At 48.3% G+C, this 995839-nt stretch overlaps 2 protein-coding genes across 2 annotated transcripts; both read left to right on the top strand.

Moving 5' to 3' along the window:
• The first annotated feature begins 23964 nt into the window (after positions 1 to 23964).
• LOC147106569 (astacin-like metalloendopeptidase) lies at positions 23965 to 536470 on the top strand. The gene is made up of 14 exons (XM_086007520.1): positions 23965 to 24194; positions 113281 to 113377; positions 113457 to 113484; positions 163225 to 163302; positions 240833 to 240988; positions 285952 to 286072; positions 320127 to 320305; positions 336755 to 336836; positions 370431 to 370555; positions 418698 to 418816; positions 466631 to 466853; positions 466957 to 467066; positions 530398 to 530626; positions 534397 to 536470. The coding sequence occupies exons 2-14, from the start codon at positions 113318 to 113320 to the stop codon at positions 534507 to 534509; spliced, it is 1623 nt and encodes a 540-aa protein (XP_085863646.1). The 5' UTR covers positions 23965 to 24194; positions 113281 to 113317; the 3' UTR covers positions 534510 to 536470.
• Positions 536471 to 839859: 303389 nt separating this feature from the next.
• Positions 839860 to 986088, top strand: LOC147106568 (astacin-like metalloendopeptidase). Its single transcript, XM_086008483.1, has 6 exons — positions 839860 to 840059; positions 891566 to 891700; positions 891777 to 891807; positions 910118 to 910195; positions 950251 to 950403; positions 985967 to 986088. The coding sequence occupies exons 2-6, from the start codon at positions 891632 to 891634 to the stop codon at positions 986086 to 986088; spliced, it is 453 nt and encodes a 150-aa protein (XP_085864609.1). The 5' UTR covers positions 839860 to 840059; positions 891566 to 891631.
• The last annotated feature ends 9751 nt before the right edge of the window (positions 986089 to 995839 follow it).

The raw sequence follows: 995839 nt of genomic DNA, 5'->3' as shown, positions 1-995839 counted from the left end.
CTCCCATGTGCTGTCCACCTTCATTTGAATCATGCTGTACCTGTGGAGGCGCCCCTTCAGGCAAGGGTACCTCATTAGGTGGGGGTGTCCCATTAGGCACCCCTTCTTCACCATCCCATTGGAGCGGATGATTCAGTCTCATGCTCGTGCTCATGATCATGGCTTGCTGTCTTCTTGACCTGCTTGTGGGCTGAAAAAGCTTCATCTGGTTAATGTGAAACCATTTGATTTTCATAGGTAATGGAACCGCATATACCATGGGACTTGCTTTGTCAACAATGTTATACGGCCCCTTGTAGAGGGGTTCAAAGACACCTGCCCTCGCATAATTTCGTACCATTACCTGGCTTTCTACTTCCCACTCCTGGGGTTTACTCGGAGCCAGGTGTAATCGGTTGCGATGGTGTGCCTTCCCAATGTTGTGGGCAGCCCTCAAGTTTAGTTCTTTCAAAGACAATGCATTGTGGCTTGTCTAGAGCCCAATGGGTTAATTCATCAATTCTTGATTTTCCTTCTGCCACTGTGGGGAAATATTAACTTAAAATTAGGAAACTTAAATTTAATAATGTCCAATATCTTTAAATTTCATTCAGTTGGTGTGTGGTGAATTAAAAGAAAACCAGCTGTCAGCAGAAAGGGTTAACTCCTTTGCAGGTTTGTAAGAAGGCAGAGTGAAACATTGTCACACGCACGCAATTGCGTCACTTCACGTAATTTTTTTAAAACTTTCCTGATCGAAAAAAAGGCAAGTTGGTTTTCACAATTTGAATCTTAGTTTAGTTCATATTTTTCAAAAGAAGACAAACCCAGATCCCATCAATCAATGTCAACTTGTGTTACACAGCTTCTCGCAGCTTTAGGTAAATTGAAAACAAAATCTTTGTGTCTTTAAAATTGTGTAACTACTACAATCATTTTGTAAAACAACGCCACACACACAATAGCATTTCTATTTTTTTTCCCTGGTCACATACACTTGAAATTGGTCAGAAATTTCAAAAATACCAATTGTTGTGATTGCCTCATGTCCGGAACAAGAAGCTTTCACACATTTTAACACAAACCAGAATTTCACCGTGGCCACAATAAAAATCTGGTTTAAACAGGTTAATTAACTTCAATAACTCCAATACAATTCAAACCAATATCCCAAACTAACCAGTACTGCTTGAAAAGAAACATTCATACAAGTTTTTTCAGACATCACTACACTAAAAGTAGACAAGGGGCAGAACCTTTCCTTTTCTCCTTTCATTTTTTTTTCCACCAGAGGCTACTTGTCAAAAACTTACAAAGTGGACATCTCAGACTTGCAGAAACCAAATTAAGAAGACAGTGTTTTGTAAACGTTCAAATTGATTTAAAATAAAATTGAACAATAGCAATTTTTTTTTGTAATCCAATAAAACAATTTCCAGAAGGCATTCGATAAGGTGCCACAACAGGAGGTGTATGACGGATACCGAGGGCTAAATACTCTAGAATCTTTAGAGGAGTGCAGAAAGTGCAGGGGTGCAATTAAAAAGGATATTAGGAAAGCAAAGAGAGAGCATGAAAAATTCTTGGCAAGTAAAATCAAGGAAAACCCAAAGATATTTTATAAATATATTAAGAGTAAGTGTGGAGGCGGGAGACATCGGTAGGGTTCTTAATGAATACTATGGCTCAGAAATTGGTGTCGGGGGCTTCCCGCGGGTGCAAGCAACCCGATCTACACTTACATAGCGCGCCGACAGTTGAAGCCTGGCCCTGCGTGCATTTCCTCTCTGTGGCCCGGTTCAGCTCCCGGCGCGCTGTGCTTGCGTGATCTAGCGGCGTAGTTAGTTCGATGAACCGGCTGGGATCACGTAAGCACTAGGCAACCAATCGGAGGTTGCAAAATTTCATTCATGAGTTTGATAGTAAGAACTGTCAAACTCATGAAAACTCCGGGCGCCCAAAACAGTACTTAAACTTCAAATAAAAGTTAAAAAAACATCCCACTAATTAAATGAACTAATAATAACTGTAAATAAATATTTTAAACAATTATTCAAATTTCTGAAAAAAGACTGTAAAGTCTTTAAAAATAATAAACCTGTGGAAAACATTTTCTAACTTTAATTATTAGACCACTTACCTTTTAAAACTAAGTCCTTACATCTGCTTTTTTCATTCGTAAAAAGTTGAGGCCTTCATGCACGGGCAAACCTTTAAAAAAAAAAGGAATTTCAGCGCGCACGTGCAGACTCCTGCGCGCACGCGTTCCACCTCTGAACCCCTTGGTTCAGAGGAAAGGAAATGCCAGTTTTCCATGCATGCGCTGTGCATGCTGAAAACCGGCACTTCCATCGGGCTCACGCGTGAGTACCCCGTCCATACTCAGACGTTGGGACCCGAATTACTGGGCCTTTGTGTCTGTTTTCACAAAAGAGAGGGTCGAAGCAGGCATTGCTATCAGGGGGAAGGAGTGTGACATATTAGATGAAATAAACATAGTGAGAGAGGAAGTATTAAGGGGTTTAGCAGCTTTAAAAGTGGATAAATCTCCAGGCCTGAATTAAATGTATCCCAGGCTGTTAAGCGAAGCAAAAGAGGAAATTGCAGAGGCCCTGACCATCATTTTTCAACCCTCTCTGGCTTCAAGTGTGGTGCTGGAAGACTGGAGGACTGCTATTGTAGTACCATTGTTTAAAAAGGGAGAAAAGGATAGACCGAGTAATTACAGGCCTCGGTGGTGGGAAAATTACTGGAAAGAATTTTGAAGGATGGGCTAAATCTTCATTTAGAAAGACACGGATTAATCGAGGATAGTCAGCATAGATTTGTTAAAGGAAGGTCGTGTCTGACAAACTTGACTGAATTTTTTGAGGAGGGTAGATGAAGGTAGTGCGTTTGATGTAGTGTATATGGACTTCAGCAAGGCTTTTGATAAGGTTCCACATGGCAGACTGGTCATGGGATCCAGGGCAAAATGTCAAGTTGGATTCAAAACTGGCTCGGAGACAGGAAGCAGAGGATAATGGTGGATGGGTGTTTTTGTGACTGGAAGGCTGTTTCTAATGGGGTTCCACAGGGCTCAGTACTACGTCCCTTGCTTTTTGTGGTATATATCAATGATGTTGACTTGAATATAGGGGGGTATGATTAAGAAGTTTGCAGATGATACTAAAATCGATTGTGTGGTTGATACTGAAGAAGGAAACTGTAGACTGCAGGCAGATATCAATAAATTGGTCAGGTGGGCAGAACAGTGGCAAATGGAATTCAATCTGGAGAAGTGTGAGGTAATGCATTTGGGGAGGGCTAACAAGGAAAGGGAATACACGTTAAATGGTAGGATACTGAGTAGTGTAGAGGAACAAAGGGACCTTGGAGTGCATGTCCACAGATCCCTGAAGGTAGCAGGCCAGGTAGATAAGGTGGTTAAGAAGGCATACGGAATACTTGCCTTTATTAGCCGTGGCATAGAATACAAGAGCAGGGGGGTTATGCTTCAACTGTATAAAACACTAGTTAGGCCTCAGCTAGAGTACTGCATGTAGTTCTGGCCACCACATTACAGGAAACATGTGATTGCACTAGAGAGGGTACAGAGGAGATTTACAAGGATGTTGCCAGGAGTAGAGAATCTTAGCTATGAGGAAAGACTGGATAGGCTGGGTCTGTTTTCCTTGGAACAGAGGAGGCTGAGGGGAGACCTTACTGAGGTGTATAAAATTATGAGGGGCATGGATAAAGTGGATGGAAAGTACCTATTTCCCTTAGCAAAGGGGTCAAAAACCAAGGGGCACAGATTTAAAGTAATTGGTGGAAGGTTTAGAGGGGATTTGAGGGGAAATTTCTTCACCCAGAGGGTTGTGGGGGTCTGGAACTCACTGCCTGAAAGGGTGGTAGAGGCAGGAACCCTAACCACATTTAAAAAGTATTTGGATGTGCACTTGGGATGCTCTAACCTGCAGGGCTATGGACCAAGAGCTGGGAAGTGGGATTAGGCTGGATAGCTCTTTGTTGGCCGGCGCGGACACGATGGGCCAAAATGGCCTCCTTCTGTGCTGTAACTTTCTATGATTCTATGACAAGATAAGAGCTCACAGGGTTGGGGGTAATATATTAGCATGGATGGAGGATTGGCTAACTAACAGAAAACAGAGAGTCGGGATAAATGGGTTTATTATTTATTGTAACGGCTTCAGCGGCACTTCCCTCTGCTCGCCGCCTGAGGGCGGTTTTTGAGGCCTCGGTGCGCTGCTGCCATGCCTTCTGGGCCCCTCTCCTCACCTGTTTCTCGAGTAATTGATCTCATCAGAGTAATTAGGCTAGTTAATAAAGTTGTTCGGTTTTTTGTCCCTCTTTTAAATGGACCAAGTAAATTAAACAAATAAACTGTAATTAAACCTCTAAAACTTTAAATAAACCTTAGCAAATCAAATTAAAATTTGGTTGTCCAATCCAATTATGCACTCCAGTCCCCGCGGCACCCACCGGTCACGGAAGTGCTCGAGCGCGCCGGCGGACACCGCGTGCTCCATCTCCAGGGCCACCCGGGCGCAAACATGGCCGCGGAAGAGAGGGAGGCAATCTGGCTGGATGACCCCCTCGACCGCCCGCTGCCTGGACCAATTGATGGCTTTTTTAGCCAGGCCCAGGAGCAGATCCACGAGGAGGTCCTCCAACCTGCCCGCTCCCCTCCGCACCGGGTGACCGTAGATCAAGAGCGTGGGACTGAAGTGCAACCAAAAATCGAGGAGCAGCCCCTTCAAATAATGGAAGAGGGGCTGCAACCTCTCACATTCTGCATAAATATGAAAAACGGGCTCCTCCAGGCCGCAGAACAAACAGGCAGCCTGGTTCGGTTTTTTTGTCCCTGTGCCTCTGGCCTCACCTGTGTGTTGTTAATGTATTTGTCTCCTGTCTGATTTGATTAATTATGTCACGTGACCACTCTGGCCTGTATTTAAGCTTCCTGTTTCCTGTCCTCTTTGCTCAGTCCTGGGTTCGCCTGCCTGCAGGTAGCAGCTCTCTCGAGTCTCTCTGTGTTTTCGAGGTTCAAGGAATCGCCTTTCGAGTGTTACTATGTCTCTGTGTTTTCGAGTCTCAAGTGAATCTCCTTTCGAGTGTTACCCTGTTTCTATGTTCTCGAGTCTCAAGGAAGCATCTTTCAAGTTCTACCTGGTCTCGAGTTCTTGGATAGGTTTCCTGCACTTGGGTCTACTTTCGAAACCCTAGCAAAACGGCCCCGTTAATGCACGGCCCCATGACAATTTATTATATTATTAAAATATAAATAAATCCGATTGCCAAACAGTAACTAGTGTGGTGCCACAGGGATCAGTGCTGGGGCCTCGACTATTTACAATCCATATTATTGACTTGGATGAAGGGACCGAGTGTACTGTAGCCAAATTTGCTGATGATACAAAGATAGATGGGAAAGCAAGTTGTGAAGAGAACATAAAGGGCTCGATTTTGCCAGGCACAAGGAGGCGGGATTGGAGGCGTGTGAGGTGGTAAAATCGCAAAAAATGGGGGCGGGCCTGATCCCGCCTCCATCCTGCCTCTGAGCAATTTTCCCACATGCGTGTTTTCTGACCCCATTTCCATCCCGCCTCCAAGAGGCGGGATAGGCCCTTAAGGCCCTTAACAACCACTTAATTGCCTCTATAATCCCATCTTGAGAGGCCTTTCTCATTTTAACACTGTTCCCACGTGCTGCATGTCCCCTCTGGAACATGCCAGTGAATCCTGGCGGCATCACAAGTGGATCGCTTACTAACAGATGCAGCTCCACCATTAAAAAAGGAGTTTTCAGCAATCTTCATTTGCAGGTGGCAGAACTTTGTTGTCTCAGGTCTGGGGGAACTTTTAGCAGGCATACTCATTGTTGTGGAAGTTTGGAGCCTGACACCCATCTCCAGTGTGACATCCTGGGAGGTCCCTCTCCCCACCGTGAATGAGCGCTTCCTCAACTGAGGCATATACCAGAAGCATGGGAACCATTTACTTCCTTTCCTTCTGGATATCCCATTTGGATGAAGATCAGCTGCGGCAGCAGCAGAATTGTGAACAACAGCAGCACCAACTGCAGGAGCAACAGCAGGAGCTCCAAGCTGCTGCTCATCCACCTGAAGATGCACAGGCCAGAAGACGCCAGCGCATGGAAGGACGTCGCCACAGGAGATACCCCAAAAACAGGGTGTACAGAGGGTCAGCTACCTCAACATGACGGAGCAGCAGTGCCAAAGGCGGCTCCGACTTTTGTGAGAGGTAGTGGGTGACATCTGCGCAATGCTGCAGCAAGACCTGGAGCCCAGAGGAGCAGGTGGACACCCCTTACCAGTGGCCGTCAACGTCACCACCGCTGAAAATGGACACAACAATACCCGAGAAAAATTCCTGCTGAGGGGCTAAAGATGTTTAGCCCCAGCACCAACTTACTGTGTAAACACCCTCCTGGTGGCATTAGTGCAGGCCTTAAAGTCAAAGTTCCTATCCTGAAGTGGCATTCCAGCTTCTAACAGCCGGTGAGAGCGAGGATGTAGAATTTGCAAGGAATTGTGGGCAATTAAAAAGTTTATGAATTAAAGGAGAAATGTTTTCAGAACTAATAGGCCTAGAAATTCAGTTGCATTCGCCAGCAGTTAGCGCCATAAGAGGAGTAGATTTCGAGCGCTAGGCACTTAGCGCCCGGGCGCAGGCCGATCTGCGCCTACACCCAACTTCAGTTGACATTTAGCGTCGGCGCAAAGTGTTTGCGCCCGCTCAGCTGCGCGCGCAGCTTATGACGTCATTTCGTCGTGCAACGCTGTTTGTGCGCCCCAAACCGGAACTTCAGTGGCGCCCGCCCAATGTGGGCGTGGCGCTGTTAAGAACTGTGAAGTGGAACGCAGCAGAGGCCCTGCGGGCCTCGGGGAGCGCTAATTAAAGGGCACTCAGACTGGACTATAAAGGCCAGCCATTTTGCTGCAATGACTTTAGTGCTTTGGATTTCTGGACAGAGACCAAGGAACAGACCTTACTGACTTGGGACAACATAGGAGAGGTATTTTTGGCTTCTGGCCAGAGCTTGGAAATTTGACTCATTGTGATTTCACTGTTTGCAAGTATATTATGGGGGCTGCATGGGGTTCCAACCCTCAGTTCCAGCATTATGTGCGAAGGGCTCGCAGACGCTGTGTGAGAGGGGCAGCCATGCCTAGACGCAGAGGGGGCATCAGGCGTCGGCAACGTAGGCCTTACCCACTCAGGGAATACCGGCAGCAGGTGTCCTATCTCACCATGACTGCCGCGCAGTGTGTGAAGAGGCTGCGCTTCAGAAGGGAGGTGGTTGCAGAGATCTGCCAGCTGCTTCACAGAGATCTGCGTCCACAGCTGATGTGCAGGACGTCTCTGTCGGTGGAAGTGAAGGTCACGGTGGCTCTGAACTTTTATGCAAGCGGCTCCTTCCAAGCCGCTGCTGGGGACATAGCGAACATCTCCCAGTTCGCCGTGCATCGCTGCATCCGGCAGGTCACCGATGCCCTTTTCGCAAGGAGACACCAATTCATCTCCTTCCCCATGACCCTAGAGAGGCAGGAGCAGCGTGCAGTCGGATTTGCCAGGATCGCCGACTTCCCCATGGTGCAGGGCGCCATTGACTGCACGCATGTGACTATGCGTGCACCGATCGACAATGCCGAGGATTACCGCAACCGGAAGGGCTACCATTCCCTCAATGTACAGCTGGTGTGTGACCACAGGCAGCGCATCCCAGCTGTCAATGCCCGCTTTCCAGGAAGCAGCCACGATGCATTTATCCTGCACCAGACTACTGTGGCTGACATGTTCCAGGCACAGCCTCCACCAAGGGGATGGCTTATCGGGGACAAGGGCTACCCTTTGTGTACATGGCTCATGACCCCGCTCCGCGCGCTCAGGACCCCTGCTGAGGAGGCATACAACGAAAGCCATCAAGCCACAAGGAACATCATAGAGCAAACGATTGGCGTCCTCAAGCAACGGTTCCGCTGCCTGGATCGTTCCGGCGGATCTCTACAGTATTCGCCGGATAGAGTCTCCCAGTTCGTCGTCGTTTGCTGCATGCTGCACAACCTGGCTATCCGCAGGACTCAGGCACTGCCACCTCACGTTGGACCACCACCTCAGGAGGACGAGCAGGAGGACCATGAGGAGGAGGAGGAGGAGGAGTACCAGCCCAGGAGGGAGCCACAAGGCCCAAGGGCCGTCCGCCGGCGGCTTATTGAACGACACTTCTAGGCCCCCTCTCAGGGAATGGCTTGTGGCAATGAACGCATCTGAATGCAGCCGCTCCGCAAGCCCTCAGCCGGTTAACGCAACAACCACTTGAAACATGACACATGGACAAGCTGAATAAATAAAAAGCTTTATTTAACAAACTCAGGGCCCTTCCCACATGAAACACAAAAACAGACAACACCCCCAAAAAACAGTCAAAAACATATCTCACTCCCACAACCTGGGGAGGAATATCAAAACTTGTCCATCCAATTGGCCTTCATCCTCGGCCTTACCAAGACAAACCCCCCCATACAGAACACAAACACCCCCATCTAAAAAAACATTTGCCATCATCTTCGGCCTTACCAAAATAAACCCCCCCCATACAGAACACAAACACCCCCATCTAAAAAAACATTTGACAACACACTCTACTTGGTGTGCCGAGAGGGCGAGTCCTTGTGCAGGCTTCTCCGGCCCCTGCCCGACCTGCTGCTCCGCCTCAACCTGGGCCCTGTGGGTGTTGCAAGGCTGGGGGAAGGCTCCTGAGGGGCACAATGCGTGACGGCAGATGCCCTTGGGGGTCGGCCTAGACGAGGTCCGGCCCTGGAGGGGCCGGCTGCTGACTGCTGCAGCTGGGCAGCATCAGTCTCTCCAGCAGCTCGTCGCAGCTTTGCTGGGGGAGTGGCAGTGGCGGCTGCAGCAATGGGGGCAAGCTGGCTGATGCCAGGCGCTCGCTGGTTGCCAGAGACACTGGCACTCGGCCGGGCTGGCACTGCAGCAAGCACAGCAATCTGGTGAAGGCCAGACCGCTGTGCTGCAGCAGCGCGGCGGGTGCCCTGGCGATGCGTCCGTGACACAGCAAGTGTGGCAGAAGTGAGTGCCCGTACTGCCCTGGTCTGTGCCCGCATCAGACCAGCTAGTGTCTGCACGGCACCACTCATGAACTCTCGACTCGTCCTGTGCTGCCGTGAGTTGTTCGACACCCCTGGCCTGTGAGTCCCCGAAATCGGCCACACTATGAGCCAGGGATTCAATGGCCTGAGGCAACTGTCCCACAACCCCCATGAACTCGGTGTGGCGCCGCTCCGAATCCGCGGACATTTGATCAAGGAGGCGCACCTCCTGGGCGAGGACCGTCTCCGGACTGGAGGCCAGACTCTCCCTCTGGGGAGAAGGCCGCCGAGCTGGCCGACCCTTCCCGCGTGGCTGGACGCCACTGGGCACAGGAGCTACACCCCCTGCAACACTTCCCCCTGGCTCTCCTCCAGGCAAGACGTGTCCCCTCCATTGCCATCCCCTGGCGTGGATGAGGGTTCCCCCGATGTGCCGCCTTCCTCTTAGTCCTCGTTGTCCTCCTCTTCCGAGGGACTGACACTCACGGCTTCAGGGACCTCCTCCTCACCAGCTGAAAGCAGGAAGGCACAAGAGTAGCTTTAGAGTGAGGACAGGGCGTCAGCGAGGGAGGCATGAGTGGTGGCATTATGCGCATTGGTGGGACAGTGGCAAAGGATGTAGATCTGAAGCGCAAGGGGAACGAGAGAGGTCCAAACGGTCATGTCCTTACCATTGGGGCCCAGCACAGGGTCGGCATCTCCAATAGCAACAGGGCCAATCATCCGGGCACGCATGAGTCGAGCCACGCGCTCCTCCAGGTCACTGAGCTCCTGGACCTGGACACGGCCTCCCCCGGTGACAGTCCGGCTCTTCAGATTCTGCGCCAGCTTGGCCTGCAAGAGAAAGGACGGCCTCCAAGTACAGTGTGGTGCCCTGTTGTTGTGTGCACTGCCTCCCATGGTCGGATAGCTTGGCCAGTGTGGTGCCCTGTTGTTGTGTGCACTGCCTCCCATGGTCGAATAGCTTGGCCAGTGTGTCAAGTGCAGAAAGTGCTACTGATGATCATGCCAGTGCCATAGCTGCTGGAGGAGGGCTGGCCATTAGGCCTTTGAGGTCCCTTTGCCCATAATGTGAGGTGCACATGCAAGGATGAGGAGGACACTGGAAAGGGTACTCACCCTGACCAACCGAGTGAGGTCGTTGAACTTCTTGCGGCATTGGTCACCAGTCCTGGGGACATCGCTGTTGGCTGTGACCCTCTGGGCGATTTCCCTCCAGGCTCTCCTGTACAGCCTCTTGGGAGCCTTCTTGCCACTGTCCGGGCACAAGATATCTCTTCTCTTCTCCAAACCCCTAAGCAGCACCCTCAAAGCATGCTCTGAGAAGCGCTGCGCTCGTTCACGGGCCTTCTGCATGGCTTCAGGCGCTATTTGGGTCCAGCAGCAGTGTTCAGGCCTAGCTGGAGGGCTGCAGTATCCAGGGCGTGGCAGCAGACCAAGTCGACCCTTCCCCCTTTAAGAGCTGGCCGGCGTCAGGGTGTCTGCTGTCAATCAAAACATGACCGCACCTGCGCTGCGCCCGGCCTCGGCGTTATCACTCTGCACCGCCAGCTTAGCGCCTAAAGATAGGAGTGCAACGCCAGTTTCAGCGCTCGCCCAAACTCCTTGGCCAAAGCTACTGAATATCGGCGAAGTGGCCTCCACTTTCCGGCGGGCGCTAACTTTAGCGCCCGCCCGAATTTACTGCCCCAAAAGTGGCTATACTGAATTTCTAGGCCATAGAATTTAAAATAAAGTGAAAAAAATGCAGTTATCAGCCCTTAATGCCTTTCAAAAAGTCCCAAATGGGAGTCTTCAGCACTTAAAGCTGAATTCCCTTCCAAACCTCAAAAAATGGGAAAAGTGCTTCAGCACTAACACAAATGGCTCGGCAAGCCAGGGAAGGGGCACCAAGGGTTTCGCACGCAGCACTCCAGCTTTGTGCAGGGGGTCAACACTGGAAGAGAGGTGTGTTAGCTGTGGCTCAGTTGGTAGCACACTCGCCTCTGAGTCAGAAGGTTGTGGGTTGAAGTCCCACTCCAGGGACTTGCGCACATAAAGCTAGGCTGATACTCCAGTGCAGTGCTGAGGGAGTGCTGCACTGCCGGAGGTGCCGTCTTTCGGATGAGACGTTAAACCGAGGCCCTGTCTGCTCCCTCAGGTGGACGTAAAAGATTCCATAGCACTATTTCAAAGAAGAGCAGGAGAGTTATCCCCGATGTCCTGACCAACATTTATCCCTCAACCAACATAACAAAAAACAGATTATCTGGTCAATATCACATTGCTGTTTGTGGGAGCTTGCTGTGCACAAATTGGCTGCTGCCTTTCCCACATCACAACAGTGACTATACTTCAAAAGTACTTCATTGGCTGTAAAGCGCTTTGGGACATCCGGTGGTCATGAAAGGCGCTATATAAATGCAAGTCTTTCTTTTTCATTTACGCACAGGAGCCAGGAGGCCCTCCAGAAAGGGTAATGCAGGACTGAGGCCGTCACTGCCAGCAGTGTCACTCCCACCGCCTGGCTCCAGTGCCCAAAGAAGCTTCATGACCTCAGACTACTGGTCAAGGTCAATGAATGCATCTTCAAAAGCCATCTCCCACCAATTGAATCACTAGCTTCTTCTTCTTAAGCAGTCCCTTGGAACTGAGGATGACTTGCTTCCACACTAAAAATGAGTTCTCAGGTGACTGATGAGTCCAATGCTGGACCTACAATCTCTGCCACAGGTGGGGCAGACGGTGATTAAAAGGGCGGGTGGGTGGGGTGCTTGGGTTGACGTGCGCTCCTTCTGCTGTTTGTGCTTGGCTTCCGCTTGCTCCAAGCAAAGAGACTCGAGGTGTTCGGTGCCTTCCCGGATGCTTCTCCTCCACTTTGTGCGGTCTTGGGCCAAGGATTCCGAGGTGTCGGTGGGGATGTTTCACTTTTTCAAGGAGGCTTTGAGGGTGTCCTTGAAGCGTTTCCTCTGCCCACCTGGGGCTCTCCTGCCGTGTCAGACCTCCGAGTAGAGCGCTTGTTTTGGGAGTCTCGTATCGGGCATGCAAACAATGTGGTCCGTCCATCGGAGCTGATCGAGCGTGGTCAAAGCTTCGATGCTGGTGATGTTGGCCTGAGCAAGAACATGGACATTGGTGCAGCTATCCTTCCAATGGATTTGCAGGATCTTGCTGAGGCAGCATTGGTGGTACCTCTCCAGTGCTTTGAGGTGCCTGCTGTACATGGTCCATGTCTCTGAAGCATACAGGAGGGCGGGAATCACTACTGCTTTGTAGACCATGGGCTTGGTGCCGGGTTTGAGGTCCTGGTCTTCAAACACTCTCTTTCTCAGGCGACCGAAGGCTGCACTAGCACACTGAAGGCGGTGTTGAACTTCATCATCGACATCTGCCCTTGTTGACAGTAGGCTCCCGAGGTATGGAAAGTGGTCCACATTGTCCAAGACCTTGTCGTGGGTTTTGATAATCGGGGGGGAAGTACTGTGTGGTGGGGGCAGGTTGTTAGAGGACCTTTGTCTTACGGATGTTTAGTGTAAGGCCCATGCTCTCGTACGCTTTGGTGAAGGTGTTGATGATGGTTTGGAGTTTGACCTCCGAGTGTGCACAGACGCAAGCGTCATCTGCATACTGTAATTCGATGACAGAGGATGGGACGACCTTGGATCTGGACTGGAGGCGACAGAGGTTGAACAGTTTCCCGTTTGTTCTGTAGATTAGCTCCACTCCAGCAGGGAGCTTACTGAAGGTGAGATGGAGCATTGCAGCAAGGAAGATCAAGAAGAACGTTGGTGCAATGACACAGCCTTGCTTGACCCCGGTCCGCACGTGAATTGGGTCTGTGGTGGATCTGTTGGTCAGCATCACGGTTTGCATGCCGTCGTGAAGCAGGCGGAGGATGGTGGCAAACTTTTGAGGGCAGCCGAATTTGAGGAGGACGCTCCATAATCCCTCACAGTTGATAGTGTCGAAGGCCTTTGTGAGGTCAAAGAAGGCCATGTAAGTGGTTGGTGCTGTTCCCTGTATTTCTCTTGTAGTTGACACGCGGTGAAGATCATGTCCATTGTGTCCCTTAGTGGGCGGAATCCGCATTGCGACTCCGGGAGGAGTTCATCAGCCACTGGGAGATGATTGAGGAGGATTCTTGTGATGACTTTCCCTGTGGCAGACAGCAGGGAAACTCTTCTGTAATTACCGCAATTGGAATTGTCACCTTTCTTGAAGATGGTCACGATTACGGCGTCTCGGAGATCCCCTGGCATGCTCTCCTCATTCCAAATAAGAGAAATGAGTTCATGTATTCGTGCCAATAGTGCTTCTCTGCTATGCTTTAGTGCCTCAGGCCGTGTTGTTCTTCAGTTGTTGGATGTCTTTTCAACCTCATGCTGGGCTGGGGTTGTGCTGAGTTGGTGGCGGGTAGCATGCTGCGGGATGGAGTTGAGGACACTCACGTCGAAGACAGAGTCTCAGTTAAGGAGATCTTCGAAGTGTTCCTTCCAGCGGGCACTGACTGCCTCTCTGTCCTTAATGAGTACCTCTCCGTTCTTGGTCCACAGTGGGGCAGGATCTTGGCTGCTTGGGCCGTAGGTGGTCTTGACTGCGCTAAAGAATCCACGCATGTCGTGGTTGTTGGCTAGCTGCTGGATCTCCTGCGCTTTCTCCACCCACCATCTGTTCTTTAGGTCGCAAGTTTTTTGTTGGACCTCAGCCTTCAGGCGTCTGTAGAGCTGCTTTCTTGCTCGAGTTGTGTTGCTGTTTCCAGATCAGGAATGCCTTGCGCCTGTGGTTTATTAGCTCCTGGATCTCCTGGTTGTTCTCGTTGAACCAGTCTTGGTGTTTCCTGGTCGAGTGACCAAGCGTCTCTTCACAGGTGCTGATTATGGAGGCCTTGAATGCAGACCAGGCGCTGTGGACACACTGTGTCTCTGAATCACTGGGAGTCGTCAAGTTGGTTGTGAGGAGCAGGCTGAATAGGGTTATTTTAGCGGGGTCTTTGAGTGCTCCAGCGTTGATTTTCCTGCGGCATTGTTTTTGTTGCCACTGCTGTTTTGGGGCTACATTGATGGAGGTGACAGAGCAGAGTGGTCTGTCCAGCAGCCGTCAGCTCCTGTCATGGCGTGGGTAATGCGGATGTCTTTACGGTCCCTCGCTCAGCCAATGACGTAGTCCAGCAGATGACAGTGCTTGGAGCGAGGGTGTTGCCGTGAAGCCTTGTACTTGTCGCACTGATGGAACAAGGTGTTGGTTATGACAAGGCCATGTTCTAAGCATTTCGTCAGGAGGAGGGTACTGTTGGAGTTGACTTTCCCTACCCCCTCTCTGCGGATCACACCTCCCCATTGGTCTGTGTCCTTTCCAACTCTGGCGTTAAACTCTCCAAGGAGGATCAGCTTGTCGCCTGTTGGGACTCGGGATAGGGATTGCTCGAGGCTGGAGTAAAATTCCTCTTTGGTCTTGTCTGTGGCTTCCAGTGTTGGGGCGTACGCACTGATGACTGTAGCACACTGGTTCCACTAGGGTGAGCCTAAGAGTCATGAGGCGCTCGTTTATACCACAAGGGGAGTCTCTGAGACGTTCAACTAGCTCATTTTTTATGGTGAAGCCTACCCCATGGAGGCAGCATTCTTCTTCAGGTTTGCCTTTCCAGAAGAAGGTGTAACCACTGCCTTGCTCCTTGACCTGGACCTTCCCCTGCCTGCCGGTTCTCACTTAGGGCGGCGATGTCTATGTCGAAAAGTCTGAGCTCCCGGGCAACGATAGCAGTACGGCATTCCGGTCTGTCACTGTTGGGGTAGTCCATGAGTGTCCTGACGTTCTTGGTCCAATGGCAAGGAGATCCAAGACGATTGGAGACCAGGCTCTGCTACATCGGCCTAGCACACACACACACACACACACACATATTCCTACAGTGCTCCTCCGTCCTTCCCGCCGTTCTCTCTGCCAGGGTTTCTTAGGATGCAGTGTGATCCTCCCGACCTCGCTGTTGGCCCGTGCTGCACCTTCCCTGGGTCACAAACCTGCTGTTGAGCTCATCCTTGCTCCTTGGCCCCGTCCTCGCTCCCGGCTTCGCTGTTCCTTCCATCCCTGCTCCTGGGCCTTGACCTTGCTCCTGGGCTTCAACCTTGCTCCTGGGCCTCGTCCTCGCTCCTGGGTCCCGTCATCACGCCTGGGTCCCGGCCTCGCTGCTCCTCCCGCCACTGCTCGTCCTCACTCCTCGGCCCCGTTCTTGCTCCCAGGTCCTGACTTCGCTCCTGGGCTTTGTCCTCGCTTCTGGGTCCCGGCCTCGCTGCTCCTCCCGTCCCTGCTCCTGGGCCTCGTCCTCGCTCCTAGGTCCCGACCTCGCTCCTCAGCCTCGTCCTAGCTCCTGGGCCTCGTTCTCGCTCCCGGATCCCGACTTCGCTCCTGGGTCCCGGCCATGCTGCTCCTCCTGTCCCTGCTCCTGGGCCTTGTCCTCGCTCCCGGGCCTCGTCCTCGCTCCTGGATCCTGGCCTCGCTAGCTAGGGCAGACTAGCTAAAAGAGGATGCTGGGCTGAATACATCAACATTTTTGTTCAAGGGTGCAATAGGTGACGGAGGTTCTCATGCTTATCCTGGATTACGTGGACCTCTTAGCTGTAGTTCCTCAGGCTCCACCACTTATCAGACGTCACTTTTTCAGATGTAGAATTTTTTAAAGGTTCTTTCCTGTGTCACAAACAAGCCTCTGCTCTCAGCCACTCCTTCCGCCCTTAATGGCCTCTGCTCTCAGCCGCTCCTTCTGCCCTTTATGGCCTCTGCTCTCAGCCGCTCCTTCCGCCCTTAATGGCCTCTGCTCTCAGCCGCTCCTTCTGCCCTTTATGGCCTCTGCTCTCAGCCGCTCCTTCCGCCCTTTATGGCCTCTGCTCTCTGCCGCTCCTTCCGCCGTTTATGGCCTCTGCTCTCAGCCGCTCCTTCTGCCCTTTATGGCCTCTGCTCTCAACCGCTCCTTCCGCCCTTTATGGCTTCTGCTCTCAGCCGCTCCTCCCGCCCTCTTAGCCTCACACACTGCTCAATGCATGACTCCCCCCTCAATCACTCACATACTAACAATTTGTACCAATCACGAGGCACATCTCCCATTCCTCCCTTCAGCTCACCAGCTTGGAGGAGAGGGTGCAGGCCATTCTTGGCCCTTGGCCAGAGGTGGGGCAGAAAGGATACAAGATGCTGGTATCCTCATACTTTATTATCCTTCTGGCATGCACATCTTGCTTTCCTGCCCTCCCCTCACCACAACTCCTTATTTCACACACCCAAGGAATGCAGCCTGCCGAGCCAATGCTTCGCCAAGAAGAGGGAGAGGAGAGTGAAGAAGAAGAAACACCATCACTTGATTTCACACTCCCAGCCACCAGCTCAAGGGTCAACCAGCAAGGCCATTTGAAGTATCCCCCACTGAAAGTCAGCAGCCTTCCACCAGCCATGCTGCAGCCATTGGGGTAGCACAGGGTGACATCAGTAGGATAGGCAAAGGCACACATGAGACAAGAGGGAAGGTAAGGTGTGGGACAAATGCTGAAAGGAGAATTGGGGTTGTGGTCACTGGGACCGCAGGCGAATGATTCCATCCCAGACATCATAGCCAGAAAGGGGCTGTCTGGGTTGCATCCTTCCTTCTGCCTCTGCCTCTTCCTCTTCCGCCTCTTCCTCTTCTCTCTGTGAGCGGATGCTGTAAGTCTGAAATGACAGCATAAAATGCTGGAAATACTCAGCTGGTCAGACAACATCTTGACTTGAGACACAAACTCTGTTTCTTTCTCCACAGATGTTGCCTGACGTGCTGAGTACTTGCAGCATTTTCTGTCTTTTCAGAGGCCTTCCTTTACCATCTGAGGCTTTGCAAACATCCAGCAGCACTCCCTACAAACTTAAAAACTTTTAACATCTATTGCAGCAAGCCACTACTTCAGTAAAATCAAAAGAACCCAGTCCAAAAGCTTAAATGCAAACTTACAAGGGAACAAGGGAAATTAGGGATAGCATAAGATCCCAGGAGAGGACATATAATTTGGCCAGAAAAAGCAGCAAACCTGAGGATTGGGAGCAGTTTAGGATTCAGCAAAGGAGGACAAAGGGATTAATTAAGAGGGGGAAAACAGATTATGAGAGTAAGCTTGCAGGAAACATAAAAATTGACTGTCAAAGCTTCTATAGATATGTGAAGACAAAAAGATTGGTGAAGTCAAGCATAGGTTCCTTGCAGTCAGAATCAGGGGAATTTATAATGGGGAACAAAGAAATGGCAGACTAATTGAATACATACTTTGGTTCTGTCTTCACAAAGGACACAAATAACCTCCCAGAGATGTCGGGGAACATAGGGTCGAATGAGAGGGAGGAACTGAAAGAAATCAGTATTTGTAGGGAAATGGTGTTAGGGAAATTGACGGGATTAAAGGCCAATAAATCCCCAGGGCCTGATAATCTACATCCTAGGGTACTTAAGGAAGTGGCCCTAGAAATAGTAGATGCATTGCTGGTCATCTTCCAAAATTCTATAGACTCTGGAACAGTACCCATGGATTGGAGGATAGCTAATGTAACCCCGCTATTTAAAAAGGGTGGTAGAGAGAAAACGGGGAATTATAGACCAGTGAGCCTGACATCGGTAGTGGGGAAACTGCTGGAGTCCATTATAAAAGATTTAATAGCAGAGCACTTGAAAAACAGTGACAGAATCGGACAAAGTCAACATGGATTTACAAAAGGTAAATCATGCTTGACTAATCTACTGGAATTTTTTGAGGATGTAACTGGTAGAATAGATCGGAGAACCAGTGGATGTGGTGTATTTGGACTTTCAGAAGGCTTTCGATAAGGTCCCGCATAAGTGATTAGCGTGTAAAGTTAAAGCACATGGGATTGGGGGTAAGTTGCTGTCTTGGATAGAGAACTGGTTGGCAGACAGGAAGCAAAAAGTTGGAATAAACGGGTCTTTTTCCGAGTGGCAGGCAGTGACTAGTGGGGTACCGCAGGGATCGGTGCTAGCACCTCAGCTATTCACAATATAAATGATCTAGACGAGGGAACTAGATGTAATATCTCCAAGTTGCAGATGACACAAAGCTGGGTGGGCATGTGTGCTGTGAGGAGGATGCAGAGAAACTCCAGTATGATTTGGACAGGTTGGGTGATTTGGCAGATGCATGACAAATGCAGTATAATGTGGATAAATGCGAGGTTATCCACTTCGGTGGCAAAAACAGGAAGACAGATTATTATCTGAACGGCAATAGATTGGGAAAAGGGGAAGTGCAACGAGACCTGGGTGTCCTTGTGTACCAGTCGCTGAAGGTAAGCATGCAGGTGCAGCAGGCGGTTAAGAAGGCAAATGGTATGTTGGCCTTCATAGCGAGAGGATTTGAGTACAGGAGCAACGATCTCTTTCTGCAGTTGTACAGGGCCTTGGTGAGATCACACCTTGAGTATTGTGTGCAGTTTTGGTCGCCTTATCTGAGGAAGGATGTTCTTGACATGGAGAGAGTACAGCGAAGATTCAGCAGACTGATACCTGGGATGACAAGAATGACGTATGAGGAGAGATTGGGTCGATTGGGCTTATACTCGCTGGAGTTTGGAAGAATGAGAGGGGATCTCATTGAAACTTATAAAATTCTAACAGTACTAGACAGACTAGATGCAGGAAGGATGTTCCCGATGGCGGGGGAGTCCAGAACCAGGGGTCACAGTCTAAGGATAAGGGGTAAGACATTTAGGACTGAGATGAGGAGGAATTTCTTCACCCAGAGAGTGGTGAACCTGTGGAATTCTCTGCCACACAGGGCAGTTAAGGCCAATTAAATATATTCAAGATGGAGTTGGATATATTTCTTGTGGCTAAAGCGATCAAGGGATATGTGGAGAAAGGGACAGGGTACTGAATTTGGATGATCAGCCATTATCTCATTAAATGGCGGAGTGGACTGGGTGGGCCGAATGGCCTACACCTGCTCCTATCTTCTATGTTTCTATGTTTACCTGAAAGATGTGTGTGTCCCTTTAAGAGGTGCTGACAACGCCTCGGTGTCTGCTTGCACACTGGGTTTACCTGGCGTGCTTAGGACCAGTGCTGAACTCAGCGCTAGGGTCAAAGTTCGCCTTGGTGACGTTAAGTTGTCATGCCGTCAGCACTCCTCCATTTTACTTTGCAGGATGATACCACTTAACGGCAGGGCTACAAGGCCCACAAAAATGGAGGGCGCCACAGGGCCTGTCACCAGCTGGTGGAAAAGCAGCGATCGCTGCTTTCTCAACACCTCGCCGTGCTAATGGGTTGCGCAAACCACCCAAATTTCTAGGCCAAAGAACCTAAATATTAGCTATATCTAGATACTTAACATAGAATACTTGTGTTCTTTGGCTCCAATCCTTCCTTTGAAGGATTCCTCCTCTCCACCGAATTCTTACTAACACCAAAGTCTTCCAAACTACTTGTAATTCACTCCAACTGTGATCCACCCAGCAGTGTCTCCAAGCTCTGATCAAGCTTAGAAAAGTTAGTGCAGCAATGGAATTGTGAAATGCCTGTCTGAATTTCTGCACTTGTATTTATTTAATCTACTTTGCTTGTAAAGTGCTTTGCATGCTTACTGAAGAAATAAAAGGTATTGAACCTAAAGCAACAACTATTTTTGGCACCACTCAAATAAAAAGAAAAAAACCTTTTTTACCAACATCAGTTACTCTTCCCCCTCTGCCGCTGTACCTTCCCCTCTCCCCCCATTCCTTTCAGCACACCATCTCTCTCTCTCTCTGTCACTCTTCCCCATCGCTCTCTCTCTCTGTACTCCCAGCTCCCTCTCTCTGCCTCCATTTCTCTCCCTATCACTCTTCCCCATCGCGCTCTATCTCTCCCAGCTCTCTCTCTGTACCCCCATCTCTCTGCCTATCTCTCCCAGCTCTCTCTCTCTGTACCCCATCTCTCTGCCTATGTCTCCCAGCTCTCTCTCTCTGTACCCCATCTCTCTGCCTATCTCTCCCAGCTCTCTTTCTCTGTACCCCATCTCTCTGCCTATCCCTCCCAGCTCTCTCTCTGTACCCCATCTCTCTGCCTATCTCTCCCAGCTCTCTCTGTGTACCCCCACCTCTCTGCCTATCTCTCCCAGCTCTCTCTCTCTGTACCCCATCTCTCTGCCTATGTCTCCCAGCTCTCTCTCTCTGTACCCCATCTCTCTGCCTATCTCTCCCAGCTCTCTCTCTGTACCCCCATCTCTCTGCCTATCTCTCCCAGCTCTCTCTCTGTACCCCCATCTCTCTGCCTATCTCTCCCAGCTCTCTCTCTGTACCCCCATCTCTCTGCCTATCTCTCCCAGCTCTCTCTCTGTACCCCATCTCTCTGCCTCTCTCCCAGCTCTCTCTCTGTACCCCCATCTCTCTGCCTATCTCTCCCAGCTCTCTTTCTCTGTACCCCATCTCTCTGCCTATCCCTCCCAGCTCTCTCTCTGTACCCCATCTCTCTGCCTATTTCTCCCAGCTCTCTCTGTACCCCATCTCTCTGCCTATCTCTCCCAGCTCTCTCTCTGTACCCCATCTCTCTGCCTATCTCTCCCAGCTCTCTCTCTGTACCCCATCTCTCTGCCTATCTCTCCCAGCTCTCTCTCTGTACCCCATCTCTCTGCCTATCTCTCCCAGCTCTCTCTCTCTGTACCCCATCTCTCTGCCTATCTCTCCCAGCTCTCTCTCTGTACCCCATCTCTCTGCCTATCTCTCCCAGCTCTCTCTCTCTGTACCCCATCTCTCTGCCTATCTCTCCCAGCTCTCTCTCTCTACCCCATCTCTCTGCCTATCTCTCCCAGCTCTCTCCGTACCCCATCTCTCTCTCTCTGTGCACCATCTCTCTGCCTATCTCTCCCAGCTCTCTCTCTGTACCCCATTTCTCTGCCTATCGCTCCCAGCTCTCTGTACCCCATCTCTCTGCCTATCTCTCCCAGCTCTCTCTCTGTACCCCATCTCTCTGCCTATCTCTCCCAGCTCTCTCTCTATACCCCATCTCTCTGCCTACCTCTCCCAGCGCTCTCTCTGCACCCCATCTCTCTGCCTATCTCTCTCTCTCTGTACCCCATCTCTCTGCCTATCTCTCTCTCTCTATACCCCATCTCTCTGCCTCTCTCTCTGTACCCCATCTCTCTGCCTATCTCTCCCAGCTCTCTCTCTGTACCCCATCTCTCTTCCTATCTCTCCCAGCTCTCTCTCTCTCTGTACCCCATCTCTCTGCCTATCTCTCCCAGCTCGCTCTCTGTCCCTCATCTGCCTATCTCTCCCAGCTCTCTCTCTCTGTGCCCCATCTCTCTGCCTATCTCTCCCAGCTCTCTCTGTACCCCATCTCTCTGCCTATCTCTCCCAGCTCTCTCTCTGTACCCCATCTCTCTGCCTATCTCTCCCAGCTCTCTCTCTGTACCCCATCTCTCTGCCTCTCTCCCAGCTCTCTCTCTGTTCCCCATCTCTCTATCTCTCCCAGCTCTCTCTGTACCCCATCTCTCTATCTCTCCCAGCTCTCTCTGTCCCTCATCTCTCTGCCTATCTCTCCCAGCTCTCTCTCTCTGTGCCCCATCTCTCTGCCTATCTCTCCCAGCTCTCTCTCTCTGTACCCCATCTCTCTGCCTATCTCTCTGAGCTCTCTCTCTGTACCCCATCTCTCTGCCTATCTCTCCCAGCTCTCTGTACCCCATCTCTCTGCCTATCTCTCCCAGCTCTCTCTCTATACCCCATCTCTCTGCCTATCTCTCCCAGCTCTCTCTCTGTACCCCATCTCTCTGCCTATCTCTCCCAGCTCTCTGTACCCCATCTCTCTGCCTATCTCTCCCAGCTCTCTCTCTCTGTACCCCATCTGTCTGCCTATCTCTCCCAGCTCTCTCTCTGTACCCCATCTCTCTATCTCTCCCAGCTCTCTGTACCCCATCTCTCTGCCTATCTCTCCCAGCTCTCTCTCTCTGTACCCAATCTCTCCGAGCTCTCTCGCTGTACCCCATCTCTCTGCCTATCTCTCCCAGCTCTCTCTCTGTACCCCATCTCTCTGCCTATCTCTCCCAGCTCTCTCTGTACCCCGTCTCTCTGCCTATCTCTCCCAGCTCTCTCTCTCTGTACCCCATCTCTCTGCCTATCTCTCCCAGCTCTCTGTGCCTCCATTTCTCTCCGTCACTCTTCCCCTATCGCTCTCTCTCCCTCCATCTTTCTCCCATTCCTTTCTCTGTACCCCATCTCCCTGTCACTCTCCACCATCTCTCCTCTCCCCACCCAAGTCTCACCCTCACCAGATCGCACTCGCTGACTCTGCCGAAATACTCGAACAACTGCTGGATCTCGCCGGGGGCAACTTTCCCTCGAAGGGCTTCACCATCCTCTCCGCGCAGATGGATGATCAGCACCATCAGAACGCAACTTGGCCATGAATCGGGATCCATGCAGAGCCGCGGCCCAACTCCAACCGCCCCCATTCCCAGAATGGTACCGCCTTCCTTGCGCTTCCATTTGCTGCTCCCCGTCAGTTCGCGTTCTGATTGGTTCCCTCTGCTGTCAATTAACTGCTGTCAATCAAATAATCTGACAGCTGATTGGCTGTCAATCAAGTATCTGGAGGCCCGCCTCCTTCCGCGCACAGCCACGTGTCTCAGAGCAGCCAATCAGTAGGAGGCGTAACGAAGATTGATAAAGTAGGAAAAAAAAAATCAGAGTTTTCGGTTAAATTGAGAGATCACAAGTTGGGGTAAATTTTTTATGAAAAATCACGTGTCTCGCAATTAATTCGTGAGAGTTGGCATTACTGGTGTTGTCTGAACTCGGGAGTGTTACTGTGCTGTCTTTCTTTAGGAATTTATGTTAGTTTTCCAGTTGGTTCAGGGGTTTGAGTGATTTGGGTTGATTCCCATTGTGTGCCGCCACCTAGTGGATATTTGGTGCCTAGCAACTGCAGTAAAAGCGCAGTAAACTACTGTATATCACAGACCTACAGCCACACATGGTCTGGGAAGTTATATTGTTGCCACGCTTGAGCCTTGGATACTATTTGTCTGTAAGTACTTGAGAATGTTATAGATGATTAGTGTACACTATATTTTGCAGAAAATGTTTAGTTTGTAACTTTTCTCTGTAAGCAAACTTACACAGCTAGCCGTGAAGTGCTCGCTCTGTCTAGCTGGTTAACTTGTAGCTGTATTTTGATGCACTATGTACAGGGCTAATTTAAAGAGAATGCCTTCCAGTTTGCTAAATGTATATTCACAGTAAGCTGTGTTTCCACGTGTTTGGTAAGTTACATACCTAAATTTGTGTATGCATATCAGTTATGTGCTTGTATACTAATGTGTGCTTCCATTTCTCTATTGTATTTCAGTTTCACAATAAGAATCTTTCAGTAAAGTTTTACAAGAAAAGTCAAGCCTTGTGATTTTTATGGGAAGGTATCAAGTTGTTAGCTACCTGTCTAGCTCTGCAAAGGAATGCGCTGCAAGGGCAGAATAGTTAGCACTGTATGTTGTCTGAACTCTAACGCCACAGAGCTTGAAGATTGCACTGTTTGCCTCCAGTGGGAGTGCCACTGACTGGATTAAAGTAGACATTGCCCCAGAATGTCTATATAAACACAAGTTGCTGTTGTTTTTGCTGGGTGACTGGTTCTCTGTGCACCAGAGGACTCCACGGTACCCCTCATCTCATCCAAATTCATGCATCTTGTGTGAACTTGCCTCTAGACTGGCGGTTCATGCTTCCACCACCAACCCTGTGTTTACACTTTTCTATGATGTCGCCAACACTTGTTTGCTGCCTTGAATTGCCGAAGTCCGAGAATCCTTCCACCCCGGTCTGCTCCTGTCCGCTCGGCGGCCATTTCCCGGGCTATTGAGGCGGGAGCGGCGGGGCCTACGCGCCGGCGCTGAGGCGGTTTTTTGTTTAAAAAGCGGCAAACGGCCGTGAGCGAGACGGCGGGAGGAGCGAGCGCGAGCCTGAAGGAGGCGTCGGCGGAGGACGAGAAAAGCGAGAGCGGCTGTGGGAGTCCATCGCAGGCAGCCTGAAACCCCGGGCCGTGGTGGGGGGCTTTGCTCAGCTCTGCCGGGCCATCAGCAGCTTGAAGCCCAACCAACTTCTCTGGTCAGCGATGTCTGCTTTTAAAGTTTGGTTTGTCTCGGAGCCTCCCTGGTATCAAAAAACAACGGGCGCGGTCCCAGCTGCTTCACCGCCTGTCGAGATGTTTCTGTTTCCCCTCCATCCCACTTCCAACATTGCCCAATCACTGCAAAAGATGGCCGCATTCACCTTCTCCGGCCTCTCTTGACCTGCTGCCTGTCCCACCCTCACAGAACATCCAATCTGAGGCGCTGCGGCTAAAAGGTCTGACACCAGCTTCAGGCTCTCTTCTATCACTTCAAGGTGTATCTGAGGCAGGAGAGCCTGAGAATCCCCCTCGTTTTATTTGCATGGCCGCCCTGTCTCTGAGCCTGTTGTAGCTGCAGATCCAGATCCGCCTGTCTGGAGAAGCTCTGGAAATCCCAAGGCAACGTTAGGTTTGTAATTAGAATGGACGGACAGCTGCGACTCATAGCCTGCAATTCCATGTGGTAACTTAAGGATGCTTCCTGGAGACCCATGTTTGCAGGAAGTGGCTCCAGCTTCTTGAACTGATGCTGAGGGTTTTGTGCTTGAGGTGCAGCTGGATTCATTGCCGGTCATACGGGTGGCTGAATGTTTCCTGGATCGCAGGGTCCAGGAAGTGGCCACCCACAGCCAGATAGAGTTCAGAATAGCAAGTGGGTGGCCACACAGAAGAGTAGGTAGAGGTAGGCAGGTGAGCAGTCCCAAGCCTGGCACCATGAGGCAAAGGACTGCACAGGGGGGTACAGCAAAATGTAGGAATGTAGTAGTAATTGGGGATTCGATAGTCTGGGACAGACAGGCAGTTCTGCTACCGTTGATGTGAAACCCCTATGGTATGTTGCATCCTTGGCCATCATGGAAAGAGTGCAGAATATGGGCTGTCTTTAAAGAGGAAATAGTTCAGGTACAGTCAAGGTACATTCCCACTAGGGGGAAAGATAGGGCAAACTAAAGTCAAAGCTCCCTGGATGACGAAAGAGATAGCGAGTAAGAGGAAGCAGAAAAAAAGTGCGTATGACACGTCAGGTCAAGAATACATCTGAGAAACAGGCTAAATATAGATAGTTCAGAGGAGAAGTGAAAAAGAAAATAAGAGGGGCAAAAAGAGGGTATGAGAATAGAATGGCAGCTAACATAAAAGGTAATCCAAAAGTCTTCCATAGGCATATAAATAGTAAACGGGTAGTAAGAGGAGGGGGTGGCGATTAGGGACCACAAAGGAGACCTACTCATGGAGGCAGAGGGTATGGCTGAAGTGCTAAATGAGTACTTTGCATCTGTCTTCACCATGGAAGAAGATGCTGCCATAGACATAGTAAAGAAGGAGGTAGAGGAGATACTGGATGGGATAAGAATTGATAAAGACGAGGTACTAGAAAGGCTGGATGTACTTAAAGTAGATAAGTCACCAGGACCGGATGACTTGCATCCTAGGATGCGGAGGGAAGTGAAAGAAGAAATCGCAGAGGTACTGGCCATAATCTTCCAACCCTTAGAAACGGGGATGGTGCCAGAGGACTGGAGAATTGCAAATGTTACACCCTTGTTCAAAAAAGGGTGTAAAGATAAACCCAACAACTGCAGGACAGTCAGTTTAACGTGGGTAGTGGGGAAGCTTTTAGAAACAATAATCGGGGACAAAATTAAAAGTCACTTGGACAAGTGTGGATTAATTAAGGAAAGCCAGCATAGGTTTGTTAAAGGCAAATCGTGCTTAACCAACTTGATTTGAGTTTTTTGATGAGGTAACAGAGAGGGTTGATGAGGGCAATGTGGTTGACGTGGTGTACATGGATTTCCAAAAGGCATTCGACAAAGTGCCACATAATAGGCTTACCAGCAAAGTTAAAGCTCATGGAATAAAAGGGTTATGAAATTGGTTAAATGACAGGAAACAGAGAGTAGTGGTGAACGGTTGTTTGGACAGGAGGAAGGTATACAGTGGTGTTCCCCAGAGGTTCTAGGACCACTGCTTTTCTTGATATATATTAATGACTTGGATGTGGGTGTACAGGGCACACTTTCAAAATTTGCAGATGACACAAAACTTGGAAGTATAGTGTACAGTGAGGAGGATAGTGATAGACTTCAAGAGGACATAGACAGGCTGGTGGAATGGGCGGACACGTGGCAGATGAAATTTAACGCAGAAAAGTGTGAAGTAATACATTTTGGTAGAAAGAATGAGAAGAGGCAATATAAACTAAAGGGTACAATTCTAAAGGGGTGCATGAACAGAGAGTCCTGGGGGTATATGTGCACAAATTGTTGAAGGTGGCAGGGCAGGTTGAGAAAGCAGTTTATGGGATCCTGGGCTTCATGAATAGAGGTATAGAGCACAAAAGCATGGAAATTATGATAAACCTGTATAAAACACTGATTAGGCCCCAACTGGAGTATTGTGTCTAGTTCTGGGCACCGCACTTTAGGAGGAATGTGAAGGCCTTTGAGGGGGTGTAGAAAAGGTTTATGAGAATGATTCCTGGGATGAGGGACTTCAGTTACGTGGATAGACTGGAGAAGCTGGGGTTGTTCTCCTTAGAGCAGAGAAGATTGAGAGGAGATTTGATAGAGGTGTTCAAAATCATGAGTAGATAGCGAGAAACTGTTCCCATTGGCAGAAGGGTCGAGAACCAAAGGGCACAGATTTAAGGTGATTGGCAAAAGAACCAAAGGCGACATAATTTTTTTTTAACACAGCGAGTGGTTAGGATCTGGAATGTACTGCCTGAAAGGGTGGTGGAGGCAGACTTTCAAAAGGGAGTTGGATAAGTATCTGAAAGAAAAAAATTTGCAGGGCTACGGGGAGAGTGGGACTAGCTGAGGTGCTTTTGCAGAGAGCCAGCACAGGCTTGATGGGCTGAATGGCCTTCTTCCATGCTGCAACCATTCTATGATTCTATGCATATTGTGGGTGGCAGGGGGGGAGGGAAGGGGAAGAGCGAGATGTTGTTGTCCATGTTGGAATCAACGACATAGGGAGGAAGAAGTTTGAGGTCCTGCAGTCAGAGTTTAAGGAGCTAGGGAGCAAGTTAAAAAGCAAATCCTTAAAGGTAGTATCCTCTGGAGTGCTCCCAGTACCATGCGCTACTGAGAATAGAAATAAGAGGATATGGCAAGTTAATGCGTAGCTAGAGACATAATGCAGGAATGAAGGTTTCAGATTCCAAGAACATTGGGACCAATTCTGTGGCAAGGAGGGACCTGTTCAAGATGGACAGGTTGCACCTGAACAGAGCTGGGACCAATATCCTCTTAGGCAGGTTAACTAGTGCTGTGTGGGAGTGTATTAAACTAATGTGGCAGGGGTTTGGGCACCAAGATGTAGTATTAAAACGTAGAAACAAGTTGCACAGTGGGCTGGATTTTCCAAGCCCCGAGGAGGCGGGCATGGAGGCGGGACAGCCGTAAATTCGGAGAAAGTGGGGGCGGATGACAAACACGGCCTTATCCCGCCTCCGTGCCCTTTTGCCAGGAGGCGAAGATGTGCAACTTTGGGTCCCGTCTCCTGGAGGCGGGGAAGGCATTTAATCCTTTTAACTGCCTGTTAACAGGCGGAAAAAAGAATTAGTGCCATTTTACCTTCACAGGTGAAGGCTTCCCGACCTCGGAGAACCCCGCCGGGTTGGAGGAGACGTGAAGGAGGTCTGCGGCGGTCGGAGGCACCTGGAAGTAAGATGTAGAGGTGAGTGATGGGTGCGAGTGTGGAGTGGTAAGTATGCAAGGTGAGTGATAAGTTTAAAAAAATGTTCACTTACCTTGTTTTCTTCCTACAGCCTTCAGCCGCGCAGGATCGGGAGAGCCAACATCCTCCTTGTCAATTTCACAGACTGGCTGTTAGAACCTCCAAACCAACAGCCATGTGAAATTTACAAAGTTGAAAGTTTGATGAGTCCTGAACACAAGGTCTCACCAAACTAAAGAGAATGTCAGTGTTTGACAGCTTCACAGAGCTGTCGTATTGCAGCAGTCTGCGGCTGGGCTCCAGCAGCCAAAAGTCACTGGTCACAAGCATCCTAAGGGTTCTCACATGAGGAACAGCAGTCTTTTGCCATTTCTGCTCAGGCCACGAAGGGTGCACCTTGTTAAGTGTTAGGAAACCGTCTTTAAAATAAAACACTATGTGGGTGAAATTCATGTGTTTAGCACCACGTATTAGTGCCACAAGATGGTGCTAAAACGCCGTTCAGAGCTCTACCGCCAGCTGATGACGGTTCCAGCGCCGCACGCCATATCCATCTTGCTGGTAGCGCTGCCGGTAAACTCGATTGCCACGGAGATCATTACGTCAGTGGGTATGTAACGCTCACTTGACTCCCGATCTCCCAACTTCATTTTGGCCATTGAACGTACCGGCTGGAGAAAGCAACAACAGGTTGAAGTGGTATGCATAAGAAATAGGAGCAGGAGTAGGCCATACGGCCCCTCGGGCCTGCTCCGCCATTCAATAGGACCATGGCTGATCCGAACCTAGACTCGCGTCCACTTCCCTGCCCGCTCCCCGTAACCCCTAATTCCCTTATCAGCTAGGAAACTGTCTTATCTCCGTTTTAAATTTATTTAATGTCGCAGCTTCCACAGCTCTCTGAGGTAGCAAATTCCATAGATTTACTGCCCTCTGAGTGAAGAAGTTTCTCCTCATCTCAGTTTTGAAAGGGAAGCCCCTTATTCTAAGATTATGCCCCCGAGTTCTAGTCTCACCCATCAGTGGAAACATCCTCCCCGCATCCACCCGGTCAAGCCCCCTCACAATCTTATATGTTTCGATAAGATCGCCTCTCATTCTTCTGAATTCCAATGAGTAGAGGCCCAACCTACTCAACCTTTCCTCATAAGTCAACCCCCTCATCTCCGGAATCAACCGAGTGAACCTTCTCTGAACTGCCTCGAGAGCAAGTATATCTTTTCTTAAATATGGAAACCAAAACTATGCAGTATTCCAGGTGTGGCCTCACCAGTACCCTGTATAACTGAAGCAAGACTTCCCTGCTTTTATACTCCATCCCCCTTGCAATAAAAGCCAAGATTCCATTGGCCTTCCTGATCACCTGCTGTACCTGCATACTAACCTTCTGTGTTTCATGCACCAGGACCCCCAGATCCCTTTGTACTGTAGCACTTTGCAGTTTCTCTCCATTTAGATAATAACTTGCTCTTTGATTTTTTCTGCCAAAGTGCATAACCTCACACGTTCCAACATTATATTCCATCTGCCAAATTTCTGCCCACTCACTTAGCCTGTCTATGTCCTTTTGCAGGTTTTTTATGTCCTCCTCACTGCTTTCCCTCCCATCTTTGTATCGTCGGCAAACTTGGATATGTTGCACTTGGTCCCCTCCTCCAAATCGTTAATATAGATTGTAAAGAGTTGGGGTCCCAGCACTGACCCCTGCGGAACACCACTAGTCACTGATTGCCAACCCGAGAATGAACCATTTATCCCAACTCTCTGTTTTCTGTTAGATAGCCAATCTTCCACCCATGCCAGTATATTACCCCCAATCCCATGATATTTTATCTTGTGCAGTAATCTTTTGTGTGGCACCTTGTCAAATGCCTTTTTGGAAGTCCAAATACACCACATCCACTGGTTCCCCTTTATCCACCCTGTTTGTTACGTCCTCAAAGAATTCGAGCAAATTTGTCAAACATGACTTCCCCTTCATAAAACCATGCTGACTCTGTCCGATTAAATTATGCTTATCCAAATGTCTTGTTACTGCTTCCTTAATAATGGACTCCAACATTTTACCAACCACAGATGTTAGGCTAACTAGTCTATAGTTTCCAGCCTTTTGTCTACCTCCCTTTTTAAAATAAGGGCATTACATTAGCAGTTTTCCAATCTGCTCGGACCTTTCCTGAATCCAGGGAGTTTTGGAAAATTACCAGCAATGCATCCGCAATCCCTACCGCTACTTCTCTCAAGACCCTAGGATGTAAGCCATCAGGTGCAGGGGATTCATCCGCCTTAAGTCCCATTATCTTACCGAGTAACATTCCTTAGTGATTTTAATCGTGTTTAGCTCCCCCCCCCCCCCCCCCATAGCCCCCTGTTTGTCCAGTGTTGGGATATTTTTAGTGTCCTCTACTGTAAAGACTGATACAAAATATTTGTTCAGCGTTTTTGCCATCTCCATGTTCCCCACTAATAATTTCCCGGTCTCGTCCTCTAAGGGACCAACATTCACTTTAGCCACCCTTTCACTTTTTATATAACTGTAGAAACTCTTGCTATCTGTTTTTATATTTTTTGCTAGTTTACCTTCATAATCTATCTTCCCTTTCTTAATTAATCTTTTAGTTATTCTTTGCTGGCTTTTAAATGCTTCCCAGTCTTCTATCCTCCCACTAGATTTGGCTACTTTATATGCCCTTGTTTTCAGTCGGATACTATCCTTTATTACTTTACTTAGCCACGGATGGCTGTCTTTTCTTTTACGCCCCTTTTTCCTCAGTGGAATATATCTTGAAAGTTGTGAAATATCTCCTTGAATGTACACCACTGCTCATGTACCGTCTTACACCTTAATCTATTTTCCCAGTCCACTTTAGTCAACTCTGCTCTCATACCTTCATAGTCTCCTTTATTTAAGCTTAGTACGCTGGTTTGAGATCCAACTCTCACCCTCCAACTGAATTTGGAATTCAACCATGTTATGGTCACTCATTCCAAGGGGATCCTTTACTAGGACATTTTTTATTAATCCTGTCTCATTACACAGGACCAGATCTAAGATTGCCTGCCCCCTGGTTGGTTCAGTAACATACTTCTCAAGGAACCCATCCCTAATGCACTCTATGAACTCTTCCTCAAGGCTGCCCTGCCCAATTTGATTTGTCCAGTCAATATGAAAGTTAAAATCTCTCATGATTATAGCTGTTCCCTTATTACAAGCCCCAACTATTTCCTGATTTATACTCCGACCAGTAGTGTTGCAACTGTTAGGAGGCCTATAGACTACGCCCACTAGTGACTTTTTCCCCTTATTATTCCTTATCTCCACCCAAACTGTTTCACTAGCCGGTTCCTTTGACCCAATATCATTTCTCACTATTGCAGTGATTCCATCCTTTATTAACATAGCCACCTCACCTCCCTTTCCTTCCTGTCTGTCCTTCCTAATAGTCAAATACCCCTGGATGTTTAGTTCCCAGTCATGGTCACCTTGCAGCCATGTTTCTGTAATGGCCACCAGATCATACCTATGTGTAGCTATTTGTACCGTCAACTCGTCTATTTTGTTACGAATGCTGCGTGCATTCAGATAAAGAACTTTTTAAATATGTTTTGTGACAAGTTATTCCTGCTTTTACCCCCTTTACTACTTTACCTTTTATTATCTTTATATATTCTGTCCCTTCCTGACACGCTCTGGTTTTTAATTGCCCCACTGCTACCTTGCTCTATTGCCTTCTCCGCTGACATTTTTATTTTTCGCTCTCTTGAAACCTCCCCCCCCCCCCCCCCCAATAATTAGTTTAAAGCCCTCTCTACAGCACTAGTTATTCGACTCGCCAGGATTCTAGTCCCAGCACTGGCCAAGTGAAGTCCGTCCCAACGGAACAGCTCTCTCCCGTCCCAGTATTGGTGCCAGTATCCCAAGAAGCAAAACCCATTTCTCCCACACCAGTCTTTGAGCCACGCATTTAACTCTCTGATTTTATTTACCCTAGCCAAATTTGCTCATGGCTCAGGTAGTAATCCAGAGATTATTACCCTTGTGGTTCTGCTTTTTAATTTGGCCCCTAGCTGCTCATACTCCCTCAGCAGAACCTCTTTCCTTGTCCTATCTATGTCGTTGGTACCAACATGGACCACGACAACTGGATCCTCCCCCTCCCACTCCAAGTTTCTCTCCAGCCCAGAGGAGATGTCCTTAACCCTGGCACCAGGCAGGCAACACAACCTTCGGGACTCTCGCTCTCGCCTGCAAAGAACCCTATCTATCCTCCTAATGATACTATCCCCTACCACTACAACATTTCTTTTTACTCCCCCCACTTGAATGGCCCCTTGTTCCATGGTGCTGTGGCCAGGTTGCTCATCCTCCCTGCAGTCCCCGTTCCCGTCCTCACAGGGAGTAAGAGCCTCGAACCTGTTGGACAAGAGCAAGGGCTGCGGCTCCTCCAACACTACCTCCTGGATCCCCGTACTTGCCTCACTCAGTCACACCCTCCTGTCCCTGACCACGGACTACATCTGAATTAGTTAATCTAATTGGTGTGACTACTTCCTGGAACACAGAGTCCAGGTAACTCTCCCCCTCCCTGATGTGTCGCAGTGTTTGAAGCTCGGACTCCAGCTCATCAACACGGAGCCGGAGTTCCTCGAGCAGCCGGCACTTACTGCAAATGTGATCACTGTGAACATCAATGGTGTCCACCAGCTCCCACATATTGCAGCAGTAACACATCACCTGCTCTCCCATTCTATGTAATTAAATTTATTATTATTTTTAAATACCCTCTGCCCCGATTCTAGATGAATATCACACTTCTATTTAATTGAACTTACCAACTTAAATGTTTAAAAGGGAAGGAAAAGTACTCGCCAATCACCTACCAGCTTGGCTGTGATGTCACTTTTGAATTCTGACCTCCCCTTGGAATGTTGCCTGTGGAGCCTGTTTAGGCAGCCTTGCCTCGCTGCTCTGACTCGACTCGACATCCGCTGCTGCTCCCGGCTGCCTCGACTGGGCCTCGCCTCGCTGCTCCGCCTCCGCAATGTCTGCTAATCCCGAGACTGGCAGGAAAAACAAGGCCAGAAACAAAACAGAAACAGCACCTAACACCCCACTTACCCTAACTCTCTCACTTACCCAAACTCTCATAGCACTCTCTGCTACTCGCACTAGCACCGGTCTTTTTATACTGTTTGTAGCCAAATGAGTCACCCCTGCTGATTGGTTAGAGAACTGGTTTTCACTGCCTGCCAATTAACTCCTACTGCAGTGTTACCTTGTTTTACTCCTCTTAAACCAACAGAATCGCAAATATTTAACTTTTCCTCTTTTTACTTAAACTGCTTATGTAATCTTATCAAGAAACTACTGGCAATTGCCACTAACAATTTGCATCACTCCAAATGATTTAAAGAGAAATAACCATTGAAGAACTCTCACTTACCCAAACTCTCACGGCATTCTCTGCTACACGCCGGCTCCAGCGACTACTTAAAGGGATCCTCACCCATCACTTGCATCTGACAGGGTTTTGAAGTTTGTGTGGCTGTGTGCTAATTCCTGCTACTGCAAGAGTTTTCTTTAGACACTTCAAGGATATTTGGGATCAGGGAATGTTCTGGCAGGTACAACATTCCCTCATTATTTTGAACGGCTTCAAACTACAACACTTGCTAAAAGTCATGGGGGCTGTACTGGCAGTCAACTTCGCCCTCCAGGATCTATGGCGGAGAGAGCGAGGGCAGCGAGAAAGACGGGAACATGTGCACAGAGGGAGGAGGAGGGCCATCAGGGCTCACAACAGGAGGCCTTACCCTCTGAGGGTCTTACGACAGCACTTCTCCTATCTTCATAGAAACATTAAAAAAATAGGAGTAGGAGTAGGCCATTTGGCCCTTCGAGCCTGCTCCACCATTCAATATGATCATGGCTGATCCTTTATCACAATACCATTTTCCTGCTCTCTCCCCATACCCCTTGATGCCTTAAGCGAGGAGCAGTGTATTAGGAGGCCTCGCTTCACCAAGGAGGTGGTCACAGAACTCTGCCACCTCTTGCAACCAGACCTGTAGTATGAGACCAGGGCAACCACAGCTCTCCCAGTGGCAACCAAGGTCACCATGGCCCTCAATTTCTTCGCCAGCAGATCCTTCCAGTCTGCAGCAGGAGACATAGCTAACATCTCACAGTTCGCCATCCATCACTGCATCCAGGAGGTCACTGGGCTCTCTACACCAGGAGAACGGACTACATTGGCTTCCCGGTCACCAGAGAGAAGCAGGACTAGTGTGCATGTGGCTTTGCCAGGTTAGCGGGCTTCTCCATGGTGTAGGGTGCCATTGACTGCACCCATGTGACTGTGGGCACTGCATAACTATCCTGAGATCTTCTGTAACTGCAAAGGTTACCACTCACTTAATGTGCAGTTGGTGTGTGACCACACACAGCCAATCCTCAGTGTCAGAGCCCGCTAGCCTGTCAGCAGCCACGATGCCTTCATCCTGCGCCAGACCAGTGTGCTAGCACTCTTTCAGCCAGCACATCAAGCTCGAGTGAAGCTGCTCGGCGACAAGGGCAATCGGATCTCCACCTGGCTCATGACTCCCCTCCGCAACCCCAACACTCTTGCCCAGCACTCAGAACGAGAGCATGCTGCCACCAGGAACATCATCGAGCAGACCTTCGACCTACTGAATCAGCGGTTCCGCTGCCTTGACCGCTCGAGACGAGCCCTCCATTACTCGCCAGAGCAGGTGTCCCATTTTGTGGTGGTCTGCTGCATGCTCCACAACTTGGCCATCATGAGGGCACAACACTTGCCAGCAGGGATTGCGGGACTACCTCAGGAGGAGAACGAGGGGGAGGTGGAGGAACAGGAGGGAGGGAGAAGGCTGCCAAACAATCAGCTTTCCAGACAGGTGGTCCGTGACTGGCTCATCAGACTCCAATTCGAATGAATTAAACCCCAGACCTCCATTGCTTACCACATCCCTATCTTACCTTCCCTGTAACAGGCCATATCACAGCATCATCCTGGGCACAAAATTGAAATGAGAGACACCACAAAAGATTCCAAATACAAATAATAAATTACACATAGTACATGAATACTATTAACTAATCACCCTTGTGCAATCTCTTTGTGCCTGATGTTAGTGTGCCTTTTCCTACTCTAGTGCTCCTACGCAGTGCACCCCCAGTGGCTGCAGCAGGGCTGGTGGAAGGCTGCAGAGTTTCCGTGTGGGAGACTTCAGATGGCCTCGCAGGATGACCTTGACCAGCTCTGGACCTAGAAGGCCCGGCTGTAGACTGCACCATGGCATCTGCAGCAGCAGTCTGGGCTGCCTGGATGACGGGCAGCGACAAGGCCAATGGCGGAGTAGCAATGGAGCAGGAATGCTCTCCTACTGAGAGAAAACAACAGGTTCCTGCTCTACTGACCCACTGCCACTCCCCCGGGGCGTCACCTCAGCATTCCAAGCAATCTGTTGGAGCACAGATGGTGGTAGACCGAGCTACGATGGCAGCAGTCAGAGCTTGGGTGGCACCAAGCAGAGACTGCAGGAGAACAGTCTGAGCTTCCACTTTAGCACTAAGACGTTGGGTCACTTCTGTCTGTGTTGCAATGGAAGCTGCAACATTGCTCATCACACACGCCATCACGTCTGCATTGCCACGGTCTCTGGGAGTGCACCATCATTTGCAGACTGGAAATAATGGGCTCCATGGTGTGCACATAGCCTTGTGCAATGTTGGAGGCGGACTGCTGCACACTCCTTGCCATTGCCGAGAGGCTCTCTGGCAGCCTGGCCATTGCACCTTTCATTTCCGTGTGCATGCCCATCACCCTTCTTCTAAAGGCCTCCCCATCAAAGTCCTCATCTGAGTCCTGTGTAGCAGAACTCGCGCACAGTTGCTCTCTGGGGAGCTGGCCCCTGAGCTACCCTATCCCCCTGGCCTTGCTGCAGCCCACTTGTGCCCGGTGTCTCACTCTGTTCAGATCCCGCTACTAAACTAGCCTCAAAAGAACCCGTAGTGCAAGTATCTGAGCTGCTGTCCGAGATTAACAGATGCAGTGTCTTCCTCCTCTTCTTCTCCCCACCCCCCCCCCCCCCCCGCTCTCTGCGGTGCCATCGGACAGGCTGCTCAGATGCTTGCTGATTATCTCAAAGCAGAAAGGCAGAAGAGTCGGGTTATGGTTAGGGGAGGGGGCAGGAAGGCAGAAATTTCAAGGGTAGCTTGGAAGTGAGAAAATATTGTGGGCTGAGGGGGAAGTGTGGTGCAATGTGTTTGAATGATGTGCCTGCCATAGTTGAATAGCTATCATTGTGTGCAAGGTGTGAGATGTAGCTGTGAGTGTTGCTAGGTAGAGATTGTTCGTGGGTGAGTGCTGGGATTGTGGTGCATTGAGCAGTGTGTGAAGCTTGAGGTACAGATGGTGTTATTTAGCATCTGTTGAAGCCTTCACTCACCCTGACCACCTGTATGAGGTCGTTAAACTTCTTCCTGCACTGGCTGTGAGTCCTCGGGACCACGGTGCTGCCCGTCACGTGTTGTGCCACCTCCCTCCACATACTGCGGGACACTTGTGGCGAGGGCATCTTGCCAGTTGGCGAGTACAGGACCGCCCGCCTTCTCTCGACTGCGAAAACCAAAACCTCCAAAGCTTCATCAGAGAACAGAAGAAATAGGAGCAGGAGTAGGCCATTTGGCACCTCGAGTCTGCTCTGCCATTCAATAAGATCATGGCTGTTCTTCTACCTCAATCCCACTTTCCAGCACTGTCCCCATATCCCTTGATTCCCTTAATATCCAAAAATCTATTGTCCTTTGTCTTGAATATACTCAACGACTGAGCCTCCACAGCCCTCTGGGGTAGAGAATTCCAAAGATTCACCACCCTCTGAGTGAAGACATTTCTCCTCATCTCAGTCCTAAATGGTCGACCCCTTATTCTGTGACTGTGACCCCTGGTTTTAGACTCCCCAGCCAGGGGAAACATCCTCCCTGTATCTACCCTGTCAAGCCCTGTAAGAATTTTGTATGTTTCAATGAGATCGCCCCTCATTCTTCTAAACTCCAGAGAATATAGGCCTAGTCTACTCAATCTCTCCTCATAGGACAATCCCCCCATCCCAGGAACCAGTCTGGTGAACCTTTGTTGCACTCCCTCTATGGCAAGTATATCCTTCTTTAGGTAAGAAGACCAAAACTGTACACAATACTCCAGGTGTGGTCTCACCAGGGCCCTATATAATTGCAGTAAGACGTCTTTACTCTTATACTCAAATCCTCTTGTAATAAAGGCCAATATACCATTTGCTTGCTGTACCTGCATGTTAACTTTCAGTGATTCGTGTACAAGGACACCCAGGTTCCTCTGAAAACCAACATTTCCCAAACTCTCACCATTTAAAAAATACTCTGCTTTTCTATTTTTCCTACCAAAGTGGATAACTTCACATTTCTCCACGTTATATTCCATTTGCCATGTTCTTGCCCACTCACTATACCCCCTTGAAGCCTCCTTGCATCCTCCTCACCACTTACATTTCTACCCAGCTTTGTATCATCGGCAAACATGGATATATTACATTTGGTCCCCTTATCCAAATCATTGATATAGATTGTGAATAGCTGAGGCCTAAGCACTGATCCTTGCGGTACCCCACTAGTTACAGCCTGCCAACCCAAAAACGACCCGGTTATTCATACTCTCTGTTTTCTGTCTGTTTTTCAAATCTCAATCCATGCTAGTATATTACCCCCAATCCCATGAGCCCTAATTTTGTTTAATAACCTCTTGTGTGGCACCTTATTGAATGCCTTCTGAAAATCCAAATATACCACATCCACTGGTTCCCCCTTATCTATTCTGCTAGTTACAACCTCAAAAAAACTCCCAACAGATTTGTCGAGCATGATTTCCCATTCATAAATCCGTGTTGACTCTGCCCAATCCTATTATTATTTTCTAAGTGCCCTGTTACCTCGTCCTTGATAATAGATTCTAGTATTTGACCAACTACTGATGCCAGGCTAACTGGTCTGTAGTTCCCCATTTTCTCCCTCCTTTCTTAAATAATGGGGTTCCATTTGCTACCTTCCAATCCGTGGGAACCGTTCTAGAATCTATGGAATTTTGCAAAATGACAACCAATGCATCCACTATCTCCATAGCCACCTCTTTCAAAATGCTAAGATGTAGGCCATCAGGTCCAAGGGATTTATCGGTTTTCAGTCCCATTAATTTCTCCAGAAGTATTTTTTTACGAATACTAATTTCTTTTGAGTTCCTCATTCTTGCTTGACCCTTGGGTCTCCACTGTTTCCAGGAAGTTTTTTGTGTCTTCTTCCGTGAAGCCAGACACAAAGGGCTAGATTTTCTGCCCGGAGGCGGGTTTGCGACGGCTTGGCTGTTTGGCGGGTTCAGGACCCATTCCCGGTTCCAGCCGCTCTCTGCTAACCAGTTTGTGTAGATTGGGGTTATTAAGTCCGCTGTGCGTGTTACCTGGCCCAATCAGTGGGAGCGGGTCTGCTGATCTACTGTGATGACGTGTTTGATGCCACTGTATTTAAGTGGGCCATGTCCACTTTGGCTCTCACTTACATTTTGCTGCTCCTGAGTGCTGGTGGTTGCAAACATGATGATAGCATATAGAACAAATGCTGTTCCCCGTTTCGACGATGACTCCCTCCATGTTCTTGTGGAGGGAGGAAGAGGATGCAAGGATGTACTGTTCCCTTCTGATGGAAGGAGAAATCCTCCTCAGCGCACCAAGCCAGCCTGGCTGCAAATAGCTGAGGAAGTCAGTGCAAGGTCTATCTTTACATGCACCTGGGTCCAGTGTAAGAAGAGGTTCAATGATCTCCTGCATTCAGCAAAAGTGAGTATAACACTTACCTTCATTCTGCTGTGCCTGTCTTCACATCCCTATCACTCTGCATTGCCAACCCTACTCTTGCACATCCTAACTCACCCCAACATCCCTTGCACCGTCACCCATCCCTCTCTCCCCATGCACAGAATCACATCCCCATCTTACTATGCACCCCTCACACTCGATCTCAATGTTATGCAATGACAACAACTAACAACTCCTAAGGAGGGAACTTGGTATTGGCAGCTCACTCCATCATAGTCTCCCTCTAAACATCTACCATATCCATTCTTTACACTCATTCCATCACTCTCACCAAAACTGCACTTCTGTCCCTCTTTGCAGGAAAAGAGAGCCCACAAGGCGAGAGAGAGAATAGGAGGAGGACCACCATCCGTGGCGCAGCTCACCCATGCTGAGGAGGCAGCTCTGGACATTGTTGGAGGTGCTGAGGAGCTTGAAGTGGGGGACAGAGAGACGGGCTCAGTAGAACAACCTGGCGATAGAATTATTTTCCAACCACCTGATTTGGCATTCGCGAGTGACTCATGGGATCTGATGTTCATAGAAATTGAGTGCTCATCATGTGCACAATGGGCTATGTCTGCAATCTACATATCACATGTCTAAATCGTGTCTTTACTCTTCCACAGGACCATCAGGAGCCCCCCTCCCTACTGTCACGGAGGAAGAGCAGGAAGTCTCCTTAGTGGAATCTCCAGCTTCTGAGGGAGCAGTATCAGCAGAAATGAGTGCACCCAGCACCAGCGCAGAGACGCACGCCTCATTTGATCCAATGAGAGATAGAGTAGTGTTGTCACCTGGTGTCTCACAACTCACAAGTGAGCAAGAGCAGATGGTGGAGACAGGGACAGTGGTGGAGACAGGGACAGCAGTGGAGAGTCCTCGTCGGAGGCCATAGGATGCTCCTCGCTTTGCTGAGCTATATGCAGACGCTGAGCCTCAGGGGCCATCCAGAAAGTGAGTGGTGCTAGAGCTTCAGGAGCAAGTGTACTGACTGGGTTAGCAACCACGGTGATTGCGAGTATGCAGAGAATGGAGGAGTCCATGTCAAATATGAGCAACGCCATGTCACAGGCACTGACAAATGTAGGTCCCGCCATGGAAAGAATGGCAACTTCCATGCAGGACATAAATGGCCAGACTCAGGAGAACATTGTTACACTTCAAAATAGATGGTCAGTTATGGAGCATAGATGGGCATCTATCGAGGAGAGAAACCAAAGGTGCATGAATGTCCTTGTTATGAGGAATGTCAGCACAGACACAGGTCCTCATGGCTCCACTGATGTGCAGCAAGGCGCTCTTCAGCTACTTGCTAGCAGGGAACTGTGGGTGGCCCATGAGAGGGATGGTGGTGGGAGGGGACATGGAAGAGTGGGCCCCTCTCCAAGTGCTCACACTGCCATCTCATTGCCAACCCCTCCGTCAGAACCCCAGATGCCTCCCCCCACAGAGATGGCCGAGTCTGCCCCTGCACAGCCGCAGGTGGAGCAAACTTTGGCGGGGCCATCACAGGCTCCAAAACCCAGAGGACGACCGCCAAAGGTGTCTAAGTAGGTGCAGCAGGAAAGTGAGCAGGCTGCCTCTGCATCTGCTCAAGCCACGGGGAGCACCACATAGAAGCACACGGAAGAGAAAGCTAACACACAAGGGTAGTCACGTGGGTATTTTCATATAAATGAACGTTACATTTGTGTTCTTTTATTGTATTAAAAGTAATGTCCTGTGAATGTATCAATGCATTGCCCTATGTGTGCTCACAATTGGAAGTGGCACAGTGAGGGGTGAGGGTGCCTTTCATCTGTAGCAATGCCGGTGAAAGTGATAGGAATGCACAGTTCACTGTAGGGATGCTCTATGGTGCTGCCTAAAGTTAGGTGAATCTGCCATGGATTGCGCCATCCTTTGCCTCACGGGCAGCAATGTGCTCATGTGCTGGTCGCACTGGGTCAACCGCCTCCTCCAGGTGTTCCTCATCTGCAGCCTCATTTACTCTTCTTCCTCCTCCTCCTCCTCTGAAGAGGCTGTGCGCTCTGCGACTTGTTCCTCAGGTAGCGTTAATCCCCACTACAGTGCGATGTTGTGCAGGGCACAGCAGACCATGATGCTTCTCAAGACCCTGGCTGGTGCGTACTGTAGGGCTCCACCAGATCTGTCCAGGCATCTGAAGCGCATTTTGAGCAACCCTATTGTTTGCTCTATGATGCTTCTGGTGGAAATATGCCTCTGATTGTAGCGCTCCTCAGACTCGTTTGATGGCCTCCTCATCGGCGTCATTAGCCACGTCTTCAGGGGATAGCCCTTGTCTCCAGGGAGCCAGTTGAAGAGTTTGTTTGGCGGGGTGAAGAGCTAAGGCACAGTGGACTGGCGCAGGATGTAAGAGTCATGGCGGCTGCCAGGGAACTTGGCGCACACATGCATGATGCTCTTCCTGTGGTTACACACCAGCTGGACGTTAAGGGAGTGGAAGCCCTTGCGGTTCACAAATACTGCTGGGTTGTGATGGGGTGCCCTGATGGCCACGTGTGCAGTTGATGACACCCTGCACCCGTGGGAAGCCAGCCAGATTGACAAAGCCTAGCGCCTGCGTATTAACACTTGCTTCATCAGTTGAAAAGTGGATGTAATTGGTGGACTTGGCAAAGAGAGCATCTGTAACCTGTGTGATGCATCTGTAGGCAGCCAACTGGGAGATGCCGCTAATGTCTGCTGCTGATCCCTGGAACGACCCTGATGCAAAGAAGTTGAGTGTGGTGGTGACTTTGACAGCCACTGGTAATGCGTGTCCACCTGCTCCTCTAGGCTGCAAGTCTTGGTCCGGCGTTGTGCAAATGTCTGCAACTACCTCTCGCGAAAGTCTCAGCCTCCTTTGGCACTGCTGTTCAGTCATGTTGAGGAAGCTCATCCTCTGCCTGTAAATGCTGTGTTGGGGGTATCTCCTGTGGCGCGGGGCAGCCCAGCAACTTCTGGCATTTGAAAGTGAACTGATGTGAGCGGTTAGGTTTTATGCAGCAGTTGCAGCTGTGAACTATTCAGCTTGTTGGAAGACCCGACACACTCAGCTGTTGTGTTAGCCGAATGACGTGAAACATGTTGAAAATGTGTGAAAATAGTAAAAGCCTGGCAAAATTGCAATTAACAAGGAGTTAACAAGCGCCTTTCCCGCCGCTTGGTGTCGGGTCTGCTCTGAAGTCACAGACCTGACACTTTCGAAACAGGTGTGGAGGCGGGTTCGCGGTGGATCAATCATTTGGAATTTAAAACCTGACCCACCTCCGAACATGCCCTCTGAGTGTTGGCAAAATCGTGGCCAAAGTATTTGTTTAATTTCTCTGCCATTTCCTTATTCCCATTATAATTTCTCCTGTCCCGGCCTTTTTACATACCTATAGAAGCTTTTACAGTCTGTTTTTATGTCTCTTGCTAGATTACTCTCCTATTCGATTTTCCCTTTCTTCATCAATTTCTTGGTCCCCTTTTGCTGAATTCTAAAATCCTCCCAATCCTCAGGCTTACTACTCTTTTTGGCAACCTTATAAGCCTCTTCCTTTGATCTAATACTATTTTTACCTTCTCTTGTTAGCCATGGTTGGACCACTTGTCCTGTGGGGTTTTGTGTCTTAAAGGAATATATATTTGTTGTAAATTATGTATTAATTCTTTAAATGCCAGCCATTGCCTCTCTACCTTCATAGCTTTTAATACAGTTTCCCAATCTACCTTGGCCAACTCGCCCCTCATACCTACGTAGTTTGCTTTGTTTAGATTTAAGACCCTAGTTTTGGATTTAACTAAATCACTTTCAATCACATTAAGTTCACTCTTCCCTAAAGGCCCCTTTACTTTACTTTAAGGTTATTAATTAACTCTTTCTTGTTGCACAATGCTAGATCTAAAATAGCCTGTTTCCCATTTGGTTCCTCAACATGCTGATCTAGAAAACTGTCTTGCATACATTCCATTAATTCGTCGTCCACACTATTACTGCAAATTTGATTGCCCAGTCTATATGTAGATTAAAGTCCCCCATGATTACTGTATTACCCTTGTTACATGCGCCTCTAATTTCCTGATTTATACTCTGCCCTACATTACAGCTACTGTTTGGGGGCCTATAAACAACTCCCAGCAATATTTTCTACCTCTTGCTGTTCATTACAGCTACTGTTTGGGGGCCTATAAACAACTCCCAGCAATATTTTCTACCTCTTGCTGTTTCTTAGCTCCACCCAAAGTGATTCTACTTCATGATTATCGGAGTTAAGATCCTTTCTCTCTTCTCTCTTTATCCCATCCTTTATTATCATGGCTACCCCTCCTCCTTTTCCATTTTGCCTAACTCTTCTAGAAGTTAAGTATTCTGGAATATTTAGTTCCCAGCCTTGGCCACATTGCAACCACGCCTCCGTCATGGCTATTAGATCAAACCTATTAATTTCTATCTGCGCTATTCATCTATTTTGTTGTGAATGCTTCGCACATTCAGATAAAGTGGGCAGGATTTTCATTGGGCCGTGGAGGCGGGATTGCAGGCGTGTGGGGGGTTAAAATCGCGGAATCGGGGGACTCGAACCCATTCCGCCCCCAAACCGCCTCTATACCAGTTTCAAAGGAGGTGGGTATCCGACCTGTGCTGGAACCCGCCTCCCCGAGGCGGGAAGGGGATTAGTGACAATTAACTGCCTGTTAACAGGCAGTTTTTAGCCTAATCCCTATTTTTATTGTTGAAGTGTGGGATTCCCGATGGCTCCAAACCAAGCCAAGTTAGCGAGGCGGACTGTACTGTAAGGGGTTCTTGCAGCGACGAGGTTTCTCTCTCCAGAGGCCTCTCTCTCTTGCACAGTAATTTATCCGAGTGGTTCGACCCACTCACCCATTAGGTTCTATACACTGGCCTTTGAGGCAGGAACTACAATGCAGAGAATACTCTATAGACCAAGTTTAATGAAAACGAAATTAAATTTTATTGCATAAAGGAAAATATTGAATGTAAGCCAATAAAGGTACATGGGAGGGAAAAACAAATCACAATACAGTACTAGCTAATACATATATAGGCATATTATACTTTACAAAGGTCATCACGAAATGGGGAAACACACGGAATATCGAGGGACAACAACTCATGTTAATTATCCCCTAAAATGCCCGCCCCCTTAAACCTATCTAGATCAGACTATGAGGGGCCAGAAACATGCTCACCAATCTAATTAGAAAGTACAAAGTTTTGAAGAATCTGCATTTTGATCCTCTCAGGCGTCCTGTCTCCACGTGGTCAGCGAAACGCAGCGGGCTGTGACACACTCTTTTCCCCCTCGAGGTGAAGGTCACGGACAGGCTGGATATTAGCAGGCCTGGACGTCGGTGTGGAGAGAGAGACCAACTGCTTGACCATATTCATATGGATTTCGTCGCAGAGCCCAGCTGTTTCACCATATTCATATGTGTTTCTTGTGGAGGGTCACTGTCCTTTGTCTCGTCAACGGCCCGGGGTTTATTGATGATCTCCCGATGGCTACCCCGGGGCTGGACGCAGACTCTACTCGAACCACCTTCTTGACCGTCCCCGGATCGACGTCCCTCAACGGCTGATCTATCGCAGCTCGACTCCGCTTCCTCTTCCCGCTACCGATGGCTATCTCGGGTCCCCAATTATACTTCTCAATGAGGCCCTTATCTCCCGCCATATCAAGGTTAGTCTTTGTTTAATTCTTGGCGGGCTTGTAGCACAGCGGGGTAGTCTTTGTGTTTTAAAATGATTTCGGGATGGCCGGTAACTGCCATCTCTGGTCTGGAATGACCTTGTATTGCCTTTAATGTCCTTTTGATGTCTTTAACGGTTCTTGATGTTCCCCCTATGAATTTGAAACTGTTTCCCTTTGTCTGGGTAAACATTTAGATGGCCTTTATCTACAGGCCGATCTGATTGGATCTGCATCCAATCCATATGTATGGGGTTCTGTCTGGTTTCGCCTTCTCCGAAATCGCATTCCAGAACTTACTGTGGGCTGAATCCACAAAGGCTGTCTGTGGATTGCGGGAACCATTTTAAAATGTCCCAAAAGCTGGTCACAGGGTCTGGCGGCCATTCTGTGTGCCCTGTTTCCTGGGCTTCTTTTAAACAGTCTTTAAAAAAATTAAGGCCTTTTCTGTCAATAGACCCTTATAGGACAATGTTCAATTTTGCGAATCTTACAGTCCCCCCTGATGATACTATAACTTGCTTGAAGTATCATAATTCTGGGTGACCAAAATTTTCTGACTCTCCATAATCAAACCATCCCCTGTATTTACCTATCTATGACCCCACGACACATGCATTTCCCATTTCAGATGCATCTATAGATGGCAATACATTGGAATTAAAATCTGACACACTTACTTCCAGGCGTGGAGGGGGCCTAATACCCCTACACCACCTGGTTCATACACATTATCTTTTATTGACAGCAGCACACGTAATAAACTTCAATAAAAAAAATAATAAAGAAGATACACACAAAATCACAAATGAATACTATCAAAAATAGAGGAGGGAGGGATACTCTAACTTTATACATAGCAGCAAAAATCTAAACGGGCGTCTCCTCGTCTACCCGCATATAATGCTCCCTCCGCTCTCTGTTCTCATACTTCTGGAAACGTTTGTCCCTCTTACAATGTACAAAGAGTAAATAAATCACAATAACAATCTGACATACTACGAGGATGTGAGAGGCTATCCTAATCCAAGAAGGGACTTCTATATTGGTGAACAGGTCCCACCACTGTGGGGTCACTATATCTAATATGTCTGCCCCTATTTCTAATGTCTTCTGCTCCAGCGTGTTAAAATGTTTCTGTGAAACGGCAACGGCATTTAGTATCTTGGTGAGGTGTTCAGGGAGAGGGGGAATGATATAGCCAAAATGTGCAATGAATCATTGCAGATCGGTGAAATTTTCCTTGACAGTGATGTGAACAGTGGATGGTTCAGGAATGGGGACAATTCGCTCTTGGGCCACTTGAACTTCTGCCTTGGGTTTGAAGCAGAAACTGCTGTCACTGACCAGACACCAGCCGTGCTGTCCATGTTGGTAGTGGGGCGCTGCAGTGGTGACACAGTATTTCTCACCTATATATGCCACCTGCGGGGGCACATGGCTTTGTGCCATTGCTTCCATGGTGCAATTTATAGGCTTCGCGCCAGCAGTTCTGAACCCACACTGGTTTTGAATAGGCATTCAAGTGCTGGGGACACAGGATGATGTGTGCTCCCCGGCACCCCAAGAGGTCGGTACCCGTCATTGCATGCTCCCATCGAATGACGTAAGGTGGGACTGCTGTGTAGCGAATGTGTGCACCCCCTTGAATGACTCCAATGTTCTCCACCCTGTATACCGGGGCGGGTTTTGCTGTCCTTCCCATAACCGGCATTCTTACCCGATTAGACCTCCCACAGTCCACTGGGACTGGGTAGGCCTCTGAAGCTAGTCTGAGCTGGCACGGACTTAATGCGTTCTCAGAAGGGTGGAGGGCTGCGAGGTGCTTATTGCTGATCCAGGAGGGGACCAAACCTTGTTTTAAATCCTCCAGATTACTGCGGCCCTCGCCCAGTAACCACGCCCCGTACAGCATGCACGCTTCGTTCTGCGCAGCCTGATCTGATGCATTCTGATCCTCTCTGATGAGAGCATTCACCGTTTTAGCGTGTTTCTCCAGCTCAGCTATGATTTCTTTCAAGTGTAGTGTCATGGCCTGGTCCTCATGTAACTCAGAACCCACTACCTTATTCTCGTCCGTCAGTATCTTTCTTAACCGCACTTTTAAACCATTGATCTGGGTCTGCAGCTCCACGTCATTCAGAGTGTTGATGACGGAAGTCCCTGTGTTGAAGGTGATAAAAATATCATTGACTGTACCCCTTCTTTGTCTCCCTACCCTGTCCAAGACCTCATGTGGTGTGGTGTGGTGTGGTGTGGTGTACAATCCGGCTCTGTCGACATCGGCAAAGTCGAACTCATAAAATTGTCTGAACATACTTGTTAACAGAACCTGGTACAATTGCTCCATTTCCTTGGGGTACCACTCTGGCAATCGCACCTCGGTGAGGTTTAAAATCACCGAGGCTACTGCGTAGTGCACCCCTTGGTACAGCACCTGACCTGTGGGTACCAATACCTGTCCATTCCCGGGTCCCTTGGTAGTGGCAGGGCACCCTTCCTTGCGGGCTTTGGCTACCGGAATCGTGGGCAGGGGCTTGCGGGGGCGGGTGATGAGCTCAGTGGCATTCACCGGGATCTGAGAGTATGGGACTCCGCACGTCCGTGTGCTGATGTCCCACTTCATCCCTTTCCCAGCATCCTGCCACTGTCTCTGGAAAAAGATGGAGACGCCTGTGGGGCAGACGTGTTCTGAACCCCACATGCAGATGTAAATCCCCTCATCTGGTTCCCACCATTTGTCCCAACAGACACTCAATCCCCCATGAGTCCCCGTAATAGTCCGATGGGTATTGTTACCCAGTCGCTCCCACTCGACCGTGGAGTTTTTCATGGTTTTACTCAGCTTCCGGAGCCACCACCATCTGTCCAAAGGAACATGTCCATTGCAGACCAAACAAATCTTCCTTCCGACGGTGACGCTGACTCTGGGCACGATGATCCTCACCCTGGGGCACATTAGAGAAGTCTCTCCGTATGTAAACCCGGACTGGCTGGAGTATTCCGTAGAGTTCGACCCCAGCCATCCAGGCCACCTCCCTTCGTGGAAGTATGTGGCTGTTTCCTCAACGTCCCGTTTCCCTTTCCCATCCGTTGCGATGGGGGCTGTGTCCCCGGAGCTTCCACACACGATGGAGTCCTTGGTGTAGCCCCGATAGGCCAAGCTACACCCGATCACCGCGAACTCAATGAGAATCCTTTCCATGGTACCTTTGGTTCCTGCAACAGATTAAACGATACAACCAGGCTCCCGAGAGATCCTGGCCTAGGTGAAGGCAGGATCGGGTCTTTCGACCTCAATCCATAACAAACACACACACGCTGGGCAGATTCCAAAAACTATTTCTTATAAAAAATTACACAACTTAAACTTAACTAAACTTAAACTTAACTAAACTTAAACTTAGGTACAGCGCCGCCCATCCCCGGGCGGCCTGCCTAATCCCTGTTCGGACTGCAGCTCACCGCTCCCTGTGGCGGGGCCGCACTGACCTGTAGATTAAGTCCCCCGCAGCCTTTTGCTGCCAATTGGGGACTGCGTCTTTCCAGGGGTTTCCCAAGTCGGTGTCTGCTGAAATGGGGGGAATCGGGCCAGAGTTTTATTGGCTGAGGCATCCGAGACAACCTGCGAGGGGGTACTTTGGGCGAGGCTCCCTTAGCGAGTGGACCTTTGGTTGGGACTTTTGCCCTCACAGCCCGTGGTTCCTCCATGACTGCTGGCTTTGGCTCCCTTCCCTCAGACTCCGCCCCTTTGGGATTTGGGTCTGTGGCAGACGACTCCTCCCTACCTGTCCCTACAGCTGGAGAATCTCCGCACCCAAGTTCTACCTCCCCTAAGCTTGAGCCAAGGGCGGGACCTCCGTCCTCCGACTCCACCTCCTCCAGAATCGTGTCGGGGGCGGGGCCTAGCTGTTCGGGCTACTCCCTAACTGCTCGGGTCCGGGGGAGGGCCTTGGTCTTCGGGCTCCTCCCCGTCCGAGTCCCAGGCCAGTGGGGAAACCTCCCAGGTAAACAGGATAGCTCCTCCCCTCAAGCAGGCTGCGGTTCCAGCCTGTGTGGTCTGTGACTTACGGCACGCCTCAGGCTGAGGATTTTTAGCCTCAGGCTGAGGATTTTTACCCTCAGACCTGGCCTCGGTTGTTGGCTCTTTTGCACCCAGCTTAAACAGTTTGCACTGGTTTATGTGAAACCATTTAGTGCGCCGGGGCAACTTCACTGCGTATACCATGGAGCTGGCTTTATCTACAATGCTGTTGGGCCCCCATGTACAGTGGTTCTAAACTCCCCACTCGGGCATAGTTTCTCACCATGACCTGATCTCCTACTTCCCACTCCTGGGCTACGGTGGTGGGGACCGGTGGGTCTTGCACCGATTCCCGTCTAGCCTTGTCTATGGCTCTCTCTCTCCAGCGCGGATGGTCAGACCCAGGAATTTTACTTCCTGCTGGCCGATCCGTGCCTTCTTTGGGTTCACCTTGAAACCCTTTCTGCCTAACAGCTCCAATAGCTCGGCCAATAGTGGGCCATGCTCCTCTCTGGAATCTGTGAACAGGAGCAGGTCGTCCACATACTGCACTAGCTGATTGGGCTGGCTGAACTCTTTTAAACTCCCTGCCATACATTGATGGAAAATGCTGGGGCTGTTATGGAAACCCTGTGGCAAGCAGTTCCAGGTGTACTGTTGTCCTTTAAAAGTAAAGGCAAACTTGTACTGATCCTCCCTCCTTAAAGGGATGGACCAAAACCCACTGGAAATATCCAGCACCGTGAACGTGGTCGCGGATGCTGGAATACTCCCTATCAGGTCGGCAACTGCTGCCGTCGGCGCGCAGGCTGGGATGTTACTATTGAGGACTCTAGTCCACCGTGGCTCTCCAGGAATTGTCCGGCTTCTTCACCGGCCACAAAGGAGAGTTTACGTGGGTGGCTATCGGCCTCAACACGCCCTGCTGCACCAGTGAAGACATTGCTGTCTCCATGTCGGGCTCCGCTTCCCTGGGGAAGTTGTACTGTTTTTGGGGTCGGGCCATGGGGTCCCCGTCTACTCTGACCTCAAACCCGGTGACCCGCAATCGTGTTTGTGAGTGGCAAACGTAGTCAGGTAGTCTGACACGAATGCCTGCAGATCTTGTGGGATGCTGGCGACCATGAGCTCGAGGTCGTAGCCCTCTTTTGGCTTCACGGTGCATAGGGTCCCTTTCCCTTCCTTCCCTGGGATGATGACTACCTCGCCTTTCTTACCCATACTCGCTCCCAGAGACTGTGATTTCTAAGATCCACGAGAATCCCATGTTCTACTAAGAAATCGGACCCAAGGATCCCTTTTCCACCCTCCACCTCCCACTTCATCAGTATACACTTCCACGTGGTGCGGAGTGATCCTAAATGAATGGAGAGAGGGATGGAGAATGCGCCAGCCTGTTCTTTACCCGTGAAGCCCGACAGAATATATGGAACCCCGGTGGACAGAGGTGAGGTGGTAGGGTTATCTGTGTGGATCACGGTGCACGATGCTCCCGTATCCAACAGATAGGTCCCTTTCACCTTCTCTACCTCCATCTCCACGAGGGGTCGCCTCCATAAATCATATCGCAGTGAACACAGGTAGACGGGCTGCGCTGGTTCTAGTCATTGGGGTGAAACAGTCGGGGCTGCGGCAACGACAGGACCGGTGGTGGCTGCTACCTTCCCCTGTGAGATCATAAGAGACCGCATTGTCTCTAAAATCGATTCTATCGCAGCGGGATCCATAGCTGCACCGGTTCCCTTTTCTGGGACGGGCTGCGGCTTGGACCTGGACTCTTGCTGGGGCGGCGGTCTGGGCTTGGGCTTGGGCTTGGGCTGCGGGAGATCTTCCCTTATTATCCTTCCACGGATTTTTACAGTCCCTGCGCCAATGTCCATCCTTCCCACACCCATAGCAATTGAGCTTGGCTTGGGGAGGGCGATTCCCCTCCTGATGCTACTCCTTTTTACTTGGGGCTGCGGGTTTTGCCTCATGCACTTTTCCCTTAGATGGAGGTACCTCCTGACTCCTGCAATTTTTATATGCAATGGTGAGCTGTCGGAGCGCTGTCTCCTCCATGATCCCGGGACCTTGGGGGTCAACCCAAGATTTGGCTTGGGCCTGTATCTGCGGTAAGCTGTTGGCCACCAGGCAGCGGAGCCAATGAACCCGCTGGACACCGTTCATTGCGGCTCATTCAGGCATGCCCGGACAGCTGGCCACAGCCTTTCTGCGAAAACCCATGGGGTTTCTCCAGTTAGCTGCACAGTCCCTTCCACACGGAGGAACGGGTTGCCGTCGCCCACTCCCAAAACCTCCAGGACCTCGTCCCGGAGCTCCTCATACCCTTTCTGCCCCCTCTTACTCCCGTCTGAGAGGCACTGAAGGATTGTGCTATCCAGGGAGAATAGCAACATTTTAGCCTGTTCTTGATCGTCACAATCATTGACGGCGGCTGTCTGTTCTATCTCCCTGAAATGGACTGAGGGATCCCCCTTCTCAGAGTTTTGGGAGGTGGCTCACCATCGCTCTGAGTTGTTGGGCACCGTGGGGCAGCACGATCTGGTTCAGGAGGGGTCCGTCATCGCCATTTGCGTCGACGGGACCGTACCTCTGGTGCCGAGTAGGACACATTGGTGCCGGCTCTGGCTTTATTACCAGGGGTTGTTCGTCCTCCTGTTCCACCTCGGCTCTTTCCCCTTCTGCCACCCCCTCTTCGGGCCAAACCTCGTTATAGCTCGGCGGTGCTGAGGGCTCAGTGGCTGGTGCCACAACTACTTCGCATGGAATCGGTTTTTTGGATTCCTTCAGGAAGTCTATTTGACTCGCTTTTGGGCTTACGAGGCATACCATGCCTTTTGCCTTCGCCAGGGCCGTTCTTAGGTCTTCTAACGCCTTCTGGCAAGGGCCGTGGTCTGCGCTCTCAAAACTGTTCTCAATGGCCAGCTTGTAAGCTGCCTTAACCTCCGCTACTCTCTCCTCCTGCGCTCTTAGCTGTTGTGCGAGGCGGGCGTTTTTCTCCCGTATCCTCGCTTCATGAAACTTTGCCTCAGTAACCTGGCATCCCAGGTACTCTACTTTAGCCTGATGTTGGCTGGCTATAGTTTGGCATTCCTGATTCAGCGCGTGAAGCGTTGCGATCAGCTTTTCCCCACCCATGACCTTTTCTTCTATCTCTGATGCCTGGGTGTTGATCTTGGCTGCTTGTGCTGCAACGACTCTGTCCAAAATCTGAACTTGTCTTTTGTAGCACATCAGCCACACTGCCTTCTCTACTAACTTCTTATGTTCTTTACTCTCTGTCCACTTGATGGCTGCGTCTACCGGAGGCCCCTCGAGTAAGAGATCGGAAATCCACTGCTTAGTGAGAGTTTCCTTGCCAAAAACATAATCCGCTATCCTCTCATCCATAACATTTCGTCCATTTAAACCTGGGTCTAATACATTGCAATCCTGCTGCCAATGTCCTGCCGCGGTCGCCATTTTCTGTAAGGAGTTCTTGGAGCAACGAGGTTTCTCTCTCCAGAGGCCTCTCTCTCTTGCACAGTAATTTATCCGAGTGGTTCGACCCACTCACCCCTTAGGTTCTATACACTGGTCTTTCAGGCAGGAACTACAATGCAGAGAATACTCTATAGACCAAGTTTAATGAAAATGAAATGAAATTTTATTGCATAAAGGAAAATATTGAATGTAAGCCAATAAAGGTACATGGGAGGGAAAAACAAATCACAATACAGTACTAGCTAATATATATATAGGCATATTATACTTTACAAAGGTCATCACGAAATGGGGAAATACACGGAACATCGAGGGACAACAACTCATGTTAATTATCCCTTAAAATGTCCACCCCCTTAAACCTATCTGGATCAAACTATGAGGGGCCAGAAACATGCTCACCAATCCAATTAGAAAGTACAAAGTTTTGAAGAATCTGCGTTTTGATCCTCTCCACGTGGTCAGCGAAACGCAGCGGGCTGCGACACACTCTTTTCCTCCTCGAGGTGAAGGTCACGGACAGGCTGGATTTTAGCAGGCCTGGACGTCGGTGTGGAGAGAGAGACCAACTGCTTGACCATATTCATATGGGTTTCGTCGCAGAGCCCAGCTGTTTCACCATATTCACATGGATTTCTTGTGGAGGGTCACTGTCCTTTGTCTCGTCAACAGCCCAGGGCTTATCGATGATCTCCCGATGGCTACCCCGGGGCTGGACGCAGACTCTACTCGAACCACCTTCTTGACCGTCCCCGGAGCGACGTCCCTCAACAGCCCATCTATCGCTGCTCGACTCTCCGCTTCCTCTTCCCGCTACCGATGGCTATCCCGGGCCCCCAATTATACTTCTCAATGAAGCCCTTATCTCCCGCCATATCAAGGTTAGTCTTTGTTTAATTCTTGGCGGGCTTGTAGCACAGCGGGGTAGTCTTTGTGTTTTAAAATGTTTTCGGGATGGCCGGTAACTGCCATCTCTGGTCTGGAATGACCTTGTATTGCCTTTAATGTCCTTTTGATGTCTTTAACGGTTCTTGATGTTCCCCCTATGAATTTGAAACTGTTTCCCTTTGTCTGGGTAAACATTTAGATGGCCTTTATCTACAGGCCGATTTGATTGGATCTGCATCCAATCCATATGTATGGGGTTCTGTCTGGTTTTGCCTTCTCTGAAATTGCATTCCAGAACGTACTGTGGGCTGAATCCACAAAGGTTGTCTGTTGACTGCAGGAACCATTTAAAAATGTCCCAAAAGCTGGACACTGGGTCTGGTGGCCATTTTGTGTGCCCTGTTTCCTGGGCTTCTTTTAAAACAGTCTTTAAAAAAATTAAGGCCTTTTCTGTCAATAGACCCTTATAGGACAATGTTCAATTTTGCGAATCTTACAGTCGGGCTGAAGGGCTTGGAGGGTTCTAGATGTCCGGTATTCAGGTGAGTGATGGGTGCATGAGCGCAGAGGTAAGTGTGTTTGGTGTGTGTAAAGTGTTTAAAGAAGTTTTACTTACATTTACTTACCTTTACAGCCTTCCTTCCTTCAGGTCTCGGGAGTCCCGCATCTCACCGGCACAGGCAGCAGAATGGCCGTGAGCTGTCAAAAGTTGCAGCATTCAGCTTTCTGTTCTGGAGAGATCTCTAAATCAGCCTGAGAGGAAGGAATTAACTTGGAGTACAGATTGTCAGTGTTTGACAGCTTCAAACAGCTGTCGAACACTGATATTTCATCTGTCAAAAGCTTTTGACAGATGAAATGTCAATCTGTGACGTCACCTGTTGCTGGTTGACCCTTAATTGGCCTGCTGAGCCCGCTGGGCGGGCGCAACAAGGTCAATCAAGTGAAAATTGCGTGGGTTGGCCACAACTCGATGGAGGCGGGACTACAACCCCAAAAGTTGTAGTCCCGCCTCCTCAATGAAAATCCAGCCCAGTGCCTTTAGCTTTGACATTTCTATTTTTCCCTGCTGTCTCCTTAGTCACTGATGCATTATTACCTTTATTATTCTCTCTGTCCCTTCCTGACCCACTCTGCTTATTTTTACCCAAAACTCTACTCTGCTCTAAAGCCTTGACATTTCTCTCGTGGCTTTAAAATTTACTCCTTCCCGAATCCTCCCGCCCCTCCCCCACTTCATTAGTTTAAAGCCCTGTCTACTGCCCTAGTTATTCGGTTCACCAGGACACACGGTCCCAGTCCGGTTTAAGTGGAGCATGTCCCAACAGAACAGCTTCCTCTTTCCCCAGTACTGGTGCCAGTGCCTCATGAACTGAAACCCTTTCCTTCCACACTACTCTTTGAGCCATGCATTTAAACCTCTAATCTGTTTGTCCCTATGCCAATTTGCACGTGGCTCAGGTAACAATCCAAAGATTATTACCTTTGAGGTTCTGCTTTTTAATTTGGATCCTAGCTCCTCAAACTCCCTCACCAGAACCTCATTCCTAGTTCTACCTATGTTGTTGGTTCCTACGTGGACCACGACAACTGGATCCTCCCCCTCCCACTCCAAGTTCTCCTTCAGCTGCAAGGAGATGTCTTTAACTCTGCACCGGGCAGGCAACAAACCCTTTGGAACTCTCCATTGTGGCTGCAGAGAACAGTATCTATCCCCCTGACTATACTGTCCCCTACCACATCTACATTCACTCCCCCCACTTGAATGGCCTCCTGCACCATGGTGCCATGGTCAGCTTGCTCATCTGTCCTGTGGGCTTTTTCCCTCATCCACACAGGCAGCAAGAACCTCATACCTGTTGGACAAGGAGGCTCCTCCAGCACTGCACCTGGGGTCCCCTTACCTGCCTAAGTTGTAGTCACAACCTCCTGTCCCTGACCACTAACCAGATCTTTACCACTACCTAACCTAAGAAGTGTGACTGCCTCCTGGATCAAAGTGTTCAGATAACTCTCCCCATCCCTGATGCCCTGCAATGTCTGCACCTCAGACTCCAGTTCAAAACCTCTGAGCTGAAGTTCCTCAAGATGCATGCACTTACTGCAAAGGTGGTTGTTCGGGATCACAATGATCTCCACAAACTCCCACATGCTGCAGTTGTGGCACACCCCCTGCACCGCCATCTCTATATGACCTTGTGTTATTTAATTTCATTTAATTAAATTTGTAATTAGGCAACGCAGTTTACAGTTTAATTTGTTGACTACTTACTTGATCTAGATTAAGTTATGGGTACTGAAATTAAATATCTACCTGTAACACAAAGCACGACAAGTAGTGTAGGCAAAAAGCAGCAACTCCTTCCCCCTCATCTCCGAATTCCCACTCTTTCCAAATTCCCAAATAAAACACTCTGTTTAAGTACATTCCGTTTTAAACCCGCCCTCTGCAGACCAGGCTCTCTCCATGGGGCGACGATTTACCATCACGATTTTTTAGCTCCCACCACCGCCTGTGGCAATCATGACTTGCAATTAGACTGCCCCAGATATTGGCCCAGCTTTTCAGTGTAATCACACACAGAAACCCCACAGTGCAGATAGAGGCCATTTCGGCCCAGCGAGCCTGCACCGACACATATCCCACCCGATCCCCGGAACCCCTACACCAACACATATCCCACCCTATCCCCGTAACCCCACGTATTTAATCGCCCTAACACTAAGGGTCAATTTATCATAGCCAATCATAGTAGTCAATAAGAACATAAGAACATAAGAAATAGGAGCAGGAGAAGGCCAATCGGCCCCTCGAGCCTACTCCACCATTCAATAAGATCATGGCTGATCTGATCCTAACCTCAAATCTACGATCACTCTACACCCCACCCGAACCCATGTGATCGCCTGGGAGAGGCGAAAAACCAGGTAAAAAAAACCAATGGCCAATTTGGGAGAAAAAATCTGGGAAATTCCTCTCCGACCCATCTAGGCGATCGAAACTCATCCAGGAGATCACTCTGTCCCTATATTTTCTACAGTACTTACCTTCTGTAAAAGGTGACCTCCACCCCAGCCAGGAACAGGAATAGAACCATCTCCTGAAATCTAACACATAATTAGAACACAAGAAGTAGGAGCAAAACCAGGCTACACGGCCCCTGGGCTCGCTCCGCTACCCACAGGGCCATGACCGTTCCGAACCTAGACTGATGTCCAATTTCCTGCCCGCTCCCCGTAACCCCTAATTCCCTTTACTTCTAAGAAACTGTCTATTTCTGTTTTAAATTTATTTAATGATGTAGCTTCCACAGCTTTCTGGGGCAGCAAATTCCACAGACCTACTACCCTCTGAGTGAAGAAGTTTCTCCTCATCTCAGTTTTGAAAGAGCAGCCCCTTATTCTAAGATTATGCCCCCTAGTTCTAGTTTCACCCGTCATTGGGAACATCCTCACCACATCCACCCGATCAAACCCCTTCACAATCTTATATGTTTCAATAAGACCGCCTCTCATTCTTCTGACCTCCAATGAGTAGAGTCCCAGTCTACTCAACCTCTCCTCATATGTCCACCCCCTCATCCCCGGGATTAACCGAGTGAACCTTCTTTGTACTGACTTGAGTGCAAGTATGTCTTTTCTTAAATATGGACACCAAAACTGTATGCAGTATTCCAGGTGCGGTCTCACCAATGTAAGGGGGGGCTTCTTTTAACTGGTTTATGGTAATTTACCTGGCCAGCAGGCTTTGCCTCTGAGCTCTGACCAATTCCAACCTTTTACCTGGTTTACGGTAATTCACCTGGCCAGCAGCCTTTTGCTGCTGCACTCTAAGCAAATTTACAAACAGCGGTTTCGAATCGCTACCCCTCCTTCAGTTCTGAGTGGAGGAACTTATAATTAATGATATTAAAACGGACAAGTGGTTTGGACGAGAGAAATAAACTGCAATCAAAAGAATAAACTATACCACACGAACACAGTAATTACAGTAAAACTATATAACGGGGTTGCAGATGGCGAAAACGAGGGATACAATGGCTACAATGTTATTTAAACAATCTTAGCAATTCCCTTAAATCACCACCCAAACTCCTGCTAGGTTGCCTTGTTGAGGAGTCAGAACACCCTGCTCACCTGTGGTCCAGCGAAGTAAAAAGAAAGAGTGATAGCTTCTCAGCAGCTATCTTTTATACCTGGTGAGGTCCTGCCGTTCTGCCCTGCAAGGGCTGTGTGCAAAATTCCCCGCCCAAAGGGTCCAGTACACAAGAGAAAGCTGTGATTGGCTAACTCAAAGTGGTTGGACTGGGTTAGAGTCTGCACTGTGGGGCCGAAATGATCCCGCCCACATCTGGAGTTCACCTGGGCTAAAACAAAAGAGAATGCAACAGCCCTATTGTCCAGTGCTGGGTGATTTAAAAACCCATTCAGTTCTTAAACGGATCCCATTCAAGATACAAAAGTCTCTTCTGCAGTTTAGATGTATCCACTCGATATACAAACAAATGCTAATAGCATTCAATTGCTTTGTAAACAAAGCATTGTCCTGTGGTAACGTTATGTAAACAGGCATCGATTGTCCTGCTGCTGGGGGGGTGGGGGCTGCCCTTTGATTGGCAGCTCCATTGAACCTTACTTCCAGACACACAAAGCTGCATTCCAAGTCCTTTGTCTTCGGCCATGTGGTGACAGCCATTTTTATCCCTGGAAATTTAAAAGCACAACGCCCAGGGATTCTTTAATCAAAAAAATTAATCTTCAGAACTGTAAATTATTGCGAATTCTTACAGTCCGCCCTTGGATACTTCCAGCTTGCTTGTAGTATCCTCTTGAAGAAATGAGCAATAATTTCTGACCCCCCCCACAAACAACCATCCCCTGTATTTACCTAATAGCTATCTGCCACTGATCCCCGTCCATTCCCCTTAAATTCAAGAAAAAAACAATGGTACGGTAGGCATCTTACAGATACTTCAGTTCTCAATAAGGGGTCTCATACCCCTACACGCTTGTAAAATTATACAGTGTAAACCAAATTTACAATCACTTTTTTACATCATAAGTTATTACAAAATGTTGCAATCTTAGTTGCACAATGTAATCAAAATGATCCCAAGCACGGAGAGGGTCCTACGCCTCTGCTCAACTTGGAGTTGTCACAAACTGGTCCCAAGCATGGAGAGGATCCTATGCCTCTGCTCAACTTGGGGCTGCAACAAAAAATCATTAAACAACATGCTTAAATGAAACCGATCATCACATGCCGATGATGGGTCGCGAAATTCGAGTGGGCATTGCTCCTCCCACTCGGGCAGTAAAAGTACCTTCCACCCCCCTTTGATCGTCTTAAACTTTAAAACAGGCAGAATGGATTTACAGACCAGTCTGCTCCGCCAGCCCCGAGCCGTTCCCTTGTCCTTTTGTGGAGGCGGGGTACCCCTCCTGTTTAAAATATACCTTAGCACAGACCGAGACCAGGGAGCATGGGATCTCGACTCCCAGTCTTTCCCCCTCCTGTCTACCCTCGACTGGCTGTAGAAAATGATGGGTGCCTGTGTGGCGGCTCTCCCTGGCCCCACACTGATCCAGCCACCCACTCATCCTTCCCAGCCACACTTACCTCACTTTGCCCGTGGGCCCCCGGGTGAGTTCCTCCCTTCCCCGAACGCACCCACGCGACTCTTGGGTCTCCCCCTCCTCTATACGATCTTTCCCGGGCCATCACCACCCACCCCCGAGGAACGCGTCCCTATCACAAGGCGCCCGCGCTTCCCCATCGTGACTCCTCAACAGCGAGGTCTCCCGCCAGTGAACTTCGGTCAGGATAGTGCTGGGTTGGGGGCCGTGCCCCACCCAGCTGGGGCCATCTCCTCCCCGTAGGAGGAGTAGGCAAGTTCCTCCGGACCCTGTCCGGTTTTTCCCGAAGATCGCTGCGGGGTCTCCTGGATTCGTCCAGTGGCGAGGTGATCCCCAACATTCTGTCTCCGTATCTTCATTCGATGCCCAGCTCGGGCTAGGCGAACATGGCTGCTTCATTTTCCAATCTCCTGCAAAAACTTAAAAGGACATGTAGCCAGGTCTCACTGACCTGCTGCCTTAGGTGGAGACATGGTCGGGTCCCTTGACCTCGGACCAAAATACAAACATTTGGCACACCTTTAAACTTAAACTCTTTAAACTTAAACTTAAAACTAGTTATATCAACAAAACTTAAAATACACCTTAAAAGCACGCTATATGCACATAGCTATAATACAAGTGCTGCCCGTCTCTGGACGGCCAGGCTAATCTCTGGCACTGTCGCAGATTGCTGCTGGCTGCAGCGAAGCTGGACTGCCTCCTGTCTCTGGTCCCCCGCAGCTTATGGCTGTTGAGTGGGGACCCCTGTTCTTTGGCTTCTCTCTGGTTCGGGAGACCGCCTTACACCCACTGTAAAGTGGGTGACCATGCTTTCTTAGGCTGGGGCACCCGCTGAGACCTTCTGAGGGGTGTCTCTATGGGGGAAACTTTGGCTGGCGGACCCTGTGCTTGGGTCACAGCCCCAGCTGGCTGGGAACCTTCTCCCCCATGTCCAAATAGCCCACACTGTATAATGTACCTGGCAGCCTGCCGGTGCAAATCTCTCTCTGGGTTTGTCTACTCTTCCCTGCCCACTCCTGTGCTGGGGGCAGGTATACATAGATACATAGAAGATAGGAGTAGGCCATTCGGCCCTTCGATCCTGCTCCGCCATTCAATGAGATCATGGCTGATCATCCAAATTCAGTACCCGGTCCCTGCCTTCTCCCCATATCCCTTGATCCCTTTAGCCTTAAGAAATATATCCAACTCTTTCTTGAATATACTTAATGAACTGGCCTCCACCGCCCTCTGTGGCAGAGAATTCCACAGGTTCACCACTCTCTGGGTGAAGAAATTCCTCCTCATTTCAGTCCTAAATGGCTTACCCCTTATCCTTAGACTATGACCCCTGGTTCTGGACTCCCCGGCCATCAGAAACATCCTTCCTGTATCTAGTCCAGGCCTGATAGAATTTTATAGGTTTCGATGAGATCCCCTCTCAATCTTCTAAACTCCAGTGAGTATAAGCCCAATCGACACAATCTCTCCTCATACGTCATTCCTGCCATCCCAGGTATCAGCCTGGTGAATCTTCGCTGCACTCCTTCCATGGCAAGAACGTCCTTCCTCAGGTAAGGCGACCAAAACTGCACACAATACTCAAGGTGTGGTCTCACCAAGGCCCTGTACAACTGCAGCAAGACATCCTTGTTCTTGTACTCGAACCCTCTTGCTACGATGGCCAACATACCATTTGCCTTCTTAACCGCCTGCTGCACCTGCATGCTTACCTTCAGCGACTGGTGTACAAGAACACCCAGGTCTCTTTGCACTTCCTCTTCTCCCAATCTATTACCATTCAAATAATAATCTGCCTTCCTGTTTTTGCCACCAAAGTGGATAACCTCACATTTATCCACATTATAGTGCATTTGCCATGTTTCTGCCCAATCACCCAACCTGTCCAAATCGTGCTGGAGTTTCACGACATCCTCCTCACAGCATACCCTCCCCCCCCAGCTTTGTGTCGTCTGCAAATTTGGAGATATTACATCCAATTCCCTCGTCCAGATCATTAATATATATTATGAGCAGCTGGGGTCCTCGGACCAATCCTTGCGGTACCCCACTAGTCACTGCCTGCCACTCGGAAAACGACCCGTTTATTCCAACTCTTTGCTTTCTGTCCGCCAACCAGTTCTCTATCCAAGTCAATACCTTGCCCCCAATCCCATGTGCCTTAATTTTGCACGCTAATCTCTTATGCGGGACCTTATCGAAAGCCTTCTGAAAGTCCAAATACACCACATCCACTGGTTCTCCCTTATCTATTTTACCAGTTACATCCTCAAAAAATTCCAGTAGATTAGTCAAGCATGATTTACCTTTTGTAAATCCATGTTGACTTTGTCCGATCCAGTCACTGCTTTCCAAGTGCTCTGCTATTACATCTTTTATAATGGACTCTAGCATTTTCCCCACTACCGACCCCGCCTTTTCTCTACCACCTTTTTTGAATAGTGGGGTAACATTAGCTACCCGCCAATCCATGGGTACCGTTCCAGAGTCTATCGAGTTCTGGAAGATGAACAGCAATGCATCTACTATTTCTAGGGCCACTTCCTTAAGTACCCTGGGATGTAGATTATCAGGCCATGAGGATTTATCGGCCTTCTGTCCCATCAATTTTCTTAACACCATTTCCCTACAAATACTGATTTCTTTCAGTTCCACCCTTTCATCAGACCCTATGTTCCCCGGCATCTCTGGGAGGTTATTTGTGTCCTCCTTTGTGAAGACAGAACCAAAATATGTATTTAGTTGGTCTGCCATTTCTTTGTTCCACATTATAAATTCCCCCGATTCTGACTGCAAGGGACCTACGCTTGACTTCACCAATCTTTTTCTCTTCACATATCTATAAAAGCTTTTACAGTCAGTTTTTATGTTCTCTGCAAGCTTACTCTCATATTCAATTTTCCCTTTCTTAATTAATCCCTTTGTCCTCCTTTGTTGAATCCTAAACTGCTCCCAATCCTCAGGATTCTTGCTTTTTCTAGCCAATTTATATGCCCTCTCCTTGGACCTTATGCTACCCCTAATTTCCCTTGTTAGCCACGGTTGGGTCACCTTTTTTGTTTTATTTTTATGCCATACTGGGATGAACAAATTCTGTAGTTCATCCATTCGGTCTTTGAATGTTTGCCATTGCCTATCCACCGTCAACCCTTTGAGTGCCATTCCCCAATCAATCCTACCCAACTCGCTCCTCAGACCATCATAGTTTCCTTTATTTAAATTGAGGACCCGAGTCTCCGAGTCAACTACTTCATTCTCCATCTTAATGAAGAATTCGATCATATTATGATCGCTCCGACCCAAGGGGCCTCTTACAACAAGATTGCTAATTAATCCTTTCCCGTTACATAATACCCAGTCTAAGATGGCCTGATCTCTGGTTGGTTCCTCGACATATTGGTCCAGGAAACCATCCCGTAAACACTCCAGGAATTCCTCCTCCACAGTATTGTTACTAATTTGGTTGGCCCAATCTATATGTAGATTAAAGTCACCCATGATGACTGCTGTGCCCTTATTGCACGCTTCTTTAATTTCCCTTTTAATGCCATCCCCAACCTCCGCCTTACTGTTTGGAGGTCTATAAACCACTCCCACTATCGTTTTTTTTCCCTTAGTATTTCTCAATTCTACCCATACAGATTCCACCTCATCAGAGCTAATATCCTTCATTACAATTGTGTTAATCCCTTCTTTAACCAGTAATGCTACCCCACCTCCCTTTCCTTTTTGCCTATCTTTCCTGAATATCGAATACCCCTGGATGTTGAGTTCCCAGTCCTCGCCTTCCTTGAGCCACGTTTGCGTAATCCCAACCAAATCGTATTTGTTTACTTCTATTTGCGCAGCCAATTTATCCACCTTATTACAAATGATCCTCGCATTAAGACACAAAGCCTTCAGGCTTGTTTTTTTAACGCTCTTAGACCTATTAGAATTATTATTTACTGTGGCCATGTTTGATTTAAACCGTTGATTTCTCTGACTGCCACTTTTGTTTTTCTCCTTCCTATCTTTTGCTTTTTTCCTTGTTTCCCTTTCCTCTGTCTCCCTGCTCAGGTTCCCAACCCCCTGCCATTTTAGTTTAAACCCTCCCCCACAGCACTAGCAAACACTCCCCCTAGGACATTGGTTCCAGCCCTGCCCAGGTGCAAACCGTCCGGTTTGAACTGGTCCCACCTCCCCCAGAACCGGTTCCAATGTCCCAGGAACTTGAATCCCTCCCCCTGGCACCATTCCTCTAGCCACGTATTCATCTGAAGTATCCTTCTATTTCTACTCTGACTAGCATGTGGCACTGGTAGCAATCCTGAGATTACTACCTTTGAGGTCCTGTTTTTTAATTTATCTCCTAACTCCCTATACTCCGTTTTTAGGACCTCATCCCTCTTTTTACCTATATCGTTGGTGCCTATATGCACCACGACAACTGGCTGTTCACCCTCCCCTTCCAAGATGTTCTGGAGTCGCTCGGAGACATCCTTGACCCTTGCACCAGGGAGGCAACACACCATCCTGGAGTCTCGTTTGCGGCCGCAGAAACGCCTATCTATTCCCCTTCCAATTGAATCCCCTATTACTATAGCTCGACCCCTCTTTTTCCTCCCATTCTGTGCAGCAGAGCCACCCCTGGTGCCAGGAATTTGGCTGCTGCTGCCTTCCTCTGATAAGCCATCCCCCCCAACAGTACTCAAAGTGGTGTATCTGTTGGAGAGGGGGATGGCCACAGGGGACCCCTGCACTACCTGCCTGCGCCTAGTACTCTGCCTGTTGGTCACCCGTTCCCTTTCTTCCTGTCCAACCTCTACCTGCGGTGTGTTCAACTCTGTAAATGTGCTATTCACGTTGTCCTGAGCATCGTGAACGCTCCAGTATGTGTCCAATCGCAGCTCCAGCGCCGCAATGCGGTCTGTCAGTAGCTGCAGCTGGGTGCACTTCCTGCACATGTAGTTGTCAGGGACACAGGAAGTGTCCCTGAGTTCCCACATATCGCAGGAGGAGCAGATCACGGGGCCCGGCTGTCCTGCCATGACTTACCCTTTAATTAATTGAATTTAAATTAAATCAATCAATCCCACTAATTACACTACAGTTAACTGGTTTACCAACAGTCCCTTCTACACCAGAGAGACCTTAGAAACTATAAACCAGAGTTAAAGTTTAAAAAAAAAGAGAAAAAAAAAAGAGAAATACTCACCAACCAAATACTCACCAACCAATCACTAACCTGCTTCCTGGTGACGTCACACTTTGATTACTTTTTACCTCTGTCCCCTGCTGTTGAACTGGTATGCTGCTCCTGACTCACTGCCGCCGATGCTGTGTTCCCACACAGGCCCGCTCTAGTCGGGCTGCTCCTGACTCACTGCCGCCGATGCTGTGTTCCCACACAGGCCCGCTCTAGTCGGGCTGCTCCTGACTCACTGCCACCGGTTTGAACTGCCGCCGATGCTGTGTTCCCACACAGGGCCGCTCTAGTCGGGTTGCTCCTGACTCACTGCCACCGGTTTGAACTGCCGCCGATGCTGTGTTCCCACACAGGCCCGCTCTAGTCGGGCTGCTCCTGACTCACTGCCGCCGATGCTGTGTTCCCACACAGGCCCGCTCTAGTCGGGCTGCTCCTGACTCACTGCCGCCGGTTTTGAACTGCCGCCGATGCTGTGTTCCCACACAGGCCCGCTCTAGTCGGGCTGCTCCTGACTCACTGCCACCGGTTTGAACTGCCGCCGATGCTGTGTTCCCACACAGGGCCGCTCTAGTCGGGCTGCTCCTGACTCACTGCCACCGGTTTGAACTGCCGCCGATGCTGTGTTCCCACACAGGGCTGCTCCTGACTCACTGCCACCGGTTTGAACTGCCGCCGATGCTGTGTTCCCACACAGGGCCGCTCTAGTCGGGCTGCTCCTGACTCACTGCCACCGGTTTGAACTGCCGCCGATGCTGTGTTCCCACACAGGGCTGCTCTAGTCGGGCTGCTCCTGACTCACTGCCACCGGTTTGAACTGCCGCCGATGCTGTGTTCCCACACAGGGCCGCTCTAGTCGGGTTGCTCCTGACTCACTGCCACCGGTTTGAACTGCCGCCGATGCTGTGTTCCCACACAGGCCCGCTCTAGTCGGGCTGCTCCTGACTCACTGCCGCCGATGCTGTGTTCCCACACAGGGCCGCTCTAGTCGGGCTGCTCCTGACTCACTGCCACCGGTTTGAACTGCCGCCGATGCTGTGTTCCCACACAGGGCTGCTCTAGTCGGGCTGCTCCTGACTCACTGCCACCGGTTTGAACTGCCGCCGATGCTGTGTTCCCACACAGGGCCGCTCTAGTCGGGTTGCTCCTGACTCACTGCCACCGGTTTGAACTGCCGCCGATGCTGTGTTCCCACACAGGCCCGCTCTAGTCGGGCTGCTCCTGACTCACTGCCGCCGGTTTTGAACTGCCGCCGATGCTGTGTTCCCACACAGGCCCGCTCTAGTCGGGCTGCTCCTGACTCACTGCCACCGGTTTGAACTGCTCTCACCACCCGCTGCTGGTGGCTGGAAATTTTCCTCCCCATGTTTGAAACCTGGTGTTGGCTCCCTCCCTATGTATCCTGCAAGAGGGATTGCTATCCCTGTCCCCCCAGGGTCCCACATCATGGGGGGGGGACCATTCTAGAAGCGGGCTGGGAAGCTGGTCCCTTTAAACAGGCCACTGCACCTGCGTGAATCTACTGTTCGGAAGACTGGGGGATTCCTGTCTCCAGACCAGTGACTGCGCATGCGCGGGCAGTCTCCAAGCGATCTTCTGTGAATGAATGGGCAGCAGCCTGCTGATTTCTAATCCCAGGCTGCTGTTTCTCCATTTCTGAGCCACATAATCCTTTTAAATTTGTACTTTGGGCAAAACTAGGGTCCCACTGGGTAGTGAAGCATTCCAATTGGTGGGCTGGACGACTTTTCCCTGGAAGCAAGCCACATTGCCTGTCTTTGTAGGCTGTGAACTTGAACTTGCATGGAGTGCAAACTCATGTTCCCTCACCCAGGTGGCTTTAAATGGGGAATTTTGGACCTGCCTTTCGTCTGGGGCCAAAGCTATCCCCTGTGTGCCTCCCTTGTCCCGGATTTCTGCTACTGGACCTGCTCTACAGGGGTCCCAGAACTCTCCTTCCCTGTTCCCTGGCTTAAACAGCTTACTCTGAACATGAATGGCTCCTCCCCCCACACAAGCCACAGTGCTTGCCTGTGAACTCGAACTTGCTATGGGCTGAGGATTCCTATTCTCAGGCTCACTCCTCACGGGTGGACCGTACCTCCGTTGTTGGAGGGGGTACACTGGTCCTGGTCCCCGCCTGCCTAGCGGGACCTGCTGGTGTTCCCCTACCACCCCATTGTCCACCCCTCCTCGCTGCCAGAGCTCCTCAGAACCCGGAGCTGTGGGCTGCTGTCTTGGGATCTCTAATTCCCCAGCCAGCCTTTCCCTGGGTGTTGCCTCTGGGGTGGTTTGATTTGGGCTGCCAGTAAAATCCAGCTGACCTGCCTTCGGGCTGATCAGACAAATCATCCCCTTTGATGCATTTAAAGCCATGTTAAGGCTTTCTATCTCTGCCCTACAGGGGCCATGATCTGCTTCCTCAAACATTAGGGCGCAGGCCAGCTTATAAGCTGCCTTTACTTCCCTAAACTTCTCCTCCTGCTCTGTCTCTTCTGAGGTGAGGCGGGCATTCTCTTCCCGCAGTCTCATCTCGCTCCTCTTTACTTCTATAATTTGGTACTTTAGGAATTCTATCTTGTTCCTTGCATGGCTTTTTCCCTCGCTAGCTTCTTGGGTGAGGTGTGCGATTTCCTCCTGCAGCCTCATCTCACAGTCCCTTGCCTCTGTGACATCCTGCACAAGGCGCTCTATAAATGCCTGGCATTTCGTGACCTCTAGTGTGAGGCGTGCATTCTCCCGCACCCTCATTCCACTAGCTCTGGCCTCATACACCTCTCTGAGGTGCTCTACCTCCGCCTGGCATTTTTCAAGCTGGGACTCCCGATTCTTGGCATCTTTAACCTCCTCCTGCACCCTCTTCTCACCCTCCTTAACCCAGCCACCTGTACCATGATAGGTCAGCCTACACGCTGCCGCTAACACCCGCAGGGCTACCCACATACTGAAAATGAGAGAAACAAGAGCTGATGCTTTCTCCAGATCCAGACCACTTATTAAATCAAAAACTGCCTCCACTCCTACCTGGCTCGCCATTTGTAAGGGGGGGCTTCTTTTAACTGGTTTATGGTAATTTACCTGGCCAGCAGCCTTTGCCTCTGAGCTCTGACCAATTCCAACCTTTCACCTGGTTTACGGTAATTCACCTGGCCAGCAGCCTTTTGCTGCTTCACTCTGAACCAATTTACAAACAGCAGTTTCGAATCGCTACCCCTCCTTCAGTTCTGAGTGGAGGAACTTATAATTAATGATATTAAAACGGACAAGTGGTTTGGATGAGAGAAATAAACTGCAATCAAAAGAATAAACTATACCACACGAACACAGTAATTACAGTAAAACTATATAACGGGGTTGCAGACGGCGAAAACGAGGGATAAAATGGTTACAATGTTATTTAAACAATCTTAGCAATTCCCTTAAATCACCACCCAAACTCCTGCTAGGTTGCCTTGTTGAGGAGTCAGAACACCCTGCTCACCTGTGGTCCAGCGAAGTAAAAAGAAAGAGTGATAGCTTCTCAGCAGCTATCTTTTATACCTGGTGAGGTCCTGCCGTTCTGCCCTGCAAGGGCTGTGTGCAAAATTCCCCGCCCAAAGGGTCCAGTACACAAGAGGAGAAAGCTGTGATTGGCTAACTCAAAGTGGTTGGACTGGGTTAGAGTCTGCACTGTGGGGCCGAAATGATCCCGCCCACATCCGGAGTTCACCTGGGCTAAAACAAAAGAGAATGCAACAGCCCTATTGTCCAGTGCTGGGTGATTTAAAAAACCCATTCAGTTCTTAAACGGATCCCATTCAAGATACAAAAGTCTCTTTTGCAGTTTAGATGTATCCACTCGATATACAAACAAATGCTAATAGCATTCAATTGCTTTGTAAACAAAGCATTGTCCTGTGGTAACGTTTTGTAAACAGGCATCGATTGTCCTGCTGCTGGGGGGGGGTGGGGGCTGCCCTTTGATTGGCAGCTCCATTGAACCTTACTTCCAGACACACAAAGCTGCATTCCAAGTCCCTTTGTCTTCGGCCATGTGGTGACAGCCATTTTTATCCCTGGAAATTTAAAAGCACAACGCCCAGGGATTCTTTAATCAAAAAAATTAATCTTCAGAACTGTAAATTATTGCGAATTCTTACACCAATACCTTGTACAACTGCAACAATACCTCCCTGTTTTTATATTCTATCCCCCTAGCAATAAAAGCCAACATTCCATTGGCCTTCTTGATCACTTGCTGCACCTGCATACTAACCTTTTGAGTTTCGTGCACCAGGACCCCCAGATCCCTTTGTACTTCAGTACTTTCCAGTTTCTTGCCATTAAGATAATAACTTGCTCTATGATTTTTACTGCCAAAGTGCATAACCTCACACTTTCCAATATTGTATTCCATCTGCCAAATCTCTGCCCACTTACTTAGCCTGTCTATGTCCCTTTGCAGGTTTTTTATGTCCTCCTCACTCACTACTTTCCTTCCCATCTTTGTATCATCTGCAAACTTTGATATGTTACACTCGGTCCCCTCCTCCAAATCGTTAATATAGATTGTAAAGAGTTGGGGACCCAGCACTGACCCCTGCGGAACACCACTAGTTACTGATTGCCAGTCTGAGAACGAACCATTTATCCCAACTCTCTGCTTTCTGTTAGATAGCCAATCCTCCACCCATGCCAGAATATTACCCCCAATCCTCTGATTTTTTTATCTTGAGCAATAATCTTTTGTGTGGCACCTTGTCAAATGCCTTTTGGAAGTCTAAATACACTACGTCCACTGGTTCCCCTTTATCCACCCTATATATTACTTCCTCAAAGAACTCAAGCAAATTTGTCAAACATGACTTCCCCTTCATAAAACCATGCTGACTTTGTCCTATTAAATTATGTTTATCCAAATGTCCCGTTACTGTCTCCTTAATAATGGACTCCAAAATTTTACCAACCACAGATGTTAGGCTAACAGGTCTATAGTTTACAGCCTTCTGCCTACTACCCTTTTTAAATAAGGGTGTTACATTAGCAGTTTTCCAATCTGCCAGGACCTTTGCTGAGTCCAGGGAGTTTTGGAAAATTATTACCAATGCATCCACAATGAGCTTAGGCTTTTAGATTAGAATCATGACTCCAGTCATTTTAATGAGGAGTGAGCACAATATTTGCGTGCATTCTAGACGATTTTCAGGTGGTGCTACTTAACCATTTTTAGTCTAAACATTGCCCATTTCTTGGCTATAACGAATTTCTAGCCTAAATGAGTCACCTTTATCACATTTGGCACTGTAGTCTGCAATGTGGTTAACAGCAGCTTCTGAGTCTGCACTGTCATCCTGTGATTGAAATCGAAGTTGTTTGAATGTTCTTCAGTGCAGGATGAAGATAGTGGGGAAGAATGTACCAAGGACTGTTATGCAGAGCGGCTCTGTCTAAGTTCTCAGGCCAGTGATGTGAGAAGATCAGCAGAATCACTGAGCTACGAGCTGATGCCTGTCATCTCCGGCTGTAGTGTGCTGATTTGACCTTCCTTCCTATGCCGAGTGGTATGCTTTTCTATTTACAAATGTTGCTGGCTGGTGTTCCAGTGCCCTGATGGCTACGTGTGTACAGTCAGTCACACCCTGCAGCCACGAGCTCTGTCCTGTTGATTGCTGAGGACAGTGGGGAAAGTGATGTACTGCTCAGCCTTGGTAAAGAGGGTGTTGGTCACTTGCCTAATGCAGCTGTGAACTGCAGACTGGGAGGTGCAGCTGATATCCCATGTAGCAGACTGAATGGATCCAATGGCGTAAAAGTTCAGGGCTGTGGTGACTTTGAGAGCCACTGGCAAGCTATGGTTCAGCAGCCAGGAGGTTGCAGAGGTCTCCTGCACTGCTTCTCTGATAGGTTCGGGAAGGTGAATCTTGGTCTGTAGATCCTGTATGACCTCCTGGGTGCAGCGTCCCCACCTCTTGTCTTCTGAGAGGCCCAGGTGCAGGTGTTGGTGGTTTCTGAGATTGCTGCTGCTCCTCCTCCTCCAAGTCTTGCTCCATCCAGAGCAAAGAAGCAAGAATGGCAACCATAGTAAGTAGAAAAAGCTAACTAAATGGTTATATGGCAACAAGAATGTCGAAATAGCAATCTGGTAATTCAGCAAAGCAGACAGCAAAAGATCTCGCGATCCATGGAGTTGCAGCTGAGCGCCTCCTGTTGTACTGCTTCAGGAGCTCAGACATTAAACCAGTAGGTTTGCTGGCATGTCTGAGATTGCAGGCATCAGTGATTTGGTGTTAAAATCCAGTTGGGGCTAGAATGACATAATTGGCCTGCGACTTTGATCTTTTACTTAGGATCCCACTTACCCAGAGCGGGCGCCTGACACGCAGCCAGCAACTGGTGAGTTAAAATAGTGAGGGGAGGTGGGGGAACGGTGCTGGAAGGGTGCAGGGAGCCCCTAGATGCCGAGTGGGCTGGGTTCGAATTGGCCCTTTTATCTCCCAAAGGCCCCAAGGAACTGAGCATTGCCCACGCATTATGGAGAGGAATATTGGGACCATTAACACATGTCATGTCCAATATACCCTGTCATTATTGTTTTGGTGCACAGCCCCTTTAACTGGCTGCGTGGCCCACTCAAGTTTTTGCGCATGCACGGTTTCTCCATGTAAAATCCGGTGTGCAGCCTGCGCTGGACCTCCATACAATGGGAACGTTGATAATGTGTATTTGAATCTCAGCAAAGAGGTCCATGAGGATGGTGTGATCAGTGGAAAGAATTTTTTTCCAGATGAAGCAATCTTCTTTGGCTCTGTTGTGACACGAGGTGGTAATGCATTATTAGTCACTCATCTGTCTGCAAACCTTGTTTATATTTATGGGATTGGCTTAATTAATGTTTTATGATCAGATTCCCAGCATGAATGACACCTTGTTGGGAACTTTCACATTAGAGGGCAGGAAATAACGTGTAAGGTCTGCTGCAGTTTAAAGGGACATTTCTGTTCTTGCCAGAAAAAGGAATTATGTATCATTGTCAAAGTTCAGCCGTGTCCATGAAGGGATTGAATAGATTGGGCTTATATTCTCTGGAGTTTAAAAGAATGAGAGGTGACCTGATTGAAACAGAAAAAATTCTAGAGAGCTTGACCGAGTAGATGCAGAGAGGCTGTTTCTCCTCGCTTGAGAGTCTAGAATTAGTGTTCATAGGCCTAGAAATTAGATATGGACATGAAACAGACAGTGTTAAGGCCCAACAATGTTAAGCTGCGCCATCCCAAAACAGTCTAGGTACCACACAAAATTCGTGCTCAGTCCAGATTACCATGATTATAGTCTTGATTTTAGCACTAAAACTGCTGCTCATTGGCTTAACGCTCAGCAGGTGGGCCAGTATTGTGTCCAGTCTAATTCCCAATAATTTTTGTCACAGGCTTTATTCAGTACTTAAAGGGGAGGTGCATTGATGTTACAGCACCTCATTGTCAAGCCACTCAGAACTGCAGCTGCAAGAAGGAGGTACCACAAAGCCATGGTGGAGAATCATCAAAGGGAGAGAGCCCACAGATTTTCTAACGTGGCTTTGGAGGCACTGGTCATGGCCGTGGAGAGGAGGTGGGCTGTCCTCTTCCCGTAGACTGGCAGGAAGCCCTCGCCACACACCTCGTGAAGGCTCTGGGAAGAGATAACCACCCATGTCAGGGCCAGCACTGTGGTGCCAAGGTTGGCCATCCAGTGCCGAAAGACGTTTAATGACCTCATGGCAGGTCAAGATGAGTGAAGGCTTCAGCAAATGCCATATCCCACCATCTGCACCACAAGCCTCACACACTACTTAATGCATCAAAACCCCAGCACTCACCTACGAACACTCTCTACCTATCACCACTCACACCTCACAATCAGAGTTTCACTTCACCCTCACAACCTTACCACTGATGCAGCACGCACATCCACATCTAACACCTAGCTCACACTGACAACTATTCAACTATGGCAGGCACATCAGCAAACACATTGCACCACACTTCTCTTTCCCTTGCAGGCCAAGGTCAAACATAACCGGAGAGAGCAGCGGCAGAGGGGGGGTGGAGGGGCAGGCTGACATTCCGACCTCAGCCAGCCGGAGGAGAGTGCTGGACATAATTGGGCAACAGATCATAGATGCCATGGCAACCGGTGAGGTTGAACCCCTTGGGGGAAAACAACGGTATGGTCATTCCTAATCCTCCTTCTCACATCGCACTTCCCCCTCATCTCACAAGCTCTTCTCACTTTCACGCTGAACGCATACATATCTTGCTTCCCGCCCCAGCCCCTCACCATATCCCGACACGTGCCTTTTTGCTTTCAGGTAATCAACAACAAGCACGTGAGAAACCTGTCCCCGATGCACAAGAGCAAGGGGGGAGAAGACGTTGAAGAAGAAGACACAGCTTCACTCGCAGACACCAGCTCAGAAACTGGCACTGCATGTACTTTAGAGGCTAGTGTAGAAGTAGGATCTGCACAGAGTGAGGCACTGGGCACGAGTGGGCTGCAGCAAGGCCAGGGGGAAAGGGTAGATTGGGCCAGCTCCCCGGAGGGCGAGTTCTGGTGCACCGGACTCAGATGAGGACCTCAATGGGGTGGCCTTCAAAAGAAGGGTGATAGGCAAGCACACAGAAATGCTGGGTGAAATGGCAAGCCTGCCAGAGACCCACTTGGCAATGTCAATGAGCATGAAGGAGTCCGCCTCCAATGTTGCATGGGGTCTGCGCAGAGCTTGGAGCCCGGGATTTCCAGGCTGGAAATCATGGAAGATTCCTGAAGAGACCGTGTCGACCCAGACGTGATGGGCGATGTCGCGGCTGCCATTGCAACACAAGCGGAAGCGTCCCACCCTCTTAGTGCTGCAGCGGAAATGCAGACCGCTGTCATACAGTCTCTGCTTGATGCCACCCAAACTTAGACTGTTGCTATCATGGCTGGGTTTACCACTGTCGACCGGGGCTTGCAGGGTGTCGCAGAGCCCAGCAATCTGTGCTCCAACAGATTGCTAGGAATGCTGAGGTGCCGCCCCGGGGGAGTGGCAGTGGGTCAGTGAAGCAGGACCCTGCTGTCCTCTCTCAAGATGGCAGCAGTCTGTTCCCACCACTGCCACTATGCCACTGCCCTTGCCGCTATCTGTCAGCCAGCCAGGCCAGACTGCTGCCGCCCATAACGAGGTGCTGCCACCAATGACAAGGTGGTGCAGTCTGCAGCCAAGCCTTCATAGGCCAGAGCTACTCGAGGTCGTCCTGCAAGGCCATCTGAAGCCTCCCCCATGGAAACTCAGCAGCCTTCCACCAGCCATGCTGCAGCCACTGGGGTATCACTTAGTAGAGCACTAGGACAGGAAAGGGCACATGAACGACAGGCGCTAAGCGATTGCACAGCGATGAATAGTTTAAATCGTTACTGTAAATAAGTGTGAATTGATTTCTGATAAATTTATTAATTTTGTTTGGAATCTTTTGTAGTGTCTTTCATTTCAGCTTTGTGCCAGGAGGATGCCATGATAGAGGGATGGTATGATGATGATGTTGTGAGCAACGGGGATCTGGGGGGTTTCATTCATTAGAATCAGAGTCTGAAGACGCGTTCACAGACAGCCCGTCTGGAAGAGGGATTCGCTGCCTGCCTCCCTCCTCGTCCTCTCCCCCTTGCTCCTCTTCCTCCTCAACTTCCTCCTCCTCCTCGCCCTCGTCTTTCTCTTGAGGTTGTCCCACAATTCCTGCTGGTACCCTCATGTTGGCCAAGTTGTGAAGCATGCAGCAGACCACTGTAAAATGGGACACACCCCCCGGCGTGTACTGGAGGGCTCCTCTCGAGCTGTCAAGGCAGTGGAACTGTTGCTGCAGTAGCCAGATGGTCTGCTCGGTGGTGTTCCTGGTGGAAGCATGGCTCTCATTATATGAGTGCTGGGCACGAGTGGTGGGGTTGTGGAGGGGAATCATGAGCCAGATGCAGAGCAAATAGCCTTTGTCTCTGAGCAGCCACCCTTGAGATTACTGTGGTGACTGGAAGATTGCTGGCAGGATGAGGACATCATGGCTGCTACCAGGATAGCAGGCATTGACTATTAGGAAGCATTGGGCATGGTCACGCACCAACTGCACATTAAGAGAGTGATCGACTTTGCAGTTACGGAAGATTTCAGGATTGTTATACGGCACCCCCAAAGCCACATGGGTGCAGTCGATGGCACCCTGCACCGCCATCCTGGCAAAGCCACATGTGCGCTTGTCCTGCTTTTCTCTGGTCAGAGAGAAGACAACGTAGTCCCTTCTCTGGTGTAGTGAGCCTCAGTGGACCTCCTGGATGCAGCGATGGACGGCGAACTGTGAGATATTAGCCATGTATCCTGCTGCAGACTGAAAGGATCCCCAGGTAAAGAAATTGAGGGCCACTGTGACCTTGACTGCTGCTGGGAGAGCCGTGGTCACCCTGCTGTCATACTGCAGGTCTGGTTGCAGGAGGTGGCAGAGTTTTGTGACCTCTTTAGTGAACCGGAGCCTCCTAATACACTGCTCCTTGCTTGAGTGGAGGTAGGAGAAGTGCTCTCGGAAGACGCTAGGTAGGTAAGGTCTCCAGTTGAGAGCCCTCCTGGCCCTCATCCTCCCTCTACGTGCATGTTCTCCCCTTCTTCGCTGCCTCCGCTCCCTCTCCAGAACAGCGTGAGGGGGACTGCCAGTAGAGCCCCCGACACAAAGCTGGGTGGGCGTGTGTGCTGTGAGGAGGATGCAGAAAAACTCCAGTATAATTTGGACAGGTTCGGTGATTGGGCAGATGCATGGCAGATGCAGTATAATGTGGATAAATGCGAGGTTATCCACTTTGGTGGCAAAAACAGAAAGACAGATTATTATCTGAATGGCAATAGATTGGGAGAAGGGGAAGTGCAACGAGACCTGGGTGTCCTTGTGCACCAGTCGCTGATGGTAAGCATGCAGGTGCAGCAGGCGGTTAAGAAGGCAAATGGTATGTTGGCCTTCATAGCGAGAGGATTTGAGTACAGGAGCAAGGATGTCTTGCTGCAGTTGTACAGGGCCTTGGTGAGACCACACCTTGAGTATTGTGTGCAGTTTTGGTTGCTTTATCTGAGGAAGGATGTTCTTGCCATGGAGGGAGTGCAGCGAAGATTCACCAGACTGATACCTGGGATGGCAGGAATGACGTATGAGGAGAGATTGGGTCGATTAGGCTTATATTCGCTGGAGTTTAGAAGAATGAGAGGGGATCTCATTGAAACTTATAAAATTCTAACAGGACTAGACAGACTAGATGCAGGAAGGATGTTCCCGATGGCCTGGGAGTCCAGAACCAGGGGTCACAGTCTAAGGATAAGGGGTAAGCCATTTAGGACTGAGATGAGGAGGAATTTCTTCACCCAGAGAGTGGTGAACCTGTGGAATTCTCTACCACAGAAAGCAGTGGAGGCCAATTCATTAAATATATTCAATAAGGAGTTAGATATATTTCTTAAAGCTAAAGGGATAAAGGGATATGGGGAGAAAGCAGGAACAGGGTACTGAGTTTGGATAATCAGCCATGATCCCATTAAATGGTGGAGCAGGCTCGAGGGGCCGAATGGCCTACTCCTGCTTCTATCTTATATGTTTCTATGTGACTGTGAGCAAGTGTTGTGAGCAGAAGTCTTTAAATAATAATGAAGTCGTTCTCCACTTGCAACAACACTCCGTTACCGTAGAACCTTGAAAGAAGTTTTATAAAGCTGCTGAAGTTAGCGAGCCAGTCAAACTGAACAAACACGTCAGCTGCAAGTGATTGCTGATGATCCCTTTAAATACCACTGCTGGAGCCTCCTTCCTGCTTGTCAACGCTTTCTCAGCTCATCGTACTTGAGGCATGCCGTTAAGTTGAATGGCAAACTCTAAACTCACAGATCGGGCATTAAGTGGGTGTTGTACACTCACTGATGCCATGATCTGCATCATTTCCATGATTTTCGTGATCGCTGATATCGGCAGCGCTGCCGGCAATCCGAAAATGGCAGCTGCCACAGGACCTGCTGCCAGCCAGCGGAAGAGCAGCAGCCATCATTTTTTGCCCAATTCTAGTAGTACTGGGTGGTGATTAAACCCCCAATTTCAAGGCCATAGTCTCAGGATAAGGGGTCCAGCTATTCAGGACTGAGATGAGTAGATATTTCTGCACTCAGGGTTGTGAGTGGCTGCTCAGTTGTTGAGTGTATTCAAGACAGTGATCGATCGATTTTCATGCACTAAGAGAATCAAGGAATGCGGGGATCGGCCGGGAAAGTGGATTTGATTAGATGATCAGCCATGATCTTATTGAATGGTGGAGCAGGCTCAATGGGCCGTATGGTCTGCTCCTGCTACTATTTCTTATGTTCTCAAATATGCATAGTATATACAGCTGCCTCCCACCCGTATTACCTCACAATACGGTAAATGCTTCCAAACAATGCCTAGTAAATAGAAGCTTTCATTCCTACAGTATCAGCAGTGACTCGGTGGGTAGCACTCTTACCTCTGAGTCTGAAGGTTGTGGGTCCAAGTCTCACTCCAGAGACTTGAGCACAAAAATCTAGGCTGACACTCCAGTGCAGTACTGAGGGAGTGCTGCACTGTCGGAGGTGCCGTCTTTCAGGTGAGACGTTAAACCGCAGCCCCGTCTGCTCTCTCAGGTCAGTGTAAAATATCCCATGGCACTATTTTGAAGAAAAGCAGGGAGGTTATCTCAGGTGTCCTCGTCAATATTTTCCCTCAATCTACATCACAAAGAACAGATTATTTGGCCATTATTACCTTGCTGTTTGTGGAACCTCGCTATACGCAAATTGGCTGCTGCGTTTCCTACATTACAACAGTGACTACACTCAAAAAGTACTTCATTGGCTGTAAAGCGCTTTGAGACATCCGGTGGTCGTGAAAGGCTCTATATAAATGCCAGTTTTTCTTTCTTTCACTAATAGTGGACAACCATCAACCATCTCTGGACATGCCATGGTAGATGTGGAATATTAAAGCATCCCCATCATGTGACTGGGAAGCTCCTAATCAGACCCTGGAGCATATCATCGAACAGTGGCCTCAGGAAATTCACAGGCAGCCTACAAGATATCCACACTGTTACGCCAGAAGCTTCGGCCTGGATATCTGACTTAGATATTCAATTTGTTTTTTGCTACTACCATACAAAAGAAGATGGAAGAGCAGGACTTAGTGCGAGGCAGGATGCGGTAATATTCACTTTGACTGCTTGAGCGCTAAACTGGTGGAACGGATCACCTGCTCATTATAAAACCTAGCAAATGGGATGAAAATCTGGTGGATTCTATAATGGTACGTTATCCGCTCTGCCAGTTTACCAGCTAAGTGGTGAAAGTGAACATTGTCCCTCCGATGTGTGTGCAGTGTTACGGACAAGTTGGAGTGAATGGAGAGTGGAGGAAAGAACGCCAGCAAGTAGACCATTGGAGTAGTTGAATCTGGAGGCACCTATAATAGTTTTAGCAGTGAAAGAACTGGGATAGGGATGGAGGCAGGCAGTGTTGCAGCGGTGAAAGAGAGAGGACATAGGTTCTGAATCTCAGATCAGGGTCAAACAGGACACCAAGGTTGTGAACAGTAACTGTGTATATATCTTTAAAATCACACAGTATGTGTTGCTTTGGAGTTAGGTGATAAAAAATTGTATCAAGGTATGCTGGGACATGATTCTGACTGCAGCTGGTTTTTAAACTTTTCTTGAGGCTCCTGTCTCCAACAGCCAGGATTGAGATCTGCCTAAAAACTGGAATGGGCAGGACCTTCAACTATAGTAACCCAGCTTGCACCCTGATTTTAGGTGCAAATAGGGTGGTAGAGACAGGAAAATTGTCCCCTTTGATTTTGCGCCGTAGTAAAAGGAAGGCTAAGACTAGTCAAAATGCTTCACTTTTTCCTATATGCCAAGAATAGTGTATTTTACAACATCACAGTGTGTGCTGTCTGCTGGGTCAACACAAGAAAAAGCTGAAGGTGCTTTACCACTAAGCGATTGTATGGCATGACTTGCCCATATACCATTGTTCCCCTTTTGGTTGCTTGCTAATAATTCAAAAACTTCAATAAAGATATCAGCCGCAATATTAATCTGCAGGTCACTTGCGAGCAGGGGTGGGGGGCTGGTGGGTAGGGGTGGAATTGCCTGGGCAAAACCCATAAGTCAACTAAAATGATTGGAATCTGCGATGCTAACTAAATTGAACCAATTAATTTTGACTTCTGGGTTTTGTATCTCCAAGCTGCGTGACGGGCATTTCGCGATCTCAGCTGTATTTAAAGGGACAAGGAACAGATGGAAATTGGATGTGTTCATGATGGATGTTGCACATAGAGCATAGGCAGCACCCAGATTTACTGTGCAACACTCGAATTACTGATGGATGGAGTCAGCAGCAGGAGACAACATATTTTTGTCCATCGTTGGAAGGAAGAAACTTATGGCTGTCACCACATAGGCATGGTTGAAGGTAACTGAGGAATTGAGCAGCAGGTTCATTGTGCCCAGGTCTTGGATGCAATGTAGGAAGCGGTTGAATGTACTGCATCCATTGGGTGAATACCTGGCCTTATTCATTCACAGGCCTTTTTTTCGCCCTTTGTAGAAGAGAGCGCAAAATGAGAGGGAGAGGACTGGAATGACCAGCCAAAAGTAGTCCAAAAGCAAATGCAATGGAGGAGGCCCTGGAGATAAGTGCCACATCGGCGTCCCTCTTAGTCAGAGATGGGGAGCTCACAGATAGCTGGTGACAGAACTACAAATATCTCTGATACACATTTGCTGACTTTATTTCATCAATAACTGAACTATGAGAAGACTCTCAGTGTGGTGATTGTCAAGATTGTGACTTTGGCATGACTAAATCATAAACCGTTCTTTTCTCTTCCAGAGCATTCACACATACAACAAGTGTTGCAGGACATCCATAAGGACAATTCCTCCGAGAACTTTATTCTTTCTGATTGTACAGCTTCACAGGACATACAACCATGCACCAGCGCAATTGCTCACACTTTGTTGGGTCCACTTGGACAGTTAGTTGGGTTTTCACCTGGTGATTCACATCTCACAAGTTAGCACAAGCAGACACCGGTGGCAGGGACAGCTGTGAAGAGTCCACATTGGGCGGCGCAATGCTTTCCAAGCTCTGTTCAGCTAGACACAGAGGCTGAACCTCGGGAGCTACTGTTCAGGAGGAAAATGTTAGAGATGCATCAACAGCTTAGCCAGGTACTGACAGACATGCCAAGTACACTCTCCACAATAGTGGAAATTATGGAGGAGTTCAACTTGATCTCTAGGGTATTGGTAGAGCAGGGAATTGCAAGAATACCATGGAGAGAGTGGCAACCTCCATGGAGCTTCAAGCACGGTTCTCAAATGAGTCCATGCAGGCCATGGCCATGCAGGAAATGCTTGCCACCTTAAACAGGATGACATACTGTATCTGGGCCTCACAACAGCTGGAGAAGAATTTTGAGTGGGAGGGGGAGGTTCCGGATGTCATGGTCCACATAGGAACTAATGACATAGGTAGAACTAGGAATGGGGTTCTGCTGAGAGCTTTTGAGGAGCTAGGGTACAAATTAAAAACACAGAACCTCAAAGGCAATATGATTGTTATCTGATCCATGTGCAAATTGGCATAGGGACAAGCAGATCAGAGACTTAAATGCATGGCTCAAAGATTGTTGTGGGAGGAAGGGGGTTTGATTTATGGGGCACTGACACCAGTACTGGGGAAAGAGGGAGCTGTTCCATTGGGATGGGCTCCACTTAAACCGGGCTGGGACCAGTGTACTGGCAAATTGAATAACTAGGGCTGTATATAGGTCTTTAAACTAAAAAAGGGGAGAGCAGTCAGGTGAGGGGAAATTCAGAAATCTAAGAAGAAAAATCAAGGAAATGTAGCAGTGTAGTGATTTGGATAAAAATAAGCAAAGTATAAAAGGAAGAGACAGAGTTTAACAGCAATAGTGCATCAGCGGAATAGGTGAAAGCGGGGAATAATGGTAAAAAATTAAAATTAAAGGCTCTTTATTTGAATGTAACAAGATAGATGAATGAGTGGCACAAATAGAGATAAATGGTTTTGATCTAATAGCCGTTACACAGACATGGTTGCAATGTGAACAAGGTTGGGAACTAAAAATTTTGGGTACTTGGCGTTTTGAAAAGACAGGCAGAATGGAAAAGGATGTGGGTAGCCCTGATAGTAAACGATGACATAAGGACAGTAATGAGAAAGGATCTTGGCTCAGAAGATCAGGAAGTAGAATTAGTATGGGTGGAGATAAGTTTTAACAAGGGGCAGAAATCACTGGTGGGAGTAATTTATGGGCCCCAAACAGTAGCTATACCATTGCACAGAGTATTAATCAATAAATAATAGGAGCTTGTAACAGAGGTAATACAATAATCATGGGGGACTTTAATCTTCGTGTAGACTGGGCATATCAAATTGGCAAAGGTAGTCTGTAGGATAAGTTCATAGAATGCATTTGAGACAGTTTCCTAGAACAATACCTCATGGAATCAACCAGAGAACAGGCTATTTTAGATCTTGTATTGTGTAATGAGACAGGGTTAATTAGTAGTCTCACAGTAAAGGATCACCTGGGGAAGAGTGATCATATAGAGAGTGAAATACTAAAATCCAAAACCAGAGTCTTATACTTAAATAAAGCCAATTACATAGGTATGAGGGTGAGTTAGCTAAGGTAGATTGGGAAATTAGATTATAAGGTATGACGGTAAATAAGCAGTGGCAGACATTTAAAGAAATATTCCAAAATTCTCAACGAATATACATTCCATTGAGAAATTAAAAACTGCAGGGAAAAAGTGACCATCCGTGGCTAACTAAAGAATTTAAGGATCGTATTAGATTAAAAGAAGAGGCTTATAATGTTGTAAAGAATAGTAGTATGCCTGAGGATTGGGAGAGCTTTAGAAACCAGCAAAGGATGACCAAAAATTGATAAAAAGGGAGAAAATAGAATGAGAGTAAACTAGCAAGAAATATGAAAAAAGATTTTAAGAGCTTCTACAAGTATGTAAAAAGGAAGAGAGTAGCAAAAGTAAGCATTCGTTCCCTAGAGGCTGAGGCAGGATAATTATAATAGGGAATAAAGAAATGGTAGAGATTTTAAACAAATATTTTGTATGTCTTCATAGTAGAAGACACAAAAAGCATACCAAAAATAGTGGGGAACCAAGGGGCTAATAAGAGTGAGGAACTTAAAGTAATTAATAGAATCATAGAATGGTTACTGCACAGAAGGAGGCCATTTAGCCCATCGAGCCCATGCCGGCTTTTTGCAAGAGCACTTCAGCTAGTCCAACTCCCCTGCCCCCTCCCCGTTGCCCTGCAAATTTTCTTCCTTCAGCTACTTATCCAATTCCCTTTTGAAAGCCACAATTGAATCTGCCTCCACCACCCCTTGAGGCAGTGAATTCCAGATCCTAACCACTCATTTCCTCATGTCGCCTTTGGTCCTTCTGCCAATCAGCTTAAATCTGCTTCTTGACCCTTCCGCCAATGGGAACAGTTTCTCTCTACTCTTTCTAGACCCCTCATGATTTTGAACAGCTCTCTTAAATCTCCTCTCCGCCTTCTCTGTTCCAAGGAGAACAACCCCAGCTTCTCCAGTCTAGCTTATCCACATAACTGAAGTCTCTCATCCCTGGAACCATTCTTGTAAATCTTTTCTGCATCCTCTCTAAGAGCCTTCAGATCCTCCCTAAAGTGCAGTGCCCAGAATTGGACACAATATTCAAGTGTTTTATAAATGTTCATCATAACTTCCTTGCTTTTGTACTCTATGCCTCTATTTATGAAGCCCAGGATCCAAACGCTTTTTAACCGCTTTCTCAACCTGCCCTGCCACCTTCAATAATTTGTGCACATATACCCCCAGGTCTCTCTGTTTTTGCACCCCCTTTGGAATTGTACCCTTTAGCTTATATTGCCTCTCCTCATTCTTCCTACCAAAGTGTATCACTTCGCACTTTTCTGCATTAAATTTCACCTGCCACGTGTCCGCCCATTCCACCAGCCTGTCTATGTCTTCTTGAAGTCTATCACTACCCTCCTCACTGTTCACTATACTTCCAAGTTTTGTGTCATCTGCAAATTTTGAAATTGTGTCCTGTACACCCAAGTCTAAGTCATTAATGACCCAGAAATTCGGGTCTCCACGGGTGAGTACGCACGGGGTACTCACCCGTAGGCCCAATGGAAGTGCCGGTTTCCTGCATGCACTGCGCATATGCAGGAAACTGGCACTTCCGTTCCTCTGAACGAAGAGGTTCAGAGGTCGAACGCGTGCGCGGGAGGGGCTGCGCGTGCGCATCGAACTTCATTTTTTTTTTACAGGTTTTCCCGCGAGGGTATGCCTGCAGAAGTTAGAAATGTAAAAAGCAGGCGTAAGGCCTGCTTTTTACAAGGTAAGTGGTCAATTAATTAAAATTAAAACATTTTTTCCACAGGTTTATTATTTGTAAATACTTTAAAGCAAGGTAAGTTTATTTTTAGGCTCGTTAGAAAATAACAATTTTTTTTCAAAAATTTTAATTATTATTTAAAATAGGTATTTCATGTCATTTATAGTTTATTTAACAAATGTGATTTAAAAAAAAAAATTATTTGAAGACTTAGTGCTATTTTGGGGCCGTAGTATTTATAAGTCTTGACAGCACTTCCTGTCAGACTTATGAATGGAGCATTCCCTGCTCCGATTGGCTCCCCATGGCCCACGTGATCCCAGCGGACGCATCGAACTAACTGCGCCCCTGGGATACGCAAGTACTGCGCGCCGGCAGCTGGACCAGGCCCTGGATCGGAATTCCACGGGGGCCCAGAGCTCAACGGCCGGCGCGCAAGGTAAGTGCAGATCGGGACTTGCACCCGCGGGAAGCCCCTGACCCGAATTTCTGGGCCAATATATATCAAGGAAAGCAGTGATCCTATACTGACCCCTGGGGAACATCATTGTATACCTTATTCCTGTCTGAAAAAACAACCGTTCACCACTACTCTATTTCCTGTCACTTAGCCAATTTTGTATCCATGCTGCCACTGTCCCTTTTAATTTTGTCCCTGATTAATGTTTCTAAAAGCTTCCCCACTACAGTACCAAGGTTAATGTGGTATCTTGAGGTGGCCATAGATGGAGACGGACACCGGTTAACTCCTTAACATGGTTTAATCAACCCTTGCACATAAAAGCTTCTGCCATGAGGCAGCAAAAACAAAGAGTACAACAGTACAGATCAGACTTAACTCAGGAGAGCAATTGCCATAGCACCACCTGGTGGATCAGGTTACTCATAACCTCCCAGGTTACTACACTCCTCCCCCCCCTTAAGATTGCCGTATGCAATTCTTAAACAATAACCCTTACTAGGTACTACGTTTTAATTAACCAGTATGCTCTAAGCATGATTAACCCCTGACTAATTTAACAGGTTTGTATAAGTCTTTCTGGTTGCTTGCGAATCCTTTGTGAACGTCTTAATTCCACTTGTGGTGGATTCTCAGATTCATTCGCACTTGAGATTGGAGTAGTCTCTGATGTTGGTTTTACTCTGTCCCGCTGTGGCCTGGCAGTACCAGTGTCCACTGGCACCTTATAAGCCGTGCTGGGTCCTGGAACAGCCTCCTCCACTGCCCTTTGTTCCATCTGAGGCAGTTCCCCCTGCTGCCGGCTGAAAAGCTGATACACATGCTGACAAACCCCTCGACCATCCCCTAGTAACACGGAGTACGACACAGGTCCTGTAATGTCCTGGATTAGTCCTGGTATCCATTTAGGTCCATAACCGAAGCTCCGGGTGTACACAGAGTCCCCTATGGCGAAATGGCGAGCTTTAGTATGTTTGTCATGGTACGCTTTTTGGTTTGTTTGTCATGGTACGCTTTTTGGTTTGTTTCTTTTGTCTCAACCTTGCTTTTGAGATCTGGGTGTATCAGGTCTAACGTGCACCGCAACTTTCTCCCCATCATCAACTCAGCCGGAGAAAGCCCCGTGGTAGCTTGGGGTGTTATACGATAACTAAACAAGGCTCTATTGAGCTTGGTCTCCAGGGTGTCACCTGAGCTCTTCCTCATGAGCTCCTTAAAAGTCTGCACGGCTCGCTCGGCTAACCCATTTGAGGCTGGGTGATATGGAGCCGAGGTGACATGTGTGATTCCATTCCTTACCATGAATTCTTTGCTCCCTTCACTAACAAAACACTGTGCATTGTCGGATACAATCATTTCTGGAATACCATGTGTGCTGAAGTTGTTCCTGAGACAATTCAGTGTGGCATCAGTCATTGCAGAGCTCACTGGATAAACGTCGATCCACTTTGAGTGAGCATCCACCAGCACCAAAAACATTTTGCCCATAAAAGGTCCCGCATAGTCTATGTGAATTCTCCTCCAGGGTTTGCTGGGCCACTCCCAGGGATGGAGTGGTGCCCCGGCAGGTGCTTTCCTCTGTTCCTGACATATAGTGCATGACTTTACCTTTGACTCAATTTCAGCATCCAAGTTAGGCCACCACAGGTTGCTCCTAGCCAGTCCTTTCATTCTAGTCATTCCTGGGTGCGATTGATGCAACTGTTCCATCAAAGTAGAGCATCCCCGCTCTGGGACTATGATGCGTGCTCCCCATAGCACACATCCATCTTGGACACTGAGCTCGTGTTGTCTCTGTCTGTACGGCGCGAACTCCGGTCCCTCACGGTGATCTGGCCAGCCTTTCAACACATACTCACGGACCCTTGACAGAACGGGGTCCTTGGCTGTCCAGCCCTGGATTTGCGCTGAAGTCATCAGGGGACTGATCTCCTGATCCAGCATCAGGACGTGCTCCTCAGGGGAAGTACTGCGAGGAGATTTTGAGAGGGGCAGGCGGCTGAGAGCATCCGCGTTCCCGTTTTCCTTGCCGGCTCTGTACGTGATCACATATTCATAGGCTCTTAGTATTCCTGCCCATCTCATTATTCTCTGTGATGCCATTTGAGGCCCCGCTTTCATCTCATTCAGTAAGCTAATAAGAGGCTTGTGGTCAGTACTGATTATAAACTTCCTCCCATATATGTACTTATGGAATTTCTTTACTCCAAATATAATGGCCAACCCCTCTTTATCAAGCTGTGAATAGTTCTTTTCTGCAGCTGTGAGCGTGCGTGAAACAAACCCGATGGACCTTTCTGCTCCATCTGGCATGCGGTGGGCCAACACTGCCCCCACTCCATAGGGTGATGCGTCGCAGGACATTATCAGCTCCTCCTTCTCGTCGTAATGCACCAACACCCTGCTGGACTGAAGTAGCTCCTTTGACTGCTGAAACGCTTTCGCTTGCTCTGGCCCCCAACGCCATGGCTCCTCCTTTCTCAGCAGTTTGTGCAGGGGTGCCAGCAGCATCGATAAGTTTGGAAGAAACCGGTTATAATAATTCAGGAGCCCTAGATAGGCTTTCAGTTCAGTCACTGAGGTGGGTGCAGGTGCATCCTGCACTGCCCGCACTTTCCCTGGTAATGGATGGAGGCCTGTGGCATCCACCCGATGTCCCAGGAATGTGACTTCCTTCTCCATGAAACTACACTTACTCCGTTTCAGGTGTAGCCCCGCCTCTTCCAGCCGCTGTAGCACTTTGTCCAGTGTTTTTAAGTGATCCTGATCGTCACTTCCTGTTAGCAGAATATCATCTAAGTACACGGCCACCTTTGGAATGCCCTGCAGAATGCCCTCCATAGTCCGTTGGAATATTGCTGGGCTAGAACTGACACCAAATGGTAACCTGGCATACGTGAACAGCCCCTTGTGCGTGTTCACTGTGACAAACTTTTTTGATTCTTCATCTAGCAATATCTGCTGATACGCATGACTCATGTCCAGTTTGCTGAATCTTTCTCCCCCAGCGAGCGATGTTAACATGTCCTCCATTCTCGGAATGGGGTACTGTTCCAGTGATGATACTCTGTTCACTGTTAACTTATAGTCACCACACACCCTTCCGTTACCGTCGGGCTTCAATACCGGGACTATTGGCGCCGCCCAGTCTGAAAATTTCACTGGTTCTATTACTTTGTCCCTTAGCAGGCGATCTAGTTCCGCCTCAACCTTGGTTTTCATTGCAAAAGGTACCGATCTTGGTTTAAAGAAACGAGGCGTGGCATCACTGGCTACATGAATCTTGGCTGTGGCTCCCCTTAAGGTGCCCAGTTTGTCCTTGAACACTAACTCATGCTTCATCAGCACTTCTTGCAGTGCCTCTGTACTGTCCTCCATTTTATTCATTGCCTGCCAGTACACACTCAACTCACTGATCCACCCTCGCCCTAACAGGTTTGGCCCTGACCCTGCTACCACTACCACCGTAAGCTCTTTGGTGACTCCTTTGTGTTCCACTTGTACTTCGGCCGCCCCCAAAATGTCCACCTTCTGTCCTGTGTAGGTTTTGAGACTAATGGGGCATGTACCTAGCTCTGGTACTTTTGCTTCCCCCCATAGCTTGGCGTACTCAGTCTGCGACATTATGGTTACACTACATCCGGTGTCAATCTCAAACTTTACTTGACCTCCGTTCACTATCAAATACTGAGTGAGAGGGGGTACGTTGGGCCTTGAAGTGTCTATACTGTATACAGTGAAAACCTCCTCACTAGACTCACTGGACTCTTCCTCCTCTTGTATGTAATTTGCCCGCTTTGTGTACTTCTCCCTCCCCCCTTTTGCATGCTTTGCCCCTTTAGCACTGCTTCTCTCACTCACTGCCCTTTTACAGACTTTCTTTAAGTGCCCTATTTTTCTACAATTGTGGCACTTTGCCTTTGCAAACCTGCAGTCCTTTGCATAATGGCTCATCCCGCCACATCGGTAGCAATCCCCAACCCCGACTGGTGGACTTTTCGCGCCAGCTTCCATCTTGAAAACAGCTCCTCCCCCTGGTTTACTCCATTTCTCCTTGCTCATACTATTTAAGTCCTTAATGTCCTTGTTAGCCGTCTCCATGGCTTGTGCTTTTTTAAGTGCCGTCTCAAACGTTAATCCTTCTTCTGACAGCAACCTTTGCTGTATACTGTCATCGTTAACTCCGCATACTAGTCTGTCCCTTAACATGACTGTGAGCGCATTTCCAAAATTACAGTCCTGTGCGAGCTTCCGAAGCTCCTCCACATACTCGGTAACGCTTTCTTCTGGCCTCCTAATCCTCGAATTGAATTTCCATCTCTGTACTATTTCACTAGGTTTCGGATTGAAATGATTCTTTAGTAGACTCACCAACTCGTCAAAAGATTTTTCTCCTGGCCGCTCTGGGCTCAGCAGATTCCTCATCCGTGTATAGGTTTGCGCTCCCACACAACTCAGTAAAATGGCCCTTTTCTTTCCAGCACTGTCCACCTCGTTTGCCATAAAGAAATGGCTCAGTATTTCAATATACTCCTCCCAAGACTGCGACTTGCTGTCAAAAGGTGCCACGGAGCCTACCGTTCCTGCCATCCTTGGAGTCCGGTCACTTCAGCCAAAAATTCAAACTCCGTTTCGACTCCCGTGGCCTAGCCTCGTGCTTTTCCGACTAGTTTGCTAACCAACCCGAGCACCTCTTCCGAATACTCCCTAGCTATGACTGATCCACCAAAACTTTTCCGTCCTTTATTCTCGTCGCCATATGTGGTATCTTGAGGTGGCCATAGATGGAGACGGACACCGGTTAACTCCTTAACATGGTTTAATCAACCCTTGCACATAAAAGCTTCTGCCATGAGGCAGCAAAAACAAAGAGTACAACAGTACAGATCAGACTTAACTCAGAAGAGCAATTGCCACAGCACCACCTGGTGGATCAGGTTACTCATAACCTCCCAGGTTACTACAGTTAACCTGACTGGCTTGCAGTTGCTGGGTTTATCCTTACACCCTTTTTTGAATAAAACATTTGCAATTCTCCAGTCCTCTGGCAACACCCCCGTATCCAAGGAGGATTGGAAGATTATGGCCAGTACCTCTGCAATTTCCACTTTTACTTCCCTCAGCATCCTAGGATGCATCCCATCTGTCCTGGTGAAATCTACTTTAAGTACAGCCAGCCTTTCTAGTACCGCCTCTTTATCATTTTTATTATCCCATCCAGTATCTCAACTACCTCCTCATTCACTATGACTTTGGCAGCATCTTCTTCCTTGGTGAAGACAGATGCAAAGTACTCAGTTAGTACCTCAGCCATGTCCTCTACCTCCATGTGTAGATCTCCATTTTGGTCCCTAATCGGCCCCATCCCTCCTCTTACTACCCATTTATTATTTATATGCCTATAGAAGGCTTTAGGATACCCTTTTATTTTAGCTGCCATTCTATTCTCACACTCTCTTTTTGACCCCTTATTTCCTTTTTCACTTCTCCATTGAATTTTCTATATTCAGCCTGGTTCTCACTTGTATTCTCAACCTGACATTTCTATCTCTTTCGTCATCCAGGGAGTTCTGGCTTTGGTTGCCCTCCCTTTTCCCCTCGTGGGAATGTACCTTGACTGTACCCGAACCATCTCCTCTTTAAAGTTTTGACTGCCAATCTTTGATTCCAATTTACCCGGGCCAGATCCATTCTCAACCCACTGAAATTTGCTTTCCTCCAATTAAGTACTTTTACTCTAGATTGCTCCCTGTCCTTTTCCATAGCTAGTTTAACCTTATGATACTGTGATCACTGTTCCCTAAATTTTCCCCTATTGAAACTTGCTCTACTTGACCCACCTCATTCCCCAGAACCAGATTGAGCAATGCCTCCTTCCTCGTTGGGCCGGAAAAGTTCTGATCAAGAAAATTCTCCTGAACACACTTCAGAAATTCTTCCCCCTCTCTGCCCTTTTCACTATTACTATCCCAGTCCATATTAGGATAGTTGAAGTCTCCCATTATCACTACTCTATAGTTCTTGCACCTCTTTGTAATTTCCCTGCAAATTTGCTCCTCTACATCCTTCCCACTATTTGGCAGCCTATATAATACATCTAGTAGTGCAATGGCACCTCTATTGTTTCTCAACTCTAACCAAATAGATTCTGTCCTTGACCCCTCCAGGACATCCTCTCTCTCCAGCACTGTCATATTCTCCATAATCAATACTGCCACCTAACCTCCTTTCTTTCCTCCCCTATCTTTCCTGAACACCGTATATCCAGGAATATTTAGTTCCCAATCCTGCCCTTTTTTGAGACAGGTCTCCGTTATTGCACCGCAGTAACGCCAGCTGCTGCTCAAGCTCTGAAACCTGGAGCTTGAGCTCCTGCTGCTGATGACACTTCCTGCTCATGTGGTTGTCCAATACACGGGAAGTGTCCTGCAGTCTCCACATGGCACAAGATGTGCTTTCCACGGTCAGTAGAGAAAATGTACTTGAGAAACGAATGGTACTAAAAGCCGACAAATCCCCTGGACCTGATGGTCTACATTCTAGGGTTCTAAAAGAGGTCGCTGCAGAGATAGTGGGTGCATTGGTTATGATCTGCCAAAATTCCCTAGATTCTAGAATGGTTCCAGCAGATTGGAAGGTAGCAAATGTAACCCTGCTATTCAAGAAAGGAGGGAGAGAGAAAATGGGGAACTACAGGCCAGTTAGCCTGACATCAGTCATTGGGAAAATGCTGGAATCCATTGTTAAGGATGTGGTAATAGGGCACTTAGAAAATCATAACATGATTAGGCAGAGTCAACCTGGTTTTATGAAAGGGAAATCGTGATTAACAAATTTATTAGAATTTTTTGAGGATGTAACAAGCAGGGTAGATAAAAGGGAACCAGTGGATGTAGTATATTTGGATAAGGTGCCACATAAAAGTTTGCTACGCAAGATAAAGGCTCAGGGTTGGGGATGATATATTGGCATGCACAGAGGATTAGTTAACAGACAGAATACAAAGAATAGGGATAAATAGATCATTTTCTGGTTGGCAGGCTGTAACTATTGAGGTGCCACAAGCATCAGTGCTGGGGCCTCAGCTATTTACAATCTATATTAATGATTTAGATGTGGGGACCGAGTGCAATGTATCCAACTTTGCTGATGATACAAAGGTAGGTGGGAAAGTAAGCTGTGAGGAGGACACAAAGAGCCTGCAAAGGGATGTAGACAGGCTAAGCGAATGGGCAATAAGATTGCAGATGGAATATAATGTGGGGAAATGTGTGAGGTTATTCAATTTGGTAGGAAGAATAGAAATACAATGGGGGGAAAATTTGGTTGATTTGCACTAACAGGGCGCAAAGCAACTAGCGCTTGGGCGCGGCGCCATTAACGCCTCCCGCGAAATTCAGCAGGAGATTAGCGGCGGCGGTAACCGTTAGTGCCCTGCGGCACTGCACCTCCGGCGATGATGCCATCGCTGTGCACAGTGCCCCACTCGCGCCCTGGCCACGATCTTCGGTAGAGCCCCCTGACTTACCACCGGATGTTATGCCCGACAGGGTCAAGGGGGCGTACCTGCGACCGGGGCGATGCAAATTATAGGGGAGGTGCTGTGCGGCCATTTTTGTTGCTGGCCGCCTACCAGCACCTGCCCTCATTGCTGTCCCCGGCCTCCTGTGCAGCCCCCCCCCCCCCCCCGACGGGATGCCGGCTACGCTCCGTGAGCCCGGCACTTCTCTTGAGTGCCGTGCTCTTTTGCTGGCACTCCGGTACCTGGTGGCCCAGCTGAGCCCCAGGTCGCGCTGTGCTAGCCCCTCCCCTTTAATAAGTGGAGGAAGGCCTGCAGTACCACGGCACGACCTGCCGCAGGGCATGACGCTGCGGCACATAGCGCCACAATATTCACTCGCAGCACCCCAAGAGGGAGGTGGTGCACTTCCAATAGCGCTCCGCCTCCCTCTTGGGTGCTACCAGTGAATTTTGGGTGCGGAGGCGCTAACTTTTACGGGGCGCTAGTTAATGTCCCAAAGGGGGAGCAACCCAATTTTGCCCCCAATATTTTTTAAATGTTGAAAAACTATTAAATGTTGGTGTTCAGAGAGATTTAGGTGTCCTCGTACAGGAAACACAGAAAGCTAGCATGCAGGTACAGCAAGCAATAAGGAAGGCAAATGGCATGTTGGCCTTTATTGCAAGGGGGTTGAATAGAGGAATAAAGAAGTCTTACTACAATTGTACAGGGCTTGCTGAGACCACACCTGGAGTACTGTGCACAGTTTTGGTCTCCTTATCTGAGGAAGGACATATTTGCCTTAGAACAAAGGTTCACTAGATTGATCCCTGGGATGAGAGGGTTGTCCTATGAGGAGAGATTGAGTAGATTGGGCCTATACTCTCTGGAGTTTAGATGAATGTAAGGTGATCTCATTGAAACGTATAAGATTCTGAGGGGGATTGACAGGGTAGATGCTGAGAGGTTGTTTCCCCTGGCTGGAGATTCTAGAACTAGGGGGCATAGTGTCAGGATAAGGGGTCGGCCATTTAAGACTGAGATGTGGAGCAATTTCTTCATTGAGAGGGTTGTGAATCTTTGGAATTCTCTGCCTCAAAGGACTGTGGATGCTGAGTCGTTGAGTATATTCAAGCCTGAGATAGATAGAATTTTGGACTCTAGGGGAGTCAAGGGATATGGGGATCGGGTGGGAAAGTGGAGTTGATTTTGAAGATCAGCCATGATCTTACTGATGGCGGAGCAGGCTCAAAGGCCCGTGTGGTCTACTCCTGCTCCTAATTCTTACGTTCTTATGTTCTAACACATCACTGATCTCTACCAAGCTGATCTGCAGCAGAGTGGTAGGAGTGATGTGGCAGTGACCCAGGAGAGTGTTGATGGCAAAACAGGACATGGAAGTGGGAACTCCACTCAAAGTGCTCCCACTTCTCACCTATTGCCCCAGCCCTCAGCCAGTTACCCAGAGGGCTTAGGCAAAAAGCATATCAGCAGTCAGAGCAGGAATCTGAGCTGCCTGCTTCGACCTCTGCTGAGGTCACATGGGATACACCACACAGAAGCAGTAGGTAGCGTAAGTTCAAGACATTCTAATTCACAAAGGGTATACACATGGGTGTTTGACAAAATGTTAAGTTACGTTTCCCTTTTTATACTGCACTAGCTACACATCTTCCCCGTCTTGCCCATTTATTGCATTCCCTATGCCAACTTGCCCTTTAACTTGTTTCATGATGAATGCCACCATATGACGGGACCCATAGGGCTGATGTGCAATGGGTGGGTGAGTAGTTGAAGGACTGTTTAGTGCTAAAGGGGACATGGAAGTGGGAACTCCACTCAAAGTGGGTGGGAGGGCCTGGTGGTGGGAGTGGACTGCAGGATTTTATTTCTTATTCTTTATACTAGGTGAACTTTTGCAATGTTAGGGCATCCAAGGCAGCAAAGTAAGCAGCTAGTCTGGCGATGGGTGCTGCATCTTCATTATCCTCCTCTTCCTCCTCGCTCTCCTCATCCAAAGATGAGTGATTACCCCATCGTCCTCCTCCACCTGCAATCTTCTCTGCTGCGCAATGTTGTGCAGGATGCAACACACCACTATTATTCTGGAGACTCTTGCTGACAAGAACTGAAGGACGCCTCTAGACCTGGCTAGGCACCTGAAGCGCCTCTTCAACGTTCCAATAGTTTGCTGAATGACACACGAGGTAGTTGTTGTAGTGCTCCTGCGCCATATTGGTGGGGTTCCACACAGGTTTAATGAGCCAAGTTTGAAGGGGGTATCCCTTGTCTCCAAAGAGCCAGCCCTTAAGTCTGCTTTCTGGAATAAAAAAGTCTGGAATGTTGGACTGCTGCAGTATGAATGCATCATGACAGCTCCCAGAGAACCTGACGCAGACCTGCATGAACCTCTTTTGAACCTAAGATCATTAGAAATAGGAGCAGGAGTAGGCAATTCAGCCCTTCGAGCATGCTCCGCCATTCAATAAGATCATGGCTGATCTTATATATCAACTCCACTTTCCTGCCCGATCCCCATATCCCTTGTTTCCTTAGGTATCCAAAAATCTATCGATCTCTGTCTTGAATATACTCAACGACTGAGCATCCTCAGTGAGAATTCCAAATATTCACAACCCTTTGAGGTTGCACACCAGCTATGCATTGCTGGACCGATATCCCTTGCGATTGAGAAAAACTCCTGGTTTCTGTGGCAGTGCTTGTATTGCCATGTGTGTGCAATTGATGGCACCCTGTACCTGTGGGAATCCAGCCAGAGAGGCAAATCCATGCACTTCTGTTTTGTAGACCTCTCTCCTGCGCACCTTGCTCCTGCGCATCTTTGTCCTGCGCACCTCCATCCTGTGCACATGCTGATCCCACCAAAGCACATCGTCACTGCTGTGAATGGTTTTCCACTGATGTGCTGCCAAACATATTCAACACCCATCCCATCCTGATCTTGTCAGTTTGAAAGCCTCCAAAGTTGAGAAAAAACTGTATCCACACAAGCACTCTCTGCCAAACGTTTGCCAGAGCGAACTGCGACATCAGCTGGAATAAGTGAGCTTTTATTCAGATGGGGCAATGACAAGTTTAAATACCCACCTGAACTGTGGCTCAATCTCACCTCCATTTCACTGGACAGTCTCCCGAACCTCAGGAAACCCATGCTGGAGATGTTAAATTTAATCCTAAATTAAATTCAAACGCCTCATAAACGTCTCCCATTGTTGTTAATTGCGTCAATAACTACCCGCCTGTCTGCACTAAATTAAAGCTCTGACTTCGGCGAGTAGGCTCCTAGTGGCTTCCAAACGCATCTCCGTTAAACCTGGAAGTTGGAGCCGGGCTGTGGTCACAATCAAAATATCAATTATTTTAGTTCCACACCAGCCCCCAACCCACCCATTCTTGCGGTTTAAAATTCCTCCCATTGTATCATCTTTAAAAATTGGAGTTAATTTAAGCCCTCACCTACTGCGTTCTGTCAATATGCATTTCTCTGCCAGTTCAAGCTCCTTCTCGACAGCTTCATTCTGTCTCTTTTTTTGTTTCTCATGAGCACTTCTGTGTCTTCTTTCTGGCCTTGAATTTATATCTGTGACGCTTGCATCACTCTAACTCTAATTGTAACTCTAGTTCCTATAGTTGAAAACCTTGTTCTTTTAGTTCAGACTCTTGTTCTTCAGCAGCCAACCAAGCAGCAAAAGTTCTTTCTCTAGGCCTTTTTGTGCTCTTGTTGTCATTTTTAAATATCACTATTTGTAAGTGTTCATTTTATTTTCAATTTAATTTAAATTTCTTTCGATCTACGGATGTTATCCAGGTCCTGGGACGGTATTTGTCTTACAGCAGTTCTATGCAAAGGTTTGGCTTGGGGCCTCTATATTTTACTAGACATGGATATTAAAAACGACCGACTTAATCTGGTGTCAAATCCGCACACGTACGATTGTGAAAAGGCATGTTTGCAACAGGTATTCTAAGAATAGTTAACAAAGTGATAAATAATTGATAACATAAGATTAATGGAGCATAAATTTGGCAGTGTTCCTGACCTGCCAGAGTATGTCTGTGAGTTCAACAGCTCTAATTAGTTGTGCATACACTCAATGCTTCTTGGTGAATTTTCACTTTTACCGCTAGATAGAAAACATGTAGGAGTGGATCAGCTGCTGTTTTTACACCCTGCCAATTTTCATCACCACATCACCAAGGCCATCACTGCCAGTAGTGTCACCCCCACCACCTGGCTCCGGTGCTCAAAGAAGCTTCATGACCTCAGCCCAGTGGTCAAGGTCAGTGAGTGCATCTTCAAAAGCCATCTCCTACCAACTGCATCACTAGCCTCACATACTTCTCAATGAATGAACCCCCACCCAACACTCACCAACAATCTGTACCAATCACGAGACACATCTCCCATTCCTAGCTTCATCTCACCCCCTTGGAGGAGATAATTCTGGCCATTCTTGGCAGGGGCATGGCTGAGCCCTTGGCGAGTGGCAGGGCTGAAAGGATACAAGATGCTGGTATCCTCATGTGTTATCCTCCTTCTGGCATGCACCGCTTGCTTTCCTGCCCTCCCCTCACCACAATTCCACCCTTGTGCATTCCTCATTTCACATACCCAAGAAATGCAGCCTGCCCAGCCAGTGGTTGGCCAAGAAGAAGGAGAGGAGAGTGAAGAAGAAGAAACACCATCACTCGATTTGACACTCCCAACCACCAGCTCCTCAAGGTCAAGCACCTAAGCCATTTTCAGTATCCCCCACTGAAGGTCAGCAGCCTTCCACCAGTCATGCTGCAGGCACTGGGGTAGCACAGGGTGACATCAGTAGGATAGGCAAAGGCACACACAAGACAATCACTGAGGGAATGCATAAGGGTGATCAGTTGATTTCTTGATGTCATATTGGATAGACATATAAAGTTGGATTGGAAAGTTTCCTTTGTGGTGGCTCAGCATTGTGTTGAAGAAGGCACTGTGATGGTCAGTAACAAAGGAAAGATAAGGTGTGGGACAAAGGTTGAAAGAGGAATTGAGATTGTGGTCACTGGTACTGCAGGCGGATTATTCCAGCCAGAAAGGGGCTGTCTGAATTGCATCCTTCCTTCTACTTCTCTTTGGCTTCTTCCTCTTCTGTTTCTTCCTCTTCTGCATCTTCCTCTTCCCTCTGTGAGCAGACGCTGTAAATCTGAAATAAAAGCATTAACTGCTGGAAATACTCAGCAGGTCAGGCAGCATCTCGACCTGAGACATGAACTATGTTTCTCTCTCCACTGATGTTGCCTGACCTGTGAGTATTTCCAGCATTTTCTGTCTTCTCGGAGGCCTTTTTTTACCGTCTGAGGTCTTGCAAGTGTCCAGCAGCACTCCCTGCACACTTAAAAAGCTTTTAACATGTATTGCAGCAAGCTACTACTTCAATAAAATCAAAAAAATCCAGTCCAAAAGCGTCAATGCAAACCTACCTGAAAGATGTGTGTCTCACTTTAAGAGGTGCTGACAGCACCTCTGTGAGTCTGCTGAACACTGGGTTTTCATAGCAAGTTTAGGACCCAGTGCTGAACTCAGCGCTAAGGTCCATGTTCACTGAGGCGATGTTGCACGCCAACTGACGTCAGCTTTCCTTAAATTAAAGGGCTGCCGGACCTTGGAAAATGGTGGATGCCGCGGGACCCGCCACCAGCTGGCGCTAGAGCAGCAGCTGCTGTCTTTTTGCTAAATTATGATGGCAACTGTTGGCGTAAAGCACCTGAACTTTTAGCCCAATATGTTTTAGAACTGACAAGGGATAATGAAACCAGGAAACTGCAGACCTGTAAGTTTAATGTTCGTTGCAGGGATGTTCCTGGAATTTATCGTCAGGGACAGAGTGACTGAGCATTTGAACAAGTATGAGCTGATCAAAGAGAGACAACATGGATTTGTGAAACACAGAAACATAGAAGATAGGAGCAGGAGTAGGCCATTCGGCCCCTCGAGCCTGCTCCACCATTCAATGAGATCATGGCTGATCATCCAAATTCAGTACCCTGTCCCTGCCTTCTCCCCATATCCTTTGATCCCTTTAGCCTTAAGAAATATATCTAACTCCTTGAATATATTTAATGAATTGGCCTCCACTGCCTTCTGTGGTAGAGAATTCCACAGGTTCAGCACTCTCTGCGTGAAGAAATTCCTCCTCATCTCTGTTCTAAATGGCTTACCCCTTATCCTTAGACTGTGACCCCTGGTTCTGGACTCCCCAACCATCGGGAACATCCTTCCTGCATCTAGTCTGTCTAGTCCTGTTAGAATTTTATAAGTTTCAATGAGATCCCCTCTCATTCTTCTAAACTCCAGCGAGTATAAGCCCAATCGACCCAATCTCTCCTCATACGTCATTCCTGCCATCCCAGTCTGGTGAATCTTCACTGCACTCCCTCCGTGGCAAGAACATCCTTCCTCAGATAAGGCGACCAAAACTGCGCACAATACTCAAGGTGTGGACTCACCAAGGCCCTGTACAAGGTCCTCACTCTTATGTTCATTAATAAATAGACATTCTTATTATGAACACAGCTAGCTTTTGCTAAACACTTTTATTGAGCACATGTGGACTAGGTACAGTATCTGTAGAGGCTTCCATCTTGACTGCTGCCTTGTGGGTAGCCTAGTGCCTCATGGGTAATGTAGTCTTAATATACATACAGCTAGGAAGTGTAGTCTTATACATACAGCTATATACAGCTCTACGGCTCCACCTAGTGTCCACTATAGAATGACATGTTATTGATCATTACATTCTCCTTCCTTTGAGGTTTAACAAAATCAGTATCAATCAACTTTCAAGAAAACAATAAAGATAATATCAGTAACACTTTTGTTAGTGCTCTATAAACATAAACATTTTCAAAACAGTCAACATATTTTCAAAGCTTTACATTGTACTCAAACATTAAGTCTATCAGGCTTTTTTACTTCATGTGTGGATCTTCTCAACACGGGTAAGTCTGATGTGTCTTCATGAGATTGTTCTGGCGGTGAATGACAAGATGCAGTTGCGGCATTGTCATCAATCTGCTCTTGAATAATCTCTTGTGTTTTTAGGAGGGAACGGCGGTTCCTCCTGAGAATCTGTCCTTCCTCAGTTCTAACAGTGTATGACCTTGCTCCTACTTCCTCAAGAACTGTAGCTTTCCTGTTCCATGCATCTGGATCCTCAATCCTGACAACATCATCCCTTGTCAATGGTTTTAGAGTTTTGGATGACTTGTCATAGTATGATTTCTGTTTCAGCTTTAACAGTTGAAGTCTCTGTCTCAGTTCCTCACTTTGCTGTGCTTTTGCACAGCAGGGTAGCGTGTTGCGCAACTTGCAACCCATTAGTAGTTCAGCAGGTGAAGAACCAGAGTCTAAAGGTGAGGCTCGGTAGCTCAGCAGGGCGAGATAAGGATCAGACTTGCTTTCTGTCGCTTTCTTCAGTAGCTGCTTGAGAACTTGAACACCTTTCTCTGCCTTACCATTTGACTGAGCATACAAAGGACTGGATGTGATGTGCTGAAAGTCATAATGTGCTGCAAACTGTTGCCACTCCTTACAGTTGAAGCACGGACCATTGTCGCTAACGGCAATCCTGGGAATTCCATGTCTGGCGAAGATGGATTTCACATGCATTATGACACTGCTTGCTGTGGTGCTTGAGAGCAGCGCCATCTCAGGATAGTTAGAATAGTAGTCAATCACTATTAGATAGTCTTTACCATTTAAATGAAAAAGGTCCATACCAACCTTTTGCCATGGTGCTGTTGGTATGTCAGCTACTATCATTGGTTCCTTTGCTTGTTTGTTTTGGTGTTTCTGACATGTCTCACATTTGCCTATCATGTTCTCAATGTCCTTATTTATGCCAGGCCAATAAACAGTGTCTCTTGCTCTCCTTTTGCATTTTTCAATTCCGAGGTGTCCCTCATGAATCCTTTTGAGCATGTCTTGACGTAGAGCCTGTGGAATGACTATTCTGTTCTGTTTTAGTAATAGTCCACTTGCGACACTCAATTCTGACCTTATGTGAAAATATTTTGGACAGGAACCTTTTGGCCAACCATGATGAATGTTCTCTATTACTGTTTGTAACACTGTATCTTTTATTGTTTCTTCTGCTATTTGCTTTGATTTTGTGTCTGACACGGGCAGCGCAGCAGTGACCATACTCACATGAACATCCACGTCTTCTTCAGTAGCGCTCACATGACTCATTGTGGGTGCTCGGGATAGTGCATCTGCTAACACTATGTATTTGCCTGGTGTGTAGATCAGTTCAAAGTCATATCTTTGCAGCTTCATCATGAGTCGTTGAATCCTTGGAGACATCTCATTCAGGTTTTTTTTTATGATGGCAACCAGAGGGCTGTGGTCTGTCTCAACTGTGAAGGTGGGAAGTCCATATATGTAGCCATGAAACTTTTCTAGTCCAACTACCAAGCCTAGACATTCCTTTTCGATCTGGGCGTATCGACACTCAGTATCAGTCATAGACCTGGAGGCATAGGCAACAGGCTTCCAATCTTCACCCTCTGCTTGTAGCAAGACTGCACCTAGGCCATCTTTTGATGCATCCGTTGACACTTTGATTCTTTTTGTTGGGTCAAAGAAGGTGAGTACAGGTGTGGTTGTCAGCACTGTTTTGAGGTTTATCCTCTCTTGTTCATGTCTTTCTGTCCATGCGAACTCATTTGTTTTATGTAGCAGGTCTTGCAGACAGGCTGTCTTGGCTGACAAGTTAGGAATGAACTTTCCAATGAAGTTTATCATCCCCATGATGCGTAGCACTCCTTTTTTGTCAGTGGGTCGGGGCATTTTGAGTATGGCGTTTACTTTTTCCATATCTGGCTCTATTCCTTTACCAGATAGATTATCTCCTAGGAAAGTGACTTCCTGGATGTCAAACTGACACTTGGCTTTGTTGAGCTTCAGTCCATTCCGGCGTATGCTCTGTAGCACTTTAGTCAGTCTCTCATTGTGTTCTTTCAGTGTGGAGCCCCAGATGATGATGTCATCAACATAGACTCGAACTCCTTCCAGACCTTCAATTATGTGTTCCATCGCTCTATGAAAGATTTCAGATGCAGATATTATCCTGAAAGGCATTCTGAGGAAACAATACCTGCCAAATGGTGTGTTGAAGGTACAGTATTTGGTGCTCTCTTCATCCAGTTTTAGTTGCCAAATCCTTGTGAGGCATCGAGCTTTGTAAAGTATTTGGCACCTGACATTTCACTGGTGATTTCTTCTCGCTTGGGAATCTGGTAGTGTTCACGTTTTATGTTTGCATTTAAGTCCTTTGGATCCATGCATATTCTTAGATCATTGTTCTTTTTCTTTACACATACCATGGAGTTAACCCAGTCTGTTGGCTCTTCGACTTTCCTGATGACTCCTAGTGTGGTCATTCTGTCCAGTTCATTCTTGAGCAGGTCACGCAGGGGTGCTGGAACTCTTTGTGGAGCATGTACCACTGGCTGAGCATCCTCCTTTAGCTGGATCTTGTATGTGAATGGTAGAACTCCAAATCCTTTGAACACATCCTGGAAATTACTACAGAATCCACTGAGTCATCTGGTCTGCTTATGGCACAGTTTATACGGTAGACTCTCTTGACCAGTTCTAAGTCTTCACAAGCTTTGTCACCTAATAGTGAATCAAATCTTTCAGCCACAACAGAAAACATGAGATGATGCACTTTGTCTTTGACTGTCACTTTAAGTCTGCATACACCTAAGCTATCTATTTTCTGTCGATTATAGTCCTTCAGTAGTACTGACTTTTTCTGTATTTTGGCCTTTTCTTTCATATTGTTAATGTCACTCATACTGATTAAGTTTGCTTTTGCCCCAGTGTCTAGTTTCAAGGTAACTAATGCTCCATTTACCTGCAGTGGGATCATCCATTTGTCCTCTTTTACTGCATTAACTTTATGTTCAGCATTGCCCATTTCTGAGGGCTGCACATTTTCTGTATCCTTTTTGATATTGTTACATGACACCATTCCTACAAAAAATGTCTCACTTAAATCAGTGTCCTCAATTACATTAACTCGTTGCCATTTCTTAGTTTTTACTTTTGAAAAGCATTGTTTGGCAAAGTGATTCTTTCCATTACACTTTGTGCACATTTTTCCAAATGCTGGGCATTGTCTTAACTGGTGTTTGTAACCACAGCGTTTACAATTAAAAATTTCATCCTCCGATTGCTTTTCATTTCTGTTCTGCCCACGTTTCTTCCCCTTGTAGGACACCGCACCGACAGCAGCATTATCACTCATTACAATCGCATCATTATTGATTTCACTGAAAGTCTTCGCGTGCTTTCGAGCTAGCTCGCTGGCGTGGCATATTTTCACCGCATTTTCCAAATTTAGTTCGGTTTCTCTCAACAGACGTTCACTGACTTTTTTATCATGAATACCAAACACAATCTGGTCACAAATGATGGATGCTTTGAGCTCAGAGAAATTACATGTCTGTGTTTTCAGTTTCAGATCAGTTATAAAGCTATCAAAAGTCTCATTTTGCTGCTGTGTCTGAGAACGGAAGATGTATCTTTCATCGGTCTCATTCTTTTTGGGAGAGCAATGTGCATCAAATTTTTTTAGCACATCTTCTAATTTTTCTCTGTTCTCTGGATTAAATACAAATGTATTAAATACCTCTATCGCCTGTGGGCCTGCAACCGGAAGCAGCAACGCTATCTTCCTTGCGTCTGGCTTCGTACCGAATCCGATGGCTGCAATGTAGAGTTCGAATTGTTGTTTAAGAGTCTGCCAATTGTAGTCGATGTTTCCTGTGAGTTTCAAACGCTCTGGTGGCTTCAAATTCTCCATTTCGCTTTTCACAATTTTCAGCAGATCTTCACCATCCTGGTACCATCTTATGTTCATTAATAAATAGACATTCTTATTATGAACACAGCTAGCTTTTGCTAGACACTTTTATTGAGCACATGTGGACTAGGTACAGTATCTATAGAGGCTTCCATCTTGACTGCTGCCTTGTGGGTAGCCTAGTGCCTCATGGGTAATGTAGTCTTAATATACATACAGCTGGGTAGTGTAGTCTTATACATACAGCTATATACAGCTCTACGGCTCCACCTAGTGTCCACTATAGAATGACATGTTATTGATCATTACACTCACCAAGGTCTCACCAAGGCCCTGTACAACTGCAGGAAGACATCCTTGCTCCTGTACTCGAACCCTCTCGCTATGAAGGCCAACATAGCATTTGCCTTCTTAACCGCCTGCTGCACCTGCATGCTTACCTTCAGCAACTGGTGCACTAGGACACCCAGGTCTCGTTGCACTTCCCCTTCTCCCAATCTATTGCCGTTCAGATAATAATCTGCCTTCCTGTTTTTGCCACCAAAGTGGATAACCTCGCGTTTATCCACATCATAGTGCATCTGCCATGCTTCTGCCAATCACCCAACCTGTCCAAATCATCCTGTAGTTTCTCGGCATCATCCTCACAGCACACATGCCCACCCAGCTTTGTGTCATCTACAAACTTGGAGATATTACATCTAGTTCCCTCGTCTAGATCATTTATATATATTGTGCATAGCTGGGGCCCTAGGACCGATCGCTGCGATACCCCACTATTAACTGCCTGCCACTCGGAAAAAGAGCCATTTATTCCAACTCTTTGCTTATGTCTGCCAACCAGTTCTTTATCCAAGTCAGTACCTTACACCCAATCCCATGTGCCTTAACTTTACATGCTAATCTCTTATGCGGGACCTTATCGAAAGCCTTCTGAAAGTCCAAATACACCACATCCACTGGTTCTCCCTTATCTATTTTACCAGTTACATCCTCAAAAAATTCCAGTAGATTAGTCAAGCACGATTTACCTTTTGTAAATCCATGTTGACTTTGTCCGATCCTGTCACCGTTTTCCAAGTGCTCTGCTATTACATCATTTATAATGGACTCTAGCATTTTCCCCACTACCGATGTCAGGCTTACCGGTCTATAATTCCCCGTTTTCTCTCTACCACCTTTTTTGAATAGTGGGGTAACATTAGCTACCCTCCAATCCATGGGAACTGTTCCAAAGTCTATCGAATTTTGGAAGCTGACCAGCAATGCACTACTATTTTTAGGGCCACTTCCTTAAGTACCCTAGGATGTAGATTATCAGGCCCTATGGATTTATCAGCCTTCAATCCCATCAATTTCCCTAACACCATTTCCCTACAAATACTGATTTCTTTCAGTTCCTCTCATTAGACCCTATGTTCCCCGACATCTCTGGTAGGTTATTTGTGTCCTCCTTTGTGAAGACAGAACCAAAGTATGTATTTAATTGGTCTGCCATTTCTTTGTTCCTCATTATTAATTCCCCTGATTCTGACTGCAAGTGACCTACACTTTACTTCACCAATCATTTTCTCTTCACATATCTAGAAAAGCTTTTATAGTCAGTTTTTATGTTCCCTGAAAGCTTACTCTCACACTCTATTTTCCCCCTCTTAATTAATCCCTTTGTCCTCCTTTGCTGAATCCTAAACTGCTCCCAATCCTCAGGTTTACTGCTTTTTCTGGCCAATTTATATGTCCTCTCCTTGGACCTTATGCTATCCCTAATTTCCCTGGTTAGCCACGGTTGAGTCACCTTTTTTGTTTTATTTTTATGCCAAACAGGGATGAACACATTCTGTAGTTCATCCATGCGATCTTTGAATATTTGCCATTGCCTATCCACCGTCAACCCTTTGAGTAACATTCCCCAATCAATCCTACACAACTCGCGCCTCATACCATCGTAGTTTCCTTTATTTAAATTCAGGACCCTAGTCTCTGAGTCAACTTCTTCACTCTCCATCTTCATGAAGAATTCTAACATATTATGATCGCTCCGACTGAAGGGGCCTCGCACAACAATATTGCTAATTAATCCTAAGGGTAGGTCATGCTGCCTAATCTAGTTACATTTTTTAAGGAGGCCTAACAAGGGGAACAGGGAAGTGTTTATGGATGTTGTCCATATGTACTTCCAGAAGACATTTGATAAGGTTCATTTATTGTCAAAAATAAGAGTGCATGGAATTGGAGATAATTTTAAGACATGGGTTCGTAATTGGTTGGGAGGTAGGAGACAGAGTAGGAATAAAAGGAATGCATTCTGATCAACGGAATGTGACAAGTGGTGTTCCCCAGGGATCTATACGGTGGCCTATAGCTTTTCACCATATATATCAATGACTTGGATGTAGCAATGGAGAGCTGTATATCCAAGTTTGCAGATGAAATTAAATTAGGAGGAAGAGTAAGTTATGTAGATAGGATTACAAAGTTAGGAAGGACTATACACAGATTAAATGTGTGAACAAAGCTGTGGCAGAAAGAGTTCATTGTAGGGCAACGTGAGGTAATCAATTTTGGATCCAAGTAGGACATATTGGAATATTTTCTTAAGGGCGGGAGACTAGAAACTATGGAAGAGCAAAGGGATTCGGGTGTCCAGGTACACAAATTGCTCAAGGCTAGTACACGAGGACAAAAAATAATCAAAAAGGTTAATGGAATGTTAGTCTTTATCTCGAGGGCTGGAATATAAAGGAGAGCAAGTTATGCTTCAGAGCCTTGGTCAGGCCTATCTGGAGTATTGCATTCAGTTATGGGCAGCACACCTCAGGAATGAAAAATTGGACTTGGAGGGTGTACAGTGCAGATTCACCGGAATGATAGTGGGGATTCAAGGGTTAAATTAGAAAGCATAACAATTTTTTTGAGAATATATTTACTTTTGTTAGTCAAGAATGTATTTTAAAAAAAAATTCTCAATCAAGGGTATTTATTTTCATATAAAACCTGGGAAACTATGTAAAGACAACTGTTATTGTACAAGCAGCTTGCCATTTTGGCTGCAGAATCCAGATCTGTCCTTTTATCTGTGCTTGATGCTGTTAGCTTACGTTATTACTTTTGCACAAGCCATTAAACCCAATTTGTAATTTTATTGTCGGCACCCTGGTGCCTAGCCTTGGTGGTGTTGACTCCTGCTGACCGGAAAAGAGCCTCGTTCCTTTCTAGCATCACATATACAAATGTGGGCAGTGAGCTGTCCATGAACTGAGTCTTCCTGGTATGTGGCTGAAACGTCGTATCCTTGAAACTATGCTCTTTTCTGTTGTGTTAATGTTGGCAATTTAGATTTTAAATAATGAAATGCCTGTTCAGCCTTTTGAGAAGTGTGAAACAGGCTATATGACTGGCAAGGCATGATTGGTCGAATTTCTGGCAGGAAAATGAACGCCACTGTGTAAAGAATTTTCTGAGTAGAAAACGTGAGATTCCATTGCATTTATCTAAAAAGCTATTAATGCTCAAAACAAAAGGTAGAAAACATACGAATAGGTGAATCAAGCGATTGTGACCCAGAATTTCCTTGATGTGATTTACACTGTTGTTGCGCCTTTAAAAAAATGATATCCACCACTGGTCTCTAGAGGGAGATACATTGAAGTTTCTGGACATGTTCATCTGCATATCTATTTGTGTAAAATCTGTGTAAAACCAGTGGAAGCAGCTGAACCAGCAGGAAACTTATGTACAATAGCAAAATACTGCGGATGCTTGAAATCTGAAATAACAACAGAAAATGCTGGAAACACTCAGCAGGACAGGCAGCATCCATGGAGAGAGAAACAGAGTTAACGGGCTGCATTTTCTCAGCCCCGAGGAGGTGGGTATAGAGGCGGGACTGCCGGTAAAGTTGCAGAAAGTGGGGGAGGATGGCAAACCCGCCCCCATCTCGCCTCTGTGCCCTTTTGCCAGGAGGCGGGAAGATGTCCTGCCTTGGGTCCCGTCTCCTCGAGGCGGGAAAGAGATTAAATCCTTTTAACTGCCTGTTAACGGGTAGTTAACAGGCAGAGAAAAGGATTAGTCCCATTTTACCATTTCAGGTGAAGGCTTCCCGACCTCGGAGAACCCCGCCGGGTTGGAGGAGTCGAGTAGGAGGTCTGCGAGGCCTGAAAGTAAGATGTAGAGGTGAGTGATGAGTGCAAGTGTGGAGTGGTAAGTATGTGAGGTGAGTGATAAGTGTTAGAAAATGTTTACTTACCTTTGTTTCTGCCGACAGCCTTCATCCGCTCTAGATCGGGAGTCCCGACATCTTCCTTGTAAATTTCACCATCTGGTTGTTGGATCCTTCGAACCAACGGTCATCTGAAATCTATAAAGTTGAAAGGTTTGATGAGTCCTGAACACAAGGGCTCATCAAACTACACAGAATGTCAGTGTTTGATAGCTTCACAGAGCTGTCAAACACTGATATTGCTTATTTCAAGAAATCTTGATAGATGGCACGTCAGATGTTGACGTGCTCTGTCAGTGACTTCCCCCTAATTGGCCTGCTGAACCTGCAGGGCGGGCTTAAAAAGGTAAATCAGGGGAAAATCCCACTGGTTGGCCAGAAGATGATGGAGGCGGGACTGAGACCTGACAAGCAGCAGTCCCGCCTCCAACTCGTTTCATTCACAAAATCCAGCCCAACGTTTCGGGTCTGCGACCCTTCATCAGAACTGGTAAAAGTTGGAGATGTAACAGGTTTTAAGCAGGTGCATAAGCAGGGAAAGAGGGGGGGAGGGGAGGAAGGAACTAAAAGGACAGTTTATGCTATGATTGAATGCAGGAGAGATTAAATGTTGCAAATGGGGATGGCAGAATCATCAACAGCTGCCGCCTGACAAAATGAGGGGGTTATAGTCTGAAATTGTTGGAGTCAATGTTGAGTCCAGAAGGCTGTAAAGTGCCTAATCGAAAGATGAGGTGCTGTTCCTCGAGCTTACGTTGAGCTTCATTGGGACAGTGTAAGAGGCTGAGGACAGAGAGGTCAGAGTGGGAGTGGAGGGGAGAATTAAAGTGACAAATAACTGGATGCTCGGGGTCACCCTTACAGACTGAATGCAGGTGATCTGCAAAGCGGTCACCCAGTCTGCGTTTGGTCTCCTCAATGTAGAGGAGACCGCATCGTGAGCAGCAAATACAGTGTACTAAATTGCAAGAAGTACAAGTAAATCGCTGTTTCACCTGGAAGGGGTTTTTGGGGACCTGGACAGTGGGAAGAGAGGAGGTAAAAGGGCAGGTGTAGCATCTCCTGCGCTTGCATGGGAAGGTGCCGTGGGGAGGGGAGGGGCTGTTGGGGGTGATTGAGGAGTGGACCAGGGTGTTGCGGAGGGAGTGGTCCCTTCGGAATGCTGAAAGGAGAGGTGAGGGGAAGATGTGTTTGGTGGTGGGATCACGTTGGAGGTGGTGAAAATGGCGGAGGATGATTTGTTGAATGTGGAGGCTGGTGGGGTGAAAGGTGAGGACAAGGAGATCCCTATCGTGGTTCTGGGAGGGAGAAGGGGTGAGAGCAGAAGTGCGGGAAATGGAAGGACATGGTCGTGGGCCATGCCAACCATGGTAGAGGGGAATCCTCGGTTGAGGAAAAAGGAAGACATATCGGAAGCACTGGTATGGAAGGTGGCACCATCAGAACAGATGCGGCAGAGATGGAGAAACTGGGAGAATGGAATAGAGTCTTTACAGGAAGTGGGGTGGGAGGAAGTGTAGTCCAGGTAGCTGTGGGAGTCAGTGGGCTTGTAGTGGATGTTTGTCGATAGCCTATCGCCAGAAATGGAGACAGAGAAGTCAAGGAAGGGAAGAGAAGAGTCGGAGATGGACCATGTGAAGGTGAGGGAAGGGTGGAAATTGGAAGCAAAGTGAAGGAAATTTTCTAGTTCAGGGCGAGAGCAGGAAATGGCATCAATACAGTCATCAATGTACCGGAAACAGAGGTGAGGGAGGGGACGTGATTGGTTACCATAACCCTCCTTATTCTTGATTTGAAAGTTCAGTCTCCACATACTAAGTTCCCTCCCAGCATTCCCTTGTTCTTTTGCCCTCAAAGCTGTTTTGCTGAGTAATGTAATTCAATTTGTAAAGTTGATCAGCAGAAAATTATATTGTTGATGATGTTTCAATGCTCTAGATAGTCTTGTCGGTATGACTGCTGCTTGAGAATTTCCTTCAGAATGAGATTGCAATAAGAGTGGGGTGGCCTAGGTTATTCTGTTTGTCCTACGTGATGGAGGGATTGCCTTTTGATATGTAGTTTGAATTTCACTCGAGGAAAACTCTTACCTTTCATAACTGTTCTCAATTAAATTGCTCCATATTTCCAGCAGGGTATGGTCATTTTTAGGAAAAACACCAAGGTTAATTTTAACCCCTGTCTCCCACCCCCATGACGGGTGGGGTTACATACATAGTATATCGTATTTACAGCACAGAAACAGGCCATTCGGCCCAACAGGCCCATGCAGCGTTTATGTTCCACACGAGTTTTCTCCCGCCCTCATTCATTTAATCCCATCAACATACCCTTCTATTCCTTTCTCTCTCGTGTGTTTATCTAGCTTCCCCTTGAATGCATCTATGCTATTCACCTCCACTACTCCTTGTGGTAGCAAATTCCAGATTCTAACCACTCTCTGTGTAAAGAAGATTCTCCTGAATTCTCTACTGGATTTATTAGTGACTTATGGCCCGCTAGTTCTTGTCTCGCCTGCAAGTGGAAACATCTTCTCTTCATCTACACTATTAAATGCTTTCATATTCTTTAGACCTCTATTGGGTGGCCCCTCATTTTTCTCTGCTCTGATGAAAAGAACTCCAGCTTGTTTAATCCTTCCTGACGGGTATAACCTCTCAGTTCTGGTATCATGCGAGTTAATCATTTTTGTACCTTCTCCAGTGCCTCTACATTCCTTTTCTAATATGGAGACCAGAACCGTTTACAGTACTCCGTATGGTGAAGCCACGGTTTTATACAGGTTTAACATAACTTCTCTGCTATTCAATTCTATCCCTCTAGAAATGAATTCCAGTGCTTTGTTTGCTTTTTTTGTGTCCTTATTAACCTGTGTCGCTACTTTGAGTGATTTGTGTATCTGTACCCCCAGCTCCCCCTGCTCCTCTGACCCTATTTAGACACTTAGGCCGCAATTTTGCAAATGGATGCAGCTTGTGAGCGGGTCAGCTGGTTTTCGGACTCCAGCCCCGCCCCCAACTGTGTCTGGCCCACGGACGTGATTTTACATTGATTGGTCTTGCAGGCTTGCCGGCCAATTAAGAGGAAGCCGGTCAGATGATGTCATTTGATGACGCGTCATCTGCTGGTTTTCTTAAAGGGACCACGCACAATTTTTCTTTGACAGCTCATTTCTCAGTGCTTGACAGCATTGAAGTGCTGCAAACACCGACAATCACTGTACAAAGGTGAGCTGTTGCACCCAGGCTCTCCAGTGACTCCCTCCATAGGCTAGAACAGATGGCAGCTGCAGGTGAGGTTACAGAAGCGATCTGTCACTGGTGAGAGTGGTTCTCCCAATGAGGTTGCACTAGACAGCCAATTCAAAACTTGTTACCTACAGAAAAGTGTAAATGCATTAAAAATTATTTTCCCAACATTTTCTTACCTCTGAAACTCACCAGTGCACCATTGGATCCTTCACACCACTTCTGCATCTGTCATCAATGCAGAAACATTACAGCAGACTCACAGCACGCCACTTACCTGGCATGGTGTCTGGACGTCGGGGAACCTGAGGCTGAAGCGGCAAAATTGAAAAAGAGCCTGTTAACACGTATCAAGGACCTGATAACAGCCAGGTAAGTGGCAATAAGCCTCTTCCCGCTGCTAGGTGTCGGGTCCTTGCGCGAATCGGGGACCCGACACTTGGGAAGATTGATTGGAGGCGGGTTGACAGCGGGTTTCCTACCCGCTGTCAATCTTTGCGATTTTGATAGCGGTCCCGCCTCCAATCCCGCACTCTGAGGACTGGCAAAATTCCGGCCTTATTTTCCAAGGAGTATGTGGCCTCCTTATTCTTCTTATCAAAATGTACCACCTCACATGTATCTATATTGAAGTTCATTTGCTAATTACATACCCATTCTGCAAGTTCATAATGTCTACCTGTATTTGTTCAGTCCTCCAGTGCATTAACTACACCCTCCAATTTGGTATCGTCCAAAAATCGAAATTGTAATTCCGATTCCCAAGTCCAAATCGATTATCTAAAGGGTGAACAACAGTGGTCCCAGCACCGATCATTTTGGAATACCACTTCCCATCTTTTGCCAGTCTGAGTAACTACCTTTAACCAGTACTCTCTGTTTTTGGTTTTGTAGCCAGCTTGCTGTCCATTCTGCTACTTGTTCCTTGACTACACAGGTTCTGACCTTAATCATGAGTCTACTATGCAGAATATATTTCTCCTGGACTCTCTTGATCACCATTTTAAATGTTTCCCACTGCTGTTCTATTTTTTTGTAAGTAAGTTTTTGCTGTTTATTTTCCCTAGTTCCATTCATAGCCCCTTAAAATCAGCTTTTTTCCAATTTATTACTTTGGTCTTTGTCTTACTTATGTCCTTCTCAATCTGTGTCTTAAAACTTATTATGTTGTGATAGTTATTGCCTAGACGTTCCCATACACTTCTCTTATCTGTTTTGGTTCATTTCCCATTATTTGACCTAGCAGTGCTCCCTCTCATGTTGGGCTTTTTACATACTGGGCAAGAAAGGAGTCCTAGACACATTTAAAAACTCGATTCCCTGTACCCTTTTTGCTACCTCTTTAGTTTCAATTTTGCCCTTTTTTTAAATTATTCCTACCTGGGATGTGGACGTTGCTGGCATTTATTGCCGATCCCTAATAGCCCTTAAGAAGGTGGTGGTGAGCCGCCTTCTTGAGCCGCTGTGATCTGTGTGGTGAAGGTACTGCCACAGTGTCATGGTTTGCATTCTGGCTGTCCACCCTACAGCCTACATCCTTATCCTTACAGGTAGCAAGTATATTGTACCTGTTGGACAGGACCAGTGTTTGCAGGACCTCCTAAAATCTTAAACCTGACCTCAACTTACTGCGAACACGCCTACTTCCGGTTTAACTGAGGCAGGTTTGGGTGCGGCCAAATAACCCACTCTGGAGAGGTGGGTCACTAATTATAATATGTTAATGAGGGTTCATTCACATGATTTTGGCAGCAATTTGAAATTAATTACATGGGTTTCCCGGGGCTGGGGTAACTCAGCAATAAAACGGAGGTGAGATTGAGTGGCATTCATGGGGATGGCTAAAGGTCAGGTGTGTTGATATGAATGAAGGCTCAGTGCTCACTGTTGCTTTTTCAGTTTTCTCTGGGGAAACAGTTTGGTGAGTGGACTTGTGAGAGATTTATTTGTACAGTTTGGAGGTGTTCATACAGAAAACATCAGGATGGATGGCAACATGGTGCCATGGCTGCTTTAGATTGAACTTCGGATGAGAAAGGCAATCAGCAGCAGCAGGGTTGTGCTGGTTGGAGCTTCAGGTGAACAACAGAGAGGGGAGCAACAGAGGGGTCGAGGTCGCAGGAGGCACTACTCACCTAACAGTTTCTACAGACAGAGGTTCAACATACTTGATCTCTCTGAAGAGCAGTGCTTCTAGAGGCTGATATTGTCATGTCAGGTGGTTGCAGACATCTGCAGCTTCCTAGAAGAAGTTCCTGTTGGAGCTGGTGGCCACGCATTACCAGTGGCTGTGAAAGTCACCACCACCCTCAATTATTTTGCTTCTGGTTCCTTCCAGGATGCTACAGGAGACATATTGAGGGTCTCCCAGTTGTCTGAATATAACTGCATAAGGCAGGTGAGTTATATAAACTTCCTCTGTCATGACAATAGCCAGAATGCATGGGCACTTACTTGGATTCGCATCTCTGGCTTGTTTCCCATAGGTACAGGGTGATATTGATTGCACACATGTGGCAATCCGAGCACCACCAGATCAACCAAGAGTATTCATCAACCTCAAGGATTTTCATTTCATCAATGTTCTGCTGGTGTGCAACCACAAGGAAAGGTTTATGCAGGCCTGTGCCATATTTCCTGGGAGCTGCCATGATGCTTTCTTATTACAGCAGTCCAACATCCCTGACCTGTTCGTACCTGGAACCACCTTTAAAAGGTTGCTGAGCGACAAAGGATACCCCCTTCAAACCTGGCTGATGATACTTCTGCATCTCAATGCACCCCAAGAATGCTACAGCGACAGCCATATCACCACTAGATGTGTCATCGAGCATGCTCAAGATGCGCTTCAGGTGCCTGTACAAGTCTGGAGGTGCCCTTCAGTACTCACCAGCAGGGCACTCCTATGGTCTCTCATAATCATGGTGTGCTGCATTCTGCACAACATTGCACAGCAATGAGGACTAAATGTGGAGGAGGAACAAGCTGCTCAGCACTCTTCATCTGATGAGGATTCCAGTGGAGAGGAGGAGGAGGAGGAAGATGGGGTGCGCAACGTCAGACCAGCAGATCATATTGCTGCTTGGGATGCCCTAATAGTTTGAGGGTTCAGTTAGTTACTGAACCAAGTAACAATCACATCCCGATCCCCACTGACACAAAGCAGTCCTGTAAGCTACCATCTACCCATTGCACATGTACTAATTGGTCCCCATCAATTCATGTCTTCACAATTGTCACCAAGCAACTGAAAAGCGGAGTTGTCACTTGACTGGCAAGAATGGTGAACACAGGAAAGTGGTGCAAATTAATAAATTTAACCTGAGTTAATAAATAAATGAAACTTAATATAACATTTTCCTAAACACCTGTGTGCATGCCCTTGGTAAACTACAAGCTTTTATTTTCCTTTCCCTACCGCCCCTATGTGGTGCAACTCCTGTGGCTTCAGCAGAAGTAGAGGCAGACTGCTCTGATCCCTGCTCTGACTTTTGAGATGCTCTTGGCTGATGATCTCGGAGTGCTGGAGCCTGTAAGGGCCCCAGCAAAGATTGCTCCACTTGCACCTGTGCAGGGGCAGACTCGGCCATCGGGAGAGGAGGCAGCAGGTCGGGTACTCATTGAGGGGTCAGTGGGTGAGATGGGGAGCTTTGAGTGGAGTTTCCACTTCCATTTCCCCTTTTGCCATCATCCCTCTCCTGGGCCAGAGGCACATCATTCCTACCTCTCTGCGGGGAGCATCTTAGTGCAGATCAGTGACGCATTGTAAGGCCACGGCTAAGGTATATGCTGGCATCTATAGTCTGCACAGCTGTGCTCAGAACCTGCAGGGGCTGATTAGATTGACATGATTGAAGTTCCAGGAGGAGGCCACTCATGGAAGATATCCTTGCAATGGACTGCGACGTCAGTTCACAAATTATTGACTTGGACACCTCCATCCTCTCTGCTGTTGTGGACAGTGTGGGTGGTACAACAGCCAGTACACCTCAAATTTGCTGCTGACTCTATATGATTGTCCTTTTCATTGATGGTTCAGCATCTATGTCCAGCAGAACAGAGCTTCGAGAGGAGTGCGCCCTCTGATGAGGACGCTCCGCATCTGTCCCTGCCACCACTCTCTGCTCATGCTCACTTGTAAACTGTGAATCAGCAGGTGAAAACCCACCTAATTGTCTTAAGAGGACCCACCAAAGTGCTTGCATCTGCTTTGGTGCCTGGTAAGCATGTGGCCTATGACGGTGTACCCACAGAAGAAATCAGCTCCTCTGAGGAAATGTCATTCAGAAGGGCCACAGGCTGCTGTTCTTCGCTTAATGGCCTTGGAGGAGGGAAGAGTCGGATATGAATTAGTAATGGCAATTAAAAATGTTGCTACTTAACATATTTCACTTGGTGACTGAGTTTTGTAACCTTCCTGACTCCATTTTCGATTTTTTACGTCTCTGTGCAAATTCTCACAACACCTCCAAATTCCATCTTTGCATTGGCCTTTTAAATAGTCAAGTTGAGGCTGCATCATGCGGGTGCACATCACGCCCGCTCACGCGCAATGGAGATGCAAAACCCAGAAGTAAATTGATAATGAATTATCCATGTTGAAATCAGATATTCCGATGCATCCAAACATCTTCCAGGTTTTGCACCCACTATTGCCCCCCTACCCCCCACCCCCCATCTCATAATGTGTCTCTGCCTTATTATTGGGCCCCAAGTGGTTATTTGTATTTTATGTAATCTACATTAGGAACTTTATTGTCTACAACATTTAACAAACTCCGTCTTTTACTATGTTCAGCTAAGGCTTTCGGCTTATGTAGCACTAAGAACAGAAGATGGACTTCACTATTGCAGTGCTGTTGACCTTATCCCTGACGTGCAACCATTTAGTATTGGTAAGAGACAAGCACAATAAAATGTTGTTTACTTATACGCATTTACTTACTCTTGTGACACTGTTTTCTTTTCATGCAGATGGACAATATGAATTCAACCTTACAAGGTTTGTTGCTTGTATAGATTCTCACTTCTACTTATTGTCAAATTCAAAACCAAAACTAACAGAATATATGAATGAATTGAAAAGTGAAGGTAAAAGGAGACAGAGTGTTACTATTAATTAGACATTGGCCTAGACCTCTGAGACCAACATTCCAATCCACCTACACACTAGAATGACTGTTTTCTCTGTTTGCTTCCTGTAAGTACCTCAGATGTTGTCGTCTTAATAGTAGGGATGGTCCCAGGACAAATGGATCCAAAATTGCCACAAAGTTAGCAATCTCAGAGAAGCTTGGGATGGGAGTTTGTGTGGGAAGTGGAAATTGCTCTTCTGAGGTTGGAGCTGAGTGATGTTGGAAAACATGAAGTCGTTTTACTGGTTTAAAGCTGAGCTGGGTGTGTTTACTGTAGGTGCTGAAATAGACAGTGTCCCAATCCCAATATTAATATCCCCCTCACCTTCAGCACGTTCATATATTAAAAAGAAAGTTCATCAGTGAAAATAAAAGCACTTCTCAGTCATCCAAACTCCTAATACAAATAGGATATTGCTAACATTTGGGGAAGGGGTGAAAATCTTAGGACAGTGTCTCTTAAAGAAATGAACACTATGTATGTCTGGTGATAGTTTCCTCACTATGTTATGCATGAGGCCTCATTCTGGATCACAATATTAATGCTGTTTCCCCTTCATCAGCAAAACTTTGGAAGAATATAGGTTTATGAGGGTAGTTAGAGAGATTAGGCATTGCAAGAGTTAAATGACCCTAAGCTTTTTGCTAGAATTACTGTTCTGCTTTGGACTGTCTGCTGACCTCTGCTAGAATAGAGGGAAACTACAGGGTGAGACTTGAAGCTGCCCACTGTGTGGTATCTCTTATCTTTTATGTCTGTGGGAATGCGCAAACTTTTGTAATTTGTTGAATTATAATCCCCTTTTAATATTATTCAGTATTAAGCTTTGCTGGATTGTAGTTTAATATTATCATTGTTAGTTTATACTTTTATTAATTTAGTCTTATTTCTCCTCTGTTAAAATTAGGAGAAAGGAATTGTTTAAATCGAGGGTTTTTTTTACAGTTAGAACTCTTGTTGCCTTCAAGGTTCATGGGTTGCGTCATCAACTGTGAAAACAGAAAAAACTTTTGCTAAGGCTAAAAGCAGATAACGGAGGCCAACCTGTCCAAATCATCCTGGAGTTTCTCTGCATCCTCCTCACAGCACGCACGCCCACCCAGCTTTGTGTCATCTGCAAACTTGGAAATATTACATCTAGCTCCCTCATCTAGATCATTAATATATATTGTGAATCGCTGGGGTCCTAGCACCGAACCCTGCGGTACCCCACTAGTCACTGCCTGCCACTCGGAAAAAGACCCATTTCTTCCAACTCTTTGCTTCCTGTCTGCCAACCAGTTCTCTATCCAAGTCAGTACCTTACCCCCAATTCCATGTGCTTTAACTTTGCACGCTAATCTCTTATGCGGGACCTTATCGAAAGCCTTTTGAAAGTCCAAATATACCACATCCACTGGTTCTCCCTTATCTATTCTACCAGTTACATCCTCAAAAAATTCCAGTAGATTAGTCAAGCACGATTTACCTTTTGTAAATCCATGTTGACTTTGTCCGATCCTGTCACTGTTTTCCAAGTGCTCTGCTATTGCATCTTTTATAATGGACTCTAGCATTTTCCCCACTACCGATGTCAGGCTTACCGGTCTATAATTCCCCGTTTTCTCTCTAGCACCTTTTTTAAATAGTGGGGTTACATTAGCTACGCTCCAATTATCGCCTCCGACTGCAAACTTGGCTTCTATCGCCCCTGGAGGTGATTGGAGCGCTAAATCAGGCACTACACACCTCTCTTAAGGCGCTAACGCCGAGGAGCGAGGCGCTAACTCAGAGTGCTGGCAAAGCTCAGCTGATGTCAGTTAGCAATGGAACACAGACACACTGGCGCCAGCCAGTTCTTAAAGGGGAGGGTTGATCTTGCTCTCCAGCCACAGCCTGCTCATTGCAGCCTTGCATCTCGGCCTGAACTTCAATTCTGCTGCCAAGAAGAATGGAGAGGCCCAGCAAAAGAGCTCAGCACTTCAGCGACCGGGCCTTGGTGGCTCTTGTCGGCGCAGTGGAGCGCCGAAGGTTAGTTCTCTACCCACAGAGTGGCAGGAGGCCATTGCCACGCGATTATAGAAGAGTGTGGAGGGAGGTGGCTCAGCACGTCTCCTCCAGGAGCATGGTGCCCAAGGCCCACATGTAATGTCGGAAGAAGTTCAATAACCTCACTCAGCTGGTCAGGGTGAGTGGCTGCTTTTCAATACCTCTACATCCCTCCATCTCAACCTCACTGTGCCCAGAGGGTTTAAAAACCCCAAATGCCCAACACTCATGCAAGACCTATAGCCATCTCATAACACACACATTCCACACCTTGCATACATTAAGGGCTATTCAACTATGGGAGGCACATCAGGCAAGCACATGGCTGCACATTTACTCAAACGCCGTCCTTTTCCTTGCAGGCCAAGCTATCTCACAACAGGCACCAGCAGCAATGGACGGATGGAGGGCCGGCTGAGCTGCAGACCCTCAGCGATTTGGAGGTGCGCGTCCGCAGGATCGTTGCCAGCCAGGTGATAGGTGCTGTGGCCGCTGGAGAGGTCGACCTCCTTGGGGACAGCAATGGTAAGTCCATCAGCTTTCTCTTTTCTCTCATTCCACTTGCCCCTCACAACACCAGCCTTTTACACTTTTAATCCAACTTACTAAATGTCTCCAGTCCTTGCTCCATTACTGCCCCACTGTCCTGACGCTAAAGCCACTCTTGTACCTCCCTGGTTTCAGATAGTGAACCACCAGCTGAGCAGCCTGTCCCTCAGCCAAGCAGTGGGAGCGACGGCCCAGGCGAGGAGGAAGAGGCAGCTGGAGCCTCAGCGCCTGTGCCACACTGGGACCATGCCTTCCCTGGAGGGGAGCATTGAGGAAGAGTCTGATGAGGGTGAAGCTCCGGGACCCAGTGGGCTGCAGCAACGCCATGGGGGCAGGGAAGCTCGGGGGCTATCTCCCCAGAGGGAGAGCAGGCAAGTGAGTCCTGCTGCACTGGACGCAGAGGAGGCGTACCTCATCGTGGAAATGAATACCCAGGCCTTGAACATGCACACTCAGCTCATGGTGCAATGGGAAGGGTGCCCGAAAGCATTGATGGACTGGCGAGGAGTGTGGAGCTCTCCACTGCAGCACAGGCTGACGCAACACAATGGCTTAGTGCTGCAATTCAGTCACTGGCTGCTGCGATCCAATCTCAGACTGCTGTCATGCAGCCTCTGATTGATGTAACGTAAGCACTGAGTGCTGCCACCTTCGCTGGTTCGGCCACATTGCTCCGGATGCTAAGGTGTTGCCCCGTGGGAGTGCCAGTGTGTCGGTTGAGCAGGAAGGTGCTGTCCTCTTTCAGGATGACAGCATTCCTGCTCCCACCACTGTCACTACCCCGTTGCACTTGCCACCGCCTGCAACACAGCCAGCCCAGGCTGCTGCCGCCCATGCAGAGTTGGTGCAGTCTGCAGCCGGGGCCTCCAGGCCCAGAGCTGGTCGAGGGTGTCCTTCAAAGTCATCTGTAGTCTCAGCATCTGACATTCAGCAGCCTTCCACCAGCCTTGCTGCAGCCACTGGGGCCCCATTACGTAGGAGCAGTAGGGTGGGAAGGGGGGAAGTACGCAGGGGATGGAGATTACCCTCGAAGGGCAGAAAGTAGGAGGTATAAATAAATTGTGGGAATGTTTGTAGTAAAGGTCGAGGTTCGTCTGATAACATTTGTGTACTATTTTGGCATTTTTCTCCAGCTTGTGAGAACCAGTTCTGTAAATTCATGATTTGTTGTGTTTGTTTCTATTTGTTTGTCCTGAATAAATGACACACACAGAGTTTGTTAAATAAAAAAGTTGTTCTATTCAAATTTACATGTTTGGCCTTTGGAATCCTTGCAGCTTTGGCTGGCTATAGGGGTTGCGGGTTGCTTTCCATGATGTTGTTCTCCATGTCAGAAGCCATCTTCTGAGTAGGGGCTTAGAGGCGGCTTGTTATCAGCCGTTGACGGACGGCCCTTGCAGTGGCAACATCGTGGGCCTCCCTCCCACCTTGATGCTGCTGCTGATCATCCTCCTTCTCCTCTTCCTCCTCCTCCAGTGGTGCACCAAGGCCTGGTGGCATTGGCTGGGTCCTGAGGATTGCCAGGTTGTGAATCATGCAGCATACAACTACGAAGAGGGAGACTCGCTCAGGAGAGTACTGCAGGGCTCCTCCTGAGTGGTCCAGACAGCGGAACCGTTGCTTGAGCACGCCGATCGTTTGCTCAATTATGTTCCTGGTGGCGATATGGCTCTCATTATACCGCAGCTCGGCAGGGGTGTTGGGGTTATGGAGTGGTGTCATCAGCCAGGTGCAGAGTGGATAACCCTTGTCCCCGAGGAGCCAACCACTTGGGTGATGCGGTGCCTGGAAAAGGTCTGGTACACCAGTCTGGCGCAGGGTGAAAGCATCGTGGCTGCTGCCAGGATAGCGGGCATTGATGGCGAATATCAGCTGTCTGTGGTCACAGACCAACTGGACATTTAAGGAGTGGTAGCCCTTGCGGTTTCGGAAAACCTCTGCATTTTCATGCGGTGCCCGCAATGCCGCGTTCGTGCAGTCAATGGCGCCCTGCACCATGGGGAAGTCTGCTATCCTAGCAAAGCCACATGCGTGTTCATGCTGTTTGGCCCCGGTCATGGAAAAAGAGATGTACAGGCATCTCCTTTTATAGAGGGCATTTGTCACCTCCTGGATATAGCAATGTACAGCGAACTGGGAGATATTGGTGATGTCACCTCCCAGATACAGCAATGGACAGCGAACTGGGAGATATTGGTGATGTCACCTCCCAGATACAGCAATGGACAGCGAACTGGGAGATATTGGTGATGTCACCTCCCAGATACAGCAATGGACAGCGAACTGGGAGATATTGGTGATGTCACCTCCCAGATACAGCAATGGACAGCGAACTGGGAGATATTGGTGATGTCACTTCCCGGATACAGCAATGGACAGCGAACTGGGAGATATTGGTGATGTCACTTCCCGGATACAGCAATGGACAGCGAACTGGGAGATACTGGCGATGTCCCCAGTAGATGCTTGAAAGGAGCCGTCGGCTTAAAAATTCAGAGCCACTGTCACCTTCACTACCACCGACAGAGACGTCCTGGTCCTCAGTTGAGGCTGCAGATCTGGTTGCAGAGCAGAGGCGGCAGAGCTCAGTGACCACCTCCTGACTGAAGCACAGCCTGCGCAAACACTGCTCCTCAGACAAATGAATGTAGGAGAATTGCTCCCAGAATACCCTGGGAGGGTAAGGTCTCCTGTGCAGAGGCCTGTTGGCCCTCCTCCCTCTGGCCATGTTTGCCACTCTCTCTCTGCGTCTCTGATGCCTCCGCTTCTGCAGCTGCAGGACGACGCTCGGAATCAGTGCAGCCCCCACAGTCTCTTCTAAATCGATGCAAGGAAGGTCAAATCAAAAAGAACCTGCAAAGTGCTGCTCAGTATCCAAAACTCCTTCACACAGCATTGAATCTCTCCAGAAGTCTCTCTCTCAGAATCTCTCTCTCTCTCTCTCAGAATACGTGGTGCAAAAATGTCTCAGACAAAAAAGGCAGGAAGAGACCGCCTTTAAATAGCGCTCCTCCAGCCCCTTCCCAACAGCAAAATGTTCCCTCTACCTGTCATTGCTAGTGGCAGGCGGTAAGGAAGGGGGCACCACTCAATATCCGATCCGGGGCGATGCATGCTCGATTGATGTCACAATCTGTGGGCGCAGGAGATCGTGGCGGTAGTGTTTAGCGCCGCCGCAAAATGTCTGGTCAATTTCATGAGCGGCGCAAACATCGCCGCGCCCGGGCGCTAGTTGCTTTGCGCCCCGTTAGTGCCCTCTTAGGGCGCAAATGGGAGGCGCTACTCAACCGAACTTTTTCCCCCAAGAAAAGTTATGTGTGACAGACTTAGTGTCGCTTTTGGGCAGTCCAGAAGGGGACTCATATCAAAAGACGGCGCAATGGATCCAGAGCCAAATAACTTGGAAAAATGAAATTGGATAATTGACCCAACATTTATAACAAGTAGATACTAGGCCCCAAATATTCTTGGGGCCTTTTGGGTGGTCGGAAAGCTGCTGGTGAGGAAATCCGCCTGTAAGTGATGTGTTCCACTGATTCTATCGAAATACGTGAGGCCATCTAATTAGCATACTCATGGGTGGCCCAGGAGTATAACTGCCGTGGAACAGAGTTGCCAGGGCGAGCAGGAAATTTATTGCTTCAGGATTTAAAAATCTGCAGAAACTTATAGTGGCAGCAGTTTCTTGGCGAACAAGCAACAACAACTTGCATTTATATGGTGCCTTTAACGTAGTAAAATGTCACAGGAGTGTTATCGAATAAAATTTGACACCGAGCCACATAAGGAGAAATTAGGGCAGATGAGGTTTTAAGGAGCGTCTTAAAGGAGGAAGGAGAGATGGAGAGACAGAGAAGCTTAGGGAAGGATTTCCAGAGCTCAGGTCCTCCACAGCTGAAGGCACAGGTGGAGGGATTAAGATCGGTGATGCACAAGAACCAGATTTGGAGGAGTGCAGATATCACAGAGGATTGTAGGGTTGGAGGAGGTTACAGAGATAGAGAGGGGCGAGGCCATGTAGAGATTTGAAAACAAGGATGAGAATTTTAAAATTAAGGCATTGCTCAACCGGGAGCCAATGTAGGTCAGTGAGCACAAGGGAGATGGAGGAACGGGACTTGATGTGAGCTAGGGCAGCAAAGTTTTGGATGAGCTTAAGGTTGTGGAGGGTGGAAGATGGGAATCTGACCAGGAGTGCATTGGAATAGTCAAGTCTGGAGGTAACAGGCTTGGATGAGGGTTTCAGCAGCAGATCTGCTCAGGCAGGGGCGGAGTCAGGCGATGTTATTGAGGTGGAAGTAGGTGGTATTAGTGATGGCGCAGATATGTGGTCGAATGGTCATCTTTGGGTTAAATACAACACCAAGGTTGTGAACAGTCTGGTTCAGTCTCAGACAGTTGCCAAGGAAAGGAATGGAGTCGGTGGCTAGGGAACGGAGTTTGAGGCGGGAAGCGAAGCCAATGGGCTCGATTTTGCTAGGCCCGAGGAGGCGGGATTGGAGGCGTGAGAGGTGTTAAAATCGCAAAAAAAATGGCGGGCTGCTCTGATCACGCTTTCAGCCCACCTTCGAGCAATTTTCCCAGAAGTGGGGTTTCAGGCCCCGTTTCCATCCTGCCTCCAAGAGACGGGATAGGCCCTTAAGGCCCTTAACAACCACTTAGTTGCCTCTACAATCCCATTTTGAGAGGCCTTTCTGATTTTAACACATTTCCCCAGTCCTGCATGTCTCCTCTGTACATGCCAATTAAATCTGGCGGCCTCACAAATGGATTGCTTACAAACAGCTGCAGCTCCAATATTAAAAAGGAGTTTTCAGCAATCATCATTTGCAGGTGGCAGAACTTTGTTGTCTCAGGTCTGGGGGAACTTTTAACAGGCATAACCATTATTGTGGAAGTTTGGAGCCTGACACCTATCTCCAGTGTGACCTCCTGGGAAACCCCTCTCCCCATCTTGACTGAGCGCTTCCTCAACAGAGCTGCTGCTGACCCACCTGAAGCTGCAGAGGCCAGAAGGCGCCAGCGCGTGACCACATTGCTGCCCGGGATGCAAGGGACGCACTCATGTTGGCCAGATTTGCTTAGCCTGCACGATCAAGCACCTTCTTACCAGAGCATCGACAATGGACAAGAAGCTGTAGATTCCTATCACTCTGACCACCATACTGACAATTGCAAGGCGCCCTAAGCCCTCAATGTGGAAGTCCCATTTGCGAGATGACACAGGCCACAACTTCAACAGTTTGCCATCAAATCTGTTTATCATAACATTACAAGGATAGCTTGTCAAAAAACAATACAACAGAACACCCTTGTGACTACTTGTGCTTTGTCTTCCTCTTATGCGTGCTCCTACGTGGTGCTTCCCCTGTGACTTCAGCAGATGTGGAGACCCTTTGCTCACTTTATTGCTGCTCCTGTCTCGACACCTTTGCCGGGCGTTCTCATCGGTTGCGAGCCTGTGAGGGCTCGGCAACAGTCTGCTGCTCCTGTGGCTGTGGAGGGGCTGAGATGCCCATCTGAGTTGGGTGAGGACTCTAGTGGGGCTCTGACCGAGGGCTTTGCAGTGGCATGGTCGTGTGAGTGCTTGGAGAGGAGCCCCCACTTTCTTGCTGTCTGCCACCAACATCCCTCTCATGGATCAGCCCCACTTCAGAGCTAGCAAGTGGCTTGACAGCACCTTGCTGCACTTCAGGGGGGCCATGAGGACCTGTTTCTTCACTGGAAGTCCTACTCCAGAGGGCTTCCATGAAGGTCTGGATTCTATGCTCAATAGCTGACCAGCGCTCCTCAAGAGATGTCAGTCCATTCTGAACAATGACCATGTTTTCAACACTCTGGCGACTTAGCTCTTCCATGTCCATAGCCATCCTCTCCTCTACCATAGCCATCCTTTCCACACAGGTTGCCATCCTTTCTTTTCATGCGCCAATGCCTCCACAAAGTCTCTGCTCATGTTCGTGATGGACTCCTCCATTCGCTCCACACTCGCAGAGACCCTGGAGACAAAACCTGCCAGAGACTCCCTCACCTGTTCCTGGAGTTCCAGCACCGCTCTCCTTCTGAATGGACCTGGAGGCACAGGGTCGACATGCAGCTGAGCCGAGCTGGAAGAGTCTTGCGCCCTCCGACGAGGACTCTCCACTGCTGTCCCTGTCTCCACCATCTGCTGATGCTCACTTGTGATCTGTGATACACCAGGTGACAACACTACTCTATCTCGTGAAGGTCCCACTGAGGTGTGAATGCGCTGGTGCTGGGTGCGCTGAATTCTGCTGACGATGCGCCCTCAGAGCTTGCAGCTTCCTCTGAGGAGTCTTGATGCTCAGGCTGTTCCTGCTGGACAGTGGGGATGGGGGCTCTCGATGGTCCTGATGGGGAGTAAAGGAAAGAGTTAGAGATGTGTGGTAAAGGTTGCATGCACATTGAATTGTGCAGATGATAATAAGTCAATCTGTTAGAGCACCAGAATCATTATCAGTCACTCATGCAATGTCAATGAGAGAGATGCTAAACTCTTCCTGTCACCAGCTTGCTGTGATGCGCCCGTCTGTCCGTCCCCCACTTGCGAATCATCCTCCACTCCGGCAATCTCCAGGGCCGCCTCCTTTGAAGTGGTGAGCTGGGCTACTGAGGGTGGCCCTCCTCCTGTCCTCACTCTTTCCCTCTTATTGTGGGCTCTCTTTTCCTGCAATGAGGGACACAAGTGGAGTTTGAGTGAGAATGAAGGAGTGAGTAGAGAGAATCCATACCATAGATGCTTAGAAGGAGACAAAAGGCCCTCCCTGTGTGTTGTAAGTTGTTGTCATTGCATCACAGTGATAGGGAGTGTGAGCTGCATGGTCGAATAGTTAAGTGAGTGTGACCATAGAGAGGGAATGGGTAAGGGTGTAGGGATGTAAGGGTCAAGTGGGATGTGGAGGAAGGGGTTGGCAAAGCAGAGTACTGATGATGAGAGTTGATGGGGATCAGATTGAGGCCGATGGGAATGTCATACTCACTTTTCCTGCGTGAACGTCATGAAACCTCTTCCTGCACTGCAGCCAGGTTCTGCTGCACATAGAAATTGTGTTTACCTCTTGGGCCACTTGCAGCCACACAGCTTTAGTCTGCTGGGGAGGCTTTTTCCTCCCTGAGGAAGGGAAGAGCACCTCCTTATTTGCTCTTGCTCCCTCCACCAGAGCTTGGAGGGAGGCCTCATCGAATCTTGGAGCACACTTTGGTCTACTGGTGGACATAATTGGTGAAGGAAGACCTCAGAACAATGGGCATAAAGTTTAAAGGCTGAAAAATAAGCAAGGCTGATTGCAGGCCTTAAATTCAGCAGCATTGATGACGTCATCAGAGGCGACTTTATGTATGAAAAGGCTCATTGGGCCAGGGGTTCCCACACGCTGGAAATGAAGTGTCCAATTAGAAATCGCACTTTTTTCCCACTTCACATCAGAGTCGGGATCTTGACACGATGACCACCTGACATGCCCCCAGCCCGCCCACAATGGCAAAATCCAGCCCAATGACTGGTCTTCCCAATATTTAGTTGGAGGAAATTTCTACTCATCCAGTACTGGATGTCTGACAAGCAGCCTGACAATTTAGAGACATTGGAGGGTCGAGAGAGGTGGTGGTGAGGTACAGCTGAGTGTCGTCAGCATACATGTGGAACCTGATGTGTTTTGGGATGATGTCACTGAAGGGCAGCATGTAGATGAGAAATAGGAGGGGCCAAGAATAGATCTTTGGGGGACTCTAGAGGTAATGGTGCGGGACTTGGAAGAGAAGCCATTGCAGGTGATTCTCTGGCTACAACTGGATAGATAAGAATGGAATCAGGCAAGTGCAGTCCCCCAGCTGGATGATAGAGGGAGAGGCGTTGGAGGAGAATGGTGTGGTCAACCTTGTCTGGCTGCAGGCATGTCGAGAAGAATGAGGAGGGAGTGCACAGTCGGAAGTGCAGTACTGAGAGAGTGCTGCATTGTGGGAGGTGCAGTACTGAGGGAATGCTGCACTTTGGAGGGGCTCCAGTACTGAGGGAGTGCTGTGCAGTCGGAGGGCAGGGAGTGCTGCGCAGTCGGAGGGCAGGGAGTGCTGCGCAGTCGGAGGGCAGGGAGTGCTGCGCAGTCGGAGGGCAGGGAGTGCTGCGCAGTCGGAGGGCAGGGAGTGCTGCGCAGTCGGAGGGCAGGGAATGCTGCACTGTTGGAGGGGCATTACTGAGGCAGTGCTGCACTGAGGGAGTGCTGCACTGTTGGAGGAGCAGTACTGAGGGAATGCTGCACTGTCGGAGGGGTAGCAATGAAGGCGTGTTGCACTGTCAGAGGTGCAGCACTGAGGGAGTGGTGCACTGTCGGAGGGGAGAATAAAGTGCAAATAGAAGTGATGGGCTCGGATCTGGAGCGGCAGCCAAAACGTGCACCCAAATGGACGCAGAGAACATTCAAGTTACAGAGACCTGGTTACGTAGTTAGACTAGGACACATAGTATCCGGGATTTAGAGAGGAGACAATAGGAGGGATTCCAGAATTAAAGTCAAAGGTCCCGTGGTGGGATAAAGTTGACTTGGAGCATCGATAAACTGAAGTCCAGGTTCAGAGACAGCTGAGAAGAGCAAGTGAACTAGAAGCTATTTTAAGGGTAAAGTATCGGAGGACGCACTGCTGGGGGTATTTTTGTGGCAATGAAGAGCCAGGTGGTGTGCAGAATCGATCATGGAGAAGGAAAACGGTGGTGAGGTTGGAGATCACCGTAAGATCCAGAGGTGACAAAGAATAGGCTCAGCAGGTAACAACTGCGGTGGGGGATGGGCTGTTGGTTAGTCAAAGTTATTTAAAATTTAAGCAACTGAGCAGCAGCTGAGCCTTATGGTGTAGTCCCGTGCAGGAGCGTAGTCTTGATGTCCAGAGAAATCCAGGAATTTGGAAGCCAAATTTGAGAAAAGATCCACTGCTCACTGAGGAAAACAAAGAGCAGGCATGGTCGGGGGATGGGCACTGTAAATTAGCAGTTAACTTGTAGTTTGGGCTAATATGCTCCCACTATTAGAGCCAGGGGAGCTTAGTGTGAAAGAGTGGAACTTGGGGGAGAAAGGGCAATGGATGGCCAAGGATAGAGTTACATAACAAGGAGCTCCCTGTCCAGGAGCCATCTTCAATTATATCATGTCAAGCAGGTAACAAACTTTCTTGTAGTTTTTGATGCATCTTCAACTCCAGTGATTACTTGCCTAACCTTTTTGTGTCACGAACTTGGGCACCCTGCTGAGCGTTCAGCCACTCAGCAGGCCGTTCAGCGCTGGGCTGAATGGTGCAATCATGCTAATCAGCAGCCAGCACGAAGTTTGCGTGCTGCCTGCATTCCTTTGAACGGGTACTGTGTGATCGCGCATCATGATCCCCGTGGGGGCAAACGAATTTCTAGGCCCCTCTGTTCTAATTGTGGCAGCATTTATTTTACCTAACTGGTCATCTGTGGTGTTGATCATGTGTTGTATTGCAGCATGGCCGTGCTATTTAATCTAGCCTGTTCCTTTAAGGCTACTGCTTGGGCACTCCCTGTTGGAAAGTGCTCTAAATAGGCACATCCTGAAGTAACTTGGAGGTTAAAACAAGTTTCTGTTGGCTGACAGCAGCTTGTAAATTTCGGACACCTCCCATGAGGAGTGGCCAGGTTATCAAGGAAACGATTGGCTTTCTTTTTTTAAAATAGTTTTGATGGTTTGAAGTATCTTGTTGAAAGTTTACACTAAGATGCCAGACTTTTTTTTATATATGGTGGCTTTCCTGTAGTGTTGCTCAATGTAAGTTGAGGTTGTGCTGGTCTTGGGAAAGTGGGGAGTGTATAAGTGAAGTAAAAGAATTTGGTAAAAAGTTTCCAAGAGTTCTCACAGACTGAAAAATTTATTGTTTGGGTCCATGAAAATAAACAAATAGGATTGCATCCTGCAGATTTTAGACCCTAACAGTTGCACCGGGATCGAGCCTGCTGGTGCCTCAAGAGCTGAACCTGCAGCATTTCCGGGATCAGTGGGAAGACACCACATTTGCATGGGGCAGGTGGGTGCCTGTACTACTACAGGTGAATCTCGGCCTCCCACCTGCCCCACATTGCCAGTAAGCAGTACCTGCCAGCTATCCAGAGTGGGTGCCCAGGACCCTTCCAGGAGCTCCCATTTAGTGCCCGGGTATAGAGGGGCTGATACAGAAATTGCTATTTTGGGAATCCAAGCTGTTTGTTTTGAAGAAGGGTCAAACCCGAAACGTCAACTCAAATTTCTCTCCACGGATGTTGCCTGACTTGCTGAGTTTTTCCAGCATTTTCTGTTGTTATTTCGGATTTCCAACATCTGCAGTATTTTGCTATCCTGCTTATCCAGTCTCTCTTTCCCCGTCCCAGTGAGGCCTATTTGAACCTTTCTAGACGCTGGTATGCCTCACGTCACTCAGCGTAACAGCCTTCAGTCTTATGCAAGGTTTCTGTGGGCCAGAGAAGTATATCTCATTGTAGGAGTCCCTGCCCCCTTTGCATCATTGATCTTGTAAGGGCGGTTAGATGCCCTGTCCCTTACAAAGCTGAATGGGAAATCCCAGTTCAGGTTGGGAACTGATGTATCATGATCCAGGCTATTTCCATGCCATTCCGCATAACTCTTACCAGAGTTAAGGCACTTGTCCAGCAGAACGGTTGAGGAAATTTAGCTCCTTAGATTTTTGGTTACCTTCTGCATCTAGATAACTAAATAGATAGTACAGAAAATAAATCTTTGTGAACAGTGGTTATTTTCTAAGCACTTGAAAATAGTTCCAAATCAAATCATAGCTGTAAAAAAAAAAGGTTCAAGGCTTGTTTTCGAATCAGCACATGCCATGTTCTGAACATGGTGGCTGGTTGATATAGTGCCTCTTGACTTGTGTTGTCCAAGCACTGGAACAACTGTTTGAGGATGCCTATTGTAATGTATTGTCACATGGTTTGTCACATGGTTTAGTATGAGCATGCTCAGTTTGCTCTGGCCTAGTAAAGCAAGCCCATGAACTAGCAACTGGTGTCTCTGTCCTTTATTTGTTCTACCCACATACAGGAAACTCTTGGTATCTGGCACCAACGGGACCAGGACGGTGCCGGTTGATTAAAAATTCCGGATGACGGAGAGGGTTATCTACTGATGCTATTTTTAACAAACAAAAATAAAAAAATCAAGAAATGTGCAGTTTACAGTAATTGGGTACTCACCTACACCGCGGGAGAGTCAGACTCCTGTTATTGAGGTGTTCGGACTTCCGACAGAGCCAAGAAGCCGAGTAGTGGCAGTTTGGAGAACTACCCCCACTGACTAACTCGGCCACCGCAGGAGACTCGGACTCGGCAACATTTCCGGTTATTGAGGTGTTGTTTTCGGTGTATGAATTTTGCCGGTTAATAGAGAATTCCTGATATTTATGTGCCGTTTAAACGAGAGTTTCCTGTATATTACATTTTTGGCGATGAGAATGGGATCCCAAAGCTATTTTTAGGGATCATGGAAGGACATAGTGTTCAACCTGTGAGTGGAAAAGTTTAAGGTGAATTTGTGACACCTAAACTGAAGTTTTCTGCAATATTTTACTGTTAATGCTGATGCAGAATTGTCTGTGCTCCGTCTTCGTGTGTATGTATACACAGCAACAGAGGCATTGATTCTTACAGGTACACAGGTAGCGTGCTGAGTCACTGTTCAACGGGATTGGGACAATCATGGCCGCGCCTGCAGAATTCATCGGAAGCTGCGGCATGTATTACTGAGCTCGCGAACCATTCAGTTCTTAAATTGAGCGGATGGAGATGTTTTTTAAAGCCAGTAACATTATTGAGACCGAAGGTGCAGATGAGAATGTTCAAGCACAAAATAAAGTAATTTGTGAACGTAAATTTTTCTAACGGAGATAGGGCCAGATGTCTATGGAACGTTGACAAATTTACTCGCACCAGGGAGAGCGAAGGGTGTGTCGTTTGAAGACATTGTCGAGAAACTCGAAGACCATTTCGACCCAAAGCCTTTAGAAATAGCAGAGAGCTATAAGTTTGGTACAATGTGAAACCATCAGTGAGTACATTGTAGCTCTTAAAAACCTGTCTTTGCATGGTAACTTTGGCACATTTTTGGATTGTGTATTGCGAGATAAGTTTGTGTGTGGATTGGCTGATGAGCGCACACAGCACTGAACACTCTGAACCTAATGTTTGACATAGCAGGCAACGTTGCCCTATCTATGGAGATGGTGTCTAAAAATGCTAGGGAGCTCCGTGCTACTCAAGTGACTAGTGCAGCTGAGGTCTACAGTGAAAAAGCCACCACCAAACCTAAAGCTGTGAGACCAAGTCAAAAGCATGTCAGTGTGAGTAGTTCAGTGAATTGTTATCACTGCAATGGAAACCAGTCACCACAGACCTGCCAATACAGAAATGCGAAGTGTTTTCACTGCCAGATAGAATTCTAGCCGAACCTCATACTGAACATCCAAAGATTGACGGTGTGAAATCAATTGCAAGAAGTTGTGTTTACTGGCCTGGATTGGACAGTGATCTTGAATCACTTGTCAGCAAATGCAGCGTTGCCAAAATTGCAGAAACAAACCACCCAAAACTCCACTACAACCCTGGTCATGGCCAAGTAGACCTTTTCAGAGTGTACATATAGATTTCTGTGAGAAAACAAATGATTATTTCCTGGTACTTGTAGACAGTCACTCAAAGTGGATGGAAGTGAAACACATGGGTTTAGATATTACAACTGAATGTACCATAGATGAGTTGAGGTCTATCTTCGTATGTCATGGCTTACCTGAAGAACTTGTTTCTGACAGTGGCCCTCAGTTCCATTCTGCTCTATTCCAAGAGTTCATGAAATGGAACAGTATCAAACACACTCTCATTCCACCATATCATCCAGCGTCAAACGGAGCAGCCAAAAGATCAGTCAAAATAGTAAGAGAAGCTCTCAAAAAGCAAGTGTTGTAGGGTTGTTCGGGACTCAGCATGAAACAACTTTTGGCAAATTTCTTGCTGAAGTACAGAACTACTCAGCAAACTACAACCGGATATACCCTAGCAGAACTCTTGAAGAAAAGGAGATTGAGATAGAGGATCAGCCATGATCATATTGATGGCGGAACAGGCTCGAAGGGCCAAATGGCCTACTCCTGCTCCTATTTTTCTATGTTTCTGTTGAGAACACAATTGAGTCTTGTTCAACCAAACTTGGCCTCAAGAGTTGAACAGAAACAGTTGAGTCAGAAACTTTATTATGACAGCAATCGGAAAAAACGCAGTTTTAGACAAAACGAGTGTGTTCGTGTTCTCAGTCCCCCTGGCAAGAAGAGTTCACACAAGTGGGATATAGGAACCGTGGTAGAGGTTGGTGGAACCAAGAGATATTTGGTTGAGATTGGTGACAACATCCAAAATGTTCATGTAGATCAAATGTTCCCTGCTAAGATGAACCAAGACGTAGTCATGAACACATAGGGCCAGAAATTCCAGGCCAGAAGCGTGAGTACGGTCGGCTTACTCACGCTTCTGGCCGTTGGAAATGCCGGTGTTCAGCATGAACAGCGCATGCGGGGAACGCCGGCATTTCCAGACCTCGAGCGCGTGCGACTGCACAGGCAGCGCTTGCGCAGTGAACTTCGTGGATTTCATTCATGAAATCCGTGAGGTTAAGTCCTTAGAAGTTACACTGAAAAAAAGCAAGTGTAAAGTGGTTCATTGGCTGCGGAGGAAGATATATTTTATCGTGGAGCTTTTGAAATGCAATATTTTTGTTTGGGAAAGGGAGGGAAGTTATTTTAAGAAATTTTAAGTAAGTTTTAAAGTTAAATTTTTTTTTTTTTTAAAGGGTTTTCAGAACGGTAGGTAGAAGGAGCAATTGTGGCTGTGTGAATGGAATGTGAGAATGAGTTATGTATGTGTGTCCACATATATTCCTTTACGTATATGTATGTATGTTTTATATTCCTTTACTATGAATGTATGTTTTTAATTATGATTTTCCAATAAGTTACTTTCTCTGAAAGTCATAATTAAATAATACATTCATACACATAAGTAAAGGAATATATACATAACACGCAATGGAATATATACAGACATACATACTTTCAGAAGCTCCACGATAAGAAATATCTTCCTCCGCAGCCTCTGTAGCAACTGTACCCATGCTTTTTTCATGTGTAAGTTGTAATGACTGGACCTCACTGAAAGCATTAATGAAAGCGGCGAATTATACTGCGCACGCGCTGCATGTGCAGTCGCACGCGTTCTGCCTCTGAACCCCTTCGTTCAGAGGACAGGAAATGCCGGTTTTCCCCACATGCACTGTGCATGCTGAAAACCGGCATTTCATCCGGCCAGATGCGTAAGTACCCCGACCGTACTAGCGCATTTGGAAGGGAATTATTGGGCCAACATTTTACATGTCAATAAAATAAAAAATTTAACACTTGCACGACTTGCCCCCTCGCATCTGCGACTGAGGGTCCAAGGAGGTGCATTGCGCAAGAGGTCATCATCGGACGTATCCTCACACTGTTCCCTTTGGGGAACTGTATGAAGTGGTGGAAGGATTTATGGCCGTGATTAACGCTCATTCCGTGACCGTAACCATCTTTGAACCAGCCATTAGGGTGGTTAGTCCTATGGCGGGAGGGTTTTACGGGCTCCCACAACCCATCTGAGGGGGGGGGGGGGGCCACCAACACCCACGGACGCAAGTATCCCGCTGGATGTCCACCCAGAATTTAAAGTTGGAGCTCCGACTCCACTTGCCGGGACTGTCTGGAGTGGGGTTCAAAACCCTACTCCTTCTGGCCCAGCGGCGGGGATGCTTACTGCTACGCAAAAGGCCCACTCCGCACAAAAGGTGACACCCATACGTTTCCTGCGCCTTTTCCCTCCCCGTGACTGGAGCCCTATGCTGCCATTTCACGTTGCTAATCGGATTGGGCGTTTGCCATAGCGGTAGGATCCCCGCCGCTGGGCCAGATCAGGGTAGGGTTTCGAACCCCGCTCCAGACAGTCCCGGCAAGTGGAGTCGGAGCTCCGGCTCTAAATTCTGGGTTGACATCCAGTGGGATATTTGCGTCCGTGGGTGTGGGTGGCCCCCCCCTCCTTGTATAGCTTGTGGGAGCCCATAAAACCCTCCCGCCATAGGACTAACCGCCCTAATGGCTGGTTCAAAGATGGTTACGGTCACGGGATGAGCGTTAATCACGGCCATAAATCCTTCCACCACTTCATACAGTTCCCCAAAGGGAACAGTGTGAAGACACGTATGACGACGACATTGCTAAATAAATAAATGGAATTAAAAAAATTCTTTTAGGGCTTTTAAAAGTCTTTAAATTGCTTTAATTCTCTTTAAAACTACTTCAGATTACTCAAAATAATGTAAACATTTTAAAAAGTTTATAAAAGTTACCAAAATCTTCAAAAAACTTCCAAAAACCTATTTAAACTGCTGCTTTGCATGTAAAAAAGCAAAGCAGCTTGACAGAAACATTGGGGGCGTGTCCAGTGAAACTGAGCCCTCAAGGGGCATGTCTCACTTACACTGCACGCTCCTGGGTCCGCGCTGGCTGCACTCCTGGGCGGCGTGACGTCATACGCTGCCCGGGAATGTGCTTTCTATTTCTCCAAGTTCAGGCGTCCCAGAAGCTGATCGGCAGGAGCGCGGGGTAAGTGCAAATACGGGGCTTGCACGCGCTGCAAGCCCCGTTCTGGAATTTCTGGCCCATTCATGAGTTTGACTCCGTTCAGACTTCAGAAACGAAAGTACCAGGTTCAAACAAATCTAAGGTAGAAACAGGATCATCTTTGAGTTCGGAACCAGAACATAACAGGCTGAAAATTGGTTCAACACCAAATTCTTTTGTAAGGAAATTAGGAAGACTCCACAAACCTGTTATTAAACTGGATTTGTAATTCATTTGTAGTTGATTTAAATGAAAAAAGCCAGGAGTTTTTGTTATGTGGTACAAGTAATGCTGGGAAAGGTGGAACCATAGTCTTGTTGCATTTGCGAGGGAAATATGTGCATTTTTTTTAAGGAGAAAGCAGTGTGCAATATTTGGATCACAGGTCACGCACAGATTACCCAAAGGGTCTTAGGAGTTGTAAAGCATTTTATTAAGGAGCGGCAGTTTAAGTTAAGTACAACACGCAATCAAGATAGACATAGTAGACATACGACTGTGACAAGCAGCTGGTATTGGTCCCAATCGGACAGACGACTGGTGTGCGCGAACAACTCTTCCCTACCCTTCCCTTCACCATCTGTGCTAAAAGCTCTTTAGATATCTCTTTTACTCTTTTTAGGGGTGGGCCTAGGGTAGATTATCAAAGATAGTCAACAACCTTTCTAGCATACAAATAGCAGACAGCTAGTCTGGAAACAAGGGCACCGCCACGGTGCAGAATGTTATAACATCCGCAGGGAACCAAGAACATAAGCAAATTCTAAGCATCTATCCAGTTACTCTAACACCAGTCTGAAGAGACTTTATTGTCGCAAGTTATTTCTTCCAATTCACAATTTCTTACAACTCCCCAACTTGAGAAGGAAATATCCTTATTGACTTCTCACAATCCTCTTTTGACTAATCTAGCTAATTCTAAGCTATCGGCCCACTAATAACATTCGTACCCAGGGATGCTCGCTGGCATTATAAGCTACTTCCCACCACTTGTAGTCCCCTAATTTGCTTATTGCTTTCTCAACTTGGGCGTTAGTTAGTAGGGAGACTCAGAAATGAAGATTTCCCCCTTCCTTACAGTCCATTCTTTTGAGGGAGAGGAGCAACCTCTGACCCTTCACATAGGTTCAGTTCACTGTTCCAGTGTTCCAATTCTCCCCTGCCTGGGGTATCCTTTGTTTCTTCTATCATTCCTGATCATACCCCGCCTGGGGTCTCCTCTACGTTGCTTCAGATCTTCTCTTTCGGTGTGCTCAATTAATTTGTTAGTGCTGGTTAGTCATAGGCATGAGTACACAATTGGCTTATGTATCAAAGTCTTACTAAATGGGTTACAAGTTGGATAACTACCAGAGTGTGTGAAATAATACAACCTTAAGGGTGTGCTGATGTATTAAGCCCAGTATCCCACCAGTGTGAGTCATCCCTTATGCTATCAATTCCAATTTCTGTTCTCGAGTTGTCTTCCTCCAAAACATAAAAATGCTTTAGGGAGGAGTTCAGTCGCATCACGAGCTCACTGAAGCCCTTAGACAACAGGGGAATGTATTACCCGAATTGTGCCACATAATTGTGCAGCTCATACTTAAGTATCTCATGAGCATAGGTTTCACTTGAGCATAGGTTTTGATATTGAGTAAAACGTGTTGGTTGATGGGACAGGTCCTGTTAGACCCATCAAGCATGGTAGTTGCGGTAGTAATGACACAGGAGGCACCACCAAAGCCACCTCATACTGGATTCATAGAGTCATAACGGCACAGAAGGAGGCCATTAGACCCATCGAGTCCGTGCCGGCTCTCTGTGGAGTGATCCAGTCAGCCCCATACCCCCGCTCTATCCCCGTAGCCCTGCAAGTTTATTTCCCTCGAGTGCCTATCCAGTCTCCCCTTGAAAACATTGAGGGCTCGATTTTGCCATTGTGGGCGGGCTGGGGCATGTCAGGTGGTTTTCATGTCAGGACCCCGACTCCGAAGTGAAGTCGTGAAAAAGTGCGATTTTCCCCTAATTGGGCAATTGATTTCCAGCGTGTGGGAACCCCTGGCCCAATGAGTCTTTTCATCCAGAAAGTCACCTCCGATGATGTCATCAATGCTGCTGGATTTAAGGCCTGCAAGTAGCCTTGCTTCTTCTGGAGACTGCAAACTTTATGGCCATTGTAGTAAGCACTTCATTGATCGACTATGCCCACCAGTAGGCTAAAGTGTGCTCCACGCTTTGATGAGCCCTCCCTCCAAGCTCTGGTGGAGGGAGCAAGATCCAATAAGGAGGTGCTCCTCCCTTCCTCAGGGAGTAAAAAGCCACCCCAGCAGACTAAAGCTGTGTGGCTGCAAGTGGCCCAGGAGGTCAACTCCATCTCGATGAGCCGCAGAACCTGGCTGCAGTGCAGGAAGAGGTTTCATGACCTCTGCACAGGAAAAGTGCCCTAAATCTAATCCCCATCGCCTCTCCTCACCAGCACTCTGCTTTGCCAACCCCTTCCTCCACATTCCACTTGACACTTACATCCCTGCACCCTTACCCATTCCCTCTCTCTCTATGGTCACATTCACTTAACTATTCTACCATGCAGCCCTCACACTCCCTATCACTGTGATGCAATGACAGCAACTTATAACACATAGGGAGGGTCCTTTGTCTCCTTCTAAGCATCTATGCTATGGATTCTCTACACTCCTTCATTCTCACTCAAACTCCACTTGTGTCCCTCATTGCAGGAAAAGAGAGCCTGCAATAAGAGGGAAACAGCCATGACAGGAGGAGGGCCACCCTCAGTAGCCCAGCTCACCGCCGGGGAGGAGGGGGCCCTAGAAATCGCCGGAATCGAGGACGATTCCCAAGTGGGGGATGGACAGATGGGCGCATCACAGCAAGCTGGTGACAGAATAGTATGGCATCTCTCTCATTGACATTGCATGAATCACTGATAATGATTCTGATGCTCTAACAGATTGACTTATGATCATCTGCACTATTCAATGTGCATGTAACCTTGACCTCACATCTCTAACTCTTTCCTTTACTCCACCACAGGACCATCGAAAGCCCCCGTTCCCACAGTCCAGGAGGGACAGCCTGAGCCTCCAGACTCCACAGAGGAAGCTGCAACCTCTGAGTGCGCAGCGTCAGCAGAATTCAGCGCACCCAGCACCAGCACAGACAATCACACATCGGTGGGACCTTCGTGAGATAGAGTAGTGTTGTCACCTGGTGTATCACAGCTCACAAGTGAGCTTCAGCAGATGGTGGAGACAGGAACAGCAGTGGAGCGTCCTCGTCGGAGGGCGCAGAACTCTGCCAGCTCGGCTCGGCTGCATGTCGAGCTTGTGCCTCCGGGTCCATCCAGAAGCAGAGCGGTGCTGGAACTCCAGGAACAGGTGCAAGAGTCTCTGGCAGGTTTTGTCTCCAGGGTCACTGCGAGTGTGGAGTCCATCGCGAACATGAGCAGAGCCTTTGTGGAGGCATTGGCGCATGAACGCATCACCGCGGAAAGGATGGCTACCTCCGTGGTAAGGCTGGCTACCGTAGAGGAGACAGTGACTACGGTAGAGGAGAGGATGGCTACGGCCATGGAGGAGCTTAGTCACGAGGGTCTTGAAAACATGGTCAATGTTCAGAATAGAATGTCATCTCTTGAGGAGCGATGGTCAGCTATTGAGCATAGAAAGCAGACCTTCATGGAAGCCCTCTGGGGTTGGACTTCCAGTGCAGAAACGGGTCCTCATGGCCCCCCTGCAGTGCAGAAAGGGGCTGTCAAGGCACTTGCTAGCTCTGAAGTGGGGCTGACCCTTGAGAGGGATGTTGGTGGCAGACAACAAGGAAGTGGGGGCTCCTCTCTAAGCGCTCACACGACCATGCCACTGCAAAGCCCTCGGCCAGAGCCCCACCAGAGTCCTCACCCAACTGAGATCGGCGTCTCATCCCCTGCAGAGCCGCAGGAGCAGCAGACTGATGCCAAGACCTCACAGGTTCGCAGCCGCAGAGGATGCCCGCCAAAGGTGTCAAGACAGGAGCAGCAAGAAAGTGAGCAAGGGGCCACCACATCTGCTGAAGCCACAGGGAAAGCACCACGTAGGAGCATGCGTAAGAGGAAGATAAAGCACAAGTAGTACAAGGGTAGTCACTTGGGTGTTGTGATGCATTGTTTTTTGATCAGCCATCCTTGTCATGGTTTCATAAACAGATTTGATGGCAAACTGTTGAAGTTGTGGCCTGTGTCATTTCGCAAATGGGACTTCCACATTGAGGGTTTAGGGCGACTTGCAACTGTCAGTATGGTGGTCAGAGTAATAGGAATCCGCAGGTTCTTGTACATTGTCGATGGTCTGGTAAGAAGGTGCAAGGCAAAAGTGTTTGATTGTGCAGGCTAAGCAAATCTGTCCAACATGAGTGCATCCCTTGCATCCCGGCCAGCAATGTGGTCATGCGCTGGCGCCTTCTGGCCTGTGCAGCTTCAGGTGAGTGAGCAGCAGCTTGGCACTCCTGTTGTTGGTGCTGCTGTTGTTCAGGGTTCTGCTGCTGCTGCGGCTGGTCTCCGTCCGCATCTGATGTCCAGGAGGAAAGGAAATAAATGTTCCGCATGCTTCTGGTATATGCCTCAGTTGAGGAAGCGCTCAGTCAAGGTGGGGAGAGGGGTTTCCCAGCAGGCCACACTGGAGATGTGTGTCAGGCTCCAAACTTCCACAACAAAGAGTATGCCTGCTAAAAGCTCCCCCAGACTTCACAGAAATCACAGAAACCCCACAGTGCAGATAGAGGCCATTTCGGCCCATCGAGCCTGCACCGACACATATCCCACCTGATCCCCGTAACCCCTGCACCAACACATATCCCACCCTATCCCCGTAACCCCACGTATTTAATTCCCCTAACACTAAGGGTCAATTTATCATAGCCAATCAACCTAACCCGCACATCTTTGGACTGTGGGAGGAAACCGGAGCACCCGGAGGAAACCCACGCAAACACGGGGAGAATGTGCAAACTCCACACAGACAGTCACCCGAGGCCGGATTCGAACCCGGGTTCCTGGCGCTGTGAGGCAACAGTGCTAACCACTATGCCACCGTACTTGAGACAACAAAGTTCTGCCACCTGCAAATGATCATTGGTGAAAACGCCTTTTTAATGGTGGAGCTGCAGCTGTTAGTAAGCAATCCAATTGTGGGGCCGCCAGGATTAACTGGCATGTTCCAAAGGAGGCGTGTAGGATGGGGGAAACACAAAAGTGGCAAAATTGCTCGGAGGTGGGATCAGGCCCGGCCGCCATTTTTTGCGATTTTGACAACTCACACGCTTCCAATCCTGCCTAGTCGGGCCTGGCAAAATCGAGCCCTGAGTGTCTCAGCTTCCACCACTTCCATCGGCAGCGAGTTCTGGGTCCTCGCCACTCGCTGCATAAAAAAGATTTCCCTCACGTCCCCCCCGTATCTCTTGCCCAAAATCTTAAATCTTTGTCCCCTAGTCCTTGTACCATCAACTAGTGGGAACAGCCTTGCCCCTTCTAACCTATCCAAACCCGTCATAATCTTGTACACCTCTATCAAATCACCCCTCAACCTCTTTTGCTCCAATGAAAACAAATCCAGCTTCTCCAACCTGTCCTTATAGATAAGATGGAGGAGGCGGATCTGCGTGGGAGTGGCAGCGGGACCTGAGAGAAGGCGGATCGGCCATAAAAGAGCAATGCAGAGGAGGCCCGATACCGGAGGAGGCGGAGCTGTGTGGGAGCAGCAGCAGGACGTGAGAGAAGGCGGAGCAGCCATAAAAGAGCACTGCAGAGGAGGCCCGACACCGGAGGAGGTGGACCTGTGTGGGAGTGGCAGCGGGATCTGAGAGAAGTCAGAACGGCCATAAAAGAGCACTGCAGAGGAGGCCCGACATCGGAGTGCTGCGAGTTGGGAAAGAGTCCGAGAGCGGGAGCAGTCAAACAACAACAACTGCAAAACCGCTGAAGTGATGCCACAACCAGGGAAGGAGCTGATTGGTAAGTAGGACCTGGTGAGTATTTCTACAGTCCAGTCGCTGAAGTAAAAGTAAGGTCTCTAGTTTAGAGTAAGTAGTGTTTAAAGGGAAGTAATGTCCCTAGTGTAATTAATATTCATTAATGTAAAGGAAATAAAGGGAGTAAATTAAGGGTAGGACATGGCAGGGCAGCTCAGCAGTGTGGAGCGCTCCTCCTGTGCTATGTGGGAAGTCAGGGACACTTTTGGTGTCCAGGGCGAACACGTGCAGGAAGTGTCTCCAGCTGCAGCTACTCGAAATCCGCGTTTCGGAGCTGGAGCTGCGGCTGGAGTCACTGTGGAGCATCCGCGAAGCTGAGATCTTCATGGATAGCATGTTTAACGAGGTGGTCACACCGCAGGTAAAGAGTGCACAGACAGACAGGGAATGGGTGACCGCCAGACAGCGTAAAACAACTAGGAAGGTAGTACAGGAGTCCCCTGGGTCCATTACACTCTCCAACAGGTTTTCCGTTTTGGATACTGCTGGGGGAGATGGTTTCTCGGGAATGCAGCAAGAGCCAAGTCAGTGGCACTACGAGTGGCTCAGCTGCACAGGAGGGGAGGAAAACTGGGAGAGCAATAGTGATAGGGGATTCTATTGTAAGGGAAACAGATAGACGTTCCTGTGGCCACAGACGTGACTCCAGGATGGTATGTTGCCTCCCTGATGCCAGGGTCAAGGATGTCACTGAACGGCTGCAGGGCATTCTAAAGGGGGAGGGCGAACAGTCAGAGGTCGTGGTTCACATTGGTACCAACGACATAGGTAGAAAGAGGGATGAGGTCCTGCAACAAGAATTTAGGGAGTTAGGTAGCAGATTAAAATGCAGGACCTCAAAGGTTGTAATCTCTGGATTACTCCCGGTGCCACGTGCTAGTGAGTATAGGAATAGGAGGATAGAGCAGATGAATGCGTGGTTAAAGAGTTGGTGCAGGAGGGAGGGCTTTACTTTCCTGGATCACTGGGTCTGCTTCTGGGGAAGGTGGGACCTGTACAAGCTGGACGGGTTGCACCTGAACCGGAACGGGACCAACATCCTTGCGGGGAGGTTTGCTAGTGCTGTTGGGGGGGAGGGGTTTAAACTAACTTGGCAGGGGGATGGGATACAGAGTGGAGCTATAGTAGGGGGTGATGCACAGCCAATTATAGAGGAAAAACAAGTCAGTCTGGAAGGCAGAGTAAATATGTAACGGTACAAGGGAGGATGGCAAGGCTGGATGGCATTTATTTTAATGCAAGTAGTCTTGCGAGTAAGGCAGATGAATTGAAGGTGTTGATGAACACATGGGAGTATGATATTGTGGCTTTCACAGAGACATGGTTGAGGGAGGGGCACGACTGGCAGTTCAATATTCCAGGGTACAGAATCTTCAGGCGAGACAGAGGTGGGTGTAAAAGAGGAGGTGGTATCACAATATTAATCAAGGAGTCAATTACTGCTGTAAGGAGGGATGATATCTTAGCAGGTTCCTCTAATGAGGCCATTCGGGTAGAACTTAAAAACAAAAAGGGGGCAAGCACTTTGCTGGGAGTGTACTATAGGCCCCCAAACAGTCAGGGGGAGATAGAGAAACAGATATGTAGGCAAATCTCAGAGAAGTGTAGAAATAATAGGGTAATAATAGTAGGGGATTTCAACTTCACCAATATTAATTGGGATAGTCAGAGTGTGAAAGGCTTAGAGGGTGCGGAATTATTAAAGTGCATCCAGGAGAGCTTTTTGAGCCAGCATGTAGAAAGTCCGACAAGAGAAGGGGCGATACTGGACCTAATTCTAGGGAATGTTTACCGGGCAAGTGGTAGAAATGCCAGTAGGAGAGCATTTTGGTGACAGTGACCATAATTCGGTGAGATTTAAGGTAGTCATGGAAAAGGACAAAGATGGACCGGAAATAAAGGTTCTAAATTGGGGGAAGGATGATTTTAATATGATAAGGCAGAATCTGGCCAAAGTGGACTGGGATCAGCTACTTGTAGGAAAATCCACATCAGAGCAGTGGGAGTCTTTCAGAAAGGAAATAGAGAGAGTAGATTACTGGATTTTCTTAACAAACATAAGATCCTTAGAAAAAATCAAATAGGCTTTCTTCCAAAACACCGCACCATCGACCATATCTGTACCCTTCACACTCTCATTGAAAAGCATGTACACCAAACAAAAAATGGGAAAATATTCGCTTGTTTCATTGACTTCAAGAAAGCCTTTGACTCTATCTGGCACGAAGGACTCTATTACAAACTTCTTCAGTGTGGAATAGGGGGCAAAGTCTATGACCTTATTAAATCGATGTATCTGAAAAATAAATGCGGTGTCAAAATTGGAGACAAACGCACCTGTTTCTTCACCCAGAGAAGAGGCGTCCGGCAGGGCTGCAATTTGAGCCCGACCCTGTTCAACATATACATAAATGAACTAGCAGACATGCTGGAGCAAAGTGAGTCACCGGGTCTATGTCTCCTGGATGGAGAAGTGAAATCCCTGTTCTATGCGGACGACCTGGTTCTGCTGTCTCCCACAGAACAGGGATTACAGCAACAACTAGACCTACTCGACAAATACTGCCAAAATTGGGCCCTAACAGTAAATCTAAAGAAAACCAACATCATGATTTTTCAAAAAAGGCCCAAGTGTCAGGAAAACAAATACCAGTTTACTCTCAGTGATACCATCATAGGACACACTATGAGCTACACTTACCTTGGTCTAACCATTACAGCATCAGGGAGCTTCAGCATAGCAGTGAATGCATTAAAAGAAAAAGCCCGAAGAGCCCTATATGCAATAAAAAGAAAATTCTACAACATCCAAATCCCAATCAAAATCTGGCTAAAAATATTTGACAGCGTAATCCTGCCGATTGCGCTGTACGGTAGTGAAGTATGGGGCCCGCTCAATCACCATAGCTACACTAAATGGGAAAAACACACAATAGAAGCCCTACATGCAGAATTTTGCCGAAGCATCCTTCGCACCCAAAGGAAAACACCAACAAATGCATGCAGAGCCGAACTAGGCAGATACCCACTGATAATAAACATCCAAAAACGAGCACTAAACTTCCTAAATCACCTCAAATCTAGCTCCCCAGACACCCTTCATTTTAAAGCCTTCCAGACCCAAGAACTAAACCCAGAAAAGAGTCCCCTGAGTCAGCTGCTACTGAAACTAAGTAGTCCTACTCAGCCGGACCCTGACCAGTCCCAGACCAACACTGCCGTCCAAACACCAATCCGAGTGAACCAAATCATTAAACAAAGCAAAGAAACCTACCTGGAACATTGGAACAAAATAACCAAAAGCCAAAGCAGATTAGAATGTTACCGGGCCCTAAAAAGAGAATATAAACTGGCAGACTATCTCTCGACCATCAGAGACACAAAACAGAGACAGACCCTCACCAGGTACAGACTAAGCGACCACCAACTGGCAATTGAAAAAGGAAGATACAAGAAATCCTGGCAGCCTAGAGAGAATAGAATATGTGATCAATGTCTGGCCGGCGAGGTTGAGACAGAGATGCATTTCCTCCTAAAATGCGAAAAATTCAACACATCAAGAAACATATTATTTGACAAGCTCAGCCAAACAACCCCAAATTTCAAGGAATTGGATGACCTGTCAAAATTAAGATTAGTCCTGGGAGAAGGAGACAGACCATACCTTGGTGCCAAATATGTAACAACATGTCACAACCTGAGGACTGTTTAAAATTAATACTGAATGTACCCACTGATGTACAAAGACTGTTTAAATTAATATTGTTTAAAGTATTATTGTATGTACCCAACGAAGGTCAGAATTGTTTGACACCTACAGAATGCTGGAAAACTGTACTTTTTGTTATGTAAGCTTTGGCAATATGGTTCCCTGTAAACTTTCATGCCAATAAAGCATTTGAATTGAATTGAATTGAATTGAGTACAATGCCAACATGTTCCCGTAATGACCAAGGGTGGGACCACCAAGCCCAGGGAACCCTGAATGTCAAGGGATATACAAGAATGGATTAGGAAAAAAAGGGAGGCTTTTGGCAGATACAAAGGACTAAAAACAGTGAAAGCCCTAGAGGAGTATAGAAAGTGCAGGGGGGTACTTAAAAAAGAAATTAGGAGAGCGAAGAGGGGGCATGAAAAAACACTGGCGGGCAAAATAAAGGAAAATCCCAAGGTGTTTTATAAGTATATTAAGGGCAAGAGGTAAACCAGGGAAAGAGTAGGGCCCATTAGGGACCAAAGTGGCAATCTGTGTGTAGAGCCGGAAGATGTAGGTGAGGTTTTAAATGAATATTTTGCAACTCATAGAGTCATAGAGTTATACAGCGCAGAAAGAGGCCCTTCGGCCCATCGCGTCTGCGCCGACCATCAGGCCCTGTCTAATCTAATCCCATTTTCCAGCATTTGGTCCGTAGCCTTGTATGCTATGGCATTTCAAGTGCTCACCCAAATGCTTCTTGAATGTTGTGAGGGTTCCTGCCTCTACCACCCTTTCAGGCAGTGAGTTCCAGATTCCAACCACCCTCTGGGTGAAAAAGTTTTTCCTCAAATCCCCTCTAAAACTCCTGCCCCTTACCTTGAATCTATGCCCCCTTGTTATTGACCCCTCTACTAAGGGAAAAAGTTCCTTTCTATCTACCCTATCTATGCCCCTCATAATTTTGTATACCTCAATCAGGTCCCCCCTCAGCCTTCTCTGCTCCAAGGAAAACAACCCCAGCCTGTCCAGTCTCTCTTCATAGCTGAAGCGCTCCAGCCCAGGTAACATCCTGGTGAATCTCCTCTGCACCCTCTCCAAAGCAATCACATCCTTCCTGTAGTGTGGGGACCAGAACTGCACACAGTATTCCAGCTGTGGCCTTACCAGCGTTTTGTACAGCTCCATCATAACCTCCCTGCTCTTATATTCTATGCCTCGGCTAATGAAGGCAAGTATCCCATATGCCTTTTTAACCACCTTATCCACCTGTTCTGCTGCCTTCAGGGATCTATGTACATGCACACCAAGGTCCCTCTGATCCTCTGTCTTTCCTAGGGTCTTACCATTCATTGTGTATTCCCTTGCCTTGTTAGCCCCTCCAAAATGCATCACTTCACACTTTTCAGGGTTAAATTCCATTTGCCACTGTTCCGCCCACCTGACCAACCCATCTATATCATCCTGCAGACTGAGGCTACCCTCCTCGCTATTTACCACCCCACCAATTTTCATGTCATCTGCGAACTTACTGATCATACCTTTTACATTCACATCCAAATCATTAATGTAGACCACAAACAGCAAGGGACCCAGCACCGATCCCTGCGGTACCCCACTGGACACAGGCTTCCAGTCACAAAAACAACCTTCGACCATCACCCTCTGCCTTCTGCCACTAAGCCAGTTTTGGATCCAATGTGCCAAGGCTCCCTGGATCCCATGGGCTCTTACCTTCTTCACCAGTCTCCTATGCAGGACTTTATCGAAAGCCTTACTGAAATCCATGTATACCACATCCACTGCACTACCCTCATCCACACACCTAGTTACCCCATCGAAAAATTCAATCAAATTAGTCAGACATGATCTTCCCTTGACAAAGCCATGCTGACTATCCCTGATTAATCCTTGCCTCTCCAAGCGGAGACTAATTCTGTCCCTCAGAATTTTTTCCAATAATTTCCCTACCACTGATGTCAGGCTCACTGGCCTGTAATTCCCTGGTTTATCCCTACTACCCTTCTTGAATAATGGTACTACGTTAGCTGTTCTCCAGTCCTCTGGCACATCCCCTGTGGCCAGAGAGGTTTTGAAAATTTGTGTCAGAGCCTCTGCAATCTCCTCCTTTGCCTCATACAGCAGCCTGGGATACATCTCGTCCGAGCCTGGGGATTTATCCACTTTTAAGCCTGCTAAAACCGCTAGTACCTCCTCCCTCTCAATGCTAATATGTTCAGGTATATCACAGTCCCCCTGCCCGATTTCTATGTCTACATCGTCCTTCTCCATAGTGAACACAGATACAAAAAATTCATTTAAAACCCCACCTACATCTTCTGGCTCCACACACAGATTGCCACTTTGGTCCCTAATGGGCCCTACTCTTTCCCTAGTTATCCTCTTGCCCTTAATATATAAAACACCTTAGGATTTTCCTTTATTTTGCTCGCCAGTGTTATTTCATGGCCCCTCCTCGCTCTCCTAATTTCTTTTTTAAGTATCCCCCTGCACTTTTTATACTCCTCTGGGGCTTCCTCTGTCTTTAGTCCTTTGTATCTGCCAAAAGCCCCCCTTTTTTTCCTAATCCAGTCTCGTATATCCCTTGACATCCAAGGTTCCCTGGGCTTGTTGGCCCCACCCTTGACCTTTACGGGAACATGTTGCCATTGTACTCTCTCAATTTCCTTTCTGAAAGACTGCCATTGCTCCGATGTGGATTTTCCTACAAGTAGCTGATCCCAGTCCACTTTGGCCAGATCCTGCCTTAGCATATTAAAATCGTCCTTACCCCAATTTAGAACCTTTATTTCCGGTCCATCTCTGTCCTTTTCCATGACTACCTTAAATCTCACCGAATTATGGTCACTGTCACCAAAGTGCTCACCTACTAACATTTCTACCACTTGCCCGGCCACACTCCCTAGAATTAGGTCCAGTACCACCCCCTCTCTTGTAAGACTTTCTACGTGCTGGCTCAAAAAGCTCTCCTGGATGCACTTTAAGAATTCTGCACCCTCTAAGCCTTTCACACTCTGACTATCCCAGTTAATATTGGTGAAGTTGAAATCCCCCACTATTATTACCCTATTATTTGCACATTTCTCTGAGATTTGCCTACATATCTGTTCCTCTATCTCCCCCTGACTGTTTGGGGGCCTATAGTACACTCCCAGCAAAGTGCTTGCCCTCTTTTTGTTTTTAAGTTCTACCCATATGGCCTCATTAGAGGAACCTGTTAATATATCATCCCTCCTGACAGCAGTAATTGACTCCTTAATTAATATTGCGACACCCCCCCCTCTTTTACACCCCCCTCTGTCTCGCCTGAAGATTCTATACCACAGAATATTGAGCTGCCAGTCTGGCCCCTCCCTCAACCATGCCTCCGTGATAGCAACAATATCATACTCCCATGTGTTCATCAACACCTTCAGTTCATCCACCTTATTTGCAAGACTCCTTGCATTAAAATAAATGCCATCCAGCCTTGCCCTACACCCTTGCGCCGTTACATATTTGCTCTGCCTTCCAAGCTGACTTGTTTTTTCCTCTATATTTGGCTGTACATCACCCCCTATTATAGCTCCACTCTGTATCCCATCCCCCTGCCAAGTTAGTTTAAACCCCCCCCCAACAGTGCTAGCAAACCTCCCCGCAAGGATATTTGTCCCGTTCTGGTTCAGGTGCAACCCGTCTGACCTGTACAAGTCCCACCTTCCCTAGAAGCAGACCCAGTGATCCAGGAAAGTAAAGCCCTCCCTCCTGCACCAACTCTTTAGCCACGCATTCTTCTGCTCTATCCTCCTATTCCTATACTCACTAGCACGTGGCACCGGGAGTAATCCAGAGATTACAACCTTTGAGGTCCTGCTCTTTAATCTGCTACCTAGCTCCCTAAATTCTTGCTGCAGGACCTCATCCCTCTTTCTACCCATGTCGTTGGTCCCAATGTGAACCACGACCTCTGACTGTTCACCCTCCCCCTTCAGAATGCCCTGCAGCCGTACAGTGACATCCTTGAGCCTGGCACCAGGGAGGCAACAAACCATCCTGGAGTCACGTCTACGGCCACAGAAACGCCTATCTGTTCCCCTTACGATAGAATCCCCTACCACTATTGCTCTCCCACTCTTTTTCCTCCCTTCTTGAGCAGCAGAAGCACCCCTGATGCCAGGAAGTTGGCTGCTGCTGCCTTCCCCTGGTAAGTCATCCCCCTCAACACTATCCAAATCGGTATACCAGTTTGAGAGGGGGATGGCCACAGGGGTCCCCTGCACTAACTGCCTGCTTTTACTGCTCTGCCTGATGGTCACCCATTTCCCTTCTGCCTGTGCAGCCCTTACCTGCGGTGTGACCAACTTACTAAATGTGCTGTCCATGACCCTCTCAGCATCGCAAATGCTCCAGAACTCATCCATCTGCAGCTCCAGTGCCTCAATGTGGTCTGCTAGTAGCTGCAGCTGGATACATTTCCAGCACACATGGTCGCCAGGGACACCGGCAGCGTCCCTGAATTCCCACATAGCGCAGGTGGAGCATAACACGGGGCTGGGCTGTCCTGACATGACTTACCCTTTAATTAATTTAAATTAATTCAATACCACCAATTAAAGATATACTCTAGGGCGCTTGTATGGCAGAAGTCCCCGCTACACCAGAGAGACCCTAGAAAATATAAACCGCAGAATTGAAGTCACCTTACAGCTAGAATGATATATTTAAGAGCTCTGGTTTACAAACAAACTATAAACCACCGAGTTTAATTTTAAAAAGAGAGAAATACTTGCCACCCAATCACTTACCTGCTTTCTGGTGACGTCACACTGTAAGAAAGCCCGCGAAAGTGAGGTTTTATACTCACCCGGGTCTCGGCTCACTGGTCCCTCAGCTCCCAACTCCAAGCACTGTAAGAAAGCCCAGAAAAGTGAGGTTTTATACTCACCCGGGCCTCGGCTCACTGGTCCCTCCGCTCCCGACTCCAAGCACTGTAAGAAAGCCTGCGAAAGTGAGGTTTTATACTCACCCGGGCCTCGGCTCACTGGTCCCTCCACTCCCGACTCCAAGCACTGTAAGAAAGCCTGCGAAAGTGAGGTTTTATACTCACCCGGGCCTCGGCTCACTGGTCCCTCCGCTCCCGACTCCAAGCACTGTAAGAAAGCCTGCAAAAGTGAGGTTTTATACTCACCAATACTTGCCACCCAATCACTTACCTGCTTTCTGGTGACGTCACACTGTAAGAAAGCCCGTGAAAGTGAGATTTTATACTCACCCGGGCCTCGGCTCATTGGTCCCTCCGCTCCTGACTCCAAGCACAAGATCTGTGTTCACTATGGAGAAGGACGACGTAGGCATAGAAATCAGGCAGGGGGATTGTGATATACTTGAACAAATTAGTATTGAGAGGGAGGAGGTACTAGCGGTTTTAGCGGGTTTTAGCGGGCTTAAAAGTGGATAAATCTCCAGGCCCAGACGAGATGTATCCCAGGCTGCTGTGTGAGGCAAGGGAAGGGACTGCAGGGGCTCTGGCACAAATTTTCAGAACCTCTCTGGCCACAAGGGAGTTGCCAGAGGACTGGAGGACAGCTAACGTAATACCATTATTCAAGAAGGATAGTAGGGATAAACATGGGAATTCAGGCCAGTGAGCCTAACATCAGTGGTACGGAAATTATTGGAAAAAATTTCTGAGGTACAGAATTAGTCTCCAATTGGAGAGGCAAGCATTACTCAAGGATAGTTAGCATGGCTTTGTCGGGGAGATCATGTCTAACCAATTTGATTGAATTTTTCGAGGGGGTGACTAGGTGTGTGGATGAGGGTAGTGCAGTTGATGTAATCTACATGGACTTAAGTAAGGTTTTTGACAAAGTCCCGCATGGTCCCACTGGTCAAGAAGGCAAGAGCCCATGGGATCCAGGGCAATTTGGCTCATTGGATCCAAAATTGGCTTAGTAGCAGGAGGCAGAGGGTGATAGTCGAAGGTTGTTTTTGTGACTGGAAGCCTGTGTCCAGTGGTGTATCGCAGGGATCGGTGCTGGGTCCTTTGCTGTTTGTAGTGTACATTAATGATTTAGATATGAATGTAGGAGGTATGATCAGTAAGTTCACAGATGACATGAAAATTGGTGGAGTGGTAAATAGCGAGGAGGGAAGCCTCAGGCTACAGGACGATATAGACGGATTGGTCAGATGGGCAGAACAGTGGCAAATGGTATTTCACCCTGAAAAGTGTGAGGTGATGCATTTTGGGAGGACTAACAAGGCAAGGGAATGCACAATGAATGGTAGGACCCTAGGAAGGACAGAGGATCAGAGGGACCTTGGTGTGCATGTACATAGATCCCTGAAGGCAGCAAGACAGATAGAGAAGGTGGTTAAAAAGGTATATGGGATACTTGCCTTCATTAGCCGAGGCATAGAATATAAGAGCAGGGAGGTTATGATGGAGCTGTACAAAACGCTAGTTAGGCCACAGCTGGAATACTGTGTGCAGTTCTGGTCGCCACACTATCGGAAGGATGTGATTGCATTGGAGAGGGTGCAGAGGCGATTCACTAGGATGTTACCTGGACTGGAGCGCTTCAGCTATGAAGAGAGACTGGACAGGCTGGGGTTGTTTTCCTTGGAGCAGAGAAGGCTGTGGGGGGACCTGAATGAGGTGTACAAAATTATGAGGTGCATGGATAGGGTAGGTAGAAAGGAACTTTTCCCCTTAGTAGAGGGTTCAATAACCAGGGGGCATAGTTTCAAGGTAAGCAGCAGGAGGTTTAGAGGGGATTTGAGGAAAAACTTTTTCACCCAGAGGGTGGTTGGAATCTGGAACTCATTGCCTGAAAGGGTGGTAGAGGCAGGAACCCTCACAACAATCAAGAAGCATTTAGATGAGCACTTGAAACACCATAGCATACAAGTCAACAGACCAAGTGCTGGAAAATAGCGTTAGAATAGATAGGGCTTGATGGCTGGCACGGACACGATGGGCTGAAGGGCCTCTTTCTGTGCTGTATAACTTGATGACTCTATTGCTATAAGATCCCACATCCCCAGAACCATTCTGGTAAATGTCCTCTGCACCCTCTCGTGGGCCTTCACATCCTTCCTAAAGTGTGGTGACCAGAACTGGATGCAATACTCCAATTGTGGCCTAACCAGCGCTTTATAAAGGTTCAGCATAACTTCTCTACTTTTGTACTCAATACCTCTATTTATGAAGCCCAAGATCCCATATGCTTTGCGAACCACTCTGTCAATATGTCCCGCCACCTTCAGGGACCTATGCACATCCAGGTCCCTCTGTTCCTGCACATTCTTTAAAACTGTGCCATTAAGTGTATATTGCCTCTCCCTGTCCTTTCTGCCCAAATGCATCACCTCACACTTCTCTGTATTAAATTCCATCTGCCACTTGTCTGCCCATCCTGCTAGCCTTTCTATGCCCTGCTACAATCAATTGGTTTAATCCTCACTGTTTGCCACAGCCCCAAGTTTGGTGTCATCAGTAAATTTAGAAATTCTACTCTGTATTCCAATATCCACGTCATTTATATATATCAAAAAAAGCAGTGGCCCCAGCACTGACCCTTGGAGAACACCACTGTCTGCCATCCTCCAGTCTGAAAAACAGCCATTTACCGCAACTCACTGTTTTGTGTCCTTAAGCGAATTCCTTATCCAAGCTGCCACTGACCCACCTATTCCATGAGCCTCAATTTTGTTAACCAGCCTTCTATGTGGATCTTTGTCAAACGCCTTCAAAAATCCGTGTAGACAACATCCATTGCATTCCCTTCATCAATCCCACCCTGTTACTTCATCAAAAAATTCAATTACATTAGTGAAACATGATCTGCCTTTTACAAATCTGTGTTGGCTCTCCTTAATTAGCTTAAACCTCTCCAAGTGCCCGTTAAGTTTTTCCTTGATTATTGTTTCTAAAACTTTACCCACCACTGATGTTAAACTGACCGGCCTGTAGTTACTAGAATTGTCCTTACACCATTTCTTGAGCAATGGCGTCACATTTGCCACTTCCCAATCCTCAGGCACCTCCCCCTCATCTAGGGAAGATTGGAAAATTATGGTAAGCCCTTCCGCTATCTGCTCCCCCAATTCCTTTAGCAACCTGAGATGCAAGCCATCTGGACCAGGCAACTTATCCACTCTAAGCATACCCAGCCTTTCTCGTTCGTAATGGTTTTTCCCACGCTCTGTTATCTAGAAAACACAATTATCACAGTCACAGTTAAATTCAGTCTTACAATCATATCAAGCAACATTACAGTTTAACATCTAATCAACAAGCCAAGGACTTAAAAGATTCTCTAGATCTCTTTTACACGTATCCATCTTGTGGATAATTCTTGCTAAACATGATGTTTTCTTAGCCCTCAATTGTCTCAATCCAAATTCCATGTAACTCTCGGCTTCAACATCAATTTCAATTCCTCGAACAGGTACCAGTGTGTTTAACTCTATTCTGATTGTTTCATTAATTAGATAGTTTCTCGATGGATTATGTGTCAATGCTTTAAAAGTTGTCTCTACTGAGCCACATTAACCATTTCATGTCATACTGTTGTCAAGTAACTGAGCATGTGTGAGATGTAGGTGGTGGTGTGTGGGTCAGCCTCACCACTGACTTATGAGCGGTTCAAATCGCTCCCACTCCCTTGATTCTAGACCTTGAGCTTATTTGGGGGTTGTGACAAAAGTGCAGCAGTCAACTGGTTTTGGTGCAAGATACTTTGATCTTTCTTCAAGAAAGAAAATACAACATAACAAACTTATACTCTAATAAAAATGGGGAACATTTTAATACATACGAGGGAAATACAGTAGAAAATACCTCACCTCTTCCAATTCCACTTCCTAGCTAAGTTGAAGTCTAGAGGACCAGGGATAATGCTCATCAAACGAATCCTTGACTGTTGAGCTGGTTCGCGGTTTCGGGGTTCACTGGATGTGTTGGTCGGTGTCTGCCGTACCCCGGACGCGGTAGAGGACTTCGACTGCTGGTCAGTCTTCGCGAGTCCGCTGATGTGATAAGGTGCGTTTTGGATTCATGGGACGAGTACCCACTTTTCTTCTGTAGAGATAGGGTTTAGAGTTCCTTTTAAGTAAAAATCTTACCCGGGGGTAAGTCAGGAATAGATTGTAGAGTGGAAAACTTTCGAATCTTTGGTTTTCTCCTGAGTTCTTTTTCTTTGGTTGCGATGGCTCGATATTACCAGGTTGGTTGGTGGTAATATTTTGTTGGTAGTTTTGTAAGGCTCTTGTTGCCGCGATGTGTCCGATGATGTCCTGGGTCACTGAAGCTGTTGAACTTGGGTGTACGGTAGATTGCTGCCTCGTCTCGATGCTCCAGTTTCTTGTGTGTTGCTTCTAGAAAGAACTGTCTTCTTGAGAAAACAGGCCTTCATTTACACTTTGAGGGGCCTTCTAATCTGTGCGCCAAATCAGTCCCGGTTTATTGTTTGATTTGGGCGGGCTCGTTAATGGTAACTTGATTAGAAATGTGTAAAATGGTTTCTGGATGCTGTACTGATTATTCAATGAGCTGTTGAGCTCCTAGTTAATTGTCATAGCTATACTCAGGTTTCGAATCTCCTGTCTAAGCCCGAGATTTCTATGTAGGTTGGCGAGGTGATTTGCATTATGCATGTTTTGGATGGGTCCTGTGTTTTGGGTGGGGACTGCTCCTCTGTGGGCCGATTGTTAGGATGTTAATGTCTGATAGGGGCTGAGTGAGGTTACACAGTTCCCCAGACAATTTGATTTACTCCAATACCCAAACTGTCTTTACAGAGGTTGATCCCATTCCCTGTTGCAGCCTTTTCTCCGTTTGCAGGCCCAACATGCCCTTTTAAAATGCCAAATCTTGGTTTCTGACTTTGAATCTCCCTCTGTTAGGCCCAATGCATATTTTATTATCCTGAAGCTTGTTAGAAAGAGTCCAAAGTAATTTTCCTTAGGGTTTTCTTCTAGCTTTGGGGGATCTGTGAATTTTGAGAATCTTACAGAGACCCATTCTTCAGTGCAAATTCACCATGCATTTCTGGTTGGTAATTGCTTCATATGTAACAAATCACATTTGCACACTCATATCAGTATCTCAATAGCATGCCACGCGTGCCATCTGATACAAGCCATTCTCGGGCTTTCATGTGATCCTATCAAAAGATTGTAGTCACCTGAAGATCTTTGCTCATCTCCCTCTGCATGGTCCCGATGTCTTGGGTAGTGGCCAGGTTATCAATGCAGTTTTCTTAAAAGGTACATAGGCAAGGACACAAATGTCTCCAAGAGAAAGCTATCAATTTACTATTCGTAACTACACTTTCCTGACATTCACTAGAATGAAAATTCCCATTAATACCAGATTCTCTCTCATTCATGAGCATCTGGAGAAACTTTACTGTCCACTACAATATTAAAGATAGAAAACGTAGAACAAAGTTGTTTGTTGAACCAATTTAAAAAAAAAACACCTGCCAGCGGAAAGGGTTAACTCCTTTGCAGGGTTATAAGGCAGCGGAGCAAATATTCTTATTAACTAAACATGATACAGAACAGAAAATAAAAATAAAAAAAACTAAGTTACGTAATATTTCTCTTTGTTCTTTCTTCAGATGCGCTGTAAATATGTTTAATACAACTGGAGAAAAATTAGTTTTCACATTTAAACGAAACAAATCAAATTGTTTTGGAAAATTCATGAGAGCAACTGCAACTCCAACTTAGACTGAAACTTAATCTTTTGTTAAAAAAACTTTTTGTTTTTTTCAGTTTTTCCACACCAGCTTAACTTAAATTGTAGCTAAATTTTTTTTTCAATTCTGGATGCACAATCTTATTCGCACATTCTTAAAACTTCCAAAATTGAAGACAAGACTACAAAGGGTTAAATGGCTTTCAGCATAGAGAAGTGGGTGAAACTAAAACAAACAGAACAGACACTTTCTTTTAAAAACAGACTTTTAGGCAAAAAGAATACTGTAACTTCTTAAACATTCATAGTCAGGAAAACGTCCACACTTTAACACAAACTGGAATTCCAGCATCCTTTAAGGTTCCTTTCACTCAGCAAATCTTGCGTTTTGTTTGTCATGGCACAGACGCTGATAGCTTCTGTGTCAGTAAAACTTTAAGTTCTCTTTTTTTTCCTTCTTTTAAATCGTCACCTCTGCAGATTTTCCTGGCTCTCCAAATCCCTGTTTTTTTCCTTCCTTTGCTGAGTTTTCAGATTGGTTAGCCTGCGAATTAGATTTTTTTTCCTTTCTCTATCCTTCATTTGGTCTACCCACATATATTGCACCTATCATGTGTTCTTTGATGGATCTGATGGAAACATTGGCCCGGATTTTATGGGGCCCATGACTGTGGCCTAGAAATTCAGTGGGCTGCGCCACCAGTTAGCGCCCAAAGAGGGCACTTAGTGGCTTTAGCGCCACTGGCCACGCCTCCCGCGAAATTTAGCGGGGCGCTAATGGCGGCGTTAGCCTGTAGCGCTGCGCCACCACCGATGATGTCATCGGTGTACGCAGTGCCCCGCTACCACCCCGAACGCGATATTTGGTCGCGCCCCCCGCTGTAACGCCGGTCGCAATTTGCGACCAGTTCAAGGGGGCCTACCAGCGGCGGTAGTGGCGCTAATTAAAGGGGAGGTGCGGGGCGGCCATTCTTTTTGCTGGCCGCCTGCCAGGACCTCCTCGCGCCGCTGTCCCCGGCCTCCTGAGCCCTCCCCCCGGGCAGTGCCGGCTGTGTCCCAAGAGCCCGGCACTTCTCCTCGGTGTCGGGCTCTTTTGCCGACACTCGCGATCTCTGATCGCACTGGTGCAGGCCCCTCCCCTTTAAGAAGGGGAGGAAGGCCTGCAGTACCGCAGCGCGCCGTGACACAGCGTGTGGCGCTGCAGCACGTTGCGCTGCAATATTCAGTTGCAGCGCCCCAAGAGGGACGCAGGGCGCCTTGAGCAGCGCCCCACTTCCGTTTGGGGCGCTGAAACTGAATATCGGGATGGCGCAAGCGGCTCCATCCGGAGCGGTAATTCTGGCGCACAGGTGAGCTTGGCGCCCCAAATGGGGCGCCACTGAATTCTAGGCCTATGTATGTACAGACAACACTGTCGTAAGTTGCCAGGCAAGTTTCGGGAGATGTGTGCAAAAACCCGGAACTTGCAAACATGTCAAGATTCTGCTTGACAGATCATACAAATCCGCAGGAAATTGACATTTACTGGTGCAGATTTGCCCAACTATTGCCCAGCGAATGCCCATGAAACCCTTACGCCTGGTAAAAGCAGGTGTAAGGCCATCTTTTACCAGCGTAAGGGTTTAAATAAATATTACAATAACATTTTTGAAATGATTTAAACATACAAAATCCTTTAAAATTAGTTGAGGTTATTTTTGGCCCCTTTAAAAATGTCAGCGTAGAAATAGAAGGATATTTCAGGTGAATACGTGGCTAGAGGAATGGTGCAAGGGGGAGGGATTCAAATTCCTGGGACATTGGAACCGGTTCTGGGGGAGATGGGACCAGTACAAAATGGACGGTTTGCACCTGGGCAGGACCGGGACCAATGTCCTAGGGGGAGTGTTTGCTAGTGCTCTGGGGGGAGGGTTTAAACTAAAATGGCAGGGGGTTGGGAACCTGAGCAGGGAGACAGAGGAAAGGGAAACAAGGATAGAAGCAAAAGAAAGGAAGAAGAAAAACAAAGGTGGCAGTCAGAGAAATTAAGGGTTTCAATCAAACATGGCCACAGTAAATAATAATTCTAAAAGGTGTAAGAGTGTTAAAAAAACAAGCCTGAAGGCCTTGTGTCTTAATGTGAGGAGTATTCGTAATAAGGTGGATGAATTAGCTGTGCAAATAGAGGTAAACGGATATGATATGATTGGGATTATGGAAACATGGCTCCAGGGTAACCAAGGCTGGGAACTCAACATCCAGGGGTATTCAATATCCAGGAAAGATAGGCAAAAAAGAAAAGGAGGTGGGGTAGCATTGCTGGTTAAAGAGGGAATTAACACAATTGAAAGGAAGGATATTAGCTCTGATGATGTGGAACCTGTATGGGTAGAACTGAGAATACCAAGGGGCAGAAAACGTTAGTGGGAGTGGTATACAGACCTCCAAACAGTAATGCGGAGGTTGGGGATGGCATTAAATGGGAAATTAGAGATGCGTGCAATAAGGGCACAGTGGTTATCATGGGTGACTTTAATCTACATATAGATTGGGCTAACCAAATTAGTAGCAATACTGTGGAGGAGGAATTCCTGGAGTGTATACGAGATGGTTTCCTGGACCAATATGTCAAGGAACCAACTAGAGATCAGGCCATCTTAGACTTGGTATTACATAATGAGAAAGGATTAATTAGCAATCTTGTTGTGTGAGGCCCCTTGGGTCGGAGCGATCATAGTATGATAGAATTCTTCATTAAGATGGAGAGTGAAGTAGTTGAATCAGAGATTAGGGTCCTGAATTTAAATAAAGGAAACTACGGTGGTATGAGGCATGAGTTGGGAAGGATTGATTGGGGAATGTTACTCAAAGGGTTGATGGTGGATAGGCAATGGCAAACATTCAAAGATCGCATGGATGAACTACAGAATTTGTTCATCCCTGTTTGGCATAAAAATAAAACAAAAAAGGTGACTCAACCGTGGCTAACAAGGGAAATTAGGGATAGCATAAGATCCAAGGAGAAGACATATAAATTTGCCAGAAAAAGCAGTAAACCTGAGGATTGGGAGCAGTTTAGGATTCAGCAAAGGAGGACAAAGGGATTAATTAAGAGGGGGAAAATAGAGTGTGAGAGTAAGCTTGCAGGGAACATAAAAACTGAGTGTAAAAACTTTTATAGATATGTGAAGAGAAAAAGATTGGTGAAGTCAAGCGTAGGTCCCTTGCAGTCAGAATCAGGGGAATTTATAATGGGGAACAAAGAAATGGAAGACCAATTAAATACATACTTTGGTTCTGTCTTCACAAAGGAGGACACAACTAACCTCCCAGAGATGTCGGGGAACATAGGGTCTAATGAGAGGGAGGAACCGAAAGAAATCAGTATTTGAAGGGAAATGGTGTTGGGGAAATTGACGGGATTGAAGGCCGATAAATCCCCAGGGCCTGATAATCTACATCCTAGGGTACTTAAGGAAGTGGCCCTAGAAATAGTAGATGCATTGCTGGTCATCTTCCAAAATTCGATAAACTCTGAAACAGTTCCCATGGATTGGAGGGTAGCTAATGTTACCTCACTATTCAAAAAAGATGGTAGAGAGAAAACTGGGAATTATAGACCGGTAAGCCTGACATCGGTAGTGGGGAAAATTCTAGAGTCCATTATAAAAAATGTAATAACAGAGCACTTGGAAAACAGTGACAGGATCTGACAAAGTCAACATGGATTTACAAAAGGTAAATCTTGCTTGTCTAATCTACTGGAATTTTTTGAGGATGTAACTGGTAGAATAGATAAGGGAGAACCAGTGGATGTGGTGTATTTGCACTTTCAGAAGGCTTTCAATAAGGTCCCGCATAAGAGATTAGTGTGTAAAGTTAAGGCACATGGGATTGGGGGCAAGGTATTGACTTGGATAAAGAACTGGTTGGCAGACAGGAAGCAAAGAGTTGGAATAAACGGGTCTTTTTCCGAGTGGCAAGCAGTGACTGGTGGGGTACCGCAGGGATCGGTCCTAGGACCCCAGCTATTCACAATATATATAAATGATGTCGACGAGGGAACTAGATGTAATATCTCCAAGTTTGCAGACAACACAAAGCTGGGTGGGCATGTGTGCTGTGAGGAGGATGCTGAGAAACTCCAGTATGATTTGGACAGGTTGGGTGATTGGGCAGAAGCATGGCAGACGCAGTATAATGTGGATAATTGCGAGGTTATCCACTATGGTGGCAAAAACAGGAAGGCAAATTATTAACTGAACGGCAATAGATTGGGAGAGGGGGAAGTGCAATGAGACCTGGGTGTCCTTGTGCACCAGTCGCTGAAGGTAAGCATGCAGGTGCAGCAGGTGGTTAAGAAGGCAAATGGTATGTTGACCTTCATAGCGAGAGGATTTGAGTACTGGAGCAAGGAAGTCTTGCTGCATTTGTACAGGGCCTTGGTGAGTCCACACCTTGGGTATTGTGTGCAGTTTTGGTTGCCTTATCTGAGGAAGGATGTTCTTGCCATGGAGGGAGTGCAGCGAAGATTCGCCAGACTGATACCTGGGATGGCAGGAATGATGTATGAGGAGAGATTGGGTCGATTGGGCTTATAGTCGCTGGAGTTTAGAAAAATGAGAGGGGATCTCATTGAAACTTATAAAATTCTAACAGGACTAGACAGACTAGATGCAGGAAGGATGTTCCCGATGGCCGGGGATCCAGAACCAGGGGTCACAGTCGAAGGATAAGGGGTAAGCCATTTAGGACAGGGATGAGGAGGAATTTCTTCACTCAGAGAGTGGTGAACCTGTGGAATTCTCTACCACAGAAGGTAGCTGAGGCCAATTCATTAAATATATTCAAGAAGGAGTTAAATATATTTCTTAAGGCTAAAGGGATCAAGGGATATGGGGAGAAGGCAGGAACAGGGTACTGAATTTGGATGATGAGCCATCATCTCATTGAATGGCGGAGCAGGCTCGAGGGGCCGAATGGTCTACTCCTGCTCCTATCTTCTATGTTTCTGTTTAAATTTATTTTTCAAAAAATTAAATTTTGTTTTAAATGTTTAATTAAATTGTATTTTAATTAAATTGGTACCTGTGATTATTTTTATTTAAGTGGTGTGAAAGTGTTTTTTAGGGGATTCCTATTATGCTAATGGAGATTCTATACATAAATGGAACCTCATGAGCATAATAGTAATTCCCCTTTGTGATTGGTTGGGCTGGCCCACGTGATCCCAGGGACGCTTGCTAACCGCATGCGCCCCTGGGATACGTGGGCCTTTATGCAGGCATACGATTGCAGGCCCAGGAGCTGAACAGTCCGAAGGTCTGGAGGCAGCAGGTAGGTGCGTACTTTTCTTGCGGTTCCGATGCGTTTGCCTGCGGCAAGCCTCCAACCGCAATTTCCAGGCCATTAGCTGCATTGTACTTTTTCTGTGCTGTTCTTTGAGGATGCTGCTGAGAGGGTCAAGAGCCAGTACAACATCATATATGCCTGGACCCCAGGAGCCATCCCTCCATTTGCTGTGTGTCTGCAAACAAATGGCCGGACTGTTGACTGCCTTAGAATGAAGGAATCATGTGAGCTGTCAGGGAATTTTGCATTCAGTTGCATGATCTTACGTAATGGCCACACACAAGCTAGACATTGACAGAATAGAATCCCTTCCAATTCAGCTATAAGGCATTTCTCTGTCGAGGAGCACAAATGCATGTGGGATTGCAATCAGTCACTCCCTGGAAACCTAGCCATGTATCGAAAAAATGTGTTTTTGCTTACTGATCCCTGAGTTACATGGAGAAGATGATGAATTCACCTTGTCCAGCAAACAATGCATTGATCACTTGATGAATGCACCGATGCACTGACTGGCTACTGTTGACTGGTCCCCTTGAAACCCCAGCCCTGCTCCCTCCAAAAAAAAAATTCAAGATAGAAGCCACCTTCACTATGACTGGCAATGTCATGTCAACCCTGCACCATGGGTCTAAGACAGCCTGCAGCAGGTCACATATCTCCTGCATGATGTCCCAGTGAACCTGAGTGTTTGTATACACTAATACAAAAGCAAAATACTGCGGATGCTGGAAATCTGAAATAAAAACAAAGAATGCTGGAAATACTCAGCAGGTCAGGCAGCACCTGTGGAGAGAGAAACAGAATTAATGTTTCAGGTCGATGACGAAGGGTGACAGATGCTGCCTGACCTGCTGAGTATTTCCAGCATTCTCTGTTTTTATGTTTGTACACACTGCTGCTCTGTAATGTCCAGGTGACTGCTGCAGAGGCACTAAATGTAGCCAGCAGGGTAGATCAGATAGTTATACTGTTCTTCCTCAAGTTCTGACTCTTTACTGCCCATCTTAGTTGCCCTGAGAAGGTGGTGGTGGTGGACCATCGTCTTGAGTGGCTGCAGTCCATGGTGTAGTGGTTTGCTAAACTGAGTGGCATGCTCGGCCAGTTAAGAGCCAACCATGTGGGTGTGGGACTGGAATCACAGGTAGGCCAGACCGGGTTTTTACGACAATCCGACAGCGTTATAGATACTAGTTTTAAATTCCAGATTTTATTAACTGAATTGAAGTACTGCCATGAGTGGGATTTGAATTCATGTTGTACTAGGTTATTACTCCAGGCCTCTGAATTACTAGGCCAGTAACATAACCACTAGCGCACTGCATTAGTCATCCAGAAAACCTTCATTTAAGTCCTTGCTGTCTTCCTTATATGTCAAATTTAAGGGGATTCCAAATGAAATACCCATTCTGCAGTCTGGGACAGGAGTACTGCAGCATGCCCCAGCAGTCAAACCAAATTTTAAAACATGCCTATTGCTGCACAAGAAGTCAGTAATATTCCCACAGAAAGTGCAGAATAGGCAAAAACAAACTCTGGAACCATGTGCTGCCAGTTTCTTTCAAAGACACACCATTGCTCTGTTTTCTTGGAAGTTGGGTGAAGCTGGTCACTGTTAGATCCGTGTATCTTGATGTTGTGTCCTTCAATAATTAGACAAGAGACTGCAGGGAACAATCAACAGGTGTTTACTGGATGAGGGTTACTCTAAAACTAACTGTACAGATCCCTACTCAGGGTTTATATACAGGTGTGGTCACTGCCAGTACTACAGTTTACAGGAGCTGTAAAAAATAGTTCTCCCCTTAAAGGTACATACATTACAGTCACAGCCATGTTTTACATATTTCTGTCTCTGTGCCCATTTTTCCTTCCAGTTGTGCCCAAATCTTGAGACTGTAAGAAACAGGAGCAGGACTAGGCCATACGGCCCCTTGAGCCTGCTCCGCCATTCAATAAGGTCATGGCTGATCTTCAACCTCAACTCCACTTTCCAGCCTGATCCCCATATTCCTTGATTCCCTTAGAGTCCAAGGGGGAAAAATTGGGTTGCACCCCCTTTGAGCTACTTTTAGCACCCCGAAAAAACTAGCACCCCTGTGCCCGAAATTCACTGGTAGCTCCCCAAGAGGAGGCGTGATGCTACTGGAAGTGCCCGCCTCCATCTTGGGGCGCTGCAAGTGAATATCATGGCGCTACGTGCCGCAGCGCCATGCTCTGTGGCACATCGTGCCGCGGTACTGCAGGCCTTCCTCCCCTTATTAAAGGGGAGGGGCCTAGCGCAGCACGACCCCGGGCCCAGCTGGTCCACCCGGGATCGGAGTGCCGGCAAAAGAGCCCGGCACTCAAGAAGTGCCGGGCTCACGGAGCGCAGCCGGCACCCCACGGGAGGGCTACACAAGAGGCCGGGGAGAGCAACGGGGGCAGGTGCTGGCAGGTGGCCAGCAACAAAAATGGCCGCCCCTTTAATTTGCGCTGCCCCGGCCGCAGGTAAGCCCCCCTGACCCTGTCGGACATAGCGTCCGGTGGTAAGTCAGGGGGCGCTTCCGAAGATCGCAGCCGGGGTTCGAGCAGGGCGCTGAGCACGGCGATGAAGTCATCCCCGGAGGCGCAGCGCCGCGGGGCGTTAACATTTACCGCCGCCGCTAACCTCCCACTGAATTCCGTGGGAAGTGTTGACGGCGCTGCACCCAGGCGCTAGTTGCTTTGCGCCTCATTAGTGCCCTGTCAGGGCGCTAAAGGGAGGTGCAAATCAACCGAATTTTTCCCCCCAAAATTCTGTCGATCTCTGTCATGAATGTACTCAATGACTGAACATCCACAGCCGTCTGGTGCAGTGAATTTGCAAACAGAGATATGAAAATCTCTAAGTGAAGAAATTTCTCTTTATCTCAGTTCTTAATGGCCGACTCACTATCCTGAGACTATGTCCCCTATTCCAGACTCTCCAGCCAGGGGAAACAGCCTCTCAGTATCTACTCTGTGAAGACCTCTCAGAATATTATATATTTCAATGAGATCACCTCTCATTCTTCTAAACTCCAGAGAGTATAGGCCCATTCTACTAAATCTCCCCTCATAGGACAACCCTCTCAACCCATCGATCAAACCTTCATTGCACTCCCTCTAAGACAAGTATATCCTTCCTTAGGTATGGAGACCAAAATTGTACGTGGTCCTCAAGGTGTGGTCTCACAAAAGCCCTGTACAATTTCAGCAAGACTTCCTCACTCTTGCCTTCCAACCCCCTTGCAATAAAGGCCAACATACCATTTGCATGCCTAATTGCTTGCTGTACCTGCATGTTAACTTCCTGTGTTTCGTGTACAAGGAGGCCGGAATCCCTCTGAACACCCAACATTTAATAGTTCTAATAGTTTCTCATCACTTGTTTTTCTATTTTTCCTAGCAAAATGAAAAACCTCAGATGGGGTATAATGTAGGGAAATGTGAGGTTATTCAATTTGGTAGGAAGAATAGAAAAACAGAATATTTTTTAAGTGGTGAGAAACTTTTAAATGTTGGTGTTCAGAGAGATTTGGGTCTCCCTGTGCAAGAAACACAGAAAGTTAGCATGCAGGTGCAGCAAGCAATAAGGAAGGCAAATGGCATGTTGGCCTTTATTGCAAGGGGGTTAGAGTATAAGAGTAAGGAAGTCTTGCTACAATTGTATAGGGCCTTGGTGAGACCACATATGGAGTACTGTGCACAGTTTTGGTCTCCCTATCCAAGGAAGGATATACTTGCCTTGGAGGTGGTGCAACAAAGGTTCACTGGATTGATCCCTGGGATGAGAGGGCTGTACTATGACGACAGATTGTGTAGAATGGGCCTTTACTCTTTGGAGTTTAGAAGAATGAGAGGTGACCTCATTGAAACTTTCAAGGTTCTGAAGGGGATTGACAGGGTAGATGCTGAGAAGTTGTTTCCCCTGGCTGGAGAGTCTAGAACTAGAGGGCATAGTCTCAGGATAAGGGGTAGGCCATTTAAGACTGAGATGAGGAGGAATTTGGAACAAAAGTTCTGCCACCTGCAACTGCTCCTTGATGAAAGCTCCATTTTAATGGTGGAGCTGCAGCTGTGAGGAGGCCACCCATTTCTCAACCCGCCAGGATTAGCTGGCGTGGTTTAGGAGGGTCGTGCAATATGCTGAAAATAACGAAGGCCTGTCAAAATAGGATTTTCTAGGCCCTTAACTGCTATTTAAGGGTTTTAATTACCTCTCCCAACTGATGGAGGCGGGACCGAATAGCACCCATCAAAACTGCCTCTGGCAAAATTGCGCGGAGGCGGGTTGGAGGTTGGTTCCGAACCCGCCCTCAGTTTTTGCCATTTTGCCAACTGGTCCTTTCCAAACCCGCCTCCTTGGGGCTGGGAAAATCACCCCCATAGGGAATCAAGGGATATGGAGATCGGGTGGGAATGTGGAGTTGAGGTCGATGATCAGCCATGATGTTATTGAACGGCGGAGCAGGCTCAAGGGGCTGTATGGCCCACTCCTGCTCCTACTTCTTATGTTCTTATATTTCCCCACATTATACTCCATCTGCCACCTTCTTGCTCACTCACTTATCCGTTTGCAGCCTCTTTGTGTCCTCCTCATCAGCAAACTTGGATACATTACACCGTGGGCATTATGTGGGTGCAAATTAGAATATCTGTGCCTATTTCATCTTCAAAGGTATTTCTATTGATATTGGTGTAACATTGCGTCCATTGTCAAGTATAGGAAGTTCTCAGTGTTAGTTAAAAATAACTGACCAGTAAAGACCACGGCCAAGAGTTTCCACCACATTTGCGCCCAGATACATACATACATCGTCGTTTGGGAGGGCTGGTAGGGTGGGGCTGGAGATCGGAGCTGGGGAGGCTGAAGGTTTCATTGAGGCACTCCTTCTCTTCCTGGCCTACAAGAAGAGCTAAAAGAGCCACTTACTTTGGGGAATTGGCAGCTGCCGCCTTGGATCAGCTGCCGGGAATCCCTCAGCTCAGGCCACCCCTCGCTTACTATTAAATTTAAGTTGCGGCGGCAATTATGTCATCAGGCCGTAACTTTGGTCGTTAATTGAGCAAATAACATATGTTAATTGGCAATCCGCCTCTCCCAAGGATGTTGCGTGCTCGCAGCCTAACGCGTTAGAGTGAAATGCGGAAGTCGATGGCTGGAGCCAGCTTCACATCCTGCTGTCAATTTCCTTGGTTTTAACCCCCCTCCTGCTCCCAAACCCACACACTCCTCCATGCCAAAATACCCCCCATATTATCAGCTATTGAACCACCTAAACATAATTTAAGTAATGGCTGTGTGTGCGTAACTTTAGCTCTCCTTCTTTGAGACGCTCCTTAAAATCTGCCTCTTTGACCAAGTTTTTGATCACCTGTCCTAATATCCACTTATGTGGTTCGGTGTCAAATTTTGTTTGATAACATTCCTCTTAAACACCTTGGGACATTTTACTACGTTAAAGGCATTACATAAATGCAAGTTGTTGTTGGGTATAAACATTGTAAAATTTGAGATTAATTAATAAAATTAAATGATATTTTAACCTTCAATTCATTTACAGGTGGCTTGAAAAGGGAAAGAAAGGACACGAGTGAACCAGATGTGTTTAGTATCATTTTGAAAGCCAATGAAGAACTGTGTAAGAAAAGTTTTGGATTAATGTTTTTAGCAATTTATAAAGTATTTAGATATTTAAATGGTGCTATTTGAACGATCCAATGGATTGAAAGGCATTGTGGTATTATAAGTTTGTTTTTGTAGTACTCAACTTTAGGAATGATGTCAAGAGGGTTACAAAAGTGATTTAGTGACATGATAATAAGGATGAGAAGAAACTAAAAGAACTGGGGCTGTTTTCATTAGAGGAGAGAAGATTGATTGGAGATCTGAAGAAGTATTAAAAATTATGAAGGGTTTTAATAAGGTAATTACCACTTCTACTAGTCGGTGAATCAGCAACTAGAGGGCCTATATTTAAGATCATCACCAAAAGAATCAAGGGAGAGCTTAGGAGATTTTTTTATAATATAGAGGACATTTGGTACGTGGAATGCCCTATCAGAAACAGTGGCGGAAGCAGAATCTGTAACAGTGAAAAAGAAAATTTAGTAGGGATTTGGAGAGCGATAGAGGAATGGCACTAAATGAACAGCTCTTTCAGAGAGCTGGCACAGGACAATAGACCAAATGGCTTCTTTCTGTGCTGTAACATTCTATGGCCTGGAGTTTCCACTCAATTGCGCTTTTTTTGGCGCAATTTCCCTGATATCGGTGTAATTGGCACAAAGTATTGCGGAATTTTCATCGTAACTCAAGTTTCCACGATCTTTGTGCTAGTTTTAAAAACGTGACTCTGGAAGCTGGCCCCACCCACAAAACTGTCTATGTCCGCAGGATGAATTAATCACCATTGGGAGTTTCTGCTAATTTCGCTCATTTGCAGGCCTTCGAGGAGGCTCTAAAAGTTAAGCTGGACCTTTCAGGCGCACGGACATCAATAGGTACACTTTGAAAAGTTTTGAATGGACTTTTTTTTAATTTACGAAGGAACTGTCTACTGTACCCCAATCTAACTCGAAAATAGTTTTGTATATTTTTTAAAAGTCATTTTTAGTAATTTAAAATCAAATTACTCACAGTTGGTGGATTGACACTGTGATTTAAAATGCTTATTTTTTGTGATAAATCCATTTTCAGCTGTATTAATCAAACTTTACCAAGTTACCACTCTTAAATATATCAAGGAATTATTTTTTAAAAGCAAAATTTTTATAATGTTTAAAAAGCTGCCTGATTGCGCTGGTTCATGGCAGATTTTGCATCCTGCGATATGTAAAAGAGTTTGAGGGGAACATTGGGGGGAAAAGAACATTTTTCAAAACCGGCACAATTTTGGGTGCAATTTACACTGGAATCACTGATTGCGCCCAAAACGGAAACTCTCCCCCTATGATTCTAAGTTTCATTGTTAATAAATTAAACATATATTGTTAAAATACAAAGGAACAAACAGTGTGATTGCATGGCAAGAACTGCAAGGATTTGGGATTTTGCTTTCTTGTTTGAAAACTATTCATATATTGTGTAACATTGGATACTGTACGCTTTCAGTACTTTGCTGTCTGTTTGCTTCTACGTATTTCACTTTGAAGGAAATTTGACCAAAAAATTATAGTTGGCACACATTGGTCTAGTTGTGTACTATTTTACATTTTCTGAGATGTCAGGAGAGCGTTGTGGGCAGCCCATGTTTTTCTAGTTAACAATATATGCAATTGGGAATTCATTGTTAAGGTGAGGCATGCTAACCCACATATAATGGTGAATAAGGACATAGGGCTTGATTTTACCAGGCCCGAGGAGGCGGGTTTGGAGGCGTGTGAGTTGTTAAAATCGCAAAAAATGGCAGGTGGGTCCGATCCCGCCTTTAAGCAATTTTCCCACATTCATGGTTTCAGACCCCGTATCCATCCTGCCTTCAAGAGGTGGGATAGGCCCTTAAGGCCCTTAACAACCAGTTAATTGCCTCTATAATCTCAATTTGAGAGGCCTTTCTGATTTTAACACATTTCCCCCATCCTGCACGTCTCCTCTGGAACACGCCAGTTAATCCTGGCGGACTCACAAGTAGATTGCTTCCTAACAGCTGCAGCTCCACCATTAAGAAGGAGTTTTCACCAATGATGATTTGCAGGTGGCAGAACTTTGTCGTCTCAGGTCTGGGGGAACTTTTAGCAGGCCTACTCATTGTTGGGGAAGTTTGGAGCCTGACACCTGTTAGATCCGTGTATCTTAATAAGAAAAGGACTGCAGAGAATGGTACAACAGGTGTTTACTCAACGTGGTTCAAACTGCAACTGAAACAACAGATTACCACTCAGCGTTATATACAGGTGTGGTCACTGCCGGTACTACAGTATACATGAGCTGGAGAAAGTAGTTCCCCCCCTTAAAGGTACATACACTACAATTACTCCCCTTTTAGATTAACAGTACCATAACACTCATTTAACAATTAAATATCAAACTAATTACAATTAACACTTTTAACATGCAACATTAGCTGAAAATAGTCTATTTATAAATTCAGTCTTTGGGGAGGCTTCCTGATCCTTTCTGGATAGTGCCTTTCCCGAGTGTCTTGCTCTTGGTGCAGAGGCGATTCTGGCCCCCTGTCGTCGGTTGGTTCATCAGCTTCCGATGCTACTGTTTCTGGGGTAGATGCTACCTGTACGTCGGGTTCATCACCAGGTACGTATGGGCGAGGCATGGGGTTGACTTGTTCCTGTGACTCTAGGATCTGGTCAGCATGGTGTCTCACGATGCTCTCCCCAATGTCCACTGTGTACATTAGTGGGCCCTGCCGTGTGCATATCGTTCCTGGCTGCCATTTTTCTGTTCGGTAGTCGCGGGCCAAGACTGGTTGCCCTACATTGAAGCTCCTTGTTGGCTTCTCATGGATGTGCTGGAATTGCTTACTCTCACCATCTCTTCGTACGTTTGGCCTGAGCAAATCCAGGCGAGATCTTAACCTTCGGTTAAAGAACATCATGGCTGGGGCCTGGTTGGTGACTGCATGTGTCGCATTCCGGTAGGCGAACAGGAAATTGTCCACCTTGTGCTGCAGCGGAATGTTGTCATTGTACATAGCCTTTATTGCCTTCTTAAAGGTTTGTACGAACCTCTCAGCCAATCCATTTGTGGCTGGATGATACGGGGCGGATGTGTAATGCCTTACCCCATTCTTTTTCAAGAACCTCCGGAACTCTTCGGACACAAACTGTGGTCCGTTGTCGGAGCAAATCTGTTCTGGCAAGCCATTCCTGGCAAAAATGGTCCGTAGGACTGCAATAGTTTTCTCTGTGGTGGTGGAGGACATTTTGATGACCTCAGGCCATTTCAAGTGCGCATCCACGGCTATTAAAAACATTGAGTCCATGAATGGACCAGCAAAATCAATATGCACCCGTTGCCATGGAGATGAGGGCCACTCCCATGGGTGTAGAGGGGCCTGTGGTGGTGCATTTTGGACTTTCTGGCATCCTGAGCAGCTCTTGGTCAGGTCCTCGATTTGTTTATCGATTCCCGGCCACCACACATAAGCCCTGGCTAGGCTTTTCATTTTTACCCCTCCCAGATGACCCTCATGAAGCTCATTGAGCACTCTCTCCCTTAACTTGGATGGAATTACCACTCGGGATCCACACATCATGGTCCCCCGGCACACTGACAGCTGTTCCCTCCTTGTCGAGAATGCTGGCAACAGTGAGTCGCCATATGCTGGCCATCCCTTCACCGTCAAATCATATACCCGAGACAGTGTCGGGTCATTTCAGGTTTCCTTTTCGATACAAGCGTTAGTTACCGGTAGGTATTCAACTATAGTCGAATGGAATATTTCGACAGGATCCACTACTGGTGCTTCCTCCGCAGTAGGCAGTGGCAGGCGTGATAGCCCATCAGCATTTCCATGCTGTTTCGTGCCCTTATATTCAATCTCATACTGGTGCGCCCCTAGAAAAAGTGACCATCTTTGTAGTCGTTGCGCAGTCATCACCGGAACGCCCTTCTTCGGATTAAAAATGGAGACAAGAGGCTGGTGATCAGTCAGCAAGGTGAATTTATGCCCGTGCAGATAGTGATCGAACTTTTTCACTCCCCACACTAGGCTGAGTGCCTCCCTGTCAATCTGGGCGTAGTTACGCTCGGCTGAGGTTAGTGATCGTGACGCAAAGGCTATTGGCCTCTCTGGTGCTGGAGCCTTGACGACTGCCTCAATCTTCTCTGGGGACTTATGTAACCCCCCTTTATCGATAACGTGGCCACAGTACGAGATCTGTTTTCTAAAAAACTCGCATTTGGGGCGGTTAGCTCGGAGCCCATATTCCTGCAATCTAGTGAGCACCTGCTCCAGGTTGGCAAGGTGATCACTGTCATTTTCGCCCGTGACCAGGATGTCGTCCAAATAACACTGGGTCCCTGGGATCCCTTGCAGGACTTGTTCCATTGCCCTCTGCCAAATAGCCGGAGCTGATGCCACCCCGAATACCAGCTGGTTGTGTTGGTAGAGACCTTTATGGGTGTTGTTTGTGAGGCATTTTTTTGATGCTTCTTCTACCTCCATTTGCAGATACGCCTGGGCCAGATCAATCTTAGTGAAGCGTTTCCCTCCAGATAGCGAGGCGAAAATATCTTCAATCCGCGGAAGTGGTATTGTACGGTGTGTAGGACCGGGTTCACTGTTACCTTAAAGTCCCCACAGATGCGAACCTTCCTTGGTTCCCCAGGTGTGCTGCTCAACGACTTTTTCATCACAGGGACGATGGGTGTAGCCCACTCGCTCCAGTCTACCTTGGACAGTACACCTGAACGTTCCAGACTCTCCAGCTCTGCTTCGACGGCTGAGCGGATCGTAAAAAATTTTGGGCTTGCGTTTTCTTCATGCCTTTTAGTGTTCTGAGTCCTTGCTGGAACACTTCTTTCGCGTCAGTTAGGATCTTTGACAGTCGCCCAGGTGTGACGTCGTCATCCTTTTTGTCAGCCACAGTCAGTGCCTGTATGGAATGCCAATCCAGTTGTATTTTCCGGATCCATTCACGTCCCAGTAATGGTGGTCCACCATCTTGCAATACATACAGGTCTAGTTTTGGTGTTTCCTTACCGTTATATATAACGGTCACCCTTATTTTTCCTTTGGGGTAGACTTTTTGCCCCGTGTACGTCTTCAAAATAATTTTTGTGTCTCTCAAGTGCATGTGTGAGAATAGCTGCTCGTAGTCCCGTCGGTTTATGACTGTTAGAGCTGATCCTGTGTCCAATTCCATTTTTACCTGGACTCCTGCTATCTTGAGAGTGACCCAAATGGTTCAGTGATCCTCCGTTGTGATCACATTATGTAGCTTCAGACAACTCAGTTCCCTGCTTTCAGAGTCATTATCACTCTTTTGTTCGTCTGAACTATTCTCCGTTATCTTATGTACCTTCTTGTACTTCCCTTTGCTCGTTTTCTTATTGCTGGTTTTCTTTCCCGACCTGCAGACTCGTGCTATGTGTCCTACTTTTCCACACTGTCTGCACACTTTGGCCTAGAAATTCAGTGCCCTTAGCGCCGATTTTGCGGCGCTAGAGGGCCTAGCGCTGCAATTGGCGCCGGCGCCGAAATTGCCTGGGGCCCTTCCGCCGCGGTAGACCGGTAGCGCTGCGCAGGCACCGATGACGTCATCGGTGTGCGCAGCGTCGCGGTTGCCATGCCGACGGGCCCCAGCGCCGAAATTCAGTTGCGGCCGCCTCGCCCGTGGCAGCCGCAACTAAGACTCTGGCAACAGAGTCTTACATGACTTTGCGCCGGCGCATTAAAGGCACCGCGGCGGCCGGCCGATTTCCCGCCGGCCGCCTGGCCGCAGCTCCCTCCCCGGACTTCCCCCCCCCCCCCCCCCGGAACAGAAGCAAGCCCGGCACTTGTCCGAGGTGCCGGGATCATTTTTAAAAAGATTTTCGCAGGCCGCGGCCGGGTGCAGGCAGCTCCTCCTTAAGGGAAGGAGGAGGCCTGCACTTCCCGAACCTGCCGCACCGCAGCGGGCGCCGCAGCGCCGGAATAGCGCCGATATTCAGCGCGTAGCGCCAGTTTTCAGGCGCAAACAGCTCTCAGCAGCGCCGGCAGCCGTTTGGGCGCAGAACTATTGAATTTTGGGCCCGACCAGCACGACTTAGCTCCGGCACTAACTTCCGGCGCTAAAGCCCTGGCTGCGCCAAAACTCAATTTCTAGGCCTTTGTCTTTGAACCAGCAATCATTCTGGTCGTGTGTTGTTCTGCCGCAGCGATAGCACTTCACTGTTCCGTATGACACTTCATTTGTGCCATATTCTTGCGGTCTCCGTTGTATCTCTGCAGCGCTCCGTGCTGCTGCTTCATGTGATACTGTAATGCTGAAAGCCTTTTCCAGCGTAAGATCCTTTTCTGATAGAAGCCGTTTCTGTGTTCCTTCACTTTGAAGCCCACACACAAACTTGTCCCTTAAAGTATCTGCTAGTCCCGTTCCAAACTGGCAGTGTTTCGATAGCTTGCGCAGTTCCGTTAAATACTCAGCATTACTTTCATCTTTATGCTGGTTCCTTTTGTGAAACTTAAATCTTTCTGCTATCAGCAGCGGTGTGGGGTTTAAGTGGTCCTGTAGGATTGACACTATGTTTTCAAAATCCTTTTCTACTGGCTTCTCTGGGCTTACTAGGTTTCGTAGTAAGCCATACGTTTTTGCACCCATTGAATTCAACAATACCAGCGCTTTCTTGTCATCTGGCACTTCATTCGCCTTGCAGTATACTTCTATGCGTTCGACATATGTCGTCCAATCTTCGATTTCATTGTCGAACGCTGTGATACTGCCACTCTTCGGCAGTTTTGGGTGTGGTTAGACTGGCTTAAAATGGCGTCTCCCGCGCTTTCCTTTCTTCCCCGCTGCGGCTTAAAATGGCGTCTCCCGCGCTGCTGCCAACGCCGCTCTTGGCGGTCCTCGTGGCAAATGGCGACGCCCTGTGGGTTCCGTGCACTGCTCCTGCGCTGCTGCCAATGCCGCTCTCTGCGGTCCTCGTGGCAATGGTAGCGCCTCGCGTTTTCCTGCGCGCCTCTCTCCCCCATTGACGCTGCTCGGCCCTTGAACACCGGCTGCGCTCTGTTCTCTCTCATCTCTCTCCCCCGTTGACGCTGCTCGGCCCTTGAACACCGGCTGCGCTCTGCTCTCTTGTCTCTCTCCCCCGTTGACGCCGCTCGGTCCTGAACACCGGCTGCGCCCTGTGCGCTCTGCCCTCTCTCTCACCCCCGTCGACGCTGCTCGGCCTTTTTCTGTGCTGCCCGGTCGGGCTCTAGCCTGCCGCTGTCCGGGAAGGGTCTGCGCAGTACCTGTTGCCAGCCCATTTCGCTGGACCACCGTGACTGGAAAGCCAAGCCTGGCTCTCGACAGCCTCCCCTGCGATGCTCAAATCTCCGCTGGATGACTGGGCGGTTGCCCGTGGTCGACGCCCGTGCTTCTGGACTCGACCTTCTTCCTCTGTTCTCCAGGAGCGAATCCCTGGGAGGTGATGCGGAGTTGCAGGTAGGTTCGAACTTGCTCGTCGCCACTGTTAGATCTGTGTATCTTAATAAGAAAAGGACTGCAGGGAACGGTACAACAGGTGTTTACTCAACGTGGTTCAAACTGCAACTGAAACAACAGATTACTACTCAGCGTTATGTACAGGTGTGGTCACTGCCGGTACTACAGTATACATGAGCTGTAGAAAGTAGTTCCCCCCCTTAAACGTACATACATTACAACACCCATCTCCAGTGTGACCTCCTGGGAAGCCCCTCTCCCAACCTTGACTGAGTGCTTCCTCAACTGAGGTATATACCAGAAGCATGAGAACCATTTATTTCCTTTCCTCCTGGACATCAGAATCGGATGAAGACCAGCCGCGGCAGCAGCAGAACCCTGAACAACAGCACCACCAACAGCAGGAGCAACAACAGGAGCGCCAAGCTGCTGCTCACCCACCTGAAGCTGCACAGGCCAGAAGGTGCCAGTGCACGACCACATTGCTGCCCGGGATGCAAGGGACGCACTCACGCTGGCCAGATTTGCTTAGCCTGCACAATTACACTTTTGCCTCGCACCTTCTTACCAGAGCATCGACAATGGACAAGAAGCTGTGGATTCCTATCACTCTGACCACCATACTGACAATTGCAAGTCGCCCTAAGCCCTCAATGTGGAAGTCCCATTTGCGAAATGACACAGGCCACAACTTCAACAGTTTGCCATCAAATCTGTTTATCATAACAATTCAAGGATGGCTTGTCAAAAATCAATGCAACAGAACACCCAAGTGACTACCCTTGTGACTACTTGTGCTTTATCTTCCTCTTACGCATGCTCCTACGTGGTGCTTTCCCTGTGGCTTCAGCAGATGTGGTGGCCCCTTGCTCACTTTCTTGCTGCTCCTGTCTCGACTCCTTTTGCGGTCGTCCGCTGGGGTTGCGAACCTGTGAGAGCTCGGCAACAGTCTGCTGCTCCTGCGGCTCTGCAGGGGATGAGACGCCCATCTCAGTTGGGGTGAGGACTCTGGTAGGGCTCTGACCGAGGGCTTTGCAGTGGCATGGTTGTGTGAGTGCTTGGAGAGGAGCTCCCACTTCCTTGTTGTCTTCCACCAACACCTGTCTCATGGGTCAGCCCCATTTCAGAGCTAGCAAGTGGCTTGACAGCACCTTGCTGCAATTCAGGGGGGCCATGAGGACCCGTTTCTGCACTGGAAGCCCTACTCCAGAGGACTTCCATGAAGGTCTGGTTTCTATGCTCAATAACTGACCATCGCTCCTCAAGAGATATCAGTCTATTCTGAACAATGACCATGTTTTCTAAGCTCCTCCATGGCCGTAGCCATCCTTTACCGTAGCCATCCTCTCCTCTACAGTAGCCAGCTTTACCATGGAGGTAGCCATCCTTTCCACGGAGGTTGCCATCCTTTCCGTGGTGATGCGTTAATGCGCCAATGCCTCCACAAAGGCTCTGTTCATGTTTGCGATGGACTCCTCCATTCGCTCTACACTCGCAGCGACCCTGGAGACAAAACCTGCCAGAGACTCCTGCACCTGTTCCTGGAGTTCCAGCACCGCTCTCCTTCTGGATGGACCCGGAGGCACAGGGTCGACTTGCAGCTGAGCCGAGCTGGCACAGTCCTACGCCCTCCTATGAGGACTCTCTACTGCTGCCTGTCTCCACCATTTGCTGATGCTCACTTGTGATCTGTGATACACCAGGTGATAAGAGGTTGCAGCTTCCTCTGAGGAGTCTTGATGCTCAGGCTGTTCCCCCTGGACAGTGGGGACAGGGGCTCTCGATGGTCCTGTGGGGGAGTTAAGGAAAGAGTTAGAGATGTGAGGTAAAGGTTGCATGCACATTGAATTGTGCAGATGATCATAAGTCAATCTGTTAGAATATGAGAATCATTATCAGTCACTCATGCAATGTCAGTGAGAGAGAAGCTAAACTATTAAGTCACCAGCTTGCTGTGATGCGCCCGTCTGTCCGTCCCCCACTTGCGAATCATCCTCCACTCCGGCGATCTCCAGGGCCACCTCCTCCGAAGTGGTGAGCTGGGCTACTGAGGGTGGCCCTCCTCCTGTCCTCGCTCTTTCCCTCTTATTGTGGGCTCTCTTTTCCTGCAGTAAGGGATACAAGTGGAGTTTGATTAAGAATGAAGGAGTGAGTGGAGAGAATACATAGCATAGATGCTTAGAAGGAGACAAAGGGGCCTCCCTGTGTGCTGTAAGTTGTTGTCATTGCATCACAGTGATAGGGAGTGTGAGGGCTGCATGGTCGAATAGTTAAGTGAATGTGACCATAGAGAGAGAGGAAATGGGTAAGGGTGCAGGGATGTAAGGGTCAAGTGGGATGTGGAGGAAGAGGTTGGCAAAGCAGAGTGCTGGTGATGAGAGGCGATGGGGATCAGATTGAGGCCGATGGGAATGTCATACTCACTTTTCCTGTGCGGAGAACGTCATGAAACCTCTTCCTGCACTGCAGCCAGGTTCTGCTGCACATAGAAATTGGGTTACCTCTTGGGCCACTTGCAGCCACACAGCTTTAGTCTGCTGGGGAGGCTTTTTCCTCCTTAAGAAAGGGAAGAGCACCTCCTTATTTGTTCTTGCTCCCTCCACCAGAGCTTGGAGGGAGGCCTCATCGAATCTTGGAGCACACTTTGGTCTACTGGTGGACATAATTGATGAAGGAAGCGCTCAGAACAATGAGCATAAAGTTTAAAGGCTGAAAAAGAAGCAAGGCTGCTTGCAGGCCTTAAATCCAGCAGTATTGATGACGTCATCAGAGGCGACTTTCTGTATGAAAAGGCTCATTGGGCCAGGGGTTCCCACACGCTGGAAATGAAGTGCCCAATTAGGGCAATATCGCACTTTTATCCCACTTCACATCAGAGTTGGGATCCTGACACGATGACCACCTGACACGCCCCCAGCCCGCCCCACAATGGCAAAATCAAGCCCATAGAGTTTGGTTCATAAAGGTTCTGCCTGCCTGTGGAAACTGCCGTCTAGCTGTGACCATAAGATCAAATGCTGGGCAAAAGCTCCCTACTGCCTCCTACCTAAAATCAGTACAGACAGCAGATCAAACCTTTGGCATTCTTTATATAGGTGGCTCGACTAAAAAGAAAGACTTGGATTTATATAGCGCTTTTTGTTAAGTCTGTGAGTTGTTCAAGTAATTAATACTCAGACTTAATCAGTAACAATAAAACAGGTCTTCACTGGTTGGAGGTAGGGACTACACTGAATACAAGATTACTGCACAGTGCTTATATACCGGTGTGTTCACCCCCGGTATTACGTCTACAGCAGCCTGAGAAAGTAGTACATCTCTTAAGGTGGAACAGGCTTAAGCTCTCTTAAGGTGGAACAGGTTACATACACAACACTCCTCCCTTCTTAGCTTTATAGTCATCCCCCCATTTAACATAACGTAATAACATATATACATATATAACTTCATGTTTAACGTAACATATCACAGATTCAGTCTCTGCGGAAAAAGTTCACAGATTCAATCTCTGTGGTGTAGTCGGTTCACGTTACTCATTCAATAGTCCTTTCATGGATTTAACAGCTTGAACTTCCGAACTGATTTGGCTCCGTTCGGAGGGACCACGTGTGTGATCTGGTAGAGGTGATAATGGTTCAGATGGGTCATCTTCTGTTTTTACTTTTCCTTTTCTGCTTCTTGGAGACTCTCTGGGCTCCATTGTCAGCTGCCACAGCTGCCAGCTGCATGCGCAGTTCCTCCTTCTCTTCCTCCTGTTTCCGTCGTAGAGCCAGCTTCTCCCGATGTTCCGTAGACTTTTGGTGCTCCTCCATGATTTCTGCACTTTGGGAGTCGAAGTTACAAGCTGGGCAGGACAGGACATCGTAATATTCGGTGTCGTCCACCAGGTCATGGTAATATTCGGTGTCGTCCTGAGCTAGACCAGTGAGAGGGTCGTCTATTTCCTCCATACCCAGCTGGACGTTAGCCAGCTCTTGTTCCAAATCCAGACATCTTTCCTGACGAGACTTCTTCATGTGTACCTCTGCATCCAGCTTTTTCTGGGCTTTCAGCAAGTCGTTTACTAGTGACCTCATTTGTGATTTTAATACTTCAACTTCCTTTGGAGATTGATTGATCGGACTATGCAATCCCTCTACCGGAGCAGCTGTTTCAGCGGTCTGTTGTTCTACATTGACGTGAGTCAGCGTACTTTTGGCATCCAATGGCTGCTCTGTTGCAGTCGTTTCAGTCTGTGTCGTCACATCAGCCATCTCAATGACTTTTGAGAGCTCCGAACCCTTTTCCTTTGAAGATCGCAGCTCGTGTTCAAGTTTTTCCCATTTCAGAGTCTTGTCCCTCAGCATATGAAGGAGTTGGCTGACCGTTAACTCTTCTGACACCAGATAATGGCACGCACCTTCAGAACCTGAATCAGCTTTGATTCGTTCGGCCTCCTCGCGCAGATGGTTGGTGTGCTCCTGCTCCATTTTTTCCATCAGTTGCTTCTGTTGCCTTTCCAGATTCTCCCACTCTGTAACAAAGAACTTTTTTATTTCATTCATCTCTTGCTCAAAACGGCGAATCATTTGTTCTAATTGCTGTTGTAGTTTGAAATGGAGTTGAGTTCGAGCCCAGTGTCCCTCAAAAATGTGCATATCAGTAGACTTGACAGACTCAGAATTCTCTGTTAAACTATGTTGTTGTTGCTCAGTGGAATTCTGTGCTGAAACTTTGTCTTTTGCACATGGGTTGGTCTTACCATCATCAGTTCTAGAGTCTGGGCTGATTATCTGCACCGAGTTCTCACTCTTTATGGCTTTTAGCGAATGCCAGTCCATATTTATGTTTCTAAACCACTCCCGGCCTAGTAGTGGTGGACCTCCCTCCGGTAGCACAAATAAGTCCATTATTTGACTTCCTTCGCCCTTGTTGGCCACTGCAACCTTTATTGTCCCGATGGGGTACACTCTCTGCCCCGTGTAGGTTGTCAATATAATCTCCGTATCCTGTAGGGGAATATGTTGGAATAACCTTCTGTAATCTTTCTTATTCATGACCGACAATGCCGATCCAGTGTCCAATTCCATTTTTACTTGGACTCCTTCTATCTGAAGAGTAACCCAAATTGTCTGGAGGTCTGCACCCTTACCAACGTTGAGTACCCTTAAGCTATCCAGTTCAATACTGCTTAAGCCAGCCAGTTCATTACTGCTAGCGTCTGGATCGGACTCCTGTTCGGCCACCTTGTGTACCTTTGCGTATTTCCCTTGCGGTGACTTCTTGTTGCTGGTCTTCTTCCCTGACCTGCATACTCTAGCTATATGTCCAAGCTTACCACATGTTCTGCATTCTTGGTTTTTAAACCAACACTGGTTCTGATCATGCGTTGTCTTTCCACAACGATAACATTTGCCAGAACTCACACCCAATTTGTGTGCACTGAGCTCCGGTGACCGTAGCTTCATTACTGCCGTGCCTCTCGCTGCGGCTTCGTGTGCTGCTGCCATAGTGACCGCCTTCTCAAGCGTCAGCTCATTCTCCTCGAGCAGTCGCTTTTGTGTATCCTGTTTAAATAAACCACACACAAATTTGTCTCGTAGTGCATCTGTCAGTCCCGTTCCAAACTGGCAATACTTTGCTAATTTACGCAATTCCAGCAAATATTCAGCATTGCTGTCATGCTGTAGCTGCCTTCTGTCGTAAAATTTAAATCATTCCGCTAGCATCAGCGGCGTGGGGTTTAGATGATCTTTCAGGACAGTAACAATCTCATCGAACGTCTTATCCGCCGGTTCATCTGGTGATAACAGGTGTTTCAATTGTCCGTATGTCTTCGCACCCATTAAATTTAATAATGTTAGTGCTTTATCAGCCTCACGAATTTTATTGGCCTTACAATAATTTTTAACTCGTTCAACATATATGGCCCAATCTTCGATGTCACTATCAAAGTTGCTAATATTCCCGTGTTTAGGCATTGTAGTACTTTATCAGATTTGCAATTTCTCAGATTTTTTTTTTTTTTACTGCTATCCAAGATGGCGGCTTCCCGCTCTTGCCGTCGTCCTCCGCCCACAAAATGGTGGTTTTCCCGCACTTGGCGGTCTTCACCCGTCCCCCGACGCCATCTCCCTTCAGCCCCGAGTGCGGCCCTTATCTCCGCCGCGATCGATGGCCCGCGCTTTTCACCGCGGCTCTCGCGCCTTCAGTGTCTGCCGACGCTGTGCCTTTCAGCCCGAGTGCGGCCCTTATCAGGGATTGCGATCGATGGCCCTTATCTCCGATCGCCCTTGTTCCTCCGACTTCCCCCAGCCCTGTCTTTGCAGCCAACGCTGCTCGGCTTACCCACCACCGAGGTTGAAAAAGAAGCTGCAGGATGTCTTCTGTCCTCCAGTTTTCAGTCGCTGATGGAGGCTTCAGGGTCCTAATGCCTGTCGCTTCCAGTGGGGTGGTGAGATTTGAAACCTCTCTTCAACGTCCTGTCTGTGGACGAAGCCGCCGTGGAATAACTGCCGCAGGGTAAGAATCTGACTCGTCGCCAGTGTTAAGTCTGTGAGTTGTTCAAGTAATTAATACTCAGACTTAATCAGTAACAATAAAACAGGTCTTCACTGGTTGGAGGTAGGGACTACACTGAATACAAGATTACTGCACAGTGCTTTTATACCGGTGTGTTCACCCCCGGTATTACGTCTACAGTAGCCTGAGAAAGTAGTCCATCTCTTAAGGTGGAACAGGCTTAAGCTCTCTTAAGGTGGAACAGGTTACATACACAACACTTTTCACGACCACTGGACGTCTCATTGCGCTTTACAGCCAAAGAAGCACTTAGGAGTGTAGTCATTGTTTCAATGTAGGAAAGGCAGCAGCCAATTTGCACACAACAAGCTCCCACAAACAACAATGTGATAATAACCAGATAATCTGTTTTTGTTATGTTGATTGAGGGATAAATAGGCCAGGACACCGGGATAACTCCCCTGCTCTACTTCGAAATAGTGCCATGGGATCTTTTATGTCCACTTGAGAGAGCAGACAGGGCCTCGGTTTAACGTCTCATCCAAAAGGTGGCACCTCCAACAATGTAGCTTTCCCTCAGCTCTGCACTGGAGTGTCAGCCTAGATTCCTGTGCTGAATTCCTTGGAGTAGGACTTGAACCCACAACCTTCTGACTCAGAGGCAAGAGTGCTACCCACTTTTTTAAAATGATTATATTATTTATTGAACATTAAGAACATTTACAACATCGTGATCATTCCATCGTATCATTCAAATCCATTCCACCGCTCTGCACAGCCATTCCTCCACCACATATTAACATCAAAACCTGAAGTTTAATTTGTCTCCCATAACATATATTAATCGATTGTACTTTAAAAACGTATCGTAAAATACTATCTTTAAATTCCTTTCTGAATAAAACAGAGCCTTATAAGGACCTTTTAGCTTATATTTAAAATACTCATTTAGATTGATTCTTCTCCCCTTAACAAACAGAGTATTCCTTCTTTGCACAATCACGAATCTAGCCAAACTGAACATTAAATTAATTGCCACTCCCCTAGACTTGGGCAGACTCTCCTGCAATCCCCATCTCAAAACTGAGTCCCACGGGATTCCCATTCTCACTCTTCGATGCCCACCCAGCAAAAAAACCTCACACAACTGTTGTACATAGTACATAAAATCATTTAATTGCAGACATAACACCAGTAAATGGGACAGAATCCCATCCCGTGTCCCACACACTGAGCAAGTTGCCCCCTCCACTCGCCCAATCTTACACAAGACCGTCATGGTAAAAATCCGGATATGAGCCAATTTGAAATCCAGTTTAATCCACTCTGGATATTTAAAATTCGCCCACGCTTCCTTCCAAATCCTGCTAAAGTCCAGCTGTGGGCATATACTCTGCCAAAACTCCTGACCAGCAGGTGTCTTGAATCTCCATTCTCTAAATACCTCATAGAAATCTTGAGTATTACAGTTGTCAAATTGGACCAACTCTCCACCTTTCTCCAGCAGAAAGTTTGGAAAAGCGGGATGTATTTTACTTCCTTTGGAGATTTCCGCATTTATTTCTTCCATCCAATCCTGTGGCATTGCCCTCACAATCTTCTCATACATGATCATAATTGCTTTTTCCTCTACCTCCTGACCTTCCTCCCACACCATGTCCCTCACTATCGCTTCCGGCAACCATCCTGGAATTACCTCGTATAATACATCTTTCACACATATAATACCAGCTTTTATAAAAGCTTGATTAAATAAAACCTCTCCTTCAATGTTGACCCAACTGTTCAAAAATAAGGGCTGTTCTAAAAATTCCTCAGTACCCTTAGGCATAAACTGCACACTTTAAAACAATTGGGCCCAAGTTTCTACGACCCCCTTATAAAACCTAGGGAGAGGTTTAATCGATTTCAAAAACATATTATTGTATTCCATCTACAATATCCTCATCCCTCCTATCCCACTTCATTTAAAAAAATGCTCAAAACAACTCTTCCAAAAACTTGTATTTGACTTCTGAAGAAATCTCTTCAGCCATTTGATTATTAAGGATTTTTTCTTCAAATCAATATCTGGGAAATTGAGTCCTCCCTGATTTCTCCATCCAATGATGGTATTGTAAGCCACCAAGGCTGGTTTCCCTTCCCATAAAAACCTCACACAAGCCTCTCGGATGGACTTTTCCGCCCACTCAGGAATATCCTCCACCGTCAATAAGTACCATAGCTTAGATAGCAGGAGAGCGGACACCACTGTCGCTCTTCCTTGCACTTTCAACCACCTTCTTTCCCATCTTCCCAAAATCTTTTAAATTTTCATAACCTTTGGTTCCCAATTTAATCGATCCACTTCATCCCTGTCTTTCTTGCATGCCATATGCACCCCCAGAACTTCCAAAACCTCCACCACCTTAAAGGGACTTGCCGTCCAACCATTCCCCCCTACCCCTTCCTGCAACCAGGCATTGGGACTTACTATAATTTACTCTGGCGCCTGAAGCTCTACAATACTCCTCCACTACGTCCATAGCTTTCCTCACTGACTCCCCATTTCTCAATGTTAAGGTTGTGTTAACTGCATATTCTTGTATCACCGACACCATCCCGGAACTGGGAACCGCAATCCCAACTACACCTTGTTTCTTTCGCATCATGTAACCTAATGATTCTGCTACCAATGTGTACAACAATGGGGACAGGGGACAACACTGTCTCACTGACCTCCGTATTGGAAAATACTTGGATAAAACCCATTACATTTAACACAGCTAAATATGTTTGAATAAAAAATCCTTATCCACTCAATGAAATTTCCCCCGAAACAAATGCTTCCAAAACCATCAATAAAAACTCATGAGAGACCCTATCGAAGGCTTTCTCTTGATCTATCTTTAATACATAAGCTTCCCTCCCACTCTCTTCCATGAGCTCTATCGCATCTCGGATTGAGACCACAGAGTCTGCGATGTCCTGGCCTATGACTCCATAGGACTGAGAGGGCAAAACTATCTGCGGCAACACCTCCTTCAAACGATTTGCCACAACCCTCGCCAAGATCTTATAATCCACATTTAATAATGTGATGGGCCTCCAATTCTTCAGATCCCTTCTATCCCCTTTATTTTTATATAAGCTAAGCTTATGACACCTTTCCTCATTGATGGGGCCAGGCTTCCCTCAATTTTAATCTCCTTAAAAACCTCAAGAGCAATGGACGTAAAATATCAAAAAATTCTTTATAAAATTCTACACTTAGTCCATCGGACCCTGGGCTTTCCCCCCCCTTCAATTCACTTATTGCTACTTTTATTTCCGCTAATCCAACTTCTTTGTCACATATGCTTCTCTCATCCTCCTTTAAATCCTCTTCAATAAAAGCACAAACCTTCTCCATCGCCAAATTGGAAATGTCTTCTTTTGTATATAACTTGATAAAATCTGCTAGTCGCCTCTAAAATCTCCCCACTTTCATTAATGATCTTCTCCCCAACCTTCAATTCTCCAGTTAATGATAACCTCTGTCGCAGCTTCGCTTGCTCTAGAAAATAACTAGTACATCTTTCGCCCTCCAATGCATCTTTAGCCATTGTACGGAGAATGGCCCCCTTGCATTTTTCAGCTTGCAATAATTCCCACTCTTCCTTTAAAACCTACAACTTAGGGTGGGTTGGAGGTGGGTTTCGGTTTGGGTGGGTTCCAAACCCGCCTCCACTGAGAGGTGGGAAAAATTTGCGATTTTCCTCTAATTGGCCAGTTGATTTCAGAGGTATGGGTTCCCCTGGGCCAATTAGTGTTTTGGGACTGAAACACGCCTCTGCTGACGTCACTTACTCAGCTTCATTTAAGGGCTACTTGCTGCCTTGGCTCATTCCACTGGTTTTTGGCCGATGCTGCACCACCTCCAAGATGTTATCTCTTTCAAGAATGGCCAACTTCAAGGCAAGGGCCTCCCCGAGGATCTCCGATGAGGCACTGGGAATGCTGGTTGAGGGGGCGAGAGCCAGCAGGGAGGTGCTCTTCCCCTCATCTGGGAGGAAGAGGCCTCCCAAAGAAACCAAGGCTGTGTGGGTCCAGCTGCCAAGGGATATCACCTCCTGATCAGTGTGCAGATTGGGTGATTGTTTCTGTTTATTGATGAAATGCCATCCCTGTGAGAATGTCTCAAAATTAGGTGATGGCAAACTGTTGGCGTGATGGCATCTCCTATTTTGGCTTAGGCAGCTCCACATTGCAGGCTCCGTGACACTTGTGTGGTCAGGTTGGTGGTCAGAGTGAAAGGAGGCCAGAGAGTCATGCCCATTGTCTGTCGTGTGTTAAGAAGAAGCCAAGCACATGTGCCACAATGGGCAAGCTATGCAAACCTGGCCAGATGAGTGCATTCCTTGCATCACGGGCAGCCATGTGCTCGCGTGCTGCCGCTGCTGCTGATTGATACGCCGCCGCTCGGTCCTCATCCTCCTCCTCCTCATCTGAGGAGGCTATGAACTGAGCCACTTGCTCATCAGGAAGCTGCAAGCCACGATGCTGTGCCATGTTGTGCAGTGCACAGCAGACCACAACCATTCTGGAGACCCTGGCTGCTGAATACTGCAGGGCTCCACCTGATCTGTCATGGCATCAGAATCGCATATTCAGCAAACCAATGGTTTGCTCAATAAAGAACCTGGTCGAAATGTGGCTGGCGTTGTAGCGCTCCTCAGCCTCATTAGCTGGCTTCCTGATTGGCGTCATTAGCCACTTCTTTGGGGGGTAGCCCTTGTCACCAAGGAGCCATCCGTTAAGTTGGTTTGGCGAATTGAAGAGCGGAGGAAAGCTAGAGTTCCGCAGGATGAAAGAGTTATGGCAACTACCACAGAACTTGGCGCAAACATGCAAAATCTCCTTCTTGTGGTTACACACCAGCTGTACGTTGAGGAAGTGGAAGCCCTTGTGGGTTGACAAAGATAGCTGGGTTGTGATGGGGTGCCCTAAGTGCCACATGTGTGCAGTCTATGACACCCTGCACCATTGGTAAGCCTACCATATTTGCAAAGCCAACTGAACGCGCGGTTACACTTGCTCGATCCCTTGAGAAGTGGATGTAATTGTGCGCCTTTACGAAAAGGGCATCGGTAACCTGCATGATGCAACTGTGGGCGGCCGACTGGGAGATGCCGCTGATGTTTGCTGATGATCCCTGGAAGGAGCCTGAGGCAAAAAAATTGAGTGCGGGGTGACTTTGACAGCCACTGGTAAGGGGTGTCCACTCGCTCCTCTGGGCTCCAGGTGTTGGTGCAGCAGCGTGCAGACATCTCCGACAACCTGTCACGAAACTCTCAGCCTCCTTTGGCACTGCTGCTCAGTCATGTTGAGGTAGCTCATCCTCTGTCTGTAAACCCTGTGTTGGGGGTATCTCCTGCAGTGACGTGCTTCCATGCGCTGGTGTCTTCTGCCCTGTGCAGCATCAGGTGGGTGAGCAGGAGGTTGGGGTTCCCGCTGTTGTTGCCGCTGAGCTGCCTGGTTCTGCTGCTGCCGTGGCTGCTCCTCATCGGAATCTGAGGTCCATGGTGAAAGGAAATAAATGGTTCCCATGCTGCTGGCAGATATCTTGGTTGGGGAAGCGTTCAGTCCAAGCGGGGAGAGGGTCTTCCAAGGAGGTCCCACAGTTGAGAGATAGAAGCTGCAGCACCTCCGACTTCGGTAAGCCTGCTAAAAGTGCTGATAAATCTTTGGAAGAAAAGTTCTGCCACCTGCAACTGCTCCCTGATGAAAGCTCCATTTTAATGGTGGAGCTGCAGCTGTGAGGAGGCCAGCCATTTGTCAACCCACCAGGATTAACTGGCATGGTTTAGGAGGGTCGTGCAACACGCTGAAAATGTGGTAAAATAACGAAGGCCTGTCAAAATAGGATTATAGGGGCCCTTAACCACTATTTAAGGGTCTTAACTACCTCGCTCGACTGATGGAGGTGGGCCCAAATAGCACCTATCAAAAATGCCTCTGGCAAAATTGCGTGGAGGCTGTTGTGTCTGTCAGTAGTAAGACACAGACTGCAGGAGAACGGTACAACAGGTGTTTACTCAATGTGGCTCACTCTGGAACTGCCTGTACAGATTACTACTCAGTGCTATATACAGGTGTGGTCACTGCCGGTACTACAGTGTACATGAGCTGTAAAAAGTAGTTCCCCCCTTAAAGGTATATACATTACAATTCCTCCCCTTTTAGATTAACAGTACCATAACACTCATTTAACAATTAAATATCAAACTAATTACAATTAACACTTTTAACATACAACGTTAGCTGAAAATAGTCCATTTATATATTCAGTCTTTGGGGAGGCTTCCTGATCCTTTCTGGATAGCGCCTTTCCTGAGTGTCTCGCTCTTGGTGCGGAGGCGATTCTGGCACCCTGTCGTCGGTTGGGTCATCAGCTTCCAATGCTACTGTTTCTGGGGTAGATGCGACCTGTACGTCGGGTTCCTCACCAGGTACGTATGGGCGAGGCATGGGGTTGACTTGTTCCTGTGACTCTAGCATCTGGTCAGCATGGCATCTCACGATGTTCTCCCCAACGTCCACTGTGTACATTAGTGGGCCCTGCCGTGTGCATATCGTTCCTGGCTGCCATTTTTCTGTTCGGTAGTCGCGGGCCAAGACTGGTTGCCCTACATTGAAGCTCCTTGTTGGCTTCTCATGGATGTGCTGGAATTGCTTACTCTCAACATCTCCTGTGCGTCATTCAAGCAGGGAGTTGCTGTCCGCTCTCAAGATGACAGCATTCCTGCTGCCACCACTAGCACTCCTTCACTGCAGTTGCCACCACATGTAGGACAGACTGCTGCCGCCCATGCAGAGTTGGTGCAGTCAGCAGCCAGGCCCTCCAGGCCCAGAGCTGGTCCAGGCTGTCCCTCAAGGGCATCTGCAGCCTCAGTTTCTGACACTCAGCAGCTTTCCCCCAGCCTTGCTCCAGCCACTGGGATCCCATTACGGCGGACCTGGGTGTGGCGTGGGGAATGAGGCGGAGCATAAAAGCGGCAGCAGTGAGGCGAGGCCCGACCACAGTGGCGGACCTGGGTGTGGCATGAGGAGCGAGGCAGAGCATAAAAGCAGCATCAGCGAGGCGAGGCCCGACCACAGCAGCGGACCTGGGTGTGGCGTGAGGAGCGAGGCGGAGCATAAAAGCGGCAGCAGCGAGGCGAGGCCCGACCACAGCGGCGAACCTGGGTGTGGCATGAGGAGCGAGGCGGAGCATAAAAGCGGCAGCAGCGAGGCGAGGCCCGACCACAGCGGCGGACCTGGGTGTGGCGTTAGGAGCGAGGTGGAGCATAAAAGCAGCAGCAGCGAGGCCCGACCACAGCGGCGGACCTGGGTGTGGCGTGAGGAGCGAGGTGGAGCATAAAAGCAGCAGCAGCGAGGCGAGGCCCGACCACAGCGGCGGACCTGGGTGTGGCATGAGGAGCGAGGCGGAGCATAAAAGCGGCAGCAGCGAGGCGAGGCCCGACCACTGCGGCGGACCTGGGTGTGGCGTGAGGAGCGAGGCGGAGCATAAAAGCGGCAGCAGCGAGGCGAGGCTTACCAATTCAGCAGCGGGAGTGTTGCATTTACAAAGATAATCCAGAGACCGTCAGTGAGTTCAGTTCATGCTGCTTTAATCATGGCTGCCACACACACACACTTCCAGGCACAAGCAATCGAATACCTATACACAATACAACGATAACAGCACTATATAACTCCATGTGCTCAGGCCAAGGCAATCGAGTACCTATCACCAAATGTCAGACATAACATTTCCTCCCCCCTCACAGAATTTCAAACATGAAATGTAGTGACAAAGTCCTGTAGGTGGCCAGGGCGAGAACGTGTACGAACAGGCCGAGGTGTGGACTGGTGAAGAGCAGGCCGAAGTGGGGACTGGTGAGGAGCAGGCTGAAGCACAACATCTGCTTGAGGGTTGGCTGGCTGAGCCACATGTGCATCCCGCCATTCTGGGGGTAAGGCTTGGGGTATATAAGGTCCGTATAATCCCGCATCAGGGGGTGCTGGCACCTTCCGAAGGCGGCTGGCATGCCACCGAGAGCCGTCAGTGAGGCAGAAAGTGGCTGGTCCAAGTTGGCAGCTGATTTGGAGAGGGGAGGACCAGAATGATGCCATCTTATTATTGCGGTGAGGCCTGCGGACTCTGACCCAATCGGAGACTGAGATGTTGGGCGCCTTGGCCCTCTTCGACTGGTCGAAGCGGAGTTTCATCTTCTCCTGCTGTCTAGCGACTGTGGCTTGAGCCGGTGGAGCAGGGCTCTGAGCTAGCAAGGGGCGGAGCCTGCCAAGGGGCAGCATGAGCTCACGGCCTAGCATGAGGGATGCGGGTGAGACCCCTGTAGTGGAATGCTGGGAGGCTCTGTAGTGCAGCAGTGTATGGAGGAGGGCCTTGTCAAACGCACACCCCTGGGATAGGTGTGCTCTGAGGCCATTTTTCAGTGTCTGGTTAAAACGCTCCACCCCCCCATTTGACTCGGGGTGGTAGTACGCTGTGCGAATGTGACGGATGCCCTTGCTCTCAAGGTAAGAGGAGAGTTCCGAAGAGACCATTTGGGGGCCATTGTCTGTGGTGATGGCCTTTGGATGACCCCAGCGGGAGAAGAGGGACTCAAGGATATCAATGATGACCCGAGAGGTGACGGAGCCCACGGCAGTGACCTCTGGCCATTTTGAGTGCAGGTCATAGGTCACCACCAGGAACTGTTGCTGGTGGGGGACACCATGGATCTCCCCGCAGATGTCCAGCTGCAGGTGCTCCCAGGGCTGAGAGGGCCAGGCAAGGGGTTGCAGGGGTGGGGGAGCTTGGTGGCCAGTCTTGCCACTTACAAGGCAGGCTGCACAGTCCTTGACCAGGGCCTCGATTTCCCTGTCGATACCCGGCCACCACACTCGGTCTCGGCATCGTTGTTTGAGCTTCACTATGCCCAAGTGGCCCTCATGCGCCATGGATAAAACACGCGCACGAAGGGCACTTGGGACCACAGTGCAGAGCCCACGTGCAACACAGGAGTCATTCCAGCAGGAGAGCTCCTCTTTAACTGTGGAGTAGGCAGACAGTTCCTCAGGCACCTTGCGAGGCCAGCCATCTCTGATGAAGGTGCACAGCTGGGAGAGGGCCGGATCCTGTTCAGAGGCCTCTTTGAGCACCTGGAGCGAGACTGTGGTTTGGAGAGGCGTGTGCAGCATCTGGACGATATCCTGTTCCACTTGTTCAGACCCGACGAGTGGGGCTGGGGCAGAGGCAGTGCGGGAGAGCAGATCTGCAACAACATTGTCACGTCCTGGTGTGAACTGGAGACTGAAATTGTATTGGCGGAGGTGGTCAGACCAGCGGTGTAGACGCAGTGGTCTGTGGCCCGTGCGGATGTCGACAGCAGGGCAGTAAGAGCCTCGTGATCGGTTCGCAGGGTGAAGGCACGGCCATACGTGTACAGGTGCCACCACTCACATGCCCAGACGCATGCCAGCGCCTCACGCTCGCCTACTGAGTACTTCTGTTCGGTGGGGCTAAGGGCTCGGGAGGCAAAGGCGATTGGTTTCTCCACTCCATTCTGTATCTGCGATAACACCGCCCCCACAGCTGCAGCGGACGCGTCGCAGGTGATGAGGGTGGGGCTGACGACGTCAAAGTGAGCCAACACTGGAGGCGACATGAGCTGCGATTTGAGGAGGCGAACAGCTTCCGTACAGGCTTGTGACCACACCCAGGGCTCATCCTTTCGCAGGAGCTGGCGCAGTGGGGCTGTGGTGGCTGAGTACTGGGGCAAAAACTTCAGGTAGTACCCAGTCATGCCAAGGAAGGAGGCAACCTGTGCTGCAGAGCTCGGTTCTGGGATGCTGTGAATGGCATCCACGTTTGACTGGAGTGGGGATATACCGTCAGCCGACAACCGAAACCCCACAAATTCGATCTCTGAAACAGCAAAGACACACTTTTCGCCATTCAGTGTGAGCTTGTGTTTTGCTAGAGCTGTGAAAACTCTGTGAAGGCGTTCGTCGTGAGTGGAGGTCGAGGGCCCATGCACGACGATGTCATCCAGGTAGATGGCCACCCCAGGAATGCCCGCGAGCACAGAGGCCATCACCTTTTGGAAGCAGCTGGGTGCAGAGCTAAGTCCAAATGGCATCCTGGTGTACCGAAAGACGCCAGCATGTGTCAAAAAAGCAGTGAGGTCCCTGCTGCTGGTGTGGAGGGGAACCTGTAGATAGCCCTGTCGAAGGTCCAGTTTCGAGAACAGGATGGAACCATAGAACTGCGCTGTGTGTTCCTCTGACGTGGGCAGTGGATACTTGTCAGGGATTATGGCCTTATTCACTGCTCGAAGATCGACACAGACGCGTAGACCACCTGACTTTTTCGTTGCGACCACCAGGTTGGAGACCCATGGGGAGGCATCAACTGGTTCGATGATGCCAGCTTCCAGTAGCTGCTTTAGTTCAGCTGTGACCCCGTCACGGAGAGCAAGCGGGATGCGGCGCAGTGGCTGAATGACAGGGGTAACGGTGGAGTCAACCATGGGCTGGTGGGTGAAGGCAGTCAGGCAGCCCAGACCCTCGAAGAGTGCTGGCCATGTTTGGTGCCACGGTGAGGTGACGTGCAGAATCACAGACCCGCCGTGTCTAAGAGAGAAAAACCCAGGTCAGTGAAAAGATCCAGTCCCATCAGGTTAGCTCCTTGGCGTGCCACATGAAAAGAAAAATCTGGCAAAACTTTTGTTCCATAGCGTACTGTGAGGTTGACTGAGCCCACTAGTCCAATTTTCGAATTACCATACCCGCAAAGGGTGGTGGAGGGCGCAGAGAGTGGCAGGGAGCTGAAAAAGCGTTTGAATGTGTCCAGATTCAGCAGTGAGACGCTGGCACCGGTATCCAACAACAGCAGGATGCACACATCATTCAGGTTAATTGTGCATGATTTGAAAGCCACTACTGGCCCAGAGCTCACGTTGTGAATTATAGTGCTTGAGGACTGAGAGTGTTCATTTGTAGCAACCGGGACAGAGCGGCAGACATTGGCAAAGTGATTTTGTTTTCCACAATTGCGACAGGCTTGGCCGCGCGCGGAGCAATTCTGCGCTCTGGTAGCATGTGAACGAGATCCGCGGTTTCCACACTGTTGCCGCGGTAGCGCGCGTTGCTGCCGTCGCGCGAGCATTACCGTGTCAGAGCTGTCGGGGCTGAGGGCGCTGTCACTGGGTGTGTGTGCTAGTTTCGCTGCACATTCGGCTGCAGACTCCACTTGAAAGGCAATGTTGATTGCCTGTGACAACGACAGATCGTCGGACTCGAGTAACAGTCTTTCACGCACTCTCACGTTGTTTGTGTGCTCTATTAGTTGATCACGCACCATCTCATCTTATAATGCACTGAAATTGCACGAGCTAGCTAACCCCCTCAAATTAGCCACGTTTTGATGCACCGACTCGCCGAGGAGTTGGTGATGCTGTCTAAAAATGAATCGCCGCAGGAGGGCACTTTGTGGGGCAGAGAAGTGTGTGCTTAACAGAGCCACAGCCTCATCATATGTTTGGATTGAGTCTGCTGTGCATAATGTCCCAAGAACACGCTGGCCCTCCGCTCCCAAGCAATGGGATAACTGCCTTTTTCTGAGCTGTACTCACAGTTTCTAGTCCAAGAGCAATGAGGTAGGTTTCAAAGGACTGTAACCAGCGAACCCATGGGATCGGGGGCTCACCGGGTAGTGCAAGGAAGGGAGGAGGTGGTGGAAGAGAGATTTCAGCCATCCTTGTCGCCAAATGTTGCGTTTACAAAGATAATCCAGAGACCATCAGTGAGTTCAGTTCATGCTGCTTTAATCATGGCTGCCACACATACACACTTCCAGGCACAAGCAATCGAATACCTGTACACAATACAACGATAACAGCACTATATAACTCCATGTGCTCAGGCCAAGGCAATCGAGTACCTATCACCAAATGTCAGACATAACAGGGAGAGAGAGGTAAAAAGTAATCAAAGTGTGACATCACCAGAAAGCAGGTAAGTGATTGGTTGGTGAGTATTTCTCTCTTTCTCCTTTTTTTTAAAACTTAAACTCTGTGGTTTATAGTTTCTAAGCTCTGAGGTGTAGCGGGGGCTGCTGGTAAGCAAAAATTTAACTTAATTTAAAGGAAGTAAAGGGTAAGTCATGTCAGGACAGCTCAGCCCAGTAGTTTGCTCCTCCTGCGCTATGTGGGAAATCAGGGATTCTTCCTCTGTCCCTGATGACCATGTGTGCGGGAAGTGTGTCCAGCTGAAGCTACTGACAGACCGCATTGTGGCACTGGAGCAGCGGATGGATACATATTGGAGCATTCGCGAGGCTGAGGAAGTCGTGGATAGCACGTTTAGGGAGGTGGTCACACCGCAGGTAAAGGTTACACAGGCAGAAAGGGAATGGGTGACCATCAGGCAGAATACTAGGCGCAGGCAGGTAGTGCAGGAATCCCCTGGGGTCATCCCCCTCTCGAACAGTTATACCATTTTGGATACTGTTGGGGGGATGGCTTAACAGGGGAAGGCAGCAGCAGCCAACCTCCTGGCACCAGGGGTGGTTCTGCTGCACAGGACGGGAGGAAAAAGAGGGGTAGAGCTATAGTGATAGGGGATTCTATTGTAAGGGGAATAGATAGGCGTTTCTGCGGCAGCAAACGAGACTCCAGGATGGTGTGTTGCCTCCCTGGTGCAAGGGTCAAGGATGTCTCGGAGAAGCTGCAGAAAATTTTGGAAAGGGAGGGTGAACAGCCAGTTGTCGTGGTGCATATAGGTACCAACGATATAGGTAAAGAATGGGATGAGGTCCTAAAAGCTGAATATAGGGAGTTAAGAGGTAAATAAAAAAATAGGATCTCAAAGGTAGTAATCTCAGGATTGCTACCAGTGCCACGTGATAGTCAGAGTAGAAATAGAAGGATACTTCAAATGAATACGTGGCTAGAGGAATGGTGCAAGGGGGAGGGATTCAAATTCCTAGGACATTGGAACCGGTTCTGGGGGAGATGGGACCAGTACAAACCGGACGGTCTGCACCTGGGCAGGACCAGGACCGATGTCCTTGGGGGAGTGTTTGCTAGTGCTGTGGGGGAGGGTTTAAACTAAAATGGCAGGGGGTTGGGAACCTGAGCAGGGAGACAAAGGAAAGGGAAACAAGGATAGAAGCAAAAGACAGGAAGGCGAGAAACAAAGGTGGCAATCAGAGAAATCGAGGGTTTAAAACAACCATGGCCACAGTAAATAATAATTCTAAAAGGTCTAAGAGCGTTAAAAAAACAAGCCTGAAGGCTTTGTGTCTTAATGCAAGGAGCATTCGTAATAAGGTGGATGAATTAGCAGCGCAAATAGAGGTAAATGAATATGATATGATTGGGATTACGGAAACATGGCTCCAGGGGGACCAAGGCCGGGAACTCAACATCCAGGGGTATTCAATATTCAGGAAAGATAGGCAAAAAGAAAAGGAGGTGGGGTAGCATTGCTGGTTAAAGAGGGGATTAACACAATTGTAAGGAAAGAAATTAGCTCTGATGATGTGGAATCTGTATGGGTAGAACTGAGAAATACCAAAGGGCAGAAAACGTTAGTGGGAGTGGTGTATAGACCCCCAAACAGTAATGCAGAGGTTGGGGATGGCATTAAAAGGGAAATTAGAGAAGCGTGCAATAAGGGCACAGCAATCATCATGGGTGACTTTAATCTACATATAGATTGGGCTAACCAAATTAGTAACAATACTGTGGAGGAGGAATTCCTGGACCAATATTTCGAGGAACCAACTAGGGATCAGGCTATCTTAGACTGGGTATTATGCAATGAGAAAATGATTAATTAGCAATCTTGTTGTGCGAGGCCCCTTGGGTCGGAGCGATCATAATATGATAGAATTCTTCATTAAGATGGAGAGTGAAGTAGTTGACTCAGAGACTGAGGTCCTGAATTTAAATAAAGGGAACTATGATGGTATGAGATGCGAGTTGGGTAGGATTGATTGGGTAATGTCACTCAAAGGGTTGACAGTGGATAGTCAATGGCAAACATTCAAAGATCGCATGGATGAACTACAGAATTTGTTTATCCCAGTTTGGCATAAAAATAAAACAAAAAAGGTGACTCAACCGTGGCTAACAAGGGAAATTAGGGATAACATAAGATCCAAAGAGAGGACATATACATTGGCCAAAAAAAGCAACTAACCTGAGGATTGGGAGCAGTTTAGGATTCAGCAAAGGAGGACAAAGGGATTAATTAAGAGGGGGAAAATAGATTATGAAAGTAAGCTTGCAGGGAACATAAAAACTGACTGTATAAGCTTTTATAGATATGTGAAGAGAAAACGATTGGTGAAGTCAAGCGTAGGTCCCTTACAGTCAGAATCAGGGGAATTTATAATGGGGAACAAAGAAATGGCAGACCAATTAAATACATATTTTGGTTCTGTCTTCACAAAGGAGGACACCAACAACCTCCCAGAGATGTCGGGGAACATAGGGACTAATGAGAGGGAGGAACTGAAAGAAATCAGTATTTGTAGGGAAATGGTGTTGGGGAAGTTGACAGGATTGAAGGCCGATAAATCCCCAGGGCCTGATAATCTATATCATAGGGTACTTAAGGAAATGGCCCTGGAGATAGTAGATGCATTGCTGGTCATCTTCCAGAACTCGATAGACTCTGGAACAGTACCCATGGATTGGAGGGTAGCTAATGTTACCCCACTATTCAAAAAAGGTGGTAGAGAAAAAGTGGGGAATTATACACCGGTAACCCTGACATCGGTAGTGGGGAAAATGCTAGAGTCTATTGTAAAAAATGTAATAGCAGAGCACTTGGAAAGCAGTGACAGGATCGGACAAAGTCAACATGGATTTACAAAAGGTAAATCGTGCTTGACTAATCTACTGGAATTTTTTGAGGATGTAACTGGTAAAATAGATAAGGGAGAACCAGCGGATGTAGTGTATTTGGACTTTCAGAAGGCTTTCGATAAGGTCCCGCATAAGAGATTAGCGTGCAAAATTAAGGCACATGTGATTGGGGGCAAGGTATTGACTTGGATAGAGAACTGTTTGGCAGATAGAAAGCAAAGAGTTGGAATAAACGGGTCATTTTCCGAGTGGCAGGCAGTGACTAGTGGGGTACCGCAAGGATCAGTCCTAGGACCCCAGCTGTTCACAATATATATTAATGATCTGGACGAGGGAATTGGATGTAATATCTCCAAATTTGCAGACGACACAAAGCTGGGTGCGAGGGTATGCTGTGAGGAGGATGTCGTGAAACTCCGGTACGATTTGGACAGGTTGGGTGATTGGGCAGAAACATGGCAAATGCACTATAATGTGGATAAATGTGAGGTTATCCACTTTGGTGGCAAAAACAGGAAAGCAGATTATTATTTGAATGACAATAGATTGGGAGAAGGGGAAGTGCAAAGAGACTGGGTGTTCTTGTGCACCAGTCGCTGAAGGTAAGCAGGCAGGTGCAGCAGGCGGTTAAGAAGGCAAATGGTATGTTGGCCTTCATAGCAAGAGGGTTTGAGTACAGGAACAAGAATGTCTTGCTGCAGTTGTACAGGGCCTTGGTGAGACCGCACCTTGAGTATTGTGTGCAGTTTTGGTCGCCTTATCTGAGGAAGGATGTTCTTGCCATGGAAGGAGTGCAGCGAAGATTCACCAGGCTGATACCTGGGATGGCAGGAATGACGTATGAGGAGAGATTTTGTCGATTGGGCTTATACTCACTGGAATTTAGAAGATTGAGAGGGGATCTCATCGAAACCTATAAAATTCTGTCAGACCTGGACAGACTAGATGCAGGAAGGATGTTCCCGATGGCCGGGGAGTCCAGAACCAGGGGTCATAGTCTAAGTATAAGGGGTAAGCCATTTAGGACTGAGATGAGGAGGAATTTCTTCACCCAGAGAGTGGTGAACCTGTGGAATTCTCTGCCACAGAGGGTGGTGGAGGCCAGTTCATTATATCTATTGAAGAAGGAGTTGGATATATTTCTTAAGGCTAAAGGGATCAAGGGATATGGGGAGAAGGCAGGGACAGGGTACTGAATTTGGATGATCAGCCATGATCTCATTGAATGGCGGAGCAGGCTCGAGGGGTCGAATGGCTTACTCCTGCTCCTATCTTCTATTACAGAGGAGCTGCAGGGTGGGAAGGGGGGAGTTTCGCAAGGGAAACAGATCACCCTCGAAGGGCAAAAAATAGGAGGTGTGGCAAAATGTTTTTCATTGTTTTATTGAAGGCCGAGGTTCGTGGTCAAATTTTTGTTACTGTTTTGGACATTTTCTCCAGGTTGTGAGAGCCAGTTATGTGAATGACTTTTTTTTTGTGTTTCATTCTATTACTTTGTTATGCGGAAATGAGACACAGTTTGGGAAATAAAGAAGTGTCTGTATTCAAAATGTGCATGTTTGGTCTTTGCACTCATTGTTGCCTTGACCGGCTTAGGGGTTGCGGGATGGTTTCATTCAGGTTGTTTGAATGGCAGAAGCCATTCCCTCAGAGGGGGCCGAGAAGCGACTTGCTATGAGCCTTTGACGGACGGCCCTTCCACTTTGTGCCTCCCTCCCGTCTTGGTGCTGCTGATGATCATCCTCCTCATCTTCCTCCTACTCCTCCTCCTCTGCTGGTGCTCCAATGCCTGGTGGCATTGGCTGGGTCCTGAGGATTGCAAGGTTATGCAGCATGCAGCACACAACAACGAAGTGGGAGACTCGCTCAAGCGAGTTTTACAGGGCTCCTCCAGAATGGTCCAGACAGCGGAACCGTTGCTTGAGCACTCCGATTGTGTGCTCAACGATGTTCCTGGTAGCTTGATGGCTCTCGTTGTATCGTAGCTCAGCAGGGGTGCTGGGCGAACGGAGTGGTGTCATCAGCCAGGTGCACAGAGGATATCCCTCGTCCCCAAGAAGCCAACCTCCTGGGTGATGCGGTGCCTGGAAAAGGTCTGCCACAGAAGTCTGGTGCAGGATGAAGGCATCGTGGCTGCTGCCTGGAAAGTGGGTATTGACAGCGAGTATCAGCTGTCTGTGGTCATAGACCAACTGAACGTTTAAGGAATGGAAGCCCTTTCGGTTGCGGATATCCTCGGCATTCTCTTGCGGCGCCCGCAAAGCCACATGGATGCAATCAATGGCGCCCTGCACCATGGGGAAGCCCGCTATCCTAGCAAAGCCCGTTGCGCGTTTTTTCTGCTTGTCTGGGCTCATGGGGAAAGAGATGTACTCTCTGTGGTAAACCACTGTTATAGTTATCACTGTATATTGTTCTCACTGTTCTCACTGTCACATCACTACACGAGGTCGCCTCTTGTCGCACTGTTATACCTGGGCTGACCACCTCCGACTCCGCCCATTACCTGCCCAGGTATAAAGGTAGCTGACTGGCTAGTATTCCTCCCTGTTGGATCGGATCACCCACGAGGGTGGGCTCTGTTATTTAGCCAATAAAAACCTTCAGTTACGTTCTTAACTCGTCGCCTTTTATTGGACTAATTGATAGGCATATCAATTTTATTGACTAAATTTTAAAGATGTCTGATAATGAACAGCAACAGCAAGGAGCTCACCCAGCAGCACAGCAACAGCAGCCTCCAGACAACGGGCCACACCAGCCGGCTTGGCTGCAAGCCTTGAAACCACCATACCTGGATCTAAACCCACAGGCACCAAACTCAGCCAACGACTTCAAACACTGGCTGGACTGCTTCGAATCGTACCTGGAGGAAGCCGTCGTCCCTCAGAGATCCAAACTAAGAGTCCTGAAAGCCCAAGCGAGCCCGAGAGTATATACACTCATCCAGGACATGACTACGTACGACGACGCCATCAACCTACTGAAACAGCAGTACCGGAGCCCGGTAAACTACATGTACACTAGGCATCTCTTAAGATCTCGCCAGCAACAGCCAGGAGAATCGATAGCTGAATTTTCACGAGCGCTGAGACAACTCGGCAGGAACTGTGACTTTAAAGCGGTGACGGCTACTGCGAACATGGAAGACAATGTCCGCGACGCCTTGGTGAGAGGCCTACGTTCCGACTACACACGGCAAAGACTGCTTGAAGCTAAGGACATAGACCTGGACAAGGCCGAAGCCCTCGCCCTCACCCTAGAGGCCACCCAGCAAGACCAGGAAGCGTTTGCCAGGTACTATTCGCGACCCTGGGACTCGGGCCCGACCCCCACCCCACCACCCTTCACAGCGCTGCCCCCGGGACCTACCTCAGCGTCTGCATCACGGATCCGACCGGGCCCGCTAGCCCCGGTACCGGCCCCGACATCAGGCAACCCCGATCGGGCCGCTGGCTGCTTCTTTTGCGGCCAGGAGAAGCATCCGAGGTCGCGCTGCCCAGCCAAAAACTCGACCTGCAAAACCTGCCTCAAGAAAGGCCACTTCTCCAAGGCCTGCAGAAGCAAATCCTCAGAAGCCAGCAGTGCCTCATGCGAACCCTGGGGGCGGCCATCTTTGTGCGGGGCAGCCGAAGCCTGCAGAGCCTCATGGGAAAACCAGGGGCGGCCATCTTTGTGCGGGGCAGCCGAAGCCTGCAGAGCCTCATGGGAAAACCAGGGGCGGCCATCTTTGTGCGGGGCAGCCGAAGCCTGCAGAGCCTCATGGGAACAGCAGGGGCGGCCATCTTTGTGCGGGGCAAACGATTTAAACAGAGCCTCATGTGAACTACGGGGGCCGCCATCTTCGCCGCCATCTTGTCATGACAACGACGCGCTCATCTACACCCTAGCTTCCGTGACCCTGGATCAAGCCCGCCCGCACCACCTGGCCAGCTCAATGATGGACATCAAAGTCAACGGCCACGCCACGACCTGCCTGTTCGACAGCGGAAGCACGGAGAGCTTCATCCACCCAGACACGGTGAGCCACTACTCCCTCCCCGTCCTGCCAACGCGCAGCCGCATCTCGATGGCATCGAGGTCGCACGCCACAGACATCAGCGGCTACTGTGTCGTGACATTGTCGGTTAAAGGGACAGAGTATAAAAATTTTAAACTCCTCGTACTCCCCCAGCTGTGCGCTGCCGTCATACTAGGGCTGGACTTCCAATCCCACCTCCAAAGTGTAACCCTAGCATACGGTGGACCCCTCCCCCCACTCACAGTCGACAACCAGCGAAAGTTAAACCGCCCACCGCGTAACACCTGCAGCCTATCCACCCTCAAGGTACCGCCACCTTCCCTGTTCGCTAACCTCACCCCCGACTGCAAACCTGTCGCTACTAAGAGCAGGCGGTACAGCGCTGGGGACAGAGCCTTCATTAGCTCTGAGGTGCAGCGACTCCTGAAAGAGGGCATTATTGAGGGGAGCAGCAGCCCCTGGCGTGCCCAGGTGGTGGTAGTCAAGACCGGCGACAAAAATCGCCTGGTTATCGACTACAGCCAGACCATAAACAGATACACCCAGCTGGATGCATACCCCCTCCCCCGCATATCGGACATGGTCAATGAGATTGCACAATACCGCGTATTCTCGACCATCGACCTCAAGTCGGCCTACCACCAACTCCCCATCAGCCCGGAGGACAGCCAGTACACCGCCTTCGAGGCGAATGGCCGCCTCTACCAATTCCTTAGGGTCCCCTTTGGTGTCACCAACGGGGTCTCGGTTTTCCAACGGGAGATGGACCGGATGGTTGACCAGAACGGACTACAGGCCACTTTCCCCTATCTCGATAACGTCACCATCTGCGGCCGCAACCGGCAGGACCATGACGTGAATCTGGAGAAATTCCTCCGTACGGCCCAACGGCTGAACCTCACCTACAATAAGGAGAAATGCGTGTTTAACACAGCGCGCCTTGCCATCCTTGGCTGTGTAGTAGAGAACGGAGTCATCGGCCCCGACCCCGAAAGAATGCGCCCCCTCATGGAGCTACCCCTCCCCCACTGTCCAAAAGCACTTAGGAGAACCCTGGGGCTTTTCGCCTACTATGCCCAATGGGTACCCAATTATGCGGACAAAGCCAGACCCCTCCTGAAAACCACATCCTTCCCCCTCACGGAAGAGGCGTGCGCGGCCTTCTCCCTCATTAAGGGAGACATAGCCAAGGCCACAATGCACGCAGTGGATGAGTCAATCCCCTTCCAAGTGGAGAGCGATGCATCCGACTTCGCCCTAGCCGCTACCCTTAACCAGGAGGGTAGGCCGGTAGCCTTCTTCTCAAGGACCCTACAGGGCCCCGAGACCCGACACTCGTCGGTCGAGAAGGAAGCCCAGGCAATTGTGGAGGCAGTACGGCGCTGGAGGCACTACTTGGCAGGCAAACGATTTACCCTCCTCACCGACCAACGCTCGGTTGCCTTCATGTTTAATAACAAGCTGAGGGGCAAGATCAAGAACGACAAAATCTTGAGGTGGAGAATCGAGCTTTCCACCTATGATTATGAGATCTTGTACCGGCCCGGTAAACTGAACGACCCCCCTGATGCTCTTTCACGCATTACATGCGCCAGCGCGCAAAGTGATAGACTTCAGACCCTCCACAATGACCTCTGCCACCCCGGAGTCACCAGACTCTACCATTTCATTAAGGCCCGCAACCTGCCATACTCCATCGAGGAGGTCAGGACCATGACCAGGAACTGCCAGATCTGTGCTGAGTGCAAACCGCACTTCTATAAGCCGGACAGAGCAAGCCTGATCAAGGCCACCCGCCCCTTCGAGCGTCTGAGCATCGACTTCAAGGGGCCCCTACCGTCATCCGACCGTAATGTGTACTTCCTCAACATCGTTGATGAGTACTCCCGTTTCCCCTTTGCCTTCCCCTGCCCAGACATGACCAGTAACACGGTCATTAAATGCCTGAACAAACTCTTCGCCTTGTTCGGGTTCCCGAACTATATACATAGTGACCGGGGCGCCTCCTTCATGAGCGAGGAACTCCATCAGTTCCTATTGGAGAGGGGTATTGCAGCAAGCAGGACCACCAGCTACAACCCCCGAGGGAACGGCCAGGTGGAAAGAGAGAACGCGACGGTATGGAAGGCCACCCTCTTAGCCTTAAAGTCTAAGGGCCTCCCAACCTCCCGCTGGCAAGAGGTCCTCCCGATTGCGCTGCACTCCATCCGGTCACTACTTTGCACTGCCATTAACACCACCCCCCATGCCCGAATGTTTGTCTTCCCCAGGAAGTCGACTACGGGAACCACCCTACCAACCTGGCTGACCTCTCCGGGACCCGTCTTGCTGCGAAAGCACGTGAGGGCCCATAAAACGGACCCCCTGGTCGAGAAGGTGAACCTCCTGCACGCCAACCCCCAGTACGCCTATGTGGCTTACCCAGACGGACGGGAGGACACTGTCTCCTTACGAGACCTCGCACCCTCACCCCCCCCTCCCAACCCCCCGAGTCCAGCCGAGGTAGACGGCATGCCGGAACCCCACGAGCCTTTGCCGACTACGCAGACACCAGCTTTAACACCGGATAATGTAACACCGCCGCTGCGACGATCGGAGAGGCTAACGAAGCCTCCGGACAGACTGACATACCAGAGCTGGTAATACACTTCACCCCGCCGGACTCTAATCTAAACAAGGGGTGAATGTGGTAAACCACTGTTATAGTTATCACTGTATATTGTTCTCACTGTTCTCACTGTCACATCACTACACGAGGTCGCCTCTTGTCGCACTGTTATACCTGGGCTGACCACCTCTGACTCCGCCCATTACCTGCCCAGGTATAAAGGTAGCTGACTGGCTAGTATTCCTCCCTGTTGGATCGGATCACCCACGAGGGTGGGCTCTGTTATTTAGCCAATAAAAACCTTCAGTTACGTTCTTAACTCGTCGCCTTTTATTGGACTAATTGATAGGCATATCACTCTCGTCTCCTTTTAAAGAGGGCATTTGTTACCTGATGGATGCAGCAATGCACCGCAAACTGGGAGATATTGGCGATGTCCCCAGTAGCTGATTGAAATGAGCCGGTGGCATAAAAGTTGAGAGCCACTGTAATCTTCACTGCCACTGACAGAGACGTCCTGCTCCTCAGTTGAGGCTTCAGATCTGGCTGAAGCAGGTGGCAGTGTTCAGTGACCACTTCCTTGCTGAATCGCAGCCTTCGCAAACAGTGCTCCTCAGACATATTAATGTAGGAGAACTGTTGGCGAAAAACCCTGGGAGGGTAAGGTCTCCTGTACCGAGGCCTGTTGGCCCTCCTCCGTCTGGCCATGATTGCCACTCTCACTCTGCATCTCTGTGCCCTCCGAATGTGATGGAGAAGGACGACGTTCCCATCCATTGCAACCCCCACAGTATCTGAGCAATCAAAGTTATGAAGGTCAAAAAGCAAAGTACCTGCAAAGTTATGGTCAGAAGCCAAAACTACCTCAGACAGCGTTGACTCAATGCAGAAGTCTCTCTTTCTCTCTTTGTCTCTCTCCAAATCTCTCTCTCTTTCAGAACAAAAGCCAGGAAGAGGCCCCCTTTAAATAGCGCCCCCCCAGCCCCACAGCGACTGGGAAGCGTTCCAGTCAACCTGTCGTTGGTAGCGCCAGGCGGAAAGGAGGGGGCGCCACTGAATTTCCGGTCCGGGGCGCCCCAAGGGCGTTGCACTCTCGAATGACGTCAAGATCTGCGAGCGCAGGAGATCGGGCGGTATTGTTTAGCGCCGCCGCAAAATGTCCGGTCAATTTCGCGAGAGGCGCAGATATCGCCGCGCCCGGGCGCTAGTTGCTTTGCGCCCCACTTAGCGCCCTCTTAAGGCGCGAACGGGTGGCACTACCAACTGAATTTTTCACCCATTATCCTTAAAGGTCATCTGGGCTGAAATGTCCATCCGAGATAAAATACATTAAAATCCCCCACTATACAAGGGTTATCCACCTCTGCCACTTCAGTGAATAACCACCGAAAAAACTCATGATGCTTGCAATGGTCATTCGGTGCATAGATATTAAAGAGATCGGCATTAAATTCTTCCATTTTTACCCTTAGCCGTAAAAATCTCCCCTCAGTGTCCTTGTCCACCAAAGCAACGTTCTCTTTTATGGATGGACTCACCAAAACAGCCACCTCTCTAGGGTTATTGTTTGCACAACTTGCAAACACCTCTCCCTTCCAAACCTTCCAAACTCTTTCTGGGCTATCCTCATCCCAAAAAGGTTTCTAGCAGACACAACGGGCTTGATTTTGCCATTGGGGCGGGCTGGGGGCGTGTCAGCCGCTTTTCGTGTTAGCCACCCGACTCCAATTTGATGTGGGAAAAATATGCAATTTTCCCCTAATTGGGTAATTGATTTCCAGCGTGTGGGAACCCCTGGCCCACTTAGTCTTTCCATCCTGAAAGTCGCCTCCGATGACGTCATCAATGCTGCTGGATTTAAGGCCTGCAAGTAGCCTTGCTTCTTCTGCAGACTGCAAACCTTATGCCCTTTGCTGTGATAGATTCCTCCAGCCAATATGTCCAGCAGTAGGCCAAAGTCTGCACCAAGGTTCGATGACACCGCCCTGCATGCTCTGGTGGAGGGAGCAAGAGGAAATAAGGAGGTGCTCTTCCATTCCTCAGGGAGGAAGAAGCCTCCCCAGCAGCCGAAAACTGTGTGGATGCAAGTGGCCCAGGAGGTCAACTCTTGTCTATGTGCCGCAGAACGTGGCTACAGTGCAGGAAGAGGTTTCATGATCTTCTGCGCACTGGGAAAGTAAGTATGACTTTCCCATCACCCTCAATCTGATCCCCATTGCCTCTCCTCACCAGCACTCAGCTTTGACAATCTCTTCCTCCACATCCCACTTGACACTGACATCCCTGCACCCTTACCCATTCCCTCTCTCTCTATGGTTACATTCACCTAACTATTTGACTATGCAGCCCTCACACCCCCTATCGCTGTGATGCTATGAAAACAACTTACAACACACAGGGAGGGCCCTTGGTCTTGCCACCTCACTCCATCTTTGTCTCCTTCTAACCATCAATGATATTGATTCTTTTCACTCACTCCTTCATTCTCACTCAAACTCCACTTGTCTCCCTCATTGCAGGAAAAGAGAGCTGACAATAAGAGGGAAAGAGCGAGGACAGGAAGAGGGCCACCCTCAGTAGCCCAGCTCACCCCCTGGGAGGAGGCGGCCCTGGAGATCGTGGGAGTGGAGGAGGATGCGCAAGTGGTAGACAGGCAGACGGGTGCATCAGAGCAAGCTGGTGACAGAATCGTTTATCATCTCTCTCATTGACGTACCCCGCTCCCGCCTCCTCTCCCCCGCGGACACCAGATTCTTTCGGGAGAGCAGAACTGTATTATGGCTCAACTCTGCCCTCGACCCGTGCTGCCCTCTGCTGTCTTTGTCCTTTTCCACTGTACTTGGTGTGTTTTCCACCATCTCCATCCTGTTCTCTGCTCCTCAATTTTCTGCCTCTTCCTGCGTTCTTTTCTCGTTCAATTTACCGGCTGTATACTCCGCCTGCTCTGCTCCTCTGGCCGTTCCACTCACACCTCCTTCTCCTTCTCCCGTCTCCTTGTCACTCAAGGGGCTTCCTTCTGCCTCACACTCAAAGCAGGTGGGGCCTTTGTGACATACCCCACAGTTCTCCGCCTTGTAGCTCCGAGCGATGTGTCCAGATTCGCCGCAATTGTAACAGTACAAGTCTGGACAGTTTCTGACAAGATGGTCGTGTCCAAGACAATAATAACAACCTTCACCTGGTTATCATGCAGTACCTGGAAGTACTGCACTCCTTCCATTGTCTCAAATTTCATGCTGTACGGCAATGACTTCACCCCCTTTGGGAACCGCACCTTTATGTAACGGGTTCCATCTGCTACCCGTGTTCCTGGATATTATCTCCTCTTTATTGTTGAGCAAATTTTAATGTCCCATGACCCCAACTTTTTGATTAGCACATCGTCCTCAATATAAACCGGCAAGTTTAAGAATGAGACCACCACCTCTTCCGAATATAGCAGAGATACCTCCAAGAACTTATCCCCAACCTTCAAATTGAGTAAAAGTCTTTCCGCCTCCTCTCGGCCACTGACCGTCACCTCAAACCCAACATTCAGCTTTGGTCGGCAGGCAAAGCAGCTTCCCTTGCCACAGTCCTCATGTACTGCCTGGATAATATCCCAAGCTCGCATCTCCTTATCCTCACACTGAACCACCACCGTGTTTTCTTTTCCAAACCTTCTGGGGTCCCGGCCCAAATCTTTGGGCCTTTTTTCTTCCTTCCCCCAACATTTGCTCCCCTGATTAAATTCATCCTGGGAGCACTGTCCTCTGAGGGGCCCGGCACTCCGGGCCCCTCAGCAGCCATCTGGCTGCTGTTTATGGATCAAAAGGGCCCTAAAACCTGAAAAAAACCCCACCACCAACTGTTTACAAGCTCACTCCAACTCCCTGCAGTAAGCAAGCAACCAGCAGCACCTGCTTACTCCTAGCCCCTCCCAGCTAGAGAGTGCTACCCACTGAGCCACAGACTAAATCACTGCTTTAACCAACTGAACCATCAGCAGTAGTGAAAATAATTTCTTACAAATGTGAAGATCTCTTAAAGTTGAGCTTTGCACAGAAGGCCTTATGTGTATGTATTTCTGTGTCAAGTTTTGGTCCTGTCACATTATGGTTGTTAGAGAGGCCCTGGAAAGGTTCAGGGAAGAGCCACTGTATTGATACTTAGTTTAAAGGACCTGAGTGACCATGATAGGCTTAGACAACTCTTTTTTCCTCTAGAAAAACTGTAGAATTTGTGGATATTTGATTGAGATCTTTAAAATAATTTAAGATTAGATTCAATCCATATGGTTCGCTGTTTGAGTTAGATAAGTTCATGACCAGCGGACATGAGTATAAGTCATGTAAGCAAAGAACTAGGTTAGATACAAAAGAATACTGCAGATGATGGAAATCTGAAATAAAGAGAGAAAATGCTGGAAATACTCTGAGGCATCATCTGATGGCCTACATCCTAGGGTTTTGAAAGAGGTGGCTATAGCGATGCATTGGTTGTCATTTTCCAAAATTCCATACATTCTGGAACAGTTCCTGTGGATTGGAAGTTAGCAAATGTAACCCCACTATTTAAGAAAGGAGGGGGAGAGAAAACGGGAAACTACAGACCAGTTAGCCTGCTATCAATCGTATGGAAAATGCTAGAATCTATTATTAAGGACGTGGTAACAGGGCACTTAGAAAATAATAATAGGATTGGGCAGAGTCAACATGGATTTATGAAAGGGAAATCGTGTTTGACATACCTGTTTCAGAAGGAATTGGATAAGGTGCCACAAAATTAGGGCTCATGAGATTGGGAGCAATATACCAGCATGGATTGCGAATTGGTTAACCACAGAAAACGGAGAGTAGGAATAAAAGGGTCATTTTCAGGTTGGCAGACTGTAACTAGTGGGGTGCCGCAAGGATCAGTGCTTGGGCCACAGCAGTTCACAATCTATATCAATGATTTGGATGAAGGGACCAAATGTAATATATCCAATTTGCTGGTGATACACAGCTGGGTGGGAATGTAAGTTGTGAGGAGGATGCAAGGAGGGTTAAAGTGGATAGAGACAGGCTAAGTGAGTGGGCAAAAACATGGCAAATGGAAGATAATGTGGAGAAATGTGAATTTATCCGCTTTGGTAGGTAAAATAGAAAAGCAGATTTTTTTTAAATGGTGAGAGATTTGGAAATGTTGGTGTTCAGAGGGACCTGGGAGTCCTTGTAAATGAATTACTGAAAGTTAACATGCAGATACAGCAAGCAATTAGGAAAGCAAATGGTATGTTGGCCTTTATTACAAGAGGATTTGAGTATAAGAGTAAAGACGTCTTACTGCAATTATATAGGGCCCTGGTGAGACCACACCTGGAGTATTGTGTACAGTTTTGGGCTCCTTACCTAAGGAAGGATATACTTGCCATAGAGGGAGTGCAATGATGGTTCACCAGACTGGTTCCTGGGATGGGGAGATTGAGTAGACTAGGCCTATATTCTCTAGAGTTTAGACGAATGAGAGGTGATCTCATTAAAATATACAAAATCCTTACAGGGCTTGACAGGGTAGATGCAGGGAGGATGTTTCCCCTGGCTGGGGAGTCTAGAACCAAGGGTCACAGTCTCAGAATAAGGGGTCGTCCATTTAGGACTGAAATGAGGAGAAATTTCTTCACTGGTGGTGAATCTTTGGAATTCTCTACCCCAGAGTCTCAGTCGTATATTCAAGATAGAGATCAATAGATTTTTGAATATTAAGGGAATCAAGGGAGATGGGGATAGTGCAGGAAAGTGAAGATGAGGTAGAAGGTCAGCCATGATCTTATTGAATGGCATAGCAGGCTCGAAGGGCCAAATGGCCTACTCCTGCTCCTATTTCTTATGTTCTTATGTCCTTAACAGGAACATTTTCTTGCACATAAAAAGTTAACAGCTACCATTGATATTTGTAATGGCATTTATTGTATAAAGAACCCTTCATGTTGTTTCCACACTTAATAAAAATAGCAACACTTATTAACGAGGTAATGAACATGATACACAGGTTTACCCAAAACTTACTGATATTATTATGCCATAATTAAAACTGTAAAACTGTTTACTTGACAACTGCTGTAAAAATTTGTAAAAAAAAAAGAAACTTTAAACAGTTATAAACTTTCAGAACATATTATTGTAACAATTATAGATAAGAAACAAATCATATACTAACAATTAAACATCTACTATTAAATATTGTAATTATATTTCAAAAAATAATTTCTGTACTTATTTTTTTGAGTAGTGTGTATAGAAGCGATTGCATAATAGCTCAAAATATAGTCTTATACTTGTATATTAATAATTGGGTTAAAGACAAAGAAAGAAAGTCACTCAGTAGGAAAAAAGAAGCCTATGATGTGCGTTAACCAGGGAACTGAAGTCGGGCATCGTCTCCGTTGTAATGCAGAGCACTGCTGCAAGGTGGTCATTGCTCATCTAAGATCTATCGCTTGATTTATTGAATTCAACACAGAAAATGTCTGCTCGCATATATATGTTGATCCAAACAGCACAAGCATCTTCCAGGCATGAGCCTTGATCTTTGGAAAGCTCTGTTCATTGAGAGAAGTGTAAAACTCAGGAAGCAGCACTGATTTGAATTGCTCCACAAGCAATACATCACATTGCAGGTCGATAAGCTCGAGTTGGAGCCTGGAGGTCGCATGGAGCATTGTCAACATCAAATGTGAATGGCGAGGATATCAAAGACAGGTCATTTTCTATCATTGTAAATCCTGGAATTGGCAAGAAAATTCAGCATGCAAGTCGAGTTGTGATGACGTGTACTTTTTAAGCTTTTCATCGCAAACAGTAATCTGTTGCAAAGTGGGAAAATGGCTGAACTGCTTGTTTTCTATCTGATGGGAAAAAAGGAGTAACTTTGTGATAAATGACTTGACACTGAAATGCAAATCGTGAGCAAAAAGCCCCTTCCCTTTCAGTCTTAAATTCAGTTTGTTCATGTGGCCTATGATATCAACGGTGAATGCAAAATCAGAGAACCAATCCGCTTCATTCAACTGTGGGAAATGCGAATCTTTTTCTTTCATTTTCAAAAACAAAGCCAATCTCGGTTCTCAGTTCCCATACTCTTTTCAAAGCTTTATCCGAACTAAGCCAGCTTACATAGGTATGATACAGAACATGTCAGATTGGATTCAGATTCCTTCAGCAGATTTACAAATTGCCTGTGATTGAAACCTTTTGCTCGAATGTAGTTGACCACTTTCGTAACTGTGTCCACAACGTTGCTTAGCTTTAGAACACTTTTACAGAGGACCTCTTGATGAATAATGCAAGGTAGAAAAATAATTTTCTGTTCTGGATTTGTTTCTGTGACTTGGGCCATGAATTTAATTGAGGAGGCGGCTTGGAGTCGGGTTGCCTGGTGGGTGGGGTCCGGACCCGCTGCCGGCTACATCAGCTCCCGAGTTGCAATTTAAATTTAATTGGCCCCTTAAGTGCAGTGGTGCGCGCTGGCCAGTCCAATGACTGGGATCGGGTCTGTTAGTCGCCTCTGATGACGTCATTAGTGCAGATCTTTTTAAGGGTCCCATGCAGCCTCAGCCTTTCATTTCTTGATTCTGCTGGTGTGTGAATGTGGCAAGGCCACCATGAGTGCTTCCAAATCTAAGGCTTCACCACACTTCAATGAGGACTCCCTCTAAGCTCTTTGGAGGGAGTAAGAGGGCACAGGGAGATTCTGTTCCCTCCCAATGGCCGGAGGAAGCCTCCTCAGCAAACCAAGGCAGCCTGGCTGCGCATTGCTGAGGAGGTCAGCGCAAGGTCCATTTGTTCACACATCTGGATCCAGTGCCGGAAACGGTTTAATGATCTCCTGCAATCAACAAAAGTGAGTATCCCATCACACTTACCTTCAATCTGCTTCTCTTCTCTTCTCATCACCAGCACTCTGCTCTGTCAGCCTGCTTCTCCACATCCCACCTTGCCCTTACTTCCCTTGTACCCTTATCTATCCATCTCTCTCTGTACTGAATCACCTCACCATCCTGCTATGCACCCCTCACACTCGCTATCACTGTTATGCATTGACAACAATTAACAACGCACAGGGAGCTAGCTTCCTCTTGGCACCTCATTCCATCCTCGTCTCCCTCTAACCTTCTATGTTATGGATTCTTCACAGTCACTCCATCACTTGCTGAAACTCCACTTGTGTCCCTCCTTGCAGGAAAAGATAGCCCACAATAAGAGGGAGAGAGCACAGACAGGAGGAGGCACATCATCCCTCGTGACATTGACAAGTGCTGAGGAGGCTGTGCACAACATCGTTAGAGGTGGCGAGGAGCTGGAAGTGGGGGATGGAGAGACGGGGGCACTAGACAAAGCTGGTGACAGAATAGAGTTTCATCCCTCTCATTTGGATTTAATGATTGACTGCAATGGCATATGAAGTTCATAGAGATTCGCTTTGTATCATCTGCACAAAAGGATGTGTCTGCTGCATCAAAATCAGATGTCTAACTCATGCCTTTACTCTCCTACAGGACCATTGAACGCCTCCCTCCCCACTGTCCAGGTGGAAGAGCCAGACGGCTCCACAGAGGAGCCTGTAGCCTCTGAGGGAGCAGCATCACCATTACTCAGCACACCCAGCACCAGTGCAGATACGCACACCTCGGTGGGGCATTTGCGACATAGATTAGTGTTGTCACCTGGTGTATCACAGCTCACAAGTGAGCAGCAGCAGATGCTGGAGACAGCGACAGCAGTGGAAAGTCCTCGTCGGAGGTCGCAGGACTCTCCTAGCTCTGCTCAGCTGCATGCAGATGCTGTGCATCTGGGGTCATCCAGTAAGAGAGTGGTGCTGGAACTCCAGGAACAAGTGCAGGAGTCTCTGACAGGGTTTCCATCCAGGGTAACTGTGAGTGTGCAGAGAATGGAGGAGTCCATCTCTAACATGAGCACTGCCTTTTAGGAGGCAATGATGCATGAACCAGCTGCAGGAAGAGCAGACCGGTGCAGAGCCCTCCCAGGCTCCCAAATTCAGAGAACAGCAGCCACGGCAGCACCGCAACCAGGCTAGGCAGCAGCACCAACAGCAGGAGCGCCAACCTTCTCCTCAACCACCTGATGCTGCACAGGGCACAGGAGGTACCCCCAACATGGTTTACAGGCAAAGGATGAACTTCCTCAAAATGAGTGAGCTGCAGTGCCAAAGGAGGCTGAGACTTCCACAAGAGGTAGTCGCTGACTTCTACACAATGCCGCACCAAAACCTGGAGCCCAGAGGAGCGGGTGGACACTCCTTACCAGTGGATGTCAAAGTCACCACTGCACTCAACTTCTTTGCTTCGGGCTCCTTCCAGGGATCATCTGCAGACATCAGCGGCATCTCTTAGTTGGCCTCAGACTCCTGCATCATGCAGGCCACCAATGCCCTCTTTGCAAAGGCGCCCAATTACATCCAATTCTCCACAGATGAAGCAAGTGTAACCGTGCGTGCGGTTGTCTTTGCAAATGTGGCAGGATTCCCAAGGGTGCAGGGCGTCGTAGACTGCACACATGGCCATTAGGGCAACCCATCACAATCCAGCTGATTTTGTCAACCGCAAGGGCTTCTACTCCCTTAACGTCCAGCTGGTGTGTAACCACAGGAACATCATCATGCATGTTTGCGCCAAGTATCCTGGCAGTTGCCATGACTCCTTCATCCTGCAGCAATCTACTGTGCCTCAGTTCTTCAATCTGCCAACCCAACTTTCCGGATGGCTACTTGGCGACAAGGGCTATCCCCTGAAAAAGTGGCTCATGACACTGATGAGGAGGCCATCAAATGAGGCTGAGGAGCGGTACAATGTGAGCCACATTGCCACCAGACGTATCATGGCGTAAACCCTCAGCTTTCTCAAAAAGTGATTCTGATGCCTCGACAGATCTGGTGGAGTCCTGCAGTATGCACCAGCCATGATGTCCAGAATCATCATCGTCTGCTGTGCCCTGAACAACATCGCACAGCAGCATGGCTTAACGCTCCCTGAGGAACAAGTGGCATTGCGCAAAGCATCCTTGGAAGAAGAGAAGGAGGATGAGGAGAAGGAAGACGAGGAGGAGGCGCGCCTTGCAGGTCCCGATGTGACCAATGCACCAGCCCTTGAATTCATCGCTGGCCGTCACGCAAGGGATGCACTCATCCATGCCAGATTCGCGTAAGCTTACTCTTCAACCACAGGTGGCTACCATATGGCTATGAATGTGTAGGCGACCTTCCTACAATGCCATACATCATCTCTGCAAGAAACGGAATCTGACGACCAGGATGAGAGGATATAAATTGTTCCTATCCCGCTGGTATATATCTCAGTCAAGGAATGGAGTTTGTGTACGCTCAGACAAAGTGGCCAGAGGATCTTCCAAGGAGGCCACACAGCAGATGGATTTCAGACTCAACACTCAAGATTAGTTGAGCTGCAAAATGTCTCCCCAACCTCAAACTAAGTTGTGGCATGTGAAAGAATGAGAGATTGCAGGCCCGCTTTTAAGCAGGTCCGAGCTCAACCCGACTCGATTCACCAGGCTTGTTTTTATGAAGGCGGGCAGCATGTTGAAAAACCTCCAAAATCTGATCAGCCCTTTAAAATAGGATTATCCTGCCGGTTAACGACCTGTTAACTGGATTAACAACCTGTCCTGCCATTTGGTGTCGGATCAGTTCAGGAGTGACTGACCCGACACTTCCCAAAGTTGTGTGGAGGCGGGTTCACAGCCCGCCCTCAATTTCTCCAATTTTCGCTACAGACCAGCCTCCAAACCCGCCCCCACAGCACAATCACATTTCGTGGCCTTGGTCTTGAATTCTTTTAATTAATCCAACATGTTTGCCTGCCAGATTTGAGCTTCCATCGGTGGTCACACTCGCCTTCAGAGAATAGGTTGTTTTTCTTGCCGATTTTGTGTACAGTCACGTAGCTCACTCTCGTAATTCCATCCTGTGCCGTTGATAGTCTTGTGAAAAAACTTTGCTGTTTTGCATACGAGCAACCATGTCATCAGCTTTCATTGCTTTTTCTTCGGCAGACAACTTTTTATATTTGCATGCATGTTTACTCTCAAAATGCTGATTCACGTTGTATTCTTTGAGCACTGTCATACATTCTTTGCAAATTAAGCACACAGCTTTTCCACCTGCATTGGTGAAAAAGGTATTTAGAAGTCAATTCTTTGTTGTACATTTGGCATTCAGCATCTACCTTTCTCTTCTTTGATGAGCTAATTTCTGAATTTTGGTTAGGGTTGGAACGTATTTTTCTGGTCAGACCTGGCAACACGGTAACATAGTCACATCAAAATTAACGAACCCCAGCGAGACCCAAATTGCTAAACACTCAGTCAAACAGTTTATAAATTATTGCTCAAAAGTTCTTTGGATATATTGATCTTCTGCAGACCCGTCATCAACTTTGTTAGTTTTTTTTAAGTTTTAAAATGCAAAGGTGTATAGATATATAGCTTACAATCCCTTAAATTATAATAAATGATAAAAGGGATTGTAGATCAAATTAGATTACTACCAACTTAAACCTGCAAAACATGAAGACCGTTAATCAGTTTCAAATACACTAAACTGGCCATTCTGCTACCCGTAGGAGGCAAAGGCTTTGCTGCAGGCCCAGAGACTGAAGTCTCTTTCTTTCCACCCACCTTCCCCAACCCCCGGCAAGGCCACATGGCACACGCAGTCTCCATTGATGACACTGCACGGCTACAGCTTCAAATTGATACAGCCAAAGAGGGCAGGCATTGATGTGTTCCCACACGCCACCACCCTACCCTCCCCACCTCCCCACGAGGCCACCGATCACCTTACCGGACTCCCTCTACCCCCACCGATGAAGTCTAGGACATCCCTGATACTTCCCCCCCACCCCACGGATGAAATCCAGACTGACCCCGATGCTTTCCCCCACCGATGAAGTCTAGGCCAGCCCCGATGCTTCCCCCCACCCCCCAGCGATAAGATCAATATATCCAAAGAACTTTTGAGCAATAATTTATAAACTGTTTGAGTGTTTAGCAATTTGGGTCTCGCTGAGGTTCATTGATTTTGATGTGACTATGTTATCGTGTTGCCAGCTTCACGCTCCCCTGATAATTTTATACACTTCAATCAAATCTCTTCTCAGCCTCCTCTGTTCCAAAGAAAACAACTCCAGCCTATCCAATTTTTCCTTATACTATAGCTAAAGTTCACCAGTCCTAGCAACATCCTCGTAAATCTCCTCTGTACCTTCCCCAGTGCAATCACATCTTACCTGTAATGTGGTGACCAGAACTGTACACAGTACTCTAGCTGTGGCCTAACTAGTGTTTTATACAGTTTAACCTGCCTGCCCTTATATTCTGTGCCTCAGCTAATAAAGGAAAGAATCCCCTATGCCTTCTTAACCACCTTATCTACCTGTCCTGTTACCTTCAGGGATCTGTGGACATTCACTCCAAGGTCCCTCTGTTCCTCTACACTTTTCAATATCCTACCATTAATTGCGTATTCCCTTGCCTTGTCAGCCCTGCCCAAATGCATTACCTCACACTTCTCCGGATTGAATTCCATTTGCCACTTTTCTGCCCCCACCTGACCAGTCCATTGATACATTCCTGCAGCTTTCTTCCTTACTATTAGTCACACGGCCAATTTTTGTATCATCTGCAAACTTCTTAATCATGCCCCTACAATAAACTCTAAATTGATATATACCACAAAAAGCAAGGGACCTAGTATTGAGCCTTGCGGAACTCCAGTGGAAACAGCCATCCAGTCACAAAAACACCCATCGACCATTACCCTTTGTTTCCTGCCACTGAGCCAATTTTGGATCCAACTTGCCAATTTCCCTTGGATCCCATGGGCTTTAATTTTTCTGACCAGTTTGCCATGTGGGACCTTGTCAAAAGCCTTGCTAAAATCCATGTAGACTATATCAAACTCATTACCTTCATCGACCCTCCCTTGTTACCGCCTCAAAAAACTGCAATCATGTTAGTGAGACATGACCTTCCCTCAACAAATCTATGCTGACTGTCCTTGATTAATCCGTGCCTTTCTAAATGATGATTAATACTGTCCCTCAGAATTTTATCCAATAATTTGCCCACCACTGAGGTTAGGCTGACTGGCCTGTAATTACTCTGTCTATCCCTTTCTCCCTTTTTGAACAACGGTACAAAGTTACCAGTCCTCCGGCACCATACCCATAGCCAGAGAGGATTGGAAAATTATAGTCAGAGCCTCCGCTATTTCCTCCCTTGCTTCTCTTAACAGCCTGGGATACATTTCATTCAGGCCTGGTGGTTTATCTACTTTCAAAAATGCTAAACCTCTTAATATTTCCTCTCTCACTATGTTTGTGTACCTGAGACTATTCCAATAGTCTCAAATACACAGGGGAGCAGGAGAGTCTAATGCAGACAGAACCAACTCGTAGAAGACTACAGATGGAAGAAACTAAACTCGTGGACCCCTAGGGGGCTGCGGACCCCTGGTTCAGGACGTACATGTCCCAGCAGCAGCCAACCAAGACAGCAGAAGCAAAAATTGATCATTTTTTCTGGTAAGTTTGAGTAGAAGCTGGCAGGCTGGATCTGGCCTGTGGGCTGTATTTTGCCCGCCTCTGATTTAGCTGGACAATGGAAGAGAGGCATTGGAGGAGAATGATGTGGTCAACCATGTCAAAGCTGTACAGAGGTCGAGAAGGGACCAGGGTCACAGAACTATACTTGTCATCATCCCACTTAAAAGCAAACACTTGTAAATACAACATTAAAACATCTTCTTTCATTTTAACAGGGTGCTATCACCAGATCTCTTACATCAGCTATCTGGTGCCACTTGGATGATAATCCTCAATCGCTAGTCTTCACCTAACTCACTCAGCCTTGTTGTAGAAGGAACTTGTGCCCAATGTCTGGGAAAATGGGCACCAGACGGGGCATCTCCAACAATAAAAAATTAACTCCCTACCCATGGAGCAGACTATGGAGCTGCTGGAGAGGCTCTCTTCTGTGGGAAGTGGCAAAGTCAGTGGCCTATTGCCGGCATCAGGTTAATGGGGGCACACTTATACTATCACTATAGTACCCAGTCGCAAGTTTCCACAAGCTTCTCTCTCTCCTTAACTCCACCCATTCTTAACTTGTACCTTCATTTCAGGTTGATCTCGCACTGCAATCGGTGGCGGATGAGGAGGATGGTGATGAAGAGGATGAAAAATAGGAACAGGGAAGGGAAATCATCCTCATGGATTACGAAAATGATGATACTGAGGAGGAGGATGAAGATGAATGAGAGTATCTGCAAGTCAAACTGACCCATGAGTTGCTAGACCTAGATTGTGCCCAACGATCCTTTGTCACAGTCTCCTCCATTTTACCTTCTACATCACTTGCTTTCTCACTTCCACACGCCACCTCAGGTACTTTCACATGGGGTATTAGAGAGGATTTGGCACCGGTTGTTTCACAGAGCACAAGTGAAGTGGAGGGGTAGAAATTGGGTGAGGATGTGCCACCTTCCCAGCAGAGGTGATGATTTTGAAGCTCTGAGACCCAGAATACTTGAGTACTTACCTGAAAAGAAGGTTAAAGGAACATCATAGCTATATGAGGCTCTGAGGTCAGCCGTCATTTGCAGCAACATCAGGGAAGTTTCTCTTTAATTTCATCTGGCAGCATCACTGAAATCTGGAGCAGATTGCACAAATTAGGGTTCTATTCCCTAGAATTTAGAAGGTTGAGGGGTGATCTGATCAATTTTTTAAAGATATTAAGGGGAACAGATAGGGTAGATCGAGAGAAACTATTTCTGCTGGTTGGGGAGTCTAGGACTAGGGGGCATAGTCTAAAAATTAGAGCCAGACCTTTCAGGAGTGAAATTAGGAAACACTTCTACACACAAAGGGTGGTAGAAGTTTGGAACTCTCTGCCACAAATGGCAATTGATGCTAGATCAATTGTTCATTTTAAATCTGAGATTGATAGCTTTTTGTTAACCAAAGGTATTAAGGGATATGGGCCAAAGGCGGATAAATGGAGTTATGTTGCAGATCAGCCATGATCTCATTGAATGGCGGAACAGGCTGGAGAGGCTGAATGGCCTACTCCTGTTCCTATGTTCCCTCCTTGTCCTGCTCAATCTCTGGCATTTGTTATGTTTTGCCATGCTTCTCTATTCCCTCTCCTCCTGTCCAGCTCTGTGAGACTGCCCAAACTGGTTGCACTCCTATCTATCTGAATGCAGCCAACGCATCTCTTGCAATGGCGTCTTTTTTTGCCTCTACAATTACCTCCACTGTCCACCAATGAACGATGACATAAACACAGAAAATGCTGGAAATACTCAGCAGGTCAGGCAGCATCTATGGAGAGAGAAACAAAGTTAATGCTTCAGGTTGATGACCTTTCATCATAGTACGGTAAATGTAGAACATCTTTTCCTTTGGAGAGAGAGTAGAAAATGCTAAGGGCATAGACACTTGCCCCCTACCCCCTAACCTTATGAGAGCACACATCCCATGATGATGAGATATGGGGGTGCATTGTCCCTTTAAATCAAGTGTCCTTGAAGACTAGCTGCAGCCCTTGAGACAATCAGCGTGAGTTGGCAAAGTGGATTGGAGTAAGCTGCTTGAATGTTGCAGTGGTTGCTCTTTGCAGAATTGAATTCCCTTGACACCCAGATGCTAAGAGAGAGAGAGAGTATGAGAGATAATGAGGTGAGTGAAGACTGAGTGGTAGTTGTAGTGTATGTGCTTTAAGTCAGAACTACTTTTTACAGCTCCTGTATACTGTAGTACCGGCAGTAACCACACTGGTATATAAGCTGTGCGCATGCCTCTGTACTCCAGTCTAGAGATGACCCTCCTCCAGTAAAGACCTGTTGTTTGTTTATGTACAGCATCCGTGTAATTCTTTATCCACTGAACCACGGATCTAACAGTGGCGACGAGTGTTGATGCGAATCTACCTGCAACATTAAACAAAAAAATAAATAAAAATAGTCGAGTCCAGGAACACGGGCGTCAACCGCGAGCAACCGCCCAGCAGTCAGACAGAGATCCAACTTCGCTGGGGAGGCTGTGGAGAGCCGGGCTTGGTTCCCCAGCCACAACGAGCAGACCCTTCCCGAGCAGCGGCGGCTGGAGCTGACCGACGGCAGAGAGAGAGAGCCGGGCAGCGTCGATGGGGTAAGAAAAAGGGTGAAGAGAGCAGGGCGCAGCCAGGGGTTGATCACCGAGCGGCGTCGTGGAAAAATACTGCAAAACCGGAGAGAGAGAGAGGGCAAGAAACAGCCGGGTTCTAGACCGAGCGGCGTCGACAAATATCAAGAGAAGAACGCGCAGAGCACAGCCAGGGATCACGGGCTGATCAGGGTCCGCGGGGCGAAGCAAGGGGAGATGCCATTGAGCCGCGGAGAAGAAGGAAGAGCACGGGAGACGCCATTTTGCGAAGCCGCAGCGGAGAAGACGGGCGAGCGCGGGAAGGAAGGAAAGCGCGGGAGACGCCATTTTGTGCCAGCGGAGAAGAAGGGGAAGCGCAGGAGGCGCCAAGGAGGCCGAAGAGTGGCAGTATCTCTACGTTCGACAATGAAGTCGAAGATTGGGCGACATATGTGGAACGTATTGAGGTGTACTGCAGGGCGAATGAAGTGCCAGATGCTAATAAAGCACTGGTTCTGTTAAATTCCATGGGTGCAAAAACTTATGGGTTACTGCGGAATCTAATAACCCCAGAGAAGCCGGTAAACAAGGATTTTGGAAGCATAGTAGAAATCCTACAGGACCACTTAAGCCCCACACCGCTGCTGATAGCAGAACGATTTAAGTTCCATAAAAGGAACCAACACAAAGATGAAAGCAATGCTGAGTACCTAACGGAACTGCGCAAGCTATCGAAATACTGCCAGTTTGGAGCGGGACTAGCAGACACGTTAAGGGACAAGTTTGTGTGTGGGCTACAAAGTGAAGGAACACAGAAACGGCTTCTATCAGAAAAGGACCTTACGCTGGACAAAGCTTTCAATATGGCAGTATCACACGAAGCAGCCGCAAGGGGCGCTGCAGAGATACAACGGAGACCGCAAGAATACGGCACCAACGAAATGACCTATGGAACAGGGAAGTGCTATCGCTGCGGCAGAACAACACATGACCAGAAAGATTGTTGGTTCAAGGACCAAGTGTGCAGACAGTGTAGGAAAGCAGGACACATAGCAAGAGTCTGCAGGTCTGGGAAGAAAACCAACAGTAAGAAATCGCCACAGGAGAAGTACAAAAAGGTACACCAGGTGATAGACAGTGGTTCAGACGAACAGAAAAGTGACACAGACTCCGGAAGCAAGGAGCTGGGTTGTCGGAAACTACATAATGTAACCGAAATAGAGGATCACCAGACTATCTGGGTTACACTCAAGATAGACGGAGTCCAAGTGGAAATGGAATTGGACACAGGGTCAGCTCTAACAGTCATAAATCAAAGAGACTACAAGCGGCTATTTTCACACATACCCTTGAAAGCTACAGGGATTGTCTTGAAGACGTATACGGGGCAAAAAGTCTACCCCAAAGGAAAAATAAGGGTGAAAGTGACATATAAAGGTCAGGAAATACCTAAAATGGATATATATGTATTGCCAAACGGAGGACCACCACTGCTAGGATGTGAGTGGATCCGGAAGATACATTTAGATTGGCATTCCATACAGGCACTGAAAGTGGAGGCCAAAAAGGATGACGACGTCACACCTGGACGACTGTCAAAAAATGCTAACTGACGCAAAAGAAGTGTTCCAGGAGGGACTAGGAACACTAAAAGGAATAACAGCAACAATTAAAATAGAGGATAATGCAAGCCCAAAGTTTCTGAAGGCCAGACCAGTGCCTTATGCGATCAGACCAGCGGTTGAAGCAGAGCTGGAAGGGTTGGAATGTTGAGGAGTACTGTCCAAAGTGGACTGGAGTGAGTGGGCTACACCCATCGTCCCTGTAATGAAGAGGTCGTTGAGTAATACGCCTGGGGAAACAAAGAAGATCCGCATCTGTGGGGATTTTAAGGTGACAGTGAACCCAGTCCTTCACACGGTGCAATATCCGCTTCCACGAATTGAGGATATTTTCGCCTCGCTATCTGGTGGTAAACGCTTCACCAAAATTGATCTAGCCCAGGCGTACTTGCAAATGGAGGTAGAAGAAGCTTCGAAACATTACCTTACGATCAACACCCATAAGGGTCTCTATCAATACAACCGGCTGGTGTTTGGAGTAGCCTCGGCTCCGGCTATCTGGCAAAGGGCGATGGATCAGGTCCTGCAAGGGATTTCAGGGACCCAGTGTTATTTGGACGACATCTTGGTCACGGGCGAAAATGACGGTGATCACCTCGCTAACTTGGAGAAGGCGCTCGTCAGATTAAAGGAACATGGGCTACGAGCTAATCGCCACAAGTGCGAGTTTTTCCAGAGACAGATCTCGTATTGCGGCCACGTCATCGATGAAGAGGGGTTGCTTAAGTCCCCTGACAAGATTGAGGCAGTTGTCAAGGCTCCAGCACCGGAAAATGTGTCACAACTGAGGTCGTTCCTCGGGCTGGTAAACTATTACCACAAGTTCTTACCAAATTTGTCTACGGTACTACACCCGCTGAACACCCTACTGCAAACAGGGATACCATGGAAGTGGGATGACGAACGTAGACGAGCTTTCCAGAAGTGTAAAGAATTGATCACATCAAAAGAGGTGTTGGCCCATTTCAACCCAGCACTACCAATTCGTTTGGCATGTGATGCATCGCCCTACGGCATTGGAGCGGTGCTGTCGCACAAATTCCCAGATGGGTTGGAGAGGCCAGTGGCCTTTGCGTCTCGGTCACTAACCTCAGCCGAGCACAACTACGCCCAAATTGACAGGGAGGCCCTCAGCCTGGTATGGGGAGTAAAAAAATTCAACCATTATCTGCATGGGCAGAAGTTCACCTTGCTGACTGACCACCAACCACTTGTCTCCATCTTTAATCCTAAGAAGGGCGTGCCAGTAATGACTGCACAGCGGTTACAAAGATGGTCCCTGTTTCTAGGGGCGAATCAATATGAAATAGAATATAAAGGCACGAAACAGCATGGGAACGCTGATGGGCTATCGCGCCTGCCACTGCCTACGGTGGAGGAAGCACCAGCAGTGGACCCTATCGAGATATTTTATTCGTCGATAATTGAACGATTGCCAGTAACAAACGCGGATATAGAGAAGGAGACCCGCAATGATCCGACGATGTCACGGGTATATGAATTGACGGTGAGGGGATGGCCAACACATGGCGACTCACTGTTGCCAGTATTCTCATCCAGAAGAGAACAGCTGTCAGTATGCCAGGGGACAGTGATGTGTGGATCCAGAGTGGTGATTCCACCCAAGTTAAGGGAGAGAGTGCTGAAGGAGCTACATGAAGGTCATCTGGGGGGAGTGAAAATGAAAAGCCTTGCTAGGGCTTATGTGTGGTGGCCGGGAATCGATCAACAAATCGAAGACCTAACTAAGAGCTGCTTAGGATGTCAGAAGGTCCAAAATGCACCACCACATGCCCCTCTACACCCATGGAAGTGGCCCTCCTCTCCATGGCAACGGGTGCACATTGATTTCGCTGGTCCATTCATGGACTCAATGTTCTTAATAGCAGTGGATGCTCATTCAAAGTGGCCTGAGGTGATAAAGATGTCTTCAACCACTACAGAGAAAACGATTGCAGTCCTACGGACCATATTCGCCAGAAACGGTTTGCCAGAGCAGATCTGCTCTGATAATGGACCACAGTTTGTGTCCGACGAGTTCCAAAAATTCATGAAAAGGAATGGGGTAAGGCATTACACATCCGCCCCGTATCATCCAGCCACCAATGGATTGGCTGAGAGGTTCGTACAAACCTTTAAGAAGACGATAAAGGCCCTGTGCGATGAGGGAATTCCACTACAGCATAAGATGGACAATTTCTTATTAGCCTACCGAAACGTGACACATGCAGTTACCAACCAGACCCCGGCCATGATGTTCTTTAACAGAAGGTTGAGATCTCGTCTGGATTTGCTCAGACCAAATGTGCGAAGAAATGTTGAGGACAAACAATTCCAGCACATCAACGAGAAGCCGACAAGGAGCTTCAATGTAGGGCAACCAGTCTTGGCCCGTGACTATCGTACAGAGAAGTGGCAACCCGGAACGATATGTACAAGGCAGGGGCCATTAATGTACACAGTGGATGTCGGGCAGAACATTGTGAGACGCCACGTCGATCAGATCTTAGCGTCACAGGAAGGCGTCAACCCCATGTCTCGAGTACCTGGGGATGAACCCGACATACCGGTAGCATCTACTTCAGACCCAGTAGCAGTGGAACCCGATGAACTACCCGATGAAAAGGGGTCAGAATTGCCTCTGCACCAAGAACCTCTGGAAAGGCGCTATCCCGAAAGGGTCAGGAAGCCGACCCAAAGACTAAATCTATAAATGGACTTTTTGTTATTGAATGTACATGTAAAAATGTAATTGTTATTTGAATATTAAGGGGGTATTATTAATCTAAAAAGGGAGGAATTGTAGTGTATGTGCTTTAAGTCAGAACTACTTTTTACAGCTCCTGTATACTGTAGTACCGGCAGTAACCACACCGGTATATAAGCTGTGCGCATGCCTCTGTACTCCAGTCTAGAGATGACCCTCCTCCAGTAAAGACCTGTTGTTTGTTTATGTACAGCATCCGTGTAATTCTTTATCCACTGAACCATGGATCTAACAGTAGTGGATGTGTATTGACACATTGTCTAGACGTACCTTGGTTACACTTATGAGATCATTGAATCTCTTCTGACACTCTTTGACAGTTGTTGGGTCATGTAGGCAGCACTGATTGGCTCTCCCATCTCCCTCCAGATAGCCAGTACCACCCTCCTATGGGGCTGCCTTCCTTCAGTGCCCAACAGTTTTCCTCTTCTGGCCATGATTTCTGCCAAATGGAATTCTAGGGATGCATTCAAAAATCTAGGAACTCACCTAGCTGCTGACACACTCGAGGCTGCTTTTTAAAAAATGTGTTCATGGGATATGGGCATCGCTGGCAAGGTCACCATTTATTGCCCATTCCAAAATGCCCTTGAGAAGTTGGTGGTGAGCTGCCTACTTGAACCTCTGCGGTCTATGTAGTGAAGGTACTTCCACAGTGCTGTTAGGGAGGGAGTCAGGATAGCTGATTGAAGTCAGGGGTAATTGATTCACCCATGGTTGACAACTCCTTTCCGGCATCCAATGACAGAGGTCAAAAACAGATATAGGAATAATTGCTGAGAAGACTGTTAGAATTCTCAATTCCCATTTCCGTTGCCTGGATAGCTCAGGAGTGCCCAAAAGTACAGTCCAGCAAGGTTTAGAGAATCAAAATGGCTTGCTGTATCTTTCTTAATGTGGCCGTTACAAAGGACCAATTATAGAAGGTGAAGAGGAAGTAGGTGGAGATAATTGATCCTTTGATCATGACAGGGACAACCATGAGAAAGGAAGTGGCATGGAACCACCCTGCTGTCTGTAGCACATAGCACCAGGCAAGAAATGATCACTAACTTCTTTTACTGAAAAGGATGCACTTCATCTGCATAACACAAAAAAACCTGGTTTATTCTTTACTTTGCTCTCAAATAATCAGTATGATACCTGTAGTGTCCTCTAACAGAAATGATAGCTGCAAACATGAAGCAGCATATAAGAAAGATAACTTTGTCTCTTCATTATGCCCTACCATTATTTCTTATAGTCATGACTACCCCTTGTGCATGGAGACTAACCTCTTACCTGTGTGATGCTTCCTCAGTGTCAGGAGATTGTGAAGTTTGTGACTGGAACTGTACTGATGGAACCCTCAAGCACTGTGGTGGCACCAGTCTCAGTAATGCCAATATCCTTAAATAACCTGCTCCACCACCATTGAGGATGGGGATGTTCATGGAGCCTCTTCCTCTCATTAGTTGTTTAATTGTCCACCCGCATTCGCGACTGGATCTGGCAGGACTGCAGAGCTTTGATCTAATCCGTTGTTTGTGGGATTGCTTAGCTCTGTTTATAGCATGCTGCTTCCGCTTTTTAGCATGCATGTAGTCCTATGTTGCAGCTTCCCCACGTTGGCAACTCATTTTTAGGTACACCTGGTGCTGCTCCTGGCATGCTCTTCTACACTCCTCATTGAACCAGGGTTGGTCCCCTGGGTTGATGGTAATGGTAGAGTGAGGGATAGGCCAAGCCATGAGATTACAGATTGTGGTGGAATACAAACCTACTGCTGCTGATGGCCAACAGTGCCTCATGGATGCCCAGTTTTGAGCTGCTAGATCTGTTCTGAATCTATCCCATTTAGCACGTTGTTAGTGCCTCACAACAAGATGAAGAGTGTCCTCAGTGTGAAGACGGGAGTTCCTGTAGTTCCCTGTTTTCTCTCTCCCTCCTTTTTTAAATAGTGGGGTTACATTTGCCACCCTCCAACCTGCAGGAACTGTTCCATAATCTATAGAATTTTGGAAGATGAAAACCAATGCATCCACTATTTCCATGGCTACCTCTTTTAGTACTCTGGGATGCAGATTATCAGGACCTGGGGATTTATCGGCTTTCAGTCCCATTAATTTCTCCAGCACTATTCTTTTACTAATTCCTTTAATTCCTCCTTCTCACTAGACCCTTGGTTCCCTAGCGCTTCTGGGAAGTTATTTGTGTCCTCTTCTGTGAAGGCAGATCCGAAGTATTTGTTTAATTGTTCTGCTATTTCCTTGTTCCCCATTATAAATTCTCCCGTTTCTGACTGTAAGGGACCTACATTTGTCTTCAATAATCTTTTTCTTTTTACATACTTGTAGAAGCTTTTACAATCCGCTTTTATGTTCCTTGCAAGTTTACTCTTGTATTCTAATTTTCCCCTCTTAATCAATCACTTGCTCCTTTTTTGCTGAGCTAAAAATGAGGTGCCAACCTGGGGAAGCTGCAACACAGGACTACATGCATGCTAAAAAGCGGAAGCAGCATGCTACAGACAGGGCTAAGCAATCCCACAATCAACGGATCAGATCAAAGCTCTGCAGTCCTGCCACATCCAGTCGTGAATGGTGGTGGACCATTAAACAACTAACGGGAGGAGAAAGCTCCATGAATATCCCCATCCTCAATGATGGTGGAGCCCAGCACGTGAGTGCAAAAGACAAGGCTGAAGCTTTTGCAACCATCTTCAGCCAGAAGTGCCAAGTGGACAATCCATATTGGCCTGTTCCTGAGGTGCCCACCATCACATGTCCTGTCCACAAAAAGCAGGACAAATCCAACCCGGCCAATTACTGCCCCATCAGTCCACTCTCAATCATCAGCAAAGTGGTGGAAGGTGTCATCGACAGTGCTATCGAGCGGCACTTACTCCCCAATAACCTGCTCACGAATGGTCAGTTTGGGTTCCGCCAAGACCACTCAGCTCCCGACCTCATTATAGCCTTTATCCAACATGGACAAAGGAGCAAAATTCCAGAGGTGAGGTGAGAATGACTGCCCTTGACATCAAGGAGCCCTAGTAAAACTGAAGTCAATGGGAATCGGGGGCAAACTCTCCACTGGCTGGAGTCATACCTAGCACAAGGGAAGATGGTTGTGTTTGTTGAAGGTTAATCATCACAGCCCCAGGATATCGCTGCAGGAGTTCCTCAGGGCAGTGTCTTAGGCACAACCACTTTCAGCTGCTTCATCAATGACCTTCCCTCCAGTGTTCAGTACCATTCACATCTCCTCAGATAATGAAGCCATCCATGCCCGCATGCAACAAGATCTGGACGGCATTCAGGCTTGGGCTGATAAGTGGCAGGTAACATTCTCACCACAGAAGTGCCAGGCAATGACTATCTCCAACAAGTGAGAATTTAACCACTACCCCTTTATATTCAACGGCATTACAATCGCCAAATCCCCCACCATCAACATCCTGGGGGTCACCATTGACCAGAAACTTAACTGGACCAGCCACATAAATACTGTGGCAACAAGCGCAGATCAGAGGCTAGGTATTCTGTGGCAAGTGTCTCACCTCATGACTCCCCAAAGCCTTTCCACCATCTACAAGGCACAAGTAATGAGTGTGATGGAATACTCTCCACTTGCCTGGATGAGTGCAGCTCCAACAACACACAAGAAGCTCGACACCATCCAGGACAAAGCAGCCCACTTGATTGGCACCCAATCCGCCAACATTCACTCCCTCCACCACTGGCTTACTGTGGCTGCAGTGTGTACCATCTACAAGATGCACTGCAGCAACTTGCCAAGGCTTCTTCGGCAGCACCTCCCAAACCTGCGACCTCTTCCACCTAGAAGGACAAGGACAGCAGGCGCGGGGAACACCACCACCTTCAAGTTCCCCTCCACGTCACACACCATCCTGATTTAGAAATATATCGCCGATTCTTCATCGTCGCTGGGTCAAATTCCTTGAACTCCCCACCTAACAGCACTGTGGGAGTACTTTCACCACACGGACTGCAGTGGTTCAAGAAGGCGGCTCACTAACACCTTCTCAAGGTTCAATTAGGGATAAGCAATAAATGCTGGCCTTGCCACAGTGATGCCCACATCCCATAAACAAATTTTAAAAAAGGTGCCAGCACTCCAGAGGGGGAGGTTGCACACGGGTTCTGCTGCACAGGACTCAGATGAAGACCTCGATGGGGCAGCCTACAGAAGAACCCTGATGGGTATGCATAATGAAATACAATAGCAAAATACTGTGGATGCTGGAAATCTGAAATAACAACAGAAAATGCTGGAAACACTCAGGAAGTCAGGCAGCATCGTGGAGAGAGAAACAGAGTTAATGTTTCAGGTCGATGACCCTTTGTCAGAACTTGAAATGAAATGCTTGGTACATTGGCAGGCCTGCCAGAAAGCCAGAATGCAATGTCAAGGAGCATGGAGGGATCCAGCTCCAGCCTTGCACAGAGCTTTGGGCAGAGCTTGGAGCCCATCCTTTCCAGCGTGGAAGGGCTGGGCAGATCCATTAATGCACTTGTGGACCCAACCATCATGCCGCGTCTGATGGCTGAAGTCTCAGCTTCCATTGCAGCACGAGCACAAACTACCCAACGACCGAGTGCTACAATGGAAGCTCAGATTGAATTCATGCAAATACAGACTGCTGCCATAATGTCTGGGTTTACCAGTGTTGAAAGGGGGTTGTAGGGTGACACAGCAGTTCAGCAGTCAGTATTTCATCAGATTAGTAGGATTGCTGAGGTGCTGACCCTGGGGACTGGTAATGGATCTGTGGAGGACGACCCTGCTGTCCTCTCTCAAAATGACAGCATTTGTCCTCCCACCACTGCCACTCTGCTAGTGCTCTAGTTGTGGCCTGTCAGCCAGTCAGCCCAGCATGCTGCTGCCCATGCCGAGGTGGTGCCGTCTGATATACCTATCAATTCCTCCAATAAAAGGCGAAGAGTTACGAAGGTGACTAAAGGTTTTTATTGACTAAATAACAGCCCACTCTCGTGGGTGATCCGATCCAAGCAGGAGGAATACCAGCCAGTCGCTCACCTTTATACCTGGCCTGGTGGGTGGAGCCAAGGCGGAGTCGGCAGTGGTCATCCCAGGTATAGCAGTGTGGCAAGAGGCGACCTCGTACCGTGATACAATAGTGGTCAGTGATACAGTTATAACGAACAGTGGTGAACAGTGCTAACTACTAACAGTGATACGATAGTGAACGTGGTTTACCACATTCACCCCTTGTTTAGAATTAAGTCCGGCGGGGTGAAGTGTACTACCAATTCTGGTAGGTCAGTCTGTCCGGAGGCTTCGTAAGCCTCTCCGATCGCCGCAGCGGTGGTGTTGCCTTATCCGGTGCTCGTGCCTTATCCGGTGTTGATGCTGGTGTTTGCGTGGTCGGCGAGGGCTCGTGGGGTTCCGGCATGCCGTCTACCTGGACTGAGGTTGGGGGGGGTGGTGGCGGTGTTTCCGGATCGGCTGAGGGTGCGAGGTCTCGTAGGGAGACAGTGTCCTCCCGCCCGTCTGGGTACGCCACGTAGGCGTACTGGGGGTTGGCGTGCAGGAGGTTCACCCTCTCGACCAGGGGGTCCGTTTTATGGGTCCTCACGTGTTTCCGCAGCCAGACCGGCCCCGGGGCGGTCAGCCAGGTTGGTAGAGTGGTTCCCGTAGTCGACTTCCTGGGGAAAACGAACATTCGTTCATGGGGGGTGGTGTTAGTGGCCGTGCAAAGTAATGACCGGATGGAGTGCAGCGCTGTCGGGAGGACTTCTTGCCAGCGGGAGGTTGGGAGGCCCTTAGACTTTAAGGCTAAGAGGACGGCCTTCCATACCGTCGCGTTCTCTCTTTCCACCTGACCGTTACCTCTGGGGTTGTAGCTGGTGGTCCTGCTTGCTGCAATACCTCTCTCTAGGAGGAATTGCCGGAGTTCCTCGCTCATGAAGGAGGAGCCCCGGTCGCTGTGTATATAGTTCGGGAACCCGAACAAGGCGAAGAGGGCATTCAGGCACTTAATGACCGTGCTACTGGTCATGTCGGGGCAGGGGAAGGCAAAGGGGAAACGGGAGTACTCATCAACGATGTTGAGGAAGTACACATTACGGTCAGAGGACGGGAGGGGCCCCTTAAAGTCGATGCTCAGGCGCTCGAAGGGGCGGGTGGCCTTGATCAGGCTTGCTCGGTCCGGCCTATAGAAGTGCGGTTTGCACTCCGCACAGGTCTGGCAGTTCCTGGTCATGGTCCTGACCTCCTCGATGGAGTAGGTCAGGTTGCGGGCCTTAATGAAATGGTAGAGTCTGGTGACTCCGGGGTGGCAGAGCTGGTCGTGGAGGGTCTGAAGCCTATCGATATGCGCGCTGGCGCATGTCATTCGTGAAAGGGCATCAGGGGATTCGTTCAGCTTGCCTGGCCGGTACAAGATCTCATAATCGTAGGTGGAGAGCTCGATTCTCCATCTCAAAATCTTGTCATTCTTGATTTTGCCCTTCAGCTTGTTATTAAACATGAAAGCCACCGAACGCTGGTCGGTGAGGAGGGTAAATCGTTTGCCTGCCAGGTAGTGCCTCCAGCGCCGTACTGCCTCCACGATCGCCTGGGCCTCTTTCTCGACCGACGAATGTCGGATCTCGGGGCCCTGTAGGGTCCTTGAGAAGAAGGCCACTGGCCTCCCCTCCTGGTTTAGGGTGGCGGCTAAGGCGAAGTCGGATGCGTCGCTCTCCACCTGAAAGGGGATGGACTCGTCCACTGCGTGCATCGTGGCCTTGGCTATGTCTCCCTTAATGAGGGAGAAGGCCGCGCACGCCTCCTCCGTGAGGGGGAAGGAAGTGGCTTTCAGGAGGGGTCTGGCTTTGTCCGCGTAATTGGGTACCCATTGGGCATAGTAGGCGAAAAGCCCCAGGGTTCTCCTAAGTGCTTTAGGGCAGTGGGGGAGGGGTAGCTCCATGAGGGGGCGCATTCTTTCTGGGTCGGGGCCGATGATTCCGTTCTCCACTACGCAGCCGAGGATGGCAAGGCGCGTGGTGTTAAACACGCATTTCTCCTTATTGTAGGTGAGGTTCAGCCGTTGGGCCGTACGGAGGAATTTCTCCAGATTCGCGTCATGTTCCTGCTGGTCGCGGCCGCAGATAGTGACGTTATCTAGGTAGGGGAATGTAGCCTGCAGTTCGTTCTGGTCAACCATCTGGTCCATCTCCCTTTGGAAGACCGAGACCCCATTAGTGACACCGAAGGGGACCCTAAGGAAGTGGTATAGGCGCCCATTCGCCTCGAAGGCGGTATACTGGCGGTCCTCAGGGTGGATAGGGAGTTGGTGGTAGGCCGACTTCAGGTCGATGGTCGAGAATACTTTATACTGTGCAATCTGATTGACCATGTCAGATATGCGGGGGAGGGGGTATGCGTCCAGCTGGGTATATCTGTTTATGGTCTGGCTGTAGTCGATGACCAGGCGGTTTTTATCGCCGGTCTTTACGACTACGACCTGGGCACGCCAGGGGCTGCTGCTCCCCTCGATAATGCCCTCTTTCAGGAGGCGCCGCACCTCAGAGCTAATGAAGGCTCTGTCCCCGGCGCTATACCGCCTGCTTTTGGTAGCGACGGGTTTGCAGTCAGGGGTAAGGTTAGCAAACAGAGAGGGTGGCGGGACCTTGAGGGTGGAGAGGCTGCAGGTGTTACGCGGTGGGCGGTTTAACGTTTGCTGGTTGTTGACTGTGAGTGGGGGGAGGGGTCCACCGTATGCTAGGGTTACGCTTTGGAGGTGGGATTGGAAGTCCAGCCCTAGTAGGACGGCAGCGCAGAGATGGGGGAGGACGAGGAGTTTAAAGTTTTTATACTCCGTGCCCTTAACCGACAGGGTCACGACACAGTAGCCGCTGATGTCCGTGGCGTGGGACCTCGATGCCATCGAGATTCGGCTGCGCGTTGGTAGGACAGAGAGGGAGTAGTGGCTCACCGTGTCTGGGTGGATGAAGCTCTCCGTGCTTCCGCTGTCGAACAGGCAGGTCGTGGCGTGGCCGTTCACTTTGATGTCCATCATTGACTTGGACAGATGGTGCGGGCGGGCTTGGTCCAGGGTGACGGAAGCTAGTGTGTAGCTGAGCGAGTCGTTGTCATCTGCGGGCGAGGCGGTCGGGCGTGGTGAGTAAAATGGCGTCTCCCACGAGGTAGGGCACAATGACGGAGAAGATGGCTGCCCCCGTAGCTCACATGAGGCACTATTGGGGTCGGTTGCCTTAATCAAAGATGGCCGCCCCCATGACTCATGTGTGGGGATGCTGGCCTCAGTTGCCCTAAACAAAGATGGCCGCCCCCATGACTCATGTGTGGGGATGCTGGCCTCAGTTGCCCTAAACGAAGATGGCCGCCCCCATAGTTCGCATGCGGCACTGCTGGCCTCTGAGGATCCGCTCCTGCAGGCCTTGGAGAAGTGGCCTTTCTTCAGGCAGGTTTTACATATGGAGTTCTTGGCTGGGCAGCGCGACCTCGGGTGCTTCTCCTGGCCACAAAAAAAACAGCCGGCGGCCCGATCGCGGATGCCCGATGTCGGGGCCGGTGTCGGGGGTGGCGGGGCCGGTCGGGTCCGGGACGCCGACGCAGAGGTAGGTCCCGGGGGCGGCGCTGGGAAGGGTGCTGTGGTAGGGGTCGGGCCCGAGTCCCAGGGTCGCGAGCAGTACCTGGTGAATGCTTCCTGATCTTGGTGGGCCACTTCCAGGGAGATAGCGAGGGCTTCAGCTTTTTCCATGCTGAGGTCTTTAGCTTCCAGCAGTCTTTGCCGTGAGTACTCGGACCGTAGGCCTTTCAGGAATGCGTCGCGGATATTATCTTCAGTATTTTCGGCTGCCGACACCGATTTAAAGTCACAGTTCCTGGCGAGTGCATATAGCGCCTGTGAGAATTCGGCTACTGATTCTCCTGGCTGTTGCGGCCGTGATCTTAGGAGGTGCCTAGCGTACATGTAGTTTACCGGGGTCCGGTACTTCTGTTTCAGCAGGTTGATGGCGGTCTCGTAGGTAGTCATGTCCTCGATGAGAGTGTATACTCTCGGGCTCAGTTGTGCCTGCAGGACACTTAGTTTGGATGCCTGAGGGACGCTGGATTCTCTCAGGTATGATTCGAAGCAGACCAGCCAGTGTTTAAAGTCTGCGGCTGAGTTTGCTGCTCGTGGGTTCAGGTCCAGGTACGGCGGTCTGAGGGCTCGCAGCCAAGCTGGCTGGTGTGGCTGTGCTCCTGGGAGCTGCGCTGGTGGCTCCTCCGCCGGTTGTGACTCGTTGTCGGACATCATTAAATTTAGTCAATAAAATTGATATACCTATCAATTCCTCCAATAAAAGGCGAAGAGTTACGAAGGTGACTAAAGGTTTTTATTGACTAAATAACAGCCCACTCTCGTGGGTGATCCGATCCAAGCAGGAGGAATACCAGCCAGTCGCTCACCTTTATACCTGGCCTGGTGGGTGGAGCCAAGGCGGAGTCGGCAGTGGTCATCCCAGGTATAGCAGTGTGGCAAGAGGCGACCTCGTACCGTGATACAATAGTGGTCAGTGATACAGTTATAACGAACAGTGGTGAACAGTGCTAACTACTAACAGTGATACGATAGTGAACGTGGTTTACCACACCGTCCGAACCCAAACCTAGTAGGCCTAGAGCTGCTCGAGGTAGTCCTGCAAGGCCATCTGCAGTCTCCACCACTGAAAATTAGCAGCTTTCCACCAGCCATGCTGCAGCCACTGGGGTAGCACTGCGTAGGAGCACTAGTATAGGCAAAGGCACATGCAAGACAATCACTATGGAAATGCACAAGGGTGATTAGTTGAATTTTTGATGTAATATTGGATGGATAGATGGATAAAGTTTGATTGGAATGTGTGCTTTGTGCTGGCTTTAATTTCAGCACTGTGGCCAAGATGATGGTCAGTAACAGAGGGAAAGTAAGATGTGAGACTAATGTTGAATAGGGAATTGGGGTGGCTTACACTGGTACTGCAGGCAGATGATTCGATCCCGTCCAGAAATGTGCTGTCTGGGTTGCCTCCCTCCTTCCTCTTCTGCTTCTTATTCTTCTGTCTCCTCCTGTTCCGCCTCCTCCTCTTCCTCCTCCTTCTCCTCCTGCTCCTCATCTGGTGGCTGTATCCCTGGTGCAAGGGCTGTGCCCTCATGATGGCCACGTTGTGGAGGATAAAGCAGACCAAGATGAATCGGAGAAGACAATGAACTCCCCTTGGCATAAAGAGCGTCTGTCTCCTCTCTTATTCAGCAGTGGAGGGCAAATTGTGAGATGTTTCAGATGTCGCCTGCTCCAGCTTGAAAGGAACCCGCCGCCAGGAAATTCAGTGCCATGGTCACCTTCACAGCACTGGACACTGGCAGCACTGTCTTTGCCCTGGAGTGAGGCTGCAGGTCTGGTTGCAAGAGGTAGCAGAGTTCTGTGAGCACCCCGTTCGTAAAGCACAGATGTGCCTTAGACTCTGCTCCTGGCTCAGGTTGAGGTAAGAGAATTGCTCTTGGAAGACCCTAGGTGGGTAAGGCCTCCTGCTGAGAGTCATTCTCCCTCTCCTCCTCCCTCTACGAGTAGCTTGTCCTCTTTTTTGCTGCCTCTGCTCCATCTCCCTGTAATGCTGCAGCCAAAGGGGATGACAACTAGAGCATGTGGTCTAACCAGAACCCTTGAAGTCAGAAGCAAGGCCTTTACCACTTGCAGCACCACTTCCTGTCACCTCACCAACGTTAAAGAACTCTAGAAAGCTCCAAACAGTTCCAGAAACTTACACAGAGCCAGCAAAAATCAAAAAACAAGTTACCTAAAAGTTGGTGATGATCCCTTTAAATATCACTGGTTCAGCTTTTCGAAGTTCAGAGAAAGCATTAGCTTCAGCAATGACGACGAAAATGGCAGCGCTGGCGTCAATTCAGCATTGCACGTTGATTCACGTCATGATCTGCCTATTTACCATACTTCTAGCGCACGCTCTTAACGGCTGCCCTACCATCCTCACCAAGGTGGCATCTGGCGTGGCCCGCACCAGAAGTGTGCACGCGCTGCTCGGACACCATTTTAGTCCAAATTCGGTACCCGGGCGCTACGCAACCGAATTTCTAGGCCAGAATCTATTTGGTTGGCGTTGAGAAACAATAAAGGGGCTATTACGCTACTTGGTGTATTTGATAGGCCACCAAATAGTGGGAAGGAGAGAAAGAGGAGCAGATTTGGAAAGAAATTACTGAGAGGTACAAGAATTATAGTGATAATGGTAGACTTTAACTACCTCAATATTGAATGGGGCAGTGATTGTGTTAAGGGCGGAGAAGGGGAGGAATTTCTGAAGTGTGTTCAGGAGAATTTTCTTGATCAGTACATTTCCTGCCCAATGAGGAAATAAGCATGGCTGGATCTAGTCCTGGGTAATGAAATGGGTCAAATAGAGAATGTCACAGTCAGGGAACATCTCGGGAATAGTGCTCATAGTGTTGTAAGATTTAGATTAGTAATGGAGGACAAGGAGCCATCTAAAATAAAAATCCTTAACTGGAGGAGGGCTAATGTCAGCGAATTGAGGATGGATCTGTCCCGGGTAAATTAGAGTCAAAGATTGGCAGGCAGAAGTGTAATAGAGCAATGGGTGACTTTTAAAGAGGAGATGGTTTGGGTACAGTCTAGGTACATTCCTACAAGGGGGATAGGAAGGGCAACCAAAACCAGTGCTCCTTGGATGACAAAGGAGTTAGAGAGCAGGATGAAGCAGAAAAAGGGGGTCTATGACATGTCAATTTGATAACGCAAGGGAGAATTAGGCTGAATGTAAAAAATACAAAGGAGAAGTGAAAAAGGAAATAAGAAAGGCAAAGAGGCAGTACAAGAATAGATTGGCAGCTAACAAAAGGGAATCCAAAAGTCTTCTATAGGCATATTAACTGTAAAAGGGTTGTCAGAGGAGTGATAGGGCTGATTGGGGAGCAAAATGGAGATCTATTGGTGGAGGCAGAAACCATGACTGAGGTACTAAATGGGTACTTTGCACCAATGTTAACCAAGGAAAGGACTTTGCCAAAGCCATGGTAAACGAGGAGGTTCGTGGGATAGTGCATGAGATAAAAATAGATAAAGTGGAAATACTGAAAAGGCTGGTGGTACTTAAGTCACCCAGTTTGGATGGGATTCATCCTGGGTTGCTGAGGGAAGTAAGTGTAGAAATTGCGGCGGTGCTGGCCACAAACCTCCAATCCTCCTTATATACATGGGTGGTGCCAAAGGACTGGAGGGTTGCAAATGTTACACCCTTGTTCAGAAAAAGGGAGGCGGATAAACCTGGCAATTACAGGCCAGTCAGTTGAAAGCCAGTGGTGGGGAAGCTTTTAGAAACAGTAATCCATGGGAAAATTAACAACCACTTGGACAAGCTTGAACTAATAAAGGAGAGCCAGCACAGATTTGCTAAGGGCAAATTGTGTTGAACTAACTTGATTGCATTTTTTGATGAGGTAACAGAGAGGGTGGATGAGGGCAGTGCAGTTGATGTTGTGTATATGGACTTTCGAAATAAAGTACTATATATTAGGCTTGTTAGCAAAATTGAAGCCCATGTGATAAAGGGGGCAATAGCAGCATGGATCAAAATTGGTTAAGGGATAGAAAACTGAGTTATGATGAATGGCTGTTTTTCGGACTGGTGGGAGGCAATGTTCCCCTTAATTTTTTATTTTAAAGCCGGCTCACCGGCTGCGCGGAACTCCTGGAATGTTGTGCGGCCTCGCAGCTTAATGGGAGCATTGGAGGGAGGTACACAGTGGCATTCCCCAAGGTTTAGTACTAGGACCACTGCTGTTTTTGATATACATTAATGACTTGAACCTGGGGGTAGAGGGCACAGTTTCAAAATTTGCAGATGACATGTAATTTGGAAATATAGTAAACAGTGAGGAAGATAGTAATAGACTTCGAGAGGACATAGACACTGGTGGAATGGGCGGACATATGGCAGATGAAATTCAGCGCAGAAAAGTATAAGGTGATACATTTTGGTACGAAAAATAAGGAGAGACAATACATGCTAAATGGTAGTATGTTAAAGGGGGTTCAAGAACTGAGAGACCTGGGGGTGTTTGTGCACAAATCTTTGAAGGTGGCTGGACAGGTTAACAAAGCAGTTTGTAAAGCATCTGGGATCCTGGGCTTTGTAAATAGAGGCATAGAGTAAACAAGCCAGGAAGTTATGCTAAACCTATATGAAACACTAGTTCAGCCCCAGCTGGAGTATTGTGTCCAATTCTGGGCACCACACTTTAGGAAAGACGTGAAGGCTTTGGAGAGGGTGCAGAAGAGATTTACTAGAATGGTTCCAGGGATGAAGGATTACAGTTATGTGGATAGACTGGAGAAGATGGGGTTGTTCTCCTTGGAGCAGGGAAGGCTAAGAGGAGATTTGATAGAGGTGTTTAAAACCATGAACGATTTAGTTAGAGTAAATAAAGAGAAGCTGTTTCCAATGGCTGAAGGGTTGATAACCATAGGGCACGGATTTAAGGTGAATGACAAAACAACCAGAGGTGACATGTGGAAATGCATTTTTACACAATGAGTGGATAAGATTTGGAATGCACTGCCTGATAAGGTGGTGGATACAAATTCAATAGTAGCCTTAAAAATGGAATTGGATAAATATTGAAGGATAAAAAATTGCAGGGATATGGGGAAAGAACAAGGGAGTAGGTCTAACTTAATCGCTCTTCGAAAGAGCCGGTGCAAACTCAATGGACCGAATGGCCTCCTTCTGTGCTGTACTATTCTATGGGGGAGAAATTCAGTTGTTAGTGCCAGCCGTTAGCGCCTCTCGCGAAATTGAGCGGACATTTAGCGGTGGCGCAAAACCGCAACGCCCGCTCAGCTGCGCGCGCAGATCCTTACGTCATTTCATGGTGCAACGCCCTTGGTGCGCCCCGAACCGGAACTTCAGTGGCGCCCCCCTTCTTTCCGCCTGGAGCTCCCAGCGACTAGTTGAGTGGAACGGTTCCCAGTCGCTGTGGGGTTGGGAGGGCGCTATTTAAAGGGGGCTCTTCCTGGCTTCTTAGTGGTAGCCATTTTTGGACCACTCCCTCTGTGTGAGAGACAGAGAGGTTTGCAGAGAGACAAAGGGAGAGAGCTTTCTGCATTGAGTCAGCGCTCGCACAGGTACTTCTGGCTTCAGCCCAGAACTTTGCAGTTGGATTGATTTTTCAGTGCCATAGCCTTGAGTGGCCACATATTATGGGGGCTGCAATGGGTGGAAACGTTGGGTTTCTCCATTGCATTGAGAGGGCTCAGAGACGCTGAGAGAGAGTGCCAATCATGGCCAGACAGAGGAGGGCCAACAGGCGGCACAGGAGGCCTTACCCTCGCAGGGTATACCGCCAGCAGTTCTCCTACCTCAACATGTCTGAGGAGCAGTGTATTTGGAGGCTTCAATTCAGAAGGGAGGTGGTCACAGAGCTCTGCCACCTGCTTCAGACAGATCTGCAGCCTCAGCTGAGGAGCAGGACGTCTCTGTCGGTGGCAGTGAAGGTGACAGTGGCTCTCAACTTCTATGCCACCGGCTCCTTCCAATCCGCTACTGGGGACATTGCCAATGTCTCCCAGTTCACGGTGCATTGCTGCATCCGCCAAGTCACGAATGCCCTCTTCAAAAGGAGACGTCAGTACGTTTCCTTCCCCATGACCCTGGACAAGCAGCAAGAGTGCGCAATGGGATTTGCAAAAATAGCAGGATTCCCCATGGTGCAGAGCGCCATTGACTGCATGCATGTGGTTTTGCAGGTGCCTCAAGAGAATGCCGAGGATTACCGCAACCAGAAGGGGTTCCATTCGTTGAACGTGCAGTTGGTGTGTGACCACAGACAGCTGATACTAGCTGTCAATGCCCGCTTTCCAGGCAGCAGCCACGACGCCTTCATCCTGCGCCAGACTTCTGTGGCAGACCTTTTCGAAGCCCCGGCTCACCCAGGAGGCTGGCTTCTCGGTGACAGGGGCTATCCTTTGTGCACCTGGCTGATGACCCCGCCCCGTGCGCCCAGCACCCCTGCTGAAGAACGATACAATGACAGCCATCAAGCGACCAGGAACATCACTGAGCACACAATCGGCGTGCTAAAGCAACGGTTCCGCTGTCTGGACCATTCCGGGGGAGCCCTTCAGTACTCGCCTGAGCGAGTCTCCCATTTCGTTGTAGTGTGCTGCATGCTGCATAACCTGGCTATCCTCAGGACTCAGCCACTGCCAGCAGACATTGGAGCACCACCAGAGGAGGAGGAGGAGCACCAAGATGGGAGGGAGGCACAAAGTGCAAGGGCCGTCCGTCAGCGGCTTATTGCAAGTCGGTTCTAGGCCCCCTCTGAGGGAATGGCTTGTGCCATTGAAAGAACATGAATGGAACAGTTCCGCAAACCCTGAGCCGGTCAAGGCAACAAATAGTTCAAAGAGCAAACATGCACAATCTGAATAAAGACAATTATTTATTTAACAAACTCTGTGCCCTTCCCGCATGACAAAGAAGTACAGAGAAACCCCCAAAAAAACAGTCAGACACATAACTGGCTCTCACAACCTGGAGACAGTGAACAAAAGAGTTAACCAAAAATGACCATGATACTCAGCCTTCACTAAAAAAATTCACAGCATGTTGCCACACCTCCTACTTTTTGGCCTGCGAGGGTGATCTGCTTCGCTTGCGAGATTGGCCCCTTCCCACCCTGCAGCTCCTCCGCAATGGGACCCCAGTGGCTGCAGCAAGGCTGGGGGAAGGCTGCTGAGTGTCAGAAAGTGAGTCGGCAGATGCCCTTGGGGGACGGCCTGGACCAGCTCTGGGCCTGGAGGGCCCGGCTGCTGACTGCTCCAACTCTGCATGGGCAGCAGCAGTCTGTCCTACGGGTGGTGGCAGCTGCAGTGGAGGAGTGACAGTGTTACCAGCAGGAATGCTGCCATCCTGACAGAGCACAGGCACTCGCTGGTCGGACGACACACTGGCACTCCCACAGGGCAGCACTGCAGCATGCGCAGCAATCTGCTGAAGCACAGACTGCTGCGGCGCGGCGAGGGCCCCGGCGAATCTTGCCCGATCCAGCGAGGGTGGCAGCAGTCAGTGCTCGTGTGGCCCTAATCTGTGTCTGCATCAGACCAGCCACTGACTGCATGGCACCACTAAGCACTTGAGTGGAAGCCGCCTGTGCTGCACCGAAGTCCTGCAGACTCCTTGCCTGTGCTGCACCGAAGTCCTGCAGACTCCTTGCCTGTGCTGCACCGAAGTCCTGCAGACTCCTTGCCAGTGCTGCGACAAAGTCCTGGACACTCCTTGCCAGTGACTCAATGGATTCGGGCTTCCTTGCCACTGCAGCCATGAGCTCAGTGTGCCTGTGCTCCGCCTGGGCGCCCATTTCAGCGAGGAGCCACACCTCTTCTGCGCTCACTGTAGCAGGACTCGAGGCTAGACTCTCCCTCCGGGGAGAAGGCCGCCGAGCTTCCCTACCACCCCCCCCCGCGTTGCTGCCGCCCGCTGGGCCCCGGAGCTTCACCCTCCTCAGACCCTTCCCCCCTGCTCCCTTCCAGGGAAGATGTGTCCCCATTATAGCCATGGGCTGCCTCAGCTGAGGGTGGCACTGATGGTCTGGTTTCCTCTTCCTCCTCGCTTTCAGAATCACTCACATGGCAGTTTGAGGGCCCACCTCCTCACCTGGCGAATCAGCATCTGAAAGCAGGGAGGTACAAGAGTTGCTTTAGCATGAGGACAGGGCGGCAGCGAGGGAGGCATGAGTGCTGCAATGCACTGTATTGGTTCGATAGTGGCAAAGGATGCTGGTGTGAGGCACAAGTGGAAGGAGAGAGCTCAAAAAGGCAATGACCTTACCATTGCTGTCCAGAACAGGGTCGGCATCTCCAGTGGCGACGGGGCCAATCATCCGGCCTGCCATAATCCGCTCCACACGCTGCTCCAGGTTGCTGAGGTCTTTAAGGTCAGGACGGCCTCCCCCGGTCCATTGCTGCTGCCTCCTACTGTGCGCCAGCTTGCCCTGCAAGAGAAAGGACAGGCTCTGAGTACAGTGTCAAGCCCTGAGCTTGGCTGCACTGCCTCCCATAGTCGAATAGCCCTTACAGTGTCAAGCCCTGATCTTGGCTGCACTGCCTCCCATGGTGGAATAGCCCTTACAGTGTGAAGCCCTGATCTTGGCTGCACTGCCTCCCATGGTCGAATAGCCCTTACAGTGTGAAGCCCTGAGCTTGGCTGCACAGCCTCCCATGGTCGAATAGCCCTTACAGTGTGTAAAGTGGTGAATGTGCATGTGAGTTTCATGAAAGGCCCATAGGTGTTGGATGAGGGCTGGGCATTGGGGCTTTCAGGACCCTTTGGCCATAAAGTGAGGTGCACATGCAGGGATGAAGAGGATACTGGAAAGGGTACTCACCCTGACAACCCGAGTGAGGTCGTTGAACTTCTTCCTGCATTGCACAGGGGTCCTAGGTACCATGCTGCTGGAGGTCACTCTGTGTGCCACCTCCCTGCAAGCTTTTCGATATTCATTGGGCAGCGGCCTCCTGCCACTGTCCGGAAACAGGATAGTTCGCCTGCGCTCCACTGCGCCAACCAGAACCTTCAGGGCCCCCTCACTGAACCGCTGCGCTCACTCCCTGGCCCTCTCCATGATCCTAGGCGTTAGAATGAGGCAGCAGGTCTGTCCAGGCCGAGAATCAGGGCTCCAACGTGCAGGGCGTGGCTGCAAGCCAAATCGACCCTCCCCCTTTAAGAGGTGACCGGCACCAGCGTATCTGCCTGCAGTCGCTAACTGGCCGCACCTGCGCTGCACCCGCCCTTGGTGGTAGCGCCTCGCCTCGCCGGCTTAGCGCCTTAGGACAGTCGTGCAGCGCCTGCTTTAGCGCACCAAGCACCTCTTGGGGCGAAGCAAGTCAATTTCGCTGAAGGTGGCGATAATTTGCGCCAGGCGCTAAATTTAGCGACCGCTCGACTATAACGCCCCAAACGTGGCGATACTGAATTTCTAGGCCTATGACGATATCACCAAGGCTGTTTGAAAACCATCCTGATGCATAACAATGTAGTACTGTTGTCAGCTGAAGAGACACGCTGCGCTGTCGGTGCCATGTAATCTCCTGGGACAGGTGGAAAACCAGGTTAAAAACCTATGGCCAATTTGTGTGGAAAAATCTAGAGAATTCCTCTCCGATCCCTCTAGCCAATCTAAACTAGTTCAGGATTCTTGTGTGCGCTTTCAGGAGAGGGCTTATCACAGCTGATAATCCACCTGATTTTCCGTTCCTGAATGTTCGTGTATGGGGTGAATCTGTGATGACAGCCTGAGCCCTGATCAATGGACCCTCATGAATCTTCCATCTGAAGTAATGGCCAAGAGCTGGGACAGGAACCTCCACTTCACCTGCTAATGCATCTACTATCTCTGCAGCCACCTCTTTTAAAACCCTAGGATGTAGACCATCAGGCAGCAGTCAAGACCCAAGTACACTCCACCTGGCACAAGCACCATCACAGATTCAAGCACCTGGAAATTTAGGTCATGAGGTTGCACCAGATGAAGCACCTATCACAAGTGTTGAGGAGCAAGTGCAGGCAGCAGCCACAAAACCTAGCAGCTTATTAGAGTCATAGCTCAAGGGGTTCCTCTTATATATTGGCAAGAGAATGGAACTTCATTGGGCCAATCTTCAGAAGCAAAGTTGATCAATGAGCAAAAGGCCTTTGTGACATCCTTTGGCACTATGCTGAAAACCCTACCAAGGCCTTTGGAGAATGTGCAGCAGTGTGCCTCCAATTTCTCAGTAGTAATACAAAAACGATTTACACAATGACAGTGCACCATGGAGTGTGTAGCAATTTTATAGCCTTCCACAGTGGAGCCCCAGATGAGAGAGGAACCAAGCATAGACACAGTTTTGCTCAATAATGCTGTGACCGTGGCTATGGAGACCTTGAGCTCCAACTTACAGCAGTCTATGTTGCCAGATTTGTTAGACTGAGAGCTTGTCTCAAAAATAAAACACAATGGTGGACTTATCTCTTCATCCTATTGCCTGTTCTCATACAGATTGAAGGCCATTTACAGGAGTGCCCAACACCCACTGCAAGGCAGAAAAACAAATAGATGAGGCAGCTTCCTTATACAATGATCACACATTGATTCAATCCAGTCCAGCTCCTGAAAGGAAGTGCCAATTAAAGCAACAGGGAGACCTCAGAATCTGTAAGACATCCTTCAATCTCCAGGTTAACCAGAAAACTGGGCTCCTTAATGATGCACCAGTTGAGCGTGCCAACTTGTATAATGAGGAAGAATGTGCTCGGGATTTTCACAAAAATTCCATCAGAATTGATCACACATTGTCCTTACCTTTGTGTATAGCCACTCAGCCTTTGACAGTCGATGCTGTGCAACACACTGTTCCAGTTTTTCTGATCCACCAGCATGACACTGCCAATAGTACAAAGTGGTACAATTTCTATATAAGTATGGACACTCCCAGATCTTTCACTCGTACATTGGCTCGTGCAAGTCTCTTGTTTTCCTGGCATAGACCTAAAACAAAATCCAGGAAGGGAGCAGACCTGGTGCAGGGATAAAATTACAGATTTTGTGGTCCTTCTGCACTTCACCTGAGCTAGCAACACAAGGTAAAGCAGTTTCATGCCCAATATTGGTCAAAGGTTTGACATGGCATCAGTCAATGAAGGGGCAGTTCTTGTTGCACCTCATGAAGGAGATGCTGGTGCCCAGCTGAATCACTTGAGCATAATGCCCATTTTACTGAGCTACAATCCAATTGCTGATTTTCCTCTAAAGATTATGAGGAAATGGAGAGATTCCATTGCCTTAGGAATACTTGATGCTCCATGAGAAGTCCAAGGACCATAGCTGCGTTACCATACACATCTTGATGAGTATAATTTCCAAAGTGCTAGGGGTCCAAGCTCTGGCAGAACAATAGACACAAACCAAAGCTTTGCAGGGCTTCCTCAACCATTTTGTGGACTGCAATGAAAATTGTCTGAAAAAATCTGTTCTTGTTGAGGGCTGGTGGGATTCCTTTTGAAAAAGCTGTACCATGCCCTCAAATTGAAGAATGGAAGCTATTAGTTCAGATTTCATGTAATTCATCTGTAGCTTTTCAAGTGCAGCTCAACCATGGCAAACCCCATTAAAGAGTGAAAAGCCTGAATTCTGTCTGAAAAGGAGTCACAACAACTGAATGCATGGGACGAGAAATCCACTCAACGAATATTCCAGATGTCCTCATACTAATCACATTGGGTGAAAAAGGAAGCAAAGTTGAGAGAAGAACATATTAATTTTACAAATTGATAACTGTTGAGAGATGAATGAGGTTGCATTTGTACAGATTATTTCTGGGCAATTTCAGGACAGTTTAATATGACAAATAATAAAATAATGTATGTTTTTTTTGCGAGGAATATCTCACTATTAATATTTAAACTGTGGAAACTAACTAGTGCTACCATGCAATTTCTTTCCATTTTGGAGACAACAAGCCAAACACATATCTAATGTTTACCACTTTTAGATGACATTGTTTAGAAGGTTGGATTAACGTGCTAAATAAATGGTGTGTTCAAATACAACGTTAGTTATTACTTCATAACTTGAATAAGAAGTATTAGATGTTTAATATGGGCCCAGAAATTCGGGTCTCCATGGGTGAGTACACGCTGGGTACTCACCCATCGGCCCAACGGAAGTGCCAGTTTCGTGCATGCACTGTGCATGTGCGGGAAACCGGAACTTCCGTTCCCTCAAAGGAAGGGGTTCAGAGGTCGAATGCGTACGCTGGAGAAGCAGCGCATGCGCCTGGAACTTACGTTTTTTTTCCAGGGTTCTCCGGGAGGGTAAGTCTCCAGCAGTTACACTTTTAAAAAGCAGGCGCAAGGCCTGCTTTTAACAAGGTAAGTGGTGAATTAATTAAAATTAAAACATTTTTTCCACAGGTTTATTATTTTTAAACACTTTAAAGAAAGGTAAGTTTATTTTTAGCCCTGTTAGAAAATGTAATAATTTTTTTCAAAAATTTAAATTATTGTTTAAAATAGTTATTTTATGTAATTTATAGTTATTTTTAAAATGTGATGTTTTAAAAAAAAATTATTTGAAGTATTAGTTATGTTTTGGGGCTTATAGTATTTATAGTTTTGACAGCTCTTCCTGTCAATTTTATGAATGGGCATTTCCCTGCTACCATTGGCTCTCCATGGCCCACGTGATCCCAGGGGACGCTTTGAACTAACTGCGCCCCTGGGATACGCAAGCACTGCGCGCCGGCAGTTGGAGGAGGCCCAGGATCGGAATCCCATGCGGGCCCACAGCACAACGGCCGGCGCGCTAGGTAAGTGCAGGTGGGAGGCTTGCACCCGCGGGAAGCCTCCGAGCCGAATTTCTGGGCCATGGTATTTAACAGCTGTAGATATTTTTAACTTAAGATTTTGTTTTTCTCATGTTGCAGTAAAGCGTACAGGAAATAAAATAATTCAGTATGGAGACGTTCTAGTTGATACTTCCAGAAATGCTATGACATGTGATTATGAACCAAGAAGCTGCTTATGGCCTTCTTCAAGAGATGGAAATGTTTATGTACCATATACGATCCATAATGACTACAGTAAGTTACTTTTCATTAATATTTGTTCCTGATGATTAAAAAAAATATAACTACTTATAGAAGCTTATCGTGGATGTCGGTGCACTCATGATTATTTATGTATCTTATCAAGAAGCTTGCTAAAGGGCTTCTCTGATGATACAGTTAAGCCAATGAGTCGCTACACCATACAGACCAAGAAGGCTCCCAGCTTTAAACTCTAGTCTGTATGAATTAGATAATTTCAGCTGGGATTGTGGTAGAGAGTCTACACATTCCTTTTCTAGCCTTGATTCAGGTAGGGGAAAATTGAGCAGGGATTCTGTTCCTGAGTCCTGTCCAGCAACTTCTGCTGGAAGTGTGGCCATTGGATGAAGGGAGGATCAGGGTTCGACTGTGATACCACTTCCTCCAGAGACAAATAATCTACAACTCACACTTTAGGAATAGCTAGTTGGGTGAGATACTGGAGGGTGACCAGTGTCTGTGGAATTCTATTGCTGCAAAGAATCATGTTTCAAAAAAGGACAGAAAAATGGCAGGAAAATGTAGAGGAAAAAATGGATAATCTAATATTAAATACATCTATAAAACACATATTATTGTACACTGTCTGTTTCTGTTTTGTGTTTATTTGTCATAAAAGCATATTGAGACAATCATCCTGTCTAACCATTGGGGCTGGTTGACTTACATTGAATTACATAGGCCGGAATTTTCCGGGGATTCAGTGGACGGGATCGGTGGCGGGTCGTGTGGGAGATTTGATTTATTTGACAGCGGGGCGGGACCCCGCTGCAACGCACCTTTCCCAATGTTGGGTCTGTCACCACTGAGCAGACCCGACAGGCAGCGGTGGGAAACCCAGTCAAACTCATTACCATCTAGTTGACAGATCATTAAGAGGCTTTTTTAACTTACCTTTTCACTTTAACTTCATGGCCACGGGAACCACACTGTTCAGGAACCATGGCTGTCAACCTGAGGTGGGAGATCAGTGGCCATTGCTCGAGCTGATTACTTGACAGCTTCAAATGTACAGTAAAAGCTTCCACCTGACAGATCATCACTTTCCTCAGCCACAAGCTGTTTCTCAGTCCATATCCAGCACAGATTCTGCAGGCTTTCCACTTTCCACTCTCCATCCACTCTCACCTCATTGGAAGAACTCTCTCACCATTGACAGAATGCTTCTGTCATCTCTACTTCACCTGCCATCTATTCCATCAACATGGGTGCCCTTTATACTGTCTCACCTTGGTCCTCAGAATCTGACCACGATGAGGCCCAACACCAGCAACACCAACAACAACACCAACCTTCTCCACAATCACTGGATGCTGCACAGGACAAAGGGCATCAGCACCCGAGCACATTGCTGCCTGGGATGCCAGGGATGGCCTCACCACAGACAGATTTACTTCACTTGACCCTGACTGCCACATGATGCGCCAGGTTGGCACCACCCCACACAAACACCATAAATCATTCCTACAATGTCCAAGACATTCCTTTCACACTCACCACCATTGCAGGGGGTGCCATTATGTCTCACCATGCACTGCAGATCACTAGGCCACTTCCAAAGGTGCACACAAATCTGCCCAAGAATGGGAAATGTTGAAAATAAAGGTTTCAATGTTTGATAGCACATTAAGAGAAACTTTACATGAACATTAGATAAAACACCCAAGTGGCTACCCTTGCTGTTAGTTGGTATGATTGCACTAGGATGAGAGTGAGTGTGAGGGGTGGCTAGTGACATGGGGATGTGATAATGTAGATAGAGAAAGAGGGATGAGCGGAGGTACAAGACAAGTTGGTGTGAGTAAGGATGTGCAGGGGTAGGGTAGGGAAGGCAGAGTGATGGGGATGTGATGAGAGGCACAGCAGGATGAAGGTGAGCGTGGCTTTGTACTAACATTTTGTGATCTAATGATATAATTGAAAGGTTAGCGCCACTGCACCCAGGTCCTCCTGACGATATCCCTGCTTGTGACCTCCTCTGCAATGTGCAACCAGGCTGTGCTGATCTCCTGGGGAGGTGTCTTTTGCCCATCGGAAGGGAAGAGGACCTCCCTGCATGCTCTGACTCACACAATAAGCATATAGAGGGAGTCATGGGAGAACCTGGGTGCAGCCCTGCACCTCTGTGCAGTCATTGTCACTGTTTGCAAAATTTCAGTGCTGTAGAACACTGACAGCACAAATGTTAAAAGAAAGTTGGCCATGGACCCTTTAAGGAAACTGGCTGATAGCGCGTTATGAATGACTTCACTGGACCCTGTTCCTCTAATTGGCCCGTGAAATGCCCTGGACAAGCCCTATCAACGGAAAATCACTTCCCAGAGCGGGATGGAGCCAGCAGCGGGGTCGGGACCCGACACCGACGTCGCCTGCCCCGGACCCGCCGAGGTAAGGAAAATCTCGGTCATAGAGTATATAGCACAGAAACAGGCCATTTGGACCAACGGGTCTATGCTGGTGTTTATGCATTATGCAAGTCTCCTCACACTGCTCTTCATCGAACCCTATCAACTTATCCTTCTATTTGTTTCTCTCACATGTGCTTAGCTAGCTTCTCCTTAAATTGATTTACGCTATTCACCTCAACTACTTCTTGTGGTAGCAGGTTCCACACTCTAACCACTCTTTGGGTAAAGGAATTTCTCCTGAATTTCCTTTTGGACTTATTGGTGACTATCTTATATTTATGGCCCCTAGTTCTGGCTTCTTCTCTTAGGCAGTCCCTCGGAACTGAGGATGACTTGCTTCCACATTAAAAATGAGTTCGCAGGTGACTGATGAGTCCAATGCGGGACCTACAGTCTCTGTCACAGGTTGGGCAGATGGTGGTTGAAGGGGCGGGTAGGTGGGGTGCTTGGGTTGACGTGCGCTCCTTGCGCTGCCTGCGCTTGGCTTCCGCTTGCTCCTGGCGAAGAGACTCGAAGTGTTCGGCGCCTTCCCGGATGCTTCTCCTCCACTTTGTGCGGTCTTGGGCCAGGTATTCCCAGGTGTCGGTGGGGATGTTACACTTTTTCAAGGAGGCTTTGAGGGTGTCCTTGAAGCATTTCCTCTGCCCACCTGGAGCTCTCTTGCCGTGTCGGAGCTCCGAATAGAGCGCTTGTTTTGGGAGTCTCGTATCGGGCATGCAGACAATGTGACCCGTCCATCGGAGCTGATTGAGCGTGGTCAGAGCTTCGATGCTGGGGATGTTGGCCTGAGCAAGAACACTGACATTGGTGCGCCTATCCTGCCAATGGATTTGCAGGATCTTGCGGAGGCAGCGTTGGTGGTACCTCTCCAGTGCTTTGAGGTGCCTGCTGTACATGGTCCATGTCTCTGATGCATACAGCAGGGCAGGTATCACTGCTGCCCTGTAGACCATGAGCTTAGTGCCGGGTTTGAGGTCCTGGTCTTCAAACACTCTCTTCCTCAGGCGACCGAAGGCTGCACTGGCACACTGAAGGCGGTGTTGGACTTCGTCGTCGACGTCTGCCCTTGTTGACAGTGTTTTGATTTCTTTTTGGGTTCAATAAAGACTCATTTCTGAAAGAGAATGCTGTTTAATCTAAAGTCTTGTTCAAGACTTTCTACAGCTTTTTACAGAACACGCTATGCTGTGATGCATCTAGAATGAAACTGAAAGTAAAACTCCTCTGGACTGCTTGTCTCTCACATGACCTCTGCTGGTCAGGCACAAGTAATCAAAAACACAGACAAATATGCTGTAAGGCATAAGTAATCAAACACAGACAAATATCATCACAATTTGCTGATATCATTACATCTCCCTTTCTTAAAACAAAATTATTTTACTTTTAACTAACAAAATTTAATGAACTTACATTATCATTATCATGATCAAGGTTTTTTACCCTTGCTTTGTGTGTTCACATGAAATATGTCAATACACTAGAACTTGAAGAAAGAATAAGATAACATTACTTCCTTCTTTAACCATAGTCGTTAAATTTGCTCAATGAGTCTCTCAGGAGGCTTCACGTGTCTTGAGGATTTTCTGATTGATTGTCCTTGAATCTGAGTTGTTGCCTCAGATGATTGGTTCTCAGCTGTGTGATCAGGTTGTTCACCAGTATCAGCCTCTTGACCTGCTGTGGCTGGTCCCATGAGAAGATCTCGACGATTTCCTCTCAGAACAGCACCCTCATCTGTCTGAATGGTGTATGATCTTGGTTGAACTTCACTCAGGACAGTTCCCTTCTGAGTCCATGTGTTTGTTTTGTCTTTCAACCTTACTTGGTCACCAGTGTGGAGTTCAGGTAGGTTTTGTGTTCCTCTGTCATAGTAGTACTTTTGCTTTTCTTTCTGTTGCTCTTTGAACTTCCTCACTTTCTCCCCCTCTTTTGTTTTCAGGAGGTTCTCCTGGCATGCAGCCTAGACCCTTAAATAGGTCTTTGTACTCTTTCATGAGTTCATCATAGACTGTCTCTCCTTCGCTTTCCACAACGAGGACTCTCTTTACCAGGTTCAGTCTCTCACAGGCTTTTAACCCTAGTATGGCTTGCACATCCTTTGGCACCACGATTAATGCTAGCGTGTGCTCTCTGTCCTTGTGTGTTACTTTGACAATGCATTTTCCTTTCACTGGTATATCAGTACCTGAGTATCCGGTCATTTTCACTTGTATTCCATGTAACTTTGGTCTGGGTCTAATTCTCTTAAAATCGGTCTCTGATATCACATTAACTTGTGCTCCAGTATCCAATTTAAATGGAATGTGTATGTCATTCACTTTTAGTGTCAACATCCAGTCTCTTTCTTTTTTGTTTTCAGACACAACATCTACATTGAATTCCTCTATCTCGCTTTCATCTACTGTATGGACCTTGCTTTGTTGCGCTTGGTTCTTACAGCAACGGGCATAATGGTTGTTTTTGTTGCATCTATTGCATGTTTTACCATATGCTGGACACTTTCTTGGTGGATGCTGTGTACCGCATCGACTACATGACTTCCGATTGTCTCTTTCATTTTCGTTTGCTGGCCACGTCTCTTTTTTCACATTGGCGCTCTCTTTGCTAAACGGTTTGTATCCGTTCTTTCTCACTGCATCCACGCTGCAGCTACTGTCACTGAACAGCTCCTTTGCCTGCAACTTCACAGTCTCTGTAACCCTACACAGTGCTATGGCTTTTCCCAGGTCTAGATCTTGCTCTCTTAGCAGTCTTTCCCTTAGACCATTATCTCGAATACCACACACCAGTCTGTCTTTTATCAGCGAGTCTGTGAGTCCCCCAAATTCACACGATTTGCTCCGGTTTCTCAGTTCAGTCACATACTGATCAATAGTCTCACCGATTTTCTGTACACATGTGAAAAATTTGTGCCTCTCAAAGGTCACGTTGCGTTTAGGTATGCAGTAGGCCTCAAACTGTTCCATTATTTTATCTAGCTTCATTTTGTCTCCGTCAACAGCGAATGTGAAGTTATTATACACCTCCAGCGCTTCATCACCCACGACATGTAAGAACATGGACGATTTTTGTTTATTACTTTTCTTGTCAGCTCCGATTGCCGCTAAATACAACTCTAAACGTTGTTTGAACCTTCTCCAATTTTCAGCCACATTACCTGTTAATTGAAGCGTCGCCGGTGGGAGTAAACCTTCCATTTTTTCACTTCGTTAGCTATTCTCTAATGGTAAGCAACGATGTTCTCTTCTGGCTTGCTAATATGTGGAGAGCTGATTTCGCTTACTTGCCACAACTGCTTTCACTGTCCCATCAAGTTGCTAACTTCAGATTTTTTCTCTTTCAGCCACTTCTGACATCATGTTTTGATTTCTTTTTGGGTTCAATAAAGACTCATTTCTGAAAGAGAATGTTGTTTAATCTAAAGTCTTGTTCAAGACTTTCTACAGCTTTTTACAGAACACACTATGCTGTGATGCATCTAGAATGAAACTGAAAGTAAAACTCCTCTGGACTGCTTGTCTCTCACATGACCTCTGCTGGTCAGGCACAAGTAATCAAAAACACAGACAAATATGCTGTAAGGCAGAAGTAATCAAACACAGACAAATATCATCACTATTTGCTGATATCATTACAGACAGTAGGCCCCCAAGGTATGGAAAGTGGTCCACGTTGTCCAAGGCCTTGTCGTGGATTTTGATAATCAGGGGGCAGCACTGTGTGGCGGTGGCAGGTTGGTAGAGGACCTTTGTCTTACGGATGTTTAGTGTAAGGCCCATGCTCTCGTATGCTTCGGTGAAAGTGTTTAAGATGGTTTGGAGTTCGACCTCCGAGTGAGCGCAGACGCAAGCATCATCTGCATACTGTATTTCGACGACAGAGGATGGGACGACCTTGGATCTGGACTGGAGGCGACGGAGGTTGAACAGTTTCCCGCTTGTGCTGCAAATTAGCTCCACTCCAGTGGGGACCTTACTGAGGGTTTAGCTCGCAGGTGGAAACATCTTCCCTACCTCTACCCTATCAAAACCTTTTATAATCTTAAAGGCCGAGGGCTAGAAATTCGATTCCTTAGTGCCTGTTATTTGGGCGCTACTGGTGCCGAGTTGGGACCAAACTGGTTTCCGAGCAGCACGCGCGCACTTCTGGTATGTGCCTCGCTGGACGCCATCTTGTTGAGGGAGGTAGGGTGGCCTTAGTAGCGTGAGCTAGAAGTATGGTAAGTAGGCGGATCATGACTTTAATCAGCATGCAACACTGATTTGGCGCCAGTACTGCCATTTTCATCGTCATTGCTGGAGTTCATGCCCTCTCCTAACCTAGTGTGGGAATGAGGGTTCACAGTACCCGGGTACTTCACTATTCTTTCTGGGCTGTCTGTGAAAATAGCACATGAAGGGCTAGATTTTCAGTTGCTTGCGCCAGCAGTTAGCGCCTTAAGAGAAGTGAATTTCGGGCGCTATGCGTGTAGCGCCCGGGCGCAGCGCAGTTTGTGCCTCGCCCCAAATTAAGTTGGCCGTTAGCGCCGGCGCAAAGTTTAGCGCCCGCCCGGATGCGCGCGCAGAAAATGACGTCACATCCTCGTGCAACGCCCTTTGGCCGCCCCGATTCCAAACTTCAGTCGGACCGCCCCATTGTGCGGCTGGCGGCCGGAGCGTTTGAAAAAAGGAATGCAACACAACCAGCACGGGCCCCGGGGGGCGCAAATTAAAGGGGACGTACCCTCCAGTATAAAGGCCAGCCATTTTTCAGCAAACACTCTTGTGCAACGCATTTCTGGACACACAACAAGGAGGATAGCTAACTGGTTTCAAGCAGCAACAGCTCAGGTATTTTTGGACTCAGGCCAGAGCGCTGCAAGTGGCCTTTTGGAAATTTGTCTGCCAGGATTTGATGGGGCTTGCATGGGGTGCCAACGCGGAGCTGCAGCGCCATGTCCGTAGGGCTCGCAGAGGCATTGTGAGAGGGGCAGCCCTGGCTGGAGGCAGAGGGGGCTACAGGCGTCAGCCACGTAGGCCTTACCCAGTCAGGCTATACCGCCAGCAGCGCTCCTACCTAAACATGAGTGCCGCGCGATGTGTTAGAAGGCTCCGATTCCGAAAGGAGGTGATTGCAGAGATCTGCCACCTGCTTCGCAGAGATCTGCGTCCAAAGCTCAGGTGCAGGACGTCTCTGTCGGTGGAAGTGAAGGTGACGGTGGCATTGAACTTCTATGCCACCGGCTCCTTCCAATCCGCTGCTGGGGACATAGCAAACATCTCCCAGTACGGGGCGCATCGCTGCATCCGCCAGGTGACCGAAGCACTGTTCAGAAGGAGAAGCCAATTCATTTCCTTCCCCATGGCTCTGGAGAGCCAGCATCAGCGCGCATTGGGATTTGCCAGACTCGGGGACTTCCCCTTGGTGCAGGGCGCCATTGACTGTACGCATGTGGCTTTGCGGGCCCCTCTGGAGCATGGTGAGCAGTATCGCAACAGGAAGGGCTACCATTCTCTGAATGTGCAGCTGGTGTGTGACCACAAGCAGCGCATCATGGCTGCCAATGCCAGCTTCCCAGGCAGCAGCCACGATGCGTTTATCCTGCGGCAGAGTACTGTGCATGACATGTTCGAGGCACAGCCTCCCCCAAGAGGATGGCTACTCGGGGACAAAGGCTATCCTTTGTGTACCTGGCTCATGACCCCGCTCCGCGCGCCCAGGACCGCTGCTGAAGAGGCCTACAACGAGAGCCATCAAACCACCCGCAACATCATTGAGCAAACTATTGGGGTCCTCAAGCAGCGGTTCCGCTGCCTTGATCGCTCCGGAGGAGCTCTCCAGTATTCGCCGGACCGGGTCTCCCAATTTGTGGTAGTTTGCTGCATGCTACACAACCTGGCTATCCGCAGGACTCAGGCACTGCCACCTGACGTTGGAGCAGTACCTCAGGAGGAGGAGCAGGAGGAGCAGGAGGAGGAGGAGAAGGAGCAGGAGTACGTTCCCAGGAGGGAGCGACCAGGGCCAAGGGCCGCGTGACGCCACCTTATTACACGGTGCTTCTAAGCCCCCTGTCAGGGAATGCCTTGGGGCCATGAGGGAAGATGAATGCAGCCGCTCCGCAAGCCCTCAGCCGGCGAAGCCAACAAACACTGAGAAGAACAACCATGGAGACTGTATGAATAAAGATAATTATTTATTACACAAAAATGAAAACCCCTTCCCACATGAATCCCCAAAAACAATCAACGGGCCCCACAAAAAGCCCAACAAACGACTCACTCCCACAAACTGGGGAGGAGTAACTCCACATTTGTACAAACCTGGCCTCAACCTCGGCCTTAACGCAAAAAATAAGCCCACGAACCAAACAACCATGGGCAAAAGAAAGATGGCCACCGCCATATAAAACGAAAGCTGGCCACACACTCTACTGAGTGGCCCGCGAGGGCGAGACCTTGTCCAGCCTTTTGCCTCCCCTGCCCGGCCTGCTGCTCCTTCGCAAGCTCTGCCCAGTGGCTGCTGCGAGGCTGGGGGAAGGCGCCTGAGGCTCAGATGCCCTTCCGCCAGATGCCGCTGGGGGGCGGCCTTTGGGCCTCGAGGGGCCGGCTGCTGAGTGGCGCACCTGAGCCTTGCCAACATCAGCTCCAGCCGCTTGCCCTTGACGCCCCAGTGGGGGAGTGGCGGCGACGGATGGCGCAATGTGGGCAAGCTGGCGTCTGGGATGCGCTGGCTGGTGCTGTGGCGCGCTGGCACTCGGCCGGGCCCGCACTGCAGGATCCGCAACAATCAGCCGAGGGGCGGCTCGCTGGGATGCTCCAGCGCGGCGGCTGCCCTGCCGATGCCTGCCTGAGACAGCGCATGTGGCAGCAGTGAGTGCCCCTGTTGTCCTGGTGTGCGCCCGCATCACACCCGCCAGGGTCTTGACGGCATCAGTGAGCATGCGGCCACTCGCGGCAGTTGATGCCTCGAACTCGCGCACACTGGTCGCCAGCGACTCGATGGCCTCAGGCATGCGCCCCACCACGCTCATGAGCTCCGTGTGGCGCCGGTCCGAATCCTCGGCCATCTTGTCCAGCTTCCGCGCCTCCTCCGAGGTGAAGGTGTCGGGCCTCTCCCGCTGGGGAGCAGGGGACCGAACTAGGGGAACCTTGCCACGTTGGTGGCGGCGAGTGTCCCGATCAACTGCACTCCCCCCTGATCCTTCCCCCCTTTGGGGGGGAAGGCCGCGGCCCACGCGCAGGGCTCCTGGGTGGCTGGACGCCACTGGTCCCAGAAGCTGCAATCCCCTGCGACAGTTGGTCCAGGCACTCGTCCAGTGAGGACGTGTCAATCATGTCGTCCTCCTGCGGGACCTGAGTGTTCCCCTGATGGTCCGGCTTGCTCTTGCTCCTCCTCCTCCTCCTCCTCCTCCTCCTGCTCGGAGGGGCTGTCACTGGCAGCTTCAGGGTCCTGGTCATCACCAGCTGAAAGCAGGAATGCACAAGAGTAGCTTCAGAGTGAGGAGACGGCGTCAGCGAGGGAGTTAGGACTGGTGGCATTCAGCGCATTGGTGGGACAGTGGCAAAGGAGGTAGCTCGGATGCGCAAGTGCGAAGCGAGAGGGCCAAAAGGCGAGGTCCTTACCATTGCCGGGCAGTGGAGGGTCGGCTACTCCGCACGCTGTGGGCACGATCAGCCGGGCTCCCATGAGCCCACACACGCGCTCCTCCAGGCGAGTGAGCTTCTGCAGCTTGGCGCGGCCTCCCCTGGTCCTGGCACGGGCCTGGCGATTATAGGCAACTTTAGCCTGCAAGAGAAAGGACGGGCTGTAAGTACGGAGTGTAGCCCTGATGTAGTGTGCACTGCCTCCCATGGTGGAATAGCTTGGCCAGAGTGTAGCCCTGATGTACTGTGCACTGCCACCCATGGTGGAATAGCTTGGCCAGAGTGTAGCCCTGATGTTCTGTGCACTGCCTCCCATGGTGGAATAGCTTGGCCAGAGTGTAGCCCTGATGTACTGTGCACTGCCTCCCATGGTGGAATAGCTTGGCCAGAGTGTAGCCCTGATGTACTGTACACTGCCTCCCATGGTGGAATAGCTTGGCCAGAGTGTAGCCCTGATGTACTGTGCACTGCCTCCCATGGTGGAATAGCTTGGCCAGAGTGTAGAGTGCAGAATGGGCAATTGATGCTCATGACTGTTCCAAAGCTGCTGGCTGAGGGCTGGCCATTAGGACTTTCAGCTCCCTTTGCCCATCATGTCAGGTGTACATGCAAGAATGAGGAGGAGACTGGAAAGGGTACTCACCCTGACAATCCTGGTCAGGTCGTTGTATTTTTTCCGACATTGTTTGTGGGTCCTGGGGGCATCGCCGCTGAACGTCACCCTGTTGGCGATCTGCTTCCAGGCTCTGGTGTATTCTTGGTGGTTCGGATTCCTCCCAGTGTCTGGGAACAAGATCCTGCGCCTCTTCTCCAGAGCTGTCACCATTATTTCCAGATCACGCTCTGAGAAGCGCAGGGCACGCTCACGGGCCTTCTCTGGCGTTGCCATGACTCCCTGGGGCTGAGCAGCAGTGTTGAGGCCTATTTGCAAAGCTCCAGTGTGCAGGGCGTGGCAGCAGACCAAATCGTCCCTTCCCCCTTTAAGAGCTGGTCGGCGCCACGGGGTCTGCTGTCAATCAAAAAATGACCGCACCCGCGCTGCGCCCCGCCTCGGCGCTATCCCTCTGCACCGCCGGCTTAGCGCCTAAAGATAGTAGTGGAACGCCTCTTTTAGCGCTCCACCAACCTCTTAGGGCGAAGCCACTGAATTTCCGGCAAGGGGGTGCAGCTTTGGGGCGGGCGCTAACTTCGGGCGGGTGCTAACGTTAGCGCCCCAAAACTGGCTATACTGAAATTCTAGGCCGATGAGTTAAAGGTTAAAATAGCTTTCTGCTGAGCAAGGGTTGTAAATTGTGTAAGGAGATTTTAAAGCAAGGGTATCTTCACAGGAAAGTAAAATAGTAGAATGTGTAAGAGTCATTCAGCTATATCTGTAATGGTCTGGAATGTGTCAGCTTGGTCACTTGTGTTTAGGGAAATGGAAAGTTTATGACATCAGGTTGCTTGTGTTTATGGAAGTGCATGTTTATTTAGTTCATGCTGTTACTCTGTTGTCATTTGTATGTATCTTTGATGTACTATGATTTATTGGTGGTATGCATAGAATCTAGTAATCAAGGGTAAAATTTGGTATAAGATTGTGAGTAAGTCTGTGTTTTAGCATCTCATACTGGAAACAAGAGTATGATGTCTCAAGAGCTCATACTGGAATCGTGAGAGTATGATGTCTCAACAGCAGCTCGCTCTCATACTGGAATGGTGTAGTATGGAAAGACCTGAGCTCTCATACTGGTTTTGTAAAGTATGAAAAGACCTGTGCACCCATACTGGTTGTGGATATGAGGTTTCAATGAAGTCCTGATCCTGCATTGCTACAACTGAGTGTTTGTGTAATCTGGCATTTAAAGTAACAAGATGAAAAAGAACAAGAAAGCAGTCCAACATTTTCATGACCCTGACATGATATTTTTGAATTTTGTTAGTCAGAGTTGACCTTATGTGAATTATTTTCAAATTTCATCATCTGAGTTGGTCCAATGTGATATTTTCAGTTTGTCAAGTTGAAGTTGGTCCGACGTAACTTTTTCAAATTTCGTTAAAGTTGGAGTTGGTTTGAGGAAGTGTTTCCCACATATCAGTTTGAGGGGTAAGTATTCTCTTAGTTGTCACAATTTAAAAGGATCTCCAGTTAGCAATGGGAGGATCAGGGAATATTCTGGACAAGGTCAGGTCATTTCTTAATAAATGGATTGAGTCTCAAGGGGAGCCCTACGGGATAGGGCAGGAAACAATGACAGGAGGATGGAGCGAGACACGGCAGTCCTTAGTGGAGAGTGTACGGTTAAAAAAGATTAAGGTGTTAAGGTTAAAAAGCGATAAAAAGAGAAAGGCGTTAGTGTTACAGTGTCTAATGCTTGGAATTCAGAAGTTATGAAAAGAGGCTGAGGCCAGAGAATGAAAAGTCTCAGAACTTATACAGCAGTGAGCTGAGCATACAGAGCAGATAGCAGCAGCCAGGATAGAAGTAGAAAACTGGTGCTCACAGGCGCTAGGAGCAGCCAGGACTGTTCTGATGCTGAATCAGCATCTTGTGGACAAAGAGAACAGGAATGAAGCACTAGAGAAAGGAATATCTAAGCTGCAGCAGGTGATGGTATTAGCTTGCCCAGCGGAGACAGAAATTGATCAAGCCTGGTGGTGTTCAGAGGATTCTCCAGGTCCAAGAGTTGAAAAAGTTCTTAAGGGACAGGGAGCATGGCCACCATTCCCTTCTGCACCCCTTTGCCTTCTCTGACTCGGAGCCCCAAACCCACGTGGTTCAAGTGGTGACATTATGGACAGAGGAGGAGCAGTTAGATGCCTTTTCAGCTCCTCAGACGCTTGTCATCTTGCAATATTACACCCAAACTTCAGGTAATGCGGAGAGTGATGGGGAGCATGTTTGGGCGGACAAGGCGAGAGCATGATTATGAATCTTCCGCTCCCTATGGAGGTTGTGTAGGGAACGCTATCTTTCGAGGTTTAGTGGATTCCTGGTATGAGTGAGGAGGGGTAAAGTTACAGGACATGAGAGCTATCCTTAGTGAAGTGGGACCTGCACTGCTTTAGGATCTTAATAAGTTTTCCCAATGGTGGTGTAATATTCTGGGATGGTGGCAGTCGGGGGATATATTGGAGAAACAGAGGGTTCATATGATTCTGCGAGCTTTAGGGAATCACCAGGGAGAAGGTGGTAGATTTTGAAACAAACCCCAAGCCCCTGCTCTGTAAAATAATAGTTGCGATCTTTAGTGCTCACTCAGGACCACAATTGATAAAGCGTCTTACATTATTACCAGGGGAAGGACCCAGGGAAGCAGGGGAACGTATAATCTAGTTGTGTAAAAGCTTGGGAACAAATTGGATTGATATCAGTTATTATGGAGGTGATACCCTTAGAGAGATTATTTTGACTCTCCTACCCCCTCAGTACTGCTGGAAGTAGATGCCTGGAGCAGGGGCAAGAGCTTTGATAAATAGATGGCGAGGATGGAAAGCCTGTATCAGAGAGCTGCAGGCATCCCAGTTATAGAAGTGAGACAGGGGTCACAGCGATGGAAGGCAGAAGGGCCTGAGTGGATAAATCCTATGAGGGGTCGCATGAAGGGAGCAGGTCCAGGCGTTACGTGGATCACGACCCGTCAGTTGATAGAGGACAGGGATAGATTGGCTAAAGAAGTAGAGAAGTTAAAATACGTTGAAGAATCAGAGTCACAGACGGGAATGATACCTCGATCCAGTTGGTGAGGTTGGGGGGGGTGGGGGGTGTAAGGGGTTTTCTCTCCTGGATCGCAGAGGTTTCTCTCTCTAGAGGCCTCTCTCTCTCTTTTGCACAGTAAAACCTTGAGTGGTTCGACCCACTCGCCCCTTAGGTTCTAGACACTGGACTTTGAGGCAGAAACTACAATGCAGAGAAAACTCTATAGACCAGATTTAATGAAAATGAAATTAAACTTTATTGTATAAAGGAACAAATCAAACTGCAAGCCAAATAAGGTACATGGGAGGGAAAACAAATCATAACACAGTACTAGCTAAGATATATACAGGCATATTGTACTTTACAAAAGTCATCATGAAATGGGGAAACACACAGAACATCGAGGGACAATAATTCATAATTAATCACCCCTTAAATGCCCACCCCCTAAGCCTATCTAGATCAGATTATGAGGGGCCAGAAACATGCTCACCAATCACAGTTAGAAACATAGAGGTTTAGAAGTCTGCGTTTTGATCCTCTCAGGCGTCCTGATCCACGTGGTCAGCGGAACGCAGCGGGCTGCGACACACCTTTTCTCCCTGGAGGTGATGGACTCGGACAGGCTGGATGTCAGCAGGCCTGGACGTCGGTGTGGGGGGAGACCAACTGTTTTACCATATTCATATGGATTTCGTCGCACAGCCTAGCTGGTTTACCGTTTTCATATAGGTTTCTACCTATTTGGTCAGCGTCCCGGGGTTGGTCGATGATCTCCCGACAGTTACCCCGGGGCTAGATGCTGACTTGATCTCCCCTCTCGGACCTCGATCTTCCGTCATCTTTTCTCGGACTCTGCACCGATGCCGAAAAGGGCTGTGTTTTTCGATGGCTGGCGATGTTCTTCCTTCTTCAACCCTTCCTAGCTGGCGATCGATCTGCGTGCGCCCTGATAGCTACTCCGGGTCTCCAAATATACTTCTCAAAAGAGGCTTTATCTCCCGCCTAGATCAAGGTTAGTCTTTGTTCAACTTTTGGCGGGCTTGTAGCACAGCGGGGTAGTTATTATGTTTTAAACTACTTTGGGATGGCCGGTAACGGCCATCTCTGGTCTGGAATGACCCTGCATTGTTTTTAATGTCCTCTTGATGTCTTTAACGGGTCTTGATGTTTCCCCTATGAATTTGAAACTGTTTTCCCTTTGTCTGGGTAAACATTTAGATGGCCTTTATCTACAGGCCGATCTGCCTGGATCTGCATCCAATCCATATGTATGTGGTTCTGTCTGGTTTTGTTTTCTCCGAAACGGCCTTCCAGAACTTACTGTGGGCTGAATCCACAAAGGCTGTCTGGGGACTGCAGGAACCATTTTAAAGTGTCCCAAAAGTTGGTCACGGGGTCTGGCGGCCATTTTGTGTGCCCCTTTTACTGGGCTTCTTTTAAAACAGTCTTTAAAATTAAGGCCTCTTCTGCCAATAGACCCTTATAGGACAATGTTCAAATTTTGCGAATCTTACAGGGGAGATTCCACAAGTGAGGCGGAATCACAATAAGGAGGCCGTGCCTCAACCACACATGTCATTCTCTTAGGAGCCTTACTTCAGGATAGGGGTAGCCATCCCTTTATCGAAGCATGTGTGGAAGGGCAGCGGGAAATATCTTCAATTGACACGGGGTCCGCTGGACAAATGAAGGTTGAGGAGGACCTGGAGGAAGGGGACTCCTCTCCACTGAGACAATACCCTATCACCCCAGATGCGCGAGGAGCAATTACTGAGAAACTGATAAGGAAACAGTTAGAGGTGAAAGCATTGGGAGAAGTTTGCTCAGAAGCACTTAAAGTTTCTGTAGGAATAGGCTGTCTTAGAACTGATGAAATGTTCAGTGAAAATCTAAAATGTGGAAGTTGTAACCATGGTCCAAAGGGGTGCGAAATGGGACTTGGAATATTGAAAATGTTGAGCGAGGCAGTTATAGCAGTTCCAAAAGGTGAACTGAGAAAAGGACTGGAACTCTCGACTGAATCTTCAGCGTTCCCATCACCCTTCACTGTATGTTGTTACAATCCTCCCATATACCAGAGACAAGTTAAAAAAATTGTGCAGCAGGTAACAGGCTTGGATGAGGACACGGACTTTGAGTTTAAGGTTTTGAATCCATACAGAATGGAATTCAATAGAAAACATTAGACATTGAAAATTGGTTTAAGGGAAAAGGGATACATAGTTTCGATGGAATAAAGGAGAAAAGGGAAGATCATGTCTCTTTTCTACGGTTCTGCAGAAGTTTTTTCATTTTCAATGTGAATGTCTTTTTACAAAGCATGTGAGAATGTTAATGTGGCTGTGGCTCCTCCCTCTTTTTCAAGTGGTACTGGTTAGTTTATGATATTGGTCTGAATTAAATTGGAGTTTTTCAGATTAACTTGGGAACAGTAGCGTAGTGGTAATGTCACTAGACTAGTAATCCAGAGGCCTGGACTAATGATCCAGAGATGGCAGCTGGGGAATTTAAATTCAGTTAATTAAATAAATCTGGAATAAAAAGCTAGTATTAGTAATGGTAACCATGAAACTATGGGATTGTTGTAAAAACCCATCTGGTTCACTTAGGGAAGGAAATCTGCCATCCTTACCTGGTCTGGCCTATATGTGACTCCAGACCCACAGCAATGTGCTTGACTCTTAACTTTCCTCTGAAATGGCCTAGCCAAACCGCTACGAAACAATAATAAGAATGAAACAGGATGGACCACGCGGCATCGACATCGGCCCCAGTTACGGACACAGCAACGGCACACCTAGCCCAGTCAACTCTGCAAAGTCCTCCTCACCAACATCTGGGGACTTGTGCCAAAATTGGGAGAGCTGTCCCACAGATTAGTCAAGCAATAGCTTGACATAGTCATATGTACAGAATCATACCTTTCAGCCAATGTCCTAGATGCCTCCATCACCATCCCTGGGTATGTCCTGTCTCACTGGCAGGACAGACCCACCAGCGGTGGTGGCACAGTGGTATACAGTCGGGAAGGAGTGGCCCTGGGAGTCCTCAACATTGACTCCAGACCCCATGAAGTCTCATGGCTTCAGGTCAAACATGGGAAAGGAAACCTCCTGCTGATTACCACCTACCGCCCTCCCTCAGCTGATGAATCAGTACTCCTCCATGTTAAACATCACTTGGAGGAAGCCCTGAGAGTAGCAAGGGCACAGAATGCACTCTGGGTGGGGAACTTCAATGTCATCACCAAGAGTGGCTCGGTAGCACCACTATTGACCGAACTGGCCGAGTCCTGAAGGACATAACTGCCAGTCTGGGCCTGCGACAGGTGGTTAAAGAACCATCATGAGGGAAAAACCTACTTGACCTCGTCCTCACTAATCTACCAGTCACAGATGCATCTGTCCATGACAGTATTGGTAGCAGTGACCACCGCACAGTCATTGTGGAGACGAAGTCCCATCTTCACACTGAGGACACCCATCATCGTGTGTGGCACTACCACCGTGCTAAATAGGATAGATTCATAACAGACCTGTGCTCAACTTTAGAAATATTAATCGTTGATCTAGCAATAGATTAACCTAGCATGCTCAAAACTGGGCATCCATGAGGCTCTGTGGGCCATCAGCAGCAGCAGAATTGTAAGTGCCGCTTGATAGCACTGTCGATGACACCTTCCATCACTTTGCTGATGATTGAGAATAGACTGATGGGGCGGTAATTGGCTGGGTTGGATTTGTCCTGCTTTTTGTGGACTGGCCATACCTGGGCAGTTTTCCATATTGTCGGATAGATGCCAGTGTTGTAGCTGTACTGGAACAGCTTGGCTAGAGGCGCGGCTAGTTCTGGAGCACAAGCCTTCAGCACGATAGCTGGGATGTTGTTGGGGCCCATAGCCTTTGCTGTATCCAGTGCGCTCAGCCATTTCTTGATATCACATGGAGTGAATCGAATTGGCTGAAGACCTCCTCCTCCCGTTAGTTGTTTAATTGTCCACCACCATTTACGACTGGATGTGGCAGGAATGCAGAACTTTGATCTGATCCGTTGATTGTGGGATCGCTTTGTCCTGTCTATAGCATGCTGCTTCCACTTTTTAACATGCATATGGTCCTGTGTTGCAGCTTCCCCAGGCTGGCACCTCATTTTTAGGTATGCTGGGTGCTGCTCCTGGCATGTTCTTCTACACTCCTTATTGAACCAGGGTTGGTCCCCTGACTTGATTGTAATGGTAGAGTGAGGGATATGCCGGGCCATGAGGTTGCAGATTGTGGTGGAATACAATTCTGCTGCTGCTGATGGCCCACAGCACTTCATGGATGCCCAGTTTTGAGCTGCTAGATCTGTACTGAATCTATCCCATTTAGCACGATGGTAGTGCCACACAACATGATGGAGGGTGTCCTCAGTGTGAAGGCGGGACTTCATCTCCACAATGACTGTGCAGTGGTCACTGCTACCAATACTGTCATGGACAGATGCATCTGCAACAGATTGATTGGTGAGGACGAGGTGGAGTAGGTTTTTCCCTCATGTTGGTTCTGTCTCCACCTGTCGTAGGCCCAGACTGGCGGCTATGTCCTTCAGGACTCGGCCAGCTCGGTCAGTAGTGATGCTACCAAGCCACTCTTGGTGATGGACATTGAAGTCCCCTACCCAGTGTACATTCTGTGCCCATGATACACTCAGTGCGACTTCCAAGGGGTGTTCAACATGAAGGAGTACTGATTCATCAGCTGAGGGAGGGCAGTAGGTGGTCATCAGCAGGAGGTTTCCTTGCCCATGCTTAACCCAAAGCCAAGAGACTTCATGGGGTCCGGACTCAATGTTGAGGACTCCCAGGGCCACTCCTTCCTGACTGTATACCACAGTGCCATCACCGATGGTGGGTCTGTCCTGCCGGTGAGATAGGACATACCCAGGGATGGTGATGGAGGAGTTTGGGACATTGGTTGAAATGTATGATTCTGTGAATATGATTATGTCAGGCTGTTGCTTGACTAGTCTGTGGGACAGCTCTCCCAATTTTGGCACAAGTCCCCAGATGTTGGTGAGGAGGACTTTGCAGGGTCGACTGGGCTGGTTGTGCCATTGCCGTTGATGTGCCTCAATAAATCCGAGACTCGATGTTAGCGAAACAAAACAAGGCTTTTATTGACTTAGAAGGTAACACACAGAGGAGAATGTATCTTCCATCCAGAGGTCTGCCGTACTGGATGTGCTGCAGGCTGGGCCAGCTTACATAGGAGCCAGGTATGGGCGGAGCCCTACACACAGTACAATACAATGGAAATGAAACTGAAACCAACCACAGTCACAGGCAGAGAAATACTGATGAGTGATGAATGGAATATTTCATCACATTCACCCTTTCTATAGATTTAGTCTGTTCGGGGGTTTGATAGTCCTCTGCGACCGACGTGGCTGTTGTGGTGCCGCGGGTGTCGGCTGGGTGTCCCCGGTGACCTCCTGTGTCTCTGCCGGGGGTGCCGCCAGGGTTGTTGAAGGGGTAGTTGGTGGGGGTACCGTTGGTCGATGTTCTTCCGGGGGTGATGAAAGAGTAGTGGGTGGGTAAGAGTTGCTGTGGTCGTTGTTGCTGCTGTTGTCGTGGTTGTTGTCGTTACCGGCTGGGGCGACGTCTTTTATGGACACGGTGTCCTCCCTTCCATCGGCGTGCCGGACATACGCGTATTGGGGGTTGGCGTGGAGTAGGTGCACTGACTCCACGAGAGGGTCCATCTTGTGGCCCCTCACATGCCTTCGCACGAATACCGGACCTGGGGTGGAGAGCCATGACGGCATGGATATGCCTGAGGTGGATTTCCGGGGAAAGACAAACATTCGCTCGTGAGGCGTGGCATTAGTGGCAGTACACAATAGCGACCGTATCGAATGGAGCACATCTGGGAGGACCTCCTGCCAGCGGGAGATAGGGAGGCCTTTGGTCTTTAGAGCTAGAGTGACTGCTTTCCATACTGTCCCGTTCTCTCGCTCCACTTGACCGTTACCCCGGGGGTTGTAGCTGGTGGTACGGCTCGTGGCGAACCCCCTGGACAGCATGTACTGGCGTAGCTCTTCACTCATGAAGGACGCCCCCCTATCCGTATGGATGTAGCTCGGCATACCGAACAGGCAGAACAGGCTGTTGAGGCATTTAATGACCGTGGCGCTGGTCATGTCTGGGCAGGGGAAGGCGAATGGGAAATGAGAGTATTCGTCCAAAATGTTCAGGAAGTAAACATTGCGGTCGACGGACGGGAGGGGGCCCTTGAAATCTAAGCTGAGCCGCTCAAAGGGCCGTGTAGCTTTGATTAAGTGGGCTCTATCTGGGCGGTAGAACCGAGGCTTGCACTCAGCGCAAGTGCGACAGTTCCTGGTCAGGGACCGAACTTCCTCAATCGAGTAGGGTAAGTTGCGGGACTTTATGAAGTGGAACAGCCGCGTGACCCCTGGGTGGCAGAGGTCATTGTGGAGGGTCTGTAGCCGATCCCCGGTGGCGCTGGCACACATCCCTCGTGAGAGGGCGTCGGGGGATTCGTTAAGGGCCCCTGGCCGGTAAATGATGTCATAATCGAAGGTGGAGAGCTCGATCCGCCACCTAAGAATCTTATCATTTTTAATCTTCCCCCTCTGTTTATTATTGAACATAAACGCTACCGACCGCTGGTCGGTAAGTAGGGTGAAGCGTTTGCCGGCTAGGTAGTGGCGCCAGTGGCACACTGCCTCCACGATGGCTTGGGCCTCCTTTTCTACGGAGGAGTGTCTGATCTCGGGCCCTTGGAGGGTCCTCGAGAAGAAAGCTACGGGCCGCCCCGCCTGGTTGAGGGTGGCCGCCAAGGCAAAGTCAGACGCATCACTTTCCACTTGAAATGGAGTGTTCTCGTCCACTGCCTGTAGCGTGGCCCGCTCAATATCCTGCTTAATGCTTTTGAAGGCGGCATGGGCCTCAGCAGAGAGCGGAAAAGAGGATGCTTTTAAGAGGGGGCGGGCTTTGTCGGAGTAGTTGGGGACCCATTGGGAATAATAAGAAAATAACCCCAGGCACCTTTTCAGGGCTTTGGGAGTGTTGGGCAGGGGCAGCTCCCGTAGGGGGCGCAATCGGTCGGGGTCTGGTCCGATTTCCCCATTCTCCACCACGCTGCCTAGTATGCAGAGGCGCGTGGTGTTGTAAACGCACTTGTCCTCGTTGTAGGTGAGGTTGAGTTTTTGTGCGGTTTTCAGGAACCTCTCGAGGTTCGAGTCGTGATCCTGCTGGTTGTGACCGCAGATGGTGACGTTGTCGAGGTAGGGGAAGGTTGCCTGCAAGTGGTGGTCATCGACCATGCGGTCCATCTCCCTCTGGAAGACCGAGACCCCATTCGTCACCCCAAAGGGGACTCTGAGGAATTGGTAGAGGCGTCCGTTCGCCTCGAAGGCGGTGTACGGGCAGTCCTCTGGTCTGATAGGGAGCTGGTGGTACGCTGACTTGAGGTCGATGGTGGAGAACACCCGGTATTGGGCGATTTGGTTCACCATTTCTGATATGCGGGGTAGCGGGTAGGCGTCTAGTTGGGTGTACCTGTTGATCGTTTGGCTATAGTCGATCACCATCCGTTTCTTCTCGCTACCCCTTACCACCACCACTTGGGCGCGCCACGGGCTATTGCTGCGTTCAATAATGCGCTCTTTCAGGAGCCTGTCTACCTTGGTCGCGATAAACCGCCTGTCCTCCCAGCTGTACCTCCTGCTTTTGGTCGCTATTGGCCGGCAGTTAGGGGTAAGGTTCGCAAATAGCGAAGGCGGCTTTACCTTCAGGGTAGCCAGACCGCACACTGTGAGGGGCGGCTGGGACCCACCGTAATTGAGCGTGATGCTTTGGTGGTAGCACTGGAAATCCAGGCCCAAGATCACGCTCGCACATAGATTCTTCATGATTAATACTTTAAAATTATCGTATACAGTTCCGTTAACGGACAATTGTACCGTGCAGTAACCCATAATGGTCGATGTCTGGGTTTTATCAGCCATAGAGATGGTACCCCGAGTAGGGACCACCTTTAGGGAGAGTTGTTGTACCAGTTCAGGGTGGATAAAACTCTCCGTGCTTCCACTGTCAATTAAACATTTAACCCTGCACCCGTTTACCTCGATGTCCACCATTGATTTGGATAGCGGGTGCGGCCTGGTCTGGTCCACTGTGACCGATGCCACTGTAGGGCCCTGATCGAGACAAGATGGCGTCCACGCTGTCTGCTCACAAGATGGCGGACCCCACGAGGTCGGGCAAGATGGCGTCCAAGATGGCCGCTCCCACGGTGCACACACGGCGGTGGCGGGTTTTCCGGCGGGGTTCCCTCTGCACGCCTTCCCGAAGTGCCCCTTGTTACCACACTTAAAGCAGGTGATGCCTTTCGCCGGGCACAGGTTTCTGGTGTGCTTCGGCTGCCCGCAGAAGTAGCAGTTGGGTCCCCGACGCGTCGCGGCTGTCGTAGGGCTTCTGGGGGGAGAGCGGGGCCCCGACGGTTTCGGGCTGCCGGGCGGGGAAGATGCCTTCCAAGATGGCGGCGCCCTTGGTGCACACGTGGCGGCGTGGACGGCGCGGGCTGAAGAGTAGGCGTCTGAGTTTCTCTGGGCCACATCCAGGGATCGTGCTGTGTCCGCAGCCTGTTTCAGGTCCAATCCCGTTTTTTCCAGCAGTCTCTGCCGGATGTAAGTGGAGCTGAGGCCTGTGATAAAGGCATCGCGAACAAGCTCGTCAGTGTACACTGCGGCTTTTACATCTTGGCACTTGCAGTCTTTGCCAAGCGTTTTCAGGGTGCCTAGGAACTCCTCCACCGATTCCCCAGGTCGCTGTGCGCGAGTAGCGAGCAGATGCCTAGCATACACCTCATTCGTAGGCTGCTGGTAATGCGCCTTTAAGATATCGCAGGCGGCCGGGTACGTATCGGCGTCTTGGATGAGGGGGTAAACCCGGTGGCTTACCCAATTCCGCAGAATTCCGAGTTTCATACTTGCAGCGTCCGTAGCGTCTTTGATGGCTGCGGAATTGTCCAGGAAGAATTCCATACACATAAACCAGTGTCCGAAGCGTGCCGATGCGTCCGAAGCATGCTGGTCCAAATCCAAACGTTCGGGTTTCAAGAGTTGATCCATTGTGTTGAAAATTAAGTCAATAAAATTGATGTGCCTCAATAAATCTGAGACTTGATGTTAGCGAAACAAAACAAGGCTTTTATTGACTTAGAAGGTAACACACAGAGGAGAATGTATCTTCCATCCAGAGGTCTGCCGTACTGGATGTGCTGCAGGCTGGGCCAGCTTGCATAGGAGCCAGGTATGGGCGGAGCCCTACACACAGTACAATACAATGGAAATGAAACTGAAACCAACCACAGTCACAGGCAGAGAAATACTGATGAGTGATGAATGGAATATTTCGTCACAGCTGTGTCCGTAGCCGGTGCCGAGGTCGATGTCCGTTATTCCATCCGGTTTCAATTTTATTATTATGTTTCATAGTGGTTTGTTACAACTGAGTGGCTTGCTAGTCCATTTCAGAGGGCAGTTAAGAGTCAACCACATTGCTGTAGGTCTGGAGTTACATATAGGCCAGACCAGGTAAGAACGGCAGATTTTCTTCCCTAAAGGATATTAGTGAACCAGATGGGTTTTTACAACAATCCGATATTACATCAAAGATCCAACTAATCACCCTTGTGCACTCCCTTAGTGATTGTCTTTTGTGTGCCTTTGCCTATCCTAGTGCTCATATGCAGTGCTACCCCAGTGGCTGCAGCATGACTGGTGGGGGAGACTGCAGATGGCCTTGTAGGATTACCTCGAGGAGCTCCTGGCCTAGTAGGCCTGACTTCAGACTGCATTACCTCGGCATGGGTGGCAGCATTCTGGGCTGGCTAGCTGACAGGCAAGCAAGGGCACTGGCTGAGTGGCAGCAGTTGGAGGACGTATGCTGTCATTCTGCGAGGAATGCAGGGTCAGCCTCCACGGATCCATTGCCCCTCCCCATGGGCAGCACCTCAGCAATCCTAGTAATCTGCTGGAGTACGGACTACTGTGACACCCTGCAAGCCCCTTCCCACAATGGTAAATCCAGTGATGATGGCAGCAGTCTGTGCTTGCATGAAACATAGAAACATAGAAATTTATAGCACAGAAGGAGGCCATTCGGTCCATATAGTCTGCACCAGCCGACAAAGAGCTATCCACCCTAATCCCACTTTCCAGCACTTGTTCCGTAGCTTTGTAGATTACGGCACTTCAAGTGCATATCTAAGTACTTTTTAAATGTGATGAGGGTCTCTGCCTCTACCACCCTTTCAGGCAGTGAGTTCCAGACCCCCACCACCCTCTGGGTGAAAACATTTCTCCTCAACTCCCCTCTTAACCTCCGAACAATTACTTTAACTCTATGCCCCCTGGTTATTGACCCTTCTGCTAAGGGAAATAGGTCCTTCCTATCCACTCTATCTAGGCCCCTCATAATTTTATACCCTTCAATTAGGTCCCCACAGCCACCACAGCTCCAAAGAAAACAACCCCAGCCTATCCAAACTTTCCTCATAGCTAAAATTCCCCAGCCCAGGCAACATCCTCGTAAACCTCTGCACCACCTCTAGTGCAATCACATCCTTCCTGTAATGTGGTGACCAGAACTGCACGCAGTATTCTAGCTGTGGCCTAACTAGTGTTTTATACAGTTCAAGCACAACCTCCCTGCTCTTATATTCTATGCCTTGGCTAATAAAGGCAAATATCCCGTATGCCTTCTTAACCACCTTATCTACCTGTCCTGCTACCTTTAGGGATCTGTGGACATGCACTCCAAGGTCACTCTGATCTTCTGCACTTCTCAGTGTCCTACCATTTATAATATATTCCCTTCCCTTGTTAGCCCTCCCCAAATGTATTACCTCACACTTCTCCAGATTGAATTCCATTTGCCACTGTTCTGCCCACCTAACTAGTCCATTGATATTTTCCTGCAGTCTGCAGCCTTCTTCTTCATGATCAACCACACGGCCAATTTTTGTATCATCTGCAAACTTCTTAATCATACTTCCTACATTCAAGTCCAAATCACTGATATATACCACAAAAAACAGAGGACCCAGTACTGAGCCCTGCGGAACCCTACTGGAAACAGCCTTCCAGTCACAAAAACACCCTTCGAACATTACCCTTTGTTTCCTGCCTCTAAATCAATTTTGGATCCAACTTTGCCTTGGATCCCATGGGCTTTGACTTTCGTGACCAGTCTGCCACATGGGACCTTATCAGAAGCCTTGCTAAAATCCATATAACTACATCAAACGCACTACCCTCATCGACCCTCCTTGCTGCCTCCTCAAAAAATTCAATCAAGTTAGTCAGACACGACCATCCCTTGACAAATCCATGTCGACTGTCCCTGATTAATCCGTGTCCTTCTAAATTAAGATTTATCCTGTCCCTCAGAATTTTTTCCAATAATTTTCCCACCACCGAGGTTAGGCTGACTGGCTTGTAATTACTCGGTCTATTCCTTTCTCCCTTTTTAAACAACGGTACCACGTTAGCAGTTCTCCAGTCCTCTGACACCACACCTGTAGCCAGAGAGGATTGGAAAATGATGGTCAGAGCCTCTGCTATTTCCTCTCTTACTTCTCTTAACAATCTGGGATACATTTCGTCTGGGCCTGGGGATTTATCCACATTCAAAGATGCTAAACTCCTTTATACTTCCTCTCTCACTATGTTTATTTCATCTAATATTTCACGCTCCTCCTCCCTGATTGCAATGTCTGCATCGACCCTCTCTTTTGTGAACACAGTCGCAAAGTATTCAATTAGAACCATACCCATGTCTTCCGCCTCCACACACAGGTTACCTTTATAGTCCCTAATAAGCCCTACTCTTACTTTCGTTATCCTCTTGCTCTTAATGTATTTATAAAACATCTTTGGGTTTTTCTTGATTTTACTTGCCAATATTTTTTCATGCCCTCTCTTTGCTTTCCTAATTTCCTTTTTAATTTCACCCTCCTCTAGGCTTTCTGTAGTATTGAGTCCTTGGTATCTGTCATAAGCTTCCCTTCTTTTTCTTTATCCTACCCTGTATGCCCCTTGACATCCAGGGAGCTCTGGATTTGTTAGTCCCACCTTTTCTCTTAAAGGGAATATACTTGCTCTGAACCCTCACTATCTCCTCCTTGAATGCCTCCCACTGCCCTGATACTGATTTACCTTCAAGTTTCTGCCTCCAGTCCACTTTGGCTAAATCACCTCTTAGCTGAGTAAAATTAGCTTTTCCCTAATTGAGAACTCATATTCCTGGTCTGTCCTTTTCCTTTTCCATCACTACCCTAAATCTAACTGAATTATGTTCACTACCACCAATATGCTGTCCCACTGATACACTTTCCACCTGCCCAGCTTCATTCCCTAAAACTAGGTCCAGAACCACCCCCTCTCTTGTTGGGCTTGCTGCATATTGGCTAAAGAAGTTCTCCTGAATGCATTTTAAGAATTCTGCACCGTCTATACCTTTCACACTAATTTTATCCCAGTTAATATTAGGGAAGTTGAAATCCCCTACTATTACCGCCCTATTTTTGCACGTCTCAGAATTTTGCCTACATATTTGCTCTTCTATCTCGCTCTGATTGTGCGGAGGTCTATAGTACACTCCCAGCAGTGTGATTGCCCCTTTTTTGTTTTTCAGTTCAAACCATATGACCTCATTTGATGATCCTTCTAAGATATCCTTCCTCCCCACAGAAACAGTCCCAAGGCCTCGGGAATCTAAAGCCCTCCCTTCTGCACCATGTCTCCAGCCATGCACTCATCTGCTTTATCCTCCTGTTTCTGTACTCACCAGCATGTGGCACCGGGAGTAATCTGGAGATTACTACCTTTGAGGCCCTGCTTTTTAATCTCTTTCCTAGCTCCCTAAAATCTGCCTGCAGGACCTCATCCCTCTTTCACCTATGTCGTTTGTACCGATGTGGATCATGACCTCTGGCTGTTCACCCTCCCCCCTCAGAATGTTCTGCAGCCGTTCAGTGACATCCTTGACCCTGGCACCAGGGAGGCAACATACAATCCTGGAGGCCGCAGAAACATCTGTCTGTTCCTCTAACTATCGAATTCCCTACCATTATTGCTCTTCCACTCTTCTTCCTCCCCACCTGTGCAGCTGAGCCACCCATGGTGCCGTGGACTTGGCTCTGGCTGCACTCTCCAAAGGAACCATCGCCCTCACCAGTATCCAGAACTGAATACTGGTTAGCGAGCGAGATGCACTCAGGGGACTCCTGCACTACCTGCCTGGTCCTCCGTTTCTGTCCGGTGGTCACCCATTCCCTCTCTGCCTGCACACTCTTAAGCTGTGGGGTGACCACCTCTAGAAACGTGCTATCCACGTAACTCTCAGCCTTGCGGATGCACTGCAGTGACTCCAGCCGCCGCTCAAGCTCCGAAACCCGGAGCTCGAGTTGCTGTAGCTGGTGACACTTCCCGCACACGTGATCATCCAGGCCACGAGAAGCATCCAGGACTTCCCACATGGCACAAGATGTGCATTCCATGGGACTGAGCTGCCCTGCCATGCCTTTATGTTACAGACTATTAACTAGAAACTAGAAACACTTACCAGCTACTCACCAATCAGCTCCTTCCCTTGTGCCGAAATCACATTTTAATTCTGACATCACTTTTTCCAATTCTGCATTTGCTGAGTCGCCCCTGCTCAGGTCCGCTGTATCCACTCCTCTCACTGCTCCCCTTGATGCTCCTCTCGTGCTGTTTATAGTGCCGCTCCTTTCACTCTGTTTATAGTGCCGCTCCTTTCACTCTGTTTATAGTGCCGCTCCTTTCACTCTGTTTATAGCACCGCTCCTTTCACTCTGTTTATAGCACCGCTCCTTTCACTCTGTTTATAGCACCGCTCCTTTCACTCTGTTTATAGCACCGCTCCTTTCACTCTGTTTATAGTGCCGCTCCTTTCACTCTGTTTACAGCACCGCTCCTTTCACTCTGTTTATAGCACCGCTCCTTTCACTCTGTTTATTGCGCCGTTCCTCTTGCCACTCCTCGCGCTGCTCCTCTCGCCGACCCTCTCGCGCTGTTTATAGCGCCGCTCCACTCGCTGCTCCTCTCGCCGCTCCTCTCGCGCAGTCTGAGCTTCCATTGTAGCACTCAGATGTTGAGTGGCTTGTGCTTGTGCTGCAATGGAAGCTGAGACTTTGGCCATCAGATGCAGCATGACAGTTGGGTGCACAAGTGCGTTAATGGATCTGCCCAGCACTTCCAAGCTGGAAAGGATGGGCTCCAAGCTCTGCCCAAAGTCCTGTGCAAGGCTGGTGCTGGATCCCTCCATGCTGCTTGACATTACATTCAGGCTTTCTGGCAGGCCTGCCAATGCACCAAGCATTTCATTGGGCATACCAACCAGTGTTCTTCTATAGCCCACCCCATCGAAGTCCTCCTCTGAGTCCTTTGCAGCAGAACTCGTGTGCGACCTCGCCTTCCTGGAGCTGGCAGCTGAGCTACCCTTCCCCCTGCCCTGGCTGTACAGGTCACTCGTGCCTGGTGTCTCACCACATGCAGATCCCGCATCTAACCTATCCTCTACAGTATGTGCAATGTCAGTATATGAGCTGGTGGCTAGGAGTGCAAAATCGAGTTTCAGTGTTTGTTCTTCTTCTTCAGGACTCTCCTCTCTCTCGTGTTCTTTGTCCAATGGCTGTGCAGGCTGCAATTCTTGGGAGTTGGAAATGAGAAAGGCACAAGGGTAGGGTTGTGTGTGAGGAGATGGGGGAAAGCATTAGCTACATGCTCACAACATCTGCAGATTGTAAATCAGAAATGATTGTGGGATGAGGGGGAAGTGGGATGTGAGAAGGAGAATAATGTTTGTGGATACCGGCATCTGGAATTCCTTTAGACCGGCCGCTGGCCAGTGACTCAGCAATGCCCCTGCCAAGAATGGCCAGCACCATCTCCTTCAAGGGATGTGTTGATGCAGGTGAGCCTGTCCTCTGCCAGTTAAGTTCTGCTGCCTGCGTTAATGTGCCACCTTTTTCTGCAAGAGAAAGGGAAGTGTGTCAGTGAGCATGGTGTAATGTGTTTAGATAATGTTCCTGTTGAATAGCTGGCAGTGTGTTCAAGCTGTGAGATGTGGGTGTGAGTCTTGCAGCAGTGGTAAGTGTGTGTGGGTGAGGTGAAGCTATGAATGTGAGATATGAGTCATGTTTGGTGGAGATTGTTGGTAGGTGAGTGATGGGGCTGTGGTGCATTGAACCGTGTGTGAGGCGAGTGGTGCAGATGGTGGTACATGGCATTTGAAGATGAATTCACTGACCTTGACCCTGCGTGTGAGGTCATTAAACTTCTTTCTGCACTGATTCCAGGTCTTTGGGGCTACACTGCTGGCATTGACCACATTGACTATCTGCTTCCACTGCACGCTTGTCTGTTTCCTGGAGGGCTTCCTGGCTCCCTGTGGGAAGAGGAGCTCTCTCCTGAAGTTGACCTCCTGGACCAATGCCTCCAGTGCTGCATTGGAGAATCTCTGCGCCCTTTCTCTGGCCTGTTGAGCCATTACTCAATGCTATTTTTCTGATAGTAGCCTTCACAATCACTTCCACCACCTGTTGCAGGCAGAAGGCACCTCCCCTTTAAGAGGTGCAGACTGGCTTTAAGTTGCGCAGGCTAGCTTTAATTGGAGCTAGTGTTGCACGAACTTGGGCCCCCTGCTGAGCGTTCAGTCAATCAGCAGCGTGTTCAGCACTTAGCTAAATGCTATAATCATGCAAAGTAACAGGCAGCATGAATTTTAAGTGCGCTGGTTCCTATCGCATCGTGTTCCCTGCACCTGCTTTCAGGGGCTACTGAACTTCTCGACCCCTATCTTACACCTATGGCTCTAATTCTGGTCTCCCCTACAAGTTATTATTCATCATAATCAGAAATCATGCAGGATCGACTCCTGGGACCAGAAGACCCCTGTAGGAAACTCTTGGGCCATTAAACAGCATTGGATGCTGAGAGAAATGCTGTGTTAGTTTAATTAACAGTGTACCTGCTGAATTTGGTATCTTGAACTTCACTCTGATTATTACAATTCCTTTCTGGATTAAATAACCTTTGATTGAGAGTAAACATGGGATTCAAAAGTAGCATACTGAAAATGCAGCCTCCCTTTCCATTTATATCTTAGGTAAATGGCTGGAAGTTTGACTGTTTTGATTTCTATGGTCATATGTTTTTTGTTAATTTGGTGCCTCGAGGTTCCTGCTGAATATTCTGTGTGTGTTGTACGATTAAGTGGTTTGCAGTCAGTATTATGTCATTTAACTGTCTTTTACGTTGATCCTGAAGCCAACTTCTAAGTCATCCAGTCTATCTCTGTGAATTCAGTATGTTGGAAACGGGGAATTTTAACTAGGAGCCGTTTTGGGTGGGTGAGGAGGTGAGGTGAGTGCGAAACGCATTTGCTCTCATTAATTTCAGACCTGGGGCATTTTAACTCCTGGGCCTCATTTACAACCACACTGGTTAAAATTGCATGGGCCAGAGGTTGTCCCTTGGCTAGAAGATAAGTGATGGGGAGGGGTTTTGGCAGGGTCTCATGGGTTGGAAGGTTAATACAATTCAACTGTACACAACATTAATATAATTCAATTGACAAAAGCTATGTGACAGGGAAAAAATAGTTTCAATGGCCAACAGTATTCCACGACAGATAATGGAGACATGGTGACAGACCAATTCTCTGAGGTAAAGTCATCATTAAAATGAAACAATGGCAATGAGATACGATCTGCAAGAAATTTGATTGCCCCCAAAATTGAGCACAAGGATCGCAATGCAAAATTAACCCAAGCCTGTTCAAAGTAATTCAGGCAGCACGCTAACTTCGTGCTGCCTGCTGATTAACATGATTATGGCATTCAGCCCAGCGCTGAATGTGCTGCTGAGTGGCTGAATGCTCATCAGGGGGCCCAAGTTCGTACAAGGCTGTCACCAATTGAAGTTAGCCAACACTTCTTAAAGGGAGCCTGCACCTCTTAAAGGGAAGGTGCATTCTGCCTGCAGCAGGTGATTCAACTGGCTGGGGAACAGAATCGGAGCAGAGAAAAGTACTACTGATGGCACAACAGGGGAGAGAGTGTGCTCCAAGGTTCTCTGATGCAGCACTGGAGGACTGGGTGCAGGAGGTGAACATGAGGAAAGAGGCCTGTTTCCACAGGGGGCCAGGAGGCCCTTCAAGCAAATGCGGAAAAGGCATTGGAGCAGATAGCCATCATGGTCAATGCTAGCAGTGTAGCCCCGAGGACCTGGATGCAGTGCAGGAAGAAGTTTAATGACCTCACAAGAGTGGTCAAGGTCAGTTAATTCATCTTCAAATCCCATATCCCACCATCGGCACCACTAGCCTCACACTGCTCAATGCACCATACCCCCATCACTCACCTAACAACAATTTCTGCCAAACACGACTTATACTTCACATCCATAGCTTTAACTCACCCTCACACACCTACCACTGCTGCAAGCCTGACACACACATCTCACAGCTTGTATACATAGTCAGCTATTCAACCATGACAGGCATATCACCCAAACGCATTGCACCACACACACTGATACCCTTCCCTTTCCCTTGCAGGACAAGGAGAACTTTGATGGGGTAGACTATAGAAGAACGCTGATTGGTATGCTCAATGAAATGCTGGGCGCATTGGCAGGCCTGCCAGAAAGCCTGAATGCAATGTCAAGGAGCATGGAGGAATTCAGCTCCAGCCTTGCACAGGACTTTGGGCAGAGCTTGGAGCCCATCCTTTCCAGCTTGGAAGGGCTGGGCAGATCCATTAACGCACTTGTGCACCCAACCATCATGCTGCATCTGATGGCCAAAGTCTCAGCTTCCATTGCAGCACAAGCACGAGCCACCCAACAACTGAGTGCTACAATGGAAGTTCAGACTGCGTGATTTGTGGCAGATTGTGGGCAGACAATGGAGGAAAATAAAGTGGAGCTGCGTGCTGCTGATTCCGCCCAAGTTCAAAACCCTGTTAGAGTTTTACTCCATCCTCAACATGGGCAGCCTGCAGCATCCACCACATTTAAATGAGATTTAACTAAGCCCCTGAAGACCAGCATTGGATTTTGCTCCTCTACTGCCTGTGGACTGCCTCAGAAAAACACCTGTATTACAAAATGCATTGCTAGCTTTGATTGCAAGATGGCAATAGCCAGCCAAGAAGTATTGCTAAATGCCACCTAATTAACAGTGTATTTGGTCAAACTTTGCTGTTGAAGAATATTTTTTATGGATTGGATTCTATCTGCAGCTTGCTAATAGCTTTTACATTGCTGCTGATGCTGTGGAGGATTTTTGGACCTTCAGCCATGAAGCACTCGACACAATGGTGTTTCATTAGTAATTCCTCTGTACCTCTGTTATGAAAAGGAAGAGGAAGTGAAGAAGGGCAGAAGGGTCAGAGGAAGCCATGGCTTCATTTCAGGAAGTGGTCATCCAGGAAAATTTGTTGCTGGCAGCCGTCTATCTGAAGATGTAGTTCGTAAGAGACACCTTGACTGAATAAGATCTATACTAACTGCAAATTCAATCTTGTTTAAATTTGTTCTCAGGATGTGGGTGATGCTTCAAGGCTCAAATTATTGCACATCTTTAGTTGCCCTGAGAAGCTGGTGGTGGGCCTCTCCATTGAACCATTGCAATTCTTGTGGTTATGGTGCTCCCACAATTGTATCTGGTAGGGAATTCCAGTGTTGATAAAGGAATGACAATATATGTCCAAGTCAGGATTGTAGGTCACTCAGAGATGATAGTATTCCTGTTATCTTGCTTTACTTGTCCATCTTGATGTTAGATGTCACAGGGTTGGGAGACGTTATCAAAGTAAGCTTACTTAGTGGCTACATTGCATCCTGTAGATAGTACATACTGCAGCCACAGTATGCAAGTGGTGGAAGTACGATGTAAAGTGAATCGCTTGGTTCTGGATGGTGTCAAGATTCTTGAATGTTGTTATGGTGGCACCCATCCAGGCAAGTAGTTGTTGTTCCATCACCCTCCTGACTTGTGCCTTGATGGTGGTGAGGCTTTAAGGTGTCAGGAGGTGAGCCGCTCATCGCAGAGTACCTGATCTCTGTCACACTGTTATAGCCATAACGTTGATATGACTGGTCCAGTTAAGCATCTGGTCAATGGTGATGGTGATGTTGATGATGGAGTACTCAGCAATGGTGTTACTGTTGAGGATTGTAGATGTTCATTGTCTGCCACTCACATATCGCAAGTATCGTCTGCTACTTGATGCTGTCCAGGTTCTGTTATAGACAGGCAAAGGAATTGTGAATGGAGTTGAACACTATGGAATTCTCAATGAATAGCCCCAGTCCTGACCTTATAATGGAGGAAAGGACATTGATGAAGCAGCTGAAGATGATTAGGCCAAGGATGCTGCCCTGAAAAACATCTGCTGTGATGTCCTGGTGCTAGAATGATTTGTTTCCCACAACTACAATCATATTTCTGTGTGTCTGGTATGAGTTTAGTCACTGGATGGTTTTCTCTTTGACCCCCAATTAATCTCAGTTGACCTTGATGCTGCACTGTTGTCGACTCCTTCCATCACCCTTCTTATGATTGGGAGGAGACTGATGGAGTAGTCATTGGCCAGGTTATGTTTATCCTTTTTTATTGTCGATGGGAGATAGCTGAGGGAGTGCGGTAGGTGGTAATCAGCAGGAGGTTTCCTTGCCCATGCTTAACCTGAAGCCATAAGACTTCATGGGGTCCGGAGTCAATGTTGAGGACTCCCAGGGCCACTCCTTCCCGACTGTATACCACTATGCAGCCACCCCTGGTGGGTCTGTCCTGCTGGTGGGGCAGCAAATACCCAGGGATGGTGATGGAGGTGTCTGGGACATTGGCTGAAAGGTATGATTCTGTGAGTATGACTATGTCAAGCTATTGCTTCACTAGTCTGTGGGGCAGCTCTCCCAATTTTGGCACAAGTCCCCAGATGTTGGTGAGGAGGACTTTGCAGGGTTGACTGGGCTGGGTGTGCCATTGCTGTGTCCGTAACTGGGGCCGATGTCGATGCCGCGTGGTCTGTCCTGTTTCATTCTTATTATTTTGTTTCGTAGTGGTTTCTTACAACTGAGTGGCTTGCTAAGCCAGTTCAGAGGGGAATTAAGAGTCAACCACATTGCTGTGGGTCTGGAGTCTCATATCGGCCAGACCAGGTAAGGACGGCAGATTTCCTTCCCTTAAAGGACATTAGTGAACCAGATGGGTTTTCAATGCTGGAAAGGATGGGCTCCAAGCTGTGCGCAAAGTTGTGTGCAATGTTGGTGCTGGACTCCTCCATGCTCCTTGACATTGCATTCAGCCTTTCTGGCAGGCCTACCAATAAATCAAGCATTTATTGGCATGGGCATCAGTCTTTTCTGTAGGCCGCACATTCAAAGTCCACATCTGAGTCCTGTGCAGCAGAACTTGTTTGCGACCTCGCCCTTCGGGGAGCTGGTACCTGTGCCACCCATTCCCCCTGCCCTGGTGTTAAGCAATCAACTTCCTTTCTCCTCTGGTTCACAACAACACGTTTCGAGTAAGCACGAGACTTCATAGTGGAGTATATGGAACAGACTTTATTGATACACAGAAAGGTGATTGGCCTTTACCTGTATACAGAGAGTGGATATTCGGTTTCTGTATCTTTCAAGTACACTCTGACAAACCGAGACCGGAGAGGCAGCGGACCTGCGAGGGAGCACCAGAGGCGACGGAGGTACTTAAAGAGCAGCCCGAGGTAGCGAGGCCCAGAGCCCCGAGACCAGAGAGGCAGCGGACCTGCGAGGGAGCACCAGAGGCGGCGGAGGTACTTAAAGAGTAGCCCGAGGCAGCGAGGCCCAGAGCCCAAGACTGGAGAGGCAGCGGACCTGCGAGGGAGCACCAGAGGTGGCGGAGGTACTTAAAGAGCAGCCCGAGGTAGCGAGGCCCAGAGCCCCGAGACCAGCGAGGCAGCGGACCTGCGAGGGAGCACCAGAGGCGGCGGAGGTACTTAAAGAGCAGCCCGAGGCAGCGAGGCCCGGAGCCCCAAGACCGGAGAGGCAGCGGACCTGCGAGGGATCACCAGGGGCGGCGGAGGTATTAAAGAGCAGCCCGAGGCAGCGAGGCCCAGAGCCTCGAGACCGGAGAGGCAGCGGACCTGCGAGGGAGCACCAGAGGCATACCAATCCAGGTTCCGGGAGAGAGGTAAAAAGTAATCCAAGTGTGACGTCAGCAGGAAGCAGGTAAGTGATTGGTTGGTGAGTATTTCTCTCTTTTTTAAACTTTAACTCTGTTTTATAGTTTCTAAGGTCTCTCTGGTGTAGCGGGGACTGTTGGTAAACTATTTAACTGTAGTGTAATTAGTGGGATTGATTGATTTAATTTAAACTCAATTAATTAAAGGGTAAGTCATGGCAGGAAAGCCGGGCCCCGTGATCTGCTCCTCCTGCGAGATGTGGGAACTCAGGGACACTCTGTGTCCCTGACAACTACATGTGCAGGAAGTGCACCCAGCTGCAGCTACTGACAGACCGCATTGCGGCGCTGGGGCTGCGATTGGATGCATACTGGAGCATTCATGATGCTCAGGACATCGTGAACAGCACGTTTACGGAGTTGGACACACCGCAGGTAGAGGTTGGACAGGAAGAAAGGGAACAGGTGACCAACAGGCAGAGTACTAGGCGCAGGCAGGTAGTGCAGGGGTCCCCTGTGGCCATCCCCCTCTCCAACAGATATACCACTTTGAGTACTGTTGGGGGGGATGGCTTATCAGAGGAAGGCAGCAGCAGCCAACTTCCTGGCACCAGGGGTGGCTCTGCTGCACAGAATGGAAGGAAAAAGTGTGGTAGAGCTATAGTAATAGGGGATTCAATTGTAAGGGGAGTAGATAGGCGTTTCTGCGGCCGCAAACGAGACTCCAGGATGGTGTGTTGCCTCCCTGGTGCAAGGGTCAAGGATGTCTCCGAGCGGCTGCAGAACATCTTGGAAGGGGAGGGTGAACAGCCAGCTGTCGTGGTGCATATAGGCACCAACGATATAGGTAAAAAGCGGGATGAGGTCCTAAAAGCAGAATATAGGGAGTTAGGAGGTAAATTAAAAAACAGGACCTCAAAGGTAGTAATCTCAGGATTGCTACCAGTGCCACGTGCTAGTCAGAGTAGAAATAGAAGGATACTTCAGGTGAATACGTGGCTAGAGCAATGGTGCCAGGGGGAGGGATTTAAGTTCCTGGGACATTGGAACCGGTTCTGGGGGAGGTGGGACCAGTTCAAACCGGACGGTCTGCACCTGGGCAGGGCTGGAACCGATGTCCTAGGGGGAGTGTTTGCTAGTGCTGTGGGGGAGGGTTTAAACTAAAATGGAAGGGGGTTGGGAACCTGAGCAGGGAGACAGAGGAAAGGAAAACAACGATAAAAGCAAAAGATAGGAAGGAGAAAAACAAAAGTGGCAGTCAGAGAAATCAATGGTTTAAATCAAACGTGGCCACAGTAAATAATAATTCTAATAGGTCTAAGAGCATTAAAAAAACAAGCCTGAAGGCTTTGTGTCTTAATGCGAGGAGCATTTGTAATAAGGTGGATGAATTGGCTGCGCAAATAGAGGTAAACGAATATGATTTGGTTGGGATTACGGAAACGTGGCTCAAGGACGGCCAAAACTGGGAACTCAACATCCAGGGGTATTCGATATTCAGGAAAGATAGGCAAAAAGGAAAGGGAGGAGGGGTAGCATTACTGGTTAAAGAAGGGATTAACACAATTGTAATGAAGGATATTAGCTCTGATGAGCTGGAATCTGTATGGGTAGAATTGAGAAATACTAAGGGGAAAAAAACATTAGTGGGAGTGGTATATAGACCTCCAAACAGTAAGGCGGAGGTTGGGGATGGCATTAAAAGGGAAATTAAAGAAGCGTGCAATAAGGGCACAGAAGTCATCATGGGTGACTTTAATCTACATATAGATTGGGCTAACCAAATTAGTAACAATACTGTGGAGGAGGAATTCCTGGAGTGTTTACGGGATGGTTTCCTGGACCAATATGTCGAGGAACCAACCAGAGATCAGGCCATGTTAGACTGGGTATTATGTAACGAGAAAGGATTATTTAGCAATCTTGTTGTACGAGGCCCCTTGGGTCGGAGCGATCATAATATGATCGAATTCTTCATTAAGATGGAGAATGAAGTAGTTGACTCAGAAACTAGGGTCCTCAATTTAAATAAAGGAAACTACGATGGTCTGAGGAGCGAGTTGCGTAGGATTGATTGGGGAATGGCACTCAAAGGGTTGACGGTGGATAGGCAATGGCAAACATTCAAAGACCGAATGGATGAACTACAGAAGTTGTTCATCCCAGTGTGGCATAAAAATAAAACAAAAAAGGTGACTCAACCGTGGATAACAAGGGAAATTAGGGATAGCATAAGATCCAAGGAGAGGACATACAAATTGGCCAGAAAAAGCAATAATCCTGAGGATTGGGAGCAGTTTAGGATTCAACAAAGGAGGTCAAAGGGATTAATTAAGAAGGGGAAAATAGAATATAAGAGTAAGCTTGCAGGGAACATAAAAACTGACTGTAAAAGCTTTTATAGATATGTAAAGAGGAAAAGATTGGTGAAGTCAAGCGTAGGTCCCTTGCAGTCAGAATCGGGGGAATTTATAATGGGGAGCAAAGAAATGGCAGACCAACTAAATACATATTTTGGTTCTGTCTTCACAAAGGAGGACATAAATAACCTCCCAGAAATACCGCGGAACATAGGGTCTGATGAAAGGATGGAACTGAAAGATATCAGTATTTGTAGGGAAATGGTGTTAGGAAAATTGATGGGACTGAAGGCCGATAAATCCCCAGGGCCTGATAATCTACATCCCAGGGTACTTAAGGAAGTGGCCCTAGAAATAGCAGATGCATTGCTGGTCATCTTCCCGAACTGAATAGACTCTGGAACAGTACCCATGGATTGGAGGGTAGCTAATGTTACCCCACTATTCAAAAAAGGGGGCAGAGAAAAGGCGGGGAATTATAGACCGGTAAGCCTGACATCGGTAGTGGGGAAAATGCTAGAGTCCATTATAAAAGATGTAATAGCAGAGCACTTGGAAAGCAGTGACAGGATCGGACAAAGTCAACATGGATTTAGAAAAGGTAAATCATGCTTGACTAATCTACTGGAATTTTTTGAGGATGTAACTGGTAAAATAGATAAGGGAGAACCAGTGGATGTGGTGTATTTGGACTTTCAGAAGGCTTTCGCTAACGTCCCGCATAAGAGGTTAGCATGCAAAATTAAGGCACATGGGATTGGGGGCAAGGTATTGACTTGGATAGAGAACTGGTTGGCGGACAGAAAGCAAAGAGTTGGAATAAACAGGTCGTTTTCCGAGTGGCAGGCAGTGACTAGTGGGGCACCGCAAGGATCGGTCCTAGGACCCCAGCTGTTCACAATATATATTAATGATCTGGACGAGGGAATTGGATGTAATATCTCCAAATTTGCAGACGACACAAAGCTGGGTGGGAGGGTATGCTGTGAGGAGGATGTCATGAAACTCCAGTACAATTTGGACAGGTTGGGTGATTGGGCAGAAACATGGCAAATGCACTATAATGTGGATAAATGTGAGGTTATCCACTTTGGTGGCAAAAACAGGAAGGCAGATTATTATTTGAATGGCAATAGATTGGGAGAAGGGGAAGTGCAAAGAGACCTAGGTGTTCTTGTGCACCAGTCGCTGAAGGTAAGCATGCAGGTGCAGCAGGCGGTTAAGAAGGCAAATGGTATGTTGGCCTTCGTAGCAAGAGGGTTCGAGTACAAGAACAACGATGTCTTGCTGCAGTTGTACAGGGCCTTGGTGAGACCGCACCTTGAGTATTGTGTGCAGTTTTGGTCACCTTACCTGAGGAAGGACGTTCTTGCCATGGAGGGAGTGCAGCGAAGATTCACCAGGCTGATACCTGGGATGGCAGGAATGACGTACGAGGAGAGATTGTGTCAATTGGGCTTATACTCACTGGAGTTTAGAAGATTGAGAGGTGATCTGATCGAAACCTATAAAATTCTGTCAGGTCTGGACAGACTAGATGCAGAAAGGATGTTTCTGATGGCCGGGGAGTCCAGAACCAGGGGTCATAGTCTAAGGATAAGGGGTAAGCCATTTAGGACTGAAATGAGGAGGAATTTCTTCACCCAGAGAGTGGTGAACCTGTGGAATTCTCTGCCACAGAGGGTGGTGGAGGCCAGTTCATTAAATATATTCAAGAAAGAGTTGGATATATTTCTTGAGGCTAAAGGGATCAAGGGATATGGGGAGAAGGCAGGGACAGGGTACTGAATTTGGATGATCAGCCATGATCTCATTGAATGGCGGAGCAGGCTCGAAGGGCCGAATGGCCTACTCCTGCTCCTATCTTCTATGTTTCTATGTTATTGAAAGCCGTGCTCCTTCACAGACCGTATTTTGACTACATCAAAGGAAAATGTCAAAGATAAGCCTGTATGATGTATCTATTTCCCAAATACTTTTGAAACAGACTATCTGTGTAAACAGTTTGCAGTTGTTTACCTCAGAACCACTTCCTTTAAATAGTCTTACTCTACCTACTGTTATCTTTAGCAGATGGACTTCCTACCCCGTTTTATTACCATAAAACGAAAGTTACATTTTTTTATCTACACTTATTTCTTTACACAAGCATTTTACATATCAGAAGACAAGCCATGCTTTCCCCTGGTGACACTTCAATGTCATCCTGTGTTTACATCTTGGAAATCCTGTTGCTTTAAGATACAAAGAAGTTTGACTATTAACAACAACAGCGTGTATTTATATAGCACCTTTAAAATAGTAAAATATCCCAAGGTGCTTCACAGGAGTGTTATAAGACAAATATTTGGCATCCGAGCCACATAAGAAGAAATTAGGGCAGATGACCAAAAACTTGGTCAAAAAGGTAGGTTTTAAGGAGCATCTTAAAGGAGGAAAGAGAGTTGGAGAGGCAGTTCTAAAGCTTAGGGCTAGGCGGCTGAAGGCACAGCCACCAATGATTGAGTGATTATAATCAGGGATGTTCAAGAGGGCAGAATTTGAGGAGCGCAAATATCTTGGGGGAGGGGGTGGTTGTGGGGCTGAAGATGATTACAGAGATAGGGAGGGGCGAGGCCATGGAGGGATTTGATAATATGGATGAAAATTTGGAAATTGATGCGTTGCTTAACCAGGAACCAATGGAGTTCAGCAAGCACAGGGGTGATGGGTGAACGGGACTTGGTGCATGTTAGGACATGGGCAGCCGAGTTTTGGATGACCTCAAGTTAACGTAGGGTAGAATGTGGAGGGCCAGCCAGGAGTGTATTGGAATAGTCAAGTCTAGAGGTAACAAAGGCATGGATGAGGGTTTCAGCAGCAGATGAGCTGAGCTGGGGCAGAGACAGGCAATGTTATGGAGGTAGAAATAGGTGGTCTTAGTTATGCTGTGCATATGTGGTTGGAAGCTCATTTCAGGGTCAAATATGCCACCAAGGTTTTGCCTCAGACAGATGCTAGGGAGAGGGATGGAGTTGGTGGCTAGGGAACGAAGTTTGTGGTGTGGATCAAAGACAATGGCTTCAGTCGTACCAATATTGAATTGGAGAAAATTTTTGCTCATCCAGTACTGGATGTTGGACAAGCAAACTGACAATTTAGAGACCGTGGAGGGGTCGAGAGAAGTGATGGTGAGGTAGAGCTGGGTGTCGTCATGGTACACGCGGAAACTGACAACGTGTTTTCCGATGATGTCACCAAGGTGCAGAATGTAAATGAGAAATAAGAGGGGGCCAAGGATAGATACTTGGGGGACACCAGAGGTAATGATGCGTGTGTGGAAAGAGAAGCCATTGCAGGTGATTTCCTGGGTATGATTAGATAGACAAGAGTGGAACCAGGCAAGTGCAGTCCCAGCTGGAGGAGGGTGGAGAGGCATTGGAGGAGGATGGAGTGGTCAACCATGTCAAAGGCTGCAGATAGGTCGAGAAGGATGAGGAGGGATAGTTTACCTTTGTCAAATCACAAAGGATGTCATTTGTGACTTTAACATTTCGGTACTGTGGCAGGGCAGAAACCGGATTGGAGGGATTTAAATATGGAGTTCCGGGAAAAATGGGCATGGATTTGGGAGGCAACAACAGGCTCAGGACTTTGGAGAGGAAAGAGAGTCTAGAGATGGGGTGGTAGTTTGCAAGGACGGAGGGGCCAAGGGTTGTTTTTTTGAGGAGAGGGGTGATGACAGCAGGTTTGAAGGAGAGGGGGACAGTACCTGAAGAGAGCGAACCGTTAACAATGTCAACTAACATGGGAGCCAGAAAACACAGTTGGGGTGGTCAGCAGTTTAGTTGGAATAGGGTTGAAGGAGCAGGAAGTGGGTCTCATGGACAAGATGAGTGCGGAGAGGTCAAGAGGGGAGGAGATCGGAGAGAAACTGGAGAAAAATGCGAGTTCAGGGCTAGGGCAGGGGGTAACCTTCGAGGAAGTTTGGCTCGATGGGCTAAGGGAAGGAAGGAAAGTGGTAGAGGCAGCTGATTGGATGGTCTCAATCTTAGAGACAAAGAAGTCCATGAACACCTCACACTTGTTGTTGGAGGTGAGTGTGGAGGAGACAAGGGGGTGGGGTTTAAGATGACAGTAAGCAGTAGAGAATAGAAACCAGGGGTTATCTTTGCATTCCAGAATGATCCTGGAATAGTGAGCAGTTTTGGCAGACAAGAGCAAGACCCGATAATGCTTTATGTGGTCCAGCCAGATCTGGCGGTGAATGGCTAAACCAGTTCAAGCCTGCACCTCTTGGACTTGAGGGACGAAGATGAGGGCCGTACCGGGGGGAATGGCCAGGGTGAAAGAGAGTAATGGTTTTAATAGCGACTAGGGCATCAAAGGTGGTGGTGAGGGTATGGTTGAGCAGATTGGTAGCTGCAGAAATGTCGTGGTGAATGCAGGGCCAAAGGCTGGACAGTTGGGATTTCATAAGTGCTGTTGTAAGAGAGTTGGGAGAGAGTTTTTACCAAAGGAAATAGGGTTGGGTGGGGGAAGGGGGATGTGAGTGGAGATCAATACAACGAAGTGGTCAGTGATGGCCTTATCTGTGATTGACTCGGTGGGAGTAGCGAGGCCATGACAGATGGCAAGGCCAAGGGGTGGCCGTGAATATGGGTTGGGAAGTTCACATGGAGGGAGAGATTAAGGGAGGATAGGAAGGTAGTGAACTCAGAGGGGAGAGAGCATGATGAATTGAGATGGAGGTTGAAATCACCGAGGATGAGAAGTTGCTCGGTGCAGAGGCTGAGGGAGGAAAGAAGTGAAGATATCTCAGTGATAAACTTTTTATGGTACTTGGGTGAGTACTTAACCCTTAACTCCCCAAGATGGCCAATATACAGCTTTATCCAACATATCACCATTTTGTATTTCTTCTTCGAATGCATGCTCATATAATGAGGTAGATTGTTTATACTGTATACTCCTAGTCCATAGGTGCTGAACAGTGTTTTAAACTTTCATCTGTCATTCATGATTTCCAAAGGTACGTCCCCTTTTCAACATCAGCATTACATCATAATACATTGTACAGAACACTACAGTTTACCACATGATCAAGTAATTATAGACTTAAAAGATTCTCCAGCTCTCCTTTTACATTATGCATTGTGTGGATATTCTCACTAATTATCATCAGTTATTCCAATTTCCTTGTGATCTCCACCCTGAATTTTAGAAATCCAAATTCTATGCCCCTCTTTACTTTAATTTCAATCGCTCTGATAGGTACCAGTGTGTTTAACTCTATATTTTTCAGGTCGGTTCGTTATGAAGTATATCTCAGTGCCTTCTCTCCTGAGCCACATGTCGTGATGTTGTCAAATGACTGAGCATGTCTGAGACCCGTTCTTCAGTGCATCTTCACCATGCATTTGTGCATGCTAGTTGCCTCATGTGCAACATATCACATTTGCTATCCCAGTATAGCTCTCCAGGATGTTCGACACCTGGCTGCAGCTCCCTCGTGCCCAGTGACCCACCACATGCAGTTCCTGCCTCTATGCTACCCTCTAAATTATGCACATTGCAGTATCTGAGCTTGTGGCTGTGAGTGTTAGATTGAGTGATGGTGTTTCTTCTTCATCGGTGTCTTCTTCCTCTTCCACCGCTGCCTGCCCAGGTTGAAGTTCTTGGGTGTCTGAAAGGAGAATGGCACAAGGGTAGAGTTGTGATGAGGGGAGAGGGGGAAAGCAAGAGGTACATGCTTACATGATGTACAGCTTGTAAATCAGAAGACATTGTGGGATGAGGGGTAAGTGAGATGTGAGAAGGAGGATTATGTATGAGCATACCGTCATCTTCAATGATTTCAGCCCCACCGCTGGCCACTGGCTCAGTCATGGCCACTCTAATAATGCCAAGCACCATCTTCTCCATCTGGGTTAGGATATGCAGGCATGCCTGTCCCCCTCCGGTTAGCTGCTGCTGCCTGCGGTTATGTGCCACCTTCTCCTGCAAAAGAGGGGGAAGTGTGTCAGTGAGTGTGGTGCAATGTGTTTGGTTGATGTGGCTGTCATGGTTAAATAGCTGGCAGTGTGTGCAAGCTGTGAGATGTGGCTGTGAGGTTTGCAGCAGTAGTAAGTGTTTGAGGTGGAGCATGTAATTGTTAGGTCTGAGTCGCGATTGATAGAGATTGTTGGTAGGTGAGTGATGGGGTGCAGTGCATTCAGCAGTGTGTGATACTAGTGGTGCAGTTCCTGGGATATGGCATTTGAAGATGACCTTGACCACTCGTGTGAGGTCATTGAACTTCTTTTAGCATTACATTCATGTCCTCGGGGTAACACTGCTGGCATTTACCTCCACTGATATCTGCTCCCACTGCCTTCGCAGTGTCTGTCTGGAGGGTCTCCTGGCCCTCTATGTATACAGGACCTCTCTCCTGTCCATTTCCTGCAGTAAGGCCACCAATGCTGCATCGGAAAGCCTTGGAGCCCTCCCTTTGGCATGTTATGCCATTCCTGTGTTTCCCAAGTGAAACTCCCTTCTGCAATGACTTGCTGCCTCTGCTCTTGTCAAACTCCACCTCCCCTTTAAGAGGTGCAGTCTGGCTTTAAGAACTGCAGGCTAGCTTTAATTGGCGCTAGCCTCACACAAACTTAGGCCCCCCGCTGAACGTGCAGCCACTCAGCAGAGCGATCAGTGCTGGGCTGCACACTGCAATCATGTAAATTACCAGGCAGCTCATAGTTTGCGTACTACCTGCGTCGGAATGAACAGGCATGGTTTGATCGTGAATTGCGATCCCCGTGCCCAATTTTGGTGGCAATCAAATTTTTAGCCCTCAATGTTTGACAAGGTAACTAATTTGTGCTCTTCTATTCTATGTTGTACCAGCAATATATGCAGTCACATTCATTATATTCATTACCTTACACTATAGTACATAAATACTGAGGTGGTCGATTTGAATAATAGCAACTAGATTCCAGTCCGTGTCATTTGTATTTCCAGTGACCATTTCAGAAACTTATTTGTAGGAATTGCTACCATCACATCTGAGTGGAAACTTTAGCCCATTACTGACTTGCTGATATTTAAAAATCTTTAACAACTGCAATGCAGGTTCTACTTTGCGTTGTAAACAAAAGAAAAAACTCATTTATATAGCGCTTTTCATGATCTCAGCATGTTCCAAAGCACTTCACAGCCAATGAAGAACTTTTGAAGAGTAGTCACTATTGTAGTATTGCAGCATATGTGCGCACACCAAGGACCACAAACAGCAATAGGATAAATCTATTTTAGTCATGTTGGTTGAGGAATAAATGTTTGCCAAGATAATTGGAAAATTCCCAAACTCTTCTTTGAATATGCCATGGGATATTTTGGTGCTAATGAAAAGGCAGATGGGGATTCGGTTTAACATTTCATTTGAAAGACAGCACCTCTGACAGTGCAGCACTCACTAACTACATAAAAGTTTGATGCAAAAGTTCTGCATTTGTCCACACAGATTTTTCTAGTTCCTTTAGTTTCATTTTTGTAAATTATCTTGAGATTATGAGATGTCTGTATGTCTGTTTAGTCAAGGTTCTGGAAGTGTTGTGAAATTAAGTTGCTTTGTTTTGTTTTCTTCTTTAATTGTAGGTAAACAGCAGGGACAGCTAATAAAAAGATCTCTGGCCGAGATTAGTTCTGTAACATGCGTAAAGTTTTACTATAGGCGACAAAATGAACCCGCCTATATTTCTGTTCAATCAGAATCAGGGTGAGTAGTAAAATGCAGGTATGTAGTTAGCTTGTTAACAAAGTCAGTGAACTATTATATATACCTGATAGGATGGTATATGTGTTCCTGCTCTCTCTACAGTCTAGCCATAAAGCAGAGCTAGGTTAAGTCAGGGTGAAATAAAACTGCACAGATGCAATTTACTTGCTGATGCCCAGTGCATTAGTGCCTCCTTTCAACAGGCAAATCAAATACCAAGTGATCTGGATAATTTGGAAGGGTGGGTACATGAGTGATAAATGCATTTTAATGTGGATAAATGAAAAGTAACGAGACTAAGGAAGGGAAATAAATAGTGGGAATTTTAATTAAATGACATTAGGCTGCAAGACATAGCACCATGGAATGATCTGAGGGACCAACAACACATTGCGTGGCAGAAATAACGAAACCTAACCAAGTTTTGGGATGTATAGCCAGAGGGATAGAGCACAAATCCTAGAAGGTGATAAAGGGGGTAATATTAACATTGTGCGGTAGTGTAAAACAGGTGATTGTGAAACGGCAGCCTGTTTTACATCTCCTTCAATTTGTCCTTTGAGCCATGGTCAAATGACTGGTTCAACTGAAGTCAATCGAAATAAAAATCAGGAGATTCTACCCCAATGAGTCAGCCAAAACTGCTACACTTAGATTACTGTTTATAATTCTGGTTGCCATTCTACGGCATGAATATCCAGGCATTGTAGGCAGTGCAGAAAAAGGCAACCAAGCTGATACCTAGCTTTAGGAATCTGGGCTATGAGATGAAATTAAAGAGCATTGGCTTTTTTACTTCTTTGTTGGACTTCTCTGTCACTAAGGGGGCGATTCTGCCAGCCCTGGAAAGGGGGATGATGTAATAAAACTCACTACGCACTTGGTTTGAGCATAAAGCAAGGCTTTAATCAACTTGTTTCAGAACATGGAGGTCTAGTTGTACTTCACTAGTTCCTTGTCTTACAAAATGTCCCTTGAAAGCTGGGCCCACGCCCGAGTATTTATACTCCTTGGACGGCGCCACCAGCTGACCATCCAGCGTTACTTCATGAGTATTTTCTTGATGAATGATGAGATTTATAACATTCTTCCTGCCTAAAAGATTTGGAAGTCTGACGGCTTCCTCTTAACGGATTAGGCGGACCATGAATAGCCGCAGTCTTTTAGATTTTTGTTTATGGCTAGAAGGTACGTTTGGTGGCATAGTGGTTAGCACTGTTGCCTCACAGCGCCAGGGACCCGGGTTCGAATCTGGCCTCGGGTGACTGTCTGTGTGGAGTTTGCACATTCTCCCCGTGTTTGTGTGGGTTTCCTCCGGGTGCTCCGGTTTCCTCCCACAGTCCAAAGATGTGCGGGTTAGGTTGATTGGCCATGATAAAAATTGACCCTTAGTGTTAGGGGGGATTAAATACGTGGGGTTACGGGGTTACGGGGATAGGGCTTGGGTGGGATGGCTGTCGGTGTAGGGACCGGGTGCTAGGGTTTGGATGATCAGCCATGATCTCGTTGAATGGCGGAGCAGGCTCGAAGGGCCGAATGGCCTACTCCTGCTCCTATCTTCTATGTTTCTATGTTTCTATGTTTCCCCGGACCGTGTCTTGGTCCCTGGGCCGCTTGATCCGTACCGGCGGATCGATAGGGCCCGTGTTGCTCTGATCGACCCGAGGGAGGCTGGGGAGATCGTGACTCCGGGTGCGGGTCCCCACAGGCGCAGAACTGGCTTCATCCTGTTGGATCCGGTGGGGCAGCGGGCAGATCTCTCGATGCCCCCGGTAGGGCGTCATCTTCGGGGGAGCGCAGAGTGTTGGCATCATCCCCGTGGGTCTCTCTATTGGTTGGGTCCGTGGAACCGGCCGGACAGGGAGCCAGGTCCCGGAGCGAAACGGTCGACTCCCGGCCATCAGGGTGCTGCACGTGCGTGTACATGGGGTTGACGTCCGTGAGTTCTACCTCGTCGACGAGAGGATCGTTCTTAGATGATCGGACGAATCTTCGGAGCAGCATGGGGCCGGGAGCTGCCTACCATGACGGTAGAGATGTCCCATGGGTGGAGCGATGCTGGAAGCTGAAGAATCGCTCGTGAGGTGTGACAATGGTAGACGTAGAAAGGAGAGAGCTGATGGAATGCAAAACGTCAGGGAGCATAGTTTCCCACTGCTGGTCTGGTAGGTTGCGTGGCCTCAGCGCAAGATGAACAGCGTTCCAAATGATAGCATTGTATCTCTCAACCTGTCCGTTACCAATGGGATGGTACGGTGTCGTTTTACTTGTGGCGATTCCCTGTTGGGAGAGATAACTTTTGAGTTCACTTGACATGAAGGAGGGACCCCGATCAGCGTGGATTAAATTGGCCGTACCGCAAAGGGAAAAAACTTGATCAAGGCATTTGATCACTGTGGAAGTAAGCATATTGGGACAGGGGAAAGCAAAGGGAAAGCATGAATATTCATCCACCATAGTCAGTAAGTAGGTGTTTTGCGTTGCGGAAGGCAATGGCCCTTTAAAGTCAATGCTGAGTCGCTGCATAGGCTGCATAGTGTGTATGAGCGAGCCATCCGATGGATGGAAGAATTGCGGTTTTAAGTCTGCACAAATTCTACAGGAGGAGCACGTTCTTTTCACATCTTCCATAGAAAATGGGAGATTTTTAGATCGCACAAAGTGCAACATACGGGTAACGCCAGGATGGCATAAGTCAGTGTGAAGATCCACAAGAGTCGAAGTTGAAATAGAAGAGCAGAATGCTGTGTGAGGGTATCCGGGGCCACATTCTCTTTGCCGGGTCGATAATGTATGGTATATCCAAAGGCGGCTAATCCCATCCTCCAGAGTTGTATTTTGTTATTCTTGATCTTAGTGCGTTTCCGGTTATCCAGCATAAAGGCCACGGAGCGCTGATCGGTTATAAGTGTGAAATGGCGACGAGCGAGAAAATGACTCCATTTACGTACCGCTTCGATGATGGCCGCAGCCTCCTTCTCGACAGGAGGATAATGGAGCTCGCTACCCTGCAAAGTTCTGGACAGAAATGCAACGGGTCGACCACCTTGATTCAAGATAGCAGAGATCGCCACATCCGATACATCGCACTCGACCACGAAAGGAAGATTTTCATCAATGGAACAAAGCGTGGCTTTTTCCAGTTGTCGCTTAAGGAGGTTGAAAGCTGAAATAGCCGTTGCCTCCAATGGAAATGACTTTGCGTGAAGCAGGGGCTGGATCTTGTCGGAGAAGTGGGGTATCCATTTCGCATAATAGGCGAACATGCCGAGTGCCCGACGAAGAGAGCCGAGATTCGTAGGGGGAGGGAGCTCCTGAAGCGGACGAAGTCGCTCCGGATCCGGTTTGATGACACCGTTGCCCACCCAGTAGCCAAGGATGTTGACTGATGGTACTGATTTCACAGATTTGGACTCATTGAAGGTTAAGTTGTGACAACGGAGAGTGTCAAAAAATTTCTGTAGGTTGGCATTATGCTCCTTCTGGTCATGACCAGCATTGGTGATATTATCCAGATATGGAAAAGTGTCCGTTAAGTTCTCCTGTTTGACTAGGCTATCCATTGCCCGTTGAAAGATGGCCACCCCATTGGTGACCCCAAATGGAAAGCGACAAAACTGGTAAAGCCGACCATTGGCCTCAAAGGCTGTATACTTTTTGTCAGAGTCCTTTAATGGTACTTGATGATATGCGCTCTTTCAATCAAAAGTTGAAACTACCTTGTAGTTGGCAAGGTTATTGACCATGTCATCGATGCGTGGTAGTGGGTAGGCATCCAGGTCGGTATACTGGTTAATAGTTTGCAAGTAATCGATGCAAAGACGTTTCTTGTGTTGCTTCAGAGGATTTTTAACAACGACGACTTGAGTCCACCAGGAAGATGAACATGGCTCAATGATACCGTCAGCTAGAAGGCGAGAGATTTCTGCCTCGATAAAGGATCGATCATCTTGGCTGAAACGTTGTGATTTAGTGACTATGGGCTTACATCGGGAGGAAAGATTGACAAACAAGGAGGGCTCGTCGAGCGAAACCGGTGAAAGCGCACAAAACGGTACTTTGGAAATAGTAAGCTCTGGCTTTGACCCTCCAAACTCGAAAGTGAGTCTTTTGTGTTGTTTGTGGAAATCCTGTCCCAGGAGCACATCACTGCATAGGTTCTTGAGCACCCCGAGCCGGGTAGAGAAATAAGTGTGGCCATTGAGAATAAGGTCGACAAGACAAAAGCTGGAAGAATTGGTGGTCAGTGTCGTCAAAGCCATTGCAATTTCCCTGTCCGAGGGGTAAATAAGCAGTTTTAACTTACTGAAAGCCCGCTCACTAATGAAGCTGTCAGAGCTGCATGAGTAGATTAGTGCACTCAAAATGTGTCCATTTACCGAAACCTTCGTGGCTGCATGGGACAGACTTTAGGGAAAAACAGCTGTGAAGGGAGGAGGGGCAGTTTTACCCTTGACAGCTGTAACCTTAGTAGTGGTTCCTGGGGGAGGAGCAGTTTTATAGATTGTAGTTGTAACCTTAGTAGTGGCTCTTGGGGGAGGAGCAGTTTTATAGATAGTAGCTGCAAAACTAACAGGGGCTCTTGACCGGTATACCTTAGAAAAGTGGCCTTTCTTACTAACAGCGGCTCTTGACTGGCATACCTTAGAAAAGTGACCTTTCTTGCTGCAATGATTGCAGGTTGGGTTATGAGCAGGACAGAATTTCCTACAATGGAATGCACCTCCACAGAAGAAACACTTCCTTCCAGATTGCCAAGATGCCGCTAGGGCGGGGTCGTCATCAGTGAAGGCTTCTAGGGTAGGGTTGTCATCCGCTAAGTTAGAGTCATCATCGGTGAGGGCTTCCGCCTGAGACCTATCGAAGGAGTCATTAAAAGTGATAGCATCAGCCCGTGCACGAGGTGAAAGATAGGTATCTGCATTCCTCTTTGCTAAGTCCAGGGAACACACCTGGTCATAGGCAGCCTGTAACTCAAGGGTTTTATTCTCCAACAGACGCTGGCATATGAAGGGATACGTAATTCCATTAATAAAGGAATCGCGAATTAGCTCCTTCTGGTACTGCTCAGCTGTGACAGCTTTAAGGTTACAATCCTTGCTGAGCCTGCGAAGCTTTTGAAGGAATTCATCAAGTGATTCCCCGGGTTGTTGTCGAGTTGTGGCCAATAGATGCCGAGCAAAAATTTCGTTTGGGGCCTTAACATACAGTCGCTGTAATATTAGGATAGCGGAGTCATAGTCTACACAGTCTTCGATATAGTCAAACACATGAGGAGATACATAATTGGCAAGTATCTCTAATTTATCAGGAACATTCTCACCACACACCCTGAGGAAGTTGCTGAAGGTACGATACCAGTGTTTCCATACCTTAGCAGTTGTAGGTGAATTTGGGTCCAGGTCAAGACGGGCGGGTCTCAGTAGTTTGTCCATGATGGATTGATTTCTACACCGGAGTTCCCTTCTGTAGTTGAAGTCGTAGCTGGCTGTTCCCGAAATCACTCAGAGCGTGGGGTCGATATCAAGTTGATTAAATTGACGTAATAAAACTCACTACGCACTTGGTTTGAACATAAAGCAAGGCTTTAATCAACTTGTTTCAGAACATGGAGGTCTAGTTGTACTTCACTACTTCCTTGTCTTACAAAATGTCCCTGGAAAGCTGGGCCCACGCCCGAGTATTTATACTCCTTGGACGGCGCCACCAGCTGGCCGTCCAGTGTTATTTCATGAGTAGTTTCTTGATGAATGATGAGATTTATAACAGGGGTTTGGAGGCAGGACTGCCGAGAAAATGGCAGAAACTGGGAGCTGGTACCGAACCTGCCCCCAACCCACCTCCGTGCCATCTTCCCAGGAGGCAGGTCCTCAACTCGCGCTGGTACCCGCCTCCTCGAGGCGGGAAGGGGATTACAGCCACTTAACTGCCTGTTAACAGGTAGTTAACAGGCAGTTAAGAGGCTTATCCCCATTTTTCCAACACAAGTGCGGGCTTCCCAAAGTCGGGAAACCCCGCCAGGGTCAACGAGGCGAGCAGTGGGTCTGCGGGGGTCAGAGGGTTCGAAAACTACGCTGTGGAGGTGAGTGATGGGTGCACGTGTGGAGAGGTAAGTATGGGAGGTGAGTGAAAAGTGTTAGAAGAAGTTTCCTTAGCGTTGTTTCTTCCTGCAGGCTTCAACCGTTGGTGATCTGGAGGTGCCTCATCACCACGGCAGACATGACAGAATGAAAGCTGCATTCTCCGATGCAACGGCCATCTGATTTCTGCTCAGGAAAGAGGTTTGGTGAGTCTTGAGTAAAGGGACTCACCAAAGAACAGAGATTGTCAGTGTTTCACAGCTTCTCAAAGCTGTCAAATGATGACAATTCATCTGTCAAAAATATCTGACAGATGAAACGTCATACGCTGACGTTCTCTGTCACCTGCTTTCCCTTACTTGGCCTGCTAAGCCCGCAGGGCGGGCTTAACAAGGTCAATCAAGGGAAAATAGCGTGGGTTGACCAGACGTCATTGGGGGCGGGACTGAAACCCGACAAGTAGCAGTCCTGCCCACTATGCACCCCCATTAAAATTTCCCCCTAAGAGTGAGACAATCCAATCATAGGAACATTTTTTTAAACTCGTTTATGGGATGTAGGCGTTGCTGGCAAGTCCAGCATTTATTGCCCATCCCTAATTGACCTTGAGAAGGTGGTGGTGAGCCGCCTTCTTGAACTGCTGCAGTCCGTGTGGTGAAGGTACTCCCACAGTGCTGTTAGGTAGGGCGTTCCAGGATTTTGACTGAGCGACGATGAAGGAACGACGATATACTTCTAAGTCAGGATGGTGTGTGACTTCGAGAGAAACTTGGAGGTGGTGGTGTTCCCATGCGCCGGCTGCCCTTGTCCTTCTAGGTGGAAGAGGTTGCGGGTTTGGGAGGAGCTGCCGGAGAAATCTTGGCGAGTTGCTGCAGTGCATCCTGTAGATGGTACACACTGCAGCCACGGTACACCGGTGGTGGAGGGAGTGAATGTTTAAGGTGGTGGATGGGGTGCCAGTCAAGCAGGCTGCTTTGTCCTGGGTGGTGTCGAGCTTCTTGAGTGTTGTTGGAGCCGCACTCATCCAGGCAAGTGGAGAGTATTCCATCACACTCCATACTTGTGCTTTGTAGATGGTGGAAAGGCTTTGTGGAGTCAGGAGGTGAGACACTCACCGCAGAATACCTAGCCTCTGACCTGCTCTTGTTGCCACAGTATTTATGTGGCTGGTCCAGTTAATTTTTGGTCAATGGTGACCCCCAGGATGTTGATGGTGGGGGATTCGGCGATGGTAATGCCATTGAATGTCAAGGGGTGGTATTTAGACTCTCACTTGTTAGAGATAGTCATTGCCTGGCACTTGTGTTGCGCGAATGTCACCTGCCACTTATCAGCCCAAGCCTGAACGTCGTCCAGGCCTTATTGAATGCAACATGGACTGCATCATTATCTGAGGAGTTGTGCATGGCACTAAACATCCCCATTTCTGACCTTATGTTGGAGGGAAGGTAATAGGTACAGGAGTATGCCATTTAGCCCCTTGAGCCTGTTCCGCTATTCATTGAGATCATGGCTGATCTCTATATACCTGCATTTGCCCCATATCCCTTAATACATTTGGTGTAGAAGTGTTTCCTAATTTCACTCCTGAAAGGTCTGGCTGTAATTTGTCCCCTAATCCTAGCCTCCCCAACCAGCGGAAATAGTTTCTCTCTATCTACTCTATCTGTTCCCTGTAATATCTTGAAAACTTCAATCAGATCACCCCTTAACCTTCTAAATTCCAGGGAATACAGCTCTTCTCTCTCCTCGTAATTTAACCCTTGGAGTCCGGGTATCATTCTGGTAAACCTACACTGCACTGCTTCCAAGGCCAATATATCCTTCCTAAGGTGTGGTGCCCAGAACTGCTCACAGTACTCTAGGTGTGGTCTAACCAGGGCTTTGTATAACTGCAGCATAGCTTCTACCCTCTTGTACTCTAGTCCTCTAGATATAAAGGCCAACATTTCATTAGCCTTTTTGATTATTTTCTGTACCTGTTCATGACATTTTAATGATCTATGTACCTGGACCCCCAAGTACCTTTGGACCTCCACTGTTTTTTGCTTTTCACCATTCAGAAAGTAACCTGTTCTATTCTTCTTATGTTCAAAGTGTTTGACCTCACATTTGCCTACATTGAAATCCATTTGCTGCTTCTGCCTCATCCCTCCCTTCCCCTAGTCCACTGGGCCAAACTTCCTCTCAGATTCCCCCCTGCCCTAGCCCTAAACTTGCATCTTTCTCTAGTTTCTTTCCGATCTCCCCTCATGCCCTCTTCGAGCTCATCTTGTCCATGAGACCCACTTCTTGCTACCTCTACCCTAATCCAACTAAACTGCTGACCACCCAACTTCCCTTCCTGGCTCCCATGTTAGCTGATATTGTTAACAGTTCTCCCTCCTCAGGTACTGTCCCCCTCTCCTTTAAATCTGCCATCATCACCCCTCTCCTCAAAAAGCCAACACTTGACATCTCCATCCTTGCAAACTACCACCCCATCTTCAACCTCCCTTTCCTCTCCAAAGTTCTTGAATGTTTTTTTGCCTCCCAAATCCATGCCCGTCGTTCCCAGAACTCCATGTTTTAATCTCTCAATCAGGTTCCTGCCCCTGCCACAGTACTGAAATTATTCTTATCAAAGTCACAAATGACATCCTATGTCAGAGAGGATTGATGAGGGCAATGCAGTTGATGTGGTATACATGGACTTCCAAAAGGTGTTTGATAAAGTGCCACATAATAGACTTGCCAGCAAACCCCATGGAATAAAAGGGACAGTGGCAGCATTGATATGAAATTGGCTAAGTGACAGGAAACAGAGAGTAATGGTGAATGGTTGTTTTTCGGATTGGAGGAAGGTATACAGTGGTGTTCCCCAGGGGTCGGTACTAGGACCACTGTTTTTCTTGATATATATATTAATGATTTAGACTTGGGTGTATGTGATACAATTTCAAAATTTGCATATGACACAAAACTTGGAAATATAGTGAACAGTGAGGAGGATAGTGATAGACTTCAAGAAGACATAGACAGGCTGGTGGAATGGGCAGACAGGTGGCAGATGCAGAAAAGTGCAAAGTAATACATTATGGTAGGAACAACGAGGGGAGGCAATATAAACTAAAGGGTACAAATCTAAAGGCAGTGTATGAACAGAGAGACCTGGGGGGTATATGTGCACAAATCATTGAAGGCAGCAGTGCAGGTTGAGAAAGAGGTTAAAAAAGCATACGGGATCCTGGGCTTCATAAATAGAGTCATAGGGTGGCATTTCACCAGCCCTGAGGAGGCGGGTTTGGAGGGGAGACTGCTGGCAAACTCAAAAAGAATGGGAGCGGGTCCCGAACCCGCTCCCAACCCGCCTCCAACCAATCTTTCCGGGAGTCAGGTCCCTAATTTGCACAGGAACCCGACTCCTAGCGGCGGGAAGAGGATTATAGCCACTTAACTGCCTGTTAACAGGTAGTTAACAGGCAGTTAAGAGGCTTTTCCCATTTTGCGACTTCTGCTGCGGGCTTCGCGACGTTGGCGAACCCCGCCAGGGTAAGTGAGGTGTGCTGTTGATCTGTTGTAATGTTTGTGTATAGATGACAGCTGCAGAAGTGGTGTGAAGGATCCAATGGAACACTGGTGAGTATCAGAGGTAAGGAAATGTTAGGAAAGTAATTTTTAATGTGTTTTGATTTTTCTGTAGCTTTGAAGTGTTTGTGTGGCCTCACCTCATTGGGAGAAGTGACAGATCACTTCTGTACCCTCACCTGCAGCTGCCATCTGTTTTATCCTAAGGAGAGAGTCATTGGAGAGCCTGGGAGCAAGGGCTCACCTTTGCACAGTGATTATCAGTGTTTGACTGCACCTCAATGTTGTCAAACACTGTCAAATCATCTGTCAAAAATAGATTGTTCATGGCCCTTTAAGAAAACTGGTGGATGAAGCGTCATCAACTGACGTCATCTGACACTGGCTTTCCCTTAATTGGCCAGGAAGCCTGCAAGGCGGGCTTAACAAGGCCAATCAGGGGAAAATAGCGTCTGTGCGTCGGACGTCGCTGGGGGCGGGACTAGAACCCGGAAGGCAGAAGTCCCGCCCTCAACTCATCTCGGTAAGTAAAATCTAGCCCATAGAGTACAAAAGCAATACGGCGATATACTTCCAAGTCACAACAGTGTGCGACTTGGAGGGGAACTTGGAGGTGATGGTGTTCCCACGCGCCGGCTGCCCTTGTCCTTCTAGGTGGAAGAGGTCGCGGGTTTGGGAGGTGCTGCCGAAGAAGCCTTGGTGAGTTGCTCCAGGGCATCCTGTAGATAGCACATACTGCAGCCACGGTATGCCGGTATACGCTAGTGAATGTTTAACGTGTTGGATAGTGTGCCAATCAAGTGGGCTGCTTTGTCCTGGATGGTGTCGAGCTTCTTGAGTGTTGTTGGAGCTGCACTCATCCAGGCAAGTGGAGAGTATTCCATCACTCTCCTTACTTGTGCATTGTAGATGGTGGAAAGGCTTTGGGGAGTCAGGAGGTGAGACACTTGCCACAGAATATCTAGCCTCTGACCTGCTCTTGTTGCCACGGTATTTATGTGGCTGGTTCAGTTAAGTTTCTGGTCAATGGTGACCCCCAGGATATTAATGATGGGGGATTGGGTGATGGTAATGCTGTTGGATGTCAAGGGGCGGTGGTTAGACGCTTGCTTGTTGCAGATGGCCATTGCCTGGCACTTCTGTCGCGCGAATGTTACCTGCCACTTATCAGCCCAAGCCTGAACGTCGTCCAGGTCTTGTTGCATGCGGGCATGGACTGCTTCATTATCTGAGGAGTTGTGAATGGCACTGAACACTATGCAATTATCAGCGAACGTTACCATTTCTGACCTTATGTTGGAGGGAAGGTCATTGATGAAGCAGCTGAAGATGGTTGGGCCTAGGACACTGCCCTGAGGAACTCCTGCAGCAATGTCCTAGGGCTGTGATGATTGACCTCCAATCACCACAACCATCTTCCTTTGTGCTGGGTATGACTTCAGTCAGTGGAGAGTTTTCCCCCCAATTCCCATTGACTTCAGTTTTACTAGGGCTCCTTGATGCCACACTCGGTCAAATGCTGCCTTGATGTCAAGGGCATTGACTCTCACCTGACCTCTGGAATTCAGCTCTTTTACCCATGTTTGGACCAAGGCTGTAATGAGATCGGGAGCTGAGTGGTAATTGTCCAGATTGGATTTGTCCTGCTTTTTGTGGACAGGAGATACCTGGGCAGCTTTCCTCATTGTCAGATAGATGCCAGTGTTGTCTCTCTTCTTCTCTTTCGTCTTCTCTCTCTTAGGCAGTCCCTCGGAACTGAGGATGACTTGCTTCCACATAAAAAATGAGTTCGCAGGTGACTGATTAGTCCAATGCGGGTCCTACAGTCTCTGTCACAGGTGGGGCAGACGGTGGTGAAGGGGCAGGTGGGTGGGGTGCTTGGGTTGATGTGCGCTCCTTGCGCTGCCTGCGCTTGGCTTCCGCTTGCTCCCGGTGAAGAGACCTGAGGTGTTCGGCGCCTTCCCGGATGCTTCTCCTCCACTTTGTGTGGTCTTGGGCCAGGGATTCTCAGGTGTTGGTGGGGATGTTACACTTTTTCAAGGAGGCTTTGAGGGTGTCCTTGAAGCATTTCCTCTGCCCACCTGGGGCTCTCTTGCCGTGCCGGAGCTCCAAGTAGAGCGCTTGTTTTGGGAGTCTCGTATCGGGCATGCGGACAATGTGACCCGTCCATCGGAGCTGATTGAGCATGGTCAAAGCTTCGATGCTGGGGATGTTGGCCTGAGCAAGAACACTGACATTGGTGCGCCTATCCTGCCAATGGATTTGCAGGATCTTGCGGAGGCAGCATTGGTGGTACCTCTCCAGTGCTTTGAGGTGCCTGCTGTACATGGTCCATGTCTCTGAGGCAAACAGCAGGGTGGGTATCACTGCTGACCTGTAGACCATGAGCTTAATGCCGTGTTTGAGGTTCTGGTCTTCAAACACTCTCTTCCTCAGGCGACCAAAGGCTGCAATGGCACACTAAAGGCGGAGTTGGACTTCATCGTCAAAGTCTGCCCTTGTTGACAGTAGGCTCCCGAGGTATGGAAAGTGGTCCACGTTGTCCAAGGCCTTGTCGTGGATTTTGATAATCGGGGGGCAGCACTGTGTGGCGGGGGCAGATTGGTAGAGGACCTTTGTCTTACGGATGTTTAGTGTAAGGCCCGTGCTCTCGTACGCTTCGGTGAAGGTGTTGACGATGGTTTGGAGTTCGACCTCCAAGTGAGCACAGACGCAAGCATCGTCTGCATACTGTAATTCAACGACAGAGGATGGAACGACCTTGGATCTGGACTGGAGGCGACGGAGGTTGAACAGTTTCCCGTTTGTTCTGTAAATTAGCTCCACTCCAGTGGGGAGCTTACTGAGGGGGAGATGGAGCATTGCAGCAAGGAAGATCGAGAAGAGCGTTGGTGCGATGACACAGCCTTGCTGAACCCTGGTTCGTACGTGAATTGGGACTGTGGTGGAACCGTTGGTCAGGATCATGGCTTGCATGTCATCGTGAAGCAGGCGGAGGATAGTGACAAACTTTTGAGGGCAGCCGAATTTGAGGAAGACACTCCATAATCCCTCATGGTTGACAGTGTCGAAGGCCTTTGTGAGATCAAAGAAGGCCATGTACAGCGGTTGGTGCTGTTCCCTGCATTTCTCTTGTAATTGACTTGCGGTGAAGATCATGTCCATTGTGCCCCTCAGTGGGGGGAATCAACATTGCGACTCTGGGAGGAGCTCTTCAGCCACTGGGAGAAAGCGATTAAGGAGGATTCTTGCGATGACTTTCCCTGCGGCAGATAGCAGGGAAACTCCTCTGTAATTACCGCAATCGGACTTGTCACCTTTCTTGAAGATGGTCACAATAACGGCATCTCTGAGATCCCCTGGCAAGCTCTCCTCCTTCCAGATAAGAGAAATGAATTCATGAATTCGCGCCAGTAGTGCTTCTCCGCCATGCTTTAGTGCCTTGGCGGGGATTCCATCTGCTCCTGAGACCTTGTTGTTCTTCAGTTGTCGGATGGCCTTCTCAACCTCATGCCGGGCTGGGGTTGTGCTGAGATGGTGGCGGGTAGCATGCTGTGGGATGGAGTTGAGGACACTCGAGTCGAAGACAGAGTCGTGGTTAAGGAGATCTTCGAAGTGCTCCTTCCAGCGGGCACTGACTGCTTCCCTGTCCTTGATGAGTACCTCTCCGTTCTTGGCTCGCAGTGGGGAAGGGCCTTGGGTGCTTGGGCCGTAGATGGTCTTGACTGCACTAAAGAATCCACGCACGTCGTGGTTGTCGGCTAGCTGCTGGATCTCCTGCGCTTTCTCCACCCACCATCTGTTCTTTAGGTCGCGAGTTTTTTGTTGGACCTCGGCCTTCAGGCTTCTGTACAGCTGCTTTCTTGCTCTCGAGTTCTGTTGCTGTTTCCAGATCAGAAATGCCTTGCGCTTGCGGCTTATTAGCTCCTGGATCTCCTGGTCATTCTCGTCGAGCCAGTCTTGGTGTTTCCTGGTCGAGTGACCGAGCGTCTCTTCACAGGTGCTGATTATGGAGGCCTTGAGTGCAGACCAGACACTGGGCACTCTGTGTCTCTGCATCACTGGGAGTCGTCAGATTGTTTGTGAGGCGCAGGCTAAATAGGGCTTTCTTAGCGGGGTCTTTGAGTGCTCCAGCGTTAATTTTCCTGCGGCATTGTTTCTGTTGCCGCTGCTTTTTTGGGGCTACATTGATGGGGATAACAGAGCGGATTAGGCGGTGGTCTGTCCAGCAGTCATCAGCTCCTGTCATGGTGCGGGTGATGCGGACGTCCTTGCGGTCCCTCGCTCGGACGATGACGTAGTCCAGCAGATGCCAGTGCTTGGAACGAGGGTGCTGCTATGAAGCCTTGTACTTGTCTCTCTGACGGAACAAAGTGTTGGTTATGACGAGGCCATGTCCTAAGCATTTCGACAGGAGGAGGGTACCGTTGGAGTTGGGATGGCCCTTTCCCCTGCGCGTACAGTCAGCCCTAGGAATTTTACTTCCTGTTGGCCGATCTGTATCTTCTTTGAGTTTACTTTAAAACCCTCTTGCCTGAGCAGCTCCAGCAGTTCAGCCAGTAGTGGACCGTGTTCCTCTCCTTCATCGGTGAATAGGAGCAGGTCATCCACATACTGTACTAACTGTCGGGGCCGGCTGAAGCCTTTTAACAATTAGCCATGCACTGGTGAAAAATGCTGGGGCTATTGTGGAAGCCCTGAGGTAGACAGTTCCAGGTGTATTGTTGGCCTTTAAAAGTGAAGGCGAACTTGTACTGGTCCTCTCTCTGTAAAGGGATGGACCAAAACCCGTTGGAAATATCCAGCACCGTGAAAGTGGCCGCGGAGGCTGCAATACTTCCAATGAGGTCGGCGACAGCTGCGACCGTGGGTGCAGAGGCGGGGATGATTCGGTTGAGTACCCGATAGTCCACTGTGGCCCTCCAGGAGTTGTCCAGTTTTCTAACCGGTCACAGTGGCGAGTTTACGTAGATGGCTATCAGTCTCAACACCCCTTGTTTGACCAGAGATGTCATGGCTGTTTCCATGTCTGCCTCCGCCTCCTTGGGGAAATTGTACTGCTTTTGTGGTCGGGTCATGGGGACCCACTCACACTAACCTCAACCCCGTTTACCCTCCCACAATCGTGTTTATGAGTGGCAAATGCGGTGAGGTGTGCTCGCACAAATGCCTGGTATTCCATCGGAGTGTTACTGACCATTTGCTCGAGGTCGTAACCCTCCTTTGGTTTTAAGGTGCACAAGGTCCCCTTGCCCTGTTTCTCTGGGATGACTGCCACCTCATTTTCCTTGCCAGTGCATGCTCCCCATAGACAGTGGTTCCTTAGATCCACTAGAATCCTGTGGCCTATGATAAAATCAGCCCCCAGGATCCCCTCCCCTTCCTGCTCCCATTTCATTAGAACACAGGTCCACTTGGTGTGGAGTGCTCCTAAATGAATGGACAGCGGGATTGAGAACGAGCCAGCCTGCTCGATACCTGTAAACCCCACTAAGCTGTACGGGACCCCGTTAGACAGAGGTGAGGCGGCGGGGTTAGCTGAATAGACAATGGTGCTCGATGCTCCCATGTCTAACAGATAGGTCCCTTTCACCTTTTTCACCTCCATCTTAACAAGCGGTCTCTTCCATGCATCATACTCAAGGGGACACAGGTAGACAGGCTGCGCTGGTTCCAGTCATAAGTCTGGGTTGGGTGGAGCAGATGGGGTTAAAACACCAGTGGCGGTGGCTACCTTCCCTGGGCCATTTAATAAAACTCGGAGCGCTGCTACTATTGAATCAAGCGTGGGGGGAGAGGTCGGTGTTTCTGTCTTTGGGTCAGGAGCTGGGGAGTTCTTTCCTCCATTATCCTTCCACGGATTCCTACAGTCCCTTCTCCAATGCCCACTTTTCCCACACCCGAAGCAGTTACGCTTCGTATCGGAAGGATTACCCCCTTCCTGGTGCCATTCCTTCTTATTCTGACTTGGTTTCAGCTCATGAACCTTTCCTTTTGGTGGGTGTTCTTCTTCCCCTCTACCATTGCTGTAAGCCAGGGTTAGTTGTCTGACCACTGTCTCCTCGGTGACCTGGGGGCCTTTTGGGTCAAACCACAGCTCAGCATTGGCCCTGATCCGTGGCAAGCTGTTTGCCACTAGGCTTCGGAGCCAGTGGGCCAGCTCGTCCTGATTCAGGTGAGCCCTGTACACAGGCCACAGTCGGTCTGCGAAAGCCTGTGGGGTCTCCCCTGCTAGCTGTGTTGTCCTCTCCACCCGGGAGAAAGGACAACCATCGTTCATACCCATGGCCTCCAGAACTTCCTCCCGGATGGCAGCGTACCCCTCTTGCCCTTTCTTGCTCTCCGCAGAGAGGGACTGGTACAATTTGCCATCCAGAGAGAAAAGGAGCATTTTGGCCATCTCAGAGTCATCGCACTCATTGATGCCTGCTGCCTGTTCCACTTCCATGAAGTGGACCGAGGGGTCTCCCTTTTGGGTGCGTTTGTTCAGGTGGCTTATCATAGCCCTAAGCTGCTGGGTACCATGGAGAGCCACGAATTGGCTTTCAAGGAGTCCCTGACCCCCACCACCGCCGGGCGGGCCAAACTTTTGCTGCCGGGCATGGCACAGCTGCCCCGGCCCCGACCTTTCCTGCACTGGTTCGCCCACCTCTCCCTGCTGCCAAACCGAGTTAAAACCCGGCGCCACAGGTGGTGGTGGTGTGCTCTCCCTGCCAGCCTCACAAATCACCCGTCCCTCCTGCTGCCCAACCGGGTTGGTCCCCGGCGCCACAGGTGACGTCTGAACAGTTTCCCCTTCTACTTCCAGGTCCACCCGGGCCGCACCCGGGCTTATTAGGCACACCATGCCTTTCGCCCTGGACAGAGCAAGGTTTAAACTATCGATCTGCTTCTGACAGGGGCCGTTATCTCCCGCTTCAAACCCCATAGTGCTTGCTATCTTATAAGCTGCCTGTACGTCTCTCAACCTCTCCTCCTGTTCTTTTACTTGTTTGGCAAAGCGGGCATTCTCTTCTCGTAGCACTAATTCATTACTTTTTGCCTCGGTGACCTGACATCGAAAATATTCCTGTCTGTTCCTATGCTTTTCCATTATCTGCATCTTTTCCTGGTTTTGGGCGTTTAATTCCTCTAATAATCCTTCCCCTGCTAGAGCCCTTGCTTGAGACAGCTGAGCTGATTCCCGCAGCTCTTCAGTTAGTGCCTCAATGCACTTATCTAAAAGCTGAATCTATCGCTTGGAGCAGACCAACCAGATGGCCTTCTCCACTGATTTTTTATGATCTTTGCTCTCAGTCCATTTGGCTGCAGCGTCCATGGGACGCTCAGCGCGCAACAGACTGAGCACCCATTTCTTGGTGATATTCACCTTCTCAAAAACATAAGCGGAAATCTTCTCTTCCATCTTCGTTCTCTCCTCAAAAACAGTGTTTACTGCATCACTTCCCTTTTGCCAAGAGCCTGCCGTGCTCGCCATTATGTAGGGGGTGGTGTTTGGGGTCAGCTTCACATCTGACTTATGAGCGGTTCGAATCGCTCCCACTCCCTTGGTTCTAGACCTTGGACTTATTTGGGGGTTGTGATAAAAGTACAGCAGACAACTGATTTTTGGTGCAAGAATTTTGATTTTTATTTGAGAAAGAAAATACAACACAATAATAACACTCTAATAAAATGCAGAAACACTTCGACATACACGAGGGAAAAATTACAGTAGGCAAATCTCTCACCCCTCCCAAGCCCACCTTACTAGCTAAGTTAGGCTCTGAAGGACCAGGGATAACTCACCAAAATGACCCCTTGACAGTTGAACTGGTTCACGATTTCAGGGTTCACTAGATGTGTCGGTTGGGGCCTGCCATACCCCGGACGCAGTAGAGGACTTCACCTGCGTAGCTGGTCAGTCTTCGCAAGTCCGCTGATGCAGTAGGGTGCGTATTGGATCTATCAGGTGAGTACCCAATTTTCTTTGGTTAGAAATAGGGCCTAGAGTCTTTTTGGATAAAATCTTACCCAGGGGTAAGTCAGGATAGATTGTAAAGTGGAAAAACTTGCGGATCTTCGGTTTCTTCCAAGTTGGTTTGTCGTTGGTCGCGGTGGCCCAATATTACCTGGTTGGCTGTGGGTGATATTCGGTTGGTTGTTTTGTGAGACCATTGGTGCCGCGAGGTGTCCATTGGTGTGTTACTTCTTCGAGAGAGATCTGCTTCGAGATGTTTGCTCCTCGACCTCGATGTTGCTCGGCGATGGCTCTCCTTGAACTTGTTTCTTTTTTTTCGATCGAACTGTGCTGTACTGTTTAACTGTTGAACAGGCCCACAATTATACTAATCGAGGCCTGCTAATCTACGCATCAAATCTATTTAGGTGCATTATTAGATTTTGGCGGGCTCGTTAATATTAAGTTGTGTAAATTGTTTAAGCAGTTTCGAGATGGCTTCCTGAGTTATTGAAGTAGTTTAAAAATGTGAGAAGTAGTTTCGGGATGGTTTTCCTGAGCTGTTGAGCTCTTGTCTAATTGTAGTGAATTGTCCTCATGCTTTGAGTTTCCTGTGGGACCTGAGATTCTTTGTAGGTTGGCTAAACGATTTGTTTTATGCATGTTTTTGGATGGGTCTTGTGAGGCTGTTCTTCCGTGGGTCTATTGTTAGCATGTAAATTTCTTGATAGGGACTGAGTGACGTTTACAGTTCCCCAGACAGTTTGATTACCTCGAATACTCAAACTGTCTACTGCAGAGGTAGATCCCATTCTTTGTTGCAGCCTTTTCCCTAAACATGTCTGAACATGTCCTTTTAAAATGCCAAGTCTCTTTTCTGATCTTGAATCTCCTTGTTAGGTCCAACATGCCCTTTTATCACTCCTGAAGTTTTTAGCAAGGGTCCAAAATCACTTTAACAGGGTTTTCTTTCGTAATGGGGGATCTGTTAATTTTGAGAATCCTACAATGGCCACATGGGTAAAATCTATGACTTCTTGTACTTTTGAGAATCTTGACATTTTCTAAAAATCTGTACCCTAATATTCCTCCTGTTCTTCCATATATTGTAACTACAAGGATATTCCCGTTAAAAAATATATAGTTTTCTGTGTTGAATGTGATTACATAGAAGATAGGAGCAGGAGTAGGCCATTCAGCCCCTCGAGCCTGCTCCGCCATTTAATGTGATCATGGCTGATCATCCAAATTCAGTACCCTGTCCCTGTTTTCTCACCATATCCCTTGATCCCTTTAGCCTTAAGAAATATATCTAACTCCTTCTTGAATATATTTAATGAATTGGCCTCAACTGCCTTCCGTGGTAGAGAATTCCACAGGTTCACCGCTCTCTGGGTGAAGAAATTCCTCCTCATCTCTGCCCTAAATGGCTTACCCCTTATCCTTAGACTGTGACCTCCGGCTCTGGACTCCCCCGCCATCGGGAACATCCTTCCTGCATCTAGTCTGTCTAGCCCTGTCAGAATTTTATAAGTTTCAATGAGATCCCCTCTCATTCTTCTAAACTCCAGCGAGTATAAGCCCAATCGACCCAATCTCTCCTCATATGTCATTCCTGCCATCCCAGGTATCAGTCTGGTGAATCTTCGCTGCACTCCCTCCATGGCAAGAACATGCTTCCTCAGATAAGGTGACGAAAACTGCACACAGTACTCAAGGTGTGGTCTCACCAAGGCCCTGTACAACTGCAGCAAGACATCCTTGCTCCTGTAATCGAATCCTCTCGCTATGAAGGCCAACATACCATTTGCCTTCTTAACCACCTGCTGCACCTGCATGCTTACCTTCAGCGACTGGTGTACAAGGACACCCAGGTCCCATTTCACTTTCCCTTCTCCCAATCTATTGCCGTTTAGATAATAATCTGTCTTCCTGTTTTTGCCACCAAAGTGGATAACCTCGCATTTATCCACATTATACTGCATCTGCCATGCATCTGTCCAATCACCCAACCTGTCCAAATCATACAGGAGTTTCTCTGCATCATGCTCACAGCACACACGCCCACCCAACTTTGTGTCATCTGCAAACTTGGCGATATTACATCTAGTTCCCTTGTCTAGATCATTAACATATATTGTGTATAGCTGGGGTCCTAGCACCGATCCCTGCGGTACCCCACTAATCACTGGCTGCCACTTGGAAAAAGACCCGTTTATTCCAACTCTTTGCTTCCTATCTGCCAACCAGTTCTCTATCCAAGTCAGTACCTTACCCCGAATCCCATGTGCTTTAACTTTGCACGCTAATCCCTTATGCGGGACCTTATCGAAAACCTTCTGAAAGTCCAAGTACACCACATCCACTGGTTCTCCCTTATCTATTCTACCAGTTACATCCTCAAAAAATTCCAGTAGATTAGTCCAGCACGATTTACTTTTTGTATATCCATGTTGACTTTGTCCGATCCTGTCACTGTTTTCCAAGTGCTCTGCTATTACATCTTTTATAATGGACTCTAGCATTTTCCCCACTACCAATGTCAGGCTTACCGGTCTATAATTCCCCGTTTTCTCTCTACCATCTTTTTTAAATAGTGGGTTTACATTAGCTACCCTCCAATCCATGGGAACTGTGCCAGAGTCTATAGAATTTTGGAAGATGACCAGCATTGCATCTACTATTTCTAGGGCCACTTCCTTAACTAACCTAGGATGTAGATTATCAGGACCTGGGGATTTATTGGCCTTCAATCCCGTCAATTTCCCTAACACCATTTCTCTATAAATACTGATTTCATTCAGTTCCTCCCTCTCATTAGATCCTATGTTCCCTGACATCTCTGGGAGGTTATTTGTGTCCTCCTTTGTGAAAACCGAACCAAAGTATGTATTTAATTGGCCTTCCATTTCTTTGTTCCCCATTATAAATTCCCCTGATTCTGACTGCAACGGACCTATGCTTGACTTCACCAATCTTTTTCTCTTCAAATATCTAAAGAAGCTTTTACAGTCAGTTTTACAAAAGAGAAGAATATTAGGCGGGGTGGCGCGGGGGGTGGGGAGCGGGGTGGCGGGGGAGGTGGTTTGGTTAAATGTGAGATGAAAGACATTGTAATAAATAGAAGGAAAGCAAATGAGAGGTTAGTTTAATTAACAAAGGACAAAGTGCTGGGACCTGATAGGATATCATTTAGAAGCAGCTCTCATGGATTTCGCAAAGGAAGATTATGCTTGACAAATCTTAGGAGGTAACAGATTTGATGGATTAGGAAGTGCAGCAGATGTGGTTTACATCAACTTTCAGAAAACCTTTGCCTGCAGCCTAAGGGCATGGGGACCATGGCTCTCCCAAGGTCATTGTAGCCCTCAATATCTTTGCCAGCGTATCCTTCCAGTCTGCAGCAGGAGACATAGCTAACATCTTCCAGTTCTCCATCCATCACTGCATCCGGGAGGTCACAGAGGCTCTCTACTCCAGGATTGATTTCTCTCTGAAAAGAGAGAAGGAAGACGAGCACTCATGCAGCTTTGCCAGGATAGTGGGCTTCCCTATGGTGCAGGGTGCCATCGACTGCACCCACGTGACTTTGGGGGGCACCGTATATCAATCCTGAGATGTACCATAACCGCAAAGGCTACCACTCACTTAATGTGCAGTTGTTGTGCGATGACACCCAGCACAGCATGAATGCCCACTAGCCTGGCAGCAGTCATGATGCCTTCATCATGTGCCAGTCCGGTGTGCCAGCAATTTTCTAGCCATCACATCAAACCCGAGGGTGGCTGCTTGGAGACCAGGGCTATCCGCTCTGCAACTGGCTGATGACTCCCCTCCACAACCCCACCACTCGTGCCCAGCACTCACATAATGACAGCCATGCTGCCACTAGGAACATTGGGGTGCTCAAGCAACAGTTGGGGTGCTCAAGCAACCATTCCACTGCCTTGGCCGCTCGGGAGGAGCCCTCCAGTACTCGCCGGAGCGGGTGTCTAATTTCGTGGTAGTCTGCTGCATGCTTCACAACTTGGGCATCAATGAGGGCGCAGCCCTTGCCACCAGGGATTGTGAGACCACCTCATTAGGAGTTGGTGGAGGAGGAAGAGGACAAGGAGGGAGGGAGGAGGCACACAGCAAATCTCTGTTCCAGATGGGCTGTCCATGAACCCCTCATCTGATTCCAGTGAATGGAAACCCAGATCCCCATTGCTCACCACTTCTCCATCATACCATCCCTATTTTATGGAACATCACATAATCCTCCTGGGCACAAAGCTGAAATGAGAGCCACTGCAAAACACACATTCCAAGCACAAATAATAAATTTATCAGAATGCAATCAACATTACAATATCAACTAATCACCCTTGTGCTTTCCCTTAGTGTCTGACAGTCATGTGCCTTTACCTACTCTAGTGCTCCTACGCAGTGCTCCCCCAGTGGCTGCAGCATGGCTGGTGGAAGGCTGCTTATTTTCAGTGGGGAAGAATACAGATGGCCTTGCAGGATGACCTCGACCAGCTGTGGCCCTAGAAGGCCCGGTTGTAGACTCACCATCCTGGCATGGACGATAACAGTCTGGGCTAGCTGGCTGGCTGATAGGCAGCGGCAAAACAATGGTGGAGTGGCAGTGGTGGGAGTGGGAATGTTGTCATCCTGAGAGAGAACACCAGGTTCTTGCTCCACAGATCCACTGCCACTCCCCCAGGGAGGGCTTCAGCATTCCTAGCAGGAGGACAGATTGCTGACCTACTGCAACACCCTGCAAGCCCCTTTCAACACAGCGATGATGGCAGCAGTTTGAGCTTGCATGGCAGCAAGCTGGAACTGCATGAGTGCAGTCTGAGCTTGTGTGGCAGCAAGCTTAGCCTGGAAGAGAGCAGTCTGCACTTCCACTGCAGCACTGAGATGTTGGGTTGCTTCCGCCTGTGCTGCAATGGCGTACCAGTCTCCGAACTCGGAACTCAGAGGGAAGGAGAGAGGAAAAAGTAATTGAGGTGTGACATCACCAGAAAGCAGGTAAGTGATTGGTTGGTGAGTATTTCTCTCTTTTTAAACTTAAACTCTGTGGTTTATAGTTTCTAAATTCTCTGTGGTGTAGCGGGGACTGTTTATAAACCAGGGCCCTTAAATATACTATTTAACTGTAGTGTAATTGGTGGGATTGATTTGATTTAATTTAATTTGTTGGTAAATTTTCTAAGTTGGTAAGTTCAATTAAATAGAGGTGTGATATTCATCATCTAGAATCGGGGCAGAGCGTATTTAAAAATAATAATAAATTTAATTAATTACATAGAATGGGAGAGCAGGTGATGTGTTACTGCTGCAATATGTGGGAGCTGGTGGACACCATTGATGCTCACGGTGATCACATTTGCAGTAAGTGCTGGCTGTTCGAGGAGCTCCGGCTCCGTGTTGAAGAGCTGGAGTCCGAACTTCAAACACTGCGACACATCAGGGAGGGGGAGAGTTACCTGGACTCTGTGTTCCAGGAAGTAGTCACACCAATTAGATTAACTAATTCAGATGTAGTCCGTGGTCAGGGACAGGAGGGTGTGACTATGAGTGAGGCAGGTACGGGGATCCAGGAGGTAGTGTTGGAGGAGTTGCAGCCCTTGCTCTTGTCCAACAGGTTCGAGGCTCTTACTCCCTGTGAGGACGGGAACGGGGACTGCAGGGAGGATGAGCAACCTGGCCACAGCACCGTGGAACAAGGGGCCATTCAAGTGGGGGGATTAAAAAGAAATGTTGTAGTGGTAGGGGATAGTATCATAAGGGGGATAGATAGGGTTCTTCGCAGCCGAGAGCGAGAGTCCCGAAGGTTGTGTTGCCTGCCCGGTGCCAGGGTTAAGGACATCTCCTCTGGGCTGGAGAGAAACTTGGAGTGGGAGGGGGAGGATCCAGTTGTCGTGCTCCATGTTGGTACCAACGACATAGATAGGACAAGGAAAGAGGTTCTGCTGAGGGAGTATGAGCAGCTAGGGGTCAAATTAAAAAGCAGAACCACAAGGGTAATAATCTCTGGATTACTACCTGAGCCACGAGCAAATTTGGCTAGGGTAAATAAAATCAAAGACTGGTGTGGGAGAAATGGGTTTTGCTTCTTGGGACACTGGCACCAGTACTGGGACAGGAGAGAGCTGTTCCGTTGGGACGGACTTCACTTGGCCAGTGCTGGGACTAGAATCCTGGCGAATTAAATAACTAGGGCTGTAGAGAGGGCTTTAAACTAATTAGTGGGGGGGAGGTTTCAAGAGAGCGAAAAATAAAAATGTCAGCGGGAAAGGCAGTAGAGCAAAGTAGCAGTGGGGAAATTAAAAACCAGAGCGTGTCAGCAAGGGACAGAGTATATAAAGATAAAGGTAAAGTAGTAAAGGGGGTAAAAGCAGGAATAAATTGTCACAAAACATATTTAAAAGTTCTTTATCTGAATGCACGCAGCATTCGTAACAAAATAGACGAGTTGACGGTACAAATAACTACACATCTGGTGGCCATTACAGAAACATGGCTGCGAGGTGACCATGACTGGGAACTAAACATCCAGGGGTATTTGACTATTAGGAAGGACAGACAGGAAGGAAAGGGAGGTGGGGTGGCTGTGTTAATAAAGGATGGAATCACTGCAATAGTGAGAAATGATATTGGGTCAAAGGATCAGGATAGTGAAACAGTTTGGGTGGAGATAAGGAATAATAAGGGGAAAAAGTCACTAGTGGGCGTAGTCTATAGGCCTCCTAACAGTTGCAACTCTGGTCGGAGTATAAATCAGGAAATAGTTGGGGCTTGTAATAAGGGAACAGTTATAATCATGGGAGATTTTAACTTTCATATTGACTGGACAAATCAAATTGGGCAGGGCAGCCTTGAGGAAGAGTTCATAGAGTGCATTAGGGATGGGTTCCTTGAGCAGTATGTTACTGAACCAACTAGAGGGCAGGCAATCTTAGATCTGGTCCTGTGTAATGAGACAGGATTAATAAAAAATGTCCTAGTAAAGGATCCCCTTGGAATGAGTGACCATAACATGGTTGAATCTCAAATTCAGTTGGAGGGTGAGAGAGTTGGATCTCAAACCAGCGTACTAAGCTTAAATAAAGGAGACTGAAGGTATGAGAGCAGAGTTGACTAAAGTGGACTGGGAAAATAGATTAAGGTGTAAGACGGTACATGAGCAGTGGTGCACATTCAAGGAGATATTTCACAACTTTCAAGAAAAATATATTCCACTGAGGAAAAAGGGGCGTAAAAGAAAAGACAGCCAAAGTAATAAAGGACAGTATCCGACTGAAAACAAGGGCATATAAAGTAGCCAAATCTAGTGGGAGGATAGAAGATTGGGAAGCATTTAAAAGCCAGCAAAGAATAACTAAAAGATTAATTAAGAAAGGGAAGATAGATTATGAAAGTAAACTAGCAAAAAATATAAAAACAGATAGCAAGAGTTTCTACAGTTATATAAAAAGAAAAAGGGTGGCTAAAGTGAATGTTGGTCCCTTAGAGGATGAGACCGGGAAATTAGTAGTGGGGAACATGGAGATGGTAAATACGCTGAACAAATATTTTGTATCAGTCTTTACAGTAGAGGACACTAAAAATATCCCAACACTGGACAAACGGGGCTATGGGGGGGAGGAGCTAAACACAATTAAAATCACTAAGGAGATGGTACTCGGTAAGATAATGGGACTTAAGGCGGATAAATCCCCTGGACCTGATGGCTTACATCCTAGGGTCTTGAGAGAAGTAGCGGTAGGGATTGCGGATGCATTGGTGGTAATTTTCCAAAACTCCCTGGATTCAGGAAAGGTCCCAGCAGATTGGAAAACTGCTAATGTAACGCCCTTATTTAAAAAGGGAGTTAGACAAAAGGCTGGAAACTATAGACCAGTTAGCCTAACATCTGTGGTTATTATTAAGGAAGCAGTAACAGGACATTTGGATAAGCATAATTTAATCAGACAGAGTCAGCATGGTTTTATGAAGGGGAAATCATGTTTGACAAATTTGCTCGAATTCTTTGAGGACGTAACAAACAGGGTGGATAAAGGGGAACCAGTGGATGTGGTGTATTTGGACTTCCAAAAGGCATTTGACAAGGTGCCACACAAAAGATTACTGCACAAGATAAAAAATCACGGGATTGGGGGTAATATACTGGCATGGGTGAAAGATTGGCTATCTAACAGAAAACAGAGAGTTGGGATAAATGGTTCATTCTCGGGTTGGCAATCAGTAACTAGTGGTGTTCCGCAGGGGTCAGTGCTGGGACCCCAACTCTTTACAATCTATATTAACGATTTGGAGGAGGGGACCAAGTGCAACGTATCCAAGTTTGCCGACGATACAAAGATGGGAGGGAAAGCAGTGAGTGAGGAGGACATAAAAAACCTGCAAAAGGACATAGACAGGCTAAGTGAGTGGGCAGAAATTTGGCAGATGGAATATAATGTTGGAAAGTGTGAGGTTATGCACTTTGGCAGAATAAAATCAAAGAGCAAGTTATTATCTAAATGGAAAGAAACTGCAAAGTGCTACAGTACAAAGGGATCTGGGGGTCCTGGTGCATGAAACACAGAAGGTTAGTATGCAGGTACAGCAGGTGATCAGGAAGGCCAATGGAATCTTGGCTTTTATTGCAAGGGGGATGGAGTATAAAAGCAGGGAAGTCTTGCTTCAGTTATACAGGGTACTGGTGAGGCCACACCTGGAATACTGCGTACAGTTTTGGTTTCCATATTTAAGAAAAGATATACTTGCTCTCGAGGCAGTTCAGAGAAGGTTCACTCGGTTGATTCCGGAGATGAGGGGGTTGACTTATGAGGAAAGGTGTAATAGGTTGGGTCTCTACTCATTGGAATTCAGAAGAATGAGAGGCGATCTTTGTAGTGTATGTACCCGTCTACCTTTAAGGGAACTATTGAATGTAACCGTTCACCTTTAAGAGAACTACTTTAGGTGTGGCACTGTTTGTTTGGCTTCTGTATACTGTAATACCGATAGTGACCACACCAGTATATAAGTGTTGTGGCAGGATTGCTGGGGCCAATTCGCCCTAACCTTCGAATAGTAAAGACCTGTTTGTTTGTTACTCCTGAAGTCTGTGTCGTTATTAACCGTACAACCCACAGACTTTACAGTGGCGACGAGTCCGATCGTACCCTGCGGCAAGACTACCAGAGCAACGAAGAGCGTCGAAGAGAGGCAACCGCCCTCGTCGTGCTGCTGAAAGAAAACACGAGGCTGCAGCAGGAGGAAGGAGGAAGACTTTAGCAATAAAAGCTTCCATCTGCAACAGGCACTGACTACCCTTCTACCACGGTGCGGAGTGAGCCGATCAGCTGGAAACAAGGCGGCCGCGGAGACTGTGAGTAGGGGAAGGTGTAGAGCATATCCGGAGGATAAGGGCTGTGCACTCGACCACGGTCGAGGGGGAACGGAGCCGGTCAGAAAGTCGGGTCCAACGGCGTCGTGAGACAGTCGGACCTCGATCGGCGGGAAAAGCCGGGCAGCGACCGCAGCCACGAAGCGCTGAGACTGGGAGTAGGCGCGGGAAGAGAAACCCAGCTGCAGCCGGGGAGGGAAGCACCGGTCTGCGAGAGGGCTGGGAGGCGAACAGGAACCGTGCGGGTGGGAGAGAGAGACAGAGCCGAGCAAGGTGAGAGAGACTGTGCGAGAGCCAGTCCAGCGGCTGAGCTGTTCTCCACCAACGGGGTACCCAGAGCCGGTAGAACCGAACGTGCGGGAGAGGGAGAGACAGAGCCGAGCAAGGGGAGAGAGAGACTGTGCGAGAGCCAGTCCAGCGGCTGAACTGTTCTCCACCAACGGGGTACCCAGGGCCGGTAGAACCGAACGTGCGGGAGAGAGAGCGACAGAGCCGGGTACGGAGAGAGAGACTGCGCGAGAGCCAGTCCAGCGGCTGAACTGTCCTCCGTTAACGGGGTGTACCCAGCGCCGGTAGAGCCGTGCGGGCTGGAGGAAAAGACAGAGCCGAGTAAGGGGAGCTGTGCGAGAGCCAGCCCAGCGGCTGAACCTGTCCGCTGTGGGGAAAGCGTACCCCTTCCACCAGGAAGAAACGCGGGAAGCCGCCATTAGGCGGAGGAGACGACAGAAGCGGGAAACCGCCATTGAAGTGGGCGGGGAGAGAAAGGAAGAGCGGGAAACCGCCATTTTTGCGGGAAAACCACCACCTTAACTGACATACCGCCATTGAAGTGGGCGGGGAGAGAAGGAAAGAGCGGGAAACCGCCGATTTCGCGGGAAAACCGCCATCTTAGAAATAAACAAATAAATAAGAATACTTAAAGAAATACTGGTGCTGCTCCCAAGGGAAGAAAGATGCCTAAGCGAGGGAATATTAACGACTTTAATTCTGAAATAGAAGGCTGGGCCACGTACGTGGAACGCATAGAGATCTATTGCGAAGCCAACAAAATAGAGGAAGACGACAAGGCGATAACATTGCTAAACTCGATGGGGGCAAAAACATACGGGCTCTTGAAGCATCTAATAGCACCAGATAAACCAGCGGATCAGACCTTCGAAGAAATTGTGGCTGTGCTGAAGGACCACTTGAACCCCACACCGTTGATGCTGGCTGAACGATTCAAATTCTACGCAAGAACGCAGAGGAAAGACGAAAGCAATGCGGAGTACTTGGTCGAACTGCGTAGGCTAGCGAAATACTGCCAGTTCGGAGGGAATCTGACAGAAGCACTGCGGGACAAGTTCGTATGCGGATTGTCCAAAGAAGGGACGCAGAAGCGACTACTGGAAGAGAACGACCTCACACTGGACAGGGCTGTCCTTATAGCTGCATCGCACGAAGCCGCAGCGAAAGGAACGGCGGAAATGCAACTAAAGGCGGCGGCACTCGGGGTGGACCAAATTACTTCAAGCACAACAAAATGCTCCCGTTGTGGGAAGACAACGCATGACCAGAATCAATGCTGATTTAAGAACCAAGAGTGTAGGAAATGTGGCAAACTGCGTCACATCGCGAAGGTATGCCGGTCAGGGAAGAAGACCAACAATCAAAGGAAGCCACCACAAGAAAAGTACAACAAGGTACACAAGGTGGCTGAGAAGAGTTCAGACGAACAGAATTCAGACTCAGACCTAAACAACCAGGAGCTGGGTAGTCTGAGAATCCACAATGTGGGTAAAGAAACGGATCTACAAACCATCTGGGTCATACTAAAAATAGCTGGAGTCCAAGTAAGGATGGAGCTGGACACTGGATCAGCTCTGTCAGTCATCAACCGAAGGGACTACCACCGGCTATTCTCTCACATACCTTTAAGAAATACCAAGTTCGTATTACAGACATACACGGGGCATAACGTATACCCCATGGGGAAAATAAGAGTCAAGGTGAGAGATAGGGGTAAAGAACACCCAAGAATGAACTTGTACGTATTACCTGAAGGAGGACCACCACTTCTAGGACGGGAGTGGATTAAGAAAATAGATATGGAATGGCACTACCTAAAAGCCATAATGAGGGAGGACTCGGTGCAAGCTATCAGCTCAGATTCTGAAATGGATGACGATAAGACCAATTCAAATATGGAAGACAAGGCTAAAAGGGACTTGCCGATGATGGGGAAGGAAACGAAGACATGCAGAAGGACTTATGTTACCAAGAAGAATAAAGCTGCAGAGCAGAACTCCAGGTTGACAGAGAATTCTGAGCCGGTTCAAGCAAAGGATTCATCCACGACGGAAGAACACCGAGTTCGGACTCAAACTTATGTCAAAGTACGACAACAATTAGAACAGTTGAGTGACCGTCTCGTACAAGAGATGAAAAATATGGAAAAGTTCTGGGACACCGAATGGGAGAACCTGGAAAGACAACAGAGACAGCTAGCTCAAGCAGAGAGCGACCATAGAGCCATCGTGGCCAAATACCAATCACATTCCCCTGATGCTGTTCAGGAACTAGAATATTTACAGAACGAACCAAAGGAAGAGGAATCTTCAGGAAGCCAGGATTTTATCCCAGTTCATCTCTACGACTCGTTGCAAGCAGAGTGTAACAAGCTGAAAGAACAGTATGAACAGGCCCAGACTACAATCCTGGAAGGGGTTAACTCGGCAACCTCCGAAAAGCTAGTTTTAGTGAAAGCATCTGAACAGCTAAAGGTTGAACATAAGCGAGAGTTACAAAGGCTGCAGGAAATGTTTGATGAGCTCCAGGCCAAGACAGACTCATCGGTAGAGATTCCATCCATCGATGAAAAATTAGAGGTGGAAGACATAGCAGAACATGAAATTCAAGATGTCCAAGAACTCATTAAATTATTGAAGGCAACCCAGGACAAATATGAGGCGGCAATGGCCGAGGTTCAACAACTTGAAGAACATATTCAACTAGGAATCCGGGCAGTGGAAGGAAAGGCAACTGGAAGGATCACAGAGACTGTAGGAATGGCCCCTGAACAGGAGTTAGAGAACATCAAGGCGCAACTTCTTCGAGCGCTTAAAACCAAAGTACCGGAGGAAAGGAAGGTGAAAACATTGGAGGGAAAGGTGGATGAAATGGAGAAGACTCTAATCCACAGTGTCCCCGTAGAAGAGTTAACGGCCAGCCAACTCTTACACACGCTGAGGGACAAGACTCCAAAATGGGAACACGAGTTTCAGGGTTCAAAGGGAAAGAATTCGGAGCTTCCAAAAGTCACGGAGATAGCTGAGGTGGCAACACAGCTTTTACAAGGATGCCAAAAGTACGCTGAATTGCGTCAAGGGGAACAGAAGGGGGTGGAAACAGATACTCCAGTAGAAGGATTAAATAGCCTGACAACGAAATCCCCGCTGGAAGGGAAGGTATCGAACTCACAAATGAGGCCAGTAGTGAAGGAATGGCAGACATCCCCGGAAGAGCGGAATGAATATGAATGTTTGAAGAAGTCTTTTCAAGAAAGATGGTTAGGGAAGGAACCACCGTCAGCTAACGTCCAGATGGATAAGAAGGAAGTAGAAGGGCCTCTCACTGGCCTAACTCAGGACGACCCCGAATATTACCATGACCTGTTGAGTGACACTGAATATTACGAGGATCTGGTCTGCTCAGTTTGTGATGAAAACTCCCAAAGTGCTGAAATCCGGATGAAGCACTTAAGGTCTAAGGAACATAGAGAGTTGGTGGCGCTACAGCTGGCAGCCGAGAAAGGAGCTCCGAGAGTGTCAAAAAGGCAGAAAAGAAAAAGAAGAAGCAGAAGATAATAACTGTCTAAAATATTAGCACTTCTACCATCTCAGGCGGGACACTACGAAAGGAACTAAATTAGTTGAAAAACTGGAAAATATCAAGACAGCCAGTTGGTTGTAAAAGTCCGCACTGCTGGTTCAACAGGACGAAAGTTCAAGCTGTTACGTCAAGAAAAAGGCTATGGAGGGGTCACGCTAGCCATGTGAACCGGCTACACCAAAGAGATGTTGTTTGGAACGAGTCAAGATCAGAGACTGAATCTATGAACTGTTTCCGCAGAGACTGAACCTGTGAACTGTTCCCACCAAGATTATATCTGTAGATTGTTTTATATGACATTGACTCCACCGAGATTATATCTGTAATTTGTTTTATAGGAAGTTGAAGATATGTATGTTTAACGGGGACTCTGTAAGTAATAAGCTAAAAAGGGAGGATTGTAGTGTATGTACCCGTCTACCTTTAAGGGAACTATTGAATGTAACCGTTCACCTTTAAGAGAACTACTTTAGGTGTGGCACTATTTGTTTGGCTTCTGTATACTGTAATACCGATAGTGACCACACCAGTATATAAGTGTTGTGGCAGGATTGCTGGGGCAGATTCGCCCTGACCTTCGAATAGTAAAGACCTGTTTGTTTGTTACTCCTGAAGTCTGTGTCGTTATTAACCGTACAACCCACAGACTTTACAATCTTATCGAAACATATAAGATTGTGAGGGGGCTTGATCGGGTGGATGCGGGGAGGATGTTTCCACTGATGGGTGAGACTAGAACTAGGGGGCATAATCTTAGAATAAGGGGCTGCCATTTCAAAACTGAGATGAGGAGAAACTTCTTCACTCAGAGGGTAGTAAATCTATGGAATTTGCTACCTCAGAGAGCTGTGGAAGCTGCGACATTAAATAAATTTAAAACGGAGATAGACAATTTCCTAGCTGATAAGGAAATTAGGGGTTACGGGGAGCGGGCAGGGAAGTGGACGTGAGTCTAGGTTCGGATCAGCCATGATCCTATTGAATGGCGGAGCAGGCCCGAGGGGCCGTATGGCCTACTCCTGCTCCTACTTATAATGGAAGCCGCGACATCGCCCATCACATGCACCAAGATGACTGGATCCACAAGCTCTTTCCTGGAGTTTTCCATCATTTCTATACTGGAAATCATGGGCTCCAAGCTCTGCATAAAACCCCGTCCAATGTTGGAGCCGAACTCCTCCATGCTGCTTAATGTTGACAAGCGGCTCTCTGGCAGGCTTGCCATTGCACCTAACATTTCCGTGTGCATGCCCATTACACTTCTGAAGGTCATTCCATCGAGGTCACCATCTGAGTTGTGTGTAGCAGGACCCATGTGCGAACTCTCCCTCCGTGGAGATGCCCCCCGACCTACCCTATTCCCCCAGCCTTACTTTAACCCACTCATGCCCGGTGCCTCACCATGTGAAGATCCCGCCTCTATACTACCCTCTAAATTCCATGCAGTGTATTTTCTGAGCTGGTGTCTGCGAGTGTCAGATGCAGTGACGGTGTGTCGTCTTCTCCTCCAGAACTCTCCTCTAGAACCTCAGGGGCAGGCTGTGCTGGTGGCACTTTTTGGGTATCTGAAAGCAGAAAGGCACAAGGGTTGGGTTGTGGTGAGGGAAGGGGGGAAAACAAGATATCCATGCATACACCATCAGCAGCTTGTAAGTGAGAAGAGATTGTGTAATGAGTGGAAAGTGGGATGTGAGAAGAAGGATTAGGTATGACCATACCATCATTATCACCAACGGCTTCAACTTCTCTCGTTGCCATGGTCTCCATCACTGCTGCTCCAATCATGTCAAGCACGGATTCCTCCAGGTCGCTGAGGTTCTGTATCGCGGCTTGGCCACCTCCCGCCTGCCGCTGCTTCCTCCTGTTCTGAGCCGCCTTTGCCTGCAAGAGAAAGGGAAGTGTGTCAGTGAGTGTAGTGCAAATTTTTAGGGTGAAGTGCCTGCCAAAGTTGAATAGCTGTCAGAGTGTGCAAGGTGTGAGATGTGTGTATGCTGTTGTAGCAGTGGTATGATTGTAAAGGTGAAGTGAAGCCATGATTTTGAGGTATGAGTGGTGAAAGCTAGAGATTATTGGTAGGTGATTGATGGGGGTGTGGTGCATTGGGTATTGTGTGAGGCTTGTGATTAAGATGGTGGGATATGGCATTTGCTGAAGCCTTCACTCACCTTGACCTACCGTATGAGTTCATTAAACTTTTTTCAGCACTGGATCCACGTCCTTGGGACCACACTGGTCTCCTCCCAGAGCCTTCTGCAAATAGCCTTGGTGGCTTCCTGGCACCCTGCGGGAACAGTATAGCCCACCACAACCAAGGCCTTGTGTGCAGTATTCGAGATCCATCGTGCTCGCTGTCTTGGTTGCTAAGCCATGTCTTCAACCAGACTGACAATAAGGTGCTGCTGCAACATAGCACATCCCCTTTACAAGTAGTGCAGAGAGTCTAGGCCAAACATTACAGGCCATTAGACTGCACCCGATATTGGACACTCACCCCCCGCAACCCCTCCCGTTGAGCATTAAGCTAATCAGCAGCACGTTTAGTGCGGAGCTAAGCACTCCAATCATTATAATCAGCAGGCAGCATGAATTTTGCATGCTGCCTGAACTACTTTCAACGGACGCAAGCAAATAGCGCTGGCCCTTGACACCGCTCGATTTCAGGCCTAATATAATTTCTAGCCCCATATGTTCTCAAAAGGAAACTAGACAAGTACATGAGAGAAAAGGGAATAGAAAGGTATGCTGAAAGGCTGAGATCAGGCAGATGAAATGGGAGGAGACTCGTTTGGATTATAAACACCAGCACAGACTCTTTGGGTCAAATGTCCTGTTTCTGTGCTGTACAGTCTATGTAATTCTATGTAATAGCTAAACCTGATATTATCCTGACCTGATATCCATAGATACACACTTTTCAGGGTGAATTACTGCTAACATTCAAGAACAGGAACCTCAGCTGGTACTTTTCTTTTGTGCTCAGGGACCCTGAAGCCAATTGTAGTGCACCATCATTGTCCAAGCTGAGATCAGTTTACTAATCCAGAAATACACCGGAGACCTCCTGATTTGTGAATCAGCTCCATAACATTCTGTGCATTTATCCATATGCCAATTGGAGATCCACAGATTGATTTTTTTATCAGATTTTGGAATTATTTTAATTTCCAGTGTAGAAATTTAATTTTTGTTTTTAACTCTTTATTTTCTTAGGTGCTATGCATCTGTAGGATATGGAAGAAATGCACGGAAATTATCACTGCGAATACCACAATGTTTGCACTTTGGTGTGATAGCACATGAATTTCTGCATGCAATTGGTTTTCAGCATGAACACTGCAGGAGTGACCGTGATCAATATGTCAAGATTATGTTTGAAAATGTGGTAGCTGGTAAGAAGATTGAAAATATCCATGTTGTTTATCAGTATATATGTACTGAAATTTTCATTAATTTATTTTATGTATTTTGAGTTAAATTTCCTTTAACTCACTTCATTTTAGCTGTTCAATACAGGGAGCTGCTGAAACTTGGTTGGTGCCTTAACTGTGGACTGGTTTGATCTGTTAATAGGTAATTAATTGGATAAATGGATAAATAGGTTGTGTGATTAGCTGTTCTCTGGTTGGTTGTCTTTTTTCATTTGACAGTTGCCATCTATAAATTTAAGCTGAGTAGTGCGAGATCAATCTCAAACTGTGTGAGGCTAGGAGGGAGTGTGGAGCTCAGGATTAGAGAAAGTTCAGGCTTGAAGTTATGTGGGACAGAATTTTTTTCTATAATACTTTTATGAAGTAAATGAGCAGAGTTTAATTCTTGTAAGATTTTGAAGTGGGTGTTTAGGCTAATACTATCTATATTTTTTAAGTTAGACATATAGAAATGGCAGTGTAAGGAACCCACTTGATGTGTGTAGAGTATGATATGTAGGCCATTCTGGATCCTCAGTGTATCCAGAATCTCTGTGCTGAAGAAACAATTGGCCATACTGTAGCATCAGTGAAAATGAGGGGTTTCTGGATCAGACTCTCCAGAATGTCATCACTCGAGTTGGTGCTTTTTGCTTAGGCATAAGAATAGTGTAAAGATAGAGGTGGTTGACAGTCTGGAAGGGCAGCAGAGGGAGACAGGCCTCATGGGTGGGGGTGACTCTTCGTTACTGGAATGGTCCAATAGATGCATAGTTTTGGATGATTGAGATGGACAGTAACAGTTACTCACAGGAGGGTGCTTCTGAGCAATACCTTCTTTGCAGTCATGACTGGGAGTCCTGTATTGATGTTGAGCTTAGTTGGAACAGCACCTCATCTTTTGATTAGGCACTTTACAGCCTTCTGGACTCACCATCGAGTTCAACAATTTCAGACTATAACCTCTGCCCCTATGTTTTCTTTTTTCTCTTGCATGGCAGCTGTTGATGATTCTGCCTATGCCATTTACACCTCATCTAGAGTAACCTTTTGTTTCTTAACTATGGGAACGGTAGCATAGTGGTAATGTTACTTGACTTGTAATCCAGAGGCCTGGATTAATGACCCAGAGACGTGAGTTCAAATCCCACCATGACAGCTGGGCAATTTAAATTTAGTTAATGAAATAAATCTGGATTAAAATAAAAAGCTAGTATGAGTAATGGTATTTTGTCGTAAAAACCCATTACGTAAGGAAACCTGCTGGTCTGTATGTGACTTCAGACCCACAGCAAGGTGGTTGACTCTTAACTGCGTAGCAAGCCACTCAGTTGTAACAAACCACTACAAAATAGAAGAATAAAACCGGACAGACCTCCCAGCACTGACCTCTGCACATGACAATGGCACACGCAGCTCAGTCGACCCTGAAAAGTCCACCTCACCAACATCTGGGGACTAGTGCCAAAATTGGAAGAGCTGTCCCACATATTAGTCGAGCAACAGCCTGACATAGTCATACTTACAGAATCATACCTTTCAACCAATATCCCAAACTCTTCCATCACCATCCCTGGGTGTATCAGGGGTGGTTGCACAGTGGTATACAGTCGGGAAGGAGTGACCTTGACTCCGGACCCCATGAAATCTCATGGCTTCAGGTCAAGCATAGGCAAGGAAACCTCCTGGTGATTACCACCTACTGCCCTCCCTCAGCTGATGAATCAGTACTCCTCCATGTTGAACATCAATTGGAAGAAGCATTGAGTGTAGCTAGTGCACAGAATGTACTCTGGGTGGGGGACTTCAATGTCCATCACCAAGAGTGGCTCGGTAGCACCACTCCTGACTGAGCTGGCCATGTCCTGAAGGACATAGCTTCCAGCCTGGGCCTACGACAGGTGTTGAGAGAACCAACACGAGGGAAAAACCTCATTAACCTCATCCTCACCAAGCTACCTCTCGCAGATGCATCTGTCCGTGACACAGTCACTGTGGAGACAAAGTCTCATCTTCACACTGAGGACACCCTCCATCGTGTAGTGTGGCACTACCACTGTGCTAAATGGGATAGATTCAGAACAGATCTAACAGCTCAAAACTGGGCATCCATGAGGTGCTGTGGGCCATCAGCAGCAGTAGAATTGTATTTCACCACAATCTGTAACATTATGGTCCGGCATATCCCTCAGTCTACCATTACTATCAAGCTAGGGGACCAACCCTGCTTCAATAAGGAGTGCAGAAGAGCATGCCAGGAGCAGCACCAGGCATACCTAAAAATGAGGTGCCAACCTGGGGAAGGTGCAACACAGGACTACATGCATGCTAAAAAGAGGAAGCAGCATGCTATAGGCAAGGCTAAGCGATCCCACAATCAACGGATCAGATCAAATCTCTGCAGTCCTGCCACATCCAGTCATAAATTGTGGTGGACCATTAAACAACTAACGAGAGGAGGAGGTCTTCAGCCAATTCGATTCACTCCATGTGATATCAAGAAACGGTTGAGCGCACTTGATACAACAAAGGCTACGGGTCCCGACAAAATCCCGGCTATCGTGCTGAAGACTTGTGCTCCAGAACTAGCCAAGCAGTTCCAGTACAGCTATAACACTGGCATCTATCTGACAATGTGGAAAACTGCCCAGGTATGTGCTGTTCTCAAAAACCAGGACAACTCCAATCCGGCCACATCAGTCTACTCTCAATCATCAGCAAAATGATAGAAGGGGTCAGCGACAGTGCTATCAAGCGGCACTTACTCAACAATTACCTGCTCACTGATGCCCAGTTTGGGTTCCGCCAAGATCACTCAGCTCCCGACCTCATTACAGCCTTGGTCCAAAAATGGACAAATGAGCTGAATTCCAGAGGTGAGGTGAGAGTGGCTGCCCTTGACATCAAGGCAGCATTTGACCAAGTTTGGCATTAAGGAGCCCTAGTAAATCTGAAGTCGATGGGAATCGGGGAGAAAACTCTCCACTGGCTGGAGTCATCCCTAGCAGAAAGGAAGATGGTTGTGGTGGTTGGAGGTCAATCATCAGAGCCCCAGGACATCACTGCAGGAGTTCCTCAGGGCAGTGCCCTGCACCTAACCATCTTCAGGGCTTCATCAATGACCTTCCCTCCAACAAAAGGTCAGAAGTGGGGATGTTCACTGATGACTGCACAGTGTTCAGTGCCATTCACAACTCCTCAGGTAATGAAGCAGTCCATGCTTACATGCAACAAGACCTGGATGATGTTCAGGCTTGGGCTGATAAGAGGCAGGTAACATTCGCGCCACACAAGTGCCAGGCAATGACTATCTCCAACAAGCGAGAGTCTAGCACCGTCCCTTGACATTCAACAGCATTACCATCGCCAAATCCCCCACCATCAACATCCTGGGGCTCATCATTGACCAGAAACTTAACTGGACCAGCCACATAAATACTGTGGCAACAAGAGCAGGTCAGTGGCTAGGTATTCTGTGGTGAGTGTCTCACCTCCTGACTCCCCAAAGCCTTTCCACTATCTACAAGGCACAAGTAAGGAGTGTGATGGAATATTCTCCACTTGCCTGGATGAGTGCAGCTCCAACTACATTCAAGAAGCTCGACACCAACCAGGACAAAGCAGCACGCTTGAGTGGCACCCCATCCACCACCTTAAACATTCACTCCCTCCACCACCAGCATACCATGGCTGCAGTGTATACCATCTACAAGATGCACTGCATCAACTCACCAAGGCTTCTTCAGCAGCACCTCCCTAACCCACAACCTCTTTCACCTAGAAGGACAAGGACAGCAGGTGCATGGGAACACCACTACCTCCAAGTTCCCCTCCAAGTCACACACCATCCTGACTTGGAAATATATCGCCGTTCCTTCATCATCGCTGGGTCAAAAGCCTGGAACTCCCTATCGAAATACACTGTTGGAGTAACTTCACCACACGGACTGCAGCAGTTCAAGAAGGTGGCTCACCACTACCTTCTCAAGGGTAATTAGGGATAGGCAATAAATGCTGGCCTTGCCAGCGATGCCCACATCCCATGAAAGAATAAAAAAACTCTTGTCCCATTACCATTTCCTTTGCCTTGCACTGTTATGTTCATTAATAACTAGACATTCTTATTATGAACACAGCTAGCATTTGCTAGACCATTTATTGAGCACATGTGGACTAGGCACTGTATCTGTGGAGGCTTCCATCTTGACTGCTGCCTTGTGGGTAGCCTAGTTCCTCATGGGTAATGTGGTCTTAATATACATACAGCTGGGTAGTGTAGTCTTATACATACAGCTATATACAGCTCTACGGCTCCACCTAGTGTCCACTATAGAATGACATGTTATTGATCATTACATCCCCCTTTCTTTGAGGTTTAACAAAATCAATATCAATCAACTTTCAAGAAAACAATAAAGATAATATCAGTAACACTTTTGTTAGTGCTCTATAAACATAAACATTTTTAAACAGTCAACACATTTTCAAAGCTTTACATTGTACTCAAAGATTAAGTCTATTAGGCTCTTTTACTTCACGTGTGGATCTTCTCAACACGGGTAAGTCTGATGTGTCTTCATGAGATTGTTCTGGCGGTGAATGACAAGATGCAGTCGCGGCATTGTCATCAATCTGCTCTTGTATAGATCGAGGTCTCCTTGCGATCTTTGCTTGGAGAGGGTATCAGTGTTTCCTTCACTCTTCATGCCATAACTCTCAATGTAGTCAATGCACTCTCGAAAAACTGCTGGCAGCTGGATCCCATCATACAGCATAGTCCTCTCAGCAGCCTTGGCTAATAAAGATTGGCCTGAGGGAAGAAGGAGTATCCACCGGAACTGCTTCCTGCTCTGGTGCAGGCTTCTTCTTTTTCTTTTTCTCTTTCCACTGCATAACAACATCTGCTGCGGTTATATCTTTGGACTTTTTCTCCTTGTGTTTTTCCTCTTTGTGCTTTTCTTCCTTTGGCTTCTCTTTGACCTTGAAGTCTTTTTCTTTCTTCTTGGAGAAACTAGGCTTTTTGAAGACATGGATACCCTTTGGCCTTTTCATCCTTGATGGGCTCTCTGCTTCATCACCTGAGTCATCTGGTCTGCTTATGGCACAGTTTATACGGTAGACTCTCTTGACCAGTTCTAAGTCTTCACAAGCTTTGTCTCCTAGTATCGAATCAAGTCTTTCAGCCACAACAGAAAACATGAGATGATGCACTTTGTCTTTGACTGTCACTTTAAGTCTGCATACACCTAAGCTATCTATTTTCTGTCCATTATAGTCCTTCAGTAGTACTGACATTTTCTGTATTTTGGGCTTTTCTTTCATATTGTTAATGTCACTCATACTGATTAAGTTTGCTTTTGCCCCAGTGTCCAGTTTCAATGTAACTAATGCTCCATTTATCTGCAGTGGGATCATCCATTTGTCCTCTTTTACTGCATTAACTTTATGTTCAGCATTGTCTATTTCTGAGGGCTGCACATTTTCTGTATCTTTTTTGATATCGTCACATGACACCGTTCCTACAAAAAATGTCTCACTTAAATCAGTGTCCTCAATCACATTAACTCGTTGCCCTTTCTTAGTTTTTACTTTTGAAAAGCATTGTTTGGCAAAGTGATTCTTTCCATTACACTTTGTGCACATTTTTCCAAACGCTGGGCATTGTCTTAAGTGGTGTTTGTAACCACAGCATTTACAATTAAAAATTTCATCCTCCGATTGCTTTTCATTTCTGTTCTGCCCATGTTTCTTCCCCTTATAGGACACAGCACCGACAGCAGCATTATCACTCATTACAATCGCATCATTATTGATTTCACTGAAAGTCTTCGCGTGCTTTCGAGCTAGCTCGCTGGCTTGGCATATTTTCACCGCATTTTCCAAATTTAGTTTGGTTTCTCTCAACAGACGTTCCCTGACTTTTTTATCATGAATACCAAACACAATCTGGTCACGAATCATGGATGCTTTGAGCTCAGAGAAATTACATGTCTGTGCTTTCAGTTTCAGATCTGTTATAAAGCTATCACAAGTTCATTTTGCTGCTGTGTCCGAGAACAGAAGATGTATCTTTCATAGGTCTCATTCTTTTTGGGAGAGCACTGTGCATCAAATTTTTCTAGCACATCTTCTAATTTTCCTCTGTTCTCCTCTGGATTAAATACAAATGTATTAAATACCTCTATCGCCTGTGGGCCTGCAACCGTAAGCAGCAACGCTATCTTCCTTGCGTCTGGCTTCGTACCGAATCTGATGGCTGCAATGTAGAGTTCGAATTGTTGTTTAAAAATCCGCCAATTGTAGTCGACATTTCCCTCGAGATTCAAACACTCTGGTGGCTTCAAATTCTCTATGTCGCTTTTCACAATTTTCAGCAGATCTTCACCATGTTATGTTCATTAATAACTAGACATTCTTATTATGAACACAGCTAGCTTTTGCTAGACCTTTAATTGAGCACATGTGGACTAGATACTGTATCTGTGGAGGCTTCCATCTTGACTGCTGCCTTGTGGGTAGCCTAGTGCCTCATGGGTAATGTAGTCTTAATATCATACAGCTGGGTAGTGTAGTCTTATACATACAGCTATATACAGCTCTACGGCTCCACCTAGTGTCCACTATAGAATGACATGTTATTGATCGTTACATTGCACCATCATCCCTTTTGTCTTTTAATCGCTCCTGCTTCCATTCTATCACAGACCTTCCCTTTGTTTTTTCCTCCCCTCCTCCCTTTTCCTGCCCCATACTTGCTAAAAAATCTGTTACTTCTCCAACTTTTTCCAGTTCTGATGAAGGGTCATCGACCTGAAACGTTATCTCTGTTTCTCTCTCTACGATGCTGTCTGACCTTTAAGGTAAAGGCCAATATTTCATTAGCCTTCTTGATTACTTTTTGTAACTGTACACTAGCTTTGTGATTTGTGTACATGGATACCTAAATGCCTTTACTCCTCCACAGCACCTAGTCTCTCACCATTAAGAAAATATTCAATTTATCTTTCTTGGATCCAAAGTAGATCAACTTACACCTCCCCACCCCCTCCATAGAACTTCATGTCACTGTTTTGTCCACTCACTTAGTCTGTCTGTGTCCCTTTTATAATTTCCTGCTCCCATCTACGCAACTTACTGAGTCTCCTAATGTACTATGTCTCCAAACGTTGATATGCAACTCCATTTCTTCATCCAAGTCACTAATGTATATGGTGAAAAGGTGAGGCCCCAGACAGGTACCCATCAGAGAACATCATACCAATCAGAGAACGCTCCCTTTATCCCTACTTTGTTTCCTACCTTCCAACCAATTACCAACTTGTGTCACAAGATTATTACCTGGTTTTGCCCTCCTTCCCATCTTTAATTATTTAATAATATTTGAAATTTTCCAATCCAAAGGCACAAGTCCTGGATCTACAGAACTTTGGAAAATTATGACTAACTGATCAGCAATTTACTCACCTACTTCACTTTATAGTCAGGGGTGGAAACCATCAGATCCTGGTGATCACTTTAATGCCCATTAAAACATTTTTTACTTTTACAAAACTGTCCTGAATAAATTCTAGAAATTCATTGCCTTTAGTACTTGAGCATATCATAGTTTGTGAAAATTAATATCTCCTGTTATAACCACATTGTTTTTGCTACATATTTCCCTTGTCTCCATATTTATATGTCCCCCCCCCAACACCACCTGTGGTGTATGTGCCTTTAAGAGCCCCAGGTGTGCGTAATGCCGGTAATTGCCACTTGGGCTATATAAGCCTGTGTATTGTGTATATCCTTTAGAACACCCCCCAGACTTGCTTAGTAAATACCTATGAACCAACTCCTGTCTTCATCTACACACGGACACTACAGTGGCGATGAAGTGGAAACGGACTTACCTGCAATTCGGCAGCACCTCAAGAACATCGATTCCTCCGGCGTCCAGAAGACTCAAGGAAGTAAGAGAAACTGTAGTTTCACCAGCTGGCCAAGCTGGTGGCAGGTACTGCGCTAATCCTTCCTGGGCGTCAGGCTGGGGCTCCAGCGGCGGGCTCTACAGCTGAGACAGGCAGCGAAATCAGAGGCAAGCAATAACGGACTGGGAGGGAGCACTCGGGAGACGGCCGGCGCGGCAAGCAGGTCAGCGTTCAGACCTCTGGCGGGAATGAGTCTCCAACAGTTAATAAACGGAAACCGCAGTAAAACAGCATTGTTATCGGCAGCAGCGGCGGGAAAGCGCGGGAAGCGCCATATCTTTGCTACAGAAAAAAAAAGCGCGGGAAGCGCCATATCTTTTCTGACATGCCTAAATCTGGTAATATTGATGCTTTTGATAGCGAAATAGAGGATTGGACCACATACGTGGAAAGAGTAGAGGTATATTGCACTGCAAATGGAATAGAAGATGAAAAAAATGCTTCAGTACTTCTGAACTTAATGGGCGCGAAGACATACGGGCTGTTATGAAACTTAATCACTCCAGCCAAACCAAATGACAAGAATTTTAAAGAAATTGTTGATACCCTGCAGGAGCACTTAAACCCAACACCGCTGCTGATAGCGGAACGATTCAAGTTCTTCAAGAGAAATCAACACAAGAATGAAAGTAACGCTGATTACCTAACCGAATTAAGAAAGCTATCAAAGTACTGCCAATTCGGGGTAGGACTATCGGATTATCTTCGAGACAAATTCGTTTGCGGTCTCTTAAGTGAAGGAACACAAAAAAGACTGCTTTCTGAAAAAGATTTAACATTGGACAAAGCTTTCAGTATGGCTGTATCATACGAAGCAGCAGCAAAAGGAGCTGCAGAGATACAACAAAAGACACAGGACTTCGGCACCCATGAAATGACACAGGGGTTCGGAAGATGTTATCGCTGCGGCAGATCCACCCATAACCAGAGGGACTGCTGGTTCAAGGACAAAGCATGCAGGCAATGCGGGAAGATTGGACACATTGCACGGGTATGCCAATCTGGACAAAATAAACCCACTGACAGAAAAAAAAAATCAATAAAGAAAAGTACAGGAAGGTACAAATGATGACGGACAGTAGCTCCGAAGACCAGAAGAGCGATAGCGACTCCGGAAACAAGAGACTAAGCTATCTCAAATTACATAATGTACTTGCCAAAGAGGATTACCAAACCATTTGGGTTACCCTCACAATAGCAGGGTCCCCAGTTAAAATGGAGCTAGATACAGGATCAGCTCTAACCGTAATAAATCGACGAGATTACGAGAGGCTATTTTCGCATATACCTCTAAAAGACACATCCATTATCTTAAAAACATATACGGGGCAGAAAGTATACCCCAAAGGAAAAATAAGGGTGCCTGTTGTATACAACGGCAAAGAAATACAATGGTTGTATTTATACATTCTACAAGATGGTGGTCCACCGTTGTTGGGACGCGAATGGATCAGGAAGATACGGTTAGACTGGCACTCCATTCAGGTACTGATGGTGACCAGTAAGGAAAAAAACAATGATGACATCATACCTGAACGATTAAAAGACATCTTGGCCAACGCCAAAGAAGTGTTTCAAGAGAAACTAGGAACCTTGAAAGGCATCACCGCCTCAATAAAAGTGGAGATGCAGCAATTCCCAAATTTTTTAAGGCAAGACCGGTGCCATACACAATACGTCCAGCAGTCGAGGCAGAGCTGGAGAATTTGGAAAAAGCAGACGTATTATCCAAAATAGATTGGAGCGAATGGGCAACACCCATCGTTCCAGTCATGAAAAAAGCATTGAAAAATAACTCTGAAGAACAGAGAAAAATTCGCATCTGTGGTAACTTCAAAGTGACTGTAAACCCGGTCCTTCACACAGTACAGTATCCTCTTCCGAGGATAGAAGGTATTTTCGCCTCTCTATCCGGAGGGAAACGTTTCACCAAAATTGACTTGGCACAGGCATATCTACAGATGGAGGTTGAAGACGCCTCTAAAAAGTATCTCACAATAAACACACACAAAGGCCTGTACCAGTACAATCGACTGGTTTTTGGAGTAGCATCAGCTCCAGCTATCTGGCAAAGAGCTATGGAGCAAGTCCTGCAAGGGATTCCGGGGACTCAATGCTACCTAGACGACATCCTTATAACAGGAGAAAACGACAATGAGCACCTTGCCAATTTGGAGCAGGTGCTCACTAGGCTGAAAGAACGGGGCCTACGAGCAAATCGCCCCAAGTGCGAATTTTTCCAAAATCAGATATCATATTGTGGTCACATAATTAATAAGGAAGGGTTGCATAAGTCACCTGAAAAAATTGAAGCAGTTATAAAAGCCCCAGCACCTGAAAATGTTTCACAATTAACGTCATTCCTGGGATTAATAAATTACTATCATAAATTTTTACCAAACTTATCAACTCTTCTACACCCTCTTAATGAACTTCTACAGACAGGAGTGATTTGGAAATGGAACGAAGACTGTAAACGTGCCTTCCATAAATGTAAAGACTTAATCACATCCAAAGAAGTTTTGGCTCATTACAACCCATCACTACCAATCAGACTGGCATGCGATGCATCCCCTTACGGCATAGGAGCAGTATTATCCCATAAATTCCCTGATGGCTCAGAACGGCCGATAGCTTTTGCGTCACGCTCATTAAACTCAGCTGAGCGTAACTATGCCCAAATAGACAGGGAAGCACTCAGCCTGGTATGGGGAGTGAAGAAATTCAACCATTACCTACACGGACAAAAATTTACCTTGTTAACTGACCATCAACCCCTCATCTCCATATTCAACCCTAAAAAAGGTGTTCCCATTATGACAGCACAAAGGCTACAGAGGTGGTCCCTTTTTCTAGGGGCTCACCAATACAACATAGAATACAAAGGGTCAAAACAGCATGGGAATGCTGACGGTTTATCGCGCCTACCGTTGCCAACAATAGAAGAGGCACCTACAGTAGACCCAGTAGAGATATTCCGCTCTACCATAGTGGAATGTCCACCAGTGACAAATTCTGCCATTGAAAGGGAGACAAGAAATGACCCAACTCTCTCACGGGTCTACGATTTAACAGTGAAGGGATGGCCAGCACATGGCGAACCACTGTTGCCAGCATTCTCGCAAAGAAGAGAACAGCTGTCAGTGTGCCGAGGAACCTTGATGTGTGGATCCAGAGTGGTGATTCCACCCAAACTCCAGGATAAAGTGCTAAAGGAGCTTCACGAGGGGCATCTGGGTGGAGTGAAAATGAAGAACCTAGCTAGGGCGTTTGTATGGTGGCCAGGTATCGATGGAGACATCGAAGACATGACCAAGAGCTGCCTAGGATGCCAGAAGGTCCAAAACGCTCCGCCACAGGCCCCTCTACATCCATGGGAGTGGCCCTCATCTCCCTGGCAAAGGGTGCACATCGATTTTTGCTGGTCCATTTATGGACTCAATGTTCTTAATCGCGGTTGATGCACACTCCAAGTGGCCGGAGGTAATAAAGATGTCCTCCACCACCACGGAAAAAACCATCACAGTATTAAGGACCATATTTGCCAAGAATGGGCTGCCGGAACAGATATGTTCTGATAATGGACCGCAATTTGTGTCCGAAGAATTCAGAAAGTTCTTAAAGAACAATGGGGTAAAGCACTACACGTCCGCCCCATACCATCCCCCCACCAATGGATTGGCTGAAAGGTTTGTCCAGACCTTCAAGAAGGCCATAAAGGCCATGGGTAATGAAGACATAAAACTTCAGCACAAGGTGGATAACTTCTTATTCGCATACAGGAATGCAACACATATGGTTACCAACCAAACTCCCGCCATGATGTTCTTCAATAGAAACCTAAGATGCCGGCTGGATTTGGTCAAGCCCAACATCCGAAGCGACGTGGAGAACCGGCAGTTTCAAGGCATGAATGAAAGGCCAACTAGGGCCTTCCAGATAGGCCAACAGGTTTTGGCCCGGGACTACCGTACCGAGAAATGGCAGCCTGGAACTATCTGCACACGACTAGGACCACTGATGTATACCGTGGACATCGGAGAAAGCATAATAAGGCGCCATGCTGACCAAATCATAAAGTCATCCGAAAAGGGACAACCTACACCACCACTCTAGACATCTAACGATGAAGTAGAGATACCCATATCTACCTCCGATCCGGTGATACTGGAACCCGATGAACCCGACACTGGCATTCAAGCCGAATCAGCCTTGCCAGAAGAACCTACTACACCACCAGAAACTACTACACCCCCGAGGCGTTATCCGGACCGAGTCAGGAAGCCTCCTGAGAGACTAACTTATAATTAATTAATTACAGCAATGTATATTATTTTGCATATAACATGTAATTAATAATTACTTAAAATATGATGTACTGGTTAGTTAAAAGGGGAGGAATTGTGGTGTATGTGCCTTTAAGAGCCCCAGGTGTGCGTAATGCCGGTAATTGCCACTTGGGCTATATAAGCCTGTGTATTGTGTATATCCTTTAGAACCCCCCCCAGACTTGCTTAGTAAATACCTATGAACCAACTCCTGTCTTCAGTGTCTTTATCTACACACGGACACTACACCACCAGCATCCCCACTACCACCCCAACTACATCACTACAGTAAGAGGTCTCTAGCCAGCTCATACCAGTCATATATCCTTTTCAGAATCTTTGGTATTCACTCCATAATGTAATAAACCCTGACACCTACAAAATAAATGATCAATTCCCCCTCCCCTGACTATAGAAGCCCTCACAATGATCACTCTCCTATTCCTACTAGCTGTATGATTTCCCCCACGGGTAACCACTTGATCCTCAGTATTTTGTAGTTCCTCTTGGTTACCCTCCTTTGTCCATATCACTGGTACCTAAATAGATAAACCGAGTAGACCTTTTTTTTAATTCATTCATGGGATGTGGGTGTCGCTGGCAAGGCCAGCATTTATTACCTATCCCTAATTGCCCTTAAGAAGGTGGTGGTGAGCTGCCTTCTTGAACCGTTGCAGTCTGTGTAGTGAAGGTTTTCCCACAGTGCTGTTAGGGAGGTAGTTCCAGGATTTTGACCCAGCATCAACATTTCCAAGTCAGGATGGTGTGTGACTTGGAGGGGAACTTGGAGGTGGTGGTGTTCCTATGCACCTGCTGCCGTTGTCCTTCTAGGTGGCAGATGTCACAGGTTTAGGAGGTGCTGTCGAAGAAATCTTGGTAAGTTGCTGCAGTGCCTCTTGTAGATGGTACACACTGCAGCCATGGTATGCAGGTGGTGGAGGGAGTGAATCTTTAAGGTGGCGGATGGGGTGCCAAACAAGCGGGCTGCTTTGTCCTGGATGGTGTTAAGCTTCTTGAGTGTTGTTGGAGCTGCACTCATTAGATCACATTAGATAATTTCCTTTCTGTCCTCATCTGTTGCATCCTGCCCAGTTTCCCTTACCAACTCCACTATTCCTAGCAACGTGTGGGGTGACCACTTTCTGGAATGTCTGCTCCAGAAAACATTCTCCTACAGAATGATGTGGAGTGCGTCCAGTTGGCTCTCGAGCTGTGCAACTTTCTGCCCAAGGAGTGCAGCATTATACACTTCATATTTATGATTCACCCTGTATAGTCCAGGCAGGTCCACATTGTCCATGTCGCATACATCACTTCAGATCACTCTGATCCTGCCATACCAATCTATATATTTAACACAGTAGATATTCTTTTTATTATTATTTGTTTAATTATTTCTATTTGCTTACTGTAATTTATTACTTTTACTTAATAGTTTGGAAGTCTCTTTCTGTTGTACCCCTGAAGTAAAAACTAAATTAGAGTTCAGATGAACAATTACTTAAATGAATAATTAGCTCTTTCTGGCCATCACTGCTCCTCGCTTGTAGGCTGTTGTTTTTTTCTGTGGGTGGAAGGGGCTGGGTGGGAAAAACAGTCCAGCAATTAATTGCTGGGGATTTTGCTATGAAAAAGAAGGTGGCTGACTTACCTGCAAGCACTTCTAATTGGTGGTGACATTGTATGTAAATGATTCGCTGAATGTCGCTGTATCCTAATTAGTAAATCTGAGTGATGAGGAATAATCCCAACATTCATCCACTCTCATCTATGGGGAAATGGGAGGAGTGATATTAATAATCAATAAAAGTACAATAGATTATAAACCCCAGACAGTCAGGTCCACTGAGAGCACAAAATTCAGCTCCCATTCCTGAAAGTGGTGAGGTGGATTTCAATGTGACCACTGCCACTGGGCAGAGCAAGTCCATCTCCCTCCCGAGAGCAGCAGTCCTGGCCCCATGAAAATCATTTTTAAAACCTTTCCGGTGAAGTTTTTGAGCAGCCTCCAGCGCTGCCCTCAAGGACGACTGGTGAGGCCACCAATGCCAAACACCATTAATACTCCAAAATTGCATCAAGGTCCTATTGACATAATCGGATCCCGATTTACATGGGCTAATGAGACACCCAACTGCTTCCAGTGGGCGTCAGGGCCACCCATGTCAATGTCCCAACCAACATTGGCAGGAATGGGGCAGTTAGCGCTGCTCTGCCATTTTAATCGCACCACTGCCTTGTTCATGCCCAGCAGAGTGGATGAAAATCAGCCCCTATGTTTTTATGCATTTTATTCTTTTTAGTAATTGGAGTTTACAATGAGTTTTATTTTCAGTACAAGACAATAAAGAGCCATAAAGGCCATAAATTACTTTAGGTGATAACAGACAAATGCTTAACACATTGAAATGACTATCCTGTGTTGGCTATTTTAAGGATGATGTTTATCCATTTATCTTAAATGGGTTAATCTCTCGGATAAAATAGCAGAGGAATATTGTATGAACATGTTGGCTCGTATTTTCTGATGCCTACGGGTGTGTACGGGCTGTGTATATACCCTTAGGGACATCGGAAATGCTGGTTTCAGGCATGCGAAGCGCATAGAATGCTCTCGACAGATCAGACGCCTGCCCTAGAGAAGGGCCTCTGCGGGGGGAGAGTTCCGCTTTCTGCAGAACCTCTGCCCGCTGAAAACCCTTAGAAATCTTACACCTGGTAAAAGTAGGCGGATGACCTGCTTTTACTAGCATAAGAGTTGAAAAAGTTTTTTAAAATAATAATTTTTTGACTCATTTATATTTAAAAAATACTTTTAAAAATGGTAAGTTTATTTTTAGCCCCAGAAAAAATTTTAATAAAAAAAAAAAATTATTTAATGTTTTGCTGTGTTTTTGGGGTGATCTCCATTCATATATTTGACAGGTCTATCTGTCAAAAGTATGTAGGGAGATTCCCTTCTCCTATTGGCTGGCCTGGCCCACGTGATCCCAGGGATGCTTGCGAACTGCATGAGCCTCTGGGATACGTGGGCCCTGCGTATTTCAACTTTGGAGAGGCCCAGGAGCGGAAGGTAAGTTCATAGATTTTTTTCCGATAGGAGACATCCGCTCGCAGGAAGCCTCCTATCGGAAATTATGGGCTGTTATATTATCACCAACAGTAATTTCTAGCTTCACGTGCTAGATTAATGTTTGGGTGTGACCCTTCATCAGAACTCTGTTTACTTTTAAGGATATTGACTCAGCTTTATCCTTCCTGAAATTCCTTAAAAGTAAAAGTTTTTTTAAATTTAAATGGTTAAATCAGCATACGTTCAATGCAGGCAACCCCCACCTGCCTCTGGCTGTCATGTGATTGGGCAAGGGGCAATGCAATAGTGAGCTAGTTTTGTGCATGTAGAAAGCAGAGCTGTTTGGGATTATTGTGGGTGTAAAAAATTTCTGTTCACAAATTAACATATGATCAGATTTACTGGACCCTGTAAAGTGATAATGAAGTCTGTACAACTACTTTTATTTTCATATTTAAAATACCTTTACCCTTTCCAGGAGAAATTATTTTCTGTTTGAAAGACAAAATTACAGAAGGATTCAAAATGTCAAAAAATGCACCAGATAAAGTGTCAAAATCAACATTTTCTGACGAAGATGCACATCTCCCGTCAGTAACTTCTAAATTCACCCCTGTTGCACACTTGCACTTTGTGTTTTTATGTTCTGCAATAAAAGTGATGGAATGTTGAGTGTATCTGCGGTTTATGACAATCCTGTGTCCTCCTGCACTTTCAATCTAACTCCTTTGCCAGGAATTTCCCCAGGGCTTCTCCCAATCCATCTGCATAATTTCACAGAAGATTGGTGGAATTCCTCTTTACATTTGTAGCCGGGGTTTCCCCTGAACCTACGCCAAAGTTATGGTGGTGGAACAGGAGATGCTCCAAGGAAATTCTAGGAACTTGTCTTCTCCTGTCATCAGGCCGATGGGGCTATTTTTTGTCTATCTGCTTTTTTAGGACGGTGTCAGCTTTTTTAAGGCTGTCGGTCAGCTTTTGCCAGTTTTCTAGGTTGGCATTTATGGACCAATCCAAAACGGGTTTATTTGAATTAATTCTGGATGTGTTATCTTTACAGGGCAAGAACATAATTTTAATCTACTGCGGACAAATAATCTGGGCACAGAATATGATTATGGCTCAATAATGCAGTATGGCAGGTAAGTCTGAACAGCTGTTTGAGATATTTATATTTATATTTGATTGGTAAATCTTGCACAGGATTGATCAGTGTGCTAGGCACATGGCTATTAATGTGGTTTTCAGGGACCAATCCCCGTGCTCCAGTTCAATTGTCCCTCTGCAGCCAGTCTTCCAAGCCAGACCCAATCTTTGCTGCTTCCCACTCCATGTACTGCTGTGTTTCAGTCATTAACAAATGTTCAAGACTTCAGAGCAGATGAAATATTCCCTTTACTGTTATTTCATCTCGAAATTTATTATCATAAAGCACCACCCAGTGAACAGTTAAGGACTCATAATTGAGTACTTCTTTCAATTCTCTATTAATGCATGGGGCCAGGCCTGCCCCAGACCTCTGACCTTGTTGGTTCCAGACCTGGCCCCATGCAGGCCTACCATGGCCTCTGACTTTATTGTTCCTTGCTTGGTTTCACACAAGTCCACTACAACTGTTTTCACCCCAAACATCTAAAATTGCCAATCAAGATCCGAGGCAGCCCCATCTCAAGACCTGGATTACATTATTTCTGACGCCACAAGCAGGACTTCCAGGAGCTGCTTGAATTTGGTGTCCCCAGCCCAGGCCTCTCCACACATTTGTTGGTACTTGCTGACAAGCCCAGCCTCTCCAGTCTATTACTTCTGGTCTCAGCCTTTTGAGCTTCTTCCTCACCCTCCCTGTTCACTACCTCCGTGCACCAAATTCCCCACTGGCTCGCTTGTGGCAAAATTCCACCTGTTTGTTTCCATCTGGAGGCGACGTCCCTGCCATCCATGCTCCAATTTCCCTCTCAGCACATCACCTGGATCACTATTTCCTCCCAGTTTAGATTCTGACAAGATTCTGGAGAGTCAAGATCGTTTCCATGGCTAGTAGATGGTCAAAGCTCTGAAATTAGCTTCAGGTCTCCAGGTAAGGTAAAAGGTAAAGGAAAACGTGCAACACATACAAAAAGAGAAAAAGAAAAGAAAGATCTTGCATTGATATAGCACCTTTTGCATCTTCAGAAGAACAACTTGCATTTATATAGTCTGAATTTTATTTTTATTCATTCATGGGCTATAGTTGTCACTGGCAAGGCCAGCATTTATTGCCCATCCCTAATTATCCTTTGAGAAGATGGTGGTGAGCCACCTTCTAGAACCGTTGCAGTCTGTGTGGTGAAGGTACTCCAAGAGCGCTGTTGGGAGGGAGTTCCAGGATTTTGACCCAATGACGATGAAGGAACGGTGATATATTTCCAAGTCAGGGTGAAGGGTAACTTGGGGAACTTGGAGCTGGTGGTGTTCCCATGCACCTGCTGCCCTTGTCCTTCTAGGTGGTAGAGTTCGTGGGTTTGGGAGGTGCTGTCTAAGAAGCCTTGGCAAGTTGCTGCAGTACATCTTGTAGATGGTACACTGCAGCCCCGGTGCTCCGGTGGTGGAAGGAGTGAATAATTAAGGTGGTGGATTGGGTGATACTCAAATGGGCTGCTCTGTCCTGGATGGTGTCGAGCTTCCTGAGTATTGTTGGAGGTGCACTTATCCAGGAGAGTGTTCCATCACACTCTTGACTTGTGCCTTGTAGATGGTTGAAAAGCTTTGTGGAGTCAGGAGGGGAATCACTCGCTGTAGAATACCCAGCCTCTGACCTGCTTTTGTAGGCACAGTATTAATGTGACTGGTCCAGTCAAGTTTCTAGTCAATGGTGAACCCCAGGGTGTTGATGCATGATTTGGCAATGGTAATCCCGTTGAATGTCAAGGGGAGGTGACTAGATTTTCTCTTGTTGGAGATGGCCATTACCTGGCATTTGTATGGTGTGAATGTTACTTGTCACTTAGCCCAAGCCTGAATGTTGTCCAGGTCTTGCTGTATGCGGGCATGGACTGCTTCATTATCTGAGGAGTTGCGCATGGCACTGAACACTGTGCAATCATCAGCGAACATCCCCACTTCTGACCTTATGATGGAGGGAAAGTCATTGATGAAGCAACGGAAGATGGTTGGACCTAGGACACTGCCCTGAGGAACTCCTGCAGTGATGTCCTAGGGCTGAGATAATTGGCCTCCAACAACCACAACCACCTTCCTTTGTGCTAGGTATGACTCTAGCCAGTGGATTGGCACCGAGCCAAAGAAGGAGACATTAGGACTACCAACTTGTTCAGAGATGTTTTATGGAATATCTTAAAGGATGTGCCGATGCACTACACACCTAATGAAGTACATTTTAGTCACTGTTAGGTAGGTAAACATGACAGCCAATTTCCACACAGAAAGGTACCACAAACAGCAATGATATAAATGATGGTGGTGTTGGTTGAGAGATTGATGTTGGCTAGGACATGAGGAGAACTTCCTTGCTCTTTAAATAGTGCCGTGGGATCTTTTATATCCACCTAAGCAGATGGATAGGGCCTCAATTTAACATCGCATCCAAAACACCACCTCCAACAATGCAGCACTCTCTTAATATTGCACTGAAGTGTCAACTTGGATTATGTGCTCAAGTCCAGGGGGATAATTTCAACCTAACCTGCCTGGTGGGAAACTGGTTGGATCAGTTGGCCGCCTATTTTATGCGCCATCCAATTTTACTTTCCATTGGCGATAGATGTGTTTCACTTGCTATGTCAATTGTAATTTGTCTGAACGCGGCCACTTTGGTTTCTCTTTGCAATCGCATCATTGTCCCTCATCAAATAATATTTACATGCACAGCATTCTGATCCTGAAGTCATTTCCTGTTGATTTTGTTTTTTTAACTTGTTACTATTTTGAAACGATTTTAAGTGTTTCTATTTGAAGAACTGGTTCTCATCTCACTGCTGAAAATTTGTATATAAATTAAGTTTTTTTTAAATCCTTCAGTTATGGAAATGGACCATTTTCACAACTGTCATTTCCAGGCAGGTTAGCACCAGCTGTTGAATTATTTATCTTATCCTTATTCATTTGATCAATATATTAAATATTTTATCTTGAGTTGAGAGAAATTGTTTTACAGCAAAATTTATTGATTTTATTTATTTATCTTTTTAATTTCAAGTGTAGTTTATTCAAAATGCTTGAATAAAACATTTTGGAGACTAGTCCTTGTTGCTTTTACCATTTCCATTTTTATTCTCCTCTTCTCAATTTCTTGACGGTAGAATTTCATGGACTCCTTCCCATTATATCCAGCCATTGAATACCAGTAAAGGAAAACTCACATTCACCTCAATTCCCTACCAAAATAGTTCTCAGTAATTTGACACCTGAACCAAGCAGATCATAACTACCCCGGGGCACTAACCACCCATTTTGGTTCAAATTGGATCCTGGAGGGGTAAACTTGTTATGAGTGGATTAAATTCCTCCCAGTCAGCCCGAGATAACTCTACAAGCCATCACAAACTTCATGGTCTTTGATTTAAAAAATCAGAGACTTAATCCTAGATTTTCCTGGGCCCATTAGAAAAATGATGATGGGCAGGATTCTGTCCTAATTAAGCATGCAGGGTGGGTCAAATGGAGGAATCTTGATGAGTTGTTTTCCACTGCTGAGAGATCGAAATTCAGTTTAGCTGCTTAAAGGGCCAGAAGATATTGCCAGGAGAATAGCAGCTGGGCCAGCATTGGTGGTATCTGCTGTGCTCAAGATCGTGCAGGCAGTTTGGAGGTCTCCCTTCAGTCAGTGCCACGTCAGCCACCTCACGAACAGCAATAGAGTGCAAAGATGTATTTTAATAACCTTGCCAAGGTTATATACATTCAGCACGTATGCAATCACATCCTGCAATAATGCTGGAAGCATTACCCCATAGAACGCTAGGAGCAGCATGGCAGTAAGGGGAAGAAGCAAAAGCGCGGGAGGCGCCATTTTATCCCGTTGGGGAAGAAGCAAAACCGCGGGAGGCGCCATTTTATTCCATTGGGGAAGAAGCAAAAGCGCGGGAGGCGTCATTTTAAATCGCCCAAGATGCCGAAAAGTGGCAGTATCACTGCTTTCGACAACGAGGTAGAAGACTGGACCACGTATGTGGAAAGAATTGAAGTGTACTGCAAGGCAAATGAGGTGGCTGATGGAAAGAGGGCGTCGGTATTATTAAATCTGATGGGTGCGAGTACGTACGGCCTATTGCGGAATTTAATTACCTCAGCTAAACCAATGGAGAAAAGGTTTGAGGAGATTGTTCATATCTTACAGGAACACCTAAGCCCTACACCACTGCTGATAGCAGAAAGATTCAAGTTCCATAAAAGAAACCAGCACAAAGATGAGAGCAATGCTGACTATCTTACGGAACTACGCAAGTTATCGAAGCACTGCCAGTTCGGAGCAGGACTGGCAGACACCTTACGGGATAAGTTTGTCTGCGGGCTCCAGAGTGAAGGAACCCAGAAACGACTACTTTCAAAAAAGGACCTGATGGTAGAACTGGCTTTCAGCGTGGCAGTATCCTACGAAGCAGCAGCACGGGGAGTTGCGGAAATACAACAGAAACCACAAGAATACAGCGCTAACGAAATGGCGTATGGAGCCGAAAAGTGCTATCGCTGCGGCAGAACAACCCATGAGCAGAAGGACTGCTGGTTTAAAGACAAAATATGCTGGCAATGCGGGAAAATGGGACATATAGCAAGAGTCTGCAGGTCGGGAAAGAAGACCAACATGACAAGAACTACTAAGGAACAGTACAGGAAAGTAAAGAAACTGACAGATAGTAGTTCAGAAGATCAGGAGAGTGATAAGGACTCCGGGAGCAGGCGACTAAGTTGTTTAAAGTTACACAACGTGATCGCAAAAGAAGATCACCGAACCATTTGGGTCACCCTCATGATAGCAGGGTCCCCAGTGAAGATGGAATTGGACACAGGATCAGCCCTAACTGTCATGAATCGACGAGACTATGAGCGGCTATTCTCACACATACCCTTAAAGGACACGTCCATTGTATTGAAGACATACACGGGGCAAAAAGTCTACCCCAGAGGAAAAATAAGGGTGCCAGTTGAATATAACGGAAAGGAAACACAGAAACTATACATGTATATACTACGAGATGGAGGACCACCATTATTGGGACGTGAATGGATCCGAAGACTACAATTGGATTGGCATTCCATTCTGGCACTAACTGTGACTGACAAAAAAGATGATGACGTCGCACCTGGACGTCTGTCACAAATTCAATCTGACGCGGAAGAAGTGTTCCAACAAGGACTTGGGGCTCTAAAAGGAGTAAAGGCAACCATAAAGATTGAGGATAACGCAACCCCAAAATTTTTCAAGGCCAGACCGGTGCCATACGCGATACGCCCAGCTGTGGAAGCTGAACTGGAGAGTCTGGAGCGTTCGGGGGTGCTGTCTAAGGTGGACTGGAGCGAGTGGGCCACACCCATCGTTCCTGTAATGAAGAAAGCATTGAGCAGCACGCCTGGGGAGCCAAGGAAGGTTCGCATCTGTGGGGACTTCAAGGTGACTGTGAACCCAGTCCTGCACACAGTACAGTATCCGCTTCCGCAGATAGAAGATATTTTCGCCTCACTATCTGGAGGGAAACGTTTTACAAAGATTGACCTGGCTCAAGCGTATCTACAAATGGAGGTGGAAGAAGCATCTAGGAAATACCTCACGATAAACACTCACAAAGGCCTTTACCAGTACAATCGACTGGCATTTGGGGTAGCATCGGCCCCGGCTATGTGGCAGAGGGCAATGGAACAAGTCCTGCAAGGGATCCCAGGGACCCAGTGTTATTTGGACGACATCCTGGTTACGGGCGAAAATGACAATGAACACCTTACCAACCTGGAACAGGTGCTCACGAGATTGCAGGAATATGGGCTACGAGCCAACCGTCCCAAATGCGAGTTCTTCAGGAGACAAATCTCGTATTGTGGCCACATGATTGATAAGGAAGGGTTGCATAAGTCGCCGGACAAGATTGAGGCTGTTGTCAAGGCTCCAGCACCAGAAAATGTGTCGCAACTGAGGTCGTTCCTCGGGTTGGTGAACTACTACCATAAGTTCTTGCTGAATTTATCTACAATTCTGCACCCACTGAATGCCCTCCTTCAAACTGGTGCAACATGGAAATGGAGTGATGAGTGTAAGCGTGCCTTTCAGGAATGTAAATGCCAAATCACTTCAAAAGAAGTATTGGCCCACTACAATCCAACACTACCGATTCGGTTGGCATGTGATGCGTCACCTTACGGCATTGGAGCGGTGCTGTCACACAAATTTCGTGACGGTTCAGAGAGGCCAATAGCCTTTGCATCGCGCTCGCTAACCTCAGCCGAGCGTAACTACACCCAGATTGACAGGGAGGCCCTCAGGCTGGTGTGGGGGGTGAAGAAGTTCAATCACTATCTGCACGGGCAGAAATTCACCCTACTGACTGATCATCAACCCCTGGTCTCCATTTTTAACCCAAAGAAGGGCGTTCCGGTGATGACGGCGCAACGGCTGCAAAGATGGTCACTTTTTCTTGGGGCACATCAGTATGACATAGAGTACAAAGGTACGAAACAACATGGAAATGCTGATGGGCTGTCGCGCCTACCATTGCCTACGGCGGAAGAAGCACCTGCAATGGACCCTGTGGAGATATTCCATGCGACCATAGTCGAATGTTTGCCTGTTACAAACGCAAATATTGAGAAGGAAACCCGAAATGACCCGACACTCTCTCAGGTCTATGATTTGACGGTGAAGGGATGGCCAGCATATGGCGACTCACTGTTGCCAGCATTCTCGACAAGGAGGGAACAGCTGTCAGTGTGCCGGGGAACCTTGATGTGTGGATCCCGAGTGGTAATTTCACCCAAGTTGAGAGATAGAGTACTCAATGATCTTCATGAGGGTCATCTGGGAGGGGTAAAAATGAAGAGCCTAGCCAGGGCGTTTGTGTGGTGGCTGGGAATCGATAAAGAAATCGAGGATATGACCAAGAGATGCACAGGATGCCAGAAGGTCCAAAATGCTCCACCACAGGCCCTGCTACATCCATGGGAGTGGCCCTCGTCTCCATGGCAACGGGTACATATTGATTTCGCTGGTCCATTTATGGACTCAATGGCCTAGAAATTAGCTATAGCCCCGCCAGCTCGCTGGCGGCCAGAATTTACCGCTGGGCGCGGAGCCACTCGCGCCCAGCCGATATTCAGTTTCAGCGCCCAAAGTCGAGGACGGCCGCTGTTCAAGGGTGTGGCCGCCCCCGCTTGGGGCGCTGAAACTGAATATCGGCGCGCTAGTGGCCGCAGCGCCACCCGCAGCGGAGCGGCAGGCTGCGGTACTGCAGGCCTTCCTCCCTCTCTTAAGGGGGAGGTGCCTGCAGCAGCCGGAGCCCCGATCGCGAGTGCCGGCAAAAGAGCCCAGCACAACGGAGAAGTGCCGGGCTCCCGGAAACAGCCGGCAATGCCGCGGGGGGGGTGGTGGAGGAGGCCGGGGAAGAAGGTGCGGGCAGGCGGCCGCCGAAAAAGCGGCCGGCCGCACCTCCACCTTAAAGCGCCCCACTAAGGCTGCTGTACGGACCCGGTCTCCGAATGTTATTAGCGGCCGCCACGGAAGAGGCGGCCGCTACTGAAGATGGGGGTCGGGCCGGTGTCGGGGCGGTACCGGGGCGCTGCGCACACCGATGACGTCATCGGTGGCGTCGCAGCGCTAACGGCTACCGCCGCAATTAGCACGTCAATGAAGTTCGCCCGAAGTTTGCAGACTGGCGCAGAAGCCCTCTTTGGGCGGTAACTGGGCGCAAAGCCCACTGAATTTCTAGGCCACTGTTTCTAATCGCTGTGGACGCCCATTCGAAATGGCCAGAGGTCATTAAAATGTCCTCCACCACCACGGAGAAAACTATTGCAGTCCTAAGGACCATCTTCGCCAGGAATGGGTTGCCAGAACAGATCTGTTCCGACAATGGCCCACAGTTTGTGTCTGAGGATTTCCGGAAGTTCCTGAAGAATAATGGGGTGAAACATTACACATCTGCCCCATATCATCCAGCCACAAATGGATTGGCTGAGAGGTTTGTTCAGACCTTTAAAAAGGCCATAAAGGCAATGTATAATGACGACATACCACTGCAACACAAGGTGGATAACTTCCTGTTTGCTTACCGGAATGCGACACATGCAGTAACCAACCAAACTCTAGCCGTACTGTTTTTCAACCGAAGACTAAGATGTCGCTTGGATTTGCTCAAACCAAACATAAGATGAGATGTTGAGGATAAGCAGTTCCAGCACATAAATGAGAAGCCAACCAGGAGCTTCCAGATAGGGCAACCAGTCTTGGCCCGCGACTACCAAACAGAAAAATGGCAGCCAGGCACGATATGCATACAACAGGGACCACTAATGTACACAGTGGACGTTGGAGAGAGCATCGTGAGACGCCATGCTGACCAGATTCTAGAGTCACAGGAACAAGCCAAACCTGTACCACAAGCATGTGCACCTGGTAATGAGCCTGAAGTACAGATTGCGCCTACCTCAGAAGCAGGGGTATTGGAAGCTGACGAACCAACCAATGACAATGAGCCAGAATTGACTCCACCGCCAGAACAGGATACTCGAGAAAGGCGCTATCCAGTCCGGATCAGGAAGCCTCCTCAAAGACTGAACTTATAAATGACTATTTCAGTTGATGTATATATTACTGAGAAAATTGTAATTGTAATTAGTTATTATTTAGTTGTTAAATGAATGTTATGTACTGTTTATCTAAAAGGGGAGGAATTGTTGTGTATGTACCTTTAAGGGAATAACTGGTCTTAGACTGCAGTACCGGCAGTGACCACCCCTGTATAAAAGGCCCTAGCAGGCTTCTGTAGTTTCAGTTTCAAGCTGCCTCTTGTTCAGTAAAGTACCTGTTAAACTGTTCTCCCGAAGTCCGTGTATTATTGAGGCGCGGACTTTACAAAAAGTGAAGGGATTTCTGCAGAGTCTGCGCTTGATCACAGTGGAATACCTACAGACAAGTTGGTGACCTGCACTTTTGAATGAATCCCCAGACTTCCTATATTTTCATGTTCTTTGCAAAGAAAGTTACCTGCAATGAGCTGCAACATGTGCAGGAAGGGCAACTATCAAGTCCTTAAGTAGGAATGAGAAAGTAGATCTGTAACTTCTGAGCAGACACACTGTGCGTGGGAGAACTTCGAGGAGAGCGTTCAGGTTGGCAATGGGATGGCTGCCCACACTACTGTGCAATCTTCAGACATTCTGAGCATTTGCTCTTCTTGCTCTATTTCCCTTGCAGACCACCTCTAAACCACCTGGAATTCACCAGGGAAATCCAGGCCTTAGGGTTTCAGCTACGCAAATCTTTGAAAGTGAGAGGATAAGTTGATTAAACTATAAACATTCATGTTGGTTCATAGGTTTTATAAATATGAGCATGGAGTACAAAAGTGAAGTAACAAACCTCTACAAATCATTAACTAGGACACAGTTAGCATATTATGGGTGAATTTTCTTGCTGTTTTCAGCATATTAGCAGTGTATAAACAGTGTAGGAAATTTTCTGAATGAGGAAAATTAGGTTGAAGACATTTCCAATCATTGTGCACCTTTAAAAGACTCCCCAACCACCACCACCCCCAGTTCCCTCTCACTTTCTGAGCCTTCTTGCAATCTGTCAGCCTGGCCCCCACTAGCTTCACTTGCATGTCAGAGAACCAATGGCATAGCAGCTGTGTGCCTTGGGTTTGTGCTGCTAATGCACCCTGAGTGAATTAGACTGAGATGAGGCCCAGCAGCTGCCAGAATTAAATGATCAAGGCAGAAGTGAGGAGTTTCTGAGATTGAAGAATCTGGAGTTTAATTACTGATTTCTACAACTTGGAAGTGATTTTATGAACTTTTTAAAAAATTTATCTCTACAAATACCTGAACTTGTTTCTGATTGCATCTCGCAGGTTCAGCACATTGTTAAGATTTATGGACCTCTATCTCCCACCTGCAGTCAGAGCATCTCGAGAGCCAGTATGGCTTTCGCTATGGGCATATCTCTGTATTCCTTTATTATTACGGAGGAGGAGCTGCACAGGATGGAGCTAACAAGAGTCAGGTACCTTTTTTGAGGAGGATGCAGCCCAACAGATATTCTCCCCCACAACAGAATATACAGGCAGCACAGGTCTTGAGGGCCTTCCTAAAAGGGCATCTCTGTCATTGACTACAGAAGACCTGAAGCCACACTCATCTGCCCACACTGCCTTCCCAGTGGCTATGAAATTGACCATTGCCCTCAACATCTATGGCATCAGGTCTTTTCAGACTGCCATGGCGGAATCTCTAACATCAACCGGTATGCAGTTGAGGCATACATTTACCCTGTTTCTCTCTCCACAAATGCTGCCTGACCTGCTGAGTATTTCCAGCATTTTCTGTTTTTATTTCAGATATCCAGCATATGCGGTATTTTGCTTTTGCATACAACGCATCAGCCCTCTTTGCCCAACATGACCGTGCCAGTAATTATCATCTGAGTGAATAAGTCAACACCAAATGAGTGCATCCTGTAACCTCAATAAATAGCAAAGCTCCATGTCAGTGCGCAGTGTATTTTAATGCAATGCAATTAATCACACTATTCTTACTTGACACTGATTTGACTTGACACTGATTCATCTGAGTACCAACACATATCTTTCCATTCTATTCTATTGCTCTTTCTCGGTGTCATCAGAGGGCCTGAAGTACAGAACTCCTCATGCTGTACAGGAGGGTCATGGGACTGAGATGAAACTCATCTCATGGCAGCTGGCTTCTGGCATGGAGCTGCTACTGGCTGTATTTCTACAGGGTCCTCCTGGACAGTCTGGTCTCGCTTCCCACGTTCCGTTGGCACGGTGCTCCGAGGGGGGAAAGCCGGAAGCTACCCTAAAAGAAGTCAGTATCGTTCAGATGGCTCCAGCCCCTATGATTAATGGGATGGCTGGTCTAATGACCCCTATCATTGGATTCTGATTGCCCTGCGACACACGGGTTGCCATGATCTGGAAGCCACAATGCATACTGCGTTCCATTCTGTCCCTGTTGCCTCCAGAAGCAATCTGTGCTTTCATGGAGGTGGGGCACCAACTGGTTACTTCTTAGCTACGGCTATGCTGCCACACATTCTACTGGTGCCTGAGAGAAAGAGAAAACTTTTATGTTGTTGCCACCAAAGACAACTGTAGACTTGAAAAATCACATCTATCAATTGCTGCAAATTCTTGGCGGTTTACCTCAGAACCAGCACACAGCTATGATATTCCTCAAACATCCACTTTTTCAGGTCAGTGCACATGAGTTCTGGGTCTCTGAACTCTGAAGCCCATGGCAGCTTCCGCTAGGAAGATGGCATTTCCTCACTTACTCGATCCTGAATTGAGCTTCCTACCTTCCTATCCATTCTATCAGTCAGACCACCCATTTCCATCTTCGTAATATCATCTGTCTCATCACTTACCTCAATTTACCTGTTGCCGAAACCCTCGTCCATACCTTTATCACCTCTAGACTTAATTATTCCAATGCATTGCTGGCCGGCCTCTCTAGTTCTACCCTCCATAAACTTGAGGTCATCCAAAACTCTGCTGCCCGTGTGCTAACTTGCAGCAAGTCCCACTCACCCATCTCCCTGTGCTTGCTGAACAACATTGGCTTCCAGTTAAGCAACGCCTCTGTTTTTAAAATTCTCATCCTTGTTTTCAAATACTTCCATGGCCTTACCCATCCTTATCTTTCTAATCACCTCCAGCCAAATAATTCCCCAAGACCTCTACGCTCTGCCTATTCTGGCCTTTTCAACATCCCGATTTTAATGCTCCACCATTGGATGTCGTACCTTCAGCTGCCTAGGACCTAAGCTCTGGAATTTCCTCCCTAAATCTCTCTGCCTCTCCACTTCTCTTTCCTCCTTAAGACTCTTCTTAAAACCTACCTCTTCGACCAAGTTTTTGGTCATCTGCCCCAACATCTTATATAGCTTGGTGTCAATTTCTTTTGATAACACTCCTGTGAAGCGCTTTGGGATATTTTATTATGTTAAAGGTGCTATATAAATATAAACTGTTGTTGTACATGTGTGGAATTTGTTTTAGGGGAGCTGTGTAGTCCCAATGCAGGATACTGAGTTAGAAATGCCCATAACCAGAGTGCACTGTGAAGGATTAGTTGCCCAAGTATTGCTTTAAGAAAGTAAAAGAGTGTGGTAGTGCCCAGGTTGGATAAGGAAGAAAGAGGGTTCAATGTGTTACTTTTCCAGCCCTGGTAAGGTTGTTAAACGTTTTGTGGCACTGTTCTGCCACCCTGAGGTGAGGGAGTTGGCAGTCAGTACCAGTGCCAAATCCTGCATAATGAAGTCTACATTTTCCCTGCCATCATTGAACTCCTAAAAGTTGAAAGCAAACAGAGAAATGAATTCCCAAATCTATATGATCAAGACATCCAGATCTATCTGGGGGTTGGCAGACCCAATACCAAGAGTGAAAATTGAACAAGGTTGACACAATGGCCTAATTCTGCTCTGAATTACCATCAGTTTTGGGGAAGATTTGGGGTGGTAAACAAAGGAAAATGTATTATTAGACTACCGTCTCAAATCCATTACAAAAAATACTCACTCCTTGTGTAGTGTATGTACCTTTAAGAGCCCCTCTGTACCGTAATACCGGTAGTGACCACTCGGGTATATAAGCCTGTATAGCGTCTTATATCTTTTAGTTCACCTCCAGACTTTGTTCAGTAAACACCTGTTAAACCAACTCCTGCATTCCATGTCTCCATTAACACACGGATACAACAGTGGCGACGAATTGGAAACGGACTTACCTGCAATTCGGCAGCACCTCAAGAAGCTCGATTCCTCAGACGAAAGTCGAAGAAAAAAAAAAACTGTGAGTTCACCAGCTAGCCAGGCTGGTGGCAGGTACTGCACTAATCCTTCCTGGGCGGTGGGCTGGGGCTCGATTGGGTGGCTCTGCAGCGGGGGCGAGCAGCGAGTCAGAAGGCGGAGGCAAACAGAGATGGAGGGTGGAGCACTCGGGAGACGGCCGGCGCTGCAAAGCAGGTCGGCATTCGGACCAAGCAGAGGAAGGGAAAAGTCCCAGAGAGTCCGGCGGGAACGAGTCTCCAACTATTAAAAATATCTGTGCAAATAAAAACCGTGGAGAACAGCGTTGCCAGTAGCGGCAGTGGCGGGAAAGCGCGGGAGGTGCCATTTTTTTCTCGGCAGGGAAGAAAGGAAAGCGCGGGAGGCACCATTTTTGATTTTCAGGATGCCTAATACTGGCAATATTACTGCTTTCGATAGTGATATAGAGGATTGGACCACATATGTGGAAAGAGTGGAGATATATTACACAGCGAATGAAGTAGAGGATGATAAAAAGGCATCGGTACTTCTAAATCTGATGGGCGCAAGGACATACGGGCTGTTATGAAACTTAATCACTCCAGCCAAACCGATGGACAAGAATTTTAAGGAGATTGTTGATACCCTACAGGAGCACTTAAACCCAACACCGCTGCTGATAGCGGAACGATTCAAATTCTTCAGGAGGAATCAGCACAAGAATGAAAGTAACGCTGATTACCTCACCAAATTAAGAAAGCTGTCAAAGCACTGCCAATTCAGGGCAGGACTGGCAGATTCTCTACGAGACAAATTCGTCTGCGGTCTCCTAAGTGAAGGAACACAGAAAAGGCTACTTTCTTAGAAAGATTTGACACTGGACAAGGCTTTCAGTGTGGCTGTATCATACGAAGCAGCAGCAAGAGGAGCTGCAGAGATACAGCAAAAGCCACAGGACTTCGGCACCCATGAAATGACACGGGGTTTCGAGAGATGTTATCGCTGCGGCAGATCCACCCATGACCAGAAGGATTGCTGGTTCAAGGACAAAGCATGCAGGCAATGCGGAAAGATGGGACACATTGCACGTGTATGCCGATCTGGAAACAAAAAATCCACTGACAGAAAAAAAATCAATAAGGAAAAGTACAGAAAGGTACAAATGATGACGGACAGTAGCTCCGAAGACCAGAAGAGCGATAACGACTCCGGAAACAAGAGACTAAGCTGTCTCAAATTACATAATGTAATTGCCAAAGAAGATTACCAGACCATTTGGGTTACCCTCACGATAGCGGGGTCCCCAGTTAAAATGGAGCTAGATACAGGATCAGCTCTGACCGTCATAAGTCGACGGGATTACGAGCGGCTATTTCCGCATATACCTTTGAAAGACACATCCATTATCTTGAAGACATATACGGGGCAGAAAGTATACCCCAGAGGGAAAATAAGGGTGCCTGTTGTATACAACTGCAAGGAAATACAGAAGTTGTATTTATACGTTCTGCAAGATGGTGGTCCACCGCTGTTGGGACGTGAATGGATCAGGAAGATACGTTTAGACTGGCACTCCATTCAGGCACTGACGGTGACCAGTAAGAAAAAAAATGATGATGACGTCATACCTGAACGATTAAAAGACATCTTGGCCAACGCCAAAGAAGTGTTTCAACAGGAACTAGGAACCTTGAAAGGCGTCACCGCCTCAATAAAAGTAGAAGATGCGGCAATTCCCAAGTTTTTTAAGGCAAGGCCGGTGCCATACGCAATTCGTCCAGCAGTCGAGGCAGAGCTGGAGAATTTGGAAAAGGCAGGCGTGTTATCCAAGGTAGATTGGAGTGAGTGGGCAACACCCATCGTCCCGGTCATGAAGAAAACGTTGAATAATGATAAATCTGAAGAACAGAGAAAAATTCGCATCTGTGGGGACTTCAAGGTGACTGTAAACCCGGTCCTTCACACGGTACAGTATCCTCTTCCGAGGATAGAAGATATTTTCGCCTCACTATCCGGAGGGAAACGTTTCACCAAAATTGACTTGGCACAGGCATATCTACAGATGGAAGTAGAGGAGGCCTCTAAAACGTATCTACGATAAACACACACAAAGGCCTGTACCAGTACAATCGACTGATTTTCGGAGTAGCATCAGCTCCAGCTATCTGGCAAAGAGCTATGGAGCAAGTCCTGCAAGGGATTCCGGGGACTCAATGCTACCTAGACGACATCCTTGTAACAGGAGAAAACGACAACGAGCACCTTGCCAATTTGGAGCAGGTGCTCACTAGGCTGAGAGAACGGGGCCTACGAGCAAATCGCCCAAAGTGCGAATTTTTCCAGAAACAAATATCATATTGTGGCCATATAATTAACGAAGAAGGGTTGCATAAGTCACCTGAAAAAATTGAAGCGGTCATAAAAGCCCCAGCACCTGAAAATGTCTCACAATTAAGGTCGTTCCTGGGATTGATAAATTACTATCATAAATTTTTACCGAACTTGTCAACTGTTCTGCACCCTCTTAACGCACTGCTACAAACGGGTGTAATTTGGAAATGGAGCGAAGACTGTAAACGTGCCTTCCATAAATGCAAAGGCTTGATTACGTCCAAGGAAGTGTTGGCTCATTACAACCCATCACTGCTAATCAGACTGGCGTGCGATGCATCCCCTTACGGCGTAGGGGCGGTATTATCGCATAGATTCCCTGATGGCTCGGGGTGGCCGATAGCTTTTGCGTCACACTCATTGAACTCAGCTGAGCGTAACTATGCCCAGATCGACAGGGAAGCACTCAGCCTGGTATGGGGAGTGAAGAAATTCAACCATTACCTACACGGACAAAAATTTACCTTGTTGACTGACCATCAACCCCTCGTCTCCATATTCAACCCTAAAAAGGGCATTCCCATTATGACAGCGCAAAGGCTACAGAGGTGGTCCCTTTTCCTAGGGGCACACCAATATGACATAGAATACAAAGGATCAAAACAGCATGGGAATGCTGACGGTTTATCGCGCCTACCGTTGCCAACGGTAGAAGAGGCACCTACAGTGGACCCAGTGGAGATATTCCACTCAACCATAGTGGAATGTTACCAGTAACAAATTCTACCATTGAAAAGGAAACGAGAAATGACCCGACTCTCTCACGAGTCTACGATTTAACGGTGAAGGGATGGCCAGCACATGGCGAACCACTGTTGCCAGCATTCTCGCAAAGAAGAGAACAGCTGTCAGTGTGCCGAGGAACCTTGATGTGTGGATCCAGAGTGGTGATTCCACCCAAACTCCAGGATAAAGTGCTAAAGGAGCTTCACGAGGGGCATCTGGGTGGAGTGAAAATGAAGAACCTTGCCAGAGCGTTTGTGTGGTGGCCAGGTATCGATGGAGACATCGAAGAAATGACCAAGAGCTGTCTAGGATGCCAGAAGGTCCAAAACGCCCCACCACAAGCCCCTCTACATCCATGGGAGTGGCCCTCATCTCCATGGCAAAGGGTACGCATCGACTTTGCTGGTCCATTTATGGACTCAATGTTCTTAATCGCGGTTGATGCACACTCCAAGTGGCCGGAGGTAATAAAGATGTCCTTCACCACCACGGAAAAAACCATCACAGTATTAAGGACCATATTTGCCAGGAATGGGCTGCCTGAACAGATCTGTTCTGATAATGGACCGCAATTTGTGTCTGAAGAATTCAGGAAGTTCTTAAAAAACAATGGGGTTAAGCACTACACATCCGCCCCATACCATCCCGCCACCAATGGATTAGCTGAAAGGTTTGTCCAGACCTTCAAGAAGGCCATAAAGGCCATGGGTAATGAAGACATAAATCTACAACATAAGGTAGATAACTTCTTGTTTGCGTACAGGAATGCAACACATGTGGTTACAAACCAAACTCCCGCCATGATGTTTTTCAATAGAAGACTAAGATGCCGGCTGGATTTGATCAAGCCAAACATCAGAAGGGACGTAGAGAACCGACAATTTCAAGGCATGAATGAAAGGCCAACTAGAACCTTCCAGATAGGTCAACAAGTTTTGGCCCGGGACTACCGTACCGAGAAATGGCAGCCTGGAACTATTTGCACACGACTAGGACCGCTGATGTATACCATGGACATTGGAGAAAGCATAATAAGGCGCCATGCTGACCAGATCATAGAGTCATCCAAAAAGGGACAACCTACACCACAACTCTATACGCCTAATGATGAAGCAGAGATACCCTTAGTATCTACCTCCGATCCGGTAATACTGGAACCAGATGAACCCGAAACTGGCATTCAAGCCGAATCGACCTTGCCAAAAGAACCTACTACACCACCGAGGCGTTATCCGGACCGAGTCAGGAAGCCTCCAGAGAGACTGACTTATAATTGATTAACTGCAGCAAATGTGTAGATTATTGTTCTTGTAAACATGTTAATTAATGATTACTTAAAATGTTATGTACTAATTATCTAAAAGGGGAGGAATTGTAGTGTATGTACCTTTAAGAGCCCCTCTGTACTGTAATACTGGTAGTGACCACTCGGGTATATAAGCCTGTATAGCGTCTTGTATCTTTTAGTTCACCTCCAGACTTTGTTCAGTAAACACCTGTTAAACCAACTCCTGCATTCCGTGTCTCCATTAACACACGGATACAACACCTTGTACTTGAGGAATTCATCAAGTAGGTAAAACTCATGTGCCTTCAATTGCTGTTCCATGGGAGACATTACATATTGTTTGGCCCTTCTAAGAAAGACTTGTAATTATGTAGCGCCTTTCATGTCCTCAGGATGTCCCAAAGCACTTTACAGCCAAATAAGTACTTTTGAAGTGTAGTCAATGCGGCAACCAATTTATGCACAGCAAGCTCCCACAAACAGCAATGCGTTAATGACCAGATAATCTGTTTTTTGTTTAATGTTGATTGAGGGATAAATATTGGCCAGGACACTGAGGATAGCTCCCCTGCTCTTCTTTGAAATCGTGCCATGGGATCTTTTATGTCCACCTGAGAGGGCAGACAAGGCCTCAGTTTAATGTCTCATCCAAAAGGCCGCACCTGTGATGGAGCAGCACTCCCACAGTACTGCACTGGAGTGTCAGCCTAGATTTTTGTGCTCGAGTCTCCGGAGTGGGAATTGAACACACATCCTTCAGACTTGGAGGAGAGTGTGCTACCAACTGAGCCACAGCTGACACAAGCAACGCAGCTATGACATGCTGGATGCACCAAGACACTGCAGACTGGCTTATGCGAGCAATGTCATTGGTGGCCTCCTTTAACACAACAGTGGCATAAAAATATAACACCATTGTGCTCTCAACAAGTATGGGAACAACCATGCTAGTTCAACCATATAGATGCAGGTCACCCCACAGCAATAATAACAACAACTTTATTTATATAGTGCCTTTAACATAAAACATCCCAAGGCACTGCACAGGAGTATTATAAGACAAAAAAAATTTGACACCGAGCCACATAAGGAGAAATTAGGGCAGGTGACCAAAAGCTTGGTGCAAGAGGTAGGTTTTAAGGAGGAAAGAGAGGTAGCGAGGTGGTGAGGTTTAGGCAGGGAATTCCAGAGCTTAGGGCCTAGGCAACAGAAGGCACGGCCACCAATGGTCGAGTGATTATAATCAGGGATGCTCAAGAGGGCAGAATTAGAGGAGCGCAGAATTAGAGGAGCGCAGATATCTTGGGGGGCGGGGGGGTTGTAGGGCTGATGCAGGTTACAGAGATAGGGAGGGGCGAGGCCATGGAGGGATTTGAAAACAAGAATTTTGAAATCGAGGTGCTGCTTAACCGGGAGCCAATGTAGGTCAGCGAGCACAGGGGTGATGGGCGAACGGGACTTGGTGTGAGTTAGGACATGGGCACCCGAGTTTTGGATGACCTCATGTTTATGTAGGGTAGCATGTGGGAGGCCAGCCAGGAGTGCGTTGGAATAGTCAAGTCTAGAGGTAACAAAGGCATGGATGGGGTTTCAGCAGCGGATGAGCTGAGGCAAGAACATAAGAACATAAGACGTAGGAGCAGGAGTAGGACACTTGGCCCCTCGAGCCTGATCCACCATTCAATAAGATCACGGCTGATCTGATCTTGGCCTCAACTCCACTTCCCTGCCCGCTCCCCATAACCCTTGACTCCCTTACCATTCAAAAATCTGTCTATCTCCATCTTAAATATGTTCAATGGCCCAGCCTCCACAGCTCTCTGGGGAAAAGAATTCCAAAGATTCACGACCCTCTGAGAGAAGAAATTCCTCCTCATTTCTGTTTTAAATGGGTGCCCCTTATTCTGAAATTATGCCCCCTAATTCTAGATTCCCCCATGAGGGGAAACATCCTCTCTGCATCTACCCTGTCAAGCCACTTCAGAATCTTATATGTTTCAATAAGATCCCCTCTCATTCTTCTAAACTCCAATGAGTATAGGCCCAACCTGCTCAACCTTTCTTCATAAGACAACCTCTTCATCTCAGGAATCAACCTCGTGAACCTTCTCTGAACTGCCTCCAATGCAAGTATATCCTTCCTTAAATAAGGAGACCAAAACTGTACGCAGTACTCCAGATGTGGTCTCACCAATGCCCTGTCCAGTTGTAACAGCACTTCCCTACTTTTATACTCCATTCCCTTTGCAATAAAGGCCAACATTCCATTTGCCTTCCCAATTACTTGCTGTACCTGCATGCTAACTTTTTGTGATTCATGTACAAGGACCCCCAGATCCCTCTGTACCTCAGCATTTTGTAATCTCTCCCCATTTAAATAATAATTTGCATTTTTATTTTTCCTACCAAAGTGGATAACCTCACATTTTCCCACATTATACTCCATCTGCCAGATTTTTGCCCACTCACTGAGCCTATCTATATCCCTTTGGAGATTCTTTGCATCCTCCACACAATTTACTTTCCCACCTATCTTTGTATCATCAGCAAACTTGGCTACATTACACTCGGTCCCTTCATAAATTGTAAATATTTGCGGCCCCAGCACTGATCCCTGCAGCACCCCACTAGTTACAGTTTGCCAACTTGAAAATGACCCATTTATCCCCACTCTCTGTTTTCTGTTAGTTAGTCAATCCTCCATCCATGCTAATATATTACCCCCAACCCCGTGAACTCTTATCTTGTGCAGTAACCTTTTATGTGGCACCTTATCGAATTCCTTCTGGAAATCAAAGTACACAACATCTACTCATTCCCCTTTATCCACCCTGCTCATTACATCCTCAAAGAACTCCAGCAAATTTGTCAAACATGATTTCCCTTTCATAAAATCATGCTGACTCTGCTTGACTATATTATGATTTTATAAATGCCCTGCTACCACTTCTTTAATGATGGACTCCAGCATTTTCCAAATGACAGATGTTAGGCTAACTGGTCTATAGTTGCCTACTTTCTGTCTCCCTCCTTTCTTAAATAGGGGCATTACATTTGCGTTTTTTCAGTCTGCTGGGACCTCTCTAGAATCCAGGAAATTTTGGTAGATTACAGCCAATGCATCCACTATCTCTGCAGCCACCTCTTTTAAGACCCTAGGATGTAGGCCATCGGATCCAGGGGACTTGTCCACATTTAGTCCCATTAGTTTGCTTAGCACTTTTTCTCTAGTGATAGTGCTTGTTTAAAGTTCCTCTCTCCCTCTAGCCCCTTGATTATCTATTATTATTGGGATGCTTTTAGTGTCTTCTACCATGAAGACTGATTCAATATATTTGTTCAAAGTCTCTGCCATTTCCCTGTTTCCCATTATTAATTCCCCAGACTCATTCTCTACGGGACCAACATTTACGTTAGCTACTCTCCTCCGGAGACGGGCGATATTACAGAGGTGGAAATAGGCAGTCTTTGTTATGCTGCGGATATGTGGTCTGAAGCTCATTTCAGAGTTAAGTATGACACCAAGTGTGCAAACAGTGTGATTCAGCCTCAGACAGATGTTAGGGATAACATAAGAACATAAGAAATAGGAGCAGGAGTAGGCCATTTGGCCCTTCGAGCCTACTCCGCCATTCAATAAGGTCATTTTTTTTTAATTTGTTCCTGGGATGTGGGCGTAGCTGGCATTTATTGCCCATCCCTAGTTGCCCATGAGAAGGTGGTGGTGAGCCACCTTTTTGAACCGCTGCAGTCCGTGTGGTGAAGGTACACCCACAGTGCTGTTATGGAGGGAGTTCCAGGATTTTGACCCAGCAAAGTCAGGATAGTGTGTGACTTGAAGGGGAACTTGCAGGTGATGGTGTTCCCATGCGCCTGCAGCCCTTGTTCTTCTAGGTGGTAGAGGTCGTGGGTTTGGGAGACGTTGCCGAAGAAGCCTTGGCGGGTTGCTGCAGTGCATCTTGTAGATGGTATGCATTGCAGCCACGTTACGCCGGTGGTCCAGGGAGTGAATGTTTACGGTGGAGGATTATTTTTTCCATTTGTTTATGGGATGTGGGCATCACTGGTAAGGCCAGCATTTATTGCCCATCCATAATTGCCCTTGAGAAGGTGGTGGTGAGCCATCTTCTTGAACCGCTGCAGTCCGTGTGGTGAAGGTACTCCCACAATGCTGTTAGGTAGATCATGGCTGATCTTCTACCTCATCTCCACTTTCCTGCACTATCCCCATATCCCTTGATTCCCTTAATATTCTCAAATCTATTGATCTCTGTCCTGAATATACTTAATGACTGAGCCTCCACAGCCCTCTGGGGTAGAGAATTCCAAAGATTCACCACCTTCTGAGTGAAAAAATTTCACCTCATCTCAGTCATAAATGGCCGACCCCTTATTCTGAAACTGTGACCCCTGGTTCTAGACTCCCCAGCCAGGGGAAACATCCTCCCTGCATCTACCCTGTCAAGCCCTGTAAGAATTTTGTATGTTTCAATGAAATCAGCTCTCATTCTTCTAAACTCTAGAGAATATAGGCCTAGTCTACTCAATCTCTCCTCATTGGTTGCGAACAATGTGGTTCAGCCTCAGACAGATGTTAGGGAGAGGGATGGGATTAGTGGCTAGGGAACAGAGTTTGTGGTGGGGACCGAAAACAATGGCTTCAGTCTTCCCAATATTTAATTGGAGAAAATTTCTGCTCATCCAGAAGTGTATGTTAGACAAGCAATCTGACAATTTAGAAACTGTAGAAGGGTCAAGAGAAGAGGTAGTGAGGTAGAGTTGGGTGTCGTCAGCGTACATGTGGAAACTGAAGCTGTGTTTGCAGATGATGTCACCAAGGGGCAACATGTAGATAAGAAATAGGAGGGGGCCAAGGATATTCTTGGGGTACACCAGAGGTAATGATGTGGGAGTGGGAAGAGAAGCCATTGCAGGTGATTCTCTGGCTATGATTAGATAGATAAGAATGGAACCAGGCGAATGCAGTCCCACCCAGCTGTACGATGGTAGAGAGGTGTTGGAGAAGGATGGAGTGGTCAACTGTGTCAAAAGCTGCAGACAAGTCAAGAAGGACAAGGAGGGATAGTTTTCCTTTGTCATAGTCACAAAGGATATCACTTGTGACTTTGATGAGAGATGTTTTGGTACTGTGGCAATGGCGGAAACTTGATTAGAGGGATTCAAACATGGAATTGTGGGAAAGATGGGCACGGATTTGGGAGGCGACAACACGTTCAAGGACTTGAGAAGAAAGGAAGCTTGGAGATGGGGTGGTAATTTGCAAGGGCGGAGGAGTCAAGGGTTGCTTTTTTGAGGAGAGAGGTGATGACGGCAGTTTTGAGGGCGAGGGAGGCAGTACCTGAGGAGAAAAGACCGTTAACTATGTCAGCTAACATGAGAGCCAGAAAAGGAAGTTGGGTGGTCAGCAGTTTGGTGGGAATAGAGTCGAGAGAGCAGGAGGTGGGTCTCATGGACAAGATGAGCACGGAGAGGTCATGAGGGGAGATCAGAGAGAAACTGGAGAAAGGTGTGAGTTCAGGGCTAGGGCAGGGGGTACCTTAGAGGAGGTTTGGCCCAGTGGGCTAGGGGGAAGGAAGGGAATTGGCAGAGGCAGCTGAACGGATGGTTTCAATCTTAGAGACAAAGAAGTCCATGAGCTCCTCACAGATGGTGAGGGTGGAGGAGACAGGGGAGAGGGGTTTAAGACGACGGTTAGCAGGAGAGAATAGGAGCTGGCATTTATCTTTGCATTCCAGAATTATTCTGGAATAGTGAGCAATTTTAACAGACGAGAGCAGTACCTGATAATGTTTTATGTGGTCCAGTCAGATCTGGCGGTGAATGGCTAAACCAGTTGTCCTCCATATCCGTTCAAGTCTGCATCCTTTAGACTTAAGGGAGCGAAGATGAGGACCATACCACGGGGAGCGGCCAGGGTGAGAGAGAGTAATTGTTTTAGTAGGGACTAGGGCATCAAAGGTGGTGGTGAGGGTGTGGTTGAGCAGATCGGTAGCTGCAGAAATGTCATGGTGAATGGAGGGCCAAAGGCTGGACAGTTGGGATTTCATAAGTGCAGTTGTAAGAAAGTTGGGAGAGATTTTTTTCCAGGGGTGGACACAGAAGCAAGTAGGGGAGGTGGGGAAGGGGGATGTAGGTGGAGAGCGATACGAGGATGTGGTCAAAGATGGCCTTATCTGCGATTGACATGATGGGAGTAGCAAGGCCACGAGAGATGGCAAGGTCGAGAGGGTGGCTGTGAATATGGGTTGGGGAGTTTACATGGAGGGAGAGATTAAGGGAGGATAGGAGGCTAGTGAACTCAGAGGAGAGAGAGCATGATGAATTGAAATGGAGGTTGAAATCACTGAAGATGAGAAGTCGTTCGGTGCAGAGGCTGAAGGAGGAGAGCAGTGAAGATAGCTTAGTAATAACATTTTTATGGTACTTGGGTTGGCAGTAGAGAACAAGAATTCTAAATGAGAGGTGAGAGGGGTGGACTAAGGTGAGATGCACAAAAGGGGAGACACTGCCGGAGGAATAGGGGGACAGGCCAAGGTGTGATTTGGTGATGGGAGCCACACTACCGCCACGGCGGTCTGAGCGAGGCAAGTGGTGGAAGGCATAGCCAGGTGGGGAGGCTTCATTTAATGATAAGGTGTCATCGCCCCTCAACCAAGTTTCTGTCAGGGACATGATGTCGATGCACTCATCCATGATAGGCTCATGGATGGCAAGGGCCTTGTTCGCAAGTGGATGGACATTCTGAAGGGAGATACGGAGAGGGTCGGTGATGGTTGCCCCACTGCAGCGTCCACAGAGTCAGCGCTGGGGGGGATGAGTTGGATGGGGAGGAGAATGGCAAGATTTGCCCCTAGTGGGTGCGCTGGGCAGGAAGGTCAGCGAGAGAGTAAGATGGGACATTTGGGGTTGCTGCTCGTAAGGCGGTGTTGTATGAACGCATTAAAGCATAGAATCAGGCAGACAGGCTTACAACTACGATGTTCTCTTTATTCAGTAAAATGGCTGACTGCTGCTTTCCTGGGTAATTCCCATAATGCAATGCACATTACATTACCGTATTAACTGGTGTTAAACTCGCACATTACATTACCATATTGACTGGTGTCAAACTCGCAATCAATACACGACATCCCCCTTTTCCTTTGAAACAAACTTGCAGTTTACAAACAGTTGCTTACAATAACACTGCATAACTTATTTGGTTTATAAACTTTTTACAAACTTGTGTCTTACCACACAATTAAATAATTCCCAGGTTTAAACATTTAACATCACCCATGCAGTTCTTGCATAGTTTATGTTGTGACATAATCAGACAGTCTTTGGGGTTTTCTTTTAACCCTTTGAGGTCTGGCTGTACTGGGTATGTCTGACATGTTGGTGTCAGTGGGTATTGCCTGTGTCACAGTGGTATGTGTGTCAGGGTCTACTATACTGTCCTCAGTCCCTTGTGTTTCCTCCTGCTCATGGAGTGTCTCCTTTGGTCCATTGGTTCTGTATTTCTTCACAAACGTAATGTTTCTCGAGTAGCGTGCTCCTCCTGGAGATTCCACTACTACTTGACTCCCTGTTTTACTCAAAACTTTGTGGGGTGTGGCATTAAAAGGAGTGGTGAACTTGTCCACTTTGTCCTGCCGTACCAGCACCGTGTCGCCAACTTCCACCTCTTGAATATTGTGTTCTCCGCTGTTCATCTGCGTACAGTTTGGACTTGCCTTTTTGTTCTGCGTCCCGGTCACGTACTTCCATGTCTGTGCGCGACTCTGTGATGTCTGGCAGCTTTCCTCTCATTTTCCGTTTAAAGAGCAGCTCTGCTGGGCTCTTTCCTGTTGTGGCATGGTCAATGCTCCTGTACACAGTCACATATTTTCTAAGTTCACGTTTCCAATCTAGTCCTTCTGACTGAGCAATTCTGATTCTCTTCATCAGCGATGCATTCTGGCGCTCGACTTCTCCGTTAGCCTGAGCCCATTTTGCTGTCGTTTTCAGGTGTTTGATCCCGTTGTTTTCACAGTATTCTTTGAATAATTCAGATCTGAATTGGGGACCATTATCAGATTTGCAGGTGATTGGCAAACCATGACGGCTGAAGATTGACTCTAAACTATCAATAACCTTCTCTGTTGTTGTGGAGGTCATGATGTTGTATTCATAGTAGCGACTGTAATAATCAACTACCACAAGAATGGAGTGGTTGGATGGCAAGGGTCCCAGTAAGTCTATAGCTACACCCTGCCAGGGGCCCTCCGGTAATGGTGTTGGTCTCAACGGTTCAGGTGGGTCGGGTCTGGCTACTATCTGACAGCCGTGGCACGCTTTACAGTGTTTTTCAGCTACCTTGTCCATGCCAGGCCACCAAACCTTGGTTCTGAGATGTTGCTTTGTTCCAACTATTCCCAAGTGTCCTTCATGTGCTAACACCAGGGCTCGTGCGTGTAACACTGTGGGTAGCACGATGCGTGTTCCCCGAAGAACTAGGTACCCCACTACGCACAGCTCGTTTGCAATTGCATAAGCTTTACAGTTCTCAAAATGTCCATTTGTGATTGCCCTCCGTACCTCAATCAGCTCTGGGTCGGTAGCAGAGGCTTCCTCCACCTCTCTAGTAGTGAGTGCTTTTGGTGTCGCACTCACAACTACAAATCTCACATATTCATCTGAGCCATGAGAATGTCTCTCCTGTTTTGCTGTCTCCCCCAGCAATCGTGACAGTGGGTCTGCAATGTTTTGCTTGCCTGGAATGTGTATCACCTTAAAATCGTACGGCTGTAATCTAAGTACCCATCTCTCTATATGGGCACAGGGTTTAGAGTGTGGGCCGTATATCACTTGTAATGGCGTATGGTCAGTTACCAAGTTACATTTTCGGCCATACACATATGGATGCAGCCTCTCACAAGCCCATACAAGAGCTAAGGCCTCTCTCTCTGTTTGAGAGTATTTCCTCTCACAGTCTGTTAAACTATGACTTACATAGCATATTGGCACCTCTTATCCCTGTTGGTCCTGAACTAGTACTGCGCCTAAATCTACAGGACTAGCATCTGCTATCACCTTGGTTGGTGCGTCCTTATCAAAATATGTTAAAGTGCCGGCTCTGGCCAACTCTTCCTTGAGTGCACTGAATGACTGTCTCTGTTGTGATCCAAATTTAAATGGTGTGTCTTTTCTCGTCAGGCATTGCAGTGGCTCTGATAGCGTTGCAAACTGCGGGATGAATCTGCTACTGTACCCAACGAGTCCCAAGAAACTCCTCACCTCTGTAGCAGTCTCTGGTTCCCGAGCTTCTGCCACCGCTCGCACTCTCTCTGCTGTTGGTCCGATGCCCTTTTCAGACAACAGGATTCCCATGAAAATCAATCAGTCCATGTTGAATTGGCACTTCTCTGAGTTTAGTGTCAGTCCACTTTCCATTAGTCTGGTCATGACAGCGTGCAGGCGTCTGTCGTGCGATTCCTGGTCGTGTGCATGCACGATAATGTCATCTGAGATGTTTTCAACACCCTCTATTCCAGCTAAGGCACTAGCTATCTCATGCTGATATTGCTCACTAGCTGAAGATACACCGAATATCAGCCTCTTGTACTTGTATACTCCATTATGTACTGCAAATGTTGTGATTTCTCCTGACTCAGGGGTCAGTTCTAGCTGGTGATAACCCCATTTCAGGTCTAGCTTACTAAACACCGTCGAGCCGTTCATACCTTGGAGTATCTCATCAACGGTGGGGATTTGATATCGTTCCCTCACTATTGCCTGGTTTGCTCGTCTCATGTCTAGGCATAACCTTACATCCTTATCCGCTTTTGGTACAATAACCACAGGAATTACCCATGGGGTGGGACCAGTTACAGGTTCGATAATGTCCATGTCCCTCAATTGTTTTATTTTGGCCTCTACTGCCCCCCTTAAGTTGAATGGTATATGCCTGAGTGGCTAGCCCACAGGCTTCACTTATGGGTCGATATACAAACTGATCTGTTTTGTGTTCAGCCTTCCTACTCCCTGGAACACCTTTGGATACCGCTGTTCTAGTAGCTGTCTTACATCTACCATAGCTGAGACATCTGCGCCTATTTTTAAAACTCCCAGTTTCATGGCTGTCTCCCTTCCTAGCAACGGCTCTCCATGGCCTTTAACCACAATGAACTCCGCCTGCTCAGTTCTCTTACCTATTGTAATCCCACATGTGAATACACCTTTAACTGACAGTGGTCGGCTAGAAGCATAAGAGAATAACTTTCTCTCTGCCTTAGGGACATGTGACTGACACTTAATGTGTTCTGACTTTAATCCTTCCCATGTATTCTCATCTATCACATTATTAGTTGCACCCGAATCAATTAACATTCTCAGGTTTACTCCCCCCACACAAAAGGTAAGTCTCTCTGTCACGTTAGTTCCAGTAACAGCAAATGCACAGTTATTTTGTTCCTCTACATTGTTCACACTGTGTTTCTTTGTACCCTTTGTGCGGCATACTTTGGAGAAATGATCCTTTCCCTTGCACTTATGACACCTCTCTCTGCGTGCTGGGCATTTCGGATCTCTGCCCATGTGGTCTGTCTGTCCACATCTGTAACATTTCCTTTCGTTCCTATCGCCATTTCCCTTTGGTTTCTCTGTCAAGCTTTTCGCATAATACCCTCTTTTCTGTTTAACACGACGAACAGTATCTGTCTCCGCCTTCTCTGTACATGACATGGCTGACATCTGCTCCTCGACGTTTTCACATTGTGAGGCCAATTGTAACGTGCGGGCGAGCGTTAGACCTTGCCCTTCCTCTAGCAATTTCCTCCGCACATAGGCTGACGTGCACCTACTCAGGATAGCGTCTCTTATTTGATTATCCGCATCCCCCCCAAAAGCACAGTCTATAGCAGCCTGCCGCAAGCGAGTAGCAAATTGTTGCACAGTCTCACCTGCCTTCTGGGACAACTTATGAAAAGTCTGTCTAGCAAATGCTGCGTTGACCTGGGGCATGAAGTAGTGATTCAAAGCACTAACCGCCGCCGTGTAGCCTGCTGGCTCTCCTGTGTCCGGTAGAGTCGAAAAGATATCCTGGACATCTGGTCCTGCTAGGTGTAGAAGTAGAGCTCTTCTCCTCTGCTTTGTGGCAGCTGCAGAGGTATCGTTGATAATGAGTCCTTTGCCGTCGGCATAAAGCTCAAAAGACGTTAACCCCCCCCTCGTCCATCTTGGACCCAACGTGGCTGGCTCGGCGAAGCATGCAAAATTTTGAATGCTGGTCTTCTCCATCCTAGCTAACTAAAACTTGGGCAACTACCTATTTAAAATGATTCCTTTCGTTATCCTCGTCGCCAATGTTGTATGAACGCATTAAAGCATAGAATCAGGCAGACAGGCTTACAACTACGATGTTCTCTTTATTCAGTAAAATGGCTGACTGCTGCTTTCCCGGGTAATTCCCATAATGCAATGCACATTACCGTATTAACTGGTGTTAAACTCGCACATTATATTACCGTTTTGACTGGTGTCAAACTCGCAATCAATGCACGACAGGCGGCAGCAATGAGTGCCTTGATGGGCCCTTCGTAGGATGCCAAGAGAAGCACAGAGGGAAGCTGTAGGCTTATCTTAGAGGGAGTCAAGCCTGGGATGGCGGCAGGAGAGTAGGAAGGTTGAAGAGTAATGAAGGATTGGGGTAGGGATTTGGGAGGGCAGAGTATCCGAGAGAGGAGAGATGAAAGGAAGCATGACGACAGGAGGGAGCAGTCAGAGAGGGATAGAGAGAAAAGGAAAATAGGGGGAAAAAGTGGAATGGCTCGGGTCCGGAGCAGCAGCCAAAGTGCACACGCGAATGGAAATGGGAAAAGCTCAGGTTATATAGGCCTGTTTAAATGTAATAAATAATGGAATACTATATCCTGGTAGTAGGGAATAGGTTTGCAACATTAGTAGGGAGACCAGGGTCAAAATCAGAGGTCCCATGGAAGGACAAGCTGACGTAAGCAGGATGGGGCCAGTACAGAGCATCGATGAACCACTGTCCAAAGCAGGTGAGTGAAGCCCAGAAGCTATTTGAAGGGTAGAGAGTTTGAGGATGGAGGTTCTTGCTGTAGGAATGAGAGCCGATGCAGAAAGATGATGGTTAAATTTGGTGCAAGTTGGAGGTCATCGTAGATCAAAGCGAGGGAGAAAAAGTAAAACCACAAGCCAGCGACCAGAAAGGCTGAAAACTGGTAGAACGAGCCACTGGACAGCAAGTGGAGCAACAGCTGCTACCTACAATCCAACAGAGCTGAAAAACCAGTAGAACCAGTTCTGCAGAGACGCAGCCACAGTTTAAAGGTAAACATCTTTTTGCAGCAGAGATAGAGACAAAGCAGGTAAATCCTACAGTGTAATCCAGTGCAGAAACGTAGTGTAATCCAGTGCAGTTCAAAGCAGAAACGTAATCCAGATGTCCAGAGAAGTCCAGGAGATCGGAAACCAATTTGACAAAAGCTGCGCAAATAGAGGTAAACGAATATGATTTGCTTGGGATTACGGAAACGTGGCTCAAGGATGGCCAAGACTGTGAACTCAACATCCAGGGGTATTCGATATTCAGGAAAGATAGGCAAAAAGGAAAGGGAGGTGGGGTAGCATTACTGGTTAAAGAAGGATTAACACAATTGTAATGAAGGATATTAGCTCTGATGATGTGGAATCTGTATGGGTAGAATTGAGAAATACTAAGGGGAAAAAAAAAAATTAGTGGGAGTGGTATATAGACCTCCAAACAGTAAGGCGGAGGTTGGGGATGGCATTAAAAGGGAAATTGAAGAAGCGTGCAATAAGGGCACAGCGGTCATCATTGGCGACTTTAATCTACATATAGATTGGGCTAACCAAATTGGTAACAATACTGTGGAGGAGGAATTCCTGGAGTGTTTACGGGATGGTTTCCTGGACCAATATGTCGAGGAACCAACCAGAGATCAGGCCATCTTAGACTGGGTATTATGTAACGAGAAAGGATTAATTAGCAATCTTGTTGTACGAGGCCCCTTGGGTTGGAGCGATCATAATATGATCAAATTCTTCAATAAGATGGAGAATGAAGTAGTTGACTCAGAGACAAGGGTCCTCAATTTAAATAAAGGAAACTACGATGGTCTGAGGAGCGAGTCGGGTAGGATTGATTGGGGAATGGCACTCAAAGAGGTGACGGTGGATAGGCAATGGCAAACGTTCAAAGACCAAATGGATGAACTACAGAAGTTGTTCATCCCAGTTTGGCATAAAAATAAAACAAAAAAGGTGACTCAACCGTGGCTAACAAGGGAAATTAGGGATAGCATAAGATCCAAGGAGAGGACATACAAATTGGCCAGAAAAAGCAATAATCCTGAGGATTGGGAGCAGTTTAGGATTCAACAAAGGAGGACAAAGGGATTAATTAAGAAAGGGAAAATAGAATAGGAGAGTAAGGTTGCAGGGAACATAAAAACTGACTGTAAAAGCTTTTATAGATATGTGAAGAGAAAAAGATTGGTGAAGTCAAGCGTAGGTCCCTTGCAGTCAGAATCGGGGGAATTTATAATGGGGAACAAAGAAATGGCAGACCAACTAAATACATATTTTGGTTCTGTCTTCACAAAGGAGGACACAAATAACCTCCTAGAAATACCGGGGAACATAGGGCCTGATGAAAGGGTGGAACTGAAAGGAATCAGTATTTGTAGGGAAATGGTGTTAGGAAAATTGATGGGACTGGAGGCCGATCAATCCCCAGGGCCTGATAATCTACATCCCAGGGTACTTAAGGAAGTGGCCCTAGAAATAGTAGCTGCATTGCTGGTCATCTTCCAGAACTCGATAGACTCTGGAACAGTACCCATGGATTGGAGGGTAGCTAATGTTACCCCACTATTCAAAAAAGGTGGCAGAGAAAAAGCGGGGAATTATAGACCGGTAAGCCTGACATCGGTAGTGGGGAAAATGCTAGAGTCCATTATAAAAGATGTAATAGCAGAGCACTTGGAAAGCAGTGACAGGATCAGACAAAGTCAACATGGATTTAGAAAAGGTAAATCATGCTTGACTAATCTACTGGAATTTTTTGAGGATGTAACTGGTAAAATAGATAAGGGAGAACCAGTGGATGTGGTGTATTTGGACTTTCAGAAGGCTTTCGATAAGGTCCCACTTAAGAGATTAGCATGCAAAATTAAGGCACATGGGAATGGGGGCAAGGTATTGACTTGGATAGAGAACTAGTTGGTGGACAGAAAGCAAAGAGTTGGAATAAACGGGTCGTTTTCCGAGTGGCAGGCAGTGACTAGTGGGGTACCGCAAGGATCGGTCCTAGGACCCCAGCTGTTCACAATATATATTAATGATCTGGACGAGGGAATTGGATGTAATATCTCCAAATTTGCAGACGACACAAAGCTGGGTGGGAGGGTATGCTGCGAGGAGGATGTCATGAAACTCCAGTACGATTTGGACAGGCTAGATGATTGGGCAGAAACATGGCAAATGCACTATAATGTGGATAAATGTGAGGTTATCCACTTTGGTGGCAAAAACAGGAAGGCACATTATTATTTGAATGGCAATAGATTGGGAGAAGGGGAAGTGCAAAGAGACCTGGGTGTTCTTGTGCACCAGTCGCTGAAGGTAAGCATGCAGGTGCAGCAGGCGGTTAAGAAGGCAAATGGTATGTTGGCCTTCGTAGCAAGAGGGTTCGAGTACAGGAACAAGGATGTCTTGCTACAGTTGTACAGGGCCTTGGTGAGACCGCACCTTGAGTATTGTGTGCAGTTTTGGTCGCCTTATCTGAGGAAGGACGTTCTTGCCATGGAAGGAGTGCAGCGAAGATTCACCAGGCTGATACCTGGGATGGCAGGAATGACGTATGAGGTGAGATTGTGTCGATTGGGCTTAACCTCACTGGAGTTTAGAAGATTGAGAGGGGATCTCATCGAAACCTATAAAATTCTGTCAGGCCTGGACAGACTAGATGCTGGAAGGATGTTCCCGATGGTCGGGGAGTCCCGAACCAGGGCTCATAGTCTAAGGATAAGGGGTAGGACATTTAGGACTGAAATGAGGAGGAATTTCTTCACCCAGAAAGTGGTGAACCTGTGGAATTCTCTGCCACAGAGGGCGGTGGAGGCCAGTTCATTAAATATATTCAAGGAAGAGTTGGATATATTTCTTAAGGCTAAAGGGATCAAGGGATATGGGGAGAAGGTAGGGACAGGGTACTGAATTTGAATGATCAGCCATGATCTCATTGAATGGCGGAGCAGGCTCGAAGGGCCGAATTGCCTACTCCTGCTCCTATCTTCTATGTTTCTATGTTTCTAATTCTGCAACTTATAACTTGAGGTGACTGAAAAGCAGAGCAGCGCCTAGCTGCTGAGTCAAACCGTGTAGTCAACAAAGTCCTGTCTGCGAGGAATCCAGTGCTAGAGGTCAGGTTTCAGCAGAGTTCCAGCAGTTGAAAGAGCTCAGTGAGATCAAAGACATGCCGGGTGATGGGCAGTGGACTCTGCAGGGGTAGCTTTAAACTTGTAGTTTGAACTTGTAATTTGGGCTGAAATGCCTGCACTATCAGAGGCAGGGTATCTTAAGCAATTGAAGAAAGGTGATTGGGGGAGGAAAGGGCAAAAGATGGCAATGGATGACCATTGATACAGTAGAAGAGAAGAGCAGCTCAGAAAGGGCTGCCAGCCCAGGAGCCATCTTGGAAAATTGGAATATTTCACAATCGGGATTCCATTCTATCCCTTTTAGGGTGCATTTACACCACAGTTATCATTCTGAGACAAGTAGTTGTAGTTCAGGTTCCAGCCAGATAAAACCCTGTTTACATTATTTGCCTCCAACCTGACTGGATCTTTAACATTCCTGCCAAGGAGTTAACACAGCAGGGTCACACAACTCCAATACAACTTTCCTGCTGAACCAAAGCCTCTGCAAATATTTCTCTTCACTCAGATGTAAAAGAATTCTTGCATGGGTGAGTATTTGGACAGCTGGTTATCTTGTTGGAACTCTCCTATTCTGGGGCTGCCTAACCTCAAATGTATTCAACAGAGCTTCTCCTCCTCCTCTACTTCAGGTAGTGGGCTGTCATAAGGGGCACCTGTCTACCGATTTAATGATTTGCGTATTGGACTCCCAAATCTCTGTGCCACGCTACAGTTCCTAGTTTCTTACCATTTAGAAAATGGATGACCTCACAACTGCCCACATTGAACTCCATTTCCCATAGTTTTGCTCATTAACACCGAAAAATGCAAAATTCATCCATTGAAGATCAAACTAAAAACAATAGTGATATGTAAATAACGTTATTATTCTTTATTGCAGAACTGCTTTTTCCAAAAATAACCGTGTTACTATCCAACCACTACGAGATCCAAATGTTGAACTTGGACAAATTCGAGGGCTTTCCACCAAAGATGTTCGTAAGGTTAACAAATTGTATAACTGCGGTACGTGTAAAATATATACTCATTAGAGCAGATTTTCTGTGAGGACTCCATAACTGGTGAAATTTCCATATAACCAACTATAATGCTCTCTGAAGTCGAGCAGAGTTGACCATACCCTATTTTAGAAGGTCAGTTTACTTAAATCAATATTCAGAACTCCCTGCAAGGATCTAACTTTATGCAGGGAGCTCAGTTAATGGGAGGGGGATCTCGAGCGAGGGCGGTAGCTCAAATGTAATGGGATGCAGCCACTTAAGTGGACATATGTGAAGACATAAATTCTGTGGGGGAAAAATTCGGTTGCTTAACGCCTCCCGTTAGTGCCCTAAGAGGGCGCTAATGGGGCGCAGCGATGTTTGCGCCGCTCGCGAAATTGACCAGAGTTTTTGTGGCAGCATTAACCTCTACTGCCACGATCTCCTGCGCCCACAGAGCGTGATGTCAGTCGAGCGTGCAACACCCCGGACCGGATATTTAGTGGTGCCCCCTTCCTTTCCGCCTGCCGCAATCAACAACGGAGAGTGGAACGTTTTCCAGTCGGTAAGGGGCTGGGGGAGCGCTATTTAAAGGTGCCCCCTTCCTGCCTTTTTTTGTGGAAGACATTTTTGCACCACTCATTCTGACAGAGAGAGAGAGATTCTGAGAGAGTGAGATTCTGAGCGAGAGAGAGACTTCTGCATAGAGTCAACGCTGTGTGAAGTAGTTTTGGCTACTGACCAGCACTTTGCAGGTTCTTTTGGATTTGACCTTCATTACTTTGATTGTCAAGAGACTGTGGGGGCTGCACTGATTCGGGGCATCGTCCTGCGCCTGCAGAATCGGAGGCATCAGAGACGCTGAGAGAGAATGGCAATCATGGCCAGAGGGAGGAGGGCCAACAGGCCTCTGCACAGGAGACCTTATCCTCCCAGGGTATTCCGGGAGCAATTCTCCTACATTCACTTGTCTGAAGAGCAGTGTTTGCGCAGGCTGTGCTTCAGTCAGGAGGTGGTCACTGAGCTCTGCCACCTGCTGCAGCCAGATCTGCAACCTCAACTGAAGACCAGGACGTCTCTGTCGGTGGCAGTGAAGGTCACAGTGGCTCTGAATATTTATGCCACCGGCTCCTTTCAAGCAGCTACTGGGGACATCGCCAATATCTCCCAGTTCGCGGTCCATTGCTGTATCTGGGAGGTGACAAATGCCCTCTATAAAAGGAGACACCAGTACATCTGTTTCCCAATGACCCGGGCCAAACAGCATGAACACGAATGTGGCTTTGCGAGGAGAGCGGGCTTCCCCATGGTGTAGGGCGCCATTGACTGCACACATGTGGCATTGCGGGCACCGCGTGAGAATGCAGAGGTTTTCCGAAACCACCAGGGGTTCCACTCCTTAACTGTCCATTTGGTGTGTGACCACGGACAGCTGATACTCGCTGTCAATGCCCGCTATCCTGGCAGCAGCCACAATGCTTTCATCCTGCGCCAGACTGATGTGCCAGAGCTTTTCCAGGCAGCGCATCAGCCAAGTGGTTGGCTCCTCGGGGACAAGGGTTATCCACTCTCCACCTGGCTGATGACTCCGCTCCGTAATCGGAGGCAGTGAGTGAGTAGCGGCATACCAATTCAGCAGCAGGGGAGAGAGGTAAAAGTAATCCAAGTGTGACGTCACCAGGAAGCAGGTAAGTGATTGGTTGGTGAGTATTTCTTCTTTACATTACAAGCTTAAATTCTGCGGTTTATATTTTCTTGGGTCTCTGTGGTGTAGTGGGGACAGTTGGTAAATAAGCACCCTAGAGTATATCTTTAACTGGTGGTATTGAATTAATTTAAATTAATTAAAGGGGTAAGTCATGCCAGGAGAGCCCAGCCCCGTGTTATGCTCCTCTTGCTCTATGTGGGAATTCAGGGACGCTGCCAGTGTCCCTGACGACCACGTGTGCCAGAAATGCATCCAGTTGCAGCTACTAACGGGCCATATGGAGGCGCTGGAGCTGCGGATGGATGGGTTGTGGAGCATTCACGATGCTGAGAGGGTCATGGATTACACGTTTGATGAGTTGTTCACACCGCAGGGTAGGGCTGCACAATCAGAAGGGAAATGGGTGACCACCAGGCGGAGCAATAGAAGCAGGCAGGTAGTGCAGGGGACCCCTGTGGCCATCCCCCTTTCAAACAGGTATACCAGTTTGGATACTGTTGAGGGGGATGACTCACCAGGGGAGGGCGGCAGCAGCCAACTTCCTGGCACCAGGGGTGTCCTGCTGCTCAGGAAGGGAGGAAAAAGAGTGGGAGAGCAATAGTGGTAGGGGATTCTATCGTAAGGGGAACAGATAGGCGTTTCTGTGGCCGTAGACGTGACTCCAGGATGGTTTGTTGCCTCCCTGGTGCCAGGGTCAAGGATGTCACTGAACAGCTGCAGGGCATTCTGAAGCGGGAGGGTGAAAAGGCAGAGGTCGTGGTTCACATTGGGACCAACGACATAGGTAGGAAGAGGGATGAGGTCCTGCAGCAAGAATTTAGGGAGCTAGGTAGCAGATTAAAGAGTAGGACCTCAAAGGTTGTAATCTCTGGATTATTCCCGGTGCCACGTGCTAGTGAGTATAGGAATAGGAGGATAGAACAGATGAATGCGTGGCTAATGAGTTGGTGCAGGAGGGAGGGCTTTAGTTTCCTGGATCACTGGGCCTGCTTCTGGGGAAGGTGGGACTTTTCCAAGTCGGACGGGTTGCACCTGAACCAGAGCGGGACAAATATCCTTGCGGGGAGGTTTGCTAGCACTGTTCGGGGGGGTTTAAACTAAAATGGCAGGGGGTTGGGAACCTGAGCAGGGAGACAGAGGAAAGGAAAACAGGGATAAAAGCCAAAGATAGGAAGGAGAAAAACAAAAGTGGCAGTCAGAGAAATCAACGGTTTAAATCAAACGTGGCCACAGTAAATAATAATTCTAATAGGTCTAAGAGCGTTAAAAAAACAAGCCTGAAGGCTTTGTGTCTTAATGCGAGGAGCATTTGTAATAAGGTGGATGAATTGGCTGCGCAAATAGAGGTAAACGAATATGATTTGGTTGGGATTACGGAAACATGGCTCAAGGATGGCCAAGACTGGGAACATCCAGGGGTATTCAATATTCAGGAAAGATAGGCAAAAAGGAAAGGGAGGTGGGGTAGCATTACTGGTTAAAGAAGGGATTAATACAATTGCAATGAAGGATATTAGCTCTGATGATGTGGAATCTGTATGGGTAGAATTGAGAAATACTAAGGGGAAAAAATCATTAGTGGGAGTGGTATATAGACCTCCAAACAGTAAGGCAGAGGTTGGGGATGGCATTTAAAGGGAAATTAAAGAAGCGTGCAATAAGGGCACAGCAGTCATCATGGGTGACTTTAATCTACATATAGATTGGGCCAACCAAATTAGTAACAATACTGTGGAGGAGGAATTCCTGGAGTGTTTACGGGATGGTTTCCTGGACCAATATGTCGAGGAACCAACCAGAGATCAGGCCATCTTAGACTGGGTATTATGTAACGAGAAAGGATTAATTAGCAATCTTGTTGTACGAGGCCCCTTGGGTCGGAGCGATCATAATATGATCGAATTCTTCATTAAGATGGAGAATGAAGTAGTTGACTCAGAGAGAAGGGTCCTCAATTTAAATAAAGGAAGCTACGATGGTCTGAGGAGCGAGTTGGGTAGGATTGATTGGGGAATGGCACTCAAATGGTTGACGGTGGATAGGCAATGGCAAACATTCAAAGACCGAATGGATGAGCTACAGAATTTGTTCATCCCAGTTTGGCATAAAAATAAAACAAAAAAGGTGACTCAACCGTGGCTAACAAGGGAAATTAGGGATAGCATAAGATCCAAGGAGAGGACATATAAATTGGCTAGAAAAAGCAATAATCCTGAGGATTGGGAGCAGTTTAGGAGTCAACAAAGGAGGACAAAGGGATTAATTAAGAAGGGGAAAATAGAATATGAGAGTAAGCTTGCAGGGAACATAAAAACTGACTGTAAAAGCTTTTATAGATATGTGAAGAGAAAAAGATTGGTGAAGTCAAGCGTAGGTCCCTTACAGTCAGAATCAGGGGAATTTATAATGAGAAACAAGGAAATGGCAGACCAACTAAATACATACTTTGGTTCTGTTTTCACAAAGGAGGACACAAATAACCTGCCAGAGATGTTGGGGAACATAGGGTCTAATGAGAGAGAGGAACTGAAAGAAATCAGTATTTGTAGGGAAATGGTGTTAGAGAAATTGATGGGATTGAAGGCCGGTAAATCCCCAGGGCCTGATAATCTACATCCTAGGGTACTTAAGGAAGTGGCCATAGAAATAGTAGATGCATTGCTGGTCATCTTCCAAAATTCGATGGACTCTGGAACAGTACCCATGGATTGGAGGGTAGCTAATGTTACCCCACTATTCAGAAAAGGTGGTAGAGAGAAAATGGGGAATTATAGACCGGTAAGCCTGACATCGGTAGTGGGGAAAATGCTCGAGTCCATTACAAAAGATGTAATAGCAGAGCACTTGGAAAACAGTGACAGGATTGGACAAATTCAACATGGATTTACAAAAGGTAAATTGTGCTTGACTAATCTACTGGAATTTTTTCAGAGGCTAACTGGTAAAGTAGATAAGGGAGAACGAGTGGATGTGGTGTATTTGGATTTTCGGAAGGCTTTCGATAAGGTCCCGCATAAGAGATTAGCGTGTAAAGTTAAGGCACATGGGATTGGGGGCAAGGTATTGACTTGGATAGAGAACTGGTTGGCAGACAGAAAGCAAAGAGTTGGAAAAAACAGGTCTTTTTCCGAGTGGCAGGCAGTGACTAGTGAGGTACCGCAGGGATTGGTCCTAGGACCCCAGCTATTCACAATATATATTAATGAACTAGTCAAGGGAACTAGATGTAATATCTCCAAGCTTGCAGATGACACAAAGCTGGGTGGGCGTGTGTGCTGTGAGAAGGCTGCTGGGAAACTCTAGTATGATTTGGACAGGTTGGGTGATTGGGCAGAAGCATGGCAGATGCAATATAATGTGGATAAATGCGAGGTTATCCACTTTGGTGTCAAAACAGTAAGGCAGATTATTATCTGAATGGCATTAGATTGGGTGAAGGGGAAGTGCAACAAGACCTGTGTGTCCTTGTGCACCAGTCGCTGAAGGTAAGCATGCAGGTGCAGCAGGCGGTTAAGAAGGCAAATGGTATGCTGGCCTTCGTAGCGAGAGCGTTCGAGTTCAGGAACAGGAATGTCTTGCTGCAGTTGTACAGGGCCTTGGTGAGACCACATCTTGAGTATTGTATGCAGTTTTGGTTGCCTTATCTGTTGAAGGATGTTCTTGTCATGGTGGGAGTGCAGCGAAGATTCACCAGGCTGAGACCTGGGATGGCAGGAATGATGTATGAGGAGAGATTGTTTCGATTGGGCTTATACTCGCTGGAGTTTAGAAGAATGAGAGGGGATCTCAGTGAAACTTATAAAATTCTAACAGGACTAGACAGACTAGATGTAGGAAGGATGTTCCCGATGGCCGGGGAGTCCAGAACCAGGGGTCATAGTCTAATGATAAAAGGGTAAGCCATTTATGACAGAGATGAGGAGGAATTTCTTCCCCCAGAGAGTGGTGAACCTGTGGAATTCTCTACCACAGAAGGCAGTAGAGGCCAATTCATTAAATATATTCAAGAAGGAGTTAGATATATTTCTTAAGGCTAAAGGGATCAAGGGATATGGAGAGAAAGCAGGGACAGGGTACTGAATTTGGATGATCAGCCATGATCTCATTGAATGGCGGAGCAGGCTCGAGGGGCCGAATGGCCTACTCCTGCTCCTATCTTCTACGTTTCTATGTTTCTATTCAATATGATCATGGCTGATCCTCTATCACAATACTATATTCCCGCTCTCTCCCCATACCCCTTGACACCTTTTGCGTCTAGAAATCTATCTATCTCCTTCTTAAATATATTCAGTGACTTGGCCTCCACAGCCTTCTGTGGTGGAGAATTCCACAGGTTCACCACCCTCTGAGTGAAGACGTTTCTCCTCATCTCAGTCCTAAATGTTCTACCCCGTATCCTGAGACTGTGACCCCTCGTTCTAGAGTCCCCAGCCAGGGGAAACATCCTCCCTGCATCCAGTCTGTCTAGCCCTGTCAGAATTTTATACGTTTCAATGAGATCCCCTCTCATTCTCAAATACAGGCCTAGTCGACCCAATCTCTCCTCTTACGACAGACCTGGCATCCTAGGAATCAGTCTGATGAACCTTCGTTGCACTCCCTCTATGGCAAGTATATCCTTTCTTAGGTAAGGAGCCCAAAACTGCACACAGTACTCACCAAGGCCCTGTATAACTGTAGTAAGACATCCTTGCCCCTGTACTCAAATCTTCTTGCGATGAAGGCCAACATACCATTTGCCTTCCTAACTGCTTGCTGCACCTGCATGTTTGCTTTCAGTGACTGCTGTACAAGGACACCCAGGTCCCTCTGTACATCAACATTTCCCAATCTATCACCATTTAAATAATACTCTGCCTTTCTGTTTTTCCTACTGAAGTGGATAACTTCACATTTATCCACATTATACTGCATCTGCCATGTATTTGCCCACTCACTCAACTTGTCTAAATCATCTTGAAGCCTCTTTGCATCCTCCTCACAACTCACAATCCCACCTAGTTTCCTGTCGTCAGCAAACTTGGAAATATTACATTTGGTTCCCTCATCCAAATCAATGATATATATTGTGAATAGCTGGGGCCCAAGCACTGATCCCTACGGTACTCCACTAGTCACCGCCTGCCACCCCACAAAAGACCCATTTATTCCTACTGTCTGTTAACCAATCTACAATCCATGCCAGTATATTACCCCCAATCCCATATGCTTTAATTTTGCACACTAACCTCTTATGTGGGACTTTATCAAAGGCCTTCTGAAATCCAAATACACCGCATTCACTGGTTCTCCCTTATCTATTCTACCAGTTACATCCTCACAAACATGATTTCCCTTTCATAAATCCATGTTGACTTTGTCTAATCCCGTTGATATTTTTTAAGTGTCCTGTTATCACATCCTTTAAAATAGACTCTAGCATTTTCCCTACTACTGATGTTAGGCTAACCCTGTTTTCTCTCTCCCTCCTTTTTTAAATAGTGGGGTTACGTTTAACACCCTCCAATCTGCAGGAACTGTTCCATAACCTATAGAATTTTGGAAGATGTCAACCAATGCATCCACTATTTCCATGGCTACCTCTTTTAGTACTCTGGGATGCAGATTATCAGGCCCCGGGAATTTATCGGCTTTCAGTCCCATTAATTTCTCCAGCACTATTTTTTTACGAAACTAATTTCCTTTAATTCATGACAACTAACAACGCCCTTGGTATTGGCACCTCACTCCATCTTTGTCTCCCTCTAAGCATCTATGCTATGGATTCTCTACACTCACTCCAACATTCTCAATCAAACTCCACTTGTGTCCCTCATTGCAGGAAAAGAGTGCCCACAATAAAAGGGAAAGGGGCAGGACAGGAGGAGGGCCACCTTCAATTGCCCACTTGACCACCGCTGAGGAGGCTGCTCTCGACATCCTCGGAGGTGCTGAGGATCTGGAAGTGGGGGACGGTCAGACGGGCGTAGTACAGCAAGCAGGTGACAGAATAGATTTGCAGCCTTCTCATTTAGATTGCATGAGTGACTGATATGGCATCTGATGTTCGTGCAGATTGAGTTCTGATCATCTGCACAATTTGATGTGTCTGCTACGTTAATATCATATTCCTAACTCATGCCTTTACTCCCCCACAGGACCATCGGAAGCTCCCCTCTCCACTGTCCAGGAGGAAGAGCTGGAAGATTCCTCAGAGGAAGCTGCACCATCTGAGGGCAGAATTGAGCGCACCCAGCACCAGCACAGAGACGCACACTTCGGTGGGTCATTCGCGAGATAGATTAGTGTTGTCACCTGGTGTATCACAGCTCACAAGTGAGCATCAGCAGATGGTGGAGACAGGGACAGCAGTGGAGAGTCCTCGTCAGAGGCCGCAGTGCGCTCTTAGCTCTGCTCAGCTGCATGTGGACCCTGTGCCTCTAGGGCCATCCAGAAAGAGATCAGTGCTGTAACTTCAACAACAAGTGCAGGAGTCTCTGACAGGTTTTGCATCCACGGTAACTGCAAGTGTGCAGAGAATGGAGGAGTCCATCTCAAACATAAGCAATGCCATGGTGGAGGCAATGGCGCATGAACGTGCCACCATGGAGGGGGTGGCAACCTCCTTGGAGGACATAAGTCTCCAGATTCAACAGAGCATGGTGACTCTTCAAAATAGATAGTCTGCTATGGAGGATAGATGGGCAGCTATTGAGGAGAGACACCAGAGCTCCACGGATGTCCCCATTATGGGACTGTCAGTACAGAGACGGGTCCTCAAGGCCCCACTGATGTGCAGCAAGGTGCCCTACAGCTACTTGCTAGCAGTGAAGTGTGGGCGACCCATGAGAGGGATGTTGGTGGTCGACAACAAGGAAGTGTGGGCTCCTCTCCAAGCGCTCACACTTCCACGTCACGTCAGAGCCCCAGATTCCTCACCCAACTGAGATGGCCGTTTCAGCCCCTGCACAGCCGCAGGAGGAGCAGACTGTTGCCGAGCCCTTCTAGGCTCCCAAACCCAGAGGACACCCACCAAAGGTATCGAAGCAGGAGCAGCATGAAAGTGAGCAAGGTGCCTCCACATCTGCTGAAGCCACAGGGAAAGCACCATGTAGAAGCACACATAAAAGAAAGTTAACACACAAATAGTCACAAGGGTAGTCACTTGGGGTGTTTTGATGTCATACAAATTTAAGATTTTCATTGTCATTTCCATTGTAATAAAGAAATGCGATGACAAACATTCAAAGAGTTGGCCTATGTGTGCCCAGAAATGGAAGTGTCACAGTGAGGTGTCAGGGCGCCTTTCATCTGTAATGATGGTGGTGAGTGTAATAGGAACCCACAGTTTATTGTACAGATGGTGCATGGTGTGTTAAGAAGGTGGCAGCCACATGTGTTTGCTTCGTAAATTTAAACGAATCTGGCATGGTTTAGTGCATTTCTTGCATCACGGCCAGCAATGTGCTCGGGTGCTGGTGGAACTGGCACATCTGCCTCTGCAAGGTCTTCCTCCTCCTCCTCCTCCTCCTCTGAGGAGGAGGCTGTGCGCTGAGCCACTTGTTCCTCAGGCAGCGGTAAGCTACACTGCTCTGCGATGTTGTGCAGTACACAGCAGACCCCGATGATTCTGGAGACCCTGGTTGGTGAGTACTGTAGGGCTCCACCTGATCTGTCGAGGCATCTGAATTGCATTCTGAGCAAGCCGATGGTTTGCTCGATGATGGCTCTGATGAAAGTTTGGCTTGCATTGTAGCGCTCCTCAGCTTCGTTTGATGGCCTCCTCAACGGCATTATTAACCACATCTTCAGGGGATAGCCCTTGTCTCCAAGTAGCCCTTGTCTCCAAGTAGCCATCCGGAAAGTTGGGTTGGCAGATTGAAGAGCTGAGGCACAGTAGACTGCTGCAGGATGAACGAGTCATGGCAACTGCCAGGTAACTTGGCGCAAACATGCATAATATTCTTCCTGTGGTTACACACCAGCTGGACGTTAAGGGAGTGGAAGCCCTTGTGGTTCACAAATACAGCTGGGTTGTGATGGGGTGCCTTAATGGTCACGTGTGCAGTCAACGATGCCCTGCACCCTTGGCAAGCCTACCATATTTGCAAAGCCAACCGCACGCGCGATTACACTTGCTTCATCCGTGGAGAAGTGGATGTAATTGTGCGACGTTGCAAAGAGGGCATCGGTAACCTGCGTAATGCAAGTGTGTGCGACCAATTGGGAGATGCCGCTACTGTCTGCTGATGATCCCTGGAAGGACCCTGAAGCAAAAAAGTTGATTGTGGTGGTGACTTTGAGAGCCACTTGTAAAGAGTGTCCACCCGCTCTGGGCTCCAGGTGTTGGTGCAGCATTGCGCAGATGTCAGTGACTACCTCTGATAAAAGTCTCAGCCTCAGTCTCAGCTGCTCAGTCATGTTGAGGAAGCTCATCCTCTGCCTGTAAACCCTGTGTTGTGGGTATCTCCTGCGCGAGGTGCAGCCCTGCGCTGATGCCCTCTGCCTTCTGCAGCATCAGGTAGCTGAGGAGGAGGTTGGCGGTCCTGTTGTTGCTGCTGCCTGGTTCTGCTGCTGCCACGGCTGCTCTTCCTCTGATTCTGAGGACCAGGATGAGGGGGTATAAATGGTTCCCATTCCACTGGTATATATCTCAGTTCAGGCAATGTGGAGAGGGTTTTCCAAGGAGGTCACAGTGCATATGGATCTCAGCTTAACCACTTACAAGCTCAATAGACCTGCAAAAAGTGTTCCAACACCTCAAAAAACAAACTTCTGTCATCTGAAAGTCAGCCATGTTACAGGTCCGCTTTTATGCTGCAGGAGCAGCTGTCAAGAATTTGCGTAGTTGCTGAACCCGGCACAATCAGCTGGCGTGTTTTGCGAACAGAGTGGAACACACTGAAAATGTCCTAAAATGGAAAGAGCCTGCTAAAATCCGATTATGTAGGCAGTTAACTAGCTGTTAACTGTCTTAAGTGCCTCTCCCGCCGCTTGGTGGCGGGTCTGATCGGGACTTCCAGACCTGACACTTGACAAAGTTGTGTGGAGGCGGGTTGACAATGGGTTCTGAACCCGCCATCAATCAAAATGTATTTAACCTCTGACCCACCTCCAAACCCGTCCTCTGAGCGCTGGCAAAATCGCGGCAGATGAGTGATTTAGTGGGAGCTAGAACATTAAAGGTAGAGGTGTGTAGGATGCTAAAGAAAGATTGAGGAGGACAAGTAGGGATAATACACCATAGTTCTAGAAGGGAGAGTTTAAGTCGGGTGAGATTGAGTGAGGAGAAGGGGACAGAGGACAGGGGATTATGGAAGTTTAGGGGTAGGTTAAAATCACATGAGAAGGAATCACAGTGCAGAGATTAAGGAAGGAGATGAGAGGGGATCTTGCTAAAGAAGTCAATGTGGGACTTGGGAGTGTGGTGCATAATAGAAAGTTTATAGCACTCTTTGTTATTGCTGCTATTGTTGTTTCTGATTCAAGTCACAGTACTCTTTGGCTGACTTCTGTTTATCTGAGTTCCAAAAAAGGAGAAAAGAAAAGGGCTTTACACTAAATAGTGGGAGGAAGGGCTCAGGTGAAGGGAAATTTAGAAAGTCAAAGAGAAAGGAGAAGGCAATAGTGCAGGGTAGCAATAGGGGTAATGATAACCAGAGTGTGACGGGAAGAGGCAGAGCATACAAACTTAAGAGTGCACCAGCAAATAGAGTCAGAGTAGAGAAAAATTGTCAAAAGGCAACATTAAAGGCTCTTTATCTGAATGCATGCAGCATTCATAACAAGATAGATGAGTTCATGGCACAAATAGAAATAAATGGGTATGATCTGATAGCCAGTACAGAGAAGTGGTTGCAAGGTGACCAAGGCTGGGAACTGAATATTCAGGGGTATATGACATTGTGGAAGGATAGGCAGAAAGGAAAAGGAGGTGGGGTAGCTCTGTTAATAAAGGATGAGATCAGTGCAGTGGTGAGAAATGGTATTGGCTCAGAAGGTCAAGATGTAGAATCAGTTTGGGGGGAGATAAGAAATAGTAAGGGAAAGAAGTCACTGTGAGAGTAGTCTACAGACCCCCTAGCAGTAGCTACGCTGAAGGACAGAGTATAAATCAAGAAATAATGGGGGCTTGTAAGAAAGGTACTGCAATAATCATGGGTGATTTAAATTTTATATAGATTAGACAAATCAAATTGGCAACGGTAGCCTTGAGGACGAGTTCATAGAGTGTATTCAAGATGGTTTCTTAGAACAATACATTGTGGAACCAACCAGGGAGCAGGCTATTTTAGATTTGGTAATGTGTAATGAGACAGGATTACTTAATGATCTCATTGTAAAGGATTCTCTAGGGAAGAGTGATCATAGCATGGTAGAATTTCAAATTCAGTTTGAGGGTGAGAAACTTGGGTCTGAAACTAGTGTCCTAAATTAAATAAAGGCAATTACAAAGGTATGAAGACAGAGTTGGCGAAGGTGGACTGGGAAAATAGATTAAAGAGTAAGACGGTAGATAAGCAGTGGCGGACATTAAAGGAGATATTTCATAACCTCAGCAAAGGTTTATTCCAGTGAGAAAGAAAGACTCTATGAGAAGGATCAACCATCCATGACTAACTAAGGAAGTTAAGAATGGTATCAAATTGAAAGAAAAGGCATATAATGTTGCGAAGATTAGTGGTAGGCCAGAGGATTGGGACATTTTTAGAAAGCAGCAAAGGATGACTAAAAAAAAATAAAGAGGGAGAAGATAGATTATGAGAGTAAACTAGCAAAAAATACAAAAACAGACAGAGCTTCTACAGGTATATAAAAAGTAAGAGAGTAGCTAAAGTAAACGTTGGTTCCTTAGAGGATGAGACTGGGGAATTAATAATGGGAAACCGGGAAATGGCAGAGAATTTGAACAAATACTTGGGCTGGATTTTCTGAATGGAAAGCTTTTGGAGGCGGGACTGCTGCTTCCCATGTTTCAATCCCGCCTCCATCAGCTTCTGGCCAACCAGCAGGAATTTCCCCTGACTGACCTTGTTCAGCCCCGCCCGGCGGGCTCAGCAGGCCAATTAGGGGGAAGTCAGTGACAGAGCACGTCAATGTATGACGTGTCATCTGTCAAGAACTTTTGAAAGATGATATGTCATCGTTTGACAGCTCTGTGAACCTGTCAAACAGTGACGTCCAGGACTCATCAAACCTTTCTACTTTGCAGAAATCAGCTGGCTGTTGGATCGGAGGATGCAACAGCCAGTCTTTGATCTCTATAATGGAGAGGTAGGGCACTCAGACTCCACAGCGGCTGAAGGCTGCAGGTAGAAACAAAGGTAAGTTAACATTTTCTAACATTTTACACTCTCCTCACATACTTACCACTCCACACTTGCACCCATCACTCACTTCTACATCGCACTTTCAGACCCCTTGTAGGAATTAAACAAGCGGGGTTGGGGTTATGGTTATTGTCTCTGGCCAGTCAGAAGCCTCTGAGCTGCTCCAGGGACCCCCGTGCAGTTTTGAAGCGCTCCCCTATTCCTGGTTCTGACCGCCGGACTTATTCGGTAACGATGTAGACAGAAAAACGTGACTCATGGTTCGGGTGCAAAACAGACCAGTATTTATTGAAACAAAAGAAAGAAACAACTTAAAAATAATCGATACAACACACCTATGCCTGGTACAGCACTTTTGCTTAACACAGTTCACTTATCGTTTACTGCAGCACTCTTTTGCTTAGTGGCTTTACTTAAATATAGCACCTTTAACTAGTGTAACACACCTTTAATACAGTACACTTTGCTCACTACAGCACCTCTGCTTAGTGGCTTTTACTTAAATGCTGCACTTTAATACAGCTGCTTAGTGTCCACTGAAGCACCTTTCTGCTTAGCGCAACACTGTTACTCAAACACAGCACTTTACTTCTTACAAATCACTTAATCTTCACTACAGCACTTCCCTGCTTAGTGCAACACTTTTATTTAAATACAGCACCTTACTTCTTACAAATCACTTAATGTTCACTACAGCACTTCCCTGCTTAGTGCAACACTTTTATTTAAATATACAGCACTTTTAATACAGAACTCAGTGTTCACTACAGCACTTCTCTGCTAGTGCAACACTGTTACTTAAACAGGGGAGGAGAGAACGGACACAACGAGGGAAAATCGACTAAAATTACAGTTCTAACGAAATTCCCCTTAATTCCCACCCCTATACCTATTCTAAGTTGCCTTGTAATGGGCCAGAAAATTATATGCTCACCAATGAATGCCTGCCCCGTGCCCTTGCGGTTTTAGATTCTTCACCACCCTGAAGATGGAGACATCCCAGTGTTTAAAAATAACTGCTGGTGTTCCACTCCCTTGGGCAGGCTCCTGAGTTGTAGAAGGCACGGAGGCGAGGCTGCAGAGAGAGCGAGAGAGAGATGGCTTCTTGAGAAGCTACCTTACACCCCATTTGGGGCCTAAACCTTCCCGCCCAGATCCAGGTGCATCTGGGCTGAACAAAAGGGATCCAAACTATCCCCATTGTCTGTGATGGGTTTGGATGAATTACCCATTTATCGGGATGGGTTTGTGAATGTATTCCCATTCATCGTACTGAGTTTGAATGGAGCTGTCTTGGTTTGAAAAAAAAGCATGTCTTTCTATAATTGCTGAGTAAACAGCTTTTGAAGTTAGTGTAAACAAAAGTCATTGTCCTGTGGTCAAACTGAAACCGCAGTCTCAAGTGGTTAATCCTTTGTGTAAACATAGTAGCAGTTTCTGTCGATTGCCTCTGCAGGGAGGGGAACTCCCTGAACTGCCTTTGATTGGCAGCCATCTTTGATGTTCCCTTTTCATATGTCCACAGTCTGTGTCCTGACACGAGGTCGGGCAGCCATCTTTGATTACCCTTTTTTCACAGACACACACAAGCTGCCTTTTCAATGTCTTTTGTCTTCTGCCACAAGGTCTGACGGCCATTTTGATCCCTGGATTTTAAAGGTATATTACCCAGGTATTCTCTAATCAAAATTCAATCTTCAGAACTGTAGGAAATCTCAAAATTATTGCGAAATCCTTACACCCTCCGACCCCCGCAGACCTCCTTCTCACCTCCTACACCCTGGCGGGGTTCCCCTAGGTCAGGAGGGCCGCACTTCAGCATGAAAAATGGGGTTAATCCTATTTTCTGCCTGTTAACTACCTGTTAACAGGCAGTTAATAGGCTTTAATCCCTTCCCGCCTTCAAGGAGATGGGACCCAGAGCCGGACGGCTTCTTGCCTCCTGGCAAGAGGGCACGGAGGCGGGTTGGGGGGCGGGTTTTCCACCTGCCCTCAAATTCTGCAACTTTCCCGGCAGTCACGCCTCCATACCTGCCTCCTCGGGGCTGAGAAAATCCAACCCTTTGTATCGGTCTTCAATGTAGAAGACACTAAAAGCATCCCAATAAAAATGGATAATCAAGGGGCCATAGGGAGGGAGGAGCTTAAAACAACCACTATCATTAGAGAAAAAGTACTAGACAAACTAATGGGACTAAAGGATGACAAGTCCCCTGGACCCGATGGCATGCATCTTTAGGTCTTAAAAGAAGTGGCTGCAGAGATAGTGGATGCATTGGTTGTAATCTACTAACTGACAGAAAACAGAGTCGGGATAAATGGGTCATTTTCAGGTTGGCAAACTGTAACTAGTGGAGAGCCACAGGGATCAGTGCTGGGGCCTCTACTATTTACAATCTATATTAATGACTTGGATGAAGGGACTGAGCGTACTGTAGCCAAATTTGCTGATAAAACAAAGATAGGTGGGAAAGCAAGTTGTGAGGAGGACACTGAGGCTCTGATTTTCTCAGCGGTGTCGGGATGGGGGCGGGTCAGCTGGTTTCCAGGTTCCAGTCCCACCCCCAGCTGCTTCCGCTCTGCAGACGTGATTTTCCCTTGATTGGTCTTGTTAAGTCCGTCTTACCGACCAATTAACAGGAAGCGGGTCTGATGATGTCATTTGATGATGCGTCATCTGCCAGTTTCCTTAAAGGGACCATGCTCAATTTTATTTTGACAGTTGATTTTTCAGTGTTTGACAGCATTGAGGTGCTGAAAACACTGACAATCACTGCACAAAGGTGAACTCTTGCACCCAGGCTCTCCAAGGACTCCCTCCATATGCTTATGGAGGGAGTCACAGTACGCAGGGAGGTTCTCTTCCCTTCCAATGGTGGAAGAGACATCCCCAGGACACCAACGTACCTTGCACCTCCACCCAACCCTATCTATCTACGTTATCACTTCTCCATCTCACTAGGCACCACTCACACTCACCCTCATTCTACTGCAAGCATATCAACTAACAACACACAAGGGTTGTCACTTGAAAGGTTTAGCCAATGATCATGTGAAGTTTCTGGTAATGTGTTGTTATACAGTGAAATCACTTTTTCAAAAAGTGCCCCTTATTGGACAGATCTGAGCGCACATTGAGAAGTGTCTTACTGAGTTCCAGTGATCATTCAGTCATAACTCCCCCCCGCCCCCCGCCCCACTATAGTGATGTGTGTACATGGAATGGCTCGGACATTAAAGTGATGCTTCACGGTGCTGGTGTGGGATGATGTCAACCTGGCGCACCGTGTGGCAGCCAGGGCTTACAGCATCAAGTGAAGAAAGTATGGTCATGGCGATGCCATCGCTGGCCTCCCGGCCAGCAATTTTGTCAGGGGCTGATGCTGTGTCCAGTGCAGCATCAGGTGATGGCGGCGAAGGTTGGTGATGTTGGTGTTGGGGATGACTGTGGAATAATTCGGAGGACCAAGGCCTGATTGTTTCATTGGCTTTGATGTTGTTGGAATAGTTGGCAGCTGCAGATGAGATGACAGGAGCGATCTGTCACTGGTGAGAGAGATTCTCCCAATGAGGTGGCACTGGACATACTGTTGGATATAAAAACTTGTAAGCTAAAGAAATCTGTATATGTATTAGAAATGCAGTAACCAACATTTTCTTTGCTCTGAAACTAACCATGTGCAAGTTGACATCCTTGACACCACTTTTGCAGCTGACATCTTTTCACAAACATCAGACCAGACTCGCAACACGCCACACTTGCCTGGCGTGTTGTCCGGACGACGTAAAACCTGACCCAGAAGCTGGAAAATCGAAAAAGACCCTGAAAATTGCTCACAAGTACCTGTTAATAGGCAGTTAATTGCCTTTAATCCACTTCCTGCCGCTAGGTGTCAGGTCCATTTGTAAATCGGGGACCCGATACTTGGGAAGCTTGTGTGGAGGTGGGATGATGGCAGGTTCGGAACCCACTGTCAATCAAAACGACTTTAACTTCAGACCCACCTCCAAACCCGCATTCTGAGAGCCGGCAAAATCGTGGCCCAAGAGTCTGCAAAGGGATATAGAGAGGTTAAGTGAGTGGGCAAAAATTTGGCAGCTGGAGCATAATGTGGGAAAATGTGAGGTTATCCACTTTGGAAGGAAGAATAAAAAAGCAAATTATTATTTAAATGGGGAGAGACTATAAAATGCTGTGGCACTAAGGGATCTGGGGGTCCTTGTACACGAAACACAAAAAGTTAGCATGCAGATACAACAAGTAATTAGGAAAGCAAATGGAATGTTGGCCCTTATTGCAAGGGGGATGGAGTATAAAAGTAGGGAAGTCTTGCTACATCTGGAGCACTGCGTGCAGTTTTGGTCTCCTTATTTAAGGAGGGATATACTTGCATTAGAGGCAGTTCAGAGAATGTTCACTGGATTGATTCCTGAGATGAAGGGGTTGTCTTATGAAGAAAGATTGAGCAGGTTGGGCCTATATTTATTGGAGATTAGAAGAATGAGAGGGGATCTTATTGAAACATATAAGATTCTGAGGGGGCTTTACAAGGTAGATGCAGGGAGGATGTTTCCCCTCGTGGGTAATCTAGAACTAAGGGGCATAGTTTTAGAATAAGGGGTTGCCCATTTAAAACTATGATGAAGAGGAATTTCTTCTCTCAGAGGGTCGTGAATCTTTGGAATTCTCTGCCCCAGAGAGCTGTGGAGACGGAGTCATTGAATATATTCAAGGTGGAGATAGACATATTTGAGCTGCAGGGGAGTCAAGGGTTATGGGGAGCGGGCGGGAAAGTGGAGTTGAGGCCAAGATCAGATCAGCCATGATCTTATTAAATGGCAGAGCAGGCTCGAGGGGCCAAATAGCCTACTCCTGCTCCTATTTTTTATGTTCTTATCTTCTGTTCTTAATGCTTCAGATACCGAATAGTATTGATTCAGCTATGTTTCCTATGACATTGTACAATGAACTTAAACCATGATGTCCACTTCCATCTCTGTCAACAGCTTTAATCACTGTACAAATGCACCAGCCTATTTGGCATTGCAGACTGATGTTTATATTGCCTGTCACTCAAACATAAAACTGTTGCCTGTCATAGTTGCCTGAGATTGATGACCTGCACTCAAGAAAATTAGCCAAATATCACTTTTATATTAAATTGATCAAAAGAAATCATAACTGACAAAACAAAGTTTACCAATCCCATTCAGCCATTGCTGATCAAAATATATTTAACCATTACCATTGCATCATCACAGAGAATTCATCAAAATCCTTTGAAGCCAAGAGGCACCAGATGCCAAGAAATTGGACTTCTCTCAGCTGGCAGCAGTCAAACAAATGGAATCGAGTCGGAACTGTTGAATGAAAAACTTCAGCCTCCGAAATGTGGAGGCAGTGATTACCAGCAGGTACCAACCTGTACCATGTGCCAATTAGTCTCAGGCAAGTTACCTCGTCATTCCAAGCTGGAAATGACCAATACCAGCTGGCAGCAATGGGGGCTAGGCACCAAATTAATGATGGATAAGAAAGGCCACTACCAGCCAGGCATCACCGATGTCTCACCAATACAGTGCCATCATCACCAAATAAGCCCCATCTCCGCATGTGTCACCCAAATAGAGCAAAACGTGATCTGTATAACTGAATTCATTAGTACTGAAATTTTGGACCCTGAGAAACTTTGTGATGCTATAGTGTTACAATATGACATCATGATAAATCACAGCAGCACTAGAGGCATTTATTTCAGTCCATGACCCAATAATCTATATATATAAATAAGTATGTCTCTCTGTCTCTCTGTCTGTCCGGCTATACAATAAAAAGTTATAGAGCGTACCTACACATATGTTATATCAAAAGAAAGCGTATCATTAGGGGACTCTCATAGGCATATTTAGTTTTTGGTTGGACAAAAATTGTGCCGACGGTATCGAAAAAACGTTCAAAATGCCGCTCATTATCCGCTCATTAGCATCGAGTGACGTGAAGGTTGACCAATCGTACAGTCAAGCGACCCGATGGTCGACCAATCGCTGCGTCACGGGGGCGGGTTCATTGCGTGTACGGGCGGGCCATCCTAGAGTCGAGTGACGTGACGATTGACCAATCTTACAGTTCAGTGACCTGACGGTTGACCAATCGGTGCATGTGTGGGCGGGCCTAATGCTTCTGAGTTGAGGTGAGTGGCCGCCATCTTGATTCCAAACTCTTCATTTCTTTTTCCCACTTTCTGCGTGTTTCTTTTCAAATCTAGATTTACAGCAAAAAAAAAGTTGCTTTTAAAACACAAATTGTTTTTTAAAAAAGTTAATTAATTTGTAAATCTTTTCTCTAACCTCTATAATTTTCCTACCTTTCACCGTTTTTTCAGGCAGGCCTCGAAGCCTGGGCCTCTGTTACCCAGCCACGCACGAGCTACGCACCTCCCATCCCACTCAACAAGCGGCCCGCGATCGCCGCCATCTTTCTAAAGGCTGGCGGCGCGGGACTGAGGCGAGCGTAGCCATCGCCGCCATCTTAGTAAAGGCGGGTGGGGCGGGAGTCAGCGCGCACGTCAACGTCGGCCTGGAGCGTGAGCGAATCGGCGGTCTTGAAGCTGGCTCAGGCGGGAGGCGGGGCTCGGGAAGGGGGGGGAAGGGTTACCCCGGCAACCGGGCCCAGCCCTCTCTCACAGCCTAAAGCCAGCTCACGCCCATTCCCGGGGCTTGGCTCCAGCGCAGACCCAGCTGCAATCGGCAGTCTTGAAGCCGGCTCGGGAGGGCGGAGAGGGGCTCGGGAGGGCGGGGGGTGGGTCTCGGGAAGGGTTACCCCGGCAACCGGGCCCGACCATCTCTCACAGCCTCAAGCCGGCTCACGCCCGTTCCAGGGGCTTGGCTCCATTTGCGACCACGTGCCACTCACCCTCTCTCCTTCCCTCTGTCTCTCTCTCCTCTCCCCTCCCCCTCTCTCCCCCTGCCTCACCCCCTCTCTCTCCCCCTGCCTCACCCTCTCTCTCCCCCTCCCTCCCTCTCTCTCTCTCTCCCCCCTCCCTCCCCCTCTCTCTCTCCCCTCCCTCCCCCTCTCTCTCTGCCCCCTCCCTCCCCCTCTCTCCCAGCCCCCTCCCTCCCCCTCTCTCCCCACCCCCTCCCTCCCCCTCTCTCCCCGCCCCTCTCTCCCCACTCCCGCTCTCTCTCTGCCCCCTCCCTCCCTCCCCCTCTCTCTCTGCCCCCTCCCTCCCCTCTCTCTCTCTCCCCTCTCTCTCTCTCCCCCCTCCCTCCCCTCTCTCTCTCTCCCCCAGTCTCTCTCTCCCCCAGCCTCTCCCCGTCTCTCTCTCTCTCTTCCCCCGTCTCTCTCTCTCTCTTCCCCCAGTCTCTCTCTCTCTCTCCCCCAGTCTCTCTCTCTCCCCCAGTCTCTCTCTCTCCCCTAGTCTCTCTCTCTCTCCCCCAGTCTCTCTCTCTCTCCCCCAGCCTCTCTCTCTCTCTCTCTTCTCCCCCCAGTCTCTCTCTCTCTCTTCTCCCCCCAGTCGCTCTCTCTCTTCCCCCCCAGTCGCTCTCTCTCTTCCCCCCAGTCGCTCTCTCTCTTCCCCCCAGTCGCTCTCTCTCTTCCCCCCAGTCGCACTCTCTCTTCCCCCCAGCCGCTCTCTCTCTTCCCCCCAGTCGCTCTCTCAATTCAATTCAATTCAAATTGCTTTATTGGCATGACAAGGTACATCTTATGTTGCCAAAGCACCGAAAAAACATTTATGGTTGAACACATAAACGCAGATCTATCCATACTGTGTATAAACAGATATATCCCTGTGTGTATAAATATACACTCATATAATTTGCATAGAATCTTTTCTTAGGTTTAGTGGTTGTCCCTCTGCTTATGGCAAGCTGTAACATAGTTTGCTGCTAAGGTTACGCAATTTCTCTGTTCCCCTAATAGGTATGGGAGTTTTTGGTCTTCATTCAAATTTTTGAATTCAGGGCATATTTTTATGAATTTTATGTCGAAATTCCCCCTTATGTCCTGATAGTTTCCACAAGCTGTGAGGAAGTGCATCTCTGTCTCCACCACTCCCTGACTGCAGTGAGAGCATATCCTGTCCTCTCTTGGCAGACAGGTCTGTCTGTGTCTGCCTTTTTCGATGGTGAGGCTATGCCCACTAAGTCTGTACATAGTCAAGGTTTTTCTTAATTTGCTATCTTTTACCGTGGTCAGGTATTCGGCCATGGTGTATTGTCTGTTTAGGGCCAAGTAGCAATCAAGCTTGTTTTGGGTTTTTGTTGTTTCTGTCCAATACGTCAGATATTTTTCCTTTTGTTTAGTGAAATTGTGTTGGGTCGAATTCTCTGTGCTACGATGTCACTGTCCTGGACTCTTCCCCCCAGTCGCTCTCTCTCTTCCCCCCAGTCGCTCTCTCTCTCTCTTCCAACAACAACATGCCCTCAAAAAAGCCTCGGCACCGCCGGGCACTCCAGCTAGTATGCAATAAAGTAGACTGGTTTCTTCACTTTCCTGATCAGACAGAAATCATCCAATCAGTACCAAGTTGCACCATCCAATTGTGATCCTTTTGAACAAAAAGCAGCCTTACTGGTGTCAATTAGAGCTGAATGGGAAAATCTCGCAAGCAATGCCATTTTGCCTTCCTCTACCTGTCCCTGGTTGAAGCAAGTGGTGCCCCGCCAAGAATATGTGTACGGTACTCTTTCCCTTCCAGGTTCTTCGGTTGAGGGCTCGAGAACCCCAACCTGGAAAATCTTGCCCGGAAGATGGCTTCAACAGATATTGTGACCCTCTCCTCGGAATTACAAATCCACATGTCCCTCAATACTCTCCATCCCATCTTCAATCCATTTCCTGCAATTTCTGAGTAAGATTCAGATTCACAAGGAATTCATTGCCGTTGACTGGGGCCTTTCGAGGACACCCCTACTTGCCTGACAGGATGATATAGGTCAGGTTTTAGTTTTCTTAATGGTTCTATACATAACTTGACTACTTTAATCATCATTGTGCTATTTACCAGTCAGACACAGACCCAGTTTTCCACTAAAGCATTTTCTCAGCTAACCCTCCTCCACTTCCCAGCTGGTGAATGGGAGTGAGATCTCTCCCAAGGAGGGGGGAATAAAGATAATAAAATAACTTGCCCAAGGGTAGCATGTTTGATCGGAATACTAGACTTATTGATTCGTCCAGTGCTAATTTCTCAGTACCGAAATGCAATAGTCCACATGTCGCTGACTGTGGGTTGATCCAAATTTTGCACTGTTCTCACTTTAATGGTATTTTTCATGCTTTCCTACCTTTGGGCTCTGATCCTGGGACTCTGAGTTGCTATACTTAGACTAACTGGGGTCTTGACCAAGGTGGGCAAAGCTTATCAGGTCTAGTACACCTGACAAAACTTTACACATCCCATGTCTCAATGATTCAGCATTTGTTCTATATGTACTTTTCCTTGGTTAAATTGCAGTGAGAGACAAGAATCCTGATTAGTCCTTTTGCAAATCAAAATGGTTGATTCATTGGATAACCATATCTATCACCAGGGCTTTTCTTAGAGCCTTGCCTCCAAGTCAATTGGTCAGCTTTTGCCCATCAGTGAGCACCTAGTTACAGCCTGTGGCTAAAATGGATCATGGTTCTTTTCATAACCAGCTTGTCCTGTTGACCAAGAACCACTTCATTGGTGCAGCATGCTAAGGTGAATACCATGAACTCAGAGAGGTTGATGGCCCATGATGGTTGATGGCAGAAATACTGGGATGAATTTTCACTTTTACCATCAGGTGGAAAATGAGTGGTAGTGGATCAGCCGCTGGTTTTACATACTGCCCAAATGAGCACGAATCAAATCATGGAGTATCCTTGACCATCATTAGAGTCAAGAAAACAGGTGCTAAAATGGACCAAAGCATCTCTAATGTTAGTTTCTTAATTCACTGACTTGATGTGGAATACATGTTACAGGAAACAGTGATAGGAATTAGAGCAAATTACACAAACTAAAATCTGTGTGGCCAGGTGCAGGGAATGTTTCAAGACAAAAAGAGTCTGTTTGCCAGTAATATAATTTTAGGTAGTAAAATGGCAGTCATGTAATGTAATACTATGTGGAATCCTGGAGGTGACTTGAACAACATAAATAATTTTCTGTTTGGAAACAGTTAAATAAGTTAATTATAGGGGCCAGTAGAACAGCCCTTGAAGTACTTGCGATGTGTTCTCTACCTCAGAGAGCTTTGGGTCTTCTTCATTCTTTCCCTCTGACACATCTGTCTCTACCTCCTACCCACATCTTCCTTTCTCTCTGCCCTGCTAGTTCTGGCTCTGCCCCTAATCTCCCTGTCTGTCCCTTGATTTGTGTCACAACTTTTAACATCCTCTACTCCATGGTTGTCAAACATACAGCCCATGGGCCAAATCTGTCCTGTAATGCAATCGCATCTGGCTTGTGTAGTACCATAGCTCAGAGGGTAGCACTCTTAAACTCTGGGTCATAAGGTTGTCGATTCAAGTCCCACTCCAGAGACTTGAGCACAAAAATCTAGGCTGACACTTCAGTGCACTACTGAGCGAGTGCTGCACTGTCGCAGGTACCGTCTTTCAGATGAGACGTTAAACCGAGGCCCTGTCTGCTGTCTCAGGTGGATGTAAAAGATTCCATGGCACTATTTCGAAGAAGAGCAGGAGATTTATCCCCGGTGTCCTGGCCAATATTTATCCCTCAATCAGCATCAATAAATAAAACAGATTACCTGGTAATTATCATATTGCTGCCTGTGGGAGTTTGCTGTGCACAAATTGACTGCTGCACTTCCTACAACAATGACTACACTTCAAAGGTACCTCATTGGCTGTAAAGCGCTTTGGTATGTTATGAGGTTGTGAAAGGTGCTATATAAATGCAAGTATTTTTCCTTCTTTAACAAAGATTGTCCTGTATCCTTTTAAACTTTGTGCAGCAGCAGCCATTCCCCCACACACCCCCAGCCCCACTCCGTTTTGCCACCCCCACCGACACACACATGCAGTCAAGTCATTAAGATCGGGACTGGGGGTGTGAGTTATTAAGATCGGGATTCGGGGGATTGGTCATTAAGATTGGGACTGGGGGAGTAGGGTCATTAAGATGGTGACTGGGAGATTAGGGTCATTAAGATCAGGACTGCGGGCTCGAGTCATTAAGCTGGGGACGGGGATCGGGTCATTAAGATCAGGAGTGATGGGGGTCGAGTCATTAAGATCGGACGGGTGGGGGGATTGAGTCATTAAGATCAGGACTGGGGGGAGGGTCGAGTCATTAGGATTGGGACTGGGAGTCGGGTCCTTAAGATTGTGACTTGGGGAGGCAGGGAAGTGGGAATTTTATCCCCCAATTACAGGTGGATAGGGGTTAAAATTAATGAATTCTCGATTGGGACTGCAAGCCATTTCCAATGCGCCCACTTACAGGATTAATGAAGGCTCGTTTGGATGCTGGCGACAAACTTACTCACTGAAGTTGGGGATTTAATTATTGCAAGCGGGCAGGTAGTTATTGACGTTGTTAGGCTAGACTTGGTGGACATGCATTACCAGTGGCTGTGAAGATCAACATTGCTCTCAATTTAAAGTGTGCAGCACAGATTTCCTGAAGCTCAGGAAGCTGATCTGTGAAACAGCGATGAGTTTGAGCTGCAGTTCAGGTGGGTATTTAAACATTGCCCCATCTGAATAAAAGCTCACTTAATACAGCTGGTGTCTCAGTTCCCTTTGCCAAATGTTTGGTAGAGAGTTCTTGTGTGGATACAGCTTTTTTCATCCTTGGAGGCTTACAAACTGACAAGATCAGAATGGGAGGTGCGTTGAATGTGTTTGACAACACATCAGAAGAGGACATCATCATTCACGGCAGTGACAACGTGCTGTGATTGGATCAGCACATGCACAGGAGAGAGGTACACAGGAGGGAGGTACACAGGAGTGAGGTGTACAGCAGGGAGGTGCACAGTAGAGGTGCCGAGCTCACAGGAGGTAGTCACAGGGATTAAAGACAGAGGCTCGGCTACCTTGACCTCTCGGAAGAGCAGTGGTTCCACAGGCTGAGTTTTTCACATCAGGTGGTGCCAGACATCTGCAGTTTCCTAGAAGAAGACTTGCTGGACCTGGTGGACACACATTACCAGTGGTTGTGAAGGTTACCATTGCCCTCTAATCTTTTTGCCTCTGGTTCCTTTCAGGGAGCTACCAGATACATATCGAGGGTCCTGCAGATTGCTGCACATAAATTCATAAGGCAGGTCACTGATGGATTATTTGCTAGGACCTACAATTATTTAAATTTCCCCAGTGATGAAAATATCCAGAATGAGTGGGCATTCGACTTCACCTCTCTGGCTGGATTCCCACAGGTACAGACGCCATCGACTGCACACATTCCAGGAAGCAGACTTAAGGGCTAGCTCGTAGGAGAAAAGGGATACTCCGTTCAAACTTGGCTCATGACAGCTGTGAGGAACCACACCAATATGCGCAGGATCACTACAATGAGAGCCACATGACTACCAGGTGTGTCATAGAGCAAACCATTGGAATATTGAAGATGTGTTTCAGGTGTCTAGATAGGTGTGGGGATGCCCTTCAGTACTCACCAGCGAGGATGTTTAGAATGATAGCGGTGTGCTGCATCCTACACAACATTGCACAGCAGAGAGGATTGAAGGTGGAGGAGGAACAAAGAACATAAGAACTAGGAGCAGCAGTAGGCCACTTGGCCCTTCGAGCCTGATCCGCCATTCAATAAGATTATGGCTGATCTACATCCTCATCTCCACTTTCCTGAACTATTCCCATATCCCTTGATTCCTTTAATATTCAAAAATCTATCGATCTCTGTCTTGAATATACTCAACGACTGAGCCTCCACAGCCCTATGGGGTAGAGAATTCCAAAGATTCACCACCCTCTGAGTGAAGAAACATCCTCCTTGCATCTACCCTGTCAAGCCCTGTAAGAATTTTGTATGTTTCAATGAGATCACCTCTCATTCTTCTAAACTCTAGGATGAAGGGGCTCATCACTCATCTTCGGATGAGGAGAACACAGAGGAGGAGATGGATGAAGATGGAGCGCCCATTGCCAGAAGAGCCGCTTACATTGCTGTCCGTGATGCCAGGAATGCACTAATATCACAAAAGTTTATCTAATGTTAAACATAAGACATTGAATCCTGCAGTCCGCTCCTACCACTAGGAGTGACCCCTGCCTCTCTTCTCCCTTTGTACTAAACAGTCCTTCAACCACTCATCCACCCATTGCACACTCACCCAATGGATCCCGTCATGTATTGACATTCATCATGATACAAGTGAAAGTGTGTTTTGCCATTCGGGACACAATAAGGGGCAAGACGTAGAAGTGGTGCTAATCAATAAATTTTATGTGGCATTATAAAAAAAGGAAACTTAACATAACATTTTGTCAAACATCCATGCGCATACTCTTGGTGAATTACAATTTCTGAAATTAGGATTGGGACTCTGGGGGTCGGGTCATTAAGATTGGGTCTCAGGGGTGGGGATGGTTTGGGTCATTAGGATCAGGACGAGTGTGATCGGGTAATTAAGATACACTTCTGCTCCTCCACACGCCACAGAAGGGGAAGTTTAAAAAATCTTTCTCAACAATTTCATCAGTGGCCTCCAGTGCTCCTTTTCAATACCGTTGTTTAGGCTGCTATAGAACTGGAAAAACTATTGAAAGCTTGTACAGCACATGGCCCAAATAGTTTTTCACACATTTTGCAGAATTGTCCTGAAATAGGTGCAGGACCCTTCTTTGCACATTTAAATTTACCCAATGCTGGATTCAGGCAGTTGCCAGGACTGCCTAAAAACAGTGAGGTACAATAAGGCACCGGCCCCAGCATAGATTAGGTGCAGGACCTTGCGCCCAGAATTTGGTATACATTGAACCGGTATCACGCTCATAAAATGGGTGTAACGCATACCAGTTTCTCCCCCTGCTGTGTGCAGATAACTTTTGCTGAATACGTCCCACATCAAGTTTCAGGATGTTAGATCGGGCCCACCATGTAAGTTGAGTTTGACACCCCTGATCTAGAGTGACTGGTGTCAAAATTTGCAGATGATACAAAAATAGGAGGTATAGTTAATTCTTCAGATGACCAAAGGAAGCTGCAAAACGATATTGACAAGATGGGAGAAAAAGCTAAAAAGTGGCAGATGGAATTCAATTTGAGTAAGTGTGAGGTGTTGAATTTTGGTTAAAAAAAATAACAACGGTAATTATACTCTGAATGGAAGTAGGCGTGGTGCTGTGGAATAACAGGGTTTTGGGTACAGGTTCACAGGCCTTTAAAGTCAGCCCTCAGGTTTAGGTATATTGAGACATTAGAGGAGGTACAATAAAGATTCATTAGGATGCTGCCTGTTATGAGGAAATCTAAATACAAACAAAAACCTCAAAACTGGGTCTTTGTGAGGGAACCGGCGGCAGCGGACTGAGTAAATGAAACCCGAGGTTCGAGGCCCAGACCAGGCTGTGGAGCTACTGGGAGTGGACCACTTTCGAATCACTTCGAAAAACAGGGGGGAAAAGATTCAAGTGTGATGTCACAGGGAAGCAGGGAAGTGTTTGGTTGGTGAGTATTTCTCTTTTTTTCTCTACACTAGGGCATTGGTTTAACTAAGAGCCTGGTATTTAAAAAATTCAGTCGGGGTAAGTAAAACAGTAAGTGAATTAATAATAAGACTATTACAATCATATAGGGCCCTGGTGAGACCACACTGTTATGTTCATAAATAAATAGACGTTTTCATTATGAACAGCTAGCTTGGAGCTAGTCATTTATTCAGCCATTTGGACTAGTGTACAGGCATCCATCTTGACTATTGCCTTGTGGGTAGCCTAGTGCATCGTGGGTAGCCCACTCTTATATGAATACAGCTCCACCTAGTGTACCATTCTAGAATAACATGTTACTGATCATTACATCCCTTCCTTAGAGGTTAAACAAAATCAATATCAATCATAACGACATAAACATCTTCAGAACAGTCAATACACTTTCAATGTAGTTTTCTTTGTACTCAAAGATTAAGTCTATCAGGCTTTTTTACTTCACGTGTGGATCTTCTCAACACAGGTAAGTCTGATGTGTTTCCATGAGAGTGTATGTGTGTTTGTGTTAGATTGTTCTGGTGGTGAGTGACAAGATTCAGTTGCGGCATTGTCATCAGTTTGCTCTTGGATAGTTTCTTGTGTTTTCAGGAGGGAACGGCGGTTCCTCCTGAGAATCTGTCCTTCCTCAGTTCTAACAGTGTATGACCTTGGTCCTACTTCCTCAAGAACTGTAGCTTTCCTGTTCCATGCATTTGGATCCTCAATCCTGACAACATCATCCCTTGTCAATGGTTTTAGAGTTTTGGATGACTTGTCATAGCATGATTTCTGTTTCAGCTTTAACAGTTGAAGTCTCTGTCTCAGTTCCTTACTCTGCTTTTCTTTTACACAGCAGGGTAGTGTGGTACGCAACTTGCGACCCATTAGGAGTTCAGCAGGTGAAGAACCACAGTCTAAAGGTGAGGCTCGGTAGCTCAGCAGGGCGAGATAAGGATCAGACTTGCTTTCTGTTGCTTTCTTCAGCAGCTATTTGAGAACTTGAACACCTTTCTCTGCCTTACCATTCAACTGAGCATACAGAGGACTGGATGTGATGTGTTGAAAGTCATAATGTACTGCAAACTGTTGCCACTCCTTACAGTTGAAGCACGGACCATTGTCGCTAATGGCAATCCTGGGAATTCCATGTCTGGCGAAGATGGATTTAACTGCATTATGACACTGCTTGCTGATGTGCTTGAGAGCAGCGCCATCTCAGGATAGTTAGAATAGTAGTCAATCACTAATAGATAGTCTTTACCATTCAAATGAAAGAGGTCCATACCAACCGTTTGCCATGGTGCTGTTGGTAAGTCAGCTACTATCATTGGTTCCTTTGCTTGTTTGTTTTGGTGTTTCTGACATATCTCACATTTGCCTATCATGTTCTCAATGTCCTTACTTATGCCAGGCCAATAAACAGTGTCTCTTGCTCTCCTTTTGCATTTTTCAATTCTGAGGTGTCCCTCATGAATCCTTTTGAGCATGTCTCTACGTAAAGCCTGTGGAATGACTATTCTGTTCTGTTTTAGTAATAGTCCACTTGCAACACTCAACTCTGACCTGATATGATAGTATTTTGGACAGGAACCTTTTGGCCAACCATGATGAATGTTCGCTATTACTGTTTGTAACACTGTATCTTTTACTGTTTCCTCTGCTATTTGCTCTGATTTTGTGTCTGACACGGGCAGCGCAGCAGTGACCATACTCACATGAACATCCACGTCTTCCTCAGTAGAGCTCACATGACTCATTGTGGGTGCTCGGGATAGTGCATCTGCTAACACTATGTGTTTGCCTGGTTGTAGATCAGTTCAAAGTCATATCTTTGCGGCTTCATCATGAGTCGTTGAATCCTTGGAGACATCTCATTCAGGTTTCTTTTTCTGATGGCAACCAGTGGGTAGTGGTCTGTCTCAAGCGTGAAGGTGGGAAGTCCATATATGTAGCCATGGAACTTTTCTAGTCCAACTACCAAGCCTAGACATTCCTTTTCAATCTGGGTATATCGACACTCAGAATCAGTCATAGACCTGGAGGCATAGGCAACAGCCTTCCAATCTTCACCCTCTGCTTGTAGCAAGACCACGCCTAGGCCATCTTTTGATCCATCCATTGACACTTTGATTCTTTTTGTTGGGTCAAAGAAGGTGAGTACAGGTGTGGTTGTCAGCACTGTTTTGAGGTTCATCCGCTCTTGTTCATGTCTTTCTGTCCATGCAAACTCATTTGTTTTATGTAGCAGGTCTCGCAGACAGGCTGTCTTGGCTGACAAGTTAAGAATGAACTTTCCAATGAAGTTTATCATCCCCATGATGCGTAGCACTCTGTTTTTGTCAGTGGGTCGGGGCATGTTGAGTATGGCATTTACTTTTTCCATATCCGGCTCTATTCCTTTACCAGATAGATTATCTCCTAGGAAAGTGACTTCCTGGATGCCAAACTGACACTTGGCTTTCTTGAGCTTCAGTCCATTCCGGCGTATGCTCTGTAGCACTTTAGTCAGTCTCTCGTGTTCTTTCAGTGTGGAGCCCCAGATGATGATGTCATCAACATAGACCTGAACTCCTTCCAAACCTTCAATTATGTGTTCCATCGCTCTATGAAAGATTTCAGATGCAGATATTATCCCGAAAGGCATTCTGAGGAAACAATACCTGCCAAATGGTGTGTTGAAGGTACAGTATGTGGTGCTCTCTTCATCCAGTTTTAGTTGCCAAAATCCTTGTGAGGCATCGAGCTTTGTGAAGTATCTGGCACCTGACATTTCACTGGTGATTTCTTCTCGCTTGGGAATCTGGTAGTGTTCACGTTTTATGTTTGCATTTAAGTCCTTTGGATCCATACATACTCTTAGATCATTGTTCTTTTTCTTTACACATACCATGGAGTTAACCCAGTCTGTTGGCTCTTCGACTTTCCTGATGACTCCTAGTGTGGTCATTCTGTCCAGTTCTTTCTTGAGCCGGTCATGCAGGCGTGCTGGAACTCTCCGTGGAGCATGTACCACTGGCTGAGCATCCTCCTTTAGCTGGATCTTGTAAGTGAATGGTAGAACTCCAAATCCTTTGAACACATCCTGGAAATTACTCACTACAGAATCCACTGAGTCATCTGGTCTGCTTATGGCACAGTTTATACGGTAGACTCTCTTGACCAGTTCTAAGTCCTCACAAGCTTTGTCACCTAGTAGTGAATCAAGTCCTTCAGCCACAACAGAAAACATGAGATGATGCACTTTGTCTTTGACTGTCACTTTAAGTCTGCATACACCTAAGCTATCTGTTTTCTGTCCATTATAGTCCTTCAGTAGTACTGACTTTTTCTGTATTTTGGGCTTTTCTTTCATATTTTTAATGTCACTCATACTGATTAAGTTTGCTTTTGCCCCAGTGTCTAGTTTCAATGTAACTAACACTCCATTTACCTGCAGTGGCATCATCCATTTGTCCTCTGTTACTGCATTAACTTTATGTTCAGCATTGTCCATTCCTGAGGGCTGCACATTTTTTGTATCCTTTTCTATATTGTCACATGACACCATTCCTACAAAAAATGTCTCACTTAAATCAGTGTCCTCAATCACATTGACTTGTTGCCATTTCTTTGTTTTTACTTTTGAAAAGCATTGTTTGGCAAAGTGATTCTTTCCATTACATTTTGTGCACATTTTTCCAAATGCTGGGCATTGTCGTGACTGGTGTTTGTAACCACAGCGTTTACAATTTAAAAGTCCTTCCTCCGATTGCTTTTCATTTCTGTTCTGCCCACGTTTCTTCCCCTTGTAGGACACAGCACCGACAGCAGCACTATCACTTACTACAATCGCGTTATTATTGATTTCACTGAAAGTCTTTGCGTGCTTTTGAGCTAGCTTACTGGCATGGCATATTTTCACAGCATTCTCCAATGTTAGTTCGGTTTCTCTCAACAGACGTTCCTGACCTTTTTATCATGAATACCAAACACAATCTGGTCACGAATCATGGATGATTTCAGTTCAGAGAAATTACATGTCTGTGCTTTCAGTTTCAGATGGGTCATAAAGCTATCAAAAGTCTCATTTTGCTGCTGTGTCCGTGAACGGAACATGCGCCTCTCATAGGTCTTGTTCTTTTTGGGAGAACAATGTGTATCAAACTTCTTTAGCACATCGTCCATTTTTTCTCTGTCCTCCTCTTGATCAAAGACAAACGTATTAAGTACCTCTATCGCCTGCGGGCCTGCAACCGTGAGCAGCAACACTATTTTCTTGCGTCTGGCATCGTACCGAACCCGATGGCAGCAATGTAGAGTTCAAATTGTTGTTTGAAAGTCCGCCAATTGCAGTCAACATTCCCCGTGAGTTTCAAACCCTCCGGTGGCTTCAAATTCTCCATGTCGCGTTTCACAATATTCAGTAGATTTTACCAATCCTGGTACCATGTTATGTTCATAAATAAATAGACGTTTTCATTATGAACAGCTAGCTTGGAGCTAGTCAATTATTCAGCCATGTGGACTAGTGTACAGGCATCCATCTTGACTACTGCCTTGTGGGTAGCCTAGTGCATCATGGGTAGCCCACTCTTATATACATACAGCTCCACCTAGTGTACCGTTCTAGAATAACATGTTACTGGTCATTGCACACACCTGGAGTATTGTGTACAGTTTTGGTCTCCTTACCTAAGGAACGATATACTTGCCATAGAGGAAGTGCAATGAAGGTTCACCAGACTGGTTCCTGGGATGGGGGGAATTGGTCTACGAGGACAGATTGAGTAGACTAGGCCTATATTCTTGACAGTTTAGAAGAATGAGAGGTGATCTCATTGAAACATACAAAATTCTTACAGGGCTTGTCAGGGTAGATGCAAGGAGGATGTTTCCCTTGGATGGGGTGTCTAGAACCAGAGGTCACAGTCTCAGAATAAGGGTTCGGCCATTTAAGACTGAGTTAAGGAGAAATTTCTTCACTCAGAGGGTGGTGAATCTTTGGAATTCCCTACCCCAGAGGGCTGTGGAGGCTCAGTCATTGAGAATATTCAAGACAGAGATCAATAGATTTTTGAATATTAAGAGAATCAAGGGATAGGCCGATAGTTCAGGAAAGTGCAGATGAAGTAGAAGATCAGCCATGATCTTATTGAATGGCGGAGCAGGCTCAAAGGGCCAAATGGCCAACTCTTGCTACTATTTCTTATGTTCTTATTAGTTAAAGTTAAACTAGGACTTCTGGACTAAGTTACAGTAAAGACCGAAAGCTTATAATTAAATTTAATAACTTAAACAAGGTTATTACCTAGATTAATAACTATAAATAGACAATTGTGTGATAATTTAAAACTTGAAATCCTAATTAGTTAAATAAAATACAATAGAGATGGAAGGGCAGATGATGTGTTGCAGCTGTGGCATGTGGAAGTTGGTGGATACCAGTGTGATCCACATCAACCACATCTGCAGTAAGTGTTTGCAGCTTGAGAAACTTCGGCTCAGAGTTGATGAGCTGGAGTCTGAGCTTTGGACACCGCGATGCATCAGGGAGGGGGAGATTTACCTGGACACTTCCATCCAGGAGTCAGCCACACACCTTAGATTAAGTCCGTGGACAGAGACAGGAGGGCATGACCAAGAGCGAGGCAGGTATGGGGATCCAGAAGGTAGCATTGGAGGAGCCTCAGCCCTTGCACTTGTCCAACAGCGGGAAAGTTCTTGCAGTCTGTGTGGACAAGAGCAGGGACTGCAGGGACGATGAGCAAACCAACCACAGAACCGTGGTACAGGGGGCAATTCAAGTTGGAGTATAAAGGAATGTATTAGTGATAGGGGACAGAATAGTTAGGGGGATAGATACTGTTCTCTGCAGCTGAGAGCGTGAGTCCCAAAGGCTGTGTTGCCTGCCAGGGTTAAGTATATCTCCTCGGGGTTGGAGAGGAACTTGGAGTGGGAGGGGATGGATCCAGTTGTTGTGGTCCACGTAGGTACCAACGAGATAGGTAGGATTAAGAAAGAAGTTCTGCTGAGGGAGTATGAGCAGCTAGAGGCTAAATTTAAAAACAGACCCACTAAGGTAATAATCTCTGGATTGCTACCTGAGCCACAAGCAAATTGGCATAGGGTCAATAAGATCAGAGAGATGAATGCACGGCTCAAAGATTTGTGTGAGAGAAATAGGTTTTGATTCATGGGCCACTGGCACCAGTACTGGGGAAACATAGAAGATAGGAGCAGGAGTAGGCCATTTGGCCCTTCAGGCCTGCTCCGCCATTCAATGAGATCATGGCTGATCATCCAAATTCAGTACCCTGTCCCTGCTTTCTCCCCATATCCCTTGATCCCTTTAGACTTAAGAACTATATCTAACTCCTTCTTGAATATATTTAATGATTTGGCCGCAACTGCCTTCTGTGGTTCAGAATTCCAGAGGTTCACCACTCTCTGGGTGAAGAAATTCCTCACATCAGTCCGAAATGGCTTACCCCTTATCCTTAGACTGTGACCTCTGGTACTGAACTCACCCGCCATCGGGAACATCCTGCCTGCATCTAGTCTGTCTAGTCCTGTTAGAGTTTTATAAGCTTCAATGAGATCCCCTCTCATTCTTCTAAACTCCAGCGAATATAAGCCTTCTCGACCCTATGTCTCTTCATACATCATCCCTGCCATCCCAGGTATCAGTCTGGTGAATCTTCACTGCACTCCTTCCATGGCAAGAACATCCTTCTCAGATAAGGCGATCAAAACAGCACAGAATACACAAGGTGTGGTCTCACCAATGCCCTGTAAAACTGCAGCAAGACATCCTTGCTCCTGTACTCGAATCCTCTCGCTATCAAGGCTATCATTTGCCTTCTTAACCACCTGCTGCACCTGCATGCTTACCTTCAGCGACTGGTGCACAAGGACACCAGGTGTCATTGCACCTCCACTTTTCCCAATCTAATGCCGTTCAGATAATAATCTGCCTTCCTGTTTTTGCCACAAAGTGGATAACCTCACATTTATCCACATTATACTGCATCTGCCATGCATTTGCCCACTCACCCAACCTGTCCAAATCATGCTGGAGTTTCTTTGCATCCTCCTCACAGCACACTCGCCCACCGAGCTTTGTGTCATCTGTAAACTTGGAGATATTACATCTAGATCCCTCGTCCAAATCATATATATATATATTGTGAATAGCTGGGGTCCTAGCACCAATCCCTGCGGTACCCCGTTAGTCACTGCCTGCCACTCGGAAAAAGACCCGTTTATTCCAACACTTTGCTTCCTGTCTGCCAAGCAGTTCTCTAGCCAAGTCAGTAACTTACCCCCAATCCCATGTGCCTTAACTTTGCACGCTAATCTCCTATGTGGGACCTTATCGAAAGCCTTCTGAAAGTCCAAATACACCACATCCACTGGTTCTCCCTTATCAATTCTACCAGTTACATACTCAAAAAATTCCAGTAGATTTGTCAAGCATGATTTACCTTTTGTAAATCCATGTTGACTTTGTCTGATCCTGTCACTGTTTTCCAAGTGCTCTGCTATTACATCTTTTATAACAGACTCTAGCATTTTCCCCACTACCGATGTCAGGCTTACCGGTCTATCATTCCTCGTTTTCTCTCTATCACCTTTTTTTAATAGTGGGGTTACATTAGCTACCCTCCAATCCATGGAACTGTTCCAGAGTCTATAGAATTTTGGAAGATGATCAGCAATGCATCTACTATTTCTAGGGCCACTTCCTTAACTACCCTGGGATGCAGATTATCAAGCCTTAGGGATTTATCGGCCTTCAATCCTGTCAATTTCCCTAACACCATTTCCCTACAAATACTGATTTCATTCAGTTCCTCCTCATTTGACCCTATGTTCCCCGACATCTCTGGGAGGTTATTTGTGTCCTCCTTTGTGAAGACAGAACCAAAGTATGTATTTAATTGGTCAGCCATTTCTTTGTTCCCCATTATAAATTCCCCTGATTCTGACTGCAAGGGACCTATGCTCGACTTCACTAATCTTTTTCTCTTCACATATCTATAGAAGCTTTTACAGTCAGTTTTTATGCTCCCTGCAAGCTTACTCTCAGACTCTATTTCCCCCCTCTTAATTAATCCCTTTGTCCTCCTTTGCTGAATCCTAAACTGCTCCCAATCCTCAGGTTTTCTGCTTTTTCTGGCCAATATTTATGTCTGCTCCTTGGATCTTATGCTAACCCTAATTTCCCTTGTTAGCCACGGTTGAGCCACCTTTCCTGTTTTATTTTTATGCCAGACAGGGATGAACAAATTCTGTAGTTCATCCATGCGAACTTTAAATGTTTGCCATTGCCTATCCACTGTCAACCCTTTAAGTAACGTTCCCCATCCATCCTAGCCAACTCGTGCCTCATACCATCGTAGTTTCCTTTATTTAAATTCAGGACCCTAGTCTCTGTGTCAACTACATCAGTTTCCATCTTAATGAAGAATTCTATCATATTTTGATTGCTCTTCCCCAAGGGACTTCGCACAACAAGATTGCTAATTAATCCTTTCTCATTACATAATACCCAGTCTATGATGGTCTGATCTCCAGTTGGTTCCTCGACATATTGGTCCAGGAAACCATCCGTATATGCTCTAGGAATTCTTCCTCCACAGTATTGTTACTAATTTGGTTAGCCCAATCTATATGTAGATTAAAGTCACCCATGATAACTGCTGTGCCCTTATTGCACGCGTCTCTAATTTCCTGTTTAATGCCATCCCCAACCTCACCACTACTGTTTGGGGGTCTGTATACAACTCCCATTATCTGCCCCTTGGTATTTCTCAGTTCTACCCATACAGATTCCACATCATCAGAGCTAATATCCTTCCTTACTATTGTGTTAATCACCTCTTTAAGCAGTAATGCTACCCCACCTCCTTTTCCTTTTTGCCTGTCCTTCCTGAATATTGAATACCCCTGGATGTTGAGTTCCCAGCCTTGGTCGCCCTGGAGCCATGTCTCCGTAATCCCAATTATATCGTATCCGTTTACATTTATTTGCACAGCTTATTCATCCACCTTATTACAAATGCTCCTTTCATTAAGACACAAAGCCTTCAGGCTTGCTTTTTAACACTCTTAGTCCTTTTAGAATTATTTTTAACTGTGGCCCTGTTTGAATTAGATCCTTGATTTCTCTGCCTTCCAGTTTTGCTTTTCTCCTTCCTATCTTTTGCTTCTATCCTTGTTTGCCTTTTCTCTGTCTCCCTGCACAGGTTCCCAACCTCGAGCCATTTTATTTTAAACCCTCCACAACAGCAATAGCACACACTCCCCCTAGGACATTGGTCCCGATCCTGCCCAGGTGCAAAACATCCAATTTGTAGTGGTCCCACCTCCCCCAGAACCGGTCCCAATGTCCCAGGAATTTGAATCCCTCCCCCTTGCACCATTCCTCTAGCCATGTGTTCATCTGAAATATCTTGCTATTTCTACACTGACTAGCACGTGGCACTGGTAGCAATCCTGAGATTACTACCTTTGAGGTCCTATTTTTGAATTTATCTCCTAACTCCCTATATTCTGCTTTTAGGACCTCATCCCATTTTTTACCTATATTGTTGGTACCTATATGCATCATGACAACTGGCTTTTCACCCTCCCCCTCCAGAATGCCCTGAAGCCGCTCCGAGTCATCCTTGACCCTTGCACCAGGGAGGCAACATACCATCCTGGAGTCTCATTTGTGGCCGCAGAAATGCCTGTCTATTCCCCTTACAATAGAATCCCCTATCAGTATAGCTCTCCCGCTCTTTTTCTTCCCGTCCTGTGCAGCAGAGCCACCCACAGTGCCATGAACTTGGCTGCTGCTGCCTTCCCCCGATAAGCCATCTTCCCCAGCAATATCCAAAGCGGTATATCTGTTTGAGAGGGAGATGTCCACAGGGGACTCCTGCACTACCTGCCTGTGCCTGCTACTTTGCCTGATGGTCACCCATTCCCTTCCTGCCTGTGCAGCCTTTACCTGTGGTGTGACCAACTCACTAAACATGCTGTCCACGACGTCCTCAGCTTTGCAGATGCTCCAGTGCATATCCTTTTGCAGCTCCAGTGCCGCAATGCAGTCTGCCAGTAGCTGCATCTGGATACACTTCCCGCACACATGGTCGTCAGGGACACAGGAAGTGTCCCTGATTTCCCACATAGCGCAGGAGGAGCATGCCACGGGGCTGAGCTGTGCTGCCATGACTTATCCTTTAATTAACTTAAATTAAATTACATCAAATCAAAGACCACTAATTAATCTACAATTAAATGATATTAATTACTCAAGGGCCCTTGTTTACTAGCACTCCCCACTACACAACAGAGACCTTAGAAACTATAAACCACAAATTAAGACCATCTAAACTTATACACTATTAACCTTAACTGTCAAACTACTGAGTAGTCACCTGGCCGTACTCACCCAATCAGCTGCTCCCTCTTGCCTGCATCACTTTTTGAATCGTGACATGGCTCTGGAACACCGCCGCTGGTCTGTGAGATTGGTAAGCCTATGAAAAAACCCATGAAACTGAGTATAAATACTCACCGGCTGCTCTCGACACTGGGCCTCTGGAGCTGTTCCGTTGGGATTCACTTGAACCATGCTGGGACCAGTGTCCTGGCAAATCGAATAAGTAGGGCTGTAGATAGGGCTTTATACTAAATAGCTGGGGGGAGGGGTCAAGTGAGGAGAAATTTAGAAAGTTAAAGAGAAAGGACAAGGCAATAGTGCAGGGTAGCGATAGGGATAATGATAACCAAAGTCTGACAGGAAGGGACTGAACATTAAAGGTACAAACATAAGTCTGCACCAGCAAATAGGGAAAAATGGTCAAAAGACCACATTAAAGGCTCTTTATCTGAATGCACACAGCATTCGTAACAAGATAGATGAATTGATGGTACAAATAGAAATACAGGAAACTCTCGATTTATCGGCACCTAAATAACCGGAAATCTCTGTTAACCGGCAAAATTCAGGAGTAGGTTCAGGTAAGTTTTACTTAATATTAGTGGCCGTTCCTGGATCTGTGGCTTTGTAACCGGGGTCCCTGCACCTGTTGCTAAGCAACAGGGACGCTTGGATCTTGTGGCCGGGGTTCCTGCACCTGTTGCTAAGCAACAGGGACGCTTGTATCTTGTGGCTGGGGTTCCTGCACCTGTTGCTAAGCAACAGGGTCGCTTAGATCTTGTGGCTGGGGTTCCTGCACCTGTTGCTAAGCAACAGGGAAGCCTGGATTTGTTGCTGTGTATGGAGCTCTCGTACCTTTTACTATACCTCTCTGTAATCCGGACTTTCTGATAAACCGGCACCATGCCGGTCCCGTTGGTGCCGGATAAAAAAGAGTTTCCTGTAAATGGGTATGATCTGATAGCCATTACAGATTCGTGGCTGCAAGGTGACCAAAGTTGGGAACTGAATATTCAGGGGTATATAACATTTGCGAAGGATAGGCAGAAAGGAAAAGGAGGTGGGGTAGCTCAGTTAATAAAGGATGAGATCAGTACAGCAGTGAGAAATGATATTAGCTCAGAAGATCAAGATGAGGAATCATTTTGGGTGGAGATAAGAAATAGTAAGGGAAAGAAGTCACTGGTGGGAGTATTCTATAGGCCCCCGAACAGTAGCTACACAGTAGGACAGAGTATAAATCAAAAAATAATGGGAGCTTGTAAGAAAGGTACTGCAATAATCATGGGCGATTTTAATATTCATATAAATTGGACAAATCAAATTGGCAAAGGTAGCTTTGAGGACGAGTCCATAGAGTGTATTTGGGATGGTTTCTTAGAAGAATACTTTGTGGAACCAACCAGGGAACAGTTTATTTTAGCTCTGGTAAAGTGTAATGAGGCAGGATTAATTAATGATCTCATAGTAAAGGATCCTCTAGGGAAGAGTAACCATAGCATGGTAGAATTTCACATTCAGTTTGAGGGTGAGAAACTTGCATCTGAAACTAATCTCTTAAACTTAAATAAATTTCTTAATGAATACTTTGCATCTGTTTTCACAAAGGAGAGGGGCGAAGCAGACATTGCTATCAGGGGGAGGAGTGTGAAATAATAGATGAAATAAACATAGTGAAAGAGGAAGTATTAAGGAGTTTAGCAGCTTTAAAAATGGATAAATCCCCAGGCCTGGATGAAATGTATCCCAGGCTGTTAAGCGAAGCAAAAGAGGAAATGGCCTCAGGTGTGGTACTGGAGGACTGCTAATGTGGTACCCTTATTTAAAAAGGGAGAAAAGGATAGACTGAATAATTACAGGCCAGTCAGCCTAACCTCGGTGGTGGGAAAATTATTGGAAAGAATTCTGAAGGACAGGACAAATCTTCATTTAGAAAGACACAGATTAATCAAGGATAGTCAGCACGGATTTGTTAAGGGAAGGTCGTGTCTGACAAACTTGATTACATTTTTTCAGGAGGTAACAAGGAGGGTAGATGAGGGTAGTATGTTTGATGTAGTGTATATGGAGTTTAGCAAGGCTTTTGATAAGGTTCCACATGGCAGACTGGTCACAAAGTTAAAAGCCCATGGGATCCAAGGCAAAGTGTCAAGATGGATTCAAAACTGGCTCAGAGACAGGAAGCAGAGGGTAATGGTTGATGGGTGTATTTGTGACTGGAAGGCTGTTTCCAGTGGGGTTCTGCAGGGCTCAGCACTAGGTTCCTTGCTTTTTGTGGTATATATCAATGATCTTGACTTGACTTGAATATAGGGAGTATGATTAAGAAGTTTGGAGATGATACTAAAATCGGCTGTGTGGTTGACACTGAAAAAGGAAGCTGTAGACTGCAGGAAGATCTCAATAAATTGGTCAGGTGGGCAGAACAGTGGCAAATGGAATTCAATCTGGAGAAGTGAGGTAATGCATTTGGGGAGGGTTAACAAGGAAAGGGAATACACATTAAATGGTACGACACTGAGTAGTGTAGAGGAACAAGGGGACCTTGAAGTGCATGTCCACAGATCCCTGAAGGTAGCAGACCAAGTAGATAAGGGGGTTAAGAAGGCATATGGAATGCTTGTCTTTATTAACCGTGGCATAGAATAGAAGAGTAGGGGGGTTATGCTTCAACTGTATAAAACACTACTTAGGCCTCAGCTAGAGTACTGCGTGCAGTTCTGGTCACCACATTACAGGAAAGATGTGATTGCACTAGAGAGGGTACGGAGAAGAGTTACAAGGATGTTGCCAGGAGTAGAGAATCTTAGCTCTGAGGAAAGACTGGATAGGCTGGGTCTGTTTTCCTTGGAACAGAGGAGGCTGAGTGGAGACCTTATGAGGGGCATAGATAAAGTGGATACAGAGGACCTATTTCCCATAGCAGAGGGGTCAAAAACCAGGGGGCACAGATTTAAAGTAATTGGGGGAAGGTTTAGAGGGGAAATTTCTACACCCAGAGGGTTGTGGGGGACTCGAACTCACTGCCTGAAAGGGTGGTAGAGGCAGGAACCCTTACCACATTTAAAAAGTACTTGGATGTGCACTTGGGATGCTCTAACCTGCAGGGCTACGGACCAAGAGCTGGGAAGTGGGATTAGGCTGGATAGCTCTTTGTTGGCCGGCGCGGACACGATGGGCCGAAATGGCCTCCTTCCGTGCTGTAACTTTCTATGATTCTAAAGGCAATTACAAATGTATGAAGATAGAGTTGGCTAAAGCGGACTGGGAAAATAAATTAAAGTGTAAGACGGTAGATAAGCAGTGGCAGACATTTAAGGAGATATTTCATAACTCTCAGCAAAGGTATATTCCAGTGTGAAGGAAGGACTACGAGAAGGATGAACCATCGTGGCTAACTAAGGAAGTCACGGATGGTATCAAATTGAAGGAAAAGGCATACAATGTTGCGAAGATTAGTGGTAGGCCAGAGGATTGGGAAATTTGTCCATGTAGTGAAGGTACTCCCACAGGGCTGTTAGGGAGGGAGGTCCAGGATTTTGACCCAGTGACGATGAAGAAACGGCGATATACTTCCAAATCAGGATGGTGTGTGACTTGGAGGGGAATTTGGAGGAGGTGGTGTTCCCATGCGCCTACTGCCCTTGTCCTTCTATGTGGTAGAGGTCACAGGTTTGGGAGGTGCTACCGAAGGAGTCTTGGCGAGTTGCTGCAGTGCATATTGTAGATGGTACACACTGCAGTCAAGATACGACAGTGGTGGAGGGAGTGAATGTTTAAGGTGGTGGATGGGGTGCTAATCAAGCAGGCTGCTTTGTCCTGAATGGTGTCGAGCTTCTTGAGTGTTGTTGGAGCTGCACTCATCCAGGCAAGTGGAGAGTATTCCATCACACTCCTGCCTTGTGCCTTGTAGATGGTGGAAAGGCTTTGGAGAGTCAGGAGGTGAGACACAGGCCACACCTCACCTCTGGAATTCAGCTCCTTTGTGCATGTTTGGACTTAGGCTGTAATGAGGTCTGGAGCCGAGTGGTCTTGGCGGAACCCAAACTGGGCATTAGTGAGCAGGTTATTGGTGAGTAAGTGCCACTTGATAGCACTGTCGCCGATACCTTCCATCACTATGCTGATGATTGAGAGTAGACTGATCGGGCAGTAATTGACTGGATTGGATTTGTCCTGCCAGTTGTGGAGCACATGTGTTCAGCGCGACAGCCGGATGTTGCTGCGCGCTCAACCATTTCTTGATATCACATGGAGTGAATCGAATTGGCTAAAGCACTGGCTTCTGTGATGGGGGGGACCTCAGGAGGAGGATATGGATCATCCACTTGGCACATCTGGCTGAAGATTGTTGCAAATGCCTTGTCATTTGCACTCACGTTCTGGGCTCCACCATCATTGAAGATGGGGATATTCATGAAGCCTCTTCCTCCCATTAGTTGTTTAATGGTCCACCACCATTAATGACTAGATGTGGCAGGTTTGCAGAGCTTTGATCTGATCCGTTGATTGTGGGATCGCTTAGTTCTGTCTATAGCATGCTGCTTCTGCTTTTTAGCATGCATGTAGTCCTGTGTTGCAGCTTCCCCAGGTTGGCACCTCATTTTTAGGTATGCCTGGTGCTGTTCCTGGCATGCTCTTCTACACTCCTTATTGAACCAGGGTTGGTCACCTGGCTTGATGGCAATGGTAGAGTGAGGGATATGCTGGGCCATGAGGTTACAGATTGTGGTGGTATACAATTATGTTGCTGCTGATGGCCCACAGCAACTCATGGATGCCCAGTTTTGAGCTGCTAGATCTGTTCTGAATCTGCCCCATTTAGCATGGTGGTAGTGCCACACAGACTGATGAAGTATATCCTCAGTGTGAAAACGGGACTTCATCTCCAGAATGACTGTACAGTGGTCACTGCTACCAATGATGTCATGGACAGATACATCTGTGGTAGATTGATGAGGATGAGGTCAAGTAGGTTTTGTCTCGTGTTGGTTTCTCACCACCTGTCGTGGGCCCAGACTGTTCTTCAGGATTCTGCCAGCTCGGTCAGTAGTGGTGCTACCAAGCCACTCTTGGTAATGGACATTGCAGTCCCCCACCCAGAGTACATTCTGTGCCCTTGCTACTCTCAATGCTTCTTCCAAGTGGTGTTCAACATGGAGGAATACTGATTCATCAGCTGAGGGAGGGCGGTAGGTGGTAATCAGCAGGAGGTTTCTTTGCTCATGCTTGACTGGAAGCCATGGGACTTCATGGGTTCCGGAGTCAATGTTGAGGACTCCCAGGGCCACTCCTTCCTGACTGTATACCACTGTGCCTCCACCCCGGTGGGTCTGTCTTGACGGTGGGACATAAGGTGGATGAATTAGCTGCACAAATAGAGGTAATCAAATATGATTTGATTGGGATTACGGAAACATGGCTCCAGGGTGGCCAAGGCTGGGAACTCAACATCCAGGGGTATTCAATATTCAGGAAAGATAGGCAAAAAGGAAAGGGAGGTGGGTAGCATTGCTGGTTAAAGAAGGGATTAACACAATAGTAAGGAAGGATATTAGCTCTGATGATGTGGAATCTGTATGGGTAGAACTGAGAAATACCAAGGGGCAGAAAACGCTCGTGGGAGTGGTATATAGACCTCCAAACAGTAATGCGGAGGTTGGGGATGGCATTAAAAGGAAAATTAGAGAAGCGTGCAATAAGGGCACAGCAGTCATCATGGGTGACTTTAATCTACATATAGATTGGGCTAACCAAATTAGTAACAATACTGTGGAGGAGGAATTCCTGGAGTGTATACGGGATGGTTTCCTGGACCAATATGTCAAGGAACCAACCAGAGATCAGGCCATCTTAGACTGGGTATTATGTAATGAGAAAGAATTAATCAGCAATCTTGTACGAGGCTCTTTGGGTCGGAGCGAACATAATATGATAGAATTCTTCATTAAGATGGAGAATGAAGTAGTTGACTCAAACACTAGGGTCCTGAATTTAAATAAAGGAAACGATGATGGTCTGAGGCGCGAGTTGGGTAGGATTGATTGGGGAATGTCACTGAAAGGGTTGACGGTGGATAGACAATGGCAAGCATTCAAAGACTGCATGGATGAACTACAGAAATTGTTCATCCCAGTATGGCATAAAAATAAAACAAAAAAGGTGACTCAACCGTGGCTAACAAGGGAAATTAGAGATAGCATAAGATCCAAGGAGAGGACATATAAATTGGCCAGAAAAAGCAGTAAACCTGAGGATTGGGAGCAGTTTAGCATTCAACAAAAGAGGACAAAGGGATTAATTAAGAAAGGGAAAATAGATTATGAGAGTAAGCTTGCAGGGAACATAAAAACTGACTATAAAACTTTTATAGATATGTGAAGAGAAAAAGATTGATGAAGTCAAACATAGGTCCCTTGCAGTCAGAATCAGGGGAATTTATAATGGGTAACAAAGAAATGGCAGACCAATTAAATACATATTTTGGTTCTGTCTTCACAAAGGAGGACACAAATAACCTGCCAGAGATGTCGGGGAACAAATCTTGAAATGGCTACATTGGAAATAAAGTTTACTGGCATCATTTTCTATCCTCGATGCTTCTTGAGAGATATCTGAGCCAGGCAATTCCAGTACAAATATATGAAAATGCTGGGTATAACTGAATTGAAAATGCTTTACAGTATAGCACACTAAAAAAGGTGACCTTACTTAAGTGAAAATGTAGGAAGTCACACAACACCAGGTTATAGTCCAACAGCTTTATTTGAAATCACAAGCTTTCAGAGCACTGCTCCTTCATCAGATGAAGTGAAGAGAAGCATACAGGCACAGCATATATAGTCAGAGAAAACTGCAAGATGATTACAGGTAATCTTTCTAACTGCCCTTTATCACACCAAAATGTTACACATACGCCACTTGCTGAAGAAAAAATACCAGATGGACAAATTTATCAGTTTCACATAATCTGCATTACTACAATAACCACTTAAAGCATATACCATTACAATAACCACTTATGGCATATATTCAACAATGCAAGTAAATAAGGTCCCTATTTATTGAACATGACTTACATTATGCTAGAAATTTCTCCTGCCTGCCTTTTTCTATTTTCCAATGATGGAAAATTTTGACAAAGTGGATATCTCTGTTTGCTGTGAGGTTGGATTTTAACCTCATAAGATGGTCCAGATGGGTAACTTCCAGTCTGTTGCAAGACTTGGTTTTGATCTGATTATTAAACTGAAGCCACGCTCGCAATCAGCACTGGAGGCTTGAAAGGTGCCACATATATCAACAAACCCAGCCAAGTCTGTAAACTGCTTTTCTTTCAGGGTGTAAATTACCATGTCGGCAAATGTACCAATTGCACCTGCTTTCATTTTTTCCACAACAATAAATTTATACTTACATTTTCTGTGCTGCAATCAAATTTGGCAGAAACCTGTGCTTCGATATTGAATGCAGATCACTCTTGTAGCTCATTCTCCAGAAAAGCGAGCATCTAAATGTTCACGCAGTTCTGTAATGAAACAGAGAATACCTGTTATATCGGCGATATTGGCGAGAGATGCTATTTGTTGTTTCACTTTCTCACAACCGTTAGTTTTTTCTCTGAGCTACTGGGTGCGCATTTTTTCAATTTTGGCCACTGCATAGCGATAGGCTTCAATGACTCCGAGACTACTTCTTTGAAAAATGTGGCACAGTTCAGACAATTCCTGCAAAACATCATCTAGCACAGTGCAATATGATACTTCAGATCTGTAAGCTTTATGAGACAGTACTTCGCTACAGGATAATTATTATCATTGGCTTCCAACGTGCAGTAGTCGTAGTTTCTCAGAAGGGCATGTACAGCAAATTTACGTGATAACCAGCGCACTTCATTCAAAGGCCTGAATGATAGTACATCAACTTCCAAAACACTGGCTAACTCCTCAAACTTAGCTTTCTTAAAAGATGATCTAAATATTGCATATACAGTTTATACAGTTAAGTGTTTCTACTTCTTTCATTATTGGTACATGTTTCCAAGCATCATCAATTCCCAGATCTTCTCTATGGCCAACACAGTGTTCTAGTAAGTGTGGTACGCACTCTCTAAGCTGGGCAGCTACGCCGTTATACCTACCTAGCATGACAAGATGCGCCATCTGAAATCCTCATCACCATTCTCTGTAGATCCAGATTGTAATCCATGTAGAATTGCTTGACAGCATCTGCAATATTCCAAGCATTATATGCAGTTAACTAGATAATGCCAGCAAACACAGTCTTGTGGCTGACATTGTTCTGGTCTTGAAACCTGATATACAGAATTAGCATTTTATGTACAGCAATGTCGATGCTCTTGTCGACTATCAGCGCATAAACACGGAAATTGTGTACAGATGCCATTACCTCATTTGGATTACAGCATTAATAGACTGACAAATTCAAAGGCATAGTTCTTGCTTCTCCAGCTAGTAGAAAGATTAACATATTTTGCTACGTGATCATTAATTTTCTGCACCTATAACATGGATGCATTTATTTTTATAGCAAGGAGCAAATTGTTAATCAGAATTTTTTTTTTAGCCGGATTTGCTCACTGACGTTTCCCCATTTCAACACGCTTCTGTCAATTTTCAGCAGACTGCAAATAAATGCTGAATTCCAATTAAATGTTTCCAGTTGTGTAAAGTTTTAACTGCATTCACATGAGTTTTTTGAACTAAGTGGCATTTCAGATAGTCCAGTTTCCATTCAGTCCATTCTCCATTAACTTTGGCTTCAGAATATAAATTACACACAACCCCGGCATGCACCGGTCTCCCGGTTTCAGAAGGCCCCTACCAGAAATATTGGTTGTTTTGTTTTTTACAATTTCCAAAAACAATCCTCTTTAAATGTTGAACAGCACTTTTTCCGAGCCTGGGCTCCTGCCTTTGCTTGGACATGATATTAGGCGAAAACGTTATTATCAACAGTTATCAACTGATGAGGTTGTGAGCGGCCTGTTTATTTCAATGTGCGGTACATTCCAGATTGCTGCGCAGCCGCACATGCACAGATCTTAGAGGGAACATTGACCATGACTAGATACTTTTTACCCCCACACCACAGCCACGTAATATCTTGGGTGAGGCAAGAAAAAGCAAGGGCCAAAAAGTGGGAAAAATACTCTGGAAAATTCCTCTTCGGCCCCCTTGAAACCAGTTCAGGAGATCACATTGACCATTAACTGTTAACTGTTAATCCACTTACCTTCTATATGATATGACCTCTGCCGCACAAGTTGACAACACATTCCAGATGCTTACTGCTCTCTGGGAAAAGAAGAACTGCCTAACATCTAGCTTATTCCTACTTTTTTAGTTTAATCCATCAATAGGCACACAATACAGCCCTTTCCTTATTTTATATACCTCTATCAGTTGGCTCTAAGTCTATGCTGCTCTAAAGTAAATGGGTCCAGCTCTTTAAGCTTATATGAGTAACTAACATTCTTTAAGCTGGGAATCAATCTAGTAACTCACCTCTGAACCTTTCCCAAGGCCACCATATCATCTACCATTTGAGGGGACCAAAACTTGGCGCAATACTCCAGATGCAATCTAGCCTATGTCCGATAGGATCAGGGGGGCGTATTTGCAGCCAGGGCAGCGATATTTAAAGGGGAGGTGCCAGGCGGCTATTTTTCTTGCGGGCCGCCTGCCAGCACCTGCTCCCTCTACCCTCCGTCAGCCCGGCACTCCTCTTGAGTGCCGGGCTCTTTTGCCGGCACCCTGCTCCCTGGTGGCCCAGCAGGGCCCTGGTTTGCGTTAAGCAAAGCCCCTCCCCTTTATTAAGGGGAAGGAGGCCTGCAGTACCGCAGTGCGACGTGCCGGCACGCGTGGTGCTGTGGCACATAGCGCTGTTATATTGAACTGGAGAGCCCCAAGAGGGAGGGGGAGCGCTTCCAGTAGCGCCCCGCCTTCTGCTTGGGGCGCTACCATTCAATTTTGGGCGCAGGAGCACTAACTCTTTCAGGACGCTAAAATCCAATTTTTCCCGCATGGTGTCATAATTGCCCTTTTTAAATTTCATTTTTTTCAGATGTATGTGGAAACATGCTGATAGCCAAATCTGGAAAAGTCACCTCTCCAAATTTCCCAGGACTTTATCCTAACAATGCTGACTGCAAGTGGATAATTAGGGCACATTCTAAATTCAAGGTATGTAAAAGCTCAACAGCAATGTCAACACAATACAAAGTGGCAGTCAGAAGTGGCATTCATTGTTAAGGGAACTAAAGAAAGATGCAGAGGAAATATTCCCAGAGATCTTCAAGAATCCTTTCTGTGTACGTGTCTGTGCTTGTCACAATGATTGCTATCAGTACTGGGAAATGGAACTTTCCTTTTACATTTGCACTAAATTTCTCTATTAATCCTTTTCAGATTGGATATATAATCAACTAGATGCAAAGTAAAGCTTCCATTGCACCAGGAGTTCCCAAATGGCAGAACACAGTCCAATGTTGGACCATGAAGCTCCTTTACCCCAGATAACATTGTAGGGTGAAGCGAAAGGTGATGCATAAATTGGCCCTTTAAAAGAGAGTATTTACAGCTCTCATTGCATTTCTGCTTCATTTCCAATGTTTTTACTGAGATATTTTTGAGATTCTAGAAGATCAGGAAAGAGACAGAATGTAAGGAGAATTATATGTAAAAGGGATTGGAGGACAGTGACAGCAGCTGGAAGAGATCATTGGAGAAAAAAAACACAAGTTAATCTTAAAGCACAAAGAGCATTCAGAGAGGCCAACATGGAGAGAAGGGGAGAATACAGAGACGGAATGAGATTAACAGAGAATGAAACAGAGAGAAAAGGGGAAAAGACATATACAGCTCCTCCAGGCTGAACAAGAACAGTTGCAACCTACCCCGGTCTGCCCCCCACCTTCCCTCCCGTGAGACCCTCCAAAAATCCCCTCTCCACTACTTACTTGGAAGCCGCTGGGCGGTAGCCGACAGCCACTCTGCACCCTCCGCCCGCCTGTTCAGGGTGGTGAAATTTAAATGAAAAGCATAATATAAAACTAGTCATTTAACTAGCTGTCCGCTGTCTATTTAAATTACTGCAAAGTCCTGCGGTCCTAGATGCCCAATCTATATGAATGAAATGATGAAAGAGTGAACTTCCGGCATTACAAATGGCAAACTGTGGGCATCAAAATGATGTAGTAGCTGCAACATGAATATATTAGGAACATAGGAACAAGAGTAGACCATTCAGCCCCTCGAGCCTGTTCTACCATATTAAAATGAAGATCCTACCTAATTTCTCCTGCTAAACCACTGAACAAAATTGCCTATTGAGCATATTATAATTATCAATTACGCCCATTTATGGATGTGACTGACAGGAAAATCTAAGTTATAACCTGCAAGATAGAGACCAGTAAGTTTAACATAATTTGTGGGCAAATCTTTGAAATGAATTTCAGAAATATAGGACACGAGGGAGAAATTCGTGTTAGCCAGTCAAGTTGCCGGTGTCACTGGTAACTGGAGTTAACGGCCGGTGAAAATGGCTGCAATGCTAATGGGGCAGAATTCATTTTTGGGGGCTGGAGATTGTTGGCGCAGCGCTTACCTGCCGTTCAACGGCGTCCTGGTGGCATTGCTGGAGGTATCCGACCTGAACTTCATATGCAAGTGTGGCGTTCAAGCTTCACACAGCCTCTGGAAGTGAGGCTGTGGAGCTCACAAGGAATTTTGGGCAATGAAGAGGCCTGAGAATTAAAGGGGCCATGCACTCTGAAGTAATACAAATTAAAATGAAGTGAAACAATGCAGTTATCAGACCTTTCTGCCTTTTTAAAAAAATATTTAACATTAAAAATAAGTCCCAAATGTGAATATTCAGCTCTTAAAGCTGAATTCCCTTCCTAACCTCAAAAAATGGGAAAAATGCCTCAGCACTAACAGAAATGGCTCAGCAAGCCAGGGAAGGGGCACCCAGGGCCTTGCACGCAGCACTCCAGCTTTGTGCAGGGGTCAACACTGCAAGAGCGGCTCTCTACCCACAGGGGTCAGGAGGCCCTCCAATAAGAACGATGTGGGGTACATCACTGAGTCCATCACTGCCAGCAGTGTCACCCGCACCACCTGTCTCCAGTGCTCAAAGAAGCTTCATGACCTCAGACCAGTGGGCTCCTACTAAACCTCACCCCCAATCACTCACCTACCAACAATCTGCAACAATCACGAGGCATATCTCCCATTTCTAGCCTCACCTCACCTCCTTGGTGTTACGTCCGTGAATAATTGAGACACGGACAGCAGGAGTGAACAAAGTAAGTCTTTACTGGTGGAAGTCAATAGTGAAACTAAAAACACAGAGGCTCAATAGCGCCTTTTATACAGGGGTGGTCACTGCCGGTACTGCAGTCTGAGACCAGTTATTCTCTTAAAGGTACATACACAACAATTCCTCCCCTTTTAGATAAACAGTATATAACATTCATTTAACAACTAAATGATAACTAGTTACAATCACAATTACTGTTGCTAGATACATTGGTTAAGTTTAAGCAATTATAAGTTCAGTCTTTGAGGAGGCTTCCTGATTCTGTCTGGATAACGCCTCTTTGGGGTATCAGGTTCTTCTGGCAATGTTGAGTCGGGATCAATGTCGTTGTTTGGTTCATCTGCTTCCAATATTACCGGTTCTGCGGTAGCTGCAATTGGAACGTCGATTTCATTACCAGGTGTATCAGATCGTGGTGTGGAGTTGACGTTTTCCCGTGACTCTAGAATCTGGTCAGCATGGCGTCTTACAATGCTCTCCCCAACGTCCACGGTATACATGAGAGGTCCTTGTCGTGTACAAATCGTTCCTGGCTGCCATTTCTCAGTGCGGTAGTCCCGGGCCAAAACTGGTTGACCTATCTTAAAACTCCTGGTTGGCCTTTCATTCATATTCTGAAACTGCCTGTTCTCCACATCTCTTCGGACGTTTGGCTTAACCAAATCCAAGCAGCATCGTAGTCTTCGATTGAAGAACATCATGGCTGGAGTTTGGTTGATAACCGCATGTGTCGCATTCCGGTAGGCAAACAAGAAGTTGTCCACCTTGTGTTGTAGGGGTATATCTTCATTACACATTGCCTTGATAGCCTTCTTGAATGTTTGGACAAACCTCTTGGCCAATCCATTAGTGGCTGGATGATATGGGGCAGATGTGTAATGCTTAACACCATTGTTCTTGAAGAACCTCCGGAACTCTTCAGACACAAACTGTGGTCCATTGTCAGAGCAAATCTGTTCAGGCAGCCCATTCCTGACGAATATGGTTCGTAAAACTGTGATAGTTTTTTCCGTGGTGGTTGAGGACATTTTTATTACCTCTGGCCACTTTGAATGTGCATCCACTGCAATTAAAAACATCGAGTCCATGAAGGGACCAGCAAAATCAATGTGCACCCTTTGCCATGGAGATGAGGGCCACTCCCATGGATGCAGAGGAGCTTGTGGTGTGGTGTTTTGGACCTTCTGGCATCCTGCACAGCTCTTGGTCATCTCTTCGATTTCTCTATCGATTCCCGGCCGCCACACAAACGCTCTGGCTAAGCTCTTCATTTTTACCCCACCCAGATGACCCTCATGAAGCTCATTGAGCACTCTATCCGTCAACTTAGGTGGAATTACTACTCTGGATCCACACATCAAGGTTCCTCTGCACACTGACAGCTGTTCTCTTCTCGGCGAGAATGCTGGCAGCAGTGGTTCGCCATGTGCTGGCCATCCCTTCACCATTAAATCATAGACCCGTGATAGTGTCGGGTCATTCCGTGTTTCCTTTTCTATGTTTGCATTCGTCACAGGGAGACATTCGACTATGGTCGAGTGGAATAACTCCATTGGATCCACTGCAAGGTCTTCCACCGTCGGCAACGGTAGACGTGACAATCCATCAGCATTTCCATGCTGTTTAGTTCCTTTGTACTCGATGTCATATTGGTGTGCCCCTAGGAAAAGGGACCATCTCTGCAGCCGTTGTGCTGTCATTATCGGTACGCCCTTCTGAGGGTTGAAAATGGAGACAAGAGGTTGATGATCGGTTAGTAGAGTAAATTTTTGACCGTGCAGGTAGTGATTGAACTTCTTCACCCCCCACACTAGGCTGAGGGCCTCTCTGTCAATCTGGGCGTAGTTACGCTTGGCAGAAGTTAACGAGCGTGACGCAAAAGCTATCGGCCTCTCTAAACCATCAAGGAATTTATGTGACAGTACCGCCCCAATGCCGTAGGGCGACGCACCACACGCCAGCCTGATTGGCAGTGCTGGGTTGTAGTGAGCCAATACTTCCCTTGAAGTGATTAAGTCCTTACTCTTCTGAAAAGCACGCTTACAATCATTGCTCCATTTCCATGCTACCCCCATTCGTAGCAGGGCGTTCAGTGGGTGCAGAATTGTCGACAAATTCGGCAAAAACTTATGATAGTAATTCACCAATCCGAGGAATGACCTCAGTTGCGACACATTTTCAGGCGCTGGGGCCTTAACAACCGCTTCAATTTTGTCAGGGGACTTATGTAACCCCTCTTCATCAATCACGTGGCCACAATACGATATCTGTTTCTTAAAAAATTCACACTTGGGGCGGTTGGCTCGCAGCCCATGTTCCCGTAGTCTAGTGAGCACCTGTTCTAGGTTGTTAAGGTGTTCACTGTCATCTTCACCTGTTACAAGGATGTCGTCCAAGTAACACTGAGTCCCCGAAATCCCTTGCAGGACTTGTTCCATCGCTCTTTGCCATATCGCCGGAGCCGATGCTACTCCGAATACCAATCGATGATACTGGTAAAGACCTTTCTGAGTGTTTATCGTGAGATACTTCCTAGAGGACTCCTCAACCTCCATCTGCAAATATGCTTGTGCTAGGTCAATTTTTGTAAAACGCTTCCCTCCAGACAGTGAGGCGAATATGTCTTCTATCCTTGGAAGAGGATATTGTACTGTGTGAAGGACCGGGTTCACCGTCACCTTGAAATCCCCACAGATTCGAATCTTCCTTGGCTCCCCGGACTTATTGCTTAACGTTTTCTTCATGACAGGAACGATGGGTGTCGCCCACTCGCTCCAGTCGACCTTAGACAACACGGCCGCCTTCTCCAGATTCTCCAGCTCTGCCTCGACAGCTGGGCGAATTGCATATGGTACCGGTCTTGCTTTGAAAAATTTGGGAACTGCATTCTCTTCTATTTTTATCAAGGCGGTTACGCCTTTAAGCGTGCCCAGTTCTTGTTGAAATACCTCTTTGGCGTTAGCTAAGATTGTTGACAATCGTCCAGGAATGACGTCTTCATCTTTTTTACCGTCCACCGTCATTGCATGAATGGAGTGCCAATCTAAGTTTATCTTCCTGATCCATTCCCGTCCCAATAACGGTGGTCCACCATTTGGCAGTATGTAGAGATACAATTTCCGTATTTTCTTGCCGTTGTATTCGACAGGCACCCTTATTTTTCCTCTGGGGTATACTTTTTGCCCCGTATACGTCGTCAAGACGATGGATGTCTCTCTCAAGGGTATGTGTGAAAATAGCCGCTCGTAGTCTCGTCGATTCATGACGGTTAGCGCTGATCCTGTATCCATTTCCATTTTAACTTGGGACCCTGCTATCGTGAGGGTGACCCAAATGGTTCGGTGATCCTCTTTTGCGATTACATTGTGAAGTTTGAGACAGCTTAGTCTCCTGTTCCCGGATTCACTATTGCTCATCTAGTCTTCGGAACTACTGTCCGTCATCTTTTGTACTTTCTTGTACGGTTCCTTAGTAGCCTTTTTGTTGTCGCTGGTCTTCTTCCCAGACCTGCAAACTTGTGCAATGTGTCCCATCTTCCCACATTGCCTGCATATTTTGTCTTTGGACCAGCAGTCCTTCTGGTCATGGTTAGTTCTGCCGCAGCGATAACATTTCGCAAATCCCCGTGTCATTTCGTGCGTGCCGTATTCCTGTGGTTTTTGTTGAATTTCTGCAGCTCCCCTGGCTGCTGCTTCATACGATACTGCCACGCTGAAAGCCTTATCTAGCATCAGCTCTTTCTCTGAGAGTAACTTCTTCTGTGTTCCTTCACTCAGGAGTCCACAGACAAATTTGTCCCGTAGGGTATCTGCCAGTCCTGCTCCGAACTGGCAGTGCTTTGATAGCTTGCGTAGTTCCGTAAGATACTCAGCATTGCTCTCATCTTTCTGCTGAGTTCTCCTGTGGAATTTATATCTTTCTGCTATCAACAGCGGTGCAGGGTTTAAGTGTTCCTGTAGGACAGCAGCAATTTCGTTAAAACTCTTCGCCTTCGGTTTGGCTGGAGTAATCAGGTCCCGCAATAAGCCGTACATTCTAGCGCCCATTAAGTTTAGCAATATCAATGCCTTTTTTCCCTCCGCTATTTCGTTTGCCTCGAAATATACCTCGACTCTTTCCACATACGTGGTCCAGTCCTCTATTGTATTATCAAAAGCAGTGATACAGCCAGTCTTCGGCATCTTGCAAATCTAAAATGGCACCTCCCGCGCTTTGCCTTCTTCCCCGATTTAACAAAATGGCGCCTCCCGCGCTTTGCCTTCTTCCCCGCTGTTGTTAGCGCTGCTTTCCACGGTTTCTTGCGCGTTTAATATTGATTTTTATTTTCTTTTATTATTTTCCCGTCGTGGAGCGGACCCTCTGGGACACTTCCCTCCCTCTTAGTTCCGAACGCTGCCCGGCTCCGAAGCACCGGCCGCGCCCTGTGTGCTCCACCCTCTCTCTCTCTCTTTGCTTCCCGACTCGCTGCCCGGCCCCGTTGAAAAGCCACCCGATTGAGCTTCAGCCCATCGCAGCCCAGGAAGGATCAGTGCACTACCTGCCACCAGCCCGATTAGCTGGGAAACCACAGACCGAGGAACCAAGCCTGGCTCTGGACAGTCTCTCCTGCAAGTTTCCAATCCGACGATTTGGAGGGCGGTTGCCCACGGTCGACGCCCATTTCTCGAGTTTCTTTGGATTTTATTTTTTTTCCCTTTCTTCTGGCTTCGACCTTCAATAACGTTGTCTGAGGTGCTGCCGAGTTGCAGGTAAGTTCGTTTCTTACTCATCGCCAGTGTTACGTCCGTGAATAATTGAGACACGGACAGCAGGAGTGAACAAAGTAAGTCTTTACTGGTGGAAGCCAATAGTGAAACTAAAAACACAGAGGCCCAATAGCGCCTTTTATACAGGGGTGGTCACTGCCGGTACTGCAGTCTGAGACCAGTTATTCTCTTAAAGGTACATACACAACACTTGGAGAAGATGGTGCATGCCAATCTTGGCAGGAGCATGGTTGAGCCCTTGCCCAGTGGCAGGCTGAAAGAATACAAGATGCTGGTATCCTCATACATTCACAATCGGGGAGCAGTACTGTGTGGCAGGGGCAGGTTGGCAGTGGACTTTTGTCTTATGGGTGTTTAGTGTAAGGCCCATGCTCTCGTACGCTTCGGTGAAGGTGTTGACGATGGTTTGGAGTTCGACCTCAGAGTGTGCGCAGATGTAAGCATTGTCTGCATACTGTAATTCGATGAAAGAGGATGGGACGACCTTGGATCTGGACTGGAGGCAATGGAGGTTGAACAGTTTCCCATTTGTTCTGTAGATTACCTCCGCTCCAGCGGGAAGCTTACGGAGGGTGAGATGGAGCATTGCAGCCAGGAAGATCGAGAAGAACGTTATTGTAATGACACAGCCTTGCTTGACCCCGGTCCATACATGAATTGTGTCTGTGGTGGATCCGTTGATCAGGATCATGGCTTGCATGTTGTCATGAAGCAGGCGGAGGATGGTGAAAAACTTTTGAGGGCAGCCGAATTTGAGGTGGACACTCCATAATCCCTCACAGTTGACGATGTCGAAGGCTTTTGTGAGGTCAAAGAAGGCCATGTACAGCGGTTGGTGCTGGTCCCTGCATTTCTCTGTAGTTGACGCGCAGTGAAGATCATGTCCATTGTGTCCCTTCGTGGATGGAATCCGCATTACGGCTCTGGGAGGAGCTCTTCAGCCACTGGGAGAAGGCGACCGAGGAGGATTCTTGCGATGACTTTCCCTGTGGCAGACAGCAGGGAAACTCCTTTGTAATTACCACAATCACACTTGTCACCTTTCTTGAAGATGGTCACGATTACGGCGTCTCTGAGATCCCCTGGCATGCTCTTCTCCTTCCAAATAAGAGAAATTAGTTCATATATTCACACCAATAGTGCTTCTCCGCCATGTTTTAGTGCCTCACTGAGAATTGCATTTGCTCCTGAGGCCTTGTTGTTCTTCAGTTGTCGGATGGCCTTTTCAACCTCATGCCGGGCTGGGGTTGTGCTGAGGTGGTGGCGGGCAGCATGCTGCGGGATGGAGTTGAGGACACTTGCGTCAAAGACAGAGTCTCGGTTAAGGAGATCTTCGAAGTGCTCCTTCCAGCAGGCACTGACTGCCTCTCTGTCCCTGATGAGTACCTCTCTGTTCTTGGCCCACAATGGGGTAGGAACTTGGGTGCTTGGGCCGTAGGTGGTCTTGACTGCGCTAAAGAATCCATGCACATCGTGGTTGTCGGCTAGCTGCTGGATTTCCTGCGCTTTCTTCACCCACCATCTGTTCTTTAGGCCGCAAGATTTTTGTTGAACCTTGGCCTTCAAGCATCTGTAGAGCTGCTGTCTTGCTCTCGAGTTCTGTTGCTGTTTCCAGATCAGGAATGCCTTGCGCTTGCAGTTTATTAGCTCCTGGATCTCCTGGTCGTTCTCACCGGACCAGCCTTGGTGTTTCCTGGTCGAGTGACCGAGCGTCTCTTCACAGGTGCTGATTATGGAGGCCTTGAGTGCAGACCAGGCGCTGTGGACACTCTGTATCTCTGAATCACTGGGAGACATCAGGTTGGTTGTGAGGCACAGGCTGAATAGGACTTTCTTAGCAGGATCTTTGAGTGCTCCAGCGTTGATTTTCTTGCGGCATTGCTTCTGTTGCCACCGCTGTTATGGGGCTACATTGATGGAGATGACAGAGCGGATTAGGCATTGGTCTGTCAAGCAGTCGTCAGCTCCTGTCATGGCACGGGTGATGCGCACGCCCTTGCTGTCTCTCGCTCGGACGATCTGTAGGGGGTGACGCGTGTGGTGGTGTTTGGCGCGTACATACGCCCAGTCAGTTATGCCCCTGACTGTTTAGTGAGTGGTTCCAATCGCTCCCACGCCCCTGGGTTCTAGACACCGGACTTAGGTACAAAGCGGCGGTACAGAGAAGATTCGAGTAGACAGGTAGTTGGATGTAAACAAAAACCAAGATTTTATGGGAGAGGAAAAACTTAATACAATCTCATGGGAAAAATTATTAGCGTACACTTCTACAGGCAAAAATACAAATGCAAAAGAATAATAATAACTATACTGTTAGATCCGTGATTCTGAGAGTATGGTGTTTTTCAATAACCACACGGATGCTGTAACTTAACAATCAACAGGTATTTACTGGAGTAGGGTAGTCTCAAGACTGGGGTACAGAGGCATGCTCAAGGCTTATATACAGGTGTGGTCACTGCCGGTACTACAGTATACAGGAGCTGTAAAAGCAGTTCTCTCTTAAAGGTACATACACTACAATTCCTCCCCTTTTAGATTAGTAGTACCCATAATATTCAAATAACAATTAACACTTTAACATGTACATTAAACAACAATAGTCCATTTATAGATTCAGTCTTTGGGGCGGCTTCCTGATCCTTTCGGGATAGCGCCTTTCCTGAGGTTCTTGTTCTTGTTGCGGAGGCGATTCTGGCCTCTTTTCATCGGTTAGTTCATCGGGTTCCACTGCTACTGGTTCGGAGGTAGATGCTACTGGTATGTCGGGTTCATCCCCAGGTACGCAAGACATGGGGTTGACTCGTTCCTGTGACGCTAAGATCTGATCAACGTGGCATCTCACAATGTTCTCCCCGACATCCACTGTGTACATTAATGGCCCCTGCCGTGTGCATATCGTTCCAGGTTGCCATTTCTCTGTTTGGTAGTCACGGGCCAAGACTGGTTGTCCTACATTGAAGCTCCTTGTCGGCTTCTCATTGATGTGCTGGAATTGTTTATCCTCAACATTTCTTCGCACATTTGGTCTAAGCAAGTCCAGACGAGATCGCAACCTTCGGTTAAAGAACATCATGGCCAGGGTCTGGTTGGTAACTGCATGTGTCGCGTTTCGGTAGGCTAATAAGAAATTGTCCACCTTATGCTGTAATGGAATTTCATCATCGCAAATGGCCTTTATCGCCTTCTTAAAGGTTTGTACGAACCTCTCAGCCAATCCATTTGTGGCTGGATGATACGGGGCGGATGTGTAATGCCTTACCCCATTCCTTCTCATAAATTTTCAAAACTCTTCGGACACAAACTGTGGTCCATTATCAGAGCAAATCTGCTCTGGCAAGCCGTTTCTGGCAAATATGGTCCGGAGGACTGCAATCATTTTCTCTGTAGTGGTTGAGGACATTTTCATCACCTCAGGCCACTTCGAATGAGCATCCACTGCTATTAAGAACATTGAGTCCATGAATGGACCAGCATAATCAATATGCACCCGTTGCCATGGAGAGGAGGGCCACTCCCATGGGTGTAGAGGGGCATGTGGTGGTGCATTTTGGACCTTCTGGCATCCTGAGCAGCTCTTGCTTAGGTCTTCGATTTGTTGATCGATTCCCGGCCACCACACATAAGCCCTAGCAAGGCTTTTCATTTTCATTCCCCCCAGATGACCTTCATGTAGTTCATTTAGCACTCTCTCCCTTAACTTGGGTGGAATCACCACTCTGGATCCACACATCACTGTCCCCTGGCATACTGACAGCTGTTCTCTTCTGGATGAGAATGCTGGCAACAGTGAGTCGCCATGTGTTGGCCATCCCCTCACCGTCAAATCATATACCCGAGACAGCGTCGGATCATTGCGGGTCTCCTTCTCTATATCTGCATTCGTTACTGGCAATCGTTCAATTATTGATGAATAAAATATCTCGATAGGGTCCACTGCCGGTGCTTCCTCCACAGTAGGCAGTGACAGGCGCGATAGCCCATCAGCGTTTCCATTCTGTTTCGTGCCTTTATATTCTATTTCACATTGATTCGCCCCTAGAAACAGGGACCATCTTTGTAACCGTTGTGCCGTCATCACTGGAACGCCCTTCTTAGGATTAAAGATGGAGACAAGTGGTTGGTGGTCAGTCAGCAAGGTGAACTTCTGCCCATGCAGATAGTGGTTGAATTTTTTTACTCCCCATACTAGGCTGAGGGCCTCCCTGTCAATCTGGGCGTAGTTGCGCTCGGCTGAGGTTAGTGACCGAGACGCAAAGGCTACTGGCCTCTCCAACCCGTCTGGGAATTTGTGCGACAGCACCGCTCCAATACCATAGGGTGATGCATCACATGCGAAACGAATTGGTAGTGCTGGGTTGAAATGGGCCAACACCTCTTTTGATGTGATCAATTCTTTACACTTCTGGAAAGCTCGTCTACGTTCATCATTCCACTTCCATGGTACCCCTGTTAGCAGTAGGGTGGTCAGTGGGTGTAATACCGTGGACAAATTTGGAAAGAACTTATGGTAGTAGTTTACCAGCCCGAGGAACGATCTCAGTTGTGACACATTTTCCGGTGCTGGAGCCTTGACTACTGCCTCAATCTTTTCAGGGGACTTATGTAACCCCTCCTCATCGATGACGTGGCCACAATACGAGATCTGCTTCTGGAAAAACTCGCACTTGTGGCGATTAGCTCGTAGCCCATATTCCTTTAATCTGGTGAGCACCTTCTCCAAGTTGGCGAGGTGATCACTGTCATTTTCGCCCGTGACCAGGATGTCATCCAAATAACACTGGGTCCCTGGAATCCCTTGCAGGACTTGATCCATCGCTCTTTGCCAAATAGCCGGAGCCGATGCTACCCCAAACACCAGCCGGTTGTATTGATAAAGACCTTTATGAGTGTTAATTGTAAGGTATTGTTTCGAGGCTTCTTCTACCTCCATTTGCAAGTACGCCTGGGCTAGATCAATTTTGGTGAAGCGTTTACCTCCAGATAGCGAGGCGAAAATATCCTCAATTCATGGAAGCGGATATTGTACCGTGTGAAGGACTGGGTTCACTGTCACCTTAAAATCCCCACAGATGCGGACCTTCTTTGGTTCCCCAGGCATATTACTCAACGACCTCTTCATAATCATAATCATAATCAACTTTATTGTCATTGTTAGTGCACAAGTGCAGTACAACGAAATGTAGGCTTGCGGCTCCCGAGAGTGTACATTTAGATTAAGACATTTAAACATTCAACATACATTTGGCTTGTAATACATTAACATAAACATAACCATAATAAAGTGCATTGGCAGATGTGCAGGCTTTAGAGTTTATTTGTGGAGTTCAGTAGGATGACAGCCCTGGGAAAGAAGCTGTTCCTAAATCTGGTCGTACGGGTGCGAATGCATCTGTAGCATCTCCCAGATGGCAGGAGGGCGAACAGACTGTGGCTGGGGTGGGTAGGGTCTTTGATGATGGTCCGTGACCTCCGTAAACAGCGTTTCTGGTATATGTGCTCTATGGTCGGTAGTCGGGTGCCGGTAATGCGTTGGGCAGTTTTGACTACCCGCTGCAGGGCTTTCCGGAATGATGGGTGTAGCCCACTCGCTCCAGTCTACTTTGGACAGTACTCCTGAACGTTCCAACCCTTCCAGCTCTGCTTCGACAGCTGGTCTGATCGCATAAGGCCCTGGTCTGGCCTTAAGAAACTTTGGGCTTGCATTTTCCTCTATTTTAATCATTGCTGTTATGCCTTTTAGTGTTCCGAGTCCCTCCTGGAACACTTCTTTTGCGTCAGTTAGCATTTTTGACAGTCGTCCAGGTGTGATGTCATCATCCTTTTTGGCCTCAACCTTCAGTGCCTGTATGGAATGCCAATCTAATTGTATCTTCCGGATCCATTCACGTCCTAGCAGTGGTGGTCCTCCATCTGGCAATACATATATATCCATTTTAGGTATTTCCTGGCCTTTATATATCACTTTCACCCTTATTTTTCCTTTGGGGTAGACTTTTTGCCCCGTGTACGTCTTCAAGACAATCTCAGTAGCTTCCAAGGGTATATGTGAAACTAGCCGCTTGTAGTCCCTTTGGTTTATGACTGTTTGGGCTGATCCTGTGTCCAATTCCATTTTCACTTGGACTCCGTCTATCTTGAGTGTAACCCAGATAGTCTGGTGATCCTCCATTTTGGTTACTTTATGTAGTTTCAGACAACCCAGCTCCTTGCTTCCAGAGTCTGTGTCACTTTTCTGTTCGTCTGAACTACTGTCCATCACCTGGTGTACCTTTTTGTACTTCTCCTGTGGAGATTTCTTACTGTTGGTTTTCTTCCCAGACCTGCAGACTCTTGCTATGTGTCCTGCTTTTGCACACTGTCTGCACACTTGGTCCTTGAACCAACAATCCTTCTGGTCATGTGTTGTTCTGCCGCAGCGATAGCACTTCCCTGTTCCATAGGACATTTCATTGGTGCCATATTCTTGCGGTCTCCGTTGTATCTCTGCAGCGCCCCTTGCGGCTGCTTCGTGTGATACTGCCATACTGAAAGCCTTGTCCAGCGTAAGATCCTTTTCTGATAGAAGCCGTTTCTGGGTTCCTTCACTTTGCAGCCCACACACAAACTTGTCCCTTAACGTATCTGCTAGTCCTGCTCCAAACTGGCAGTGTTTCGATAGCTTGCGCAATTCCGTTAGGTACTCAGCATTGCTTTCGTCTTTGTGTTGGTTCCTTGTTTGGAACTTAAATCGTTCTGCTGTCAGCAGCGGTGTGGGGCTTAAGTGGTCCTGTAGGATTTCTACTATGCTTTCGAAATTCTTGTTCACAGGCTTCTCTGGGGTTATTAGGTTTCGCAGTAACCCATAAATTTTTGCACCCATGGAATTTAACAAAACCAGTGCTTTCCTAGCATCTGGCACTTCATTCGCCCTGCAGTACACCTCAATACGTTCCACATATGTCGCCCAATCTTCGACTTCATTGTCGAACGTAGAGATACTGCCACTCTTCGGCACCCCTGGGTGTGATTTAACTGTCAAAAATGGCGTCTCCCGCGCTTCCACTTCTTCTCCGCTGGCACAAAATGGCGTCTCCCGCGCTTTCCTTCTTCTCCGTGGCTCAATGGCGTCTCCTGCGCTCTCCCTTCTTCTCCCCGCAGACACTGTTCAGCCCTTGAGCCCGTGTTTCTGGCCTCAACTTTCTTCCACCGCCCTCCCGGAGCGAATCCTCGAAGGGAAATGCAGAGTTGCAGGTAGATTCGAATCGACATTCGTCGCCACTGTTAGATCCGTGATTCTGAGAGTATGGTGTTTTTCAATAACCACACGGATGCTGTAACTTAACAATCAACAGGTATTTACTGGAGTAGGGTAGTCTCAAGACTGGGGTACAGAGGCATGCTCAAGGCTTATATACAGGTGTGGTCACTGCCGGTACTACAGTATACAGGAGCTGTAAAAGTAGTTCTCTCTTAAAGGTACATACACTACATATACTTATACAGGGAATGGGGAACACATGGCACATCGAGGGAAAACAACTATCTTAATAATCCCCTTATCCTTATCCCACCCCCTATACCTAACTAGATTAAGCTATGAAGGGTCAGAACTTCATGCTCACCAATCAAAAGGTTTGTTAGACTCAAGAACAGCGGTTGGGTTCGGGGTTCGCTCTTGGTGCTCCCCGGAGCTTGTCGTCCTCACGTGGCCTCCATGCGCTGCAAGGGCGCTTTCCAGGTTCGAGTACCCCAAAGTTAAAGTCTCTGTTTGGGTACTTTACCTTGCAGGGATGATTCTTCGTCGACAGCCGCCAGATTGAGTTGGTGTGCAGTTATTCGAAGGTCGGCCGAGGCTGAAGGCCCGATAATTCGAAGCCTCCCCTCAGTTCGTCTCCTCAGTTGGTCTTCCTCCGGTGGTCTTCCCTCCGGTGGTCTCCCTCCTCCCCTCGTCGCGTCCCGCCTCCCCTGGCCTGAATTGTCCATTTCCGCCGACCCGGTGCCGGGGCTAGTTCCAGATGGTGTGGGAAAAGGACACGGGCAAAGGCCAGGGGGTAAGCGCGGGACGGGGGAAGAGCAGCAGCCACGAGGGCGAAGGGCCGAAGAGCAGCACCAGCACACCAACCAAGACGAACACCCGACTGAAAACTTGAACTACGAACTGAACCAAACTCCTTGCTACCCGATAGGGCTTTCAATTATACCTTCGTCAAAAAGCCTTATCTGCGCGCCAAATCAGTTTAGTTCTTTGTTTTAATCTTGGCGGGCTATTTTAAGTAATGGTAGCAATCCATACTAACTGATTTTGGACGGCCGGTAATCGCATCTACCAGCCCGATAATTGACTTGTATTGTCCTGGAAGTTCGTTGATGGGCCTTGTCCGGCCTCAATGGCTCGGTTAATCTGATTCTGATAATATATGCAGACTGCTAGATGGCTTTAACTATAGGCCTAAACTGAATTTAGATTTGCCTCCAATGCGTTCTAATGCATAATTCAGAGACCTGTCTGGTTCCAAAATACAAAGTCTCTCTTCACAGAAGCCTGCAGCTTGGTTTCGATTTCTCCAAGCTGTCTGCGTTGCAGAGTCCATTTTAAAATCTCACAGTCTTGCTGCCACGAGGCACGGCTGCCATTTTGGGTACCCTTTTTGATTTTAAACAGTCCACGCAGGGTCCCGTTTATTAATAACAGCCTTCGGGGAAATCCAGAAATTTTGCAACTCTTACAGTCCCCCCTGTGATGCTAAAACTTGCTTGAAGTATCATACTTTTAAGCTGAGCAAAATTTTTCTGGCCCTCCATAGTCAACCTTCCCCTGTAATTATCTATTTAATATACCCACGACACATGCACTTCCCATTCCGCAAAAATGTAGTGTACATCAGCATTCAGAGAGTAAAATTACAGACTTTACACACACATCCAAGCATGGAGGGTTCCAACACCCCTGCACCACTTGGTACACATATCTTTATGAAACCGCATCGCAAAAAAAAACAAAAGAAAAACCTTTAATGAAAATAACAAACACAAAAGAAACGACAATCCTTTAGTCAAAATACAGGGAAAAGACTTAAACCAGCGTATCTCCCTCCACCTTTACATAATGTTCCTTCCAAATCCTCTGGTTTCGGAATTCTGACCACCGACCTTTTCCCTTACATTGAATACAAACTAAATACAACACTATCCCTAACTGGCAACCCACGAGAATGTGGGAAGCCAGTCTGATCCACGAAGGGACCACTATATTATTGAAAATGTTCCACCAGGGTGGAGTCTCAATATCCAATATCTCTACTGTTTTCTGTTCGAGTGTATAAAAATGTTTCTGCGAAACTATAACGGCTTTGAGTATTTTGGTCAGATGTTCAGGGAGAGGGGGAATTTCGTAGCCAAAGTGCGCTACGTACTTTTGCAAATCCGTAAAATTCTCCTTCACAGTGAGGTGAACAGTGGAGGGTTCAGGAATGGGGACAGTTCGCTCCTGGGCCACTTGAACTTCTGCCTCGGGTTTAAAACAGAAACTGCTGTCACTAACTGGACACCAGCTATGCTGTCCATACTGGTAGTGGGACGCGCCGATGGTGACACAATATGTCCCACCCCCTATATATGCTACCTGCGGGGGAACATGGCCTTGTGCCATTGCCTCCATGGTACAATTTATAGGTTTCGCATCAGCATCTCTGAACCCACACTGCGGTTTTGAAAAGGCATTCAAGTGCTGGGGACAGAGGATTATGTGTGCTCCCCGGCTCCGGCACCCTGAGAGGTCAGTACCTGTCATAGCGTGCTCCCACTTAATAATGTAAGGTGGGACCACTGTGAAACGAATGTGTGCACCCCCTTGAATGACTCCAATGTTCTCCACCCTGTATACCGGTGCGGGTCGGGCTGTCCTACCCATGACCGGCATCCTAACTACTACTACCATGATTGTGTGGTTGGACCGCCCACAATCCACGGGGACCGGATAGGCTTCAGAGGCTAGCCAGAGTTGGCATGGGCTCAATGCATTCTCAAAAGAGTGGAGGGCTGCGAGGTGTTTGTTGCTAATCCAGGAGGGGACCAATCCCTGTTTTAAATCCTCCAGATTACTGCGGCCCTTGTCCAGTAACCACGCCCCATATAACACGCACATCTCATTCTGCGCAGCCTGGTCAGAAGCATTTCTGTCCTCCCTTATGAGAGCATTTACCGTCTTTGCGTGCTTTTCCAACTCAGCTATGATCTCCTTTAAATGGACCGTTATGGCCTGGTCCTCATGCAACTCCGAGCCCACTACCTTGTTCTCATCCAATAATATCCTTTTTAACTGTGTTTTTAAACCGTTTATCTGGGTCTGCAGCTCTATGTCATCCAAGCTGTTGATGACAGAGGACCCAGTATTAAATGCAGTAAAAACATCATTCCATACTCCCCTTCTTTGCCTCCCTGTGTTACAAAAATTCTCGGTGTGTGGTGTAGAGATCGGTCTTGTCCACGTGGGCAAAATCGAACTCGTAAAACTTCTTGAACATGTCCTTTAATAGGGCCTGGTATAACTGCTCTGTTTCTTTGGGGCACCACTCCGGTAAATGTACCTCCGTGAGATTTAAAATCACGGAGGCTACCGCATAGTGTACCCCCTGGTACAGCATCTGATCGGTGGGGACTAATACCAACCCATTCCCTGGTCCCTTGGTGGTGGTGGGGCAATCTTCCCTGGATAACCTCACCGCCTGCGCCGTGGGCAAGGGCTTACGTGGGCGGGTTACCAGCTCAGTGGCATTGATTGGGATCGGAGAGTATGGGATCGCGCATGCCTTCAGGCTGGTATCCCACTTCATCCCCTCCCCGGCGTCTTGCCACTGTCGGTGGAAAAAGAAGGACCTGTGGGGCAGACCGTCTCTGACCACCACATACAGATGTCAATCCCTTGATCCGGTTCCCACCACTTGTCCCAACACACGCTTAGTCCTCCATGAGTCCCGGTAATCGTCCGATGGGTGTTGTTTCCCAACCGTTCCCAGTCGACTTCAGGGTTCCTCATGTCCTTGCTCAACTTCCTGAGCCACCACCATCTATCCAGTGGAATGTGTCCTTTACACGTCAAACATATTCACTTTCCAACGGTGACGCTGACCCTCGTGGTAACGACTCGTACCCAGGGGCACAGGATGGAGGCTTCCCCGTACGTGAATCCGGTTTGGCTGGAGTACTGAGACAAGTTGGACCCCAGCCATCCTAGCCACCTTCCCTCGTGGAAGTAAACGGCGGTCTCCTCCACATCACGTTCACCGCTCCCATCGATCACCAGGGGCGCCTTGTCTCCCGAACACCCGTAGATGTGAGAGTCTTGGACGTCACCCCTCCTTTGCACACTCATCCCGATCAGGGCGAATAGGATCATGATCCATTCCATTCTGAAAATCTTTCTGCAAAAGATGTAAAAGCACATGCAGCCAGGTCCCCAAGAGATTCTGTGGCTTGGTGAGGCATGGTCGGGTCCCGCGACCTCGACCCAAAAGTACACTCTTAACAGATTATATAAGGTAGCCAAATCTAGTGGGAGGATAGAGGATTGGGAAAACTTTAAAAGACAGCAAAAAATAACAAAAAGATTGATTAAGAAAGGGAAGATAGATTATGAAAGTAAATTAGCAAAAAATATAAAAACAGATAGTAAGAGTTTTTATAGTTATATAAAAAGAAAAAGGGTGGCTAAAGTAAATGTTGGTCCCTTAGAGGATGAGACTGGGAAATTAATGGTGGGAAATATGGAGATGGCAAAAACACTGAATGAATATTTTATATCAGTCTTTACAGTAGAAGACACTAAGAATATCCCAACACTGGACAAACAGGGGGCTAAAGGGGGGGAGGAGCTAAACATGATCAAAATCACTAAGGAAGTGGTACTCGGTAAAATAATGGAACTCAAGGCGGATAAGTCACCTGGACCTGATGGCTTACATCCTAGGGTCTTGAGGGAAGTGGCGGTAGGGATTGTGGATGCATTGGTAATAATTTTCCAAAACTCCCTGGACTCGGCAAAGGTCCCGGCAGACTGGAAAACTGCTAATGTAACACCCTTATTTAAAAAGGGCAGTAGACAGAAGGCTGGAAACTATAGACCGGTTAGCCTAACATCTGTGGTAGGTAAAATTTTGGAGTCCATTATTAAGGAGACAGTAACAGGACATTTGGATAATCATAATTTAATAGGACAAAGTCAGCATGGTTTTATGAAGGGGAAGTCATGTTTGACAAATTTGCTGGAGTTCTTTGAGAAAGTAACATATAGGGCGGATAAAGGGGAACCAGTGGACGTAGTGTATTTAGACTTCCAAAAGGCATTTGACAAGGTGCCACACCAAAGATTATTGCTTAAGATAAAAAATCACGGGATTGGGGGTAATATTCTGGCATGGATAGAGGATTGGCTATCTAACAGAAGGCAGAGAGTTGGGATAAATGGTTCATTCTCAGACTGGCAATCAGTAACTAGTGGTGTTCCGCAGGGGTCAGTGCTGGGTCCCCAACTCTACAATCTATATTAACGATTTGGAGGAGGGGACCGAGTGTAACATATCAAAGTTTGCAGATGATACTAAGATGGGAGGGAAAGTAGTGAGTGAGGAGAACATAAAAAACCTGCAAGGGGACATAGACAGGCTAAGTAAGTGGGCAGAGATTTGGCAGATGGAATACAATACTGGAAAGTGTGAGGTTATGCACTTTGGCAGGAAAAATCGTAGAGCAAGTTATTACCTTAATGGCAAGAAACTGGAAAGTACTGAAGTACAAAGGGATCTGGGGGTCCTGGTGCACGAAACTCAAAAGGTTAGTATGCAGGTGCAGCAAGTGATTAAGAAGGCCAATGGAATGTTGGCTTTCATTGTTAGGGGGATAGAATATAAAAATAGGGAGGTATTGCTTCAGTTGTACAAGGTATTGGTGAGACCGCACCTGGAATACTGCGTACAGTTTTGGTGTCCATACTTAAGAAAGGACATACTTGCTCTCGAGTCAGTACAAAGAAGGTTCACTCGGTTAATCCCGGGGATGAGGGGATGGACATATGAGGAGAGGTTGAGTAGATTGGGACTCTACTCATTGGAGTTCAGAAGAATGAGAGGTGATCTTATTGAAACATATAAGATTGTGAAGGGGTTGGATCAGGTGGATGCGGGTAGGATGTTCCCGATGATGGGTGAAACTAGAACTAGGGGGCATAGTCTTAGAATAAGGGGCTGCTCTTTCAAAACTGAGATGAGGAGGAACTACTTCACTCAGAGGGTGGTAGGTCCATGGAATATGCTGCCCCAAAAACCTGTAGAAGCTACATCATTACATAAATTTAAAACAGAAATAGACAGTTTCCTAGAAGTAAAGGGAATTAAGGGTTACGGGGAGCGGGCAGGAATTTGGACATGAGTCTAGGTTCGGATCGGTCATGGCCCTGTGGGTAGCGGAGCGGGCCCAGGGGCCATGTAGCCTGATCCTGCTCCTATTTTGTGTGTCTAATTCTGTTAGATTCAGGAGATGGTTCTGTGATAGTGGATTGGCGGTTAGGATCAGATCAGCCATGATCTTATTGAATGGCGGAGCAGGCTCGAGGGGCCGATTGGCCTACTCCTGCTCCTATTTCTTATGTTCTTATGTTACTTAACTTAACACTACCCATCACCTTATTTAACTTAAATTAAAAACACCCAAACTTAAGCTAAATAATTACACTTTACTTAAAACTTAAACTTAAACTACAACTATATACATCCGCCGCCCGTCTCCCCAGGCGTGACCGCACCGTCCTTCACTGTTGGTCCCTCGCAGCCCGTGGCTGCTGGCTGAGGACCTCTCCCTGGCTCGAGGGGCGGCCCTTGGTAACTGGAGGGCTGGAGACCATGGCTTTCTCTGCTGGGGTGTCCGTGGAGACCTTCTAGGGGCTTTGGCGGGTGGGGCTTTCTTGGCCGCTGGGCCTTTTACCTGAACCACTGCTCCCCCAGTCTTGAGCCCTCCCGAACCTGGGCTGGGGGCAGGTAACTTTTCGCAGCCTGCTGCCACGAGCTAAGAGCCTCCGCCCCCAGGTCCCATGGCTGGATCCGGGGCGGGGTTTTCGACCTCAGGTCCCTCCCTCTCTACACCTGGGCTAGGGGTGGTATTTTTGCCCTCAGGTCCCTCCCCCTCGTCTGGATCCCAGAAGAGTGGGGGAGTGTCCCAACCGATGGGCGGGATGGTCCCTCCCTTCAACAAGCCACAGCGCTTGTCTGTGCAGTCTGTGAACTCGCTCCTGCTGAAGGCTGAGCATCTTTATCCTCAGACCTTTTTCCAACTGGCTGCTTTCCCCTTTCAGGCGTAAACAGCTTACACTGGTTGATGTGGAACCATTTTGTACGCCGGGGCATCTTCACGGCGTATACAATGGGGCTGGCTTTATCTACAATGCTGTAGGGCCCCATGTACAATGGCTCCAAACTACCTACTCGGGCATAATTCCTTACCATAACCCGATCTCCTACCTCCCACTCATGGTGCTTTCTCGGTTCGAGCAGCAATCGGTTACTCCGGTGCTGCCTTCCCATGTTCCCAGCCGTCTGCTCATGGACCTGCTTCAGGTGCTCCAAAAGGTTTCGGGCGAACCTGTCCCGGTTTACTTCCCTGAGCTGTCCCTCCGTGAGCACCGGGGCTAGTACATGGGTGGGGGTCCGCATAACCCTGCCAGTCATTAGCTCGTACGGGGAATACCCTGTGCTTTTAGACTGGCTGGCCCAGATCCCCATCAAAACCACCGTTTCCTTTCTTAACCTTTCTTTCAGGGTCCGATTCATGCGTTCTACAATCCCCGGTGACTGGGGGTTCTGGGCTACGTGCCATTTCCCTTCAATGCCTAGCAGCATCAGGGTGTTCTGCATCACCTGTCCAGTGAAGTGACTCCCTTGGTAGGACTCCACAAACTGTGGTAGTCCCCACCTCGAGAACACTTCCCGGACCAGGATCCTGGAAGTACCCAGAGCTGTGGCAGTTTTACAGGGAAAAGCCTCTACCCACTTGGTAAACACGTTCACCAGGACTAGGCAGTACTTATAGCCTCCCTGGGCAGTGGGCAGGGGCCTGATGTAGTCGACTTGTATCGACTGCCATGGTCCCTCTACCCTTCTGATGTATCCCATAGGGACCTTCCTTTTGTGGGGGTCAGGGTTGTTCGCAGCACACACCAGCCAGCCTGCACAGAACTCGCGGACATCGTCCCTGAGTCCCGGCCACCATCCCGCCTGTTTCACCCGTTGCCAGGTGGTCTCAGGCCCAGGGTGTCCCGCTCCTGAACCCTCATGGGCCAGTTGGAGGAATTCCCTCCGGTGCTGCTGTGGCACAACCCACTGTTCCTCCCGGAACAGCATACCCTCTTTAACGGAGAGAGTTGCTGTGCCATACGGACCTTCTATCTCTTTTCCCTCAGCTATGGAGCCGAGGACTGTTTTGAGGATGGGGTCTTGGGCTTGGACCGTCTTAAGGTCCGGGGCTAATGCTACTCCTACACTCCCTTGGGCCCCGTCCCTACCTCTGACCGCCGCCATGGGTCTGGACCCAAATGGGTCCCAGAAAGTGCCTGTGCGGGCACCCTCCTTGGCGAGCAAGTCAGCCTGCTGGTTGCCTTGGCCGTGGGGTTCTGTGGAGGAATGGGCCTTCACTTTGTGAATGAAAACCTCCCCTTCCTCCCCCACTGCTGCCAGGATCTTTTCCAGCAGGGGCTTTACTGTGAGGGGTCTCCCGTCAGCGGAGGTGTATCCGCAGCGGGACCAGATGGCTAGGTACTCCGTACACAAATTGCACGTAAACATACTGTCTGAGCAAATCGTGTAGGGGGTGGGGAAGATTTCGGGGTGTGTAACGACGTACACCACCACGGACAGTTCAGCCTGCTGGGCGCTCATGGTGCTGGGGAGCTTAATCGCCAGGGCAATGTTTGCTGCTGGGTTGTAAACTCCACACCCCGTGAGACGCTCGCCAGCAGATACCGTGCTGGAACCGTCTACATAGATCTCGTGGCCTATGGGATGTATCCCGGCCCGCAAACCTATGTTTACTTCCCAAACCCCTTCAATGGAACACTGATGGCCTGTTCCAGGATATACCATGTTGGCTGCGAGCTTTGGCTCACAGAGACCCTTCACCTTCAGATCCATCTGAGAGAGGAGCAAGGTCCAGCGGGCAATTCGGGCACTGCTCACAGTTCCATCCTTGATCCTCCCATCCAGAAGCATCTGGGTGGGTGTGTGATGGGTGAGGAGGGTGATGGGAGAGGTGCCTGTGAAGATCAATGATTTTTTCACAGCCCAATGTGTGGCCAAAATATGCCGCTCACAATTGGAATAGCTCCTTTCCACATCTGTGAGTATCCTGGAGGAGTGGACCACTGGCCGCAGCCAGCCGTGCCGCTCTTGGAGCAGCACAGCACTGAGGCTGTCCCTGCTGGCTGCGACCTCCAGGAAAAACTCTTTCCCTCCATATATAGCCCCTAAAGCTGGCGCGGTCTGCAAGTCCTTCTTGAGCCGGACAAATGCTGCCTGGCAACCCTCATCCCAAAGCCACTCCACTCCCTTCTGTAGGAGTCTGAGCAGAGGGGCTGCGGTGGCTGCATAGTCCTTAATGAAGTCTCTACAGTACCCGGTTAGCCCTAGGAACGACCTCACACCTGTTACTGTGTTAGGGACCGGTAGTTCTTGCACCGCCTCCCTCCTAGCCTTATCTGTGGCCCTTTCTCCAGCGCGCACAGTCAGACCGAGGAATTTCACCTCCTGCTGGCCGATCTGCGCTTTCTTGGGGTTTACTTTGAAACCCTTCTGTCCTAACAGCTCCAGCAGTTCGGCCAATAGCGGGCCATGGTCCTCTTTCAAATCAGTGAACAGGAGCAGGTCTTCCACATATTGAACCAACTGTCTAGGCTGGCTAATATCCTTTAAACTGTCAGCCATGCACTGATGGAAGTTGCTAGGGCTGTTGTGGAAGCCCTGTGGCAAACAGTTCCACGTGTACTGTTGCCCTTTAAACGTAAAGGCAAACTTGTACTGATCCTCCCTCCTTACAGGGATGGACCAAAACCCATTTGAAATATCCAGCACCGTGAAAGTGGTCACGGATGCTGGAATACTGCCAATGAGGTCGGCAACTGCTGCTACTGTGGGTGCGCAGGCTGGGATGTTGCTATTGAGCACCTGATAGTCCACCGTGGCCCTCCAGGAATTGTCCGGCTTTCTGACCGGCCATAACGGAGAATTCACGTGGGTAGCTATCAGTCTCAGAACTCGCCGCTGCACTAACGAGGACATGGCTGCTTCCATGTCCGGTTCTGCTTCCCTGGGGAAGTTATACTGTTTCTGTGGTCGGGCCATGGGGTCCCCGTCTACGCTGACCTTAAACCCTGTGACCCTCCCGCAGTCGTGTTTGTGAGTGGCAAATGTGGCCAGGTAGGCCTGCACAAATGCCTGGACCTCTGGTGGGGTGTTGCTGACCATGAGCCCGAGGTTATAATCTTCTTTGGGCTTCATGGTGCAGAGGGTCCCCTTCCCTTCCTTACCCGGGATAACTACGATCTCACCGTTCATTACTTTTCCTGCCCCACAAAGGCAGTGATTCCTCAAATCCACTAGGATCCTGTGACCTATGATAAAGTCGGCCCCCAGGACCCCTCTTCCATCCTCCACATCCCATTTCATCAGGACACACATCCACTTGGAGCGGAGCGATCCTATCCGAATGGCGAGCGGGATGGAAACCGAGCCGGTCTGTTCCCTACCCGTGAACCCCGATAGACTGTATGGGACCCTGCTGGAGAGAGGTGAGGTGATGGGGTTAGCTGAGTAGATCACGGTGCGCGATGCCCCCGTGTCCAACAGATAGGTCCCTGTCACCTTTTCCACCTCCACCTCCAAAAGGGGTCTCCTCCACTCATCATATCGGAGCGAACACAGATAAACAGGCTGCGCTGGCTCTAGTCACGGCTGTGGGTTGGATGGGGCTGACGGGGTGAGAGCACCGGTGGCGGCTGCTACTCTCCCCTGGCCAGTCAGTAAGGACCTCATGGCATCCAAAAGTGACTCGACCTCTGCGGAAGGGGTCCCTACCCCTGCCTTTTGGGCTGGGGCTGTGGGATGCTTTCCCTTGTTATCCTTCCAAGGGTTTTTGCACTCCTTCCGCCAGTGACCATCCTTCCCACACCCGTAACAATTGGTCTTGGTGTTGGGGGGGGTTAACTCCCTTCCTGCTGCCACTCCTTTCTACTCTGCACTCCTGGTTTTATCTCATGCACCTTCCCCTTGGGTGGGTGTGCATCAGTCGCCCTGCCGTTTTTGTAGGCTAGAGTTAGCTGCCTTATTACTGTGAGTTCTGTGGTCTGGGGATCTTTGGGGTCGAACCAGGCTTCTGCCTTGGCCCGGACCTGTGGCAAGCTGTTCGCCACCAGGCAACGGAGCCAATGCGTCAGGGAATCCCCGTTCAGGAATGTCCGGCCTGGTGTCCCCAGGCAAGCTTTCTGGTACACCGGCCACAGCCGGTCCGCAAAAGCCTGTGGGGTTTCCCCAGAAAGCTGGATTGTCTTCTCCACGTGGGAGAAGGGACTTCCCTCATCCATCCCCATGGCCTCTAGAACCGCATCTCTAAGCTCCTCGTACCCGCTCTGCCCCCTTTTACACTTGTCAGAGAGGGATTGGAGGAGATTACTCTCCAGGGAGAATAGCAGCATTTTGGCCTTCTCAGCGTCATCGCAGTTGTTGACGCTAGCGGTCTGCTCTATTTCCCTGAAGTGAATCGAGGGATCTCCCTTTGCGGAAAGCTTCGGGATATGGTTGACCATAACCCTGAGCTGTTGGGTGTCGAAGGGTAATACGAACTGGTTTTGGAGGGGTCCCTCATTGTCGCCAATGGCGGGTGAGCCGAACCTCTGATGCCGCACTGGGCACATCGGTCCCGGCTCCGGCCTCTCGGGCCGGGGGTTGCTCTACCTCCGCCTCCACCTCTGGCTCTACTTCGGGTTCCACCCCCGGTTTCACCCCCCCTTGCTGCCAAACCTCACTGAAACTTGGCGCTACGGGTGGTGGCCATGAGGCCTCCTCCCTCTCAACCGGGTCGTCCCTAGGCACTACCGGTGATGTTGGAACTGTCCTCCCCTCGTTCCCCATAAAATCTGCCTGGCCTGCCTTTGGGCTTATGAGGCATACCATGCCTTTTGCCCTCCGGAGGGCCCGGCTCAGATTTTCTATCCTCTCTTTACAGGGGCCGTGGTCTGCCTCCTCAAACCCCTGTTCATTTGCTAGCTTGTAAGCGGCTTTTACCTCCTGTACTTTCTCTTCCTGTTCCCTGATCTGCCTGGCCAAGCGGGCGTTTTTCTCCAGCTACCTGAACTCATTTCCCTTGGCCTCGGTGTCTTGGCACCGTAGGTATTCCAACTGGGCCTTGTGTTCTCCTACTAAATGTACTCTCTCTTGGTTCAAAGCCTGTAAAGCTACTAATAACTTCTCCCCTGCGAGAGCCTTATCCTGGATCTCCAGGGCTGACTCCCTTAACTCGACTGCCTGTGCTGCAACGAGCCCGTCCAAGAGTTGGACCTGCTTTTTAAAGCACATCAGCCAAACTGCCTTCTCTAAGGACTTCTTGTGTTCCTTTCCCTCTGTCAACTTAGCTACTGCATCTATCGGACGCCCAGCCCTTAACAGAGTGGTGATCAACTTCTTAGTGATATTCACCTTGCTAAACACATAATCAGAAATCCTTTCCTCCATCACGGTTCACTCATCTGAACCACTGTCTGCTGTATCGCAACCTTGTTGCCGGTGTCCTGCCGCGGTCGCCATTTCTGTAGGGGGTGGCGCATGTGGTGGTGTTTGGCGCGTACGTATGCCCAGTCAGTTATGCCCCTGACTGTTTAGTGAGCGGTTCGAATCGCTCCCACGCCCCTGGGTTCTAGACACCGGACTTAGGTAGAAGGCGGCGGTACAGAGAAGACTCGAGTAGACAGGTGGTTGGATGTAAACAAAAAACAAGATTTTATTGAAGAGGAAAAACGTGATGCAATCTCATGGGAAAAATTACTAGCGTACACTTCTACAGGCAAAAATACAAATGCAAAAGAATAATAATAACTATACTTATACAGGGAATGGGGAACACACGGCACATCGAGGGAAAACAACTATCATAATAATCCCCTTATCCTTATCCCACCCCCTATACCTAACTAGATTAAGCTATGAGGGGTCAGAACTTCATGCTCACCAATCAAAAGGTTTGTTAGACTCAAGAACAGCGGTTGGGTTCAGGGTTCGCTCTTGGTGTTCCCCGGAGCTTGTCGTCCTCACGTGGCCTCCAGGCGCTGCAAGGGCGTTGTCCAGGTTCGAGTACCCCAAAGTTAAAGTCTCTGTTTGGGTACTTTACCTTGCAGGGATGATTCTTCGTCGACAGCCGCCAGGTTGAGTTGGTGTGCAGTTATTCGAAGGTCGGCCGAGGCTGAAGGCCCGATAATTTGAAGCCTCCCCTCAGTTCGTCTCCTCATTTGGTCTTCCTCCAGTGGTCTTCCCTCCGGTGGTCTTCCCTCCTCCCCTCGTCGCGTCCCGCCTCGCCTGGCCTGAATTGTCCATGTCCGCCCGACCCGGTGCCGGGGCTAGTTCGAGATGGTGTGGGAAAAGGGCACGGGCAAAGGCCAGGGGGTAAGTGCCAGATGAGGGAAGAGCAGCAGCCACGAGGGCGAGGGGCTGAAGAGCAGCACCAGCACACCAACCAAGATGAACACCCGACTGAAAACTTGAACTACGAACTGAACAGAACTCCTTGCTACCCGAAGGGGCTTTCAATTATACCTTCGTCGAAAACCCTTATCTGCGCGCCAAATCAGGTTAGTTCTTTGTTTTAATCTTGGCGAGCTATTTTAAATAATGGCAGCAATCCATACTAACTGGTTTTGGATGGCCGGTAATCGCATCTACCAGCCCGATAATTGACTTGTATTGTCCTGGAAGTTCCTTGATGGGCCTTGTCCAGCCTCGATGGCTCGGTTAATCTGTTTCCGACAATATATGCAGACTGCTAGATGGCCTTAACTATAGGCCTAAACTGAATTTAGATTTGCCTCCAATTCAGTCTAATGCATAATTCAGAGTCCTGTCTGGTTCCAAAATAAAAAGTCTCTCTTCACAGAAGCCTGCAGCTTGGTTTTGATTTCTCCAAGCTGTCTGCGTTGTAGAATCCATTTTAAAATCTCACAGGCTTGCTGCCACGAGGCACGGATGCCATTTTGGGTACCCTTTTTGATTTTAAACAGTCCACGCAGGGTCCTGTTTATTAATAACAGCCTTCGGGGAAATGCAGAAATTTTGCAAATCTTACAGATGATGTAGTCCAGCAGATGCCACTGCTTGGAGCGAGGGTGTTGCCATGAAGCCTTGTACTTGTCTCTCTGATGGAACAAGTTGTTGGTTATGACAAGGCCATGTTCTAAGCATTTCGTCAGGAGGAGGGTACTGTTGGAATTGGCTTTCCCTACCCCCTCTCTGCCGATCACACCTCCCCGGAGCTCTGTGTCCTTTCCAACTCTGGCGTTAAAGTCGCCAAGGAAGATCAGCTTGTCGCCCGTTGGGACTCGGGACAGGGGTTGTTAGAGGCAGGAGTAGAATTCCTCTTTGGTCTCGTCTGTGGCTTCCAGTGTTGGGGCGTACGCACTGATGACTGGATCCAGGCTAGGGTGGGCCGTAGAGTCATGAGGCATTTGTTTATTCCACAAGGGGAGCCTCTGAGACGTTCAACTAGCTCATTTTTTATGGCGAAGCCTACCCCATGGAGGCGACATTCTTCTTCAGGTTTGCCTTTCCAGAAGAAGGTGTAACCACCGCCTTGCTCTTTGAGCTGGCTTGCCCCTGCCCGCTGGGTCTCACTTAGGGCAGTGATGTCTATGTCGAAACGTCTGAGCTCCCGGGCAATGATAGCAGCGCAGCATTCCGATCTGTCGCTGTTGGGGTTGTCCATGAGGGTCCTGACGTTCCAGGTCCCAAACTTCATTTTAAAGGGTGGAAGATGCCTTTGCGTGAATTCTTTTAACGTGGGGTGGCCGTTGCACACCAGCTACCACACGGGCTTGACAGAGCAAGGTCTTGGCCCAATGGCAAGCGGATACAAGATGATTTGAGACCAGGCTCTTCTACATCGGCCTAGCACACACACACAAACATACTCCTACTGTCCTCCTCCCTCCTTCCCGCAAGTCCACTCTGCCTGGGTTTCATAGGCTGCAGTGTCTTCCCGACCCCGCTGCTGGTCCACGCTGTGCCACTCCTGGGCCTTGTCCTCGCTGCTGGGCCCGTCCTCGCTCCTGGGCCTCGTCCTCACCCCTGTGCCTTGTCCTCGCTCCTGCATCCCTCATACATTATCCTCCTTCTGCCATGCACTTCATGCTTTCCCGTCCTCCCATCAGCACAACTCCACCCTTGTGTCTTCCTCATTTGACACACCCAAGAAATGCAGTCTGCCCAGCCAGTGGGTGACCAAGAAGAGGGAGGGGAGAGTGAAGAGGAAGATTTTTTTGACATTCCCAGCCACCAGCTCCTCAAGGTCAATCAGCAAGGCCATTTGCAGTGTCCTCAACTGAAAGTCAGCAGCCTTCCACCATTCATGCTGTAGCCATTGGGGTAGCACTGCGTGACATCAATAGTGTAGGAAAAGGCACAGACAAGGCAGTCACTAAACGAATGCATATGGGTGATGAGTTGATTTCTTGATGTCACATTGGATGATTAGACATATATAGGTGGATTTGTAAGTTTGCTTTGTGGTGGCTTTTATTTCAGCATCATGGGTATGATGTTGATTTGGTCAGTAACAGGGAAGGTAAGCTGTGGGACGAATGTTGAAAGGGGATTTGGGGTTGTGTCACTGGGACTGCAGGTGGATGATTCCATTCCAGATATCCCGGCCACAAAGGGGCTGTCTGGGATGCATGCTTCTGTCTGCTTCCTCCTCTTCTGTTTCTTTCTCTTCTGTGTCTTCCTCTTCCCCCTGTGAGCGGATGCTGTAAATGTGAAATGACAGCATAAAATGCTGGAAATACTCAGCTGGTCAGGCAGCATCTCAACCTGAGATGACAACAACAATTTGTATTTATATAGCTCCTTTAATGTAGTAAAACGTCCCGAGCCACATAAGGAGAAATTAGGGCAGGTGACCAAAAGCTTGGTTAAAGAGATAGGTTTTAAGGAGCGTCTTAAAGGAGGAAAGAGAGGTGGAGAGGTTTAGGCAGGGAATTCCAGAGCTTAGGGCCTAGGCAACAGAAGGCACAGCCATCAATGGTCGATCGATTATAATCAGGGATGCTCAAGAGGACAGAGTTAGAGGAGCGCAGATATCTCGAGGGGTTGTGAGGCTGGAGGAGATTACAGAAATAGGGAGGGGGAGGCCATGGAGGGATTTGAAAACAAGGACGAGACTTTTGAAATCGAGGTCTTGTTAATGTGGAGCCAATGTAGGTCAACAAACACAGGGGACTTGGTGCAAATTAGGAGATGTGCAGCCGAGTTTTGGATGACCTCAGGTTTACGTAGGGTCGAATGTGGGAGGCCAGCCAGGAGTGCATTGGAATAGCCAAGTCTAGAGCTAACCAAGCCATGGATGAGGGTTTCAGCAGTGGATGAGCTGAGGCAAGGGCGGAGATGGGCGTTGTTACGGAGGTGGAAATAGGCGGTCTTAGTTATGCTGCGGTTTTGTGGTCAGAAGCTCATTTCAGGGTCAAATATGACACCAAGGTTGCGAACAGTGTGGTTCAGCCTCAGTCAAATGTTAGGGAGAGGGATGGAGTCAGTGGCTAGGGAACGAAGTTTGTGGCTGGGACCAAAAACAATGGCTTCGGTCTTCCCAATATTTAATTGGAGAAAATTTCTGCTCATCCAGAACTGAATGTCAGACAAGCAGTCTGACAATTTAGAGATCATGGAAAGGTCGCGAGAAGAGGTAGTGAGGTAAAGCTGGGTGTCGTCAACGTACATGTGGAAACTGATGCTGTGTTTTTGTGTGATGTTGCCAAGGGGCAGCATGTAGATGAGAAACAGGTGGAGGCCAAGGATAGATCCTTGGGGGACACCAGAGGTAACGATGCAGGAGTGGGAAGAGAAACCGTTGCAGGTGATTCTCTGGCTATGATTAGATAGATAAGAATGGAAACAGGTGAGTGCAGTCCCATCCAGCTGGACGACGGTGGAGAGGCGTTGGAGAAGATATTGAGTGGTGAACCATGTCAAAGGCTGCAGATAACTCAAGAAGGATGAGCAGGGATAGTTTACCTTTGTCACAGTCACAAAGGATGTAATTTGTGACTTTGATGAGAGCCGTTTCGATACTGTGGCAGGGGCGGAAACCTGATTGGATGGATTCAAACATGGAGTTGCGGGAAAGAGGGACACGGATTTGGGAGCGACAATGCGTTCAAGGACTTTGGAGAGGAAAGGGAGGTTGGAGATGGGGCAGTAGTTTGAAAGGACGGAGGTGTCAAGGGTTGTTTTTTTGAGGAGCAGGGTGATGACGGCAGATTTGAGGGAGAGGGGGACAGTGCCTGAGGAGAGAGAACTGTTAACAATGTCAGGTAACATGCAAGCCAGAAAAGGAAGTTGGGTGGTCAGCAGTTTGGTGGGAATAGGGTCAAGGGAGCAGGAAGTGCGTCTCATGGACAAGATGAGTGCGGAGAGGTCCTGAGGGGCATTTGGAGAGAAACTGGAGAAAGATGTGAGTTCAGGGCTAGGGCACCTTAGAGGAAGTTTGGCCCAGTGGGCTAGGGGAAGGAAGGGAAATTGCAGAGGCAGCTGAACAGATGGTCTCAATCTTAGAGACAAAGAAGTCCATGAGCTCCTCACACTTGTTGTCGGAGGTGAGGGTGGAAGAGACAGGGGAGCGGCGTTTAAGATGATAGTTAGCAGTGGAGCATAGAAGCTGGGGTTTATCTTTGCATTCCAGAATGATTCTGGAATAGTGAGCAATTTTGGCAGACAAGAGCAGGACCAGATAATGCTTTATGTGGTCCAGCCACAACTGGTGGTGATTGGCTAAACTAGTTGTCCACCATATCCGTTCAAGTCTGTGTCCCTTGGACTTAAGGGAGCGAAGATGAGGGCCATACCAGGGGGAATGGCCAGGGTGAGAGAGAGTAATTATTTTAATAGGGACTAGGGCATCAAAGCTGGTGGTGAGGCTTTGGTTGAGCAGATCGGTAGCTGCAGAAATGTTGTGGTGAATGGAGAGCTAAAGGCTGGACAGTTGGGATTTCATAAGTGCAGTTGTAAGAGAGTTGAGAGAGAGTTTTTTCCAGGGGCGGACACAGAAGGGTTGGGGCGGGGAGTGGAAGGGGGATTTGGGTGGAGAGTGATACGAGGAAGTGGTCAGAAATGGCATTACCTGCGATTGACACAATGGGAGTAGCAAGGCCATGAGAGATGGCAAGGTCGAGGGGGTGGCCATGAATATGGGTTGGGGAGTTTACATGGAAGGAGAGATTAAGAAAGGATAGGAGGCTAGTGAACTCAGAGGAGAGAGAGCCTGATAAATTGAGATGGAGGTTGAAATTACCGTGGATGAGAAGTCATTCGGTGCAGAGGCTAAGGGACGAAAGGAGTGAAGATTTCTCGGTAATAACATTTTTATGGTACTTGGGTGGGCGGTAGAGAATGAGAATTTTAAATGAGAGGTGAGAAGGGTGGAATATGGTGAGATATTCAGAGGAGGAGAAAGTGCCAGAGGAGTAGGGGGACAGACCAAGGTGTGATTTGGTGATGAGAGCCACACCGCCACCCTGGCGGTCTGAGCGGGGCAAGTGGTGGAAGGTAAAGCCAGGTGGGGAGGCTTTATTTAAGGGTAAGGTGTAATCACCCCTCAACCAAGTTTCTGTCAGGACCATGATGTAAACTCTGTTTTCTCTCTATGGATGTTGCCTGACCTGCTGAGTATTTGCAGCATTTTTTGTCTTGTCAGAGGCCTCCATTTACCATCCAAGCCCTTGCAAGCATCCAGCAGCATTCCCTACACACTTAAAAAAATATTTCACATCTATTGCAGCAGTCACCACTTCAATAAATTTTAAAAAAACAGTCCAAAACCTTAAATCCAAACTTACCTGAACGATGTATGCATGCCTTTAGTCTGCCACTGTCAGCCTGCTTGTACACCAGGTTAACTTGGTGTGCTTAGGATCCAGCATGTTCACGCTTGTGACATAAGTTGGCATTGCGTGATTATTGACATCACAATGCCGCCATTCCCTTAGCAGAGAGGTTAATAACCAAGGGCCATAGATTTAAAGTCATTGGTAGAAGGATTAGAGGGGAGTTCTTGGTGGCAGTGCCTTCTGTTGCCTAGGCCCTCTGGAATTCCCTGCCTAAACCTCTCTGCCTCGCTACCTCTCTTTCCTCCATAAGATGCTCCTTAAAACCTACGTCTTTGACCAAGCTTTTAGTCACCTGCCCTAATTTCTCCTTATGTGGCTCAGTGTCAAAATTTTTGTCTTTTAATACTCCTGTGAAGCTCCTTGGGATGTTTTACTACATTAAAGGCGCTATATAAATACACGCTGTTGTTGTTGTTGTTGAGTTGAGAAGAAGTTTTTTTCACCCAGATGGCGGTGGGGGTCTGGAACTCACTGCCTGAAAGGGTGGTAGAGGCAGAAAATCTCACCGCATTTAAAAAGTACTTGGATATGCACTTGAAGTGTTAAAACCTACAAGGCTATGGAACAAGCGCTGCATAGCTCTTTCTTAGCCGGCGGAGACACGATGGGCCAAATGGCTTCCTTCTGTGCCGTAACCTTCTATGATTCTATGATCCTTCTATGCTTCTACCTCCTTAACCAAAATGACATGCTGCGCACTGCCGTTTGGAAGTGTGCCTTTATGGAACCATAGGTGGCCGCATAGTGCCTAAAAAACGGGTGTTATGCAGCCCAATTTCTAGGTCAATATTCCTAGGAACTCAGGATAATGTAATTCTTTAACTCCCTCATCCCCTTTTCCACGATTCACTGGTTTGTAAAATCCATGAACTTCATTTATTAGTCCAACTATTTTTCAGCATGGGGCCAGGGTCCTTCACTTCAGTTTTCCAGTTTCAAAATGACCTAATTTTATGATCCAAATTTTGCTTTGAAAATGCAAATTTCAGTTGCTTGCATTTAGTTAGCAAGGTATGTTCTAACAACAGAAATAGCTAAACATTATGCCAGGGATGTCAAACGTATGTCCCGTGGGAGATAGGGGCTCAGGTGGGGGGTGGGGGAGAAGGCGGCTATGGAATGGGGATTAGGAGGTTGGGGTTCTGGAAAAGAGGGAGGCCAGGGAATAGAAATCAGGAGATTAGGGCTTCGGCGGGGGAAAGAGGGAAACTGAGGACTGGTGATCGATTATTAGGGCATGAGCAGGGTGTGGAGAGGAATCGGTTGGGGTGGAGTGGGCTGGAGATGGAGGCCCAGCATTTCCTGCAGAGACTGGAGCAGCAGCAGCAATAGTGGGAATGACGCCGAGGGCGGAGCAGGCAGTAAAGGCATGGGTGAAACTTAGAAACCTTACTGTGGGTAAATAGTGAAAGATCAGTTCCACTGGTGGGTAAATGGGGAACAAGGGGACAGAGACTCCGAATTCTCACTGCATGTGGGGAGCTGCTCACCCTGATTTTACATTGCAAGTTCTAATTCATCAAGGAGTAAAATACAGGAGGACCGAGTATGGCAGGCAGCAGCTCATGTGGTAATGTGGAGCTAAGGAGCATCCTGCTCTGCTACACTCCACAGAAGGGGATGTAAAAGAAAAGTTCCTGACCATTTCCTCAGTGACCACGAGCGCTCCCTTTAAGGAGCACTGTTTAGGTCGCTTTAGAACTGGAAAAACTAGCCTGAGCTTGCACAGTGCATGCTCCACCTAGTTTTTCCACACATTTTGAAGAAGAGTCCTTCTGTACGTATTTTAATTGAGCCAACACTGATTTAGGGCAGGCACCAGGTACATCTAAAGTTAGTGAGGACCAATATATCGGCGGCCAGTGTATCCAAATAATTGTTGTTGAATGTGGCCCACACCAAGTGTCAGAATGTCAGATCAGGCCCACCATGTGAACTGAGTTTGACACCCCTGCATTATGCTACATGTCATCCATGGCTCAGTTGGTAGCACTTTCGCCTCTGGCTTATGAAGGTTGTTGGTTCAAGTCCCACTCCAGAAACTTGAGCACAAAAATCTAGGCTGACAGTCCAGTGCAGTATTGAGTGAGTGCTGCACTGTTGCAGGTGCCATCTTTTGGATGAGACGTTAAACCAAGACCCTGTCTGCTCCCTCAGGTGGACGTAAAAGATCACATGACACTCTTTTGAAAGGGAGCTATCCCTGGTGTCCTGGCCAATGTTTATACCACAATCAACATCACTGCTGTTGTGCATGTGTCTTTAAGAGAAGAACTGATTCTATACTGCAGTACCGGCAGTGACCACCCCTGTATATAAAGCCATAGCAGGCTTCTGTATTTCAGTCTTAAGTTACCCTCTGTTCAAGTAAATACCTGTTATTATTGTTCTCCTGCAGTCCGTGTATTATTAAGGCGCGGACACTAAACTGGCGACGGGCAGGTTCAAACTCACCTGCAGTACTGCATCACCTCACGGGGATCTTTCCCTGAAGAGAAGCTTCTTGGAGGTTGAAGTCAGAACGGCGGGCGTCGACCACGGGCAACCGGCCAGGGATCCATCGGAGAGTTGCAGGGGAGGCTGTGGAGAGCTGGGCCTGGCTCCACAGTCGAGGTGTTCCAGCAAGTCGTGCTGGTAGCAGGTAGTGCGCTGACCCTTCCGGACTGCGGCGGGCTCGGGCTCGATCGAGCGGCTCTGCAAAGGGGCCGTGCAGCGTTGTCGGGAGGAAGAGAGAGAGAGAGGGTGGAGCGCACAGGGCGCGGTTGGTGCTCAAGAACAGGGCAGCGTGGAGAGGATAGAACACGGGGAAGGAAAAGTGATACGCGCCGAAGCCACGGGTCGCCGCCATCACCCTGTAGAATGCTAGGAGCAGCGTGGCAGCAAGGGGAAGAAGGAAAAGCGCAGGAGGCGCCATATTATTACATTGGGGAAGAAGGAAAAGCGCGGGAGGCGCCATTTTATTCCATTGGGGAAGAAGAAAAAGTGCGGGAGGCGCCATTTTAAATCACTCAAGATGCCGAAGAGTGGCAGTATCACTGCTTTCGACAACGAGGTAGAAGACTGGACCACGTATGTGGAAAGAATTGAAGTGTACTGAAAGGCAAATGAGGTGGCCGATGGAAAGCAGGCGTCGGTATTATTAAATTTGATGGGCGCGAGAACGTATGGCCTATTGCGGAATTTAATTACCCCAGCTAAACCAATGGAGAAAAGTTTTGAAGAGATTGTTAATATGTTACAGGAACACCTAAACCCTACACAGCTGCTGATAGCAGAAAGATTCAAGTTCCATAAAAGAAGCCAGCACAAAGATGAGAGCAATGCTGACTATCTTACGGAACTACGCAAGTTATCGAAGCACTGCCAGTTCAGAGCAGAACTGGCAGACACCTTGCGGGATAAGTTTGCCTGCGGGCTCCAGAGTGAAGGAACCCAGAAACGACTACTTTCGGAAAGGGACCTGATGCTAGAACAGGCTTTCAGCGTGGCAGTATCCTATGAAGCAGCAGCACGGGGAGCTGCGGAAATACAACAGAAACCACAGGAATACAGCGCTAACTAAATGGCGCATGGAGCAGAAAAGCGCTATCGCTGCGGCAGAACAACCCATGATCAGAAGGACTGCTGGGTTAAGGACAAAGTATGCAGGCAATGTGGGAAAATGGGACACATAGCAAGAGTCTGCAGGTCGGGAAAGAAAACCAACACTACAAGAACTACTAAGGAAAAGTACAAGAAAGTAAAGAAATTGACAGCAGTAGTTCGGAAGATCAGGAGAGCGATAAGGACTCTGGGAGCAGGAGACTAAGTTGCCTAAAGTTACACAACGTGATCGCAAAGGAGGATCACCGAACCATTTGGGTCACCCTCATGATAGCAGGGTCCCCAGTAAAGATGGAATTGGACACAGGATCAGCCCTAACTGACGAGACTATGAGCGGCTATTCTCACACATACCCTTGAAGGACACGTCCATTGTATTGAAGACATACACGGGGCAAAAAGTCTACCCCAGAGGAAAAATAAGGGTGTCAGTTGAATACAACGGCAAGGAAACACAGAAACTGTATCTATATATACTACCAGATGGAGAACCACCATTATTGGGACGTGAATGGATCCAAAAAATACAATTGGATTGGCATTCCATTCAGGCGCTAACTGTGACTGATAAAAAGGATGATGACGTCACACCTGGGCGACTGTCAAAAATTCTAACTAACGCGAAAGAGGTGTTCCAACAAGGACTTGGGACTCTAAAAGGAGTAACGGCAATGATAAAAATCGAAGATAACGCAAACCCAAAATTTTTAAGGCCAGACCGGTACCTTACACGATCCGCCCAGCCGTTGAAGCAGAGCTGGAGAGTCTGGAGCATTCGGGTGTGCTGTCCAAGGTGGACTGGAGCGAGTGGGCCACACCCATCATTCCTGTAATGAAGAAATCATTGAGCAGCACGCCTGGGGAACCAAAGAAGGTTCGCATCTGTGGGGACTTCAAGGTAACTGTGAACCCAGTCCTGCACACAGTACAATATCCACTTCCACGGATAGAAGATATTTTCACCTCACTATCTGGAGGGAAACGCTTTACAAAGATTGATCTGGCCCAAGCGTATCTACAAATGGAGGTGGAAGAAGCGTCTAGGAAATACCTCACGATAAACACTCACAAAGGCCTTTACCAGTACAATCGACTGGTATTCGGGGTAGCATCAGCCCCGGCTATTTGGCAGAGGGCGATGGAACAAGTCCTGCAAGGGATCCCGGGGACCCAGTGTTATTTGGACGACATCCTGGTTACGGGCGAAAATGACAGTGAACACCTTGCCAACCCGGAGCAGGTGCTCACGAGATTACAGGAATATGGGCTACAAGCCAACCACCCCAAATGCGAGTTCTTCAGGAGACAAATCTCGTATTGTGGCCACATGATTGATGAGGAAGGGTTACATAAGTCGCCGGACAAGATTGAGGCTGTAGTCAAGGCTCCAGCACCGGAAAATGTGTCGCAACTGAGGCCGTTCCTCGGGTTGGTGAACTACTACCATAAGTTCTTGCCGAACTTATCCACAATTCTGCACCCACTGAACACCCTACTGCAAACTGGAGTAACATGGAAATGGAGTGATGAGTGTAAGCGTGCCTTTCAGAAATGTAAATGCCTAATCACTCCAAAAGAAGTATTGGCCCACTACAATCCAACACTACCGATTCGGTTAGCATGTGATGCGTCTCCCTACGGCATCGGAGCGGTGCTGTCACATAAATTCCCTGATGGTTCAGAGAGGCCAATAGCCTTTGCGTCGCGCTCGTTAACCTCAGCCGAGCGTAACTATGCCCAGATTGACAGGGAGGCCCTCAGCCTGGTTTGGGGGGTGAAGAAGTTCAATCACTATCTGCACGGGCAGAAATTCACCCTACTGACTGATCATCAGCCCCTGGTCTCCATTTTTAACCCAAAGAAGGGCGTTCCGGTGATGACGGTGCAACGGCTGCAAAGATGGTCACTTTTTCTAGGGGCACATCAGTACGACATAGAGTACAAGGGTACGAAACAGCATGGAAACGCTGATGGGCTGTCGCGCCTACCGTTGCCTACGGTAGAGGAAGCACCTGCAGTGGACCCTGTTGAGATATTCCATGCGACCATAGTCGAATGTCTACCTGTTACAAACTCAAGTATAGAGAAGGAAACCCGAAATGACCCGACACTCTCTCAGGTCTATGATTTGATGGTGAAGGGATGGCCAGCACATGGCGACTCACTGTTGCCAGCATTCTCGCCAAGGAGAGAACAGCTGTCAGTGTGCCGGGGGACCTTGATGTGTGGATCCCGAGTGGTAATTCCACCCAAGTTGAGAGATAGAGTGCTCAATGAGCTTCATGAGGGTCATCTGGGAGGGGTGAAAATGAAGAGCCTAGCCAGGGCATTTGTGTGGTGGCCGGGAATCGATAAAGGAATCGAGGGTATGACCAAGAGATGCACAGGATGCCAGAAGGTCCAAAACGCACCACCACAGGCCCCGCTACATCCATGGGAGTGGCCCTCATCTCCATGGCAACGGGTACACATTGATTTTGCTGGTCCATTTATGGACTCAATGTTCCTAATTGCTGTGGACACCCATTCGAAATGGCCAGAGGTCATCACAATGTCCTCCACCACCACGAAGAAAACTATTGCAGTCCTACGGACCATCTTCGCCAGGAATGGCTTGCCAGAACAGATTTGCTCCAACAATGGGCCACAGTTTGTGTCAGAGGATTTCCGGAGGTTTCTGAGGAATAATGGGGTGAAGCATTACACATCTGCCCCATATCATCCAGCCACAAATGGATTGGCTGAGAGGTTCGTTCAGACCTTTAAAAAGGCCATAAAGGCAATGCATAATGACGACATACCACTACAACACAAGGTGGATAATTTCTTGTTTGCTTACCGGAATGCGACACATGCAGTCACCAACCAAGCTCCAGCCACAATGTTCTTCAACCGAAGGCTAAGATGTCGCCTGGATTTGCTCAAACCAAACATAAGACGAGATGTTGAGGATAAGCAATTCCAGCACATAAATGAGAAGCCAACCAGGAGCTTCAAGATAGGGCAACCAGTCTTGGCCCGCGACTACCGAACAGAAAAATGGCAGCCAGGAACGATATGCACACAGCAGGGACCACTAATGTACACAGTGGACGTTGGAGAGAGCATCATGAGATGCCATGCTGACCAGATTCTAGAGTCACAGGAACAAGCCAAACCCATACCACGAGCAGGTGCACCTGGTAATCAACCCGAAGTACAGATTGCGTCTACCTCAGAAGCAGTGGTATTGGAAGCTGAAGAACCAACCAATGACAATGAGCCAGAATCAACACCGCCGCAAGAACAGGATACTCGAGAAAGGCGCTATCCAGTCAGGATCAGGAAGCCTCCTCAAAGACTGAACTTATAAATGATTATTTCAGTTGATGTATATAGTACAGAGAAAATTGTAATTGTAATTAGTTATTATTTAGTTGTTAAATGAATGTTATGTACTGTTTATCTAAAAGGGGAGGAATTGTTGTGTATGTGCCTTTAAGAGAAGAACTGATTCTATACTGCAGTACCGGCAGTGACCACCCCTGTATATAAAGCCATAGCAGACTTCTGTATTTCAGTCTTAAGTTACCCTCTATTCAGTTTGCACAGCATTGCTGGCTGTGCAGCTGCAAGCACGAGCAGAGGGAGCAGCCAGACTTTGGAGAGTGGACTAAAGTGGTGGTCCCCTGACCAGGCAGAGGAGGAGAACGCTGGACCACCACCACCACCTCCACCTCCACCATCATCAAAGCAGCTGGGGTGCCTGGAGAGAGAGGACAGAGGAGGAGAAGGAGAAAGGAGGCCTGCAATAACATCAACCAGGGGAGAGGCCTTCCTATCACTGCCTCCCCAAATTGGCCTCCACTTCAGGAGGAGAGAGGGGGGAGAAACCACTATCAACCAACACCAACTGTTCGGAAGGAGGGAGGAATATCATCTTCAAAAATATCTACAGGTGGGTGTTATTTGGGGCACTCTCCCAAAGACTTTGTATTTTAGGTGGGGGGAGAAAAGAAGAAACAAGGCCGGAACATCAAGGGGTGGCTGTGTGTGTGTGTGTGGTTCTTGTTAGAAACTAGGCCACACACACCACTAATTAAGCATCCCTTCTATTGCCTGACCTGGGCCAGCTGGAGCTGCCTAGGTTAAGTGGTTAATTCCATTAATTACATCATTAAGACCTGGTGCAGGACTGAGCCTGGGCATCTCCAGCTTCCCAGGTGAAGACATCTTCTCCCCCTGCCAGAAGAACACCACTGTCAGAGACTTTAAATTTCCATCAGGAGAGTGCACCCCTGCCAACACCCACCCACCCGCCATCCTGAGTGGCGACCCTGCCTTTGCGACTTCCCTCCTTCCCACCCCCCCTCTCTCTCTCTCTCTTTGTCTCTCTCTGCCTCTTTTTCTAAGGCACCTCTGTTTACTTTATTAATTAATTGCCTATTGAACAGAGGGGAGAAGGCCCCTCTCCCAATCTCAGGCAATAAGGGGAGAGGTGTGCCTTCATTTTAAACAGCTCCCTCTGCTCAGTAGAGAACCAAAAAAAAATATACCTGAGGCCATTTCCATCTTCAGGCCTGTGACTTGGGGTGAGTGTAGCCCTTTATAATACCGCCCCAGAATGGCGACTGCATCTTCGCCGGTGACGGGGCCAGCCAAGACGTATGCGGGAGTGGCAGCCACAGCCACAGCTGCTCCCGCTGCTTCTGCTGCCCCGTCACCTTTTAGGCTGATGACAAAAAAGCTTGGGGTGAAGAGCTACACTCACCCCACGATGACTATTGAGGCCTGCGTTAAAGCCATGGCTGGGGTTGTCGGCCCCTCAGCCATTGTAGCGGCCTCAAAAATGTATGGGAAGGCTGTGTTCTTCCTGGGGTCGGAGCGGGCGGTGTCCCTGGCTGTCACCAAGGGGCTCACCGTGGGCGGGACCTTCCTGCCGGTGGACCCCCTCGAGGCCACCGCGCAGAGGGTGGTTATTTCGAACGTCCCGCCCTATGTTCCTGGTGAGCTCCTCCTTCCCCATCTACGTCAACTTGGGGAGGTAAGGTCGGGGATCACACCCATCCCGCTCGGCTTCCGGGAGGCCAGCCATCGCCACGTCTTCTCCTTCCGGCGCCAGCTGTTCATCCAGCTGGCGCGGGAGGAGGACACTGACGGGGCATTCGTCGTCCACCATGAGGGGACCGCCTATCGCGTCTTCTGGACGTCGGACGGTGTGCAGTGCCACGCCTGCAAGGAGGTGGGGCACATCCGGAAAAACTGCCCCGCCTCCAAGGCCGCCGGATCATCTCGTGCGGCCGAGGCTGGCGCCGCCGATGCTCCTCCCACCGGATCTGCCCGCGCGTCGGGAACGTCTGATGCGCGGTCGACGTCGGGGGCCGATGCCACCAAGGCCTCCGGCGGGGGGGAGGGAGCGTGTCCGGCCGGAAAGAAGGCGCGGCGGAAAAATAAACACCTTAGGGCGGGTCCCCCCCGTGGATGGCCAGCCCTTGCCCCTTAAGCCCCTTACACCCGCGCTCCTCGCGGAGTTAATCGAGGCAGACGCGAGCGGGAGGGCCTCGTGCCCAAGCCTGTGGCCGCAACCGCCGCAGCGGTAACGCCGATACCTGCGGCCGGGCTTGGGCCCGAGGAACCCGACAAACCTGCTCCACCGGAGGGAGCTGAGGAGGAGGCCTTTGCAGACATGGAGGTCTCCCTCGCTCCCTCCGTGCTAAAAAGAAGGCGCGACCCCCTGGAAGAGGAGGAGGACCGGGAGGAGGAAGGTCCCTCCGAGCAGGGGGAGTCGTCGCCCGCCGCGGGTGCTGCGCCCCCCCTCCCCCGCTGTCGTCATCACCAGCGATCGGCAGGGGTCGCCTGTCCCTCGGGAGGCTGAGGCAGATGTGTCTGTCTGGCGCGTGCCTCCCGGCGATGGGGACGAGACCCTGCCCGTGGGGGGGGTCACGGAACCACCCGCGGCGGTAATTGAAATTGACCTATCGGTGCCATTACCCCTCGCCGGGTCGGGCGGCCTGGGGTCTGGGTCGGGCGAGCTCGAGGATATTGAGCTCACCCATTGCGACCCGGACATCTCCCAGGGGATGCTCGTCCTGGTAGAGCTTTTAATTCAAAACCCCCCATCCGCTGGGTCGGAGGTTGGTGGTGGGGAGGAGGATGGCCCCCTGGCTGCGTCTCTGGTGCCGGACGTACTGGAGGAGCTGGGAATTGTTCTCTCCCCGGTTTCTCCGGTCATTCCAGCGTCTGAGGCGGAGGGGGGCTCTGAACCGCCGCCGTCTTCTGGCCTAGCACCCCTAGAGAAGCCCAGGGAGAAATCCTCTGCCGCCGATCCTGGGGGTGGGATCCGGGCGGAGGCGGAGCTGGCTGGCGCGGCCGAGCCGTTCGCTTCGCACTGCGCGGCGGATGGGTCGGCCGCTGGTGATGACCCCCTGGAGGAGGATGGGGACTCGGTGATGGGCACGGAGGACGATTAGGACTCCAGCGCCGACGAGGCGATGGATGACCTCGTGCCCCTTGCCGAGTCTCCCCTCATTCCCGTAAGGGAACTCCGGGATTTTATGGCCACATGCCTGGGTCAGCGCAATAAGGTCCGGCTGGCCCTCGACAGGTGGTCGGAGCTGGCGCTGCTCATCGATTCCGTCCACGCCGCCGTTAAGATCATGGGCGCGGACGAGGGTGTGAACCCGCTTGAGCTGCGTCGGCTCACAACGTTTCTCACTGGGCTGCTGAGGAAGTGGCGGCTGACCAGCGGCTGCGCTTCCTCCCCCCGTTAGGTGTAGGTAGAGGTTGCACTATGCTTCTGACATGAAGATAACCATAGCCAGCCTCAACATCAACGGCAGCAGGGAGGCGCGCCGCAGATTCAATAACTTCTCGGTCCTTCGGGACGGGAAGTATGCGGTGTGCTTCCTGCAAGAAACCCACACCGTTCCGGGAGACGAAGCCACGTGGCTCCTGGAGTGGCAAGGAGGGGTCAGCATGAGTCACCTCTCCAACAATTCCAGCGGGGTGGCTATCTTGCTGGCCCCGCATTTTCAGCCGGAAATCTTGGGGGTCAAGGAGCACGTGCCGGGCCGCTTGCTCCAGGTCACTGTTCGCCTGGGGGGCGTGCCGCTCCATCTAGTGAACGTGTACGCCCCTCAGACCAGTGCGCAGCAAGTGCGCTTCTTCGAAGAAGTGTCCGCTCTCTTGGGCTCCATCGACGTGGGCGAGTGCGTCATCCTCGGGGGGGGGATTTTAACTGCACCCTCGAGGCGAGGGACCGTTCGGGTCCCCCGCGAAGCCCGGCGGCGATGGAGAAGTTGAGGGACCTGCTTGGGTCCTTCGACTTGGTGGACGCCTGGCGAAATCTCCACCCCGACTCCAGCACCTTCACTAGCGTGAGGTCTGGGGGAGGAAGGTCCAGAATCGACCGCCTCTACATTTCCCGGGCGTACGTCTCCTGCGCTCCGGCAGCTTCCATGCGGCCGGTGCCGTGCACGGACCACCACCTGGTGTGGGCGGAGCTCGCTCCGCTGCACGCACGGGGGGGGGTCCGTGTACTGGCATTTTAACAACCTGCTGCTGGAGGACGCACGGTTCCGGGATTCGTTTCGTCAATTCTGGGCCGACTGGAGAAGGAAGCAGGGGGGCTTCCCCTCCTTGAGGCTATGGTGGGATGTGGGCAAGGCTCACATCCGTCTCTTCTGTCAGGAGTACGCGAAGGGGTCGACCAAGAGGCGGGAGGCCCGGGTCGGGCGGTTGGAGAAGGAGGTGCTCGACCTGGAGTCCCGTCTCGGTCAGGTCGTCGAGGACCCGGCCCTGCGGAAGGTGTACGAAGAGAAGAAGGGCGCGCTGAAGGACCTGCAGCTCGTCGGGTCCCGAGGCGCGTACGTGAGGTCGCGGATCCAGCTCCTGCGGGACCTGGACCGCGGCTCCCCCTTCTACTCGCTGGAAAAAAGACGGGGGGTCCGTAAGCAGCTCTTGGGGCTGCTGGCCGACGACGGATCTCTGGTCTCGGATCCGGAGGGAATCAGCGCGGAGACCCGCACCTATTACGGGTCTCTGTTCTCTCCGGATCCGTCCAGCGAGGATGCGCGCAGAGTTTTGTGGGAGGACCTGCCGAAGGTCGGCCCGGAGGGCGCCGAAAAATTGGACGCTCCGCTAAGCCTGGCGGAGCTGACCGGCGCCCTCCGCCAGCTCTCTAGGGGAAAGTCCCCGGGGCTGGACGGACTGACCATGGAGTTCCACAGGGCGTTCTGGGACGTCTTGGGGGGCGACAACGCGCGGGTCCTGGGGGAAAGTTTGGCGACCGGGGAGATGCCCCTCTCTTGGCGTAGGGCGGTCATTGTCCTGCTGCCTAAGGAGGCGGAGATCGCCCTTCTTAAGAACTGGCGCCCGGTCTCCCTCCTCAGCACGGACTATAAAATCTTTGCCAGGGCCATGTCTGCTCGCCTTGGCACCGTGCTGGCCCACATGATCCACCCCGACCAGTCCTACACGGTCCCGGGCCGGACCATCCACGATAACATCCATCTGGTCCGGGACCTGGTCCACCACTCCCAGAGGGCTGGTCTGTCGGTCGCCTTCCTTTCCCTGGATCAGGAGAAGGCGTTCGACAGGGTGGATCACGAGTATCTCTTCGGGACTCTGCGCGCATTCGGGTTCGGGACGCATTTCGTCGCCCGGATCCGACTTCTGTACGCCACCGCGGAGTGTCTGATTAAAGTTAACGGGTCCTTGACGGCGCCCCTTCGCTTCGGGAAGGGGGTGCGTCAGGGATGCCCCATGTCCGGTCAGTTATATGCCATTTGCGTGGAGCCTTTCCTGCGCCTCTTGCGGAAGAGGTTGACGGGACTGGCTCTGCAAGGGCCGGGCATGGAGGTGGTCCTCTCGGCTTACGCCGATGACGTGCTCCTCACGGTCACGGATCCCGCTGACTTGCGGAGGATGCGGGAATGCCAGCAGATTTACTCGGACGCATCCTCCGCCAAGATCAACTGGGAGAAATGTTCCGGACTCCTGGTGGGTCAGTGGCGGGTGGACTCCCTGCCGGAGGAGTTCAGGCCTTTCGCCTGGAGCACCACACACCTCCTCTATTTGGGAGTCTACCTTAGCCCTGCCGAGGACGCCTGGCCAGCGAACTGGCAAGAGCTGGAGGCCAAAGTCACCGCTCGCCTAGGACGCTGGACAGGACTGCTCCGAGTGTTATCCTACAGGGGTCGAGCGCTGGTCATAAACCAGCTGGTGGCCGCCATGTTGTGGTACCGGTTGGTCACTTTGATCCCTCCCCCTGCGTTTGTCGCCAAGATTCAGAAGAAGCTCATCGACTTCTTCTGGGACAAAAGGAAGCACTGGGTCTCTGCCGCAGTTCTGTGTCTCCCGCTTAGGGAGGGCGGTCAGGCGCTGGTGTGCCTTCGCACCCAGGCTGCGACTTTCCGTCTTCAGACGCTGCAGAGATACCTGTACGTCGAGAATCCTCCGAGATGGTGTGCGCTGGCGACGTTTTTCTTCCGCCAGCTGCACGGCCTCAATTACGACACGCAGCTCCTGTTTGCGAAAGTGGGCAGCAGGCGTGCCGGCCTGCGGGAGCTGCCTGTCTTCTACCAGGAACTACTATGGGTTTGGAACTACGTCGCTTCCAGGCGGAGCTCTCCCCCGTCAGGAGCGGCGGCTCTCCTTCGGGAGCCGCTGCTCAGGAATCCGCACCTCCACGAACACGGGTTCGGGCGGCTGGCGGAGGGTAGGGCTGTGGCTGGCAAGGTGACCAGAGTCGGGGACCTGCTCGATGGCGGAGGAGCGGGCTGGATGGCGCCGGAGGAGCTGGCGCGGCGCCTGTCCTGGGCCAACGTCCGGCTCGCGGTCGAAACCATCGAATCGGTAAAAGCGGCACTGGGCCCCGACTCCACTAGGTGTATCGAGGCGGCTCAAGCACGTGGGGCGATCCCGTCCGAGCTTACCCCCGTTCGGACGGAATTCCTCATCGGCGCCCGGCCCCGAAACTCCCCTCGGGAACCGGCGCCTCACAACTTGAGCCGTCTCGAGGAAATACCCTCCGTGCCTTTTCATTCCGCGCGGAGGGGATTCCTGTACGGGCTGCTCCTGCACACTCTCCACTTTGCCATCTTCATCTACCGTCCGGACACGCCTTGGCGTGGCGTCTTGCCGACCGGCGGTGGCGGAGGTCCCCAATGGAGGGCTCTCTATGCGGGAGTCCTCCCTTGTTCCATCGGGGACTTGGCCTGGAGGGTGTTGCACGGAGCGGTCCCGTGCAATAAGGTTTTAAGTAGGTTCACGGACTCCCAGGCCGCCTGCATTTTTTGCGGCCTGGAGGAGTCCGTGTTTCACGTTTATATGGATTGTGAGAGGTTGCAGCCCCTCTTTCACTACTTGAAGGGGCTGCTCCTCGATTTTTGGTTGCACTTCAGTCCCACGCTCTTGATCTACGGTCACCCAGTGCGGAGGGGAGCGGACAGGTTGGAGGACCTCCTTGTGGGCCTGCTCCTGGGCCTGGCTAAAAGAGCCATCAATTGGTCCAGGCAGCGGGCGGTCGAGGGGGTCGTCCAGCCGGATTGCCTGCCTCTCTTCCGCGGCCATGTTCGCGCCCGGGTGGCCCTGGAGATGGAGCACGCGGTGTCCGCCGGTGCGCTTGAGTATTTCCGCGACCGGTGGGCGCCGCGGGGACTGGAGTGCATCATCAACACGGAAAACCAAATTTTAATTTGATTTGTTAAGCTTTAGTTGAACTTTTGTTTATTTACAGTTGAATTGGGTTTTTTTTTGGGTCCAAATAAAAGAGTACCCTCTGTTCAAGTAAATACCTGTTATTATTGTTCTCCTGCAGTCCGTGTATTATTAAGGCGCGGACACTACAACTGCAACAGATTATCTGGTCATTATCACATTGCTGTTTGTGGGAGCTTGCTGTGCACAAATTGGCTGCCGTGTTTCCTACATTACAACAGTGACTACACTTCAAAAGTACTTCATTGGCTGTAAAGAGCTTTGGGAATTCCTGAGGTTGTGAAAGGTGCTATATAAATGCAAGTCTTTCTTTTTATACTGAAACAGCACCCTTGTTTCATATGTTGTACAAAAGACTGTTATGCTTCTGTGAAATGTGCCACTGTGTGCAAATATTGCTCCCTGCTGAAATTGTTGATTTTGCTTACGTGATCTCATTATTTTCATAGATTCTCTTGGAATTTTCTTCATTTAAGATACAAGAATTTGCTGCGTGCATCGGTGATTATTTAACAATTTATGATGGTGCCAATAATCTTGCACGAATCCTTGATGGACCAACTTGTGGTGCAGAGAATCCAGCTGTGATATCAACGAAAAATGAATTACTCATTACATTCACCTCCAGCCAGAGATTACCAGCAACTGGTTTCACTGCCAAATATAGACTCAGTAATATTCTTAAAATGATCAGTCTTGTGTTCTCAATTATAAATGTATTTGTGTACCTCTATACGTTTTAACATATTACTTTATACTGTCTTTTATTTTCTAGTTACATGTGGGCATATGCTGAAGACCATGAAGGGACAATTTGACAGAATGTTTGAACACTCCTTCAACACACACTGTTTTTGGGTCCTGCTAATCAAAAGAAAGTATCAGGTCTGAAAGTAGTATCGGGAAAAATTTGCTAGCAAAGAACTCTAACTCTCAACTGCAGGTGGGTTGGGGTCGGGTGAGATGTAAAATTTTTAAAATCTCAAACCCGACCCCAACCCGCCTTCAACCCACCCACTTCCAGGTTTAATGGAGGCCGGACAGGAGGTGGGCACCCAATCGTTCCCAGGAGGCGGGTTAGCCACTTAAATATTATAATGAGGCTGGGAGCCTCACATTTAATCTGTTTTACAGTATTAACCCTGGCCGGCCGGATTTCCCAGACCTCGTGAAACCCGGCAGCTCAAGGGAGGCAAGGACAGTTTTGGGAAAATGTAAGTGTCTTTACAGCACTGCTTGTGAGCCAGGAGGAGCAGGAGTGATTCCCCCGGCCACCCAAGCTTACCTTCTTCCTGGCCATCGGATTCTCCCCCGCCATCGGACCCCATCCCCCTCTCACCATTGGACCACCCCCCCCCATCCAAAGATCCCGCCCCCCAGGACCGGTGATCAGATCCCACTCCCGCCCTGGATCGTGGATCAGAGCCCCCGGGGATGGGGATCAGACAACCCCTCCCCAAGGTCGGGGATTGGAGCACCCCCCACACTCCCACTAAAGCAGCAGCAGGTTCCTTATTTGCTCCTGCTCCAGGGATCTAAGCCTGTCAATCCCGCTGACTTCCGGACGGGGATGCTGCAGAAAAAAAACGACGCACGCTGTGGAGTTAAAACACCACAGTATGCAGGGACTACCCCCCACCAATTCCCCCCACTTCCTGCAACCCACCCTTCCCCCTGCTTACATGCCACTGTCAATATCAGGGCCTACATGTTTCTTAAATATGGGGGAGGGTGAATTTTAACCCGGGCCACCTTTCTGGCAGGAAACCGCTCTGGCAAGTTAATTTTCCACCCGACAGTGACAGCAGGAGACCTTTGGCAATTTTGAACACCGGCCTCATTTAAATGTCGCTGGACCTGAACAGAATTAGCAGAGCCAGCTTCCAGGTAAATGGTGGGGAGAAGGCTCCAGAAGGGTCTCCCACTCCTGCCCCTCCTTGTCCAACAAAGAAATGTTTCTGACTTACATTTTATGCCTCTTCTTCCTTACTGACAGCTGCTGACATGCTTTCACCTGCTCAGTCATGTGTAAAGCTGCAGTCAGGGTCCTATTGACATATTAGAACCCGGTTTGCATAAAGTTTTAAGACTCTGCTTGCTCTAGGCGGGCACCTCAGCCACCTGCAGAACCCTGCAGGTTAAGGTCACAGGTGCAGGTGAGTTCTGAATGGGTAGCTTAACTGCTCAGTTTCAACTGTCCTCCTGCCTGGTTTCCATGGGGCAGGTAGAGTTAAAATAGACCCCAACAAGATCGTGTTTTCTGACTGAAGGAGCATTTGAAGCTGACTTCAGTAGAAATTCAAAGACAGAATCAAATTGATTAGAATTAAGGAACAATTTCAAAGATAGGTTAGAATTAAGGAATAATAGCGGAGCTATTACAAGATGTATGCTATAGGCCACCAATTAGTGCGAAGGAGATAGAGGAGCAAATTTGCAGGAAAATTGCAGAAAGATGCAAGAACTTTAGAGTAGTGATAATGGGGAATTTCAATTATCCTAATATAGACTGGGAATATAACAAGTGTAAAGGGCAAAGAGGGTGAGGAATTCCTGAAATGTGTAAAAGAGAACTTTTTTGATCAGTATGTTTCCAGCCAAACGAGGAAGGAAGCTGCACTAGATCTAGTTCTGGGGAATGAAATGAGGCAAGTGAAGCATGTTTCAGTGGGGGAGCATTTGCAAATCCGTGATTACAATATCATTAGGTTTAGAGTAGTTATGGAAAAGGATAAGGAAAAATCAAATGTGAAAATACTCAACTGGAGGAGGGCTAATTTCAGTGAGTCGGAAATGGATCTGGCCCAGGTTGATTGGGATCAAAGATTGGCAGATAAAACAGTAAATGAGCAATGAGAGGACTTCAAAGAGGAGGTAGTTTGGGTACAGACTAGACACATTCTCACAATGGGGAAAGGAAGGCTAGAAGCTAGAGCTCCCTGGATGACTAAAGATATAGGGGGAAAAATTCGCTATCGCCTCGTTTGGGGCGCAATTATTGGCCGGGCGCAAAGTTTAGTGCCTGGCGCTAATTATCGCCTCCGACTGCAAACTTGGCCTTTTTCGCCCCTGGAGCTGATTTGAGTGCTAAATCAGGCACTACACACCTCTCTTAAGGCGCCAATGCCAAGGAGCGAGGCGCTACCTCAGAGCGCTGGCGAAGCTCAGGTGATGTCAGTTAGCAATGGAACACAGACACACTGGCGCCGGCCAGTTCTTAAAGGGGAGGGTTGATCTTGCTCTCCAGCCACACCCTGCTCATTGCAGGCTTGAATCTCGGCCTGGAGAGACCTGTATATCAATTCTGCTAGAAGGAACAATGGAGAGGCCCAGGGAAAGAGCTCAGAGTGCAGCCCCCCACAGTCTCTTCTAAATTGATGCAAGGAAGGTCAAATCAAAATGAACCTGCAAAGTGCTGCTAAGTACCCAAAACTCCTTCACACAGCATTGAATCTCTCCAGAAGTCTCTCTCTCTCAGAATGTCGGTGACAAAAAATGGCAGGAAGCGGCCGTCTTTAAATAGCGCTCCTCCAGTCCCTTCCCGACTGCAAAACGTTCCCCTCTACCTGTCGTTGCTAGTGGCAGGCGGAAAGGCAGGAGGCACCACTCAATATCCGGTCCGAGGCGCTACCGGGGTGTTGCACGCTCGGCTGACGTCACGATCTGCTCTGCCGCAAAATGTCTGGTCAATTTCACAAGCGGCGCAAACATCGCCGCGCCTGGTTGCTGGTTGCTTTGCACTCCGTTAGTGCCCTCAACCAAATTTTTCCCCCCTAGAGATTACAATGAAACAGGAAAAGGAGGCTTATGCTAAATGTTAGATTCATAATTCAGGAGAGAACCAAGCTGAATATGAAAAGTACAGGGGAGAACTGAAAAAATGAATAAGAGTAGCAGACTTCAGTAGGACATAGACAGACTGGTGAAATGGGCAGTCACATGGCAGATGCAATTTAATGCAGTTAAGTGTGAAGTGTTACAAATTGGGAGGAACAAAATGGAGAGGCAGTATAATCTAAATGGTATTATTTTAAGTGGATACAAGAGCAGATTGACCTGGGGGTGCATATTCACAAATCTTTGAAGGTGGCAGAGCAAGTTGATAAGGCGGTTAAGAGAGCGTATGTGTTACTTTCTTTGTAAATAGGTGCATTGAATACAAAAACAAGGAAATCATGCTAAATCTTTACAGAGGGGGTTCACCAGGATTATACCAGGGATGAGGGACTTCAGTTATGTGGAGGGATTGCAGAAGCTGGGATTGTTCTCCTTAGAGCAGTGAAGATTAGGGGGAGACCTAATAGAATCATAGAATGGTTACAGCACAGAAGGAGGCCATTCAGCCCGTCGAGCCCATGCCAGCTCTCTGCAACAGCACTTCAGCAAGTCGCACTCCCCTGCCCCTTTTCCGTAGGTTTTCCAAATTTTATGGGGTTTTGATAGAGCAAGTAGGGAGAAACTGTTTCCTCTGGTAAGTGGATCGATAACTAGAAGACATAGATTTAAAATAATTGGCAAAAGAACTAGATGAGAAATGAGGAGAAATTGTTTCACACACAGTGTTGTTAAGATCTGGATACAGCACTGGGTCCTAAGCACGCCGGGTTAACCACCTGACAGTGGTGACATCTGCAGCTCTTAAAGGGACACACATCAGTCAGGTAAATTTGAATTTAAGGGTTTGGACTGTATTTTTTATTTTATTGAAGTGTTGGCTTGCTGCAATAGATGTGAAAAGTTTTTTAAGTGTGCAGAGTGTTGCTGGATGCTTGCAAGGGCTCGGAAGGCCTTAGAGAAGACAGAACATGCTGCAAATACTCAGCAAGTCACAACATCCGTGGAGAGAAAAACAGAGTTTACGTCTCAGGTCAACATGCTGCCTGACCAACTGAGTATATCCAGCATTTTATGCTGAAATTTCACATTTACAGCATCTTCTTGCAGAGGGAAGAGGGAGACGCAAAAGAGGAAGATGCAGAAGAGGAGGAAGCTGAAGAGGAGGTATCAGACGGAAGGATGCATCCCAACCAGCCCCTTTGTGGCTGGGATATCCGGGATGGAATCATCTACCTGCGGTCTCACTGGATGGGCAGGCTGCCTCTTCTTGGGTGTGTGAAATGAGGAAGGTACAAGGGTGGAGTTGTGCTGATGGGAGGGCGGAATAGCAAGCGGAGCATGCCAGAATGAAGATAACGTACGAGGATACCCACATCTTGTATCCTTTCAGCCCCACCGCTGGCCAAGGGCTCAGCCATGCCCCTGCCAAGAGTGGCCAGCACCGTCTTCTCCAAGGGGGTGAGGTGAGTCTAGGAATGGGAGATGTGCCTCATCATTGGTGCAGATTGTTGGTAGGTGAGTGATTGTGGGTCATGCATTGAGCAGTGTGTGAGACTAGTGATGCAGTTGGTAGGACACAGCTTTTGAAGATGCATTCACTGACCTTGACCAGTGGTCTGAGGTCATGAAGCTTCTTTGGGCACTTGAGCCATGTGGTGGGGGTGACACTGCTGACAGTGACAGCCTCCGTGATGCACTCCCATGTTGTTCTTTCTGGAGGGCATGCTGGCCTCTGTGGGCAGAGAGCTGCTCTTGCAGTGTTGACCCACTGCACAAAGCTGGAGTGCTGCATGTGAAATCCTCAGTGCCCCTTCCCTGGCTTGCTGAGCCATTTGTGTTAGTGCTGAGGCAATTTTACCATTTGTTGAGGTTAGGAAGGTAATTCAGCTTCAACAGCTGAATATTCACATTTGGAACTTCTTTCAAATATTGCATAAATCTTAAAAGGCAGAAATAGCTGAAAAATGTATTGTATCATTCATTTTATTTTGTATTGCTTCAGTGTATGTGACCCCTTTAATTCTCAGACCTCTTCATTGCCCGCAATTCCCTGCGAGCTCCACAATTTTACTCACAGAGGCTGTGGGAAGTTGCAACGCCAGACCTGGACAGAAACTTTGTCCTGGATCCCTCCAGCAGCACCACCAGGACAGAGTTGTACGGAAGGTGAGCGCTGCGCCACCTATCTCCATGCCCCCAGACCAATTTCACTCGGTTAGCGTTGCAGTTGTTTTTTAAAGATATAGGCATAGAGTACACAAGCAAGGACATTATGCTAAACCTTTATAAAACACTGGTTAGGTCTCAGCTGTATTGTGTCCAATTCTGGACAACACACTTTAGGAAAGATGTTAAGGCATTAGAGAGGGTGCAGAGAAGATTTACTAGAATGGCACCAGGGAAGAAAGACTTAAGTTACATGGAGAGACTAGAGAAACTGGGGTTGTTCTCCTTAGAGCAGAGAAGCTTAAGGGGAGAATTGATAGAAGTGTTCAAAATCACCAATGGTTTTGATAGAGTAAATAAGGAGAAGCTGTTTCCAGTTGCAAAAGTGTCAGCAACCAGAGATTTAAGTTAAATGGCAAAAGAACCAGAGGTGGCATGAGGAAACATTTTTTTACAGAGCGAGTTGTTATGATCAGGAATGCGCTGCCGGAAAGTGTGGTGGAAGCATGTTCAATAATAATCTTTTAAAGGGAATTGTCAGCTTCTCTGTCAAGCAAAACCAGCTCCCGCCCCTGCCCCCGCCTCCAGCCCCAATCACAGACAGAATACCCTGTCCCCAAGCACGGCAAGACTACCCCGACACGGATCATTGCAACATCCGGCCGCCCTCCTTGGCCCCGATTGCTGACAGATAATGCTTCCCATAATTGTTATCCTACTCTCACTCGGGCTACACGAACATCACCAGTCTCAATGGACGACGGAGGACACTCAGATTTTGTTGAAGTGACCCCAGTGGAAGAGGAGGCCCTTGAGATAAGTGGGACCAGCAGCACCCTTAGCATTGGTGATGGAGAGGTTGGTGGATCCACAGAAGAGGGTGACTGGTTTCAGCTTACATTCACTTAACGCACACAATGGACAACACCTTCAGCCCACTTCAACTTGGTTAAGTGCTTCATATGGACATCTACATTTTCTTACTACCATAACTAAATCTTCACTATTTCTTCTTTCCTCACACGAACATCACGAACCCCAGCCCTCAGAGGAAGAAGACTCCTTGGAGAAAATCGTCCATCCTGAGAACTAATCGTCACAACACAGTATGTAAAAGCCCATGGTAGCTTAAACAGGCCTGCATCATCATTACTCTTTTTGTACAATGAAAGAAATTCACAAATTCCAGAATAGTGTAGTGGTTATGTACTGGACTGGAAATTCAGAAGCCTAGACTAATAATCCAGAGAATTTTGCCCCAATATTAATCTGAAGGTGACTTCCGAGTTGGGGGGCAGGCGGTGGGTGGTGTGATCTTGCGATGGAAACCCAATAGATAACTCAGTGGGTAGGAATCTGCAATCTTAACTCAGTTGAACCAACTAATTTTGACTTCTGAGTTTCGCGATCTCAGCTCTATTTAAAGGGACAATGTACGAATGGAAATTGGATGTGTTCAGGATGGAAGATGGACATAGAGCAAGGCAGTCCCCAGGTTCAGTGATGCATCTCAGGAATTAGTGCTGGGTGCAGTCAGGAGCAGGAGGGACATACTTTTCCCCAGCAATGGGAGGAAGAAACCTGTGGCTCTCACCAAGAAGGCGTTGTTGGAGGTAGCTGAGGAGGTAAGCAGCAGGAGAGTTGTGCCCATGTCTTGGATGCAATATAAGAAGCGGTTTCATGACATAACCAGGTCAGAAAAAGTGAGTACATTTGCTGATTCAACTGCATCCTGTGGTTTAAGCCCTCGTCCCCTTTCACTCTGTCCTGCTAAGCATTCTCCATCACATCACTCCTCACACCCACTCAACTTTCAGTAACACATGCAACACACTGTAGGGGGTGGCGTGTGGTGGTGGTGTTTGGCGCGTACGCCCAATCAGTTATGCCTCTGACTGTTTTGTGAGCGGTTCGAATCACTCCTACGCCCCTGGGTTCTAGACACCGGAATTAGGTACAAGGCAGCGGTACAGAGAAGACTCGAGTAGACAGGTGGTTGGATGTAAACAAAAACCAAGATTTTATTGAAGAGGAAAAACTGATACAATCTTATGGAAAAATTACTAGTGTACACTTCTACAGGCAAAAATACAAAAGAAGAATAACTACTTATACAGGGAATGGGGAACACATGGCACATCGAGGGAAAACAACTATCTTAACAATCCCCTTATCTTTATCTCACCCCCTATACCTAACTAGGTTAAGCTATGAGGGGTCAGAACTTCATGCTCACCAATCAAAAGGGTTTGTTGGACTCAAAACAGCGGTTGGGTTCGGGGTTCGCTCTTGGTGCTCTCTGGAGCCTGCCATCGTCACGTGGCCTCTGAGCGCTGCAAGGGCGTTGTCCAGGTTCGAGTACCCCAAAGTTAAAGTCTCTGTTTGGGTACTTTACCTTGCAGGGATGATTCTTCGTCGCCAGCCGACAGATTGAGTTGGTGTGCAGATATTCGAAGGTCGGCTGAGGCTGAAGGCCCGATAATTCGAAGCCTCCCCTCAGTTCATCTCCGCCGTTGGTCTTCTTCAGCCGGTCTTCCTCAGGTGGCCTTCCCTCTGGTGGTCTTCCCTCCTCTCCTCGTCGCGTCCTGCCTCGCCTGGCCTGAATTGTCCATGTCCGCCTGACCCGGTGGCGGGGCGATTCAAGATGGAGTGGGGAAAGGCACGGGCAAAGGCCAGGGGGTAAGCGCGGGATGGGGAAAGAGCAGCAGCCACGAGGGTGAGGGGCCGAAGAGCAGCAGCATCTGGACAGCACAGCACACCACCCAACCAACACCGATTGCTACTCGGGGGCCTTCAATTATACCTTTTTTCAAAAACCCTTATCCGCGCACCAAATCAGGTTAGTTCTTTGTCTTAATTTTGGCGGGCTGTTTTAAATAATGGTAGCAATCCATACTAACTTTTTTTTAGATGGCCGGTTAATCGCATCTACCGGCCCGATAATTGCCTTGTATTGTCATGAAAGTTCCTTGATGGGCCTATCCAGCCTCGATGGCTCTGTTAATCTGTTTCCAATAGTATATGTAGACTGCTTGATGGCCTTAACCATAGGCCTAAACTGAATTTAGATTTGTCTCCAATTCGGTCTAATGCATAATTCAGAGTCCTGTCTGGTTCCAAAATACAAAGTCTCTCTTCACAGAAACCTGCAGCTTGGGTTTCGATCCACAAGCTGTCTGCGTTGCAGAGTCCATTTTAAAACCCCACAGGCTTTCTGCCACGAGGCACGGACACCATCTTGGGTACCCCTTTTTGATTTAAAATGTCCACGCAGGGTCCCGTTTATTAATAACAGCCTTCGGGGAAATGCAGAAATTTTGCAAATCTTACAACACAGACGTCACTCTGTATGCACTTCATCACCTCCCATTTATCCATCCACCACTGCCACTCATTCCATTCCTTATGCATTTTGATGTATCTGTTACATAGTCACCCTCCCCGAAAGCACTGCATTCATCAGGTGAAGACCTTCACTTCACTCACTCACAAATCTGTTTTTTTGCCCCTTGTAGGAGAGGAGAGTGTATAATGCAAAGGAGAGGACTAGAGGTGTGCCGGCACAAAAAGTCCAGCTAACAGATGCAGTGGAGGAGGCCCTGGAGATAAATGGCACATCTACATCCCTATCAGTCGGAGATGGAGAGACAGGGAGCTCACAGCCAGCCGGTGACAGAAATCTCCACTTAAAACACGCTCACTTCTAACCCATTGCCCACCCCCCCTTCTCAGCCAGTACCCGACATGCTGCCTCGTCTCCTGGTGGCTGAGTCTGCCCCTGCACAGGTGCAGGTAGAGCAGTCTTTGGTAGGGCACTCAGGAGCTCCAAAGCCCAGAGGAAATAGGCCACAAGCATCTCAGCAGCCAGGGCAGGAATCTGAACAGCCTGCCTCTGTCTCTGCTGAAGCCACAGGAGATACACTATGCAGAAGTGGTAGGATGCGTAAGTTCAGTAACTTGTAATTCACCAAGGGTATGCACATGGGTGTTTGACAAAATGTTATGTCAAGTTTCCTTTTTTAAAATGCAACATAAAATTTATTGATCAGCCCCACTTCCATATCTTGCCCCTAACTGCGTCCCAGGTGCCAACTTGCCCGTTCACTTGTTTCACGATGAATGTCAATATGTGAAGGCACCCATTGGGTAGATGTGCAATAGGTGGGAATAGTTGAAGGACTGTTTAGTGCAAAGAGAAGTGGGGTGGTCTTGGGAGAGGACCACTGGATTTCAATTTTTTATGTTTCACACTAGTTGAACCTTCGAAATATTATGGCATCCCTGGCACCGTGGGCAGCAATATAAGTGGCTGGTCTGGTGATGGGTGCCTCATCTTCATCCTCCTCCTCCTCCTCCGATGAGTGATGAGCCCTTTCTGTCAGGGCGAGGCTGGTTCTGGACCCAAGTGCAGACAGATGAGGCGAGAAGCAGGTATGCAGTCTTAAATAAAAGTACTTTACTAGAATCACACAGGTGAACAGTTACAAACATAAGAGCTCAAGACAAGCTACCACTAGGCAAACGGCTTGTCAAGACTGAGCACAGAGGGAAGAAACCACAGAACTTAAATACAAGCAAAAACAGGTGAAACCAATAAACCAGATGAAAGGCAGTTAAGTAATAAACACAGGAGAAACTAGTAACAATTAGTAAAGGGGAAAAAACAAGTGAAGGTGCCATCTAGGGGTTACTGAGGGAACTAACCGGCACCCTCACAGGAACCCCTCCCCTAGGAACGGCTCCTGACGTTCCTCCTGGACGATCAGGGTGGCAACGGCAAAAATCCCTGATGAGTTCAGGATCCAAAATGTCCTGGGCTGGAACCCAGGAACGCTCTTCAGGACCATCACCCTCCCAGTCAACCAGGTATTGAATGCTCCTCCTAACCCGGCGACTTTCAAGGAGGCAACGGACAGTGTAGGCTTGCTGACCGTCAATCATGCGGGGCGGGGGGGGAGGTCTGGAAGCAGGAACCAAGGGACTGGTAAGTACCGGCTTGAGGTGAGAGACGTGGAACGTGGGATGTATCTTCATCAACTGAGGAAGGAGGAGCCGGTAGGCCACAGGGTTTACTTTTTCCAAAATCCTAAAAGCTCCGATGAACCGGGGAGCCAACTTGCGGGACTTTACATGGAGCGGAAGATTCCGGGTGGACAGCCAGACATTCTGTCCGGTCCGGAACCGAGGAGCTGGGCGACGGTGTCGGTCAGCCTGCACTTTCTGCCGAGAAGAAGTGAGCTGCAAAGCGGATCGGACCCTCCTCCAGGTACGGCGGCAGCATTGGACGAACCCCTGGGCAGCCGGGACTCCTACCTCCCTCTCCTGTTCAGGGAAGAGTGGCGGTTGGAAGCCATATTGACATTTGAAAGGTGAGAGGCCAGTGGAGGAGCTCTGAAGGGTACTGTGCGCGTACTCCGCCCACACCAGATACTTGCTCCAGGTGGAAGGGTTGGAGGACACAAAGCTTCTTAGCACCCTCTCCAGATCTTGGTTGGTTCTCTCAGTCTGGCCGTTAGACTGTGGGTGGAACCCAGAGGAGAGACTGACGGAAGCGCCCAGGAGGGAACAAAAAGCCTTCCAGAACCTGGATGAGAACGGGACCACGGTCAGAGACGACATCCAGGGGCAAGCCATGGAGGCGGAAGACATGCTGGACAACCAGCTGGGCAGTCTCTCTGGCAGAGGGAAGCTTGACAAGAGGGACGAAGTGAGCAGCCTTGGAAAAGCGATCGACCACAACTAGGATGGTAGTGAATTCCTCAGACTGAGGTAGCCCGGTGATGAAATCCAGGGCGATATGAGACCAGGGACAGCTGGGGATGGGCAAGGGATGCAGGAGACCAAGCGGAGGTTGTTGGGATGTCTTGTTCTGGGCACAGACGGGACAAGCGGAGACAAAGGCCCAGGTGTCGGCTTCAATAGAGGGCCACCAGAACCTCCTCTTAAGGAACTCGAGAGTCCAACGGATCCCAGGATGACCAGTCAATCGAGAAGAGTGCCCCCATTGAAGGACCTGGGTGCGCACGTGACTGGGAACATAAAGGCTATTAGGAGGGCCGCCTCCAGGGTCAGCCTCCTGACGTTGGGCCCCTCGCACCACAGTCTCAATCTCCCATGCGATGGGAGCAACGATGCAGGAACTGAGGATGATAGGTTCTGGGGTCCGGTCCTTTTCCAAGGGGTCAAACTGGCAAGAAAGGGCATCCGGTTTGAGGTTCTTAGACCCTGGGCAGTAAGACAGGAGAAAGTTGAACCGGTTAAAGAAGAGAGCCCACCTGGCCTGCCGAGGGTTAAGGTGCTTGGCGTCCTGGATATATGCCAGATTTTTATGGTCGGTCCAGACGACAAAAGGATGCTCTGCTCCCTCCAACCAGTGTCTCCACTCCTCCAAGGCCAACATAACTGCTGATGGGCCTTCAATAACCACAAAACTAGAAGTTATAGACTTAAACAAGTAGGCTTTTAATCACTAAGATCAGAGCTAACATCTCAACACGCCGACTGGTTCACAGGAATGAGTCATACAGATCCTGGGATCTTTATGAAAGAGAAGTCAGGGGCAGAGCCAAGAGCCAAGACCTGGAACCTCCCAGGTTAGTCGGGAAAGAGGAAGTGAAACTATACACAGCGGGGGAGGGTAATATACATGAGTGCAAAACAAATACAGGATCAAGACAAACGGATTTCATTACAACTGCCAAGAGCTCCCTGTTGCCGACATCGTAGTTACTCTCTGCTGGCTTCAGGCGATGGGAAAAGAAGGCACAGGGATGTAACTTTTGGTCCTTAGGGGAGCGCTGGGACACGACAGCCCCGACTCCAATATCCGAGGCATCCACCTCTACGATAAAGGGCAGGGTGGGGTCAGGGTGTACCAGAATGGGGGCAGAGGTGAAGCGTTGTTTGAGCTCCTGGAAGGCCTGTTCCGCTTCAGAAGACCAACTGAACCGTAAAGACGAGCCATTGGTCAATGCGGAGAGGGAGGCGGCAAGGGAGCTGAAGTTGCGGATGAAGCGTCTGTAAAAGTTGGCGAATCCCAGGAACCGCTGAACCTGCTTAACCGACGTGGGACGCGGCCAGTTCAAGACGGCTTGAGCCTTGCTAGGATCCATCTGGACGCTTCCACAGGAGATGACGTAGCCCAGGAAGGTGACCTTAGAGACGTGGAATTCACATTTCTCGGATTTGACAAAGAGACGGTTCTCCAAGAGCCTCTGCAGAACCCATCTGACGTGTTGGACATGCTGCTGGGGGGACTTTGAGAAGATGAGAATGTCATCCAAATAAACAAACACGAACTGGTTCAGCAGGTCCCGGAGCACGTCATTGACCAGAGCTTGGAAGACAGCAGGAGCATTGGTGAGACCAAAGGGCATGACGAAGTATTCCCAGTGACCGCTAGGGGTGATAAAGGCAGTCTTCCATTAATCCCCCTCCCTAATGTGGACCAGGTTGTACGCGTTGCGGAGGTCAAGTTTGGAGAAGATGGTATCTCCCTGCAGCTGCTCAAAAGCTGAAGACATCAAAGGGAGAGGATAGCAGTTCTTAATGGTAATTTTGTTAAGCCCCCGATAGTCTATGCAAGGCCTGAGACCACCATCCTTCTTCTTTAGAAAAAAGCCAGCACCCGCTGGGGAGTTGGAAGGGCGAATGAAACCTGTAGCGAGGGCTTCCTTGATGTATTCTTCCATGGAAACATTCTCAGGGCCAGAGAGAGAGTAGAGCCGACCCCAAGGGGGGCTAGTGCCAGGCAAGAGATCAATGGCGCAGTTGTAGGACCGGTGTGGGGGGAGTGTAGTGGACCGCTTCTTACTAAACACAGCATGGAGGTCCGAATATTCAGGGGGCACATGAGCAAGGTCCAGCTGATCAGCTGGCTCGGGAGAGGAAGGATGGGGCAGACTAGGGAAGACCTTAAGACAGTTGGCTAGACATGAAGGACCCCACTCCAGCACAGTCCCGGTAGTCCAGTCAATGTGAAGGTTGTGAAGAGAGAGCCACGGATGTCCAAGAACGAGAGGGAGCTCAGGTGAATCGATAAGGTGAAACTGCAGCAACTCTTGATGTCTCTCCCCTACTTGGACATGTAATACTCCGGTGATATGATGAATACGCCCAGAACCAAGGGGCCTGCCGTCGAGGGCGGTGACTTTTAAAGGCTTGTCAAGGCAGGAGAAAGGAATTTTCAGGCTGCGTACAAGGGTGGCATCGATTAAAACAGCCAGCGGCCCCGGAGTCAACAAACGCCTGGAGGTTGTACTGTTGTCCCTCCCAAGAGAGATGAGCGGGAAGCAGGATTTGGAAGACAGAAGGGGTAGGAGAAGGGATTTGATCTGTCAGTATTTTCCCAATCCTCCTGGCTTTTTCCTGAAGCTCAGGGCATGTGGCTCTGAGATGGCCAGACAGGCCACAGTAAAGACAATGCCCCTCTCTCAATCTCCTCTGTCTCTCAAACTGGGAGAGCCGAGTTCTGCCGAGTTGCATAGGTTCCTCTTCGGTGCTAACAGGTGGACTCGGGGGTACTTGGAAACTCTTGGTCAGATTCGAAACACCGGAAGATCTCACCTCTGTGGAAGCAGTGAATCGCCTCTCTCTACCATGCTCCCGGAGGTGGTTATCCACTCTGATGGCAAGGGAGATGAGCGTGTCAAGGTCCTCCGGAACTTCTCTGGATGCCAGTTCATCTTTGATAGATTTGGAGAGGCCATGAAGAAACGTGGAGTGAAGGGCCTTGGTGTTCCAGCGGCTTTCCGCAGTGAGTGTGCGGAACTCAATGGCGAAGTCGGCTACGCTGCAGTTGCCCTGGCAGAGATTCAAAAGTCTCTTAGCTGCCTCCCGTCCACTCACAGGATGGTCAAAGACTTTGCTCATCTCTTCGGCGAAAAGGAGAATGTCCGAGCAGACGAAAGATTGCTGCTCCCAGATAGCGGTAGCCTAGGCGAGGGCTTTTCCCGAGAGTAGTGATATGATGAACGCTACCTTAGAGCGGGGTGATAGGAACATGGAGGGTTGGAGTTCAAAAACTAGGAAGCACTGGGTCAAGAAGCCGCAACACTTGCCCGGATGACCGTCATAGCGCTCTGGCGCGGGTAGGCGAGGCTCTCGGTGAGTCTGGAGATCGGCGACCAGTGGGGTAGCACCCAAAGGAACTGACTGAGGAGCAACATCCTGAGCAGAAGCCACAGCGGCTGGGTGTTGAATGGTCTGAGTCTATGTATCTACCTTGTCTGAAATGCTTTGGAGAAGTTGCTCAAGGCGGCCAAGGAAAGCACCTTGATGGGAGAGAATAGAACGAAATTCCTCCATCACTGCTGGGTCCATACTGGCTCAGTCTTGCTGTCAGGGCGAGGCTGGTTCTGGACCCAAGTGCAGACAGACGAGGCGAGAAGCAGGTATGCAGTCTTAAATAAAAGTACTTTACTAGAATCACACAGGTAAACCCTTACAAACATAGGAGCTCAAGACAAGCTACCACTAGGCAAACGGCTTGTCAAGACTGAGCACAGAGGGAAGAAACCACAGAACTTAAATACAAGCAAAAACAGGTGAAACCAATAAACCAGATGAAAGGCAGTTAAGTAATAAACACAGGAGAAACTAGTAACAATTAGTAAAGGGAAAAAAACAAGTGAAGGTGCCATCTAAGGGTTACTGAGGGAACTAACCGGCACCCTCACACTTTCGTTCTCCTTCACCTGCAGTCCTCTCTGCTGTACGAGGTTGTGCAGGATGGACTATTATTCTGGAGACCCTGGCTATTTTCATCACGGGAAATTTACATAATTGCTGGCCCTGGCAAATAATTCACCTGCCTTATGCATTAATGTGCAGCCGACTGGGAGATCCTGGATATGTCTCTGGTAATAACCTGGAAGGTTCCAGAGGCAAAAAATGTTGAGGGCCTTGGTCACTTTTACAATCACTGGCAATGCGTGGCGACCAGGTCTAGCAGAGAGCAGATCTTCCTCTAGGAGGCTGCAGATGTCTGCCACCACCTGATGTGACAAGCATTGCTTTTCTGAGAGTTTAAGGAAGCTGAGCCTCTGTTTGTAAACTCTGTGATGTAAGTAGTGCCTCCTTCAACCTCTGCAACTCTCCTGTGCACCTCCCTCCTGTGCACCTCTCCTGTGCACCTCCCTACTATGCACCTCCCTCTTGTGCACCTCTCTCCTGCACACCTCTCTTCAGTGCACCTCCCTTCTGTGCGCTTCTCCTGTGCACCTCCCTCCTGTGCACTTCCCTCCTGTGCACTTCCCTCCTGTGCACCTCCCTCCTGTGCACCTCCCTCCTGTGCACTTCCCTCCTGTGCACTTCCCTCCTGTGCACCTCCCTCCTGTGCACCTCTCCTGTATGCCTCCCTACTATGCACCTCTCTCCTGTGCACCTCTCTCCTGTGCACCTCTCCTGTACTCCTCCCTTCTGTGCGCTTCCCTCTTGTGCATCTCTCTCCTTTGCACCTCTCTCCTGTGCACGTCTCTCCTGCGCCCCTCCCTCCTGTGCACCTCCCTTCTGTGCACTTCATTCCTGTATACCTTTCTCCTGTGCACCTCCCTTCTGTGCACCGCCTTCTTGTGCACCTCCTTTCTGTGCACTTCCCTCCTGTGCACTTCCCACCTGCACTCCTATCTCACGTACACCTCTCTTCTGTGCACTTGTTGATCCCACTAGAGTACATCATCACTGCCGTGGATGGTGATGATCTTTCTCTTCTGATGTGCTGTCAAACACATCCAACGCACCTTGCATCCTGATCTTATCAATTTGAAAGTCTCCATGGTTGAAAAAGCTGTATCCACACAAGCACTCATTGCCAAACGTTTGCCAGAGGGAACTAAGCCACCAGCTGCAATCAGTGAGGTTTTATTCAGATGGGGCAATGACACGTTTAAATACCCACCTGAACTGCTGCTCAAACTCACCTCTGTTTCCCTAGTCATTTTCCTGAGCCCTGGAAAATCCATGTTGCACTCGTTAAATTTAGATTGAAGTTAAAATCAATTTAGAAAGACCTCATTAATGTCTCCTAAGCATGTTAATTGCACCAATAATGACCCGCCCGTAAATTTCTCGACGGCATCCAAACACGCCTCCGTTAAACCCGGCAGTGGATGCGCGAAGCCGGGTTGCAGTCCCTATCGCAAATTCATTAATTTTAACCCCCAACCCACCCATTCTCAAAATTCCTCCCTTGGTGTTTAGATCTCATCATGGCAGTTTGGGAATTTGAATTCAGTTTTAAAAATGTGGAAATACAAAGCTGATGTCAGTAAACATGACCATGATCCATGATTGTCACAAAAACTCAATTGGTTCACTAATGTCCTTAGGGAAGGAAACCTGCCGTCCTATATGTGACTCTTAACTGCACTCTGAGTGGCCTAGTTGTATTAAAACCAGCAATTCGAGAAAGTGGTCCATCATCACCACCTTCTCAGGGCAACTAGGGATGGGCAATAAATGCCAGCCTTTCCAGTGATATTCACAGCCTGAGAATGAATTAAAGAAAACTTCCAAGTCTGTGGATTCTGTGGTGGAGAGCCCTGGGGTTCTCTAATGCTTTACGTGTAGCTGTGACTCTGCTAGCACACTCGCCTCTGAGTCAGAAAGTTATGGGTTCAAGACCAATTCCAGAGTTTGAGCACAAAATTTAGGCTGATATTCTAGTGTTGTACTCAAAGGGTGCGGCAATGTTAGAGATGCCACCTTTCAGATGAGACGTTAAGCCAAGGCCTTGTCTACCCTCTCAGTTATAATTAAAAGATCTAATGGCACTATTTTGAAGAGCAGGGTAATTCTCCCTTGTGGCCTGGCCGATATATATTCCTCAACCAACATTTCTGTTTGTGGGATCCTGTTGTGCGCGAAGTGACTGCCGCATTTCCTACATTACAACAGTGACTACACTTCAAAAGTAGTCCATTGGCTGTAAAGTGCTTTGAGATGTCGTCAGGTCATCAAAGGCGCTATATAAGTGAGGCAAAGGAGAGGAGGTAGCAATTCCACCAGTTGCTTCTAAGCCAGAAAGCAGCAGATCTTTAATTACCTTACCAGGTGAGCCAAGTTAAACGACTCCACTCATGCCTTCCAATATTGCACTGCACTAAGCATGTCTGCTATTTGCATGTCTGTCCTCACACTGTGTTAATAACTCATCATTCAGTACACATGGGGTTGCGTCAACATTCACCTGGAAGTCTTCCTTTACTGACATACTTACATGCATTTACCCTGCAAAAGCCCCACATGGAATTTCTTGTTTCATGCACTTGTCATCTCCCCTTATGGCCTGCATAAAGACACTTGGGTTTTACTGCATGTCAAGGGAACAAAAGGCAATTCTCACTTTTACCATTCTTTTTCAAGTAGAAGATAGCCATAACACCAGAAAGACGGCTGAAGTAGGTGGCGGATGTTTGAATACGGAAGTAGGTGGGCATGTCCAAGCTGTAGATTTATGAAAAGCAGCTGCTTCTCTTTCTTCTAATCCTGTTGTATCCTGGTTTGGGTGAAAAAATGGCAGCCCCCTTGCTTCCACCCACTTCCGGCGGGTCCTGTGGTGGCAGGTTGGTAGTGCTCACTGCAGAAATGGAAATGAAGCAGATTGTGACATCAATCAGCGTGCCATTTTCGACATCGCCACTCGAATCAATGGCCTCTCCTTATAACAAACAGCTGAACATGCATTTAGCAGAAGGAAGAAACCCCCACCAGCGCTATTTAATGGGATCACCAACAACTTGCAGCTGACTTGCTTTTTGATTTCTACTGTTTGGCGCTTTCTATAATTATTTAAAGTTGGTGAGGTGACAGGGAGTGTTGTTGCAAATGGAGTCTTGCTTCTCATTTAAAGGGTTCTGCTCACAACACTTGCTCCCAGCCATTGGGGCTGTACTTGCAGTTCCCCCTTGCGCTTGAGTATGACAGGGAGATGGAGCTGGGCAGCGAAGAAGAGGACTAGATGCTCACAGAGGGAGGAGGATGTGGGGCAAGAGGGCTCTCAGCAGGAGGCCTTATACACTAGGGTTTTCCGAGAGTACTTCTCCTATCTACACTTAAGCAAAGAACAGTGTATTAGGAAGTTCCGCTTTGCCAAGGAGGTGGTCACAGAACTCTGACAACTCCTGCAACCAGACCTGCAGCCTCAGAGGAGGGTGATGACGGCGCTGCCAGTGGCCCTCAAGGTTACCGTGGCCCTCAACTTTTTCGCTACCGGATCCTTCCAGTCTGGAGCAGGAGACATAGCTAGCATCTCCAAGTTCGCCGTCCATTGCTGCATCCAGGAGGTCACAGAGACTCTGTACTCCAGGAGGAGGGACTTAATTGAGAGAAGCAGGAGGATCGCGCATGTGGCTTTGCCAGGATATCGGGCTTCCCTTCCCCATGGTTCAGGGCACCATCGACTGCACACACATGGCTTTACAGGCATCGCATAGCAATCCTCAGATGTTCGGTAACCGCAAAGGCTTCTGCTCACTTAAGGTGCAGCTGGTGTGCGACCATGCCCAGCACATCATGATGGCGAATGCCCGGTATCCTGGCAGCTGTCATGATGCCTTCATCCTGTGCCAGCCCGGTGTGCCAACAATCTTCCAGCCACCACGTCGCACCCGAGGGTGGCTGCTCAGAGACAAGGGCTATCCACACTACACCTGGTTGATGACTCCTCTCCGCAATCCCACCACTCGTGGCCAACACTCATATAATGAGAGCCATGCTGCCAGGAGGAACCTCATCGAGCAGACCATCGGGGTGCTAAAGCAATGGTTCCGCTGCCTTGACTGCTCAGGGGGAGCCATCCAGTACACACCAGAGTGAGTGTCTCATTTCATGGCGGTCTGCTGCATGCTTCACAACTTGCCCATCGTGAAGGCGCAGCCCTTGTCACCACGGGTTCCGGGACTACCTCAGGAGGAGGAGGGAGGAGGCAGGCAGCAGATCCCCATTCCGGACGGGCTGTCCGTGAGCACCTCCGATTCCAATAAATGAAACCTCAGATCCCTGTTGCTCACCACTTCCCCACCTTACCATCCCTCTGTTACGGAACATTACAGCGTCCTTTTGGGCACAAAGCTGAAATGAGTGCCTCCACAAAACAAACATGCCAAACATAATTTATAAATTCATCAATTCCAATTCAACACAACAGCGTCAACTAATCACCCTTGTGCATTCCCTTAGTGTCTGTCTTTCGTGTTTCTTTTCCTACTCTATGCAGTGCTACCCCTGTGGCTGCAGCATGGCTGGTGGGAGGCTGCTGACTTTCAATGGGGGGACTGCAGGACGACCTCGAGCAGCTCTGGGCTTGGAAGGCCCAGCTATAGACTGCACCACCTGACATCCCGCAATATTGCTAGAACGGCTGTACCAAAACCTTTTACAGACTTTACCTCACCGCCACCTCTCTCAACCTGTCCACTGTCTCTGATTTGTGACACTGCTGGTCCACATCCAGTATTGGATGAGCAGAAATTTCCTGCAACTAAATATTTGGAAGACTGAAGCCATTTTCTTCGGTCCCCGCCACAAATTCCATTCCGCAGCCAACAACTCTATCCTCCCTGGCAACTGTCTGAGGCTGAACCAGACTGTTCGTGATCTTGGTGTCGTATTTTACACCAAAATGCGCTTCCAATCACATATTTGCTGGACCACCTTCGTAACATCGCCCTGCCTCAGTTCATTTGCTGCTGAAACCCTCATCCAGCCTTTGTTAACCTCTAGACTTGACTACTCCAATCCTCTCCTTGCCGGCCTCCCATCTTCCACCCTACATATACTTCAGCTCATCCAAAACTCCCCATACCCTAACTCGCACCATGTCCCATTCCCTTATCAACAACAACAATGACTTATATTTATATAGCACCTTTAACGTAGTAAAACGTAAGGAGCGTCTTAAAGGAGGAAAGAGGTAGAGAGGCGGAGAGGTTTAGGGAGGGAATTCCAGAGCTTAGGGCTTAGGCAACAGAAGGCACGGTCACCAATGGTTGAGCAATTATAATCAGGGATGCTCAAGGAACGCAGATATCTCGGGGGATAGTGAGGAGTTTACAGAAATAAGGAGGGGCAAGGCCATGGAGGGATTTGAAAATGAGTATGGGAGTTTTGAAATCGAGGCGTTGTAGGTCAGCGAGCATAGACTTGACTATTCCAAAGCACTCCTGCTGGCCTCCCACATTCTGCCCTACGTAAACTTGAGGTCATCCAAAATTCAGCTGCCCATGTCCTAACTCGCACCAAATGCCGTTCATCCATCACTCCTGTGCTCGCTGACCTACATTGGCTCCTGGCCTGGCAACATTTCAATTTTAAAATTCTCATCCTTACTTTCTAATCCCTCCATGGCCTGGCCCCTCCCTATCTCTGTAACCTCTTCCAAGCCTTCAAGATCTCTGCTCTCCTTCAATTCTGGCCCCTTGCTCATCCCCAATTTTAATCGCTCCACCATTGGCGGCTGTGCCTTCAGCCGCCTAAGCTCCATAAATCTCTCCACCTCTCTACCTCTCTCTCCTCCTTTAAGACACTCCTTAAAAACTACGGGGGAAAAATTTGGTTGCTTTGCGCCACTCTTTAGTGCCCTCTTAGACCGCTAACGGGGGACACAAAGCAATTATTGCTCAGGCGCAGCGCCACCAACACCTCTCGCAAAATTCAGCGGGAGGTTAGCGGTAACCGTTAGCGCTCCGCGGCGCTGCGCTGCTGGCGATGACTTCATCGGCGTGCGCAGCGCATCGGCCGTGATCTTCGGTAATGCCCCCTGACTTACCACCAGACACTATGTCTGTCGGGGTGAGGGGGGCCTACCTGCGGCCGAGACAGCGCTAATTAAAGGCGAGGTGCCGGGCGGCCATTTTTGTGGCTGGCCGCCTGCCAGCACCTGCCTCCGTTGCCATCCCTGGCCTCCTGAGCACTCCCCCCCCACCCTCGCGGAGTGCCGGCTGCGCTCCATCAACCTGGCACTTCTCTTGAGTGCCGGGCTCTTTTGCCGGCACTCTGATCCCGGTGGCCCAGCTGGGCCCCGGGTCGTGCTGCGCAAGACTCCTCCCCTTTAAGAAGGGGAGGAAGGCCTGCAATATTGCAGCACGTAACGGCGCGATATTCCAACTAAATGGCGGTATTGTGACGTAAAGTTGGCGTGCAACGCTGACTTTACGTCACAAGTGTGAACTTCAACCCTAGTGATGAATTCAGCGCTGGGTCCTAAGCACGCCAAATTAACCTGGTGTGCAAGCAGGCTGACAGTACCTCTTAAAGGATCACTCACATTGTTCAGGTAAGTTTGGATTTTAGGCTTTGGACTTTTGTTTAATTTTATTGAAGTGGTGGTTTGCTGCAATAGATGTGAAAATGTTCTAAGTGTGTAAGGAGTGCTGCTGGACACTTGCAAGGGCTCGGATGCTGAGCCATTTGTGTTAGTGCTGAGGCATTTTTCCCATTTCTGAGGTTAGGAAGGGAATTCAGCTTTAAGAGTTGAATATTCACATATGGGATAGCTTTTTAATGTTAATTTTTTTTTAAAGGCAGGAAGGGCTGAAAACTGCATTGTTTCACTTCATTTTAATTTGTATTGCTTCAGAGTGCATGGCCCCTTTAATTGTCAGAAATCTTCATTACCCACAATCCTTGCAAGCGCCACAGCCTCGCTTCCAGAGGCTGTGGGAAGCTGCAACACCGCAACTGCACACAAATTTTAGGTCGGATGCCTCCAGCAACGCCACCAGGACGACGTTGCATGGCAGTTAAGCACTGCGCCAACAATCTGTGGATGAATGTTGTGGCCATTTTCAGTGGTCATTAACTTTACTGGCTCAAACTAATTTCTCCCCCTATGTTCTTTAGGAGAGCTGGAGAATTCTCTCATTTTCAAATCTGAAATATAGCCCTCAAACAACATGACTAAAATAGATTAATTGGTCATTTATCGTATTGCTTGTGGGATCTATCTGTGCTCAAAATGGCTGCCATGTTTGCCTACCTTAAATCAGTGAATACACTTCAGAAGTATTTAATTGGTTGGAAAGCCCTTTGGAACATCCTAAGGTTGTGAAAGGTGGTATACAAATGCAAATTATTTCTTTCTTTATTTCCCAATGAGTACTCTTGTGCCTTTATGCTCATTGATGGTCATAAATGCAGCCTGTTGATTAGACATGACACCATTCAATAACAAATCCATGGCCTCTTGCAAACAGGTTCCTGTCAGCTCCTATCCTGCTTTACTCTCATCCTCAATTGAATTACCCCATTCCTCTGGAGTTTCTCTCTCTGAAGGCATAGTGTGGGAGTTGGGAGCTTGGCACTGATTTATTATAGATGCAGCTTCCACTTTGGTAGGTGAGCTCCATTGTTCCCTGCTGTTGCACATGTCTAGGGTTTCTATTCCTTGATAGAATTAAACATTTACTATTGTTTTAAAAAAGTTTTCACACTGTAATGTTCTGCATTTTGGTGGAGAAATTCATTATAGCCCAGGAATGGGCGGTAACTTTTGTAAAGTTTGAGAATTAGCGCCAGACACTAATGCTGCAGGCAAAATTAAGTCTCAGTACACAAAGAAAGGATTGGAGGGCTAAATCAAGGGCTAATGGCCTAGCTCAGTGGTGTTAAACTCAAATTGCTGACCAATATCAGGTGCAGTCTACTCACAAGCCATCAGTGCCACAGGCTCTTTCCAGCTCTTAAAGGGGAGGTTCATTGATGCTGCCAAAGCTTATTCTCATCATTGTTGCCTTTTCTTAAATTCACTCATGTGCTGTCGGTGTTGCTTGCAAGGCCAGCATTTATTGCATCCATAGTGGCCCTTGAGAAGGTGGTGGTGAGCCGCCTTCTTGAACTGCTGCAGTACATGTGGTGAAGGTACTCCCACAGTGCTGTTAGGGAGGGAGTTCCAGGATTTTGACCCTGTGACGATGAAGAAACGGCGATATACTTCCAAGTCAGGATGGTGTGTGACTTGGAGGGGAACTTGGAGGTGGTGGTGTTACCATGCGCCTGCTGCCCTTGTCTTTCTAGGTGGTAGAGGTCGCGGGTTTGGGAGGGGCTGGCGAAGAAGCCTTGGCGAGTTGCTGCAGTGCATCTGTAGATGGTACACACTGCAGCCACGGTACGCCGGTGGCAGAGGGAGTGAATGTTTAAGGTGGTGGATGGGATGCCAATCAAGTAGGCTGCTTTGTCCTGGATGTTGACAAGCTTCTTAAGTGTTGTTGGAGTTGCACTCATCCGGGCAAGTGGAGAGTATTCCATCACACTCCTGACTTGTGCCTTGTAGATGTTGGAAAGGTTTTGGGGAGTCAGGAGGTAAGACACTCGCCGCAAAATACCTAGCCTCTGACCTGCTCTTGTTGCCATAGTATCTATGTGGCTGGTCCAGTTAAGTTTCTGGTCAATGGTGACCCCCAGGAAGTTGATGGTGGGGGATTCGGCGATGGTAATGCCGAATGTCAAGGGATGGTGGTTAGACTCTCGCTTGTTCGGGATAGTCATTGCCTGGCACTTGTGTGGCATGAATGTTACCTGCCACTAATCAGCCCAAGCCTGAATCCTGTCCAGGTCTTGTTGCATGCAGGCATAGACTGCTTCATTATCTGAGGAGATGCGAATGGCACTTAACACTGTGCAGTCATCAGCGAACATCCCCATTTTTGATGTTATGTTGGAGTGAAGGTCATTGATGAAGTTTGGGCCACTGCCCTGAGGAACTCCTGCAGCAATGTCCTGGGGCAGAGATGATTGACCTCCAACCACCACAACCATCTTCCTTCTGTTGCCTGCCTAAACCTCTCCACCTCTCTATGTCTCTTTCCTCGTTAAGATGCTCCTTAAAACCTACTTCTTTGCCCAAGCTTTTGGTCACCTGTCCTAATTTCTCCTTATGTGGCTCGTTGTCAAATGTTTTGTCTTATAATACTCCTGCTCAGCGCCTTGGGACATTTTACCACGTTTCAGGCGCTATATAAATACAAGTTGTTGTTGTTGTTGTGCTAGGTATGACTCCAGCCAGTGGAGAGTTTCCCCCCTGATTCCCAATGACTTCAATTTTACTAGGGCTCCTTGATGCCACACTCGGTCAAATGCTGCCTTGATATCAAGGGCAGTCACTCTCACCTCAGCTGGAATTCAGCTCCTTTGTACATGTTTGGACTTAGGCTGTAATGAGGTCTTGGCGGAACCCAGACTGAGCATTAGTGAACAGGTTATTGGTGAGTAAGTGCCGCTTGATAGCACTGTCGACGATACCTTCCATCACTATGCTGATGATTGAGAGTAGACTGATGGGGTGGTAAATGGCTGGATTGGATTTGTCCTGCTTTTTGTGGATAGGAAATACCTGGGCAGTTTTCCACATTGTCGGATAGATGCCAGTTTTTTAGCTGTACTGGAAAAGCTTGGCTAGAGGTGCGGTTAGTTCTGCAGCACAAGTCTTCAGCACGATAGCCGGGATGTTTTCGGGGCCCATAGCCTTTGCTGTATCCAGTGCGCTCAGCCATTTCTTGATATCACGTGGAGTGAATCAAATTGGCTGAAGACTGGCTTCTGTGATGGTGGGGAACTCAGGAAGAGGCTGATATGGATCATCCACTTGGCACTTCTGGCTGAAGATGGTTGCAAATGCGTCAGCCTTGTCTTTTGCACTCACGTGCTGGGCTCCACTATCATTGAGGATGGGGATATTCATGGAGCCTCCTCCTCCCATTAGTTGTTTAATGGTCCACCACCATTCAAGACTGGATGTGGCAGGACTGCAGAGCTTTGATCTTATCCGTTGATTGTGGGATCGCTTAGCCCTGTCTATAGCGTGTTGCTTCTGCTTTTTTTTAGGAATGCCTGGTGCTGCTCCTGGCATGCTCTTCTACACTCCTTTTTGAACCAGGTTTGGTCCCCTGGCTTGATGGTAATGGTAGAGTGAGGAATATGCCAGGCCATGAGGTTACAGATTGTGGTGGAATACAATTCTGCTGCTGCTGCTGATGGCCCACACTACACGATGGATGGTGTCCTCAGTGTGAAGACGGGACTTTGTCTCCACAATGACTGTGCGGTGGTCACTGCTACCAATGCTGTCATGGACAGATGCATCTGTGACAGGTAGATCGGTGAGGACGAGGTCAAGCAGGTTCTCTTAAAACCTGGCGCAGACCTAGACTGGCAGCTATGTCCTTCAGGACTTGGCCAGCTCTGTCAGTAGTGGTGCTACCGAGCCACTCTTGGTGATGAACATTAAAGTCCCTCACCCAGAGTACATTCTGTGCCCTTGCTACTCTCAATGCTTCTTCCAAGTGGTGTTCAACATGGAGGAGTACTGATTCATCAGCTGAGGGAGGGCAGTAGGTGATAATTAGCAGGAGGTTTCTTTGCCCATGCTTGACCTGAACCCATGAAACTTCTTGGGGTCAGGAGTCAATGTTGAGGACTCCCAGGGCCTCTCCTTCCTGACTGTACACAACAGTGCCACCACCCCTGGTGGGTCTGTCCTTCCAGTGGGACAGGACATACCCAAAGATGGTGATGGAGGATGTTGGGACATTGGCTGAAAGGTATGATTCTGTGAGGAAAAAAGAAAGACTTGCATTTATATAACGCCTTTCATGACCACCGGATGCCTTAAAGCCTACTTTTGAAGTGGAGTCACTTTTGTAATGTGGGAAATGCAGCAGCCAATTTGCACACAGCAAGGTCCCACAAATAGCAATGTGATAATGACCAGATAATCTGTTTTTTGTTATGTTGGTTGATGGATAAATATTGGCCAGGACACCAGAGATAACTCTGCTACTCTTCTTTGAAATAGTGCCATGGGATCTTTTACATCCACCTGAGAGAGCAGACGGGGCCTCGGTTTAACGTCTCATCTGAAAGACGGGCACCTCTGACAGGGCAGCATTCCCTCAGTGTATTAGCCTAGCTTTATGTGTTCAAGTCCCATGGAGTGGGACTTGAACCCACAACCTTCTGCCTCTGAGGCAAGTGTGCTACCAATTGAGCCACTGCTAATACTATGGTTGACTCTTAACTGCCCGTTGAAATGGCCTAGCAAGTCAATCAGTAGTAACAAACCTCTACAAGAAACATAGTGGGGCAGTAATTCGGGTCGGTGGCTTGCCGCGCGTGCAAGCCCCTGATATGCACTTACCCGACGCGCTGACATTTCACCTCCAGGGACGCCTGGAATTCCATTTTGAAACAGAAGAATCCCGGGCAGCGTTTGACGTCACGCCGCCCAGGAGTGCAGCCAGCGCGAAGCCTGGAGCGCGCTGTGCAAGTGAGACACGCCCCTTGAGGTCTCAGTTTAATAGGACACGCCCCCAATGTTTCTCACAAGCTGCTAAGCATTTTTACATGCAAAGCAGCATTTTAAATAGGTTTTTGGTATTTTTATGAAGCTTTTGGTAACTTTTATAAACTTTTAAAAATGTTTACATTATTTTGAAGAATCTGAAGTAGTTTTAAACAGAATTAAAGCAATTTAAAGACTTTTAAAAGCCCTAAAATAATTTTTTTAATTCCATTTATTTATTTAGCAATGTCGTCGTCATACGTGTCTTCACACTGTTCCCTTTGGGGAACTGTATGAAGTGGTGGAAGGATTTATGGCTGTGATTAACACTCATTCCGTGACCGTAACCATCTTTGAACCAGCCATTAGGGTGGTTAGTCTTATGGCGGGAGGGTTTTACGGGCTCCCACAAGCTACACAAGGAGGGGGGGCCACCCACACCCACGGACGCAAATATCCCACTGGATGTCAACCCAGAATTTAGAGCCAGAGCTCCGACTCCACTTGCCGGGACTGTCTGGAGCGGGGTTCGAAACCCTACCCCGTCTGGCCCAACGGCGGGGATCCTACCGCTACGCCAAATGCCCAATCCGATTAGCAACGTGAAATGGCTGGAATGAGCACAATTCACGGCATTAAAAGAACTCACAATTGAACTGATGATGACCTCAGCAATCTCCTCAACGAGGTGGAGGCGCAGCGCCTGCTCATCATTGGTAATGAGAAGTCAAAGGCGCCGCAAAAAGGACAGATGATAGCTTGGTCTTTCAAGTGGCAGCATAGGGCTCCAGTCACGGGGAGGGAAAAGGCGCAGGAAACGTATGGGTGTCACCTTTTGCGCGGAGTGGGCCTTTTGCGTAGCGGTAAGCATCCCCACCGCTGGGCCAGAAGGAATAGGGTTTTGAACCCCGCTCCAGACAGTCCCGGCAAGTGGAGTCGGAGCTCCAACTATAAATTCTGGGTGGACATCCAGCGGGATACTTGCGTCCGCGGGTGTGGGTGGCCCCCCCCCTCAGATGGGTTGTGTGAGCCCGTAAAACCCTCACGCCACAGGACTAACCACCCTAATGGCTGGTATGAAGATGGTTATGGTCACGGAAGGAGTGTTAACGTGGCCAGAAATCCTTCCACCACTTCATACAGTTCCCGAAAGGGAACAGTGTGAGGATACGTACGACGATGACCTGTTGCGCAATGCACCTCCTTGGACCCTCAGTCGCAGATGCGAGGGGGCAAATCGTGCAATTGTTAAATTTTTCATTTTATTGACATGTAAAATGTTGGCCCAGTAATTCCCTTCCAAACGCGCGAGTACGGTCGGGGTACTTACGTGTCTGTCCGGAGGAAATGCCGGTTTTCAGCATGCACAGCGCATGCGGGGAAAACCGGCATTTCCTGTCCTCTGAACGAAGGGGTTCAGAGGCAGAACGCGTGCGACTGTACAGGCAGCGCGTGCGCAGTAAAATTTGCCGCTTTCATTCATGCTTTCAGTGAGGTCAAGTCCTTACAACTTACACATGAAAAAAGCATGGGTACAGTTGCTCCAGAGGCTGCGGTTGTTTGGGAAAGGGAGGAAAGTTATTTTAAGAAATGCTGAGGTAAGTTTTAAAGTTTATTTTTGTTTTTTAAAACGGGTTTTCAATACTGTAGGTAGAAGGATCAATTGTGGCTGTGTGAATTGAATTTGCTGTGTTTATTAAATGTGAAAATGACTCCAACATTTTTAAGAAAGAAACTTTTCATCAGTAATATATTCTTTTAAGTCATTATGTATGTATGTCTGTATATATTCCTTTGCGTGTATGTATATATTCCTTTACTTATGTGTATGAATGTATTATTTAATTATGACTTTCAGAGAAAGTAACTTATTGGAAAATCATAATTAAAAACATACATTCATACACATAAGTAAAGGAATATAAAACATACATACATATACGTAAAGGAATATATGCGGACATACATACATAATTACTTATTACTGATGAAAAGTTTCTTTCTTAAAAGTGTTGGAAATGTTACATTACTCATTTTGGAACACTCATTCTCACATTCAATTCACACAGCCACAATTGCTCCTTCTACCTACCGTACTGAAAACCCGTTTTTAAATAAAAAATTTAAACTTTAAAACTAACCTCAACATTTCTTAAAATAACTTTCCTCCCTTTCCCAAACAAAAATATTCCTTTCAGAAGCTCCACGATAAAATATATCTTCCTCCGCAGCCTTGGAGCAACTTTACACATGCTTTTTTCAAGTGTAACTTGTAAGGACTTACCCTCACTGAATCCATGAATGAAATCGACGAAGTTCACTGTGCACGCGCTGCCTGTGCAGTCGCATGCGCTGTGCCTCTGAACCCCTTCGTTCAGAGGACTGGAAATGCCGGCGTTCCCCGCATGCACGGTGTTTCCTGAACACCGGCATTTCATCCGGCCAGATGCGTGAGTACCCAGACCGTACTCACACATTTGGACCCGAATTACTGGGCCAGTATGATGCTGTCAGGCTATTGCTTGACTAGTCTGTGGGACAGCTCTCCCAATTTTGGCACAAGTCCCCAATGTTGGTGAGAAGGACTTTGCAGGGTAACTGGGCTAGGTGTGCCGTCGTCGTCTCCATCGCCGGTGCCGAGATCGGAGGTCGATGTCAGGTGGTCCGTCCGGTTTTATTCTTATTATTGTTCCTTGTAGCAGTTTGTTACAACTGAGTGGCTTGCTAGGCCATTTCAGAGGGCAGTTAAGAGTCAACCATATTGGTGTGGGTCTGGAGTCAGGTAAGGACGGCAGATTTCCTTCCCTAAAGGACATTATAATCGTCTCAGCCAGCAGCAGCAGATCAAGGAGAAGGAGCCAGACGACCCAAGCAACCGTAATGATGGCAGATCCACACCCTAGGGAGAAAGCCCACAGATTCTGTGACCAGGCATTGGAGGCGTTGGTGTTCACAGTAGAAAGACAGAGGACGGTGATCTACCCAGCATGTGGCCGGAGGCCCTTGCCACAAATCACCCACACCATGTGGAGGGAGGTAGCTACGCAGCACGTCTCGGGCAGCACTGTGGTCTCCAGGACCCACACATAGTGCAGGAAGAAATTTAATGACCTCACTCGAGTGGTCAGGGTGAGTCAATGCTTCAACAAATGCTACATACCACATCTGAACCACAGTCTGCACACACTGCCCACAGCACCACAGCCCCAGCACTCACCCATCAACAATCTCTACCTACCAACACTCACACCCACATCTCACACCTTGCACACAATCACAGCTATTCAACTATGGCAGGTACGTCACCCAGACACATTGCTCCACACTCACTCAGACACTTTCAATTCCTCTTGCAGGCCAAGATGGCTCACAACAGGAGGGAGCAGGAGTGCACAGGCAGGAGACAAGCCGACACCCAACCGCTGTCTGAGCTGGAGACTCGAGTGCTGCACATTATTGGGCACCAGGTGCTGGGCGCTGTGGCCACTGGAGCTGTTGACCCCCATGGCGACAACAACGGTATGTTCATCCCTACTCTACTCCTTCTTCTCACATCTCACTTCCCCCTGTAGGATGTGTGGAATTACCCATTCAACTTGAGACTTATGCGAAATTACACCAGACACACAAGTTCTGCCTTTAACCTTTTATTGTTCCTAAGACAGATTCAAAACCCCAACCACTATTCCAGCAGTACATCAATAATGCTACAAGAAATCATACATACAACCACCCGCCGATGATCAGTCCAGCATTGATTGTAGGCCACTGCCTTTCAACTGCAGCTCTTCGCCCTTCGACTGCAGCGGCTCTTCGAGTTGAGACGATCAGCAAGACCCCTCCTTCCGACTGCAGTGCTGATATTTTTAGTCACTGGTTTTTATACAGTTTTCCTTGTCTAGGGAACCTAGATAGTGGAAAAGAGGGAAGTCATATGAAGTCAGAAATAGATGGTAGAAAGGTGAGAAGCAATAAGCAAAGGAGAGAAACACAAAGGGCCAAACTAATTCATAATGAGAGTGTGAAAAAAGCAAGCCTGAAGGCTTTGTATCTTAATGCTAGAAGCATTAGGAACAAGGTGGATGAATTAGTTGTGGAAATAGAGGTAAACAAGTATGATTTGATTGGGATTACAGAAACGTGGCTGCAGGGTGGGCAAGGCTGGGAACTTAACATCCAGGGATATACAATATTTAGGAAGGATCGGCAAAAAGGTAGGGGAGGTGGGGTAGCATTGCTGGTAAAGGAGGGGATTAATGCAATGGAAAGGAAGGATATTAACTCGGATGAAACGGAATCTGTATGGGTAGAAATGAGAAATAGCAAGGGGAGGAAAACGTTAGTGGGTGTGATATATAGGCCTCCAAATAGTAATATGGAGGTGAGGGAAGGCATAAAAAGGGAAATTAGAGAAGCGTGCGATAAGAGCACAGCTGTCATCATGGGTGACTTTAATTTACATATTGATTGGACTACCCAAATTAGTAAAAATTCTGAGGAGGAGGAATTCCTGGAATGTTTTCGGGACGGTTATCTGGACCAATATGTCGAGGAGCCGACTCGAGATCAGGCCATTTTAGACTGGGTATTGTGCAATGAGAAGGGACTTATCAACAATCTTCTTGTACGAGGCCCCTTGGGTCAGAGCGATCATAATATGATCGAGCTCTCAGTCGAGATGGAGAGTGAGGAAATTGAATCAGAGACTAAGGTCCAGAACTTAAATAAAGGGAATTACGAGGGTATGAGACGGGAATTGGGTAAGATTGATTGGGTGGTGTTTCTGGGGGGATTGACAGTGGATAGACAATGGCAAGCATTCAAAGATAGAATGGAAGAATTCCAGAACATGTTTATACCGGTTTGGCATAAAAATAAACCTAAAAAGGTGGCTCAACCGTGGATAACGAGGGAAATTAGGGACAGCATAAAATCAAAAAAAAGGGCATATCAACTGGCAAAAAAAAGCACCAGACCGGAAGATTGGGGGCAGTACAGGATACAGCAAAAGAGGACAAAGGGATTAATCAGGAAGGGGAAAATAGAATACAAAAGTAAACTTGCAGCAAACACAAAGACAGACTGCAAAAGCTTTTATCGGTATATCAGGAGGAAAAGACTGGTAAAATCCCAAGTCGGTCCCTTGCAGTCCGATTCGGGAGAATATATAATGGAGAATAAGGAAATGGCAGACCAATTAAACTCATACTTTGGTTCTGTATTCACAAAGGAGGACACAAATAACCTCCCAGGAATATCGGCAAACATAGGGACTAATGAGAGGGAGGAGCTGACAGAAATTAGTATCTCTAGGGATATGGTGTTGGGTAAGTTGAGGGGACTGAAGGCCGACAAATCCCCGGGGCCTGATAAACTACATCCTAGGGTACTTAAGGAGGTGGCCCTGGAGATAGCAGATGCTCTAAGGATCATCTTCCGGAACTCCATTGACTCGGGAACAGTACCCGTGGATTGGAGGGTAGCTAATGTTACCCCAATATTTAAAAAGGGGGGTAGAGAGAAAGCAGGGAATTATAGACCAGTAAGCCTTACATCGGTTGTGGGCAAAATGCTAGAGTCCATTATTAAGGATAAAATAGCGGAGCACTTGACAAATGGGGAAAGGATCGGACAGAGTCAACATGGATTTACAAAGGGTAAATCGTGTTTGACTAATCTGCTGGAATTTTTTGAGGAAGTAACTGGTAAAATAGATGGGGGAGAGCCAGTGGATGTGGTGTACCTTGACTTCCAGAAAGCCTTCGATAAGGTTCCACACAAAAGATTATCATGCAAAATTAAGGCTCATGGGATTGGGGGCAAAGTATTAACGTGGATAGAGAACTGGCTGGCGGATAGAAAACAGAGAGTTGGAATAAACGGCTCGTTTTCGGAGTGGCAGGCAGTGACCAGCGGGGTGCCGCAAGGATCTGTCCTGGGACCCCAGCTGTTCACAATATATATAAATGATCTGGATCAGGGAATTGGATGCAATATTTCCAAATTCGCTGACGACACTAAACTAGGAGGAGGGGTGGGCTCTGATGAGGATGTCAGGAGGCTACAGTGCGATTTGGACAGGTTGGGAGAATGGGCGGATACGTGGCAGATGCACTATAATGTGGATAAATGCGAGGTTATCCACTTTGGGGGTAAAAACAGGAGGGTAGATTATTATCTAAATGGCAATAGATTGGGAGATGGAGAAGTGCAGAGGGACCTGGGTGTTCTTGTGCACCAGTCACTGAAGGAGAGCATGCAGGTGCAACAGGCGATTAAGAAGGCAAATGGTATGTTGGCCTTCATATCAAGGGGGTTCGAGTATAGGAATAGGGATACCTTACTACAGCTGTACAAGGTGCTGGTGAGACCGCATCTGGAGTATTGTGTACAGTTTTGGTCGCCCCATCTGCGGAAGGATGTTCTTGCCATGGAAAGAGTGCAGCGGCGATTCACCAGGCTGATACCTGGAATGGCGGGAATGACCTACGAGGAGAGATTGAATAGTTTGGGCTTGTACTCACTGGAGTTTAGAAGATTGAGAGGGGATCTCATCGAAACATATAAAATTATGGCAGGCCTGGACAGGCTGAATTCAGAGAGAATGTTTCCAATGGCAGGGGAGCACAGAACCAGGGGCCACAGTCTAAAAATAGCGGGCAAATCATTTAAAACAGAGATGAGGAAGAATTTCTTCACTCAAAGAGTGGTGAGCCTGTGGAATTCCCTGCCACAGAGGGCTGTGAAGGCTAATTCAATAAATATTTTCAAGAGAGAATTGGATATATTTCTGAAGGCTAAGGGGATTAAGGGTTACGGAGAAAAGGCGGGGACGGGGTACTGAACTGGTAAGATCAGCTAAGATCTCAGAGGAAGATCAGCCATGATCTCATTGAATGGCGGAGCAGGCTCGAAGGGCCGAATGGCCTACTCCTGTTCCTATCTCTATGTTTCTATGTTTTGCAGTAAATCAATCATTCAGAGATTGTGAGTTGTTCCTTTAATGTTCGACCTAAATTGTTTGAGCTGTCAAACCTTCACACTCACATATCTTGTGTGGCTACCGTTAGCTGCCTTTATCAAAGCCCAAAATTGTTCATTCACTCATAAAAGTTTACAAAAGTAGCAGTAAACTACTTGGTCACATTTCACGTGTGAGGTTGCATCCTGTATTTCAGAACTTTAAAGGTTTGATTCCTCCCCTTTAGCCACAAAAAGTCGTTCTACAACCTTGTGGTCTGTTTTGTTGTTGACACAAAGTCTACAAATCTAAGGGGGTTTGTTTATCTCTGTTTATGATTACCCCCTGCAGTCACAACCATGTTTGCTGTCTTTTAGTAAAGCACATCAAAGCACATTCCATCTCCACTTATCAGTGAAAGACCATCTGTTCATTCACCAACTTTATTTCACTTCAAAAAATCCTTTGGCCTGGAAAAGCATTTTAATATATACCAAAATTAAAATTAAGGGTCTGTGTATACTTACGAAAGTGTTTCACGCTTTCCAGCTAATCATGCTGCATGCATGCATTTCTCCCTTCCTGCCCCCTCCTCTCACCTTAAACTGAATCTTGTGCCTTTATGCTTTCAGATAATCAGCAAGCACCTGAGCAGCCTATCCCTGAGGGTACGGTTGAGAGCGAGGCGGATGAAGAGGAGGAGGAGGAAGAAGAGACTGCATGTCTCACCCGCATCCACCAGCTCAGAAATTGGCACTACGCGTTCTTTAGAGGCTAGTATAGTAGCGGGATCTGCACGGGGTGATGCACCGGGGACGAGTGGGCTGCAGCGAAGCCAGGGGGAAAGGGTAGCTCAGGAGCCAGCTGCACAGGACTCAGATGAGGACCTCGATGGGGAGGCCTTTCGGAGAAGGGTGATGAGCATGCACACGGAGATGATAGGTGCAATGGCAAGGGTGCCCAAGTGCCTCTCGGCAATGGTGAGGAGCATTTAGGGGTCCACCTCCAACATTGCACAGAGCTCTGCGCACACCATGGAGCCCATCATTTGCAGTATGCAAAGGATGGTAGACTCCTAGAGAGACTGTGGCAACCCAGACCTGATGCCGCGTGTGATGGGCGATCTGGCAACTTCTTAGTGCTGTAATGCAATCTATGCTTGGTGGCATTCAATCTCAGATTGCTCTCATGCAGTCTCAGCTTGATGCAATGCAAGCTCTGACTGCTGCTATCGTGGCTGGGTCTACCACCATCGACCAGGGCTTTCATGATGCCGTAGCAGACCAGAAATCTGTGCTGCAACAGATTGCTAGGGATGCTGAGGTGCTGCCCCGGAGGAGTGTCAGTGGGTCAGTGGAGCAGGAAGCTGCTGTCCTCTTTCAGGATGACAGCATTCCTGCACCCACCACTGGCACTCCGCCATTGTCCTTGTCGCTGACTGTCATCCAGCCAGCCCAGACTGCTGCCACCCATGCTGAGGTGGTGCAGTCTGCAGCCGGGCCTTCCAAGCCCAGAGCTGGTCAAGAGCGTCTTGCAAGGCCATCACCAGTCTCCCGCACGCACACTCAGCAGCCTTCCACCAGCCGTGCTGCAGCCACTGGGCCAACACTTCGTAGAAGCACTAAAGTCGGCAAAAGCACAGTAACGAGTGGCACTAAGGGATTGCACAAGGGCGAATAGGTGATAATGTTGCTATAAATATGTGTTCACTGATTATTGATAAATGTATTAATTCAGTTTGGATTATATTGTGGTGTCTCTCATTTCAGCTTTGCGCTGTGATATGGCCTGCAACAGGGATGGAATGATGGGGATGTGGTGAGCAATGGGGATCTGGGGTTTAATTTATTAGAACCGCAGTCTGATGAGGCGGTCACGGACTGCCCTTCCTGAAGGACGATTGAGTGGGTTCATCCTCCTCCTCGTGTTCCTCCTCCTTGTCTTCCTCTTCCTCCTCGTCCTCCTCCTCCACTTTGGATGTTGTTGAGGGAGATGGCTTATCGGGGGAAGGCAGCAGCAATCAACTTCCTGACACCATGGGTGCTTCTGCTGCACAGAACAGGAGGAAAAAGAGCGGGAGAGCTATAGTGATAGGGGATTCTATTGTAAGGGGAATAGGTAGGCATTTCTGCAGCTGCAAACGAGACTCCAGGATGGTATGTGCCTCCCTAGTGCAAGGGTCAAGGCTGCCTCAGAGTGGCTGCAGGGCACTCTGGATGGGGAGGGTGAAAAGCCAGTTGTCGTGGAGCATATAGGTACCAACGATATAGGTAAAAACCGGGATGAGGTCCTAAAACCTGAATAGAGGGAGTTAGGAGGTAAATTAAAAAATAGGACCTCAAAGGTAGTAATCTGAGGATTGCTACCAGTGCCACGTGCTAGTCAGAGTAGAAATAGAAGGATATTTCAGTTGAATACGTGGCTAGAGGAATGGTGCAAGGGGAAGGGATTCAAATTCCTGGGACATTGGAACCGGGCCTGGGGGAGGTGGGACCAGTACAAACTGGACGGTTTGCACCTGGGCAGGACCAGGACCGATGGCCTAGGGGGAATGTTTGCTAGTGCTGTTGGGGAGGGTTTAAACTAAAATTGTAGGGAGTTGGGAACCTGTGCAGGGAGACAGAGGAAAGGGAAGCAAGGATAGAAGCAAAAGACAGGAAGGAGAAAAGCAAAAGTGGCAGTCAGAGAAATCAAGGGTGTAAATCAAACATGGCTACAGTAATTAATAATTCTAAAAGGTCTAAGAGTGTTAAAAAAACAAGCTTGAAGGCTTTGTGTCTTAATGCGAGGAGCATTCACAACAAGATGGATGAATTAGCTGCACAAATAGATGTAAACAGAAATGATATAATTGGGATTATGGAGACATGGCTCCAGGGTGACCAAGGCTGGGAATTCAACATCCAGTGGTATTCAATATTCAGGAAAGATAGGCAAAAAGGAAAAGGAGGTGGGGTAGCACTGCTAGTTAAAGAGGAGATTAACACATTAGTAAGGAAGGATATTAGCTCTGATGATGTGGAATCTGCATGGGTAGAGCTGAGAAATACCAAGGGGCAGAAAACATTAGTGGGAGTTGTGTACAGACATCCAAGCAGTAATGCTGAGATTGGGGATGGCATTACATGGGAAATTAGAGACACGTGCAATAAGGGCACAGCAGTTATCATGGGTGACTTTAATTTAATATAGATTGGGCTAACCAAATTAGTAATAATACTGTGGAGGAGGAATTCCTAGAGGTAAACGGAATGGTTTCCTGGACCAATATGTTGAGGAACCAACTAGAGATCAGGTCATCTTAGACTGGGTATTATGTAATGAGAAAGGATTAATTAGCAATCTTGTTGTGCGAGGCCCCTTTGGGAGGAGCGATCATAATATGATAGAATTCTTCATTAAATGTAGAGTAAAGTATTTGACTCGGAGTCTAGGGTCCTGAATTTAAACAAAGGAAACTACAATGGTATGAGGTGCAAGTTGACTAGGATGGATTGGGGAACATTACTTAAAGGGTTGATGGTGGATAGGCAATGGCAAACATTTAAAGATCACATGGATGAACTACAGAATTTGTTCATCCCTGTTTGGCATAAAAATAAAACAAAAAAGGTGACTCAATCGTGGCTAACAGGGGAAATTAGGGATAGCATAAGATCCAAGGAGAGGACATATAAATTGGCCAGAAAAAGCAGCAAACCTGAGGATTGGGAGCAGTTTAGGATTCAGCAAAGGAGGACAAAGGGTTTAATTAAGAGGGGGAAAATTGAGTATGAGAGTAAGCTTTCAGGGAACATCAAAACTGACTGTAAAAGATTCTATAGATATGTGAAGAGAAAAAGATTGGTGAAGTCAAGCGTAGGTCCCTTGCAGTCAGAATCGGGAATTTATAATGGGGAACAAAGAAATGGCAGACAAATTAAATACATACATTGGTTCTTACTTCACAAAGGAGGAAACAAATAACCTCCCAGAGAAGTCGGGGAAAATAGGGTCTAATGAGAGGAAGGAACTGAATGAAATCAGTATTGTAGGGAAATGGTGTTAGGGAAATTGATGGGATTGAAGGCCAATAAATCCACAGGGCCTGATAATCTACATCCTAGGGTGCTTAAGGATGTGGCCCTAGAAATAGTAGATGCATTGCTAGTCATCATCCAAAATTCTATCGACTCTGGAACAGTCCCCATGGATTGGAGGGCAGCTAATGTAACCCAACTATTTAAAAAAGGTGGTAGAGAGAAAACGGGGAATTATAGACCGGTAAGCCTGACATTGGTACTGGGGAAAATTCTAGAGTCCATTATAAAAGATGTAATAGCAGAGCACTTGGAAAACAGTGACAGGATCGGACAAAGCCAAAATGGATTTACAAAAGGTAAATCATGCTTGACTAACCTACTGCAATTTTTTGAGGATGCAACTGGTAGAATAGATAAGGGAGAACCAGTGGATGTGGTGTATTTGGACTTTCAGAAGGCTTTCGATAATGTTCCGCATAAGAGATTAGCGTGCAAAGTTAAAGCACATGGGATTGGGGGTAAGGTACTGACTTGGATAGAGAACTGGTTGACAGACAGGAAGCAAAGAGTTGGAATAAACAAGTCTTTTTCCGAGTAGCAGGCAGTGACTAGTGGGGTACCGCAGGGATCGGTACTAGGGCCCCAGTTATTCACAATATATATTAATGATCTAGCCGAGGGAACTAGATGTAATATCTCCAGGTTTGCAGACAACACAAAGCTGGGTGGGCATGTGTGCTGTGAGGAGGATGCAGAGAAACTCCAGTATGATTTGGACAGGTTGGGTGATTGGGCAGATGCATGGCAGATGCAGTATAATGTGGATAAATGCGAGGTTATCCACTTTGGTGGCAAAAACAGGAAGGCAGATTATTATCTGAACGGCAATAGATCGGGAAAAGGGGAAGTGCAACGAGAGCTGGGTGTCCTTGTGCACCAGTCGCTGAAGGTAAGCATGCAGGTGCAGCAGGCGTTTAAGAAGGCAAATGGTATGTTGGCCTTCATAGCGAGAGGATTCGAGTACAGGAGCAAGGATGTCTTGCTGCAGTTGTACAGGGCCTTGGTGAGATCACACCTTGAGTATTGTGTGCAGTTTTGGTCATCTTATCTAGCCATGGAGGGAGTGCAGCAAAGATTCACCAGACTGATACCTGGGATGGCAGGAATGACGTATGAAGAGAGATTGGGTCGATTGGGCTTGTATTCGCTAGAGTTTAGAAGAATGAGAGGAGATCTCATTGAAACTTATAAAATTCTAACAGGACTAGACAGATTCGATGCAGGAAGGATGTTCCCGATGGTGAGGGAGTCCAGAACCAGGGGTCACAGTCTAAGGATAAGGGGTAAGCCATTTAGGACTGAGATGAGGAGAAATTTCTTCACCCAGAGCGTGGTGAACCTGTGGAATTCTGTACCACAGAAGGCAGTTGAGGCCAATTCATTAAACATATTCAAGAAGGAGTTAGATATATTTCTTAAGGCTAAAGGGATCATGGATATGGGGAGAAAGCAGGGACAGGGTACTGAATTTGGATGATCAGCCATGATCTCATCGAATGGCGGAGCAGGCTCGAGGGGCCGAATGGCCTACTCCTGCTCCAATTTTCTATGTTTCTCCCGCTTCCTCCTCCTGAGGTGGTCGCACAATCCCTGGTGGCAAGTGCTGGGCCCTCATGATGGCCAAGTTGTGGAGCATGCAGCAGACCATGACAAAATGGGACATCCGCTCAGGTGAGTACTGGAGGGCTCCGGTCAAGTCAGCGGAGCAGTTGCTTGAGCACCCCAATGGTCTGCTCGATGAGTGCTGGGCAGGAGTGTTGGGTTGCAGACGGGAGTCATGAGCCAGGTGGAGAGTTGATAGCCCTTGTCTCTGACCCGCCAGCTGTGAGCTTGATGTGGTGGCTGGAAGAGTGCTGGCACACCGGTCTGGTGCAGGATGAAGGCATTGTGGCTGCTGCCAGGATAGCGGGCATTGACCATCAGGAATCGCTGGGCGTGGTCGCACACCAACTGCACATTAAGTGAGAGGTAACCTTTGCGGTTATGGAAGATCTCAGGATTGTTATACGGTGCCTGCAAAGCCACATAGGTGCAGTCAATGGTGCCCTGCACCATGGGGAAGCCCACTATCCTGGCAAAGCAACATGCACACTCGTCCTGCTTCCCTCTGGTGATAGGGAAAGAAATGTAGTCCCTTCTCCTACTGTAGAGAACCTCTGTGACCGCCCGGATGGAGCGATGAACGGCGAACTGCAAGATGTTAGCTATATCTCCTGTTGCAGACGGGAAGGATCCGCTGGCGAAGAAATTGAAGGCAACGGTGACATTGACTGCCACTGAGAGAGCCGTAGATGCCCTGATCTGAGGCTTGAGGTCTGGTGGCAGGAGGGGCAGAGTTCGGTGACCACTTCCTTGCTGAAGCGGAGCCTTCTAATGTATTACTCCTCGCTTAATTTGAGGCGGGAGAAGTGCTCTTGGAATATCCTCAGAGGGTAAGGCCTCCTGTTGAGATCCTTCATGGCCCTGCACCTCCCTCTGGCCATATGTTCCAGTGTTTCTCATTGCCTCCGCTCCCTCCGCCGTAGATCCTGGAAGGCGAGAGTGACTGCCAGTACAGCCCCCATTAATGTAACCAAGTGTAGCACTTTGATATGTTGTGAGAATAAATGTAACTAATTGTTAGTAGCCACAACACTCCTGATACTAAACAACCTTTAAATGACTGAATTAAACTCAAACTGACAAGGAAGCAGTGAAACACCACTAACCTGACAGCTGCGACTCATTACTGAGGATGTCTTTAAATACCGTCCCTGCAGCCGGCATCCGCCTGCTTGACACCTCCTCTCCCTGTCGTTGTCGGGACGAGGTGCTAAGGCTGGGAGCGACGATGAATTTTGCAGGTCGGGCGCTCAGTGAGCATTGTACGCTCATTGACGTCACAATCTTCCTGGCATTGAAATCCCCGACAGTAACTGTTAGTGGTGGTGCTATGGGGGGACCGGATTTGCTGTGCCTCGTTGGATTCACCGCACCCCGGCATTACTGCATCAGTGCCCCGTTAGCGCCCCCACCAGGCATTAACAGGATGTGCAAACTAAATAAATATTTCCCCCTTTGTTTTTATGTACTGTGTATACATTGTTTGTCCTTAACAGCTATTTGTAGGAGACTAGTGGAGAGGCAAAATTGGGCCCTGTATCGCCCATTTTTTGGATGCTATGAGGCCTCTTAAATGACCAATATGGCGTCTGTGGCACGGCACACACAATTCCAATGGTAAGTGCACTGAACGCCATCTTCAGAAAGGTTTTTGTGCATGCACACATAATGTCCGCCAGCAACATCCAGAGAAGGCAGATCATGCCATCAATCAGTGTGCAACACTGATTTGATGCCAGCACTGCCATTTTGAAGCTGCGCATGCCAGCCTACTCCCTCTCTGAACCTGGCACAGCTGGACACGACATTAAGCAGCTTGAAGGACCCCCCACAAACGCTATTTAAACTGATCATGAGCTACTTACAGGTTAGTTGCTAGATTATTTCTTCTAGCTGTTGTTGCAATTCCACACGTTTTGGGTGCTTTTCCATACTTGCTAAAGTTTCAGTTGTCTACAGGGAGCATTTTTTGTTGTGTTCATCCATTGTATGTGGCCTTCCAGGGCCTTGGCGAGTTGCTGCATTGCATCTTGTAGGTGGTACACACTGCAGCCATGGTGCGCCAGTGGTGGAGGGAGTGAATGTTTAAGGTGGTGGATGGGGTGCCAATCAAGCGGACTGCTTTGTCCTGGATGGTGTCGAACCACTTGAGTGTTGTTGGAGCTGCACCTATACAGGCAAGTGGAGAATATTCCATCACACTCCTAACTTTTGCCTTGTAGATGGTGGAAAGTCTTTGGGGAGTCAGGCAGTGAGTCACTTGCTGCAGAGTACCCAGCCTTTGACCTGCTCTGTAGCCACAATATTTATATGGCTGGTCCAGTTCGGTTCTGGTCAATGGTGACTCCCAAGATGTTGATGTTGGGGGATTCAATAATTGTAATGCCATTGAATGTCATTGAGGTGGGTAGACTTTCCCTTGTTCGAGATGCCTGGCACTTCTGCGGTGCAACTGTTACTTGCCACTTATCAACCCAAGCTTGGATATAGTCCAGGTCTTGCTGTATGTGAGCAGAGACTGCTTCATTATCTGAGGAGTTGCAAATGGAACTGAACACTGTGCAATCATCAGCGAACATCCCCACTTCTGATCTAATGATGGAGGGAAGCAGCTGAAGATGGTTGGGCCTGTGACACTGCCCTAAGGAACTCCTGCAGTGATATCCTGGGGCTGAGATGATTGGCTTCCAACAACCACAACCATCTTTCTTTGTGCTAGATATGACTACAGCCAGTGGAGAGTCTTCCCCCTGATTCATTGACTTCAATTTTACTAGGGCTCCTTGGTGCTACACTAGGTCAAATGCTGCCTTGACGTCAAGGGCAGTCACTCTCACCTCACCTCTGGAATTCAATTCTTTTGTCCATGTTTGGACCAAGGCTATAATGAGGTCTGGAGCCGAGTTTCGGAATACAAACTGGGCATCAATTTTTAATTGCTTTAAAATTCATTTATGGGATGTGGGCGTGGCTGGCAAGGCCAGCATTTATTGCCCATCTCTAATTGTCCTTGAAAAAGTGGTGGTGAAGCATGTGGTGAAGGTTCTCCCATAGTACTGTTAGGTAGGGATTTTTACCCAGCGATGATGAAGGAATCGTGATATATTTCCAAGTCAGGCTAGTGTGTGACTTGGAGGTGGTGGACTTCCCATGCGCTTGCTTCCCTTGTCCTTCTAGGTGGTAGAGATCGCGGGTTTGGAAGGTGCTGTCGAAGAAGCCTTGGTGAATTGCTGATGTGCATTTTATAGATGGTACACACTGGTTAGCAGGTTATTGGTAAATGCCACTTGATAGCACTGTCGACGACACCTTCCATCACCTTGCCTGATGATTGAGAATAGGCTGATGGAGTGGTAATTGACCGGATTGGATTTGTTCTGTTTTTAGTGGACAGGACATACCTAAGCAATTTTCCACTTTTTTGTGTAAATGCCAGTGTTGCAGTTGTACTGGAACAGCTTAACTAGAGGCACAGCTAGTTCTGAAGCACGAGTCGTCAGCACTGCTGTCGTTGGGGTCCACAGTCTTTGTCGTATCCAGTGTGCTCAACCATTTCTTCATGTCATGTGGAGTGAATCAGATTGGCTTCTGTGATGGTGAGGACCTCAGGAGGAGGCTGAGATGGATCTTCCACTCGCCACTTCTGGCTGGATATGGTTGCAAACGCTTCAGCCTTGTCCTTTGCACTCACGAGCTGGACTCCACCATCATTGAGGATGGGAATGTTCATGGAGCCTCTTCCTCCCCCCGTCAGTTGTTTAATTGTCCCCCACCATTCACGACTGGATGTGGCAGGACAGCAGAGCTTTGATCTGATCTGTTAGTTGTGGGATCACTTAGTTCTGTCTATAGCATGCTGCTTCCGTTGTTTAGCATACATGGAGTCCTGTGTTGTAGCTTCACCAGGTTGAAACCTCATTTTTAGGTACGCATGGTGCTCATTGATCCCGGGTTGGTTGCCTAGCTTGATGGTGATGAGGGATATGCCAAGTGTAAGGGGGTGGTGTGTGGGTTGTTTGTCAGCTTCACCTCTGACTCCATTGAGTGGTTCGAATCGCTCCCACTCCCTTTTGTTCTAGACTTTGGACTTATTTGGGGGTTGTAATAAACTTGCAACAGACACCTGGATTAGTCAAAAGAATTCAGATCTTTATTTTGAGACAGGAAAATATACAATACAATAAAACTTATACTCTAAAAGGGTGGGGAGCACTCAGAATAAGCAAGGGAGAATTACAACATACAAAATCCCTTAACCTCCCAACCCCACTACACCAGCTGGGCTGGAATCCAGAGGACCAGGATATGCTCACCAAAATGACTTTCTTGACAGACTGTAGAGGTTCGCGATTTCGGGGTTCTCCTTAGTTGTGGTGGTTGGGGTCTGCTGTACCCCGGACATGGTAGAAGACTGCACCTGTGTTTGGTCTTCAGTTTGGGTTGGTCCGCTGATGCGGTTAGTCGCTCTGTTGGATGTATCAGGTGAGTGCACGATTTTCTTTGGTTAGGGTTAGTTTTAGGGTCTTTTATGTCCAAATCTTACCTAGGGGTAAGTCAGACTAGCCTGTAGAGTGGAAACAAGTCTTTGGTTTGCGAATTTTTGGCGGTTGGTTTCTTGTTGGTCGCGGAGGCCCAATATTACCTGGTTGGTGGTAATATTGGTGGTTGTTGGTTTCGGTAGGCCTTTCGGTTGCCGCGACTTTCATTCTCCTTCTGTTTCTTCAAGCCTCTGATGATGATCTTTCTCTCTCGAACTGGTTGGCTGAACTTGAACTTCTTCTCCGAGCTGAACTGACTGACTGACTGCTGAGCTGACTGTTTAACTGAAAAGGCAGGCCTCAATTATACTAATTTGAGGCCTGGCTTATCTGACCGCCAAATCTTGGGTTTCTTTGTTAAATTTGGTGGGCTCATTATTTTTAATAGGTTTTAAAACTTTAATGAGCTTCGGGGATGGCCCATCTAAACTTAACAAATTTTGGGGATGGTCCATCTAACTCTTAATCAGCCTTTAACTGGTTTCGGGATTGCCTTGAAACTAGTTTAAAAATGCAAAACGTTTGTCAATCTCTTTGATTGGTTTTGGACTGTGGTTTGATTGTTGTATCCTGTAAGGCTATGTTCTTTCCTTTGTGTTGCTGGTGACATGTCCTGTTTTTATTCATGTACCTTGGCTCTGCGAATTTTTGGCGGGAACAGGTTTCATTGTCTTTAGGTAAAGCTGGGGTGGCCCAGGACATTCCCAGACTGTCCAATATCCAAACTCGGGGGCCCACCCCACCTCCCCTGTGTCACAGCCTCTTGCAAGCCTGAACATGCCTTTTAAACCAGCCAAATCTTACTGGGATTTTTATTTTAAATCCCTTTGGTCCAATAATTCCTTAAAACAGTCCAAAATGTCTTCCTTCCTTACACTTAGGAAAAATGTGTAATTTAGAAACATAGAAACATAGAAGATAGGAGCAGGAGTAGGCCATTCGGCCCCTCGAGCCTGCTCCGCCATTCAATGCGATCATGGCTGATCATCCAAATTCAGTACCCGGTCCCTCCTTTCTCCCCATACCCCTTGATCCCTTTAGCCTTAAGAAATATATCCAACTCCTTCTTGAATATATTTAATGATCTGGCCTCCACCGCCTTCTGTGGTCGAGAGTTCCACAGGTTCACCACTCTCTGGGTGAAGAAGTTCCTCCTCATTTCTGTCCTAAATGGCCTACCCTTTATCCTTAGACTGTTTCCCCTGGTTCTGGACGCCCCAACCATCGGGAACATCCTTCCTGCATCTAGTCTGTCCAGTCCTGTCAAAATTTTATAAGTTTCAATGAGATCACTTCTCATTCTTCTAAACTCCAGTGAGTACAAGCCCAATCGACCCAATCTCTCCTCATATGTCCTTCCTGCCATCCCAGGTATCAGCCTGGTGAATCTTCGCTGAACTCCTTACATGGCAAGAACATCCTTCCTCAGATAAGGCGACCGAAACTGCACACAATACTCAAGATGTGGTCTCACCAAGGCCCTGTACAACTGCAGCAAGACATCCTTGTTCCTGTACTCAAACCCTCTCGCTACGAAGGCCAGCATACCATTTGCCTTCTTAACCGCCTGCTGCACCTGCATGCTTACCTTCAGCGACTGGTGCACAAGGACACCCAGGTCTCGTTGCACTTCCCCTTCTCCTAATCTATTGCCATTCAGATAATAATCTGCCTTCCTGTTTTTGCCACCAAAGTGGACAACCTCACATTTATCCACATTATATTGCATCTGCCATGTTTCTGCCCAATCACCCAACATGTCCAAATCATCCTGGAGTTTCTCGACATCCTCCTCACAGCACACACGCCCACCCAGCTTTGTGTCATCTGCAAATTTGGAGATATTACATCTAGTTCCCTTGTCTAGATCATTAATATATATTGTGAATAGCTGGGGTCCAAGGACTGATCCCTGTGGTACCCCACTAGTCACTGCCTGCCACTCGGAAAAGGACCCGTTTATTCCAACTCTTTGCTTTCTGTCTGCCAACCAGTTCTCTATCCAAGTCAATACCTTACCCCCAATCCCATGTGCCTTAACTTTACACGCTAACTCTTTGAATTCTTCTGTTTGGCCCAACCACACTTTTATCCCTTTTACAGATTTCTTCTGTGATGTTCCAAAATCATTTTAAAATAAGGCTTTCCTTCTGTTCTGGTGTTATGCAGAAATTTTTGAACCATACACACCCCCCTGTGATACTTTATAACACTGTAGTATCATGCAGGTGTGAGCAAAATTTTCTGATCCTCGGGAGCCAAGCTTCCCCTGTGTTATCTAACCTAATACCCAAACAAAACACTCTCCCATTCCCTTTAGGTGTAGTGTTTATCAAAAATACACAAGGTACAAACTTCTATTACATTCACGTTCAAGCACGGAGGGGGTCCAACACCCCTGCACCTCTTGGAAAAAATCACATGCAGAAAAAAAAATAAAGACACAAACACTCATCAAACTTTAATGTTAATAAAGGTCAAGTTTGGTTTTATACCTGGTCATAGACTTTATTTTTGTTTTTGTCCCATGCTCCCTCATGCTGAGAGCGGAGCATTTGGTCCCTTCCTTTGCACTTCGCACACAACAGGTAGAAAACTATTCCCAGCTGGCAAACCACTAAAATGTGCGAAGCCAGCCTAATCCAAGAGGGGACATCTATATTTTCAAAAATGTCCCACCAGGGTGGAACCACAATATCCAATATCTTGGCCCCTATCTCAACTGTCTTCTGCTCTAATATATAGAAATGTTTCTGTGAGACTGTCTTGTTTTGCACACTTTGTACAAAAATAATAAATTGCAGGACAACGGAGTATTACAGTTTAAACTCTTTTATGAAGCATCAGGTCTGTGAACTTACCAATACAGCACAGTGGGGACAAGATGGAGTTAGGACCCCTAGCTGGGTCTTCCAAAACAATAGCAGTCCTTACAGATGCCTGCAGGCCAATGACAACTCAGCATGTGATCACATGTGAATATAATAGGTATTCCTTACAGATGCCTGCGGGCCAATGATAAATCAATATGCAAATGTTACAGAGATGACCACTGCTTTTAATAGGGCGGTAAGATGTTCTGGTAGAGGGGGAATCTCATAGCCGAAATGTGATACGTAACTTTGCAGGTTGGTAATGTTTTCCCTGACAGTGAGGTGAACAGTCGAGGGTTCAGGGATGGGTACAATCCATTCCTGGGCCACTTGAACTTCTGCCTCAGGTTTAAAACAAATCTGCTGTCACTCACCGGACACCAGATGTACTGTCCATGCCGGTAGTGGGGCGCACTTGTGGTGACACAATATGTCCCTCCCCCTATGAATGCTACCTGAGGGGAAACATGGTCTTGTGCCATTACCTCCATGGTACAGTTCACAGGTCGTGCACCAGCAGCTTTAAACACGCACTGTGGTCTCGAATAGGCATTCAAGTGCTGGGGACACAGTATTATGTGTGCTCCCCGGCTCCGACACCCGGAGATGTCTGTACCTGTCATAGTGTGCTCCCACTTTATGACATAAGGTGGGACCTCTGCAAAACGGACGTGTGCACCCCCTTGAAAGATCCCAATGTTCTCCACCCTGTATACTGGTGCGGGTCGGGCTGTCCCACCCATGAACGGCATCCTCACTACTATCCCCATGATAGTGTGATTGGAACGTCCACAATCCACTGGGACAGGGTAGGCTTCAGAGGCTAGACGGAGCTGACACTGGCTCAGCGAATTACTAAATGGGTGGAGGGCTGCGAGGTGCTTGTTGCTAATCCAGGAGGGGACTAAACCTTGTTTTAAATCCTCCAGGTTGCTGCAGACCTTGCCCAGCAACCATGCCCCGTATAGCACGCACACCTCATTCTGTGCAGCTTGATCCGAAGCATTTCTGTCCTCCCGTATAAGTGCATTCACTGTTTTGGCATGTCTTTCCAGCTCCGCTATTATCTCCTTTAAATGGACCGTCATGGCCTGGTCCTCATACAGCTCTGAGCCCACCACTGTGTTCTCCTCTGTTAGGAGTATTCTTAACTGGGTCTTTAAACCATTTATCTGAGTTTGCAGCTCTATATCATCTAGGCTGTTTATCACTGAGGACCCTGTACTGTAAGCTGTAAAAATATCATTCCAGGTCCCGCTTCTTAGTCTCCCCACGCCCATATTATGTTCAGGGTGTAAACTGTACAGTCTCACTTTGTCCACATTGGCAAAGTCGAACTCATAAAACTTTCTAAACATTTCCTTCATCAGGGCTTGGTACAACCGTTCTGTCTCTTTAGGGCACCACTCAGGTAAGTGCACCTCGGTCAGGTTCAGGATCACTGAGGCCACGGCATAGTGTATCCCCTGGTACAGCAGCTTATCTGTTGGTACTAGGACTAAACCATTCCCTGGTCCCTTGATGGTGGTAGGACACCACTGGACTATAGTCCGTGATGTTGTGGTCGTGGGCAGGGGCTTTCGGGGGCGGGTCACAAGTTCAGTGGCTTTCACTGGGATCGGGGAGTGTGGGACCGCGCACGCATGCAGGCTGGAATCCCACTCCATCCCCTCCCCGGCATCTTGCCATTGTCGGTGGAAGATGATGGATATGCCTGTGGGGCAGACCTTCTCTGAACCTCACATACAGACATAAATCCCCTGATCCAGTTCCCACCACTTGTCCCAGCACACACTCAATCCCCTTCGGGTCCCTGTAATCGTTCGATGGGTATTGTTCCCCAATCGTTCCCAATCGACTGCGGGGTTTCCTATGTCCTTGCTCAGCTTTCTGAGCCACCACCACCTATCCAAAGGAATCTGTCCCTTGCATGTCAAACATACACGTTTCCCCTCAATGACACTGACCCTTGTGGCAATGACCTGTACCCTGGGGCATGGGAGGGAGGCCTCCCCGTACGTGAACCCGGTCTGGCTGGAGTACTGAGTCGAGTTAGACCCCAGCCACTCTGGCCACCTTCCCTCGTGGAAGTAAATGGCGAGCTCCTCCACACCCCATTCGCCACCCACTGCGGTAACGATCGGTGCTCTCTCTCCTGAGCACCCATAGATATGGGAGTTCTCCACGTCTCCTCGATCACTAATGCTCACCCCTACCAGGCGAGCAGGAGCAGAACCTTCCCCATCCCGATTTCCTTTCTGTAGGGACACACAAACAAAATAGCCATGTCCCGAGAAGGTTCTCTGGCCTGACACAGTTATCAAAATTCAAAACTTAAACTTATACTAAACCAAAATTAAACCACTAAAATCCCAAACTTCCAAACGGTAAAAACACACTTAAAATACTTCAGAAAGCTATTTACATCCGCCGCCCGTCTCCGGACGGCCAGGCTAATTCCTGATAGGCCTGTACCTTTTGTGGAATCTGGGCAGCTTGTACACCTGGGCGTAAGGTGACCTGTGCCAACGGACTCGGAGAGTCCTTCTTAAAACAACTGGGAGTATTCCTGACTCCCAGTTAACCAGGGGAGTGGGTCCTCCGGTGCTGCAACACACTGCTCCCTTCTTTGTGGCTGCCAAATCCCTGTCCTGTCCTGTGGGTTCCCTGCAGCCTGATGCCGCAGGCTGGGGACCCTTCTCTCCTTTCCCAACACTTTCCTGTGAGTCCCTCACCTTTGGAGGCTGTAGGCTGGGGATCCGTATCCCTAGAGTTGTCCCTAACCTTGGGTTTTCCCCTTTTGTTAAGGGTACTCCTGGGGCTGGACCGTTTAAAATAATACTTGGGTGACCAAGGTAGTCTAGGCTGTGGTGTGCGAGGAGACCTTAAGGCTCCGACTACTGGGGGTGTACCTGAATCCCACTTAATTGGTGGGAGGGCCTCTCCAGTCACACATGTCACTGCCCCCACCTTTGCGGTCTGTGAGTCTATCACAGCTGCAGGCTGCTGCTCTCTAACTTTAGTGCGGTTAACCCTTGCTGGCTGTTCTCCAATCTCAGGTTTAAACAGTTTACGTAACTAGCAGCCTGTTTTAAAGTCTCGTCCGCTGCCCCGAATGGGCCTTCTATGGACTCCCCATTCGCTCTCTTTACCAGGATGGCCTTAAGGATGGAATCCTGGGCTTGGACCTGCTTTTAGTCCGGGGCCAAAGCTACCCCCTGTGTGCCTCCCTTGTCCAGGATTACGGCTACCGGACCTGCTCTACAGGGATCCCAGAACTCTCCTTCCCTGGCCCCCTGCTTGGCCACCTCGTCGGTCTTTTGGTTACCCTCCCACATTGTATGCAGGGATCCTAAATCTATGGCCAAAGGTTTGGACATTTCCCCAGCCTGCTCGTTCCCTGTGAATCCCATTAGGCTAAATGGGACCTTGTTAGACCTGGGTGAATTGGTCGGGTCTTCCGAATGGAACACCGTGCTGGAAGCTCCAGTGTCCACCAACTATCTCCCCTGCACCATCTCCACCCCCATCTTAACACAGGGCCTGCCCCCCTCATCGTATTCAAGGGGACACAAGTCGACAGGCTGCGCTGGTTCTAGTCATAGGTCTGGGTTGTATGGGGCAGATGGGGTTAAAGCACCCGTGGCTGCGGCTACCTTCCCTGGGCCAGCTAACAAAACCTGGAGCACAGCCACTATCAAATCAAACGTGGGGGGAGAGGTCGGTGTTTATGTTTTTGGGGCGGGAGCTGGGGCATTATTTCCTACACTATCCTTCCAAGGATTTCTACAGACCCTTCTCCAATGCCCACTTTTCCCACACCCGAAGCAGTTATGCCTCGTATCGGAAGGGTTACCCCCTTCCTGGTGCCACTCTTTCTTACCCTGGCTGGGTTTTAACTCATGCACTTTCCCTTTTGTCTCTGGTTCTTCTACCCACCTACCGTTGCGGTAAGCCAGGGTCAGTTGTCTGACCACTGCCTCCTCGGTGACTTGGGGGCCCTTTGGGTCGAACCACAGCTCGGCTTTGGCTCTGATCCATGGCAAGCTGTTTGCCACCAGACATCGGAGCCAGTGAGCCAGCTCATTCTGGTTCAAGTTAGCCCGATCAAGATCCCCATTACAGGCACTCCTGTACACAGGCCACAGCCTGTCTGCGAAAGCCTGTGGAGTCTCCCCTGCTAACTGGGTAGTCTTCTCCACCCGGGAGAACGGACTACCATCATTCATCCCCATCGCCTCCAGAACTTGATCCCGGAAGGCAGCGTACCCTCCCTGTCCCTTCTTGCACTCAGCAGAGAGGGACTGGTACAGCTTGCCATCCAAGGTGAACAGGAGCATCTTGGCCATTTCTGAGTTGTCACACTCATTAATGCCTGCTGCTTCTTCCACTTCCATAAAGTGGACTGAGGGATCTTCCTGGTGGGTGAGCTTACTCAAGTGGCTTACAATAGCCCTAAGCTGTTGGGTCCCATGGGGAATCACAAACTGGCTTTCAAGGGGCCCCTGGCCCCCACCTACCCCAGGTGGGCCAAACTTTTGCTGTCGAGCTGGGCACATCGGCCCCGGCTCCGACCTTTCCTGCATTTGTTTGCCCACTTCTCCATGCTGCCAAACTGAGTCAAAACCCGGCGCCACAGGTGGCGGTGGTGTGCACTCCTCCCTGTCTTCCCTACAGATTGCTTATCCCTCCTGCTGCCCAACCGAGTTGCTCCCCGGCGCCACAGGTGATGTCTGCACAGTTTCAACTTCTACTTCCAGGTCTACTTGGGCCACACCCGGGCTTACTAGGCATACCATGCCTTTTGCCCAGAGCAAGTTTTAAACTTTCTATCTGCTTTTGACAGGGTCCGTGATCTCCCGCTTCAAAATCCCTAGTGCTTGCTAATTGATAAGCTGCCTTTATATTCCTATAATAATACTGCTCCTCCTGTTCCCTTAACTGTCTGGTTGGACGAGCATTATCCTCTTTCAGTACCAGTTCATTCCCTTTTGCCTCGGTGACTTGACACCAAAAATACTCATGCCTGTTTCTGTCTTTCTTTACTAACTGTAATTTCTCTTGATTTTGGGCTTGTAATTCCTGCAATAGTTCCTTCCCTGCTAAAGCTCTTGCCTGAGACAGTTTGGCTGCCTCCTGCAGCTCTGCTGTCAAAGCTTTAATCTGCTGATCTAAAAGCTGGATCTGTCATAGGGCACAGACCAACCAGATGGCCTTCTCTACCGACTTCTTATGATCCTTGCTCTCAGTCCATTTGGCTGCAGCGTCCATGGGACGCCCAGCACGCAATAGACCGGTCACCAACTTCTTTGTGATACTCACCTTCTCACAAATGTAAGAGGAAATCCTCTCTTCCATCGTCGATCTCTCATCAAACACAGGGTATATTGCATTACTTCCCTTTTGCCAAAGTCCTGCCGCGGTCACCATGCTGTAAGGGGGTGGTGTGTGGGTTGTTTGTCAGCTTCACCTCTGACTCCTTTGAATGGTTCAAATCGTTCCCACTTCCTTTTGTTCTAGACTTTGGACTTATTTGGGGGTTGTAATAAACTAGCAACAGACACCTGGGTTAGTCAAAAGAATTCAGATCTTTATTTTGAGACAGGAAAATATAAAATACAATAAAACTTATACTCTAAAAGGGTGGGAACACTCGGAATAAGCGAGGGAGAATTAAAATATACAAAATCCCTTACCCTCCCAACCCCACTACACTAGCTAGGCTAGAATCCAGAGGACCAGGAAATGCTCACCAAATGACTTTCTTGACAGACTGTAGAGGTTTGCGATTTCGGGGTTCTCCTTAGTTGTGGCAGTTGGGGCCTGCTGTACCCCGGACATGGTAGAAGACTGCACCTGTGTTGGGTTTTCAGTTTGGGTTGGTGCGCTGATGCGGTTAGTCGCTCTGTTGGATGTACCAGGTGAGTACCCGATTTTCTTTGGTTAGGGCTAGTTTTAGGGTCTTTTATGTCCAAATCTTACCTAGTGGTAAGTCACACTAGCCTGTAGAGTGGAAACAAGTCTTTGGTTTGCAAATTTTCGACAGTTGGTTTCTTGTTGGTCGCGGTGGCCCAACATTACCTGGTTGGTGGTAATATTGATGGTTGTTGGTTTCTGTACGCCTTTCGGTTGCCACGGCTTTCGTTCTCCTTCTGTTTCTTCAAGCCTCTGATGATGATCTCTCTCTCTCGAACTGGCTGGCTGAACTTGAACTTCTTCTCCGAGCTGAACTGACTGACTGACTGCTGAGCTGACTGTTTAACTGAAAAGGCAGGCCTCAATTATACTAATTTGAGGCCTGGCTTATCTGACCACCAAATCTCGGGTTTCTTTGTTAAATTTGGTGGGCTCGTTATTTTTAATAGGTTTTAAAACTTTAATGAGCTTCGGGGATGGCCCATCTAAACTTAATGAGTTTCGGGGATGGTCCATCTAACTCTTAATCTGCCTTTAACTGGTTTCGGGATTGCCTTGAAACTAGTTTAAAAATGCAAAACGTTTGTCAATCTCTTTGATTGGTTTTGGACTGTGGTTTGATTGTTGTATCCTGTAAGGCTATGTTCTTTCCTTTGTGTTGCTGGGGACATGCCCTGTTTTTATTCATGTACCTTGGCTCTGTGAATTTTTGGCGGGAACAGGTTTCATTGTCTTTATGTCAAGCTGGGGTGGCCCAGGACATTCCCAGACTGTCCAATATCCAAACTCGGGGGCCCACCCCACCTCCCCTGTGTCACAGCCTCTTGCAAGCCTGAACATGCCTTTTGAACCAGCCAAATCTTCCTGGGATTTTTATTTTAAATCCCTTCGGCCCAATAATTCCTTACAACAGTCCAAAATGTCTTCCTTCCTTATGTAAAGTCTGTGGGTTGTGCAGTTAATAAATACACAGACTTCAGAAGTAACAAACAAAACAGGTCTTTACTATTCGAAGGTCCGGGCGAATCTGCCCCAGCAATCCTGCCACAACACTTATATACTGGTGTGGTCACTATCGGTATTACAGTATACAGAAGCCAAACAAATAGTGCCACACCTAAAGTAGTTCTCTTAAAGGTGAACGGTTACATTCAATAGTTCCCTTAAAGGTAGACGGGTACATACACTACAATCCTCCCTTTTTAGCTTATTACTTACAGAGTCTCCGTTAAACATACATATCTTCAACTTCCTATAAACAATTACAGATATAATCTCGGTGGAGTCAATGTCATATAAAACAATTTACAGATATAATCTCGGTGGGAACAGTTCATAGATTCAGTCTCTGATCTTGACTCGTTCCGAACAACATTTCTTTGGTGTAGCCAGTTCACCTGGCTAGCGTGACTCCTCCATAGCCTTTTTCTTGACGTAACAGCTTGAACTTTCGTCCTGTTGAACCAGCAGTGTGGACTTTTACAACCAACTGGCTGTCTTGACATTTTCCAGTTTTTCAACTAATTTAGCTCCTTTCGTAGTGTTCCGCCTGAGATGGTAGAAGTGCTAATATTTTAGACAGTTATTATCTTCTGCTTCTTCTTTTTCTTTTCTGCCTTTTTGAAACTCTCGGAGCTCCTTTCTCGGCTGCCAGCTGTAGCGCCACCAACTCTCTATGTTCCTTAGACCTTAAGTGCTTCCTCCGGATTTCAGCACTTTGGGAGTTTTCATCACAAGCTGGGCAGACCACATCCTCGTAATATTGAGTGTCACTCAACAGGTCATGGTAATATTCGGGTTCGTCCTGAGTTAGGCCAGCGAGAGAGCCTTCTTCTTCCTCCTCACCCGTCTGGATGTTAGCTGACGGTGGTTCCTTCCCTAGACATCTTTCTTGAAAAGACTTCTTCATGCATTCATATTCATCCCGCTCTTCCTGGGTTGTCTGCCATTCCTTCACTACTGACCTCATTTGTGAGTTCAATACCTTCCCTTCCACCGGGGATTGCGGTATCAGGCTATTTAATCCTTCTACTGAAGCAGCTGTTTCAACATTCTTCTGTTCACATTGACGTGATTCAACGAACTCTTCATAGAGTAAACTGTAACACAAAATCTGTGTTGCCACCTCAGTTATTTCTGTAACTTTTGGGAGCTCCGAATTCCTTCCCTTTGCAGATTGAAGCTCGTGTTCCCATTGTGGAGTCTTGTCTCTCAGCATGTGAAGGAGTTGGCTGACCGTTAACTCTTCCGCGGGGACTCTGTGGATCAGAGTCTTCACCATTTCATCCACCTTTCCCTCCAATGCTTTCACCTTCCTTTCCTCTTGTACTTTGGTTTCAAGCGCTCGAAGAAGTTGCGCCTTGATGCTCCCAAGCTCATGTTCAGAGCCCATTCTTACAGTCTCTGTGTTTCTTACAGTTTCCTTCCCTTCCACTGAAAGGATTCCCAGTTGACTCTGCTCTTCAAGTCGTTGAACCTCGGTCATTGCCGCCTCATATTTGTCTTGGGTTTCCTCCAATATTTTTATGAGTTCTTGGACATCTTGTCTTTCATGTTCTGCCATGTCTTTCACCGCTAAATTCTCATCTATGGATGGAACTTCTACCGATGAGTCTGTCTTGGCCTTGAGCTCATCAAGAATTTCCTGCAGCCTTTGGACTTCTTGCTCATGTTCAACCTTTAGTTGTTCATATGCTTCTACTGAAACTAGCTTTTCGGAGGTTGCCGAGTTAATCCCCTCCAGAATTGTAGCCTGGGCCTGTTCATACTGTTCTTTCCACTTCTCACACTCTGCTTGTAAGGAGTCGTAGAGAAGAACTGGAATAAAATCCCGGCTTCCTGAAGATTCCTCTTCATTTGCTTCTTTCGCAATTTCCTGTTGGAGTTCAGCCAAGGCTGCTATGCTATCTGCCTCTTGAAGTCTCACTGCCATCAAATCTTCTTTATTCTTGCAGTCTATCTCAGTCATTTTCCCTTTATTTTCATTTAACTGAGTGATAAGCTCCTCTTGCAACATGGCCACATTATTCACATCAGGTAAAGAAGCGTTTCTCTTTTCCATGTCCAAGATTTTTTTCTGCATCTCTTTAAGTGCACACTTAACCTTGCCTGCACTAGCTCCGTCTCCAATTGCAGAACAAAATCCTCAGTGTAGCGTGGTTTGCCTTTATGCTGTATCTCTAGATCATGCAAATATTCTAACTCCTGAACATCATAAGGGAGGTGTGATCGGTAATTGGTCACGATGGCTCTATGGTCGCTCTCTGCTTGAGCCAGCAGGTTCTGTTGTCTTTCCAGACTCTCCCATTCGGTGTCATAGAACTTTTTCATTGTTTTCATCTCCTGTACGAGACGGTAACTTAATTGTTCGAATTGTTGTCGTACTTTGAAATAACGTTGAGTTCGAGCTCGGTGTTCCTCCGTAATGCATATGTCTGTGACTTGAACAGACTCAGAATTCTCTGTCTTTATGCACGCCATCGTTTTTCCAACCTTAGTCAGTGAGTTCATGTTAACCTTGTTTTTCATACTTGGGCTGGACTTATCGTCTTCCGGCTCAGAGTCTGAGCTGCTTGTCTGCACCGAGTCCTCACTCGTCATTGCTTGTAGGTAGTGCCATTCCATATCTATTTTCTTGATCCACTCCCGTCCTAGAAGTGGTGGTCCTCCCTCATGTAGTACATACAAGTTCATTCTTGGGTGTTCTTTACCCCTATCTCTCACCTTGACTCTTATTTTTCCCATGGGGTATACTTTATGCCCCGTGTATGTCTGCAATACGAACTTGGTATCTCTTAAGGGTATGTGTGAGAATAGCCGGTGGTAATCCCCTCGATTTATGACTGATACAGCTGATCCAGTGTCCAACTCCATTTTCACTTGGACTCCAGCTATTTTTAGCATGACCCAGATAGTTTGTAGGTCAGCTTCCTTACTCACATGGTGGATACTCAGACTACCCAGCTCCTGGCCGTTTGGATCTGAGTCTGGATTCTGTTCATCTGAACTCTTCTCAGCCCCCTTGTATACCTTGTTGTACTTTTCTTGTGATGGCTTCCTTTGGTTGTTGGTCTTCTTCCCTGACCGGCATACCTTAGCGATGTGACCCAGTTTGCCACATTTCCTACATTCTTGGTTCTTAAACCAGCATTGATTCTGGTCGTGTGTTGTCTTCCCACAACGATAGCATTTTGTTGTACTCGAGGTAATTTGGTCCACCCCGAGCGCCGCCGCCTTTAGTTGCATTTCCGCCGTTCCTTTCGCTGCGGCTTCGTGTGATGCGGCTATAAGGACAGCCCTATCAAGTGTAAGGTCGTTCTCTTCTAGTAGGCGCTTTTGCATCCCTTCCTTGGACAATCCGCCTACGAACTTGTCTCGCAGTGCCTCTGTCAGATTCCCTCCGAACTGGCAGTATTTCGCTAGCCTACGCAGTTCGACCAAGTATTCTGCGTTGTTTTCGTCTTTCTGTTGCGTTCTTGCATAGAATTTGAATCGTTCAGCCAACATCAACGGTGTGGGGTTCAAGTGGTCCTTCAGAACAACCACAATCTCTTCGAAAGACTAATCCGCCGGTTTAGCTGGTGCTAGTAAATCCTTCAAGAGCCCGTATGTCTTTGCGCCCATCGAGTTTAACAATGTTATCGCCTTGTCGTCTTCCTCTATTTTGTTGGCTTCACAATAGATCTCGATGCGTTCCACGTACGTGGCCCAGTCTTCTATTTCAGAATTAAAGTCGTTAATATTCCCTCGCTTAGGCATTTTTCTTCCCTTGGGAGCAGCACCAGTATTTCTTTAAGTATTCTTATTTATTTGTTTGTTTCTAAGATGGCGGTTTTCCCGCGAAATCGGCGGTTTCCCGCTCTTTCCTTCTCTCCCCGCCCACTTCAATGGCGGTATGTCAATCAAGATGGCGGTTTTCCCGCGAAAATGGCGGTTTCCCGCTCTTCCTTTCTCGCCCCGCCCACTTCAATGGCGGTTTCCCGCTTCTGGCGTCTTCTCCGCCTAATGGCAGCTTCCCGCGTTTCTTCCCGGTGGAAGGGGTACGCTTCCCCCACAGCGGACAGGTTCAGCCGCTGGCTGGCTTCCGCACAGCTCCCCTTACTCGGCTATGTCTTTTCCTCCCGCCCGCACGGCTCTACCGGCGCTGGGTACACCCCGTTAACGGAGGACAGTTCAGCCGCTGGACTGGCTCTCGCGCAGTCTCTCTCTCCGTCCCCGGCTCTGTCGCTCTCTCACCCGCACGTTCGGTGCTACCGGCCCTGGGTACCCCGTTGGTGGAGAACAGTTCAGCCGCTGGACTGGCTCTCGCGCAGTCTCTCACCCCGTTTTCGGCTGTGTCTCTCACCCACTCCCGCACGTTCGGTTTTGCCGGCTCTGAGTACCCCGTTGGTGGAGAACAGCTCAGCCGCTGGACTGGCTCCTCGCAGTCTCTCTCTCCGCACCCGGCTCTCACCCGCACGGTTCCCGTTCGCCTCCCCAGCCCTCTCGCAGACCGGTGTTTCCCTCCCCGGCTGCGGCTGGGTTTCTCTTCCCGCACCTACTCGCAGGCTCAGCGCTTCGTGGCTGCGGTCGCTGCCCGGATTTTTCCCGCCGATCGCGGTCCGGCTGTCACCCGACGCCGTTGGACCCGACTTTTGGCCGGCACAGCTCCCCCTCGACCGAGGTCGAGTGCTCTGCCCTTATCCTCCGGATACTTCTACACCTTCCCCTACTCACAGTCTCTTCGGCCGCCTTGTTCCCTGCTGATCGGCTCACTCCGCACCGTGGCAGAAGGGTAGTCAGTGCCTGTTGCTAATGGAAGCTTTTGTTGCTAAAGTCTTCCACCTTTCTCCTGCTGCAGCCTCGTGTTTTCTTCCAGCTGCACGACGAGGGCGGTTGCCTCTCTTCGACGCTCTTCTTGCTTTGGTAATCTTGCCGCAGGGTACGATCGGACTCGTCGCCACTGTAAAGTCTGTGGGTTGTGCAGTTAATAAATACACAGACTTCAGAAGTAACAAACAAAACAGGTCTTTACTATTCGAAGGTCCGGGCGAATCTGCCCCAGCAATCCTGCCACAACACTTATATACTGGTGTGGTCACTATCGGTATTACAGTATACAGAAGCCAAACAAATAGTGCCACACCTAAAGTAGTTCTCTTAAAGGTGAACGGTTACATTCAATAGTTCCCTTAAAGGTAGACGGGTACATACACTACACCTTACACTTGGGAAAAATGTGTAATTTAACTCTTTGAATTCTTCTGTTTGGCCCAACCACACTTTTATCCCTTTTACAGATTTCTTCTGTGATGTTCCAAAATCATTTTAAAATAAGGCTTTCCTTCTGTTCTGGGGTTGTGCAGAAATTTTCGAACCTTACACAGGCCATGAGGTTACAGATTGTGATGGAATACAATTTTGCTGTTGCTGATGGTCCACAGTGTCTCATGGATGCCCAGTTTTTAGCTGCTAGATCTGTTCTGAATCATTTAGCACGGTGGTAGTGCCACACAACATGATAGAGGGTGTGAAGACGGGAATTCACAGTGGTCAGTCCTGCCAATACTGTCGAGGATCTGCAAAGGTTGAGGACAAGATGAAGTAGGTTTTTCCCCTTGTTGGTTCTCTCACCTCCTGCTGCAGGCCCAGTCTGGCAGCTATATCCTTCAGGACTCAGCCGGCTCGGTCACTAGTGGCACTACCGAGCCACTCTTGCTAGAATGCCTAGAGTACATTCTGCGCCCTGTGGGATAGCTCTCCCAATTTTGGCCCAGGACTTTGCAAGGACGACTGGCAGATCCGAATCGTGTCCAAATCCAATGCCAGTACGTCCGGTTTTATTGTTGTTATTTTTTTTCGTAGCAGTTGATACAACTGAGTGCCTGAGTACTGCCCATTTCCGAGGGCAGTTAAGGGCAAGAATAGTAAGTTTCCTTCCCTCAAGGACCAGATGGGTTTTAAAATTGTATGGTCGTAAAATGGTCATCATTACTAATACTAGCTTTTGTATTCCAGATTTATTTAATTAACTGAATTTAAATTCCCCATCTGCCATGATGTGACTTGAACTCACATTTACCAGATCATAAGTCCACGCCTCTGGATGATTCGTCCAGTAACAGAACCACTATGCTACTGTACCCTACATGTGTTTGGGTACTTTTTTGGCGACTTAAAGACTGGTGCACAAACCAGTTGCTTCTAGACAGGGGAGGACGAGTAGGCCTTCCTCCTGGCATTGAGCATGACTCGGAGAATAAGAGGCTTGGCAGAGCAGGGCAAACTGCTAGAGGAGGGAGGAGGGGGAGAACGGCTCTCAGCAGAAGGCCATATCTGCAGATGTTGTTTAGGGGGCAATTCTCATACCTGACCTTTAATGACGACCAATGATTGAGACGTCTGCACTTCACTAAGGAGGTCATCACTGAAATTTGCCACCTGCTAGAGCCACAATTCCAACCTCAGAGCAGGGCAAGGACCACATTACCTGTGGATGTCAAGGTGACTGTGGCTCTGAATTTCCATGTGTCTGGCTTCTTCCAGGCTGCTGCTGGAATATAAGCAACATCTCTCAGTTTGCAGTGCACTGCTGCAAAAGGGAGATCACTGAAGCTCTCTATGCAAAGAGAGACAACTTCACCTCAAACTGTGATTCCATGGCAGTAGGCTGAGCTTCCACTGCAACACTCAGACATTGGGTAGATGCTGCTTGTGCTGCAATGGAAGCTGAGACATCGGCCATCAGATGCTGCATCATGGTTGGTTCCACAGGTGTGCTGATGGAGGTAGTCACTCATTCCATGTTGGAAAGGATGGGCTCCAAGCCCTGTGCAAAGCCCTGTGTCTGACTCCTCCATTCTCCTTGACATTAAATGCAGGCTTTCTGGCAGGCTTTCCAGTGCACCAAGCATTTGGGTGTGTACACCCATCAGCCTTCTTCTGTAGCCTGGACCATAAAAGACATCATCTGAGTCCTCTGCAGCAGAATTGGTGTGTGACCTCGCCCTCTGGTGAGCTGGCACCTGCACTTTCCTTTCCCCCTGCCCCAGCTGCAGCACACTTGTGCCCGGTGTCTCACTATGTGCAGATCTAGCCTCCTCTATCTCTCCTCTAGATTACATGCAGTGTCAGTATCTGAGCTGGTGGCTGTGGCTGTGAAATCACATGATGGTGTGTCTTCATAGAATCATAGAAAGTTACAGCACGGAAGGAGGCCATTTCAGCCCATTATGTCCGCGCCGGCCAACAAAGAGCTATCCAGCCTAATCCCACCTCCTAGCTCTTGGTCCGTAGCCCTGCTGGCTAGAGCATCCCAAGTGCACATCCAAGTACTTTTTAAATGTGGCTAGGGTTCCTGCCTCTACCACCCTTTCAGGCAGTGAGTTCCAGACCCCCACAACTCTCTGGGTGAAGAAATTTCCCCTCAAATCTCCTCTAAACCTTCCACCAATTATTTTAAATCTGTGCCCCCTGGTTTTTGACCCCTCTGCTAAGGGAAATAGGTCCTTTGTATCCACTTTATCCATGCCCCTCATAATTTTATACACCTCAATAAGGTCTCCCCTCAGCCTCCTCCGTTCCAAGGAAAACAGACCCAGTCTTTCCTCATAGCTAAGATTCTCTACTCCCGGCAACATCCTTGTAAATCTCCTCTGTAACCTCTCTAGTGCAATCACATCTTTCCTGTAATGTGGTGACCAGAACTGCACGTAGTACTCTAGCTGAGGCCTAACTAGTGTTTTATACAGTTGAAGCATAACCCCCCTGCTCTTGTATTCTATGCCACGGCTAATAAAGGCAAGCATTCCGTATGCCTTCTTAACCACCTTATCTACCTGGCCTGCTACCTTCAGGGATCTGTGGACATGCACTCCAAGGTCCCTTTGTTCCTCTACACTACTCAGTGTCCTACCATTTAATGTGTATTCCCTTTCCTTGTTAGCCCTCCCCAATGCATTACCTCACACTTCTCCAGATTGATTTCCATTTGCCACTGTTCTGCCCACCTGACTAATTTATTGATATCTTCCTGCAGTCTACAGCTTCCTTCTTCAGTATCAACCACACAGCCGATTGTAGTATCATCTGCAAACTTCTTAATCATACCCCCTATGTTCAAGTCTAGATCATTGATATATACCACAAAAAGCAAGGGACCTAGTACTGAGACCTGCGGAACCCCACTGGAAACAGCCTTCCATTCACAAAAACACTCATCAACCATTACCCTCTGCTTCCTGTCTCCGAGCCAGTTTTGAATCCAACTTGACACTTTGCCCTGGATCCCATGGGCTTTTTACTTCGTGAACAGTCTGCCATGTGGAACCTTATCAAAAGCCTTGCTAAAGTCCATATACACTAAATCAAATGCACTACCCTCATCTACCCTCCTTGTTAGCTCCTCAAAAATTTAACCTTGATCTTCACTGTCACCTTGCTCTTCTTCCACTGCCTGGGCAGATTGCAGTTCTTGGGTAGCTGAAAGAAAAACAGTCAAGGGAAGTGTTGTGGTGAGGGGAGAAGAGAAAGTAAGAAGTGCATGCTGACACTATCATCAGCTTTCATTCAGTAGAGATTGTGGGATGAGGGAGAAGTGGGATGGGAGATGGAAGATTAGGTCTGCGGATACCTTCATCTTCAATCGCTTCAGCCCCACTAGTGACCACAGGCTCAGCAATGGCCCTTCCCATAATGCCCAGCACCATCTCCTCCATGCAGTTTAGAACAGGAGGCATGCCTCTTGCCCTCCAGTTAGTTCCTGCTGCCTCTGGTTGTGTGTCATATTTTCCTGAAAGAGAGAGGGATGTGTGTCAGCGAGTGTCATGCAATCCTTTTGGGTATTGTGGTTGTCATGGTTGAATAGCTGGCAGTGTGTGAAAGCTGTGAGATGTGGGTTTGAGGATGCAGTGGTGCTATGTGTGTGAAGGTGAGAGGAAGCATTTGAATGTTAGGTATGAATTCTGATTAATAGAGATTGTTGGTAGGTGAGTGATGAGGGTGTGGATTGAGCAGTGGCTGAGGCTTGTGGTGCAGTTGGTAGGATATGGCATTTGAAGATGCATTCCCTGAGCTTGATCACTCATGTGAGATCATTAAACTTCTTTCTGCACAGCATCCATGTTCTTGGAGTTATACTCCTAGCATTGACCTCCTCGACTATCTCTTGCCTCTGCCTCCTGAGCAAGTACCTGGAGGGTCTCCTGCCCCCTTGAGGATACAGGACATCTCTCCTCCATTCCACCTCTTCAACCAAGATCTCCGGTGCAACATCCGAAAACCTTGGTGCACACGCTCGCCTATGGCCAGCAATTGTTGATTGTTGCACAGCACACTATTCCCAATGATTTCAGCACCTCCAGCAGCCACAATGCACCTCCCCATTAAGAGGTACAGGCTAGTTTTAAGTACTGCAGGTTAGCTTTAAGAGGTGCAGGCTAGATTTAAGTAGTACCAGGCTCTCAGAATATTAGGCCCCCTGTTGATGTGTGCAACCAATGAACAGCGCGGGGCACGCAGAAATCATAGTAATGCGTAGGCAGCACGAAGTGGTTGTTCTGGTTAATCACGCATCGTGATCCCTGTGCCGTTTCTGGGGGTTATCCAATTTAACCCCCAGTATGTTTAGTTATATCTGAAAACATGCTCCTTAATCATTAATGCAACAGCTTTAACTGTACAAGAGAGAAAATACTGCTGTGCCATTTTTATTGAATGGATTAATATGTTTGGATCAAATTCCTGTAGTTGCAATGATAAATTTCAGTCTTTCTCATCAGCTCCATTATACTGTATAATCTTATAAGGAACATTTCAACATATCTTTAGCAGACTTGCCACATCTTTTAACATTCATTTAATTTTCTCCAAATATTTTGACAACTTGACAAATTCTCTTTAAATTTGTCATGCAGTCATGGCTGGCAAGAGTTACTAAAACATATTTGAAAACTAGCATAACACAGTTTAATTTTCTTATTATTTTATAGATAATCTTGAAATTGGAAGAATTGCGCCTTAACAGATTAAACTGCACAGAAAATCATTTGGTCATTTATGATGCTGTTAAATCTCCTCCTGTTATTTTGGGAAAATACTGTGAAGAAGTGTCATGGCCATTAAATCTGACCTCCTCTGGGCGTACTGTTGTGATAGAATTTCAACACAAGCAGGCACAATTCGACTACGGATTTAAAATTTCCTATAACAGTGTTGTGAGTAAGTGTTCAAAACACTAAGTTTACAGAAATCAATGTGTCCTTTTTGCTGTTACAGAAATCAACCTCTTTGAACAATTTTTTATCCTTTCTGCAAGGTTTTTCATCTAATTCACCATTAAATTTTCTCCTTTCTATCCCTTTCCTGAAGCTGTTCATTTTTAACTTGTGTACAGTTTCACAGATACCAGGAGACCTTTACTACCAAGTAGCTATTTCTCAAATATGAACTTTGATAGTGAGCGTCAGCAGACCAGATCAACTACTGGAGAACTTCACAACCAACCCCTCATCCAATGTCCATACACTTCCAGAAGGGGTCACTGGATAGTGTTCGGAAGAGGAAACCCTGGGCCATTTCCCATTTCCTAACCCAGGAGCACGGAGACCAATTGTACTGCCACCTGTTGCAGATCTCTCTCTTATGAGCTGGCCCACCATGGAACTCAATAATATGCAGTTCTTAGCATTCAACCCACAATGAATATGCTAACAGGCACTACTTCTTGGGCACTGATGATAAGCAATTCAAGAACTTTAACATGGTGCGGATGATATCATTGTATGTGGTGGAGACATTTAATAGCGTGCATCCTTGGAAGGTGTAGCTGAGTCTCCTTCCCTTACTTCACCCAGGAAGACCATTTAACTTTTTTTCCAGGACTCAGTGGTCGCAGATGGGGTGTTAGATTTGGCACACCTTCTTTACAGGCCAGTTAGTTTAATATCTGTGGTAGGAAAAAGTTTAGAATCTTTAATTAAAGATGATATTACTAAGTATCTAGATGAAGATAAAACGATTAGAAACTGCCAATACAGAGGTCAGAAAGAAAGATCATGCTTGACAAACCTAATAGAGTTCTTTGAGGAGGTGTCACCTGGTGGATGGGGGAAGTGTAGTGGATGTGGTGTACATGGAGTTTCAGAAAACCTTTGACAAAGTGCCACACAGAAGACTATTGGAAAATATTAAAGGTTATGGAATTAGGGGGAGGGTACAAAATTGGATTAAAAACTGGTTGGAAGGGAGGAAACAGATTAGGAGTGAAGGACAGTTTCTCAGAGTGGTTAGAAATGGGTAGTGGTGTCTCACAGGGTTCTGTCTAGGACTGCTTCTGTTCACTGTGTATATTAATGATTTGGGTACAGGGCTAGAGAGTAGTATCCAAATTTGCAGACATAACTAATGTAGGAGGTTTAGTAAATAATTTTGAGGAACAAAGGAAGTGGCATTACTTCTCTTGTTGCCTCTAATGGTTTCCTATTGCCTCCTTTTATTTCTTCATCAGGTAAGCACATTGGCCCAGTAATTCCGGGCACAACGCGTGAGTAAGGACAGGATACTGACGCGTGTGCCCGGAGGAATTGCCGGTTTTCAGCATGCACAGCGCATGCGCTGAAAACCGGCATTTCCTGTCCTCTGACCCAAGGGGTTAAGAGGCAGAACGCGCACGACTGCACAGGCAGCGCGTGCGCAGTAAAATTCCTTTTTTTTTTCAGAGTTGCACACGTGTAAAGGCCTCCGGTCTTTACGCGAGGAAAAACAAGACGTAAGTATTTAGTTTTTCAGGTAAGTGGGCTTTTAGTGCAATGTAGAATTTTTTTTTCCACAGGTTTGTTATTTTTAAAGAATTTACAGGATGGTAAGTTTAGTTTTAGACCCTATTTTTAAAAAATTTATTTTTTTCAAAAAATTGATTAATTGTTTTAAACATTTTTAAAAACTTATTTATAGTTAATATAATCAGTGGGATGTTTTTTTAAATGTTATTTAAAGTTAAAGTAGTGTTTTGGCAGCCCATACTTTTCATGAGTTTGACAGCTCTTACTGTCAAACTCATGAATGAGTTTCCCCTCCCCTGATTGGCTGCACAGTGCTCACCTGATCCCAGCCGGCACATCGCACTAACTACGCCGCTGGATCAGGTAAGCACATCGCGCCGACATCTGAACCAGGCCAGTGACAGTAAATGCGAGCAGGCCCGGGCTTCAGATGTCGGCGCGCAGGGTGAGTGCACATTGGGGGCTTGCACGCGCAGCAAGCCCCCGATCCTAATTTCAGGGCCATTGTCTTGCTAGCTATTTTTCTTGACTAAGCTAAATTGATATCCTATTCAAGGAGGAGGTTCTACTGCTTCCCAAAGCTTGTAAGACTTCAGTTTGAGCATTCAGGATGCATGCAAAGACTGGTATCGTGCCTCCTGCCATTAGGAGCTGTTCTGGAGATGTCCCTGGAGCTACCCTTTGCTCCAAGATGGACTGCAGAATTTGGAAACCTTGCAATAGCACCCCACATATAGGGGAGTTGGACTCCTCTACCCTATCTGCCACATGTCAGAAGCTAGAAAGCACTCTCCCAAAAAACTCTAGCTAACTTGCATGCTCAGTAGGCATTTTCTGAAAGGCTAAGCCCAGTTCATCACCTAATCAATTGCCCTCTAACAGACTATTTACTTACCTGGGAAGAGTGATGTTTCTGAGTTGGTACTTATGTGTAAAAGATCCAGTGGTGTGGTGCCAGGTGAGGTGTCTGAGGACTGCGCCTGCAAAGAACCTGCTGGTTTCTTCATTGGGGCTAACACAGAGTACCCAGCCTCTGCCATACTTTTGTGGCAATGACTTTGATCTGACTGGTCCAGTTCAGTTTTGGGTCAGTGGTTACCGTCAGGATGTTGATTGGAGAGATAGTGGGGAGTGGGGGGGGGGGCGGTGGGGGGCAGTATGGCTCTTGGTGATAGTGGTGCCATTAAAGGTCAGTAGGAGATGATTGGGCCTTTTTTTCTGAGATGGTCATTGGTGTATATGTTACATGCCCTTGTCAGCCCAGTCTGGATGTTGTCCAGGTCCTGCTGTAGGCTGGGATGGTCTGATCCATTAGCAGGGCAGTTGTGATGTGCAATTAACATTGTGCAATCATTAGTAAACAGCCACACTCCTGATCTTATACTGGTGGGAAGGTCATCGAAGAAACAGCTGAAGATGGTTGGGCCAAGGATGCTCCCCTGTGGAATTCCTGCAGCGATGTCCTGGGGCCGTGATGATTAACCTCCACAACCATGACCATCTTCCTCTGTGTCAGGTATGACAGCCATGGAACGATTCTCTCCTAATCAGTTGAATGCTGCCTTGATACCAAGTACAGCAACTCTCACCTCTTCTCTAGCATTCAGCCCTTGTATTCCTGCTGGCAGGGCCTGTGCAACTGCTCATGAAACAATGCACAGGCCAAAGAAGAAGCTGAAAATTTCTTAAACAGTTTGTCTCTTTTACAGGCAGCATGGGAACTGCGTACACCCTTGCACTGTGGCAGGCCTCCAAAGCCTGTCACAGCAAAAGTTTGTTCTCAATCCAACCAAGGAGCCCACCTGCAATATTTAAATGATCTGAAGGCCAGAAGATCATCCAGGGTTGGGGGAGAGTGGAAGTCCTATCCTGCTAGAGACGGGTCCCAATTCTGCGGGATCTGAAAATCTAGCCTCATTTTCTTTTATAACATTAAGACAGATAAACAGATGTGTGTGAATGTTTGTGTCATAAGACATTTCTGTAAATACACAGTAGGCCAGTCAATATCTGAAAGAGGAGATGGATAAATGTTCTCTTTCAGATGTTGACTGACCCACTGAATATTTTCAGTAATTCTATACTTGTTTCAGATTTTCAGCATTCAGTTTTTATTTATTTCTGCTAAAAATGTATTATCAAGTTCAATGTAGTCAGATCTTGAAAACCTTTGAAAACAATTCTCAAGTTTTGTTTCTTTTTTTGCAGATAAAAATCCTCCTATGGTTTCTGGATCCTCTCATGAGGGGAGTTACTACAATAATTTTGCATTTGGGCCATGCATCTTTCTGATTTTTTCACAGCAAACGTATTTTTTGTAAAATAACCAGAATCCTGTTTATTTTTGCATGTTTCTCTGCTTCTAGATTGTAGAAAGTTTACATCCATATGTTTGGGCAACAATCAACATACATGTATTCTTTGTGCCTATATGCAAGTTCATCCATAGCAGTTAGAACAACAGCCCTGAAAGTGCACTGACAGATACTAGGGCAGGAATACAGCATATGTATCTGAAATCCATATTCAGCTGAAATCCATATTCAGCTGAAATTGCTCTCAGCTGTTTTAACTACACCGTTTACTGATTTATTTTCAGTGGGTTAACAGCTCCATTCAAATTGGTTTCAGATGAATCTGCCAAGTGTTTCTACAGTCTTATCTCACAACATCATTTCAGATCTAATATTTCTTAAGTGTAGAATTCAACCTACTTTTATTAACTATCATAAGGACAATGGCCCACAATTTGCGGTGGGTAATAACAGCGAACAAATAGCATGCGCATCCTAACATGGAAATCCTGAATTGCCGTCAGTCATTCACTGCCCCGACACTGTGTCCCCCCTCCCAACCCCCCACCCCCCCACCATAGCTGGCAATCAGAGAAACTGACAGAAACTGCGGCTCTTCCGCGTTAATGTCGCTGTTAATTACCCCATTGAAAGTTAGACCTTGTTGGATTAGATGTAACTGGGGTTTTAACAGTGTATTGACAGCTTGACAAACATTATGGCCCTAAAAAACTAATTTTGATTTTGTGGAGTGTCAAATGTATCCATTTTAAGAAAAATTACAATTTTTAAAACTTAATTTTTTTTTTGAAGTTCGTTCATCTTTATTTCAGGTTTACCTTTTCCCTATGTGAGAGCTCTAATCTTTATTTTGCGCTCTATAGCATTTTTAGAAAGTTAGAATAAAAGGAGCTTGTTCACTTCCAGGTTCTGTGAGAATTCTACATTGTGATTGGCTGCTTTGACAGCTTGTTGACGTCACAGCAACTCGCGCTATGGATTTCCCACTACACTGAACTGATCTCAATTAGGCATCAGAAAAGCCAAGCTTCTCGCTACAGAGATCGCAAGACCTTTGTGGAAAGCTTTCTTTGGGGCCAGTGGCGAACGCATTTGCTTTGCCGCTGACTGCAAATTACTGGCCAAGATCTTGTGCCCAATGTAAAAAACTTAGATTTGAAAAATGCTGTATTTAAAGGATGGCGTTTTATTGGGACAGAATTGTGAAAATCCAGCCAAAATGTTGTATTTTCTTCAAAGCGTGTTGACAGAACCCTTCCATCATCAGGGAAGAGACGATTGCTGAGGCTCAATTCTAACCTGACATGTTAGTGAGAATGGGGCGGGTTTGGGTCAGATGCCCGTTTTACACCTCGCCTGTTTTAAGGTCTATTGACTTCAATGGAGTGTAAAATTGGATGGGGTGTAAAATTGGGGTCTGATCCAACCTACCCCATTTCCACTGGGTGGGTTAGATTAAAATCAGGACTGTTAATATGATACTATAAGGGTTATTGCGGTATATCTTTATCAGAGCCTGGGCCAATGTCAGACAAATGTACTTTAGAGGGTGTCAAGACGCTTTGTCTCCAAAGTAACTTTGGGGCCATTCACATAGTGTTTCTCAATCACTTGCCTTTTCTTTAATTGCAATAATTGTAAATACAAGATATATATTTTGTAATTAATTATTTGATGTTACATTGTTTTTCCTTTATGTGACTCCCAAGAAAAGAGCCACTTGTTTTCCTTGAGTTCCTTTGGCTCCAAACTGAACAGGGTGATTGGCTCCAAGGATTTTACTGTTTGGAATCAAACCAGAAATTCTCAGTTTGCAGGAGTCAACAATGATTTCATGTGGAGGTGAAACTGGCTCTATTGCTTTGATTTACTCCAATACTGCTGTATTCACTTATTGCCCTACAGATAAACGGTTTGTAATATCCTAGTTATAAAATTATTTGCTAATAAACTGATACTTTAAATAATGAAGTTCTCTTATGTTTTACAGTTTTCAAAGCACACAAGAATGCAAGAAACTAAGGAATAAGTATAAAAATAAGGGTTCGGGTCAGATGCCCATTTTAAATCCAGTCCAAATTCAATCATGGATGGGGTAGTTTAGGGGATTTAACAGTAAGCACACTCATGTTTGGAGCAAGTGTCAGGTGAAGGAATCACAGAATGGGTGGGAAACTTTCAGGGAAGGGAGGGAGAGCAACCAAAAGACATGGACCATGTTGGAACCAATAACATAGATAGAAGTATAAACAGAAAATGCTGGAAATACTCAACAGGTCAGGCAGCATCTGTGGAGAGAGAAACAGTGTTAATGAGGAGGAAATTTAACACCCAAAAACGGGTGGGTTTGTTTCAGGTGGCAGGTTAAAGAGCTAAATATCTGAAACAGGAACCCAACACACCTCAAACCCGCCCACTTATGGTTTTAACACAGGTTGGACGAGGGGCGAGTGACCAATCAGCTCTCAAGAGGTGAGTTGGTCACTTAAATATTTTAATGAGGCTGCGCGCCTTCATTTTCACTGTGATTCTATTTTTAACCACAGTCAGCCGTGTTTCCCTGGCCTCGGAAACCCTGCAGATGAAAGGAGGCAAGATGGACTAGATCCACGTGATAAGTGCCTGTGGGCCAGAAGGAGCAGGAGTGTTTCCTCCAGGCCCAACAAGCTTACCTGTAATCCCCTCCCCCGACCATTTGCCCCCCACCGACCACCATATAACCCCCTCCCCTGCGATCGGACTCCCCACCGACCACCATTTGCCCACCCTGACCAGCATTTGCTCCTCCTGACCATTTTTCCACCAACACCCACCCTTCACCCCGCTGCGAGCAGACACCCCCCACCACCATCTGCACCCCCCCCCCCGACCATCATCAGGTCCCCCGGCCACCATCTGCTCCACTCCCCACCCCCCCGCAAACACCAGCATCCCCCACGATCTCTCCCACCCCCCCAATAGACCTACCCACAGGCCTGTGGGCAGGAAACCTACAGAAAAAATTTAAAGACGTCGGTTTGTGAAACACGTATTTCCGGGTTTCCTGTTCCTAACTCCATCCCCTGCAACGAATGCACCCCAAAGATAAGGTCGTGGCCAACATTTCAGATCGATGATCTTTCATCAGAACTGGAAAACGTTACAATAGGTTTTAAGCAAGCACAGAAGCAGGGAAAAGGAGGAGGGGAGAAAAGAATAAAAGTGAAGGTCTGTGATAGGGTAGAAGGCAGGAGTGATTTAAATGAATGATAGTGCAAGGCAAAAGGGGGTGGCAATGGGACAAGAAACAAAAAATGGGCCTGGAGGAGCTGTAACTGGAAACAGCAGAATTATTACCACCACCTGCTGTCTGAAAAAATGGGAGCAGTGGTTATGATTTGAAATTGTTAAACTCAATCTTTAGTCCGGAAGGCTATAAAGTGCCTAATCGAAAGATGAGGTGCTGTTCCTTGAGCTTCCGTCGAGCTTCATTGGAACTGTGTCGGAGACTGAGGACAGAGAGGTCAGAGTGGGAGTGGGATGGAGAATTAAAATGGCAAGCGACCAGAAGCTCAGGGTCACGCTTGCGAACTGATTGGAGGTGTTCAGCAAAGCCATCACCCAATCTGCATTTAGTCCCCCCAGTGTAAAAGAGACCTCATCGGGAGCAGTGAATACAGTATACTAAATTGAAAGACGTACAAGTAAATCACTTTTTCACCTGGAAGAAGTGTTTGGAGCCCTTGACGGCAAATCATATTTGACAAAGTTTTTGAAGATGTGGACAATTGGATAAAGGGAATGTAAATAAAAGTACGTTTGAACTCTTGCACAGAGAGTTTAAGGAATAAGGGACTAAATTGAGAAACATGGCTTCAAGGGTCATAAGTTCAGGATTGCTCCCCATGCCACACGCTGGGTAGGTTGAAGAAAAGAAGATTAGGCAGGTCAATGCAGAGCTGCATGCTGGTGCAAAGGGGGATGGTTCACATTGTTGGGGCATTACGAACAAGTTCTGGAACAAGAGATGGGTATAGAAAGGGACAGACATCAGCTAATCAAAAATGACAACAGCTAATCAAAAAGAGGGCAAATATAGAGCAGTGGGGGGATGTAAACTAATACAGCAAGGGATGGGTAAGTTCCAGGTGCAAGACTAACAAGGGAGAGAAGTATTAATAAGGCTGCTGGAATATAAGTAGAAGGCCTAATCTAATTGAATTTTTTGATGAAGTAACAGGAAGGATCGATGAAGGGAATACAATGGATGTTGTCTACATGGATTTTAGGAAGGCATTTGACAAAGTACCACATAGAAGGCTGGTTAACAAAATTGAGGCTCATAGAATAAGTGGGTCAGTGGCAGCTTGGATAAGGAATTGGCTTAAGGACACAAAACTGAGTTGTAAATGGCTGTTTTTCAGACTGGAGGATGGTAGACAGTGGTGTTCCCCAAGGGTCAGTGCTGGGGCCAATGCTTGTTTTGATATATATAAATAACCTGGATATTGTAATACAAAGTAGAATTTCTAAATTTGCTGATGACCCCAAACTTGGGGGTCTGGCAAACAGTGAGGATGATACCAATCGACTGCAACAGGACATGGAAAGGCTAGCAGAATGGACAGACACGTGGCAGATGAAATTTAATACAGAGAAGTGTGAGGTGATGCATTTTGGCAGAAGGAACAGGGAGAGGCAATATACACTTAATGGCACGGTTTTAAAGAGTGTGCAGGGACAGAGGGACCTGGGAGTTAATGTGCATAGGTCCCTGAAGGTGGCGGAACATATTGAGAGAGTGGTTAGCAAAGCATATGGGATCTTGGGTTTCATAAATAGGGGTACTGAGTACAAAAGTAGCGAAGTTATGCTGAACCTTTATAAAGCGCTGGTTAGGCCACAACTGAAGTATTGTGTCCAGTTCTAGTCACCACACTTTAGGAAGGATGTGAAGGCCCTTGAGATTTACCAGAATGGTTCCGGGGATGGGGGGTCTTAGCTACAAGGACAGGTTGGAGAAGCTGCATTTGTTTTCATTAGAGCAAAGGAGGTTGAGGGGTGATTTAATAGAGGTATACAAGATTATGATGGGTTTGGATAGGCTAGATGGAAAAGGTTGTTCCCACTAGTTGATGGCACAAGGACCGGGGGACACAGATTTAAGGTTTTGGGGAAGAGATATAGAGGGGATGTGAGGAAAAACCTGGAACTCGATGCCGACGGAGGTGGTGGAAGCCAAACACTCAGGGGTCAAAATTGGGGGCGTCCCCTTTTGGGGCGCTATCTTCACCGGGGAAAAGGTTAGCGTCCCCGCGACTGATTTTCCCAGGTACCACCCCGAGAGGGAGGAGGGGCACTACTGGAAGCGCCTCTTGGGACGCTGCAAGCCAATATCGCGGCGCTACTGCAGGCCTTCCTCCCCTTGTTAAAGGGGAGGGACCTTGTGCAGCACATCCCAGTGCCCAGCTGGGCCACCAGGGATCGGGAGTGCTGGCAAATGAGCCTGGCACTCAAGAGGAGTGCTGGGCTCATGGAGAGCAGCCGGCACCATGCAGGGGTACTTCACGAGGGCAACGGGGGCAGGTGCTGCCTGGCGGCCAGCAACAAAAATGGCCGCCCGCCACCTCCCCTTTAACTCGCGCCCCCTGACCCCGGCGGACATAGTGTCCAGCGATAAGTCAGGGGGCCCCACCCGGCATTGCTGCCGTGGTGCAAGCGGGGTGCTGCGCACGACGATGTCATCGCCGGTGGTGCAGCGCCGCATGACGCTAACCTTCCGCTGAATTTTGCGGGAGGCGTTAGTTGCGCTGCGCCCAGACGCTGGTTGATTTTTGCCTCGTTAGTGTCCTCTTAATGTACTAACGGGAGGCACAAATCAACCAAATTTAGCCCCCCCAATGTTTTCAAGGGGAGACTGGATAGGCACTTGAGGGAAATAAACTTGCAGGGCTACGGGGATAGAGTGGCGGAATGAGACTGACTGAATTGCTCTACAGAGAGCCGGCATGGACTCGGTGCGCTGAATGTCCTCCTTCTGTGCTGTTATGACTCTATGGGCTGGATTTTGCCAATGGGGAGCTTTTGGAGGCTGGACTCCCACTTGTCGGGTTTCAGTCCCGCCTCCATCAACTTCTGGCCAATCCACGCTATTTTCCCTTGATTGACCTTGTTAAGCGGGCTTAGCAGGCCATTTAAGGGAAAGCTGGTTAAAGAGAACCAATGTATGATGTATGACGTTTCAAAAAGTTTTGAGAGATGAATTGTCATCGTTTGACAGCTCTGTGAAGCTGTCAAACAGTGACATTCTCTGTAGTTTGATGAGTTCTTGAATTTAAGATCTCATCAAACCTCTTTCTTTTGTAGTAATTAGATAGTTGCTGCATTGCTGCAACTGCCATCTGTCATCTCTACAGCAGAGGTGCGAGACTCTCCGCATACCCACCGATTGAAGCCTGCACGAAGAAACAAAGGTAAGTACACTTTTTCTAACACTTTGCACTTACCTCAGATGCTCCCCTCTCCACACTTGCACCCATCACGCACCTCCACAGCACACTTTTGGACCCCGCAGACCCCCGCAGACCCACTACTTGCCTTGTTGACCCTGGCGGTTTCGGAGCCTTCCATGGGCAAAATGGTGATAAGCCTATTTTCTGCCTGTTAATAGACAGTTCACAGAATCACAGAAACCCCACAGTGCAGATAGAGGCCATTTCGGCCCATCGAGCCTGCACCGACACATATCCCACCCGATCCCCGTAACCCCTACGCCAACACGTATCCCACTCTATCCCCACGTATTTAATCCCCTAACACTAAGGGTCAATTTATCATAGCCAATCAACCTAACCCGCACATCTTTGGACATTAAGTGGCTTTAATCCCTTCCCACCTCCAAGGAGATGGGACCCGGTGTGGGACAGCTACCCACCTCCTGGTAAGATGGCATGGAGGTGGTTTGGGGGCGGGTTAGGCACCCACCCCCAAATTCTACCATTTTTCCGGCAGTCCCACCTCCAAACCCACCTCCTCAGGGCTGGCAAAATCCAGCCCTATAACTCTATGACCTGCTATACTCAAGAGGATATTGAAGGCGGTTCCAAATATGTATCAGAGACATGTGATAAAATTAGGACAGCAATACTAAAAAAAGTCACAAGGAACATGCAATGTATAGTGGAGAAGTAGGGAGAGATTAGAAGGGCTAAACTGACTATAAAAAGGCTAGCACTAACATTAAACAAACCAATAAGGGCTTTTATAACCATATAAAAAGTTATGAATACTTAAAAAGAGTGTTAGGTGATTGGGATCAAGGGGAATCTTGTGGAAGATTAAAAAATGGCAAAGATGTATATTTAACATCAATTATTTACGGAAGAAATGAAGGGATAATTACTGGTCCGAGCCCTTTTCGGGCTACCCCAGACCAGGCGAATTCCCCAGATGTTCACCTTCAACTAAAGTTAGAGATAGCCAAATTCTGTAAGATGCTTAATTGGGTCTAAAGGTCCAGGCTATCTCTCCCTAAAGAAAAGGAATGACTGAAGATGTTACCATCCTCCGGATAGCACTTTTAATAAGTTTAATTAGACTGTAACCTTCCGGATATTATGTGGGTCCGGAAACCCCCCCCCAGAATTCTGCAACTCCTTACAAAAGTGTGTACAGAAATTGAGTTCACGAGTTTGATACAGAAATACTACTTGAGACAATTCTAAAAATATATAGATTTATTTAAGAGCAGACATACAGTTAACAGCTGTTGAGTCAATTGCAACGTTAACAGTTCAAAATATAAATAGCTTACATTTCTTATTTTTTCTAATCCAGAATATCCACCAAAATCAAATTAAATGTACCTTGTGATCCCCGAGACTCAAAGTTAAAAACTTACAGATGGCTCTGAAGTTAAAAGAATCGCTCGCCCTTTTCCAGCGACTTCTGACCGTCTATCTGAAAAGTTCTATTGTTATACCTTTCTTAGTGGTTTATTCTTTGAAGTTTTCTACTGATGTAAGCAAATTATTTTTATTCATTCTCTCTGTTGAATTCTTACTATTCTTACTGTCATTTCAGCTGCCAACACTCAGACTTCTGTCTGTTGTTTAGGTGTTCAAAACTTATCATAAAATGGCTATAACTTATGTATCTATTTAATGCCATTTTTATCAAAGGGCTTTCATTCAATTTCTAAATCACCTCTGCTGTTTGAAAACAGATGTCATGTCTACTAACTGTTCGAAGTTCAACACAAACACAATGTAATTGCTTGGTGCATCTATTGAAGTCATATCTTCAAAGTGTTCTGTAGGTACTTTTTACAATATGTAAATAAAAACCACTTCAAATAGGGTGTTTGTTTTCCTAGCCATCTTAGTTGGTTATATTATATCGGGTTTCCTGTTTCATTTGATGTTACTTTTACGAAGGCGCATGGTTTTTTAATATTCTATGTTCCTGTTTGAAGTGTTAGTTATTAACACTTTACTTGGGTCATTCCATTGTGTTTCTTGCAAACTCCAGACCTTCTGGAAGCGCCAAACTGCTATTTCAATAGGGTCATTGTTTTAGTATTTTTAACCAATTCCCATTTCAAAAGCTTGTGCGTTAACACTTCATCTTATCTCAGAAGCCTGTTTGCACAGCTTGTGTCGTTGAGACTTTCGCTTTTTAAACCCAGTATGTCATGTTTTAATAATATTAGAATTCTGTTCATATGATGGTATATTTTTCTGAAATATGGCTTATTCCTTCATACCCCATTCTTGACCAAAAGATGAGCTCATAACATCAGGGCAGAGTTTGGTCAATATACTATTAAGGTTACAATAGCATATTAATTTCACGAGATGCACAATCATGTGCTACATGAAAATTCCTTTTAAGTCATCCTAGGACAATGTTTTGTCTTATTTTAAATTGAACACAATTTGAAAGGATGATAAGTACATAGTCATGCAATGAGCGAAACAACATGTACTTAGAATGTCCAATCGGCAGATGTACGTTCCGTAGAGATGAATTATTCATACGAGACAAGGAGACGTCAGTTGAAACTAGTTGAAGCTTGACACGCTGTAACCTTCGATCTGGCGTTATCGTAAAGGCCTTGCCAGGCACTCAGTTAATTCCTTCTTTATCCGCGGTGTCTTCCTCCTTCGCCGAAGTAACTCGTTGATCTTTCCTTGTTTCGGTTGTTGCTTTTTGCAAATCCAATTCCTGATGCGTTGCCAAGCAATGTGTGGAAGAGCTGGCGACACCTTCTGACTGACCATCGTCAATAATTCGATCGTATCCATTTCCTGTGTCGTGCTCCAAGCTGGGTCTTGAAAGACAGCGTACGACTGCACCTTGTATTGTTTCTGCTTTTCGGTATCCTTCAGGACATTTTTGATATTGTCTATGGAGACAGTTTTAAGAATATGCTTGCCATTCGGCTGCTTAATATGTATTTGAACTGTTCTTTCATTAATAACAAAATGTATTTGAACAGGTTTTTTCCACTTCAGTCTTAAACCTGGTTTTTGCTCGAACTTCTTATCCTGTACCCATTCTCCTACTATGGGTTGCCGTGCTTTATTTGTCAATTTTTTCTGCCTATTTGCTTCCCTTATCCTCTGATCAATTCAATAAATCTCCTCTGTTACTTCTTTTTTTTTATCTGTCATTGTCGGGTCAAGGACTCAGAGTGTGTAGAGGCAATAAAAGAACTATGGGTAAGTGGTGTATGCATCTCAACCCCATACATCAGGTAATATGGAGTGTTAGGGGACACTGTCCCTGATGCAGATGTGGGCACATTACTGAGTGATAGCTGCACCTCCGGAATGATGGAGGTTCACTTATTCCCCCTGATTCTCAACAGTTTGACCAATAGCTTTATTACTTCCCGATTTTTTTCATTCCACCAGCCCCGCTGATTGCGGATGACGTGACGTGCTGTGCTCTAACCCAATCCCCCTTTGTTCGCAGTAGTCTTTGAAGACCTTAGATACAAAGGCTCTGCCTTTATCGGAGTGTAAGATTTTGGGTGCACCAGCTACTGTAATTATATCAGAAATAGCCCTGGTAAGTGCGTTTTCCGAAACAGTTTTTGTGGGGACGAGCCAGCAGAAGGAAGCGCATCTATCTACACAAACGAGAACATGTCTATATCCCAAAGATGGGGGAAGTGGTCAAATAAAGTCAATAAAGAATTTTCCCATTGGCTCCTCAGCTTTCACAGGAGCCAATGGTGGTTGCTTAATTAGTGATGACTTATTGGTTAAATAGCATGGCTCACAATTTGCCATGTATATTTTACAGGCTTTAAGCATGCCTGGCCACCAATTTAAGGGGGTCAATTTGCAGAATGTTGTTCTGGCACCACAATGTGCTTGACTTATGCCCTCTTGAGCTTTTTTTTTACAAGCTGTTCTCGTTTGTGTCTCAGGGGTACCTCGGTTTCCTTTGGCCAACTTAACTAGTACAATACCCATAGGGGTTTCTGAGTAAAAGTACTTTGGTGAATATCCTGGTGGATTCTCTTTTGTCGGGTCTAATAGCTGAATCAGTTCCTCATCCTGATTAGCTGCCCGTTCTGCCCTAGTGATTACACGAACATTGGCAGGCCCCACTCGAGGGGATGTCATGCAGACCAAACATTTCGCTTATTCATCTGCAAGTCTGTTTCCTTTTGAGTGTACTGTTCCAGTGGTATGCTCATTCACATGAATCACCTGACAATTCTTTTTCTCCATTCTCGAAAAGAGAATATCTTCCCACAGTGTGGGTTTAATAAGGTCTGCTTTCTCTAAAGTATACCTTAATGCTGCGGCTTCAGCATATTGTGCTGTCTTATGGTCAAGGGGTATAGACAGTAATTCTTCTGGATAAAATGAATAGGAATCTCAAAAAGTCCCTACTACTATCCCCAGCCCAGCTGAGGATTGTTGGGATGTCTCTTTTTTAGTCGTCATTGATGATCCTTCTGTTGAGGTGGCCGTTGGTTTGGCCGGGAATCTTTTTGATCCCAATTTTGCTTTTCTCGGTACCCTCCCATGGCTCTTTGATAGTTTTGGCCAGTATAAAAGCTATCCCCATAGGGAGTACACTATCCTTCGCTTTCCTTTCGAGGTCTAGCCCCTCATCTAGCCCATCTTTCTGGGGAGAAATCTGTCTCATATTGTGGGTGGGTTGTGGGTGTAAACATTTTGGGGGTCCCGAGCCACGAGTTTGTGTCTGGGCAGAGTGGACTTGACACTTGGGTCTATACAGTCCTTCTTTCTGAGTACCAAAGGTACCTTCTCCAGTTTTTTTATCCCTAGTTTCTGATCTCATTATAGGTTTAGTTTGGGGTAGACATAAGAGGTCATGATTTAAATGGTTAATGTGATTGACATTATCCCATCTTTGTTGGTTATCTCGATAATCATTTAGAGCACCCTCACAAGCAAGTTTGAGGGCTATATTTTGGTATTGATTGGCCAGGCAACCATGGACAATGTCCCAATTATCCTGTGTAAGTACTTTGCCTAATCTATAGGCAGCTGCCAGCCCTTTAGTTGTGGCTGTAGTAGTGAGTATTTCCTTGATGGAACCCATTACATGCCCCCCCTGAGTTGCCGTGAGAACATAAGCGTATACTTGAACCCAGTTGTTACACAAATATAAGTATAATAAGAGGAAATATAGCAGCATGAATAGAAAGTTGGGTGATGGACAAGAAACAACAGCTGTTGCTGTGCAGAGGTCATTGCATCTGCTGAGTCATTTGATATAGAAAAAACAAATGGCCTGAGTTAATGGGCATTGCTCAGATTTGAGAAGGGTCTATAAGACATGGAGAAATCGCCCCTTGCCCCGTCAAACAGTTTCCAAAGTTCAGACCCATCGAAAAGACAACACAAAACCCAATGAATCTGTGAAACTTCTTTTACTCAGCAAGAGATTACAAGTAAGCACCCAATGGTTATGTAGCATATAATAATTTCAATTATACCTCAGCATACACAGAGCTATCCCTTTACTTTAAGCTCAAGCAAAACACCACATACGTACTACCACCAGCGAGTGGTCAATCGGCAGTGACTAGACATATGGGGGGAGAAATTGGGTATAGCCCCGTTTGGGGTGCTAGTTCTGGCGAAGCGCAAAGCCTAGCGCCAGTTGCGATTTAGCGCCACCTGGCGCGATATTGGGTCGTTGCGCCCCTGAGGGTGATTGCGGCGCTAAATCAGGTGCTGCATGAGGCTCTTAAGGCGCTAACCCGGGGGCGCAACCCAATTTAGCGGCGGCGGGGTGCAGCGCAGGTGCGTTCATAAATCACTTTCCCTGAGACACAGTGGCGCCGGCCAGCTCTTAAAGGGGCAGGTCAATTGGCATCACCAGACACACTCACTGCCTTGTAGGCCTTCAAAGCGGTGGGAGCCTACCTGTGGCGCACCAGCCTAGCAAGAAATGGAAAGGGTGCGGCAGAGGGCGGAACACCTCACTGATGGGGCATTGGATGCTTTGGTTGGCGCAGTGGAATCAAGGCCAAGGAAGATGGTCGGAATGTGATTTATGTTTTGGACAGTCTCCCGGGTGTGAGAGGCAGTTATGTGTCAGTGTATTAGTTTTGCTTTCTGTTGCCATAGCTTTCTCATGTTTGAAGGAACCACATTTTGTGTAATGAAACACTTTCTTCATTTAAAATGGTCATGCCTTCTATTTACATGCATCTTGCCCTTCACAGGCTTGGGGGTATCAGACCGGTTCCATTCCTGTTCTTGGAATGGCAGCAAGCATTCCGTGAGAGGGGCCTAGAAGCTACTTCTGATCAGCCTCTGACGCGCAGCCTGAGAAGAGCCGCTCGCGTAGAAGTTCAGGCCAGCAGGCATCTTCTCAGCCACCGACAGAGATGTCCTGCACCTTATCTGAGGCTGCAGATCTGGCTGAAGCAGCTAGCACAGCTCAGTCACCACCTCCTTTCTAAATCGCAGCCTTCTGACACACTGCTCCTCCGGCATGTTCATGTAGGAAAACTGCTGTCGGAAAACCCTGCCAGCGTAAGGTCTGCTGTGGCGACGTCTGTTGGCCCTCCTCCATCTGGCCATGCCCGCCCCCCTCTCCCAGCGTCTCAGTGCCCTTTCCAGATGATTCAGCAGCAGGAGGTTCCCCTCCAATGCAGCCCCCATAATAAGTGCCCACAGGAAGGTTCCCCGTTGTCAAGGCTCACCAACAGCAAGGTGATGGTCAGAAGGCTGAAGATCGTCTGCCTGCACTGGCTCAGTGGTCAAATGGCTCTCAGTGTGCAGCTCAGCAACTCTTTGTAACTCGCGAGGAAGTTGTGCACCAAAAATGGCTGCCGCTTTTAAACCATACCAGTCCCCTTTAAATAACGCTCCTCCAGCCCGAGAGCGACTTGGTAAGGTCCAGGTAAGCTGTCACTATTAGCGCCAGGCGCTACGGAGGGGGGCGCAACTGAATTTCCAGTCCGGGGCACCCAAAAGGCATTGCACACTCAAATGACATCATAATCAGCCTGCGCCCATGAGCGGATGCTAAGATTTAGCGCCGCCGCTAAATGCATTCTCAATATGGGGCGAGGCGCTAGGCGCCTTGCGCCCGCCCGGAAATTGGCTAACGGCCCACTTCTCAGCCTCTTTAGGCGTTAATCAGTGGCGCAACCAACCGAATTTCTCCCCCATGATTTCGGGCAACTGACCAGGTCGCCCGGCTGCAGCAGTGAGTGGTCAATCTACAGCATCTTTTATACCCCAAAATTTGGCAACCCTCCCACTGGGTACGTGTCCCTAACAATACGGCATAATGGTCAATAATTGTTTCTCAAACCCTCTTCTCACTAATTTGTTGAGCATCTGTGGGTTTCAAGGCTAGGTACATTCCATAGTCTGAAGATGTTTCTGTTTTTACACTGATTTCACAGTCAATAGTCTGTTCCCATAGAACTTTAAAAGCTTGTTTTCCATATCTGTTGAAAGACAATTGGCAGCTTTCACAGCTTCCAAGTCAAACAGTTTATTTTGCAAAGTCCTCACAGCAACCAGTCTTCGGTCCTCGCGAAGCATGACGGTTCATAAAATTTGGTCAACTTTTCAAGTTACAGCAAAATTTACAGCAAATAGTGTGTTTTACCGTCCACCCTCTCAAGTGGCTGTGTCCCTGAATCAAGGGTCACAGGCACTTACAACTTGTAGGTGTTGTCTTCTTCCACCAGGACAAATTGTCCCCGACCTTAGAGCTCATTTTACGCAGTTCACGATTTTTCCGGGCCAAGGTATAAAAGTGCTTTTGGGACTGCCTAATGCATCTCATGAACTCTACCAGTTGTTCCAGCAGAAGTGGAATGTCATAGCCGAATCGAGTCACATACTGGTGTAATTGCTCTTTTTACTCATCTTCTACAGCGATATCTACTTGCCTATGCGAATAAATGCTTAATAAAACCCGTGCCCCATGTCTTACAGGTTGGACTGGGGTAAAACAAAAAGTTCCTGCCGCAACAGGACAAGTCATGTTATTACTGTACTGGTATTCCCAGTGTGTATAGTGACACAATATTCACCCTTCCCTCGGTACGCAGATCGTACAGGGAAATGCTGCCCCACAATCACTTTCATGGTGCAGTTCCGTTCTATTCCATCCCAATCAAACCCGCACGCAGGAGCTGTGTGATCTACCACATCATAAGGGCAGATGAATGTGTTCTGAGCTTGTGCACAACCGGTGAGATCTGGGCCACCCATGTGGTCCCATCCACTCGGATCACGTACTTTGGGGGTTCGCCATATCTTATTAAGTGATCTCCCTGACGTATTCCTATATTCTCCATGCAGATTAGATGATTTGGGGTCACCTTTTCGTGCAGGATGGGATAATACAATACCATCCCTAACAGGGTGATGTTGTCCTGTTCCTGCAAATGGTCCCAACCCCCTGACTTTACACATATTCATGGTAAATGATAAGTGGACATTGCCCTCAGGTGTCGATCAGTCACTCACGGGGGTAACTTCCCCTCAGCAATGCTCTGCAGGTTTTCACGGGCTTGTGCCACTAACCAAGATCCACACGCTACACATCATTTCACGTGGCCTCACTATAGACCTTTCGATCCTCCTTTAAAATTGATTTATCTTTTTAGCATGGGATTCTACAGATGAATGATCATAATTTGGTCCCCTTCCAATTCCTCCTGTTCTCGACCATTCATTATATTCAAAATTTCCCTTAAACGATTTCTAACCGCCTTTACAGATTGATCCAAATTAGCCAAATCAACGCTATTAACGAGGGCGGTTCTGGTATTAAAAACAGCTGCTCTATCATTTATCAGACCCTATCACCTTCTAATATGGTCCCCATTAATCCCATAATCGACATCGTTTTCTTCAATGATCTCGGTACTATTTTCCCCAAAGTTATCGTTGAATTGATTACTATCCCCTGATCCCTTGCAATATAACGGCTCTAATTCCGATTCCGCCAATGTTGTGCTGGCCCTTTCCCAAAATCCCTCTATTAATTCCTGCATCATTCTCCCACATAACCGTGTTGTCTCTGGTTGTCACCAGTTCGGAAGTCCCACCTCAGTCAGATTCAATATTACTGGCACCACCTCATGATGCACATCATGGTACAATATCATCCAAGTTGGGATTACCACTAACTCCATCTCTGGGGATAGGTTATTGACAAACATTCACTACAAGCCCATTGACTCCCACAGTACCTGGACTACACTTCCTCCCACCCCGCCTCCTGTAAGGACTCTATTCCATTCTCCCAGTTTCTCCGTCTCCGCCGCACCTGCTCTGACGATGCCACCTTCCACACCAGTGCTTCCGACGTGTCTTCCTTTTTCCTCAACCGAGGATTCCCCTCTACAGTGGTTGACACGGCCCTCGACCGTTCTATCTCCCGCACCTCTGCCCTCACCCCTGCCCCTCCCTCCCGGAACCACGATAGAGTTCCCCTTGTCCTCACCTTTCACCCCACCAGTCTCCACATTCAACAGATCATCCTCTGCCATTTTCGCCACTTCCAGCGTGATTCCACCACCAAATGCATCTTCCCCTCACCTCCCCTTTCAGCATTCCGTAGGGACCGCTCCCTCCGCGACACGCTAGTCCACTCCTCTATCACCCCCCGCACCCCTTCCCCTTCGCCCGGCACCTGCCTGTGCAAGCGCAGGAGATACAACACATGCCCTTACACCTCCCCCTTCCCACTGTCCAGGGCCCAAACACTCCTTCCAGGTGAAACAGTGATTTACTTGTACTTCTTGCAATTTAGTATACTGTATTCACTGCTCACGATGTGGTCTCCTCTACATTGGTGATACCAAACGCAGATTGGGTGACCGCTTTGCGGAACACCTCCGTTCAATCCGTAAGGCAGACCCCGAGCTTCCGGTCGCCTGTCACTTTAATTCACTGCTCCACTCCCACTCAGACCTCACCGTCCTCGGCCTCTTGCACTGTTCCACGGAAGCTCAGCGTAAACTCGAGGAACAGCACCTCATCTTTCGATTAGGCACTCTACAGCCCTCTGGACATAACATAGAATTCAACAATTTCAGATCATAACCTCGGCCCCTAGCACATATATATATATTTTATCCACACTTTTTGTTTGTGTGTTGTTTTTTTCCCCCTCCCACATGGCAGCTGTCCTTCATTCTGCCAGTACAATTTACACTTCATCTAGAGCCATCCTTTGTTTCTTAACCTGTCCCATTACCGTCTCCTCTTGCCTTTGTTAAGTATGTGTATTGTATTGAACAATTAACACAAAGACTTAAACGTATAACTCAAACAGGCCTTTACTGGTTGGAGGTAGGGTCTGCACATAGGTCTTTACTTCATGCCCACAGGCGGGAACTGAGGGGGATCAGTACCCACAGTACTATTTATACCCCTATGGCCAGGAGTGGTACTGCGTATCACTACGCCCAACAAGTAGTGCAGTCCTGTCCATAGGTTCAAAGTAGCACACATATTACATACACAACATTCCTCCCTTCCTAGCTTTACAGTCATCTCCCCATTTAACATAACGTAATAACATATATACATAGATAACTTCATGTCAAAACAGATCACAGATTCAGTCTCTGCGGAAAACAGTTCACAGATTCAATCTCTGTGGTGTAGTCGGTTCACGTTGCTGGAGTGACTCATTCAATAGTCCTTCCATGGATTTAACAGTTTGAACTTCCGAACTGAATTGGCTCCGTTCGGAGGGACCACGTGTGTGATCTGGTAGAGGTGATAATGGTTCAGATGGGTCATCTTCTGTTTTTACTTTTCCTTTTCTGCTTCTTGGAGACTCTCTGGGCTCCATTGTCAGCTGCCACAGCTGCCAGCTGCATGCGCAGTTCCTCCTTCTCTTCCTCCTGTTTCCGTCGTAGAGCCAGCTTCTCCCGATGTTCCGTAGACTTTTGGTGCTCCTCCATGATTTCTGCACTTTGCGAGTCGAAGTTACAAGCTGGGCAGGACAGGACATCGTAATATTCGGTGTCGTCCTGAGCTAGACCAGTGAGAGGGTCGTCTATTTCCTCCATACCCAGCTGGACATTAGCCAGCTCTTGTTCCAAATCCAGACATCTTTCCTGAAGAGACTTCTTCATGTGTACCTCTGCATCCAGCTTTTTCTGGGCTTTCAGCAAGTCGTTTACTAGTGACCTCATTTGTGATTTTAATACTTCAACTTCCTTTGGAGATTGATTGATCGGACTATGCAATCCCTCTACCGGAGCAGCTGTTTCAGCGGTCTGTTGTTCTACGTTGACGTGAGTCAGCGTACTTTTGGCATCCAAGGGCTGCTCTGTTGCAGTCATCTCAGTCTGTGTTGCCACCTCAGCTCTTCCAATAACCTTTGAGAGCTCCGAACCCCTTTCGTTTGAATATTGAAGTTCATGTTCAAGTTTTTCCCATTTCAGAGTCCTGTCCTTCAGCATATGCAGGAGTTGGCTGACCGTTAACTCCTCTGACATCAGACGTTTTGTGTGCTCCTGCTCCATTTTCTCCATCAGCTGCTTCTGTTGTCTTTCCAGATTCTCCAACTCTATATCAAAGAACTCTTTCGTTGCATTCAACTCTTGCTCAAAACGGCGAAGCATTTGTTCTAATTGCTGTTGTAGTTTGAAATGGAGTTGAGTTCGAGCCCGGTGTCCCTCAGAAATGGGCACATCAGTAGACTTGCCAGACTCAGAATCCACAGTTAAACTATGTTGTTGTTGCTCAGTGGAATTCTGTGCTGAAACTTTGTCTTTTGCACCTGAGTTGGGCTTACCATCATCCGTTCCAGAGTCTGGGCCGACTATCTTCACCGAGTTCTCACTCGTTATTGTTTGTAGGAAATGCCAGTCCATATTCATTTTCCTAATCCACTCCCGTCCTAGTAGTGGAGGACCTCCTTCAGATATCACATATAAGTCCATTATTTGACTGTCTTCGCCCTTGTGGGCCACTGCAACCTCTATTTTCCCGATGGGGTACACTCTTTGCCCCGTGTATGTTTTCAATATAATCCCCGTATCCTGTAGGGGAATATGTTGGAATAACTTTCCGTAATCTTTCTTATTTATGACCGTCAATGCCGATCCAGTGTCCAATTCCAGTTTTACTTGGACTCCTTCTATCTGAAGAGTGACCCAAATTGTCTGGAGGTCTGCACCCTTACCAGCGTTGAGTACTCTTAAGCTAGCCAGTTCATTACAGCTTAAGCTAGCCAGTTCATTACTGCTAGCGTCTGAATCGGACTCCTGTTCGGTCACCTTGTGTACCTTTGCGTATTTTCCTTGCGGTGACTTCTTGTTGCTGGTCTTCTTCCCTGACCTGCATACTCTAGCTATATGTCCAAGCCTACCACAAGTTCTACATTCTTGGTTTTTAAACCAACACTGGTTCTGATCATGCGTTGTCTTTCCACAACGATAACATTTGCCAGAACTCACACCCAATTTGTGTGCACTGAGCTCCGGTGACCGTAGCTGCATTACTGCCGTGCCTCTCGCTGCGGCTTCGTGTGCTGCTGCCATAGTGACCGCCTTCTCAAGCGTCAGCTCATTCTCCTCGAGCAGTCGCTTTTGTGTATCCTGTTTAAATAAACCACACACAAATTTGTCTCGTAGTGCATCTGTCAATCCCGTTCCAAACTGGCAATATTTCGCTAATTTACGCAATTCCAGCAAATATTCAGCATTGCTTTCATGCTGTAGCTGCCTTCTGTCGTAAAATTTAAATCGTTCCGCTAGCATCAGCGGCGTGGGGTTTAGATGATCTTTCAGGACAGTAACAATCTCATCGAACGTCTTATCCGCCGGTTCATCTGGTGATAACAGGTGTTTCAATTGCCCGTACGTCTTCGCACCCATTAAATTTAATAATGTTAGAGCTTTATCTTGGTCACGAATTTTATTGGCCTTACAATAATTTTTTACTCTTTCAACATATATGGCCCAATCTTCGAGGTCACTATCAAAGGTGCTAATATTCCCGTGTTTAGGCATTGTAGATTTGCAATTTCTCAGATTTTATTTTCTTTACTTGTTATCAAAGATGGCGGCTTCCCGCTCTTGCCGTCGTCCTCCGCCCACAAAATGGCGGTTTTCCCACGCTTGGCGGTCTTCACCCGTCCCCCGACGCCGTCTCCCTTCAGCCCTCGAGTGCGGCCCTTATCTTCGCCGCGATCGATAGCCCGCGCTGTGCACCGCGACTCTCGCACCTTGAGCTTCTGCAGCCGCCGCGCCTTTCAGTCCGAGTGCGGCTCTTATCTTTGGTCCCGATCGCTGGCCCGGCTGCGCCCCTCACTTCAAAGCGGCCCGGCCCTTATCTGCCGATCGCTATCGCCCTACCTCTCTCTCTTCCCCAGTCCTGTCTTTACTCCGGTTCACAAGCTGATGGAGGCTTCAGGGTCCTAATGCCTGTGACTTCCAGTCGCTGGAAGCTGTCAGGATTTCTGCTGCCCTTCAGTTTTGAGTGGGGTGTTGAGGATTGAAACCTCTCTTCAACGTCCTGTCTTTGGACGAAGCCGTCTGGAATAACTGCCGCAGGGTAAGAGCCTGACTCGTCGCCAGTGTTAAGTATGTGTATTGTATTGAACAATTAACACAAAGACTTAAACGTATAACTCAAACAGGCCTTTACTGGTTGGAGGTAGGGTCTGCACATAGGTCTTTACTTCATGCCCACAGGCGGGAACTGAGGGGGATCAGTACCCACAGTACTATTTATACCCCTATGGCCAGGAGTGGTACTGCGTATCACTACGCCCAACAAGTAGTGCAGTCCTGTCCATAGGTTCAAAGTAGCACACATATTACATACACAACAGCCTTGAATATCTCTTAATGCCTCTTTACTTCTCCTGTCTTCCAGCCTATCACAGACCTTCCATTTTGTTCTTTCATCCCCTCCCCTATTTCCCAGCCCCTACACTTGCTTTTAAATCTGCTCCATTTCCTGCTTTTTTCCAGTTCTGATGAAAGGTCATCGACCTGAAACGTTAACTCTGTTTCTCTCTCCACGGATGCTGCCTGAACTGCTGAGTTTTTCCAGCGTTTTCTGTTGTTATTTCAGATTTCCAGCATCCGCTGTATTTTGCTATTGTATTACCACTAACCCATTTGTTGGTTGGGGCAGACAACCCAGGTTTCTTGTTGTTCTTCCCGCAGTTGTGTTTTATTCGTAGGGAGGGGAAGTTTAGGACAAACTTTTAATTCCACCGTGTGTATTCCGTTTTTTAATTCCTGCACATGATAATGTGTGCACCCCTTTGAACTCCTACATGACCTTACCTCCCTGTCCATGAGCCCTTGGTGGGGACCCTTGTCATCTATTCCATTCACTTGGATACATTTCCCGCCTATCCAGTGGACGGGAGCTCCACAAAGCGGCTCTGTGGACTTTTCTTTTTACTGCACTGGGCAATTATCTCACTCATACAACTGACAATACTTCAAGGGTGTCTTTTTATTTCTTTTACTATGCTGCCATGGGGTAGGAGGGGTCTGTTGGACTTGTGTGCGGACAGGAAGTGGTTCCGGACCTGGGGACGAGGAGGTTTCTACAGCTCCCATGTTCTGTCCACCCTCATTTGGATCATACTGTACCTGTGGAGGTGCCCCTTCAGACAAGGGCACCTCATTGGGTGGGGGTGTTCCATTAGACACCCTTTCTTCATCATCCCACTGGAGAGGATAAATCCGGCTCACCATGCTCGTAATCGTGGCTTGTTGTCTTCTGGGCCTGCTAGTGGGCTTAAAAAGCTTCATCTGTTTAATATGAAACCATTTAATTTTCTTAGATAACTGATCTGTATATGCCATGGGACTAGCTTTATCAACAATGCTATATGGCCCCTTGTAGAGTGGTTCAAAGACTCCCACCCTCGCATCGTTTCATACTGGCTCCCTACTTCCCACTCCTGGGGTTTACTCGGACCCAGGTGTAATCGGTTGTGTTGGTGTGCCTTGCCAATGTTGTGGGCGGCCCTCCAGTTCAGTTCTTTTAAAGTTCTCCAGAGGTCACTCAGGAATTTGTCCTGAGTCACCTCTTTAATTTGTTTATCAGTCAGAGTGGGGACCAACAGGTGTGTGGGGGTTCACATGGGGCTCCCCATTACCAATTCATGAGGTGAGTGACCCGTTCCTTTGGTTCTGTTACTGCGTATCCCCATAAGGATTAGGGGAAGTACCTCATCCCATTTATTGTACTGATCGTTTAATTCCTTTTGCAGGCCAACTTCAACGTACTGTTCATTCTTTCCACAATTCCTGATGACTGCGGATTGTGGGTCACATGCCATTTCCCTTCAATTCCAAGCAATTTCAGAGTGGCTTGCATTTCCTGACCTGTAAAATGACTTCCCTGGTCTGATTTTACCATGCTAGGGAGTCCCCATCTGGAGAATACTTCTCTAACTAGGGTCTTGGCTGTCCACAATGCTGTGGCTGACTTGCACAGGAAGGCTTCTACCCACTTGGTAATCTTGCACCACCAACACTCATCTGGCCCCCTGCTTAAAAGAAAAAACAGACAATCCATTGTGACTCTCCTATGAGCCCAATGGGTTAATTCATCAATTCCTGATTCCCTTCTGTCACTGTGGGGAAATATTCACTTAAATTAAAAACATAAATTTAATAATGTCCAATATCTTTAAATTTCATTCAGCAATAAAATGTCGTTGTGTGGTGAATTTAAAAAAGAACAGCTATCAGCAGAAAGGGTTAACTCCTTTGCAGTTTTGTAAGAAGACGGAGCAAATTGTCAGACGCGCGCAATTGCATCACTTCACATAAATCTTTTTTTAAAAACTTTCCCGATCGAAAAAGACAGTTGGGTTTTCACAATTTAATAGGTTAGTTAAGTTTTATTTAAAAAAGACAAACCCAAACACCATTTAAAACTTGTCAATAAAAAACTGTTACTTTTGCAAAATCTTTGTGCCTTTAAAACTTGCAAAGATTCTGATCAATTCAATTCAGCAGGTAAAACATCAGGGCCTAGAAATTGGGTATCGCCCCACTTGGGGCGTTAGTATTGGCGGAGCGCAAATTTTATAGCCAGACGCAACTTATCGACACCTCATGCGATATTGGGTTGCAGCGCCCCAAAGTTGATTGAGGCGCGAGTTCAGGTGTTACATTGGGCTCCTAAGGCACTAACATGCCGGCGCAACCCAATATCGGGGCGTCCGGCCGCAGCGCAGGTGCTCTCAATTACCGATGACCACGAGACTTCCAGGCGCCGGCCAGCTCTTAAAGGGGTGGGTCAGGCAGGTCCAGCATCCACACTCTGCGCCTTGTAGGCCTGCAAATCGGCGCAGGCCCTTCTCTGGTGCAAAAAACTTGGAGCAGATGGAGAGGGTGAGGCAGAGAGCAGAGCGCTTCACCAATGAGTCTCTGGAGGAATTGGTGGCCGCAGTGGAGCGCCGGTGAGATGTCCTCTACCCCGACAATGGCAGGAGGCCTAATCATAAGGACTACCGACGAGCTTGGAGGGATGTTTCTCAGAGGGTCAACTTGATGCGCTATCAATTACTCATAAAAGACTGAGAGTTAAGAGAGTAACTAAAGGCTTTTATTAACAAAAGAATGAAGGTCTGCCTCGAGTGGTCGACCGGTCCAGAATACAAAGGGCTGGGGAGCAGTCACCTTTATACTAGGACTTGTGGGTGGAGTCAGCCGAGGCATGTCCAGGCATGTACACAGTGGAATACAAACAGTGGTTTACCACATTCACCCCTTGTTTAAAATTGAGTCCGGCGGGGTGAAGTGTATTAAAAGTTAGTGTATTGGAGTCTCTCCGGAGGTCTTGTCTGCCGCTGTGATCGGCGTGGCGACGGCAGGGGTAGTGGAGCTTCCGGCGTCGAGTCCTGCGTAGGCTGTGGCACAGGCGTGTCGTCCTCGTAGATGTCGAGCGGGTCGCGGGGCCCAGGCCTGCCGTCTGCTGGGGCTGGATATCGGGTCATGGGGGGGGTGGTAGTGAGTAGTGGGTTACTGCGGCCCCCGAGGGTGCAAGGTCTCTTATGGAGACTGTGTCCTCCCGCCCGTCCGGGTATGCAATGTAAGCATACTGGGGGTTGGCGTGGAGGAGGTCGACCCTCTCGACCAGGGGGTCCGTTTTATGGGTCCTCACGTGTCTTCTCAGTAGGACCGGCCCTGGGGACGTCAGCCATGGCGGTAGCGATGTCCCCGATGTGGACTTCCTTGGGAAGACAAACATTTTCTCATGAGGGGTGGCGTTAGTGGCAGTGCAGAGCAGTGACCGAATAGAGTGGAGCGCATTGGGGAGCACATCCTGCCAGCGGGAGGTTGGAAGGCCCCTAGACTTTAAGGCTAGCAGGGTGGCCTTCCAAACTGTCGCATTTTCTCTTTCCACCTGTCCGTTCCCCCGGGGGTTGTAACTGGTGGTCCTGCTTGTGGCAATACCCCTAGTTAGCAGGTACTGACGGAGTTCGTCGCTCATAAACGATGAGCCCCGGTCGCTATGGATATAGCTGGGGAAACCGAACAGGGTGAAGAGGTCGTTCAGACATTTAATGACCGTGGCACTGGTCATGTCCGGGTAGGGGATGGCGAACGGGAAACGGGAGTATTCATCAATAATATTGAGGAAGTACACATTGCGGTCGGAGGAGGGGAGAGGCCCTTTAAAATCAACGCTCAGGCGCTCGAAGGGGCGAGTGGCTTTTATCAGGTGGGCCCTGTCTGGTCCATAAAAGTGCGGTTTGCACTCAGCGCAGACTTGGCAGTTCCTGGTCATGGTCCTGACCTCCTCAATAGAGTAAGGCAGGTTGCGGGCCTTGGTGAAGTGGAAGAACCTGGTGACCCCCGGGTGGCAGAGGTCATTGTGGAGGGCCCGCAGTCTATCGGTCTGTGCGCTGGCGCAGGTGCCACGCGATAGCGCATCCGGGGGTTCATTGAGCTTCCCGGGCCGGTACAAGATCTCGTAATTGTAGGTGGAAAGTTCGATTCTCCACCTCAAGATCTTGTCATTTTTGATTTTGCCCCTCTGCTTGTTGTTAAACATGAAAGCAACTGAACGCTGGTCAGTGAGCAGGGTAAATCGTTTTCCGGCCAGGTAGCGCCTCCAATGACGCACAGCCTCCACAATCGCCTGGGCCTCCTTCTCAACAGCGGAGTGTCTGGTCTCCGGGCCTTGGAGGGTTCGTGAAAAGAAGGCCACAGGTCTCCCCGCCTGATTGAGGGTAGCGGCCAGGGCAAAGTCGGACGCATCGCTTTCCACCTGGAAGGGGATGGATTCGTCCACTGCGTGCATGGTGGCTTTGGCAATGTCCTCCTTGATACGGTGGAAGGCTAAGCGGGCCTCTGCCGTCAAGGGAAAAGAGGTGGACTTGATCAGCGGATGGGCCTTGTCCGCATAGTAGGGGACCCACTGGGCGTAATAGGAGAAAAACCCTAGGCACCTCTTCAGGGCCTTGAGGCAGTGGGGCAGTGGGAGTTCCATAAGGGGACGCATCCGGTCGGGGTCGGGGCCGATGACTCCGTGTTCCACAACACAGCTAAGGATGGCGAGGCGGTTTGTGCGGAATATGCACTTCTCCTTGTTATATGTCAGGTTCAGGAGTTGGGCGGTGCGGAGGAATTTTTCAAGGTTTGCGTCATGGTCCTGCAAGTCACGGCCGCAGATGGTCACATTGTCCAGATATGGGAAAGTGGCCTGCAACGCATTTTGATCTACCATCCGGTCCATCTCCCTTTGGAAGACGGAGACCCCGTTGGTGACGCCAAAGGGAACCCTAAGGAAGTGATAGAGGCGGCCGTTTGCCTCAAAGGCAGTATACTGGCGGTCCTCAGGGCGGATAGGGAGCTGGTGGTACGCTGATTTCAGGTCAGTGGTCGAGAAGACGCGGTACTGCGCGATCTGGTTGACCATATCAGCTATGCGGGGGAGTGGGTAGGCGTCCAGCAGGGTGTAGCGATTTATTGTCTGGCTGTAGTCGATGACCAGGCGCTGCTTCTCGCCGGTCTTAACGACCACAACCTGGGCTCCCCAGGGGCTGGTGCTGCCCTCAATAATCCCTTCCTTCAGGAGCCGCTCCACTTCGGTTTTAATGAAAACCCTGTTCCCGGCACTGTATCGCCTGCTCTTTGTGGCGATGGGCTTACAGTCGGGGGTGAGGTTAGCAAACAGTGGGGGGGGGTGACTCTGAGTGTGGAGAGGTTGCACCTGGTGCGCGGCGGGCAATTTGGAAGCTGCTGGCTGCGGACTGTGAGTGGGGGTAGGGGTCCACCGTACGCCATCGTAACACTTTTAAGGTGGCACTGAAAATCTAACCCCAGCAGGACGGCAGCGCAGAGGTCGGGCAGGACCAGAAGTTTAAAATGATCGTACACAGTCCCGTCTACTACGAGTGTCACCACGCAGTAGCCGCCGATGTCCGCCGACTGGGACTCGGAGGCCATAGAAATCCGCTGGTGCGCAGGCAGGACTGGGAGAGAGCAACGCCGCACCGTGTCAGGGTGGATGAAGCTCTCCGTGCTCCCAGAGTCAAAAAGGCAGATTGTATCGTGACCATTTACCTTAATGTCCATTGTGGAACTGGCCAGCTGGTGCGGTCTCGCTTGGTCCAGTGTAACGGATGCCAGCGTAGGGGTCGGTGTGTCGCTGCGGGTATCAGATGAGGCGGTGTTGGGGGCCTGCTGCGTTCCGGCTGTCATCCAAGATGGCGGCGTCCATGATCCCCATGTGGCTGGAGGTGTCCAAAATGGCTGCTGTACCGGTGGTTCGCACATGGCCGGGGAGGCCCAAGATGGTGGCCCGCATGGCCCACACACGGCGCTGCTGGGGTTCGGGGTGGCTTTGGCCCTGCAGACGTTAGCGTAGTGTCCCTTCTTCCCGCAGCCCGAGCAGATCGCGTTTTTCGCCGGGCAGCGCGCTCTGGGGTGTTTTGCCTGGCCACAGAAGTAGCATTTCTGGCCTTGGCGCACTGCTGTCTGGCCTTGGGACACTGCTGCGGTAGTTGGGCCGTTGCTGGGGTGTGGCTGGGGTGGCACGGCGCTATGAGGCGGTCCTACCGTGTCCCAGGCTGTCATTCCCCGCGGCGTCCACAGTGCAGAGGAGTAGGCATCCATGCCCCGGTAGGCTGCATCCAGTGATAGTGCGAGTTCAGAGGCCTTGTTGAGGTCGAGGTCACTCTGCTCCAACAGTCGCTGTCGGGTGTAATTGGATCTGTGGCCCGCTACAAAAGCGTCCCGGATAAGTTCCTCTGTGTACACGGCGGCCTTTACATCCTTACAACCACAGGCCCGGCCAAGCACAGACAGTGCCTGAAGGTATTCCACGGTCGATTCCCCAGGTTGTTGTTTACGACTCCCCAGAAGGTGCCTGGCGTACACTTCGTTCACTGGGCGCGTGTACTGGTCCTTGAGGAGCTTGATAGCGTCCGCGTACGAGGTCGCGCCTTGGATGACCGAGTACACTCGGTGGTTCACTTTGGAGGTCAGGACATCCAGTTTGTCCTTGTCCGATTTGATTGCTGCGGAGGCGGTCAGGAATTTTTCGAAACACTTAAGCCAGTGAGTAAACTTGGTGGATGAGTCCGCCTCCCGATGATCTAAGTCCAGGCATGCTGGTGTGAGGATCTTCTCCATTATAAAAATTTTGTTAATAAAATTGATGCGCTATCAATTACTCATAAAAGACTGAGAGTTAAGAGAGTAACTAAAGGCTTTTATTAACAAAAGAATGAAGGTCTGCCTCGAGTGGTCGACCGGTCCAGAATACAAAGGGCTGGGGAGCAGTCACCTTTATACTAGGACTTGTGGGAGGAGTCTGCCGAGGCATGTCCAGGCATGTACACAGTGGAATACAAACAGTGGTTTACCACACAACTCCAGCAGCATGGCGACCAGGAGCCCTGTGCAGTGCAGGAAGAAATTCTAGGGCTAGGACAAATAAAATAAGAGAGTTAAATGCATGGCTCAAAGACTGGTGTGGGAGAAATGGGTTTTGCTTCCTGGGACACTGGCACCAGTACTGGGGCAGGAGGGAGCCGTTACGTTGGGACGGGCTTCACTTGGCCAGTGCTGGGACTAGAGTCCTGGCGGATCATATAACTAGGGCTGTAGAGAGGGCTTTAAACTAACTAGTGGGGGGGAGGTTCCCAGAGAGCAAATAATAAAAATGACAACAGAGAAGGTCATAGACTTAGGTAGCAGTGGGGAAATTAAAAACCAGAGCGTGTCAGGGAGGGGCAGAAGGTATGGAGTAAAAAGTAAAGTAATAAAAAGGGCAAAAGCAGGAACTAAGTGTCACAAAACATATTTGAAAGTTCTCTATATGAATGCACGTAGCATTCGTAACAAAATAGACGAGTTAATGGCACAAATAGCTACTTATGGGTGTGATCTTGTGGCCATTACAGAAACATGGCTGCAGGGTGACAATGCCTGGGAATTAAACATACCAGGTTATTTAACGATCAGGAAGGACAGGCAGGAAGGAAGGGGAGGTGGGGTGGCTATGTTAATAAAGGAAGGAATCACTGTAATACAGAGAAATGATATTGGGTCAAAAGATCAGGATAATGAAACAGTTTGGGTGGAGATAAGGAATAATAAGGGGAAAAAAACACTAGTGGGCGTAGTCTATAGGCCTCCGAACAGTTGCAACTCGGTTGGACGGAGTATCAATCAGGAAATAGTTGATGCTTGTAATAAGGAAACATCTATAATTATGGGGGATTTTAACTATCATATTAATTGGACAAATCAAATCGGGCAGGGCTGCCTTGAGGATGAGTTCATTGAGTGTATTAGGGATGGGTTTCTTGAGCAGTATGTAACTGAACTGACCAGGGGGCAAGCAACCTTAGATCTGGTCCTGTGTAACGAGACAGGATTAATTAAAAATGTCCTAGTAAAGGATCCCCTTGGAATGAGTGACCATAACATGGTTGAATTCCATATTCAATTAGAGGGTGAGGAGGTTGGATCTCAAACAAGCGTGCTTAGCTTGAATAAAGGAGACTATGAAGGTATGAGAGCGGAATTGAGTAAAGTGGATTGGGAAAATAGATTAAAGGATAAGACGATACATGATCAGTGGTGTACATTTAAGGAGTTATTTTACAACTTCCAAAAAAAATATATTCCACTGAGAAGAAAAGGGTGTAAAAGAAAAGACAGCCATCCGTGGCTAAGTAAAGAAATAAAGGATAGTATTCGACTAAAAACAAGGGCATATAAGGTAGCCAAATCTAGTGGGAGGATAGAGGATTGGGAAAACTTTAAAAGACAGCAAAAAATAACAAAAAGATTAATTAAGAAAGGGAAGATAGATTATGAAAGTTAATTAGCAAAAAATATAAAAACAGACAGTAAGAGTTTTTATAGTTATATAAAAAGATAAAGGGTGGCTAAAGTAAATGTTGGTCCCTTAGAGGATGAGACTGGGAAATTAATGGTGGGAAATATGGAGATGGCAAAAACACTGAATGAATATTTTGTATCAGCCTTTACAGTAGAGGACACGAAGAATATCCGAACACTGGACAAGCAGGGGGCTATAGGGGGGGAGGAGATAAACACGATCAAAATCACTAAGGAAGTGGTACTCGGTAAAATAATGGGACTCAAGGCGGATAAATCACCTGGACCTGATGGCTTACATCCTAGGGTCTTGAGGGAAGTGGCGGTGGGGATTGTGGATGCATTGGTAATAATCTTCCAAAACTCCCTGGACTCAGCAAAGGTCCCGGCAGACTGGAAAACTGCTAATGTAACACCCTTATTTAAAAAGGGCAGTAGACAGAAGGCTGGAAACTATAGACCGGTTAGCCTAACATCTGTGGTAGGTAAAATTTTGGAGTCCATTATTAAGGAGGCAGTAACAGGACATTTGGATAATCATAATTTAATAGGACAAAGTCAGCATGGTTTTATGAAGGGGAAGTCATGTTTGACAAATTTGCTGGAGTTCTTTGAGGAAGTAACGTATAGGGTGGATAAAGGTGAACGAGTGGACGTAGTGTATTTAGACTTCCAAAAGGCATTTGACAAGGTGCCACACAAAAGATTATTGCTTAAGATAAAAAATCACGGGATTGGGGGTAATATTCTGGCATGGATAGAGGATTGGCTATCTAACAGAAGGCAGAGAGTTGGATAAATGGTTCATTCTCAGACTGGCAATCAGTAACCAGTGGTGTTCCGCAGGGGTCAGTGCTGGGTCCCCAACACTTTACAATCTATATTAATGATTTGGAGGAGGGGACCGAGTGTAACATATCAAAGTTTGCAGATGATACTAAGATGGGAGGGAAAGTAGTGAGTGAGGAGGACATTAAAAAGCTGCAAAGGGACATAGACAGGCTAAGTAAGTGGGCAGAGATTTGGCAGATGGAATACAATACTGGAAAGTGTGAGGTTATGCACTTTGGCAGGAAAAATCGTAGAGCAAGTTATTATCTTAATGGCAAGAAACTGGAAAGTACTGAAGTACAAAGGGATCTGGGGGTCCTGGTGCATGAAACTCAAAAGGTTAGTATGCAGGTGCAGCAAGTGATTAAGAAGGCCAATGGAATGTTGGCTTTCATTGCTAGGGGGATAGAATATAAAAATAGGGAGGTATTGCTTCAGTTGTACAAGGTATTGGTGAGACCGCACCTGGAATACTGCATACAGGTTTGGTGTCCATACTTAAGAAAAGACATACTTGCTCTCGAGTCAGTACAAAGAAGGTTCACTCGGTTAAACCCGGGGATGAGGGGATGGACATATTAGGAGAGGTTGAGTTGATTGGGACTCTACTCATTGGAGTTCAGAAGAATGAGAGGCGATCTTATTGAAACATATAAGATTGTGAAGGGGTTGGATCGGGTGGATGCGGGGAGGATGTTCCCGATGATGGGTGAAACTAGAACTAGGGGGCATAGCCTTAGAATAAGGGGCTGCTCTTTCAAAACTGAGATGAGGAGGAACTACTTCAATCAGAGGGTGGTAGGTCCATGGAATATGCTGCCCCAAAAAGCTGTCGAAGCTACATCATTACATTAATTTAAAACAGCAATTGACAGTTTCCTAGAAGAAAAGGGAATTAAGGGTTACGGGGAGCGGGCAGGAATTTGGACATGAGTCTAGGTTCGGATCGGTCACGGCCCTGTGGGTAGCGGAGCGGGCCCAGGGGCCATGTAGCCTGATCCTGCTCCTGTTTCGTGTGTCTAGTTCTGTTAGATTCAGGAGATAGTCCTGTGATAGTGGATTGGCGGTTAGGATCAGATCAGCCATGATCTTATTGAATGGCGGAGCAGGCTCGAGGGGCCGATTGGCCTACTCCTGCTCCTATTTCTTATGTTCTTATGTTCTTATGTTCTTAAATTCAACGACCTCACTCGGGTCGTCAGGGTGAGTGGTGTTTATGTAAACTTATGCATCCCTCCATTAGCACCTGACTTTATGGCTACAGGGTGCGCTATGCCCCAATGGCCATCTGTCAGCAAGCACCCATGGCCCTTTCTGGTCACACACATGCACATTTGACTCAGGGCATCATGTAAGGACTGTTCCACCATGGGGGGCATGAGATGATAACTCAGGGCATCATGTAAGGGCTGTTCCACCATAGGGGGCATGAGTTGATAACTCAGGGCATCATGTAAGGGCTGTTCCACCATAGGGGGCATGAGATGATAACTCAGGGCATCATGTAAGGGCTGTTCCACCATTCGGGGCATGAGATGATAACTCAGGGCATCATGTAACATCACTTCCCGTCCTTACCCCTGCAGGCCAAGCTGGCGAGAAACCGCAAGGAACAGCTTCGCACCGGAGGAGGTCGTCCTCAAGTGGAGCCTCTGACGGATCTCGAGGAGAGAGTCCACCAGATTGTGGGAGGACGTCTGAGTGGCCCTGTCACCACTGCAGCTGCCGACCCCATTGTCCACAGCGATGGTAAGGTTCTCAACTATTACAGCTGTCTCCTTCCAGTTGTTTCCCCCGCCAGCATGCTTTCTCAATGTGGACCCATGTCATAGCATTGCCGCACTCTTGCATCCCTTGCTGCCAAACTGTCCTTTTGCTAAAGCCACTCTTCAACCTCCCTGCTTTCAGATGCTACATCACCAGCTCGGGAGCCGGCCCCTCAAGTTGCCAGTGCCAGTGCCTCCGGAGGGGACGAACAGGAGGAAGCCGGACCATCCGTGGCAGCCTCAGGGGAGCCACCGCATCTGGAGACTGGGGATAGTAGTTCCCTGGAGGGGAGGAGGGGGGCTCTGATGAGGAGCCAGTTGCAGGAAACAGCGGCCTGCAGCAACGCGCGGTGGGTAGGGACGCTCGGGGGCCGTCTCCCCGGAGGGCGAGGCAGGCCACCATGACTGCTGCACAGAGTGCAGAGGAGGTGCGTAGCCTTGCCGAAATGAACGCCCAGGCCCGGCTCAGGCACACTGAGCTTATGGCTGCAGTGGGGAGGATGCCTGAGTCGATCGACACACTGGCAAAGAGTGTGCTGGACTTTGGGGCAGCAATGGAAAGGACTGTCCAGGGCTTCGGGGCAGCAATGGAAAGGTCTGTACAGGGCTTCGGGGCAGCAATGGAAAGGTCTGTCCAGGTCTTGGCCGAGGCAGTGGAAAGAACTGTTCCGGCCTTGTCCAAAGCAGTGGAAGGGACTGTTCCGGCCTTGTCCGAAGCAGTGGAAAGGACTGTCCATGGCTTCTCCGAAGCACTGGACCCTGCAACGCAGGTCCTCACTGCTGCCACGCAGTCACTTGCTGGCCTCGTCCACACACAAATTGAGGCCACGCGAACACTCACTGCTGCCACCCTAGCTGCATGAGGCAGGATCACCCCAGGCCCTTGCAGCACCACAGCAGGCCATGAATCTGTGGAGCAGTCGATTGTGGAGGATGATCCGGTGCGGCCCCATCAGAGTGCCAGTGTGTCGGCCGACCACGGTGCAGGTGTCCTCTCTCTGCATGTGAGCAGTCCTGATGCCACCGCTGGAACGTCAGCAGTGCAGCTGCCACCACCTGCACGGCAGGCTGCTTCCAGACATGCCCAGTTGGAGCAGCCTGCTTGCGGGCCCTCCAAGCCCAGAGGTCGTCCAGGCCATCCCTCAGGGGCTTCAGCGCTTCCAGACACTCAGCAGGCGTCCCCCAGCCTTGACGCAGCCACTGGGGTCCAATTACGGAGGAGCTGCAGGGAGGGAAGGGGCCGACCTCATAAGAGTAGTCGGTCTCCATCAAGGGGTCAACAGTAGAGGGAGGTGCTAAGACGTGTCTTTTTTTGAATTTAAGGCCATCAACATCTGCTGTGTTTGTTTGTTATGTTTTGGTTAGTCTCGCCGGGTTGCCAGACAGTTATCTGTTAGTTTGTTAGTTATGATTTCTGTTACCATTACATTGTCATGCTGGAAGGAAGCACTTGTTTGAAAATAAAGAACTTTTTTTATTAACAATGGAGCTGTAGACTATTTACAATCATGGTGGCCTTCATAGGCTTACTGCGAACCGAAGGGCGCTGTTCGAATCACAGCCACCATTCCGTCCGAGGGGCCGAGAACCGAGTCCTTATGAGCCTCTGACGAACGGCCCTTCCAGTTTCTGGAGCCCTCCCATCTTCCTCCTCCTCCTCCTCCTGATCCTCCTCGTCCGCATGCTCCTCGTCCTCCTCCTCCTCCACCTCATCTGCCTGCTCTGCTGGACCTTGAGGGTCGGCTGGCATTGGCTGGGTGCGTCGAATGGCCAGGTTGTGGAGCATGCAGCAGACAATGATGATGCGCACCACATGCTCCGGCGAGTACTGTAGGGCGCCCCCCGAATGGTCTAGACAACGGGAACGCTGCTTCAGCACACCAATTGTGTGCTCCACTATGTTCCTGGTCGCCTGATGGCTGTTGTTGTAATGCTGTTCTGCCGGGGTGCTGGGCAAATGGAGCGGGGCCATGAGCCATGGGCAGAGAGGATAGCCCTTGTCGCCAAGAAGCCAGCCTCGTGGGTGAGCCGGGGCCTCAAAAAGGTCAGCCACTGAGGTCTGCCGCAGGATGAATGCATCATGGCTGCTGCCAGGGAATTGTGCGTTGACCGCCATGATCATCTGCCGGTGATCACAGACCAGCTGCACATTAAGGGAGTGGAACCCCTTGCAGTTGCGGAACTTCTCAGGATTCTGTAATGGCGCCCGCAAAGCCACGTGTGTGCAATCAATGGCCCCCTGCACCATGGGGAAGTCCGCAATAGCCGCGAAGCCCTGTGCGTGCTCCCCCTGCTTCTCCAAGGTCACAGGGAAGGTGATTAATTCGTGCCTCCTTCTGTAGAGGGCAGCTGTCACTTGCCGGATGCAGCAATGCACCGCAAATTGTGAGATATTTGAGATGTCCCCAGTTGCTGCCTGAAACGAGCTGCTGGCGTAAAAGTTGAGGGCAACAGTGACTTTGACGGCCACCGACAGAGAGGTCCTGCACCATAGCCGCGGCTGCAGATCCTCAGCAAGCAGGTGGCACAGCTCAGTCACAACATCCTTACCGAATCTGAGCCTTCGCAGACACTGCTCCTCTGACATGGTAAGGTATGAGACCTGCTGCCTGAAAACCCTGGCAGCGTATGGTCGGATTTGGCGACGTCCATTGGCCCTCCTCCTTCTGGCCAATCCCAGCCCTCTCTCCCTCCGTCTCTGTGCCCTTGCCAGTTGTTCAGCCAGGATGACGTTCCCCTCCAAAGCAGCTCCCATTATTCTGTCAGATGAGTAAAACGCAGTAATCTCTCTGGATCCAACTGTTCTGGACAGGGCTGAAGGTCCCAAGGCTCCTCTGGCTCAATGAGAAGATCTCTCTGCAACTGAAGGTCTGCAACTCTCTCCAGCAGCGAGCAGGATGGCCAGGCCAAATGGCTGCCGCTTTTATACTAGTGCTGTCCCATTTAAAGAGCGCCCCCCGAGTCCGAGAAGGACCTGGTAACGTTCCATCCAACTGTCACTAATAGCGCCAGGTGGAACGGAGGGGGGCGTCACTGAATTTCCGGTTCGGGGTGCCAAAAAGGCGTTGCACATTGAAATGACGTCATGATCTGGCTGCGCCCGCAAGCGGGCGCAAAGAGTTAGCACCAGCGCTAAAAGGCTACTCAGTATGGCAGGAAGCGCTGGGATCACTGCGCCCGCCCAAAAATTGGGTAACGCCCCAAATCTCGGGCTCATTAGGCGCTAATCGCTGGTGCAACCAACTGAATTTCTAGGCCCAGATGTCATTAGTAACCCACTACAAACATTTTGTGAAACAACTCCACTACAAAAATTGCGGGTTTCTTTGGTCACGCATAATTGAAATTGGTCAGAAATTTCAAAAATACCAACTGTTGATGTGATTGCCTCATATCCAGAACTAAAGGCTTTCATACAATTTGCACCAACCAGAATTTCACCGTGGCCACAATAAAAGTCTGGTTTAAACAGGTTAATTAACCTCAATAACTCCAATTCAATTCAAACCAATATCTTAAACTAACCAGTACCGCTTGAAAAAGATGGAGAATCTTCCCTCAGCTTGTAGCTTTGAAATATTCATAAAAGCTTTTTTCAGACATCACTACATTGAAAGTAGAAAAGGGCGAGAATCTTCCCTTTTCTCCTGTCTTTATTTTACCATAGGCTACTTGTCAAAAACTCAGAAAGTCAGACTTTCAGTAACCACATTAAGAAGACAGTGCTTTGTAAATGTTCAAATTGATTTAAAAATTAAATCAAACAATAGCAATTTATGAAATCCAATTAAAACAAAGTACTTTCAAAAAATCCAGACTTATTTTCTACCAGACACGATCATAAACCATGACAGCCATAACTTCAAGACTGAAGCTTACCTTTAATAAAACAAACTGCCACTGATTTACAGTTTGCTGTACAAGCCATCTCAGTCAAAATATATCCACAGCAGCGTCTTTAACTTAAAAATGCAAATCACAAAGTTTCTCCCACTTCTACGTGCACAATCTTAAATTGAAATGAACATATTTAACACATCCACACTCTCTTAAAACTTCCAACATTCAAGACAAGACTACAAAGGGTTTAACAGCTTTTAGCTCCATGAATAGAAAAGTGGGTGGAGCTAAAACAAATACAACAGGCACTTTCTTTTAAAGACAGACTTTCAGGCAAAAGGAATACTGTAACTTCTTAAAATTCATAGTCAGGAAAACTTCCACACTTTAACACATACCTTCACACAAACTGAAATTCCAGCATCCTTTAAGGATCCTTTCACTCAGCAAATCTTGTGTTTTATTTGTTTTGGTAAAACTTTAAGTTTCTCTTTTTTTTCCTTCTTTTAAATCATCCAGCAGCTTTTCCTGGCTCCCCAAATCCCTGCTTTTTTTCCTTCCTTTGCTGAGTTTTCAGATTGGTTAGCCTGCAACTTTGATCTTTTTCGCTCTTTATCTCCCACTCTCTCTCCTGCTCTTTATGCTTCACCTCCCTTTCCTTAATCTGCTTATTACATTCAGTGTGGTCCCCACAAGCACTCCGTTCCTCTAGAGCCTGTTTCTGGGTGACCCTAAATGTAACCTTCAGGTCTTCATTGAACTTTTCTGCCTGCTCTGCCCGATATCTATGTTTGGATAGTTCTTTTGACAAGACATCGCATTGATAGGCCAATAACCAAATGGATTTCCTTAACCTTTGCTGACACATGGACCCTTGTGTCCACTGTTCAGCCTCCAATACTGGATCATCACCATCTATAATGACCCCGATCCACCTCTCCTGAAGAGGTAACTTCCCTGTCACATACTTAGTGACTAACTCACCCATTGCCTTTGGCATTTTCTGCTCTGAACGGGTCCCTGATTGGGCACCAAAAATCTGTAAGATGTGCAGAAATTGCCCCTTGCCCCGTCAAACAGTTTCCAAATTTCAGACCAATCGAACAGACAACACAAAACCCAATGAATCTGTGAAACTTCTTTTACTCAACAAGAGATTACAAGTAAGCATCTGATAGCTACATAGTGTATAATAATTCCAATTATACCTCAGCATACACAGAGCTATCCCTTTACATTCTGCTCAAGCAAAACACCACATATGTACTAACACCAGCGAGTGGTGAAGAGATCGTAAAGTCTCTGTATGAAGAATGGACTCAGTCAAGAACATTTTTGTGGACTTTATGGGCTGAGGATGTTTTCCCTGTGGTGGGATTGCCCTGTGCAAATGCGTGGGGGACTGGTTTGTTAAAACTCCAGAGAACGCATGGCAGTTGGCTGTGACAAAAGAACTGTCAGTCATCCAGAATGTATGGGTTCGCCCGACAGTCCTGGAAAAAGGAAGGGGGCCATTGAACTTGAAAAGGCCACTCTAATATGCAAAGCACTTCTCACCTCCATCTCAGGAGAGAAGCAGAACAATGAACCCACTGGCCTCAGCCAGCCGAAAAGGAGCCAGTTTTTTTCCCAACACAAAGACCGAAAGATATGTCCCAGACTTAGGGCCATTAATCCAATACTCATGGGTCCGAGGACGACCCATCACTGATTAAGCACTGGAGTGCTTAGAAACAAAAGGAATTTAAAGATTGGTGGGAAAGATAGGGGTAGCCAGACTCCTAGAAAAGATAGATTCTTTTCCACCATTCTTTCTCTCTCTCTCGCTTCCTCACTCCATCAGGATCGACTTAACAAGAAGTACCAGAGGAAGAAGCCGCCGAGCGAAGCGATCGAGCCAAGCCGGTAACCAGATATCCCAGGCAAGCTGGGTGAGGTGTAAGGGGCTCAGGGGCTTTCTCAGAAGTGGAGCTTTTGGGCTACTCAGGGTGGGAGCTTCGTTTGGTTCGGCCAGGCGAAGGGGTTTATGCGACTGGGTAATTCGTTGGTAGGGGTGGAATTAGAGTCCACCATAGCAACAAGGGAATTACTGCTTGTTATAGTCCCCAGTTGTGTACTGTATGTATGTTGTTTGTAACCTGGATTTTATTCTCTGCAGAGACAGTGATTTTGTTTAGTAGTGCATGTTTTAGCCAGTGTATGTTAGACCAAATAAATATAAGTTTGATTTTTCACCGAAGCATTCCTGCCCGTGACTTATTTCATTTACACTCTGAATAATAATTCCCGGGTATAGAACTTTCGTAAGGTGGGGACGATTTGAACCATCTGTCTAGCAATTGGGCTAGGATCAAAAACCGCTTACATCTCTTGGCGACCGCTGCAGGACCTGGGTTAAAGGAGTGTAAATCAGTCATGGACAGCGCTTCTGGTGAAAGATCCCATATGGAGGAAAGGATTTCTTCATATGTGCTTAAGAAGGTTAACGTCACTGAGAAGTGGGTGCTCGGCTTGTTGCGTGCTGAGTGTCCGGTGGACGCAGCGGCAGAATAGGCGGAGGGCAAGGAGCATAGGCGCAGCATTAAAAAGGCAATATGGCTCATCTGTCTACAAATACAAGTGCAACTGCTAGAGAAGCAGGTTGCGAAGTTAGAGGCAGAGATCAGGGAGTCCAAGGCACAGTCAGACGCAAGGGCTATAGTAGGGAGCAAATTATGCACGGAGCTAAAGGATGAGAAGCTGGGAAGTATAAGCCAGGAGGAAACCTTCTGTAACCATCAGGAGTTCTTGCAATGCCAGGTAACTGAGGCAAAGGGGAATGAGAGGGTGGTTAGGGAGGAGAACGCTCGCTTGTCAAGTGAGGTAAAGTTGCTGGGAGAGCAGTTGAAGGATATTCAGGTGGCATACAGAGTCGCCAGCACTGGAGGGTTTGATACGGGTAATCATGGTCCTTGCCAGGAGCAGATCCGGAATTTGACCGAGGCTCTATCTAAGGCCAAAGGGATGGTCTGCTTGGTAGCTCCAGGAATGGCCCGGGTAGATGAGGAAGAGCAGGAAGGAGATAAGGAGGACTGTAAGGCAGAGGAGGATGCTCGACCACCACCCATGTGCCCTGTCCAGCAGTGGAAACACGGTGCGCCCGTAGACAGTCAAGAGCAAGGAGCACTGCAGAGTGACTTCGTGGTCCTGTATACAACTCCCCAGCTGACCTGACCAAACTGACCAGCACAGGGGACCCAGCTGTCCATTTTACGGATGTGGAGCAGGTGGGGGGGATCAATAATTGTAACGAAGCTGAGCCAGCTAAATTACATTTATTTTCCCTGGATATAGGTTGTACCAGTCGCTCTCAGCGGGTAGCAAGAGGGGGCAGATTACGTTAGAGGGGATAAAGGATGACATCCTAGAGGCTATGGGCCTCAATGATGGAAGTCCTTTCTCCCGAGTGGAAAGGACACTGCAGTCAGCTGGGGAGGCACCGCAGGCTTTCGCGGACAGGCTTTGGCCCATCTACCGGAGTGCCTGTGCGGGGGTGCCCGACCAGGCGCAACTGCAGGGGGAGCCTAGGGCTCATTGGCTGAGGACCCTGGTGGTGAACAGACTGCCCAGGATCAAGGCCAAAGCAGAGGGGTGGTTCGATTCCAGGGATCCGCAGACCACAGAAGAGAGTGTGATCCGGCAGTTAACTCTCTCTTTTAAGAATGTAAGAAGTCACACAACACCAGGTTATAGTCCAACAGCTTTATTTGAAATCACAAGCTTTTGGAGCGTTGCTCTTTCATCAGGTGAAGTGGAGAAATGCATAAAGACACAGCTTATATAGTCAGAGAATAATGTCAGATGTTTACAGGTAATCTTGCCAACTGACAAACCAAAGGGCAGAGTACACGAGTTAAAGCCTAGTGGAGGCAACATTAGAAGAGAGTGGTGCAGGAAGGGGGTAGCTCCGAGAAGAAGCAGGGTTGTTATAGGTGCGGGAGTAAAGAGCACTGGAGGAAAGACTGCCCAGTCTCTGACAAAAGGAGCGGGAAAGGGGATCCTCCAGCGCCAGTGCAGAAAGCCGCAGCTGTGGCAGGAAGCAGCACTGATCCGTTCGTGGTATTATTGGCTGCTCTCCGCACAGTCTTTCCGGCAGGGCAGGGTAGGGTGGACGTGGCAGCGGGCAGCGTACTCCCATCCGCCCCGAACAATCCCGACCCATGACTAGGGTCTTCTCAGCCCGTTTACCTGTGCCAGCTAAGTTATGATGCTTGGAAGAGACCATGCATGAAAATGGGGGTGGAGAAGTTGCAAGGGACCTATCTGCTGGACACTGGAGTTTCAAGCACCATTGTTGATGCGGATAACCTGACCACATCACCTCTATTGAGCGCGGTCCCATATAACTTAATAGGGTTCACCAGGAACGAACAGGCTGGGTCTTTCTCCATCCCGCTAGCTGTCGATCTGGGTACACTCCATACGGAGTGGAAATGTGTCCTGATGTGGTGGGAGCGGGAGGGAATAGGCATTTTGGGGGCAGACTTCATACTGGCCCACAAGATATTGGTGGATTTCCGTAATCACTGTCGTTGGGGGGCAGTATGCACGGGAAAGGAGAAGGAGGTGATAATTATACCAGGGAAGCAAGACAAGGGAACCGTGTGTATGATGAAGCCCAAGGGTAGTTATGACCTTGAACTTTTGGTCACTTCTACCCCGGCGGAGTACATAGCGGATGTGCGAGCCAACCTCGCGGCATTCGCTACACACAAGCACAACGGTGGAAGGGTAATAGGGGTGGAGGTCAGAGTAGAAGGAAACCCCATCGCCCAACCACAGAAACAGTACAACTTCCCCAGAGAGGCAGGGGCGGATTTAGAGACGGCATTGGGATCACTGGTTGAGACCCATAGCGACCCATGTGAACTCTCCGATTTGGCTGGCTAGGAAACCGGACAATTCGTGCAGAGCCACTGTGGACTATCGGGTTCTTAATAAGAACATCCCAGCCTGTGCCCCCACCGTCGCAGCCATAGCCGACCTGATCGGGAGTATCCCAGCATCTGCGAAAACATTCACGGTGCTGGACATTTCGAATGGATTCTGGTCTATCCCTCTCAAAATGGAGGACCAGTATAAGTTTGCATTCACTTTCAAGGGTCAGCAGTACACATGGACCTGCCTTCCCCTAGGGTTTCATAACAGTCCTTTTATTTTCCACCAATGTATGGCCAACTGTTTAAAAGGGTTCAGCAGACCGCAGCAGCTTGTGCAGTATGTGGACGACCTGCTTTTGTTCTCCAACGAGGGGGAGGAGCATGGCCCCCTGCTGGCTGAGCTGCTGAACCTGTTAAAGGAAGCTGGGTTCAAGGTTAATCCCAAGAAAGCACAAATCGGCCAGCAGGAAGTAAAATTCCTCAGTCTGACCGTGCGTGCTGGGGAGAGGGCCACCGATGAGGTGAGGAGGAAGGCGGTACAGGAGCTACCTGCCCCGACCACGGTAACGGGGGTAAGATCCTTCCTGGGACTCACAGGGTACTGCAGGGATTTCATAGAGGACTATGCCACCACGGCAGCTCCTCTACTCCAGTTCCTCCACAAGAGAGTGGGCTGGGAGTGGGATGAGGACTGCATGGCAGCTTTTAGTCATCTGAAGAGAGATCTGCAGACTGCACTGGCTTTAGGAGCGATTGATGGGGGAAAGGAGTTCTTTTTGGAGGTAGCTGCCACAGGGGACAGTTTGAGTGCAGTGCTGCTCCAGGAGCGGCATGACAAGCTGAGGCCTGTGGTATACTCATCAAGAATCCTCACAGATGTAGAGAGGGGGTACTCCAATTGTGAGAGGCACCTGCTTGCCACACATTAGGCCATGAGGAGATCACAAATCTTCACGGAGGCATCCCCGATAACTCTCTTAACCCATCATACGTCCACTCAGATGCTTCTGGATGAGAGGGTAAAGGACGGCACAGTGAGCAGTGCACGCATTGCTCGCTGGACTTTATTGCTCTCTCAGATGAATTTGAGTGTGAAAAGCCTCTGTGAGCCCAAGCTCACCACAAATTTGATCTACCCAGGGGTGGCCCACAAATGGTCTGTTGAAGGAGTATGGGACGTAGACATAGGGTTTCGGGCTGGGATCCATCCCACGGGCCGCGAGATCTATGTAGACAGGTCCAGTACAGTGGTGGCCGGGGAGCGACTCACTGGATGCGGGATTTTTGACCCAAAGGCAGACATTGCCAAGGCCATTAAACTCCCGAGCACCATGAGCGCCCAGCACGCTGAACTGTCGGTGGTGGTGTATGTGGTTACCCACCCCAAAGAGTTCCCTACACCCTACATGATTTGCTCGGACAGCATGTTCACTTGCAATTCGTGTACAGAATATTTAGCCATTTGGTCTCGTCGCGGGTTCACATCTGCAGACGGGAAACCCCTAGCAACCAAGCCATTGTTGCACAGATCTTAACATTGATAGGAACCCAGGGGGATTTCTATATCCACAAAGTCAAGGCCCATTCTAAGACAGAACCCCGTGCAGAGGGCAATCAGCAGGCCGACGTGCTGGCCAAAGAGGGTGCTCGAACGGGCATGTTTTGGGATCCATATGGGTCGAGTCTGGTAGCAGTGATCAGAGACAGAGGTGGGACCCAAGGAAGTGCAGGGGTAGCATTGGCCCTGGACCTAAAGATGGTCCAGGCACGGGATCCTGCCCTAAAGACTGTCTGGAGACGCTGGCTAAGGGAGATAAGGTAGAGGGTCCATACGGAGTAGCAGGTATTACGGTAAAGGAAGGGATGGTTTTCAGAGGGGAACAGTAGGTAGTTCCACAGCAGCACCGGAGGGAATTCCTTCAGTTGGCCCACGAGGATCCAGGACCGGGGCACCCCGGGCCGGAGACCACCTGGCAACAGGTGGAACAGGCAGGGTGGTGGCCGCAACTGAGGGAGGATGTCTGCGACTTCAGCGTGGATTGCTTGGTGTGTGCTGCAAACAACCCTGACCCCCAGAAAAGGAAGGTATCCATGGTACACACTAGGAGAGTGGAGGGACCATGGCAGTCCATACAGGTCGATTATATCGGACCGCTGCCCACCGCTCAGGGGGGTTACAAGTACTGCCTGGTACTGGTAGATGTGTTCTCTAAATAGGTAGAAGCCTTCCCATGCTGAACAGCCACAGCTTTGGGGACCGCAAGGATTCTAGGGAGAGAGGTGTTCTCTAGGTGGGGGCTACCACAGTATGTGGAGTTCGATCAGGGGAGTCACTTCACAGGGGCAGTCATGCAGGCGACTCTGAAGATGCTAGGTGTAGAGGGTAAATGGCACGTCGCACACAACCCGCAGTCATCGGGTATTGTGGAGCAAATGAATAGGACCATCAAGGAAAGGTTATGGAAGGAGACGGGAGACTCACCTAGAAAATGGGTGGAGGTCTTGCCGTTAGTTCTGATGGGGGTCCGAACTAGCCCGTCTAGAAGCACAGGGTATTCCCCGCATGAGCTCGTGACTGGCAGGGTCATGAGAATGCCCAGTCATGTACTGGCCCCGGTTCTCACAGAAGGTCAGTTGAGAGAGTTGCACTGGGACAGGTTTGTTAAGAATTTGCTTGAGCATCTCAGACAGATCCATTGGCAGGCTGCCAGTAACATGGGGAAGCAACATCGTAGAAATCGTTTATTGCTTGAGCCTCAGAGGCACCACAAGTGGAAGGTCGGAGATCAAGTAATGGTTAGAAACTTCGCCAGGGTAGGGACTTTTGAACCGCTGTACATGGGACCGTACAGTATCGTGGATAGGGCGAGTCCAATGGTATATGCGGTCAAAATGCCCCAACACACTAAGTGGTTCCATATCAATCAGTGCAAGTTTTTTAACCCTGGGGAAAGAGCTGATAAGAGGAGGAAACAGCAGGGAGTGGTGAGCTGCACTACAGGTGTGGGTCTCCAGCCCATAATCTGGGACTGTGAGGAGCCCACAGAGGGACCAGTCGTTCCGCCTGTGGGGGCAGGAGTGAGAAGGAGTGCCAGGATCCCACGGCTGAGGGTGCCGTAGACGCCTCCTTACACACTGGTGAACGAAGGAAGCCGGAGTCGTAAGAGGCTCAGGGTCGAGGAGACCTAGTGTGGCCACCCGGAGACGGGTGGCGCTGTACATAACTTCTTTCTCTCCTGTCTGTTGCCTTAGCTTGTCTGTACAGTTTGGATTGTAATCGTGTGTCTGGAAAGGTGAGGCATCACCCAAGGACAATGTTGCATTCTGTGTGTTTTCAGGGAACGCCTAAGCCAGCACGAGTCACAGGGGCGACACTGAGGAATCGGTTATCTTCGGTTGCACCAGCGGAGACAGACCGACCGTGACCATAGGTGTAAGATTCTCAAAATTCAGCAGATCCCCCAAAACCAAGAAGATTACCCTAAAGAAGGGATTTTTGGACTGTTAATAAACCATGTCAGAATGGTATAAGAATATTGGACCTAAGGGAGATTTAAAATCAAAGACCCCAGGATTTTGGTTTTATTTTTAAAAGCATGTTCGAGCCTGTGGAAGGAAAAAGGCTGCAACAAAGGAATTGGGATTGGCCTCTGTAACTGGACAGTTTTGGGTATTGGCATTAACCGAGCTGTTGGGGACTAACTAGACTGTTTCAGTCATTTTACATACTGACAATAGACCAACGGAAAAGCAGTTCCCGCCAAAATTATAGAACCATCCAAAACCTTGCATAATGCAAAACATGCCACCAACCAACAAAAGAACCTTGGCCTCCACAGGAAAAGACAACTTTACTGCAATTAAACAAGAGGTTAAACAATCGATGCAACCATCCCGAAACCACTTCACACGTTCTTAAAACAACTTAAGATCGAAGGGACCATCCCGAAACCAATTAAACAATTCAAACCAATCAAAATTAATGAGCCCGCAAAAACTAACAATAAGCCAGAACTGATTTGGTGCGCAGATTAGCAGGCCTCAATCAATATAATTGAAGGCCTGTTTCTCACAGAGAAGAGTTCAAGAAAGCAGTGCAAGAGGAAGTTAGTTCGAGTTCAAGTTCGAGTAAGAAGATTCGTCGACCCAGAAGAGATCCACCAACATCAGGATCAAGAAGTCCATCTCAAAGCAGTTCTCCCTCTCGAAGAAATAACACACCATTGCGGCAGACCAGGGCCCCACGAAACAAACAACCAAAAATATTACCAGCAACCGGGTAATATTGGGCCACCGCGACCAACAAGAAACCAACTTGGAAGAAACCGAAGATCCGCAAGTTTCTTTTCCACTCTACAAACTATCCTGACTTACCCCTGGGTAAGATTTTACTGAAGAGACTCTAAACCCTACTTCTAATCAAAAGAAATTGGGTGCTCACCTGATAGATCCAATGCGCACCCGACCGCATCAGGAGACACACGAAGACTGACCAGCAATGCAGGTGAAGTCCTCTACCAAGTCCGGGGTATGGCAGGCCCCAACCGCCACATCTAGAGAACCCCAAAATCGCAAACCTCTACAACTGTCAAAAGAAGTTGTTTTGGTGAGCATTATCCCTGGTCCTCTGGAGCCCAACTTAGCTAGTGAAGTGGGATTGGGAGGGGTGAAGTATTCTGTCTATTGTTATTTTTTCCCTCATATATTCCGATGTGTTCCCCCAATTTAGAGTGTTAAGATTATTGTGTTGTGTATTTTCTTTCTCAAATAAAGATCAAAGTTCTTCCACCAAAATTCAGTTGTCTGCTGCAATTTCATTTCAACCCCCAAATAAGTCCAAGGTCTAGAACCAAGGGAGTGGGAGCGATTCGAACCGCTCATAAGTCAGAGGCGAAGCTGATCCCAAACACCACCCCCTACATAAATGGCGACCACAGCAGGACCTTGGCAAAAGGGATGTGTTGCAGTGGACACTGTTTTTGAGGAAAGAAATAAGATGGAAGAGAGGATTTCCTCTTATGTGTTTGAGAAGGTGAATATCACCAAGAAATGGGTGACCAGTCTGTTGCGCGCTGAGCGCCCCATGGGCGCTGCAGCCAAATGGACTGAGAGCAAGGATCATAAAAGGCCTATGGAAAAAGCCATTTGGTTGGTGTGATCCCAGCGACAGATCCAGCTTTTATATAAGAGAATTAAGGCACTGACAAAACAGCTGCGGGAATCAGCTCAACTGTCTCAAGCAAGGGCTGTAGCAGGGGAAAGATTATTGCAGGAATTAAAGGCCCAAACTCAGGAGAAATTACAAATAGCGGAAAAGCACAGGAACAGACATGAATATTTTCGGTGTCAAGTCACCGAGGCAAAAAGTAATGAGTTAGTGTTACGAGAGGAGAACGCCCGCCTTACCAGGCAAATAAAAGAACAGGAAGAGAGGTTAAGAGACGTACAGGCAGCTTATAAGGTAGCAAGCACGAGGGGTTTTGAAGTGGGAGATCACGGCCCCTGCCAAAAGAAGATCGATAGTTTAAACCTTGCTCTGTCCAGGGCAAAAGGCATGTTATGCCTAGTGAGCCCGGGTGTGGCCCGGGTGGGCCTGGATAGAAGGGGAAACTATTCAGACGTCACCTGTGGCACCGGGGAACGACTCAGTTGGGCAGCAGGAAGGACAGGCAACCTGTAAGGAAGGCAGGGAAGAGAGCACACCACCATCACCTGTGGCACTGGGTTTTGACTCGGTTTGGCAGCAGGGAGAAGGGGGCAAGCCAATGCAGGAAAGGTCAGAGCCGGGGCCGATGTGCCCGGCTCGGCAGCAAAAGTTTGGCCCGCCCGGCGGTGGTGGGGGTCAGGGACCCCTTGAAAGCCAATTCGTGATTCCCCAAGGTACCCAACAGCTTAGGGCTATGGTAAGCCACCTGAACAAACTCACCCAAAAGGGAGACCCCTCGGTTCACTTCATGGAAGTGGAACAGGCAGCAGGCATCAATGAGTGTGATGACTCCGAGATGGCCAAAATGCTCCTGTTCTCTCTGGATGGCAAGTTGTACCAGTCCCTCTCTGCAGAGAGCAAGAAAGGGCAGGGGGGGTACGCTGCCATCCGGGAGGAAGTTCTGGAGGCCATGGGTATGAACGATGGTGGTCCTTTCTCCTGGGTGGAGAAGCCTACACAGTTAGCAGGGGAGACCCCACAGGCTTTCACAGACAGGCTGTGGCCTGTGTACAGGAGTGCCTGTAATGGGGATCTCAACCGGGCTCACCTGAATCAGGACGAGCTGGTTGACTGGCTCCGAAGCCTAGTGGCAAACAGCTTGCCACGGATCAGAGCCAAGGCTGAGCTTTGGTTTGACCCAAAAGGCCCCCAGGTCACCGAGGAGACAACTGACTCTGGCTTACCGCAACGGTAGAGGGGTAGAAGAACACCAAACAAAAGGAAAGATTCATGAAATAAAACCTACTAGCAACAAAGAATGGCACCAGGAAGGGGGTAACCCTTCCGATACGAGGCGTAACTGTTTCGGGTGGGGGAAAAGTGGGCATTGGAGAAGGGACTGTAGAAATCCATGGAAGGATAATGTAGGGAAAAACTCCCCAGCTCCTGCCCCAAAAACAGAAACACCGACCTCTTCCCCCACGCTTGATTCAATAGTTGCTGCGCTCCAAGTTTTATTAGCTGGCCCAGGGAAGGTAGCCACAGCCATGGGTGCTTTAACCCAACACAGACCTATGACTAGAGCCAGCGCAGCCTGTCTACCTGTGTCCCCTTGAATATGATGCATGGAAGAGACCGCTTGTTAAGATAGAGGTGGAAAAGTTGAAAGGGACCTATCTGTTGGACACGGGAGCATCAAGCACCATCGTCTATTCAGATAACCCCGCTGCCTCACCTCTGTCTAACGGGGTCCCGTACAGCTTAGTGGGGTTTACAGGTAATGAGCAGGCTGGCTCGTTCTCCATCCCGCTGTCCATTCATTTAGGAGCACTCCACACCAAGTGGACCTGTGTTTTAATGAAATGGGAGCAGGAAGGAAAAGGGATCCTGGGGGCTGATTTTATCATAGGCCAAGGATTCTAGTGGATCTTAGGAACCACTGTCTGTGGGGAGCATGCACCGGCAAAGAAAGTGAAGTGGCAGTTATCCCAGAGAAACAGGGCCAACCTCATTGAAAGTATTCCAGCCTCCGCAACCACCTTCATGGTGCTGGATATTTCCAATGGATTTTGGTCCATCCCTCTGTATTGATTTCTTTGTGGGTTCAATGATGAGACATTTATGAAAGAGAATGAGTTTTAATCTAAAGTCTGTTCAACTCTTTATACAGCATTTACAGGAGACAACAAGCTTGTGATGCATCTAGAACGAAACTGAAACCAACCTAACTGCCTTGCTTCTCTCGGTCACATGCCCTCTGCTGGTCAGGCACAAGCAATCAATACATGCAATTAAGGCATCATAATCGAACAGGCAAATACTATCTCTATTTGCTGATATCATTACATCTCCTTTTCTTAAAACAAAAGTATTTTACTTTTAACTAACAACATGTTTTCTTTGTATTAATCTGCATTTTAACTGTAACACTTAATGAACTTACATTATCATTATCATGATCAAGGTTTTTTAACCTTGCTTGGTGTGTTCACATGAAATATGTCAATACACTAGAACTTGAAGAAAGAATAAGATAACATTACTTCCTTCTTTAACAATAGTCCTTAAATTTGCTCAATGAGTCTCTCAGGAGGCTTCACGTGTCTTGAGGATTTTCTGATTGATTGTCCTTGAATCTGAGTTGTTGCCTCAGATGATTGGTTCTCAGCTGTGTGATCAGGTTGTTCAACAGTATCAGTCTCTTGACCTGCTGTGGCTGGTCCCATGAGAAGATCTCGATGATTTCTTCTCAGAACAGCACCCTCATCTGTCTGAATGGTGTATGATCTTGGTTGAACTTCACTCAGGACAGTTCCCTTCTGAGTCCATGTGTTTGTTTTGTCTTTGAACCTTACTTGGTCACCAGTGTGGAGTTCAGGTAGGTTTTGTGTTCCTCTGTCATAGTAGTGCTTTTGCTTTTCTTTCTGTTGCTCTTTGAACTTCTTCACTTTCTCCCCCTCTTTTGTTTTCAGGAGGTTCTCCGGGATGGGTAGGTTTGACCTTAGCCGACGTCCCATCAGGAGTTGGGCTGGTGACATACCACACTCGAGCGGCGTTGTGCGGTATATAAGCATGCTCTGGTAGAAGTCAGTTCCACTGTCTTTTGCCTTGTACATCAGTCTTTTCACAGTCTGGACCGATTTTTCCACTAGACCATTGGACTGTGGAAAGTGAGGACTTGACATTGTGTGGACAAAGTCCCACTCTTTGGCAAAGTGTCGGAAACTTGCATTGTAAAACTGGGGTCCGTTGTCTGTGAAGACCTCGCTTGCCACGCCATGTCTGGAGAATATGGCTTTCATACATGTTATCACAGCATCTGCAGTGATGGTGTACAGTCTACAAACCTCTGGATACAGGGAGTAATAGTCTGTGACTACAAGATAGTCCTTCCCTTGACATACGAATAGGTCAGCGCCTACCTTCTGGTAAGGTCTGTCTGGCGCTGGGTGTGGCTTTAGTGGTTCTACCGGATTGCTTGCTCGATATTTCAGGCATATTGTGCAGTTTGACACCTCATTTGTCACATCTTGGTTGATTCGTGGCCAGTACATCACCTCTTGTGCTCTTTTCTTACACTTTTCGATTCCCAGATGTCCTCCATGGATCTTTTTTAACATCTCTTTTCTCAGACTCTTTGGGATAACTATTTTACTTCCTTTGTAGATGATGTCTTCGACCACTGATAGTTCCGCCCTGCAGTTCCAGTACTCTGCTATATCAGGTGAGCAGTCTTGCTTCATGTTGGGCCATCCATCCAAGATGCTTTTCCTCAGTCGTCTCATTGTTTCATCTTTGTTTGTCTCAGTCTTTATGAGCTCCATTTTTGCATCTGCTATGGGCAGTGCACTTGTGATCATGTCCACGTAGGCGTTCACTTTTTCATCCATTGTGGTGTTTGCGGGCTCACTTGGGTCAACAGCTCTGGACAACATGTCTGCTGTATACATCAGCTTACCCGGTGTGTACGCAACATTCAGTGTATAGCGTTGCAGCCTGATCATCATTCTTTGTATTCTAAGTGGACAGCTATTTAGTGGCTTTTGGAACAATGCAATCAAGGGCTTATGGTCAGTCTCTACACTGATTGCTTGTCCTGCCACAAACTGGTGAAATCTTTCACAGGCGTATGTGATGCTGAGCAGCTCCTTTTCTATTTGAGCATATCGCGTCTCCGCGTCTGTCATTGAGCGCGATGCATATGCAATAGGTTGCCAGTAGTCATATTGTTGCAGAAGAATGGCACCGAGCCCACTCTGTGATGCATCTGATGATATCTTGATGGGTCTCGCTGGGTCATAAAACCTCAGAACTGGTTCCTCTGTGAGCAGTTTCTTTAGATCGCTCCATGACTTCTCATGCTCATGATTCCATTCCCATTCTATGTTCTTTTCAGTTAGTCTTCTCAGTGGCACCATCTTTTCTGAGAGGTTGGATATGAATTTACCCATGTAGTTGATCATTCCATTAAACCTCTGCACATCATTTTTGCATTGTGGCCTTGGCATATTCTCAATGGCGGACACCTTTCTGGGATCTGGTCTGATGCCCTCACTGCTAAGGATATCTCCCACGAATGTCAGTTCTGTCACCCCGAGCTGGCATTTCTCTCTATTCAGCTTCAGGTTTGTTTTCTTTGTTGCCTCCAGCACTTTTTTCAGTCTCTCGTCATGCTCATTTCTCGTGGTTCCCCATACTATGATGTCATCTATTGATGTATCAACTCCCTCCAGGTGCTCATAGATCATATGGATTGTTTTGTGATACACTTCAGGAGCTGAGGCAATGCCAAATGGTAACCTTAGGAATCTGTATCTGCCAAATGGACTGTTGAACGTGCACAGTCTTGAACTTGCTTCGTCCAGCTTCATCTGCCAAAATCCTGATGATGCATCTAACTTGCTGAAATACTTTGCATTTGCAAACTGTGACATGATTTCCTCACATGTAGGAAGCTTGAAGTGCTCTCTCTTTATTGCTCTGTTTAGATCTCTTGGATCCAGGCAAATTCTGAGCTTTCCATTCTTTTTGTCCACTACGACGAGGGAACTCACCCACTCAGTTGGCTCATCTATCTTCTGAATCACGTTCAGGCTTTCCATCCTGTCCAACTCTGCCTTCAGTTGCTTTTGAAGAGCAAACGGAACTTTTCTGCATGGATGTATGACCGGTGTCATACTTTTATCTACTCTGATCGTGTGTTCTCCTGGAATGCAGCCTAGACCCTTAAATAGGTCTTTGTACTCTTTCATGAGTTCATCATAGACTGTCTCTCCTTCGCTTTCCACAATGAGGACTCTCTTTACCAGGTTCAGTCTCTCACAGGCTTTTAAACCTAGTATGGCTTGCACCTCCTTTGGCACCACGATTAATGCTAACGTGTGCTCTCTGTCCTTGTGTGTCACTTTGACAATGCACCTTCCTTTCACTGGTATTTCAGTACCTGAGTATCCTGTCACTTTCACTTTGATTCCATGTATCTTTGGTCTGGGTCTAATTTTCTTAAAATCAGTCTCTGATATCACATTAACTTGTGCTCCAGTATCCAATTTAAATGGAATGTGTATGTCATTCACTTTTAGTGTCAACATCCAGTCTCTTTCTTCTTTTTTGTTTTCAGACACAACATCTACATAGAACTCCTTTATGTCGCTTTCATCTACTGCATGGACCTTGCTTTGTTGCATTTGGTTCTTACAGCAACGGGCATAATGGTTGGTCTTGTTGCAACTATTGCATGTTTTACCATATGCTGGACACTTTCTTGGTGGATGCTGTGTACCGCATCGACTACATGACTTTCGATTGTCCCTTTCATTTTCGTTCGCTGGCCACGCCTCTTTTTTCACATTGGCGCTCTTTTTGTTAAACGGTTTGTGTCCGTTCTTACTCACTGCATCCACGTTGCAGCTACTGTCACTGAACAGCTCCTTTGCCTGCAACTTCACAGTCTCTGTAGCCCTACACAGTGCTATGGCTTTTCCCAGGTCTAGATCTTGCTCTCTTAGCAGTCTTTCCCTTAGACCATTGATATACCTATCAATTCATTCCATGAAAAGTGACAAGTTAAGATAGTAACTATAGGCTTTTATTGGTTAAATAACAGAGCCCACCCTCGTGGGTGATCGGTTCCAGCAAGGAAGAATACTAGCCAAGCAATCACCTTTATACCTGGGCAAGCAGGCGGAGCCATGGGCGTAGTCAGCTGAGGTATGCCTAGGTATAACAGTGTGCGAGGCAAGAGGTAACCTTGTGTAGGTGATAACAACAGTGTAACAATAACAGTGGTTTACCACAACCATTATCTGGAATACCACACACCAGTCTGTCTTTTATCAGCGAGTCTGTCAGTCCCCCAAATTCACACGATTTGCTTCTGTTTCTCAGTTCAGTCACATACTGATCAATAGTCTCACCCGTTTTCTGTACACATGTGAAAAATCTGTGCCTCTCAAACGTCACGTTACGTTTAGGTATGCAGTAGGCCTCAAACTGTTCCATTATTTTATCTAACTTCATTTTGTCTCCATCAGCAGCGAATGTGAAATTATTATACACCTCCAGCGCTTCATCACCCATGACATGTAAGAACACTGACGATTTCTTATTATTACTTTTCTCGTCAGCTCCGATTGCTGATAAATACAACCCCACACGTTGTTTGAACCTCCTCCAATTTTCAGCCACATTACCTGTCAACTGAAGCATCGCCGGTGGGAGTAAACCTTCCATTTTTCACTTTGTTAGCTATTCTCTAATGGTAAGTAACGATGTTCTCTTTTGGCTTGTTAATCTGTGGAGAGCTGATTTAACTGCAGATTTTTTCCCTTCATCTCTTTCAGCCACTTCTGACACCATGTATTGATTTCTTTGTGGGTTCATTGATGAGACATTTATGAAAGAGAATGAGTTTTAATCTAAAGTCTGTTCAACTCTTTATACAGCATTTACAGGAGACAACAAGCTTGTGATGCATCTAGAACGAAACTGAAACCAAACTAACTGCCTTGCTTCTCTCGGTCACATGCCCTCTGCTGGTCAGGCACAAGCAATCAATACATGCAATTAAGGCATCATAATCGAACAGGCAAATACTATCCCTATTTGCTGATATCATTACACCCTCTACAGAGAGAGGACCAGTACAAGTTCGCCTTCACTTTTAAAGGCCAACAATAGACCTGGAACTGCCTACCTCAGGGTTTCCACAACAGCCCGAGCATTTTTCTCCAATGTATGGCAAATTGTTTAAAGGGCTTCAGCAGACCTCGGCAGTTAGTTCAGTATGTAGATGACCTGCTCCTATTCACCAATGAAGGAGAGGAACACGGTCCACTACTGGCTGAACTGCTGGAGTTGCTCAGGCAGGAAGACTATAAAGTAAACCCTAAGAAAGTACAGATCGGCCAACAGGAAGTAAAATTCCTAGGGCTGGCTGCGCGTGCAGGGGAAAGGGCCATCGATAAAGCTAGAAGGGAAGCAGTGCAGCAGTTACTAGCCCCCAATACAGTAACAGGAGTGAGATCTTTTCTAGGGCTAACCGGGTACTGCAGAGATTTTATTGAGGATTATGCAGCCACAGCAGCCCCTCTGCTCCGACTCCTAAATAAGGGAGTGGAGTGGGTCTGGGATGAGGGTTGTGAGGCAGCATTTGTAAAACTCAAACAAGATCTGCAGACCGCGTCGGCTCTAGGGGCCATTGATGGGGGAAAAGAGATTTTCCTGGAGGTAGCAGCCAGCGGGGACAGTGTGAGTGCAGTGCTGCTCCAGGAGCGGCACGGTCAGCTGAGACCGGTGGTTTACACCTCCAGGATACTCACAGATATGGAGAAGGGCTACTCCAACTGTGAGAGGCACCTCCTCACCACTCACTGGGCTGTGAAAAGATCATTGATCTTCACAGGCACCTCGCCCATCACCCTCCTCACCCATCACACGCCCACCCAAATGCTCCTAGAAGGGAGAATTAAAGATGGGCCAGTGAGCAGTGCCCGCATTGCTCGCTGGACCCTGCTTCTCTCCCAGATGGACCTAAGGGTGAAAGGTCTCTGCGAGCCGAAGCTCGCAGCCAACATGATTTATCCAGGAACGGCCCACCGGTGTTCCATTGAAGGTGTATGGGAAATCAACATAGGTTTCCGGGCCGGGATGCACCCAACAGGCCGCGAAATCTATGTGGACGGTTCAAGCACAGTATCTGCTGGGGAACGACTCACAGGATGTGGAGTTTATGACTCAGGGCGGACATTGCCCTGGCAATTAAACTCCCCAGCACCATGAGCGCCCAGCAGGCTGAACTGCCCGCAGTAGTGTACGTGGTTACACACCCAGAGAAATTCCCTACCCCGTACACGACTTGCTCGGACAGCATGTTCGCATGCAATTCATGTACGGAATACCTGGCCATCTGGTCCCGTCGCGGATATACCTCCGCTGACGGGAGACCCCTGGCAATCAAGCCTCTGCTGGAGAAAATCATGACAGCCGTGGGGGAGGAAGGGAAGGTCTGTATCCATAACGTTAAAGCCCATTCAAAGACAGAGCCCATGCGGGGGGACAACCAAAAGGCAGATGAATTGGCCAAGCAGGGGGCTAGGGAAGGAGAGTTTGGGGACACCTGCCGAACAGGTTCGGTAGCCGCAACCCGGGACAAGGGAGGCACACAGGGGGTAGCTTTAGTCACGGACCTAAAGCAGGCCCAGGTACAGGATCCTGTCCTCAGAGCCGTCCTGAACGCGCTCACAAAAGGTGAGAAAGTAGAGGGCCCATACGGTACAGCAGCCATCACCGTCAAGGAAGGCATGCTGTTCAGTGGGGAGCAGTGGGTAGTGCCGCAGCAGCACCAAAGGGAATTCCTCCAACTGGCCCATGAGGGTCCAGGAGCGGGGCATCTCGGGCCTGAGACCACCTGGCAGCGGGTGGAACAGGCAGGATGGTGGCCAGGACTGAGGGAACAGGTCCGCGAGTTCTGTGCTGGCTGTCTGGTGTGTGCTGCCAATAACCCTGACCCCCAGAAAAGGAAGGTATCTTTAGGACACACCAGGAGGGTAGAGGGACCATGGCAGTCGATCCAGATCGATTACATCAGGCCCCTACCCACCGCCCAGGGAGGCTACAAGTACTGCCTAGTCCTTGTGGATGTGTTTTCAAAGTGGGTGGAAGCTTTTCCCTGCCAAACAGCTACCGCATTGGGTACAGCTAAGATCCTGGTCAGGGAAGTGTTCTCACGATGGGGACTGCCACACTATGTGGAGTCCGACCAAGGGAGTCACTTTACCAGACAGGTCATGCAGGAGACCCTCATGGTACTCGGCATCGAGGGGAAATGGCACGTTGCCTACAACCCGCAGTCATCGGGTCCTGTGGAGTGATTAAACCATACCATCAAAGAAAGGCTGCGCAAGGAGACAGGAGACTCACCCCAGAAGTGGGTAGAAGTCTTACCGTTGGGGATCCGCGCCAGCCAGTCAAAAAGCACGGGGTATTCCCCACACGAGCTCATGACTGGTAGGGTTATGGGGACCCCCACCCATGTACTAGCCCCAGTGCTCACAGAAGGTCAGCTCAGAGAGGTGAACCGGGACAGCTTCATCAGGAATCTGTTTGAACACCTTAAACAGATTCACTGGCAGGCTGCTAGCAACATGGGAAAACAGCATCGGAGTAACCGATTGCTGCTAGAACCCAACAGGCACCACGAGTGGGAGATGGGGGATCAGGTCATGGTGAGGAACTTAGCCCCGTTAGGGAGTTTTGAACCATTGTACATGGGGCCGTACAGCATTGTGGACAAGGCAAGCCCCATGGTCTATGCCATAAAGATGCCCCGCCGCACAAAGTGGTTCCACATTAACCAGTGTAAACTGTTTAAACCCGAGAAAGGGGAACGGCCAGCAAGGATGAACCGTTTTAAAAATAGAGATCATCAGCCTCCAGCTGTGGCAGACTCACAGACTGCACCGGTGGGAGCAGTGGCTTGTGTTACTGGAGGGGCCATCCCACCGATTATTTGGGATACGCCCACAGTAACCGGAGCCCTAAGGAGGTCTCCTCGCATACCACAGCCAAAACTACCGTGGTCACCTGTGTATCAGTTCAAAAGGTCCAGCCCCGGGAGGGACACAACCCAAAAGGGAATGCCCAAGGTAAGGGATCAGCCTAAAATTAGGGATCCCCAGCCTGCATCCTCCAACGGTGAGGGACTCACAGGAGAGGTAGCGTTGGGCAGAGAGAGAGACAAGGGTCCCCAGCCTGCGGCATCAGGCTGCGCGGAACCCACAGGACAGGACAGGGAGCCAACAGCCACACAGAAGGGGGTAGTGTGCTACAGCACAGGAGGGCACACTCCCCCAATTAACTGGGATTCAGGGAAACTCCCAGGTCTTTTAAGGAGGACTCTCTGGGTTCGGTGGCACAGACCACCTTACGCCCAGGCGTACAAGCTGCCCAGAGGCCACAGAAGACAGAGACCAAACAGGAGTTAGCCTGGCCGTCCGGAGACAAGCGACGGCTGTACATAGATTTTCTGAAGTATTTTAAGTGTGTTTTATCGTTTTAGGTTTATTATTGTTTAATTTTAGTTTATGAAAGGTTTAAGTTTTCAAGACTCGATAACTGTGTCAAGCCAGAGAACCTTCTCAGGACATGGCTATTTGTTTTATGTGTTCCTACAGAAAGGAAATCGGCATGGGAAAGTTTCTGCTCCTGCTCGCCCTGGTAGGGGTGAGCATTGGTGACCGAGGAGACATGGAGGACTCCCACATCTATGGGTGCTCGGGAGAGAGAGCGCCGATCGTTACCGCTGGGGGTGGCGAACAGGGTGTGGAGGAGCTCGCTATTTATTTCCATGAGGGAAGGTGGCCAGGGTGGCTGGGGTCTAACTCAACACAATACTCCAGCCAGACCGGGTTCACATACGGGGAGGCCTCCATCCCGTGCCCCAGGGTACAGGTCGTGGCCACAAGGGTCAGCGTCATTGAGGGGAAACGTGTGTGTTTGACATGCAAAGGACAAATTCCCCTGGATAGGTGGTGGTGGCTCAGGAAGCTGAACAGGGACATAGGGGACCGTATAGCCGACTGGGAAAGATTGGGGAACGACACCCAACATATGATCACAGGGACCCGAGGGGGTGTGACTGTATGTTGGGATAAGTGGTGGGAGTCGGAACAGGGAATTTATGTTTGTACGTAGGGGTCAGAGAAAGTCTGCCCCACAGGCGTATCCATCATCTTCCACAGACAATGGCAAGATGCCACGGAGGGGATGGGGTGGGATTCTAGCCTGCATGCGTGCGCAGTCCCACACTCCCCGATCCGAGTCAACGCCACCAAACTCGTAGCATGCCCCTGGAAGCCCCTGTCCACGACCATGACATCACGGACCATAGTAGAGAGGTGTCCTACCACCACCAAGGGACCAGGAATGGGTTAGTATTAGTGCCGACCGATAAGGTACTATACCTGGGGGTACACTATGCGGTAGCTTCCGTGATCCTAAACCTTACCAAGGTACACTTACCTGAATGGTGTCCTAAGGAGACAGAACAGCTATACCAGGCCCTGCTGAAGGAAATGTTTAGGAAATTTTATGAATTCGACTTTGCCAATGTAGACAAAGCGAAACTGTACACACCACACCCTGAACATACTACGGGCACGGGGAGACAAAGGAGGGGAACCTGGAATGATATTTTCACAACCGATAATACAGGATCCTCAGTAATAAATAGTCTGGACGATATAGAGTTACAAACACAGATAAATGGTTTAAAGACCCAGTTAAGAAAGATCCTAACAGAGGAGAACACAGTGGTAGGCTCAGAGCTACATGAGGACCAAGCTATGACGGTCCATTTAAAAGAAATCATTGCTGAGTTAGTGAGACACGCTAAAACATTAAATGCACTCATACGGGAGGACAGGAATGCTTTGGATCAGGCTGCACAGAATGAGGTGTGCGTGCTATACGGGGCATGGTTGCCGGGCGAGGGCCGCAGCAACCTGGAAGATTTAAAACAGGATTTAGTCCCCTCCTGGATTAGCAACAAGCACCTCGCAGCCCTCCACCCATTTAGTAATTCGCTGAGCCCGTGTCAGCTCCGTCTAGCCTCTGAAGCCTACCCTGTCCCAGTGGATTGTGGATGTTCCAACTATACTATCATGGGGATAGTGGTGAGGATGCCGGTCATGGGTGGGACAGCCCGATCCGCACCGGTATATAGGGTGGAGAACATTGGGATCATTCAAGGGGGTGCACACATCCGTTTCACAGCGGTCCCACCTTATGTCATAAAGTGGGAGCACGCTATGACAGGTACTGACCTCTCCGGGTGCCAGAGCCGGGGTGCACGCATAATACTTTGTCCGCAGCACTTGAATGCCTATTTGAGACCACAGTGCGGGTTTAAAGCTGCTGGCGCACAACCTGTGAACTGTACCATGGAGGTAATGGCACAAGGCCATGTTCCCCCACAGGTAGCATTCATAGGGGGTGGGACATATTGTGTCACCACAAGTGCGCCCCACTACCAGCATGGACAGCACATCTGGTGTCCGGTAAGTGACAGCAGTTTCTGCTTTAAACCCGAGGCAGAAGTTCAAGTGGCCCAGGAACGGATAGTCCCCATTCCTGAACCCTCCACTGTTCAGCTCACTGTCAGGGAAAACATTACCAACCTGCAAAACTACATCACACATTTCAGCTATGAAATTCCCCCTCTACCCGAACATCTTACCGGCCTATTAAAAGCAGTTGTTATATCAGAGAAGCATTTCTACACATTAGAACAGAAGACAGTCGAGATAGGGGCCAAGATCTTGGATATCGTAGTTCCACCTTGGTGGGATATTTTTGAAAATATAGAGTTCCCTTCTTGGATCAGACTGGCTTCCCACATTTTAGTAGTCTGCCAGCTCGGTATAGTTTTCTACTTACTGTGCACAAAGTGCAAGGGGAAAGACAGGGTGCTTCGATCTCAACATGAGAGAGCATGGGACAAACATAAAAATAAAGTCTATGACCAAGTATAAAACAAACCTTAACCATTATTAAAATAAAGTTTTGTGACTACTGTATGTGTGATTATTTTCTTTCTATGTGTGTACAATATTTTTCCAAGTGGTGCAGGGGTGTTGGACCCCCTCCATGCTTGGATGTGAAAGTAACCGGATTTTCGTACCTTGTATATATTTTGAACACTACACCAAAAAGGGGAATGTATGTGTTTTTGGGTTTTAGATAGATAAAAAGGGGAAGGTTGGCTCTCGGAGATCAGAAATTTTGTTCACCCAGTATGATACTCTGGTGAATAGAGTATCACAGGAGGGAATGTAAGATTCGCAAAATTCAACAGATTCCCCAAAACCAAGAAGATTACCCTAAAGAAGGGATTTTTGGACTGTTAATAAACCATGTCAGAATGGTATAAGAATATTGGGCAAAAGGGGGATTTAAAAATCAACGACCCCAAGATTTAGTTTTTATTTTAAAAGCATGTTTGAGCCTGTGGAAGAAAAGGGGGCTGCAACAAAGGAATTGGGATTGGCCTCCGTAAATGGACAGTTTGGGGTATTGGCATAAGGCAAGCTGTCTGGGGACTAGCTGGACTGTCTCAGTCATTTTACATAATGGCAATAGGCCAATGGAAGAGCAGTTCCTGCCCAAAATTACAGAACCATCCAAAGTATACATAATGCAGGACATGCCACCAACTAACAAAAGGACCTTGGGCCCCACAGGAAAAGACAAATATTACTGCAATTAAGCAAGAGGTTAAACAATCGCTTAAACCAATTAAGAATCAATGAGACTACCCCGAAACCACTTCACGAAATCTTAAAAACGAATTAGGATCGATGAGACCATTCCAAAACATATTAAACAATTTTTAACCCATCAATGTTAACGAGCCCGCCAAAACTAACAAAGAGACAGAACTGATTTGGCGCGCAGATTAGCAGACCTCAAACAGTATAATTGAGGGCCTGTTTTTACAACGAAGTTCAGAGTGCGAAGGAGCTACAAGTTCAACAAAGGTGCAGTGCGGTCCCAGAGTTCGGTTCAAGGAGTGCGGGTCCAGTTCAGGTCCAGCGGTTCAAGCAGTTGAGTGAGAGGAGAGTTCAAGGAGTAGAGACGAGTTGAAGAAAAGAGTGCGCTTCATCATTTATGTCAATTCAAGTCATCAAGTTCAGTCCAAGAAGAAGCTCCCTCTCAAAAAAGTAACACACCATCGGAGACCTCGCGGCAGACCAGGGCCCCATGAAACAAACAACCAAATATTACCAGCACCCGGGTAGTATTGGGCCACTGCAACCAACGAAACCCAACTCAGAAGAAAGCCGAAGATCCGCAAGTTTTTCCACTCTACAATCTATCCTGACTTACCCCTGGGTAAGATTTTTACTGAAAAGACTCTAAACCCTACTTCTAACCAAAAGAAATTGGGTACTCACCTGATAGATCCAATACGCACCCTACCGCATCAGTGGACTCGCGAAGACTGACCAGCCACGCAAGTGAAGTCCTCCACCGCGTCCGGGGTACGGCAGGCCCCAACTGACACATCTAGAGAACCCCGGAATCGCAAACCTCTACAACTGCCAAAAGAAGTCGTTTTGGTGATTATTATCCCTGGTCCTCTGGAGCCCAACTTAGCCAGTGAAGTGGGATTGGGAGGGGCGTAGTATTCTGTCTATTGTTATTTTCCCTCGTATATTCCGAAGTGTTCCCCCAATTTAGAGTGCTAAGATTATTGTATTGTGTATTTTCTTTCTCAGTAAAGATCTTATTCCTTTCATCAAAATTCAGTTGTCTGCTGCACTTTTCATCACAACCCCCAAATAAGTCTCAGGTTTTGAACCAAGGGAGTGGGAGCGATTCGAATCACTCACAAGTCAAAGGTAGAGCTGACCCACACACCACCCTCTACAACCCTTAACCATCCCTCTCTCTATGTACACATTCACTTAACTATTCGACTATGCTGCCTCACACTCCCTATCACTGTGATGCTATTACAACAACTTACAAAACACAGGGAGGGCCCTTGGTCTTGGGGCCTCATTCCATCTTTGTGTCCTTCTATGCATCTGTGCTGAGGATTCTCTACACTCACTCCATCATTCTCACTCAAACTCCACTGTGTCCTTGATTGCAGGAAAAGAGAGCCCACAATAAGAGGGAAAGAGCAAATACAGGAGGAGGGCCACCCTCAATAGCCCAGCTCACCAGCGCTGAGGAGGCAGCCCTGGAGATCGTGGGAGCTGAGAAGGATGTGCAAGTGGGGGACGGACAGATGGGCGCATCAGAGCAAGATGGTGACAGAATAGTTTTGCATCGCTCTCATTGACATTGCTTGAGTGAGATGGTGTAATAAAGAGCAATATTTGGAAAGTCAGTGTGTGAATCAAGGGAACAAGAGTAAAGCTTGGAAAGAGGAAGATAGTAGCCAACAACAATGGGCAGAAAAAGCAGAGAATGATAATGAGGATTTGAAAGCTGCCATTCAGGTGGTGCAGAAACAGGTTGTGAAACAAGGTGGGCAGCAGAACCATGCGGAATGCAATAGGAAGGTTAAACTGTTAGAAGAAAACATTCGGGTTGGGTTTTATCATTGGGGGCGGCCTGGGGCCGTGTCAGGTGGTCGGCGTGTCCGGACCCCACTTCCGATGTGAGGCGGGACAAATGAGCGATTTTGCCCTAATTGGGCACTTGATTTCCAGTGTGTGGGAACCCCTGGCCCAATGAGTATTTTGATGCTGAAACTCGCCTCCAATGACGTTATCTATGCAGCTGTATTTAAGGCCTGCAAGCAACCTTGGTTCATTTTCAGCCTTTCAACATTAGCATCATACTTCTGAGGAATTCCTACTGCAACCATGTCCACCACCAAACCAAAGTGTGCACCCCGATTCGACGAGAACTCCCTCCAAGCTCTGCTGGAGGGAGCAAGAGCAAATAAGAAAGTGCTGTTTCCTTCTTCAGGGAGGAAAAAGCCTCCCCAACAGACCAAAGCTGTGTGGCTGCAAGTGGCACAGGAGGTGAATGACATATCAGTGTGCAGCAATACCTGGCTGCAGTGACAAAAGAGGTTTCATGACCTTCTCTGCACAGGAAAAGTGGTCTTACATCCCCAACACTCTCAATCTGATCCCCATCGCCTCTCATCACCAGCACTTTGCTTTGTCAAACTCCTCCTCCACATCCCACTTCACCCTTACATCCCTGCATCCTTAACCATTCCCTCTCTCTGTATGTTCACATTCACTTAACTATTCGACTATGCAGCCCTCACACGCCCTATCACTGTGATGCAATGACAACAACTTACTACACACAGGGAGGGCCCTTGGTCTTGGCACCTCACTCCATCCTTGTGTTCTTCTAAGCATCTATGGTGTGGATTCTCTACACTCACTTCTTCATTCTCACTCAAACTCCACTTGTCTCCCTCATTGCAGGAAAAGAGAGCCCACAATAAGAGGGAGAGGGCGAGGGCAGGAAGAGGGCCACCCTCAGTAGCCTAGATCATCCCCTGGGAGGAGGCGGCCCTGGAGATCGTGGGAGTGGAGGAGGATGCGCAAGTGGGGGACGGACAGACGGGCACATCAGAGAAAGTTGGTGACAGAATAGATTTCCATCTCTCTCATTGACATTGCATGAGTGACTGATATTGATTCTGATGCTCTAACAGATTGACTTATGATCATCTGCACAATTCAATGTGCATGCACCTTTACCTCACATCTCTAACTCTTTCCTTTACTCCCCCACAGGACCAGCGACAGCCCCCTCCCCACTGTCCAGGGGGAACAACCTGAGCCCCCAGACTCCTCAGAGGAAGCTGCAACATCTGAGGGTGCAGCTTCAGCAGAATTAAGCGCACCCAGCACCAACGCAGACACTCACACCTCGGTGGTACCTTCGGGAGATAGAGTATTGTTGTCACCTGGTGTATCACAGCTCACAAGTGAGCATCAGCAGATAGTGGAGACAGGGACAGCAGTGGAAAGTCCTCATTGGAGGGCGCAGGGCACTCCCAGCTCTGCTCCGCTGCATGTCGACCCTGTGCCTCCGGGTTCATCCAGAAGGAGAGCGGTGCTGGAACTCCAGGAACAGGTGCAGGAGTCTCTGGCAGGTTTTGTCTCCAGGGTCGCTGCGAGTATGGAGTGAATGGAGGAGTCCATCGCTAACATGAGCAGAGCCTTTGTGGAGGCGTTGGCGCATGAACGCATCACCACGGAAAGGATGGCAACCTCCGTGAAAAGGATGGCTACGGTAGAGGAGAGGATGGCATTGGCCATGGAGGAGCTAAGTCGCCAGAGTGTTGGAAATATGGTCATTGTTCAGAATAGACTGACATCTCTTGAGGAGCGCTGGTCAGCTATTCAGCAGAGAAACCAAACCTTCATGCAAGTCCTCGGGAATAGGACTTCCAGTGCAGAAACAGGTCCTCATGGCCCCCCTGAAGTGCAGCGAGGTGCTGTCAAGCCACTTGCTAGCTCTGAATTGGGGCTGACCCATGAGAGGGATGTTGGTGGCAGAGAACAAGGAAGGGGGGCTCCTCTCCAAGTGCTCACTTGACCATCCCACTGCAGAGCCCTCGGTCAGAGCCCCACCAGAGTTCTCACCCAACCGAGATCGGGGTCTCAGCCCCTGCACAGCCACAGGAGCAGCAAACTGTTGCCGAGCCCTCACAGGCTCACAACCCCAGAGGACGCCCGCCAAAGGTGTCGAGGCAGGAGCAGCAAGAAAGTGAGGCTCCACGTCTGCTTAAGTCACAGGGGAAGCAACATGTAGGAGCATGCGTAAGAGGAAGCTAAAGCACAAGTAGTCACAAGGGTAGTCACTTGGGTGTTCTGTTGTATTGATTTTTGAAAAGCCATCCATGATTTGATGTGATAAAGAAACATGATGGCAAACTGTTGAAGTTGTGGGCTGTGTCATTTCGCAAATGGGACTTCCACGTTGAGGGCTTATGGTGACTTGCAATTGTCAGTATGGTGGTCAGAGGGATAGGAATCCACAAATTCTTGGCCATTGTCGATGGTCTGGTAAGAAGGTGCGAAGCAAAAGTGCTTGATTGTCTAGGCTAAGCAAATCTGGCCAAGTTGAGTGCGTCACTTGCATCCCAGGCAGCAATGTGCTCGCATGCTGCTGCCACTGGTTGATGCGCCTCCGCAAGCTGTTTGTTGTCGCTCTCCTCCTCCTCCTCATCTGAGGAGGCTATGCGATGAGCCTCTTGTACCTCAGCCAGCTGCAAGCCACAATGCTGTGCCATGTTGTGAAGTGCACAGCAGACCACGACCATTCTGGAGACCCTGGCTGCTGAGTACTGCAGGGCTCCACCTGATCCATCAAGTCATCTGAATCACATCTTCAGCAAGCTGATGGACTATGGATCTGGTGGCAATGTGGCTGGAGTTGTAGCGCTCCTCAGCTTCGTTGGATGGGCTCCTGAATGGCGTCATTAGCCACGTCTTCAGGGGATAGCCCTTGTCTCCAAGTAGCCATCTGAAAAGTTGGTCTGGCGGACTGAAGAGTGGAGGCACACTAGACTGCTGCAGGATGAAGGAGTCATGGCAACTGCCAGGGTACTTGGTGCAAACATGCAAAATTTCCTTCTTGTGGTCACACACCAGCTGCACGTTGAGGGAGAGGAAGTCCTTGCGGTTGTCAAAAATACCTGGATTGTGATGAGGTGCCTTAAGGGCCACATGTGTACAGCCTATGACATCCTGCACCCTTGGAAAGCCTGCCAGATTAGCAAATCCAACCGCACGCACGGTTACACTTGCTTGATCCTTGGAGAAGTTGATGTAATTGTGCGCCTTTGCAAAGAGGGCATCGGTTACCTGCGTGATGCAAGTGTGTGCGGCCGCCTGGGAGACGCCGCTGATGTCTGCTGTTGATCCCTGGAATGAGTCTGAAGCAAAAAAGTTGAATGCGGTGGTGACTTTGACGGCCACTGGTAAGGGGTGTCCACTTGCTCCTCTGGGCTCCAGGTCTTGCTGCACCATTGCGCATTTGTCACCGACTACCTCTCGAGAAAGTCTGAGTCTCCTTTGGCATTGCTGCTCAGTCATGTTGAGGTAGCTGATCCTCTGTCTGTAAATCCTGTTTTGGGGGAATCTCCTGCGGCAACTTGCTTCCATGTGCTGACGTCTTCTGGCCTGTGCAGCTTCAGGTGGGTGAGCAGCAGGTTGGCGCTCCTGTTGTTGCTCCTGCTGTTGGTGCTGCAGTTGTTCCGGGTGCTGCTGCTGCCGCGGCTGGTCTTCATCCGAATCTGAGGTCCAGGAGGAAAGGAAATAAATGGTTCCCATTCTTCTGTTATATACCTCAGTTGAGGAAGCGCTCAGTCAAGGTGGGGAGAGGGGTTTCCCATGAGGTCACACTGGAGATATGACAACAAATGCTAAAAATTCATAGTCTGCCATATTTACAGTCTGTCATGTTGGACTTTGATCCCACAGATGAAAATAACACTGAGGAAAGGGTTTTAAGGAAACTAACTTTGGTGTTTGAAAAACGACAGCACGATAAAAGAAACACAGGAACAATTAACAAACCAAAGGGCAAGGTGTGTGAGATGAAGGAAACAATCCCTAAAAAATGGCAACACGTGGGTTTCAATGAAAAGAAAGCTAAGATGTGTTATAACTGTGGAGGAAATGGCCATTTTATCCAGGAGCTCTGGAAGCCCCGTGAGAACAAAATTGAATCAAGAAATGGATCTCCCTAGAGGAGGACGATGAGAAAACAGCTAGACTAATTTCTAAATGTGTGCAGGAATGCTTGGAAGGGTGGGAGAAAAGACCATCTTGGGAAAATTCATGCTGCCCAGGGCAAAGACTGTGGAGAGACACAAGCATGAAGGAGCCACGCCCAGCCCGAGTACCTGTGTCCACTCAGGTACGACGAATATGGTAGACCGTGTGTAGACATCATTGTTGAGGGGAAGAAGGGAGATTATTTGGTTGACACTGGAGCATCTAGCATGGTGGTACATTCCCCCTCCCCGATGACGTTACCTTGGTCGAGTAGAGAACCGTATGTGTTAGGTGGTTTCACGGGCAATTCAATGGCTGGGGCGGTGTCTAAACCCCTGAATTTTAAAATAGGATCCCTCCAAACTAAGTGGACATGCATATTGATGAAGTGGGATCAACCGGGATTGGGGGTCCTAGGCTTGGATTGGATGTTAGAGCAGAATGTGATAGTAGACATGCACAACGACTGCCTGTGGGGAGGAATGGAGAGTAACGACAAAGTGGTAGTAATACCTCCAAGACACGGAGAGGCTTGGGTAGTGACTCCGACAGGCCCCTACGATTTACAAACTTTAATAGCAAGAGTGCCAGAAAGGTACACAGCTGTAGTTAAAGTTAACAAAGAGGTTTTTGCCACGCATAAGCACTATTGCGGGAGGGTGACAGGGGTAGAAGTCAGGGTAGGAGGAGAGCCCATGCTCCGCCCACATAAACAATATACCTTCCCCAAAGAAGCAGAGAGGGATTTGGAAAAGGCTGTAACATCCCTTGTGGAACAAGGATTCCTGAGACTTTTGGCTGCACACGTGAGCTCCTGGCTCCTGGCGAATGACCATCGATTATAGGGTGTTGAACAAGAACATCCCTGCTTGTGCCCCTACAGTAGCAGCCATAGTAGATCTGATTGGTAACATTCCTAGGCACATCACGGTATTTATGGTCCTAGACATATCAAGTGAAGGAGAACATGAGAAACTGTTGGAGGAGTTGTTGGGATTGCTTAAAACAGCTGAATTTAATGTTAATCCCAAGAAGGCACAGATAGGGGAAGAGGAGGTTCAGTTTCGGGGACTCACTATTCACCAGGGAAACGTGCGATAGATGAGGCTAAGCGTAAGGCAGTGCAGGAGTTACCCCGACCAGGCTCGGTAACTGCTCTCCGATCGTTTTTGGGACTGTCAGGTTACTGTAGGGAATTCATTGAGAACTACAGCTACAGTGGGCCCCTTACTGAGATTATTGAAGGAGAGGGTAGAATGGGAGTGGGACGGGGAATGTGAGGAAGCCTTTGTCCAGTTAAAACAAGACCTACAGATAGCTCCTTTTTGTGAGCTGTCGATCCTGGGAAAAGCTTTTATTTGGAAGTGGCAGCTACAGATGCTAGTCTGAGTGCCATCCTTATGCAGGAAGTGCACCATCACATGAGACCGGTGGAAGTGGAAAGAGGCTATTCTACTTGCGAGCGACATCTGCTAACTACCTTTTGGGCGGTAAAACATTTTGCGGTGTTCACAGGAACCCAACCCATCACTCTATTAACCCATCACACCCCAACTCATTTACTCTTAGACGGGAAACTTAAAGAGGGAACAGTGTCTAGTGTGCAAATAGCTAGATGGATATTACTGTTAGAAGGCATAAATCTTAAGGTCGAAGCCATTGGAGACCCTAAATTAGCCTTCAACCTTAATTTCAAGGGAGAATCTCATACTTGTACAGTTGATGGGGGGTGGGAAACGAAAGGGAGTTTTAAATCAGGGATACACCCTGAAGGGCGAGACATCTATGTGGTTGTCTCGCGCTTGGTGGAAAAGGGAGAAAGGAAAACGGGATGTGGAATTTACAATCTGGATCGGCACGTTGAAGTGGCCCTGTTACTCCCGATTACTCTTAGTGCTCAGCAGGCAGAATTAGCCGCAGTCATCTATGTGGTCACACACCCCATAGAATTTCCCCTTCCTTACACCATCTTCTCCGACTCAATGTTTACATGCAACTCACGTGCAGAATATTTGGGCATTTGGGCCAGACAAGGGTTTAACTCACCAGATGGAAAGCCAACGGCATGTCTCACCAGGTACAGTATGATCCAAGTGAAGGTGGACAGGGCGCAGGAGCTGTAGAAGCCTCCTCGACCCTAAGTCCGGAGCCACCTTCTATTCACAGACGAGACCTACAAATTCTTACTACCTCACGACGTAGTAAAAGAAAGAGAATAACATTCCAAAGATTTAGACTTCATCAGTACCAAAAACCAAAATGGCTAATGGTAGAAGGAAACTTAAAAGTTTTATCAACATAGACGCTATCCATTTCTGTCCAAAACAAGTAAAACACAGGATTTGCTGAGTGAAAGGAATCTTACAAGAATGCTGGAATCGCAGTTTGTGTGAAAGTGTGTGTTAAAAGTGTGGAAGTTTGCTGTCTTTGAAAGAAAGTGTCTGTTGTGTTTGTTTTAGCTCCACCCACTCGTCTGTACAGAGAGTTAAAAGCTGTTTAACCCTTTGTAGACTTGTCTTGAATGATGGACAAGCGTGTGCTGTTTTAAGTTTGTTAATTGATTTCAATTTAATTTTGTTAATTGTGTTGCAAAAGATAAGCTTCAGCCTTGAAGTTACAGTTGCCAATGTGCCTGGAAGAAAATGAATTTGAACATTTACAAGGCATGGGTGAATGTTTCTTTGTTAATGTGGCTGTGGATTCTTCCTTTCTTTTTCAAATGATATTGGTTAGTTTAAGAAATTGATCTGGATTAAATTGGAGTTATGAGGTTAATTAGCCTATTAAAACAAGACTTTTATTGTGGGCACGGTGAAATTCTGGTTGGTGTAAATTGTGTGCTAGCCTCTAGTTCCGGAAATGAGGCAATCATATCAACAATTGGTATTTTTAAGATTTCTGACCAATTTCAACGATATGTGACCAGGGGGAAAGAAAGGGAATGCTATTACTATGTATGGAGTTATTTTGCAGAATGATTGTAGTGGTGTTACTAGTGATGGCTGATGTTTTAACTTGCTGTGCGTATTGTAAAGATATTGGACATTATTAAATTTAAGTTTATGTTGTTGACGAAGCCATGTGAAATAACATGTGTATAATGTATGGATCTCGGTTGATGGAGCAAGCCAGGGAAAACCTACAGCAAATTGCTGAGGGGAGGCTTCCCTCGTGGGTGACTGATCGACATTTAAGGGCTATGTCCACCTACCAACTCAATTTGACTATGTGTCAGGTCAGAAAACCGGTGCAGGTATACCTGGTGAAACATTACTGCAACTGGCTGAAGCACCATACAGAATACCAGAACGGTAATCTGATCTGTCCTATTGCGATGGGAACATTTTGTTTTACTCCAGTCCAACATGTACAGATTGGAGTGCGGATGTTATTAAATGTATATTCACGTCACCAACTGACTATTATTAGAAAAGATGAGTTAAAAGAGCAATTGCACTAATATGTTGCTAGATTTGGATACAACATACCACCCCTGCCCAAGTATCAGATGGGGTTCATGAAGCGTATTAATCAGTCTCAAAAATATTATTACGTTTTGACTCAGAAGAATCATGAGATAAGGATGGAAATATAAATATAAATATAATTTGTCTTGGAGGAAAATTGTCATGAATATCGAGGTTCATCATTGGATAAGGATTATTTCCAACGTTCTGATCATCATTCAGTTGATAATTGTGTTATACCTGTTAACGCTAACATGTCGTGTCAAGATATGGCACAAGCATCAAGAAATAGTCAGGTTACTGCAGAAAATGCAGGATGCTTTTGATGTGCCTCAATAATTCCGAGACTCGAAGTTAGCAGAACAAAAACAAGGCTTTTATTAACTTAGAAAGTAACACGTAAGAGAGAGAGATGTCTTCCTTCTGGAGACTGAGGCCAGACTGAAGCTAGCTTACAAACGGGGCCAGGTATGGGCGGAGCCCTACACACAGCACATTCCAGTATACAATACAGCACATTCCAGTACACAATACAATGAGGTCTGGGGGAAGGGAAATGACACTGAAACCGATCTCAGTCACAGGCAGTGGTGAATGGAATATTTCATCACATTCACCCCTTCTATAGATTTAGTCTGTTTGGGAGATTGATAGTCCTCTGCGACCGACGTGGCTGTTGCGGTGCCGCGGGTGTCGGCTGGGTGTCCCCGGTAGCCTCCTGGGTCTCTGCCGGGGGTGCCGCCAGGGTTGTTGGAGGGGTAGTTGGTGGGGGTGCCGTTGGTCGGTGTTCTTCCGGGGGTGATGAAAGAGTAGTGGGTGGGTAAGAGTTGCTGTGATCGTCGTTGCCGCTATTGCCGTGGTTGTTGTCGATGCCGGCTGGGGCGACGTCTTTTATGGACACGGTGTCCTCCCTTCCGTCGGCATGCCGGACATATGTGTATTGGGGGTTGGCGTGGAGTAGGTGTACTGGCTCCATGAGAGGGTCCGTCTTGTGGCCCCTCACATGCCTTCGCACGAGTACCGGACCTGGGGTGGAGAGCCATGATGGCATGGATACGCCTGAGGTGGATTTCCGGGGAAAGACAAACATTCGTTCATGAGGCGTGGTATTAGTGGCCGTACACAATAGCGACCGTATCGAATGGACAACATCCGAGAGGACTTCCTGCCAGCGGGAGGTAGGGAGGCCCTTGGTCCTTAGAGCTAGAGTGACTGCTTTCCATACTGTCCCGTTCTCTCGCTCCACTTGGCCGTTACCCCGGGGGTTGTAGCTGGTGGTACGGCTCGTGGCGATCCCCTTGGACAGCGTGTACTGGCGTAGCTCTTCACTCATGAAGGACGCCCCCCTATCCGTATGGATGTAGCTCGGCATACCGAACAGGCAGAACAGGCTGTTGAGGCATTTAATGACCGTGGCGCTGGTCATGTCTGGGCAGGGGAAGGCGAATGGGAACCGGGAGTATTCGTCCACAATGTTCAGGAAGTAAACATTGCGGTCGACGGACGGGAGGGGGCCCTTGAAATCTAAGCTGAGCCGCTCAAAGGGCCGTGTAGCTTTGATTAAGTGGGCTCTATCTGGGCGGTAGAACCGAGGCTTGCACTCAGCGCAAGTGCGGCAGTTCCTGGTCAGGGACCGAACTTCCTCAATCGAGTAGGGTAAGTTACGGGACTTTATGAAGTGGAACAGCCGCGTGACCCCTGGGTGGCAGAGGTCGTTGTGGAGGGTCTGTAGCCGATCCCCGGTGGCGCTGGCACACATCCCTCGTGAGAGGGCGTCAGGGGATTCGTTAAGGGCCCCTGGCCGGTAAATGATGTCGTACTCGAAGGTGGAGAGCTCAATCCGCCACCTAAGAATCTTATCATTTTTAATCTTCCCCCTCTGTTTATTATTGAACATAAACGCTACCGACCGCTGGTCGGTAAGTAGGGTGACGCGTTTGCCGGCTAGGTAGTGGCGCCAGTGGCGCACTGCCTCCACGATGGCTTGGGCCTCCTTTTCCACGGAGGAGTATCTGATCTCGGGCCCTTGGAGGGTCCTCGAGAAGAAAGCTACGGGCCGCCCCGCCTGGTTGAGGGTGGCCGCCAAGGCGAAGTCAGACGCATCACTTTCCACTTGAAATGGAGTGTTCTCGTCCACTGCCTGTAGCGTGGCCCGCTCAATATCCTGCTTAATGCTTTTGAAGGCGGCGTGGACCTCAGCAGAGAGTGGGAAAGAGGATGCTTTCAAGAGGGGGTGGGCTTTGTCGGAGTAGTTGGGGACCCATTGGGAATAATAAGAAAATAACCCCAGGCACCTTTTCAGGGCTTTGGGAGTGTTGGGCAGGGGCAGCTCCCGTAGGGGGCGCAATCGGTCGGGGTCTGGCCCGACTTCCCCATTCTCCACCACGCTGCCTAGTATGCAGAGGCGCGTGGTGTTGTAAACGCACTTGTCCTCGTTGTAGGTGAGGTTGAGTTTTTGTGCGGTTTTCAGGAACCTCTCGAGGTTCGAGTCGTGATCCTGCTGGTTGTAACCGCAGATGGTGACGTTGTCGAGGTAGGGGAAGGTTGCCTGTAAGTGGTGGTCATCGACCATGCGGTCCATCTCCCTCTGGAAGACCGAGACCCCATTCGTCACCCCAAAGGGGACTCTGAGGAATTGGTAGAGGCGCCCGTTCGCCTCGAAGGCGGTGTACGGGCGGTCCTCTGGTCTGATAGGGAGCTGGTGGTACACTGACTTGAGGTCGATGGTGGAGAACACCCGGTATTGGGCGATTTGGTTCACCATTTCTGATATGCGGGGTAGCGGGTAGGCGTCTAGTAGGGTGTACCTGTTGATCGTTTGACTATAGTCGATCACCATCTGTTTCTTCTCGCTACCCCTTACCACTACCACTTGGGCGCGCCACGGGCTGTTGCTGCATTCAATAATGCGCTCTTTCAGGAGCCTGTCTACCTCGGTCGCGATAAACCGCCTGTCCTCCCAGCTGTACCTCCTGCTTTTGGTCGCTATTGGCCGGCAGTTAGGGGTAAGGTTCGCGAATAGCGAAGGCGGCTTTACCTTCAGGGTAGCCAGACCGCACACTGTGAGGGGCGGCTGGGACCCACCGTACTTGAGCGTGATGCTTTGGTGGTTGCACTGGAAATCCAGGCCCAAGATCACGCTCGCACATAGGTTCTTCATGATTAATACTTTAAAATTATCATATACAGTTCCGTTAACGCACAATTGTACCGTGCAGTAACCCAGAATGGTCGATGTCTGGGTTTTATCAGCCATAGAGATGGTACCCTGAGTAGGGACCACCTTTAGGGAGAGTTGTTGTGCCAGTTCTGGGTGGATAAAGCTCTCCGTGCTTCCACTGTCAATTAAGCATTTAACCCGGCACCCGTTTACCTCGATGTCCATCATTGATCTGGATAGCGGGTGCGGCCTGGTCTGGTCCACTGTGACCGATGCCACTGTAGGGCCCTGATCGATACAAGATGGCGTCCACGCTGTCTGCTCACAAGATGGCGGACCCCACGAGGTCGGGCAAGATGGCGTCCAAGATGGCCGCTCCCACGGCGCACACGCGGCGGTGGCGGGTTTTCCGGCGGTTGGTTTTCCGGCGGGGTTCCCTCTGCACACCTTCCCGAAGTGCCCCTTCTTACCGCACTTAAAGCAGGTGGTGCCTTTCGCCGGGCACAGGTTTCTGGTGTGCTTTGGCTGCCCGCAGAAGTAGCAGTTGGGTCCCTGACGCTTCGCGGCTGTCGTAGGGCTTCTGGGGGGAGAGCGGGGCCCAGCCGGTGTCGGGCTGTCGGGCGGGGAAGATGCCTTCCAAGATGGCGGCGCCCTCGGTGCACACGTGGCGGCGTGGACGGCGCGGGCTGAAGAGTAGGCGTCCGAGTTTCTCTGGGCCACATCCAGGGATCGCGCAGTGTCCGCAGCCTGTTTCAGGTCCAACCCCATTTTTTCCAGCAGTCTTTGCCGGATGTAAGTGGAGCTGAGGCCTGTGATGAAGGCATCGCGAACAAGCTCGTCAGTGTACACTGCGGCTTTTACATCTCGGCACTTGCAGTCTTTGCCAAGCATTTTCAGGGTGCTTAGGAACTCCTCCACCGATTCCCCAGGTCGCTGTGCACGGGTAGCGAGCAGGTGCCTAGCATACACCTCATTCGTAGGCTGCTGGTAGTGCACCTTTAAGATGTCGCAGGCGGCCAGGTGCGTCTCGGCATCTTGGATGAGGGGGTAAACCCGGTGGCTTACCCAATTCCGCAGAATTCCGAGTCTCATCCTCGCAGCGTCCGTAGCGTCTTTGACGGCTGCGGAATTGTCCAGGAAGAATTCCATACACTCAAACCAGTGTCCGAAGCGTGCTGATGCGTCCGGAGCATGTTGATCCAAATCCAAACGTTCGGGTTTCAGGAGTTGATCCATAGTGTTGAAAAATAAGTTAATAAAATTGATGTGCCTCAATAATTCCGAGACTCGAAGTTAGCAGAGCAAAAACAAGGCTTTTATTAACTTAGAAAGTAACACGTAAGAGAGAGAGATGTCTTCCTTCTGGAGACTGAGGCCAGACTGAAGCTAGCTTACAAACGGGGCCAGGTATGGGCGGAGCCCTACACACAGCACATTCCAGCACATTCCAGTATACAATACAGCACATTCCAGTACACAATACAATGAGGTCTGGGGGAAGGGAAATGACACTGAAACCAATCTCAGTCACAGGCAGTGGTGAATGGAATATTTCATCACAGCTTTTGAGTAAGTAACTGTAACCCAAAAAAGTTCTGCTGACAGTCACTTGAGGGGGGACTGTAGAAAGTATATACAGACCCTTAAATTTAATATTTCTTGAAATGCTTTGCCAGGTAAAACGTTTTTTCAAAGTGAAATATAGTTGGTGAATGTAACAAGCAGTCTTTTACAGATAAGGCAGGAAACATGGTTGTGACTGCAGGGGGTAGTGATAGGCAACAGAGATAAACAACCCCCTTAGTTTTGCAGACATGGTGACTTTTCAGAGGTTAAAGGGGAGAAGTCAAACATTTGAAGTATTGAAATGCAGAATACGACGTAACTCATGAACCTAAGCAAGTGGTTTTCTGCCACTTTTGTAAACTTTAGGGGTGAATGAACAATTTTGGGCTTTGATAAGGATAGCCACACAGGATGAGTTAATGTAAATGTTAAACTGCTCAAACAGCTCAGGCCAACATTAAAGGAACATTTCAGGACCTACAATCAATGCTGGACCGATCATCGGCGGGTGGTTGTATGTATGATTTCTTGTAACATTATTGGTGTACTGCTCAAATCGTGGTTGGGGCTTTGAATCTGTCTTAGGAACAATAAAAGGTTAAAGACAGAACCCGCGTGTCTGGTGTAATTTCTCATACGTCTCAAGCCTGAACTCTATAACTTGTTGGACGGGGCGAGGGGTAATTCCACACGTCTTACATCATCAAAATGCAGAGGTGTTCCGCAACCGCAAAGGCTGCCACTCTCTGAATGTGCAGTTGGTGTGCGACCGCAGACAGCGCATCCTTGCCCTCAATGCCCACTATCCTGGCAGCAGCCACGATGCATTCATCCTGCGCCAGACTGGTGTCCCAGCACTATTCCAACCACCGCATCAAAGTCGCGGCTGGTTCCTCGGGGACAAGGGTTATCCACTCGCCACTTGGCTGATGACACCACTCCATAACCCCAACACTCCTGCTGAGCTCACATACAATGAGAGCCACAGCGCCATCAGGAACCTGATCGAATACACCATCGCCATGCCAAAGCAATGGTTCCACTGTCCTGACCACTCTGGAGGAGCCCTGCAGTATTCCCCTGATCGAGTATCCATTTTCTTTGTTGTGTGCTGCATGCTGCACAACTTCGCCATTCTGAGGACCCAGCCATTGCCACCAGGGATTGGTGGACCACCTCAGGAGGAGGAAGAGGGAGAGGAGGTGGAGGAGGAGGCTGAAGAGGAGGAGGAGCAGCACCAACATAGGAGTGAGCCGCTCAATGTTGCTTCAAAAGGGCCGTTCGTGAACGCCTCATTACACAGCGCTTCCGATAAATGAGAGAGCAAATGGCATTTGGGATCAACAACCACATCATTACAGCCGGCCCGCAGCCCCTATGACCGGCCAAAGTTCCAATGAGAAACATGACCAAATTAGTTACTTTGAAATAAATATTTATTATTCTGCACAACTCTGTCTTATTAAACACAACCAAAAACAAACAAACAACAATTTATAAACAAACAGAACTGGTTCTTAAAACACGGAAATACTTCTTACCAAAATGAACAATATACTTACCAACACATCTAACTTTGGTACACACACTCCCCCCATTTGCTCTAAAAATGTTATTTACTGGGCCTTCCTCCATGATCTCCCTCCCCTTTCCACTTCCCCCCTCCCAACCCTACTGCTCCTCTGTAATGTGGCCCCAGTGGCTGCAGCACAGCTGGTGGAAGGCTGCTGAATCTGGGAGCCAGAGACTGCAGATGATCTTCAAGGATGCCCTCGACCAGCTCTGGGCCTGGAGGGCCCGGCTGCAGACTGCACCAACTCTGCATGGGTGGCAGCAGTCTGGGATGGCTGGGTTACAGGCTGCGACAAGTGCAATGGCAGAGTGCCAGTGGTGGGAGTATGAATGCTGTCATCCTGAGAGAGGACAGCACCTTCCTGCTCGACCGACACACTGCCACTCCCCCGGGGCAGCACCTCAGCATCCGGAGCAATCTGCTCGAGCACAGATTGCTGGCCTGCTGCGGCACTGTGAGATCCCCGGTGGACAGTGGGCGACCCAGCGAGGATGGCAGCAGTCAGCGCTTACGTGGCATCAATCTGAGAGTGCATCAGAGCAGTCTGAGATTGGATGGCACCAACCAATGACTTGATTACAGCACTAAGCCGTTGTGTTGCCTTGGCCTGGGTTGCAATAGGTGCTGCCACCTCACCCATTACTCGTGGCATGGGGTCTGGGTCGCCATGGTCTCCCTGGGAGTCAATCATCCTCTGCAAAGAGGCAAGGATGGGCTCGAGGGTTTGCGCACAGATGGCAGCAGTACTGGACTCCTCCATGCTCCTAGCCAGTGCATTCATGCTGTCGGGCACTCTTGCCATTGCACCCATGAGCTCAGTATGCATGTTCATAGCCTGTTTGTTCATCGCCTCGACATCCTCATCTGAGTCCTGTGCAGCAGAACCCGTGCGTGCACTCACCCTCCGGGGAGATGGCCCCCGAGCTTCCCTTTCCCCATGGCGTTGCTGCAGCTTGCAGGTCCCGGAGCTTCACCCACATTAGAGCCAATTCCTCTGCTCCCCGCCAGCGACTGTGTGGCCCCAGTATCCGATGTGTTGCCCTTGGGAGACACGGGCAGTGAGGCTCCGGCTTGGTGTTCCTCCTCCTCTCCCGTGTCGCTGCCACTGGGAGGCTGAGGGACAGGCTGTTCAGATGGTGGCTCACTATCTGAAATCAGGAAGGCACAAGAATCTGTTTAATGTGAGGGGAGGTGGGTAGGACGGGAGCAAGGAATGGAGACAGTATACTTAGATGGAAAGTGGGAAGAGCTCGTGTTGTGAGGGGGAAGTGGTATGTGAGGGGAGAGAGAGGTAATGCACATACCGTTGCTGTCCCCAAGGGGGCCAACCTCTCGGACTGCCACAGCGCCCACAACAAGGCTCATGATGATTCTGTGCACTCGCTCCTCCAGCTGTTTGAGGGTGTCCAACTCCGCCTGACCTCCTCCCAGGCGTAGCTGCTCCTTCCTGTTATGAGCAAGCTTGGCCTGCAATAAAAAGGATAGCGTGTAAGTGAGTGTGCAGCCATGTGTTTGGCAAATGTGCCTACCATAGTTGAATAGCCGTTAATGTCTGCAAGGTGTGAGATGTGGATGTGGCTTGTAGTAGATGGGCATAGTTGTTGGGTGAGTGTTGGGGATTTGGCAGTTTATACCATCTGTGCACAGAGTGAGGTTGAGATGGTGGGATGTAGAGGTATTTCAAGCATCTACTCACCCTGACCACCCGAGTGAGGTCGTTGAACTTCTTGCAGAACTGGGTGTGAGTCCTTTGGACCACGATTCTGGCGGAGACGTAATGGGCCACCTCCCTCCACATCCTTGTGAACTCCCGAGGCAATAACCTCCTGCCAGTGTCTGGGAACAGCACTGCCCATCAGCATTCCACAGCCACAACCAGAGCCTCCAATGCCTGATCGCTGAACCGGCAAGCTCTCTCACTGGGCCTCTGAGCAGCCATGATATTCCTGGTTGAAGAATTGCACCTCCTTGCTGGCCCAGGTCAAAAGCAGCAATGATCAGGGTGAGGCTGTGCAGCTTAATTGAACATCCCCTTTAAGAACTGGAAGGCGCCAGTCTGTCTGAGTTGACAGCGCCTGAGCTTGAGTAGCGTTCTGAGGTAGTGCCCCATTCCCCGATGTTAGCGCTCTAAGAGAAGTGTGTAGCCCTTGATTTAGTGCTCCAATCACCTCCAGGGGCGTTGTAGACAAATTTTTTAGTTGCCATCGCTAATTTGCGCCGGGCGCTAAGGTTTACGGCCGGCTGATGTTAGAGCCCCAAAATGGTCGATACCAACTTTTCCCCCTAAGTTTTGTGCTGATTCTGTATTTTACTTTATCATTTGGCTTCTGCATGTTAATTAATTACTGTCCATGTAGTTTTAGCCTAAAAGCATTGGTCTACCAGTGTGGTATTTTTTGCCTTTTTGGGAGTAGTGTACCATATATCAGAATTAGTGGATGATTGTTTATCTTAAGCATGCTATCTCATACAGAGCATGTTGTGGATGAGTCAATCCAACTCAGATTGTTTATGGCAACTTCCCAATCACCAAAAACAGAAGCCAAAGCGGATGGGGAACAGCCTAAACCATTACACACAATAATTGCTGTGTTTCATGGTACAGCACAAACATAGCTTTGATTAGATCAGAGTAATAATCTTCATCACATTGAATGTATGCAATTAGCATGCACAAAGCGGGGCCACAGCTGTGCTTCACTTCCAACAAGGTGCTAGAAGATACAATACTCTTCTTTGAAACAACTCAAGAAAGCATGGCTGACAACTGCAATGTCTTTGAGTAGGCTTTTCTATCAATGATATATAATTGGTACTTATGCTCCTATATATGGGACTAGCTAAAGTGCCCGGCGGTGCCGAGGGTCTTTTGAGGGCATGTTGTTGTTGGAAGAGAGAGAGAGAGCGACTGGGGGGAAGCGAGAGAGCGACTGGGGGGAAGAGAGGGCGGGGAGGGAGAGGGCGGGGAGGGGGAGGAGGGAGAGGGCGGGGAGGGGGAGGAGGGAGAGGGCGGGGAGGGGGAGGGCGGAGAGGGCGGGGAGGGGGAGGGCGGGGAGGGAGAGGGCGCGGAGGGGGAGGGTGGGGAGGGGGAGGGCGGGGAGGGGGAGGGTGGGGGAGGGGGGGCGGCGGAGGGGGGAGGGGGGGAGGGGGGAGGGTGGGGGGGCGGAGGGCGGGGAGGGGGGAGGGGAGGAGGGGGGGAGAGGAGGGGGGTGAGGAGGGGGGGAGAGAGACAGAGGGAAGGAGAGAGAGAGGGCGAGTGGCCCGCGACCGCAAATGGAGCCAAGCCCCGAGAACAGGCGTGAGCCGGCTTGAGGCTGAGAGACGGCCACGCCCGGTTGCCGGGGTAACCCTTCCCCCCCTTCCGAGCCCCCGTCCTCCCGAGCACCGGCCGCGTCGCCCCGCCCCGCACTCCACTCCCGAGGGCCCCGCTCTCCGAACCCCGCCCGCCCCGCAGTCCCGAGAGCCCCGCTCTCTGAGCCCCGCCCCGCACTCCCAAGAGCCCCGCCCGCCCCGACCCGCACTCCCGAGAGCCCCGCTCTCCGAGCCCCACCCCCCCGGCCGAGCCGGCTTGAAGTCCGCCGATTGCGGCTGTGCGAGACGGCCGGCGGGCCCGGTTGCCGGGGTAACTCTTCCTGCTCACCAAGCCCCGGCCGAGATCCGCACTCCCGAGAGCCCCGCCCCCCCCCGCCTGAGCCGAGCGCGGAACAGAGAGAGACGCCGCGTCTCAGCTGCTCCTGCTGCGCGCGCACCCTGACCCTCGTGGCTGACGCCGTTGCCCCGGGTAACGTGACACCGGGGGGGGGAGGCGGGGGGGGTGAGGAGCTTAGCAGAAGCCATGGGAGAATTACCTAGGTCGGGCCTGGCTGGGCAAGAAACACCCAGGCTTTCAGGCCTAACAAAAACGGGGAAAGGTAGGAAAAAGAATCTTCAGATTAGAGAAAATATTTACAAATGAATGAAGTTTTTTTTAAAACAATTTAATAAATTCAATTTTATTTTGCTGGAAATGTATATTTGAAAAGAAAGACGCAGAAAGCAGGAAAAAGAATGGAAGCAAGATGGCGGCGACTCACCTCGGTACAGAACGATAAGGCCCGCCCACACACGCACCGATTGGTCGACCGTCAGGTCACCAAAGCGTAGGATTGGTCAATCGTCCCGTCACTCGACCGTAGGATGGCCCGGCCGCACGCGTCAGCAACCCGGCGTACGATTGGTCGACCTCGAGGTCACTCTGTCGCTAATGAGCGGATAATGAGATGCTAATGAGCGGAATGTTGAAGGTTTTTCGGATACTGCGGGCGTGATTTTTGCCCGGCCGAAACGTAAATATTCTTAAGACCGTTTTGGAAAGGTAAGCTTTCTTTCGACGTAACGCACGCGTAGGTACGCTCTATAACTTTCGAGCGCATACCATACAGACGCACATGTGAGGACAGACAGAAGGACAGACAGACAGAAGGACAGACAGAAGGACAGAAGTATCGCTTTATATATATAGATATAGATATATGCCCAGGATTCTTCAGGAGAGATTGATGAGAAAGTAAGCATTTTAGCCTTCCTACCAGTCCTGTCTTGATCCAGTAAAGTGCCACCAGAAGCTTGGTAATAGCCAAGTACCAGCAGATATGAAGCAACCCTTGGGCTGACAATAGCTGTTGACAAGTTTTTCTTCATTCAAGCTCTGCTCAGAAAATATTATGGAGCTAATGATCCTTTTCTTTCTCCTTTCGCTTGCACATTTTCTTTAGTGTCATACTTGTGCTGCTCCATTTCAGTCTTCTTTTTAAGCATTTAAGCTGCTGCACATGGGCCTCATCTTTCCTTTCTGGCATGCGATCCACCCCATTCAATATACCACAATGTGCTCCACCCAGGCGCTACATTATACCCAAACAGTAAAGAGGAAAATCTGCCCTAAATCTCTGAAACTAGTTCGAAACATTTCTGACAAATCCAGTCTATTAACATCCTCTATGCTACTTTTGCTATGGGTGTATTGCATTGAACTATCTTTGTCAAACAGGTAATTAAAAATAAGGTTCCCATCTAAAACAATTGCCAGAATTTTGGACACAGTACTAAACTGAAACAACCCACCTACTTTTTAACCTCAATTCCTTTGAAGTGAGAATTTTCAGATAAATTTAATGATAGACCTGGGGATTTACGTACACAGATCTTTAAAGGTGGCAAGACAACTGATCATTGTTAAAAAGCATACAGGATCTTTGGCTTTATAGATAGAGGCAATGGGCTGGATTTTGTCAGTGTGGGCGGGCTGGGGCGGGTCAGGTGGAAATCGTGCCAGGACCTCGACTCCTAAGTGAAGTGTTGAATAAGTTGGATTTTCCCCTAATTGGGCAATTGATTTCCTGAGTGTGGGAACACCTGGACCATTGAGTCTTTTCATACAGAAAGTCGCCTCCGATGATGTCATCAATGCTGCTGGATTTAAGACCTGCAAGCAGCCTTGCTTCTTCTGGAGACTGCAAAGGCTCTGCAAATTGTATGAAGGTGTTGATTTCCCGACAATGTCCACGATCAAGCAAAAGTGTGCACCTCAGTTTGATGAGCCCTCCCTCCAAGCTCTGGTGCACGGAGACAGATGTAATAAGGAGTTGCTGTTTCCTTCCTCAGGGAGAAAAACGCCACCCCAGCAGAAAAAAACTGTGTGGCTGCAAGTGGCCCAGGAGGTCAACTCCATTTTGCTGAGCCGCAGAACCTGGCTGCAATGCAGGAAGAGGTTTCATGATCTTCTCCGCACAGGAAAAGTGAGTATGACTTTCCCATCACCCTCAATCTGATCCCCATCACCTCTCTTCACCAGCACTCTGCTTTGCCAACCTCTTCCTCCACATGCCACTTGACACTTACATGCCTGCACCCTGACCCATTCCCTCTCTCTTGAAGGTCACATTCACTTAACTATTTGACCATGCAGCCCTCACACTCCCTACCTCTGTGATGCCATGACAACAACAACTTTCAACACACAGGAATGATCCTTTGTATCCTTCTAAGCATCTATGCTATGGATTCTCTACACTCACTCCTTCATTCTCACTCAAACTCCGCTTGTGCTGCTCATTGCAGGAAAAGAGAGCCTGCAATAAGAGAGAAAGAGCCATGACAGGAGGAGGGCCACCCTCAGTAGCCCAGCTCACCGCCTGGGAGGAGGCGGCCCTGGAAATCGCCGGGATCGAGGAGGATTCCCAAGTCGGGGACGGACAGATGGGCGCATTGCAGCGAGCTGGTGACAGAATAGTTTGGCATCTCTCTCATTGACATTGCATGAGTCACTGATAATGAATCTGATGCTCTAACAGATTGACTTATGATCATCTGCACTATTCAATGTTCATGTAACCTTGACCTCACATCTCTAACTCTTTCCTTTACTCCCCCACAGGAGCATCGAAAGGCCCCATCCCCACTCTACAGGAGGAAGAGCCTGAGCTTACAGGCTCCTCAGAGGAAGGTGCAACCTCTGAGGGCGCAGCCTCAGCAGTATTCAGCGCACCCAGCACCAGCGCAGACACTCACACCTCGGTGGGACCTTTGCGAGATAGAGTAGTGTTGTCACCTGGTGTATCATAGCTCACAAGTGAGCATCAGCAGATGGTGGACACAGGGACAGCAGTGGAGAGTCCTCGTCGGAGGGCGCAGGATGCTCCCAGCTCGGCTCAGCTGCATGTTGACCTTGTGCCTCTGTGTCCATCCAGAACGAGAGCAGTGATGGAACTCCAGGAACAGGTGCAGGAGTCTCTGGCAGGTAGTCACTTGGGTGTTCTGTTGTGTTTATTTTTGAAAAGCCATCCATGATTTGTTGTGATAAAGAAACTTGATGGCACACTGTTGAAGTTGTGGCCTGTGTCATTTCGCAAATGGGACTTCCATATTGAGGGCTTAGAGTGACTAGCAATTGTCAGTATGGCGGTCAGATTGAAAGGAATCCGCAGGTTCTTGTCCATTGTCGATGCTCTGGTAAGAAGGTGCGAGGCAAAAGTGTTTGATTGTACAGGCTAAGCAAATGTGACCAACATGAGTGCGTCCCTTACATCCTGGGCAGCAATATGGTTGCGCCCTGGCAACTTCTGGCCTGTGCATCTCCAGGTGGGTGACGAGCAGCTTGGTTCTCCTGTTGATGCTCCTGCTGTTGGTGCTGCTGTTGCTCGTGGTTCTGCTGCTGCCGCGGCTGGTCTTCATCCGAATCTGATGTCCAGAAGGAAAGGAATTAAATGGTCGCCATGCTTCAGGTATATGCTTCAGTTGAGGAAGCGCTTAGTCAAGCTGGGGAGAGGGGTTTCCCAGGAGGTCACACTGGAGTTGGGTGTCAGGCTCCAAACTTCCACAACACTGAGTATGCCTGTTAAAACTCCCCCAGACCTGAAACAAAGTTCTGCCACCTGCAAATGATCATTGGTGAAAACTCCTTTGTAATGGTGGAGCTGCAGCTGTTCGTAAGCAATCCACTTGTGAGGCCACCAGCATTACCTGGCATGTTCCAGAGGAGGCGTGAGGGATGGGGGGAATGACTAAAAATCGGAAAGACCTCTCAAAATGGGATTATAGAGGCTATTAAGTGGTTGTTAAGGGCCTTAAGTGCCTATCCCGCCTCTTGGAGGCAGGATGGAAAGGGGGTCCGAAAATACGCTTTTGGGAAAATTGCTCGGAGGAGGGATGGTGGTGGGATCGGGCCCGCCTGCCATTTTTGGCGATTTTAACAACTCACACACCTCCAATCCCGCCTCCTCGGGCCTGGCAAAATCGAGCCCATAGAGTACAAATGCAAGGAAGTTATGCTAAACCTTTATAAATCACTGGTTTGGCCTCAACTGGAGTATTGTGTCCAAAGCTGGAACCACAGTTTAGGAAGGATGTCAAGGCCTTAGACGGTGCAGAGGAGATTTACTAGAATGATTCCAGGGATAAGAGAATTCAGTTAAGTGGAGGGACTCGTGGGGAGGTTTGCTAGTGCTGTTGGGGAAGGTTTAAACAAGCTTGGCAGGGGGATGAGCACCAGCATATAGCAGTAGAACAGAGGAATAATGTGCATGAATGGTGGTGGACGATTAAACAACTAATGGGAGGAGGAGGCTCCATGAATATCCCCATCCTCAATGATGGTGAAGCCCAGCACGTGAGTGCAAAAGACAAGACTGAAGCGTTTGCAACCATCTTCAGCTTGAAATGCCAAGTGGATGATCCATATCGGCCTCCTCCTGCAATCCCCACCATCACAGAAGCCAGTCTTCAGCCAACTCGATTCACTCCACGTGATATCAAGAAACGGCTGAGCGCACTGGACAAAGTCTATGGGCCCTGGCAACAACCCGGCTATCGTGCTGCAGACTTGTTCTCCAGAATGAACCGCGCATCTAGCCAAGCTGTTCCAGTACAGCTACAACACTGGTATCTATCCAACAATATAGAAAACTGCCCAGGTGTGTCCTGTCCACAAAAAGCAGGACAAATCCAACCCAGCCAATTACCGCCCCATTAGTCTACTCTCAGTCATCAGCAAAGTGATGGAAGGTGTCATCAACAGTGCTATCAAGCGGCACTTACTCACCAATAACCTGCTCACGGATGCTCAGTTTGGGTTCAGCCAAGACCACTTGGCTGCCGACCTCATTAAAGCCTTGGTTCAAACATGGACAAAGGGGCTGAATTTAAGAGGTGAGGTGAGAGTGACTGCCCTTGACATCAAGGCAGCATTTGACCGAGTGTGACATGAAGGAGCCCTAGTAAAACTGAAGTTAATGGGAATCGAGGGGGAAACTCTCCACTGGCTGGAGTCATACCTAGCACAAAGGTCAATCATCACAGCCCCAGGACATCACTGCAGGAGTTCCTCAGGGCGGTGTCCTGGGCCCAACCATCTTCAGCTGCTTCATCATTGACCTTCCCTCCAACATAAGGTCAGAAATGTGGATGTTCATTGATGACTGCGCAGTGTTCAGTGCCATTCACAACTCCTCAGATAATGAAACAGTCCATGCCCACATACAACAAGATCTGGACGACATTCAGGCTTGGCCTGATAAGTGGCAGGTAACATTCGCGCCACACAAGTGCCTGGCAATGACTATCTCCAACAAGCGAAAGCCTTGACATTCAATGGCATTTACCATCACCGAATCCCCCACCATCAACATCCTGGGGGTCACCATTGACCAGAAACTTAACTGGACCAGCCACATAAATACTGTGGCAACAAGAGCAGGTCTGAGGCTAGGTATTCTGCAGTGAGTGTCTCACCTCCTGACTCCCCAAAGCCTTTCTACCATCTACAAGACACAAGTAAGGAGTGTGATGAAATATTCTCCACTTGCCTGGATGAGTGCCGCTCCAATAACACTCAAGAAGCTCGACACCATCCAGGACAAAGCAGCCCGCTTGATTGGTACCCACTCTACCACCTTAAACATCCACTCCCTCCACCACTGGAGTACCATGTCTGCAGTGTGTACCATCTACAAGATGCACTACAGCAACTCGCCAAGGCTTCTTAGGCAGCACCTCCCAAACCCACGACCTCTTCCACCTAGAAGGACAAGGGCAGCAGACGCTTGGGAACACCACCACCTCCAAGTTCCACTCCAAGTCACACATCATCCTGACTTTGAAGTACTTCACCGATCCTTCATCGTCCCTGGGTCAAAATTCTGGAACTCCCTACCTAACAGCACTGTGGGAGTACCTTCACCACACGGACTGCAGCAGTTCAAGTAGGTGGCTCACCACCACCTTCTCAAGGGCAATTAGGGATGGGCAATAAATGCTGGCCTTGTCAGCGCGCCCACATCCCATAAAAACGAATTTAAAAAAATGAAAGAGTGAGTGTGTTGCTTAGTACTAATGAAGAAAGTATTACTAGAGACGGAGGTAGTACCATATTAGATAGAAGCAGACTAAGAAAGACTATGAAAAATTCAAAAATTGGTTCAGAATGCACGTACGTAAACACATAAAGTGTGGTGAATAAGGTTGGTGAGCTACAAGCACAATTAGCTGTGTGGCAATATGATTTTGTGGCAATAACGGAAATGTGGCTTAAAAACGGTGAGGGTTGGGCGCTTAATATTCAAGGGTACAAGGTGTTCAGAAAAGATAGGGAAGGAAAAAAGGGAGGTGGGGTGGCAGTGGTGATTAAGGAAGATATTTTAGTGTTGGAAAGGGAGGATGTTCTTGAGGGGATCAGGACAGAATCCATTTGGTTAGAGTTGAGGAGCAAAAAGGGTATGATCATGCTATTGAGGATATTCTATAGGCCTCCAAATAGTGAGAGGGAGGTAGAGGAGCACATCTGCAGAGATATGCAAGAGCTGTAGAGTGGTGATTTAGGGGGAATTTAGTTACCCAAATATATATTGGGATAATGCTAGGGTAAAGGGAAAGGAGGGGGAGGAATTTCTGAAACGTGTTCAGGAGAATTTCATGACCAGTATGTTCTTGGCCCAACTAGGAAGGAGGCATTGCTGGATCTGGTGCTGGGGAATGAGGTGGGCCAGGTCGACCAAGTGTCTGTGGGAGAACACTTGGGTACGAGTGATCATCGTATCATAAGATTTAGATTAGCAATGGAGAGGAGCAAGGAACAATCTAGAGTGGAACTTCTAAACTGGAAGAGGGCTAACTTCAATTGGTTGCAAAAGGATCTAGCCAGGGTAAAATGGAATCAAAGACTGACAGGAAAAACTGTAACGGAACAATGGGTGATCTTTAAGGAGGAGATGTTCCAAGTACAGGCTAGGTACATTCCAGGAAGAGGGAAGGGTAAGGGAACCAAAGCACGGGCTCCTTGGATGATGAGGGAGATAGAGAAGATGATGAAACATAAAAAGGTGTATGATGCATGTCAGGTGAATTCTTCAAGGAAGAACCAGACCAAATACAATAAGTTGAGAGGGGAAGTGAAGATGAAAATAAGATTGGCAAAGAGAGAATATGAGAGTAGAATGGCGGTTAACATAAAAGGGAACCCAAAAATCTTCTACTGGCATGTAAGCAGGGTAGTAAGAGGCGGGTGGGGCCTATTAACGACAAAGAAGGTGTTATATGCTTAGAGGCATAGGTCAAGGCTAGAATACTCAATGAGTACGTTGTATCAGTGTTTACGAAGGAGGTGGCTGCTGACAAAATATCGGTAGTAGTGTAAAAGGTAAAAGCAATGGTAGGGGTGAAAATTGATAGACAGGATGTAATAGAAAGGTTGGGTATGCTTAGAGTGGACAAGTCGTCTGGTCCAGATGGCTTGCATCCCAGGTTGCTAAAGGAATTGGGGGAGGAGATAACGAAGGGGCTTGCCATAATTTTCCAATGTTCCCTAGATGTGGGAGAAGTGCCTGAGGATTGGAAAGTGGCAAATGTAACACCATTGTTCAAGAAAGGGAATGCAATGGATGTTGTCTACATGGATTTTAGGAAGGCGTTTGACAAAGTACCACATAGAAGACTGATTGACAAAATTGAGGCTCATGGAATAGGTGGGTCAGTGGCAGCTTGGATATGGAATTGGCTTAAGGACAGAAAACAGCGAGTTGTGGTAAATGGCTGTTTTTCAGACAGGAGGATGGTAGACAGTGGTGTTCCACAAGGATCAGTGCTGGGGCCACTGTTTTTTTTGATATATATAAATGACCTGGATATTGGAATAAAAAGTAGAATTTCTAAATTTGCCGATGACACCAAACTTGGGGGTGTGGCAAACAGTGATGATGATATCAATCGACTGCAACAGGACATAGAAAGGCTAGCAGAATGGGCAGACAAGTGGCAGATGGAATTTAATACAGAGAAGTGAGGTGATGCATTTTGGCAGAAGGAACAGGGAGAGGTAATATACACTTAATGGCACAGTGTTAAAGAGTGTGCAGGGACAGAGGGACCTGGGAGTTAATGTGCATAGCTCCCTGAAGGTGGCAGGACATATTGAAAGAGTGGTTAACAAAGCATATGTGATCTTGTGTTTCATAAATAGAGGTATTGAGTACAAAAGTAGAGAAGTTATGCTGAACCTTTATAAAGCTCTGTTTAGGCCACAACTGGAGTATTGCATCCAGTTCTGGTCACCACACTTTAGGAAGGATGTGAAGATTCTTGAGAGGGTGCAGAGGAGATTTACCAGAATGGTTCCGGGGATGGGGGATCTTAGGTACAAGGACAGGTCGGAGAAGCTGGATTTGTTTTCATTAGAGCAAAGGCAGTTGAGGGGTTATTTGATATAGGTTTACAAGATTATGACGGGTTTGGATAGGCTAGATGGGAAAAGGCTGTTCCCACTAGTTGATGGTACAAGGACAGGGGAAACAGATTTAAGGTTTTGTGCAAGAGATACAGGGGGGACTTGAGGGAAAACTTTTTTACGCAGTGAGTGGTGTGGACCTGGAACTCGCTGCCGACGGAAGTGATGGAAGCGGACACTCAAGGGGAGACTGGATAGGCACTTGAGGGAAATAAACTTGCAGGACTACGGGGATATAGTGGGGGAATGGGACTGAGTCGATTGCACTGCAGAGAGCTGGCACAGACTCGATGCACCGAATGACCTCCTTCTGTGCCGTTATGACTCTATGGGGAAAAAATTTGGTTGGTTAGCACCTCCCGTTAGTGCCTCCGGGGGTGCTAATGGGGCGCTAGGAACTTAGCGCCCTAGCACGGCGATTTTAGCACCGCTCGCGAAATTGACCTGTCGCTTTGCGGCAGCGCTAAACATTACCGCCACGATCTCCTGCACCTGCATATTGTGACGTCAGTCAAGCATGTAACGCCCCGGTAGCGCCCCAGACTGGATATTGAGTCGCGCCCCTGTCTTAGCGCCTGCAGCTAGGAATGACAGGTAGAGGGGAACGTTTTCAAGTCGGGAAGAGGCTGGGGGAGCGCTATTTAAAGGCGGGCACTTCCTGCCTTTTCTTGTCAGCAAAGTTTTTGGGTTTATCGCTGTCCTAAGGAATTTTGTCCTTCAGCACCACTTTTGAGGTTCCTAAGTGCCGAGCTCTTTCCCTGGACCTATCCATTAGTGCTTCCAACACAATTGCTTTTGAAATCTCGCCAAGGCTGCAATGAGCAGGGTGTGGCTGGCCAGCAAGATGGCCCCTCCCCTTTAAGAACTGGACGGCGCCAGTCTGTCTGACTTCCATGGTAACTGGCATCGCCGGAGCTTCGGTAGCGTTCTGAGGTAGTGCCTCGCTCCCTGATGTTTGCACCTTAAGAGAGGTGTGCAGTGCCTGATTTAGTGCTCAAATCACCTCCAGGGGCGATAGAGGCGAATTTTGCAGTCGGAGGCGATAATTAGTGCCGGGCGCTCAACTTTGTGACCGGCCGATAGTCGCACCCCAAAATGGGCAAAACCCAATTCTTCCCCCTATGACTTAATGACTAGAGAAGCTGGGATTGTTCTCCTTAGAGCAAAGGAGTTAAAGGGGAGATTTAATAGAGGTGTTCAAAATTATGAGGAGTTTTGATAGAGTAAACAAGGAGAAACTGTTTCCAGTGGCAGAAGGGTCAGTAACCAGTGGACAAGGATTTAAGGTGATTGGCAAAAGAACGAGCGGGGAGATAAGGAAAAAGAAATACACGGCAAATTAATATGATCTGGAATGCACTGCCTGAAAGGGTGGTGGATACAGATTCAATAGCAACTTTCAAAAGGGAATTGATAAATATTTGAAACGTAAAAACTTACAAGGCTATGGGGAAAAAGCAGGGGAGTGGGACTAATTGGATAGCTCCTTCAAAGAGCTAGCATAGGCACAATAGGTCGAATAGCCTCCTTCTTTGCTTTATGATTCTATGATTCTATGATATTACACACAAATACACAATGGACACTGCTGTATGCAAACATTCACATTTTTAAATTATGTAAGTGAACAACTAGACAACATATTTTTAATTTTTTTTAATTTGTTCCTGTGATGTGGGCGTTGCTGGCAAGGCCAGCATTTATTGCCCATTCCTAATTGCCCTTGAGAAGGTGGTGGTGAGCCACTTTCTTGAACTGCTGCAGTCCGTGTGGTGAAGGTACTCCCACAGTGCTGTTAGGGAGGGAGTTCCAGGATTTTGACTCAGCGACGATTAAGGAACGGCGATATATTTCCCAGTCAGGATGGTGTGTACCTTGGAGCAGAACTTGCAGGTGATGGTGTTCCCTTGTCCTTCTAGGTGGTAGAAATTGTGGGTTTGGGAGATGTTTTGCAAAGAAGCCTTGGCGAGTTGCTGCAGTGCATCTTGTAGATAGTCCACACTGCAGCCACGGTGCGCCGGTGATGGAGGGAGAGAATGTTTAAGGTGGTGGATGGCGTGCCAGTCAGGCGTGTTGCTTTGTCTTGGATGGTGTTGAGCTGCTTGAGTGTTGTTGGAGCTGCACTCATCCAGGCAAGTGGAAAATATTCCATCACACTCCTGACTTGTGCCTTGTAGGCGGCAATTGGCCAGATTGGATTTGTCCTGCTTTTTGTGGACGGGACATACCTGGGCAGTTTTCCACATTGTCGGGTAGATGCCAGTGGCTAGTTCTGGAGCACAAGTCTTCAGCATGACAGCCGGGATGTTGTCGGGGCCCATAGCCTTTGCTCTATCCAGTGCGGTCAGCCGTTTCTTGCTATCATGTGGAGTGAATCGAATTAGCTGTAGATTGGCTTCTGTGATGGTGGAGAACTCAGGAGGAGGCCGATATGAATCATTCACTCGGCACTTCTGGCTGAAGATGGCTGCAAATGCTTCAGCCTTGTCTTTTGCCCTCGGGTGCTGTGCTCCGCCATCATTGAGGATGGGGATATTCTTGTAGTCTCTTCCTCCCGTTAGTTGTTTAATTGTCCACCACCATTCATGACTGGATGTGGCAGGACTGCAAAGCTTTGATCTATTCCATTGATTGTGGGATTGCTTAGCTCTGTCTATAGCATGCTGCTTCCCCTATTTAGCAGGCATATAGTCCTGTGTTATAGCCTCCCCAGGTTGGCACCTCATTTTTTTGAATGCCTGGTGCTGCTCCTGGCTTTTCTGCACTCCTCATTGAACCAGGGTTGGTCCCCTGGCTTGATGGTAATGGTAGACTGAAGGATATGCCAGACCATGAGGTTACAGATTGTGGTGGAATACAATTCTGCTGCTGCTGATGGCTCACAGCGCCTCATGGATGCCCAGTTTCGAACTGCTAGATTGTTCTGAATCTATCCCATTTAGCACGGTGGTACTGCTATGCAACAAGGTTGTCCTCAGTGTAAAGACAGGACTTCGTCTCCACAAGGACTGTGCGGTGGTCACTCCTGTCAATATTGTCATGGACAGATGCATCTGCGACAGGTAGATTGGCGAGGACAAGGTCAAGTAGATTTATCCCTTGTATTGGTTCTCTCACCACCTGCTGCAGGCTCAGTCTGGCAGCTATGTCCTTCAGGACTCATCCAGCTCGGTCAGTAGTGGCTCTACCGAGCCACTCTTGTTGGTGGACATTTAAGTCCCCCACCCAGAGTAATTTCTGTGCCCTTGCATCCTCCAAGTGGTGTTCAACATGGAGGAGTACTGATTCATCAGCTGAGGGAGGGTGGTAGGTGGTAATCAGGAGGTAATCCTTGCCCATGCTTGACCTAAAGCCATGAGACTTCATGGGGTCCAGATTCAATGTTAAGGACTCCCAGGGCCACTCCCTCCTGACTGTATACCACTGTGCTGCCAACTCTGGTGGGTCTGTCCTGCCTGTGGGACAGGACATACCCAAGGATGGTGATGGAGGAGTCTGGGACATTGGCTGAAAGGTATGATTCTGTGAGTATGACTACGTCAGGCTGTTGCTTGACTAGTTTGTGGGACAGCTCTCCCAGTTTTGGCACAGGACCCCAGATGTAGACTGGGCTTGGTGTGCTGTTGTCGCGTTTGAAGCAGATGCCTACGTCGATGCCGGCTGGTCTGTCCGGTTTTATTCTTATTATTTTTTTTGTAGCGGTTTGTTACAACTGAGTGGTTTGCTAGGGTTATTTCCAAGGGCAGTTAAGAGTTAGCCAAATTCCTTCCGAATGTTCTTTAGGGAAGGAAATGCCGTCCTTACCTGATTTGGAGTCACATATAGGCCAGACCAGGTAAGGACGGCAGGTTTTATTTCCTAAAGGACCTTAGTGAAGCAGATGGGTTTTTACAGCAATCCGATAATTTCATGGTTGGCCTTAACATATACTAGCTTTTTATTCCAGATTTATTTAATTAACTTTGTTTTTTCGTTCATGGGATCTAGGCATCACTGGCAAGGCCAGCATTTATTGCCCATCCCTAATTGCCCTTGAGAAGGTGGTGGTGAACCGCCTTCTTGAACTGCTGCAGTCCGTGTGGTGAAGGTACTCCCAAAGTGCTGTTAGCGAGGGAGTTCGACGATTTTGACCCAGAGACGATGAAGGAACGGCGATATACTTCCAAGTCAGGATGGTGTGTGACTTGGAGGGGAACTTGAAGGTGGTGGTCTTCCCATGCACCTGCTGCCCTTGTCCTTCTAGGGGGTAGAGGTCGCGAGTTTGGGAGGTGCTGCCAAAGAAGTCTTGACGAGTTGCTGCAGTGCATCTTGTAGATGGTACACACTGCAGCCACGGTACGCTGGTGGTGAAGGGAGTGAACGTTTAAGGTGGTGGATGGGGTCCCAATCAAGCGGGCTGCTTTGTCCTGGATGGTGTCGAGCTTCTTGAGTGTTATTGGAGCTGCATTCATCCAGGTAAGTGGAGAGTATTCCATCACACTCCTGACTTGTGCCTTGTAGATGGTGGAAAGGCTTCGGGGAGTCAGGAGTTGAGATACTGGCCACAGAATACCCAGACTCTGACCTGCTCTTGTTGCCACAATAGTTATGTGGCTAGTCCAGTTAAGTTTCTGGTCAATGTTGACCACCAGGATGTTGATGGTGGGGGATTCGGCGATGGTAAAGAACGTTGAATATCAAGGGGCGGTGGTTAGACTCTCGCTTGTTGGAGATAGTCATTGCCCGACACTTCTGTGGCGTGAATATCAGACCAAGCCTGAACGTCGTCTAAGTCTTGTTGCATGCGGGCATGGACTGCTTCATTATCTGAGGAGTTGCACTTGGCACTGAACACTGCAGTCATCAGCGAACATCCCCATTTCTGACTTTATGTTGGAGGGAAGGTCATTGATGAAGCAGCTGAAGATAGTTGGGCCTAGGACACTGCCCTGAGAAACTCCTGCAGCAATGTCGTGGGGCTGTGATGATTGACCTCCAACAACCACAACCATCTTCCTTTGTGCTAGGTATGACTCCAGCCAGTGGAGAGTTCCCCCGCACCCCCCAATTCCCATTGACTTCAGTTTTACTAGGGCTTCTTGATGCCACACTCAGTCAAATGCTGCCTTGATGTCAAGGGCAGTCACTCTCACCTCACCTCTGGAATTCAGCTCCTTTCTCCATGTTTGGGCCAAGGCTGCAATGAGGTCTGGAGCCGAGTAGTCCTGACAGAACCCAAATTTGGCAGGTTATTGGTAAGTAAGTGCCGCTGGATAGCACTGTCAACAACACCTTCCATCACTTTGCTGATGATTGACAGTAGACTGATGGGGCTGTAATTGACTGGATTGGATTTGTCCTGCTTTTCGTGGACATGACATACCTGGACAATTTTCCACTTTGTCAGGCAGATGCCAGTGTTGTAGCTGTACTGGAACAGTTTGACGAGAGGCACAGAAAGTTCTGGAACACAAGTCTTCAGCACAACAGCCAGGATGTTGTCGGCACCCATAGTCTTTGCTGTATTCAGTGCGCTCAGCAGTTTCTTGATATCACGTGGAGTGAATCAAATTGGCTGAGGACTGGCATCTGTGATGGTGGGGACCTCAGGAGGAGGCAAGATGGATCACCCACATGGCACTTCAAGCTGAAGATGGTTGCAAATGCGTCAGCCTTGTTTTTTGCGCTCACATGCTGGGCTCCGCCATCATTAAGAATGGGGATGTTCATGGAGCCCCGTCTTCCCATTAGTTGTTTAAATATGCATCACCATTCATGATTGGATATGGAAGGACTGCAGAGCTTTGATCTAATCTGTTGGTTGTGGTATCACTTAGCATGCTACTTCTGCTGTTTAGCATGTATGTCGTCCTGTGTTGCAGCTTCATCAGGTTGGCACCTCATTTTTAGCCCTTTCATCATTAATGGTGTTCATGAAGCTATCAGATTTTTTTTTGTTCATTTATATGATGTGGACGTCACTGGCAAGGCCAGCATTTATTGCCCATCCCTAATTACCCTTGAGAAAGTGGTGGTGAGCCGCCTTCTTGAACCGCTGCAGTGCGTGTGATGAAGGTACTCCCACAGTGCTATTAGGTCGGGAGTTCCAGGATTTTGACTTAGTGACGATGAAGGATCGGCGATATACTTCTAAGTCAGGATGGTGTGTGACCTGGAGGGGAACTTGGAGGTGATGGTGTTCCCATGCGCCTGCTGCCCTTGTCCTTCTAGGTGGAAGAGATCACGGGTTTGGGAGGTGCTGCCGAAGAAGCCTTGGCGAGTTGCTGCAGTGCATCTTGTAGATGGTACACACTGCAGCCACGGTACGCCGGTGGTAGAGGGAGTGAATTTTTAAGGTGGTGGATGGGGTGCCAATCAAGCAGGCTGCTTTGTTCTAGATGGTGTTGAGCTTCTTGAGGCAAGTGGAAAGTATTCTATCACGCTCCTGACTTGTACCTTGTAGATGGTGGAAGGGCTTTGGGGAGTCAGGAGGTGAGATACTCGCCACAGAATACCTAGCCTCTGACCTGCTCTTGTTGCCACAGTATTTATGTGGCTGGTCCAGTTAAGTTTCTGGTCAATGGTCAATGGTGACCCCCCAGGATGTTGATGGTGAGGGATTCGGCGATGGTAATGCTGTTGAATGTCAAGGGATTGTCGTAAGAAGCCAACTGGTTTACTAATGTCTTTTAGGACGAAAACTGACATCCTTACCCAGTCTGGTCTACATTTGACTCTAGACCCACAGCAATGTGGTTGACTCTTAACTGCCCTCTGAAATGGCCTGGCAAGCTGCTCAGTTGTATCAAACCATTCCCAAAAGGTATAAGATTAATAAAACCGGACAAACCACCCTGCATTGACCCAGGCATCGGAATCGCATTTGACAAAGGCACCCCTTGATGCCCTTAGCGCGCGACGAATTGTGCCGCATGGAAAGGGATGTGGAGGCACTACTCCACAGGCTGCCATTTTGGCATTTTATACCTACCCTCACACCACACACATGGTTGGAGGGAGTGCACCGTGCCATTGATGTCACTTTTAATAACCAGGGGCGGTGTGGGGGCTGCAGACGACACTGTGAAATGATGAATATTAACGGTTGGCCATGAACTTGTGGGGCCCCCACCCACCTGCTGCGGGTAACCTGCCAGGTAAGGCACAGCTATACTATGTTTTTATTGTCCGCCCTTTGTAATTAGGAAGATATTTTCAGCGGGTGGGGGTGCGGGGTGGGGAGACAGGAAAACTGAGTGGGCAGCCAGTGACTTAGAGTAACATTCCTTAGGGAGGGTTGGCGAGCCTTCCCCTCACCCCACATCTCCATTCCTCCCAGCATCAAGATATGTTGACAGCATTAGAAGAGCAATGGGAGGAGCCTCACGTAAACGCCAGCATAGACCAGTTGGGCCGAATGCCCTATTTCTGTACTGTACATTCCATGTAAAAAAGGTGGTGGGCTGTCTTTTTTTATCACTGGTTGGCTGTTTGATACAACTGAATGACTTCAGAGGGCAGTCCAGAAGAGTCAGCCACACTGAAGTGGGACTGGAGTCACAAATAGGCCAGACCACATAAGGTCAACAGATTTCCTTTCTTGAATCAGTTGGGCTTTAAAACAATCTGACTGCTTGATTCTACATAACAATAGCGACTGCACTTGAAAGGTAATTCATTCACTGTGAAGAGCTTTGGAACCTCTTGAGGACATGAAAGACATCCTCCGGTTTAGCGCTGGCCTTTAAGGCCTGTTTTGAAGAAAAATGGTGGCCGCCTCGCTTCCATCCGCTTCCGGCGGGTCCCGCGGTGGCCGCCATGTTCAGCAGGTCAGTAGCGCTGCCATTGCCTGCGTTCGTTGCAGAAATGGAAATAAGGCAGATCGTGATGTCAATGAGTGTGCAATGCCCACTTGACGCACAAAGTGCCATTTTTGTCATCACTGCTCCACTTACCGCCCTTTCTAATCATGACCAGTTGACAAAGCATTCAGCAGCAGGAAGGAGCCTCCAGTAGCGATATTTAAAGGGATCCTCAAAAAATATACAGCTGACATGGTTTCTCAGTTTCACTGGCTCTGTATAACTTTCTGCAACTCTTGCAGCTTTCTAAACTTCTTTAAAGTTCCGGAGGTGACGGAGTGTTGGTGCAAGTGGCGAACACCTTCATTCACATTTAAAGGCTTCTGCTCACAACACCTGCTCACAGTCATGGGGGCTATAACGTGCAGTTCCCCTCACGCAGGAGTATCTTTGGGAGAGGGAGCAGAGGCAGCAAAGAAGAGAAGATCGTAGAGAGGGAGGAGGAGAAGGGCCAGGAGGTTTCTCAACAGGAGGCCTTACCCAACTAGTGGCTTCCGAGAGCACTGCTCCTACCACCACTTAAGTGAGGAGCAATATATTAGGAGGCTCCGCTTCACCAAGGAGGTGATCACAGAAATCTGCCACCTCCTGCAACCAGGCCTACAGCCTCAGAGCATGGTGACCATGGCTGTCTCAGTGGCTTTCAAGGTCACCGTGGCCCTCAATTTCTTCACCAGCGGATCCTTCCAGTCTACAGCAGGAGACATAGCTAACATCTCACAGTTCGCTGTCCATCACTGCATCCGGGAGGTCACAGAGGCTCTCTACTCCAGGAGAAGGGACTACATTGTCTCCTTTCTGAACAGAGAGAAGTAAGACAAGTGCGCATGCAGCTCTGGCAGGATAGTGGGCTTCTCCATGGTGCAGGGTGCCATCAACTGCACACACATTGCTTTGGAGGCATCGTATACCAATCCTTGAGATGTCCCGTAACCACAAATGCTACCAATCACTTCATGTGCAGTTGTTGTGCAACCACACCCAGCACATCACGATGGTGAATGCCCACTATCCTGGTAGCACTCATGATGCCTTCATCATGCGCCAGTCCAATGTGCCAGCAATCTTCTAGCCACCACGTCAAACCCGAGGGTGGCTGCTTGGAGACAAGGGCTATCCACTCTCTACCTGGCTGATAACTCCCTTCTGCAGCCCCACCACTCGTGCCCAGCACTCATATAATGACAGCCATGCTGCCACCAGGAACATCATCAGAGTGCTCAAGCAATGGTTCCACTGCCTTAACCACTTGGGAGGAGCCCTCCAGTACTCAGTTGAGCAGATGTCCCATTTCATGGTGGTCTGCTGCATGCTTCACAACTCAGCCATCATGAGGGCACAGCCCTTGCCACCAGGGATTGCTGGACCACCTCAGGGGGAGGAGGAGGAGGAGGAGGAGGAGGAAAAGGAGGTGGAGTAAGAGGAAGAAGAATAGAATCTGAAGTGACTATTTGCACGCTATTTTTTGACTCCCTCTGTGCATGTGGGCCTGTTTTGCCCTGCGCATGCATGACCGGTTCGAGTGTGCTTGCACATTATGATATATGGAGAAGCTGGAAGTGGGGCCTGCCGAACCACATTGCCAAGCCTGGAGCCGCTGCCATTGCTGCTTGCTGTGTCTGCTGCTCGAGCCTGAGCCTGCTACTAGGGCTTTAGGGTTATCTTTCTAAAATCAATGACTATACTAAAGGAGCCTCCGGGACTTTTGCCTAGAATATAGCTGTTATTATCTACACAAACATTTTTGTGGCCTTCAGAGGGAGAGGGGGAATCAGAGGGGGGAGAGAGAGGGAATTGGAGGGAGGAGAGAGAGGGAATCAGAGAAGGGAGAGAGAGAGGAGGGGGAGAGAGGGGATCAGAGTGGGGAGAGAGGGGATCAGGGGAGAGTGGGGGGAGAAAGGGGTTCAGAGGGGGGAGAAAGGACGGGGAGAGAGATGGGTTCGGGGGGAGAGAGAGAGAGAGGAAATCGGAGGGGGTGAGAGAGAGGAGGGGGAGAGAGAGAGATATGGAGGGGAAAGGAGATCAGGAATTCGGGGAGAGAAGGTAAGGAATTCGGGAGGGGGGTGGGTAAAGAGCACTGAGGGCACAGTGGAGTTGGGGGAAGAACGTGATCCAGGTCTAAAGCGGGGGAGCGGGGGGCGGTGGATGAGAGTGAGAACGTGATTCAGATGGTAAGACAGATCCCTTTCTTCCAACCCCACCCAGTTTACACCCACACCACATTCACCCTCTCCTCTCCCTAGACCTGGTTGATTTCTTGGAAAGTTATCACTATTCGTTTCATACCCAATAAACCTGCTAACAATCCGTGACCCACGCACAATGCCCCTTCTGTGGGGTGGGGAGGAGGGGAAGATCAGGTACTTATTAGGGGGAGTAGGTCAGGAGCCCAGGAGGAGGAGGAACTTGGGCAGGGGTAGGTCAGGAATGGGGCGGGGGGGGGGAGGAACTTGGGCAGGGGGAGAAGGACAGGAACCCAGGGGTGCGGGGGGTGGGGTGGCGGAAGGTCAGGAATTTGTGCGGGAGAAGGTCAGGAACTCGAGTGGGGCGGTCAGACACTTGGGCAGGGGGAGAATGTCAGAAACTTGGGGCGAGGTCAAGAACTTGGGCAGTCGGGGAAGGTAATTGTTTGGGGTGGGAAGAGGTCTTAACAAGCGAGGGTGGACCCTGTCTGTTCCAAGTGTGCTCTGTTCTGTCTGGAGTAGGCAGTCAGAATGGTTCGAATTATACTTTGCAAAGTTATTATATAGGCAGGAAGGATCTAATTACACATTCCAGAGAAACTGCTGTGTGTGTCTTGATCTCCAAGGGGACCAATCAGCAATCAGGTTTTGTCATGCAAGGGGACCATTCAGAACTTTGGGGCTGGATTTTCTCAGCCCCGAGGAGGCGGGTATGGAGGTGGGACTGCCGGTAAATTTGCAGAATTTGGGGGCGGGTGGCAAACCCACCCCCAACTCACCTCCGTGCCCTCTTGCCAGGAGGCGGGAAGCTGTCCTGCCCCGAGTCTCGTCTCCTTGGAGGCGGGAAGTGATTAAAGCTTATTAACTGCCTGTTAACAGGTAGTTAACAGGCAGAAAATAGGATTACCCCATTTTTCGTTCCGAAGTGCAGGCTTCCCGACCTGAGAAAACCCTGCCAGAGTGTAGGAGCCGAGTAGGAGGTCTGCGGGGGTCGGAGGGGTCTGAAAGTGCAATGTAGAGGTGAATGATGGGTGTAAGTGTGGAGTGGTAAGTATGTGAGTATAGAAAATGTTAACTTGCCTTTGTTTCTGCCTACAGCCTTCAGCCGCTGTGGAGCCGGAGTCCCAAAATCTCCATTGTAGAGATCACAGACTGACTGTTGGATCCTCTGATCCAACAGTCATCTGATTTTTACAAAGTAGAAAGGTTTGATGAGTCCTGAACACAAGCTTCACAAAGCTGTCAAATGATGACATTTCTTCTTTCAAAAATTCTTGACAGATGACACATCATACATTGACGTGCTCTGTCACTGACTTCCCCCTAATTGGCCTGCTGAGTCTGCCGGATGGGCTTAACAACGTCAATCAGGGGACGATCCCACTGGTTAGCCAGATGGAGGCAGGACTGAAACCAGTCAAGAAGCAGTCCCGCCTCCAACACGTCTCCATTCATAAAATTCAGCCGTTGGTGTTGTGAATAGACACGTCCAATGGAATCATAGAATGGTAACAGCACAGAAGGAGGCTATTCGGCCCATCGAGCTCGTGCTGGCTCTCTGCAACAGCATTTCAGCTAGTCCTACTCCCCCCACCCCCTCCCATGACCCTGCACTTTTATTTTCCTTCAGGTACTTATCCAATTCCCTTTTGAAAGCCATGATTGAAAGTGCCTCCACCACCCTTTCAGGTAGTGCATTCCAGATCCTAACCACTTACTGTGTAAAAGAATTTTTCCTCATGTCGCCTTCGGTTCTTCTGCTAATCACCTTAAATCTGTGTCCTCTGGTTCTCGAACCTTCTGCCAATGGGAAAAAAAATTCACTATCGACTCTGTCTAGACCCCTCATTATTTTGATTACCTCTATCAAATCTCCTCTCAACCTTCTCTGCTCTAAGGAGAATAACACTAAGGCATGTAAAAAGGAAAAGATTAGCGAAAGTACACGTGGGTCCCTTACAGGCTGAGACAGGAGAAATTATAATGGGGAATAGGGGAATAAGGAAATGGCAGAGAAATTAAACAAATACTTTGTGTCTGTCTTCTCAGAAATAGCGGAGAACCAAGGGCCTAGCAAGAATGAGGAACTGAAAGAAATTAGTATTAGTGAAACAATAGTACTGGAGAAATTAATGGGACTGAAAGCCAATAAATCCTCTGGACCTGATGGCCTACATTCTTGTGTTTTGAAAGAAGTGTCTATAGCGATAGTGGATGCATTGGTTGTCATTTACCAAAATTCCATAGATTCTAGAATGGTTCCCATAGATTCGAAGGTGGGAAATGTAAACCCACTATTTAAGAAAGGAGGGAGAGAGAAAACAGGGAACTACAGATCAGTTAGCCTGGCATCATTTGTAGGGAAAATGCTAGAATCTATTATTAAGGATGTGGTAACAGGGCATTTAGAACATAATAATAGGATTGGGCAGAGTCAACATGGATTTATGAAAGGGAAATCGTGTTTGATGAATCTGTTGGAGTTTTTTGAGGTTGTAACTAGCAGAATAGATAAGGGGGAACCAGTGGATGTGGTGTATCTGGATTTGCAGAAGGCATTCTATAAGGTGCCACACAAGAGGTTATTAAAAAAAATTAGGGCTCGTGGGATTGGGGGTAATATACTAGCACGGATTGAGGATTGGTTAACGGGCAGAAAACAGAGAGTAGGAATAAACGGGTCATTTTCGGGTTGGCAGGCTGTAACTGGTGGGGTGCCGCAAGGATCAGTGCTTGGGCCTCAGCTATTCACAATCTACATCAATGATTTGGATGAGGGGACCAAATGTAATATATACAAGTTTGTTGATACAAAGCTGAGTGGGAATGTAAGTTGTGAGAAGGATGCAAGGAGGCTTCAAGGGGATATAGACAGGCTAAGTGAATGGGCAAGAACATGGCAAATGGAATATAATGTGGAGAAATGTGAAGCTATCCACTTTGGTAGGAAAAATAGAAAAGCAGAGTATTTTTTAAATGGTGAGAGATTGTGAAATGTTGGTGTTCAGAGGGACCTTGGTGTCCTTGTACACAAATCACTGAAAGTTAACATGCAGGGACAGCAAGCAATTAGGAAAGCAAATGGTATGTTGGCCTTTATTACAAGAGGATTTGACTATAAGAGTAAAGACGTCTTACTGCAATTATATACGGCCCTGGTGTATTGTGTACAGTTTTGGTCTCCTTACCTAAGGAAGGATATACTTGCCATAGAGGGAGTGCAACGAAGGTTCACCAGACTGGTTCCTGGGATGGGAGGATTGTCCTATGAGGACAGATTGAGTAGACTAGGCCTATATTCCCTGGAGTTTAGAAGACTGAGAGGTGATCTCATTGAGCATACAACATTTTTACAGGGTTTGACAGGGTAGATGCAGGGAGTATGTTTCCCCTGGCTGGGGAGTCTAGAACCAGGGATCACAGTCTCAGAATAAGGGGTAGACCATTTAGGACTGAGATGAGGAGAAATTTCTTCACTCAGAGGGTGGTGAATCTTTGGATTTCTCTGTCCCAGAGGGCTGTGGAGGCTCAGTCGTTGAGTATATTCAAGACAGAGAGCGATAGATTTTTAGATATTACGGGAATCAAGGGATATGCAGATAGTTCAGGAAAGTGGAGATGAGGTAGAAGATCAGCCATGATCTTAATGAATGGCAGAGCAGGCTTGAAGGGCCAAATGGCCTACTCCTGCTCCTATTTCTTATGTTCTTATGTAACCCCACCTTCTCCAATCTATCCACATCAATGAAGATCGAAATCCCTGGAACCATTCTTGTAAATCTTTTCTGCACCTTCTCTAAAGTCTTCACATCCTTCCTAAAGTGCGGTGCCCAGAATTGGACACAATACTCCAGTTGAGGTCGGACCAGTATTTTATAAAAGTTCATCATAATTTCCTTGCCTTTACATAAGAACATAATAACATAAGAAGTAGGAGCAGGAGTAGGCCATACGGCCCCTCGGGCCTGCTCCGCCATTCAATAGGATCATGGCTGATCCGAACCTAGACTCACGTCCACTTCCCTGCCCACTCCCCGTAACCCCTAATTCCCTTATCAGCTAGGAAACTATCTCCGTTTTAAATTTATTTAATGTTGCAACTTCCACAGCTCTCTGAGGTAGCAAATTCCATAGATTTACTACCCTCTGAGTGAAGAAGTTTCTCCTCATCTCAGTTTTGAAACGGCAGCCCCTTATTCTAAGATTATGCCCACTAGTTCTAGTCTCACCCATCAGTGGAAACATCCTCCCCGCATCCACCCGATCAAGCCCCCTCACAATCTTATATGTTTCGATAAGATCGCCTTTCATTCTTCTGAATTCCAATGAGTAGAGGCCCAACCTACTCAACCTTTCCTCATAAGTCAACCGTCTCATCTCCGGAATCAACCGAGTGAACCTTCTCTGAACTGCCTCGAGAGCAAGCATATCTTTTCTTAAATATGGAAACCAAAACTGTACGCAGTATTCCAGGTGTGGCCTCACCAATACCTTGTATAACTGAAGCAAGACTTCCCTGCTTTTATACTCCATTCCTCTTGCAATAAAAGCCAAGATTCCATTGGCCTTCCTGTCACCTGCTGTACCTGCATACTAACCTTCTGTGCTTCATGCACCAGGACCCCCAGATCCCTTTGTACTGTAGCACTTTGCAGTTTCTTTCCATTTAGATAATAACTTGCTCTTTGATTTTTTCTGCCGAAGTGCATAACCTCACACTTTCCAACATTATATTCCATCTGCCAAATTTCTGCCCACTCACTTAGCCTGTCTATGTCCTTTTGCAGGTTTTTTATGTCCTCCTCACTCACTGCTTTCCCTCCCATCTTTGTGTTAAGTATGTGTATTGTATTGAACAATTAACACAAAGACTTAAACGTATAACTCAAACAGGTCTTTACTGGTTGGAGGTAGGGACTATACATAGGTCTTTACTTCATGCCCACAGGCGGGAACTGAGGGGGATCAGTACCCACAGTACTATTTATACCCCTATGGCCAGGAGTGGTACTGCGTATCACTACGCCCAACAAGTAGTGCAGTCCTGTCCATAGGTTCAAAGTAGCACACATATTACATACACAACATTCCTCCCTTCCTAGCTTTACAGTCATCTCCCCATTTAACATAACGTAATAACATATATACATATATAACTTCAGGTTTACATAACAGAATAACATAGATACATAGATAACTTCATGTCAAAACAGATCACAGATTCAGTCTCTGCGGAAAACAGTTCACAGATTCAATCTCTGTGGTGTAGTCGGTTCACGTTGCTGGAGTGACTCATTCAATAGTCCTTCCATGGATTTAACAGTTTGAACTTCCGAACTGAATTGGCTCCGTTCGGAGGGACCACGTGTGTGATCTGGTAGAGGTGATAATGGTTCAGATGGGCCATCTTCTGTTTTTCCTTTTCCTTTTCTGCCTCTTGGAGACTCTCTGGGCTCCATTGTCAGCTGCCACAGCTGCCAGCTGCATGCGCAGTTCCTCCTTCTCTTCCTCCTGTTTCCGTCGTAGAGCCAGCTTCTCCCGATGTTCCGTAGACTTTTGGTGCTCCTCCATGATTTCTGCACTTTGGGAGTCGAAGTTACAAGCTGGGCAGGACAGGACATCGTAATATTCGGTGTCGTCCTGAGCTAGACCAGTGAGAGGGTCGTCTATTTCCTCCATACCCAGCTGGACGTTAGCCAGCTCTTGTTCCAAATCCAGACATCTTTCCTGAAGAGACTTCTTCATGTGTACCTCTGCATCCAGCTTTTTCTGGGCTTTCAGCAAGTCGTTTACTAGTGACCTCATTTGTGATTTTAATACTTCAACTTCCTTTGGAGATTGATTGATCGGACTATGCAATCCCTCTACCGGAGCAGCTGTTTCAGCGGTCTGTTGTTCTACGTTGACGTGAGTCAGCGTACTTTTGGCATCCAAGGGCTGCTCTGCTGCAGTCATCTCAGTCTGTGTTGCCACCTCAGCTCTTCCAATAACCTTTGAGAGCTCCGAACCCCTTTCGTTTGAATATTGAAGTTCATGTTCAAGTTTTTCCCATTTCAGAGTCCTGTCCTTCAGCATATGCAGGAGTTGGCTGACCGTTAACTCCTCTGACATCAGACGTTTTGTGTGCTCCTGCTCCATTTTCTCCATCAGCTGCTTCTGTTGTCTTTCCAGATTCTCCAACTCTATATCAAAGAACTCTTTCGTTGCATTCAACTCTTGCTCAAAACGGCGAAGCATTTGTTCTAATTGCTGTTGTAGTTTGAAATGGAGTTGAGTTTGAGCCCGGTGTCCCTCAGAAATGGGCACATCAGTAGACTTGCCAGACTCAGAATCCACATTTAAACTATGTTGTTGTTGCTCAGTGGAATTCTGTGCTGAAACTTTGTCTTTTGCACCTGAGTTGGGCTTACCATCATCCGTTCCAGAGTCTGGGCCGACTATCTTCACCGAGTTCTCACTCGTTATTGTTTGTAGGAAATGCCAGTCCATATTCATTTTCCTAATCCACTCCCGTCCTAGTAGTGGAGGACCTCCTTCAGATATCACATATAAGTCCATTATTTGACTGTCTTCGCCCTTGTGGACCACTGCAACCTCTATTTTCCCGATGGGGTACACTCTTTGCCCCGTGTATGTTTTCAATATAATCCCCGTATCCTGTAGGGGAATATGTTGGAATAACTTTCCGTAATCTTTCTTATTTATGACCGTCAATGCCAATCCAGTGTCCAATTCCAGTTTTACTTGGACTCCTTCTATCTGAAGAGTGACCCAAATTGTCTGGAGGTCTGCACCCTTACCAGCGTTGAGTACTCTTAAGCTAGCCAGTTCATTACAGCTTAAGCTAGCCAGTTCATTACTGCTAGCGTCTGAATCGGACTCCTGTTCGGTCACCTTGTGTACCTTTGCGTATTTTCCTTGCGGTGACTTCTTGTTGCTGGTCTTCTTCCCTGACCTGCATACTCTAGCTATATGTCCAAGCCTACCACAAGTTCTACATTCTTGGTTTTTAAACCAACACTGGTTCTGATCATGCGTTGTCTTTCCACAACGATAACATTTGCCAGAACTCACACCCAATTTGTGTGCACTGAGCTCCGGTGACCGTAGCTGCATTACTGCCGTGCCTCTCGCTGCGGCTTCGTGTGCTGCTGCCATAGTGACCGCCTTCTCAAGCGTCAGCTCATTCTCCTCGAGCAGTCGCTTTTGTGTATCCTGCTTAAATAAACCACACACAAATTTGTCTCGAAGTGCCTCTGTCAGTCCCGTTCCAAACTGGCAATATTTCGCTAATTTACACAATTCCAGCAAATAATCAGCATTGCTTTCATGCTGTAGCTGCCTTCTGTCGTAAAATTTAAATCGTTCCGCTAGCATCAGCGGCGTGGGGTTTAGATGATCTTTCAGGACAGTAACAATCTCATCGAACGTCTTATCCGCCGGTTCATCTGGTGATAACAGGTGTTTCAATTGCCCGTATGTCTTCGCACCCATTAAATTTAATAATGTTAGTGCTTTATCAGCCTCACGAATTTTATTGGCCTTACAATAATTTTTAACTCGTTCAACATATATGGCCCAATCTTCGATGTCACTATCAAAGTTGCTAATATTCCCGTGTTTAGGCATTGTGGTACTTTATCAGATTTGCAATTTCTCAGATTTTTTTTTTACTGTTATCCAAGATGGCGGCTTCCCGCTCTTGCCGTCGTCCTCCGCCCACAAAATGGCGGTTTTCCCGCTTCTGCCTTCTTCCCCAGCGGTTTTCCCGTGAAAAATGGCGGCTTTCCCGCGCTTCTCGCTCTCCCCGCGCACTTCAGTGGCGGTTTTCCCGCGCTTCTCGTCGCTGACTTTCAGCCCGACTGCGGCTCTTATCTCCTGTGCGATCGCTGGTGCGCCGCCCGCCCGAAACGGTTCTCAGCCCTTATCACCGGTGCGATCGCTGGCCCGCTAAGCGCCTCCCGCTTGAAGCGGCTCCCGGCCTCTGGCTCACCCGCTCGGCGGCTCTTGCTCGCTCCCTCCCGGGCTCTGGCTTACCCGCTCGGCGGCTCTTGCTCGCTCCCTCCCGGGCTCTGGCTTACCCGCTCGCGCCCTCCCGGGCTCTGGCTTACCCACGAGGTTATGGAGGCTTCAGGGTCCTAATGCCTGTCGCTTCCAGTCGCTGGAAGCTGTCAGGATTTCTGCTGCCCTTCAGTTTTCAGTGGGGTGTTGAGGATTGGAACCTCTCTTCAACGTCCTGTCTTTGGACGAAGCCGCTGTGGAATAACTGCCGCAGGGTTCGAACCGACTCGTCGCCAGTGTTAAGTATGTGTATTGTATTGAACAATTAACACAAAGACTTAAACGTATAACTCAAACAGGTCTTTACTGGTTGGAGGTAGGGACTATACATAGGTCTTTACTTCATGCCCACAGGCGGGAACTGAGGGGGATCAGTACCCACAGTACTATTTATACCCCTATGGCCAGGAGTGGTACTGCGTATCACTACGCCCAACAAGTAGTGCAGTCCTGTCCATAGGTTCAAAGTAGCACACATATTACATACACAACACTTTGTATCGTCGGCAAACTTGGATACGTTGCACTTGGTCCCCTCCTCCAAATCGTTAATATAGATTGTAAAGAGTTGGGGTCCCAGCACTGACCCCTGCGGAACACCACTAGTTACTGATTGCCAACCCGAGAATGAACCATTTATCCCCACTCTCTGTTTTCTGTTAGATAGCCAATCTTCCACCCATGCCAGTATATTACCCCCAATCCCGTGATTTTTTATCTTGTGCAGTAATCTTTTGTGTGGCACCTTGTCAAATACCTTTTGGAAGTCCAAATACACCACATCCACTGGTTCCCCTTTATCCACCCTGTTTGTTACGTCCTCAAAGAATTCGAGCAAATTTGTCAAACATGACTTCCCCTTCATAAAACCATGCTGACTCTGTCCGATTAAATGATGCTTATCCAAATGTCCTGTTACTGCTTCCTTAATAATGGACTCCAACATTTTACCAACCACAGATGTTAGGCTAACTGGTCTATAGTTTCCAGCCTTTTGTCTACCTCCCATTTTAAATAAGGGCGTTACATTAGCAGTTTTCCAATCTGCTGGGACCTTTCCTGAATTGTACTATATGCCTCTATTTATGAAGCCCAGGATCCCGTATGCTTTTTTAACTGCTTTCTCAACCTGCCCTGCCACTTTCAATGATTTGTGCACATATACCCCCAGGTATCTCTGTTCATACACCCACTTTAGAATCGTACCCTTTAGTTTATATTGCCTCGCTTCGTTCTTCCTACCAAAATGTATCACTTCGTACTTTTCTGCGTTAAATTTCATCTGCCATTTGTCCGCCCATTCCACCAGCCTGTCTATGTCCTCTTGAAGTCTATCATTATTCTCCTCACTGTTCACTATACTTCCAAGTTTTGATTCATCTGTAAATGTTGAAATTGTGCCCTGCACACCCAAGTCCAAGTCATTAATATATATCAAGAAAAGCAGTGGTCCTAGTACCGCCCCCTGGGGAACACTACTATATACCTTCCTCCAGTCCGAAAAACAACCGTTCACCACTACTCTCTGTTTCCTGTCATTTAGCCAATTTCGGATCCATGCTGCCACTGTCCCTTTTATTCCATGGGTTTTGACTTTGCTGACAAGCCTATTAATGTGGCACTTTATCAAATGACTTTTGGAAATCCACGTACGCAACATCAACCGCATTGCCTTCATCAGCCCTCTCTGTTACCTCATCAAAAACTCAATCAAATTTGTTAAACACGATTTGCCTTTAACAAATCCGTGCTGGCTTTCCTTAATTAATCCACACTTGTCTAAGTGACTGTTAATTTTGTCCCGGTTACAGTTTCTAAAAGCTTCCCCACTATCGAGGTTAAACTGACTAGTCTGTAGTTGTGGGTTTATCCTTACACCGTTTTTTGAACAAGGGTGTAAAATTTGCTATTTTCCAGTCCTCTGACACCACCCCCATATCTAAGGAGGATTGGAAGATTATGGCCAGTACCTCTGCATTTTTCACCCGTACCTCTCTCATCGTCCTAGGATGCATTCCATCCGGTCCTTTAAGTACAGCTAGCCTCCTCTTTATCAATTTTTAGCCCATCCAGTATCTCAACTACCTCCTCTTTCACTATAACTTTGGCAGCATCTTCTTCCTTGGTAAAGACAGATGCAAAGTACTCATTTAGTACCATGCGTAGGTCTCCTTTTTGGTCCCTAAACGTCCCCACCCCTCCTCTTACTACCCTTTTATTATTTATATCTGTATTTATATCTGTGGAGAGCATCACGATCCCGAGCAACCACATCTGCAGTAAGTGTCTGCAACTCGAGGAACTTTGGCTCAGAATTGTTGAGCTGGAGTGCGAGCTGCAGACATTGCGATGCATCAGGGAGAGAGTTACCTGGACACTTTGTTCCAGGAGGCAGTCACACCCTTTAGGTTAAATAGTACTTTAGAGTTCATCAGTAGTCAGGGACAAGAAAGTGTGACTGCAAGTCAGGAAGGTATGGAGATCCAGGATGGAGTGATGGAGGAGCCTCAACCCTGGTCCTTGTCCAACAGGTATGAGGTACTTTCTACCTGTATGGATGAGGAAAAGGACTGCACGGTGGATGGGCAAACTGACCATGGCACTGTGGTACAGGGGGTCATCCAAGTGGAGGGAGAAGGAAGGATAGTGGTAGTAGATGGGGACAGTATAGTCAGGGGGATAGATACTGTTCTCTGCAGCCACAAAAGAGAGTCCCGAAGGCTGTGTTGCCTGCCCGGTGCCAGGGTTAAGGATATCTCCTCGCGGTTGGAGAAGAACTTGGAGTGGGAGGGGGAGGATCCAGTTGTCGTGGTCCATGTAGGAACCACGACATAGGTAGAACTAAGAATGAGGTTCTGCTGAGGGAGTTTGAGGAGCTAGGGTTTAAATTAATAAGCAGAAACACAAGGATAATAATCTCTGGATTACTACCTGAGCCACGCGCAAATTGGCATTAGATCAAGCAGATCAGAGAGTTAAATGCATGGCTCAAAGATTGGTGTGGGAAAATGGGGTTTCAATTCATGGGGCACTGGCACCAGTACTGGGGAAAGAGGGAGCTGTTCTGTCGGGATGGGCTGCACTCAAAGGTCAAAGCAATAGAGCAGTGTAGGGATTTGGGTAAAAATAAGCAGAGTGTGACAGGAAGGGACAGAGGGGGAGAAATTCGGTATCACCTCGTTTCGTGCGCAATTATCGGCGGGGCGCAAAATTTAGTGCCTGGCGCTAATTATTGCCTCTGACTGCAAATTTGGCTTTTATTGCCCCTGGAGGTGATTGGAGTGCTAAATCAGGTGCTACACACCTGTCTTTAGGTGCACAGGCCGAGGAGCGAGGCGTTAACTCAGAGCGCGGACGAAGCGCAGGTGATGTCAGTTAGCAATGGAACACAGGCACACTGGCTCCGGGAGAGGGTCGACCTTGCTCTCCAGGAACACCTTGCTCATTGCAGCCTTGAATCTCGGCCTTTACCGACCTGCGCCTAAATTTTCCAGCCAAGGACTATGGAGAGGGTGAGAGAATGAGCTCAGCACATCAGCGAGCGGGCCTTGGAGGCTCTGGTTGGCGCGGTGGAGCGCAGAAGAGCTATATTGTACCCTGAGAGTGGCAGGAAGCCATTGCCGCATGACTACAGAAGAGTGTGGAGAGAGGTGACTCAGCAGATCTCCTCCAGGAGCATAGTGCCCAGGACCCATATGCAATGTCGCAAAAAGTTCAACGACCGCACTCGGGTCATCAGGGTGAGTGGCTGTTTTTCAATACCTCTCCATCCCTCCATCTCAACCTCACTCTATCGCCAGGGGGTCTTAAAACCCGAATGCCCAACACTCATCCAAGACCTGTGGCCCTCTCATAAAACACACACGCACATTCCGCACCTTGCATAAAGTAAGGGCTATTCAACTATGGGAGGCACATCAGGCAAGCCCATGGCTGCATACAGTAAGGGCTATTCAACTATGGGAGGCACATCAGGCAAGCCCATGGCTGCATACAGTAAGGGCTATTCAACTATGGGAGACACATCAGGCAAGACTATGGCTGCATATTTATGCAGACGCCGTCCTTTTTCTTGCAGCCCAAGCTATCTCATAACAGGAGATAGCAGCAACAGACGGGTGGAGGGCAGCCTTAGCTGCAACCGCTCAGCGATCTGGAGGCATGCGTCCACAGGATTGTGGCAAGCCAGGTGATTGGTCCCGTCGCCCCTGGAGAGGTCGACCCCATTCGGGACAGCAATGGTAAGGTCATCAGCTTTCTCTCCTCTCTCATTCCACTTGTCCCTCACAACAGCAGCCTTTTACACTTTCAATCCAACTTACTAAATCACTCCACTCCTTCCTCCCTTATTGCCCCCCTGTCACACAGGCTAAAGCCACTCTTGTATCTCCCTGATTTCAGATGGTGATTCACCAGCTGAGGAGTCGGGCCCTCAAGCTGCCAATGGAAGCGAAGTCACAAGCGAGGAGGAAGAGGAAGCCGGAGCCTCAGCGCCACACTCTCCTGAGGAAGCCCATGCCCACACTGGGACCACACCTTCCCTGGAGGGGAGCAGGGTGGAAGGGTCGGATGAGGGTGAAGCTCTGGGACCCAGCGGGCTGTAGCAATGTGATGGGGGTAGGGAAGCTCGGGGGCCTTCTCCTGGAGGGAGAGTAGGCCAGCGAGTCCTGCGGCACTGGATGCAGAGGAGGAGCGGCTCATCGCTGAAATGAACACCCAGGTGGTGGACATGCACACTCAGCTCATGGGTGCAGTGGGAAGGGTACCCGAAAGCACTGATTCACTGTGAAGGATTGTGGAGCACTACGCTGCAGCACAGGTGGATGCCATGCAGATGCTTAGTGCTGCAATTCAGTCACTGGCTGCCATGATCCAATCTCAGACTGGTCTCATGCAGTCTCAGATTGATGCCACGCAAGCGCTGACTGCTGCCATCGTCGCTGGTTCGGACACATTTCCCCGGGGCTCTCACGGCACCGCAGCAGGCCAGCATTCTGTGCTCCAGCAGATTGCTCCGGATGCTGAGGTGCTGCCCCGTGGGAGTGCCAGTGTGTCAGTCGAGCAGGGAGGTGCTGTCCTCTCTCAAGATGACAGCATTCCGGCTGCCACCACAGTCACTTCGCCATTGCACTTGCCACTGCCTGTAGCCCAGACTGCTGCTGCCCGTGCAGAGTTGGTGCAGTCTGCAGCCGGGCCCTCCAGGCCCAGAGCTGGTCGAGGGCATCCTTCGTGGGCATCTGTAGTCTCAGGAAGTGACATTCAGCAGCCTTCCACCAGCCTTGCTGCAGCCACTGGGGCCCCATTATGGAGGAGCAGTAGGGTGGGAAGGGGGCAAGTGGGCAAGGGAAGGAGATCACCCTCGAAGAACAAAAAGTAGGATGTCTGATGAAATGTTGGGAATGTGTTTATTAAAAGCCGAGGTTCGTGTAATAACTTTTACTAAGTGTTTTGGCCATTATCTCCAGGATTTGAGAACCAGTTATGTTAATTAATGATTTTTTGTGTTTGTTTCTATTAGTTTGTCATGAAGAAATGACACACACAGAGTTTGTAAAATAATAAAGTTTTTGTATTGAAAATGTACGTTTGGCCTTTGGAATGATTGCTGCCTTGGCCGCTATAGTGGTTGAGCGTTGCTTTCCATCATGTTGTTCTCCATGCCAGAAGCCATTTCCTGAGTAGAGGCCTAGAAACTGCTTGTTATCAGTCTTTGACGGATGGCCCTTGCAGTTTCAACATTGTAGGTCTCCCTCCCGCCTTGGTGCTGCTGCTGATCATCCTGCTCCTCTTCCTGCTTCTCTTCCTCCTCCTCCTCCTCTGGTGGTGCACCAAGGCCTGGTGGCATTGGCTGGGTCCTGAGGATTGCAAGGTTATGAAGAATGCAGCACACAACTATGAGGAGGGAGACTTGCTCAGGCGAGTACTGCAGGGCTCCTCCTGAGTGGTTCAGACAGTGGAACCATTGCTTGAGCATGCCGATCATCTGCTCAATGATATTCCTGGTGGTGAGATGGCTCTTATTGTACCGCAGCTCAGCAGGGGTGTTGGGGTTACGGAGCGGTGTCATCAACCAGGTGCAGAGTGGATAACCCTTGTCTCCAAGGAGCCAACCACTTGGCTGATACGCTGCCTGGAAAAGCTCTGGCACACCAGTCTGGCACAGGGTGAAAGCATCGTGGCTGCTGCCAGGATAGCGGGCATTGACAGTGAGTATCAGCTGTCTGTGGTCACAGACCAACTGAACATTTAAGGAGTGGAATCCCTTGCAGTTTCGGAAAACCTCTGCATTCTCAGGCGGTGCCTGCAATGCCACATGTGTGCAGTCAATGGCGCCCTGCATCATGGGGAAGCCCGCTATCCTCACAAAGCGTTCATGCTGTTAGGCCCGGATCATCGGGAAAGAGATGTGCTGGCGTCTCCTTTTATAGAGGGCATTTGTGACCTGCCGGATACAGCAATGGACCGCGAACTGGGAGATATTGGCGATGTCCCCAGTAGCTGCTTGAAAGGAGCCAGTGCTATAAAAATTCAGAGCCACTATGACCTTCACTGCCACCGACAGAGATATCCTGGTCCTCCGTTGAGGCTGCAGGTCTGGCTGTAGCAGGTGGCAGTGACCACCTCCTTGCTGAAGCTCAGCCTGCGCAAACACTGCTCCTCAGACAAATGAATGTAGGAGAATTGTTCCCGGAATATCCTGGGAGGGTAAGGTCTCCTGTGCAGAGGCCTGTTGGCCCTCCTCCGTCTGGTCATGATTGCCACTCTCTCTCTGCATCTCTGATGCCTCTGATTCTGCAGGCGCAGGACGATGCCCAGAATCAGTGCAGCCCCCACAGTCTCTTGACAATCGAAGTAATGAAGGTCAAATCCAAAAGAACCTGCAAAGTGATGCTCAGTAGCCAATAACTAAGCTACTTCACACAGTGTTGACTCTATGCAGAAGTCTCTCTCTCACTCTCTCAGAATGAGTGGAGCAAAAATGTCTCCCGCAAAAAAAGGCAGGAAGAGGGCGCCTTTAAATAGTGACGCCCCCCAGACCCTCACCGACTGGAAAATGTTCCAGTCTCCCTGTCGTTGCTTGCAGCAGTCGGAAAGGAGGGGGCGCCACTCAGTATCCAGTCCGGGGCGCCACCAGAGCATTGCACGCTCGACTGACGTCACGATCTGTGGGCGCAAGAGATTGGGGTGGTAGAGTTTTGTGCCACCACTAAAACTCTGGTCAATTTCGCGGGCAGCGCAAACATTGCCGCGCCCGGGCGCTAGTTGCTTTGCGCACCATTAGCGCCCTCTTAGGGTGCTAACGGGAGGTGCAAAGCAACCAAATTTTTCCCCCAGAGAGTTTAATGATAGCAGTGCAGCAGAGAATAAGGTCAAATCATGGAATAATAGTAAAACAGTTAAATTAAAGGCTTTTTATCTGAATGCACGAAGCATTCGTAACAAGGTAGACAAACTAGTGGCACAAATAGAGATAAATGGGTTTGATCTAGTAGCCATTACAGAGACATGGTTGCAAGTTGGCCAAGGTTGGGAACTAAATATTCCAGGGTATTTGATGTTTCGAATAGACAGGCAGAATGGAAAAGGAGGGGGAGTAGCCCTCATAATACAGGATGACATAAGGACAGTAGCGAGAAAAGATCTCGGCTCGGAGGATCAGGAAGTAGAATCAGTATGGGTGGAGATCAGGAGTAACAAGGGGCAGAAAACACTGGTAGGAGTAGCATTTAGGCCCCCTAACAGTAGCTATACCATTGGACAGAATATTAATCAAGAAATAGTAGGAGCTTGCAACAAAGGTAATGCAATAATCTTGGGGGACTTTAATCTTCATATGGACTGGACAAATCAAATTGGCAAAGGTAGTCTGGGGGATGAGTTCATGGAATGCATTCGGGCCAGTTTCCTCGAACAATATGTCATGGAACCAACCAGGGAACAGGCTAGTTTAGATTTTGTATTGTGTAACGAGATAGGGTTAATTAGCAATCTCATAGTAAAGGATCCTCTGGGGCAGAGTGATAATAATGATAGAATTTTACATTCATTTTGAGAGTGACTTGCCTAAGTCCGAAACTAGAGTCTTAAACTTAAATAAAGCCAATTACCTAGGCATGAGGGGTGAGTTGGTTAAGGTAGATTATAAAAATAGATTAAAAGGTATGGCTGTAGATAGGCAGTGGCTAGGTTTTAAAGAAATATTTCATAATTCTGAACAAAACTGCATTCCATTGAGAAACAAAAACTCCACGGGAAAAGTGATCCAACCGTGGCTAACTAAAGAAGTTAAGGCTAGCATTAGATTGAAAGAAGAAGCTTATAATGTTGCAAAGAATAATAGTAAGCCTGAGGATTGGGAGAGTTTCAGAAACCAGCAAAGGTTGACCAAAAAATTGATCAAAAGGGAAAAAATAAAATCTGAGAGAAAACTAGCAAGAGATATAAAAGCAGATTGTAAGAATTTCTACAAGTATGTAAAAAGGAAAAGAGTAGTAAAAGTAATTGTTGGTCCCTTAGAGGCTGAGACAGGAGAAATTATTATCTGGAATAAGGAAATGTCAGAAATGTTAAACAAATATTTTTTATCTGTCTTCACAGTAGAAGACACAAAAAGCATACCAAGAATGGTGGGGAACCAAGGGTCTAATGAGGGTGAGGAACTTAACGTAATTAATATAAGTAGAGAAAAAGTACTAGAGAAACTAATGGGACGAAAAGCCGACAAATCCCCTGGACCCGACGGCCTACATCCTAGGGATCTAAAAGAGGTGGCTGAAGAGATAGTGGGTGCATTGGTTTTGATCTTCCAAAATTCCCTAGATTCTGGAATGGTCCCAGTGGATTGGAAGGTCGCAAATGTAACCCTGCTATTCAAGAAAGGAGGGAGAGAAAAAACAGGGAATTACACGCCAGTTAGCCTGACGTCAGTCGTCGGGAAAATGCTGGAATCCATTGTTCAGGAAGTGGTAACAGAGCACTTAGAAAATCATGACATGATTAGGCAGAGTCAACATGGTTTTATGAAAGGGAAATCGTGTTTGACAAATTTATTAGAGTTTTTTGAGGATGTAACTAGCAGGGTAGATAAAGGGGAACCAGTGGACATAGTATATTTGGATTTCCAAAAGGCATTCGATTTGGTGCCACATAAAAGTGTATGAAAAGCTGATATTTAAAGATATTTAGTCGATGAGAATCATATATATATAACTTTAAGTGTAGCCATTGACCAAATAATATTACCCATAATTACTCCTGGGTAACTAAAAAAAAACGAAGACTTGTTCAAAATGTAGCTGCAGACAGTCAAAAGCAGTTTTGACTAAGTTTTGATAACAAACAGCCAGAGACTGCAAGTGAAGGTCAAATCATTAAATTGCTAAGAAAAACATATTATAATGCTGTATAGAACTTAGAATTCGCTTACCAAATCTAATTGCAACAATATTTAAAGGATAATTAGTATAATTTCCAATAAAATGAGAGATGTCATGGAAGTTAAGGTATTTATCGGGTAGATTAAAGTGAGATAGTCTGGATACATCAAGACTAGTGAAACAGCGCTGAAATGATATGGGCCCTTGGTATAAAGGCCTTGTACCAAGGAAACATGAAATGAAAGAGATAAAGTTAATTCCAATGGGGTGAAAAGCTATAAACAAGGTAACACGACAGCGGAACAGGGTTAATGGAAATATACTGGAAAAGGAGTGGCCAGGTTACTAGCCTTAACCTGAGTGACAATGGCATTTTTACCATTAGAACCAATTTAAAAAGGTGATTTTGTTAAAGACCATATATGGACACTGGCCAAACGAACTGTTGATAAGGAATGGGTTAAAACCTCGATATTCAAAGAACAGTTTCACAGAGATTTGCTGTGAAGATAAGGAACAGACCTGCGACGACATTGCCTGTGTCCGAAGGGCTCCAGAAACCAAGGGCTGTGAGCTATTCATTACTATCGCCTAATGTTAAGTATTGATTACGCTGTAAGCTTAATAAATCTGATCTATTGCTCAAACATATTGGCTGCTGCCTATTTGTGTCTTGTCCAAGAACTCTGAGTGGTCATACTGACTGACTCACAAAAGGTTATTACATAAGATTAGGGCTCATGGGGTTGAGGGTAATATGGTAGCATGGATAGAGGATTGGTTAACGGAGAGAAAACAGAGAGAAGGGATAAACGGATCGTTTTCAGGTTGGCAGGCTGTAACTGGTGGGGTGCCACAAGGATCAGTGTTGGGGCCTCAGCTATTTACAATCTATATGAATGACCTAGATGAAGGGACCGAGTGTAATGTATCCAAGTTTGCTGATGATACAAAGCTAGGTGGGACAGTAAGCTGTGAGGGGAACACAAAGGGGGTGATTTTGCCAGCCCTGGGGAGGTGGGTTTGGAGGCGGAACTGCCAGGAAAATGGGGGTGGGTCCCCATCCCGCCTCCATGCCATCTTCCCAGGGGGCGTGTACCCGACCTGCGCTGGGTCCCGTCTCCTCGAGGCAGGAAGAGGATTGCAGCCACTTAACTGCCTGTTAACAGGCAGTTAAGAGGATTATCCCCATTTTTCCAACAGAAGTGCGGGCTTCCTGACGTCGGGAACACCCGCCAGGGTCAGCGAGGCAAGCACTGGGTCTGTGGAGGTGAGAGGGGTTGAAAAGTGCGCTGAGGTGAGTGATGGGTGCAAGTATGGAGAGGTAAGTATGTGAATTGAGTGAAAAGTGTTAGAAAAAGGTTACTTACCTTTGTTTCTTCCTGCAGGCTTCAATCGTTGGGGATCCGCAGGCTCCAGCATCTCCACGGCAGAGATGACAGAATGGCTGCTACATTCTCCAATGCAACAGCCGTCTGCTTTCTGCTCAGAAAATAGGTTTGGTAAGTCTTGAGTACAAGAACTCACCAAGCAACAGAGAATGTCAGTGCTTGACAGCTTCTCAAAGCTGTCAAACGATGAAAATTCATCTGTCAAAAACTTTTGATAGATGAAACGTCATACGCTGACGTTCTCTGTCACCGGCTTTCCCTGAATAGAAACATAGAAGATAGGAGCAGGAGTAAGCCATTTGGCCCCTCGAGCCTGCTCCGCCATTCAATGCGATCATGGCTGATCATCCAAATTCAGTACCCTGTCCCTGCCTTCTCCCCATACCCCTTGATCCCTTTAGCCTTAAGAAATATATCCAACTCCTTCTTGAATATATTTAATGTATTGGCCTCTACTGCCTTCTGTGGTAGAGAATTCCACAGGTTCACCACTCTCTGGGTGAAGAAATTCCTCCTCATTTCTGTCCTAAATGGCCTACCCCTTATCCTTAGACTGTGACCCCTGGTTCTGGACTCCCCGACCATCGGGAACATCCTTCCTGCATCTAGTCTGTCCAGTCCTGTCAGAATTTTATAAGTTTCAATGAGATCCCCTCTCATTCTTCTAAACTTCAGCGAGTACAAGTCCAATCGACCCAATCTCTCCTCATACGTCATTCCTGCCATCCCAGGTATCAGCCTGGGGAATCTTCGCTGAACTCCTTCCATGGCAAGAACATCCTTCCTCAGATAAGGTGACCAAAACTGCACACAATACTCAAGATGTGGTCTCACCAAGGCCCTGTACAACTGCAGCAAGACATCCTTGTTCCTGTACTCAAGGACGCTGGGCGGGCTTAACAAGGTCAATCAAGGGAAAATAGCGTGGGTTGGCCAGATGTCAATGGAGGCGGGACTAAAACCCGACAAGCAGCAGTCCCGCCCCCATCACGTCCCCATTGGCAAAATCACCCTCCCTAGATTGATTCCTGGGATGAGAGGGCTGTCCTATGATGAGAGATTGTGTAGAATGGGCCTATACTCGCTGGACTTCAGAAGAATGAGAGGTGATCTCATTGAAACATACAAGATTCTGAAGGGGATTGACAGGGTAGATGCTGAGAGGTTGTTTCCCCCAGCTGGAGTGTTTAGAACTAGGGGGCATAGTCTCAGGATAAGGGGTAGGCCATTTAAGACTGAGATGAGGAGGAATTTCTTCATTCAGAGGGTTGTGAATTTTTGGAATTCTCTGCCCCAGAGGGCTGTGAATGTTGTGTCTTTCAGTATATTCAAGGCTGAGATAGATAGACTTTTGGACTCATGGGGAATCAAGGGACATGGAGATCGGGCGGGAAAGTGGAGTTGAGGTCGATGATCAGCCATGATCTTATTGAATGGCAGAGCAGGCTCGAGGGGCCGTATGGCCTACTCCTGCTCTTATTTCTTATGTTCTTATGACTTTTGGAATACCTTTTATGTTAGCTGCCAGTCTATTCTCACACTCTCCCTTTGCCCCTCTTATTTCCTTTTTCACTTCTCCGCTGAACTTTCTATATTCAGCCTGGTTCTCACTTGTATTCTCAACCTGACATCTGTCATACCCCTCCTCTTGTTCTGCTTCATCTTACTCTCTATCATCATCCAGGGACCCCTGGCTTTGCTTGCCCTACCTTTCCCCCTCATGGGAATGTACCTCGACTGTACCCAAAGAGGAAGAGGACAAGGACAAGGAAAAGTAGGGAGGGAGGGGGCAGGCAACAAATCCCCTGTCCAGACGTGCTGTCTGTGAACGCCTCATCAAACTCCAATTCCAGTGAATGAAACCTCAGATCCCCGTTGCTCACTACTTCCCCATCACAGCATCCCTCTGTCATGGAATGTCACAGAGCTCCTGGGCACAAAGCTGAAATGAGAGCCACCACAAAACACACATTCCAACAAAAAAAAATCATGAATTTAGCAGAATCCAATAAACATTACAGTATCAACTAATCATCCTTGTGCATTCCCTTCATGTGCCTTTACCTACTATGGAGCTCCTATGTAGTGCTCCCCCAGTGGCTGCAGCATGGCTGGTGGAGGGCTGCTGACTTTCAGTGGGGGAGAGTACAGAAGTCCTATCAGGCCGACCTCAACCAGCTGTGAATCTAGAAGGTCCAGTTGTAGACTGCACCACCTCGGCATGGGCGGCAGCAGTCTGGGCTGGTTGGCTGATAGGTAGCGGCAAGGGCAATGGTGGAGTTACAGTGGTTGGAGTAGGAATGCTGTCATCCTGAGAGAAAACAGCAGACCCACAGATTCACTGCCACTCCCCCGGGATGGCACCTCAGCATTCCTAGCAACTTGTTGGAGGACAGATTGCTGTCCTGCTGCCACAACCAGCAAGCGCCTTTAAACACTTGTAAATGCAGCGACGATGGCAACTGTCTGAGCTTACGTGACAGCAAGCTGAGACTGCATGAAAGCATTCTGAGCTTGTGTGGCAGTAAGCCGAGCCAGCAGGAGAGCAGTCTGCACTTTCACTACAGCACTGAGACGTTGGCTTGCTTCTGCCTGTGCTGAGATGGAAGCCGCAATATCACCCATCACACGCAACATGGACTTTTCCATCATTTCCATCCTTGAAATCATGGTCTCGCAGCTCTGCGTAAAGCCCTGCCCAATGTTGGAGCCGGACTCCTCCATGCTCCTTGACATTGACAAGAGGCTCAGGCTTGCTATTGCGCCGAGCATTTCCATGCCCATCACCCTTCCTCTGAAGGCCGCCACATCGAGGTCATCATCTGAGTCCTGTGAAGCAGAACTCATGTGCAAAGTTGTCCTCCAGGGAGCTGGCACTAAAGCTACCCTATCCCCCTGGCCTTGCTGCAGTCAACTCGTACCTAGTGCCTCACCTTATGCAGATTCCGCCTCTATACTCCCCTCTAAATTCTGTGCAGTGCTATTTTCTGAGCTTGTGTCTGCGAGTGTCAGATGCAGCAATGGTGTGTCTTCTTCTCCATCACTCTCCTCCACAACTTCAGGAACAGTCTGTGCTGGTGGCAATTGTTCTGAAAGCAGAAAGGTACAAGAGTCGGGTTGTGGTGAGGGGAGGGGGAAAGCAAGATATTCATGCATACGCCATCAGAAGCTTTTGGTGAGAAGAGGGGGATGAGGGGGAAGTGGGATGTGAGAAGAAGGATTAGGTATGACCATACCATCATTATCAGCAACGGTTCAACTTCTACCATTGCCACGGCCTCCATCACGACCCCTCCAATTATGTCAAGGACGGACTCCTCTAGTTCAGTGAGATTCTGTATCGTGGCTTGGCCGCTGCCCCTCTACTGCTGCTCCCTCCTGTTCTGTGCCACCTTTGCCTGCAAGACGAAGGAAAGTGTGTCTGTGATTGTAGTGCAATGTGTTTGGGTGATGTGCCTGCCACAGTTGAATAGCCAGAGTGTGTGCAAGGTGTGAGATGTGGGTATGAGTGTTCCAGCAGTGGTAAGGTTGTGATGGTGAAGTGAACCCATAATTGTAAAATATGAGTGGTGATAGGTAGAGATTGTTGGTAGGTGAGTGATGAGGGTGTGGTGCATTGAGCAGTGTGAGGCTTGTGGTGCAGATGGTGGGATATGACATTTGCTGAAGCATTCACTCACTTTGACCTGTCGTGTGAGGTCATTAAAGTTTTTTCAGCACTGGTCCAGGGCCTTGGGACCACACTGGTGGCTGTGACAGAGTTAGCTATCTCTCCCCAGAGTCTTCTGCAAGTGGCCTTGGATGGCTTCCTGCCACCCTATGGGTAGATTTCTGGTCCCCACACACACCAACATGGTGACCATTTTGCAATTTTGTGTTTTTCAAGAACAGTTTATATTTGATGGTTTCACAGCAATTCCTGTAAGTGGACCACTTTCCCTATGATTTGATGGCTGAATTTATTCCATAATTTACCATGCAGAGGTGTGTTATTGCTAGTACTGAAAATGACCATATTTGCTGTATTCTGAATACCGTAGGAACATTGGAAGTGGCGTAGACCATTCAGCTCTTTGAGCCTGTTCCATCATTCAATTAGATCATGGCTGATCTGTACCTCAATTCTATTTACCCGCATTTGGTCCATATCCCTTGATACCCTTCTCATTGATCTCAGTCTTGAACGTTTCAATTGACCCAACTTCCATAGCCTTTTGCGGGAGACAGTTCCACATTTCTGCTACCGTTTATGTGAAAAAGCGCTTCCTGATTTCACTCTTGAATGGCATGGTTCTAACCAGAAGAAATAGTTTTCTGTATCTATGCTATCAAATCCTTTTTATCATTTTAAACATAGAAACATAGAAGATAGGAACAGGAGTAGGCCATTCGGCCCCTCAAGCCTCTTCCGCCATTTAATGAGATCATGGCTGATCATCCAAATTCAGTACCCTGTCCCTGTTTTCTCCCCATATCCCTTTAGCCTTAAGAAATATATCTAACTCCTTCTTGAATATATTTAATGAACTGGCCTCAACTGCCTTGTGTGGTACAGAATTCCACAGGTTCACCACTCTCTGGGTGAAGAAATTCCTCCTCACCTCAGTCCTAAATGGCTTACCCCTTATCCTTAGACTGTGACTCCTGGTTCTGGACTCCCCCACCATTGGGAACATCCTTCCTGCATCTAGTCTGTCTAGTCCTGTTAGAATTTTATAAGTTTCAATGAGATCCCCTCTCATTCTTCTAAACTCTAGCGAATATAAGCCGAATCGACCCAAGTGCTCCTCATACGTCATTCCTGCCATTCCAGGTATGTCTGGTGAAACTTCGCTGCACTCTCTCCATGGCAAGAACATCCTTCCTCAGATAAGGTGACCAAAACTGCACACAATACTCAAGGTGTGGTCTCACCAATGCCCTGTACAACTGCAGCAAGACATCCTTGCTCCTGTACTCAAATCCTCTCGCTATGAAGGCCAACATACCATTTGCCTTCTTAACCGCCTGCTGCACCTGTATGCTTACCTTCAGCGACCTTCAAGGACACCCAGGTCTCGTTGCACTTCCCCTTTTCCCAATCTATTGCCGTTCAGATAATAATCTGTCTTCCTGTTTTTGCCATCGAAGTGGATAACCTCGCATTTATCCACATTATACTGCATTTGCCATGCATCTGCCAAATCACCCAACCTGTCCAAATCATACTGGAGTTTCTCTGCATCCTCCTCACAGCACACACACACACCCAGCTTTGTGTTGTCTGCAAACTTGGAGATATTACATCGAATTCAATCGTCTAGATCATTTATATATATTGTGAATAGCTGGGGTTCTAGCACCGATCCCTGCGGTACCCCACTAGTCACTGCCTGCCACTCGGAAAAAGACCCGTTTATTCCAACTCTTTGCTTCCTGTCTGCCAACCAGTTCTCTATCCAAGACAGTACCTTACCCCCGATCCCATGTGCTTTAACTTTGCACGCTAATCTCTTATGCGGGACCTTATCGAAAGCCTTCTGTAAGTTCAAATACACCACATCCACTGGTTCTCCCTTATCTATTCTACCAGTTACATCCTCAAAAAATTCCAGTAGATTAGTCAAGCATGATTTACCTTTTGTAAATCCATGTTGACTTTGTCCGATCCTGTCACTGTTTTCCAAGTGCTCTGCTATTACAACATTTATAACGGACTCTAGCATTTTCCCCACTACCGATGTCAGACATACCGGTCTATAATTCCCTGTTTACTCTCTACCAGCTTTTTTAAATAGTGGGGTTACATTAGCTATCCTCCAATCCATGGGAACTGTTCCAGAGTCTATAGAATTTTGGAAGATGATCAGCAATGCATCTACTATTTCTAGGGCCACTTCCTTAAGTACCCTAGGATATAGATTATCAGGCCCTGGGGATTTATCGGCCTTCAATCCCGTCAATTTCCCTAACACCATTTCCCTACAAATACTGATTTCATTCAATTCCTCCCTCTCATTAGACCCTTTGATTAGATCACCCCTCAATCTTCTATACTTTAGGGAATACAAGCCAAGTGTATGCAACGTATCTTTTCAACATTTAAGCCTTGGTACCGTTCTGGAGAATCTGCGTTGTACCCCTTGAAGGCCAATATGTCCTTCCTGAGGAGCAGTGCCCAAAACTAAATGCAGTACTCCACGTGAGGTCTGGCCCATGCTCTATAAGAACATAAGAATTAGGAGCAGGAGTAAGCCATTTAGCCCCTTGAGCCAGTTCTGCCATTCAATGATATCATGGCTGATCTGTGACTTAACTCCATGGCCTAGAAATTCAGTTGGTTGCGCCAGCCGGTAGCGCCTTAGGAGGAGGAGATGTTGGGCGCTAGACAGCTAGCGGCCGGGCGCAGCGCGATCTGCGCCTCTCCCCAACTTCACTCACGATTTAGCGGCGGCGCAAAGTCTTTGCGTGCGCTCAGCTGCGCGCGCAGATCCTGACGTCATTTCCTCGTGCAACACCCTTTGTGCGCCCCAAACCGGAAATTCAGTCGCGACGCCCCATTCTGCGCCTGGCGCCCCTAGCGACTGGTAGAGTGGAACGGTGCTCAGTCGATGCGGGGCGCGGGGGGCGCAAATTAAAGGGCACTCCTCCTGCACTATAAAAGGCTGCCATTTCGCAGCACTCCTTCTTGAGAGACGGATCTTTGCAGAGAGACCAAGGTAGAGAGCTTTCTGCTTTGGCTCAACACTCGGACAGGTACTTGTGGCTTCAGGCCACAGTTTTCCACTTGTCTTTGCCTTCATTGACATATCATTGTTTGCTAACATATTATGGGGGCTGCAATGGGTGCAAACGCTGGCCTTCTCCATTGCATCCAAAGGGCTCACAGACGCCATGAGAGAGTGGCAGTCCTGGCTAGACGGAGAGGGGGCAACAGGCGTCGGGAATGGAGGCCTTACCCACCCAGGGTATACCGCCAGCAGTTCTCCTATCTGAACATGTCTGACGAGCAGTGTGTTCGGAGGCTGCGATTCCGAAGGGAGGTGGTCACAGAGATCTGCCACCTGCTTGGCGGTGATCTGCAGCCACAGCTGAGCAGCAGGACGTCTCTGCCGGTGGCAGTGAAGGTGACGGTGGCTCTCAACTTCTATGCCACCGGCTCCTTCCAATCCACTACTGGGGACATTTCCAACATCTCCCAGTTCGCCGTGCATTGCTGCATCCGCCAGGTGACCAATGCCCTTTTCAAAAGGAGACGTCAGTTCATCTCCTTCTCCATGGCCCTTGCCAAGCAGCAACAGCGTGCAATGGGCTTTGCAGCATTCGCGGGCTTCCCCATGGTGCAGGGCGCCATTGACTGCACGCATGTGGCTTTGCGGGCACCTCTGGAGAATTCCGAGGATTACCGCAACCGGAAGGGCTACCATTCGCTCAACGTCCAGCTGGTGTGTGACCACAGGCAGCTCATCCTAGCTGTCAATGCCCGCTTTCCAGGCAGCAGCCACGATGCCTTCATCCTGCGCCAGACTTTGGTGCCAGACATGTTCCAGGCCCAGCCTCACCCACGAGGATGGCTTCTCGGGGACAAAGGCTATTCTTTGTGTACCTGGCTGATGACCCTGCTCCGTGCGCCCAGCACCCCTGCTGAAGAGGGATACAACGATAGCCATCAAGCGACCAGGAACATCATTGAGCAAACAATCGGCGTCCTGAAGCAACGGTTCCGCTGTCTGGATCGTTCCGGTGGAGCCCTACAATATTCGCCGGAGCGAGTCTCCCATTTCGTGGTCGTGTGCTGCATGCTGCACATCCTGGCTATCCGCAGGACTCAGCCACTGCCACCAGAGATTGGAGGACCACCTGAGGAGGAGGAGGAGGAGCAGGAGGACCAGCACAGGAGGGAGGCAGAAAGTGCAAGGGCCGCCTGTCGCCGGCTTATTGAACGTCGGTTCTAGGCCCCCTCTCAGGGAATGGCTTGTGCCAATGTCAGCAGATGAATGTAGCCGCTCCACAAGCCCTCAGCCGAGCAGGGCAACTAGGACCTGACAAAAAAACCATGCACAGTGCAATTTAAGAACATTAATTTATGGCAAACCTCTGCCCTTCCCACATTACAACCTCATGTGGAGAAGCCCCCTCCAAAAACACAAAACTAACAGTCTTGGCCTTACAAAAACTAAAAAAGACACCAGTCTCGGCCTTACAAAAACAAAGAAAGACACCAGTCTTGGCCTTACAAAAACACAACTACACCAGTCTCGGCCTTTCAACAACCACAAAGCATTTGTGCAGACCTTCTACTTTTTGCCCTGCGAGGGCGATGCCTTTTGAATCCTTGCCTGGCCCCTGCCCGCCCTGCAGCTCCTCCTCAATGGGAGCCCAGTGGCTGCAGCAAGGCTGGGGGAAGGCTGCTGAGGGTCAGATGGTGAGATGGCAGATGCCCTTGGGGGTCGGCCTGCACCAGCTCTGGCCCTGGAGTGGCCGGCTGCTGACAGCTCCAACTCTGCTTGGGCGGCAGCAGTCTGTCCAGCGGCTCATGGCAGCTGCAATGGCGGAGTGGCAGTGTCGGCTGCAGGAATGGTGCCAACCTGACAGATCGCAGGTGCTCCCTGGTCGCCTGATACATTGGCACTCGCACGGGCCAGCACTGCAGCATGCGCAGCAAACAGCTGAAGAACAGACTGCTGGGCTGCTGCGGCGCGGCGAGTGCCCTGGCGATGCCTGGCTGATCCAGCGAGGGTGGCAGCAGTTAGTGCCCATGTGGCCCTGGTCTGTGTCCGCATGACAACAGCCAGTGAATGGACGGCACGACTGAGCACTTGGCTCGAAGCCGCCTGTGCTGCCGCGAAGTCCTGCAGACTCCTGGCCTGTGCTGCTCCAAATTGCTGCACACTCCTTGACAGAGACTCTATGGAGTCAGGCATCCTTGCCACTGCAGCCATGAGCTCATTGTGCCTGCGCTCAGCCTGGACGGCCATTTCCTCCAGGAGCCGCACCTCCTCTGCGCTGACCGTCGCAGGACTGGAGGCCGCACTCACCCTCTGGGGAGAAGCCCGCTGAGCTTCCCCACCCCTCCCGCATTGCTGCAGGCCGCTGGGCCCCGGAGCTTCACTCTCCTCCGACCCTTCCCCCCGGCTCCCCTCCAGGGAAGACGTGTCCCCTTCATCGCCATGGGCTGGCGCGGCTGAGGGTGGCACTGATGGGCCGGCTTCCTCTTCCTCCTCCTCTAATTCAGAAGCGCTGACGGTGGCAGCTTGAGGGCCCGCCTCCTCACCTGGCGATTCACCATCTGAAAGCAGGAAGGCACAAGAGTAGCTTTAGAGTGAGGACAGGGTGGCAGCGAGGGAGGCATGAGTGCTGCCATTCACTGCATTGGTCGGACAGTGGCAAAGGATGCTGATCTGAGGCGCAAGTGGAACGAGAGAGGTCAAAAAGGTGATGCCCTTACCATTGGTGCCCAGAACAGGGTCGGCATCTCCACTGGCGACGGGGCCAATCAGCCGGCCTGCCATAATGTGCTCCACACGCTGGTCGAGGTCGGAGAGCTCTTTGACGTCAGGACGGCCTCCCCCGGTCTCACTTCGTTTCCGCCGGTTGTGCGCCACCTTGGCCTGCAAGAGAAAGGACGGCCTCTAAGTACAGTGTGAAGCCCTGATCTTGTCTGCACTGCCTCCCATGGTCGAATAGCTTGTACAGTGTGAAGCCCTGATCTTGTCTGCAATGCCTCCCATGGTCGAATAGCTTGTACAGTGTGTAAAGTGCTGAACGTGCAAGTGATTTTCATGACAGTCCCATAGCTGCTGGATGAGGGCTGGCCATTAGGGCTTTCAGGTCCCTTTGCCCATAAAGTGAGGTGCACATGCAGGGATGAGGAGGACACTGGAAAGGGTACTCACCCTGACAACCCGAGTGAGGTCGTTGAACTTTTTCCGGCATTGCACAGGAGTCCTGGCAACCACGCTGTTGGAAGACACCCTGTTTGAGACCTCCCTCCAGGCTTTCCGGTAGGCGCTGGGCAGCGGCCTCTTGCCACCTTCTGGGAACAGAACATGGCGCCTGCGCTCCACTCCGCCAACCAGCACCCTCAGGTCACCGTCGCTGAAGCGCTGCGCTCTCTCCCTGGCCTTCTCCATAGCCCTGAGCGTTGTGCAGATGAAGCTGAAGTGGTCAGGCCTAGGTTGAGGGCTGCAGTGTGCAGGGCGTGGCCGGCAAACAAATCCACCCTCCCCCTTTAAGAGCTGACCGGCGCCAGAGTGTCTGCCATCAATCAACAACTCGCCGCACCGGCGCTGCGCCCGGCCTCGGGGGTATCGCTCAGCACCGCCGGCTTAGCGCCTAAAGATAGTCGTGCATCGCCTGTTTTAGCGCAGCAGCAGCCTCTTGGGGTGATGCGACTGAATATCGGCAAAGGTGGCGCGACTTTGCGCCGGGCGCAAACTTTAGCGGCCGCCCGACTTTAGCGCCCCAAAAGTGGCTATACTGAATTTCTAGGCCCATATACCTGCCTTTGCCTCATATCCATTAATACCGTTGGATAACAAAAATCTATCAATCTTAGATTGAAAATTAACAATTGATCTAGCATCAATTGCTGTTTGTGGAAGAGAGTTCCAAACTTCTACCACCCTTTGTGTGCAGAAGTCTTTCCTAATTTCACTCCTGAAAGATCTGGCTCTGATTTTTAGACTCTGCCCCCTAGTCCGAGACTCCCCAACCAGTGGAAATAGTATCTCTCGATCTACCCTATCTATTCCCCTTAATATCTTGAAAACTTCAATCAGATCACCCCTTAACTGTCTAAATTCTAGAGAATGCAACCCTAGTTTGTGTAATTCTCCTCTTAATTTAACCCCTGGAGTCTGGGTATCATTCTAGTAAATCTACGCTGCGCTCCCTCCCAGACCAATATATCGTTCCTAAGGCGTGGTGCCCAGAACTGCTCACAGTACTCCAGGTGTGGTCCAACCAGGGCTTTGTTTAGCTGTAGCATAACTTCTACCCCCTTATATTCTAGTCCTGCAGATATAAAGGCCAGCATTCCATTAGCTTTTTTGATTATTTTCTGTACCTGTTCATGACATTTTAATGATCTATGTACCTGGACCCCCAAGTCTCTTTGGACCTCCACTGTTTTTAGCTTTTCACCATTTAGAAATTACCCTATTCTATCCATTTTAGGTACAAAGTGGATGGCCTCACATTTGCCTACATTGAAATCCATTTGCCATATGTTTGCCCAGTCACTTAATCTATCAATATCGCTTTGTAATTTTATGCTTTCATCTACACTGCCTACAATGCCGCCTATCTTTGTGGTCCTCGGCAAATTTGGATACGTGACTTTCTATCCCATTATTCAAGTCGTTAATAAATACAATGAATCGTTCAGACCCTAACACAGATCCCTATGGGACACCACCAGTCAAATCCTACCAATTAGAGTGCCTGCCCATTATCCCTATGTCTCCTGCCGCTCAGCCAATTTTCTAACCAGGTCAATAATTGCCTTCAATTCCATGGGCTTCAAATTTAGTTAACAATCTCTTATGAGGGACTTTATCAAATGCCTTCTGGAAGTCCATATAAATAACACCCATAGACATTCCTCTGTCCACTACTTTAGTCACCTCCTCAAAACATTCAATCAGGTTCATCATGCATGACCTACCTTTTACTATGAACCATGCTGGCTCTCTCTGATCAGCTGAAAATTTTCAAGGTGTTCAGCCATCCTATCCTTAATTATAGACTCTAGTAATTTCCGACAACAGATGTTAGGCTAACTGGTCTATAATTCCCTGGTTTCCCTCTCTCACTATTCTTAAATAGTGGAGTGACATATGCAATTTTCCAATCTAAAGGAACTGTTCCTGAATTGAGAGAACTTTGGAAGATGACAGTTAGGGCATCTGCAATGTGCTCGACTACATCTTTTAAAACCCTGGGATGGAAACCATCTGGTCCTGGGGATTTGTCACTCTTAAGTGCCATTATTTTCTTCATTATTATTATTTTGCTTACGTTAATTTTGTTGAGACCCTGGCCTAGAAATTCAGTTGTTTGCGCCAGCTGCTAGCGCCTTAGGAGGAGGAGATGTGGGGTGCTAAGCGGCTAGCGCCCGGGTGCAGCGCGATCTGTGCCTCTCGTCAACTTCAGTTAAGATTTAGCGGCGGCGCCAAGCCTTTGCGCGCGCTCAGCTGCGCGCGCAGATCCTGACGTCATTTCATGGTGCAACGCCCTTTGTGTGCCCCAAACCGGAAATTCAGTGGTGCCGGCCTATTGTGCGCCTGGCGCCCCTAGCGACTGGTAGAGGGGAACGGTTCCCAGTCGCTGCGGGGCGCTAATTAAAGGGCACTCCTCCTGCAGTAGAAATGGCAGCCATTTTGCAACACTCCTTCTTTGTGAGAGACGGATCTTTGGAGAGAGACAAAGGTAGAGAGCTTTCTGGTTTGGCTCAACACTCGCACAGGTACTTGTGGCTTCAGGCCACAGCTTTGCACTTGTCTTTAACTTCAGAGCCATAGCATTGATTGGAAACATATAATGGGGGCTGCAATGGGTGGAAACGTTGGGCTTCTCCATTGCATTCAAAGGGCTCAGAGACGCCGTGAGAGAGTGCCAGTCATGGCCAGACAGAGAAGGGGCAGCAGGCGTTGGCAAAGGAGGCCTTACCCACCCAGGGTATACCGCCAGCAGTTCTCATATCTGAACATGTCTGACGAGCAGTGTGTTCGGAGGCTGCGATTCAGAAGGGCGGTGGTCACTGAGATCTGCCACCTGCTTCGCGGAGATCTGCAGCCACAGCTGAGGAGCAGGACGTCTCTGTCGGTGGCAGTGAAGGTGACGGTGTCTCTCAACTTCTATGCCACCGGCTCCTTCCAATCCGCTACTGGGGACATTTCCAACATCTCCCAGTTTGCGGTACATTGCTGCATCCGCCAGGTGACCAATGCCCTTTTCAGAAGGAGACGTCAGTTCATCTCCTTCTCCATGACCGTTGACAAGCAGCAACAGCGTGCAATGGGCTTTGCAGCATTAGCGGGCTTCCCCATGGTGCAGGGCGCCATTGACTGCACGCATGTGGCTTTGCGGGCACCTCTACAGAATGCCGAGGATTACCGCAACCGGAAGGGCTACCATTCACTCAACGTGCAGTTGGTGTGTGACCACAAGCAGCTCCTCCTAGCTGTCAATGCCCGCTTTCCAGGCAGCAGCCACGATGCCTTCATCCTGCGCCAGACTTCTATGGTAGACATGTTCCAGGCCCAGCCTCACCCACGAGGATGGCTTCTCGGGGACAAAGGCTATCCTTTGTGCACCTGGCTGATGACCCCACTCCGTGCGCCCCACACCCCTGCTGAAGAGGGATACCAGGAACATCATTGAGCAAACAATCGGCGTCCTGAAGCAACGGGTCCGCTGTCTGGATCGTTCCGGAGGAGCCCTACAGTACTCGCCTGAGCGAGTCTCCCATTTCGTTGTCGTGTGCTGCATGCTGCACAACCTGGCTATCCGCAGGACTCAGCCACTGCCACCAGACATTGGAGGACCACCAGAGGAGGAGGAGGAGGACCAGCACAGGAGGGAGGCAGAAAGTGCAAGGGCCGCCCGTCGGTGGCTTATTGCACGTCGGTTCTAGGCCCCCTCTCAGGGAATGGCTTGGCACAAGATGAATGTCGCCGCTCCACAAGCCCTCAGCCGAGCAGGGCAACCAGGACTTCCAAAAGAAAGCATGGACAGTGCGATTTCAGAAAATGTATTACTTTGATACCTCTGTGCCCTTCCCACATAACAAACTAATGGAGAGAAGCCCCCCCCAAAAAAAACAAATAGACCAGTCTCGGCCTTTCCAAAAAAACAAATAGACCAGTCTCGGCCTTTCCAAAAAAACAAATAGACCAGTCTCGGCCTTTACAAGTAAAACAAAGACACCAGTATCGGCCTTTACAAGTGAAACAAAACATTTGGCCACACCTTCTACTTTTTCCCCCGCGAGGGTGATGCGTTTCGCATCCGTGATTGGCCCCTGCCCGCCCTGCAGCTCCTCCTCAATGGGATCCCAGTGGCTGCAGCAAGGCTGGGGGAAGGCTGCTGAGGGTCAGATGGCGAGATGGCAGATGCCCTTGGGGGTCGGCCTGGACCAGCTCTGGGCCTGGAGGGGCCGGCTGCTGACTGCTCCAACTCTGCTTGGGCGGCAGCAGTCTGTCCAGCGGCTGGTGGCAGCTGCAATGGAGGAGTGACAGTTTTGGCTGCAGGAATGCTGCCAACCTGACAGATCACAGGTACTCCCTGGTCGCCTGATACATTGGCACTCGCACGAGCCAGCACTGCAGCATGCGCAGCAATCTGCTGAAGCACAGACTGCTGGGCTGCTGCGGCGCGGCGAGTGCCCTGGCGATGCCTGGCCGATCCAGCGAGGGTGGCAGCAGTTAGTGCCTGTGTGGCCCTGGTCTGTGTCCGCATGACACCAGCCAGTGAATGCACGGCACGACTGAGCACTTGGCTAGAAGCCGCCTGTGCTGCCGCGAAGTCCTGCTGACTCCTGGCCTGTGCTGCACTGAATTGTTGCAGACTCCTGGCCTGTGCTGCCCTGAATTCCTGCACACTCCTTGACAGTGACTCTATGGAGTCAGGCATCCTTGCCACTACAGTCATGAGCTCAGTGTGCCTGCGCTCAGCCTGGGCGGCCATTTCCGCTAGGAGCCGCACCTCCTCTGCGCTCACCGTAGCAGGACTGGAGGCCGCACTCACCCTCCGGGGAGAAGGCCGCCGAGCTTCCCCACCCCTCCCACATTGCTGCAGCCCGCTGGGCCCCGGAGCTTCACTCTCCTCCGACCCTTCCTCCCTGCTCCCCTCCAGGGAAGACGTGTCCCCATCATCGCCATGGGCTGCCTCGGCTGAGGGTGGCACTGATGGTCTGGCTTCCTCTTCCTCCTCCTCGCCCTCCGATTCACTCACAGTGCCAGCTTGAGGGCCCGCCTCCTCACCTGGCGATTCAGCATCTGAAAGCAGGGAGGCACAAGAGTTGCTTTAGAGTGAGGACAGGGCGGCAGCGAGGGAGGCATGAGTGCTGCTATGCACTGCATTGGTCCGACAGTGGCAAAGGATGCTGTTCTGAGGCGCAAGTGGAAAGAGAGAGGTCAAAAAGGTGATGCCCTTACCATTGGGGCCCACAACAGGGTCGGCATCTCCACTGGCGACGGGGCCAATCAGCCGGCCTGACATAATGCGCTCCACATGCTGCTCCAGGTCGGAGAGCTGTTGGAGGTCAGGATGGCCTCCCCCGGTCTCACGCTGCTGCCTTCGGTTGTGCGCCACCTTGCCCTGCAAGAGAAAGGACGGCCTCTAAGTACAGTGTGAAGCCCTGATCTTGTCTGCACTGCCTCCCATGGTGGACTAGCCCTGACAGTGTGAAGCCCTGATCTTGTCTGCACTGCCTCCCATGGTGGACTAGCCCTGACAGTGTGAAGCCCTGATCTTGTCTGCACTGCCTCCCATGGTGGACTAGCCCTGACAGTGTGAAGCCCTGATCTTGTCTGCACTGCCTCCCATGGTGGACTAGCCCTGACAGTGTGAAGCCCTGATCTTGTCTGCACTGCCTCCCATGGTGGACTAGCCCTGACAGTGTGAAGCCCTGATCTTGTCTGCACTGCCTCCCATGGTGGACTAGCCCTGACAGTGTGAAGCCCTGATCTTGTCTGCACTGCCTCCCATGGTGGAATAGCCCTGACAGTGTGTAAAGTCCTGAATGTGCAAGTGATTTTCATGACAGTCCCATAGCTGCTGGATGAGGGCTGGGCATTAGGGCTTTCAGGTCCCTTTGCCCATAAACTGAGGCGCACATGCAGGGATGAGGAGGACACTGGAAAGGGTACTCACCCTGACAACCCGAGTGAGGTCGTTGAACTTTTTTCGGCATTGTACAGGAGTCCTGGCAACCACGCTGTTGGAGGTCACCCTGTTTGACACCTCCCTCCAGGCTTTCCGATAGGCGCTGGGCAGCGGCCTCCTGCCACTTTCAGGGAACAGAACATGGTGCCTGCGCTCCACTGCGCCAACCAGCACCCTCAGGTCACCCTCGCTGAAGCGCTGCGCTCTCTCCCTGGCCTTCTCCATTGTCCTGGGCGTTGTACAGATCAAGCAGCAGTGGTCAGGCCTTGCTTCAGGGCTGCAGTGTGCAGGGCGTGGCAGCCAAACAAATCCACCCTCCCCCTTTAAGAGCTCACCGGCGCCAGAGTGTCTGCCTTCAATCAGCAACTCGCCGCACCTGCGCTGCGCCCGCCCTCGGGGGTATCGCTCCGGGCCGCCGGCTTAGCGCCTAATGATAGTCGTGCATCACCTGTTTTAGTGCAGCAGCAACCTCTTGGGGTGATGCCACTGAATATCGGCGAAGGTGGCGCTAAGTTGCGCCGGGCGCAAACTTTAGCGGCCGCCCGGCTGTAGCGCCCCAAACGTGGCTATACTGAATTTCTAGGCCCCTGTCCCTGATTAAATATTAGTTTCCTTGGGATTTCCAGCACGCTATCCTCTTCCTCTACTGTAAATACTGACGCAAAGTAATTCTTCAACATGTCTGCCATTTCTTTATTATCATTGACAATATCACCATTATCAGTTTTCAAGGGGCCAACATTGCTCCTGACCACCCTCCTTTTCTTAATATAATTTTTTTTAAATTTGTGTTGATTTTGATACCCTTTGCAAGTTTCTTTTCATACTTCTTTTTTGTAGCTTGATTTTAGACTGACAGGTTGGTAGTTACCTGCAGTGAAATTTTAACCTAACTCACCTGGTGGGAAACCCAGAGGATCAATGGATTGTCTGTTTTACACTCTGCCCAATATTACTCTCTATTTACTTCAATGGACAGTAAAATCGGGTGGGGTGTAAAGCCAGCTTGGCACCCGATCTTGTCAGTTTCCCGACAGGCGGGTTAGGTAAAATTGATCCCCTGGTTTCTATTTCCCACCCTTCTTAAATAATGGAGTAACAGTTATAGGGCTAGATTTTCAGTATAGACAGTTTTGGGGCGCTAAGCTTAGCGCCCGCCCGAAGTTATCGCCCGCCCCAAAGTAGCGCCCCGTTGCTGGAAATTCAGTGGCTTCGCCCTAAGAGGTTGGTGGAGCGCTAAAAGAGGCGTTCCACTAGTATCTTTAGGCGCTAAGCCGGCGGTGGAGAGCGCAACACCCGAGCTCGGGCGCAGCGCACGGCAGACACTCTGGTGCCAGTGAGCTCTTAAAGGGGAAGGGTGCATGTATTTTTTTCAAATGCAAAGTCTGGAGGAGGAGGAGGAGGAGGAGGAGGAGGAGGAGGAGGAGGAGGAGGAGGAGGAGGAGGAGGAGGAGGAGGAGGAATTGGTGCCCGGAAACATAAATAGTCCGTTCAGAACAACACACACAGCTTACTTACTTCCACACAACACATGCAGAGTGCCTTTTGTACGAGTGCCCTTTAATTTGCGCTCCCCAGGGTGTGTTGCGTTCCATTTTACAAACGCTCTGGACGCCAGCCACAGAATGGGGCGGTCCGACTGAAGTTTGGATTCGGGGCGGCCAAAGGGCGTTGCACGAGGATGTGACGTCATTTTCTGCGCGCGCATCCGGGCGGCCGCTAAACTTTGCGCCGGCGCTAACGGGCAACTTAATTTGGGGCGGGGCGCAAACTGCGCTGCGCCCAGGCGCTACACACATAGCGCCCGAAAATCACTTCTCTTAAGGCGCTAACTGCTGGCGCAAGCAACTGAAAATCTAGCCCATAATTTTCTAATTTATTTGCATAATTCTCAAACCTAGAGAACTTTGGAAGATTATGACCGATGCAGCTACCATTTCCTTACCTACTTCTTTTCATACTATGAGGTAGTAACCATCACTTCCTGGAGATTTGTCAATCTGAAATCCCAATATTTTATCCATTACCATTTATTTACTTACATTAAATCCAATAAGTTCCTCCCCTTGATTTATTTGTTATCCTCTGTGCTGCTGCTATTTTGTCCTCTTCCTCTAGTGAAAACGGTTACAAAGTCTGTAATTACCTTATTGTCGATTAAAGTATGAGCTGCGTCTGTCTTTAATGGGCCCACATTTCCCTTAGCCAGTCTCTTTCTCTTAACATATTTATAAAAATGTTTACAGTTAACCTTGATATCCCTTGCAAGTTTTTTTCTGGTTCCCTTTTTGTTGCTTAGTACTTTCTTTGTATCCCTTTGTTGCTTTTGAAAGCTCCAACAGTCTTGGGGATTTCCACTTTTCCTTACATTTGTTGTAAGCCTTTTCTTTTTGCTTTATATTGTATCTTACCTCATTTGCTGAGCATGGCTGCTTAACTACACAAGTGAAACTGTTGCCTTTTGGGGGTATGTACTGGTTTGTATTGGACCAAATATTTCTTTGAATGCCACCCATTGTTTGTATGTAGGTTTCCCCGTTGACAGTTTACTGTGTTCAGTTTATGTCTCACCCCTTCAAAGTCAGCCTTACTTAACCGGCTGAATATTTCTTGCATTTTCTGTTTTAATTTTTAACTCTAAAACATTGGTTTGTGACTCTCCCTTCTCCCTCTCAAGAGTGTTCGCGCTCTGTTGTCTGGGTTGGGAGTGTTAGCACTGCATTGTCTGAACTTGGTTGTGTAAGTACTGTGCATTGTCTGGTGCTGGGAGTGTTAGCACTGTGCATTGTCTGAACTTGGTTGTGTAAGTACTGTGCATTGCCTGGTGTTGGGAGTATTAGCACTGTGCATTGTCTGAACTTGGTTGTGTAAGTACTGTGCATTGCCTGGTGTTGGGAGTATTAGCACTGTGCATTGTCTGAACTTGGTTGTGTAAGTACTGTGCATTGCCTGGTGTTGGGAGTGTTAACACTGTGCATTGTCTGAACTTGGTTGTGTAAGTACTGTGCATTGTCTGGTGTTGGGAGTGTTAACACTGTGCATTGTCTGAACTTGGTTGTGTAAGTACTGTGCATTGCCTGGTGTTGGGAGTATTAGCACTGTGCATTGTCTGAACTTGGTTGTGTAAGGACTGTGCATTGTCTGGTGTTGGGAGTGTTAACACTGTGCATTGTCTGAACTTGGTTGTGTAAGGACTGTGCATTGTCTGGTGTTGGGAGTGTTAGCACTGTGCGTTGTCTGAACTTGGTTGTGTAAGGACTGTGCATTGTCTGGTGTTGGGAGTGTTAGCACTGTGCATTGTCTGAACTTGGTTGTGTAAGGACTGTGCATTGTCTGGTGTTGGGAGTGTTAGCACTGTGCGTTGTCTGAACTTGGTTGTGTAAGGACTGTGCATTGTCTGGTGTTGGGAGTGTTAGCACTGTGCATTGTCTGAACTTGGTTGTGTAAGGACTGTGCATTGTCTGGTGTTGGGAGTGTTAACACTGTGCATTGTCTGAACTTGGTTGTGTAAGGACTGTGCATTGTCTGGTGTTGGGAGTGTTAACACTGTGCATTGTCTGAACTTGGTTGTGTAAGGACTGTGCATTGTCTGGTGTTGGGAGTGTTAGCACTGTGCATTGTCTGAACTTGGTTGTGTAAGGACTGTGCATTGTCTGGGTTGGGAGTGTTAACACTGTGCATTGTCTGAACTTGGTTGTGTAAGTACTGTGCATTGTCTGGTGTTGGGAGTGTTAGCACTGTGCATTGTCTGAACTTGGTTGTGTAAGGACTGTGCATTGTCTGGTGTTGGGAGTGTTAACACTGTGCATTGTCTGAACTTGGTTGTGTAAGTACTGTGCATTGTCTGGTGTTGGGAGTGTTAACACTGTGCATTGTCTGAACTTGGTTGTGTAAGTACTGTGCATTGTCTGGTGTTGGGAGTGTTAGCACTGTGCATTGTCTGAACTTGGTTGTGTAAGTACTGTGCATTGTCTGGTGTTGGGAGTGTTAGCACTGTGCATTGTCTGAACTTGGTTGTGTAAGTACTGTGCATTGTCTTGGTTGGGAGTGTTAACACTGTGCATTGTCTGAACTTGGTTGTGTAAGTACTGTGCATTGTCTGGTGTTGGGAGTGTTAGCACTGTGCATTGTCTGAACTTGGTTGTGTAAGGACTGTGCATTGTCTGGGTTGGGAGTGTTAGCACTGTGCATTGTCTGAACTTGGTTGTGTAAGGACTGTGCATTGTCTGGTGTTGGGAGTGTTAGCACTGCATTGTCTGAACTTGGTTGTGTAAGTACTGTGCATTGTCTGGTGTTGGGAGTGTTAGCACTGTGCATTGTCTGAACTTGGTTGTGTAAGGACTGTGCATTGTCTGGTGTTGGGAGTGTTAACACTGTGCATTGTCTGAACTTGGTTGTGTAAGGACTGTGCATTGTCTGGTGTTGGGAGTGTTAACACTGTGCATTGTCTGAACTTGGTTGTGTAAGTACTGTGCATTGTCTGGGTTGGGAGTGTTAGCACTGTGCATTGTCTGAACTTGGTTGTGTAAGTACTGTGCATTGTCTGGGTTGGGAGTGTTAACACTGTGCATTGTCTGAACTTGGTTGTGTAAGTACTGTGCATTGTCTGGGTTGGGAGTGTTAGCACTGTGCATTGTCTGAACTTGGTTGTGTAAGTACTGTGCATTGTCTGGTGTTGGGAGTGTTAACACTGTGCATTGTCTGAACTTGGTTGTGTAAGTACTGTGCATTGTCTGGGTTGGGAGTGTTAGCACTGTGCATTGTCTGAACTTGGTTGTGTAAGTACTGTGCATTGTCTGGTGTTGGGAGTGTTAACACTGTGCATTGTCTGAACTTGGTTGTGTAAGTACTGTGCATTGTCTGGTGTTGGGAGTGTTAGCACTGTGCATTGTCTGAACTTGGTTGTGTAAGTACTGTGCATTGTCTGGTGTTGGGAGTGTTAGCACTGTGCATTGTCTGAACTTGGTTGTGTAAGTACTGTGCATTGTCTGGGTTGGGAGTGTTAGCACTGTGCATTGTCTGAACTTGGTTGTGTAAGTACTGTGCATTGTCTGGTGTTGGGAGTGTTAACACTGTGCATTGTCTGAACTTGGTTGTGTAAGGACTGTGCATTGTCTGGTGTTGGGAGTGTTAGCACTGTGCATTGTCTGAACTTGGTTGTGTAAGTACTGTGCATTGTCTGGTGTTGGGAGTGTTAGCACTGTGCATTGTCTGAACTTGGTTGTGTAAGGACTGTGCATTGTCTGGTGTTGGGAGTGTTAGCACTGTGCATTGTCTGAACTTGGTTGTGTAAGTACTGTGCATTGTCTGGTGTTGGGAGTGTTAACACTGTGCATTGTCTGAACTTGGTTGTGTAAGTACTGTGCATTGTCTGGTGTTGGGAGTGTTAGCACTGTGCATTGTCTGAACTTGGTTGTGTAAGTACTGTGCATTGTCTGGTGTTGGGAGTGTTAACACTGTGCATTGTCTGAACTTGGTTGTGTAAGGACTGTGCATTGTCTGGTACATAGATACATAGAAGATAGGAGCAGGAGTAGGCCATTCGGCCCTTCGTGCCTGCTCCGCCATTTAATGAGATCATGGCTGATCCTTTAATTCAGTATCCCGTCCCCGCCTTCTCTCCGTAACCCTTAACCCCTTTTGCCCGTAGAAATATATCTAATTCCCTCTTAAATATATTTAATGAGCTGGCGTACACTGCCCTCTGTGGCAATGAGTTCCACAGGTTCACCACTCTCTGAGTGAAGAAATTCCCCCTCATCTCTGTCCTAAATGGTTTAGCCCTTATCCTTAAATTATGTCCTCTAGTTCTGTTCTCACCCGCCAAGGGAAACATTCCTTCTGCATCCAGTCTGTCTAGACCTGTCAGAATTTTATACACTTCTATGAGGTCCCCTCTCAATCTTCTAAACTCCAGTGTGTACATCCCTAAACTACATAGTCTCTCCTCATAGGTCATTCCCGCCATTCCTGGTATCAGCCTGGTGAATCGCCGCTGCACCCCCTCCATGGCAAGAACATCCTTCCTCAGATGAGGCGACCAAAACTGTACACAGTACTCGAGGTGTGGTCTCACCAGTGCCCTGTACAGCTGCAGCAAGGTATCCCTGTTCCTGTATTCTAACCCTTTTGCTATGAAGGCCAGCATACCGTTTGCCTTCTTGACCGCCTGTTGCACCTGCATGCTCGCCTTCAGTGACTGGTGTACAAGAACACCCAGGTCTCTCTGTACTTCCCCCTCTCCCAATCTATTGCCATTTAAATAATAATTTGCCCTCCCGTTCCTGCACCCAAGGTGGATAACTTCGCACTTGTCCACATTATAGTGCATCTGCCATTTATCCGCCCAATCGCCCAGTCTGTCCAAATCGCTGTTGGGAGTGTTAACACTGTGCATTGTCTGAACTTGGTTGTGTAAGGACTGTGCATTGTCTGGTGTTGGGAGTGTTAGCACTGCATTGTCTGAACTTGGTTGTGTAAGTACTGTGCATTGTCTGGTGTTGGGAGTGTTAGCACTGTGCATTGTCTGAACTTGGTTGTGTAAGGACTGTGCATTGTCTGGTGTTGGGAGTGTTAGCACTGTGCGTTGTCTGAACTTGGTTGTGTAAGTACTGTGCATTGTCTGGTGTTGGGAGTGTTAGCACTGTGCATTGTCTGAACTTGGTTGTGTAAGGACTGTGCATTGTCTGGTGTTGGGAGTGTTAGCACTGTGCATTGTCTGAACTTGGTTGTGTAAGGACTGTGCATTGTCTGGTGTTGGGAGTGTTAGCACTGCATTGTCTGAACTTGGTTGTGTAAGGACTGTGCATTGTCTGGTGTTGGGAGTGTTAGCACTGTGCGTTGTCTGAACTTGGTTGTGTAAGTACTGTGCATTGTCTGGTGTTGGGAGTGTTAGCACTGCATTGTCTGAACTTGGTTGTGTAAGTACTGTGCATTGTCTGGGTTGGGAGTGTTAGCACTGTGCATTGTCTGAACTTGGTTGTGTAAGGACTGTGCATTGTCTGGGTTGGGAGTGTTGGCACTGTGCATTGTCTGAACTTGGTTGTGTAAGGACTGTGCATTGTCTGGGTTGGGAGTGTTAGCACTGTGTATTGTCTGAACTTGGTTGTGTAAGGACTGTGCATTGCCTGGTGTTGGGAGTGTTAGCACTGTGTATTGTCTGAACTTGGTTGTGTAAGGACTGTGCATTGTCTGGGTTGGGAGTGTTGGCACTGTGCATTGTCTGAACTTGGTTGTGTAAGGACTGTGCATTGTCTGGGTTGGGAGTGTTAGCACTGTGCATTGTCTGAACTTGGTTGTGTAAGGACTGTGCATTGTCTGGTGTTGGGAGTGTTAGCACTGTGCATTGTCTGAACTTGGTTGTGTAAGGACTGTGCATTGTCTGGTGTTGGGAGTGTTAGCACTGCATTGTCTGAACTTGGTTGTGTAAGGACTGTGCATTGTCTGGGTTGGGAGTGTTAGCACTGTGCGTTGTCTGAACTTGGTTGTGTAAGTACTGTGCATTGTCTGGTGTTGGGAGTGTTAGCACTGTGCATTGTCTGAACTTGGTTGTGTAAGTACTGTGCATTGTCTGGTGTTGGGAGTGTTAGCACTGTGCGTTGTCTGAACTTGGTTGTGTAAGGACTGTGCATTGTCTGGTGTTGGGAGTGTTAACACTGTGCGTTGTCTGAACTTGGTTGTGTAAGTACTGTGCATTGTCTGGTGTTGGGAGTGTTAGCACTGCATTGTCTGAACTTGGTTGTGTAAGGACTGTGCATTGTCTGGGTTGGGAGTGTTAGCACTGTGCATTGTCTGAACTTGGTTGTGTAAGGACTGTGCATTGTCTGGGTTGGGAGTGTTAGCACTGTGCGTTGTCTGAACTTGGTTGTGTAAGTACTGTGCATTGTCTGGTGCTGGGAGTGTTAGCACTGTGCATTGTCTGAACTTGGTTGTGTAAGTACTGTGCATTGTCTGGGTTGGGAGTGTTAGCACTGTGCATTGTCTGAACTTGGTTGTGTAAGGACTGTGCATTGTCTGGGTTGGGAGTGTTGGCACTGTGCATTGTCTGAACTTGGTTGTGTAAGGACTGTGCATTGTCTGGGTTGGGAGTGTTAGCACTGTGTATTGTCTGAACTTGGTTGTGTAAGGACTGTGCATTGCCTGGTGTTGGGAGTGTTAGCACTGTGTATTGTCTGAACTTGGTTGTGTAAGGACTGTGCATTGTCTGGGTTGGGAGTGTTGGCACTGTGCATTGTCTGAACTTGGTTGTGTAAGGACTGTGCATTGTCTGGGTTGGGAGTGTTAGCACTGTGCATTGTCTGAACTTGGTTGTGTAAGGACTGTGCATTGTCTGGTGTTGGGAGTGTTAGCACTGTGCATTGTCTGAACTTGGTTGTGTAAGGACTGTGCATTGTCTGGTGTTGGGAGTGTTAGCACTGCATTGTCTGAACTTGGTTGTGTAAGGACTGTGCATTGTCTGGGTTGGGAGTGTTAGCACTGTGCGTTGTCTGAACTTGGTTGTGTAAGTACTGTGCATTGTCTGGTGTTGGGAGTGTTAGCACTGTGCATTGTCTGAACTTGGTTGTGTAAGGACTGTGCATTGTCTGGTGTTGGGAGTGTTAACACTGTGCATTGTCTGAACTTGGTTGTGTAAGGACTGTGCATTGTCTGGTGTTGGGAGTGTTAACACTGTGCATTGTCTGAACTTGGTTGTGTAAGTACTGTGCATTGTCTGGTGTTGGGAGTGTTAGCACTGTGCATTGTCTGGTGTTGGGAGTGTTAGCACTGCATTGTCTGAACTTGGTTGTGTAAGGACTGTGCATTGTCTGGGTTGGGAGTGTTAGCACTGTGCATTGTCTGAACTTGGTTGTGTAAGGACTGTGCATTGTCTGGGTTGGGAGTGTTAGCACTGTGCGTTGTCTGAACTTGGTTGTGTAAGGACTGTGCATTGTCTGGGTTGGGAGTGTTAGCACTGTGCGTTGTCTGAACTTGGTTGTGTAAGGACTGTGCATTGTCTGGGTTGGGAGTGTTAGCACTGTGCGTTGTCTGAACTTGGTTGTGTAAGGACTGTGCATTGTCTGGGTTGGGAGTGTTAGCACTGTGCGTTGTCTGAACTTGGTTGTGTAAGTACTGTGCATTGTCTGGTGTTGGGAGTGTTAGCACTGCATTGTCTGAACTTGGTTGTGTAAGGACTGTGCATTGTCTGGTGTTGGGAGTATTAGCACTGTGCATTGTCTGAACTTGGTTGTGTAAGGACTGTGCATTGTCTGGTGTTGGGAGTATTAGCACTGTGCATTGTCTGAACTTGGTTGTGTAAGGACTGTGCATTGTCTGGGTTGGGAGTGTTAACACTGTGCGTTGTCTGAACTTGGTTGTGTAAGGACTGTGCATTGTCTGGGTTGGGAGTGTTAGCACTGTGCGTTGTCTGAACTTGGTTGTGTAAGGACTGTGCATTGTCTGGTGTTGGGAGTGTTAGCACTGCATTGTCTGAACTTGGTTGTGTAAGGACTGTGCAATGTCTGGTGTTGGGAGTGTTAACACTGTGCGTTGTCTGAACTCTCAGGGGTTATGCCTGCAGTGCCACTAGATTGGTGGCTTGAAGATTGCACTGTTTGCCTCCAGTGGGAGTGCCACTGACTGAATCACAGTAGACATTGCCCCAGAATGTCTATATAAACACAAGTTGCTGTTGTTTTTGCTGGGTGACTGGTTCTCTGTGCACCAGAGGACTCCACGGTGCCCCTCATCTCATCCAAATTCATGCATCTTGTGTGAACTTGCCTCGAGACTGGCGGTTCATGCTTCCACCACCAACCCTGTGTTTACACTTTTCTATGATATCGCCAACACTTGTTTGCTGCCTTGAATTGCCAAGGTCAGAGAATCCTTCCTCCCCGGTCTGCTCGGCGGCCATTTCCCGGGCTATTGAGGCGGGAGCGGCGGGGCCCACGCGCCAGCGCTGAGGCGGTTTTTTGTTTAAAAAGCGGCAAACGGCCATGAGCGAGATGGCGGGAGGAGCGAGTGCGAGCCTGAAGGAGGCGCCGGCGGAGGGCGAGAAAAGCGAGAGCGGCTGTGGGAGTCCATCGCAGGCATGGATCCCAGATCCGGCCACCCACTCATCCTCCCCAGCCACACTTGCACTCTAACTTTGCCCGTGGGCCCCCAGGTGAGTTCCTCCCTTCCCTGAACGCACCCACGTGACTCTTGGGTCTCCCCCTCCCCTTTACAATCTTTCCTGGGCCATCACCACCCACTCCTGGGGAACGCGTCCCTATCTGACAAGGCGCCCGTGCTTCCCCACCATGACTCCTCAATAGCGAGGTCGCCCGCAAGTGAACTTCGGTCAGTATAGTGCTGGGTTGGGGGCCGTGCCCCACCCAGCTGGGGCCATCTCTTCCGTGTAGGATAAGTAGGCAAGTTCCTCCGGAACCTGTCCGGTTTCTCCCGAAGGTCGCTGCGGGGTCTCCTCCTGGATTTGTCCAGTGGCGAGGTGATCCCCAACATTCTGTATCATTCGATGCCCAGCTTGGGCTGGGCGAACAGGGCTGCTCCTTTGTCCACTCTCCTGCAAAAGAACTTAAAAGGACATGCAGCCAGGTCTGTCACTGACCTGCTGCCTTAGGTGGAGACATGGTCGGGTCCCTCGACCTCGGACCAAAATACAAGCATTTGGCACACTTATAAACTTAAACTTTAAACTTAAACTCAAAACTAGTTATATCAAAACTTAAAATTCAAACACCTTAAAAAAAAGCTATAAACAATGTAACTTAACACAAAGCTATAATACAAATGTCGCCCATCTCCGGATGGCCAGGCTAATCTCTGGTGTCACTGTCGCAGATTAATGCTGCCTGCAGCGAAGCTGGTCTGATTCCAGCTTCTGGTCCTTGGCAGCTTACGGCTGCTGATTGGGGACCTCTGCCCTTTGGCTTCTCCCTGGTTCGGGAGCCCGCCCTACTCTACTGTAAAGTGGGTGACCATGCTTTCTTGGGCTGGGGCACCTGAAGAGACCTTCTGAGGTGCGTCTCTGTGGGGGAAACTTTGGCTGATGGACCCTGAGTCTGGCTCACAGCCCTAGCTGGCTGGGAACCTTCTCCCCCTGGTGCAAACAGCCCAGACTGTATAATATACCTGGCAGCCTGCCGGTACTCTGGGTTTGTCTCCTTTTCCCTACCCACTCTGGTACTGGGGGCAGGTATCCTCTCACCACCCGCTGCTGATGGCTGAAAATCTTCCTCTCCAGGTCCAAAACCTGGTACCGGCTCCCCTGCAAGAGGAATTGCTATCCCTTCCTCCCCAGAGTCCCACACCATAGGGGGAACCACTCTAGATGCGGGCTGGGAAGCTTGTCCCTTTAAACAGGCGACTGCGCCTGCGTGAACCTCCTCCCCGGAGTCCCACGGCAGAGGCTGTGAAGCCTCTGTCTTCAAACAGGCGACTGCGCCTGCGCAGGGAAACCGAAGAGGAGCCGCTGTGGTCCCGCAGGCAACTGCGCCTGCATGAACAATCTCTTCACAGGGCTGGGGAACCGTTACACTATCACAGGCAATCGTGCCTGCACGTTCGATTTCTTTGAAAAGGGTAGGAAAAACCGCTGGGTCTTCCAAGCAGGCTACTGCGCCTGCGCGTATAGACTGAGAAGCAGGTACCTTTAAACGGCCGGCTGCACCTGCGCACGTGGCCTCACAGTGAACAGGAGCCACTGGGGGTTCCAAGTCTGCGACTGCGCCTGCGCGAACCCGGTGTTGGGAAACCTCTCCCCTCAGGCGCGCGACTGCGCCTGCGCGGGAAAACTGAAGAAGAACCGCTTGGGTCACGGGCTGGGGAACTGTGCCTGCGCGAACAAGCCATTATAAAGACTGGGGAATTCCTGTCTCCAGACCAACGACTGCGCATGCGCGGGCAGTCTTTTCTGTGAATGAACTGGCAGCAGCCTGCAGATTTCTACTCTCAGGCTGCTGTTTCTCTGTTTCTGAGCCAAATAACTGGTTCAAATTTAAACTTTGGCCAAAACTTAGGTCCCACTGGGGTGGGGAAGTGTCCCAATTGGTGGGCTGGACAACTTTTCCCTTGACACAAGCCACAGTGCCTGTCTTTACAGCCTGTGAACTTGAACTTGTATGGTCAGATTTATACAATTTTCCTGATTTTCCCTGTGTCCCATCCCTGCCTGTAACTGCCGCCATGGGCCCAGACTCATACGGGCCCCAGAAAGTGCCTGCATGTGCACCCTCCTTGGCCAGCATATCGGCCAGTCATTTAGGGGAGGCAGTGGTGGGCGAGGGGGCTGCAGCACCACTGATGGCTGCTACCTTTCCCTGACTGGCCCTGAAGAAAGATTGTATCGACTCCATGACGGACTTGACTGTAGCGGGAGGAGTTTCTGTCTCTGCATTCTGAGTTGGGGCTGCGGGGGTTCTGGCTTTATCGTCTCTCCCAGGCTTTTTACAATCCCTGCGCCAGTGGCCCTCCTCCCCGCACCTGTAACAAGTGAACTTGTTCTGGGAGGGACGGCTCCCCTCCTGGCACCACTCTTTCTTATATTGAGCCCCAGGTTTGACCTCGTGGACCTTACCCTTGTGCTGGGGGGTCCCACTATTCCTACCGTTCCTATATGCTACCGTGAGCTGCCGGATTACAGTCTCTTCGGTTGCTAGGGGGTCTTGGTGGTCAAATCAAGTATCAGCCTTCGCTTTTATCTGGGGCAGGCAATTGGACGCCAGGCAACGAAGCCATTGGGTCCACTGCTGCTGGTTCAGTTCTGCCCTATTTTGTCCCCCTGTACACGTGCTGTTGTAGATTGGCCACAGCCTGTCTGCAAATGCCTGTGGGGTCTCCCCTTCCTTCTGCAGTGTTTTCCCTATGCGATCGAATGGATTGCCGTCGTTTGCACCCATGGCTTGCAGTATTTCCTCCTTTAGGTCCTCAAAACCCTTCTACCCTCTCTTAGCCTCATCTGACAGGGTCTGATAGAGCTTACTATCTACAGAGAAAAGCAACATTTTGGCTTTCTCTTCCTCATCACAGCCGTTAACACAGGCTGCCTGTTCTATCCCCTGGAAGTGCACTGAGGGGTCTCCCTTTACAGAGAGCAGGGGAATATATTTCACCAGGCCTCTGAGCTGTTGGGTGTCATAGGCTACCAGATAGGTATGCTGAACAGCCCCTGGGTCATTATCGTTCACGGGCGGACTGTACCTCCGTTGTTGGAGGGGGTACACTGGTCCTGGTCCCTGCCTGCCTAGTGGGACCTGCTGGCATTCTTCTACCACCCCATTGTCCACCCTGTCTTGATGCCAGAGCTCCTCAAAACCCGGAGCTGTGGGCTGCGGTCTTGGGATCTCTAATTCCCTAGCCAGCCTTTCCCTGGGTGTTGCCTGTGGGGCGGTTTGATTTGGGCTTCTGGTACTGTCCGACGGACTCCCCTTCGAACTTATGAGACATACCATCCCTTTAGTCCTCCTTAACTCCATACCCAAACTCTTTATCTTTCGGTTACATGGGGTATGATCTGCTCCACTAAACCTTTGGTCGCAGGCCAGCTTATAAGCTGCCTTTACCTCCCTAACCATTTCCTCCTGCTCCGTTACTTCTGAGGTGAGGCGGGCATTCTCTTCCCGCAGTCTCATCTCGTTACTCCTTGCTTCTGTAAACTGGCACTTTAGGAACTCTATCTTGTGCCTCGCATGGCTTTTGCCCTCGCTAGTTTCCTGGGTGAGGTGTGCATTTTCCTCCTGTAGCCTCATCTCACTGTCCCTAGCCTCTGTGACTTCCTGCACAAGGCGCTCTATCTCTGCCTGGCATTTTGTGACCTCTAGTGTGAGGCGTGCATTTTCTTCCCGCACCCTCATCCCACTATCTCTGACCTCATTCACCTCTCTTATGAGGCATTCTACCTCCGCCTGGCATTTTTCCAACTCTGACTCCTGATTCTTGGCCTCTTTAGCCTCCTCACGCACTCCCATCTCATCCTCCTTAACCCGGCCACCTATACTATAATAGGTCAGCTTACACACTGCCGCTACCTTCTGCAGGACTGCCCACAGACTGAGAGCAAGAAAGGCAAAAGCTGATGCTTTCTCCAGATCCAGACCACTTATCATATCAAAAACTGCCTCCAGTCCTGCCGCGGTCGCCAATTTGTAGGGGGCATCTTTTACCTGGTTTACGGTAATTTACCTGGTCAAGCAGCCTTTTTTTCCCACTTCACTGAGACCAATACCAAACAACGGTTTTGAATCGCTAAACACACCCTTCCAGTTCTGACTGGAGGAACTTATAATTGATGATATATTAAAACAGACAAAATGGTCTGGATGCGAGAAAATCTAACTTTATTAACTAAGGAAAACTACACCACACGATCAATGTAAAATTGCTTAACAGGGGAAGGCAGACTGCAAAAACGAGGGATAAATGGCTACAATGTAAGTCTTACAATCTTAGCAATTTCCCTTAAATTACCACCCCTCTAACTCCTTACTAGATTACCTTGCTGAGGAGTCAGAAACCTGCTCACCTGTGGTCCAAAGAGAGAGAAGAGCTCACCTGCAGTCCAAGGAAAATAAGAGAGCTATGCTTCTGAGAAGCTATCTTTATATCCTGGGAGCTCCTGCTGTTTTGGCGCTGAAAAGGTCTGTGTGCAAATTTGCGCCAGAAAGTTCAAATACACAAGAGAAAGGCCATGAACTTCCTCCATTCATACATGAGACATCACGTAGTAGAGTCAATTTCAGTGAATGGATGTGTGTAATCAACCCAATTGTGCTTGCTGTCCGATGATTGGCTGATTCAAACGGGCTATTTCCCAGTGGCCAAACTGCTCCCATTGTCTGGCATGGGTTTGGATAGATTACCCATTCTTTTAAACTGTTCCCCCCTTGTCTGTGAATGGCTTTGAATGGAGTTGAATTACTGTGTAAACAGCTTGGGAGGCTATAGTAAACAAAGCCATTTCCTGTGGACAGCTTTAAGTGGGTTTGATCAGTTTCTGTAAACGCATTGATTGTATGGCAGGGTGGGGGAACCCCCCCCGCCTGACCGGACCCGCCCATGCTGCAGGGTGACTGACAGCCCGGCTCCATTCAAATGCTAACAGAAACCCCCCTTTGATTGGCAGGTCTTTCTCACAGACACACTTACAAGTTGCTATTGTCTACTGCCATGCGGTCCGACAGCCATTTTAAGCCCTGGAATATTAAAACAGTCCAAAACTCCATCTTTTAATAAAATGATTTTCCTCTCAAAGTGTACAATTTTCACACAGTTCTTTGATTCCAGTGTCCAAGTGCCGCTCTGCCTACGAGCTTTTCAATGCAGCCTTTTTGCAGTTCTGGGTATTTAAATCACACAATTCTTCGTATTAATGTTTCCCAATCTTCTAGGGCTGAGGGGATTTTTGCGAACCCCTACACACACACCTCACATTTATATGCTCCACATCACCCTCACACACTTACCACTGCTACAAGCTTCACACCCACATCTCACGGCTTGCACACACTTCCACCTATTGAACCATAACAGCCACATCAACCAAACACATTATACCACCCTCACTGATACACTTCCCTCTCTCTTGCAGGAGAAGGTGGCGCACATCCGCAGGCAGCATCAGCTAACCGGAGGGGGACAGGCTTGCTTGAATACCCTAACCCAGATGGAGGAGATGGTGCTTGCCATTATTGGAGCGGCTGTAACTGAGCCCATGGCCAGCGATGGGGCTAAAACCATTGAAGATGATGGCATGCTCACACGTAATCCTTCTTCTCACATCCCACTTCCCCCTCATCCCACAATATCCTCTGATTTACAAACTGCACATGGTGTAAGCAGGAACCTCTTGCTTTCCCCCCTCCACTCACCACAACCCTACCCCTGTCCCTTTCTCCTTTCAGACACCCAAGAACTCCAACCTGGGCAGGCACTGGTGGAAGAGGAAGAAGACACTGATGAGGAAGAAACACCATCACTTGATCTCACACTCGCAGCCACCAGCTCAGATATTGGCAATGCACATACTTTAGAGGGTAGCATAAAGGTGGGATATGCAAGTGGTGAGTCACCGGGCACGAGTGAGCTGCAGCCAGGGCAGGGGGAAAGGTTAGTGCAGATGCCAGCTTCCCGGAAGGCGAAATGGCACATGAGTTCTGCTGCACAGGACTCAGATGAGGACCTCAATGTGACAGCCAACAGAAGAAGGCTGATAGGTATGAAAAATGAAATGCTTGGTGCAATGTCAAGGAGCATAGAGGAGTCCAGCACCAACTGTGCACAGGGCTTTGCTCAGAGCTTGGAACCTATCCTTTCCAGCGTGGAAGTGGTGAGCAGATCCATTACTGCACTTGTGGACCCAACCATGATACAACATCTGATGGCCGATGTCTCACCTTCCATTGCAACACAAGCAGAAGCCACCCAACATGCGTGTGCTGCATTGAAAGCTCAGAGTGAAGTCATACAAGCTCAGTTTGCCATCATGGTCGTGGTTACCAGTGGTGAAAGTGACTTGCAGGGTGTCACAGCAGTCCAGCAATCCGTCCACCAACAGATTACTAGGATTGTTGAGGGAGGAGTGGCAGTGGCTCTGTGGAGCATAAGCCTGCTGTCCTCGCTCAGGATGACAGCATTCATCCTCCCATGACTGCCACTCCACCAGTGCCACTGCTGTTGCCTGTCAGCCAGCAAGCCTAGATTGCTGCCGCCCATGCAGAGGTGGTGCAGTTTGTAACCGGGTCTACTAGGCCCAGAGCTGCTTGAGGTCATCCTACAAGGCCATTTGTATCTTCCCCCATTGAAAATCAGCAGCCTTCATTCAACCATGCTGCAGCCATTGGGGTAGCACTAGTGTTGGAGCACTAGGAGAGGCAAAGACAAACGCAAGACAGGCACTAAGGGAATGCACAAGAATGCACAATAAATCCATGTTGACTCTGCTCAATCATATTATGATTTTCTTAGTACCCTGTTAACACGTCCCTAATAATAAATATGAGCATTTTCCCTACTACTGATGTCAGGCTAACTGGTCTGTAGTTCCCTGTTTTCTCTCTCCCTCCTTTCTTGAATAGCGGGGTTACATTTGCTACCTTCCAATCCTTGGGGATCGTTCTAGAATCTAGGGAATTTTTGAAGATCAAAACCATTGCATCCACTATCTGTTTAGCCACATCTTTTAAAACCCTAGGATGTAGGCCATCAGGTCCAGGGGATTTGTCAGCTTTTAGTCTCCAGTCCTATTTCTTTAAAATACTAATTTCTTTAAGTTCCTCATTCTCCTCATTCATAGACCCTTGGTTCCCCACTATTTCCAGAATGTTTTATGTGTCTTCTTCTATGAAGACAGATATAAATTATTTGTTTAATGTCTCTGCCATTTCCTTAATCCCCATTATAATTTCTCCTGTCTCTGCCTGTAAGGGACCCATGTTTACTTTTGCTAATTTTTACATAACTTTAGAAGCTTTTACAATCTGTTTTTATGTCTCTTGCTTGTTTACAAGGTATTGAAATTAACAGACCTCAGCTGAACTAATATGGCACCAACATCCTCATAGAGAGGGCAAATATAGAGCTGTAAACTAACATAGCAAGGGATGGGTAAGTTTTAGGCTCAAAACTAACAAGAGAGAGTGGGTTAAAAATTTAAATGTGGGAATCCTGACCCTGACCCCAACCCGCCCACTTCCGGTTTTAACGGAGGGGGGTCAAGGGTGGGAGACTAACCTGCACTCAGGAGGAGGGTCGAGGGTGGGAGATAACCTGCTCTCAGGAGGAGGGTCGAGGGTGGGAGACTAACCTGCTCTCAGCAGGGTCGAGGGTGGGAGACTAATCTGCTCTCAGGAGGGTCGAGGGTGGGAGACTAACCTGCTCTCAGGAGGAGGGTCGAGGGTGGGAGACTAACCTGCTCTCAGGAGGGTCGAGGGTGGGAGACTAACCTGCTCTCAGGAGGAGGGTCGAGGGTGGGAGACTAACCTGCTCTCAGGAGGGTCGAGGGTGGGAGACTAACCTGCTCTCAGGGGGAGGGTCGAGGGTGGGAGACTGACCGGCTCTCCGGAGGGTCGAGGGTGGGAGACTAACCTGCTCTCAGGAGGAGGGTCGAGGGTGGGAGACTAACCTGCTCTCAGGAGGGTCGAGGGTGGGAGACTAACCTGCTCTCAGGAGGTGGGTCGAGGGTGGGAGACTAACCTGCTCTCAGGAGGGTCGAGGGTGGGAGAATAACCGGCTCTCAGGAGGGTCGAGGGTGGGAGACTAACCTGCTCTCAGGAGGGTCGAGTGTGGGAGACTAACCGGCTCTCAGGAGGGTCGAGGGTGGGAGACTAACCGGCTCTCAGGAGGAGGGTCGAAGGTGGGAGACTAACCTGCTCTCAGGAGGGTCGAGGGTGGGAGACTAACTGGCCCTCAGGAGGGTCGAGGGTGGGAGACTAACCTGCTCTCAGGAGGGTCGAGGGTGGGAGACTAACCTGCTCTCAGGAGGGTCGAGGGTGGGAGACTAACCTGCTCTCAGGAGGGTCGAGGGTGGGAGACTAACCGGCTCTCAGGAGGGTCGAGGGTGGGAGACTAACCTGCTCTCAGGAGGGTCGAGGGTGGGAGACTAACCTGCTCTCAGGAGGGTCGAGGGTGGGAGAATAACCTGCTCTCAGGAGGGTCGAGGGTGGGAGACTAACCTGCTCTCAGGAGGGTCGAGGGTGGGAGACTAACCGGCTCTCAGGAGGGTCGAGGGTGGGAGACTAACCTGCACTCAGGAGGGTCGAGGGTGGGAGACTAACCTGCTCTCAGGAGGGTCGAGGGTGGGAGACTAACCTGCACTCAGGAGGGTCGAGGGTGGGAGACTAACCGGCTCTCAGGAGGGTCGAGGGTGGGAGACAAACCTGCTCTCAGGAGGGTCGAGGGTCGGAGACTAATCTGCTCTCAGGAGGAGGGTCGACGGTGGGAGAGTAACCGGCTCTCAGGAGGGTCGAGGGTCGGAGACTAATCTGCTCTCAGGAGGAGGGTCGAGGGTGGGAGACTAACCTGCTCTCAGGAGGGTCGAGGGTGGGAGACTAACCAGCTCTCAGGAGGGTCGAGGGTGGGAGACTAACCTGCTCTCAGGAAGGTCGAGGGTGGGAGACTAACCTGCTCTCAGGAGGGTCGAGGGTGGGAGACTAACCTGCTCTCAGGAGGGTCGAGGGTCGGAGACTAATCTGCTCTCAGGAGGAGGGTCGAGGGTGGGAGACTAACCGGCTCTCAGGAGGGTCGAGGGTGGAAGACTAACCGGCTCTCAGGAGGTGGGTCGAGGGTGGAAGACTAACCTGCTCTCAGGAGGTGGGTCGAGGGTGGGAGACTAACCTGCACTCAGGAGGGTCGAGGGTGGGAGACTAACCGGCTCTCAGGAGGGTCGAGGGTGGGAGACAAACCTGCTCTCAGGAGGGTCGAGGGTCGGAGACTAATCTGCTCTCAGGAGGAGGGTCGACGGTGGGAGAGTAACCGGCTCTCAGGAGGGTCGAGGGTCGGAGACTAATCTGCTCTCAGGAGGAGTGTCGAGGGTGGGAGACTAACCTGCTCTCAGGAGGGTCGAGGGTGGGAGACTAACCAGCTCTCAGGAGGGTCGAGGGTGGGAGACTAACCTGCTCTCAGGAAGGTCGAGGGTGGGAGACTAACCTGCTCTCAGGAGGGTCGAGGGTGGGAGACTAACCTGCTCTCAGGAGGGTCGAGGGTCGGAGACTAATCTGCTCTCAGGAGGAGGGTCGAGGGTGGGAGACTAACCGGCTCTCAGGAGGGTCGAGGGTGGAAGACTAACCGGCTCTCAGGAGGTGGGTCGAGGGTGGAAGACTAACCTGCTCTCAGGAGGTGGGTCGAGGGTGGGAGACTAACCTGCTCTCAGGAGGAGGGTCGAGGGTGGGAGACTAACCGGCTCTCAGGAGGGTCGAGGGTGGGAGACTAACCTGCTCTCAGGAGGAGGGTCGAGTGTGGGAGACTAACCAGCTCTCAGGAGGGTCGAGGGTGGGAGACTAACCTGCTCTCAGGAGGGTCGAGGGTGGGAGGCTAACCTTTACTCAGGAGGGTCGAGGGTGGGAGACTAACCTGCTCTCAGGAGGAGGGTCGAGGGTGGGAGACTAACCTGCTCTCAGGAGGTTCGAGGGTGGGAGACTAAAGGGCTCTCAGGAGGGTCGAGGGTGGGAGACTAACCTGCTCTCAGGGGGAGGGTCGAGGGTGGGAGAGTAACCTGCTCTCAGGAGGGTCGAGGGTGGGAGAATAACCGGCTTTCAGGAGGGTCGAGGGTGGGAGACTAACCTGCTCTCAGGAGGGTTGAGTGTGGGAGACTAACCGGCTATCAGGAGGGTCGAGGGTGGGAGACTAACCGGCTCTCAGGAGGAGGGTCGAAGGTGGGAGACTAACCTGCTCTCAGGAGGGTCGAGGGTGGGAGACTAACCGGCCCTCAGGAGGGTAGAGGGTGGGAGACTAACCTGCTCTCAGGAGGGTCGAGGGTGGGAGATTAACCTGCTCTCAGGAGGGTCGAGGGTGGGAGACTAACCTGCTCTCAGGAGGGTCGAGGGTGGGAGACTAACCGGCTCTCAGGAGGGTCGAGGGTGGGAGACTAACCTGCTCTCAGGAGGGTCGAGGGTGGGAGACTAACCTGCTCTCAGGAGGGTCGAGGGTGGGAGAATAACCTGCTCTCAGGAGGGTCGAGGGTGGGAGACTAACCTGCTCTCAGGAGGGTCGAGGGTGGGAGACTAACCTGCTCTCAGGAGGGTCGAGGGTGGGAGACTAACCGGCTCTCAGGAGGGTCGAGGGTGGGAGACTAACCTGCTCTCAGGAGGGTCGAGGGCGGGAGACTAACCTGCTCTCAGGAGGGTCGAGGGTGGGAGACTAACCTGCTCTCAGGAGGGTCGAGGGTGGGAGACTAACCGGCTCTCAGGAAGGTCGAGGGTGGGAGGCTAACCTGCTCTCAGGAGGGTCGAGGGTGGGAGACTAACCTGCTCTCAGGAGGGTCGAGGGTCGGAGACTAATCTGCTCTCAGGAGGAGGGTCGAGGGTGGGAGACTAACCGGCTCTCAGGAGGGTCGAGGGTGGAAGACTAACCGGCTCTCAGGAGGTGGGTCGAGGGTGGGAGACTAACCTGCTCTCAGGAGGTGGGTCGAGGGTGGGAGACTAACCGGCTCTCAGGAGGGTCGAGGGTGGGAGACTAACCTGCTCTCAGGAGGAGGGTCGAGTGTGGGAGACTAACCAGCTCTCAGGAGGGTCGAGGGTGGGAGACTAACCTGCTCTCAGGAGGGTCGAGGGTGGGAGGCTAACCTGCACTCAGGAGGGTCGAGGGTGGGAGACTAACCTGCTCTCAGGAGGAGGGTCGAGGGTGGGAGACTAACCTGCTCTCAGGAGGAGGGTCGAGGGTGGGAGACTAACCTGCTCTCAGGAGGGTCGAGTGTGGGAGACTAACCGGCTCTCAGGAGGGTCGAGGGTGGGAGACTAACCGGCTCTCAGGAGGAGGGCCGAAGGTGGGAGACTAACCTGCTCTCAGGAGGGTCGAGGGTGGGAGACTAACCGGCCCTCAGGAGGGTCGAGGGTGGGAGACTAACCTACTCTCAGGAGGGTCGAGGGTGGGAGACTAACCTGCTCTCAGGAGGGTCGAGGGTGGGAGACTAACCTGCTCTCAGGAGGGTCGAGGGTGGGAGACTAACCTGCTCTCAGGAGGGTCGAGGGTGGGAGACTAACCTGCTCTCAGGAGGGTCGAGGGTGGGAGAATAACCTGCTCTCAGGAGGGTCGAGGGTGGGAGACTAACCTGCTCTCAGGAGGGTCGAGGGTGGGAGACTAACCTGCTCTCAGGAGGGTCGAGGGTGGGAGACTAACCGGCTCTCAGGAGGGTCGAGGGTGGGAGACTAACCTGCTCTCAGAAGGGTCGAGGGCGGGAGACTAACCTGCTCTCAGGAGGGTCGAGGGTGGGAGACTAACCTGCTCTCAGGAGGGTCGAGGGTGGGAGACTAACCTGCACTCAGGAGGGTCGAGGGTGGGAGATTAACCGGCTCTCAGGAGGGTCGAGGGTGGGAGACTAACCTGCTCTCAGGAGGGTCGAGGGTCGGAGACTAATCTGCTCTCAGGAGGAGGGTCGACGGTGGGAGACTAACCGGCTCTCAGGAGGGTCGAGGGTCGGAGACTAATCTGCTCTCAGGAGGAGGGTCGAGGGTGGGAGACTAACCAGCTCTCAGGAGGGTCGAGGGTGGGAGACTAACCTGCTCTCAGGAAGGTCGAGGGTGGGAGACTAACCTGCTCTCAGGAGGGTCGAGGGTGGGAGACTAACCTGCTCTCAGGAGGGTCGAGGGTCGGAGACTAATCTGCTCTCAGGAGGAGGGTCGAGGGTGGGAGACTAACCGGCTCTCAGGAGGGTCGAGGGTGGAAGACTAACCGGCTCTCAGGAGGTGGGTCGAGGGTGGGAGACCAACCTGCTCTCAGGAGGTGGGTCGAGGGTGGGAGACTAACCTGCTCTCAGGAGGAGGGTCGAGGGTGGGAGACTAACCGGCTCTCAGGAGGGTCGAGGGTGGGAGACTAACCTGCTCTCAGGAGGAGGGTCGAGTGTGGGAGACTAACCAGCTCTCAGGAGGGTCGAGGGTGGGAGACTAACCTGCTCTCAGGAGGGTCGAGGGTGGGAGGCTAACCTGCACTCAGGAGGGTCGAGGGTGGGAGACTAACCTGCTCTCAGGAGGAGGGTCGAGGGTGGGAGACTAACCTGCTCTCAGGAGGAGGGTCGAGGGTGGGAGACTAACCTGCTCTCAGGAGGGTCGAGGGTGGGAGACTAAAGGGCTCTCAGGAGGGTCGAGGGTGGGAGACTAACCTGCTCTCAGGGGGAGGGTCGAGGGTGGGAGAGTAACCTGCTCTCAGGAGGGTCGAGGGTTGGAGACTAACCTGCTCTCAGGAGGGTCGAGTGTGGGAGACTAACCGGCTCTCAGGAGGGTCGAGGGTGGGAGACTAACCGGCTCTCAGGAGGAGGGTCGAAGGTGGGAGACTAACCTGCTCTCAGGAGGGTCGAGGGTGGGAGACTAACCGGCCCTCAGGAGGGTCGAGGGTGGGAGACTAACCTGCTCTCAGGAGGGTCGAGGGTGGGAGACTAACCTGCTCTCAGGAGGGTCGAAGGTGGGAGACTAACCTGCTCTCAGGAGGAGGGTCGAGGGTGGGAGACTAACCTGCTCTCAGGAGGGTCGAGGGTGGGAGACTAATCTGCTCTCAGGAGGAGGGTCGAGGGTGGGAGACTAACCTGCTCTCAGGAGGGTCGAGGGTGGGAGACTAACCTGCTCTCAGGAGGAGGGTCGAGGGTGGGAGACTAACCTGCTCTCAGGAGGGTCGAGGGTGGGAGACTAACCTGCTCTCAGGAGGAGGGTCGAGGGTGGGAGACTAACCTGCTCTCAGGAGGGTCGAGGGTGGGAGACTAACCGGCTCTCAGGAGGGTCGAGGGTCGGAGACTAATCTGCTCTCAGGAGGAGGGTCGAGGGTGGGAGACTAACCAGCTCTCAGGAGGGTCGAGGGTGGGAGACTAACCTGCTCTCAGGAAGGTCGAGGGTGGGAGACTAACCTGCTCTCAGGAGGGTCGAGGGTGGGAGACTAACCTGCTCTCAGGAGGGTCGAGGGTCGGAGACTAATCTGCTCTCAGGAGGAGGGTCGAGGGTGGGAGACTAACCGGCTCTCAGGAGGGTCGAGGGTGGAAGACTAACCGGCTCTCAGGAGGTGGGTCGAGGGTGGAAGACTAACCTGCTCTCAGGAGGTGGGTCGAGGGTGGGAGACTAACCTGCTCTCAGGAGGAGGGTCGAGGGTGGGAGACTAACCGGCTCTCAGGAGGGTCGAGGGTGGGAGACTAACCTGCTCTCAGGAGGAGGGTCGAGTGTGGGAGACTAACCAGCTCTCAGGAGGGTCGAGGGTGGGAGACTAACCTGCTCTCAGGAGGGTCGAGGGTGGGAGGCTAACCTTTACTCAGGAGGGTCGAGGGTGGGAGACTAACCTGCTCTCAGGAGGAGGGTCGAGGGTGGGAGACTAACCTGCTCTCAGGAGGTTCGAGGGTGGGAGACTAAAGGGCTCTCAGGAGGGTCGAGGGTGGGAGACTAACCTGCTCTCAGGGGGAGGGTCGAGGGTGGGAGAGTAACCTGCTCTCAGGAGGGTCGAGGGTGGGAGAATAACCGGCTTTCAGGAGGGTCGAGGGTGGGAGACTAACCTGCTCTCAGGAGGGTTGAGTGTGGGAGACTAACCGGCTATCAGGAGGGTCGAGGGTGGGAGACTAACCGGCTCTCAGGAGGAGGGTCGAAGGTGGGAGACTAACCTGCTCTCAGGAGGGTCGAGGGTGGGAGACTAACCGGCCCTCAGGAGGGTAGAGGGTGGGAGACTAACCTGCTCTCAGGAGGGTCGAGGGTGGGAGATTAACCTGCTCTCAGGAGGGTCGAGGGTGGGAGACTAACCTGCTCTCAGGAGGGTCGAGGGTGGGAGACTAACCGGCTCTCAGGAGGGTCGAGGGTGGGAGACTAACCTGCTCTCAGGAGGGTCGAGGGTGGGAGACTAACCTGCTCTCAGGAGGGTCGAGGGTGGGAGAATAACCTGCTCTCAGGAGGGTCGAGGGTGGGAGAATAACCTGCTCTCAGGAGGGTCGAGGGTGGGAGACTAACCTGCTCTCAGGAGGGTCGAGGGTGGGAGACTAACCGGCTCTCAGGAGGGTCGAGGGTGGGAGACTAACCTGCTCTCAGGAGGGTCGAGGGCGGGAGACTAACCTGCTCTCAGGAGGGTCGAGGGTGGGAGACTAACCTGCTCTCAGGAGGGTCGAGGGTGGGAGACTAACCGGCTCTCAGGAAGGTCGAGGGTGGGAGACTAACCTGCTCTCAGGAGGGTCGAGGGTGGGAGACTAACCTGCTCTCAGGAGGGTCGAGGGTCGGAGACTAATCTGCTCTCAGGAGGAGGGTCGAGGGTGGGAGACTAACCGGCTCTCAGGAGGGTCGAGGGTGGAAGACTAACCGGCTCTCAGGAGGTGGGTCGAGGGTGGGAGACTAACCTGCTCTCAGGAGGTGGGTCGAGGGTGGGAGACTAACCTGCTCTCAGGAGGAGGGTCGAGGGTGGGAGACTAACCGGCTCTCAGGAGGGTCGAGGGTGGGAGACTAACCTGCTCTCAGGAGGAGGGTCGAGTGTGGGAGACTAACCAGCTCTCAGGAGGGTCGAGGGTGGGAGACTAACCTGCTCTCAGGAGGGTCGAGGGTGGGAGGCTAACCTGCACTCAGGAGGGTCGAGGGTGGGAGACTAACCTGCTCTCAGGAGGAGGGTCGAGGGTGGGAGACTAACCTGCTCTCAGGAGGAGGGTCGAGGGTGGGAGACTAACCTGCTCTCAGGAGGGTCGAGTGTGGGAGACTAACCGGCTCTCAGGAGGGTCGAGGGTGGGAGACTAACCGGCTCTCAGGAGGAGGGCCGAAGGTGGGAGACTAACCTGCTCTCAGGAGGGTCGAGGGTGGGAGACTAACCGGCCCTCAGGAGGGTCGAGTGTGGGAGACTAACCTGCTCTCAGGAGGGTCGAGGGTGGGAGACTAACCTGCTCTCAGGAGGGTCGAGGGTGGGAGACTAACCTGCTCTCAGGAGGGTCGAGGGTGGGAGACTAACCTGCTCTCAGGAGGGTCGAGGGTGGGAGACTAACCTGCTCTCAGGAGGGTCGAGGGTGGGAGAATAACCTGCTCTCAGGAGGGTCGAGGGTGGGAGACTAACCTGCTCTCAGGAGGGTCGAGGGTGGGAGACTAACCTGCTCTCAGGAGGGTCGAGGGTGGGAGACTAACCGGCTCTCAGGAGGGTCGAGGGTGGGAGACTAACCTGCTCTCAGAAGGGTCGAGGGCGGGAGACTAACCTGCTCTCAGGAGGGTCGAGGGTGGGAGACTAACCTGCTCTCAGGAGGGTCGAGGGTGGGAGACTAACCTGCACTCAGGAGGGTCGAGGGTGGGAGATTAACCGGCTCTCAGGAGGGTCGAGGGTGGGAGACTAACCTGCTCTCAGGAGGGTCGAGGGTCGGAGACTAATCTGCTCTCAGGAGGAGGGTCGACGGTGGGAGACTAACCGGCTCTCAGGAGGGTCGAGGGTCGGAGACTAATCTGCTCTCAGGAGGAGGGTCGAGGGTGGGAGACTAACCAGCTCTCAGGAGGGTCGAGGGTGGGAGACTAACCTGCTCTCAGGAAGGTCGAGGGTGGGAGACTAACCTGCTCTCAGGAGGGTCGAGGGTGGGAGACTAACCTGCTCTCAGGAGGGTCGAGGGTCGGAGACTAATCTGCTCTCAGGAGGAGGGTCGAGGGTGGGAGACTAACCGGCTCTCAGGAGGGTCGAGGGTGGAAGACTAACCGGCTCTCAGGAGGTGGGTCGAGGGTGGGAGACTAACCTGCTCTCAGGAGGTGGGTCGAGGGTGGGAGACTAACCTGCTCTCAGGAGGAGGGTCGAGGGTGGGAGACTAACCGGCTCTCAGGAGGGTCGAGGGTGGGAGACTAACCTGCTCTCAGGAGGAGGGTCGAGTGTGGGAGACTAACCAGCTCTCAGGAGGGTCGAGGGTGGGAGACTAACCTGCTCTCAGGAGGGTCGAGGGTGGGAGGCTAACCTGCACTCAGGAGGGTCGAGGGTGGGAGACTAACCTGCTCTCAGGAGGAGGGTCGAGGGTGGGAGACTAACCTGCTCTCAGGAGGAGGGTCGAGGGTGGGAGACTAACCTGCTCTCAGGAGGGTCGAGGGTGGGAGACTAAAGGGCTCTCAGGAGGGTCGAGGGTGGGAGACTAACCTGCTCTCAGGGGGAGGGTCGAGGGTGGGAGAGTAACCTGCTCTCAGGAGGGTCGAGGGTTGGAGACTAACCTGCTCTCAGGAGGGTCGAGTGTGGGAGACTAACCGGCTCTCAGGAGGGTCGAGGGTGGGAGACTAACCGGCTCTCAGGAGGAGGGTCGAAGGTGGGAGACTAACCTGCTCTCAGGAGGGTCGAGGGTGGGAGACTAACCGGCCCTCAGGAGGGTCGAGGGTGGGAGACTAACCTGCTCTCAGGAGGGTCGAGGGTGGGAGACTAACCTGCTCTCAGGAGGGTCGAAGGTGGGAGACTAACCTGTTCTCAGGAGGAGGGTCGAGGGTGGGAGACTAACCTGCTCTCAGGAGGGTCGAGGGTGGGAGACTAATCTGCTCTCAGGAGGAGGGTCGAGGGTGGGAGACTAACCTGCTCTCAGGAGGGTCGAGGGTGGGAGACTAACCTGCTCTCAGGAGGAGGGTCGAGGGTGGGAGACTAACCTGCTCTCAGGAGGGTCGAGGGTGGGAGACTAACCTGCTCTCAGGAGGAGGGTCGAGGGTGGGAGACTAACCTGCTCTCAGGAGGGTCGAGGGTGGGAGACTAACCGGCTCTCAGGAGGGTCGAGGGTCGGAGACTAATCTGCTCTCAGGAGGAGGGTCGAGGGTGGGAGACTAACCAGCTCTCAGGAGGGTCGAGGGTGGGAGACTAACCTGCTCTCAGGAAGGTCGAGGGTGGGAGACTAACCTGCTCTCAGGAGGGTCGAGGGTGGGAGACTAACCTGCTCTCAGGAGGGTCGAGGGTCGGAGACTAATCTGCTCTCAGGAGGAGGGTCGAGGGTGGGAGACTAACCGGCTCTCAGGAGGGTCGAGGGTGGAAGACTAACCGGCTCTCAGGAGGTGGGTCGAGGGTGGGAGACTAACCTGCTCTCAGGAGGTGGATCGAGGGTGGGAGACTAACCTGCTCTCAGGAGGAGGGTCGAGGGTGGGAGACTAACCGGCTCTCAGGAGGGTCGAGTGTGGGAGACTAACCTGCTCTCAGGAGGAGGGTCGAGTGTGGGAGACTAACCAGCTCTCAGGAGGGTCGAGGGTGGGAGACTAACCTGCTCTCAGGAGGGTCGAGGGTGGGAGGCTAACCTGCACTCAGGAGGGTCGAGGGTGGGAGACTAACCTGCTCTCAGGAGGAGGGTCGAGGGTGGGAAACTAACCTGCTCTCAGGAGGAGGGTCGAGGGTGGGAGACTAACCTGCTCTCAGGAGGGTCGAGTGTGGGAGACTAACCGGCTCTCAGGAGGGTCGAGGGTGGGAGACTAACCGGCTCTCAGGAGGAGGGCCGAAGGTGGGAGACTAACCTGCTCTCAGGAGGGTCGAGGGTGGGAGACTAACCGGCCCTCAGGAGGGTCGAGGGTGGGAGACTAACCTGCTCTCAGGAGGGTCGAGGGTGGGAGACTAACCTGCTCTCAGGAGGGTCGAGGGTGGGAGACTAACCTGCTCTCAGGAGGGTCGAGGGTGGGAGACTAACCTGCTCTCAGGAGGGTCGAGGGTGGGAGACTAACCTGCTCTCAGGAGGGTCGAGGGTGGGAGAATAACCTGCTCTCAGGAGGGTCGAGGGTGGGAGACTAACCTGCTCTCAGGAGGGTCGAGGGTGGGAGACTAACCTGCTCTCAGGAGGGTCGAGGGTGGGAGACTAACCGGCTCTCAGGAGGGTCGAGGGTGGGAGACGAACCTGCTCTCAGAAGGGTCGAGGGCGGGAGACTAACCTGCTCTCAGGAGGGTCGAGGGTGGGAGACTAACCTGCTCTCAGGAGGGTCGAGGGTGGGAGACTAACCTGCTCTCAGGAGGGTCGAGGGTGGGAGACTAACCTGCACTCAGGAGGGTCGAGGGTGGGAGATTAACCGGCTCTCAGGAGGGTCGAGGGTGGGAGACTAACCTGCTCTCAGGAGGGTCGAGGGTCGGAGACTAATCTGCTCTCAGGAGGAGGGTCGACGGTGGGAGACTAACCGGCTCTCAGGAGGGTCGAGGGTCGGAGACTAATCTGCTCTCAGGAGGAGGGTCGAGGGTGGGAGACTAACCAGCTCTCAGGAGGGTCGAGGGTGGGAGACTAACCTGCTCTCAGGAAGGTCGAGGGTGGGAGACTAACCTGCTCTCAGGAGGGTCGAGGGTGGGAGACTAACCTGCTCTCAGGAGGGTCGAGGGTCGGAGACTAATCTGCTCTCAGGAGGAGGGTCGAGGGTGGGAGACTAACCGGCTCTCAGGAGGGTCGAGGGTGGAAGACTAACCGGCTCTCAGGAGGTGGGTCGAGGGTGGGAGACTAACCTGCTCTCAGGAGGTGGGTCGAGGGTGGGAGACTAACCTGCTCTCAGGAGGAGGGTCGAGGGTGGGAGACTAACCGGCTCTCAGGAGGGTCGAGGGTGGGAGACTAACCTGCTCTCAGGAGGAGGGTCGAGTGTGGGAGACTAACCAGCTCTCAGGAGGGTCGAGGGTGGGAGACTAACCTGCTCTCAGGAGGGTCGAGGGTGGGAGGCTAACCTGCACTCAGGAGGGTCGAGGGTGGGAGACTAACCTGCTCTCAGGAGGAGGGTCGAGGGTGGGAGACTAACCTGCTCTCAGGAGGAGGGTCGAGGGTGGGAGACTAACCTGCTCTCAGGAGGGTCGAGGGTGGGAGACTAAAGGGCTCTCAGGAGGGTCGAGGGTGGGAGACTAACCTGCTCTCAGGGGGAGGGTCGAGGGTGGGAGAGTAACCTGCTCTCAGGAGGGTCGAGGGTTGGAGACTAACCTGCTCTCAGGAGGGTCGAGTGTGGGAGACTAACCGGCTCTCAGGAGGGTCGAGAGTGGGAGACTAACCGGCTCTCAGGAGGAGGGTCGAAGGTGGGAGACTAACCTGCTCTCAGGAGGGTCGAGGGTGGGAGACTAACCGGCCCTCAGGAGGGTCGAGGGTGGGAGACTAACCTGCTCTCAGGAGGGTCGAGGGTGGGAGACTAACCTGCTCTCAGGAGGGTCGAAGGTGGGAGACTAACCTGCTCTCAGGAGGAGGGTCGAGGGTGGGAGACTAACCTGCTCTCAGGAGGGTCGAGGGTGGGAGACTAATCTGCTCTCAGGAGGAGGGTCGAGGGTGGGAGACTAACCTGCTCTCAGGAGGGTCGAGGGTGGGAGACTAACCTGCTCTCAGGAGGAGGGTCGAGGGTGGGAGACTAACCTGCTCTCAGGAGGGTCGAGGGTGGGAGACTAACCTGCTCTCAGGAGGAGGGTCGAGGGTGGGAGACTAACCTGCTCTCAGGAGGGTCGAGGGTGGGAGACTAACCGGCTCTCAGGAGGGTCGAGGGTGGGAGACTAACCTGCACTCAGGAGGGTCGAGGGTGGGAGACTAACCTGCTCTCAGGAGGGTCGAGGGTGGGAGACTAACCTGCTCTCAGGAGGGTCGAGGGTGGGAGACTAATCTGCTCTCAGGAGGGTCGAGGGTGGGAGACTAACCGGCTCTCAGGAGGGTCGAGGGTGGGAGACTAACCTGCTCTCAGGAGGGTCGAGGGTGGGAGACTAACCTGCTCTCAGGAGGGTCGAGGGTCGGAGACTAACCTGCTCTCAGGAGGGTCGAGGGTGGGAGACTAACCTGCACTCAGGAGGGTCGAGGGTGGGAGACTAACCGGCTCTCAGGAGGGTCGAGGGTGGGAGACTAACCTGCTCTCAGGAGGGTCGAGGGTCGGAGACTAATCTGCTCTCAGGAGGAGGGTCGACGGTGGGAGACTAACCGGCTCTCAGGAGGGTCGAGGGTCGGAGACTAATCTGCTCTCAGGAGGAGGGTCGAGGGTGGGAGACTAACCTGCTCTCAGGGGGTGAGTCGAGGGTGGGAGACTAACCTGCTCTCAGCAGGGTTGAGGGTGGGAGAATAACCTGCTCTCAGGAGGGTCGAGGGTCGGAGACTAATCTGCTCTCAGGAGGAGGGTCGAGGGTGGGAGACTAACCGGCTCTCAGGAGGGTCGAGGGTGGAAGACTAACCGGCTCTCAGGAGGTGGGTCCAGGGTGGGAGACGAACCTGCTCTCAGGAGGTGGGTCGAGGGTGGGAGACTAACCTGCTCTCAGGAGGAGGGTCGAGGGTGGGAGACTAACCTGCTCTCAGGAGGGTCGAGGGTGGGAGACTAACCTGCTCTCAGGAGGAGGGTCGAGGGTGGGTGACTAACCGGCTCTCAGGAGGGTCGAGGGTGGGAGACTAACCTGCTCTCAGGAGGGTCGAGGGTGGGAGACTAACCTGCTCTCAGGAGGGTCGAGGGTGGGAGACTAACCTGCTCTCAGGAGGAGGGTCGAGTGTGTGAGACTAACCAGCTCTCAGGAGGGTCGAGGGTGGGAGACTAACCTGCTCTCAGGAGGGTCGAGGGTGGGAGACTAACCTGCTCTCAGGAGGAGGGTCGAGGGTGGGAGGCTAACCTGCACTCAGGAGCGTTGAGGGTGGGAGACTAACCTGCTCTCAGGAGGGTCGAGGGTGGGAGACTAACCTGCTCTCAGGAGGAGGGTCGAGGGTGGGAGACTAACCTGCTCTCAGGAGGGTCGAGGGTGGGAGACTAAAGGGCTCTCAGGAGGGTCGAGGGTGGGAGACTAACCGGCTCAGGAGGAGGGTCGAGGGTGGGAGACTAACCTGCTCTCAGGACGGTCGAGGGTGGGAGACTAACCTGCTCTCAGGAGGAGGGTCGAGGGTGGGAGACTAACCTGCTCTCAGGAGGGTCGAGGGTGGGAGACTAAAGGGCTCTCAGGAGGGTCGAGGGTGGGAGACTAACCTGCTCTCAGTAGGTTCGAGGGTGGGAGACTAACCTGCTCTCAGTAGGTTCGAGGGTGGATGACTAACCGGCTCTCACGAGGGTCGAGGGTGGGAGACTAACCTGCTCTCAGGAGGAGGGTCGTGGGTGGGAGACTAACCTGCTCTCAGGAGGAGTGTCGAGGGTGGGAGACTAACCTGCTCTCAGGAGGGTCGAGGGTGGGAGACTAACCTGCTCTCAGGAGGGTCGAGGGTGGGAGACTAACCTGCTCTCAGGAGGGTCGAGGGTGGGAGACTAACCTGCTCTCAGGAGGGTCGAGGGTTGGAGGTTATCCTGCTCTCAGGAGGAGGGTCGAGGGTGGGAGACTAACCTGCTCTCAGGAGGGTCGAGGGTGGGAGATTATCCTGCTCTCAGGAGGGTCGAGGGTGGGAGACTAACCTGCTCTCAGGAGGGTCGAGGGTGGGAGACTAACCTGCTCTCAGGGGGTGGGTCGAGGGTGGGAGACTAACCTGCTCTCAGGAGGGTCGAGGGTGGGAGACTAACCTGCTCTCAGGAGGTGGGCCGAGGGTGGGAGATGCACCTGCTCTCAGGACGGTCGAGGGTGGGAGACTAACCTGCTCTCAGGACGGTCGAGGGTGGGAGACTAACCTCCTCTCAGGAGGTTCGAGGGTGGGAGACTAACCTGCTCTCAGGAGGGTCGAGGGTGGGAGACTAACCTGCTCTCAGGAGGGTCGAGGGTGGGAGACTAACCTGCTCTCAGGAGGGTCGAGGGTGGGAGACTGACCTGCACTCAGGAGGGTCGAGGGTGGGAGACTAACCTGCTCTCATGGGGTGGATCGAGGATGGGTGACTAACCTGCTCTCAGGAGGTGGGTCGATGGTGGGAGATGAACCTGCTCGCAGGAGGTGGTTCGAGGGTGGGAGACTAACCTGCTCTCAGGACGGTCGAGGGTGGGAGACTAACCTGCTCTCAGGTGGGTCGAGGGTGGGAGACTAACCGGCTCAGGAGGAGGGTCGAGGGTGGGAGACTAACCTGCTCTCAGGATGGTCGAGGGTGGGAGACTAACCGGCTCTCAGGAGGGTCGAGGATGGGAGACTAACCGGCTCTCAGGAGGGTCGAGGGTGGGAGACTAACCGGCTCAGGAGGAGGGTCGAGGGTGGGAGACTAACCTGCTCTCAGGAGAGTCGAGGGTGGGAGACTAACCGGCTCTCAGGAGGGTCGAGGATGGGAGACTAACCGGCTCTCAGGAGGGTCGAGGGTGGGAGACTAACCTGCTCTCAGGAGGGTCGAGGGTGGGGGACTAACCTGCTCTCAGGAGGGTCGAGGGTGGGAGACTAACCTGCTCTCAGGAGGGTCGACGGTGGTGTAGTGTATGTACCCTTCTACCTTTAAGGGAACTGTTGAATGTAACCGTTCACCTTTAAGAGGACTACTTTCGGTGTGGCACTATTTGTTTGGCTTCTGTATACTGTAATACCGATAGTGACCACACCAGTATATAAGTGTTGTGGCAGGATTGCTGGGGCAGATTCGCCCGGACCTTCGAATAGTAAAGACCTGTTTGTTTGTTACTTCTGAAGTCTGTGTATTTATTAACTGCACAACCCACAGACTTTACAGTGGCGACGAGTCCGATCGTACCCTGCGGCAAGACTACCAAAACAAGAAGAGCGTCGAAGAGAGGCAACCGCCCTCGTCGTGCTGCTGGAAGAAAACACGAGGCTGCAGCAGGAGGAAGGTGGAAGACTTTAGCAACAAAAGCTTCCGTCTGCAACAGGCACTGACTACCCTTCTACCACGGTGCGGAGTGAGCCGATCAGCAGGGAACAAGGCGGCCGAAGAGACTGTGAGTAGGGGAAGGTGTAGAGAATATCCGGAGGATAAGGGCAGAGCACTCGACCTCGGTCGAGGGGGAGCTGAGCCGGTCAGAAGTCGGGTCCAACGGCATCGGGTGACAGCTGGACCACGATCGGCGGGAAAAGCCGGGCAGCGCCGCAGCCACGAAGCGCTGAGACTGGGAGTAGGCGCGGGAAGAGAAACCCAGCCGCAGCCGGGGAGGGAAACACCGGTCTGCGAGAGGGCTGGGAGGCGAACAGGAACCGTGCGGGTGGGAGAGAGAGACAGAGCCGAGCAAGGGGAGAGAGACTGCGCGAGAGCCAGTCCAGCGGCTGAGCTGTCCTCCACCAACGGGGTAACCAGAGCCGGTAGAACCGAACGTGCGGGAGAGGGAGAGACAGAGCCGAGCAAGGGGAGAGAGACTGTGCGAGAGCCAGTCCAGCAGCTGAACTGTTCTCCACCAACGGGGTACCCAGGGCCGGTAGCACCGAACGTGCGGGAGAGAGAGCGACAGAGCCGGGTACGGAGAGAGAGACTGCGCGAGAGCCAGTCCAGCGGCTGCACTGTCCTCCGTTAACGGGGTGTACCCAGCGCCGGTAGAGCCGTGCGGGCGGGAGGAAAAGACAGAGCCGAGTAAGGGGAGCTGTGCGAGAGCCAGCCCAGCGGCTGAACCTGTCCGCTGTGGGGGAAGCGTACCCCTTCCACCGGGAAGAAACGCGGGAAGCCGCCATTAGGCGGAGAAGACGCCAGAAGCGGGAAACCGCCATTGAAGTGGGCGGGGCGAGAAAGGAAGAGCGGGAAACCGCCATTTTCGCGGGAAAACCGCCATCTTAACTGACATACCGCCATTGAAGTGGGCGGGGAGAGAAGGAAAGGGCGGGAAACCGCCGATTTCGCGGGAAAACTGCCATCTTAGAAACAAACAAATAAATAAGAATACTTAAAGAAATACTGGTGCTGCTCCCAAGGGAAGAAAGATGCCTAAGCGAGGGAATATTAACGACTTTAATTCTGAAATAGAATACTGGGCCACATACGTGGAACGCATAGAGATCTATTGCGAAGCCAACAAAATAAAGGAAGACGACAAGGCGATAACATTGCTAAACTCGATGGGGGCAAAAACATACGGGCTCTTGAAGCATCTAATAGCACCAAATAAACCAGCGGATCAGACCTTCGAAGAGATTGTGGCTGTGCTGAAGGACCACTTGAACCCCACACCGTTGATGCTGGCTGAACGATTCAAATTCTATGCAAGAACGCAGAGGAAAGACGAAAGCAATGCGGAGTGCTTGGTCGAACTGCGTAGGCTAGCGAAATACTGCCAGTTCAGAGGGAATCTGACAGAAGCGCTGCGGGACAAGTTCGTATGCGGATTGTCCAAAGAAGGGACGCAGAAGCGACTACTGGAAGAGAACGACCTCACACTGGACAGGGCTGTCCTTATAGCTGCATCGCACGAAGCCGCAGTGAAAGGAACGGCGGAAATGCAACTAAAGGCGGCGGCACTCGGGGTGGACCAAATTACTTCAAGCACAACAAAATGCTACCGTTGTGGGAAGACAACGCATGACCAGAATCAATGCTGGTTTAAGAACCAAGAGTGTAGGAAATGTGGCAAACTGGGTCACATCGCGAAGGTATGCCGGTCCGGGAAAAAGACCAACAATCAAAGGAAGCCACCACAAGAAAAGTACAACAAGGTACACAAGGTGGCTGAGAAGAGTTCAGACGAACAGAATTCAGACTCAGACCCAAACAACCAGGAGCTGGGTAGTCTGAGAATCCACAATGTGGGTAAAGAAACGGATCTACAGACCATCTGGGTCATACTAAAAATAGCTGGAGTCCAAGTAAGAATGGAGCTGGACACTGGATCAGCTCTATCAGTCATCAACTGAAGGGACTACCACCGGCTATTCTCTCACATACCTTTAAGAAATACCAAGTTCGTATTACAGACATACACGGGGCATAACGTATACCCCGTGGGGAAAATAAGAGTCAAGGTGAGAGATAGGGGTAAAGAACACCGAAGAATGAACTTGTACGTATTACCTCAGGGAGGACCACCACTTCTAGGACGGGAGTGGATTAAGAAAATAGACATGGAATGGCATTACCTAAAAGCCATAATGAGGGAGGACTCGGTGCAAGCTATTAGCTCAGATTCTGAAATGGATGATGATAAGACCAAGTCGAATATGGAAGACAAGGCTAAAAGGGACTTGCCGACGATGGGGAAGAAAACGAAGACATGCAGAAGGACTTATGGTACCAAGAAGAATAAAGCTGCAGAGCAGAACTCCAGGTTGACAGAGAATTCTGAGCCGGTTCAAGCAAAGGATTCATCCACGACGGAAGAACACCGAGCTCGGACGCAAACTTATGTCAAAGTACAACAACAATTAGAACAGTTGAGTGACCGTCTCGTACAAGAGATGAAAACAATGGAAAGGTTCTGGGACACCGAATGGGAGAACCTGGAAAGACAACAGAGACAGCTAGCTCAAGCAGTGAGCGACCATAGAGCCATCGTGGCCAAATACCAATCACATTCCCCTGATGCTGTTCAGGAACTAGAATATTTACAGAACGAACCAAAGGAAGAGGAATCTTCAGGAAGCCAGGATTTTATTCCAGTTCTTCTCTACGACTCCTTACAAGCAGAGTGTGAGAAGTTGAAAGAACGGTATGAACAGGCCCAGGCTACAATTCTGGAGGGGGTTAACTCGGCAGCCTCCGAAAAGCTAGTTTCAGTAGAAGCATATGAACAACTAAATGTTGAACATGAGCAAGAAGTCCAAAGGCTGCAGGAAATTCTTGATGAGCTCAAGGCCAAGACAGACTCATCGGTAGAAGTTCCATCCATAGATGAGAAATTAGAGGTGAAAAACATGGCAGAGCATGAAAGACAGGATGTCCAAGAACTCATAAAAACATTGAAGGACACCCAAGACAAATATGAGGCGGCAATGACCGAGGTTCAACAACTTGAAGAACAGATTCAACTGGGAATCCTTTCAGTGGAAGAAAAGGAAGCTGTAAGAAACTCAGAGACTGTAAGAATGGTCCCTGAACATGAACTAGAGAGCATCAGGGCGCAACTTTTCCGAGCGCTGAAAGCCAAAGTTCAAGAGGAACGTAAGGTGGAAGTATTGGAGAAAGAGGTGGATGAAATGGAGAAGACTCTGATCCACCGTGTTCCCAGGGAAGAGTTAACGGTCAGCCAACTCCTTCATATGCTGAAGGACAAGACTCTGCAAGGGGAACAATCTGAACACGAGCTTCAATCTTCAGGGGGAACAAGTTCGGAGTTCTCAAAAGTCACGGAGATAGCTGAGGTGGCAACACAAATTTTACAAGGATGCCAAAAGTATGTTGAATCACGTCAAGGTGAACAGAAGAATGTGGAAACCGTTACTTCAGTAGAAGGTTTAAATAGCCTGATAACGCAATTCCCGATGGAAGGGAAGGTATTGAACTCACAAATGAGGTCCGTCGTGAAGGAATGGCAGATAACCCAGGAAGAGCGGGATGAATATGAATGCATGAAGAAGTCTTTTCAAGAAAGATGTCTAGGGAAGGAACCACCGTCAGCTAACGTCCAGACGGGTGAGGAGGAAGAAGAAGGCTCTCTCGCTGGCCTAACTCAGGACGAACCCGAATATTACCATGACCTGTTGAGTGACACTGAATATTACGAGGATGTGGTCTGCCCAGCTTGTGATGAAAACTCCCGAAGTGCTGAAATCTGGATGAAGCACTTAAGGTCTAAGGAACATAGAGAGTTGGTGGCGCTACAGCTGGCAGCCGAGAAAGGAGCTCTGAGAGTTTCAAAAAGGCAGAAAAGAAAAAGAAGAAGCAGAAGATAATAACTGTCTAAAATATTAGCACTTCTACCATTCCAGGTGGGACATTACGAAAGGAGCTAAAGTAGTTGAAAAACTGGAAAATGTCAAGACAGCCAGTTGGTTGTAAAAGTCCGCACTGCTGGTTCAACAGGACGAAAGTTCAAGCTGTTACGTCAAGAAAAAGGCTATGGAGGAGTCACGCTAGCCAGGTGAACCGGCTACACCAAAGAAATGTTGTTCGGAACGAGTCAAGATCAGAGACTGCAGCTATGAACTGTTTCCGCAGAGACTGAACCTGTGAACTGTTCCCACCGAGATTATACCTGTAAATTGTTTTATATGACATTGACTCCACCGAGATTATATCTGTAATTTGTTTTATAGGAAGTTGAAGATATGTATGTTTAACGGGGACTCTGTAAGTAATAAGCTAAAAAGGGAGGATTGTAGTGTATGTACCCGTCTACCTTTAAGGGAACTATTGAATGTAACCGTTCACCTTTAAGAGAACTACTTTAGGTGTGGCACTATTTGTTTGGCTTCTGTATACTGTAATACCGATAGTGACCACACCAGTATATAAGTGTTGTGGCAGGATTGCTGGGGCAGATTCGCCCTGACCTTCGAATAGTAAAGACCTGTTTGTTTGTTACTTCTGAAGTCTGTGTATTTATTAACTGCACAACCCACAGACTTTACAGGTGGGAGACTAACCTGCTCTCAGGAGGGTCGAGGGTGGGAGACTAACCTGCTCTCAGGAGGAGGGTCGAGGGTGGGAGACTAACCTGCTCTCAGGAGGTGGTTCGAGGGTGGGAGACTAACCGGCTCTCAGGAGGTGGTTCGAGGGTGGGAGACTAACCTGCTCTCAGGAGGATCGAGGGTGGGAGATTAACCTGCTCTCAGGAGGGTCGAGGGTGGGAGACTAACCTGCTCTCAGGAGGATCGAGGGTGGGAGACTAACCTGCTCTCAGGAGGGTCGAGGGTGGGAGACTAACCTGCTCTCAGGAGGAGGGTCGAGGGTGGGAGACTAACCTGCTCTCAGGAGGGTCGAGGGTGGGAGACTAACCGGCTCTCAGGAGGGTCGAGGGTGGGAGACTAACCTGCTCTCAGGAGGGTCGAGGGTGGGAGACTAATCGGCTCTCAGGAGGGTCGAGGGTGGGAGACTAACCTGCTCTCAGGAGGAGGGTCGAGCGTGGGAGACTAACCGGCTCTCAGGAGGAGGGTCGAGCGTGGGAGACTAACCGGCTCTCAGGAGGAGGGTCGAGCGTGGGAGAGTACCTTCTCTCAGGAGGGTCGAGCGTGGGAGAGTACCTTCTCTCAGGGGGTGCTCCGAGGGTGGGAGACTGACGTGCTCTCAGGAGGAGGGTCACTCACTAACGTATTTTAAGGACCCCTTTATTTTTACTTCACTTTTATTTTAAACGCCTGCAAGACAGGTTTCTTGGGCCTCATGAAAACCACAGATGAAAGGAGGCAGGAAGGGCCGATTCCATCCGATAAATGCTTTTACAATACGGTTTGTGGATCAGGAGGAACAGGATTGATTCCCCCCCGGTTCAACAAGCAAACCTGTTTACCCTCAGCGATCGGACCCCTGTGATCAGCCTCCCCCGCACAATCTAAACCCGAAGAGCCGGATCGCTGCCCGACCCCTCCCATTCTGATCTCTCTCCACCCATATCCTGAACCCCCAATACAAACCCCAAAGACCCCGATCTCTCCCTTTCCCCCCATGATCCCCCTGATCCAATCCCCAAAGACACCAACCTCTCCCCAACCCCACATCCTGACCCTGAAGACCCCATCTCTCCTTAAGCCCCCTGATTCTGACCCAGATCACACACTGATTCCCCCAATCCAAACCCTGATGAGCCCGCTTTCACGCTCGTCAGGCAGACAGCCCATACTCCCAGGTCTCCCGTTCACAAATCCTACCTCCCGCTCTCTTCCCGCCTCGCTTTTATTATCAGGGCCAATAAATATGAATAGATGTAATCAGTTATAGTAATCTTGGATGTAATGCCTAAGTTATCCACCAGAGGGAGACAAATGCAAAGGGATTATAATTACTAGTTTTAAGGTAATGTTGCATTGTGGGCATGACATCATAGCATCATCCATTTTGGTTTGCTCGCGCGGTTGAATTAGAGTGCATGCCTGTAGCTGTGAGAGATCTGTTCTCTTCTGGTTCTGTGTAAATTAAAAGCAAAGTTTGAGTTCCTGAAGTCTCACTTATATCCCTTAATATTTGGACCTTAACCACTCGGATATAACATCAGTTATCTAGCAGTTTGAATGGAAAATCAGAAATCAGCAGTGTTACTTAACAAAGAGTGTGGCCGAGTTTACACAGACAATTCCATATCTCACTGTAATTGAGTATTAATTGTAGTCTGTAATTACAAAATTAGTGAGATTACTCTAAAAGTAAACTGTCAGAAATGCCGTGTTTCGGATAAGTTGATAAACCGAAGCCCTGTCGATTCCATTCAGGTGGATGTAAAAACATCCCATGGCACTATTTTGAAGAAGAGCAGGGGAGTTCTACATGTCCTGGCCAACATTTATCTCTTAATCAACATCACTAAAAGAGATTGGGGTGAAACTGGATTAGGCCCGAAAATGGGTGCGGGGATGATGCTGTGTGATCTGCCTGCGCCCGTTGAAAGTGGTGTAGGCAGCGTACAACATTTCTGCTGCCTACTCATTATAATGTCCCGTCATTTCCGATAGGAGGCTTCCTGTGTGCGAATGCCTCCGATCGGGAAAAAATCTACGCCCTTACCTGAGGGCTCCCGAGGTCCGGACACTTCCGATCCTGGGCCTCTCCACAGTCGAAATGCGCACGGCCCATGTATCCCAGGGGCGCAGGCGGTTCACAAGCGTCCCTGAGATCACATGGGCCAGGCGAGCCAATGAAAGAAGGGAATCCCCCTTCATACTTTGGACAGATAGACCCGTCAAAAGTATGAATGGGGATCACTGAAAAAAGACACTAAAACATTAAATAAATTTTTTTTAAACCATCACATTTTTTAAATGAGTTAAACTTACATTAAATTAAATATTTTAAACAAAATGTTGTTTATGGGGCTAAAAATAAACTTTTTAAAAATTATTTTTAAATTATAAATGAATGAAAAAAATTATTTAATTTACTTTTTTTAATTCTCATGCTGGTAAAAAATTCTCATCCTGCTTTTACCAGGCGTAAAATTTTTCAATGATTTCAGCAGGTGGAGGTTCTGCAGAAAGCGGAACTCACCGCCCGCAGAGACCCTTCTCCAGGGCAGGCGTCCGATCTGTCAAGAGGATTCCTGACAGATCGGAAATGCCGCTTTTCAGCTCATGCTGCGGTGCATCTTGTAGATGGTACACACCTCATACACACCCGTAGGCATCGGAAAGTACGGGCCAATGATTAGAGCACTGAGCTCAGCACTGAACCTGCTTCGGGTGTCTCATCACTCAAGAGTGGGGACAATATTGGGTGCAGTCTGCTGGCCAATAAAATTTTGCCTAGGGTATCTGCACTGCTTAAAGGGGAGGTGCTTTGTTGCAGAAGCATCTCATTGTCACTGTGGATGCAGCCACGTGGCAACAGGGAAGAGAAAGGGAACCTCACTCCTCAGATGCAGCACTGGAGGTCTTGGTCCAGGGGGTATACAGAAGAAGACAGGTCCTCTACCAGCAGCGGGGCAGGAGGCCTTCCAGACAGAAGTCGAGAAGGGAGTGGGAGGAGATAGCCCAAGCTGTCAGTGCCGCCAGTGTTGTCCCCAGGACCTGGATCCAGTGCTGCAAGAAGTTTAATGACCTCACACGAGTGTTCAAGCAGAGTGAATATATCTTAAAATGTCATATCCCACCAACTGAACCACCAGCCTCACACGCTGCTTTATGCACCATTACCCCCCCCCATCACTCACCAACCAACAATCTCTAGCAATCACAACTCATACCTCACACTGCTGCAAGCCTCACACCCACATCTCACATGTTGCACACAATGTCAGCTATTCAACCATGACAGGTGCATCACCCAAACACATTGCACCACACTCACTGACACACTTCCCTTTCTCTTGCAGGCCAAGGTGGCTCACAACTGGCATGAGCAGTAGTTAGCAGGCAGGGTGAAGCACGTCTGCAGAACCTTACTGTGCTGGACAAGACTGTGCTGGAGATAATTGGAGGGGCCATCACTGAGGCCATGGCGAGCAGTGAGGTTGAAAGCACTGCTAATAACGGTATGCTCATACCTATTCCTTCTTCTCAAATCCCTCATTGCACAATCTCTTCTCACTTACAAGCTGCTGATGTAAGCGTGCACATCTTGCTTGCCCCCACTCCCCTCACCACAACTTGACCGTTGTGCCTTTCTCCTTTCAGATACCAAAGAACTGCCAGCAGCCCAGCCATTTCCTGACCAACTAGAGGAGGAAAGTGATGGAGAAGAAGAGGTCCTATCACTCGATCTGACACTCCCAGGCATCAGCTCAGAAAATCACACTGTGCGTACTTTAGAGGGCAACATAGGGGTGGGATCTGCACGTGGTGAGTCAGCAGGCATGAGTGGGCTGCAGCCAGGCCAGGGGGAAAGGGTAGCACAGGTGCTAGTTCCCCAGAGGGCGAGTTCGTGCACGAGTTTCACTGCAAAGGACTGAGATGAAGACTTCGATGGGGCAGCCTTCAGAAGAAGGGTGATGGGCAGGCACACAGAAAGGCTTGGTGCAATGGCAGGCCTTCCAGAGAGCCTCTTGTCATTGTCAAGAAGTATGGAGGAGTCGGGCTCCAACCTTGCAGGGGGCTTTGTGCGGAGCTTGGAGCCATGATTTCCAGGTCCAATTTCAAGCTAGTCTCAGGTCTCCCAGTTCAGGCATGCATTGGAAGTGCACCATAAAATATGAGTGAAAGAAACTTTAGCAAGTTGTTGTTAAATTCACAAGTTTAACAACTGCTTGCATTTATGTAGCACTACACACATCCAGGAAGATGTCTCAACATTCTTTAAAATAAGGAATAAAGGAATATGATGGGCAGTGATGGCTCAATCAGTATGCTTGGAAAAATCAACATTGAAAATGAGTAGACAAGGCAATGTGAATGGAGCAGGACAAGCCAATGAAATTATTGGGAATTTTAGTGCCTTTTCTTTAAGTGGAGGCCAATTAATTAAATATATTCAAGAAGAAGTTGGAAATATTTCTTAAGGCTAATGGGATCAAGGGATATGGGGAGAAGGCAGGGACAGGGTACTGAATTTGGATGATCAGCCATGATCTCATTGAGTGGCGGAGCAGGCTCGAGGGGCCGAATGGCCGACTCCTGCTCCTATCTTCTATGTTTATTGGTGGATATCTCATCTGCAGGTCAAGAACTTCAGAAAAATGGTGCAACCATTGATGTCATTTTTCAGGAAATAGAACACATGTAACACTGTAATAACAACAGAAACTCCTGGGAACACTCAGCAGGTCAGGCAGCGTCGTGGAGAGAGAAACAGAGTTAACGTTTCAGATCTGGGACCCTTCGTCAGAACTGAAAAAGTTAGAGATGTAACAGGCTTTAAGCAGGTGCAGAGGCAGGGAAAGGTGGAGGGGGTGAAAGAAAAAAAGGGACGGTCTGTGATAGAGTAGAAGGCAGGAGAGATTAAACGTTGCAAATGGGGATGGCAGAATCATCAACAGCTGCCGCCTGAATAAATAGGGGCAGAGATTATAGTCTGAAATTGTTGAACTCAATGTTGAGCCCATAAAGGCTGTAAAGTGCCTAATCAAAAGATGAGGTGCTGTTCCTCGAGCTATCGTTGAGCTTCATTGGAACAGTGTAAGAGGCCGAGGACAGAGAGGTTAGAGTGGGAGTGGAGGGGAGAATTAAAGTGACAAGTGGCCAGAAGCTCGGGATCACCCTTACGGACTGAAAGGAGGTGTTCCGGAAAGTGGTCACCCAATATTTTTTTAATTCATTTATGGGATGTGGGCATTGCTTGCAAGTCCAGCATTTATTGCCCATCCCTAATTGCCCTTGAGAAGCTGGTGGTGAACTGCCTTCTTGTACAGCTGCAGTCTGTGTGGTGAAGGTACTCCCACAGTGATGTTAGGGAGGTAGTTCCAGGATTTTGACCCAGGGACGATGAAGGATCGGTGATATATATCCAAGTCAGGATGGTGTGTGACCTGGAGGGGAACTTGGAAGTGGCGGTGTTCCCATGCATCTGCTGTCCTTGTCCTTCTAGGTGGTAGTGGTCGCGGGTTTGGGAGGTGCTGCCGAAGAAGCCTTGGTGAGTTGCTGCAGTGCATCTTGTAGATGGTACACACTGCAGCCACGGTACGCCGGTGGTGGAGGGAGTGAATGTTTAAGGTGGTGGATGGAGTGCCAATCAAGTAGGCTGCTTTGTCTTGGATGTGTCGAGCTTCTTGAGTGTTGTTGGAGCTGCACTCATCCAGGCAAGTGGAGATTATTCCATCACACTCCTTACTTGTGCCTTGTAGATGGTGGAAAGGCTTTGGGGAGTCAGGAGGTGAGACACTCGCCACAGAATACCCAGCCTCTGACTTGCTCTTGTTACCACAGTATTGATGTGGCTGATCAAGTTAAGTTTCTGGTCAATGATGGCCCCCAGGATGTTGATGGTGGGGGATTCAGCGATGGTAATGCTGTTGAATGTCAAGGGGCGGTGGTTAAAATGCACGCTTGTTGGAGATAGTCATTGCCTGGCACTTCTTTGGTGCGAATGTTACCTGCCACTTACCAGCACAATCCTAAATGTCATCCAGGTCTTGCTGCATGCGGGCATGGACTGCTTCATTGTCTGAGGAGTTGTGAATGGCGCTGAACACAGTGCAGTCATCAGTGAACATCACCATTTCTGACCTTATGTTGGAGGCAAGGTCATTGATGAAGCAGCTGAAGATGGTTGGGCCTAGGACATTGCCCTAATGAACTCCTGCAGCGATGACCTGGGGCTGAGATGATTGGCCTCCAACAACCACAATCATCTTCCTTCGTGCTAGGTTAGACTCCAGCCACTGTGTAGGGGTGGTGGTGGGGTTGGCGCATGTGCCAAGTCAGTTATGCCCCTGACTGTTTGTGAGCAGTTCGAATCGCTCCCATGCCCCTGGGTTCTAGACACCGGACTTAGGTACAGGCGGCGATGCAGAAAAGACTCGAGTAGACAGGTGGTTTGGATGGAAGCAAAAACCAAAGTTTTATTGAAATAGAAATTAACACAATCTTATGAGAAGTTACTAGTGTAAAATTACAGGCAAATACAAATAACTATACTTATACAGGGAATGGGGAACACACGGCACATCGAGGGAAAACAATTATCTTAACAATCCCCTTATCCTTATCCCACCCCCTACACCTAACTAGATTAAGCTATGAGGGGCCAGAATTCATGCTCACTAATCAAAGATCTGCTGAATTCAAAACAGCGGTGGGGTTTAGGGTTCGCTCTTTGTGCTCTCTGGAGATTGCCGTCGTCACATGGTCTCAGGGTGCTGCAAGGGCGTCGTCCAGGTACGAGTACCCCAAAGTTAAAGTCTCTGCTTGGGTACTTTATCTCGCAGGGATGATGGTTCCTCTTCCTCGGTCAGCAGTTGTAGTTTGCATGAAGATAGTCACAGGTCAGCTGGATTGAAGGCCCGATTATTCGAAGCTGGTTTGTCCGTGTCCGCCTGGTGCAATGCCGGGCATTCCTGATGGAATGGGGAAAGGCACGGGCAGTGGCCAGGGGGTAAGCGTGGGACGGGGGAAGAGCAGCAGCCACGAGGGCGAGGAGCAAGAAGAAGAAGAGAGCAAGAGCCAGAGAGAGAGCTTGCTACCCGGGGCCTTCAGTTATACTCCTTCGGATGGCCCTTATCTGCGCACCAAATCAAGTTAGTTCTTTGTCCCAATCTTGGCGGGCTAGTTTAAATAATAGTAGCAATCTAAACTAACTGTTTTTAGATGGCCGGTAATCGCATCTACTGGCCTGAGTATCGAGTTGTTTTGTTATTAATACATCTTAATGGGCCTGTCCAACCTCGATGGCTTCCTTAAGCTGTTCCCGATTATTTATGCAAACTGCTTGATGGCCTTAAGTTTAGGCCTAACTGGGTTTTGATCTATCTCCGATCTGGCCTAATACATATTCAAAGTCCTGTCTGCTTTTCAAAACACAAAAGTCTCTCTTCACAGAAACTGCAGCTTTGGTTTCGATTTCTCCACAAGCTGCCTGTGCTGCAGAGTCCAAGCTCTTAAAATCTTACAGGCTTTCGGCCACGAGGCGTGGACACCATCTTGGGTACCCTTTTTTTTTAAATGTCCACGCAGGGTCCCTTTTATTAATAACAATTTTGGGGAAATGTAGAAATTTTGCGAATCTTACAACTGGAGAGTTTTCCCCCTGATTCCCATTTACTTCAGTTTTAGTACAACTTCTTGATGCCACACTCGGTCAAATGCTGCCTTGATGTCAAGGGCAGTCACTCTCACCTCACCTCTGGAATTCAGCTCCTTTGTCCATGTTTGGACCAAGGTTGTAATGAGGTCGGGAGCCGAATGGTCTTGGCAGAAGCCAAACTGGGCATTAGTCAGCAAGTTATCGGTGAGTAAGTGCCGCTTGATAGCACTGTTGATGACACCTTCTATCACTTTGCTGATGATTGAGAGTAGACTGATGGGGCGGTAATCGGCCGGATTGGATTTGTCCTGCTTTTTGTGAACAGGGCATACCTGGGCAATTTTCCAAATCTGCGTTTGGTCTCCCCAATGTAGAGGAGACCGCATCGTGAGCAACGAATACAGTATACTAAGTTGCAAGAAGTACAAGTAAATCGCTGTTTCACCTGGAAGGAGTGTTTGGGGCCCTGGACAGTGTTAAGGGAGGAGGTAAAAGGGCAGGTGTTGCATCTCCTGCACTTGCACAGGAAGGTGCTGGGCGAAGGGGAAGGGGCGTTGGTGGTGATTGAGGAGTGGACCAGGGTGTCGCGGAGGGAGCGGTTCCTTCAAAATGCTGAAAGGGGAAGGGAGAGAAAGATATGTTTTGTGGTGGGATCACGCTGGAGCTGGCGGAAAGGGCGGAGGATGATCCATTGAATGTTGACGCTGGTGGGGTGAAAGGTAAGGACAAGGGGAACCCAATCATGGTTCTGGGAGGGAGGGGAAGGGGTGTGAGCAGAAGTGCGGGAAATGGAACGGACACGGTCGAGGGCCATGTCAACCATGGTAGAGGGGAATCCTCGGTTGAGGAAAAAGGAAGACATATCGGAAGCATTAGTATGGAAGGTGGCATCGTCAGAGCAGACGCGGCGGAGACAGAGAAACTGGGAGAACGGATTACAGTCCTTCCAGGAAGCCAAGTGGGAGGAAGTGTAGTCCAGGTAGCTGTGGGAGTCAGTGGCCTTGTAGTGAATGTTGGCTGATAGCCTATCGCCAGAAATGGAGACAGAGAAGTTGAGGAAGGGAAGGGAAGAGTCGGAGATAGACCATGTGAAGGTGAGGGAAGGGTGGAAATTGGAAGCAAAGTGAATGAAATTTTCTAGTTCAGGGCGAGAGCAGGAAACGGCACTGATACAGTCATCAAGATACTGGAAAAAGAGGTGAGGGAGGGGACCTGAGTAGGACTGGAACAAAGAATGTTCCACATGTCCCACTAAAAGGCAGGCATAGCTAGGGCCCATGCAGGTTCCCATAGCAACACCTTTAATTTGGAGGAAATGAGTGGAGTCAAAGGAGAAGTTGTTCAATGTGAGAACAAGTTCAGCCAGGCGGAGGAGGGTGGTGGTGGATGGAGACTGGTTGGGCCTCTGTTCAAGGAAGAAGCGGAGCACCCTCAGGCCATCCTGATGGGGGATGGAGGTGTAGAGGGATTGGATGTCCATAGTGAAAAGGAGACGGTTGGGGCTAGGGCTCTGGAAACTGTTAAAGTGTGGAAGAGTCGCGAAGGTAAGTTGGAAGAGACTGAACAAGGGGAGAAAAAAGAGAGTCGAGATAAGAAGAAATCAGTTGCTTGAGGCAAGAAAAGGCTGAAATGATTGGTCTACCAGGGCAGCCCTGTTTGTGGATCTTGGGAAGGAGGTAGAAGTAGGCTGTGCAGGGTTGGGGGACTATGAGGTTGATGGCCATGGGGGGAAGATCTCCAGAAGAGATTAGGTCAGTGGCAGTCTTGGAAACAATGGCTTGATGTTTGGTAGTGGGGTCATGGTCCAGGGGGAGGTAGGAGAAGGTGTCAGAGAGTTGGCGTTCAGCCTCCACATGGCAGAGGTCGGTTCACCAAACCCTAACAGCCCCATTCTTGTCAGCAGGTTTAATGACAATGTTAGGGTTGAATCTGAGAGAATGGAGTGCTGCAAGTTTAAAGGGAGGTAGATTGGAGTGAGTAAGGGAAGCAGAGAAATTGAGACGGCCAATGTCACGCTGGGAGTTAGCAATGAAAATATCTAGAAAGTGTAGTAGGCCAGAGAGAGGGGTCCAGGTAGAACGAGAATTCTGAAAGCGGGAGAAAGGGTCAGCCGTGCTGGGGGAAGACTCCTGGCCAAAGAAGTGGGCATGGAGATAAAGGCAACGGAAAAAGAGCTCAGCATCGTACCAAGCTCGAAATTCATTGAGATGGAGACATAAGGGGATGAAGCTCAGGCCTTTGCTGAGGACTGATCGTTCGGGATCAGAAAGGGGAAGGTCAGAGGGGATAGTGAAAGCCTGGCAGGGGGTGAGATTGGAAGAAGGGATGGGGTCAGAGGAAAGTGAAAGGGAAGAAGTTTCCGGAGGGGCGTTGGTGTCTAAGAGTTGTTGAAGCTTGTGATCATTGACATCTGAAAGGAAGAAAAAAAGTCTTTTGTTGAAGCACCGGACGAGGCAAAGAATGAAATGGAACTGCGGACCAGGGCAGCTTTGAGATAGGGTGCGTCATGTAGGGGGTGGTGTGTTGAGTCAGCTTTGTCCCTGACTGTTTTGAGCGGTTCGAATCGCTCCCACACCCCTGGGTTCTAGACTCCGGACTTAGGTACAGGCGGCGATACAAAATTGGAGTAGACAACTGGTTTGTTACAAGAAAACTGTGTTTATTAGAGTCACAATAAAATTACACACTTAGGTTACTGGAGTAGTTACAGACATTCAAGAGTACACTTAATTAAGAATGGGGAACACACGGCACAACGAGGGAAAATCACATTAATAATCCCCCTACCCTTGTCCCACCCCCAATATCTGACTAAATTGTGCTAAAAAGGGGCCAGGGATTATGCTCCCCAATGGGGGTTTCTTGACAGTTCGAATCCTGACAGTTAAGCCGGTTGCGTTTTTGGGGTTCGCTCTTTGTGTCCTTTGGGGCCTACCATCGCCACGTGGTCCCAGTCTTAGAATCTGCGAAGGTTCTTAAGTTGGGTGGAATCCGCTGATGCGGTATGGGCGCGGTTGTGGATTTGTCTGGTAAGTACCCTCTTTCTTTAGTTAGAAATAGGGAATAAAGTCTTTGTTGGGTACTTTAGTTTGTAGAGTGGAAAACTTCGGGTTTTGTTCTTCTGGTGGTGGTCTGGTCATCGAGTTTTGTTGTGGTTGGGGTTCGGTTGGCGGTCTTCGGTGTCGGCTCGGTCGCGGTGGCCTAGATCATTACCTGTGCAGTGGTAATGATCTGAAGGTATGGTTTACCCGGCCCTCTTGCTACCGTGGTGCTCGTGGTCGATCTTCGTGTAAGGCTGCGGTTGCGGCCTAGTCATCTTCGGTCGAGCTTGCCCCACCATGCCCCCTCGCCGTGATGTTGCGTGAGCCTTCCTGTTGGCTTCACTTGGCCCCCTCTGGTGTCATGTCGATAGCTGCCGTGATGTGAAGCATCCTTGGTTACCGGTGGGCCTACAGTTATACTGTTTTTGAGTTTGTTATCTACGTGCCAAATCAGGGTTAGTTCTTTGTCTGATTTTTGGCAGGCATGTTAAGGTGATTATAGTTGTTCACCTTAACTGGTTTTTGGGCGGTTTTCCTGTTGCTAAATGGTTTTTAATGTCTTGGTGTTTGTTGTGCATAATGTAAATGGGTGTCTTCCTGGCTTGGTAGCTATTTTGAACTGTAAGCGATTATATATGCATAGTCTTGATGGGCTTTAGGTTTGTGCAAGATTAAGTCTTTTCCTGAGTTGATTTGTTTTAAGGGAAGAATGCATGTTCTGTCTCTTTCAGTTGTCTGGTTTTGAAATAACTAATCAAAGCTGTCTCCCATAGGCCCGGGCATGTCAAGTTTTGAGTTTTGAACTTGACATGCTGTGTGCAGGGCCCTGCTTTAACCTTGCAGCTTTTGCCATAAAGTCCAAAAGCCGTTTCCTTCAGGGTTCCCTTATTAATAATTTGTCCTTCAGGGTCCCTTATTTAATAACTTGCGAAATGTGGGAATTTTGAGAATCCTACACCCCCCCTGTGATACTGAAACTCGCTTCAAGTATCATACTTACAAAGGTGAGCAAAATTCCCGACCCTCCATAGCCAATCATCCCCTGTGGGATTTGGTTAGTTTAAAAAGGAATAAGAGGAGTACAGTATACATTGGTCTAAGTAAGCTTCGGGAAAACAAAAGTCGATAAATAAACTAAAACTAGAAAATTAAAAAGTAATATAAGGGTTAAGTCATGGCAGTAGAGCTCGGACCTGTGTCATGCTCCTCCTGTAACATGTGGGAAATCAGGGACGCTTCCTGTGTCCCTGACGACTATGTGTGCGGGAAGTGTGTCCAGCTGCAGCTCATGTGGGACCGCATGACGGCCCTTGAGCTGCAGATGGACTCACTTTGGAGCATCCACGATTCTGAGAGGGGTGTGGATAGCACATTTAGTGAGTTGGTCACACCGCAGGTTAAGGCCAGCGTAGACAGTACATGGGTGACCAAAAGGCAGAGCAAGGGCAGGAAGGTAGTGCAGAAATCCCCTGGGGTTGTCTCCCTTAGCAACAGGTTCACCGTCTTAGGTACTGTTGTCGGGGGGGGTGACGCATCGGGGGAAGGCACCAGCAGCCAGGCTCATGGCACCATGACTGGCTCTGTTGCAAAGAAGGGAGGGAAAAAGAGTGGCAGGGCTATAGTAATAGGGGATTCGATTGTAAGGGGAATAGATAGGGGTTTCTGTGGTCGCGACCGAGACTCCAGGATGGTATGTTGCCTCCCTGGTGCAAGGGTCAAGGATGTCTCGGCGCGGGTGCAGAACATTCTGGAGGGGGAGGGGGAACAGCCAGTTGTCGTGATACATGTTGGTACCAACGACGTAGCTAAAAAAAGGGAAGAGGTCCTACAAGTAGAATTTAGGGAGTTAGGAGCCAAGCTAAAAAGTAGGACCTCGAAGGTAGTAATCTCTGGATTACTACCAGTGCCACGTGCTAGTAAGAGTACAGAGAACAGGATAGTTAGGCTAAATACGTGGCTTGAGCAGTGGTGTAAGAGGGAGGGTTTTAAATTTTTGAGGCATTGGAACCAGTTTTGTGGTAGGTGTGACCTATACAAAAGGGACGGTCTACACCTGTGCAGAGATGGAACTGATGTTCTCGGGGTAATTTTTGATAAAGCAGTTCGGGAGCATTTAAACTAGTATGGCAGGGGGCTAGAAACCTATGTAGTGAAATAGAGGAAAGTGAAAGGCAGACAGAAATAAATGGTAAAAGGGTGAGGAACAAAAAACAAAGGGCCAAACTAATTCATAAAAAATGTGAGCATAAAAAAAGCCTGAGGGTTTTATACCTTAATGCGAGAAGCATCAGGAACAAGGTAGATGAATTAGCTGTGGAAATAGAGGTTAATAATTATGATCTAATTGGGATTACGGAAACATGGTTGCAGGGTGAGCAGGGCTGGGAGCTTAACATACAGGGGTATTCAGTATTTAGGAAGGATCGACAAAAAAGAAAGGGAGGAGGGGTAGCATTGCTAGTAAAAGAGGGGATAAATGCAATTGAAAAGAAGGATATTAACTCAGTTAATACAGAATCTATATGGGTGGAGCTAAGAAATAGCGAGGGGCGAAAAACATTAATAGGAGTGGTATATAGGCCTCCAAATAGTAAAATAGAGGTTAGGGAGGGCATCACGAGGGAAATTAGAGAAGCGTGCAATAAGAGCACAGCTGTCATCATAGGTGACTTTAACTTACATATAGATTGGACTAGCCTAATCAGTAAAAATAATGAGGAGGAGGAATTCCTTGAGTGTTTAAGGGATGGTTATCTGGATCAATATGTCGAGGAACCAACTCGGGAACAGGCTATATTGGACTGGGTACTGTGCAATGAGAAGGGACTAATCAGTAATCTTGTTGTACGGGGACCCTTGGGTCAGAGCGATCATAACATGATCGATTTCTCACTCGAAATGGAGAGCGAAGAAATTGACTCAGAGACTAAGGTCCTGAATTTAAACAAGGGGAATTATGATGCCATGAGACGGGAACTGAGTAGGTCTGATTGGACAACGTTCCTGGGAGGACTGGAGGTAGATAAACAATGGCAAACATTTAAAGATAGAATGACAAAATTGCAAAAATTGTTTATACCAATCTGGCATAAAAGGAAATCTAAAAAGGTGACTCAACCGTGGATAACAGGGGAAATTAGAGACAGCATAAAATCCAAAGATAGGGCGTATAAAATAGCCAAAAAAAGCGCCAGAGCGGAAGATTGGGAACAGTTTAAGATAGAGCAAAGGAGGGCAAAGGGCATGATCAAGAGGGGCAAAATAGCTTACGAAAACAAGCTGGCGGAAAATATAAAAACTAACTCCAAAAGCTTTTATAAATATATCAAAAGGAAAAGACTGGTGAAAACCAAAGTTGGTCCATTGCAGTCAGATACGGGGGAATATATAATGGGAAATAAGGAAATGGCAGATCAACTAAATGCATACTTTGGGTCAGTCTTTACGAAGGAAGACACAAAAAACCTCCCTGGGATATCGGGAAAAATAGGGACATTGGCAAAGGAGGAACTGACGCAAATCAATATCTCTAAGGATATGGTGTTAAGGAAGCTAAAGGGATTGAAGGTGGACAAATCCCCAGGGCCTGATAACATGCATCCTAGGGTACTGAAGGAGGTGGCCCTAGAGATAGCGGATGCACTAAGGATGATTTTTCAGAATTCATTAGACTCGGGAACAGTGCCGATGGATTGGAGGGTAGCTAACGTTACCCCACTATTCAAAAAGGGGGGTAGGGAAAAAGCAGGTAATTACAGACCTGTAAGCCTTACATCAGTTGTGGGCAAAATGCTGGAGTCCATCATTAAGGATGAAATAGCGGAGCACTTAGCAAATGGGGACAGGATAGGACAGAGTCAACATGGATTTACAAAGGGTAAATCGTGCTTGACTAATCTATTGGAATTTTTTGAGGGAGTAACTGGTAGAATAGATGGGGGAGAGCCAGTAGATGTGGTGTACCTGGACTTCCAAAAGGCCTTCGATAAGGTCCCACATAAAAGATTAGCATGGAAAATTGAGGCTCATGGGATAAAGGGGAAAGTTTTGGCGTGGATAGGGAACTGGCTGTCAGATAGAAAACAGAGAGTTGGAATAAACGGCTCATTTTCTGAATGGCAGGCAGTAACAAGTGGGGTACCACAGGGATCTGTCCTGGGCCCCCAGCTGCTCACAATTTACATTAATGACCTGGATCAGGGAGTCGGATGCAGCATTTCCAAATTTGCAGACGACACTAAACTAGGAGGGGGGGTGGGCTCAGAGGAAGAGACCAGGAAGCTCCAGAGCGATTTGGACAGACTGGGCGATTGGGCGGATAAATGGCAGATGCACTATAATGTGGACAAGTGCGAAGTTATCCACCTTGGGTGCAGGAACGGGAGGGCAAATTATTATTTAAATGGCAATAGATTGGGAGAGGGGGAAGTACAGAGAGACCTGGGTGTTCTTGTACACCAGTCACTGAAGGCGAGCATGCAGGTGCAACAGGCGGTCAAGAAGGCAAACGGTATGCTGGCCTTCATAGCAAAAGGGTTAGAATACAGGAACAGGGATACCTTGCTGCAGCTGTACAGGGCACTGGTGAGACCACACCTCGAGTACTGTGTACAGTTTTGGTCGCCTCATCTGAGGAAGGATGTTCTTGCCATGGAGGGGGTGCAGCGGCGATTCACCAGGCTGATACCAGGAATGGCGGGAATGACCTATGAGGAGAGACTATGTAGTTTAGGGATGTACACACTGGAGTTTAGAAGATTGAGAGGGGACCTCATAGAAGTGTATAAAATTCTGACAGGTCTAGACAGACTGGATGCAGAAGGAATGGTTCCCTTGGCGGGTGAGAACAGAACTAGAGGACATAATTTAAGGATAAGGGCTAAACCATTTAGGACAGAGATGAGGGGGAATTTCTTCACTCAGAGAGTGGTGAACCTGTGGAACTCATTGCCACAGAGGGCAGTGTACGCCAGCTCAGTAAATATATTTAAGAGGGAATTAGATATATTTCTACGGGCAAAAGGGGTTAAGGGTTACGGAGAGAAGGCGGGGACGGGATACTGAATTAAAGGATCAGCCATGATCTCATCGAATGGCGGAGCAGGCACGAAGGGCCGAATGGCCTACTCCTGCTCCTATCTTCTATGTATCTATGTATCTATGTAATTACCTATCTAAAATCCCATGACACACACATTCCCCATTCTTTAAGAATGTAGTGTACATAAGTATACATAGGCAAAAATACAATTATTTACATACATCCAAGCATGGAGGGGTCCATTGCCCCTGCACCACTTGGTACACTTATATCTTTATTCAAAATAACACATTAAAGTCTTTATTCAAAATAACAAACACACTAAAAAACAACAGTCTTTATTCAGAAACACAAAAATAAAAGATTCAAACAGGTGTATCTCTCTCCACCTTAACATAATGCTCCTTCCAAGTCCTTTTGTTTCAGAATTCTAGTGTTTTGCCTTTTCCCTTACACTGAGTGCACAACAGGTACAACACTATTCCCAGCTGGCAAACCACGAGGATTTGGGAAGCCATTCTAACCCATGAAGGGACCTCTATATTTTCAAAAATGTCCCACCAGTGTGGAACTACAATATCCAATATCTTGGCCTCTATCTCTATCTCTCCAATGTGTAGAAATGTTTTTGTGAAACCACTACTGCTTTTAGTAACTTGGTAAGATGATCTGTGAGAGGGGAGATTTCGTAGCCGAAATGTGCTACATATTTTTGCAGGTTGGTAAAATTTTCTGTTACAGTGAGGTGAACAGTGGAGGGTTCAGGAATGGGGACAATCCGTTCCTGGGCCACTTGAACTTCCGCCTCGGGCTTAAAGCAGAAACTGCTGTCACTTAGCGGACACCAGTTATGCTGTCCAAGCTGATAGTGGGGAGCACTGGTGGTGACACATTGGCCCTGAAATTAGATCAGGGGCTTGCCGCGCGTGCAAGCCCCCGATCTGCACTCACCCTGCGCGCCGACATCTGAAGCCCGGGCCTGCTTGCATTTCCTTTCACAGGCCCGGTTCAGCTGTCGGCGCGCTGTGCTAACCTGATCCAGTGGCGTAGTTAGTGCGATGTGCCGGCTGGGATCAGATGAGCACTGTGCAGCCAATCAGGGGAGGGGAAACTCATTCTTGAGTTTGACAGTAAGAGCTGTCAAACTCATGAAAACTACGGGGGCCCAAAACACTATTTAAACTTTAAATAAAAATTTAAAAAACACCCCAATCATTAAATTAAGTATAAATAAGTTAAAAAAAATAATTTAAACAATATTTTTTTTTTTAAATAAATTTTTAATAAAAAGGGTCTAAAACTAAACTTACCTTATTGTAGATTCTTTAAAATAATAAACCTGTGGAAAAAAATTTTCTAAATTGCACTAAAACACCACTTACCTGTAAAAATAAATACTTAAGTGTGCTTTTTACAAGCGTAAAGACCGGAGGCCTTTACACACGCGCAAATCCCCCAAAACAGAGGAAATCCAAGTCGCACCGCTGCCCCCTACAGTGCACGCGCTAGCCTCTTCACCTCTTGGGTTAGAGGCGAGGAAATGCCGGTTTTCAGCGCATGCACGGTGCATGCTGAAAACCGGCATTTCCTCCGGCCAGACGCGTGAGTACCCCTTCCGTACTCACGCATTTGGGGAGGAATTACTGCCCCAATATGTCCCACCTCCTATATATGCTACCTGTGGGGGAACATGGTCTTGTGCCATTACCTCCATGGTACAGTTTATAGGTCGTGCACCAGCAGCTTTAAACCCGCACTGTGGTTTAGAATAGGCGTTCAAGTGCTGGGGACACTGTATTATGTGTGCTCCCCGGCTCCGGCACCCCGAGAGGTCAATACCTGTCATAGCGTGCTCCCACTTTATGACATAAGGTGGGACCGCTGTAAAACGGATGTGTACACCCCCTTGAATGACTCCAATGTTCTCTACCCTGTATACCGGTGCGGGTCGGGCTGTCCTACCCATGACCGGCATCCTCACTACTATCCCCATGATAGTGTGGTTAGAGCTCCCACAATCTATTGGGACAGGGTAGGCCTCAGAAGCTAACCGGCGTTGACACGGGCTCAAGGAATTCTTAAATGGGTGGAAGGCTGCGAGGTGCTTGTTGCTCCAGGATGGGACTAAACCCTGTTTTAAATCCTCCAGGTTGCTGCGGCCCTCGCCTAGTAATCATGCCCCGTACAGTAAACACACCTTGTTCTGTGCAGCTGATCTGAAGCATTCCTGTCCTCTCGTATGAGGGCATTTACAGTTTTTGCATGCTTCTCTAGCTCAGCAATGATCTCTTTTAAATGGACTGTCATAGCTTGGTCCTCATGTAGCTCTGAGCCTACTACTGTATTTTCATCCATTAAGATTTTTCGTAATTGTGTTTTTAAACCGTTTATCTGTGTCTGCAATTCTATGTCATCCAAGCTGTTTATAACAGAGGATCCTGTATTATATGCAGTGAAAACATCATTCCAGGTTCCCCTTCTTTGACTCCCCGCATTGCTAAAGTACTCAGTGTGTGTAGTGTACAGTTCTGTTTTGTCTACGTTGGCAAAATCGAATTCGTAGAATTTCCTGAACATTTCTCTTAACAGGGTCTGGTATAGCTGTTCTGTCTCTGTGGGGCACCACTCAGGTAAGTGTACCTCTGTAAGGTTCAAAATCACAGAAGCTACTGCGTAGTGTACCCCCTGGTATAGCACCTGTTCCGTCGGCACTAGTACCAGCCCATTCCCTGGTCCCTTGGTGGTGGCAGGGCACCCCTCCCTGTGTGTCCTTGCTGCCTGGGTCGTGGGCAGGGGCTTTCAGGTGCGTGCCATGAGTTCAGTGGCTTTGACTGGGGCAAGGAAGTTTGGGACTATGTAAGTGTGTAGGTGGGAATCCCATTCCACCCCCTTCCCCTTATCCTGCCATGATGCGGAAAAGATGATGGATATGCCCGTGGGGCAGGCCCTTCGCGACCCCCACATGCAGACATAAATTCCCTGTTCCGATTCCCACCACTTATCCCAGCATACACTAGCTCCCCCTTGGGTCCCTGTGACCGTCCGGTAGGTGTCGTTCCCAGTCAGCTGTACGGTCCCCCATGTCTCTGCTCAGCTTCCTGAGCCACCACCACCTTCCCAGGGGAATCTGTCCTCTGCAGGTCAGGCACACGCGTTTCCCCTCAGTGACCCCGATCCGTGAGGCCACAACCTGTAAGCTAGAGCAGGGGAGGGAGGCCTCCCCATAGGTAAACCCGGTCTGGCTGGAGTACCAGGTGGAGTTAGATCCCAGCCACCCTGGCCATCTTCCCTCATGGGAATAGATAGCGAGCTCCTCCACGCCTCGTTCGCCGCCCCCAGCAGTCACAACCGGTGCTCTCTCTCCTGAGCACCCATAAATGTGGGAGTCCTCCACGTCACCTCGCTTCCCAGTGCTCATTCCTATCAGGGTGAGTAGGAGTATGCCCCCCTTCATTTCGAAATCCCTTCTGTAAAGAGACACAAGAGCATGTAGCCAGGTCCCGAGAAGATTCTCCGGCTTGGGTAAAGCATAGTCGAGTTTTGCGACCTCGACTCAATACAAACACTCTTAAAACAATAATATTTAAACTTGTTTAAAATTAAACTAAAACACCCAAACTTAACAATCCCAAAATTACATTATAGAAGCTATGTACATCCGCCGCCCGTCTCCGGGCGGCCAGCCTAATCCCTGTTCGGGCTGCAGCACACTACTCCCTTCGGTGTGGCTGTCTTGTCCTGTCCCTTTGGTCCCTCGCAGCCTGCGGCTGCTGGCTGGGAACCTCTGCCCTCAGATCGATCCCTGACTTGAGAGGCTGCCCGTTTAAACTGGGGAGTCGGTGACCACGGTTTCTTTGGCCATGGCGTTCGTGGGGACCTTCTAGGGACTTTGGCTGGTGGGGGTTTTCTGGCTGGTGGGTCTTTAACACGAGCCACTGCCCCGTCCTGTGTGGTCTGTGAGCTTTCCACTACTGCTGGCTGGGGATTTTTATCCTCAGGTTTTTCCTCTCCTAAACCTGTGCTCGGGGCAGTCAACTCTACGTAGCCTGATGCTGCAGGCTGAGGGTCCTTGCCCTCACATCCCACCTCTCCTAAACCTGGGTTAGGGGCAGGTAACTCTCTGCAGCCTAATGCTGCAGGCTGAGGGTCTCCGCCCCCAGGTCCCACCTTGTCTAAGTTCCAGAGGATTGGGGGAGTGTCCCAAATGATGGGTGGGCTGGCCCCTCCCTTGAAACAGGCCACTGTACCTGCCTGTGCAGTCTGTGAGTTTGCTCCTGCTGCAGACTGAGGATTTCCATCCTCAGACCATGCCCTAACTGGCTGTTCCCTTCTCTTGGGCTTAAACAATTTGCATTGGTTAATGTGGAACCATTTGACGCGCCGAGGCATCTTTATGGCGTATACCATGGGGCTTGCCTTGTCTACAATGCTGTAGGGCCCCATGTATAACGGTTCTAGACTTCCTACCCGAGCAAAATTCCTAACCATAACCCGATCCTCTACCTCCCACTCGTGGTGTGTTCGGGGTTCTAACAGCATTCGGTTACTCCGATGCTGCCTTCCCATGTTCCCAGCCGCCTGCCCATGGACCTGTTTAAGGTGCTCAAATAGGTTCCTGGCGAATCTGTCCCGGTTCACCTCCCTGAGCTGACCTTCTGTGAGCACCAGGGCTAGTACATGGGTGGGGGTCCGCATAACCCTGCCAGTCATCAGCTCATGTGGGGAATACCCCGTGCTTTTTGACTGGCTGGCTCGGATCCCCATCAGGACCAACGGTAGGACCTCCACCCATTTTCTAGGTGAGTCTACCGTCTCTTGCCTTAGACTTTCTTTCAAGGTCCTGTTCATCTTCTCCACAATCCCTGAGGACTGTGGGTTGTGTGCAACGTGCCACTTCCCCTCAATGCCGAGTACCATAAGGGTATTCTGCATGACCTGCCCGGTAAAATGACTCCCTTGGTCGGACTCCACCCAGCTCCTTGCTTCCGGAGTCTGTATCACTTTTCTGTTCGTCTGAACTACTCTCCGTCACCTTATGTACCTTTTTGTACTTTTCCTGTGGAGATTTCTTGCTGCTGGTTTTCTTTCCTGACCTGCAGACTCTTGCTTAGTGTCCTACTTCTCCACACTGTCTGCACACTTGGTCCTTGAACCAACAATCCTTATGGTCGTGTGTTGTTCTGCCGCAGCGATAGCACTTCACTGCTCCGTATGACATTTCATTTGTGCCATATTCTTGCGGTCTCCGTTGTATCTCTGCAGCACCCCGTGCGGCTGCTTCGTGTGATACTGCCATGCTGAAAGCCTTGTCCAGCGTAAGATCCTTTTCTGATAGAAGCCGTTTCTGGGTTCCTTCACTTTGAAGCCCACACACAAGCTTGTCCCTTAAAGTATCTGCTAGTCCTGTTCCAAACTGGCAGTGTTTCGATAGCTTGCGCAGTTCCGTTAAATACTCAGCATTACTTTCATCTTTATGCTGGTTCCTTTTGTGAAACTTAAATCTTTCTGCTATCAGCAGCGGTGTGGGGTTTAAGTGGTCCTGTAGGATTGACACTATGCTTTCAAAATCCTTTTCCACTGGCTTCTCTGGGGTTACTAGGTTTCGCAGTAAGCCATACGTTTTTGCACCCATGGAATTCAACAATACCAGTGCTTTCCTGGCATCTGGCACTTCATTCACCTTGCAGTACACTTCTATGCGTTCTACATATGTCGCCCAATCTTCGACTTCATTGTCAAATGCTGTGACACTGCCACTCTTCGGCATCCCTGGGTGTGGTTAGACTGGCTTAAAATGGCGTCTCCCATGCTCTCCCTTCTTCTCCGCTGCGGCTCAAAAATGGCGTCTCCCGCGCTCTCCCTTCTCCTCCGCTGCGGCTCAAATGGCATCTCCCGCACTTTCCTTTCTTCCCCCGCAGACGCTGCTCAGCCCTTGAACACCGGCCGCGCTCTGTGCATTTTCCTGCACGCCTCTCTCGCTGACGCCGCTCGGTCCTGCACCCCGGCTGTGCCCCGTGCGCTCTACCCTCTCTCTCTTTTTTTTTCATCGACGCCGCTCGGTCTTCAACCCCGGCTGCGCCCTATGCGCTTTACCCTCTCTCTTACCCCGTCGACGCTGCTCGGCCGTCCGGGAAGGTGTCTGCGCCATACCTGCTGCCAGCCCATCTCGCTGGAGTCTCTGCCGGATGGTCGATGCCCGTGCCCCTGGAATCGGCCTTCTTCTGCAGAGTTGCAGGTAGGTTCGAATCGACTCGTCGCCAATGTTAAATCCGTGAATCTTGATGTATGGTGTCCTGCAACAAATAGACAGAGACTGCAGAGAAACAATCAACAGGTGCTTACTGGGTGAGGGTTGCTCTAAAACTAACAGTACAGATCCCTACTCAGGGTTATATACTGGTGTGGTCACTGCCGGTACTACAGTATACAGGAGCTGTAAAAAGTAGTTCTCCCCTTAAAGGTACATACACTACAGGCGACGGATGTATATAGTTTAGGTAATGTAAGTTTATATTGTTAAGTTTAAGTATTTAGCTTAAATTTGGGTGTTTTAGCTTAAGTTAAATAAGGTGATGGGTAGTTTAGATTAAATAGTAATCTGCTAAGAGTGTATGTATTTGTGTCGAGGTCGCGAGACCCGACCATGCTTCATCCAAGCCAGAGAATCTCTTGGGGACCTGGTTGTATGTTTTTGTATCAGTTTCAGAAAGACTGTCGGGATGAAGGGGATTGTAATCCTACTCGCCCTGATGGGACTGAGCCTGGGAAAGAGGGGTGATGTAGAAGACTCCCACATCTACGGGTGCTCGGGAGATAGAGCGCCTATAGCGACCGACGGAAGCGGTGAACAGGATGCAGAGGAGACCGCCGTCTACGTCCACGAGGGAAGGTGGCCAGGATGGCTGAGGTCTAATTCGTCTATGTACGGGGAGGCCTCCCTCCTGTGCCCCAGGGTACGGGTCATTACCACAAGGGTCAGCGTCACAGTAGGAAAGCGTATATGTTTAACGTGCAAGGGACACATTCCTCTGGATAGGTGGTGGTGGCTTAGGAAGCTGAGCAAAGATATGAGAAACCCCGCAGTCGAGTGGGAACGGTTGGGGAACAATACCCACTGGACTATTACAGGGACTCACGGAGGATTAAGTGTGTGTTGGGACAAGTGGTGGGAACTGGATCAAGGGATTTTCATCTGTATGTGGGGGTCCGAGAGGGTCTGCCCCACAGGCATATCCATCATTTTCCACCGGTAGTGGCAAGACGCCGGGGAGGGGATGAAGTGGGATACCAACCTGAAGGCATGCGCAGTCCCATTCTCCCCAATCCCAGTCAATGCCACTGAGTTTGTGACCCGCCCCCGTAAGCCCCCGCCCATGGTGCCGGCAGCAAGGATACACAGGGAAGGGTGCCCCACCACCATCAAGGGACCAGGGAATGGGCTGGTACTAGTGCTTACAGATCAGGTGCTGTACCAGGGGGTACACTACGCGGTAGCCTCCGTGATTTTAAATCTCACCGAGGTACATTTGCCGGCGTGGTGTCCCAAAGAAACAGAGCAGCTATACCAGGCCCTATTAAAGGACATGTACAGGAAGTTTTATAAGTTCGATTTCGCCCATGTGGACAAAACCGAACTGTATACCACACACCGCAAGTTTTTGGGTAACGCAGGGAGACAAAGAAGGGGAGTATGGAATGATGTTCTTACCGCGTTTAATACTGGGTCCTCTGTCATCAACAGTCTGGATGACATAGAGCTGCAGACCCAGATAAACGGTTTAAAAACACAGTTAAGGAAGATATTAATGGATGAGAACAAAGTAATGGGCTCGGAGTTGCATGAGGACCAGGCCATGATGGTCCATTTAAAGGAGATCATAGCGGAGTTGGAGAAGCATGCAAAGATGGTAAATGCCCTCATAAGGGAGGACAGAAATGCTTCTGACCAGGCTGTGCAGAATGAGGTGTGCGTGCTGTATGGGGCATGGTTACTGGAGCGAGGGCTGCAGTAATCTGGAGGATTTAAAACAGGGTTTAGTCCCCTCCTGGATCAGCAACAAACACCTCACAGCCCTCCATCCGTTTGAGAATGCATTAAGCCTGTGCCAACTCCGGCTAGCCTCCGAAGCCTATCCAGTCCCCGTGGACTGTGGGCGGTCCAACCACACAATCATGGGAGTAGTAGTTAGGATGCCGGTCATGGGTAGGACAGCCCGACCCGCGCCGGTATACAGGGTAGAGAACATTGGAGTCATTCAAGGGGGTGCACACATTCGTTTCACAATGGTCCCACCTTACGTCATAAAGTGGGAGCATGTTATGACCGGTACTGACCTCTCAGGGTGCTGGAGCCGGGGAGCACACTTAATCCTGTGTCCCCAGCACTTGAATGCCTATTCAAAACCGCAGTGTGCGCTCAGAGCTGCTGGCGCGAAACCTATAAATTGTACCATGGAGGCAATGGCACAAGGCCATGTTCCCCCGCAGGTAGCATATATAGGAGGTGGGACATATTGTGTCACCACAGGCGCGTCCCACTACCAGCATGGACAGCATAGCTGGTGTCCAGTTAGTGACAGCGGTTTCTGTTTTAAACCTGAGGCAGAAGTTCAAGTGGCCCAGGAGCGTATTGCCCCCATTCCTGAACCCTCCACTGTTCACCTCACTGTGAAGGAGAATTTTACCAACTTGCAGAAGTATGTAGCACATTTTGGCTACGAAATTCCCCCTCTCCCTGAACACCTTATCAAAATACTCAAAGCTGTTATAGTTTCGCAGAAACATTTTTACACTCTAGAGCAGAAAACAGTAGAGATAGGGACTAAGATATTGGATATTGTGATTCCACCCTGGTGGGACATTTTCAATAACATAGAGGTCCCTTCGTGGATCAGACTGGCTTCCCACATTCTCGTGGTTTGCCAGTTAGGCATAGTGTTGTATCTAGTCTGCATCCAGTGCAAGGGAAAAGGTCAGTTGTTAGAGTTCTGAAACCAGAGGATCTGGAAGGAACATTAAGTGAAGGTCGAGGGAGATACAGCTGTTTAAGATTTTTTCCTTGCATTTTTGACTAAAGATTGTTGTTTTTTTGTGTTTGTTGTTTTTAATAAAGATTTTGCAACGCATTGTTAATAAAGATGTATGTGTACCAAGTGGTGCAGGGGTGTTTGACCCCCTCCATGCTTGGATGTGGGTAAATGACTGTAGTTACTCTATGTATACTTATGTACACTACATTTTCACGGAACGGGAAGTGCATGTGTCGTGGGTATATTAGATAGGTAATTACAGGGGAAGGTTGACTATGGAGAGTCAGAAAATTTTGCTCACCTTGTAAGGATGATACTTCAAGCAAGTTTTAGTATCACAGGGGGGAGTGTAGGTTTTGCAAAATTTCCACATTCTCCCAAGGCTATTAATAAAAGGGACCCTATGGACAATTTAAAAAGGGTACCCAAAGATGGCGTCTGCACCTCGTGACCAAAAGCCTGTAGGATTTTAAAGGCTTGGACTCTGCAGCACAGAACAAGGTGCTTTGGGAAATCAAAACTTAAAATGCATTTCTGTGAAAAGGACTTCTGTGTTTGAAGGGTCAGACAGTTAAGCAAACATTGAATATGCATTTTCGTCAAATTGGAACAGATTGACCCAGTTAGGCCCAAGCATGAGGCCATTAGTTTGTCCGTATAAATAATCGGAAACAGCTTAAGGAAGCCATCAAGGCTGGACAGACCGATTAAAATGCATTAATGACAATACAGCCCGGACATCAGGCCATTAGGTGCGATAAACGGCCATCTAAAACTAGTTATTTTAGATTGGTACAATCATTTAACACAGCCCGCCAAAAGTGAAACAATGGACTGACCTGATTTGGCGCGCAGATAAGGGCCATCGAAAGGAGTATAATTGTAGGCCCTTAGTAGCAATCGCTCTCTTGTCTTGTCTCTCTCTTGCTCTCTGCTGGACTCTGACCTCTTGTTGGGCCTTGAGCTGCTGCCGCCCGCACTCGTGCCCTGGCCTCGTGGCAGGTTCTCTTCTCGCTCCCCGCATTGTGTAGCAGCCAAGGACATCCATACCAAACGCGGGAGAGGGAAACGAGACCCGAGTCCAAAGTCACCCAGGACACCCGGGCCACGAGAGAGGGCAGAGGAAACGAGGCGAAACGAACCAAGACAAAGAGTAAGGTAGACCCGACAAAAAGCAGAGAAGGGCAGCAGAAGACGCATTAATTAAGACCAAGCGCCGAGTTATAAGCTGACGCTTGGGGAAGAAAATATCAGAGGACAGTGAGACTAAGTTGGCTAGTTGAACACTGCGAATGAACTGGCGTTAAACGCAGGTGTCTGCGCCATAACGAATATACTGGCGTTTGACGCTTGGGTAGGAAAATCTAAGCAGTGAATACTGCCAACCGTCTCGCTGATGCAACGTTACCGCCGACGACTGCCCGAGGGAGAAGAAGAAGACAACCCATCGCGACGAGACGACGATGGTAGCTGAGGAGAAGAAAGGTGTATCACAGCAGCAGCTCCAGCACCACACCCTGGGACCACGTGGCGACGGAGTACCCCAAAGGACAGCAGCCCAGACCTCAAAATCGCAATTGCTAAACAACAGGCTTCGCTTGGGATTGGTGAGCATGAATTCCTGGCTCCTCATAGCTTATCTAGTTAGGTATAGGGGTGGGATAAGGATAAGGGGATTGTTAAAGTAGTTGTTTTTCCCTCGATGTGCCGTGTGTTCCCCATTCCCTGTATAAGTATAATTATTGTTATATGCCTGTAATTGTTCTCTACCAGTAATTTCTCATAAGACTGTTTTATTTTCTGTTTTAATAAAATCTTGGTTTTCTTACATCCAAACCACCTGCCTACTCGAGTCTTCTCTGTACCACCGCCTGTACCTAAGTCCGGTGTCTAGAACCCAGGGGTTTGGGAGCGATTCGAACTGCTCACAGGCAGTCAGGGGCATAACTGACTGGGCACACGCGCCACCCGCCACCCCCTACAACCTGATCAAACACGAGAAAGGAAACAGAAAGCAATGAAGATGAACAGGGTTGAAGAGACAAACGGAAATCCTGTTAGAGAGAAGAACAGCACTTCTTCAAGGTGGGCATTTCTAGAAGGTCTGTTACCCTTCGTCAGAACTGGAAAAAGTTAGAGATGTAACAGATATTAAGCAGGTGCAGAGGCAGGGAAAGGGGGGAGGGGAGGAAAGAACAAAAGGGACGGTCTGTGATAGGGTGGAAGGCAGGAGAGGTGAAATGTTGCAAATGGGAATGGCCTGAAAAAATAGAGGCAGAGGTTATATTCTGAAATTGTTGAACTCAATTTCGAGTCCAGAAGGCTGTTAAGTGCCTAATAGAAAGATGAGGTGCTGTTCCTCGAGCTTATGTTGAGCTTCATTGGAACAATGTAAGAGGCCTACGACAGAGAGGTCAGAGTGGGAGTGGAGCAGGGAACTAAAGTGACAAGTGACCAGAAGCTCGGGATCACCCTTATGGACTGAACGGAGGTGTTCCACAAAGCGGTCACCCAATCTGCATTTGGTCTCCTCAATGTAGAGGAGACCGCATCGTGAGCAGTGAATACAGTATACCCTGTACTAAATTGCAAGAAGTACAAGTAAATCGCTGTTTCACCTGGAATGAGTGTTTGGAGCCCTGGACATGAAAAGGGAGGAGGTAAAAGGGCAGGTGTTGCATCTTCTGCGCTTGCATGGTAAGGTAATGTGGGGAGGGGAGGGGGTGTTGGGAGTGATTGAGGAGTGGACTAGAGTGTTGCGGAGGGAGGGGTCCCTTCGGAATGCTGAAAGTGGGGTGGGGAAGATGTGTTTGGTGGTGGGATCACGCTGGAGGTAGCGGAAATAGTGGAGGATGATCTGTTGAATGTGGAGGCTGGTGGGTGAAACATGAGAACAAGGGAAACCTATCGTGGTTCTGGAAGGGAGGGGAAGGGGTGAGAGCAGGAGTGCAGGGAATGGAACGGACACAGTCGAGGGCCGTGTCAACTACAGTAGAGGGGAATCCTCGGTTGAGGAAAAAGGAAGACATATCGGAAACACTAGCATCATCAGAACAGATGCGGCAGAGACAGAAAAACTGGGAGAATGGAATAGAGTCCTTACAGGGAGCAGGGTGGGAGGAAGTGTAGTCCAGGTAGCTGTGGGAGTCAGTGGACTTATAGTGGATGTTGGTCGATAGCCTACCCTCAGAGATGGAGACAGAAAAGTAAGGGAAGGGAAGAGTCGGAGATGGACCATGTGAAGGTGAGGGAAGGGTGGAAATTGGAAGAAAAGTGAATTAATTTATCTAGTTCAGGGCGAGAGCAGGAAACGGCACCGATACATCGATGTACCGGAAAAAGAGGTGAGGGAGGGGACCTGAGTAGGACTGGAACAAAGAATGTTCCACATATCCCACGAAAAGGCAGGCATAGATAAGGCCCATGCGGGTTCCCATAGCAACACCTTTAATTTGGAAGAAGTGAATGGAGTCAAAGGAGAAGTTGTTCAATGTGAGAACAAGTTCAGCCAGGCGGAGGAGGGTGGTGGTGGATGGGGGCTGGTTGGGCCTCTGTTCAAGGATGAAGTGGAGTGCCCTCAGGCCGTCCTGGTGGGGGATGGAGGTGTAGAGGGATTGTACGTCCATAGTGAAAAGGAGACGGTTCGGGCCAGCAAACTGGAAACTGTTAAAGTGGCGGAGGGCGTTGGAAGAGTCGCGAAGGTAGGTGGGAAGAGACTGGACAAGGGGAGAAAAAAATAGAGTCGAGATAGGAAGAGATAGGAAGAAATCAGTTCTGTGGGGCAAGAACATGCTGAAACGATGGGTCTACCAGGGCAGTCCTGTTTGTGGATCTTGGGAAGGATTTAGAAGCGGGCTGTGCGGAGTTGGGGGACTATGAGGTGGACAGCCTTGGAGGGAAGATCTCCAGAGGAGGTGAGGTCAGTGACAGTCTTGGAAACAATGGCATGATGTTTGGTAGTGGGGTCATGGTCCAGGGGGAGGTAGGAGGAGGTGTCGGAGAGTTGGCTTTCAGCCTCTGCTAGGTAGAGGTCGGTTCACCAAAAAACAACAGCACCACCCTTGTCAGCAGGTTTAATGACAATGTTAGGGTTGGATCTGAGAGAATGGAGTGCTGCAAGTTCAGAGGGAGGGAGGTTAGAGTGAGTGAGGGAAGCAGGGAAATTGAGATGGCCGATGTCACGCCAGCAGTTAACAATGAAAAGATCTAGAGTGGGTAAGAGGCCAGAGGAAGGGGTCCAGGTAGACAGAATTCTGAAAGCGGGAGAAAGGGTCAGCCGCACGAGGGGAAGACTCCTGACCAAAGAAGTGGGCACGGAGACGAAGGCAGCGGAAAAAGAGCTCAGCATCGTGCCGAGCTCGAAATTCATTGAGATGTGGACATAAGGGGAAATGTAAGAAGTCACACAACACCAGGTTATAGTCCAACAGCTTTATTTGAAATCACAAGCTTTCGGAGCGCTGCCCCTTCATCAGGTGAAGTGGAGAAATGCATAAAGACATGTAACCCCACCTGACGCAGGGTCATCCAGACTCGAGTCGACATTGGCTTGTTCTCTCTACACAGATGCGGCCAGACCTGCCGTGATTTGCAGCAAAAAAAATGTTTTTTGTCTGTTTTTTTGTTTTTCATACAGACCCCAGCATCTGCAGTATTTGACCCCTTGTGACCCCACCTCATTGTTCTTTGATGTAATGTTTTCCTGACTGACCTGTTTGGACACCATTCGCACCTTTGATTGCTGTGATTATCTCTCTGCCGAGGTGGGATAAATGGCAGTTGGAAACATTACCTGTAAACATCTGACATGATTCTCTGACTATATAAGCTGTGTCTTTATGCATTTCTCCACTTCACCTGACGAAGGAACAGCGCTCCGAAAGCTTGTGATTTCAAATAAAGCTGTTGGACTATAACCTGGTGTTGTGTGACTTCTTACATTTGTCCACCCCAGTCTAACTCCGGCATCTCCACACCATGACATAAGGGGATGAAGCTCAGTCCTTTGCTGAGGACAGATCGTTCAGGGTCAGAGAGGGGAAGGTCAGAGGGGATAATGAAAACATGGCAGGGGGTGAAATTGGAAGAAGGGATGGGGTCGGAGGAAAGTGAAGGGGAAGAAGATTCTGGAGGGACGTTGGTGTCTAAGAGTTGTTGAAGCTTGCGATCCTTGACATCTGAAAGGAAGAAAAAAGTCTTTTGTTGAAGCACTGGATGAGGCAAAGGATGAAATGGAACTTTGAGATAGAGTGCGTCGGTGCTGCTGAAGAGAGAGAGGTCGAGAGTGTTCATGTGGTGGCGCATAGCATTGAGCGTGGATCTCAGGATGCGGCGAGAGCAGTAGTTCGAGGAACGCTGAATATCTTGGCAATATCTGTAATCCTGGGTGGATCCGAAACACGAAGGTTGAAATTTCAGTTGGAATCCACGTGGAATAAGTCGGAACTGGCGACAGTTACTGAGGAAAGAGATGTGACTGTGAAAACGAGTCTTGGCAGATACCTGATCAAACACGAGAAGGGAAACAGAAAGCAATGAAGTTGAACAAGATTGAAGAGACAAATGGAAATCCCATCGGAGAGAAGAGCAGAACCTCTTCAAGGTGGGAAATTCTAGAAAAGAAGTGGCAGTGAACCAAACACTAATACAATAGCAAAATGCTGCGGATGCTGGAAATCTGAAATAACAACAGAAAATGCTGGAAACACTCAGCAGGTCAGGCAGCATCCGTGGAGAGAGAAACAGAGTTAACGTTTCAGGTCTGTGACCCTTTATCAGAGCTGGAAAAAGTTAGAGATGTAACAGGTTTTAAGCAGGTACAGAGGCAGGGAAAGGGAGGAGGCAGAACAAAAGGGGCGGCCTGTGATAGGGTGGAAGGCAGGAGAGATTAAATGTTGCAAATGGGGATGGCAGAATCATCAACACCTGCCGCCTGAAAAAATAGGGGCAGAGATTATGTAACACTGTGTTCATTTCTTACACTGCTTAAAGCCAATTCTCAGGATATATGCTAAAATGAATGTAGAACCATAGAATTTTGCAGTCCATTTAGGCCTGTGCCGACTCTTCTATAAACCAATCCAAAACGAATCCTACTGTCCCATTCTCTCCTCGTGATCTTGCATCTCCTTCTGCTTCAAATATTTAACCAACTTTCCCTTAAAAACTATAATTGTTTATGCCTCAATCCTTTGTGGCACAGCAGTCCATGCTCCAATGACCTTCTCTAAAGAAATTTCTCCTAACTTTCTTAGTAAATTTTTTAATTGCCGACTTCTTGGGGGGAATTTTAACAGGGAAGAGTGAATGGATTTGAGAGTGGTTGGGTGGTTAAATGCACTGAAATTATCAGCGTGTCAGGAAGCCGGCTCCAACACACCGACTTCCGCATTTCACTCGAGCACGTTCGGCTGCATGTGAGAAAACCCCTCAGGAGAGGCGGGTTAGCAATTTATTGCAAGTTAGAGCTAGTTAAGAGGTCATTAACAGCTTTTTTAACAGGGGGTTTCAACTTTCACTGTGTGTGCATGGGATTCCCGGGCATCCTGGACCTCGCCAGTGAAAGCAAGGCAAGAGCACAGTGGCAATTGAGGGAGCTGAACAAATGACAGGTAAAAAATCTGTTAAGTACTCTGACCTCACACCTGCTTCCTTGCCTAAGTGGAAGGCTTTTGCTCACAGCATTGGTTCTGACAGTTTGCTTTCAGTACTTTACAGGTGATTTCTACAACTTTGGAGGTCACTGTCACTACATTGGAGGTCGCTGTCACTGCATTGGAGGTCACTGTCACTACATTGGAGGTCACTGTCACTACATTGGAGGTCACTCTCGCTACATTGGAGGTCACTGTCACTGCATTGGAGGTCACTGTCACTACATTGGAGGTCACTGTCACTACATTGGAGGTCACTGTCACTGCATTGGAGGTCACTCTTGCTACATTGGAGGTCACTCTCACTACATTGGCGGTCACTCTCACTACATTGGAGGTCACTCTCACTACATTGGAGGTCACTCTCACTACAGGAAACTCTTTTTTATCCGGCACCGACGGAACCGACGCGGTGCCAGTTCATCAAAAATTCCGGGTAACCGAGAGCTATAGTTAAAAAATACAGAGAGCTGAGAGCTCCATATAAAGCAACAAACCCTGTTGCTTAGCAACAGGTGCAGAACAATGGCCACAAGTTCCAAGTGTCTCTGTAGCTTAGCAACAGCTGCAGCCACACCCTTGCACAGCAACAGATCGAGGAAGGCAAGTACAATATGAAGTAAAACTTACCTGAACCTACTCCTGAATTTTGCCGGTTAACCGAGATTTCTGGTTATTTAGGTGCCAGTAAATCGAGAGTTTCCTGTACATTGGAGGTCACTCTCACTATATTGGAGGATTGTGCATCTGATCTCCGCTTTACATCTGTCATATATCAGATCAGCATGGATGCAGCTTGTAGGGGGTTTTTGGTGGTTGGGGTGGTCAGTCAGCCGTGTGACTGAGCTGTTCCAGCCCCGTGCGGTTCGAATCGCTTCCCCTTTGGTTCTGACCGCCGGACTTATTTCAGTATGCGATATAGACAAAACGAGACCAGTGGTTGGGTGCAAAGAAAACCAATGTTTTATTGAACTAAAAAATAAATTGCTATACAGTGAAAATAATTATGAATTACAGCACACTTTTACTTTAACGGGGAGGAGAAAAGAAGACGGACATATTGAGGGAAAATTGACTAAAAATGACAATTTTAACAAAACTCCCCTTTAGTTCCCACCCCTTATACCTATCTAGGTTGCCTTGTAATGGGCCAGAAAGTTTATGCTCACCAGTAAACGCCTGCTCCGTGCCCCTGCAGTCTGCCTTGGATTTTTCACCGCCCGAACTAGAGATACCCCAGTAATTCAAAAGTAACTGCTGGTATTCCAATTCTTTTGGGCGGGCTGTTACGGTCCTCTTGAAGGCAGGGCACCGGAGATGGGGTGGTAGAGAGAGAGAGAATGGCTTCCTGAGGGGCTATCTTTATACCCCATTTGGGAGCCCTTATCTTCGCGCTCAAATCTGGACGTATTTGGGTTGCACAAAAGGGACCAATCTGTCCCCATTGACTGTAATGGGTTTGAATGCATTTCCCATTTGTTTGACTGGTTTGTGAATGGAGCTGTCCCAGTTTGAAATGTTTTGAAATGTCCTACTGGTTTCTTGAGTGCTTGGTAAACAATCCTTAAGTGTTCGTGTAAACAATCCTTTGTCCTGTGGTTACATTTCAACCGCAACTTGATTGACAGCAATCACTTAAGCCCTTGAGTTAACACTGTTGAGGGCTTGTAAACAAACAATCCTTTGTTCTGTGTTGAAACTTCCTAACCACAGTTGATTGACAGTTACAAGTACTTAAACACTCAGACAGGCTGTTTTCCTCTTCTGCCACGAGGCCGGCTACAGCCATCTTTTTATGTCCTGGGTTTTTAAAGTACATTACAACCAGGTTTTCTTTAATCAAATAATCTTCGGGGGCTGCCGAAATTTTGCGAACCTTACAAGCTTATGCTGTTTCACCTGGGACCTCAGATGAGGACCAAGATGAGCACCAGCAGCAACAACCCCAGCAGCACCAGCAGCAGCCTTCACCTCACCACCCACAAGAGAGAGGGGATGAGCACAGAGGTGCAGCTTGCAGGAGGCGATACCCCCAACACAGGATATATAGGCAGAGGACCAGCTACCTGGACATGACTGAACACCAGTGCCTCAGGAGGCTCAGGATATCATGTCAGGTCGTGGCAGACATTTGTAGCCTGCTGGAAGAAGACTTGCTGCCGAGTGGAACAGTATCTCAAGTCTCTCCTCATAACTATGTACACAATCTGTGATTTTTTATGTCCTTTCTATAATGGAATGCCCAAACTGCACACACACTAACTTCATGCTGCCTGCTGATGAACATGATTACAGCGTGCAGCCAGCGCTAACCACGCTGTTCATTAGCTGCACTCATCAGCAGGGGCCCCAAATCGTGAGAGGCTAGCACCAGTTAAAGCTAACATGCATTACTTAAAACTAGCCTGTACTTCTTAAAGGGGAGGTGCATTATGACTGGAGTAGGTGCTGGAAGTCATTCTACAACTGATTCTGACCTGGGAAACACTCAATAATGGCACAACATGGGAGAGAGTGTGCTCCAAGGTTTTGCGACACTGCACTGGAGGCCCTGTTGGTGGAAGTGGAAAGGAGGAGAGATGTCCTGTATCCTCAGGGAGACAGGAGGCCCTCCATACACATGCTCAGAAGGTAGTGACCCATGGTGGTTGTTGTGTGTGTACCTTTAAGAGAAGAACTGATTCTATACTGCAGTACCGGCAGTGACCACCCCTGTATATAAAGCCATAGCAGGCTTCTGTATTTCAGTCTTGAGTTCCCCTCTGTTCAGTAAATGCCTGTTTTATTGTTCTCCTGCAGTCCGAGTATTATTGATACCCAGACACTACACTGGTGACGGGCAGGTTCGAACTCACCTGCAGTACTGCATCACCTCACGGGGATCTTTTCCCTGAAGAGAAGCTTCTTGGAGGTCGAAGTCAGAACGGCGGGCAACGACCGTGGGCAACCACCCAGGGATCCATCGGAGAGTTGCAGGGGAGGCTGTGGAGAGCTGGGCCTGGCTCCCCAGTCGAGGTGTTCCAGCAAGTCGTGCTGGTAGCAGGTAGTGCGCTGACCCTTCCGGACTGCGGCGGGCTCGGGCTCGATCGAGCGGCTCTGCAAAGGGGCCATGCAGCGCCGTCGGGAGGAAGAGAGAGAGAGAGGGTGGAGCGCACAGGGCACGGTCGGTGCTCAAGAACCGGGCAGCGTGGAGAGGATAGAACGAGGGGAAGGAAAAGTGATACGCGCCGAAGCCGCGGGTCGCCGCCATTACCCTGTAGAACACTAGGAGCAGCGTGGCAGCAAGGGAAAGAAGGAAAAGCACGGGAGGCGCCATATTATTCCATTGGGGAAGAAGGAAAAGCACGGGAGGTGCCATTTTATTCCATTGGGGAAGAAGGAAAAGCGCGGGAGGCGCCATTTTATTCCATTGGGGAAGAAGAAAAAGCGCGGGAGGCGCCATTTTAAATCACTCAAGATGCCGAAGAGTGGCAGAATCACTGCTTTCGACAACGAGGTAGAAGACTGGACCACGTATGTGGAAAGAATTGAAGTGTACTGCGAGGCAAATGAGGTGGCCGATGGAAAGAAGGCGTCGGTATTATTAAATTTGATGGGCGCGAGAACGTACGGCCTATTGCAGAATTTAATTACCCCAGCTAAACCAATGGAGAAAAGTTTTGAAGAGATTGTTAATATCTTACAGGAACACCTAAACCCTACACCGCTGCTGATAGCAGAAAGATTCAAGTTCCATAAAAGAAACCAGCACAAAGATGAGAGCAATGCTGAGTATCTTACAGAACTACGCAAGTTATCGAAGCACTGCCAGTTTGGAGCAGGACTGGCAGACACCTTATGGGATACGTTTGTCTGCGGGCTCCAGAGTGAAGGAACCCAGAAACGACTACTTTCGGAAAAGGACCTGACGCTAGAACAGGCTTTCAGCGTGGCAGTATCCTACGAAGCAGCAGCACGGGGAGCTGCGGAATTACAACAGAAACCACAGGAATACAGCGCTAACAAAATGGCGTATGGAACAGAAAAGTGCTATCGCTGCAGCAGAACAACCCATGATCAGAAGGACTGCTGGTTTAAGGACAAAGTATGCAGGCAATGTGGGAAAATGGGACACATAGCAAGAGTCTGCAGGTCGGGAAAGAAAACCAACACTACAAGAACTACTGAGGAAAAGTACAAGAAAGTAAAGAAATTGACAGACAGTAGTTCGGAAGATCAGGAGAGTGATAAGGACTCCGGGAGCAGGAGACTAAGTTGTCTAAAGTTACACAACATGATCGCAAAGAGGGTCACCGAACCATTTGGGTCACCCTCATGATAGCAGGGTCCCCAGTAAAGATGGAATTGGACACAGGATCAACCCTAACTGTCATAAATCGACAAGACTATGAGCGGCTATTCTCACACATACCCTTGAAGGACATGTCTATTGTATTGAAGACATACACGGGGCAAAAAGTCTACCCCAGAGGAAAAATAAGGGTGCCAGTTGAATACAACGGCAAGGAAACACAGAAACTGTATCTATATATACCACCAGATGGAGGACCACCATTATTGGGACGTGAATGGATCCGAAAAATACAATTGGATTGGCATTCCATTCAGGCGCTGACTGTGACTGATAAAAAGGATGATGACGTCACACCTGGGCGACTGTCAAAAATTCTAACTGACGCGAAAGAGGCATTCCAACAAGGACTTGCGACTCTAAAAGGAGTAATGGCAACGATAAAAATCGAAGGTAACGCAAACCCAACATTTTTTAAGGCCAGACCGGTACCTTACGCGATCCGCCCAGCCGTTGAAGCAGAGCTGGAGAGTCTGGAGCATTCGGGTGTGCTGTCCAAGGTGGACTGGAGTGAGTGGGCCACACCCATCATTCCTGTAATGAAGAAATCATTGAGCAGCACGCCTGGGGAACCAAAGAAGGTTCGCATCTGTGGGGACTTCAAGGTAACTGTGAACCCAGTCCTGCACACAGTACAATATCCACTTCCACGGATAGAAGATATTTTCACCTCACTATCTGGAGGGAAACGCTTTACAAAGATTGATCTGGCCCAAGCGTATCTACAAATGGAGGTGGAAGAAGCATCTAGGAAATACCTCACGATAAACACTCACAAAGGCCTTTACCAGTACAATCGACTGGTATTCGGGGTAGCATCAATCCCGGCTATTTGGCAGAGGGCGATGGAACAAGTCCTGCAAGGGATCCCGGGGACCCAGTGTTATTTGGACGACATCCTGGTTACGGGTGAAAATGACAGTGAACACCTTGCCAACCTGGAGCAGGTGCTCACGAGATTACAGGAATATGGGCTACGAGCCAACCGCCCCAAATGCGAGTTCTTCAGGAGACAAATCGCGTATTGTGGCCACATGATTGATGAGGAAGGGTTGCATAAGTCGCCGGACAAGATTGAGGCTGTAGTCAAAGCTCCAGCACTGGAAAATGTGTCGCAACTGAGGTCGTTCCTCGGGTTGGTGAACTACTACCATAAGTTCTTGCCGAATTTATCTACAATTCTGCGCCCACTGAACGCCCTGCTGCAAACTGGAGTAACATGGAAATGGAGTGATGAGTGTAAGCGTGCCTTTCAGAAATGTAAATGCCTAATCACTTCAAAAGAAGTATTGGCCCACTACAATCCAACACTACCGAATTGTAATTAGTTATTATTTAGTTGTTAAATGAATGTTATGTACTGTTTATCTAAAAGGGGAGGAATCGTTGTGTATGTACCTTTAAGAGAAGAACTGATTCTATACTGCAGTACCGGCAGTGACCACCCCTGTATCTAAAGCCATAGCAGGCTTCTGTATTTCAGTCTTGAGTTCCCCTCTGTTCAGTAAATACCTGTTTTATTGTTCTCCTGCAGTCCGAGTATTATTGATACCCAGACACTACAGTGGTCAATGCCAGGAGTCAAGCCCCGAGGACTTGGATGCCGTGCCGTAAGAAGTTCAATGACCTCACATGAGTGGTCAAGTTCAGTGAATGGATCTTCAAATGCTAAATCCTACCAACTGCACCATTAGCCTCAGCTACTGCTCAATGCACCACACCCCCATCACTTACCTACCAACAATCTCTATCAATCAGGACTCATGCCTAACATTCATAGGCTTCACCTCAACCTCACACACTTAGCACTACCACACACCCACATCTCACAGCTTGCACACACTGCCAGCTGTTCAACTATGACAGCCACATCACCCAAATAGATTGCACCACACTCACTGACACACCTCCTTTTCTCTTGCAGGACAACGTGGCACACAAGCAGAGGCAGCAGGCTCCACCTAGCAGGTCTTAATCTTGTACTGCAGCTGAAAATAAACAGTGTGGAGCTGAGCAATATTTTTGTTTTAACTTTTTGTTTTTTTATGAAAACGTGCCATCCAGAGAAAGAGTGTTCTGTTAAGAGTACATTTCATTGCATCAAAATGTTAAATATGCAAAAAAAAACTGTATTGTATGAATTGCACTTTTATGGAATTGCATAGATTGTATAGCACAGAAAAGAGGCCATTTGACCCAACTGAGCCATACTGTGTTTATGTCCCACACGAGCCGCCTCCCAGTCCTCTTTCTTCTAACCCACTTTTCCTGAAATTGACTGTGCCAGCTCTGAAACCTAGACAACCACTGTGGAACATAAAGTTCACAGTCGTAAAGAATAAGAATCCGCATCGGTGGTGAATCAATATGAGTAATTAAAAAAAACAAGAAGCAGACTCTGCTGACAAAAGCTCCTTGGTGATGAAAGAAATCTTCTCTTTCTGATCCTCATTCACAACCTGGTTGATGTGGTTCTCCATGCCGATAACATGACCCTCTTCACAATGGGTAACTCCTCATCTAAAAGACTGGCATCGACCAAGCTCTGTTCAGTTAAGAACATTTAGCTCCTTGGCTTGGCACTCTCATCCAAATACTCTTGAAGCTAACAAATGGGGAGGATGGATGCAGAGAATACCCTCCTCTTGATTCTCCATTCAGTGTAATCCAGGCCCATGCAGCACAATGGAGAGAGTGAGGATGATCTCACCCTTTGAAGAGTCCATGTGCGACAATACTGGGCCATTATGGATATCTGCCAGTCCTCAACACAAACTGATGAAAGTAATGGCTAGTGTTTCAGGAAAAAATTTATGCTTATGCCGGGGAACTACACCAACATTCTGGGGTTGAAATTGATCTACGAGAACAGCATGAAACTAGCAGACAAAGAGATATCAGAACAATCAAGGTGTTGGGGAAAATGCTAGAGTCCATTATAAAAGATGTAATAGCAGATCACTTGGAAAACAGCGATAGGATCGGACAAAGTCAACATGGATTTACAAAAGGTAAATCATGCTTGACTAATCTACTGGAATTTTTTGAGGATGTGACTGGTAGAGTAGATAAGGGAGAACCAGTGGATGTGGTGTATTTGGACTTTTAGGAGGCTTTCGATAAGGTCCGGCATAAGAGATTAGCGTGCAAAGTTAAAGCACATGGGATTGGGGGTAAGGTACTGACTTGGATACAGTACTGGTTGGCAGATAGGAAGCAAAGAGTTGGAATAAACGGGTCTTTTTCCGAGTGGCAGGCAGTGATTAGTGGGGTACCGCAGGGATCTGTGCTAGGACCCCAGCTATTCACAATATATATTAATGATCTAGATGAGGGAACTAGATGTAATATCTCCAAGTTTGCAGATGACACAAAGCTGGGTGGGCGTGTGTGCTGTGAGGAGGATGCAGAGAAACTCCAGTATGATTTGGACAGGTTGGGTGATTGGGCAGATGCATGGCAGATGCAATATAATGTGGATAAATGCGAGGTTATCCAATTTGGTGGAAAAAACAGGAAGGCAGATTATTATCTGAACGGCAATAGATTGGGAAAAGGGGAAGTGCAACGAGACCTGGGTGTCCTTGTGCACCAGTCGCTGAAGGTAAGCATGCAGGCGCAGCAGGTGGTTAAGAAGGCAAATGGAATGTTGGCCTTCATGGCGAGAGGATTCGACTACAGGAACAAGGATGTCTTGCTGCAGTTGTACAGGGCTTTGGTGAGACCACACCTTGTGTATTGTGTGCAGTTTTGGTCACCTTATCTGAGGAAGGATGTTCTTGCCATGGAGGGAGTGCAGCAAATATTCACCAGACTGATACCTGGGATGGCAGGAATGACGTATGAAGAGAGATTGGGTCGATTGGGCTTGTATTCGCTAGAGTTTAGAAGAATGAGAGAGGATCTCATTGAAACTTATAAAATTCTAACAGGACCAGACAGACTAGATGCAGGAAGGATGTTCCCGATGACAGGGGAGTCCAGAACCAAGGGTCAGAGTCTAAGGATAAGGGGTAAGCCATTTAGGACTGAGATGAGGAGGAATTTCTTCACCCAGAGAGTGGTGAACCTATGGAATTCTCTACCACAGAAGGCAATTGAGGCCAATTCATTAAATATATTCAAGAAGGAGTTAGATATATTTCTTAAGGCTAAAGGGATCAAGGATAAGGAGAGAAAGCAGGGACAGGGTACTGAATTTGGATGATCAGCCATGATCTCATTAAATGGCAGAACAGGCTCGAGGGGCCGAATGGCCTACTCCTGCTCCTATCTTCTATGTTTCTATGTTTCTATGTTGCACAGATCGTAGGTGATTGGGACTTGGTGTGAGTTAGGATACGAGCAGCAGGGTTTTGAATGAGATCAAAGTTATGTAGGCCGCAAGGGGGGAGGCCAGCCAGAAGTGCTTTGGAATATTCAAGTCTAGAGATAACAAAGGCATGGATGAGGGTTTCAGCAGCAGATGAGCTGAGGCAGGGGTGGAGATGGGCGATGTTACGGAGGTGGAAATCGGCGGTCTTGGAGAAGATATGGGATCGAATGCTCAGCTCAGTGTCAAATAGGACTCCAACGTTGCAAACTGTCTGATTCAGCCTCAGACAAAGGCCAGGGAGAGGAAAGAAGTCCCTCAACTTAACATCAGTGAGATTTCACATGTTGATCTCCTACCTTGGAGATCTCCCATTATCCACCCATCACCAGCTCCCTACCATAAGCTGAAATATGGCCGTTGAATTCAGAAGTTCCAATGTTGAACTAAGTAATGCCACTTGCTAATTCAGGCTTGCTGGAGCATGTGCTGGGCCATGAGAACTCATTGACTCTCCTCCTGGCACCTCAGTACCATTTATGAGCTTCCAGACACCACAGGCACCTATTGTGTGGGGCAACTGCAGCTGTTACAGATGCACCCTGCTGTGAGACCAGCTAATATACAAGGGGAAAAATAATCATCTGCTATCAACGAGAACAACTTGCGTTTATAAAACGCCTTTAATGAGATAGGTTTTAAGAAGCGTCTCAAGAAGCGTCTCAAGAACAAAAGAACATAAGAAACAGGAGCACGAGCAGATCATTTGGCCCCTCGAGCCTGCTCTTCCATTTAATGGGCTCATGGCTGATCTGATCTTGGCCTCAACTGCACTTTCCTGCCCGCTCCCCATAACCCTTGACTGCCCGATAGTGCAAATATCTCCACCTTGAATATATTCAATGACCCAGACTCCACAACTCTCTGGGGTGGAGAATTCCAAAGGTTCATGACCCTCCAGGAGAATAAATTCTTCCTCATCTCCGTTTTAAATGGGCAACCCCTTATCAATGAGCTTAGTGCCGGGTTTGAGGCCCTGATCTTCAAACACTCTCTTCCTCAGGCGACCGAAAGGTTGGCTGTACTTAAAGTAGGTAAGTCATCAGGAGTGGATGGGATGCATCTTGGATGCTGAGGGAATTGAGGGAGGAAATCGCGGAGGTACTGGCCATAATATTCCAATCCTCCTTAGATACGGGGGTGGTGCCAGAGGACTGGAGAATTGTAAATGTTACACCATTGTTAAAAAAAGGGTGTAAAGAAAAACCCAGCAACTACAGGCCAGTCAGTTTGACCTCGGTAGTGGGGAAGCTTTTAGAAACAGTAATCAGGGACAAAATTAACAGTCACTTGGACAAGTGTGGATTAATTAAGGGAAGCCAGCACAGATATGTTAAAGGCAAATCATGTTTAACTAACTTGATTGAGTTCTTTGATGAGGTAACAGAGAGGGTTGATGAGGGCAATGCAGTTGACGTAGTGTACATGGATTTCCAAAAGGTGTTCCGCAAAGTGCCACATTATCTTCTTAGGCAGTCCCTCGGAACCGAAGATGACTTGCTTCCACATTAAAAATGAGTTCTCAGGTGACTGATGAGTCCAATGCTGGACCTACAGTCTCTGTCACAGGTGGGGCAGACGGTGGTTGAAGGGGCGGGTGGGTGGGGTGCTTGGGTTGACGTGCGCTCCTTCTGCTGTTTGTGCTTGGCTTCCACTTGCTCCTGGTGAAGAGACTCGAGTTGCTCGGCGCCTTCCCGGATGCTTCTCCTCCACTTTGTACGATCTTGGGTCAGCGATTCCCAGGTGTCAGTGGGGTTGTTGTACTTTTTCAAGGAGGCTTTGAGGGTGTCTTTGAAGCGTTTCCTCTGCCCACCTGGGACTCTCTTGCCATGTCGGAGCTCCGAGTAGAGCGCTTGTTTTGGGAGTCTCGTACCGAGCATGCAGACGATGTGGCCCATCCATCGGAGCTGATTGAGCATGGTCAAAGCTTCGTGCTGGGGATGTTGGCCTGAGCGAGAACACTGATGTTGGTGCGCCTATCCTGCCAATGGATTTGCAGGATCTTGCGGAGGCAGCGTTGGTGGTACCTCTCCAGTGCTTTGAGGTGCCTGCTGTACATGGTCCATGTCTCTGAGGCATACAGGAGGGCGGGTATTACTACTGCTCTGTAGACCATGAGCTTGGTGCCGGGTTTGAGGTCCTGGTCTTCAAACACTCTCTTCCTCAGGTGACCGAAGGCTGCACTGGCACACTGAAGGCAGTGTTGGACTTCATCATCGACGTCTGCCCTTGTTGACAGTAGGCTCCCGAGGTATGGAAAGTGGTCCACGTTGTCCCAGGCAGAGAGGACCTGCGAGAAGGAGGGAGGAGGACAGTAGCAGTATGTGTGCGTGTGTGCTAGGCCGATGTAACAGAGCCTGGTCTCCAAACATCTTGGATCCCCTTGCCATTGGACCAAGACCTTGCTCTGTCAAGACCATGTGGTAGCTGATGTGCAATGGCCACCCCACGTTAAAATAATTCACGCACAGGCATCTTCTACCCTATAAAATGAAGTTTGGGACCTGGAACGTCAGGAATCTCATAGACAACCTCAACAGTGACAGACCGGAACTCCGCACTGCTATCGTTGCCCGGTAGCTCAGACGTTTCGACATTGACATCGCCGCCCTAAGCGAGACCCGGTGGGCAGGGGAAGGTCCAGGTCAAGGAGCAACACGGTGGCTACACCTTCATCTGGAAAGACAAACCTGAAGAAGAACGCCGCCTCCATGGGGTAGGCTTCGCCATAAAAAATGAACTAGTTGGGTGTCTCAGGGGCTCTCCTAGCCATATAAACGAGTGCCTCATGACTCTTCGGCTCACCCTAGCCCGGAACCAGTGTGCTACGGTCATCAGTACATACGCCCCAACCACGCAAGCCACAGACTTTAACACCAGAGTTGGAAAGGACACAGACCTCTGGGGAGCTGTGATTGGCAGAGAGGGGGTAGGGAAAGCCAACTCCAATGGTACCCTACTCCTGACGAAATGCTTCGAACATGGCCACATAATAGGCTCGCCAGCAAAGTTGAAGCCCATGGAATAAAAGGGACAGTGGCAGAATGGATACGGAATTGGCTAAGTGACAGGAAACAGAGAGTAGTGGTGAACGGTTATTTTTCGGACAGGAGGAAGGTATACAGTGGTGTTCCCCAGTGGTCAGTACTAGGACCACTGCTTTTCTTGATATATATTAATGATTTGGATGTGGGTATACAGGGCACAATTTCAAAATTTGCAGATGACACAAAACTTGGAAGTATAGTGAACAGTGAAAGACTTCAGGAAGACATCGACAGGCTGGTGAAATGGGCGGACATATGGCAGATGAAATTTAATGCAGGCAAGTGCGAAGTGATACATTTTGGTAGAAAGAATGAGGAGAGGAAATATAAACTAAATGGTACAATTCTAAAGGGGGTTCACGAAGAGAGAGACCTGGGGGTATGTGTGCACAAATCATTGAAGGTGGCAGGGCAGGTGAGAAAGCAGCTAAAAAGGCTTACGGGATCCTGGGCTTGATAAATGGAGGTATAGGGGGAAAAATTGTGTTGGTTTGTGCTTCTCGTTAGCGCCCCCGTGGGGCACTAACGGGGCACAAATCTCCTAGCTCCCAGGTGATGCACTGCTAACGCCTCCCGCAAAATTCAGCGGGAGGTTAGCGGCGGCGGTAGCAGGCAGCACCCCATGGCACTGCGCCACCAGCAATGATGTCAGCGCTGTATGCAGGGCTCCGCTTGCGCCCCGGCCACAAACTTCCCTTGTGCCCCCTGACCTATCACCGGACAATATATCCGACAGGATCAGGGGGGCGCTTTTGCACTGGCGGTGGTGCTACTTAAAGGGCAGCTGTCGGCGGTCAGCACCTGCCCCCTTTCCCTTTTATATGTGGGGTGCCACCCGCGATCACTCAGCCGGTACTCCGCTTGAGGGAGCAGGCTATTTTAGATCTGGTAATGTGCAATGAGACAGGATTAATTACCGATCACATAGTAAAGGATCCTCCAGGGAAGAGTGATCATGGCATGTTAGAATTTCAAATTCAGTTTCAGGGTGAGAAACTTGGTTCTCAAACTAGTGTCCTGAACTTAAATAAAGGCATTTACAAAGGTATGAAGACAGAGTTGGCAAAAGTGGACTGGGAAAATGGATTTAAGGGTAAGACGGTAGAAAATCAGTGGCAGACATTTAAGGAGATATTTCATAACTCTCAGCAAAGATATATTCCAGTGAGAAAGAAAGATTCTAAGAGAAGGATGAACCATCTGTGGCTAACTAAGAAAGTTAAGGATGGTATCAAATTGAAAACAAAGGCAATGTTGCGAAGATTAGTGGTAGGACAGGGGATTGGGAAATTTTTAGAAAGCAGCAAAGGACGACTAAAAAAATAATAAAGAGGGAGAAGATAGATTATGAGTGTAAACTAGCAAGAAATATTAAAACAGACAGTAAGAGCTTCTACAGGTATATTAAAAGGAAGAGAGTAGCTAAAGTAAACGTTGGCCTCTTAGAGGCTGAGACTGGGGAATTCATAATGGGAAACAGGGAAGTGGCAGAGACTTTGAACATATATTTTGTATCGGTCTTCACGGTAGAAGACACTAAAAGCATCCCAATAATAATAGCTAATCAAGGGGCTATAGGGACGGAGAACCTTAAAACAATCACTATCACTAGAGAAAAAGTACTAGGCAAACTAATGGGACTAAAGGCCGACAAGTCCCCTGGACCTGATGGCCTGCATCCTATGGTCTTAAAAGAAGTGGCTGCAGAGATAGTGGATGCATTGGTTGTAATCTACCAAAATTCCCTGGATTCTGGAGAGGTCCCAGCAGATTGGAATACCGCAAATGTAATGCCCCTATTCAAGAAAGGAGGGAGACAGAAAGCAGGAAACTATAGACCAGTTAGCCTAACATCTGTCATTGGGAAAATGCTGGAGTCCATTATTAAGGAAGTAATAGCAGGACATTTAGAAAATCATAATACAGTCAAGCAGAGTCAGCATGGTTTTATGAAATCGTGTTTGACAAATTTGCTAGAGTTCTTTGAGGATGTAATGAGCTGGGTGGATAAAGGGGAACCAGTAGATGTAGTGTAGTTGGATTTCCAGAAGGCATTCTATAAGGCGCCACATAAAAGGTTACTGCACAAGAATGGAGCTCATGGTGTTGGGGGTAATGTATTAGCATGGATAGAGGATTGGCTAACTAACAGAAAACAGAGAGTCAGGATAAATGGGTCATTTTCAGGTTAGCAAACTGTAACCAGTGGGGTGCCATGGGGATCAGTGCTGGGGCCTCAACTATTTATTATTAATGACTTGGATGAAGGGACCGAGTGTAATGTAGCCAAATTTGCTGATGATACAAAGATAGGTGGGAAAGCAAGTTGTGAGGAGGGCACAAATAACCTGCAAAGGGATATAGACAGGTTAAGTTAGTAGGTAAAAATTTGGCAGATGGAGTATAATGTAGGAAAATGTCAGGTTATCCACTTTGGTGGGAAGAATAAAAATGCAAATTATTATTTAAATGGAGAGAGACTACAAAATGCTGCAGTACAGAGGGACCTGGGGGTCCTTGTACATGAAACACAAAAAGTTAGCATGCAGCTACAGCAAGTAATTAGGAAGGAACATGGAATGTTGGCCTTTATTGCAAGGGAGATGGAGTATAAAAGTAGGGAAGTCTTGCTATAGCTGTACAGGGTATTGGTGAGACCACACCTGGAGTACTGCGTACAGTTTTGGTCTCCTTATTTAAGGAGGGTATACTTGCATTAGAGGCAGTTCAGAGAAGGTTCACGAGGTAGTTTCCGGAGATGAAGGGGTTGTCTTATGAAGAAAGGTTGAGCAGGTTGGGCCTATACTCATTGGAGTTTAGAAGAATGAGAGGTGATCTTATTGAAACATATAAGATTCTGAGGGGGATTGACAGGAGGATGCTGAGAGGATGTTTCCCCTCGTGGGGGAATCTAGAACTAGGGGGCATAGTTTCAGAATAAGGGGTCCCCCATTTAAAACGGAGATGAGGAGGAATTTCTTCTCTCAGAGGGTCGTGAATCTTTGGAATTCTCTGCCCCAGAGAGCTGTGGAGGCGGGGTCACTGAATATATTTAAGGTGGAGATAGACAGATTTTTTAACTATAGGGGAGTCAAGGGTTATGGGGAGAGAGTGGGAAAGTGGTGTTGAGGCCAAGATCAGATCAGCCATGATCTTATTGAATGGCGGAGTAGGCTCGAGGGGCCAAATGGCCTACTCCTGCTCCTGTTTCTTATGCTTCAATCTGCCCAGTAACCCGGTTCGTTGTCTCTCCCTCTGCTCTATCATATTGTTTTTCAAATCTTTATCTTACCAATCTACTGACTGTATCATAACAACTATCATTTTCCAACTTCTGGCTCTATATGGACCTTAACATTTACAACAACAAGCAACTGGCATTTATATAGCGCCTTTAATGCAGATCTAAGGCACTTCACAGGAGCGTTATTAGACATCGAGCCACATAAGGAGATATTAGCACAGGTGACTAAAAGCTTGGTCAAAGAGGTAGGTTTTAAGGAGTGTCTTAAAGGAGGAGAGAGAGGTAGAGAGGCAGAGAGGTTTAGTGAGGGAATTCCAGAGCTTGGGGCCCAGGCAGCTGATCTCGGAGGGTTGTAGTGCTTGAGGAAATTACATAGACAGGGATGGGCGAGGCCATAGAGGGATTCGAAAACAAAGGCCGCAATTTTCCGGGGTGGTAGCAGGCACGATTGGTGGCGGGTCGGGTGGGAAAGTTGTTTTTTTTGACAGTGGGTTGGGAACCTGCTGTCATCTCACTCCCATACGTCTTTCCCCCAAGCGCTTCTGTCATCGTGGAGCTGACCCGACCGGTAACGGCTGGGGACCCAATTGAAATGATTATCAGGTAATTTACAGGCACTTAAGAGCCTTTTTTCCCTTTCTTTTTAAATTTCCCGGCATGACCACGGGATTCATGCAGCTCGGGAAGCACGTCTGTCAACCTGAGGCGGGAGTTTGATGGCCATTGCTCCAGCTGATTACTTGACAGCATCAAATGTACAGTAAAAGCTCCCACCTGACAGATGATCACTTTCCTCAGGCAGAAGCTGTTGCTCAGTCCATTTCCAGCACAGATTCTGCAGGCTGCAAGTGTTTCCAGCAAAGTCTCCATCCAGTGTCACCTCATTGGAAGAACTCACTCACCATTGACAGAATGCGTCTGTCATCTTTACTTCATCTGCCATCTATTCCATCAACATTGATGCCATTTATGCTGTCTCACCTTGGTCCTCAGAATCCCACCACAATGAGCCCCAACAACAGCAGCACCAGGCACACCAGCAGCACGAACAACAGCAACCTTCTTCGCAACCACCTGACGCTGCACAGAACAAAGGGCATCAGCACCCGAGCACATTGCTGCCCGGGAGACCGGGGATGGACTCATCATGGCCAGATTTAGATAACTTTACGCCGTACACCCATATGGCTGACATATGATACGCCAGTTTGGTACCACCCCACACCAACATCATAAAACATCCCTACAATGATGTACAATGACCTTCTTTCACACTGATCACCATTGCGGGGGGTACCGTTATGTCTCACCATTCACTGCAACTCACTAGGTCACCTCCAAAGGTGCACACAAATCTGTCCAAGACCGGAAAGTATTGAAAATAAAGGCCTAGAAATTAGGTATGGCCCCGCCAGCTCAGTTGCGCCCAAAAGTTTGCGCAGCGCCCAGAGCCCGTTGCGCCCGCCAGAAATTCACTTTTAGCGCCCCAAGTCGGAACCGGGCACTGTTCCAGGGTGTGCCCGCCTCCGCTTGGGGCGCTGAAAGTGAATTTCAGCGCTCCAGCTGCCGCTGCGCCACCCGATGCGGTGCGGCAGGCTGGGGTACTGCAGGCCTCCTCCTTCTCTTAAGGAGGAGCTGCCTGCAGCCGTGAGATCGCCACTGGATTCTGCCGGCAAATGAGCCCGGCACCACGGAGAAGTGCCGGGCACGCGGGAATCAGCCACCAATGCCGCGGGGGGGGGGGGTGGTGTAGGAGGCCGGGGAGGGAGGTGCGGGCAGGCGGCCGCCGAAAAAGCGGCCGGCCGCATCTCCACCTTTATGCGCCCCACTAACGCTGCATGAAGGCCGTGTTTCACGAACGTTGTTTGCGGCCGCTGCGGAAGAGGCGGCCGCAACTGAATATGGGCATCGGGCCGGCATCGGGGCGCTGCGCACACCGATGACGTCATCGGTGCCGGCGCAGCGCTACCAGCTACCGCCGCCATTAACGCTGCACTCAATTTCCGCGCTACCAACCCCGCCGGCGCAGAAGACCTCCTTAGGCGCTAAGTGGGCGCAAGGCCCACTGAATTTCTCGGCCAAAGATTTTTATGTTTGACACCACATTAACAGGAACTTTACATAAACATTGAATAAAACACCCAAGTGGCTACCCTTGTGTGTTGTTAGTTGGTACGATTGCACTAGGATAAGGGTGAGTGTGAGGGGTGGCTAGTGAGATGGGAATGTGATAATGTAGATATAGAGAAAGGGATGGGTGGAGGTGCAAGGTACGTTGGTGTGAGTAAGGATGTGCAGGAGTAGGGTAGGGAAGGCAGAGTGATAAGGATGTGATGAGTGTACAACAGGATGCAGTTGAGTGTGGCTTTGTATTAACGTTTCCTGATCTAATGAGATCATTGAAATATTTGTGGCACTGCACCCAGATCCTCCTGACCACATGCCTGATTGGGACCTTCTCTGCAATCTGCAACCAGGCTGTCTTGGTCTCCTGGGGAGGTCTCTTCTGCCCATTGGAAGGGAAGAGGACCTCCCTGCGTGCAATGACTCCATCCATAAGCATATGGAGGGAGTCATCAGCGAACCTGGATGGAGCCCTCTGCCTCTGTGCAATCATTGTCTGTGTTTGCAGTACTCCAATGCTGTAGTGCACTGACAGCACTATGTTAGATGAAATTTCAATTGTAATGCAGCCATGGTCCCTTTAAAGATCCCGGCTGAAAACGTGTCATGAATGACTTCACCAGACCCGCTCCATCTCATTGGGCTGGTTAATGCACTGGATGGGCTTAATAGGCCCCATTAAGGTAAGTTAATTTTCAACAGCGGGATGGAGCCATCAGCGGGGTCAGGACCTCCTGCACCAGACCCACCAAGGTAAAGAAAATTCCGGCCTCAAATGAGAATTTTTAAATCGAGGCGCTGCCAGACCAGTAGCCAATGTAGGTCAGCCAGCACAGGGGTGATAGGTGAGCGGGACTTGGTGCAAGTCAGGATACGGGCAGCAGCGTTTTGGGTGAGCTCAAGTTTATGGAAGGTGGGAGATGGGAGGCTGGCCAGGAGAGCATTGGAATAGTCAAGTCTAGAGGTAACAGATGAATGGATGAGGGTTTCGGAGACAGGAGCAGAGATGAGCGATGTTACGGAGAAGTAGGTGTTCTAGGTGATAGAGTGGATATGTGGTCGGAAGCTCACATTTACAGTGCAGAAGGAGCCTATTTGGCCCTCCGGGCTGAGTTTGAGTCCAATCATCAATGATACAAGAATGTGAAAAGAAAGCTAAGTAAAGACCGTGAGGCCCATCAGTGCTCACTGGATCAGTACAACATCGCCATACATCGCCATAAGGTACTTCAGGGGTTAAAGGAGAAACTCTGCTGCCCATATCCTAACTCACTCTAAGTCCCGTTCACCCATCATCTGTGTGCTCAGTGACCTACATTGGCTCCCGGTCCAGCAACATGTCAATTTTAAAATTTGCATCCTTGTTTTCAAGTCCCTTCATGGCCTCGCCCCTCCCTCTCTCTGTAATTTTATGGAGCCCTACAACCCTCTGAGATATCTGCGCTCCTCCAATTTTGGACTCTTGTGCATCCCCGATTTTTATCACTCCACCATTGGCGGCCGTGCCTTCAGCTGCCGAGGCTCTAAGCTCTGGAGTTCCGTCCCTAAGCCCCTCCGCCTCTCTATATATCTCTCTCTCTCCTTTAAGATGCTCCTTAAAACCTACCTCTTTGTTCAAGCTCTTGGTCACCGCTCCTGACATTCCCTTAAGTGGCTCGGTGTCAAATTCTGTTTGATTACGCTCCTGTGAAGCGACTTGGGATGTTTTACTATGTTAAATGCTATATAAATGCAAGTTGCAAGTTGAAGACTCACCATTCCCTCTATTCTTGAAACTTTCCTTCAATAATGAGTAGGCTAGTTGGGAATTATTGATATTTATGCTTCAGTGAGTTTGCCCCTCTCAGAGAACATGTTCTGCAGCGCACAGATGTTAGCTTGCTATGTGCCATGCATAAGATGAAGGTCCAATCCTGTAGCGATCTTAACCAGGGGAATCGCTCTGAAGGACTGCTGCCTGAGTGAAGCGGGGGGTACCTGCTGTCAGCTGGTGAAATGTATCCTGGTATAGTCCCATGGTTGGATAAACTCTATGGACAAAGACAAACATATATATGTGTAAAATTTTGTGTCATTTCATTTATTCTATTTCAAGAAAGAACTTGCAGTTATATAGCATCTTTCACAACCTCAAAACGTCCCAAAGCACATCCCAGCCAATGAAGTACTTTTTGAAGTGTAGTCACTGTTGTATGTAAGAAACACGTGTGTAAGAAACACGGCATCCAATATGTGCACGACAACAATGAAATAAATCATTGAATCAAAGGGGGAGAAATTCAGTTGGTTAGTGCCTCCCGTTAGCGCCTGGGCGAGGCGAATCCAGCACCGCACGCCAAATCCGGCCCCCCATAGCACCACCACTAACAGCAATGCTCACTGGGCACCCGATCTGCCAAATTCATTGCCGCCCCCTGCCTTCGCGCTTCGCCCCGACAGCAACAGGGAGAGGAGGCGTTAAGCGGGCAGATGCCAACTCATGGGGCACTACTTAAAGGGATCATGAGTAATGAGTCGCAGCTGTCAGGTTAGTGCTGTTTCACTGCTTCCTTGTCAGTTTGCGATTGTGCAAGAGTTTAATTCAGTCATTTAAAGGTTCTTTAGTATCAGGAGTGTTGTGGCTACTAAAAATTAGTCACATTTATTCTGACAACATATCAAACTGCTACACTTGGTTACATTAATGGGGCTATACTGGCAGTCGACCTCGCCTTCCAGGATCTACTGCAGAGGGAGCAGAGGCAACGAGAAACACTGGAACATGTGGCCAGAGGGAGGAGGAGGGCCATCAGGGCTCTCAACAGGAGGCCTTACCCTCTGAGGGTATTCCGACAGCACTTCTCCTACCTTCAATGAAGTGAGGAGCAGTGTATAAGAGGGCTCCACATCACCAAGGTGTTGGTCACACAACTCTGCCTCCTCCTCCAAACAGACCTCCAGCCTCACACTAGGATGACTTAAACCCCAGATCCCTTTTGCTCACCACATGTCCATCATGCCATCCCTCTGTCATGCCATATCGCAGTATCCTCCTGGGCACAATGTTGAGTTGAGAGAGAGCACAAAATATTGCAAACTCCATGAATAAATTTATGCATAAACATATCACACATAGCACAATCATTCCAACAACTAATGATCCTTGCGCCTGCCATAGTTGAATAGCTGTCATTGTGTACAAGGCTGGAGGTGTGGGTGTGAGTGTTGGTAGGTAGAGATTGTTGGTGGGTGAGCGCTGGGAGTGTGGTGCTTTGGGCAGTGTGTGAAGGTTGTGGTTCAGATGGTAATATGTAGCATTTGTTGAAGCATTCAATCACCCTGACCACCTGACTGAGGTGGATCTGCCATGAGCACACCTGCTTCAGTTCTCTGGCTCCTTCTCCTTGTCCTTGCTGAGGCAGTTGTACAGACAGCAATGCTGGGAATGAGGTGCTGCAGTATCAATGAACCTTCCCTTTAAGTACTGGGAAAATCCTGTGGTGATGATGACTTGAGATTAGGCTGCACCAAACATTGGTCAGTGCTTTGAGTTTAACACCACTGAGCTAGGCCATTGGCGCTTGATTTAGCGCTCCAATGCTTTCTTTCAGCAATGAGACTGAATTTTGCATGCAGTCTGAATCATTAGCGCCTGGTGCTAAATATCAAACTTTTCTAAAGTTAGTGCCCATTCCTAGGGTATAATGAATTTCTCCCCCATAGAATCTTACAGCACAGAAGGCGGCTATTCGGCCCATTGTGCCTGTGCTGGCTCTTTGAAAGAGCTCTCCAATTTAGTTCCGCACTCCAGCATTTTCTCCATAACCCTACAAATGAGTCCTCTTCAAGTACATGTCCAATCACCTTTTGAAGTTCCTATGGAATCTGCTTCCACCACCTTTTCAGGTCGTGTGTTCCAGAGCATAACAACCTTCTGTGTGAAAAACACTTCTCCTCATTTCCCCTCTAGTTCTTTTGCCAATTATTTTAAATCTTGTCCTTTGATTACTGACCCATTTGCCAGAGCAAATAATTTCTCCCTACTTGCTCTATCAAAACCCTTCATAATTTTGAACACCTCTACTAGTTCTCCCCTTAACCTTCTCTGCTCTAAGGAGAACAATCCCTGCTTCTCCAATCTCTTCAAATAACTGAAGTCCCTCATCCCTGGCATCATCCTGGTAAACCTCCTCTCTACCTTCTCCAAGTCTTTGATATTCTTCCTAAAGTGTGGTGCCTAGAATTGTTCACAATACTCCAGCTGAGGCCTAACCAGTGATTTGTAAAGGTTTAGCATGACTTCATTGTAAATATGGGCATTGAGTACAAAAACAAAGTCAAGTATCCTACGTGCTTTCTTAACTGCCTAAGCAACTTTATGCCTCCTTCTAGGATTTGTGAATATGCACCCCCAGGTCCCTCTGCTCTGGCACCCCTCAAAATAGCACCATTTAGATTATACTGCCTCCCCACATTGTTTCTCCCAAAGTGCAGCACTTCAGATTTATCCGCGTTAAATTGCATTTGCCATGTGTCTGCCCATTTCATCAATCTGTCTATGTCCTCATAAGGTCTGCTACTATCCTCCTTGCTATTTACTACATTGCCAAGTTTTGTATCATCCACATTGTACTCTCTATACCCAAGTCCAGGTCATTTATATAAACAAGAAAAGCAATGGTACTAATACAGACCCCTGTGGGACCCCATTACACACTTCTCTCCAGTCAGAAAAACATCCAGTCACCAAAACTCTATGGGGGAAAAATTCAGTTGGTAGCACCACCCGTTAGTGCCTTAAGAGGGCGCTAAGTGGGGCGCAAACCAACTAGCGCCCAGGCGCGGCACAGCCCACGCCTCCCGCAAAATTCAGCGGGAGGTTAGTGGTGGCGCTAACCGGTAGCGCTGCGCCGCTGGCGATGATGTCATTGGTGTGCACAGTGCCCCGCTCACGCCCTGGCCACGATCTTCAGGAGCGCCCCCTGATTTACTGCCGGACGCTAGGTCCGACAGGGTCAGGGTGGCGTACCTGCGGCCGGGGAGGCACAATTTAAAGGTGAGTTGCGGGGCGGCCATTTTTGTTGCTGGCCACCTGCCAGCACCTGCCTGCACTCCCGTCCCCGGCCTCCTGAACCTGCCGCCCCCCCCACCCCCCGCAGAGTGCCGGCTGCGCTCCAACAGCCCGGCACTTCTCTTGGGTGCCGGGCTCTTTTGCCTGCACTCCCGATCCCCGGGGGCCCAGCTGGGCCCCAGGTCGTGCTGCACAGGGCCCCTCCCCTTTAAGAAGGAGAGGAAGGCCTGCAATACCGCAATGCGACGTGCCGCAGCGTGTGGCGCTGCGGCACGTAGCGCCACGATATTCACTCACAGCGCCCCAAGAGGGATGCAAGGTGCTTCCAGTAGCGCCCCGCTTCCCTCTTGGGGTGCAACCACTCAATATCCGGCGCAGGGACGCTAATTTTTCCGGGGCGCAGCGCCCCGGCGAAGTTAGTGCCTCAATTGGGGCGCTACTCAATGTTTAGCCCTATGCCTCCTATCCCTTATTACATACCCAAGTTACCAGCATCCCTTTACTATCACGTGCTTCTATTTTCTGAATAAGTCTGTTATGTGGTACATTATGAAATACCTTTTGAAAGTCCATATATACGACATCTACTGCACTACCTTCACAACCCTCTCTTTTACTTCATCAAAGAACTTAAATCAGGTTAGCCAGGTATGATTTGCCTTCAACAAATCTGTGCTGGCTGTCCCTTATTAACCCATGCTTCGTCAAGTGTGAATTAATTTTGTCCTTAACAATGGTCTCTAGTATTTTTCCCACCACTGACATTAGACTGATTAACCTGTAGTTACCAGGTTTATCCCTCACCCATTTTTTGAACAGCTGTATAACATTTGCAATTCTCCAGTCCTCTGGCACCACTCCCATATCCAAGGAGGATTGAAGGATTGTCGTCAGAGCTTCTGCTATCTCCACCCCAGCATCCCTCAGCAACCTATGATGCATCCCATCTGGACTGCGTGGTTTGTTAACTTTGAGTGATACCAACCTATTTAGTACCTCCTTTCTATCTATTTTTATCCTATCCAATATCTCTACTTCCCCCCTCCTCTACTGCAATATTAACTTCATCCTCTTCTTTTGTGAAGACAGATGCAAAGTATTCATTCAGTACCTCAGTCACGCACTCGGCCTCCACAAGAAGATTTCCTTGTTTGTCCCTAATCAGCCCCACCATTCCTTTAACAATCCTTGACCTTTTTATATGTTATTAAAAGATTTTTGGGTTTCCTTTTATGTTACCCGTTAATCTTTTCTCATACTCCCTCTTTGCCCTTCTTATATTTTTTTCAATTTCCCCTGCACTCTTTGTACTCTACCTGTTTTTTATTGCATTCTGTACCTGACATTTGTCATAAACCTTCTTTTTCTGTTTTATTTCCTTTGCCATCCAGGGAGCTCCAGCTTTGGGTGGTCAATCCTTCTTCCTTATGTACCTCTGCCTTGAAGGACTACCATTGCTCATTGACGGTTTTCCTGGCCAATCTTTGTTTCCAGTCTACCTGTGCTAGATCTCTTCTCAAATCATTGAAATGGACTCACTTCCAGTTGGGTATTTTCACCTCTGATTTTTCTTTGAACCTTTCTATAACTACTTTAAAACTAACAGGCAGGCAGTGCAGGAACCCCATGGGAGCACTCCCAGGGACCTCTTTCTTTTTGACAGTTGTGCTGTCAGCGTTCTGCAGCATTGAGGTGCTGCAAACACGGATAAGCACTGCACAGAGGTGGACGGCTGCACCCAGGCCCTCACATGACTCCCTCCATATGCTTATGGGGAGAGTCACAGCACGCAGGGAGGTTCTTTTCCCTTCCCATGGGTGGAAGAGACCTCCCCAGGAGATCAGCGCAGCCTGGTTGCACATTGCACAGGAGGACACAAGCAGGGATGTCGTCAGGAGGGCCTGACTGCAGTGGCGCAAACCTTTCATTGATTTCAGTAGATCACGATACGTTTCTGCAAATCCACACTCAACCTCATCCTGTTGTGCCACTCATCATATCCCCATCACTCTGCCTCCCCTACAGTACACCTGCACATTCTTACTCACACCAACTTACCTTGCACCTCCACCCATCCCTCTCTACTTATATTATCACTTCCCCATCTCACTAGCCACCCCTCACAATCACCCTCACCCTAGTGCAATCATACCAACTAACAACACACAAGGGTAGGCACTTGGGTGTTTTATGCAATGTTCATGCGAAGTTTCTGTTAATGTGTTGTCAAACATTGAAATCTATATTTTCAACACTTTACCTTATTGGACAGATCTGTGCGCACCTTTGGAAGTGTCTTAGTGAGTTCCAGTGAATGTTGAGACATAACTCCGACCCCCCCCACCCCAATTGTGATGAGTGTGAAAGGAATGGCTTGGACATTGTAGGGATGCTTTATGGTGCTGGTGTGGGGTGGTTTCAACCTGGCGCATCATGTGAAGTCAAGTGAAGTAAATCTGGCCATGGTGAGGCCATCCCTGGCGTCCCGGGCAGCAATGTGCTCGGGTGCTGATGCCCTGTGTCCTGTGCAGTATCAGGAGATTGCAGTGAAGGTTGGTACTATTGTTTGTGATGTTGGTGTGCCTGGTGATGTTGGTGTTGGGGCTGATCGTGGTGGGATTCTGAGGACCAAGGTGAGATTTTTTCAAGGGCACTGATGTTGCTGGAATAGATGGCAGCTGAAGTTAAAATGACCGAAGCGATCTGTCAATGGTGAGAGAGCTTGCTCCAAGAAGGTGACAGTGGATAGAAAGTTTACTCCAAACACTTCCAAACTGCATACAGCTCAAAAGTGCCTTTCAAGCCCTCGGGGGACGTGATGGAGGTGGGGCTCCCACTTTTTGGGTTGTAGTCCCGCCTCCATCGATTTGTGGCCAACCCACGTGATTTTCCCAGCGGGCTCAGCAGGCCAATTAAGGGACACCCGGTTACAGGTGATGTCAGGGATTGACATTTCATCTGTCAAGAGCTTTTGACAGATGAAATATCAGCGTTTGACAGCTCTGTGAAGCTGTCAAACACTGACAATCTGACTTCTAACTTGAGTCCTTCTCCACAGACTTAGTTAGAAATCTCTGAGAACAGAAAGCAGAATGCTGCAACTTTTGACAGCTCGCGGCCATTCTGCTTTCTGTGCCGGTGAGATGAGGGACTCCCGAGGCCTGAAGGAAGGAAGCCTGCATTAGTAAGTAAAGGTAAGTAAAACTTATTTAAACACTTTACACACACCAAACATACTTACCTCTGCATTCATGCACCCATCACTCACCTGAACACCGGACATCTCAACCCCTCCAAGCCCTTCAGCCCGACGGTCCGTCTCGCTAACTTGGCATGGTTTGGAGCCATCGGGCAGCCCACACTTCAGGGCTAAAAATAAGGATTGGCCAAAAACTGCCTGTTAACTACCTGTTAACAGGCAGTTAATTGGCACTAATCCTCTCACAGGACCCATCCAAAAACATGCATAAAACAAATCACTTCGCCAACCTACAAAGAATCTCAGGCCCCACAGGAAACTCAAAGCTTGAAGACAGTTCACTACAATTAAATAAGAGCTCAACAGCTCAGGAAAACCATCCTGAAACCACTTCTCACATCTTTAAACAACTTCAGCAGCCCAGGAAGCCATCCTGAAACTGCTTAAACAATTTACACCACTCAATATTAATGAGCCTGCCGAAATCTAACAATAAACATAAACTGATTTGGCGCGCAGATTAGCAGGCCTCGATTATCACAGAAATCACAGAAACCCCACAGTGCAGATAGAGGCCATTTCGGCCCATCGAGCCTGCACCGACACATATCCCACCCGATCCCCGTAACCCCTACACCAACACATATCCCACCCTATCCCCATAACCCCTGATGTAAGAAAAAGGAGACTTACCATCAAGTAACTTTAAAGTAAGCTTTAAGTAACTTATAAACACACTATATACAAGAGAGGTCTTTACCATGCCTCTGGTAGAAGCCTCTTACAATACTGAACAGACCAGTATTTATACCAGTCCAACAGGAAGTGACATTGGACAGGAAGTGAGGTATGTACACAGTTCATAGTTCACAGTTCACAGTTCACAGGAAGTGATGACATAACTTCCCGGAAGTTATTATTTTTATCACAACCCCCACGTATTTAATTGGAGGCCTGTTCAAGAAGTAAGAGTTTGAATTCAAACAGGAGAAAGAGTTCCAAGTACAAGTTCAAGAAGAGCCATCATCGAGTAACATCAAGATCAAGGAGCAAGCATCTCGAAGCAGTTCTCTCTCTCTCTCGAAGAAGTAACACACCATTGGACACCTCGTGGCACCAAGGGCCCCACGAAACAGCCAACCGAATATTACCCTCAGCCAACCGGGTAATATTGGGCCACCGCGACCAATGGAAAACCAACTCGGAAGAAACCAAAGATCCTCAAGTTTTTCCACTCTACAAACTATTCTGACTTACCCCTGGGAAAGATTTTATTCAAAAAGATTCTAAGCCCTATTTCTAACCAAAGAAAATTAGGTACTCACCTGATAGATCCAATAGGCACCCTACCGCATCAGCGGACTCGCGAAGACTGACAGATATGCAGGTGAAGTCCTCTACCACGTCCGGGGTACAGCAGGCCCCAGCCGACACATCTAGCGAACCCCGAAATCGCGAACCAGCTCAACTGTCAAGGAGTCGTTTGGTGAGCATTATCCCATGTCCTTTAGAGCCTAACTTAGCTAATAAGGTGGGATTGGGAGGGGTGAGATATTTGTCTACTGTAATATTTTCCCTCGTGTATGTCAAAGTGTTTCCCCATTTTATTAGAGTGTTAAGATTATTGTGTTGTATTTTCTTTCTCAAATAAAATTCAAAGTTCTTGCACCAAAACCAGTTGTCTGCTGCAATTTTATCACAGCCCCCAAATAAGTCCAAGGTCTAGAACCAAGGGAGTGGGAGTGATTCGAACCGCTCATAAGTCAGAGGTGAAGCTGACCCCAAACACCACCCCCTACATAATGGCGAACGTGGCAAGACCTTGGCAAAAGGGATGTGATGCAGTGGACACTGTTTTTGAGGAGGGAATGAAGATGGAAGAGAGGATTTCCTCTTATGTATTTGAGAAGGTAAATATTACCAAGAAATGGGTGCTCAGTCTGTTGTGCGCTGAGCGTCCCATGGACGCTGCAGCCAAATGGGCTGAGAGCAAAGATCATAAAAATCAGTGGAGAAGGCCGTCTGGTTGGTCTGCTCCAAGCGAGAGATTCAGCTTTTAGATAAGTGCATTGAAGCACTAACTGAGGAGCTGCGCGAATCAGCTCAGCTGTCTCAAGCAAAGGCTCTAGCAGGGGAAGGATTATTGGAAGAATTAAATGTTCAAAACCAGGAAAAGATGCAGATAGTGGAAAAGCATAGGAACAGACAGGAATAATTTTGGTGTCAGGTCACCGAGGCCAAAAGTAATGAACTAATGTTACGAGAAGAGAACGCCTGCCTTGCCAAGCAAGTAAAAGAACAGGAGGAGAGGTTGAGAGACGTACAGGCAGCTTATAAGATAGCAAGCACCAGGGGGTTTGAAGTGGGAGATCACGGCCCCTGTCAGAAGCAGATCGATAGTTTAAACTTTGCTCTGTCCAGGGCAAAAGGCATGGTGTGCCCAATAAGCCCGGGTGCGGCCCGGGTGGACCTGGAAGTAGAAGGGGAAATTGTTCAGACTTCACCTGTGGCGCCGGGGAACAACCCGGTTGGGCAGCAGGAGGGTCAAACGATTTGTGAGGCTGGCAGGGAGTGCACACCACCACCACCACATGTGGCGCCAGGTTTGAACTTGGTTTGGCAGCAGGGAGAAGGGGGCGAACCAAAGCAGGAAAGGTCGGAGCCGGGGCCGATGTGCCAGGCTCGACAGCAAAAGTTTGGCCCACCCGGCAGTGGTGGGGGTCAGGGACCCCTTGAAAGCTAATTCGTGATTCCCCATGGTACCTGTGATAAAAATGCTAACTTCCGGGAAGTTATGTCATCACTTCCTGTGAACTATGAACTATGAACTATGAACTGTGTACATACCTCACTTCCTGTCATATGTCACTTCCTGTTGGACTGGTATAAATACTGGTCTGTTCAGTATTGTAAGAGGCTTCTACCAGAGGCATGGTAAAGACCTCTCTTGTGTATATAATGTGTTTATAAGTTACTTAAAGCTTACTTTAAAGTTACTTGATGGTAAGTCTCCTTTTTCTTACATCAATTTAAGTAACTTAATATTTACACTGACAAATACTAGACCTTCAGACAAACTCGGAAGTTAAGGATCCAGGGAACCACCCATCATGGAGAAAATCCTTAGACCTATTCGTCTGGACTTGGACCCGAATACACCAGCAGCTGGCAGGGTATGGAAGCATTGGTATCGTACTTTTGAGAATTTTCTGGATGAATGTAAAGCGGATGCTCCTGCTAAATTGAAGATACTTGTCAATTATGTGACCCCAAAAGTGTTCGAATATGTTGATGAATGGGATAATTACGAAGAGGTGATTCGGGCACTTAAGAAACTGTATGCGAAGACCCCAAATGAGGTCTATGCTAGACATCTACTGGCCACAGCCCGACAAGGGCCAGGGGAATCAATTGACGAATTCCTGCAAGAACTTCGCAGGCTCAGCGTAGATTGTAACTTTCAGGCAGCCTCAGCTGAGCTGTACCGCCAAGAAATGATTCGTGATGCTTTCATCTGCGGGATTGCCTCTCCATTTATACGCCAGCGTCTACTAGAAAGTAAAACACTTGAGCTACAAAGAGCTTTTGACCTAGCTTGTTCACTGGATTTGGCAAAGAGAAATGCAGACCTCTATCAGCTGCCCAGATCTCGATCTGCTGCTGTAGCTGCAACCAGACAATTCAAGCGGTCTCAGGTGAACCCTATCATGGGGGAATCTAATTCTGATAATTCTGATGAAGAAGAGGAGGGCGACCCCACTTTAGCAGCCTCTTGGCAATCTAGGAAGGAATGCTTCTTTTGTGGAGATGCTTTTCACCCTAGGAAAACCTGCCCTGCTCGCAATGCAATCTGCAGTTATTGCGGGAAAAAAGGACACTTTGCAAAAGTTTGCCTATCAAGGGCCTCTACGAGGGCCAATCCAGCTAAGGCCTACCGAACTACCCCAATTAGGGCCTATCAAGATGCTCCAGCTAGGACCTATCAAGCTTCCTCTCGAGCTCTCTCCCGAAGAAGCACACCGAGAGTTTTAGCCACTCTCTGTGCAACGACACCAATTACAGCTGCTTGCCCACAGAACCTTTCTCATGCAGCCACAAAAATTTCAATTAAAGGGCATACCTTAGATGCCTTAATTGACTCAGGAAGTACTGATAGTTTCATTAAGGAACAGATTGTTGCGAAATTGAAGCTACATGTCTTCCCATCGGACCAGGCAATTGCGATGGCCCAGTCATCACTTAATACCAGAATCTCCGGCTTTTGTGTTGTTGCTATGACACTTAATGGTCGTATGTATCCCTCCACCCGACTTTCGGTGCTCAAGGACTTATGTAGTGATCTCCTCTTAGGGCTGGACTTCCAAAAACAGCATAAGAAACTCACCATTGAGTTTGGTGGATCCAAACCCGGACTTACTATTTCTAATATACCGTCTAAATTACCATTTTGTGCATTATCAGCAGCTTCACTTGATGAACCCTCATTATTTGCCAGTATTCCGCCTCAATGCCAACCGATAATAAGGAAATCGCGGCGCTTTAATCAGGAAGACCAATCTTTTATTGCGGCTGAAATCTCTCGACTTCTAGCAGAGGATATCATTGAACCATGTTCGTCGCCCTGGCGGGCTCAAGTCGTCATTGTTAAGAACCCTCTAAAACCTCACAAACAGCGACTATGCATCGATTATTCGCAAACCATCAATCAATATACCGACTTGGACGCCTACCCATTGCCACGCATTGATGATATGGTTAATAAACTGGCCGAATACAAAGTGTTCTCAACTTACGATTTAAAAAGTGCCTATCATCAGTTACCCTTGAAGGTCTCAGATAAGCAGTACACAGCCTTTGAGGCTAATGGACAGCTGTACCAATTTCGTCGCCTCCCATTCGGGGTTACTAATGGAGTGGCTGTCTTTCAACGGGCAATGGATGGCCTGGTTAAGCAGGAAAACCTAAGGGACACTTTTCCCTATCTTGATAACATTACCATTGCAGGTCACGATCAACAGGAACACGACTCCAACCTCCAAAAATTTCGGGATGCCCTCCATCGCCGTAATTTGACCCTGAATGAATCCAAATCTGTTGAGTCGCAACCGACCATCAACATCCTTGGCTACTGCATAGGCAATGGTATCATTAAGCCAGACCCAGAAAGACTTCGCCCGCTCCAAGAGCTCCCGTCACCTAAGAATCCGGCTTCTTTACATCGGGCTCTCGGTCTGTTTGCATACTACGCTAAATGGATTCCTCATTTTTCGGACAAAATCCAACCCTTGCTGCATGCTAGATCATTTCCACTGGGAACAGCGGCTGTTGCAGCCTTTAACCTTCTCAAAAAACAGTTGGAGAAAGCGGCTCTTCACTCCATTGATGAGAATCTCCCTTTCGTGGTTGAATGTGATGCCTCGGAGGTGGCGATCTCGGCTACTCTGAATCAGGAAGGTCGTCCTGTAGCATTTATGTCCAGGACCTTACAAGGTGCCAAGCTACATTATCCTCCGGTTGAGAAAGAAGCCACAGCCATCATAGAGGCAGTACGGAAGTGGAACCATTTTCTAGCTCGCCAGCACTTTACATTGATCACGGACCAACGATCAGTCGCCTTCATGCTCGACAATCGAAAACGAACCAAAATTAAGAATAATAAAATACAACTTTGGAGGATGGAACTGGCCTCTTTTGGTTATACCATTCTCTATCGGCCTGGCAAGGAGAATGTGGCCCCGGATACCCTCACACGGGCATTCTGCTCCACTATGTCATCCTCCACTCTCATGGATGTCCACAATGGTTTGTGTCATCCTGGCGTTACGCGCATGCTACATTTCGTACGATCACGGAATCTCCCTTTTTCCACTGGAGATGTAACGAAAATATGTTCAGAATGCTGGCTTTGTGTGGAATTAAAACCTCAGTTCTTCCGCCCCTCAGATGGTATACTCATACATGCAACCCAACCGATGCAACGACTTAGCATCGATTTTAAGGGCCCAGTGCCCTCTTCAACTCGGAACACATATTTGCTCACCATGATCGACGAATATTCACGTTTTCCGTTTGCCTTCCCCTGCTCCAATATGCTGGCGTCCACAGTAATCTGCTGCCTTGAGCAGGTATTTTCTCTCTGTGGCATGCCGGCTTATATTCACTCAGATCGGGGTCCATCCTTTATGTCAAGGGAACTCAAGGACTACCTCTCAGAACGGGGAATTGCTACAAGCAAAACAACACCATACCATCCCATCGGAAATGGGCAGGTAGAGAGGTATAACGGTATCATCTGGAATTCCGTACGTCTCGCTTTAAGATCTCGGGGCCTACCAGACCAGCAATGGGAAACAGTGCTTCCGGATGCATTGCACTCTATACGGTCCCTGCTTTCTACAGCCACAAATACTACACCTCATGAGCGGTTCTTTGGATTCCAGCGTCGCTCATCTCATGGGACATCACTCCCGTCATGGCTAACTACTCCTGGACCTGTATTACTCCGAAGATACGTTCGGACGTCTAAAAATGACCCTCTTGTAGACGAGGTCGAACTAACCGATGCCAACCCCACCTATGCAAACATACGATATTCCGACGGCCGAGAATCTACCGTATCATTACGGGATCTGGCTCCCTGCCCACCAGGACCTAGTGGGACATCGGGTGATGGCATTTCACCAGGAAACTCTTGGGACCTATCGGGTACCCCTCTCCAGGATCCTGATCGGACACCAACTAGCTTGGTGCCGGTAGAACCCCGTGCTCAAGGTTGCGACCCTCCCAGTACCGCGCATGAAAGTACTGATCCGCCACAGACCAGCTCTGCACCTCCCTCTGAACAGAGGCAGTCCGACTTTGAACCTATTGGGGCTCGTACTCGAAGCCATGATCTCCCCGACCCTTCACAGGGCAATCCAGGCCACACAGACTCTGACCAATGGCCAACCGCATGTAAGCGGACCAGCGACCCTCTACGACGGGAAGCCAAACGGGTGCGACTCTTCCTTGTTCGGCGGCTGCGGACCAAAAGGTAGACCACAGCCTCCTAATCCTGCAGGAGGGAAGAATGTGATAAAAATGATAACTTCCGGGAAGTTATGTCATCACTTCCTGTGAACTATGAACTATGAACTATGAACTGTGTACATACCTCACTTCCTGTCATATGTCACTTCCTGTTGGACTGGTATAAATACTGGTCTGTTCAGTATTGTAAGAGGCTTCTACCAGAGGCATGGTAAAGACCTCTCTTGTGTATATAGTGTGTTTATAAGTTACTTAAAGCTTACTTTAAAGTTACTTGATGGTAAGTCTCCTTTTTCTTACATCAGTACCCAACAGCTTAGGGCTATGGTAAGCCACCTGAACAAACTCACCCAAAAGGGTGACCCCTCGGTCCACTTCATGGAAGTGGAACAGGCAGCAGGCATTAACGAGTGCAATGACTCTGAGATGGCAAAAATGCTCCTTTTCTCCCTGGAGGACAAATTGTACCAGTCCCTCTCTGCGGAGAGCAAGAAAGGGCAGGGTGGGTACGCTGCTATCCAGGAGGAAGTTCTGGAGGCCATGGGTATGAACGATGGTTGTCCTTTCTCCCGGGTGGAGAGGACAACACAGCTAGCAGGGGAGACCCCACAGGCTTTCGCAGACCGACTGTGGCCTGCGTATAAGAGTGCCTGTAATGTGGTTCTCGACCGGGCTCACCTGAACCAGGATGAGTTGACCCACTGGCTCCGAAGCCTGGTGGCAAACAGCTTGTCACAGATCAGAGCTAAGGCTGAGCTGTGGTTTGACCCAAAAGACCCCCGGGTCACCGAGGAGACAGTGGTCAGACAACTGACCCTGGCTTACCGGAATGGTAGAGGGACAGAAGAGCACCCACCTAAAGGAAAAGTACATGAAATGATACCTAGTAATAAGAAAGAGTGGCACCAGGAAGGGGGTAACCCTTCCGACATGAAGCGTAGCTGCTTCGGGTGCAGGAAGAGTGGGCATTGGAGAAGGGACTGTAGGAATCCGTGGAAGGATAACATAGGAAAGAACTCCCCAGCTCCTGCCCCAAGAACTGAAACACCGGCCTCTCCCCCCACGTTAGACTCAGTCGTAGCTGAGATCCGAGCTTTATTAAATGGCCCAGGGAAGGTAGCCACCGCCACTGGTGTTTTAACCCCATCTGCCCCATACAACCCAGACCTATGACTAGAACCAGCGCAGCCTGTCTATCTGCGTCCCCTTGAAAGACGCGCCCAGGAAGAGACCTCCCGTAATATGGGGGAATACCTGCGGTTAATTGAGCAGGCCTTATGGGAGGAGAACGCAAGATTAACAGCGAGAGCTGACGTTTTGGAGGGTCAGCTAAGGGACATTAAAATAGCTCATAAGGTAGCTAGAAGTAGGAGTTATGAAGACTCTGATCACGGTCCCTGCGAAGAAACGATTAAAAAATTGACCCGAGCCTTGTCTGAGGCCAGAGGCATGGTCTGTTCAATGGCATTAGGGGAAACCCGGGTGGAGTGGGACGAGGAGGGTCAGGAAACAGAGGATAAAGTTAAAGATACTGGCCTAGAAATTCAGTTGGCGCCGCGCCAGGGCTTTAGCGCCGGAAATTTAGCGCCGGCGCTAAGTCCCCCTGCGCATGCCAAAAATTCAGTAGCGCCGCGCCCAAACGGCTGCCGGCGCTACAGGAGGGTGTCAGCGCCTCGAAATGGGCGCTGACTGCCGCATTGCGGCGCAATTCCGGCGCTGCGGCACCCGATGCGGTGCGGCAGGCTGGGGAAGTGCAGGCCTCCTCCTTCAGTTAAGGAGGAGCTGCCTGCACCCGCCCGCTGGCCGTTGAAATCTTGAAAAAAATGAGCCCGGCACCTCGGAGAAGTGCCGGGCTCGCAGGCCAGACGCATCTGTTCCACGGGGGGGGGGGTGGAGGAGTCCGGGGAGGGAGGTGCGGGCAGGCGGCCGGCGGGAAAGCGGCCGGCCGCCGCGCGACCTTAATGCGCCGGCGCTAACTCGCGTAGGACTCTGCTGAAACATCGTTAGTTGCGGCTGCCACGGGCGAGGCGGCCGCAACTCAATTTCGGCGTTGGGGCCCGTCACCACGGCAACCGGGACGCTGCGCACACCGATGACGTCATCGGTGCCGGTGCAGCGCAACCGGTCTAACGCTGATGGCAGGGCCCCACTGAATTTACAAACCGGCCATAACTCCGGCGCTAGGCCCTCTAGCGCCTCAAATGGGGTGCTAACCCTACTGAATTTTCAGCCCAGAGATCCTCAGCCAGCAGCTGTGGCAGACTCACAGACTGCACTGGTGGGGGTAGTGGCTTGTGTCACTGGAGGGGTTATCCCACCAATTATTTCGGACTCGGACACACCCCCAGTAGCCGGAGCCTTAAGAAGGTCTCCTCGCATACCGCAGCCTAAACGACATGGTCACCAGTGTACCAGTTTAAACGGTTCAGCCCCAGAAGGGTCACAACCCGAAAAGGAAGGCCCAAGGTCAGGGATCAATCTAAGAACAGGGATCCCCAGCCTGCATCCTCCAACGGTGAGGGACTCACAGGAGAGGTAGCGTTGGGCAAGGAAAGCAAGAGGGATCCCCAGCCAGCGGTCTCAGGCTGCGAGGAACCCACAGGACAGGACAGGGACACAGCAGCCACACAGAAGGGGGTAGTGTGCTGCAGTACAGGAGGGCACATTCCCCCGATCATCTGGGATTCAGGGAAACCCCCAGTTGTTTTAAGAAGGACTCTCCGGGTCTGACGGCACAGACCACCTTACGCCCAGGCCTACAAGCTGCCCAAAAGCCGCAGAAGACAGAGGCCAAACAGGGTTTAGCCTGGCCGTCCGGAGACAGGCGGCAGATGTATATAGCTTTTCTGATGAATTTTTAAGTGTGTTTTATAGTTTTAATAATTTTAGGTTTACTATCGTTTAATTAGTTATGATAAGTTTAAGTTTTCGAAACTCGATCACTTGTCAAGCCAGAGAACCTTCTCGGGACATGGCTATTTGTTTTATGTGTCCCTACAGAAAAGAAATCGGCATGGGAAAGTTTCTGCTCCTACTCGCCCCGGTAGGGGTGAGCATTGGTGACCGAGGAGACGTGGAGGACTCCCACATCTATGGGTGCTCGAGAGAGAGAGCACCAATCTTTACCGCTGGGGGAGGCAAACCGGGTGTGGAGGAGCTCGCTATTTACTTCCATGAGGGAAGGTGGCCAGGGTGGCTGGGGTCTAACTCGACTCAATACTCCAGCCAGACCGGGTTCATGTACGGGGAGGCCTCCATCCCGTGCCCCGGGGTACAGGTTGTGGCCACAAGGGTCAGTGTCATTGAGGGGAAACGTGTGTGCCTCACATGTAAAGGATGGATTCCCCTGGATAGGTGGTGGTGGCTCAGGAAGCTGAGCAGGGACATAGGGGACTGTACAGCCAACTGGGAACAACTGGGGAACGACACCCACCGGACGCTCACAGGGACCCATGGGGGAGTGAGTGTGTTGGGATAAGTGGTGGGAGTCGGAACAGGGGATCTATGTCTGTATGTGGGGGTCAGAGAGAGCCTGCCCCACAGGCATCTCCATCATCTTCTCCAGACAATGGCAAGATACCGGGAAGGGGCTGGGGTGGGATTCTAGCCTGCATGCGTGCGCGGTCCCACACTCCCCGATCCCAGTCAACTCCACCGAACTCGTGGCACGCACCCGAAAGCCCCTGCCCACGACCACGACATTACGGACCATAGTACAGAGGTGTCCTACCACCACCAAGGGACCAGGGAATGGGTTAGTATTAGTGCTGACCGATAAAGTATTATACCAGGGGGTACACTATGCAGTAGCTTCAGTGATCCTAAACCTTACCGAAGTACACTTACCTGAATGGTGCCCTAAGGAGACAGAACAGTTATACCAGGCCCTATTAAAGGAAATGTTTAAAAAATGTTACGAATTTGACTTTGCCAATGTAGACAAAGCAGAGCTATACACTCTAAACGCTGAGCATACTATGGGCGCAGGGAGACAAAGAAGGGGAACCTGGAACGATATTTTCACCACTTATAATACAGGATCCTCTGTAATAAATAGCCTGGACGATATAGAACTGCCCGTGCCAGCTCTGCCTAGCCTCTGAAGCCTACCCTGTCCCAGTAGATTATGGACGTTCCAATCACACTATCATGGGGATAGTAGTGAGGATGTCGGTCATGGGTGGGACAGACCGACCCACACCGGTATAGAGGGTGGTGTACATTGGAATCATTCAAGGGGGTGCACACGTCCGTTTCGCAGCAGTCCCACCTTATGTCATAAAGTGGGAGCACGCTATGACAGGTACTGACCTCTCCGGGTGCCAGAGCCGGGGTGCACACATAATACTGTGTCCCCAGCACTTGAACACCTATTCTAGACCACAGTGCAGGTTTAAAGCTGCTGGCGCACAACCTATAAACTGTACCATGGAGGTAATGGCACAAGACCATGTTCCCCCACAGGTAGCATTCATAGGTGGTGGGAAATAATGTGTCACTACAAGTGCGCCCCACTAGCAGCATGGACAGCACATCTGGTGTCTGGTAAGTGACAGCAGTTTCTGTAGTGTATGTGCCTTTAAGAGCCCCCTGTGTACTGTAATGCAGGTAATGGCCACTCGGGCTATATAAGCCTGTATATTGTGTTGTATCAGTTAGTTCCCCTCCAGACTTTGTTCAGTAAACACCTATGAAACCAACTCCTGTCTTCAGTGTCTCTATCAACACACAGACACAACAGTGGCGACGAATTGGAAACGGACTTACCTGCAATTCGGCAGCACCTCAAAGACATCGATTCCTCTGGCGTCCAAAGTTGAAGAAAAATCAAGAAAAAGAAAAAGCTGTAGTTTCACCAGCCAACCAAGCTGGTGGCAGGTACTGCAATAATCCTTCCTGGGCGTCGGGCTGGGGCTCCAGCGGCTGGCTCTACAGCTGGGCCAAGCAGCGAAAGCGGAGGCAAGCAGTAACAAACGGGGAGGGAGCACTCGGGAGACGGCCGGCGCTGCGAGCAGGTCGGCGTTCAGACCTAGAGAGAGAGTCCGGTGGGAACGAGTCTCCAACTGTAAATAAATAAATAAAAAGAACGGAAACTGCGGAAAACAGCGTTGTCATCGGCAGCAGCGGCGGGGAAGCGCGGGAAGCACCATATCTTTTCTGCAGAAAAGTGCGGGAAGCGCCATTTTTTTTTCTAGGATGCCTAAGTCTGGCAATATTGATGCTTTTGAAAATGAGATAGAGGATTGGGCCACATATGTGGAAAGAGTGGAGGTATATTGCACCGCAAATGGAATAGAAGATGAAAAAAAAGCTTCAGTACTACTAAATCTAATTGGCGCAAAGACATACGGGCTGTTACGAAATTTAATCACTCCAGCCAAACCAAAGGACAAGAATTTTAAAGAAATTGTTGATACCCTACAGGAGCACTTAAACCCAACACCGCTGCTGATAGCGGAACAATTCAAATTCTTCAAGAGAAATCAACACAAGAATGAAAGTAACGCTGATTACCTCACCGAATTAAGAAAGCTATCAAAACACTGCCAATTCGGGGCAGGACTAGCAGATTATCTTTGAGACAAATTCGTCTGCGGTCTCTTAAGTGAAGGAACACAGAAAAGGCTGCTTTCTGAAAAAGATTTAACACTGGACAAGGCTTTCAATATGGCTGTATCATACGAAGCAGCCGCAAGAGGAGCTGCAGAGATACAACAAAAGACACAGGACTTCGGCACCCATGAAATGACACAGGGTTTCGAGAGATGTTATCGCTGCGGCAGATCCACCCATGACCAGAGGGACTGCTGGTTCAAGGACAAAGCATGCAGGCAATGCGGAAAGATTGGACACATTGCACGGGTATGCCGATCTGGACAAAAAAAATCCACAGACAGGAAAAACAAAATCAATAAAGAAAAGTACAGAAAGGTACAAATGATGACGGACAGTAGCTCCGAAGACCAGAAGAGCGACAGCGACTCCGAAAACAAGAGACTAAGCTGTCTCAAATTACATAATGTAATTGCCAAAGATGATTACCAGACCATTTGGGTTACCCTCACGATAGCAGGGTCCCCAGTTAAAATGGAGCTAGATACAGGATCAGCTCTGACCGTCATAAATCGACGGGATTATGAGCGGCTATTTCCGCATATACCTTTAAAAGACACATCCATTATCTTGAAAACCTATACGGGGCAGAAAGTATACCCCAAAGGAAAAATAAGGGTGCCTGTTGTATACAACGGCAAGGAAATACAAAAGTTGTATTTATACATTCTATAAGATGGTGGTCCACCGCTGTTGGGACGTGAATGGATCAGGATAATACGTTTAGACTGGCACTCCATTCAGGCACTGACGGTGACCAGTAAGAAAAAAAACGATGATGACGCCATACCTGAACGATTAAAAGACATCTTGGCCAACGCCAAAGAAGTGTTTCAAGAGAAACTAGGAACCTTGAAAGGCATCACCGCCTCAATAAAAGTGGAAGATGCAGCAATTCCCAAGTTTTTTAAGGCAAGACCGGTGCCATACGCAATTCGTCCAGCAGTCGAGGCAGAGCTGGAGAATTTGGAAAAGGCAGGCGTATTATCCAAAATAGATTGGAGTGAGTGGGCAACACCCATCGTTCCAGTCATGAAGAAAGCATTGAATAATGATAAATCTGAAGAACAGAGAAAAATTTGCATCTGTGGAGACTTCAAGGTGACTGTAAACCCGCTCCTTCACACGGTACAGTATCCTCTTCCGAGGATAGAAGATATTTTCGCCTCACTATCCGGAGGGAAACGTTTCACCAAAATTGACTTGGCACAGGCATATCTACAGATGGAGGTTGAAGAGGCCTCTAAAAAATATCTCACAATAAATACACACAAAGGTCTGTACCAGTACAATCGACTTGTTTTTGGAGTAGCATCCGCTCCAGCTATCTGGCAAAGAGCTATGGAGCAAGTCCTCCAAGGGATTCCGGGGACTCAATGCTACCTAGACGACATCCTTGTAACAGGAGAAAACGACAACGAGCACCTTGCCAATTTGGAGCAGGTGCTCACTAGGCTGAGAGAACAGGGCCTACGAGCAAATCGCCCCAAGTGCGAATTTTTCCAAAATCAAATATCATATTGTGGCCACATAATTAATAAGGAAGGGTTGCATAAGTCACCTGAAAAAATTGAAGCGGTCATAAAAGCCCCAGCACCTGAAAATGTTTCACAATTAAGGTCGTTCCTGGGATTAATAAATTACTATCATAAATTTTTACCTAACTTATCAACTCTTCTACACCCTCTTAATGAACTGCTACAAACAGGAGTAATTTGGAAATGGAGCGAAGACTGTAAACGTGCCTTCCATAAATGCAAAGACTTAATCACGTCCAAAGAAGTTTTGGCTCATTACAACCCATCACTGCCAATCAGACTGGCGTGCGATGCATCCCCTTACGGCGTAGGAGCAGTATTATCGCATAAATTCCCTGATGGCTCGGAACGGCTGATAGCTTTTGCGTCACGCTCATTGAACTCAGCTGAGCGTAACTATGCCCAAATCGACAGGGAAGCACTCAGCCTGGTATGGGGAGTGAAGAAATTCAACCATTACCTACACGGACAAAAATTTACCTTGCTGACTGACCATCAACCCCTCATCTCCATATTCAACCCTAAAAAGGGTGTTCCCATTATGACAGCGCAAAGGCTACAGAGGTGGTCCCTTTTTCTAGGGGCACACCAATACAACATAGAATACAAAGGATCAAAACAGCATGGGAATGCTGACGGGTTATCGCGCCTACCGTTGCCAATGGTAGAAGAAGCACCTACCGTAGACCCAGTGGAGATTTTCCACTCTACCATAGTCGAATGTCTTCCAGTAACAAATTCTGCCATTGAAAGGGAAACTAGAAATGACCCGACTCTCTCACGAGTCTACGATTTAACAGTGAAGGGATGGCCAGCACATGGCGAACCATTGTTGCCAGCATTCTCGCAAAGAAGAGAACAGCTGTCAGTGTGCCGAGGAACCTTGATGTGTGCATCCAGAGTGGTGATTCCACCCAAGCTCCAGGATAAAGTTCTAAAGGAGCTTCACGAGGGGCATCTGGGTGGAGTGAAAATGAAGAACCTAGCCAGGGCATTTGTATGGTGGCCAGGTATCGATGGAGACATCGAAGAAATGACCAAGAGCTGCCTAGGATGCCAGAAGGTCCAAAACGCTCCACCCCAAGCCCCTCTACATCCATGGGAGTGGCCCTCATCTCCCTGGCAAAGGGTACACATCGACTTTGCTGGTCCATTTATGGACTCAATGTTCTTAATCGCGGTTGATGCACACTCCAAGTGGCCGGAGGTAATAAAGATGTCCTCCACCACCACGGAAAAAACCATCACAGTATTAAGGACCATATTTGCCAGGAATGGGCTGCCGGAACAGATCTGTTCTGATAATGGACCGCAATTTGTGTCCGAAGAATTCAGGAAGTTCTTAAAAAACAATGGGGTTAAGCACTACACGTCCGCCCCATACCATCCCACCACCAATGGATTGGCTGAAAGGTTTGTCCAGACCTTCAAGAAGGCCATAAAGGCCATGGGTAATGAAGACATAAAACTTCAGCACAAGGTGGATAACTTCTTGTTTGCATACAGGAATGCAACACATAAGGTTACAAACCAAACTCCCGCCATGATGTTCTTCAATAGAAGCCTAAGATGCCGGCTGGATTTGATCAAGCCCAACATCAGAAGGGACGTGGAGAACCGCCAATTTCAAGGCATGAATGAAAGGCCAACTAGAACCTTCCAGATAGGTCAACAAGTTTTGGCCCGGGACTACCGTACCGAGAAATGGCAGCCTGAAACTATCTGCACACGACTAGGACCGCTGATGTATACCGTGGACATCGGAGAAAGCATAATAAGGCGCCATGCTGACCAAATCATAGAGTCATCCGAAAAGGGACAACCTACACCACAACTCTATACGCCTAACGATGAAGTAGAGATACCCATATCTACCTCCGATCCGGTGATACTTGGAACCCGATGAACCCGACACTGGCATTCAAGCCAAATCAGCCTTGCCAAAAGAACCTACTACACCACCAGAAACTACTACACCACCGAGGCGTTATCCAGACCGAGTCAGGAAGCCTCCAGAGAGACTGACTTATAATTAATTAACTGCAGCAATGTGTAGATTATTTTTCTTGTAACATGTAATTAATAATTACTTAAAATATTATGTACTGGTTGGCTAAAAGGGGAGGAATTGTAGTGTATGTGCCTTTAAGAGCCCCCTGTGTACTGTAATGCCGGTAATGGCCACTCGGGCTATATAAGCCTGTATATTGTGTTGTATCAGTTAGTTCCCCTCCAGACTTTGTTTAGTAAACACCTATGAAACCAACTCCTGTCTTCAGTGTCTCTATCAACACACAGACACAACAGTTTCTGCTTTAAACCTGAGGCAGAAGTTCAAGTGGTCCAGGAACGAATTGTCCCCATATCTGAACCCTCCACTTTTCACCTCACCGTCAGGGAAAACATCACCTACCTGCAAAACTATGTTGCACATTTCGGCTATGAAATTCCCCCTCTACCCGAACATCTTACTGCCCTACTAAAAGCAGTTGTTATATCACAAAAACATTTCTACACACTAGAACAGAAGACAGTCGAGATAGGGGCCAAGGTCTTTGATATCATAGTTCCACCCTGGTGGGATATTTTTGAAAATACAGAGGTCCCTTCTTGGATCAGAATGGCTTCCCACATTTTAGTGGTCTGCCAGCTTGGTATATTTTTCTACTTACTGTGCACAAAGTGCAAGGGGAGAGACAGAATGCTCCAATCCCAACATGAGAGAGCATGGGACAAGCATTACAATAAAGTCTATGACCAGGTATGAGATGAGCCTTAATCGTTATTAAAAATAAAGATTGTGACCGTGTATTTTTCTTTTCTATGTATGTACCATATTTCTTTCCCAAGTGGTGCAGGGGTGTTGGACCCCCTCCGTGTTTGGATATGAATGTAACCGAATTTTATGTATCTGAACACTACACCTAATGGGAAATATGTGTTTTTGGGTTTAGATTGGTAAAATACAGGGGAAGGTTTGGTTCTCAGGGATTACCCAGTATGATATGCTAACAAGTAAAGTATCACAGGGGGAACTGTAAGATTCTCAAAATTAACAGATCCCCCAAAACAAAAGAAAACCCTATTAAAAATGACTTTGGACCCTTGCTAAAACTTCAAGAGTGATAAAAGGGCATGTTGGGCCTAACAAGGAGTCTCAAGGTCAGAAACAGACTTGGCATTTTAAAAGGCATGTTCAGGCATGTTTGGAAAAAAGCTGTTACAGAATTTGGGATCTACCTCTGCAGTAGACAGTTTGGGTATTTGAGATAGTCAAACTGTCTGGGGGGACTATAAACATCACTCAGGCCCTATCAAGAAATTTACATGCTAACAATAGACCCACGGAAGAACAGCCTCACAGGACCCATCCAAAAGCATGCGTAAAACAAATCACTTCGCCAACCTACAAAGAATCTCAGGCCCCACAGGAAACTCAAAGCCTGAGGACAATTCACTACAATTAAATAAGAGCTCAACAGCTCAGGAAAACCATCCTGAAACCACTTCTCACATTTTAAACAACTTCAACAGCCCAGGAAGCCATCATGAAATCGCTTAAACATTTTACATCACTCAATTTTAACGAGCCCGCCAAAATCTAACAATAAACCTAAACTGATTTGGCGCGCAGATTAGCAGGCCTCGATTAGTATAATTGGAAGCCTGTTCAAGAATTAAGAGTTGGAATTCAAACAGGAGAAACAGTTCCAAGTACAGGAAACTTTCAATTTACCGGCACCTAAATAACCGGAAATCTCAGTTAACCAGCAAAATTCAGGAGTAGGTTTTACTTCATATTTATTTGCCTTCTTCCATCTGTGCTGTGCAAGGGTGTGGCTGCAGCTGTTGCTAAGCTACAGAGATGCTTGAAACTTGAGGCCATTGTTCTACAGTTGTTGCTAAGCAACAGGGTTTGTTGCTTTATACGGAGCTGTCAGCTCTCCCTATCTTTTACTATAGTGTTCGGTTATCCGGAATTTTTGATGAACCGGCACCACGTCGGTCCCGTCCGTGCCGGATAAAAAAAGTTTCCTGTACAAGTTCAAGAAGAGCCATCATCGAATAACATCAAGATGAAGGAGCAAGCATCTTGAAGCAGTTCTCTCTCGAAGAAGAAGAAGAAGTAACACACCATCAGACACCTCACGGCACCAAGGGCCCCATGAAACAACCAATCAAATATTACCCTCAGCCAACCGGGTAATATTGGGCCACCACGACCAACAGAAAACCAACTCGGAAGAAACTGAAGATCCACAAGTTTTTCCACTCTACAAACTATTCTGACTTACCCCTGGGTAAGATTTTATTCAAAAAGACTCTAAGCCTTATTTCTAACCAAAGAAAATTGGGTACTCACCTGATAGATCCAATACACATCCTACCGCATCAGCGGACTCACGAAAACTGACCAGATACGCAGGTGAAGTCCTCTATAGCATCCAGGGTATGGCAGGCCCCAACCGACACATCTAGCGAACCCCGAAATCGCGAACCAGCTCAACTGTCAAGGAGTCATTTGGTGAGCATTATTCCAGGTCATTTAGCGTCTAACTTAGCTTGTAAGGTGGGATTGGGAGGGGTGAGATATTTGTCTACAGTAATTTTTTCCCTCGTGTATGTCGAAGTGTTTCCCCATTTTATTAGAGTGTTAAGATTATTGTGTTGTATTTTCTTTCTCAAATAAAATTCAAAGTTCTTGCACCAAAACCAGTTGTCTGCTGCAATTTTATTACAACCCCCAAATAAGTCCAAGGTCTAGAACCAAGGGAGTGGGAGCGATTCAAACCGCTCATAAGTCAGAATTGAAGCTGACCCCAAACACCACCCCTACACCGCCTCCTGGGAAATGGGCATGGAGGCGGGTTGGGGGCGGGAAGGGTTCATGCCCCCCAATTCTGCAATATTCCCCCCACTCCCACCTCCAATCCCGCCTCCACGGGGCTTGGAAATTCGAGCCCCTGAAGTCTCAAGCTTCTGACATTGGAAAGTGACCAGCTGTGAAATGGTAGCTTTCATACCACTTTTGCAGCTGTCACATATTCACAGCAATGGGGAGACATAAAGAACCTGACCTACTTACCTGACGTGATCTCCGAACAACGTGAACCTCATTAAAAAAGTGGTAAAATAGAAATAGGCTGGCAAAATAGTAGTTAACAAGCGTTTAACAAGCATTTAACTATCTCAAATGCCTCCCCCTCCACTTGGTGTCGGGTCTGTTCTGAAATCGCAGATCCGAAACTTTGAAAACTTACATGGAGGCGGGTTCAGAGCAGGCTCCCAATCTGGTGTCAATCATTTAAATTTTGACAGTGGACTCGCCTCCAAACCCGCACTCTGAGCGCTGGCAAAATTCAGCCCAAAGTGTCCTGGAGTTTCCACATGGCACAGGATGTGTATGCGACAGTCCCCAGCTGTCCTGCTGTTTTTGATACATTTCAAACTTTTTTTTTTAGCTTGAAGTTTATTAAACTGTTTAGCTAACGTGAAAGCACGAAAACTCTACCCACTAAAAAAAAATCACGAAACACCAAAACCACTAACCAATAAACTAAATACTTACACCAACCACCATCCATGCTGTTCCACTCTGCGCTGACTATCAGGTAACGTTTTTCCTTCTGTTTGGTATCTGCCGCTCTTGGTTCTCCTGATGGAATGCCCTAATCCAATCTTTCTTCCCCTCTCTTTATTTCTCTTTCTGTACCTGATGTGACATTGAATTCTCCCACTTTAATTCACTTTCCTCAGTCCTTGCGCTGTTTATTTCTCAATCCTTCAATCTGATTGGTTAAGGAGATACACAGTTGCTTGCCCTATTCACTCAGGTCCCAGATGCCTGGCTGCCCCTCGTTGCGCCGTTGTCAGCTCGCACTTTCAGCAACTTGCCATGCAAAAATATCATCGCAATTAAACAGGCAAGGGCAAATCTAACAAACAGCGGACACGATTAGATGCCCTGCTATAGAAAAATAAAGCCTATTATATCTCAAGGTAATTACTGTGCTATTAATGTGCAGCCTTTCTGTTTCTTAAACTGTTATTTAGACTCACTTGTGCCTCAGTAGTCAGTGATTATTCAACAGGTTTCACATTCTGCACGTGTGTCATCCATAATTATCAATGTGTACTATTCTTATTTTATTTTGTCGTGATATATAAATGGCGTGAGTCACACATCTCGGGCTGCCAGCTCTGATTGGACGTATTCCTGGAGCTTTCATCGTGTGACCTCCTGCCTCCAATCACCTTCCTTCCCCGTCTCCAATATTTTATAACTAATAATCAAACGTGTTTAAAGAAAATGGAAAAAAATCACCATTTTCTATAATGGCCTGTCGATTTTTCTCCTGAGTTTGCTCATAACAGAATCCAGGAGCTGAAATTCCTGGATAGTCCAGGACAATCCTGGAGAGTTGGAAATCCAACACACAACTCTGCCTCTCAGTACATGGCTGGGTAAGGATGCCAGCCTTGTCTTGTCTTATTTCCTTCACTCAATTCTTCACCCCAACCACTCCCCCCGAGTATTTATTTTGTACCAATTCACAACTTATTTGTTTTATCGGCCTTTGGCGGTGTTCCTTGATGTGACCTGGGGCTTTGAAAGTGCCATTGGTTCTTTAGTGACTGAATAATTCAAATCCAGTTTTTACTGGATTTGGAGATTTAGTTACTGGAACTTTGGGGATCACATGACAGAATTCCATCCACTTATAATTCCATCCACTGTAATTTTCAGAAGGGAACTGGATATACACATGAAAAGGAATAATTTGCAGGGTTATGGCGAAAGAGCAGGGGAGCGAGACTAATTGGATAGCTCTTTCAAAGAGCTAGCACAGGCACGATGGGCCGAATGGCCTCCTTCTGTGCTGTATGATTCTATGACTTGTCACGGAGTCATCACCCTCTGGAACAAATGTGTGCAACATGTGGTGAGGGTGGGGTCACTACAGTTCTTTAAAGGGAAACTTGACAAGTTCCTGAGAGGACATTGCCAGTTACAGGGAGTTAGTGGTTAGTGTAGATTGTTATGTGTCGGGAGCAACAGTGATTTCCCGGATCCTCAGGGAGTTGGAGAGCAATTGTCAGAGTTTTTTCCTGAACTGGACACATTTCTTTGTCTGTTACAAGAGGTAGGAACGTAGGAACAGAGGAACATATTAACAGGAGTAGGCCATTCAGCCCCTCGAGCCTGTTCCACCATTCAATGAGATCATGGCTGATCTGCGAACTAACTCCATTTACCCGCCTTTGGCCCATATCCCTTAATACCTTTGGTTAACAGAAGGCTATCAATCACAGATTTAAAATTAACAATTGATCTAGCATCAATTGCTGTTTGCGGAAGAGAGTTCCAAACTTCTCCCACCCTTTGTGTGTAGAAGTGTTTCCTAATTTCACTCCTGAAAGGTCTGGCTCTAATTTTTAGCATTACTGGGAGGTGGGACAGCAGCGTGTGAGGTTATACTGTCTACGGGTTGTGGTGAGCTTGATGGGCCTGATAGTTAATGACGGTTTATTTACTGATAGTCTTTTTTTAGGTTTTCATGTGCAAACTGGGGATTGACTCTGGGCCCTGCCTGGTGTGTGGCTCAGAGAGTTCACCCAGTCAGTAACTGAGCCCAGCGGCAATCCCCAGTCTGCAATCCCCCATTGGAGAAATCATCTCTTCCCCTTTCTGCGCCTTGCTGTGATCTGTGCACAGATCAGGAAACACACAGTAAGTTTGCTCGAGAAACAGCACCTCATCTTCCGATTAGGCACTTTGCAGCCTTCCGGACTCAATATCGAGTTCAACAATTTCAGATCATAACCTCGGCCCCTATCATATTTTTATATATTTTTTATCCACACTTTTGGTTTGTGCCTTTTCCTTTCTTTTCTCTCCCACATGGCAGCTGTCTTTCATTCTGCCAGTGCATTTCACACTTCATCTAGAGCCATCCTTTGTTTCTTTACCTGTCCTATTACCATCTCATCTCGCCTTGAATATCTCTTAATGTCTCTTCATCCCCACAGACCTTCCCTTTTGTTCTTTCATCCCCTCCCCCAATTCCCAGCCCCCAAACTGGCTTTTTAATCTGTTCCATTTTCTGCTTTTTTCTCAGTTCTGACGAAGGGTCTTCAACCTGAAACGTTAACTCTGTTTCTCTCTCCATGGATATTGCCTGGCCTGCTGAGTTTTTCCAGCGTTTTCTGTTATTTTGGATTTCCAGCATCCGCAGTATTTTGCTATCGTGTCAGTATTCAACACCTGGGTGTCCGAGAAGCACGGTTTCTGAGGCAACGAAAGGGTTAACCAGAACAACCTTCTGCTCTAATTTTCTGTAGCATCCTGGAGATCAGTCAACCTTGAGTAACAGAATCTAGAAACAAAAGAACGAAAGACTGTCCAGCCTCCGCCCTGACTGCCTGAGGTTCTCGAGCAGTTTGGTGATTGTCCGGTGATGCAAGCAATTCGATCAATCTGGCAAACCCCCAAGTCCTTAAGCTGTTCTAGACTACCTCAGTGTGGATCATCCACTCATCAGGGTGAACTACAGAGCAACTGAGTGTGCTGACTGTTGTGTTGTCCACCCCGGCCAAATGTGGCACCAAGTGTGTCACCCCGTCATTCAAGCACCAATGGGAAGCAACACATCATCTTGACAAAGGGACCAAGAAAGGAGTCCCACCCTGTTTGTTGACATACCAGACTACTGTCATATTGTCTGTCTGGAGACACATTGACATACCCTGCACTGAGTCTGAAAGTGGAAAATGTCCTATTATAACGTTTGTTATAAATCTCATCATCAAGAAACTACTTATGAAATAATGCTGGACGGCCAGCTGGTGGCACCGTCCAAGGAGTATAAATCCTCGGGCGTGGGCCCCAGCTTGCCAGGGACATTTTGTAAGACAAGGAGCGAGTGAAATATGTAGTGTATGTGCTTTAAGTCAGAACTACTTTTTACAGCTCCTGTATACTGTAGTACCGGCAGGGACCACACCGGTATATAAGCTGTGCGCATGCCTCTGTACCCCAGTCTAGAGATTAACCTCCTCCAGTAAAGACCTGTTATTTGTTTATGTACAGCATCCGTGTAATTATTTATCCACTGAACCACGGATCTAACAGTGGCGACGAGTGTTGATGCGAATCTACCAGCAACATAAAAAAAAATATATAGTCGAGTCCAGGAACACGGGCATCGACTGCGAGCAACCGCCCAGCAGTCAGGCAGAGATCCAACTTCGCTGGGGAGGCTGTGGAGAGCCGGGCTTGGTTCCCCAGCCACAACGAGTAGTAAGAGACCGACGACAGGTCCAGAGCAGACCCTTCCCAAGCAGCGGCGGCTGGAGCCGACTGACGGCAGAGAGAGAGAGCCGGGCAGCGTTGACGGGGTAAGAAAGAGGGTGAAGAGAGCAGGGCGCAGCCGGGGGTTGATCACCGAGCGGCGTCGAGGAAAAATACTGCAAACCAGAGAGAGAGAGGGTAAGAAACAGCCGGGTTCTAGACTGAGCGGCGTCGACAAATATCAAGAGAAGAACACGCAGAGCACAGCCAGGGATCACGGGCTGATCAGGGTCCACGGGGCGAAGCAAGGGGAGATGCCATTGAGCCGCGGAGAAGCAGGGAGAGCGTGGGAGACGCCATTGAGCCGCGGAGAAGCAGGGAGAGCGCGGGAGGCGCCATTGAGCCGCGGAGAAGAAGGAAGAGCGCGGGAGACGCCATTTTGCGAAGCCGCAGCGGAGAAGACGGGCGAGCGCGGGAAGGAAGGAAAGCGCGGGAGATGCCATTTTGTGCCAGCGGAGAAGAAGGGGAAGCACGGGAGGCGCCATTGGTGATAGTTAACGCACAACCAAGGATGCCGAAGAGTGGCAGTATCTCTACGTTTGACAATGAACTCGAAGATTGGGCGACATATGTGGAACGTATTGAGGTGTACTGCAGGGCGAATGAAGTGCCAGATGCTAATAAAGCACTGGTTCTGTTAAACTCCATGGGTGCAAAATCTTATGGGTTACTGCGAAATCTAATAACCCCAGAGAAGCCGGTAAACAAGAATTTTGAAAGCATAGTAGAAATCCTACAGGACCACTTAAACCCCACACCGCTGCTGATAGCAGAACGATTTAAGTTCCATAAAAGGAACCAACACAAAGACGAAAGCAATGCTGAGTACCTAACGGAACTGTGCAAGCTATCGAAACACTGCCAGTTTGGAGCGGGACTAGCAGACACCTTAAGGGACAAGTTTGTGTGTGGGCTACAAAGTGAAGGAACCCAGAAAAGGCTTCTATCAGAAGAGGACCTTACGCTGGACAAAGCTTTCAGTATGGCAGTATCACACGAAGCAGCAGCAAGGGGCACTGCAGAGATACAACGGAGACCGCAAGAGTATGGCACCAACGAAATGACCTATGGAACAGGGAAGTGCTATCGCTGCGGCAGGACAACACATGACCAGAAAGATTGTTGGTTCAAGGACCAAGTGTTCAGACAGTGTGGGAAAGCAGGACACATAGCAAGAGTCTGCAGGTCTGGGAAGAAAACCAACAGTAAGAAATCTCCACAGGAGAAGTACAAAAAGGTACACCAGGTAACAACAGAAAATTCTGGAAAAACTCAGCAGGTCAGGCAACATCCGTGGAGAGAAATTTGAGTTGACGTTTCGGGTTGGACCCTTCTTCAAAACTGGAAAGAAAAGAAACTAGATCGAAGGCAGGGCTGTGATCGGATAAAAGAATAAAAGAAACAAAAGAAGTAAAAGAGATTAGAAGCTAGACGAGATGGTAATAGGCTGGGATTAGGTGTAAAGTGTACTGGCAGGGCAAAAGATAGCTGCCAGGTGTGAGAGAGAAACAAAAGGAAATGGGGGGGAGGGGGGAAAGGAGTGGAACAATTACAAGAGAAAATGAAATGGGGGCCGAGCTTATGATCTGAAATTGTTGAACTCGATATTGAGTCCGGAAGGCTGCAGAGTGCCTAATCGGAAGATGAGGTGCTGTTCCTCGAGTTTACGTTGAGCTTCCATGGAACAATACAAGAGGCCAAGGACGGTGAGGTCCGAGTGGGAATGGAGCGGTGAATTAAAATGACAGGCGACCGGAAGCTCGGGGTCACCCTTACGGACTGAACGGAGGTGTTCCGCAAAGCGGTCACCCAATCTGCGTTTGGTCTCCCCAATGTAGAGGAGACCGCATCGTGAGCAGCGAATACAGTATACTAGATTGCGAGAAGTACAAGTAAATCCCTGTTTCACCTGGAAGTGGTGTTTCGGGCCCTGGACAGTGGGAAGGGGGGAGGTATAGGGGCAGGTGTTACATCTCCTCCGCTTGCACGGGAAGGTGCCAGGCGAAGGGGAAGGGCTGTTTGGGGTGATAGAGGAGTGGACTAGGGTGTCTCGGAGGGAGCGGTCCCTGCGGAATGCTGAAAGAGGAGGGGAGGGGAAGATACGTTTGGTGGTGGGATCACTTTGGAGGTAGCGGAAATGCCGGAGGATGATCCGTTGAATGTGGAGGCTGGTGGGGTGAAAGGTGAGGACAAGGGGAACCCTATCGTGGTTCCGGGAGGGAGGGGCAGGAGTGAGGGCAGAAGTGCGGGAGATAGAACTGACACGGTCGAGGGCAGTGTCAACCACGGTAGAGGGGAATCCTCGGTTGCGGAAAAAGGAAGACATGTCTGAAGCACTGGTGTGGAAGGTGGCGTCGTCGGAGTAGATACGGCGGAGGTGGAGAAACTGGGAGAATGGAATAGAGTCCTTACAGGAAGCGGGGTGGGAGGAAGTGTAGTCCAGGTAGCTGTGGGAGTAAGTGGGCTTGTAGTGAATATTGGTCGATAACCTATCCCCAGAGATGGAGACAGAGAAGTCAAGGAAGGGAAGGGAAGAGTCAGAGATGGACCATGTGAAGGTGAGGGAAGGGTGGAAATTGGAGGCAAAGTGAATGAAATTGTCAAGTTCGGGGTGAGAGCAGGAAACGGCACCGATACAGTCATCAATGTATTGGAAAAAGAGGTGAGGGAGGGGACCCGAGTAGGACTGGAACAAAGATTGTTCCACATAGCCCACGAAAAGGCAGGCATAGCTAGGACCCATGCGGGTACCCATGGCAACACCTTTGATTTGGAGGAAATGAGTGGAGTTAAAGGAGAAGTTGTTCAATGCGAGAACAAGTTCAGCCAGGCGGAGGAGGGTCGTGGTGGATGGGGACTGCTCGGGCCTCTGTTCAAGGAAGAAGCGGAGCGCCCTCAGGCCATCCGGGTGGGGGATGGAGGTGTAGAGGGATTGTACGTCCATGGTGAAAAGGAAGCTGTTGGGGCCAGGAAACTGGAAACTGTTAAAGTGGCGGAGGGCGTTCGAAGAGTCGCGGATGTAGGTGGGAAGAGACTGGACAAGGGGAGAAAAGATAGAGTCAAGATAGGAAGAGATAAGTTCCGTAGGGCAAGAACAGGCTGAAACGATGGGTCTACCAGGGCAGTCCTGTTTGTGGATCTTGGGAAGGAGGTAGAAGCGGGCTGTGCAGGGTTGGGGAACTATGAGGTTAGTGGCAGCAGGGGGAAGATCTCCAGCGGAGATGAGGTCAGTGACAGTCTTGGAAACGGTGGTTTGATGTTCGGTAGTGGGGTCATGGTCCAGGTGGAGGTAGGAGGAGGTGTCGGAGAGTTGGCGTTCAGCTTCCGCTAGGTAGAGGTCAGTACGCCAAACAACAACAGCACCACCCTTGTCAGCGGGTTTAATGACAATGTCAGGGTTGGATCTAAGAGAATGGAGTGCTGCAAGTTCAGAGATACACCAGGTGATGGACAGTGGTTCAGACGAACAGAAAAGTGACACAGACTCCGGAAGCAAGGAGCTGGGTTGTCTGAAACTACATAATGTAACCGATATGGAGGATCACCAGACTATCTGGGTTACACTCAAGATAGACGGAGCCCAAGTGGAAATGGAATTGGACACAGGGTCAGCTCTAACAGTCATAAATCAAAGAGACTACAAGCGGCTATTTTCACACATACCCTTGAAAGCTACAGAGATTGTCTTGAAGACGTATACGGGGCAAAAAGTCTACCCCAAAGGAAAAATAAGGGTGAAAGTGACATATAAAGGTCAGGAAATACCTAAAATGGATATATATGTATTGCCAAATGGAGGACCACCACTGCTAGGACGTGAATGGATCTGAAAGATACATTTAGATTGGCATTCCATACAGGCACTGAAGGTGGAGGCCAAAAAGGATGACGACGTCACACCTGGACGACTGGCAAAAATGCTAACTGATGCAAAAGAAGTGTTCCAGGAGGGACTAGGAACACTAAAAGGAACAACAGCAACAATTAAAATAGAGGATAATGCAAGCCCAAAGTTTCTGAAGGCCAGACCAGTGCCTTATGCGATCAGACCAGCAGTTGAAGCAGAGCTGGAAGGGTTGGAACATTCAGGAGTACTGTTCAAAGTGGACTGGAGTGAGTGGGCTACACCCATCATTCCTGTAATGAAGAGGTCGTTGAGTAATACGCCTGGGGAAACAAAGAAGGTCCGCATCTGTGGGGATTTTAAGGTGACTGTGAACCCAGTCCTTCACACGGTGCAATATCCGCTTCCACGAATTGAGGATATTTTCGCCTCGCTATCTGGTGGTAAGCGCTTCACCAAAGTTGATCTAGCCCAGGCGTACTTGCAAATGGAGGTAGAAGAAGCTTCGAAACATTACCTTACGATCAACACCCATAAAGGTCTCTATCAATACAACTGGCTGGTGTTTGGAGTAGCCTCGGCTCCGGCTATCTGGCAAAGGGCGATGGATCAGGTCCTGCAAGGGAATCCAAGGACCCAGTGTTATTTGGACGACATCTTGGTCACGGGCGAAAATGACGGTGATCACCTCGCTAACTTGGAGAAGGTGCTCGCCAGATTAAAGGAATATGGGCTACGAACTAATCGCCACAAGTGCGAGTTTTTCCAGAAACAGATCTCGTATTGCGGCCACGTCATCGATGAAGAGGGGTTACATAAGTCCCCTGACAAGATAGAGGCAGTAGTCAAGGCTCCAGCACCGGAAAATGTGTCACAACTGAGGTCGTTCCTCGGGCTGGTAAACTATTACCACAAGTTCTTGCCAAATTTGTCTACGGTATTACACCCGCTGAACACCCTACTGCAAACAGGGGTACCATGGAAGTGGGATGACGAACGTAGACGAGCTTTCCAGAAGTGTAAAGAATTGATCACATCAAAAGAGGTGTTGGCCCATTTCAACCCAGCACTACCAATTCATTTGGCATGTGATGCATCACCCTACGGCATTGGAGCGTTGCTGTCGCACAAATTCCCAGACGGGTTGGAGAGGCCAGTAGCCTTTGCGTCTCGGTCACTAACCTCAGCCGAGCGCAACTACACCCAGATTGACAGGGAGGCCCTCAGCCTAGAATGGGGAGTAAAAAAATTCAACCACTATCTGCATGGACAGAAGTTCACCTTGCTGACTGACCACCAACCACTTGTCTCCATCTTTAATCCTAAGAAGGGCGTGCCAGTAATGACTGCACAGCGGTTACAAAGATGGTCCCTGTTTCTAGGGGCGAATCAATATGAAATAGAATATAAAGGCACGAGACAGCATGGGAACGCTGATGGGCTATCGCGCCTGCCACTGCCTACTGTGGAGGAAGCACCAGCAGTGGACCCTATCGAGATATTTTATTCGTTGATAATTGAACAATTGCCGGTAACAAACGCGGATAGAGAGAAGGAGACCCGCAATGATCCGACGCTGTCACGGGTATATGAATTGACGGTGAGGGGATGGCCAACACATGGCGACTCACTCTTGCCAGCATTCTCAGCCAGAAGAGAACAGCTGTCAGTATGCCAGGGGACAGTGATGTGTGGATCCAGAGTGGTGATTCCACCCAAGTTAAGGGAGAGAGTGCTAAATGAGCTACATGAAGGTCATCTGGGGGGAGTGACAATGAAAAGCCTAGCTGGGGCTTATGTGTGGTGGCCGGGAATCGATCATCAAATCGAAGACCTAACTAAGAGCTGCTTAGGATGCCAGAAGTTCCAAAATGCACCACCACATGCCCCTCTACACCCATGGGAGTGGCCCTCCTCTCCATGGCAACGGGTGCACATTGATTTCGCTGGTCCATTCATGGACTCAATGTTCTTAATAGAAGTGGATGCTCATTCAAAGTGGCCTGAGGTGATAAAGATGTCTTCAACCACTACAGAGAAAACGATTGCAGTCCTACGGACCATATTTGCCAGAAACGGGTTGCCAGAGCAGATCTGCTCAGATAATGGACCACAGTTTGTGTCCGACGAGTTCCAAAAATTCATGAAAAGGAATGGGGTAAGGCATTACACATCCGCCCCGTATCATCCAGCCACCAATGGATTGGCTGAGAGGTTCGTACAAACCTTTAAGAAGGCGATAAAGGCCACGTGCAACGAGGAAATTCCACTACAGCATAAGATGGACAATTTCTTATTACCCTACCGAAACACGACACATGCAGTTACCAACCAGACCCCGGCCATGATGTTCTTTAACCGAAGGTTGAGATCTCGTCTGGACTTGCTCAGACCAAATGTGCGAAGAAATGTTGAGGACAAGCAATTCTTGCACATCAACGAGAAGCCGACAAGGAGCTTCAATGTAGGGCAACCAGTCTTGGCCCGGGACTATCGAACAGAGAAGTGGCAACCCGGAACGATATGTACAAGGCAGGGCCCATTAATGTACACAGTGGATGTCGGGGAGAACATTGTGAGACGCCACGTCGATCAGATCTTAGCATCACAGGAATGCGTCAACCCCATGTCTTGAGTACCTGGGGATGAACCCGACATACCGGAAGCATCTACTTCAGACCCAGTAGCAGTGGAACCCGATGAACCACCCGATGAAAGGGGGTCAGAATCGCCTCTGCACCAAGAACAAGAACCTCCGGAAAGGCGCTATCCTGAAAGGGTCAGGAAGCCGCCCCAAAGGCTGAATCTATAAATGGACTTTTGTTATTGAATGTACATGTAAAAATGTAATTGTTATTTGAATATTAAGGAGGTATTATTAATCTAAAAAGGGAGGAATTGTAGTGGATGTGCTTTAAGTCAGAACTACTTTTTACAGCTCCTGTATACTGTAGTACCGGCAGTGACCACATTGGTATTTAAGCTGTGCGCATGCCTCTGTACCCCAGTCTAGAGATTACCCTCCTCCAGTAAAGACCTGTTATTTGTTTATGTACAGCATCCGTGTAATTATTTATCCACTGAACCACGGATCTAACAAAATACAACTAGACTTCCATGTTCTGAAAGAAGTTGATTAACGCCTTGCTTTGTGCTCAAACCAACTGCGTAGTGAGTTTTATTATGTCAATTTAATCAACTTGATATCGGCTCCACGCTTTGGGTGATTTCAGGAACTGCCAGCTACGACTCGAACCGTAGAAGGGAACTCAGGCAAGTAATCGATCCATCATGGAGAAACTGCTCAGCCCCGCCCGTCTCGACCTGGACCCGAATTCACTTACAGCTGCTAAGGTATGGAAACACTGGTATCGTACTTTTAGCAACTTCCTCAGGTTGTGTAGTGAAAATGTTACTGATAAATTAGAGATACTTGCAAATTATGTATCCCCTCATGTGTTTATTATATCGAAGACTGTGTAGACTATGACGCCGCTATCCAAATACTACAGCAGCTATATGTCAAGTCCCCAAATGTAATTTTTGCTCGGCATCTACTGGCCACAACTCAACAACAACCCAGGGAATCACTTGACGAATTCCTTCAGAAACTTCACAGGCTCAGCAAGGATTATAATCTTAAAGCTCTTACAGCTGAGCAGTACCAGGAGGAGCTAATTCATGATTCCTTTATTAATGGGATTGCGTCTCCCTTCATACGTCAGCGTCTGTTGGAGAATAAAACCCTCAAGTTACAGGCTGCCTATGACCAGGCATAATCTCGGGACTTAGCAAAGAGGAATGCAGATACCTATCTTTCCCCACGTGCACGGGCTGCTGCTATCACTTTTAGTGACTCCTTTGATAGGCCTCGGGCGGAAGCCCTCACGGATGACGACTCCAACTTGGCTGATGGCAACCCTACCCTGGAAACCTACACTGATGGTGACCCTGGCCTGGTGGCATCTTGGCAATCCGGAAGGAAGTGTTTCTTCTGTGGAGGTGCGTTCCATTATAGGAAATTTTGTCCTGCTCGCAACGCAACCTGCAATCATTGCAGCAAGAAAGGACACTTTTCTAAGGTGTGCCAGTCAAGAGCCACTGTTAGTAAGAAAGGCCACTTTTCTAAGGTATACTGGTCGAGAGCTCCTGTTAGTTTTGCAGCTACTATCTATAAAACTGTTCCTCCCCCGAGAGCCACTACTAAGGTTACAGCTGCAATCTATAAAACTGCTCCTCCCCCAAGAACCACTACTAAGGTTACAGCTGTCAAGGGTAAAACTGCCCCTCCTCCAATCACAGCTGTTTTTCCCCAAAGTCTGTCCCATGCGGCCATGAAGGTTTCGGTAAATGGACACATTTTGAGTGCACTAATCGACTCATGCAGCTCTGACAGCTTTATTAGTGAGCGGGCTGTCAGTAAGTTAAAACTGCGTATTTACCCCTCGGACAGGGAAATTGCAATGGCGCTGATGACACTGACCACCAATTCTTCCGGCTTTTGTCTTGTCGACCTTATCCTCAGTGGCCGCACTTAATTCTCCACCCAGCTCGGGGTGCTCAAGAACCTATGCAGTGATGTGCTCCTGGAACAGGATTTCCAGAAACAGCACAAAAGACTCACTTTCGAGTTTGGAGGGTCAAAGCCAGAGCTTATTATTTCCAAAGTACCGTTTTGTGCGCTTTTGGCGGCTTCGCTCAACGAGCCCTCCTTGTTTGCCAATCTTTCCCCCCGATGTAAGCCCATAGTCACTAAATCATGATGTTTTAGCCAAGATGATCGAGCCTTTATCGAGGCAGAAATCTCTCGCCTTCTAGCGGATGGTATCGTTGAGCCATGTTCATCTTCCTGGCGGGCTCAAGTCGTCATTGTTAAAAATCCTCTGAAGCAACACAAGAAATGTCTTTGCATCGATTACTCACAAACTATTTACCAGTATACCGACCTGGATGCCTACCCACTACCGCGCATCGATGACATGGTCAATAACCTTGCCAACTACAAGGTATTTTCAACTTTTGATTTAAAGAGCGTATATCATCAAGTACCGTTAGAGGACTCTGACAAAAAGTATGCAGCCTTTGAGGCCAATGGTCGGCTTTACCAGTTTTGTCGCCTTCCATTTGGGGTCACCAATGGGGTGGCCGTCTTTCAACGGGCAATGGATAGCCTAGTCAAACAGGAGAACTTAACGGACACTTTTCCACATCTGGATAATATCACCATTGCTGGTCATGACCAGAAGGAGCATGATGCCAACCTCCAGAAATTTTTTGACGTTCTCTGTCATCGCAACTTAACCTTAAATGAGTCCAAATCTGTGAAATCAGTACCATCAGTCAACATCCTTGGCTAATGGGCGGGCAACGGTGTCATCAAACCAGATCCGGAGCGGCTTTGTTCACTTCAGGAGCTCCCTCCCCCTACGAATCTCGGCTCTCTTCGTCGGGCTCTCGGCATGTTCGCCTATTATGCGAAATGGATACCCCACTTCTCCGACAAGATCCAGCCCCTGCTTCCCGCTAAGTCATTTCCATTGGAGGCAACGGCTATTTCAGCTTTCAACCTCCTCAAGCGACAACTGGAAAAAGCCACGCTTCGTTCCATTGATGAAAATCTTCCTTTCGTGGTCGAGTGCGATGCATCGGATGTGGCGATCTCTGCTACCTTGAATCTAGGTGGTCGACCCGTTGCATTTCTGTCCAGAACTTTGCAGGGTAGCGAGCTCCATTATCCTCCTGTCGAGAAGGAGGCTACGGCCATCATTGAAGCTGTACGTAAATGGAGTCATTTTCTCGCTCATCGTCATTTCACGCTTATAACCGATCAGTGCTCCGTGGCCTTTATGCTGGATAACCGGAAACACACTAAGATCAAGACTAACAAAATACAACTCTGGAGGATGGAATTGGCTGCCTTTGGATACACTATACATTATCGACCCGGCAAAGAGAATGTGGCCCCGGATACTCTCACGCGGGCATTCTGCTCTTCTATGTCAACTTCGACTCTTGCGGATCTTCATACTGACTTATGCCATCCTGGCGTTACCCGTATGTTGCACTCTGTGCGATCTAAAAATCTCCCATTTTCTACAGAAGATGTGAAAAGAACGTGCTCCTCCTGTAAAATTTGTGCGGAGTTAAAATCGCAATTCTTCCGTCCATCGGATGGCTCGCTCATACACGCTATGCAGCCTATGCAGCGACTCAGCATTGACTTTAAAGGGCCATTGCCTTCCTCAACGCGGAACACCTACTTATTGACTATGGTGGACGAATATTCACGCTTTCCCTTTGCTTTCCCCTTTCCCAATATGCTTACTTCCACAGTGATCAAATGCCTTGATCATGTCTTTTCCCTTTGCGGTACAGCCAATTTCATCCACTCTGATCGGGGTCCCTCCTTCATGTCAAATGAACTCAAAAGTTATCTCTCCCAACGGGGAATCGCCACAAGTAAAACGACACCGTACCATCCCATTGGTAATGGACAGGTTGAGAGATACAACGCTATCATTTGGAACGCTGTTCGTCTTGCGCTGAGGTCATGCAATCTACCAGACGAGCAGTGGGAAACTATGCTCCCTGACGCGTTGCATTCCATCAGGTCTATCCTTTCTACTTCTACCAATGTCACACCTCACGACCGATTCTTCAGCTTCCAGCGTCGCTCCACCCATGGGACGTCTCTACCGTCATGGTTGGCAGCTCCTGGCCCCGTGCTGCTCCGAAGATTCATCCGATCGTCGAAAACCGATCCTCTAGTCGACGAGGTAGAACTTACGGACGTCAACCCCACGTACGCACACGGGCAGTACCCGGATGGCCGGGAGTCCACCGTTTCGCTCCGGGACCTGGCTCCCTGTCCGGCCGGTTCCGCAGGCCCAACTGATGGAGGGACCCGCGGTGATGAGGCCGACATTCTGCGCTCCCCCGAGGATGATGCCCTACCTGGGACATCGAGGGATCTGCCGGCTGCCCCGCCGGATCCGCTCAGGGAGCCGAGCGCTCCCCATGGGATGGCCACCCCGGGCCAGGACGCCAGTCAATCTCCGGCTAACCAATGGGACGAAGCCAGCTCTGCGCCTGTGGGGACCCAAACCCGGAGTCACAATCTCCCCAGCCTCCCTCAGGTCGATCAGAGCAACACGGGCCCTGTCGATCCACCGGCACAGATCAAGCGGCCCAGGGACCAAGACACGGTCTGGGGAGACGTGCCTTCTGGCCATAAACAAAAATTTAAAAGACTGCGGCTATTTGTGGTCCGCCTAATCTGTTAAGAGGAAGTCGTCGGACTTCCAAATCTTTTAGGCAGGAAGAATGTTATAAATCTCATCATCAAGAAACTACTTATGAAATAACGCTGGACGGCCAGCTGGTGGCGCCATCCAAGGAGTATAAATACTCGGGCGTGGGCCCCAGCTTGCCAGGGACATTTTGTAAGACAAGGAGCTAGTGAAATACAACTAGACCTCCATGTTCTGAAACAAATTGATTGAAGCCTTGCTTTATGCTCAAACCAAGTGCGTAGTGAGTTTTATTACGTCACCATTCACACCCCAAGCCTGTTGAAATGCCAAGTGAACTCACTAGCCTAGAAGCCCATTCATCCTGAATGTGGCTCCCACCCATATGTTGAAGCATTAGCTGAAGAGCGTGATGGCTGTAGCATCAATGCCTGGAGAACACTGTGCTCCCAGGGCCACCAGCTCTAGTTCAGATGCTGCGACAAAGGAGACCTGAAGTAACGTTACTGGCAGAGTGATAGGCATCCAGAAGGCTCAACTGGAGAAATATCCCCAACAGCTGAGCCTTCTGGATGAGTATCACTCGCTCTCAGTGCGGATAGTAGAAGACCATGATGTCACCTGCCAGTATGCCCACTAGTAGATCGTTCCTCTGATGGTCAAACCAAACCATGCAGTACCTGAAGGATCCCCAAGGTGCGAGGCCAAGCTAGTTGGTGATGCAAGATCCACTCGACGATAGATCCTGCTCCCTCAAGTCCGCCCAAACTGCCCTGGAAATTGGTAGGAGGAATCCAACAAAGGTCGATGCCTGAGGCCTTTGCAAGACCCCAAGTAATGACTCAACCCTCCCAAGTGAAAGGACTTCCGGGACTCACAGTTTCAGACTCAAAGTCACCCTTGTGTTGAATACATGAAAAAGCTTCAATGAATGGAAGTCGTAGTCTGACTCAGGCTCCCAACTTGGGACTGTTAGGTCTTAAAATCCTTTTCAATAATCATTCTCTGCCATGACTGCATTCTCTCTTACTGTGTTACCAGCAGCTTTGACTGGTTTACAGATGGGTTGGTATCCTTGGCCATTTCAATGTGATAAACACTACTTATGCATCTTTAAACTGTTTCTCTTTGATCTATTAAGCCCTTCCCATGATCTGCCCACTGACCCCCTGTGGGGCTCTTCTGCATACCAGTACCTGTCACTCAGCGGTGCTGCTGATGTGAATGCCCTATTTTTACACCACATTGCACTTTTCAGTAACTTACACTCAGATAAAAGCAGCACAGCAGCTTCCCCTGCCAACTGATTCAAGCGGAAATGAGCAGCGTATGAGCTTTAAGTTGTCCCTTACTTTTCTTACTGATTATTTTCTTAATTTCTTACTGAAAATGCTTTTTTCCTGTTTTTTATTTACATTTACTGAGAACCGCACTTCACCTGGAGTGCTACTGTCTCACCCCACTGAAGATTTTTGGACCCGCAATCTGCCCCTACCCCTGTGGTCAGATTCACTCAGGAGCAAATATGGCTTTCCCAGGGGCATATCTCTCTAGGCTATTATTATTATTATTATTGTGGAGAAATAGGAGAAGCAACGTTTGGAGAGAAGAAGAATATTCATGTCAGGAGACCGTAGCCTACAAGATATTATCCCCTTAAAGAATGTCCAGGCAGCACAGATCCTATGAGGAACTCGATGGAGAGGTCTGTGTCAGAAGGGGTCACTTCTCCAAAGCTGCCACTGACTGTTCCTGTGGCTTTCTGAATGAAGATCTGAAGCTGGTTTATCTGCCAGCACTGCTCTATCTATAATGGTCACTACAGCCCTCAACTTTCACAGCTCAGTCATCTTTCAGGGAGCCGTGGGGGATCTCCGCAATGTCAGTCAGGGAGCAGTAAGGGCATTGATACACCAGGTCACTGACGTTCTGTACAGAACAACCTACCTCATTGTCTTTGGCATCACAACCAGGCAGCAGCAGGAAAGGGCCTGACATTTCTAACAGTTGCTCAATTCCCCAAGGTAAACTGTGGCATCGATGACACCCATATTGTATTGAAGGCACCAGCAGAGCACCCTCTCACCTATGTGAACAGGAAGGGATTCCACTCTATGAATGTGCACATAATTGGGAAGCTACTCAGCTTTCTTCAAGTCAACACCCAGTATGCAGGAAGCTGCCATGACGCCTTCATCCTCTGGCATTCCCTCATCTCTTCATGGAAAAAAAACATATATTAAGGATGGCTACTGGGCAACAAGGCATGTCCTCTGCTGCCATGTGTAGTAAAACTACATATGATAAAGGAAGGTTTTATATTACAGAACTAAATCGGCTCAAGGCAGCCTGAAACAAAGAAAGGTTGTTAAGTAACACTTTATTAAAGACCACACAGAGAAGAACCTGGCTCCAGATCGGCTGAAGACTTACTTAACTTGGCTACATCAAAGACACTGAAAGAAAACAAATGCAGTGTCTATCAATCTTGGGGTTGTACTTGCAAAAGCCTATTGTTGGTAAGCAACTGCCTCAGGCGTGGTTCAAAATTAAAAGCCACGTGTGTGCAGTCGATGGTGCCCTGCACCATGGGGAAGATTGATATCCTGGCAACGCCATATACGGACTCCTCCTGGTTCTCTCTGTTCTGAGAGAAGACAATGAAGTTGCTTTTCCTGGATAACAGAGCCCCTGTGACCTCCCAGATGCAGCGATGGACAGCAAACTGAGAGATGTTGGCTGTGTTGGCTGCTCCAGACTGCAAGGAACCGGTGGCTAAAAAATTGAGAGCCACAGTGACCTTGGTTGCCACAGGCAACGCCGTTGCATCCTCCTCTGAGGTTGCAGGTCTGGTTCCAGGAGGTGGCAGAGTTCTGTAACCACCTCCTTGGTGAAGCAGAGCCTCCGAACACACTGGTTTAAATGCAGGTAGAAGAAGTTCTCTCGGAAGACCCTAGGTGGGTAAGGCCTTCTGCTGACAGCCCTCCTGACCCTCCTCCTCCCTCTGCAAGCAGTTTGTCCTCTTCTTCGCTGCCTCTGCTCCATCTCCCTGTCATGCTGTAGCGCGAGGGGGAACTGCAAGTACAGCCCCCATGACTGGGAGCAAGTTGTCTGACCAGAACCCTTGAATTCAGAAGCAAGGCCTTCTCCACGTGCAGCACCACTCCCCGTCACCTCACCAACTTTAACCAACTCTAGAAAGCTCCAAACAGTTCCACAAACTTACACAGAGCCAGTATAACCAAAAAGCAAGTCAACTGAAAGTTGTTGATGATCCCTTTAAATATTACTGGTGGGGTCTCCTCATGCAGCTGAACACACGTTCAGCAGTGCGTGCTTTGGTGAGGGCGTTGATTGGAACGGCGACATCCAAAACGGCAGGTCGTGCGGCAAATCAGCGTTGCACACTGATTGAAGTCACAATCTGCCTCATTCGCATTCTTTTGCCAAACGCAGCAACGACCGCGCTGCCGACCTGCCTAAAATGGCGACCGCCGCGCCACTGGAAGTAGCTGGAAGCGAGGCGTATGCTAAGTGTGAGAATTTTGCGGCTATAATCTGGTCATTATTTCATTGCTGTTTGTGAGATCTTTCTCTGCGCAAATTAGCTGTCGTGTTTCCCTACATTCCAATGGTGACTACACTTTAAAAGTACTTCATTGGCTGTAAAGTGCTTTGGGATGTCCTGAGGTCATGAAAGGCGCTATATAAATGCAAGTCTTTCTCTCCTTTAGATAACTGACAAGTTAACAGCTTTGGATAACCAGTAGATACTGGTGATTAGCAATGTTCCAGAGTTTACACACCTCATCCCTCAGTGTAAAAGTGTTTTTGTTTTTCAATCTGCTAGTAAAAGTACCTTAAAGGAGACTAGAGAACACAAAAGAGTCTCCTAACTTACAAAGAAAACTACATCTACAGTTTTGTGCCGATTCTGTATTTTACTTTATCATTTGGCTTCTGCATGTTAATTAATTACTGTCCATGTAGTTTTAGCCTAAAAGCATTGGTCTACCAGTGTGGTATTTTCTGCCTTTTTGGGAGTAGTGTACCATATATCAGAATTAGTGGATGATTGTTTATCTTAAGCATGCTATCTCATACAGAGTATGTTGTGGATGATTCAATCCAACTCAGATTGTTTATGGCAACTTCCCAATCACCAAAAACAGAAGCCAAAGCTGATGGGGAACAGCCTGAACCATTACACACTATGGGCCAGAAATTCGTGACCAAATGCGTGAGTACGGCCTGGGTACTCACGCATCTGGCCATTGGAAATGCCGGCGTTCAGCATGCACAGCGCATGCGGGGAACGCCGGCATTTCCAGTCCTCAGAACGAAGGGGTTCATAGGCACAGCGCGTGCGACTGCACAGGCAGCGCTTGCGCAGTGAACTTCATCGATTTCATTCATGGATTCAGTGAGGGTAAGTCCTTACAAGTTACACTTGAAAAAAGCATGTGTAAAGTTGTTCCAAGGCTGCGGAGGAAGATATATTTTATCGTGGAGCTTCTGAAAGGCAATATTTTGGTTTGGGAAAGGGAGGGAAGTTATTTTAAGAAATTTTAAGTAAGTTTTAAAGTTTAAATTTTTTTTTTTTAAACGGGTTTTCAGAACGGTAGGTAAAAGGAGCAATTGTGGCTGTGTGAATTGAATGTGAAAATGAGTGTTCTAAAATGAGTAATGTAACATTTCCAGCACTATTAAGAAAGAAACTTTTCATCAGTAATAAGTAATTATGTATGTATGTCTGCATATATTCCTTTACGTATATGTATGTATGTTTTATATTCCTTTACTTATGTGTATGAATGTATGTTTTTAATTATGATTTTTCAATAAGTTACTTTCTCTGAAAGTCATAATTAAATAATACATTCATACACATAAGTAAAGGAATATATACATAACACGCAAAGGAATATATACAGACATACATACTTTCAGAAGCTCCACAATAAGAAATATCTTCCTCCGCAGCCTCTGGAGCAACTGTACCCATGCTTTTTTCATGTGTAAGTTGTAAAGACTTGACCTCACTGAAAGCATGAATGAAAGCGGCGAATTTTACTGCGCACGCGTTCTGCCTCTGAACCCCTTCGTTCAGAGGACAGGAAATGCCGGTTTTCCCCGCATGCGCTGTGCATGCTGAAAACCGGCATTTCCTCCGGCCAGACGCGTAAGTACCCCGGCCGTACTCACGCATTTGGAAGGGAATTACTGGGCCAACATTTTACATGTCAATAAAATGAAAAATTTAACAATTGCACGATTTGCCCCCTCGCATCTGCGACTGAGGGTCCAAGGAGGTGCATTGCGCAAGAGGTCATCGTCGTACGTATCCTCACACTGTTCCCTTTCGGGAACTGTATGAAGTGGTGGAAGGATTTATGGCCGTGATTAACGCGCATTCCGTGACCGTAACCATCTTTGAACCAGCCATTAGGGTGGTTAGTCCTATGGCGTGAGGGTTTTACGGGCTCCCACAACCCATCTGAGGGGGTGGGGGCCACCCACACCCACGGACGCAAGTATCCCGCTGGATGTCCACCCAGAATTTATAGTTGGAGCTCCGACTCCACTTGCCGGGACTGTCTGGAGTGGGGTTCGAAACCCTACTCCTTCTGGCCCAGCGGCGGGGATGCTTACTGCTACGCAAAAGGCCCACTCCGCACAAAAGGTGACACCCATACGTTTCCTGCGCCTTTTCCCTCCCCGTGAGTGGAGCCCTATGCTGCCACTTGAAAGACCAAGCTATCATCTGCCCTTTTTGCGGCGCCTTTGACTTCTCATTACCAATGATGAGCAGGCGCTGCGCCTCCACCTCCTTGAGGAGTTTGCTGAGGTCATCATCAGTTCAATTGTGAGTTCTTTTAATGCCGTGAATTGTGCTCATTCCAGCCATTTCACGTTGCTAATCGGATTGGGCCTTTGGCATAGCGGTAGGATCCCCGCCGCTGGGCCTAGATCAGGGTAGGGTTTCGAACCCCGCTCCAGGCAGTCCCGGCAAGTGGAGTCGGAGCTCCGGCTCTAAATTCTGGGTTGACATCCAGTGGGATATTTGCGTCCGTGGGTGTGGGTGGCCCCCCTCCTTGTATAGCTTGTGGGAGCCCGTAAAACCCTCCCGCCATAGGACTAACCGCCCTAATGGCTGGTTCAAAGATGGTTACGGTCACGGAATGAGCGTTAATCATGGTCATAAATCCTTCCACCACTTCATACAGTTCCCCAAAGGGAACAGTGTGAAGACACGTATGACGACGACATTGCTAAATAAATAAATGGAATTAAAAAAATTCTTTTAGGGCTTTTAAAAGTCTTTAAATTGCTTTAATTCTGTTTAAAACTACTTCAGATTCTTCAAAATAATATAAACGTTTTTAAAAGTTTATAAAAGTTACCAAAAGCTTCAAAAAACTTCCAAAAACCTATTTAAACTGCTGCTTTGCATGTAAAAATGCTTAGCAGCTTGGCAGAAACATTGGGGGCGTGTCCTGTTAAACTGAGACCTCAAGGGGCGTGTCTCAGTTGCACAGCGCGCTACAGGCTTCGCGTTGGCTGCACTCCTGGTCGGCGTGACGTCAGACGCTGCCCGGGAGTCAACATTTTAAAACAGCAATTCCAGGCGTCCCTGAAGCTCAACGGCCGGCGCGTCGGGTAAGTGCAGATCGGGGGCTTACACGCGCGGCAAGCCCCCGACTCGAATTTCTGGGCCAATAATTGCTATGTCTCATGGTATAGCACAAACATAGCTTTGATTAGATCGGAGTAAAAATCTTCATCACATTGAATGTATGCAATTAGCATGCACAAAGCAGGGCCATAGCTGTGCTTCACTTCCAACAAGGTGCTAGAAGATACAATACTCTTCTTTGAAACAACTCAAGAAAGCATGGCTGACACTTGCAATGCCTTTGGGTAGGCATTTATATCAATGTTAGTTAATTGATTCTTATGCTCATAAATTGTTAAACAATTCACAATCATATTCATAGAATCAGAGAATCAGAGAATAGTTACAGCACAGAAGGAGGCCGTTCGGCCCGTCAAGCCCGTGCTGGCTCTCTGCAAGAGCACTTCAGCTAGTCCCACTCTCCCGCCCTTTCCCTGTTGCCCTGCAAAATCTTTTCCTTCCGGTACTTATCCAAAACTTCCCCGATTGAATCTGCTGCTGTTGGAGATATAAGCAGCATCTCGCACTTTGCAGTACATTGTTGTATAAGGGAAGTCTCTGAGGCTCTATGCACAGAGAGGCAGCTTTATCTCATTCCCACTTGCCAAAGATAAGCAGTCAGAGTGAGCACAAGGGTTTGCATGGATTGCAGGCTTCCCCATGGTGCAGGGTGCCATTGACTGCACGCACATTGCCTTGCGTGCACCTCATGGGAACTCGACCATTTTCATAAACCAAAATGGATTCTACTCCCTCAATGTGCAGCTGGTGTGCGACCAGAGGAAGTGCATCATGCAGGTGAATGCCCGTTACCCTGGCAGCAGTCAAGATTCCTTCATTCTGAGGCAGTCCTCTGTGCCATCTGTATTTGAACGACAATTCAAAGGCTGGCTGCTGGGCGACAAGGATTATCCACTAATGACATGGCTCATGACTCCGGTCTGGAACACAGAGCAGGCTTACAATGAGAGCCATGCTGCCACAAGGAACACTTCCGCTGCCTGGACCGCTCTGGAGGAGCCCTGCAGTACTCAGCTGAGCGGGTATCAAGATTTGTGGCATTATGCTGCACAACCTGGTCATTATGAGGGAACAGACCTTGCCACCACCAATCAGTCAAGAAGCTGAGGAACAGCAGCATGAGGAAGAGGAGGTGGAGGAAGTGCAACAGGAAGTGGAGGAACAGGAAGGAAGGTTACAACGTAGACAGCTCCTTTCTGCCCAGGCTCTATCTGATGAAATAATTAAAGATACAATACCAGTAACTTAGAAACATCGAATGGTTACAGCACAGAAGGAGGCCATTGGTCCCATCCCATGCCGGCCCTCTGCAAGAGCACTTCAGCTTGTCCTACTCCCCCGCCCTTTCCCCATAGCCCTGTGTTTTTTTTCCTTCCGGTACTTATCCAATTCCCTTTTGAAAGCCATGATTGAATCTGCCTCCACCACCCTCTCAGGCAGTGCATTCCAGATCATAACCACTCGCTGCGTAAAAAAGTTTTTCCTCATGTCACCTTTGGATCTTCTGACAATCACCTTAAATCTGTGGTTCTCGACCCTTCCGCCAATGGGAACAGTTTCTCTCTATCTACTCTGTCTAGACCCCTCATGATTTTGAACACCTTTATCAAATCTCCTCTCAATCTTCTCTGCTCCAAGAAGAACAACCCCAGCTTCTCCAGTCTATCCACGTAACTGAAGTCCCTCCTCCCTGGAATCATTCTCGTAAATCTTTTCTGCACCCTCTCTAAGGCCTTCACATCCATCCTAAAGTGCAGTGCCCAGAATTGGACACAATACTCCAGTTGAGGCCAAACCAGTGGTTTATAAAGGTTCATCATAACTACCTTGCTTTTGTACTTTATGCCTCTATTTATGAAGCCCAGGATCCCGTATGCTTTTTTAACCGTTTTCTCAACCTGCCCTGGCACCTTCAATGATTTATGCACATATACCCCCAGGTCTCTCTGTTCCTGCACCCCCTTTAGAATTGTACCCTTTAATTTATATTACCTCTCCTCGTTCTTCCTACTAAAATGTATCACTTCACACTTTTCTGCGTTAAATTTCATCTGCCACATGCCCACCCATTCCACCAGCCTGTCTATGTCCTCTTGAAGTCTATCACTATCTTCCTCATGTCCAAGTTTTGTTTCAGCTGCAAATTTTGAAATTGTGCCCTGTACACCCATGTCCAAGTCATTAATATATATCAAGAAAAACAGTGGCCCTAGTACCGCCACCTGGGGAACACTACTGTATACCTTCCTCCAGTCCGAAAAACAACCGTTCACAACTACTCTCTGTTTCCTGTCACTTAGCCAATTTCGTGTCCATGCTGCCACTGTCCCTTTTATACCATGGGCTTCTACTTTGCTGGCAAGCCTATTATGTGGCACTTTATCAAATGCTCTTTGGAAATCCATGTACACCACGTCAACTGCATTGCCCTCATCAACCCTCTCTGCTACCTCATCAAAAAACTCAATCAAGTTAGTTGAACACGATTTACCTTTAACAAATCTGTGCTGGCTTTCCTTAATTAATCCACACTTGTCCAAGTGATTTAATTTTGTCCCGGATTATTGTTTCTAAAAGCTTCCCCACCACTAAGGCTAAACTGACTGGCCTGTAGTTGCTGGATTTATCCTTACACTCTTTTTTCTCCAGTCCTCTGGCACCACCCCTATATCTAAGGTGGATTGGAAGATTATGGAAGATTATGCATCCCATCCGGTCCTGGTGACTTATCTACTTTAAGTACATCCAGTCTTTCTAGTACCGCCTCTTTATCAATTTTTAGCCCATCCAGTATCTCAACTACCTCCGCGTTCACTGACTTTGGCAGCATCTTCTTCCTTGGTGAAGACAGATGCAAAGTACTCATTTAGTATCTCAGCCATACCCTCTGCCTCCATGCTTAGGTCTCCTTTTTGGTCCCTAATCAGCCCCACCCCTCCTCTTACTACCCGTTTACTATTTATATGTCTATTTATCACATGTCCCCATTCACCAACATTCCCATACTCCTTACCTTTCCTCTATCACTGATCACCACATCGTTCTCTTTCCAACAACACAAAAATAAAAACCACCAGAAAATGCATATTCCAATCTAAATTTATAAATTCAATTATGACATAATTCATACAAAAGTAACAAATCACCCTTGAGCATTCCCTTAGTGCCCGTCTTCCTTGTGAGTTTGTCCTTCACAGTGCTCCTACAAGGTGCTTCCCCCAATGGCTGCAGCATGGGTTGTGGAAGGCTGCTGACCTTCACTTGAGGAGGCTGCAGATGGCCTTGGAGGGCAACCTCGAGCACCGCAGGCCTATAAGGCCTGGCTTCAGACTGCACCATTTTGACCTGGGCTGCCTGACTGACAGGCAACAGCAAGGGCACTGGCAGAGTGGCAGGGGTGGGAGCAGGAATGCTGTTATCCTGAGAGAGGACAGCAGGTTCATGCTCCATGGAGCCACTGCCAATCTCTTGGGACAGCGCCTCAGCAATCCTACTGATCTGTTGGAGAACAAATTGGCCCTGGAAGCCTCTTTGAACAGTAGTATTCAGAGCCATGATGGCACGAGTCTGAGCTTCCACGACAACACTCAGATCTTTGATGGAAGTTGTCTGTGCAGCAATGGGAGTTGTGACATTGGCCATAAGATGCTGCGTTATGGTGTGTTCCACAGGTGTGTTGATGGAGGGGACCACCCGTTCCAGGTGGGAGAGGTTGGGCTCCAATCACTGCACAAAGCTCTGTGCTAACTTGGTACTGGACTCCTCCATACTCCTTGACATTGAGCACAGACTTCCTAGTAGGCTTTTTGGTGCACTAAGCATTTGGTTATGTACACCTATCAGCCTTCTCCATTGAAGTCCTCATCTGAGTCCTCTGCAGCAGAACTGCAGTGTGACCTCGCCCTCCGGCGAGCTGGCACCTGCGCTATCCATTCCCCCCACCCTAGCTTCTGCGCACTTGTGCTCAGCGTCTCACCACAAGCAGATCCCTCCTGTATCCTTGCCCCTAAAATATGTGCAGTGTCAGTATCTGAGCTGCTGGCTGCGAGCGTAAGATTGAGCGACAGTCTGTCTGCATTTTTACTGTCTTCTTCTTCTTGCTCCACCGACTGGGAAGGTTCCAGTTATTTGATATTTGAAATAAAAAAGGGACAAGGGTTGGATTGTAGTGAGGGGAGAGGAGAAAGTAAGAAGTGCAGGCTTACACCAGCTGCAGCTTCTAAGTCAGAAAAGATTGAGGGATGAGGGAGACTATGCCCGTAGCGGGCAGCACGGTGGCATAGTGGTTAGCACCGTTGCCTCACAGCGCCAGGGACCCGGGTTCAAATCCGGCCTCGGGTGACTGTCTGTGTGGAGTTTGCACATTCTCCCCGTGTTTGTGTGGGTTTCCTCCGGGTGCTCCGGTTTCCTCCCACAGTCCAAAAATGTGTGGGTTAGGTTGATTGGCCATGATAAAAATTGGCCTTTAGTGTTAGGGGGGATTAAATACGTGGGGTTACAGGGATAGGGCTTGGGTGGGATGGCTGTCAGTATAGGGACCGGGTGCTAGGGTTTGGGTGATCAGCCATGATCTCGTTGAATGGCAGAGCAGGCTCAAAGGGCCGAATGGCCTACTCCTGCTCCTACCTTCTATGTTTCTATGAGACGTGGGATGAGAGAGGGAGGATTAGATATGCAGATCATCAATCCCGCCAGTTGCCACGGCCTCAGCGATGCCCCTTCCCATAATGGCCAGCAGTCTCCTCCATGGGGGTTAAAACATGCCAGAGCGCTGGTCCTCCTCCAGTTCTTTGCTGCTGCCTGCTGTTATGCGCCACCTTCTCCTAGAAAGAGGGAAGTCAGTGAGTGTCCTGCAATATGTTTGGGTGATGTGGCTTTCATGGTTGAATAGCTTTCAGTGTGTGCGAGCTGTGAGTTGTGGGTGCGAGGCTTGCAACAGTGCTAAGTGTTTGAGGGTGAGGTAAAGCATATGAATTTTAGGATTGAGTACTGATTGATAGAGATTGTTGGATGGTGGGGGTGTAGTGAATTGAGCAATGGATGAGGCTAGTGCTGCAATTGGTAAGATATGCCATTTGAAGATGAACTCACTCACCTTGACAACTCATGTCAGATCGTTGAACTTCTTCCTGCACTGCATCTATATTCTTGGAGCAACACTCTTGGCATTGACTGCCACCGTTACTTCTTCCCACTGCCTCCTGAGCATGTGCCTGGAAAGCCTCCTACCCACCAGCAGATACAGTACGTCTCTCCTCATTTCCACTTCTTCCACTAAGACCTCCAGTGCACAATCTCTCCCATGGTCAGCCATTGCTCAAAGTATCAGAGAACAGATTCAGTTTTCAAATGATTCCCAGCACTTATAACAGATAAGAGCCCGAATGATTTGATGGGGAGATACAAGAAGGTTAACAGCGAGAGGCTGGGGAATAGAGTGTATGGGATAGGGGGGTATGACAGGGGTATGAGATTGGGGCTCCGAGGTCCAATCTAAGGTAGCCATGGCACCACCCATCCTGCTCTGAGTCTCAATACCTCCAAAGTGCAGAAATTAACCTCTCACCACAAGTACTCTGAACAAACCCTTTCCCAGTGGAAGGTAAGAAAGCAGCTGTGAGCACTGTGTATTGACGTCCGTATGCCTGTTTTTTAATGAGCCCCATGAATTACCGTTCAGTCTTCTTGTCCTATTCCAATGTCAAGTTTCAGGAAGCCCGGGAAACCTGTGCAGGTTATGGTAAATTTAAATCCCGGTGAAAATCTGGTTCAATTTCTTTCATTTCAATATTATAAGCAGTAACCTGCCTTTCTGGAGGGTTTACAAATTCACATCGAAACGCACCTGAGTTAAACCTGGTAGTCAGTGCATTGGAGCCGGCTTCTGGAGGTGCTGACTTTTCATCAATGTTAACGACCCTCCCAAACCCAAACCCACCTGCTCTTTACTATTAAAATTCCCCCCAAGTTGCTGAAGTACAAAAAAATATGATTTGTAAGCAAGTTCTTTATTTCCCTCAAACACTGTCCCCTACACCCAGATGTGGCTTGTCCCTGCCTATGCGACACCAGCTCTGCTGTGAGACACCTCGGGGGGTAGGGGGGAGGATGGGGGGAGAGGGCGAGGTTAAGGGCAACTAGGAGGGGGAGTCAAGTGCAGTTGTGTGATATCCGAGTGGTAAGGTCAGACACTGAGAGAAGCCAGACTTCAGGAACCAAAACTTTAACTGTTTAATTATACATATGTAGCAGAGAACATAGCTTTACAGGCTGCCAGCAAGATACTCTATTTCTTACTGCAGGAGCAAAAGATGGAGGATCAACCTCTGAGTCATACCCAGAATGCAATGCCACTACCTTAATAAGTGGTGTGCCAGGACATTACCTTAAAACACTGGTAATTGTGATCCCTTACTATTTGTCTCCATCTGGTGGATAACTTAAGCATTACATCCCAGATTACTATATCCCCCCCCTCTTATGTTTACAATAATTTCTTAACGACATTCTTAAAAAGTCCATAAGGAAACTCCTTTAACGATAGTCCATACTGAACAAATCTAGCAGGTCGTGATCAATCTCTCTGGTGGCTTGTGAGTCCTTGTTGAACGTCTTACAGTCAAGTCCCTGCTTGGTTGTGGTATAGCCACCTGCTGTTCCTGAGCAGTACTCCGAGTATCTGACTCTGCTACGATGGTTTCCTCTTGATGAAGGGGTCCAGGTGTAACTGGCTCTGTTCGTGGTGTAGGTACCACCAATGCATTTGGATAACTGGGGACCAACTTGTCCTCCAACATTTCCTCTGGAACCTCCAGTTCGATTTCTGTGTGTCTGGTCAGTATCTGATCCACATGTCTGCGTACTACCTGACCAGTTCCCACCATGACCGTATATGAAACTGGACCGGTCATTGAGTCTAAGACGCCAGGAATCCATTTTGGACCATAACTGAAATTCCTGGTAAGGACCGCATCTCCTTCACCAAAACTGCGGCTCTTTGTCCTTCTGTCATGGTTCTCCTTTTGTTTGATTTGTCGGTTTTCCACCTTCCTTTTTAGGTCTGGGTGAACCAGGTCAAGAGTGGAGCGTAGTCGACGTCCTAACAACAACTCAGCAGGAGAGAGTCCTGTGGTAGATTGAGGTGTTATTCTGTAACTGAACAGAACTCATGACACTTTTGCTGCCAAACTCCCTTCCGCAATTTTTTTCATCATCTCCTTAAATGTTTGTACGGCTCTCTCCGCAAGTCCATTTGAAGACGGATGATATGGAGCTGAAGTCACGTGCACTATGCCATTGTTTCTCATGAACTCTTTTGTTTCTGTACTCACAAAACACGTGGCATTATCACTTACTACGATCTCCGGTATCCCTTGATTACTAAAACTCCTACGCAGGCAGTCTATAGTAACAGTAGATGAAGTAGAATTTACAAGATGCACATCCATCCATTTGGAATGTGCATCAATGATTATGAGGAACATCTTTCCCATGAATGGACCCGCATAATCTACATGTAATCTTCTACATGGTTTATCCGGCCACTCCCAGGGGTGGAGTGGAGCTGCTGCTGGTGCCTTCTGTGTACTTGACAAGTGCTGCATGTCTTGACTAGATTTTCTATCTCCTCATCTAGCTTTGGCCATCACAAGTAACTCCTTGCCAATGCTTTCACACGCAAAACTCCAGGATGACACTGATGTAGTTGCACTAGGATAGACTGTCGTGCTGGCTGTGGAATAATCACTCTTGCTCCCCACAACACGCAACCATCCTGCACACTTAGCTCTGTCTTCCTGACACTGTAAGGTGTGAAATTACTCCCTTCCGGATGTTGTGGCCAACCCCTCATTACATATTCTCGGACCCTAGACAGTACTGGATCTTTACCTGTCCATCTCCTTACTTGTTCTGCGGTCACAATTGCCGTATCCATGTCCTCCAACATCAAAACTCTGTTCTCTGGAGCTGCATGGATAGGTGTACCTGGTAGTGGAAGATGGCTCAAGGCATCTGTGTTCCCATGGTACTTGCCTGCCTTGTAAACGATGACATACTCATACGCCCTTAACGTCACTGCCCACCTCTGGATCCTGGGTGACACCATCTGTGGTATTGCTTTCATCTCATTAAAAAGAGATAGAAGAGGTTTATGATCGGTGCATATGGTGAATTTCCTGCCATATATGTATTTGTGAAACCTCTGTAACCCAAACATTATGGCTAATCCCTCTTTATCTAACTGGGAATAGTTTTTTTCCACTGGTGTCAGAGTTCGAGACATAAACCCTATCGGTCTTTCTGTTCCATCTTCCAAGCTGTGTGAAAGAACTGCCCCCACCCCGTAAGGTGAACCATCACAAGAGAGAATGATGTCTTTCTCTGCATTGTAGTGAACCAGCACATCCGAAGACAGTATCAGTTTCTTGGACTGTTCCTCTTCCCACTGCCACTGTGTCTCCTTGCGCAGTAGTTTGGGAAGAGGTGCTAACACAGTTGCCAAGTTTGGTAAAAACCTGTTATAATAGTTTAGCAGTCCCAGGTAAGCTTTTAACTCAGTTACATTTGTAGGTGCTGGGGCCTCCTGCAGTTCTTGTACCTTCTCCTTGATTGGATGGAGCCCTGTGGCATCCACTCTGTGTCCCAGGAACACGGCCTCATTCCCCAGGAAAGTACACTTACTCCTTTTGAGCCATAACCCAGCCTTATCCAATCTTTGAAGTACCTCTCTCAGAGTGCTCAGATGCTCCTGGTCGGTTCTTCCCGTCACCAGAATATCATCCAGATAGATGGAAACATGTGGAATCCCTTGCAGTACACCCTCGATAGTCCTCTGGAAAATAGCTGGGCTAGATGAGACACCGAATGGTAAACGGTTATAGGTAAACAATCCCTTGTGTGTATTTATGGTTACATACTTCTTGGATTCCTCATCTAGTGTAATCTGCAAGTAGGCATGACTCATATCCAGTTTCATGAATTTCTTCCCTCCAGCCAGGTTTGCAAAAAGATCCTGGCCTAGAAATTCATTAAGGCGCTGCCAGCTTTGCGGCCAGTTACCGCCTAAAGAGGGCTTCTGCGCCAAAAATGAGTTTGCGCTGATATTCAGTGCAGCGGTATTGGCGGCGGTAGCCGTTAGCGCTGCGCCGGCACCAATGACGTCATCGGTGTGCGCAGTGCCCCGGTTCCGCCCCGAAACCGGCCCGATCCCCATATTTAGTAGCGGCCGCCTCCTCCGAAGCGGTCGCAAACAGCGACCAGAAAACGGGGCCGTGCTGTAGCCTTAGTGGGGCGCTTTAAAGGGGAAGGTGCGGCCGGCCGCTTTTTCGGCGGCCGCCTGCCTGCACCTCCTTCCCCGGCCTCCTCCACCCCCCCCCGCGGCATTGCCGGCTGCTTTCCGCGAACCCGGCACTTCTCCGTGGTGCCGGGCTCATTTGCCGGCACTCTCCAGCGGCGATCTCCCCGTTGCAGGCAGCTCCCCCTTAAGAGAAGGAGGAGGCCTGCAGTACCGCAGCCTGCCGCTCCGCAGCAGCTGGCGCAGCGGCGCCAAGAGCGCTGAAATTCAGTGTCAGTGCCCCAAGCGGAGGCGGGCACACCCTGGTATAGCGCCCGGTTCCGAATTGGGGCGCAAACACTGGATATCTGATGATCGCTAATGGCTCCCTGCCCAGCGCTAACTTTTGGGCGCGAGCGAGCTGGCCGCCCCAAAGTGAATTTCTAGGCCCCTCAGTTTTAGGAATAGGATACTGTTCAAGTTTAGACACCCTATTTACAGTCAATTTATAATCTCCACAGATTCTTACCGAATTGTCTGGTTTTAAAACAGGTACAATGGGAGCTGCCCATTCTGAACATTTTACGGGTTCCAGAATGTTCTTTCTCAAAAGACGGTCAAGCTCAGCTTCTACCTTCGGTTTCATGGCATACGGCACAGGTCGTTGTTTAAAAAACCTTGGCATTGCCTCCTTGTCCACATAAATCTTAGCTGGGGGGCCATTAAATGTTCCAAGTTCTTCCTTGAACACGTTCTCATGTTCAATCAACACTTCTTGCAAAGACAATTGTTTGCCTCCCTCTAGTTGATTTATTGCTCCCCAATCTAATTTAAGTTCTTTTATCTAGCCCCGACCTAACAAGTTTGGTCCAGAACCCGATACTACAACTACAGGTAGCTGTTCCACGGTGTCCCTGTGTTTCACAGTTACAATAGCTGTACCCAGTGTTGCCACTCGTTCACCGGTATAGGTTTTAAGCTGCATAGAGCAAGACTTTAACTCTGGAACTTTTGCACGGTTCCACAATTTTGAGTACTCCTCCCTGTTCATTAGGGTAACACCACATCCGGTATCCACATCAAAGTTCACCTTAGAGTCATTTACTATCAGTTGCAAAGTGATAGGATCCACTTTTGGAATGTCCTCTACCACACTATGCAATATGAACACATCGTCTTCTTTCTCAGCTTCTCCGCTGATGTGATGTGCTCCCTGTTTTTTCACTTCTCTTACTAGGTTTTGCTTTTCTCACCCTTTTGGTTTGTATACCTCCAGGGTAGCTTTTGCTCTGCATGCACGTTTTATATGTCCTTTTTTCCCACACTTGTGGCACTTTTCCTGCAGAAACCTGCATTCCCTCACCAGGTGATTTCCATTGCATCGATAACATGCCTTTACATGCTCACGTTGTGGTTTCTGACTCATATTTAACTTGTGCACCAGCGGACCTCCAACTTGCTTTGTCGTAGCCCAGTCTGAACCTTGTATCTCTTTTACATCACGGTTAGCTGTCTCTATTAATTGAGCAAGTTCCAAAGCTTTTTCATACGTAAGCCCAGCCTCGGACAATAATTTCCTCTGCATTCGAGCATCCATTATCCTGCAAACAAGCCTATCTCTCAGCATGTCTTTCAAACTGTTCCCGTAATTGCAATCATGTGCCAGTTTTCTCAACACCGCTCCATAATCCAATGCAGTCTCTCCCGGTTGTCTGTTCCGTGAATTAAATTTGAAACGCGGTACAATCTCACTCGGTCTGGGATTGAAATGTTCCTTTAGCAAGTCCACTAAGTTAGCAAATGGTACGTCGCCAGGCTTCTCAGGACTGCATAAGTTTCTCATTAAACTATACGTCTGACTTCCCACGGAAGTGAGCAAAATAGCTCTCCTTTTCCCGACATCAACTATATCATTTGCTACAAAGAAATGCTCCAGTAACTCACAGTATTCTTTCCCGGTCTGCATCTGAACATCAAAAGCAGAGAGCTGTCCTACTATAGCAGCCATGACTTCTTTGATTCAGTGCTTTTCTGTTATTTCTCCTTCTTCAAGATGAGATCTGTTCAGCCTCGTCGGCAAATGTGATATCTGAGTGGTAAGGTCAGACACTGAGAGAAGCCAGACTTCAGGAACCAAACCTTTAACTGTTTCATTATACATATGTAGCAGAGAACATAGCTTTACAGGCTGCCAGCAAGATACTCTATTTCTTACTGCACGAGCAAAAGATGCAGGATCAACCTGAGCAATACCCAGAATGCAATGCCACTACCTTAATAAGTGGTGTGCCAGGGCATTACCTTAAAACACTGGTAATTGTGATCCCTTACTATTTGTCTCTATCTGGTGGATAACAAGCATTACATCCCAGATTACTATAAGTTGGGAGGGAGGAAGAAAGGAAGAGGTCAAGTGGAGTGCAGGTGGTGGGGGGAGGGGGTGGAGAAGTCAAGTGTAGCTGGGCGGGGGCCAAAAAAAAAGCAGGGAGGAGGGTCAAGAAAAGTTGTGGGGGGTCAAGCTAGGAGGGAGGCCAAGTAAACACGGTGGGGTGGGGGGGTTAGCTAATAGAGGTGGTCAAGCTGGGAGGGGGTCAAGCTGGGAGGGGTGTCAAGTGAAGATGGGTGATGGGTCAAGTAAAGCTGGCTGGGGGTGTGAAGCCAAGCTCAGAGGAATGGTCAGGTCAAGCTAGGATGGCAGGGTTTATGTAAAGCTGGGGGGGGAGTCATGTTAAACTGGGAGGGGATCAAATAAAGCAGTAACGGGGGTCAAGCTGGGTGGAGGGGTCAAGCTGGGAGTGGGGGGGTCAAGCTTGCAATGGGTATCAAGCTGAGAGTGGGGCCAAGCTGGGAGTGGTGGGTCAAGCTGGGAGAGGGAGCCAAATCGGGAGTGGGGGTCAAGCTGGGAGCAGGGGGACAAGCTGGGTGCAGGGTGTCAGACCGGGAGTGGGGGCTAAGCTGGGAGCGGGTGCCAAATTGGGAGCAGAGAGTCAAGCTGGGAGGAGCAGGTCAAGCTGGGAAGAGGGGTCAAGCTGGTAGCAGGGGTTCAAGCAAGGAGGAGGGGAGTCAAGCTGGGAGGAGTGAAAAAACTTTGAGCAGGGAGGTCAAGTTGGGAGCGGGGGTCAGATTGGGAGTGGGGATCAAGCTGGGAGCGGGGATCAAGCTGGGAGTGTAAGCTGCTATATACATAACAAAAACCGCTGGTACTGTGTGGAGTTCGAAATTGTGAATGAAGTGTGAGATGATAACGGATGGATTCAAAATGGAGGAGGTCACTGTGTGATCCTTTGTTCGTATGGATTCAAAATGGAAGAGGTCAGTATGTGGTCCTTTGTTTGTAAGACCACATGGACAGGAAGGGAGAACACAGGATGAAGAGGAAGTCCTGCCCCCCACACACATCACAGGGACATGAGTGCATCATGCAGAAGGAACACCAATCAGGAAAACTTGGGAGTGAAACTGGCCTATCAGAGGGAAGCAGCTGAAGAAATACGAGAGGGCCCATTCAGAGGACACTATAAAGTGAAGAGGCAGAAGCGCAAAAACTAAAAGGACAAAGGAAGTTGTTTTGAATGGCCAGTCGACTCATGAAACCTACCTAAATTTGGATTGATCACCCGAGGAGGAGTGTATATATATAAAAATCAGAAATAGGGCATATGCATTGCTTGGGGTATTTTTATGTACGTTTGACTTATTAATAAACTGAAGAGCATAAAAATTGCTGGAGGAAACTGTAGGGCATATAAATTGCTGAGGGTACTTCTATGTACGGATGAATTAATAAACTGTAGTGAATAAAGATCATTTTATTTATAACAAACTTATCTTTCATTGTTATGATTATTTGTAATTCTCAAGGTCTGAACGGTAGTAGGAGAAAGTCCTACAGGAGCAGGGGTCAAGCTGGGAGAGGGGCTAAAGCTGGGAGCCACACAAGTGCCAGGCACATGATTATCTCCAACCAGCGAGCATCCAACCACATGCCCCTTGACATTCACCAGCATTACCATCACTGAATCCCCCACCATCAATATGCTGGGAGTAAACTGGACTAAACTAAACTGGACCAGCCACATCAATACTGTGGCCAGCCACATTAATACTGTGGCAACAAGAGCAGGTCAGAGGCTGAGTATTCTGCGGCGAGTGTCTCACCTCCTGACTCCCCAAAGCCTTTCCACCATCTACAAGGCACAAGTCAGGAGAGTGATGGAATAATCTCCACTTGCCTGGATGAGTGCAACTCCAACAACACTCAAGCAGCTCAACAACATTCAGGACAAAGCAACCCGCTTGATTGGCACCCCATCCACTACCTTAAACATTCACTTCCTCCACCACCGGTGTACCGTGGCTGCAGTGTGTACCATCTACAAGATGCACTGCAGCAACTCGTCAAGGCATCTTCGGCAGCACCCCCCAAACCCGCGACCTCTATCACCTAGAAGGACAAGGGCAACAGACGCATGGGAACACCACCACCTCCAAGTTCCCCTGCAGGTCACACACTGTGATGAAATATTCCATTCATCACTCATAAGTATTTCTCTGCCTGTGACTGTGGTTGGTTTCAGTTTCATTTCCATTGTATTGTACTGTGTGTAGGGCTCCGCCCATACCTGGCTCCTATGTAAACTGGCCCAGCCTGCAGCACATCCAGTACGGCAGACCTCTGGATGGAAGATACATTCTCCTCTGTGTGTTACCTTCTAAGTCAATAAAAGCCTTGTTTTGTTTCGCTAACATCGAGTCTCGGATTTATTGAGGCACATCAATTTTATTGACTTAATTTTCAACACAATGGATCAACTCTTGAAACCCGAACGTTTGGATTTGGACCAGCATGCTTCGGACGCATCGGCACGCTTCGGACACTGGTTTATGTGTATGGAATTCTTCCTGGACAATTCCGCAGCTGTCAAAGATGCTACGGACGCTGCGAGTATGAAACTCGGAATTCTGCGGGATTGGGTAAGCCACCGGGTTTACCCCCTCATCCAAGACGCCGACACGTACCCGGCCGCCTGCGACATCTTAAAGGTGCATTACCAGCAGCCTACGAATGAGGTGTATGCTAGGCATCTGCTCGCTACTCGCGCACAGCGACCTGGGGAATCGGTGGAGGAGTTCCTAGGCACCCTGAAAACGCTTGGCAAAGACTGCAAGTGCCAAGATGTAAAAGCCGCAGTGTACACTGACGAGCTTGTTCGCGATGCCTTTATCACAGGCCTCAGCTCCACTTACATCCGGCAGAGACTGCTGGAAAAAACGGGATTGGACCTGAAACAGGCTGCGGACACAGCACGATCCCTGGATGTGGCCCAGAGAAACTCGGACGCCTACTCTTCAGCCCGCGCCGTCTACGCCGCCACGTGTGCACCAAGGGCACCGCCATCTTGGAAGGCATCTTCCCCGCCCGGCAGCCCGACACCGTCGGGGCCCTGCTTTCCCCCCAGAAGCCCTACGACAGCCGCGACGCGTCGGGGACCCAACTGCTACTTCTGCGGGCAGCCGAAGCACACCAGAAACCTGTGCCCGGCGAAAGGCACCACCTGCTTTAAGTGCGGTAAGAAGGGGCACTTCGGGAAGGTGTGCAGAGGGAACCCCGCCGGAAAACCCGCCACCGCCGCATGTGCGCCGTGGGAGCGGCCATCTTGGACGCCATCTTGCCCGACCTCGTGGGGTCCGCCATCTTGTGAGCAGACAGCGTGGACGCCATCTTGTCTCGATCAGGGCCCTACAATGGCATCGGTCACAGTGGACCAGACCAGGCCGCACCCGCTATCCAAATCAATGGTGGACATCGAGGTAAACGGGTGCAGGGTTAAATGTTTAATTGACAGTGGAAGCACGGAGAGTTTTATCCACCCTGAACTGGTACAACAACTCTCCCTAAAGGTGGTCCCTACTCGGGGTACCATCTCTATGGCTGATAAAACCCAGACATCGACCATTATGGGTTACTGCACGGTACAATTGTCCGTTAACGGAACTGTATACGATAATTTTAAAGTATTAATCATGAAGAATCTATGTGCGAGCGTGATCTTGGGCCTGGATTTCCAGTGCTACCACCAAAGCATCACGCTCAATTACGGTGGGTCCCAGCCGCCCCTCACAGTGTGCGGTCTGGCTACCCTGAAGGTAAAGCCGCCTTCGCTATTCGCGAACCTTACCCCTAACTGCCGGCCAATAGCGACCAAAAGCAGGAGGTACAGCTGGGAGGACAGGCGGTTTATCGCGACCGAGGTAGACAGGCTCCTGAAAGAGCGCATTATTGAACGCAGCAATAGCCCGTGGCGCGCCCAAGTGGTGGTGGTAAGGGGTAGCGAGAAGAAACGGATGGTGATCGACTATAGCCAAATGATCAACAGGTACACCCAACTAGATGCCTACCCGCTACCCCGCATATCAGAAATGGTGAACCAAATCGCCCAATACCGGGTGTTCTCCACCATCGACCTCAAGTCAGCGTACCACCAGCTCCCTATCAGACCAGAGGACCGCCCGTACACAGCCTTCGAGGCGAACGGACGCCACTACCAATTCCTCAGAGTCCCCTTTGGGGTGACGAATGGGGTCTTGGTCTTCCAGAGGGAGATGGACCGCATGGTCGATGACCACCACTTGCAGGCAACCTTCCCCTACCTCGACAACGTCACCATCTGCGGTCACAACCAGCAGGATCACGACTCGAACCTCGAGAGGTTCCTGAAAACCGCACAAAACCTCAACCTCACCTACAACGAGGACAAGTGCATTTACAACACCACACGCCTCTGCATACTAGGCACCGTGGTGGAGAATGGGGAAATCGGACCAGACCCCGACCGATTGCGCCCCCTACGGGAGCTGCCCCTGCCCAACACTCCCAAAGCCCTGAAAAGGTGCCTGGGGTTATTTTCTTATTATTCCCAATGGGTCCCCAACTACTCCGACAAAGCCCGCCCCCTCTTGAAAGCATCCCCTTTTCCGCTCTCTGCTGAGGCCCACGCCGCCTTCAAAAGCATTAAGCAGGATATTGAGTGGGCCACGCTACAGGCAGTGGACGAGAACACTCCCTTTCAAGTGGAAAGTGATGCGTCTGACTTTGCCTTGGCGGCCACCCTCAACCAGGCGGGGCGGCCCGTAGCTTTCTTCTCGAGGACCCTCCAAGGGCCCAAGATCAGACACTCCTCCGTAGAAAAGGAGGCCCAAGCCATCGTGGAGGCAGTGCGCCACTGGCGCCACTACCTAGCTGGCAAACGCTTCACCCTACTTACCGATCGTTTATGTTCAATAATAAACAGAGGGGGAAGATTAAAAATGATAAGATTCTTAGGTGGCGGATCGAGCTCTCCACCTTCGATTATGACATCATTTACCGGCCAGGGGCCCTTAACGAATCCCCCGACGCCCCTCACGAGGGATGTGTGCCAGCGCCACCGGGGATCGGCTACAGACCCTCCACAATGACCTCTGCCACCCAGGGGTCACGCGGCTGTTCCACTTCATAAAGTCCCGCAACTTACCCAACTCGATTGAGGAAGTTCGGTCCCTGACCAGGAACTGTCGCACTTGCGCTGAGTGCAAGCCTCGGTTCTACCGCCCAGATAGAGCCCACTTAATCAAAGCTACACGGCCCTTTGAGCGGCTCAGCTTAGATTTCAAGGGCCCCCTCCCGTCTGTCGACCGCAATGTTTACTTCCTGAACATTGTGGACGAATACTCTCGTTTCCCATTCGCCTTCCCCTGCCCAGACATGACCAGCGCCACGGTCATTAAATGCCTCAACAGCCTGTTCTGCCTGTTCGGTATGCCGAGCTATATCCATACGGATAGGGGGGCGTCCTTCATGAGTGAAGAGCTACGCCAGTACATGCTGTCCAGGGGGATCGCCACGAGCCGTACCACCAGCTACAACCCCCGGGGTAACGGTCAAGTGGAGCGAGAGAACGGGACAGTATGGAAAGCAGTCACTCTAGCTCTAAGGACCAAAGGCCTCCCTATCTCCTGCTGGCAGGAAGTCCTCCCAGATGTGCTCCATTCGATACGGTCGCTATTGTGTACTGCCACTAATGCCACGCCTCACGTGCGAATGTTTGTCTTTCCCCGGAAATCCACCTCAGGCGTATCCATGCCGTCATGGCTCTCCACCCCAGGTCCGGTATTCGTGCGAAGGCATGTGAGGGGCCACAAGACGGACCCTCTCGTGGAGTCAGTGCACCTACTCCACGCCAACCCCCAATACGCGTATGTCCGGCACGCCGACGGAAGGGAGGACACCGTGTCCCTAAAAGACGTCGCCCCAGCCGGTAACGACAACAACCACGACAACAGCAGCAACAACGACCACAGCAACTGTTACCCACCCACTACTTTTTCATCACCCCCGGAAGAACATCGACCAACGGTACCCCCACCAACTATCCCTTCAACAACCCTGGCAGCACCCCCGGCAGAGACCCAGGAGGCCACCGGGGACACCCAGCCGACACCCGCGGCACCACAACAGCCACGTCGGTTGCAGAGGACTATCAAACCCCCGAACAGACTAAACCTATAGAAGGGGTGAATGTGATGAAATATTCCATTCATCACTCATCAGTATTTCTCTGCCTGTGACTGTGGTTGGTTTCAGTTTCATTTCCATTGTATTGTACTGTGTGTAGGGCTCCGCCCATACCTGGCTCCTATATAAGCTGGCCCAGCCTGCAGCACATCCAGTACGGCAGACCTCTGGATGGAAGATACATTCTCCTCTGTGTGTTACCTTCTAAGTCAATAAAAGCCTTGTTTTATTTTGCGAACATCGAGTCTCGGATTTATTGAGGCACATCACACACCATCCTGACTTGGAAGTATATCACCGTTCCTTCATCATGGGTAAAAATCCTGGAACTCCCTACCTAACAGCACTGTGGGAGTACCTTCACCACATGGACTGCAGCGGTTCAAGAAGGCGGCTCACCACCACCCTCGCAAGGGAAACTAGGGAAGGGCAATAAATGCTAGCCTTGCCAGCGATGTCCACATCCCATGAACAAATAAAAAAAAGTCTGGGAGTGAGGGTTCAAGCTGGGAGGAGGGGTCAAGCTGGGTGGAGGGGAATCAAGCTGGGTGCAGCCCCAAGCAAGCAGCGCAGGTCAAGCTGGGAGAGGGGGGTCAAGCTGGGTGGAGGTGTGTCAAGCTGGGAGCAGAGGTCAGACTAGGAGCGAGGAACAAGATGGGAGCATGGTCAGCCTGGGAGCGGGGGCCAAGCTGTGAGCGGAGGTCAAGCAAGGAGCAGGGGGGGTGTCCAGCTGGGAGGAGGGGTACAGCTGGGAGTGAGGAGTCAAGCTGGGATCGGGGCCAAGCTGGAAGCAGGGGTCCGACTGGGAGCAGGGGACAAGCTCGGAGCGGGGGCAAGCTAGGAGCATAGCTGGGAGGAGGGGTCAAGACAGGAGGAGGGGTCAGGATGGGTGAGGGGTCAAGTTGCGAGTGGGTTCAAGCTGAGAGGTGAGGTCAAGCTGGGAGGGGGTCAAACTGGAAGGGTGGCTTTCAAAATCGAACAGGGGGGGTTTCAAACTGGGAGGATGGTTTCAAAGAGAGAAGGTCAGACTGGGAAGCAGTCCAGCTGGGAGCAAGGGCCAACCTGGGAGCGGGGATCAAGCTGGGAGCGGGGCTCAAGCTGGGAACGGGGCTCAAGCTGGGAGCAGGGGTCAAGCTGAGAGCAGAGGGCCAATCTGAGAGCAGAGGGGTCAAGCTGGGAGCAGGGGGGTCAAGCTGGGTGGAAGAGGTCAAGCTGGGAGGAGGGGTCAAGCTGGGAGGAGGGCTGTCAAGCTGGGAGCAGGGGTCAGACTGGGAGCAAGGGCCAAGCTTGGAGCGGTGGGGGCCAAGCTGGGAGCGGGGGGACAAGCTGGGAGCGAGGTCAAGCTGGGAGCGGGCGCCAGACTGGGAGCGAGGTCAAGCTGGGAGGAGGGGTCGAGCTGGGAGCGAAGGGTCAAGCTGCGAGGATGGATCAAGCTGGGAGTGGGGGTCAAGCTAGGAGGAGGGGTCAAGCTAGGAGGAGGGGTCAAGCTGGGAGGGGGGTCAAGCTGGGAGGAGGAGTCAAGCTGCAAGGGGGTCAAGCTTCGATGGTGTCAATTAGGGAGGGTTCAAGTTGAGAGGTGGGGGTCAAGCTGGGAAGGAGTTTCAAACTGGGAGGGTCGTTTCTTATGGAGAGCGTCAGACTGGGAGGGGGTCAAGCTTGCAGCGGGCACCAAACTGGGAGCGGGGGATCTAGCTGGGAGGAGGGGTGTGAAGCTGGGAACAGGGGTCAGATTGGGAGTGAGTGCCAAGCTGGGAGCGGGGATCAGACTGGGAGTGGGGGTCTAGCTGGGAGAAGGATGTCAACTTGGGAGCAGAATGTCAGACTGGGATCATTGATGAAGCTGGGAGCGGGGATCAAGCTGGGTGCGGCTGTGCAAGCTTCGATTAGCGGTCAAACTGGGAGGTGGGGTCAAGCTGGGAGTGGGGGGTAAACCTGGGAGCGGGGTGTCAGACTGGGAGCGGGGTCAAGCTGGGAGTGAGTGACAAGCTGGGAGCGAGGATCGAGCTGGGAGTGGGGGGTCAAGCTAGGAGGAGAGGTCAAGCTGGGAACAGGGGTCAGACAGGGAGGTGAGGTCAAGCTGGGAGGTGGGGTCAAGATGGGTGGGGTGTCCAGCTGCGAGTCGGGTCAAGCTGGGAGGAGGAGTCAAGCTGCGAGTGTGTCAAAGTTGAGAAGAGGGGTCAAGTTGAGAGGAGGGGTCAAGCTGTCAGAGGGGTCAAGCTTGGAAGGGAGTTTCAAACTGGGAGAGTTGTCTCACACGGAGAGGGTCAGACTGGGAGGGGGTCAAGCTTGGAGCAGGGCCCAAGCTGTGAGCGGGGGCCAAGCTGGGGGTGTGGCCAGACTGGGAAGAGGAGGTCAAGCTGGGAGGAGGGTTCAAGCTGGGAGGAGGGGTCAACTTGGAAGTGGCGGGGATCAAGCTGGGAGTGGGGGTTAGACTGGGAGCGAGTGGTCAAGTTGGGGGTGGGGGCCAAGCTGGGGGCGGGGCCAGACTGGGAAGAGGAGGTCAAGCTGGGAGGGAGGGTCAAGCTGGGAGGAGGGGTCAAGCTGGGAGTGGGGGTTAGACTGGGAGCGAGTGGTCAAGCTGGGGCGGGGGCCAAGCTTGGAGTGGGGACCAAGCTGGAGGCGGGGCCAGACTGGGAAGAGGAGGTCAAGCTCGGAGGAAGGGTCAAGCTGGGAGGAGGGGTCAAGCTGGGAGGAGTGGTTAAGCTAGGAGCGTGGGGTCCAGCTGGGAGGAGGGGTCAACCTGGAAGTGGCGGGGGGTCAAGCTGGGAGTGGGGGGTTAGACTGGGAGCGAGTGGTCAAGCTGGGAGGAGGGGTCAAGCTGGGAGCAGGGGGTAAAGCTGGGAGCGGGGTTCAACCTGGGAGCAGGGTCGAAATGGGAGCAGGGGTCAAGCTGGCAGTGGGGGGTCAAGCTGGGAGGAAGGTCAAGCTGGGAAGAAGGTCAAGCGGGGGGTGGGGGTTAAGCTGGGAGTGGGGGTCAGACTGGAAGTGGGTGTCCAGCTGTGAGGAGGAGGTCGAGTTGGGAAAAGTGTCAAGCTGGGAGCAGGGGTTGACCAGCTGGGAGGTGGGGGTCATGCTGGGGGTGGGGGCCAAGCTGTGAGCGGGGGCCAACCTGGGAGCAGGGGGTCAAGCTGGGAGCGGAGGCTCAAGCTGGGAGTGGGGTTCAAGCTGGGAGCAGGGGGGTCAAGCTGTGAATGGGGGTCAAGATGGGAGCGGGGCTCAAGCTGGGAGCGAGGATCAAGCTGGGAGCGAGGATCAAGCTGGGAGCGAGGGTCAAGCTGGGAGCGGGGGTCAAGCTGGGAGCGGGGGGTCAAGCTGGGAGTGCCGGGTCAAGCTGTAGTGGGGGGTCAAGCTGGGGGCAGTGTCAAGATGGTAGCGGGGGTCAAGCTGGGAGCGAGGGTCAAGCTGGGAGCGAGGGTCAAGCTGGGAGTGGGGGTCAAGCTCGGAGCAGGGGGTCAAGCTGGGAGTGCGGGGTCAAGCTGTAGTGGGGGGTCAAGCTGGGAGGAAGGTCAAGCTGGGAAGAAGGTCAAGCGGGGGGTGGGGGTTAAGCTGGGAGTGGGGGTCAGACTGGAAGTGGGTGTCCAGCTGTGAGGAGGAGGTCGAGTTGGGAAAAGTGTCAAGCTGGGAGCAGGGGTTGACCAGCTGGGAGGTGGGGGTCATGCTGGGGGTGGGGGCCAAGCTGTGAGCGGGGGCCAACCTGGGAGCAGGGGGTCAAGCTGGGAGCGGAGGCTCAAGCTGGGAGTGGGGTTCAAGCTGGGAGCAGGGGGGTCAAGCTGTGAATGGGGGTCAAGATGGGAGCGGGGCTCAAGCTGGGAGTGAGGATCAAGCTGGGAGTGAGGATCAAGTTGGGAGCGAGGGTCAAGCTGGGAGCGGGGGTCAAGCTGGGAGCGGGGGGTCAAGCTGGGAGTGCCGGGTCAAGCTGTAGTGGGGGGTCAAGCTGGGGGCAGTGTCAAGATGGTAGCGGGGGTCAAGCTGGGAGCGAGGGTCAAGCTGGGAGCGAGGGTCAAGCTGGGAGTGGGGGTCAAGCTCGGAGCAGGGGGTCAAGCTGGGAGTGCGGGGTCAAGCTGTAGTGGGGGGTCAAGCTGGGAGCAGTGTCAAGATGGTAGCGGGGGTCAAGCTGGGAGCGAGGGTCAAGCTGGGAGCGAGGGTCAAGCTGGGAGTGGGGGTCAAGCTTGGAGCAGGGGGTCAAGCTGGGAGTGCGGGGTCAAGCTGTAGTGGGGGGTCAAGCTGGGAGCAGTGTCAAGATGGTAGCGGGGGTCAAGCTGGGAGCGGGGGTCAAGCTGGGAGCAAGGGTCAAGCTGGGAGCGAGGGTCAAGCTGGGAGTGGGGTCAAGCTGGGAGCGAGGGTCAAGCTGGGAGCGAGGGTCAAGCTGGGAGCAGGGGGTCAAGCTGGGAGTGGGGGGTCAAGCTGGGAGCGGGGGGTCAAGCTGGGAGCGGGGGGGTCAAGCTGGGAGCGGGGGGTCAAGCTGAGAGGAAGGTCAAGCTGGGAGGAAGGGCAAGCTGGGAAGAAGGTGAAGCTGGGAGTTGGGGGTCAAACTGGGAACAGGGGTCAGACTGGAAGCGAGTGCCAAGCTGGGAGCGCAGGGGTCAAGCTGGGAGCGGGGCCAAGCTGAGAGCGCAGGGTCAAGCTGGGAGGTGGGGTCAAGATGGGAGGGCGGTACATGATGGGAGGAGAGGTCAAGCTGGGAGTGGGGCCAATCTGGGAGTGCAGGGTCAAGATGGGAGGTGGGTTCAAGCTGGGAGGTGGGTGTCAAGCTGGGAGGTGGGGGCCAAGCTGGGAAGGGGGCTTTCAAAATTCGGATAGGAGTTTTCAAACTGGGGGATAGTTTCAAAGAGAGAGGGTCAAACTGGGAAGGGGTCAAGCTGGGAGCGGGTCGTCAACCTGGGTGCGGGATGTCAGACTGGCAGCGGAGTCAAGCTGGGAGCGGGGTCAAGCTGGGAGTAGGGGGTCAACTGTAGTGGGGGGCTCAAGCTGGGAGCAGGGTCAAGGTGGGAGCCAGGGTCAGGCTGGGAGCGGGGGTCAAGCTGGGAGTGGGGGTCAAGCTGGGAGCGGGGTCAAGATGGGAGCCAGGGTCAAGCTGGGAGCGTGAGTCAAGCTGGGATTGGGGGGTCAAGCTGGGAGCGGGGGGTCAAACTGAGAGGAAGGTCAAGCTGGGAGGAAGGTCAAGCTGGGAAGAAGGCCAAGCTGGGAGTTGGGGGTCAAACTGGGAACAGGGGTCAGACTGGGAGCGAGTGCCAAGCTGGGAGCGAGGGTCAAGCTGGGAGTGGGGGTCAAGCTGGAATTGGGGGATCAAGCTGGGAGCGGGGATCAAGCTGAGAGGAAGGTCAAGCTGGGAGAAAGGTCAAGCTGGGAAGAAGGTGAAGCTGGGAGTTGGGGGTCAAACTAGGAACAGGGGTCAGACTGGGAGCGAGTGCCAAGCTGGGAGTGCAGGGGTCAAGCTGGGAGCGGGGCCAAGCTGAGAGCGAAGGGTCAAGCTGGGAGGAGGGGTCAAGATGGGAAGGGGGCTTTCAAAATCGGATAGGAGTTTTCAAACTGGGGGATAGTTTCAAAGAGAGAGGGTCAAGCTGGGAAGGGATCAAGCTGGGAGCGGGTCGTCAACCTGGGTGCGGGATGTCAAGCTGGCAGCGAGGGTCAAGCTGGGAGCAAGGGTCAGAATGGGAGCGGGGGTCAAGCTGGGAGCGGGATGTCAACCTGGGAGTGGGTGTCAGACTGGCAGCAGGGTCAAGCTGGGAGCGGGGTCAAGCTGGGAGGAGGGGTAAAGATGGGTGGGAGGCCAAGCTGCAAGGGGGTCAAGGTAGGAGGGGTCAAGTTGTGAGGTTGGGTCAAGCTGGGATGGGGGGTCAAGCTTAGAAGGGGTTTTCAAACTCAGATGGAGGTTTCAAACTGGGAGGGTTGTTTCATACAGAGAGGGACGGACTGGGACGGGGTCAAGCTTAGAGAGGGGGCTAAGCTGGGAGCAGGGAGGGTGTCAAGCTGGGAGCGGGGCGGGGGCTCAAGCTGGTAGGAGGATACAAGCTGGGAGCAGGACCCAAGCTGGGAGTGGAGGGTCACACTGGGAGTGGGAGTTCAACCTGGGAGAAGGTGGTCAAGCTGGGAGGTGGTTTCAAGCTGTGAGCTGTGTGTCAAGCTGGGAGCAATGGACAGACTGGGAGTGGGGTGTCAGATTGGGAGCAGGGATTAAGCTGGGAGCGGGGGTCAAACTGGGAGCGGGGAGGTCAAGCTGCGTGGAGGAGGTCAAGTTGGGAGCAGGGGTCAAGCTGGGAGGAGGTTTCAACCTGGGGGGTGAAGCTGTTGTAGGGGGTGAAGCTGGGGGCAGGGAGTCAATCTGGGAGCGGGGAGTCAGAATGGGAGCAGGGAGTCAGAATGGGAGCAGGGAGTCAGAATGGGAGCGGGGGTCAGAATGGGAGTGGGGAGTCAGAATGGGAGTGGGGAGTCAGAATGGGAGCGGGGAGTCAGAATGGGAGCGGGGAGTCAGAATGGGAGTGGGGAGTCAGAATGGGAGCGGGGGTTATAAATTGGGAGGAGATTTCAAGATGGGAGCGGGTGTCAAGCTGGGGGACAGAGGTCAAGCTGGGCGGAGGAGTCAAGCTGGGAGCAGGGCCAGGCTCTGAGCGGGGGTTAAGCTGGGAGCGGGGTTTCAAGCTGGGAGTGGGGGTCCAGCTGTGAGGGGGTCAAGCTTCGATGGGTTCAAGTAAGGACGAGTCAAGTTGTAGGAGTTCGCAAAATCCCCTCAGCCCCCGAAGAGACTGGAGATATTAATCCACATCGTGGACGAAGACTTTGTGTGATTTAAATTGTCTCTGGGTTGGACAATGTTTTAAAACGTGCCCAGAACCGCAAAAGACTGCGTTAAGGAGCCCGTGAGCTAAGCAGCACTTGGACACTGGAATCAAAGGACTTTGTAAAAATCGCACACCTTAAGATAGTACATTTTATTAAAGAAAAGGATGTACTCGAGTTTTGAACCTCATGGAAAAAGAATTTTCAGCAGGAAAAAGAACAGACAGGCCATTAGCATTTGAATGGAGGCCGAGCTGTCAATCACCCTGTGGAATTGGGCGGGTCAGGTAACCACAAGCTGTTTGTTTACACTGGGGAGTAGCCCGTTTGAATCTGCCAATCAAAGGCAATTCAGGGAGTTTCCCCGCCCTGCAGCAGATGATCGATTTGTTTACTGAAACTGCTACCTTGTTGACACAAACGATTAAACCACTTAGGCTGCGGTTTCAGTGACCACAGACAATGGGTTTCTGTTTACACTCCTCCCAGGACATAGTAATACAACTCCATTCAAACCCATCAGGATGAATGAAGACACATTCAAAACTGCAGCTATCACAGAAGAGACATTTGGACTGAGGAAGGGAACAGTTTAAATTTGAATGGGTTTGAATCACCCATTACTGGACAATGGGGACAGTTGGATCCCTTTTGTTTTAGCCCAGAAATTTCCAGATCTGGGCGGGAACATTTCGGCCCCAAAATTGGGGTATAAGAGATAGCTTCTCAGGGGCATCTCTCTCTCTCTGGCTTGCCTCCGTGTGCCCTCTACAACGTGGGAGTCTGTCTGAAGAAGTAAGAACACCAGTAGTTTACTTTTAAAATACTGGGGTGTTTCTTTACTTCAGGACAGTGAAGATCTTGTGGGACACGGAGCTGGCACTATAGTGGTGAGCATATATTTTTCTGGCCTTCCACAAGGCAACTTAGGGTAGGCTTAGGGGTGGGGGTAAAGTGGGGATTTCATTAAGAATTGTTATTTTAGTCATTTTCCCTCGTTGTGTTCGTTTTTCCCTCCCCTATTTAAGCAATTTTACCGTGACTACAAGATCGTGTGGTGTAGTTTCTTAGTTTAATAAAATTGACTTTCTCGCATCCAGACCATTTGTCCGTTTTAATATATCATTAATTATAAGTTCCTCCAGTCAGAACTGGAAGGGGTGGTTTAGCGATTCGAAGCTGCTGATTGGGATTGGTCACCGTGCAGTGGCAAAAGGGCTGCCTGACCAGGTAAATGACCGTAAACCAGGTAAAGGAAGGTAAATTACTGTAAACCAGGTAAAAGATGCCTCCCTACAAATTGGCGACCGTGGCAGGACTGGAGACAGTTTTTGATATGATAGGTGGTCTGGATCTGGAGAAAGCATCAGCTATTGCTTTTCTTGCTTTTAGTCTGTGGGTAGCCCTGCAGAAGTTAGCGGCAGCATGTAAGCTGACCTATTATGGTATAGGTGGCTGGGTTAAGAAGGGTGAGATGAGGGTGCGGGAGGAGGTTAAAGAGGCCAAGAATCGGGAGTCAGAGTTTGGAAAATGCCAGGCGGAGGTAGAACGCCTCATAAGAGAGGTGAATGAGGCCAGAGATAGTGGGATGAGGGTGCGGGAAGAAAATGCACGCCTCACCCAAGAAGTCACGAAATGCCAGGCAGAGATAGAGCGCCTTGTGCAGGAAGTCACAGAGGCTAGGGACAGTGAGATGAGGCTACAGGAGGAAAAAGCACACCTCACCCAAGAAGCTAGCGAGGCACAAGATAGAGTTCCTAAAGTGCCAAATTACAGAAGCTAAGAGTAACGAGATGAGACTGCGGGAAGAGAATACCCGCCTCACCTTAGAAGTAACAGAGCAGGAGGAAATGGTTAGGGAGGTAAAGGCAGCTTATAAGCTGGCCTGCGACCAAAGGTTTAGTGGAGCAGATCATACCCCATGTAACAGAAAGATAGAGAGTTTGGGTATGGAGTTATTAAGGACTAAAGGGATAGTATGTCTCGTAAGTCCATAGGGAAGTCCGTCGGACAGTACCAGCTGCCCAAATCAAACCGCCCCACAGGCAGCACCCAGAACAGAGCTGGCTAGGGAAATAGAGATCCCAAGTCAGCAGCCCACAGCTCCGAGTTTTGAGGAGCTCTGGCAGCAAGAAGGGATGGACAATGGAGTGGGAGGAGAACGCCAGCAGGTCCCGCTAGGCAGGCGGGGACCAGCACCAGTGTACCCCCTCCGACAACGGAGGTACGGTCCGCCCGTGAATGATAACGACCCAGGGGCCATTCAGCATACCTATCTGGTACCCTATGATACCCTACAGCTCAGAGGCCTGGTGAAACATACTCCCCTGCTCTCCAAAAAGGGAGACCCCTCAGTGCACTTCCAAGGGATAGAACAGGCAGCCTGTGTTAATGGCTGTGATGACGAAGAGAAAGCCAAAATGTTGCTTTTCTCTGTAGATAGTAAGCTCTATCAGACCCTTTCAGATGAGGCTAAGAGAGGGCAGACGGGTTTTGAGGACCTAAAGGAGGAAATACTGGAAGCCATGGGTGCGAACGATGGCAGTCCGTTCGATCGCATAGGGAAAACACTGCAGAAGGAAGGGGAGACCCCACAGGCATTTGCAGACAGGCTGTGGCCAATCTACAACAGCACGTGTACAGGGGGACAAAATAGGGTACATCTGAACCCGCAGCAGCGGACCCAATGGCTTCGTTGCCTGGTGTCCAATTGCCTGCCCCAGATAAAAGCAAAGGCTGATACTTGGTTTGACCACCGAGACCCCCTAGCAACTGAAGAGACTGTAATCTGGCAGCTCACGGTAGCATATAGGAATTGTAGGAATAGTGGGACCCCCCAGCAAAAGGGTAAGGTCCATGAGGTTAAACCTGGGGCTCAATACAAGAAAGAGTGGCGCCAGGAGGGGAGCCGTCCCTTCCAGAACAAGGCCACTTGTTACAGGTGCGGGGAGGAGGGCCACTGGCACAAGGATTGTAAAAAGCCTGGGAGAGACGATAAAGCCAGGACCCCCGCAGCCCCAACTCAGAAGGCAGAGACAGAAACTCCTCCCGATACAGTCGAGTCCATCATGGAGTCGATAAAATCTTTCCTCAGAGCCAATCAGAGAAAGGTAGCTGCCATCAGTGGTGCTGCAGCCCCCTCGCCCACCTCTGCCTCCCCACAATGACTGGAGCACGCGCAGCCTTTCCGTCTGTGTAATCTCCGGTACGATGAATGGAAGAGACCGCTCGTACAGCTGGAGGTAGAGAAGGTTACAGGGACTTATCTATTGGATACGGGGGCATCATGCACCGTGATCCATATGGATAATCCCACCACCTCACCTCTGTCTGACGGGGTTCCATACATACTGTTGGGATTCACCGGTCAGGAGCAGGCGGGGGGTATACTCCAGACCCCTCTCAGTCCGTCTCGGCACGCTCCAAACTAAATGGGTGTGTATCCTGGCAAAGTGGAATAAGGAGGAAGGAAAGGGGATCCTAGGAGCCGACTTCCTGGTGGGCCACGGGATCCTCGTGCATCTCCGCAACCATTGCCTTTGGGGGGCTAGCACAGACAGGGAAGAAAGTGTAGTGGTCATCCCGGCCAAGGAGGGTAAGGGGACCTTGTGTACTGTGAAGCCCAAAGAAGGTTACGACCTCGGGCTCATGGTAAATGGTGTCCCGGAGGCACTGCAGGCAGTCGTGCAGGCAAACCTCACAGCGTTTGCCACCCATAAACACGACTGCGGGAGGATCACAGGGTTTGAGTTTAAAATAGATGGAGACCCCATGGCCTGACCACAGAAGCAGTACAATTTCCCCAAGGAGGCAGAACCCGACATGGAGGCAGCCATCACCTCCTTAGTTAAACAGGGAGTGTTGAGGCCCATAGCCACACATGTTAATTCTCCACTTTGGCTGGTTAGGAAACCGGACAATTCATGGAGAACCACGGTGGACTATCAGGTGCTTAACAGCAATATCCCCGCGTGTGCACCCACAGTAGAAGCAGTGGCTAATCTTATTAGCAGTATTCCAGCATCCGCGAACACATTCACGGTGCTGGACATTTCGAATGGGTTCTGGTCCATCCCTTTAAAACGGGAGGACCAATATAAGTTTGCCTTCACCTTTAAGGGACAGCAGTATACCTGGACCTGTCTGCCACAGGGTTTCCACAACAGCCCCAGCATCTTCCACCAATGCATGAAGGATAGTTTAAAAGAGTTCAGTCAGCCCACCCAGTTACTGCAGTATGTGGATGACCTGCTCTTATTTACCGACTCGGTCGGGGAGCATGGCCCACTGCTGGCTGAGCTGCTGGAGCTGCTGCAGAGAAAGGGGTTTAAAGTCAACCCCAAGAAGGTGCAGATCGGTCAGCAAGAGGTTAAATTCCTGGGTCTGACTGTCCGCACAGGAGAGAGGGATGGGCAGGCAGCAGACAGCACGGGGAAGCAGCATCGGAATAATCGGCTGCTGCTCGAGCCTAGCAGGAGCCACCAGTGGGAGATAGGAGACCTAGTGATGGTAAGAAACTATGCCCGGGTGGGAAGTTTAGAGCCACTCTACATGGGACGCTATAGTATAGTTGATAGGGCCAGCCCCATGGTCAATGCAGTAAAACTACCCCGGTGCACAAAGTGGTTCCACGCCAACCAATGTAAATTGTATAAATCTGACCATACAGGTTCAAGTTCACAGGCTGTAAAGACAGGCACTGTGGCTTGTTTCAAGGGAAAAGTTCTCCAGCCCACCAATTGGGACACTTCCCCCACCCCAGTAGGACCTAAGTTTTGGCCAAAGTTTAAATTTGAACCAGTTATCTAGTTCAGAAACAGAGAAACAGCCACCTGAGAGTAGAAATCTGCAGGCTGCTGCAAGTTCATTCACAGAAGAGACTGCCCGCGCATGCATAGTCGCTGGTCTGGAGACAGGGATTCCCCAGTCTTTTGAACAGGAGGTTCACGCAGGCGCAGTCGCACGCCTGAGGGGAGAGGTTTCCCAACACTGGGTTTGTGCAGGCGCAGTTCCCCAGCCTGTGACCCCAGCGGCTCCTCTTCAGTTTTCCCACGCAGGCGCAGATGCCTGGTTGAAGACAGAGGTTTCACAGCCTCTGCCGTGGGACTCCGGGGAGGAGGTTTGCGCAGGCGCAGTTCCCCGGCCTGTAACCCCAGCGGCTCCTCTTCAGCTTTCCCGCGCAGGCGCAGACGCCTGGTTGAAGACAGAGGTTTCACAGCCTCTGCCGTGGGACTCCGGGGAGGAGGTTCGTGTAAGCGCAGTTCCCCAGCCTGTGACCCCAGCGGCTCCTCTTCAGTTTTCCTGCGCAGGTGCAGTCGCCTGTTTGAAGACAGAGGTATCACAGCCTCTGCCGGGGGACTCTGGGGAGGAGGTTCATGCAGGCGCAGTCACCTGCTTAAAGGGACAAGCTTCCCAGCCCGCTTCTAGAGTGGTTCCCCCTATGGTGTGGGACTCTGGGGAGGAAGGGATAGCAATTCCTCTTGCAGGAGACATATAGAAGGGGCTGGTGCCAGGTTTTGGACCTGGAGAGAAAGCTTTTCAGCCATCAGCAGCGGGTGGTGAGGGAATGCCTGCCCCCAGTACAGGAGTGGGTAGGAAAAAGGAGACAAATCCGGAGTACCGGCAGGCTGCCAGGTATATTAAAAAGTGCAGGCTGTTTGCATCAGGGGAGAAGGTTCCCAGCCAGCTAGGGCTGTGACCCAGGCTCAGGGTCCGTCAGCCAAAGTTTCCCCCACAGAACCGCCCCTCAGAAGGTCTCTTCAGGTGCCCCAGCCCAAGAAAGCATGGTCACCCACTTTACAGTGGAGTAGGGCGGACCTCCCGAACCAGGGAGAAGCCAAAGGGCAGAGGTCCCCAATCAGCAGCCATAAGCTGCCAGGGACCAGAAGCAGGAGGCAGTCCAACTTCGCTGCAGGCAGCAGTAATCTGCGACAGTGACGCCAGAAATTAGCCTGGCCGTCCGGAGATGGGCGGCATTTGTATTATAGCTTTGTGTTAAGTTAACATGTTTATAGCTTGCTTTTAAGGTGTTTAAATTTTAAGTTTAGAATGTAACTAGTAGTTTTGAGTTTAAGTTTAAAGTTTAAGTTTATAAGTGTGCCAAATGCTTGTATCTTGGTCCGAGGTCGAGGGACCCAACCATGTCTCCACCTAAGGCAGCAGGTCAGTGAGAGACCTGGCTGCATGTCCTTTTAAGTTCTTTTGCAGGAGAGTGGACAAAGGAGCAGCCCTGTTCGCCCAGCCCGAGCTGGGCATCGAATGAAGATATACAGAATGTTGGGGATCACCTCGCCACTGGACAAATCCAGGAGGAGACCCCGCAGCGTCCTTTGGGAGAAACCGGACAGCGTCCGGAGGAACCTGCCTACTCATCCTACGCGGAAGAGATGGCCCCAACCCAGCACTATCCTGACCGTATTTCACTTGCGGGAGACCTCGCTATTGAGGAGTCATGGTGGGGAAGCGCGGGCGCCTTGTCAGATAGGAACGCATTCCCTGGGAGTGGGTGGTGATGGCCCGGGAAAGATTATAAAGGGGAGGAGGAGACCTAAGAGTCACGTGGGTGTGTTCGGGGAAGGGAGGAACTCACCCGGGGCCGATGGGCAAAGTTAGAGTGTAAGTGTGGCTGGGAAGGATGAGTGGGTGGCCGGATCTGGGATCCAAGTTTGAGTGTGGGGCCAGTGAGAGCCGCCACACAGGCACCCATCATTTTCTCCAGTCAGTCGAGGGCAGACGGGAGGGGGAGGGACAGGGAGTCACGATCCCATACTCTCCGGTCTCGGTCTGTGAAACATGACGGGTACCCCGCCTCCACAAAGGGACAAGGGAACGGCTCGGGGCTGGCGGAGCAGACTGTTCTGTAAAATCCATTCTGTATGTTTTAAAAGTTTAAGACCATTAAAGGGGGGGGTGTGGAAGGAACATTTACTGCCCAGGTGGGAGGAGCAATACTCATTCGAATTTCGTGACCCATCACTGGCACGTGATGGTCGGGGTTTATTTCAGCATTTTGTTTCAAATGTTTCAGCATTTTGTTTCAAATATTTAAAGGAGATTTTTGTATTTTGTTTTACAGTTCCAAGTGATGCAGAGGTGTAGGATCCTCTCCATGCTTGGAATCATTTTGATTACATTGTATAACCAAGATTGCAACATTTTGTAATATGTTATAATGTAACAAGTGGTGCAGGGGTAGGAGACCCCTTATTGTAACATTTTGTAATTGATGTATCTGTAGATGCCTACCGTACCACGGTTTTTCTTGGATTTGAGGCTAATAGACAGGTCGGGGAATCAGTGATAGGTAGCTATAGGTAAATAAAGGGGATGGTTGTTTGTTGGGGGTCAGAAAACTTTGCTCACTTCTTCAACAGGATACTACAAGCAAGTTGGGAGTATCCAAGGGTGGAATGTAGGGGTTCGCAAAATCCCCTCAGCCCCAAAGAGACAGGAGATATTAATCCACATCGTGGATGAAGACTTTGTGTGATTTAAATTGTCTCTAGGTTGGACAATGTTTTAAAACATGCCCAGAACCGCAAAAGGCTGCGTTAAGGAGCCCGTGAGCTAAGCAGCACTTGGACATTGGAATCAAAGGACTTTGTAAAAATCGCACACCTTAAGATAGTACATTTTATTAAAGAAAAGGGTGTACTCTTGAGTTTTGAACCTCATGGAAACAGAATTCTCAGCAGGAAAAAGGACAGGCAGGCCATTAGCATTTGAATGGAGGCCGAGCTGTCAATCACCATGTGGAATTGGGTGGGTCAGGTAACCTACAAGCTGTTTACACTGGGGAGTAGCCCGTTTGAATCTGCCAATCAAAGGCAATTCAGGGAGTTTCCCCGCCCTGCAGCAGATGATCGATTTGTTTACTGAAACTGCTACCTTGTTGACACAAACGATTAAACCACTTAGGCTGCGGTTTCAGTGACCACAGACAATGGGTTTCTGTTTACACTCCTCCCAGGACATAGTAATATAACTCCATTCAAACCCATCAGGATGAATGAAGACACATTCAAAACTGCAGCTATCACAGAAGAGACATTTGGACTGAGGAAGGGAACAGTTTAAATTTGAATGGGTTTGAATCACCCATTACTGGACAATGGGGACAGTTGGATCCCTTTTGTTTTAGCCCAGAAATTTCCAGATCTGGGCGGGAACATTCCAGCCCCAAAATTGGGGTATAAGAGATAGCTTCTCAGGGGCATCTCTCTCTCTCTGGCTTGCCTCCGTGTGCACTCTACAGCGTGGGAGTCTGTCTGAAAAAGTAAGAACACCAGCAGTTTACTTTTAAAACACTGGGGTGTTTCTTTACTCCAGGACACTTAGGGTAGGCTTAGGGGTGGGGGTAAAGTGGGGATTTTGTTAAGAATTGTTATTTTAGTGGATTTCCCTCATTGTGTCCGTTTTCCCTCCCCTATTTAAGCAATTTTACCGTGATTACTGAGATCGTGTGGTGTAGTTTCTTAGTTTTAATAAAGTTTGTCTTTCTCGCATCCAGACCATTTGTCCGTTTTAATATATCATTAATTATAAGTTCCTCCAGTCAGAACTGGAAGGGTGGTTTAGCGATTCGAAACCGCTGATTGGTATTGGTCACAGTGCAGTGGAAAAAAAAGGCTGCTTGACCAGGTAAATGACCGTAAACCAGGTAAAGGAAGGTAAATTACCGTAAACCAGGTAAAGGATGCCCCCCTACAAGTTGAGAGGTGGGGTCAAGCTGGGAAGTGGGATTCAAACTCGGATAAGGAGTTTCAAACTGGGAGGGATGTTTCATATGCAGACTGGGAGGGGGTCAAGCTGGGAGCGGGAGTCAAGCTGGGAGCTGTGGTCAGCATGGGAGTGGGGCCAGGCTGGGAGCGGGGGTCAGATTTCGAGGAGGGGTCAAGCTGGTAGGAGGGTACAAGCTGGGAGCAGGCCCCAAGCTGGGAGTGGAGGGTCACACTGGGAGTGGGGTGTTCAACCTGGGAGGAGTTGGTCAAGCTGGAAGGAGGTTTCAAGCTGGGAGCTGGGGGGTCAGACTGCGAGTGGGGGTGTCAAGCTGGGAGCTGGGGAGGTCAAGCTGGGAGGAGGGGTCAAGCTGGGAGGAGGTTTCAAGCTGGGGGGTAGAAACTAGGAGTGGGGGGTGAAGCTGGGAGTTGAGTTCAAGATGAGAGCGAGGGTCAAGCTGGGAGGTGAGTTCAAGATGGGAGCGGGGGTCAAGCTGGGAGAAGAGGTCAAGCTGGGTGGAGGAGTTAAGTTGGGTGGAGGAGTCAAGCTGGGAGCAGGGCCAGGCTGGAAGTGGGGGTTAAGCTCTGCAGGGGTCTAGCTGGGAGGAGGGGTCAAGCTACGAGGGGGTCAAGCTTCAATGGGTTCAAATGGGGACAGGTCATGCTGAGAGGTGGGGTCAAGCTGCGAAGTGGGATTCAAGCTCGGATAGGGGGGTTTCAAACTGGGAGGGATGTTTCATACGCAGACTTGGAGGGGGTCAAGCTGGGAGCAAGAGTCAACCTGGGAGCTGTGATCAGCATGGGAGCGGGGCCAGGCTGGGAGCGGGCGTCAGATTTGGAGGAGGGGTCAAACTAGTAGGAGGGTGCAAGCTGGGAGAAGGACCCAAGCTGGGAGCGGAGGGTCACACTGGGAGTGGGGTGTTCAACCTGGGAGTGGGGGTTCAAGCTGGGAGGAGGTTTCAAGCTGGGAGCAAGGATCAGACAGCGAGCGGGGGGTCAGACTGCGAGCAGGGTTCAAGCTGGGAGCTGGGGTCAGGTTGGGAGCAGGGATTAAGCTTAGAGCAGGGCTCAAGCTGGGAGTGGGGTGGTCAAGCTGTGAGGAGGAGGTCAAGCTGGGAGGAGGGGTCAAGCTGCAAGGAGGGGTCAAACTAGGAGGAGGGGCAAACTGGGAGGAGGGGTTCAAGCTGGGAGAGGGAGTCAAGCTGGAGACGGGGGGTCAGAATGGAAGCGGGGGTTCAGAATGGAAGCGGGGGGGTCACGCAAGGAGGAGAGTTCAAGATGGAAGCGGGGTTCAAGCTGGGAGGAGAGTTCAAGATGGGAGCGGGGGTCAAGCTGGGAGGAGAGTTCAAGATGGGAGCGGGGGTCAAGCTGGGAGGAGAGTTCAAGATGGGAGTGGGGGTCAAGCTGGGAGGAGAGGTCAAGCTGGGTGGAGGAGTCAAGCTGGGAGCAGGGCCAGGCTGGGAGCGGGGGTTAAGCTGGGAATGGGGGTCAAGCTGAGCGGGGGTCAAGCTAAGTGGCGGTCAAGCTGGGGGGAGGGTCAAGCTGGAAGGAGGGGTCAAGCTACAAGGGGGTCAAGCTTCAACGGGTTTAAATAAGGACAGGTCAAGTTGAGAGGTGGGGTCAAGCTGCGAAGTGGGATTCAGACTCAGATAGGGGGGTTTCAAACTGGGAAGGATGTTTCAAATGCAGACTGGGAGAGGGTCAAGCTGGGAGCGGGAGCCAAGCTGGGAGCTGTGGTCAGCATGGGAGTGGGGCGAGGCTGGGAGCGGGGGTCAGATTTGAAGGAGGGGTCAAGCTAGTAGGAGGGTACAAGCTGGGCACAGGACCCAAGCTGGGAGCAGAAGGTCACACTGGGAGTGGGGTGTTCAACCTGGGAGGAGATGGTCAAGCTGGGAGGTGGTTTCAAGCTGGGAGCTGGGGGGTCAAGCTGGGAGGAGGTTTCAAGCTGGGAGCTGGGCGGCAAGACTGCGAGAGGGGGGTCAAGCTGGGAGCTGGGGTCAGATTGGGAGCAGGGATTAAGCTTAGAGTGGGGGTCAAGCTGGGAGCAGGGAGGTCAAGCTGTGAGGAGTCAAGCTGGGAGGAGGGGTCAATCTGGGAGGAGGGGTCAAGCTGCAGGGGGTTTCAAGCTTCAACGGGTTCAAATATGGACAGGTCAAGTTGAGAGATGGGGTAAAGCTGGGAAGTGGGATTCAAACTCAGATAGGGGGTTTCAAACTAGGTGGGATGTTTCACACAGAGAGGGTCAGACTGTGAGTGGGGATCAAGCTGGGAGGAGGGGTCAAGTTGGGATCGGGTAGTCCTGCTGGGAGCGGGTGGGGTCAAGCTGGGAGGGGGGTCATGTTGGGAGGGGGGTCAAGCTGGGGTCAGACTGGGAGCGTGGGTCAAGCTGGGAGGGAGGTCAAGCTGGGGTCAGGTTGGGAGCAGGGGTCAAGCTGGGAGGGGGGTTCAAGCTGGGGTCAGACTGGGAGCGGGGGTCAAGCTGGGAGGGTGGTCAAGCTGGGGTCAGACTGGGAGGGGGATCGAGCTGAGGTCATACTGGTAGCGGGGGTCAAACTGGGAGGGGGGTCAAGCTGGTAAGCAGGTGAAGCAGGGGGGTGGATCAAGCTGGGGTCAGGCTGGGAGCGGGGGTCAAGCTGGGGTGAGACTGGGAGTGGGGTCAAGTTGGGGTCAGACTGGGAGCGCGGGTCAAGTTTGGAGCGGGGTCAAGCTGGGGTCAGACTGGGAGCGGGGGTCAAGCTGGGGTCAGACTGGGAGCGGGGATTCAAGCTGGGGTCAGACTGGGAGCGGGGTTCAAGCTGGGGTCAGACTGGGAGCAGGAATCAAGCTGGGAGGGGGGTCAAGCTGGGGTCAGACTGGGAGCGGGGGTCAAGCTGGGAGGGGGGACAAGCTGGGGTCAGACAGGGAGGGGGGTCAAGTTGGGTTGAGACTGGGAGCGGGGGTCAAGCTGGGGTCAGAATGGGAGCAGTGGTCAAGTTGGGGTCAGACTGGGAGCGGGGGTCAATCTGGGGTCAGACTGGGAGTGGGGGTCAAGCTGGGGTCAGACTGGGAGCGGGGGTCAAGCTGGGGTCCGACTGGGAGCGGGGGGTTAAACTGGGGTCAGACTGGGAGCGGGGGGGTGAGGCTGGGGTCAGACTGGGAGCGGGGTTCAAGTTGGGGTCAGACTGCGAGCGGGGGGGTCAAGCTGGGGTCAGACTGGAAGCGGGGGTCAAGCTGGGGTCAGACTGGGAGCGGGGGTCAAGTTGGGGTCAGACTGCGAGCGGGGATCAAGCTGGGGTCAGACTGGGAGTGGGGGCCAAGCTGGGGTCAGACTGGGAGCGGGGGTCAAGCTGGGTTCAGACTGGGAGCATGGGGTTAAGCTGCGGTCAGACTGGGAGCGGGGGGTCAAGTTAGGGTCAGACTGCGAGCGGGGGGTCAAGCTGGGGTCAGACTGGGAGTGGGGGTCAAGTTGGGGCAGATTGGGAGCGGGGGTCAAGCTGGGGTCAGACTGGAAGCAGGTGTCAAGCTGGGGTCAGACTGGAAGCAGGGGTCAGACTGCGAGCGTGGGTCAAGCTGGGGTCAGACTGGGAGTGGGGGTCAAGTTGGGGCAGACTGGGAGCGGGGGTCAAGCTGGGGTCAGGCTGCGAGCGGGTGTCAAGCTGGGGTCAGACTGGGAGTGGGGGTCAAGTTGGGGTCAGACTGGGAGCGGGGTCAATCTGGGGTCAGACTGGGAGTGGGGGTCAAGCTGGGGTCAGACTGGGAGTGGGGGTCAAGCTGGGTTCAGACTGGGAGCGTGGGGTTAAGGTGGGGTCAGACTGGGAGCGGGGGGGTCAAGCTGGGGTCAGACTGGGAGCAGGGGTCAAGCTGCGGTCAGACTGGGAGTGGGGGTCAAGTTGGGGTCAGACTGCGAGCGGGGGGTCAAGCTGGGGTCAGACTGGGAGCGAGGGTCAAGTTGGGGTCAGACTGGGAGCAGGGGTCAAACTGGGAGCAGCGGTCAAGCTGGGGTCAGACTGGGAGTGGGGGTCAAGCTGGGGTCAGACTGAGCGGGGGTCAAGCTTGGGTCAGACTGGGAGCGGGGGCGTGAAGCTGGGGTCAGACTGGGAGCGGGGGTCAAGCTGGGGTCAGACTGGGAGCGGGGTCAAGCTGGGGTCAGACTGGTAGCGGGGTCAAGCTGGGGTCAGACTGTGAGCGGGGGTCAAGCGCGTTGCCGAGGAGTCAGCAATGAAGTGCGCGTCGGTTGGGCGCGCGCTGAAAATCGATTTAAAGCAAGTGCGCGCGAGGGGTTGGCGGCTGGTGAGAAGTTTAAAGTACCGCAGAGAGAGGCTGGCAGGCAGCGGCATTGGGCGGCAGGTCAGAGCTGAGGAGGCGCTCAGGAAAGAGCGAAAGATCGCCGAAGGACTCGGGGACAGTTTGGAGAGACTGGTAATGGAGCAAATGTTATGCTGACGGTGCACGAGGCAGTTTCACTGATTATCATTGTTAAAAAAAGTCATTTTAAAAAGTACGTGCTGCTAGTACACAGCGGGTCTTTCTAATAGCTGTGAAAAGGTATTAACTTTTTCTGCGGTGACTATTGACACCAATGGAGATGTGGGATCGGTTTTTTTGAGTTGATATCTGCGCAGTTGGCATGGCTGGCGCGTCATCAATGACCTCGGCAGCCACCCTAGGTCGTGTCATTGAACTCGCGATTCCGGGAACTCCTTTTTATCCGGCACCAACGGGCCCGCCGTGGTGCCGGTTAATCAAAAGGTCCGGATTCCAGAGAGGTATAGTTTTTTTTTTAAAGGTCGGCGAGCTCTGTACACAGCAACAAATCCAGGCTTCCCTGTTGCTTAGCAACAGGTGCAGGAAGACCACAACATCCAAGCGTCCCTGTTGCTTAGCAACAGGTGCAGGAGACCACAAGATCCAAGTCCCTGTTGCTTAGCAACAGGTGCAGGAACCCGGCCACACGATCCAGGAACGGCCACTAATATGAATTAAAACTTACCTGAACCTACTCCTGAATTTTGCCGGTAAATTGAGAGTTTCCTGTATTAGGGGAACCCTAATCCGAGCAGGACGACTGCGGTGTAAATACGTCGATGTGTGAATGACACACCTCAGTGGTTAATTTATTTTCTTGCTGGTGCTGCTAAACCCTGTTGTGGATTTTGGTCACTCGTATTTAATTTGCACTATTTTTGTCAAAAACCAATCCAAGTAAAGTGTAAGGTACGCCAGGGTTTCTTTACCCCAATTGATCTTCACAGTTCTGTGCTGGGTTGTTTTATATTGGTGCAGGTTGGCATTGACTTTCTAATTTGCCGCTGACTGAGGCACCAGCGTTGAATCTTACCACTTGTAGGGGCCGTTTAGTGCAGCTGGTGCTAAGCCTTATTGTTGATTGAAGTTGAGTGATGATACTGTTTGAGATAAATCATCCCTTCCACATTCAGCCTCCTAGTCCACTGGGCCAAGGTTCCCCCCTAGCCCTGAACTCTCAGCTTTCTCCAGTTTCTGTCCTATCTCCCCTCATGCCCTCTCCAAGATCATCTTATCCATTAGACCCACCTCCTGCTCCCTTGACCCTATTCCCACAAAACTGCTGACCACCTAACTTCCCTTCCTGGCTCCCATGTTAGCTGATACTGTTAACAGTTCTCTCTCCTCAGGTACTGTCCCCCTCCCCTTAAAATCTGCCATCATCACCCCGCTCCTGAAAAAAAAACATTTGACCCCTCTGTCATTGCAAATTATCATAAAATCTCTAACCTTCCTTTCCTTTCCTGGATGAGCAGAAATGTCCTCTAACTAAATATTGGGAAGACCAAAGCCATTGTCTTAGGTCCCTGCCAACTCCATCCCTCTCCCTGGAATCTGTCTTAGGCTGAACCAGACTGTTCGCAATCTTGGTGTCGTATTTGACCCCGAAATAAGCTTCCAACCACGTATCCGCTCCATTACCAAGACTGCCACCTTTGTAAGCTCGCCCGACTCCGCTCATGAAGAATCATAGAATGGTTACAGCATGGAAGAAGGACATTCGGCCTGTCGAGCCCGTGCCGACTCTCGGCTAGTCCCTTTCCCCGTAGCCCTGCAATTCTTTTTCCTTCAGCTATTTATCCAACTCCCTTTTGAAAGATAAGATGGAGTCTGCCTCCACCACCCTTTCAGGCAGTGTATTCCAGATCCTAACCACGCGCTGTGTAAAAAAGTTTTTTCTTATGCCGCTTTTGTTTTTTTTGCCAATCACCTTAAATCTGTGTCCTCTGGTTCTCGACCCTTCTGCCAATGGGAACAGTTTCTATCTACTCTGTTTAGACCCCTTATGAGTTTGAACACCTCTATCGAATCTCCTCTCAATTTTCTCTGCTCCAAAGAGAACAACCCCAGCTTCTCCAGTCTATCCAAGTAACTGAAGTCTCTCATCCCTGGAATCGTTCTCGTAAATCTTTTCTGCACCTGCTCTATGGCCTACACATCCTTCCTAAAGTGTGCTGCCTAGAATTGGACACAGTACTCCAGTTGGGGCCGAACCAGTGTTTTATACAGGTTTATCATAATTTCCACACTTTTGTACTCTATACCTCTATTTATGAAGCCCAGGATCCCGTATGCCTTTTTAACTGCTTTCTAACGATTCCAGGGATGAGAGACTTCAGTTACTTGGATAGACTGGAGAAGCTGGGGTTGTTCTCTTTGGAGCAGAGAAAATTGAGAGGAGATTCGATAGAGGTGTTCAAACTCATAAGGGGTCTAAACAGAGTAGATAGAAAGAAACTGTTCCCATTGGCAGAAGGGTCGAGAACCAGAATGTAATGAAATCTGTTTGTCTTGATCCTGTATTCATTTTGCACTCATGTATATTACCCTCCCCCACTGTGTATAGTTTCACTTCCTCTTTCCCGACTAACCTGGGAGGTTCCAGGTCTTGGCTCTTGGCTCCGCACCTGACTTCTCTTACATAAAGATCCCAGGATCTGTATGACTCATTCCTGTGAACCAGTCGGCGTGTTGAGATGTTAGCTCTGATCTTAGTGATTAAAAGCCAACTTGTTTAAGTCTATAACTTCTAGTTTTGTGGTTATTGAAGGCCCATCAATTTTAATTACTAAAGAATACTAGGATGGATCGACTCCTAAAACCAGAGCGTCTGGACTTGGATCCACATTCTGCTGAAGCATCAAATCAATTTGGACACTGGCTCAAATGCTTCGAACTCTTCGCGGGGGCCTCATCCGCTAGCGAGGTAGATAAACTGAGTCTACTGACTACTCGCGTAAGTCATCGGATTTATTCGTTCATCCGGGACGCCACCTCTTACACGGAGGCCATCACTATCCTGAAGGCCCAATACCAGAGGCCGGTAAACGAAGTGTACGCCAGACATCTGCTGGCTACACGTAGGCAGCGACCAGAGGAATCAATGGACGATTTCTTACAGGGCCTAAAGGACCTGGTCCAGGACTGTAACTGCAAGGCCGTGACGGCCAACGCGTACTCTGATGAATTGGTCCGTGATTCCTTCATCACGGGCCTCAAATCGAATTATATCCGGCAGAGACTGCTGGAGAAGGAGGTCCTGGACTTAAAAAAGGCAGTGGCCACTGCGCGATCGCTGGACATGGCCCAGAGAAACTCTGACTCTTATTCTTCCGGCCATGCGGCCCTCACCGCCTCGTGCGCACCGAGGGGGCCGCCATCTTGGAATCAGCCATCTTCCCCATCCAGGTCTCAGACCAGCTCTGCGCCGCCGGAGTCCCCACACAGAAGTTCACCCAGGAGTCCTACTACAGCGGCAATGTCTCGAGGCCCGAAATGCTACTTCTGCGGCCAGGCCAAGCACCCCAGACAACGATGCCCAGCGAAGGACGCTACATGCTTCAAATGTAAGAAAAAGGGGCATTTTAGCAAAGTCTGCAGGGGGAATCCTATTTCCAACTCCGTCACCGCCTCGTGCGTGCTGTGCGGGCCGCCATATTGGGATCCGCCATCTTTTCCCGACTCAACGGCCGCCCAGGGCCCAACAGTGGCTTCGATCACGGTGGATCAATCCAGGCCACACTCGTTGACAAAATCCATGATGGACATACAGGTAAATGGGAATTTAACGAAATGTTTAATTGACTGTGGGAGTACCGAGAGTTTTATCCACCCTAGCCTAGTACGGCAGCACTCATTAACGGTAACCCCTACACGGAGCAGAATTGCTATGGCTGCTAAGCCCCACACTTCGGACATTTTGGGCTACTGTGTGGTAACACTGACTGTAAAAGGCACGGACTACAAGGATTTTAAACTCCTCGTGATGCCAGAACTCTGTGTTAATGTAATCTTGGGCCTGGACTTCCAGTGCCACCACGAAAGTGTCACGCTAGCATATGGCGGGTCCCAGCCGCCACTCACAGTCTGTGGCCTATCAACCTTAAAAATCAGCCCGCCCTCTTTATTCGCTAATCTCGCTCCGAACTGTAGGCCCATAGCGACCAAAAGTAGACGGTACAGTCTGGAAGACAGACACTTTATCAAGGCGGAAGTGGACAGACTCCTGCGGGAAGGCATTATTGAATGCAGTACCAGCCCGTGGCGTGCCCAAGTAGTCATAGTTAAAAATAGCGAAAAGAAACGGATGGTAATTGACTACAGCCAGACTGTTAATATTTATACCCAGCTGGACGCCTACCCTTTACCCCGAATATCAGAAATGGTCAACTAGATTGCGCAATACCGAGTCTTCTCGACTATCGACCTCAAATCCGCGTATCACCAGCTCCCCATTAGAACGGAGGACCGCCCATACACCGCCTTCGAGGCGAATGGGCGCCTCTACCATTTTCTCAGAGTGCCCTTCGGGGTAACAAATGGGGTCTCGGTCTTCCAACGTGAGATGGACCGCATGGTTGACAAGAATAAACTACAAGCTACCTACCCCTATCTGGACAATGTCACTATCTGCGGGCACAACCAGCAAGACCACAATCTAAATCTTGCGAGATTTTTTAAAACTGCCCTAAAGCTGAATCTAACCTACAATGAAGACAAATGTGTCTTCAACACAACCCGTCTCTGTATCCTCGGCTGTGTGGTGGAAGATGGGGTAATTGGACCGGACCCTGACTGATTACGCCCCCTAAAGGAACTGCCCCTGCCACACAATCCCAAAGCTTTAAAAAGGTGCCTGGGATTTTTTTCATATTATGCCCAATGGGTGCCCAATTACTCTGATAAGGCCCGACCCCTCATTAAATCGACATCCTTCCCACTATCAGCTGAAGCTCGGGAAGCTTTCACCAGTATTAAACAGGACATTGAAAGGGCTGCACTGTGTGCAGTGGACGAATGCATTCCCTTTCAAGTCGAAAGCGATGCGTCAGACTTTGCCTTAGCTGCGACCCTCAATCAGGCTGGGAGACCTGTGGCCTTCTTCTCCCGAACCCTTCAGGGACCTGAAATCAGGCGCTCTTCTGTCGAGAAGGAGGCAGAGGCTATAGTGGAGGCAGTGCGGCACTGGAGACACTACCTAGCCGGCAAACGTTTCACCCTGCTCAATGACCAGCGGTCGGTGGCTTTCTTGTTTAATAACAAACAAAGGGGGAAAATCAAGAATGACAAAATACTCAGGTGGAGGATCGAACTATCCACCTTCGACTATGATATTATGTACAGGCCAGGAGCCCTTAATGAACCCCCAGATGCCCTATCGCGGGGAATGTGTGCCAGCATTCATACGGACAAATTACAGGGTCTCCAAAACGACCTCTGTCACCCAGGGGTCACCCGACTATACCATTTTATAGAGTCCCGCAATCTGCCCCACTCCATCGAGGAGGTCAGGGCAATGACCAGAGCCTGCCGCATTTGTGCGGAATGCAAGCCTCGTTTCTACAGGCCTGACCGTGCACACCTTATCAAAGCCACACGGCCATTCGAGCGCCTAAGTCTGGACTTCAAGGGACCCCTTCCCTCTGCCGACCGTAACGTATACTTCCTCAATATCATTGATGAATATTCCTGCTTCCCCTTCGCCATTCCCTGCCCAGACATGACCAGTGCCACGGTCATCAAGTGTCTCTGTAATCTATTCTGCATGTTTGGCATGCCGAACTACATACACAGCGATAGGGGGACGTCATTCATGAGTGACGAGCTGCGACAGTTCTTGCTCTCGAAGGGGATAGCCACTAGCAGAACCACTAGCTACAACCCCCGGGGTAATGGGCAAGTGGAAAGGGAGAATGCTACTGTTTGGAAGGCTGTCACGTTAGCCTTAAAGTCAAAAGGCCTTCCGACCTCCCGCTGGCAGGAAGTCCTCCCAGACATGCTCCACTCCATAAGGTCTCTGTTATGTACTGCCACTAACGCTACCCCTCACGAAAAGATGTTCGTTTTCCCCCAGAAATCCACCTCGGGCATATCTCTACCAGCGTGGCTGACGTCTCCGGGGACAGTACTATTGCGGAAGCACGTGAGAGGCCATAAAATGGACCCCCTTGTGGAAAAGGTACAGCTCCTCCATGCAAACCCTCAGTATGCCTATATCGAATACTCTGACGGGCGAGAGGACACTGTTTCCATAAAAGACCTCGCTCCCTCGGGGAGCGGAGAGAACGATGGGAGACTACCCGATGAAGACCTACACTACAAAGAGACAGGACGCCCAGAGGTATCAATACCCAACTTTAACCTGGAGGACACTGCAGATAACCTGGAAGACACTGCGGAGGCCCGGACAGCGGAGGAACCAGAATCCACTCCCCTAGAGGCACCCCAACCGGCTTTGCACCGATCACTGAGAACTGCAAAACCTCCTGACAGACTCACTTATACCAGCTTTTAAGAAACATCACCCCGATGGACTAAATTTATAGAAGGGGTGAATGTAATGAAATCTGTTTGTCTTGATCCTGTATTCGTTTTGCACTCATGTATATTACCCTCCCCCACTGTGTATAGTTTCACTTCCTCTTTCCCGACTAACCTGGGAGGTTCCAGGTCTTGGCTCTTGGCTTCGCCCCTGACTTCTCTTACATAAAGATCCCAGGATCTGTATGACTCATTCCTGTGAACCAGTCGGCGTGTTGAGATGTTAGCTCTGATCTTAGTGATTAAAAGCCAACTTGTTAAAGTCTATAACTTCTAGTTTTGTGGTTATTGAAGGCCCATCAGAACACCTCTATCGAATCTCCTCTCAATTTTCTCTGCTCCAAAGAGAACAACCCCAGCTTCTCCAGTCTATCCAAGTAACTGAAGTCTCTCATCCCTGGAATCGTTCTCGTAAATCATTTCTGCACCTGCTCTATGGCCTTCACATCCTTCCTAAAGTGTGGTGCCTAGAATTGGACACAATACTCCAGTTGGGGCCGAACCAGTGTTTTATACAGGTTTATCATAATTTCCACACTTTTGTACTCTATACCTCTATTTATGAAGCCCAGGATCCCGTATGCCTTTTTAACTGCTTTTTCAACCTGCCCTGCCACCTTCAACGATTTATGCAAACATACCCCAGGTCTCTCTCATCGTGCACCCCTTTTAGGATTGTACCATTTAGTTTATATGTCCTCTCCTCATTCTTTCTACCAAAATGCATCACTTCACACTTTTCTGCATTAAATTTCATCTGCCACATGTTTGCCCATTCCACCAGCCTGTCTAGGTCCTCTTGAAGTATATCACTATCCTCCTCACTGTTCACTGTACTTCCAAGTTTTGTGTCATCTGCAAATTTTGAAATTGTGCCCTGTACACCCACGTCCAAGTCATTAATATATATCAAGAAAAGCAGTGGTCCTAGAACCGACCCCTGGGGAACACCACTGTATAACTTCCTCCAGTCCGAAAAACAACCGTTCTGCTGCTGATGATAGGTCATGGACCTGAAACGTTACTGCTGTATCTCTCTCCTAACAGCTGAGTATTTCCAGCATTTTCTGTTTCCATTTTAGTGACTTAACAAGATTTGGTCTAAAATGAAGGAAAGGCATCCTTTCTTGGTTGCTGCTGGCCAGGGTCATAAGAACATAAGAAATAGGAGCAGGAGTAGGCCATTCAGCCCTTTGAGCCGGCTCCGCCATTCAATGAGATCATGGCTGATCTTCTGCCTCAACTCCATTCACCGGCCCTATCGCCATATCCCTTGATGCCCTTACTAGTCAGAAATCTATCGACTTCTGTTTTGAATATACCCAATGACTGAGCCTCCACAGCCCTCTGGGGTAGATAATTCCAAAGATTAACCACTCTCTGTGAAGAAATTTCTTCTCCTCTCAGTCCTGAATGGGCTACCCTTTATCCTGAGGCTGTGGCCCCTGGTTCTAGACTCCCCAGCCAAGGGAAACATTCTCCCAGCATCCACCCTATCAAGCCCTGTAATAATTGTGTATGCTTCAATGCAATCCCCTCTCATTCTTCTGAATTCAAGAGAATACAGGCCCAATTTACTCAATCTCTTCTCATACGACAGTCCCGCCATCCCAGGAATCAATCTCGTGAACCTTCGTTTGCACTCCCTCTGTGGCAAATATATCCTTCCTTAGGTAAGGAGACCAAAATTGTACACAATACTCCAGGTCCTATATAATTGGAGTAAGACTTCTTTACTTCTGTACTCAAATCCTCTTGTAATGAAGGCCAGCATACCATTTGCCTTCCTAATGGCTTGCTGCACCTGCACATTCACTTTCAGTGACTCATTTACAAGGACACCCAGGTCCCTTTGAGCATTTGCATTGCCCAATCTTTCACCATTTAGGAAATACTCTGCCTTTCTGTTTTTTCTACCAAAGTGGATAACTTCACATTTATCCACATTATATTCTATCTGCCATGTTCTCGCCCACTCACCTGAGCCTGTCAAGATCCCCTTGAAGCCTCTTCACAACTGACATTGCCACTTAGCTTTGTATCATCAGCAAATTTGGAAATGTTACATTTAGTCCCCTCATCCAAATCATTGATATAGATTGTGAATAGCTGGGGCCCAAGCACCGATCATTGCGGTACCTCACTAGTCACAGCCTGCCATCCTGAAAAAGACCCGTTTATCCCTACTCTTTGTTTTCTGCCTGTTAACGAATTCTCAATCCATGCTAGTATATTACCCCCAATTCCATGTGCCCTAATTTTGTTCACCAACCTCTTGTGTTGGACCTTATCGAAGGCCTTCTGAAAATCCAAATACACCTCATCTACCGGTTCCCCTTTGTCTACTCCACTAGTTACATCCTCAAAGAACTCCAATAGGTTTGTCAAACAGGATTTCCCTTTCATAATTCCATGTTGACTCTGCCCAATCTTACTATTAGTTTCTAAGTGCCCAGTTATTGCATCCTTTATAATAGATTCCAGCATTTTCCCAACTACTGAGGTGAGGCTAACAGGTCTGTAGTTCCCCGTTTTCTCTCTCCCTCCTTTCTTAAATAGCGGGATTACATTTGCTATCCTCCAATCTGCAGAAACTGTTCCAGAATCTATAGAATTTTGGAAGATGACAACCAACGTGTCCACTATCCCAATGGCCACCTCTTTCAAAACCCTAGGATGTAGGTCATCCGGTCCGAATTTATCAACTTTTAGTCCCATTAATTTTGCTAGTAATGTTTTTTTACTAATCATAATTTCTTTGAGTTCCTCATTCTCGCCACGCCCTTGGTTTTCTCGTATTTCTGGGAGGTTTTTTGTGTCTTTGTGAAGACGGAAACAAAGTATTTATTTAATTTCCCTGCCAATTCCTCATTCCCCATTATAAATTCTCCTGTCTCTGACTGTAAATGACCTACATTTACCTTTGCCAGTCTTTTCCTTTTCACATACCTACAGAAGTTTTTACAAACCGTTTTTATATTTTTCGCTAGTTTGTGCTCATATCCCATGTTCCCTTTATCAATTTCTTGGCCCCCCCTTTGCTGATTTCTAAAAAGACCCCAATTCTCAGGCTGACCGCTTTTTCTGGCAACTTTATAAGCTTCCTCCTTTGACTTAATACTAGCTTTAATTTCTTTGGTTAGCCATGGTTGGACCACTTTTCCTTTTGTGTCATTCCTTGATCCTGTTGGGCACTGGGAATGCTTTGAAGTTCACTTGATGGTGGCAGGCCTCCCTAACTCCTCTTTAAAAAAAAAAGCTTGCGGTACTTGAACAATCTCTTTATGCTTGAAGCTAGCTTTTCTCTCTTTAAATGTTGATAAACTGATACATAATTGACTTTGGCTTGTAGAGCCTTGAGATTTGCAGGTCGCTGACAGTAAATAACCCAAAGAATGTTTATTTTTGGAAGGCGAGGACATATAGTGGTTAGATTCTATTTTAGGTCTCCCCCTTTGAGGAACTTATGTTCCACTTCTATGAGACTACTATAAGTTCAACTCCTCTGACGGTGCTGGAGGGTATGTTCCTTCACCAATCCGTTTTTCTCTCCATACTGTAGATTCATCACTAGCTCATAACTAGAAGGAGCTGATCAATGAGGGGTTTTATTTAGTAAATGATCTACAAGAGGATCCTGTAAGAAACATTGCAAAACAGGGGGTGGGGGTTGAGGAGGAAATGTTCAAAGGCATAGGCAGAGCTAAGCCATCCCACAATCAACAGATCAGATCAAAGCTCTGCAGTCTTGCCACACCCAGTCATGAATGATGGTGGACAATTAAAAAACTAACAGGAAGAGGAGGCTCCATGAATATCCCCATCCTTAATGATGGTGGAGCCCAGCACGTGAGTGCAAAAGACAAGGCTGAAGCATTCGCAACCATCTTCAGTCACATGCTGAGTGGATGATCCATCCCGGCCTCCTCCTGAGGTCTCCACCATCACAGAAGCCAGTCTTCAGCCAATTCAATTTACTCCACGTGATATCAAGAAACAGCTGAGCGCACTGGATACAGCAAAGGCTGTGGGTCCTGACAACATCCCGGCTGTCGTGCTGAAGACTTGTTCCAGTACAGCTACAACACTGACATCTACCTGACAATGTGGACAAGTGCCCAGGTATGTCCTTTCCACAAAAAGCAGGACAAATCCAATCCGGCCAATTACCGCCCCATCAGTCTACTCTCTATCAGCAAAGTGATGGAAGGTGTCGTCCACAGTGCTATCAAGCTGATGCTCAGTTTCGGTTCTGCCAGGACCACTCGGCTCCCGACCTCATTACAGATTTGGTCCAAACATGAACAAAAGAGCTGAATTCCACAGGTGAGGTGAGAGTGACTGTCCTTGACATCAAGGCAGCATTTGACCGAGTGTGGCATCAAGGAGCCCTAGTAAAACTGAAGTCAAAGAGAATCAGGGGGAAAACTTTCCACTGGCTGGAGTCATACCTTGCATAAAGCAAAGATGGTTGTGGTTGTTGAAGGCACATCATATCAGCCCCAGGACATCACTGCAGGAGTTCCTCAGGGCAGTGTCATAGGCCCAACCATCTTTAGCTGTTTCATCAATGAACTTCTCTCCATCATAAGGTCAGAAGTGGGGATGTTCGTTGATGATTGCACAGTGTTTAGTTCCATTCGCAACTCCTCAGATAATGAAGCAGTCCATGCCCGCATGTAGCAAGACCTGGACAACATACAGGCTTAGGCTGATGAGTGGCAAGTAACATTTGTGCCACACAAGTGCCAGGCAATGACTATCTCCAACAAGAGAGAGTCTAACCACTTTCCTTTGACATTCAACAGCATTACCATCGCCAAATCCACTACCATCAACATCCTGGAGGGGGTCACCATTGACCAGAAACTTAACTGGACCAGCCACATAAATACTGTGGCTACAAGAGCAGGTCAGAGGCTGGGTATTCTAAGAACATAAGAATTAGGAGCAGGAGTAGGCCACACAGCCCTTCGAGCCTGCTCTGCCATTCAATATGATCATGGCTGATCTTCGACCTCAACTCCACTTTCCTGCCCGACCCCTTGATTCCCCTGGAGTCCAAAAATCTATCTATCTCAGCCTTGAATATACTCAACAACTCAGCCTCCACACCCTTTTTGAGGTAGAGAATTCCAAAGATTCATAACCCTCTGAGTGAAGAAATTCCTCCTCATCTCAGTCTAAAATGGCCAACCCCTTATCCTGAGACTATGCCCCCTAGTTCTAGACTCTCCAGCCAGGGGAAACAAGCTCTCACTCCGCATCTACCCTGTCAATTCCCCTCAGAATGTTATAAGTTTCAATGAGATCACCTCTCATTCTTCTAAACTCCAGAGGATATATATCCTCCTCACAGCTTACTTTCCCACCTAGCTTTGTATCGTCAGCAAACTTGGATACATTGCACTCGGTCCCTTCATCTAAGTCATTAATATAGACTGTAAATAACTGAGGCCCAAGCACTGATCCTTGCGGCACCCCACTAGTTATAGCGTGCCAACCGAAAAATGACCCATTTGTCCCTACTCTGTTTTCTGTCCGTTAACCAATCCTCTATCCATGCTAATATATTACCCCCTACCTCTTGGGCCCATATCTTGAGTAGCAACCTTTTATGTGGCACCTTATTGAATGCCTTTTGGAAATCCAATATACTACATCCCCATTATCTACCCTGCTAGTTATATCCTCAAAACACACTAATAAATTTGTTAAACGCGATTTCCCTTTCATAAAACCATGTTGACTCTGCCTAATCATATTATGATTTTCTAAGTGCTCTGTTACCACTTCCTTAATAATGGATTCCAGCATTTTCCTGATGACTGATGTCAGGCCAACTGGCCTGTAGTTCCCTGTTTTCTCCCTCCTTTCTTGAATAGCGGGGTTACATTTGCTACCTTCCAATCCGCTGGGACTGTTCCAGAATCTAGGGAATTTTGGAAGATCGCAACCAATGCAACCACTATCTTTGCAGCCACCTCTTTTAGAATCCTAGGATGTGGCCCATCAGGTCCAGGGGATTTGTTGGCTTTTAGTCCAATTCGTATCTGTGGCGAGTGTTTCAACTCCTGACTTCCGAAAGCCTTTCCACCATCTACAAGACACAAGTCAGGAGTGTGATGGAATACTCTCCACTTGCCTGGATGAGTGCAGCTTCAACAACACTCAAAGTTTCACACCATCCAGGACAAAGCAGCCCACTTGATTGGCACCCCGTCCACCACCTTAAACATTCACTCCCTCCACCACCGGCGCATCATGGCTGCAGTGTGTACCATCTATACGATGCACTACAACAATTCACCAAGGCTTGTTCGACAGCACCTCCCAAACCTGCGACCTCTACCACCTAGAAGGACAAGGGCAGCAGGTAGATGGTTACACCATCACCTCCAAGTCCCCCTCCAAGCTACTCACCATCCTGGCTTGGAAATATATCGCTGTTCCTTCATCATCGCTGGGTCAAAATCCTGGAACTCCCTCCCTAACAGCACTGTGGGAGTACCTTCACCACACGGACTGCAGCGGTTCAGGAAGGTGGCTCACCACCACCTTCTCGAGGGCAATTGGGGATGGGCAATAAATGCTGGCCTTGCTAGCAGTGCCCACATCCCTGGAATCAATTAAAAAAAGGAACTTGATATTTTATGTTTCTCTTTAGATATGTCGTTAACTTCTCCAATTGAACTAGATGTAATATCTCCAAGTTTGCAGACAACACAAAACTGGGTGGGCGTGTGTGCTGTGAGGAGGATGCAGAGAAACTCCAGTATGATTTGGACAGGTTGGGTGATTGGGCAGATGCAGTATAATGTGGCTAAATGCGAGGTTATCCACTTTGGTGGCAAAAACAGGAAGGCAGATTATTTTCTGAACGGCAATAGATTGGGAAAAGGGGAAGTGCAACGAGACCTGGGTGTCCTTGTGCACCAGTCACTGAAGGTAAGCAGGCGGTTAAGAAGGCAAATGGTATGTTGGCCTTCATAGCAAGAGGGTTCGAGTGCAGGAGCAAGGATGTCTTGCTGCAGTTGTACAGGGCCTTGGTGAGACCACACCTTGAGTATTGTGTGCAGTTTTAGTCGCCTTATCTGAGGAAGGATGTTCTTGCCATGGAGGGAGTGCAGCGAAGATTCACTAGACTGATACCTGGGATGGCAGGAATGACGTATGAAGAGAGATTGCATTGATTAAGCTTATATTCGCTAGAGTTTAGAAGAATGAGGGGATCTCATTGAAACTTATAAAATTCTAACAGGACTAGACAGACTAGGTGCAGGAAGGATGTTCCCGATGGCGGGGGAGTCCAGAGCAAGGGGTCACAGTCTAAGGATAAGGGGTAAGCCGTTTAAGACTGAGATGAGGAATTTCTTCACCCAGAGAGTGGTGATCCTGTGGAATTCTCTACCACAGAAGGCAGTTGAGGCCAATTCATTAAATATATTCAAGAAGGAGTTAGATACATTTCTTAAGGCTAAAGGGATCAAGGGACATGGGGAGAAAGCAGGGACAGGGTACTGAATTTGGATGATCAGCCATGATCTCATTAAATGTCAGAACAGGCTCGAGGGGCCGAATGGCCTACTCCTCCTATTGTCTATGTTTCTATGTAATTCCTAATTGCCTACAATTTTAACAAGGCACTGCGGGAAAACCTTAGCCCAGATGGTGGAATCTTTGCTCCGAACATTTTAGTGGTCAACAGTTTTACCCATTAGTCCACATGCAAACCCTAAGTATACCAGGGTAAATTGCCTTTGATGGGCTACTGATTCCCTGCATGTACACCTATCTCAGATTTCTGGTTGGTGTATTACATGCATGCACATTTTGTTAAAGCTACCATTATAGAATTCCATTGATTTTAAATAGTCTACCATTAGACACACCTACCAGCTATAGGAGTTTATAGGTCCTTATTCTGATGAGGACAATCCAGGAATGGCTTGAGAACCCATTCAAGACTTCATTCAGATCAGCACTTTTTATGCTCTACAGGTTGACACCCAGGGGTCGATTTCAACTTGGGTGCGGGGAATTGGCGGGTTCCCCGAATTTAGTGATTCCAACATGATCCTAAATGGGTCTGTGAGATTGATGCAATTTTAACTCAATTGGCCAATTGATTTCCAGCGTGTGGGAAGCCTTGGCAATTGAGTATTTCCAGTCAGAAAGTCGCAGAATACGACGTCATCATTGCTGCTGCTTCTAAGGTCCACAGCAAGCCTTGCTTCCTCTGCAGGCTCCCAAACTTCACCGTTAAGATGGCATAGGAGCCTGCGGGAGCAACGGCCAGTGGGAGGGCCAGATCTGCCCCCAAATTTGATGAGGCTTCACTCCAGGCATTACTGGATGGTGCTAGGGCCCACAGGGAGGTCCTGTTCCCTTCTTCAGGGAGGAAGAGGGCCTCCCAGTCAGACCAAGGCGCTGTGGCTACAGGTGGCAGGTCATGTCAACTCCTTGGGGCTCACACAAAGAATGTGGTTGCAGTGCAGGAAAAGAGTGCTCACAATAAAAGAGAACAAGCGAGGACAGGAGGAGGGCCACCATCAGTAGCTCACCTCACCCCCTGGGAGGAGGCGATCCTGGAGATCACAGGACTGGAGGATGAGGCGCAAGTGGGGGATGGACAGACGGGTGCATCACAGCAAGCTGGTGACAGAATAGTTTTCCATCTCATTGACATTGCATGAGTCGCTGATGATGATTCTGAAGCTATAACAGATGGACCTATGATCATCTGCAATATGCAATGTGCATGTAACCTTGACCTCACATCTCTAGCTCTTTCCTTCACTCCCCCACAGGACCATCAAGAGCCCCCGTCCCCACTGTCCAGGAGGAAGAGCCTGAGCTTCCAGACTCCTCAGAGGAATCTGCAACCTCTGAGGGTGCAGCGTCTGCAGAATTCAGCGCACCCAGCACCAGCGCAGACACTCGCACCTCGGTGGGACCTTCGGGACATAGAGTAGTGTTGTCACCTGGTGTATCACAGCTCACAAGTGAGCATCAGTAGATTGTGGAGACAGGGACAGCAGTGGTGAGTGCTAGTTGGAGGGCGCAGGACTCTGCCAGCTCGGCTCAGCTGCATGTCGACCCTCTGCCTCTGGGTCCATCCATAAGATCAGCGGGGCTGGAACTCCAGGAACAGATGCAGGAGTCTCTGGCAGGTTTTGTCTCCAGGGTCAATGTGAGTGTGGAGCGAATGGAGGAGTCCATAGCGACCATGAGCAGAGCCTTTGTGGAGTCATTGGTGCATGAACGCATCACCATGGAAAGGATGGCAACCTCCAAGGAGGAGATAAGTCGCCAGGGTACGGAAAACATGGTGAGTGCTCATAATAGAATGACACCTCTTGAGGAGCGATGGGCATCTATTGAGCAGAGAAACCAGACCTTCATGGAAGTCCTTCTGAGTAGGGCTGCCAGTGCAGATACGGGTGCCCATGGCCCCATGATGTGCAGCAAGGTGCTCTCAAGCCACTTCCAAGCGCTGGCCCCTTCTGGCCTGTGCAGCTTCAGGTGGGTGAGCAGCAGCCTGGCGCTCCTGTTGCTGCTGCTGTTGTTCCTGGTTCTGCTGATGCCGCGGCTGGTGTTCGAGCTCATCTAATGCCCAGAAGGGAAGGAAATAAATGGCTCCCATGCTTCTGGTATATGCCTCTGTTGAGGAAGCGCTGAGTGAGGGTGGCGAGAGGGATTTCCCAGGAGGTGACACTGGAGATGTGTGTGAGGCTCCAACCTTCCACAGGTGTGATTTAAGCCTGGTAAAAGTTGCCCCAGGCCTGAAACAACAAAAGTCCTGCCACCTGCAAATGATGACTGATCAAATCTCCTCTTTAATGGTTGACCTGCAGCTGATAGTCAGCAAGCCAATAGTGTTCACGCCAGGTTTCACAGGCGTGATCCCCACCAGGCGTGTTTTACATGGGAAAAGGGTTAAACAGGCAAGGGCCTGTTAAAATGGGATTATAAAGGCCAATTAGTGCTGTTTAATCACAGAAATCATGCTTGAATAATCACAGAAACCCCACAGTGCAGATAGAGGCCATTTCGGCCCATCGAGCCTGCACCGACACATATCCCACCCGATCCCCGTAACCCCTACACCAACACATATCCCACCCTATCCTCGTAACCCCACGTATTTAATCCCCCTAACACTAAGGGTCAATTTATCATAGCCAATCAACCTAACCCGCACATCTTTGGACTGTGGGAGGAAACCGGAGCACCCGGAGGAAACCCACGCAAACATGGGGAGAATGTGCAAACTCTACACAGACAGTCATCCGAGGCCGGATTCAAACCCGGGTCCCTGGCGCTGTGAGGCAACAGTGCTAACCACTATGCCACCGTGCTGCCTCTAAAGGGCCTTTAAAGGCCTGTTGCAGACGGGACTGATTCGGGTCAATCAGACACGCCTAGGTTAAAATGGCGTGGAGGCGGGAACCAGGCCGGGGGGGGGTCCCGACCCCCAGGTTTTGTGATTTTTAACCCCCCACAAGCTTAAAAGCCCGCCTCACGGCCCAATGAAAATCGAGGCCCCAGGATTTAGGAGTAAGAGAATGTCTGTTTTCAAGATAGAGCTACACTATTTCTTGCTCCCCATCCTTCAATAAGTGTTTCTTTGGGAAGCAAGTTGAAGAGTTGCTGTCGAATTTCAGCAGAATTTCAAATTTATCCTGGAATACCACTAATGTTTAGGCCAAAGCCTGGGAAATGGGTGCTTCTGTCTGTCACCACAGGCTAAGTCAATAACCCTTTTCTATCTTATTCAGGATGCCAGAAATCCCTTGGTACTAGGTTCACAAAACTGGGACTTGGTGAAAAGTTTCTTCTGCCCCTTTGCATGCTCCTGTTGGCTGCCCCTCCAGACCTGAACCCATTACTTCTAAGTCTTTTTCTTAAATTTTCTTTTTACTCCTCTTTGGCCCTTCTCTTCTCTCTCCTTCCATTCCTATCACCCAGTCATGATACCTTTCATTTGTCCTCATCTAACTTCATTAGTTGCTTTGCCCCCCAAATTTCTAACCCAATCCTTCACTATTCTTCTACCTTCCTACTCTCCTGCCACATTCCCAGGCTTGACTCCCACTTGGATAAGCTGACAGCTTCCCTCTGCGGCTCTCTTGGCATTCTCCAAAGGGACCGTTGAGGCATTCATCACTGCTTCCTTATCAGCAGAAACCCAATTTCTCCATCCTCCCCTCATTTGAGACTTCCCATCCCCCAGCACGCGCGCCGGGAGCAAATCTCACCAACCTCCTTCCTGTCCTGCTCACTCTTCCCACCTCTGACCCCTTGAACTCTGTCAGTGGATCAGCAATCACCGTACCTCCCTGCATCTCTCTCCATTCACTTGCAAACAAGGCCCTTGCCATCCATGACCTTATTGTGGATGCTTGCATTCACATCATAGCCTTGACCCTTACTAAAGTCTCCCCGCCCAGTTATACTTTGCACCAACTGCCCTGCCGAAACCGCCTTGATGGTGGTGTGGCTATATCACCAAATATTACCTTGACCACCTCACCACTCCTCTTATCCTCTTTTGACCACCTCACCTAGTTTCCCCCTCTTGCCTCACCTTTAAAATTCTAGTCCTCCACCTCCCACCCAAGCTGCACTCCAAGTTTCTCACCGAGATATCCTCACTCCTGTCTTGCCTAAGCCGCTACACTGATCAACTCCTCATATTCATTGATTTCAAGCTCCATTTCAACTCACTTTGCCCTCTCTCCTCTAAGTTCATTGCCCACCTGTCTCCCTTAATCTCTCACTCCATATAAACTTTCCATGACCACCCTCTCAACTTTGCCATCTCACATGGTCCCTCTATTCCCATCGCCTCAATCACACACAAGGCCATCATTGATCACATCCTTGTAGCCCTCACCACTCGCATTCCCCTTTCAACCCCACTTCCTTCTGCGTCCACCCCTGGAAAAAACTCTCCTCCCAAGTCACTTATAACTAGACTTCAAATTCCCAACTGTCTAGTCTTTAGTTCTGCAGTTGTTGATCTGCTCAATCACCCCCTCATCTCAGCCTTTGATACCCTTGTCCCCATCTGTATAATTCCTGCTGGTATGGCACCCATATTTGCTCTCTCAAGTGAAAAGGGTGCAGGCTTGAACATATCTGCCACACAATTGGTTTAGCCATTCAATGCTAGATATGGCTGGACCATATCAATCACGATTGAACCCTGCTCTGCTCTGCCAAACTGCTTGCTACTCCCGGATTATCCTGGAATGCAAAGTTAACATTGGCTTCTTTTCTTCTATAGATATGTGAAGAGAAAAAGATTGGTGAAGTCAAGCATAGGTCCCTTGCAGTCAGAATCAGGGGAATTTATAATGGGGAACAAAGAAATGGCAGACCAACTAAATTCATACTTTGCTTCTGTCTTCACAAAGGAACACACAAATAACCTCCCAGAGATGTTGGGGAACATCGGGTCTAATGAGAGGGAGGAATTGAATGAAATCAGTATTTGTAGGGAAATGGTGTTAGGGAAATTGACGGGATTGAAGGCTGATAAATCCCCAGGGCCTGATAATCTACATCCTAGGGTACTTCAGGAAGTGGCCCTAGAAATAGTGGATGCATTGCTGGTCATCTTCCAAAATTCTATAGACTCTGGAACAGTTCCCATGGATTGGAGGGTAGCTAATGTAACCCCACTATTTAAAAAAGGTAGTAGAGTGAAAACGGGGAATTATAGACCAGTAAGTCTGACATCGGTAGTGGGGAAAATGCTAGAATCCATTATAAAAGATGTACAGCAGAGCACTTGGAAAACAGTGACAGGATCGGACAAAGTCAACATGGATTTACAAAAGGTAATCATGCTTGACTAATCTACTGGAATTTTTTGAGGATGTAACTGGTAGAATAGATAAAGGGAGAACCAGTGGATGTGGTGTATTTGGACATTCAGAAGGCTTTCGATAAGATCCCACATAAGAGACTAGCGTGCAAAGTTAAAGCACACGGGATTGGGGGTAAGGTACTGTTTTGGATAGAGAACTGGTTGGCAGGCAGGAAGCAAAGACTTGGAATAAACGGGTCTTTTTCCGAGTGGCAGGCAGTGACTAGTGGGGTACCGCAGGGATCGGTGCTAGGACCCCAGCTATTCACAATATATATTAATGATCTAGACGAGGGAACTAGATGTAATATCTCCAAGTTTGCAGACGACACAAAGCTGGGTGGGCATGTGTGCTGTGAGGAGGATGCAGAGAAACTCCAGTATGATTTGGACAGGTTGGGTGATTGGGCAGATGCATGGCAAATGCAGTATAATGTGAATAAATGCGAGGTTATCCACTTCAGTGGCAAAAACCGGAAGATAGATTATTATCTGAATGGCAATAGATTGGGAAAAGGGGATGTGCAACGAGACCTGGGTGTCCTTGTGCACCAGTCGCTGAAGATAAGCATGCAGGTGCAGCAGGCGGTTAAGAAGGCAAATGGTATGTTGGCCTTCATAGCGAGAGGATTCGAGTACAGGAGTAAGGATGTCTTGCTGCAGTTGTGCAGGGCCTTGGTGAGACCACACCTTGAGTATTGTGTGCTGTTTTGGTCACCTTATCTGAGGAAGGATGTTCTTGCCTTGGAGAGAGTGCAGCGAAGATTCACCAGAATGATACCTGGGATGGCAGGAATGACGTATGAGGAGAGATTGGGTTGATTAGGCTTATATTCGCTAGAGTTTAGAAGAATGAGAGGGGATCTCGTTGAAACTAATAAAATTCTAACAGGATTAGACAGACTAGATGCAGGAAGGATGTTCCCGATGGCAGGGGAGTCCAGAACCAGGGGTCACAGTCTAAGGATAAGGGGTAAGCCATTTAGGACTGATATGAGGAGGAATTTCTTCACCCAGAGAGTGGTGAACCTGTGGAATTCTCTACCACACAAGGCAGTTGAGGCCAATTCATTAAATATATTCAAGAAGGAGTTAGATATATTTCTTAAGGCTAAAGGGATCAAGGGATATGGGGAGAAAGCAGGGACAGGGTACTGAATTTGGATGATCATCCATGATCTCATGAAATGGCGGAACAGGCTCGAGGGGCCGAATGGTCTACTCCTGCTCCTATCTTCTATGTTTCACTATCAACCCTTTTCCCCTGCCTCATCCGCCCTCACCTCCAACAACGTGCATTCAGCTGCCTCTGCCACATCCCCCTTTACCCTTGCCCAACAAGCCAAGCTTCTCCCAGGGTTCCCCTATCCTAGCCCTAAAACCACATCTTTCCCTAGTTTCTCTCCTGTCTCCCCAGATGCCATCTCTGAGCTCAGCTTGTCCGCGATACCCATCCCCTGTTCTCTCGACCCTATTCCAAATAAACTGCTGATCACCCAATTTCTCTTTCTGGCCGCCATTCTAGCTGACATTGTAAATGGTTCCCTCTCCTCAGGTATTGCCCTTTTAAACCTCCCATCATCAGCCCCCCTCCTCAAAATACCCATCCTTGACTGCTCTGTCCTTGCAAACTGCCCACTTTTATTTTCCAAAGTCCTTGAATGTGTTGTCGCCTCCCAAATCTGTGGCCATCTTTCCCGCAATTCCACACTTGAACCTTTCCTCTCAGGTTCCTGCTCTGCCTCAGCACTGAAACAGTCCTCATTAAAGTTACAAATTACATTCTCTGTGACTTTGGTGCACCATCTCTTCTCATCCTTCTCAATCTCTCTACAGCCTTTGACACGTTTGACCATGCCATCCTCCTAAAATACCTCTCCTCCGTTGTGCAGCTGAATGGGACTTTATTGGTTTGGTTCCAGTCTTACCTATCCAATCTTAGCCAGAGAATCTCCTGGAATGGCTTTTCTTCCAACCCTCTGAGGTCCCCCAAGGATCTATACTTGGCCAACTCCTATTCCTCATCTACAGCTTTACCTCACCACCTCTCTCAACCTCTCCACTGACTCTGTATTGTCAGCCTGCTTGTCCAACATGCAATCCTGGATGAGCCGCTATTTCCTACAATTAAACATTGGTAAGACTGAAGGCATTGACTTTGGCCCCGTCATGAGCTCTATTCCCTCGCCACCGATTCTATCCTCCTCCCTGGCCATTCTCAGGCTGAAACAGACAGTTCACAACCATGCCGTTCTATTTTACCCAAGGTAAGGTTCCGACCCCACATCCTCTCCATCACAAAGACCATCTACCTCCATAAGATTTCCTGTGTCTGCCGCTATGTCATCTGTTGCTGAAACCCTTTTACATCTTTTTGTTACCTCCACACTTTACTATTCCAATGCTCTCCCCCATCCTCTGCCCTCCATAAAACTGAGCACATCCAAAACTGCTGTTCATACCATTACCAAGTCCCGCTTACTCATAAATAGTAAGCTAGAAGTAAGAGGCGAGGTGGGGCTTATTAGGGACAAAGAAAGTGATATATGCTTAGAGGTGCAGGGCAAGGCTAGAATACTCAATGAGTACTTTGTATCGGTGTTTACTAAGGAGGTGGATGCTGACAAAATATCGGTAGAAGTGGAAAAGGCAGAAACAATGGAAGGGGTGAAAATTGATAGATTGAATGTACTAGAAAGACTGGGTATGCTTACAGTGGACAAGTCCTAGGGTCTTGAGGGAAGTGGCGGTAGGGATTGTGGATGCATTGGTAATAATTTTCCAAAACTCCCTGGACTCGGCAAAGGTCCCGGCAGACTGGAAAACTGCTAATGTAACACCCTTATTTAAAAAGGGCAGTAGACAGAAGGCTGGAAACTATAGACCGGTTAGCCTAACATCTGTGGTAGGTAAAATTTTGGAGTCCATTATTAAGGAGACAGTAACAGGACATTTGGATAATCATAATTTAATAGGACAAAGTCAGCATGGTTTTATGAAGGGGAAGTCATGTTTGACAAATTTGCTGGAGTTCTTTGAGGAAGTAACGTATAGGGTGGATAAAGGGGAACCAGTGGACGTAGTGTATTTAGACTTCCAAAAGGCATTTGACAAGGTGCCACACAAAAGATTATTGCTTAAGATAAAAAATCACGGGATTGGGGGTAATATTCTGGCATGGATGGAGGATTGGCTATCTAACAGAAGGCAGAGAGTTGGGATAAATGGTTCATTCTCAGACTGGCAATCAGTAACTAGTGGTGTTCCGCAGGGGTCAGTGCTGGGTCCCCAAATCTTTACAATCTATATTAACGATTTGGAGGAGGGGACCGAGTGTAACATATCAAAGTTTGCAGATGATACTAAGATGGGAGGGAAAGTAGTGAGTGAGGAGGACATACAAAACCTGCAAGGGGACATCGACAGGCTAAGTAAGTGGGCAGAGATTTGGCAGATGGAATACAATACTGGAAAGTGTGAGGTTATGCACTTTGGCAGGAAAAATCGTAGAGCAAGTTATTATCTTAATGGCAAGAAACTGGAAAGTACTGAAGTACAAAGGGATCTGGGGGTCCTGGTGCATGAAACTCAAAAGGTTGGTATGCAGGTGCAGCAAGTGATTAAGAAGGCCAATGGAATGTTGGCTTTCATTGCTAGGGGGATAGAATATAAAAATAGGGAGGTATTGCTTCAGTTGTACAAGGTATTGGTGAGGCTGCACCTGGAATACTGCGTACAGTTTTGGTGTCCATACTTAAGAAAGGACATACTTGCTCTCGAGTCAGTACAAAGAAGGTTCACTCGGTTAATCCCGGGGATGAGGGGATGGACATATGAGGAGAGGTTGAGTAGATTGGGACTCTACTCATTGGAGTTCAGAAGAATGAGAGGCGATCTTATTGAAACATATAAGATTGTGAAGGGGTCGGATCGGGTGGATGCGGGGAAGATGTTCCCGATGATGGGCGAAACTAGAACTAGGGGGCATAGTCTTAGAATAAGGGGCTGCTCTTTCAAAACTGAGATGAGGAGGAACTACTTCACTCAGAGGGTGGTAGGTCCATGGAATATGCTGCCCCAAAAAGCTGTAGAAGCTACATCATTACATAAATTTAAAACAGAAATAGACAGTTTCCTAGAAGTAAAGGGAATTAAGGGTTACGGGGAGCGGGCAGGAATTTGGACATGAGTCTAGGTTCAGATCGGTCATGGCCCTGTGGGTAGCGGAGCGGGCCCAGGGGCCGTGTAGCCTGATCCTGCTCCTATTTCGTGTGTCTAATTCTGTTAGATTCAGGAGATGGTTCTGTGATAGTGGATTGGCGGTTAGGATCAGATCAGCCATGATCTTATTGAATGGCGGAGCAGGCTCGAGGGGCCAATTGGCCTACTCCTGCTCCTATTTCTTATGTTCTATGTTCTTAAGTCACCTGGTCCAGATGGCTTGCACCCCAGGTTGCTAACGGAATTGGGGGAGGAGATAGCGGAAGGGCTTGCCATAATTTTCTAATCTTCCCTAGATGCGAGGGAGCTGCCTGAGGATTGGAAAGTGGCAAATGTGACACCATTGTTCAAGACAGGGTGTAAGGACAATCCTAGTAACTACAGGCCGGTCAGTTTAACATCAGTGGTGGGTAAAGTTTTAGAAACAATAATCACGGAAAAAATTAATGGACACTTGGAGAGGTTTAAGCTAAGTAAGGAGAGCCAACATGGATTTGTAAAAGGCAGATCGTGTTTGACTAATCTAATTGAATTTTTTGATGAAGTAACAGGGAGGATTGATGAAGGGAATGCAATGGATGTTGTCTACATGGATTTTAGGAAGGTGTTTGACAAAGTACCACATAAAAGGCTGGTTAACAAAATTGAGGGTCATGGAATAGGTGTGTCAGTGGCAGCTTGGATAAGGATTTGGCTTAAGGACAGAAAACAGCGAGTTGTGGTACAGTAAATGGCTGTTTTTCAGGCTGGGGGATGGTAGACAGTGGTGTTCCCCAAGGGTCAGTGCTGGGGCCACTGCTATTTTTGATATATATAAATGACCTGGATATTGGAATACAGAGTACAATTTCTAAATTTACCGCTGACGCCAAACCTGGGGTGTGGCAAACAATGAGGATGATACCAATCGACTGCAACAGGACATAGAAAGGCTAGCAGAATGGGCAGACAAGTGGCAGATGGAATTTAATACAGAGAAGTGTGAGGTGATGCATTTTGGCAGAAGGAACAGGGAGAGGCAATATACACTTAATGACACAGTTTTAAAGAGTGTGCAGGGACAGAGGGACCTGGGAGTTAATGTGCATAGGTCCCTGAAGGAGGCGGAACATATTGAGAGAGTGTTTAGCAAAGCATATGGGATCTTGGGCTTCATAAATAGAGGTATTGAGTACAAAAGTAGAGAAGTTATGCTGAATCTTTATAAAGCGCTGGTTAGGCCACAACTGGAGTATTGCGTCCAGTTCTGGTCACCACACTTTAGGAAGGATGTGAAGGCACGTGAGAGAATGCAGAGGAGATTTACCACAATGGTTCTGGGAATGGGGGATCTTGGCTACAAGGACAGGTTGGAGAAGCTGGATTTGTTTTCATTAGAGCAAAGGAGGTTGAGGGGTGATTTGATAGAGGTGTACAAGATTATGATGGGTTTGGATAGGCTAGACGGGGAAAAGCTGTTCCCGCTAGTCGATGGTACAAGGATTAGGGGACACAGATTTATGGTTTTGGGCAAGAGATACAGGGGCGACGTGAGGAAAAACCTTTTTACGCAACGAGTGGTGAGGACCTGGAACTCACTGCCGACGGAAGTGGTGGAAGCGGAGACACTCAGGCCTAGAAATTCAGTATCGCCACGTTTGGGCGCTACAGTCGAGCATGCGCTAAATTTAGCGCCCGCCGCAAATTATCGCCACCTTCAACGAAATTGAGTTGCTTCGCCCCAAGAGGTTCTTGCTGCGCTAAATCAGGCGCTACACGACTATCCTAAGGCGCTAAGCCGGAGAGGCGAGGCGCTACCACCGAGGGCGGGCGCAGCGCAGGTTCGGCCAGTTAGCGATTGCAGGCAGACACGCTGGCGCCGGTCACCTCTTAAAGGGGGAGGGTTGATTTGGCTTGCAGCCATGCCCTGCACATTGGAGCCCTGATTCTCGGCCTGGACAGACCTGCTGTGACATTGTAATGCCTACGACCATGGAGAGGGCCAGGGAGCGAGCGCAGCGGTTCAGTGAGGGGGCCCTGAAGGTTCTGGTTGGCGCAGTGGAGCGCAGGCGATCTATCCTGTTTCCGGACAGTGGCAGGAGGCCGCTGCCCAATGAATATGGAAAAGCTTGGAGGGAGGTGGCACACAGAGTGACCTCCAGAAGCATGGTACCTAGGACCCCAACGCAATGCAGGAAGAAGTTCAACGACCTCACTTGGGTTGTCAGGGTGAGTACCCTTTCCAGTATCCTCTTCATCCCTGCATGTGCACCTCAATTTATGGCCAAAGGGTCCTGAAAGCCCCAATGCCCAGCCCTCATCCAACACCTATGGGCCTCTCATGAAACTCACATGCACATTCACCACTTTACACACTAAGGGCTATTCCACCATGGGAGGCAGTGCAGCCAAGATCAGGGCTTGACACTGCAAGGGCTATTCCACCATGGGTGGCAGTGCAGCCAAGATCAGGGCTTGACACTGCAAGGGCTATTCCACCATGGGAGGCAGTGCAGCCAAGATCAGGGCTTGACACTGTACTGAGAGCCCGTCCTTTCTCTTGCAGGGCAAGCTGGCGCACAATAGGAGGCAGCAGCAACGAACTGGGGGAGGCCGTCCTGAACTTAAAGACCTCAGCGATCTGGAACAGCAAGTGGAACGGATTATGGCAGGCCGGATGATTGGCCCCGTCGCCACTGGAGATGCCGACCCCGTTCTGGACAGCAATGGTAAGGTCATCACTTTTTTGACCTCTCTCTTTCCACTTGTGCCTCACACCAGCATCCTTTGCCACTATCGAACCAATGCAGTGCATTGCAGCACTCATGTCTCCCTCGCTGCTGCCCTGTCCTCACGCTAAAGCAACTCTTGTACCTCCCTGATTTCAGATGCTGATTCGCCAGGCGAGGAGGCGGGCCCTCAAGCTGCCAGTATGAGTGATTTCTGAAGGTGAGGAGGAGGAAGAGGAAGCCGGACCATCAGTGCCACCCTCAGCCGAGGCAGCCCATGGCCATAATGGGGACACGTCTTCCCTGGTGGGGAGCAGGGGGGAAGGGTTTGAGGAGGGTGAAGCTCCGGGGCCCAGCGGGCTGCAGCAGCGCGGGGGTGGGGGGGTAGGGAAGCTCGGCGGCCTTCTCCCCGGAGGGAGAGTCTAGCCTCTAGTCCTGCTACAGTGAGTGCAGAAGAGATGCGGCTCCTCACTGAAATGGGCGCCCAGGCGGAGCACAGGCACACTGAGCTCATGGCTGCAGTGGCAAGGATGCCTGACTCCATAGAGTCGCTGGCAAGGAGTGCACAGGAATTCGGGGCAGCACAGGCAAGGAGTCTGCAGGACTTCGGTGCAGCACTGGCAAGGAGTCTGCAGGACTTCGGTGCAGCACAGGCGGCTTCCACGTAAGTGCTTAGTCGTGCCATGCAGTCAGTGGCTGGTCTGATGCAGACACAGATTAGGGCCACACAAGCACTGACTGCTGCCACCCTCGCTGGATCGGGCAGGATTCGCCGGGGCCCTCGCCGCGCCACAGCAGGCCAGCAGTCTGTGCTTCAACAGATTGCTGCGCATGCTTCAGTGCTGCCCTGTGCAAGTGCCAGTGTATCGTCTGACCAGGGAGTGCCTGTGCTCTGTCAGGATGGCAGCATTCCTGCTGCCAACACTGTCACTCCTCCACTGCAGCTGCCACCACCCGTAGGACAGACTGCTGCCGCCCAAGCAGAGTTGGAGCAATCAGCAGCCGGGCCCTCCAGGCCCAGAGCTGGTCCAGGCCGTCCCCCAAGGGCATCTGCTGACTCACTATCTGACACCCAGCAGCCTTCCCCCAGCCTTGCTGGGGTCCCATTACGGAGGAGCTGCAGGGTGGGAAGGGGCCAATCTCGCAAGCGAGGCAGATCACCCTCGCAGGCCAAAAAGTAGGAGGTGTGGCAAAATGCTCTGGTTTTTTTTTAAGGCCGAGGATCATGGTCATTTTTGGTTAACTCTTTTGTTCATTGTCTGCAGGTTGTTCGAGCCAGTTATGTGTCTGACTTTTTTGGGGGGTTTCTCTGTATTTGTTTGTCATGCGGGAAGGGCACAGAGTTTGTTAAATAAATAATTGTCTTTATTCAGATTGTGCATGTTTGTACTTTGAACTATTTGTTGCCTTGACCGGCTCAGGGTTTGCGGACTGGTTCCATTCATGTTCCTTCAATGGCACAAGCCATTCCCTGAGGGGGCCTAGAACCGATTTGCAATAAGCCGCTGACGGACGGCCCTTGCACTTTGTGCCTCCCTCCCGTCTTGGTGCTCCTCCTCCTCCTCCCTCTGGTGGTCCTCCAATGTCTGCTGGCAGTGGCTGAGTCCTGAGGATAGCCAGGTTGTGCAGCATGCAGCACACTACAACGAAATGGGAGACTCGCTCAGGCGAGTACTGAAGGGCTCCCCCGGAATGGTCCAGTCAGCGGAACCATTGCTTTAGCACACCGATTGTGTGCTCAATGATGTTCCTGGTCACTTGATGGCTGTCATTGTATCGCTCTTCAGCAGGGGTGCTGGGCGCACGTAGCGGGGTCATCAGCCAGGTGCACAAAGGGTAGCGCTTGTCCCCGAGAAGCCAGCCTCCTGGGTGAGCCGGGGCTTCGAAAATGTCTGCCACAGAAGTCTGGCGCAGGATGAAGGCGTCGTGGCTGCTGCCTGGAAAGCATGCATTGACAGCTAGTATCAGCTGTCTGTGGTCACACACCAACTGCACGTTCAACGAATGGAACCCCTTCCGGTTGCGGTAATCCTCGGCATTCTCTAGAGGCGCCCGCAAAGCCACATGCGTGCAGTCAATGGCGCCCTGGACCATGGGGAAGCCCGCTTTTCTTGCAAATCCCATTGCGGGCTCCTGCTGCTTGTCCAGGGTCATGGGGTAGGAAATGTACTGACGTCTCCTTTTGAAGAGGGCATTCGTGACTTGGCGGATGCAGCAATGCACCGCGAAGTGGGAGACATTGGCAATGTCCCCAGTAGCGGATTGGAAGGATCTGGTGGCATAGAAGTTGAGAGCCACTGTCACCTTCACTGCCACCGACAGAGACGTCCTGCTCCTCAGCTGAGGCTGCAGATCTGTCTGAAGCAGGTGGCAGAGCTCAGTGACCACCTCCCTTCTGAATCGAAGCCTCCGTATACACTGCTCCTCAGAAATGTTGAGGTATGAGAAGTGCTGGCGGTATACCCTGGGAGGGTAAGGCCTCCTGTGCCGACGCCTGTTGGCCCTCCTCCGTCTGGCCATGATTGGCACTCTCTCTCGGCGTCTCTGAGCCCTCTCAATGCAATGGAGAAACCCAACGTTTCCACCCATTGCAGCCCCCATTATATGTGGCCACTCAAGGCAATGGTACTGAAAAATCAATCCAACTGCAAAGCTCTGGGCTGAAGCCAGAAGTACCTGTGCGAGCGCTGAATCAATGCAGAAAGCCCTCTCTCTGTCTCTCTGCAAATCTCTCTCTCACACAGGAGTGGTGCAAAAATGGCTACCACTAAGAAGGCAGGAAAAGGCCCCTTTAAATAGCGCCCCCCCAGCGACTGGGAACCGTTCCAGTCACTGGGAGCGCCAGGCGGAAAGAAGGGGGGCGCCACTGAAGTTCCGGTTCGGGATGCACCAAGGGCGTTGCACCATGAAATGACGTCAGGATCTGCGCGCACAGCTGAACGGGCATTGCGGTTTTGCGCCGCTGCTAAATGTCCGCTCAATTTCGCGAGAGGTGCAGTTCGCGCCGTGCCCGGGCGCTAGCCACTTCGCGCCCCACTTATCGCCCTCTTAAGGCGCTAGCGGCTGGCGCTAAATACTGAATTTCTCCCCCTCAATGTTTTCAAGGGGAGACTGGATAGGCACTTGAGGGAAATAAACTTGCAGGGCTACGAGGATAGAGTGGGGAATGAGACTGACTGGATTGCTCTACAGAGAGCTGGCATGGACTAGATGGGCCGAAGGGCCTCCTTCTCTGCCATTATGACTCTTTGACTCATCAATCCTGTGCTTGCTAACCTATATTGGCTTCTGGTCCAGCAACGCCTCAAATTTAAAATTCTCAGACTCACGTTTAAATCTTTCCATGGTCTCAGCCCTCCATATCTCTGTAACCTTCTCCTGCCTTACTACCATCCAAGAATGCTGTGTTCCTTCAACTGTGACCTCTTGCACATCCCCTTCACCCAATCATTGGCGGTTGTGCCTTAAGCATTCGAAGGTCATAAGCTCTGGCATTCCGTCCACTCCTCTCTCTTCATTTAATACCCTCCTTAAAATCTACCTCTGACCAAACTATTAGTCACCCCTGCTTCTACTTCTTTGGCATGGTGTCAATTTTTGTAATGTATCCTAGGACATTTTTCTACGTTAAAGGTGCTACATAAATGCAAGCTGTTGTTGGGATTGTAAAAAGCCTTTCATCTGGTGGTCCTGCCCGTGTTTCCTCACCTGTCCATGCCGGATCTAGTTAGGGCTATCTTCACTTTCTAACAGCCAAATGCAAAGATATCACCGTGGGCACTTAGAACAAGAAAACCGTCCTCATGGGTTGCCCATTGAGAATTGAAATTCCCAAGATTCAAAATTATTATGATATCTAAAATTCAGAAGTTCCCAGCTATTAATAATATGGCTCCTGAGGTACAAACTCTTCAAGATATCACATTCATAGGTGACTCTCCAAGTTGTTGGTGAAGGAAGGGATCTTCTTTATTTTGTAGTTCCCAACGAAATCAAAGGGAAGGAAGAAAAGGGGTTTCCATCCTGTTCAGGGCTCAAACTATACAACAAATTTCTCGAGAAAGACTCTGCCTCAAACTACTCGGGCAGCTTGCTGTCATAAGAACATAAGAAATAGGAGCAGGAGTAGGCCAATCGGCCCCTCGAGCCTGCTCCGCCATTCAATAAGATCATGGCTGATCTGATCCTAACCGCCAATCCACTATCACAGAACCATCTCCTGAATCTAACAGAATTAGACACTCGAAATAGGAGCAGGATCTGGCTACACGGCCCCTGGGCCCGCTCCGCTACCCACAGGGCCATGACCGATCCGAACCTAGACTCATGTCCAAATTCCTGCCCGCTCCCCGTAACCCTTAATTCCCTTTACTTCTAGGAAACTGTCTATTTCTGTTTTAAATTTATGTAATGATGTAGCTTCTACAGCTTTTTGGGGCAGCATATTCCATGGACCTACCACCCTCTGAGTGAAGTAGTTCCTCCTCATCTCAGTTTTGAAAGAGCAGCCCCTTATTCTAAGACTATGCCCCCTAGTTCTAGTTTCACCCATCATTGGGAACATCCTCCCCGCATCCACCCGATCCAACCCCTTCACAATCTTATATGTCTCAATAAGATCGCCTCTCATTCTTCTGAACTCCAATGAGTAGAGTCCCAATCTACTCAACCTCTCCTCATATGTCCATCCCCTCGTCCCCGGGATTAACCGAGTGAACCTTCTTTGTACTGACTCGAGAGCAATTATGTCCTTTCTTAAGTATGGACACCAAAACTGTACGCAGTATTCCAGGTGCGGTCTCACCAATACCTTGTACAACTGAAGCAATACCTCCCTATTTTTATATTCTATCCCCCTAGCAATGAAAGCCAACATTCCATTGGCCTTCTTAATCACTTGCTGCACCTGCATACTAACCTTTTGAGTTTCGTGCACCAGGACCCCCAGATCCCTTTGTACTTCAGTACTTTCCAGTTTCTTGCCATTAAGATAATAACTTGCTCTACGATTTTTCCTGCCAAAGATGCATAACCTCACACTTTCCAGTATTGTATTCCATCTGCCAAATCTCTGGCCACTTACTTAGCCTGTCGATGTCCCCTTGCAGGTTTTGTATGTCCTTCTCACTCACTACTTTCCCTCCCATCTTAGTATCATCTGCAAACTTTGATATGTTACACTCGGTCCCCTCCTCCAAATCGTTAATATAGATTGTAAAGATTTGGGGACCCAGCACTGACCCCTGCGGAACACCACTAGTTACTGATTGCCAGTCTGAGAATGAACCATTTATCCCAACTCTCTGCCTTCTGTTAGATAGCCAATCCTCCATCCATGCCAGAATATTACCCCCAATCCCGTGATTTTTTATCTTAAGCAATAATCTTTTGTGTGGCACCTTGTCAAATGCCTTTTGGAAGTCTCAATACACTACGTCCACTGGTTCCCCTTTATCCACCCTATACGTTACTTCCTCAAAGAACTCCAGCAAATTTGTCAAACATGACTTCCCCTTCATAAAACCATGCTGACTTTGTCCTATTAAATTATGATTATCCAAATGTCCTGTTACTGTCTCCTTAATAATGGACTCCAAAATTTTACCTACCACAGATGTTAGGCTAACCAGTCTATAGTTTCCAGCCTTCTGTCTACTGCCCTTTTTAAATAAGGGTGTTACATTAGCAGTTTTCCAGTCTGCCGGGACCTTTGCCGAGTCCAGGGAGTTTTGGAAAATTATTACCAATGCATCCACAATCCCTACCGCCACTTCCCTCAAGACCCTAGGATGTAAGCCATCAGGTCCAGGTGATTTATCCGCCTTGAGTCCCATTATTTTACCGAGTGCCACTTCCTTAGTGATTTTGATCGTGTTTAGCTCCTCCCCCCCCTTTAGCCCCCTGTTTGTCCAGTGTTGGGATATTCTTAGTGTCTTCTACTGTAAAGACTGATGTAAAATATTCATTCAGTGTTTTTGCCATCTCCATATTTCCCACCATTAATTTCCTGGTCTCATCCTCTAAGGGACCAACATTTACTTTAGCCACCCTTTTCCTTTTTATATAACTATAAAAACTCTTACTATCTGTTTTTATAATTTTTGCTAATTTACTTTCATAATCTATCTTCCCTTTCTTAATCAATCTTTTTGTTATTTTTTGCTGTCTTTTAAAGTTTTCCCAATCCTCTATCCTCCCACTAGATTTGGCTACCTTATATGCCCTTGTTTTTCGTCGAATACTATCCTTAATTTCTTTACTTAGCCACGGATGGCTGTCTTTTCTTTTACACCCTTTTCTTCTCAGTGGAATATATTTTTTTTGGAAGTTGTAAAATAACTCCTTAAATGTACACCACTGATCATGTATCATCTTACCCTTTAATCTATTTTCCCAATCCACTCTACTCAATTCCGCTCTCATACCTTCATAGTCTCCTTTATTCAAGCTTAGCATGCTTGTTTGAGATCCAACCTTCTCACCCTCTAATTGAATATGGAATTCAACCATGTTATGGTCACTCATTCCAAGGGGATCCTTTACTAGGACATTTTTAATTAATCCTGTCTCGTTACACAGGACCAGATCTAAGGTTGCTTGCCCCCTGGTCGGTTCAGTTACATACTGCTCAAGAAACCCATCCCTAATACACTCAATGAACTCATCCTCAAGGCAGCCCTACCCAATTTGATTTGTCCAATTAATATAGTTAAAATCCCCCATAATTATAGATGTTCCCTTATTACAAGCCTCAACTATTTCCTGATTGATACTCCGTCCAACAGAGTTGCCACTGTTCGGAGGCTTATAGACTACGCCCACTAGTGTTTTTTTCCCCTTATTATTCCTTACCTCCACCCAAACTGTTTCATTATCCTGATCTTTTGACCCAATATCATTTCTCTGTATTACAGTGATTCCTTCCTTTATTAACATAGCCACCCCACCTCCCCTTCCTTCCTGCCTATCCTTCTGATCGTTAAATAACCTGGTATGTTTAATTCCCAGGCATTGTCACCCTGCAGCCATGTTTCTGTAATGGCCACAAGATCATACCCATATGTAGTTATTTGTGCCATTAACTCGTCTATTTTGTTACGAATGCTACGTGCATTCAGATAGAGAACTTTCAAATATGTTTTGTGACACTTAGTTCCTGCTTTTGCCCTTTTTATTACTTTACCTTTTACTCCATACCTTCTGCCCCTTCCTGACATGCTCTGGTTTTTAATTTCCCCACTGCTACCTAAGTCTATGACCTTCTCTGTTGTCATTTTTATTATTTGCTCTCTAGGAACCTCCCCCCCACTAGTTAGTTTAAAGCCCTCTCTACAGCCCTAGTTATATGATCTGCCAGGACTCTAGTCCCAGCACTGGCCAAGTGAAGCCCGTCCCAACGGAACAGCTCCCTCCTGCCCCAGTACTGGTGCCAGTGTCCCAGGAAGCAAAACCCATTTCTCCCACACCAGTCTTTGAGCCACGCATTTAACTCTCTAATTTTATTTGTCCTAGCCAAATTCGCTCGTGGCTCAGGTACCCTTGTGGTTCTGCTTTTTAATTTGGCCCCTAGCTGCTCAAACTCCCTCAGCAGAACCTCCTTCCTTGTCCTATCTATGTCGTTGGTACCAACATGGACCACGACAACTGGATCCTCCCCCTCCCACTCCAAGTTTCTCTCCAGTCCAGAGGAGATGTCCTTAACCCTGGCACCGGGCAGGCAACACAGCCTTCGGGACTCTCGCTCTCGGCTGCAAAGAACTCTATCTATCCCCCTAACGATACTATCCCCTACCACTACAACATTTATTTTAACTCCCCCCCACTTGAATGGCCCCCTGCTCCACGGTGCTGTGGCCAGGTTGCTCATCCTCCCTGCAGTCCCTGCTCCTGTCCCCACAGGGAGTAAGAGCCTCGAACCTGTTGGACAAGTGCAAGGGCTGCGGCTCCTCCAACACTACCTCCTGGATCCCCGTACCTGCCTCACTTCTAGTCACACCATCCTGACCCTGGCCACGGACTACATCTGAATTAATTAATCTAATTGGTGTGACTACCTCGTGATACACAGAGTCCAGGTAACTCTCCCCCTCCCTGATGTGTCTCAGTGTTTGAAGCTCGGACTCCAGCTCTTCAACACGGAGCCGGAGTTCCTCGAGCAGCCAACACTTACTGCAAATGTGATCACTGTGAGCATCAATGGTGTTCACCAGCTCCCACATATTGCAGCAGCAACACATCGCCTGATCTCCCATTCTATGTAATTAATTAAATTTATTAATATTATTCTTAAATATCCTCTGCCCCGATTCTAGATGGTGAATATCACACCTTAGAAACTATAAACCAAAGAGATTTAAGCTTAAAAGGGAGAAATACTTACCAACCAATCACTTACCCGCTTTCTGGTGACGTCACACTTGGATTACTTTTTACCTCTCTCCTTCCAGACTGGAGACTGGTACGCCTTACCTGGGTCTCTGGGACTTTTAAAGCCCCGCTCTGCCGCTCAGGATTCCCGCCGATGCTGTGAGGCCTTACCTGGGTCTCTGGGACTTTTATAGCCCCGCTCTGCCGCTCAGGATTCCCGCCGACGCTGTGAGGCCTTACCTGGGTCTCTGGGACTTTTATAGCCCCGCTCTGCCGCTCAGGATTCCCGCCGACGCTGTGAGGCCTTACCTGGTCTCTGGGACTTTTATAGCCCCGCTCTGCCGCTCGAGATTCCCACCGACGCTGTGAGGGACTGACTAGCTGGAATGTGACCTCAAGGATCTCTACTTTCACTTAGTCATGCAGCCAAGTTACAGCAGGTTACTATGCTTCAACATGTGAGAAAATTGGGAGTGAGAGGTTTTCATCATGTCCAGGTCGTCATACTCTACACATTTCTTGAGAAAGACAAATTCCTTCCCTTTGACCTAGCTTCTCTTTCCCATGGTATTCATAAAATGCCTTTCTGTTGCAACTTATCTACAGTTGTGGAATCTATATACAGTATGTGGCACTGAAATTCCTGGAGCCCCACTCTACTGCCGGAAATCCAGTAGGCTAGGATTTACTGCACCCTGGTATTAACCCTGACTCAAATTGAGGGGACGGTGTTATTTCCATAGTTGGGGTTTGTGACCCATTACTGTAGAGACATAACAGAAGCACCTGCCCTGAGCTGGAGGAAATTGGGGCAGCATGCTGCTGTTTCAACATGGGAACCCTGAGCCCCAGGAAGGTGTAATGAAAGAATGACAGAACTTTTTTCAGTAAGCTTTTAGGGAGCAACAGGGTTGCATTTTAAAGGTAATCTCTCTCAGATCAATTATTTTGTGACTGGTAATTTTGGGTCCTTTTTTAAAGTCCAGTATGTGAAAACATTTGCTCTCACTTGTTCTGAGCACAATTCCTGGGGCAGCCTAGGAACAACCCAGGCAGACATTCAAAGATGGTGGATGTGGGCGGATGACTCCACTTTGACTCTCCCCATTGGCACTTGGGTGGCATGCAGCAGAAACCAGGTGCTGCCCCCAAAGTATGGTCAATTGTGGTCAATCTACCTGTTTTGTGCCCCTCCAGGAATTTTAGTTCCAAATTCTTACCTAGCCTGACATAGGTTTCAACAAGACTGGTACAATGACCTCGATCTCTTTTCCTATTTTCTCCCTTGACCTTAACCTCACTGCCAAATGCCAAGAAATCACTAATCTTGTTTTTGGAAATCAACATTCTTTCTCGCATCCTCTCCCACTGGCTTCACTGGTAATGTTCCCTAATCCTGCACTGCCAGTTTCTAATTGTTTCTAAGATTCACAAGCAGAACTCTCCCAACAGTTTCAAGGAATTAATTTCTGCAGGGTCTCTCCATTGTCTGCAGTCACTTCAGTGGAAGAGCCATGGATACCATGTAAAAATGAAATAAATACAACTTATGCTGTTTTTCTACAGTTTCTGTAGCTCTTCTCCCAAAGTCACCAATGACAATCAAGAGAACTCCCAAAGAAATTCACTCCCTCAATGTTTTCGTTTACTCATCTCCTACCATCCTCATCTTTTCTTGCTTTATCTTATTTCATTATTTTTCCTCTTGCCCAGACTGTACCCTCCTAATTTTTTTGATGCTGTTTTCTGCTTTGGTGCTTTCAAATTCTGTGGCCCAAATCATTTTGTCACCATGGATATTCAGTCCACCTATATCTTCATCTCTATGCTTCTTCCAGTCTCCACCCTCCTTTGCTTGACTGAATTTGTTTTAATGTTCAACAATTGCTCTTTTAACTCAAATGCATTTTCTCCACATCAAAGTTGTTGTTATAGGAACCTTCAAGATCTCAATTATACTTTTTCTTTCATAGGAAATGCCTGCATAACTCAGAATTTCCCTTGTATCATTTTGGCTGCCTGAGCCCACTACTTTTTTTGTCCTTCTCGGGCCCCAATCTCGTCTCTCTCTCTCTCGCTCCCTTTTCCCCTTCCTCTCAACCGGCCGTACTACCTTTCATCTTTATCCTTCCAAATCTTTTGCCCCCTGCCCCAATCCCTATCCTAAATCATCACTTTTCCTCAGCCGGACTTCTCTCCTGTTGCTGGCCCAGGCTTGAATTCTCATTGAATGAGGCTGCGGCAACCCTTTGTGCCCTTCTTGGCATTTTCTGATGATTGACTTGTTTGGACACCATTCACACCTTTGATTGCTGTGATTATCTCTCTGCCGAGGTGTGATAAATGGCAGTTAGAAAGATTACCTGTAATCATCTGGCATTATTCTCTGACTATATAATCTGTGTCTATCGGCATCTCTCCACTTCACCTGATGAAGGAGCAGTGCTCCGAAAGCTTGTGATTTCAAATAAAACTGTTGGACTATAACCTGGTGTTATGTAAATTATGAGGAAGGGCTGAGTATGGAGCCCTGGGATAAGAACATAAGAACATAAGAAATAGGAGCAGGAGTAGGCCAAATCGGCCCCTCGAGCCTGCTCCGCCATTCAATAAGATCATGGCTGATCTGATCCTAACCGCCAATCTACTATCACAGAACCATCTCCTGAATCTAACAGAATCAGACACACGAAATAGGAGCAGGATCAGGCTACACGGCCCCTGGGCCCGCTCCACTACCCACAGGGCCATGACCGATCCGAACCTAGACTCATGTCCAAATTTCTGCCCGCTCCCCATAACCCTTTATTCCCTTTACTTCTAGGAAACTGTCTATTTCTGTTTTAAATTTATGTAACGATGTAGCTTCTACAGCTTTTTGGGGCAGCATATTCCATGGACCTACCACCCTCTGAGTGAAGTAGTTCCTCCTCATCTCAGTTTTGAAAGAGCAGCCCCTTATTCTAAGACTATGCCCCCTAGTTCTAGTTTCACCCATCATCGGGAACATCCTCCCCGCATCCACCCGATCCAACCCCTTCACAGTCTTATATGTTTCAATAAGATCGCCTCTCATTCTTCTGAACTCCAATGAGTAGAGTCCCAATCTACTCAACCTCTCCTCATATGTCCATCCCCTCATCCCCGGGATTAACCGAGTGAACCTTCTTTGTACTGACTCGAGAGCAAGTATGTCTTTTCTTAAGTATGGACACCAAAACTGTATGTAGTATTCCAGATGCGGTCTCACCAATACCCTGTACAGCTGAAGCAATACCTCCCTATTTTTATATTCTATCCCCCTAGCAATGAAAGCCAACATTCCATTGGCCTTCTTAATCACTTGCTGCACCTGCATACTAACCTTTTGAGTTTCGTGCACCAGGAACCCCAGATCCCTTTGTACTTCATACTTTCCAGTTTCTTGCCATTAAGATAATAACTTGCTCTACGATTTTTCCTGCCAAAGATGCATAACCTCACACTTTCCAGTATTGTATTCCATCTGCCAAATCTCTGCCCACTTACTTAGCCTGTCTATGTCCCCTTGCAGGTTTTTTATGTCCTCCTCACTCACTACTTTCCCTCCCATCTTGGTATCATCTGCAAACTTTGATATGTTACACTCGGTCCCCTCCTCCAAGTCGTTAATATAGATTGTAAAGAGTTGGGGACCCAGCACTGACCCCTGTGGAACACCACTAGTTACTGATTGCCAGTCCGAGAATGAACCATTTATCCCAACTCTCTGCCTTCTGTTAGATAGCCAATCCTCTATCCATGCCAGAATATTACCCCCAATCCCGTGATTTTTTATCTTAAGCAATAATCTTTTGTGTGGCACCTTGTCAAATGTCTTTTGGAAGTCTAAATACACTACGTCCACTGGTTCCCCTTTATCCACCCTATATGTTACTTCCTCAAAGAACTCCAGCAAATTTGTCAAACATGACTTCCCCTTCATAAAACCATGCTGACTTTGTCCTATTAAATTATGATTATCCAAATGTCCTGTTACTGTCTCCTTAATAATGGACTCCAATATTTTACCTACCACAGATGTTAGGCTAACCGGTCTATAGTTTCCAGCCTTCTGTCTACTGCCCTTTTTAAATAAGGGCGTTACAGAGGTGACTGGAGGAGAAGTGGTTGGAGCCAATGTAATGTCTTTAATGTGATAGGTATGAGCGGACTTGGAAGAGGGCCAAACCATGAAGGTAAATTTCAGAGGAGAGGTATTGGAGGAGGATGGAGTGGGTGATGGTGTCAGAAGTAATATAGGGGTCAAGGAAAATAAGGAAAGTTAAGATCAGTCACACAATTTGTTTTCTGTGACTTTGGCCAGTGCCCTTTCTGCGTGGACCAAACTCAAACGTTACAGAAGTAATCTTTTGTTGTGGTACAACAGTAACTCCACTTCAAAAGTACTTCATTGACTGTAAAGTGCTTTGAGATGTCCGGTGGTCGTGAAAGGCGCTATATAAATGCAAGTCTTAATTTTCAACTACCCTAAAAAGAAAAGAATCTCTACAGAGAAAAGCTAAATCAGTCCCAAGTGTCTGTGTACACCCCATGATTTGACTTAGCAGTGGCCCACTGTGTACTGTCCCATCATTGCAAGGCTTACATATCGGTAGTTGTACTGATTGCAAATTCAAGCTGTGAATTTATGATGTCGACACATCTCTGCCAAGGGGCAATTGAGGTACAAATAACTCGTTATTAAATTAATTGGCCTCGGTTCTCACATCAACAGACAACAAAATAATTGACCTGGGTTCTCACACTATCAAGCAAGCCTGCTACACTTTGTAGTTAGTGCCATACTGATTTGACCAGGGAAATTTTCCGTCTGTTCATAGAGGACCTCACTATACCATCAGGCTGTGGCTGATGTGCTTGGTACAGGTTATTAAATCATAGAATGGTTACAGCACAGAAGAAGGCCATTCAGTCCGTCGAGCCCGTGCCGGCTTTCAGCTAGTCCCACTCCCCTGCCCTTTCCTCGTAGCCCTGCAAAAAATTTTCCTTCAGATACTTATCCAACTCCCTTTTGAAAGATAAGATTGAGTCTGCCTCCACCACCCTTTCAGGCAGCGCATTCCAGATCTTAACTACACACTGCCTAAAAATGTTTTTTCTTACATCGCCATTGATTCTTTTGCCAATCACCTTAAATCTGTGTCCTTTGGCTCTCGACCCTTCTGCCAATGGGAACAGTTTCTCTCGATCTACTCTGTCCAGACCCCGCATGATTTTGAACACCTCGATCAAATCTCCTCTCAATCTTCTCTGCTCCAAGGAGACCAACCCCAGCTTCTCCAGTCTATCAACGTAACTGAAGTCCCTCCTCCCTGGAACCAGTCTCGTAAATCTTTTCTGCACCCTATCTAAGGCCTTCACATCCTCCCTAAAGTGTGGTGCCCAGAATTGGACACAGTACTCCAGTTGGGGCCGAACCAGAGTTTTATACAGGTTCATCATAAATTCCACACTTTTGTACTCCATGGCCGTGATTTTGCCAGCGCTCATAGGGCGGGTTCGGAGGCGGGTCCACTGTCAAAATCGAAATGATTGACAGTGGGTTAGGAGCCCGCTTCAAACCCGCCTCCATGTAAGTTTCCAAAGTGTTGGGTCTGCGATTTTAGAACAGACCCGACACCAAGTGGAGGGGGAGGCATTTATGATAGTTAAATGCTTGTTAAACGCTTGTTAACTACTATTTTGCCATCCTATTTCTATTTTACCACTTTTTTAATGAGTTTCATGTCGTTCGGAGATCACATCCGGTAAGTAGGTCGGGTTCTCTGTCTCCCCGTTGCTGTGAATATGTGACCGCTACAAAAGTGGTATGAAAGCTACCATTTCACAGCTGGTCACTTTCCAATGTCAGAAGCTTGAGCCTTCAGAATTTGAAAGACACTATTGAGCTGTATGCAGTTTGGAAGTGTTTGGAGTAAACTCTCTATCCACTGTCACCTCTTTGGAGCAAGCTCTCTCACCATTGACAGATTGCTTCTGTCACCTTAACTTCAGCTGCCATCTATTCCAGCAAAAATCACATCTTGGTCCTCTGAATCCCTCCACGATCAGCCCCAACATCACCAGGCACACCAACATCAACAATAGCAACAACCTTCTCCGCAATTACCTGATGCTGCACAGGACACAGGGCATCGGCACCCGACAACATTGCTGCCCGGGAGGCCAGCGATGGCATCACCATGGCCAGATTTACTTCACAACGCTGTACACCCTGGCTGTCACATGATGCGCCAGGTTGACACCATCCCACATCAACAATATAAAGCATCCCTACAATGTCCAAGCCATTCCTTTCACACTCATCATAATTGGGTAGCGGGGGGGCAGTGGGGGGGGGGGGAAGTTATGTTATAACATTCACTGGAACTCACTAAGACACTTCCAAAAGTGAGTACAGATCTGTCCAATAAGGTAAAGTGTTGAAAATATAGATTTCAATGTTTGACAACATATTAACAGCAACTTCACATGAACATTGGCTAAACCACCCAAGTGCCTACCCTTGTGTGTTGTTAGTTCGTATGCTTGCAGTAGGATGAGGGTGAGTGTGAGGGGTGGCTATTGAGATGGGGAATGATAATGTAGATAAAGAGGGATGGGTGGAGGTGCAAGGTAAGTTGATGTGAGTAAAGATGTGCAGGAGTAGGGAAGGGAAGGCAGAGTGATGGGGATGTGATGAGTGACACAGCAGGATGAGGTTGAGTGTGGCTTGGCAGTAATGTTTCGTGATCTACTCGGATCATTGAAATGTTTGTGCCACTGCAGTCTGGTCCTCTTGAAGACATCCCTGCTTGTGCCCTCCTATGCAATGTGCAATCAGGCTGCGTTGATCTCCTGGGGAGGTCTCTTCCGCCCATGGGACGTGAAGAAAACCTACCTGCGTGCTGTGACTCCCTCCATAAGCATATGGAGGGAGTCATGGGAGAGCCTGGGTGCAGTCGTGCACCTGTGTGCAGTGCTTGTCAGTGTTTGCAGCACCAGTGCTGTAGAACACTGACAGCAGAACTGTCGAGATCAATTTGGACATGTCTCCTTTAAGGAAACCGGCTGATGACGCATCATCAAATGATGTCATCAGACCCGCTTCCTATTAATTGGCCGGGAACCTCGCAGGGCGAGCTTAACAAGCCCTATTAACATAAAATCACTTGGAGTGTGGGCCGCAGTATTCAGCGGGCTGGGACCGCGACACCGACCCTGGCCACCCCGGACCCGCCTCGATCTGCGAAATCACGGCCTGTACCTCTAATGAAGCCCAGGATCCCGTAAGCCTTTTTAACTGCTTTCTCAACCTGCCCTGCCACCTTCAATGATTTGTGCACACATACCCCCAGGTCTCTTTGTTCGTGCATCCGTTTTAGGATTGTGCCATTTAGTTTATATGTCTTCTCCTCATTCTTTCTACCAAAATGTATTGCTTCTCACTTTTCGGCGTTAAATTTCATTTGCCACGTGTCTGCCCATTTCACCAGCCTATCTATGTCTTCCTGAAGTCCATCGCTCTCCTCCTCACTGTTCGCTATACTTCCAAGTTTTGTGTCATCTGCAAATTTTGAAATAGTGCCCTGTACACCCACGTCCAAGTCATTAATATATATATCAAGATAAGCCACCAGGATGGCCTGAGGGTGCGCCACTTCTTCCTTCAACAGAGGCCCAACCAGTCCTAATCCACCACCACCCTCCTCCGCCTGGCTGAACTTGTTCTCACATTGAACAAATTCTCCTTTGACTCCACTCAATTCCTCCAAATTAAAGGTGTTGCTATGGGAACCCACATGGATCCTAGCTATGCCTGCCTTTTCATGGGATATGTGGAACATTCTTTGTTCCAGTCCTACTCGGGTCCCCACCCTCACCTCTTTTTCCAGTACATTGATGACTGTATCAGTGTCGTTTCCTGCTCTCGCCCTGAAGTAGAAAATTTCATTCACTTTGCTTCCAATTTCCACCCTTCTTTCACTTTCACATGGTCCATCTCCAACTCTTCCCTTTTTCTCGACTTCTCTGTCTCAATTTCTGGGGATAGACTATCGACAAACATTCACTAGAAGTCCACTGACTCCCACAGCTACCTGGATTACACTTCCTCCCACCCTGTTTCCTGTAAGGATTCTATTGCATTCTCCCAGTTTCTCCGTCTCCGCCACATCTGCTCTGACGATGCCAACTTCCATACTTGTGCTTCCGATATGTCTGTCTTTTTCCTCAACCGAGGATTCCTCTTTACCGTGGTTGACACGGCCCTTGACCATGTCATTTCTATTTCCCGCACTTCTGCTCTCACCTCTTCCCCTCCCTCCCAGAACCACGATAGGGTTCCCCTTGTCCTCACCTTTCACCCCACCAGCCTCCACATTCAATGGATCATCCTCTGCCATTTCCGCCACCTCCAGCGTGATCCCACCACCAAACACATCTTCCCCACCCCTCCGCTGTCAGCATTCTGAAGGGACCTCTCCCTCCACGACACTCTGGTCCACTCCTCTATCACTCCAACACCCCTTCCCCTTCCCACGGCACCTTCCCATGCAAGCACAGGAAATGCAACACCTGCCCTTTTACCTCCTCCCTTTCCATTGTCCAGAACCCCAAACACTCCTTCCAGGTGAAACAGCGATTTACCTGTACTTCTTGCAAATTAATATACCGTATTCGCTGCTCACAATGCGATCTCCTCTACATTGGGGAGACCAAACGCAGATTGGGTGACCGCTTTGCGGAACACCTCCGTTCAGTCCGTAAGCATGACCCTGAGCTTCCGGTCGCCTGTCATTTTAATTCTCAACTCCACTCCACTCCACTCCCACTCCAATTTCTCTGTCTGCGGCCTCCTGCACTGTTCCAATGAAGCGCAACATATGCTCGAGGAACTGCACCTCATCTTTCGATTAGGCCCTTTACAGCCTTCTGGACTCAACATCGAGTTCAACAATTTCAGACTATAATCTCAGCCCCTATTTTATTTTTAATTTATTATTTTTTCTCTCTTTTTTCCTCTCACATGGCAGCTGTTGATCATTCTGCCATTGCCATTTACACCTCATCTAGTCTCATCTTTTGTGTTTTAACTTGTCCCATTACCATCTCCTTTTGCCTTGCATAATCATCCCTTTTGTCATTTCATTTCTCCTGCCTTCCACCCTATCACAGACCTTCCCTTTTGTTCTTTTCTCCCCTCCTCCCTTTCCCTGCCCTTACACTTGCTTAAAAATCTGTTGCATCTCCTAACTTTTTCCAGTTCTGATGAAGGGTCATCGACCTGAAATGTTAACTTTGTTTCTCTCTCTACAGATGCTGCCTGACCTGCTGAGTATTTCCAGCATTTTCTGTTTTTATTTCAAGAAAAGCAGTGGTCCTTGAAGTGGCCCCTGGGGAACACCACTGTATACCTTTCTCCAGTCTGAAAAACAACCGTTCACCACTACTCTCTGTTTCCTGTCACTTAACCAATTTTGTATCCATGCTGCCACTGTCCCTTTTATTCCATGGGCTTCAACTTTGCTGGCAAGCCTATTATCTAGCACTTTGTTAAACGCCTTTTGGAAATTCATATACACTACACCAACCGAATTACCCTCACCAACCCTCTCTGTTACCTCGTCAAAAAACTCGATCAAGTTGGTTAAACACGATTTGCTTTTAACAAATCCATGCTGGCTTTGCTTAATTAATCCACACCTATCCAAGTGACTGTTAATTTTGTCCCTGATTAATGTTTGTAAAAGCTTCCCCACTACCGAGGTTAAACTGACTGGCCTGTAGTTGTAAAGGGCAGAGAAGGGGAAGAATTTCTGGAGTGTGTTCAGGAGAACTTTCTTGATCAGTATGTTTCCGGCCTGACAAGGGAGGAGGCATTGCTGGATCTGGTTCTGGGGAATGAGGTAGGTCAAGTGGAGCAAGTGGCAGCAGGTGAGCATTTAGGAAATAGTGACTCTAGTATCATAAGGTTTAGATTAGCTATGGAAAATGACAGGGTCTAGAGTAAAAATCTTTACACCCTTTTTTGAACAATGGTGTAACATTTGCAATTCTCCATTCCTCTGGTCCCCCTCCCATATCTATGGAGAATTGGAATATTATGGCCAGTATCTCCGCAATTTCCGCCCTAATGTCCCTCAGCATCTGAGGATGCATCCCATCCGCTCCTGGTGACTTAGCTACTTTAAGTACAGCCAGCCTTTTTAATACCTCTTTATCAATTTTTATCCTATCAAGTGTCTCCACGACTTCCTCCTTCACTATGTCTATGGCAGCATCCACTTCCTTGGTGAAGACAGATGCAAAGTACTCATTTAGGACCTCAGCCATACCCTCTGCCTCCATGCATAGGTCTCCTTTTTAGTCCCTAATGAGCCCCACCCCTCCTCTTACTACCCTTTTACTATTTATATGCCTGTAGAAGGCTTTTGGATTACCTTTTATGTTGGCTGCCATTCTATTCTCATACCCTCTCTTTGCCCCTCTTATTTTCTTTTTCACTTCTCCTCTGATCTTTCTATATATAGCCTGATTCTCAGATGTATTTGCAACCTGACATCTGTAATACGCGCTCTTTTTCTGCTTCATCATATTCTGTATCTCTTTCGTCATCCAGGGAGCCCTGACTTTAGTTGCCCTGCCTTTCCCCCAAGTGGGAATGTACCTCAACTGTACCTGAACCACCACCTCTTTAAAGGCAGCCCATTGTTTGATTACAGTTTTGCCTGCCAATCTTTGATTCCAATTTACCCGGGCCAGATCCCTTCTCAACCCACTGAAATTGGCTTTCCCCCAGTTAAACAATTTTAATCTAGATTGTTCCCTGTCCTTTTCCACAGCTAATCTAAACTTTATGATACTATGATCACTGTTCCCTAAATGTTCACCTACTGACACTTGCTCCACTTGACCCACCTCATTCCCCAGAACCAGATCCAGCAATGCCTCCTTCATCATTGGGCCGGAAATGTACTGATCAAGAAAGTTCTCCTGAGCACACTTCAGAAATTCTTCCCCTTCTCTGCCCTTTACACTATCACGATCCCAGTCTACATTAGGATAGTTGAAGTCCCCCATTATTATTACTCTATAGTTCTTGCACCTCTTGGCACCTCTATTATTTCTTAACTCTAGCCATATAGATTCTGTCCTTGACCCCTGCAGGACATCCTCTCCAGCACTGTAACATTCTCCTTAACCAATACTGCCACACCACCTCCTATCTTTCCTGAACACTTTATAACTAGGAATATTTAATACCCAATCCTGCCCTTTTTTGAGCCAGGTCTCAGTTATTGCCACAATATCATATTCCCATGTGGCTATTTGTGCCTGCAGTTCACTTACCTTGTTTACTACGCTTCATGCGTTCACATACATACACTGTAAACCCATCTTAGACCATCATCAGTGGTCCATGGCCCAGGGAATATTGCCTCATTGCCTGATTTGACTGGGCCATGGACCTATATCAAGGGCATCCTTTTACCTCTTGCTACTCATTTTTTTTATCTTCAATTGACTTTTTAATGGAAGATTTGGAACCATCTTCCATTTATTGTAACTAAATGTGATTCAATTATCCTCAAATTCTGCTGTTAGAAAGAGCAGCACTTTCAGAATCTTAGTTAACCAACCTATACCTTCAGGAATGAGAATATTGTAGCAACTGTATTTTTGAAAGGTAATGCTGGTGTCAGCAATTCATCGTCAGCAATAACTGGTGAGGATTGACATTAACCCTTCAAGGAATGGGGCACTATTTCTGTTTCAAATTCAACATTATAACATGATTGCAGGCCAATGACACGTCAAAAGAATGCTATAGAAATATAACGGGACTTTTTTGTGTAATTAATGTGATTGATATAAAAACACATTCATTCAGTTTCTGTATATGAATAATTTTCACATATTGAACATTTATTTATTATAAATAAATTTGATGTAAATATATTGGGGTGAAATTGACCTATGTCAGTTGCGTGAAATGGGCTCAAAGTGAATCGGCAGCTCGTTTTGCCAGTTTTTTTTTCCATTGACTTTAATTGATTTCTCTACTGGCGAAGATCAATTTCACCCCCACTATGTTTTGGGAGAACAGTTTTAACAACAACAAAAAGTACATCCTTTTTACAAAGAAGATAAATAGCATTAAGCCTAACAACTCCATCTCTTTTTCATAGATCAGTCTCACCTACCCACCTCCTCCTTATATCGCTTAAATCCCTTCTCTTTCCAGTAAAGTTTTTAATTGCCTCATGAACCCAAAGGCCACTCCTGGTAACTTGTTCCACAATTCTATTACCTGTTGTGTGCAAAAGTTCTTGCCAACACCTTTCTTACTCCTAAACTTTGTTGTTTTTGGCTCATGCCCTGTAGCATTTGTGACCTCCACCATAGTGAACAATTTCCTGCATCAACCTGTCAATCTGTGTATTATTTTCCAAATGTCGATGATGTCATCTAAAAATCTCTTTTCAAAAGAAAACCAGCTCAACTTCAATCTAGTATACTGTATTCGCTGCTCACGATGCGGTCTCCTCTACATTGGGGAGACCAAACGCAGATTGGGTGACCGCTTTGCGGAACACCTCCGTTCAGTCCGTAAGGGTGACCCCGAGCTTCCGGTCGCCTGTCATTTTAATTCACCGCTCCATTCCCACTCGGACCTCACCGTCCTTGGCCTCTTGTATTGTTCCACGGAAGCTCAACGTAAACTCGAGGAACAGCACCTCATCTTCCGATTAGGCAGTCTGCAGCCTTCTGGACTCAATATCGAGTTCAACAATTTCAGATCATAAGCTGGGCCCCCATTTCATTTTCTCTTGTATTTGTTCCACTCCTTTTCCCCCCCCGCCCCTTTCCTTTTGTTTCTCTCTCACACCTGGCAGCTATCTTTTGCCCTGCCAGTACACTTTACACCTAATCCCAGCCTATTACCATCTCGTCTAGCTTCTAATCTCTTTTACTTCTTTTGTTTCTTTTATTCTTTTGTCCGATCGCAGCCCTGCCTTCGATCTAGTTTCTTTTCTTTCCAGTTTTGAAGAAGGGTCCAACCCGAAACGTCAACTCAAATTTCTCTCCACGGATGTTGCCTGACCTGCTGAGTTTTTCCAGCTTTTTCTGTTGTTATTTCAACTTCAATAAGCTTTCCTCTTAATTTGAATTGCTGATACTCCAAATTATCATTGTTGCTTGTCTCTAAACCCTCTCAAGGGCAACAGTGCCTAACCAGTGTTACAGAAGATACTGATCGGGAACTTGCCGCGCGTGCAAGCCCCTGATATGCACTTACCCGACGCGCTGGCCGTTGACCTCCAGGGACGCCTGGAATTCGATTTTGAAAAAGAAGAATCCCGGGCAGCGTATGACGTCACGCCGCCCAGGAGTGCAGCCAGCGCGAAGCCTGTAGCGCGCTGTGCAACTGAGACACGCCGCTTTAGGTCTCAGTTTAACAGGACACGCCCCCAATGTTTCTGCCAAGCTGCTAAGCATTTTTACATGCAAAGCAGCAGTTTAAATAGGTTTTTGGAAGTTTTTTGAAGATTTTGGTAACTTTTATAAACTTTTAAAAACATTTACATTATTTTGAAGAATCTGAAGTAGTTTTAAACAGAATTAAAGCAATTTAAAGACTTTTAAAAGCCCTAAAAGAATTTTTTAAATTCCATTTATTTATTTAGCAATGTCGTCGTCATACATGTCTTCACACTGTTCCCTTTGGGGAATTGTATGAAGTGGTGGAAGGATTTATGGCCATGATTAACGCTCATTCCGTGACCGTAACCATCTTTGAACCAGCCATTAGGGCGGTTAGTCCTATGGCGGGAGGGTTTTACGGGCTCCCACAAGCTATACAAGGAGGGGGGCCACCCACACCCACGGACGCAAATATCCCACTGGATGTCAACCCAGAATTTAGAGCCGGAGCTCCGACTCCACTTGCCGGGACTGTCTGGAGCGGGGTTCGAAACCCTACCCCGTCTGGCCCAGCGGCGGGGATCCTACCGCTACGCCAAAGGCCCAATCCGATTAGCAACGTGAAATGGCTGGAATGAGCACAATTCACGGCATTAAAAGAACTCACAATTGAACTGATGATGACCTCAGCAATCTCCTCAAGGAGGTGGAGGCGCAGCGCCTGCTCATCATTGGTAATGAGAAGTCAAAGGCGCCGCAAAAAGGGCAGATGATAGCTTGGTCTTTCAAGTGGCAGCATAGGGCTCCAGTCACGGGGAGGGAAAAGGCGCAGGAAACGTATGGGTGTCACCTTTTGTGCAGAGTGGGCCTTTTGCGTAGCAGTAAGCATCCCTGCCGCTGGGCCAGAAGGAGTAGGGTTTCGAACCCCACTCCAGACAGTCCCGGCAAGTGGAGTCGGAGCTCCAACTATAAATTCTGGGTGGACATCCAGCGGGATACTTGCGTCCGTGGGTGTGGGTGGCCCCCCCCCCTCAGATGGGTCGTGGGAGCCCGTAAAACCCTCACGCCATAGGACTAACCACCCTAATGGCTGGTTCAAAGATGGTTACGGTCATGGAATGAGCGTTAATCACGGCCATAAATCCTTCCACCACTTCATACGAAAGGGAACAGTGTGAGGATACGTACGACGATGACCTCTTGCGCAATGCACCTCCTTGGACCCTCAGTCGCAGATGCGAGGGGGCAAATCGTGCAATTGTTAAATTTTTCATTTTATTGACATGTAAAATGTTGGCCCAGTAATTCCCTTCCAAATGCGCGAGTACGGTCGGGGTACTTACGCGTCTGGCCGGAGGAAATGCCGGTTTTCAGCATGCACAGTGCATGTGGGGAAAACCGGCATTTCCTGTCCTCTGAACGAAGGGGTTCAGAGGCAGAACGCGTGCGACTGCACAGGCAGCGCGTGCGCAGTAAAATTCGTCGCTTTCATTCATGCTTTCAGTGAGGTCAAGTCCTTACAACTTACACATGAAAAAATCATGGGTACAGTTGCTCCAGAGGCTGCGGAGGAAGATATTTCTTATCGTGGCGCTTCTGAAAGTATGTATGTCTGTATATATTCCTTTGCGTGTTATGTATATATTCCTTTACTTATGTGTATGAATGTATTATTTAATTATGACTTTCAGAGAAAGTGACTTATTGGAAAATCATAATTAAAAACATACATTCATACACATAAGTAAAGGAATATAAAACATACATACATATACGTAAAGGAATATATGCGGACATACATACATAATTACTTATTACTGATGAAAAGTTTCTTTCTTAAAAGTGCTGGAAATGTTACATTACTCATTTTAGAACACTCATTTTCACATTCCATTCACACAGCCACAATTGCTCCTTCTACCTACCGTTCTGAAAACCCATTTAAAAAAAAAATTTAAACTTTAAAACTTACTTAAAATTTCTTAAAATAACTTCCCTCCCTTTCCCAAACAAAAATATTCCTTTCAGAAGCTCCACGATAAAATATATCTTCCTCTGCAGCCTTGGAACAACTTTACACATGCTTTTTTCAAGTGTAACTTGTAAGGACTTACCCTCACTGAATCCATGAATGAAATCGACGAAGTTCACTGCGCAAGCACTGCCTGTGCAGGCGCACGTGCTGTGCCTCTGAACCCCTTCGTTCAGAGGACTGGAAATGCCGGCGTTCCCCGCATGCGCTGTGCATGCTGAACGCCGGCATTTCCACCGGCCAGATGCGTGAGTACCCAGACCGTACTCACGCATTTGGACCCGAATTTCTGGCCCACTATGTGGCATTATCTGAGCAGTTAGTTAGAAAACGGAGAATTGAGAGTCTATGGCTGTGGTTTTTCATTGGTGATTTGGAAGAGGAGAGGACAGCAGTACAGCTGCCAGAATTTTTTTAGCAGGTGGTAGCCTGCTTTAACCACTAATGTCATATTTCCAACTTCCTTTACTCAGAGTGGTTAGAATGTGGAACTTGCTACCACATGGAATAATTGAGGTGAATAGCACAGATGCATTTAAGGGGAAGCTAGATAAGTACATGAAGAAGAAAGGAATAGAAGGATCTGCTGATAGAGTGAGATGAAGTAGGGTGGGAGGAAGCTCATGTGGAGCATTATCCACACAGACCAATAAACCAGATGGGCCGAATGGCCTGTTTCTGTGCTGTAAATTCTATGTAACTACGATGGAAACGGGCTATTTGCTGAGTAGGTGGATGTGCGAAAGGATTTAGACTTCCTTATTACTATTAATATCTTCAATATGCAAAGAAATAGAATGAAACTTTCCAGTCGTATATCATTTTGTGAATGAGATGGCTGTTGATTGATATTGGATGGAAATAATAGTCTTTGAGTAATTTCGTGGGAGACGCTTGCCATTTAGTTGTAAAGAACTACTTGCTAAGATTTTGTTTTGATATCTAATTTGAAGTGCAAATGTAATGATTATAAAATGCTAGCAAAATATAGGTCAGTTGTTAGAAAGCGAAATAATATTTGCATTGCAGTTATATGTATTGAAAGTTATTCACATACATAAACTTATTGAATGTGTTTTTATATCAATCACATTAACTATACAAACATTTTTTACAATATAATTGCCATTCCCTCTGTTCATTCAGCAAAAGTAGTGATCTGTTTTGTATCTTCTGTATTTATGTAAAGGTGGAAAAAATCAATATCCCTCAAGGTACTTCATTTTTTCTTAACTATCAATAAAATATATGTTGATATTTTTAAAAAGGTTACAATACTCTATTACAAATATAATGTAAATGTAAATAAGCCTTTGCAATGTTTCTTTCAGTAGAATATGGTAATTTTAGTAACTAGGCTTGAAATAGCTAATGGCATGTTTTGAGTTTTTATTTATTTTAAGTGACATGCAGTTCATTTGTTTAGAACAATTCCCCAACTCCAAGAATTTCATACAAGGCAGATGTACAGATAACGGTGTAACATCAGAAGATGGATTTTATCTTTGGAGTAACATTAACCTTTTCCCTGATGAGCATATCTAGGAGCAATCCAGTAATGGTAAGAGAAGAATAAGCTATCAGCGTTGTTTTCTTACGTGTCATTATTTTTGTAATACAAATTTCTTTTAATGCAGGTGAATAATTCAACAACAAAGACATTACAAGGTTTGTTTCTTGTACAGAATATCATTCCCAGGTATTTTCGGATTTGAAGGTAAAATTTACTTAGCACAATGCCTGTTTAAATTAAGAAAAGGAAGTAGGCAAATATCATAGAGTGATTACAGCACCGAAGGAGGTCATTCAGCCCGTCGAGCCCGTGCCGGCTCTATGCATGAGCACTTCAGCTAGTCCAACTCCGCCCTTTCCCCGTAGCCCTGCAAATTTTTTTCCTTCAGGTAATTATCCAACTCCCTTTTGAAAGCCATGATTGAGTCTGCCTCCACCACCCTTTCAGGCAGTGCATTCCAGATCCTAACCACTCGCTGTGTAAAAATGTTTTTCCTCATTTCGCATTTGGTTCTTTTGCCAATCACCTTAAATCTGTGTCCTCTGGTTCTTGACCCTTCCACCAATGGGAACAGTTTCTCTCGATCTACTCTGTCTAGACCCCTCATGATTTTGAACACTTCTATCAAATCTCCTCTCAACCTTCTCTGCTCTAAGGAAAACAACCCCAGCTTCTCCAGTCTATCCACGCAACTGAAGTCCCTCATCCCTGGAATCATTCTTGTAAACCTTTCCTGCACCCTCTCTAAGGCCTTCACATTCATCCTAAAATGCGGTGCCCAGAATTGGACACCGTACTCCAGTTGAGGCTGAACCATTGTTTTATAAAGGTTCATCATAACTAGGATTTTTTTTTAGAAAGAAGAAAAGACCATTAAGCTCAACAACCCATCTATTTTTCATTGATTGCCTACACCCCTTGTACCAAATCCTTAAACTTTTATCTCTGCATCGAATAGATTGAATTGTCTATTAAGATCATTTATATTACCCGTTAACTACCTGTCAATTTCTATCATCCTTTGGATGAAAAAGTTTTGTCTGATTTTCCTTCTTCCTAACTTACTAATTTTTACCTTGTATGATCCAGTATTTGATCCCTTCACTATCTCAAACAATTTGCTTGGATCAATTTTGTCTCTTCATTTGTAATTTCAAAAGTTCAATTCTTCTTCATTTGGCATCCGCTACATAACCATCCTTTGAAAACCTGCAAAGGGAACACACCACATTAATATGTTTTTGTTGTCGATACTCTTGGTGACTGCCTCATAATCATAATCAACTTTATTGTCATTGTGAGTGCACAAGTGCAGCACAACGAAATGTAGGCTTGTGGCTCCCGAGAGTGTACATTTAGATTAAGACATTTAAACATTCAACATTCATTTGGCTTGTAATACATTAACATAAACATAACCATAATAAAGTGCATTGGCAGATGTGCAGGCTTTAGATATTTGTGGAGTTCAGTAGGATGACAGCCCTGGGAAAGAAGCTGTTCCTAAATCTGGTCGTTCGGGTGCGAATGCATCTGTAGCGTCTCCCAGATGGCAGGAGGGCGAACAGACTGTGGCTGGGGTGGGTAGGGTCTTTGATGATGGTCCGTGACCTCTGTAAACAGCGTTTCTGGTATATGTGCTCTATGGTCGGTAACCGGGTGCCGGTAATGCGTTGGGCAGTTTTGACTACCCGCTGCAGGGCTTTCCGGTCATAGTAGCTACAGCTGCCATACCATACTGTGATACAGTTCATCAGGATGCTCTCTATTGTGCAGCGGTAAAAGTTAGAGAGGATCAGGGGTGACAGGTTACATCCCTTCAGCCTCCTTAGGAAATATAGGCGCTGCTGGGCCTTCTTCACCAGAGAGGAGGTATTGAGGGACCAGGTCTGTCTTCCTGCTTGCTCCTATTCTTTGTGGCAGCATGGCACATTGTAGACTTGCTGTGCAACTGTGCATGAGTTCCTAATCGGAGTCATGAGCCATTACTGGAGAAATAAACCTTGTCACTTAATAACCAGCCTGTAACTTGGAGGGCTGCTTTGAATAAAGGCGGCACAGCGAGCTGGCGCAGAATGAAAGAGTCGTGATAGCGGACACAGACCTGCATGATGCATTGTCTGCGGTCACAAACCAGTTGTACGCTGAGGGAGTGGAATCCCTTCTGATTGATAAGTATTCCAGGATGCTGATGTGGAGCACAATGTGCGTGCAGTCAATGGCTCCTTGCATCATGAGGATGTCTGCCATGTGGGCAAAACCTTGTGCTCTCTCATCTTGTTGCTTGCTGTCTGTCAATTGGAAGTAGAAATAAGTGTTTCTCTTAGTGTAGAGAGCCTCGTTGACCTCCCTGATACATTGGTGAACTGCGAACTGTGAGATGTTGCTGATGTCACCTGTTACAGCCTTAAAGGAGCCTGTGACATAACAGTTGAGTGTGGCGGTGACCTTGAAAGCCACAGGCAGTGCTATCCATGCCCTGGTTTGAGGCTCCAGTAGTGGCTGCAGCAGCTGACGTAGCTCGGTGACAACCTCCTTGGTAAAGCGAAGATACCTCATACAATGTTCCTCAGTGAAGTTAAAGTAGGAGAATTGCTCCCTGAAGACCCTCTGTGGATATGGCCTACTGTTGAGTGCCACCTCCTCCTCTCTCTCCTGTCAGCTTGTCCTGCTCTGTGGTGTCTTCCTTGGTGCGCCTAGTTGTGCACTATACCCAGAGGAGGCCCTACCAGACCACCCATGTTTGCAGATGGACTATCTGTGACGCCAACAACAAGAGCAGTGCAAAGGCAGCCAAACCTCTCTTTTATGTAGAGAAAGTGAAGTCTGGAATGCTAAAACAAGGCCAAAGATGCCTAGAAATCAAAGTAGCCAGAAGTACTGTACCGGCAACTAACCTGCAAGCACTGTATGATCCCTTTTAAATATCGCTGCTGAGTGGGTGTTCATACAGATTAGCATCCCATTGTGCTGAGCAAAGTCAGCACGTGACATCCAATCAGTTGGGGTGGTCCAAAAATGAGTGCGTCTTGCATGCAGCAGATGACCCTCATCTGAATAAATTATTTTTAACTTTAAATGCTGCTGGCGTGCGGACCTAACAAGCTCCTGTACCAAAATGGCGGTAGGAAGTGTGCACACGCATCAATCCTGCCAATCTGAGACCTCAGGTGGCCCCACAAGCCTGAAAATCAGGACTATGAGGATAGAGTAGGGCACTGGGATTAGTTTTTGATTACTCTAGCAAAAAGCTGGAACACACAATGGTCTGAATAGTCTCCTCTGTGCTGTACCTACACATAGAAATGTACCATATGAATAATATTGAGGTCTGATAGAATATGCCATGTGGTGTGAGCTATCTCATTCATAGAGTACACCATTTCTCCCACCAATAGTTTGCAGCTCAAGTAAACAGTAAGGCACTGTACCACTCACTCATTTACCTACTTTAGTGTGGTTACAGTGGCTCTTTTGGAATGTCCCTGTGAGCTATGCAATCTCCAATTTAAATGAACTGGTTAAACAGGATTTATGAACACAATAGCACAATACTGCAGATGCTGGAAATCTGAAATAACAACAGAAAATCCTGGAAATACTCAGCAGGCCAGGCAGTATCCGTGGAGAGAGAAACAGAGTTAACGTTTCAGGTCTGGGACCCTTCATCAGAACTGGAAAAAGCTGGAAATGTAACAGATATTAAGCAGGTGCAGAGGCGGGGGGAGGGGGGCGTTTAGGAAGGGAGGAAGGAATTGAAAGAACATACTGTGAAAATGTTGCAAATGGGAATGGCAGAATCATACAGCATGAAAAATGGGGGCAGGGATTATTATCTGAAATTGTTGAACTCGATATTGAGTCCGGAAGGCTGTAAAGGGCCCAATCGAAAGATGAGGTGCTGTTCCTCGAGCTTACGTTGAGCTTCGTTGGAACAATGTAATAGGCCGAGGACAGAGAGATCAGAGTGGGAGTGAAGCGGAGAATTAAAGTGACAGGCGACCGGAAGCTCGGGGTCACCCTTACGGACTGAACGGAGGTGTTCCGCAAAGCGGTCACCCAATCTGCGTTTGGTCCCCCCAATGTAGAGAAGACCGCATCGTGAGCAGCGAATACAGTATATTTAATTGCAAGAAGTACAAGTAAATCGCTGTTTCACCTGGAAGGGGTGTTTGGGGCCCTGGACAGTGGGAAGGGGGGAGGTAAAAGGGCATGTGTTGCATCTCCTGCGCTTGCATGGGAAGGTGCCAGGTGAAGGAGAAGGGCTGTTGGGGGCGATTGAGGAGTGGACCAGGGTGTCGCGGAGGGAGCGGTCCCTTCGGAATGCTGAAAGGGGAGGTGAGGGGAAGATGTGTTTGGTGGTGGGATCACGTTGGAGGTGGCTGAAATGGCAGAGGATGATCCGTTGAATGTGGAGGCTGGTAGGGTTAAAGGTGAGGACAAGGGGAACCCTATCGTGGTTCTGGGAGGGAGGGGAAGGGGTGAGAGCAGAAGTGCGGGAAATGGAACGGACACGGTCAAGGGCCGTGTCAACCATGGTAGAGGGGAATCCTCGGTTGAGGAAAAAGAAAGACATGTCGGAAGCACTGGTATGGAAGGTGGCATCATCAGAACAGACGCGGCAGAGACGGAGAAACTGGGAGAATGCAATAGAGTCCTTACAGGAAGCGGGATGGGAGGAAGTGTAGTCCAGGTAGCTGTGGGAGTCTGTGGGCTTGTAGTGGATGTTTGTCGAAAGCCGATCGCCAGAAATGGAGACGGAGAAGTCAAGGAAGGGAAGGGAAGAGTCGGAGATGGACCATGTGAAGGTGAGGGAAGGGTGGAAGTTGGAAGTAAAGCGAATGAACTTATCTAGTTCAGGGCGAGAGCAGGAAACTGCACTGATACAGTCATCGATGTACCGAAAAAAGAGGTGAAGGGGACCTGAGTAGGACTGGAACAAAGAGTGTTCCACATATCCCATGAACAGGCAGGCATAGCTAGGGCCCATGCAGGTTCCCATAGCAACACCTTTAATTTGGAGGAAGTGAGTGGAGTCAGAGGAGAAGTTGTTCAATGGGAGAGCAAGTTCAGCCAGGCGGAAGAGGGTGGTGGTGGATGGGGACTGGTTGGGCCTCTATTCAAGGAAGAAACGGAGCGCCCTAAGGCCGTCCTGGTGGGGGATGGAGGTGTAGAGGGATTGGATGTCCATAGTGAGATGGAGATGGTTGGGGCCAGGAAACTGGAAAATGTTAAAGTGACGGAGGGCGTCGGAAGAGTCACAAATGTAGGTGAGAAGAGACTGGACAAGGGGAGAAAAAATAGAGTGGAGATAGGAAGAGATAAGTTCCGTGGGGCAAGAACAGGCTGAAACGGTGGGTCTACCACAGCAGTCCTGTTTGTGGATCTTGGGAAGGAGGTTAGAAGCGGGCTGTGTGGGGTTGGGGGACTATGAGGTTGGCAGCCATGGAGGGACGATCTCCAGAGGAGATGAAGTCAGTGACAGTCTTGGAAACAATGGCTTGATGTTTGCTAGTGGGGTCATGGTCCTGGCGGAGGTAGGAGGAGGTGTCGGAGAGTTGGCGTTCAGCTTCTGCACGGTAGAGGTCGGTTCGCCAAACAACAACTGCACACCCCTTCCAGGTGAAACAGCAATTTACTTGTACTTCTTGCAATTTAATATACAGTATTCGCTGCTCACGATGCGGTCTTCTCTACATTGGGGAGACCAAACGCAGGTTGGGCGAACGCTTTGCGGAACACCTCCGTTCAGTCCGTAAGGGTGACCCCGAGCTTCCGGTCGCCTGTCACTTTAACTCTCCGCTTCACTCCCACTCTGACCTCTCTGTCCTCGGCCTATTACATTGTTCCAATGAAGCTCAACATAAGCTCGAGGAACAGCATCTCATCTTTCGATTAGGCACTTAACTCAACATCGAGTTCAACAATTTCAGATAATAATCCCTGCCCCCATTTTTCATGCTGTATGATTTTGCCATTCCCATTTGCAACATTTTCACAGTATGTTCTTTCAATTCCTTCCTCCCCTCCTAAATGCCCCCCTACCCCCGTCTCTGCACCTGCTTTATATCTGTTATATTTCCAGCTTTTTCCAGTTCTGATGAAGGGTCCCAGACCTGAAATGTTAACTCTGTTTCTCTCTCCGCGGATGCTGCCTGGCCTGCTGAGTATTTCCAGGATTTATGAACAGTTTAGTTTCCTTTAGTCATTCACTTGTTCAGGTGTTTTCTAATAAGGTTGGTTCATTGTCAAGGTGTAGTTATAGATCTGGTCATTTATCTCATTGCTGTATGTGGGGCATTGCTGTGTGTAATTTGGCTGCTGTGTTTGCCTACATAACAATAGTGACTACACTTCAAAAGTAATTAATCGGCTGTGAAGCATTTGGAACCTCCTAAGTGTTGGATCCGTGGTTCAGTGTATATACTCTTATTAAATAATCACACGGATGCTGTACATTAACAAATAACAGGTCTTTACTGGAGGAGGGTAGTCTCTAGACTGGGGGTACAGAGGCATGCGCAAAGCTTATATACCGGTGTGGTCACTGCCGGTACTACAGTATACAGGAGCTGTAAAAGTAGTTCTGACTTAAAGGCACATACACTACAATTCCTCCCCTTTTAGATTAGTAATACCCCTAATATTCAAATAACAATTAACATTTCAACATGTACATTAAACAACAAAAGTCCATTTATAGATTCAGTCTTTGGGGCGGCTTCCTGACCCTTTCGGGATAGCGCCTTTCCAGAGGTTCTTGTTCTTGGTGCAGAGGCGATTCTGACCCCTTTTCATCAGGTAGTTCATCGGGTTCCACTGCTACTAGGTCTGAAGTAGATGCTACTGGTATGTCGGGTTCATCCCCAGGTACTCGAGACATGGGGTTGACGCGTTCCTGTGACGCCAAGATCTGATCGACGTGGCGTCTCACAATGTTCTCCCCGACATCCACTGTGTACATTAATGGCCCCTGCCTTGTACATATCGTTCCGGGTTGCCACTTCTCTGTTCGATAGTCACGGGCCAAGACTGGTTGCCCTACATTGAAGCTCCTTGTCGGCTTCTCATTGATGTGCTGGAATTGTTTGTCCTCAACATTTCTTCGCACATTTGGTCTGAGCAAGTCCAGACGAGATCTCAACCTTCGGTTAAAGAACATCATGGCCAGGGTCTGGTTGGTAACTGCATGTGTCGCATTTCGGTAGGCTAATAAGAAATTGTCCATCTTATGCTGTAGTGGAATTTCATCGTCGCACATGGCCTTTATCGCCTTCTTAAAGGTTTGTATGAACCTCTCAGCCAATCCATTTGTGGCTGGATGATACGGGGCGGATGTGTAATGCCTTACCCCATTCCTTTTCATGAATTTTTGGAACTCGTCGGACACAAACTGTGGTCCATTATCAGAGAAAATCTGCTCTGGCAAACCGTTTCTGGCAAATATGGTCCGTAGGACTGCAATCGTTTTCTCTGTAGTGGTTGAAGACATTTTTATCACCTCAGGCCACTTTGAATGAGCATCCACTGCTATTAAGAACATTGAGTCCATGAATGGACCAGCGAAATCAATATGCACCCGTTGCCATGGAGAGGAGGGCCACTCCCATGGGTGTAGAGGGGCATGTGGTGGTGCATTTTGGACCTTCTGGCATCCTAAGCAGCTCTTAGTTAGGTCTTCGATTTGTTGATCGATTCCCGGCCACCACACATAAGCCCTAGCAAGGCTTTTCATTTTCACTCCCCCCAGATGACCTTCATGTAGCTCATTTAGCACTCTCTCCCTTAACTTGGGTGGAATCACCGCTCTGGATCCACACATCACTGTCCCCTGGCATACTGACAGCTGTTCTCTTCTGGATGAGAATGCTGGCAAGAGTGAGTCGCCATGTGTTGGCCATCCCCTCACCGTCAATTCATATACCCGTGACAGCGTCGGATCATTGCGGGTCTCCTTCTCTATATCCGCGTTTGTTACTGGCAATCGTTCAATTATTGACGAATAAAATATCTCGATAGGGTCCACTGCTGGTGCTTCCTCCACAGTAGGCAGTGGCAGGCGCGATAGCCCATCAGCGTTCCCATGCTGTTTCGTGCCTTTATATTCTATTTCATATTGATTCGCCCCTAGAAACAGGGACCATCTTTGTAACCGCTGTTCAGTCATCACTGGAACACCCTTCTTAGGATTAAAGATGGAGACAAGTGGTTGGTGGTCAGTCAGCAAGGTGAACTTCTGCCCATGCAGATAGTGGTTGAATTTTTTTACTCCCCATACTAGGCTGAGGGCCTCCCTGTCAATCTGGGCGTAGTTGCGCTCGGCTGAGGTTAGTGACCGAGACGCAAAGGCTACTGGCCTCCAACCCGTCTGGGAATTTGTGCGACAGCACCGCTCCAATACCGTAGGGTGATGCATCACATGCCAAACGAATTGGTAGTGCTGGGTTGAAATGGGCCAACGCCTCTTTTGATGTGATCAATTCTTTACACTTCTGGAAAGCTCATCTACGTTCGTCATCCCACTTCCATGGTACCCCTGTTTGCAGTAGGGTGTTCAGCGGGTGTAATACCGTAGACAAATTTGGTAAGAACTTGTGGTAGTAGTTTACCAGCCCGAGGAACGACCTCAGTTGTGACACATTTTCCGGTGCTGGAGCCTTGACTACTGCCTCAATCTTGTCAGGGGACTTATGTAACCCCTCTTCATCGATGACGTGGCCACAATACGAGATCTGTTTCTGGAAAAACTCGCACTTGTGGCGATTAGCTCGTAGCCCATACTCCTTTAATCTGGTGAGCACCTTCTCCAAGTTGGCGAGGTGATCACCGTCATTTTCACCCGTGACCAAGATGTCGTCCAAATAACACTGGGTCCCTGGAATCCCTTGCAGGACCTGATCCATCGCCCTTTGCCAGATAGCCGGAGCCGAGGCTACTCCAAACACCAGCCGGTTGTATTGATAGAGACCTTTATGAGTGTTGATCGTAAGGTAATGTTTCGAAGCTTCTTCTACCTCCATTTGTAAGTACGCCTGGGCTAGATCAATTTTGGTGAAGCGTTTACCTCCAGATAGCGAGGCGAAAATATCCTCAATTCGTGGAAGCGGATATTGCACTGTGTGAAGGACTGGGTTCACTGTCACCTTAAAATCCCCACAGATGCGGACCTTCTTTGGTTCCCCAGGCGTATTACTCAATGACCTCTTCATTACAGGAACGATGGGTGTAGCCCACTCGCTCCAGTCCACTTTGGACAGTACTCCTGAACATTCCAACCCTTCCAGCTCTGCTTCAACAGCTGATCTGATCGCATAAGGCACTGGTCTGGCCTTCAGAAACTTTGGGCTTGCATTTTCCTCTATTTTAATCACTGCTGTTATTCCTTTTAGTGTTCCTAGTCCCTCCTGGAACAGTTCTTTTGCGTCAGTTAGCATTTTTGACAGTCGTCCAGGTGTGACATCGTCATCCTTTTTGGCCTCAACCTTCAGTGCCTGTATGGAATGCCAATCTAATTGTATCTTCCGGATCCATTCACGTCCTAGCAGTGGTGGTCCTCCATTTGGCATTACATATATATCCATTTTAGGTTTTCCAGGCCTTTATATGTCACTTTCACCCTTATTTTTCCTTTGGGGTAGACATTTTGCCTTGTATACGTCTTCAAGACAATCTCTGTAGCTTTCAAGGGTATGTGTGAAAATAGCCGCTTGTAGTCTCTTTGATTTATGACTGTTAGAGCTGACCCTGTGTCCAATTCCATTTCCACTTGGACTCCGTCTATCTTGAGTGTAACCCAGATAGTCTGGTGATCCTCCATTTCTGTTACCTTATGTCATTTCAGACAACCCAGCTCCTTGCTTCTGGAGTCTGTGTCACTTTTCTGTTCGTCTGAACCACTGTCCATCACCTGGTGTACCTTTTTGTACTTCTCCTGTGGAGATTTCTTACTGTTGGTTTTCTTCCCAGACCTGCAGACTCTTGATATGTGTCCTGCTTTCCCACACTATCTGCACACTTGGTCCTTGAACCAACAATCTTTCTGGTCATGTATTGTTCTGCCGCAGCGATAGCACTTCCCTGTTCCATAGGACATTTCATTGGTGCCATATTCTTGCGGTCTCCATTGTATCTCTGCAGCGCCCCTTGCGGCTGCTTCGTGTGATACTGCCATACTGAAAGCTTTGTCCAGCGTAAGGTCCTTTTCTGATAGAAGCCGTTTCTGTGTTCCTTCACTTTGTAGCCCACACACAAACTTGTCCCTTAACGTGTCTGCTAGTCCTGCTCCAAACTGGCAGTATTTCGATAGCTTGCGCAGTTCCGTTAAGTACTCAGCATTGCTTTCGTCTTTGTGTTGGTTCCTTTTATGGAACTTAAATCGTTCTGCTATCAGCAGTGGTGTGGGGTTTATGTGGTCCTGTAGGATTTCTACTATGCTTTCAAAATTCTTGTTTACCGGCTTCTCTGGGGTTATTAGATTTCGCAGTAACCCATAAGTTTTTGCACCCATGGAATTTAACAGAACCAGTGCTTTATTAGCATCTGGCACTTCATTCGCCCTGCAGTACACCTCAATACGTTCCACATAAGTCGCCCAATCTTCGACTTCATTGTCGATCGTAGAGATACTGCTACTCTTCGGCATCCTTGGGTGTGCGTTAACTATCACAAATGGCGCCTCCCGCGCTTCCCCTTCTTCTCCGCTGGCACAAAATGGCGTCTCCCGCGCTTTCCTTCCTTCCCGCGCTCGCCCTTCTTCTCCGCTGCGGCTTCTAAAAATGGCGTCTCCCGCGCTCTTCCTTCTTCTTCGCGGCTCAATGGCGTCTCCCCTTTCTTCGCCCCGTGGACCCTGTTCAGCCCGTGAGCACTGGCTGTGCTCTGCGCGTTCTTCTTTTTATATTTTTCGACGCCGCTCAGTGTAGAACCCGGCTGCTTCTTACCTTCTCTCCGGTTTGTTTTATTTTCCTCGACGCCGCTCGGTGTTTAACCCCCGGCTGCGCCCTGCGCTCTTCACCCTCTGTCTTACCCCGTCGACGCTGCTCGGCTCTCTCTCCGCCGTCGGTCGGCTCCAGCCGCCGCTGCTCGGGAAGGGTCTGCGCTGGACCTGTCGTCTGTCTCTTACTGCTCGTTGTGGCTGGGGAACCAAGCCCGGCTCTGCACAGCCTCCCCTGCGAAGTTGGGTCTCTGTCTGACTGCTGGGCGGTTGCTCATGGTCGACGCCCGTGTTCCTGGCCTCGACTTTTTTTTTATGTTGCAGGTGGATTCGAATCGACACTCGTCGCCACTGTTGGATCCGTGGTTCAGTGGATATACTCTTATTAAATAATCACACGGATGCTGTACATTAACAAATAACAGGTCTTTACTGGAGGAGGGTAGTCTCTAGACTGGGGGTACAGAGGCATGCGCAAAGCTTATATACCGGTGTGGTCACTGCCGGTACTACAGTATACAGGAGCTGTAAAAGTAGTTCTGACTTAAAGGCACATACACTACAATTCCTCCCCTTTTAGATTAGTAATACCCCTAATATTCAAATAACAATTAACATTTCAACATGTACATTAAACAACAAAAGTCCATTTATAGATTCAGTCTTTGGGGCGGCTTCCTGACCCTTTCGGGATAGCGCCTTTCCAGAGGTTCTTGTTCTTGGTGCAGAGGCGATTCTGACCCCTTTTCATCAGGTAGTTCATCGGGTTCCACTGCTACTAGGTCTGAAGTAGATGCTACTGGTATGTCGGGTTCATCCCCAGGTACTCGAGACATGGGGTTGACGCGTTCCTGTGACGCCAAGATCTGATCGACGTGGCGTCTCACAATGTTCTCCCCGACATCCACTGTGTACATTAATGGCCCCTGCCTTGTACATATCGTTCCGGGTTGCCACTTCTCTGTTCGATAGTCACGGGCCAAGACTGGTTGCCCTACATTGAAGCTCCTTGTCGGCTTCTCATTGATGTGCTGGAATTGTTTGTCCTCAACATTTCTTCGCACATTTGGTCTGAGCAAGTCCAGACGAGATCTCAACCTTCGGTTAAAGAACATCATGGCCAGGGTCTGGTTGGTAACTGCATGTGTCGCATTTCGGTAGGCTAATAAGAAATTGTCCATCTTATGCTGTAGTGGAATTTCATCGTCGCACATGGCCTTTATCGCCTTCTTAAAGGTTTGTATGAACCTCTCAGCCAATCCATTTGTGGCTGGATGATACGGGGCGGATGTGTAATGCCTTACCCCATTCCTTTTCATGAATTTTTGGAACTCGTCGGACACAAACTGTGGTCCATTATCAGAGAAAATCTGCTCTGGCAAACCGTTTCTGGCAAATATGGTCCGTAGGACTGCAATCGTTTTCTCTGTAGTGGTTGAAGACATTTTTATCACCTCAGGCCACTTTGAATGAGCATCCACTGCTATTAAGAACATTGAGTCCATGAATGGACCAGCGAAATCAATATGCACCCGTTGCCATGGAGAGGAGGGCCACTCCCATGGGTGTAGAGGGGCATGTGGTGGTGCATTTTGGACCTTCTGGCATCCTAAGCAGCTCTTAGTTAGGTCTTCGATTTGTTGATCGATTCCCGGCCACCACACATAAGCCCTAGCAAGGCTTTTCATTTTCACTCCCCCCAGATGACCTTCATGTAGCTCATTTAGCACTCTCTCCCTTAACTTGGGTGGAATCACCGCTCTGGATCCACACATCACTGTCCCCTGGCATACTGACAGCTGTTCTCTTCTGGATGAGAATGCTGGCAAGAGTGAGTCGCCATGTGTTGGCCATCCCCTCACCGTCAATTCATATACCCGTGACAGCGTCGGATCATTGCGGGTCTCCTTCTCTATATCCGCGTTTGTTACTGGCAATCGTTCAATTATTGACGAATAAAATATCTCGATAGGGTCCACTGCTGGTGCTTCCTCCACAGTAGGCAGTGGCAGGCGCGATAGCCCATCAGCGTTCCCATGCTGTTTCGTGCCTTTATATTCTATTTCATATTGATTCGCCCCTAGAAACAGGGACCATCTTTGTAACCGCTGTTCAGTCATCACTGGAACACCCTTCTTAGGATTAAAGATGGAGACAAGTGGTTGGTGGTCAGTCAGCAAGGTGAACTTCTGCCCATGCAGATAGTGGTTGAATTTTTTTACTCCCCATACTAGGCTGAGGGCCTCCCTGTCAATCTGGGCGTAGTTGCGCTCGGCTGAGGTTAGTGACCGAGACGCAAAGGCTACTGGCCTCCAACCCGTCTGGGAATTTGTGCGACAGCACCGCTCCAATACCGTAGGGTGATGCATCACATGCCAAACGAATTGGTAGTGCTGGGTTGAAATGGGCCAACGCCTCTTTTGATGTGATCAATTCTTTACACTTCTGGAAAGCTCATCTACGTTCGTCATCCCACTTCCATGGTACCCCTGTTTGCAGTAGGGTGTTCAGCGGGTGTAATACCGTAGACAAATTTGGTAAGAACTTGTGGTAGTAGTTTACCAGCCCGAGGAACGACCTCAGTTGTGACACATTTTCCGGTGCTGGAGCCTTGACTACTGCCTCAATCTTGTCAGGGGACTTATGTAACCCCTCTTCATCGATGACGTGGCCACAATACGAGATCTGTTTCTGGAAAAACTCGCACTTGTGGCGATTAGCTCGTAGCCCATACTCCTTTAATCTGGTGAGCACCTTCTCCAAGTTGGCGAGGTGATCACCGTCATTTTCACCCGTGACCAAGATGTCGTCCAAATAACACTGGGTCCCTGGAATCCCTTGCAGGACCTGATCCATCGCCCTTTGCCAGATAGCCGGAGCCGAGGCTACTCCAAACACCAGCCGGTTGTATTGATAGAGACCTTTATGAGTGTTGATCGTAAGGTAATGTTTCGAAGCTTCTTCTACCTCCATTTGTAAGTACGCCTGGGCTAGATCAATTTTGGTGAAGCGTTTACCTCCAGATAGCGAGGCGAAAATATCCTCAATTCGTGGAAGCGGATATTGCACTGTGTGAAGGACTGGGTTCACTGTCACCTTAAAATCCCCACAGATGCGGACCTTCTTTGGTTCCCCAGGCGTATTACTCAATGACCTCTTCATTACAGGAACGATGGGTGTAGCCCACTCGCTCCAGTCCACTTTGGACAGTACTCCTGAACATTCCAACCCTTCCAGCTCTGCTTCAACAGCTGATCTGATCGCATAAGGCACTGGTCTGGCCTTCAGAAACTTTGGGCTTGCATTTTCCTCTATTTTAATCACTGCTGTTATTCCTTTTAGTGTTCCTAGTCCCTCCTGGAACAGTTCTTTTGCGTCAGTTAGCATTTTTGACAGTCGTCCAGGTGTGACATCGTCATCCTTTTTGGCCTCAACCTTCAGTGCCTGTATGGAATGCCAATCTAATTGTATCTTCCGGATCCATTCACGTCCTAGCAGTGGTGGTCCTCCATTTGGCATTACATATATATCCATTTTAGGTTTTCCAGGCCTTTATATGTCACTTTCACCCTTATTTTTCCTTTGGGGTAGACATTTTGCCTTGTATACGTCTTCAAGACAATCTCTGTAGCTTTCAAGGGTATGTGTGAAAATAGCCGCTTGTAGTCTCTTTGATTTATGACTGTTAGAGCTGACCCTGTGTCCAATTCCATTTCCACTTGGACTCCGTCTATCTTGAGTGTAACCCAGATAGTCTGGTGATCCTCCATTTCTGTTACCTTATGTCATTTCAGACAACCCAGCTCCTTGCTTCTGGAGTCTGTGTCACTTTTCTGTTCGTCTGAACCACTGTCCATCACCTGGTGTACCTTTTTGTACTTCTCCTGTGGAGATTTCTTACTGTTGGTTTTCTTCCCAGACCTGCAGACTCTTGATATGTGTCCTGCTTTCCCACACTATCTGCACACTTGGTCCTTGAACCAACAATCTTTCTGGTCATGTATTGTTCTGCCGCAGCGATAGCACTTCCCTGTTCCATAGGACATTTCATTGGTGCCATATTCTTGCGGTCTCCATTGTATCTCTGCAGCGCCCCTTGCGGCTGCTTCGTGTGATACTGCCATACTGAAAGCTTTGTCCAGCGTAAGGTCCTTTTCTGATAGAAGCCGTTTCTGTGTTCCTTCACTTTGTAGCCCACACACAAACTTGTCCCTTAACGTGTCTGCTAGTCCTGCTCCAAACTGGCAGTATTTCGATAGCTTGCGCAGTTCCGTTAAGTACTCAGCATTGCTTTCGTCTTTGTGTTGGTTCCTTTTATGGAACTTAAATCGTTCTGCTATCAGCAGTGGTGTGGGGTTTATGTGGTCCTGTAGGATTTCTACTATGCTTTCAAAATTCTTGTTTACCGGCTTCTCTGGGGTTATTAGATTTCGCAGTAACCCATAAGTTTTTGCACCCATGGAATTTAACAGAACCAGTGCTTTATTAGCATCTGGCACTTCATTCGCCCTGCAGTACACCTCAATACGTTCCACATAAGTCGCCCAATCTTCGACTTCATTGTCGATCGTAGAGATACTGCTACTCTTCGGCATCCTTGGGTGTGCGTTAACTATCACAAATGGCGCCTCCCGCGCTTCCCCTTCTTCTCCGCTGGCACAAAATGGCGTCTCCCGCGCTTTCCTTCCTTCCCGCGCTCGCCCTTCTTCTCCGCTGCGGCTTCTAAAAATGGCGTCTCCCGCGCTCTTCCTTCTTCTTCGCGGCTCAATGGCGTCTCCCCTTTCTTCGCCCCGTGGACCCTGTTCAGCCCGTGAGCACTGGCTGTGCTCTGCGCGTTCTTCTTTTTATATTTTTCGACGCCGCTCAGTGTAGAACCCGGCTGCTTCTTACCTTCTCTCCGGTTTGTTTTATTTTCCTCGACGCCGCTCGGTGTTTAACCCCCGGCTGCGCCCTGCGCTCTTCACCCTCTGTCTTACCCCGTCGACGCTGCTCGGCTCTCTCTCCGCCGTCGGTCGGCTCCAGCCGCCGCTGCTCGGGAAGGGTCTGCGCTGGACCTGTCGTCTGTCTCTTACTGCTCGTTGTGGCTGGGGAACCAAGCCCGGCTCTGCACAGCCTCCCCTGCGAAGTTGGGTCTCTGTCTGACTGCTGGGCGGTTGCTCATGGTCGACGCCCGTGTTCCTGGCCTCGACTTTTTTTTTATGTTGCAGGTGGATTCGAATCGACACTCGTCGCCACTGTTGGATCCGTGGTTCAGTGGATATACTCTTATTAAATAATCACACGGATGCTGTACATTAACAAATAACAGGTCTTTACTGGAGGAGGGTAGTCTCTAGACTGGGGGTACAGAGGCATGCGCAAAGCTTATATACCGGTGTGGTCACTGCCGGTACTACAGTATACAGGAGCTGTAAAAGTAGTACTGACTTAAAGGCACATACACTACACTAAGGATGTGATATAAATACAAGTTCTTTCTTTCTTAATCCCTGTGGTCTCATGGAAAACCCGTACCTGCTTCTTTGTCAAAGGCCTAGTCTATTGTGAGATAGTAACCAGTTTAATTTGGGTAGGTTTCTGTTGCCCCACACCCACCAATATGATGACCATGTCACAATTTTGTGTTTCAAAAAAGCTATTTCTATTTTATGGTTTCACAACAATTGCTGTAAGTGGACCTTGTTCCCAGTGATTTGGAAGCTGCATCTTTCTCATTATTTGCCATACAGAAGTGTGTTCTCTGAAGTTAGATAATTACCATAATGTGCAATAAACTGTGTTGCAGGCTATCTGTTGTCTTGTCTTGTACTTTGATAGCCCGTTCTTCCAAACTGGCACAGGCCTTATAGAGGCTAAAACAACTATAATATTCACAACTCAATACAAATATGAAAATAATTCAGCAATTAACATTCAGTATAGATATTAAACGGAAATATCAGAAAAATCTCTAATGACTACATTATCATTTTCAAGAAAAACATTTAGAAAATACCACAGTCTTCAATTGGCAAATTCTTTCATTGCCAGTCTGCAAAGCCTAACCCCAGACAGCCTCTAGCATAAGATTAGTCCACTGAGCATTTGCCACATTCTTCTGAACCAAACTTCCCAGGCTTCCCTAACCGCTGTATCCAGGTGTATCCTGAGTGACATTATGATAGGAAGTCCCTACCCTTCTGCATGCCTCCGCAGTATTCTTTGCAACCAGAATGTGGTTCTCCTCCTTTGCTTTTCAAAAAATTTGGCATTCACTGCAGCTGGTTGTACTGATAAGCCAATGCACTAAGTAACCAGACATGCTACTTCTAGCTTTGGATCTATATTGTTCCCCAATATAATGTCATGTAGTGATGTTGCTACATATTGTACCATTTGTTTATCCATCCAAAATGGATAATTCGGTAAGGCAACTTTGCTCCTAAAGTACCACAAACACAGGCATTTCTGTAAGTACTGATCACCCTGTACAAGATGCAGACATACTAAAATGAGACTGCATCTCATATCATGCGAGTTGTCAATTGTCTGACCATTTCCCATAATCAAATGTAAACTACACTGTATTCTGTGGGATCCAGATTGTTAAATACTGTGCAATGCGCTTGAGTGTCACAATGGCACGTAGTCTTCCTGAATATGTCTTGGACACTTCCTTGTACGAACATTTTTTCATTCTGTGTCCAGCCTTATTCCAATTGGAGAATATAACATTCTTGGAATCACGCCTTTGAACTCTGTAGGACTGTGCAGTCCTTCACCTCTGGTGTTGTAATCAGTTACTTTGTTTGGTGAAGTGCCAGATCCCCACAACTTGGGAGACCACATAAAAATAGGCTTTCTTGGCCATCTCATTAGGGGGTTTGATTCCTGAACCAGTAGCCAAATCTACTGAAACTATTTCTAAAAAGTGATCTTTTAATATTAATATATTCAATTGATTGAAAGTCATTAAATTTTCTCCCTCAAACGACAGTTCCTGCATGCCTTGCATTTCATTTGCTTTTTAGAATTACAATCATGGGCTTATGTAGCATTTTAAATGGATGCTTTTTGTTTCAGGAGCGAGAATAAAATTGCTTATTTAATTTACTGTAAATCACACTTGAACCTCCTGATCTTCTTGGGTTGCATGCCTCAGTATTGCATTAAGGATATATTTATGTACCATGATTTTGCAACATGATACTCCGTTGAATTGTGGCTAATCATGATTAGATGTGAGTGTTTTTAATTTTCAAAACTGAAAATGATTTTTCTTGGTCATGATATCAGGAGGAATTGTTGAGCGTAGGCAATACTTCCTGCTCAGGAAATTGAAGAGAAATTGATGGGAGCACATGCTATCTTTTATTGTGCATTTTGTAATGGACTGAGCGAAGGCAGATCATCTGCTTTCCATTAAAGAATGGTGTGGAAGGAAATGGAGAGTTCAGGTCTGGCATGGAGGAATGAAAAAGGAGGGGAGAAACATTTGCTTAAAATGATGGGAATAAATTAGGAAACTGACTGCTATAATTATTATTGATTTTCAGGTGCTTTGAAAGAAAAAGCCCAAGACTTCACTGAGGTGGATGTGTTTACCAGAATCATAGAAATTAACCAAAATATAGGTAAGAATCAAACAGGTTCTTTTTTTTAGAAGAATATGCATGTAACTGAATGTTTAGCAAAAAAGGGGAATAAAGGATACAATAAAATATTAAAAAAAGTTGTGTAACGTTACCTCATTGATGAATGCAGTACCCAAATTGGAACTGAGTGATACCAACTGGAAACCTTTGGTTAGATCCCTGCTGTGTGCAGAATTAGCTAGTCTTCATCAGTGTGGTGTTGGGGAAGGACAGAATAAACCTCACCACCATAGACTAGGGAGGGGACAAATCAAGTTGATTGTTCATGCCTGAAAGCTATAGAAAATGCCAAATGTAATTATTGAAGCGGACACTTAAGTTATAAAGAGAACCTCACCAGTTTCCTCCCCTTGCCGCCTTTCCTCAAGGCACTACTTTCTGGGGTACATTTCCACAGGCACTAATCGCTCTCAAGTACCTTGTCCAAGTGGCCATTATTAATGTATGAGCCTTGAAAGTGGCTGTTAGCAGACATATAACTTGCCTGACCCTGTGCTTTCTGAAATTTGAAGTAACAATAGCGCTAAGAAACAACTACATATGTACAACTTTACATGTGCTATTGCTTTAAAGTCAAAAGTGTTACATTCATGTTCTGGCTCTGAATGTCATGGAAGGTTTCTCCAGGCCAAAATTCAAGCACTAGTGTGTCCAAGCAGGCTGAGCATGTATCCTACCCATGATGAAAATAATTGATGACCAGTGCTGTTAGCAACAGTCATTTGCATTTCCTACCAGTGATGATGCTGCCTCCAGAGCAGCCTAGAAACCACTCCTGCATTAGCTTTTGACTCCTCTAGTAGCAGTAGCTCTACTTCATTTATGTTGTGTTATTGAGTGGTAGTACTATCTATCTATATATATAAATCGGTCCTTCTGTCCTTCTGTCTGTCTCTCTGTCATCGCGTGTGCGTCTGGGGGGTATGCGCTCGAAAGTTACAGGGCGTACCTACGCGTGCGTTACCTCCAAAGAAAGCTTACGCTTCCGAGACGGTTTTAAGCGTATTTACGTTTCGGCCAGGCTAAAATCGCGCCCGCGGTATCCCAAAAACCTTCAACGTTCCGCTCATTAGCATCTCATTATCCGCTCATTAGCGACAGAGTGACCTCGAGCTCGACCAATCGTACGCCAGGTTGCTGGCGTGTGCCGCCGGGCCAATCGGTGCGTGTGTGGCCGGGCCTTATCGTTCTGAACCGAGGTGAGTCGCCGCCATCTTGATTCCAAACTTTTCCTTTCTTTTTCCTGCTTTCTGCGTCTTTAAAAAAAACGTTGCTTTTAAAACACATATTGTTTTTAAAAAAAAATGATTTAGAAACTAATTAACTTATCTAATCTCATTAATTTTCCTACCTTTCCCCATTTTTCCAGGTAGGCCTCGAAGCCTCGGCTTCTCCTTCGCACCCACGCCCGAGCTAGGCACCTCCCGGCCCCACTCGAAGGCTGGAGGGCCGAGCCTCAGCTCAGCGCCGCTAGGGTGCGCGCGCAGCAGGAGCTGAGACGCGGCGTCTCTCTGTGGCTCGGCCGGGGGGCGGGGCTTGCTGAGCGTCAAGCGTCACCCTGGCAACCGGCCCCCCGGCCGTCTCGCACAGCCGCAATCGGCGGTCTTCACCTCGGGGGGGGGGGGGGGGGGGCGCGACCCTCGGGGGGGGGCCACGACCCTCTGCGGGGGCCGCGACCCTCGGGGGGGGGGGCTGCAACCCTGTCTCTCTGTCTGTCTCTCTGTCTGTCTGTCCGGCTATACAATCAAAAGTTATAGAGCGTACCTACACGTATGTTATATCGAAAGAAAGCTTATCGTTAGGGGACTCTCGTAGGCGTATTTACTTTTTCGTCAGACAAAAATTGTTTGGACAGTGTACAAAAAACGTTCAAAAATCCACTCATTAGCGGTTGACCAATCCTACCTCACATTAGCGTTGAGTGACATGCTGCTTAACCAATCCTACAGTTCACTCACCTGATGGTTGACCAATCAGTGCGTCACGGGTGGGTCCTAATCCTCCAGTCTCCCTAAACTTTGCCGCCATTTTTTCCATCCCCACAGGGACAGCAGCAGCAAAAGAAACCCCCACATTGCGGCTCCTGATCCCGCTCCCGCCCCGCTGGAGCGGCAGGTAAGTTGGGCTCACTCGGGCCGTGCCTCGCAACCGCTCGGCCCGACACACACAGCAGTCAGGGCAGCGGCCGTCCGTCAGCCGCGCGATCCGCGGGTGAGCTCAGCTCGGGTCCGTCTCCGCCCTGAAGCGCTCGGCCCCGCACGGCCGGTATCACAATGGCACCGGGCCTCAGGCGCTAGGCAGGGAGGGAGGGGAGGGAGGGGAGGGAGGGAGAGGACAGCACAGGGAGAGGGAGAGAGAGGGGGGACAGACAGGGGCACGGAGACCGCGCGGCCCAAAATTGCCCTGGCAATGCCAGGCACCCCTGCTAGTATACGCATAAATAGATATAAAACTGAGCATCGTATTGAAAGTTACAGGTTTAAAATTAAAATTAACTAGCTTCAAACAAGGCTAGTGGTTTGAAGAACTTTTTGCTCAACATAGTAGTGACTATGATTGGCAAAAGAACCAAAGGCGACAAGAGAAAAAACTTTTTTACGCAGTGAGTGGTTAGAATCTGGAATGCACTGGCTGAAAGAGTGACGGAGGCAGACTCAATCGTGGCTTTCAAAAAGGAATTGAATAAGTACCTGAAGGAAAACAATTTGCAGGGCTACGGGGAAAGGATGGAGGAGTGGAACTAGCTGAAGTGCTCTTGCAGAGAGCCGGCACGGGCTCGACGGGCCGAATAGCCTCCTTCTATGATTCTATGATGTAGAACAAGTTCCCAGTGAAAGCATTTGTAGTTTAGCTCCTTTTTTAAAAAAAACATCAAGTATCTGGTTAGGAATAGGACTGGTGGTTCTATGGTTAGGTAAAAACTGAAATGATTAATTATTCCACAGGACACAGTTAGTCACACATTGTGGAAATCAGTGAGGATGTCTGGATGAATCACCCTTACAAGATCAAATAAATTAGTCCATGATAGAGTTTACTGTGCCTAGCCTGTGAGAGGCAACTGCTTTTTTTCTCATTCCATGCTTTTATGTTCTAATCCAGAGACACCTGCCCAAAGAGTCTTGGCCGATATTTCCCCTACCTCGGCGGGTCCAGGGCGGGCGACGTCGATTGCGGTTCTTGACCCCACTGCTGTCTCCAGCCCACTGTGTAGAATGATTTTACGCTGATTGGGCTTGTTAAGCCCGTCGAGCGCATTTGCTGGCCAATTGAAGGAAGCGGGTCTGATGATGTAATTTGATGATGAGTCATCAGCCCGTTACCTTAAAGGGACCATGCGCAAATTTATTTTGATAGCTGTGCTGTCAGTGTTCTACAGCATTGAGATGCTGAAAACACTGACGAGCACTGCACAGAGGTGCACAGCTTCTCCCATGTCTAACGGGCTGAAGAAACCTCCCCAGGAGACCAATGCAGCCTGGTTGCACGTTGCACAGGAGGACACAAGCAGGGATGTCGTTATGAGAATGAGGCTGCAGTGGTGCAAACCTTTCAATGATCTCAGTAGATCACAAAACGTTACTGCAAAGCCACACTCAATCTCATCCTACTGTGCCATTCATCACATCCCCATCACTCTGCCTTTCCTACCCTACTCCTGCACATCCTTACTCACACCAACTTACCTTGCACCTCCACCCATCCCTCTCTATTTATCTACATTATCACTTCCCCATCTCACTAGCCACCCCTCACACTCGCCTTCATCCTAGTCCAATCATACGAACTAACAACACACAAGGGTAGGCACTGTTAATGTGCTGTGAAACATTGAAACTATTATTTTCAACATGTTGCCTTCTTGAACAGATCTGTGTGCACCTTCAGAAGTGGCTTAGTGAGTTGCAGTGAATGGTGAGACATAACGGTACCTCTCGCAATGGTCATGAGTGTGAAAGGAATGGCTTGGGCATTGTAGGGATGCTTTATGGTGCCGGTGTGGGGTGGTGCCAACCTGGTGCATCATGTGGCAGCCAGGGTGTACAGTGTCAAGCGAAGTAACTCTGGCCATTGTGAGGCCATCCCTGGCATCCCGGGCAGTAATGTGGTCGGGTGCTGATGCCCTCTGTCCTGTGCAGCATCAGTTGATTGCGGAGAAGGTTGGTGTTGCTCGTGCTGTGGGTGTGCCTGGTGCTGCTGGTGTTGGGGTTGATCGTGGTGGGATTCTGAGGACCAAGGTGAGATAGTTTCAAGGGCACCGATGCTGATATAATGATGACAGGTGAACTTGAGATGACAGAAGCGATCTGTCAATGGTGAGAGAGGTTGTTCCAATGAGGTGACACTGGATAGAGAGTTTGCTCCAAACACTTGCAACCTGCATAAAACTCAATCTGTCTTCCAAATGCAGTAAGCAACAGCTTCTGAGCTTGGAAAGTGAACAGCTGTGAGATGGGAGCTTTTATAGCACATTTTCAGCTGTCAAGTAAAGAGATGATTCCATGCTCGTACAACTCCTGACCTCCTTACCTGTTGTGATCTCCAAGCACCGTGGACCCCGTGGGCGACCTCATAAAATGGTAAGGTGGGCTCAAAATACTTTTTAATGGGCTGTTAACAAGGTCATAATGACCTGAATTGCCTCCCCCGCTACTGCGTGCCGGGTCTGTTCAGTGTTGACAGACCCAGCATCTGGGAAAGTCACGTGGCAGCGGTTGACAGTGGGGTCCCAACCCACTGTCAATGTTTTTGTCCCACCCAACTCGCACTCGCTGACCCCCCGAAAAAATCCACCCCTTGTGTCTGATTGTGACCAGCTGTACTGGACCTGTTTTAAACTTGCTCAGAACTAGTAGGCTGGAACTGTGAACCTCATTTCAGTCTTCAGATTAAAAACAGACGTAGGTCATTAGGGAACATGGCCTAGAAATTCAGTATCACCACGTTTGGGGCACTACAGCCGGGCGTTCACTAAATTTAGCACCTGGCGCAACTTAGCGCCACCTTCGCCGAAATTGAGTTGCATCGCCCCAAGAGGTTGCTGCTGCGCTAAAGCAGGCGGTGCACGACTATCATAATGTGCTAAGCCGGCGAGCCAAGGCGCTACCACCGAGGGCGGGCGCAGCGCAGGTGCGGCGAGTTATCGATTGCAGGCAGACACGCTGGTGCCGGTCAGCTCTTAAAGGGAGAGGGTCGATTTGGTTTGCAGACACGCCCTGCACACTGGAGCCCTGATTCTAGGCCTGGACAGACCTGCTTCGACAACGCTACGCCCACGACCATGGAGAAGGCCAGGGAGCGAGCGCAGCGCTTCAGTGAGGGTGCCCTGAAGGTTCTGGTTGGCGCAGTGGAGCGCAAGCGACCTATCCTCTTTCCTGACAGTGGCAGGAGGCTGCTGCCCAGCGAATATAGAAAAGCTTGGAGGGAGGTGGCACACAGAGTGACCTCCAGCAGCATGGTCCCCAGGACACCAACGCAATGCAGAAAGAAGTTCAACAACCTCACTCGGGTTGTCAGGGTGAGTACCCTTTCCAGTATCCTCTTCATCCCTGCATATGCACCTCACTTTATGGCCAAAGGGTCCTGAAAGCCCCAATGCCCAGCCCTCATCCAACACCTATGGGAATCTCATGAAAATCACATGCACATTCACCACATTACACACTGTCAGGGCTATTCGACCATGGGAGGCCGTGCAGGCGAGTTGAGGGTTTGACACTGGCAGGGCGATTCGACCATGGGAGGCAGTGCAGGCAAGATGAGGGCTTGACACTGTCAGGGCTATTCGACCATGGGAGGCAGTGCAGGCAAGATCAGGGCTTGACACTGTACTGAGAGCCCGTCCTTTCTCTTGCAGGGCAAGCTGGCTCACAATAGGAGGCAGCAGCAACGGACTGGGGGAGGCCATCCTGAACTTAAAGACCTCAGCGACCTGGAGCAGTAAGTGGAGTGGATTATGGGAGGCCGGCTGATTGGCCCCGTCACCACTGGAGATGCCGACCCCGTTCTGGACAGCAATGGTAAGGTCATCACCTTTTTGACCTCTCTCTTTCCACTTGTGCCTCACACCAGCATCCTTTGCCACTCTCGAACCAATGCAGTGCATAGCAGCACTCATGCCTCCCTCGCTGCCGCCCTGTCCTCACTCTAAAGCAACTCTTGTGCCTCCCTGCTTTCAGATGCTGATTCGCCAGGTGAGGAGGCGGGCCCTCAAGCTGGCACTGTGAGTGAATCGGAAGGCGAGGAAGCCGGACCTTCAGTGCCACCCTTAGCCGAGACAGCCCATGGCCATGATGGGGACACATCTTCCCTGGAGGGGAGCAGGGGGGAAGGGTCTGATGAGGGTGAAGCTCTGGGGCCCAGCAGGCTGCAGCAACACGGGAGGGGTAGGGAAGCTCAGCGGCCTTCTCCCCGGAGGGTGAGTGCGGTCTCCAGTCCTGCTACAGTGAGCGCAGAGGAGGTGCGGCTCCTTGGTGAAATGGGCGCCCAGGCTGAGCGCACACACATTGAGCTCATGGCTGCAGTGACAAGGATGCCTGACTCCATAGAGTCACTGGCAAGGAGTGTACAGGAATTCGGGGCAGCACAGGCCAGGAGCCTGCAGGAATTCGGGGCAGCACAGGCCAGGAGTCTGCAGGAATTCGGGGTAGCACAGGCCAGGAGTCAGCAGGACTTCGGGGCAGCACAGGCCAGGAGTCAGCAGGACTTCGGGGCAGCACAGGCCAGGAGTCAGCAGGACGTCGCTGCATCACATGCGGTTTCCAGCCAAGTGTTTAGTCGTGCCATGCAGTCACTGGCTGGTCTGATGCAGACACAGATCAGGGCCACACGAGCACTAACTGCTGCCACCCTCGCTGGATCGGCCAGGAATCGCCGGGGCCCTCACCGCGCCGCAGCAGCCCAGCAGTCTGTGCTTCAGCAGATTGCTGCGCCTGCTTCAGTGCTGGCCCGTGCGAGTGCCAGTGTCTCGGCCGACCAGGGAGTGCCTGTGCTCTGTCAGGTTGGCAGCATTCCACTGTCACTCCTCCACTGCAGTTGCCACCACCCGTAGGACAGACTGCTGCCGCCCAAGCAGAGTTGGAGCAATCAGCAGCCGGGCCCTCCAGGCCCACAGCTGGTCCAGGCCGTTCCCCCAAGGGCATCTGCCGACTCACTATCTGACCCTCAGCAGCCTTCCCCCAGCCTTGCTGCAGTCACTTGGGTCCCATTGCAGAGGAGCTGCAGGGCGGGAAGCGGCCAATCTCGCAAGCAAGGCAGATCGCCCTCGCAGGACAAAAAGTAGAAGGTGTGGCAAAATGTGTTTTTTTTTCTGAAGGCCGAGAATGTTTTTTTTTCTCTGAAGGCTGAGGATGTTGTGTTTGTTTTTTATGAAGGCCGAGGATCATGGTCATTTTTGTTTAACTGTTTTGTTCATTGTCTCCAGGTTGTGAGAGCTAGTTATGTGTCTGACTGTTTTTTGGGGGTTTTCTCTGTATTTGTTTGTCATGCGGGAAGTGCACAGAGTTTGTTAAATAAAAAATTGTCTTTATTCAGATTGTGCATGTTTGCACTTTGAACTATTTGTTGCCTTGACTGCCTCAGGGTTTGCGGAGCGGCTCCATTCATGTTCTTTCAATGGCACAAGCCATTCCCTGAGAGGAGGGCCCAGAACCGACTTGCAATAAGCTGCTGACGGACGGCCTTTGCACTTTGTGCCTCCCTCCCATCTTGGTGCTCCTCCTCCTCCTCTGGTGGCCCTCCAATGTCTGCTGGCAGTGGCTGAGTCCTGAGGATAGCCAGGTTGTGCAGCATGCAGCACACTACAACGAAATCGGAGACTCGCTCAGGCGAGTACTGTAGGGCTCCCCCGGAATGGTCCAGACAGCGGAACTGTTGCTTCAGCATGCTGATTGTGTGCTCAATGATGTTCCTGGTCACTTGATGGCTGTCATTGTATCGTTCTTCAGCAGGGGTGGTGGGCGCACGGAGCGGGGTCATCAGCCAGGTGCACAAAGGATAGCCCTTGTCCCCGAGAAGCCAGCCTCCTGGGTGAGCCGGGGCTTCGAAAATGTCTGCCACAGAAGTCTGGCGCAGGATGAAGGCGTTGTAGCTGCTGCCTGGAAAGCGGGCATTGACAGCTAGTATGAGCTGCCTGTGGTCACACACCAACTGCACGTTCAGCAAATGGTACCCCTTCCGGTTGCAGTAATCCTCGGCATTCTCTAGAGGCGCCTGCAAAGCCACATGCGTGCAGTCAATGGCGCCCTGGACCATGGGGAAGCCCGCTATTCTTGCAAATCCCATTGCACGCTCCTGCTGCTTGTCCAGGGTCATGGGGAAGGAAATGTACTGACGTCTCCTTCTGAGGAGGGCATTTGTGACCTGGCGGATGCAGCAATGCACCGCGAACTGGGGGACTTGGCAATGCCCCCAGTAACGGATTGGAAGGAGCTGGTGGCATAGAGGTTGACAGCCACTGTCACCTTCACTGCCACCGACAGAGATGTCCTGCTCCTCAGCTGAGGCTGCAGATCTCTCTGAAGCAGGTGGCAGATCTCAGTGACCACCTCCCTTCTGAATCAAAGCCTCCAAATGCACTGCTCCTCAGACATGTTGAGGTATGAGAACTGCTGGCGGTACACCCTGGGAGGGTAAGGCCTCCTGTGTCGACGCCTGTTGGCCCTTCTCCGTCTGGCCATGATTGGCACTCTCTCGGCGTCTCTGAGCCCTTTCAATGCAATGCAGAAACCCAACATTTCCACCCATTGCAGCCCCCATTATATGTGGCCACTCAAGGCTATGGCACTGAAAAATCAATCCAACCGCAAAGCTCTGGCCTGAAGCCAGAAGTACCTGTGCGAGCGCTGAGTCAAAGCAGAAAGCTCTCTCCCTTTGTCTCTCTCCAAATCTCTCTCACACAGAAGGAGTGGTACAAAATGGCTACCACAAAGAATGCAGGAAGAGTCCCCTTTAAATAGCGCCCCCCCAGCCCCACAGCGACTGGGAACTGTTCCACTCAACCAGTCGCTGCGAGCGCCAGGCGGAAAGAAGGGGAGCGCCACTGAAGTTCCGGTTCGGCGCGCACCAAGGGCGTTGCACCATGAAATGACGTCAGGATCTGCGCGCGCAGCTGAGCGGGCATTGCGGTTTTGCGCCGCCGCTAAGTCTTCACTCAAGTTCGCGAGAGGCGCAGATCACGCCGCGCCTGGGCGCTACCCGCTTTGCGCCCCACTTCTCGCCTTAAGGCGCTAGCGGCTGGCGCTACCAACTGAATTTCTAGGCCCATATGTTCTCCCATCAGATACAACAATTCAGTCCCCTTCTGTGAAACATACAAGGCTGGGAGAAGGTGTTTGTGGTCTAAGCGCTCTTCCAGCATCAGGTTATGATTGACACTGACAGAGTGACCATCCTATTTGGCATTGGCTGTTGTGTCACAACTTAATGTTTCAAATCAAGCTTCGCTTCACCTAGTTTAACATGGTCTGCCTTCAGAGAGAGTGAAGAAATATATGCCCTGTCCAACAACAACAACACCACCAACTTGCATTTATATAGCACTTTTAACATAGTAAAACATTCCAAGGGACTTCACACGAGTGTCATAAAACAAATTTGACACCAAACCACAAAAGGAGATATTAGGGCAGGCAACCAAAATCTTTGTCAAAGAGAGAGGTTTTAAGAAGTGACTTAAGGGAGGAGAGTGAGGTAGAGAGGCGGAGGGGTTTAGGAAGGAAATTCCAGAGCTTAGGGCCTAAGCAGCTAAAGGCACAGCTGCCAATGGTGGAGCGAAGGAAATTGGAAATGTGCAAGAGGGCAGAATTGGAGGAGCACTTAGATCTAGGAAGTTTGTAGGGTTGGAGGAGATTACAGAGATAGGGAGGGTCGAGGCCATGGAAGGATTTGAACACAAGGATGAGAATTTTAAAATTGTGGCGTTGCTGGACTGGGTGCCAGTGTAGCGAGCACAGGGGTGGTGCATGAGTGGGACTTGGGGGGAGCTAGGATATGGGCAGCAGAGTTTTAAATGAGCTCACATTTACGGAGGGTGGTAGATGGGAGGCTGGCCAGGAGAGTATTGGAATATTCGGGTCTGCTGGTAACTAAGGCCTGGATAAGAATTTCAGCAGCAGATGGGCTGAGGCGGGGCGGAAACGGGCACGGTTAAGGAGGTGGCAGTCCAGATTACAAAGGGATTCTATTTTTACTACCCTTGCTTCTGCTACTGTGTATATATAGGGCAGTATGAGTCAATTCACACAAAAGTAAGATGTTCCAATGTTCATTGCCATTAAACCTGAGAAGGTATCTACGGAAAACCTGAATTAGTGGGAGCGCTGATATGAGGTGGATGAGAAGAAGATGCTGCTTCAGCATGAAGCCAGTGAAAGGTGAGAAAGAGCGTGGTTGTGCTCTTGACTGGCAGAAAAACATACCAGCAACAAGTTTGGTAAGTGTGTTCATGGAATACGGGGCCAACTATTTTATTAAATCAAACCTTATTAAAAATTTTAGAGGGGTATAATATTGCTAATTTTATCTGGGCATTTAAATTATTAGCCAATTGTAGTGTATGTGCCTTTAAGAGCCCCATGTGTACTGTAATGCCGGTAATGGCCACTCGGCTATATAAGCCTGAGTATTGTGTTGTATCCGTTAGTTCCCCTCCAGACTTTGTTTAGTAAACACCTATCAAACCAACTCCTGTCTTCAGTGTCTCTATCAACACACAGACACAACAGTGGCGACAAAGTGGAAACGGACTTACCTACAATTCGGCAGCACCTCAAGGACATCGATTCCTCTGGCGTCCAGAAGAATCAAGAAGTGAAAGAAGCTGTTGTTTCACCAGCTGGCCAAGCTGGTGGCAGGTACTGCGGTAATCCTTCCTGGGCGTCAGGCTGGGGCTCCAGCGGCTGGCTCTACAGCTGGGCCAAGCAGCGAAAGCGGAGGCAAGCAGTAACAGATGGGGAGGGAGCACTCGGGAGACGGCCGGCGCTGCAAGCAGGTCGGCGTTCAGACCTAGAGAGAGAGTCCGGCGGGAATGAGTCTCCAACTGTAAATAAATAAATAAATAAAAAAAGAACTGAAACCGTGGGAAACAGCGTTGTCATCGGCAGCAGCGGCGGGAAAGCGCGGGAAGCGCCATATCTTTTCTGCAGAAAAGAAAGAAAAGTGCGGGAAGCGCCATATCTTTTCTAAGATGCCTAATTCTGGCAATATTGATGCTTTTGATAACGAGATAGAGGATTGGACCACATATGGAATAGAAGATGAAAAAAATGCCTCAGTACTTCTAAATCTAATGGGCGCAAAGACATACAAGCTGTTACGAAACTTAATCACTCCAGCCGAACCGATGAACAAGAATTTTAAGGAGATTGTTGATACCCTACACTGCCAATTTGAGGCAGGACTGGCAGATTCTCTACGAGACAAATTTGTCTGCGGTCTCCTAAGTGTAGGAACACAAAAAAGGCTATTTTCTGAGAAAGATTTAACACTGGACAAGGCTTTCAGTGCAAGAGGAGCTGCAGAGATACAGCAAAAGCCACAAAACTTCGGCACCCATGAAATGACACGGGGTTTCGAGAGATGTTATCGCTGCGGCAGATCCACCCATGACCAGAGGGACTGCTGGTTCAAGGACAAAGCATGCAGGCAATGCGGAAAGATGGGACACATTGCACGTGTATGCCGATCTGGAAACAAAAAATCCACTAACAGGAAAAAAATCAATAAGGAAAAGCACAGAAAGGTACAAATGATGACAGACAGTAGCTCCGAAGACCAGAAGAGCGATAGCGACTCTGGGAACAAGAGACTAAGCTCTCTCAAATTACATAATGTAATTGCCAAAGAAGATTACCAGACCATTTGGGTTACCCTCACAATAGCAGGGTCCCCAGTTAAAATGGAGCTAGATACAGGATCAGCTCTGACCGTCATAAATCGACGGGATTACGAGCGGCTATTTCCGCATATACCTTTAAAAGACACATCCGTTATCTTGAAAACATATACGGGGCAGAAAGTATACCCCAAAGGAAAAATAAGGGTGCCTGTTGTATACAACGGCAAGGAAATACAGAAGTTGTATTTATACGTTCTACAAGATGGTGGTCCACCGCTGTTGGGACGTGAATGGATCAGAAAATACGTTTAGACTGGCACTCCATTCAGGCACTGACGGTGACCAGTAAGGAAAAAAATGATGATGACATCATACCTGAACGATTAAAAGACATCTTGGCCAACGCCAAGGAAGTGTTTCAAGAGAAACTAGGAACCTTGAAAGGCACGACCGCCTCAATAAAAGTGGAAGATGCAGCAATTCCCAAGTTTCTTAAGGCAAGACCGGTGCCATACGCAATTCGTCCAGCAGTCGAGGCAGAGCTGGAGAATTTGGAAAAGGCAGGCGTATTATCCAAAATAGATTGGAGCAAGTGGGCAACACCCATCGTTCCAGTCATGAAGAAAGCATTGAATTGAATAATGATAAATCTGAAGAACAGAGAAAAATTCGCATCTGTGGAGACTTCAAGGTGACTGTAAACCCGGTCCTTCACACGGTACAGTATCCTCTTCCGAGGATAGAAGATATTTTCGCCTCACTATCCAGAGGGAAACGTTTCACCAAAATTGACTTGGCACAGGCATATCTACAGATGGAGGTTGAAGAGGCCTCTGAAAAATTTCTCACGATAAATACACACAAAGGTCTGTACCAGTACAATCGACTGGTTTCGGAGTAGCATCCGCTCCAGCTATCTGGCAAAGAGCTATGGAGCAAGTCCTCCAAGGGATTCCGGGGACTCAATGCTACCTAGACGACATCCTTGTAACAGGAGAAAACGACAACGAGCACCTTGCCAATTTGGAGCAGGTGCTCACTAGGCTGAGAGAACGGGGCCTACGAGCAAATCGCCCCAAGTGTGAATTTTTCCAAAATCAAATATCATATTGTGGCCACATAATTAATAAGGAAGGGTTGCATAAGTCACCTGAAAAAATTGAAGCAGTCATAAAAGCCCCAGCACCTGAAAATGTTTCACAATTAAGGTCGTTCCTGGGATTAATAAATTACTATCATAAATTTTTACCGAACTTATCAACTCTTCTCCACCCTCTTAATGAACTGCTACAAACAGGAGTAATTTGGAAATGGAGCGAAGACTGTAAACGTGCCTTCCATAAATGCAAAGACTTAAATCACGTCCAAAGAAGCTTTGGCTCATTACAACCCATCACTGCCAATCAGACTGGCGTGCGATGCATCCCCTTACGGCATAGGAGCAGTATTATCGCATAAATTCCCTGATGGCTCGGAACGGCTGATAGCTTTTGCGTCACGCTCATTGAACTCAGCTGAGCGTAACTATGCCCAAATCGACAGGGAAGCACTCAGCCTGGTATGGGGAGTGAAGAAATTCAACCATTACCTCCACGGACAAAAATTTACCTTGTTGACTGACCATCAACCCCTCATCTCCATATTCAACCCTAAAAAGGGTGTTCCCATTATGACAGCGCAAAGGCTACAGAGGTGGTCCCTTTTTCTAGGGGCACACCAATACAACATAGAATACAAAGGATCAAAACAGCATGGGAATGCTGACGGGTTATCGCGCCTACCGTTACCAACGGTAGAAGAGGCACCTACAGTAGGCCCAGTGGAGATGTTCCACTCAACCATAGTGGAATGTCTACCAGTAACAAATTCTGCCATTGAAAAGGAAACGAGAAATGACCCGACTCTCTCACGAGTCTACGACTTAACGGTGAAGGGATGGCCAGCACATGGCGAACCACTGTTGCCAGCATTCTCGCAAAGAAGAGAACAGCTGTTAGTGTGCCGAGGAACCTTGATGTGTGGATCCAGAGTGGTGATTCCACCCAAACTCCAGGATAAAGTGCTAAAGGAGCTTCACGAGGGGCATCTGGGTGGAGTGAAAATGAAGAACCTAGCCAGAGCGTTTGTATGGTGGCCAGGTATCGATGGAGACATCGAAGAAATGACCAAGAGCTGCCTAGGATGCCAGAAGGTCCAAAACGCTCCACCCCAAGCCCCTCTACATCCATGGGAGTGGCCCTCATCTCCCTGGCAAAGGGTACACATCGACTTTGCTGGTCCATTTATGGACTCAATGTTCTTAATCGCGGTTGATGCACACTCCAAGTGGCCGGAGGTAATAAAGATGTCCTCCACCACCACGGAAAAAACCATCACAGTATTAAGGACCATATTTGCCAGGAATGGGCTGCCGGAACAGATCTGATAATGGACCGCAATTTGTGTCCGAAGAATTCAGGAAGTTCTTAAAAAACAATGTGGTTAAGCACTACACGTCCGCCCCATACCATCCCGCCACCAATGGATTGGCTGAAAGGTTTGTCCAGACCTTCAAGAAGGCCATAAAGGCCATGGGTAATGAAGGCATAAAACTTCAGCACAAGGTGGATAACTTCTTGTTCGCATACAGGAATGCAACACATATGGTTACAAACTAAACTCCCGCCATGATGTTCTTCAATAGAAGCCTAAGATGCCGGCTGGATTTGATCAAGCCCAACATCAGAAGGGACGTGGAGAACCGGCAATTTCAAGGCATGAATGAAAGGCCAACTTGGACCTTCCAGATAGGTCAACAAGTTTTGGCCCGGGACTACCGTACCGAGAAATGGCAGCCTGGAACTATCTGCACACGACTAGGACCGCTGATGTATACCGTGGACATCGGAGAAAGCATAATAAGGCGCCATGCTGACCAAATCATAGAGTCATCCGAAAAGGGACAACCTACACCACAACTCTATACGCCTAACGATGAAGTAGAGATACCCATATCTACCTCCGATCCGGTGATACTGGAACCCGATGAACCCAACACTGGCATTCAAGCTGAATCAGCCTTGCCAAAAGATCCTACTACACCACCAGAAACTACTACACCACCGAGGCGTTATCCGGACCGAGTCAGGAAGCCTCCAGAGAGACTGACTTATAATTAATTAACTGCAGCAATGTATAGATTATTTTTCTTGTAACATGTAATTAATAATTACTTAAAATATTATGTACTGGTTAGCTAAAAGGGGAGGAATTGTAGTGTATGTGCCTTTAAGAGCCCCATGTGTACTGTAATGCCGGTAATGGCCACTCGGCTATATAAGCCTGAGTATTGTGTTGTATCCGTTAGTTCCCCTCCAGACTTTGTTTAGTAAACACCTATCAAACCAACTCCTGTCTTCAGTGTCTCTATCAACACACAGACACAACACTGGTGACCACAACTGGGACCAAAATGAATGAGCCAGACAATTTTATTGTGTCAATTCTGCTCATCGTATGGATGATGATATTGTCATGTACGCTATTCTTGGGGCTTATGATTTAATGCCTGAAGCTTACAGCAGGAAGCTTAAGAATCTAGAAGTACTAGAGAAAGGGTTATCCAGGGAAAAGATATGTTGCAGATATGGCTGGAAAGAAAAGATGTAACAGACTACCTCACGAGTGCAAGTCAGCTGTTGCACAGGCAGGAAACCAGGTGCCTCATGCATTTCCATGGTTGAATAGCTCAACAAGCCAGCTGTTACCCCCGTCCTGGGCAAGGCCAGAAGAGGGCAGCAAAACAGATGTCAGAGGTCCAAAGACAATGAGGTGGCCAAGGTAGGCCACTGCTGGTCTCTTGGAAATCTTGGCACACAAGCTGGGAGGTCACATAGAAACATAGAAACATAGAAGATAGGAGCAGGAGTAGGCCATTCGGCCCTTCGACCCTGCTCCACCATTCAATGTGATCATGGCTGATCATCCAAATTCAGTACCCTGTCCCTGCCTTTTCCCCATATCCCTTTAGCCTCAAGAAATATATCCAACTCTTTCTTGAATATATTTAATGAACTGGCCTCCACCGCCCTCTGTGGCAGAGAATTCCACAGGTTCACCACTCTCTGGGTGAAGAAATTCCTCTGCATTTCAGTCCTAAATGGCTTACCCCTTATCCTTAGACTATGACCCCTGGTTCTGGACTCCCTGGCCATCATAAACATCCTTCCTGCATCTAGTCTGTCCAGGCCTGACAGAACTTTATAGGTTTCGATGAGATCCCCTCTCAATCTTTTAAACTCCAGTGATCTAATGAGTTTGACATTCCTGCGAGTGCTGGATAGTATAAACCAAGGACGAATGAAGGAGGTGCAGCTGGCCAACCCCACCCAAGAACCCAAGATTTGGGGGAAAGGAGGACAGCAAGCTCACCCTCACTTCACAGACTAAATTTAAAATGGCATATTATTGGAGAGGTTCTTCAGTCACATGAACATGAGGTGTTCAGGAAGCGGGTCCTGCAGAATAAAATACCCTTGTGTATCTTAACTGCTCAAGGGGCAGGCATGAGACCACGTGGTACACCAACTCGCTGATGGCAAGGCAATAATTCATCAGGCAAGGCTCCCTTGTCTGAGTAGCAGATAGGCATGTGGAAGCAGTCTGTACAGGAATCCACGAGCAGTATTTAGCATCCTGTGGCAAAGCAGGGGTGCATGGTTGTTCAACTGTCGAGGTAATTCAGGCTGTCGTAGAATCATAGAATTTTTTTGCTTCAGGTACTTATCCAATTCCCTTTTGAAAGCCATGATTGAATCTGACTCCACGACCCTTTCAGGCAGTGCAGTCCAGATCTTAACCACTCACTGTGTAAAAAAGTTTGTCCTCCTGTCGCCTTTGATTCTTCTGCTGATCATCTTAAATCTGTGTCCTCTGGTCCTTGACCCTTCCACCAATGGGAACAGTTTCTCTCGATCTACTCTGTCTAGACCCCTCATGATTTTGAACACTTCCATCAAATCTCCTCTCAACCTCCTCTGCTTTAAGGAGAACAACCCCAGCTTCTCTATCCACATAACTGAAGACCCTCATCCCTGGAACCATTCTTGTAAATCTTTTTTGCACCCTCTCTGAGGCCTTCACATCCTTCCTAAATTGGACACAATACTCCAGTTGAGGCCGAACCAGTATTTTATAAAGGTTCATCATAACTTCCTTACTTTTGTATGCCTCTATTTATAAAGCCTAGGATCCCGTATGCTTTTTTAACCGCTTTCTCAACCTGCCCTGCTACCTTCAATGATTTGTACACATATACCCCCAGGTCTCTCTGTTCCTGCACCCGCTTTAGAATTGTACCCTTTAGTTTATATTGCAGTGAGAAGTTCCAATCAACGTTGTAGGGAATCAAAGGATATGGGGATAGTGCAGGAAGTTAGAGTTGAGGTAGAAGATCAGCCATGATCTTATTGAATGGTGGAGCAGGTTCGAAGGGCCAAATGGCCTACTCTTTCTCCTATTTCTCATGTTCTTATGAAACTTGCTACAATGCTAACCTAGGAGGGTGGTACAATGGAGTGGCACAGAGGGGAACTTCCTCACAAACATCTCATGTGCCACCACCTACACTTCAGCATCCATCAAACAGGGAGTTGGGTGCTGGTCTGCTGCGTCTCTTGTCTGCAGACTTATGCCTGCACCCGAGACTCAACTCTGGTGGGATTGGTGCTGGAGAGCGTAATCCCAGCATAACCACTGGGATTGCAGCCTGTGGAATTTCAGGGCCATAGTATAAATGAATCTCGTCAACTTTTCAAAAGTACATATCTCCTCAGGACCCTTGATCACATCTGCCCCATTTCTCAGACCTCTGCTCTTAACCCCTCCCCCATTTCACAATGACAATAACATGGTACCCTTGTCCTCACCTTCTACCCCACCAGCTCTATATTCATCTTGTCATATTCTACCATTTCCAGTAATTATAACGCATTCCCACTGGCGAGGACATTTTCCCTTTCACCATCTGCTTTCTGGAGGGACTGACTCTTCTCTGACACCCTATTTTCTCTTCCACTGACCCTAGTTCCAGCTGCCATTCCCATGCAACCGCAAGAGGTGCAACGCCTCTCCATTGATCTCCTCAGACACATGAATTCTTTAAATGAAGTTCAGTTTCCACATGCAAAACATTCTCCCAGCCTACCCTTCACACATTTTGATCTGGTGTTGCTTGAAGCTGTAAGTTATTGTAAATACTTTACTTTTTTATTGTTACTGTTGTAGGAACTGGGGTTCCTAGCCGAAGAATTGAGATCGACTCAGAAAATCAAAACCAATAACATTTAATGAACAAACGAAGCTGTACAGTAAACTGTAGGATACAATGCAAATAGGTCTGGTCTGCTTGAAAGCCTCTCTGGAAACTGCTAGAAGGTTCCGAGCTCAACTGCTAGCAGGTTCCGAGCTCAACTGCTAGCAGGTTCCGAGCTCTACTGCTAGAAGGTTCCGAGCTCTGACGTCATGACGTCATCACGTTCTTCCCGCCATTGAGAGATCACGTGACGGACGGCATGACGTCATCATGCGGAGTACAGGAAAGAAGCCCTAGTACAGTTAACAGATACATTAAAGGTACAGCCCCCAGCTGTACTACATTGCTGTAAAAGGAATTATATACAATTGTCCGTAACCCTCTGGTGGTTCCACCACATGTGCCCCCCCGAGAATTGCTTTTAACAGAGAAGGTAAGGTGAGAAGGGGGTCTAACGAGTCTGTCCGACTGACTGCGATACCCCGGCAGCTGGAACGGAGTGCTAGAAGACGAACTGGCCGTTGGCTGTGGTTGGGATGACGCCGCAGGCGGAGGAGAAGAAGAGGCCGGCTGTGGTCGACCCGGTGAGGCGGGCACTGGCGACTCGGCGGATGACTGTGGCTGTACTGGTCCGGCAATTGGCGGTGGACGACCACGACGAGGCGGCTGAGCGGTGACGACTGGTTCGCTCAGATCCAGATGTGCCGGTTTCAACTGGTCGATGGAGATGTGGTCAGGCTTACTGCCGACATCAACTGTGAAGGACTTGTCACCTGATGAGATGACGTGGAACGGACCTGTGTAAGGCGGTTTCAGCGGGTTTTTGCGAGCATCCTGCTGAATGAACACGTATTCTGCGCTCTTAAGATCCACCGGGACATGGGAGCGCTGCAGGTCATGATGCGACGTAGGCACTGGGATGAAATTCCTAGCTGCTTCCTGGTGGCTGACGAGCTGCTGAGCTGGGGACCAGGGGTCCGTGTGAGGAGGAAGAAAATCGCCAGGCACTCTGAGTGGTTGGCCGTAAACCAGCTCTGCTGAAGAAGAATGCAGGTCATCCTTAGGCGCCGTGCAAAGACCTAGCAGCACCCAAGGGAGCCTGTCCACCCAACTAGGCCCACAGAGACTAGCATGCAGTGCGGCTTTAAGGGACCTGTGGAATCTTTCACACAGACCGTTCGCCTGTGGATGGTAGGCGGTGGTACGATGAAGCTTGGTGCCTAAACCTTGAGCTACGGTGTTCCAAAGCACAGAGGTAAATTGAGGCCCCCGGTCGGAGGAGATGTCAGCCGGTACCCCGAACCGAGCTACCCACGACAAGATGAAGGCTCTGGAGACATCTGCCGCTGTGGTGGCAACCAAAGGAATTGCCTCTGGCCACCTGGTGGTGCGGTCTACCACGGTGAGGAGGTGCGTGTACCCGCGAGAGGAAGGGAGAGGACCAACCAGGCCCACGTGCACATGGTCGAATCGACGCTCCGGAACCGGAAAAGTGGTGACTGGGGCCTTAACATGGCGTTGTATCTTGGACTTCTGGCAACTCACGCAGGTATTGGTCCAGTCACGGACGTCGAGATGCATGCCCTTCCAGACGAATTTCTTTGCCATGAGTCGTTGTGACGCTCTCATGCCAGGGTGTGACAACCCGTGGATAGTGTCGAAAATTCTCCTGCGCCATTCGACTGGAATGATTGGACGTGGGACGCCCATCGAGATGTCACACAGGAGTGTGGTCCCTGTGGCCTGGAAACTGACATCAGCCACTTGTAAGCTGGAAGGTGCGGTCCGGTATGCCTGCACTTCAGGGTCTGCCTTCTGTTCTTTTGCCAAACCAACATAGTCGACTCCCAGGTGTACTGCGTGGAGCTGGGTGCGGGAGAGACAATCTGCCACCAGGTTGTCTTTGCCCGAGACATGTTGTATGTCGGTTGTAAATTCAGATATGTACGCAAGATGACGTTGTTGCCGTGCCGACCATGGTTCCGCTGTCTTGGCCATCGCAAAAGTAAGTGGCTTGTGGTCTACAAAAGCCGTGAATGGGCGTCCTTCCAGTAGGAAGCGGAAATGGCGGATGGCCAGAAACAATGCCAACAACTCCCTATCAAAAGTACTATACTTGCGTTCGTTCTTCCGCAATTGGCGGCTGAAGAAAGCCAGTGGTTGCCATGTACCATCGACCCACTGCTCCTGTACTGCCCCGATGGCATAATCAGATGCATCGGTGGTAAGGGCAATGGTTATAAGAACATAAGAAATAGGAGCAGGAGTAGGCCAATCGGCCCCTCGAGCCTGCTCCACCATTCAATAAGATCATGGCTGATCTGATCCTAACCTCAAATCTTCTATCACTCTGCATCCACCCGGACCCATGTGATATGGGTTGCGCCCGGAAGGGGATGTGCCAACATGGTCGCAGCAGCCAAAACGTTCTTAGTGTTGAGGAAAGCCTGGTCCATCTGGGGTGTCCAATCGATCGGGTCTTTGCCCAATTTACCTCTGAGGGCCTCGTACAAAGGTTGCATCAACAATGCCACCTTGGGGACGAACCGATGATAAAAATTGACCATTCCCAGAAATTCGTGGAGGGCCCTGACGGTCTGAGGAAGAGGGAACGAGGTGACTGTATCCACCTTCGTGGCCAGCGGGGCGGTGCCTTCTGAGGTGATTCTGTGTCCCAGGAAATCAATGCTGTGCAACCCAAACTGGCACTTGGCCGGGTTGATAATAAGGCCATGTTGGCTGAGACGAGAAAAAAGGGTACGCAAGTGCGTAATGTGTTCTTTCGTGCTGTTACTGGCAATAAGGATGTCGTCTAGGTAGATGAAGATGAACGGCAGATCACGCAACACGGAATCCATGAGACGTTGGAAGGCTTGTGCTGCATTCTTCAGCCCAAATGGCATACGAAGGAACTCAAAGAGCCCGAGTGGTGTGATGACGGCAGTTTTGGGGACGTCCTGAGAATGCACGGGCAGTTAATAGCCTCGGACGAGGTCTACTTTGGAAAAGATGGAATTCCCTGCCAGATGGGCTGAAAAATCCTGAATGTGAGGAATTGGGTACCGATCCGGTGTGGTAGCCTCATTCAGGCGTCTGTAGTCGCCGCATGGTCGCCATCTGCCACCCGGCTTAGGAACAATGTGTAATGGTGAGGACCAAGGACTATTCAAACGTCGAATAATACCCAGGCGTTCCATTGTATGGAACTCTGCCTTGGCGGCCGCGAGTTTACCGGATTCCAGCCTTCGAGCTCTCGCATAAACGAGGGATCCTGTCGTGGTAATGTGGTGCACCACACCGTGCCTTGCGACTGAAGAAGAAAATGTGGGCCTGGTGAGCTCAGGGAACTCACTGAGAAGATGAGAGAACTCATTTGGAGATGGGACTGCACAGGCAACTGACCAAGACATCGCGGTGCTTCGGTGGCAGGGGACCGAGTGAAAAGTGGAGGCACTGATTAGCCGGCAGTGTCGGACGTCAACGAGAAACCCGTTTGCGCAGAAGAAATCTGCCCCCAGGATGGCCTGTGAGACTTTCGCCGTGATGAACTCCCAAACAAAACATTGGCCGCCAAAACTCAACTGGACCCTACACTTTCCGAACGTGCGAATGGCCGCACCATTGGCTGCCTCAAGCTGGGGACCTTGACCGCCGGATTGAAGATCTAGCTTCAACGCTGGTAGGATACTGCACTGGGAGCCAGTATCACAGAGAAAACGTCGCCCTGACAGGGAGTCTGTAATGCATAGCAGTTTCCCTGCGGACCCGACAGCCATCGGAACTCTGGCGCGTCCCTTAGGCCTTATTGATCTTCTCAGAAACTGCTGGTTTGAGGTAGGTTTTTTTTTTGGTGAGAAACTGCAGGGCGGACGGTAATTTCTGGCCTTCGCGCCGAAACGAATGTGGTATGCACACCAGCCTGCAGGAGGAGGAGGAGGATTCGCTCTTGTGGGGGATGGGCACCTCGTGGCTGCACAAGATTGTTGTGAGACGGTGAATATTTTATCCACTTCCGCGGCAAGTTCAGCACAATCCATGATCACGGAATTGGCCAAGGCCGTCTGTACTAGCTCTGGTAGTTGACAGAGAAACAGCTCGCGGAACAGAAAACATTGTGATTCCGAGCCCAAAAGCGTGAGCATTTGGCTCATGAGCTCTGAGGGTTTTGAGTCCCCAAGGCCGGGCATGGAGATAAGTCTGCGAGCGCGCTCCGACTTGGACAGACCGAAAATCTGCAGGAAACGTGCTTTTAAAGCTTCGTACTTGCCATCGTTCGGTGGACTCTCGAAGAGGCTGACGACCCGCGAGGCCATGGTGCTGTCGAGGGCGGAGACCACGTAATAATAACGGGTCAAATCCGCTGCTACTCCCCGGATTGCAAATTGGGCTTCCGCCTGGAAAAACCACGCGGCCGGTTGTTGTTCCCAAAATTGCGGCAGTTTGAGGGTGACGGCGTTCGTGTCTGTAATGTATATATAGAATGTATATACCTTTAAGGGGGGAACTACTTTTACAGCTCATGTATACTGCAGTACCGGCAGTGACCACACCTGTATATAGCACTGAGTAGTAATCTGTACAGTTCAGTTCCAGAGTGAGCCACGTTGAGTAAACACCTGTTGTACCGTTCTCCTGCAGTCTTGTGTCTTATTACTGATGGACACAACATTGGCGACGAGAAAAAGTCGATCCTACCTGCAACTCTGCATCACCCCCCAGGGATTCGTTCCTGGAAACCAGAAGATTGGAGGTCAAGGCCAGAGACACGGGCGTTGACCACAGGCAACCGCCCAGTCATCCATCAGAGCAGCAGAGCCTCGAGAATTGCGGGGGAGGCTGCTGAGAGCCAGGCTTGGCTTTCCAGTCATGGTGGTCCAGCGAAACGGGCTGGCAACAGGTAATGCGCAGAGCCTTCCCGGACAGCGGCGGGCTAGAGCCCGACCGAGCGGCACAGCAAAGGGCTGAGCAGCGTCGACGGGGGAGAGAGAGAGAGGGCAGAGCGCAGCCGGTGTTCAGGGGCCGAGCAGCGTCGAGGAGAGAGCAAGAGATGCGCAGAAACCCACGAGGCACCGCCATTGCCACGAGGACCGCCGAGAGTGGCATTGGCAGCAGCGTAGGAAGGCCCGCGGGAAACTCGTTGGCAGCAGCGGGGGAGGAAGGAAAGCGCGGGAGATGCCATTTTAAGCCATTTTAAACCACACCCAAAATGCCGAAGAGTGGCAGTATCACCGCATTTGACAATGAAGTCGAAGATTGGACTACATATGTCGAACGAATAGAGGTATACTGCAAGGCAAATGAGGTGCCAGATGACAAGAAAGCGCTGGTATTGTTAAACTTAATGGGTGCAAAGACGTATGGCTTATTACGAAATCTAGTAACCCCAGCGAAGCCAGTGGAAAAGAGTTTTGGAGACATAGTGACGATACTACAGGAACATTTAAACCCCACACCGCTGCTGATAGCAGAAAGATTCAAGTTTCACAAACGGAACCAGCATAAGGATGAAAGCAATGCTGAATATTTAACAGAACTGCGCAAACTATCGAAACACTGCCAGTTTGGAACGGGACTGGCAGACACCTTAAGGGACAAGTTTTTGTGTGGGCTTCAAAGTGAAGGAACTCAGAAACGGCTTTTATCTGAAAAGGACCTTACGCTGGACAAGGCTTTCAGCATTGCGGTATCATATGAAGCAGCAGCACGGGGCGCTGCAGAGATACAACAGAGACCGCAAGAATATGGCACAAACAAAATGTCATACAGAACAGAGAAGTGCTATCGCTGCGGCAGAACAACACACGACCACAATGATTGCTGGTTCAAAGACAAAGTGTGCAGACAGTGTGGAAAAGTAGGACACATAGCACGAGTCTGCAGGTCGGGAAAGAAAACCAGCAATAAGAAATCTCCAAAAGAAAAGTACAAGAAGGTACATAAGGTGATGGAGAATAGTTCAGACGAACAAAAGAGTGATACCGACTCCGAAAGCAGGGAGCTGAGTTGTCTGAAACTACATAATGTGATCAAAACGGAGGATCACCGAACCATTTGGGTCACTCTCAAGATAGCAGGAGTCCAGGTAAAAATGGAATTGGACACAGGATCAGCCCAACAGTCATAAACCGACGGGACTATGAGCGGCTATTCTCACACATACCCTTGAGAGACACAAAAATTATTTTGAAGACGTACACGGGGCAAAAAGTCTACCCCAAAGGAAAAATAAGGGTGACCGTTATATATAACGGTAAGGAAACACCAAAACTAGACCTGTATGTATTGCAAGATGGAGGACCACCATTACTGGGACGTGAATGGATCCGGAAAATACAGCTAGATTGGCATTCCATACAAGCACTGACTGTGGCTGCCAAAAAGGATGACGACGTCACACCTGGGCGACTGTCAAAGATCCTAACCGACGCGCAAGAAGTGTTCCAGCAAGGACTCGGAACACTAAAAGGCATGACAGCAACAATTAAAATTGAAGAAAACGCAAGCCCAAAATTTTTTAAGGCCAGACTGGTACCTTATGCGATCCGCCCAGCCGTCGAAGCAGAGCTGGAGAGTTTGGAACGTTCAGGAGTACTGTCCAAGGTAGACTGGAGTGAGTGGGCTACACCCATCGTCCCTGTGATGAAAAAGTCGTTGAGCAGCATGCCTGGGGAACCAAGGAAGGTTCGCATCTGTGGGGACTTTAAGATAACAGTGAACCCAGTCCTTCACACCGTACAATATCCACTTCCGCGGATTGAAGATATTTTCGCCTCGCTATCTGGAGGGAAACGCTTCACTAAGATAGATCTGGCCCAGGTGTATCTGCAAATGGAGGTAGAAGAAGCATCAAAAAATACCTCACAATCAACACCCATGAAGGTCTCTACCAATACAACTGGCTGGTATTTGGGGTAGCATCAGCTCCGGCTATTTGGAAAAGGGCAATGGAACAAGTCCTGCAAGGGAACCCAGGGACCCAGTGTTATTTGGATGACATCCTGGTCACGTGTGAAAATGACAGTGATCACTTCGCCAACCTGGAGCAGGTGCTCACTAGATTGAAGGAATATGGGCTCCGAGCTAACCGCCACAAATGCAAGTTTTATAAAAAAACAGATCTCGTATTGTGGCCATGTTATCGATAAAGAGGGGTTACATAAGTCCCCAGAAAAGATTGAGGCAGTAGCCAAGGCTCCAGCACCGGAAAACGTGTCACAACTGAGGTCGTTCCTCGGGCTGGTAAACTACTACCATAAGTTCTTGCCAAATTTGTCTACAATACTACACCCACTGAACACCCTACTGCAAACTGGGGTGCCATGGAAATGGAGTGACGAATGTAAACGAGCTTTCCAGAAGAGCAAAACACTAATCACATCATAGATACATAGATACATAGAAGATAGGAGCAGGAGTAGGCCATTCGGCCCTTCGTGCCTGCTCCGCCATTTAATGAGATCATGGCTGATCCTTTAATTCAGTATCCCGTCCCCGCCTTCTCTCCGTAACCCTTAACCCCTTTTGCCCGTAGAAATATATCTAATTCCCTCTTAAATATATTTAATGAGCTGGCGTACACTGCCCTCTGTGGCAATGAGTTCCACAGGTTCACCACTCTCTGAGTGAAGAAATTCCCCCTCATCTCTGTCCTAAATGGTTTAGCCCTTATCCTTAAATTATGTCCTCTAGTTCTGTTCTCACCCGCCAAGGGAAACATTCCTTCTGCATCCAGTCTGTCTAGACCTGTCAGAATTTTATACACTTCTATGAGGTCCCCTCTCAATCTTCTAAACTCCAGTGTGTACATCCCTAAACTACATAGTCTCTCCTCATAGGTCATTCCCGCCATTCCTGGTATCAGCCTGGTGAATCGCCGCTGCACCCCCTCCATGGCAAGAACATCCTTCCTCAGATGAGGCGACCAAAACTGTACACAGTACTCGAGGTGTGGTCTCACCAGTGCCCTGTACAGCTGCAGCAAGGTATCCCTGTTCCTGTATTCTAACCCTTTTGCTATGAAGGCCAGCATACCGTTTGCCTTCTTGACCGCCTGTTGCACCTGCATGCTCGCCTTCAGTGACTGGTGTACAAGAACACCCAGGTCTCTCTGTACTTCCCCCTCTCCCAATCTATTGCCATTTAAATAATAATTTGCCCTCCCGTTCCTGCACCCAAGGTGGATAACTTCGCACTTGTCCACATTATAGTGCATCTGCCATTTATCCGCCCAATCGCCCAGTCTGTCCAAATCGCTCTGGAGCTTCCTGGTCTCTTCCTCTGAGCCCACCCCACCTCCTAGTTTAGTGTCGTCTGCAAATTTGGAAATGCTGCATCCGACTCCCTGATCCAGGTCATTAATGTAAATTGTGAACAGCTGGGGGCCCAGGACAGATCCCTGTGGTACCCCACTTGTTACTGCCTGCCATTCAGAAAATGAGCCGTTTATTCCAACTCTCTGTTTTCTATCTGACAGCCAGTTCCCTATCCACGCCAAAACTTTCCCCTTTATCCCATGAGCCTCAATTTTCCATGCTAATCTTTTATGTGGGACCTTATCGAAGGCCTTTTGGAAGTCCAGGTACACCACATCTACTGGCTCTCCCCCATCTATTCTACCAGTTACTCCCTCAAAAAATTCCAATAGATTAGTCAAGCACGATTTACCCTTTGTAAATCCATGTTGACTCTGTCCTATCCTGTCCCCATTTGCTAAGTGCTCCGCTATTTCATCCTTAATGATGGACTCCAGCATTTTGCCCACAACTGATGTAAGGCTTACAGGTCTGTAATTACCTGCTTTTTCCCTACCCCCCTTTTTGAATAGTGGGCTAACGTTAGCTACCCTCCAATCCATCGGCACTGTTCCCGAGTCTAATGAATTCTGAAAAATCATCCTTAGTGCATCCGCTATCTCTAGGGCCACCTCCTTCAGTACCCTAGGATGCATGTTATCAGGCCCTGGGGATTTGTCCACCTTCAATCCCTTTAGCTTCCTTAACACCATATCCTTAGAGATATTGATTTGCGTCAGTTCCTCCTTTGCCAATGTCCCTATTTTTCCCGATATCCCAGGGAGGTTTTTTGTGTCTTCCTTCGTAAAGACTGACCCAAAGTATGCATTTAGTTGATCTGCCATTTCCTTATTTCCCATTATATATTCCCCCGTATCTGACTGCAATGGACCAACTTTGGTTTTCACCAGTCTTTTCCTTTTGATATATTTATAAAAGCTTTTGGAGTTAGTTTTTATATTTTCCGCCAGCTTGTTTTCGTAAGCTATTTTGCCCCTCTTGATCATGCCCTTTGCCCTCCTTTGCTCTATCTTAAACTGTTCCCAATCTTCCGCTCTGGCGCTTTTTTTGGCTATTTTATACGCCCTATCTTTGGATTTTATGCTGTCTCTAATTTCCCCTGTTATCCACGGTTGAGTCACCTTTTTAGATTTCCTTTTATGCCAGATTGGTATAAACAATTTTTGCAATTTTGTCATTCTATCGAAAGAGGTATTGGCCCATTTCAACCCAGCACTACCAATTCGGTTGGCGAGTGATGCGTCACCCTTCGGCATTGGAGCGGTGCTGTCACACAAATTCTCGGACGGCTCAGATGCCAATAGCCTTTGCGTGATGATCACTAACCTCAGCCGAGCGTAACTACGCCCAGATTGACAGGGAGGCCCGCAGCCTAGTGTGGGGAGTGAAAAAGTTCAATCACTATCTGCACGGGCAGAAGTTCACCTTGCTGACTGACCACCAGCCCCTTGTCTCCATTTTTAATCCGAAGCATATAGGCACCAACGATATAGGTAAAAAGCGGGATGAGGTCCTAAAAGCGGAATACAGGGAGTTAGGAGGTAAATTAAAAAACAGGACCTCAAAGGTAGTAATCTCAGGATTGCTACCAGTGCCACGTGCTAGTCAGAGTAGAAATAGAAGGATACTTCAGATGAATACGTGGCTAGAGGAATGGTGCCAGGGGGAGGGATTCAAGTTCCTGGGACATTGGAACTGGTTCTGGTGGAGGTGGGACCAGTTCAAACCGGACGGTCTGCACCTGGGCAGGGCTGGAACCGATGTCCTAGGGGGAGTGTTTGCTAGTGCTCTGGGGGAGGGTTTAAACTAAAATGGAAGGGGGTTGGGAACCTGAGCAGGGAGACAGAGGAAAGGGAAACAAGGATAAAAGCAAAAGATAGGAAGGAGAAAAACAAAAGTGGCAGTCAGACAAATCAACGGTTTAAATCAAACGTGGCCACAGTAAATAATAATTCTAATAGGTCTAAGAGTGTTAAAAAAACAAGCCTGAAGGCTTTGTGTCTTAATGCGAGGAGCATTTGTAATAAGGTGGATGAATTGGCTGTGCAAATAGAGGTAAACGAATATGATTTGGTTGGGATTACGGAAACATGGCTCAAGGACGGCCAAGACTGGGAACTTAACATCCAGGGGTATTCGATATTCAGGAAAGATAGGCAAAAAGGAAAGGGAGGAGGGGTAGCATTACTGGTTAAAGAAGGGATTAACACAATTGTAATGAAGGATATTAGCTCTGATGAGGTGGAATCTGTATGGGTAGAATTGAGAAATACTAAGGGGAAAAAAACATTAGTGGGAGTGGTATATAGACCTCAAAACAGTAAGGCGGAGGTTGGGGATAGCATTAAAAGGGAAATTAAAGAAGTGTGCAATAAGGGCACAGCAGTCATCATGGGTGACTTTAATCTACACATAGATTGGGCTAACCAAATTAGTAACAATACTGTGGAGGAGGAATTCCTGGAGTGTTTACAGGATGGTTTCCTGGACCAATATGTCGAGGAACCAACCAGAGATCAGGCCATCTTAGACTGGGTATTATGTAACGAGAAAGGATTAATTAGCAATCTTGTTGTACGAGGCCCCTTGGGTCGGAGCGACCATAATATGATCGAATTCTTCATTAAGATGGAGAATGAAGTAGTTGACTCAGAAACTAGGGTCCTCAATTTAAATAAAGGAAACTACGATGGTCTGAGGAGCGAGTTGGGTAGGATTGATTGGGGAATGGCACTCAAAGGGTTGACGGTAGATAGGCAATGGCAAACATTCAAAGACCGAATGGATGAACTACAGAAGTTGTTCATCCCAGTTTGGCATAAAAATAAAACAAAAAAGGTGACTCAACCATGGCTAACAAGGGAAATTAGGGATAGCATAAGATCCAAGGAGAGCACATACAAATTGGCCAGAAAAAGCAATAATCCTGAGGACAGGGAGCAGTTTAGGATTCAACAAAGGAGGACAAAGGGATTAATTAAGAAAGGGATAATAGAATATGAGAGTAAGCTTGCAGGGAACATAAAAACTGACTGTTAAAGCTTTTATAGATATGTAAAGAGAAAAAGATTGGTGAAGTCAAGCGTAGGTCCCTTGCAGTCAGAATCGGGGGAATTTAGAATGGGGAGCAAAGAAATGGCAGACCAACTAAATACATATTTTGGTTCTGTCTTCACAAAGGAGGACACAAATAACCTCCCAGAAATACCGCGGAACATAGGGTCTGATGAAAGGGTGGACCTGAAAGAAATCAGTATTTGTAGGGAAATGGTGTTAGAAAAATTGATGGGACTGAAGGCCGATAAATCCCCAGGGCCTGATAATCTACATCCCAGGGTACTTAAGGAAGTGGCCCTGGAAATAGTAGATGCATTGCTGGTCATCTTCCAGAACTCGATAGACTCTGGAACAGTACCCATGGATTGGAGGGTAGCTAATGTTACCCCACTATTCAAAAAAGGTGGCAGAGAAAAAGCGGGGAATTATAGACCGGTAAGCCTGACATCGGTAGTGGGGAAAATGTTAGACTCCATTATAAAAGATGTAATAGCAGAGCACTTGGAAAGCAGTGACAGGATCGGACAAAGTCAACATGGATTTACAAAAGGTAAATCATGCTTGAATAATCTACTGGAATTTTTTGAGGATGTAACTGGTAAAATAGATAAGGGAGAACCAGTGGATGTGGTGTATTTTGACTTTCAGAAGGCTTTCGATAAGGTCCCGCATCAGAGGTTAGCGTGCAAAATTAAGGCACATGGGATTGGGGGCAAGGTATTGACTTGGATAGAGAACTGGTTGGCGGACAGAAAGCAAAGAGTTGGAATAAACGGGTCGTTTTCCGAGTGGCAGGCAGTGACTAGTGGGGTACCGCAAGGATCGGTCCTAGGACCCCAGCTGTTCACAATATATATTAATGATCTGGAGGAGGGAATTGGATGCAATAACTCCAAATTTGCAGATGACACAAAGCTGGGTGGGAGGGTATGCTGTGAGGAGGATGTCATGAAACTCCAGTACGATTTGGACAGGTTGGGTGATTGGGCAGAAACATGGCAAATGCACTATAATGTGGATAAATGTGAGGTTATCCACTTTGGTGGCAAAAACAGGAAGGCAGATTATTATTTGAATGGCAATAGATTGGGAGAGGGGGAAGTGCAAAGAGACCTGGGGGTTCTTGTGCACCAGTCGCTGGAGGTAAGCATGCAGGTGCAGCAGGCGGTTAAGAAGGCAAATGGTATGTTGGCCTTCCTAGCAAGAGGGTTTGAGTACAAGAACAAGGATGTCTTGCTGCAGTTGTACAGGGCCTTGGTGAGACCGCACCTTGAGTATTGTGTGCAGTTTCGGTCACCTTACCTGAGGAAGGACGTTCTTGCCATGGAGGGAGTGCAGCGAAGATTCACCAGGCTGATACCTGGGATGGCAGGAATGACATACGAGGAGAGATTGTGTCAATTGGGCTTATACTCACTGGAGTTTAGAAGATTGAGAGGGGATCTCATCGAAACCTATAATATTCTGTCAGGTCTGGACAGACTAGATGCAGAAAGGATGCTTCTGATGGCCGGGGAGTCCAGAACCAGGGGTCATAGTCTAAGGATAAGGGGTAAGCCATTTAGGACTGAAATGAGGAGGAATTTCTTCACCCAGAGAGTGGTGAACCTGTGAAATTCTCTGCCACAGAGGGCGGTGGGGGCCAGTTCATTAAATATATTCAAGAAAGAGCTGGATATATTTCTTGAGGCTAAAGGGATCAAGGGATATGGGGAGAAGGCAGGGACAGGGTACTGAATTTGGATGATCAGCCATGATCTCATTGAATGGCGGAGCAGGCTCGAAGGGCCGAATGGCCTACTCCTGCTCCTATCTTCTATGTTTCTATGTAGAAGGGCGTTCCGGTGATGACTGCGCAATGACTACAAAGATGGTCACTCTTTCTCGGGGCGCACCACTATGAGATTGAATATAAGGGCTTATGTGTGGTGGCCGGGAATCGATAAACAAATCGAGGACCTGACCAAGAGCTGCTCAGGATGCCAGAAAGTCCAAAATGCACCACCACATGCCCCTCTACACCCATGGGAGTGGCCCTCATCTCCATGGCAACGGGTGAATATTGATTTTGCTCGTCCATTCATGGACTCAATGTTTTTAATAGCCGTGGATGCGCACTCAAAATGGCCTGAGGTCATCAAAATGTCCTCCACCACCATGGAGAAAACTATTGCAGTCCTACGGACCATTTTTGCCAGGAACGGCTTGCCAGAACAGATTTGCTCCGATAACGGACCACAGTTTGTGTCCGAAGAATTCCAGAGGTTTATGAAGAAGAATGGGGTAAGGCATTACACATCCGCCCCGTATCATCCAGCCACAAATGGATTGGCTGAGAGGTTCGTACAAGCCTTTAAGAAGGCAATTAAGGCTATGTACAATGACAAAATTCCGCTGCAGCACAAGGTGGACAATTTCCTGTTCGCCTACCGGAATGCGACACATGCAGTCACCAACCAGGCCCCGGCCATGATGTTCTTTAACTGAAGGTTAAGATCTCGCCTGGATTTGCTCAGACCAAACGTACGAAGAGATGTTGAGAGTAAGCAATTCCAGCACATCCATGAGAAGCCAACAAGGAGCTTCAATGTAAGGCAACCAGTCTTGGCCCGTGACTACCGAACAGAAAAATGGCAGCCAGGAAGGATATGCACACGGCAGGGCCCACTAATGTACACAGTGGATGTTGGGGAGAACATCGTGAGACGCCATGCTGACCAGATCCGAGGGTCACAGGAACAAGTCAACCCCATGTCTCGCCCATACGTACCTGGTGAGGAACCCGACATACAGGTCGCATCTACCTCAGAAACAGTAGCATCGGAAACTGATGACCCAACCGACGACAGGGTGCCAGAATCGCCTCCGCACCAAGAGTGAGACACTCGGGAAAGGCGTTATCCAGAAAGGATCAGGAAGCCTCCCCAAAGACTGAATATATAAATGGACTATTTTCAGATAACATTGTATGTTAAAAGTGTTAATTGTAATTAGTTTGATATTTAATTGTTAAATGAGTGTTATGGTACTGTTAATCTAAAAGGGGAGGAATTGCAATGTATATATAGAATGTATATACCTTTAAGGGGGGAACTACTTTTACAGCTCATGTATACTGCAGTACTGGCAGTGACCACACCTGTATATAGCACTGAGTAGTAATCTGTGCAGTTCAGTTCCAGAGTGAGCCACATTGAGTAAACACCTGTTGTACCGTTCTCCTGCAGTCTTGTGTCTTATTACTGACGGACACAACAGTGTCCATGATGTAACTTCAACAAAAATTGTTCAAAGAAATCGGGGTCACCAATGTAGGAACTGGGGTTCCTAGCCGAAGAATTGAGATCGACTCAGAAAATCAAAAACAATAAAATTTAATGAACAAACGAAGCTGTACAGGAAACTGTAGGATACAATGCAAATAGGTCTGGTCTGCTTGAAAGCCTCTCTGGAAACTGCGAGAAGGTTCCGAGCTTAACTGCTAGCAGGTTCCGAGCTCAACTGCTAGCAGGTTCCGAGCTCTACTGCTAGCGGCTTCCGAGCTCTGACGTCATCACGTTCTTCCCGCCATTGTGAGATCATGTGACGGACGGCATGACGTCATCACTCGGAGTACAGGAAAGAAGCCCTAGTACAGTTAACAGATACTGTTATGTTCATTAATAACTAGACATTCTTATTATGAACAGCTAGCTTCTAGCTAGACATTTATTCAGTACACGTTCTCTAGGTACAGCATCTGTAGAGATTCAGCATGTGTGCTTCTGTGTGCAGGCCGCCATCTTGACTACTGCCTTCTGGGTAGCCTAGTGCATCGTGGGTAATGTAGTCTTAAACACATACAACTAAATATACAGCTCTATACAGCTCTACTGCTCCATCTGGTGTACCACTCCAGAATGACATGTTATTGATCATTACATCCCCCTTTCTTTGAGGTTAACAAAATCAATATCAATCAACTTTCAAGAAAAATGATAAAGATGATATCAGTAACACTTTTGTTAGTGCTCTATAAACATAAACATTTTCACAACAGTCAATACATTTTCAATATAGTTTTTCTTTGTACTCAAAGATTAAGTCTATCAGGCTTTTTTACTACACGTGTGGGTCTTCTCAGCATGGGTAAGTCTGATGTGTTTTCATGAGATTGTTCTGGTGGAGAATGACAAGATTCAGTTGTGGCATTGTCATCAATCTGCTCTTGGATAGTTTCTTGTGTTTTCAGGAGGGAACGGCGGTTCCTCCTGAGAATCTGTCCTTCCTCAGTTCTAACAGTGTATGACCTTGGTCGTACTTCCTCAAGAACTGTAGCTTTCCTGTTCCATGCATCTGGATCCTCAATCCTGACAACATCATCCCTTGTCAATGGTTTTAGAGTTTTGGATGACTTGTCATAGTATGATTTCTGTTTCAGCTTTAACAGTTGAAGTCTCTGTCTCAGTTCCTTACTTTGCTGTTCTTTTGCACAGCAGGGTAGCGTGGTGCGCAACTTGCGACCCATTAGTAGTTCAGCAGGTGAAGAACCAGAGTCTAAAGGTGAGGCTCGGTAGTTCAGCAGGGCGAGATAAGGATCAGACTTGCTTTCTGTCACTTTCTTCAGTAGCTGCTTGAGAACTTGAACACCTTTCTCTGCCTTACCATTTGACTGAGCATACAAAGTACTGGATGTGATGTGCTGAAAGTCATAATGTGCTGCAAACTGTTGCCACTCCTTACAGTTGAAGCACGGACCATTGTCGCTAACGACAATCCTGGGAATTCCATGTCTGGCGAAGATGGATTTCACATGCATTATGACATTGCTTGCTGTGGTGCTTGAGAGCAGCGCCATCTCAGGATAGTTAGAATAGTAGTCAATCACTATTAGCTATTCTTTACCATTCAAATGAAAGAAGTCCATACCAACCTTTTGCCATGGTGCTGTTGGTAAGTCAGCTACTATCATTGGTTCCTTTGCATGTTTGTTTTGGTGTTTCTGACATGTCTCTCATTTGCCTATCATGTTCTCAATGTCCTTATTTATGCCAGGCCAATAGACAGTGGCCTAGAAATTCAGTGCCCTTAGCGCCGATTTTGCGGCGCTAGAGGGCCTAGCGCTGCAATTGACGCCGGCGCCTAAATTGCCTGGGGCCCTTCCGCCGCGGTAGACCGGTAGCGCTGCGCCGGCACCGATGACGTCATCGGTGTGCGCAGCGTCCCGGTTGCCGTGGTAACCCGCCCGAACTGGGAAATTGACTTGCGGCCGCCTCGCCCGTGGCAGCCGCAAGCAACGTTCTGGCAGAGGTGCCTTGCACAAGTTTGCGCCGGCGCATTAAAGGCCCCGCGGCGGCCGGCCGCTTTCCCGCCGGCCGCCTGGCCGCAGCTCCCTCCCCGGACTTCCCCCCCCCCCCCCCCCGGAACAGAAGCAAGCCCGGCACTTGTCCGAGGTGCCGGGCTCATTTTTAAGACGATTATCGCGGGCCGCGGCCGGGTGCAGGCAGGTCCTCCTTAAGGGAAGGAGGAGGCCTGCACTTCCTGAACCTGCCGCACCGCAGCGGGCGCCGCAGCGCCGGAATAGCGGCGAAATTCAGCGCATAGCGCCAGTTTTCAGGCGCTAACAGCTTTCAGCAGCGCCGGCAGCCGTTTGGGCGCAGAAGTACTGAATTTTTGGCCCGACCAGCGCGACTTAGCTCCGGCACTAACTTCCGGCGCTAAAGCCGTTGCTGCGCCAAAACCCAATTTCTAGGCCTATATCTTTTACTGTTTCTTCTGCTATTTGCTTTGATTTTGTGTCTGACACGGGCAGCGCAGCAGTGACCATACTCACATGAACATCCACGTCTTCTTCAGTAGAGCTCACATGACTCATTGTGGGTGCTCGGGATAGTGCATCTGCTAACACTATGTATTTGCCTGGTGTGTAGATCAGTTCAAAGTCTTATCTTTGCAGCTTCATCATGAGTCGTTGAGTCCTTGGAGACATCTCATTCAGATTTTTTTAAATGATGGCAACCAGTGGGCTGTGGCCTGTCTCAACTGTGAAGGTGGGAAGTCCATATATGTAGCCATGGAACTTTTCTAATCCAACTACCAAGCCTAGACATTCCTTTTCAATCTGGGCATATCGACACTCAGCATCAGTCATAGACCTGGAGGCATAGGCAACAGGCTTCCAATCTTCACCCTCTGCTTGTAGCAAGACCGCGCCTAGGCCATCCTTTGATGCATCCGTTGACACTTTGATTCTCTTTGTCGGGTCAAAGAAAGTGAGTACAGGTGTGGTTGTCAGCACTGTTTTGAGGTTCATCCACTCTTGTTCATGTCTTTCTGTCCATGCGAACTCATTTGTTTTATGTAGCAGGTCTTGCAGACAGGTTGTCTTGGCTGACAAGTTAGGAATGAACTTTCCAATGAAGTTTATCATCCCCATGATGCGTAGCACTCCTTTTTTGTCAGTGGGTCGGGGCATGTTGAGTATGGCGATTACTTTTTCCATATCTGGCTCTATTCCTTTACCAGATAGATTATCTCCTAGGAAAGTGACTTCCTGGACGCCAAACTGACACTTGGCTTTGTTGAGCTTCAGTCCATTCCGGTGTATGCTCTGTAGCACTTTAGTCAGTCTCTCATTGTGTTCTTTCAGTGTGGAGCCCCAGATGATGATGTCATCAACATAGACCCGAACTCCTTCCAGACCTTCAATTATGTGTTCCATCGCTCTATGAAAGATTTCAGATGCAGATATTATCCTGAAAGGCATTCTGAGGAAACAATACCTGCCAAATGGTGTGTTGAAGGTACAGTATTTGGTGCTCTCTTCATCCAGTTTTAGTTGCCAAAATCCTTGTGAGGCATCGAGCTTTGTAAAGTATCTGGCACCTGACATTTCACTGGTGATTTCTTCTCGCTTGGGAATCTGGTAGTGTTCACGTTTTATGTTTGCATTTAAGTCCTTTGGATCCATGCATATTCTTAGATCATTGTTCTTTTTCTTTACACATACCATGGAGTTAACCCAGCCTGTTGGCTCTTCGACTTTCCTGATGACTCCTAGTGTGGTCATTCTGTCCAGTTCATTCTTTAGCCAATCATGCAGGGGTGCTGGAACTCTTCCTGGAGCATGTACCACTGGCTGAGCATCCTCCTTTAGCTGGATCTTGTAAGTGAATGGTAGAACTCCAAATCCTTTGAACACATCCTGGAAATTACTCACTACAGAATCCACCGAGTTATCTGGTCTGCTTATGGCACAGTTTATATGGTAGACTCTCTTGACCAGTTCTAAGTCTTCACAAGCTTTGTCACCTAGTAGTGAATCAAGTCCTTCAGCCACAACAGAAAACATGAGATGATGCACTTTGTCTTTGACTGTCACTTTAAGTCTGCATACACCTAAGCTATCTATTTTCTGTCCATTATAGTTCTTCAGTAGTACTGACTTTTTCTGTATTTTGGGCTTTTCTTTCATATTGTTAATGTCACTCATACTGATTAAGTTTGCTTTTGCCCCAGTGTCTAGTTTCAATGTAACTAATGCTCCATTTACCTGCAGTGGGATCATCCATTTGTCCTCTTTTACTGCATTGACATTATGTTCAGCATTGTTTATTCCTGAGGGCTGCACATTTTCTGTATCCTTTTCTATATTGTCACATGACACCATTCCTACAAAAAATGTCTCACTTAAATCAGTGTCCTCAATCACATTAACTCGGACTTGTTGCCCTTTCTTTGTTTTTACTTTTGAAAAGCATTGTTTGGCAAAGTGATTCTTTCCATGACATTTTGTGCACATTTTTCCAAACGCTGGGCATTGTTTTAACTGGTGTTTGTAACCACAGCGTTTACAATTAAAAATTCCTTCCTCCGATTGCTTTTCATTTCTGTTCTGCCCATGTTGCTTCCCCTTGTAGAACACAGCACCGACAGCAGCACTTACTACAATCGCATCATTATTGATTTCACTGAAAGTCTTCGCGTGCTGTTGAGCTCGCTCACTGGCTTGGCATATATTCACAGCATTTTCCAATGTTAGTTCGGTTTCTCTCAACAGACGTTCCCTGACTTTTTATCATGAATACCAAACACAATCTGGTCACGAATCATGGATGCTTTCAGCTCAGAGAAATTACATGTCTGTGCTTTCAGTTTCAGATCGGTCACAAATCTATCAAAAGTCTCATTTTGCCGCTGTGTCCTCGAACGGAACACGTATCTTTCATAGGTTTCATTCTTTTTGGGAGAACAATGTGTATCAAATTTCTTTAGCGCATTGTCTAAATTTTCTCTGTTCTCTGGATTAAATACAAATGTATTAAATACCTCTATCGCCTGTGGGCCTGCAACCGTGAGCAGCAACGCTATTTTTCTTGCGTCTGGCTTCGTACCGAATCCGATGGCAGCAATGTAGAGTTCGAATTGTTGTTTGAAAGTCCGCCAATTGTAATCGACATTTCCCATGAGATTCAAAAACTCCGGTGGCCTCAAATTCTCCATGTCACTTTTCACAATTTTCAGCAGATCTTCACCAATCCTGGTACCATGTTATGTTCATTAATAACTAGACATTCTTATTATGAACAGCTAGCTTCTAGCTAGACATTTATTCAGTACACGTTCTCTAGGTACAGCATCTGTCGAGATTCAGCATGTGTGCTTCTGTGTGCAGGCCGCCATCTTGACTACTGCCTTCTGGGTAGCCTAGTGCATCGTGGGTAGTGCAGTCTTAAACACATACAACTAAATATACAGCTCTATACAGCTCTATGGCTCCATCTGGTGTACCACTCCAGAATGACATGTTATTGATCATTACAGATACATTAAAGGTGCAGCCCCCACTGTATTACATTGCTGTAAAAGGAATTATATACAATTGTCCGTAATCCTCTGGTGGTTCTGCCACACTGTAATGTTTCAGGGTTCCTGTTATTTCTTTAGATCCCTCTGCTGCCTTTACTCGGTAAAAGAACTAAAGGCCTGCCTCAAACCAATTGTCAATGTACAGATTTCTTAATTTGATAAAAATGTAGTGTGACAGGTAGCTTTTCCCCTTGGGATGTTGTTCTTGTTGCCTCTCTACCTCTCTTTCCTCCTTTAAGACGCTCCTTAAAACCTAACTCTTTGTCTAAACTTTTGGTCACCTTCCCTAATTTCTACCTTCTGTGGCTCGGTGTCAAATTTTTTGTCTTATAATATTCCTGTGAAGTGCCTTGGGATGTTTTACTACATTAAAGGCGCTATATAAATACAAGTTGTTGTTGCTGACAACTTGAATTATTTCAATTCTTTCAGTAACTTGCAGCGGTGGCTTTCATCTAAAACAGTCAATCTGCAAAAGACTATCGAGAACAATAACTGCCCAACGGCACGTATCATCTATCTATTAAATCTGTCTCACCAGTTCTTTGCTGGTGATTACCCAGCTACTTCAGTTTATATTTAATTTAATGTCACTGCAGATTTGTTGCAATCCATCTCTATGCACTCAGTCTTTCCCCAAGTTTTCTTTCTTCTTACATAGTGTTAACTGTTTTTCCTATTTCATATGTTCCCTTAATGATTATGTCCTAAATGCAGAAGATGAAGTTTAATTTCTGGATTGTTTCCTTCTCTGGAATAAATTGTCCCCATCAATGGATTGTCAAAAAAAATGTAATCTAAATCTCAGCCTTTTACCTTCTTGGCTTATGATTTTCAGAGAAGAAAGCCTTTTGCAATAATTAAGGCCAACCAAAAATACACTTTAACCCCTAAGTGACCAATCATTACCATCTATTCAATATGATACTTTTGACCCGATGAAAGGTAACTTCTAAAGATGTCAATAATTTTTCAGTAAACTTATTTGAGCTGTGGTAGGATGAATTCAAGAAATCGTTCTAAATTGCAGATAAAAAAGGAATATAGATCAATAGTTCCTAATCGGTTACTCTTTCAAGGAAACATAATGATCAGGTGGATTATGACACAGATGACAAACTATGAAATGGAGGAAGAAATAGTTACGCCTAATAATTTAAAGGAGATTATTTACATGAAGTCTAATGTTTATATATAACATAATCCAGTAATACTTCAGAGTTGGAATGTGGTTAAAAATTAACGTAATATGAGGCAAACTCACAGTGGGAAATAAAATGCCTCTAAGGAACAACCCAAGAATTACCTCTTAGAATTTGGTAAATGGAAGCAAGAATTACTTTCTCTTGCAAATTTTCAGTTTTGAATGAGATTGATTTTGCTTTTAATATTTTCCTGCAACAAATTTTACTCTATGAAATGGTAATTTTGCATTTTAAAAGAAAACAGAATTTTAATATTTGACCTCTGCCAAATTGACTTGAAATGGAATGTATTATGCTTGCTATTTTGGAGGCATAGGCCAAATTGCACCTCAAATTGTCATTGTTTTGGATGGTGGATAAACTTCATACATAGATGTATGTAATCTCATGAAATTCTGGTTGCTACTTCAAAATTTGGGTGAATCTACTGAATTGCATATTTCTATTTTATATTTTTAGTATTTGGAGCTTTTTTCTTATTTTAGGGGAATTCAACAAAAAACACATTGAGTATGGAGATATAGCAACAGGAAATTCCAAAAATGCCATAAAATGTTTACTTGGCCCCAAATCCTGCTTGTGGCCTCAATCAAGGGATGGAATTGTTTATATACCTTATACAATCGATCAAATTTACAGTAAGCTGAGCTACCTTTCTTAATATTTGTTCTTGATGGAAGATAACTATACGATCTTGTAATAATTATTATGATGAAATATTATTCAATCATATGGACTTAAGTGAATTCTTTTAGTCCAGGGCTTAATTTAATATCAGTTAGTATGTTAAAAGTTATTTTTAATTGTTGTTTATTGAAATCTGGTAACCCTGCTGCTACAGTGTATGGGGAGTTGTACGGAGGATTAGTAAATGTGTTTTTGATCACTGCTTTAAGTGCTATGAACTCACTTTGCATACTATTACAGGAATGCATTATCCTGAATTTAGATTTTCTTGATATGCTTTCAATATATACATGGAGGACACAACTGGTAATGCAGGCCACCATTCACATAAGCATTCCAATGTTGTCAAGACCCCGAAACGACAGGAGCACCTATGAACATTGAGCTGAACATTCCAGAAACAGATGCACTAATGTGAAATGTCAAAACATTTTAAAAGGAGTTTGTCTATTATGTTCTAGATCTCTCCCACTGTGTGTTTTGAAGAAAATCCTTCAAGGTAGATCATCTTTATTTCTGGTAACAGTTTTAGCTTTGTAAACCAAGGTCCTAGGATGTCCTGTATTTGAAACGTGCCTGTCTTACCTCTACTCTACAGGAGAGATGGTCCTTGGATGTCCCAGCCAAAGGTTTCGAATTTACTGAATATTTTCCAACTGATTATCCAATTAGGACCTCAGTACATGTTAAGGCAATGACTTTCAGGATTATCAGGAACTGAGTGGAATAAATCACAGTCCTCTGTGATAGGTTTCTCCTCCAGGCTCCATTACTGAGCCAGGAGAGCTGGTCAATATCATCAATAGTCCTTCAGAGTATTGCATACCTGCCTAGTTCAGGCATTGCTTTATCGAGTGTACCTCCATAGGGGTGATTTGGTTGCAATCTTCCACCACCAGACACTTATCTTAGATGGATACTGGTTACCAGAACTCTCTACCCAGGAGGAAAGACAATGGACATGCATGGAGTTAAGTCCTCGTTGCTTGGATAACCAGTAGCAGAAGCTCCTCACAAGTAGCATAGCGAGCAGCAAAACTGGCCATAAAATATGTAAGTACATTGCCACCATCTTCCTCATTGTAATATAGAAACACGCCACTTTTCAGTGAATGATGTATCCCCAGTCTGAGATACACAGCTTTAGCAGCAGATGCTTGCTTCTCTGTAATCCAATCATAGTAGGCATCGAGCTCTGCATGTATGAGTCCATGTTCTCATAACTGGCATCCAGGTAATGCTTTTCAATGCTGTCATCACAAAGCCTCAGTTTGATTATCTGCTTTACAACAGACATGTCCCTTCAGTATGGTGGAGGATCTACACTGGGTAACATGCAATGTCCAGGATGTTCTAGAAGTCCAAATCCAGTGCTGCATATACCATGCTTACTCCTCACCAACTGCTTAATTTGAGTTCCTCATGTGAAAGGTGACATGAATCTTGTCATTCATGTGGAAATGACTTATGAAATGATACTGGGCGGCCTGCTGGTGGCGCTGTCCAGGGAGAGTATAAATATTCGGGCATGGGCCCAGCTTGCTCAGGACATTCTTTAACAGGAACTAGTGAAGGACACAACTAGATCTCCATGTTGAAAAACAGTTGATTAAAGCCTTGTTTAATACTCAGACCAAGTGCCTAGTAGTTTTCTTATGTCAATTTAATCAACTGCAACCCGCTCCACACTCTGAGTGATTTGGGAACAGACAGCTACGATTCAAACTGTAGAAGGGAACTCGGATGTAGTAATCAATCCATCATGGAGAAACTACTCAGACCCGCCCGCCTCGACCTGGACCCGAATTCACTTACAGCTGCTAAGGTATGGATACACTGGTACCGTACCTTCAGCAACTTTCTCGAGGAGACGTGCCTTCCGGCCTCCAGCAGAGATCCAAACGACTGCGTCTATTCCTAGTCCAATTAATTCGGTAGAAGGAAGCCGCCGGACTTCCAATCTTTCAGGCGGGAAGAATGACATGAATCTTGTCATTCATGTGTCACTTATGAAATGATACTGGGCGGCCTGTTGGTGGTGCTGTCCAGGGAGAGTATAAATACTCGGGCATGGGCCCAGCTTGCTCAGGACATTCTTTAACAGGAACTAGTGAAGGACACAACTAGATCTCCATGTTGAAAAACAGTTGATTAAAGCCTTGTTTAATACTCAGACCAAGTGCCTAGTAGTTTTCTTACGTCAAAAGGCTTTGGCTTTGGGCTAAAATTCTTGATGATAGGCTGGTCAGTGTCGGCTAGAGCCCTCCCTCCTCATAACTGCTTCTCCTTTTTGCAATAAATCAACCCCACAGCTTAGTCCTGGACTTGATATTTGGGTTGGAGTAAATTCTTCCTTTGTATGCCCTGGAATTCGAACTATAAAAGAGATCTGTCTGGGCACATCCTATACACCACAAGTTTAATCTGCAATAAAACTTTGCTGTCATTGAAGAAAGATGTGAAAGACTAAAATGCTTATTGTACTTCTCAGCATGGTCCCAAAACCTGTTTTTAAACTGTTTACATCCACCAAGACCCTTGGATAATGATATGAGTCAACAATTTGAATAAATGCTTCTTCTGATATGTACTTTCAAGATTCCCCTTGAGCCATGAAAAGTCATAATAACACATATTGGGGGGACTCATTGATGGTTAGCTATTGGTTAGCCCATTGTTCACCCACACTGCAATAACACCTGTAACATTTTCCCACATAGCTAGCCTACAGTTGTACTTGGGCCACCTCTTTAGTGTAGTGGCTACTCATCCTCTTTGCAAATGTCTACCTCTCACTACTTGATAACAGCACACATTTGATGAGAAAAATCACAAGGGACATTTCCCAATTGTTAAAAATATTTATTCTCACTATATGGGCATCGCTGGTAGGGCCAGTGGTTATTGTCCATTCCTAGTTGCAAGTAAGTGGCTTGCTAGGTCATTTCAGCAGGCAGTTGCGAGTCAACCACATTGGTGTGTCACTGGGTAAGGACAGTGTCAAGTCCGCGCCTCAATAATACACGTACTTCGGGAGAACAGTTTAACAGGTACTTTACTGAACAAGAGGCAGCTTGAAACTGAAACTACAGAAGCCTGCTAGGGCCTTTTATACAGGGGTGGTCACTGCCGGTACTGCAGTCTAAGACCAGTTATTCCCTTAAAGGTACATACACAACAATTCCTCCCCTTTTAGATAAACAGTACATAACATTCATTTAACAACTAAATAATAACTAATTACAATTACAATTACAATTTTCTCATTAATATATACATCAACTGAAACAGTCATTTATAAGTTCAGTCTTTGAGGAGGCTTCCTGATCCGGACTGGATAGCGCCTTTCTCGAGTATCCTGTTCTGGCGGTGGAGTCAATTCTGGCTCATTGTCATTGGTTGGTTCATCCGCTTCCAATACCCCTGCTTCTGAGGTAGACGCAATCTGTACTTCGGGCTCATTACCAGGTGCACATGCTTGTGGTACAGGTTTGGCTTGTTCCTGTGACTCTAGAATCTGGTCAGCATGGCGTCTCACGATGCTCTCTCCAACGTCCACTGTGTACATTAGTGGTACCTGCTGTGTGCATATCGTGCCTGGCTGCCATTTTTCTGTTCGGTAGTTGCGGGCCAAGACTGGTTGCCCTATCTTGAAGCTCTTGGTTGGCTTCTCATTTATGTGCTGGAAATGCTTATCCTCAACATCTCGTCTTATGATTGGTTTGAGCAAATCCAAGCGACATCTTAGTCTCCGGTTAAAAAACAGTACGGCTGGAGTTTGGTTGGTTACTGCATGTGTTGCATTCCGGTAAGCAAACAGGAAGTTATCCACTTGTGTTGCAGTGGTATGTCATCATTATACATTGCCTTTATGGCCTTTTTAAAGGTCTGAACAAACCTCTCAGCCAATCCATTTGTGGCTGGATGATATGGGGCAGATGTGTAATGTTTCACCCCATTATTCTTCAGGAACCTCCGGAAATCCTCAGACACAAACTGTGGGCCATTGTCGGAACAGATCTGTTCTGGCAACCCATTCCTGGCGAAGATGGTTCTTAGGACTGCAATAGTTTTCTCCGTGGTGGTGGAGGACATTTTAATGATCTCTGGCCATTTCGAATGGGCGTCCACAGCAATTAGAAACATTGAGTCCATAAATGGACCAGCGAAATCAATGTGTACCCGTTGCCATGGAGATGAGGGCCACTCCCATGGATGTAGCGGGGCCTGTGGTGGAGCGTTTTGGACCTTCTGGCATCCTGTGCATCTCTTGGTCATATCCTCGATTTCTTTATCGATTCCCGGCCACCACACAAACGCCCTGGCTAGGCTCTTCATTTTTACCCCTCCCAGATGACCCTTGTGAAGTTCATTGAGTACTCTATCTCTCAACTTGGGTGGAATTACCACTCGGGATCCACACATCAAGGTTCCCCGGCACACTGACAGCTGTTCCCTCCTTGGCGAGAATGCTGGCAACAGTGAGCCGCCATATGCTGGCCATCCCTTCACCGTCAAATCATAGACCCGAGAGAGTGTCGGGTCATTTCGGGTTTCCTTCTCAATACTTGCATTTGTAACAGGCAAACATTCGACTGTGGTCGCATGGAATATCTCCACAGGGTCCACTGCAGGTGCTTCTTCCGCCGTAGGCAACGGTAGACGCGACAACCCATCAGCGTTTCCATGTTGTTTCGTACCTTTGTACTCTATGTCATACTGATGTGCCCCTAGAAAATGTGACCATCTTTGCAGCCGTTGCGCCGTCATCACCGGAACGCCCTTCTTTGGGTTAAAAATTGAGACCAGGGGTTGATGATCAGTCAGTAGGGTGAATTTCTGCCCGTGCAGATAGTGATTGAACTTCTTCACCCCCCACACCAGGCTGAGGGCCTCCCTGTCAATCTGGGCGTAGTTACGCTCGGCTGAGGTTAGCGAGCGCGATGCAAAGGCTATTGGCCTCTCTGAACCGTCATGGAATTTGTGTGACAGCACCGCTCCAATGCCGTAAGGTGACACATCACATGCCAACCGAATCGGTAGTGTTGGGTTGTAGTGGGCCAATACTTCTTTTGAAGTGATTTGGCATTTACATTCCTGAAAGGCACTCATCACTCCATTTCCATGTTACACCAGTTTGAAGGAGGGCGTTCAGTGGGTGCAGAATTGTAGATAAATTCGGCAAGAATTTATGGTAGTAGTTCACCAACCTGAGGAACGACCTCAGTTGCGACACATTTTCGGGTGCTGGAGCCTTGACTACAGCCTCAATCTTGTCCGGCGACTTATGCAACCCTTCCTCATCAATCATGTGGCCACAATACGAGATTTGTCTCCTGAAGAACTCGCATTTGGGACGGTTGGCTCGTAGCCCATATTCCTGCAATCTCGTGAGCACCTGTTCCAGGTTGGCAAGGTGTTCATTGTCATTTTCGCCCATAACCAGGATGTCGTCCAAATAACACTGGTCCCCTGGATGCCTTGCAGGACTTGTTCCATTGCCCTCTGCCACATAGCTGGGGCCGATGCTACCCCAAATACCAGTCGATTGTACTGGTAAAGGCCTTTGTGAGTGTTTATCGTGAGGTATTTCCTAGATGCTTCTTCCACCTCCATTTGTAGATACGTTTGAGCCAGGTCAATCTTTGTAAAACGTTTCCCTCCAGATAGCGAGGTGAAAATATCTGCTGTCCGCGGAAGCGGATACTGTACTGTGTGCAAGACTGGGTTCACAGTCACCTTGAAGTCCCCACAGATGCGAACCTTCCTTGGCTCCCCAGGCATGCTGCTCAATGCTTTCTTCATTACAGGAACGATGGGTGTGGCCCACTCGCTCCAGTCCACCTTAGACAGCACCGCCGAACATTCCAGACTCTCCGGTTCAGCTTCCACAGCTGGCCGTATCGTGTATAGCACCGGTCTGGCCTTGAAAAATTTTGGGGTTGCGTTATCCTCAGTCTTTATGGTTGCCTTGACTCCTTTTAGAGTCCCAAGTCCTTGTTGGAACGCCTCTTCCGCGTCAGATAGAATTTGTGACAGATGTCCAGGTGCGACGTCATCATCTTTTTTGTCAGTCACAGTTAGTGCCAGAATGGAATGCCAATCCAATTGTAGTCTTCGGATCCATTCACGTCCCAATAATGGTGGTCCTCCATCTCATAGTATATACATGTATAGTTTCTGTGTTTCCTTTCCGTTATATTCAACTGGCACCCTTATTTTTCCTCTGGGGTAGACCTTTTGCCCCGTGTATGTCTTCAATACAATGGACGTGTCCTTTAAGGGTATGTGCGAAAATAGCCGCTCATAGTCTCGTCGATTCATGACAGTTAGGGCTGCTCCTGTGTCCAATTCCATCTTCACTGGGGACCCTGCTATCATGAGGGTGACCCAAATGGTTCGGTGATCTTCTTTTGCGAGCACGTTGTGTAACTTTAAACAACTTAGTCGCCTGCTCCCGGAGTCCTTATCACTCTCCTGATCTTCTGAACTACTATCTGTCAGTTTCTTTACTTTCCTGTACTGTTCCTTAGTAGTTCTTGTCGTGTTGGTCTTCTTTCCCGACCTGCAGACTCTTGCTATATGTCCCATTTTCCCGCATTGCCAGCATATTTTGTCTTTAAACCAGCAGTCCTTCTGCTCATGGGTTGTTCTGCCGCAGCGATAGCACTTTTCGGCTCCATACGCCATTTCGTTAGCGCTGTATTCTTGTGGTTTCTGTTGTATTTCCGCAGCTCCCCGTGCTGCTGCTTCGTAGGATACTCCCACGCTGAAAGCCTGTTCCAGCGTCAGGTCCTTTTTTGAAAGTAGTCGTTTCTGGGTTCCGTCACTCTGGAGCCCGCAGACAAACTTATCCCGTAAGGTGTCTGCCAGTCCTGCTCCGAACTGGCAGTGCTTCGATAACTTGCATAGTTCCGTAAGATACTCAGCATTGCTCTCATCTTTGTGCTGGTTTCTTTTATGGAACTTGAATCTTTCTGCTATCAGCAGTGGTGTAGGGCTTAGATGTTCCTGTAAGATGTGAACAATCTCCTCAAAACTTTTCTCCATTGGTTTAGCTGGGGTAATTAAATTCCGCAATAGGCCGTACGTACTCGCACCCATCAGATTTAATAATACCGACGCCCTCTTTCCATCAGCCACCTCATTTGCCTTGCAGTACACTTCAATTCTTTCCACATACGTGTTCCAGTCTTCTACCTCGTTGTCGAAAGCAGTGATACTGCCACTTTTCGGCATCTTGGGCGATTTAAAATGGCGCCTCCCGCACTTTTGCTTCTTCCCCAATGGAATAAAATGGCGCCTCCCGCGCTTTTGCTTCTTCCCCAATGGGATAAAATGGCGCCTCCCGCGCTTTTGCTTCTTCCCCTTACTGCCACGCTGCTCCTAGCGTTCTACGGGGTAATGGCGGCGACCCGCAGCTTCGGCGCGTCTCGCTTTCCTTCCCCCCAGTTTAGTTTCTCTCCGCTGTCCTGTTCTCGAGCACCGACCGCGCCCTGTGCGCTCCACCCTCTCTCTCTTGTTTTCTTTTCCCGGCGACGCTGCGCGGCCCGATTTGTAGAGCCGCTCGATCGAGCTTGAGCCCGCCGCAGTCCTGTAGTGTCAGCGCGCTACCTGCTACCAGCACGATTCGCTGGAACCACAGTCTCTCCCGCAATTCTCCAAACACCGATGGATTCTTTGGCCGGTTGCCCTCGGTCGACGCCCGTTGCTCAGACTACGACCTTCCAGGACCTTCCTTTCAGGCGAGATCCCCATGAGATGATGCCACACTGCAGGTGAGTTCGAACTTACGCGTCGCCACTGTAAAGTCTGCGCCTCAATAATACACGGACTTCGGGAGAACAGTTTAACAGGTACTTTACTGAACAAGAGGCAGCTTGAAACTGAAACTACAGAAGCCTGCTAGGGCCTTTTATACAGGGGTGGTCACTGCCGGTACTGCAGTCTAAGACCAGTTATTCCCTTAAAGGTACATACACAACAGACAGCAGGTTTCCTTCCCTAAAGGATGTTAGTGAACCAAGTGGGCCTTTATGACAGTCCAATAGTTTCATGGTCACGTTTGCTGATGCCAGTATTTACATATTCAAACATGATCATTCAAATTCTCAAACTGCCATGGTGGGATTTGAACTCTCATTCTCTGGATTATTAGTTCCGGCCTCTGGGTTATTAGTTCAGTAACATATCCATTACACTACCGTACCCTTCTAAATTCAGTGCAGTATAGGAGCGGAGTGACCCCCACAAGGTGTTAACTTTTCTCTGCTGCTGAAAATGTATTTGCTTTGCTACTGCAATGCACAATATTTTTATTAGATTGTACTCATTGATCAATATTTTTGTACTCCCCTTGTTTTTGCATGTGTACAAGTTCATGTTGATTGTTGTCATTATTAGTTATTTATTTTTCCAGGATATCCATTGTCAATGCTACCTATTACATAGTATTGATTTTCTTTTTACTTGGAAGGGTTTTTTCTCGGTAGCACTAGAGTTTTCTGTTTTGGGTTCAAGCATCATGTTAAGTGCAGCAGAGCATTTAACATTGCTTGCAGGCAAGAAAAGTACTAGAAGGCCATGCCATGGAAACACAACATAAACTCATGTTGAATCTGTCTGGTCCTTGCCATGTACCATCCTGACCTGTGCCAGGCCATCTTGAAGATAAAATAAAACAGAAGTCATACAGTTAATTGGCAACATTTGTTTCTGTACCAGCCAACACCAAGCAATCAAGCATGGATTTGATATCAGCTGATGCCAGCTCACTAAAAATGATGAAAGTCTCCAACAATTCACAGGACATCTTTTTGTCCTCTAATATAGTATTGATAATTCCAACCCTGAACAGGCTGCTATATCGGTTATGCTGGATGGCATGTGTACAGATAAGGCCCAGGGTATATTGTTACTGACAGAAGAGCTTATTCAGCATTGGCCAGTATTTGTGGCCACTGACCCATTAGTGCTTTAACTAACAGACTACTTGATGTGTCCCTAGATTTGAAATGGGCAGAAGCGTGGCAGATGAAGTTCAATGCGGAGAAGTGTGAAGTGATGCACTTTGGGAGGATTAATATGGAAAAACAATGGGCTAGAAAATCATTATAGCTCAGGAATCAGTGGTAAAATTTTAAAAAACTGGAGAATTAGCGCCAGGTGCTGATGCTTTAGATTGCACGCAAAATTAAGCCTCATTGCTCAAAGAAATGATTGGGGTGCTAATTCAAGCCTTGAAGCTTATTGGCGTTACATTCACATGGTAAACCAGTATCAGGTACCGTCTAATCACAGGTCATCATTGCCACAGACTTTTTCCAGTTCTTAAAGGGGAGGTTCATTGATGCTGCAGAACCTCATTCTTAGTATTGCTGGCTGTGCAGCTGCCTCAGCAAGCAGCAGCAGGTCAAGTAGAAAGAGGCGGACGACTCAAGCAGCTGTACCGATGGAAGGTCCACGCCCCAGGGAGAGAGCCCGCAGATTCTGCGACCAAGCATTGGAGGTGTTGGTGTTCGCTGTGGAGAGACGGAGGGCCGTGCTCTACCCAGCAAGTGGCAGGAGGCCCTCGCCGCAAGTCTTCCACACCATGTGGAGGGAGGTAGTCCAGCACGTCTCGGGCAGCACTGTGGTCTCCAGGACCCCCACACAGTGCAGGAAGAAATTTAATGCCCTCACTTGGGTGGTCAGGGTGAGTCAATGCTTCAACAAATGCTACATACCACCATCTGAACCACAGTCTTTACACACTGCCCAAAGCACCACACCCCGAGCACTCAACCACCAACAATCTCTACCTACCAACATTCACACCCACATCTCGCACCTTGCACACAATGACAGCTATTGAACTATGGCAGGTACATCTCCCAAACACATTGCTCCACACTCACTCGCACACTTTCCTTTCTCTTGCAGGCCAAGGTGGCTCACAACAGGAGGGAGCAGGAGTGCACAGGCAGGGGACAAGTTGACACCCAACCACTGTCTGCGCTGGAAAATAGCTGCAGATTATTGGACGCCAAGTGGTGGGCACTGTGACCACCAGCGACATTGACCCCCCTACTCCTTCTCACAGCCCACTTCCCCCTCCCCCCTCAGCCCACAAGCGTTTCACACTTTCCAGTTAATCATGCTGTATGCATTCATTTCTCCCCTCCTGCCCCCCTCCCCTCACTTTAACCCAACTGTTGTGCCTTTATGCTTTCAGATAATGAGCAAGCTCCTGAGCAGCCTGTCCCTGAGGGCACCATTGAGAGGGAGGCGGGAGAAGAGGACGAGGAAGAACACACACCACGTCACTGCATGTCTCGCCTGCAGGCACCAGCTCTGATACTGGCACTATGCATTCTTTAGAGGCTAGTATAGTAGTGGGATCTCCACAGGGTGAAGCGCCGGGGATGAGCGGGCTGCAGCAAGGCCAGGGGGAAAGGGTAGCTCGGGGGCCAGCTCCCCAGAGGGCAAGTTCACCCGTGAGTTCTGCTGCACAGGACTCAGATGAGGACCTCGATGGGGAGGTCTTTAGAAGAAGGGTGATGGGCATGCACACGGAGATGATAGGTGCAATGGCAAGGGTGCCCGAGCGCCTGTCAGCAATGGTAAGGAGTGTGAAGGATTCCACCTCCAACATTGTACAAGGCTCTGCGCACACCATGGAGCCCATCATTTGCAGTATGCAAAGGATGGTAGACTCCCAGAGAGAACGTGGCAACCCAGACCTGATGCTGCGTGTGATAGGTGATCTGGCAGCTTCCATTGCAGCACAGGCGGAAGTGATGCAATGTCTCAGTGCGGTAATGCAGTCTATGCTTGGTGGCATCCAATCTCAGACAGCTCTCATGCAGTCTCAGTTTGATACCACGCAAGCTCTGACTGCTGCCATCATGGCTGGGTTTACCACCGTCGACCGGTGCTTTCACGGTGCTGCAATAGGCCAGCAATCTGTGCTCCAACAGATTGGTAGTGATGCTGAGGTGCTGCCCCGGGGGAGTGGCAGTGGGTCAGTGGAGCAGGAACCTGCTGCCCTCTCTCAGAATGACTGCATCCCTGCTCCCATCACTGCCACTCCGCCATTACTCTTATCGTTGCCTGTCATCCAGCCAACCCATACTGCTGCCGCCTATGCTGAGGTGGTGCAGTCTACAGCCGGGTTTTCCAGGCCTAAAGCTGGTCGAAGGCATCCTGCAAGGCCATCTGAAGTCTCCCGCACAGACACTCAGCAGCCTTCCACCAGCCCTGCTGCAGCCACTGGGCCAACACTTTGTAGGAGCACTAGAGTAAGCAAAGTCACTGTAACAAGGGACACTAAGGGATTGCACAAGGGTGAATAGTTAATATTGTTGTTGTAAATATCTGTTCACTGATTATTGATAAATTTATTAATTCAGATTGGATTCTTTTGTGGTGTCTCTCATTTCAGCTTTCTGCTGTGATATGGCGTGCGATGGGGATGGAATGATGGGGATGTGGTGCGCATCGGGGATCTGGGATTTAATTTATTGGAACCGCAGTCTGATGAGGTGATCACAGACCGTTGTTCCGGAATGCCAATTGAGTGGCTGCCTCCTCCCTCGCTCCTGTTCCTCCTCCTCCTCCTTGTCGTCTTCCTCTTCCTCCTCCTCTCCCTCTTCCTCCTCCTGAGGTGATCCCACAATCCCTCATGGCAAGGGCTGGACCCTCACGATGGCCAAGTTGCGGAGCATGCAGCAGACCACCACGAAATGGGACACCTGCTCAGCCGAGTACTGGAGGGCTCCTCCCAAACGGTCAAGGCAGCGGAACCGTTGCTTGAGCACCCCAATGGTCTGCTCGATGATGTTCCTGGTGGCAGCATGGCTCTCATTATATGAGTGCTGGGCAGGAGCATTGGGGTTGCAGAGGGGAGTCATGAGCCAGGTGAGAGCGGATAGCCCTCATCTCTGAGCAGCCAGCCACAAGCTTGACGTAATGGCTGGAAGAGTGCTGACACACTGGTCTGGCGCAGGATGAAGGCATCGTGGCTGCTGCCATGATAGCGGGCATTGATATTGAGGATTAGCTGTCAGTGGTCACACACTAACTGCACATTAAGTGAGTGGTAGGCTTTGCAGTTAAGGAAGAACTCAGGATTGTTATGCGGTGCCCGCAAAGCCACATGGGTGCAGTCAATGGCGCCCTGCACCATGGAGAATCCTGTTATCCTGGCAAAGCCACATGCACACACGTGCTGCTTCTCTCTGGAAATGTAGTCCTTTCTCCTACTGTAGAGAGCCTCTGTGACCTCCTGGATGCAGCGATGGACGGCAAACTGCGAGATGTTAGCTATGTCTCCTGTTGCAGACTAGAAGGATCCGCTGGTGAAGAAATTGAGTGCAACGGTGACTTTGACTGCCACTTAGAGAGCTGTGGTCACACTGATCTGAGGCTGGAGGTCTGGTTGCAGGAGATGGCAGAGTTTTGTGACCACCTCCTAGGTGAAGGGGAGCCTCCTAGTACACTGCTCCTCGCTTAATTGGAGGTAGGAGAAGTGCTCTCGGTATACCCTTAGAGGGGAAGCCCTTCTGTTGAAAGCCCTGATGGTCCTCCTCCTCCCTGTGGCCACATATTCCAGCTCTTGCTGCCTCCGCTCTCTCCGCCATAGATCCTGGAGGGCCAGGTCGACTGCCAGTACAGCCCCCATTAATGTAAGCCAAGTGTAGCACTTTGATATTTTTTAAGAATAAATGTACCTACTTTTTAGTTACCACAACACTCCTGATACAAAAGAACCTTTAAATTCCTGAATTAAACTGTTGTACAATGTCAAACTGACAAGAAAGCACTGAAACTCCACTAACCTGACAGCTGTGACTCATTTCTCATGATCCCTTTACATAACGTCCCTGGAGCCGGCTTCCACCTGCTTGACGCTTCCTCTCCCTGTCGTCATTTGGTCAAGGCGCTAAGGTAGGTGCCGACAATGAATGTTTCAGTTCGGGCACCCAGTGAACGTTGCACACTCACTGATGTCACGATCTGCCTAGCATTGAAGTCCCTGATGGTAACTCATACAGGCGGCGCAACGGGGTGTCTGGATTTGCCGTGCGTTGCTGGATCACCTTGTCCTGGCACTACTGCATTAGCGCCCCGTTAGCACCAGCTAATGGGAGGGGCTAACCAACTGAATTTTTCCCCCAGTATAATATAAATGGCATGATTTTGAAAAGTGTAGATAGAGAAAATCTATTACCTATGGCGAGTGGGTCAATAACCTGAGGTCATAGATTTAAAATCATTGGCAAAAGATCTGGAGGGATGATGAGGAGAATTATTTTTCACTCAGATAATTGTCATGATCTGGAACTCTTTACCTATAAAGGTGGTGGAAGCTGATTTATTAAATACTTTTAAAAGGGAGTTGGACAGTGGATGAGGAACTTGCAGAGTTACGGACAAAAAGTGGGGGTGTGGGACTAACCATGACTGCTTTTCCAAAGAGGCAACATAAGCATGATGGACTGAATGGTCTCCTTCTGTGCTGTAATTTTCTATGATTCTATGAAAAGAGAAAGGCACAAGGGTAAGGTTGTGGTAATGGGAAGGGAAGAAAGCAAGAGGTACATGCTTACACCATCTGCAGCTTGTAAGTCAGAAGAGATAGTGAGATGAGGAGGAAGAAGGCTGTGAGAAAGAGGATTAGATGTGAGGATAACTAAGCTATCTTGGACAGCTTCAGCCCTGCCACTGGCCACGGGCTCAGCGATTGCCCTGCCAGGAAAGGCCAGCACCATCTCCTCCATGGGGGTGGGATTATGCAGGCACACCTGTGCCCTTTCAGGTAGCCAATGTTGCCTCCGATTGTGAGCCACCTTGTTCTGCAAGGGAAAGGGAATTGTGTCAGTAAATGTGGTGCAATGTTTGGGTGATGTGCCTGTCATGGTTGAATAGATGACAATGTGTGCAAGCTGTGAGATGTGGGTGTGAGTCTAACAGCAGTGGTAAATGTGTGAAGGTGAGGTGAAGCTATGAATGTGAAGTATGAGTCGTGATTGCTCAAGATTGTTGGTAGGTGAGTGGTGGGGCTGTGGTACATTGAGCAGTGTGTGAGGCTAGTGGTGCAGATGGTGGGATATGAAATTTGAAGATGAATTCACTCTCCTTGACCACTCGGGTGATGTCATTAAACTTCTTTCTGCACTGCAGCCAGCTCCTCGGGGCAACAGTGCTAGCATTGACAGCTATGGCTATCTTACTCCCATTGTCATTTTTGACTTTGTCACTCCTGGCCCCCTATGGAAATAGGACCTCCTCCTTTCCACCTCCTGCACCAAGGCCACCAGTGCTGCATCAGAGAAACTTGGTGCACGCTCTCTTCCCTGTTGTGACATTTGCACAGGTGTGCCTGCATAATCCCACCCCCATGGAGGAGATGGTGCTGGCCTTTCCTGGCAGGGCAATCGCTGAGCCCATGGCCAGTGGCAGGGCTGAAGCTGTCCAAGACAGCTTAGTTATCCTCACATCTAATCCTCTTTCTCCCTCAGGCAGTTGCATGAGCTGTTGCAGGCAAAATGCACCTCCCCTTTAAGAGGTGCAGATTAGCTTTAAGAAGTGGAGGCTAGCTTTCATTGGTATAGTCAGGGGGATAGATACTGTTCTCTGCAGCCGCAACTGAGAATTCCGAAGGTTGTGTTGCCTGCCTGGTGCCAGAGTTTAAGACATCTCCTCGTGGCTGGAGAAGAACTTGGAGTGGGAGGGGGAAGATCAAGTTGTCATGGTCCATGTAGGAACCAACGACATAGGTAGAACTAGGAATGAGGTTCTGCTGAGGGAGTTTGAGGAGCTAGGATCCAAATTAAAAAGCAGAACCTCAAAGGTAATAATCTCTGGATTGTTACCTGAGCCACGTGCAAATTGGCATAAGGACAAAAGGATTAGAGGTATAAATGCGTGGCTCAAAGTGTGGTGTGGGAGGAAGGGGTTTCGGTTCATGGTGTACTGGCACCAGTATTGGGGAAAGAGGGAGCTGTTCCATTTGGATGGGCTCTACTTAAACCGGGCTGGGACCAGTGTCGTGGCGAACCGAGTAACTAGGGCAGTAGATAGGACTTTAAACTAATGAAGGGGGGGTGGGAGGATTCAGGAAAGAGTAAATGTAAAAGCAGCGAGAGAAATGTCAAGGCTCTAGAGCAGAGTAGAGTTTTTGGTAGGAATAAGTAGAGTGGGTCAGGAAGGGACAGAGAGAGTAACAAAGGTAACAAAGCATCAGTGACTAAGGTGACATCAGGGAAAAAGAGAAATAAGTCAAAGCTAAAAGCACTATATCTGAATGTGTGAAGCATTCACAACAAAATAAATGAATTAATAGAGCAGCTAGAAATTAACAGGTTTGATCTAATAGCAATAACGGAGACGTGGTTGCAAAGTGGCCAAGGTTGGGAACTAAATATTCCAGGATATATAGCTTTTAGAAGGGATAGGCAAAATGTTAAAGGAGGAGGGGTAGCCCTGACAAAGAATGAGATAAAGGCAGCAGAGAGAAAGGATCTTAGCTCCAAAAAATCAAGAAGTGGAATCAGTTTGGGTGGAGCTAAAAAACAGGAAGGGGCAGAAAACATTGGTGGGAGTTCTTTATAGGCCCCCAAACAGTAGTTGTATTGTAGGGCAGTGTATAAATCAGGAAATTAGAGGCACATGTAACAAGGGTAATGTTGGATCCGTGGTTCAGTGGATATGCTATTATTAAATAATCACACAGATGCTGTACATTAACAAATAACAGGTCTTTACTGGAGGAGGGTAGTCTCTAGACTGGGGGTACAGAGGCATGCGCAAAGCTTATATACCGGTGTGGTCACTGCCGGTACTACAATATACAGGAGCTGTAAAAGTAGTTCTGACTTAAAGGCACATACACTACAATTCCTCCCCTTTTAGATTAGTAATACCCCTAATATTCAAATAACAATTAATATTTCAACATGTACATTAAACAACAAAAGTCCATTTATAGATTCAGTCTTTGGGGCGGCTTCCTGACCCTTTCGGGATAGCGCCTTTCCAGAGGTTCTTGTTCTTGGTGCAGAGGCGATTCTGACCCCTTTTCATCGGGTAGTTCATCGGGTTCCACTGCTACTGGGTCTGAAGTAGATGCTACCGGTATGTCGGGTTCATCCCCAGGTACTCGAGACATGGGGTTGACGCGTTCCTGTGACGCTAAGATCTGATCGACGTGGCGTCTCACAATGTTCTCCCCGACATCCACTGTGTACATTAATGGCCCCTGCCTTGTACATATCATTCCGGGTTGCCACTTCTCTGTTCGATAGTCACGGGCCAAGACAGGTTGCCCTACATTGAAGCTCGTTGTTGGCTTCTCATTGATGTGCTGGAATTGTTTGTCCTCAACATTTCTTCGCACATTTGGTCTGAGCAAGTCCAGACGAGATCTCAACCTTTGGTTAAAGAACATCATGTCCGGGGTCTGGTTGGTAACTGCATGTGTCGCGTTTCGGTAGGCTAATAAGAAATTGTCCATCTTATGCTGTAGTGGAATTTCATCGTCGCACATGGCCTTTATCGCCTTCTTAAAGGTTTGTACGAACCTCTCAGCCAATCCATTTGTGGCTGGATGATACGGGGCGGATGTGTAATGCCTTACCCCATTCCTTTTCATGAATTTTTGAAACTCGTCGGACACAAACTGTGGTCCATTATCAGAGCAAATCTGCTCTGGCAAACCGTTTCTGGCAAATATGGTCCGTAGGACTGCAATCGTTTTCTCTGTAGTGGTTGAAGACATTTTTATCACCTCAGGCCACTTTGAATGAGCATCCACTGCTATTAAGAACATTGAGTCCATGAATGGACCAGCAAAATCAAAATGCACCCGTTGCCTTGGAGAGGAGGGCCACTCCCATGGGTGTAGAGGGGCATGTGGTGGTGCATTTTGGACCTTCTGGCATCCTAAGCAGCTCTTAGTTAGGTCTTCGATTTGTTGATCGATTCCCGGCCACCACACATAAGCCCTAGCAAGGCTTTTCATTTTCACTCCCCCCAGATGACCTTCATGTAGCTCGTTTAGCACTCTCTCCCTTAACTTGGGTGGAATCACCACTCTGGATCCACACATCACTGTCCCCTGGCATACTGACAGCTGTTCTCTTCTGGATGAGAATGCTGGCAACAGTGAGTCGCCATGTGTTGGCCATCCTCTCACCGTCAATTCATATACCCGTGACAGCGTCGGATCATTGCGGGTCTCCTTCTCTATATCCGCGTTTGTTACTGGCAATCGTTCAATTATTGACGAATAAAATATCTCGATAGGGTCCACTGTTGGTGCTTCCTCCACAGTAGGAAGTGGCAGGCGTGATAGCCCATAAGCGTTCCCATGCTGTTTCATGCCTTTATATTCTATTTCATATTGATTCACTCCTAGAAACAGGGACCATCTTTGTAACCGCTGTGCAGTCATCACTGGAACGCCCTTCTTAGGATTAAAGATGGAGACAAGTGGTTGGTGGTCAGTCAGCAAGGTGAACTTCTGCCCATGCAGATAGTGGTTGAATTTTTTTACTCCCCATACTAGGCTGAGGGCCTCCCTGTCAATCTGGGCGTAGTTGCGCTCGGCTGAGGTTAGTGACCGAGGCGCAAAGGCTACTGGCCTCTCCAACCCATCTGGGAATTTGTGCGACAGCACCGCTCCAATCCCATAGGGTGATGCATCACATGCCAAACGAATTGGTAGTGCTGGGTTGAAATGGGCCAACACCTCTTTTGATGTGATCAATTCTTTACACTTCTGGAAAGCTCGTCTACGTTCGTCATCCCACTTCCATGGTACCCCTGTTTGCAGTAGGGTGTTCAGCGGGTGTAATACCGTAGACAAATTTGGTAAGAACTTGTGGTAGTAGTTTACCAGCCCGAGGAACGACCTCAGTTGTGACACATTTTCCGGTGCTGGAGCCTTGACTACTGCCTCAGTGTTGTCAGGGGACTTATGTAACCCCTCTTCATCGATGACATGGCCACAATACGAGATCTGTTTCTGGAAAAACTCGCACTTGTGGCGATTAGCTCGTAGCCCATACTCCTTTAATCTGGTGAGCACCTTCTCCAAGTTGGCGAGGTGATCACTGTCATTTTCGCCCGTGACCAAGATGTCGTCCAAATATCACTGGGTCCCTGGAATCCCTTGCAGGACCTGATCTATCGCCCTTTGCCAGATAGCCAGAGCCGAGGCTACTCCAAACACCAGCCGGTTGTATTGATAGAGACCTTTATGAGTGTTGATTGTAAGGTAATGTTTCAAAGCTTCTTCTACCTCCATTTGCAAGTACGCCTGGGCTAGATCAATTTTGGTGAAGCGTTTACCTTCAGATAGCGAGGCGAAAATATCCTCAATTCGTGGAAGTGGATATTGCACCGTGTGAAGGACTGGGTTCACTGTCACCTTAAAATCCCCACAGATGCGGACCTTCTTTGGTTCCCCAGGCGTATTACTCAACGACCTCTTCATTACAGGAACGATGGGTGTAGCCCACTCGCTCCAGTCCACTTTGGACAGTACACCTGAACGTTCCAACCCTTCCAGCTCTGCTTCAACAGCTGGTCTGATCGCATAAGGCACTGGTCTGGCCTTCAGAAACTTTGGGCTTGCATTTTCCTCTATTTTAATCGTTGCTGTTATTCCTTTTAGTGTTCCTAGTCCCTCCTGGAAAACTTCTTTTGCATCAGTTAGCATTTTTGACAGTCGTCCAGGTGTGACGTCGTCATCCTTTTTGGCCTCAACCTTCAGTGCCTATATGGAATGCCAATCTAATTGTATCTTCCGGATCCATTCACATCCTAGCAGTGGTGGTCCTCCATTTGGCAATACATATATATCCATTTTAGGTATTTCCTGGCCTTTATATGTCACTTTCACCCTTATTTTTCCTTTGGGGTAGACTTTTTGCCCCGTATACGTCTTCAAGACAATCTCTGTAGCTTTCAAGGGTATGTGTGAAAATAGCCGCTTGTAGTCTCTTTGATTTATCACTGTTAGAGCTGACCCTGTGTCCAATTCCATTTCTACTTGGACTCCGTCTATCTTGAGTGTAACCCAGATAGTCTGGTGATCCTCTATTTCTGTTACTTTATGCAGTTTCAGACAACCCAGCTCCTTGCTTCCGGAGTCTGTGTCACTTTTCTGTTCGTCTGAACCACTGTCCATCACCTGGTGTACCTTTTTGTACTTCTCCTGTGGAGATTTCTTACTGTTGGTTTTCTTCCCAGACCTGCAGACTCTTGATATGTGTCCTGCTTTCCCACACTATCTGCACACTTGGTCCTTGAACCAACAATCTTTCTGGTCATGTATTGTTCTGCCGCAGCGATAGCACTTCCCTGTTCCATAGGACATTTCATTGGTGCCATATTCTTGCGGTCTCCGTTGTATCTCTGCAGCGCCCCTTGCGGCTGCTTCGTGTGATACTGCCATACTGAAAGCTTTGTCCAGCGTAAGGTCCTTTTCTGATAGAAGCCGTTTCTGTGTTCCTTCACTTTGTAGCCCACACACAAACTTGTCCCTTAACGTGTCTGCTAGTCCCGCTCCAAACCGACAGTGTTTCGATAGCTTGCGCAGTTCCGTTAGGTACTCAGCATTGCTTTCGTCTTTGTGTTGGTTCCTTTTATGGAACTTAAATCTTTCTGCTGTCAGCGGCGGTGTGGGGTTTAAGTGGTCCTGTAGGATTTCTACTATGCTTTCAAAATTCTTGTTTACCGGCTTCTCTGGGGTTATTAGATTTCGCAGTAACCCATAAGTTTTTGCACCCATGGAATTTAACAGAACCAGTGCTTTATTAGCATCTGGCACTTCATTCGCCCTGCAGTACACCTCAATACGTTCCACATATGTCGCCCAATCTTCGACTTCATTGTCGAACGTAGAGATGCTGCCACTCTTCGGCATCCTTGGGTGTGCGTTAACTATCACAAATGGCGCCTCCCGCGCTTCCCCTTCTTCTCCGCTGGCACAAAATGGCGTCTCCCGCGCTTTCCTTCCTTCCTGCGCTCGCCCTTCTTCTCCGCTGCGGCTTCTAAAAATGGCGTCTCCCGCGCTCTTCCTTCTTCTCTGCGGCTCAATGACGTCACCCGCGCTCTCCCTTCTTCTCCGCGGCTCAATGGCGCCTCCCGCACTCTTCTTCTCCGCGGCTCAATGGCGTCTCCCCTTTCTTCGCCCCGTGGACCCTGTTCAGCCCGTGAGCACTGGCTGTGCTCTGCGCATTCTTCTTTTTATATTTTTCGACGCCGCTCAGTCTAGAACCCGGCTGTTTCTTACCCTCTCTCTCCGGTTTGTTTTATTTTCCTCGACGCCACTCGGTGTTCAACCCCCGGCTGCGCCCTGTGCTCTTCACCCTCTGTCTTACCCCGTCGACGCTGCTCGGCTCTCTCTCCGCCGTCGGTCGGCTCCAGCCGCCGCTGCTCGGGAAGGGTTTGCGCTGGACCTGTCGTCGGTCTCTTACTGCTCGTTGTGGCTGGGGAACCAAGCCCGGCTCTCCACAGCCTCCCCTGCGAAGTTGGATTGCTGCCTAACTGCTGGGCAGTTGCTCGTGGTCGACGCCCGTGTTCCTGGCCTCGACTATTTTTTTTTTTTTATGTTGCAGTTATATTCGTATCGACACTCGTCGCCACTGTTGGATCCGTGGTTCAGTGGATATGCTATTACTAAATAATCACACAGATGCTGTACATTAACAAATAACAGGCCTTTACTGGAGGAGGGTAGTCTCTAGACTGGGGGTACAGAGGCATGCGCAAAGCTTATATACCGGTGTGGTCACTGCCGGTACTACAGTATACAGGAGCTGTAAAAGTAGTTCTGACTTAAAGGCACATACACTACAGGTAATACAGTATTCATGGGGGACTTTAATCTACATATAGACTGGGCAAACCAAATTTGCAGTAATAGTGTGGAGGACAATTTCATGGAATGTATGGAAGATAGTTTTCTAGATCAGTATGTTGAAGAACCAACTGGGGGACAGACTATTTTAGGTCTGGTATTGTGCAACAATTAATCACCTTGTAGTAAAGGGGCCTTTAGGGAAGAGTGACCATAATATGATAGAATTTTATATTGAGTTTGAAAGTGACTTAGTTATATCCGAAACTAGGGTCTTACCTCTAAACAAAGCAAACTACGTAGCTATGAGGGGCGAGTTGGCTAAGGTAGATTGGGAAACTACATTAAAAGGTATGACAGTGGACGAGCAATGGCTAGCATTTAAAGAATTAATACATAATTTACAACAAATATACATTCCTTTTTGGCACAAAAACCCCACAGGAAAAGTGGTCCATCCGTGGCTAGCAAGAGACGCTAAAGATAGTATTAGATGAAAGGAAGAGGCTTATAATGTTGCCAAAAAGAGCAGTAAGCCTGAGGATTCGGAGGATTTTAGAATTCAGCAAAGGAGGACCAAGAAATTGACAATGAAAGGGAAAATAGAATATGAGAGTAAACTAGCGAGAGACATAAAAACAGACTGTAAAAGCTTCCATAAGTATATAAAAAGGAACAGCTTAGCGAAGTAAATGTGGGTCCCTTACAGGCTGAGACAGGAGAAATTATAACATGGAATAAGGAAATGGCAGAGAAATTAAGCAAATACTTTGGCTGCGATTTTGCCAGCACTCAGAGGGCGGGTTTGGAGGCTGGTCAGGAGTTAAAATCCAAATGATTGACTGCGGGCTGTCAACCCACTGCCATCACGCCTCCATGTAACTTTGCAAAGTGTCGGGTCTGCGAGTCCCGATCAGACCCGACACCAAATGGTGGGAGAGGCACTTAAGGCAGTTAACAGCTTGTTAACTGCCTAGACAATGCCATTTGTTGCCTGTCGTGCGACAAACACTCCAGCTGATTGTGCTGGGCTCAGCAAGTAGCTGAATTGACAGCTGCTCCTGCAGCATAAAAGCGGAGCTGCAACATTGCTGACTTTCAGATGCCAGAACTTTGTGCTTTGAGGTTTTGTAACAGATTTTGCAGGTCTATTGAGCTTGTGAGTGTTTAAGCTGGGATCCATATGCACTGAGACCTCCTTGGAATACCCTCTGGCCACATTGACTGAGCATTTATAACATCTATTCCTCAACTGAGATGTATACCAGCGGAATGGGAGCCATTTATACACTACCTGGTCCTCCGAATCGGAGGAAGAGTAGCCGCCACAGCAGCAGAACCAAGCACAACAGCAGCATCAACAACAGGAGCGCCAACCTTCTCCCCAGCCACCTGATGATGCACAGGGCAGAGGGCATCAGCGCAGGGTTGCCCTTCGCCGCAGGAAATACCCCCAACACAGGGTTTACAGGCCAAGGACGACCTTCCTCAACATGAGCGAGCAACAATGCCAAAGGAGGCTGAGACTTTCGCAAGAGATTGTTGTTGACATCTGCACAATGCTGCACCAACACTTGGAGCCCAGAGGAGTAGGTGGACACTCCTTACCAGTGGCTGTCAAAGTCACCACCGCACTCATCTTCTTTGCTTCAAGGTACTTCCAGGGATCAGCAGCAGACATCAGCGGCATCTCCCAGTTGGCCGCGCACACTTGCATCATGCAGGTTACTGATGCCCTCTGCAAAGTCACACAATTACATCCACTTCTCCACAGATGAAGCAAGTGTAACCACGCTTTCGGTTGGCTTTGCAAATATGGCAGGTGCACACATGTGGCCATTAGGGCACCCCATCAGAACCCAGCTGTGTTTGTCAACTGCAAGGGCATCCACTCCCTTAACTTCCAGCTGGTGTGTAACCACATGTTTGTGCCAAGTTCCCTGGCAGTTGCCATGACTCGTTCATCCTGCGGCAGTCTTCTGTGCCTCAGCTGTTCAATCCGCCAACCCAACGTTCCGGATGGCTACTTGGAGACAAGGGCTACCCCCCTGAAAAAGTGGCTAATGACAGCGATGAGGAGGCCATTAAATGAATCTGAAGAGCGGTACAATGTCAGCCACATTTCCACCAGAAGCATCATAGAACAAACCATCGGCTTGCTCAAAATGCGATTCAGATGCCTCGACAGATCTGGTGGAGCGCTGTAGTACTCACCAGCCAGCATCTCCAGAATAATCATGGTCTGCTGTGCCCTGCATAACATTGTACAGCTGCATGGCTTAGCGCTGCCTGAGGAACAAGTGGCTCAGCGCACAGCCTCCTCGGACGAGGAGGAGAAGGAGGAAGATGAGGGACACCTTGCAGGGGCGGATGTGCCAATTCCACCAGCACGCGACCACATTGCTGGCAAGGGATGCACTCATTCATGCCAGATTCGCGTAAGTTTACGCATCAACCACATGTCGCTGGCACGTGGAAATGAATATCTGACCGACTTTATTAACCGTACATCATCTGTACAATAAATTGTGGTTTCCTATCACTCTCACCACCATCATTACAGCTGAAAGGTGCCCTGACCCCTCACTGTGTAACTTCCATTTCTGAGCACACATAGGCCAAATCTTCGAATCTTTGCCATCACCTTTCTTTAATAAATTTAAAATCAGGATGACAAAATTACTTTATAAGAGAAGAAAACACCTAAGTGACTACCCTTGTGACCATTTGTGTGTTAACTTTCTCTTGCACATCTCGACGTGGTACTCGCCCTGTGGCTTCAGGAGATGAAGAGGCAACTTGCTCACTTCTATGCTGCGCCTGCTTAGATACCTTTGGCGGGTGTCCTCTGGGTTTGGGAGCCTGGGAGGACTCCGCAACAGTCTGCTCTTCCTGCGGCTGTGCAGGGGCTGAGACGGCCATCTCAGTTGGGTACAGAATCTGGGGCTCTGACTGAGGGCTCCGCAGTGGCATGGTAGTGTGAGCGCTTGGAGAGGAGCCCACGCTTCCTTGTTGTCGAGCATCAGTATCTGTCTCATGGGTCCCCCGCACTTCACTGCTAGCAAGTGGCTGGAGAGCACCTTGCTGCACATCAGTGGGGACATGAGGACCCGTCTCTGTACTGACAGCCCTCATAACGGGGGCGTCCATGTACCTTTGGTGCCTCTTTACAGGAAGGGTAGCGTAGTGGTAATGTCACTGGGCTAGTAATCTAGAGGCCTGGACTAATGTTCCAGAGACATGAGTTCAAATCCCACCACGGCAGCTGGAAAATATTAATTCAGTTAACTAAATAAATCTGGAATAAAAAGCTAGTATCAGTAATGGGAACCATGAAACTATCGAATTGTCGTAAAACCCCATCTGGTTCACTAATGTCCTTTAGGGAAGGAAATCTGCCGTCCTTACCTGGTCTGGCTTACATTTGACTCCAGACCCACAGCAATGTGGTTGACTCTTAACTGCCCTCTGAACTGGCCTAGCAAGCCACTCAGTTGTAAAAATAAAACGCTACAAAACAAAATAATAAGAATGAAACTGGACAGGCCACCTGGCACCGGCTATGGACACAGCAGCGGCACAACCAGCCCAATCAACCTTGCAAAGTCCTCCTCACCAACATCTGGGGATTTGTGCCAAAATTGGGAGAGCTGTCCCACAGACTAGTCAAGCAACAGCCTGGCATATTCATACTCATAGAATCATATTTTTCAGCCAATGTCCCAAACTCCTCCATCATTATCCCTGGGTGTGTCCTGTCCCACGGGCAGGGCAGGACAGACCAACCAGGGGTGGCCGCAAAGTGGTATACAGTCGGGAAGGAGTGGCCCTGGGAGTCCTCAACCTTGACTCTGGACCCCATGAAGTCTTGTGGCTTCAGGTCAAGCATGGGCAAGGAAACCTCCTGCTGATTACCACCTACTGCCCTCCCTCAGCTGATGAATCAGTACTCCTCCATGTTGAACACCACTTGGAAGAAGCACTGAGAGTGAGTAGCAAGGGCACATAATGTACTCTGGTGGGGGACTTCAATGTCCATCACCAACAGTGGCTCGGTAGCACCACTACTGACCGAGCTGGTTGAGTCCCGAAGGACATAGCTGCCAGTCTGGGCCTGCGACAGGTGGTGAGAGAACCAACATGAGGGAAAAACCTACTTGACCTCGTCCTCACGAATCTACCTGTCGCAGATGCTTCTGTCCATGACAGTATTGGTAGCAGTGGTGACCACCACACAGTCATTGTGGAGACTGTGAGGACACCCTCCATCGTGTTGTGTGGCACTACCACCGTGCTAAATGGGATAGTTTTAGAACAGATCTAGCAGCTCAAAACTGGGCATCCATGAGGCACTGTGGGCCATCAGCAGCAGCAGAATTGTATTCCACCACAACCTGTGACCTCATGGCCCGGCATATCCCTCACTCTACCATTACCATCAAGCCAGGGGACCAACCCTGTTTCAATAAGGAGTGTAGAAGAGCATGCCAGGAGCAGCACTAGGCATACCTAAAAATGAGGTGCCTACCTGGGGAAGCTGTGAAGCAGGACTACATGCATGCTAAAAAGCAGAAGCAGCATGCTATAGATAGGGCAAAGCGATCCCCCAATCAATGGATCAGATCAAACCTCTGCGGTCCTGCCACATCCAGTCTTGAATGGTAGTGGACCATTAAACAACTAATGGGAGAAACATAGAAACATAGAAGATAGGAGCAGGAGTAGGCCATTTGGCCCCTCGAGCCTGCTCCGCCATTCAATGCGATCATGGCTGATCATCCAAATTCAGTACCCGGTCCCTGCTTTCTCCCCATACCCCTTGATCCCTTTAGCCTTAAGAAATATATCCAACTCCTTCTTGAATATATTGGCCCAGTAATTCCTGTCACAACGCGTGAGTACGGACAGGGTACTCACGCGTGTGCCAGGAGGAACTGCCGGTTTTCAGCATGCACAGCGCATGCGCTGAAAACCGGCATTTCCTGTCCTCTGACCCAAGGGGTTAAGAGGCTGAACGCATGCGCGGTATTGGGCAGCGCGTGCGACTTGGATTTCCTGTATTTTTACAGATTTGCGCATGTGTAAAGGGCTCCGGTTTTTACGCATTGAAAAACCACACGTAATTACTTAGTTTTACAGGTAAGTGGTCTTTTAGTACAATTTAGAATTTTTTTTTCCACAGGTTTATTATTTTTAAAGAATCTACAGTAAGGTAAGTTTAGTTTTAGACCCTATTTTTTAAAAATTTATTTTTTTCAAAAATTTGATTAATTGTTTAAAATAGTTTTTTAAAGTTATTCATAGTTAATTTAATTATTGGGATGCTTTTTAAAATTTTATTTAAAGTTTAAGTAGTGTTTTGGGGTGCCGTACTTTTCATGAGTTTGACAGTCTTTACTATCAAACTTATGAATGAAGTTTCCCCTCCCCTGATTGGCTGAACAGTGCTCACCTGATCCCAGCCGGCACATCGCACTAACTACGCCGCTGGGTCAGGTTAGCACAGCGCGCCGAGATCAGAACCGGGCCACTTACAGGAAATCCACTGCGGGCCAGGTTTCAGATGTCGGCGCGCCGGGTAAGTGCACATCGGGGGCTTGCACGCGTGGCAAGCCCCCGACAGGAATTACTGGGCCATTTAATGTACAGGAAACTCTCGATTTACCGGCACCTAAATAAGCAGAAATCTCTGTTAACCGGCAAAATTCAGGAGTAGGCTCAGGTAAGTTTTACTTCATATTAGTGGCCGTTCCTGGATCTGTGGCTGTGTAATCGGGGTTCCTGCACTTGTTGCTAAGCAACAGGGATGCTTGGTCTGAGGCCGGGCTTCTTGCACCTGTTGCTAAGCAACAGGGAAGCCTGGATTTGTTGCTGTGTACGGAGCTCTCGTACCTTTTACCTATACCTCTCTGTAATCCGGACTTTTTGATAAACTGGCACCACGCCGGTCCTGTCGGTGCCGGATAAAAAAGAGTTTCCTGTATTGGCCTCTACTGCCTTCTGTGGTAGAGAATTCCACAGGTTCACCACTCTCTGGGTGAAGAAATTCCTCCTCATCTCTGTCCTAAATGCCTTACCCCTTAGACTGTGACCCCTGGTTCTGGACTCCCCGACCATCGGGAACATCCTTCCTGCATCTAGTCTGTCCAGTCCTGTCAGAATTTTATAAGTTTCAATGAGATCCCCTCTCATTCTTCTAAACTCCAGCGAGTACAAGCCCAATCGTCCCAATCTCTCCTCATACGTCATTCCTGCCATCCCAGGTATCAGCCTGGTGAATCTTCGCTGAACTCCTTCCATGGCAAGAACATCCTTCCTCAGATAAGGCGACCAAAACTGCACACAAAACTCAAGATGTGGTCTCACCAAGGCCCTGTACAACTGCAGCAAGACATCCTTGTTCCTGTACTCAAACCCTCTCGCTACGAAAACCAACATACCATTTGCCTTCTTAACCGCCTGCTGCATCTGCATGCTTACCTTCAGCGACTGGTGCACAAGGACACCCAGGTCTCGTTGCATTTCCCCTTTTCCCAATCTATTGCCATTCAGATAATAATCTGCCTTCCTGTTTTTACCACCAAAGTGGATAACCTCACATTTATCCACATTATATTGCATCTGCCATGCTTCTGTCCAATCACCCAACCTGTCCAAATTATCCTGTAGTTTCTCGGCATCCTCCTCACAGCACACACGCCCACCCAGCTTTGTGTCGTCTGCAAATTTGGAGATATTACATCTAGTTCCCTTGTCTAGATCATTCATATATATTGTGAATAGCTGGGGTCCGAGGACCGATCCCTGCGGTACCCCACTATTCACTGCCTGCCATTCGGAAAAAGACCCGTTTATTCCAACTCTTTCTGTCTGCCAACCAGTTCTCTATCCAAGTCAATACCTTGCCCCCAATCCCATGCGCCTTAACTTTACACGCTAATCTCTTATGCGGGACCTTATCGAAAGCCTTCTGAAAGTCCAAATACACCACATCCAGTGGTTCTCCCTTATCTATTTTACTAGTTACATCCTCAAAAAAATTCCAGTAGATTAGTCAAGCACGAGGAGGAGGAGGCTCCATGAATATTCCCATCCTCAATGATAGTGGAGCCCAGCACGTGAGTGCAAAAGACAAGGCTGAAGCGTTTGCAACCATCTTCAGCCAGAAGTGCTGAGTGGATGATCCATATCGGCCTCCTCCTGAGGTCTCCACCATCACAGAAGCCTGGCTTCAGCCAATTTGATTCACTCCATGCGATATCAAGAAACGGCTCAGCACACTGGATACAGCAAAGGCTATGGGCCCTGACAACATCCCGGCTATCGTGCTGAAGACTTGTGCTCCAGAACTAGCCACGCCTCTAGCCAAGCTGTTCCAGTACAGCTACAACACTAGCATCTATCCGACAATGTGGAAAACTGCCCAGGTATGTGCTTTCCATAAAAAGCAGGACAAATCCAATCTGGCCAATTACCGCCACGTCAGTCTACTCTCAATCATCAACAAAGTGATGGAAGGTGTCATCGACAGTGCTTTCAAGCGGCACTTACTCACCAATAACCTACTCACTGATGCCCAGTTTGGGTTCTGCCAAGACCACTCAGCTCCCGACCTCATTACAGCCTTGGTCCAAACATGGACAAAAGAGCTGAATTCCAGAGGTGAGGTGAGAGTGACTGCCCTTGACATCAAGGCAGCATTTGACCGAGTGTAGCATCAAGGAACCCTAGTAAAACTGAAGTTAATGGGAATCGAGGGGGGGAAAACTCTCCACTAGCTGGAGTCATACCTAGCACAAAGGAAGATGGGCAGTGTCCTCGGCCCAACCATCTTCAGCTGCTTCATCAATGACCTTCCCTCCAACATAAGGTCATAAATGGGGATGTTCGCTGATGACTGCACAGTGTTCAGTGCCATTCACAGCTCACCAGATAATGAAGCAGTGCATGCCCGCATGCAACAAGACCTGGATGACGTTTAGGTTTGGGCTGACAAGTGGCAGGTAACTATCACGCCACACAGGTGCCAGGCAATGACTATCTCCAATTAGCGAGAGTCTAACCACCGCCCCATGACATTCAGTGGCATTACCATCACCGAATCCCCCACCATCAACATCCTGGGGGTCACTATTGACCAGAAACTTAACTGGAACAGCCACATATATACTGTGGCAACAAGAGCAGGTCAGAGGCTGGGTATTCTGCAGTGAGTGTCTCACCTCCTAACTCCCCAAAGCCTTTCTACCATCTACAAGGCACAAGTTAGGAGTGTGATGGAATACTCTCCACTTGCCTGGAAGAGTGCAGCTCCAACAACACTCAAGAAGCTCGACACCATACAGGACAAAGCAGCCCACTTGATTGGCACTCCATCAACCACCTTAAACATTCACTCCCTCCACCACCGGCGTACCGTGGCTGCAGCGTGTACCATCTACAAGATGCACTGCAGCAACTTGCCAAGGCTTCTTTGGCAGCACCTTCCAAACCCGTGACCTCTTCCACCTAGAAGGACAAGGGCAGCAGGCACATGGGAACACCACCTCCTCCAAGTTCCCCTCCAAGTCACACACCATCCTGACTTAGAAGTATATCGCCAATGCTTCATCGTCGCTAGGTCAAAATCCTGGAATTCCCTACCTAACAGCACTGTGGGATTACCTTCACCACACTGACTGCAGCGGTTCAAGAAGGCGGCTCACCACCACCTTCTCGAAGGCAATTAGGGATGGGCAATAAATGCTGGCCTTGCCAGCGATACCAACATCCCATAAACGAATAAAATAAAAATCCTCCATAGCAGACCATCTATTTAGAAGATTCACCATGCTCATTTGAGTCTGGCAATTTATGTCCTCCATGGAGGTTGACATTCTTTCCATGGCGGCATGTTCATTCGCCATTGCGTGCACCATGGCAGTGCTCATGTTAGAGATGGACTCCTCCATTCTCTGCACACTCGCAGTTACCGTGGCTGCAAGCCCTATCAGAGACTCCTGCACTTCCCCTTTTCCCAATCTATTGCCATTCAGATAATAATCTGCCTTCCTGTTTTTACCGCCAAAGTGGATAACCTCACATTTATCCACATTATATTGCATCTGCCATGCTTCTGTCCAATCACTCAACCTGCCCAAATCATCCTGGATTTTCTCGGCATCCTCCTCACAGCACACACACCCACCCAGCTTTGTGTCATCTGCAAATTTGGAGATATTACATCTAGATCATTAATATATATTGTGAATAGCTGGGATCCAAGGACCGATCCCTGCGATACCCCAGTAGTCACTGCCTGCCACTCGGAAAAAGACCCGTTTATTCCAACTCTTTGCTTTCTGTCTGCCAACCAGTTCTCTATCCAAGTCATACAAAATTTTCACAGGGCTTGACAGGAAGAATGTTTCTCCTGGCTGGGGAGTCTAGAACCAGGGGTCACAGTCTCAGAATAAGGGGTTGGCCATTTAGGACTGAGATGAGGAGAAATTTCTTCACTCAGAGGGTGGTGAATCTTTGGAATTCTCTACCCCAGAGGGCTGTGGAGTCTCAGTCGTTGAGTGTATTCAAGATAGAGATCGATAGATTTTTGAATATTAAGGGAATCAAGGAATATGGGGATAGTGCAGGAAAGTGGAGATGAGGTAGAAAATCAGCCATGATCTTATTGAAGGGCTCGAAGGGCAAAATGGCCTACTCCTGCTCCTATTACTTATGTTCTTATGTAGCCTTGTGTGAATGGGAACAGTAGCATAGTGGCCTAGTAATCCAGAGGCCTGGACTAATAATCCGGAGACAGGTAGTTTAAATCCCACCACGGCAGCAAGGGAATTTAAATTCAGTTAAATATATCTGAAATAAAACGCTAGTATCAGTATCAGTAATGGTGACCATGTAACTACCGGATTGTCGTAACAACCCATCTGGTTCACTAATGTCCTTGCGGTCCTTACCTGTTCTGGCCTATATGTGACTCCAGGCCCACAGCAATGTGGTTGACTCTTAACTGCCCTCTGAAATGGCCTAGCGTGCCACTCAAGGGCAATTAGGTATGGGCAATAGATGCTGGCCTTGCCAGCGATGCCCACATCCTGTGAATGGGTAAAAAAAATGCCATATTCCACCAACATCTAGCCTCGCACATTGCCCAATGCACCATACCCGCATCACTTACATACCAGCAATCTCAACAATCACAACTCATACCTCACAATCATAAATTCACCTCACCCTCACCCACTGTTGCAAGCCTCAAACCCACATCTCACACCTTGCATACAATTCCAAATATTCAACCATGACTGGCACACCATCAACCATGACAAACACATAGCACCACAGTCACTGACGCACTTCCCTTTCTCTTGCAGGTCAAAGTGGCACAGCAGGAGCGAACAGGCAGTGGGCAAGCATGGCTGCAGAACCTGAGCCAGCTGGAGGAGACGGGTCTAGATATAATTGGCCGTGGTGGTAAGCGAGGCTGAAAACATTGATGATGATGGTATTCTCATCTCTAATCGTTCTTCTCACATCCCACTTCCCCCTCATCTCACAATCACTTCTCATTTACAAGCTGCTGATGGTGCAAGCATGCACATCTTGCTTTCTCCCCTCCCCTCACCACAACCCGACCCTTGTGCCTTCCTCCTTTCAGATACCCAAGAACTGCCACAAGCCCAGCCTATGCAGGAAGAAGTAGAGGAGGAGAGTGATGGAGAAGAAGAGACACACGGCCACTCGACCTGACACTCCAAGGCACCAGCTCATAAAATGGCACTGCGTGAACTTTAGACAAACTTTAGAGGGTAGTATAGAGGCAGAATCTGAGCGTGGTGAGTCACCAGGCACAAGTGGGATGCAGCCAGGCCAGTGGAAAAGGGTAGCTCGGGTGCCAGCTCCCTGGAGGGCGAGGTTGCAAACGGCTTCTGCTGCAGAGAACTCAGATGAGGACTTCGATGGGCTGGCCTTCAGAAGAACGGTGATGGGCATGCACACAGAAATTCCTATTGCAATGGCAGGCCTGCCAGAGAGCCACTTGTCACTGTCAAGGAGCATGGAGGAGCCCGGCTCCAACCTTGCACAGGGTTTTGCGCGGAGCTTGGAGCCCACGATTTCGAGAATGGAAGTGATGGGCAACTCCGTTAGAGCACTTGTGGACCCAACCATGATGCTGGGTCTGATGGGCGATGTCGCAGCTTCCATTGCAGCACAAGCGGAAACGACACAATGTCTGAGTGCTGCAGCAGAATCTCGGACTTCTGTCATGCAGGCTCAGCTTTCTGCCCCGCAAGATCAGACTGCTGTCATTATGGCTCGGTTTACCAGTATGAGAAGGGGCTTGCAGCGTGCCACAGCAGTCCAGCAATCTGCCCTCCAAAAGATGGCTAGGAATGCTGACGCGCTGCCCCAGGAAGTGGCAGTGGCTCCATGAAGCTCAAAACTGCTGTCTTCTCTCAGGATGACAGCATTCGTACTTCCACCACTGCCACTCCACCAGTGCCATTGCATGTCAGCCCGCCAGCCCAGACTGCTGCCGTCCATGCCGAGGTGGTGCAGTCTACAGCTGGGTCTTCTAGGCCCAAAGCTGCTCGAGGTCATCCTGCAAGGCTATCTGGAACCACTGGGGTAGTGTTCCCCACGGAAAGTCAGCAGACTTCCACCAGCCATGCTGCAGCCACTGGGGTAGCACTTCGTATAGCACTAGAATAGGCAAAGGAACTTAAAAGACAGGCACTGAGGGAATGCACTAGAGTGATTAGTTGACTTTGCAATGTAATATTGGAATTAATCATTTATAAATTATATTTGGAATGTTTGTTTTTTGGTGGCTTTCATTTAAGCATGATGGACAAGAGGATGCTGTGATGTTCCGTGTCAGAGGGATGGTAAAGTGTTGAGCAATTGGGATCTGGAGTTTTATTCAGGGGAAGCGGTGTCTGATGATGCGCTCATGGATAGCCCATCCGGAACGGGGATTTGCGGCCTGCTTCCTCCCTTCCTCCTCCATCTCCTCTTCTTCCTCCTCTTCCTCTTCCTTCTCCTCCTCCTCCTGAGGTGGTTGCAGAACCTGTGGTGGCAAGGGCTGGGCCCACATGATGGCTAAGTTGTGGCGAATGCAGCAGACCACTATGAATTGGGACTCCCGCTCCGCTGAGTACTAGAGAACTCCTCCCGAGCAGTCAAGACAGTGGAATGGTTGCTTCAGCACCCCGATGGTCTGCTCGATGAGGTTCCTCGTGGCAGCATGCCTGTCATTATATGATTGCTGGCCATGAGTGGTGGTGTTGCGGAGGGGGGTGACCAGCCAGGTGGTCAGCATATAGCCCTAATCCCCGAGTTTGACGTGGTGGCTGGAAGATTGCTGGCACACCAGACTGGTGCATTATGAAGGCATCATGATTGCTACCAGGATACTGGGCATTCACCATCATGATGTGCTGAGTGTGGTCGCACACCAACAGCACATTAATTGAATGGTAGCCTTTGTGGTTATGGTACATCTTAGCATTGATATGCAGCGCCCGCAAAGCCATGTGTGTGCAGTCAATGGCACCCTGTACCATGAGGAAGCCCTATATCCTGGCAAACCCACGTTCTTCTGCTTCTCTCTGTTTAGAGAGAAGACAATTAAGTCCCTTCTCCTCTAATACAGAGCCTCTGTGACCTCCCGGATGCAGCGGTGGGTGGCGAACTGCATGATGTTTGCTATGTCGCCTGTTCCAGCCTGGAAGGATCAGCTGGTGAAAATATTCAGAACCTTGGCGACCTTGAGGGCCACTGGCAGAGCTGTCATTGCCCTCCTCTGTGGCTGCAGGTCTGGTTCCAAGAGGCGGCAGAGTTCTGTGACCAACTCCTTGGTGAAGCGGAGCCACCGAACACACTGCACCTGGCTTAGGTACAGGCAGGAGAAGTTCTCCCTGAAGACCCGAGGTGCATAAGGCCTCCTGCTGAGTACCCTCCTCCCCCTCCTGCTTCTCCCTCTGCGAGCAGCTTGTCTTTTTTGCTGTCTCTGCTCCATCTCGCTGTCATGCTGCAGTATGAGGGGGATTGCAAGTAGAGCCCCCATGACTGGGAGCAAGTGGTGTACTCAGGCCTTCCAGTAGCAGCCAACGCCTTCCCAACATCCAGCAGCACTCCCTGCACACTTTAACAATGTTATAAATGTGTTCCAGCAAGACAGTATTCATATAAACTATGCAAGAGACAGTACAAGAGAAATACTTACCTACAAGTTGGATGTATCCCTTTAAGTTGCGATGGTGAGGGGTCCCCATGCAGCTTATCGCACATTCAGCTGAACGTGTTTAGGAGAAGGTGTTGCTTGGAATGGCAATGTCCAAATTGGCAGGTCGTGTATCAAATCATGTTACACGCTGACTGACATCACCATCTGCCTACTCTACATACTGCCGACGCATGCATGTCCCAACTGCATCATCACCCTCACCAACACTGGCTGTACTGGAAGTGGGAGGAAGCAGGGCAGCTGCCATTTTTTTCTCCAAACCAGCCTTTAAGTGTTGAATTTCACGGCCTTTCTTTCTAAAACAGGACACTTTCTTTCTAAAAGAGGTTGGCACAAAGCCACCAAGGTGGCCTGAATCAACTCCAACTCCTCATGACAATTGAGTCTCTTTAGATTGGCCATCGAGTCCCTTGTGTCTCCCTATGAATGTTGCTAGCTTTGCCTGTAAAGCTAGATAAAACATACAGCTGTTAGCATTTGGAAGAGTAGGAAGTGCCATCCCAATGCCCATACTATTTCTCACCTGGTGTGAGTATATGATATAGCAGAATGCAAGTATTTTCAGTTAGATTCAGTGTCACAACGTATAAAATGTATGACGTTAGAAGCATTTTCAATTATCAGCCACAAAGTTCAATCTGTAGCTTTATGGACATGGAAGTGCAGATGTGAAAGACTTGAAAGGTTGTGTCACTGCTTCCCATGCTCTCTCGCTGATGCTGCATGATGACTTGTTACATTTTTAGATCATTTCTGCCCTTCTTACGCTAGATAGTTTTGTCTTCTGTACTTTAGGTTACTCTCAAGTGAATCTTAGCTCTCTACAGCTTTGAGAGTATTTTCATTAGTCCTAATATCTAAGTTTTGACAATCTGCTTAAGATAATAGAATCTTTCTTTAAATTTTGCTTAAACTACTGGATTTACCCTTTGCCTCCATGGGTTCTTCCTCAAATCTTTGAGAATTGCAGAGTATCACAAACATCAGACCTTATTTTAGTTTTTAACTGAAAAGGAACAAGCTCCACTCAATTTTACCTACAAAATTGCATTAAAGACCAACGTATGTCATAGGACCCTGATTAGCACATTGAAATGCACCCATATAAAGACCTCCAGAAAAGTTTCAGCAGGCAGGAATGGAGTGGGATCAGGGCGGTAAGTACAGTACCGCAACCTTTGGTGTTGCTATTGCCTCATTCCCACCAGTGCAGTGACTTAAAACCTCATAATATTCAATTTTAATTGAGAAGAGCAGGTTAAAAAAAAGCACAATGGCTTCTGACAGTTGTATTCTGGTTTCTTTCATTAGATTTTTTTGTATAATTGTATAATATTGCTTTAAAGCGTGTAAATAATATGCTTGCCCAGTTTAATACATGGTAAATTAAATACAACCTATTGTGTTTTCGTAACTATAGGTAGATCACAACAAGCTATAATACAATATTCTATGAAGGAGTTTGATCTTCTAACATGCATAAAGTTCGTATATAGACGACATGAAAATAAATACCTTAAAATTGCTTCAAGAGACGGGTGAGTTGAAGAATCCAAACACCCATTTCTAATGAGTTTGTGTTGTCTCATGTCCATTATAATTAGTTGTTATGTGAGGAGCCTGATAGAATGTGAAGCATTTTAGTCATTAGTAAAAACTAAAGACAATAATATCTTTTTAAATCACCAAAATATTTACATTGTAATTTTTAAAAATCATTTTTGAGGTTCATCTATCTGTGTATTTATAATATTAGTAAATTGCCCACATTATTGCCTGAGGTCAGTTGATGAATACAAGTTCTTTTTAATGATACAAAATGAGACAGATTTGGGAGAGAGACTTTAGAAACTCTCTCCACAGAATTACCTAGTGCCAGATCCTGTACTACATTGTGACCGTTGGCATCGAAAAATTGAATAAGAAATGTTGACATAGCGATTTAAAATAGTAAATATTGACAGAAAAATGTGACCACAAATCATAACATGAAGTAGATTCTGTGGACCGGAAGCTCTATGTAAGATTTTTAATAATGTCTATAATATGTTTGATGTGCCTTCAATAACCACAAAACTAGAAGTAATAGACTTTAACAAGTTGGCTTTTAATCACTAAGATCAGAGCTAACATCTCAACACACTGACTGGCTCGCAGGAATGAGCCATACAGGTTAGTCAGGAAAGAGGAAGTGAAACCATACACCGTGTGGGGGAGGGTAATATACACGAGTGCAAAACGAATACAGGCAAGAACAAACAGATTTCATTACATTCACCCCTTCTTTAGATTTAGTCCATCAGGGTGATGTTTCTTAAAAATTGGTATAAGTGAGTCTGTCAGGAGGTTTTGCGGTTCTCAGTGATCGGCGCAAAGCCGGTTGGGGTGCCTCTAGGGGAGTGGATTCTGGTTCCTCCGCTGTCCGGGCCTCCGCAGTGTCTTCCAGGTTATCTGCAGTGTCCTCCAGGTTAAAGTTGGGTATTGATACTGATACGCTTATCAATTACTCCATAAAAGGCGATGAATTAGGAAGGTAATGAAAAGGCTTTTATTAACTAAAGAACAGAGCATGCCTCTCGTGGACGACTGGTTCCAAGAAGGAAGTGGGTAGCCGAAACACCCACCTTTATACCTGGTCATGTGGGCGGAGCCAGCTGAGGCATGCATTGGTACACAGCGCCAACCAGAGGTAACAATATGCAATAACAGTGGTTTACCACATTCACCCCTTGTTTAAAATTGAGTCCGGCAGGGTGAAGTGTACTACAAGTTCATGTAGGTAAGTCTATCAGGAGGCCTTGTCTGATGTCCTGATCGTCGTGGTGGCGGCGGCGGTGGTGCAGTATCCAACGTCGAATCTGGTGTCTGGGTGGTCAACGAAGGGTCCTGGGGCTCCGGCATGCCGTCTGCAGGGGTTGGATTGGGAGGGGTGGTGGGGGATAACGGTGGTAGTTCAGGGGCACCCGAGGGTGTGAGGTCTCATATGGAGACCGTGTCCTCCCGCCCGTCTGGGTATGCCACGTAGGCATACTGGGGGTTGGCGTGTAGGAGGTTCACCCTCTCGACCAGGGGGTCCATTTTATGGGTCCTCACGTGCCTCCGCAGTAGGACGGGCCCAGGAGAAGTCAGCCATGTCGGTAGCGAGGTTCCCGATGTGGACTTCCTGGGGAAAACGAACATTTGCTCATGAGGGGTGGCATTAGTGGCAGTACAAAGCAGTGACCGGATGGAGTGGAGCGCCGCAGGGAGGACCTCCTGCCAGCGAGAGGTAGGAAGGCCCTTAGATTTTAAGGCTAAGAGGACGGCCTTCCAAACCGTCGCGTTCTCTCTTTCCACCTGGCCGTTCCCCCGGGGGTTGTAGCTGGTGGTCCTACTCGTAGCAATACCTCTCGCGAGCAGGTACTGCCGAAGTTCGTCGCTCATGAAAGATGAGCCCCTGTCGCTATGTATATAGCTAGGGAACCCGAACAAGGCGAAGAGGTCATTCAGACATTTGATGACCGTGGTACTGGTCATGTCTGGGCAAGGGATGGCAAACGGGAAACGGGAGTACTCATCAATTATGTTGAGGAAGTACACGTTGCGGTCAGAGGAGGGGAGGGGCCCTTTAAAATCGACGCTCAGGCGCTCGAAGGGGCGAGTGGCCTTGATCAGACTTGCTCTGTCTGGCCTATAAAAATGCGGTTTGCACTCGGCACAGATTTGGCAGTTCCTGGTCATGGTCCTGACCTCCTCGATGGAGTAGGGCAGGTTACGGGATTTGATGAAATGGAAGAACCTGGTGACCCCCGGGTGGCAGAGGTCATTGTGGAGGGACTGCAGTCTATCGACCTGCGCGTTGGCGCATGTACCACGTGATAGGGCATCTGGGGGCTCATTGAGTTTCCCGGGCCGGTACAAGATATCGTAATTGTAGGTGGAGAGTTCGATTCTCCACCTCAAGATTTTGTCGTTCTTGATTTTGCCCCTCTGCTTATTATTAAACATAAAAGCAACTGAACGCTGGTCAGTGAGAAGGGTAAACTGTTTTCCGGCCAGGTAGTGCCTCCAGTGACGCACCGCTTCCACAATAGCCTGGGCCTCCTTTTCGACAGAGGAGTGTCGAGTCTCGGGGCCCTGGAGGGTCCTTGAGAAAAAGGCCACGGGTCTCCCCGCCTGGTTAAGGGTCGCAGCTAGGGCGAAGTCGGATGCATCGCTCTCCACTTGGAAGGGGATGGACTCATCCACTGCGTGCATTGTGGCCTTCGCAATATCGCTCTTGATAAGAGTGAAGGCTGCACACGCCTCTGGTGTCAGGGGGAAGGAGGTGGATTTGATGAGGGGTCTGGCTTTGTCCGCATAGTGGGGCACCCACTGGGCATAGTAAGAGAAAAACCCCAGGCATCTCTTCAGTGCTTTTTGGCAGTGGGGGAGGGGGAGCTCCATAAGGGGGCGCATTCTGTCGGGGTCGGGCCTGATGACTCCGTTCTCCACTACGCAGCCGAGAATGGCAAGGCGCTTGGTGCGCAACATACATTTCTCCTTATTGTACATTAGGTTCAGCCGTTGGGCCGTACGGAGGAATTTTTCTAGATTAACGTCATGGTCCTGCTGGTCGTGGCCACAGATGGTGACGTTATCCAGATAGGGAAAGGTGGCCTGCAGCGCGTTCTGGTCAACCATCCGGTCCATCTCCCTTTTGAAGACCGAAACCCCGTTGGTGATGCCGAAGGGAACCCTAAGGAAGTGGTAGAGGCGGCCGTTCGCCTCGAAGGCAGTATACTGGCGGTCCTCATGGCGGATGGGGAGTTGGTGGTAAGATGACTTAAGGTCAATGGTGGAGAATACTTTGTATTGCGCAATCTGATTGACCATATCAGATATGCGAGGAAGGGGGTATGCGTCCAGCTGAGTGTACCGGTTTATGGTTTGGCTGTAGTCAATGACCAGGCGGCGTTTATCGGTGGTTTTAACGACTACAACCTGGGCTTGCCAGGGTCTGGTGCTCCCTTCGATAATGCCCTCCTTCAAGAGCCGCTCCACCTCAGAGCTAATAAAAGCTCTGTCCCCGGCGCTGTACCGCCTGCTCTTAGTAGCGATGGGTTTACAGTCGTGGGTGAGGTTAGCGAACAAGGGAGGGGGGGTCTTTGAGTGTGGAAAGGCTGCAAGTGGTGTGCGGCGGGCGATTTAAAAGGTGTTGGTTGCAGACTGTGAGTGGGGGGAGGGGTCCACCGTATGCTAATGTGACACTTTTAAGGTGGCACTGAAAATCCAACCCTAGCAGCACGGCAGCGCAAAGACGGGGCAGGACTAGAAGTTTAAAATGTTTATATTCTGTGCCCCTAACCGAAAGGGTCACCACACAGTAGCCGCCGACGTCCATTGAATGGGACTTAGACGCCATAGAAATCCGATGGCGCGTTGGCAGGACCGTGAGGGAGTGGCTACGTACCGTGTCGGGGTGAATAAAACTCTCTGTGCTCCCGCTGTCAAATAGGCAAGTGGTGGCGCGGCCGTTTACCATGATGTCCATCATGGACCTGGACAGATGATGAGGGAGGGCTTGATCCAGCGTAACGGAGGCCAGTGTATGGCTTAGTGAGTCGATATGGTCATCCGACGAGACGGTGGTCGAGTCTGGAGACAAAATGGCGGTTGAGTGCGGCGGACAGAATGGCGGCGGCCATGCGGCCGGAGGTGCACAAAATGGCGGATAAGATGGCTGCCCCCACGGTTTGCACGCGGCGCTGCTGGCGTTCGCGGGTTTCCCCCTGCAGGCATTGGCGTAATGGCCTTTCTTCCCGCAGCCCGAGCAGGTAGCGGTCTTAGCCGGGCAGTGCGCTCTAGGGTGTTTTAACTGGCCACAGAAATAGCATTTTTGGGCCTGGTTACGGGGCATCACTGCAGTTGGTACCGGGGGCGGCGGTCCCAGTTGATTTCGGGACATCGCTGCAGCAGTTGGTACCGGGGGCAGCGGTCCCATGTCCCAAGGTCGCGATGGCCATGGCACGGCGCCGTTACGTGAGTATGCTTCGAGGTTTCGGTAGGCCGCATCTAACGAGAGCGCAAGGGCTACGGCCGTCTTCAGGTCGAGCTCCTTGCTTTCGAGCAGTCTCTGCCGGGAGTAGTCGGACTGGAGGCCCCTAACGAAGGCATCACAGGTAAGTCCCTCCGCGTGCCCCGCAGCCGTTACCTCCTTACAGTCGCAGTCCCTGCAGAGTGTCTGTAACGCCCGTAAAAATGCCTCTACCGATTCCCCCGGTTGCTGCCTGCAGGATCCCAAGAGGTGTCTGGCGTAAATCGTGTTCACTGGGCGCGTGTATTGCCCTTTTAGTAGTTCGAGGGCCGCCGTGTACGTAGTAGCGTCCCGGATGAGTGTATATACTTGAGGGCTCACCTGGGCGGTCAAAACTTTTAGTTTGTTCTCCTCCGATGTCACGGCGGAGGCTTCTAGGAAGGATTCAAAGCAGCTCAGCCAGTGTTCGAAATTGGTCGATGAACCCGCTGCTTGAGGGTCGAGGTCCAGGCATGCTGGTCTGAGGGCTCGCAGCAACGCCTGCTGTTGTTGCTGTTCAGGTGTCGCCATTTTACTTTTAGTTAATAAAATTGATACGCTTATCAATTACTCCATAAAAGGCGATGAATTAGGAAGGTAATGAAAAGGCTTTTATTAACTAAAGAACAGAGCATGCCTCTCGTGGACGACTGGTTCCAAGAAGGAAGTGGGTAGCCGAAACACCCACCTTTATACCTGGTCATGTGGGCGGAGCCAGCTGAGGCATGCATTGGTACACAGCGCCAACCAGAGGTAACAATATGCAATAACAGTGGTTTACCACAGATACCTCTGGGCATCCTGTCTCTTTGTGTAGGTCTTCCTCGGGTAGTCTCTCATCGTTCTCTCCGCTCCCCGAGGGAGCGAGGTCTTTTATGGAAACAGTGTCCTCTCGCCTGTCAGAGTATTCGATATAGGCGTACTGAGGGTTTGCATGGAGGAGCTGTACCTTTTCCACAAGGGGGTCCATTTTATGGCCTCTCACGTGCTTCCGCAATAGTACTGTCCCCGGGGACGTCAGCCACGCGGGTAGAGATATGCCCGAGGTCGATTTCCGGGGGAAAACGAACATCTTTTCGTGAGGGGTAGTGTTAGTGGCTGTACATAACAGAGACCTTATGGAGTGGAGCACGTCTGGGAGGACTTCCTGCCAGCGGGAGGTCGGAAGGCCTTTTGACTTTAAGGCTAACGTGACAGCCTTCCAAACAGTAGCATTCTCCCTTTCCACTTGCCCATTACCCCGGGGGTTGTAGCTAGTGGTTCTGCTAGTGGCTATCCCCTTTGAGAGCAAGAACTGGCGCAGTTCGTCACTCATAAATGACGTCCCCCTATCGCTGTGTATGTAGTTCGGCATGCCAAACATGCAGAATAGATTACCGAGACACTTGATGACCGTGGCACTGGTCATGTCTGGGCAGGGAATGGCGAAGGGGAAGCGGGAATATTCATCAATGATATTGAGGAAGTATACGTTACGGTCGGCAGAGGGAAGGGGTCCCTTGAAGTCCAGACTTAGGCGCTCGAATGGCCGTGTGGCTTTGATAAGGTGTGCACGGTCAGGCCTGTAGAAATGAGGCTTGCATTCCGCACAGATGCGGCAGGCTCTGGTCATTGCCCTGACCTCCTCGATGGAGTGGGGCAGATTGCGGGACTTTATAAAATGGTATAGTCGGGTGACCCCTGGGTGACAGAGGTCATTGTGGAGACCCTGTAATTTGTCCGTATGAATGCTGGCACACATTCCCCGCGATAGGGCGTCTGGGGGTTCATTAAGGGCTCCCGGCCTGTACATATAATATCATAGTCGAACGTGGATAGTTCGATCCTCCACCTGAGTATTTTGTCATTCTTGATTTTCCCCCTTTGTTTGTTATTAAACATGAAAGCCACCGACCGCTGGTCGGTGAGCAGGGTGAAACGTTTGCCGGCTAGGTAGTGTCTCCAGTGCCGCACTGCCTCCACTATAGCCTGTGCCTCCTTCTCGACAGAAGAGTGCCTGATTTCAGGTCCCTGAAGGGTTCGGGAGAAGAAGGCCACAGGTCTCCCAGCCTGATTGAGGGTCGCAGCTAAAGCAAAGTCTGACGCATCGCTTTCGACTTGAAAGGGAATGCTTTCGTCCACTGCACACAGTGCAGCCCTTTCAATGTCCTGTTTGATACTGGTGAAAGCCTCCCGAGCTTCAGCTGATAGTGGGAAGGACGTTGATTTAATGAGGGGTCGGGCCTTATCAGAGTAATTGGGCACCCATTGGGCATAATACGAAAAAAATCTCAGGCACCTTTTTAAAGCTTTGGGATTGTGTGGCAGGGGCAGTTCCTTTAGGGGGCGTAATTGGTCAGGGTCCGGTCCAATTACCCCATCTTCCACCACACAGCCGAGGATACAGAGACGGGTTGTGTTGAAGACACATTTGTCTTCGTTGTAGGTTAGATTTAGCTTTAGGGCAGTTTTTAAAAATCTCGCAAGATTTAGATCGTGGTCTTGCTGGTTGTGCCCGCAGATAGTGACATTGTCCAGATAGGGGTAGGTAGCTTGTAGTTTATTCTCGTCAACCATGCGGTCCATCTCACGTTGGAAGACCGAGACCCCATTTGTTACCCCGAAGGGCACTCTGAGAAAATGGTAGAGGCGTCCGTTCGCCTCAAAGGCGGTGTATGGGCGGTCCTCCGTTCTAATGGGGAGCTGGTGATACGCGGATTTGAGGTCGATAGTCGAGAAGACTCGGTATTGCGCGATCTGGTTGACCATTTCTGATATGCGGGGTAAAGGGTAGGCGTCCAGCTGGGTATAAATATTAACAGTCTGGCTGTAGTCAATTACCATCCGTTTCTTTTTGCTATTTTTAACTATGACTACTTGGGCACGCCACGGACTGGTACTGCATTCAATAATGCCTTCCCGCAGGAGTCTGTCCACTTCCGCCTTGATAAAGTGTCTGTCTTCCAGACTGTACCGTCTACTTTTGGTCGCTATGGGCCTACAGTTCGGAGCGAGATTAGCGAATAAAGAGGGCGGGCTGATTTTTAAGGTTGATAGGCCACAGACTGTGAGTGGCGGCTGGGACCCGCCATATGCTAGCGTGACACTTTCGTGGTGGCACTGGAAGTCCAGGCCCAAGATTACATTAACACAGAGTTCTGGCATCACGAGGAGTTTAAAATCCTTGTAGTCCGTGCCTTTTACAGTCAGTGTTACCACACAGTAGCCCAAAATGTCTGAAGTGTGGGGCTTAGCAGCCATAGCAATTCTGCTCCGTGTAGGGGTTACCGTTAATGAGTGCTGCCGTACTAGGCTAGGGTGGATAAAACTCTCGGTACTCCCAGTCAATTAAACATTTCGTTAAATTCCCGTTTACCTGTATGTCCATCATGGATTTTGTCAATGGGTGTGGCCTGGATTGATCCACCGTGATCGAAGCCACTGTTGGGCCCTGGGCAGCCGTTGAGTCGGGAAAAGATGGCGGATCCCAAGATGGCGGCCCGCACGGCACGCATGAGGCGGTGACGGAGTTGGAAATCGGATTCCCCCTGCAGACTTTGCTAAAATGCCCCTTTTTCTTACATTTGAAGCATGTAGCATCCTTCACTGGGCATCGTTGTCTGGGGTGCTTGGCCTGGCCGCAGAAGTAGCATTTCGGGTCTCGAGACATTGCCGCTGTAGTAGGACTCCTGGGTGAACTTGTGTGTGGGGATTCCGGCGGTGTAGAGCTGGTCTGAGACCTGGATGGGAAAGATGGCTGATTCCAAGATGGCGGCCCGCTCGGCGCGCATGAGGCGGTGAGGGCCGCATGGCCGGAAGAATAAGAGTCAGAGTTTTTCTGGGCCACGTCCAGCGATCGCGCAGTGGCCACTGCCTTTTTTAAGTCCAGGACCTCCTTCTCCAGCAGTCTCTGCCGGATATAATTCGATTTGAGGCCCGTGATGAAGGAATCGTGGACCAATTCGTCAGAGTACACGTTGGCCGTCACGGCCTTGCAGTTACAGTCCCGGACCAAGTCCTTTAGGCCCTGTAAGAAATCGTCCATTGATTCCTCAGGTTGCTGCCTGCGTGTAGCCAGCAGATGTCTGGCGTACACTTCGTTTACTGGCCTCTGGTATTGGGCCTTCATGATAGTGATGGCCTCCATGTAAGAGGTGGCATCCCGGATGAACGAATAAATCCGATGACTTACGCGAGTAGTCAGTAGACTCAGTTTATCTACCTCGCTAGCGGATGAGGCCCTCGCGAAGAGTTCGAAGCATTTGAGCCAGTGTCCAAATTGATTTGATGCTTCAGCAGAATGTGGATCCAAGTCCAGACGCTCTGGTTTTAGGAGTCGATCCATCCTAGTATTCTTTAGTGATTAAAATTGATGTGCCTTCAATAACCACAAAACTAGAAGTAATAGACTTTAACAAGTTGGCTTTTAATCACTAAGATCAGAGCTAACATTTCAACACACTGACTGGCTCGCAGGAATGAGCCATACAGGTTAGTCAGGAGAGAGGAAGTGAAACCATACACCGTGTGGGGGAGGGTAATATGCATGAGTGCAAAACGAATACAGGCAAGAACAAACAGATTTCATTACAATGCTAAAAAAAATTACATCTGCACACGCTTCCTGCCTATAAAACCTTACTCCTTATTGCCACTTTTGTGTTAACTTTTCCAATTATAAATTATTTTATCCACATTTATAATGAAAACTGCCTATTCAAACTTGTTGCGCTGTAACTGTACATTCCCTCCAGTGATGATGCTGCAGCATTTCAGTTTTGTGACTACCACTCCTCAGACCAGATCCACTTGAACAGAAGACAATGCTTCATTGTGACTCCCTGTAAGCAAAAAGAACAGGGGAATTTGACCAGTGTAGAAATTAAAGGAAAGAATTCTGCTCTGTGCTCACTAGCTTGTGATTTTCCCTGTATTCTCTTTACTAGACAGAAAACTGGGGGCTGCTGAGCGAAGAGACAGAATTTTCATGCCTAACAATCTTGCCTATGCATACAATTCCTCTAATTGTCATAATTTTTGTTAGACAAGTGTACTACAGAACCAAGGCTAGTAGATGGAGTTAAAATACAGATCATCCATGATCTAATAGAATGGCGGAATAGGCTCAAGGGGCTCAATGGCCTACTCCTGTTCTTAGTTACTTACAATGTCACACTTTCACGATCTCATTTTATTGATTGCTCGAAGTAAAACAGCAGCAAAACAGAAATAAAAGAGGTAGGGTGTGTATGAATCAAAGTGAAGAATGTGTCCAGAAAA

The sequence above is a fragment of the Somniosus microcephalus genome, chromosome 15, assembly GCF_052327205.1.
Source record: "Somniosus microcephalus isolate GS21.2 chromosome 15, FLI_Smic_1.0, whole genome shotgun sequence".
Taxonomy (NCBI): domain Eukaryota; kingdom Metazoa; phylum Chordata; class Chondrichthyes; order Squaliformes; family Somniosidae; genus Somniosus; species Somniosus microcephalus.
This window is presented reverse-complemented; position numbering and strand designations above follow the sequence as displayed.

Excerpts from the sequence above, each read along its gene's own strand:
- LOC147106568 (XM_086008483.1), top strand. The coding sequence starts at position 891,632 with ATGGATTTTATCTTTGGAGTAACATTAACCTTTTCCCTGATGAGCATA. Across the intron at positions 891,808-910,117 it reads AACAACAAAGACATTACAAG|GTGCTTTGAAAGAAAAAGCC; the intron begins GTTTGTTTCTTG and ends ATTGATTTTCAG. Across the intron at positions 910,196-950,250 it reads AGAAATTAACCAAAATATAG|GGGAATTCAACAAAAAACAC; the intron begins GTAAGAATCAAA and ends TTCTTATTTTAG.
- LOC147106569 (XM_086007520.1), top strand. The coding sequence starts at position 113,318 with ATGGACTTCACTATTGCAGTGCTGTTGACCTTATCCCTGACGTGCAAC. Across the intron at positions 240,989-285,951 it reads TACGATCCATAATGACTACA|GTAAACAGCAGGGACAGCTA; the intron begins GTAAGTTACTTT and ends CTTTAATTGTAG. Across the intron at positions 418,817-466,630 it reads GGGCACATTCTAAATTCAAG|ATTCTCTTGGAATTTTCTTC; the intron begins GTATGTAAAAGC and ends TTATTTTCATAG.